The following is a 1,149,491-nucleotide window of genomic DNA, read 5'->3' as shown; positions in this document are numbered from 1 at the left end:
GGTCCTAGGAATAAGAGTAAGAGAGGAAGTAGGGTGGGGAGAGTAAGAGGACATTTATAAACTTCCTGGAAGAAAGGAAGGCTTTGCCCAACATGGGTTGAGAGTCTGAATTCGAGCCCAAGATAACAAACGAAATAGGAGGATCCTCCCCACCGCATCTTGGCCCTCCTGTGGCAATCATAGCCTAACTTCTGCTCAGACATTGCCATTTACCAGCTTCAGTGTTTCCCTTAAGCCTTGTATCCTCACCTAGCCTGCAAATTCTCCACTCTCAGGAGTCCCATCCTTAGAGCACAGAACCCAGCACACACCCACCCCTCACCACGCTGCAAATACTTCACAATGGGTCTTATGGTGGACAAGCTACCTAATTTGCAAGGCTTGTTGCAAAATACAAATAGGAGCACCTTGTTAACAATTATTAAAAATTACAAGATGAGGACAACAGAGCATAGAACCAAGCATAGGACTCTTCTAAGTGGTCCTATTTTTTTTTAAGATTTTATTTATTCATGAGAGACACAAAGAGAGAGAGAGAAAGAGACAGAGTCATAGGCAGAGGGAGAAGCAGGCTCCCTGCAGGGAGCCCGACGTGGGACTCGATCCTTGGACCCCAGGATCATGCCTTGGGCCGAAGGGAGGCGCTCAACCGCTGAGCCATGCAGGCGTCCCTAAGTGTCCTATGTTGTGTGAATGGTAGCTGGCCTCCAAAAATTCCACCTTCAATTCCTTACCTCCCTGTGCCTGCGTGTCACTCCCACATTAATAGGTGGAGTCTAATTCCCTTCCCTTGAACCTGGACTTGACCAATAGAACACAATGGAAATGACATTCTTATACCTTCAAGCCCAAGTCATAAGAAGCCTTACAAATTCTTCCAGGGTCTCTTAAACACTTGCTTTTAGGACACTCCCTCCCTCTCCAGAACCCGGCCAACATGGTGTTAGGAACGGAAGTCACATGGAGAAACCACTAAGTCAATGGTCCCTGAGTCCCAAGCAGACAGCAGGTGTCAATGGCCAGTCATGTGAGTGAACTACCTCAATCACTTTGCCCCACCACACCTTCATATAACTGCAATCCCAGAGACATCTGATTGAAACCATATGAGAAACCCCAAGTGAGAACCACCCAACTGAGCCTAGTCAACTCACAGAAACATGAAAAATTATCATAAATTGTTGCTTTTAAAAGCTAAGCTTTGTGGTGGTTTGTCATGCAACAATAAATAACTGGGGTGTGCTCCAAGGAATGGCATTCATTTGGAATACAGTGTGAACGGCCCAGGTCGTTCGGGCCATGACTGAGCACACAGTGGGAGTTCAAGACAGGCTGACCACCGTTCCTGACCACGGGTGTGTTGGCACTAGACACGTGAACCTCCTGGCCCAGGACGTGCCCCTCCACTGGCGATGTCCTTTGTCATGAAGTATTTGCCATCTGGTTTCAACCTGACTTCTCCCTAGCTGAGGAGGGTGCGGATACTGCTGTCTCCAGAGATTCATGACCACTTCCTCCCACCCCGTTCCTACCCTTCCTATCTCAGGAAATGAAAAGCAATTTTTCCCCAGGGCCTGTTTACCCATAGCAACATAACAGGATTTCCAAAACCCATCTCACAGCCAGTTCCAATATCTGTCTTCACTGTAATAATAATACAGATGCTGCACCTGCCCCCAGATTCCATTTTATGCTCTTGTGTTAGTTCGTTTGTTTCTCCAGGATCCTGAAACATCTGATTAAATTTCATGCTTCGGATGAAAAGTTGTGAAGATGGAAGATTATCAGACTTTGTAATTTTCGTCAGCCGTCCTCTCTGCTCGGCGGCTTCTCGCAACCCTTAAGCTCTCTCTCCTCACCCCCTGCCTCCTGTGAGTTCCTCTCCCAGTTGTGGGTCATACTGTCCTCTCCCTTGAAAGTCCCTCACGGGAAGCAGCCCAAGGAGGATATCAAGTCAGCAGGTGGCCCGAGGCTGACAGAAGTGGCAGTTCGGTTGGGGATGGGAGTCTCTCTGTGTCAACTGAACAAAACAGGGTCTGGGACCCCAGGCTAACATGACACTCCCACCTACGGTGCTCCTGACCACCTGGACCCACTTCTGATGACACCAACTCCCCCAAAATTCTTTCCCCGCAATGGGCAGACAGTACAGGCAAAACCAAGTGACCAGGGACTCTAGGTACTGAGACTAGGATAGGTTACCACAGTGGGGTCCTCAGCTGGAGTCTCCTACCAACTGCTAGGCAAAATCAAAGCTTCCAGTGAAACCCCACATTAATAGGTGGAGTCTAATTCTCTTCCCTTGAACCTGGACTTGACCAATAGAACACAGTGGAAATGACATTCTTATACCTTCAAGCTTGAGGTATATTTTCATTTTACAAACATATATTGCCGCTTTGGAGATCCTGGTTGCAAGATCAGTCCTCAGGGGATTGTCCTTTATGACATTACTTGCAGGTAGCCTCCTGGGCTACCAGGTGGGTGGTGACCTCAGGACCACAACTAAAATGCAGCAGGAAACATTCTGGAGATAATAACCAATGCTTTTCCTCTCGGGAGCTCTCTGCTGCCCCCCCCCCACTCCCCACCCCCTACCCTCCGCTCAATCCTCAAGCAGCTTCGGCCTCAAGGGAAGGATGTGATAGGGAGAAAAGGAAAAATACAAGCTTTGATGTCTGGGCAAGATTAAAATATTTAGGAGAAACATCTTGAGTGAGAGCAGGGCTTCTCTCCACCCTTCCTCTACACTCCTCAAAAATAAACAGTGAAGATTCCTCTGAGATGGTGAGGGGACGAGGAGGAGGGAAAGTGATGAGAATGGGGAGAGGCGGGTGGGTCTCTCCAGAGCCTGAAAAGCCCACACAGACCAGATGAAGACCATGCCAGAAAGGGGCGTCTGGAAGAGGCAGTGCTGCCACCAGAACCCTGGACACTGGCCATCACCTGCACCCAGGGACCCCACAGTTGTCCCCCCTGATGGGCCTACCAGTGGCTCTTCTTTCTACAGCAGCCAGCACTAGGGTCCATACTGTGTTCTCTCTACATCCATGTGACCCCTCCCAGCCCCGCCACATCCCAGGACACCTGAATCTTCAAGAAAGGGAAGTAGGGCTCTCAATCTCTGTGATTGTCACCCCACCCCCACCCCCAAACCTGCCAATACCTACTATGAAGCAGCTCAAAACCTCCCTCCCCATTCACGAGCTGGAAGAAGGTTAGATTGAGTGCATGCTAGGTGGCAGGCATCTAAATAAGGCTTTTCATACCTTAGTAAGAGAACTTCCACTCACTCTTAAAACTTGGACTTAGAGCATGGCTCCACCTCGTTGAGCAGTTACTCTTTTTTCAATGTTACATCTGCAACCATTCCTTCTCTCTGTCATCCCAGTATTACACTGCATTAAGATTCTTGATGACAGGTCTATACCTGCTATTGGATGGGAGTAGCTTGGGATGGGGTCCCACATCCTACTCATTTTTGCACGCCTTGTAATTGGCACAGAATTGGCACTAAATTAATGCTTTTGTAGTTAAATTGAATTGTCCACCCAACTAGCTTTTTAAAATTAAAAACAGAAACCCTCATTAAAGTACCTCCAGACCAAAGGAGATAGTCCTCAAGAGCAAGCAAATAAGAAAAACACAATTGGATAAACCATCTCATCTGGTCTCACCTGTTCCCATTCATGGCTTCATTTTTCCCACAGCGATTGCCCTGAGTCTTCTCAACTCCTCCACTCTCCTTGAGCCACAGCCTTTCCTCATTCTGAGGGGCTCAGTCCAGGATCTCGCCTCTTATCTTATTGAGAAAAAGAAGAATATCTGATATGAACTCCCTCAAATTCTCATCTTCTGCAACAAAACTTCTCTGAATGGATTGGCAAAAGTATAGAGGCAAAGGGGAACTCACACACCACCTGGGTGAAACTGATAAAAGCTCATGGGAGTGCAATTTGGGGATGTGAATCAAAATTTCACATACGATAAACTTTGACCTAGATGGTCAACGTCTACAACATTATTCTAAAGAAATAATTGAACAAGTGCACCAAAAAGTTCACAAAGATGCCCAATACAGGGTTGTTTCTAAAATGTACCCTCTTAGGGGCGCCTGGGTGGCTTACTTGGTTAAGGGTTGGAGTCCATCTTGCCTCCGATCATAATCTGAGGGTTGGGAGATTGAGCTTGCTTAAGATTTTCTCTTTCCCTTTGCCCCCACCCTCTGCCTCTCTCCCTCCCTAAAAATAATAGTAATAATAATAATAATAATAGAGAAAATTGGGCAGCTCGGGTGGCTCAGCGGTTTAGCGCTGCCTTCAGCCCAAGGCCTGATCCTGGAGACCTGGGATCGAGTCCCACCTCGGGCTCCCTGCATGGAGCCTGTTTCTCCCTCTGCCTGTGTCTCTGCCTCTCTCTCTCTCATAAATAAATAAACCAAATCTTTAAAAAAAAATAATAGAGAAAATTCTTAAATGAAAAATAAAACACCTCCTATCCTTGTTTTTGTACTGTTTTGCTATCTGGACTTCAGCTACTCGGGCCTTTTTTTTTGCTTCTCTTTCTCCTCTCCCTTTATTTATTTATGCATGAGAGACATAGAGAGAGAGAAGCAGAGACACAGGCAGAGGAAGAAGCAGGCTCCACTCCATGCAGGGAGCCTGACATGGGACTCAATCCCGGGTCTCCAGGATCCTACCCTGGGCTGAAGGCGGCCCTAAACCGCTGAGCCACCAGGGCTGCCCTCTCCCTTTCTCTAAAATCCCCAAAGTCCCCACATCCCACCCTAAAGTCTCCTCTGTGTCTTTTACTCCATCCAATTGCTTCAACCTAGCTCAGACACTCCCTAAGCCACCTATAGTTGATCAAACCAGCCGCCCTGAAGGCAGAGTATCCTTGCAAAAGGCACACAAAGTAAGGTTTGTGAAGGACCACTCCAGAGATGAAAAAAGAGTGGCTTAGGGGTGCTTGCCAATCCCTGGCCCCTGAGTTTCTCTGACTCCCACCATGACTGCACCACCCTGCCCAGACATGGGCAAAATCATTTCCCCCTAAATTCATCTGAAACAGACTGGAATTTTTCAGAAGGGACTTTAATTCTGTGTGTGTGTGTGTGTGTGTGTGTGTGTGTGTGTGTGTGTTTAAAGAAGAAGGGAGATAAATTCTGATATATGGAACATTAAAAAAAAAGAGAAAGAGTTTGCTTGTATCCTATCTTAAAATAATACCCACCTGGCAAGATATCACATCCCTGGTAAAGATCACCAAACTCCCAAGAACTGGCTCCTTGTCTTTCAGTTCTGTGTGCAGCCCCACAGCACAGCCCACCTCTCCTTCCCATTGGAACAAAGAAGGTGACAAGCTGGACATTGAGTGAAAGAGGAATCACATCTTCCTTTATGGTTTTTATTACATGGAGTACTATATTTTATTGTAAATTTTAATCTTTGAAAACATGATTCCTGAACACGCTAGAAATGTTTTTCAATAACACCAAAACATATATAATGAAAAAACTTCCTCCTCCTCATCCCTAACCCAGACACCCAGCTCTCTTCCCCAGAGACAGATTTCATTCCCTGGTAAGCATAAATGAAGATGCATATGCCACAGCATACCCTACCCCCTGTTCTCCTTGCCTTTTTCATTGAATATACCTTAGAAATTGTTCCATAATATGCAAATAGGCCTTTTATTCTTTTTTTTTAAGATTTTATTTATCCATGAGAGAGAGAGAGAGAGGCAGAGACACAGGTAGAGGGAGAAGCAGGCTCCTTGCAGGGAGCCTGATGTGGGACTCGATCCTGGGTCTCCAGGATCACACCCTGGGCTGAAGGCGGCACTAAACTGCTTAGCCAAAAATAATAATAATAATAATAATAATAATAATAATAATAATAAATAAATAAAAAACTGCTGAGCCACCCAGGCTGCCCAGGCCTTTTTATTCTTATCAGCTTTATGGATATACTATAATCCACATACCAAGTCCCCTATTGGTAGATATTTGGCTTGTTTCCAATCTTTTGCTAATATGAACATGGTACCATAAATATCTCTGCATGTTTCCCTTTGTACCTCCCCTAGAAAATGCTAGGAATGAAATTTCTAGGTCAAAGCGAATGTGTATTTAAAATTGTTATAGGGATCCCTGGGTGGCGCAGCGGTTTGGCGCCTGCCTTTGGCCCAGGGCGCGATCCTGGAGACCCGGGATCGAATCCCACGTCGGGCTCCCGGTGCATGGAGCCTGCTTCTCCCTCTGCCTGTGTCTCTGCCTCTCTCTCTATCTGTGTGTGATTATCATAAATAAATAAAAATTAAAAAAAAAAAAAAAAAAAAAAATAAAATTGTTATAGATATTGCCAAATTGCCTCCAAAATTAATGTTCCAGTTCACACTTCTGCCAACAATACGTGAGAGTGGTAGCTTCCTCCCAGTTTTCCTAATCATCCACCAAACTTTTTTATCTTTGCCAATCTGATATATAAAGAATGATGTTTTGTTATACTTTTATTTTGAATTTATTTTACAATAGGTGATATTGAGCAAGAAGTGTAGCATAAGCTTCAGGACAAACTCTGGTCCTTGACTGCTTGGATTCAAATCCCAACCCGACCATTTATTAATTGGGTGACTTTGGCAATTTACTGAACCTACGTTTTTGGTTCCTCATCGAAAAATAGGTATCATGATAATAATACATTCTTCATATAGTTATTGTGAAAATTAAATGCATAAGTGAATATAAAACCATATAAATTTTAATTATTATTATATTTTCATGTTTAATGACTATTGTATTTTTTCCTGTGAAATATCTACTAATGTCCTTTGTGCATTTTTCCATTGTTTGTTATTTTCTTATTTCTGAAATACAAAAGGTGTTTATATATATATTTAGGAGATTAACCTTCTGTCATATGTGTGGCAAATATTTTTCCCAGTTTTTCTTTGCCCTTGACTTGATTTATGGCATTTTGGAGACTTTAAAGTTTTATGTAGTTAAATATATTAACCTTTCCTGTTTTGACTTTTGAACTTTAAGCCGTGCTCCAGGAATCTCACACTTCTTTTGTTTTTTGTTTTTGTTTTTGTTTTAAGATTTTCTTTATTCATGAGAGACACAGAGAGGGAGAGTGGCAGAGACACAGACAGAGACAGAAGTAGGCTCTAGGCAGGGAGCCCGATGTGGGACTCAACTGGGGACTCCAGGATCACACCCTGGGCCAAAGGCAGGCACTCAACCTCTGAGCCACCAGGGCATCCCTCACACTTCTTAAATTAAGAATGAATAGCAACTAGAATGACTTCCTGTTTTTATTCCCTGCCTTTCCTCCTCTCTCACTTTCACCTTGTCCTATAAATGATACCTCCTCAGTGGTTTTTCCACATTCAGTCTCTCCCTCTCCCATCTATAGACAAGAGTAAATCCAATCAAGGCACAGTCTTGCTCAACAGTGTTCAACAACTCCTCATTACCACATCAACTAAGAACAAGCTTCTCATTAAAAGCATCTGCCTAGATGACATCAACTTACTTTGCCAGCTGCTGACTCCCCTAAATGTCTCCTACCCTACAGTCCAACTCTACTTTTTGATATTCCCCTAAGAGTCTTTTCCTCCTCCTTGATTTTCATCCTACTGTTTCATCTTTGTAAAGACTCTGCCCATCTCTGTCTACCAAAATTTTCTTCATCTTTCAAAACTTATCCCAAACACCCTTTCCCCATAGAGTCTTCACTGGTCCCCAGTAATCAGATGTGAGCTTTTTTCCCTTGCACAAAGTTACCTTCTTTGTTCTTTTCCTGAGACATGCATCTCAATCTGCCCTAAATAAACCAAGAACTCTAGGGGAAACATGAGCTGTATTTCATTCATCTCTGCATCTGCCCATTTCCTTAACCTTTTGTTGAAATAAACTGTAGACACAAGTATTCAGACTGATGAGGGGCAGTGGCGGGGGTGAGGGAGGGATAACCAAGGAGTTACTGTTCTCTGGCTAAACCATCACATTCAAGCAGCTGGGCTGGAAGCTGCCTTCCCCAGTTGGTCTCCCATACTGTGTCAGGTGATAGGTATTGGTTAATCTTCTTTTCAGGTGCAAGTGAAAGAATACCTTTAAACAAAAAAGGGACTTGGGTGGAGGAGCCGGTCTCTCTCTCTCCACCCTCAACCTCACATCCTATGTATTGGCTCCATTATTGAGAGGCTGTCCCCTATTGCAAGATGGAGGCAACAGCTCTAGTGGTCTATTGTACTTGGTACATCATCTCAAATTCAAGTCCAAAGAGAAGGGGTATCTGCCTCCTTCTTAGCAGCTCCAGCAGAGGTCTCATTGCCTCTCTCTTTCTTTTAATGTATTAAATGTCCATATACAGCCAATCACTACGACTACAGCAATGTATTGCCCTGATGGGTAGGGCCTGAACACATATCCATTCAGAGCCAAGGACTGAGTGGATTCTATGAGCACATGGGCATGGTATACATCCTGAAATAACTCCTCAGGAGGAAATTGACATAGTGTTACCAAAAAAAGGAAGAACAGATACTATTGACCAAAACCACCAAATAACCACTGTACAGAATGCAAAACACTGCTGCCCTCCTGAAGAGGGGAATGGGCCTGAAGCCTCAACCCTGAGCTATTTCTCTCCTGCCTGCCACTCTCCCCTGCCCTGTAGGCAATGGGTCTAGCGTCCAAACACAACATGGTCCCCCAAGGTTTGTGGCTTAGCCGCAGGACCAGTGTGAACAGATCCTAACCAAACCCCAGACCAGGCAATGGCTGGCGTGGTCCAGCCGGCTCCAAGTTATTAGAACCAGGAGTCCCAGCTCCAGTCCCAAGAGTTGTACGATTGTTTATCTTTGTTGGGGAAAAACTGCAGCCAGAGCCATAAATCACTGCCCAGCTGGATGGCTTCGCTGAAATGTTTGTTTAAACAATGAAATCTCCTGACGGACTGAATATGTAGGATGGATCACCCCGTCCTTCTTGGGCCTAGTCTTGCAGGCTAGAGCCTGAGGCCTGCAAGAGGGACTCAAAATGGGCTTTCCACCCCCTACTCCCCATCCCTCCCCACCCCCAATATCAGCACTAAAGAATGAAGCCTCAGCATAGCTAATCTGAAACAGCAGATAATGCAAAAGCCATGTCTATCAATCTTTGAAATGCAATCTCTAGAGTGGTTTGCATTGGACGTGCCTTCCTAATGGAAGTAGCATTTCTTGGCTAATGTGCACAAAAAGGCTGCTTAAGGGGTGGTCTCTAGGACACAGCATGGAGCATGGAAGATCTGGCTCTGTCCAGACCACAGTGAAGTGTGGACATATGACTTCTGCTCCCTGGACCTTTATCTCCTCCCTTGCTTCATGACCGAGTTAAACTTGGTCATTACATTTTCTTCCAGCTCTCACTTGTGAAGTAAGGCAACCGTGTGTTTACATTCCCAAAAGAAAGACTAGATAAACAGGAGGGGTCAGGGAAGGGAGAGGGAGGGGTAGAAGAGGAAGGTATAGGGCTGGATGGTTGCCTGAAGCCCCTTTCAGCCCAGGGGTGCTTCCTTCTGTGCTCTCTGGCCCTTCAGAGAGGAGGGAAGGTGAAGCCTCAGACTAGGAGCATGGGGAGCAGACCCATAATCAGGAGGAGCCCAATACACTCTGAGGAGTAGGTAAAAGGGTGACCATCAATGGGTGTGGGTGACACAGACCAAGTCAGACTACAGGAACTGGCCTGTGCCCAAGCAGTGCCTAGCTTGAGGAAGGCAGGGGCTTGTCTGGCTGATGGGATCTGAGAGGGGTAGGAAAGCATCCAGAGATGAGCAGCTTCCTTCTCACTCCCCTCTTGAAGGAAGAAGGCAGCGGAGGCCTAAGCCTTTCCAGTCTGGGGCCTGAGCCCCCAGCTCTGTGATAAGAGCCATGACAGGGTTGTGATAGAGTATGTGATGCAGGGTTTTGAGCCATCTGGTATTTGGTTTGCCAATTATTTTCAAGAACATATTATCTGTCTGGAACTGTGAGAGGCTTTGAGATACAAAGATGAGTAAGACCAGGGTCCTTTGAGGATTTGCGATGAAGGATTCCAAAGGGGCAAGTGACGGGATTTACAACAAGGGTCATGGTGGAGATTGGGAAAGAATCATAACAGGATTTGTTAAGGGTTATGTGTGGGAGGTGTAGGGGGGTAAATAGAGTCTCTAATTGCTGTAGAGTCCATGACAGGATTATATGATGGGATGTTTTTGGGAGTCCATAAGCTCTAAAATGAGAATATGATGGAGTGTGTGCTGGTAGATGTAACAGGGTATGTGAAGGGGCAGTGAGGACACACAATGGAGCAGCCTTTCCTGACAGCCCAAATGAGATCAAATTCTTCCTCTTAATACGGTCTCAATAACACTTTATATTTGTCATTTATAACATTTACTACAATCGAAACGAGTTCATTGTTTTATAATTATTTGCTTAATTCCTGTCTTCCTGACCAGGCTCAAAGAGCCATAGGAGTAACCTTGTGGGCTTCACTTCTGTACACTGACCCTCCACCCCACCAGAACACATAGCCAGGTCCGGACACATAACAAGTTATCAATAAATGTGATTGAACAAACAACTCTGTGATAGTCAGAGTGGCCAAGCCCTTCCCTAAACTCTTCAGGGCAGCTGGATGTCCTCAGAACAAGGAACAATTTTGTGTCAAGAATCAGGTGACGTTGGTTCTGTTTGAAGGAAGGTGTTGCCATCTGGTGGACAAAAGTGAGAAACACACAGAGGAGGCCTGCAGCCCGCCCTGTTCAGCCTCCACGTTGTAAAGGTCCCTGCAACCAGGGGCCAGCAGCCACCTCTCAGCTTTGGCCGAGCCCCCAGCCACACAGAAATCAGCCTCAGCTTTCCACTCTGCCTACAGATTGCAGCAAGAAGAGGCTATAAAATGGACTCTACAGCAATTAAAGACTCTATTTACCCCCCTACACCTCCCACACATAACCCTTAACAAATCCCATTATGATTCTTTCCCAATCTCCACTATGACCCTTGTTGTAAATCCCATCACTTGCCCCTTTGGAATACTTCATCGCAAATCCTCAAAGGACCCTGGTCTTACTCATCTTTGTATCTCAAAGCCTCTCACAGTTCCAGACAGATAATACGTTCTTGAAAATAATTGGCAAACCAAATACCAGATGGCTCGAAACCCTGCATCACATACTCTATCACAACCCTGTCATGGCTCTTATCACAGAGCTGAGGTCTCAGGCCCCATAAAAATATATAAAATATATAAAATCCAGGCCCTGACCTGGGGCCTTCATCAGTCCATTGACCTTCCATCAAATATGAAGGGTTTTCACACATGGTCACCCAGCCCTGCCTGCCTCGGGCTGGGCTCAGACACATTTCTCCCTAACTTTGTACTCAGCCCTTCATCCTGGGAAGCAACTGGTCCAGGGAATGGGGATACAAGCAAACATCCTTGATGTTATGGTTTCCATATGAAAAGTTCTCATCATCTGAGGTTTCACTTGGGACTTTGACAAAAATAGCTACAAAAATAGGGATGAGGTGGGGGGATTTTAATCAGTACTCACTTGCCATCAGGCACAGCAAAGATGCTGCCATTTTTGTGTGTGTGAAACGGGACTGACCCATTCTGGACAGTGGGTGCTGGTAGGGCTGCTGGGAATACAAAACTTGCTTCTATGACTTCTCCTTGACAGATGTGTGCATTCCTCTGCACTTACCCTCTTCCTCACCTTCCTTTCCTTTATCCTTTCCTTAAAACTAAACATCCCTTGGCTCACATTGCAGTGATGCCCAGACTTTTCTTAAAATCCAACATTCAGGGCAGCCCCGGTAGCGCAGTGGTTTAGCGCCGCCTGCAGCCCGGGGTTTGATCCTGGGAACCCTGGATCGAGTCCCATGTTAGACTCTCTGCATGGAGCCTGCTTCTCCCTCTGCCTGTGCCTCTGCCCCTCTCTCTGCCTCTATGAATAAATAAATAAAGTCTTTTTTAAAAATCCAACATTAAAACCAAGTTTATAAAACAGAAGATGGAACTTTACCTGCAACATAAAGGAATAGTTGCTTTACGGTGTAGATCACTACAGCGTTACTCATTCAACAAATATTTGTTGCACATGTACTTGCACGGAGTACTACTATAAACACTGGAGAGTCAGCAACAGATCAACTAGGCAGCTCCCCTAAAGCAGCTTAGATTCTAATAGAGCATCCTTTAATTACACAGTTTATACATGGAGTTCCTCAACCGCAGCTATACATTGGGATAATGATTTCCTCTTTGTTACCTCACAAGATAATATGCATATGAAATATTATGAAAGAATTGAACATCAAAAGGATTGGGTCACAGAAAAACAGCCACCCTATAAATTGAGTTAATAATAACACCTGTATGTGTTTTGTACTTGTCTTTTTATATTTCAATGTAACATGTTTTATTTTCATTACTGCAATTGGGTGAAGGAAAGTGGCAGTGCTCCCCCAAACCATCCCATATAAGCATGCCAACTGAGCACAAACAGTGCATTCCCTAAGCAAACTCAGGTGTGTGTCCCTTTGCCACTCCTCACTCTGGCCCCTAACGCATTCTAGATGGGAATGCTGAAGCTGTTATGGCCAGAGGTGCTCCCCAAAGGACATGGGAGCACCTAAGTGTCCTCCGTCAGAATACCGTTCCCTAGTAGACAGCTCACAAGTACTGAAAGACCTCATTCTGCTCACACAATACCACTCTCTGCTGGAGCCCAGAGGGCCCAGGACTGCAGCAATTCCAATGCTGCGGTTCTCGCCAAGGTGGGGGAAAGTCTCCCCCACTATGTTTGTCTTTTTGCATTAATTTTCCAAAGGGTGGCCTGGTTCCTTCCATTTCACTACAGATCTTTCTGTTCAATAACTTTAAAAATGTTCCCCCAGGGCAAAGTTGAAGGACATATAATACTACCCATTAATGCCCTAGTGAAGCAGCTCTGAGTTTGCACTCTGCACCTAAATCCTTCCCAACCTCAGGGTACATACACTTTAAGGATGAAAAGAGAGGGCAAGAACTCCATCACACCATCCTGACTAGAGTATGCTGGGCAATGAAACTTCAGGTCTCATCACTGAATCTACATCATATGTGTGTGTGACAGAATGGAGAAAACTCAATTTCTCAGAACTCCTCTCAGGGAGAGTGCTGGATGTGGTCAGAAAGAATATTCTAGAAGCTTCTTGAATGGAGATATGGGCAGGGTTGGCAGGAGTCAGACCGTTAAAGGCAACAACAGATGCTCAAGTTACAAAGGTTGAGGGTCCAACTACCCTCTAAGGAGACGGGCTTTTGTCTAACTGGTGGGGTGTGCATATTTCAGGCCAGAGTGCTATTGCTCAGGACAGTGGAGGGGAGGCAGAGACTGCAAGGAAGGAGCCACTGAGGAGATGCAGTTTTATAAACAGAGGAGCAAAGATAAGAATTGCAGCAGGTCTTTCATCAGAAAGCATGAAGGCCAGAAGATAAAGGACTGACATATTTAAAATACTGAAGGATTAAAAAAAGAAGAAAGAGAAAGAAGAAAGAAAGAAAAAGAAAAAGAAAGAGAAAAGAAAGAAGAAAGAAAGAAAGAAAGAAAGAAAGAAAGAAAGAAAGAAAGACGAAAGAAAGTCATCCCAGAATTTCATACATAGTGGGATGTTTTTCCAAAATGAAGGAGAAATAAAAAATGTTTCAAACACTACCTAACAAAATAAAATATCAGTAGGTCTCTCTTATAAGAATTGTTAAAGCAGGTTCTCCAGGGAAAAAGGATATGATAATAAACAGAAATTAGAGTCCCATACAAAAAAAATTAAGATCTCCAGAAAAAATTAAAATTGAAGTAAATAAAAAAGATTTTTTAATTTCTTTTTTTATAAAGATTTTATTTATTCACTCATGCATGAGACACAGAGAGAGGCAGAGACATTGGCAGAGGGAGAAGCAGGCTCCCTGTGAGGAGCCCGATGCGAGACTCGCTCCCAGGACCCTGGGACCACAACCTGAGCCAAAGGCAGACACTCAATCACTGAGCCACCCAGGCATCCTGATTTTTTTTATTTCTAATTACTATAGTAGATAAGTGACTACCTAAAACAGAACAGTAGTAAATAAAGTATTGTGGGTTTAGAACATAAAACTGAAATGGGTGATAGTAGTCTAGAAGTCAGGAGGAAAGCATAGGGATTACATTGTTATAAGAGAAAAAAATATGAACAAGGAACAGACAAAACAAATAGAAAATAACTGGTGAAATGTTAAATTTTGATCCATATGAATGGTATAAAAAATTAGATGAAAAGACAAAGATTGTCATGTGGGATAAAATAGCAAGATTTAACTATATCTACAAGAAACCCATTTTTTTTTTAAGATTTCATTTATTTATTCATGAGAGACATGCAGAGAGAGACAGAGACACAGGCAGAGGGAGAAGCAGCCCCCCACCCCCAGGGAGCCCGATGTGGAACTCAATTCCAGGACCCCGGGATCAAGGCCCAAGCCAAAGGCAGATGCTCAACCACTAAGCCACCCAGGCATCCCACCCATTTTATATATAAAGATATACAAAGGAGGAAGCCTAGGCGGCTCAGTGGTTGAGCATCTGCCTTTGACTAGAGTCATGATCCCCTGGTCCTGGGATAGGCTTCCATAATGGGACTGCTTCTCCTCTGCCTATGTTTCTGCCACTCTCTCTGTATCTCTCATGAATTAATGAAACCTTAAAAAGAAATAAAGGATATACATAGGTTAAAAGTAAAAAGATGGTAAAAGATATACTGTGTAAACATCCATCAAAAATAGTTGGATGGAAAAAAAATATGGTGGCACAAAAAAGAAAAAGTATGGCAGCTAGATTAGCATCAGGCAAAGTAGACTTCAATACAATAAATATTACATATTGCCCAGGATAAAGAAGGATGTTATTTAGTGATAAAAGGGTCAATTCGCCAAGAAGGCATAATAATCCTAAATTTGTAAGTACCTAACAACAGAGCTTCCAAATACATGAGGCAAAAACTGATAGAACTAAAAGGAGAAATAGATTAATACACAATTACAGTTGGAAGCTGTAATTAAGTTATAAAACAAGTAGAAAGAAAATCAGTAAGGATATAAACGATCTAAACATTACTATCAATGAACTTGACTTAAATGAATTTATAGAATGCTCCACCCTACAACGGCAAAATTCGCATTCCTTTCAAGTGTGTGTCAATCATTTACAAGGATAGACCATTTGGGAGGACATAAAACAAACCCCAACAACTTTAAAGACTTGAAATTATACAAAACACATTCTCTGGCCGAGCTGGAGTTAAACTAGAAATTAATAACAAAAGATAACTGGAAAACCCCAAAATATTTAGACAGTTTCTTTTTTTTTTTTTTTTTTTTTTTGGTATATTCTTTTATTGGAGTTCGATTTGCCAACATATAGCATAACACCCAGTGCTCATCCCGCCAAGTGCCCCCCTCAGTGCCCATCACCCAGTCACCCCAACCCCCCGCCCACCTCCCCTTCCACTACCTCTTGTTCATTTCCCAGAGTTAGGAGTCTCTCATGTTCTGTCTCCCTCCCTGATATTTTCACTCATTTTCTCTCCTTTCCCCTTTATTCCCTTTCACTATTTTTTACATTTCCCAAATGAATGAGACCATATAATGTTTGTCCTCTGATTGACTTATTTCACTCAGCATAATACCCTCCAGTTCCATCCACATCGAAGCAAATGGTGGGTATTCGTCGTTTCTAATGGCTGAGTAATATTCCATTGTATACGTAGACCACAGCTTCTTTATCCATTCATCTTTCGATGAACTATTTAGACATTTTCTGAAGGGAGTGCTCACTAGATTCTTGCTGTTTAGTGTGAGTTTTACCCCTCTTCTCTTCTATCTCACCAAAGTCCTTAGTAAAAAAATCTGTGTAGTTTACTAATGCTGTAGCTCAGCGGATGGCAGACTAGGGCCCACAGGACAAATCTGACCCTTGGCCACTTTTGTTCTGGATTGTAAACTAAAAATGGCTTTTACAATTGTAAAGGATTGTGAAGAAAGACCAGAAGAGGGAGAGGAGGAGGAGGGGAAGGAGGAAAAGAACAAGGAGGACCAACAGGACCAAGAGGATAAACAGCAGCAGCCTAAAATAGTCTAAAATAAAAAAAATAATAATAATAAAAATAAAATAAAATAGTCTAAAATATTTGTCATCCCCTCCTTTAATTTCATAAAATGAGTTGAGAAGTGTTTTCTCTCCTATTTTCTGAAAAAGTTTGTGATGCATTGGTGTTATTTTTTCTTTATCTGTTCACCAGAAAAGCCTGGAGTTGGGGTACTCTTTGTGGGAAGATTTTGAATTATGAATATATTTCTTTCATAGATACAGAGCTCTTCGTGTTTTTATTTTTTCTTTTGTCAGCTTTGATAATTCATCCCTCTCTGTTAAAGTCTCCATCTGCTATCATTTTCCTTTGATTTGAAGGATTTTTTTTTAACATTTCATGTAGTGCATTATGCCAGTGCTGAGTTCTCTCAACTTTGGTGTTTTGTTGTTTTTAAATATCTTTATTTTCATCTCATTTGAAGAATTTTAAATGATCTTTTCACTTTGGAAGGTATTTTTTGCTGGATATGAGTTCTAGGTTGACATCTTATAAAACTTGAAAAATATCATTCTTCTTTCTTCTAGCTTTCACTCTTTCTGATGAGAAGTCAGTGTTCATTCCTATCTTTGGTTTCTGTATGTAAGGTCTTTTTCTTCTTGCTGCTTTTATGATTTTTCTCTTCATAATAAGATTGTAGCAATGATATGATGTGTCTTGGTGTGTTTGTCTTTGTGTTGGGGTTACAGCTTGGGGTTTGTTGAGATTCTTCAATATTTGAGTTTTAGCTTCCATCAAATGTGGACATTTTTAAGACTTTTTTTTTCCAATATAGTTTTGCTACATTCATTCTTTTCTCTCTCTCCAAAACTCTAATTATGTATGTATTAGACTGCAGATATTACCTCACAGGGAACTGAGTCTCCGGGGGCTTCAGTTGGGAAAGTTTCTATGTTTGCACATTCATAGGTATCTTCTGCAATCTCCAATCTATGTGCTGTTGAATCCATTTAGTGAATTTTTCCCTTTGGATGTTGTATTTTTCAGTTCTAGAAAATTTAATACTTTGGTTCGTTTTTAGATTTTACATTTCTCTTCTCATCATGCTCATGTTTTTCTTTAAATCCTTGAACATGTTTATAAGAGTTCTTTTAAAGTCCTTGTATGCTAATTCAATAATCTTTGCCATTTATAGATCTAGTTCTTATCACTGATTTTTCTCTTGGGTAGGGGTAATGTTTTCCTTCCTCTTAGCACACTAGTAAGTTTTTATTGGAAGCTGCCGGACAACATGAATGTTACATTGTTGAGTGGCTGAATTTTGTTCTCTCTTTGAAGATTATTGAGACGGGTGGGGGCAGATAGTCGAGTTACTTAAAGATAATCTAAAAGCTTTGAAGGCTGTTTCTGTGCCTTGTTAGAATGGGTCTAGAGCTGTGATTCTAAATTAGGTACAATTTCCCCCCTCCCCCATCCCCAGGACATGGGCAACTTCTAGAAACATTTTTTGGTTGTCACAACCAGGAAAGTGCTGCCAGCTTCTAATGGTTAGAGGCCAGAGATGCTGCTCAATATTGTAGAGTACCCAGGAAAGCCCCCCAAAACAAGAATTATTCTTCCCCAAAAATATCAGTGGTACCAAGAATGAAAATCCCTGATCTAGAGTACTCTAGGACCAGTGTTAGCCAACTACTAAGATATCTGCTGAATGCCTCAATGTTTCTCCATACTCCTGCCTGGCTGATCAGAACTCCGACATCTCCCAACCTGATGTGAGCTCTGGGCATTGTTCAGCTTACAACTTTCTGGTAGTTATTTTTCCAATAGCTGGCCATTGCCTGGCTTAGGAGAGTCTTACCCACACTTGCACAGCTTAGTACTTTAGCCAAAACTCAAGGGAGCCCCACATGAATTGCTAGTGTTCTTTCTCTGCATAACTTCCTCCTTCCTAGTACTCTGTCCCACAAATTCCAGCTGCCTCAGCCTCCCGGACCTTTTTTTTTTTTTTTTTAAGATGCATCTTTTAAAAGATTTTATTTACTTATTCACGAGAGATACAGAGAAGGAGGCAGAGACATAGGCAGAAGGAGAAGCAGGCTCCTTGAAGGGAGCCTGATGCTCAACTGCTGAGCCACCCAGGCATCCCAGCCTCCTGGACCTCTAATCTCAGGCATTTCAATTAAATGAGCCCTGCAGGCTCTGTTTGGGTTGCCCCATCCCTGTGCCAGGTCTGTAAAGAGTGCTAGGCAGAAAGCCTCAGCGACCAAAGAGTTCCCTGTTTCTGCCCATTTTGCAGGCCAAGGCACCAACTTCTTTATTCCTGACTATCCTTTCAAACTTGGTACAATGAACAGTCTTGAAAATTAAAGACACTATCTCCCTGTGGAGCAAAGGGCAGGTTTGTATACTGTCCAGTGTTATAAAATAATGTCTCCCTGCAAGGCAAAGGTCAAGTAAGTTTACTGCCCCCTATAAATGATTCTGCTTCCTTAGGCTCAGTGTTCTTCTTCTGTAATGTAACCTACTACCTGTGCATGTGTCACAAGGACCTCTTCACATCACCCTGTGGGAACTGGGACTCATGGAACCAGTGCAAATGCAGATGCTCTGGCCACTGCTATTGCTGTGAGTAATAAAGTCTTTTGTCTTTGACCTAGGAGTCTTGTGTCTTCTTCCAGCATCCATAAAAGACCAGCAAGCTAACCTGCTAACTTGTAAGTAGAATTTCAGCCTCCTTCACAGTTCTTAACATACCTGTTATACACTAGGCCCTATGGTAGGCTCTGATCACAAGAAGTGAACCACACACCAAAAAAAGCCATAATCTGCCTTTCTGCAAACTATAGTCTGGAGCAACAAACATTTTAAAAGACATTTAAAACTTTTAAATGGCAACACATAGTAAAAAAAGAAATCAGGAAGTTACAACAAGAGAATGACAGGGGGACCATTTTATTTTTTTTTTTTTAAAGATTTTTATTTATTTATTCATGAGAGACAGAGAGAGAGAGAGAGAGAGAGGCAGAGACACAGGCAGAGGGAGGAGGAGGCTCCATGCAGGAAGCCTGACATGGAACTCAATCCCCAGTCTCCAGGATCACGCCCTGGACTGAAGGTGGCGCTAAACCGCTGGACCACCGGGGTTTCCCAGGGGGACCATTTTAAATGAAATGGTTAAGGGATGCCTCTCTGAACAGGAGATATTTAAATTGAGCCTGAAGGATGAAAAAAAAAAACAAGCAGACAGGATGAGTAAGAGAAAGAGCTTTCCAGGTAGAAGGAACGGTATTTACAAAGGTCCTGAAGCAGAAAAAAAAAGAGTTTGGCACATTTGAAGAATTGAAAAAAACCAACACAGTTAAAGCATAATGAGCCGTATGCATTCATGGTGGTGCTGGTAAGGATGGAAAAATAGTCAAGGTCTAAATCGGAGGTTCTAAACTCTGACTCTACTTCTACATCTACTTTAGGAATTTGTAAAAATGTCCATGCCCCAGACCGCATCCTATATGAATTAAATCAGAATGTGTAAAACTGAAGCTCAGCCATTGATCATTTTAAAAATACTCCTAGGTCATTCTAATGTGAGGATGGGGTTGAGAACTACTGATCTGGCCCCTGCAGATCCTTGTAGAACTCTGGGTTTTATTCAGGAGTTTGGGCTTGTGTGGCAGAGCAGGAAAACAAAAACAAAAACAAAAACACTGAAGGGATTTAAGCATAGAAAAGGCATTTGAGGGGCAGCCCCAGTGGCGCAGCGGTTTAGGGCCGCCTGCAGCCCAGGGTGTGATCCTGGAGACAATGGATCAAATCCCATGTCAGGCTCTCTGCGTGGAGCCTGCTTCTCCCTCTGCCTGTGTCTCTGCCTCTCATTCTCTCTCTGTGTCTCTATGAATAAGTAAATAAAATCTTTAAAAAAAAAAAAAGGCATTTGATTTGAATTATTTTTAGAAAGATCTCTGGCAAATAAATAAATAAATAATAAATAAATCTCTGGCTCCTGTGAGAAGAGTGGATTAAAGGAAATCAGTATTGGGAGCAAGGAGATAAATTGAGAAGTTACTGAAATTGACCAGGCAAGAGGATAGGGGTTTGGGCTAGGGTGTGGCCATGAAAAAATATTGGAAATACTGGGAATCCAGGCCAGATGAACAGAATAGGGGCCAGAACATGAATTCTGTGCCTCAGGACCTTTGTAGTGCTGTTCCTTCTGTCTGGAAGGTTCTTCCCCTTGCTCTTCCTGTGTCTCCTTTATCTCATCCTTTAGGCTCAGTCTAAAAAAATACCAGGTTGTGGCACCTGGCTGGCTCACTTGGAAGAGCATGTGACTCTTGATCTCGAGGTCAGGAGTTTGAGCCCCACATTGGATGTAGGGATTACTAAAAATAAATAAATAAACTTTTAACATTTTTAAAATTTTTTAAAAATAAAAAATACCAGGTTAAAGAAATCTGACTTGTATTGGAGGAAAGGGAGTATTTAAAAATCATGAATTAGGATTGCATCCAGATGAGCATAACAAAAACATAACTTGCAGTTGCTTAAGCAAACAGAGGTTTTTTGGGTTGTTTTGGTGTATACATACACAAGTATGTATAATATATATATATATACACACAAGTAATAGCATTTGTTCAGCCACTCAGTATGGTCAGGAGCAACAGGTTGGTTTTTTTTTTCCTCATGGTTGCAAAGTGGCTGCTGCAGCTCCTTTGTAAACACATTCAAAGCAGTAAGGAGGGAGAACAAGTGGCACCAACCACAACTGTCTCTTTGAACAAACTTTCCCAGAACCTGCTTCCACTCATTTCTCACTGGTTATAACTGTGACTCCCTTACCTGAAGGGGGAGTTGAAAAGTAAGGATTTTGTTTTTTCCAGATTTTATCATGAAAGCCAACAAGAACTGCTCGCTTTAGTTCTTGAGCTAAAGAATAATATTACTAAAGAGGTATTTGAGGAAAGTACAGCTTGGGGACGATGGAAAAGTGGAAAGGAGTTAAGAGACCATTGCTGTCAGTGGGTAGGATGAAGATCTGGATTAGAAAATAAAGACAGCAGGGATCCCTGGGTGGTGCAGTGGTTTGGCGCTTGCCTTTGGCCCAGGGCACAATCCTGGAGACCCAGGATCGAATCCCACGTCGGGCTCCTGGTGCATGGAGCCTGCTTCTCCCTCTGCCTGTGTCTCTGCCTCTCTCTCTCTCTGTGTGTGACTACCATAAATAAATAAAAATTAAAAAAAAAAAGAATAAAGACAGCAGAAATAACAAAGAGTTTAATGTAAATAGCATGTCTACTCAAGCTATAGGCAAAGGTACATGTGTTTCTGTGCTTTCACATAAATGTGCATCATTTTTGCAAGGATAAAAATATTTATGTAAATAGATGTGCATTTCTGTGTGTTACCTTTGTGCCTGTGACTGTGTCATTTATTCATTCATTCAGCAAATACTTACTGAGCCTCAGTTTTGTGCAAAGGAATGTGCGAGTCACTATGGGGAAACATAAATATGAGTCAAGCACAAGTCAAGCGCCCTTGAGGAGCTTACAGACTAGGAAAGGAGAAAACACATGTCCCTATACTAAAATGCAAGTCAGTTAAATGATAAGTATCATAAAATTATGAAAGTTCAGAAGAGAAATTCATTACCTTAGCTAGAGAGATAAGGGGGGGAGGGGAGGAGGCATTTGAACTCCTCCTTAAAGAATAAAGCGGGGGGGGGGGGGGGGGGGCATGTAGGCAAGAGGCAAGTGACAATGAAGCATTCTTAGCCAATTGGCTAGAAAGGGTAGTGAATAAAAAGCCTGAAACAAAGCTGATCTGAAGAATTTGGATTTTATTTTGTAGACTAGCAAGTACCAGTGATCCTTGAACAACACAGATTTGAACCACACAGGTCCACTTACAGGTGGATTTTTTTCTATAAATACAGTACAGTACGGTAAATGTATTTTCTTTTCTCTCTTTTGATTTTCTTTCCTCAAGCTTACTTTACTGTAAGAAACAATATATATATACATATAACATAAAAAATTTGTGCTCATAAATTTGTGCTCATAAATTTGACCATTTATGTTAATGGTAAAGCTTCCAGTCCACAGAGGGCTATTAGTATGTTAAGATTGGGGGGGGGGGTCTAAAAAAAAAAGATCTGGGGGGGTTTGGGACGCCTGGGTGGCTCAGTGGTTCAACATTTGCCTTTGGCTCAGGGTGTGATCCTGGGCTCCCGGGATCAAGTCCCGCATCGGGCTCCTTGCAGAGAGCCTGCTTCTCCATCTGCCTATGTCTCCACCTCTCTCTGTGTGTCTCTCGTGAATAAGTAAATAAAATCTTTTTTAAAAAGATTTGGGGGGGGGTCAAAAGTAATATGCAGATTTTCAAATTCATGGGAGTAGGAGCCCCTAGTTACCCCTACCCTCCCCCGACCCCCCACCGAGATGTTCAAGGGTCAACTATATTGATTGGAGTCCTACCAAGAGTAAAATACTGTGCTGAATTTCTACCTGGGATTACATGTCTATGTTTCCATATATATTTGTTTATGAACACGTATATGTTTTAGGTACGTACACAGCTGCATTGTCTTCTATGTTTTAATAGTCCATTTCTTTGGGTCGACATTTACACTTAACCCTGTCTACGTGACTACAGATGGCCAGCAGATGGCGCCACAAAATCATAACTAGCCAGGACCATGCTGCCTCTTTCAGCCAAGTAGCATCTCAGACCCCATGAGGCCATGGAGAGATCCCCAGGACCTTCTAGGGTCTTTATCTGTTTCCATCATTAGCAATATTCACCATTGTGTTCCCCTATCTAGTAGGGAACCTGCCAAATTGAAATAATAAATATGTATGAAATGAATTGATGAAATGCTAACATGCTCCACGGGAGAAAATGAGAGATGGCGGGAGTGGGCAGGAGGAGCGGGGGAATGCAGAGAAGTACAGAGTGGTGGGGATGTCAGCCACAACCACAGAAGTCACAGAGGAGCCCAGAAGGGGACTCAAGCTAAAACAGCAAACTTAGTCACTGCTGTCTCCTCTAAGATTTCCCTCATAATGTGGTGTCTGACCCTGATGTCTGACCCTGATTCTTTCCTTCTGCTTTTACTTAGTGCCTAGTGAGCACAAGGACGTGTGGGAAATACCACCTCTGCTCTGTAGGCATTCACCATCTAGGAAGATAAATAAAATTTATTTAAAAAACACAACCCCCAGGGCACCTGGCTGGCTCAGTCAGTGGAGTATGCAATTCCTGATCTCAGGCTTGTGAGTTTAAGCCCCATGTTGAACATAGAGCTTACTTTAAAAATCCAACAACCAATACAACTTTCTCTGTCTATTACTGAGAAAGTTCCTTCCCATCTATTGTGAGAAGTGCTTTGTTAGGGAGAAAGCCACGGGGGCACCTGGATGGCTCTGTGGTTGAGCCTCTGCCTTTGGCTCAGCTTATGATCCTGGGGTCCTGGGATCAGTCCTGTATCAGGCTCCCTACAGGGAGTCTGCTTCTCCCTCTGCTTATGCCTCTGCCTCTCTTTCTTTGTCTCTCATGAATAAATAAATAAAATCTTTTTTAAAAAAGGAACAGAGCCACAGAACAGCAGAGGGTCCAGTGGGTTCTATTCAGAGACCTCTTCCCAGTGCTCCTCTGGCCCCTAACACCTCCTCCCAGACCCCTCTCCACCCCAGCTGCTTCAGAAGACTGTCTCTCCCCCAGATCTGGGCTACCCTAAGGTCTTGCTCTTTTCAGAGACCCAACCTGTGACCTCCCTTACTCATACTCCCCATGCTAGGACAGGCAGTCCTCACTGGCCTGTCCAGGAGGAAGAAGGCCTCCAATTGCCCACAGCAATTACCACTCTGGCCTTTTCACACAGAAACACAGAAACTACCTTCAATACCCACTTTGCTCCCATAGGAGAACCGATGCTCAGAGCTTTATACCAAAAACCTTTGACCAACAAACATCTACTCAATGGAACCCATTTCGGGTCAGTTGCTCATAGGAGGGACTGGAAACATAAAACTCTTTAATGGTCTTGTTGAGTTATCACACATGGGTCTGGCTGCTTCCCCTTCCCTCTCCGTCCTCCCCTCTGCCTCACTTCTTTCTGAGCTGCCAGCAGCACGATTTGTTGATTTGTCATGTCATTGCCATCAAGACCTCCTCGTGGCCCTCAGAAATCTCACAGACCTAAATCTGATGTTCAGGACCCTCCACAAAATGGATCCCACCTCCTACTCCAGCCATTTATTTTTTTTTTCAGCAATTTCTTTTATTACTCCTTTGTACCCACTTTTGCCCTATGCCTTAGTGCCTTGAACATGCTTGCCCTTGACCTCCCCTTCACCTTTGCTGATGCACTTCCTTCCTACCCTGGAAGGCCCTCTTTCCCCACTTCTACATGACAAATGCCCATGTGCCTTTCAAGGCCCACTCAAAAACCAGCTTCCTAAGGCTTTTTTACTCCACCCCAACCTGATATGGCCTCTCCTTCCTCTCTTGGCAATAGTTATTGTCAGCTTCCTTCTCCTAATGCTCTCTTATTTGAATGCCAATTCCTCTATTCAGGTCCAAATTCTGCAATGGAAAAAGCTGTCCTTTATTCCCTTTATTCACTCAGTACCTAACAACATGTTTGATGTGTAGTATGTCTTCAATCAATGCAGAGGAGGTGATACAGGTAAGGGTGTTTACTGTACTTCGGTGCTATGAGATACAGGTCCAAGGAATCGCGAGCTCTTAAGGGACACACAACATGGATGCTCTTTCCATGAGGAGATGAAAGCAATACTGTGCACCTGTTAGATGCCTTCTGGCCCGGATCCCATCTCCATCGGCCTCCTGGCCTCCTCGAATCTCAAGGACACACCACTTTAAAAATATGTCCTGTTCTTTCCTGTGCCATGCCTATTTCCCTTTTACTTCCCTTCCCCCCCCTACTGTTCCATAAAACCCTAGGGCTCCGGCCCACAGAAGCCTGGGGAGAAAATAGAAGGGCTTAGGGAACCCACCCCCTTCTGAGCACTGAGATGAGGAAGTGATTGTCAGAGGTCACTCACTGTCTTGGTCAGTTCCTGTTTCTGGAGCAAAGATGCCAAAATCTGTTCCTTTTTCTTGTGAAAAATGTAGGGGTTTTGACTTCCAAAATTCCCAGAACCAATACTGTCACTGTGAGCTGTCTGTGTTTCTGTCTGCCTATGTCTGTATGGAGGGTCAGCCAAGGCTTCCTGAGCCTGCTTCTCATGAGTGAGCATCCAGGGACAGCCCTGGAAATGACACCTCATCCCCTGCCCCTCCCCAGTTCCGCTGACACCCACCAGACCTGCCTGAGGAAGGGCTAGTGCATTAGGACAGGCCTGATTCTGGTTCCATTTCCTCCCAGGGACTTGCAGGAGAGTCCCTCCCCAGGCCTTTGTCTGGCTTCTCAGAAGCCCCTGGAGAGGGCAGAAATTGAAGCTGGTAACTTGGACTCTGAAATGATGTGGGTCAGTTTGGGAAACTCTGTCACTGCCCTGCTTCCAAGCTTGAAGTCATCCCACTTCAGAGGTACATTGGGTCACCACCATCACTGCTCCCAGCCTTGGGCCAGGGCGTCACCTTCTGTGTGCTCCAGACCTCCGAAAAGGTGGGCAGCACCACTTGATGTGGAATAAGACCCTCCTGAATCCAGAGCAGAGAAATGTGGAGATGGGGAAGGGTGGAAGAGAGAAACATGGCACATCTTAACAAAGCCAAACCCAGAACCTAAAGCCAGGGTAAAAAAGTGAGAGGGCGGGTGGATCAGGCCACATCAGGGGCTCCCTGTTCAGCGGGGAACCTGCTTCCCCCTCTTCCTCTGCCCCTCCCCCTAAATAAATAAATAAATAAATAAATAAATAAAATCTTCTTTAAGAAGTGAGAATGGGCATTAGGATTGAGGTTCAGATCACCATGTGAATGTCACAGTAGTTTGGGGTAAGTAATGGTGTTAGGCCATCTGGACTGGACCTACCTGAGGGTGGCGGGTGAGAGAAGACACAACAGCCCAGAGATTAGCTTCTCTCTATATATACAGGAAGCAAAGACTAGAGCTTTCTAGCAGGATCCTTGTCGGTTTGCTTTTCCTGTGATCTCTGCTTCTGTCTGTACCTGTGCACACAATTCCTTCCTCTTTTTCTCATTCTTTCATTCACTCACTCAACAAACATTTAAAGTGTCTTTGCAGGAAGGCAAGCAATGTACTAGACAGTGAGTCCGCAAAGGTAAGTGAGATTTGATCAGCCTTTGACCTTGTGGGACTATTGTCAACTGGGAAGATATATTTAACAAATTGGTCACATCCCACTTGAAAGGTGAAATGATGTAGGCAGTGGAAGCAGATTGAGGGAGGAGAATACCGCGGAGGGTCAAGGAAGAATTGACAGAGAAGATATGTGAGCTGAAAGCCCAAGTGGGACTTGCCAGCCAAAGAAAGGAAGTGTGGATCTTCCTGAAGAGTTTAAGTGCACAAGCCCCTGGGAGTGAGTTTCCAGTAATGGGACAGGAGGTAAAGGCCCTTCCAAATGTCACTCTTGACTGGACAGATCCTGAGTCAACCAGCCCCAGTTCAAGCCCCCAGGGGCTAGTTACTTTGCTAGCAGACGTGACTGGGCCCCAACCTAAGGTCCTCCATTGAATGCTCCCCTCCCCCCAGTTATGTTTTGGTCCAGTCCAGGGGAAGCCCAGGAGCTTTCCTAGGCTGAGCTCTCCCCAAGAATGACTCCACACTCTGGAACAGCCTGAGACAGCCTCACTACTCGGGCCTAGTCACTGCCCAGGCTGTCGCTATTAACCTGGCACCCCGCCTCCAGGTCCTCATCCTATACCTCCCAGCGGCTCCTGCGGGGTCGGCCTCTCCCTTCAAGCCAACTCCTGCCCTGCTCCCAAGGCCCGCAGTAAAGAAAGGCCTGCGCAGCAGCAAAGCCCCAGAAGGCCAGGCCTAGGACATTTGCAACTATGGGGCCAGAGCTTCCTGGAAGCGGAGGCTGAGACGCGCAGAGGCCTCACCAGGCAGGGCTTCAGCGCGTCCCCTCGCAGGGGCCCATGTGTGTGGCGTGCGCTGTGCGCTGCGTGGCATCCCAGGGGCTGCAGGCCCGATGCCCGAGGGGCAGGGATGCAGCCCCACTCCCCACCAGGCCCCCCAGACAACCTGAGCCAGAGGCAGGTTGAGGGGGCAGGAGGCTGGGCCGGGACGGGGCTCTCCGCGGGGGTCGGGCCTGTGCGGCTGCTCGAGCTCGGGGAGCGCTCCCCGGGGAACCCCCGCCCCCCGCCCCCGCGGGCGCGCGTCCAACTCCCGGCGGCCGCCAGCGCCCCGCAGCGCCTGCGCGAGCTCCCTCGGGCGCCCGCCCCGCCCCGCCTGCCCCGCCCGCCCCGCCCAGGCCCGAGCGCGGCGCCGCGGGAGGAATTCCAGCCATTTCCTCTGAGCCGCGCGGTATGTGGGCTGCTCGCTGCCCGACCGCAGCGGCCCGGAGGGGGGGCCGGCGGCGCGGCCCAGTCGCCGGCCCGGTGTGGCAGCTGCCCCGGCCGCCGCCTCCCGTCCCCGGGCCACCGAGCCCGCCTTTCCCGCAACCCCGGCCTGCGCGGCGCCCCCCCGGCTCGGCTCCTCCCCCCCGGCCCCCGCGCAGCCGCCCTCCTGCCCCCCACCCCCCACCCCCACCCGCCCCCGGCCGCCAGCGAGCCTTGCGAGTCCCCAGAATCTTGGGTTTGAAACTGAAGTTGCCACTCGCCGCGTCACCCTCCGGCAAGTCCCTTAAGCCTTTCAGAGCCTCAGTTGTTCCATCTGTGAAATGGTGACCCTGACACTAGTGCTTCCTCCTTTGTGCTGCCGTGAGGTTAAATAGGGAAAATCACGTGCTGGACGAATGTCAACGATGCTTCTGTTTCTCCAGGTATCACTACTGTCTTCAGTTTTCCCCGATCTTCCCACCCGCCTTGCCGGGGGCCTCCTTTCCAGTCTCACATTCTGGAGCAGTCAGGGCCGGCTTTACAGGTAGGCACAGTCGATGGCGGCCTCCCAGCCACGCCTGCCCTAAACTGCTCCCTCATTCATATATGTCCAGAATCCAATCCTGTGGAGTCTTTGTTCTCTGGGTTCCTGAAAAGCCGAAAAGGCAGCTATTTAGATTTTTTTAAATGTAGTCTGAGAGCAGCCAGACACATACTGATTAGGGAAAGATGAAGACGAGGACCCGGATGATGGGTCTACAAATCTGGACTCTGGTTTTACTGTTCTGGAACAGAGGATGGGCCACCACGTGCTCTCCGGGCTCCTCTTTCAAAGTGCAGATCCCCAGAGGGAGAGAACATTCTTTCAGGCTTTAACCCTTTGGAGGAACTGGGAGGAAACAGAGAGCAGAGCCACAGCCTCAGGCAACTGGGAGGGTGGGGTCTGCTTCCCCCACCATCCACACCTGCCTCACCCTACCCACAGCTGCCTTAAATAGAACACTAGGTGGTGTTGGAAAGCCCCGGTTTGGTGGAGCTTGACCACCGACTGCTTTGCAGACAGCAGGAAAGAGCCATTCTGCCTCCTGTTCCCCCAGATGGCCCCTTGTTTTGACTTTATAACTTTCATTCCACCCAGAGTCCCAAGGCCAAGAATCAGCTCTTGCAGCAAGATTTGGCCCCCTCATTCCCCATACATGCTACAGCCACAGACTGCAAAAATCTAGACGTGTAGAGACACGTCCAGAAACACAGGTGCTATAAATATCCTAGTCCAGCCAGGAGACTGAGCTCTCAGGCAGCCCCCCTTCCCACCCACCCTTCTCTGAGACTGGCACTTCAGGCCACCATGGCTCTGCAGCCGGGTGTCCCACAGTGGGAGGGGTGGACTTCATCTGTGTCAGAGGCCTGTTTCCCCTTTCTCTCTCTAAGACCTCTGACCCCCCAGCCTAAAGGTTTTCCCTCTACTCAAGATACCTCTCCCTAACTCCCAGTTGTAGGTGTATCCTCTCTTGTATTTTTAGAAGGCTTCTCCCATAGAACCCCCATGCAACCCCCATGCTGAGGCCAGTCTTCAGGAAAGGCTGACTCCTCTTTCAAGATGGATGAGATGCTGCCTTCAGCTGGAAAGCAACCTCAATCAGATTTTACAATTTACGTTTTGATTCTAAATTTTTGGTAGCACATTTTTGGGGAGGAAATAGGTTGGAGGCAGAATAGATCTGAAAGAAGGGAAAGAAGAAGCTAAGAGTATGTGCAAAGAGGAGATAAAGTCCCACTAGAAAAGAGAATTGCCATCCCCGCAGGCTGATTCCCAAGAGTTTAGTGCGACTTTCTAAGCCAATTTACCAGGCCTGGGACTCCATGGGGTACAGCTCACTGAAGCAGAGCCTGTTGGGCGGTAAGAGACTCCAATGGGGGAAAAGTTAGTGAAGCTCTCCCACCTAGAGCTAAGGAACTCAGACACAAAAAGATGTCCCCAGGAAACTCGGAGATCTGATGGCTTGGAGAGAGCGTAGCAAGAGCAGGGCAGGTTTGAAGTTGATGAGTGAAACAGATCTGACCTACCAGTTTTTAAATGTGGCTGTAAAAATAACTTTAACTAGATAAATTCTCCGTTTTAACACATACTAGATAATCCGAAAAATGTAGTCACACTCCTCTTCCAATGTGGGAACGTACTCTTCAGTCACCGTGCTAAGGAAGCACTTTACCAGCTCCATCTCAACAAGTCTTTTTCTTTTTTTAAACATTTTATTTATTTATGAGAGATACACAGAGAGAGGCAGAGACGTAGGCAGAGGGAAAAGCAGGCTCCATGCAGGGAGCCTGATGTGGGACTCAATCCCAGGACCGTGGGATCTCACCCTGAGCCAAAGGCGGATGCTCAACTGCTGAGCCACCCAGGGGTCCCCATGTCAACAAATCCTATGTAGAAAGTACTGGGAAACAATCCATTTTACAGATGAGGAATCTGATACTCGGTTAGCACCAGAGAGGTTTGAATCCAGGCATCTGACTCCAGTGGTCATGACTTGAACTTTTGCTGTGGGCTAATCACCTCTGATGGTCTCTTTGACCAGAAGTAGAAACAACTCCACTGGAATCTTGTTTGTTTGTTTGTTTGTTTGTTTGTTTGTTTTTTAAGTTTTTATTTATTTATGATAGTCACAGAGAGAGAGAGAGAGAGAGAGAGGCAGAGACACAGGCAGAGGGAGAAGCAGGCTCCATGCACCGGGAGCCCGACGTGGGATTCGATCCCGGGTCTCCAGGATCGCTCCCTGGGCCAAAGGCAGGCGCCAAACCGCTGCGCCACCCAGGGATCCCTTTTTTGTTTGTTTGTTTTCTTTTTTTTGTTTAATTAAAGTTTGATTTGCCAACATACAGTATAAACCCAGTGCTCATCCCATCCAGTGCTCTCTTATCCATGGTCTTTAACTGCCTTTCACAGTGAGGAAGATGTTCCTGCAACACTCACTGGCCCCTCACAGACCTGAGTGATTGCAGCCTCATTGAACTGGATGGCTTTTCTGAGTGGCCCAGGCAATCAACTCAAGACCCCAGTGTACAGAGGAACAAACTGCCTGTATGCAGAATTCTAAATGGACTGGATATATGCAAATCACCAAGGTCAGGGGCAGCCCTAGACCAGCCCTTCCTATGTGATTTCAGGACCACATGGAGACCCAAGTGGCTATTTTTACTAAAAATCAACTATAAAAGAACCATACGTGTGTTTAAATTTATACAGGTCACTGTTATCTCACTTTGGGCCATGGTCCCAAGATATATTTTGTTTGGCTTTCCTAGCATTTTTTTTTAAGTTGAGTTAATAACCAAACATTTACAATTGGAAGATCGTACAGAAATATCTAGATTGTTTTAGCTTCTACCTCAAATCTGAAGATCTGGCTGTACTGACATGTACCTTCCACAACAGTCCTGACTGTCCCATCCTGTCTTCCACCCTACAGCCTGGTCCATTGGCTTTGGAATTTGCTGACTCACATCTCCCTCACTAAATGCAAATATTTGCTAAAGAGGTAATTATTGAACCTGACTAGTCACTGCCGGTATGGACATTTTACCATACTTAAAATATTAGGGAGATTAATTGTGGTAAATTAAGGTGAGTGTAGGACAGAAAGCGGAACTCCTCCAGACAAGGCATCAGGACATACCAGAGCAGAGATTTCTAGGGTCCTAGAAGACCATGAGATGAGAAATTAGTATTCAGACAGCTGTCATGGATGCACAACAGAAACATCACCTGTTTCCCAGGAGTTCATCCTTTATTCTAACTCAGCAAACACCAAGTTTTTATTAGCATCCTGGGCTGTCTTCCCCAATCCTCCTCCTGGAAGTGCCTTGGGTAACATCCAGAAGCAAACCCTGGAGATGATTAGAGGGCTGCCGACTCAGGCTGTGAGCGAGCCCAAAGGAATGGGTCTGGCTTTTGACCAGAATAGAGCTAAGCCCAGAAGAGGAGCTGAATGAAGACGAGGACCAAGTGATTAACTGGGGCCTGGGCAGCCAGGGACTGAAGCACGATCTCATTCACCAAGATGGTGAGCAGATGTGTTCTCTGAAACGTGGACCACATGAGGGAAAGCCATCTTCCCTGAATTTGGAAGCTCTTCCTGCCAAAGCAGTTTATTGTGCAGGCAGAGAGGGGAAGAGGCTTCATATGGAGATGTGTGAATAGATGACATAGCTTTAGGTGAACTGACAGACCTTGGGGCTGCCCTGCCCTTCCCCAGATGCCCATCTGGGAGGCTGGCAGCTCTATGACTGAACTCAGACCTTTTTCTGGGCAGCAGTCCATGTGACAAGTGTCAGCGGAGCCCTGGATGTGTACTCTGGGATGGGGAGAGGGTGGACGTGATGATAGGGCTTTTAGAGAAACAGAAATTTCAGGAATCAGGAAAATACATCTGACTTCTTTCAAAACCAGTAGACAATATGGCAGTCAGAACTGTCATAACTAAAAAAAAAAAAAAAAGAATTGTCATAACTGCTGGATGCAGCCTTTGGAAAAGGTGAAAAATTACAGAGGGTAGGGGTAGTTTCCAGGCTTGGTCAGGAGTACGCTCTATTCAGAACCTTCCCGCATCATCAGAAGCCCCTGAAATCCCTCCTGAATCCCAACACTCAGTCTTGCCACCATCATCTACTTTGTATCCAATGGGACTGATCTCACTGTGTCTTTGTCCCTGATTGCATCAATTCTACAATCTCCCTAGCTCCCAAGTCACTTTGTCTCCAGGCCTTTGATCCCCTATGAGGCCTTGTTTTTCCCTTATTCTGTGGCCTTCTATCCTCCCTAATTTCTGAAACTCTTCCCTCATGACCTCTAGAGTTCATAATCCATGATTAGCAAAATCTCCCTTGTCCTCAACCTATCGTATGGCCATTCTTGTTACTTCTTTCCCTACAGGACACCTGGCTCTCCCCCCGAGTTCCCTGAGACATGGCAGGCTTCCTAAGCAAGGCCTGATTTTTCTCTCACAGCCCTCATTCTCTCACAGGCCTGGAGGTGAGACAGGTGGCATGCAGGTGAGATAGGTGTCTTGCATAGGATTTCATGTCATCGGATTATCTGAACACTGTTGTCTTCTCCTGACCCCCAGGCATCATATTTCGATTATTCTAGATCCTGCTTTACCATCACTCTTCCCAATGCCATTTCAACTGTTGGTAATTGCCATATCCACACAGATGATGCTTCCAACACCCAGGTCTCTCAGTCACTTCAACTCCTCCAATAATTTTCCCTCCATTCAACCCAGAGTTATGATTACCCATAACTGCAACCCTTCCATGATCCCAGTTTCACATACCCCACTCACTGACCCCCAGCCTCCTGTCTTTCCAGCTCACTTCCTCACATGATCCCAATCATCCTTTGACCCCACCAGGACCTCCACTATCTGTTAAGCCCAGCAGGCTTCACTGTGGTCTCTGTGATATTCTTTCTCTCCTCCTTACCTAGTGTAAATTCCTGGCCTGTCATCTATTTATACCCCAATCCCCACCACTTCTACGCACTCTCAGTTCTTTGCCTCTCTTTTCTTTGTCACAGTCACCTGGCATGACGACAGACCTAGTGAAATCCAACTCTGTTCCACACCTCCACACCTGCAGCTGAACATGGCTAGAGAAAAACACACAGCTACACAGCTCAATCTTACTTTAAATCCATGCTAACGGAACTCTAGTGGGTCCTTAATGCTGCCTGCCCAGTGGTCATACTTCTGATTCCCAGATCCATTCACTCACTTATGCTCCTGGATGACAGTTCCATACCTTCTTTTCTCAAACCCTTAACATTTCCTTCCCAAACTCAGTCTCAGCTGCTAATTGGATTCTTTTTCCAATGGAAAAATACAAGCAACCAGAAGAGAACTCTGAAGATTCCCACCATCACATCTCACCTATTCAAGGACATTACTTCAGCAACTCTTCCTTTTCTCTCCTACACCAAATTGTCACTCTCTACTGGACCATTTCCATGAGCACACAAGCATCCCATTGTTTCTCCCATCTTAAAAAACAACAAGGTATTTTAATGGCCATATTTCCCTTGGCAGCCTCTGTCTCATTTGTTTGCTCCCCTTTAGAGCAGACTCCTGAAAGAATCATCTAGACTTGCTATGTCCAATTCCTCTCCTCTAGTTTTCTCTTAAACCAACTCTAGATCAGGCTTATATCCCCACCACTCCACAGAAATTGTTCTTATCAAAGTTACCATGACTTACATGCTACTAAATCCAGTGGTCAATTCTTAGTTCTCATCTTATTGATTGATAGCATCTGATATAGTTGACCACATTCTCCTCTTTGATACACTTTCTTCACTGGGCTTTGAGGACATCACATTCTCTTGTTTTTTTCTTCTACTTCACTACCCCTACCCTCTTGGTCTCTTTCTCTGGTTCCGCCTCTTTTGCCTGATCTCTAAATGTTGAAGTACCCTGGGTTCAGACCTTAGTCCTCTACTCTTTTTTATCTGCCTCTTTTGATCTCATACAGGTGTGTAGTTTTAAATTCCATCAATATGCCCATGACTTACATTTATTTCTGTAGCCCACAGACCCCTTCTCTGAACTCTAGACCTGTATTTCCAACTGTCTGCTCCATATCTCTAAACTCAGGATGTCCAAAATGGAACTCATGAGTTGCTTCCCCAAGCTTGATCTGCCTATAGCCTTTCCCATCACAATTGAAAGCAACTCTCTTCTTCCAGATGCTCAGACCCAAAAATAGTCACTCTTGACTCCTGTCTTCCTATTACATAGACCTCAGATCTGACAGAAATTAATTCTGTTTTCGAAGTACATCCAAATCCAGCTATATCTTATCTCCCTCATTGTTGCCATATTTGTCCAAGTCACCATCATCTGTCACCTCAGTTACTACTGTTGCCTCCTGTCAATTCTCCGTTTCTATTCTTGCCTTCAACACAGAAGCCAGACTTATCCCTTTAAAATATACCTTAGATCATAGGACTTCTTAATCAAAACCCTTCAGTAGCCATTCCTACCTCTCTTTTTCTCCTGACACTCTCATCCACACTCATTCTTGGAATCCAGCCTCCTTGCTGTTCTTGTGCCTCAATATACGGGGCATGTTTCCACAGTGAGGTCTCTGCTCTAGCTCTACCCTCAACCTCAACATGCTTGCCCCATAAATCTACCTGATGAACCTTCTCACTCCTTCAGTCATTATATCTTACCTTTTCAATGAGTTCCACCCAAACCACCCTGTTTAATACCAAAACTTGCCCATTCCCCTATTTCCCGACCTTCCAGATCACCCATAACTTGCACAGTCTTGGGGTTTTTTGTCCCCAAGGTATTTATTACCTTCGAAAATACTGTGTAATTTACATCTGTTATGTTTATTATCCAACTGTCACACACAAGGAATCTTTGTCTATTTTGTTAACAAATATATCCCAAATGCTCAGAATAATGCCTTGCATATGGTAGGGAGACAATATATATTTATTTGTTTAATGAGTGAAAAGAATCCAAACAGAGAGGAATTTATTTCCTTAGTCATCAGAAATGGCTAGGCCAAGAGCAAAGAAGAAAATGGAATTAGCAAGAGCAACTGGACCTGACTTGCAACACATGATTAACAAGCAAAGTCTGGTCAAGTTGAAATGAACAACTGAGCTGCATGCTTATAATTATAGATAGAAAGAGAAAGGTAAGATCTCCCACATAGTAGGTAATAAAGTGACTTTAATAGAAAGTAAATACAGGCCTGGGCCAATGACACTGACTTATCCAATTGCCATTCTTGGACAATTGCTTTTTAGCTGCTTTCCTAGCCTTATATGAGCCATTTACAGTTTGACAGAGAGGCATCAGAAGAAGTAAAGGGAAAAAGAGAGGATCCTATGAGTGAAGTCTTGGGAAAAGAAACACGTCTCCTCCTCCTGTTCCCTGAAGTGCCTTCTCAGTAGAGGATATTGCAGTATCAGATATTTCGGGCAGTTTCCGGTCCCATTTCATCAGAATTCGGCAATTATCGGATGCAGATGGGTTCATAGTTCTGCATGGCTGACCCCTGCCATGTCCCCTGCTAACAGAGGCCTTCTGGAGGCCATGCCTTCCTTTCTTTCAGGAATTGCAGCCCTGAGGCTAACTGCCAGCATATCCTTTATCCAAAGATGCCAGTGTTATGCAAGGAGCCTGTGCACTCAGGATAAACCAAGTTAAATGAGGCTTCTAAGTTCTTCCAGACCTTTTGGTTACAGATTCTGGAGTATCAGCCAAGTTGCTGCAATAGGGGCTTGAGACCAGAGGAGGGTCTGGGGCAGGAGGCTTGACCTGTCCTAAAGAGAAACAGAATTTCAGAAGCCTTTACAGTCTTGAGGCTTTGCCTCAAAACACCTAAACAACCCCCAAGCATCCCTTAGTTTCCAAAAGACTGTGGACAGAGGCCCTAGAAGATATTTCTTGACCAGACATGATAACAACACCCCAATGCACAGGATATACTCAAACCATAGTGCAGTCTTTTCCAACACAGGAGCATGCTCAACTGTACCTTTCATCGTGTAGAATATATGTGCATTGATGGAGGCCACCTGATGCTAAACAAGTGGCCAATAGGCATTGAAGTGGGGTAAGCCTGTGTCATTTTCTCCTTAGAATTCTTCCATTCTTGAGGAAGGCATTCATGTTTGTGTAAGCCAAGAACAATGGGGATAGAAGAAATAGCACTCCTGTAGAGAAGTGTAATTTAAATCAGTTAAAATATTTACCCAATCTCATGAGAATAAGTCAAAGGGGTTAAGTATATTCTCAGAAGACAAACCTCTCTTTTTTCCATTCACAGCTGTCCATTTCTTTCCTTTTCACTCTCCCAAAACTGAGCCCATACCCCTCTCCCACCCTCTACACCTCCATCTTTCTCTCTTTCTCTCTCTCTCTCTCTGTCTCACAAACACACACACAGAACTCTTTTTTTTTTTTTTAATTTATTTATGATAGTTACACAGAGAGAGAGAGAGAGAGGCAGAGACATAGGCAGAGGGAGAAGCAGGCTCTATGCACTGGGAGCCTGATGTGGGATTCGATCCCGGGTCTCCAGGATCGCGCCCTGGGCCAAAGGCAGGCGCCAAACCGCTGCGCCACCCAGGGATCACCACACACAGAACTCTTGATGCTTTTGTCCTTTCCCTGCCTCCCTGGATCTTTTCTTTTCTTCATTTCCAACATAAGGGTTTCTGGCTTGCTCAAACTCCTTCCAAGTCTTAGCTCTTTCTGGTTATTATTCTGATCAGCACAGGAGCAAAGCAGCTGAACTGGAATCTTAGGCAGTAGTAGGTAAAGCTATACTCTTGTGAAGATATTGCGTGATTCTAAGCCTCTCTTCCATGTCTCATCTTAGCCCCCAGAAGGTGATTTTAACATATATATCCATCAGCATTTTATTTCTAGGGGAAAAGAGAATGAGATGGAGAGAAATGAATAAAAGGAATCAGAACAGGTCTATACTCACCTTGAATGCTGACCCCAAACAGTGTCTAGGTCATCAGTGAATTCTGAGACATTCCTATATTACCCCAATGCCTAGTCAAAAAAAAAAGAAAGCTGGCCAAGGCCAACAAGGGATTAAGGCACAAAGTTAAAATAGAGAGGATTCTCTGGGGTTCTGAATCTGACTTAAAACATTCAATGTGAAGGCAAGTACTGGGGAAAGAGAAAAAACATGGAGTTGTATTTTGGATGATTTTTTTTTTCCTGGTTACAGAAGTCATACATGTTCAATGTTGAAAACCAGAAAAATACAAGAAGGAATTGAAAAAAAAAAATGATACTTGTGATCCCACCACCCAGATATAACCAGTGATGGTAGTTTGCCTTTCCAGTGCTGTTTCAATGCATAAATATTCTTTTTTTAATCAAGTTATAAAAACAGGATAGTGGTTATTTTAGAATTTTTTCTCACTTAACAATACATCATAAATGTCTTCCCAAGTCATTAAATATTCCTCAACAATATGATTTGTTAAAAGCTATTTATGGTTTTCTGCTGTGAATGTGCTATATAGATTCAACCAGTTTTATATGGAAGAGCAGTTAGGCTGTTTCTGAGAATGGAAATTTAACTATGGCAAGGTTATCTTGCACAACTCCTATTTTCAGACATGCTGACATCCATCCCTTACAAAGCCAATAAGGATCCCTTTAAAATCCTATACCCAAGAGAACCTTGCCATGGCAGAAGTAACTCTTCACAAAGATTAAGCTGTCCTTGTGTTCTTCAGAGAAAACCTGGCATGAGGCTTTGAGCAGCCTTACCTCTACATGCCAAGACTAGACCATTCTTGAGCAGATGGGGAGAAAACGTTTGTCATTCTATGAGGGAGTTAGCCCAAATCATTCATTGCATTTGTGCTAGTCCCTGGCTGGTTATTATAGAAGAAAATATGTGATTTCTGCCTTTCAAAAACTTGCAGTCTTCTTGGGTTAATAAACATACAGTTATAAAAGTGTTAATTAGAGGGCAGCCCAGGTGGCCCAGCGGTTTAGCTCTGCTTTCAGCCCGGGGCATGATCCTGGAGACCGGGGATCGAGTCCCACATCAGGCTCCCTGCACGGAGCCTGCTTCTCCCTCTGTCCATGTCTCTGCTTCTCTCTCTCTCTCTGTATGTGTCTGTGGTAAATAAATTAAAAATCTTAAAAAAGTAAATAAAAGAGTTAATTAGAAACACAAGACTCTCTGTATGACCAAATGCTAACTCTAGTTCAGATCACAAGGGCTTTAGGAGGTGACGAAAGCATAGGCACAATGTGGACTTGGGTGACTTGAGAAAGCTCCATCATGGAGATGAAGCTTGGAGGTGGAGTGGACGAGGAGGAGGATTCCGCACAGAGGGGACACTGCCAAAGGCACAGAGGGAACAAAGCACAGGAAGCAAGGTGGCTCATCTGGCTGCAGCTGAGGGAGAAATGGCCAATCAAATCAGATAACTCACATTTGGGGCATAGAGGCAGAGAGCCAAAAGGCTTCTGTAGGTATTTCCCCTTGCACTGTCAGTGTTACAGCAAGAAAGGAGGAAACATTAAATCAAACACATTCAAGCTTGGTTTTGTTTTTGTTTTTGTTTGTTAGTGGTGGAGATGACTTATAAGCAGAACTTCTCAAAGCCTTTAATATGCTTATGTATGTGCCAGAGTCAAGAGAGAGGAATCACATATCCCAAGAGTCTTTAACCACAGAAGTTTTTTTGTCATGGAACATCTCTGGCGTTCCATGAAGCACAGTTAGAGGTTAGTGAGCCACTGATGATTTGGGGGCTGGAAGGCAACAAATGGGGGAAAACCAAGTTTTGGAAGACCAATCTCATGGTAGAATGTAAGGTGAACAGGAGAGAAAGGAGTCTGGATTCAAACAATACAGTTAGATGGTTGAATCAAGATTCAACAGAAGCAGGGAGGGTTGAAAAACACTAGGGAAAAGAAAGAAGAAAACGCTGATTGTTCGCAAAGTCTTTTGTTGGATTCTGAGGAGATACAGAAGTGTCAGAGTCCCTGGATCTTATAGGACTTTGAATGAGTATTAATCAGGATTTTATTATTTTTTTGAAGGTTTTGTTTATCCATGAGAGACACACAGAGAGAAAAAGAGGCAGAGACACAGGCAGAGGGAGAAGCAGGCTCCCTGTGGGGAACCCAATGTAGGACTGGATCCCAGGGCCCCGGGATCACGACCTGAGCTGAGGGCAGGCACTCAACCGCTGAGCCACCCAGGTGCCCATTAATCAGGATTTTAATGACAAGGGACAGAAACCAGCTCAGACCAGCTTAAGTAAAAGGGGAGTGTATTCTTAGGGAAAGAGGAATGCTTCACTGTACTGGAAAGCTGGCAGAAAGTTCCCTATCTGGTCTCAGCTTCTCTGTGTGTCTGCTTCCTGTTCTTTATATTCTGTCTCTCTCCTAGCCTCCCTTGTCTCCCCTCCCATCTCTCCTCCCCTCCCTTCTCTCCCCTCCCATCTCTCCTCCCCTCCTCTCTCCTTTCTCTCATTGGTAGAGGAAAATGGCTTTCCTACCTGAGTTTGCATGTTACACTAACTTTGCATAGAATGGTTCCAAACACAGGGAACTCCATCCTTCTTTCCCAGTCTCAGATTTCCAATAGAAAGAATCTTGTTGACCCAGCTTGGGGCTCACCAGCCTGACCAGGAGGACTGGTTTTAAAATAGAAACCTGGCTACAGGAGACCTACCCCATGTGGAGAGAATTAGCGTAGAGGCCACTTAGCAGGAAAGGTGTCTGCTATGGGGTGATACTGTGACCTGTAACTGAAAGTATACTTCTGGAAGAGTTGAGCAGGAACAGGCTACTGTTGAACAGATGAACAAGTATGAAGCTTTAAAGCAGCTTTATTAAACAGTGCACATCCTTTTCCCTTTCCCAAACTCCATCTGTTCCCAAGTCCTGAAGGAATCCACAGATGAGGGAAGCTGGACACCATAATGGTTAAGAGCATATGTTCTGGGGTTAAATTGTCTGTATTTTGGATCCTGCCCTTGAGGACTTGAGCAGGTTGTGTGGAACCTACCTGAGCCTCAGGTTTCTGAACTGTAGAATGGTTATCATGAGAATTAAATACTTTTTTCTTTAACCTTTTTTTATTTTTTATTTTTATTTTTTTAAATTTATTTATGATAGGCACACAGTGAGAGAGAGAGAGAGAGAGAGAGAGGCAGAGACAGGCAGAGGGAGAAGCAGGCTCCACGCAGGGAGCCCGACGTGGACATGGGACTCGATTCGGGATCTCCAGGATCAGGCTCTGGGTTGAAGGCAGCGCTAAACTGCTGAGCCACCCAGGCCTCCCCGAGAATTAAATACTTAATTCGTGTAAAGAGCTTACCATAATACCATCAATGATGTAGCAACATAATTTTTTTATGGAAATTAACTGATTGGGGCTGAAATTTATATCAGAAAATCCAAATATCTTTGACAAACTGGGAAAAGAAAGATGAATTGGCACATAGGCAAGTGGGTCACCTTGGTCCTCCAGATAGCCCCGTGTACATGGCCTCTGGGATAGGGGTTTGGGGCGAATAATAAGCCACGGAAATCTTGTGACGCCAGTGGGGACTTCAGAGATCACAGGTCATTTGGGCCAGTCACACTTCTTTTGTTCCTAGAGATTTAATATTTAACTGCCTACTAAATGATCATGGTTTGGAGGAGAGAAGACAAGAAGAAGAATTGCTTTCAGCTGGCCCTAGTCTTTAAATAACCCGGGTACAACATCTTTTAAACACAACGGAGACCATGTGTAAAACATTAGTTAAACTCAGATATAAATCTAGTCTTTGACCAGTCCAGAGCTAATCAATATGCTCTCCTACTCTCTTTGAACTTCGAGTTTTCTGGCAACAACAAAAATCCCAAACCCCATCCAAAACCATCGTCCAGACAGCCCTGCTCCTCTGCTCCCCTCCCTCGTGTCACATATTGTTGACAGAGCTACTCCCGTTACCACACTCATTCCAGTGGTGATTCAAATTCTTCTGCAGAAATGGACTTGAAAGACAGAAAATTGCTCTTGTAATCAGCAAACAAGGAATCCTGGACAAGGAATACAGAACTATGAGTATGGATTTACTCTTAGCTTTCGTGGACATATTTTTCTCCATTATTTTCATTGAAAATTATGATGAACTCATTTAAATAGCAAGGTAAACTGAGATGGAAAATTACCCATAATAAGAATTCTGATGAAAACAGACTGGCCTGATTTTAAGCACATCAAGGACACTGGGTTTAAATTGCAAATTCGCATATATTTGAAATGTGTTTGTTTAAATGTGTCCATTTTAGGCAAAACTCAACTACTCTATTCCTTTCCAAAAATCAAGAATTTGCTTTGGAAAAAAATCATGCAGTTTGATGTATAAAGCAGAGGGGTAAGAAAGTAAGTAGTGGGTGAGAAAGACCCACCCAAAGGCTGCAGCCAGCTTCCCGAGGAAGATTCATGACCAGGCCTCAAAACTGTCCTGCAATTCTTTCCAGCAGATTTTACTATAACTCTAAATCATGAAAAGCAACTGCTGCTATTACCAAAACTGTCTTTGCCTCAAAAAAGAGGAAAAATCAGGACATGCAACATAATCCTCTCACTATCATTATAGAGAGACCAGCCTATTTGTCATAAGAACTGAAAACATGAGCTGTGTAGTATAGTACACATTCAACTTTCATACCTCAGTATTATATATCCTTTGGGAAAAGAAATGCAGGGGGAGAGAAGCATACACAAGAGGTGGTTGGATGCAAAAATGATAAAGTGGCTTCAGTTGATTTAACTATAACCTACAGAAACCATTCTATATTGCAAATCCTTTTCAGAAAAAGGTAAGAAAATTCAATCAACAACATTTTGTAAACCTTCTGAGATATTCACAACAAATGCATCCATACTCTTAAACACATGTATAAACATTTATGTAATGAGGGATTTCTTAACTTCGAGAGTGTCATCAAATGCAGTGTAATAGATTTGTTCCTCCCTTTGGCTTGAATGACTTCTTCCCTATTAGGATCATTATTGCTTCATAGTGTACCAGAGATGAAATGACTTTGAAAGGTCATTTGTCTTGCAACCCAACTAGCAGCACTGGTATTACCAAGGAGAAGCTGATTAGAAATGCAGAATTTGGTTCCACCCCTAACTGACTCAGAATCTGCATTTTGATGGGACCACCAGGTGATTCATATGCATGTTGAAGATTAAAATATACTACTGGGCAATCTGGGTGGCTCAGTGGTTTAGCGCTGTCTTAAGCCCAGGGTGTAATCCTGGAGACCCAGGATCGAGTCCCACATTGGGGTCCCTGCATGGATCCCGCTTCTCCCTCTGCCTGTGTCTGCCTCTCTGTCTTTCTGTGTCTCTCATGAATAAATAAATAAATAATCCTTTAAAAAAATGCTACTGTAGGTCATTCCCCTGCCTCTGAACACACTGGACACAGTGGACTGACTGGTCTCATTCAGCCAATATCAGGTCCTTCATAGTTTGAGTTATTGAGAAGAAATATACTCATTTAAGGAAGTCTCACATAGCCTAACAAAGCAACTTTTTCAATACATTCAAGTACCTATTCTTGGAAGCCCTGCAGATTAAGTCAAAGGAAAGAGAAGCAGAAAATGGAATGGACTCAAGTAACAACCTCTAATAAAGTAAGGGTAGTTCAGAAGCTGAGTCTGTAAGGCATGGGAGGAGCAATTTCATCAAATCCCCAGTTCCAAAATTGTCTCTGCACTACGGGTGATTTATAGCTCTGGAAGTTTAAAGGCTTGAGTCTCTTGCTGTATTTCATTTCAGATTAGCAATTTTTATCTAGTACTTCCTTGCAGCTTAAAATGAAGGCTCTGGAACTACTAAAATGAATCCATCTGATGATTTGTATGCTCATTCTGTAGCTATCCTGTAGATTTCAGATTTGTAACTGGCTAGAATCTGGAAAACAAAAAACTCTCTGTGGGTTAATGGTAGCCCAACCTCTAAGCCAAAGGCTAAAGACTTTAGTTATATATGTGTTCCAGTATTCCTCAAACTTAGCTGTACATTAGTCACCTGATTACATTTTTTAAAATATTTTATTTATTCTTGAGAGACACACAGAGAGAGTCAGAGATAGGCAGAGGGAGAAGCAGGCTCCCCATAGGGAGCCTGATGAGGAACTTGATCCCAGGACCCCAGGATCACCCCCTAAGCAGAAGGCAGGTGAACTCAATCACTGAGCCACCCAGGTGCCCCGAGGATTACATTTTTTAAAACAGTTTTCTTGAGGTATAAATAACAAACAATAAGCTGCACATACTTAAAGTATATAATTGGGTAAATTTTGATATGTTATATACCTATCACCACGATCAAGCTAATTACCCCTAAAATTGCTTATGCCCCTTGGTAATCTCTCCCCTCATCCTACAACAACTTACTTTTCTGATACTATACATGAGTTTGCATTTTCTAGAATTTACATAAATGGAACCCTGCTTTTGGTGGGGGTGTCTACCTTCTTTCATGGAGCGTAATTGTGAGATTCATCCACAATGTTGCATGTTTTAATAGCTTCACCTTTCTATTGCTGAGTAATATTTCATTGTATGGATGTACATTTTGTCTAACTATTCACCACTGAAGGACATTTGGGTTGTTTCCAGTTTTAAACAATTATGAATGACATTGCTATAAACTTCAATGTATAGGTATATAAGTTTTTACTTCTCTAAGTAAATGCCTAGAAGTAGGTGTGGCAGGCATACACTTAACTTTAAAATAAGCTGCCAGGGATCCCTGGGTGGCTCAGTGGTTTAGCGCCTGCTTTCGTCCCAGGGCGTGATCTTGGAGTCCTGGGATTGAGTCCCACGTTGGGCTCCCTGCATGGAGCCTCCCTGTGTCTCTGCCCTTTCTCTCTCTCTCTCTCTCTCTCTCTCTCTCTCTCTCTTTCTCTCTGTGTCTATCATAAATAAATAAATAAAATCTTTAAAAAAATAAAATAAAATAAGCTGCCAAACTGTTTCTCAAAGTGGTTGTACCATTTTACTTGTCCATTAGAAGTGTATATGAATTCGTTCAGGACACTTGGGGTGTCTCAGGGCTTGAGTGTCTGCCTTCCACTCAGGGTGTGACCCCCGAGTCCCAGGATCAAGTTCCACATCGGGCTCCTGCTTCTCCCTCTGCCTACGTCTCTGCCTCTCCCTCTGTATCTCTCATGAATAAATAAATACAATCTTTTTAAAAAGAATTCCAGTTCCATATCCTCTCAAGCAGTTGATACTGTTAGTATTTTTTATTTTAGCCTTCTAATAGATAAGTAATGGTCTCTCCATTATGGTACTGGTTTACACTTCCCTAATAACTACTGATGTTGAGAATCTTTTCATGTATATTTTGCATCCTTATTTTTCTTTGGTGTGAGTCTTTGGTGAAGTCTTTCAAATCTTTTTGTTATTATTATTTTTTTTAATGTGGGGCTTTAACTCACAACCCTGAGATTAAGAGTCCCATGCTCTACTGACTAAGCCAGCCAGGTGCCCCTTCTAATTTTCTATAATACATTTTGTTTTGTTTACTTAATTGTTGAGTTTTAAGAGTCCTTTATATATTTTGTATATAAGTCCTTTGTCAGATATATAGTTGACAAATATTTTCTCCCAATCCTTTTATTCCCTTAGCAATGTCTTTCAAAGAAAAGTTTTTTTTTAAGTTCTTAATTTTTTTTAAATTTTTATTTATTTATGATAGTCACACAGAGAGAGAGAGGCAGAGACATAGGCAGAGGGAGAAGCAAGCTCCATGCACCGGGAGCCCGATGTGGGATTCGATCCCGGGGCTCCAGGATCGTGCCCTGGGCCAAAGGCAGGCGCTAAACCGCTGCGCCACCCAGGGATCCCCTAAAGTTCTTAATTTTGATGAAGTCCAATTAATTTTCCTTTATGGATTGTTTTGGTAAAAATCTGAGAAATCTTTGCCTAACCCTAAAGTCACAAAGATTTTGTGCTATATTTTTTCTAGAAGTTTTATAATTTAGATTTTATGTTAGGCCTATGATCCACTTTGAGTTAATTTTTATATGTGATGCAAGGTTTGGAATGATGTTTACTTTTTTTTGCATATAGATATCCAATAGCTGCAGACTGGTTTTTCTTCCACTGAGTTGCCTTTGCACCTTTTTTTGAAAGTCAATAGACCATATATTTATGGATCAATTCTAGATATGCAATTCTGTCCCACTGATCTGTCTTCATAGTAAAATTACACTGTCTTAGGCAGCCCCAGTGGCTCAGTGGTTTAGCGCAACCTTCAGCCCGGGCATAATCCTGGAGACCCAGGATCGAGTCCCACGTTGGGCTCCCTGCATGGAGTCTGCTCCTCCCTCAGCCTGTGTCTCTGCCTCTCTCTCTGTGTCTCTCATGAATAAACAAAATTAAAAAAAAAAAAAATCACACTGTCTTGATTTTAGTAGCTTTACAATTGAAATCCAACTTTATTCTTTATTAATTCTAAGAAAAATAATTTTGGAATAAGTTTGTTAATTTCTGGGTTTATAAAGCTTAGTAGGATTTTGATTGAGATTACATTGGATCTATAGATCTAGTTGGGGAGAACTAGCATCTTAGCAATATTGACTCTTTCAATCTATGAATGCAATAAATCTCTCCATATATTTAGGTCTTCTTTTATTTCTCTTAGCAATGTTTTTTCAGTGTACAGGTTTTATGCTTCTTTTGTGAGGTTTGTTTCTAAGTATTTGATATTTTTATGCTTCTACAAATGCTAATAGTTATATAATTTCAATTTCCTACAGTCCTTGAAACTGTTTAGATATAGAGTTGATTTTTAGTATTGACCTTGTATCCTGCAGCCTCTCTAAACTCACTAATTCTACCCCTTTTTTGTACATTCCATAGGACTTTCTACATAGATAATTGTGTTATCTGAAAATAAAAACAGTTTATTTCTTCTTGTCCAGTCTGGATTCCTTTTATTTTTTTTCTTATCTTATTGAACTAGCAAGAAGCAGTAGAGTGTTGAATAGAAGTAATGGCAGTGGACAGTTTGCTTCATTCCTGGTTTTAGAGAAGAAGCAGTCATTACCATTAAGTATGATGTTAGCTTTATGTTTTTCATAGATGCTCTTTCTCAAGTTGAGAAGTGGGATCCCTGGGTGGTGCAGCGGTTTGGCGCCTGCCTTTGGCCCAGGGTGCAATCCTGGAGACCCAGGATCGAATCCCACGTTGGGCTCCTGGTGCATGGAGCCTGCTTCTCTCTCTGCCTCTCTCTCTCTCTCTCTGTGTGATTATCATAAATAAATAAGAAATTAAAAAATATTTTTTAAAAAAAGGAATCTCAAGTTAAGAAGTTCCCTACTTTGCTGAGAGTTGCTTTTTTTTTTAAATCAGAAATGGATCTTACATTGTGTCAAATCCATTTTGGGGTTCTATTGAGATATTCATATGGTTTTTCTTTTAATTATATCCAACTATAAGATATTCATGTTAATATGGTGAATTAAATTGATTTTAAAATATCAAATTTGCATTCCTGGGGTAAACCCCACTTGATTATTATCTATTATCTTTTTTTATATCTTATTAGACTTTATTTGCTAAAATTTGCTTAAGGATTTTTGCATCGATTCTAGTGAGGAATTTTGGTTTTTACTTTTGTAATGTCTGGTTTTGGTGTCAGAGTAATTTCTGGTCTCAAAGAATGAGTTGGGATATATCCTCTCCTCTTCAATTTACTTGAAGTGTTTGTGTATGAAATCAGTATTATTTTGTCCTTAAATATTTTATAGAATTCACCATCTGGGACTGGAGTTTTCTCTGTGGAGAGATTTTTAGCTACTAATTCTATTTATTTGATATAGAACTATCCAGGCTATCTATTTCTCTATGAATAAGCTGTAGTAATTTGCATTTACCAAAGAATTTTTCCATCTTCTCCAAGTTGATAAAATTTATTGGCATAAAGTTGTTCTTAATATTCTCTCCTAATGCTTTTAATATCTGCATAATCTGTAATGATATCACCTCTCTCATTCCTGATACTAGTAATTTATATCCTTTCTCCTTTTCCTAATGAGTCTGGCTACAGATTTATCAATTTGATTGATCTTTCCAAAGAAATAGCTTTCTGTTTCATTGATTTTTCTCTATTGTTTTTGTTTTTATTTTGCTGACTTCTTCATCCTTATTATTTACATTTTTCTGCTTGGTTTAGGTTTAATTTGTTCCTTTTCTAGTTGCCTAAGGTAGAATCTAAGATCATTAATTTGAGAACTTCCTTTTTTTCTAATGTGTTTAGTGTGATAAATTTCCCTATAAATATATGTTTGGGCTGAATATTACAAATTTTGATATGTTGTGTTTTCATTTAGTTCCAAATATCTCCTGATTTTCCTTTTTATTTCTTCTTTGACCTATGGATTACTTAGAATTGTCTAAATTTGTTCCCAAATATTTGGATATTTCCCAGATATCTTTTTGTTATTACTATCTAGATTAATCCACTGTGGTCAAAGAACACACTTTGTCTGATTTGAATATTTTTGAATTACTTTTTCTTTTTTTTTAATGTTTATTTATTTATGATAGTCACAGAGAGAGAAAGAGAGAGAGGCAGAGACACAGGCAGAGGGAGAAGCAGGCTCCATGCACCGGAAGCCCGATGTGGGATTCGATCCCGGGCCTCCAGGATCGCGCCCTGGGCCAAAGGCAGGTGCCAAACCCCTGCGCCACCCAGGGATCCCCTATTTTTGAATTTCTTAAGGCTTATCTTATAGCCTAGAATGTGGTCTATCTTGGAAAATGTTCTATGTATATATTTGAAAAGAATATGTGTTCTGTTATTGTTAAGTGGAATGTTCTTAAATTTTTTTTTTTAATTTTTATTTATTTATGATAGTCACAGAGAGAGAGAGAGAGGCAGAGACATAGGCAGAGGGAGAAGCAGGCTCCATGCACCGGGAGCCTGATGTGGGATTCGATCCTGGGTCTCCAGGATCGCGCCCTGGGCCAAAGGCAGGCGCCAAACCGCTGCGCCACCCAGGGATCCCAAGTGGAATGTTCTTAAAATGTCAAGTAAGTCAAATTCGTTGATAGTATTGTTCAAGTCTCTCATATCCTTACTGATTTTCTGTCTGCTTGTTCTATCAATTATTGAGACAAGGGTATTAAATAAAACCTTTAGTTATAATTGTGGATTTGTTTTTTTCTCCTCTACCCTTCTATATATTTCACTGCCAAGTCCACATATGATACCAGTTAATTTAGAATCTCTGGAAGTGTGATCCAGGCATCAACATTTTTTTTAAACCTCTGAGTGATTTGAATGTGCCATCAACTTTGAAAACCACTGCCTTGGGATCCCTGGGTGGCACAGTGGTTTAGCCTGCCTTTGGCCCAGGGTGCGATCCTGGAGACCCAGGATCGAATCCCACGTCAGGCTCCCGGTGCATGGAGCCTGCTTCTCCCTCTGCCTATGTCTCTGCCTCTCTCTCTCTCTCTCTGTATGACTATCACAAATTTTAAAAAATAAATAAATAAAACAGTGCCTTATGCATTCCATCTTGTGGACTCAACAGATTCTCAAATGCATTGTCTTATTTAATACTATTGAGGTAGGCATTATTCATTGCCATTTTGAAAATGATATTAAGCTGGGGCACTTGGGTGGCTCAGTCAGTTAAGCATCTGACTCTTGATTTTGGCTCAGGTCATGATCTCACAGTCATGGGATGGAGGCCCACATCAGGCCCCACGAGAGCATGGAACCTGCTTGGAATTCTCTCTCTCCTCTCCTTCTGTCCCACCCCTCTGCTCCTATTCACTTACTGGCTCTCTCTTTAAAAAAAAAATGATAATAAGTCTGGGTACCTGTCCAAGATGACACAGAGAACCTAGCTAGGATTTAAACCTAGGTTTTCTAACTCAAAGTTGATCATTTTGAGCTACTTGTATTTTGTTCTGTGAGGTATGTTTATTGACTTGAATTCTATCTCTATTTCTATCCTGTCCCTCTAATACACTCTTCTGGGTTGTGGGCAGGAGCCATGTCTAGCCCAAAGCTTATAATTTGCACTGGACCTACCACAGTGTCTATACCCTGGAGATGATTCTAAGGTTTTTCTTTTTCCTTTTGAAATATCTAAGTATCTGGGGTCATCTGACCACAAAGTAGTCATCAATCTGCTTTTTTCATGGTCCATCCACAACCTAAGGTTTAAACCAGGCTGTAATCAACCCTGACACATAGGCTCTTCTCCAAAAACCTTCTCAGGCTGCAGACTGTCAGCCTGCTTTACTCCATTAATACATGACATTGGCAGCCAAGGACTAGGAGGTTTTGCCCCAAGCCACTCATGCAAATTTGGGGCAAGATTATACGGAAGAGCAGCTTGGGGTGGATGCATCTCCTATGTGTAAAGGCTGTTTTGTTTGAGTCTTTCCAAGTGCTGGTACATTATGTTAATTATGTTGGCCAAGGATTAATATTTAAAATCAGGAATGATTTGAGTCATTCCTCCAGGTGAATTGCTCAGCTGCCCCCAGGGAAAGGATCAATCAAAAGAAAAAAAGGGACCATTAAAGTTTTAGAAACATTGTGCATTCCAGAGAGATAAAGAGAAAGACTAATGAAATAGACAAGACAAAGACTAAAGCTCTCTGGCACACTTTCTCTCTCTCTCTCTCTCTCTCTCTCTCTCTCGTTGGTATGTCAGCTTCAATATAGACTAATGAATTAATGAATCAATGTGAGTTTGTTACTTCTCATAAATATTCAACCATGCAAATCCTTTTCTTCCCAACTGCCTTATTGGACCTGTGTTCTATATCTGTTACCTTCAAATCCCCTTACCTGACTTCTCTCGTTATCAGTAAGTCACATTCTGAGCTCAAGACTTGATAGTTGCTAATGTGACTTCTATGTTCTTACTATTTACTCAGTTATTACCCAGAGTAAAAGACTGTTGGGGCCAGGCGGGAAGGGAAACTCCTCAAGATGGCGGATACGCCAAAATGGCTGAGGTTCCTGTCACCACCTGCACTTGGGACGACAGCTTGAGCAGACCCTTACACCTCTCCTTTGGACTTCCCCAACCTAACCCAATGCTCTTCAAACCCCAGAGGAGGAAGTCACCTTTGACTGGTCGAATTGCAATCCTTCCTTTGCATAGTGAGGGTCACTCTGACTGGTTGGATTGCAATCCTTCCTTTGCATATGAGCCAACTAATAGGAAACCGTTCTGCCTTACAACGTTATGTAAACCCCCTACCACCTTGTCTTGGGGCGACTTCCTCGACTCACTCTCTTTCCCCCCGTGAGTCGTGGAACCTCGCCCGAGGGTGCCTGCAATAAAATCTGTTCTTGGACCCTCGCTTGCCTTGGCGGTCTCATTTCCATCTAGTTACTAAAAAACTTAACAAAGACAACCACAACAAGTGAGGAGCTTGGGTATCTTTTTTAAAGGATTATTTGTTAACAAACAAGTCTACAACACTAAAGTTATTTAAAAAGAAAAATAAAACTCATTTTTCCACCATTTTCTCTTCTCCCAAATTTTCTTTTAGTCTTCATTCAGCTGGAGAACCTTATAATATACGGTTCATATCATTTGTGTGTTCTACTTTCTTGTTTATCGTCATTTAAACACTTTTCAGGGACGCCTGGGTGGCTCAGTGGTTAAGCATCTGCCTTTGGCTCAGGGTGTGGTCCTGGAGCCCCAGGATGGAGTCCCACATCAGGCTCTCTGCATGGAGCCTGCTTCTCCCTCTGTCTGTGTCTCTGCCTCTCTGTGTCTCTCATGAATAAATAAATCTTAAAAAAAAAAGAATCATTTAAAAAAAATAAGTGCTTTTCATTGTCCTAGGATAGTCTTCCTAATTTTCATTTGTTGTAACTGCATGGTTTTCCTTTGTTTAACCATTTCCCTGCTGCTGTACATCATTTGAAGTTTTCACCATTATAAGTGACTACCTCATAAACATCTAAGTACATGTAAAGATTTCCTCTTTTTTTTTTTTAAGATTTTATTTGTTCATTCATGAGAAGCAGAGACATAGGAAGAGGGAAGAGAAGCAGGCTCCATGCAGAGAGTCCGATATGGGACTTGATCCCTGGACTTCAGAACCACGCCCTGAGCCAAAGGCAGACAGACGCTCAACTGCTGAGCCACCCAGGTGTCCTTCCTCTCTTATTCTTTTGAATGATTTCCTTTTGTAGAAGTTTCTAGGACTACGATTGCTATGTGGAAAAGTTTGAATGATTTTAAGGGGTGACGAGCCCTTAAAAAGGCAGTACCACCAAGTTCGTAGTCCATGCCATATCTTGATTTATAAAATTAATTATGACACGGAAGGGCCAAGATACTTCCAAAAGCATCACTACAGTCTTATCCCACAGAGTGGTGCAAGTAACATAAGATGAATGTATCTCCATTATTTCTTACTCACTGAAGCCCACTAAAACATGAATCAATTCCTCCCACATTTTAAGTGATGACCTTTGCAAAAGTCTTAAGAAACTCCACAACAAAACCAGGAGGCAAATCAAAGGTACTTCCTGTGATAAACCCTGTTTTAGAAAGGAAATGAAGGCATACAATGTGTGTGGCAGGAGAGCAGTGGGGAAGGGGTACAGGTCAGATATGATTGGAATGCCAGTGTCACAGTTGTCCCCTGCAAACTGGTCTCTGGGAGCTGGGTCAAGGCAGCCAAGTTGAAAGCCAAACACAGACAGCAGCTGTTGAGAATGTAAAGTCTCTGGCCAGAGTGGATAGGGAGCTGGGTGTGGTTGCCCAAAAGCTGATTTCCACCCCACCCTACAGGCCTAGTGACGGGATGAGAGGATACAACTTCCCGTGTTGCATTCCAGTCCTCCTCTCTGGGCTTAGTTGGAACAGTCTGTGGGAATGCTACAGAGAGTGGCTACAAACTGCCTTATTGCACCACAGACACCTCCTTCAACAGCGTCACCCTTGGAAGTCACCGAGGTTGGAAGAATGCCACATCCAGAGAGCCAGGACACAGGACTGACCTGCAACTATCACATGGTCCCAGTTATAACCCTGGGTATAAAGTCCAAGTAAATCCCATGAAGGGACTACTGAAGCTTCAGGGAGTATGTGGATCTTTCCTACACTGCACAAGTAAGTGCTGAGCGCATGGGCCACACCATCCCCTTCAACAATTTCCCAGAATGTTTGACAGGGAGTCCCCCCCACCCCCACCAGGCTGCATCACTGAGCAGAGAATCTTTGTTATGCATTTCAACATCACTTTTCTTGGAAACTCTGACTGTTCCACTCTCCAGAAATAATCTGTCAAATTTTTCACTTTGTTTAAGTCATACTGTGAAAACTCCCATAATCAAATTCCCCACATTAGGACCCAGCTGATATTATGTAACAACAGTCAAGAGGGAAAACAGTGGGTCAGACACTGACATTTTTTTTTCTTTCTCTTTTAACTTTTTTTTTTTTTAAGGTTTTATTTACTTATTCATGAGAGACACAGAGAAAGAGGCAGAGACATAGGAGAGGGAGAAGCAGGCTCCTCGCAGGGAGCCTGATGTGGGACTCGATCCCCAGCCTGGGATCACGCCCTGAGCTAAAGGCAGACACTCAGCCGCTGAACTACCCAGGCATCCCTCTCTTTTAACTTTTTTTTTTTCTTTTAACTTTTTAATCATGAAAATTTTCAAACACATGAAGCAAGAAAGAACGGAATAATAAACTCCCATGTCTCCACCACCTAGCTTGAACAATCTCCATATGTGCCAATCCTGCTTCATCTATCACCCTGCTCCATTCCTTTTTTTTTTTTTTAATTTTTATTTATTTATGATAGTCACACACACAGAGAGAGAGGCAGAGACAGGCAGAGGGAGAAGCAGGCTCCAGGCACTGGGAGCCCGATGTGGGATTCGATCCCGGGTCTCCAGGATCGCGCCCTGGGCCAAAGGCAGGAGCCAAACCGCTGCGCCACCCAGGGATCCCCCTGCTCCATTCCTATACCCCCACAAGTATGCACATTTTTCTTTCTTTTTTACAAGAATTTTAAAAATCAAGTCCCAGACACAGTGTCATAAATACTTCAGCATGCATCTTTAACCAGTAAGGACTTTTCTTTTTCTTTTCTTTTTTTTTTTTTTTTTAAAGATTTTATTTATGTGTTTGAGAGAGTTGAGTGAGAGAGCACGAGCAGGGAGAGGAGCCAAGGGAGAGGGAGAAGCAGACTCTCCGCTGAGCAGGGAGCTGACAAGGGGCTCAATCAATCCCAGGACCCATGAGATCATGACTTGAGCCAACTGAGCCATCCAGGTGCCCAGACTTTGTTTTTTGACATAGCCTCTGTAGACACTAGTACTTATTTAGGACTACTGATATTTGTTAGGCATTTAGTATTTGGTGCAAGATATTACAGTAAGATTCTTTACAGTTTATTTCATGATAGCTCAGCAGAGAAACACTTTGGAAATTCACAAACTCCCTAGGAGAAAGAAATACCCCCCTGGCCTGGAGAACATTACTATTTGCATTTTACTCATGAAGAAAACTGTTCAGCCAACTCGGAGTAAGCTGTGGAGAGGCTGCAGTCCAGGAGATGGCAAAGCTTGGAACAAGAGGCTTGTCAGAGCCTGACTTGCTCCATCCCCCCTGGATATTCAGGTATTAGAAGGATATTGCTTTCCTCATCTGAAAACTGGCTTTTTTTTTTTTTTTTTTTTTTAACTACCTTACACCTACCACTAGAATTTACATTGTCAAGATAGAAACACCCAGGCTTCTTGAAAAGGTAACGCCTTAAATAAGAACCGAAGAGATTTGACAAATCCACTCTACATTTCTACTTTATCAGGCATGTATGTATCGGGAGCACCAGGGGAATGTTGCTTCACGCAAAAGCAACCTCAGTATAAATATTTCTGTTTACTATATGCTGTTCTTTTGCAATCTTGCCTCTAATCCCAGGAGATTTAGGCAGACTGGATACATTGGGTTGGTTTACCTCAATAAAGATAGGGACTGCCTAAGCATAGGCTTGAGGGAGTAGTCTTTGACTCAAGGACAGGTTGATAAACCCATTCTCAGTGAGTCACGTAGAAGATCCCACACTGGCTTTGGGCTTCTTCCTGCCTCCAGGCCTTCTAATTGAAGTCTCCTGTATCAAAACCCTAAGTCAGCCAACATAGGCTGGCAGCGTACTGCTAATTTCGCCTTGTTATTGCCCTCCTCTGGTTCACATCACTTTATGCAGTTTGCTGCCACAGTATCTCAGACTCTCACTGTCCCAGTTTGGACGGGATGCCCTTTTCAGGTCCAGGCAACTGTGGCTGGAGGTTGGGACAAGTTATACAAGGAGCTGCCAGGAGCTGCAGTTGTGGGTGAAGGCCAAGTGCGGAGAGTGGGATGAGTTTTGTAACCTGAGCCAGCACTGTACACAATGCCCACTAGAAACTAAGCTGTTCTCACATGGTTTGATAAATGTTGCCTCCATCTGGACCACTCTGCAGACGCCTGTGTGACTTGCCCCTTTGCCACCTTCACTTCTTTCAGGTCTTTGCACCAGTCCCCATTATCAGAGAGGCCTTCCCTACCACCTACATCAAATAACATACATCCCCTGCCACTAGCAACCCCTTTGTTCTGCCTTGTTTTCCCTATCACAACCTGACACATTTATTATTTGTTGTCTGCTTTAGTTACTACTGTATCCCTGTATCCTCTCAACTTAGAACAGTGCCAGGTATAAAGCAAGGGCTCAACACATTTGTGCTGAATGACCAATCTCCTCAAGAACAAGGTCCAGTCTTCTTCTGCTTCTTTTTAAGTTTATTTATTTTTGGTAGTAATGTCTATACCCAACATGGGGCTCGAACTCACAACCCTGAAATCAAGAGTTGCATGCTCCTCAGACTAAGCCAGTCAGGTGCCACCTCCTCCCCCACAACCCCTGCCAATTGAGTACTCTTCTACTACTACATCCAATTCATCAGAGCCATCACTGATTATGGACACTCCTCTGCTGAAGAGGGGCTCCACAGAAAATCCATGAGGACATACAGATGAGCTTTATAGAGCTAATACCCTGAAAACCTAGCTGTTCTAGTGGGAATGTCTATTTCTTAAATCTGTTTTCTCTGTGACTATCTTCTGTAGAGCTTGTGACCACCAATTCATACTTTATTCTTGCCCTTTGGGGTCTACATGAAGCTCCCCAATGGCCTGATTCTAACAAATTTTCAAGCACGTATGCTTTAAGAATAATATATCCCTCTCAGAGCTACACCACTGAAAGGTGTTCCCTCAACAACAGAAAGATTTATTACTTTCTTCCCCCACAGAAAAAACCACAAAAATATTTCCTTCTTGACTATACCAGTGAGTTCCAAGTTTCATTAAAGAACTGGCCAGATGCTTCCTCCTAGCTTATGTGGGAAGAAGTTAAGATAAAGAGCACTTGAAACTCTACCTCTGCACACCTGCCTCATACCTTATTCCCTTCTGATAGGTCTTCCTGTTTCCCCTACGTCGGGGATATGGACCTGCCTCCCCAGGCACCTGGGGTTCTGTAAGCCCCCTGACCCGTCTCCATCTGGTATTAGTAACAGATGGCTCTTATTGAATTGCACACCTGCTATAAACCAGGCACTGTACCTTACAAATTGTCTCAAATGCTCTACCCCCAAACTGGAAAAGAGCTGTAACCTGAGTGCTATCTGGGCAGGCCCTGTAACCTTGAGTTTATCTATTCTACCTTTGTTACCAAGAATCACTTTCTTCCAGTGTATTTGCAGAAAGGGAGTTGGTCTCTCATCTCCAAAGCCAGTACAGGCTGCACCCTGTTCCTCTGCTTTCACCGGCTCCTAAACTCCACATTCAGTCAGGGTCTTTGCTCGCTTTAGTGTGAGTCCTAGCCTATGCTCTGAGGCTGCCATTCTCCTTCAGTGTGACACTAACAGTGGCCTCACAGGTGCAGTAGACAGAATAATGGCCCCCAAGAATGCACAAATCCTGGATTCTCTGATGTGTTACCTTACATGGCAAAAGGCTTTGCAGATGTGATTAAGTTAAGGACCTTGAGATGAGGAGATTATCCTGGGGAACACGGTGTAATCACAAGGGTCCTTATAAGGGAAAGAGGGAGGCAGGAGAGTAAGAGGAGTCAGAGAAGGAGAGGTGGTGGTGGAAGCAGAAGTCAGAAGGATGTGAGGAAGGGGCTGAGGAATGCAGGCAGTATATCCTTTAAGAGCTGAAAGGAGTAGGAAAACAGATTGTAGCCTAGACTCTCTGAAAGGAACACAGCCCTGCCAACACCTTGATTTTAGGTCTTCTGACCTCCAGACCAGTGAGATAATAAACATGTGGTATTTTTAAGCCACTAAGTTTGTGGTCATTATGTTACAACAGCAACAGAGAACAATTCAAGGGATGATGCAGGGAAACCACATTTGCCTCTTTTGTCTTATACACTCGTGTATAAACTGCTTCATTTTAAGTTTGGGGATAAGTACGAGGAAGAAAAAAGCTAAATAATAAATATGATTGTTCCCAGAGCCCACAGAAGGAAAAAAACCCTTAACAAGTTCCCTTCATGGGCATCCCCCATTTCCTAGCACTGCTCACCAGTCCAAGGCCCATCATCTTTTTCTTCTTTTCCTCTCTAAGCCCACTGTTCTCCTCTCCATGGTGAAATTCATTCACTTGGTAATTGTTCACTTCGTACCTGCTATGTCCCAGGCACTGTTCTAGGTGCTGGGAATAGAACAGTGAACAAACACAATAGAAAATAATATAAGCTATCACAGAGCTTACATTTTAGTGCAACCCTCTTTTCATGATATTCTCACCCAACAAGGTCCACCCAACCTTTAACCTCTACCCCAAATATGATCATCTGTAAGATACAAATAACCCAGAACAATTTATTTCTCAAAGTCTGAGTTACTCCAGTAAGGATCATGCCATGTAGTTAGATGATTCCCAGGATAATCCGTGGTAGGCTTCATTTCCCCAGTTCTTGTTCTCTTCCAGGTTCCTCTGCCAACACAAAGTCAAGGTACCCCTCCTCATTCTTCCTATGGTCTTCTGATCACCTGCAGGTAACTCATAGATCACACAAACACCCCCCCTACACACACACACCCCAAAGGCAAAACATCAGTCTCCGTCTAAATCCATGTTAAAGAGGCTGCCTTCCTTTTTTTTTTTTAATTGGAGTTCAATTTGCCAACATATAGCATAACACCCAGTGCTCATCCCATCAAGTGCCCCCCTCAGTGCCCGTTACCCAGTCACCCCCACCCCCCGCCCACCTCCCTTTCCACCAACCCTTGTTCGTTTCCCAGAGTGAGGAGTCTCTCATGTTCTGTCTCCCTTTCTGATATTTCCCACTCATTTTTTCTCCCTTTATTCCCTTTCACTATTTTTTATATTCCCCAAATGAATGAGACCATATAATGTTTGTGTTCTCCAATTGACTTATTTCACTCAGCATAATACATTATTCAGCCATTAGAAATGACAAATACCCACCATTTGCTTCAACCTGGATGGAACTGGAGGCTGCCTTCCTAAAGATAACATATTCTTCCCAACTAAATAAAGATACAGCTTTACTTTTGTTATGCAGAGCAGCCCAATTCCCCCTTCTCACCCTCCACCCATAGCCTGTGCCTACCTGTGCACCAGAAACACCACCTGTCGCTGGGCCTTTCTAAAAGGAAAGACCTCCAATTGTTACCATCATCCCCTGCTACTAGTAGAAGCTTGGTAGATAAGCTTCTTTGTTACACTGAGCCATGTGAAATTCCGACCCAGGGTTTCCTCTAATAAGAGATTCCACTAGGAAGTGAATCTACATCCCATGGCCCCCATTCATAGCAAGCCCTGAAGAGAGGTATGAGGCTTTTCTTCTTCCAGTTATAGAAGGAACCCCCAAGGGTAAATACATTTTAATCACTTAAAATGATCCTCCACTCTTCTTTTGCAGTTTTTTTTTTGTTTTGTTTTGTTTGTTTTGTTTTGTTTTTCTTTTTTTTAACAAATAGAAGTAGATAACACAGGTAGGCACCGTCAGGCAAATACCTTTGATTAAAGCAAATATTAACTCTCCGGGCATTGAGAATTGCAGAAGGAAAGATTGTAAGCTATCGGTTCCCATTAAGCTTGCCACCATTAGCTATATAATGCTGGTTGCAGAGTAATTATTGCAATATAAATAGTAATACATTGATTCTGTGTTTACTTGGTGCCAGGGACTTCACTAAGTTGCATGAGCTCATTAGTCCTCACCAACGAGTCACCTCACTTGTCCAGATTTTACAGATGAGAAAATTGAGGTTAGGAAGGGTTAAGAAAATTGCTCCAAGGTCACACTGCTAGTTGAGCACAGAGCCAAGGCTTCAACGCACGCTTTCCTGCCAGCCAGACCCTAACGACTCTGCTACACTGTGCCACCATGCTTTGATAACTGGAAGGCTATCCAGGATGGTACCTTCCCATTAACGTGGAAAATTTTTGAGTGATGATAATAAAGGACAAAAGGAATGACAGGTTTCATGAGCAAATACGATCACACTGAGAATTAAGGATAGATAAGAATAAACCTGAAGCCAGGCACAAGAAATGCTTTTTAAATGATAGCCAGTTGAGCGATGTTCGGTTTGAACACGTGTGGTGTAGAGGCAACAGCCGTGTGGGGACCGGTGACAACGTTTATTTTGAAAATGTCAAGGACTGCCACCTCCATTTAGATGCCTTTAATAAGTGAAAGTCTAAAATACTCTAAAGAGAATCCCGGCAGAGACCACAAGCCAAAAATCCTTGGCTTCCAAAATAACGGGGGCTGCCTCTTCCCAAGTTACCATCCACAGAAGCAAAACTTGGCGGAGTCTGAGACAAAGGATTTTGGTCTTGTTCCTACCACTGCTTTCACAGAAGGAAGCAGAGCAGACCACTGGGTTCTATCTACTACAACTCCTGAGCACCCAGACCTTGCCAGGTGTTGCTCAAAAGAGAATCCCGCCCTGCTCTAAGCCCAGGGAAATCAGCACTTTTGGAGGCAGCTTTTAAAGCCCTAAGTGCAGGGTGGGATTTTTCTACCCTTACTCATTTTCTGCAGAGTTCTGTGTCTTCTCCACATATAACCGAACTGCTACTCTGACACCATTTTCATTGAGTAATTCATGGTGATGTCACAGCAGCCAGGCACTAGGGGAAGCCCTGCTTTTATGGGTTGGCTCTTAATTTAGGAATTTTTATTTTCTGACTTTCCTCCCTTTTTTTGCTGGACTCCACTGCTTTTGAGCAAGATGCCTGAGTGGTGAAGTGTTGCCTGCTTTTGAGAAAAGGAATTCCTGCTCTTTAAGAGGCAAATGATTGAGTGAAGGCAAAATGTGTGTCCTGTAATAGTACATCTTAATTGGAGAGTTGGCAAGAGAGGAAGGATGTGTGGGCCTGGTGTGGGCTCTGTGCTCAGGATGGGGTTCATCAGGCTGAGCTGAGAAGGTGGGCTGGGGATTCACAACCACTCCTTCGTGCCACAGTCGTGAGTACCTGGGGAGCCAACCGCCTCCTCCCTGGCACCTGGGCAGCCACATCTAACCCACATCCCCACCTTCCTTCCTCACCTCTCTGCTGTTCTGTGCAGTGAGCCGAGCCGGCAAAGGCAAGCTTGGCAAACCTCGCCTGTAAAAGCCTAATCCAAACAGCATGTCCGCTGAGCTCAGCGGGGTGACTCATGTGCAGTGATGTGTGAGGCCAGCAAGCAGAGATTAGGATCTGGCCCGCCCGCCAGCCTACCCTGCACTTCCTTTGATCAACTCTGATGGTTTTTAATTCTGCAGAAGCAGCTTCCTGCCAGCGGCAAACACTTCTTGGTGGAGGCTGGAGCCATGTCTATGGTGACCTACTTGTCAGAGGCGAGGCCGGTGTGTGTGATAGCACAAGGCCCGACACCCTGGGCTCACAGCCTGCCATAGCCGAGAGGGCAGCCTCTCTGAGGTGCCCATGTTGACATCAGAAGCTCGTTGCTTAGCCAACACTGGCAAGGCCATGCGTGTGAACAGCCTGGGTTCTAAACCTGATGCTGGCATTGGTTAAATCACTGGGTACTACAGAAAAATGGGACTCTCTCTAGGGGATTTTTTTTTTTTCTTTTTTGTAAACTGGGGCATCCCTAAAGACGGTGTCTGGCACAAAATGTGGCATTCTCCGGGTTCTTCAAAAGTTCTTTTTCACATCTGTTTTGCTGAAAATGGAACACATTTGAAGTATATTACTTTCTTGAATTTTTCCCCCCAGCTTGAGTGGAATGTGTTTGCCTCTGGACTCTTCCAAATCCCCTCAGTGACCAATGCCAAGCAGAGCTCCTGAAACCAGGGTCTCATTCTCTCTCTTTCCCTTTCATGTCCTGTCTTGCTCTCTCCTTTTTCTCTCTTTTCTCAGAAAGTACACGAGTAAAAAAAAAAAAAGAAAAAAAAAAGAGTACATGAGTGATTCTCAACCTTGGCTGCATGTTATAACCACCCTGGGGAGCAGGAGGGGTTTAAAAAAATCCCTATGCCCACATTCCACCCCAGAATAATTCACTCAGAGTCTCTGAAGGTAGGACCAGACATGAGTCATCTTTAAAGCTCTCCAATGTACAGGCAAAGTTGGAAATCACTGAAATTTTAGGGTCCTGTGGCATCAGCTATAAGCCCTAAGAATGGGTCTTATCTCCCCATGTGTCCTCTCCATCACCATTCAATTTGATGGCCTTCTGGAGTCTGGTGTGTACTTTAACTATGTTAAGGTAAGATAGTATCTGGTTATAAAAAATATTGGATACAATTTTGAATTATGCATATACCATAACTGATTCCAAATACGTCTTTGTGCCATAGATTTTTTAAAATTTATTTAATAAAAACGTCTGTGTAATTTTCTTTTAAAGGTGTTATCTGGTTGGGATAACTAGTCTACATATTAAGAATTTGTTCATTTGATTAAGAGTATCAACCATCCCACTGAGGCTTAAAAAGAGAATGAACATGAGGAATGAAATGCAAAATAGATGAGTCTCATAGGGAAGAAGTAGGGAATGGTCCAGCACACAGAGCAATGATCAACCCAGTTAGAATTTCCAGGAGGCAGGTTTATATGTGCTGGTGACAGGTTGTGAATAGGGCTTCCAGGTGAAATAAGACCCTTTAGTTAAATTTGAATTTTGGTTAAGCAACATATAATACAATATTGGGGACATATTTGTACTAAAAAATTGTTTGTTGTTTATCTGAAAGTCAAATTTATCTGGTAGTTCTCTATTTTGTTTGCAAATCTGGAAATCCTAGTTGAGGATGGCAGGCTAAAGAGGAGAATCTTGGGTATTTGAGGGAGCGGTAGGTCTCACGTGGGTGGTTACTGCCCTCCAGTAGGAAAAGCGTGTAGACATTTAGGGCTGTCCCAATGACTGGGGATTGCTACTGGCATGTTGTGGATGTTAGCCAGGGTGTCAAACTTACTGCAGTAGGCGAAATAGTTCCAATGGAGAATTGTCCCACCTAAAATGCCAATAGCACCCAGACCAGTGCTACCTATTTCACCATTTTATTGAGAACTGACCCTATCACCTTCACATAGTTGCTCCCTAAGAAAACAGTGTACTGGCTACTCAGAGAAGTTCAGAAAGTGTCCCTGAGGAAAAAGCCAACCCGACAAAGTCCCAGGTACTTTCCCAATGCCTCCTTTAGTCCAAACCAACCATACAGTAGGTCCAATGAAATGAATCCGAGGCTTCAAAGCCTACAGTACCTACTGCCTCCTTCAGAAAGCCTTCTTTGACTGCTCTAATCTTCTATAATCTGTCTCCTCAATCCCTAAAACCTTTATCCTTCTAATTTAAAACTAGAATTAAAAAAAAAAAACACAGAATGTATTCTAATAATAATTGCATATGTTCTAGCCTGTAAGTTAGTCTCTCAGATAAGCCTGGGGACATCAGAAAAGTGAGATCAAGTTCTGGGTGACTTTGATCATGTTACTGATTTGTTGGTTGGCCTTGCTATTTGTTACACTTTGCCTCTTTTAAAAACTCTAATGCAGCTGAAATTAAATGTACAAACTAGTGAGGCAGTTAGAGGGAAGATAAAAACAGAGATGAGAAATCACATAGACAAAAAGGAAGAGCAGGAACTGGAGATAAGATAATTTTGTAAATGGACTTATATTTACTTTGACTGTCTGGGCTCCCTGACAGTCAAAGCAAAAAGGGAAACACAATTGGTTACATCGCTGTTATTGTCTGAAAAAAAGGGAAGCAATATCAGCTCATGAGGAAATGTAATGTTTTTCCTTATGCTAAAAGCTAAGTGAAATTTATCAGATCTTTATTTTTTAATATTTTATTTAAATTCTATTTGCCAACATAGTATAACAAAAGGGGGGACTCAGAAACATAATGGGTAATGTCTTCACTTGAGTTTTCAGAAGATTTTAAAAAATGTTTTTTTCTGTTTGTAAAAAATTTGGGACTATACTATTTTTTAAAAATATTTTATTTATTTATTCATGAGAGACACACAGAGAGAGGCAGAGACATAGGCAGGAGAAGCAGGCTCCCTGCGGTGAGACCAATGTGGGACTCCAGGATCATTACCTGAGCCAAAGGCTGACTCTCAACCACTTAGCCACCCAGGTGTCCAGGGACTATACTAGTGAACCTCAGTCAGTGAGGGCAATTTTATAAGAAGCTAAGCTAATATATTCTAAATTTATTGGTTTCCATGATCTGATTAATAAAGGGGCACTGAGACATTTTCAGCTGCCCAGAGCTTTTAGGAAGCCTTTCTATGTGGCTCCGCTAGCAGCTTCTGACAGCCTTAAGGAAAAAATGTGGATGCTGTAGAAACCAGGCCTTCGGGAAGGAGTAGAAGAAAGATGGGTGGGAACATTCCACTTCCCAAGCAACCTTGCTCCCCGCGAGCTAGAATCACACTGTTAGAATTACCCACCCTGCCTAGAAGGTCCTTCCCAGCCACATCCTCAGGAAAAGGATAAAGGAAAACAGTGTGTCACCAAGGGCCCACCCTAGCCTAGGATCCTGGGAATGGCTTGAGAGCTTGTCTGACCACGTGTATCATCCTTTAATGAGTGCTACATTTGGGGATTAGTTTGCCACTCTTTAAAGGCAGAGAATAAATAATTAGATGACTCAAAAAAGACTTTCCTTTTTTAGTTTATTTGGGTTGTCATCTTTTTTTTTTTTTTAACCGACTCCCTAAATGGGTGGGAGACTAAAACAAACAAAAAATAAAACCATAGATTAAACTCACCCCCACCCTCGCCCCTCACCACCACCATCACCACCACCCTGGCTGCACAACATGAGGGAAAGGAAACTGTGGCCTGGGGCTTTGAGGGCTTGCTGATTAGCACACTCGTCCCCGGTCCCTACCCACCTGTCCCCATCTCAGATGCAACAATCCTTGTGCTTGGTGGTTATAGTGACAAAACCAAGATGAATCACTTTTATGTCAAGATCCACAGATTATCAAAATACTAAATAGCAGGTCTGGGATGAGAGGTCAAAGTTAAAGGTAAAACTCTCTGACAGAGGCTTAGGTCTTTTGTTTTTAGACGGCGTCAGCTCTGATTTCCTTCCTGCTGACACAAAAAGGATGGCTGGAATAGGCAGAGCTAATTTATGTACAGGTGCAGGGGCTGCTTGAGCCATCAGGAAGCCTCATGCCTTGCTCCCCCCACCTCACACACACACAACCCCGGAACCCGGGGAGGGAGAGAGGATGGCCAGGGAGAAGTCTTTCCCTCCTTCCTGGGGAGGAGGTCAAATGGCTGTGCAGGCCATCCTAAAGGGCTTGCTTCTCAGGTCAATGGATACTGCCCTTAGTGCTAGAATGTGGATCCTGGGCTCATTTCCAACTCTCTGGTAGGCCAGCAGTGTTGATCCAGCCTCCCACCCCCCCAACCCCCCCATCCCCCCACCCCCCACCCCCCCCACCCTCCCCCCCCACCCCCCCCCCTTGACTTGTGATTAGAAGAAGGGGGATTAGTCAGAGTACCTTTTGGCACTCTCCCAAGCTTAGGACATTTGCAACCTTGTGACTCTTACTACCCTAAGAAAGAGCCCTAAAGGCCAGATACTTTCTTCTCTAGCTTCCTTGGGCATGGACACACAGTGGGACTTGGCCAATCAGGTGCACCTACTTCAGACGGAATCGGAAGTTAACAGGCACCAGGGTGCCTGGGTGGTAGCTCAGTGGGTTAAGTGTCTGCCTTCAGCTCAGGTCATGATTCTGAGGTTCTGGGATGGAGCCCCCCCCAACCCCCCTCGCCCAGAGGGGCTCCCTGCTCAGCAGAGGGTCTGCTCCCCAACCCCGACCCCGCCCGCCACACATACACACACACACATTCATGCCCTCTCTCTCTCAAATAAAATCTGTTTAAAAGAAGAAGCCACCAACAGCCAAGGACAGGGTAGAGTCCTTTCTGGGGGATGCTGCAGGGCAACGAAGATGTCGAGGCTCCCAGGGCAGGTGTGCCCAGGTGGTGTCCAGGGTCCAGGGCTGCAGGTGGTGGCTCTGGTGAGGCACTCAGCAGCAGCTGCCGTGGTGTCCCCAGCTCTCCCTTTTTGTGCTGTGACTGTGCCAGTGGCCCAGGGTGTGAGCCTGACTGACTGATCCCTGTGTTTTCTGAGCCTGTTTCTCTAGCCTTCTCTTTAATTCTGGTGAGTTACTCGACAGCCGATCAACCAATCCCTTTTGTGCTTAGATTAGACAGAGTTGGTTTCTGTTGCTTGCAACTGAGAACCCTGACTCTGTCCAACCGCAACTGGTTTCACTCAATGGTTTGCAGATGCTTTTTTTTTTTTTCCTCACTGCCTGCATTCTTCACGTCTCTGCCCTCCTGGCAATTCCACAAGTAATCCAGAAAAGGAGGAATAAGCATGCAGAGAATTTGACCGCAGCTGGGAAGTGAGCCAAGAGAACTCTGAAGAACGTGAGTGTTAGATCCCTCGCTTTGTCAGGTGGGGTGGATGCAGGAAGGAGACAGAAGGCTGTGGGCTGTCCGTCATATTTTATTTTTCAACCAAATTTGGTTTTGCAGTGATTACCCGTGGCACTTCCAAAAATCCCATGAGGGTATGGACCAAGTCTGTCTTGTTTTCTCTAGTACCTAGGTCATACTGGATAGTTTAGTGAATAGTAGCAAAGGGGTGATGATGGAAATCTCGGGAAGGGAATTCAGAGAAGAGGAGCTTAATATATCCTTAATGCCTCTTTAAAAAAAGAATTGTCTCAGCTCTGTGGGAGCTGAAGATTAAGGCCTGTGAGTCGAGCCAACACTGCAGATATTTCGTCTTGTTGACTGAAGTGCAGGAGCCTGGAGCTGTAGCCATCAGACTGTCAAAGACAGAGACAACACACTCCCAGGCAGGCAGAGCCTGACTTGGGTCTAGCCCAGATAGAATGCCGGTATGTTTCTTCTTTGGAAGAGGGCCTCAAGAGTGCCTGCAAGCTGAACGGAAATTGTTCTCCAAAAACCATTTTGAATCAATTTCAAATGTGTTGATAGTACTCGGTTGAAACCTCAGAACTGGGGGGTTGGGGGGTGGGGGAGATGCACGGGGTTATGGGTAGAGTTAGTTTGAATCTAGAAAACCAAGGGTAGGTTTTCCTGTCACCTACCTTAACTGTGTAAGAACTTCAGTCCATCTGTTGTAGTAAGCCGGTTTTAAGTGACGCTGATGTTTGGATTTGGATCCACAGGATCCATTTGCTACAAATGGACTCTGATTCTGATTCTTGTTTGTGGCATTAACCAGTGAAACCTTACTTTAGGTAAGTCTCTTAACTCACTTGGTCTAAGCTTTCATTTTCCAATTTCAAAACCCCTGGTTTTAAAACAGAGGGTTTGGACTATCTCCTTCATGGATTTCCTATCTAAAATGTGACCTTTCTATTCTTTCCCTTAAGGATGAGAATCGTGTGTTCTTCGATATGCCCTTCTGTCCAAGTACAAAGCTGGACACAGCAGGCATAGACAGCCTGCAGTATGGCCATGTTCCAGAAAAGCTGAGGCCAAGACTCCTCTAAGAACTTTCTTGAGCCAGGACCTAGGGCCAGCAGTGATAAAGTTAGAAGAGGAAGAGCACTGGCATCCTTTGATCTGTAACCGGTTACAGAACCTTCTAAACTGCTCATAGGGCTCAGGTTTGCTGCTGGAGCTGGACTTCCAAAGCACCCACTTCGAGGCCAGGCTCATCTTTAAATTCACATTAAACCGAGAAGACGGTTAAAGCCAACACTTCCAGTACTGTCTGGGGCTGGTGAAGGAGAGAATTGTGAAATATCATACACATGTGTATCTTTTAAAGCTGGGTTCTAGAACTTGGTTTGAACATGTGGACTCCATGGCGACTGCGTCTGTCTGGCGAGGGTGCTGCGATGCTTTCCATCGTGGGCTTAGAATGCCAAGTCATTAGTGACAGCAGACAGGGCGGTCATCTTATTTCCTCTGCTTCCCTCCAGGGACCAGGTAGATAAGAGAACTGCAGGGAAAAGAAAGAGGGGAAGGAAAACAAGTAAATCCCAGCATGGGGAGCAGCAGGGAGCAGCAGGATGGCAACAGACATGGGAGCTCAGCTGCCAGCAAAAATCTGATGTGCTGCATTGCTCCAAGGAGAGGAGGCAAGTCTTCCCAAATCCAGGCGCCCCAACATGATTGTGAAAGCCACACCCAGAGGCCCACAGACAGCCAACACCGTTGTAGAACCAGTGAGACACCTTGGGAAGCTGCTCAAGTTTCTGAAGACATCTCTGTAAAAGCTGTCTTCTACTCTCAGTGGATGCTTGAACCCCAGTGTGAGGTGACCCCAGAACTGCCATCTAGGGCTGAAGAAAAAAATTTTTAAAGCAAAGTTAATTTCAGAAATTTTGTTCTTAATTTTGTGCTAGGGCTCCTAGCCAATTCCTTCTTTCCCACTGGCGGCAGCAGGCAGGGCTGACGGAGCAGGCGCAGAGAGCTTTGATGTCAACAGAGGTAGGCAGGGCAGGCCCCAGTGGAAAACTGTGAAGTCAGCAGAGTTATCTCTGGCACTCCTCCCTTCCCCCTGCTTCCCCTTTCTCCACCCATTTCCCCCTCTTGGCTTCCAGCTTCTCATTTCCCAGGGGACCCTGGAACATATGAAAACCCACCCTCCATAGATATGAGGGGGCCAGCTCTTGGCTCCAGCTATCAAAGTCTGCTTTTTTTCCCCCAAGTCTAAAACAAACAAAGGCATACATTCCATACATTTCCTAAGGAAAGAGAGTGAATACAGAAACCTCGTCCTTTGTGCTCTCTCTCTCTGTGAAACCCCAAGAGCCTGGGGCCTCAAGATTGAAGCTGTCTTCCTGCCTCCTGGGGCTTAACAGGAATCAAAAGTGCCTCAAACCAATACATCTGCTTGGTTTATGGCTCCAATTTAAACCACAAATTATAAAATGATAAATCGCTGTTCGAATCTCTTCCAGGAAAGAAAGACTGTTGTCAAGATTAAGTTACAGCCTCATGGCCGTCTGAGTGAGCTTAGCTGCTGCCTAACTCTCTCACTCATTTTCCTGTTGGAGATGTTTCTTTTCTTCCTGAACTTTCACTGTTTCTGAATACTTTAAACAAAGAAAATGACCGAAGGCAGGAAAAACATCGGGGGACTTCTTAACCCATGGAGCCTTTTTTACAGGCTTTATTATGTAACGGCTGCTTTCGTTTTGTGAGAACCAAAGGAAGTTGAAGAAATCTTTCTTCTTGAGCATTTAACTGCCAGAGTACAGAGAGAAATGGCTTCACGTGGGCAGCGAGGCTCCCTTCAAACTCTAGCTGGAACGTGGAGCGTGTGGTAAATCAAAGCTGCCATAAGGAATTTGGGCCTTAAAGTATCTGTTCAGTGATTTGGGCAGTGAATCACTGTATTTCGTCCCCATGAAAATCAATTCTCTGGAATTCTCTTGCTGGGCCTGGTCTAGTGGTGGAAGAATGGGACAAGTAATTAGGCCACGTGCATGCTTTCCTGTAATGACGCTCCTCTCTGCCAGAGCTTTGGCAGGCAGAAGGAGGAGAGATGAGATTCGTGATTGAGGCACCTACCTTTCCTGGCTGTGGGTCTGTCACACTGACCTCGTTCTGATTACCCGAGGCAGCGGGGTAATGACCATCCATCCTGTTTCTCCAGCCCACTGCCATGGTTATACAAGTCTAACCCGGTTTCTCTAAGGCCACTCAAGTCCTGAGTCCCATCAAGCCGTGAATCAGAATCACTTCAGCATTTCTTCTTAAACTCCTTCTGGTTTATCTTACACCTCAGCCCCTTCGGTCTGTTTCTTGGGAGTCCCCAGGCCTTGCGTGGCAGTTTTTGTCTCTCTCGTTCTCGGGGTCCCTGGGTCGTCGTGGTAGTTTTTGTTTTCTGACATAATTTCACAGTATCGCCCACACCAGCCCTTGCAGGCCCTGCCACAGCTCCTCTTGTCTCTGCTTTTCCTGAAGTCGGTGTGCTGTCATTACGGCTGCTTTTTCTGGGACACTTCAAGTTGTGGAGAGAGTTTTTTTCCCTGTGATTATAGCTCTTTCTTCCAATTTTGACTAGTCTGGCGTCTCTCTGATTATAGCTCATTAGGACTCCTGAAGCTAAGAAGGCACTTTTTTCTTATGCTGCCTTGTTTTTATTTTTATTTTTTTAAAGATTTTATTTATTCATGAGAGGCACACACAGAGAGAGAGGCAGAGACACAGGCAGAGGGAGAAGCAGGCTCCATGTAGGGAGTCCGACATGGAACTGGATCCTGGGTCCCCAGGATCACACCCCAGGCTGAAAGTGGCGCTAAACTGCTGAGCCACCAGGGCTGCCCTGTTTTTATTTTTTTAAATAATACGCATTATAACTTATTTTTGCAGGGCAGTATAAAGATGAAAAACAACAATAATCATGAATCCTACAGTCCAGACAACCCCATTAGCATTAAAAAATGATAATAATAAAAGTTGTGAATATATGGGAAGAAAATAAAACCATTTTAAAGATTTTTTTTAAAAGATTTTATTTATTTATTCATGAGAGACACAGAGAGAGAGAGGCAGAGACATAGGCAGAGGGAGAAGCAGGCTCCATGCAGGAAGCCCGACATGGGACTTGATCCTGGAACTCCAGGATCATGCCCTGAGCCGAAGGCAGACGCTCAACCGCTAAGCCACCCAGGCATCCCAATTTTAAAGATTTTATTTACTTATTCATGAGAGACACAGAGAGAGAGAGAGGCAGAGGCATAGGCAGAGGGAGAAGCAGGCTCCCTGCGGGGAGGCCAATGCAGCACTTGATCCCAGGACTCTGGGATCACTCCCTGAACCAAAGGCAGCTGCTTAACCACTGAGCCACCTAGATGCCCCCAAAACAAAACTTTTAAAAAGTATAAAAGAATAAAAACTTCCCATTCTCCCTGAGTCCTTCCCCCAAAACATAACTATTACTGTTTTTTTTGTTTATTCTTGGTAGTACATATTTATGTCCTTTAATAAAATTTTACATAAATTTATGACTATACATATTCTGCATTTTGCTTTTTTTCACCCAAAATGTTACCTTAGAGATCTTTCCATACATGCACTGCAGATAGATTCCCTTCTTTTAATGTCTGCAGAGTCCTTGTCAGAAGAGAATGTGCCTTCTAAATGAAGGGCATTCGATTAATGTAATTCCTGCCCCCTTTCTGTCCCTTGACCTCCCTGGGGACAGAGTGATTTATTTGACTCACAAGCTTGGAAGAACATCCTGGACATGCTGGGTTCAGCTTTGCCCTTTCTGCTTAGCACAGAGTTGCCTATGGGGAGTGTGCCTTCTGCTGTTGTAGAAGTAGGCAGAACTGGGTGAATGGCTGCTTGATTCTGGGTTTGAGTGGTATGAAATGTCTCTCTCATTTAATTTTTTTTTTTTTTTTTTGGTAAGATTTTATTTACTCGTCAGAGAGAGAGAGAGAAAGAGTGAGACAGAACATGCCCAAGCAGGGGGAGCAGCAGGCAATGAGAGAAGCAGGCTCCCCGCTGAGCAAGGAGCCCAATGTGGGACTTTATTCCCTGACCCTGGGATCATGACCTGAGCTGAAAGTAGACGCTCAATCCACTGAGCCTTCCCTAGGATCTCACCTGTTTCTAGCATGCAGCCTTTTCTCATCTGAAGAGTTCTGGAGCCAATCAACACAAGCTTTTGGTATATTTACTTCTACTGAACAAACATGTAAGTGCTTACTACCTGTGGCACAATGCCCTAATCACCTTCAAAATATTAACTCATTTAATACTATGACGCTTCTGAAGTAGGGGCTATTTAATCCCCATTATTACAGATTGGGAAGTCAAGGTGCAGACAGGTTAAGTAACTTGCCCAAGATTGCAGGGCTAGGAAAAGAAGGGAAAGGATTCCAACCCATGAAGTCTAGCTCCTAGGTTCATACTCCTGGCCAATCTGTCCCCAGGAGAGGGGGGAGTATCTCTTTGTGTATCTCTTCTCTAAAATCCATGGCATCACTTTGGGAAGACTCTGAGCCCCATCTTGTCACATCTTACATCCATATTGTGAATGGGAATTCAGCCTTTTTGGAATATATGTAGGAATATACGAGTACTCTAAAAGGGCAATTTGATTGCTAAATCAACAAGACTCCTGAAACTACCAAGAGCCAGCCTTCATAAGGACTATTCCGACAATAGCCAGCAAGCGTTGAAAAAGCCCTTCAAGTGATGATACTAGCACTGGCCTTCAGAGGTCCTGGGTCTGGGCTCTCCACTCTGCCTCTCTGTGCCACGCTGGCCTGCTGAGCAAACTCATAATGCAGGTCAGCAGACAGCCTTAAAATAAACAAAAATGTTTGTGTTGTGCCCAGTTATGGAACAGTGCGTATCCAATTAGGTAGTGAAAAACTCATGCAAATAATCTTTTCTTTTTCCGATTCCTACTGCATATGAGTCTTTCACAACTGACTTGGCCAGTCCAGATTCCTGAAATGCTGAGATTCAGAAAATCTGGTCAAAAGTTTGCTAGTAAAAAATGAAACCCTGCCTTCTCTGTCCTCCATCACTGCCCCCATCCCTACCCTCAAGCTACTTTAGCTTTTAGGCATGTGTATGCTAAATGCCTTTTTCCTTAAAGATATGGGTGAGATATTTCTTTTGGAATATCTCCAGACAATCTGGCAAATCCATACTTGATATTAGCTACAGGAAGCACATTAAAAAAAAATACAATGAACAAGAAATAAAATTAGGGCAGACTATGAGCCTACCCTCTTTAGAAATCAGTGTATCTTTCCAAATGGAAGATTTTCTAAAACTGAATGGGTTTTTAAAATTTTTGGCTTTGTCAAGGAAAAAACTATGGACATATACACTTGTAATTTAATGTTCTGGAAAGAACTTATTGTAATGATAACAGTTTAAGTTTTCATTTCAAAAGTTATTGCTCATTCTAACATACTAAAACCTGCATTTCCCTTTTATTTTTTTGTTTTGTTGTTTTTAAGATTTTATTTATTTACTCATTTAAGATTTTATTTATTCATGAGACATGGCGGGAGAGAGGGAGAGAGAGAGTGAGAGAGAGGCAGAGACATAGGCAGAGGGAGAAGCAGGCTCCATGCAGGGAGCCTGATATGGGAACTGATCCTAGGACTCTAGGATCACGCCCTGGGCCAAAGGCAGGAGCTAAACCCCTGAGCCACCCAGGGATCCTTGCATTTCCCTTTTATAAATAAACTTCTATCTCTGGGTTCTGTCCTTATAGAAAGAAAGTACTTACAGCCAGTTTTCTACCCATCCCAATGCTTAACTTCGGCTCAAGGAGTTTCCTGTTCTGTTCCAGCTGTGACATGTTGAGAGTAGAGCTGACAATTGCAGACAATTAGCTGTACTCTCTGAGCCTTGACTGTGGCTCTAGCCCATACTGTTTCAGGGAATAGGGTGGAAGATAGAGAGTGAGGGGAGCGCTAAGGGGAACAGGAAACAGGGTGTTTTCAGGGACTCCTTTCTACTCCTTCACTCTTCACACCATTCAAGAAGACAGAATGTCTCTATCGCCTATGCCTAATTCAGCTCCTTTCACAGGGGGGGTGCTTGAGCCTGGGGTGGGACCACGGGCTCCTCTTTCCCTTAATTGCAATGCATACAGCTGGAGATTGGATACAAGAAACTATATCCCGACAGAATTGCTAAGGCCAAAAGACAGCAAATAATTGAAAAAGAAGTGATCCATTTTCACTAAAAATAGCAACCACCCACAAAGAGATCAATCGCCATGCCCTTCTATACCAGTATCATCTAGTGGAAACTGCTCTAACCCCTCATCCCTGCTAAAGAAAATGTTAGGTCCAACAGTCATGTTCTGTTCCTTGTGATCCAGCTCTCTGTTCTCACAGCTGATTGGACAAGAGGTGGGTACCTGATTCAAGGACAGCCAATCCATAGATTGGCTAGATTCCCTTGACCTGTGTAGCCAGGTAGGAAGAGATGCTGGATGAATCAGAGTCCCTTTCTCAGAGAGGTGGCATGAAAGCAAAAAGAGACATGACCCATTAGTAGCAGGACAGAAAGGGGGATGGCTGGGTAGCCCAGGTGGCTCAGCAGTTTAGCGCCGCCTTCAGTTCAGGTCATGATCCTGGAGACCCGGGATTGAGTCCCATGTCAGGCTTCCTGCATGAATCCTGCTTCTCTCTCTCTCTCTCTCTTTCTCTGTGTCTCTCATGAATAAATAAATAAAATCTTAAAAAAAAAAGAAAGGGGTATGCCTGAACTATATTTCCATTGATCAAATGCTGTGAACACTTACAAATTTCTGTGGGTGGGGTCAGTACTGCAACCTCAAACTGAGAACTAGCTTTTGGCGCTGGTTTCTCTGAAGCCAGCCCATTATGGTTCCTGATCTTGGGTTTCAGAAAACTCCCATTATCTTATCATGAATTTTTCTAAACATTCTTGCGCTAACTGGAATGAGTGCCTGATGCTTGTAGCCAAAAAAAGCCAAACTAAAGCATTATCAAAAAGGCAGGCAAAAGTAGAGCCAAAAGGGGGACCAAGGAATCAGGAAAGTCTAAACCAGAAGCAACAGGAATATGTGACTTTGTTAAGGTCCTTGAGGTCACAAATAATACTATTGAAACTGACTCACGTTGATTAATGAAGAGAAACAAGAAAGAATTAATGTATTTGTGTGAGGGGATGCTGAAGGGCAGCCAGAATTTTTAAAAACTAGTGTCAATTCCTCAAAATGTTAATCCATAGGGCTGTTACCACATGACCCAGCAATTCCACTTCTGTGAAAAGGTACGTGCACACAAAATTGGTGCACCAATGTCGCAGCAGCATTCTTCATAATGGGCAGAGTGGAAACAACTGAAATGCCCATCAACTGATGAGAGGATAAACAAATTGATATAGCCATACAATGGCATATTATTTAGCCATAAAAAGAAATGAAGTTTGATGCATACTACAACATAGATGAACCTTGAGTAAGTTAAAGAAGCCAAACACAAAAGGCCACATAATGTGTGATTCCATTTATATGAAATGGCCAGAATAGGCAAATCTACAGAGACAGAAAAGAGTGTAGTAGTCGCAAGGGGTTAGGCAGAGTGGAAAATGGAGTGAATGCTAATGAGCCTAGAGTCTCTCTCTCTCTTTTTTAAAAAGATTTTATTTTTAAGTAATCTCTACACCCAACATGGGGCTTAAGCCTAGACCCTAAAATCAAAAGTCAACTGCTCTACCAACTGAGCCAGCCAGGTGCTCCTGAAGTTTCTTTTGTGAGGGATAATGATGCTCTGGAATTAGATAGTGATGATGGTTGCACTACTCTGAATATACTAAAAACCACTTAATTGTATAATTTAAAAGGCTTAATTTTATGGGGTGTAAGTTACATCTCAATACAATTTGTGTTACTACAGAAATTATGCATATATGGAAACAGAACAAAGCAAAACAAAACAAAAGGGGTGTCACAAAGTAGAAAGCCAGAAACCATACAATTCTCTCTCTTTCTCTCTCTCCATCATCTCTATCTCTCTCTCTATCTCTCCTCTCCCCTCCCCCACCCCCTGTAATCTCTACTTCTTTCTGGACATTTTCTTCATTCTTGTCTCTCTACAAATAAGCTTTCTTAGATTTTTAATGCATAGAGCAGACTACAAACTCCATAGTTCAAAACTTGTATGTCGCGACAGAGACTAACTAGATGATCACCTACTCATTTTTGATTCCTTCTGAGCATATGACTGGACTACATTTCCCACTATTCTTTGCAGTTAGGTGGGATTATGTAATGAGCCTTTGCAATGTGGGCAGAAGGGATGCATCTGACTTCCAGACCTGACCAACTACAAAACCTACTCCAGACCCCTCAATCCTCTCCCCCTTCCTTTGACAAATGCCTTAGAGAATAGTTGGATAGTTGAGTCACTAGATGGATGGAACCTGGGTACTTGATAAAATTTGTGGAGCATAGCATTTCCCCATCTCCATCTACCTACATTGAACTATGATATTATGGAGAAATAAACTAAAGCCACCTGAAATTTGGGGATTGGTTGCTATAGCAGTTAAATTCTTCTGACTATATGCGTCCTCTGTATAAGAGACTATCCCAGATTGACTAACTGGCTCTCAATTCCAAGTTGAAATCTTTAAGTAAGAAAATTGTATTGGCCAGATGTGAGTTAGGTAGTCTCCTAGGTCAGTCAACTGAAGCCAGAGCATGAGGTCACAGAATATAAATACAGTCTCCTGGGAGCCTACTTATGGAAGGGAGCAGCATTTCTTAGAGAAAAGAAGTCTACTGTCATGGTTAAGTAGGAAGGATCAGTGTAGACCATGGAAATGAAGGTTCAATGCCTAAAGTGGCTTTTTGTATCTTTTCCCAACACATTCAGAAATACAGATATGGAGAGGGATAGAGATACAGATGTAGATGATATAGATATATTCTAGTTCTTAATTCTGAAAGTAAAGTTCCTTTTGGACAATTTGGGGAAAAACATCAAGTCACCTTTTTCTTTCCTTTACTTTCCATTTCTTCCTTTCCTCCCATCCTGTGAAGCAATACAATATAGTGGCTAAGAGTGGCTAAATCTCTCAAATGAGAGTACCTAGCTATAGCCCCACTTCACCACTTAATGATTCTGTGACTTTGGGCAAATTATTTAACAGCTCTCTGTCTTAATTTCCCCACCTATGTGGGGATGTCAGTGATGGCACTTACCATAGAGGAGTCTCAGGAAGATTAATGAGTTTATAGATGCTTAGTGCTTACTGTCGTACATAGTGAGAACTTCTTGGTTATTATTTGTTGTTATGGTGCATCTGAAACTGCATTCTGAATTTTTAAAATCTTTTCTTGAATGTTGTTCCAAGGATAGAAAATAGACTTCGTCTTTAAGTAACAACTGTTTTTATGTTCTTGAGGATCCAAAAGTAGTGGCAACCAGTTGTCCTTAGGGACATCCTGAACCATTTGGAGTAATCCAAATGCAGATGTTTTAGATGGAGATGCTGAGGCTTCTGTTTAATAACACAAAAAGCCATGGGGCACCTGGATGGCTCAGTCAGTTAAGCATCTGACTTCATCTCAGGTCAATGATCCTGGGGTCCTGGGATGGAGTTTGTCTCTCTGCCCCTACCCCTGCTCGTGTGCTCAAATAAATAAAATCTTACACACACACACACACACACACACACAGCCATATTTTTATCAGGGGCAGGTATACCTCTGTCCAGATTGTTGAAATGTCTGATTTCCTCTGTTGTTGGTCAGAAATAAGAAGTTGAAGGGGTGCCTGGGTGGGCTCAGTCAGTTAAGTGTCCACCTCTTGATTTCAACTCAGGTCATGATCTCAGATTGTGTGATCCAGCCCAGTGTCAGGCTCTGCACTCAGCGTGGTGTCCACTTTTCCCTCTCCCTCTGCTCCTCCTCCCCACCCCACCCCCTCTCTCAAATAAACAGATAAGTAAAATCTTTTTAAAAAAATTAAATTAAATAAAGAAATAAGAAGTTGGGCCTCCAGGACTTGGGTCAAAAGTACCAAAGAGAGAGCCCCATCCCGGAGGGTGAGTGGGGCAAGCTCCTATGCCACAGCGGCAGGCTGAGAGCTGAGAGGAGGCACTGCTCAGAGGGAGCCCCTGGAAAGGGTTCCACAAGGGAGCTTTAGAAGAGGTGATATCCAATATCCACTTTTAAGTTTTCTTTTTCTGCACTGTAATTCCCTCATGTAATCTTCAAGACTTCACAAAGTTTGCTGAAATTGTAGCCTATGTTAGCTGTATCTTGGGTAATAGGAAGAAGGTTTTCATATTTCATGGTAAGGTAGATTAGAGAGTGACAGCCAGCTGGAAAAGCCATTATGAGATATTCTGGGGTGATTGGGGAAGAGTCCTAGAGCAGGTGACCAGTGGAAACCAGGATAGATTGTGGAATATGTAAATACTTGCTGGAGATTCTCAGAAAAAACTGGAGATGGGATTGGACATCCTACAGTTATGCAAGATGGAGAATAGAATCATGATATGTGAAGAGAAGGCAATCTACTAAGACTACACTCTCTCTCTCTCTCTCTCTCTATATATATATATGTATATATGTGTGTGTGTGTGTGAGTGTATACATATATATGTATATATATGTAACAAATGTGTGTTGTGTGTAGGTATGTGTATATATAATATATCTACATTGGGTTTATAGTACATATTTTTTCACTTTATATCATGAGCCTTCCTTAAATATTATTCAAATGCATAAGAAGTATGTAATGAATAACTGCCTCTTAGTACCCTATGGTGTGATTATGCCATGTTCTATTTAACTAATTCCAATCATTGGACTTTTTTTTTTTCTTTTTTTAGTTTTTCACTTTTGTAAACAAAACTGTCATGAAGATTCTTATGTAGTCTTTTTGCATGTTAAAAAAATTATTTCTGGGGTGCCCAAGCATCTCAGTCAGCTAAGTGTCTGACTGTTGATCTCAGTTCATGTCTTGATCTCAGGGTCAAGAGTTCAAATTCTGCATTGGGCTCCATGGTGGGAGTGGAGCCTACTTAAAAAATTATTTCTCTGAAAAGTTCTCAGAACTGTATTTTTTGTGGCAAATGGTATGAATGGTTTTAGGCTTTCAATAGACACTGACAAATTGCCCGCTGGGAAGATCATACCCAGAAGGACTCCATACCCCCAGAATTGTATGAGTTTCCATTTTACTACATCTTCATGGGGTAACTTGCACATTCAGGGGATTAGCTGTGCTCATTTAAAGATGCTGAACATAGGATCCCTGGGTGGCTCAGAGGTTTAGCGCCTGCCTTCAGCCCAGAGTGTGATCCTGGAGACCCGGGATCGAGTCCTACATCGGGCTCCCTGCATGGAGCCTGCTTCTCCCTCTGCCTGTATCTCTTCCTCTCTCTGTGTCTCTCATGAATAAAGAAATAAAATCTTTAAATAACTAAATAAATATGCTGAACATAGGTGCCTGGGTGGCTCAGTCGGTTAAGTGTCTCAGACTCAGACCATGATCCCAGGTCCTGGGATCAAGCCCCACTAGCCCTAACCCTGCTCAGTAGGAAGTCTGCTTCTCCCTTGCTTCTTGTCTCTCCCCCAACTCATGCTCTTGCACTCTCTCACTCAAATAAATAAATAAAATTAAAAACCAAATAAAGATACTGGACATGACAGGACACAGGCACAGACATGAGAAGGTACTGGCTCGTTACTAAGGGATTTCACCAAGAAAATATGTCTTAATTTCCATGTCAAAAGAATTGCCTTTCTTTAACTTCACAATAGTCTTTCTTTAGAGGGGTTGGTATGAGGAAACCTCAATATTCCCTACAGAGAGAACTCACCAGATTCCTCAAAGGGAGCTTATTCTTCACTGTTCACTCTACTTTGAAGGCAATGTGTAATAATTCATCTTCTGGTAACATGAGTGAGGGAAAACCTTGTCTCCAATTCTCTCAAGTTTACCCCTGTAAGTATTCTGGCTCTATGTAAATGCCTACTAGTTTTTACATAATATACTTACAGTGCCCAAGACTTTAAATATTATAGGGAATATTGGGACAATGTGAACTGGGGCATGGAAATCACTTACAGGACCAGATTGATTTATCTAATGTTGACAGGAGAACATGAAGAGTTTCAGGGAGGATTTATATCATAGCTTTGAGAGAAGCATCACAAATGTTGTGCTCCCACCAACTCTCCTGGCTCTCCCTTAAGTGCACCCCTCATTTTAAGGATAATCATGAGCTGCTTGGAGTCCCCAGCCCCCCAGGTGGGCAGGAATGTGTAGGGCACAGTCTACAAGAGAACATCTACCCTGTAGGTGACTCTGCTCCCAAATAGGGAAGTGTGGGTCAAAGAAGACATTTATGCAAGCAGTCCAATTTCTCTGACTTCATTATTCATGAGAAGTAGTTCTCTGGAAGTACATGAGAACTCTGTTCTCTGCTTTAGACACTTGACACCAACTCCTCCACGAGCAGGTATGAAGACTAAGCAGGAGTTTAGTTGCATTTCCTGAATTGTAATTAAACCATAAAAGAACCGGGCTAGTGCTTGGAATCCTGTACATTTCCTTTTATTTGTTCTTAACAGCACTGTTGCTGCTACTGAAGTAATGCAAGTGGTTTACAGAGATAGAAAAAAGTACAAAGAACAAAATAAAAATCACCCAGAGTCCCAGAATTCAGAGATTACCACTGTTAACATTTTTTTTTTAAAGATTTTTATTTATTTATTCATGAGAGACACAGAGACACGCGCAGAGGGAGAAGCAGGCTCCATGCAAGGAGCCCGATGCGGGACTCGATCCCGGGACTCCAGGATCATGCCCTGGGCTGAAGGCAGGCGCTGAACCGCTGAGCCACCCAGGTGTCCCTGTTAACATTCTTGTAGATATTTTTTCACTCTTTTATCCATAGATCTATATACATACAATCATCTCTTTTATAATCCTAAGGTCGTACAGTATTCTTTATTTTGTAATCTCCTCTTGTTGTAGGTTGTTTTTTATTTTGCACATTAAAAAATAAACTTGTGATGAGACTCCTTGGTAGATATCTCCGATAGCTCTGATTATGTCCTTTGGGCTAATTCCTAGGAGTGAAGTTACTGAGTTAAAGGTAAGTCACATTTTAGAGCTTTTGATAAATACTAACGTGCTCTCCAGAAATGTTAACCATTTTACACAACTATTAGCAGTATATAAGACTGTTTACCCACCTCTTAATCTATGCTAAATAGTATTTTTTTAACTTTCCCAATTTGATTTCTGGCATAGTTATCTATTTATTTTAATTTTCACATATCAAATATTCTTGTTCTACAGAATTGTTGGTGATTTGTATTTCATCCTCTGTGAAATGTCTGTTCATGTCTTTAGTTGTGCATATGTTTCTTTTTTTTCTTTTTTTTGTTTAAAGATTTTATTTATTTATTCGTGAGAGACACACAGAGAGAGGCAGAGACATAGGCAGAAGGAGAAGCAGGCTCCATGCAGGGAGCCCGATGTGGGACTTGATCCTACTCAGGCATCTCTGTGCATTATGTTTCTTGACCTGCAATTGGGCCATCTTAGTGAGCCTGTTTTTTTTTTTTTTTTTTTTTTTAAGATTTTATTTATTTATTCATGATATACATAGCGAGAGAGAGAGAGAGGCAGAGACACAGGCAGAGGGAGAAGCAGGCTCCATGCAGGACCCCGACACAGTACTCGATCCCGGGACTCCAGGATTGCGCCCTGGGCCGAAGGCAGGCGCTAAACCGCTGAGCCACCCAGGGATCCCCCAGTGAGCCTGGTTTTGTGCAAAATCCTGGATGACTGAGATTAGTAATTGCTCCTCACTGATGAGAAGGTGCCTTCCCCACACCCTTGGCGCTGGGAAGCTCCCTGGGGGCGCTTCCATACGAATAACTTCTTGCTTTGGCCCATCTTATGGCATGGACTGGGTACATGTGTGTACCTGGATCACTTCTTGCCACACAGGTTGGTGCAAAAATGCTGCCATTTTGGAATGAAAGTTTTAGGTCTGAGGTAATCTCGTATCATTTTCATTCATAGACTACCATATTCATAAATCCTCCCAAAACTTCAGCCTTCACAGTTTACATTGAGGGGACATGGCTAGCAAGGACTTCTCTGGAAATGACCATTTAGTTAAGTGCAAGTCCCCAGGTACCCAAGAATGAAGAACCACTATTGTGCTGGAAGGACATTGATAATGACCCTCATTGGCCTATGTAACTGGAAATGGTCTGCTATCACAGATCATTCATACCTTGATCAAGCACTCAGTGTGGGCAAAGCCAAGCTTTAGACTAGGAGGAGGGTGAGGATAGATCCAAAAAGCTTCTTGACTACCTACACGGGGGCACACACACATGCACACACATGCATTCTGTTTGCATGCACGTGCACATAAAATTATCTAGAAAAGAAACTAAGGGGAGTGCCATGATCAAAAGCAAATAATTCATTTTATTTTTCTTCCTGTCTTTCTCCAAAAATAATTTCTGACTGCCTGAAGGCAAATTAATACAGTAACACCCATTAAGCTTACTCCTCTAATGGACCTATAATAAGAACTCAAAGACTACCTCCCTAAAGTCTGCAGGCAAAAGGAAACTGATTCTTAAGTGCATTGGAAAGCCTTTACGTGCTTTAATTATATCCATGAAGAACCATAAACTAGGGGTGGGAATCCTCCAGGCCTTTAATCTTACTATTATAGTCCAAGTGTTTCATTGTACTTAAGAACCACTTAGACTACTTACATTTCTAGTTACAATTTATTATTTTTTTTATTTTTTAAGATTTTTAATTTGTTATTTTTTTTTTGGTAAGGGTGGGGCTTGAACTTACAACCCCAAGATCAAGAATCAGTATGCTCCACCAAATAAACTAACCAGGCACCCCCTACAATTTATTTTTTAAACTTTTGTTTTCATTTTTAAATTTTATTTATTATTTATTATTTATTTATTTATTTTGAGAGAGAAAGAGAGAGCATGCGTGAGCATGGGGTACGAGGAAGAGCAGAGGGAGGAGAAAGAGACTCTTAAGCAGACTCCATGCTGAGTCCAGAGCCTGATGGGGGAGGGAGGGGCTCCATCCCACAACCCTGAGATCATGACCTAAGCAGAAATCAAGAGTTAGATGCTTAACTGAAGAAAACAACAAAAAAAAAGAGATGCTTAACTGATTGAGCCAACCAGGTACCCCTATTTTTTCAAATACCTATTTTTAACCCTTAGACTTCTGACATCTGGAGAGAGAAAAATTTTAAATAAATCTTACCTTTTTTGTTTATTGTTATTTAAATCACAGGCCATTTTACCTTTAGGCTTTTATAAAATTTGTTTACAATGTTTCGATACAATATTTGGTCATTTGACTACTAGATTTAAATTTTGGTGTTTTAAAGGACCATAGAGTAGTGAATATCTAAAAATGTGCAATTACAATATCATCTGATGGTATTCCTGAAATCAGGTTTCTAGCTAATCGGACTTAATTTTTTCAAGTCGTCTGTATTTTCTGAGGAAAATAAGAAATTAATATGGATGAGAAATTGTTTTCTAAGGAATGGTCATTATATTAGCTTACAGTACAAACTGAATAGTGGAGTAAGGGGAATAGTACTGTGGGGTGGGGGGGAAGCATCTAGTAGGTATCTAGCGGAGAGTCTAGGAAATCAGGTTTTCCAGCTGAAGGAGGAAGAGGGAGGGAAGCCTTGGTAACCCTGGCTTGCAAGCAGGCTCAGTTACTCCAATGTGCCCCTTTACCATTCTTCAGCTCAAGTTAATCTTCTGTTTCTGCTCTTCTTCATTCACTCAACAAATATTTATTGAGCACTTGCCATATGCCAGGTACTTTTCTAGAGCTGGAAAAACAGCAATGAATAAGCCAGACAAAATCCTGCCAAACTTCTTTAAACTATTCCCTGTAATTTCTCCTTCTGCTTTCATACCACCCCTTAGTCTTCACCCCCACTACAACCTGATATCCTTTCCCACCATCATGATAAAACAGCTCTCTAAAAACCAGTGACCTTCTAATCACTGTATCTAGTCCAAGTGTTTCTCAGTCTTCCTCTCCTTGGACTCTGTAGTATTTAATATCATCTGATTTTCATCATTTTTTAAAGTCTCGGCTCCTTTGGTCTTGGTGATAGAGCATTCATTTTAATTTGCTTCCTACAACTGTTACTGCTTCTTCCCTGACTCATCCTCTTGCCTCCTAAGTAAATATTGGTGGTTCCTTAAGTCCTACACTCTGTTTATTTCATTCTCATTCTCTCTGTCTCTCTCTCTTAAATCTTTTCTCTTGATGATTTTTCATGGCTTAAATCTCTATTGGCTCTATTTAGAAATACCCTAAATCTATATTCCCAGACCCAGCCCTCTCCTAACTTCTAGTCCCACATTTCACACTGTATGCTGGAGGGTTCCATCCAGGCATCTTAGCATCTGAGCATGATGTTAGCACAATCTGTTTGAAAGTAAAGGCAGTATTTGTACCACCCAGAGTTCCTAACTGCAAACAACAGATATCCACTCTGGCTAAGTCACACAGAAAATGAATTCCCTGGGAGGATATCAGGTGGCTCACTGGGTCGACAGGGAAGCAAGCAGGAACCCAGGCAGCCTAGGGCATGAAGAGCAACCCAAATTCACCCCACAGGAGGAGTCTGTTTAGGATGCTGCCCTGGAGCTGGCTGTCTCCCTGTCTCCCGGCCCCCCCACCCCACCATCAGTGTTGGACTCCAGTTTCTCAACCTAACTTCTTCCAGTGTGGTACCTAACTGCTAGTTTTTGTGTGTTCCCCCCTGTTTAAGAAGCTGAGCTGGGGCTTACAATTGATCTAAGTTATGCCAAAAATGACCTCTAATTCCCTTCAGCTTCCCACAGAAGGAAAGAGATTCCAATGCAGGCCAACGATATATGGCAATTAATCACTATATTTTATTTTCTATAATCACCTCATTTCCTGAATTTCATTTGCATTTCATGCTGACATCATTTTCTCCATCACTAGGAACTGTGCCTCAAAACTCTCTTGACCCCTTCCTCTCCCTCAGCTTCTGAGGCAGTCATCCAGGTCTGTGAGGGTTTTGTTTATTGTTCATTCATGTGTTGTTTTCCTTCACACTCCTTTCTTCTTGGACCTTTCTGCAGTGATGTCTCCCCTGCAACAGCATCCTAATTGCATTCCCCACTTTCAATGCCTCCTCCAGTTTATCCACCCACAAGTTAATTTTTCTGTGACAACACTTTGATCGTATCACTTGTTGCTGAAACTACATTGCTGATAGATGTCTCAGCCCGGCATTCAAGGATCTCCACAATGAGGATTCCAATGAGGCTAAGAGGCAAACTGGTGCAGTGAAAAGAATTTGACCCTCAGATGCAGACTAACATGGGTTCAAACCTTGATTTTCCCACATTCTAATTGTATACTTCTGATGCTCATTTTTTGGGTCTGAAAAATGGGGGTAATAAACATATCTCTGAGGGCATTTGTAAGTCAGCTCTTTTAGAGTCAGAATGGTATTGTTATAATTTGCATTTAGGTTGCAACATCAGCCCACAGATGTTTATAATGGACAATATTCAATTACAGACCTGTCTGATTCAAAACCTTGAATAAGGTTGTCATCAATGTGGTTTTAATGCAGGCAGGTTGGGATCAGCATCCTACATGTTTTGGGGGCTGGCAATCTAACCATCATTAATAGTATTGTTCCTGATTTCAAACAGCTAACTTACCAATGACCTTTTGGAAATATTTTATTTGCAAGTAGAGAACTTCCTGTGTTATTAGTTTTGAGAGTTGAATTTCCCTGATTGGCTGCTTTCCACTATTACATTGCTATTTTAAAGTATTTCCCCGTGGAATTTCAATTCTGTGAGAGCCTGCTATCAATTCCTTGTGGGGAAAATGTGTATAGGTATAGTGGACAGATGAAAATTATTAGTTATCATTTCTAAGATTTGCCCAGCATTCAGTAAATATGGTGAAGCTCTAGCACATAAAAAGAAATTTTGAAACTCATTCTATAATCTCAAGCCCTCATGGCATAAATTCTAGGCTGGCACTGGGAAAACTTAGCTACTCAGCCCACACTGAGTCTCTTCTCTCTGCTAGTCATGAGTGGCACCATCAGAACCATCAACATTAACTTGCATCCACATTCATTTACTCACTCATGTATCCACACAGCAACCCCCCCCCCCCCAGTGAGGCATGTTTAGTGATCCCCACAGGATAGATCTCATTCACATAAACTCTTGCCAAGAATTTACAGGACTGCTAATTGCTTGATTCTTTTCTGAGGTCAGTAAGTCTGGAAAGTCTTAGGTGAAAGATAATAATCATGCCAAGGTTGGTAAAACAATTATTTAATAAGCATGATATTTTAAACCAGTCTCTACAGATACAGTTTGTGGGTGAGTGTGTGAATTAATATGCACTGCATATTAATTTAAAAAAATCATTTTTTTTGTTTTTGCACCATTAGTGGTTTAAAAAAATTAAAACACATTAATGATATTAAAATAATATAAAAGTAAAATCCCCCTGAATCTCTCTCTACCTTTGCCTTCCTCCATTCAATTTTATTTCCTAGAGGCAATTACTTTTTAACACTTTGGGGTATATCCTTTAACACTGTTTTTTTTCTCCTGCAATAGTTTTAGTTATCCATTTAACCAGTTCTTATCCAGTTATCCAGTTAACCATTCTTTATGGTTAGAAGCTAGAACAACCCTGCCATTTAACTTCTTACAGATTTTAGAGCTCTTTCATACACTGCTTATGTTAAACATATAATTAAAATAAAGAAGCTTTTTTATTCCAAAAAAATTAGTTTTATTCTCCATCACACATAAACTCAGGTGGATAATCTACACAATTCTGTGACTATAGGATTTAGTCTTAAAATAACCTTAAGGGCAGCCCGGGTGGCTCAGTGGTTTGGTGCCTCCATCAGCCAGGGGCCTGATCCTGGAGACCCAGGATCGAGTCCCATGTCAGGCTCCCTGCATGGAGCCTGCTTCTCCCTCTGCCTGTGTCTCTGCCTCTCTCTCTCTCTGTGTCTCTCATGAATAGATAAATAAAATCTTAAAAAAATAAATAAAATAAAATAACCTTAAGACAACAAAATAAAAGGAGTGGAAAGCCCAACATATCTAAGAAAAACTAAAAACAAACTAAAACCAAAACAAAACAAAAAACCCTTCATTATTCTTATGTCTATTCTTGACTGACACTTTTTTCCCCTGAAGGTTGTTTTATTGGAAAACCACAAATACAACACTGATATGAAATCATTTAAGTAACTGATCCTCTCTAACCATTAAAAGGATGTCTTGGCATCAACCAACCAGGAAATAATGTCGCAAGAATTTGGGGGTAGGGGGTAAAATCTGAGCTGGGGCTTTTGGCGATTTAAGGAACCAAGTGGAACCTTCCTCTTCTTCCTGGGAATATGTCACTTTTGGACAAGAATAGACAGGTAAAAACAGCATCATCTAAACAGCTCAGTTTTGGGGAACCCTGGGTGGCGCAGCAGTTTAGCGCCTGCCTTTAGCCCACGGCGCGATCCTGGAGACCTGGGATCGAATCCCACATCGGGCTCCCTGCATGGAGCTTGCTTCTCCCTCTGCCTGTGTCTCTGCCTCTCTCTCTCTCTCTCTGTGTGACTATCATAAATAAATAAAAATTAAAAAAAAAATAAACAGCTCAGTTTTAACTTTTATTACTTTGTAAAAACTCTTGTTCCTTTCCTCCATGTGACATCAGAAAAAGTTTTAAACATCACGAAACTGATTTGGCTGTAAATGGAGTTATGGTACCACAGCAAAGTGAAATGAAAAACCTAGAGGACACACAGAAAACCCTCAAGTTTGGTCTCGGGGTTTACAGATCATGCATGAGAGCTGTCAACTCAACCCCCATGCAATGTGACTCCTTGAAGAGCTGTTGGATCCACACCAATGACACAGGAGACCACTAACAACGTATTCTTGACTGAAGCTGAGAGAGAAAAAGTCAAGACGCCAGAAAGAGTTTATAGTTATCTTTCAAGGTCCTCTAGCTAATGAGAGCCAAACAAAGAAACCGGTGTAGGAATTTTTTATTTTTCTTCAGAACTCAAGTCAAGGGACGCCTGGGTGGCTCAGCTGTTGGACGTCTGCCTTTGGCTCAGGGCCTAAGTCCCTGATGTGGAGTTCCACATTGGGCTCCCTGCATGGAGCTTGCTTCTCCCTCTGCCTATGTCTCTGCCTCTCTCTCTCTCTCTCTGTGTCTCTCATGAATAAATGAATAAAATCTAAACTCAGGTCAAGGCTTTGACAATATGTGTTGTGTATTTTTAAAAGTATTCTAGGGGCAGCCCGGGTGGCTCAGCGGTTTAGTGCCGCCTTCAGCTCAGGGCCTGATCCTGGAGACCTGGGATTGAGTCCCACATTGGGCTCCCTGCATGGAGCCTGCTTTCCCCTCTGCCTGTATCTCTGCCTCTCTTTCTCTGTATGTCTCTCATGAATAAATAAAATCTTTTAAAAAAAGATAAATAAAAGTATTCTGAAACTCATCCCACTATAAACTCATTTTTGACATAGAGGGGAAGGTAACTATGCACAGTCAAGGTTGTTCACATGAAGAGAATGTTTTAAACTTGTATTATTTGATATAGCTATACTTAGCTCTTTGCAAAGTGGACTCCTGGAAAATTTATGTGAATTAAATTGCACTTAAGGGGCTCACAGTGAGGGGGTAAGGGGAGTTCTGTATTGAAAATTAGCTAAAGATAAATCCTTTGAAGAATCTAAATAGCCTCCCAATAATTGGTAATTGTATAGTATATTTGGATTTTTAAGTGTGCTTGTTTGATGACAATATATAGTTATGTTTTTTATTTTGAGGGATTTGATGGTCAATCTTCTACTTTATTATGGCATTAGTAAACAGTTTGTCAGATCTAATTTGATAAATATAAAACAGAAAAGTTAATCCTGGCTGCTTTAAAATAGTTGGGCATTGGTTGTTGAATAATATATTCAGACTGACTAGAGTTCATCTATGTTTGTCCAATATTAATAAATATTTATTGACCAGCTTCTCTGTAATAGGCACTGAGTACACAATGGTTTAAGCAAAAATAGGCACAACACAAGCCCACTTATAATAACAGCAGGTAATACTTACTGAATACTTACAACTTAGTGGCCCTGTTCTAAGGGCTTTACATGTATTATCTCATTGCATCCTCTCAGTAACTCTAAGAAGTAGAAATGTTATCATCTTCATTTCACAGAAGAAAAAACTGAGGCAAGAGTTAGTGTTACATAGCCACTAAGTGGTAGCATTGGGATTTGAATCTAAACAGTATGATCTCAGAGCCTGCACTCATAACCACTGGGATGTATTACCTCTCCTATATTCTAAAAGCTCTCCCTGTAGTATTCAATGTAATGAGTGAGACGCTTATTGAATAATTGCTCAAGTAAATGAAAAATTATAACTCTGATAAGAGCTATGAAGAGAAGTATGGCAGGAACTATTTGGCTAGTTGTCACCAAAATGTTTCTTTTTTTCTTCTGCTTACACAGTTAGGCTGTACCTCCTAGCCTTCCTTGCAGTTAAGTGCAGTCATGCAATTAAGATATAAGATGTGGCCCATAGATTGTGGATAAAAGTGGTGGACACATTTCTATGCCTGGAACATAAAAGCTTCCTAATTGATCTTTTGTGTTCTTCCACTAGTACTCCTAATCACTAGCTGAAAAGAGTGGAGTTCAAGATAGAAGCTTAGATCCTTGAATGACTTCATGGAGCAGAGTCCCCTGATGATCTGCATTGGATACTAATAGGAGTGAAAACATTTTATCATACTAAGCTAACTGAAATCTGGGTATTGTTTGTAATAGCACTTAGCTTATCTTGACTAACACAGAAAAAGAAAGCTTTGAGTTGAATGCTGTAGGGAAAAAAGTGCTGTAGGGAAAAAAAGAACTAAAACAGGTGATCTTGAATTCATAGTTAGGTTGGAGATGGTGTGAAAACAAATACTGAATTACTTGAGAGCTTGTTATGTCAGGGCAAAAAGATTTGCTACAACCTTTGCTTATGCAACATGGAAGGTAGCACACTACTTGCCTAGTAAGCCCATAGCTCTAGAGGAAATTTTTGGAAAGAGTAATAATGCGTGTTGTATGCTATTTGCTAACTTTAGTAAAGCATTGCAGGAAAGAGAAAAAGTCAAGCAAGAATAAGCTGATTTGGAAACAGAAATAAAAGAGAATTAGAGAAGTCCAGAAATTTGGAAGCAAAAATATTAGAAAGCTGACTACTTACTTCTAGATAACCAGATAGGAAACAAAATATTAAATACCTTTGAGTAAAAAAGGTCCATTTAGATCCAGACTACAATTATCTGATTAAGAGTGTGGTTGTCCTATTCAAGTCGAATTAGCCCTCCATTAAATTCAGAGAGAGAGAAGAACTGGGGAAGGAAAGCAAAGACATAAATCATGCTTGAGAATTATTTGTAGAAAAGAAGTATGGGTGTTGCTATTGGCATATGTTGCTGACTGGAAGCAAATGGATTAGAAGCCTACCAAGTTTTTGAGGGAATCATGTTCTCAAAGAAATCCTTTGATTATTTGAGATGGAAATAATCTTTGAATCTCATATTTGCACCAGTAAGAAGTGAGCTGAACAGCCTATAAGGAAGGTGTATTCCTCAACACCCTCTAGTAAAATAGCAAAGCCAGTGACCATGGAGTACAATGGACAAGGAAATTCCTTGGAAAGAAGAGTAAGATTTAATGGAGTACTTTTCTTGCCCTTCATAATGCTTATCTCAGCATTCCGGAATTGCTGTGGATGAATGATTGCTATATCTCTCTTCCTAGTTGTCCTTTATCTGTATGAGCATTTATTTCATTTTTTCCTGTCTTTGCCTATATATAAAAATATAAATATATACATATATATATTTATATATATTTAAAATTATATTTATAATTAAATATATATAAATATATATATATTGTTGTTGTTGGCTTCACGAGTTAGGATGAGCATGGGTTACTTTTTAAAAATAAAAGTAACTAAGGGGTGCCTAGGCGTCTCTATCAGTTAAGTGCCTGACTCGTGATTTCAGCTCAGGTCATGATCTTGTGTTCATGGGATCTAGCCCCATGTCAGGCTCTAAGCTGGGCATGGAGACTGCTTAAGATTCTCTCAACCTCAGCCTGGGTGCCTTAGTGGTCGAGCATCTGCCTTCAGCTCAGGGCGTGATTCCAGAGTTCCAGGATCCATGTGGGGGGCCTGCTTCTCTCTTGCCTATGTCTCTGCCTCTCTTTCTGTGTCTCTCATGAATAAATAAATAAAATCTTTAAAAAGAAAAAAGATTTTCTCAACCTCTCCCTTTGCCTCTCCCCTTTCTTCTCTCTCTCTTTCTCTCTCTCTCTCATGTATGAGCTCTTAAAAAAAACTAACTGAAACAGAGGCAGATTAATCATGAAGTTAACGAAACTTAGGCTCTAGAGGTCTCTACCAAGGCTCTAGGAAAGTGTGTCTTTCCACTACAATCTCTTCTTTGTCACATTTACCATTATGTTAGGTGGTATTGGAGTGGCTTTGGATATTTTAGGTATCTAGCTAATAGAAAGTTGAATTGGAGATACATTTAATTTCAGGCTTAATGAGATGCTTTCATGGGTTACAGTCACTTACATTTAATTAAATTATTGCTGGCTGTCTTTGTTTAGCAATAGATTCCAGGAACCCAGCATCCTATCATGGAAGTGGTAGGGCTAGGGATCATAAAATATTATGAACATATGGCTAGCACTGGAAGTGTGTGTAGTCTTACAGGAGAAATAAGGTTTGAAACATAAAAAGCTAGAAGCTAGCCTACAGGAAATTCTCTAATCATTATAAATATTATATATATATATATGTGTGTGTATATATATATATAGTTGTCACTGATGTCAAACAAAATAGAAGTTTTGTCCTATCAGCTCAACAATGCAGTATGCATAATTTAAAATTTACCATACATTTTACTTATTTTCTTTTTTTAAAATGGGAATCAGGTGAAATAGAATTAATCAGAATTCCTGCAGCAGTGCTACAAACAGCTGTATTATATGTGCAAAGCAGTTTTTTTATGCATTCCAACTATATCCCAATAATAAAGACAAATTTGATCAACAGTGCTAGAGGAAAAACTAAGTTATCTTTTTATCCTATTAGAAAGTTATTTAAAAACCACTGTCATATTCATAACACTGACCTCATAGGCTTGATGTAACACTGGAATGGAATTAGGCATTAAACACCTGGATATAACAGGTATTATATATGAAACACCTGTCATATAGCAGAATCCCAGTAAAAGATACCTACTAAGAAAAAATAATCATTGTCATATGAAAAAATAATCAGAGTATTCAATCGAGAAATTTAGTAAAAAATATTGGAGTTATGTTGGGCAGTTAATTGAATGTTTTTTTTGATTTTGTAACATTTGTAGTATTTGCAGTCTTCTTAAAATGTGTAACCTATTGTTATTTCTTTTCTGCATCTAAGTAAGTACTTCATTTAACCTAATTTTGTGTCTGTTTTTTTTAGAAGGGCTCAACAAATAGGAAGAGTTTCAGGTCCCACAAAATGTGGATCCTTCTCTGAATTAAAAATATATATATATGTATTTAGTATATCAATGGAAGTTCTTAATTAACCTAAAGCAGAGGGTGTTGCATGCAGACACAGAAGAGTAGCTGTCAGATTTGAGGCCTTCTCAAACATTAAATGGTTAGACTTCATAGAAACTTACAGATATAAAAATGCTCATGGTAGAGGAAAGTTTGGGTAAATAATTTAATTTTGAAACAGAAGGAAATTCTGGACACCATTTAGTCTGTAACCTCAATTTATCTTGGCTGCCTTATGGCTTGTCTCCACATGGTATGGTATTCAGAAGACATACAGGGCTGATATCCAAAAAAGACATGAAGAGTAATTTAGATTTAGATTTTTAAAGAGGCACGGGGGGGGGGGGGATAAGTATACTGCAGGATAGAAACAAAATATTTAACAATCCTTTTAACTAATTCTAAGTCCCTGTCATTATGATAGTTGCTAACCTCATCTTTCTCATCTCCATTCTTCAGTTTGTTCCTTTCTCCTGCAACTTATCTAGAATGACTCTTAATTCTTCCTCTCTAACTGGGCTATTAATTAGTTTACATCAATTTAGTTCATGAGCACCTTACAATTCTCTTCTTTATTACTCCGATCCACACAACCAAGTCCCAAGAGGAACTTTGGAAACCACTGGAAGGTCTTTAGAAGGAAGGAGAAAAAAAAAAAAAGAAAAAAAAAAGAAAAAAAAAGGATGGAGAATAGGGGTGAGTGGGGGAGAGAGGAGGCTGATGAAGTTTGTGTATATGTATATGCTTTGGTTACAAGTCCAGTCATTCCATTTGCAAATGAATAATGTTGAGTTCCAGAGCAGTTTAGTGACTTGAGGCTCACCTACTGAGTCACATGGAGTTGGGGTGAGAACTCAGGCTTAGTTCATGAAAATTCTTTGCTATAATTCTCTAGTGGGCAATCCTATTATATTCCCTATAAGGGATTGCTTTGCATCTCTGGTGGAAAGAGCACCAAGGGGAGTAAGCAAGCCTGAGTTCTAGCTCTGCTTCTACCAGGCTCCATGACCGTGGGCAGGGCAGGTCCTTCCTAAGGCTCAGTGCTCTTCCTAAAGAGGAGGCAAGATGAAGTCTTGGGTCTTGTCCAGCACTAACAATCCTTGCTTCCAGTCTGTCCTGAACCCTTGAGTTAGTTAGACTTACCCTTGATACATCCCCTACTAGGGTAGAGGGAGAACCCGGGAAGAAGGGAGTCCTCTCCGCACTTGGTTGCCTCTGTGGTGTCCTCGTAGGACACCAGGGGTGACAATCGTCTATGTGTGAGGGGTCTGGGCTTGACCTCCAATGGGCCTCTGCAGCCTCCCTGGGGGCTACGAGCGAGAATCCCTCGACGCTCCTGAGAAACTCAGACCAGAGGCCAACCCCATCCTGACCCATTCCGCACCAGCTTCAACACCCAAGTCCCAGGCCCTCCGCAGAACCACTGCGCAAGCGCAGCCACCACTCCGACGCAAGGCGGCCGGACTCCGGGGCCGAGGCAAGGTGAGAGGGAAGGGTCGGCAAGACCACGCCTCCGCGCAGTCACGTGGGAGGCGGAGTCGGAAGCGTGACGGCGTGCGCGGGGGCGGGGCTACCGCTGCGCGCGGGCGCGGGGGCGGGGCGCGGCGCGGCGTTCGCGGCTGCTGCCTGGGAGGGAGGCCGGGCAGGCGGCGGAGCGGCGCGGCTCTCAACCTGACGGGGAAGTGGCCCGGGCGGCTGCGGCTGACTGCCCCGGGGCGGACGGACGGACGACGGAGGCGGGGGCTAGGAGCCGAGCCGGGCGACCTACAGAGCGAGCGGGTGAGGCTCAGCGTCGGCCACTGTGTCGGTCCGCTGAATGAAGTGCCCGCCCCGCTGAGCCCGGAGCCCGGCGCTTTCCCCGCAAGATGGACGGTTTCGCCGGCAGCCTCGGTGAGTACGGCTGTGGAGTCGTCCGTCGTGTTCGCGGGGTGGGAGTCTCGTTCTCTCCACACACAGCCCAGGCCCTGCCCTCCACCCTGCCCCTGGGGATGGTAGTAGTTGCCCCGCACATGTTCCCCTCGAGGCTGCCGCCCCTCTGCTGGCGCCGGTGCACTCAGGACCCCTCCCCCCATGCCCAGTCCTCCTCAGCAAGACCCTCCCTTCCTCCCGGCGTCCCCTTCAGTGCAGGGCCCTCCTTCCCGCAGAGTGGAAACCCCCTCTCAGAGAGGCCCCCCCCCCCACAGCTGGTACACCCCTTTCCATACACTCGCGGCTCCCCCCACAGACCCACCTTTTAGGGTTGGGGCACCCCTTTCTGAAACCTTGACCTCTTCAGGGCACGACACTCTTCCCCCTTTCCGCTAAACTGAGCTCTCTTTCAGAGTGGAGGCACCCCTTACCCACGCAGAGGGGCCCTTTTTGGGGTAAGAACCCCCATTCCCTCTTCAGGAAGGGGGCACCTCCCCCCCCCCCCCCCCCCCAGTCTTCACTTTAAATTTGGAGACTACTCAAAGTGTCTGGTAACTTCCCTTCTCTCCTTCCACTTCTCTGAACATTTTGCAGTGGTGGAGAGAACTAGGAGCACTGAAGCATCATTTGCTTAATATAGGAAGGGAAGAGGTGCATCTGTGTTGGGGGACCCTCTTTAAAAGAAGAGTGAAAGCAGAAGTATTCTCTAGCTCTGTGAGCATGCTGGGAAGAAGTAATTGTGCCCAGTGAATCCATAGGAAAGGGGGCCTCTGTTAGGGAAAGAAAGGATTCTCCATTTTTGGAATATGTTGTCTTTGTGGAATGGAAGAGGTTATTAAGTAGGCTGCAGTATCCTTTCGGTGTTCCCTTTCAGCAGAATAAAGGTAGTAAATTTTGTGACTGGCTAAGGGAGTCAGAACTAGCGGCTGGTACTCAGTACTCAGTGCCCTATAATCTGTGTCTGGAATTACTATTCTTTGAGGCCTTTGGAATCTGGTTACAGTAAAGATTGAGCTCAACTGTTATAATGGTGAGAGAAACAGTTTCTGCTTTGGCTGATTCTGCAGTTATGTGATACCTGCTGCTGCTGGATTTGTATTTTCGGTATTTTATGTGGAGGTAGTTTGTATTCGGACGCCTTTGTTTTGCATTTCTTGGTAATAAATCCCTGGTTGATTAATGTGCATGGATCAGTGCATGATCTGGCCATAGGCCACACTTTATTCAGCCATATTGGGATTAGTTGAATTTTTAAGATCTAAAGTCAAAAAAGTTAGTTGAAGAGCAGTGGACCCATTGTAGTATTAAATAGTAGAAACCATAATTTTGGCCCTAACCCTTTATGGGAAGATAAGAAAAACACACATTAGAGTGTTTTGAGAGTGGAAATCCTAAAATAGGAGACAACTGAGTGTTACTCTTTCCTCCCAAGGGCACCTGTTGTCCATTATCTAACCTTTGATGTTTTATAATTCCTTACATAGTGAGGTTGTTTTAGTCTTGGCTCCTTTTAAAGAGGCATCAATTTTTCATTGCCTTTTTTTTTTTTTTTTTTTTTTTGCCTTGTGCCTGCATTTATTCGCTAATCATAGTGGACTGAAAGACTTGTCCTGTATGTTCACAAAGAGGTGATAGAATACCAGGGCAAAAATTGAGTGTATTTGGAGATGATGTGGGACTGAGCTATCATTATATTACAGTCGGCTCCTCAACATTTAGGAATGGTGGGATCACTACCCAAGGAGAAATCAGCTTTTACTTCTTTCCTGTTGATTCCAAGGACTTCTGCAAGGCTTCATTTTCTTTAAGTGTTTTGAGAGAATCTTTCTCACCAGTTGGGGGAATTTAAGTTTATTTTGAAACAGTAGATATACGTTAGATATACGTTAAATAACTTTATCCCTTCTAATCCAATTCATGAGGCAACCGAGAGGAAGATGAATTGCTGTGGGGCTCCACTTTTCATAAAGAGTTATAGCTGACCCTAACGTTAGGGTTTTTTTGTATTCATTTGACACCATCCTTGAATGGATGAAACTTCTGTAGATAGGGTATTGATCAGCTGCAGGGGAGATGCCTAGCCTGTCTCTTAAGAGAGGAACCGGGATCCCTGGTTGGCGCAGCGGTTTAGTGCCTGTCTTTGGCCCAGGGCGCGATCCTGGAGACCTGGGATCGAATCCCACATCAGGCTCCCGGTGCATGGAGCCTGCTTCTCCCTCTGCCTCTCTCTCTCTCTCTCTCTCTGTGTGACTATCATAAATAAATTTAAAAAAAAATTAAAAAAAAAAGAGAGGAACCTGTGTCAGCAGAGAGGGAAAGAAATGGTTCCTGGTATTATTTCTGGAGCTGCTCCTAATGAAGATGGTTTTAAGTAGGAGCTCTGTGCTTTCTCTTTCTGTCCCCCTTATAAGAGTAAAACTAGGCCCCATCTTAAATTGAAACCCCTTAAGGGTGGGGGGTAGGGTGATGCTGGTATATTTTACTGGTAGTCTTTAAACAGAGCTCTACTTAGCTCTTGCCAGATTGCTTATTTCTGTTCCCTGCAGTTTATTAGTCTAGAGCTTAGAGTTACGTTGATCTTTATTTTATCATTAAGAAAGCTATGAATGTAAAGGCAAGCACTTGCATTCTAGAAGGTGTTTAGAAACTGTTTTTAAAACTAAACAGGAATCTAAAACATGTGAAGTTCATCTGGGGTCACAAGTATTGAAAGCATTTATTTATGCTCAAGGAAGTATACATGTGTATCTCCTTTTGTTTGCCAGATGGGTTCTCGAAAAAAGAAATGTGAGAAAACTTCATTTATCTAAGCAGAAAAGTTAAGTGCTTTATAAATAATGATTCTACAGAAACTGATTGTTTAAGAGAATCTTATGCTGGATCATTTTGTAAAGTAGAAAACTTGAAATTCAAACTGTGCCCGTGATTGCTGAGTGTTTACATAAGGAAAACACTATTGTATACATTTTATTAGATGTGTAAATTAAAATTGCGTGTAGTGGTTTCTGAGATTATTGAGAGCAATGTTAGGTGATTGGTCATGTTATGTGTGCCACATTGAAATTGTGTACCTGTCGTATTACTTTTGTTTTACATAAAAACAACTAAAGGGTGCTTTAGTCTCTGCCGCAGATGAATTTTAGGTAGTTTGGCTGGCAGGTGTTTGTTCTATGGAATTTCCCTTAGGCATAGTATCTTTTAGTCCACAGATTATGGTAATTTAAAAAGGCAGTGCTTTGGAAACAAGTTTTTAAAAATTAGGGGGAGGGAAGTACCCTAAACAATCTTATCTTCATATCCTGCCATCAGATCACCACACAGACAAAAAGGTGCATTTTATCCTTAGTCTTTTTAGCATTTTTTTCATAATAAGGTTTTTTGATTTTGAGACATTTATCATGGAATTAGCCTAGAGGTTGTCAGTGCTTTTACATTAAAGAAAGCCTGTAGTTAGCCGGATCAGTTTTAACTTTCTGTTCCAAAGGTTACTTGAAAAACAAAACTCAAAAGTTTTTTAAATGAAAATTGTAATGAATGAGGGTGCCTGGATGGCCTAGTCAGTTAAGGTTAAACGGTTAAGGTTAAGCTCAGCCTTCATTTCCGGTCATGATGCCAGGGTCCTGACATCGAGCCCTGCATTGAGCTCCCTTCTCAATTGGGGAGTCTGCTTCTCCCTCTTCGCACCTCCCTCCTCATGCTCAAGTGCTCTCTTTTTCTCAAATAAATAAATAAGATCTTTAAAAAATTGTAATGAATGAAATTGTAGGGGTAGTATCTGTAAGAAACATAACATTTTGGTGCAGGGTATCTGAACAAATAAGATGGAATCAGTGTGCTCCCATTTGTTAAATATTTTGAGAAAATCTTTTTTTAAAAATGTTTATTTACTTTTTAATTTATTTTAGAGGGTAGGGGTAGGGGCAGGGGGAGAGAATCTTTCAAGTTGACTTCCCCACTGAGTGCGGGGCTGGCAGTAGACGTGGGAATCCATCCCAAGACCCATGAGATCCTAACCTGAGCCTAAACCAAGAGTCGATGTCTAAATGACGGAGCCACCCATGTGTCCCAAGAAAAGTCTTTTTAACATTTCAATATTAGAACTATGATTTCTCATCTCACATTCTTAAAAAAAATGCAGTATATGATTTTTAAAGTATTAATCTAATCTTAAACATTCTTAATCCCATAATGTTTCTCATGTAAGATTATTTATTAGTTGTCTCTTGAGGGGCTTAAGATAGGCTTAAGTTATATAACAAGAAATGAGAAGTAATTCTTATATGGTCGTTACATCTATGACATGAGTTAGAGTATTTCTCAGCATGTATGTGGATTAATACCTATTTTGTGACCAGTACTGTGCCTGGTTGTTCTTAATGGAAGGACAAATATAAGACATGGCTTCTTGTCCTTTAGGAGTTTACTACCTGGTTTTAAATAGATATCCAGAGAATGTTTAAGCATAAGTGAAGTACCAGAAATGGGAGTAGAGGGGAGAAACACCATTTAGAACGCTGTGCTATGTATAAAGCATCTAACTTCTGAGAGGGAACATTTGGAGATTGCTAAATTTACCTCTGTAGAGCCTGGCTTTTAAAACAATGAAATAATTTATTTAGCAGTCCATATATCAGGGAATGAAATTACTAGGTCTTTTTTCTGCCTTATGTTTAAGTTTGAGTAACATGTAGGAAAAGTACTGTCTTAGTTTTTTTTTTTTTTTTTTCTGTCTTAGTTTTATGTACATGAGTGCATTTGCTTCCCTTCCCTTCCCTTCCCTTCCCTTCCCTTCCCTTCCCTTCCCTTCTCTTCTCTCTCTTCCTTTCAAGATTTTATTTATTTATTCATGAGAGACACAGGCAGAGGGCGAACGAAGCAGGGTCCGTGCAGGGAGCCTGATGCGGCACCCCATCCCAGGACTCCAGGATTACACCCTGGGCTGAAGGCAGGCGCTTAACCGCTGAGCCACCCTGGCGTCCCTATGAGTGCATTTCTATGATATGTAAAACTTCAGTATTCATAAGAAATTTGGAAGAATGTATTGATTTTGAAAGATTCTAAGGCTTAGAATAGGTCTATAATCAGTTTATTCAACTATTACCTCAGTATGGAAGATCCCCAAATATATAGTTTCTGTGTGTCTGTGTGATCTCGTGTCCTGTAGTTTAGCTCTCTCAGACTATTATAATGCCTTAACTTTGCATATTGCTTTGTAATTTACAGGTACTTTATATCATTTAATCTGTACACTAATCTTGAGAGAGAAGAAATTATTCTTTTATAGATGAAGAACCTGAGGTTCAGAGAGTTTGTGATTTTTTTTTTTTTAAAGACTTTTTGAATCTATTTTTCTTTCTCCTCTTTTTGGTTGGAGGCCTGATTTGTTGGATTTGTATCCAGTGAAAACAATACAGAAGAAGCTCATCTGTATGCAGCTGATGTTAACATGTTGATAAACTTTTTAGGCTTTTCCAATGTCTAATTTTAACATAAAAAGCATACTATAGATACAATTTTGCATTCTAGAGGTTTATTTTTGGATGCATTTTTTCATTTGAATTCAGATTTTTCTGATGGAGTGCAATGTTCTTTTCTCTGTCCTACTACTGACTCTTCATGGTCCACTCACACATCTATAACATACCTGAATCTGAATTGATTCCTCTAAAGCAGCTTCTTTTCCTTATTTTCCACTGTCTATATCCTACAGCCTTGAAATATCAGAACCATGTTTGGTTCTTTGCCATTTTTGCCTACCACATTAACACGTCTTCTGGGACTTTTCAGTTCTTGTCACCTTTTCTCATCCCTTATTTTCCTTTTCTGCCACTATAGTTCAAATATTTACTATTCTGTGTTTGGATTATTGTATAGCTTAAGGAATTTCCACCTGTCTAATTTATTTTATAAGGGAGGGAGGACTTCAGGTTAATATTTCTAAGGCAGTGCTTTGGTTCTGCCATTTGCTGTGTTAGCTTCATTGCCTTGGTGACTGAATTCAAACACCTTAGCCTTGTTTTTATTTTATTTCATTCATTCATTCATTCGAGACATAGAGGCAGAGATTGGCAGAGAGAGAAGCAGGCTCCCCTGTGCAAAGCCTGATGCGGGACTTGATCCCAGGACCCAAGGATCACCACCAGAGCCAGTGGAGATGCTTAACCACTGAGCTGCCCAGGTGCCCCTTAGCCTTATTTTCAAGGTCCTCCAGTATCATCTCCTACAGTCTTGAAAAGTTCTGGCCAAAATGACCTGTTTCTTGTTCCCCAGATTTTGTTGGCACTTTGTCCTCCCTGTGACTATTCTCAGTACCTCTCAAGGCCCAACTCAAATATTGTGTCCTTTCTAAAAACCCTTCCTTATTTGTTCCCTTTCATTACCAGCCCCAAATATTGAACTTTTAACCTAAAAGAATTCTTAGGGTACTTATCAGAGAATCTTTCTTATAAGGTAGAAATAATTATGACAAGTCTTAAAAATATTACTAGTCTTATGTCTCCAGCCAAATTATAAAGCCATTAAGGGCTGACACTTTCATGTGTCTTTGAAATCTCACAGCACAACATTGGATATTTTAGATCCAGTTAAATTTGAGGAAAAAAAGTTAGGGGACCTATATATAATTGACAATGTACAACCTTCACTTTCACCATTGTTTTATTAAAAAAAAAAAAAAGAGCTTTTGAAGACAAAGTTATTGTACACAGTCTGAGAATAGAATCCTTTAAAAAATTACTCATCATGTTCTTATTTTTCTCATTTTACCTGAAATGAGTGAAAATTTTGTCACAGACAAAAATCTGCTAAAGAATTCTTTGCCTGGTTCTAGGGTATTTTTCAAATGTAGGTCTTGTGCATGATTTATTATTATGGATTTAGAAATTAATTTATCTTGGGTGAAGATCAACATTAAGAAAAAAAAAAAGGACAACGCACCTTGGTGGCTCAGTGGTTGAGTGTCTGTCTCCCTTTGGTTCAGGTCATGGTCCCTGGGTCCTGGGATTGAGTTACCCATCAGGCTCCCTGCATGGAACCTGCTATTCCCTTCTGCCTGTATCTCTGCCTCTCTCTGTGTGTCTCCCATGAATAAATAAAATCTTAAAAAAAAAAAAGAATAGAAAGAAAAATTATAAAATATCAGTGCTTCACATGATATTGCTTCAAGGAACTTTTAATTTCAGTTGTATATGTTTGCCTTAGGTTGCAGTGTAAAATTTATTTCTGTGAGTTACAGTCAGGTGAAATGCACACTTAGTGGCTGATCCCAGTCTTTGAGAGACTAGATGAGAAAGATGGTATCCATGTGAAAAGGTGGATGAACAATCAGAAATAGTTAAAATGAAAAAAAAAAAAAAAAGAAATAGTTATAATGAATTGTGTTCTCTGTTTTTGAAAAGTTTTTAGGATCTGAGTATAGATTGGACTATAGTTAAATAGCAATAAAAATGTATCTACAGTTCTAGAATCAGTATAATTTAGGCAAATTCATTATGTAGAAATATGGTTTTATAAAACTGATAGACTAGGGTATTATTTTTTACTTTGCAAAAGGATTCACTGTGTTGTTTTGTTTCGTTTTGTTTTGCTTTCCTTATGAAGCTGTGTCTTGACTGGTTCTCCACCTCATTAGCTGTTTGAAATCATTCCAGTCTTTAAGGCATGGCTCAGTACATTTGTTTTTTCTGGAAGCTCTGTCTGATTATTCTAGTCTTGAACTCAAACCATAGTACTGTGGTGCTCCTAAAGTAGAGGAGGCTGAGTGCTTACACCTGAGGAATCTGGAAGTATAGCCAAAAGTTGGAGTCTATTTAACTTAAAAATTCATATGGTTATTTTGCAACCATTATAATAAAGAATGGTCCAGACGGGAATCATTGATAGATACTATATCTAAGGGACTATTTTGACGAGAGCAGGTTGTTTGCATAATCTTAAATATCTTCCCATATGTTGCTCTTTAGTTGCAAAGAAGTAAAAAAAACAAAAACAAAAACAACAACAACAAAAAAACTCTATGGTGATGAAATCAGACAGCACTTTGAGTATGTGATCAAAATAAATAGCACTAGTGGACATTGTATGCCTCTGGAAGTAATGCCCTGAGAAGAACACATCATTTATGTAGTACTCCAGCCAGGAATGGATAATCTGAATCTAATCATGAGGGAACATTGAACTCCAAATAGGGGAACATCCTATTTTTTAAAATGGTGGGAAGATTGTGGGTTTTTTTTTTTTATGTTAATGTTATAAAGACACAGAAAGACTGTGGAATGTTCCAGATTAAAGGAGAACATTTAAAAGTATAGAAATGTTTCCTCTGAAAACTTGAGGCAAAACTCATGGGATCAAACTGGCTGTAAGAATATGTTCCATGTATATCATGTGGTTTCCTTTTATCCCTAGGCCTCAGTTTGAGAAACATGCCTTTGGGCCTGAGGCAGCTGTGGTTCAGATTTAGCCGACAGACATGTTTTGTTTGGCCCTTTTAAATGTTTTAAAAATTGGGAAATTTCACATAAAAATCTGGATCTCTGGTTTCTCTTGAAAAGTGGAATGATCTTGCCCCTGTGGGCTTGCATTCCAGATGATCTGTATACTCACTAAGTGGTGTGTCAGATAAGCAGTCTCAGTCCTTATCTTTTAACCTGCCTGGTTTCAGGTATTTATTGCCTGACCTCATTAGCTGCCACTATAGGCATATGTTGCAGCTTTTACTGTAGTCCAAAAGGTAGTGGGGGCGTCTGTCTTCTTTGTGCTCCTATGATTTGAGAATTAAGTTGTTGAACTGATGCCCTGTCACTGCTAATGTTGCAGTGTGTATATCCTATAAACAAAGTCATTCTCCTACATAACCATACTACAATCAAGGAAACTAGGAAATTAATATTGATAATACTATCTAATCATCAGACCCATTCAGATTTTGCACATTCTCTCTGTTTTTTTTAAGATTTTATTTATTCATGAGAGAGAGAGAGAGACAGAAAGAGAGAGAGGCAGAGACACATGCAGAGGGAGAAGCAGGCTCCCTGTGGGAGGAGCCTGATGTGGTACTTGATCCCTTGACACCCTAAGCCGAAGGCAGATGCTCAACCACTGAGCAACCCAGGTGTCCTGCTGATTGTCTTAATAATGTCTTTTATATCAAAAAAGATCCAGCTCAAAATCAAGTGTTGCATTTAGTTGTCATGTCTCTTTAGTTCTGGACTAGTTCCCTAGTTTTTCTTGGGTTTAATGACCTTGATACTTTGCAAGATTACAGACCAGTTGTTTTGTAGAATGTCCCTTAATTTGATATTTCCTCCTAATTTAATTCATCTATCCTTGGCACAAATGCCACAGAGGTGAAGCTGTGTTTTGTATCTCATTGCATCCTGTCATATGGTGCATAACTTTGATTTGTCCCATTACTAGTCATGTCCACTTTGATCATTTGATTAAGATGGTGTCCACGTGGCTTCTCTACTGTGGAAACACTTAAAAAAATTTTTTTTTTTGTCATTAATAAGTATTTTGTAGGAGGTGCTTTGAAACTTTGTAAATATTTTGTTACTCATTGGGCCTTCAGTTTACTGGTATATTTATATCTGTATGGACTCAAGTATCCTATTTTTTCTGATGGGCTATAACCGATTACTATTTATTTTGATGCTCACATTGGCCCCATTTTGGCTAGTGGGTGTCCATTCATGGTAGCTTGTGCATTCTTTTGATATGTTCCCATCATTCTTTGAGGACTTTCTTGCTTTTTGACACAGTGAAATGATTTGGACATAAAATTCAGCCCATACATAATACATATGTATTTTATATAATTTTAAGTAGGGTTCAGATGGCAGTCTAAATTAAGTCATTTTAAATTCGCTTTTTTATGGTTCTTTAGTAATTTGTAACTACATAGTATTTTATCTTACACTTAAAAAATCATGTTAAACCAGGGACTAGATCATTAAAGTAAGTTAATTTGAAGATATTTGTCAGTGGACGGTCATTCAGGATTATATTGGAGAGTGCCTAGATGGCTTAGTTGGTTGGGTGTCTGTCTTTGGCTGAGGTCTTGGGGTTTTGGGTTCGAGCCCTGCAACTAGCTCCCTGCTCGGTGGGGAGTCTGCTTTTCCCTCTCTGCTGCTCCCCCTACTTGTGTTCTGTCAATAAATAAATAAAATATATTTTTAAAAAGGATTATATTTGTTACCATTCTTTTTCTGTATTTAAGCAATCAGCAATTATCTTGGAGGAGTAAAGTACTGTTAGGTGCTATGTGTGTTAGGGGGGTTGGGTAAAAAAATATATTTAAGCAGCAAAATCAACCAGGTTTTTTTCCACTTACAAAATTATCTTTCCTTCTCAGCAAGTATAAATACAAACTTTAATGCATTGTATTCCATTATTTGGACATCTGGTCTCCTTAAGCTGTGTATATGGAACATAATTTAACTTATTTTTGATGACTGATGGTGGTTATTATGAGCATTGGACATGGTTCTTTGCTGTAACACAGTCGTGCCTTCAAGAGCTTTCTGTGTAGGGCTGTTTGCTCCATACATTAAACAACTGTACATAAATATACCTGTCTTCCTTGCTGTTGCTTGTCATCTAGTGTCAGTATGCTTTATCCTTTCCTCTCTATTGTATCATTTACAAAATCTCACCCATAACATTTGAGTTTTTATTTCTTGGAGAATAAGGGCTCTTTTTTTCATTATCAGACCTTAAATTAGTAATTTCTTAAAATCAAATATCCAGTCAAATATCCTGATTGTCTCATAAGTGTCATTTTACAGTGGTTTGTTTTAATCTGGATTTAATCATTATATTTAGTTGCTGTGTCTGGTCTTTAAAAATATTTTTTTATAAGATTTAATTTATTTATTCATGAGAGAGAGAGAGAGAGAGAGGCAGAGACACAGGCAGAGGGAGAAGCAGGCTCCATGCAGGGAGCCCGAATCCCAGGACTCCAGGATCACGCCCTGGGCCAAAAGCCCTGGGCCAAAGGCAGGCGCTAAACCACTGAGCCAACCAGGTGTCCCTGTGTCTGGTCTTTTAATATGTTTATTTCCCTTCTCTTTTTTCTTTGCTATTTGTTCAAGAAAATCAGACCTTTTGTTCTGTAGAGTTTAATACAGTGCTAATTGTATCATTTGGTGTTTTTAAAATGTGTTTCATGGACTTCGGTATACTCCTTGAATTGAAAGTTAAGTATTTTGTAATTTTACGTATTTCAGTGTGTTGCCATTACTTTTTTTATGCTCAGATTTTCCCGTCATTGGTGTGTGGAAGCATCTTCAGACTGACTCTTGAGTCCTGATCATAGTGGTCTTTGTTGGCTTCCTCGCTTTCTGATGGACTTAAAAAAAATTTTTTTTTAGCCCCTTCCTGTTCCAATTTCTGCACTCAGCTGTTTCTCTAAATGTCATTCCTTTGGGCCCAAAATGGTACTTGAAGCTCTAGAAGTGCTCATTGTTTCTGGATTGGTTACTGTTTCTAGTCTTGCCTTTCTTTTGATTTCCAATTTTAAATCTGTTGTGGGCTGGGAGATGAGATAACAAAGCTTGTTTGACTTATATTTAAGAATTGATTTGAATCTCAAAAAAAGAGGAATACAGAGATCAGTGCCAGTGCTTGTTTAAATTGTATGATGTAGGGATCCCTGGGTGGCGCAGCGGTTTAGCGCCTGCCTTTGGCCTAGGGCGCGATCCTGGAGACCCAGGATCGAATCCCACGTCGGGCTCCCGGTGCATGGAGCCTGCTTCTCCCTCTGCCTGTGTCTCTGCCTCTCTCTCTCTCTCTCTGTGTGACTATCATAAATAAATAAAAATTAATAAAAAAAATTTAAAAAATTGTATGATGTAGCATCTACAGGGACAGGATCATAGTATTGCTAATGTTGGTGATACGTGAATAACAGGATACCAGATTTTTTTTTTTTTAAGATTTTATTTATTTATTCATGAGAGACACACAGAGAGGCAGAGACACAGGCAGAGAGGAAGAAGCAGGCTCCATGCAGGAAGCCTGATGCAGGACTCGATCCTGGGTCTCCAGGATCACACCCCGGGCCAAAGGCGGCACTAAACCGCTGAGCCACCCGGACTGTCCCAGATGTTCTTTAGAGAAAATTAATATACTTCTGAATAAGGACCTTAATAAGATGCATGAACTTTTTAGTTCGCAAATGTGAAGAGATTACATATATATTTATATGTGTATGTATATATATATATATACACATACACATATATATATGTTTTAAATTATAGACTGTTTATATTCCCAGTATTTTCTTTATGTTAAGATTATCTTTTGCTAAAAAAAAAAAAAAAGGTTATCTTTTGCTTTTTGTGGGGTTGTTTGTTAAGATAAATCTCTATACCAGTGAGATGTTAGTATGTTTTGGAGTCAAATTATGTTGTATTATATTTGTCATATCCCTAAGAATGCACTTTTTCCTTTTTTAAGTTTATTTCAGAGAATGCTTTTTCTGACTTTCCAAAATTGATGACTTCCTAAAGTTGAGATGACTTTCTGTTTTAAAACAAAACTATTTAGTGTTGATGTCTCACATTTTTCCTAAACCATCTTTTGCTTTTGCATGCTGGTCTTGAGATGACTACCTTATGGTAATATTCAAGTATAGTAGAATGCTGATGTTTAAGTGACACATCAGAGCAAACGACAAAATTTGTTTGCAATTTTCTTTGAGCCATTTGTTCCAAAAAGTGCTATATCTGAATCCTGTTGATGAATGAGTAGGAGGTTTTGTTTTTTTTTTTTTTTTTAATTTTGAAGGATATCCTGTTTTCAGTTTAGTTGAGGCATAGCCTTTGATTTTCTTTGACTGCTTTGAGTATCTCTTGGCATTCGTTTTGTTTCTTTAGTCTCTCCAATTATAATTAGTGTGGATGTGTTTTTGGCATAAACAGTTTCTGAAATTTTATGATCTAGTATTATGGATTACTTAAATTATTGGGAAATAAAGTTTTAGAGTAAAGGAGATGATTGGGAAAGTAATTAGTATTTGAATTCTTGAAAGTTTTGTGAGACTTAATGATTGTACACTGTGAAACTCCTTATTTTGGTATATTAGTGCATACTATAGTGGCTAAGGGTATGAGTTAGTGTCTCAGGCAGACCACCTATTTTTTTGTTTCCTGGTCATAAACACATTTGTTAAGTAAATGGATGTTGATTAGCTTCTTTGGATCACACTTTGGCTAAGTGCATTGGAAAATTGGTGAATGAAACACTTGAAATCCCTGCTCTCATGAAGCTTTTAATTCTGTGGGGGATTCAGACCATATTTATTCAGGAAATATTTACTGAATGCTTGGTATGTGCTCAGCAGTCTTCCGGCTATAAACAGAGTCCTTATGGAGCTTATACTGTAGGCTTTTAAAATGCAAAGTAATAAAAATTGTGATGAGAAGTATGAAACTTCTCATACTTTGAAAACATGGAGGGCTCCCTTAAGCCTCCACCATCTAGTCTTTGTGAGTTTTTGGTTTTTTGTTTTGTTTTTCCAGATGCATTTCTTTGTTTAGACTGTAAACAGAAAAATAGAGGTCAGGACACAGTGGCCCTCCGAGCTTTTGGAAATTGCTTAAAGGAATGATATTCCCCTCCACCCCCCTTCTTCCACATACCTGAGAAAATGACAGGCTACCAATAGAGATCACTTTGGTTGTAATTTTCAGCCAGCACCACCATTACCAGCTCTGCTCTCCTGGTGTCATCCTAATTTAAGGCAGTTAAATTCTATGATTTCTGTCCTCTCTCTGTCACCCATGTGAGTGGTAGTTTTCCAAGATATTTGCTTTTTCTTTGTCTCTGTTGTAGTGTGAGTCCTGTGATCATTAAGTCTGTGATCTTCTGTATACTTGTTTTAGGAAATAGTCATTGATGCTATACTTTATGGACTACATTTCAAGAAATTTGGTTCACATGAATAACTTTTTGAAAAGGGGTAACAAGGTCAAGGCACTTTTATTCAGGTCTGACTTCAGGAACAATGTCAGATACCTTACATAAATTAATGATTTTCTCTGGGACCCAAACATCCTAATTTCAGCTTTAAAAAATGTCCTCAAGGGGCACCTGGGTGGCTCAGTGGTTGAGCATCTGTCTTTGGCTTAGGTCGTGGGATCAAGTCCTGCATCACACTCCCTGCAGGGAGCCTGCTTCTCCCTCTGTCTATGTCTTTGCCTCTCTTTCTGTGTGTCTCATGAATAAATACATAAAATCTAAAAAAAAAAAAAAGCCCTCAAGTGTAACTCTTCAATAGATTGAATAAACCGGTTATTACAACCTTTACATGGGGATGGTGATTATAGTAATATCTGTGACAGCTTTTCGGTGACTGAAATTAAGTATAGCTCCCAAAATGAAAATCTAATAAATCAGCAAATATTTATTCAGCAACTCCTACATGCCAGAAATTGTTTTCATACTGGGAATATGTCAGTGAACAAAAGAAACAAATACCACTGCTCTACTGAAGCCTATATTATAGTGAGAGGAGATAGATGATAAACATATTTCATTTAATTATTCACAGTAGGACGTCAATGACTCCTGTATAAACATTGATGTCTGTATTGTCAATTATAAACACACTGTCCTTTTTTCGTGGGCTAGATGGTGATATGACCTATGTGGGCCTTGGTTGTGTCAGATGAATTTAGAGAAAATAATCTTGGGGACGCAAAACAGATTGGTAAAACATTGACAACTGTGCTAAGGCTGCTTTGTTACCATGCATATTAGTCACTGCATCTGATCTTATGATAGGGTTTTGGAGTATATATACATTCTTAGATGTTCATTCCAGGATTCTTAATTTGTGTTTTTGTTTCATATTTGAGGTTTTATTGTTTGCTTAATAATTTCTAGTATTTGGACATGTATTCCTTTCAGTCTTAATATTTTTTCTTGTAGAAGAATTTGTATTTTTATAAAATCTTTTTTTTTTTTTTAACCAGGTTAATTACTATACATTTATCTGTTTATCAGCCTAGATTCAGGACTCCTGTTCAGTTACTAAGGAGAATTCCCAGGATGCTGCGGAGATCTCCAAACAGCTGTTTGTGGGTGGCAGGGATGGTGAAGGCAAACAGTGGGTTGTGTGATAAGCATGAGGTCACCTCTTTCACTTTGTGGCCCTCTTTCTTTCCGGACTTTAACACCTACTTTGGTACTTAAAGCAGTTTGGGCTATTTGCTGTGCTCTGAACAGTTGTTCAATAGTAGTACCTATTAAGATGATATTAGATGTTTTTTGGATGAAACATGTAAGGATATGACTGTCATGGCAGCAGCAAAGAAGTTGTTTCAGTAGTTTGAAAACCACTGATGTAGTTTTAAGTGTTCTGACCCACTATAAGCAGGTTTTCATCTTTTCCTATTCTGATTTAACCTCCATATGGACACCAGATTATTATTTCATTATATTAATATTTTGTCAATCCCCAGCTCAAAAACATCATTTCCAATTTCTATGAGATAAACTCTTAGCTTGGTATCCAACCTTCCCTACCACCTGGCTTCAACTTTGGAGCATCTTCTGTGGATCTTTTCAGTATCCTCCCGCCCCCTTTTTTTAAATCATAAGATATTGACTTACCATATACCTTAGGGAAAATGAGGGAATTAAAAAACCAACAGATAAGATAAAGATAGATTCCTATGAGTTGTACAACAAAGTGTTGTTAGACACTTTAGAGCAGGTTTTGAGAATAATTTTCTTCCTCTGCTTATTACTAGGTTCCTGCCTCTAATCACTGACATTTTGTGTAACCCTGGCTAAGGCAGTCTTGTGTTTTGTCAGACTTTATTGGACTTCTTCAAAACTGAGCGTACTCTGTTCCTTTGGGAATTTGGCAATTTTGCTACCAAATAAAATACTTTTTTTTTTTTAAGGTAACACCCAGCATGGGGCTTGAACTCACAACCCCGAGATCAAGTCGCATGCCCTACTGACTGAGCCAACCAGGCTACTCTAAAATATATTCTTTTTTTTTTTTTTTAACAATTTTTTTTTTTTTAATTCATTTATGATAGTCACAGAGAGAGAGAGAGGCAGAGACACAGGCAGAGGGAGAAGCAGGCTCCATGCACCGGGAGCCCGACGTGGGACTCGATCCCGGGTCTCCAGGATCGCGCCCTGGGCCAAAGGCAGGCGCCAAACCGCTGCGCCACCCATGGATCCCTAAAATATATTCTTAATAGCAAATTCTCACAGTCATTTGTTTTAAAACATTGGGGAACACCTCATTATCATACCTAGATTTTAGTGAAAAAGAAGAGTGAGATTTCAGGGTGTTTTGTTTTGTTTTAGAGATACAGTGGGCTGAGGAAGAGGCTGAGGGGGAGACAGAGAACCTCAGGCAGGCCCCACACCCAGTGTGGAGCCTGATGGATGGATCTCATGATCCTGAGATCATGACCTGAGCTGAAACCAAGAATTGGATGCTTAACTGAATCATCCAGGTGCCTCAAAATTTGTTTTTTTAAATCAGCCTTATTGAACTATACTTTACCTATAATAAAATATGCTAATTTTAAGTACACAGTAAGCCTTGAAATTTTTGTATAGCTGGGTATCCACTGCAACAGTCAAGACGTAGAACATTTCCAGAAAGCTTCTCATACCTCTTTGCAGTGGTACTCTACCCCCAGTTACTGGCAACCATTGATCTACTTTCTATCACTCTATTTTATCTTTTCTGGAATTTCGTATAGCTGTGACCTTAAAATCTTTGATCTTTTGTGCTTTTCACTTAGCAAAATGCTCTTGAAGTTCTTCCATGTTGAGTGTTCCAGTTTGTTCCTTTTTATTGCTGAAGAACACTTCATTGTATGAATGTATCACCAATTAATCTGTCAGTTCACCAGAGGGGAGGTGCAGAGGAAGAGGAAGAAGCAGAGAAGCAGACTCCCCACTGAGCAGGGAGCCCGAGTCCGATGCAGGCCTGTCCCAGGACTCTGGGATCATGACCTGAGCCAAAGGTAGCCACTTAACTGCCTGAGCCACCCAGGTGCCCCCATGGTGCTCATTTTTTAAAAAATTGGATTGTTTTTGCAGATATTTTTGCCCGGACTGTGACTAAACTTTTCATTTACTGAACAGTGTCTTTTGAGGAGTGAGAAGTTCATATTTGGTGAAATCCAACTTTTTTTTTCGGATCCTATTTAAGGAAGTTTTGCTTACTCCAAGTGCTCCTCTCACCCTTATCACTCAGAAAATTCTAAGGGTTTTGAGATTTCTATGCCAAAAACTGGAGGCAGAAATCAAACCAGTATATATTTCTTATGTTACAGTTTCTCTCCTGTTATTTTCTTATTGAAGTTAATTGGGTTAGTTCTTATTTTTAGGTCTGTGATCCCTTGAGAGTTAATTTTTGTGTATAGTATAGGAGTTAAGATTTGCACATTGATAATCCTTTGTTCTAGCACAACTTATTGAAAAGATTTGCCTTTGCCCATTGATTTGCCTTGGTGCACTTTTGCTGAAAATCAATAGACTACTCGTCACTATTTCTAGACTCTTTCTGTTCCATACATTGCTGTTTATCATTAAGTATCAGTGTATTGATTACTATAACTGTATGGTAAAGATTTCAGTAAAATTTTTTAACATTTGAAAAATAATATAGAGAAAATAGATTTAACTTTAAAACTTTGTAGACTGACAGAAAATGATATATTTCAATGATAGTTAATATTTTATATTATATTTTAGAGTTTACTTTTTAAAATTACTTTCAAGGGCAGCCCCGGTGGTGCAGCGGTTTAGCACCACCTGCAGCCCAGGGCGTGATCCTGGAGACCCTGGATCGAGTCCCACATCAGGCTCTCTGTATGATGCCGGCTTCTCCCTCTGCCTGTGTCTCTGCCTCTCTCTCTCCCTGACTCTATGAATAAATAAATAAAATCTTAAAAAAAAATAAAATTACTTTCAAGAATATGATCTCTTGGTTGACTAATGATCTTAGTTAGAGTAGGGATTAATATCTTTATTTTATAAGTGAAGAAGCTATAATATTTAAGAGGCTTAGTTTGAGATCATATAATTTGTTGGTGAAGCAAGTGTTATGCCTTCAAAAATCCTGTACACCACACACTACTTTTATTTATTTGCTCCTATTCTCTTATGTTGAATATTGGAGAATGAGGGCTTTTTAAAAAATTCACCAGTAAATTTTATTTAATTAAAACATAGAGCTCTAAGAGAACAGTCCATTTTCTTGGTTACCAACATCACAAGACACATTAAAAAATCAAAATTGGGCTTCATTTTTTCAGTGGTGTGTCTGACAATTGGAATCAGTATTCAGTTTCATTTTAAATTTAGAAATACAGGGGAAAAGCAACAGGATTTGTTAAATGAAAGCTGAAAGATTCCTTTTAAAAGAACTCATCCAGGGCATCCCGGGTGGCTCAGTGGTTTAGCGCTGCCTTCGGCCCAGGGCCTGATCCTGGAGACCTGGGATCGAGTCTTGAGTCGAGTTCCCTGCATGGGGCCTACTTCTCCCTCTGCCTGTGTCTCTGCTTCTCTCTCCCCCTGTGTGTCTCTAATGAATAAATAAAATCTTTAAAAAAAAAAAAAAAAAAAAAAAGGAACTCATCCTGTTAGGAAATAGTAAGTGCCAGGGATGAAAGGTACAACATAGGGAATATAGTCCTAAATAAGTAAGTAAATAAATGGTGGGAAGAACTGTGTTGAGGTTGAGATATTCTTGCCAAAATGAGAACAAGAGTAGTAAAACTTAAATTTTAGACTGAGTTATGTGTGAGTTACCTAATTTCTTACTTCTATTGCCAAACCTTGTTACCTTAAGTCCCCTCTTTCCAGACCCCTACAACCTCAGGTCTTAGGAGATTCTTGGAGTACTGGTGAAAGACGTGGACAATTGGGGTTTGGGTAGTAGTGGTGAAAGATGGTAGCATTTGGAATTTTTTTTTTTTTAAGATTTTATTTATTCATGAGAGGCAGAGAGAGAGAGAGAGGGGCAGAGACACAGAGGGAGAAGCAGGCTCCATGCAGGGAGCCCGACATGGGACTTGATCCTGGGTCTCCTTGGCTGAAGGTGGCGCTAAACCTGAGTCACCGGGGCTGCCCTATATATTTTGAAGAGCCTGTGTATATGCTGATGGATGAAAAGAATGAAGAAGAATGAAGAGAAGGAATAATTCATGGGTAACTAACTCCTAGTTTGTTAGTCTGATCTATTTGGTGGTGCTGTTTACTTGCTGTGGGGAAGACTTAGATGAACTGGAAGTGCTATGCAATTGAGGAAGGGAAATTAGAAGCTATTACAGCCTTTTTTCAGTTTTTTTTTTTAATTTGAAATTTTGTTTTCATAGAAAGTAATATCACACAAAGATGGGAAAGGTAGAGACAAGATGCAATTAAGACCCTACTTTCCTAACACAAGCATTTTAAGTGCTTTGGTGTATGTTTTATCTTGTTGCATAGGAGTTGGCAAACTCTCTGTAAAAGCAGCTACTTAACTGTTGTTGTAGCATAAAAGCAGCCATGGACAATATACATAACAAATGGGTGTGTTCCTATTCAATAAAATAGGACACTGCACTGAAACTTGAATTTATTTTTCTTTCTTTTCTTTCTTTCTTTTTTTTTTTTTTTTAGGATTTTATTTATTTGTTCATGAGAGATACAGAGAGAGGCAGAGACACAGGCAGAGGGAGAAGCAGGCTAGGCTCCCTGCGGGGAGCCCAGTGTGAGACTTGATCCCGTAACCCTGGGATCATGCCCTGAGCTAAAGGCAGGCGCTAAACCGCTGAGCCACCCAGGGATTCCCCCCTACATCCAGTTTTTAATCTCACAACTACTCATTGTGTGTAGGAAGTGCAAGGCCATCATGTAGGAAGGTAACAGTTCTCAGAACTAATGTTTAGAATAATATGAGGGGGATGGAGTAGTTTCTCAAATGAAGGGAAAGAGTAGAACATTGAGGGGGGAGTTATGAGTTGGACAAGCAATGCCAAATGGAATCTATTTATAATCACTGTTTAATTTATGGATTTAATGTTCTTTTCATTTACCTATTTGTTCCAAATTCACTGCTCTTTTTCTTGACTCGTTTTGGTTGCCATGTGTTTGTTTTATCACCATCTCAAATTAAAATTTAAAAGTCCCTATTGAGTGTCTCTTTCCCAAGAGTCTAGGTCTTTTACCTTACTGAAAGTTACTCTTTTCTCTTAAAAAGTCTATGCTCTTTCCATAGACTCTTGACCACTTCCAGTCCCTCTAATATTAATATGCTTTTATGGCAAAGATCTCAGTCCTCTCCTGTCCCTTTTATAACATGAAGGGCTGGATAAGAAATAAGGGCGGGTCATTTGGAAACCTCACATATTAAAATATGAATGTGTTTTGCTGGAATAATTGGCTTCCACTAGAATTCAAAAGCCTAAAAAGCAGTTGCTGCTCTCTCAGAGTTTTCAGAATAATTGATTTCACTATTATTGTTTTTAGTTTTTTCTAGTCCTTCTCTGGAGACCCTGAGATTCTTGGTAAACGTGTAAAAGGCATTCAGGATTTTGCTCATCTAGAGAAGTGGTAGGTGAAACACAACAGTAGTAAAATTGCTTTGCAGGCTCTGAGATGGTGGAGAGCAAATTGGGAGATTTGACATGTTTGGCTGGTTGGATCCATTAGCTAAACATTAGTCTTTGGCTACATCACAGCATGCTTCATAGTAAATACTACATAATGTGCATACAACTTACTAAAGGAAAAACTAATAAAAGGTTTGGGGATGACGAATAAAAATAGGAGAAGTATTTAGAGTTATGTCTGTTGTGTAATTGTTTAGACTGAGTGGAAAGATTTCTTAGGAAAGAAATTACTGTTGCAACTTTCTTAGGGTCAAACCCAATCCAATGCTATTATAAGGACTAAATTATTTAAGTTCTTTCATCTCTGAGATTTCTTAAATGATCCTTGTTGATATACTTTGTTTTCATTTTTTTCACTGTTGTTATTTATCTGATAAGAACCTTTATATGCACTCTTCTTTTTAATGTGTTGATCTTTATTGTCAAATGGTTGTAGAATTTCCCAGTTACCATTTTCAAGGCAATTCATGTGCTCATTTTAAATCATACTTATAATGCCTTATTTTTATGTCCTATGCGAATATACACATAAAGGTTGTCATAAACTTTTCTAATGTGAATGGTTTATTTAAACCTGGAATATCCTACAGTCTTTGGTGAAGAAAATCAGTTCCTTTTAAATGAGATTAGATAAAATATATGTGTATATTTTTCGGTTATTTTTCACTTCACATTTTTTTCTATTGGATTGTTTGTATATGATTTTTTTTATTTTTATTTTTTTATTTATTTTTTAATTTTTATTTATTTATGATAGTCACAGAGAGAGAAAGAGAGGCAGAGACACAGGCAGAGAGAAGCAGGCTCCATGTACCGGGAGCCCGATGTGGGAATCGATCCTGGGTCTCCAGGATCGTGCCCTAGGCCAAAGGCAGGCGCCAAACCGCTGCGCCACCCAGGGATCCCGTATATGATTTTTTTTAAAAAGATTTTTATTTGAGAAAGCAAGAGAGAGCAGAGGGAGGGTCAGAGGCAGAGGGAAAAGCAGGCTACCCACTGAGCAGGAACAGCCTGATGTGGGGCTCCATCCCAGGACCCTGGGATCATGACCTGAGCCGAAGGTAGGCACTTAACCCGCTGAGCTACCCAGATGCCCCTGGATTATTTATATTTTTATTGTTTGTTGAACTTACGTGCTATGAATATAAGTTCTTTATCAGCTATATGTGCCCTTAATGTTTTTCTCCAGGTTGCAGCTTGCTCAGTTATTTTTTTATAGGTATCTTTTGATTAGCAGGAATTTTGAAATTTTGATGAAGTCTAACTTACCTTTTTTTTTTTTTTTTTTTACTTTTGTTTCCTATGGCTAATGCTTTCACTTTTAAGTATATGTTGTTTCAGATTAATTTCTGTATGTGATATGAGATAAGGATTAAAGTTCATAGTTTTCCTTGTGAACAGTAACAAAACAGCACCGTTAAAGACTACTTTAGTTCCCAATTAAGCTTTGATTATTACATTATAAAATAATTAGCTCTCCAATTAGTTACATGGTTAATAGCTTGTTGGTTGTAAGAAATTGTGCTTCTGAGGTCAGACTTAAAGGTTCAGTTCTTCAGGATTCAGCTAACTTAGCCTTGTTTTGTGGCTATCCTAATTTAGCCAGTTTTTCTAACCTGCGTTAGCTATTTGGTAGATTTGTATTGTTTTGAAGTAAGAGTGTATGGGGTAACTCCATTGTGCTACCAAGCTGAAACATTAGAGCACGTGCCCTGCATGATAATTCACCAATTTAGTTTTGTGAAAAAACAGTACATTATTTACATTTTTAAAAGGATACAGTGTTCATAGTAATACAGCGTCTAATGTATCATGCTCAGTTTTTATGATTTAACTAAAATAAGCAGAAATACGTTAATTGTAGTGAGCATTAGGAAATAGTTTTCCAGAGTTTTGTGAAAAATGGACAATGTACACCTGACATTCTAAAGCCCATTTGTTATATTTTGTGGGTAAATGATGAGAATTATAAAAATTTAAGGCAGGAAAATTTTAAATGTAGTTCTGCATATACTTAGGTCTATATATAGTCGTATTGCAAAGACCCAGCCACTGTCTTAGATTTCTGAGATACTAATGTTAAACATGAGTTATCTTTCAAGAGGCTAAATTTGCATTATATTGCTGTGGTAGGATTTGTGCCAGCCTTTCGTTAATCATTATCTTGTTGATTATGTTTGGTTCAAGATGATTCATTTTTCAAAGAGTTTTATTGCAACATTATACATTTACTACAGGAAGCCTGGACGGAAATGGAGTATTAGATCATTGGAGATTTTTTTCCTCCAATCTTTATTGTACCAAGTGTTATTAAAGTTAATTATTTTTCAGTAACTGAATTCTCTGTAGTACCTAGTATTTCATTAACCAAACTTTATAGGAGCAATTATTCCTTTTTCATGACAGACAGATGTATCTTTGAACATTGTTTAAGTATTGGTGCTATTTCATGCTATACTTTGACTACATTTAGATGGAATATTTTATTTTCATTAAGCCGAGTGTAGTAATTGAGAATTTTGGAATCAGATTTGATACTGACCCTTGCTTATAAAATTTACTAGCATTGGAAGCTTAGACAAGTTAATTAATTTTTCTGAGCCTTAGTTTTCTCATTAATAAGTTTGGATAAAAATATTCACCTTGAAAGATCAGGATTAAAAGGATGTATAAAAGTATTTAGCACCTAATATGTGCTTATTAGTTCAGTATAATATTGTTATGATGCTGACACTAGCTTATAGTAAACATTTAGATTGGGGCTGTCAATCATTTAGCCGTCCTCTTTCCAAGTTCTAACAGATAAATAAGGGACATATCATTAATGCACATGCCCCTATCCCTTTCTAAAATTTAGACTTTCTGATAATACTGGAATTTGAGAATACACATAGATACGGACTAGTTGCGAGTTGGCTGCTCTAACAAATGCTAGAATATGGGACTTGCTTATGGGAAGAGTTCACTCTTCTGTGCTTATGCTGCATACACTTATCTGGCTGGTAGCTGGAAAGATTATAGGCCTGCTTTACAAACCTAGTTATTAGTCTACCCAAGAGCCTGAGGAAAGAGCAAGAGTGAGAAAAGGAAAGATGTGTTTTCTATGCAGTAACTACATTTCTTGTTAAAAATTTGGTACAAGGGAGGTGCCTACATGGCTCAGTTGGTTGAGTTTCCAACTCTTGATTTCAGCTCAGGTCATGATCTCAGTGTCTGGGATCAAACCCAGCATGGGGCTCCGTGCTCAGCAAAGTCGGCTTGGGATTCTCTCTCTCCCGCTTCCTTCTCCCCCCACTAGTGCTCATGCTCTCTCTCAAACCTCTCTCTTAAGACCTCTACTTAACCAAATAATGTAATTTTTTAAAAATGAAATTTCAGGGCACTTGGGTGGCTCCATCAGTTAAGCATCCAATTCTTGATTTTGACTCAGGTCATGATCCCAGAGTTGTGTGATTGAACCCTGTGTCAGGCTCTGTGCTGGGCATGAGCCTGTTGGGATTCTCTCTCCTTCCTCCTTGGCCTCTCCTCCACTCTAAAAACATTTTAAAAAGAAATAAAATGAAAATTCCCAGCAGTAAATTAAAAACAGTAGACTTTAGAAAGAAAGGAAGGTGAGTAGTGTAAACAACATAAGTTGTAGATCTTTTCAATAAATTAGTAATTTTAAGGGTCTAGGAAATGTATTTTAATAGTGAATATTTCATCTTAATAAAGATTTGAAAGTAATCATTTACTGACAACTTCAGAAGAAAACCAGTGAATAAAGAAGATAGCGAATAAATGTCAGTTAAGCCTAATTAAGTATATCATTAGCTCTCAACAGAGATTACAGTTCTGGAAACAATTCAAGATGTGCCTACCCTCACCCCTCTCCTCTAGTCAGGATTTGTAAGATAGAATTAAAGGAATAATATATGTGCTTGTAATTTGAATATATGTGCTTATAATAGGACAGGCTCTAGAGAGAGTCACGATGCCTGAGTGTAAATCCTGGCTCCCACAATCAATAGTTTATGTCCTTGGACAGGTTATTTAATGTTCTGTGCCTCATTTATAAAATGAGGATAGAACTTATATTTAGTTCATAGGGTTGTTGTGAGGATTAAATTATTAGTGACTTTAGTGGAACTATAGAGATCAGTTTGCTACAGGATAGGTGGTGAATGGAAAATGAAAATGTCAAAACAGCAACTGTAGCTTACTTCTGAAGTAAGAAACCAAAGCTTTCTTCAGGGAACTAGCAGGGGCCTGACTTAATATAGATGATGAATTCTTTGAGTTGGTGGGGCTGTGAATGTATTTATCTGTTGAGAGCAAGTGACCAGTAGATAGGTTAGGTGTGAGACAGGTAGGACATGTATAATGGGCACAAAGTCCCTGCAGATAGTAGTAGAGGTGAACTACAGAGGACTGAAAAAGGATGAGTATTTAACCAAAGAAACAAATGTTTCATGGATTTTGGAGAAAAAGAGGTAAGGATGTTAGTTTAGAGAGGGGTACTCTACCTGAAGTCTATTTTCTTTTTGAAAGAGGAGATGAGGACATATTCTGAAAGTATGAGAAGTAGTGGAATTGAAAACTGGAAGAGAATTCTGAAGATTTGGAATAGTTGCTGAGGCTAATGGGAGTAGGAGTTTACTTGGAAAGTGTAGAGACCCAGATGGGTTTGATGACTCTGGATTTTGTGGTGGCCTCTGTGGTGTGTATCCAGTCCATGCTCACTCTCTCTGCAGTATGCTGGTAATGGGAGGACAGAACTTTAGAGAGATGGAGAAATGTTGTGAAAAGAACTGGGGACCAAAAGTTGCAGGTAATATAGTCAGAGTGTTTGAAGGGATATATTTTGGGTGCCTCGGCTGGATAGGCAAAGGACTGAAGCCAATACAAGGCTTATAAGTATGCAGAAAGTGGAGGAGCATAATACCAAAGTTTCCATGAGACTAAAGAGTAGTGTGATGGGAAAAGAAAGTGAAAGAGCTGAAGGATAAGAACTGCTTGGTTATAGATCACAGTAATGAATTTTAAGATTTCAGATGTGTAACTGTTCTCAGTAGTAAGATCGAGAGGGGTCACAAAGGCAGCTTATTTCATTGAGTATTGGAGATAAAGACCATTGTAATTAGATACCTTCTCCTTAAGGAGGAGAGCAACTACAGGATGTTCACATGGATCTGAACGTCACTCAGATTGATGACCAAAATGGCAAGGAAGATAGTAAAACAGACATTAAAATTCTGTGTAAGTTGGGGAGTGATTGGGAAATTGGTTGATGATAGTAATGAAGGTTAGATAGAGCCTAATTACAAGTAAGAGAAAGGTTGTAGCAGGAGACTTTTGGAGTAATCATATGTGTTCTTCATATAGGGAGAAGATAAAATGCTGATATCTTCTGGTGTGTTGTATGAGAGGTATAGAGAAAGATACCTGTAGTGGGGTCCTGTAAGGGCTCTAGCTAAGTTTGTTTATAAAAGAAGCAGCATGGCAAAGGATGTAGTAAAAAGCATTGGAAAGGAGGGTAATCTTTCAGGAAAAAGGATGGATGGGAAAGAGAAGGAATCAATCTTAACAGAAATCCCAAGGCCTGTCATTTACTAGTCACATGGTGAAAGTGTAAGGGAAATTAAAGTTATCTAAGTATATTTGTGGAAGCATGGAAGGAGACCATTTTCTAGGAGGTAATTAATAGTTACGTGGAATGTCATTTGTGTCAGTCTAAAAAAAATATTGGTAGGGTATTGTTTCTTTTTTTAAAAAATTTTTTTAAATTTAAATTCAGTTTGCCAACATATAGTATAACACCCAGTGCTCATCACATCAAGTGCTCTCTTTAGTGCCTGTCACCTAGTTACCCCATCCCCCCCCCCCCACCTCCCCATTACAACCCTTTGTTTACCAGAGTTAGGAGTGTCTCATGGTTTGTCTCCCTTTCTAATTTTTCCCCACTCAGTTTCCCTCCTTTAGTTAGGGTATTGTTTCTTAATGAGATGAACAATGGCTGGGTAAATAGGGTTGCTAATATTTAGAATAGAAATATCAGTACTCTGTAGAGATGAGTAAGAAAATATTTCAAAAGTAATTACTTATAATTTGCTATACTCTTAGCTAGAGGTAGTAATCTTTTATTAATTCAGTGTAAATGCTTATATGGTTAAGTGTTAATTTGTGGTTGTCAAAGCAAATTTAATTTCTTCATTCAAATATGTCTTTTTAAAAGATATTTGACAGAGCGAGAGAGTATACAGGAGGGGCCTGGCGGAGGGAGAAGCAGGCTCCCCACTGAGCAGGGAGCCTTATGCAGGACTTGATCCCAGGACGCCTGGGATCATGACCTGAGCTGAAGGCAGATGCTTGACCTGCTGAGCCACTCAGGCACCCCTTAAATATACTTTTTAAAAAATATATGTTATTTGAGAGAGGTAGAGTGAGCACAAGGGGTGGGGGGCAAAGGAGGGGGAGAAGCAAATTCCCCACTGAGCAGCAAGCCTGCCACAGGGCTTGATCCCAGGACCTCAGGATCATGACCTGATGATCTGAAGGCAGATGCTTGACCTACTGAGCTACCCAGGTACCCCTCAAATATGTATTCTTTTATTTGCTGTTCATAAGGATCAAAGACTATCTGTTTTGTTTGAATTCTCTTTCAGATGAAAAGATAGTTTCAGTAATTGTGATTCTAATTCAGACTTAAATTTTCTTTGTAGAGATAGTAATCCTCAAGTTCAACAGTTTGGCTCTAAAGGTCATAACAGGGCAGCCCCGGTGGCGCAGTGGTTTAGCGCCGCCTGCAGCCCAGGGCATGATCCTGGAGACCCTGGATCGAGTCCCACGTCAGGCTCTCTGCATGGAGCCTGCTTCTCCCTCTGCCTGTGTCTCTGCCTCTCTCTCTCTCTGTATCTCTTTGAATAAATAAATAAAATCTTTAAAAAAAAATAAAGGTCATAACACTTCTAAATCCATCCCTAAAGGTTATTTAAAATTTTTTTTTTTGGCATTTGTAGTGTTTTTGCAGGCACTCATATAATTATATTGGCATAACTTTTACTAGATCTTTGGTTGGAGAAAATAGCATATAAAGCAAAGGACTGAAATTTCCAGTGCTTTGCAGGGTAGTATAGAAGAAATAGGAAATGATGGCCCACCCAAAAATTACCACTGCTATCCTTTAGTCCAGGTCTTTGCCATCTCCCCTATTTGCCATGGATTGCCTACTGTGTTCTCCTAGGGATGTCCCAGATGAATGAAGTGAATTGCATCCTTTAATTGTTGACTATAACAGCAACATGGGAATGGTAGAAGTTCCCAAGTTTGGAAGACCATAGTCTTTAGATTTATGACTTAGTTTAAAATTTGAAGTCTATGTAAATTTCCTTGTATACCTGTATTCTCATTTCCGTCATTAGAGTTGAATTTCTTTCCTTTTTTTTTTTTTTTAAAGATTTGTTTATTCATGAAACACATAGAGGCAGAGACATAAGCAGAGGGAGAAGCAGGCTGCCCATGGGGAGCCGAATGAGACTTGATCCCAGGACCCCTGGGATCACAACCTGAGCCAAAGGCAGATGCTCAACCACTGAGCCAACCACGTGCTCTAGAGTTGAATTTCTGAAGATTTTGTAATCTATGCTAATTTTTAGATTTTTTTTTTTTTCTTGGCCACATGCTGGCTAGGAATTGTAACTAAGGTCTTGGTCTCAGGGTCATGAGTTCAAGCCCTGTTTTGGGCTCTATGCTGATGGGGAGCCTACTTAAAAAAAGCGTAGTGATTTAATTAAATGAATATGTAATTATAGTCACTAACATTTATTGAGTACAAGTCTGTATTAGGTTCTCCAAGTTCTTTACATGTATTGACCCACTTAATTCTCACAGTAAGGGATGCCTGGGTGGCAAAGTGTCTGCCTTTGGCCCAGGGTATGATCCTGGAGTCCTAGGATCGAGTCCCACATTGGGCTCCTTTCCTGGACCCTGCTTCTCCCTCTGCCTATGTCTCTGCCTCTCTCTCTGTGTCTCTCATGAATAAATAAATCTTTAAAAAAAAATTTTCACAAATCTGAGTTTTAGAGCCATTTAATCACTGGACAGGCTTTGTTAACTAGTGGCATAAACAGGTTTTGAATCTAGGTTGGCTAGATTTTAGTGCCTAAGGCTTAATCTCTTGTCTGCATTGCTATGTGGCAGGTATTGGCAAACTTTTTCTGTAAGTGGCCAGATAGTAAATATTTTAGGCTCTGTGGGCCACATGGTCTCTGGCAGAATTACTGAGCTTTGCTGTTTTTATAAAGCAGCCACACAATACCTAGAAGAATGGGTAGGGCTATGTTCTGATAAAACTTTATTTATGGACACAGTTTTTTTTTTTTTTTTTTTGGACACAGTTTTATATAATTTTGGTCCTGAAATACTATTCTTTGAATTTGTTTTTCATCTATTTAAAAATAAAAAAATAATTCTTAGTTTGGCCCTACAAAAACAGGTGGTGGGATTGGATTTGGCTTCTGGTCAATAGTTTGCTTATCCCTGCTGAATGACCTGCTATAATTGTTCTTTTCCCCACCAACAATAACAGAAATGAAGAATTCTTCTAATGGTTCTTTATAGTAAACTGGTATTGCTAGATACAGTTAAAAGTTAGCAATGATTGTAGTAAATATTCTTTTGAGCAGATATTCATGAAATGCCAAGATTATGAGAGCCTTTACTATTATAATTCTCCCCATTACCACACCGTATGCTTTTAGAAATCATACATATTCAAGTCTTAGTCATTCCTATTAAATTGCTATTTCGTTCTATAATCATCGAAAAAAACTTTGGTTCTAATTAAGCCTTTTCTTTTTGTGTATTAGGTTCTGAGGTAATTTGATTCTGCTAAGGGAAAAGGGTGCTGGATATATATAATGAAGGGCTCTCAGAAAGATGATTCATGCAGAATTTACAAAATTGGCATCTTAGTACAATTTGTCATTTATAGACTTGACCTTGTAGAATGAATTAAGTGTAAATTTGGCTTATGTGCAACAAAAAAATCTTTCCAGATGTGATCACCGATACATGAGTCTGAATTATATATCTGAATTAACGCTTACTGAAAACTTGTGTTGACAAATCAACAGTAATAAAGTAAAAATCTATCCCTACACATAGTGAAACTTATCAGCAAATATTTACATTTTAATATTTTATAAGGAAAAGACACCCTAAAAGTAAATTGATTTCTGTTTGACTGATACCAATTCTAGGTGTCAGTGGTGTTGACTTAAACAGTCCTTTATAGGAACTATATGGTTGGTGCTGCGTCAGCTACGTGGCTAACCCCAAATAAGCATTTAATAAATGTTTGGTATTCTGTGTGGTATGCCCCAAATTAGCAGGCATTCAAAAGATCTTGTTAGCACAATAGGAAAGGTTCTTTTTAGGAATTGTCAAATTGAGTCCGTCCAGATTCTAGACAGAAATGTGGAAATTGGGCAGCCCGGGTGGCTCAGCGGTAAACGCCTTCCATTGGCCCAGGGCCTGATCCTGGAGACCTGGGATCGAGTCCCATGTTGGGCTCCCTGCATGGAGCCTGCTTCTCCCTCTCCCTGTGTCTCTGCCTCTTTCTCTCTCTCTGTCTCTGTCTCATGAATAAATAAATAAATAAATGTAGAAATTATTTATATTAATATGTCAGAATTAATTTAATGATTGGCTATTATCTGTAGTATGACATCTGATTTTCTTTAGGGTAGGATTCAAAGCTCCCCATAATTTGGCTCCAGCTTTCCTTTCTGGCCCTGATTTTCATTCTTGGGTGTTAACACACTGTGTAGTCAATCTATATTACTCATTCATTTATCTGCGTTTGGAAAGTTCTTTCTCTTTTTGTCTAGCCAGGTTTTACTTAGAGATCTAAATCTAATGTTTTCTCTTTTAGTGGGACTACACTTGTCCATTGTGATCTTTTTTTTCCCATTAAATTCCTGGCACTTTATTGCCTGTCACTCTTTTGATATCTACTCTTTTCCCGCTATGACATTTTTTTATTAAAAAAATATATTTGCTTTTGTCACCTCAGCTAAATGGAAAACTCCTTCAGAATAGAGACCATGAAAAAAAAAAAAAAGAATAGAGACCATGGGCAGCCCAGGTGGCACAGCGGTTTAGCGCCGCCTGCAGCCCAGGGCGTGATCCTGGAGACCGGGGAACGAGTCCCACATCAGGCTCCCTGCATGGAGCCTGCTCCCTCTTCCTGTGTCTCTGCCCCCCCCCCCCCACTCATAAATAGATAAATAAATAAAATATTAAAAAAAAAGAATAGAGACCATATCTTGTGCTTGTTTTTGACATATTTTAGAACTTGGGGGAAAAGTAGAAACTTCATGAATTCTGTGTGTATGGAAATTTTTTCTAAAATGGATTTTTTCCTTTCTTTTTCCCTTTAACTTTTATTTTGCAATAATTTCAAATCTATAGAAAAGAGCTCCTGAATATCTTCACTCAGATTCAGTTGTTAACATTATGCCATGTATGCTTTATTTTTCTTTCTTTACACTTTTTTCCTCTACTGAACAATTTTAAAATAAGTTGCAAATATAATACCCTTTTATTCCTAAGTACCTTGGTGTACATTTCCTGATAATAAGGGCATTCACTTGCATACCTATAGTACAGTGATCAAAATTAAGAAATACACATTACAATATTATTTTTACATTTGTAGACATTATTAAAATTTCACCAGTTTGTTCCACGAGCATTTTTTTCCTCTTCCAATCTAGGATCGTGCATTGCATTTAAATTTTTATGTTTTGGGGCATCTGGGTGGCTCATGGCTGAGCGTCTGTCTCACTTCGGCTCAGGTCGTGATCCCAGGGTCCTGGGATTAAGTCCCACATTGGGCTACCTGCCAGAAGCTGGCTTCTGTCTCTGCCTCTCTCTCTGTGTCTCTCATGAATAAATAGAATCTTAAAAATTTTTTTTTGTATGTTTTCTTCTTTCTTTCTTTAATCTGGAGCTGAACCATTCCTCAGTCTTCTTTTTTTTCCTTCTTTTTATGGCATTAACATTTTTGAGGATTTATTTTGTAGGATGTTTGTCAATTTGGGTTTGTCTGATGCTTCATCATGATTAGATTTAGGATATGTACTTTTGGCACATATACTGAATGACGTTGTGTCCTTAGAATGCATTGTGTAAGAGATACACGGTAGATGGTCCTGTTATTTGTCATGTTTTCTTTGATCATTTGGGTAAAGTGGTTCTTTTTCTTAAAACAGTGCAAGGGCTTGCCTGTGGTGGAGTTATTTACTATAAGAAACCTTTAAAGGCATTACCTTCATTAACTTGAGGAATATCAACTTCTGTTTAATTTGGCAAATAATAAAATTTGAATCCTCACAGTTGAATTATAATAGTCACTGGTGAGTTTGAATCAAGTGATCAGTGATCAAGACAGGCTTGGGCATTTATCCAAACACATACTAACAATTATATAAAGTTATAGTAATCAAAAAAGTGTGGTGTTGGCAGTTGAATAAACAAAATATTTTTAAAAAGAACAGACTCCAGTATATAAAGTATTTGGCATATGATGAAGGTTACATTTCAAACTAATGGAAAGAGGATGGATTAGTTAATGAATTATGTTTGGGGAAAAACAAAACCATTATGTATCACATTTAGTTGCAGAAACCCAGAGTCTTTTCTAGCTAGTTTGAGCAGAAAGGAATTTATTACATGGTACTAAATAGCAGAATCACTAAGAGGAATAGGGGGAGAAAAGAGACTATAGGCTGTACTTCCAGGAATTAAAAAAAAAAAAAAAAAAAACAGGCCTGGGTTCAAATTCTGAACCTACATTTATTGGTTATGTACTCTTGAACTTAAGCTGTCTTTGGTTAATTTCTACATCTGTAGATATGCAGATAATTTAAAGACCTTTTTTGTAGGTCAAAAACAGTTGTACATTGGCAGTTTTATATGGTTTTTTTTTTTTTTTTTAATTTTTTTATGATAGTCACAGAGAGAGAGAGGCAGAAGCAGGCTCCATGCACCAGGAGCCTGATATGGGATTCGATCCCGGGTCTCCAGGATGGCGCCCTGGGCCAAAGGCAGGCGCTAAACCACTGCGCCACCCAGGGATCCCTTTTATATGGTTTTATCTAATATTTCTAAATATGTGAAGACTGTGCATGTAGCACTGAGTAAATTTGCAGTACACGTAAGCAATATGTTTATTGCTATTTTTCAATATAGTTAGAAGAAAATAATATAAACATCAGCATGATTATTGATCACATTCTAAAATGAAGTAACTGTTTTTGATTTGGAGATATAACACTTCCTCCATCTGATAATACCACATATAATATACATGTTTTATGTAAGTAATATTCAAACATAACCAAAAATTTAATGAATATATGTAACTATATACATATACAGCCTCCAAATATATAATAACATAAAAATATCAGGTATAACTAATTTTCACATAAGTAATTTTTTTCACATAAGTAATTTTTAAATACAGTATCTAAAGGGTGATTGAAATGTCTTAGGATTGTTTACTTCTGCACTGAATGATCTTGGACCCTGTGCTCTTTGACTTTTTGTGTCTTTTTAAAAATTGTTTTCTTATAGGTGAGTTCTTGCTTACTGTAGCTTCACCTTCTTCACCTAAGAATCACTTTTTGATTTATTGCTTTTCATTTTCTGTGAATTGGAAAACCAGATTACTTTGGTTTGCACACAGTTCTAATCAAGGACCAGAGGAACCTTACTGAAAATAAGTGATTTTTGTACTTAGTACTTTATGGTTTAAGTTTTGACTATGACAGATTCTTTTTTGGTCATTTTCTAGTTACTGGCTCAGTTCTGGTTGGTTGAAATTGAAAAATAAGTTCCCTCAATTTGGCATAATATAAAATGTAAATTCACCTTTGCTTTCCTGATGATGCACTAATTTTCTAATTATTCTGTGTTTTAGACAATCATATATTATTTGTAGGAAGCCTTTTCCCTAATTTCAATGTTGGCAATACAGATTTGTAATGGAGAGTCCTCTGAAAATGACAATATTTGGAAATGAGTATTGACAACTTCTGAAGTCAGATATTAGTATGCAAGAGGCTTTGTGATGACAGTTCAAATTTTCTGGTTCATCTTGTCAGTGGAGAGATACAAATTACATTTATCTACCACTTTGGTGTCAATCCATATTTGTATTTATCCTCTTAGTCTTCCCACTCATCTTGGAGGGAGGTCTTATTTTCTGAGTAGAGAGTTCATGATTTAACACTGTGAGTGGAGATTTGGATTTTGAAGTAAACATTCATTTTCATACCTGTTTTGAAACTTACATAGTTATGTTTCACATCATTTAGAACCACAATTTTTAGGGGCACTGATTTTTATAATAAAGGGACTAAATTTTCTATTTAAGATTTTGTTTTGGGGTTGTTAAATGTTCTTTTTACAATATATTTATTTTGGAAGCCTATTTCCTTTCTCTTTTTTCCTTTTTACTATAAAAGTAAAACAAACCCCCCATCAAATGTGTAGTTTAGTAAATTATTATAAAGTGAACACCCTGTAATCTCAGTCCAGAACAAGAACTAGAACTTTGTTAGCCACTCTGGAAGCTCCTACCTAATGCCTGTCCCAATCACAGTCCCTTCCCTGCAAAATTACCAATCCCGATTTTGTAGTACAGTAGTCCTTTATCTTCAGGGATAGGTTCCAAGACTCCCACTGGATGCCTGAAACCACACATAGTACCAAACCATATATATACTGTGTGTTTTCTTGTATATACATATCTACAATATGTGACTAATGGGTGGATAGCATATATACAGCATGGATAGGCTGGATGAAGGAACGATTCTCATCCCTGGCTGGACCAAGTGGGGTAACCTGAGATTTCATCAGACTACTCAGAATGGCACATAATTTAAAACTTGTGAATTGTTTATTTCTGGAATCTTCCATTTAATATTTCAGACCGTGGTTGATTGTAGTAACTGAAACTGCAGAAAACAAAACTGTGGATAAGAGGGAAACTACTGTAATCATTTCTTTTTTTTCCTTATGGCTTTATCCCCTAAGTGCCTGTTCCTAGGCACTAGAATTTAATCTTAACTCCTTTAAGTACTTAAAATACTTCATTATGGTATGATTGTAAAAAGAGAAATTACAATAATAAAAATACCACTAATATATTAAAAGCAGTTATTTCAAAACTCAAGGCTACATAGTTAAAAACATGAAATAATTTTAGGCACTTATATTTACTTTTTATGTGGCTTTTTTCTTTCACACAAATATCACAAAGCAGAATAGTACTTTAACTTTCTTTTAACACCTTTTTTTCCAAAAGAATGTGTTATATTGCTTTTCATGATGATTGATGTTTGTACAGAACTATATAATTGATGAAGCAGTTATTCATGATCTGATTTAATCCTTGCAACAGTCTTTTGATGTAGGTATAGTCGTCACAGTTTATGGGTGAAGAAATGATATAACTAGTGTGCAATAAATTGATTGGACCTTGTGAAAGCCTTGTGAATTTTTCCAAAATGTTTCTTCATGCTTGTTTTCCAAACTTTAGTCATTTGAGTACCAACCTAATGATTTTTCCCATTCTCCTACAAACTGGTACTATTTTACTTAATAATTTAGAATGACTTTTTTTTTTTTTTAGAATGACCTTTTTTATTAATAGACTATTAGAACAGTTTTAGGGGCACCTGGGTGGCTCAGTGGTTGAGCATCTGCCTTTGGTTCAGGTCGTAATCCTGGGATCGAGTCCTGCCTGCATCAGGCTCCCTGCAGGGAGCCTGCTTTTCCCTTTGCCTGTATCTCCCCCCCCCCCCCCCATGAATAAATAAATAAAATCTTTTAAAAAAAAGTTTTAAATTTTTACAGAAAAATTGAACAATATAAGAGTTTCCACATTCTTCCCACTCTCCCCCCAAAGCTCTTCTTGTTATTGACATCAATATTGATACATTGTTACTGCAGTCCATGGTTTATCAGATTTCTTTATAGTTTTTATCTAATGTCCTTTTTCTGTTCCAGGATCCCACCCAGTTATCATGTCTATTTAGGCTCTTCTTGGCTGTGACAGTTTCTCAGTTTTTCCTTGTTTTTGATGACTTTGACAGTTTTGAGGAGTATTGGTCATAAGATGTCCCTACTTTGGAATTTGTCTGATGTTTTTCATGATTAAACTGAGGTTATTTTGGGTTGGGAGAGGAAGACCACAAAGATAAAAGTACCTTTTCATAACATCATATGTAGTTACATATACATATAAACATGGGTACTTATTATATACATAGTAGTAACATGGTTTATAATTTAATATTGACTTCAGTCACCTGGCTGGAGTAGTGCTTGTCAGATTTCTCTGCTGTAAAATTATTCTTCTTCACCCTTCCAAACTGCATTCTTTGGAAGGAAGTGATTTTGTAGAGTCCACATTTAAGGAATTGGGAGTTATGCTCTGCCTCCTTGAAGGCAGTGTGTCTACATAATTTATTTGGAATTCTTCTATATAGGAGATTTGTCCATTCTCCCTCATTGTTTAATATATTCAATCATTTATATTAGAATGGATTCATGGGTGTTTATCTTATAATTTGGGTTATAATACAATATTACTAAATTTTGTTGCTTACATTATTCTAACTTTGGCCACTGGGTGCTCTTTCAGTTGGCTCTTGTGTCCTTTTGTCATACTCCCATCGCTTTTTTTGAGAACTTTCTAGTGCTGTAAGATGACCTGATTTTTAGTAAGTTTATTTTAAAATAAAATTTTATATCACTCAATAGATAGAAAGTCATGTTAAGGAAAATTCTTAGGTTTATCTAAAAAATCAGTTATGTTTAAATATTGGGACAGTGTTAGGTATTAAAAACTGAGTTTTCTCCTTGAAGTAATTTAGAAAAGGCCATGTAAACTTCTGTTTTTCATACTTTCATATACTTCGTACAATAGAGCATGCTGCTTTTTTCACAACTACAGTATAGCTTTTTTAAAAGTATTTACTTTAACACTTATTGGAATATTTATAATGTGCTTGGTGTACCTACCGTAGTAGGTACTGTGGGAGATTGAAAAGTATGAGATATCGTCTATCATGAAGAGGTTTACAGTTGTATTTGGTCAACAGTCTAAGAACTATTGAGAAAAGTCAGTGATATATCTACCACTGGGTATTAATCTTATATGATAGAGGTAAGGCTTATGAGAGTTAAGGAAGGAAAGGTTCAATTTTGAATAAAAGGAAGAGCTTCTTGGAGATGAGACCTGAAGTGAGGTCCTAAAGGTGGATGAAGTCATTTCAGATCACAGAGTGATGAACTGAGTCAGTATTACCTACAAAAGAGTGAAGAAGTTGGGTTGGGTTGGAGTCTTAAATGGATACAAACTGGAGTAGTTTGAAAGTATCAGAACCGGGCAGCCGGGTGGCTCAGCGCTGCCTTCTGCCCAGGGCGTGATCCTGGAGACCTGGGATCGAGTCCTACGTCAGGCTCCTTGCATGGAGCCTGCTTTTCCCTCTGCCTGTGTCTCTGCCTGCCTCTCTCTCTCTCTCTCTCTCTCTCTCTGTCTCTCATGAGTAAATAAATAAAATCTTAAAAAAAAAAGTATCAGAACCAATGGATAAATTCCCTTGACTTTTGTAATAAAGTTTAAAGTCACTGCTTTATATTTGACATGTGTAAAGGGGTCAGTTCTAATTATGAAAGGTCTTGGATATTTTAAATCTGCAAATGAAGGGCACCTTAGTGGCTCAGTAGGCGAAGTCTGAGCCTGCCTTCTGCTCAGGTCATGATGCCGGGGTCCTGGGATTGAGTCCCATGTTGAGCTCCCTGATCAGCGGGGAGCCTCCTTCTCCCTCTCCCTCACCCTACCCCCCACTCTTGCTCTCTCTCACTCTCTCTCAAATAAAAAAATAACATTCTTATTTGTAGATTTTTTTAAAGATTTTATTAGAGACTTTGAAATCTTTATGTTCCAAGATGTTGAAGCAAAGTTGTATAACTTTGTTGCTATTACTGCAGTAATGTGTTGCCAGTATTCTGACTAGGATAAAATTTACTTTCTCCTGGTGGGTAATACAAACTTAGACTGGCAGCAAACAGTAATATTTTCTTCCCAGACATAGAATAACCCACTTAAAAATAGTACGTAAACATACATAATGGCTTTCTTTAGTCATCATGGTACTTGACTACTTTGGGACTTTTTTGATCATCTGTTAAGATTATAATGTTCTTGTTGTTGGTTTTAATTTCTTAATGAAAAATTTCTAATTTATTGCCTATTTTGTTTACAGAGTGATAAATGGTGTTTGAAAATTGAAGTAGCGTATATTTAAAGTCACCTTTAAAGAATTAAAGTAAATATTAGATTTCTAAATTCACCTTTTAATAACCATTTATGCTTTTTATGTAACTAGCTTTTTTTTCCCCTAAGATTTTATTTATTTATTCATGAGAGATGCAGAAAGAAAGGCAGAGGGAGAAGCAGGCTCCCTGTGGGGAGAGCCTGATGTGGAACTCGATCCCAGGACCCGGGATCACTGAGCCGCCCTGGTGCCCCCCTACTTCAGCATTTTATTCATTCATTCATTCATTCATTCATTCATTCATTTATTTATGTATTTATGCATTTATGTATGTATGTATGTATTTATTTATGTATTTATTTAATAAAGATTTTATTTTTATTTATTCATGAGAGACACAGAGAGACACAGGCAGAGGGCAAAGCAGGATCCATGCAGGGAGCCCGATGCGGGACTCGATCCCAGGTCTCCTGGATCACACCCTGGGCTGCAGGCGGCGCTAAACTGCTGTGTCACCAGGGCTGCCCAACTTTAGCATTTTAAAGAGAAGGAAAGGAATTATATGAAAGAGTAGACTATTAAAGAGTAAATATTTTTAGCTACCTATATTTTATTACAAGAAATCATAATATTTTATAAATGTTTGAGACTATTGAGTGGGCATTTTTAGAAAGTTTCTCTTACCCAACAAGTCACTGCTAAAATATTCATCTTCTTTTAACTAGAACTGTTCTATACAATTAACAGATATATTGATATGAATTTAGCAGATACATTTACTGTACTTGTACATACCATAGCAAGGCAGATTATTATCCCTTTCATATATTTCTGTGTCTTTTTAACAATTTAACAGTGTCTTTTTCTAGGCCATCATTTTACCACTGTATTGCTGTAGGCTTAAGAATGTAAGAGTATATCTGCAAGTATCTTTAAAGTAGCTACTAGAGAAAGAGGAGTTGATAGTATTGTGTAATAGTAAAGCACGAATAGGAGTTTGGAGGGCTTTTTTCTAGGCCTAGCTCTGCCTTGTGTTACATAACCTTGGTGGTCAGTTTACATTATGATTTGGCTTATGTGATCTTCATACCATCTATAAGTGGTATCATTTTGTGTCATTATTTTGCAAACAAGTGAGCATATTATCGGGAAATACCATGACTTGATCCTGGGGTCCTGGGATCGAGCCCTGAGTTGGGCTCCCTGCTCGGAGTCTGCTTCTCTCTCTCTCTGCTCTCGCTTGTGTGTGCACTTGTGCACGCACTCTTTCTCTCAAAAAAGTGAATAAAAATCTTAAAAAAAGAAAATACCACGACTAAAATGGAATACCACTTCTTCATGTGTAAAAATGTTAAAATCTTATTCCCTCCCCCCCATTTCAATGTAACTTTTAAAAAAATTTAAGTTAGTTAAAACATATAGTGTATTATTCATTTCAGGGGTAGAATCGAGTGGTTTATCAGTTGCATGTAACACACAGTGCTCCTTACATGAAGTGCCCTCCTTAATGCACATTGCACAATTACCCTATCCCCTCACCAGCCTCCCCTCCAGCAACCCTCAGTTTGTTCCCTATAGTAAAGAGTGTCTCATGGTTTGTTTCCCTCCCTCTTTTTAAATATTTCCTTCTCTTCCCCACAACATGACTTTCTATCTATTGAGTGATATAAAATTATATTTAAAAATAAACTTGTCTAAAAATTAGGTCATCTTTATTTCTTAAATTGCACATATGAGTGAAATCATAAGTCTTTCTCTGACTTATTTTGCCTAACATCATTCACCCTAGTTTTATCCATGTCATTGCAGGTTTTAATGTAAAGTTTTAATTGAAGTACAGTATACATAAAGAAAAACCACAGAGATCATAACATAGAACCCAGATCACAAAATATTACCATAGTTCTAGAAGCTCCTAGTGAACTTTAGTTACTCCTCCTCCTTCTCCCCTAAGGATTGCCACTATCTTGACTTCTAATACTGTAGATGAATTTTGGCTGTTTTTGACATCATTCAGTATAGCTCTTGTACCTGGCTTCTTTTGCCTAGCATTATATTAGCAAGATTTTTAGAGTCGTAGTTTGTTCATTTCCATTGCTATGTGAATTTCCTTTGTATAAATAAACAGTTGATTTATCTGGTCTCCTGTTGGATTTATAAAGGAAAAAGAAAGATAAATTGAACTACATTAAAGCAAAGAACTTGTAGTTTTTTAATCTCTAGGAATTGAATCTTTCTAAATTATACTTTTATATACTGTTTGAGGCTTCAGGTAACAAATGGGTGCTTCAGTTTAGTTCATTTAACCTAATCTCCTTTTTTTCCTTTCATCTTGCCTTGCTGCTTTTATTGGAAGAAAGGAATAGTTTGATCATTTAATAGCATACAAAAATTCTAGAAGCATACATATAAAACAAAAGATTAATAAGGCAATAGTTTAATACCTTCTAAATTTTTAGTTTATGAAATGTAAGAATTGAATTTTTAATTCGTATTTTATGATTAGTTAGAAGGTACTTTTGCCTTTTCTTAAAACTGGTATTAAATGAAGGGCATTGATGACTGTTCTATAGATATACCAACTTACGGTTTTTCACACAATTATAACTTATGTGCTAAGTGTGCAGAATTTTTTATATTCCGTCAACATTTATCAAGCACCTACCATGTGTATAGTCACAGAACTTTGTTTTGTTTTGTTTCTGGTTTTGTTTTTTACTTATATCAAGTATTGTGTTAAGTGGTAGGTAACAAACACAACTTTGTGGTCCCTAAAATTTTTCCCGAGTCAATGAAAACCAAACTGGAGGTTTATGACATTTTCTCTTTTTAGATTCAGTTCATTCTCTATTAACTCTTTAAGAAAGCAACTTAAGTGGGAGTCACAGATCATTACCAGAATGTCAGATAATAGATTCAGCATGAACTAAATAGCAAAAACTATAACACATTTGCTCTTCTATAAATATCACCCAAAATGTTAAAAAAAAAAAGGTTAAAAAATGGTCTATTTGTTGCTTAGTTGAGTTTTTAATACATACTAGGGTTTGTATATTTGAATAGCTAGATAGAGGTACAGCCTTTTCCTTTATCTTTTTATTCTTACCTGCTAAGCCTAGATTTTAGAGTTCTCTCTCTCTCTCTCGAGAGAGAGACAGAGTGTGCATACGCACATGGAGGGAAGACAGAGGGAGAGAAAGAATCCTAATAAGCAGGCTCCAGGCTCAGTAGCAGAGAGCCTGATGTATGGCTCCATCTCACGACCTTGAGAACTTGACCTGAGTCGAAAACAAGACTAACTGAGCCACCCAGGCACCCCTAGAGTTCTTTTTTATTTTTTAGTTCATTGAGAATGGGTCAGCTTATAAACATGTAGGATTTGAACTAAATAGTTACTGTTTAAGGTTCCTCATTTATTCTGGTTTTTTAAAAAATACCCAAAACTTAGTGGTTTAAAACAACAATCATGTTGTTATATCTAACCATTACTGTGGGTCAGATATTTGGGCAGAGCTTTAACCATTCAGTTCTTCTCCATTAAGGTCACTTGATGATATTCAACTAGAAGGTCAGACAGTTATATTTACATGTCTGTTACATGTCTGGATGGCTGACAGGCTGGGCTTAGCTGGAACTATAAAACTGAGCACATATATGTGGCTTCTCCAGCATGGTGGTTTAGAGTAGTTAAACTTCTAAAAGCCAGCTCAGTACTTTTAAAGAAAGAAACCAAAGTCTTAGAATCTCTAAGACTTATTAGTATCTAGCTTTGAAAGCTATGCAACTTCTGTTGTTCGAAAGCAAGTCATGGAGACAGCTCAGATTAAAAGGAGAGAGCTACTCAAGGGCATGAATATAGCAGGGGGTGGTTTGGGGGTGGGGGTGGGGTCAATTTTGGAGACTAGCAGTACTACATGATCTGGAAATCTATGACTTCACACAGTGTAAATTAAACTTAAAATTTTTTTTTAACCGAGTGTTACTCAAATCGTATAATTCAAGCTGATTTTCGTGAAACTCAGCTACTATAATATTTTTATTCTCCTATAGAACTTCCACAGTACTCTGCAGTTTATATTTTCCTGTAGAAGTGTGTCCACCTCGGATAGTTTTTCTGTTTTATTATGAAAAATATTTAAAAATTTTTTTTTTTTTATGATAGTCACACACAGAGAGAGAGAGAGAGAGAGAGGCAGAGACACAGGCAGAGGGAGAAGCAGACTCCATGCACCGGGAGCCCGATGTGGGATTCGATCCCAGGTCTCCAGGATCGTGCCCTGGGCCAAAGGCAGGCGCCAAACCGCTGCGCCACCCAGGGATCCCTTATTATGAAAAATATCTAATATAAAGAATTTACAGTGAACACCTATTTATCCACCACTTAGATTCTGTAATTAGCATTTTGCCATGTTAACCCATGTGTGTCTATCAATATATCTTATTTTCTGATGAGTTTAAAAGTTGCAGATAATCAGGTAATAGATTTTTTTAAGATTTTATTTATTTATTCATGAGAGACACAGAGAGAGGGAGAGGCAGAGACACAGGCAGAGGGAGAAGCAGGCTCCTTGCAGTGAGCCCGACGTGGGATTTGATCCTGGGTCTCCAGGATCAGGCCCTGGGCTGAAGGCAGCGCTAAACCACTGAGCCACCCGGGCTGCCCCAGATAATAAATTTAAATTACTTTTCCTTCTGATCCTTTCACGTTGGAGGATAGTCAGAAAATATAAAGAATTTTTATTAGTGTATCTTCTCTCTCTGAGCACTTATCTGTTGGGAAGTTTTCATCCTGCTGTATTTGTCACATATCTAGCCAAACGTTGGTTTTAGTCTAAGATCTTTAGAGGAAAAAGAAATCTTTTTTTTTTTAATTATAAAAGCATCCACAATCACAGCTATTAATATGTTTCCTGTTCTTTTTCCATTTCACGTTTTATAATAATTGCTAGTGTACATAGTTTAAAAATATTTTAAAAAATATGTGAAGTATTTAGATTATATCATAGCCTGATAATTAATGAGTATTTGCTATTTCATTGATTGGCAGGACCACTGTTAGTGGTGGTGGTGGTGGTGTGTGTTTGTTTCAGAACTGTTTTTAACCATGCCACTATTGGACAATTAAGTAGCTTTCCAGTTGAGGAAAGCTATTGAACCCAGTGACATGTTATTACTTATTGCCTGAAATTGGTTATATGTAAAGTTTATCCCATCCCTCTGACTAATACAATCTTAAGAGTTGAAACTGATGAAACTGAAAAGAAATTGGAAGGAATAAAAATGGACTTCAGTTCTGCATCAGGAACAAGTAGAAAAAGTTGTACTTTCAACTTTGATGAAACATTTTTGTCAAGTAAATTTTCATTTTTATCACCGGTGTTCTGACAGATACTCTCTGACTTGGGTTAATTAAATTTCCTATTAAAGTTTACCTGCAAGTTTAAGCATATTATAAGCCTTTGGTGACAAGAACAAGAACTAGATATGTGTATTATATTTATTCTGAACTTTACTCCTGTTGATTGTGGAACTCCTGGGAACTCCAAGAAGCAGTAGCCAGTGCATTACCACTTGCTAATATAATGTATACTTTCATAAGTGGTAGTTTCAAATTTTTCTCCTAGCTTGGGGATAATAAGCTACTAAGACAAGACTGGTTAAACAAATTGAATTCTATAATTGTAGGGATACAGTCATATAGAAGATAGTTTTTAAATCTTCCTACAGTGATGCAAGATTATACTGAACTCATCAAGGCAATTGAGTGTCTTGTTTTATTAATAGATTTTTCTAGAGAAAACAGTCCTTGATTGTTAAGATTCATTCTTCCTAGAATTAATCTTTACTATAAAAAAAAATCTTACCTACCTTCTTCATGTTATATATTGAGTATATTTCATCTTGTTTGGCCCTCTGTAGAAACAGATGGTTACTATTTTTCACGTTGTAACTTTAGATACTTGAAACCTAACATTTGTCTTTTAGGCTTCACTGTGCTTGAATTAAGTTCTTTACATAATACAGATCTAAACAGAGCTTTCTGCCATGAAAAAGATGCTCTCTGGGGATTGTTAAAATATGCTTCTGGACATTTGACATGTTTGTGTGTGCATGCATTTATTGTCTTAATGAGCAGTTAGGTAATTGCTATATTGCAGTTTGAACTACATTGCCTGATGGCTACATTGTTGAGAACATATACCTAAGTATCAAATCTATCAACAAATGTATATGGCATAAGGAGAAAAAAATGGTCTGGATTTGACTTTTGAATATGTAGATTCACTTTGGGAAAGACATGGAGAATTTGATCTGGGCTCTGTTCATTCCATTTTTGGAAAATTCCTAGAATGCTAAATTGATCATGGGATTATTTTATGGGTCTTAGATCTGAAGTGGTCTAGATTATATCATCCTCTACCGAGTGGGCTTTAGGAAACCCATGTATTCTACACTTGAGAATTACTACTTGTATCTCTCATTTATGTGGATCCTGCTCAGTCTATCTGAAGAGAATAGAAGGCTGGAGGAAAGGAGAATTATATTTGTCCTGTCATATTTACTTTGGTGTCAGGCTTTCATACTTGGTTCCTATCTAAACAACACAATAAAATTCCATACTAGAAGTACAAGAGGGTGCTCCTTTAAATTTTGAGAATGCTTTATTTGACAATCAGAATGTGAGTTTAGGGGTGCCTGGGTGGCTCAGTTGGTTAAAGGTTTGCCTTTGGCTCAAGTTGTGATCCCAGAGTCCTGGGATTGAGCCCCAAGTCTGGCTCCCTACTCAACGGGGAACCCGTTTCTTCCTTTTCATACCCCTCCCCCATACCCATACCCATACCCATACCATACTATTTACTATAAATAGTAAATGAATATTTACTATTTATTGAGTAAATAAAATCTTTTTAATTTATTTTTATTTTTATTTTATTTATTTTTAATAAAATCTTTTTAAAAAAGAATGTTTGAATTTTGGATTTCAACCTTTTCTCCTTTGTTCTTTTCAAAGTCAATGAAAACTTTTAATATAGGTAAAATGTAGTTGGGTAATGTTCATTATATATTTTACTAAAAATTTAACTGAGGCACATTTGCCTAATTTATCAGTGACATCATTTAAACAGTGATGGCTCTTGGGAGTGAGGAACTCAGAGTGAACGTAGGTGAATTCTGAAGCCAAGAATAAGTTTAGTTGTAGATCTTGAATTGATTCATTATAACAGAAACCCCATCTGTTGAAGCACCCCTTTTCATAAGAAAACAGTTGAAAACCTTTTGGAAAAGCCTCTTTTATAAATTTTTAAGTTCTGCAAATCTTTAGCTTGTTTTAGTTTTGATACTTGATTTTTCTTTGAGCTTTTCACAAATTAAAAAGCGACAGATTGCATTTAACATAAAGTTTTTAAAAAACCAAATGTGTGGGGATCCCTGGGTAGCGCAGCGGTTTGGCGCCTGCCTTTGGCCCAGGGCACGATCCTGGAGACCCGGGATCAAATCCAACGTCGGGCTCCCGGTGCATGGAGCCTGCTTCTCCCTCTGCCTGTGTCTCTGCCTCTCTCTCTCTCTGTGTGACTATCATAAATAAATAAAAATTAAAAAAAAAAAAACCCCAAATGTGTGTTTATGTGTTTAGGTTTTTGTTTTGTTTTGGTACAGGAGCATTTGAGACTTCTTTGTGGCCAGAGGTAGCTGCTTCAAAATTTCTATGTAGGAAGGGCATAGGGGTGGCAATTTGTGGTGGGTGGGTGAGAGATGCTGTGAAGATATGTTCTGAAGCTATTTTCAAATAATCATGGTATTTTCACTCATACTGTATATTATAGATCATTCAAAGCAGCAAAGTTCTCTAAAAGTGATCTTATTTACATATGCATATATCGCACGTATAATTGAAAAAATATCCACATCAAATATATAGTTTGTCAGTTGGAGAAAGTTGCTTTTTGGGTATCTTGGATAGAGATGCTGGTAGAGATAAAAGGAATTGGGAGAATAAAGCTACCAATTAGCTCCACCATCTGCAGAAATGTATTTTACCCCATTATGTTCCTTCAGCCTTATTTAGGCTACCATGACCACTGATCTGCACAGGTGTAACAATCTCCTATTTCTTAGCTTCCAGTCTCATTTCTTTTTTTTTTTTTAATTTTTTTTTATTTTATTTATTTATTTTTTTATTTATTTATGATAGTCACAGAGAGAGAGAGAGAGAGAGAGAGGCAGAGACACAGACAGAGGGAGAAGCAGGCTCCATGCACTGGGAGCCTGATGTGGGATTCGATCCCGGGTCTCCAGGATCGCGCCCTGGGCCAAAGGCAGGCGCTAAACCGTTGCGCCACCCAGGGATCCCCAGTCTCATTTCTCTCAAGGATTTCCTTTTCCTTAAATCCGTCTAACTACCAGCGGATGAGCTACTTAAATTCCAAATTTCTTGTGGCCATTTCCCTGCTGTCCTCCAAGACAGAGGTCTTAAGAATGAGGTAAGAGATTTATTGGTGGTGCAGGAAAAAAATATTAGAATTTTTGTATTTACTTTTTAAATTCAAAATAAAGGAAAGAAATTATGCCTGACCTGTTTTGAATAGAATGATAAACAGGTTCCCTCAGTCCTGTCAATTAGTCATCTATCACCTAAGGAGAAATAGGAGTTCCACATTGCAGAGGAATTTACAGTGGAGCTCTTTCATTTACTCTCTCTGTGTTGCATTATATCGCCATTTACCTCTACCCTCTTCAGTGTGTTTACTTATTGCATTAACTGATTCTCACAAAATAAGTGGCTTTATAAAGATTTCTCTGAAGAAACCAGAGATTTAAATTGATGATGATAAACACAGGAGAAGGAGAAAGTTGGCACAGCAAATCCTTTTATTTTTGGTTCAAGCTCTTTGCCAGATACCTTACAGGTTTAAAATTAGTGATCTCATCAGGTCTGATAAGAAATCATCTCCCCAAAGTCAAAATCATTGAGAAGACTTGTTTGAAATATGTTTGAATTTTCCCTAAATATATAATATATAAATTTCCCAAAATATATAATATATAAATATGTATATATACAATCACTTAAAATATTAACTAATAATCATTATTTACCAAAGCCAGGAATAGTTTGTCAAGTCTTAATAATATTCACCACTTTAGGGCTGCCTAAAATTCAAATATTATAAACATCTTGATGATTAAATCCCACTGAGAAAATAAGGCAATATATGGAAGTGTGTGAAAGTAACAAAAAGTTATAACCACAAGATTAAAACACTTACTTCACTTGGAAGAAATAAGTATGCTGTGTTTTAGCACACAGACACACAGCAAACTCTAATGAGTATGAAGCAGAGCACCTGGGTCACTCAGCGGTTTAGTGTCCTGGGATCTAGTTCTGCTTTAGGCTCCTTGTGGAGAGCCTGCTTCTCCCTCTGCCTATGTCTCTGTCTCTCTTTGTGTCTCTCATGAATAAGTAAAATCTTAAAAAAAAAATTATGAAGCAATTGCTGTTATTAGGAAGATATCTAAGATATTTATTTTTATCCATACTTTCCAAGTTTCTATTTTTACATATATTTTATAATGTTCATAACATATTAACACAATAGTTTATATTTGTGTATATATATATATTTGTGTGTGTGTGTGTATATATATATATATATATATATATATATATATATATATATATATAAAATTTTAGGGTGTGAGCTCTACATTTAAAAGCATTTTAGGGATAGAGCTACCCTACAACCCAGCAATTGCACTACTAGGGATTTACTTCAAATATACAAATGTAGTGATCTGAAGGAGCCCATGCAACCCAATGTTTATAGCAGCAATGTCCACAATAACCAAACTATGGAAAGAGCCCAGATGTCTATCAACAGATGAATGGATAAAGATGTGTATATACATATACACACAATGGGATACTACTCAGCCATAAAAAAAATGAAGTCTTGGGCAGCCCGGGTGGCTCAGCGGTTTAGTGCCACCTTCAGCCCAGGGCCTGATGCTGGAGACCCAGGATCGAGTCCCACGTCAGGCTTCCTACAAGGAGCCTGCTTCTCCCTCTGCCTGTGTCTCTGCCTCTCTCTCTGTGTCTCTCATGAATAAATATATAAAAATCTTTAAAAAAATAAAATGAAATCTTGCCATTTGCCATGCTGTGGTTGGATCTAGAGGGAATTATGTTAAGCAAAATAAGTCAAGCAGAGAAAGTTATTATATGATCTCATTTATATGTGAAATTTAAGAAACAAAACAGAGGATCATAGGGGAAGAGAGGAAAAAATAAAACAAGATAAAATCAGAGAGAGACACGAACCATAAGAGACTCTTAATAAGAGGAAACAAACAGGGTTGCTGGGGAGTGGGGGATGGAGAGATAGGGAGATGGAGTAACTGGGTGTGATGGACATTAGGGAGGGCATGTGATGTAATGAGCACTGTGTATTATATATGACAGATGAGTCACTGACCTCTATCTGAATAATATAATGATATTATAATACATTATAATTAACATGTTATCCAATAATATATGTTAATTGAATTTAAATTTAAAATTTTTTAAATGAGCAGTAAGGTTACATAAGTAAATTTAAAAAACATTTTAATCTTTATTTCTCTTGTCTTACTGAACTGAGCAGGATTACAGTATAAAACAGAAGTGGTGAGAGTAGACATCTTTGATTATTTTGTTCCTTATCTCAAAAGGAAAGCTTTTGGTATTTCAACATTAAATATGGTGTAGCTTTAGAATTTTTGATATATGCCTGTTACACTTACTGTGGCTGCATAATCAATTAAAAATTTAATGGCACAAAGCAACCATTTATTACGATTATAGTTTCTGTGGATTAGGAATTTAGATAGGGCATACCATGGAAGGCTTGTCTCTGCTCTGTGTTGTCTGAAGCCTTGACTGCAAGATGCAAAGGCAGAGGGAAAGAACCGTCTGAAGACTCATGTACTCGTATGTCTGTTGTTGTTGCTGGCTCTTTGCAGGGAGCCTCCTTTCCTCTCCACCTGAGACCTTCTAAGTGGTCTCACCATATCGGCTAGTGTGTGCTTCTTCACAGCATATCTGGTTTCTCTAAAGCAGGCATTCCCAGGTAGAAGCTGTATATCCTTTTTTACAATCTTGTCTCAGAAGTCATATAAGCATTACTTTTGCCATACTCTGGTTAGTCAGTCACAAGTCTTCAACCAGATACGATAGGAGGGAACACAGACCCTGCTTTTTGGTGAAAGGAGTCAGTTACTGTAAGAACACATCTGTGTTTATGTATGTGTTTGTCTAGCTAGCAAGAGTGTGAAATGCAGAAAATATCTACTACAATGCCTTTTTAAATCAGATTAAGAATTTTCCCTTCTGTTCATAGTATTTAACATTTTCATTTTGATGAATATTAATTTTCATGAAATGCCTTTTCTCTGTTGAAATGAATGATTTTATTTCATCAATTTCAAGAAATTCATCTTGGTTGTGATTTAATTATCTTTTTTATTTTTTATTTTTTATTTTTTTAAAAATTTAATTTATTTATTCATGAGAGACACACAGAGAGAGGCAGAGACACAGGCAGAGGGAGAAGCAGGCTCCATGCAGGAAGCCCGATGTGGGACTCGATCCCAGGATATGGGGATCATGCCCTGGGCCAAAGGCAGGTGCTCAACTGCTGAGCCACCCAGGTGTCCCTAATTATCTTTTTTATATGTTAGTGCTTTTGCTTTTGCTTTTTTTTTTTTTTAAAGGATTTTTGCATTTTTGAGAGGACTGTGTCATAACTTACATCACCTGTATATCCTCCCATACACCTAATTATAGTGTTGGGCATATGGTAGAAGCTTGGAAAATAACTTTTTTTTTTCTGTCTTTCAGTTCCTTCTCCAGCAATATCAAATCCTTTGAATATCATATGTTGCTGATTTTATTTAAAAATATTCCTTGTTCTCTCATGAATAAATAAATAAAATTTTAAAAAAATATTCCTTTTTTTTAAAAATTTTTTTATTTATTTATGATAGTCACAGAGAGAGAGAGAGAGGCAGAGACACAGGCAGAGGGAGAAGCAGGCTCCATGCACCGGGAGCCCGATGTGGGATTCGATCCCGGGTCTCCAGGATCGCGCCCTGGGCCAAAGGCAGGCGCCAAACCGCTGCGCCACCCAGGGATCCCAAAAAATATTCCTTATTGTGGAAATAAGAAAAGGTTTTCTGAAAATGTAAACATAATTTGTCCTCACCTAGAACTCTTGACTAGTTCCTTATTTTCCCTCCAAAGTATGTTTTTATTTTCTATTGTAGATGTGTATCGTATCTACCAGCTTGAGAAGCTTCACTATAGATAAGCAAACGTTTTGAATCAAGTAGTACCATGAAAATGCTGGATTTTCTAATTTGGCACTAGATAAAAAATTTAATCTTCCTTATTTTCTCTCTTTCTGTAGCCATGGAGAAATAGACATAAAGTTAATATACCACTGATTATGGAGAAGACCATCTATACCTTATTAATAAAAATTACTCTGTCAGTAAAACTGATTTCTGCCCTTTGAGGAGAAATACCTTAATATTTAGTAAATCTTGCTGGATTATTCCTTCAGGTAGTTTATTAATCTACCCTTATTGTCAAAATACATAAAATTCTGATGCTAACATTTGGTATTGCCAGAGTTTACAGGTTTTGTTTATTTAATGGATATAAAATCATAGCTTGTGATTTTAATTTGTGTTTGTTTGTTTGTTTGTTTTTTAAGGATTACTTATTTATTTTGAGAGAGAGCAGGTGCGCATGAACCAGGATGAAGGGGTAGGCAAGGAGCAGAGGGAGAGAGAGAATCCCAAGCAGGCTCAATGCCCAGCATGGAGCCACCACAGAGTGCTATCTATCTCATGTTCCCAAGAGATCATGACCTGTGCTGAAATCAAGAGTTGGACATTTTACTGACTGAGTCACCCAGGCACCCCTTAATTTGTATTTTTAATTACTAGTAAAGTTGATCCATCCTCCCTCATTTCCTACAAACAAGTTTGCCTATTCATCTTTTTCACATTTTTCTATCAGGTTGACCTCTTTTCTTATTGATATTTATATATTTTTTGTATGTGTTGCAATATCTTTTTCCACATTGTACCTTTAAAAATGTTTCCTTGGGATCCCTGGGTGGCACAGCGGTTTGGCGCCTGCCTTTGGCCCAGGGCGCGATCCTGGAGACCTGGGATCAAATCCCACGTCGGGCTCCCGGTGCATGGAGCCTGCTTCTCTCTCTGCCTGTGTCTCTGCCTCTCTCTCTCTCTCTCTCTCTCTCTCTCTCTCTCTCCCCCTGTGTGACTATCATAAATAAATAAAAATTTAAAAATAAAAAAATAAAAAAATAAAAATGTTTCCTTTTTGAAGTGAGAAGAACTAAATTTGAATTTGTATTCTTGGAATTTAGCATAGTGCCTGACAAAGCAGTCACACAATAAAATTCTACAGTAAAATGTAGAATGAATAAATATTTTACAGCAGTCTAAAAATTTGTTATTTTTATAGCAATAATGCTACTTACTTTAAAAAATAGACTAAAATGTCATATACTTAGAGCTTAGTTAACATTCTAATATTTAGTACTTAAAATCATATTGTTTGGGTTATATCTATAATTTAATTATTTAGGAGTAATATTTTTCCTGATGGTTTATAGGTTTACATAGCTCTCTGATTACATTGCTTTAGAAAAAAATCTCATCAGTATTTTTTTTAAATAGCTTGTTCCAAGGTTCTCGGCCTTTTGGCTAAAATCAAGTGTAAAGGCAGACAGACACTTAACTGACTGAGCCATCCAGGCACCCCCAGCACTATATTTTTAACCATTATATACATACTAAATAAGTTTTCAGTTACACATGAACTTTAAATCCCAGAAACAATATTGTTAATGAAGACTTGATGATAAAATATTTTTCTTAAGCAAGACAGATACTACATTTTCTGCCAAGGGCTGATGATTTACCAGGAGGGGTTGGGGCAGGGGGAAGAGGGAGAGAGAAAATGTGAATGAGTGAGTTTAGGACTAAATACAGAAAGATAAGATTGAGTTAGTCTGAGGAATTGGGGAGGGGAATCGAGTGGGTTTTGTTTTGTTTTAGGAGAGAGACATTTTAGCTTATTTACTCATAAAAATAAAATTCTAGTGAAATAAGTTTTAAGTTTGTTTGGAGTCCTGGGTTGAGGCCTTGTAGTGCAAAAATATTTAACCTCTTGATTGAGCTGGATCTATAAAACTGTGGCAACAATAACAAAAATAGACTTCATTTGGGGCATATTGTGGCAGAGGGGAAGAAAGGGAGGAAGAGAGTGGGCAGGGGAGGGAGGGAGAAAATATCTCAAAGTCCAGCTACAAAAGAGGAAAAGGAGATATTCAGAGAAAGAAGCTAAAAGGGGAAGAAATATTTAGGGTACTGAAAGATAACCTGTCTTTTCTGTCATTTTCAGTCATTGGCCGAAATTGTTTCTTCCAGATCCTCTTGCCAGAAAACTTCTCACACGGTGGTTCTGTTTTGCTAATACAGCCCCAGTACTCTGCATGTCACTCAAGTAAAACGAGTCTCTGTCTCACCCTTGTTTTATCCTGTCTTTTCTACTGATTCTACATTGCGGCTACAATAAATCAGCCAGTTTTTTGGAGGGTTGTAACTGCTATGGTGCTTTACAGATGTAGGGGAAAATAAAGAAATAACTTCTCTCCTAGGGGACTTTGCAGTATAGTTAGGAATTTAGGATGTAACTTTATTAAAAGATAATTAACAATATCCTGTACTATGATATGTCAGATGGTATAGATTTTCCACACTCAGCTCTGGCTCTCTCTCTCTCTCTCTCTCTCTCTTTTTTAATATTTAAAAAAAGATTTTATTTATTTATTTGAGAGAGAGTACCAGCAGGGGGAGGGTAGAGGGAGAAGGAGAAGCACTCCCGCTGAGCAGGGAGCCAAATATAGGACTTGATCCCAGAACATAGAATCATGACCCAAGTCAAATTCAGACACTTAACTGACTGAGCCACCTAGGCACCAGATCCCCTCTAGCTCCTTACCAGCTTTTTAGCAGGTGACCTTGTTTTCTACTTCACAGATTAAAACTGTAGGTATAGAACAAACATCTGTGCCTGCTTTGATCTTCTTCCCTTCCTTCATAGGTAAAAGTGTCCCTTTAAAAAAATATATTTATTTGAGAGAGAGAGCAAAAACTCTATTGTTAGAGAAGATGTGAAGGGCTAAAATATAAAATATAGCCCAGGGGTACCTCATTGGCTCATTAGGAAGCAGGGGGAGTGGCAGAAGGAGAGGCCGACTCAGGGAGCCCGATGTGCGGGCTTGATCCCAGGACTCTATGATCATGACCTGATCCAAAGGTGTACAGTTAACTGAGCCACTTAGGCACCCCAAACAGTGTCCCTTTTTAAGGCTCATTCTTTGGGCTGTATTCTCTCTCTCTCTCTCTTTTAAGATTTATTTATTCGAGAGAGAGAGAGAGAGGCAGAGACACAGGCAGAGGGAAAAGCAGGCTCCATGCAGGGAGCCTGATGTGGGACTCGATCCTGGGTCTCCAGGATCACGCCCTGGGCTGAAGGTGGCACTAAACCACTGAGCCACCCGGGCTGCCCTCTTTTTTCTTTTTTAAAGTTTTATTTCTTTAAATGGGGCACCTGGGTGGCTCAGTGAGTTAAGGGTCTGACATTTGGTCTCAGCTCAGGTCTTGATCTCAGGGTCATGAGTTCAAACCCCACATTGGGCTCCACTTAAAAAAAAATGTATTATTTATTTAATCTATCTACCCCATGTGAGGCTCGAGCTCAACACCCTGAAATCAAGAGCTGCATGCTCCTCCTACTGAGCCAATGAGGCACCCCTGGGCTATATTTTATATTTTAGCCCTTCACATCTTCTCTAACACTAGAGTTTTGCTGTATGCCCTTTCATATTAGTACAGATCATTCTGTTGTTGATTCCTTCTCCAAGCTCTGAAATTATACTGCTCTTACTAATACTTTGAACAAAACCCCATCATCAACCTTGCACAACACATTCCCCATCCCTCATTGATTTATTCCTCCCTTTCAACTTCAACCAAAGGCCTGAAAATATTTCTTTACCTCCTAGTCACAGTTGAGTGCATCACAGTCATCCTTCTGTCTCCATCACTCTACAGAAACTTCTCTACTTAAAAGTTCCCTAATAATTGCCAAATCCAATGGACTATTTTCAGTCCTTGTCTTTTAATCTTGATGAAGTCTTTAAAATTATGTCCCTTTTTGAATCTATGATTACCTTCCGGCAGTTTTTATTCTGTATTCTGTGCAGGTTCCTTTTTTCTGGCTGTGCTTAAAGTAACCTTGGCCCTATACTCTTATCACTCCAAATCTCAATCCTTGTAACTAGCTAGCAATTATATTCTAATATAGTTCCCAAATGTACACCTTATACTTTAGGCCCTTTTTTTTTTTTTTTTAGATTTATTATTTATATGAGAGGCAGAGGCAGAGGAAGAGAATCCTCAGACTCCCTGGTGAGTGTGGAGCCCACAGAGTGCTTGATCCCAGTGCCCTGAGGTCACAACCTGAGCCAAAAGCTTAACCAGCTGAGCCACTCAGGTATCCGTTTAGGCCTCTATCTTAAGACTTGGACCTTAAGAAAAAAAAAAAAAAGACCTGGACCTAGTTATGCTTTCGTTACAGTTTTGACCTTGGACTGTAAAGTCAAACCTCCACAACCCACTCATCATTCTACTTGCTCATTTCCCATCTTGTTTCTTTTTCTTTAATCCCTATCTCAATGAATGTTACCTTAAACATTTACTCTGTTGTCCAATTAGAAACCTAGGGATCATCCTATTTTTATTTTACTTTTTAAAAGATAATTACTTATTTGAGAGAGAACGCGCACAAGCGAGGAGAGGGGCAGAGAGAGAATCTCAAGCAGACTCTGTGCTGAGTATGGAGCCCAACAGGGGGCTTGGTACCAGGACCCTGAAATCATGACCTGAACCAAAATCAAAAGTCAGACGCTCAACCAACTGAGCCACTCAGGCACCCCAGGGTCATCCTATTTTTAATTCCCTCATCAAATCAATGACCATATTCCATCAATTCTGTTTTGAGTATCATCTCTTAAATCTATCCTTGCATTTCTTTCTTTTCTTTTTTTTTAAGTTATTTGGGAGAGAGAAACATAGGTAACGACAGAGAGCATGAGAAGGGAGGCAAGGAAGAAGCAGGCTCCCCACTGAGCAGGGAGCCCCACATGGGGCTTGATGCCAGGTCTCTAGGATCATAACCTGAGCGGAAGGCAGATGTTCAGCTGACGGAGCCACCCAGGCACCCCTATCCTTCTTTGCATTTATAATTTCTAGTGGAACAATTCCTGGTGTTAAAATTTTTATCTCAGCAGCATCTTGAAAATTTTCTATATATAGTGGTACTGAAATACTTGAATGAATGAATAGGTCTTTGGAAAAGATACTTGACTGTAATAGTAAATAAAGAAGATAATTCTTGAGCATAGAAACTAAGCTGAGATTAGGAACCACACTTTTTTCTGGCCTCAAATCAGATTCTGATTTGAGAAGAAAGGAATGTTCAAGGTGTATAATATACAAATTAGTAGTAATCTACAAGTGGAAGGTGGTGTAAAAAAGTCCCATATACTGATGTATAAGATGAACCTTTTTGTTTTGTATTAGAAAACACTTGTTATAGAACTTCTTAAAACCCTTTTAATCTTAGGAGGCTGTGAACTATCATTTCATTGTGCTACATGTATTGTAAAGAAGAGTAGTTGACACTTAAATTATAAAACAAGTCTTATATTTGTCTAGAGATTGAAGAAAAATATAATAACCTACATTCTGCTTCAGAGCCTCTCATGAGTCAGTAGCAAGATTTTGAACTCCTTTCTAGTTTGTGCCAAGCATACCACATTTCTTTTGTATCATATTTCCCATTCTGTCTGCTTTTATTTTACCTCTGTGATCTCTCCTAAATGTCCTTTGCTTCAAACACATTGTACCCTCCTTGGCCCACTTAACTCCTGTTCATCTTTCAGGCTGCTCCCGTACTTTGATGAATCTGTACCAGGTATTAAGGGAAAGAGAAGTACTTTCTCAAGTCTCACTTGAGGAAACACTCCTGTGATGGTTCCCATTATATTCCATATAGGCTTTTTGAAAATGTTAAATCTGGATTACTTCATTTTTTCATCTTTTATCAGCTTTTCTGTTAGTTTATCCTTGACTCAGTTTTTGTTGCACAGCTCTTAATGTTCAGTTTGGTTTAGGTTTTTCATCCATTTCTTTCTTTTCCTTTCTTTGTTTTTTTTTTTTTTTAATTAAATTTGCCAGTGTATAGTATAACACCCAGTGCTTATCTCATCATGTGCCCACCTTAATGTCTGTCACCCAGTTGCCCTATTCCTCAACCCCCCACCTCCCCTTCTGCAATCCTTTGTTTCCCAGTTAGGAGTCTCTCATGGTTTGTCTTCCTCTCTAATTTTTCCCCACTCAGTTTCTCCCCTTCCCTTATGGTTTCTTTCATTATTTCTTATATTCCACATATGAGTGAAACCATATGATAATTGTCTTTCTCCGGTTGACTTATTTCACTCAGCATAATAACCTCCAGTTCCATCCACATTGTTGTAAATGGTAGGTATTTATCCTTTCTGTAGGCTCCATCCATTTCACAGTATTTTTTTGGTGTTCGTGTGTGTATTTGTGTCTGTGTTTATACCAGTCCTGTTGTTTCTGTTTAACTTTGAGTTGATTTAAATTTCCTTTTCTCAATTATAAAGCTTTCTAAAAGCAACTAATTGAAAAAATAAACCTCCAATAGCTTAGTTTTGACACTTCCCTCCATGAATTAGCTCTTTGATTAACTTTAGAAGTAAAGAAATTATCAAAAGAATAAATTCATATTGCATTCATTAACTTTAACTTGGTTTTATATTGGTTTTGTAAGACTGAGTCAAGATTTATAATTTGAATTCCCTTATACATTTACATTATTGCGAGCACAAGTAGTTTAAAATTGGAATATCCAACCAGTTGATTATGCATTACTATTATAGGTTACTTACTAGTGCAACTGTATTATTTTGCAGTAATTTGGAGAATTAGTTAATTAAAAATGTTCTCATTGTTAATTCATCTTAAGTGAAATGGTTATAATGAGTCAGCCATGTTTTAACACTAAAGTTTCAGAAATCGTTGAAAAGCAATAATTCTTTTAGTTTATTTACAGTTCAAGTAGGTTTTATTTTATTCAAGGAAAAAGGAAATGTGACTTGCCACTTTGCAGACATATTGTTTATTTTATTTCCTAGTACAGAAAATACGTTGCGGGCTTTAACTCTTATTTATAGAAACTCTTTAGTATGTTTTGTGTTTCAGTTTCGGAAGACAAAAACTGAGTTTTGTATCTGAAGCGATTGTATCTTATCCTTAACTGATTAAAAGAAGATAAGAAAAATAGTGTCTTAGAACAACAAAATTATTGTAGTGAATATTCATGTAGTGTCTTAATTCATGTGTTTCTGCCTATGTCTGGAATTTAATCATTCCTCAAAGCAGCCCAAGTTTTTTGTCCGTATCTTTTACCCCCCTTTTGGCTGCAAGTTCTGTTTGCTGTCTCCTTCAGGGTCTTTGTTGCTCTTTATAAAGAAGTAGAAAACTTATTCTTCAGAGAGCAAAGGGGCAGGAGAAGAGCTATCTTAAGAGGTTTTTATTTGTGCCAACATAGAAGTGCTTTGTGGTAGGCCATCTGGACCGGGAGATTTCCTCAGAATGTAAAGTATGTCGTGAGATTTAGAGAGCTGGGATTTGCTCTGGAACTATCTGGGAAGGCAGCAGGAAATACAGACAGAACTGGTTTATATTGCTTGTAACGTAGGTGGTAAGAATGGAAGACAGCTTGCCTGGTCTCGCTTCAGTGTGTGTTTCCTCTACACTTATGAACTTCTGCACTGGTAACGTATCTTTCCTTTCCTAGGAATTCAGACCTGTCTCATAGACTGTACTCATGACAAAAGAAGTCTGAGGACTTGGGAATGCATCTAAATCCATTCTCTCCCCCGCCCCCCCCTCCTCTCTTTAAACATGTGTCAATAATGGCATAAGTATTTGCCTGTATATCTTCATAAAGTACTTAAGACTGAACTCACTGTATAAACAAATATAATTGTATTGTGAGGGCAGAGTGGGCTTTACTCAATTTTTTCTTTCCCTGCCCCCCCAAAAGGATGGCCATTATTATTATTCTTGAGGGAAAAAATGAAAACAGCAGCTTTTAATGGAAAATAATCTAAAAATGCCTCTCTAATAGCAAATCATAAATTGTGTAATTAAGCTTGATGTCTGCTTCTCTGAAGCCTAACCAAAAAATTTCATCAGAAGCAGAATTATCTGTTTTTAATTATTTTGTGTTAAATTAAGTAAGAGTTGCGGGGGGGGGGGGAGGCCATTTTAATTGTGAATGAATCCTGGTGATACAGTGAAGTAAAAGTCCTTCTTGGGACCAGCAACCATACCCAGAGTACTGCAGCAAAAATGTTTTTCATTATTTTACTCAACAGAGCTCTCTTTTAATTTATATTAGTAGATGAATTTTTAGTAAAACTATATTACAATGAAAAAAGTTGTAAAAATGGAAAATAAGTTAGCATTATTTGTATTATTTCATTAAAGCCAGAAATCTTACTTTCATATAATCATATTGTTAACCAGAAGTAATTAATGTTGTCATTTGCTAACAAAATAAAACAGCCAAGCTTTTAACATTTGAAATGCTTTATTTAATTAAAACTTGTTGGAGAGACAAGTGTGATTTTTGGAAGTAGATTATGATAAATAGGGAACCTTGTTTCCTGCATAAATATAAATACATCTTGCTGTTTTTATGGATATACTTTCTTTGGTTTATTTCCACAAATAAATTTTAGCTGTTGTAGAATACATAGTGCATGACTTCTCGATTATAGTCCTTGAATACTTCTGTCTTTATGCAATAAAATCTGAAGACAACCAATTCCAATTTAGAACAAAACAAAAAAATCATTTTGGTTGTTAAGTCCCTTCTGATAGGAATTTACTGATGTGACAGGTCATTTATAATTGTGCTTTGTATTTTGAAGAAATAATGTTTAAAGACCGGGTCTTCTTTTGAGTGTATTGTATTGACTTTTGTGTCTCTTCTTAGCCTGAGAATATTCTTTTGAACATCATTATATTTATATTTATACTTTTACAGAAATACTTTAATTCACTATGCTAAAAATCTACAAATTAACCAAATTTGCATTGAAAATTTACAAAATAGGTTTACATCACAGCCTAAATTAGCTTAGCTTTTTTTTTTTACTGAGAAAATAATTTAAATTTTGTTTACACAGAATTGTAATAAGTGTGCAGAAAATTCATCTAAAATAGTATAAGAGGGGATCCCTGGGTGGTGCAGCGGTTTGGCGCCTGCCTTTGGCCCAGGGCGCGATCCTGGAGACCCGGGATCAGGTCCCACATCGGGCTCCCGGTGCATGGAGCCTGCTTCTCCCTCTGCCTGTGTCTCTGCCTCTCTCTCTCTCTGTGTGACTATCATAAATAAATAAACATTAAAAAAAAAAATAAAGAAGGTTCTATCAATGCAGTTGCAAAAACAGCAGTGAATGCCAAGACATAAGGCAGAATTAAGATATTAAAAATAAATAAATAAATAAAATAAAAAATAAAAGAGTATAAGATAGCAAAAATCCTCAGAAATCCTGCTTCTCAGACATATACCTGTGGACTATAGATCTGTATGTACATGTAAACCTAGGGATATACAGTTCCACACAGAATATACTATAATTGTTTGCCTAGCAGATTTTTTGTTCTTCATAGTATGGTGTCACTCAGCTTATGGTTAGAAATACACATCATCCTTTTTAAGAGCTACGTAGTATACCATAGTGCAACCATTTATTTAATCAGTTGCCTATTGATAGTCCTTTAAGCTAGTGCCATATTTTTTTAAGTTGTAAACAGTGCATGGTATTACTGTCATTTCATGTTTCTTCATGCTAACTAGCTCTTCTGATCTTCTAATCTGCATTATCTTTCTACCCAGTAAGGCCTGCAAGTGTCTTTTTTTTTTTTTAGGCCTGCAAGTGTCTTAACATTAGCAAAGGGAGATCAGAAATGTGTTCTTTGGATGGTATTGTGTATTGAATAATACACTTTTCTGAAATGGGCTATGTTCCCCACCAAAGATTTATAGGCAAGTAAGGGTCCTACCATTAGCCCTCAAAACTGTCATAAAAACCATCTGGTTTAGTTGTTTCTATGACAAAACCTCAGAGTTTTTTTGCAAGTACAACTCTACTTTTTATCTGTTTTGGAATTCAATTTGCAAAGATGATTTCATTGTTCTTCAAAAAATAAAGTGAGGAAACCAACTCTGATTTACTCATCCCCAAAGTTGTTTTCAGAAGAGAAAAATCACTTGACTCCCCTCCCCCGCCAAAGCATAATACAATATATGTTTTGATTGTTTTTATGACAAAGATGTTATATTATCTGCAGATACCTCCCTATACTATCGAGATTCATACATGATGTTGCATGTAGCCATAGTTTACCACTCTGTAATATTCTGTTGAATGTTTGTATCACAGTTTATTTACCCATTTTACAGTTCATGAACATTTAGCTCTTTCCCAGTTTGTTTTTATTTTGAACTATATTACTGTAAACATTTTTGAACGATTATCTCTTGGTGTATGTGTTAGAATAGAGACTGGGAATCCCTGGCAGACAACTTGTTTTGTAAATAAAGTTTTATTGCAGTGGAGCCATACCCAGTCATTTACGTATTTATTAGTAGCTGCCTTTGAGTAGTTGCTACAGAGGCTGTATGGTCTGGAAAGCCTAAAATATTTACTATCTAGCTCTTTAACAGAAAACCTTTGTTAGCCCTAGTATAGGATAGGATATATACACCTAGGAATGAAATTTCTGGGTCATTAGATGTGTGCATTTTCGGTTTTAGCAGATAATTCCATAGTTGGATTTTTTCCACCCAAAGTCTTTGAAACAGTTTACCTACTACCAATAATGTATGAGTTACTCTGTATCCTGGGGAACACTTGATACTGTCACACTTAAAATGCTTTGCCAGTTCAGTGAGTATAGGATAGTATTTCTTATGGTTTTAATTTTCCAAAATTATTAATTAATTGAGGTGATTGAGCCTTATTTTATATACTCATTGGCCATTTGTTCCTTTTCCTTTGAGATGCTTGGTCAAGATTTTTACCAAATTTTCTGTAGGATTATGTCTTATAATTTGTATGAATTCTTTATTCAAGTTATTAATCCTTTACCGGTTATAGGTGTTAAAACTGTCTTCTCCCAGTTTTTAAATTGATTTTTCTCCTTATTTTGTCTTTTAGGATATATTCTGAATTCTAATGTAGATATATCACTCTCTGGTTTATGCCTAGAACTTTCTATGTCTCACTCATTTAGAAACCTCCCCTCTATTTCCAGGGTATGAAGATAGTCCCTCTTACTTTGTAAAGGTTTTATAATTTTGCCTTGAGCTCTTTGATCTACTTGGATTTGACTTCAATATATACTTAATTTTAATGAATTTGTAAATTTTATTTTTTTTTTTAATTTTTTTATTTATTTATGATAGTCACACACACAGAGAGAGAGAGAGAGAGAGAGGCAGAGACATAGGCAGAGGGAGAAGCAGGCTCCATGCACTGGGAGCCCAACGTGGGATTTGATCCTGGGTCTCCAGGATCGCGCCCTGGTCCAAAGGCAGGCGCTAAACCACTGCGCCACCCAGGGATCCCTGAATTTCTAAATTTTAATTTAACTTGGAAACTTTAGCAATTAATTCTTTGTGTATTTTTTTTTTTTCAGCTGGAATCTTTTTCTCACTTTTCTTCTGGGCCTCCAGTGACACAAATATTATGGCTGAGACTGTTTTTTCCTCTGTTTAGTTTGTATATATCATATACATAATGGATGTGTATGTAATATTCATATCTAATATAATTTTTTAAATGGAGAAGTCCTAATTTCAAAGAATATTTTCTCTTCTTATGAATAGTTCAGAAAGCTTGATTATTTAATATCCCATAAAGTAGGAAATTAGATTGAGAAGGAATGTTGCTATAGACAGGTATAGTTAATCTTAACTACAAAGAGGAAAGCAGAAAAGGTAGGGAGAAAGATTAGAAATTTGAAAATGTTATTCTTCCAATTATTTTTTTTATTTTTATTTTTTATTTTTTATTTTTTATTTATTTATGATAGTCACAGAGAGAGAGAGAGGCAGAGACATAGGCAGAGGGAGAAGCAGGCTCCATGCACCGGGAGCCCGACGTGGGATTCGATCTGGGGTCTCCAGGATCGCGCCCTGGGCCAAAGGCAGGCGCCAAACCGCTGTGCCACCCAGGGATTCCCTTCTTCCAATTATTTAATTAGAATTATAGTAGTCTCTAAGGCATCATTCTCTCACAGTGCTTTTAGCACAAAGTAATATTCTCAGTGAAGATGGAGTAATCTAGAAGTGACTAAATTATAATTGCATGCCCTTGTTAGGAAGGCAAGAAATCATTTTATTTTGGAAAGATTTATACAAAGTCATTGGCACTGAAAAGGTGCTAGAATGTATAGGCATGTCATATTCTGATGTGATGTTGGATTGACAACTTTTGCGTATTTAGAATATATTTATCTCTGCAAAGATAATGTATTTCTCTCTTTTTAAAGATTTCATTTACCTATTTAAGAGAAAGAACAAAAAAAAAAAAAAGAGAAAGAACAAGCACAAGTGGGGAGAGGAGGGAGGAGACTCTCTGCTCAGCATGGAGTCTCCTCCCTCCATGAGAGGGACACGAGACTGGATTCCAAGACCCTGAGATCATGACCAGAAGGTTGACACTTAACCGACTGAGCTACCCAGGTGCTCCTACAAAGATATAATATATTTCCTAACTCAAAAGCCAAATTAACTGATTCATTATAGTAAAAGCTTAATGAACAGCTATGATTGTAGTTTTAAACTATAATATTGAATATTGAAGTTTACTAGTTACTGATGAACTCCTTTTTCTCTCCTTTCACCTACCTCAACCCCTGACCCCACAGTGAATTTAACAATCCTTGAGAATTCATTTGTAGTTCATATGTTAGCTTTCAAGGCTAGAAACCATTTTGAGAAGGAGCAAAGACATCAGAGGCTACTGTGGTATAAGGAAAAGGAGCTAATATACTTAAGAAAAGGGAGTATAAAAACCTCCCAGAGGGGTGCCTGGGTGGCTCAGTTATTAGTTAAGCTTCTGACTCTGGATTTCAGCTCTGGTCATGATCTCAGGATTGTGAGATTGGCTCCATGCTGGGCATGGAGACTGCTTAAGATTCTCTCCCTCTCTGTCTGTCCCACACTCCTCTTTCTCTCCAAAACAAACACAAAAACAGAAAACCAGCCTCCCAGAAAGTATATATTTTATTACACACTGATATATTTTGTGAACAAGAATGTGGTGGATTAGAGATGGAGAGAAGAAAAAGAACAAAGTTTTCAAAACAGAGCGAGAACTATGCATTCTATAAAGTCATCTGAGGGAGGAACTCTAACCTCAATTTGCTGTGTGACCAAGAGTAACTCACCAGATTATTCAGTCTTAGTTTATTTATCTATAAAATGGCAGGAGAGGTTGTTGGTCTTTCAGAGATAGTCTGTTTTCTAGCTTTAGTGATCAGTGAGTGCAAATTTAATTGCCTTGTATTCTAGTATGTTTTTAAAATAAAATTGGAACAGTGCGTGGAGGAAACTTTTAAGAACTCAAGCTTCAGAAGTGATGCATTTTAACTTAAGATTAAGTAACAATACATTTTTATGGTGACTTTTAGATAATATGGAAATTCACTGAAAAGCAAAAATTACTTTTTACTCCTATCTTTCTAAATCTTTCTCAGTCAGGAATAACAATCACCAGTTGGATGTGTAACCTTCTAGACCTTTTCTATGTGTACATTATAAAGTTTTTTTTTTGTTAATTTTTTTTTTTTATTTATTTATGATAGTCACAGAGAGAGAGAGGCAGAGACATAGGCAGAGGGAGAAGCAGGCCCCATGCACCGGGAGCCCGACGTGGGATTCGATCCCGGGTCTCCAGGATCGCGCCCTGGGCCAAAGGCAGGCGCTAAACCGCTGTGCCACCCAGGGATCCCCTATGTGTACATTATATACATTTTTAAATACAAAGCTCTTTGGGTTTTTTTTTTAGAAGTATATTGGTGCATATGTATATTTTAATAAAATAATCAGTATGTATTGTTTTGAAATTTGGTTATTTAAGTTGTCTTGTAGATCTTTCAAATTTTTAGTTTATATACCTACCTCATTGTTTTTAATTTTCTACAGTGTGAATGTATCATAGCTTATTAACCACATCCATGGACTTTAGGTCATTTCCAATTTTGTGACAGTAGTAAACAGTGTAATAAAGAGTATCTACACAGCATAGAAACTTATTGAACCCTAACTACATGGCAGTACTGTGCATTATTTTATCTAAAAATTTCAAGCCTAAGGTAAGTACTAATTAGCATGAAGAAATTACATAGGAGGAAACCAGTCACAGAGCTGGCAAGTAGCAAACAGATTTACTTAAGCCATGTTCATGCACTTCTCTTCCATACATAGCTTTTGTTGGTTTCCCAAAGAGATTCTTGCTCTTGAAGAGGTCAAGAACCAAGATTTTAGCCAGGAACGGGTTACAGAATTTTAGAACTATGAGAAACTGTGGGGATCAACTGTTGTGCTCTTTTGTGTCTAATGACCTGTAATAGATTACCCAACAGGGGAAATTTGAGAGTGCAAGAAGGAGCATTGTGATAATGTTTATACTAGTACAGCAAATACATTTGTCTTGGACAGATTGAGATACACAGACACTGTAACTCTGTCCTGGGCCACCATCACCTTTCATGTGGGTTACTATAATCGCCTCCTGTCTGGTCTTATATTTACTCTTATTCTGTTCCAGCCCATTCTCACACAGCAGCCAAAATAACTTTTTCAAAACAAAAACCCGAGTATGTCACTCAGTAGTTTAAACCCTGTTAGTAGCTTTGTGAAAAATATATTTGGTCCTATGATTATTGTAAGAATGCAGTGTGAAATAGAGTAAAGGGTCCTTATATCGTGAGTCAAGAGTCCTGTGTTTGAGTCTCAGGTATCAAGACTAATTTGGTGACCTTGGGCAAGCTATTTAACTTTTCAGGCTGTTTCCTCAAATATATAGATAGTGTGAGGAGGGGGGATGTGGTAATAAATATGAAAGGTACAGTACAAATGCAGGACAGTGTTAATAGTTAACCTTGGGTTGGTTATGTCCTTTGAAAACTGTTCTTTGTGTCTTATCACAGTATCTAGTAGGTCATGTTAGGATATTTACAACTGAACCACCTTTCATGTAACTGTCCAAGTTTCACATAATAAAAACCTCGTCATTGAGGCACCTGGGTGGCTCAGTTGGTTAAGCATCTGGCTCTTGGTTTTGGCTCAGATCATGAGGTGGAGCCCCGTATCAGGCTCCACAATCAGCATGGAGTCCTCTTGGGATTCTTCCTCTCCCTCTGTCCCCCACTCCCCTGCTCACATACTCTTCCCCCACCCCTAAAACAAATAAATCTTTAAAAATAAATCATAGTGGCATAATCCAACACACACAGTGTTTAGCTGGACCACTGTGGAAATGAAAAAAACCTGAAATGTTAAAATTTCTAAAGTGAGAGAGTGAATTGTTCTTACTAGTCCTTTTTTAAGCACCTCAGAGTTTGACAGAACTGCCTTTTATGTAAAAAATGCACCCATATATCCCAAATTATAACTTTGGTACTCTTCTGTTGTATTTTAACATTTATTGGCTGTCAGACATGTCCTAGGCACCTTCCTCCTAACCTGTGTAAAGATGAAGAAATTGAGGTTCAAAGAAGTAAAATAATTTGCCTAAGATTATACAACTAATTGTTGTTAAAGTCTAAATTGAAAATAATTTTTTCCTTTACCAGTAATTCTCAAATATTGTCCATGAAACACCTCTAAAGGCAGAAGAGAGTACATATGTATTCCTGAGACGTCTGTAGGCATATATGATCTTAAACTTGAATATTGTTTACTGCACCATAATAGATGGTGATAGCTTTGCTTTTTAAATGCTGAGGATTCTTTTTGTTTTTTTTCAATTAGCAATAATCGCGCCTCGGATAAACCTCATTGGCTACGATACTGCCACTGCGCAAAGCTTCTTTTTGTTTTTTTAAAGTCTGAGTTAAATTGTCTTTTTAAGAAGATGAATAGCACATTATCTCAGTATGAGAAAAATTGCACACTGTGCCTTATTGGGTGAATGACTGACTTGGTTTATGTCACTCTGGTCCAAACCATTCTTATGTAAGAACCTGAATTCCCCTCTGATTTTTCCAGCTTATGTGAATTAGCCAACAACAATTGAAGTTTCTTTATGTTTGGGTTCTGACTGACCCAACAGTTTGTTCTCAAGTTACATAGCTTTGGAAGTAGTTTGTCATTGCCATGTTATAAACTTCATTTAAATAGTTTTTTTGTTATTATTGTTACATACCTAAGGCAAATAAATACTTGCTATGTACTTTAGACACCACACTCCCCTCCTCACCTCCAACTACCTCCCTGCCCTAAGAGATTGGGACATCAGGGGGTTAGAAAGAACTGCAAGAATATATCAGCAATATTTTGTGCCATTTTAGGAGTGTAATAGTAAAGACAGAAATAAAGAGTGCTTTCTGATCATTGATGCTGAAGGTGAGTGGTTTCCAATCTGATATACAAAGCAAAACTGAAGTGATTTGTACTCCTTTTTTATTTTCATAGAAAAGTGGGATAATGATGTAATTAAAAAGGATGCTTTGGTGGGGCAACTGCGTGACTCATTTGATAAGAGTGTCCGACTCTTGGTTTTGGCTCAAGTCGTGATCTTATGGGTCATGAGATCCAGCCCAGAGTCAGGCTCCATACTCAGTGGGGAATCTACTTGAAGATTCTCTCCCTCTACTCCCCGCCTTGGGTGCATATGTGCATGTGCATGCTCTCTCTCTCTTTCAAATAAATAAGTAAAACTTAAAAAAAAAAAAAAAAAAGTGCTTTGGGTAGTTTACTGTCTTGTAAGTTTCCAGAAGTCTCCAAAATGATATATTTCAAGAACATTTTAATGAAAAAAACAGTTAAGGTGATATATAATAATAGAAAATTTGATTATGGGGAAATTTTTCATAACTTTAATTATATGCCAGATATATGAACTTTTACTATTTTTAATTCATTCAAATAGCTATGAAAATATTTATAGAAGTTAATCTGTGTAAAAATGGTGGTTTGGGCTTTTTCCCCAATTTTTATCATCTTTTAAAGAGTTACCTGAATAGATCTTATTTAAGTTATTTCTTAAACAGTTCACTTTAAAAAATCCATACTTTATTTTATAGATGATAGTATTTCTGCTGCAAGTACATCTGATGTTCAAGATCGCCTCTCAGCTCTTGAATTACGAGTTCAGCAACAAGAAGATGAAATCACTGTGCTAAAGGCAGCTTTGGCTGATGTTTTGAGGCGTCTTGCAATCTCTGAAGATCATGTAGCCTCAGTGAAAAAATCAGTTCCAAGTAAAGGTAATTGTATATTAAAGTAGGAGGAGTCTTGCTTTTTGCAACACTTTCTTTGCAATATTTTATAAAACTTGTGTATTTTATCAGTGACATTGAAACTGGGAATAATATAATCTATAGTTTGTCTTTTGGATTAGCTGTGATTGTAGTTTGTTTTTCAATTCCTTTTTATTCCCAAGATATTTTGAAAGTTTACTCTTTATTATTTTAAATGGGAATTTTTTTGTAATACCACTGGTTGGACTTACAGGCTATTATGTCATAGCATATATATGTGTGAATTTAGTATCTTCCAGTTAGGTAACAAATTTACTGAGGGCAGGAACTGAATCTTTGCATCACCCATAGTAATTAGCATTGAACATACCAAGTAGGGACTCATATGTACTTTTTGAGTCAGTCCTCTCACCTTTACAGAAATTATAAAATTATAAAAATCATTATAATTTAAATAGCCTTATCCAAGCCTTTGGTGGTCATTCGTGAGCAGAATCCTGAAGAATTTATACTCTGAAACTTAATACTAACCCCAATACAATGTTAATTTTAACTTCTAGATATTGAGTGTTTTGTAGGTTGAAAGAAACAGTCATTAGGATGCTGTTACTCTGAGTTGGGAGCAGATACTGTGTAGCCTGCCTTTCCCTTCCTCCAATCACCCAGAAAGAATTTAAAATTCTTTCATGTTAATCAAACAATTGATTCTATTATTTCATATATCTTACTGATTTTTTTTCATAGAGTACGTGGACATAGGTGTAATTATTCCCCATTTTGGCAATAGCAAAAGAGACTGAATTCTGTTTCTGAATATTCGGTTAGAGGTATATATGATGTGAAGATAGACACATATAGGTCACTGAATTGCAGGTCTAGTGTTAATGCTAATGGTGGCTAGCAGTAAGAATTTGGGAATATTCAGTTTATGGATAATAGTTGAAGCCATAGAAAGAGGATGTAAAAATGAGAACAAGGCTCTGGAGAGTTGTGTTGGGAGCCTGTATTTCAGCAAAAAAAGAGTGATTCCTGTTGCCAGATGCTACAAAGAGGTTGAATAAAACAAAGACTGAGAGGTGACCATTGGATTTAGCAATTATGAGATTGCTAGAAACCTCCACAAGCAATTCTAGTGGAGTGATAGAATTGCAAATCAAATTACAGTATTTTGAGAAGCAGCAGTTGAGGAGAATTGTGGAGCAGAACAGCACTGTGGCCATGCTTTCAGAAAATTTGCCTGGGAGAGGAAGATGGTAGTAGGTAGAGGATGTGTTGAGGACAAAAAAGACAGGAGAGAGGAAGATGATATTAGTGGGAGTGTCAGTGGAGGGTGGTAATTGATGAGGTAAGTTTCCTGAGAGTTTGAGCAAGGATCATAGAGCAGGTAAGAAACTATTGGCCTTAGAAGACTACTACTTCTGAGATAGATTAGAAAGAGATAAAACGAAATAGAGGCTAATAAACATTCACAGTTTTCAGGGCTGGAACTCTACTCTTCCTCAGGAGTAGCAATGCTCTTTAAGAAGGTAAAACTGTTTCTGGGTGGTGAAAAAGGTGGGTTGGAATGCTGAGAGAATGGAAGACCATAGACATATGAAAAAGATTGTTGAGTTACCTTGAGAGCATGGAGGTGATTCATTCGGCCTGGCTTTGTGGTTCTCATTCTTTTTCTTTCTTTTTTGTTCTTTAACTTATTTTTAGTTTTTATCGTTGAACTATATAGTTGACATATAATGTTGTATTAGTTTCTGGTGTACAATATCATGATTGAACAATTTTATTTACTCAGTATTCACCATGGTTAAGTGTTGTAACTGTCACCTACCTCATTATAATATTAGTAACTACATTCCCTATGCTGTACTTTCAGTGAATGAATGGATAAAGAGGATGTGGTATAGGTAGACAACATGATTTTCCATTCTCAGACCTCCTACCCTCAAAGACACTGGGCCTAGATAGTTAATAATGTAGAGTTAGAGAGGTGGGTTGATTGATCTTCTCCCCAGTAGCGGTTAATAAGATAAATGTGTCAGTGACAAGGAATAAGTTTAGCAAAAAACTTAATGGAAACCACTTTGGCTAATAATGTTACATGGCAGTCTTTACATTTTTTTGAGAACCAACTTTGAGGACTGCCAAGATCAAGCCAGGCAAAACTTTATTTGCTTATAAATTGATTTTAATGAAAAGATTCTGGAGTTGTTAGAGTAGAATGAGGAGCCAGATCAATTAATGTATGTGGGCTTTACAGGGAAGGTAAACTTGGTGTAGAGAAAGAACATGCTTACCATCTATAACTGATGTTATATACCCTCAGCTTCTAACTCCGTATGAATATTTTAATTCTGAAAAAGAAAATGATATGGTGCTTGATTGTTATCCACAATATTTTTGAAAGTTTATTTCACATAGTTCATACTAGTTTAAAAAATTAATAATTTATTATGCCAAAACAACAGCATGTTGTTTAAATCTTTTTTTCTGGTTTTTTATTTACCAAGGTATTTCAGTAAAAAAATATTTATAGAGGGCAGCCCCGGTGACCCAGAGGTTTAGTGCTGCCTTCGGCCTGGAGTGTGATCCTGGAGACCCAGGATCGAGTCCCACATTGGGCTCTATGCATGGAGCCTGCTTCCACCCCGCCCCCCCGTGTGTGTGTGTGTCTGTCATAAATAAATAAACAAAATTCTAAAAAGATATATTTATAGAGAAACTTAAAGATTGCTATTAAAAATTTGGTAGATGATGATATTTTGTATGATATACCAGTTACTTAGCATTATCTGTTTCAGTGTCATAAAAATACAAATAGAATTAAATAGCTATAGTTCCTATTCTCCAGGAACATATTTTTTTGTAAGTATGAAAGTGGCAGCAGTCTTTCTAGTCTTTTTTTTTTTTTTTTTTTCTTCCAGTTATCCTTAGTCATAGTCCTTTTGTCTCTGAAGTGAATTTAGGATCAGTTTTATTTAAGGCTCTTTAGTGGAGACTTTACTCAGTTCTGGAGTTTTAGAGCCACCTGCAGCTGCTATATTGGAACTCCCCCCCCCCCCCACTACCAACTATTAATTCTTATTAATAACCTTATTAATTAGATACCAAACTCCTTTTCATTGATTGTACTTCATAAGTTTACTGTGACTGCTATTCTTAAAATGTGCCAATATGGGGATGCCTGGGTGGCTTAGTGGTTGAGCGTCTGCCTTCAGATCAGGACGTGATCCTGGAGTTCTGGGATTGAGTCCCCCATTGGGCTTTCTGCATGGAGTCTGCTTCTCCTTCTGCCCTGCCTGTGTCTCTGCCTCTCTCTTTCTGTGTCTCTCATGAATAAATAAATTCTTAAAAAAAAAAAAAAAAGATGCCAATATGGTTACATTCTGAAATGGGGTCCGTTAGTGATTATTAAGTTACTTCATTATTTTAGGCACAGACTTTGAAATCCTGTCCATAAAATAGATTAATGGGGGGCTGTTTATATAATAATTTGGGGAAATTTTAGAGATGAGCATAATTCATTGTTAAGGATTAATTACTCTAGTTCCCTTTAGTGGCAAAACTTGCCTGATGAGTTATGTTTTTCCAAGATTGATAATTAGACATCAAGAGAAATATGTAGTTAAAGTTTTATAATTTATTATCGGAAATTCTAAACAGCTTTATCTTGGAATTTATATATAGTACACAGTAGAAATAATTGGAAAAAATTAGGTAATTCTTCACTATTGACATTTGTGTATAGCCTAATAGATCAACTGTCAGGTTTTTGTTTGTAAAAAAGAGAGAGAGCAAGTGCGGAGGAGGAGCAGAGGGAGAGGGACAAGCCGACTCTATGCTGAGCATAGATCCTGATACAAGGCTTGATCCCACAACCCTGAGATCATGACCTGATCAAGAGTCAGATAACTGACCAACTGGGCCACATAGGCACCTTAATCAACTGTCAGTTTAATATTAAACAGGATTAATACATTAATGATACAAATATTTGGAATAAACATTCTAAGCAAAGTATTTTCTAATGAAATTTTTTATAAAATACTTTTTAAAAATGAAATTATTTTGTGGGGATTTTGTATTTTTCCTTTATCGAAAAGGTAATTTATGATTTTTTTTTTTTGTAATTTATGATTCTGTGGAGAATTTTATCTTATGTGAATATTTTTAGTCCTCTGTGAAAGTAGAACTTACTTTAACATAGATTACTGGCAGGACAATAATCACTGTCATCTTCTTAAGATAGCTACATTTTCCAGAGGATTTTTCTTTAGAAGTAAGGCTAAACCCCCATGGATAGATGAATGCAAAACCTCTTGATGAAGCTGTGGTTAAAAATATAGGTCAGCTTCCTTATTAATAAGGTCCTCTAGTTGCTAGATAGTGCTGATATGGAGGGCATGATTTGGCTTTAGGTGTGACTAAAACTAAATGTTAATGGTAAGTATGCTGATGGCTTAATGACATTCTACTGTGTCACTTCATAGTACTTTCGCCATTCAGTAAATGCCAAAATCAGAAATACATCTAACTAGTCATTTCAGTGTTTTTACTTCTTTTCTTTCAGTTTATCCTCTCCAGTGTGCCAGCAGTATTAAAAGCTAAGCCCCATTTTTTCTTATGCTAGACGCTTAACTGAAGTAGAAAGCTTCTCCAACAGTTTTTAAGGTAGCCAGTCATTTAAGTTTCTCATATACGTTCTTTTCTGTTGGAGAATTTTTTCCTTTTGACGGCATATGTTCATAATATATGCAGCAGTTGCAACTGAGTTCCTGCCAAAAGAAAAAAAAATTACCTGTACTTTGGAACAAACGGGAAGGCCCAGGGAACACTTTGGCAATATTAACTGCCAGGAAGACAAATTATGTCACAGCTGGTGCCTGGGAAACCCATTAAGACCTCTTGGGGTGACCAAATGACTGTAATTTGAGAATGTAGCCCAGTGGCATTATGTGAAGACAAGCTGTTAGCATACAGTGGTATACAAGCAAAGGAATCAAATGTATCTGAAGGTGAGAATCAGTCATTTTAAACCAGGAAAGTACTGGTAAACCACAAGTACCAAGCATTGCAAATGCCACTTGAGAAATGAGAGAACCCAGAGGCAAAATTTAAACATAGAGGGTGTCAGTTTTCTGAAAGAAACAATCCTAATTATGTAGAATCTGGGATAGCATATAGGCACAGGTCTGCATCATTGCCTCTTATTCCAAATAACATTTGGGAGAAGACAGAGATTGCCAAAGTTTGTTGTAAATGATGTTGGTAAGTAAATTATACTAATCAGGTTGGAAAGTGTAAATTTTCTTGATGGGTCTTTGAGCTAAAATGACTGAATTGTAGGAGGAGATGGGAGTGTTTTTATTAATTGACAGCAGATCCAAGATTTCTAAGATGCTCTTTGTATATAGAAGTATATGAATGGATACTTCCTCAGACCAGGCAGCGATCACAGTTTCCAGAGTTCTATTTCTGTATGAAAGCCAAATCCTTTGGTTATTTCAGCTCAAAATGTACTTTTCATTCATTCATTTTTTCATTCTTTCTTCTGTTCATTCTTTTGTTCTTTCTTTCCTTGTCTTTCTTGTCCTGTCCCTTCCCTTCCCTTCCCTTCCCTTCCCTTCCCTTCCCTTCCCTTCCCTTCCCTTCCCTTCCCTTCCCTTCCCTTCCCTCTTTTCCTTTTCTTTTTTTTTTTTTTTTAAGATGACAGGTTTTTTTTTAAATTTTTATTTATTTATGATAGTCACACAGAGAGAGAGAGAGGCAGAGACACAGGCAGAGGAAGAAGTAGGCTCCCTGCACTGGGAGCCTGACGTGGGATTCGATCCTGGGTTTCCAGGATCGCGCCCTGGGCCAAAGGCAGGCGCTAAACTGCTGCGCCACCCAGGGATCCCTCTTTTTTCTTTTCTTTTCTTTTCTTTTCTTTTCTTTTCTTTTCTTTTCTTTTCTTTTCTTTTCTTTTCTTTTCTTTTCTTTTCTTTTCTTTTCTTTTCATCTTTTCTTCTTGCTGAGCTTGAACTCATGACATTGAGCTCAAGAGCTGAGATCAAGAGTCAGATGCTAACCAACTGAGCCACTCAGGTGCCCTCAGCACAAAATATACTTCTAAAAAATTAGTGGCCATTAGGAGTTAAAAGGACTAAAGTACACCTTCCTGTGAGACCAAAGGAAAGGAGCTTGACTAGATAAAGAGAGTGGAAGAGGTCTACAGTTGGAGCTGTGGGGCATATGATAGAGAATCTGAGATAAATAACAGATTTTGAATATCAACTAGAGTTTTTTACTCCATGGACCACTTTTACCTTCCTCCTGATCAAAAGTATTCCCATCATTTAAGGCTTAAACTATTTCCTGAAAATATTTCCATTTTTTGTCTCTTGAAATTATTTAAAAAGTTTTTTGTATGTCTGTTTTGGTATGTATATTTGATGTTCCTGATAGATTGTGAATTATTTGAGGGCAGAGACAGTTTCTTACTAACATAGCTATCCTTGGGATGACTCAGTAAGTACTTGTTAAATTGAATGTGGGAAGAAGAAAGTTTAAGAAGTGGAAAGTTGTGATTTAAAAAAAAAAAAAAACTCTAGAGAGAGGGATTGGGACAGATGCAAGAACAAAGGGGTGTTATGGATGAGGGTAGCCAGAATTTGAGATTTTGAAGATTTTTATCTATCTATTTATTGGGGGCGGGGCAGGCGTAGGTAGAGGGAGGAGGAGGAGGAAAGAATTCCAAGCAGACTCCATGCTGCATCCTGAGTGCAGAGCCCTATTTGGGGCTCAGTCTCCTGACCCTGAGATCATGACCTGAGCTGAAACCAAGAGTCAGACAGATGCTTAACTAACTGAGCCACCAGTTGGTGGATTTTGAGAATTTGAATATTCAATAGTTTCTCATGATAACTTTATTACGTGAGTCTAGAGTATAATGAAATTCATTAATATTTAGAAATTGTTGGGCTAAGTTATCAGAAAGGTCATATGCTTGGATCTGTCATCAGGAATATAAACCACATGGTTAGTATTCTCATGTCATCATAAAGTATAAAAATTATTATTGACTTTGACCTGGCATTGTGATGGTTTCTACAGTTATTAAAGCTAAATACCTTCCTGGTTTATAAATTTAGCTTAAATTTCTCCTTATTTCAGCTGGGTTGATGCTCAGAATTAGAACTACTTTTACTTTTGTACCTTTGGTCACTAGAAATTACTGTTGCTTCCAGTCTTGTAGGCTAATCTTTGAGATTACGGCTCAGACTTAATAATGCTCAAGCCCTGGAGGAGAGGGGCTGTGTGTGTGTGTGTGTAACGGTGCCTTCTAGTTGTGAATTTGTGTAATTATGTTCCATTTTTCCAGTTCCTGATTTTCAGAGACTACACTTTAGACTTCTCAACTGAAAAACAAGCACTCCCCACAGGTCCTTTTTTTTTGCCTGTGCTTTACTTAATGCATTGCCTCTACCTTGGGGAGATCATTCACTCTTTCATCCAAATACTGAGGATTACCTCTACTGAGAACTGTCTCAAATTAAACTGTAGGATTGAAAGAGACCATGAAATCTTCTTTTGGCCTTTTCTTGCTATTTTTATTTGTGTCTGGGGACCTTGATAATTTAGTACTGTTATCTGCTTAGAATTTCCTTTCACCATACTCCCTCTGGTAAATTCCTATCTTTATCCTGGCACAGCTTAAAATGTCACTCTACATTAGATAGAAGTTTTTCTTTCTATTTACTATTCCTTCTGGCTGGACTCAGATTTTCATTTCATTGCCTACTACAACAGACCTTGAACCTGCTAATAATCTCTCTAATTTCCTCAGCAGTAAATTGGGATGATAATAGTAAATTCCTTTTAGGATTATGCTTAAGATCAAAGGATATACCACTTGTAAAGTACCTAGGGCAGTGCCTAGTACATAGCAAGCATTTGATAATAAATATTACTCCCCACCACTTACTGTATTGACAGTGTCTGTTTCCTTCATTTTTTTCACTGTACAAGGCAATGTTTTAGGTGCTGGAGATTAAAGAAATAAAAAACACTTCCTTTCCCCCAAAGGATCTCAGATAAACTGAGAATATAGGTCAGTTTTACAAAATAATAGGTAATTAGTATTAAAAAGGTAAAACGGTGCTGTGGGTGGGAGCACATAAGATAAATACTGGAATTAAAGGTTCCTTGCAGGAGATGGCATCAGTACTCCTCTATCGACATGATTTTAACAGCCACTTACTAGTGCCAGTTCCCAAATTGTTCTTGGATCTGGACTTCACTTCAGAATTGTCTGTCTACATACTAGATTGTTCTGCTTGTGTGTATGTCCTTCAGAATTCATAAATGTAAAATTTCCCCAAATTGAGCTCATTATTCTTTAAGTCTTAAACATTTCTTAAAACTGACTCCTTTCTGCATTCCTACTACCGGGCTCTTATTTCAGATCCCTATCATCTTATGCCTGGACCACTGCCCTGAAATCTGCTCTTCACATAGCCACTAGAGGGTTTGCTCTAAAATGTAAATGTGGGATCCCTGGGTGGCGCAGCGGTTTGGCGCCTGCCTTTGGCCCAGGGCGCGATCCTGGAGACCCGGGATTGAATCCCACATCAGGCTCCCAGTGCATGGAGCCTGCTTCTCCCTCTGTCTGTGTCTCTGCCTCTCTCTCTCTCTCTCTCTCTGTGACTATCATAAATAAATAAAAAAATTAAAAAAAAATGTAAATGTAACACCCCCACACACCCCCCACCCCACCCCCGCTCAAAACCTTTTAGTGGTCTCTATCCTCTATAGATAAAGTCTCCAAGATCTGAGTGTCTCTTTACCTCTCCCATGTGAACTCTGTTCCCTTTTCTTCCACATTCTCACCTTACAAAGAGCTTTTTGTCCACCTCCTCCCTTCCATGTACACATACACACTCCACTTTGCTATTACATTCTGTTTCTTTACACATACTAGAATAAGATCTAAGTATCCTATCATCAAATTTTACCTGGCTTAACACTTTGTTCTGCATTTCTTCTAGGAAATCTTCCTTGAGCTCTGTGTTCCTAGTTACCTTTATAGAATTATGTGTCATTGTACTTCTATGATATTCTGTGCATATCACTATTACTGTACTTACCACATATTTTTATTGCCAGTATGATTCTCTTGCAAGATTATGAACTCCGTGATGCCAGTATCTGCCCTTTACTCTTTTGTAAACATTTTCTTTCATCAGGGAGTCAGTTTATAGATTCTCTCCCTCTCCCCCTGCTCCTCTCCCTGTTAGAGCATGCCTGTGCGTGCACATGTGTGCGCTCTCCCTCAAATAAATAAATCTTTGGGATGGGGGAAGAAGGAAAAGAAGATCCAGCAAGTAAGAATGAGAAGGAATGATCAGAGAGCTAAGAAGAAATTCAGGCAAAGGCACTGTTCTAGAAACTAAGGACAGGGACACCTGGGTGGCTCAGTGGTTGAGCGTCTGCCTTTGGCTCAGGTTGTAGTCCTGGGGTCCTGGAATTGAGTGCTGCCTACAGCTCCTCACAGGGAGCCTGTTTCTCTGCCTCTCTCTCTGTCTCTCATGAATAAATAAATAAAAAATCGTTAAAGAAAAGAAAAAGAACTTAAGGACATTTATTTCCCTTGCCTGAATACCATTCTTGCCTGAATGATCAGCAGTATTCAGTGCTGATGGAAAGTTGAGCAAGATACAGACTGGAAAGTATCCATTGAATTTAGTGACAAAGAACCGAGATCACCATCTTGACAAGAAAAATGTCTGTGAAGTGGTTAGATGATAGCCAGATTGCAGAAGGCTGAGGTGCATTCCTACCAGAAGTACACAGGGGTTCCAGTTTCTTCACATCTTTTACAACACTTGAATTTTTTTGGTTTTTGTCTTTGATGTAAGAGCTATAATGTAATAGGTATACAGCTATAGTACCACCATACCCAGTGGGTGTGATTGATCTTTTGAGATGAGGTTTGGGACCTTGAAAGGTATAGAAAGTGGATTGCAGACTATATGTTTGTTTGTATGTAGTAGTTAATAGGGTTTTTTTTTTTTGGTATGTAACAAAAAATTTAAAAAATTATATTTCAAAATCAGGTGTTGATGTAGCAAAAGCAATGCCCAGAGGAAAATCTGTATCTGTAAATGCCTATGTTAAAAAAAGATCTCAAATACTAAACCCATTGCTAGCAAAGGGAAAGAAATAATAAAGATTAGAGATGAACGAGTAGAGAATAGAGGGGATCCCTGGGTGGCTCAGCAGTTTAGTGCCTGCCTTCAGCCCAGGGCTTGATCCTGGAGTCCCGGGATCGAGTCCCACATCAGGCTCCCTGCATAGAGCCTGCTTCTCCCTCTGCCTGTGTCTCCACCTCTCTCTCTCTCTCTTTCTCTCTGATGAATAAATAAATAAAATCTTTAAAAAAATGGATTAAAAAAAACAAAGTAGAAAATAGAAAAACAACAGAACCAATGCAACCAAAAGATAGTTTTTCTTTTCTATTTTATTTTATTTTATTTATTTATTTATTTGAGAGAGAACAAACACAAGTAGTGGGGAGAGGGAGAAGCAGGTTCCTTGCTGAGCAGGGAGCCCTACAGGGGACTCCATCTCAGGATGTAGAGATCATGACCCAGATGCCCTAAAAGTTGGTTTTTTAAAAGATCAACAAACCTGACAAACTTTTAGACAGAATGAAAAAGAAGGAAGATTTTAATTGCTAAAATCATAAATGAAAAAAAAATCAGAAATGAAAGTGGGCACCTTTTAGAAATAAAAGAATTGTAAGAGAGCATTATGAACAATTTACATCATAGTGTCCTATTAAAAACTGGGCAAAGGACTTGAATGGATAATTCTCTAAAGAAAATATACAAATGGCCAACAAACTCAGTAAGATTCTCATTAGGATGATGCATATCAGAACCACAGTGAAATAGTACGTATATAACTGAGATGGCTATCATTTAAAAAAATGTGGGGCACTTGGGTGGCTCAGTCATTAAGCATCTTACTCTTAATTTTGACTCAGGTCGTGATCTCAGAGTAGTGAGATTGAGCCCCACGTCATGCTCAATAGGGACTGTGCTTGAGATTCTCTTCCTCTCCTTTTCCCTCTGCCTCTCCCCTCCCTAAAATAAATAAATCCTTTTTTTTTTTTTTTTTAAGAAAATGAAAATAACAAGTGTTGGCAAGGATGTGGTAAAGTAAGAATCCTTTATACATTGCTGGTGGGATTGTAAATGGTGTAGCAGCTGTGCTAATGGTTCCTTATTAAGTTAAACAAAATACCCTTGTGACCCAGCAGTTCTTCTCCTTAATTACATACCCAAAAGAATTGAAACAGATGTTCGAATGAAAACTTGCGTGTAGATGTTTATGGCAGCACAGTTCACATTGCCTAAAGATTGAAACAATCCAGATGTCCCTTAACAGATAAATGGATAAACAAGATGTGGTATATTCATACAATGGAATATTACTCAGCTATAAAAAGTAATAAAGTATGCATACATGCTGCCTCACGGTTGAATCTCAAAAACACTGTGCTAAGTAAAATAAGCCAGACACAAAAGAGCACATATTGTATGATTCCATGTATATGAAATATTCAGAATAGGCAGATAAACAGAGATAATGCAAATTAATGGTTGGCATGGTCTGGGGGGAAGCGGGAGGGAATCAGGAGTGACTGTTCAGCGAGTACAGGATTTCTGTTTGGAGTGATCAAAATGTTCTGTAATCAGATATGATTATACAACATTGTGACTATCCTAAATACCATTGAACTACACCTTTTTAAATGCTTAAAATGCTAAATTTTGTTATAAGTATTTTACCACAATAATATTTATTTAAATTTTTTTAAATTTTGATTTATGTATGATAGTCACAGAGAGAGAGAGGCAGAGACATAGGCAGAGGGAGAAGCAGGCTCCATGCACTGGGAGCCCAACGTGGGATTCGATCCCGGGTCTCCAGGATCGCGCCCTGGGCCAAAGGCAGGCGCTAAACCGCTGCGCCACCCAGGGATCCCTTTACCACAATAATAAAAATAAAAGCTGTCAGTACAATTAGAAGTCACCTGTTTGGCAGACTAGCAACAGATCTGATGACTAGTGATGTTAGCATAATTTGAAGGTTGCTATACATTATTATAAGTGAAAATTTTCTTAAGAAATTTCAGAAAGTGAATACAATAGGTCTCCATCTTCCTTCTGAATTATTTGGTCTGTGGTCAGGTCTAGGAATTTCTATATTAAGAAAACACTATAGATGATTATGATACAAATGGCCCCTAGCAGCTTGTTTTTGTCAAAAATGCAGTGTCATACCATCATATATGGAACAGTCCAGGGTGCCAGATGTTTTAGGCTCTATACATAAAAGGTTTTTACTCTCTGTACTTTTAAGAAGAGAAGCAAGCAAACAAACATCATACTGGCCAAATTAGATTTTGTGTGTATGTGAAAAAACAGAGTCCAGAAATTTAAATCTATTTTCTATTCTCAATTTTTTAAAAAAATTTTATTTATTTATGATAGTCACAGAGAGAGACAGAGAGAGTGAGGCAGAGGCACAGGCAGAGGGAGAAGCAGGCTCCATGCACTGGGAGCCCGATGTGGGATTCGATCCCGGGTCTCCAGGATCACGCCCTGGGCCAGAGGCAGGCGCCAAACTGCTGCGCCACCTAGGGATCCCTCTATTCTCAAATTTTTAAATGAACTGGCCCCTTATTAGATAAACCTGTTTTATCTTATAACTTTGAATCTTCCTAACCACACCAACATAACCTATCACATAATTATTCCAATCCTTCTACTATGTAAATTAAGAAAGCAGAGGTTGCTTTATACCTTTATGCTTTATTTATATGGAATAACATTGTAAGATTTAACATTTATGGTTCTAGGATATCTAAATAATTTGATTTCAGTAGAACCTGAGTGATTTCTGAAAATCAGTGATGTAGAGATTTGTGATTTACTTTGAATCATATGTTTTGAAGCTGCTCTATGTAGAGGGCAAACCATTTAGCTAGAAAGTAAGTCTAGCTGCAGTGTAGTAATTTAGCATGTCCTTTTTATAGGTCTGTTTTGATGAGATTAAGTTTAGAGACAACAATATTGTATGCTGCATACCAGAGAACAGGCAGTTTGCTTACTTAGTTCTAAACTGTGATGGTCTTAATTTTTTAAACTACCAATCTTTGAAGAGTGTTTTGAAGTTTGATGTAAAATTTTTTCTTAACCACTTTTAGGCCAGCCAGGCCTTCGAGAAGCTATTTCTATGTCCTGTATAACCAACGGGAGTGGTGCAAACAGAAAGCCAAGCCACACCAGCTCTGTCGCAATTGCAAGAAAAGAAACTCTTTCATCTGCTGCTAAAAGGTACCCATTTATAAGGGAAAGGAAAGCTAACATTGCAAAATTGTCTGAAAGTAATAATCCATTCTATTTTTTTAAAAAATATGAAATAGAGCTCTTGGAATTAAAGTATGTCCTTTGAATCTTTTAGCTTTGAATGTAGACACCCAGCCTATAATCACCTGGTTTACATTCATGGTATCTATGGAGTTGCGTGAGGAAGCCTTTCGTTCTAACTAAAGAAAGAATTTTCATTTCCTGATTTTTTGCTTCTTTTTAACAAGCATTTGTTGGCCAGATAAGCATTATTATATTTAATTACATAAGCAAATTTTCTATAGTGAGCAGTGCCTTTGATTCAGCAGTTTTTAAAGGAAAAATAGAATCTTCAGTATATATATTAGGAGGAAGCTGAACACATAACTTTTATTCTTTAACCATGACTATAAAATTAAGGCATAATTTAAATATTATAGTACTGTGGTGTGTGTGTGTTAGAGGATGGCAGGTAGGTGAGCTGTAGAAATACTGCAGAAAAAAAGTTTCAATAAACTACAGATTTACATTCTATATGTTCTTTTCATCAATAATCTGTTGTTTAGGTAAAATTGCTTACAGACTTTTTCCGCTTCTGTGTAATTCTTAGCAAATTATCCCTTATAGAGTTTGGAGAGACCATAAGACATCAACTACATAATCTTACAACTGTTTTCTTCAAAGAATAACTGAGGAAAAATCTAGTGTAATGGAAAAATATTTAAAATGTACTGATAGAAAATGGTTGCCTTAATAAACTAATGCCAGTGACTGAATTATTCATTAGTGTGGATTTATAAATTTTTTTAAAAGATTTTATTTATTTATTCATGAGAGACACAGAGAGAGGCAGAGAGAGAAGCAGGCTCCATGCAGGAGCCTGATGCGGGACTCAATCCCGGGACTCTAGGATCATGCCCTGGACCAAAGGCAGGTGCTAAACCGCTGAGCCACCCAGGGATCCCCTGGATTTATAAATGTTAACCAGACATTTGGCTACAGGAATAGTGAAGAAATGACAACATCTTTAGGCCTTTTGTTTTTTTTTGTTTTTTTTTTTTGTTTTTTCAAGTTATCTCTACACCCAACATGGGCCTTGAACTTAACAACTCTGACGTCCAGAGTTGTATCTACACTGACTGAACGGCCAGGTGTCTTGATCATTAGACCTTTTAAAATCTCCTCCTTAAAAAAAAAAATAAATAAAAACTAAAAAAAATAAAAATAAAATCTCCTCCTAGAATTCAGTCTTTGAAGGCTTTGCCATTATAGGTAGAATTCAGACTTTGTTCTCCAGAACATGCCAAAATGTATTGCCTATGCTTCACGTTAGGAGAAAAGGACAAATTATAAGAAAACAAATGCATTGTGGAATATTTTTTTAACGTTTTTAATAAACTTCCTTGTATTTAGTAATAGTTTGGATTCAGCCCATTTTCTTATGTAACTATAGTCCTGTACAGTGATCAGTATTGTGCACAATAGTAAGTAATCTTAAGACCAGCTGACTTGCGGATCCCTGGGTGGCTCAGTGGTTTGGCACCTGTCTTCGGCCCAGAGCGTGATCCTGGAGACCCGGGATTGAGTCCCACATCAGGCTCCCTGCATGGAGCCTGCTTCTCCTCTGTCTGTGTCTCTGCCTCTCTCTCTCTCTCTGTCTCTCATGAATAAATAAATAAAATCTTTTTTTTTTTTTAATTTTTTAAGTTTTTTTTTTTAAGTTTTTTATTTATTTATGATAGTCACAGAGAGAGAGAGAGAGAGAGGCAGAGACATAGGCAGAGGGAGAAGCAGGCTCCATGCACCGGGAGCCCGATGTGGGATTCGATCCCGGGTCTCCAGGATCACGCCCTGGGCCAAAGGCAGGCGCTAAACCACTGCGCCACCCAGGGATCCCTAAATAAAGTCTTAAAAAAAAAAAAAAAAAAATACCAGCTGACTTTGTTACTTCATGATACAGAGGCTCTATATTTTGCTTTTTTTTTTTTTTTTTTTTTAAAGATTTTGTTTATTTACTCATGAGAGACAGAGAAGCAGGCTCCCTGTAGGGAGCCCGATGTGGGACTCTATCCCTGTACCTTGGGATCATTCCTTGAGCCAAAAGCACACACTCAACTGCTGAGCCACCCAGACATCCCTGTATTTTGCTTTTAAATACCCAGGAGGAAATTCTCTTTTAGGTTTTACTGGCCCCCCTCCCCCCACCCCCCAAGATTGGTGGTCTGTACATTCAGGATCATACAAGGACCAACAAGAAAGAATTTCTAACTCAGTTTTTTTTTTTTTCTAACTCAGTTTTGAATTTCAAAGTTAGTCTGATATTTCTGAGGTAGAACTGTATTTCTCAGCACATATTTTAAAGAACTGAACAATAAATAGAAAAGTGGGGGCTAGTCTGAAGTCCAAAGTACCAGAACTGAATCAGATTAAATGTCATTTTAAAGATTATATTTTAGGGCCACTTGGGTGGCTCAGTGGATTAAGCACTTGACTCTTGGTTTCAACTCAGGTCATGATCTCATGGGATGTTGGATTGAGCCTCTTGTGGGGCTCCAGCTCAGCAGGGAGTGTGCTTGAAATTCTTTCCCTCTGCCCCCTCCCCCCCACATGCATGCACTCTTAAATTAATTGTTTTTTTTTTTAAGATTTTATTTATTTATTTATGAGAAACACAGAGAGAGAGGCAGAGACATAGGCAGAGGGAGAAGCAGACTCCCTTACAAGGAGCCTGATGTGGGACTTGATCCTGAATCCTAGGATCATGCTCTGAGTTGAAGGCAGACACTCAACCACTGAGCCACCCAGGTGTCCCTCTTAAATTGATTAAAAATTTTTATTTTAACTATTACTCTGTAATAAATTGTATTTACTATGTATATTTGTTTAAAATGTTCTTGAACACACTTCCTTGTAGATCATGCATCTCATAGTCAAATTGTAACTTTAAGAATTGAAGACAGTTCATGGTTTTCTGCCTTTTCAACCATGGAATTCAGATTTTGGTTCTACCTGGTTTGTAATATTGCCCAAAATGTGCCATAAAAGGACTTTTATCCAATGATTAAGAATGCAAGGGCTTCATTAATTAAGAATCAAAAGTGCAGAATCCTAAGAATTTATATATAAATATCTTAGTTTAACTCTAAATATATTCACATAGATTTATCAGGTTTTTTTGTTTTGTTTTGTTTTTATTTTTTTAATGAAAGGCCAAGCTTCTCACTCTCTGTTTAATTGTGTGTGTTGATTAGATTTTTTTACTGTCTTGCATAAAATATACCCATGTTATTTTTTGTAATTGTTAGTTTCAATTTTAAGACAGTAAGAAATGTAAAACTCGCTTTGCAAAAAAAACCATCTTTTATGATTATTTTCCTCAACTTTTTATAACTGTCTCACCTATATAAAATTTAATGGCAATTTTTTTTTTTTAAGTAACTTTATTTTAGGGGTCTTTCCAGAGCACTCAACTTAGTTTTCATGGAAATTAGTTTTTCTTTTCTATGTATATTTTGTCTGTTTTCTTTGTATTTAATTTATGTAATTAAAATAATACAAGTGGCATAAGCAGGTTCTGTATCAGTGGGGGGATACCTATAATTCCTGATAGATTTAAAACTCAACCAGCAAGAGGAGAAAAACATAGAAGAAATGGGAATCAGGATAATCTACTTGAGTTTTATGTGTAAAGGGAAGTGTTGCTGATGCTCTGATTTGGGTAAGTTGAGGTCAGTTAAGAGAGATGCCATTGTTCCCCCAAATCTGCCAAGATGGCAAAATGCATTGGGCTATTTTGGTCCCAAAGGGCAATCTTCATAGGTGATATATTGCCTTAGAAATCATATAAATTCTTCCCTGAAGATTTTAATAGCTTCCAGAATTTTCAGAGAAATATTATCATTAATTGAAAGCAGTGTAAATTGTATTAGCTATATGATTTAGGATTTTGAAATCTATAGTAATCACTTTTTCCATCGTTTGAAATATCTTTTGTTTGTTAAAATATGTGTTGTTCCATGTTATACTTTATTTTACAGTGGTACAGAAAAAAAGAAAGAAAAACCACAAGGACAGAGGGAAAAAAAAGAGGAATCTCATTCTAATGATCAAAGTCCACAAATTCGAGCATCACCTTCTCCCCAGCCCTCTTCACAGCCTCTCCAAATACACAGACAAACTCAAGAAAGCAAGAATTCTACTCCCACCAAAAGGTTTTAACTGTCCCTGAGTACAGAGCTAGGGAATGGTTGTAATGATACCTAAAATTCTGCAACTTGAGAAAAGTTAGCTATCCATGGATTCCAAGAGAAAAGCCTGTGGCCCCTCACCCCCAATCTTCTTTGTTGTAAAATCTTTATTTTAGCACTTTGGAGAAAGAAGATTTAAGGTCAAAATTTCTCAGTTGAAACTGGAAAAGAGAAAACCTAAGTTACAAACAATTTGATAAAAGGAAGGCCTTAATAACCAAACAATATTTTTATAGTACAATTACAAAAATCTATATAAACTGTGCATAAATTTATAACATGCACAGAAAAGTACCATATGTAATTATCCTCATATTTTGGCATCATTACAACCTTAAACTTGCAAGGGCCCTTCTCCGCAAATGGCTCTTCATTGTGACTGCATCTCAGTTTCAGTTTTGGGTTTTGGGAGGATAAGTTCTTGCTTGAGTAGAGAAATCCATTTCACCTGGTCTTTTCTATGCTAAAGGCTTGCTTGAGGGCTTCTCTCTGTGTCTGTAATAATTAATATTTTAAAGTTATGAGAGGGGGAGAAGGGAGAAACATTCTAACAATGTGTGTGAACCTAAATTGGGAATCTAAACCTGCATGCTGGGAGTTCAGTGCTATTACCTGCCTTGTAATCAAATTTTTAGACCAACTTAAGGAAATTTGCCTACTTTAAAAATGGGAATTCAATCTTTATGATTAGGTATAGATAACTCTTACTCATCATACTTCCGCTTGGAAATCTTAGGAATATATTAAACCATTCCCAGAACTAGCTAGGATTTAGTAAAATAAATGATAACCATTCCTCAAAGACTTATAATATATTTTTATTTGATCAATTTAATATTCTGCCTCAAATCCTGAATAGAAATTTGGGAAAACAGAACACTCTTCATTTGATTGATGCATGTTTTAACTTTTAAAAAATGCTTCGCCTGTGTCTCATGCAGATTCTTATGCTATCTAAATGGTTTGTAATTTTTTTGTCTGGCCTCATGTGGAGTTTTTCTTGGATATATTTTATTAATGTTATATAACTTTGGGTTGTGTGTGGTTAAAGGTGGCTTTTTTATAATCAGTCTCTTTAAGGTTCTGATTTGACTTGGTATCCTTGTCCCCAGATCTTTTTTTCAGCTTCTTAAAGGTCTCCTGGAAATGTGCTTTGCCATTCTAAATTGCTCTTTGGATATACTGTTGCAAGAAGTATTGGAGACTGGATGAGTGGTAGGATAGTTAGCAACGCAGCCTAAAAATCATTTCTAAATAATTTCATTCATAAATATATGGAATAAGTGTTGATATAATATAACATTCTTATGTTAAGTAAGTCATGTTTATTTCTGATCCTGGGTAAAAATTGTCTTTAAAGAATGTCATAGGAGTTTTACCTTTAATCCTATGTTTTACTTAGAAAGTGTCATTTGATTACACAGGAATATAAAAGATGAAAACAGCTTTGTAATGACTATGAAAAAATACGTTTTTTTCCCACAGACTCATGTAGTTTCACAAATTATGTGAAATATTTTACTCAGAAATTTAAGCATGAATTTTCTCTTAACAAAAAGTACAGATTTACTTTTTAATCAAGTAATATTTGTTCTAGTGAATCTTCTAATAGTGAAAATTATAAACAGACTTGGTCATTGCCTTGTTTAACTCCTTCACTCATCCAGGTGGAACCTTTCAACTAATCCTTCCTTCTCTTTTCTGGATTAGCTTAAAGGAAATGTTAATTGCTGCTTTTATGTTCTATTTAAGCTGTCAATTACATGTCCTTGCTACTCATAGAATTTTTCTCTAAGAAATTAATATGTTTCTTTCAGCATAAAACGAACACCAACAGCTGAAAAATCGCATAATTCATGGGAAAATTCAGATGAGAGTCGTAATAAATTATTGAGAGCGGTTTCAACATCAAAATTAATATCAAAAGTTATAAAAAATGCAGACAAGTAAGTACTACACTTTCTCAGTTATATCTGAAAATTAGTAATTCTGATTCTAATGCTTGCATGTACAATTATGTACCTATTTCAAATCATTTTTAAAAATCTGTTATAATTTTTTTCTTCTAAGTGTATTTAAGTGTTCAAAAAAGAAAGAAAGCTATCCTCCTGTGATAATATTCTCCACTCAAAAAATAAATTATGCTAATCATAAGTTTTGATTATTTTTTTTGTAGGTTCTTTCTATACTTTCACTGCTTAGACAGTCTTATGGAATAATTACTGTTTTATTAAACAGTATATATTAATAGTTGAGACCAGTGACAAACTTTTAAAAATACTAATGTCTGAATTTCACTTCTAAAGATTTATCTTGGGTATGGCTTAGACACTGAAGCTTTTATAATTTCTTTAGATAAGCCTAAAGAAATGATTAGGTGATTCTTATGATAAGCCAAGTAAAATTATAAATGTCTTTGAAATTTTTTTGTAGGCATAAAGATGTCATCATCAACCAAGGTAAGTTAAAAATTCTTTTGAAAAAATATTTATCTTCTTTTTCTACATCAGTTTAATTTTTGCTAATTGTTAAGAATATTGGCTTATTTCCGTACAGTGTACTTTATTCATAATAATCAAAGAGAAGTGCATTTATTATAGTCATTTAAGAAAATGCTCAGTTTTTATTGTAAGATATGTCATTTTTGTCTCAACCAGCAAAAATGTCAACCCGTGAAAAAAACAACCAAGGTAAGAATAAGCTACACAGTTGGTCGCCTTCTAAGTTAATTTCTTCTTGGATCTCTTATTTGGCTTTTCATTATTTATACTCTCTGACTTTCCTCTTAATATGAGAAATAGGATAATTTGGACTAGTGAATCCAGCTATTCTGAAAATTCATTTTATTTCTGTGAGCTCTGAAGATTCATGGTCAACAATAGAAATAAATGTCATTATAAAGAGGTATAAAATACTAGAGAGAATTTCCCCCTTTAAAAAAAAAAAGTACTTAGAAAAGCCATTTAAAAGATTGATAAATTTTAACTCAATTTCCTGTCTTGCCGACCTCATTGCAAATAATCACTCATTTCTCAAAGCTAAGACTGAGTACATAATGAGTCTAGCAAATCCATTTCCTCTTGAATTGTTCTTTTATATTAATTGTAATTTCTGGCTACTTGCTGTTGTTGGCTTGTTCTGACCAAAAAAGGAGAGTAGACTGTCTATAAATGTGTATTTAATTTAATTGCAAAGTAGGTAAGTTCTGTTACATCAGTTTTATATTCTCCTTAGATTGCCTGCAAATTTAATTGAAGCATGCTGTTCTAAATGAAAGCATGTCCTTTCCGTGCATGCTTTTTACAGCTTATTTCTGTGTGTTATCTTTGTTTTCTGGGCTATTAACCAGATACAATGTGATTAAAATTTTTGTTAAAGATGAATAACTTAATTGCTATGGATTTTTGCCATTTTTGATTTAGTAAGAAAAATATTTATTTGTAATCTTCTTTGGATCATTGGTTTTTATGTAGAAATTCTGAATGAAGTTGAATTTTGCTGTCATTTTAATATAGTTAGGTCCTACTTTCTCCTTCCTTTATAATTAAGTATATAGCTAAAGTAATGGTTGAAAGGAAAAAGTGAAATGTTATTTATAAAGATAATTCTTATTATATATCAGAACATTTTTTAAAAATACAGGTAGTGATAAATAGTGGAAAGAACTATGAATGCAGAGTCTCTGTCTAGAATTTGGTCCTGGCTCTTTTGCATAATAGCCTTGTGACCTAGGCAAAATGACAATGTCTCTGAGTTAGTTTTCTAATCTGAGAATAGTACCTATAAAGCTTACCTCATGACTGCAGAATGAAGTAATGTATATGGAAGCACTTTTGGGCGCCTGGGTGGCTCAGTCAGTTAAGTGTCTGCCTTTGGCTCAGGTCGTGATCCCTGGGTCCTGGGATTGAGTCCCAGATCAGGCTCCCTGCTCAGTGGGGAGTCTGCTTCTCCCCTCTCCCTTTGCCCCTCCCCACCTCACTCGTGCCTGTTCTTTCTCAAAAATTTTTTAAGATTTTATTTATTTATTTGAGAAAGAGTGAGAGAGCACAAGTGGAAGGAGTGTCAGAGGGAGAAGCAGACTCCCTGCTGAGCAAGGAACCTAACTCAGAGCTCCATCCAAGGACGGGGGTGGTGGTGGTGGGTGGATCCTGACTCTAGCCAAAGGCAGATTCTTAACCACCTGAGCCATCCAGGCGCCCCAATAAATAAAATCTTCAAAAAAGAAAGCATTTTAAAAATAGAAAAAATTGTAAAACTATAAAACAGTGCTATTATTATTGTATAGTTTGCTAATGAGCTCAAATTTTATAAAATCCTTGTAGAGCTGCCTGCCACTTTCTCATGTTGTATGTTCTTTGGAAGGTAAAAGGAACATAAGATTAGTATACAGTAAGTGAGTGGTTTATATTGGTAACAGTTTTCAAAGTCATTCAGGTAAGCAGGCAAATAAACGTATTTAAGAGTGAAGGATTTTGCTACAGAAGCACCACTAAGCAGGGTGTTAGCTAGTGTCTAGGAAGAAGGATAAAATGGAAAGGTAGGGGAAAAAAAGGTAGAAAAGGATGTAGAAAAATTCAGTTACAAGAATTTTAATTAGATTGTCGCAGGTGTTGGAATTTAATAATGTTAAGTGTTGCTTGCATTAAGCCTTACTTTTGGAATTTGAGTCTATTATTTTTCCATTTTAATCTGCTATATTCTGCTTGGATACAGACTCCGTCATTAGAAGGTACCTTCATAGAGAACTCTTGGGCTTCCGCTTGTGAGGTAGTTGATGCCTAACCATAATTGAAACAGAGCCTATAGAAAGTAGATGGATTCTAAATGGTTTAAGAGGTAAGATAGGTAAGGATATAGGAGAAAAGGAACAGCAGGAATCTAATCTGTGAAGGCTAGCTTGAGCAACTAGGTAAAATGAGGGAACATTTGAGGTGGAGATGTGTGGAAAAGAAGAAAAGTCGTGGTTTTCAGTTTCAGTAAGAGTTAATCTACTTGTAGAGATGTGTAGCAAACAGCATAGTATCAGTGTTTAAACATGTATTTTGGAGTCCAAAGACCAATTTCACCATTTACTTAGCTGTGTGTCCCTGAGGAGATTATTTCACCTTTAGTCTTTGTTTTCTCATTATTGAGACAATCATAAGCCCTCAAAGAGTTAATATAAAAATTAAAGATAATAAAATGTAATACCTGACACAAAGTACCAAGTAAATTTTAGTTACTAATATATGTAAATCTGACAGTAAAATCTTGTACTCAAATGTGTGGAGTAAAATGAAAAGATAAATAGACTATCTTCATTTGATAGAAGTAGATATGTTTTTTAAATTTGTATTCATTTTGCATGGCATATTTTACAACACATTTTCTTATACTTTAGGTATTAAATATCCAAAATATCTATCATTTTTGGACAACCTTTTAAAAATATTTATTAATTTCTTTAGCTCTTTTTTGACAATGACAAATATGACTTGCTCTAAGTCATCTGCTTTGATTTGGGAAGAAGACTATTTACATTTGGTCATTTAGGTGAGTGGTAGCAGAAGAAGCTTGACCTGAAGGTCCTGTATCCTTCAGCCACAGTAGAGTACAAGAAGAGCCATAAAACTGCATGTCTGATCAGTACTCTGGCAGAAGAAAGAGAACTATATGTAGTTGAAAGCAGTAGGAAGTGGAGTGGAATGGGATGTACGCAGGACACTCTGAGTTAGGTGTGGGAAGAAAGGTTATATCACCAAAAAGATTCTTGCCAAGTTCAGTCTTTATCTACACTCAAATCCCTGAAACATGAATCTCTCTTCATCACTTTTCTCCTGTTCTGTTGGATTCTGCTCCCACTGCAAGAGAAATAAAGACTTAGCACTTCAGGTTAAATTGTGAAATTTTCCTATAGAGTTTTTCATTGTTAGATGTAGGTTAGGTTCTAATACCATACTATACATTTGATAATTATAAGTTATTTATAAAGTTTTTTGAGCTAACATAGGGTACTGTAAATGCCTTTTATAAAATTATCTATTGAGGAAAATAGGTAACAATCTGACAAATTCTCTAATAAAATTAGTATAACCTTTAAACTCATTCTTATAGTTATCAAGTATATTACATTTTTAAAATATGTTAAAAGTGTCCTATGTCCTTCTTTCTAGAGGAGAACCTGAATGTCTTCAAATTATGGCTTTTTTTCAAGATTAAATAATCTTAAATCATTTTTCTCTTGTAGCATCTTAAACTTGTGCTGTTTAGAATTAGTACATAGTTAATTGTCTGGTCATGTTGAGAACCTGAATGACTCTAAAATCTTCTTAAATCAGATCACGCTGTTAGTTCTCTTAGTTCCTTTCATAGTGCTGCTTCAGTGATCTAAGCTTAGATGCATTTGTGCTACCAAATCAATGCAGGAACTGTAGGTGTGTTCAGATGAGAGAGCAATTATTATAATATCTTAGAGAATTGAGAACTATTTATCTCATACTAGCTGTCTAAAAATGACTGCAGATAAAAAATACTTTAAAAGTCATTTTGAAATATATACTACCTAAAACCCTTCAGTAATTTGGTGTAGCCAAAACAGTTGTTTAGATAATCTGAAAATACCAAATTCCTTTACAAAATTGGAGAAAGGGGAAAAAAACCTGAGTAATGTTGTAATTTTAACAGCCATTGTAGTTCTGGTATGTTTCTTTATTATTCTTTATCAGATATACATTTTAAACATTCATTCTTTTAACAAATATTTATTATTTGTTTTTTTTTAATATTTTATTTATTTATTCATGAGAGACATAGAGAGGCAGAGACATAGGCAGAGAGAGAAGCAGGCTCCTTGCAGGGAGCCCGATGTTGGACTGGGACTCGATATCAGCACTCCAGGATCACGCCCTGGGCTGAAGGCAGGGGCTCAAATTGAGCCACCCAGGCGTCCCACTTTTAACAAATATTTATTGAGTGCTTGTTTTGTCAGGCCCTGCCCTTAGGCACTTGGGGATACAGCAGTTACAGTCTCTGCACTCGGTGGAACTTTTTCCCCCCCCCCACCCGGTGGAACTTATATTCTACATAATAAGAAAAAAAATGTGTCAGGAGAAAGGAAAGAATGAGGAGAGGAGAGAATTGCTATTTTACATAGAGTGGTTAGGGAAGATGTTTCTTATAAAGTGACATTAAACCATATGAAGTGAGTGAAGTATATGGTTATCTGGAGAAAAGAATTTCAGGAGCAGAGAAAAGAAAATACACAAGGCCTGAAGCAAGAGCAAGAGCTGCTTTCTTGCTATGTTAAGAGACAGCAAGGAAGTCATTGATTATAGTGTACATACATTTCTGTATTTGTTAATCATTACATTTATTAAATGTAGATTCATTCTAAGTAACAGAAGATTCATTACACACTCAGGAAAGGGAAGTAAAGTGTTATAACAGGAAGTGCAAGAATAGTAAGCATGAGACCTAGTTAGAGATGAAATGACCTGTACCATAGGAAGTTTAAAGAATCAGAATCCTAAATAGTTGAAATTTATGAATGGGAGTTAGGAATTTTCCAAAAGAAATCATGAAAAAAAAATGAAACATTATTCATTCGGTAATAAAGATTTCCCTATGACTCTGAGACCTTGGACCTCAGTTTCTTCACTTAGAGTAAGGCTAAAAGAGACCTTGGACCTCAGTTTCTTCACTTAGAGTAAGGCTAAGACTAAGATGTCGCGAAGAGTCTCTTTTAATAACTTTTTAAAAGCTCTTTCTTGCAGTAAATAGAAAATGTAGGACAGCCCCTCATACCTTAGCTAACTTGCTTTTAATTTATCTTTTAAAGAATTTGAATGTAGGTGCTTTTTATTCATGCCATGTGTTGTTTTCAGACTTTCTGACTCCAGGCATGTTTTGTCCTAAAACCTGATCACGCCTCTGTAAACTGAGCATTGTATCTGAAAGAATAGCTAAAATTTATCTACAAGAATATAAAGGATAGCAGTGTTCTACTGACACTGCTGTCTGTAAATTGTGTTACCTACTGAGAGGGAGTATATACCTTCTGAGAGGGTGTGCAGTTTGAAACAAACCAAAAAAGTCAAAAGCCCTTAATTGAGCCACAGGTAGAATTTATCCTTATTACTAAGGTAGTATACAAAACCTTGCAATTCCAGAATTTAGGAAGAAAAGTGCTAGCTTTAAGTCTCTTCTAGTGTGAACAACATACAGAAAGGGCAGGAAACCAAGTACTGCACTTCCAAAAAATATACTCACTTCTGAAATGTAGATATTGGATCATTTTAAATAGGCAACATAAACATTACTTGGGTCCTTAGGTCTGGGCTTTGTCCATGTATTCCCTGTATTTATTTATTTATTTATTTATTTATTTATTTATTTATTTATTTATTTATTTAAGATTTTATTTATTTATTCATGAGAGACCCACAGAGAGAGAGAGAGAGAGAGGCAGAGACACAGGCAGAGGGAGAAGCAGGCTCCATGCAGGGACCCTGACGTGGGACTCGATCCCGGGTCTCCAGAATCATGCCCTGGGCTGCAGGCGGCACTAAACCGCTGCAGCACCGCCAGGGCTGCCCTATTCCCTGTATTTTAAAAGGAAACCAGACAGGGGAACCTTTTCTCTGTTAGAGATTCTTTGGTTTGGTTTTTTTAAGTCCTATGAAGCAGTGATTCTTATTTCTTGATGTTGTTAGCAGTCTTCTAGATTAAAATATGTTTAAAGGCTGTCCAGTTATTTTTTTAAATATAAACAATCCCAACTTTTAAGAGTATGTGTTCTTGACATCCCCTTTTCCTTATCTTCAGCTGAAAGAAACATCCCAGCCTGTCCCTTTTGGACATGGAGAATATGACTTTTCGTAACAGAACATCCTAGTCTTGTGCAGATTTATTTTGTTTTGGTTAAAGACATCATCTGTACTGTATTTTCAGAACCCATAGGCATAAGCTTTTTAAAAAAATCTAAACCAGAAAATGCAGTTAAACAGAAAAAAATCTCCATTCCTCAAGCACATCCATAAACTGAGATAGCATAGTTCAAAATCCACTGTCCAGAAACGGCAGTTAGCCTGCATGTGTGTTTCTTACTCTATCGCTTATTACTGTTTATTCAAAGTACTGTAGCACTTTGAATTCTGAAACTTGTGATCAGGCTTAGCAGAAAAGAAGTACAGTTATTCAGTGATACATACCAAATTGCAGAAAGAACCATAGCACATCACATGCCACATTCCTGAACTGTGCAATTGGTTCTCCAAGGAACAGTTTTACCAAAAATGTTATTGACTATTGCCTTTAATAAAGCTTTTTAAACTATTTGAAGATTGTGAAAGATTTTAATCTTTCTAGGAACATATACAAGTAATATAGCAAGCACCTATGTACTGAGGATCCATATTTATTAAATCTTTAAATTTTGTTTTGACTCAGGTTGTTTTTTTTAAAAATGAAACATAGGGGCACCAGAATGGTGCAGTCTGTAAAGCATCTGACTTTTAGTCTTGACTCAGGTCCTATTCTTAGGGTCATGAGATTGAGCCCTGCATCAGGCTCCACGCTCCTCACAGGCAGAGTCTGCTTGGGATTGTCTCTCCTTCTTCCTCTGCCTCTCCTGTTTATGCTTGTTTTCTCACTCACTCTCCCAAAAAGTCTTTAAAAAATATAAATAAATCGGGGCACATGGGTAGCTCGGTGTCTGCCTTCAACTCAGGTCATGATCCCAGGGTCCTGGGATCGAGCCCTGCATCGGGCGCCCTGCTCAGCAGGGAGCCTGCTTCTCCCTGTTCCTCTGCATGTTCTCTCTCGTCTCGTCTCGTCTCTTCTCTGTCAGAGAAATAAAATCTTTTAAAAATAATAAATAAAACATTTTAAAGGTAAAGTAGAAGCATCTTTAATTCTGTTTAATTAGAATTTCACATACAGGTTTTTATTGCTCCCTTGGGACCTCCTGGTTCTCTTACTGTTATAGTTAATTGAAAAAGAGGGGCGCCTCTGTTGGCTCAGTCAGTTAAGCATCCATCTTCATTTCAGCTCACGTGGTGATCTTGGGGTCATGAGATCAAGCCCTGACTGGTTCTTTGCTCAGCATAGAGTCTGCTTGTCCTTCTCCCTCTGCTCCTCTCCCTCACCCCCCAAATTAAATAAAATCATTTTAAAAATAAAAGAAAAAAAGGTAGAGGCAGGGCACCTTGGTGGTTCAGGTTGGTTGAGCATCAGACTCTTGGTTTTGGCTCAGGTCATGATGGCATGGGTCATGAGGTCTAGCTCCCATCGTGGGCTCCATATCAGTGGGTAGTTGGCTTGAAGAGTCTCTCCCTCTTCCCCTCCCCCTCACTCATGCTCACGTACGGTCTTTCTCTCTGAAATCCTTTTTTAAAAAGATCTAGAGAGATGAGTATTTTGATACCGGTGTTTATCTTTTGAATTTATTTTTAAAAAATTAAATCCAACTTGGTATATTCAGATAAAATGAAAAAAATTTAGTGCTTAAAATAACTTTCCTGGGGATATAAATGAGTGATTTGAGGGAGTTTTTTAAATACGACCATATTTTGCTTAGCTCAGAAAAGTTTTCAGCAATATAGCAACAAGTCTTTTGGAAGTTTTTATGTGTCTTGTATTGTTGGGCGAGACCTCCTTCCCATCTTTTCCCAAAGAAAGTCTTTTTTAGGTAGTAAAAATAATCCAGAATACTTAAGCAAACACTTAAAGTTATTTTTATGACAATCAGTTACAAACAAAATAGCAAAGAGAAATCTTTTTAAAGGGGGTTTAGATTCAAGAAAGTAATTACTTTCTTGAATAGTGGGCTTGAAACTGTCATTATGACATATAACAGTTGATTAGCAGTTACATAAGACTTGGTAATGTCTCTGTAAGCTCCTAAGGGGCTAGCTTCGCTTCTTTTATATCTTCATTCTGTATCCCCACCCTGCCCCCTGCCCCTGTGTAATTTAAGAATTCAGTAAAATTTACCAGCCAGTAGAAGTCTGCCTATGGAACAAAGAAAATTAAGATAACATTTTACTACTCAGTCATATTTTTCAGACCTGGGTTCTTGTCCTAGCAAGTAAAACTATGTAATATTTGGCAAGCACCCCCAACTAACAGTTTTTTAAATCTGCAAAATAGGGTTACACCTCCTTTTTTTAAAATTTAGGGTTCTACATTTTATTTTTATAGCTAGACCTTTGAAAAGGGGTGAAATTTAGACTCTGTTGTACAAATCAAGTTCCTTCTTCAAAGTCCAAAGATTTTTACAGATTACATTGTTTCACTGGAATTTTAAAATATCAAATTATTACAATATAACTGGATCATTAACTAGGACTTGAAATATTTTGAGAATTTATTGTTTTTAAGATGGGATGCCTGGGTGGCTCAGCAGTTAAGCGAGTGCCTTTGGCTCAGGTTGTGGTCCTGGGATCCAGTCCCGCATCAGAATCCCTGCAGAGAGCCTGCCTCTGCCTATGTTTCTGCTCTCTCTCTGTGTGTCTCATGAATAAATAAGTAAAATATAAAAATCTTTAAAAAAATAAAGAAAGAAAAAAGACTTTAGCCTACCTGGAATGTTCTTCATCACTTTCTGCTATAAAATTGTAATCAGTATTTCTAGCCTCTTGTTTACCCATCTGTTCTTGAGCCTTATGATTTTGGGGGAATAGAACTGGTAAAAGCTAAACTAAATTAAGATTCTCCAATTATCTGTGTGCTGGAATTGGATAGCATCACACTCTGCTACATTATAGTTAAATATAAAATTTTCATTTCAATTTTCAGCAAGTGGGGGGCTCTTTAGTTCTGAAGATTGTAAAATACAAATAAAATTGGGTTACTAAAGTGGAAACTTTGGGGTCGGGGAAGATATGTTAAACTGTAAGCACTCTAGAAGCTCAGAAGATTTTCTATAGGCAGTACTCATTACAAAAATTAGTATAATCATAGTCCAAAATCCTGAATCTCTGCTGTTACCTTTGAAAGCCTTTTTTGTTGTTGTTTGTTTAATTTCTGAGTCTAAAAAGGGAGCAAGCAATGGGGAAAAAAAGCACTGGAGGAACTGATCTTGGAGCAGAGTATGCCCAGTACTAACTTCTCTCTCTACTTTACCTTTCACTGTTCACTATTTTTTTAAAAAAAGATTTTCATTTATTTATTCATGAGAAACACAGATAGAGATTGGCAGACACAGGCAGAGGGAGAAGCAGACTCCATGCAGGGAGCCTGACGTGGGACTCGATCCCAGGACTCCAGGATCATGCCCTGAGCTGAAGGCAGCGCTAAACCACTGAGCCACCTGGGCTGCCCTCGCTGTTAGTTCACTATTAATGAATTTTGATAAGTATGTTTTAAATATATAAGAAAGTATGGGACACTTGGCTATCTCAGTCAGTAGAGCATGCATCTCTTGATTATACGGTCCTGAGTTTGGGCTCCATGTTGGGGGTAGCGTCTATTTAAACACATAAGTAACTTTAGTAATTAGTTATTTATATCTGTCTGAATCATTTCAGCAATACTGTTTTTCTCAAAACACCTTAGATAACTATCCTAAAAAGTTCGGTGAATATGAAGATCGTTTTGCAGTTTGGAGCACTTCACAGCATAGGACAGTCTAGGGGAGATGCTAAAGTAGAAGATTGAATTAACAAAAGTAGACCAAAGGGGAAGTGCTAGCAATGGGAAGGACAAAGGAAGGAAAGTGTTAACATCAAGTGTTTCAGATTTCTGCCTAGAGGTGCCTGGGTGGCTCAACCTGTGTTAACATCAAGTGTTTTAAATTTCTGCCTAGGGGTGCCTGGGTGGCTCAGCCTATTAAGCATGGACTATTGCCACTCAGGTCATGATCTCTGGGATTGTGGAATCAAGCCCTGCCTCAGGCTCCATGCTTAGCATGGAGTCGGCTTGAGATTCTTTCTCCCTATCCCTCCCTTCCTGCTTGCACACTGGGTTGCACACTCTCTGTTGTCACAGTCAAATTAAAAAAAAAAAAATTCTGTCTAGCGTTTACTCTTCCCACAGATAATAGAACAGAAACACCTTCTTTTGTACTCTCTGATTTCCTACTATTGGGGCCCAAAGCTCCAGTTTCTATTTGGATTACAAGTAAGCTTATTATGAGGTAATTGGACTTCTGAGGACCTTACTAATGTCTGAATAGTACTGTCTAATAGAAATAGAATGTATAACACATACATTAATTAAAATGTTCTAATAGACACATTTTAAAAAGTAAAAAGATACAAGTAAGTTTAAAAATATTTAGCCCAGGGGATCCATGGGTGGCGCAGCGGTTTAGCGCCTGCCTTTGGCACAGGGTGCAATCCTGGAGACCCGGGATCGAATCCCACGTTGGGCTCCCGGTGCATGGAGCCTGCTTCTCCCTCTGCCTGTGTCTCTGCCTCTCTCTCTAAAATAAATAAATAAACAAACAAATAAATAAATAAATAAAACCCAGTATATCCAGTACAAAAAAGTCATTGACATATTTTACTCTTTTTTTCATACTAAGACTTAAAAATCTGTATTGTCTGTATTGTACACTTAGAGCTGTCAATTCAGACTAGCTACATTCTAAGTATTTGGTAACCAGTGGCTATTGTTTTGGATGCTGCAGGTCTAGAACATAGTTTTAGAATGAAAATCCTTCACAAGTTCTAAATAATAAAATTTTGGAACACAGTCTAAAAACTTACTTGACCTCTCTGAGCCTTGGTTTCCCCTTCTCTAAAAGTAGGGGGTTGCACTAGGCGAACTCTTAAATTTCTACAAGTTCCAACATAATATGTGTCTAGAGAAACAAACCAATGGTATTTTGGTATTGATTATAGTATTTTTATCAATAGTATCCACAGAACTTCTTATTTTATAATTAAGCTATCATTGGTCAGGTTCAATTAAGAATATTTAGGGGCACCTGGGTGGCTCAGTTGGTTAAGTGTCCGACTCTTGATTTTGGCTCAGGGTGATCATGATCTCAGGGTTTTTACCATAATGGGTGTAGAACCTGCTTGAGATTCTCCTTCTCTCTCTGTTCCTCCCTCCTACCTCTTTTAAAATTCTTTTTTTTGTTTTTTTTATTTGACATAAACTTGTAAGTCGTTAAAGCTGGAATTCAAACCAAGGCTGTCTGGATCACAAATCTTTTTTTTTTTTTTTTTAATTTTTTTTCTTTTTAAATTTATTTATTCATGATAGTCACACGGAGAGAGAGAGAGAGGCAGAGACACAGGCAGAGGGAGAAGCAGGCTCCAAGCACGGGGAGCCCGATGTGGGATTCGATCCCGGGTCTCCAGGATCGCGCCCTGGGCCAAAGGCAGGCGCCAAACCGCTGCGCCACCCAGGGATCCCTGGATCACAAATCTTGTATTCTCTCCACTATACTGTATAGCCTCCCACTCAGTCCAAGGAATTTTCAAAGTGCCAAGTAAGAGATAAAATGTTGAGATTAATTATATTTCAGTAAAAAGCAGCTTCCTTATTGAATTCTGAAAAGCCCTATACTGTGTTTACTAATTATCATGAAATAGCTGAGTCATTTTTTTCCTCAAATTATTTTTCTGGACCGCCAGAAAATGTAACTGATCTCAAAATCTTCTTTGGTCCCATGGCTCTTGACTTTCATGGTACTGTAGTTTTATAGTGAGAACAGCCAGAAAGTAGCGTTGGGATAAAGCAAATTGACTGTTAAGTCCTTTGACTATAAAATCAGAAAGTCTGACAGTCTCAAGAAAAAGTTTGTGGTGAAAATCTGTACTCAACAATGGTTGAGAAGAGATTCTTCTTTGACACTATATCTTATCTGATTCCCAAGGTAAAGATGATGTTCTTTTAAAAAAACAAAAAAGAGAGAGAGAGAGGAGAGATCACAGACTAGTGACCTGTGTGCTATATGCAGGCCAAAGGTGTGTAGCATCTGCTTTCGGCTCAGGTCCTGACCCCTGGGGTCCTGGGATTGAGCCCAGAGTTGGGCCCCCTGCTCACAGAGAGCCCTGCTTCTCCCTTACCCTCTGCCCCGCCCTTCACTCATGTTCTCTCTCTCACACATAAATAAAATCTTAAAAATGTACATGATAGAATTCTAGCTTATTTACCTATATATACTGTTCTGTGGACCATTTAAAGCTTATGAAGAGGATAACTACAGTGTGTTAAATCACATATTATAAGCAGTTCCTAGACAGTGTTCAGAATGGTCACAATTCCTTCTCAAAGGTAAGGGAATCAATATTTGTTGAGGATCTCATATTATCCTTTACAGTGTGATGTCTTATTTAGTGAATCATAATCACAGGTGGTAATAGTATCATTTTGTATACTGGGAAAACGAGACCAGAGTCACATAGCTAGTCAGCAGTAAAGCTGGAAGGCAGATCTCAGTCTTTTCCCAAAGCTCATGTTCTTTCCACTGTAAGATATTGCCTCCCTCAGTCTCAGGAATTGTTCATGGTTTCTAGATTACATCTTAGGCCCTCAACATATATACTGCCAGTTTCTAGGCAGAGAAAATATTCTTACCCTGACATGCATAGCCATTTTTATATTAGAAAAGTTGACAATTACTAGATAATTTCTTTGCTTTTACTTAGTTTCTTGTGCTGTTAAGGATAAAGGAATAATTGATAAAGGATAACTGGCAGAGACATTAATAAGGTATCCTGAGCTGTCTCTATTAGCAAAGGAGAGCTTTTGTTTTCTTTGATACCATTTCTAAATCCCTTCCTTTGGACATCTAATTTCTTTTTAGTGGCAGGATCATCTTCTAATTATTTTTTTCCATCCAGAAAGCATTTTGATGAAGATCCTGGGGAAATTCCAAAGGACAGAATATCTATCTCTAAGGGGGGAAATAATATATATTTAAAATAAATATGTTTATATTTTATGATTTATTATATTTATTATAAATATACATTTTAAGATTTTAAGTAATCTCTATATCCAGTGTGGGGCTCGATTTACAACCCCAGATCAAGTTGCATGCTCTACTGACTAAGACAGCCAGGGACCCCAAGAATTTATGTTCTTTTAAAAAAAAAAAAAAAAAACTTAAGGACAATTATATAACAAGTTGATACCTGTAAGAAAGGACAAGGAGAATGCAGATAGAGATGATTGCAGAAGAGAAATAGTTGCAGCTGATAATCATTTAGTTCTCATCGGAGTCCAGCAATGCTAAAAATCATCAGGAAGCAGAGCCCACTCTTAGATTCCGAAGTAATAAAGACCTATCTCATGTGGTGTGAAAACTGTGGTGTGGGAGGTCTTAGCCTGTTCTTAGATCAAACCATGAAGCCAAGCACAAGTGAGTAATAATAATAAAAATAACTTGAACTTTTCACCCATAACAAGTGCAAATACTTGCAGACATTCATCAAGTAATTTATCTTTCTTCTTCCATGGTTTGCATTATTTAAACTATTGAATTATTATGTATTCTTCTCCTTAGTAGCTTTGGTTATTATTAGAGGTCCTAGAGTTGTATCAGCCTCTGGTTGATGACCACATTTCAGTCTGTGTGGTTTTTTTTTTTTTCCCAGTCTGTTTCTAATGCTGTTTTTTCATATCATGCTGAACAAGTTGGTAGGTGCTAGACACATGCTGTGCTTTTGTACTCAGTCCCATGCTTTTCTCCTTCCTGTTTAGGTTTTCTTTTCATTTCACCATCACCGTTCCCCTCTACTAAACTTATCTATATGTAGGTCATTGGGATGCTGGGGCCAAGGATGGGTGTTGCTTTTTGGTTTTTGTTTTTAAGAAACAATCTCATTTGCTTAGTGAAGTTTTGTTTCCTTTTATTAAAGATACACAATAAATATGATTTGATTCTAGACTAACATTTTTAGTTTTAGATTGTTGCACATCTTATAAACAACCATTGCTTTGTATAAATAAAAGATGTCTTACAACCTGTGCTGCTAATTAGTAAACTATTTCCTAGCACTGTCTTTAAACTGTTAATGTGTTGGGTTTTTTTGGTATTTGGCTTTTGAAAGATTGTATTTATGAGAGACACGGAGAGAGACATAGGACACATAGAGGCATAGGAGAGGGAGAAGCAGGCTCCGTGCAGGGAGCTTGATGCAGGACTTGACCCCGGGACCCTGGAATCATGACCTGAGCCAATAGCAGACGCTCAACCACTAAGCCACCCAGGCACCCCAAAATGTTAGTGTATTGTAATTGAATTAAATTTAGACCCAACCCTGATTGTAGGCACAGTTGTGAAGTGAGGGAAGTTGGTCTTCTTTCCCTTCCAGCTGTACTCGCTGTGTGTGACAGAGCTCTTGTTCTCTATTCGCATCTTGACTCTTCTCCTCATGAGATATTCTCAGGTCAGGTTTTTTGTATATCATTAAACATCAGTAGGTTGATCAAGTACTATGGTGGACATGGTTATTTTCTGTCCTGATAATCTCTTATTTTCAACTGTCAGAAAAACTTTCATCATAATTTTTTTTTTTTTCATTTTTCTACCTCAGCTCTCCTGGCTTTCTTGTCTAGTTTAGTTTAATTATGAACATAGTTATTATCAGTTAAGGAAATGACCAACAGCTTTTTCCTACAATGTTTTAGACAAGGTCTTTATATAAAAATAATTATGTATAATAAGAATATAACTCTGAACTAGCTATTTTTTGTTTTGTTCTTACTATATCACCTTAATCCACTTCTCTATGATTATTCAGAAAATTGACTTAATTTTTGTCTTGTGTTTCAACAGAAGGAGAATATGTTAAAATGTTTATGCGAGGTCGGCCAATTACGATGTTCATTCCTTCTGATGTTGAAAACTATGATGACATCAGAACAGAACTGCCTCCTGAGAAACTGAAACTGGAGTGGGTGTATCCTTCTCTATTATGACAGCAAATTTGTTTGCTTTGTCTTCAGTTTAAGAAAAATTCATTTACCTAATGTCTATCAAAATTGTCTTTATACAAAAAAAATAAATGTTATAAACATAGCAACCACTTGAGAAAGTAAAGAGATGTTACTTTTCATCCTTCACATATTATATATATTTTGCTATTAGCAATATAAAACCACCTAAATTAATATCTTTAGGATAGGGCAAACAGGATTATATGAATGTTTTGGCAGCAACTTCAGTGTGGTAGAGAAGACATTGGATTGGAATTGGAAGACTAGTGTTTGAGTCTCAGCTCTGCCACCCCTAGTTGAACCTTAATTCCCTTATAAAAAGAGGTTAATAACTCCTACTTAGCTGTTTTAAGAATTAAATAAGGAAACATCAGTTAAGCATTTTGTAACCTGTGAAATAATGTAAATTATGTTATTAAGAGCTCAAATTAATAAGATTGATTCTAATTCCAGAATTAATTTCTCAGCCAGACTTTATAAAAAATGACTATATAAAAGAGCTTTCATAATTTCACTGAGAAATTTTTCTCTTAGAACCTTTGAGAAACTCCATGAAGCAGAATGGAGTTAGTAGTTTGAATTCTGCTTTCTGCCTCCATTCTCCTATACCCTCTTTGCTCTTTCATTCATTCCCTCATTTCTGCAGATATTAGCTTGGGAAAACTCACCAGTCCTGTAATTCTGTACTTTTTAATAAACACTCTGCCTACCAAACTGTACCTGACTGTCATACTCATTATTTAGGTCAGGCATAAATGTCATTTTCTCATCCCTTCTTTTGATCCCTCTCTTCACTTTCTCTTTAAATTAGGTGTTCCTTCTATGCTTTCTCCTAGGATACTGTTATATTTCTTTCCATAATTTCTAATGATATAGTTGGTGTTTGTTTTTGTCATCTTTGCCAGGGCATAGCCCCAGGGACCCAGTCTCTGTTTTGTTCAGAACTGTATGTTGAGCTTTATATCTGCCACGTGTTAAGAACTCAATAGGTATTTGTCTGGGGAATGAGGAAACTAAGATTTATACAAATTAAAAACTCAGGATTGCACCCTGAATAGTGGCAGGACTTGAGTTTCCTAGTTCTGACAGTCCTGTTTTCTTTATACCTTCCTGATTCCCTTAGGTATCCATGAAAAACTTGTTAGTTTACACCTTAAAAATTGTGTTTATTAAAATCCTTGACTCTTGTGATTAAGATATGGTTATCGAGGAAAGGACTGTCGTGCTAATGTTTACCTTCTTCCGACCGGAGAAATAGTGTATTTCATAGCATCAGTAGTAGTACTGTTTAATTATGAGGAGAGAACTCAGCGACACTACCTGGGTCACACAGACTGTGTGAAATGGTTGGTATCATTGAACACTTCTCTATTTTCTTTGTCATTTTTGCATTTCTTTTTAATTTGGGTTTTTTTTTAGAAATGGTTTCTTGTGGGGAACTGAGATCTTAAAGATACTATAGGCATTCTGTGGAGTATATTTGAAAAAGAGGCATTTTAATATGGGGAAGTTGGAACTTTTAAAGCATTTTTATTTCTTAGGACAATTTAAATTGGTACTCTTCTGGAAAGTAATGAGCAACACCTACTACAAAAAAATTTACATTCTTGATGAGCTTACCCCTTGGCTGCAAGATGTAGAGCCTAGATATGGATAGGAAGACATCTTTTTAAATATTTTGCTAGTCACTCATATGTTTATCCTGTGGGCATATATGCTGCAATATTTTCAGTTTGTATTTAAGAGTTTCTTGCACCAAGTTTGACTTAGAAGAGTTTAGCATTAAGAACTAATTAAAAGGTTGGAGGTACTATGTGTGAATATGTTCACTGTGCTCCTTTGGAGAAGAGAAGATATGATAGAGCTGTTAAGTCAATAATATGTATAAGGATTAGATAGCAAACAGGGAAAATGCTGACTATGTAATAGATAACATTTGCACCGTGCACAACTGCTTCTTCATTATGATAAAAACCATCTGTCTCTGTGCATGTGCAGGACTAGAAAGGAACTTGAACAGATTAAGACAGTTTAACTTATTCTGTCACAATTGTGAATTTAGTGTTCTGTTAATTTGTCTATTTAGTTTGGCAAAAAAAGAAAAAGTATGGCCAAAAAGTTAGAAAAGAAATCCTCTAGATGGTTGATACTTGATTTGCTAAAGAAAATAAAACAGGTCACAATGAGAATTTTTTAATGATTAAAAACTGAAAAATGTTTGACAGATGTTGATACCAAGGCATATTTCAGCTGTTTCACATGTTTTCCATTTTTAAAATTGTTGTTAATACTGCTTTTTAGCCTTGCTATACATCCTGACAAAATTAGGATCGCAACTGGACAGATAGCTGGAGTGGATAAAGATGGAAGGGTGAGTGGCATAGTGTTTTATGTGCTGTACCAGTGACATTGCCATTAGAATGGAATTAATCATAATTTTAACCACAGCTTGCTTATTTCATTCTCTTAAATGGCAACTAAGGGATTTCTAGTATAAGTGGGGGGGGAAATACTAGAATATAAGAACATTCCAGAAAACAAAATTTTGAGAATCATACTACTTAAATGTTTTTCTCAAAAAATAAGTATTCACCCTAAAGAAACTACTTACTTGGAAAATTAGGAGGACTCATAAGCTTGTTATTTTTTTAACATAGCATAACTTATCAGTGTTTGCCAGAAGTTTCACTACATTGATGGACTTCTTGATTTTATAGATGCCTAGAACTGGTAACACTTTAAAAATTTTCAGTTCCTATTCAATATTATTAAATTGGTTTACATAATAAGTCCCTTACTTATAAGGATCAACTGTGAGTATTTTTGATGACTTATTAACATGTCTGACTATACCCATGATGTTCTCTGGCTTCATTTTATTTAGAAAAAGGAGTTGGGATGGTCATATTAAATGACTTCTAAGACCCACCCCTACCAGTTCCAATTCTATTTAGAGCTGTTTGTTTAGCAATTTGTTGGACACTGTTTAGAAAAAAACTATTACTTTCCTGGGAATGAAAGTAATGTTAAAAGCAGAGTATCCAGAGCAAATTTGCCTGGGTCAGAATTCTAACTCTGCCTTTTAGTAACTGTGTAACTTTGGGCAAATTACTTAACTCTTTGTATCTCAGTTTCCTCATCTGTTAAATGGTGATTATAGTAGTACATAAATTCATGGGATTATGAGGATTAAATGAATTAATATATGTACTTAGAGTATATGTCAGGGGTACCTGGGTGGCTCAGTCAGCTAAGTGTCTGTCTTTGGCTCAGGTCATGATACCAGGGTCCTGGGATGGAGCAGCCCTGCATCCGGCTCTCTGCTCAGTGGGGAATCTGCTTCCCCCCCTCTCCCTCTCACCCTTCCTCCTGCTTATGCTCTTGCCACTCATTCTCTCTGTCTCTCTCAAATTAATAAATAAAAAAATCTTTTATAAAAAAAGAGTATATGACATAGTAAATACTACATCATTTGCTGCTACTACTATTATCACTGTTATTTTCTTACTTTCATACGATGAGAAGAAAATACCTGTTCAAGATTCTTTGGGATCATGTCTAATGTAGTAGCTATTTTATATTAGATATTTATCCATCCCTACTGTTCTTTAAAGATAGCAGACAGTTCTGTGTGGTAGTAGTATTTATTTGTACCCCCCTGAATACCAGTTAGTCTTGCATCTTGTGTTTTTCCCTTTGTTTTTGCAGCCTCTGCAACCCCATGTCAGAGTGTGGGATTCAGTTAGTTTATCCACACTGCAAATTATTGGACTTGGGACCTTTGAGCGTGGAGTAGGATGCCTGGATTTTTCAAAAGCAGTAAGTAACAGTTTTTCAAGAAGTAAGCAGGCTGCACAAAGAAGCAGAAAACTCAGTTGTGTGTGTGTGCGCGCGCACATTTATAGAAAGTGCTAACTCTGAATTGTTCGCTAATGCTTAGCAATGACCAGCATTTTAACCTAGGTACTAAAGTACTTTGGTTTATTTGGGTTACAAGTTGTTATGCCTAATTATACTTCTGTTCTGAAATAGGATTCCTGTGTAGTAGCAGGAGATGTCTAGAGGAATATATACATAGCATATAATTGAAATAAGCAGTAGAATGTGCTTTTGCTTCAGCTTGAATCATATAAATCTATTTTATTTAGGAAATTCACAGACAGGAAAGTTGGCCGATTCTGCACAATTATTAGCTTTTCTTGATGTCATGTTGGAACAAATGAAATAATCAGGCCTTTGTACTCACTAAAATCTTGAATTATCTTGGTTCTGAATTGATGACCACGTGAGCTTAAAATTGAGTACCTAACAATCTAGTTTTAAACCTTGAGACTTGATTCTGAGGGGAAAATAAAACAAGGATATTACCCATTGAAACATTGTATTTATTCTTGAATTGTATTATTATAGACTATCTGGGAGATCTACATTTTAGGTTCCATGATTTTAAATTTCAGATACAGATATCCCTCCAGATTTTATTTGGCCTCATTCACACTTTATATGTATTCATATTACTTCTTCATTTCCTAGCTGTCAGCAGGTTTATTATGGATTATGGGCATTTTGTGGGACATGGAAGTGGAAGGGACATTTTTAGAACAGAAAGATAAATTTGGGTGGACATAGGAACTTTGCTAGCTTGATGGTACTGAATGTCCAGAGGTCCAGTGAGACAAGAATTGTGACAAAGGTGTTTATATAAGGAGATAAGCAGACAGAAGGACTTTCACTACCTTTTTTTACCCCTAAATTTCTGTAGCAGGGACTTTTGTCATCTTATTGGTACCATTAAGACTCTTGTATTGGGGATCCCTGGGTGGCTCACCGGTTTGGCATCTGCCTTTGGCCCAGGGCGGGATCCTGGGGTCCCGGGATCAGGTCGTACGTCGGGCTCCCAGCATGGAGCCTGTTTCTCCCTCTGCCTGTGTCTTTGTCCCCACCCCCCCATATGAATGAATGAATAAATAAATAAACAAACAAACAAACAAATAAATCTTTAAAAAAATAAAGACTCTCTTGTATTGCCTCATACTCTAACTTTTCCTAGTTTAGGTAATTGTTCCAATATAGGCTAAAAGATAGAAGAGAGTAAGCTCTCCTCTCCCTTAATACCTCTTACTCTTTACCACAGTCTTTCTCCCATATACATCATTAGGCATATACTGCAAGTGTTACTAGAAAACAAGTAATTTTTAAATATCATCCACCTTTTTTTTCCCCTTAAGCTAAGAGACTTAAATTATGTGAATGAAAATGGTTTCAGAAAAATAGAAAAGAGAGGCACCTGGGTGGCTTAGTTAAGTGTCTGACTCTTGATTCAGCTCAAGTCATGCATGATCTTAGGATCATGAGACAAGCTCTGTGTCATGCTCCCACCCGAGTGGGGAATCTTCGTGAGATTTTCTCCCATCTCCCTCTGCCCCTGCCCCCTATGTTCTCTCTCTCTCTCAAGAGTTTAAAAAATATTTTTATAAAGTAGAAGAGGATTTGTTTTATTTATCTTATGTTAATGTAAGGTATATCATGGAAAGCTAAATTGCTATCTCTGAATAACAGAAGTAACTAGATGGCAGGTGGAAATTAACCTAGGGGGAAAAATTAAAAATAGAAAATATTTTTTCAAGAATCCTCATTATATTTCTGAAGAAAATGTCAGGAAATGGTATAATCCTTTTCTTTCAAGGAGTTGCGAGTTTAAAGGATTTGGGATTATCTTAATGTTGGCAGTTTTAGTAATATGGTATTTCTTCTTAGAAAGTCAGCCTTGTCTGAAAATTTTTAAATGCCTTTAATCGGCTTTTCTTTAGGATTCAGGTGTTCATTTATGTGTTATCGATGACTCCAATGAGCACATGCTTACTGTATGGGATTGGCAGAAAAAATCAAAAGGAGCGGAAATAAAGGTAAACCAAAAGAAATTTTAATTATTATTTTTAGAATATATTGTTTTGTAGAGCCTTAGAAAAATATTGCATATCCTTAAGTTACAAGAGCATAGCAACTGGCCATATTCATTAGATTTATTGATTTGCCATCATTCTAATGGTATTTTTAAATAATACCTATTTATAATCTGTAGTTTCTGTGATAGTATCTATAGATTCTGAAGTCAGTTTTTAAAGTATCTTAAGATACAATAGTCAAGCATCTTCAACCAAATTATGGTGATATTTCAGGCATGTTGTGCTACTGAAATGCCAAAGTAGAGGGCTATCGACCTGGCTTCTTTAACAAAATTTGTTACTTCATTTAATCTTTAAAATCTAACAGAAAAATTTATCTTAGAAATATAAATGACATACCAGAAATCCTATGTGCATATGTAACAGTAAGTTTTATTGGTCTTAATTACATTTATGGGATTACTACATAAAATGCTACAGCATTTATAATTGTTATAGGGTTGATCCCTTGGTGTGCATCAGGCTGTAAATTGTAAAAGAAGAATATAAGGTTAACATTGCAACTGTATTCATATGGGTGGAAATGGCCTCCCTCCTACTGGCTTTCAGAGGGATTCAGAGTGACAAGATGACTATAAAAAGCCTATGACATATTTGCTGTACTCTTAAATAACATCACATTCCTCTTTAGTTGTGTACTACTCTCTCTTAGCAGTTTTGTTTGGTATAAGCTTGAATTCAAGCTTTCAGCTTGGTCAAGAAGAGTCATTCTTTTAATTAGTGTAAGTTAATCTTTTGAAAGAAAGAGTGTAGATTGATTGTACTGGAAAAGAATATGACATGCCAGGAAACTTCAAACCATGAAAAACAAATGAGGATATAGATTGTCTTTCAGCTGTCATTCAGAGTAATTCAGCATTGGAACATTGGGACATTATACTGAAATGAAATGGGTAAATTTTGATCCTTTGTAGTAAAGGCTACCAGAGGAAGTCTTGTGGTTTTCTTCCTCCTGGCCACTCTTTGATCTCCTTTTCAGGACCTTCAGTGTTGGTATTCTTCAGAGTTATGTCCCATGTCTTCCACTAGTATCTCATATATGCCTTTGTGGCCTTAGTTACTATCTCTGTGTCCCGTATCAATTAATTCTAGCCCACATCTCTTTTGCACACTTAAACCTATATTTCTTGTTGCCTGCTAGGCATCTTTATTTGATGTCCTATCCTGCAAGTCAAAATCAACATGTTCCAATCTATACTAGTCATCTTCCTTAGCCCCCAGTCAGTTTCACCTCTCACTAAATTCCACATTCTTGCACAAGCTAGAAATTTCCCCCTCACTTCTCATACCAAAGTTCCCTAAGCTCTGTATCCCAGATGTCTGTATTAGAGCTCTTTCCAGGGCAAGTGACTAGAAAACAACTTAAAGATAACTTAAAGAGAATTTATTGATTCATGGTTAAGGAGAAAAAGAACACCGTTAGTAAGGGTTAAAGAGGAATTTTGTCTCAGGAATGACTTGGTTCAGGAACTGGGTCACTGATTCTCTTGTCTCTCCTCCTTTCCTCGTGTATTGTTGATCTTATTCTCCACTGTAGGTGAGCTCTATTTTTGCCTAAGTCCCAGAAATTTGAGGAGTTGATACATACCTAGTTGATTTAAATGTTTAAAATTCAATAAGGCAACTTTAAAACCTTACTGACAGAAATTAAAGAAGACCTATGTAAATGGAAGAATATATAATAATCATGGATAGGAAACAGTATTATGAAGATAGTACTTCTCAGGATGCCTGGGTGGCTCAGCAGTTGAGCGTCTGCCTTTGGCTTAGGGTGGGATCCCAGCATCCAGGATCAAGTCCTACATCAGGCTACTTGCAGGGAGCCTGCTTCTCCCTCGGCCTGTGTGTCTGGCATCTCTGTGTCTCTCATGAATAAATAATAAAATTTAAAAAAATTTACTTCTCTGCATATTGTTCTGTACTGGCAACATAGAATCTCAGCATGATTTTCATGGAAGTTTATAAGCTGAGTATATGTGGAAATATGAAAGGATAGGAGTAGACAAAACAATGTTGATGAGAATGTGAAGTAACTAAAACTCTCATACATTGCTATATGTTGAACATAGAAATTGGCACAGCCATTTTTGGAAAACTGGCATTACCTTCTAAAGTTGAATTATCATAAGCATGTGCATACCTCTACCATCCTGTTCCACTCTTAGATATAAACCCAACAGAAGTATTTCCACGTGTTGACCAAAAGACAGGTAATCGAAAAATAGCCAAAAAAGGGAAGTTACCCCAATGCCAGTCAGTAGGAGAATGGATAAATCAATACTGTGGTCTTTACATACAAAGGAATACAATACAGTAATGAGAATGGACAAATTACAATATATGCACCCATATGAAGTGCTGTACAGAAGTGTTTAGTTTGTGAAAATTTATCAAGCTATGTACTTAGGATTTGAGTACTTTTCTGTATACATAATATACACCAATAAAAATTAAAGTAAAATCTCCTGTAAGATTGTCACTACCCCAAGTGATTTAATTTCATAGATTACTTCAAGTTATATATTGAATCTTACCACTAGCTTTATGGGTTTGTATACTGGAAATATTTGTAGTTGGTTTTATAACCCTCGATTAATTCATTAGGCATAAGATTCAACTGTGAAGTAGTTTTGACTTGTCTAAGTGAAAACTAAGGACTGTTCAGCATTGCAGTTTTTAAAAGGCAATATCGAGGTACCTGACTGGGTCAGTTGGGAGACTGTGACTCTTGACCTTGGGGTTGTGAGTTCAAGCCCCACATTGGGCATAGAGATTACTTTGGAAAAAAAAAAAAAGTCATCTCTGAAAGATAAGTATTTTTTGTTTTGTTATTAACATTATCTTTAGAATTTACTTTGACCTACTAGGTGTATATATAATCATGGAGAATTATATAGCAAGAAAAGTTACTGCTCTTTTGCCTCATTTTATAATCTGAATTCTGGTTAATGGGAAAAGCATTCAGATTAGATTATTTAGGTCTTGGGGATCCTTGGGTGGCTCAGCGGTTTGGCACCTGCCTTTGGCCCAGGGCGCGATCCTGGAGTCCCGGAATTGAGTCCTGTGTCGGGCTCCCGGCATGGAGCCTGTTTCTCCCTCTGCCTGTGTCTCTGCCTCTCTCTCTCTCTCTCTCTCTCTCTCTCTCTCTCTCTCTCTCTCGTGTGTCTATCATAAATAAATAAATAAGTAAATAAATAAATAAATCTTTAAAAAAGATGATTTGGGTTTTATATATATGCCTATGTAAGACCCTCACCCAAATGTTAGTAGTAAAAAAGTAAAATTTGCAGAAATATTGGAGCCATAGGAAAAATTTTAAATTTAGATCAAGTGTCATTTTATTGGTAGAAGAACAAAAAATGTAGGGTCCTGGGTGGCTCCATCAATTAAGCATCTGACTCTTGATCTCAGCTCAGGTCTCGATCTCAGGGTTGTGAGTTTGAGCCCCACCCAGCATGGAACCTACTTTAAAAAAATGTAAAATGTATTATGTTTAACTCACTTTGTCCATGAGATTATTATCTTTATCATGTTGATTTGCAAAGGAGTGTTCTCATAGACCTGAAGGTCTTACCTAAGTTAACAAATGGACATTAAATGGGGCACCTGGGGGGCTCAGTCTGTTAAGTGTCTCTGATTCTTGGTTTCGGCTCAGGTCGTGATCTCTTGGGTCATGGGATGGAGCCCCATGTTGAAATCTGCTTGAAGATTCTGTCCTTCTGCCCCTCCTCCTCTTCCCCCACTCATGCATGTGCTCATGCTCTTTCTCCAAAATAAATCTTTCTAAAAAAATGGGAATACTCACATCAGCTAACAATAAGCAGCCGTATAAGAGTGTATATTTTACCTCACTGTTAAGTTTGAATAGGTGATTTTGCCATAAAACATTTGATAATTCAGTTGTGATTTACTGAATATATAGAAATATGCTGTTTTAAAAATATCCTCAATTCAGTAATTTCAGTGAAAAACTGTATTGGTAATGCCTTTATGATTCTCATGCCTGTTTTCTTTCTCCAATTCTTTTATTTTTTTTTATTTTTTTTTAATTTTTATTTATTTATGATAGTCACAGAGAGAGAGAGAGAGAGGCAGAGACACAGACAGAGGGAGAAGCAGGCTCCATGCACTGGGAGCCCGACGTGGGATTCGATCCTGGGTCTCCAGGATCGCGCCCTGGGCCAAAGGCAGGCGCTAAACCGCTGCGCCACCCAGGGATCCCTCTCCAATTCTTTTAAACTTCTTCCCTTTCTAGATTTTTTTGAGGAAAAAGCATAAGATAAGAATTTGTAGTTTTTTGTTTTTTCATTTCTATAGGAATCAGTAGTGACCATTCTATATCTATTCTTTAAGCCCTCAGCCTGATGACAAATCTCTAAATTAGTAATATTTTCTTGGTCAATAGTAATATTAAAAAAAAGTTAAGAATTTTTTTAATCAAAATGACAGTCCGTCTTTATGATAGAATGTACATGGCTCTTGTATTTGCTAGGTTTAATGTACTTTTCCCTGAATGTGTAAGAAATTAAAAGAATATAAAACTAATTCATATGTTCTCCTAGTCCAATTATTATATATAAATAGCAAAAAAGATGATACAGTAGTATGAAGACATCAAATTTAAATCATTATTCTAAAAATCTATTAAAATTTCTTAGGAAAATTGATCTTGGAAGTAAAAGCATTTTCTCAAAATGTTTCCCAGTCTTTGATTGTCAGCAGCTATAACTGGTGCTTGATGGAGATAGGATATACAGTCATCTAAAGCTTTATTTGTCTATCCACAGACAACAAATGAAGTTGTTTTGGCTGTGGAGTTCCATCCAACAGATGCAAACACCATAATAACATGTGGTAAATCTCATATCTTTTTCTGGACCTGGAGTGGTAATTCACTAACAAGAAAACAGGGAATTTTTGGGGTAAGAATCAGAATGTTATAACTTCATTATAAAACTTTTGATTTTTTTTAATTGTTGACTAAACAAAACCATCATGACAAAGAAAAAAACTGAAAATTCTCATTGTCTCATTGCAGAAATATGAAAAACCAAAATTTGTGCAATGTTTAGCATTCTTGGGGAATGGAGATGTTCTTACTGGCGACTCAGGTGGAGTCATACTTATATGGAGCAAAACTACTGTAGAACCCACCCCTGGGAAAGGGCCTAAAGGTACAGTATTCTCACATTAAAGTCCTCACATTTATTTATGTATGTATGTATGTATGTATGTATGTATTTATTTATTTATTTATTTATTTATTTATTTATAAAATTTTTTTAAGTCCTCACTTTTTTTTTTTTTTTAATTTTTATTTATTTATGATAGTCACAGAGAGAGAGAGAGAGGAGAGAGAGAGAGAGAGAGAGAGACACAACACAGGCCGAGGGAGAAGCAGGCTCCATGCACCGGGAGCCCGACGTGGGATTCGATCCCGGGTCTCCAGGATCGCGCCCTGGGCCAAAGGCAGGCACCAAGCCGCTGCGCCACCCAGGGATCCCTAAGTCCTCACTTTTAAAGCACATGGCTGGCTATTGCAGGCTGGCTCTTACCCAGACCAGGAGAAAGTACTCCAAATGCATTTTGTTTTTAAGATTTTTCATGATGGAATCTGTTTTTTAAAATTAAATTCTATACACAGTTATTAGCTGAGCATATATAGCCGATATTTGACTCTATTCAACCTTTCCTTCTAGGAGGCTAATACAACATAATTAGAGATGATATAGATACATGTTAATTTAAACAATATAAAGATTAAGAGAGAAATCATCCTGGGACGCCTGGGTGGCTCAGCAGTTGAACGTCTGCCTTTGGACTAGGGCATGATCCTGGGGTCCCGAGATCAAGTACCGCGTCGGGCTCCCTGCATGGAGCCTGCTTCTCCCTCTGCCTATATCTCTGCCCCTCTCTTTGTGTGTGTCTCATGAACATAAAATCTTTAAAAAAAAGAGAGAGAGAAATTATCCTGATCATTAGTGTTTTATAAAGCCTTCCCAAAAGAAACCGTTTATTTAAGCTACACTATAATGAATGTACAAGACTACAAAAGATATGGAACCTTGATCCCAGTTTAGGGAAACAGTTCAAGCAGAGGTGGAAGGATGAATATGAATGTGAGGCATCCAGGATAAGGTGAATTAGTTTATCATGTAAGAGTGTTAACAGAGACGATAGATAGCCAACTTGAAGGAAATTTGATTTTAAAAAATAGTAATGTTTTGTAATTTCTCCTATCAATTTAAATACATACTAAAAAATTGATAATTTAAATAGGGCTTAAGATACAGCTTTTTTGAGTTATACACAAGAAGCCTTAAAACTAGTTGAGCTCGGGGTTCCTGAGTGGCTCAATCAGTTAAGTGTCTGCCTTCAGCTCAGGTCATGATCCCAGGGTCCTAGGATCCAGCCCCATGTCGGGTTCCCTGCTTAGTGGGGAGCCTGCTTATCTCTCACACTCTGCCCCTCCACTCACCCTGTTTGTGTTCTCTCGCACTTTCTCTGTCAAATAAATAAGTAACCAAAAAAAGAAAAGAAGGAAAAACTATAAATTCTAGGTGAGGTGAGCTCACCATAGAGGAAGAGTTATGAGGCCAGGGGTCCTTTATCCTCCCAGTTAGATAACAAAAAAAGACCCTGCAAGGATTGTAGAAGTGAAATTAAAAAAAAAAAAAATTGAGATAGAACTCTTTATTTAGTGCCTTTGAAGAAGGGTGGAGAAAGTTTCTAGGATTATCAGTGCTGTAGAGAAGTTAAGAATAAAAACCAAGAAATGACCATTAGTAGTTTTCAATATCAACAGAACATTAAAGCCCCAAAACAGCTAAGTATAGAGGAGCCGGTCTCAAATGAGAATCTAAGATGAAAATGGAATGGGAAGTAGAGAGTTACTAGAGTCAGTCAGTAGTCTTTTTAAGGTTGCCTAGAACCTGAAAGTAAATTGGGAGTTGCCAGTAAAGAGGAGACTAAAAATCTTAGATGAGAATGCCTGGATTGGGCATGAGGAAGAATTATCTTTGAAAAAGAGCAAGAGCCTCCATCTTAATTCTGAGACTGGAGCTCTAGAAGCTATGATGTCTTATGTGGATAGATGAGGGGTGGGGGAGGGTCAGGATGACACTGTTCTCAGTAAAGACAACTCTGGGTGGCTCAGCAGTTGAGCGTCTGCCTTTGGCTTAGGGGGTGATCCTGGGTTTATGGATCAAGTCCCTCACTGGGCTCCCTGCACGGAGCCTGCTTCTCCCTCTGTCTCTGCCTCTCTCTGTGTGACTCTCATGAATAAATAAATTCTAAAAAAAAAAAAAGACTTGTATTAAAGTTTTTATTTTTAATGAATTAAAAAAGAATAGTAATGTAGTAAAACATTACATAATCAGACTGTTACTTCAGAGTTCTACTTGTTGGAATTGGGATCCAGTTGAAATCTTTGTCTTATCTATGGATATTGAACATATTATAATAAATGAATTGTAAATAAAAAACCAAAATCCTATAAATTTAGAGGTATTATTTTCTAAACAGTTGTTGATTAAAACTATCTTTTCAAACTCTCAAAAGCCTGTTTTTGAGATTAAAGATCTTGAAAGCTGATGATTAGCAGTTATTTATGGTATAGTAATAAAGAATGATTCCTGATTACTCTATTTGTGGCACATTTCCTACCTTTCTCTTCTCCTTTTCACAACTTACCAACAGACTAGAGGGTTCAATCTCCCTTGGGTCTGGTGGTTTCTTTGAGGGCACTATGCATGGCCATGTGAGAAAGAGGCCATAAAATGAGAGAGGAGGGAAAAGGAATAAACCCATAGTTTGGTCCCATTCTTTTTCTTACTACAGCCCCTCTTCCCACCCCCCCATAGTGGGCCTTGGCATTTCTTTAGCTTTATCTTGAATTGATTGTCCTCAGAAATACAGATCTATTCTTTTTTATTTTTAAGGATTTATTTATTTAGAGAGCAGGCATGAGAGAGCACAAGTGGGGGTGGGGGGAACAGCAGAAGGAGAGAGAGAAGCAGGCTCCCTACTGAGCAGAGCATGTGGCATTGCTCCCCACCATCATGACCTGAGCCAAAGGCAGACGCTTAAGTGAGCCACCCAGGTGCCCCAATACAGATATATTCCTAAGTCCCATTTATACCCAAACGCACAAATATATTTTGCCCTTTTCTATGGTAGATGAGAAAATTAGAGGAACAGCACTGAAAATAGCCTTTTAAAACCTCATTTTTTTTTTTTTTTTACTGCTTAAGTAAAGCTGAAAAAAAATGTCCAGAGTACCATGCTTCCTTCAAAGTAGAAGGTTATGAGAGAAAATTAGAGATCTTCTTCTAAAATCAGTAGGCTGGGAACAGGGAGATTCTTTATTAGCAGCAACAAGTGGTAGCAGCAGAAAGAAAACTAGCTAGACCAATCAGACTCTGAGAATACACAAGAAAAGAGGTGGAGGTTGACAGGAAAGCAACCTGGGCTTTCTGAGACATTTCCCCTAGGGAATGACAGAGCAGTACACGCTGTTTCTCTTACTCATCCACCTCACCCTAAACACACAAACAGCTTCCCTTTGTCTCTCTGGAATCTGCATCAGACCGTGGAAATCACCACAAATAACTTAGGAGTAAAAGAATCCTTATTTCTCTGCTCAGAACAAAAACCCTAGTTTACGTCTGTCTTTCCTAATAGACTTTCCTAGGACGAACACAATGTCTGGCATTTGGTACTAGCTGCTTGAGAATTATTTGTTAATCGTTAAAGAAATGACTTTAATCATCTTTGGGTGTTAGTGTAGGAATAAAATTTAAGTGGTACTGATGAAAGCACTGTTTTCATGGAAAGTGTTGTAGATTTCTTACAATTGTGCAGATTTTTATACTATATACTTTTTGAGATGCTATAGTAGTGTGTTCCCCTATCCATTCAGCTGAATTTCTTTGGTGGGTAAGTTGAATAGAAATTAACCCTTAAATTGTATTACCAGTGATCCTGATCTCAGTCACTGGCCATGCATTCTTTAGCTTCTTTTGTCCAGTTTTGGGTTCAAAGTCATGAGAAGGAATGGCAGTGGATTGAGGGTTCTTAAAAATCCCCCCCTTCCCCCCCAAAAATCCTTTCCCATTCATCTCTGTTTTCTTTTTCCTGGGCTCGTTTGTTCAGTGTTAGAAATGCAAGGGAACAGCATTGTCTATCAAAATTGTTGACATGTCATCCTCCAACACTAAGCAGAATTTGGGTATAAATGTACCCTTCATTAGCCTTAATGTGTGCTGAGGTGGCAAACCAGGGAGAGGTTTTTATTTTGGTTTTTGTCTGAAAAACTTGGGGCTTAGCCTTTGTGCAAAGAAAATCTGCATATGAACATACAGGAAATAAGAAATCTAATTTTCATAAACTGCAGTGCAACCGGAAGTGGACTGTGTTGTACTGTGCCATATAATTGATCCTGTTATGGGCAAGCTCACTGAGAATTTTGTTTCTTCCTTTTCATTTGAGGGTTTTAGTGCTGTAAGTATGGCTAGGAAGGGTTTGATGAGTGCAGTGAAATAAATGTAGAAGCTTAAAAAAGTCAAAGTTTCCATTTTTAATTTTTTTTTTAAGATTTTATCTATTCATGAGAGACAGAGAGAGGCAGAGACACAGGCAAAGGGAGAAGCAGGCTCCATGCAGGGAGCCTGACGTGGGACTCGATCCCGGGTCTCCAGGATCACGCCCTGGGCTGAAGGCGCCACTAAACCGCTGAGCCACCTGGGCTGCCCCTCCATTTTTTTTTTTTTTTTTTAATTTATGATAGTCACACAGAGAGAGAGAGAGAGGCAGAGACACAGGCAGAGGGAGAAGCAGGCTCCATGTACCAGGAGCCCAACGTGGGATTCGATCCCGGGTCTCCAGGATCGCGCCCTGGGCCAAAGGCAGGCGCCAGACCTCTGTGCCACCCAGGGATCCCTGCCCCTCCATTTTTAAATTCTTGCCAAAATGTCAGTAGATTGATCCATTTTGCATATTCCCTAGTATGATATTTCTGCATCCGTGGCTGGCATTCTTTGCAACCAAGATCTGAATATACCGTGATAAATGATAACGTCTAATAAAGGGATATTTTTGTATGGCAGAAGTAATCTGGTAGATATGAAAAGAGACCAGAACTATATTTTATGCTTCATAAGCTCTCTTGTATTTTTTCTTCTTGCATCCAAAATATTTTTCCTTAACTTAATTAACATGAATCTTCAAAGTAATTAGTATTTTCTGTTTTTTTCTAGTTTTATTGAGCTATAATTGACATATAACATTGCATAAAGTGTACAACATAAAAAATATACAATATCATGATTTGATATTTGTATATATGCAAAATGATTACCACGGATCCTTAAGATTTACACTCAGGATCTTTCAGATGTACAATATATAGTATTGTTAATTGTAGTCACCATGCTGTACATTATATCCACAGAACTTATTTATCTTATAACTGGATGTTTGTACCTTTTAATCATTGTCACCTGTTTCCGCCACCACCACTTCTGACAATCACCAGTCTATTGTTTCTATTAGTTCATTTTTAAAAAATTTTACTTGTGAGATCACACAGCATTTGCCTTCCTGTGTCTGACTTATTTCACTTAGCATAATACCTCAAGGTTCATCCATGTTGTTACAAATGGAAGGATTTCCTCTTTTTTTATTCCATTGTGTATGTGTGCATATACCACATTTTATCAGTTCATCTGCCAGACAACACTTAGATTGTTTCAGTATTTTCTGTTTCTCGTGTGAGTACAAGATATTTGCTATTTCCTACATACATGAGAAAGTTCAAAATTTTCTTTCATGAAATAATTCTTAAGTTTTCAGTAGGGGGAGGGGGGAATGTTACAAGATCATTATATTTCCATTATTCTTAAATATTTTCCAAATTCCTTTAAGAAACTAAGAAACAGGGCAGCCTGGGTGGCTCAGCGGTTTAGCGCCGCCTTCGGCCCAGAGCGTGATCCTGGAGACCTGGAATCGAGTCCCATGTCGGGCTCCCTGCATGGAGCCTGCTTCTTCCTCTGTGTCTCTGCCTCTCTCTCTTTCTCTCTCATAAATAAATAAAATCTTAAAAAAAAAAGAAACTAAGAAACACCATTTTACCTGCTCTCCAATCAACATAGGCACATTTGACCAGTTGCTAATAGTATAACATAAATTTCAAAATCTCTCTGACACTCAATTCCATAAACAGGCACAGAAAACCCTCCAAACTATCCTTATTTGGCAGTCAAGGTAAACTGCTTTTTAAGGAAACTTTCTGTTAAAAATGAAAAGGGTTTTGCGATTAACCTTGGATAGACTTGGCTGTAATTACACCTGGAGGTATAATAGGTTTTCAAATTAAAGGATAATTACTTTTCTTGGTAGGTATTTTTGGCCTAAATTGGAAGATCAAAAATACAGGCCCATGAAAAGAATTTTTTGATCGATAATCTGTTTTATTGGTAAATACTATCTAAAGGGAACTTTGGTAATGTGTTTAAATTTGAAGCACAGAAATTTTATCTCAATTAATATTAGGTCTTCCTCAGGAAATAGCTCTTAAGGGGGAGGAGGTGGAGAGTGGAAATCTCATGGAGCTGATACTACCTAGGTATTTTTATTCTCTCTCTCTCTCTTTTGTATTTTTATTCTTAATGAAGTAGTTGTTCCTCAAGTTTATTTTCTGTTTTCTAACATTCCATCATTCTAGGAAGATCTGAAGTGTTTAATGAGTTTTTTGTCACATGGAAGTATGAAGACTGAATTTAAAATAGAAAAACTGTATTGCATTGTTCTACATTTTGATGGAGATCCATGAAATCCACATCTCTGCTTTTTGTAATTTCTTGCATGGTACCATAATACTTTCATACTACTTGTTAATTTGACTATTCATAAGAAAGCAAGCCCCCCCCCCCCTTTTTTTTAAATGCCCAAACAAAGCCAACAGTACTCTTTAAAATGTCACACTTCAGGGTGACTGGGTGCTCAGTCAGTTAAGCGTCCAACTCTTGATCTCAGTTTATGTCTTGATCTTCAGGATCATGAGTTCAAGCCCTATACTGGGCTCCATGCTGGGTATGGAACCTACTTTAAAAAAAAAAAAAATTACATCTTTCCCATGTCTTTCTCTCTTGGTCACATCTGAGCCATGATAGATCATTGTCTGGCTATCTTACCAGACACAATTGTAGTGGTGTTCAAAGTATTTTTAGGTGATGAAAGTTGACGTAAGCTGAGCAGTTGATATGAATAACAGGTTTGTTGGAGTTCTGCTCCCAGCTCTGCTGATTCGAGCAAGCTCTACTCCAAATCAGGCAAGCCCTTTCCTATCTCCCTGCCAAATATACCCACTTATTAAATACCTGTATCACTAGCTCCCTCACACTGAGTAATTTTTAGAGTTAGCTGTTGCATTCTTTTTTCAAGAATACCAAAGTCCTACAAATTTTAGGACTATTTAATTTTTAAATAAAGTGGCAGCTAAAAGTGAACAGTCTCAGTAACAGCTTTATTGAGATGTAGTTCACATACCATATAATTTACCCTTTCAAAATGTACAATTAAGTGATTTTTAGTACATTCACGAAGTTTTACACCCATCACCACTATCTAATTTCCAAACATTTCATCACCCCAAAAACAAACGTTGGGCCCATTATAATGCAGTCATTTCCCATTTCTCCCTCCCGTTGGCCTCTAGTAACTAGTTGTCTACTTTGGGTCTCTATGGTTTTGGACATTTCACATAAATTGAATTATACAATATATGGTACTTTGTGACTGGCTTCTTTTATTGGAACCTTAATGTTTTCAGGAATGTATCAGTACCTTATTCCTTTTTATGGCTGAATAATATTATTACATATTATGAACATACCATATTTTGTTTATCCATCCAGCTGATGGACAGTCTAGAAAATGAATTTTTTCAGTTTTATTGAGATATAATTGGCATATAACTTGGTATACATTTAAAGTATATAGCATAATGATTTGATTTGGTTTGATATATGTTTATATTGCAAAAAGACTACCACAGTACGTTTTGTTTATATCCATCACCTCACAGTTACAGATTTTTCTCTTTTGAGGAGAAATTTTAAGGTCTACTCCTAGCTTAACTTTCAGATGTATAATACAGTATTGTTAACTGTAATCACCATGTTATGTGTAAATTCCAAGAACTTAATGGGGGCACCTGGGTGGCTCAATTAAGCATCTGCCTTATGCTAAGGTCATGATCCTAGAGTCCCAGGATTGACCCCGTGTCGGATACCCTGCTCAGGGGAGTCTGCTTCTCGCTCTCACCTTCCCTTCTTCTCTGGTACTCTGAAATAAATAAAATCTTAAAAATTTAAAATAAATACCAAGAACTTATTTATCTTACTTATCTTATAACTAGAAGTCTGCCTTTTAACCATCTTCACCCATTTCTCCCAGTGAATAATTTTTAAGCTTGTAATTTTTTTTCACTTTTGCAAGTGATTTAAGATCTATTCATTGACTTTGGCCATATTGAAACAAAGCAGTACCTTCCCATTTTTAACCTAATTAATTCTACCAGGTATCTTCCAAAGAGCTTTTACTCTTGCTATGTCAGGCTCACTAGCCAGATAAAGAAGTTCTTTGAGTTACAGTATCATAAATACCAGAGAAAAAGTTCTCAGGAAATGAAGTGGTTATAGTTTGAGTACTTAAATCTTATCCTCGCCCTGAAGAAAGAGGATCTGACAGGTGCCTGGCTGGTGCTGTCAGTGGAGCATGTCACTCTTGATCTTGGGATTGTGAGTCTGAGCCCTACATTGGGCATGGAGCCTACTTAAAAAATAAAAAAGAGGGTCTGATTATATAAAATATACACACATACATAGTTGACCCTTGAACAAGGTGGGTTTGAATTGCATGGATCAACTCATATACACATTTTTTACAATACTGTAAATGCATTCTTTTTTAAAGATTTTATTTATTTGAGAGAGAGCAAAAGGGCAGGGGGAGGGGTTAGAGGGAGAAGCGAACTCCCCACTGAACAGGGAGCCCAATGTTGGGCTCGATCCCAAGGACTCTAAGATCATGACCCGAGCTGAAGGCAGAAGCTTAACCAACTGAGCTACCCAGGGTGCCCCTCTTAAATTTTTCTTAATATTTTTTCTAGCTTTATTGGAAGGATACAGTAAGTATATAATACAACATACAAAATATGTGTTAATCAACTATTGATATTATCAGTAAGGCTTCCTGTCAACAGTAGGCTGTTAGTAGTTAAGTTTGGGGAGTCAAAAGCTATATACAGATTTTTGACTACACAAGGGTTAGGTAACCCTTCTGTTATTCAGGGGCCAATTGTATGTATATAAATAATTTTTGTTGGTTTTTAATTTTTTTAATCTTCACGTGGACTTTATTGAAAATATTTTTTTATGGACCTGTCTTGTCCCTCCTGGATACTTATAAAGTGCTATGGGCATATAAGAAAGCTGGGCTATCATTCAACCATCGCATTGGTACAGCCAGACCAGTTTTTAAAATACTTCTCTAGTTGATCAAAAACCACTGCTTCAGGCTACCAGTGCCTACTTCCACCTCAATACCTTTCCTAGTCCTCCATTTCTTCGCAAGTAAAGGGGGCAATTGTTGGCAGAGCAGAAGACCTCCGTGTCAGCAATGGATATTAAATATTAAATATCAAATAAATAAATAAATAAATAAATATTAAATATCATAGCTGTTACCTCAGCAGGAAATGAAGACTTTGGGGGAAGTTTAAAGGAACATTGAGTGAAGATGTGAATCCTCATCACAGCTTTGTCACTAACTATGTGGTATTGGCTAAGCCACTTAAATACCTCTGTGTCCTCACCTCTAAAATCAGAAGAGTAGGGACACCTGGGTGGCTCAGCAGTTGAGCGTCTGCCTTCAGGTCAGGACATGATCCTGGAGTTCCAGGATCAAGTTCCACATCAGGCTCCCTGCATGGAGCCTGCTTCTCCCTCTGCCTAGGTCTCTGCCTCTCTCTTTCTGTGTCTCATGAATAAATAAGTAAAATCTTTTAAATCAATCAATCAGAAGAGTAATACCTACCCTACCTACCATATAGGATGATTATAAGAAATAGTAAGTTCTGAAGCTCATATCCTCTGTTGTCTGTGGAATTATCACTACTTCAGCTTCTCTTTTTGTAAGAAATATTTTTTTTTAATTTTTATTTATTTATGATAGTCACACAGAGAGAGAGAGGCAGAGACATAGGCAGAAGGAGAAGCAGGCTCCATGCACCGGGAGCCCGACGTGGGATTCGATCCCGGGTCTCCAGGATCGCGCCCTGGGCCAAAGGCAGGCGCCAAACCGCTGCGCCACCCAGGGATCCCTCTTTTTGTAAGAAATATTTTGAAATGTTTTCAGAGTAACTAAATATTGACTTGAATGCAGAAGGAGGAACTTTTGATTATTGACTCTATAAAGTTTTCTTCCAAAAAGACACTAAAGTCTGATGGAAAATATCACTAGTGTTTTTATTTTTCTTTCATCTTATTAGGTGTTTATCAGATCAGCAAACAAATCAAAGCTCATGATGGCAGTGTGTTCACACTTTGTCAGATGAGAAATGGAATGTTACTAACTGGAGGAGGGAAAGACAGAAAAATAATTCTGTGGGATCATGATTTGAATCCTGAAAGAGAAATAGAGGTAAGAATGAAACAACATGAAGATTTTAAAATCTTAAGTCCTCTAAATGCTTACCTTTCATTTCACATGAAGTTAACACACTTTCCTGGGAAAGTGGTGCATGTTTTTATCATTTCGAAAAAAGGACCATTCATTTGACAAAATTTGAAAAAGTAAAAATATATATGTATACTGGGGAGACTAAGTTTTTATTTCTGAGATTACTTTTTAGTGATCCAAAAATATAATCTTGCATACTTAAAATTCAACAAAAATTCACCAGATACAGTATCCAACTCTAAGGTGTAAAAAATAGCCAGTTTGATTTTAAAATTAAAAATAATGTTTTAAACCGAGGACTTAATAATAATCACTAATTATCTATGTATGTGTCTGCTCTATGTTATGCACCAAGTGTATCCACAATATGACAAGTTTTATGTGCTCAGGGAAAGTTTGCCAATTGAATTGTCTCCAGACGTGAAATGGTTAAGTATAGTATTCTGTAAGTCAGTGATTCTCAAAGCAAGGGCAAATTTCAGAGAGTTTAGTATTGCTTCTATTTTTTTTTGTGACTTAAATTTTGAATTTATTCTCTGTGTTTTCAACACATAGTATGTTTTCTGGATAACATTTTTTCTAAAAAGAAGGATCCCAATAGTACTGCTCTTGGGTTTTATTTCCAAAAAGACAAGGAAGTCAGAAGAGTCACTTTATCACAATTAAGTTTATAGTGGAAATGCCACTTCCTTTACTACTTTTTTTTTTCCACAGATAATTCATATCCTATAAAAAGCTACACCTTCTGATTTATTCCTCCTTTTGCCATTTCTAACATTAGTTTGGATTACTGTCAGAATTCAATTATTTGTGCTTTTAGGAGTCCCTTTGGGTCCTCCTCTCTAAAGAGTTGCATTCTTTCAGGGCTATTGCTTGGGTTTATTATCTTATTAATACACCATTCACTTCGAGTATACCATGCAGTGCATTAAGTGAGCTTGATCTCCCAAGGAGTCCTATGAAGAACAGTTATAACACTTTGCAATATGTTGCTTTTTAGTTAACAAATTTCACATGTGTTACTCTTACATTTTCATCCTTATAATAATCAGGAATAGGTAGGGTATATATTATTTCCCCATATTATAGATAAAATTGTCTTACACAAAATGATGTACCTAAAATAACTGGTGAATAACAAAACCAGACCACATTTTTCATGTGGTCTAATAGAACTTTTTCCTTTTTCCCCTACTTCTAATGCTTAGCTCTTGAAGACATATAAAACAAATTTTAAATTGACTAAAGCACAGAATGTTGATATAATGCATTATAACTTGTGTTATACAATGTAATTGTCTGAACAAATAAACTTATTAGTATAATATTACCATGTGACTTTTAGATTTGAAATTCTGTCATTTATTACCCCATAATTGCTTACAGCTAAAAATGCAGTCTTCAGGTAGTAATTAATACATGTTGTTATGTGTATGGTGACTTTATAAATTTATTTTTTAGGTTCCTGATCAGTATGGGACAATCAGAGCTGTAGCAGAAGGAAAGACAGATCAGTTTTTAGTAGGCACATCACGAAACTTCATTTTACGGGGAACATTTAATGATGGCTTCCAAATAGAAGTACAGGTAAGATGTGTGATTTTAACCATTAACTCTATATTTTTGATGATACCCTCTGTTTCTTATAACAATGGATATATTTCATTTTCAGGGTCATACAGATGAGCTTTGGGGTCTTGCCACACATCCCTTCAAAGATTTGCTCTTGACATGTGCTCAGGACAGACAGGTGTGCATGTGGAACTCAGTGGATCACAGGCTAGAATGGACCAGGCTTGTAGATGTGAGTAAAGCAAAATGTGATTATAATCTCCCCACAGAAACTCCCTAAACTGGCAGTTGGGAGCAGCAAAGGAGAAAGAACAGCATTGGTTAAAACCAAGTGTATTTATACAGTTCAGTAAAGGGGATGAGGTAGGGAAGAATGTTTAGTCACAAATTGTAACATGATCCCACTCTCAAGAAGCAAATTAGGGCAAAAGCTCAGTTTTTCTGTCAGTTTCAATAGAAAAAAATAAAGAAGATTTGACATATTTATGGAACATTAAATTGTAACAGAAATGTTTGTGCCTCTGGCGGTGTTGCTGCTCACTAACGGATTCTCCTGTCTTCTTTTGGATTTGATCTCTTACTATATTTTCTCCCTACCCAACCCAGACATCCACCTTTTCTACCCAAAGGTGTATATACGTTCTTTGCAGACTAAAGAACTGTATACATGTTTGTTGTGATTATCCTTACCCTCCCACTGCCTAGCCACAAGTTGGCCGTCCTTTTCCCTCACCACTTTGCCAACATACCCCTTCCTGCTCTGGAATTCTTTTTCCTCTCATATCCATGTGGTATTTTTCATTGGCTACAATAAAATTGATCAGAATTCCATGTTTATATAAAACCAATTATTTTCAGATGTTTTTGCCACTATTCCCATAGATCTAGGGAGACTTTCTCATGTACTCCCCAACAGCTGTCTGTCTCTCTTCTAGGAACCAGGACACTGTGCAGATTTTCATCCAAGTGGCACAGTGGTGGCCATAGGAACGCACTCAGGCAGGTAGGGTCTTGAAGGGAAATGTGAGCTGAGTAATCTGAAGTGGTGGGATGTTTAATCATTATTCAGGAATGTTCTCAATCTGATCTGGAGAATTAATCTTTTTTAAGTGGCACACGAATATGCTTGTTTTTCTTATCTGTTGTGTATCCTCATTCAGTCATTTAGTAATTATTTCTTGAGCTCCTACTATTTGTTAGACACTATTGTGGGCATTCAGGCTACATCAGAGTGCAAAACAAAAAGCCCCGTCCTTTTGGAGCCACCTTTTAGTGTGTGGTTGGAGTCAGGATAAAAAATAAACAGTATAACTAAGTTTAGAAAATGTTAAAAGCCATGGGGGTGGGCCATTGAGCAGGAGGGATTGGGAGGGATTGCAGTTGGAAAAAATAGAGTGGTCAGGATAGGTTCCTTCAGAGGGTGATAAGTCAGCCAACTTGACCCTCCTTTGTAGAATTTTCTGTGGTGTCAGAAAATTTCTATCCTCATTTTCTTTTAGGGAAAGGAACTGAAACTGAAATAACCTACTTGAGCTTTTATAAATTGTTCTGTAGGTTTGTCATCCTTTTTTGATGTTACACAGATAGATTATAAAGGTATATTTCCTGAAATTGTTATTAATTACTTGTCTTTACAGACCTTATATAGTACCTTAAGTAAATTAAATAACTTAATTTCTCTATTAAAGAGGCAGAAGAAAAATATGAAGTACGTTTTCAAAAGTTAAACCCTAGAAAATGTGGAATGCTGATTTCTAATGAGGTAAAACTATTGTGAACACACTTATATATAAACATTTTAGTTTATATAACAGATATTTCAAATCAGCCAGTTCATTTAATTCTAAATTTAGTTATTTGGATTTTTTTTAAAGCAAGTTTTTCCCTTTGATTGTTGGATACAAATTAATACCTCTAGAAGGTCAAAACATTCAGATTCCTTCTCCTATACAGCACTACAAAATCTAGAATCATGGAGGGGTGCCTGGGGGCTCAGTCAGTTAAGCATCTGACTCTGATCTCAGGTCAGGTCTTGATCTCAGGGTCGAGAGTTCAAGCCCTGTGTTGGACTCCATACTGGTCATGGAACCTACTTTTAAAAAGAATCATGGAAAAACAGGTCTCTGGTGATAAACTTTGAAACACGAATATGTAATTAGAGATGCTATTTGTTTCTGTTTTGTTTTAAGAGATGCTATTTGATTCTGAAAGAATTGTATTTTAGATTAGGCTGATAAGGAGGGAGAGTGAATGGTGAACACTTGCGAACATAGATGGTTTTACTATCTCAGATTTCTCCAAAATGCATGTTGGTATTAGATTATTACTTCACCTTAGACAAGTGTATGGCAGGTCACTTTGTAGGATTTGAAGGAAACTATTTTCTATTTTACAAAAAAGTGTTAAGCACATTAAAAACAAACTGAACTGTAGTACTAAACTCATTTCGAGAAAACTACAGAGTTCTGATTTTTGGGCCCAAAACAAATATCACAAATGCTGAAGTGAAGACCTAGTACCAAATTATTTTTATATGTTTAAATTTTCACAAGAGTGCGACAAAATATTCATTTATCTCCAATGCACAGACAGAAAACCAAGACCCATAGAGCTTTTTTCATTTGTGATTGAACTAGGATTTGAACTCAGATTCTGTATGGTTCCAAAGCTGATTGCTTTCCACTACTCCATGAATATTCTTTGACATGTGCTTACGGTGCTGGTGTATTACTTAGAAATATAAGGAAAGTTTCCCTTTGAAGGTTAAATCACTGGTTTTGACGTACTTTAGAAACATTTACTATATATACGAAGGAATTAAACACTGAATGAAGTGCAAGGACTAGAGGGATTTGAATCATTAAAACACACTGCTTCATTTGATGAATGGAGCCGTGTGTGTGTGTGCGCGCGTGTGTGTACACTCTGTAGAGCCTTAATTTTTAAGGAGAAACTGATCTGATATAAATTCACTGAAGTTACTCTCTAAGATTTATGTAGCTGCATAGTCATGAATAAGCTGAAAATGAAAAGTCACTCACTTAATTTACATGACTTAAACTAAAGCCAGTTTCTTCTTGGAGTTGTGAGTGACTGGCTCACAGGTAAGCATCTGCCTTAGGCTCAAGTCATGTTCCCAGCCAGTGTCCTAGCATCCAGCCCCACATCAGGCTCCCTGCTTGGCAAGGAGCCTGCTTCTCCCTCTCCCTGTTTATGCATAGACTTTCTCTCTGAAATAACTAAAATTTTTACAAGGGGTTTCCTTTTTTTTTTTTTTTTTTTTTAATTAGAGTGATGTGATAACTAAATAAAAAGTGGACATTATTTAGAACCTAGGGGAGATATAGTTATCCACGTTCTGTCCATGGAGATATAGTTAACCATTATTCCTGTCTTTGGTTTCGCATCTGGTAGATTCTGTTGATTCTTGGAGAACTTCCATTTATTTTTATTTTTTATATAGGTCTCTGAATACCTGGTTGTTGAATCTAAAACTGAAAATTCCTCAGTGAAGCCATTAAGATTATTATCACTAATCCCTCAGCCTGAAAAAAAGTCTCACTTTGGACAAGGAATTTTTTTTAATATAATACAGCACATGAGTGTCCAAATTGTGCAGTATCCAAAAAAGGTGACTAGCAAAATGTTTAAAGATCCTTTCATTTCCAAATCTAGAAATTAACTTCTTGGAATTAAAAGTAAGCACACACACACACACAAAGTAGTAGTAAGCACAAGTGTGGGTTAATTATCACAGTAATAAATAAAACTGTCACTTAAAATAATGTATTCCGGGGATCCCTGGGTGGCTTAGCGGTTTGGCACCTGCCTTCCACCCAGGTAGTAATCCTGGAGTCCTGGGATCGAATCCCACATCAGGCTCCCTGCATGGAGTCTGCTTCTCCCTCTGCGTCTCTCTCTCTCTCTCTCTCCCCCTCCCCCCCCACCCCCGTCTCTCATGAATAAATAAATAAAATCTTTAAAAAAATAAAATAAAATAATGTATTCCTGTTAAACATTTCTAAGGGGAAAAAAATGTGTAGTCCTAAATGGACATAGTTCTTCCTTGACATGCTGATCCTCACATAATAAAGGATTTTTTTTTAAGATTTTATTTATTTATTCATGAGAGACCCACAGAGAGAGGCAGAGACACAGGCAGAGGGAGAAGCAGGGGACCCGATGCGGAACCTGATCCCAGGACCAGGACCAAACCCTGAGCCAAAGACAGATGCCCAACCGCCTAGCCATCCAGGCGTCCCAAAGGATTCTTTTTTAAAATAGCTTTATTAAGATATATATCATAAAAGTTATCCATTTAAAGTATACAATTCAGTAATTTTTGGCAAGATCACAAGCTATTTTGAGAACGTTTTCATTAACCCAGAAAGAAACCCTGTACTCACTGGCAGTCAATCTTCTTTTCCTCACCCACTTCCCCAAGCCCTAGGCAACTAGTCTTCCTGTTTCTATAGGTTTGTCTCTTCTGGAGATTTTATATAAATAGAATCCTACAATATGTGGTCTTTTGTAAATAGTTTCTTTCACCTAACATTCATACAAATTTTTGTATGGACATGTTTTCAGCTCTCCTGAGCATATACCAAGGAAGACTTGCTGGGTCATGTGATAACCAAATTATTTTCCACAATAGCTACATCATTTTACACTTCCACCAGCAAAGTATAAGGGACCGAATTTCCCCACATGTTCACCAACACTTGTCTATATTTTGAGTATAGCCATCTTAGTGGATGTGAAATGCTTTTTCTTTGTAGCTCTGGCTAATGATGTTGAGTTACCTTTTTTATGCGCTTATTGGCCACTTGGATAGCCTTTTTAGGAAATGTCTATTCAAATCCTATGCCTGTCTTTTAATTGCTTTGTCTTTTTATTAAGTTGCAAGGATTCTTCATATATTATCTGGATGTGTAGTAACTTACACAAAAGATTTGCAAATATTTTCTCCTATTCCAAAGGTTGTCTTTTCACTTTCTTGGCAGTAACATTTGTGACAAGAAATTTCAAAGTTTTATATAGTCCAGTTTATCTACTCTTCCTCTTGTCTCTTGATCATAAGAATTTACTCTTGTGTTTTCTCCTGAGAATTTTATAGTTTTAACTCTTGCCTTTGGGTCTCTTGTTTCATCTTGAGTTAATCTTTGTATATGGTATGAGGTAGATACTCAACTTCATTCTTTTGCATGTGGATATACAGTTGTTACAACACCATCTCCCCCACTGAATGATATTGATACCCTTGCTGAAAATCAGTTGACCAAAAATGTATTGGTTTCTGTCTGGACTCTGCAATACTATTCCATTAATTTATATATGCCCATCCTTGTGGCAGTATCACAACCTTGATTATTGTAGCTTTGTGGTAAGTTTTGAAATTGGGAAGTGTGAATCCTCTAACCTCCAACTTTCTTCTTTTTTGAGGTTGTTTTGGCTATTCAGGATCCTTTGAATTTCCACATGAATTTTAAAATCAATTTTGTCAATTTCTATAAAGAAGCCAGTTGGCATTTTGAATAGGGATTTTTTAAGTTTTTATTTAAATTCCAACTGGTTAACATACAGTGTAATATTAGTTTTAGGTATACAATTTAGTGATTCAGCACTTCCATACACCCTGCTCATCACGAGTGCACTCCTTAATTCCAACCACCTATTTAGCTCATCCCCCCACTCACCTCCCCTCTGGAAATCATCGATTTGTTCTCTATAGTTTCTTGGTGTACCCCTCTCTTTTTTTTCCCCCTTTGCTCATTTGTTTTGTGTTTTTTTTTTAATATTGTATTTATTTATTTGAGAGAGAGAGCACAAGGAGAGGAAGAGGGAGAAGCAGACTCTCTGCTGAGCAGGAAGCCCAATGTGGGGCTCAATCCTAGAACCCCAGAATCATGATCTGAGCCAAAGGCAGATGTTTAACCAACTGAGTCAAAATGGGTGCCCATTTTGTGTTTTTTTTTTTTTTTAAGATTATTTATTTATTTGAGAGAGAGAGAAAGAGGGCATGTGCACATGTATGAACCAGGGAAGGGGCAGAGGGAGAAGGAGAATCCCAAGCAGCCTCCCCACTGAGCACAGAGTCCCACGTGGGGCTGATGTTACGACCCCAAGATGATCATGACCTGAGCAAAGATTCAGAGTCAGATGCTTAACCAACTGAGCCATCAAGGTGCCGCTGTTTTGTTTTTTTAAGTTCCACATGAGTGAAATCATAAGGTATTTATCTTTCTTTGTTTGACATATTTTACCTTAGCATAACAATCTCTAGCTCCACTTGTGTTGTTGCAAAATGACAAGATTTCATTCTTTTTATGGGTAAGCAATATTCCATTGTGTATATCAACCACATCTTTATCCATTTATCAGTCAATGGACACTTGGGCTGTTATATAATTTGGCTATTGTAGATAATGTTGCTGTAAACATTAGAGTGTGTGTATCCCTTTGAGTTAATATTTTTGTATTCTTTGGGTAAATACCTGGTAGTGCAATCGCTGGATCATAGGGTAGTTCTGTTATTAAATCTTTGAAGAATCTCTATACTATAGTTTTCTAAAGTAGCTGTACCAGTTTGCATTCCCACCAACAGCGTAAGAAAGTTTTTCTTTCCCCACATCCTTACCAACACCTGTTCTTCTGTTGTTGACTTTAGCCATTCTGTTCTGACAGGTGTAAGATGATATCTCATTGTAGTTTTTTTTTTTTCTTTTTTCTCGTTGTAGTTTTGATTTGTATTTCCCAAATGATCAGTGGTGTTGAGCATCTTTTCATGTATCTGTTGACCATATATATATCATCTTTGGAAAGATTTCTGCCCATTTTTAACTGGATTATTCATTTTGTGGGGGAGTTAAGTTTTGTCAGTTATCTATAGATTTTGGATACTAACCCTTAATCATATATGTCATTTGCAAATATCTTCTCACATTCCATAGGTTGCCTTTTAGTTTTGTTGGTTATTTCCTTTGCTTTGCAGAAGCTTTTTATTTTGATGAAGTCCCAATAGTTTATTTTTGCCTTTGTTTCCCTTGCCTCAGGAGACACATCTAGAAAGAAATTGTTACAGCTAATGTCAAAAAGGTTACTGCCTGTGTTCTCCTCAAGGATTTTTCTGGTTTCAGGTCTCATATTTAGCTCTTTAATCCATTTTTAATTAATTTTTGCGTTTGATGTAAGAAAGTGGCTCCATTTCATTATGTTGCATGCAGCTGTCCAGTTTTCCCAACATCATTTGTTGAAGAGACTCTTTCCCATTGGATAGCCTTTCCTGCTTTGTTAAGGATTAATTGGCCAGAGTGTTGTAGGTTTATTTCTGGGTTTTCTGTTCTAGTCCATTGATCTATATGTGTTTTTTTGCCAGTACCATACCGTTTTGATGACAACAGCTTTGTAATACAACTTGAAGTCCAGAATTGTGATGCCTCCAGCTTTGCTTTTCTTTTTCAAGATGTTTTTAGTTTTTAGGGTACAGATTTGCACATTTGTTAAATTTGTACCTAAGTATTATATTCTCCTGATGCCATTTTAAATGAGAAAACAATTTCATTTTTAGAATATTTATTGTTGGTGTATGTAAATACAACTACTTCTCATCTTTTGATCTCGTATCCTGCAACTTTGCTAAACTCATTTCTTCTAATAGTTTTTTTTTAGTGGACTCCTTAGGATTTTCTATAGGCAAGACCATGTAATCTACAAATTGTTTTTCTTTCCAATCTGAATCCTTTTTTTTGTTACTGTTCTTGTCTAATTGTCCTAAGTAGGAGAATCTCCAGTACAATATTGAATAGAAGTGGCAAGGGTGGTCATCCTTCTCTTGTTCTCTTAGAAGGAAAGCCTTTCACCACTAAGTATAATGTTAGTTGTGGCTTTTTCATAGATGCCACCTGTCATGTTGAAGAATTTTCCTTCTGTTCTTAGTTTGTTGAATAGAAGGGTTTGGGATTTTGTCAAATACCATGTTTTTGTCATTTATTAGTACAGAGTACTATATTATTTTTAAGATGTTAACCGTGTGTTCTTGAGGTAAATCCCACTTGGTCATGGTATTTAATTCTTTTTATTTGTTGCGGGCTTCAGTTTGTTCATATTTTTTTATTAAGATTTTTACCTCTATATTCATAAAGGATATTGGTCTGTAGTCTTCTTGTGATGCCTTTGTCTGGTTTTGGTATTAGGATAATAAGCTTATAAAGGAATAAACATCAGTACATATTATAATTATTAATCATTAGTTACCAAAATCTTAGATCTGTCAAACCAAAACCATTTAATTAATAAATTACAATCAGGCACCCCACACATGATTTTTGAAGATAACATTCTCTCTTTTTTTAAATTATTATTGAAGCACAATTAACATTATATATGTTATATAATGTTATAACATTATATATGTTATATCAGTTTTAGGTGTACAATATGATTCAACAACCCATATAACATGATTTTTGAAGATAACATTCTCTCTTTTTTTAAATTATTATTGAAGCACAATTAACATATGGTTTATATCAGTTTTAGGTGTACAATATGATTCAACAATTATGTACATTACTCAGCGCTCATCAAGATAAGTGTACACTTGATCTTCTTTATCAATTTCATCCCACCCCTCTGGAAAACACCAGTTCTCTGTATTTAAGAGCCTATTTATTTGTCTCTTTTTCTTTTTGTTTCTTAAATTCCATATAAGTGAACTCATGGTATTTGTCTTTTTCTGATTGACTTACTTTACTTAGCATTATATCCTCTATGTCCATCCATGTTGTTGCAAATATGTAAGGTCTCCTTTTCTTGTGGCAGATTAGTATTCCATTGTATATTTACTACATTGTCTCATTTTTTTGAAATTTGGGCTTCTTGTTGGAATTTAAAGTTTTTCATAAAGCTAACTTGGCCCACGGGTACTCCTGAGCTCATTTCCCATTGTACACCATGTCTTTTGTGTATAAACCTGAACTATTATTAATTTGAAAGCTTATAATCTCTGAGTTATTAAAAATACATTCTGCTTCATTTTCCAAGATACCAATTGATCATCCTTCCCCTTCCTATTTTTTGAAACTGATTTCTCAAAAGACACTCAACCTATATACCAGACCTCAGAGGAACCACAGATAAATTTACCATCCCGTCAGGATGTCAGGTCTATATCAACTCAGACAGAATTCTCCAAGCAGGGCAGCCCCAGTGGCTCAGTGGTTTAGTGCCACCTTCAGTCCAGGGCGTGATCCCAAAGATCCGGGATCGAGTCCCACGTTGGGCTCCCTGCATGGAGCCTGCTTCTCCCTCTGCCTGTGTCTCTGCCTCTCTGTGTGCGTGTGTCTCTATGAATAAATAAAAATAAAATCTTTAAAAAAAAAAAAAAAAAGAACTCTCCAAGCAGTTTGCACAGTTTACAGAACTTTGGTCTTGGTTGGACCCAGTTTTATTTCCAAATCAACAGTTTTTGCTATAGTCATTTTATAGGCTGATAAATGGAGATAAGACACCCAAATTAGAGAAATTAATAGACCTGAAGTGTGATGACAAGAAGAATAAAAAGCAAGGAATAAAGTTGGAAATTGTTTCAAAGAAAGAAATACATAAAATTGAGTTAGTATTTAGAACATACTATATATAACATATACGGATGAAAAGAGGAGTGGACAGACCAAGAGAAACAATTTCATGAAGATCCCAAAGTTTCTGGTCTATAGTGATACTGACAGCTTTGACAGGGCAGCAGGCTGGGAAGGGAGCTTGGTGAGTGGGTTGGTAAAGAATTTAATTGTTGACATGAAATCACAAAAGACTCGGAGAGATTTAAGTGATCTGGCTCAGCTCCTCAATTTTGATGGTGACTGTCACTTTGGCAAGCCAGCAATGTAGCTAAAGTACTGTCGACTGTAAAGTTCTGAGTATAAGAAATGCTCCTGCTGTTCAAAAGGGGTGATAATCAAAAACATATTAGCATTAGCTGAGACTTTTCTTTGACATAATTAAAAGAGAAAGCTTCTAATTAGAAAAACAAATAGCTTTTTCCATCTATAATTTGGTGTTAACTTGGCCCACGGATATTCCTAAGCTCATTTCCTATTGTGCACAGTGTCTTTGAACTCCATCAGCATGAATTTCCTTGAGTTCTGCCTTGTTGTAAGTCCAATTGCTTATTGAGTTCCAGCAACTTGTAAAGCACTGAACTAGATGCAGTGGGTAGCACAAAGAAATATGAGACCTGGTCCAAACCCCAAGTAGATTATAGCCTAATTAGATAGTACTTGAAGAGATAAAGAACATAACCTATTAATAATGTAATATTGCTTGGATAAACAGGCATTGATGCTTAAAGATCAGCAGAGAAATTACAGTGAGCCTTAGTGGTCAGAGAATACTTCACAGAGGAGGCATTGGTCCTGCCTTGAAGTTCTTGGATCTTGAAGAAGCAGTGAAGAGTGAGGAGCTCATGTTAAGCGGGAAGAATGGATTGAGCAAATGTGGGAAACTATGAGCTAACTGGATTAGCACATTCCTAAATTCTTCTTGATACCTAAACAGTGGAATCCAAACTTGTTAGCTTGGCCTTTAAAGCTCATTAAGTGGTAAAGCTTTCCTTCACCACTCCAACCAGCTATCCTTTATATACATGCCAACCCTTTTTGTAGTTTCTTATCTACTGCTCTCTGCCTGTTTATTTCTTAACACATTTGACATAATGAAATCCTAGATCACCCATCTCCTCTGTGAGTACTCCTCGCTCTGAGACTTTATAATCCTTATAACTGTATAATTCATATTACACTGAACTGTTTACCACTATGAATTCATTCTGTCTCCCCAGTTAGATTATAAACTCCTATTCTGCCTCCTTTGCTATCCCTTTTTCTCTGGATCCTTAAATACTAATGTATCTCAAAGACATAGAAAACACTTTCTGTGGAATCATACCCTTCCCTTGTGTGTTATTAGTGAAAAGCACAAGGGCCAGAAGCTCTATCAACTAACTAGTTGGTTGATGACTGGTCAGATGTTTTGAAATGAGAACACTTCATTGTTTTTATTTGTAAAATAAAAGGGTTGAATTAGACTCTCTTCCTCCTGTTTTGACTTTACATTTTTCTAATAAAAATCATTCCTATTCTTATAAGTAGAAGATGGGGGGACAGCACAGGGAAGGTGAGAGGGTTACAAATCTATCTACCACCAAGAGGACACACTATATATTTTGATGAATATTTTTTTAACTCATAAATATGTTCATTTAGGGACTTACTCTCCAATTTTAAAATCTTTTATTTATTTATTTTTTATTTATTTTTTTTTAATTTTTTATTTATTTATGATAGGCACACAGTGAGAGAGAGAGAGAGAGAGAGAGGCAGAGACACAGGCAGAGGGAGAAGCAGGCTCCATGCACCGGGAGCCCGACGTGGGATTCGATCCCGGGTCTCCAGGATCGCGCCCTGGGCCAAAGGCAGGCGCTAAACCGCTGCGCCACCCAGGGATCCCTCCAATTTTAAAATCTTGATTCTTTTCTTGCCACTAAAGAAATCAATATTGTGTCTTTTTAGAAAGTCAAGAAAAGGGGTGCCTGGGTGGCTCAGTTGGTTAAGCATCTGCCTTCAGTTCAGCTCATGGTCCCAGGGTCCTGGCACTAAGTCCCAAGTCGGGTTCACTGCTCAGTAGGGAAACTGCTTTTCCCTCCACCCTTCCCCCTTGCTTGTGATCTCTCTCTCATGCTCTCTCTCAAATAAATAAATAAAATCTTATTAAAAAAAAGTCAAGATAAATGATAGTGCTATGCTTAGATACTTGACCCACAAGTCAGAGCAATTTAAATATATCACCAAAGATTTCCCATTTGTGATACTGAGCAATTATATTTAGAAGGATGCATCAGGTCCTTTAGGTCATATAAAGCCTGATAATAATTCCAAACTATCTTAAAGCAGAAGCTTGTGTTCTAGTTTATATACTCTGTACTGGAATAAGAAGGGGATCCCTGGGTGGCTCAGCGGTTTAGCGCCTGTCTTTGGCCCAGGGCGTGATTCTGGAGTCCCAGGATCAAGTCCCACATCAGGCTTCCTGCATGAAGCCTGCTTCTCCCTCTGCCTGTGTCTTTGCGTCTCTTTCTCTCTGTCTTTCATGAATGAATAAATAAATATTAAGTAAATAAATACATGAATAAATAATGGTAATTATTCAGATGCTAAAGAAAGTATAATAAAGTTTCCATAAACTCATTAAAAACCTGAAATCTTTTAAACAAAACAAAACAAAAAAAACCTGATACCTGCAGAGTGGCATTGTCTCTCATTGTTCTTTAGGTCTGTCTGATGAGTCTGAGCTGGAATATTTTGTGCCCTTACTCTGAAAAGGCAATTCACTTGGCATCAGCTTTGGCATTTCTTGGCTCAGAGGAGTTTCACAATGGTAGCCATAAAAATTGATTAATCTACATTCTCAAAAGAAACCTATAATCTGTGGGTACTGTACAGCTGTAGTAAAGTAACACACCTGTTGGAATGGAAGTGACCACTAAGCATAGAGCATAGAGCTTCAGGGTGCCACTTTCTGACTATTGGCTTTAATTCAGGTATTCACAAATAGAAGCTATTTCTTTTACCAACGTAGAAGACAGAATTTATGAATTAGGCTAGCTACCTAGACATTTCAACCCTTAGCTCACAAGTGACTAAAATTCACGCATGAGTATTTTTCATTAGAGAGGGATTTCACTGATGGGTAAGAGCTGGTGTCTTTCATTCTTTCACCTTCTACCTTGCATGCACTAAGGCATGTTGAGCAACATCACTAAACATTTTTTTAAGTTCTTTCTTGTCATTTTCTCCCACCTAAATAGTTATTTCTTTTAGGCTGAAATGGAAATGATCTCTTTCCAGGTATTAGTTTTGAAGCTTCAAAATTACAAGGAACTGTCCTTATGATTTCTATATTGGCTTCTTTTAGTGGTGGATTTTTCCCCCATCTTAAAAACAAGACTTGCTAGTCTTGTTCCATTCTCTCCACACCAAACATTTCTTCCTACACACTACAGTATTAAATAATTATTCCTAAAACTTGGCTTTTGTCATTTTCAAGACTTACTTTATATTTGTTTATTCAAGACTTACTTTATATTTGTTTATTCATTCTCCAAATATTTATTTAGTGACTGATTTGAGCCAGGCAATGCACAACTCTAAAGCCCTCCAAGCAGCTGTGTATGTGATTTATACCCTGCATTCCTCTCACTTACCCAGTCTCTAATTGCCAACATTTGCTTTATACCTCTTTTTTTTTTTTTTTTTTAAGATTTTATTTATTTATTCATGAGAGACACAGAGAAAGAGAGAGAGAGGCAGAGACACAGGCAGAGGGAGAAGCAGGCTCTATGCAGGGAGCCCGACTTGGAACTTGATCCTGGGTCTCCAAGATCACGCCCTGGGCCGAAGGCAGGCGCTAAACCACTGAGCCACTCGGGCTGCCCTATACCTCATATTTTGCTGTGCTTTTCTGAAGCACCATCTCCCTGCCTTCAAGTGCCCTTTAAAAAAAAATTATTTATTTTAGAGAGAGCGAGGGAGCACAGTTGGAGGGTACAGAGGGAGAAGAAGAGAGAGTGTTAAGCAGACTCCACGTGGAGCAGGGAGTCCAGTATGTGGGGCTCCGTCTCAACACCCTGAGAGATCAGGACCTGAGCTGAAACCAAGAGTCTTGAGGCTTAACCAACTGATCCACCTGGGCATCCCTTCAAGTGCTCTTATTAAAAGATTTGAAAAGTTGTTTATTATATAGTTGAGTTTAACCATTATTTTGCCTCTCAAAAGCTTTTACATTTTGACTTTACCTGTTAATGTGAACAAAAAACTATCTTTGAAAGAATTCAGAGCTGTGTGCACATGCGGAGTTATTTGGAGAGGCAGAGCGCCCCCTGCTGCTTCCTTTGAAATCACTCCAAAAGAAGGGCCCTCTGCCTTCCCCTCCCACCTTCATACTGTCTGTGCTCCTTCCCATTTCCATAGCTGTGCAGCTGTCACTCCTCCTGCCGCTGAACCACCTGTACCTCTTTCCCTCTGTGTTCAGCTCGACCTGTTCTCTACCCTTCCAGAAGGTTATTCTGTGTCTTCTATCATTCATTTCCCTTCTCTGAGTTCCTCTTGGTCTTTGTTTCAGTTAGCTCATTTCTTTTTTCCCATCTCTAGTTTAATCTTCAAGAACACTGATCCTATCATCTTAACTTTCTGTTTAAATGGTACTTAGCAAAGAGATACAGTTGGCGTTGAGTACCTAAAACAGAAATGAGAACATGCCTAGGCACATATACTTAAATTGTATTTACCAGCATTTTGCAAAATGAACTTATTCTTCAATGGAAGATGGAAACATGTCATATTTAAGGGCATTATTAAAATTTGTTAAAAGGGAGAAAAAGCAATTCTTTTTTTAAGTGCTAATATCTGAAAAAAAACTTTGATTTTTACTTCTTAACAGGTGGTTTGTTCTGGATGCGGAAACCAGAGATCTAGTTTCTATCCACACAGATGGGAATGAACAGCTCTCTGTGATGCGCTACTCAGTAGGTAAGAGGATTTACCCCCATTCTAGCTTTTACAGCATTTCTGTCATTGCATATTTTCACTTCCACTAAAGCTAACTACTTTTTTCTCTACTCTCTGAACTTGTTAACTATTGAATATGTTTCCACCAACATCAGATTAAATTCTGCTGCAGGAAACTGTAAAAGATCTTCTAAAGTTAAACAGCATTCTAAATTATCAAGCAAATTTAGAACGAATTGTTACAATTGCACTTGCAGTTGAAAGCAGAATATAGTACAGTCAAATCCCATTTGGGGGGAATTACACATACTTGGAATTTTGGGTGGGTATTAGGCTGAATGTTACTTCTATTTAACAATCTTTTTTTATATGTAAGAAAACATAAATTATAGTAATATTCAAAATACATTATAGGCTGTTCAAGTTCTTTAAAATCTAGTTGCATTGTTACTGGCTACATAGTAATGATTTTGTTAATGAGATAAAATAGCCACTTACAAGAATTTGATAAATTCGTTTAGCCCTGTTTGAATAATTCTTTATGCTTTATTCAGAATGTTAATTATGTCTCCATAATATTCCGATTTCCCCTTTCCCATAATCAACATGGTTTTGATTCATAGCCTCCTTCCCTGGAGTTAGTGTAACATTTGCCTAATTTGAAAATATATTACAGTAATAGTTGGATTGGTGTGGGATCCAAAGGATCTTTTTGATTGCTTCCAAGTTGTTTTAAAGGAAGCACAGAATACTATTCTTTGAGTTGAACATGGAAGGAAAAGTATTTGCTTTAGGCTATAAGCCCGGCAAGTTATCTTAAAGCAGGAAAGGTTTTCTGTTTGGTTTGGCTTTTTTAGTGCTGTACTAGCAAATTACTACAGACATAGCAATTAAAATCCAAAGATCAGTTGGACTTTATTGACCATCTGTTATATGGTAAGAACAATAGAAGAGACCATAAAAGAAGAGAACATAGTCCCTTACCAGGTTGGAGAGGTCATATGTGCTCAGCCAAAATGAGCAGTTGTACACTTAGCCTATGAGTACTATGTACTTAGACCCATAAGAGCAGGTTAACTTCCCTGGAGCCAGTTTGTAGCTAACTAAAAGAAGATGAGCCTCAAGTCCAAGGCCTAGGAGTATCTCCAAAAAATGACTGTACTAGATGGCCATGTTTTTCAAGTGTGCTTAGTGATAGAAGGATTCATTCATCCAATACCAAATAATAGTTAAATTGTTGAGATTTTTAAAATTTATAAAATACTCAGTACAAGTCCAATAAAATAGCAGCAAATCTGTCAACACATTTCTCTAGTTAACACTTTTTCCTGTCTCATTCTAGATGGTACCCTCCTGGCTGTAGGATCTCATGACAACTTTATTTACCTCTATGTAGTCTCAGAAAATGGAAGAAAATATAGCAGACATGGAAAGTGCACTGTAAGTAGTTGAAGTAAAATTAAGCTATAAAAGTGTTGGAAAATTTTACTTGAGATAAAATGTTAAATGTTTACGTTGACGTATCCATTATTTTCTATCCTTAACTACTTTAATCTCTTTGAAAACAGATTACTTAACAGCAGAATATTGCAATTCCCTGTGTGCTTTAGAAATGTTTCTTCTTCTGATGGGAATTTAATACCTGTCGCTTTCTGACTAGATATAAGGCAGTTTCTAAAGCTATTTCCATAGGAAACCCTTAGAATAACACTTTTTGAAAATGGAGTGAGTCAGAAATAAAAGGGTATCTCACTTTTTTTTTTTTTTTTAGATTTTATTTATTTTATTCATGATAGTCACACAGAGAGAGACAGAGAGGCAGAGACACAGGCAGAGGGAGAAGCAGGCTCCATGCAGGGAGCCCGACGTGGGTTTCGATCCCGGGTCTCCAGGATCGCGCCCCGGGCCAAAGGCAGGCGCCAAACCGCTGCGCCACCCAGGGATCCCGGTATCTGACTTTTAATCCAGTGTCCCACATTCCTGTCCACTCCCAACATCCTGTAATTTCCTTTATCACCTGTTACCACTAAAAGTAAAGTAATTTATGTGGAGATCTCTCTGCATTAAGAGAGTTATTAGCAGAGACATATTTCCTTCAATTTGTTGTTCTGATTGACCACATTATCATTGTAAGGTAAAGGCTCGATTCAGTTCTGTAGACATTCTGAGTACTTATCCTGTGGCAGGGATTCTCTAACTCAAGAAACATTCTAGACCAGGAATATATGTAAGATTTATCCCTTGTCCTTAAAAAATATACATTTGAGCTGACGGCAGGACAAAAAAGGCAGGCTCTATGTATACAGCATCATGGTTAAAAGCAACAGACTTGGGATCAGACTACTTGGATTTAAATCCTTATTTCACCACTTACAACCTAGTGTGACCTTGGGCAAGTTATGTAAACTTTCTATTTCAATTTTTTCCTCTGTAAAATGAGGATAATAGTTTCTGCTTTACTGGATTAAAGTAAATTAACGTATATAAAATACTTCTAATCATGCCTGGGAAATAATAGGTCCTCAAAATGTGTTAACTATTATTTTTATAGAAAAAGGTACCTCGGTGTGTATGTTAGGAAGTGATTAGGAAATTACTTGATGAATTAATGATTAGTGGTAGCAGAGATCACAAAATGGTTTTAGGGGGATAAATAAAAGAATTAGTTTTTAGAAGCGTATACATAAGCAAAACCCAGGCCATTTGCTATTCAAACAAGAGACATACTTACTTTGTGCACTTGCATGTGTGCATGTACTTGCGTATTTTGTACCATAGGCTAAAACCATTCTATAAACTGGTCTACAAATAACATCAAAGTTTTAGAATTTATCCAAAATAATTTTGCTTTGACAATAATTTTGAATCATTATCCATTAATTTATTGAAATCTCTCTTCTAATCGACTTATTATCATAATTCTTGTGATATGGTATAGTACAATAATGCCTCATTATACCACGTGAGCAAATGAAATATTCCACTGAAAGGAATTTTCAGGTTACTGAAGTTTACCCTACTAGGCACTAAGTTTTTCTTAATTTTTTACCTCACTCTTTTTGAAAGTATATCAATTAAATTTTAATCTTGTGGAATCAGAAAATTTTACAGGTAGCCTTGTAGTACACACTTGACTCAGCTCTTCTGATGTAGAGACTGACTTTCAGAAAAGATAAAAGACTTGTCCTTGGTTGCATCATGACATGGCAAATCCAGGGCCTGAACCCTCTTCTCCTCTTAATAGAACAGACTTTCCAGTATAATGATAATGCCTCAGGTTTTTCAATATGTATCTCACTGTCCTGTGCTCTTAGAGTACAACTGATCCAGAAAGGAAACAACAGTGTGGGACACTGAATAATGAGAATGACCTTGGAAGTGTTGAGAAATAGCAAGTTTATCAATGCATGAGACTTGACCTTCTCCAGTTAGGCAGCTTTTGTCTTTAAAGCATTTGAAAGTATTATTTTGAGATATCCTTAGGAACTGTTAAAGGTGATCATACTGTTTGAGGCTGTAATGAAAGGCTCAGCTACTCTGCTTTTCTAATTATTTTATGTTCTATGCTTTGCTTCCAGCTGTCACTTCTCCTTGCTGTCTGCTTCTACCAGCTGGTCTTACAGTTTCATATGAACTGCTTTTATCTTTTGTCTGCTAGGGTATATAAGACAGACAGAACTGAGCTAATGCTGATTTTGCCACTTATTAGATTGAGACTTCAGACAAGTTCATTAACTTTTCTGAGTCTTATCTTAGTTTTATTATCTTAAAATTGGACATAATAACAGCTCCTACTATATAGGATTGTTGTGAGATGAGGAATTACTCTCAGAGTTGCAAATACAAATGTTTTCTATTTTATTTCCAATACTTTCTTTTACTAGTTAATATTTAAGTAACCACCATAGATGCAGAAGTATATTTAGAACTTTAGAAATTGTCTCTCTCGGGCAGCCTGGGTGGCTCAGCGGTCTGGCGCCTGCCTTCGGCCCAGGGTGTGATCCTGGAGACCCAGGATTAAGTCCCACATCCGGCTCCCTGCATGAAGCCTGCTTCTCACTCTGCCTGTGTCTCTCCCTCTCTCTGTGTGTCTCATGAATAAATAAATACAATCAGGAAGGAAGGGAGGGAGGGGAAAAAAGAAAATGTCGCTCTCCTAAATTAACCAAGCAGTTGGAGCCTGTCCCTCTTCATGGCATCATTTTATGTGCAAATGTCCGTTGAGATGACTGGTACCCAAGAACACAAAGGAGTGCTTCTTGGTAGAGGGCAGCTGGCATGCCTCATCAGTAGCATGCTTGACAAGGTTGTTAGAGGCGGAGGCCTTGCTCACAGTCATAAGCTAAGAAACAAAACAAGTTCCATTTTAGAGAAATGGACTTAATTCATGCAGGTTCTCCAGAGCTGTATTGTAACATTCCAATTTACAAAAGCTATAACTGGTGAGGGACTAAATCCTAGTTTCTTCTGACCCATCAGGGTTTTTTTTTGTTTGTTTTGTTTTTGTTTTTGTTTTTTTTTTTTGTTTTTTTTTTGAGTAAGCCTCAAGAAGCCAACTCAGAATCAGAATGGTAGTTTATTCATTTAAAATAAAATATATAGGGGCGCCTAGGTGGCGCAGTAAGTTAAGTGCCTACCTTCAGCTCAGGTCATGATCCCAGGATCATGAGATTGAGACCTGCATCAGGCTCCCTGCTTGGTGGGGAGTGTGCTGCTCCCCCTGCTTGTGCTTGATTGTGTGCATGTGCTCTCACTCTCTGTCAAATAAATAGAATCTTAAAAAAAAAAAATTGAGGGGCACTGGGGTGGCTCAGTGATTGAGCGTCTGCTTTTGGCTCAGGTCATGACGCCAGGGTCCTGGGATCGAGTCCCACATCAGGCTTCCCACTGGGAGCCTGCTTCTCCCTCTACCTATGTCTCTGCTTCTCTCTCTGTCTCTCATGAATAAATAAAATCTTAAATAACTAAATAGGTATATAAATGCCAAGGACATGCATATCCTCCAGTCAATACTTCTCTTTAGGCAAAAACATATCCTCCAGCCAATACTTCTCTTTAGGCAAAAACGTGCATGTGAAAACAGAGTATAATCAGGAGGTAAGCCAGCTTGGCACCTACATCCCCAGTAGGTCAATAGCTGCCACTGGAACTGGTCTTGGTTCAGGTCCCTCTACCCTAGACTAGGTGGGTCCTATCCAGGTTTGCCTCTGTGACTCATTGCTGACCACTTTACCACCATCCCCACCTGAATAACACTTCTTTGGACAGATTCGTACATGCATTCAGGTTGTACTCTCTGCTTGCTGGCCTTGTACCAATTTGATTCTTACATCTTGGCCTTTTTCTGCTTTGAGTTATTTTGTATTGATTGTGAAGTGTAGCTTTCTGGGCGAGCTGAGGGATGGAGAGGAAGAGAATGGAGTCATCATCCCTTTATATTGTCTGTGGCAGCCTTTTATTTTCTCTTTTGTGACCTGTCTCTGCCCTCTCACGTCCCATGTTTGCCCCTGGGAGCACACTGTCTTCCTGCTGCCCTTGGGCTTTCTGCATCCCCTCTGGCACACACCCCAAGCCTACTTGACCAGATCTGTGGCATTTTCTGCCCTTAATTAGATCCTGTGATTTAGAATGACCTTTTTTTCTTTCTTTCCCATGAAAACATCCATCTTCTTAGTGTTTAGTACATATTAGAAAAAGTGGTTTGACTAAACTGTAGGATTCAGGGGTTCATGGTTGTATCATAAACTGTATAAGCAGTTTGATTTTTGAGAGAGAAAAAGCACACACATGCATGCATGCAGTCATTGGAGGGAGGGGCAGAGGGAGAGAGAATCTCAAGCAGACTTTGTGTTGAGTGCAGAGTCAGGCTCGATCAAATGACTGAGATCATGACCTGAGCCAAAATCAAGAGTCAGATGCCTGACTGAGCCACCCAGTTCCCCCCTGAGTGGTTTAATATTGTAACTCCTGCTATAGAAAAGTTTGTAAGAAGGCTTTGGATTGGGTAGCCTGGGTGGCTCAGCAGTTTAGTGCTTGCCTTTGGCTCAGGGCATGATCCTGGAGACCTGGGATCGTCCCACATCGGGCTCCCTGCATGGAGCCTACTTCTCCCTCTGCCTGTGTCTCTGCCTCTGTGTGTGTGTGTGTGTGTGTGTGTGTCTCATGAATAAATAAAATCTTTAAAAAAAAAAAAAAAAAAGAAGGCTTTGGATTCAGATAGAAGCTCTTTTCCACTTGACTTCTGCAAAGCCCTAAGGATGGGGCTGGCTGGCCTGGGCTGGTATGGGTATGATTTTCTTTGCTTTGCATATTGGGCTTTTCTTGTAAGATTTAATATGTAAGAAAGATTTAATAGCTAAAAAGAATTTGAAGACTGTCAGTTGGTTATCTGAAATATTCTTGAGTAATAGGAGTTGAGGATTATGATGTTTTCTAAGTTTTGTTGCTTTCCATAAAGTATTTCTTTATCTCGGCCTTTCCTGTGCTATTTTGAAAATGTACTGGAAAAGTCCTGTTACTTGTAAATTCCTTTTCTTAAAATGCTACTTTGAAACTACTTCCTGCTCATCTTCAGTGTTAGAGAAATGAGTTAAAAGATAAGCATGATTTTTTTTTTTAAAGATTTATTTATTCATGATAGACACAGAGAGAGAGGCAGAGACACAGGAAGAGGGGTAAGCAGGCCCATGCCGGGAGCCTGACACGGGACTCGATCCCGGGACCCCAGGATCACACCCCGGGCCAAAGGCAGACGCGAAACCGCTGAGCCACCCAGGGATCCCAAGCATGATTTTTAAATGCTGTGCTCTCTGACCTGGGCTTAAACTCTGGCTCCACCAATTCTGTATTATGTGACCTCAGCAAAGTTATGTAACCTCTCTCTGCCTCCTGGACTCACTCATCTGCTAAGTGGGTGTCCTCATGCAGGCTGCTGGGAGATTTAGAGGTTACAGTGTATGCCCTGCACATAGAACGTTCTCTGCTCAATGTTGGATGCCAGCAGCAGCAGCAGCATTAGCATTGTTCTCATTAACTGAAAAAGTAGATGAGTTAATTAGATGAGTTGTACTTAAGGGTGTTTTTCAGCATTTATAATATGAATCTATGAAAGTTCAAGAGGTTTTCTAATTATGTATAATTGTGGATTTTCCTTTAAAGAGTTTAAGAGTTCTGATTGACCTAAAGTTTCTACTCTCCTTGCAGTAGAATTAAGATGATTTTATTCACCTGAGCGCCAACATCCTGGCTGTTTGACGTCCAATTCCTGTTTCTTTTAACACTGCGAAGGTAGCATAGGAAATGAAGTATATTGAAGTTGCAGTGATGTACTGTTACAGAGTCTGTTAGGATAGGAAAGAAATGCTAGTAAAAGTAAGTGTTCTTTTTGCCAGGATTTTGGTAATTGAAAATATACATCAAAGAGAATAAAAAAGCCTTAAACTACTTAGAAATCTCCAGGAAACCAATCCATAAAACTAGTCCAATATTTCAGTAAGGTATTAGGATTCAGTGTTACTATAACAGGATATATTGTATTACCTTGTGCCTTCAAAAAATGGAGGGATGTGTTATTTAAGCAGAAGCCATCAGGAACCCAAAAACTTTCTTTATATTCTATCATTTTCCAGTCATCAGGAACCCCCCCCTTTTTTTTTTAATTAGAGCTAGCCACAGGGATAGAGAGCACAAATGGTGGAGAGGGAGAAGCAGCGCCCCCACAGAGCAGAGAGCCCGATGATGGGGGGCTGGATCCCACGACCCTGGGATCATGACCTGAGCCAAAGGCAGGCACTTACTGACTAAAGCCTCCTGGGCACCCCTGGTCATCAGATCCTAGTTCCAGGAGGAAAGGATCAGAGCAAGGGGAAAGGCACTCTTCCCCCTAAGTCCATTCTCTTCAAGTTTCCCTGAAAGCACCACTCAGTGATTTCTGCCACCTGTAGCTGCAGTAGACGTTGGGAAATCCAGTGTTTCAGCTGGGTACCTAAAGCGAGGGGGTGTGGGGTGCAGAATGTGGCTTGACTAGGCGGCTGACAGTCTGTACTCTAAAGAATAGCTTTCCTTTGGGGTGCCTGGCTGGCTCGGTTGGAAGAGTATGCAACTCTTGATCTCAGGATCGTTGAGTTTGAGCCCCACATGGGGTGTAGAGATTACAATTAATAAAAACATACTTATTTAAAAAAATAACTTTCCCTTGAACCAGCAAAAGTACATCAGAAACATGATTGGGGGGGGCGGGGAATCATGTTCACAATAGCAACAAAAACTGTAGATGTTTTCAGAATAAACCTAGCAAGTAGAGCGCAGGAAACATGGTTGAAAAAAAGAACTGAAAAAATAAGAGACATAGAAATGCAAAGAAATGATAAAAATACCTGTTTTCTACAAATTACTCTGTAAATTTTATAGTCTTAAACTTTCAGCATTGATAAAATGGCTCTAAAGTTCATCTGAAATTTTCCACATAACTACAAAACTATCACAGTTGGGCAGAGATAGGCAGATAGACTACTTGAACAGAAAAGAGAATCCAGAAACATTTCAGTTTATATAGAAATCTACTAGATAATAAGAGGTATTTGAAATCAGTAGAGTAAGAATGGACTGTTCTCTGCCTGCGTTTTCCAGCATCACAGCTACTAATCACAACTTTCTGTTCATGAAATTAAATACAATCCTATTCCCTGGGAGCACTAGCTACATTTCAAGTACTCAGAAGCCACAGCTAGCTCGTTGCTGCTGCATTGAACTGTGTATGTAGACAACACTTTCATTACTGCAGAAAGTTCCATTGGATAGCACTTTCCTAGATGGTAATGGAGGGTCACACCTGAATACCTTCTTAGGGAAAAGCTTAGATTCCTAACTCTAGGCCTTGCTACTTTTTAAAAAAAACTCCTCATGTAATTTTAATATATAACCAGGGCTGCAACCACTGATGAAGATGATCCTTCAGTTGACAAAGATTTAGCTAAAATATTTTATTTTTTTCAGAGTAGTTTCTTTTGGGCTCCATTACTTGTGATTATTACTATGATTATTTCATAGCAGTAATGAAAGTGTCAGCTTAGAGTACTTTACTGTTTCTTTTCAAGGAAGTATACTAGATTTTGTTCCCAACTGTGTCTGTGCCCTTGGGATAGTGTTTGAGGCTACCTCCCCCAAGCTATGCATATACCTTCTGTTGCCTGTGAGTTGGGTAAGGCAAGGATGCTCCAAGATGGTATCTGGGAAGGTAAAATTATAGACCCCCCAAATAGTTACATTTAATCTTCTCTTTGCCTCCTACCCATAGGAGGGGAAAAAATACTCACTTTGGTTTTCTGGTATGAATTGATAATTTCCACAAGGTCTTTTCTATATTTGAGTACTTTTGTTACTCAGGAGTTCTTTGTGAGAATACTTATACTGATTTACCTTCTAAATATGTTCTGTCCCATATAGATGAAACTACATGAATATTATATATACATTGCTTTTAATGCTCCTCTTCTTTTTAAGATTTTATTTGAGAGAAAGGGAGAGAGAGAGAACATGCACACGAGTGGAAGGGAGGGGTAGAAGAAGAAGCAGACTCAGCAGACTCCCTGCTGAGCAGGGAGCCTGATGCGGGCCTTGATCCCAGGACCCTGGGATCCTGACCTGAGCTTAAGGGAGATGCTTAATCAACTAAGCCACCCAGGGGCCCAGTGCTCTTCTAAATGATATTAAAGCCTTTTCACAACAATCCAGGTGATATTTTTAAATACTTCTACATTAGTGTGAATGCTTCCTGGAGGACTGCATTTTGCTGGCTAATCTGGCAAAATCCTTCATGCATTTAGCCAGCAGTTCTCTTATCTGAGAGGCATGGCTGCTCCTGACGCCAGAGTCAGACATCATCAGATTCCTGTACACCATGAAAAGTTTTTGTGTAAACCTTACGCCCCTGCCAAATTCAGAAAATACCCAGTAACCACATGTGTCTTTCTGGTTTTGAAATTTGATTTCTTGTGAAGTTGGAAGGTCTCCATTGTGCCTAGAAAGTGATCTCCAACCTGTTTTCTAGTATACCTCCTAATCTCTGCTGATTTCAGGAGCTTCAGAGTGCTCAAATTCATAGCATTTAAATTTATTTAAAGATATAAATATATTCAACATACAGCACCATGAGGGAGATCATAGTTCCAGACAGGTGTTGTTAAACTTTAAAGGTACTGGAATAATACTTTGTATGAATCATTAAAAACCCTACTTGAGTACTTTGAATTTTTTAATTTTAATTTTAATCATGTGCAGAAAGGTAGTAATTCAAAAAGTACAATAGAAATTAAATCTTTACCACAGACTGTAGGAATTAAAAGTGCTTTTGAGTCTCCATTGACTATGGTAAATCATTAAGACTGTGTGTGATTTATCTTAGAAATCATCAAATGCTTATATAGGAAGTCAGCAGAATACAGCATTTAGTAGTTTTTAGTCTTAATTCCCACAGTGTTAGTAAAAACTGGAGCAGAAAAAGATGGTGTCTTCCTGTTCAAGGAATGTTTTAATGAGCCAGATGATCATACTGGATCCAGCTGTTCTGTTCATGTTGGGTGACTTTTTCCAAAAAATATTCTTTGGAGAGAAGAGTTTTTCTAGGAGAACTCCACATGCCTGTGTATCTGTGCCATATTCCCCAGCCTCTGGGGTGTACCATGGATGCCAAGAAGCAGCCCAGGAAAACCATACTCTCTGTGACCAACCTGGAATCCTTACTTCATTGTCTAAAATGAAGTACCTCTAAAGGGGACACCAGTGACTTGAACTAAGGCCTGAGGGTAGGTGATCTGTGAAGTGTCCTTTAAGGCACAAGTCTGCAAGACTCATCTTTCTTGGAAGGCTAACACAGGTGATAGGTGATTTTTACTGTTGTCTAGGTGGAGAGGCCGGCAGGAAACTGCCAGGTTCCAGGTGCTGCATGTTTCCACTGTGCTGAGACCTCTTTCATTCAGTTTTTTTTTTTTTTTTTAAGATTTTATTTATTTTAGAGCTAAAATGCATGAGCAGAGGGGAGGAGCAGAGGAAGAGAGGCAAGCAGACCCCACCCTGAGCACAGAGCCCGACAGAGGGCTTGATCCTATGACCCTGAAATCATGACCTGAGCCAAAACCAGCAGTCAGACACTTAAGCGACTGAGCCACCCAGGCGCCCCTATTGCAGAGTTCTACCAGAACTCTTCGTGTATGGCTGGCATCTTCACACACCTGCATCTTTGGTTCCCAACAAAATAGGGTGAAAAAGAACTAAAGAACTGCTGTGAGCCTTGGTCAGTTCTAGAGGCTGTGATACTCCTCTGCACACTTCAGGAAATCCAGATAAATGGCTACTTAGAAAATCTATTGGTCGTTAAACTATTTATTATTCAAAATGCTAACTGCTTTCTAATAGTCGATCTGTTACTCCCTAGGGACATTCCAGCTATATCACACATCTTGACTGGTCCCCAGACAACAAGTATATAATGTCTAACTCAGGAGACTATGAGATATTGTACTGTAAGTATGAATGATCACATCCAACTGAGATATATCTATCAGGGACGCAAATGAACGGGCTGTACAGAATTTGAATTGTACAGAGAGTGCATGCTGGCTCTCTGACTCTATAAAGCATGTGCTTCTCTGTGCGCTAAGGAATGAAGAGTCTCAAATAAAGAGTCTCAAAGCCAAGAGTCTTTCTTGGCTTCTCCAAGAAAGCAACGAATTAATTTATATGTGGAGACATATAGTCATAAGAAATTACTCCGACTGCTGCTCTAATATGGCTCTGTATTTAACTTCTCCTGGAGAGAGGAAAGAATATAATACATGGGCATTTATGCTTTTTAAAGAAAAAAACAGTTTCAGTGGAGAACAGTTTTGTAGTTTTATAAACCGTTTCTTTTTTAAGTGTGTCTTAATGTTTTTTGTGTATGGACTATAAATACAAATAAACATGACTAGTTTGAATCAGAATATACTTTCAAATACATTTGTACACAGGCATTATGATTATACTCCCTGTTTCTAAATTTAAAGGGGACATTCCAAGTGGCTGCAAACTAATCAGGAATCGGTCGGATTGTAAGGACACTGATTGGACGACATACACCTGTGTACTGGGCTTTCAAGTCTTTGGTAAGAACATGACAACTGATGGGGAAAGATGGTTTATTAGGGGTTTTATATATAATAATAATTGCTTAAATTTCCAAATGAAAAAAGAGTCTGCATGTGTTCTTCAGTGCTGTCACTATTAATGCCAGATTCAGAGAAATTCAGTGTATTAAGATCAAACCAATATGAAGTTCTCTGCAGAATCCAGCAAACTTTTGGTCCTCGATAAATATCAGACACTTTAAAGAAATTTACATAATAGCACAGACTGCCTTCCCATTTTTTTCCTCCAGTTGAAAATTGAAGCATTTTAATTTGTAAGGGCATTATTTTTAAAATAGCTTTATTGAGCATACTATGTAATTCACCTATTTAAAGTGTACAGTACAGGTATGCCTCGGTGGCTCAGTGGTTGAGCATCTGCCTTCAGCTCGGGGAGTGATTCCTGGGATCAACTCCTGCATCAGGCTCTCTCCAAGGAGCCTCTTCTCCCTCTGCCTGTGTGTGTCTCTCTCTCTCTCTCTCTCTCTCTCTGTCTCATGAATGAATGAATGAATGAATGAATGAATGAATGAATGAATGAATGAATAAATAAATAAATAAATAAATAAATAAATAAATAAATAAATAAATAAATAAAATCTTTATTTGAAAAGTAAAATATACAGTACAGTGGTTTTGGAATTGTAGTGTGTTTGAGAACATTTTCACCACCCCAAAATGAAACGTTCTATCACTCCTCACCTCTCCCTCCCTCTGCCCCCAGCAGCCACTAATCTACTTTCATTCTCTAATGACTTGCCTATTCTGGATTTAGTTCATCCACATTGTAGCATGTATCAGCACTTTGTTTTATGGCTGACTAATACCCCCTTGTATGCATGTAACCACATTTTGTTTATCCATTTATCAGTTGATGGACACTTGGGTTGTTTCTAGTTTTCAGCTAATAGAAATAATGCTCCTGTGAACAAGTATGTGAGAGTTTTGTATAGACCTGTTTTCATTTTCCCTTGAAATATACCTAGGAGTGGAATTCCAGAGTCCACTGGGAACCTTGTGTTTAACCTTCTGAAGTACTGTCAAATGTTTTCCAAAGTGGCTGCACCACTTACATTCCCACCAGTGATTTAAGAGGGTTCCGTTTCTCCACATCTTGTCAGCAGTTCTTAGTCTTGTGCATGTGAATGTCCAGGTGGCTCAGCACCATTTGTTGAAATATAAAGGCATTTTTAGTAGACATTATTTAAAGGCAAAATTTGGAAATCACTGATCTGATGTTTTAGATATTTCTTGCAATCTTTTCTGTGACAGTTTTCTAAATCTTTCCCAGTCTGGGTGATCCTTCTGAAAAAGCTATAAGACAAATGGAAAAGTTAAGATAATAAGGCCTTGTCTGCAAAGAATTAAAAAGAGATGTTCTACTCAGTAATTAGAATGCTGGATATATGGGGGGGGGGGGGGTGTCTCTATACCTAAAGCAATGTCCAGAACATTAGTATTTTCCCTTTAACCACATCTCTACCTTCTGACAGTGGGGCTCTCTCCTCCAATCTGATTGTAGATGAGAACAGTTCTTCATGCTATGTACATTAGAAAAATAATCCATTATAGGCCCTTGTTCTAAACACAACTGCTAAAGATAGAGGCAAGTAAGGGCTAGCAAGAAGTTAAAAACAACCCTGACTGAGCCAGGTACAATTCCATTATTCTGGGTGAAACTGAAACAGTAGCCAATAGCTGGTAATTTACCTTGGTCTTGTAATGAAACAATATTTACTTAAGAGATGTCAGTTAAGAAGTGTTTTGACTTGTTTTAGGGAATTTATCAAAAACTTCTTCTCAAAAATGGCACTGAACCAGCATATCAGCCCTTCTGTATGCAATAATTTCTATCTAATCCTAATAGAGTTTTGTGCTAATTATGTTGAACATGATCACCAGTGCCTCATAATGACTCAGAATAATTAAATTTGTTATGTCTCTGGACGTAAATAATATTTCTATGAAAATTCTATGGGATAGTATGGTAGACTAGTGGATGGCCTGAGCATTCCATTAAGAAAGAATCTTCCAAGGCTTTCTTGGAAGTGCCTGCCTGAAGGGAACAGCAAAGAGAGTGTGTACATTTTACACAGCTTCCCCAGAGTCTACTTTGAAAAACTACTGCTGTGGCTTAGTTTCTGCACCTTGCCATACAACTAGCAGAATTTCCACTCCACCTAGAAACTTTGTTTTGTTTAGATTTTATCTTTATTTATTCTGAGAGACACAATTTTGTTTCATCGCCTTTTAAAACTTTTATTTTTTGTTACTAGAAATATTTAACAATATTGGTGTCAATTTAAAATTGTAAATATCAAAAACTTAATAGTGAAATGCATCATAATTAAATTTATGATGCAACAAGCAATATTTTCAGGGCTTCATTTGAACATAAATGCATCTAATAGGAGTTACTTAAGGAAACAAGAAATCAACTTTTAATAATTCCTACCCTGGCAAATAATTAAATCACTAGGAAAATATGAAAGAACCAGTGATTCGGTAAATGTGACTTGGGGGAGGGAGGGAGAAATTAAAAACAAGCACAGAATTTAAACTCAAAGACTGTTTTGGGATGCCTGAGTGGCTCAGCAGTTGAGCGTCTGCCTTCTGCTCAGGGCGTGATCCCAGAGTACCCGGATCAAGGCCCACATCAGGCTCCCTGGAAGGAGCCTGCTTCTCCCTCTGCCTTTCTCAGTCTGTCATTAATAAATTTTTAAAAATAAAATCTTGAAAAAAAAAAAAAAACCCTCAAAGCCTGTTTCTTGTTGGTCTTAAAAAATAGGTGTTATTTCAGTGGGAAGAGCTTATATGCTGAGGTGAGTTAAGCTAAAACTATTTGTTAGCACCACCTGCTGGTTACTAGTGAGTACTTTTGTGCCTTTATATTTTCCATCTTGAGACTATTTTCACTTAATTTTACTAGATTTGGGGTAGAACTTCATTCTTATAATGAAGGCACTAAGAAATGTTCAGGCACTAAGAAACAGCTAAGTTTGAACACAGATGAAAATTAATAAGATTCCAAAATCCATGTAGCATCACAGTTACATTTTAGACTAATTTTTCTACACCCCGGTGTTTCCATATCAAAGGTGTCTGGCCAGAAGGATCCGATGGGACCGATATCAATGCACTGGTACGATCCCACAACAGGAAGGTGATTGCTGTCGCTGATGACTTTTGCAAAGTTCATCTGTTTCAGTATCCCTGCTCCAAAGCAAAGGTAAAGTCAGTTTAATAAAAACTAGTGTTGTAGGGCCTTTTATCGGGATATTTTTGTGTCGATGGTGAGAAGAGATGTGTAGAGTTACTCATCACTGCCTGTGATGCCCTGGGTCACAGGGGAGAGCACCTTTAAGCATCCAGGCTGGCACTGCGTATTTACTTCTTCACCAGTAAGGTCAAGGAGAAGACCATTACAGAAGACGGCTGATGTTTCATTCATTTTTGTTTATCAGTAATTTTTTTGGCAGGTTTAAATGTCTCCTAAACCTACTAAAATATAAAGCTCCTAGAGCCGTTTCCTAAATCCCCTCCAGGCTTGCCCGTCTAGTAAACCCTTCCCTACCTGTCTCAGCAGAAGAGTTACTAAGCTCTGACAAGCGTACCCAACTGACATCCGGAAAAGACTGGTTCATTAAGTCCAATTTATTTTGTTTCTCTCATAGAAACAGGTATTAAAAGGAAATTACTGCTAGCTCCATTCCTCAGATTTGATGACTCTGGCTTTGATTTGAATAACCTTCCTTACCAAGTCGCTTCCATTGCTGTAAATAGGCATGTAAAGACAGAGGTTAATTTTCCTGTCTGATTTGTTTCATCTAGGCTCCCAGTCACAAGTACAGTGCCCACAGCAGCCATGTCACCAACGTCAGCTTTACTCATAATGACAGTCACTTGATTTCAACGGGTGGAAAAGACATGAGCATCATTCAATGGAAACTTGTAGAAAAGTTATCTTTGCCTCAAAATGAGATTGTACCCGATGGTACTCTAACCAAAGCCCCCATCTCCTCCGTTGAAAGTGCCGTGCAGTCTGATACTCCCACACCACCTCCTTCCCAGCCCTTAAATGAGACAGCTGAAGAAGAAAGTAGAATAAGCAATTCTCCCACACTTCTGGAGAACAGCCTAGAGCAGACTATGGAGCCCAGCGAGGACCACATGGAGGAACAGAGTGAAGGGAGCAGTGAGGACTTGGGTGAGCCTCTGGATGAGGAGCCATCCAGGGAGATCAGCAAGGAGCAGAGGGCAGCCCCTCCTCCAGAGGACCAGCAAGACCCCGCACCCCTGTCTTAACCCCAGGCCTTCAGCATGACTCTTCTCCTTCAGCTACATGTGATCCTGGGATAGAGTTCAGATGACAGGCTGGGGAGTAATGGAGATAGATCACTAGTGATGCAGATCTTGGTTCCCGCGTGATCTGTTTTCAGTACTCTTTACCTGCGGTCTCTCAGATGCGGCCCATCTAAAGGTTCAGTTTGGTGGGTGTGAAAATGAACCAAACTCTAAATAACAGGAAAGACACACATTAATTTCTCAGAAATTACTGTGTATGTAAGTGGTATGATGTAAATACTGGAAACAAAAACAGCAGTTGTATGGATTGAAAATCAACCCCTTGTTATCTGAACAAGTTTTCTTCAGGAACAACCAGAGGCATCACAAACACTGTTACTCATCTACTGGCTCAGACTGTGCTATTTTTTTTCCCTGATGCAGAAAAATGAGAAAACAAAAACAAAAAATACTCTCTCACTGAGATATCCTCCCACCCAAATGACTAGTAGAAATTTTTTAGTTAAAAACTTCAGTATTGCCGCGAGCAGTGGTGTTGCCTTGAGTCCTAACGCCGTTTCCTCACACTACCGGTAGATGTCCAGATGTGCTCATTAGTCTACTGTCTGGGTGCTGCCTTTTCTAAGTCGTCATGATCATGAGGAACAGTCCCTTCATTTCTTGTGTGCAAATCTATTTCATCTTAGAACTAAGAAAGCAGTGGTTTGTTAAAGAGCTTTTAATGTATACTAAACCATTAATACTCAGAAATAATGGATTCCTCCAAGGATTCCTTTACTGGCCTAAACATTTTTTTAATGTTTGGCATTCAAGTGAATGGAAGAAGAAAAACCGCATGCCTATAAAACTAAGAATTACTTGGCTAATTTTAGCTTAGCCTTCCTCATAATTTGTTCCTTTGATAATAGAAATATAAATACAGTAAGTTTGAATTGGTGCTTGAAATTCATTGGTTTAGTTGTAATTTTTATACAGATTATATCGAGGGATAAGACACTCCGCAAATTACAAATTCTTTTTTATAGAAGTATGAGTAACAGTCACAGTAATTTTTTTATAAATTGCATACATAACAGACTTGCTATATATGGTCATTTTTCTCCAGTAGAGTTGTTGTAACCCTTGCAATTCTTTTTTTTTTTAACCCTTGCAATTCTGATGTGGCTGTTCTCTGCTATTTTGGGCAATGCATGTATTATGCATTGGATAGTTTTGTTGTCAGATGACTGTTTTTCATACTTACATGTTTCCTACTATAATTGCTGACATATGCATTTCTTATATATTTGTTTATACATTGATTATAAAAAACTTTGTTTTGATTTTTTGCTGAATTGTTTTGTTGTTGTTAGATCATGTTTAGAAACTTTGAATGAGTTCAGAAGTCTTAAGTATAAGTATGCAAGTGTTTACGTGATTGTGCCATTCCAAAGTGCATCAGAACTGTCATTCCCTTCTAGTATCTTCTCAGGAGTAATACAAATCAGGTATCTCATCATCATTTGGTAATTAATATACAAACTCCAGTGAACTCCCAAGGACACTCACATTTATATTCACATGCTGTATGTAAGGGTGTGGGTATGTGTGAAGGGGTGAGTGTAGACACTCTGTTTGTGTGTATCTATATAGGAAGATATACGCCACATTGAAAATACTCAGTGTATATCTCTATGTGTATAGGTATATGTCCATGTATCTCTTTCCTTTTGTTTACAGTTCAAAAAAAAAAAAACCTCAAAGTAGTTCTCTTCAAAAGAAGAGCGATTCCAAGCAATCCATCTTTTTTCAGTATGTTCTATTCATAATTATCAGAGAGCATCAATAAGTATATAAGGCATATATACTTGCCTATTATCAGTGTAATTAAATCATCAGGTCAGCATGTGCTATTCCCTGCAAGAAAAATACTGAGGTGAACAGAACAAGTAGTTCTAGAAGAAAAAGCATTTCTTTATGTCCCTGGGGGATACAGCTCTCCATGATAAGCAGGGAATTTATTTAGGACACCAGTCACCTTTGGGGTTGCTGTGTACAATGAGATTCACAAAATCGTGATACTCTTGGGTGGTAGTTTCAAAAGACACTACTAATGCGCAGAAAGCGTTCCAGCTCTCTATTGCTGGCAACTACTGTTTAATGGTCAATTAAATCTGTGATAATGGTTGCAAGTGGGTGGGATTATGAAATTGTAGATGTTTCTAGAAAAACTTGTGAATGAAAATGAATCCACGTGTTTCATGTGAAGATGTTGAGCCATTTCTATCATGCATTCCTGTCTCATGGCAGAAAATTTTGAAGATTATAAAATAAAATGATCAAAATGTTTCACATGTCTTGACTCTTACTTCATTGATACTGCTAGTTTCATGACTGTCCAATTATCAGAAGACACAGCTTTTTATCAGTTGTCCGCTGCTGCTGCTGCTGGGGATACCACCGTTGCGGTCGCAGCTAGCTCCATCTCATAATGTTTTTATTTCATGTCTACATGTCCTCTAATGTTTAACACTGGATGATCCTGGCAATCTTGGTTACCTTCCTGACATATTCCTGTCACTGCCTCCCCTGGTGTCTGCTTTGTGAAGTCCTGGATCTCCTGGCTTTCACCAGCTCTCCTGTGGTGCTTTGTGACATGTTCGCACCACAGCCATAAGTTGGCTGCTACAAAGTTTTCTTTCTAAATAATCAGAATGGGGGCATTCCATACATTCCTTAGTCTTAAAAGCATGGAGATGATGGGGTTTTCGTTACCTTATTCATCTTTGGTGACTATGAATATATGTTCCCAACCACTCACATACACTAACCCCTGAGGGGCTGCCTGGGGTGGAAATTACTTCACCACTTCTGAGACAAAATGACAGGCATCAGAACAAACCCATTGAACAATTTTTTTTTTCCTCTCGGTAAAAAGATTCATAAAGGGGAAATTATGCAATCGATTGTGAACACACAAAGGTGGAGGTGGAACTCCTAGACAGAACTTAGGTTTCCAGCTTAAAGCTGGAACTGAAATGAAGGGAGTTCAAGAATATGTTTTTAGGAATAAGAAATTCTATATATGGGATCCCTGGGTGGCTCAGCAGTTTAGCGCCTGCCTTTGGCCCAGGGCGCGATCCTGAAGACCCGGGATCGGGATCCCTGGGTGGCTCAGCGGTTTGGCGCCTGCCTTTGGCCCAGGGCGCGATCCTGGAGACCCGGGATCGAATCCCACATCGGGCTTCCGATGCATGGAGCCTGCTTCTCTCTCTGTCTGTGTCTCTGCCCCTCTCTCTCTCTCTCTGTGACTATCATGAATAAATAAATAAAATCTTAAAAAAAAAAAAAAAAAAAAAACTGAAGACCCGGGATCGAGTCCCACGTCGGGCTCCCAGCATGGAGCCTGCTTCTCCCTCTGCCTGTGTCTCTGCCTCTCTCTCTCTCTCTCTCTCTCTCTCTCTCTCTCTATGTCTGTCATAAATAAATAAATCTTTAAAAAAAATTCTATATATATATATATAAATGTATACATAAAAGGACAAAAAGGACATCTTTAGGACAAAGATAATAGGCTTGAAGAGCCGCCAACAGAGGAGCACCTGTGTGGCCTGCATGCGGTGAGGAAGTGTGACCCTGTAGGCAGGGTGATGGGGAGACTTGGTAGGTGGCCCATGTTCCTTTGCTTCGATGACGGCCATGCCAGGGCTTCATGTTTTGTAACTTTAACACTTGTGCTTCTGCTATTCAGACTAGGAGAAAGACTGTTTTTAAGAGTGCACATGGGAGAAAGAGGGAAAGAGCAATCTCCTACCTAGAGCAGAGCACAACACAGGACTCGATCTCACGACCCTGAGATCATGACCTAACCGAAATCAAGAATTGGACACTTAACCAACTGAGCCACCCAGGTGCTCTGAGAAAGGTATTCTTTAGAATCAGGGAAGAAGGGGCAGCCCAGGTGGCTCAGCGGTTTAGCGCCTGCCTTTGGCCCTGGGTGCGATCCTGGAGTCCCAGGATCAAGTCCCTCATCAGGCTCCCTGCATGAAGCCTGCCTCTCTCTCTCTGTCTGTCATGAATGAATATTTTTTTAAAAATCAGGGAAGAAGGAAATAAAAGGATTAATATTCACAGAGAATATGGACAGGAGCTAGGGAAACAAGAGGGCCTGTGTCCATCTCCATCTATGCTCCATGAGCGGGGGTTGGGGGGGGGGGCTGGCGGGGGTGGTTAGGCGCTGCCCACGTGGACACCAGGCCCTGCCCAGGCCCCCAGGGCTGCAGTCCTCAAGGACCGCAGAAAGGCCTCCAGGCCTTTTCACCCACAAATAGATGTAACCTTTGTAAGGAGGCAGCTCCTGCTCTCCTTGCCCAATCTCAGGTCATGTTACATGTTCTGTGCTGGCCAGTCAACCTTTAACAAAGAAAACCTGAATTTCTACTCTACGCTCATTAATGAAACCCTATAATAACCCTGAATGCTCTAATATAAAGGTGGCAAAGGAATAAAGAGAAAAACCCCAAACAGACAAAAAGTTTCACTCCTCTGGACACGTCGGCCTGTTTCATTTCTGTGACTGAGGGTGGCATCCTCAGGAGACCACGGCTTCCTGAACTGGTTATGTTCCTGTTGGGTTTTGTTTTAGCCAAAACCAGAACTTCGGCAGAGAAAGTCACCGGTACCACTTCTGTATCTCAAAGGACAAAAACACGAAGAGATGAGCGGGAACAAGTGCTCCCTGGCTAAAATAGCTCCCCCCCCACACCCCGCCCCGAGTTGCTATTCAACAGTAGGAGCTAAGCTTTGTGTCACTCGTGCTTCACGTGTGCCAGCTCGTTCGTTGCGACAATCCTAGACTCGATTCTCCATTTTATGCACAAGGCAGCCTGAGGAACGGAGAGGCCGGGTCACAGCACTGAGCCAAGACTGGAAGCGCCCCTGCAGCGCCCGTGTGCCCTGCGCTGGCGCTTTGTCCTTGCTAATACGAAGACTGATCAGGGTATGCCCCGAAGGGCAGCCTAAGGAAAGCTACAGAGCGATTAGCCTTGGAAAAGGCAGCACTGGGCTCTGAACAGAGTCACACAGTTGAAGGGACCCTGCTCGTGCACAAGGCCCCTCCTGCCACCCCTACAACCAGAGCGCAAGACGGAGAAGCTTCCAGGCCCGTCCACCATCCTGTGGCACCTGCTGCCAGCAGCTGCCTACCCTTCCTGCCTTCCTTGGCCGCAGTGAGGCGCATCTGTCCTCGGTTCCTAACACTTTAAACCTGTTTGTGTGGACAGGCTGCTCCCTTGTTTTCCAACCTTTGGGCAATTTCCATTATGCTGAAAAAGCAGCGTAGCCACTTCTGTCTTTAGCCAAGTGCATTCTCCACTTTGTCCTCACCGCCCCCCCCCCCATCTTCTCCCATGAGCCTGGAGGCTCTGCCAGCCCCATGCTCAGCCAGAGGCCTTTGATCATGCACCTCCTCCCCCTCAGCAGTGTAAACATGTGGTCCTGAAAATAGATCTTCCTAGAGAACCACCCATCGACAGAGATGAATACACGTAATTACGGTGCTGATGGCCAAACAGCTCAGTGGGATCACACAAAATCAGCTCCAGAGGCAGGTTTCAACTCCTGGCTGATTTTACCTTCACCAGATCTCGCTAAAGGAACAGAAAACAAAGAGGGGGCCAGAAGCAATGGCCTCACATAGGAAAAACACATTTTCAGTAAAAAGCAAAGCCTTCATACCTGTTCATCCTGTTTCATTCTTGACGTGCCTGCAGCCACGGAGCCAGAGGGAGTCTTTGGAGCCAGCCTCTGCACGGCGATGCCCACGAGGCCCCCCGCGCGGTGGGGCTGACTTGGAAACCCGGTTGCAGGCAGGGCAACCAGGAGCTGGCGTTCTCTTACCACGTCAACTGCAGGACACCAGTTCCATTAACAGAACTGTGAGTCTCGTGTCCGGATAAGGCAGGTCCTTCCTCTTCCACCTGTAGTCTTTGGTCCCTCTACAACAAAAATGTATCGTGCTGCCAGCACCTTCCACGTGGTAGCCAGTTTGATTCCTGGGGCACGGATATGCAACTAGGTGCAAAGGAATCGTCCACACGTCAGGTGCATGTTACTAGGTTGCCTCGCGCAGGGAGCTGTGCTGGCTTGGTGGGGAATCTGACGCCGAGACAGACACAGCCCTGCTCTCACGGGGCATGTGACCTAAGAAGGTTGGAGAGACAGGCCTTGCATAGTTTAGAACTAATATAGCAAAGTCAGCCCCCCCCCCCCAAATTAGAAGACTAACTGTATGCTCTAAGTAGCATGTCATTCGAAATGTGAAAAGTAAATACCCTTACTAAGGAATCTTGGATTGGTCATCTATTGACACCACCCATCCGCTGCTTAAATTCTATAACAACATCCAAAAGGTCAAATTTTAGTATTTAATAATAGTGATGTAGAACCCCTACACCAGGACACTGAATAAAAAAGAACTATTGACATGTGAACATTTAGACGGAGCAAAAGGGCATTCATTATACAGAGTGAAATAAGAACAGGTGACGGATAATAGAATTCCTTCATAGCAACAGAGTTTCTTGGTCATACGGTTTATCAACTCCAAGACATTGAGAGACCCTAGAGAGGGCCTAAAAAATTTTAAGGTGTTTCCTTAAATATAATCACGGTGTTCGCTTACAAAGAGAAAAGTATCTGATTCACCTTTGGGTCCCTGTCTCCTAAGAGCATGTGCTTCTGCACACTAATGAAACACCTGGTAGAAGCAGAGGATTAGTGGAATTCCTTGATAACCGTGGCTAGTGATTGCCAGGGGACAGGGACAGGTGGGAGAGATTCCACCCCCGGGGGTTGCTTCACAGTGATGAACAGTCTGCACGCATAACGGTTGTGACAGTGATCACACAAATCCATCCATGGGATTCAAATGCATGGAATTACACACTCGCACGTATGACAGTGGTACAGACTGCACGAGATCGAGAGCGTGCATCGCTGTGTCAAGCCATTTCCTCATCTTGGTGAAACACGTTACGGAAGATCTCACCAATGGGTGGACCGAGGGAAGGGCTCACCGGACCCTGTACTGTGCCTGAAGCCTCCTGTGAGTCTACCTGTTTCAAAATACAAAGTTTAAAAATAATGATGTAGGGGGATCCCTGGGTGGCTCAGCGGTTCAGTGCCTGCTTTCAGTCCAGGGCCTGATCCTGGAGTCCCGGTCCAGCGTGGCTCTGGTGTGAAGCCATCAGTGGCATGATGAAGGTAATGATGGCTTTAGAACCCTCGCTGGTTGGCTTTGATTTGTGTACTTCTCCCTTGTGTGTGGCTCTGGGCAGACCCCCTGGCCTTGTTTGGTGTTGAGGTTTCCACTCCCCAAGTCTTCTTTCAGATTTTTCTTATGGTTGCAAGCTATGCAAACCTCTTACTGTCTGACCCGTTGACCTTCAAGAGCTAAAAGTTACAGCAGGGGCAGTGAATGATTTATTGCCTAGACATTGAGATACTACCTGGCCTCTGCAGTTAATACATTTATTTGACATTTTGCATATATTCTGGGTTGCATCACTCTTTAGCACACAAAACTGCCCAACTTGGGTATGGTTGGGAAGTGAGGTCATGTCCTTAGCTCTCCTTCTTGTCAGGGTCATTGGTCACCCTCAGTTGTCCAGGGCTCCTCTGACCCACAGTTATCAAGGAATTCCACTAATCCTCTGCTTCTACCAGGTGTTTCATTAGTGTGCAGAAGCACATGCTCTTAGGAGACAGGGACCCAAAGGTGAATCAGATACTTTTCTCTTTGTAAGCGAACACTGTGATTATATTTAAGGAAACACCTTAAAATTTTTTAGGCCCTCTCTAGGGTCTCTCAGTGTCTTAGAGTTGATAAACCGTATGACCAAGAAACTCTGTTGCTATGAAGGAATTCTATTATCCATCACCTGTCCCAGTCTGGACACTCCATGTGACTGGTGGGGTTTGGTGTTTTAAGACAGGCTGCTCCTGGGTGGGTGCAGGTGGGGGAACCCTGGCCATGGCCTCTGTTCCCTGGACAGGCCTCAGGGAGGTCTTGGGAAGTCTGGGTGAGATCCGGCCTTCCCAGGAGGGCTTGTGCATAGGGAGAGGAGTGCACTGCCATTAAAGACAGAAGCGGGGGCGGGGATCCCTGGGTGGCTCAGCGGTTTGGCGCCGCCTGCAGCCCGGGGTGTGATCCTGGAGATGCGGGATCGAGTCCCACCTGGGGCTCCCTGCATGGAGCCTGCTTCTCCCTCTGCCTGGGTCTCTGCCCCCCTCCTCTCTCTATGTCTCTCATAAATAAGATCTTTTTTAAAAATGATGTAGAAACCTTGACCTTCCCTTTATGCTTTTGGAGGGAACATGGACAAGAGAATGGGCCTTCATACAACCACCTTTGGAAAATTTCCGACCTTGTGCTCGAGGAACTCCCCCTGCAGGTCAGAGGAAACATTGCTGCTTATCGCGCAGCGCCCTCCGCGGCCTTTCCGCGCGGCTCGCGGGCTGTGTCGGGGGTGGGGCGGCGGCGGGGGCGTGCAGGACCCCCCCCCCCCGGGGGCAGAGAGCCCGGCGGCGCATCCCGGCCGGCGAGGCCGCGGGCCAGCCCCGAGCACCGAGGACCCCCTGGGCCGATCGCACGGCGCCTGCGGGGCCGTCCTGCACCGCGGCCTCTCCTGGTCTCCCGCCGCCTTCGGGCTCATTTGGAAACTCCCCTTCTCGGAAACCCCCTCCTGCAGCCCCCCTCCCCCCCCCCCCCCCCCCCCCCCCCGCCGCCTCCGGAGTCACCTTCCCTACTCAGAACCAATCAAGTGACAGGAGAAAGAAGGGCTCCCCCGCGAGCCGCCCCGTGCAGCACCGCCACGAGGGTCTCGGGCTTTCTCCCGGCTTCGGCGGCGGAGCCCACGAACACGTCCCCGCCGGGATCCCTCGCGGGAAGGCTCACCAGGCCTTGACATTGCCCTTTACAGGAGGAGCGGAGCCAAGAGCCCCCCGCTCCGCCTCCCCTGGAGGAACGTGGGGGCCTCGGCGCTCACAGGCGCTCACAGGCGCTCCTCACAGGCCCTCCTCACAGGCCCTCCTCACAGGTGCTCACAGGCGCTCCTCACAGGTGCTCACAGGCCCTCCCCACAGGCGCTCCTCACAGGCGCTCCTCACAGGCCCTCCTCACAGGCCCTCCTCACAGGCGCTCCTCACAGGCGCTCCTCACAGGTGCTCACAGGCCCTCCTCACAGGCGCTCCTCACAGGCGCTCCTCACAGGCGCTCCTCACAGGCCCTCCTCACAGGCGCTCCTCACAGGCGCTCCTCACAGGCCCTCCTCACAGGCCCTCCTCACAGGCGCTCCTCACAGGCCCTCCTCACAGGCGCTCCTCACAGGCGCTCCTCACAGGCGCTCCTCACAGGCGCTCCTCACAGGCCCTCCTCACAGGCCCTCCTCACAGGCGCTCCTCACAGGCCCTCCTCACAGGCGCTCCTCACAGGCCCTCCTCACAGGCGCTCCTCACAGGCGCTCCTCACAGGCGCTCCTCACAGGCGCTCCTCACAGGCGCTCCTCACAGGCCCTCCTCACAGGCCCTCCTCACAGGCGCTCCTCACAGGCCCTCCTCACAGGCGCTCCTCACAGGCGCTCCTCACAGGCGCTCCTCACAGGCGCTCCTCACAGGCCCGGAGCCTGCCCCTCCTCGGGCAAGTGGAGCTGGAGAGAGGAAGCTAAGCCGGAGAGGAAAGCCGTTTTCCATTGTGGGCTCAGGTGAGTTTAGGTGCTACCTGGCTGCCCCAAGTGCCCGCCCCCCGGGTCGGGATAGCCTGAGGGTGACGGCCTCGCCCACCCAGAGCCCCCGAGGCACAGGGGAGGCGCCCCCTGGGAGCTGGGGCCCTGCCCCTACCTGCTGGGTGAAAGATCCGCTTTGGGGCGACGGGGACGGGCGGGGTGGGGGGGCGGGAGGGAGCGGCTGCGCCAGCGCCGGTCCCAAGGGCTGGCTGGAGCCTTCGTCTCAACACGCAGTGTTTGCCCTGGAAGCGATGAGAGCACGACAGACGGTCAGGAAAGCTAGGGAGGCCCGCAGGCGGCTCCGCTAATAATGCCGCCGTGGAGGGCCGCCGGAGCTGAAGTGGTTTCCATGGGAAACCCACACATTAAGATAGAAGAAAGTTCTTCTAAATTAAATGACAGTAATTAATCATCTATTTTAATTAAATGTTATCAAATTTAAACACAGGGATTTGTGGGGAAGGGCTGTCAGGAAACCACAGACGTGGCCATTTGCTCCGGTAGGAGCCGCGGACAAAGCCCAGGACACTTCTCAGGTACAGGGGTACAAGAGTTTTCTCCATAACAATAAGTTAAATGGGATAAACAGCAGAATTTTAAAAACAAATCTTGGGCAGCCCGGGTGGCTCAGCGGTTTGGCGCCGCCTTCAGCCCAGAGCATGATCCCGGAGCCCCAGGATCGAGTCCCACCTCGGGCTCCCTGCATGGAGCCTGCTTCTCCCTCTGCCTGTGTCTCTGCCTCTCATGAATAAATAAATAAATAAAATGTTTAAAAAAAAATAGCAGGACTGACAGGGCGGCCTCCACGGCCACACCCACGCCACCTGCGGAGGTGACTGTCCTTGGCGCCACCTCGTGCCCCCGCGGGCCTCCCCCACCCGCCCTCCTTCCCAAGGGCGGCAGAACATGGCGCCCAGACCCTGCCTTGGGGAGAGCGAGGCCTTGGAGCCGTCGCCTTGAAAGACAGCAGATGCAGGGCGAGCCCCCAGTGCCTGAAGACAGCGGCTCTGAGAAGGAACTCGATGATCACAGCCGCCCTCCCCGGGAGTGTCCTCAGCCAGCAGGACGGATTCTTAGCACAGGAGAGGAGACTAGCAATGGATGCCGCATCCTGACAAACTGTCATACCTTCCATCTCTCTCTTTTTTTAAAGATTTTATTTATTTGAGAGAGAGGGAAGGGAGGAGAGGGAGAAGCAGGCTCCCCACTGAGCAGGGGGCCCAACGTGGGACTGGATCCCAGGATCCAGGGATCATGACCTGAGCCGAAGGCAGACCTTAATAACTGAGCCACCCAGGCGCCCTCCCATCTGTTAAAAGAACAGGGCCCCTTCTTCTTCCCTAGAAACCATTCACTCTCCCCTAAGAGGACTATGTCCCCCTCCCCTTTCCCTACTGACATCCAGTGAAGCCTGAACTCTAAGTAAGCTACCTCAGGGATCATTGCCCCTTGGGCATCTCCCATGAATACAGGAGGTAAACATGTTAAACTTCGGGTTTGCTCTTGTTAATCTCTTTTATTTCAGGGGTCTCAGCCAGTAAGTCAGAATAGTGGGAAAAAATTATTTTTCCTCCCCTACACTTCCATCTTCCTTCTGCCTTTCTTAAGATTGTTGTTTAGCGGGGATCCCTGGGTGGCTCAGCAGTTTGGCGCCTGCTTTTGGCCCAGGGCCTGATCCTGGAGACCCGGGATCGAGTCCCATGTCAGGCTCCCTGCATGGAGCCTGCTTCTCCCTCTGCCTGTGTCTGTCTCTCTCTCTCTCTCTCTTTCTATCATGAATGAATAAATAAAACCTTTAAAAAAAAAAAAAAAAGATTGTTGTTTAGGTGGGGCACCGGGGTGGCTTATTGTGTTGCGTGTTGGACTCTTGATTTCAGCTCAGGTCATGATCTCAGGGTTGTGAGATTGAGCCCCAGACTGGGCATGGAGTCTGCTTAAGATTCTCCCTCTGCCTCTGCCCTCTGCTCACCTCCACTCCCAGTGCTAGCGTGTGTGCACGCATACGCACACTCTCTAAAAAAAAAAAAAAAATTGGGGTCCCTGGGTGGCTCAGCGGTTTGGCGCCTGCATTTGGCCCAGGGCGTGATCCTGGAGACTCGGGATCGAGTCCCACGTTGGGTTCCCGGCATGGGGCCTGCTTCTCCCTCTGCCTGTGTCTTTACTTCTCTGTGTGTGTCTCTCATGAATAAATAAAATATTTTAAAAAAATGGTTAGGTAGAACTTACAGTATAGTGCACAAATCTCAGTGTATCTGTATACATGCACACATATGTATAACCCAAAGACCTGGAATATTCCCAACACCTAGGAGTTGGCCTTGTGACCCCTCCTCCTGTCAGTACTCCCTGACAAGGGTAACCTCCACTCTGACCTCTATTACCATGGATTAGTTTTGCCTGGTTTTGACTTTCATGTACATGGGATGATACGGTATGTTGTCTTTTGTGCGTGGCTTCTTCCACAGAACACTGTTCCCTCTGTTCTTACACCCCTATGAGCCATCACAGGCTCCTTCCTGCCCACCTACTCTAGAAAGTGGCATTTTCCCCACTCTGTCTCCTTCCATTCACCCCCTAGGAGCGGAGCAGACACCAGGGTTTCCACTACCACTGAATCCTGCTCACTCTCCAATTTATATCCCCAGGCCCACCTGCCTACCAGAATTCTTTGACTAGAGGCCTCATCGACAGTCGATTTTTCCCCAAACATGCCCTGCTCGATTTACCATGTCTTGTACCGCTGCTCACCCAGAAGACAAGCTGAGTCATCACTGTAATCTCACACACACACACACACACACACACACACACACACACACACGTTCATGACCTGGCCTGAGCCTCCCTTTTCAGCCATGGATCCTGCCACTCCTCTCTCCCCACCTCCCCACGCACACCCAGGATGGCACACCCAGGATGCTCCCTCCCGTCAGCATGTGCTCTTCCCTCAGGCCAAATGTCCTTTCCTACCATGCTCCCCTGAAGTATCTAGGTGCACACCATGAATTTAAACAGTGCCTCCTCCTGGCACGTCCCTGCTGCTCCTCCCGTTGCTCTCCTGGGCCTTGACTCTGCCTCTAGATGGTTCTGCTGCACTTCGGCTGAGGTCATCACTGTCACCTCCCTCAGGTCTCTACTACCCAACACAGCATCTGGCACAGAGTGGCTAGAGAGCGAACAGCCTGTGCTGAGGCTTATTGACAATGACGCAGCAGGTCCCCAGTCTGACAGGGAAACAGGGTACCTATCCTCAGATAACCTCAGATCTGCTCACGGAAGAGCCTTGTGGGAAAGGACAACAGGACACCTGATGGGCTATGAGGTTGAGAACATAAAATTCGCAAGGAGGCAGAGACAGCCCAGGGAGTGAGGGCATCAAGAAAGGAAAGAACCAACAAGACTTCCAGGGCCAGCTCAGAAGTGGTGGGGTCAGCTGGCAGCCCCACAAAAGCCTGGGCCCCAGCGGCTCTTGTGTACGAAGCCTAAGTCATGACCAAGCCTAAGTCATGACCGTCTTCACAAGTGGAGTCAGGCTGCCCCTTCTGTTGTTTTTTTTTTAAGATTTTATTTATTCATGAGAGACATAACAGAGAGAGAGAGAGAGGCAGAGGCAGAGGGAGAAGCAGGCTCCATGCAGGGAACCTGATGTGGGACTTGATCCCAGGTCTCCAGGATCACACCCTGGGCTGAAGGCAGCGCTAAACCTCTGGGCCACCCAGGGATTCCCCTCCACCCCCACCCCTTCTGTCTTTAATGGCAGTGCACTCCTCTCCTTATGCATGAGCCCTCCCAGGAAGGCTGGATCTCACCCGGACTTCCCAAGACCTCCCTAAGGCCTGCCCAGGGCGGCCCAGGCTGACTGGGCTACCTCATTATTCCTTCACTTTGCCTGCCACGGTCCCGGGACACATTTGTGCCAGTTCCAAACCTCAACCCAATCACAGCAGTGAAGACTTACCCCAGCCCTCAGCGGCCGCTTCTCCCAGCGCAGTTCTTCCTGATGTTCACTGAACAGGTCCCAGCTGAGGCGCAAGGGATGGGCAGACACGAAGTTACAAACCAATTTTTCAAATGACTGTTTCTTCAGGAGGACAAAACTCCAGAAGAGAAAAGGGAACGGACACCAAGTATAAACAAAGGCTCTTCTGTGTGACTCCACTTTAATTAGAATGACAACTAATTGAAAGCAATTTAAGGTTGGTTCATGAAAGGTTAATGGAATTCATGTTTTGGAGATGCTGAATGCGACACAGACTCAGCCAGAAATACAAACCTAACCTTTATTCTCTTTAATTATTCGGTCAGAATAATTTCCTGGGAGCAGGTTTAGTCTCTGGATGGCTTTTAATTAAACACCACTGAACTTTGAAGTTGACATCAACTCATTCAGCGGCAACTCAATTTTCAGATTAATCTGCTAACACAGAGGTTTTGTGGCCTCAACAGGGCAGAGCTGGTGGGGGTGGGGTGGGGTGGGGTGGGTAGACGTTCTTGGAGCCTGATGAGTATCGATAGATTCTGGAACTTCTTGTCTTCCCTCATCCTCTCCTCAAAGCAATTCCATAACCTATGCCAGCACCTAAGGAGAGAGGCTCAGGCTGGGATGAACAATCAAACTGCCTCCTTCCTTGGCTTTTCCCACCAAGGCTGGGGACGGCAGACTCTGTCCAAGCACCCCCACTCTACTTCTGCCTCCTGCCCTCCTCCCATATCTCCCCACTCCAGAGATGTACTGAGACACGTTGGGAACCCTGGCGTGGCCGTCCCGTGGAGAGATGCCCTTAGAAACGCTCCCATCTCTGAGCTGGCTACCTTGTACTACAGCCCAGCCCCAGCCTCAGCCTCCCCTTGTGGGCCTTTGAAAACCCAGCTCCTTGAATCTGCCAGCTGTACCATGCCCAGGCCCTTTTCCACTGCTGACTGGGAGGTGGCCCCACCACTTCTATAGCCTGCGGCAGCTTCAGCCAACCTCCACCAGAACATATTTGCAGTTGGCAGATCTGGCTAGGAGGAGTTGGGAGCATGAAGGGCCAGTGCCTGGGCCTTAAACACTCATGTGACATGACAAAGCTCAAGATCACGGACAAGGGAAGGCATGATGTCCAAGGTCTTTGTCAGAACTTGAGGGAAAAAAAAAAAATCTCTAAAGAATGTCATTCTTGGCCACTCTGTTTGCCCCGTTTCCATCAGTATTTTCCCAACTCCTTTGGGAATCTGTTCTAACAGACTCCAGACCTTGAGCAAAAGTAGCATCTGCTCGTCCAACATGTCCTTAGGTAGCATGGCACCCCATGAATTCTGGAACCACCCAAAGGTCAGGGTTCCCAATTCAAGCTTATGCAAGTGACAGCTGCCAATGGCAGAAAAGGCAAATGACCCATCCCACTCCTGTCCCGACCCTGGAAGGTGGCTGATGCCTTCACAACAGCAGGGGTGACCTACTACAGCCAAGGATGCAAGAGGTTTCCAGAACAGAGGTCATGGCCAGGGTTCCCCCACCTGCACCCACCCAGGAGCAGCCTGTTTTTTTTTTTTTTTTTTAATTTTTTTTTTTATTTATTTATGATAGGCATGCAGTGAGAGAGAGAGAGAGGCAGAGACACAGGCAGAGGGAGAAGCAGGCTCCATGCACCGGGAGCCCGACGCGGGATTCGATCCCGGGTCTCCAGGATCGCGCCCTGGGCCAAAGGCAAGCGCCAAACCGCTGCGCCACCCAGGGATCCCAGGAGCAGCCTGTCTTAAAACACCAAACCCCACCAGTCACATGGAGTGTCCAGACTGGGACAGGTGACGGATAATAGAATTCCTTCATAGCAAAAGAGTTTCTTGGTCATACGGTTTATCAACTCTAAGACACTGAGAGACCCTAGAGAGGGCCTAAAAAATTTTAAGGTGTTTCCTTAAATATAATCACAGTGTTCGCTTACAAAGGGAAAAGTATCTGATTCACCTTTGGGTCCCTGTCTCCTAAGAGCATGTGCTTCTGCACCCTAATGAAACACCTGTAGAAGCAGAGGATTAGTGGAATTCCTTGATAACAATGGGTCAGAGGAGCCCCGGACAACTGAGCGTGACCAATGACCCTGACAAGAAGAGTACTAAGGACATGACCTCACTTCCCAACCATACCCAAGTTGGACAGTTTTGTGTGCTAAAGAGTGATGCAACCCAGAATATATGCAAAATGTCAAATAAATGTATTAACTGCAGAGGCCAGGTAGTATCTCAATGTCTAGGCAATAAATCATTCACTGCCCCTGCTGTAACTTTTAGCTCTTGAAGGTCAACGGGTCAGACAGTAAGAGGTTTGCATAGCTTGCAACCATAAGAAAAATCTGAAAGAAGACTTGGGGAGTGGAAACCTCAACACCAAACAAGGCCGGGGGGTCTGCCCAGAGCCACACACAAGGGAGAAGTACACAAATCAAAGCCAACCAGCGAGGGTTCTAAAGCCATCATTACCTTCATCATGCCACTGCTGGCTTCACATCAGAGCCCCACTGGACGGGGGCCCAAGCAGCAGAGGTAAAGCTAGTCAGATCCTGAAAGGGAATCTGGTTGACACAGAGAACAAAGAACCATGCACTTCTTTCAAAGAAGTGTAAAATAGCCATTTGTAACCTTTCTTGCTCTTATGCACCTGAAAAAAATTCTGAGAATCTATGTGAGACCCTCTGTATATATAAGCTTACAATGAAAAATTTTAGATGTTATGTTTAAATAGCTGCGAAGAGTATAGTTTCTGGTGTGTGACAGATATCTGCATAAACTATTAAGACACTCTTATAAATGTATTCAGTGGAATATAAATAAATACCACTGCAATTAAACACCTACCTTCATTTAGTTAAAAATACTAATGTCTACATAACAGAAATTTCTCTTTGAACCTGTCTTGATTTCCATTTCACTTCTCCACCTAAAATTTTAACCCTCCCCCAAATTTTATCCTAATATAATGTATTTTTAGGCTTGAAAGTCTTATTGATCATACTTAGAATTCTCTGCAACATATTAAAAACACTTAAGATTTTATTTATTTGACAAAGAGAGAGCGTGCACAAGTACAAGCAGGAAGAGCAACACGCAGAGGGTGAGGGAGAAGCAGACTCCCCTCTGAGCAGGGAGCCCAATGTGGAGCTCGATCTCTGGACCCTGGGATCATGACCTGAGCCAAAAGCAGATGCTTAACCAACTGAGCCATCCAGACACCCCTAAAATTTAATTTTGGTTAAACTTCCTATGACCATAGATCTAAGTGTTAAAATATTTTATTATGGATTAATGTTATTATAATTACAGTTAGCACAAATGTGACCAAAACATAAATATTGATAATGATTAAATATGAGCAAGGTTTTATTAGAAATGCATCCTGGGGTGCCTGGGTGGCTCAGTCAGTTAAGCATGTGAACTCTTGATTCAGCTCAGGTCATGATCTCAGGGTAGTGAGATGGACCCCCACTCTATGCTGGGTGTGGAGCCTGCTTGGGATTCTCTCTCTTCCTCTCCTGCATCTCCCCTCCAAATTTTTGGAAAAAAGAAATGCTGGCACCTGGGTGTCTCAGTTAGGCATCTACCTTTGGCTCAGGTCATGATCCCAGGGTTCTGGGGTCTAGTCCTGCATGGGGCTCTCTGTTCATCAAGGAGTCTGCCTCTCCCTCTACCCTCCCCCCACCGCTTGTGATCTCTCTCTCAAATAAATAAAATCTTAAAAAAAAAAAAAATGCATCCTGATTAGGGGCAGGGAGCTGGCTTATACTTCCATGGATGAATATTTGCTTGCTTACTGTTAAAATAAGACTATAGCACCAATTTCATTACAGTTTTGTAGTAGCAGCATCTTTGAACTCTCAATTCCTGAGTTATATGTCAAAAGCCACATATTAATCTATTATCCAAAGATCAAATGAACTCAATTGGTTCCTCCTCCAATTCTGTTAAAAGGACTCAGAAAACTTTGAAACTTGTAAAAGGATTTGTTACCCAGTCATTAGAGTCACATCCTCAACATTGTCAATATTTGCAATTATTCCCGTTGCACCCCAAGATGGTTTTTATGCTCCAGGACAATACAAGGTGGTCTCATCAAATGGGGGAGGGGTTTGTGTTCCTTTTAAAGAGTGGAAAAAGATGATAAGGGAGTCCTTGAGCCAGGTGAATTCTTAGACAGCTCTACTTTAGGAAGTACATTGGAAGCTGAGGACCTGAAGATTGATTCCCTTAAAACTGTCCTTGCCTGAGGACCCTATTGGAAGCCTCCTACCCCCCAGGGGTATGTGAGTCCAGACTGTCGTTGTACAGACTAACTACACTGCCTGAAGGAGGCGAAGAGAGGGAAATGTCCCTCTAGTGACAGCACTTCATCCAGACAGCACTGACAATGAGGAGAGAGTCAATCCCCCTCTGAGGAAACCCAACCTGAAAAAGGTTCAAAATAACCTGCTTGGAAGAACTCTGAGAATACACCAAAAGGCCTGAAGGCCAAGAACACAACAACCTGTGTTCCTTCTCTACATCTGCCAGCAAGGTCTGGCACCAAACAGCTGACTGACCCAGTAGGGAACACCTGACCCAATAGGAGCCCAAGATATTCTCTCTCCTGAAATTTGAGTCTGGTTACTGGTGACTGGACAACCATTTCCTACCTTGTGCAATGAGAAGTAGAGAATGACAGCTACACAAAGGGGAAGAGAAAGGTTAATCACATAGGTTCCCAAATAAAAGTCCTGTGAAGCCCAGCTCCACTCAGGTCCTAGAAAGCCCCCTTTCCGCACTGGCTGGTTCTAATCCATCTCTGGGACTTGCAATCAGAAGAGGTTTGGCTCACACAGGAGTTAGCAGAGACAGACTGACCAAGTCAACCTCATGGATCAAGAACATTGACAGCATTATCAAGGAGCAACTAGACATTAAATGGCAAAGTACGTGAATAGATAGTAACAAAATCTTAAAACAAAAAGAATTTTAAAAATTAGTAATTTTAAATAAAAGATTCAAAATCACTAATTACAGTAGAAAGAATTTTTTTAAAGACTATTTTTTGGGCAGCCCTGGTGGCTCAGCGGTTTGGCACCGCCTTCAGCCCAGGCCTGGCCTGATCCTGGAGATCTGGGATCAAGTCCCACGTTGGGGACTCTCATGAATAAATAAAATCTTTAAAAGAAAAAAATTAAATTAAAGAAAAATAGACTGTATTCATGAGAGACAGAGAGGCAGACATAGGCAGAGGGAGAAGCAGGCTCCCTGAGGAGAGCAGGATGCAGGACTCCATCCCAGGACCCTGGGATCACACCCTGAGCCAAAGGCAACTGCTCAACCATTGAGACACCCAGGTGTCCCAGTAAAAAAACAATTTAAACCAGAGAAATGTTATCACTTACCAGATTGGCAAAGATAAAAAAAATTTGATAAAGTGTTTTGCTAGCAAAAGAGAGGAGGAACAGGCATCCTCATCACTAAATAGGAACATACATGGGCACCATCTCTATCAGCGAGGCCGAGCCATCAAAACTGGAAACACACATTCCCTTCACCTTTTAAGTCTCACTTCTAGAAATTATCCTACAAATACATTCAACAATATGTAAGATGAGATGGACAGATCATATATTAAAGCAGTGCTTAAAAAAGCAAAACATTTAAGACTAAATACTCATCAACAGATACTAGTTAAATAAATTATGGTGTATTCCCAAAATGGAATATAATTCAGAAAAATGAGACAGAGAACAATCTTCAGACTACAACTGACTAGTAGGAACGTATGGTACCATTCAGGAAAAAATAAAACAGGCAGAGAAGGAAAATACATCCATATATATATATATATATATATATATATATATATATACAGAACTTATCTGAAAATAAACAGAAGAAACTAGGGTAGAGAAAGAACAAGATAAGCAAGAAAGCATCCTGTGTGTCAGAGAGGAAAGAAATACTCAAAGACTGACAGGGCATGTCAATGGGACACAGAAGCCAAATTTGGGCTGAACTGAAGCAGTGGAATGAATAATGACAGAGATGGTGATTACACTGAATGAGGAAATCAAACTTAAACATCTGAATGGGGAGGGGGGAACTCATCTTCACAGGGAAACATCAATGACATAGAAGGAATGATAGAATAGACAATCACTTTTTAACAGCCATCTTAAAAATAAATGCTTCAGCCAAGAATCACCAATGACGACTAGTCTGTGTAAAACATAAGGATAGGATGTTCCCAATCTCAAATATCAGCCCACAGATTACTCATTAATTACAAAGGGGAAAGGCTATCTAATAAGGGAGAAATCTGGCAGACAACTACTGAATAAAGTTATCCTAACTTCAAATTGCCAGTAATGGGACAAACTGGTATCAAGTACCACCACCTGATAGAATGAGAAAACCACATCATATATAAGGAATTCCTGACAAAAATGTTTAACCTCAAACCTATCATAAGGAAACAGTAAGGCAAATCCAAGTTGAAGGATGTTCTGCAAAACACTGCCCTGAACTCTTCAAACTTTTCAATGAAGGACACTGGGGACCATCCTGGAAAAAATGGAATGTAAATTGGTAAAGCTGATTTACAAAGTCTGGCAACTCCTCAAGAAATTAAACACAGAGTGACTATATGACCCAGCAAATCCACTCTTAGGTATATCTGAGGTATGTAACTAGAAGAAATAAAAACACAGGCCCACTCATAATCCTGAACACCAATGTCCACTGAAGCATTAATAGCATATTCACAGTAGTCAGAAAGTGGAAATGACCCACATGTCCATCAACTGATGAATGGATAAACAAAATGTGATTTATCTATACAATTAAATATTATTTAGCTATAAAAAGGAAATGAAGTACTGACACACGCTACAACATGAACCTCAAAATCATTACACTAAGAGAAGCCAGTCACAGATCACCACTTATCAGTTTTTTTTTACATGAAATGTATAAAAAAAATTTATATTTACATCTATAGAGACAGAAAAGAGATCAGTGGTTGCCTAAGGCTGGGAGGTGGGGTGGGGAAAGGGAATGACTGTTAACAGGTGCAGGACTTCCTCGTAGGGTAATAGAAAACATTTTAAAATTGTGGTGATGGTTCCACAACTCTGCATACAGTAAAAACCACTAAATTGTACACTTTATTTTTAAAGATTTTATTTATTTATTCATGAAAGACAGAGAGAGAGGCAGAGACACAGGCAGAGGGAGAAGCAGGCTCCATGCAGGGAGCCAGATGTGGGACTCAATCCCAGGTCTCCAGGATCACGCCCTGGGCTGAAGGTGGCGCTAAACTGCTGAGCCACCCGAGCTGCCCTAAATTGTACGCTTTAAATAGGTGAATTGGGGATCCCTGGGTGGCGCAGCGGTTTAGCGCCTGCCTTTGGCCCGGGGCGTGATCCTGGAGACCCGGGATCGAATCCCACGTCAGGCTCCCGGTGCATGGAGCCTGCTTCTCCCTTTGCCTATGTCTCTGCTTCTCTCTCTCTCTCTGTGACTATCATAAATAAATAAAAATTAAAAAAAAAAAAATAGGTGAATTGTAGGGGCACCTGGGTGGCTCAGTCCCTTGAGCAAATGACTCTTGATTTCAGCTAGGGTCATCATGATCTCAGAGTGGTGAGATTGAGTCCCACGTGGAGCTCCACACTCAGCAGGAAGTCTGCTTGATTCCTCTGCTCCTCCCCACCTGCATGTGCACACTCTCTCTAAAACACATCTAAGATAAAATAGGTGAATGGTATGGTATGTGAACTATATCCCAATAAAGCTGTTATTTCAAAAAAAAACACAACTATAAAGGACACATCATTGGGATGCCTAGAGAAATTTAAATATAGAATATATATTAAAGAGTATTGTTATCAATGTTAAATTGAATATGACAACTGTATTATGGTTATGAAGGATAATGTCCTTATTCTTAAAATACTGCCTAAAAGTATTTATGGCTGAATTATCATAATTCCATAGCTTAATCTTAACTGATTCAGCAAAGAACAAATGTGTGTGTTTACATACATTGTGTGTGCCTGCATTTGTGAGAGAGCAAGAAAAGGCAAAGATGGTTATATATATATATATAGCTAAGTGAAGGATACACAAGTACTTATTGTGAAGTTTTTCAAAATAAAAATTTGGGAGGAAAGATCAGAAAAGAATAAAGCTTAGATTTGTGCAGAAAAATTCGGGCCTGCTAGCCTGTGAGAATACTAGGTGTTTATTTTGTCCTTAGTAAAAGGTCACTACTGTTCCTTGCTACGGCAAGATACAGACTACTGGGGGTGCCTGGGTGGCTCAGTTGGTTAAGCATCTGCCTTTGGCTCAGGTCATGATCCCAGAGTCCTAGGATCCAGGTCCTCATTGGGCTCCCTGCTCAGTGAGGAATCTGCTTGTCTGCTTCTCCCTCTCCCACAACCTGCCCGCCCCCCGCCCCTGCTCCTCCTATCAAGTAAATAAATAAATATTAAAAAAATAAAAGATACAGACTACCACTTAATATATAAAAAAATCTCACCTTTTTCTCAGCATTAATATAGGATACCGAATCGGTCAAGTCTACCGATTGTGACAGCACAGGAAATTAATGTCTAAATGAATTGTGTGTTACAGTCACATTTTACTAAGGGGCAAGCTGGTTCCTTATAAGGAACCATATGGTAATCATCAATATGCCGTTAGTCTATTACTTGACTTTGAGGAACCATTTTGTAAAGATTATCTGGTGCCTAATTAAAAAAGCAATCAGACTCAGGTTTAAGATGCTTCTGGTATTCTGAAAGATCATTCAAAAGGACTTCAAAATTGAGATTTTTTCATTCATGTATTTATTCCACAATCAAAATAAATCATAATTTAAAGCCATAACATTTTGAAAAGGTAAAGGAGACTTTGTGTCACAGTTGCATTAATAAAACACACTGGTCTAAAGTGCAACAGTAAACAGGTGTTTTCTGTTCCCGAGGTGGAATAAATACATAACAATTATACATAAAATTTCACTAAAGATCAGAGATGAGGCAAATAACCCTTGGAAAGAAACTCTCCAATGAATAGAGGCAGATTGCACATAATTTTTCTTAACATTTTACCACAAGAAGGAAAAATCCTCACGATGTCTACTAGTGCAAACCCCCATTTCATGCTCCTGGCCTTGGCTTCTTTCTTCCTTCCTCAGTAGCATCCAAATCCAGGAAGGCCTCTGCACCCCATGTTCAAAAACACCACTGTGGGTCCCTAAGGACCTCAGCATAGACTGCTGCCAATAAGCCTACGTGCAACCTTCCTCTAGAACCTCCAGGGAAGTCAGGAGCCCAAGAAGCAGCAGCACTGCTTTAAACAATAGTTTTAACTGTCCAATGAGCACTGATGGACCATGCGTATTTCATAAACAAACCAAAATATTGCCGTAATATCTTTCTACTTTTCTGGGAAAATGTTAAGTAAACCATTCAAGTAAAAAAGAAAAATGTTTACAGAACAGTGAAAAATGAAAATTCAAAGCGTTTATGCCAAAAAGCAAACCAGTCCTCTGCAGCCTAAGTCATTTGTTTCTGGGCTGCGAAGCCATGTAGAGAGCAATCAGGCAGTAGATGGTCCCCCCCAACGTCAGCGCCATAGTGGTCCGGTAAAGCATTTGGTCAGGTAGGCCTCGTTTCAGGTGGATAGGCACACCATCAGACTTCTGGAAAGCAAGAATTATCAAGGACATGGTCAATAATAAAAAGATTTTACAGTTTAGGCTAATAAAGAATAAATGTCTCTACTTTATAACTAATCCCTCAACATGCTGCAGTGTAAAAAGCCCTAATACATTAGAATGCTAACTGAGATAGTGGTATATCTTTTCTTATAAATGCAGCTACAGCCTGTAAGGCCAAAGCCATTCTCCAAAATGGAGCCCAAGGAACATGCATACAACAAATTCCATGTTTCCAAGAAATTTACCATATAAAGCTTAATTAGGAAAGCAGCACTGGTGGATTTCTTTTAAAGGCAAAGATAATTCACAGCTAAATGACCACAGGCACAAATTATGTACTACATTTAGTTTGACTTCTGATCATTAGTCAATGATATCTGAGCATACCAGGTCAATTAACAGGCTCAAGTCCATTTTGTATCCAGCTTCTTTCCATTAAGCCATTAAACCCTTGTTTAAAAAAATAGACTCATAAAATGTTAATCCATGATTTTGCACAGTCTCCAAACTCCCTCTCCCACAGTAACTCAAGACCCAAATGCCCAATAAAGTCTTACTTATCACGGGCAGCCCAGGTGGCTCAACAGTTTAGAGCCGCCTTCAGCCCAGGGCCTGATCTTGGAGACCCGGGATTGAGTCCCCCATCAGGCTCCCTCCATGGAGCCTGCTTCTCCCTCTGCCTGTGTCTTTGCCTCTCTCTTTTTCTCTGTCTCTCATGAATGAATAAATAAAATCTTAAAAAAAAAAAAAAAAAAAGTCTTACTTATCAGATAAAAAGGGATTAAACTGACCAAAAGCCCCCAAGCCAGTTCTGAATCTGCACATTATTGAGGACGGGGAAGCTACCTTCTAGAAGAGCAGTAAGACACTGCTACTCCCATAGCACCTGAGATACAGCTGGGTCACTGATCTCTCAATTATCTGTATATAGATTAGTATTAATAATATTTTAAAATGCAATGAATTCTAGCTTCTCTCTGTTGATCAGAAAACCCAAGAGAGCCTCCTCCACTTCTAACAGCTCAGTGAATTTAATATCAAGCAAGCAAAAAACAAGAAAACTCATTGCCAAAATGATGACTTATTCTTTAGTGTCTGTTCGAGTGTCTTCTTTTACCTGGAAAAACTTCTGCAGCTCTGGAACTTTGTTTTTCCCAGCATAATCATATGCAGTAAAATCAGAACTCAGTTTGGTTGGTGTGGCAAATATGATAGGTGGTGCTTCTGTGGAAACCACAGGCCTTAATCCCTGTAGGAAAAAGGAAAATGTCAAGTTGAAATCATGTCTGGGCATATGAATAACCTTTCAACAAGCAGGCTGTCTGGAATCGTGGAAGCAGTCACTCAGGCACACAAGAGGGAAGGAAAGGCTCTTCAAGTCTGCATCAAGAGGCCTTTAATTTTAAGATTTAAAGTTCCTAAACTTTAAACAAAATACCTTAGTCCACTTTCCCACAGCAAACCTCATTGAGAAGAATCCCCTGCCTTTAAGATGGGGATAGGGGAGAGGGGGAAGCAAACAAACCACAAAAGCCCAATCTGGGCTTCCAGAAATACCTATTATGTCTATCTTCCTATGAAATCAGTAAAACACTTATAATCTATATGAACTTTTTTTTAAGATTTTATTTAATCATGAGAGAGAGAGAGAGAGAGGCAGAGGGAGGAGAGAGAGAGAGAGAGAGAGAGAGAGAGAGAGAGAGACAGGCAGAGGGAGAAGCAGGCCTGACGTGGGACTTGATCCTGGGTCTCCAGGATCACACCCCGGGCCGAAGGCGGTGCTAAAACCGCTGGGCCACCAGGGCTGCCCTATGTGAACTTTTGATTAGATTTCCAAAGAGACCCGGCTGTCTCTTTTCTCCTCTGGATGAGCTGATGTACTAATATATTATCTCGAACTCCAGAGTAGACGTCAGAAACTGTCCAGACACACAGTAAAGAAATATCTCAATCTAGAAAGGCCTATAATGGTAAGAAACTTGTCTTTCAGAACCATAGACAAAACAAAATAATTAGACTAACTGAACTTTCCAGCATTAATTAACCCATAAGTTAAACAGATATACTAAAAATAAAGAAAATTTAGTGTTCTCATCTGAGACAGGTATACAAAAGTAATGGTATCAGGGTGCCTGGGTGGGTCAGTCAGATGTCTGCCTTCAGTTTAGGTCATGATTCCCGAGTCCTGGGATTGAGCCCCACCTATGTCAGGCTCCTTGCTCCAGGGGGAGCCTGCTTCTCCTTTTCCCTCTGCCTACAGCTCTCCCTGCTTGTGTATCTGTGTGCACTCGTGCTTTCTCTCTCTCCCTTTCCATTAAATAAATAAATAAATAAATACATACATACATACATACATACATACATAAATAGTGATAGCATCTAACACTGAAAAGACTGCATGAGACCATACGTGCCTAAAGCAGTGTGCCTGCTACGGGCATACAGCACATATGTCTGTTCAATAATTATAAACAGAATGATATTTGGGGGTTAACACAGGTTTGCTAATTAGCAGCTCCCTGGGCCACATGGACAGAAGGGCAAATGCATAGGCTTAAAGAGAAGCTAATGGGAGAGAAAAATGAAGTACTGGCACAGGCTACTGGGATAACCCTTAAAAACATTATGCCGAGTAAAAGAAGCTAATCAAAAAGACCACATGTTATATGACTCCATTCATATGCAAGTCCAGAATAAGAAAATCTCCATAGACAGTAAATAGATCAGCAGCTGCCTAGGGCTGGGAGGTGAGCAACAGGGGGGTGATAACTGCAGAGTATGTTTCTTTTGGAGATGATGAAAATGCTCTAAAATTAATGTGGTAATGGTTATGCAATATCTATTAATACACTAAAAACCACTGAGTTGTACACTTTAAATGAGTGAATGTATGGTATGTGAATTGTATCACAACAAGGCTATTAAAAAAAAAAAAAAAAAGAAAAAGAAAGAACCCAAGGAGAACTCTGATTTTCTACATGATGGAGTAAAGCTACAGTGGCAGGTATAGAGATGGTTCTCCCAAATAATATGCAGATGAAGATAGGAGCTGAGTTACAAACCAATACAATCACATCCTTTTATAATACATTATAACTATGAAAAATAAAAATTTAAAGTTAGGAAGTAAAGCATCTGAATGGCTCAGTGGGTTAAGCATCTGCCTTCGGCTCAGGTCGTGATCCTTGTATCCTGGCATTGAGTCCTGTGCAGCCTGGGCTCCCTACTCAGTGGAGAGCCTGCTTTTCCCTCTCCCTCTGCCACTCCCCCTGCCTGTGCTCTAATAAATGGATATCTTTAAAAATAAGTAAATAGGAAGTACAGTTCAAGCACAGCCTCTTTCTTTTTAAAGGATAAAAGTGCAAACTCTTTGCTCAAATTAAGAGTTGTCAGACTCCTGGTTCTTGATCACTTCAAAGAAATATAAATTTACCTATAACTGACAAGACATATTCTAAAGCTTCCAGGATACTCCCTCCCACCAGGTGAGCATTAAGATCAACAGGGCAACAAAAAGGCATTAAAGCAAACTTGGTTTTGGTCCAAGATGGCAGCATAGAAAGACCCTGAACTCACTCCCTTCCAGGAACATACCAAATCTACACGCACATAGAGGGCAATTCCTTCTGAAGAACTGAATGCTGACTGAACAGTTTCTGCATAACAAAGGATAGAGGGACCACACAGTGAAGGGCAGGAGACAGAGACATGGTATCAACAGGAACCCCACCTGATGCTAAGCATTACAGTAGTGAGGAAGAGCACTGACAGGCCCACACACAGATTCACCCAACCTGGGCACAGCAAAATAAACAAAACAAAAAACCCACAAAAAACAACCACAGTGGTTTAAAAGGCAGACTATAAATGAAGGAAACCCCAAATAATGCTAGAGCAACTGCTAAATGGTGGGAGAACTACTGGAATTCTATCTGGTTAGAAGGGGTTAGCAAGCGCCATTGTTTACATTCCCCCTCTGCCTTAATAGCACAAATGGGAACAGGCACTCTAGCCAGCCTGCAGCTTCCTGCCCCAGCCTTGCCCATACCAGCTCCAGTTGTCCCCCAAAGGCATCCTTCACCACATGCACCTGTCTCAGCTCTAACCATTCCACCAAGGCTGCACAACTAGAACACCTCAGCCTGCACCAATTATATCCCCCACTATCTCCCCTAGGTGTCCCAGGCACAAAAGCACCCTGGGACACCCCTAGCCTATCAGCTTCAGCAGTAGCCATTCAGCCAGGGCACTTCCTATGCAGAGCACCCCAGCCCATCCTGCCCCAACTCTGGCCTCCCCACTAGGGTACCCCAGGGTAGAGAGCCTGAGGACAACCCAACCTGAACCTGACCCAGCTCTTGCCATCCCACCAAGGCAGCACTAGACCCAAATACCCCTGAATCACCTGGCTTGAACTTACCCCAACTCCCATCATCCCATAGGGCAGACCCAGAGAATACACCCTCAGCCTGCAACCACTACAGCATTAGCCAGCAAGAGCCACCAGACACATGCAGACTAGACAGGGGACATTCCTCCACAAGGCCACTCCTTCAAGACTGAGGAAGGTAGCTGTTTCACATAATTCATAGAAACAAAGTCAAACAAAATGAGAAAAAGGAATATGCTCAAAAAAAAAAAAATCAAAACTTCAGAAAAAGAACTAAATAAAAGGGAGATAAGCAATGACCTGATAAAGAGTGCAAAGCAATGGACATAAAGATGCTCACTGGAGTTAAAAGAAGAATGTAGGAAAACTCAACAAAGAGATAAAAAATATAAAAAAGAACCAAAAAGAGTTGAAGAATACAATAACTGAAATGAAAAACATACTAGAGAGAATCAACAGAAGATTAAAAGATGCAGGTGAACAAATGAGCAATCTAGAAGATAGGATAATAGAAAACACCCAAGCTAAACAGCAAAAACAAATAAAAAATGAGGATAGGTTAAGGGACCCCCTATAACAATGTCAAGCATACTAATATTCATATGGGGTCCCAGGAGAAAAAAAGAGAAAGGGGTAGAAAGCTTATTTGAAGAAATAACAGCTGAAAATTTCCCTAACCTGGGAAAAGCAGACATCTAGGTCCAAGAAGCAGAGAGAGCCCCAAACAAGATAAACCCAAGAAGGTGCATACCAAGACATAAATAAAATGTTAAAGATTGAAGACACAATCTTAAAAGTAGTAAGAGATAAGCAACTAGTTATGTACAAGGAAAACCCCATAAGGCTATGGATTTTCCAGCAGAAATTGTACAGGCCAGAAGGTAGTGGCACAATATATTTAAAGCACTAAAAGGAAAAAACCAACAGCCAAGAATGCTCTGACAAGATTATCATTCAGAGGGATCCCTGGGTGGCGCAGCGGTTTAGCGCCTGCCTTTGGCCCAGTGCGCGATCCTGGAGACCCACGATCGAATCCCACATCGGGCTCCCGGTGCATGGAGCCTGCTTCTCCCTCTGCCTATGTCTCTGCCTCTCTCTCTCTCTCTCTCTCTCTCTGTGACTATCATAAAAAAAAAAAAAAAAAAAAAAGATTATCATTCAGAACTGAAAACAAATAGGAGTTTCTTAAATAAACAAAAGACAAAGGACTTTACAGCCACTTAACCAGCCTTAGAAGAAAGGTTAAAGGGACTTTAAGTGGAATAGAAAAGGCCAGGGAAGCCTGGGTGGCTCAGTGGTTGAGTGTCTGCCTTGGGCTCAGGGCGTGATCCCAGAGTCCCGGGACGGAGTCCCACATCAGGCTCCTTGCATGGAACCTGCTTCTCCTCTCTGCCTATGTCTCTGCATCTCTCTGTGTCTCTTGTGAATTAAAAAAAAACAAAAAACAAAAAACAAAAAAACAAAATAAACTTTATTAAAAAAAGGAATAGAAAAGGCCATAACTAAAAGAAAATTATAAAAAAAAAATTTCACTAGTAAAAGCAAACATATAATAAAGGTATTAAATCAATCATTTATAAAACTAGTATGAACGTTAAAAGATGAGTAAAATCCATTACATCTAAAAAAAATCCATTACATCTATAAAATTTGTTGAGATTCACAAAATAAAAAGATGTAAAATATGATATGATATACATAAAAACATAGGGGAGGGTTTAATACATAATGATTTTAAAATGTGTTTGAATTTAAGCAACCATCAGCTTAATATACAGTTATATATGAACCTTATGCTAACCAGAAACCAAAAACTTACAATAAATCTACGAAAAAGTAAAAGAAAGAAATCCAAGCAAAACACGAAAGCCACCAATTACAAAGGAAGAGAGCCAGAAGAAAAAAAGAGAAAAACTACAAAAACAACCAGAAAACAGTTGACAAAATGACACCTGTTCATTATTACTTTAAATGTAAATGGCCTAAAAAAAAAAAAAAAAAAAAAGGGCACCTGGGTGGCTCAGTCAGTAAAGCATCCAACTCTTAATCTGAGGTCTTGATCTCAGGGTTATAAATTCGAGCTCCATGTTGGGTTCCATGCTGGGGGTGGAGCCTACTTAAAAAAAAAAAAAAGTAAATGGTCTAAATACCACAATTAAAAGACAAGGGTGATTCAATGAATAAGAAACATGGGCCATCTATATGCTGCCTACAAGAGGCTCTCTTCAGACCTAAAGACATGTACAAATTAAAAGTGAAGGGATGTAAAAAAAAAAAAAAAAAAAAAATTCCACACAAATGGAAGCAGAAAGAAAGCTAAGATAGTAAAACTTATATCAGACAAAGTAGTCTTTTTTTTTTTTTTTATGATAGTCACAGAGAGAGAGAGAGAGAGACAGAGACATAGGCAGAGGGAGAAGCAGGCTCCATGCACCGGGAGCCTGACGTGGGATTCGATCCCGGGTCTCCAGGATCGCGCCCTGGGCCAAAGGCAGGCGCCAAACCGCTGCGCCACCCAGGGATCCCCAAAGTAGTCTTTAAAACAAAGACAGTAACAAGAGACAAAGAAGGGTATTATTAAAGGGAGTAATCCAACAAGAGAATACAACAATTTTAAGTATCTATGCATCTGACATAGGAACACCTAAATATACAAAAAGCAAATATTAACAAATACAAAGGGAGAAACTGACAATAATACAATAATAGTAGGGGACTTTAACACCCTACCTATCAATGGATAAAGCATCCATATGTAAAATCAATAAGGTAACTGTGGATTTAAATAACATTAGACCAGATAGACTTAGCAGATATATACAGAAAATGCCATCCAAAACCAGCAAAATATACAGAATTTTCAAGTATACATGGAACATTCTCCAGGACAGATTACATGCATGCCACAAAACAAGTCTCAATAAATTTAAGAAAAGCATCTTCTCCATTCACAACAGCATGAACTTAGAAAATCAATTATAGGGGAAAAACTGGAAAAAAAACAAATACATGGAGGCTAAACAACATGCTCCTAAATAATCCATGTGTCAAGAGAAATCAAAGAGGAAATTTAAAGATACATGGAGAAATGAAAATGGAAACAATGGCTCAAAATCTTTAGGATGAAAAAAAAAAAAAGCAGTTCTAAGAGGGAAATTTATATAGTAATTCAGGCCTACCTCAAAAACAAGAAAAATCTCAAACAACCTTAACTTTACCCTTAAAGGAACTAGAAAAAGAACAAAGACAAAAATTAGTAGAAAGAAGTAAATAACAGATTAGAATAGAAATAAATGGTGACAAAAAAAAAAAAAAAAAACAACAAAAAAAACAAAAAACAAACCCCAACAACAACAATGAAACTAAGAGCTGGTTCTTCAAAAAAGATAACTGATAAACCTTTGGCAGACCTATTAAGAAAAAAAATAACTCAAAATCACAAATGAAAGAGAAGTTATAAACACCACAGAAATACAAAGGATTGGGCAGCCCAGGAGGCTCAGAGGTTTAGTTTCTGCCTTTGGCCCAGGACGTGATCCTAGGGTCCCAGATGGAGTCCCACATCGGGCTTCCGGGGCCTGCTTCTCCCTCTGCCCATGTCTCTGCCTCTCTCTCTCTCTCTCTCTCATGAATAAAAAAAAAAAAAAAAAAAAAAAGAAATACAAAGGATTTTAAGAGACTACTGTGAAAATTATATGCCAACAAGTTGGACAACATAGAAGAAATGGGTGAATTCCTAGAAACATATCTTCCAAGACTGAAACAGGAAGAAACAGCAAATCTGAGCAGACCAATTGCTACCAGAGACAGTGAATCTGTAACCAAAAATCTCCCAACAAATAAAATTCCAGGACCACAAAGCTTCACAGGGAAAATCTACTAAAAATTTAAAGAAGAGTTACTAATCCTTCTCAAATGATTCCAAAAAATAAAAAAGGAAGAAAATTTTCCAAATTCATTCTACAAGGCATTACCCTGATACCAGAATCAAAGACAATCAAGAAAGGAAATTACAGGGCAATATCTGTGTGATGAACACAGATGCAAAAAGTACTCAACAAAATTTAGCAAACTGAATTCAACAATACATTAAAAAGATCATTCACACAAAAAATTAATTAATTAATTTAAAAAATAAAATAAAAAATAAAAAGATCATTCACCACAATCAAGTGGGATTTATTCCAGGATGCAAGAATGGTTCAATATCCACAAATCAATCAACGTAATACACATTAACAAACTGAGGGACAAAAATCACATGATCACCTCAACAGATACAGAAAAAACATCTGACAAAATTCAACATCCATTTATGATAAAAACTCTCAACAAAGTGGGTTTAGAGGGAGCATACTTCAATATAATAAAAAAGACCATATATGATAAAACCACAGCTAACATCATACTCAATGGTGAAAACTGAAAACTTTTTTCTCTAAGATCAGGAAGAGAACAAGGATGTCCATTCTTCCCACTTTTATTTCAATACAGTAACGGAAGTCCTAGCCATAGTAATCAGACAAGAAAAAGAAATAAAAGGCATCCCAAGAGGGTAACAAAGAAGTAAAACTTGCACTATTTACAGCTAATGTGATACTCTATATATAAAGCAATTACAGACTCCACCAAAAAATTAGAATACATGAATTCAGTAAAGTTGCAGAATACTAAACTAATATAAAGAAACTTGTTGCATTTTGATATGCTAATAGTGTAGCAGAAAGAGAAAGAAAACAATCCCATTTACAGCTACATCAAAAAGAATGAGAGCAATAAATTTAACCAAGGAAGTGGAAGGCCTATACTCTGAAAACGATTAAAACAATGGTGAAAGAAACTGAGGACACAAATAAATGTAAAGATATACCATGCTCATTAATTGGAAGAATTAGTATTGTAAAATGCCCACACTATTCAAAGCAGCCTATAGATTCAATGCAATCCCTATCAAAATACCAATAGTATTTTTCATAGAATAAGAACAAATAATCCTAAAATTTGTATGGAGCCAAAGCAATTTTGAAAAAGGAGAACAAAGCTGAAGATATCACAGTCCCAGATTTCAAGCTATACCAAAAGCTATAATAATCAAAACCGTATGGTACTAGCAAAAAAACAGAGATCAATGGAGCAGAACAGAGAGCCCAGAAATAAAACCATTCTTTATATGGTCACTTAATCTACAACAAAGGAGACAAAAAATACACAATGTGGAAAAGACAGTCTCTTCAAATAAATGGTGCTGGTAAAACTGGACAGCAGACATGCAAAAGGATGAAACTGGGTGGCTCAGTCACTTGGGCATCCAACTCTTAGCTTCAGGATCTTGGAGTGGTGGGATCAAACCCTACATCAGGCTCTGTGCTCAGTGCAGAGTCTACTCCAGAATCTCTCTTCTTCCCCTACTGCCCTCCACCCCTGTCCCCTCCAGCTTTCTAAGTAAATAAATAAATAAAATAAAATCTAAAACAAAACAAAACAAAACCTGGCTAGCTCAGTCAGCAGAGCATGTGACTCTTGATCCATTGGTTGTGAATTCAAACCCCATGTTGGGCACAGAAATTACTTTTTAAAAAAAGAGAGCAAGCTTTTGGCTTTGGACTAGGAGGAGGCAAAGGTTGTCCCAAATCCAGATTCATCTGACACCAGCCATCTCCACCATGCCACCTAAGTTCAACCCTAACAAGATCAAAGTTATAGATCTTCGAGCACCAGCGGGGAAGTCATTGCCATGTCTGCCCCGGCCTCAAAGATTGGCCCCCTTAGTCTGTCTCCAAAAAAAGCTAATGATGACATTACCAAGGCAATTGGTGATTGGAAGGTCTGAAGATTACCGTGAAACTAACCATTAAAAACAGATAGGCTCAGAATGAAATGGTACCTTTTCTGCTTCTGCCCTAATTATCAAAGCCCCCAAAGAACAGTCAAGAGACAGAAAGAAGCAGAAAAACATTAAACACAGTGGAAGTATCACTTTTGATGAAACTGTCAATATTGCCTGACAGATGTGGCACTGATCCTTAGTCATAGAACCCTTTGGAAACATTAAAGAGATCATGAGGACTGCAATATTGACAGCCGCCATCCTCAAGATATCATAGATGATGACATCAGTAGTGGTGTAGTGGAATGCCCAGGTAGTTAAGAACTACAAAGGAAACTACTTAAATAAAGGGTCATTTGAAAACAAACAAAACTTTTCTTACATAACACACAAAAATAAATTCAAAATGGGTTAAAACTCAAATATAAAACCTGAAATCATGAAACTTCTAAAAAGAAAACATACACAGGAGCAGCCCCGGTGGCGCAGCGATTTAGCGCCGCCTGCAGCCCAGGGCGTGATCCTGGAGACCCTGGATCGAATCCCACGTCAGGCTCCCTGCATGGAGCCGGCTTCTCCCTCTGCCTGTGTCTCTGCCTCTCTCCCTCTCTCTGCATCTCTATGAATAAATAAAATCTTTAAAAAAAAAAAAAAGAAAGAAAGAAAGAAAGAAAACATACACAGTAATCTCGGAGATATCAGCCTTAGCAACATATTTCTGAATCTGTCTCTTCACGTAAGGGAAAAAAGGAAAAAAAGGAAAAGCAAAAAAAAAAAAAAGAAAAAAAAAGGAAAAGCAAAAATAAACAATTGGGAGGGACTACATCAAACTAAAAACCTTTTGCACAGTGAAGGAGGCCAACAAATCAAAAAGGCAACCTACTGACTGGGAGAAGATATGTGCAAATGATACACCAATAAGGGGTTAATATCCAAAATCTATAAAGAATACCAAACAATACCAAAAAAGAAAAAAAAAAAAAATCCACATACAGAAGACCTGAACACACATTTTCCAGACACATGACAATTCAACATCACTAAGTATCAGGGACATACAAATCAAAACCGCAATGAGAATGGCCAGTATCAAATAGACAAAAAATAACAAGTGTATAGAGGATGTACAGAAAAGGCAATCCTCATGCACTGCTCATGGAAATATAAATTGGTGCAGTCATTATGGAAAATATGGAGGTTCCTCAAAAAATTAAAAATACAAATACCATACAAACCAGTAACTCTGCTTCTGGGTATTTATCAAAAGAAAACAAAAACATCAATTCAAAAAGATAAACACATCCCTATGTTTATTGCAGCATTCTTTACAATAGCCAAGATATGGAAGTATCTTAAGTGTCCATCAATAAATGAATGGATAGGGGCAGCCAGGGGGGCTCAGTGGTTTACTGCTGCCTTCAGCCCAGGGTGTGATCCTGGAGACCCGGGATCGAGGCCCACGTCAGGCTCCCTGCATGGAGCCTGCTTCCCCCACTGCCTGTGTGTCTGCCCCCGCCCCCTCTGTCTCCCATGAATAAATAATAAATAAAATCTTTAAGAAAAAAAATAGATGAATGGATAAAGATGTGGTGTGTGTATATGTATACACACACACACACATATACACACATACACAGTGGAGTAATAGCCATGAAAAGGAGATATTGCCACTGGCAACAAATTCAGTGGACCTAGAGGGTATTATGCTACGTGAAATATGTCAGGCAGAAAAAAACAAATACATTATTTCACTTCTGTGTGGAAATCTAAAAAATAAAACAGAAATAGACCCATAAATACAGAGAACTGGTGGCTGCCAGAAAGGAAGGGGTGGGAGGATGAGGCAAAGAGGTGAAGGAAATTAAGAGGTACAAACTTACAGTTATAAAATAAATAAGTTGGGGTGCCTGGGTGGTTCAGTTGGTTAGGAGTCTTGCCTTTGGCTCAGATCAAGATCACTGAATCCTGGGATCAACTCCCACATCTGGCTCCCTGCTTTATGGGGAGTCTGCTTCTCCCTTTGCCGCTCCCCTGCTCATGCTGTCTCTTTCTCTCTCTCAAATAAATAAAATCTTTAAAAATATATACATTAAATTAAATTAAAAAGTCAGGAGGAGGGATGCCTGGGTGGCTTAGCAGTTGAGCATCTGCTTTCAGCTAAGGGTGTGATCCCAGGTCTGGGGATCGAGTCCCACATCAAGCTCCCTGTGAGGAGCCTGTTTCTCCCTCTATGCCTCTGCCTCTCTGTCTCTCTCACGATTAATAAAATCTTTAAAAATAAAGAAAAATAGGGGCACCTGGGTGGCTCAGTGGTTGAGCATCTGCCTTCAGCTTGGGTCATGATCCTGGGGTCCCAGAATCAAGTCCCACATCAGACTCCTGCGTGGAGCCTGCTTCTCCCTCTGCCTATGTCTCTGCCTCTCTCTCTCTCTCTGTCTCTCATGAATAAGTAAATAAAATCTTAAATAAATAAATAAATAAATAAATAAATAAATAAATAAATAAATAAAAGTCAGGAGGATATAAAGTACAAAATATAGTCAATAATGCTATAAGGTGACAGATGGTTAAGTACACTTGCTGTGGTGAGCATTTTGTAATGTATATAATTGTAGAATCACTATGTTGTACAGCTGGAACTAATATTGCAAATCAATTATACTTCATTAACCCCTTTCCCCAAAATAAACTTGGTTTCTATTTTTTTTTTTGACACAATCCCACAAATGGGAATGAACCGTGGACTTTTTTCTGCACCGCATTTACTCCTTCAGCATGTATTACTGAGCACTTACTCTATACTAAAAATACACGATAGAGAAGACAGACACGGGATCCCTGGGTGGCGCCACGGTTTGGCACCTGCCTTTGGCCCAGGGCGCGATCCTGGAGACCCGGGATCGAATCCCACGTTGGGCTCCCGGTGCATGGAGCCTGCTTCTCCCTCTGCCTGTGTCTCTGCGCCTCTCTCTCTCTCTCTGTGACTATCATAAATAAATAAAAATTTAAAAAAATATTAAAAAAAAAAAAAAAAAAAGAGAAGACAGACACAATCTCTGCCATTATGGATATTAATGTTATGGAATAACAGCCACTAATTACCTGCTAAGCCTTTGTTATATGGCCAGCATCCCATCAAGCATTTCACATGCATCATTTCATTTAATCCTGCCAGCAACCCTACCAAAACATTACTATTCCCATTTTATAGAGGAAAAACTAGATCAGAGGGGGCAACTTGCCAAAGATCATGTGGCAAAAAGTATGGAGTCTACTGTTGAAACTCAGGCCTCTCCAAAAAAAAGTCCAGGGCCTTGGATTTTTAAGCTCGCCACTACCTGACCCCACCACTCCTCTCAACTATTGCTTAAAAGCAACAATTGATTTAAAGAGAAGATTTCGTAACTAGTCTAAATTTAGTATACAATAAATTCAGACTCAGGAATTAGAGATGGAAAGAGAGGCCCTAACTACCTAGATAAGAAAGCAAGAAAGTATCTCCCTTTGAACTGAAGAATTTAACACACTTCTCTATTCTGTAAGCTTTGTGTTTTCTCCTAGAAGGACCATTTCCTCTTGAATGTAAAAATTTAAAAACTTTCTACCAAGGATCTCTGAAAATGGTTTGAAGTTAAATTCTTGTTTTGGAAAAAAAAAAAAAATTCTTGTTTTGACAGGATTATTCTGAGAGTATTTTTAGAAAGGATTATACCTAATCACTCACTGTTTGTTCACCCATCAAGTGATTCAAAATTACAGCAAAATTTTTGAACAGTAGCATCTGAAAAAAGGAGTACCGACCATCTTAACAGTTTTAAATAATTTTGTATTTCCGTTTATAATACTGTAAAAATTTGGAATACGGAATTTTAAAGTTACCAATAATCTCAGTATCTTATCCCATTAACCATTATGAGTTGTATATTCTCCTCCAATCTTTTCTTATAGGCATATTTTAACATCTTTACAGTCACAGTATAAAATTCTACATTCTGCTTTGTTTATAATAAGCATTTCTTTTCAGGACCCTCAATAATCTTCATAAATAAATTCACTCTTCACATTAACCCTATAAGTGAGGTATTATCATTGCATGTTACAGAGGATTAAAACAAAGCTCAGAGATTACATAAGGAAGATGGGAGTCAATCCCACACATTTTTATTATACCATACATTCAATAATTCCTTTTACCTGGCCCCAAAGATAAAAAGAAAGGATATTCTCCTATCATTAAACAGCCTAAGAATTTAAGAGTAGTGTTTCCAATGTTTCAAGGCAGCTAGATGGGACTGATCCTGGGGTTCTCAAGAGTGGACCCGACCAGAAGCTGTATTTACAGGAAAGTATATCTAAAGCAAATCCCTTCACCTATGCCTCTTCTAGGCTTGTGGTTTTCCCAGTATAGAAAGGACTGACAGGCTTCCCCATCTCAATAACTGAAAATAGCATCCTTCCAGGTTTTCAGGCCAGAATCCCTGGAATCATTTCTTAAGATTCATTTGATGCTGAGAGGGAGAGAGAACGTGAACAAGCAGGGGGAACAACAGCAGAGTGAGAGAGAGAAGCAGACTCCCCACTGAGACCGACACGGGGCTCAATCTCAGGACCCCGGGATCATGACCTGAGCTGAAGGCGGATGCTTAACAGACTGAGCCACTCAGGAGCCCCTGGAATCATTTTTTAAAAAAAGATTGATTGATGTGTGAAAGCATGCTAACGTGCACATTCGAGAGCAGGGGTGGGGAGGGGGGATGGGGCACAGACGAGAGGGAGAATCTCAGCAGACTCCTCACTGAATGCACAGTCTCGCTTGGGGCTCAATCTCATGACCCTAGCTGAAATTAAGAGCTGGACCTTAACCGACGGAGCCACCTGGGCACTCCGGAATCATCAATACTGCTCACGCATTGCAAATCCTTTTGGCTCTACCTTCAAAACACACTCAGCATCTGACCACTTCTTACCCACCTCCACCAATCCACACTCTGGTCTAAACCCCTTTTATAACAGCCTCCAACTGATGACTCTCCTTCCATTTCCACACTCGCTGCGCTGCAGTCTATCTACTCTTAATGCAGCCACCAGTGACTGCAGATGTCAGTATTCAGCTCAAACCTCCCCAAAAGACTCCTCTCTCACTGAGCAAAACCCCAAAGTTCTTACAATGACTTCTAGGGCCATGAGATGCACCTACCTACATCAATATGTGTTCTCAAGAGTTTTTGTTAAGTATTGTATGAAAGTTTACAGAATGAACCCTACCACCTACATCATCCCTTTTCTCTACCCCAGCCCACTAGATGAGCCCCTTAAACCTCCCAGGCACCAGGCACTGTTCTCTACCTAGAATGCTCTTCTCTGGGTAGCCACATGGCTGGCACTCTCACCTCCTTCAGGTCTTTGCCAAAATGTCACCATCTCAGCAAGATGTTCCCTTACCATCCTTTTTTTTTTTTTTTTTAATTTTTTTTAAAGATTTATTTATTTACTTATGAGAGACACAGAGAAAGAGAGAGAGGGAAAGAGAGAAACAGGCTCCATGCAGGGAGCCCGACGTGGAACTTGATCCCGGGTCTGCAGGATCAGGTCCTGGGCTGAAGGCGGCACTAAACCGCTGAGCCGGGATCCCTGGGTGGCGCAGCGGTTTGGCGCCTGCCTTTGGCCTGGGGCGCAATCCTGTGTGTCTCTCTCTCTGTGTGTGACTATCATAAAAAAAAAAAAAAAAAAAAACCCGCTGAGCCACCTGGGCTGCCCTCCCTTACCATCCTTTTAAACTGCATGCTCCCTCCTTTACCCTGCTAACAACCTATCACTCTTTCTTGCTTTTTTTTTTCTACACAGCATTTATCAGCACCTAACATACTGAATTTTACTTTGTCTACTGTGTCTTCCCCTACTGCAATGGAAACCTCACAAGAGGAGGATTTTGGCATGGTTTTTTTCACTGCTCTTACTTCCCAAGACTTAAAAAAGCAAAAAGCACATTCAGTAAATATCTGTTGAATGTATAAATAAGCTATAGCTTCACCACAATGTAGACAGGAATATTTCAGAACCAAAGTCATGTAAATCAAATCAGCAGTTGATGGCAGAGCCACCCACACCTCCCACAAATGAGAAAACTAGTGAATGTTGCTCTTAAAATAGTGGACTGCAGGCCAAATGGAAAGGTTCTGCTTGTTAATATCAAATCTCTTAGCTATTTACACAATCACTACCTCTACAATCAAGCGCCATTCAACAGCAGCCACATTTAGCAGTTGAGTTCTTCTTAGACTAATTTAGTTGCTCCAAAAATTTATTTTAAGATTTTAAAGTAATCTCTATACCTAACGCAGGGCTCAAACTCATAACTCCGAGATCCAAAAGTCACATACTCTACCAAATGAGCTAGCCAGGTGCCCCTAGTTGCTCCAAATTTTTAAAGACAAAAGTCAACTTGATTTTGTCCCCCTCGAAGTTGACTGGCCCAAGTTTCCCTTTTCTTCTACCTTTAAGGCTTGAGAAGGAAAATGGAGAAATAAGAGAATCAGCAATTTTTAGAAAATTGAAAATTTTTTAAAAAGGAACGCCTGGGTTAAAAAAAAAAAAAAAAAAGGAACACCTGGGTGGCTTAGTAGTTGAGCGTCTACCTTCGAGTCAGGGTGTGATCCCGGAGTCCCAGGATCAGGTCCCACGTCGGGCTCCCTGTAAAGCCTGCTTCTCCCTCTGCCTATGTCTCTGCCTCTCATGAATAAATAAATAAAATATTTTTTAAATTTTTTTAAATCACAGAAATGTAAGAACTCCTTCACTCTGATTTAGGACTAGAAACAAGTTTCAATCTGCGGTGAATCAAGTTGTTCCTTTCTAACCGCCAGCACCACCTCCATGTTTCCCAGACATGTTGCACTCCTGCAGGTCCAAAATTCACGCAGCTTCTCACAAAACCTATTCAGGAGCTCCCTAAGGAAAGCACCCCCATCCTCTCATTACCCAGTCATCCTGAGTCCTTTCTCATCCCCCCAATCTCCCACATCTGTCACTAAATCCTTATCTGCATACCTCTCCTTCTCCTTCCCCACTCGGAAGACCCTGAACAATTTTATCGGTTTAACAGGCATCCCTGGCACTGGTCTCTCTCAGTCATATAACCTTTTCAAGCACAGCTCGGGTCATGATACTTGCTCCTCCATCATAAACCTTCCATGAAACTAAAGGTAAAAGGTATGCCCTTGTTTCAACCTCCGGACAAGACTCTACCACAACCTTCTGAATTAAGATGCTTTGTAAATTCCTGTTTCTCACAAAATTAAGTCCTACCATCCTAGACCTTTCACGATCTATCTCCATCTACCACAGCTAAACTTATTATTTAACGGTTCCTCTGCAGCCCCCTCCCCTCTTTCACTCTCACAGTTCCCTTTATCTAGAATGTCATTCTGCCCTAACTAGAATTGTTGAGTCACAAAGAGTAAGTAAAAGTTTCCCTAAGAAACTGCCAGACTATCTCCTCCAAAGTGACTGCACCATTTTACATTCCCACCAGCAACATAGTAGGGTTCCAGTTTCTCCACATTCTAACATCTGTTGTCTTTTGATTTTAGCAGGTGTGAAGTGGTATCTCACTGTAGTTTTGATCTCCATTTCCCTAAGGACTAATGATGTGAAGCCTCTTTTCGTGTGTTTATTAGCCTCACATTTATTTTGACAGAAAGGTAAGGAAATGCTTTTCAATAAACCACTGGAGGGCAGCCCTGGGTGGCCCAACGGTTTAGCGCCGCCTTCAGCCCAGGGCGTGATCCTGGAGACCCAGGCTGCATCAGGCTCCCTGCATGGAGCCTGCTCCTCCCTCTGCCTGTGTCTCTGCCTCTCTCTGTGTCTCTCATGAATAAATAAGTAAAGTCTTTAAAAAAAATAAAATAAACCACTGGAAAATACAATTACTTGTCATCAAGTTGATTTATAAATCTCTACCTGTACCACTGTTAGGAAACACTTTTTTCCTTATCAGGTTATTCAATGCATGTTAGGTTATTCACTTTACATAATACTGAAAGTTACAAACATCTATATTTTACATGTGCTAATGTCTCCAAAAAAAGAAAAGCTGAAGTACTCCTAATTACCAAAGCCAGAATACCTGGTTTGGGGGGGGATGCCTGTCATAAGCACTCCAAAAATCTATATATAAAGCCTACACAACATCACTTCTTTCAACATAGAGTAAGAAATCCTTAAGTAACTAAGAAGTTTACATTCTCAAAAGAAACACAATTTAAGAGGCACTAGAAATCTGTACCACATACATCTCGGGGTAATCTCTGGTCTGAGGGCAATTTAATTTCAATATGTTAGTTTTAGTCTAAAATTTTACTTCCTCACTAAGTAACAAAAACCAGATTATGCTAAAATTCTATTAAAAGAACATCTACAACCACAAACACACAATGTGTGTATATATATTCACACAATGAAATCCAACACAGCAATAAAAGGAGCTACTAAAACATGTAACGTGAATGAACTTCAAAAATATTGAGGGCAGAAAAGCCTTACACAAGTGAGTACTGCGTGATTCCATTTATGTGAAATTCATAAACGGCAAAACTATTTACTTATAATGATCACAACAGGAAGGTGGACAGGGATAGGGAACTTCTTAGGGAGTCATGAATGTCCTGTATGTTAACAGAGGTATGAGTTACAGCGTATACAGTTGTCAAAATTCATTAAACTCTAACATTTAAGATCAGTGCACTGAAAAATATTTCTTCTATAGAAGCAAATTCGATAGAAATGGCTATTCTTCTGTAATCTGCAAAAGATAGAAATCACTGTTGACAATTCCTTTAGACTTTATTACCAATGTCACTACCAACTTCATTACCAACCAGTGACACCATACTGGTTTCCCCTCCTAATCCTAGTTTGTTCTTTAGATCAATGTTCCTCCTCTACCCTCCCCTTCACATTTCTGTAGTCTAATCCTATTCCCATCTCTCTTCCCTATATGTCCGCTACTTAATAACACATCCGATTTTAGACTGAAATCACTTTTTTTTTTTTTTTTAAGATCTTATTTGGGCTGCGTGAAGTAAGTCAGTCGGAGAAGGACAAACATTATATGTTCTCATTCATTTGGGGAATATAAATAATAGTGAAAGGGAATATAAGGGAAGGGAGAAGAAATGTGTGGGAAATATCAGAAAGGGATACAGAACGTAAAGACTGCTAACTCTGGGAAACGAACTAGGGGTGGTAGAAGAGGAGGAGGGCGGGGGGTGGGAGTGAATGGGTGACGGGCCCTGGGGGTTATTCTGTATGTTGGTAAATTGAACACCAATAAAAAATAAATTAAAAAATAAAAATAAATAAAAATAAAAAAAGATCTTATATGGGAGAAAGCGAGAGCACAAGCCCTGGAGCATGGTGGGCAGGAGAGGGAGAAGCAGACTCCCCACTGACCAAGGAGCCCATGTGGGGCTGGATCTCAGGACCCCGGAAGCTTAACAACAGAGCCACCCAAGTGCTCCTCTTATGATTTAATTCCAGGCCATTTTTTTAAAAAGATTATTTATTTGAGAGAGAGAGAGAGAAAGCGCGCACATCTGAGAGGAGAGTGAGAAAGACACTCCCTGCTGAGCAGGAAGCCCAACCCCACGACCCAGAGATCACGACCTGACCTCAAGTCAGACGCTTAACCCACTGAGGCACCCAGGCAACCCTGAACTCACCCTTAAACATCCTCCCAACTTGGGCAAGTTACAGTGTCCCCCATAAAAGGGAGGAAGGTAACAATAATAAAGGATCCTTTACACCCCACCTGGAATCCTTACTGTTCGAGTCTAGTTTTCCAACCGCTCATTTCACCAACCGTCCCCACACTTCTCTGTGAGGATAAGGAACGAATGTGCTGGTTATCTCACTCTCAGTTTCTGGAGAATCGCTACCACTTACCCGGTACCAGTTATCTGCCAAAAGGCTACCAGTGACACAGCACACATTTCACTTAACCTGTCCTAACGCTGCGCTAGACGAAACTAAGCTCACAATAAGTTAAATAACCTGATAAAGGTCATAGAAAATAAAGCGGCAAAGCCAATGTTAGCTCTCATTAAGGGTCTACGACTGAGCCTGAAACTCCAGCTAGCAGAATCTGGGCGAAATCGGGATACCTTTTAGACCCAAATCAGGGCAGTCCACCATTTTACAGGTGAGAGGCCTAAGGCCGTTGCCCAAAGTGCCCAGATTCACCCGGCCATTGGGAAGAACCGTACGGCGTCTCCTGCCCCTATGGCTTCCCTCGGTTGTCATCCCAGCTCTCCCATCCCGTGCTTTGACGAGGCTTTCGGGTTATGCGGGAGGGTAACAAAGAGGCACTGAGGGGACCGAAAGCGGAACCGCCTTAAGAAGGACGAAGCCGAACTTCAGACTCTGCCAGGTCGCGCGCTGGGCGACGCCGACCCCACAAGCTACCCCACGACCCAGACACGGCGACCTCGGAGGTCACCTTGACCCCAGCGGAGTGTCAGGCCCCACTTCCGCGCCGGGCCCGCCCCGCCGGGGCAGCAGCAACGGAAGGAGCAGCCTCCACGCCCGCTGCAAGCAGACGCCGAGAGGCGCGGGGAGGTGCGGGGCGAACCAAACCGAGCCGCAGGCAGCAACCCCGCCCGGCGAAGGCGCCGCGACTGCCAGGCGCAGAGGCTCGGCCGGCCACTTCTGTCCGAGACGGCCCGGCGCTACCTGTACCTGCGGGCTATAAGCGTCGGAAGCCCATGTTCCAGTCAACTTCTGCGTGAAGCCGCTAAACTTGTAATACATGACGCCCGCTGCCCGGCTTCCCGCAGCCGCTGCCCGCGCGACTGCCTCAGAGAAGGACCCTGCCTTTCCCTGCCGTCGCCTTAAATCTCAGCCCAAGGACCCGGCGCCGGGAGGCGGGCTGCCCGGAGATCGCCTAACTTGTGCCCACTTCAGCCCTATCAGGGAACAAGAAGCCAGAGTGTCAGGACCAAGAGGGCAAAACAAAAAAACCAAGCCCGCCCACCCCAGCTCTAGCAGAACGCAGAGTCTCCGTAGAAGGGTGTGTAGAAAGCGCGAAATTTCCGCCCCCTCCCACCCCGCCCCCCACGCACACATTTTGATTCGGGCAGTGCCGAGACGCCTTAAGAAGTGCGCAAGCGCCCCACGGACCAGGCCGGAGGCTGAGGGACTCGCTAGGGTCGGGCATTGGGCGGGGCCTGGAGTGGGAGGGGCGGGGCCTGGAGTGGGAGGGGCGGGGCCTGGAGTGGGAGGGGAGGGGCCTGGAGTGGGAGGGGCGGGGAGAGCTAGAGTTCACCAGTTGGTCTTTGGGTTGAAGGTTTCTCTTCCTTTACCAAACTTGCACAGTCTTCTGTCTTTCCTCCCCTCGCTAGGTCACCTGGTGAAGTGCCCCCCCCCATCCTCAGTCGGAGTATGTACCCGCTGGCCAGGTTTCTCTGGGAACCTGGGAGTGAGGCAAATAAGAAAATGTGGACTCTTCTGCTGAGAGCTTTTTAGTACCGCGGGCTGTTAGTGCTTTCGCCCCAATAATATAAAGTTAACCTCTTGGGTTTGGTGCAAAAGAAATTCATAGTGACCTGAACTTCAGACAGCAGGATATAAGTTTTGCAGTTTCTAAGAACCTGAGTTTTAAGGATATTGGTTGGTTACTCATCCTTTTCCAGGCCTCTGCCCTTAGAGATAAATGAAGTGAGGAATGGAGAAGAGGTAGACCAGAAACATTTGAAAAAATTTGGACCTTGAGCCTGGAAGATCCAGGACTACCACTCTAAGTTCCAGTAGCATTCACTTTAGTTCAATTTAAAGAGGTTATTTAATTAAAAATAGAAATACCGGGATCCCTGGGTGGCGCAGCGGTTTGGCGCCTGCCTTTGGCCCAGGGCGCGATCCTGGAGACCGGGGATCGAATCCCACGTCGGGCTCCCGGTGCATGGAGCCTGCTTCTCCCTCTGCCTATGTCTCTGCCTCTCTCTGTGTGTGTGTGTGACTATCATAAATAAATAAATAGATAAATAAATAAATAAATAAATAAATAAATAAATAAATAAATAAATAAATAGAAATACCCTATGATCCAATAATTCCAGTGATATTTACCCAAAGAAAACAAAAGTAGTAACACATAAGGATATATATATGCATCCTTGTTTGTTGCAGCATTATTTACAATAAGCAAGATATGGAAACAACCTAAGTGTCCATCAATAGACAAATTAATAAGGAATATGTGCGGTGTGTGTGTGTGTGTGTGAGAGAGAGAGAGAGAGAGACTGTGCATAGATAGAAATAATGGAATATTACAGAACTGTTAAAAAGAATGGGATCTTGCCATTTGTGATAACATGGATGGACCTAGAAGGTATTATGCAAAGTGAAATAAGCCAGACTGAGAAGGACAAATACCATATGATTTCATTCATAAGTGGAATCTAAAAAAAATTTTTTTTTGAATAAGCAGAATCAGACCTATAAATACAGAGAACAAATTGATGGTTGCCAGAGGGAAGAGGGGTGGGGGAGTGGGGCTAAATGGGTGAAGGGGAGTGGAAGATACAGGCTTCCAGTTACAGAATGAATAAGTCACAGGAATAAAAGGCACAGCATAAGGAATATAGCAATGATATTATAATAGTGATATTTTGGGACAGACACTTGCATTAAACATAGCATAATATATTAACTTGTCCAATCACTATGCTGTGTACTTGAAACTAGTTGTGTGTCAACTATATACTCCAATAAAAAATAATAATAAAGATGTTTTTAAGCCTCCATTATGTGCAAGGTACTGTATGAATGTAGCATACTAGTTTCCTACTTCCAGGGATGGATTAAGGCTTTTCTTAGCTTTATACAGGTTTTTACAGCATATTATGATGCGTTTATGAAAGCACGTGGAAAACTGATAGATGATACTAACCAACCTTTACATAGCATTTCCCAACAATAAACTCATTTAATCTTTACAACAATACTATGAAGCAAGTGCTATTATCATCTTCATCTTATAGTACCAGAAAAGTCACTTGCACCGGTCAGCTGTTAGTAGAAGAACTAGTCATCTGGCTCAAAAATCTGTACTCTTATGCACTATATTATAGAGAAATAGAAATGAATTCATCCTGAAGAGGATGAAGGCTAAGTAAGTGTTCTAGATCTAGGGTCTACATCAGCATCCTGACTGCCAGGTGTAAACCCAAGAGCCCCAAGTGTTCAGCACTACCAACATTCTGAAGAGCAAAGATTTCAGGCATATTCATATGATCAGCCCATCCAAAGTCGCTGCTTTTACAAAGCAACATTGTGGCATAATGGAAAAAACATTCACTTTGGGTTTGAGTTGTGATTTCTTCAAGGCTGAGTGATTTGCAACAAGTCATTTCCATTTTCTGAGCTTCACTTGCTTCTATAAAGTAGGAATCATCATCATCATCTATTCTCCCTCACTGGTGTTCTGAGAATCAACAGTTCTGTAAGTTATAAAGCTTACACATATGTTAACTTGCTGATCTTACCTTTCAGTTATTTTTACTTTTCCACAGCTCTTGATGATATATAAAAGTCTTTTCCTGATTAATTTAACCAATTGATTAATTAACTTTTTAAATTAATTTTTATTAGGATCCCTGGGTGGCGCAGCGGTTTAGCGCCTGCCTTTGGCCCAGGGCCCGATCCTGGAGACCAGGGATCGAGTCCCACGTCGGGCTCCCGGTGCATGGAGCCTGCTTCTCCCTCTGCCGTGTCTCTGCCTCTCTCTCTCTCTCTCTCTCTCTGTGTGACTATCATAAATAAATAAAAATTTTTAAAAAAATAAAAAATAAATAAAAATAAATTAATTTTTATCTTTTTAAAGATTTTATTTATTTATTCATGAGAGACACAGAGAGAGAGGCAGAGAGAGAAGCAGGCTCCATGCAGGGAGCCTGATGTGGGAATCAAACCCAGGACTCCAGGAACACGCCCTGGGCCGAAGGCAGACACTCAACCGCTGAGCCACCCAGGCACCCCTTAAATTAATTTTTAAAATCCTGGGCAGCCCGGGTGGCTTAGTGGTTGAGCTCCTCCTTCACCCCAGGGCCTGATCCTGGAGACCCGGGATTGAGTCCCACCTTGGGCTCCCTGCATGGAGCCTGCTTTTCCCTCTGCCTGTGTCTCTGCCTCTCTCTCTCTGTGTGTTGCTCATGAATAAATAAACAAAATCATTAAAAAAAATAATTTTTATATGCTGGAATCACTCATACCAAGAAAGGAGCATAAACTTGCTAACACATACTAGGTAGAAGGAAAGGGCCTTCACAGAGTTTAGGTTGAAAAGAGAAGTGAAATGATTTAGGACAGCTCTTTGCTTCCATTCTCCTGTCTTCTGGACATACATTGGAAGAAGAAAGTAGAGAACATTCCCAACTTTTAGAGCATGAAGGTGTACCAGCTTCTTGAAGTATAAAGGTGCCTGTCAACATTGGTTATTTTCCTAAAGTTCCTGCCATCTGATTTTAGATCCTGCAAGACATAAATTAAGAATCCTGAAAATGTTACAACAGCCGGGCTGTTCAGTGGGAGGTAAAATGTCAGTAGCAGAGTGTGGGTTGGGATGTCACATGGAGTGGCTGATCATAGGAAGATTTTGTCTCATTTCTCAAATAAAACACAGCACTCTGACAGCACCGAAGCCAGCTATTCTCATTCTTATTTGCATATCCCACCCAACATCAAAGCATGATCTTTCTTTATATCATGATCCCTTCAGGTTATTCACTATCGTATTCTGAGGAGAAGTGACCACAGTTCACAGTACAGAGAAGCTTGTCAATCACCAAGTGATCTGAGCTTGTGCAAATGCTAGTCTGGCTCAGGGTGAATCAGACTGCAGCCGCTTCTCCATTTGTGAAGACTGTGTGCTAATGGCCTCTGGCAGGCTACTCTGTGAGAGCACTCGAGAGTGGATGGAAGACCAATATAAATTTTAAATTGGTTTGTACTGAATATAAATAGGAAATGCCTCCATGTGAAATAGTTCTTAATTTTTTTAATTCTCCAATTTTCCAAGAATTGGCTTTTAAAAATTGATGCTTGGTGGGCCTGGCCAAGTTAAAGCATGTAGGCCCTGTAGTAGTTGAGGTCATTGTGGGCTGTGGGCTCCTCTCTCTCGCTCCCTCCATCCTTCCCTGTCTTCAGAAGCCTTCGTATGTCACCTGGCTTTGGTGTCATCAGTGGGGAGCAGAAATATAAGCAATGAGCATTTGTTCTAGGCTGTATTACCATCTAGTACACAGGCCTCCAGAAGCCCTCCTTTCCCCCACTTTACTGTTTCTTTGCAGCCAAATCTGCAAACTGAAGAACCTTTCTACCCTGGGGAAGCCTGTCTGTGTGTGTGGATTTTGCCCATTCTAAGGTAATTTCTCTGGTGGAAAATGGACTACAATGGCATCACTTGTGTTCTATCGTGGCTTTTGTCTATCCTCTCTTTGGCAAAAAGAAAGGCAGAGGAAAAACATTTCCCTGACATTTATTTTTTTAAAGACTTTATTTATTTATGAGAGACACAGGCAGAGGGAGAAGCAGACTCCATGCAGGGAGCCCAACGTGGGACTCTATCCCAGGTCTCCAGGATCACACCCCAGGCTGAAGGCAGCACTAAAGCGCTAAGCCACCTGGGCTGCCCTTTCCCCAGCATTTAAAACTGCCAGTGATATCCCCAAGACAAACACCATTGATAAAATATCGGAAAACAAAATGGAAAGCTATATACATTTTATGATTTTTCAGAACGATGACACCTGTCGTGCAATCATCTGGTAATTTTCATGCGGCAGAATAGAAATCTCAGCTGTCGTCGCTTAGTCTTTTTGTCAGATAAAGCCCTATCTGGTGTGCAAAATTGTCTTTGAAACCTGAAATCTAGATTCTATCGATATTATTGAAAAACAATTAAAGCTTTGCTAAGGCATGGTATTTTCACAGGAGGAGTCAAGGATCTGAATGGCACATTTCTCACCCAAAGAAGGGGAACTGGCAGCTGGGGTTACAGTTGCTAGGACAGCTTTATTGTACTACAGGCTGAACATATTGACATCAACTCCCTGCTCTGACCTTCTCCTTCGTGAATGTCAGTATGGTGTGTGAAGCTGCCTCACTTTTGTCTGCCTGCTTTTCATGATGTGCAAGTCAAAAGCACATCCACAGAGATTATGGATTTAACTCAATTTTGACACATCACATTTCATCTCACTGGTTAAGAAAGGCTGAGGTATGACTCATAATTTATTTTAAAGCATTTTAAATACACTTAATTATGCATAGAAAAAAGTTGAAATCCAAAACAAGATTCCTGCAACTTTACATTAACATCATCTATACAGATTTAGTATATATAACATAATGTTGTCCTATACATAGAATGGAAGGATTAGCCTTCTCCAGTGTGGGTCAGAGGGTGGTTCCTAACTCCTGGAGATTCTCACTCTCTGTATCACATATGTCAGCAATGTTGCAATATTTTACAGCAAGCACGCATATCTGTTTGTAAGTCCATATACACACAAATAGCACAAGGCCCCCAAAAGGCATAAAAATTAGAATTTTAAAATGTTTTCGTGCACTTACACCCTAAGCTACCAATTAATTTAGAATATTCTTTACTCGTCCCTTGCATAGATGTGAGGAGCCTAGTGAGCGACAGTCTCCAAGTAACAAACCACATGAGGGATCACTGGAGGATTGTTCTGCCCATTAGTGTTAACACTATAGTGGTTCTTCTTCACAGGGCTGTTGGATAAATGAGTTAATTAATGAATGAATGATGATGATCAAATGAACAAAAGAACAAACATCATCTCCGCACATTGCTGTGAGAAACAAGTGACCGTCCTGTGTAGTTATTTACATGAGCACCCTGATGGCTATGGAAACTGGTGATCAAGTGAAAAAAGAGATGAAAAACCTGGGTCTCAAGAAGGTAAATGTTGATGGATCATTTTCTTTTCAGGTGGAGAACCTTTTGTCTTTAGAAAAATCTTTGTGACTCTAACCAATATCAAAACATGGGGTGCTCCAGAGCCACTGAAAGTTAGTATGTCCGGGTCCCAGCTCTACACTAGACTTGTGACCTTGGGCTAGTTCCTTAACCTCTCTCGGCCACAAAATAAAATTTTCAACTTAACAGGGTGATGGCAAGAATTAAATAAGATCAGAGGCACCTGGCTGGCTCAGTCAGTTAAGCAGTGGACTCTTGATTTTGGTTCCGGTTACGACCTCAGGGTTGGAAATTGAGCCCCATATTGGGGGCATGAAGCCTACTTAAGATTCTCTCTCTCCTTCTCCCTCTGCCCCTGCTCTGGGCTCTCTCTCTCTCTCTCTCTGAGAAGGAGAAGAAGAAGAAAAAGAAGAAGAAGAAGAAGAAGAAGAAGAAGAAGGAGAAGGAGAAGGAGAAGGAGAAGGAGAAGGAGAAGAAAAGAAGAAGAAGAGAATTTAAAAAATGAAATAAGATTATATGTGCTTAAAAAATTAGAAGAAAGTATGTAAATATATGGAACTCTATATGGAAAATAATATTGAACAAAAACTGTAAAACTGGATCTATTCACTGATATGAACCAAAAATCGATTTAGCATGATATAAAGGATTAGAATTTTAAGTCCACTGGATGCTGTGTTTGTATAAAGTTAGCTGGTTACAATAAAACTTGTAACCTAAAAATCTTTCCATTTTCTCAAACCGTATACTTATGTCCTTTTTGCTTTTCCCTCTTCCTTTCCCCAAGATTGGTAAATATTAGTTAAGACCATGGGACAACAAACCAGAGCCTCAGATAGGACCCAGTATGAAAATAGCCCCTAAAGATGTGGAATCTATCTTGAAAGGTTGAAGGCCAAAGAGATGAGTATCCCACTAAAATAACAGCCAATCTTTTAGCATCAGTGTGAAAATAAAAAATCACATGATTTTCAAATACCAAATCATAATTTTACTTGCTTCTCCTTCCGCCTCAGGCTCTTAAACAGTGGAGATTTGGCATTTCTATAGTTTCTGCAACACAGAAACACAAAGTCATAGGTCTAACTTCAGATCACCTTCTGAAAGAGAGTGACAGGAACTTGGCTAGAACATCAGACCAGCCTGGGTATGAATCCTAGATATTCCTACTGACAAGTTCAGTTACCTTGGGAGAGTGACTTCCCCACTCTTAAGTCTCAGAGGCAAAATGAAGGATCTAAATCACAGGATTATTGTGTTATCAGGTAGCAAAGGTACCAGCCTGTGATCACTAGTACCTGGGCATAGCTTGCCAGGTGATTCCTGATGGCCAAGTTGGGGTGGAGAGACAGGGAGGTCAGTCTGGAGGTCTTCCTTCCAAGAAATGGTCAGGCTTCTGACTATCTCCATGACAGTCTGGGGGAAGCAAAGCCATGGAAGAAAAGGGTTGGAGGAAGTTATAAATCTAGGAAAAGTGTCTAATGGAAGGCAAATCTCCCCCTTGAAAGAAAGGGGACTGGAGAGAGTATGACATTCCCAAAACCACAACTGAGAAACTCAGGAAGCCCAAGTCAAGGGCCGCTTGCCCTGGGCCTGGAAACCCCAGCCACAACCCCGCTCTCCACTGACACTGACCCAGAAGAATAATTTGCTAAAGCACCGATCCCAACAACCCAAAGATTTCCAGCAAGAGACTGACGTTGAAGCCTGGCTTTCAGTGAGGAGAGTGAGGAGACAGTGAGGAGAGCTGGAGAAGTCGTGGTTTTTAACACGTGATTGTGTGATCATCACATCTCATCCAAACCCCAGACTCCAAGGCTACCCTGTCTTCTTTGCCAGCACCTATTCTTATATCCTAACAGACCATGGATGCATATGGGAGAATAAACTGCATGTATTTTCATTTAAATCATGGTAAAGGTAAAATTCAAATCAAGGTATTTGTGTTTCCACACAGCCCCCCACCCCCACCCCAGCAGAAGCAAGCGCTCTGTGAACACACACACACGCACATACACACATAGCCTTGTTTCGGCACAGATGTCAGGAACGCAGAGCCTGTAAATCTGCCCAGGCAGTTCTGTTCTTGAATCATTAAGAACAACCGAGTGGGTGGAACGAGAACATGAAATTGCTGTGTGCACTCATGTTTTGTTTATGGAGCAATCATTTCTAGACGTGTTTTCTTTTTTTATGAAGAATCTTTTCTATGTTTGCCTTTTAACACCCCACCTTCCTTCCTGTCCCCGGCTCTCCCACACCCACTAAAAAGAAACATTGAGGGCGTTACAAAAATCTCCACAAATTTGAAGAATAGATTACATTAAGTGTCTCTCTAAACCAATTCCTTTTACTCAGTCAAAATAAATGATTTAGTAATATGAATAACACAGGTAACAGTTGAATTTGAACATGGTGTATAGTTTTAAAAAGCTCACAACAACTCCCAAATCATAAAAAAAAAAAAAAAAAAAAAAAATCACCTTCCTTGATCCACCATGTGCAATGAGGACCTAGTTAACCCAGAGAATTGAAAGTCCTGAGATGTTCTCCGCAGGGTTTAATTCGTGGTTTATGCACCTGCTACAGGATTTTTTCACTTAACTTCACTGTCACTCAGCTTCTTTATCTATAAAACGGGAATCATACCTACTTTGTGAGGGCTCAGTGCCTAGGAGAGTAAGCACTCAGGAAACTGTAGCCACTCCTACTATTGCTAATAATTGCAGAAAGCGGGCAGACGGGATGGCTCTTGCTGGATCCTATGAATTCTTTGTTCTGATACACCCATCCCCCAGCCTTGGCCAGAGCAGACACTCAACGGGGGGCTCCCAGACATACCATGGTGATAGCGACCCCAGTTAGGGTGCAGTCTTCTTGGACCCCTACGAGTTTCTGTTCATTTCTAGACTGACCTGTGAACTGCTACCCCCACTCCCTCCACACCTCCCACCGAAGGGGGGGCCCACGTGTGTGTTTGTTGAGTTCTAGAGCTATGTTTACCATCTGGGTGGATCTCACTTCATTGTTTTCCCTCTTGTTGTTTTTGGCTTCTTGGCGTTGTCCTGCCTGGCGCACACCCCCAGCCATGTTCTCATCACAGCAACCCCCTTGTTTTCGGTCGACAGCTTACAGCTAGAGGCAGAGTGGTGGCATCAGGTGCTTTAAGAGAGAGCGATTGCATTAAATTTTCTCTCAGGAAAATGAGCTTGGTTTTTAAAAAATGTTCCATGGAACGGATCTAATAACTTAGCTCTGTAATAATTTCTCCTCTGCCTCCTCTAATTGCAAGGATTCTTTGAGAAACAATGGAGTATTACTGCTTTTCAATAGGCTGATGAGACTGCATTTGCAGAGGGCTTCTATCAACAGGAGAGCCTTTCAGACTTTACCCACAGCACAAACAGGTATAGGGAAGCCTCCCCAGCTGAGAAATGGATAAGGGGAGCAGTGACCCCAGGGCCAGTCCTGAAAATGGTCTACTCATCTTGCGGTGCCATGGACCTCCAAATCAACCCCTCCCTGGGAGGGGCCCCATGAGGCTCCACAGAGGTACCTGCCTTTGGATCTGAAAGCCTGTCCAGCCAACAACATTCAATGTCTATCCAGAATGAGGTTTAACCACAGGAATGCTAACTAGGCTAGTGACCTGACTTCCTGCATGTTCTGGGAGGGCTGGGGGCTGATCAAATTTGAGAACTGAGAGCGGTGGCCACAGACTTTTCCAAGAGAGCTATAATGCTGCCAGTCAAATAGCACTTAATTTCCGGTGGGTTGTAAAAGTGCCATTTATCCTGCAAGCTTCAGGGAGAGCAGCACGGTAGGATTCTAAGTTAAATGATGCAAGAATAACTACTCTCAGTAAAGATTTTGTGCTTCAGAATTAAAAACAAAGCAAAAAAGACCAAACCTACTTTTACACTGATTGCAAATATTGTAGCGAAGAAATCACTTTCCATTAAATTCCCTTGATAAAGCCACGTGTAACCTGAGTTGACGGCCACTGGAGGCCCACAGCCATTCAGCAGCACCTTGTAGGCATAAGGAAGTTTTGTCTTTAGTGACTCAGGTCACATTTTTGCCACATGGACACTGTCGCACCAATAAAAGGATGGTCTCCAGGGGCAATGGGTGGAGTCAGGCTGATAAGGATCTGAGGTGGTTCACAAGGCAGTTGGAAGAGGGGCCAGCAGCAGTGGCCCTGACACAGTGAGGCCATTGGCCAATGGCACTTGTCTGCTGCCATCAAACATTTATACCTTCTCCTGGGCTTGCAGACCTACAGTTTAGAAAATCTGGGAGAACTTTTCATTTCTAAGAAGAACCACATAAGAAACAACTTCATGTAGCTAGGTAGCTGGGACATTGAGGCAGTGAGGTCTGTGCATGTGGAGGGGTCTGGGGAAGAAGAGATTTAGGAGGAAATACTACTAAGTGTTTCAGTGACTTGTTATTTAAATTACATATAGGCTACAAAAGTACTGTTTAATAAATACTACCCCAGGGGCCCCTGGTGGTTTAGTCAGTTGAGTGACCAACTCTTGGTTTCAGCTCAGGTCATGATCTCTGGGTGGTAGATGGAACTGCATGTCAGGCCCTGTGCTCAGCGAGGAGTCTGCTTCAGATTCTCTCTCTCTCTCTCTCTCTCTCTCTCTGTCCCTCCCTCTCCCTCAAATAAAGAAATAAAATATGTAAAAATAAATAAGTAAATAAATACTACCCCAAAACACACAGTTAACTTTAATAAAAAGGTCAATTAGTAGTACCATAGAACATTCTGGGGACACCTGCCTGGCTCAATTGGTAGAGTGCAGGACCCTTGATCTCAGGGTTGTGAGTTCAAGCCCCATGTTGGGTGTAGAAATTACTAAAAAAAAAATATACAAACCTAAAAAAATAGAATATTCTGTGAGGATGGTAATGTTCTATATCTGTGCCAACTATGTGTGACTGTCAAGCATTTGAATGAAATGTGGCTGGCACAACTGAGGAATTTAGTTTGTAATTTTATATTATTTTAATTTTTCTTTGGATAGCCACATATCATTAATGGCTACAGTTCTGGACAGCACAGATTCAAGAGGATCAAAGTGGGAAAGAGAAAGGAGACACTAGAACAACCTTCCTGTTTGTCCGGATCCTGAAAGTAGGAAATCCAACTCATTTGCTAATGAATTCAGTCCACGGGAGTAAAAAAAAAAAAATCAATTTGTATCAAAAGTGCTTTAATGCCTGTCTAAATGTTGAACCATAATAGCTTCTCTTTTTCACAATTTCTATGGGGAAAAAATACCATTTTATGCTTCTGGAAAATGGAAGTGTCATTCTCAGTGTGTGCCCTCCATTAATATCTCCATCTTTGTGGCATGTAGAGCTTTGCCTCTGTAGGCTTCTCCTGTCAGGTAATGATTTTTACAGCCAGAAGCATAAATAAGTTCTTCTGTTGCTAATGACAGGTGAGGTTTCCCACCCCGATTGAGACAACCACTCCATCCAGTAACTCAGGGCATTGCAACATTTCTGCTTAGGAAGTGGCAGCTAATTCCTCTGAGAAACATTTCACGTACTACTGATTGTTCAGCAAGCAGCTCACATCAGCAGATCTGGGCGCCATCCTGGGGCCCAGGCGAGTCCCTTGAGGAAAAGTGGCCTCTGTCAACAGACAACAGGTACCAGGGCAGTGCCAGTACACAGGACTCCCTGCTGCCCACCCCAGGCCCAAGACCCCTGCAGCCCCTGCAGAGAAGGTCCTGAAGCCCTGACCTCACTTCCTTGCAAGGGGAAAAGGTCAAGCTGAGGGTGCACAAGTAAGATGGAGAAAGGTTTCTCATGTAGGGCACTGGCTGGGAAGCAGGGGAGGAAGAGAAGAGGGAGGTTCTTCTGGTTAAAAACAAAAACTAAAAGGCTCAGGGCACCAGCAGCTTAGAGTTGTGAGTCTGAACCAGATGATAAGCTTTTAAAAAGCTGTGAAGTAGAAACACCTGGGTGGCTCGGTGGCTGAGTGTTTGCCTTTGGCTCAGGTCGTGATCCCGGTGTCCTGGGATCGAGTCCCGCATCAGGATCCTCACAGGGAGCCTGCTTCTCCCTCTGCCTGTGCCTCTGTCTTTCTATATCTCTCATGAATAAATAACATCTTAAAAAAAAAAAAAGCCATGAAGTGCAAGCATCACACAACGATTCTCTCTGATGTCAGAGCTCTGTCCTGGTCTCATGGAAAGCACCAGGGCCTCTCCGCGGTGGCGAGGGCCGTGGGGTGTCCCAGCCTGCTTGCGGGTGAGGAGAACACAGACTCGCCAGCCCAGCAGACGCAGACCTGGACAGGCTGCTCAGCCAGGCCTGCTTAATTGATACAGGCTCCTAATGAGCGGGATAAACACCATTTGGGGCCATTTGCTGTGAAATGGACCAGGGTGTATGAGAAGTCGGCCTTGTACGGGCAGAAAACGTACACGTCGGCAGAAAATAATGTGCTGGAAAAGTTTTACATTAAAGACGTGCCATTCTGAGTGTGCAGAGGTGTTAATGCTTATGTAATTAATCATTTCATATTTGAAGATTGGGATTTTTTCCCTTTTAATTAATTAGCCAGTAGACTCATTACAGTACATTTTTCATGTCAAAAAGGCAGCGGATTCTAAGAGAAGAGGGGGGCTGGTGGGGAGAAGGGCCGGCAGCTGCGGTGGTCTAGTGTGCTGTGCAAAGTACAGAGAATCTCGGTCATCTCTGCCTACAAATATTCCCTTTGAAGGGCCTGCAAATGCGGATCTGGTCAAAATGCCTGGCTTTTATCCACGTCCTGGGAATGCAAGGCTCTGCTGGTGCACGCTTTTTCAGAACCTGCATTCAGTTCCTTACCATGTGTTGTGGCCTGCCCAGTCAACGGATTTGTCTTTCGCTAGCACGAGGGTACAGCAGGAGGGCTAAAGGTTGGGCTTGGAAGCCAACCACTGTGAGTTCCACTGCTGACTTCCTTCTCAGCTGGAGACTGTGGGCAAGTCACCTAAATCTCTTCATGCCTCAGTTTTCTGCTCTTTACAATGAAGGTAAAAGTAGTACCAGCCTCAGGGTGGCTGAGGGAAGAAAGTAAAATAATGCATATTAGCTATTTAATTGATGGGGCACGTGGATGGCTCAGTGGTTGAACATCTGCCTTTGGCTCAGGGTGTGATCCCGGGGTCCAGGGATTGAGTCTCACCCTGCGTGGAGCCTGCTTCTCCCTCTGCCTACGTCTCTGCCTCTCTCTCTGTGTCTCTCATGAATGAATAAACAAACCCTTAAAAAAATGTTTACTTGGTACCTGGTATATTCTGAAGACTCAAAACCAGTAGGCTTTAGTACTAGAAGAGTATACTTCTTTGTGGGACAGAATACCACCTTTGACTCCTTCACAAAGCTATTTTTTGTGTGATTGGTAAAATATACATAACAGAAAATCTACTGTTTGGACCATTTTTAAGTGCACATTGGTGTGGTAGTAAGTACTTACATTATTGTGCAACTGTCACTACCATTCATCTCTGGGACTTTTTCATCTTCCCAGCTGTAATTCTAACTTCATTAAACACTAACTTTATTTAGTCATTAAACACTAACTTCCCATTCCCCCTGCCCCACCTCCAGCTCTTGGCAATTACCATTCTACTTTCTGTTCTGGAATTTGACTACTCTAGGGACCTCATCTAAGAGGAATCATACAATATTTGTCCTTTGCAACTGGCTTAATTCATTTAGCACTACGTCTTCAAGATTCCTCCATGTTGTAACATGTGTCCAAATGTCCTCCCTAATATCAGAAAGGGAGACAGAACATAAAGACTCCTAACTCTGGGAAACGGGCTGGGTGTGATGGAAGGGGAGGAGGACGGGGGTGGGGGTGAATGGGTGACGGGCACTGAGGGGGGCACTTGACGGGATGAGCACTGGGTGTTATTTTGTATGTTGGTAAATTGAACACCAATAAAAAATAAATTTATTATTAAAAAAAAAACAAATGTCCTCCCTTTTTAAGGCTGAATGATATTCCATCATGTGTACATACCATATTTAGCTTATCCATTCATTGGTCAATGGACACTTAGTTTGCTTCCATCTTTTGACTACTGTGAACACTGCTGCTGTGAACGTGAGGGGGCAAATATCTATCTGAGTTCCTGCTTTCACTTCTTTGGGATATATCCCCAGAAGTGGAATTGTTGGGTGACATGTAATTCTGTTTACTTTTTTGAGGAACCATCATACCACTTTCCACAATGACTGCACTGTTCTATGTTTCTGCCAGCAGTGTACTGGGATTCTATTTCTTCATGTCCTCACTACCACTCCTTATTGTCTGGTTTTTAATTTTTTAATTTTTATTTTTTTAAAGATTTTATTTATTTATTAGAGATACAGAGAGAGAGAGAGGCAGAGGGAGAAGCAGGCTCCATGCAGGGAGCCTGACGTGGGACTCGATTCCGGGTCTCCAGGATCACACCCTGGGCTAAAGGTGATGCTAAACTGCTGAGCCACCTGGGCTGCCCTGTCTGGTTTTTTAATAGCCATCCTGATCAGAATGAATGCCATTTGCATTCCCCTGGTGACTAGTGATGTTGAGCAGCTTTTTGTGCTCCATGGAGCTTCTTGATAGCAGATAAGCAGATACGAAGGGGAGAGCATAGTAGAAACTCCTGGTGATCTGAGCACAATTGTTGAGAGTATGGGAATACAAGCTTCTGTTTCTATCAAGATAATAGATAGACAGTGATAATTAGATAGATACATAGATAGATAATAGATACAGAAGAATATGGAAAGATATTACATTTAATATACACATAGAAACAAAATTCTAGCTTGGTTTGTGCCTAATCATTAACTCATAGGGTTGAACTCTGGGATGGCAAGAGGATCTTTTCTATTCTTATCTTATTTTACATGTTTCACGAAAAGGGAGGATCGGGGGTAGCATTACAAGTGTTTAAGGGGCGCCTGGATGGTGCAGTCAGTTGAGCGTCTGACCTTGTTTTCAGTTAGGGTGGTGGTCTGGGCGGCCTGGGATCTAGCCATTGTGTCTGGCTCTGTGCTCAGTGGGGACCCTGCTTGGAATTCTCTCTTTCCCTCCATCTGTTCCTCCCCTGACCCCCAAATAAATAAATAAACATTAAAATAAATAAACAGGGGCACCTGGGTGGTTCAGTGGCTTAAACGTCTGCTTTCAGCTCAGGTCATGATCCCAGGGTCCTGGGATAGAATTCCGCATTGCATTCCCTGCTTTGTGGGGAGCCTGCTTCTCCCTCACCCTCTGCCCCTTCCCTCGTTTGTGCTCTCTCAAATAAATAAAATCTTTAAAAACCTAAAGTGAACTAATAAATAAATAAAAACATCCTTGGTAACATTTGCAATTATCTTTAACTTCATAAGTCAATAGATTCAAGGAACACAGACCAAGAGATGCAAACTATAAATGTTCACAGGGAAACCTTTTTACTGCTTTACTGCCGCCTGGCAAGGGCGCAGTAGAAGTGATGCTTAACCATGGCTCTGCCTTTCTGTTCAGCAATAGTCAGCACCTGCCCTGGGGGCTGCTAGGAGGCTGAAGGAAGACCACAGGAGTTGAAGACCTGCATCTGCTTTCGAGACATTTACAGTTTGTTGTTGCTTGCACAAGACAGGGTGAAGATACCACAGAGGGCTTCACAAAAGTGTGAAATTGTGCATGTGGACCTGATCTAGGTGCTTTTGAGACAAGATTGCCCAGAATCTGCTAGTTTGGGAACCTCTCCTGGAGAACTGACAGCAGTGGTGGGTGCATGCTGAGCTGACCTTGAGGGAAGAGAATTCCTCTTGGTGTAGGTGTAGGAGGTATCTTGGTGTAGGACAGGCAACACTCCATGCCCTGGTGACAGCATGGGTCAAGGCCCTGAGGCCAACTGAGCCAAGGTGGTGCAAAGACTCTGCCTGGCAGGGAATGAACAGAAGTTCAGAGAGACTCAAAATATGGTGATGTTTTTTGCCTTGACTTCAAAAAAAATACATATTCATTAAAGATTTTTGTGATTAGCTATAGAGATATAAGTGTATAGATAATATAGATAAATATATGTAGAAAGCATAGATAAAATGTAGTATGGATAAATATACTTTTTTACCCAAATAAAATGATGCTATACTGTTCTACAACTCTCTATTTTCCCAACAATGCTCCTATGTTGTCAAGACCTCTCTTTACATATATACACACACATATGCCTGCGTGCATGCACACATTCACACTTATCAATACACCCCATTTGTACAGCTGTGATGTAATTTATTTCAATAGGCCCCCATTGATGAGCAATTCTGAGTTGATGAGAGTATGCATCTAAATCTTGTTAGGTATTGCCTAGTCACCTTACAGAAGGGCCACAGCCATTCCTCCATCCCCTCTACCCCGGGGTGTGGGGAGCCTCATGGCCACACCACCTGCTTAGCATCACTAAGCCTCACTCCTTATCAGGAGTGAGGATGACAGAACCAGCAGCAAAGGTTGCTGTGGGAACTACATCAGGGAATCCATCTCCAAGTTCCTGGGACAACCTTAGCACCCAAAAAATCAGCTGTCACTCTTATCTTTCAAGTTTTAGCTAATTTGATGGGCAAAAATATTTTGTTGTTTTGATTTGCATTTCTTAAACCTCAAAGGTAATTATGACAATATCTCCTAGCAGATTTATGAGTCTCTCAATGTTGTATTCATTCAGCCAGTGGATCGTGAAGGTCATACACTGATCCAGTCCCAGTGTCCTGCAGAGTCTCCTCTGGCAGGCAGTTGCCTGCTCCCCAGGGCTGACTTGGGAAGGACCAGTACTCTGGGGAGCCTTGCTTTAGGACTCAGACCTCCCTTTCTTCATCCTCAGGTCCTGTGGCTGGGCTTGAGGATTAGGACTCTGGAGGTAGTTGAGGATAAGAAGGGCTCAGTTTTCCAGGGGACCAGGAACCTGATGGTGGGTCCCAGGAGGCCCAGGCACCCAGACCTACCTTCAGTGGGGCCATTGCCCAATTCAGCTATCGGTAGGGTGGCCGGGTTTAACAAATAGTAGTAAGAAACGCTCTGTTAAATTTGAAGTTCAGATAAACAATAAATAATTTTTCAGTATAGGTATATCCCAAATATTGCATGAGATATACCAAAAAAATTATACTAAAAAAATATTCATTGTTTATCTGAACTTCAAATTTAACTGGTTGTCTTGTATTTTATCTGGTAACAGGTTTCTTTTTCTTTCCTTCTTGCTTTGTTTTTTGTTGTTGTTTTAAAGATTTTATTTATTTATTTATGAAACACACAGAGAGAGGCAGAGACACAGGCAGAGGGAGAAGCAGGCTCCCTGTGGGGGAGCCCAATATGAGACATGATTCCAGGACCCTGGAATCACGACCCAAGCCAAAGGCGATGCTCAACCACTGAGCCACCCAGGTGTCCCTTGTTTTTTTTTTTTTTTTAACATGGGACTTGAACTCATGACCCTGAGATCAACATCTGATCTGAAATCAAGAGTCAGAGGTTTAACCAACTATGCCACTCAGGTGCCCCTCATAACAAGTTTTTGTTTACCTGCTGTATTAGTTTCCTATTAGTGCCATAGCAAATTACCATATTTTTAGTGGCTTAACATAATACAAATTTACTCATAATTCAGGAGGTCACAAGTCCAAAATCAGTTCCACTGGACAAGGTCAAGGCATTGGCAGGGCTGATTCCTTTTCCAGATTCTTGGTGCCTTCATTCTCTAGCTCATGGTCCCTTCCTCTGTCTTCAAAGATAGCAGTGTAGCATCTTTAAATCTTTCTCTGAGTCTGACATTTCTACTTCCCTCTTACAAGGTCTCTTGTGATTATTTCTTGGATAATCCAGGTTAAGAGCAGCCCGGAAATTAAAAAAAAAAAAAAAAAAAAAGAATGGGATCTCTGGGTGGCCCAGCGGTTTGGCGCCTGCCTTTGGCCCAGGGCGCTATCCTGGAGACCCGGGATCGAATCCCACATCGGGCTCCCGGTGCATGGGGCCTGCTTCTCCCTCTGCCTGTGTCTCTGCCTCTCTCTCTCTCTCTCTCTCTCTGTGACTATCATAAATCAATAAAAATAAAAAATAAATCATAAAAAAAAAGAGCAGCCCGGGTGGCTCAGTGGTTTAGTGCTGTTTTCAGCCCAGGGCGTGATCCTGGAGACCCGGGATCGAGTCCCATGTCGGGCTCCCGGAATGGAGTCTGCTTCTCCCTCTACCTGTGTCTCTGCCTCTCTCTCTCTCTGTCTCTAATGAATAAATAAAAATCTTTAAAAAAAATAAGAAAAAAATAATCCAGGTCAATCTCCCCTCTCACGATGTGTAATTTAATTATATCTGCAGTCTCTTTTACCATGTAAATTAATATATTCACAGGTGCTGGGGATTAGGATGTGGACATCTTTGGGGCAGGCCTGCATTATTCCACTTGCGTCTCACAAGCTTCTGACAAACGTCTCTGGTGAAGATGTTTGAAACTCATTCTGCAGGCAGTGTGGAACCTGCAGCCATTATTCAACCTATCACACTTAGGTGGCGACCATCAAACATTGCATTGTTTCTAAGTTCCTAACTCCAACACCAATTCTCTTCCCCAATGTGTATAATAACAATTGACATACTATACTGCACCTGTTTCACAAATGTCTCTGTCTTCCTACTCTCTGCTTTGAGGATAGACATAAGACCTACTCCTCTCGTCTGCTCTATGCTTGACACAATGATGATCGACACGTGTGCCTGAGCAAATGATGATTGAATGTGTTACCTATTGAGCTGTAAATTAGGGTGTGCCTCTAAAATGTACTTATATTACCAAAATAAACAAGAAAATGTATGTTGGGTGGGAATGTGATTCCATGAGAAGAGAGATGGGCTCTGGACCAGGGAGCTAAGCAGCAAAAGGAACGCAGAGATGAGGACCAGAGAGGCTTGGGTAGGAAAGAAAAGGAGGCAGAAAGGCAGGAGGGCTCCCAAGCCATGGCCCTTCTCTGGTTCTGGGTGCAAGACAGTGTAAATTGAGGAGGTGATTATGAATGCGTTAGGGGTCCCCAACCACATCATGAAGCAAGCATTTGGGTGCAACCACTTTATTTGGGAGATGATCTTAGGAAGTCCAGAAGGAGCAATGAGCCTGGAAGGGACAGAGCCAATCAACGGTGTGTTGATGGGCGCTGTGGCCCCCCTCCCTGGGCTTCACCTCCTGAGGGCCCTCAGAATTACCCCACACAGATGGATCTATGGGGACAGTCACCCCTTGCTTGGGCTGTGCATATGAGATCTGTTTTCAGGTGACCTGAGGGGAGCCCCACATGTGTATGGCAGAACCAATGTCCTCTCAATCTGGTTACTACTACAAGGTAAGATTACATGGATACATACCTTTGATTTTATTTACTTTTGTGATATTTTTAAATTGTATAAAGTTTTATTTAAAAAGAGAGGAATATGTCCATTTTGTAAAAAATATAATGGTAGAAAATATATATACATCCTCCATGCCTGAAGGTCTGCATTGGATCCCCAGAGAATGACTATTTTTTTAGCCTCCAAGGCAGCTGCCACCTTGATTCTCCCAGTCTGATACATATACAGGAAACATCCCACTGGAATTTCTGACTTTTGTTCACTAAATTCTCCTCTTGCTCCCACCCCCTGGTTTTCCCACAATCACTATGCAGTTACCACTTTCCAGCCTTGGTTCAACAGAGTCCATCTCTGATAAGTGTGTCTTCTCAAAGGAAAAGAAATCTCAGTAATTATAAATTCATCGAGTTCATTCTACCAGAACTTCTTTTATTTTCTTGCTGTAATTAATTTTGTTTTATCTGACTGTTTTCAGACAATAACTACCCCACACTGGGACTGGTCTATGTGAGTACCTGAATTCATTCCTTAGTTCTTAGTGTGAGTCACGAAGAAAAACATTGTCTCAAGTGACAGGACCCTTGTGAGTTATGAAGAACCCAAGTGAACTGCCAGGCGCTGTGGCATTAGATGCCACCCCTTGGGCCCCGATGATTAGACAGCCACTCCCAGGTACAGATGAAGAAATGATAACCTGGGCAGCCCCGGTGGTGCAGCGGTTTAGCGCCGCCTTCAGCCCAGGGCCGGATCCTGGAGACTGGGGATCGAGTCCCACGTCAGGCTCCCTGCATGGAGCCTGCTCCCTCTGCCTGTGTCTCTGCCTCTCTCTCTCCCTCTCTCTCTGTCTCTCATGAATAAATAAAATCTTAAAAAAAAAAGATTAAAAAAAATGATAACCTTCCTTGAGACACCCCCCCCACACCCAGTTTGGGTGGATAAGGTTTTCATGGCTCAAACCATAACCATCACAACCCAAAGGCCCTGGAGTCACACCTCCTGCCTAGTTCCTTGAGAAAAAGACAAATATAGAACAGGTTTTTTTTTTTTTTTTTCACTTATTCGTCCCACAAATTCTTTTTTTTTTAAAGAAGATGTTTATTTATTTATGAGAGACACAAAGAGAGAGGCAGAGACACAGGCAGAGGGAGAAGCAGGCTCCATGTAGGGAGCCCAATGTGGGACTCGATCCCGGGTCTCCAGGATCAGGCCCTGGGCTGCAGGCGGCGCTAAACTGCTGAGCCCCCCGGGCTGCCTTGTCCCACAAATTCTTGTTGAGTATCTGTGATGGCCAAATACTATGCTAAGTACTCAATCAGAGATAAAATGTGAATTATTCTTCCCAGGAGGAAAATGTGTGGCAGCATCTCGGGTCAGTTCTGAAATGAAGTCGATTAAGGGTAGTAAGGAAACAGAGAAAAAGGAGAGTGAACAAATAACCCAGATCCAAGAGAAACAGGAGCAAAACAGCCGAGTGCTGACTGCTGACCACTGGTGGCGGACAAAGTTCAGAAATACACGGTATCACCCACTATCTAAAACCTCAAGGAACAGCTTTTCCATAAATAAGCACTGCGTGCAGGCACACACACACACATACATTCCAACCGTTCTACTAGCTGTCACATACAGAGAGAGGGAGGCTTGCATTTTTGTTTACTTTGGCAAATCTAAATTTGGACCTAGAATCTCCTCACAGAGCCTGCCTCACAGACCCTGGTCCCTGTCGTGTGTGTCTCCCTCCGGCAGCAGGCGCTGGCAACAGGGAGAGCAGGCCAACCCACCAACACGGGCTAAAGGCCAGGCCTGGGGGCCCTGCCAGCCGTTCCCTGACTGCCCACCATTCTGCCCTTCGACCCAACAATCTGTCTTGCAAAAACAATTGGCATTCAGTTTTCAGGAGATGAGCACCAAGTGCAAAATATTTACCATCCAGCAGTTAAGCTTCGGCACAAAATTGGTTGCCTCCTCAGCGAATTAAATTCAATTAGCTGCCTCCTTATCTCCGCTGTGCATTGTAATAATCGGGGACGCCCGCCTCTGCCCACGTCTGCGTAGAGAGTTAGGGGAGCAGCGGCCGGACGGGCCTTTGGTGGGTGAAGCCGGCGGCAGAGCCCTGCAACCCGACGATCCTCTCCTCAGCAGCAAAGGGATGGTTGGGCTCTTCCTCCACATTTATTTGCACTAAGGATTGTGTCCTCCCCACATGCACACTCTACGCTCGGAGAGCGGCAGGAGACCACTCTGCTCTGACAACTTTCTCTGCCACTGACATTATCTCCTAATTACCTTCTCAGCGGTGATGGCCGGGTACCAGCCCTCGACTTGTGCAAAATGATTCTAATAGCCCGTCTGATCGGGAGGAAAGGAAATGCTGTCGTTCTTTGAGCTTCATGGGGGCTGTTACCACTTTTCCAAAAGAGCCTGAATACTATTCACGATGATCAGAAGGGAAAAACGCACACACACATTACTTCGAATGACCATTACTCCGAAAACAATAACATGTTTTCAGCCAGATGAATATGTTTATGTAACAGGGTAACTCTTGTCCTCAGCAGAGCTTCCAAGCACCAGAGCCATTAAGTTAATGGCTTGAAACGGAGCCCAAAGACTGGTGTTTGTTCTATGGCACTCGCCCTGGGTGGTGGGATGCCTTGTAGTCTTCAAAGAGGGATATTTTATTTTATTTTTTTAAGACCAGATGACTTGTTCCAACAGCCTGGAGGTATGCAGCTGCGGTCTGTGGCAAGTATTATAGGGGGAAGAAGCCAGTTTGGCCAGGAAATCAGGTGGCGTGATGTTGAAAGGTCAACTTCAACAGGTTTGTCCTTGGAGAAATAAGGCTGCAAGTCCCACCCCATGTCCCCGCCTAGACCTCAAGCCCCTTCTCTGGCCTCTAGTCACCTCTTGGTGACCTGTGCCAATTTCTAATGACGTAAGCATGTTTCTTTTCCCTTTTGCCTGTAAGGAGTCCATTGGTCAAATAAAGGAAGCCTATGACGGCTGAGACTTGGATTGGTTTTGTAAACTCAGAATCCTGGCCAGCCTTGCTGGTGGTCTCAGGAGAGCCACGAGAGGGCTGTGGATGGACTCGTCACCTAAAGTGCTTGCAGGCCTGACACCCTAGGTAAGGACCACTGGTGGAGTTCCACAGTGGCTCAATCAGCCATCATCCCCACCCTATTTCTTCAGGCCCACTCAGGAGATGGCCTTGGGGAGGAAGGGCAAAGGCCTGAGAATACGGTACAAGACGTTCCACAATGTTGCTCAGTTCTTGAAGATATGATCAACAGCTTTTAGACCTGCAAACCAGAGCGGCAATGGGGGTCTGCTCTAACTAGGAGTTGGGGATGGATCTCCAGCTCTGGTTTGACTCAGCCTACTGTTCAGTTGTCTAAAAACCACCTAATGGGGCGCCTGGGTGGTGTAATCGGTGAAGCAGCCGACTCTTGGTTTCCACTCAGGGTCCTGGGATTCAAGTGGCCTGGTGCATAGGCTCCTCGCTCAGCAGGGAGTTTGCTTGAGGATTTTCTCTTTCCCTCTCCTTCTGCCGTTCCTCCCGCTTGTGCTCTCTCACTCTCTCTTAAAAAAAAAAAAAACACATCTTTTTAAAAATAGAAACCACCTAGTGGTTTAATAACAACAATGATGGGGCCATTTGCTTTCATTTTGTGAAAATAAAGTTATTAGAACAACCTCCCAAGCCATCAGCTTACTGGTCATCAAACCTCAGAACTGCTTGAGTGAAACAGACTGTCTAAATTTTAAAAAGCAGCATTAATGATCCTGTTGCTGGCTTTCCAAAGAGAAGTGTGTTGTAAGGTTCAAGCTGAAATGCTGGCTTCCCTTCCCCAAATCCCTCAGCTGGTGCTTCTCCACACCTCCTCTCCCCTGTTCTGCCTACCTGGCTCACCCCAGGTCTGTAGGTGCCAGCGTTGCCACTCTCTGGAGTGAGGCTGTCAGCAAGACCACCACTGCCACTCCAGAAAGCTGGGACACATGGGCTGTCGGCTGCGCTGCCAGTTGTCGTTTATAACTTCAGGCCTCTGCTATTTCTTGTAAATAATTGGGGGAACAAATGCCTCCCAGGTGCTAGTCTTTCTTCACTCAGTCCTCAAATCAAGTCAAAAAGATTTGTTGGCCAGTTACAAAGCACCAAACAGTAGAGGAGAGAAAAATTTAATCCTGGTGAAAAAATATTTATCACTACCAAGGATCTGCAAGGCACTGAGGTCAGCCCTGAGAATGTCAGAATGAACAAGTGCTGCCCTTGAGATGCTGGCCAAAGACTAGTCCTCACCTTTGAGGAACATAACAGCCCCAAAGGCAAACGTCAGTTGCTAGTCAACCCACCACGACACAAGGTGCGGAACCGGGCAGGCCATGGCCAAGTGCGTCAAGGTTGCAGAGGGAGCCCTTCCCGAGGCAGAAGGCAGGAGAAGACTTCCTGGAAGCGGAGGCAGCTGAGCTGGACTGAGAAAGATAAACAGGATTTCAGTAGGGAGAGAAAGTGATGTGGGACCCTGAGGCAGAAAGTCCCAGTGTCAGCAAGGCGCAGGGAGGTTTCAAGGAAAGCCAGCTGGAGGTGCAGAGGGCCAGGGATGGGCTGTGTGGGCAGGACAGGCCGCTAGGGGCGCTCGGAGGCCACGCTGAAGAATCTGAACCTGCGTGCACAGCTGCACAGATGGGCAGCCTCGGAGAGTTTTAGAAGAGAGGACCTCGCTTCACCTGGGAGGCTTAGCCCGTGAAGCGTCTGCCTTCCGCTCAGATCATAATCCCAGACTCCTGGGATGGATTCCCACATCGGGCTCCCTGCTCAGCGGGGAGCCTGCTTCTCCCTCTCCCTCTGCCTGCAGCTCCCCCTGCTTGTGCTCTCTCTCCTTCTCTGTCACTACATAAACAAAATCTTGGAAGGAAGGAAAGAAAGAAATCAAGAAAGGGTAGGCCTCTGTCAGATGTTCTGAGGTCCTGAATGACTCCACAACCACCTTTGTGATTTAGGGATAATCCATCTGGGAACAGAGTCATGGTATGGGCTGCGGCTGGGCCTCCTCAATTTCCCCAGTGGGAAAGAAGGTCAAGGGCGAAAGAGGGGAACCATCTCTCTCACCAGTGGCTAACACACTTTTGCATCAAGACACACCAATTTGCATATCTACGGTCAGCTTTCTGGGCCGGCAGCTGGTAGTGGGAGCAGCAGGAACCAATATACCTGAAGCCACAAACTATAATGGCCACTATTACTGACGCTGCTGCCGTGCACTGCGCAACACATGCTGGGTACTTTGCATAATGTCTCATTTAAACCTGGAAACAATTTGTGTGCTGGGTATTTTGTAAATGAGAAATCGGGGCCTAGAGAGGCAAAGTAAAGTAAATCACAGACCCCAGATATGAGGAAGCAGCCGTCTGCCCTGTCCCACACATTGTGGCCAGAGTCAACCTTCCTGAGCAGTTGTGCTCTTGTTCCTTGTCTTGTGTACCTACGGGACCTATGCACCACTCAGGAAATGAATCCAAACTACTTAGTTAGCATGGCACTTCAAGACCTATTATGTTTCCAGTCTTACCTCCAACTGCCCAAACCTTGAATTACTTCTCATTCTAAGATGATGGCCCATGTGTTCTCACTTCTGACATTGGCTCACCTTGCCCCTTCTGCTAAAATATCCCTGGCCCCCTCTGTGCCTGTCTCAATGCCCCACACACACCTGCTGGCATCAGTTCAGTGTCCTCTCCCTGGAAACTTCAGCCTCTCCACCCAGGGTTTTTCCTGCACTGGATCCTCCCTTGAGACTATTCAGTATTTTGAGCCAGACAAGTTTGTGTTGTATGGAACACTTCCCAAGAGTGTAGGATGTTCAGCATCCCTGAATGTGCCCAAATGCCAGAGATAATCTCCAGCAATCATGACAGTTAAAATCATCTTCCTCGAATTTTCAACCACCATCCAGAATTGAAACCTGACTGCCTTGGGTAACACTATGTGTGCATGACTATCTCCTCCAGTGGACTGGTCATATCTTGAGAGTAGGTATTCTTTTTATATTCAACATTGCATCTCCTAGAAGCCTAGTGCAATGCCTTGCACTTTCAAGCACTGATATATCCACTGCACATAGAGGACGGAGCTTTTTTTTAATTTTATTACTTTATAGGTAAATTGATTTTTTTAAATTTCCATAGTCAAAGAGAGCAGTACAAATCCCCATGCAAATACAAATTCCTCCTGGTTCTTCTTATGTTTAGTCCCCTAAATTTTTATTTAACTTTATGAACATTAAGAATCTGGAAAATATGGCAGCCCAGGTGGCTCAGAGGTTTAGCACCGCTTTCAGCCCAGGGTGTGATCCTGGAGACCCAGGATTGAGTCCCATGTAGGGCTCCCTGCATGGAGCCTGCTTCTCCCTCTGCCTGTGTCTGTGCCTCTCTCTCTCTCTCTCTGTGTGTCTGTCATGAATAAATAAATAAAATCTTTAAAAAAAAAAGAATCTGGAAAATAGGGGATCCCTGGGTGACTCAGTTGGTTGAGCATCCAACTCTTGGTTTCAGCTCAGGTCAAGGATCTGCAAGTCACTGAGGTCAGCCCTGAGAATGTCAGAATGAACAAGTGCTGCCCTTGAGATGCTGGCCAAAGACTAGTCCTCACCTTTGAGGAACATAACAGCCCTGTTATGGGTCAGGGATTGAGCCTCATGTATGGGCTCTGCACTTAGAGGGAGTCTGCTTGGATAGTCTCTCCCTCTGCCCCTTCCCCCACTTGCACACACTCTCTTAAAATAAATACATAAAAAAAGAATTCAGGAAATAATGCAACTGCTCATTCACTACTACAAAAACTCAAAATCCCTAAGAGGATTTTTTTTTTTTCCTAAGAGGATTTAAAGATGTTTATCTAAGCTCATACTTGCCAATTTAGAACGATTGCATAAATAGATCTGAAGCTAGATCCCAACACTGACAGATCCTGAATTTTCCAGCTCTAGCAGAGCCATTTTCACAAAGTGCCACCTTGCTTCTGGAGTCCAATGTCCAGACTTCACCTTGCAGCCAAGCAGATGCACAGGATAAGTCAAGGCTGCCTGCTTGAACCTCCATCAAAGCTTGCACAGCCGGGATCCCTGGGTGGCGCAGCAGTTTGGCGCCTGCCTTTGGCCCAGGGCGCGATCCTGGAGACCCGGGGTCGAATCCCATATCAGGCTCCCAATGCATGGAGCCTGCTTCTCCCTCTGCCTGTGTCTCTGCCTCTCTCTCTCTCTCTCTCTCTCTCTCTCTCTCTGTGACTATCATAAGTAAATAAATAAAAATTAAAAAAAAAAAAAAAAAAAAGCTTGCACAGCCTTTGAGTTTCCAGAAAACACAAGACCCAGAAATAGGTCATGGTTGGCATGGAAGTGGAAGGATGTAACATCATTTTGCCTCCAATATGAAATTTGTGAGGACCAGAATTTGCCTGGGGTGGGACTCTGGAGGACTGAGTCAGCTCTCTGACTCCTGACTCCTACTTATGAGATGGATTCATGCAGGACTGCTACAAAAAAAAAAAAAAAAAAAAAAAAAAAAAAAAAGAGCTGGACAGGCAGGAACTCAGAACAGAGATAGGCACTGATCTTGGAGTCCAGAGGCCCAGCTCTGGGTCCTGGCTCTACCTCCTCTAGGCATGTGACCTTGGCAAGTCCTGTAACCTCCCCAAACCTCACCCATGAGGTATATTACCTGTTTGCTTACTTATATGGTGGCCAACAAAAAGTTAATATATACAGATGAACATCTTATTTTTTTATTTATTTATTTATGATAGGCACACAGTGAGAGAGAGAGGCAGAGACACAGGCAGAGGGAGAAGAAGGCTCCATGCACCGGGAGCCTGACGTGGGACTCGATCCCGGATATCCAGGACTGCGCCCTGGGCCAAAGGCAGGCACCAAACCGCTGCGCCACCCAGGGATCCCTCTTATTTTTTTTAAAGATTTTATTTTGAAGTAATCTCTACACCCAACGTAGGGCCTGATATAAAGAGCCTAACTGTAGGTTGACTTCATGAGGAAATGATTGCAAAGACTATTCCTGAAGGAAACCTGGGGAGTTGTGTTTCCTTCTGTCAACAGTAAAAGGAAAGAATACAATTGTCACATTCTTTGTTCTCCAAATAATAAAGCAATTCTTATTCATTACAAAAAAGCAAGAGAGCAAAAACAAGAAAACTTAGAATACCCACTGTTTTAGTCAGCTCAGGCTGACTAAATACGATAACAAAATACCACAGACTGGGTACCTTAACTAACAGACATTTGCTTTCTCACAGTTCTGGAGGCTGGAAGTCCAAGATCAGGGTGCCGTGTAGTTGGGTTTCAGTGAGAGCTTTCTTCTTGGCTTGTGGACAGCTGCCTTCTAGCTCTGTGATCACTTGAGGCAAGTCCCCAGAGAGGGAGATCTCTCTTCTTAGAAGGCCTAATTCTTTTTTTTTTTTTTTTAATATTTTATTTCTTTATTTGACAGAGAGAGAGAGTGTGTGTACAAGCAGAGGGAGCAGGAGAGGCAGAGGAAGAGGGAGAAGCAGGGTCCCCGCTGTGCAGGGAGCCCAATGCGGGGCTCAGCCCCAGGACCCCAGGATCATGACCTGAACCAAAGGCAGATGCTTAACCAACTGAGCCACCCAGGCCTAATTCTATAGGTAGGATCAGGACCCCACCTTTATGACTTCATGTAACCCTAATTGCCTCCATGAAGGCCCTATCTCCAAATACAGTCAATCACATTGGGAGTTTACAGCTTCAACATATGAATTTAAAGGAGACGCAATTCAATCTATAGCACCCACAATCTCATTTGCCTAGAGAAAACCACTTTAAAAAAAAAATTATTCATGAGAGACACAGAGAGAGAAGCAGGCAGAGGGAGAAGCAGGCTACCCCTGGGGAGCCTGATGTGGGACTCGATCCCAGGATCCCAGGATCAAGACCTGAGCCAAAGACAGATGCTTAACCACTGAGTCACCCTGGTGCCTCTGAGAAAGCCACTCTTTATACTTTGATGTATCTCCTACCATTCTCCTAAGTGTGCATATATTTAAAGAGAGAGAGAGAAACATGATATACAGAATAGTCTGTTACTGGCTTTTTTCATTCAACAGTATATGGTGACAGCCCTTGCACATCATCAAATTTACTTTTCCTATATTGCTTTCAGTACCTTAGCCTATTCCTCGGTGTGGTTACATCATTGTTCCTATGGCCCCAATTTTAGCCTTTAGGTTTGCAGCCAACTTTCCCCGTTACAGAGAGTGCTGGGATGGACACTTTTGACTGTTCCCTTACAACAGATTCCCAGGAGTGAAAGTATATTCAGAGGGCCTGTGCACTTCTAAAGTTTTTGGTGAGCAGGGTCAGAACACCAGCCTTCATCAATGCTCCCACCAATAGCCAATGAAAATGTGGCCTCACTTTTTTTAAAAGGCTTTTATTCATTTATTTTAGAGAGAGAGGCACACGCAAGCAGGGGAAAGGGGCGGGGAGGCGGGAGGGAGAGGGACAAGAAGACCCCATGCTGAGCCCCATGGGGTTCAATCTCACAACCCTGAGACCATGACCTGAGATGGTATCAAAGTCTGATGCTCAACTGACTGAGCCAACCAGGCACCCCTTTACTTCTTAAAACATAAACTTTTTTTTTTAAAGATTTTATTTATTTATTAGAGAGAGGCAGAGACATCGGCAGAGGGAGAAGCAGGCTCCATGCAGGGAGCCCGATGTGGGACTAGATCCTCGGGCCTCCAGGATCACGCCCCGGGCTGAAGGCGGCCCTAAACTGCTGAGCCACGTGGGCTGCCCCTAAACTTTTTTTTTTTTTTTAAGAGATTTTATGTATTTATTTGAGAGAGAGAGAGCACATGAGCTGGGGGCTGGAGGGACAGATGCAGAGGTTGAGGGAGAAGCAGACTCCCCATGGAGCAGGGAGCCCGACAGGAGGCTCAATCCCAGGACCCCAGGATCATGACCTGAGCTAAAGGTGGATGCTTAGCTGACTGAGCCACCCAGGAGCCACTAACGTAAACTTTTTATTTTTTATTTCTCTATCTACAGAAAAGTTGCAATAATAGTACAGAGAACAGAATTCTACATGCCTGTCACCCAGTTTCTCCTAAGGGTAACTAACATAGTACCACATGGTGCATCTGTCAAATCTAAGAAATTAACATCAGTCCACTACTATTCACTAAACTGCAGACTTTATTCTCATTTCATCAGTTTTTCTGGTGAAGTTCTCTTACTATTTCAGGGTTTGGTTTTGTTTTGTTTTTAAGATTTTATTTACTTACTTGAGAGAGAGAGAGAGAGAGAGAGAACCAGTGGAGGGGAGAGGCAGAGGCAGAGGGAGAAGCAGACTCTGCTGAGCAGGGAGCGGGACACAGGGCTCCATCCCAGGACCTTGGGATCATGACGGGAGCTGAAGGCAGACGCTTAACCTGCTGAGCCACCCAGGCACACCCACTATTCCAGGTTTTATTTTTTTATTTTTATTTTTTTTATTCCAGGTTTTAATCCAGGAGACCACATTGTGTTTTTTATATGGTATGACCCAGCATTACCTACAATAGCTAATTATGGAAGCAGCCTAAGTGTCCTTTGATAGATGAAAGGATAGAGGAGATGTGGTATATATAGATACACACTTTTTAACTCCTCTTATAGGCCACAGGAAAATCCCTTGGTGTTTTGGGTACTGGCTGTCTCTAATGGTAACTACTGGTGATTGTTCATTGCTTCGGGGTATGTCTTGTTCCACTAGAGGCTTGTTCTGTCAGCAAAGTTACTGCTATACAGGGCAGTGAGGGTGATTTAGAGAAATTGATCTTTTGGTTTATCTCCCTAAACTCTGTAAAGAGCCAAGGGGAAGGCTCTTTATGTGGGAAAGGTCATGCATGTGTTCCCACAGGGTCTCTCGTGTCACTGTTAGGCAGGAATCATAAACAACAGCACTACAATTGGATTTTGCTCTATATTTGGAAAATTTAGCCCTTCATTACAAGGCACGCTGATGCTATCTCATTTAGTTCATTCTTTTGCTCATCTCCTGTAATCATTAAATTACAGAGCCATATTTCCAAAGCTCTAGGGAGAAAAATGGATTAGGAATAAAATCTTTTAAAATCCTGTAGAAAAGCACTGGATTTGTTTACGGATGATGGGTGCAGAGCCGGGGGAATGATCTATTCCAAGCCGTCCTAGGTGAAGGATTTGCTTCATTTTCCATGGCTCTATGATGTTCTCTCTTTAATGCAGAACAAGGGTGGCACCTTTAATATTCTGTTCCTGAATGTATCCCCGATTGCTCCGTGACCCTATCCCTGAGGGTAAGAGTGAATGAAGGAAACTAGAAGTCATGAAATACGGGAATGATCAGAAGGGAGAAAATGAAAGCTGAGAAGAAAAGGCTGCTGGGTTGTTTATCAAACTCCCCTGAATAAGGCTGGTTGGATTCTGTGGAGCAGCTCCATGCCTTTCTCAGAACTATTTGGAAGTCTTTGTTCTTTCCTCAGAAGACTGCTGCTTTTAGGTGATTCAAACAATTAACAAATATTCAGTGAGCTGTTAGAACAATTCTCCGACCAGCGTTCATTTATAGGACTCACCTCCCAAGCTCCAAATCTATCTGAAACTATGATTGATTCACTTATATTTTCATTCTCTTGCATTTTCTCTGAGAGTCCAATTTGGGCACTTCTCAGCAAGTGTTCGTGGGGACACTCATTTGTTTCTTGAGGCAGTCTAGCTTTGGCCATTGCTGCCCACCCCTATTCAGAGGGGAAGCGCTGTGGGCCGAGCTTGTCCTGGGTAATCTTCTAGGACTCTTCTGGTGAGAGCTGCTATAACTGTTTCCTCCCAGGCTGCTTGGCCAGGATGTGGCTCTGCAGGCAGATTCGCATTCCAAATGCAGGACCCATGTGCCTCATTCTCTTGTGTCCTTATTAAGAAGGAAAGAGAAGTGTCGCCTAGGTGGCTCAGTTGGTTAAGCATCTGACTCTTAGTTTCAGCTCAGGTCATGATCTCAGGGTTGTGGAATCTAGCCCTGTGTTGGGCTCAATATGGAGACTTGATTCAGATTCTCTTTCTCTCTCTTTCCCTCCCTCTCAAGTAAATAAAATCTTAAAAAAAAAAAAAAAAAGAACTCCATGTCTAAGATGGTGTTACTGATCCCATGTTCTCCTCATGGGGTGCCCCAAGAAGCTCCCCCCTCCTGTACTCTCCTTACTTCAGTGACCAGGAGGCAAGCCTGTGAGAGCTGCGTAAGGGCCCAGGCCAAACTGATCACAGCCCCCATGAATCACAGCTAATTACATGAGCTCAAACTCTGCTTCGGGCACCTTTTAGTTTGCAAAGGTGTCCTTAAGGTTGGTTTATTTACAATCAGCTTGGGGGCCAAGGACTGGAATTTATATTTGTAAGCATTGTAAATTTCGTAGAGATTCGGCAATAACAGAAACAGCCCAAATTTTTCACTATAGCTTCCTGAAAAGGCTGTTCCTCCAGGCCTCCTCATCGATCAAAAGAGCTAGCGTCTAGGACACTCTCAACTCTCTTTTTAACACTTTATATCTCTTGTCTTTGATTAATTCAATCAATAAAGATAGTTTTGTTACGCCAAGCGCTTTTGTTACTATCTTAAATTCTGGACCCTAATTTTACTGACAAGGGAATTAGCAGAATCTAGGGAGATCTCTTTATCCATAATGAGTAAAGCATCTGAAATTGGCTAAAGAATTCTTTCATCAGTTCTGTTCAAACGAAGTCGAGATGTACTAAAACCCAAACCTGGGGAACTGTCCTGAGGAAATGATGCTGAATGTTGGAAATGCTTTGTAAGCATGAACCCAAGGTCTCTCTCTGTGTCACCTTCCTCTAATACATTTGGGGAAAGGGGCCTTGTCTGCCATTGACTATTTGTCCGTCCTGCAGCCCACACCTCCCTGCCCTGCTGGGTCCCCTGGGTCCTTCCTGCCATCCCAGCTTCTCCTTGGGCCTTTGCTTGGTTACAACCTGAAGCTCTGAGGTCTCCTTCATTCGCTTCAGTGTCAGGGGATGAGTGACTTGGACGGGTGACCCAGGGGTGGCTAGGAGTGTGCTTACTGCCTGGTATCTTATAAATCATTCACCAGGAAACTGAAAAGACACCAATACTGGATGGCCATGGTGGGTGGCAGCTTCTGGGGTGGCATTGGACAACCATGTTAGTGAGGATTGGGTTTGGCCATGCTTAGATAAAAAAGCACAGCTCTTACAAGCTCAAACTGCCTATGTGGCCTTAGGCCAGTCAGTTACTCTCTTGGCTCATGTGCCAAAAAGGGACATAATGGTACCAACTTCATAGGGTTGGTAGTATAAAAATGAAATTAGTATATAAGCCAAGCACTTAGGATAGTATTTGCCATGTGATACATGATTGTTATGATAAAACAGAGGGAGAAAAAACAAATAATTTTCTTATGGACATTAAAAAAAAAAAGAAAGTCCAGAGGTAAAAGTGTAGAACTTGTATGGGAGCTTCATGGTTATTCTTAGACCCTCTCTTTCTGTTCCCTCCTCAAGGTTACTTCATAACACAAGATAATTGCTGGAGCTTTAGTCATTGCAAAATGCTCGCAAAACTCTCCTTAGTGTAATGCTGGGTAATTCAGCTTCCTCTTTACATTGCCCTAACCTATATCTGGATATCCAGGGGCCCTGCTCTGGCTGGGGGCAAGTCTTCCACAACCAAAGTGCTTATCAGACCAATCAAGTATGCAGTCTGTAGTATTTGATTGCATCCTAAATCAAAGACTGGATAAAGCTGGTGGACAGATACATGTATTACTCCTGCCCCTTCCTTCCACTTCTCTGAAGCATCAGTAAAGGGATTTGGAAAGGATGCAAACCCACAAGGGCCAAGAGAAGACAGAAAAGGGGATGGCAGCAACAATATTTTTGAAGCCAGAAAGCAGATGGAGAAGTGCTGAGTGATTTAGGCAATTCCAAGACAGCCAAAATAAAGCCAGCAGGTAGAAAAAAAACAAACAAGAATCCCTTTTACAGCACAGCCCCAAAGCTCAGGGATTGGCAGGAACAGGTATCGTGGGTAGTAATGGTAAAAGGATCGGCAGAAAAGCTGTGTAAGAAGCAGTTGGAGGGGCACCTCGCTGGCTCAGTCTGTAGAGCATGTAATTCTTGATCTCAGGATCATGAGTTCCAGCTCCATGTTGGGTGTAGAGATTACTTAACAAAAAAAAGGGGGGGGGATTTAGACCCCCTGATCCCCTCTCCTGGGTGGGAGGCTCCCACCTACTCCAGCTGAACACTAGAGGTCTATTATCTGGAGAGAACAGAAGGCCTCTGGTGTGAGAAACAAGACCCAGGTTTTCAGTTGGAACACAGGGAAACTGAAGAATGTTTAAGTGTTGAATGTTGAAAGTCCAAAGTCCTTCTTCCCACTGGCTTTCAGGTGTACACTCTCCAGGCAGGAAATTGGATGCATCTTCTTAGGGAATGAGCTTTACTGACAACAGGGAACATCTAAGGATAGGATCCAGCTGATAATTACAAGACCCACAGTAAGGTAAACAATCGGCAATTGGCAGGAATTCCAATCAGCCTAGGATTCATTAGAGGAAAACCTCTCATGGGAAAGAGTTCAAAACCAAAATAAATTACACAGAGTGAACAAAACTTTAAAAAAAAAAAAAAAAAAAGACAAACGGCACGAAAGGGAACAAGGTCAATGACGTCATGAAGAAACTATCAGACAAAACCAGGATGTGGGACATGTCACAAGACAACTGGTCAAGTCTCTTCAAATCAATTTGATGACAAATTACAAGGGGAACCAGGGGGGACTTGCTTTAAATAAAAAAGACATAACAACCAAATCCAGTCTGTAGTATTTGATTGCATCCTAGTTTGAAAAACAAATTATAAAATATATTTTTGGAATAACCAGGGAAATTTGGATGAAACTGGATAAGTACTAGAAACTAGGGACTTAATCTACTTCTTAAAAATTACTGTTTATTATTGAAAGATATGTGATAATGTTTTTTTTAAGAAAATGCTTTTGTATCATATGCAGAAGTATTTAGATATGAAGCACCATGATGTCTATAATTTTCTTTAAAAAAGCTTAGGGGGTGTCTGGCTGACTCAATGGGTAAAGCACTCCACTCTCCATCCCAGGGTCATGAGTTCAAGCCCCAATGGGCAATGAGCCTACTTAAAACATTTTTTTAGGGCAGCCCCCGTGGCTCTGCGGTTTAGCACTGCCTTCAGCCTGGGGTGTGATCCTGGAGACCCGGGATCGAGTCCCACGTTGGGCTCCCTGTGTGAAGCCTGCTGTGTCTCTGCCTCTCTCTCTCTGTGTGTGTCTGTCATGAATAAATAAATAAAATCCTTTAAAAAAACACATTTTTTAAATAGCTCAGGAAAGCATATACATAGATAAATCAAATATGGCAAAATATTAGCAATTTTTAAAATCTAGATGAGGGAAGTATTGGGTTTTTACTGATTCCTTCTCTTTTCCTATTTGAAATTTTATATTTATTTATTTATTTATTTATTTATTTATTTATTTATTTAGAGATTTTGTGCACTTATTAGAGAGAGAGGGAATGAGAGAGCGCAAGCAGGGGGCGCGGCAGAGGGAGAGCAAGAAGCAGGCTCCTTGACCAGGGAGCCTGCTTCTCCCTCTGCCTGTGTCTCTGCCTCTGTGTGTGTGTGTCTCTCAGTAATAAATAAATAAAATCTTAAAAAATAAAGAAAGAAAGAAACTCTTCAAATTGCTCCAGAAAGAAGCTAGGCAAGGGAGTGGGAAGATTGGTGGGTTCCTGCAGGCATTTCTATCTGGGTCCACAGCGGAGAAATGAGAGCTGGGGAAGAACCAGTTTGGACCCCTGGGAAGTTGAGGTTCCAATCATGGAGAGCCCATGCCTTGTCCTCAAGTTCAGGGTAAGGGAGACTGAGATTAGGGTCACCAAGGATAATTCAGAATGTGGCAGGGAGGATTCAGAGCAGGAAGAAAGAGGATGGAGTTTGAGGAAAGCTTTGAAAAGTGATGGGCAGGTGAAGTTAGGCATACTCCATAACCACTAAAAATTATGTTTACACAAGAGCATTCATTGTGGCATTATTTGCAATAGTACAAAACTGAAAAGTACCTAAATGTCCATTATTTAGGAAACTGATTGAATGAACTAAAATACAGCCATGCAATGCCATTGAAAGCAAAGAGGAAAAACTAATTACTGAGATAGAATGGTCTCCAGGATACACTGTTCAATGAAAACACAGCAAGGTACAGATATATAGTGTATTACTTTTCAAGTAGGAAGGAAGGGGAAAATGCTAATTTCATAAGCACCAGAAAGCAAATCACCAACAAAATAAAATGGTTAGAAGCAGGGAAGCGGGTGGGGGAGGTAGGGGTTACTACTTACATATACACACATAACTATGATATAGTTTCAACTTTGGAATCATGGTTTTATAACCAAAAGCTTTAATTGAAAAGAAAAAAAAAAACTCTAGGTTTACAAAGACTGAAATAATGTGAGAAAGTTTTGTGATAGTAGGTTTAAATGAGACACACAACATCTTATGTTCCGCATTCTTCTAACAGTGGGAAAAAAATAACCCGAGCCTTTGCATGGAGTAATGACTACAAGGACACGTGAATCAGAGTTATGTGGTTGCTCCGGATGGGGGGACCGAGCATCTTCCTGTTTCTATTTGCTTGTATTTTCAAAATTCTTTCTTGAATCTGAACTCATTTGATAATGGATTAAAAAAAGAGAATCTACTTTTATGAAGCCGCAGCTGACTGTGCTCTGCATTAGGAAATCTTGCATCTCTAAGCCCCTATACTCATCCTCATGCACATCCGGTCATGTAATTCCCATGACAGCTCCAAGAGGTAGATGTTGTCTTTAAAATCAAGGCAAGGTAACAATACTTTGGAGGTGGACTCTGTGATCAGTACTCCTTGCCACGATCAGTGCTCCGTCATTCTGGCAGGCAGCCTTCATTTTGCTCAGGCCAGAGGTGAGAAGGCAGCCACCTCAGGAAAAGTCCTGAGCATCGGGGTTTGGTGTCCGAAGGCCATGAAAAACCTAAGTCCTACCGTGAGTTTCTGAGTCACACAACATTATAAAAGACTCAGAATGGCTTTGATAATGATTATAACCTTCCAAATTAAATAAATAAAAATCCTCCAACAGAAGCCAATCCTTTAGGGACAAAAAAACATTATTCAGGAAGAGTCTGAGAAATGTAGCAGCTGCTTCCAAAGGAAACCCCATTACAATTTAAAGCTCTGGGTATTTTTGACACATGTAACCTGATTATTAATTCTGAAATTGCTTTGGAAGGATACCACTTGCAAAAGTAGGTTTATCCCTTCTTCTCTGCAAGTGAGGGGATGCTCACAATGCCAACAAGTTACAGATGGGCACGCATTGATGGGTGATGGAGGAAGCTTCCCATGAGTCCTGGGGGGCAGGACGGGGGCTCATTCTGGGGACTCAGGGCCAACAGGGCGCCTGTTTGCACTAGGATGCCACAGCTCCCAGGAGAAATGGGAAAGGAACTTCTGACACGTGGCGCCATAAATAATACTCACCATCCAAAGAGGACAGACAAGGGCTGCCTTGATCTCTGGGAGCAGGACAGGAAATGCCTCGTCCTCAGTGTCTTTTCAATGCTCATTGACCTGTAAGGTTCATCTTTTTGAATTGCCTGTTCATATCCTTTGCCCATTTTTAAAAATTTTTATTTATTTATGATAGTCACACAAAGAGAGAGAGAGAGAGAGGCAAAGACACAGGCAGAAGGAGAAGCAGGCTCCATGCACCAGGAGCCCGACATGAGATTCGATCCCGGGTCTCCAGGATCGCGCCCTGGGCCAAAGGCAGGCGCTAAATCGCTGCGCCACCCAGGGATCCCTATCCTTTGCCCATTAAAAAAAAGTCTAGGTTGTCTCTTTTTGATTGGCAGATGTTCTCTGTTCTAGTTCTCTGTGTCACAGGATGTTAAAATAGGGCTCTTCCTGCTTCAACTCTAATCTTCAGTCAGAACTACTGATATGTCCCATACCAAATACCAAAGTGGCCATGAGGCTGGCTATCCATGCACAGAATTTATAAAGGAAATTTCAGAAAACTAGAGCCCTCTGCCAAGTCAAGAATAATTGAAGGGCCAGAGTGTGGAGAGAGAAGAGAAATTTTTGAAAAGATTTCTTCAGAGACTTGTTGCCCTACAGTGGACTCACTGTCCCATCTCAGCAGGATGATAACACGGTTGCTTCCTCCTTTGCCTCATTCCCAGAGAGAATGGGCTTCTCACTATACCACTGCTCGTGGAGGGGTGCCTGGGTGACTCAGTCGGTTAAGCATCTCCCTTCAGCTCAGGTCCTGATCTCAGCGTCCTTGGATGGAGCCCCATGTCGGGCTCTATATTTAGTGGGGAGTCTGCTTCTTCTTCCTCTCCCTCTGCTTTCCCTACTGCCAGTTCTCTCTCTCAAATATATAAAATCTTTGAAAATTGCTTAAAAAAACAGGGCACCTGAGTGGCTCAGTTGTTGAGCATCTGCCTTTGGCTGGGGTCATGGTCCCAGGGTCCTGGGATCGAGTCATGCATCAGGCTCCCCGTGGGGAGCCTGCCTCTTCCTCTGCCTATGTCTCTGCCTCTCTGTGTCTCTCATGAATAAATAAAATCTTAATAATAATAATAATAATAATAACACTGCTCACGGAGCTCACTGCATGTGTTCCTACAGTGAGGGTTCCCTGTCAGCCAGCATCTGACTTCTGTCCAGGAAATCCAGAGAAGCAGGCATGAGAATGAATAGCTCAGATTGGTCAGATGGCAGGGCAAGGAGACCACTGCTGCTTTGGCTCCCTATTCTCTGATTTCCTCAGGAAAAAGGATGCAGGAGTATCTCCATGAACAAAATGAGGGCAGTGTGGCGAGAGCTGGCATGGGTGGCTATGGTCTTGTTCAATGGGGCTACGAAGGAGCAAAGGGGACCCAGCAGCAAGAAACTAGAGATGAAGCTCAGTTCCTGGGGGCTGGAAGGAGATACAAGCAACCACTCACAACAGAACACATAAGTCAGGGTGGAAGGTTCTGCAGGGAAGAGGACCCTTAAAGAGAATCTCCTAAGAGGCCATGAAAACGTCCCCAAGAAGATTAAAATATAAGCTTTAAACTCTGTCAAGCCCATTATTAAAGGCTAGGTTATGACAGACGGTGACAGACATCCAGTGTATGGAGATCAACCCCGAGTCCAGAGTCGCATGCTCCACCGACTAAGCAAGCCAGGTGCCCCAAGTTCAAAGTTTTAATTAAGATCCTGAATGGGGGGCAGCCCTGGTGGTGCAGCGGTTTAGCACTGCCTGCATCCCAGGTTGTGATCCTGGAGATCCGGATGGAGTCCCACGTCGGGCTCCCTGCATGGAGCCTGCGTCTCCCTCTGCCTGTGTCTCTGCCTCTCTCTGTCTCTGTGTGTGTGTGTGTGACTCTATGAATAAATAAAATATTAAAAAAAGGAATTTTAAAAAGATCCTGAATGGGTAATATTTATAAATTGAGACTAGGCTTATGCTTTAAAGGGACTCTAAGACTTTTTGTTATCTAAGAATGAATGGAAAAGTCTCAGACCTGCTAAGGTTTTTAATCTAGGAGCAGAAATAGAAATTTTTTTAAAGGAAGTTTGGAACAAAAAAATGAAAAGGTTGTCTTGAATTATTTCACAAGTCAGTCTTATCTAATATATTAAGATACATCTATTACTAATATTTCACTTCTCTTAGATTGTTGTCTTTTATTTATTGTAAAAGATTTTATTTAGATTTTATTTGACAGAGAGAGAGAGCACGTGCACAAGCCGGTGGAGCAGCAGGTAGAGAGAGGGAGAAGCAGGCTCCCTGTTAAGCAGGGAGCCCCACATGGGGCTCCACCCCAGGACCCTGAGATCATGACCTGAGCTGAAGTCAGATGCTTAACCGACTGAGCCACATAGGCACCCCAGATTGTTGTCTAATTTGTAGATGGTGACTTTCATTACAAAAGTTATACATTTAGATGTTAAATTTATTGTTTTTCTCCTTCTTTGTATTTTTTAAAAATACTTTCCCTTTAATAGTTTTCAAGTTTTGTTTTCATGCTCCAGATTTTTAATTTATTTGGAACTTATTTTTTGTGTTAAAAAAAGGGTCACATATAAAAAAATGGGTCAAGTAATTAGCTTTGTCAAAGAGAAGTGAATAAAAATGAAGTGTGTCACTTCCCAGTAGAAATCTTTTTTTATTTTTATTTTTTGAAGATTTATTTATTTCAGAGAGAGGGGGAGAAAGAGTTTGCACAAGCAGGGGGAGGGGCAGAGAGACAGAATCCTAAGCAGACTCCCACTGAGTGCGGAGCCCCACACGTGGCACAATCCATAAAACCAAGAGCCGATGCTCAACTGACTGAGCCACCCAGATGCCCCTACAGTATTAGTCCTAAAAGCCTGCATGTTTCCACCATCTTCTCTTTTTCCTCTGACACAAGAATAGCAACATATCAGATGAAGGCAGCTTCTGCATCCTGGATCTTGGAATGAAGAGGATGTGGCACAGAATCATAGCCAACCTAGGAAAGACATGTAATGTGAGCAAAAAACAAATCTTTGTGATTGTAAAAAATTAAGATTTGGGGGGGTTGCTGGTTAGCACTGCATTACTTAGTCCAAGGTGACTTATACAAACTTCAAGCTGTCAAGTGTAACTACATTTTAAAAATATTTTTATCACATATTTTATATCGTTTCTAAGTGTTTGGAGTAAATGTGAAAATTACATACCCGCTGTGCTTTTCTTTTTTTATCATGGCAAAATATACATAAAATTTACCATTTTAACCATTTTAAGTGTACAATTCAGTGACATTAAGTACATTCGAAATGTTGTACAAACATCACCACCATCCATTTCCAGAAATTTTCGTCATTCCAAGCAGAAACTCCATACTCATTAAACAATAATTCTCCAGTCCCACCACTCCCAGCTCCTAGTAACCTCTATTCTGCTTTCTATCTCTATGAACTTGTATATTCTAGGTATTTCACGTAAGTGGAACCATATAATATTTGTCCTTTCGTGTCCGGCTTATTTCATTTAGTATGCTTTGAAGGTTCATCCATGTTGTGGTATGAATCAGAAATTAATTCTTTTGTAAGGCTGAGTATTATTCGTGTGTGTGTATGTCTGTACACCCCTCACATTTTGTCTTTCCACTCACCTGTTACTGAACATGAGTTATTTACACCTTTCTGGCTACGGTTTCTACACTTTCTTGATCTATTAGTTCAAATACAGACATACTATTGTAGAAAAAGGTCTAAAATATTACACAAGAAACCACTACCAGTGAGTGCCTACTGGGTTCAATTTAGAATGGAGAAAACTTTTACTTTTCATTCTATATATATTCTCATGTTTTGTTTTGTTTTTTAAAAGATTTTTATTTATCTACTCATGAGAGACACACAGAGAGAGGCAGAGACACAGACAGAGGGAGAAGCAGGCTTCTTTCAGGGAGCCCAGTGGGGGGACTCAATCCCAGGACCCTATCCAGGATCGCGTCCTGAGCCGAAGGCAGATGCTCAACTGCTGAGACACCCAGGCATCCCTTCTTATGTTGTTTAAGTTTGTTATAGTTTTTATTCAATTTGAAAAACCTAATAAAGAGTTTTGAAAATAAATGCTTCCTTTGATCAGAAGAGGGACAAACAGATATAATGAATCTCTACAAATGTGTGGTGTTTGTTCAAGTAAGCTCTACACTCAACGTGGAACTTGAACTCACAACCTGAGATAAAAAATCACATGATCTACTGACTGAGGCAGCCAGGTGTTCCTGAAAATGTGTTTTTAAAAAATTATCAGTAGGGGGACCTGGATGGTACAGTCAGTTAAGCGTCCAGCTCTTGGTTTCAGCTCAGGTTCTTTTTTTTTTTTTTCTTTTTAAAGATTTTTTATTTATTTATTCATGATAGTCACACAGAGAGAGACAGAGAGGCAGAGACACAGGCAGAGGGAGGAGCAGGCTCCATGCAGGGAGCCCGATGTGGGATTCGATCCCGGGTCTCCAGGATCGTGCCCCGGGCCAAAGGCAGGCGCCAAACTGCTGCACCACCCAGGGATCCCTCAGCTCAGGTTCTGATCTTAGGGTCATGAGATCATGCTCCACAATCAGTGTGGAGTCTGCTTGAGACCCTCCTTCCTTCTCCCTCTTCACCCCCTCCACCCACACTCTGTCACTTTCTCTCTAAAATAAATAAATAAACCTTTAAAAAATAAATAAAAGAAAATAATTAGTAAAAGCTCAGGATGCCTTCACTAGTGGGCCAGCCACACTATCTCCATAAATGAAAAAGAACATTTATTATTTTTATTTTTTTAAGAACATTTATTAAAAATTAAAATTACCCTGCAGGGCAATGTCCACAATAGCCAAAATATGTAAAGAGCCCAGATGTCCATTAACAAATGAATGGATAAATATATGATATATATATGTATATAATGGACTACTGCTCAGCCATCAAAAAGAATGAAATCTTCCCATTTGCAACAGTGTGGATAGAACTAAAGGGTTTTATGTTGAGTGAATAAGTTAGAGAAAGACAAATACCATATGACTCACTCGTATATGAAATTTAAGAAACAAAACAGATGAACTTAGGGAAGGGAAGGAAAAATAAAATAAGATGAAAGAGAAAGAGAGACAAACTATAAGAGACTATTAACTATAGGGAACAAACTGATGGTTGCTGGAGGGTGGGGGGAGATGGGGTAACTGGGTGATGGGCATTAAGGAGGGCGTGTGATGGAATAAACACTAGGTGTTAGATGCAACTGATGAATCACTAAATTCTACCTCTAGAACTAATAATATACTATATATTAGCTAAATGGAATTTTTTTAAAAAGAAAAAAAAAAGAAAAAAAAAATTTACCCTGAAGGAAGCTGCATAACTAAATGAAACTCTTGCACATTCAAAAAAAAGAAAGAAAAAAACGCTTGCACATAATACTATCACTTTTTGTCTCCTTTAATTCTCCTATTCTATATCAGATTTTTATGGGTCATGATGATTAATGATTATTAGTAATAACTAATTTTCGACAAAGCTGAAGATTATTATAGTATCACATTCCCTGCGTCTAAACGTGATAAAAATGCACTTAATTTGGGGTGCCTGGGTGGCTCAGTTGGTTAAGCATCTGCCTTTGGCTCAGGTCATGATCCCAAAGTCCCAGGATCGAGCCCCATGTCAGGCTCCCTACTCAATGGAGAGCCTGCTTCTCTCTCTCCTACGACCCCTGCTTGTGCTGTCAAATAAATATTTAAAAATCTTTTTAAAAAGGGGATCCCTGGGTGGCTCAGTGGTTTAGTGCCTGCCTTCAGCCCAGGGTGTGATCCTGGGGTTCCAGGATCGAGTCCCACATCGGGCTCCCTGCATGGAGCCTGCTTCTCCCTCTGCCTGTGTCTCTGCCTCTCTCTCTCTGTCTCTCATGAATAAATAAAATCTTTAAAAAATATATTTAAAAAGAGAGAATACACTTAATTTCAGCTATATCATTTGCATTGAAAATGCTACCTTGGGTAACCACCCCTGGTTTTCAACTGAAAATGCTGCCGTGATTCCAGCTGTTCAAACTGTGGCATGTGGTTCCTGACAAGGCCAAGGGGAATCCTCCTGCACCGCCACAGCCCAGGTGCTTAGAAGAAAGTTCAAACTGTGCTTCTTTACATCCTTGGAAAGGGTGACCCTCAAGGAAATGGCAACCTGGAATCAAATGTCGGTCAGATCGCGGGGACAGCCTGGCGGTGCCAACCAGCTCCTTCCCCCTTCACTCAACGACAGCAACGTGCACTCAGAGCCCTTGAGTTCATGTCCTGGGCCTGCTGGACCTAGCTGCTGCCGCCACCCATAAAAGCAGCTGCCCACCTCGAGCCAAGAGCAGCACTCAGGGCTGAACCCCACACTCTGCTTCTAGGCCCCTCACAAGAGCCCAGACGTCACCAGATTCCCACTGCAACGCGGCATGGTGTGCATAGGGAGAAGATTCAGGGAGAGCTACGTTTAAATTTCAGCTGAGCCACTAGTTGCAGAGCACAATAATAATTATCTGTCTTCGCTCTCTCCTGACCACTGGGAGGCATTCAACATTCCCTTCTCCATGCAGGGGCCCCTCACCCGCCCTGCCTCTTCCGGCCCCTTTGCTAGCCTCCTGGAGGTCAACCCAGGTTACTTCCTCTAGTCCCTCAATACTCTCAGAAAAATTTCTGTTCGCCTATTCCAGCCCAGCTTCCATTTCCATCTATGTGCCAAGGATTCCCAAATCCTGACTGCTTGGATGACTCGAGATTAGACCTCTCCCCAGGGCTTCAGGCGCAGAGTCACTAGCCTGCTGGATATTTCCATTTGGATGCTGCCCAGGATCCTTCAGATTAAGTAAGTCTAAAATGGAACTAACTCCCACCATAAGCCGCTCACTCTCTCCCTGTCTCTTGTCTTTGCTACTGGATCCACTCTCACCACTTCCTCCTATCTGGATAATGGCCAAAATTTCCTAGTTGGTCCCACTGTCCCAGTCTCTTTCCACCCTTGCTTGACTTAGTTGAAAGAGTAACACTCCTTGAGGACAAACCTTGCCATGCCATTCTCCTGGCTTATGTCTTCCAATGGCTTTCTCCCTGAGGTAAGCCCACCTCCTTGGCTGGCACAAGGCCCTCCCTATTCTGGCCTCTGCTTCACCCAATAGCACCCCTCACACACTCTTCTCTGTGTACGCTGACCGGGGGCAATTGCCAGGATAAGTCATGTTCTCCTGGCTTGCTGCAAACTGAACCCTGTACAGTCAGAATAACTGTACGTGTTACAAATCCTTAAGGGCCTATCTCCCTGAACCAAATTTAAGAATCACTCCTCCAGGAAGCCTTCCTTGACTCCTGAGCTGAATGATGTGACCATCCTGTGGGATCCACAGCAGCCATTTCAGAAACTTCATCAAAGACAGGAAATGTGTCTTCCACATGCAAGTCTAGAGTCCACCACAAACAGAAATGGGGCAATGAAAAGGAATACATAAAGCCAAGTGGTGACAGTAACTTGTAACACTGATGGGGAAGTATGTGCTTATTTTTTTCTCTTCTGGTTTCCTATATTTTCTAGTATGTGTATTATACTGCTTTTATACATTTTTTGAAAATCAGTTCATTTTTAAGATGTGTCCAATCTCTCCTACATAGCTCCAATAAAAGAACTCACTGCGGCAGTAAAGTCAAATTCCTTTCTCCTCAGATGCCTCTGACTCCTCAGGACCTCCACCTCAAGCTCCTCGAATTCTTCACAACTGAGCAGAGTAGAAACACTTACTTCAACGTTTTCAGCACACAGAAGGACCACCCACACACACACAAAATTCCTTGGCCTTGAAAAGGTTACATTGCTCTACTAGCTGAGTGCCAAATCCCATTTTTGGCCAAGCATTCGTCAGAACCTCACTGTATTCACAGCTTAACACAAATGAAGAGGTACATTCACAGAACCAACCTAACATTTCTAAAGGATGGAGATGGTGGAACTTCTGAGGGAACTCTCTCTCACCTTGTCAACTTGAGACATGAATGAGAGATGGGGGTGGGGAGAAAGCTTCCAAAAATCCTTCCTGTTTTTTTCTTTTCCTACCAAAACATTAATTATCTTCCCAGACATCAAAAATTCCAACCACGCACACTGGCTTGTAATTCTTTTAAATATGTGAAAAATAATCCAACCATATCATGTTCAGTCTGACATTTGCTATTGTTTTTTTCCCTAAAAGAAAACAAAAACTTGATTAGTTCCAAAAATAAAACATAAAGAAAACCTCAGTTGAGAAGCAAACCCTGTGGCTTAGAAGCCATCACTCTGATTAACAGCACATAAGTGTTACCTGACGAATGGGTTCCTATCTTAAATGCAATTATCACAAATTCCTCATGGTCCCCACTGTGTTTATAGTTTATGCCCAGCTCTTGAAACAATAACTTTAATAGCAATAGATGAAAACCTCTCACCTCAGCACTTGGGCCAACTAGACTGTTCTTTCCCACCTCAGTCGGCGGGGACCCTGGAGGGACATGTCAAGCCCTGACTTTCACAGCTATCCAGGAATGTTTACCTCACTTCCCTGTCCTCAGCAGTCTCTGCATCTACTCCTGGACATGTCCTGTCCATTGCCAGGGCCTGCTGAGACAATCAGGACAAGCAGGGCCCCCACCCTCAGGAAACCCGTCTGCCTGAGGAATTACTGGCCTCCACCCTGGAGAGGACTCTGACACGCGGTTGACAGCACCAGAGCAAGGGACTTCTGGCCGTGGGGCTGAAGCACCATCAGGTCAAGGGGCCACTGGAGTACAAGAGTGTCAAATCTAAACTCACTTCCTCCAGGAAGTCAGGGGTGTGGAGAATAGACAGGGATCATGCAGAGGAGAGAGACTCAAGGGATTAAAGGGAGGTGGGAAGGGTCATGTGGTCTCTTCACTAGGAAAACTGAAAGGTGGGGATCCCTGGGTGGCTCAGCGGTTTGGCACCTGCCTCTGGCCCGGGAAGTGATCCTGGAGACCTGGGATCGAATCCCACGTCAGGCTCCCTGCAGGGAGCCTGCTTCTCCCTCTGCCCACCCCGACCCCGTGTCTTTCATGAATGAATAAATGAATAAAATCTTTAAAAAAAGGAAAACTGAAAGGACCTGGCAGGCATTTGTGTCACTGAGAACATACTGTAAACAAGCATGGCATTTAGAAGGTATAATTTCCAAAATTTCAGATTCAATTCCACACATATTACATGTCTATGGGCACCCATCACTGTAGCCTGGGAACTTACCTCCTGTAGGTTATTCATGTTTTGATCACAGAGAAGAGTAGTAGTGAAAAGGGAGAAAATGGGGATGTAAAAGCAGGTCAGAGGAAGATGAAAAGATTGATCCAAAGCCATGTGATCATCAGAGGCACTGTCACAGCCAGGAGGCATCTTTTGTGCTTCATCCACCATTAGTTTATTGCAAAGTGAAGTTTTGGTTCAGAACAAGACGGAAATTAAGTCCACCAGGAACAAATTATACTAATTAATGAAGTCAACTCGACAGATAGTAATAGGTATTTAGTATCAGCTAAAGTCAAAATTTATTAACTATTCAAATGTTCAAGCTGTACAGATTGTTTTTAGATGTACATACAACATATTTATATCATAACAAAGTCAAATTATTATAAAATATTTCCTTAAGGACCAAGGATGCTTAGAAGCTTCAACCACTAATTAATTAAATATTTGATGCACATTTTAGGTACTATTAAAAATCTAACATAAATACGTAAATCGCACAGCTAAGAAAAGCTATGACCCATATGATCGCACATTTTACTAACCATATTAAAGTAGAAAACAAAATTGTGCCACATAAATTGAGCTGATTTTAACAATCTTTTTATTACAAGTTAGAAACTATGTCCATTTAAACCATCATTCCTGAAAGAGCTACCAAACAATAAGATTATTACCTGAAATCCCAAAATATACATAATACAGTCGTTACCATCGAAATTACCTTCCCTCTGGTTTGATACAGTACATCTGATTCCTCCATGAGATATGCAATGGCCATTAATAATGACAACTAGCAGTGATTATGAATACACAGTGGAAGTAACAGAACTGGCCATATACCCACATGAATCATTCCCATCGACAATAAGGTCAATAAAAATAATGGTTAAAACCAATACATAATTGGTTCAATCGCTTGCTATCTTTAGCAGTAAATGCTACACCACATTACACCTAAGTTTTTCCATAAAATCTTGACTTGCCAAAATGCTTTTTAATCTCGGTTTAGATTACTAAAAATGAAAAGATGTTCATCTTCTTCCTTACCTCCACGGACTTTATCAGGCCTGCAACCACCAGGTACACAGGAAGATGAGGAACTGGAAAGACAACGTGACCACAGCTGTTTGCAAAACAGAAGTGCTCTATTTTAAGGCAAGTATCTTTATCACACACATGCACAGCAATTAATCCATTGGTGAACTTTCTCATATGACGGTACAAAATACAACAAAAAACTGAGGTATAACTTTACTTAACATAAATACACGTCAGAAAGTATAAAGACATTCTCAATGTACTTAACATATTTTACCCATACATAAATAGAAAACTCTTTTCAAAGTTCTTGTATGTCCAGAAAGACCCAAGATTCTGAATTCTAGAAAAAATACTAGAAAGTAAATACTCTTAAAATCTTTGCAATAAGGCTCTCCACATAAGGCTTTACCTTTGATATAAGGCTACTTCAACTTGGTTTCTGAAAATAGCAAATATGTGCACCAAAATTTAAGCTATTCTGAACTGAAGGGAGGACTTGGTCTCGTGTAGCATGTGAGACAAGCTTAGTGAGCAAAATCAATTTTAGTATATGTGCTGCCGAAGCGAGAACTTAGCAAAATCAAACTTAGACAAAAAGCAAATTTTAAAATACATCAAATAAAAACTTTTCCTATAATTTTTTAACATAAAACTGAACCACGGTGATGTAAAAATGGTTGAATGTATAAGGTACTTTTTAGTGCAAAACAGACATATATATACGTATATACACACTTTTTCTTAAGTAATTTAATTAGAATATAATCTGTAACTTGCTATGTATAATATTTAAAAATCTACATTCTGTGACTTTACAAAAGTAGATATATTCTTTATTTTCAAGTTAGAAATGTCATAACAGATTTACCTTTGGATATTTCCAGTCAATGGCTATATAAAATGAAAGATAACACATATCTAAGTCAAAGGCTGTTCAATAGATTAACATGTAAGCCATCTGTCTGGGGACCTAAAAGTGAAAAGCGATGAATATTACATAAAGTGGGAGAAAATGTACCCCAGATTTCTGCCTGTTCAAAAATGTAGGGATCCCTGGGTGGCGCAGCGGTTTGGCGCCTGCCTTTGGCCCAGGGCGCGATCCTGGAGACCCGGGATCGAATCCCACATCAGGCTCCCAGTGCATGGAGCCTGCTTCTCCCTCTGTCTGTGTCTCTGCCTCTCTCTCTCTCTCTCTCTCTCTCTGTGACTATCATAAATAGATAAAAAAAAAAAATGTAAAGTTTCTACGTGTTTTTAATTATTAAACAGTTTGATGCAATGACATTCAGTGAAGAAATCTGATTACTGACCATACTCGCACTAAAAATATTTTCCTTAAAATGCAAATAGATAGTATTTATTGTGCCTAAATATAAAAGCAAATTAATTACAGGGTAAATTTTTTCCTGCACTTGTTTCCTTCACCGAGCTTCTGGTGATATTAAGAGAAAAAAATTCTAATTATTTTCACCTAATAATTTAATCAGTTACTTTAGAAAAATATTGTTCTAAGGGGAAGTTCAACAGGAATTGCTTATTAAATTTCTGAATTAGATCAAAATAAGGGAAACAAAAAGGGGTTCAAAAAATTAGACTATATAGGGGTGCCTGACAGGCTCCCCTAGGCTCAGTTGGCTGAGTGTCTTACTCTTGATGTCAGCTCAGGTCTTGATCTCAGAGTTGTGAGTTCAAGCCCTGTGTTGGGCTCCACACTGGCCGTGGACCCTACTTAAAAAAAATAAAGATAAAAATAAAAATAATTAGACCATAGAACTGAATGGATAATAATAACAAAAAAGACAAATAATACCCAAAATTTAGAGGAGCCCCTGGCTGGCTCAATCAGAAGAGCATGTGACTCTTGATCTGAGAGTTGTGAGTTTAAGCCCCACATTGGATGTAGAGATTACTGAAATAAATTTAAAAAACCGTGGGATCAAGTCCCGCGTCGGGCTCCCTGCAAGGAGCCTGTTTCTCCCTCTGCCTGTGTCTCTGCCCCACCCGCCCCCGTCTCTCATAAATAAATAAAATCTTTAAAAAAATGTTTATTATGAATAGTACTGAGTACATTTGTAGCAAAGTATGCCTCTCTTTGAAACTTTTTTTTCCTAATTATTTTTAGTAAATATGTAACATTATAAAAGTAGCTTGCCCAAAATCTGGCATCATAACTCCACTAAGTTTGATACCCACATTTGCTCCAAAGAATATTTACATTCATCCAGCATACTCATGAGATTTATTAAAAATGTAGCCATTAACCAAAGGCCTTTGGGGTATATGTACAAAATTAGAGAACTGTAAGTATGCAGTCAAATACTATAGCAATATTACTCATTTAAAAAAAAAAAAAAAAGGCCAGTGGAGTTCTATCCATTAAAAGTTAGTCAGACTGAAAATCATGACCTTGTAAGTAATCTTCCAAACCATTTGGGGATGTGTTGTTTACAGATAATATTGAACTTTTCTCCAATTATTTTACTGACATAATTTCCTTGAGGAATTTTAGAATGATTATATTCATGGTGAGGGATTACATTAAAAAAAAACTGGGCTTAGCAGGGCCCCTGGGTGGCACAGTCACATAAGCATCCAACTCCTGGGTTCAGCTTGGGTCATGATCTCAAGGTAGTGGGATCAAGCCCCAGGTCAGGCTCAGTGCTCAGAGCAGAGTCTGCTAACATTTCGCTTTCCTTCTCCCACTGTGCCACCCCGTGCTTGCTCTCTCACATCATGTACTATCTCTCTAAAATAAGTAAATCTTTAAAAAAATAAAAATAAAAATTGAGGCTTAGCATTTGGGTAAAGGACCATCAGGTTAAACCAAAGAATGGATCTTCTGCACAGGAGGTATTTTTCAAAGGGCATCTGCCAGGGTGAAGAGAGCTGCCAGTCATTTCTGTGTACCCCACAGGGCTGAGCACAGCATGGATACTTGTTAGGCAAACACTACTACTATGTGCACACAAAGGATTTAAAAAAACAACTTTTCCTACAGCATTGCCAAAGTTTAATTAATTATCAAGTCTTGTTTTGGAGATGACTCCTTACCCCTCCTAGTAATTCCGTGATTCTTGCCCTTCCTGTAAGTACTATGGAAAGAGGCAGAAACCCAGTTCCAGGAAATGCAGACAGGCTCCTGCTTCTTGAGCTTTCTACCAAGGTATCCCCAAGACAGGCAGAAGAAGAGAACTGCATCCAACAGCTCTAACATGGACTGTTCATGAAGATGTAGCCAGCCTCTATACACTCCCGGGTATCCTGCCAGTATTCCTATACTATCTGAGGATGAGAAGTGCAAGGTCAGGTAAAACCCCAACTAACAGGGGTGCCTGCGTGCAACAGTCCGTTAAGCATCTGACCCTTGATTTTATCTCAGGTCATGGTCTCAGGGTTGTGAGCCCCTGCACTCGGCTCCACACAGGGCACAAAGCCTGCTTAGGATTCTCTCTCTCCCTCTCCTCTGCACACACGCGCGCGCGCACACACACACACACACACGAGTGCGCGCGCGTGCTCTCTCTCCCCAAAATAAATAAATAAATCTTAAAAAACAACAACCAACCAACCAACAGAAACACATTATCTTTCTTGTATCTATGCATCTCTGTATCTTTAGGCAAATGAACACAAACTCAAATTAACTCGAGTTAATGAAGAGAATCAGTTTAATAGTCTTAGAAACCATTAAATGTACATCAATTGATGAACCATAAAAACCGCCACCAACAAGCACTACTATGGCTTCAACCTGATTAGTTATCTTGTATAGATTTAGAAACTTGCTTCAACAAAATTTATTTCCTGAAATAAGCTCAAGTCACAACAAAAATTTCCCATCTCTTCATTAAAATACACTTCTAGAATCCAAACACTTTCAAGATAAAAGCACTGAACAAACTAGAAATAAAATGAAACTTTCTCAATGGTGGAAGACTGAAAGTTTTCCCACTAAGATCAGGAATTAGACAAGGATGTCCACTCTCACATCTATTTAACAATATACTAGAAGCTCTAGCTGGGGTAATTCAGTAAGACAAAGAAATAAAAGGAAGAAAGAAGTAGAATTATCTCTCTTGGCAGATGATATGACCTTACATGTAGAAAACTATAAAGAATCTTCAAAAAACTATTAGAGCTGTTAAGTTCAGCAAGGTTCCAGGACGCAAGATCAATATACAAAAATAAGTTGTTTCTACACACCAGTAAGGAATAATCTGAAAGTGAAAATAAGAAAGCAATTAACAATAGCATCAAAAATAATAAATGCCTAAGAATAAATTAAACCAAAGAAGTACAAACTTCTACACTAGAAATTATAGAACACTGGAAAATATTAAAAACTTCAGTAAATGGAAAGACATAACTGAATTCATGGATCAGAAGATTCAATATTGCTAGGATGGCAGTACTATCCTAATTGATCTACGTTCTCAATAAAAATTCAATGCAATCCCTATCAAAATTCCAACTGTCTTTTTTGCAGAAATGGACAAGCTAATACTAAATTCACATGGAAATGCAAGGGATCCATGAAAGCCAAAACAATCTTGTGAAAGAAGAACTCACACTTCCCGATCTTTAAACTTACTACTAAGTCTTCTCTGTAGTTCTGGCATAACAGATATATAGATCAATAGAAGAGAAGTGAGCATCCATAAATAATCCCATACTTCTATGGTAATCTGATTTTTGACAATTATGCCAATACCACTCAATGGGGGAAAAATAGTCTCTTCAACAAATGGTAGAGGACACTGGATACTGCCTCCAAGAAAGTGAAGTTGGACCCCTATCTTATATCATATACAAAAATTAGCTCAAAATGGATCAGACACCTGAAAGTAAGACCTATTACTATAAAATTTTTAGAAGGAAACATAGGAGTAAATCTTCATGACCTTGAGTTTCCTAGATACAACACTAAAAGCACAAGAGACAAAAGAAAAGATAGGGACTACATCAAAAATTAAAACTTATGTGCCACACATGATACTACTAAGAAAGTAAAAGATGACCCTCAAACTCAGAGAAAATATTTGCAAATCAAGTATCTGTTAAAGATCTGGTATCCAGGGATGCCTGGGTGGCCCAGCAGTTGAGCGCCTGGGTGGCCCAGTGGTTGAGCATCGGCTTTCAGCTCAGGGAGTGATCGGCCAGGAAGAGTTCCACATCGGGCTCCCTGCATGGAGCCTGCTGCTCCCTCTGCCTGTGTCTCTGCCTCTCTCTCTGTTATCTCTCATGAATAAATAAATAAAATCTTAAAAAAAAATCTGGTATCCAGAATACATAAATACGTTTTATAATTCAACAATAAAAAGACAACACATTTTTTTAAACAGGAAAATTATCTGAATAGACATTTGTCCCAAAGGATATATAAAGAATCAAGAAGCACATGAAAATACACTCAATATCATCAGTCATTAAGGAAATGCAAACCAAAATCACAATGAGGGGCGTCTGGCTGGCCTAGTCAGTAGAACATCTGACTCTTGACCTTGGGGTTGTTGGCTCTAGCCCCACTTGTGTGTAGAGATTACTTTTTAAAAAGTCACAACGAAATACTTCAAACCCATTAGGATGGCAATTATTAAAAAAATATATAAAAAATAAGCATTGGGGAGGATGTGGAGAAACTGCTGAAACCCTCATGCATTGCTAGTAGGGATGTTTAATGGTTCAGCGGCTCTGGAAAACAATGTAGCTATTCTTCAAAAAGTTATAGATAGTGTCACCATTACCATCCAGTAATTCCATTCTTAGGCTTATATGCAAGGGAGTGACTTGTACACGAATGTTCACAGCAGCATTGTCCATTTCATCCCCAAAGTGTAAACAACCCAAATATTCATCAACAAAGAAACAGTTGAACAAAATGTGATATATCCACAGAACAGAGTATTATTCAACAACAAATGACTGAAGTATTGATTCATGCTACAACATGGATAAACCTTGAAAACATTACGTTAAGGGAAAGAAGCCAGGCACAAAAGGCGACATTTCCATTTATGTGAAATGTTCAGAAAAGGCAAAACTCTAAAGACAGAAAGTAGATTAGCAATTACCAAGGGATAGGTGAGGAGGTGGAATGGGGAGTGACCACTAACAAGTACGGGGTACATGAAAATGCTCTGGAGTTAGAGTGTAGTGATGGTTGCGTGGCTTTGTTTTTGTTTTTAATTTAGTCATGAGGGAGAAGAGAAAGAGGCAGAGACACAGGCAGAGAGAGAAGCAGGCTCTATGCAGTGAGCCTGACACGGGACTCGATCCTGGGTCTCCAGGATCAGGCCCTGGGCTGAAGGCAGCGCTAAACCGCTGAGCCACCCGGGCTGCCCAGCTTTGTGAATATATTAAAATCACAGAATCGTACACTTTGAAATGATCAATTTTATGCTATGTGAATCACATCTCAATTTTTAAAATATGCTGTTAGGACCACCTCATATTTCATTAGTTAATAAAAATCCTCATTCTTGAGTCAAATATTTTCAGGATTCCTCAAACCTGATTTCACATATGGTAGCTTTTCATAAGTTGATCTGATTCTGACTCTGTGCAGGCACGCCCTTCTCAAGACATATGAAAAATCAAATCTAAGTAACATATATATTAGGGGACAATTATACAAAAGAAGGTTGATTCGCGGGTTAAATAACAGGGTTTCCTAGGTGGGTACCTGTACATCTCCATTACTGTGCACATAAAATATGATGAAATTTACCGACTTTCTTCCCATACAAATGATTGGAAACCTATTTATTACAAAAAGTGGAATGCATCTAATGATTTCTTGCATGCTGTAGTGCTCCTATCTCTGCCTTGCTCTGAAGCACATAAAGGTGCATACATTTAAAAGAATGTATTTAAGAAAGACATAAACAAAACAAAGAAGAAAAAGAAAAAAGAAGAAAAAGATGCAAATGTACATATGTTGTTCAACTTCCATCTGATCTTTTAAAAACTAAGTTCACTGGAAGAGTTCCTAAAAGGGATTTCCCTTAAATTATTATAAAACAAATCTTATCAAGAAGAAGTCCATGACCCATTATTCTAACTTACAACTATGATTTATACTATTTATTTCAAAACCTTCCAGATGATAAGAAAACCTGAATAAAAATTAAAGATAAGAAGTTAGGCAGTTTACCTTCAAGCAAACTTTCCAATTCTGTCCTACGAAAAAAAAAACAGCCTTTCACTTGAATCTGGAAGCTAAGCCTTATATCTGTTTCATGATTTTGCATTTTTATCTCCAAGTGTTTCATATAAAAGATTGGCTATGGATAAAATAATAAGACAAAATAAACATATGAACAGCTATGGCCACACACACACACACACACACACACACACACAAACACCCTCTTGTACCTGAGCTCCGGATTTTTTTTTTAAGATTTTATTTATTTATTCATGAGAGACAGAGAGAGAGAGAGAGGCAGAGACAATGGGCAGAGGGAGAAGCAGGCTCCTTGTGGCGAACCTGATATAGGACTTGATACTGTAATCCCAGGATCATGACCTCAGCCAAAGGCAGACGCTCAACCACTGAGCCACCCAAGTGTCCCCAGAATTCAGGATTTATAACTCAAATACTACTCTACCCTAAAAACGTGAAATTCTCCTCCCCTCTGTACTGTGGAAAAGGAAAGCATGGAATTCCATCAGAGCTGCAAGATCAAGCTTGTAGCAAACAGTTAAAAAGAAATAAGCAAGTTGACCAAATCACTGTATATTAAATACAGCAAATATACCTGTCAATATTTATGTGTCTTTTCTTTAAAAACAAAATACTTTATAACAGTACATACTCTGTATGTATGTGGCCTCTGCTCTGTCATGGGCAGAATTATAGGATTATTTCAAAACAAATGAAATAATTAAAGTCTAAGAAGAGGAAAGACTACCTAAAACAAAAGTATGTGAACTTCTAATTTCAGTTATAATACAATGCTGCATAAATAAAACAGTATCACTTCTTCAGGTATAAGTGACATACCATTACTTAGGTCCGGTAGGTGAAATCCAAATATTTACTCCCGCAGACTTTCATCCACTAAATGTAAATTATACTTTCACTAAACTTGGTATAGTGCTAAATCAAATGATTCTTATCAAAGCTACCTAAAATTAAGTTATAGCATAAATGTAGGTTATCAAGTTCCAGTCACTAACCAATCAATCAACTGACAAGCTTACACTAATTGTCCAGAGTTTAACTACTTATTGGGAATGTCTGATAAAATGGAAAAATATGGAAATTTAGGTCTAAGAGGAGAATTGCTAAAAGAAAAAAAAAAAAAGTTAATCACAGAACAGGACAATACAATCATACAATCACACTGGCAGATAACATTTCCTTCATAAGTCTCTGGAAGGTTCCGCAGCATGAGACAGAGCTGATAGGCCCAGTTCTCTGAGTATAGATGGGTCTGGAAAAGCAGGAAGTAAAACACCACATGAAAAAGCATGCTGAATAAACAGAGAAGTGTAGGTAGCCTTCCCTGACCAAAATGGAACTTTCACAAAACATTCCACGAAAGCGGCACCTGGCTGGTTCAGTCAGTGGAGCATGCAGCTCTTGATCTCAGCGTCATGAGATCAAGCCCTACACTGGGCTTAACGCTTACTTAAAAAAAGACAAAAACAAACATTCCACAAAAGTGTCAACCTATGTTACTTCTTATTCAGCTATGGCACTTCCTAATCTGTACCTCTAAATAATGCAATGATAACTATGAATTACACTTATTTGTATACATGTGAATGGGTATACAACTGTAAGTTCAGCAATTTAAAAACTTTACTGAAATATGAGTTCCCTATACACTGGTCCCAAGCCATCCTTCCTGACAACCAGGTTATCTAAAAGGAATATTTGCTCTTTATTTGACCTATATAAGAAGGGCTCCATAAACCCCAAAGAAAATATTTAGAAATAAATCCTTCACACTTTCTGATGTTATAAAATAAAACAGAAGTACATCAAAGACTATTGAACTAAAAGTCTGGAAACCAGGTTTCTGGGGCCTGACCTGACACTACAGCAGACCAACTGTCCGAGTTCACCTAAGATGAAGGGATTTCCCGTGTTTTCAGTGCTAAAACAAAGAAAGTCCCAGGCAAATCAGGATGATAGCTAAATTACAAGCCACTGGGAGCATACTTCCCTAGCTGCTGACATATGGATAAGATAAAGGGCAAAGGAAGGGGGCACAATAGCCCAGTGGTTTCCAGGGCCATTTAGTTCTAATTTACTATGACCCTATGAAATATTTACACATTTGTTTGGATTGTATATTGCATACTATAAGTGAATGTATGATCTTATGTAGGATCAGAGAGCTCTGGAAATATTTTGTGAAGCTATATGTTAAGTTTGGAGTTACAGAAGCTTAATAGTGAAGCATAACTAGGAGGTTTCAGGTTTTTGTTTTTGTTTTTGTTTTTTTTCCATTTCTATAGCAAAGAGGAGAAATAAGTTGCTTTTAGAAAATATCAAACCATAAAAGGTAATCCAACCTTTTATCCAACACCAATCCAATCCAACACCAATATCCAATGTAATATAATAACCCCATCTTTCCCACCTCCCAGGTCACAGGAGACCCAGGCAAGACATCTGGACAAAAAATTTAAAAATAGAATGTTACTTTGACTCACTGACAGCCACTGTGAAAGAATATATTTCTACATTTTTAAGAAAGTAAGAATTCACAAATATGTGGTTATAAGTAACTGCGAAACCCAAGAGCAAAGCAAATGCAAATGCAAATGCGAGTTTCAACTAGCAACCTATGATAACAACAGAGCCATAAAAGAAAAGGATAAATAAGGCCTTGAATGTTAAGAGTATGTTTACTTTTAAATGTATTCTGTGGGAATCTCTGGTTGGCTCAGCAGTTTAGTGCCTGCCTTTGGCCCAGGGTGTGGTCCTGGGGTCCCGAGATCGAGTCCCACAGCAGGCTCCCTGCATGGGGCCTGCTTCTCCCCCTGCCTGTGTCTCTGCCTCTCTCATGAATAAATAAATAAAATCTTTTAAAAAATGTATTCTGTAATTTGTATCTTTAATCTGAAAAAATACCATTTTAGAGGATACAAGGCAAATTATATGTAAGATTAAGTCACAATCTCACATGTGGTAAAATCAACAAATGTTTGGCCATCCTCTTTCCTCACTGTGCATCCTAATGATTTACTGGAACTCATATAGATCCTAATGAAAAGTATTTGTGCCATGAAGGTGGAGTTATGAGAAATGTCTAAAAGCATAACTAAAGAAGTCTAGGGATGCCTGGGTGTCTCAGTCTTTCAAGTATCCAATTTTTTATTTTGGCTCAGGTCATGATCTCAGGGTCATGAGATTGAGCCCTGTGTTGGACTCCGTGCTGGGTGTGGAGCCTGCTTAAGATTCTCTCTCTCCCTCTGCCTCTCCTCTGCTCGTTTTCTCTCCCCCTAACGTCCAAAAAAAAAAAAAAAAAAGTCCTACCAAGTGATTTCTTCAAGGCAGGCAGATTCAGGGAAAGTTGTAAGAAAAATGCCTCTGTTCCTAGAAAATGACAACATCCACGATGTATTTTTTTAGCTCATGAATAAACTATCTCTCATCATCATTCTTAGTAAATGGGTAGCTGAGCTGTCATTAGAATTAGTCATTAGAAGTCCTTAGTCTGGCATCACCAATGAGAGATTTCTTGTTATTAAGGGCAGCCTCAAAGTCTGTGTGTGTGTTCACGTGCGTGGCTCCACAGGTACACATTTGGCTGTGTGCTTCTCCTTGCCTCTTCACACAGAAATTTCTTCTCCTGAATCAGTCAACAATAGCCTGTGCCCAAATATGTCACAGATATTGTCACAGATATGAAGGTGTGTGCAAGAAAAGTGGATCTCAGCCCTCAAGATAGTTAGAAACTATTTGGGGACATAAGACATATTCCCATGAAGCCTTCCCAATGCCAGCAGAATGGATGGTTATCATATTTTTATTAATAATATGGGGATGCTAACATCTGCATCTTATTTGCATGAATCACAAAGCCTTAAACAAAACAGGTAGGAAAAAATAAATCCATGCCATTTATTTCAAATATAGTAAAATACAATAAATATACAATAAATAACAATTTATTTTGAGTATATAAGTAGCATACTGGTGTGCAGGAGTAAAAAAGATAGGTGAGATTCTTTTAATGGCCAAAATATTACATAAATTCAGAATTTAAGGAAAAGGGACAGTCTTGCTATTATTGCAATGGCAATGGCAAAAAAGTATGGTTTCTCGAGCCTTTTTCTCAAACCCCAGACATGTGTTAAGAATAAGCTGCTGGGTGGGCACCTGGATAGCTGAGTCCATTAAGCTTCTGACTCTTGGTTTCAGCTCAGGTCCTGATCAGGGCTCAGGTTGTGAGAGGCTCCAGGCTCAGCTCAGAGTCTGCTTAAGATTCTCTCTCTCTCTCTCCCTCTCCTTTGGCCCCTCCCCCACCCACTCATGCACACGTGTGCACGCGCTCTCTTTCTCTCTCGAATAAATACATAAATCTTTTTCTAAACTACATAAATCTTTAAAAAATAATAGTAAGCTGCTGTACTAGGTAGGTAGATTTCTAGATATCCAGGTTTCGGCCCGAAGTCCTCCACAGACATACTTATACTACCTGTACTAATTGAGGTCCGAACTAGATGATGGCTAATACTCTTCTAATGAACATTTCTATTCTTTGATAAATACATCCAGGTCCTATTCCCTCTCCACCCGCCTTCTCCACTCCCATAAACTATAGTGTACAACGTTAAAGTATTTGTGAATCTATGACTTTAATTTTTCTGTTTATATATTGACCTCTTTATGGCAACTGGTTAACAAAGCAAAATCTTAATTCATACTGCTAAAACTTAGCATTAAATAGTCATCAGTTTTATATTTTCTAGTCCTAATAATCTACCCATATTAATGTGGCATATTGTTCAAAATTGTACAAAAGTTTTGGTGTAGCTACAATTCAAAATGGTGAAGCTCAGATCAAATAATTATGTATTCATTGTTTTTAGCTGGCTTAAAAATTGGCTTAGCTACATAGCAACCAAGAGTAAGGAAATATTTAATTTCTCTTTTTATGATAATCCAGTGACAACATCTAAGTATGACTTTGGTATAAAAAGGCTACATAAACATCCTTTCAACCAGAAAGTCTTATTAAACCCACGGAAAAAAATTAAGAGAAGAAGATAAATATGGGTTGTAGTATCAAACTTTCTATTATCGTTTTTATGTTGGAAATATTCTTGTTTGGACATCTGAATGTTAGGACAATTATCACCTAGTAACAGCAGTGGATTCAAGTAAAATGAACTCCAATAAAATGCTACACAATAAAAGCTCTCCTTGTTCTGAAATACCCTGTTGAGTCATTTCAGTAAATAGATAAAAGAAATCCAAAATGGAAAAAAGGAAACATGCTCAAGTTTCCATGAAGCTGTATATGCTAAGGTGAATAATTGAAACAAAAATAAATCAGGGAATTGAGAAATATGCTGAAAAGTTGTTCAAATACTACCCTTGCTTGCATCTAGCTCCATTATACAGTTTAAAATTTGGCCAAATTCTTAAAGTATTTGTTAAACAGTTCCTGCATGTGACATATGTTTCCAGGATACTTCTGACATTGATATGAGAGATTATAAAACATTTAGAAATGAAAATGTTACTCTCCAACAAAAAACACTGCAACTTCCAAGCTTCTTCTGAATTCATAAAATGGAAAAACATTTGGAAAATAGTACCTTTCAGTTTCAAAATGTTCAAATAATATACTTTAAAACAAACACAGAAAGTGTAATTGTTCAAGGCGGAGACAAGCCTAAATAAAATAAGATGCTAAAATTTATTCTAGGAGTTATTACTTTTCCTTTGAAGCCTCAATCCTATTTACTCCATTATAAATAAATTTTTTTATCCCTTCAGCTGGGAAGGATAATTTTTACCCTACCAACATGATGACAGTACCACTGCAGTGCTCACCCAGCAAGAAACGCATGATGAATAGGAAGTAGCATCAATTCTTTCTATCAAATGAAGTGTATGCAAGAATCGATTTGCAATGCGTTAATTTAAGAACTCAGCAGAGAGGCTTCTACTATATCTGGCTGATCTAAACTTGAGCTCATGATAACACTGCACAAAGCTATGGTAGATAAAAGTGATAGGTAATGCCAATAGAACAATCCCACTGACAACACAAACTCCTCCAAGAATTCTTCCAGGCATGGTGATAGGATACATATCTCCATAGCCAACTGTAGTCATAGAGATAATCACCCACCAGCAGGCAGCAGGGATGCTGGCGAAGTCCTTGTTGGATGTTTCCAGGTCCAACCCATGTTCAAGAAGCTGGGAAAGTGCACTAAAGATTGCCATGGCAACACAAATGAAGACGAGTAACATAACCATCTCTCGGTAACATCGTTTGAGAGTCAAACCAAGTGTCTGGAGACCAATGAAGTGACGGGCAAGTTTAATCACCCAAAAAATCCTCATCATTCTAAGCACCCTCAAGGTGACTCCAGCCCTCTGGAGTTGAGAGTTCTCGCCCGTAAATACTGTCATTAACACGGAGATGTAATACGGTGTGATTGCCAGTAAATCAATGATGTTCAGGGGTCTCTTGACAAACTCACACTTGTTTTTGGAGACGATGAACCTCACGATGCACTCTGCAGTGAACCAACCTATGCAGATAGCTTCAATGATCCTGTCAAGAGAACAAAAGAAGAATTGATCATTTTATTTTTAAGCATTTTAACAGCTCTTCGATATCTTCAGATAGTACTGACAAACTACTTAAGCTACTTTTTCCAGAAAACATAAAGAACAGACAGCATTACCAACATCATCAGACCCACCAGGACACAACAGAGCAACAAGTAATACAATTCAAACGAAAATTGATCTTAATAAAGATTCTATTTATATTACTGCATGTAATACCACTAAGTATTTTTTTTTGCTTGTCACTAATCCTTTAAAAAATTGATCTCTGGGGCACCTGGGTTGCTCAGTGGTTGAGTGTCTGCCTTTTAGCTCAGGTTGTGATCCCGGAGTCCTGAGACCCAGTCCCGCGTCGGGCTCCCCATGGGGAGCCTGCTTCTGCCTCTGCCTATGTCTCTGCCTTTCTGTGTGTCTCATGAATAGGTAATTAAAATCTTTAAAAAAAAAAAAAAAAGATCTCTTATTTGGTGTTTTAAAATTACTTATATGAGGATCCCTGGGTGGCGCAGCGGTTTGGCGCCTGCCTTTGGCCCAGGGCGCGATCCTGGAGACCCGGGATCGAATCCCACATCGGGCTCCCGGTGCATGGAGCCTGCTTCTCCCTCTGCCTGTGTCTCTGTGCCTCTCTCTTTCTCTGTGACTATCATAAATAAAAAAAATAAAAAATAAAAAAATTACTTATATGCAGCTAGCCACAACATGAAATGTTACTTATTCTATGAGGACAGTGGTTCTCAACTGTGATGCCAGTTATGAGATGGGTCAGAATGATTTTGTTTCTACAGAGAGTGGACTTACCCAAGTTTTTGCTGATTTATTATTTATTGGTAAATAAGAATGAACTCAAGAGCATTTCCTAAAATGTTACTTGGCTTTCTTTTCCTGTAGGCTTATGTGGGAAACACTGAAGTTGAGCTACTTTTTTTGGTTTTGCAGGAGTGCCAGTGACCTTACCAGGACAGCACCAGGTTATGACCATCCTTATCACAAGGGTCACCGTGGAAAGAAGGCTGAGGATTCCTACACTGGGGCAAAGCAATCTCTAGATTCTTCCCAAACACCTAACTAGTTTGTTTGTTTTCCATAGCTATTTTTATGCAACGTGTATTTTAAAATATAAGGCCACATTTTACCTAAAGCAGTATTTACCAACCTTTCCGCATCACAGCACGCATTGAAAATAATAATATTTATATAGCACACTGGCAGCAAGGGGTAGTATTCTTGAAGTAGAAGACACCAGCCTGGGGGGCTCTGGCTACCCTGGCCCTTGCCTGCACTCCTCAAGGCTGAGGAAATTAAATCTCAGCACACTGTTTTAGAAGCCTTGATCCAGAGAGAGAGGTAATTCTGAGGTATTTTTAATCGAATTACATTTTGAAACTCTAACTAAAAGTTGTAATTGTTATCCCATCATTCATTTTTCTCCACATAATTCTTTCCCACCACTTATCTAGACCCAAACATCAGAAGTACAATGAAGAGACAAGAAATTGGAGTAGGTGGGATGCAAGGGGCCCCTGCCTTGAGGCAACGTTTTGAAAAGAATTAATGTGCAGTCCACAAATCACAAGTTGCATTGGAAGTTACTCGGGAAAATGAATAAATGAAATGAACCATGTTCACCTATCCTAGAGCTGGCAGGGCTGTAAAGGTTAACTGTACTTATTTATTGAATAGGTAATACATTCACATGGTTTAAACTTAAAAGATGAAAATAGAGAGTATAAGAAGATAATTCTCACTTTTGCCCCATTCCCCATTACTGGAACCCAATCCCTTCAGAGGCTCTCGGGGAGAATCCACTCCTTGCCTCTTGCAGCTTCTGGGGCCTGTGGGCATTCTTTGGCTTGTAGCTGTATCTCACTTCAGTCTCCGCCTCTTCCTCCTCTGTCATGGTGTCAAATCCCTCTGCTTTCTTCTTGTGAGGATACATATGATACCATTTAGGGCCCACTGGGCTAATCCAGGATAACCCTCCATCTCAAGATCCTTAATTTAATCATATCTGCAAAAACTCTTCCGCATATAAGTAACACCTGCCGGTTCCAGGGATTAGGACCTGATATGTTTGCGGAAAAGTAGGGAGTGTTTTTCAATCTACCATACCAAGTCAGCAGATAAAGTCACAGCTTCCCCCACTGTTTCTCTACTGCATATTCTGCTGCTCCATGGATTGCATTCCCCTGTGGTTGGCAGTAGCTGCCCTGTCCCCACCAGGCCATCAGTAAAAGCTGCTGCAATGATGGCCTCTTTGAACCTGGCGGCTTAGAAAAGTGGGAGAGTAAAGAAACTTGGCAGATCTAAGAGAAGAGGAAGCTGCATTTTTTTCAATATACAGTTTTAACAAATAAAATACCACATATAACACTTCTCCTTGGTAATGCTCATCAAATAGTCCATAGGTCCCCCCATATTTCCAGCCCTCTCTACAGTGAGGCAGGGTCATATGATCAGTTTGGACCAATGAACCATGAGCAAAATGACTCTATTGCTTCTGGATGAAAGCACTTAAGAGTGAAGGCTAATTCTCTTCCCTGCCATGGCAACCTGGAAGACATGTATCCTAAATGGATACAAGATGGCTGGGGCTGCTATCCACCCAAGCCTCTGAGTGTCTGTATGGAAAAAGAAACATTCTCCATCCTGACTCAGATCGGATAGGATACATGAGCAACATATAGATCTTTGTTGTTCTAAGCCGCTGAGATCTTTAAACTGGTTGCCATCCTAGGTAATAAACTGGTAAATATAGTAAGCAGTAAGATATACACACAAAGCAATTGCAGCAGCACACAGTAGTGATGGTCATCATTTTCTTAGATTGACTGTGGGTTAAATGCACCAGTTGTCCAGCAAGAGTACTGCATCTCTTCCCCGGCCAGATAGGAGCAAGAGTGCTGCATCTGATGCCCAAAGCCTGCCACTGCTCCTGCTCTGAAGGGGCCTATCAGGCAGCAGACTCACATTGATCTTATAAGGGCTCTCCCAGCAATATAACTCGAAGATTCTATTAAATTAAGAAGAGCAAAATTTCTAATGGTGCCAAAAATATCAGAAAATGTTCTAATTATTTCCACCAGCAGCCAAAGCTGTTCAGATTAAAAAGGAGGAAATCCAAATGGTAGAATAATCCCTCAGTAAGGGAATTTCAAAGAGGTAAACTCCTCTGTAATTAGGCCCTCTGGGCTCTTCCTGCCCACCCCCCAAATCAGATGCAGTTTATCTAGAATTCCATGCCAAAGGGATGAATCAGTGAGACACCCCAGGCATCCCTCCTTCACCTAGGACTATGCCAAGGCAGTCTCCAACAACAAACACGATGAAGCCTGCCAAAACGCCCCATGTTTCCAAATGGCACTCTCGCCAAAGCCACCACCACCAACTGCTGGAAAACAGTACTGTTTTACTGAGTGCGATAGCCAACAATCGGGTACTCCCAAAGGTTACTTCTATAAAAAACAAACAGGAAAAAAAACCTCAAGAAGATACTAAGAACACCATATTCCTTAGAAGCCCATTCTGATTTCTTTTGAGGCCCAAACACAGAAGCTCATGAACTAATGGCTAATAAAAATAGTTACCACTTATCTAAGCCTTTCCCTCGGGCACTGTGCTAAGCACTTTATAGACATCACCTCATTCAATCCTTTTCTAGAAAAGGAAAGTGAATGAAGTGTGTAGTTCCCCTAATATCCCCATTCTCCACATGATGGAACTGAGGCTAAAAAGTTAAACATCTGGGATCCCTGGGGTGGCGCAGCGGTTTGGCGCCTGCCTTTGGTCCACGGCGTGATCCTGGAGACCCGGGATCGAATCCCACGTCGGGCTCCTGGTGCATGGAGCCTGCTTCTCCCTCTGCCTGTGTCTCTGCCCCTCTCCCTCTCTCACTGTGTGCCTATCATAAATAAATTTAAAAAAAAATTAAAATAAAAATAAAATAAATAAAATAAAAAGTTAAACATCTTTCCCAAGGTCACACAACTAAGAGATCGCAGTGGCACGTGTACCGAAACACACATCTCTTAGGCTTTGAAGCTCTATGGAACTTCTGAAAATACAAAAGATTTTTATGGCAATGTTCGCTGTGAATGTTAAATGATAGATGTCAATCTTTTGGTCTCCATGGTTTATGTGATAGAGCAGCATTTTTCAAACTGTCAGTTCTTAACCCATTAGTGGATCAAAATTGACTTTTTTTCCCCCAGAAATTGAATAGAAAATATCAGAGTGCAAGTATAGTCCTATGAAACTTTCATTTCAGTTACATGTAATTTACGTTAATTCGCAGTGTAAAACGTGTTCCTTCCTGTAGGTACTGGAGGACCACCACAATTGCTGGCTACCAGCAGTCACTTAACTGATCCCTCAGGATAGAAGGCCCATTCAGGAAGGACTCAGAGTTTTACAGAAGCACCAAAAAGGGAGCAAGTGCCTTTAAGCACTAACCAGTTCTACCCCTCGCCCTCCCACCCAGCCAAATGCTAGACAAAACAGAAGAGGCCATTAACTACGCTGTGTGAGGTAAAGACTAGTCTACCTCTGTGTACTATCTTCTCAACTTTTTTCACCAACGTTTTATTATGAAAAATTTCAAACATGGAGCAAATTCATTTATATTTTAAATTTTTTTTTTTTAAGATTTTATTTATTTATTCCTGAGAGACACACACAGAGAGAGAGGCAGAGACACAGGCAGAGGGAGAAGCAGGCTCCATGCAGGGAACCCGATATGGGACTTGATCCCGGGACTCCAGGATCACGCCCTGGGCTGAAGGCAGGCACCAAACCACTGAGCCACCCAGAGATCCCTCATTTATATTTTAAATATACTTGTTTATCACCTATTCACTTCTCTACCCATCTATTTTCTTTTGTCTCTACCCATCTATTAATCTTTTTTATGAAGAGGGAAATTCACTTCCATCTAAAAACTTCATAGTGCATTTCATTAACTACAGTTCAATACTTGTTTCATTTTTTTCTTTTTCTTTCTTTAAAAAAGATTTTATTTATTTATTTTAGAAAAAGAAAAAGGGTAAGAGTGCGCATGCGCATTGTGGGGGAGAGGGAGTGGGGTGGAGCCCAACACAGGGCTCAATCCCACCACCCTGAGATCATGACCTGAGCCGAAAACAAGAGTCCAATGCTTAATGGATTGAGCCACCCAGGTGCCCCATTTGTCTTTTTTTAAGAGCAAAGTGCACTTCCCTCTAGAAACTTCAAAGTGCATATCATTAACTAGTGTTCAATATTTGTTTCTCTCTCTTTTAAGATTTTATTTATTCAGGAGAGACACAGAGAGTGAGGCAGAGACATACACAGAGGGAGAAGCAGGCTCCTTGCAGGGAGCCTGATGCGGAACTCGATCCTAAGACCCTGGGATCACAACCTGAGCCGAAGGCAGATGCTCAACCACTGAGCCACCCAGATGTCCCTCATTTTTTCTTTTGATGCAAACTTCACATGCAATGAAATATACAATTTTTTTTTTTTTTTTTTTTTTTTAATGATAGTCACAGAGAGAGAGAGAGGCAGAGACATAGGCAGAGGGAGAAGCAGGCTCCATGCACCGGGAGCCCGACGTGGGATTCGATCCCGGGTCTCCAGGATCGCGCCCTGGGCCAAAGGCAGGCGCCAAACCGCTGCACCACCCAGGGATCCCAAAATATACAAATCTTAAGTGTGCATTCACTGAGTTTTGACAAAGACATAACCGCTATCATTTAAACTCCTTTTTTTTTTTTTTTTCATTTAAACTCCTATTGAGATATACAGCGTTCACATCACCCCAGGAATTTCCAAGTCTTATTTTTGTTATTGCCTTCTCTCACTTCCCAGATCCATTAGACACTTAGCAAGTGCTCAACAGATGTTTGTCCAGTACAATGTAAATGACTTTGGTAGAATTCAAGGGCCCACGATGGCCACTCCACAGCCACAAGAAGCCTTTTGGTTCTTTGGGACCTCAAGGGATAACTGGAAGCATGCCATTAAAATTGTGTTGAATTCAATTGGATCCTTTTCTTATACCATATACAAAAATTAACTCAAAATGGATTACAGACTTCAAACTACAAAATTCCTAGAAGAAAACATAGGGAAAAAACTTCATAACATTGGACTTGGCTCTGATTTTTTGGATATGACACCAAAAGCACAGACACCAAAAGCAAAAACAGACAAATGAGATTTAGAAAAGGGGGAAAAACTTAAACACTTTTGTGCATTAAAGGACACAATCTCTAAGCAGAGTGAGAAAGGCAATCTACAGGGGTACCTGGGTAGCCCAGTTGGTTGATCTACACTCTTGGCTTTGATTTTGGTCTGATCTCAAGATCGTGAGCTCAAGCCCCACACTGGACTGTGGGCTAAGCACAGAGTCAGCTTGGGTTTCTCTCTCCCCCTCCCTGTGCCCCACCCCACCCCCACCCCCACACATGTGCACTCTCTCTCTCTCTCTCAAATAAATAAGTAAATCATTCGAAAGAAAAGGCAATCTACAGAATGGGGGAAGTTATTTGCAAAGTTATTAGACATAATAAAGGGTCAACATCCAGGAAATATGAAGAATTCCTAAAACTCGACGACAAAAAAAATCAATTAAACAATTAGCAAAGGGTTTGATAGACATTTATCAAAAATGATATATGATGGCCAACAAACATATGAAAAGATGCTCAACATCACTAATCATCTGAGAAATGCAAATCAAAACCATGAGGGGGTATCCTCACATCCATTAGGATGACTACTATTTTTTTTTTTTTTTTTTAGGATGACTACTATTAAAAAAAAAAAACTGACAAGTGTTGGTGGGGATATGGTAAAATTAGACCCTTTGGGCATTGCTGGTGGGATTACAAAATGGTGCAGCAGCTAAGGATATCATTGGGGGGATCCTCAAAAAATTAAAAATAGAACTGATCATATAGTAATATGATTCAGCAATCTTGCTTCAGGGTACATATCCAAAGAATTGAAAGCAGAGTCTGGAAGCAGTATTTGCACACCTGTGTTCATAGCAGCACTATTCACAATAGCCAAGAGATGGAAGCAATCTGAATGTCCATCAACAATGAACAGATAAACAAATGTAGTATATACATACAATGGAGTATTATTCAGGAATACAAAGGAAAGAAATCTGAAATATGCTACAAAATGGATGAACCTTGAGGATATTATGCTAAGTGAAATAATCTAGCCACAAAAAGACAAATACTGTATGGTTTCCTTTTATCTCTTATATCTCACTTTTATGAGATAACCTAAAGTAGTCAAATTCATAGAAAAAGAAAGTAGAATGGTATTCACCAGGGGCTAGCAGGGGAGGAGAAAGAGGAGTTGTTGTTTAATAGGCAGAGAGTTTCAGATTCGCAGGATGAAAATGTTCTGGAAATCCATTTCATAACAATGTGAATATACCTATAACATTACTGAAATATACATTTAAAAATGGTTAAAATGGGAGGCACCTATGTGTCACAGTCAATGAACATCAGGCTCTTGGTGGCTCCGGTCATGATCTCTGGGTCTGGGATCCAGCCCTCGGTTGGGCTGTATGCTCAGCGCAGGGTCTGCTTGCAATTCTCTCTCCCTCTCCTTCTGCCCCTTCCCTCATGTTCTCTAAGATAAGTAAGTCTTTAAAAATATTTTTAAATGGTTAAAATGGTAAATTTTAAGGTTTTTAAAAATATCAGAATAATAATTTAAAAATAATAATAAGGCTGTGGTGGGATTCAAACTCATCAGAAACTGGAGCCTTAATTCAGAGCCTTGGACCACTGGGCCATCCTGGCACAAGGGGAAAAAAATGGTACTGACACTGTCATTAATTAACTTAGTGACATATTCTGCTTTACTTCAAAAGGATTTAAGGTTGATTGTTCTTGGTATTTGCACCAAGCAGAACCTGATTCAAATTTGAAACAGGGACAATTAGGAAAATAAAAATATAAAAACACCCAAAGACTGAGTATTTTTACTAGATAGTTGACCTGATGAAGCTAAATGAACTACAAAAACATACAACAGAACAGAGAACCACCTGAAATAGTTATTATAAACATGTTATAAATTTTATACACATATACACTTATGTAATTATAACAATACTATATTAAAAATAAGTACAATATCACAATTTATAAGAATGTAACATAAGGGCACCTGGGTAGGTCAGTCGATTAAGGGTCCAACTCTTGATTTTGGCTTAGGTCATGATCTCAGGATCAAAGATGGAGCCCCATGTGGGGCTCCATACTGGGCCTGGAGCCTACTTAAGATTCTCCCTTTCCGGGGATCCCTGGGTGGCGCAGCGGTTTAGCGCTTGCCTTTGGCCCAGGGCATGATCCTGGAGACCCGGGATCAAATCCCACATCGGGCTCCCAGTGCATGGAGTCTGCTTCTCCCTCTGCCTGTGTCTCTGCCCCTCTCTCTCTCTCTGTGACTATCATAAATAAATAAATAAATAAACAAATAAATAAATAAATAAATAAACTTAAAAAATTAAAAAAAAAAAAGATTCTCCCTTTCCTCTGCCTTCCTACCCCCCTCCTTCTCTAAAAGTTTTTTTAATAATAATAAAATAAAATAAAATGAAAAAGAATATGATATAAGAAAATGCTATATTAACTCAAATCCCAATAACTATTTCCTATTAAATTATCTTTAAAATTTGTTTTCTATTTCTTCCAGTATTATTGCAATATGATAGATATATAACATTGTATTAGTTTTAGATATACAACACAACTATTTGGTATAGTATATACTATGAAATGACTGCCACAATAGTTAACATCCACTACTTCACATAGTTACAAATGTTTTTTCTTGTGATAAGAACTTTAAGATCTACTCTAGTAGCAACTTTCAAATATATAATATTGTTGACTATAATCACAATGCACTACACCCCCACAGAGTTATTGATCTTGTAACTGCAAGTTTGTATCTTTTGACACCTTCACCCACATTTCTCCCACCCCTGAGCTCCTCCTCTGGCAACCATCAACTGTCCTATGAGTTTGGTTCTTTTTAGATTCCACATATAAGTAAGATTATACAGTATTTATCTTTCTTTGTCTGACCTATTGCACTTAGTAAAATGCCCTCAAGGTCCATTCATGTTGTCACAAATGGCAAATTCCCTTCTATTTGCAGATGAGTAATATTCCATAATATATATGCCACATTTTCTTTACTACTCATTGTCAATGAACACTTACATGGCTTCCAAGTCTCGATTATTGTAAATAATAGCTTCAAATTATCTTTAAATTGAAATAGGATTTTAAAAATCAACTTTATTGTCTTGGTGGGGAAAGAAGAAATATAAATTCCTTAAAGACAAATGTGTGTGTGTGTGTGTGTGTGTGTGTAAAGATAATAGGCTGTGATCATTTTTTACCCAAAATAAAGATATTATGTCCTTCTTTTGCACATCAAACTAGTAACTCACTGCAGAACTTTGAATAAGATATTTAATCTCTCCTCCTGAATTGTCTTCATTGGTTAAATGGTGACAATAATAATAGAACCTTCTCTCAAGTGGTCGCAAGAATTAAATGAAATAATATAAAATAACAGTAAGTACTGGACAGATTGTGGCTATAATTACTGTTACAAACCATCTCTGGGCTCACGGTCCTACTTTTACACTAAAAGAAGTTCAGTTTAGTGCCTTCCTGAGTAGAAAGAGAAAGCAAGGATGAATGTTCTAGCCTTTCATTCTTTCTTCTTTCACGAATTCTGCCTATATTCTTATACACTGCTGGTTGCAGCATAAATTGGTAAAACCTTTTAAAAGAGTAATTGTTAGGATATATCAAGCTTAATGCTGCACAGGAGACCCAGCCATCCACTGCAAGAATATATCCCACACACTTACCCTCATATCGACACAAGAACTGTAGAGTGAGACCCACTGTTTGTAATAGGCAAGGATAAAAAAAGATACAGAAATGTCTATGCACAGGAGATTGATTATATAAATATTTCCCAAAGTTATTAGGTTGAATCATATGAAATTGATATCGGCAACATTATGACTCTACCTTATACTATGTAGGCAAGGAAAGGAATAAGGTGCATTCCTGTATTTTGATGGGAAACATTCAGACATACAGCTGCAGAACGGTACACAAAATATGTTATAATGGTATGAATGTGCACACACAATGTTCGGGAAGGATACTCAAGAAACTGTTAACACCACTTGCTACTCCTAGGGAGAGAGCCTAGGAGCCTGATGCAGAATGGAAACTCACTTTTTACTTCATTCCCTTTCGTGCTGTTAAATGCTTTACCATGTGCATACATTATTTTTCTAATTTAATAACAAATTTAAGAAAAAGTAAAATGCATGCCCAAATAGAAGAGCAATCACCATGATGGAGTTGTCAGCAGCTTGAGTCAGCCAGCACAACCCCAGGAATGCCACAAAAGGAAAAGTCACATTCTTCCTACCCTAAGCTTTCAGGCCTAAATGTACAAGGCATTTCCAACCACAATTCTATCAGGCACATACAGTATAAAAATACATAGGTAATAAAAATTTCCAACACACTGCACATCAATGTCACCACTTTACCTAAAGTGTCTTTTATGTCCTTACAAGAGTTTTCTCCATAACAATAAGTTAAATGGGAAAAATAGCAGAATTTTAAAAACAAATCTTGGGCAGCCCGGGTGGCTCAGCGGTTTAGTGCCACATTCAGCCCAGGGCGTGATCCTGGAGACCTGGGATGGAGTCCCCATCAGGCTCCCTACATGGAGCCTGCTTCTCCCTCTGCCTATGTCTCTGCCTCTCTCTCTCAATCTGTCTCTCATGAATAAATAAATAAAATCTTTAAAAAATAACAATAAAAATAAAAACAAATCTTGATTTTTCTCGTACACTTTAATTACCTTCAAAAAAAATCCGTATCATTCATATCTTTTTATCTTCCAAACTAGATCAATAATGAGAATAAATACAGATTATGTACCGACTCAAGTGCCAAGCATCTTTCTCTAAATTTATATGTATTAATTCATTTAGTTCTTACGACTAAATACAACAGGTTTTGTTATTTTCACCACTTATGATGGAGGAAACTGAGGTAAAGACAAATCATTTGCTCATGCCCCACAGCTCATCAATGGCAGATTAATAATACATACTCATCACAGTTACATTGAATCCTGGCTGGGATTTATATATTTCCTTATTGCTGTAATCATTGTATACTTGTTATTTTATGTTCCCCACTTGATACTACTGTTGTTTACTTATGCCTGTGTTTGGGTGGCCATTTCTTTAGCACACGGGCAGGATAAGGATAGTGATAAATAGAAACACCATTGGGAGTTGAGGATTGGCTATGCAGGCCTAGGCTCCCCACTTGGAGTTTTTAAAGGGCTGCTATAATTCTGCTGGATCTCTTCTCCCTGTGACCACATGCACTAGGCTGCCCTCGCTTTCAATCCTCACTTAGACAGAAGCGTGTGGTTCTCTCTGTGGCCAGAGTAAAATGGGGCTCTACCTCCTAACTGCACAACAGTTTCTCCTCTGTCATTTCTCTGTCCTCTGTTTTAGCAACGTAGGCACCAGATCCACATTCTCTCTTTATAGGTAAACAGGGACCACTAACCTTTAGCAAAGGAACAACCAGGTTCTTGACTAGACATATGAATGCAGCGACATTTAAGAAGCTCTTTAAAAAGGGATCCCTGGATGGCGCAGCGGTTTGGCGCCTGCCTTTGGCCCAGGGCGCGATCCTGGAGACCCGGGATCGAATCCCACGTCGGGCTCCCTATATGGAGCCTGCTTCTCCTCTCCCTCTGCCTATGTCTCTGCCTCTCTCTCTCTCTCTCTCTGTGACTATCGTGAATAAATAAATAAAATCTTAAAAAAAAAAAAAAAAAAAAGAAGCTCTTAAAAAAAAAAAAGCCTAATAGAGGCAGCAAAAGTGACAAAGATGGAAAGGTAAATTGGGAGCCTGAAGCTTATTTGATGGCAACGATCATTTATTAAAATGACTAGGAGAGGGATCCCTGGGTGGTGCAGCAGTTTGGCGCCTGCCTTTGGCCCAGGGCGCAGTCCTGGAGACCCGGGATCAAATCCCAAATCGGGCTCCCGGTGCATGGAGCCTGCTTCTCCCTCTGCCTGTCTTTCTCTCCCCTCTGTGACTATCATAAATAAATAAAAAAAATTAAAAAAAAAAATGACTAGGAGAGCGACACCTGCGTGGCTTAGCAGTTGAGCATCTGCCTTTGGCTCAGGGCATGGTCCCAGGATCTGGGATCAAGTCCCGCATCTGACTTCTTGGGGGAGCCTGTTTCTCCCTCTGTTTCTCTGCCTCTCTCTCTCTCTCTCTCTCTGTCTCTCATGAATAAATAAGTACAATCTTTAAAAATAAATAAATAAAATAAAATGACTAGGAGATTGGTGCTTTAAATACACCATGTCCTATGTATAGGTACACACACACATACCCAGGAAGGGAGCCAAGTGATAAAGAGAAAGAGGGAGATTGGCAGGTAGAAGACTATAAAGTTAGGAATCCATTTCTTACCATAAACATCTATGAATAGTTGAGTTTTTCACAACTAGAATGTATTTAAGTATTAACCAGGTGATTTTTAGGTATATATTGTTATTATTCTTTGGAGCCCATAAGTTGGTCATCACTATTATATTATCCCTATTTTATAGCTGAGGAAACACACTCTGGGCTAAGTCGGTGGCCCAGCTGGGGTGCTGAGTCTGCAGCATGGACATTTCTGCTGGAGGAGAGACCAAAGACAGGAGGTCTGGCTAGGGGAACCACCAAACATTCAAAAGCAAAAATAAAGTACAAAAACCAAGCAGTGACAGTAGGAAAAGGAGCAGAGGTGTCAAGTCAGAAAAAGTAAAGTAGAAAAGTATTGTGGTTCTCAGAGAATACGGCCTCGCTTGGTTGGGAAGTGAGGTGTGCAGTGGGAAGAAGGGGTGACTGTGGAATAATGGCTGGGTGTGTACATGGAAGCTTTACAGTGAGGCTGATGAGTTATCAAAGTCAAGTTACAGCAAAGAGAAACCATTAAAGATTTGCGAACAGGTGGATTCATTCATTCAATAAGCATTTCTTAAGAGGCTACTTACTATGTGCTGGGCATGCTGCCAGACCCCTGAGTTGGGAAGAGGCCAAGTGGACTGTGGGAATACGCACTGGGCAGGAGTTTATGGGATGGCTGGAGGGTGCGAACAGTCAGGAGGCTGTGACACAGGCAAGACAAATGGAAAGCCCAAACTAGCAGAAGATGATAGGAATGAAATGAAGTGAAATGATGGAAGAGAGATGCCAGAAGCCTTCAGCAGAACCCTGCCACTGGCTGGCTATGAGGGGTAGGGAATCCAGCTGCAAGGATATGAGCAGACATTCATCACTGTCCCAGACCTCCCAGAGAGATATATCGGAAGAGGGAACCAGACTGTCCCTAAAATGAAAGGCAAGTGAAGACAGGGAAACTGCCCAGAAAAATCTCAGTATAAGAGATGCCCACTCTTAAAAAAAAAAAAAAAAGAGAGAGAGAGATGGCCACTCTGAACCATCTTCATTCTCTTACCAGATGGAAAGACACAAATCACCTTTCTAGAGTTAAATTATGTAAAGAATTTCATCAACATCTTGGGGCGCCTGGGTGGCTGTCAGTTAAGCAACCAACTCTTGATTTCAGTTCAGGTCATGATCTCAGGGTCCTGGGATCCAGCCCTGTGACAGCTCCATGGTCAGTGGGAAGTTTGCTTGAGGATTCGCTCCCTCTCCCTCTGTTTCTGCCCCATTCCTCACTCGTGCTCTTTCGCTAATAATTTTTAACAAAAAAAAAAAAAAAAGAATTTCAGGGACACCTGTGTGGCTCAGTGGTTGATCATACTCGGGTACTATCCCCGAGTCCCAGGATTGAGTCTCACATCAGGCCTCCTGCATAGAGCCTACTTCTCCCTCTGCCTATGTCTCTGCCTTTCTCTCTCTGTGTGTATCTCATGAATAAATAAATTAAATGTTAAAAAAAAGAATTCATCAACTTCTTGCTTCAGTGTTCATGTTCATTATCTTCTTTTCTTTAAGATTTTATTTATTTATTTGAGTGAGAGCATGTGTGAGTAGGGGGAGAAAGAGAATCACAAGCAGACTCCCTGCTGAGTGCAGAGCCCAAGGCGAGGCTCCATCTCACAACCTGGAGATCATGACCTGAGCTGAAACCAAGAGTCCAACATTCAATCAACTGAATCACCCAGGCTCCCCATGTTCCTTACCTTCTAACTGAGAACCTTGGCTATGGGGTGACTGTGAAGAAACCATCATGCATTGCAGTGTGAGCTGAGGCTCTCAAAGTCAGGGACATCAGGGTGGCTTCTCTTCCCCAGCTGCTAAGGAATGTGTTTTTAGAAGACCATCATGTTCTCAATGGACATAACATATCGAGTTTAAGACACACCAGCATTCACCCTTGCAGGCCACCTGATTCTCCACTCCTGGTGGGTCCTCCTTCATCCAGCAGACACAGTAATCTCTCACAGTACCTTTACCATCACCTCAAACACAAGTCCATCTACATATAAGAAGGGAAGCCTGTGTGGCTCAACTGGTTAGTATCTGCTTACAAGTCAGTTAAGTGTCTGCTTTCAGCTCAGGTCATGGTCCTGGAGTCCTGGGATCAAGCCCCATGTCTGGCTCCCACTCCTCCTGCCATTCCTCCTGCTTGTGTGCTCTCTCTCTCTCTCTCATCAAATAAGTAAATAAAATATTTTAATAAATAAATAAGTAAATGCTACAAGAAAATCAATCTTGCCACAAGAATTAATCTATTCTATATATATTATATATATTCCATATATAACGACCCAGATGGGTTCTACTCCCTTTTTATTTAATTGGTAATTCACTAGTACAAGACGTGTCCAAGATGTATAAAGAACTTTTCAAACTCAACACCCAAAAAAACAAACAATCCAGTCAAGAAATGGGCAGAAGACGTGAACAGACATTTCTCCAAAGAAGACATACACATGGTCAACAAGCACATGAAAAAATGCTTCACATCACCTGTCATCAGGGAAATACAAATCAAAACCACAATGATATACCACTTTACACCAGTGAGAATGGCTAAAATTAACAAGACAGGAAACAACAAATGTTGGCAATGATGTGGAGAAAGGGGAACGCTCTTGCACTATTGGTAGGAATGCAAGCTGGTGCAGCCACTCTGGAAAACAGTGTGGAGGTTCCTCAAGAAGTTGAAAACAGAGCCATCCTATGACCAGCAAATTCCACTACTGGGTATTTACCCCAAAGATACAGATGTAGTGAAAGTACAGGACACCTCCACCCCAATGTTCATAGCAGCAATGTCCATAATATCCAACTGTGGAAGGAGCCCAGATGTCCTTCAGCAGATGAATGGTTAAAGAGGATGTGGTATATATGTGTGTGTGTGTGTGTGTGTGTGTGTTGTATGTATAAACATATACATACATATACATACGTATATAATGTGTGTGTGTGTGTGTGTGTGTATATATATATATATATATATATAATGGAATATTACTCAGCCATCAGAAAGGATGAATACCTACCATTTACACTGATACAGATAGAACTGGAAGGTATTATGCTGAGTGAAATAAGTCAACTAGAGAAAGACAATTATCATATGGTTTCACTCCTAAGTGGAATATAAGAAATAGTGAAAGGGCCCATAGTGAAAGGAAAGTGGGGGGAAACTGGGTGGGGAAAAATTAGAGAGGAAGACAAACCATGAAAGATTCCTAACTCTGGGAAACAAACAAAGGGTTGCAGAAGGGGAGGTGGGGGGGATAGAGTAACTGGGTGACGGGCATTAAGGAAGGCACATGAGATGAGCACTGGGTGTTATACTGTATGTTATCAAATTGAATTTAAATTTAAAAAAGAAAGAAAGAAACAAGAAGGATGATCAGAAAACCATCATCTTCTTCGGAGATCACCTTCTAAAAACTGATACCAATTCTCTTCTTTAACAGTATTTTATAATTTTGACATTAAAAATAGTTTTTACCTACAAAGCCACTCAAGATGAATTTCAAAAGTGTGATATTTTCAGAAGTAAGTGAGGTATTTCATGGTAATATCATTATTTGCTACTTTCTAATCACAGGTCCAGAGCTCAAGTTGAGTTATTTTTGCTTAATTACTATGTACCAGGTTCTCATATGCAAATATCAGGACATAAATGATACTTCATCACACAAAGCTTCCAACATACACATTAAAACAAAAGATTATTTCTTTCTACCCAATTATAGGCTATTTTAAAATATGCACAAGTTAGGGGTGACTGGCTAAGCTCAATCGGTGGATCATGCAACTCTAGATCTCCAGGTTATAAGTTTGGGCCCCATATTCAATATAGAGATTACTAAAAAATAATAATAATAAAAAAATAAAAAGATAAAATATGTACAAGTTAGGTCTTATTGAAACAACAAACTGTTTTCATCTACAGTAAAGGATACAAAACATTTGTAGCACTAAAAGCAGCAATGTTCAACTCCCAGTAATGAGTTACTGACTCCCAACTATCATCAGATAAAAGCTGAATTCATGATCACACCATACAAGGCTCCAGATCATGCCACTCACCGCCTTGCACCATCTGTTCCAAGCAATGTAAAGTATTCTCATGCCTCTTCGTTTGCACATCTAACCCCCACCACCACCATCTTGACTAACAGCAATCAGGCCTTCGAGTCTGAGCTCACGTATCACTAGCCTTGGAAAGCCTCACCCTATGTTCCTAGCATGACTGGGTTTCTCCCATGCCCTCTGAAACAGCCAGTGCGTAACTCTAGCATAGCACATTATCACATTGTGACATGATTGTGTATTTATGTGTTTTCCCAGCTTTTTAGGGCAACAGGATCTGTGTCTGCTTTTATTTATTTATTTTATTTTTTAAAAGATTTTATTTATTTATTCATAGAGACACAGAGAGAGAGAAGGGCAGAGGCACAGGCAGAGGGAGAAGCAGGCTCCATGCAGGGAGCCTGACGTGGGACTCAATCCAGGGTCCCCAGGATCACATCCCCGGCTGCAGGCGGCGCTAAACCTCTGCACCACCGGGGCTGCCCTGTGTCTGCTTTTAAAAAATCACTATAGGGATCCCTGGGTGGCGCAGCGGTTTGGCGCCTGCCTTTGGCCCAGGGCGCGATCCTGGAGACCCAGGATCGAATCCCACGTCGGGCTCCCGGTGCATGGAGCCTGCTTCTCCCTCTGCCTATGTCTCTGCCTCTCTCTCTCTCTCTCTCTCTGTGACTATCATAAATAATAAAAAAAAAAAAAAAAAAAAAATTTAAAAAATCACTATAGTGCCTAATCATGAGGTATTCAGTAAAGTTTGAATAAACAAAAGGTATAATAAGTTTTATCATTAGTGAGTTCAGCTGCTTTATGAGGCTCATGAAATATTTACGACAAAAGGATGTATTTGTTGTGTTTATTTAAAAGTTAAACAAAACAAAACAAAGATGAGGTACCTGGCTGGCCCAGTCAGTAGAGCATGTGACTCTTGGTCTTGAGTTGTGAATTTGAGCCCCACACTGGGTATAGAGATTACTTAAAATATTTTTAAATTAAATAAATAAATAAATAAAAATTTAAAACCAAAGATAATATAGTACAGTCCTTACTTCATATCACACACAAAAAGTAATGATATAGTATGTAAAAACTATAAAACCATAAAGATTTTATAAGAAGAACACAAAGGAGTCATCTTTGTGATTTGGCAGTGGGCAAACTTTCATATGCAGGACACACAAAGTAGTTACCATAAAAGAAAATCCTGTTGTTAGATTTCATCAAAATTAAAAACTTTGGTACATTAGCCCCTCCCCCTTATCCATGGGGGTACTTTCCAAGACCCCCAGTGGATGACTAAAACCAAGGATAGTATCAAATCCTATATACTATGGGTTTTTTCCTGTATATCCCTCTGATAAAGTTTAATTTACAAATCAGGCCCAGTAGAGATTGACAACAATAGTAAAACAACTTTTATAATATATTGTAATAAAAATTATGTAATTGTGTGGTTTTTCACCTTTTTTTCAAAATATTTTCCCTCACTGTACTCACCCTTCTTCTTGTGATGATATGAGACGATAAAAGGCCTGTGTGATGAGATGAAATGAGATGCAGGATGTGGGCATTGTGACATACTTGCTGGCTATTATCCACCTTCTGATGTCAGGAGGAGGATCATCTACTTCCAGACCCTGGTTGACTGTGGGTAACTGAAACCATGGGAAGCAAAACTGCAGAAGGGGTCGGGGGAGGAAACTACTGTACAGCAAAAGACACCATCAAGAAAATGATTAGGAAAGCATTTAGGAAATCCTAAATGATTAGGAAATGATTAGTCCCTCCGAGACTAGAGGGAAATGGATACAAAGCATTTATCTGACAAGGGACTGGTATCCAGGATCGTAAAGAACTCTTATAACTCATAATAAAGACTAAAAGATCAATTTAAAAAATAGATGAAGTATTAGAACAAACACTTCACATAATAAAATATATATATTTTTTTAGGGGGGGGAAAATATATTTTTTATATAGAGGGAGTAAAGTATATAAATGGTCAATAAGCACATAAAAAAGATGATCAATATTCCCATCATCAGGGAAATGAAAATTAAAACCACAATGAGATATTACTATTCACCTAACAGAGTAAAATTAACAAGATCGGTAACACCAAATATTGGCAAGGATGTGAAACAAGTAGAACTCTTATACATTGTGGGCGATGGTTAGAATGGCATAATAACTCTGGGAAACAGTGTGGTAAGGCCCCAATGCCCTAGATGGACTTCTGATGGGCAAAAACACATGACACAATCAATGAGTTAACGATTTCCTGAAATGAGTTTTCATTAAAGCAAATTTGTATGACTCAGAAACAGAACAACTGGAGAGCAGAAGGGAAAAGAAAGAAGAATCAAGAAAATAGCAAAGATCAAAAAAAAAAAAAAAAAGACACAAAGATACAAAAAAGAAAAGTACAAATCCAAAAGCTGGTTCCATGAGAAGATTAATTATACCTTGCTCCCAACAAGATTCGGCAAGAAAGAAAAAAAAGAAGGCAACAAAAAACAACGGAGAAAACAGTGAACCCAGAGGTCCACATATTCAGAGATGGGATACATGGTGTACAGGGCTCTCTACATCAGTCAGGTACATACTGGATATTCTATAGTGCTGAGGGAACTGTTACCCACATGAAAAAACAAATTAGATGCCTCACATCATAAATTATTTTAGGTAAAGATCAAATTTGAAAAAGTTAAGTAAATTCTTTCTAAATATATTTTTTAAATTTTAAGAAAATATTTAAAAATATACAAGAACTGTTATGATGTTAAAGATATCAGATGTTTTCTTAAGAAAAATAAGACATGTAAACTATAAAGGAATATACTGATAAATTTGTCTATGTTAAAATGTACAACTCTGTATGTTAAAATATGCTATCAACAAAGTCAAAAGACAAGCCACAGTCAGGAAGAATATATTTGCAATGCACATAACTGACAGAAATCAGTACCCAGGATGCATAATTATTAACAGAAAGAAGGAAGGAGGAAAACGAGCAAAGGATATGAATACATAGTTCACAAAGAGGAAATGCATATGGCAAAAAATGATATGAAAAGATGTCCAACTTCACTAGTAATCAGAAAAATGCAAATTAACCACCACAACATACCATACACTCCCACTAGAATTGCCAAAATTAGAGGCTGACAAGACCTAGTGTTAGTGAGGACACAAAGCAACTAGAACTCTCACACACTGCTGGTGGGAGTATAAAATAGTACAACCACTTTGGAAAAGTTTGTCAGTATCTTAAAAGTTAAATATACATCTACTCTATGATCCAACGATTCCCTCCTAGGTATTTGTCCAAGAGGGAAAAAATGTATGTCCCTAAAAACTCTTGCACATGAATATCTATAATAGGTTTATTAATTACTAAAAACAAGAAGCAGGGGCAGCTGGCTGGGTCAGTCGGCAGAGCATGTGACTCTTGACCTGGGGTGGGGGGAGTCTGTGAGTTTGAGCCCCACCTTGGATGTAGAGATTACTTAAAAATAAAATCTTAGGGACGCCTGGGTGGCTCAGCGGTTAAGCATCTGCCTTCGGCTCAGGGCCTGAACCCAGGATCCAGGATCAAGTCCCACATCCAGCTGCCTGCATAGAGCCTGCTTCTGCTCTGCCTGTGTTTCTGCCTCTCTCTTTCTGTGTATCTCATGAATAACTAAATCTTTAATAAAATAAAATCTTAAAAATAAATAAGTAAAATAAAAAGATGCAGTGCAAATGCCCATCAATTGAGGAACTGATAAATAAAATGTGGTATATTCATACAATGGAATGCTACAAAAGGGCATGAGCTTTCCTCAAAAAATTACCTAGAATTACCATATGACCAGCAATTCCATTTCTAAGTGTCTACCGCAAAGAAAGAAAAACATGCTCACACAAAAACTTGCATCTATGAATGTTCATAGCAGCATTATTCATAAGAGTAAAAAAGTGTAAAAATCCAAATGCTCATCAACTGATAAACAAAACGGGGTATAACTTTACTCACCTATAAAGAAGAATGAGATATTAATTCACACAACAATATGGATGAACCTTGAAAACATTATGCTAAGTGAATGAAGCCAGACACAAAAGGCTCCATTCCTATATAACTACATTTATATGATGTGTCCAGAACAGTCAAATTCATAGAGACAGAAAGGAGATTAGTGGTTCTCAGGGGACAGGAAGAGGGGGGAAAGAATGGGGGATGAGTGCTAATAGGTACGAGGTTTCTTTCTGGGGTGATGGAATGTTCTGGAACAGTGATGATGGTCACACAATACAATGACAATAGTAAAAAACCACCAAACTATACACTTGAAAATGGTGAATTTTATGTGAGTTACATCTAAAAAATTTTTTAGGAAATGAACTATTGATATAAATAACACATGGGTGAATGTTTAAAAACTATGCTGATGGGGCACCTGGATGACTCAGTCCAAAGAGCATGTGACTCTGATCTCAGGGTGGTGAGCTCAAGCTCCATGTTGGCTGCAGAGATTACTTAAATAAATAAACTTTAAAACAACAACAATATTTTTTTTAATTTTTTTTATTTATTTATGATAGTCACACACAGAGAGAGAGAAAGAGAGAGAGGCAGAGACATAGGCAGAGGGAGAAGCAGGCCCCATGCACCGAGAGCCTGACGTGGGATTCGATCCCGGGTCTCCAGGATCGCGCCCTGGGCCAAAGGCAGGCGCCAAACCGCTGCGCCACCCAGGGATCCCCAACAACAACAATATTATGCTGAATGAAAAGAAGCCAGACATAAAATTATACAACCTGTACAACTCTAGTCAAGTCAAATTCTAAGTACAGTGACAGAAATCAGTGGCTGCCTAAGGCAATCAGGCAGAGGGAAACTTTTTAGGGTGAAAAAAAAAATGTTCTGTATCCTGATTGGGATGGGAGGCACACAGAATCATGTACTGGTCAAATGTCAAACTGTATACTTAAAAATGGATGAACTCCATTTTATGTAAACTATAGCTCAATAAAATTGATTTTAAAAAGAATAAAACAGGGATCCCTGGGTGGCGCAGCGGTTTGGCGCCTGCCTTTGGCCCAGGGCGCGATCCTGGAGACCAGGGATCGAATCCCACATCGGGCTCCCGGTGCATGGAGCCTGCTTCTCCCACTGACTATGTCTCTGCCTCTCTCTCTCTCTGTGACTATCAAAAATAAATAAAAAAAAAAAAAAAAAAAAAAAGAATATAACAAATTAAAAAAAAAAGAATAAAACATGAGATTACTATATTACACCAGTCAAATTAGGTAAAGTTTTAAAGTATGACAACATGTGGATATGGCAAGGATTGAGCAAAAAGACTCTAATAAGGGAATAAACAGTGCAACTACTCTGGAGAGCTATTAGCAACATCTAGGGGAGATGTGCATACCTTTCAATATAGCAACTCCAGTCCTAGGTAGATACATTAAAGCAATTCTCCTATATGTATACTGAGACATAAACAAAACTATTCACTGCAGCACTACAGTAAAGGCTAAATTTCCAGTGAAGGAAGAACAAATAAATCAATGCTTGGTACATTACAGTTAAAATGAAAGGGCTACAGCCTATAGATATCAACATGCACAAACCCCCAAAACATGAAGTTGAGTTAAAAAGGCAAGCTGCGGGGATCCCTGGGTGGCTCAGCGGTTTAGCGCCTGCCTTTGGCCCAGGGCGTGATCCTGGAGTCCCAGGATCGAGTCCCACATTGGGCTCCCGGCATGGAGCCTGCTTCTCCCTCCTCCTGTGTCTCTGCCTCTCTCTCTCTCTTTCTCTATCATAAATAAATAAATAAATCTTTAAAAAAAAAAAAAAAAAGGCAAGCTGCAGGGATGCCTGGGTGGCTCAGCGGTTGGGGCCTCTGCCTTCGGCTCAGGGCATGATCCTGGAGACCCAGGATCAAGTCCCACATTGGGCTCCTGCATGGAGCCTGCTTCTCCCTCTGCCTGTGTCTCTGCCTCTGTGTGTGTGTGTGTGTGTGTGTGTCTCTCTCTCATGAATAAATAAATAAAATATTTAAAAAGGTGGGGGGAAGGGGGCAGCCCGGGTGGCTCAGAGGTTTAGCGCCGCCTTCGGCCCAGGGTGTCATCCTGGGGACCAGGGATGGAGTCCCACATCGGGCTCCCTGCGTGGAGGCTGCTTCTCCCTCTGCCTGTGTCTCTGCCTCTCTCTCTGTATTTCTCATTAATAAATAAATTTTATGGGATGCCTGGGTGGCTCAGCGGTTGGATGTCTGCCTTCAGCTCAGGGGGTGATCCTGGACTCTCAGGATCGAGTCCCACATTGAGCTCCCTGCATGGAGCCTTCTTCTCCCTCTGCCTATGTTTCCGCCTCTTTCTCTGTGTCTCTCATGAATAAATAAATAAAGCCTTAAAAAAAAATACTAATAAAATAAATAAATAAATAAATAAACAAACTTTAAAAATCTTTAAAAAAAAAAAGGCAAGCTGCAGATTCCACTGATGCTACCACTTAAGAAAAAACATTTTAAGTGTGCAAAACACTATATTTTGTGTGTAGCTACATACATGTATGTACAAAGATGGGAATAGTATTTATAAATGTGTGGAAACAGTAATATCAAAGTTAGGAAAGCAGCTATTTCTGTGGAGGAGGAAGGGATTCCAATAGCAAAAGGGCACCCAATGGACTTCAACTGTACTTTTTATGCTTATTAATTGGGGTGGGTAGATATACATTCTATACTTTTTTGCATGCCTGAAAGATTTGATTATAGTTTTATGTATAATTTTCTATCTTTGCATAAAACATGTGTTTCTTTTATTTCAGATTGATTTGTTCTGCTTTAAGTTGTGTTCTGCTTAAATAGTTGTGTTCTAGGAAAACACATTTTGATTGTAACAAGGAATTCTACCTTTAAAAAGATTTAGGGGCACCTGAGTGGCTCAGTCAATTGCGTGTCTGCCTTGGGCTCAGGTCGTGATTTCAGGGTCCTGGGATCAAGCCTCACATGGGGGCTCCCTGATTGGCGGGGAGCCTGCTTCTTCCTCTCACTCACCCTCTGTGCTCTCCCTCTCTCTTTCTCTAAAAAAATAAAATCTTAAAAAAAATAAAAAATAAAAAAATAAAAGATTTCTGGTTTTATTTTTGAGAAAGAGTGCATAAGCACATGGCGGTGGGGGGTGTTGCAGGCAGAGGGAGAGACTCTTCAAGCAGACTCCTTACTGAGTGTGGAGCCTGCCATAGGGTGGAGCTCACCAACCTGAGATTATGACTCAAGCCAAAATTCAAGAGTTAGACACCCAACTGCCCAAACTACCCAGGTGCCCTGTGAATTCCGTATTTTTTAATGTTTAAATTTTGCTTTATTTTCAATAGTCTCTTAAATGTAAAAAAAAATCTCAGAGCATTTGTTGTAATGCCTTAAAGCAACATTTAAATAAATTATACAGATCAATTAAGAAAGAGGGATATTTGTTTAAAAGCCCATTGTAGGGATCCCTGGGTGGTGCAGCGGTTTGGCGCCTGCCTTTGGCCCAGGGCGCGATCCTGGAGACCCAGGATCGAGTCCCACGTCGGGCTCCCGGTGCATGGAGCCTGCTTCTCCCTCTGCCTGTGTCTCTGCCTCTCTCTCTCTCTCTGTGACTATCATAAATAAATAAATAAATAAATAAATAAATAAATAAATAAATAAATAAATAAATAAATAAATAAAAAATAATAAAAGCCCATTGTAGGGGCACCTGGGTGGTTCAGTGGGTTAAGCATTTGCCTTTGGCTCAGGTTATGACTGGAGTCCTGAGATCAAGGCCCACATGGGGCTCCGTGCTCAGCAGGGAATCTGCTTCTTCCTCTCCCTCTGTCCCCTCCCTACTGCTTATGCTCTTGCTTGTTCTCTCTCAAATAAATTTTTAAAAAAATCTCTAAAATAATAACAATAATAAATCATTAAAAGTCCATTGTATATCACACTGCTAGTAAAACTTAATTTTAATCTTTACAGAGGCTGAAAATTTCTGCTTTTTCATTTACTTTCATTTATTTGAATGACATACATAAAAATAACTCACTTAAATTCAACACGGTCCTTAATTTGGTTCCTGAGATATGAGTAAAAGGTCTTTACACATCAGCTATATTCCCAAAAGTAGAGCTTTTATGGTACAGAAAGCAATGGAGTTTCAGCCAAGCACACAAGTTCTGGAATCAGACCTGGGCAATTCCCACTGCTTTCACATTCTCGTGAGCTGCAGTTAGTCACGTGACTGCTCTTTTGCCTAACCTGTAACCTGACATACTAATAAACCTTAGAGGGCAGCCCCAGGGGCTCAGCAGTTAGCGCTGCCTTCAGCCTAGGGCGTGATCCTGGGGTCCCGGGATCGAGTCCCATGTCTGGCTCCCTGCATGGAGCCTGCCTCTCCCTCTCTCTCTCTGTCTCTCATGAATAAGTAAATAAAATCTTTAAAAAAAAAATAAACCTTAGAGTCTTTTGTCTATGTAAAGCAAATCATGGGGACGCCTTGCTGGCTCAGTCAGTAGAGCATGCAACTCTTGTTCTTGGGGTTGTATGTTTGAGCCTCATGTTGGATGTAGAGATTACTTAAAAATAAAAATCTTTACAATAAAACAAATAAATAAAGCAAATCATGTGATGCTAGACATACATTTGAAAGCTCTGTAATATTTATTCCACCTACTCCCACCTTGAACATATGCGAAGGTGCTTACAAGATGACATGCAGACTACCCATACTGCTTCAGAGTTTCCTTCAAAGTGACCAAAAGAAAATGTTTGTTTCTCTTCAAAACGTGTTACATCACATCATACAATCATATCCTTGGTGATTAGAAATTAATGCACATTATTAGTAAATGAATAGCAGGGTAGATAAAGCCCTGTCATGAAGTGTTCTATGAAGAGGGATTTTATAAAATCCAAGCTTAAGGTTACCTTCCAGGTGTTGTCGGTATTGTTATTTAAAATTTAAGGGATCCCTGGGTGGCTCAGCGGTTTAGTGCCTGCCTTTGGCCCAGGCCACGATCCTGGAGACCCGGGATCGAATCCCACGTCGGGCTCCCAGTGCATGGAGCCTGCTTCTCCCTCTGCCTGTGTCTCTGCCTCTCTCTCTCTCACTGTGTGCCTAAGTAAATAAAAATTTTTAAAAAATAAAATTTAAATGCTCCTTGGCATCCTGTCCCTTTCCTATAACCTGTCACTCAGGGAACCACTGCCCAACTTGATGCCCCATCTGTGACCACCCTCATTTCCTCTGATCTCTCTTGACTTAACTGACCTATAGCAATATGGTCCCCAAAATCTTCCCAGCAGCTCTCACCTGTCTCTAAATCACTTGAGCATAGTGGTTCCCAAACCTTTTGCTCATGTGACTCCTCAAAAGAATTTAGAAAAACTATATTATCTCCCTGGTACATTTTATTTTGACACAATAATTTTTAAGTCAAAATAGTTGCAAAGCATGCAAATTCTGGCACATTGTAAATGTTTACATTTTAAAAATGAAATGGCTACCTCACTTTAAAAAATTGCTGAGCCACCCAGGCGTCCCACACTAACTCTCCTTTAACAGAAAGTTTATATTGTTACTTTTTCTCATAAAACTTGTATTTCCATTTGGCCTCTCTTACATAATTTTGCTCTGATGTAATATACTTCTAATGTTTGAAAAAAATTTAAACATCCTATCATATATCTCTGCAATAACAAAAAAAATGTTTTTATCTCTTAATTTCCATTGACTGTGTAATTTCCTATAATCTGTGTTAATTTTTTTCATTGAGTTATCTTTACAAAATTCCAACACATAACTAAACAAAAATTTTATTTGAACTCTGTCTTTTAATGAAATTGCTAAGTTTCTTTCCTTTTCAATTAGTTTATATCTTTTTAGCAAGTGGGTATTTTAATCCAAATTAACAAATGAGTATTTCTAATTGGTAGAATGACATATATCAATATCACTTCTATTCCTATTTTTGTTTTTACACATAAGAGGGGTGAGAATTCTTACTTAAACAAGTAGAGAAAAATGGAAGGACTTGTATTATAGGAATGTTAGATTCTTTTACCTCCCTCCAAGTATATGCAAAAAATATCACATTTTGATTTACTGCCTCCTATCATCAAAAATTCTTTTTACAAGAGAGCCTGGCTGGCTCAGTTGGCAGAGCATGCGATTCTTGAGCTCAAGGTTGTGAGTCCAAGCCCCAAGCTGGCTGTAGAGCCTGCTGAAAAATGAAATCTTTCTAAAAAAGAAAAATTCTTTTTACATCTACGTAGTATTTCTACAGAGAGGTTTGATTTGAATATAATTATGAAACCATCAGGGGCACCTGGGTGATTCAACCAGTTAGTTAAGCATCTGACTTCAGCTCAGGTCATAATCTCAGGGTCCTGGGATGGGGCCCTGAGTCAAGCACCACACTCATGCGCCCGCACTCTCTCAAATAAATCAATAAAGTCTTAAAAAAAGATTATGAGGCTGTCGGGCAAGTTCAAATTAAGGGACATCTATGAAACAACTGGCCTAGAATCTTCAAAATCGTCAATGTTAAATAATATCCTGAGTGTGATCACTGGATTGTTAGATGGGAAAATGTCCTTGTTTTTAGAAGACACATGCTAAGTATTTAAGGATGAAGTGACAAGATGTTTGCAACCAATTCTCAATTTTTCCAGCAAAGTAATAATAATTATAGAGAGAGGTTGTTCTTTGTATTATTCTTGCAACTTTCCTATAGGTTTGATATTTATAAAATTAAAAATTGGAAAAATTGCTTTTAATAATCTACTGTGGAATCAATTACGTTCTTCAAATTTGCTGAAAGCAAAATTGAGAACCACTTAACTTGAAAAAAGATTCATTGCCCATCATTAGAATCACTCACTTTTTTACTTCCTGGGAGGTACTGCATTAAAAAAAGCACTTAGACCAAGACTTATCCAAGTAGCTGCCAAATAAGCCAATTATTCCTCTACTTTCAGGAACCAGACCTAAATCTGATAATATTAAAGAGGGTTAAAATATTTCAATTCATCTTTGTCAATACATTTTATTTTATTTTGAAGTTTATTTTATTTTATTTTTTTAGTAATCTGCACCCCCCCCCCCCAAAGTGGGGCTCGAACTCCTGACTTTTCCAACTAACCCAGCCAGGCACCCTGTCAATATAACATTTTAAATTAAATATTTATATCTTATTATATGCTTTAAGTATATTTTCATCAAAACCTTGGAACTGCAGACTTATCTCATCCAGCTTTTGGAACATGCCCACCATGTAATTGAATCTGCAAAGTCAATCTTCACTGTCTCAAACCAATCATTCTAATCAGATGTATTTTCTTAAGGAACAGACTTATTTTTTTCAATTCAAATGATGTGCAGAAGGATTTCTCTATGACAACCCTTTTGAATTCTAAGGCAATAAGAAAGGGAAGAGAAGGGAGAGAGCAAAGAGAAAGAGAGGGAAGGAGAGAGAATTGAAAAATATATATAGGGCAGCTGAATTTTCATATCTGTTTCTGCATTCAATATGTTGTGCTATGTTGTTTTAAAGTATATAAAGAGAATTTAGCCTTACAAAAATATGTAGTTGGAAAAAGAAAGAGTATTTTAGTAGCCTTTTCTGATAATTGTGAGTATGCTTCTTTGATACTACCCCAAAACTTAAGAAAAGTGGCAGTTTTTTTAAAAGTTAGCTGCAATGTGGAAACAAATCTTGTCACTGTAACTTGTCACTATAACAAAACCCCTTATAGTTCCTCAGACTTTTGCACGGTTTTGTAACATCAAGTGTTGGTCATTTAGGATGTACTGGTTACTGAATTATGCAGATGTTCCAAATGTTAACACATTCCATTCTGTAATATTTTAAAAGTCACAATTATTAATATAATATCACTGCTAATCTCATCATAAAAGTTAAGAACTGGGAAGCCAGCAAGCACACAGTGACAAGATTTGAATCTTCCAAGTGCCTAATTCTTACTGGAAAGCTCTAATTTTAGGGGCTCCTGGGTGGTTCAGTTGGTTAAACCTCTAACTGGCTCAGGTCATGATCCCAGGGTCCTGAAATGGAGTCCTGAATTGGGCTCCTTGCTCAGCAGGGAGTCTGCTTCTCCCTCTCCCTTGGAACCACTGTGCACGCTCTCACTCTCTCAAATAAATAAACAAAATCTTTTTTTAAAAAAAGCTCTAATTTTTATCATAGGCAATAAACACCATCCTATTTTCCTTGAAGTGACAGACTCACCTTTGCTCATTTATGAGAAAATGTCTGTTATGCTATATACTCAAGTCTAAATAGCCACAGTTTGTCAGTTGTTCTTTCAAATAAAAATGTTGTTTCACGAAAAGAGCTGCTAGCGCAGCTTGCAACTCATCCAACTATTCACGTATTTTCCTTCGAGACAGCCAGTATAGTTCAGTATGCAGCAGAAGTGCCTTCTGCATCTTCCCGTTTCGTCACATAGGACACTTAAAAATATACACTTAAGATCAGCTGTTAACAAAAGCAGTAATTTTGACTGCATTGTCAAAGGCATTCCTGGTGACACTTTTTTTTTTTTTTTTTTTTAAAGCTGTGAGTACACGGTGCCAGAGAACACTACTAGCACTGTCCACTGTGTCCTTGTGCCTGGCCTTCCAGATCGTAGGGTCTTCTCTGCACTCAAATGACACTACACCAGAAGCCCTTCCCTGACACCCCAGGCAGCATCAGTGCCCCTTCTATGGCAGTACCATCTCACCTTCTTGTCTCATCATCAGTGACTCTGGTGCTTCTTCTCACTATAAAGGAAGCTACTGCACGGCAAGGGCCATCCTGATTATACCTCAAGGCCAACTGAGTTATACCCTGTGTTAATAAATATAACTCACTTCCTTTTTGAAATGTACCTCCCGTTTTATTTCCTATACAATCCTAACTTTTTTTTTTAATCATAACTTTTTAATATGCTACAAAAACAGTCCCTGAGTTAGTAGGACCTGCACCTTGTGAATCCTAGTTTTGGTCATCGATCCCTTCCCCAGCCACCTCTCTGCACTGATGAAGAGCAAACTGGTAAGTCTAAATCTGTAAGCTGAAATTAACACAGACAGTCCCTAACTTATAAATATTTGATTTCCCACACCAACCGTAAACACTAACAGAAGTCCCTGCTGTACCAAAACTCTTATGACCAAATAATGAGCTCTGGTAAGAGGAAGTATCTTGGGAAAACAACAATCCGTGAGGCACAGTGGGCCTCACTGAGATTCGAGGGCAGCATCCATCATCAAGCTGGTTTAGGAGACAACAATCAGTAACCTATTCTCAACCCTCTATCGCTATCCTTACTTTACAAACAGGGACACACCAACGCTTTAAGAAGGAATGTGCCTGAAGGCACTCAGCTGGACAGGCCCAAACCCATGAAGGGGCCATCCTAGACCAAGGATTGGCAAGCTTTTCCTATAAAGAGCCAGAGAGTAAATGTTTCAGGCTTTGCAGGCCATGTAGTCTCTGTTGCAATGGTTCAATTCCACCGAAGCAGCAGGAAAGCTGCCACAGACAACATGTAAACAAATGAGCGTGGCTGTGCTCCAATAAAACTCTATTTATGGACACTGAAATTCGAATGTCAGATCATTTTCACAAGTCATAAAACAGTATTCTTCTTTTTCTCCTACCATTTTAAAAATGTAAAAACTGGGGTACCTGGCTGAATCAATTCATTGAGCATGCAACTCTTGATCTCAGGGTTGTGGGTTTGAGCCCCACATTGGGTGTAGAGGTTACTTAAGAAATTTTTAAGAAATAATAATATAGGGCAGCCCCGGTGGCACAGCGGTTTAACGCCGCCTGCAGCCCAGGGCGTGATCCTGGGGACCCTGGATCGAGTCCCACGTCAGGCTCTCTGCATGGAGCCTGCTTCTCCCTCTGCCTGTGTCTCTGCCTCTCTCTCTTTCTCTCTCTCTGCATCTCTATGAATAAATAAATAAAATTTAAAAAAAGAAATAATAATATAAGATAAAAATGTGAAAACTATTCTTAGCTCAGGGGCTGTACAAAACAGGCAGTGGGCCTGAGCACTCAGCTCACCCTCACTCCAGACCATCAGTGCTGCAACAGAGTGTGTGAGGGACAGCAGAGATGCTGGTCATACAATGATGTCAAAGGCAAACCTGACCAATTTCAATCATTTCTTTACCCAGAAAATGAAAAGGGAAACCCTGCCACCACAATCCGGATCAACATGGCAGCTACTTGCCTAGATGCTGGTGTGTAGGCAGCCATTGAGTATTTAGTGTAATGGTGGTCCTAATTGGCCTCACGGGCTCCACCTTTGCCCCCTAGACTCTGTCTTCCATCTAAGGCCAGAGTGAGCTTTTAAAATATTAAAGTAGGGATCCCTGGGAGGCGCAGCGGTTTGGCGCCTGCCTTTGGCCCAGGGCGCAATCCTGGAGACCCAGGATCGAATCCCACATCGGGCTCCTGGTGCATGGAGCCTGCTTTTCCCTCTGCCTCTCTTTCTGTGTCTCTCATGAATAAATAGAATTTTTTTAAAAAAGTGCCAAGTTGTTTTAAAAAATAAATAAAATGTTAAATTAAATCAGGGGTTCTTGGGTGGCTCAGTTGGTTAAGCATTCAACTCTTGATTTTGGCTAAGGTCATCATCTCAGGGTCATGAGATTGGGCTCTGAATTGGGTGTGGGCTCCCTCTCCCTCTGCACCTCCCCTCACTGCCCTTTCTCTTTCTAAAAAAAATTTTAAAATTTACGTGAATAAATAAGAAAATCCTTTTAGCCTCTATACCTGTAAGGCTCTATAAGAACTACATTCTCCCATTCTGTCACCATCACCTCCAATTCCCTACCACTCTGCTTCCTTGCTGTTCTTCCAGCGGACAAGGGCAATAAATGTTTGTCACATTTAATGAATAAATGAATGGAAAGCCATAAAACCATTTTGCAACTGATTTCTTAAAATATAACCTGCTTATACGTTGAAGGCAACTTATAAACACACACTTTCTAATAAAAAATGAAAATGTGGGGCATCTGCCTGTCTCAGTCAGTGGAACGAACATGCAGCTCTTGATCTCAGGATTGTGAGCTGGAGCCCTATGTTGGGTGCAGAGATTACTTAAAAATAAAATCTAAAAAAAAAAAAAAAATGCTATTGTATTTGCATGGTTCTTTCACAGGTATAATTCATTTCAAACACATGCTGAGTGACTGCCAATGTGCAAGGTATTGAACTACACGTGGTGAAGCACAGAATTTGTTCTCAGAGAACTTGCAGACTAAAAGGGAGCCAAGACATTCTCAAGCAACCTCAAGGAGAGAGACTGTGAAAGGGGCTCAGTACAGGGAAAGACAGAGAACTAAGGAAGTTCAGTTTCCTGCTGAGGGCTCGGTCTTCATTCTCTCATTGACCCTTCTGTGTGAAATCCCCACTTCACTGATGAAGGTACAGGCCCAGAGCAGGGTAATAACGAATTAACTCGAGGGAGGCCTCCCAACTTGGGATCCTGAGTTTTTTCCACCATAACCTTTTCCTTTTGACATTTTTTTTTTCCTGAGAAAGTCAGATGATGGTCTCAATAACACACTTCTCTTCACCAGTAGAGTAAAAGCTGAGAAGTCCTTGTTACTCACAGGTGAAGAAAATTATGTATGTATAGCTTTTCCAAACACTCCAACAGAACCCGTCAGTTTATGAATAAATGAATGAATTCAAAAAGAAACGTTCTGCCTATTGCTTCATCTGATTCACCTGCTCAGCCAAAATGCCTAGGTCCTTTTCCTAGCCATTTATGAGCTCTAGCTTTCAAACACATTTTACGCTCCTTCAAACACACGTCATCAAGACCCAATGCTTAAAGTGGTATGGATGATGACACTTGTACCATTCTGTGAATATACTAAAAGTCACTGAATTGTACGCTCTACAAGTGAGTTCTACAGTATGTGACTTATATCTCCACAAAGCTGCTATATTTACTAAAAGGCAGTTATTTCAAAATGTTTCCTATTAACATGTTATTAATGTTAGCATTCTATTTGTTATTAATTGCATTATAATAGTCACTATTATTAATAAAAAGTACAGAATTTAATTAATAGTTCAGGGGAAATTAGGTATTATCTGTCAAAAAATGTTTTTAAACACAATCCTCTTGGGGACCAGCCAGTTAAATGTCTGCCTTTGGCTTAGGTCATGATCTTGGGATCCTGGGATCGAGCCCCATCCATATCAGGCTCCTTGCTCAGCGGGGAGCCTGCTTCTCCCTCTGCCTCTCCACCTTACTCATGCGTGTTCTCTCTTTCAGATAAATAAATAAAATCCTTAAGAAATAATAAACACGGGATCCCTGGGGGGCGCAGCGGTTTGGCGCCTGCCTTTGGCCCAGGGCGCGATCCTGGAAACCCGGGATCGAATCCCACATCGGGCTCCCAGTGCATGGAGCCTGCTTCTCCCTCTGCCTGTGTCTCTGACTCTCTCTCTCTGTGACTATCATGAATAAATAAATTAAAAAATAATAATAATAAACACAATCCCCTTGATCCAGCTATTTTTCCACAGATATACTCACACTATGTTTTTTTTTAATTTTTTATTTATTTTATGATAGTGACACACAGAGAGAGAGAGAGAGGCAGAGACATAGGCAGAGGGAGAAGCAGGCTCCATGCACTGGGAGCCCGACGTGGGATTCGATCCCGGGTCTCCAGGATCGCACCCTGGGCCAAAGGCAGGCGCCAAACCGCTGTGCTACCCAGGGATCCCAAAACTCTTTTTTTTTTTTTTAAACTTATGATAGTCACAGAGAGAGAGAGAGAGAGAGAGAGAGTCAGATGGTGCCACCTCACAAGCCTGTTATGAGACTTATATGAACAAAATACATTTAAAAAATTAACAAGCAGCTAGCACATATTAACTACAAAAACAGATATTACTATGTCGGCCATCACTGTTATTGACAGGACAGACAATTGTTAACTGAGTTGCAGCCCATCCATTCAATCCAACACTCTATAGATTGTCAAAAGAATGAGGGAGATTTGGATCAACTGATATGGAAAGCGTTCTAAGATGTGAAGAGAAAAAAGCAAATTGCTAAACACAATTACAGAACAATCTCAGTTATAAATTTTAAAAAATATCTATATAATAAAAGGAGCGCCTGGGTGGCTCAGTTGGTTAAGCATCTGCCTTCGGCCCAGGTCATGATCCCAGGTTCCTGGGATGGAACCCCGAGTCAGGCTCCCTGCTCAGAGAGGGGTCTGTTTCCTCTCTCCCTCTGCCACCCCCTCCTGCTTGTGTGCACACTCTAAAAATAAATCTTTTTAAAAAATCTATGTAATATGTATATATGATTTATACACACACAAGTACATGTCTGTATATGTTTATATGTGCATTTCTGGAAAGAATACCCAGAAAAGGGTTATGGGATTGAGAAGAAAGGGGCATGTTTACTCTTCACTTCATCATACTTAGAACCATACTTTTCTTCAGTGGGCAAAGTTTTCATTAAAAAAAAAAAAAAAAAGTAACACTGAAAATTACTTGCTTATTACTAAGGGAGAAAGCACCTTGAGGGATCCCTGGGTGGCGCAGTGGTTTAGCGCCTGCCTTTGGCCCAGGGCGCGATCCTGGAGACCCGGGATCGAATCCCACGTCGGGCTCCCAGTGCATGGAGCCTGCTTCTCCCTCTGCCTATGTCTCTGCCTCTCTCTCTCTCACTGTGTGCCTATCATAAATAAATAAAAAATTAAAAAAAAAAAAAAATTTAAAAAAAAAAGAAAGCACCTTGATTAAAAAAAGGGCACTGACAAAAGAAAGTTTCCACTGAATTCTAAAATTGGCAGCAGATATAAAAACCCTGTACACATATTAAAAGAAAGTCCATGGTGCAAGAACAGAATTTAACTGAGATTCTGAGTTATGTTCAATCCTATCAGAGATCTATTAATTACTGGCTTCTGAAAATATCCACCTTATCTGCAAAGTAAAAGCACGGAGACTTTCACCTTCAGTTTCAAATACTGCTTTTTATTTTTAAAGTACTTAAAAACCTACTGAATTTGTATAATATTGACCTAATAGGCAATAGAATACAATTGATTTTTAAATTTCCATCACCTGGTGTTTCATTTTGATAATATATTTCATTTTTTAAACTTGGGCTAAAAAACATTGCAAAAAACCTGAATATCTTTACATCTCTTCAGTCTCATGACCACAACACAAAGCAATACAAATTAAAGATCAAAATCCCAACACAAAGCAACTTTTAGAAATAACTTCTAAAGAACAAATTAAAATTACAGAAGACTTTGCACAATAAGGAGATTTAAAACTCAAAAGAGAAAGAGAACAGTACAACTGAACCTAGCCGAAGGGACAAAAGTTCAGAGGCAAATGGGACCAAAAAGTAAAAGGGGTAAGTACTTTATAACTGACCCATCTTTCTCAAGGTTTTGACTAGCATAGAGCATCTTTTTATGACACAGGCTAACAATGCTGGTTTGTTTTGTTTTGTTCATGAGAGAGGTAGAGACATAGGCTGAGAAGCAGGCTCTCTGCTGAGCAGGGAGCGCGAGGCACAACTCGATCCCAGGATTACGACCTGAGCCAAAAGCAGATGCCCAACCACTGAGCCACGCCAGTGCCACTCTGGAGTGATTTTAAAATGAGTGCCTGGCTGGCTCAGTCAGAAGAGCGTGCGACTCTTGATCTAAGGGGTTGTGAGTTTGAGCCCCACAGTAGGGTAGAGATTATGAAATACATAAACAAAGTTTAAAAAATTAGTATGTCTGTATGTTAAAATGCCCCAAAAAGGGGGCGCTTGGGTTGCTCTGATTAAGCATCTGTCTTTGGCTCAGGTCATGATTTCAGAGTCCCAGCATCAAGTCCCACATCGGACTCCCTGCTCAGTGGGGAGTCGGCCCCTCCTCCCACTTGTGTGCTTGCTCTCTTGCTTGCACTCTGTCTCAAATAAAATCTTGTTTAAAATGCAAAAAAAAAAAAAAAAAAAAAAAAAAATCATCTCCTTGGCAGTGTCAGAATGATACTCAATGGTACTGGAAGGCAAACTGCCCGAGAAATCTGTAGTTTATCTTCTCAAATAAAACAGTAAGAACATCATCATTCTGGTCATCATGATGACCAGAACTATACATTGGTGAAGGTTGTGAATGCACTTACCAAAGATCTTTAACTAAGTCCGCTCAATGAGATGGTTTTGGTTATAGAGAAAGGAAAACAGCAAATGATCCCTCTCCCACTGACTCTCAAAAGATCCCTCCTCCAGATCCTTTTCCTCACAATACCCCTCCAAATGAGAGGCAGACCCAGTAGAAAGGAACTGGATTCTCAGCTCACAAAATGTGGGCCAAGCCAGTTAAAGAGAAGGGACCCCATGTCCAGTAGCCTAGCACTGCTTCACTCAATTAGATCTCACACTTTTCCTAGTAAGGGTGGGTCAGTCACCATTAGGATAACGTGATAAAAACGTGATACCTACCTGAATCCAACAACTTTTCACCATCTCCACTGCTATTCCTCTAATCAAGCCCCATATCCTCTCACCTGCCGGGTCTTGCATCTGCTGTTGCCCATGGTCCATTTTCCACCCGGTGGTCAGTGATGTTTTGAACCCACATCAGATCCTATCCTTCCCCAGCTTTAAAACCTTCCAAACACTTTCCTTATGCACTTGGAAGAAAATCCAAACTACTTCTCCTGGCACACAGGCCAAGCCTGATAGGTCTCTGCCCCCCGCTGGAATCTCATCTAACCCCTTCTTGCCCTTGGACTAACTGCTAGCCCACGTGGGCCTTCCTTCCATGCTATAGACAAGCCAAGCTCACTGTCATCTCAGAGCTTCTGCCTTTGTTGTTCCCTGTGTCAAGAATACCCTTCCCTCCTTCTTCCAAGGCTGGGTCTTTCTCATCATTCAGGTCTCCACTCACGCTACCTCCTCGCCAAAGGACATTCCTGCTGCATGCCATACCTGAATACCCTGTTTGATTTCCCTTCACTATCTGAAATCCTTGTTTCCTTTCCAATTATTTGCTTCCTTTGCTGTGTCTCTTCCCTTCCCACTACCACCACCAGCCCACCAATTCCACAAGGAGGAACCCCATCTTTTGTGCCCCGGCTGCCACACAGCCAGACACAGTCACCAGAATAAAAAATGGCTCAGAAAGTTACAATTCAGAATTATTTTTTAATCATTGTGCATTTTTTCTCAGTAAATATTAAAATTACTGCTAGTATGTTCTAAACAATTATGGTTTTCTTTTAATGGGGTCCTAAATTGGGGTACCTGAGTGGCTCAGTCGGTTAAGCATCTGCCTTCGGCTCAGGTCATGATCCCCAAGTCCTGGGATTGAGCCCCCATGTCTAGCTCCATGCTAAATGGGGAGTCTGCTTCTCCTCCCTCTGCTCCTCCCCCTACTCGTGCTCACTCGCGCTCTAATAAATAAAATCTTTTTAAAAAATGGGATCTTAAAAAAAAAAAAAAAAGGGATCTTAGAGAACAAAGTATATTTGCAACGCATCATAAACAAAGGTCTAATTTCTTAATGTATCTTTCAAAACTCCAAAATAAGTCAATGACAGAATGAGCAAAAGGTATAAATATTTCACCAAAAAAAAAGTAAGATGACTCCTAAATACAAGATGCACAATTTGACTCAAAATAAGTCAAAAATACCCCGAAACTAATAATACAGTATGTGTTAACTAAATTGAATTAAAAAAAACTGAAATCTACTTATGACAGAAGGTTCAACTGTACAAAAGTTAGGATGAGGGGGATTCCTGGGTGGCTCAGCGGTTTGGCGCCTGCCTTCCAGGCGTATAATCCTGGAGTCCTGGGATCGAGTCCCACATCAGGCTCCCTGCATGGAGCCTGCTTCTCCCTCTGCCTAGGTTTCTGCCACTCTCTGTATGTTTCTCATGAATAAAAAAAAAAAAAAAGTTGGGATGATTTGAAAGTTGTCCCCAACTTAATTTCTGACATCAAATGTTACAAGATTATGTGTTCTTATTAAATTTCAGTATATGTTTAAAAAAACAATAAGGCAAAACCCAATTAAAGCTACTAGAAAAAAAAAAAAAAAAAGCTACTAGATATTTCTCCAGTATGGCATGGAAAAGATCAGAAGTATCACAACACTTTATGGCATTTGAAAAAAGCATGTCCTCCAACACATTGCTGACAGGAGTATAAAATGACAGATTTAAATAAATAAATAAATAAATAAATAAATAAATAAATAAATAAATAAATATAAAAAATAAAAAAATAAAATGACAGATTTTTGGAGAGCAATTTAGAGTTATCTAGTCAAATTACAAATGTACATGCCCTCTGACCCTATGTCTTAACTTTCAGGAATTTATCCTATGGACAAAAGCAAAAATAACGTACATGCACAAGGATATTCATTGCAGCATTTCTACAGGTGAGACAGCATAAATATCCAAAAATTATGAGACATTCATACAATGGAATGTTATGCAGCTGCATAAAGGAATCTGGTAGCTCTTTATAGACTCATACAGAACAATCTCATGGCATGTTGTTTAGTTTAAAAAGCAAGTTTCAGAACAGTATTATTGCACTGTTTTTGTTGTTGTTTTGTAAATATATATGATATGCTTGTAAATACACAGAATGGGGATCCCTGGGTGGCGCAGCGGTTTGGCGCCTGCCTTTGGCCCAGGGCGCGATCCTGGAGACCCGGGATCGAATCCCACGTCGGGCTCCCGGTGCATGGAGCCTGCTTCTCCCTCTATGTCTCTGCCTCTCTCTCTCTCTCTCTGTGACTATCATAAATAAATAAAATTTGAAAAAAAAATAAAGTAAAATAAAATAAATAAATAAATACACAGAATGTCTCTAAAAATATACACAAAATACAAACAACTTTGGTTACATCTAGGGAAAAGAACTAAATGCCCAGGAGATGGAGAAAGGCTTGCTTGTGTAGCTTTCAGACTTTAAACCATTATTTACACGATTACTAACCATCAGAACGTATCAATTTAAAAGGGTCATATCTATACACACAAAAAACTTTCAAATTATTGATTTGGAAGGTCTCTCAAGACTTCTTCCAAACTTGAGGTTGTTATTCCAAAATTTCAAAGTATAATAAAAAGAGATGCTGTGCTTATCTTTATTCCTTTTGCATAATCAGTACTTGATAAATAATCATTCTTTAATAGACTTTTTTCTCATTTCTAGCACAAGATCTCATCCTCCTCAACAAAGAGCTCCACTTGAAGTCCACGGCCTACCCCACACAACTCTTCAATGTGGGGAACAGAAGATATATTCCTGGGAGGTTATATTCTGAATTGTAATATAAACAGTAGACATTTATTGTGCCAGAATAATATTTTTTTCCTAAAAGATGCTGCCATAATAAATAGTATGGGAGAATTCAGCTGTGTTCTAGGACTTTTTGTCTCATCTAGTTTAGGAGCTAGGACATGTTTATATGAAAAAATAACTACCATGCTAGGAAGGATATTAGATGGCAAATATATAATACGAATAAGTAATCCCTCAAGAAATTTGGAAGAAAACATTACATCTCCTAAGGTAGGAAGGAAAGGCTTCAAAAAAGAAACAGAATCTGAGTTGGGCTTGATGGATGATCCAATTTCAACAGGCAAGGCACTGCACAGTTAAGGAACATTTGCGTGGTTCAAGAACAAGTGAGCAGACCAGTCTGAACAAATGGAGCCTGCAAGTGACAGGGAGTGCTCCTAGCTCCTGGAAGCCCACATAATCAGTCCCTGATGCCTGTCTGTATCCTTCCAATGCCCTGGGTTAATTAATTACAAGTCTTCTGAATATTTCCCAGAGTGGTCATTTCTTCTCCCTTCTTACCACCTCAATACAATCTATACCCTCACTCCCTCCCTCTGCAAAGATCTCCAAACTCCCCTGTTTCCCATCTTCCCCATCCCCAACTCACAGTACACAACTCATGACATTTGTTCTTTTATAAGCATAACCCACTCACCTCAAAAGTGCCAATAGCTAACTACTGCCTGCAAAATAAAATCATGCTCTTTCTCATTCTAGGCCTTCTAACATCTGCTCTCTATCCTCCTCTCACTCCATCACTGGCTTCACACTCCCTAAACATAATTTGCAAACTTCATGCCCATACTGCTGCTGTTCCTTTTACCTGGAAAATTTTCCTTATCTTCTCAAGCAGGGCACATAGTTATAAAGACTGTGAACACTACAGTTCATATAAATGACATTCCCATCACCACTGTTGGACAGTATACAACATCTGCAACCTTCCAAAGATGACTTGTTTCCATCTCCACCCACTTTGTAGGCCAAATTATATCCCAGAACAAGTCAATTGTTGATCAGTTCTGTCTGATTCCTAGATCAACTTGACACCTTTTCTTTATTAAAAAGAAAAAAGTTAGAATATTTGGAATACCAACAGTGCCTCAGTTCTGTCTGATTCCTAGATCATCAACTTGACACCTTTTCTTTATTAAAAAGAAAAAAAGTTAGAATATTTGGAATACCAACAGTGCCTCAAACGCAGCAGATGCTCAAAAAAGATGCTTGCAAATGACAGGATAAGTCAAGAAACGCAGATTATGGTAAAATCATAAAAACCCTTGAAGGGAGGGAAGCCTGGGTGGCTCAGCAGTTGAGCATCTGCCTTTGGCTCAGGGTGTGATCCTGGGATCCAGGAACAAGTCCCATATCGGGCTCCTTGCAGGGAGCCTGCTTCTCCTCCCTCTGCCTGTGTTTCTGCCTCTCTGTCTCTCATGAATAAATAAATAAAATCTTAAAAAAAAAAAAAAAAAAAAAAAGGGACCCTTGAAGGCCAAGAAAAAAGTTTTGGCTTTATTTGGTAGATGCCAAATATGGTCATATGATCAGGATGGGGTTTTTTTTTTTTTTTAAGATTTTATTTAATCATGAGAGACACAGAGAGAGAGAGGCAGAGACACAAGCAGAGGGAGAAGCAGGCTCCCCGCAAGGAGCCTGATAACAGAACTCGATCCTGGACCCCAGGATCACACCCTGAGCCCAAGGTAGACGCTCAACTGCTGAGCCACCCAGGCATCCTGGGATGATGTTTTAAAGACTAATTTCAGGGCAGCCCCGGTGGCGCAGCGGTGTAGCGCCGCCTGAAGCCCAGGGTGTGATCCTGGAGAACGGGGATTGAGTCCCATGTCGGGCTCCCTGCATGGAGCCTGCTTCTCCCTCTCCCTCTGCCTGTGTCTCTGCCTCTCGCTCTCTCTGTCTCTCATGAATAAATAAATAAAATTCTTTTAAAAAAATAATAAAATAAATAAAATAAAATAAAGACTAATTTCAGCAACCATAAGAAAGCAGGATTTGAGAGACTATGGTCAAAGTGCCAGTATAGAGGCCCTGTCAGTTGCAGGAGGCCTATGGGAGGCTCCCTCTGGGACTTCCAGCTGCCTTAGCTGCTCACTCATCCTTCAGCTTATCTGTTTGGAATTACAGAGGTTGGTTTTCATATACCTACACTTGGAAAGTGAAGCTTAAAACTGGACCATTACGCCAAGAAAAACATGCTTTTGCCTGAAATATCTGGGTATCTAGGAAACAGTTCTGACTTGAATAATTACATACATATATAAAATACATATACACAAATCAAGAATTCCTCTTCTTCCTTCTTTTGCAGTCCCGGTAAGTCTAACTCAATTCTCCTGTTTCCTTTGCTAATGCAGCTTGAACTTTCACTAACCTTAGAATTCCACAATTACTAGTGAATCATTTCAAGGGCAGTTATGGCTCATTTTCCTATGGTCTTCTAAAAGAATCAAGAGCACTTATGTATTTAGATATATAAATTAATTTCACTGTACTGATGGAGCATTAAATAAGTAATTCTTATCTGTAAATCAAAAACTCCTAACATAATACATTAAACAAAATTAGTTTACTAATGAATTTCCTTTTAAAGCATGTATCTTGGATTTCATGCCAAGATATCAATATATCAGTAATGGACTCTGTGGTACTAGACAATTTACCCCTTAGATTAAAAAACGATCTTCACTCTCCAAAGAATATTATGTGTAAGTAATGCACTGCAACCTCAAGATACATAATATCATTGAAAACATGCACATGTCTATCAGGAAAAGATTATCAGGCACAACCTAATTTTAAAAAACGAATGGAGGATGGATAAATAAATAAGTAAATAAGAATGAAGGAAGCCTCTTAAAACAGTATCAAAGGAGTGCCTGGGTGGCTCAGTTGGTTAAGTGTGTGACTTGGACTCAGGTCATGATCTCTTGGGTGTCCTGGGATGGAGCCCCTCCTTTGGCTCCCTGCCCAGAATCTGCTTGTCCCTCACCCCTCTGCCCCTCCACCTGCTCATGCTTGCTCTCTTGCTCTCTCCCTCAAATAAATAAAATCTTTAAATAAAAAAAACATGTTCTAAAACAGTATCAAAGATAAAACAGAATATTCAATTTTGTGTTTGTGTCCAAAGAGACCGTCTCCCTTTAAAGTCCAACTTTACTGTTTATTTCTCCTACCAAATATGCAAAATAAACTCACTAGTACTAAAATCAGAAGTATGTTATCTCTACCGAAAGGTAAACACAGGGACGCCTGGGTGGCCCAGTGGTTGAGCATCTGCTTTTCTGCTCAGGGTGTGATCCCCAGGTCCAGGGATGGAGTCCCACCTCGGGCTGCTTTTCCCTCTGCCTCTCTTTCTGTGACTCTCATGAATAAACAAAATATTAAAAAAAAAAAAGAAAGGTAAACACAATAGAAGATTAAAGTATTTTCCTTTCACCCCAATAAACTGAAAAGAAAAACTATTAACTGGATTTGGGGCTGTTTAAATGTTTGTGATTTTTTTTTTCCTTGCCCCTACTGAAGAGCCTTCTGAAAGTCACAGTGTGTATCTTTGATACCAAACGGTGGACAGTTGCTTTTCTAACTCCATACTTTGTAGGAACAAAAGAAGAGAGAAGAGGGCACAGACATCCATTATTTAGAGTCTACCGTTAACTGAATCTCCTTTGTAATGTAACAATTCCATCAAAGCGCGTATTAGGCAGAGCGCGTAGAATGTGTGACCAGTGTATGGCAGACCACATTTCACCACCACAAGACTTCATCTCATCCCACCAAGAACTGGCAAATAAGCCAAGCTGCTATTAGCCCGAGGTTAAACTGTTGAAATACTAGCAATAAAAGTTTAGAGGCATCTAACTAGCCAGGTGCTTTTCTGCTCAAAAGTAAACCAGAGGCGGGAAGCTGGTTTTGTTTCTCTCCACCCGCCCCTCCCCATGCCTGGCGATTCGCCCTCCAGAGGACGGCGTAGTGCGCAGACCACCGCCACCTGGTGCCGGGAAAATAGGAGCGAGGAGCGAGGGCCAACCCGTCCCCTGGCTGGCCTCGCCGGGGGCCCGGAGTCAAACAGGTCGGAGACAGGACCGACGGACGGGACCGACAGATGCGACAGGACGGACGGACGGACGGACGGGACGGGCAGAGAAGCAGTGCATCCTACCCGGAGGGCTCCCTCCCAGGGCCGGCGGAGTACCTGCTCCGGTCATCCAGGCTGCGGTTGTCGGCCGCCGCGGCGCGCCAGTCGGGCAGGGTGCTGGCGCACAGCACCACCATGGACACGATCACGAACACGACCGACACGCTGGCCAGGATCTGCGCGGCCAGCGACGACGTCGGCTCCTCGAAGGTCCGCCGCATGCGCTCGAGCCAGCGCCTGGAGGGGGCCGCCTCGCCACCGCCCGGTCGCGCCTCGTCGCGGCCCAGCGCGCCCGGCTCGTCGGCCGAGTAGAAGGTGTAGGTGTCGGACATGCGGTCGTCTAGGCGGCGCTGGCAGCAGTACTCGAGGTGCGCGCCCTCCAGGCCCCAGTAGATCATCTCGTTGTAGAAGGAGAGCTCGCACATCCGCGGCGCGAAGCGCAGCTTGCCGTGGCCGCGCACGTACAGCAGGATGAAGCCGAAAGCCTCCGAGTGCCGGTCGAAGAAGTACTCGTTGCGCTCGCGGTCGTAGTCGTCGCACACCTCGAGCACGTCGCGCTCCGAGCGGCAGCCGTGCAGCCGGCTCACGCGGCGCAGCGGGAAGTCCTTCAGCAGCTCCCGGGACAGCGAGTACCGGGCGCCGCCCACGTTCAGCACCACCGAGGCCGCCCCGCTGCGCCCGAAGGTCATGGCTGGCCGCCCCGAGGCCCCGAGGCCCGAGGCCGCCGCCGCCGCCGCCCCCGCCGCCGCCGCCGCCGCCCCCCGGCCGCCGAGCGGGGCCTGCCTGCCGCTGGCCGCCGGGGAAGCGCGCCGTCGGGGCCCTTCGCCGGCCCGGAGACCCCTCGGCCCCAGCCTCCTCCGCAGCCCGGCGTTGCGGCTAGCGACGCTCCCGCGGCGCGGCGGTGCCTGCAGGTGGCCGGGGAGCCCCCTCAGGCGCCAGCGCTGCGCCCCGCTGGCCGGGAACGAGGCCGTCAGCGCCCGGGGATGCCCCCTGCGAGGCCGGGGTGTCCTTCCCAACGGCGGCGCTGTCCCCTCCCGGAGGGGCGCGGGCGCCGGGAGGAGGCGCCGGTGCGGGATGGCTCCCGGTCCCCGGCGCTCCCTCTGGCCGCGGCTCCGGCAACCGCCCCGCCGCCGTCCAGAGGCGAGAGGCAAAGTGAGCGGCTTCGGAGGCGGCGGAGAGCCGGCTCCGCGAGGCGGGGGCGGGGCCTCCTCGCGGTTCCCCTCCCCGCCTCCCCGCGCCGCTCGGCTCAGCTCCCTCCGCGCGCCGCCCCCCTCTCCCCACCCGCGCCCGCACCTCCCGGGCGCGCTCGGCTGGGATTCCCCGGCGCCCCGCCCCGGACCCAGGGCTCCCCGCCTCGTGACGCCGTCCTCCCCCTCCTCTCCCGCCCGCCGCGGCCAGGAGGGGTCCGCGGGCCTGGGGAGGGAGCGGTGGGGAGCCCCGGGGATGAGGCGGGAGGGGGGCAGAGCCCCGCGGGCCGCCCCGGGCCATCAGGGATGACTGGGGCAGCTCCCGAGGGCCCTTTTAACAGCCCCCGCCCAACCCACCACCACCACCACCACCACCGAGGGAGGCGACAGGCGGGTAAGGAGGGTGAGGACAGACGGCGTTTGGAGAGCTTTTTCCAGAAACTGTCCGGAGCCCAGCTCGGTTTGAGACCGCCCTAAGGGATTTCTCAGAGGAGGCACCCCAGCAATTAATTGCTTTTCTGGCCGACTCGCTTTTCCTCTCGCGGCGCGGAGACCCACGTACCGCGCGCTCCGAGGGCGGCCACCACCCCGGCACCCGAGCTCGGTGTCGCCCTCGCGGCCGTCCTCCCGCGCAGGGGAGCGGCCCGGGCCCCTGCCTTCTGGGGCGCGGGTCCTAGGAGGGCGCCTACGTGGAGCGCCTGGGCGCTCCCCCACACCCGCCGTGACGCTTCCTGTAGAGTGGGGTGAAAGTGGGGAGAACCGCTCTGCCCCTGGCAAGAACAGAATTCTCCCCATAGCCTTCGTCTGCGTCCTCCTTTTCATAATGTCTTGCTTTCCCCCGTGCCCCCCCCACCCCCCGCTCCGCCCCCCGAGCCAGCTGCAGCACCGGCTCCCGGAGCTGAAAAGAAGCCCTTTAGGGCTCCTCAGAGCGAACTGCCCTGCGCTCCGCTCGAAGCCCAGGGAGGGGGTTCCCGGGGCAGGGATTATTTTAAACTACTACCAGCAATTCACCCGACATCCGACACCCGCAGCCCAGCCCGCGCCGTGCCCGCCAGAGGCGAAACAGGTGAGTTGCAAGGCAAACTAAGTTAAATGCAAAACAAATGCTGGAAGAAAAGAATAAGGGTGGGGTGGGGTGGGGTGGGGTGGGGTGGGGTGGGGTGGGATGCGGTCATCTGACCTGAGAGTAACCCAGCTGGTTACTGGGAAGGTTTTTACTTGGCCCTTCACTTTTCATAATTTTGTAGGATTGTCCATGCCCACTAGAGGTCACCATAAAGAGTCATTTTGCTCTGATTCTATTACGGATTCCTGGCTGAAAAGCAGACACCTAAAAATTGAAGTGCTGTCCCTCCTCACAAAATGAAATCATTCTGGGTGGTTTCTTAAAGAATGGAAATCTCTATGTGCTGTTTATCTTTCGACTTGGATAGTTTATCTTAAAAGCTCTTAATGTGACTGAAAGCTCAAAAACAAGAGTTGTTTATTTGCAAAGTAGCTACTAAACCAAGAAAACATCCTGAAGGAAATGAGTTTCAAGATAGAATGGAAGGAGGTGATGGTCATGAGCTGGCAGAGAGAAAGAGCAGAAAAGCATTCCAATAGCAGAATCTCAGATGTAAAGGATTAAAGTCTATAAAGAAAGCTAATGCATTTGCTTGGCTCAAAGGACCAGGATCTCAGCTGCAGAATTTAGATTTCAAAGTATAAGTAATGGGATGCTTGATGTTTTTAATAGTAGAAATGGCTTGATGAAAGCTTTATTCAGAACGATTCTTTTGCCCTTTAGTTTAATCTAAGGAGAAGGCAATTTTTGCAACCCAAGAATGGGAGCCCCACCCCCCAAATCTTTGTACATGAGGGTCAGTTCTTTTTTTTCTTCTCTTTTTCTTTCTTTTCTTTTCTTTCTTTCTTTCTTTCTTTCTTTCTTTCTTTCTTTCTTTCTTTCTTTCTTTCTTTCTTTCTTGAGGAAGGGTCAGTTCTGAGAAATGCTGAGCAAGACTCAGCAAGGCTTGGAAATGGATTTCTTGGAGGATATGAAGATGAAGAAAAGTTTGCAGATGTGAGTGGAGAGAAGAGCCTGGCTTCACACCAGCAAGAGCAAGTTCCTCAGGGAATTGTTAAAAATACTTTCTAGAAGCATCACAGCAACTGAACACAGAACAACTATTTCGTTGATTATTTGTTCCAATGTTATTGTATTTATATTTCCTGTGTTCTCTAAAATCCTTTTAAAGTCTGTTGATTGAACCAGTTGAAGAAATATCACATTTTAAATTAAATTTGAGCTTAGAAAACAAATTAATTTGATGATAATACAATTTGTGCCTCCTAGGTATATTTTCATAAAATTTCTTAGAGAAATAGGTTTAAATAATTTCATTTGTTTTAAACGTAATGTGTTTATTTGATTTTGATATCATCAGCCACAACTGCAGAAGCAACACCCAAATCGTCTTCTTTTTCTCCCCCCAAAACATGTTCTTACACAAAACAGTAAGGTGCACAAGTGATTGGCTTCTCTCAATATAATCCGGTTTAGAAAGTCTTCTTAAAAACTGTGTTCTTAGAATTATTAAAATTCTATTCCTTTGTACTCTGAGAAGGTTATGTTGAGAATCATTTCAGCTAAATTCTTTTCTGGGTTCTGGATGACATTTAGGGCCTTCATATATAAATCTTTAGAATGCATTAAAATTTAAAGGCACCAGGCAGAATTTTAGAGTTTGAAAGAACCAAAGAGATTTTCTAGTCTCAATTTATCAACCCATTATTTAGGGAGGAACAACAAGGTTTTAGAGATGTGGCTGTGACTTGACCCATGTGGTTCGGTTCCCCTTAGCAGCATCATGGCAGAGACCAGGCTGGAACCAAGTGTTCTAATTCCAGATTCTGGTTCCTCCATTTCCAGGGCCTGCCTTGCTGCCACAACCTTCATCTGACCTCTCCACAACCCAGTTCTTTCCTCCTTCTGTGAATCCTGTATTATGCCACCAGGCAGCTCTTCCTTTTGTTCATTTTTATTAAGTGATTCCCCAGATCAGATCCTAAAAGGCCTGTAGATCTGTAGAATTACAAACTGTCTGCATAATGAAGTCCAACCTAGTTATTAGGGCCCTCATTAGATTCAAATTTTGGCCGCATAATTTATTCGCTAAGTGACCTGCAACAGATTCTTTTAGCCTCAGTTTTCTCCTCCATAGAGTGGAGGTAATGCTAGCTATGTCACAAGGTGATAAGAGGGTTGAATGAGGTGATGTGAGGATGACATACAGCCCAGTGCATGATACTGGCAAAATCACATGTCCATGTACGGTTCCCCTAGCCCAGTCAAGCCATGCTCCTTCTCATTCCTGGGTTCTAAATAAATATAAATCGATTCATCTAAAAATGTGACTGATCACAAATAGTAACCTAAAACATCAAAGACTCAGTGAAAAGTCATGACCCTCGTACTGCTGACTCTGGGTGGAAAGCACATTCCTCTATCACTTTGCGTTGTACAACTGGTTGAGCTCAGGGACTCTGAACACCCTGCCCCAACACTTTATAAATTGAAATACTTAGTGGGCACTATCAGTCTTTGCTGCTTATTTATCCACTCTGCTTTAAAAAGTCTTCACTCGGGGCACCTGGGTGACTCAGTCGGTTAAGCGTCTATGTTCAGCTCAGGTCATGATCCCGGGGTCCTGGGATAGAGCCCCACATCAGGCTACCTGCTCAATGGGGAGTCTGCTTCTCCCTCTGCCCTCTGCCAACTCGTGTTCTCTCTTGCTCTCTCTGTCTGAAATAAATAAATTATATATATATATATATATATATATATATATATATATATATAGCCTCTTGGGGCACCTGGATGGCTCAGTCAGACGACTAACAATTTCAGCTCAGGTCTTGATCTCAGAATCATGAGTTCAAACCCCACATTGGCTTCCACCTTGGGTGTGGAACCTACTTAAAAATAAATAAATTAAAAATAAATTTTAAAAAAATAAATAAAATAAAATAAATAAATAGGGCAGCCCGGGTGGCTCAGTAGTTTAGCATCGCCTTCGGCCTGGAGCATGATCCTGGAGACCTAGGATTGAGTGCCCCCCCACCCCCCACCCCCGTTTGGCTCCCTGCATGGAGCCTGCTTCTCCCTCTGCCTGTATCTCTGCCTCCCTCTCTCTCTCTCTCTCTCTCTCTCTGTCTCTCATGAATAAATAAATAAAATCTTTTTAAAATAAATAAATAAATATTAACAAAAATAAAAAACTCTCACTCTGCTGTTAGTTCGTATTTCCAAGCGTTTATAGTTACACCAGCTTATTTCTCAGCATCTGCAGAATCCATAGATGCTTTAAAATGTCAACTTTTTTTGAAAGTCAGCCTTCCAATGTCTCTGATTTTATATAAATGAAAGATTTGAATGACTTCACCTACTATGCACAATTACCCAAGTAGAATGCAAAGCTGCAACTTTTAATAAGCTGCCCTGAGGACCATCCCACCAAACAGACCCCATTCTTAAAGGTGAAAAGCCATCAGAGGGACATTCACCCCTATCCTAGACCAATGTCCTTGCCTTATTCTCTGCTCCAGGACACTATTGCTCTTACACGAGCAAAAGGAACACCATCTTCCTTAAATTTCCAGCTTTGAGAAGGTCACTGTGTAATCATTACAGGGGAGCCAGAATTCTACCTCTAACCTCTCGGGGTTTTTGACTGGGCCTGAGAATCAGGTTGATATGACAGATTAACAGAGAAAGGCATACAAATTTATTTAATTTGAGTTTTATGTGACCCAAGAGCCCTCCTGAGGAAATGAAGAGCAAAAGAAAATGACAGAACCTAAATGCTCTCCTACTAGATTGAACAAAGAAAGGCAGTTGGAGAAAAGTAATGGAAATACATGGGGAGGCTAAAGGAAGCTAGGAATTATTTCAACAAAGTCTGCTTATACAGAATTCTCTCAGCCTCAAGTTCTCTCCTCCTTGATGATAAAAATGGTACTTACCTCCTGGTATGGGAGGACATCTCCATGTGGGGGTTTCATCATCTGCTTTTAGGAAGAAAAGGCAGGGACTGGGGTGGGGGTCAGAACACCCTTCGTGCGCACCTGATGTTTTTGTAAGTTGCTTTTAGCTCAAAATAATCCTTATGCCAAAGTGGCATGTTTTGGAGTGCCATATTCTGCTACCCTTCATCATTAACCACAAAACATTTTTTGGGGCAGCCCAGGTGGCTGAGGGGTTTAGCACCGCCTTCAGCCCAGGGCGTGATCCTGGAGACCTGGGATAGAGTCCCACATCAGGCTCCCTGCAGGGAGCCTGCTTCTCCCTCTTCCTGTGTCTCTGCCCCTCTCTCTCTCTCTCTCTCTCTCTCTCTCTGTGTGTGTGTGTGTGTGTGTCTCATGAATAAATAAACTCTTTAAAAAAAATTTTTTTTTGGTGCCACTTACAGAATGGCTCTTCCCTTTATCTCCACACCACTCACTCCTGTGCTGCTATGTTGGATGGTGACGTAATAGCCCCTTCTCCCTACCACCATTCCCTTGTCCCTTGCTCCTTACAGTAGTCACTGTAGAAGCCCTTTCTGTGTGGCACCACAAGCTCAGCTCTTCACAAAAAAACATCTTACTATAACCCTCATTTTCCAGATAAGGAACTGAGGCTTCAAGAGGCTGGACTTGCTCAAGAATCCACAGCTGCTAAGAAACACTAGACCCAGTACCAAGACCCAAAGCATGCAAGCTCTCTTGCCTACCATGCTGTCTCACCACTGATTCCCCTCTCTACCAAGCATCCTCCCACCCCTGGGGAGGGAGGAACCAAGTGAGTTTAATCCAGAGACAACCATCTGACATCTTGAATGGGGGTAATTCTACAAAATAACTAATCTTCAAAAAGTTGCTTTCATATCCTGAAATATTTAAGCAGGAGATGATATAATGTCTGATATTTGCTTCAAGACCATCAAGGGCAGGGGCAAGTGGATTGAGGATACAGATGAAGCAAGATTAGGCCATGAGTATGATAATTGTTGAAGCTGAGTGATGGGAGTTCCTGATATTAATCTCTACCTCTTTGTATTTATTTATTTGATATTGTCCATAATACAAAAATAAAAATTTTAAATCTTGAGCTTCCTTTAAGCTTAGTTTTGAATGTTAACAATCATTCCATCAGACTGAACCAGAATGCACTTTTTCACAATGTCTGTCATAAAGAGGCCCTCTCATTTCTCCAGAGTATTCAAAAGCTCAGCATACATTTGACTGTGTCTACTAAAAATTTTAGATGCACACATCTAGTGGTCCTGCAATGTTAACATTAGGAAATTATCCTACAAATAAATTCACGTATTTCATTTTTCTTTTTAAGATTTTATTTATTCATTCATGAGAGAGAGAGGGAGAGGCAAGGACAGAAGCAGAGGGAGAAGCAGGCTCCATGCAGGGAGCCTGATGTGGGACTTGATCCCAGGACCCCAGGATCACGACCTGAGCTGAAGGCAGATGCCCAACCACTGAGCCACCCAACGTGCCCAATTCACGTATTTCATAAAGACGTACCTCTAAGGGCAGCCCTGGTAGCTCAGCGGTTTAGCGCTGCCTTCAGTCCAGGGCGTGATCCTGCAGACCCAGGATCGAGTCCCACATCAGACTCCCTGCATGAAGCCTGCTTCTCCCTCTGCTTGTGTCTCTGCCTCTCTCTCTCTTTCTTTCTCTCTCTGTCATGAATAAATAAATAAAATCTTAAAAAAAAAAAGACATACTTCTAAGATCATTGCATTGTTTTCAATAGCAAAACTCTAGAAATTACCTGTCTGTAATTAGGGAACTGGTTATTGAAGTAATAGCATAATCATGAACTGTTGTTCATATAGATTCCTACAGAAACATTTCTAAGTTAGGGTGCCTTGGTCCTAACGAAGGTCTCGGTTAGGTCTCAGAGTTGTGAGTTCAAGCCCCACGCTGGGTGTAGAGATTACTTAAAAATCTTTAAAAAGAAATCAGTAGGGACACTTGGGTGGCTAAGTGGTTGAGGATCTGTCTTTGGCTCAGGGCATGATCCTAGGGTTCTGGGATCAAGTCCTGCATTGGGCTGCCTGTGAGGAGCCTCTTCTCCCTCTGCCTATGTCTCTACCCCTCTGTCTCTCATGAATAAATAAATAAAATCTTAAAAAAAAAAAGTTAATAAGTCAAATTGCTAAACAAATTCTAGATCCTGTACTATGAGTTAAATTATTCCTTCTTTATAACTTAAGATATATGAATATAGATATAGATATATGATAAGGCTTCAGAAAAGATACATAAGATACAGTTCGGTGATTGTTTCCTTCTCAAGGAATTGGGAAGGTTAGAGTTAATATGAAATCTACTTGTTATTGGTTGTAAGACTTTTTTTTTTTTAACTGAGTTCAAGAACTATGTTTGCAGTTAAAAAAAGAAAAAAATCTCAGCACATATCCTCCTACCAAATTCTCTTTTTCCTGAGGCCAATTCTTGCTGTGTCCTGCCTCCTCTGCTCAGTTACATCTGGAGCCATGCACCTTCTGTTCCCTCTGCCTGGAACACTCTGACCCAGAGCATTATGTGGCTGACTCGTTGTTTCTCAAGTCTCAGTTCAAAGTTCACTTCCTTGGAGAGACTTTCCCTGACCACCCATGCTTGTATATCAACCTATTTTTTTATTTCCTTATCACTCTAAAAAAAAAAAAAAAATCATCTTGTTCATCGACCTGTTACTTGTTTATGATGTCTCCCCAACAGACTCTGCTCGCTCTCTCTGAGAATGGGGACCCTGAGACTGACTGGTTCACAGCAATGTCCCCAGCTCCTAGAATAGTACCAAACTCAATAACTATTTGTTGAATGAGGGAATTAATGACTGTTACTATTGATTAAAATAGTGTTCTAAATAGGGTACTAAACTGGCAGTATCAGTGTATACGTTACAGTGAAGTTAGAAATGACCAACTTGGGGGCATGTGGGTGGCTGAGTCAGTTGAACGTCTGCCTTCGGCTCAGATCTCAGGGTCTTGGGATCCAGCTCTGCATCGGGCTCCCTGCTTGGCTAGGTGTCTGCCCTCTCCCTCTGCCCGTCCCCCCCGACTTGTATACTCTCTCTCTCTTTCAAATAAATAAAATCTCAAAAAAAAAAAAAAATGACCCACTCGAAAAATCCAGGCTTTTTCTGAAAAACCACTTCAATTTTGTTAAATGGCATACTGGCAGAGATCTTGGCACCATTTTTCCTGGACCTACAGTATATGCCAGCTTCCTAGCATTTAAAAGCACTGCAGAAACCCTCCTCATTTAGCAGGCCCCAACCCTGGGTCAAGCCCCAAACCTGGAGTCCTTACCTAGCAGATGTTTTAGTTAGAAAAATTCTTGGAATCAGCTCTTCTTGTGTCTGGGTCCCATCATCCACCCATACCTGTCCCTGGAGGAAGGAGATATTATGGAAGCAGACCAGAGTCTTCAAGGAAAAAAACTGGCAACGAATGAATTAAACACTTCAAAATTGTTACCAAAAAATAAATAAAACTGTCGAGAAAGGATTGGATGTAGAACCAGGAGGTTCTGTGGGTCTTGGCTCAGGGAACTATAGAAAATATGGGAAGAAATGTAAAAGGCTGTTGCCCTGATGGTAGATGACATCTCAGAGACCCTATTGCCTGATTGGGTGTTCCAGATCAGCAGGAGAAGCTTTCCAGCAAAGCAGGCTTTGAGCCCAGACAGGAAGGAAATGGGAAAGCCAAGCAGAGAGAGAGGGATTCCCCCACTTTGCCCCCTTATCACATCACAGGGCATATTCAAACAGCCCCAGAAAGGACTCTACACACAAGAAAAATCAAAGACATTTTCAAAATGAATGAAAAGTTCCCTGCTGTGTTCTATCCATTCTGAAAAGAGAGCTGCCTTTATCAACATTAATGAACCAAAATTAGCTAGTTTAGGAGTCTGCTTTGAAAAACACCTGCTGTTCTTACCCTTCTGTCCCTGTAACAATCTTATTTCCTTGCCCCACAATCCCAGCCCTCCTCCTCCTTATGCCCAGTGCTATTATTTCTGCCTTAGAGGAAAGATTGGGGCCGGGGTTTATTGAAACAAAGCATATGGTATTCCTGGAAATGATCTTCTCATTGTAGATGCAACCAAAATAGCATTGGCTCCACACTTAATAATTGATACACCGTTCAACAGCAATTGCATTTTTCTCTGTAGGTACAGGATTTAAAATGTGGACTACTTTTCTCCAGTTCTTATATGGAGATAAAATCATTCAGTTCTAGTTTGTGTGATCCCATACTCTTCCATAGCAAAACCCCAGCCTCGGTTTTCCCTAAAACACATGTGCTCACAGGTTAGCAAAAAAGTATGCTTTTAAAGTAAAGCTGCAAAATACAGCAAAATATGGAAGATTTACAGTTTTTAAAGACGGTTTGGAGCAAATACAATTAGGTTGGTATAAGCCTGTCCAAGGCCTAGGTCAGAGAACAGAGGCTATGGCTCAGCAAAAAATGCTAAAATGAGTGCTGGGCGGTATCACCACGTGGCCAAGTGACATCAGATCCTATCTTCAAATAGAACCTTCCTCTGCCTGCAACGGACCTTGCCTTCTGCTTAACATTTGCTAGTACTTTCGGTCTTCCAAGTAGGATTTTTCTTTTCCACAGGAAAGTAATCACAAATAAAAATCTTTGTAGCAAAGGAACACTGAGAAGCTTTTTTATACCCTTTCACTAGCTTCTATTGTGATGGATGAAACTGCAGGAGCAATTAGACTGAATGTCAGTATAAATCTCCAAAGAAAGAAGAAAATAGGCTTACCAAGTTTCCTTTGACGATGCCAAGGCATTCTCTTCTCTAGATGTGGTGTGTATTTAACTTAGCCGGTGTCAGGGGATTAGCAAACGCTCAATGACTGTACCAGCGGTCTATCTCAATAGTGACAGATACTTACAGAAAGGGAGAAATTGTGAATATAACTTCCATTGAATCAGCATTAGTCAGGACTTTCAATTTATAGTTCACTGTGATTTCTCCCAAGTCAAGACAAACAACCAAGTAAAGAGTGATATTTATATACTGTATAGATTAAATATTGCAGAGACATCCCCTTTACTTCTAGGACCCTCAAAGAAACCAGTTTGAATGGTGCCACTCAATCAATTCTCCCAAACTGTGAAAATGCAAAGTATACAAGTAACATTGCCACGTCATTTGATTTAGTCACTGTGGGATCCTCTAGAGGAATGTTCACTCTGCCCTCACTTCTTTTTTTTTTTTTTTTTTTTTTTTTGCCCTCACTTCTAATCTGCTAAATAATCAACTAGGCACATAGGAGAGGCTGGTGCTTCCAGTTACCCCCTCGGGGACACCTCATTTTATCTCTGCCTTAGCAAGTACCTTGTTAGATATTTAAGGTTTGTTTTTGTTTTTATTTTTATTTATTTATTTATTTTTAATTTTATTTATTTATGATAGTCACATAGAGAGAGAGAGAGAGGCAGAGACATAGGCAGAGGGAGAAGCACGCTCCATGCACCGGGAGCCTGACGTGGGATTCGATCCCGGGTCTCCAGGATCACGCCCTGGGCCAAAGGCAGGCGCCAAACCGCTGCGCCACCCAGGGATCCCTTGTTTTTGTTTTTAGATGTTAAATGGTAGTGATTTATATTGCAAAAACCAATTCAGGTCAGAAGATTTTAAGGGACAAAATGAGAACTACTTGGAATATATGGTCCCTGTACAGGTATTTGAGAAAGGATTTTGCAATCATTGAGCTTCTGTGGGTCAACCTTCTTGGTCTAACAAGCATCCTTAGAACCAAATATTTTAGGGGTGTCTGGTGGCTCAGTTGGTTAAGTGGCTGCCTTTGGCTCAGGTCATGATCCTGAGGTCCTGGGATTGAGCCCCATGTTGGGCTCCCTGCTCAGCAGGGAGCATGCCTTTCCTTCTCCCTCTGCTACACCCCTGCTTGTGGTCTCTGTCTCTCTCAAATAAACAAATAGGGATCCCTGGGTGGCGCAGTGGTTTGGCGCCTGCCTTTGGCCCAGGGTGCGATCCTGGAGACCCGGGATCGAATCCCACGTCGGGCTCCCGGTGCATGGAGTCTGCTTCTCGCTCTGCCTGTGTCTCTGCCTCATTCTCTCTCTCTCTCTGTGACTATCACAAATAAATAAAAATTTAAAAATAAATAAATAAATAAACAAATAAAATCTTAAAAAAAAAAAAAAAAAAGAACTGAACATTTCAGAGGCCAGAAAAAGAACCTTCCTGAAGGCCACTAGGAGGCCTAGAAAGGAAATAACTGTGACGACACCCAGGAAAAGGGATGGGCTTTAAGTTAAGAAAGCAGTGGCCTCCAGAGACCACTTAGTCAATGGTAAGACCACACCTAAACCTATCAAGAGACCTAGATCCATGAAAGGATATAACCAGACTTACCAGGACCTTCAAGAATATTCTTTGGATAGCCACATAGGACAGAGAAAAGAATAGAACTTCCGGGGTGGGAGGAGGGGCACCTGGGTGGCTCAGTGGTTGAACCTTAGGATGCCCCGGGTCCTGGGATTGAATCACACATTAGGCTCCCCACAGGGAACCTACTTCTCCCTCTGCCCATGCCTCTGCCTCTCTCTCTGTGTCTCTCATGAAAAAAAAAAAAAAAAAAAGCTCTGTCTGTAAAAGCTCAGTTTGTGTTTGTTAAACTAAAGAGAAAGGGATTTTTGGCCATATTTGGATTTCATGGTAGTAGCCACAGAGATAAATTATTAAAAAAAAAAAAAAAAAAGCACCAACACCATAAATACTGCTCCCTCTTCCTTTGATCTAGGATTTTTATTAAGCACAAAAAATAGACACATCTTCTTGAAGCTCAAGCCTTTTATAGTTTAGGGTCCCAACTCAACCCTGCTTCCTGGGTATGTCCAGCTGACTCCCTCTCTTCCTCAACAATGATTTTACAGAATTTTAGTTTTACAGGTTTACAAACTCAAGTTTTATTTTATAGTTTTATTTTGCAAAATGGCAATCAATACCCTTGCATTAGGAAGGAAGAAAATGGCTACAGGAGCTTAAGTCTAGACTTAAAACAGTAAATGTGACTGAAGAAATCTAGTGGTGACAGCCCATGGACATCAGTCTAGCCAAAAACCATTTAAGCACCTTTAAATGTAGAGAGAAAGGAGAAGAGAGCATGCGTATCAAGGTATATGAAGAAATTAGGAAGCCATAATGGAAATTAAAGTAGGCCTTTGCAAAAGTATAGCACACTTTACCTTAGGTAAGGAAATAATAAAGGTTGAAAATACTGTTGAGTTAAGCACACCCAGTGCCCAGATCTTGTTTTCTAATATCATTCTCTGGTAAGAGGAACCAAGGTTCCTTGGAGGAATGGCTGAATCTAGGACCAGGCAAGAAATATTTACAATGAACCTAGAGTATCTTATAGTGTCAGAAAATTAGGAAGTGCTAACAAAACAAAACCATTGCCATGATGGCAGTATATCAAAGCAACAGAAAAGCCAACTAAAAGGGCTCCCAATGATGAAAACTGAAATAATTTGAACAAAATGGTTAATATCACCAACAATACCATGTTAATAGTAACTTTTGATATGAGGTGATGAGAATGGTACTCTGGTCTTTTTCCCCAAAATCTTCCCCAACCTGGCTCTTCTTCTGCCTGGCCTTTCTACCTGAATATCCCAGCTTCCTAGCTCTGGCCTCAAGGTCTTGACTTTGATAAACACCTTACTCCTCTGTCCTGGCATCTCCTAGAACTGAAAATCCCTGTTGGCATCCTTTTTTTTTTTTTTCCCCCTGTTGGCATCCTATCTCTGAGACTTCCTATAGCAGGCAGCCTATAAGATGATCCTCAGTGGTTTTTTGGGTAATTACCTCCCCTTGAGTGTGGACTGGACCTAGTAACTCACTTCTAACCAATAAAACACAGCAAAGGTGATACAATGCCATTTCCAAGATCAGGTTACATAAAGACTACAGCTTCCATCTTGGGCTTTCTCTCTTGCTCTCTCATTTGCTCACTCTGAGGGAAGCCAGCTGCCATGTTGTGAGCTGCTCTACAGAGAGGCCCACAGGGCAAGGAGATGAGGTCTCTGGTTAGCGAATAGTCAGAGAGGACCCAAGGCCTGTCTATAGCCACATGAGTGAACCTGGAGGCAGATCCTACCCCTGAGCCTTGGGATGACTACCGCCCCAGCCCACAAAGTGACGATAGCCTTGGGAGAGGTCTTGAACCAGAGATACCCAGCTAAGCTGTGCCCAGATTCCTGATGACAGAAACTGAAATAATAAATGCTGTTTTATCTTGCTAGGTTTTACGGCCATTTGTTACACAGCAATTGAGAACCAATAAACCTCCCAAACTCCTGTACTACCTCCGTGGGTAACTCAAACTGGGTGAGCCCAGCATCACACTCGGAAACAGGTATCATCATGCAGCGCCATGAATGAGAGTTCAAAAGGAATGAATAGCACTAAAGAAGAGGCAGAACCGCTTCCTCTTCATTAATTCAAGCCAGTTTGGGAGTCCCTTTGTCAAACTGGCTAATCTAGGCTGGCTGGTTGCCAGAGTATTGTATCTGATTCCTTCTAAGGCAGCTGAGTCAAGCTGTCCCAAGTTCTCATGCAAACGGATATTTTCCTAATCTTTCCAGCTGTGTGATAGAGGCTGACTAAGGAGTCTTCCTAATTTTCAACCCAACTGTGGGGACACCTGTGTGGCTTAGTGGTCGAGCATCTGCCTTTGACCCAGGGTGTGATCCTGGAGACCCGGGATCAAATCCCATATCAGGCTCCTTGCATGCAGCCTGCTTCTCGGGTCTCTGCCTCTCTCTCTGCCTCTCTGTGTCGCTCATGAATAAATAAATAAAATCTTAAAAATAAATAAATAAACCCAACTAGGGAGACAGAGAGACAGTTAACAACCATCCTCTCTTCCTCACTTCAACATGCGATAGGATCATGAGGGATTACTCACTGCAGAATGTAAGATATCTGTGTCTCCAGTTTGTGTCAATATAGTCAGAGCACAGTGGCATCTCCAGGAAAGTTGGGAGCAGTGAGCTACGGCCCTTGGTGTGGGGCTTGCTCTGGAATAGTATTGTTCTTTCTACCCACTTTCAGGAGGAGTGCTCAGCCTCTCTGGAATAAGTCATCTAGGCAAACTGCTGAGCAAAACTGGAGGTCCCATGCTTCTGACTCAGGGAAGGGCAAGAAGCCAAGGTATGGTCTTACTGGTAGAATAAAGACTGGACTCAGTCCAAGCACAGGCGGGGAAAGGCAGAAAATCCAGGTCCTCCAGAAGAAGCACATAGACACACACTTATGTTGGGGGTTCATCAGATGCTCAAGTTACCTGCCAGAGTCTCCTGGGAAACTGGTAAAGCATGAAAGTAACAAGCTGGGACCCTGCTAAGATCAGCACCACCTAATGTGTGTTCCAAGCTATGCACATTTTCAAAACCACCTCCAAGGCTCAGCTGCTTTGAATAGCCGGTCCTAATCTCAGCTGCTGTATCTGCCCTGCTCTGCTCCAGCACCTAACAACCCAAAACTTGTAAGACTTCCTGAACTAGAGTGTGCTCATGCATTTGGATGCTAATTTATGGGACGATTTTCTCTTCTCTAGAAATGTTCAAAACATTGGGCTGACAACCAGGGGTCTTCTCTGTGTTTTTCTTCCCTGTTCCTGGCTGTGGCTGACAGGAGATGACAGCTGGCCCAGCCTGGGACAACCACATTCTCTTGCCTGTCCATCTGGAGCGTTCAATGAATCAATAATAACCAAGCCTGAGGGTTTGAGGAGCAGAATCCAGAGTATTGCCCTACAGAAAATGTCCATGAACTAGCTGCTGGGTTCCCTGTAGCTGTGATGGTTCCTGTTTTCCGAGACTTCGTACTTCCGGTCCTTTTTATAAATTCTAGTAGTCATCCAGAGTAGCTGTCCACTAACCTCTCAATAATATTTTCTCGTAACTAAAAGAAATTTATCAATACAAACTCCAACAAGTATTTATTGGCAATATTTATGTGTAGTTACTGTGCTAGGTTCTGGGGATTTAAGATGCAAAGGTGAATTTTTTTAAGGTTTTATTTTTACGTAATCCCTACACCCAATGTGAGGCTTGAACTCACAACCCCAAGATCAAGAGTCACATGCTGTACCAACTGAGCCAGCCAGGCGCCCAGCAAAGATGAATTTTTATTTATTTAAAGATTTTATTTATTTATTCATGAGAGACCCAGAGAAAGAGGCAGAGACACAGGCAGAGGGAGAAGCAGGCTCCATGCAGGAAGCTCGATGCGGGACGCAATCCTGCGACCCTTGGATCATGCCCTGAACCAAAGGCAGACGCTTAACCACTGAGCAACCCGGGCGTCCCCAAAGATGAATTTTTAACCAGTCTTTATTCTAAAAGGATTCATAGTTCAATCTATTTTCCTTGAACTTGGCCTCAAAGTTCTAAATGTGGGCTGACACAGGGTCTCTTCCTACCTCCCCACTGCTGGAATCTGGACAAGGTGATGGCCCAGATTCAGCCAGGGAGGTAAGACCATAGGAGATGGAGGAGCCGTAAGAAGGAAACTGGCCCCTACATAACATCAAGAAGCAAAGTTAATGGGACACCTGGATGTCTCAGTGCTTGAGCATCTGCCTTCCGCTCAGGTTGGGATCCTGGGATCCTGGGATCGAGTCCTACATCGGGCTCCTATGTCTCTGCTTCTCTCTGTGTCTCATGAATAAATTAAAATCTTAAAAAAAAAAAAAGAGAGAGAGAGACAGAAGCAAAGTTACCTACTGACCTAGACACTTACCTCAGATGTTATGCAAAAGAGAAATCAGCTTCTTTGTTCTTTAAGTCACTGAATTTTGGGATTCTCTTTAGAATAGCAACGCAGAAACACCCTCTCCCCACAACTAATACAATCACCTCTTCAGAAATAGAGACACTGTTATAGCCTGAGGTGGCCATCCTAGGGTATCTCTTCTGTCAGGGCATGCTGACTCTAGCAAAGGTGGCCATAGTTCTAGACTGGAAGCTCTTCAAGGTGTCAAAGACACAAAACAGTTCCTGGGTTTTACAGGTTATTCCTCTAGTCTGATTCCTCTTTCTCTACAAATCACCTTTGGTTGACCTCCTGTAAAAAAAACCTGTATATTCACCTGAAATGATTGCAACCATTGTTTTGGGAAATTTAAGATCCTCTTCATCCCTGTGTCTGTCTTCACATACCCTGATCCAGATTTATGCTAGAGATAGATGTCTCCAATCTTTGGGTGGTGCTATTTTGTCTCAGAATCTAGAAGCACTAGGCCCCAAACACCTGTATCGGTGGGACACCTAGGTGACTCAGTCAGCTAAGCCACTGATTCTTGATTTTGGCTCAGGTCATGATCTCAGAGTCATGAGATTGAGACCCACATCAGGCTCTGTGCTAAACACAGAGTCTTCTTGTCCCTCTACCTCTCTTCTGCTCCTTCTCTCTCTCTCTCTCTCAAATAAATAAATAAATAAATAAATAAATCTTTTTAGAAAATCGAAAAACTTGTATTTAGGCACTGGTAAAAGTGAGAGAAAAAGCTATATTGTTATTTAAAAAAAAAAAAAAAAAAAGCACCCATGGTCAGGACACCTTCCAGGTGGGAAGGCCAGGAAGGCCAACTTGGGAAAACCAATACTGTATGACATAATACTGAATGACCAAAGCCTGAAGCACCTGTGGGTGTCTTGAAGGTGATGCATTAGGGCTTCATTTAGTCCTATTACTAATACACTTCCATTTTAAGCTCTCTTTTGCCAGAGAGAAAGAACTGCCATGTCACTGCTTTCCCAGGGAGCCAGAGTACTAAGGGACTCCAGTGCCACCTGAAGTCCACAGCCAGATAACCCCATCTAGACCTAGAAATCATTGCCCAGAACCAATAATAATACCAATCTGATATCCAGGAGCTCTGTCACCCTGACACAGTCCCAGAGAAAGGCAAGTGCAGGGGTGGCTGCCTGCCTCAGAAGCTGGTTGTTTGCCCTTTCCTTGTAGTTTTCTTTTTTTTAAGTTTTTTTTTTTTTTTTTTTTTTTTTTAAATTCAGAGAGAGAGAGAGAAGCAGAGACACAGGCAGAGAGAGAAGCAGGCTCCATGCAGGAAGCCCGACATGGGACTCGATCCCGGGTCTCGAGGATCACACCCCGGGCTGCAGGTGGTGCTAAACCGCTGTGCCACTGGGGCTGCCCTCCTTGTATTTTTCAAATACTCCCTAAGACACAATTCTTGTTGAAAGTGAACCAACAGGCACCTGGTTATGCTAATTGTGGGCCCGCTAAAACTGCTTTGATTAAATAAATGATTGCCTGGATTAAAAAAAATATACTGGGGCTCCTGGCTGGCTCAGTTGGTAGAGTATGTGACTCTTGATCTCTGGGTCGAGAGTTCAAGCCCCATGTGGAGCATACTTAAAAAAATATATCTTGGGTGAGGCCAATATTCATGGCTGTCTGTGTCCCACACTTCCCTAGGCCTCCAGGGTCCTGCCAAGATGATTAATGCATTCCTTGGAACTTCTATTGGCCCTGCCAACACTCACTGTGCTTTGCCATGTGAACCCAGACAAATGACAGGCACCCTGAGGGCAGCTGCATTCACCCTCATCTCTGGGCTCCTTGGAAGATTGCCTGTGTTTCTGAACTCCCTATCTGAACTGTGATTTATTTTATTTTTCCACTCAAAATTTATTTATTTATTTTTTTCCACTCAACATTTATTGAGAAATTCCTATGTGATAGGCATTGTTCTACTATCTGAGTTTACAGCAGTGAACAAAACGAAGTCTCTGTAGCTTTGGAGCTTACAATCTAATGGAGAAATAGAAGTGATAGATAAAAAATGAATAGAGGAGGGCCTGACTGGCTCAGTCAGTACAGCATGCAACTCCATCTCTGGGTTATGAGTTCAAGCCCCACATTAAGCATGGAGCCTACTTAAAAAAATTTAAAAATTTAAAAAGTAAATATAGACATTCTATACCCGAACAGTACTCCTCAAAACTCCTCAAAACTGTGAAATAAAGCTTAATGATATAATTTTTTAAAAGAGGTATATAATAGGGGCACCTCAACTAAGCATCTGCTTTTGGCTCGAATCCAGCAGAGGGTCTGCTTCTCCCTCCACCATACCCCTACCCTGCTAGTGCTCTCTCCCATGAATAAACAAACTTTTTTTAAAAAGTAAAGGAAAAAAAAGTAGATATATAATATGTTGGGTGCTAAGGAAAGCTATGAAGAAAAAGCAGGGTTGGAGTGCTCTTTTAGATAGGTTGGTCAAGGAAACCCTCTGCATTCAGCAGAGACCTCAGTGAAGGAAAGGAGTTAGGTGTGAGGATTTTGGAAAAGAGAGGAAGAAGAGTGCAAAGGCCCTGAGGCAGCAACATGCTGAATGTGTTGGAGGAATACTAAGGAGGCCTGTGTGGCTTTGTCTCCTGTTGGTCACAACATTTTTTCCCTCCCTTTTTCTCTTTCTCCCTCCCTTTCTTCCTTCCTTCTCTTCTTTACTGAAAAAAATATATTGAACGTTCACTTTGGAAGGAGAACAGCTGGATGTGGTCCTGAGAATATACTCATGCAACTATGAGCTGCTTCAGGCATAAGTCCTCTTGACCTCCATGGTGTTACAAATAGATAAAGATAATATAAACTTGAAGAGCCCAGAGAAGGCATGTTGACTCAAACTTCAGTCTTCTTACCTTATCTTCAGTCTTTCAAACCATTTTTCCTTTTTTTTTTTTTTTTTTTTCTGAGGAGGAAGGGGCAGAAGGCCAAAGGGAGAGAGAAAATCTTTTTATTTTTTATTTTATTTTTTTGTTTAGATTTTATTTATTTATTCATGAGAGACACAGAGAGAGAAACAGGCAGAGACACAGGCAGAGGGAGAAGCAGACTTCATGTAGAGAGCCCCATGTGGGACCTGATCCTGAGACTCCAAGATCACACCCTGGGCCAAAGGCAGGCACTAAACCACTGAACCACCCAGGGATCCCCAAATGTCAGAATTCTGTAGAGTCCCAAGACTTCCTCTTCTTTGCTTGTTAGGGCACATTCTCAGCAGGAGTTCATTATGTCCAGATTCTATCAGTTCATGTTAAAGATTCATTCTTCCATGAGATCTCTCCTTGGCCTCATGAGTTTCCAGGCAGCACATATCTTTCTTTAAAAAAAAACAAAACACATTTTATTTATTTATTCATAGAGACACACAGAGAGAGAGGCAGAGACACAGGCAGAGGGAGAAGCAGGCTCCATGCAGGGAGCCTGATGTGGGACTCGATTCTGGGTCTCCGGGGTCACGCCCTGGGCTGGAGGCGACACTAAACCCGCTGAGCTACCAGGGCTGCCCAGTACATATTTTTCTGGTGAGCCAAAGAAATTACCTATTTTTCTTGTAAAAGAAGCTTAGCTTTCAGAGGTAGATCTGGTCATTTGAATCCTGGGTTTACCACTGACTAGCTGTGTGATCTTAGGAAAATCACCTAATCTCTCTGAGCATTGGTTTTTGTTTTTTTAAAAATATTTTATTTATTTATTCAAGAGAGACACAGAGAGAGAGGCAGAGACACAGGCAGAGGGAGAAGCAGGCTCCATGCAGGAAGCCCGGTGTGGGACTCCATCCTGGGACTCCAGGATCATGCTCTGGGCCAAAGGCAGAAACTAAACCTCTGAGCCACCCAGGTATCCCCTTGGTTTTTTTTTTATCATCTCAGTCATTTTCAGGTTGAGTGGGATTTGAGGAACATAGAGTTCTATCCACTAGGCATCCCTTTTACTCCCCTTACATCCTTGTCCAGGCAGCCCCCAGAAGATCTCCATAAACTGGGAGTTTCAGAGAGTGCTGTTTGAAAATCATAGCTCTATCTCCAGGAATTGGTACAAGTACACTAGCCCCTGGCCTTGATCCTTCCTGCTCCAGGTCCTTCCCTGTCCTTAAGTGTTAAGAGCCATAAAACGACCTCATATACCTTTTAGACACTGAGAGCCAGGAGAGAAAGCCCTTCTGCACCTAATCTTACCAGTTTTTATTTCCAGTTTGAGAACTTGCCAGTTTCCCAAGTGATTAACATCAAGAGTAACCTCACTCATCAGGTGATTCTGCCTCCCACACTTTTTGTTTCCTTTGCAAGATCTTAAATCTTGGCATTTGGGTAAGCAGGGCGTGAGACTGCCAATGTGAAGGATCAGCCATGTATCTGAGAAGCAACAGAGGAACTTCGGACATCTGAACTTCCCTTTCAGATGTCTAGAGTTGTCAAGGCTAGGCACAGAATAGAGATGGGGCTGGACCATGACCATGTGGACCAGGAGGTAAAGAAGATCTAAAAGATCCAAAATAATGCATCAGTCCAAAAGAGTTAGGCAGAGAGGCAAAACCCTCATGATGACACTACTAGAGGCAGATTATAACCAGCAATTCCTGTCCATTGCTCTGTCCAATATGGTAGCCACTAGCCATATGGAACTATTAAACACTTAAAATGTAGCTAGCTCAAACTGAGATGCACTGCAAGTATAAAATATACACTGGATTTCAAAGACTTGGAACAAAAACAAGACTGTAAAGTATCTTTTTTTTTTTTTTTAAGTAAACTCTGCCCAACGTGGGTCTCAAACTCATATACTCAAAATCAAGAGTCACATGCTCTAATGACTGAGCCAGTCATGCACCCCAAGTGTTAAAGCATTTTATTAATAATTTTTATATTGATTACATTTGATCCAATACAATTTATATCGACTCTGTTTTTATTGGTTATATTGACTATGTTGAAATTGATAATATTTTGTATATTTTGGGTTAAGTAAACTATATTATTATTATTTTTTTTAGTAAACTATATATATATATTTTAGTAAACTATATTATTAAAATTAACTTTACCAGGGGTGCCTTCGTGGCTCAGTTGGTTAAGTTATCTGCCTTCAGCTCAGGTCATGATCCTAGGGTCCTAGAATAGAGCCCCACAATGGGTTCCCTGCTCAGCAGGGAGCTTACTTCTCTCTCTTCCCTCTGTCTCTCCCCCTCCTTATGCTCTCTCTCTCTCTCTCAAATAAATAAAATATTTAAAATTTTTTATTTATTTTTTAAAAGATTTTAAAAATTTATTCATGAAAAATCATTTTTTAGAAAATTAACTTTACAGATCTCTTTTTATTTATTCATAGAGACAGAGAGAGGGGCAGAGACACAGGCAGAGGGAGAAGCAGTCTCCATACAGGAAGCCCGATGTGGGACCTGATCCCAGGTTTCCAGGATCACACCCCAGGCTGAAGGCGGTGCTAAACCGCTGTGCCACTGGGGCTTCCCTCTTTTTACTTTTTTTATTTTTTATTTTTTTATTTTTCATTTTTAAAGATTTTATTTATTTATTTATTCATGAGAGATGGGGGGCGGGGGCAGAGGGAGAAGCAGGCTCCATTCAGGGAGCCTGACGTGAGACTCGATCCCGGGTCTCCAGGATCAGGCCCTGGGCTGAAGGCTGCGTTAAACTGCTGAGCCACCCGGGCTGCCCTTTTTACTTTTTTTAAAAGAAGTTTTTCTTTTTTTTTTAAAGATTTTATTTATTTGTTCATGATAGACACAGAGGGAAGGCAGAGACATAGGCAGATGGAGAAGCAGGCTCCTCACAGGGAGCCTGATATGGGACTGGATCCTGAAACTCCTGGATCACGCCCTGAGCCAAAGGCAGGTGGTCAACCACTGAGCCACCTAGGCAGCCCTCTTTTTCCTTTTTTTAATGTGGCTACTGGAAAAATTTTAATTGCATATGTGGGCTCACATTATTGGATTGTGATAGTCTAGACTCTAGGCTATAGAGACCTCCTCAGGTGAGAAAATAAAGAAACAGGGAATTTTTCATATTGAATCTGAAGTCTTGTCCTCAATAAAGAGGCAAGGGTTAAGAGCAACACCCTCTCAGCCTTCCTCCTCTCAGATGAAATCTCTCTACCTAGTTTGCTTGGTGGGAGGCCCTAACAAGTTTGAGAAGATTCCAAAGGTGGGGAGCAGATTCCCATGGGAAAGTACCCTTTACTCACAGTGGACTGAAACTGGCCCCATCACTGACTCCTCCAATATATACCAGTGCCCATTCTAGGTTATTTGATGGATGATTGAGTTCAGTTGCATGTAAGACAAAAACCCAAATAACAGTAGCATAAATAACAGAACTTTATTTCTTTCTTAAGGAAAAAATAAAATTTAAGTTTATTTATTTAAGTAATCTCTACACCCAACATCAAGAGCAGCATGCTCTTCTGACTGAGCAAGCCAGGGACCTTGGAAAAAAAATTTTTTTCAAAATTTTTTTGAGAGACATAAACTGGCTTGTTTTGCTATTTTTTGAGGGACTTAGTTATAGGTAACTGAACCTAATAAGAAGCATTGCATGGGCTTCTAGGACCATGAGGCAATGAGCAAATGGAGATAGAGCAGCAAGATAGAAGGAACCCAGGTCCTGAATGACAATGAAGTTATCACTGGTTTATTGTCTCAGGGTTCAAGAAGGCTATTGAAATTCCAAGTTCCAGGCGGAAGAAAAGTGAAAAGGGGAGGGAATAAGATCTTCTCTTTCTTTTTAGCTTGATTCCTCAAAAGTACCGTACGATTTATCTGCATTTCATTAGTCAGACTGTCACACGGTATACCAACTTCAAGAGAAATGGGAGGGGCACCTGGGTGACTCAATAAGTTAAGAATCTGATTCTATCTCAGCTCAGGTCTTGATCTTAGGGTCGAGGGTTCACCCGCATTGGGTTCCCGGGCGCTAGGCATGGAGCCTACTTAAGAAAAAAGGAGGTGGGGGGAGGAGAATAGGAAATACCCTTGAGAAAGATATCATGCTGCCTTAAATCAAAGCATGGTTCTGGCACTAAGAAGAGGAAAATGAATACTGGAGTAAGCAACACATTTGTATGCCTTGGTTACATGGTCATGAATTGTGTCATGCTGAAAGGATCCACAGAAAGTCCTGCAGCTTCCAGCATAGGCATATAGATAAAAGATAGGTCATAGAACATTAGCTCTCCAAAGATCTTCCTCTTTGCCTCCCAAAAATGGAGAGGGCATACAATAACAAATCAAGTCTATGCACAGAGGCAAACTAAAGACCATCTCTAGGCAATCTTGTCTCATTGATTAGTATAGTGGTCCCTCATGCCTCACATTTGAGCACAGCACAGGTATCCCAATTAGTGGCTTTATTGGCTCATGTAACTAAACTGCAAGAAGGGCAGGGGCAGTTGGCCTTGGGAACAACTGGAGTCAGACACTCAAATGCCACCTTCTTTCTGCATCATCAGCATTTTTCCTTCCTGCTGCAGACTGGCTGTTGCTGCTCAGCGCTGGGAATTTGTTAACCAAATCAGCCTCAGAGCTCACATCTACCACTAGAAAGGAGCTGTTCTTTCCTTCCTATCTCTGGCTGGGAATTTTAAAATGCCAGAGAAGGACTCAGGATGGTCCAGTGTGCGTGCATCTCATGTCCTGTCCAGTAACAGTGGTCTAGTGGGGTGAAGGAGGAGAAGGGGTCTGGCTGGGGATGGACAAAGTAATGCTCATGACAGCCAACAGTGGGTGTTACCTTTGTAGAAACTTTTGCTGGAATGAGAAGTGAAAATGATGTAAGCAGAACAAGTATTTTCCCTTTACTGTGAAATTCCCACACACACACCCCGCTGCCAATTTGTTGTGTGCCTTGTAGTTTTAGCCAGTCTACAAAACTCCTGTACCTTTCAGTATCTTTTCTTTAGTCATAGTAACAGTTGATGATATAGTTTTCACTAAATCCATTTCAGTCCTAAGGATATGCTCCAGCCTCTTGATAGGATTTAGGCATTCCCCACGTCTTCTCAGTAATACCTATTCTATCCACTTCTCCCGTTCAGGCCAGGTGGCTGCTACTGCCAATCTCTGTGGCTGTAAATAATAGCAGCCTGCTCAGATCGGCTCAGGCAAAAAGGAAGACAGAAGCCATGAGTCCAAAAAACAGACCTTGGGAGGGAAATCTGGAAATAGAGGGCTGTAAGGAGCCAAGACAACTATATTGTCCATTTTTTGGTGTGTGTTTTCTCTCTGTCTCTGTCTCTTTCTCTCTTTGGGGCTACATCACTGTTCCCTGCTTTATCCTCTGAAGACCAGCTTCCTCTGTGCTCATGGAAGAGATAGCTGACCTCACTCTGCCGAAATTCCAAAATGTGTGTGCTCCTTGATCAACTACACAGACTTACAAGTACCTGTCAGGGTGCCACATTCTTGAGTAACTGACCCCCTTGAGTCTGGGGTCTTTGCCTGTCAACGACACATGTGGCCCTGGTTCCAGATCTTTCTGCAGGTGGTGGGAGTGCTGGCGAATTCTCAGAAAATGTAGGTCATGGGCTTATGATGTTAGAATTTTCCTGAGAACTTCCTGTTACTGATCCTCAAATGTGAGGAGAATGATACTGAATACAAAGATCACCCTGTCCATTTCTTGCCCGGCTACTTGGCAATAGCTGGTAGTTGACAACCAACTAATATCTAACCTTGAACAGCCAGCCCATCCTTTGATCAACATAGTGGTTTGTTTACGTCTCTTGGAGAATAGAAGCCTCTTCTACTATCTTCCCCTAAAGTTCATGTTTACCATATAACCAAACCAGCACTTGGCATTTCCCCCAAACTACTGCCGAGACTCCTTGCATTCTCTCCTTCTGTTCCCTATCTCTAACCCCACAACTGGCCCTTTGGTTAAGCACTGTTATGTCTTGTCTGGACAATTGCTGTGGCCTCCTCATTAACTTCTATAATTGTTCTCTGTCCTCCAGTTTATTTTCCATGCTAGAATCAGACTATCTCATTGAACACATAAGCCCACTGTTGCTTTCTGCATAAAAACTCCCATGATCACCTACAAAGTAAAACCCAAAATTTCCTAGCACTCAAGACTCTTGATTTTCTTGTTTTTGTTGATCCAGATCCATCTCCCATTATGCACCAGGCATCATAACCTCGTCTCCTTCCACCATATTAATGTCAATTTCTCACCTTTCCCAATACAAGTATCTGCCAACCCAGATGCCAGAATGTACATTCCAGAGCAATGAGCAGAAATGTAATATGCAGTAATGGAGCAGCCCACAAGTGCCAAGGGAGCCCAGAGGAGCATCCATCAGCCTATGTGGTTGGTAGGGAGTTACTTCTAGCCTTAAGTAGGAATTGCCTGAAGAGTCAAAGGGGCAAGGATCAGCAGGTATGAAGGCTAGGAGATGGAAGGAACGCAGGGGCAGCTTTGATGATGGTTGGCATCTCACTGTGATATAGCAGAGTACATGGAGTCCAGGGAGGGAGACTGGGGGCTGGTGGTTGTTCCAGCTCAGCTACACGGTGGGGGGAGACAATGGAGCATGTTAGGGGAGTGGCTTCAAGAGATTTGCAGGACAAAGAGAACCTTTGGAAGGTAGAAAGAACCTAAGAAAGTGCAAGGCTTTGTCACTAATTCGGGAGAGGAATTCTCTGGAGGAGACCACCACAGCAATGATGACCTTGGCTCCTGGAATGGAGGAGAAGGTGGGAGGTACCCAAACAATCAACATGTTGGAAGTTCGTAAAGGGGAGGTGGGGACATGTGCACACAGGGAGGGATGTAAAAGAGGAATCTGATTTCTTGTGTGTGAGATAAAAGCATAATGCCTACCTCATTAGATAAAACACGTAAAGCTTTGTGTCTGGAGCAGGGCAGGTTTTGGAGAGGGTTTCAAGTTTACAAACCATTTTCAATTGATTGCATATGATCCTCAGGAGTTTGAAATACAAGAGCAGATAGTTTACAGAGGTGAAGATGGAAGCCCAGGGGTTTCAGCTCCCCAGGTCAGTGGGGCATGGGGTCAAGATTCCAGCCCAGGTCTTGTGACCTCTTGTCTTCACTGTCTCATGGTGTTAGGAGAACTTTCAACCAAAAATTCTGATTATTGAAATTCTTTTTTTTTTTTTTTTTAGATTTTATTTATTTATTCATGAGAGACAGAGAGGCAGAGGGAGAAGCAGGCTCCATGCAGGGAGCCCGATGTGGGACTCGATCCTAGGACTCCAGGGTCATGCCCTGAGTTGAAGGCAGGCACTAAATCGCTGAGCCACCCAGGGATCCCCTTACTGAAATTCTTTTTTTTTTTTTTTTTTAATTCTTTTAAGCAAAGCGTCTTGAGCTCACCTTCCCAGAAAAATGCCAAGAAATGAGCGTAGGGCTCGGTATCACGCTAATCACAATGATAATGTAGATAATGTACTACTTAAAAGAAGCTTCCCCTATGCCATTCCTGAAAAGGCGATTGGTGGATTCCAGAACTCATTCTGTAAAATAACCTGGTGGGGAGAGGGGGAGGCCTTATAGTTTTAATAAAAAACCATTAAGTTCAGCTAATTGCAATGACAATGGAGGCGCCTGGTGATTGCTGGCACTTAAATTGTAAATGGAAACGAAGAGAGCACCTTGGATGCCTCCATTGTTACATGCTAATGAGGTGGCTCCACTCAAACAAAGACAGCGGGGAGATTAGCAGAGGGTGTGGCCTGGTCCCACACTGGGTGAGAAGTCTATTTGTGATGCTTGAAGTCCTGGGCTCTGAATTAGAATGTCTTCCTCTTCCCTACCTGGCTTTGTGAAACCTGAAGCTAGGCATTGCACTTCCCTGGACCTCTGTGGGGTTTGTTTGTTTTTTAGTAAAATGTGTATAATCAAGTCTAGGGGTGGCAACAGCCTACAATCTAACCAAAAAGAGACAAACCGAAGGCAAACCAAAAAGAGACTCAGATTTTGTAGATCTATGGTGCGGTCTGGGAGTCCAGTAAAAAAAACAAACAAACAAGAATACAAATTGCCCCGTGGTTCTGATGATCAGCCAGGTTTGGAGCCCTTTGGAACAGTGGAGGGACAGGCTCAAAAAACCGTGGTATTACAATAGTGTGATGAGGGGCTAGTGCCCTGGGGAGGAGTTTTTTAATATAATCTTGAGAGCTTCGGCCAGTGCAACAGGAAAGAGAGAAGCCAGGGTCCTGAGAACATGAGTGTGGAGGTCAAGGTTGAGTCAAAGTCCATACCCTGCTCAAGTAGCTGGTGGGTTGGGTACATGAAGAAGTGTGGGACATGAGATTGAGAAGGAAAAATTGAGGACAGATTTTATTTATTTATAAATATTTTTGTTTTTATTTATTTATTTTATTATTTTATTTTACTTTTATTTATTATTTTTATTATTTTTCCTCTATATTTCCTCTATTCCCAAGGTGTGGCTCAAATTCACAACCCCAAGATCAAGAGTCACATGCTCTACTGACTGAGCCAGCCAGGTGCCCCAGGTTTCAAAGGACTATCCTTGCAATATTGTGCTAAGGAATCTGGACTTCACTGCAGACACACCGAAGAACAGTGAAGATTATTTTTAAGTAGGCTCCACTCTAGGGGTGGTCTTCAAAGCAGGGCTTGCAAGAACTCTCCACCCTGAGATCACGACCGGTGCTGATATCAAGAGTCCAACACTTAACCAACTGACCCACCCAGGTGCTCCTAGTAGTTATTTTTATGCACATGATACCTTGATGGAATAGTGGATGAGGAGTTTGGCTCACTCATTAAATCAATGAGTATTTCTAGATTATTTTAGGCTTGCCAGGTGCTATTTTGGATCTTGAGGAAACATCAATCGATTTAACAAACAGACATACCTGTCCTCAAGGAGCTTACATTTTAAGAGAAGGAACTGATAATAAATAAGTGAAATATGTGGTATGTCAGATGACAACAGAGCAGTAGAAGGCAATATGGGGTGATGGGGAGTTGGGCAGAAGTAACAACTTTGTTTTTTTTTTTTTTAAGATTTTATTTATTTATTCACGACAGACAAAGAGAGAGAGAGAGGGAGAGACACAGGCAGAGGGAGAAGCAGGCTCCATGCAGGGAGCCTGACGTGGGACTCCATCCTGGGTCTCCATGATCACACCCCGGGCTGAACCCCCAGGCCACCGGGGCTGCCCAGAAGTAACAATTTTAAATAGTATGGGCAGGGAGGGCTGAACTGAGAAGGTTAGTATTTGAGCTAAGTCATTAGCAGGTGAGGGAGGGGCTTTTGGGGTAAGCACAGTTGCAAAGGCCCTGAGGCTGGTAAGTGTCTGGGATGGCCAGGGAATAACCAGGAGACCAGTGTAACTGAGCTCCAGTGAGCGGAGAAAGAGGAAAAAAGACCATAGCAGAGAAAGAAGGGTAGAGGTATATAAATCAGAGGTGTAGGATCCTGTAGCCAATGTAGGGATTCAGTTATTCCTTCCTTCTCTCTCTTGGGTAAATTACTAAATAATTCAGAATACAAGTGAATCTAAGTTGATCAGCAAGTTTAGAGCAGAATATGAAGAAGGCTGCCTTAAAACCTTCTTTCATTTGGACTATTCAAAAAGCTTTCTGTGGGGTGCCTGGCTGGCTCAGTCAGTAGAGGATGAGATTCTTGATCTAAGGGTGGTGAGTTTGAGCCCCATTTTGGGTGTAGGATTAAAAATAAAATCCTAAAAAATGCTTTCTGGGGGTGCCTAATGGCTCAGTCAGTTAGGTGTCTGCCTTCGGCTTGAGTCATGGTCCCAGGGTCCTGGCATAGAGCCCCATGTTGGACTTCCTTCTCGGCGGGGAGCCTGCTTCTCCCTTTCCCTTTGCCTGCCACTCCCCCTGCTTGTGCTCTCTCTCTCTCTGTCAAATGAATAAATAAAATCTTTAAAAACATAAATGAAGATAAATAAAAACAAAATAAAAAAGCTTTCTGTAACAATAGAGGCATGCCAGGTCCAAAGACCCAGAGGGGTCCTGCCGTGCTTTCCTGAAGATGCTTGTAGGGTCCATGGCCAGCGGGCTGCCCACTGCCCTGGAAAGCAAGGAACAGCAGGTCCAGGGTATGACTCAGAGGACTTGGGGGCAGGTAGGAGGGAGACTGGCACCTCAGTCCAGGGCTAAGAGCTGGGATGTGCTTCTTCTCTCAACCCACTCCAACTGCATTTGCGGAGAGAGTACTTGACTTTGCATAGGATAGAGATCAAACCTGAGCCAGGAGGAAGTACAAGCTGTTTATTGAGTGTGATAGAGTAGAGCAGAAAGAGTGTCTGGGAGACTTAAAAGGAAAGAAGAGTGAATCTCGTTATTGCTTAGGATTGGGGGTTTATATTGGAAAGGGGTCCATGGTATGTGTTCCTTCAGGAATCCAGGGTAGGGGGTTCCTGGGTGGCTTAGTCAGTTAAATATCTGCCTTCTGCTTAAGTCATGATCCCAGAGTCCTGCTCAGCAGAGAGCCTGCTCAGTGGGGAGCCTGCTTCTCCCACCCCCTCTGCAGCTCCCCCTGCTTGTGCTCTTTCTCACTCTCTCTCAAATAAATAAATAAAATATTTTTTAAAAAACCCACACACAGGGATCCCTGGGTGGCGCAGCGGTTTGGCGCCTGCCTTTGGCCCAGGGCGCGATCCTGGAGACCCGGGATCGAATCCCACATCGGGCTCCCGGTGGATGGAGCCTGCTTCTCCCTCTGCCTATGTCTCTGCCTCTCTCTCTCTTTCTGTGTGACTATCATAAATAAAAAAATTAAAAAAAAAAAAAAACCCACACACATAGGGACGCCTGGGTGGCTCTCTTGGGTAAGTGTCCTACTCTGGTTTCAGCTCAGGTCACAATCTCAGGGGCCTGAGATCAAGCCCTGAATCAGGCTCTCAGCTCAGCTCAGAGCTTGCTTGTCCCTCTCCTGTTCCTTCCCTCACTCTCTTTCTCTCTCTCATAAATAAAAATAAAATCTTAAAACACACACACACACACACACACACACACACACACAGACCTTCAGAGGCTCCCTGTGGTCTCCACACAAAAAAGTTTCATCTTAGCCTCAAGTACACTGGCATTTGTGATCTGATATCTTCTTAGCTACATTACTTAAGTTTTTTGTTTTGTTTGTTTGGTTAATTTTATTTTGTTGTTGTTGCTTTTGTTTACATAAGCTAATATAAGTTACTTTAAGAGGAAAAAAAAAAGAAATGTGTTATTAAGGAGAGGATGATCTCATGAACGCAGGGGTGGAATGAAGCTATACTTCAGAAAGGAACAGGAATCTGGGGTGTCCCGGAAGGTTAGGGAGGCTCTCGGTCTTTCCCCTTTGGCTCAGTGTTTTCCCCCACCTCTCTGCCGAGCACCCTGGTTGGCTCCTGGATGGGTGTAAGGGAAAGGGGTGCAGTCCCAACATCCAAGATAAGTGAGGATTTCTGGACCAATAAACTTGACTTCAGAAAGTTATACTCTATCATATTGTGTCTATGTCATTCATTTTTTTTCTTTTTTCTTAATTTAAAAAAATGTGTTTTTTAAAAGATTTTATTTCTGTATTCATGGAGAGACACAGGCAGAGGGAGAAGCAGGCTCCCTGTGAGGAGCCTGATGCAGGCTTTGATCCCAGGACCCTGGGATCATGACCTGAGCCAAAGGCAGACACTCAGCCACTGAGCCACCCAGGTGTCCCTAAAAAATATTTTTGATGAAAATGTAACAGTAAATTCCCCCCTTTTTTTTTTAAGATTTTATTTATTCATGAGAGAGAGAGTGTGAGGCAGAGACATAGGCAGAGGGAGAAGCAGGCTCCATGCAGGAAGCCCCATGTGGGACTTGATCCCTGGACTCCAGGATCACTCCCTGAGCCGAAGGCAGACACTCAACTGCTGAGCCACCCAGGCATCCCATAGTACATTCTCATTGTAAAAAAAAAAAAAAACTTAGAGCAATATGGAAGTACCCAGAAGAAAACTGAGTTATTTTTTCACACAGCTCTCTGCCCCCAGAGCCAGAGGTAAGTACTGTTAGGTATAGATATTCCCACCAGTCTTGATACATTTATATATGCCTATATATTTACACTACAGATATCTAATTTTGTTTGTTTTTTTAAGTAGGCTCCAAAGTGGGGCTTGAATTCATTGACCCTGAGATCAAGACCTGAGCTGAGATCAAGACATCTTACCAACTGAGCCACCCAGTCACTCCTAATTTTTTTCTTAAAGATTTTATTTATTTTTTTATTTATTAATTTATTCAGGAGAGAGGCAGAGAGGGAGAGACAGGCAGAGGGAGAAGCAGGCCCCCCAAAGGGAGCCCGATGTGGGACTCGATCCTGAAACTCCAGGATCATGCCCTGAGCCAAAGGCAGATGACCCAACCACTGAGCCAGCCAATCATCCCTAATTTATTTTATTTTATTTTATATTTTATTTATTTATTTTTATTTTTAAAAAAAATTTAAAAGATTTTATTTATTCATGAGAGAGACAGAGAGAAAGAGAGGCAGAGACACAGGCAGAGGGAGAAGCAGGCTCCACACAGGGAGCCTGACGAGGGACTCGATCCTGGGACTCCAGGATCACGCCCTGGGCTGAAGGCAGGCGCCAAACCACTGAGCCACCCAAGGATCCCCTTATTTTTAGTTTTTTATTGAATTTCGATTTGCCAACATATAGTATAACACTCAGTGCTCATCCAAAAATTTTTTTAATATAATGGTACCATATGAATTTTAATCAGCTTACTTTTTTCACTCATATTTTATAGGTTTTAGTGGGAGAAGTCAGTATTTTCCTAAATTTCTTAGAGACTTAGGGCCAGAGAGAGATGGCAGAGGGAAGACGGTACCATAGCTTTGGGATTCTATAAATTTTGGTCCATTGTTAGCCAGCATTTCTTCTCAAGTTGCTTAATGTTTATTTTCTTTATATTTTAAATTTTTGCTTATTTATTTAGTAATCTCTACACCCAATGTGGGGATTGAATTCATGACGGTGACATCAAGAGTCACATGCTCTACCGACTAAGCTAGCCAGGCACTCCTATTTACCTTTTTAAAAAATTGTTATAATCTGCCATCCATTACTCTTCAGTTAATTTTTCAAAGGCCTGGGCAACTTCAGTCCTCAGATTTCTTAAGTTTTGAGGATTTTAGATCCTTAAAAATCTCTAAGTTCCCATCATCTGGAAGTCTAAAAGGCCAGAATAACCACTTCTCTCAAGTTCTTAAGCCTATATAACCAGTTCTCTTAGGAGCCCCAAAAGAAAGAACTTTCTTTCCTTCTTTTTAAGATTTTATTAATTTATTTATTTGAGAGAGAGAGCATGGGCAGGGAGAGGGGCAGATGGAGAAGCAGACTCTCTACCAAGCAGGGAGCCAAACACCAGGGCTTGATCCTAAGACCCATGAGAGCAGACTTCGTCTGAGCAAGGAGCCTCATGCAGGGCTCCATCTCATGACCCTGAGATCAGGACCTGAACTGAAATCAAGAGTCAGACGCTCAACCAACTGAGCCAACAAGGCACCACAGACAGCTGGGATTTCTGAAATTGAACCAACACACAGGAAGGGTCTTCGGGCAATAACACTGCCTTTCTTCATATTTGGGTCATTCTTGCCTTTCCCAAACATATTAGACCATTTGGAGAATGGTAACAGGGTACAATAGACTGGAAGTTTATAAACAACTGAAATCTACTCTTCACAATTCTGGAGGCTGGAAGCCTAAGGTCAAAGTGCCATCATGGTCGAGATACGGTGAAAGCCCCCTTCCAGGCTGAGACTTGCTGCTGTAGCCTCACTTGGGGGAAGACACTAGAGTGTTCTCTAGGATTTCTTTTATAAAAGCACTAATCCCTTTTGTGAAGGCTTCACCTTCATGACCTAATTACCTCCCAAAGGCTCCACCTCCTATACTCTCACATTGTGGGTGTTGGGATTTCAACATGCAAATTTTCTGAAGACAGGAACATTCAGTCCCTAACACCAAGGTAAAAGTTTTAATGCAACTCAAGCAATGAGCTCTGATTTACCCCTTGTCTTTTTTTTTTTTTAATTTTTTATTTATGATAGTCATACAGAGAGAGAGAGAGAGAGAGAGAGGCAGAGACATAGGCAGAGGGAGAAGCAGGCTCCATGCACCGGGAGCCTGATGTGGGATTCGATCCCAGGTCTCCAGGATCGTGCCCTGGGCCAAAGGCAGGTGACAAATTGCTGCGCCACCCAGGGATCCCAACCCCTTGTCTTCTTAAATATTTCTCTCTTTTGAATTTAAAAATAAGTCTTGGGGCGCCTGGGTGGCTCAGCGGTTGAGCTTCTGCCTTGGGCTCAGGGCGTGATCCCGAGATCCTAGGATCGAGTCCCAGGTCGGGCTCCCCACAGGGAGCCTGCTTCTCCCTCTGCCTGTGTCTCTGCCTCTCTCTCTCTGTGTGTCTCTCATGAATAAATAAATAAAATCTTAAGAAAAAAATTTTAAAAAAATTAAAAATAAGTCTTATAGGGAGCCTGGCTACTTCATAGGGTGGCAATATTTTAGCCCATACTCTATCGTCAGTTCTGCTGGTCTAGAGACTTGATATATTTATGCCAACCTCAGTCACAGAAGACTGTTACATAAATCAAAATGCCAATTTATTACATTTTAGCCATTATTATACTTCTTACTTAGACAGAAACATAATTATGTTAGCTCTACCATTATCTATAGGTACCATATGATTAGGTCAAACTCCTTAGCAATTTAGCCCTGACTGAACTTTGCAGTTGGTTCCCATGTGCCATGTGTATACTTTCTTTTTCTTTTTTTTTTATGTGTGTACTTTCTATATGCTGCTCCCTTTATCTGGAATATCCTTCCTGACTCTTTATCATGCAAAATCCTTATATTAATTGAAGGTCCAGATTAACTATTAGCTTCTCTTAAAGTCTTCTCCTACTAGCCCTGCCCCTATGTCAGGCCATATTCATTGCTCCCAATCCTGAGCTAATATGGCCCTTATCTTAATAGATTATACTTTATCATATATTCATGACTGCCTCTCCCACTGGGTAGTGAACACCTTGAGAACCAGATGTCATTTTATCCATCAAGGTAACCTGGAATATAGCACACTGGCTAAGCACAAGACTTTGGGTAAATGTTGAACAGAATTGGACTTACTCATTTGTATTTTCTGCAATTATTTCTCTCTCTTTCCAAATTCTTATAAAAGTTAATTTTGAAAATGTCAACTTGTCTCAACTGTAATGAGAGGACGGGAGGGAAAGGGAGCAAGTTCATGCTGAGACTGAGAAAATCATATCCTTGGGGGCCAGGGATGGTGACTGGTATGGAAACATAAGTGAGGGACCCCGTAGGGAGGAAAAAACAGCGGGAAGAGCCAGATCAAATGACAAATGTTTCTTTCCACCAGGAAATTTCCTTTTCAGATCTCATCGTTGGTCAAATCTGGAGATTTCCGTATCTTGTCAATGGAGGGCCCCAATCCCCTGTGGGCTCTCTGTGTAGAGTCTCCTCTGTGTTAGTGTGCAAAGGGGCCAAGGTTGGCTTCCTGACCTGGGACCTGTCTCTGGTGGGATAAGAAGAATCAAGAGAAGAGTGTTGGTTCATGGTTGCCTGACACCTTACCGTCCTCATAGCTAAGCAAAATGTAAGTGCGATAATGTGGGAAAATGCAATAGAACAGATCTTTTTTTTTCTTCAAAGATTTTATTTATTTTTTCATGAGAGACATAGAGAGGCAGAGATACAGGCAGAAGGGATCCTGACTTGGGACTTGATCCCAGGTCCCCAGGATCACATCCTAGGCTGAAGGCGGTGCTAAACCATTGAGCCACCAGGGCTGCCCTAGAATAGATCTTGATGGACAAGGAAAAAAGGTGTCTGGAGAAAGAAAAAGCAGCCAGAGGCAGGAATCCGGCCTGACTTTGTCCTAGTGTCTCCTAATCTCATTCCCACAGTGGCTCAAACTGTTCCCCTGCTTCTCTATCTCCCTTCCCCTACTCTAACTCCCAAGTCCCCCACAAACCCTTGAGACTTGCTCCAGAGAGGGAATAGGGAGTTGACTGTGGAGGGCCAGGAGCCCCAGTCTTCTCTTATGATCTGTGTGGTGTTTACTAAGTCCCTAGCCTTGAAGTCATTTGTGGCGCTCTCTGCCTTACTGAAGAAAAATGGATTTTGCTTCAATTCCTGATTCCTGTTTAAATATTTAGTTTAATCAGCCCAGGCCCAAGTGCCTTTTCCATTTCCCCTGGTGCCTGGGAGCCATGCTGACATCAGCATCATAAATAATGCATCTGATCCCAGGAACATGCCACCAGCTGGGAGTCACACCATCCCTCAAGTCTCAGGGTCTGCCCTCTGCTGCAGCTGCTTTGGGAGAAGCTGGATTAAACGGAGAAGTCCATCTTGAACCTGAGGGCTTCTCCTCAAAGCTACTCCTCTGGATGGAGTCACTGTGTCATCCTCATGGCAGCCCAGATCTGAGGGACTATGTGGGGGTGCAAGGGTGTGTGTGTTGGTCAGGAGAGTGGGAGGAGCAGGAAGACGCAAGAACACCTCCACCCCAGAGTGTTCACACTCCACCTTTGAGGTTGCTCCGACCTGGTGGAGAGGCTTCAGGGCCACTTAGAACAGGTCCAACCTAGAGTCTGTGTGAATATAGAGGAGAGGATCAGGACACCAAATATAAGGAGGCAGCTGAGTTCTAGGGCAGAGGAATAAGGTGACTCCATGAAATGCGGGAACCTTCTATTCTCCCTCCACCTCCAGAGTTTTGGCTTGTAACATGGGCTCCACCTTCTATTTCAAGAACACAGTCTAAATTTCACCCCATTATACCCTAAGCCTGGGCGGGGGGGGGGGGGGGGAGTTCGGGCTTCCAGAGGATGCACACTTTTCTCCTCTTACAGAAAGGAGCCAATGATGGGATTTGGCTGGACAAGTCCTGGGTATCATTTGCCAAAACCTCAAAAAGATTAAACTGCCTCCGGGTACCCTCTTTTTGGAGCTAGCCCCTCAGCATTCTGATCTGTGCAATTAGATGGGAAGCACTGTGTTAGTCGCCATTAATAATATGGTCCTGGCCTGGCTTTGTAGAAGAAGCTCCTTGGGGCAGCTCTGTAATACTCATGCTTTTTTTCCTCCCAAACTCTGCAGAGATAAAAGGAAACATAAACAGCGATTTATTTATCCAGAAGTTCAAAGTATAGCTTTAAGCCCTTCAACATATTCCGTGCTTTCTGAAATCAAGAGTGCAAATAAACTTCCCTCAGTCTCTTTTAGAAAGGGCAGCTGCTATAAACCTACAGATAGAGATAAAAGGAGCTGATGAAAAGAGCAAACTCTAGTCTCTATCCCTCAGTTTGAGGGGTTCATAAGGCTCCTCTCTACGCCTGGAGTCATCCACTCTGTAGACTATCTAGGGCCAGAGCTCTGCTAATTCATTTTGGGCTGCTTAGATATCTAGAGAGTCAGGACCCAACAAAGGAAAGATGGCTTGCAGTTGGCCTCTGATGACTGGCACCTTGTCAAATTCACTGGTCATCGGTAGCTGTGGTTTGTCACAGTTGAACCCTTCCCTTATTCACTTGGATCCTGGAACCTGTATTCTTCTGGTTTTTCTCCTACCTACCTCACTGCTCACTCAGGCCGCCTCTGTGCCTCTCCTCTTCCTGGTTTACTACATGAGTAGTTCTCAATCTTGACTGTATATTAACATAACCTAAGAGGGGGGTGTCTGAGTGGTTCACTTGATTAAGCATCTTCCTTCAGCTCAGGTCATGATCTCAGGGTCCTGGGATCGAGCCCCATATCAAGCCCCACATTGGGTTCCTTGTTCAGTGAGGAATCTGCTTCTTCCTCTCCCTCTGCCCCTTCCCCTGCTAATTCTGTCTCTCTCTCAAAAAAAAAAAAAAGAGAATAACCCAAGAGGGGTGTCCAAGTGGCTCAATTGGTTGAGCACCTGACTTCGGCTCAGATTGTGATCCCGGGGTCCTGAGATCCTGAAATCGAGCCCTTAGCTAGGCTTCTTGCTCAGGAGTCTACTTCTCCTTCTGCCCTTCCTCTGGCTCATGCGCATGTGTGCGCTCTCTCAAATAAATAAAATCTTTTTAAAAAAATAGAATAACCTAAGTTGTTGTTTTTTTTTTTTTAAACTGGAAATCGGGATCCACTCCACATTAATTAAATCTGGATCCCTGGGGGTGGGGCTTGGTATTGTAGTAGTTCCTCTGGTACAGCCAGGGTACAGCACCTGCTATCAGTGCTGGCTTGCTCCAGGGCTCAGGCTTCTGCTGGCCTCTCCATCTACAGTCTTTGTCAGCTGATCTGCTCAATCCCCAGCTTCATGGATTGCCTACACAGATTTGCATTTTTAGCCTGGATCTCTGTGCTGAGTTCCCGAGCCCATATCCACTTATCTATAACACCTCCAAACATATCTACAAGCATTTGGAAGTACTAATGTCCATTGGTTTTATCCTCTCATTGCCTACATCCAAACCTTTAGCAAGAACCGTTGGCTCTGCCTTAAAAATGCATCTCCTTTGGGGTACCTGGGTGGCTCAGTTGGTTAAGTGTCTGACTTGATTTCAGCTCAGGTCGTGATCTCAGGGATGTGAGATCCAGCCCCACATTGGGCTCCATAGTTAACAGTGTGTCTAAGATTCTTTCTCTCCCTCTTCTTCTGCCCCTCTCCACCACGATCTCTTGCTCTCTAATAAATAAATAAATCTTAAAGAAAAAAGTATCTTCATTGGCCATGGAAGCTATGATTTTATTTCCAACATTTGTTACCTACTTCCTCCTTAAACTGTTAGCCTTCTTACTAGTCTCCCTGTTTGTATTCCCCAGTCTACTGCATAGCAGCTCAAGTGATTTTTTTTTTTAAACTTTCAAAAAGCTTTATTTCAGGCCATGCTATTACACAGAGCATCACTTACAACCAAGAAACCTTTTTTAAGATGAAAAAATGTAGTAAGTGGCTCATATCCATGGAATTCACTGTTCTTACCATATGCCCCATTACAAAGATGCAATTCACCTGAAAGAAGAGGTGAATGGCCCATGAAAAGCTGTTCAAGTACTAGAGGTAAAGGGGAAGAACAGCCTACATGATTAGGTGTTGTCTTACTTGGTAAAAAAATTTTTGCTGTCTTTTCTTTTTTCTTTTTTAAAGTAATCCCTATCTCCAACATGGGATAGTGATTTGGTATAAAAATCTTTTTTTTTTTTTTAATTTATGATAGTCACAGAGAGAGAGAGAGAGGGGCGAGCAGAGACAAAGGCAGAGGGAGAAGCAGGCTCCATGCACCGGGAGCCCGACGTGGGATTCGATCCCGGGTCTCCAGGATCGCGCCCTGGGCCAAAGGCAGGCGCCAAACCGCTGCGCCACCCAGGGATCCCGGTATAAAAATTTTTTTAAGTGGCCAGTATATGTTGCCATTTTCCCCATCACAATTACATACGGGTCTCAGAACCACAGATGGAGTTTGACGTGGTCTCTTTCACTATCATACCAATGAAACACAGGAGGAGTTTGGGTTTTTCATCAGCACAAATTTTGGATTGGTGAGGGTCCTGGGTAGCTAAGTCAGTTATGTGTCTGACTCTTGGTTTGGCTCAGGTCATGATCGCCAGGGTCATTCTCTCAGGATTGTGAGATCGAGATCCATCCCTGCATGGAGTCCTGCTCAGCGGGTGGTCTGCTTCCCCTCTTTTCCTCTCTCTCCTTGCCCCTTCCCCTGCTTGTGCTTGCACACATGCACTCTCTCAAATAAAAAAAGAAAAAAAAAATTTTTTTAGAGACACCTGGGTGGCTCAGTGGTTGAGTGTCTGCCTTTGGCTCAGGGCATGATCCTGGAGTTCCAAGATCAAGTCCCACATCGGCCTCCTGCGGGGAGTCTACTTCTCCCCCTCTGCCTATGTCTCTGCCTTCTCTGTGTCTTTCATGAATAAATAAATAAAATCTTAAAATAAATAAATAAATAAAATTTTTAAAATGAAAAAAAATTTTGACAGAGAGAGTGGGTACAAGCAAGGGGAGCAGGAGAGGAAGAAGCAGGTTCCTTGCCAAGCAGGGACCCCCATGCAGGAACCATCCCAGGATCCTGGGATCATGATCTGATTTGAAGGCAGATGCTTAATTGACTGAGCCACCCAGGCATCTCCCCCCAAATAAATTTTAGATTGGTGAGTTTTGAATTCCTACTATCCAAAGGAGACAACAGAGAACACAATCATGCTTTTTTTTTTTTTTTAAGATTTTATTTATTTATTTGAGAGAGAGTGAGAGGAGAGCATTAGTAGGGGGGGGAGCAGCAGAGGGAGGGGGAAAGGCAGGCTCCCAGATGAGAAGAAAGCCTTACGAGGGGCTCTGTCCCAGGACCCTGGGATCATGACCTGAGCTGAAGGCAGATGCTTAACCAACTGAGCCACCCAGGTGCCCCAATCATGGTTTTTGTTGTTGTTGTTGTTTTAAGATTTTATTTATTTATTCATGAGAGAGAGAGAGAGGGGGGCAGAGACATAGGCAGAAGGAGAAGCAGGCTGCATGCAAGGAGCCTAATGTGGGACTTGATCCTGGGACCCCAGGATCACACCCCGAGCCGAAGGCAGGCATTCAACCACTGAGCCACCCAGGCATCCCATCATGATTTTTTTTCCATCATTTTTTTTAAAGGATTTGTTTACTGATTTTAGAGTGGGAGAGTGTGAGGAAGGTTGAGGGGCAGGGAGAGGAAAAGGAGAGGGACAAGCAGACTCCTTGGTGAGTGGGGAGCCCGATAGGAGGCTGAATTTCAGTTCCCTGAGATCATAACCTGAGCCAAAATCAAGAGTTTGCCGCTTAACCGACTGGGCCACCCAGATGTCCCGACAATCACGTTCTTTTGAACTGGAAGTCATAACTACCCCTTTCTATCTGTGTTCTTTATGGCCTAAGTAATCTTTTAAAAACACCTAAATCAGATCTCCATCACTCCTGTGTTTAAAAACATCTAGGGGATCCCTGGGTGGCTCAGCAGTTTAGCACCTGCCTTCGGCCCAGGGCGTATCAACTGATTTCTTTACTTCTCATTGTCTGTCTTCCCCACTAGAATACAAGCTCCAAGGGTACAGGTATTTTGTCTGTTTCAGTCACTGGTATATCCTCATTGCCTTCAATAGTGCTTAATACATATTTGTTGAATGAAAGGGCATTTTTGTAGACAAGACTTATATTTTTGGTAGCCTCCACCACACCACCCACTATAGAAGTACGGATTGGGATCAGAGTAGCCAGAGTGCTTTCTGACAAAAGAACCCAATTAAGAGGTTAGTTGGTACAGCACCATATTGGTAATCAATTGCTGCTCCTGGGAATGTGTGACATCCTTCAGGTGTGTTGGTGAAGAAAAAATGTTGGGATGCCTCCACTGGCTCTTAGCTGGGGGTCATAGCAATCGGGGGTTCTTTTAGTACTAAGCCAACCAAGACAGCTAGAAGGAGAGACCAAGATGTGGTCAGCCGAGCTTTGTCTCAAGGGGTTAGACAGGATTAGATGAAGTAGTATTGGATCCCCTTCTTTCTCTGCCCGTCTCTCTTTTCTTCTCTTATTCTGTGTCCCCTAGTCTCTGCATTTAATGTTCGGTGTTTTCTGGCTGAATCTATGTTTACTTAAAGTTGAGTTGTGGATACCATCTGTATTAGTTTCCTAGGACTGCTATAACAAATTACCACAAATTGGGTGGCTTTAAACAACAGAAACATATTTCCACACAATCCTGGAGACCAGAACCCAGAAAACAAGGTGTCTGCGGGGTTGATTCCTTTCAAAGGCTCTAAGGGAGAATCTGTTTCATGTCTCTTCCCCATGATCTGGTGGTTGCTGGCAATCTTTGGCATTCCTTGGCTTCAGGCTGAATAACTCCAGTCTCTGCCTCCACCTTCACATGGTTTTTCCACTCTTCACTCTGTGTCTTCTGTCTCTCATAAGAATACTTGTCATTGGAATTAGGGCCCATTCTAGTCCAGGATGACCTCATCTCCAGATCCTTAACTTTATTTCATCTGAAAATACACTTTATCTAAATAAGATCCGATTCACAAGTTCTAGGTGGTCATATCTATTGGGAAACCACCATTCAACCCATTATACCATCTTAGAGACAAGAAAGTAAGTAGGAAATAGCCAGATTTGCTTTTTCAGACTGTATCCTTCCTTTCCTTTTTCCTTCTTTCTGGCTTTCTGTGTTCCTTCTTCCCAAGTCTGGCTGCTTTTTCAGAGCTGAGAGCAGAACTCTCGAGCTCTGTCTGAGAATTTTGCTCACTGACCCTTGTGAGATGGTCAGCCCTGGGCACTCCCCTTCGTCTTCACTATCTGTCTTGGTCAGTGACTTGTGTGGCTCTCTGCCCATGCCCTGCCTGTTTGCACATTTGGACCTGGACTCTGATCTCCTGAACCTGGACCTGCTAAACCTGTTTTTACCCAAGCTGAAGGACTCAGGGAACCTGCTTCTTCCCCTGGGGCCAGGGTTTGGTTTATTCCTTAGACAAGACAGACTGGGCTGTGTGCAGATGGTGACACAGAAGAAGATATTTCCAGCCCAGATCTCTTTCCTAAGCTCTAGGCCTACTCATCCACCTCTGTCCTAAAGAGGAAACATCTATCTGGATCTTTCCAAAAGCACCTTGAACACAATCCATTTAACACTGAACCTGTCAACTATCCCTCCTCCCCCCAAATTGCCTTCCCTACAGTATTTTATTTGTTTTATTTTTTAACTTTATTTTTTGAGATTTTTATCTTTTAAAGTAATCTCTATACTCAACTTGGGGGTTGAGCTCATAACCCTGAGATCAAATGTCACATTACTCCTCCAACTGAGCCAGCCAGACAGACCCAGTATTTTATAATTTTTTTCATTAATTAATTAATTATTATTATTTATTTATTTATGATAGACAGAGAGAGAGAGAGAGAGAGAGAGAGGCAGAGACACAGGAGGAGGGAGAAGCAGGCTCCATGCCGGGAACCTGATGCGGGACTTGATCTTGGAACTCCAGGATTTTGCCCTGGGCCGAAGCAGGCGCCAAACCGCTGAGCCACCCAGGGATCCCCTCATTAATTAATTTTTTAAAGCTTATTTTGTGGGCAGACCTGGTGGCTTGGAGGTTTAACGCCACCTTTGGTCCAGGGCATGATCCTGGTGACCCAGGATCAAGTCCCGTATCGGGTTCCCTGCATGGAGCCTGCTTCTCCCTCTCCCTGTGTCTCTGCCCCTCTCTCTGTGTCTGTGTCTCTCATGAATAAATAAATAAAATCTTTAAAAAACAAGTTTACTTTGTTTTTAGTAATCTGTACACTCAATGTGGGGATTGAACTCACAACCTTGAGATTGAGAGTCTTATACTCTTCCTGCTGAGCCAGCCAGGTACTACCTCCCCTACAGTATTTTAAACTCACCACATCATACCTCTCTCTACCCAGTTACTCATAACTTGGTGCTACCTTTTCACTCTGTGCCTCCCCAGAGCCACTGGGTCACATAGCCCCCACCTCCTAAGTCTTTCTCAGATCCTTCTACTTTTTTCCCATCCCACTGCCTCTACTCTAGGTCAGGCCATCATCCCTTTTGCCAGCCTACCAACTGATCTCTTGCCTAGACTCTCTGCCCTGTCTAATCCCCTTTACTGAAGCCTGAGTCATTCCTATAAACAGTTCCTGTAATATCCCTTAGACATTCCCATTGCCCCTTAGAATTCTCTTTCCTAACTCCACGCCCTGTACAGTCCAGCCATCAAATTCATAGCACTAGGCAGGCTAAAGGGGAAGCTCTAAGATCAACTAGTTCAACCTTCCAGGAGTTCATGCTTGTCCCCTTTGTGACTTTTCTGCTACCTGGAAGCAATGTTGTCATCAGAGTAGGAACCTCCTTGTGGAGGCAACCCAAGGGCTGAGCCAGCTCCCCTTTGAGGGCTCGAGAGAACCATGAAATCCTAAATGCACATTTCCAAAAAAGACCTTCTGGGACTGACCCTGAGTTTCATGTTTTCAGCACAGGGACAGATGGAAGGAGAACCTCCCTCACAGGAGAAACTACCAAACTCCTGACTCTGGTTTTCTTTCCCTCAGGGGCTCGCTTGCTTTGATTCTTGCTATTTTACCCTTACCTTTCTCCTAGGATACATTCCTCCACCTTTAAAACCCAGACTTCCTTAGAATAGCTGAGACAGGCTTGCCTCTTTCCAAAAGAATGTTACTAAATAAGTTTGCGAAAGATAAGAAAAAAAAGAGAGAGATGAATCATAGAAAACACAATAAAATATAGTCCTTTATTCAAAGCCTGGCATCTACTCTCAGATTAGTTACATTCTATACCCCCCATCCCTCACAAAAGTTCCTTTCCTGATATCACAAAGCTTCCAGACCCTTCAGTCAGCTCCGCAGAGCCTGTTCGAAAACTCCATCCTCAGATTATGACAAAAACCAACTCTGTCTCATCTAACGTTTTCCTGAACATCCATTTCTCTTCAGCTAAATGGTAGGATGCTAGAAACTGACACAAGGAATGTCTTGGGCCTTTAGGAAATCTCTTATCCTGATTCTTTAATCACAATAGCCGTGCCAGGAAATTTTACCCACAGGAGGCTGGATGTGCCCTGGGATTTCTGGCATGGTCTGAGAGACATGTCTTCTTTATTTTTATTTTTAAAGATTTATGTATCATGAGAGAGAGAGAGAGAGAGGCAGAGACACAGGCAGAGGGAGAAGCAGGCCCCTATAGGGAGCCCGATGTTGGACTCGATCTCAGGACCCCGGGATCATGCCCTGAGCCGAAGGTAGATGCTTAACCACTGAGCCAGCCAGGCATCCCAATAAATAAAATCTTAAAAAAAAAAAAAAAAAAAAAAAAAGTACTGCCATATGGGAGGTTAGCAAGTGTTTGGAGATTAAAAGAAACCCTTGGACCAGACAAAGGGTGGAAAAGTCTTAATCTTCAAAGATGGCAAAGGCACCTCCACCTCCATAGGCTGCATGGTTCAGCTCACAACCATGCCATCAACCAGACCTAAACTTCACTCCTACTTTGGCTATTTAGCTTTAAAACCTTGAGCAAGACACTTAACCCCTCTGAGCCTCAAATTCTTCAAAATATGATTACGGACTGACACCTATAGCAAAGGCTTGTGCTAAAAATTTAAATATATAAAGTGTTCATCACATGTCAAGAGCTTCCTACATATTAGGTCCCTTCTCTCTATGCCAGCCATCCTCATCACTAAAGAAGAGATGTTGGGGATTCCTTGCTCATTTACTTAAAAGTAATGGGCACTTTATTTATTTATGATAGGCACACAGTGAGAGAGAGAGAGGCAGAGACATAGGCAGAGGGAGAAGCAGGCTCCATGCACCGGGAGCCCAACGTGGGACTCGATCCCGGGTCTCCAGGATCGCACCCTGGGCCAAAGGCAGGTGCTAAACCGCTGCGCCACCCAGGGATCCCTGGGCAAACACTTTAAAACTTGTGATGCATTCCTTTGTAATTTATGGTTTCCAGAGGCCTGTTCACTGGAGAAAGGCTTCCTGGTTTAGAGAATTCTAGGCCAGAGGAAAGGGCAGAATTATAATCCCAATACTGCTGGATGACTCCAGGTGAATTATTCAATCTATTTGTCAGCACAGAAATGGAGAGAGTGATGTCAGATATGTCATAATACGTTTTCTGTGGGATCTCCAGTAAAAGGATTATGGTAACAGCTAGTCAGTGTGCATAACAGAACACTTCTGCTTTTTTCTCTGGGTCAGAAGAGCTGACACAGGTTCACACTGTACACATGGTGTAAAAACCCTTGGGAATCTGAAACTTTATGGAGTTAATAAAAAACAACAGACACCTGTTATTTGCATACTGCTCTATGCTGAATAGTTTATAAAGCATTTTCATATATTGTCACAACTGATCCTTACCCCACCTGTGAAATGGAATTAATGTTCTCATTTTGTACCTGAATAAATTTGGGTGACACACATCATCAAGGTAATTCAGGCAAATGTGCTTTATTTTTTACCTTGCCTCAGCTATATAGAGCATTATTTTTTTCACTTTAATAATTTGTGATCATGGACCATCACATATGCCATCACCATTCAAACACAACACAATCTTCTTTTCTGGGGACACTGCCCATCCCTGCACAGATCCCATACCCAGGGTCACCAACATGTAGCTGTAAATCACCAGAAACTCCACAAACAACTCACAACAGTGAGGGATCATCTTACCCTTGATTATATAATGATGTCTGGAAGTAGTTTGGAATGGATTGGCTTTTTATTTTTTCAATTTAAAACAAATTTTTATCAAGGTTTATTTGAGAGAGCGCTTGGAGGAGAGGCAGAGCGACAGGGAGAGAGAATCCCAAGCAGACTCCTCACTGAGCATGGAGGGGGTGTGTGTGTGTGTGCCTGGACACCGCCTCCAGATAATGACCTGAGCCAAAATCAAGAGTCAGGTGCTGCTGGCTTTTTAAAAAGTTGTTTGCATTCATTTGGGGGATTGCCAGCTAAGATTCAATTCAATTTGTTTTTTTGTTTGTTTCTGTGAGGGAATGGAGGCTGAGAATGCTGGGATTGCCTAGAGAATTGGCATGGGAAAATAATGATTCAAAAGCATTAGGCACATAACTAGTTAAAAGTCCATCAACAGTAAGGGGACTGAAACCATCTCCCCCTTTGTGGAGAGGGGGTGGGAATGGCGAATAGGTAGGGTCCCTTTCCTAAGGGCCTCTTTTCCTGGCAGGGCGGCACTGGATATAGGGCCTGTCTAGAGGCCAGGCCTCCGCTGGGAGTGGGTTCTGTTCAGCCCAGGTGTGGGGTGAACTTGATAGACCTGTCAATGCAGTTGGGGTGACTTGGGAGGGGGTCAGTGTTTTTGGACTTCTCTCCAGCTAGCACGCTCCCTGGGGAAGCTGGTAGCACCAGGGTCCTCCTGGCCCCAGGGTATGCAGGTTCCATCACCACCATGAGGCAGGCGCTCTGCTGGGCGCACTTATTTGTTTCCAAGTGTTTGCCCTGAGGCAGGCGCCCACGTGCTCAAGGTCTTGCATACAAGGGCTCCCCAGGGACGGAGCGAGGAGGAAGACCTGTCTGCGGGTGGCCAGGTGACAGGGTACGGTGGCTGGGGCTGTGTGGGCTCGGGAGAGCCTGAGCCCCTGCCCCCACCCCAATTCTCCCACCGCTCCAGGTCCGCATTTGCCACTGCAGGCCTCCGCTTCGGCCACGACCCTTGCCCTGGGGTCGCCCACCTCCGGCGAGGGCCCCCAAGCCGCCGCCTCCCCAGGTCCCCGCGGGCCCCGCAGCGACCTCCCCCGGCCCGGCCCGGCCCGCTCGGCCCGGCTGGCCGGTCGCTGGGGGCGGGAACCTGCCCCCACCCCGCGGCGTCCCCTCCCCTTCGCTTCCCCCTCCCCTCCCTGCGGTGCCTCCCTCCCCTCCCCCCCGCGGCGAGGCGGCGGCGGCGGCGGCGGCGGCGGCGGCGGCGGAGGCTGAGGCGGCCGAGGCTGAGGCGGCGGCGGCGGCGGCGGCGGCGGCGGCGGCGGCGCGGCGGGCGGGGCTCGGCTCGGGCTCCGCGGGCGGGCGGGCGGACATGGCGGCCAACATGTACCGGGTCGGAGGTAGGAAGGCTCGGCCCGACCCGGCCCGTCTGGGAGCGGGCTCCGGGAGTGGGGGGTCGGGGCGAGTTCACCCTAACCGCCGGGGGCCGCGGGCGCGGGGGGCAGGGGCGCCGGGGCCCGCAGGAGGGGCCGGGGCTCCCCACCCGCGCCACCCGCCCCTCCCCCGGCCGTGGCCCGCCGGGGGCCGGCGCCCACCTTCCCCCTCGCTCGCACCCCCGCTCAGTTTTCTAGGGCCGGCCGGGCCTGTACTTGGGGGTGTGAATTCTCAGCTGCCCCCCTCCGAGACGCCCCCATTGGGTGTCGGCCGTCGAGCCCCCAGTGGGGTGCTCTTTCCCTGCGTGGCTTCCAGGCAGTGGGGGGGTTGGAGAGGATGGGGGACGCCCCCCCGCTCTACTCCTTCACCCCTTCAGTTGGGAGCGGGGGGTGGGGGCGATGGGGGCTCAGCCAGGCACAGCTGGACAGGCCTGTTGGCGGGGATAGGGCCCTTCACCTCTCCTTCCTCACTCCCCCCTCCCGTTTCTTGCCCAGCCCCCCCAAGATGGGGCGTAGTGGGGCCAGGGCACCGCGGCCAGAGGTGGGGAGTTGAGCTCTGCCCGGACGTTTGCTCTGGTGACTGCCTTCTCAGCCCTCTGCAGAAAAGAGAAATAAGGTCAAACAAACTTTCTCCCTACTCACGACGCCCTCCTCCCTCTTTCTTGGTAGAATAATAATTCAGATAAGTGGCGTGTTTGTGTGTGAGACTTGGTCTTCTCTGCTCATTAGCTGAGCTCCTGATGGATGGTAGTGGGAATGGCCTGGCCAAATGAGGCCACTTTGCAGAAGAGAGACGACGGAAAGAGCCACTAAGATAGACAATAACAATGCAGCCCAGCCTTTCAAATAAACACACAGTGGGAAGTTTCCAGTGAGCCTATTACAGGAGAGGAAAAGCCACACTTGAAAATTTTTATCTTTTTTATTGAAAGCCTGCGGTGATTTTTTTTTTTTTATAACAAGACCCCAAATGGATCTGTATTAAATATGGTAAAGAGCATAACAAAATCCTGATAACCATCTCCAGAGAGCTCTGTCTCTCAGAAAGGGAATCCCCTTTCATGCCCCCCCCCCCCCCAATCATCCCAGATAGAGCTGTGGAAGTTTGTCAGTGTGCTTCCTCTTACCTATTCTGCTCACCTGATTTTTTTTTTTTTTTTTAAGTTGGTGATTGAAATGTACTTTGGGCTGCTAAGCTTTTCAAGATGCTCTGAATTTGTCTTAGGTCAATAGTTTTATGTGAGAAGCATACTCCAGGGTAAATTGGATTGGAGGGGAAAGATGTGGAAGCAGTTATAGCATGAAAGACACATGTTTAGTCAGCCCTGACTACTCGGTGATGAGGAGTCTTTTTGTTTATTATTAAAGAAGTGATGTGTGGCATGAAAGGCTCAGAGAGCTTGATAAAACATTAATTGTTAAATGAAAATTTCAGGAAAATAAGGGTCTGTGAATAGTAGGCATGAGAAAATATATTAAGGTTGTATTGCTAAATTTGCTTTTAACCGGGAATGAATTATGTGCTTCATTTTGAATGTGCATTGCCTAATATAGAAAGTCATAGACTGACAAATGTGAACTTTCTGTTGAAAAGATTAAGGTCTTTACTTCCTTTAATTACAGATTATGTCTACTTTGAGAATTCCTCCAGTAACCCGTACCTAATCAGAAGGATAGAAGAACTCAACAAGGTATAAACGCTAAGTGTTCTTGATTCTAATATTAAAAAATAATTGTTTTCCATTGACGAGTAATTAGGTAAAGGGCATAAGAGGTGATTTTACTTTCAGTCCTGGACTCTTTGAAACTAGAGATTGAAGATTAGAGAGTTATGCAGGATTCTGAATATTCTTTTGCTTTTATAATTACCTATGATATTAAATGTTACTGAATATTTAACATCTGCAGATTTCTGGGATGCCTGGGCTCAGTGGTTGAGCATCTGCCTTTGGCTCGGGGCGTGATCCCAGAGTCCCAGGATCAAGTCCCACATCGTGCTTCCTGCATGGAGCCTGCTTCTCCCTCTGCCTACGTCTCTGCCTGTCTGTGTGTCTCTCATGAATAAATAAATAAAATCTTAAAAAAAAAAATCTGCAGATTTCTTCACGTTGCTCAGATCTTCTCGGAGCAGGTCACTCTTGTAACTGTCCCTTTTTATATTTAGAGTCATAATTGTATTTCTTTCAGGGAATTATTTTTTCCTCTTTCAGCTTTAGAAAGAGGAAGCTAGGAAATGTATTGAAGCGAATTTGTAAAATTTTGGACTCGGTCAACTAATAAGAATACAGTTTTGTTATAATGTAAAGTAGCTTCCTACTTTAGGCCTGACAGCAGAAGCTTTGTGACTATTTGCAATAGGTGAGCTTATTATAATGGTAGCATATGAAAAGCCATAAACTATATGAACCATGGATTACTAATGGTGCTCTGGTTTCCTCCAAACCAACTTTGAAGATTATTTGTTTTACTTACGAGAGTTCATAGTGTTAGAATGTCGGAAGCTGTCTTGCTAATACCTTTCCTCCAAAGTACCTTCTAGAGACTGGGGAAGTTCTGAGTCCCAGGATGTAAGATTTGGTTTAGGGCATTTCTGGTTTATGAACCCTGAGATCTTGGTTTGCTTCTGGAGACATCCCCATGGACCTTACATCTATAAAAATTCTGTTGTAGTTGAGACCACCACCATCAAATGAAGAAAATGACCTCAGGATTAGATCAGTCTGTTGGTGGGAACAGTTGGGGTGTCATTCTGATCTTTTTTTTTTTTTTTTTAAAGATTTTATTTATTTGTTCATGAGACACACACACACACACACACACACACACACACACAGAAGCAGAGACACAGGCAGAGGAGAAGCAGGCCCATGCAGGGAGCCTGATGCAGGACTTGATCCCCGGTCTCCAGGATCAGGCCCTGTGTTGAAGGTGGCGCTAAACTGCTGAGCCACCTGGGCTGCCCTCATTCTGATCTTCTCTTTTATTTTAGTGATGTGTAAGAGTGTAGGCAACTTGAAACTGTTTATGAGTTTATTTAGAAAATTAATTAGGATACAAAGAGAAGTGTTGGCCTATGAAACATATTCTCTGGCTGCTCCCTATCCCTCTGACCTCCACTCTTACTGCTCTCTGCCTTGTTCATTTAGCTCCAAAGACAGTAGACTCTTTGCTGTTTTCACATACACGTACCTCAGGACCACCCCACCAAGTTGTTTCTAATTCCCTGTACCTTGCTCTACCTTGCTCTTTTCCATATCATTTATCACTTTCAAATATAGTTAATTATTGTGTTTGTTTTCATTGTCTGTTTTCCCGGACTAGAATGTAAGCTCTGTGTGTAGTGATCTTTTCTGTTCACTAATGCATCCCAAGTGCCTTAGAGTAAGAGACTGGCACATAGTTAAGGCATTCAGTAAATATTTATTGAATTAATGAATTTCTCACACGTCTGACGTTAAACAAGAGCCTTAACATAGGGAATAACAGAAGTCACTTCTTTTGGATAGAAAAGGAAAGGATTTTAAGGACATTGAAGTTGGGGACGCCTGGGTGGCTCAGTAGTTGAGTGCTTGCCTTCGTCGCAGGGAGTGTTCCTGGGGTCCTGGGATTGAGTCCCACATTAGGCTCCCAGCATGGAGCCAGCTTCTCCCTCTGCTTGTGTCTCTGCCTCTCTCTCTCTCTCTCTCTGTGTGTCTCTCATGAATAAATAAATAAAATATTAAAAAAAAAAAAGACATTGAAGTTTAAGCCTAAAGGATGAGAAAGAGGTAGCCATGGGAGAGATGCCACACTAGCGTTCCACATAAAGGCCCTGAGGGATCAGAGGTCAAGCTGGCAAAATGGGGAAAGTTAACATGATGGAAAATCCAAATAATGAATTTAAGAACACCTTTATACTCTAATTGATAAACCAGGATAACAAAGGACATTAACCTCGGGGTACCTGTCTTGCTTAGTCGGTAGAGCATATGACTTGATTTTGGGGTCCAGCGTTTAAGCCACATGTTAGGTGTAGACATTACTTAAATAAAAAAATGAAAGAAAAAAAGGAACATTAACCTATCTCATTAAGTATCTTCTTGAAGTTTATTTATATATCTTAATAATCTCTACACCCAGTGTCGGGCTCGAACTAAGGACCCTGAGATCAAAAGACTCTGAAATCTATTTTTTTTTTTTTAAATTTTTATTTATTTATGATAGTCACAGAGAGAGAGAGAGAGAGAGGCAGAGACATAGGCAGAGGGAGAAGCAAGCTCCATGCACAGGGAGCCCGACGTGGGATTCGATCCCGGGTCTCCAGGATCGCGCCCTGAGCCAAAGGCAGGCGCTAAACCGCTGCGCCACCCAGGGATCCCAAGACTCTGAAATCTAAAGTCAATTATGCTCTACCATCTGAATCAGCCAGGAGCCTAGGGCCCCTATTAATTATCTTCTGAATAGAATGTGTTTTTGTAACAAAATTCTTAGGATAAGCTGTCAATCACCATTGTTATAGACAATTCACTTTTATAGAATGGTTTCTGATTTTTTAAAAAAAATCCTATTTGAAATATTACTTGTTCAATTTGAAAGCTGGACTACAGTATTATTTTTTAAATTACAGTAATAATTTTTTAAAAAAGATTTTATTTATTTGACAGCACAAGCAGGGGGAGCAGCAGGCAGAAGGAAAGGGAGAAGCAGGCTCCCCGCCAAGCAGGGACCTCCCCCACCCCCATGCGGAGCTCCATCCCAGGATCCTAGGATCATGACCTGAGCCTTAGGCAGATGTTTAACTGACTGCACCACTGAGGTGCTCCAGATTATTTTTAAAGATTTTATTTTTAAGTAGTCTCTACATCAAACATGGGGCTCAGACTCCTAAGCCCGAGATCAAGAGTTGCACATTCCACCAACTGAGGCAGCCAGATGTTTCTGATAATAGATTTTTGTCTCAATTTTTTTTCCTTAAAGTTTCAGGAACTTTTAGGTGCAAAAATAATTATCAGTCCATGAACACAGTTCAATGTTGATTATATTATGTTCCCTTTTTTCCTCTCTCCTAATTTGTACACAGATATTGTGAAGATTATTTTCTGGAGGACGAATATAAGATTTAAAATTATGAAAACAACTTTTGGTAAATTTTATTTAGTCATTGTCTAGGTTGGGTGTTGCTCCTACCTTTTTTTTTTTTTTTTTTTTTAAGATTTCATTTATTTATTCATGAGAGACAGACAGAGGCAGAAACATAGGCAGAGGGAGAAGCAGGCTCCCTGCGGGGACTCCAGGATCACTACTGGAGCCAAAGGCAGCTGCTAAACCACTGAGCCACCCAGGCACCCCTCCTTCTACTTCTAAAGATTATGTTTGCATGCATGGTGAGAGAGCTATGTGCACATTATAATGGTATAGTCTCATGAGGTTTTGTAAGTTCAGTTTGCAGAAAAATTGGCATATTACTTGCTATTTCTTTTGGTTTTGTTGCATATGTTGTATAATTTGTTGTGTACCTTCATATTCTGTGTATTTTATTAGCTATCTGACTTGCTCTGAGATTCATTTTACTGTTTCGAGTCTTGCGGCTTTTGAATGAGGAGAGGGGAGTCACTAATTTCTTTGAGTGTCTGATGACACCCTCTGCCTCCGTCTACATTTGCACATAGAAGAATTTGCACATAATTTCAGGAGATTCCCTCATAAAAGCCAAGACCCCTCCTGCCATTTGGATTCTCTTGGGAATAAAGACAGAAATTGGGAAAGGAAAGTCCCTTTTCCTTTAAATAAAATAAATAAATTTTATTTATTCATGAGAGACACACAGAGGCAGAGACGCAGGCAGAGGGAGAAGCAGGCTCCCCACGGGGAGTCTGATGTGGGACTCGATCCCAGGACCCTGGGATCACACCATGAACCAAAGGCAGACGCTCAGCCGCTGAGCCACCCTGGCATCCCGGAAAATCCCTTTTCATTTGTTCTTTATTTTAGACAAACCACAGACTTTCTGAAATGGAAGTGTGTGTGTGTGTGTGTGTGTGTGTGTTGGGTTTTTTGTTTTGTTTTTGTTTTAATAGTGTACTTCTAAGTCTGAGATAGAAACAGACATGAATATGAAGTTGACTAAAATGAATTTAGAGCTTAAAGAAAAGCCCCTTATCGCTGGAGGATGTTTTAGTAACTGTGCTTCACAGAATAGGGATTTAAAAGGCTGCAACCTAAGTAGAGAAAAGAACACAGCAAAGAAATTAACGTCCATTGTGGCTGCTTTTTTTTTTTTTTTTTTTTTTTTTTTAAATTTTTTATTTATTTATGATAGGCACACAGTGAGAGAGAGAGAGGCAGAGACACAGGCAGAGGGAGAAGCAGGCTCCATGCACCGGGAGCCCGACGTGGGATTCGATCCCGGGTCTCCAGGATCGCGCCCTGGGCCAAAGGCAGGCGCCAAACCGCTGCGTGTGGCTGCTTTTTTATTTTAAAGATTTATTTATTTGATAGAGCATGCACGTGTGTCTTTGGGTGGGGCAGAGGGAGAGACAATTGCCAGCAGACTTGGAGCTTGACACATGATCTCACAACCCTGAAACCAGCCACTTAACTGCGCCACCCAGGCCCCCCTTTTAAGATTTTATATTTAAGTAATCTCTACATCCAGTGTGGGGCTTGAATTTACAGCCCTGAGATCAAGAGTTACATGCTCTACTGACTGAGCCAGTCAGGAGCTCCTAACCTTTAGAGGTGAAACTATATGTAGTGAAAGATTTTTTTTTGTGGTGAAAGATTTTTAAGAATGTTCACTATCTCAGATACTTTTATAAAATTTTTTAAAAAGTAGAAAAATGAAATTTAAAATAGACATATAAAAACACAGGCTTTCGTTTTTCATTATTAGGTTCAATAGATTAAAATTAACTACTAAATGCTCTAACATACACTCAGTCTCTGTTCTCATTTGATTACACAGCAACAGTTGTACACCGGGCCTTGGACCACAGTTTGAGTAGCTTAACTTTAGAGGCATGCTTGAAAGGGTGTATTTGTATAGAGGAAGAGGAGTACTGTAGTTATTAACTACCCAATAGCCAAGTGTATGCATCGTTCAGAAGAGACTATTTTGAACTATGTTGCTCCACCTCAAGCAGGTTTAAATAAGAATTTAATTAGTTTTGTAGAGTATTCCTAATGGAGGAATTCACTAGAGAGGCAGAAAAAATATGCCTTTAAATGCTTGCTTTGGGTTTCGAACATGCTTTTGTCTTAAGACAAAACTGATAAAGAGCTTGTAATTGTAGGCATTGATAGATTTTATTTACAAGAAATATTGGCCTGTTCATTTATTAGATTGCTGGATCATTATTTCTGGAGGATGTATTTGATCACAGCATTGTGAAATACAGAAGCACTTTGGTTAGGATTTAATATGATTTCAATTCAAAGGGGCAATATTTCCCCATGACTATTTCTCACTCTAAAATACTGCTGCTGAACTTCATAAAATCGACACATTTACTGCAACGTATATTATTTCTTTATGTCCGAATATGTAAGCCCAGAGAAATTCTGAAAATTTGTTCTCAAATTGTTTTGAAATTGGAAATCACAGTAGGATTTTACTGTAATCTATTTATGTGTTTTTAGAAGGAACTTTGTAATGAATGATTGACCTTGAAAATTCTCAGAATTCATGAGGAAAGGAGAGTAGGATCCTGAGCCCCAGCTGCAGTAAATTACAACCTAACTTAATATTGGTTGTATTCTAGACCGGAGTCAAAAATAAATAAGAGCTTTAGTGTTCATAACTCAGAGTTTTTAATACTTTCACATGTGAATGTAAAATAACTACTACTGAGAATATTGACTATTACAGATTTATAGATTTACCTGGGCTGGAGAATGCTTTTCCAAGTCGTCTGCTCCATTCTAATGGGTGATGGCTGCCCAAATTCACAGAGGTTCACCATCAGTCAAACATTTTGGAAGTGTTGAGGAGAGAGAGCAAGCAAGCATGATTTTACTCAGCCTATGCTTCTGGGAGTGGGTTTGGAGGAGATATGTTTAACTGTTTTAAATAAGTTACATTGTGGCTTTTAAAATTTGGGGGATTAATTTCTCAAGGCTGGCTAATCAGATTTCACTCTCTGGCTCATTAAAGTGATCTGATCACTTTAGTTTAATTGATGCTAGTAAGTTATTGTATGTTTGACGTTTCAGTTTCACTTGGAACCATTGCAAATGCTGCTCATCCTCATTTGAATTTTTTAGCTCTCTGATTATCCTGCAGTTGCGGTTGGCACAGTATAAATGAGAGTGTTTTTACAGTTATATTGTATTTAGTTTTGTTTTATAAACTATTTGAATCTACTATTCAGTACAAATAACTTTTATTTTTCTTATTTCTTAGACTGCAACTGGCAACGTGGAAGCAAAAGTAGTGTGCTTTTATAGACGAAGAGATATTTCCAACACGCTTATAATGCTTGCAGACAAGCATGCTAGTAAGTTGTCTTTTTTTTTTTTTTTTTGAAAATTAAAAAACGTTTTAAGGTTTTTGTTTTCCATGATAGGAGGAAAAATACTTTTTGTTGCCTGTAGCTTTTTGCTTTCACATTTGTCTTCCTCTTAGTTTAGATGGGAGTAATTTTTTTGGGTGGTACTTGGTTTTAGTATATATTTTCTTAGTTGCATCACGTGTATATTAGTCAATACATTGAAATAGAACTCTTTGCAAGTAGGCTTCTGCAGATGATCAGGGCAGTGTTTTATCATCTGTAGTTTTCAGTGGTGGTTTTGAAAGGATTTGAATATGAGGACATTTATACTTTGTTGATATTTTGGAGGATATTTTTTTCCCCTCTAAAGCAGCTGGGTAATATTTACAATTTCAAAACTTTTGATTATTTATTATATGTATATAGTTTTAGACACGTATGGAAAAAGGTTTGCCAGAAAAAGAAGTACAAAGTGATTGAGATATGGTGAACTCCTGTAGATAGCAACTCTGAGCCCTTATTTTGGATTTAATCTTTATTGTATGTTTTCCCCCCAATCAACAACTTGGACATTCACGTGCTCTACCTCTTTGATTTTTAAAATAACAAACAGAATCATAAAAAAAAAGTGATTTAAATTTTAAGAAAGAAGAAATATATGAAATATAAGTTCTTTATTTTGAAAGCCATTTTCAGCCTACAAAATATATGAGACTAGAACCATATGTATGTGTGTTTTACAGTTTGACACTGATCTGTAATGCTCTGGTCTTGGGGGTCCTCAAGCTTTTTAAGTGTTTTGGTAAGGGAGGCTATCGTGTACACAGATTTGTTCTGTATCTGCCTGATAATCATTTCACCACTGTGTCACTGGTTTAATCAGGCAGATTGGTTGTCACATAAGTCAAATTCCTACTGTATTTTCTGCTATAGTTCATGGTGTTTTTTTTTTTTTTTTTTTTTTTTAAGATTTTATTTATTTATTTTAGAGAGGGAGAGAGAGAGCGTGGGATGCAGGGCAGGGGCAGAGGGAGAGGGAGAGAGAATCCCAAGCCAACTCCATGCTGAGGTTGGAGCTTGATCCCAGGACCCTGAAACCATGATGTGAGCTGAAAGCAGGAGTTGGATGGTTAATCCACTGAGCCACTGAGGCACCCTTGTAGTTAATAGTGTTTTATTTTTTTTTTTATTTTTAAATTTTTTTTAATAGTGTTTTAAAATTTTGTGTGTGAGTGTGTGTGTGTGTGTGTGTGTATGTATACATATATATAAATAAAGGACGATACAAGTTCTATAATATTTATAAATTATGTATTGATAGATTTAGGACATTTATGTTGTCCCTCCTGTATGAGACCAAAATACTGCTTTTTAAAATATCACTCTAATCAGTTATTTTAACTGTAGCTAAAAATCTATGAATTCAGTGTGTTATTAGAGTGGCTCTGCAAAATTATTTGGATTTCATTTACCATTTCAAAATAAGCTTAAGAAAGATAAAGGGGTGCCTGGGTGGCTCAGTTGGTTTAAGTGTCTGCCTATGGCTCAGGTCATGATCCCAGGGTCCTGGGATCGAGCCCCATGTCAGGCTCCCTGTCCAGCAGGGATTCTACTTCTCCTCCTTCCTCTGCCACTCCCCCTGCTTGTGCTGTCTTGCAATCTCTCTGTCAAATAAATAAAATCTTTAATAAAGAAAAGAAAAGAAAGATAAAATATCTCAATTCATATACTTTTGGATTTAATTTAGCTTCTAATACAGCTTCCAAAGTTGCTGCAAAAGTAGTATGGTATAAAGGTTGTTAGGGGATCTGCTGACTATTCACGGAGGGCTATATTTTGGTGCTATTTTAGGCTTGTGGATGTAGAAAATCAGAATTGATTAGGCTCTTAGTATTGACTCTTAGAAACCAAATTTAAGAGATTTAAAAGTTAGTCAATTTATATAATGGCAATCATATAGTTTAGAGAAAGACCTGGGTTCAGATTCCACTTTTCTAGCTGCTGCTTGTCTTGGGAAAATTTCTTAATTTCTTGCTCATTTCCATTTTCCTTATGTGTAAAATGGGATTGAAAAAAATCACTTTACTTTGTATTATATATATTTTACCACAATTAGAAAAAATTAAGGGAAAAAATTATGCCACCATTGATGGGAGAATTAAATGACCTAAGTTCATAGATAGGTGCTTAATAAATGTCAGTTTTTTTTTCTATCTCTTCAGCAATTTGTATATCACCTCTTGGGTAGATAACTTCTGTCAACATTTGCCAGTTTCTGCCATTATTTATTGAGTTTATTCTCAAAGGTAACTATATTTTTAGATATGGTGGGGTCAGAAGTATCTTACTGTATTTGTTTGGTATTGACCAAAATTTCAGGTAGGAAAAATAAAATTGCTTGGATAGTTCTTGCTATATAAAGAGGTTTCGAGGGAGGATTAATAGAGAGAGAGTCATACATTTGACTCTCAAAAAAACATTTGTCATGTTTTTTTCTTTATTTTAAAACTGGACTCCTGGATGTGGTTGCCACTTAATTTTCCTGAGCTTTAGTTTCTCCATTTAAAAACCTTTCCATTATGGACTCCTTTAAAACTTTTTATTACAGAAAATTTCAAACATTCTAAAGTACAGAGACTAGTATAATTCACCTGATATTTCCATTACTTTGCTGTAACAGTTATGAATAAATGCCAATTAATCCCTCTCTAGTCTTCTTCTCCCCTTATTTTGAAGCTCATTAGAGACATCTGACCATTTCATCTGTACATATTTCAGTATATATTTCTAAAAGATAGGGCTTCATTTGAACTTACAGAAAGTGCCAAGAATATACAGGGAACTCCCATATACTCTTTACCCAGATTCAGCAAATTAACATTTTGCCCTATTGACTTTATCATTCTTTTTATATGTATAAACTGAATCATTTGAGAGTTAAGTTGGAGACATCTGTGTTTTTCTAAAAGCAAGAAAATTGTTTTATATAATCACAGTATAGTAAATAAGTCAGAAACCTAATATTCACACAAAACCATTATTCATAGTCCTTAATCAGATTTCATGCACCAGTGGCATTCTTTATAGCTATGTATATTTTTTCTTAGTTTTGAATAAAATCCAGACTCATTGTATTTTATTGTCTTGTCTCCTTGATATGGAACCAGTTCCTTAGTCTTTCTTTTTGTTTTCTGACCTTAACATTTTTGAAGAAAACAGGCCAGTTATTTTGTAGAATATGGCTCAATTTTTATTTGTCTGATGTTTCCTCATGATTATATTCAGATTATGGTTTTTTGTTTGTTTGTTTTTCCAGGTTATGTTTTCTTTGTATGGATGCCACGGAAGTTATATTGTGTCCCTCTCAGTGCATTGTATTAGGAAGCACATAATTGGATTTGTCCTAATATTGGTTATATTAGGTTGATGACTTGGTCAAGGTGGTGTCCCTTTGTATTTAGTAAGTTGTTTTGGGGAGGTACTTAGTATCTACGTGAATGCCTTCTTCTCAATCTATAGCCTACTCAGTTTAGCATTCTTTGATCGTTTAGGATTCTGTAAACAGTATCATCAAATATCTATTTAGTTTTCATGTTTTTTTCTTTTATACATTTTTTCTTTTTTATAGTTTGTTTAAATCAAGATCCAAATAATAGATTAATTTTTTTTTTTAATTTTTATTTATTTATGATAGTCACAGAGAGAGAGAGAGGCAGAGACATAGGCAGAGGGAGAAGCAGACTCCATGCACCGGGAGCCCGACGTGGGATTCGATCCCGGGTCTCCAGGATCGCGCCCTGGGCCAAAGGCAGGCGCCAAACCGCTGCGCCACCCAGGGATCCCCAAAATAATAGATTGTGATTGGTTAGTAGTACTCTTAAGTCTCTCTTTTTTTCCTTGTCCATATATTTTTTTTTAACTGATGTATAATCCACATAGCAAAAAATCTATTCTTTTGAAGTGCACAATTGAGTGGTTTTTAGTACGCCTACAAAGCTGTGTAAGTATTAACACTATTTAGTTTCAAAATGTTATCACCACCTCAAAAGGAAACCAATTACTTCTCATTCCACCTTCCTCTCAGCCTCTGGAAGCCACTAATACACTTTCTGTCTCTACATATTGGCCTGTCCTATTACGGTATCATATAATGTGTACAGATGGGGGTTTTTGTTTTTGTTTTCTTTTTAAATATTTTATTTATTTATTCATGAGAGACACAGAGAGAGAGAGGCAGAGACATGGGCAGAGGGAGAAGCAAGCTCCCTGCAAGGAACTTGATGCAAGATTTGATCCTGGACCCCGGGATCACACCCTGAGTCAAAGGCAGATGTTCAACTGCTGAGCCACCCAGGCATCCCTAAGCCATCCAGGCATCCCAGTTTTTTTTTTTTTTTTTTTTTTTAAGTAATCTCTATGCCCTACCTGGGGCTTGAATTTAGAACCCTGAGTTTAGGAGTCACATGCTCTACCAACTGAGCCAGTCAGGTGCCCCTTATAATAATAATTTGTGTGTCTGACTTTTTAAGATTTATCATAATGTTTTCAAGTTTTTTTCATATTATTGCCTGAATTTCTTCATTACATTTTATAGCTGAATGATATTCCATTGGGTGGATATACATTTTGTTTATTCTTCAATTGATGGGCAATTTGGGTTGTTTCTATTTATTTCAAATAATGCTGTTACGAACATTCATGTACAAATTTTTGTGCAGATATTCATTCATATTCTCTTTGTCTTATCCCTTAATATTTTGTTGAAGATAACTGGTTGTTCATTCTATAATTTCCTTTGGTCTGGAGTTGTTTATTGCATATCTATTGTGTTCTTTACCATGGTTTTTCTGTAGATGGATAGTTAGTTTCAGATTCTAGAGGATCTAAATCCACATGGTTAAAAAAAAAAACAGTAAATTAAAAAAAATCCACATGGTTTTTTGGGAGGGAGGGGTGGGGTAGAGAGTACAAGATTACTTTAGAAGGTAGTATTGTATACTTCTCCTATGAGATCCATAATGTATTGTTGCCTGTCTCTCTTAACATTTTAATATGAACTGATTTTAGATTTACAGAAAAATTATTAAAAAGAGTACCAAGAAATCTCATATGCTCTTCATCCAGATTCCCAAAATGTTCACAGTTTATTCTGTTTGCTCTATTATATCTATGTACTTATTAGTGTCTTGAGCCATTTGAAACTAGGTTCAAGACATTTCCCCTAATTCCTAAAGATACTTCAGGGTATATCTTTTAAAAAACAAGGAGTTTCTTATCTAACCAAGCATGATGGTACACTAATCTATAGATTCAATCAGATTTTGCAATGTTGCCTACTAATGCCTTTTTTTTTTTTAAACAGTTTTTTTTTTTTAATTTTTATTTTTATTTATGATAGTCACAGAGAGAGAGAGAGAGAGAGAGAGGCAGAGACACAGGCAGAGGGAGAAGCAGGCTCCATGCACCGGGAGCCCGATGTGGGATTTGATCCCGGGTCTCCAGGATCGCGCCCTGAGCCAAAGGCAGGCGCCAAACCGCTGCGCCACCCAGGGATCCCACTAATGCCTTTTATAGTAAAGAATAAAAACAGAATTTAAAAAAAAAAGATTTTATTTTTTAGTGATCTCTACATCCAATGTGGGGCTCAAGCTTAGAACCCTGAGATTAAGAGTCACATGCTCTACTGACTGAGCCAGCCAGGTGCTCTTAAAAACAGAATTTTTAAGCTGTCTTTTTGTAATGTTATCATTGTTGATTGATGATTGCCTTGATTTTTAGCTCATTAAAGTTGTGAAAATTATGCTTTTAGTTCTATTATCCCCTCATTTACTGGGTAGACTATTTTTATGACCAGAATATTCCCTATGTCAGCTATCAAGTTAATCTTTAAGTTCAGGAAGGTTAAAGTCTTGATGTGATTTTTCCTTTTATTAGTTCTTACCGGCTTTCAAAGATAATGAGATGGTTCCTGGCATACTCCAAAGATCAGTTTCATCATGAACTCAAGGATTTGGACATATTTCATATTTTTATCAGTTATCCTTTCTTTATCCATTTTTTAAAGATTTTATTTATTTATTTGAGAGAAGGAGAGTGCAGGAGAGAGAGCACAAGCAAGGTGAGGGGCAGAGGGAGAAGGAGAAGCAGACTCGTCACTGAGCAGGGAGCCAGCCCCTTATGCAGGGCTCGATTCCAGGACCCCAGGATCATGACCTGAGGTGAGGGTGGACACTTACTGGACTGAGACACCCAGGCATTCCTCAATTATTGTCCTTACCGAAATTCAAAAGTTGTTCCACTTTTAGCCAGAGGGCTTGTTTGATTTGGCTCTTGAGTCATTTTGAAATGATCTTAGTAATGCAAAGAGCCTGACAGGGGGCTCGATGGATCCCAGGATCATGGGATCATGACCTGAGCCAAAGGCAGATGCTTAACTGAGCCAACCAGGTGCCCCTATGCTTTGTATGTATGTAAGTATGTATTTATTTATTTAAAAGATTTTATTTATTTATTTATTTGACAGAGCACAAGCTGGGGGAACAGTAGACATAGGGAGAGGGAGAAGCACGCTCCCTGCTGTGCAAGGGGCCTGACGAGGGGCACCATCCCAGGACCCTGGGATCTTGACCTGAGCCAAAGGCAGACAACCAACTGAGCCACCCAGAGGGCCCCATACTTTGTTTTTAAAAGCAATCTTGATTCTCTTAATCTATTAGAAATGGAATTTTGGCTTAAAGAAAAGATGCCAGTTTCAGATGGGCATGATTCTCAGGACTGATGAAATTTTAAAAAATGATTTCGTCACTACTCTGTATGGCCCTTTACATGTTTTAGATATTTTTTGACATTGTATACTTTTATTTTATTTTATTATTATTATTTTTAAAGATTTTATTTTATTTATTCATAGAGATGCAGAGAGAGAGAGAGGCAGAGACACAGGCAGAGGGAGAAGCAGGCTCCACGCAGAGAGCCTGACGTGGGACTCAATCCAGGATCTCCAGGATCACGCCCTTGGCTGCAGGCGGCGCTAAACCGCTGCGCCACCAGGGCTGCCCGACATTGTATACTTTTATATTGTGATTCCTAAAATGTAAAGCTTTGGTTTTTATTCATTTATTTATTTAAATAGTTTGGGTTTTTAAGGGGAGCCTGGGTGGCTCAGTTAGATAAGCACCCAACTCTTGATTTCGGCTCAGGTTTGATCTCAGGGTTGTGCAGTTGAGCCCCAGATGAAGCTCCACATTCAGCGTGGAGCCTGCTTAAGATTCTTTCTTTTCTCCCTCTGCCCCTCCCCCCCCACGCTATTGTGATCTCTCTCTCTCTCTCTCTCTCTCAAAAAAAGAAAAAAAATTTTTTTCAAGCTATCTCTATAACCAGTGTGGGGCTCAAACTCACAAGCCCAAGATCAAGAGTCGCATGCTTTATTGAACTGATCCAGCCAGGTTCCCCCCACCCCCACCCCTTTTTCTTTTTTAAGATTTTATTTTTAAGTAAAAAATATAAAGCTTTAGAAAATTAAATTTTGTTTCACCTTCCTCTGTATTTAACCTGTTAGGCAAAAGGTAAAGTGTTTTCTATACTTACAGGTTTCTTCTTTCCTTAGAATTTTTTTTTTTTTAATTTTTTTTTAAATTTATTTATGATAGTCACACAGAGAGAGAGAGAGAGGCAGAGACACAGGCAGAGGGAGAAGTAGGCTCCATGCACCGGGAGCCCGACGTGGGATTTGATGCCGGGTCTCCAGGATCGCGCCCTGGGCCAAAGGCAGGCGCTAAACCTCTGCGCCACCCAGGGATCCCTCCTTAGAATTTTCTTCCCAATTTTTAAGTTATTGTGTCACTTATTGTGGGCTAAAGTTGGGACATAGGCAGAATGAGATGAGTGAGAATAATTATTTTCTGACAATGTTCATTCTTTTGCCACTGTTTCCACTACAACATGCACACACTTGGAGCTTTGTGGAAGGAAAAAAGGAAAGAAGACGGGAAGATTTATTTATTCCTACTCAGAATTATAAAACCAGAATTAACTCCTGTAGAGAATTGGGGAGAGACTGATCCTGCCTACCTTAAGTCCTGTTCATATTATTGTTTACTAAGTTATTAATGATTCTGGCATTTTTGTGTTATTTTGAGTAGAATCAGAAAGTAGTACTGACATTCTTCTTCCTTTTTTGTGTGTGACATTTTTCTTTTAAGTTAATTAATTAACAATTTTTTTGTAAACTCTACACCCAGTGTGGGACTTGAACTTACAACTCTGAGACCAAGTCACATGCTCTTCCAACTGAGCCAGCTAGGAACACTTGATCTTAAAATTTTAAGTAGTAAGACATTTTAGTATGTGGCAATATTATTAATCAATTAGGTTATGATTTGGTATAGGTAAAAAGTGAAGTGACTTCTATATCCAGGCCTTTTTTTTTTTTTTTTTAAAGATTCCATTTATTTATTCATGAGAGACACACAGAGACAGGCAGAGAGACAGGCAGAGGGAGAAGCAGGCTCATGTAGGGAGCCCGACGTGGGACTCGATCCTGGGTTCCCAGGATCACACCCTGGGCCGAAGGAGGCGCTAAACCGCTGGGCCACTGGGGCTGCCCTATATCCAGGTCTTATATCGTATCCTGGTCTGAGTCATTATGTTCTTTTTTTTTTTTTTTTTTTTTTTTTAATTTTTATTTATTTATGATAGTCGCACAGAGAGAGAGAGAGAGAGGCAGAGACACAGGCAGAGGGAGAAGCAGGCTCCATGCACTGGGAGCCCGACGCGGGATTTGATCCCGGGTCTCCAGGATCGCGCCCTGGGCCAAAGGCAGGTGCCAAAGCGCTGCGCCACCCAGGGATCCCTGAGTCATTATGTTCTTATAAAATGTTTTGGTGTCAAAGGGCATATTGGGAATTTTATTTTTTTTTAAGATTTAGGTAGTACATGATTTATAATTATTAAAAAGATATAGAATGTTTATTGTATTTTATAGGATTTTTGGACTTAACTGGGATTTTATAAAATAATTGGTATCTCTTTTATTTAAGGATTTTTTTTTTTTTAAGATTTTATTTACTTATTCATGAGAGACACAGAGGCAGAGACAGGAGAAAAGCAGGCTCCGCGCAAGGAGCCTGAGGTGGGACTCGATCCTGGAACTCTGGGATCACACCTTGAGCCAAAGGCAGATGCTCAACTGCTGAGCCACCCAGGCATCTCATATTTTAAAGATTTTTATTTAGGGGCACGTAGGTGGCTCAGTTGGTTAAACAGCTGCCTTCAGCTCAAGTCATGATATCGGGGTCCTGGGATTGAACCCAGCATCTGGCTCTCTGCTCAGTGGGGAGTCTGCTTCTCCCTCTACCCCTCCCTACCCCACTCATTTTCTCTGACTCTGTCTCTCTCTCCCCCACTCATTTGAGCAGGGAGCTCAACTCAGGCCTTGATCCCAGGACCCTGAGATTATGACCTGAGTTGAAAGCAGAGGCTTAACCAACTGAGCCACCCAGATGCCCCTTTTACTTACTTACTTATTTACTTACTTATTTATTTATTTATTTATTTTATTTATGATAGTCACAGAAAGGGAGAGAGAGAGGGAGAGGCAGAGACACAGGCAGAGGGAGAAGCAGGCTCCATGCACCGGGAGCCCGACGTGGGATTCGATCCCAGGTCTCCAGGATCGCGCCCTGGGCCAAAGGCAGGCGCTAAACCACTGCGCCACCCAGGGATCCCTCATTTATTTTTTAAAAAGATTTATTCATTTATTTTGGAGAGACAGTGAGTTGGGGAGGGGCAGAGGGAGAGGATCTGGAGCAGATTCCCCACTGGAGGCAAGCCCTATTTAGGGCTCAGTCCCAGGGCTCCAAGATTATGTATGACTTGAGCCAAAATCAGGAGTTGGACACTCAACTGACTGAGCTATTGAGGTGCCCCTTGGTACCTCTTTTTAAAAGATTTGTAACCAGTAATCACAGTTGTTACTTTAAAGTACTAAAATCAGGGTACCTGGGTGGCTCAGTTAAACACCTGCCTTTGGCTCATGTTGTGATACCGGGGTCTTGGGATCAAGTTCCATATGGAGCTCCCCACTCCGAGGGAATTCTGTTTCTCCCTCTGTCTCTGCTTCCTTCTTTCTCGGTCTCTCATGAATGGATAAATAAAATCTTAAAAAAAAAGTACTGAAATTGATTGTTTTGAATACATCTGCTCTGTCCTTTCCTGGCCTTAGCACACAGTTTGTATATTCTCAGTGCTCACTGTTCTTTAATGTTGGGAATCTGGTCTTGATCATCTTTCAAGTCTTCGTGTGTCTTGTTCATTATATTTGCTTATACAGATGTTTGTAGCTTTAAATTTTTAGCAGGGGAACAAGTTTGAAGAACAGCCAGGCTACTAGTTGTTTTTTAGCATCTTGGTTGGCTGAAAACAAACTGCAGTGGTTTTAAAATATGGTGCCCAAGTGCTTTGACATTCCTTCCATTGTTAGATGGAGTCGAGTTTGTTGTGATCAGTACAGTATAGTGGAAGTAATGCTGTGTGACTCCCAAGGCTAGGTTATAAAAGGCTATGCAGCTTCTGCTTGGTTCTCTTGGAATGTTTGCTCTCAAGATATTCTTGCTGGGGAATTCAGCCACCATACTGTAAGATGGCCAAGTCACATAGAGAGGCCATGTTTAGGTGCCATGGTTGACAGCGCTAGCTGAGAGCCCAGGTGCCACACATGTGACTGAAGGAACCACCAACTGATCCTCTCAGCCATTTGAGTTCCTCTTAAAGCCCTGGTCATTGTGAAGCAAAGGCAAGATTGCTGTGCTGTGCTGAATTCCTTACCCACTGAACTTGTGAACAAATATAATAGTTCTTGTTTGTGTCATTAAGTTTTGGGGTGATTCATAACTCTGCAGTAGTTAACTGGAACAGGATCATAATGGATTTTCTGATTTTGTGTAATTTCAAGACAATTTAAGATCATTGTCAAAGCTTATCACTGCCTACTAAAAGTATTTAATGAACTATTAGTTTTCTTTAAGTAAACCTCATTTTCTTTTGACAGATTAAATGATCTTGCACTGATGCCTTATGCTGAATATTTTCCTCATACTTAATTTTTGGCCACAGTGAGCACAAGTTAGGAAAAATGCCCTCTTTTTTATTCTGAAATGAAATTCATCGACAATATAACTTATGTAAAAGACAAAACTAAAACTCATTATGTTCTAACTGAAGTATAAAATAAAAAAATGTATAATGGGATAATATATAATATAATACGTAATATAATATCATTTGTACTATATTTCAATATTTGTAAATTCTGGGGCATGACTATAGTGGAAGACATAATGAAGTTGTGAAACGTCTACGTGTACTCATGAAATTGCTAGCAATACAGTAGTCACAGATTAGACTGAAATGTTATATTAGGGAACTCTAATATTTGTTGAGACTTTTCAGAATGGTGCTCTTGGTAAATTCTGAACAAAACAAAGTAGAATTTTCTCTTTTTATATGATAGCTGCCTTCCTAGAAAATGCAGTTTTATTAAAACCACATCCAAAATATTTCTGTTCTCTTATATAAAATGGGATTAACTTTAGTTTCCAGTAACAGAATCATGTTTTTCACTTGTATAAATGGTCAGAGGGACATTGAAAATCATGTGAATCAGTTCTCTGGTACTGGACTGTGTTCTGCTATATACTGTATATAGGTTGTCTAGCATCCTTTTTTTTTTTTTATTAGTTTCACATGTACAACTTAGTGATTCAACAGAGCTTTACATTATGTAATGCTCATCATGATAAGTATAGTTACCATCTATGACCATACAGTGTTAGTATAATATTATTGACTATGCTCTACTTTTTAGGTCTGTGACTTATTTATTTTATAACTGTAAGTTTGTAGTTCTTAATCCCCTTCACCTATTTAGCCCATTGTCCCATACTGACAGCCACTAGCTCTTTGTATTTATGAGTCTGTTTTTTGTTTGTTTGTTCATTTTGTTTTGCTTTTGAGATTGCATGTGTGAGTAAAATTGTACGGTGTTTGTCATTTCACTTAGTATAATGCCCCCTACTCAACCCATGTTGTCACAAAGCAAGATTTCATTCTTTTGTTTTTTTTATTTCATTCTTTGTTATGGCTGTGTAATATTCCTGTGTGTGTGTGTGTGTGTGTGTGTGTGTGTGTATACATGCACGCATGCTGCATCTTTATCCATTCATCTATCAATAGACACTTGGGCTGTTTCCATAATTTGGCTATCATAAATAATCCTGCAGTAAGCATAGGGTTGCACATCCTGTGTGTGTGTGTGTGTGTGTGTGTGTATACATGCACGCATGCTGCATCTTTATCCATTCATCTATCAATAGACACTTGGGCTGTTTCCATAATTTGGCTATCATAAATAATCCTGCATAAGCATAGGGTTGCATATCTCTCTTTGAGTTAGTATTTTTCTTTATAGGGGTAGTAAGTACCCAGTAGTGGAATTACTAGATCATATATATATATATTTAAGATTTATATATTAATGAGAGACACAGAGAGAGAGAGTGAGGCAGAGACACAGGCAGAGGGAGAAGCAGGCTCCCTGTGGGGAGTCCGATGCAAGACTTGATCCTGGGACTCTGGGATCATGCCCTGAGCCAAAGACAGACACTCAACCACTGAGCCACCCAGGCGTCCCAGATCATATATATTTCTATTTTTATTTTTATTTTTTAAATTTTTATTATTATTTTTTATATTTCTATTTTTAATTTGTTGAGGAGCCTCCATACTGTTTTCCACAGTGGCTGCACCAAATTACATTCCCATCAGTGGTGTATGAGGGTTCCCTTTTCTCCACATCTTTGCCAACACTTGTTATTTTTTGTCTTTTTGATACTAGCTATTCTGACAGGTGTGAGGTGGTATCTCATTGTAGTTTTGCTTTGTATCTCCTGATGATGAGTGATGTTGAGCATATTTTCATTTGTCTGTTAGCCATCTGTATGTCTTCTTTTGAAAAATGTCTTTTGAGTCCTCTGCCCATTTATTTTGTTGTTGTTGAATTTGATGTCTAGCATTCTTTTATATATGAAATCTTTGTACCATTCCCTCCCACTGTGGTGTCTTCACACCTCCCTTCCCCCAGACCCACATTTCCAAAGGACTCCTTAGGTTGTAGCCTAGTACCCACTGAAAACCACTGCACTAAACTCATTATCATAGGAAAATAAAAACTATGTCTTTCTTGTACTGAATATATGTGCTAACATCCACCATAAGGCTGGGAACGTGGAAGTTACTTGGTATGTACAAATTAAAAAAAAATTTCTTGGGGAGCCTTGTTGGCTTAGTGGGTAGAGCATGAGACTCTTGATCTTGGAATTGTTTTTTGTTTTGTTTTATTGTGAAAATTGTACTATATATTTTAAATGGCCTTTTTAAAGATTTTATTTATTCAAAAAAATATTTTATTTATTCATGAGAGACACACAGAGAGAGGCAGAAACACAGGCAGAGGGAGGAGAAACAGGTTCCATGCAGGGAGCCTGATGTGGGACTCGATCCCAGGTTTCTGGGATTACACCCTGAGCCAAAGGCAGACACTCAACTGCTGAGTCAATAAAAAAGTTAAAGTTATTTATATTGCACTAAGATTGATACTGTCTTGACCTAGAATTTAAGGGAGAATTTTTGAATACCTAGTAAAATTAAAACTCACTATTTCCATTACTGGGTACTAATCATAGACAAGTACACAAGGAAATGGACTTTGTAATAGCAAAAAATAGACACCTAAGTGTCGAGCAATAGGGTACTGAACTAAGCAAACTTTGTTTACTGCACATATTCTGGAATGCCTTTCAGCCATTTAAATGAAAATAGATTTACATGTATGTATCAACATAAACAGATGACACAATATGGTTGAATTAAATAATGAGATAAATATTTAAGTTATGGGGATCCCTGGGTGGCGCAGCGGTTTGGCGCCTGCCTTTGGCCCAGGGCGCGATCCTGGAGACCCGGGATCGAATCCCACGTTGGGCTCCCGGTGCATGGAGCCTGCTTCTCCCTCTGCCTGTGTCTCTGCCTCCCTCTCTCTCTCTCTCTCTATGTGACTATCATAAATAAATAAAATTAAAAAAAATATTAAAAAATATGTAAGTTATGGCCCCCGTTTGTATTTTTTTAAATATTTTATTTATTTATTTATTAAAGAGAAAGAGAGAGAGAGAGCATGAATGAGGTTCAGAGGGAGAAGCAGATTCCCTGCTGAATGGGAAGCCTGACATCGGGCTCCATCCTAGAACCCCAAGATCATTGCCCAAGCCAAAGTCAAGACACTTAACCAGCTGAGCCACTCAGGTGCCCCTAGCCCCAGTTTTGGAACATTTATGAAAAGTAAAAAATTTATAGACATTTATGTGTGAATTCTTATGTATATATAAATTTATGCAGATAGATAATGATCCTACAAAATACAGGTATAAATGAACAATCAGAATAGGAAAGTGTTTTGGGATGTTAAAAATGCATGTTGAAATGAAAGAATGACTAGGATGGCTGAATGATAAAGACATTGATGGATTTAAATAATGAAAATAAATGACAGGAAGGAATTATTAAAAATAACATTTCCCTAGAATTAAAGGACAGGAATCTTTAGATTGGATGAAAAAAGACAGAATCTTTATTTCAAAACACCAAAGAAAAACTGAGGATCCTGTTAAGTTTTTAGAAAGTTACCAATAAAAGAATGAGGGTCATATTTCTTAGATAGTAGAAGAGCAAATTATTATTATTATTATTATTATTATTTTAATTATTATTATTTTTAAAGATTTTATTTATTTATTCATGAGAGATAGAGGCAGAGAGAGAAGCAGGCTCCCTGTGCCGAGCCCATTGTCGGACTCGATCCCAGGACCCTGGCATCACGACCTGAGCCAAAGGCAGATACTCAACTGCTGTGCCACCCAGGTGTCCTAAAGAGCAAGTTATTATTTTTTTTTTAAGATTTTATTTATTCATGAAAGACAGAGAGAGAGAGGTAGAGACACAGGCAGAGGGAGAAGCAGGCTCCATGCAAGGAGCCTGATGTGGGACTCGATCCCGGGACTCCAGAATCATGCCCTGGGCCAAAGGCAGGCGCTAAACCACTGAGCCACCCAGGGATTCCCAAGAGCAAGTTATTTTAAGTTGAGAATTCAGTAACAGTATGAGCAATCAAATAAAGGTATTTTTCAATATATAAAATATGATATAAATAATTTAGGAATAAAAGTTCGTATTATCAGGGCACCTGAGTGGCTCAGTCATTTGAATCATTGATTTTGGCTCAGGTCATGATCTCATGGATCATGGGAGTAAGCCCTGCATAGATCTGCTTGAGATTCTCTCCTTCTGTCCCCTCCCCCCCACTTGCTCACACTCTCTTTAAGTAAATAAATCTTTAAAGCAAAGGTTCGTATTATCAGAGCATTAGAAATAGGGCAGGGAAGTGTATGTGTTTCAAAAGTCTGATATTTGGGGGAAGGGGAAGATTATAGGTATTGTTCAATTATGTTTGATAGTTCACCATATTAACTGTATCTTAGTTTAAGGATAATCAATAGAAGGATAGAGATAAATTATTTGATTTTATTTCACTTGTGTTACTAGATTAATAGATAAATTAAAATGGTCCCAAATAGACCCCAACTCAAGAGAAAAGGGAACAAGAACAATAAGGTAAATATAAGGTGGCTTAGAATGAGGCCAAACATATCAAATGGCAAAAATGTGAGTGGGATAAGTTCTCTTGTTAAAAGATAGACTGTTATTCATAACATTCATCTATAAATGAGGCACAAAGAAAACCTTTAACAAGTACCAAAAGCAGGAATGCACAAGTAACATTCTGTCTACTAGGCAGCAAAGTAAATAATTAACTATAAAAGGTAACAAGCCAGGTTAGTATCCAATTTAGAAATTTAAAAAACATGATTATAAGAGCTTTTGTGCTAAAAGCAATAAAGTCTTTAGTTGTGAGACACCTAGGTAGCTCATTTGGTTTTGTCTTGACTCTTGTTCAGCTCAGGTCATGATTTCAGGGTCCTGGGACCCAGTCACTTGTCCTGGTCTTCACTCAGCAGGGAATCTGCTTGAGATTCTTTCTCCATCTGCCTCTCCTCCTCCCCCTGCTTGCATACACACTTACTCTCTTTCTAAAATAAAAAAGATAAATAAATCTTAAAATCTTCAATTGCAAATGATTCCAAAATATTGACAATAAAAGTACTATGTCTTAAAAACATGGAGCATGAGGCCACAGTGACACTTAAAAGAAAATTTAAAGACTTCAAAGCAAACCTTAAAAAAAATGACTTCAAGTAATTATTAAGGACGGGCATTCAAGATAGAAGAGAAAAAAATCCAAAAGAAGAAAGGGATTACGTATAAAAGCAACAATTACTGAAATAGGGGAAAATATAGAGATTATGAAATGAGTAGCTGGTTCTTTAAAATATTATTCAGTGTTGTAAATGTTTTTCCCATATCCATAAGGTTAATGAAATCCCAGTCAAAATCCTAATATAATTTCATCTGGACCTTGGCAAAGTGATTCTGTTATATACCAAGAGGAAGAGAAAGAGTGAGGAGAAAGAAAGGGTTCATTTGTTTTCTTTCTTGTTTTCTAGTAAATCCTTGTTTAAATTGAGTATATTTTTTAAAGTAAACTACACCTAATATGGGGCTCGAACTCACAACTCTGAGATCAAGCATTGCATGCACTCCTGACTGAGCCAGCCATGCGCCCCTCTAATAAACACTCTTAAGATTACCTATTTTTCATTGAGGGCCTGTGATCATCTCCTGTCTTCCATAGGTTTTGCTGTGTAGGTGTCACTTCACTTCTGAATAGTCTTGTTTTTTTCAAATAACAGGAATGTAGAAGAGCACGATGAACTTCCATTTATAACCATCCCCTTGCTTCAACAATTAATCAGCAGTCTCATTTCCTTTACTCCTTGCTTCTTCTTTCCCCACTTCAGACCCCAACTGAAATTTCAGCACAAACTTTCCTCTTTACACTTCCTTTTTTTAAACCTAATATTTATTTACATGAATAGACTTTGTTTGACCTGTCCATTACTAATCTGCTGGTTACTTATGTTCAGTATATAAATCCATTTTGCCTTACATTTTAACAGTTTTTGGTTTTAAGTTTGTTTGATTGATTTTTAAACCCAGTATTGGAGTTGAACTCATGACCCATGATCAAGAGTGTCATGCTGCACCAGCCAGGCACCCCTCCAAAATGAATTCTTTTTAAAAATAATAGGAAAGTTCTTTCTCTGATGGCTTTTTGCTTTGAATTCTGGGTTTTTGTTTTTGTTTTTATGCTATTGCTATTCCCATTTTTGTTGTTGTTAATATTTGTCTAGTTAATATATTTATTTCCTTTTATCTTTAGTCTTTTTCTAGAGTGTCCTATCTCTTTAAATCACATAGCTGGAATTTAAAAAATTTTTTTATTTATTTATTCATGAGACACAGAGAGAGAGAGAGAGAGAGGCAGAGACACAGGCAGAGGGAGAAGCAGGCTCCATGCCGGAGCCCGATGTGGGACTCGATCCCAGGTCTCCAGGATCATGCCCTGGGCTGAAGGTGGTGCTAAACCGCTGAGCCACCTGGGCTGCCCTGGAATTTTTTTTGTTTCCATTGTTTGGCCTTTTTAAACCCATTCTGAGGGTCTTTAACTTCAATAAGGATATTTAATTCTTTTATATTTAACTGTATTTTATTTTAAATCCTGTGTATTTTCTCCTTCCTTCCTTTCTGTTGGTTTTATTAAATGTTCTATTTTTCAGGAAGGCATTCATCCTATTTGTAGTCTTATAGTAGTCACATTCACATTTTTAAATTTAGTTAATTGTTAAAAATTTTTGTCTTTTGAAAGGTAATTATTTGAATGTGGGTCAACATTTATTTATTTATTTATTTTAATTTTTATTTATTTATGATAGTCACACAGAGAGAGAGAGAGAGAGAGAGAGGCAGGGACATAGGCAGAGGGAGAAGCAGGCTCCATGCACCGGGAGCCCGACGTGGGATTCGATCCCGGGTCTCCAGGATCGCGCCCTGGGCCAAAGGCAGGCGCCAAACCGCTGCGCCACCCAGGGATCCCTGTGGGTCAACATTTAAAAGGTATAAAAGTATACTCACTGTATAAACTCCCTACATCAGTCTCCAGAGACCCACTTCTCCCCCACAAATCACCATTGTTATTAGTTTCTGGAATCTTTTCTAGAGAAAAATCAACGTATGTATACAGAAACCATACAAATGTGTATACAGGCATTTCCTCAACTCTCTCTCTTTTTTTAAATAAAAATGATGACATAATATAATGGTTTTTATATTTTTTGCTCTCAAAATTCCCTTAATAACTTAAAAAACTGGGCAGCCCAGGTGGCTCAGCAGTTTAGCGCCGCCTTCAGCCCAGGGCCTGATCCTGGAGATCCAGGATCGAGTCCCACTTCGGGCTCCCTGCATGGAGTCTGCTTCTCCCTCTGCCTCTGCCTCTCTTCTCTCTCTCTCTCTCTCTCTGTGTCTCTCATGAATAAATAAATAAAATCTTAAAGAAACTTAAAAAACATTTACTGTCTTATACATTTATTATTATTTTTTAAAGACTTTATTTATTTATTCATTAGAGACACAGAGACAGAGAGAGGCAGAGACACAGGCAGAGGGAGAAGCAGGCTCCATGCAGGGAGCCTGATGTGGGACTCGATCCCAGGTCTCCAGGATCACGCCCTGGGTTGAAGGTGGTGCTCTACCTCTGAGCCACCTGGGCTGCCCTGTCTTAATACATTTAAAGTTGACATTTAAATTGGTTTACTGCTGGTAGGAATATAAGTCCGTGCATCACTGTGGAAAATGTTATGGAGTTTCCTCAAAAATTAAAAATAGAAATCTCTATTATCCAATAATTCTACTACTGCCTATTTATCCAAAGAAAACACAAACACTAATTGAAAGAGATATATATGCACCCCTGTGTTTATTGCAGCATAATTTACAATAACCAAGACAGGGAAGCAGCCCAGTGTCCATTGATAAATGAATGAATAAGGAAGATGTGGTAAACACACACACATTGGAATGTTATGCAGCCATGTAAAAGGGTGAGATCATGCCATTTGTGACAACATGGATGGAGCCATTTATTTATTTATTATGCTAAGTGAAATGTCAGAGAAAGACAAATACCATATGGTTTCACTCGTGAAATCCAAAGAACAAATGAATAAACAATAAGTAGAATCAGGCTTATAAATACAGAGAAACAAACTGGTTATCAGAAAGGGGTTGGGGGGGAGATGGGTAAAATGAGTGAAGGGGAGTGGTAGATACAGGCTTCTAGTTATGTAATGAATATGTCCTAGGAATAAAAGCATAAGGAATGGAGATGTAATAGGTTGTATGGTAATGGATGATAACTACACTTATGGTGAGCACAGCATAATGTATAAACTTGTCAAATCACTATATTGTCAACCTGAACTAATGTACCATTGTATGTCAACTATACTCAAAAAATTAAAAAAAAAAAATTGACTTCTAAAGTTTTTCATCAAAAACTCAAATAGTTGTGGGGGTACCTGGCTGGCTCTGTTAGTGGAGCATGTGACTTGATCTCTGGGTCTTGAGTTTAAGCTTCACATTATGCATAGAGCTTACTTAACAAAAATTAAAATAGTTGCAAAGATATAATATTTGCATGTTGTAAATAGTGACATTTAAAAATAAATTATATCACACTTTAAAGTGTTCTGGTGGGAAAGAAATACTGTAACAATTTGCCTACCATCACAGGTTAAGAAAAGGAAGAACAAATTCTACTCTACAGTTTGAAATTTTATGGGATCTTTTTTCTCCTTGAGCTCCTTTGCATTTTGCTTTCTCCACAGAGTTTCAGCCTAATGTATTTTACTCTAGGGAGGGGTTTTTTTGTTTTTTTATTTTTATTTTATTTTATTTTATTTTTTTTAAAGATTTTATTTATATATTAGACACACACAGAGAGAGAGAGAGAGAGGCAGAGACACAGGCAGAGGGAGAAGCAGGCTCCACTCCAGGAGCCGGACGTGGGACTCGATCCCAGGTCTCCAGGGTCATACCCTGGGCTGCAGGTGGCGCCAAACCGCTGAGCCACAGGGGCTGCCCTTGTTTTGTTTTTAGAGTGAGCACGTGAGCGGGGTTGGGAGTAGGGAGAGAAGGAGAGGGAGAAAGAGAATCTTAAGCTGGCTCCATGCCCAGCATGGAGTTCAACCTGAGGCTCAGTCTCACAACTCTGAGATCATGACCTGAGGTGGAATCAAGTCGGACGCTTAACTGACTGAGTCACCTAGGTGCCCCATGCTTACAAGTTTTATTCGTCATATCACTCTCTGAAACCAAAATGTATAAGTAAATTAAAATAAAAAACATTCTGTATTTCCTGAGTCCATAAGGCCCAGAGTCTTAAGAATTTTTCAATTAATTATAGAATAGAACATGCTTTATTAGAAAAAAACAGTAATTATTGGAGCACCTGGGTGACTCAGTTGATTAAGTGTCTGAGTCTTTTTTTTTTTTTTTAAGATTTTATTTATTTATTCATGAGAGACAGAGAGAGAGAGAGAGAGGCAGAGACATAGGCAGAGGGAGAAGCAGGCTCCATGCAGGGAGGGAGCCTGATATGGGACGTGATCCCAGGTCTCCAGGATCACACCTTAGGCTGAAAGCAGGCGCTAAAACACTGAGCCACCCAGGGATTCCCCAGTGTCTGACTCTTGACTTCAGCTCAGGTCATGATCTCAGGGTGTGAGATCCAGCCCTGCATCTGGCTCTGTGCTCAGCAGGGAGTCTTGTTTGGGATTCTCTCTCTTCCTCTGCCACCGCTTCCCACTGCATACTCTCCTTCTCAAATGAATCTTTAAAAATATGATAATCGCTAAACATAAAGATACATTTTTACTGGAAATCATCTCTTAATGAGATAGATGGGATTTCCTCTTACTCTCGATTAGTTAATGAATCCTTGTATTAATGTAACTCATTGCTTGAATGAGATAGGGTTTGGCATTTTCTCTTCCTGATTTTTGGGTTTATTTTTATTTTTTTAATAAATATTTTTATTTATTTATTCATGAGAAACACACACAGAGAGGCAGAGACAGAGAGAAGCAGGCTCCATGCAAGGAGCCCGATGTGGGACTCGATCCCGGGACTCCAGGATCACACCCTGGGCCAAAGGCAGGCGCCAAACCACTGAGCCACCCAGGGATTCCTGATTTTTGGATTTATGGTTGAAGCTTTTGACAAAATGTTTTCATTTATGTAAGCAGATAAGAATGGTGGAGTTTTGCTCATTCATTTATCATTTTGTGCTCCTATTATGTTCTGAACACCCTTCCGAGCTCCGGTGATAAGCAGTGAACAAAGCCACAGAAATTTCTGTCCTCAGAGTTTATAAATGTGTCTTTCTTTGTTCTTCTGAGTTGTATACGAAAAATCATATAACAGTTTTTACCAAAAGCGATTTTTAATGATTTAGCAGCTGACAATTTAATTAGGCCCTCCTTCAGTTTTGCTGAAAGCAGAGAATTTGAAACCACCAGTCTTGGAAGAGGTTTGTTAACCAGTCATTAGAGTCCTTCATGGTCTCATTTTCTGAGAAGCACAGTAAAAAGACTTTACCAACACACATGCACACACACATACACATACATATAATCTCCTATGTATATACTCAAACATTTATAATCTCTAACTGGTTTATATAAATATATAAAGAGATTTATTGCAAGTAATTGGTTTATATGATTGTGGAGGCTAGTCAGGCAAGCCTGAAATCTTAATAGGCTGGTTATTGGAATCTTTTCCTCAGAGGAATGTAGTTTTGCTCATGAGGGCTTTCAGCTGATTAGATGAGGCCCACCCAGATTATTGAGGATAATATATCTCTCTTACCCAGAGTCTTCTGATGTTAATCACATCTACAAAATACTTTCATAGCAATACCTAGATTAGATTTTGAATAAGAGGAAATGTAGCCTTGCTAACGTGAGACTGAACCTTATTTAAACTAATATACTCAGAAATGTTTTGGGAAGTTGAAATAATCATTTAAATACACCTTTGCATTTTATTTATTTATTTATTTTTAAAAATTTATTTTTATTTTTATTATTTATGATAGGCACACAGTGAGAGAGAGGCAGAGACACAGGCAGAGGGAGAAGCAGGCTCCACGCACCGGGAGCCCGATGTGGGATTCGATCCTGGGTCTCCAGGATCGCACCCTGGGCCAAAGGCAGGCGCTAAACCGCTGCGCCACCCAGGGATCCCCACCTTTGCATTTTACATTTGTATCTGGGAAGATGTTTGAGTTTTATACTGTGTACTTAAAATATATGTAAATAGATGTTATGTAAATTGGTATATAAAGTATAATATGAACTGTATTTAAATATATTTTCATCAGATTGTTGAAACAACAGATTTCATTTATTTAGTCATGGAAAATGATCACCAGTAAACAATGGTGAAGCTAGCCCATATTGACAAACCAGGTGCCTAAATCACAGTGACTTTGTTGGAAAGTCTCTTTTTTTCTCTTTTAATAAGTGAGTACTATTTATCCCCAAGACAACTGTCTCTTAATCCTGTTTTTATTTAATGTATTAATTTATTTATTTGAGAGAGAGAGAGAGAGAATGAGCAAGCAAACAAGTGGGGAGAAGGGCAGAGAGGGAGGAAGAGAAAATCCTCAGCAGACTAGACTCCTGGCTGAGTGAGAAGCCAGATGCAGGACTTGATCTCACCTGAGACCATGACCTGAGCTGAAACCAAGAGTGGGATGCTTAGCCAACTGAGCCACCAAGGCACCCCCTCCTTCTGAGTTCTAAGATAGACTCTGGGATAATGTTTAGAGCCTTGCTGTGATGGATTGAGACCTTCACTATTTTTAGACTCTTTGCTTGCTTGCTAGCTTGCTTGCTTCCTTTTTTTTTTTTTTTTTTTAGTGTGTTGATTTTGTTTTCTTAGGACTGTTTTCTCAGGAGCGATTTTTTAAAAAATGTCTTTAAATTTTAAAATTTTTATTAGAGAGAAAGAGAGAGAGGGAAGGGCAGAGGGAGAGAGAGACGGAGAGAAAGAGAGAGAATCTTAAGGCTCCTGGCATGGAGCCTGACACAGGGCTTATTCTCACATTGCTCAGATCACAATCTGAGCTGAAATCAAGAATCAGATGCTTAACTAAGCCACCCAGGTGCCCCTAAAAAACCCTAAAAAAGGTTTTTTTTTTTTGAAGTATAGTGAACATACAATGTTAGAAGGAGTGATAGTATTTCTTGATCATTAAGGGTTGGAAAAAGTGAAGTCTTTAAGTGAAAATTGTTCATTATCTGTCAATTTGATATCTGATGCCATAGTCTCAAATCTTTCTGAATTCATAACATCCTAATACTGACTAAACACCCCAATTCTACTACCATACTTCTCTATAACTGAAGTATAGAAGACAAAACCTTATTGTGTGTGTCTCTGGTATTTTGGTTAAAGAGGCTTCTGAGAGATTGTATTGTGTCTGTTTTGTCACCAGTGGTCTCTTTGTTTCATGCCCTGGAGGTTTTTACTCCCTTGGGTTGTGCTTCACTGTAAGATATAGGGGAGTGGAGAGGTGGGGGCAGGAACAGATAGATGTGAGAAAAGAAGGGTTAGCCAGATGCCTCTACCCTGTGTTAGTTCTCAGGTGTGTCAGGAACTAGTGTCTAAGGAAGTTGATCTAAACATTGATCTCCTCTGGGGCACCTGGCTGGCTCAGTTGATAGAGTATGTGACTCTTGATCTTGGGGTTGTGAGTTCAACCCCCGTGTTGGGTGTAGAGCTTACTAGACAGATAGATCCATCAGTCCATCTCCTTAAACCTGTGTTTCTGTATCCTTTTCAGATTTCTTCATGTACTCACAGAAGGGTTCAAGTTCACCTTTTGAAGTTTTCTGATATACTAGATCACTTTTCCTGGTCCTTGCTTTTTTCTTTTTATCTTGGAGATCCTTCAATATTAGTGCTTTTTTTTCCTGACTGCATTGTATTCCACAGTTTGATGTATTATTATTTAACCACTTTGTACTGGTGGATTTTTCATCCTTTACTGTCATTTAGTTCTGCAGAGTGGATATCATTTAGCACATATAGGAGTAGAGCATCTATATTTGGGATAGATTCCTATAATTGCAATTGGGAGTCTCAAGGTTGTAAATTGTAATTTTGATGGATATTGTCAAATTGCTTGCCTCAGGGTACCAGTTTACACTTACCAGCAGTGAATGAGTGCCTAATCCTTCCCCCCCTTAGCAATATGCTTACTGTCAGGCTTTTGATTTTTACTAACCTAATAGGTGAAAAATACCTTGGTATAGTTTTATATCACATTTCTTCAGAAAATGTGGCTTTTTAAATAGAAGCCACTTTATATTTCCTTTTCTGTTTAAACCTTTTCCTTGTTTTCTGTTGAGTTTAACTTTTGCTAAAATAATTTGTAGGGGAAAGTCCTTAACTCAAAGAGGGGGGAAAAGCAGATACCCTTCCATTTAAACAGACATGTTTAATCTTATATTTTCCCACTAGTTATTCTCCCATTAGAATATGGAAATACATTTAGCTTAACATTTTCTTCCTTGTTCTCTACCTTCCAATTTTACTAAGCAGTAGTGATGATTTAATAATATTAATGGCACATCACACCAGGCGCTGTTCTCCGTATAGTTTACATGGAAGTCCATCTTACATTACGTAGCTGCTGCTTAAGATTCATATGTGTTATACTCATTTGATTTGTTCCCTTGCTGTTTCTTGTATCCAAGTTATCTTTATTTTTGAATTACATTTGTGTTTTGCTTTGCTGAAATATGTCGCTATCAAAGTTTTTTTCAGAAAGTGTCTGTGGGTGGTGAACTTTCTAAATCTTTGCCTGCCTTAAAATGTCTCTATTTTACCATCACACTTGAGTGTTAGTTTGGATTTTTATAGACTTGTAGGTTCAAAATAGTTCTCTCTCAGGAGTTTGAAGCAATTGTCTCATTGTCTTCTGGAATCCAGTGTTGTTGATAAGAAGTCTGATGTCATTCTGATTCTTTTCTTCTTTTTTTTTTAAGATTTTATTTATTTATTTATTTGTTTATTTTAAAAAAGATTTTATTTATTTATTCATGAGAATACACAGAGAGGAGAGAGAGAGGCAGAGACACAGGCAGAGGGAAAAGCAGGCTCCATGTAGGGAGCCTGACGTGGGACATGATCCTGGGGGACTCCAGGATCAGGCCCTGGGCTGAAGGCGGCGCTAAAACACTGAGCCACCCGGGCTGCCCAGATTTTATTTATTTATTCATGAGAGACACGCACAGAGAGAGGTAGAGATACCGGCAGAGGGAAAAGCAGGCTCCATGCAGGGAGCCTGACGTGGGACTCGATCCTAGGACTCCAGGATCATGCCCTGGGCTGAAGGCAGGCGCTAAACTGCTGAGCCACCCAGGGATCCCCTGATTCTTTTCTTTTGTAGGTAACATGGTTTGTCCTCTGGAAGCTTTTCTCTTTTAGAATTGGTGTTCTGAAATTTTACTAGCACATGTCTATGTGTTGGACTTATTTCAGTAACCATTTTTTTTAAAAAAGATTTTATTTGTTTATTTGAGAGAGAGAGAGAGCGTGAACGTGGTGAGGGAGGGGCAGAGAGAGAAGCTGGTTCTCTGCTGAGATGGAAGCTTTTTACTCGGAGCTCCATCCCAGGACTCTGGGATCATGATCTGAGCCAAAGGCAGCTGCTTAACCGACTGAGCCACCCAGATGCCCCTTTAGTAGCCAGTCTGTGTTTTATGTTGGGGTGAGAGAGGACCTTTATTTTGTTTTCAGGTCAGGGCTCTTTTCTTTTCTTTTTCTTTTTTTTTTTTTTTTTTTAAGATTTTACTTATTTATTCATGAGAGACACACAGAGAGAGAGGGAGAGGGATAGAGGGAGAGGGAGAGAGAGAGGCAGAGACACAGGCAGAGGGAAAAGCTGGCTCCATGTAGGGAGCCCGACGTGGGACTCGATGCTGGGTCTCCAGGATCACGCCCTGGGCTGAAGGTGGTGCTAAACCACTGAGCCACCTGGGCTGCCCATCAGGGCTATTTTCTTCTAAGACTACGGTTTCTGTGTTGTCTATTTTTTCCATTCTCTTTATGGAATTCCTAGTAACAAAAGTTTGTGATTTCTGTTGACTTGATACCATTTTTTTCATATCTTAGTTCTTTTGTGTGGCTTACTGGGAGACTTCTTTGATATAATACTTTAGCTCACCTATTTCATCAGCCACTGTATCTATTCGGAGATTTGTTCAGCCCATTTGTTGAAATTGTAATATAGTTGACCCTTGAACAATATAGGGGCTAGGAGTACCAATCCCCTGCATGGTAAAAAAAATCCATGTGTAACTTTTTTTTTTTTTTTAAAGATTTTAAGTAATCTCTACATATAACTTGGGACTTGAACTCATAACCCTCAGATCAAGACTCAAACTTATAACCGTCAGATCAAGAGTTGCATGCTCTTCCAACTGAGCCAGCCAATTAATACATATTTTGTATGCTATATGTAGTATATATTGTACTCTTAAAGTAAGCTAGAGAAATAAAATGTTATTAAGATTACCACACGGAAGAGAAAATACACGTATGCACTGTTTTTATTGAAACAAATCCGCATGTAAGTGGAGCCAGTGTCCACTGATATGGACATTGATATGATCATGGCAAGCCTTGATGTTCAAGAGTCAGCTGTGCTCTGTACCTGCAAGAGGAATACTAAAGAGAGAAGGGAAATATAACAGAAGGTTAGCCTGGCATTTGAAGAACTGTTTCTTCATTCCAGTTTTTGTAGTTTGACTACAAATTTTATTAGTTGGGATAAGGCTAAACATATTCGATTTCTAGATGTCTTTTGTAATTTCTTAGGAAGTTTGATATTATGAGAGTATAATCCATAGGTCTGTTGTTTCTTAGTCTGGTCTGTTAAGTGTGTAAGTACATAGATGTCAGCCTGACACTCTCCTTTTCTGGATCCAGTGCCAAATATAGCTAATCTCAATCACTGAGCCCTAAGTCTGTCCCTGGAAACCCTTCTCAATCCTTTCCAGGTAGCTACTACCAGTTGATTGGTGTTGGCGCAACAATCTATTTTTTGTTGCAGCATTAAAAGTAATAAATGTTCATTTATAAGGACATTTTCCTCTTGCTGTTTTATAATGTTTTTATTTTTAGGAATGACATTTTATAATTAGCAGTTATGGCAAGTTTGTGTCTCATTAACCAGATTATTATCAACTGTAAATATTACAGAGGCTTGTTATTTGACAAGTTAATTATGTTTTATGATACACATTTTCTTATTGATCCATTACTTTGAATGTTAATGGTTGCTATTATCTTTTTAAACAAAGCTAGTACTGTATTAATACTTTAAAGTTGATGTCACATTGCTTATTGATTATTAAGTGAAGCATTCCAATAATTAGATATTCTTAAGCTTCTTTAAAGGTTTTGTGTCAGCTTTAACTTAATTTGTGGACTCGGGTTTTGTATTTTCATGTGACTAATTGAGTGAAAACCATTTTTTTGTAGAGTAGCTAATCTAAAATTTTCCACAGGGGATCCCTGGGTGGCGCAGCGGTTTGGCGCCTGCCTTTGGCCCAGGGCGCGATCCTGGAGACCCGGGATCGAATCCCACGTCGGGCTCCCGGTGCATGGAGCCTGCTTCTCCCTCTGCCTGTGTCTCTGCTTCTCTGTCTCTCTCTCTCTCTCTCTCTCTCTATCATAAATTTAAAAAAAAATTTAAAATTTATCACAGATAATCTTTTAGAAAAATTTGTTTCATTGAAGTATAGTACTGTATACACTGAATTCTATAGCTTCCTGCCAGAAAGGACCTTATACATAATCTATTTATACTCTCTGTATTTTATTTTAATTAATTAATTAATTTTCTTGGAGGGGGGTATGGAGAGGAAGAGGGAGAGGGAGTAGGCTCCACGCCCAACACAGACCCCAAGTAGAGCTTGATCTTACAACCCTGAGATCATGACTTGAGCTGGAATCAAGAGTCAGGTGCTTAACTGACTGAGCTACCCAGGTGCCCCTAAACCCTCTGTATTTTTTTTTTTTTTAAGATTTTATTTATTTATTCATGAGAGACACAGAGAGAGGAGAGAGGCAAAGACACAGGAGAAGCAGGCTCCGTGCAGGGAGCCTGACACGGGACTCATCCCAGGACCCCAGGATCATGCCCTGAGCTGAAGGTAGATGCTCAACCACTGAGCCATCCAGGCGTCCCAACCCTCTGTATTTTATAGTTGAGTCCTTCACCAAGGTTACGTACCTGGACTAATATTCTGTCCATTGATTGCTGCTTTTCTGTTTTGTTTTATTTATCTCTTTAAAAATTTTTTTTTTAAATTTTTATTTATTTATGATAGTCACACAGAGAGAGAGAGAGAGGCAGAGACACAGGCAGAGGGAGAAGCAGGCTCCATGCCGGGAGCCCGACGTGGGATTCGATCCCGGGTCTCCAGGATCACGCCCTGGGCCAAAGGCAGGCGCCAAACCGCTGCGCCACCCAGGGATCCCTATCTCTTTAAAATTTATTTTGGAGAAGATAAATATAGCTATACCCCATTTTATGTTTGTCCAGTTTGGCATTATAGAAAAACAGGTTTTGGAGTCAGACATGGGTATTATTGATTTCTGTTGTGGGCCTTGGGCAGATTAATTAACCCTTTTGAACCTTAAGTGTCTTTATCTTTACAAGGGGCTTGCTAATACTTTCTACCTTGTTACCTTCCCTGTCTTGAGAGTTGTTGTAGGAATTAAATGAATAAACTGCTGGCAAATCATGAGGGATGCAGAAAACGGTAGCTTTTTATATCATTCGGAATTAGTGAGAGAAACAGAAACCAGCTTGGATAGGACTGGGAATTAGGTGCTTACAAAATGATGGAACGTTTGAAGGTCAGATCCTAGGCTGGGCCCTGGGAGGACTCCCACAACAGTACGGAGAACTGACCCACATGGGAAGCTGCTCCCTCTTGAAGCTTTTTCCAGAGCTAAAGCTGGCAACATGCTTTTGGTTGACAGTGTTCACCTGCAGCGTCAGTCCAATGTTTTAGAGGTCATATCCAGAAGCTGTTGATGCCCATTCCTTTCATGACAGCTTGGGAAGTTGGATAATGGACACTGCTACCTAAAAGCCTCACATTTTCAACCTTGTTGACTAATGGCTAAGGGTCTTAGGAAGGTGACCTCAGCCTTATCAGGCTCATAGCCTGTCAGTATCTTTTTTTTTTTTTTTTTTTTCTTTCAGTATCTTTTATGCCAGTTCCCATGCACAGCTTGGGGTTCATGGGAAGCTAGGAACTCTTTTTAACCTTTCAGATCTCTCCAAAGGGAAGGAAGGAGATTGAGAAATCCAAATATTTATTGTAGTGGTATTATGATGAATGGTAGTGATACTGGTGGATAAGGATTATTATTGCTGCGTTTAATATACCTTCTTCAGAATTATACATCAAGTGGGTGACAGTCTAGAACCAGAACTGGAAATCTCAAATCCTTTTCTTTTTAGTGGGCCATGCTCGTTCCAATATCTTGTTCTTATTCATTCAATAAATAATTCACTGAACATCTCAGTATGAGCAGGTGTTTCTTCTCAATGCTAGGTATGTTAACAGTGACCACACTGTCCCTGCTCTCAGAAAGCCTTTAGTCCTGGGCTCATAGGCACAGGTTGTTCTACTACAGGATAGTAAGTGTATGGAAGATGTGGAACACAAAGGCAGGACACCTGACCCCTGTCGGGGGGCCTTCTAACATGTTATCAGACGCTTTTAGGAAATGATCATTTATAAGTTTGAGTACAGTAATCACCTGTACATTTTACAAACAAGTAAAGAGAATTGGATCATGACAACTTTTGTCAAGAACAGGAAGATCCAGAGGGGAAAGGCTTCTTGTGCGGGATGGAGAGAATACTTAGGAGAAAATCCTTTCAGATTTGGCCAGTACTGTTGCTGAGCTGAGGTGGGTGGCATCCTTGATGGCAGCTTATGCTTTGACCCATTTATCTTCTTCACCTATAAGGCTTCCAGGGGCCGTATTCCTTCCTTAAAGAGTAAAAGCAGGCATCATGACATAACACAGATTCTAGACCCTAGGGTCCAGATATTTTCTATCCTTTTCCTCTGCTATCTTTTTGTTTTTTCATCCAAGATGGAAGAAGAGGCTCTTTGTTTTTATTCTAGATATATAATAAACAATACATGTGTAGGTCCCATTATGTCAGGACAAATTTAAGACAAATAGAAGTATGTAGGAGGGTGTACTGTGAAGGGCAGCAGTATACCCCTTGTACCTTTGGGAAGTACAGTCCCACAAGACCTAGTTATTGGCACTGCCTGGGGCTTTTTCTTGTTTGGTAATAGTGAGTCCTCACCATGTATTTTTCCTGGAGCATATTGCCATCCCCCCCACCATTAATACTTTCATCACCACCATCCACTACCACCACCATTATCACCATCCACAGACAGCTGAGGGCAAGGGTGAAGAGCTATGGATCAGTTAGAAGAGATATTGCTTGATGTGTAGAGCAGATATTGGCAGAGTTTAGTATATAGCAATAATTTGTTAACATATTTCTTATTGAGGATGCTTATATTTAAGGGGGAGTAGTGGTGATTCAGAAGCCCTCGTAGTGTTCTCTTTCCCTCAGAGAGCTTCCCCCTCTACACTAAAAGCCTTCTAAACTGATGCTCAGAGTAATTGTCCCAGGGCTCTGTGCTGCACCCTTTAAAAGGCTCTTTGTAAATTCCCTTGGCATAACATTATTAGTATTTTTTTAAAGTTTATTTAGTTCATCTTTATTTATTTATTTATTTATTTATTTATTTATTTATTTATTTATTTATTTTTATTTATGATAGTCACAGAGAGAGAGAGAGAGGCAGAGACACAGACAGAGGGAGAAGCAGGCTCCATGCACTGGGAGCCTGATGTGGGATTCGATCCCGGGTCTCCAGGATCGCGCCCTGGGCCAAAGGCAGGCGCCAAACCGCTGCGCCACCCAGGGATCCCTAGTTCATCTTTATACCCAGCATGGGGCTCAAACTCACAATCCCAAGATCAAGAGCCCCATGCTTCCAGTTGAGCCAGCCAGATACCCCTGTTAGTGTTTATTAACTTCTGACATTTCTTAGATGTAAACTTATTTTGTAGTTTGAGTCTGTTTTGGAGGAGGGAAAGATAGAAAAACCTAAATTCTAAGAATGTGTATTTTCAAGTTTTTTTTTTTTTCAAGTTTTTTTTTTTAATTTTTATTTTATTTTATTTATGATAGGCACACAGTGAGAGAGAGAGAGAGGCAGAGACACAGGCAGAGGGAGAAGCAGGCTCCATGCACCGGGAGCCCGACGTAGGATTCGATCCCGGGTCTCCAGGATCGCGCCCTGGGCCAAAGGCAGGCGATAAACCGCTGCGCCACCCAGGGATCCCTTTCAAGTTGTTTTTAATGAAAAGACTTGTTCCTGCCCTACTTTTGTCCTTTAACTGGTAAAAAGAATAGAGAATAAAATCATTCCTGGTCTCACACTACTTTAGTAGAATAGGAGTGTTGTATTATGAGCTGTCACTCTAATATAGAAATAGAATGATGAAAGATCATTACAGATTTACTCTAATTAGCCATTATTTTGAACCCACATTGGAATTTGCATGAATTTTTGAAACTTCTAAAGGATGTATCATATATTCACTCGTGGAGGACTTTGAACTGTTAAGGGCTAGGTTGGTATATGATATTGAAGGGAAATATAAAGGTTACTTTATTTTGTATTTTTTGTGTCTTGCATTTGATGCTGTAATATCATATTGGCTCTTGAATTTATTTTTAAAATTCCCTTTAGTGAAAGAATGGAAACTGCATCTTACCCATATAAGTTAAATAAGAATAGTTTGGAGTTCTTGTCTTTTTTTTTTATATAATATTTAATTTATTTATTCATAAGAATACACAGAGAGGAGAGAGAGAGAGGCAGAGACACAGGCAGAGGGAGAAGCAGGCTCCATGCAGGGAGCCCGAGGTGGGACTTGATCCCGGGTCTCCAGGATCAGGCCCTGGGCCAAAGGCAGGCCCCAGACTGCTGAGCCACCCAGGGATCCCCGCTAAACAACAATCTTAAGAAAGGCAGAAGGAAGATGGAAGTGTAGGGGAGGAAAAATAATTTTTTCCCACTATTCTGACTTACTGGCTGAGACCCCTGAAATAAAAGAGATTAACAAGAGCAAACCCGAAGTTTAACATGTTTACCTCCTGTATTCATGGGAGATGCCCAAGGGGCAATGATCCCTGAGGTAGCTTACTTAGAGTTCAGGCTTCACTGGATGTCAGTAGGGAAAGGGGAGGGGGACATAGTCCTCTTAGGGGAGAGTGAATGGTTTCTAGGGAAGAAGAAGGGGCCCTGTTCTTTTAACAGATGGGAGGGCGCCTGGGTGGCTCAGTTATTAAGGTCTGCCTTCAGCTCAGGTCATGATCCCTGGATCCTGGGATCCAGTCCCACGTTGGGCCCCCTGCTCAGTGGGGAGCCTGCTTCTCCCTCTCCTCCCTTCCCTCTCTCTCAAATAAATAAAATCTTTAAAAAAAGAGAGAGATGGAAGGTATGACAGTTTGTCAGGATGCGGCATCCATTGCTAGTCTCCTCTCCTGTGCTAAGAATCCGTCCCCGCTGGCTGAGGACACTCCCGGGGAGGGCGGCTGTGATCATCGAGTTCCTTCTCAGAGCCGCTGTCTTCAGGCACTGGGGGCTCGCCCTGCATCTGCTGTCTTTCAAGGCGACGGCTCCAAGGCCTCGCTCTCCCCAAGGCAGGGTCTGGGCGCCATGTTCTGCCGCCCTTGGGAAGGAGGGCGGGTGGGGGAGGCCCGCGGGGGCACGAGGTGGCGCCAAGGACAGTCACCTCCGCAGGTGGCGTGGGTGTGGCCGTGGAGGCCGCCCTGTCAGTCCTATTTTTTTTTAAACATTTTATTTATTTATTCATGAGAGGCAGAGACACAGGCAGAGGGAGAAGCAGGCTCCATGCAGGGAGCCCGAGGTGGGACTCGATCCTGGGGCTCCGGGATCATGCCCTGGGCTGAAGGCGGCGCTAAACCGCTGAGCCACCCGGGCTGCCCTGGAGTTCTTGTCTTGATTAAAGGCTTAATTTTCCAGCCATACCACTTTATGAGCCTGATCTCCTCTCCTCTCCACCCATAGCTTAGTGGAATAATTCTTTTTCTTCACAGCCAAATTAAACTTTTCTGTTGGCCAGTATTTATAGATCTTGGAATAAAGTATAGCTTTAGACACCATCTGATACAATATCTTCATTCTATCTAGCTTCGTTGCATAAGTAAAGATTTTTATAAATTCATTCTTCTTAGCACAATTTTTCCCATGATCTCTTTCTTTGTCTTTTGTTTTTTCCCCTTCCTGACCCCAGTATATAATACTTTCATTAGTCTTTAAAGCTGCATGAGTATTTTCATGTTGTGGGGACTTGTGAGTCTTTGTGGCAAGGCTGTAACAATAATTGGTTATCTAAACTTGCTTTACATTTAAGAGTATCAGTAATTCATATGGGTGAACTATAATTCCTGGCAGGAATTAATTTCAACCTGGTAGAAAAAGTACTGAAGGTTAAGATATTGGAAAGACATCCCCAGAGATAACAAAAAAGATTTTATTTCTTGTTTTTGTATAATTCTTTTTGCCTTTAAGATGTAATATGGTTGACTCCTTTGTTGTGTGTTAATAGTTTAAGCAGCAAATCCATTTCTTCTGTTGAGGTGAGTTTCAGATTACTTAGTACTCTATACATTTGAGGAAATGTTTTCTATATTATCCCTTATTTGAAAAGACTTCTTAAAAACTTGTTTAGGATTGTATATCTTTTCATATAAATAACTACAAATAGAACAGGAGAAGACAAGATTATAAGAAATTTTTAGAAATTATGAAGCTCATTAGTGAAAGGCTCACAGAAAGAAATATACTGTAGAAAATGTCTGTGAGAAATGTTGTAATTCTGTACCCTGTGGTTGATTTTGTTTCCATTTTGTCTATGGCAGACTATAAATTTCCTGAGGCCTTAGCTTCCATATTGCTTAAAGCTTTGAGAAAGGTTATATTCTATAGTATGAGGTGGCTCATATTTCTTATATTGATAATCCCTACATCATGTAATTCACAACTTTAAATGGAGGATAGCATTTTAGAATTATTATTTAGTAGTTTACAGAGAAAAAGGAGTAGAAAAATGTTTCAGTGACTGTCCTAATAAATACTTTCTCATGAATTTACCCATTCTTGAGTCTTTTTTGATTGTCTTTTTTTTTTTTTTAGTGATTTGACCAGAGAGCATGTATATACTTTTAAAAAAAAATTTATTCATTTTAGAAAGAGAGAAAACACATGAGTAGGAGGGGCAGAAGGAGAGTGAGAGAGACTCTCAAGCAGACTTGATGCTGGGCTGAGCTCAGAGCCTGATGTAGGGTTCAGTTCCAGTACCCTGACATCATGACCTGAGCTGAAACCAGGAGTCAGGTGCTTAACTGGCTGTGCCACCCAGGTGCCCCTGTATATGCAGTTTTTAATGTTTTAAATACACGTTCCCAAAGAGCCTTCCAGAAAGTATGAGTCAATTTTCTTTCATGCTTTGCTGTCATTTAGTCTTCTCCTGTATTGTAGAAGTTTTATAGTTTTATATTTAACATTTAAGTTATGACTCATTTTTAATTAGTTTTTATATCTAGTGCAAGGTATGGATCCTAAATTCCTTTCTTTGTGAGGCCAGCAGGCATGTACATACCTGATTGCTCCAGCACCATTTGTTGAAAAGGCTATCCTTTCTCCATGGCACTGCTTTTGTGCTTTTGTCAAATTGGGTGGTCATATATGTGTGGCTCTATTTCTGGCCTTTCTGTTCTGTTCCATTGATCTATTTGTTGCTCTTTTTTGCCAGTAACTGGCTTTTGATTATTGTAGCTTTCTAATACTTTTCGAAATCAAGTAATGTTAGCCCTCCAACTTTGATTTCTCTTCTTTGGAGCTCTTTAACTATTCTAGATTCTTTGTACTTCCATCTGAGTTTTATTTATTATTATTATTTTTTTCCATCTGAGTTTTAGTACCAGCTTGTCAACTTGTCGAAAAAGCCTGCTGAGATTTTTATTGGGATTGTGTTAAATCCATTGACTATTTTGAGGAGAATTGACATTTTAACAATATTGAATCTTCTAATCCATGAACACAGTATGTCTTTTGTCATTGCTCATTTGTTCCTTTTTATTGTTGAGTAGCTTTCCATTGTATGGCTGTACAACCGTTTGTTTATTCACTCATCTGTTGGTAGTTCACTTATTTCCGGTTTTTGCCAATTACAGATTGGCAACAAAATAAAGTTGTTGTGAATATTTGTTAGAAATTTTTGTACAGACATTCATTTTCTTGGGTTGGAGTAGGATGGCTTTATCCATTTGGTAGGGGTATTTTTAGCTTTTTATTTTTTATTTTTTATTTTTTTTAATTTTTATTTATTTATGATAGTCACAGAGAGAGAGAGGCAGAGACACAGGCAGAGGGAGAAGCAGGCTCCATGCACTGGGAGCCCGACGTGGGATTCGATCCCGGGTCTCCAGGATCGCGCCCTGGGCCAAAGGCAGGCGCCAAACCACTGCGCCACCCAGGGATCCCTATTTTTAGCTTTTTAAGAAACCATGAACTGTTTGCCAATGTGAGTGTACCATTTTACATTCCGATAGGTAGTAGTGTAAGAGCATTTAGATTTCTTCACCCTGCCTACAGTTGGTATGGTCAGTCTTTAATTTAGGCCTCCTACTAGATGTGTTGCAGACATAGTCAATTTTACTTTTTTGCATCCTGGATATTTTCATACTCCTATAAATCATATTGAGATGATTCCTGGGATGCAGTCAAGTTACTTGGGAACAGTTTGATTCTTTTGGTTGTTGCATTTTTGACCTCACATGTATTTGTTAAGTGGATATGGAGCTCTGTCTTGGGCTTAATTGTTCCCCATTGTTTAGGCAAGACCTTTCTTTCTGTGTAGTCTACCCAATACACTGTGAATTATGAATTTTTCTAGGGTAGCTGTTTGGGAACAAATATGTTCGTGGCCCCGTGTGAGCACTAGGCACTGTTCCCTCTGATTCTTTCTAGGGATCCTTTCCTTGGCTTTTTTTTTTTTTTTTTTTAATTTTTATTTATTTATGATAGTCACAGAGAGAGAGAGAGAGGCAGAGACATAGGCAGAGGGAGAAGCAGGCTCCATGCACCGGGAGCCTGACGTGGGACTCGATCCCGGGTCTCCAAGATCGCGCCCCAGGCCAAAGGCAGGCGCTAAACCACTGCGCCACCCAGGGATCCCCTTTCCTTGGCTTTTACTAGTTTCTCACGCGCTTTCATTGATTGGTGCAGTGCTGGAAGTTCAACCCATGCAGTCCCCAGGTTTTCTGTTCTCGGGTACTCTGTCTTCTACAGTCTGGTTGCTTTGTTCTCCCTGGTCTCTCAGCTTTGCCTTTCTAACTCTGGGACTCTGCTAGGCTCTGCCTCAGTTTCTCCTCCTTGTACTGTTGCCTGGAAATTCTCTTGGCATTATGTATGTAATGTTAGGGCTCATCTCTTGTTTGTTTCCTGTTTCTCAAGAATCACTGTTCTTGGGACATCTGGGTGGCTCAGTGGTTGAGCATCTGCCTTTGGCTCAGGGCGTGATCCTGGGGCCTGGGGATTGAGTCCCGCATGGGGCTCCATGTAGGGAGCCTGTTTCTCCCTCTATTTAAGTCTCTGCCTCTCTGTCTGTGTCTTTCATGAATAAATAAATAAAATCTTTAAAAAAAAATCACTGTTCTTTGTCACCTGATAGCCAGTGGTCCAGTGTTAAGAAAACTGAGGTTTCGGGGGATCCCTGGGTGGCGCAGCGGTTTGGCGCCTGCCTTTGGCCCAGGGCGCGATCCTGGAGACCTGGGATCGAATCCCACCTCGGGCTCCTGGTGCATGGAGCCTGCTTCTCCCTCTGCCTGTGTCTCTGCCTCTCTCTCTCTCTCACTGTGTGCCTATCATAAATAAATAAAAAAAAAAAAATTAAAAGAAAAAGAAAACTGAGGTTTCAGTATTCTGTCTGCTGTCCACTTTTTGAATTATTAATTTTTAATTGTTTTGGTTGTTTCAGGGTAGATCTAGTCCCTGTTAATTCATTTGTTTGGAAGCAGAAATCCTCATTCTTTAAAAAAAAAAATGTCAAGGGATAAAATAAAACGGAATGGGTAAAGTGGGTCAGTAAATTTTCTCCAGATGTATGCATTTCTGTTACTTCCACTCAGTTAAAGAAACTTTCTGATACCCTAGTAGGTTCTTTATGCGCATTCCTGGTCATAAATGCGCTCTTCCTCCCAAGGTAATCATTGTTACTGCTCTCTTCCTCCCCAGGTAATCACTATTCTGATGTCTACCTACCATCTGTTAGTTTTGCCAAGTTTTTACTTCATCTAAATGGAGTACCTACAGTATTTGCCCTCTTTGCCTGACTTTTCTCCTGAGCACCCTGTCTATAGGATCTGTTGGTGTTATTGCTTGCTACTACTTTTTCTTTTCTCTAGCTCAGTGGAATTCCTTCTCCTATTGATGGACATTTGAGTGATTTCCAGGTTTTGGCTCCTATGACAAAGCTGCTAGGAATATCTTGCACAAATTTTTTGGTGTACTTAAACTTTCATTCCTCTTGGGGGTAAATACCCAGGAGTGGAATTATTGGTTTATGGGGTAGGTATCAATTTACTTCAGGAGGTATTGTCAAAAAATTTCCCAGAATGGTAGAACCATCTTTTACTTTGTTTGTGAATATATGGGGATTCTAATTGGTATATGTTCTTGATGAGTTTTGGTATTTTCAGTCTTTTAAATTTTCACCATTATGGGACCATAAGTTTTCCTTGAGTAGGCTAAAGCATCATAGTCAGGTTGAATAATATCAAGGCTGAGGTGACCAGCCGACCTGGAGGGTTCTCTGAATTAGGAGACTCTGTTTTAAAACCAGAATGGTTCTAATCACCCTAGATGAGGCTCTCTGCTGATGTCATCTGCAGAATGTTAATAGTAACAGGAAATTCCCATGGTCTAGCCAAGCTCAAGTAAAGATAAGGCCTGAGCCAGCCTATTTCTCTAATTAAAAAAGACAGGGACCCACCACCCCAATTTCCTTTCTCCTTCAAGTCTCATGTAAGTTATGTTTCTTCACAGAAACTTCTGCTGGCCATTCAAGCTACATTAGTTTCCTCTGTCATACTTCTGAAGTACCCTACAGAATTGTGTAATAATTACGACACTTGAAGTGATATACTCATATCTATAATCCTGGATCAGCTGTAATTTATCAGGGCAGGACTTTTTTGTCTTCCTCATAGATATCCCCAGAACACGTTGGTAGGCACATGAGTACATTTTATTTATTTAATTTACCAGGAATGGGGTGGGGTTTGGAGGGAAATAGGTGAAACATGTAGCAGGGTTGGGCATTAAGAGATTTTTCAGCCATGAAAGTTTAGATTTGATACTAGTGGTGGTTGAAAGCTATTGAGGGTTTTGTTTTTTGTTTTTTGTTTTTTAATCAAAGCAGAGGGAAAACGTTGAGTTGTGTTATAGGAAGATGCTGACTACTCTGTCCAGAATGATTTGTAGAGAATGGTGGTCTGGTGGTGCTGGAAAATTTGGTTACTTCTGATCTTTTTATTTTGTTTCTTAGGTTTTAAAATTGATAGCAAGTGAAAAAATGCATGGTGGCATGTTAAGGCTGTATAAAATTCCAGATGGACTTTGAATATATTATAAGATTGGGCAGCCTTTGCCAGATGCAGTGTTCTTTGAATAAATAAATGTAAAGCAGAAATAGCTTAAATTTCTGATGGGATCCTAACTTGCTGTAGAACAACTTATGAGTCATTATATCATACAATGTGAGGATAAAATTTGTGACATTTCTTAAACCCAATAAAATAAAAAAAAACTCTTGATTCAGGCAGTTTTTATTTTTCTTTTCAGGTTAGACTTCAGTTAATATTTCTTTTGCAGAGGTCAGTCATCCTGAATACCGTTCAAGGAAGTCTGGAGGACAGAATAATTTTCATAGTAACACTAAGCTATCATTTCATTGTGCCACTGATTCTCTTGTGAGTAAATAGCAGAGTTTTTCCAGAGATGGAATGACATGGATGGCACCATTGCTCTCATGATGATGGATTGTGTGCTTGTAATTTGTATTTTTAAAGATTTTTTCATTTTAATTTCTTTCCTCTTCTTTTTTTTCTTCTTTTTTTTTCTTTCCTCTTCTTGTTTAATATTATATATATTTATTCATGAGAGACACACAGAGAGAGGCAGAGACATAGACAGAGGGAGAAACGGGCTCCTCCCAGGGAGCCAGATGTGGGACTCGATCCCTGGATTCAGGATCATGCCCTGCCTGAGCCAAAGGCAGATGCTCAACTGCTGAGCTACCCAGGTGTCCCTCTTCGTTTTAATTTCTATTACAGTATTGGTAGATATAACCTATTTAACAAAAGCTTTTTTTTTTTTATTTAAGATTTTTATTTATTTATTCATGAGAGACATAGAGAGTGAGAGGCAGAGACACAGGCAGAGAGACAAGCAGGCTCCATGCAGCCTGATGGGGAACTCAATCCCGGGGCTCCAGGATTAAGACCCCTGGCCCAAGCGGTGCTAAACCGCTGAGGCTACCCCTAACAAAAGCTTTTTGAAGTCTTTGATAGGATTTAAGAGGATAAGGGGTCCCGAGACCAAAAAAGCTGTCCTAGGTATTCTTTCAAAATAACATTTTCAAATTAATGTTTTATAATAATGATTCTTAACTGAAGCTCAACTGGCGTGATTCACCCTATAGTTTCTAAATCAGGATCTCTCTCCACTGGTAGGGTCTAGATATGTTTTTGTTTGTTTATAAAAAGTAATTTTGGATGCCTGCCTGGCTCAGTTGGTAGAGCATATGATTCTTGGATCTTGGGGTTGTGAATTTGAGTTCTACGTTGGGTGTAGAGATGACAAAAAAACCCTAAGAAAAAAAGAAGTAAAATCAGATATTTAATTTGTTTAAATTTTAATATGATTTGCCTTCTTAATTAGGAACTGTTGTTTTAGGATAGAAATGGTTTTCCAAATAACAAAGTTCATATTAAAATTCATTTAAAAATAGTAATAGCAGTTTTTTTTTAATCTAATGCTGTTTAGGCACTGTACTGAACAATTTATGTGCATTATCTTAATCTTAACAATAAACTTAAGAGGGAAGAATTGTGTACACATTTTACAGATGAAGAAACTGAGGATTACAAAGAGTAAATAATTTGCCCAAGATCACATACTCGGAACATGTGTTACTAGACTTTGAATTCAGGTGTGACTCTGAAGCCTGGTTTTCCATCCACCCTCTTAGATCTTGAAAGAATTGTGCAAAGTGGAGCCCTTTGAACTACTTTTTGATAGCTACTCTGTGTAGTGTTTTATGTCATAACTTTGTACATTTATCCTTGCAGCTACTCACTGGTGTGTTACCTGATAATTCTTACCTGGTTTATCTAGTACAAACATTTCTTTTTTTTTATTACAAACATTTCTTGAGGTTGCATCTCTTTTTACCCTACAAGTAAAACAGCATGGATACAAAAATAAATGAGCCATCTTTTTCACAAGGGACTCTGAAGGAGCTGACTATAGTATAAAGCATTCTGTGACAAGTACCTTAGGCTTATGTGGGTGTTGATCTGTGGCAAAAAAACATGGAGAAGACTCCACCGTGTGGAGGTTGGTGAAAGTCTAAAGAGATCAGGTATCAAAATCTCAACTTTACATTTGGTCTTCTTACTTCTGCTAGCTTTTCATCCACTTTAATAATCTCTCTTATTTATCTTATCATTTCTTTTTTATTAAGATTTATTTATTTATTTGAGTGAGAGAGCACACAAGTAGAGGGAAGGGCAAAGGGAGAGGGGGAGAGAATCTCAAGCAGACTCCCTGCTAAGCAGGAGCCCGACATAGGGCACACACAGGCCCAGTCTCAGGATCCTGAGATCATGGCTGAACCGAAATCAAGAGCTGGTTGCTTAACTGAGTGAGCCACCCAGGCTCCCCTCATGCATTTCTTTATAGAAGTGTTAGATACTTAGTTCTTGCCTGATTTTGATCTCCTGAGCTGGCCCACTTTTTCTTTCTTTTGCTGTTTTTAAAATTTTAAATTCAATTAATTAACATGTAATATATTATTGGTTTCGGAGGTAGAGGTCAGTGATTCACCAGTTGCATGTAACACCCAGTGACATTATATGCCCTTGTTATCGCCTGTCACCCAGTTACTCCATCCCCCCTCCCCTCCTGCCCTCCAGCGACCCTCAGTTTGTTTCCTACGATGTAGAGTTTGTCTCCCTCTTTAATTTCATCTTGTTTTATTTTTTTCTCTTTCTCTATGATCCCCTGTTTTTTTAAATTCCATATATAAGGGAGATCATATGATAATTGTCTTTCTCTCACTTAATTTTGCTTAGCATAATATTCTCTGGATCCTTCCATGTCATTGCAAATGGCAAGATTTCATATTTTTTATGGCTAAGTAATATTCCATTGTATGTATGTGTGTGTGTGTGTGTGTGTGTGTGTATAAAACATCTTCTTTATCCATTCATCTGTCAGTGGATGTTTGGGCTCTTTCCATAGTCTGGGTATTATGGACATTGCTGCTGTAAACACTGGAGTGCAGGTGCCCCTTCGGATCACTGCATGTGTAGCTTTGAGTTTAATACCCAGTAATACAATTGCTGGGTCATAAGGTAGCTCTATTTTCAACTTTTTGAGGAACCTCCATAGTTTTCCAGAGTGGCTGCACCAGCTTGCATTCCCACCAACAGTGTAAGAAGGTTGCCATTTCTCTGTATCATTGGCTGGTCCACTTTTGATCTCCTCCTTTTTTAATCTTCAAAACCAAAATTTATTTGTGTATTTACAGACATGTATATTCACATATATTTCAGAAATTGATTAATGCTAGAATGCCAGTTGAAATTTCTATTTTTTGCAAGGTGATAGAGATGAAGACAAGGAAGATATAGGTTAAAGAAATGATTATCAACTGTAGTAGTTGTTGCCATGAAAGAAAAAAAAAGTTTAACATGAATTAGAGTTTAGGTACATGCAAAAGAAAGAAGTATTTCCCTCCTATTTGGTCATATTCAGTTTTTATTTTGAAGTATTTTTAGGAAGCAGAAAAGAGGCAAAATGTAGTGCTAATAATGAACCTACCAGCTAGCTTTTTCTTCTCAATATTTTCATATTTTTGCTTCAAATTTTTATAGTGCTATGTGTATCCCCATCCCTCCTTAGTTTCTCCATAGGTAAATTGCTGTCTTAATTTTGGTGTGTTTTTTCCATTCATGTTTTTAATATTTTTGCTGTATGTGTGTGTATTTTTATAGAACACTTTTTTACGTTTTAAAAAATGTTATTGTACATATGTGTCCTTCTACAGATTGCTTTTTTGCTCAAAATCAAATTTTTGAGATCCATCCATCTTGGTACTTGGATTCACTCATGCATTTTAAGCTACTGAATAGAATTTCATTACATGACCACACTGAAATTTAGCTATTCTTTCTTGGCCTTTTGCATTGTGTTTATTTTTTTCCTTTTTCTGAAATTTTCTTTTTCTTTTTCTTTATCTTTATCTTTTTCTTTTTCTTTTCCTTTCTTTTCTTTCTCTTTCATCCTTTCTTTCCTTTTCTTTCTTTTCTTTCTTTCTTTTTACAGTCCAGAGCAAGGTCTTTTATTTTTTTGTAACTATCATGCCATGAATTCAGAGAGAGTGGGGTCCAGCAGCTCAGGCTCCTTTCCACTGGTTCTCACAAAGTATGCTTGTCTGGATGGAGCAGGCTGGTGCCTTCAGTCGAACCCAAGTATGTTTCTCTTTGGCTTCCTTCTTTTTCTGATCATTTTCCTTCATGCGGCTCTTAAAGTGCTTACTATGTTTCACATGTACCTTAATTCACTTGGCAAGAATCTTGCCCTAAACTTGCCGGTTTACAACAATGCCAACAGCATGCTGGGTAACACTATAGACTCTTCCAGTTTTGCCATGGTAGCATTTGTGGGGCACTGCTTTGTGAGGACTGCCTATTCTCTTGATGTTCACAGTATCACCATTCCTGTAGACAGGCACATGTGTGGCAGAAAGAGCAACAATACCCTGTGTTCTAAAAGGCCTACAGAATCCATAGCAGGCACCTCTCCTCTTTCCTTTTGTGTTGGGCATATTGGCACATTGCCAGAAGATGATTCTGCTGACCTTTTACATTTTGACTTTTTTTTTCAGGTTTAGCTTTTTTTGTTTTTGATATAGTTCATATATCATATAATTCATCTTTCAAAAACGTATATAATTTAGTAGTTTTTAGTATATTCACAGATTTGTTTAACCCTAACCATTATTTAACTCCAGAACATTTTTAGCACTCCGCAAGGAAACCCATTCCCATTAGTAGTCACTCCCCTGGTTCACCCTCCACCCGTCCTCTAGCAACTACTCATCCACTTCCTGTCTCCGTGGATTTGCTTGTTCTGGACTTTTCATATAAATGGAATCATATAATATATGGCCCTTTGGGTCTTTCACTTTCATAATGTTTCATTTGGTATAATGCCTCAAGGTTCATCTGTGTTGTAGAATGAATCATCAGCATTTCATTCCTTTTTATGGCTGAATAATGCTAGGTCTATGGTAACTATGTTTAGCTATCTGAGGAGCTGCCAAACCGTATACAAATGCGGTGGCACCATTTTACACCAGTAATGTACAAAGATTCCAGCTTTTCCACATGTATGCCAATGCTTGTTATGTCTTTTTTATTGTAATCATCCTAGTTGGTATGAAATACCTCACTCTAATTTTGATTTGCATTTCCCTAGTAAGTAATGATACATCTTTTCATATACTTATGGGCCATATGTATGTGTATAATTTTATTTTTTGGTTGCTTATGCTTTAGGGTTCCATAGTGAAGAAACCATTATGTAGTCTAAGGTCATGAAAAGCTATACCTGTGGTTTATCTAAGAGTTTCCATATTTTTTTTTTTTTTTTAGCCCTCTCTCTCTCTCTCTCTGCAGAAAGAGAGGGAGAGAAAGAATCATAAGCAGGTTCCACGCTCAGTGCACAACCTGATGCGGGGCTCCATCTCACAACCGTGAGATCATGACCTGAGCTGAAATCAAGAGTCAGACGCTTAACTGACTGAGTCACCCAGGTGCCTCTGGTTTTGGCTCTTAAATTTAGGACTTTAATTCATTTTGCATTAATTTTTGCATATGGTATGAGGGTGAAACTTCATTCTTTGTGGATATTCAGTTCTCAGCATCATTTGTAGAAAAAATTTCATTTCTCCAATGAATTGTCTTGATACTGTTGTCCAAAATCAATTAACCATAAACATATGGGCTCATTTCTGGACTCAAGTATATGTGCATCCTTATGCCAATATCACATAATCTTTGTTGTAGCTTTAAAATCTGGAAGTGTGAGTCACCTTAAATTTGTTCTTTTTCGGGATCCCTGGGTGGCGCAGCGGTTTAGCGCCTGCCTTTGGCCCAGGGCGCGATCCTGGAGACCCGGGATCGAGTCCCACGTCAGGCTCCCGGTGCATGGAGCCTGCTTCTCCCTCTGCCTGTGTCTCTGCCTCTCTCTCTCTATGTGTGACTATCATAAATAAATGAAAAAAAAAATTAAAAAAAAATTTGTTCTTTTTCTTTTCTTTTTTTTTAAAAATTTTTTAATTTATTTATGATAGTCACAGAGAGAGAAAGAGAGGCAGAGACACAGGCAGAGAGAAGCAGGCTCCATGCACCGGGAGCCCGACGTGGGCATCGATCCTGGGTCTCCAGGATCGCGCCGTAGGCCAAAGGCAGGCGCCAAACCGCTGTGCCACCCAGGGATCCCAATTTGTTCTTTTTCAAAAAGATTTTGACTATTTGGGGTCACTTATATGTCCATATGAATTTTAGAATTAGTTTGTCAATTTTTGTGAAAAGGCAGTTGGAATTTTGATAGAAGTTGCATTGGATCTGTAGGTGAAGTTAGGGAGAATTGCCGTGTTAACCATAGTAAGGCATTCAATCTATGAACATAGTTTTTCCTTTTTTTTTTAGGTCTTTAATTTCTTTCTTTCTTTCTTTTTTTTTAAGATTTTATTTACTCATGAGACACACACACACACACACACACACACACAGGCAGAGACACAGGCAGAAGGAGAAGCAGGCTCCGTGTAGGGAGCCCAGTGTGGGACTTGATCCCGAGTCTCCAGGATCAGGCCCTGGGCTGAAGGCGGTGCTAAACCTCTGAGCCACCTGGGCTGCCTAGGTCTTTAATTTCTTTCAACAGCGTTTATAGTTTTTAGTATACAAGATTTGTCCTTGGTTGAGTATTTTTCTAAGTAATTTTTTTCCTTTTGGTGCCATTGTAAATGATTTTGTTTTCTTAATTTGGGTTTGGATTATTCATTGCTAATGATGGAAATATAACTGGTTTTTCTTTATTATTTGCCTCTAAACTACCAAACTGTTTCTCTTCATTCAGATAGTTTCCTGAAATCTTCATTGTCATAAAAATTTTATTCAACTACCTTATTCCTTTTTTGAGGATTGTTTTTTCTTACAAGACACACTTGAGTTGCATCAATACTAAGCTATTTTCAATCCAATAATATACCTTCAAACATTTGGGTACTTGTTAAATGCATCTACAGACAAAATTTTAACTGCTTACTTTTCTGGACGGTCTGTACCAACTAACATCTTATCATTACGTGCTGATAATCCATTAAAATACAGACCTACGGAAGTTTGGGAATAACCTGTGGAGGATTCTACTCATGTCTGCTTTCCCCTCCATCCCTCCCAACTAATAAGTAAGAATTAGAATTCTGGTCTATTCTGAAAAACACTCAGTTTTGTTTTTTTTTGTTTTTTTTTTTTTTAATGTTAGGGAGTATTCCCCCCCCCACCCTTTAAAAAGATTTTATTTGTTTATTCATGAGATTTTATTTGTTTCTTCAGAGAGAGAGAGGCAGAGACATAGGCAGAGGGTGAAGCAGGCTCCATGTAGGGAGCCTGATATGGGACTCAAGTACCTAGGATCAGTAATGGCTGCTCCTTCCCTGCATTCTTTTTTTTTTTTTTTTTTTTTTTAAGATTTTATTTATTTATTGAGACCGAGAGAGAGGCAGAGGGAGAAGCAGGCTCCATGCAGGGAGCCTGATGTGGGACTCGATCCCAGGTCCCCAGGATCACACCCCAGGCTGCAGGCGGCACCAAACCGCTGCGCCACCGGGGCTGCCCTCCTTCCCTGCATTCTGTGCCTTGTTGCTCAGGCACCTGAATGCATCAGTCTCCAGCTCTGCTCTTGTACATGTCACATGCCCATTTTCTAACTGGGCTTTGCTTCTTCCCTGATTGACACCTACTGCTGAAAAAACTGATTTCCCACATCTCATAGCTGGGTGCTCTGGTGCTCCAGACTGTTTGGCTGGTTTGACTTGTTGTCTGACCTCTGTGTCTTGGACACTGTTTGTCCAGGCCATATCCCATCCCCTCTCAGCCTGCATGTGTGATGAGCCTGACTGAGATTTTTTAGTATGGTTTCTTTCTCATCCTGCAGTCTACAACTTAGAAATTTGTGGGAGCCTTGGTGGGTCATGCATTGTGTGGTATGTACTACTAAAACCGAAGATATCAGTATTAAATATAAGGACATTTATATTGCTCCTTAACACTTGATACAATCCCATTGTACAGTTTCCTTCATACTCTTTCTCTTCTCCATGCCCCCAGTGCCTTCTTGCTAATAAACTGTGGTGAAACTTTCCCAATGGTAAGGAAAATACAGTAAATAATTTTGTATCCATCTCTTCTATCACTGTATAGAGTATAGGACTTCTACTTTAATAACTTTTGGAAATTATAGCAAATTTGTTCCATCAAGCTTGGTAAAATGATATTAAAAATTATAAATATGTTATGTACCCAATTTCTGATGATGGTAATTAAGTATTTTAAATTTTTCATTGTCTAAATGCTAGTTTTGCCATTGTGGTCATTTAATGTCTTTAGGATGTGAATGGCATGGGAGTTGTTCCTTTTTGGAAGCTAGTGTAAATTTATGAAAATATATAAATAAAATTAACACTAGTAAATTTTGGAAGGTGAGTTGTAGGTGCTGTTCGGTGATTTGCGTTTGGCTCGGTTGCATGTCAGAGATTCTAGTCCTTTTCACCCTGTACCAAGAGGTTGTAGAAGAGATTAAGATTTGCTGTTATTTGTAGAGCTTGTTGTGATTTTAGCTCTATAGGGTATGCATTAGAATTCAGTTAGTTGTGTTCTACAGGACAACAAAATCCTCATTAAGTAAAGGGTATAATTTTGTATGTGGTATTTGCTGGTGCTAATAGAGCTAATGCAGCAATAACTTCGTTGATCTCCATTGTTGAAATATCTATGCAAGTAAATGGCTGTTTTAGTGCTGGATTTCTCTTTGAGTAGTTCATTAAAAAGAACATTCAGGGGGCGCCTGAGCGCCTCAGTCAGTTAAGCTTCTGCCTTCAGCTTAGGTCATGATCCCTGAGTCCTGGGATCCAGTCTGCATTGGGCTTCTTGCTGAGCAGAGAGTCTGCTGTTCCCTTTCTTGCTCCCTCTGCCTCTCCCCCTGCTTGTGCTCCAGTACTCTGTCAAATAAATAAAATATTTTTTAAAAAATAAAAATTAAGAAAAAAGGAACATTCAAAGATTTTTAAGTTGCTTTAGTCTTGAGTTAGGTGAGTCTTTTTCTAAACTAGTTTTTCAATTGAGAGTTTAAAAAAATTGAAAATATTGTAAAAAAGATCTCATGTTTAGCCTCATTCATTGCCCTCATGCAGTTTAAAAGCACTGCTATAATTAGAGAATTATATATGTGATCAAATCTCATTTGTGGTTCTGGGTCCATAAATGAGAACTTTTAAGAATAGTGAGAAGCAGAAATATACACACATGTATATCTGTGTGTGTTGCCCATCAGTGTCCCAAAATTAAGTCCTTGAGTCCTAAACTGAAGCTCTTCCTACATGAAGAGCAACCCCCACCCCTGACCTCACCATCTGAGTCCTTAGTGCCCCTGCTACTCCCACACAGTCTGGCCACAGTAAGGCTGCAGGGGATCTGTAAGCCCCCTAGAGGTATTCTATTAAGAATTTTTTTATCTAAAATTATTTGGAATTGTATTTGTAAATGACACTTGGTCATTTTTTTCTTTTTTAAAAGATTTTATTTATTTGAGAGAGAAAGAGAGAGACAGAGATAGCGAGAGAGAGCATGAGCAGGGAGGAGAGGGAAAAGTAGGCTCCCACTGAGCAGGGAGCCCTATACAGGGCTCGACATGGGATTCAGTCCCAAGACCCGGGGATCATGACCCAATCCAAAGGCAGACACTTATCTGACTAAGCCACCCAGATGCCCTTGGTGACTTTTTTTTCTTTATTTTTATTTTTTTTACTTTTTTAAACTTTTTTTCTTTAAAAATATTATTAAATGCAGTGGGTTTAAAAAAAAAAAAAAACAAACTATGAAACTTTGCTGTCTCCTGTCCCTTGCTTCCAACTCTGTTTCTCAAAGGCAAATGCTTTGAATTGTTTCTTCCTAATAACTTTTGCTCACGGATTGTCTCTAACACCTTGAATGGTGCCTGTTTGGGCATCTAATAAATCTTGGTTGCATGAATGAAAGATTGTTCTTACTCTGTTTCCAGACTTGATAAATAGTTTACAATTTACGAGTATAATTCTAGGTTGACTATCATTTTTCCTTTTGGATAACATTGCTTCACCATCTTAGGATAGTGTTCCTATTCATATAGAATTTCACTATGATGCTAGTTTCTTTGCATGTGACTTATGTTTTCTCTCTGTAAACTTTCGGATCTCATGTTAGCACTTAAAAGTAACTAAGTATGCCAGAAATTCAGTCTGGGAAATGTCCCTGAATCATTTCTTTGATAGGTATTCCTTTCCTCCCTCTCCCCACCAAAAGAGATAAAGAAATGTGTTTTCTCTGTTGTTTCTTTCTGAAACTTTTATGCTTGGGATGTTGGGTTTTGTGAATTATTTTTTATTTTCTTTTTTTTATACTTTGTTTTTTACTGGTTTATCTCTTTGTCTTAGTGTTGAAATTTCTGGGCGATTTCCTTAGCAATACCTTCTGATCCTTCTATTAGTTTTTTGTTTGTGTTCTCAATTTTTTGAAAAAGATTTTATTTGTTTATTTGAGAGAGACCTTGCATGAGCAGGGAGAGAGGCAAAGGGGAAAAAGGAAGCAGGCTCCCCACTGAGCAAGAAGCCTTGATGGGAGGCTTGAGGCTGGATCCTAGGACATTGAGATCCTGAGATGGTGACCTGAGCTGAAGGCAGTTGCTTAACCCACTGAGCCACCCATGCACCCCCATGTTATCAAATTTGAGAAGTGTTATCCTATTTCCATTTTTCCTGTTAATGTCTTTTTTTCAAGTGGAGTATTCTGGGATTTAGTTATAGTATTGTAAATAGACTTTCAACCTTCCTCCTGGCTTTTTCTCTTGCCTGTTCCTCTTTCTCAGAGTACTTAGTATCTTTGAAGGCTAAGTCACCTCAAGCTTTGTGTTTGCCTTCTCCTTGCATCTATCTGTACATACAAATATATAGATTGTCACTTCCTTCTCTTAGCTAAGCTTGTACTTTTTTTTTTTTTTTTTTTTACATCTGCTTCCCATCTTCTAAAACTTTTTTTTTGGCTGAAAGTTTTTCCTCCATTATTGTTTCCACTTTTATTGTCATTGAAATATGTGTACATTTTCATTGCTGTGCTTTTTAATTAATTAATTATTTATTTAATTTATTTTTTTAATTTGGGGTGCTTTTATGAGAGTGGAGGAGATAAATACATATGTTCCATCTGCCATTTTAAAGTTGCAGTTCTTTCTCTTTGTGGCCTCAATTCATGTCATTTTATGGTTGTAAATTCAAATGACAAGTTAAATATGTAAATTTAAAATAAAATAACAAAAGTTGGTTTGAAGCAAATTTTGAACAAATGGTTGATCTGTCTTAATGTCCAGGTAGATAATGTGCCGTGTAATAATACATTCTTTGAATTTTATTTGTGTAGAAGAAATTGAGGAAGAATCAGAAACAACAATTGAGGCGGACTTGACTGATAAACAGAAACATCAGCTGAAACATAGGGAGCTCTTTTTGTCTCGCCAGTATGAATCTCTGCCTGCAACACATATCAGGTAAGAGCATCATAGAAACTGATAGGAAGTATTCAGTAATATTGTGACAATTAGAAACAACACAAAACAGCCTTCTTTGAACCATTTCCAAACTCTCTTCATGATCTTGTTCAACTTAGTTTACTAAAGGCTTCATGATGGAATTTTATCTTGGAAATTTGTAGTGTTATTACCATATTAAAGCCCTGTAGGTGTTCTACAGTAAAAGTAATCATTTTAGCTTTATTTTAATCCAGACTTTTCCAATTGATGTATGTAGCTATTAGCATCCTGCAAAACAATGTCCAGCAAACACTATTTTAGGAAATGCTAATCTCCAGATTCCTAAAACCTTATAGAGTTAGTCATTCGAATCCTAGACCTAAAACAGAAGATCTGGGTCCCAGGCAGGTGACTCTTGACCTTGTAGAACATTTGGCCTTTTATTTTCTCTTGAGGAAGTCTGAGATGAAAACTTCGTATTTCTTATACTTAACTTGTATCTGCTTTGTGCATTGATGGGAAGCAAGAGTGAAAAAAATTCCATCCCTGGTTTGTAGTTTTGGGGATTGTGGAGGAATGGTGGTGGTCTTTTATGATATGCTGATGGTACCATTCAAGCATAAATATCTTAGAGGTCTAACAAAATGTTTAAACTCAAAAGATAGGCAATTACTGACTGTCAGGGTCAGGTAAACTTCAGATAGTAAGTAGTTGGCATTTACTCAACCTTGGAAAGAGGGTGGGGAGTAGGGGGGCAGGGCGGCGTGTTTTACGTAGAGGGAACAGGTGAGCATGGCTGTTTGCAGGCAGCAGCTTATGTGTAGGGTGGTGTGTGAGAGAGTGCAGTGTTTTTGTCCACTTCATGTTAACTTCTTTCAGCTTTTGTTCACAATCTTTCCTACTGTAATTCAGCTCTCTACTATTAAGTCATGAATGCCTTAAAAATTGTATATCAAGGGAAATATAGCATGTTAATTTTATTTCAAAAATTGGCCCTGCTTCATTAGCCTCCACTGTGGTTATTTTTTTTTTATTTTAATTTTTATTTATTTATGATAGTCACACACAGAGAGAGAGAGAGGGGCAGAGACACAGGCAGAGGGAGAAGCTGGCTCCATGCACCGTGAGCCCGACGTGGGATTCGATCCCGGGTCTCCAGGATCGTGCCCTGGGCCAAAGGCAGGCGCCAAACCGCTGCGCCACCCAGGGATCCCTCCACTGTGGTTATTGAATCTGGTTTTTTGGGGGGCTAAGACAGGTTTGGAGACTTACTGAAACTGTGATTTGGTCCTTGTATTACACACACACACACACACACACACACCCAGCTCTCAGATCTTTTGTGCGTATTTCTCTTTTCAGAAATGGATGCAGATTTTCTAAAGCAGAACATGTGTGACAGATACTGGTATCCTTGTCCTTCAAATCCTTTGAGAAATAATTTGATGTCAGTAGTTAGCATGACAGCATTGCTTTATTAAGATTTAAAAAATTTGGGGGATGCCTACCTGGCTTAGTGGTTAAGCATCTGCCTTCAGCTCAGGCCCTGATGGAGTCCTGGGATCAAGTCCCACATTGGGCTCCCTGCGTGGAGCCTGCTTCTCCCTCTGCCTGTGTCTGTGCCTCTCTCTCTCTCTGTGTCTCTCATGAAGAAATAAATAAAATCTTTAGAAAAAAAAATTTTAATTATTTAAGATTTTATTTCCTCATGAGAGACACACAGAGAGAGGTGGAGACATAGGCAGAGGGGAGAAGCAGGGTCCCCACAGGGAGCCCGATGCGGGACTTGTTCCTGGAACTTGGGGATCATGCCCTGAGCCAAAGGCAGACAGGCGCTCAACCACTAAGCCACCCAGTCGTCCCTATTTATTTTTTATTTAAATTCAATTTAGTTAACATAGTTTATTATTAGTTTCAGGGATAGAATTTAGTGATTCATCAGTTGCATACAACACCCAATGCTCATAACATCAGATATCCTCCTTAATGCTCATCACCTAGTTACCCCATCCCCCCACCTCCCTTCCTTCCAGCAACCCTGTTTATTCTTTTTTTTTTTTTTTTTTTTTTAAGATTTTATTTATTTATTCATGATAGTCACACAGAGGGAGACAGAGAGGCAGAGACACAGGCAGAGGGAGAAGCAGGCTCCATGCAGGGAGCCTGACGTGGGATTCGATCCCAGGTCTCCAGGATCGCGCCCCAGGCCAAAGGCAGGTGCCAAACCGCTGCGCCACCCAGGGATCCCAACCCTGTTTATTCTTTAAAAGTCTCTTATGGTTTACCTCCTTCTCTGTTTTTATTTTTATTTTTCCTTCCCTTCTCCTTTGTTCATCTGTTTTGTTTCTTAAATTCCACATTTAAATGAAATCATATGGTGTCTTCTTTTGACTGACTTATTTCACTTAGCTAATACCCTCTAGTTCCATCCATGTTGTTGCAAATGGCAAGATTTCATTATTCTTATTTTTTAATTTCTTTGAAAGATTTTGTTCTTTATTTATTTGAGATAGAGCACGAGCAGAAGCAAGGGATAAAGAGAGGGGGAGAAGCAGACTCCAACATGGGGTTCGATCCCAGGACCACAAGCTTATGACCTGGGTCAGAGGCAGACACTTAATCAGCTGAGCCACCTAGGCTCCCCAAGATTTCATTCTTTTTGATGGCCGAATAATATTCCATTGTGTATGCATATAACACATCTCCTTTAGCCATTCATCTGTTAATTGATACCTGGGCTCTTTCCATAGTTTGCCTATTGTGGACATTGCTGCTATAAACACTCGGGTGCATGAGCCCCTTCAAATGACTATTTTTTTATCCTTTGGATAGATACCTAGTATTGTAGTTGCTGGGTTGTAGGGTAGCTCTATCTTTATGTTTTTAAGGAACTGCCATACTGTTCCAGAGTGGCTGCATTCGTTTGCATTCCCACCAACAATGTAAGAGGGTTCCCCTTTCTCTGCGTCCTTGACAACATCTGTTGTTTCCTGAGTTGTTAATTTTAGCCATTCTGACAGGTGTGAGGTGGTTGCTCATTGTGATTTTGCTGAGTGATGTTGAGCATTTTTTCATGTGTCTGTCAGCCATTTGGCTTTATTAGGTTTTTTAGGGGACACTATGTTTAGATTGGCTCGAGTTAGTATATTCTGTGTGATTTGGGTCCTTTGCTGGAAAAAATAATCAAACTAGGTAATGTAGAAACAATCATTTTATCTACCAATGGAGTTATTTCAACAAGTAGGAAAGTAAGCTATTTTTCTTCAGATAGATGGAACATGAAAACATATTTCATCATTTTATAAATACGTCTGTCACTAATAAATGCTGAAAGAGCCATATGCATTTATTACTTAATTGAAAGAAGCTAGAATATAAGATTCATTTTAAGCTCAAGAACTAATGTGGCTAGTCATTAGAATCTTGCCAGAACAAGAATCTGACAAATGGTTTTAAAAATGTATCCAAAACATGCAAGTACATTTTTAATTTACCATCCTGATAGCTTAGAATCTGTTTATAAGTAATGTTTCCTTTAACGGATTGGCCAGAATGGAAAAACTAGTATTGTGTTTTTCATCATCCATAAGAACTAAGAATATATTGAAATAAAATTATTAAGACCACCCCTGTGTTGAACATAGAAATTATATAGAATACACGATCTTTTTGAACATATTTTCTGAGTATATTCTAGATTAAGGCAATTACCAAGTGCTTGATAAATAAGATGATGTCCCCATCTTGTAAGTTTAAGGAGTTTACTGGGTGAATTTACCAGCAATTCTTTTGAATTATGATGAAGCATTATAAACATTTGAGGCTTTTATTTTTTGTTGTCTCGTTTTCTAAGTCCAGAAAGAGTAGTACAGAGCCACATTTTCTCATTTGTGGCTCTCATTTTCAAATAGCTAAATGGGGTTAGGAGCAGTCTCTGGCCAAAGCACAGAGCCATGCTAACCAGCCCTCATGCTGATGTAAACAAGTGCACATTGGAGTGATCTTCACAGTTTGCTCATGTTGAAGTCATGCCCTATCTATTTCTGCTGTAACAGGAGAAAATTACTGAAGCCCCATTGTTCTTTGGCAGCAAAAAGCGGTAATTTGGTGAATACTGGCATTTTATTCTCCAGGGACATTATTAAATGCCCAGAATATCCTCAGTGCCATATGGCACATAGGAGAAAATCTGACTGAGGCATTCCTGAGGTCCTTTGTAGTTTGTGAACCACAATACTCATTGGATATTATAAGCTTTTCAGAGTGGCATAGAGGAAACTCTTTGTTCCTTCTGATTCCACTGGCAGAGAGAGTAACCAGGACCAGGACGGTTCTGGATAGTTAGTGATTCACTTTGTGTTCACGAGCTAGGTAGGATTTGAACAATGAAAATATCTTGGAACACTTTTGGAGGGCACAAGGAGAGAGGCAGAATGCTTCGTGCACAATGCCTGAAGTCATTAGTAATAGATTATGTGCTACAGGGGCAGCCCCGGTGGCTCAGAGGTGTAGCGCCACCTTCAGCCCAGGGTATGATCCTGGAGACCTGGGATTGAGTCCCATGTCAGGCTCCTTGCGTGGAGCCTGCTTCTCCCTCTGCCTCTCTCTGTCTCTCATGAATAAATAAATAAAATCTTAAAAAAAAAAAAAAAGATTATGTGCTACATACACTCTAAAGCACTATAAAATTGTTATGTCAGCTGCTAGACTTGTTATGAATCTATAGATAATACTGTATTCAGTCTCATAGATAGACCATATTTAGCAAACTTGGCTTTTATAAATTCTAACATTCATTGAACCTTTGTACAGATTTTGTTCCAGTTGCTTTATATGTGTTTTTTTTAGTCCTCACACTGACATTATAAAGTAGGTCCTATAATTATCCCCATTTTACAGATGAAACTGAGGCACAAAAAGGTTAATTAAGTAACTTGTCAGTTTCACAGCTTTTATGTGGCAGATTGGGAAATTGAAACCAGGCCACCTGGCTGCAGATAGATAGAATTATGATGTGTACATGATTGGAAGTGTTAAAAAGTGTCAGAGATAAAAGGAAAGCTATTGAGTTACTTGTTGGATAGGTAGGCTCTTTGATATTTTATTTTTTCTACATAATTTTTCTAGGTAGATGTTCAAGTCAAATGGACAGAACTAAATTAAAAACTAAGTTAAACATATAAACCGTACTATCCTAGTAAAAGATGATGCTACTGTGCTAGATTAGATTTAGTAGCAGCTGGGAACTACCTACTTGATTGGATGCCTAAGTTTATGGATATGTCTTGTAGATGGTCGATGGTCCAGTGTCAGTTTTTCCACATCTTGAACACAAAAAGCTTGGCTTTTTAAAAAGCTGCTAATTACAGCATTCTGCATATAATGATTAATGCCTCTTCCCAGCCTCTGGTGCAGGTAGTTAGTCATTTCAAAAGAGCCAGTCCTTTCCTGTTTGCCAATAGCCTTTGAAGTTATGCTTCATTGTGTCTTTAAAGTATTTTCTTAGGTACCTGTTGATTATTGGCCTCAAATTTTTCCTGCAGTAAGGGCGTTTGGGTGATTCGTTCTCTAAGTCTGCCTTGTTATGAAGAATGATTGGTGATAGAGAAAGCATTATATTCATGTTGTTAGACCTGGCCCTCATTCAGAGCATCACTGGTAAAAATCTTGTCTACCTCATTGCTTTAACCTTGACTATGCTTTTTAAGAAGTCCAGAGAAGCTACTCCAGACCCTAAATGTGAGGTCAGCAGTAGGATAAGTATGTATGTATGTATGTATGTATGTATGTATTTATTTATTTATTTATTTATTTATTTATTTATTTATTTATGATAGTTACAGAGAGAGAGAGAGAGGCAGAGACACAGGCAGAGGGAGAAGCAGGCTCCATGCACCGGGAGCCCGATGTGGGATTCGATCCCGGGTCTCCGGGATAGCGCCCTGGGCCAAAGGCAGGCGCCAAACCGCTGCGCCACCCAGGGATCCCAGGATAAGTCTTAAAGACGTAAGTGCACATAGTGTTCAAGTAGTCCCTTAATGCCAGAATGCTTCAGAGAAATCCTTATATTCCTATCCTTTCCCAATCTGCCACTGGCTTTAAACAAATTTTAGGTTGGGATTCCAGAATATAACCATTACCATTGCTCTGTAGAAGATGGGCAGCAACCACAATTTATACAGAACTTTTCTTGGTTGAAGCAATATACCATGTTGCTTCTACATGGTCTCCTCACCTCCAAAATGAGGAGCTTTTTTTTTTTTTAATATTTAATTTATTTATTCATGAGAGACACACACAGAGAGAGAGAGGCAGACACAGGCAGAGGGAGAAGCAGGCTCCATGCAGGGAGCCCGATGTGGGACTCGATCCTAGGTCTCGAGGATCACAACCTGAGCTGAAGGTGGGGCTAAACCACTGAGCCACTCAGGGGCCTCCCCGCCCCCTTTTAAAGACTTTATCTATTCATGAGAGAGAGAGAGGCAGAAACAAGGGAAGCAGGCTCCATGAAAGGAGCCCGATGTGGGATTTGATCCTAGGATTCTGGGATCACACCCTGAGCCAAAGGCACATGCTCAACCACTGAGCTACCCAGGTGTCCCAGTGAGGAGCTTTCTTAACTTAATTGAAAAAGTATCTTGAACAGCTGATAAAAATCTTGGGGCTTATATATAATTTGTCTAGATTGTTCTAGTCAGACTCAAGAGTATAAAATTCTTGAAGATTGGTGTCTTTATTTTTCCTGCTTACTGTAGAACATAACACAAAATAGCCAGTTAGAATTTGATGCTTGCCTAGTTTTCATTAACTTTCTGTTCTGATGACTAAAAGTCATCAAGAGATAATAGAATAATCTCTTTTCAATTATTACTGACGTAAATGAAATTTTATATTATGTGTCTTTCCCCTTTCATGAGAGAGATTGGCTGTATGGAATCATGGGTTGCTCAGGACTCCCAGGGAAAGTGAGTTACTCAGAGTCAACATCAGGCTTTTACCTGGAGGGCTAGGCAGAGGATAGGAAATTGTTTTTATGTACATACAATCTGTCACTGAACAAAATGAGTTTAAGAGCAGTAGTATATAGCAACCATGAGAAAGGGAGAAATGGAAGTTTCTAGCAAGCAAGAGTTATTTGAGGGATGGAAGACCATAGTTCTTTTCTTAATCCCTAGTGTTGGTAAGGGTAGGGAAATCAATAACGCCTATATTCGAGTATTAGTATAATTAAAAACATCAGATTGTAATGTGTGCATATCCTTTGATCTAACAATTCCATTTTTTGGATTTTATTTAACCAAAATTCGTTTTTCTTTTTTTTTGAAGATTTTTATTTACCTATTTGAGACAGGGAGTGCTCATGAGCGGGGGGAGGAGCAGAGGGAGAGGGAAAAGAAGGCTCTCTGCTGAGCAGGGATTCCAGTGCAGGGTTCAATCCCAGGACCAGGGGATCATGACCTGAACCGAAGGTAGATGCTTTGACTGACTGAACCACCCACGTGTCCCTTAACCAAAGTTTTTTATTTTTATTTTTATTTTTTTAAAGATTTTATTTATTCATTCATGAGAGACACAGAGAGAGGCAGAGACACAGGCAGAGGGAGAAGCAGGCTCCATGAAGGGGGCCTAATGCGGGACTCGATCCCAGGACCGCAGGATCACACCCTGAGCCGAAGACAGACGTCCAACCATTGAACCACCCAGGCATCCTTCTTAACCGAAGTTCTTGATGCAAGCTTAGAGAGAGATATATACTGATTTGTTTATTAACAATTTCTTTTTTTTTTTTAATTTTTATTTATTTATGATAGTCACAGAGAGAGAGAGAGAGGCAGAGACACAGGCAGAGGGAGAAGCAGGCTCCATGCACCGGGAGCCCGATGTGGGATTTGATCCCAGGTCTCCAGGATCGCGCCCTGGGCCAAAGGCAGGCGCCAAACCGCTGCGCCACCCAGGGATCCCTGATTTGTTTATTAAATAGTTGTCTTATTTAGTCAGTAATTTTTACTTTGTGAATAAATGGGATCATTATCATTAGTAAGCATGTATCTGCATCAGGAATGTAAATAGAAATTTGGAATTTGATAGATTTCAGATTTGTTTTAATATCAGAAAATGCAAACAACTTTATTTTTTTTAAGCTTTTATTTATTCATTTGAGGAAGAGTGAGAGAGCATAGAGGGAGAGTGAGAGGGAGAAGCAGACTCCCCGCTGATCAGGGAGCCTGATGTGGGACTTGATCTCAGGACCCTGAGATCATGACCTTAGCTGGAGGCAGACACTTAACCAACTAGGCCATCCAGGCGCCCTGTAGGCAACTTTCATCTTTATAATTTTCTATATTTCAGGTTTTTTTCTGAACAAAACACAGTAGACATAGAATGGGAAGAACTTTATTTTAAAATTTGTGAATTTGGACATTAGAGAGGGAAAATGCCGTTTTGATTTTATTTCTGTCCCCTTCCTTGCTGACAACATGGCTGGTTCTGATGAAGACAGAATAGATGGAGATCCACTAGAACTCCTCTTTATCCTCCTTTTTCCAGTAGTAGAAAGCTAGTATCATTAACTATTGTTACCATGTGATAGCAGACCTGTTTCTAATTTAAGGATACATTTTTCAAATATATTTCTTGCAAAATGCTGTTTCTTATTGCATTATTGTCAGTTCAGAGGTGCTTGTGTGGCACAGTTGGTTAAGCATCTGACCTTTGGTTTCTGCTCAAACAAACAGTTTAATCTCAGGGTCATGAGATTGAGCCCTGTGTCTGGGCCCGCACTAAATGTGGAGTCTACTTTGAGACTGCCCCCACCCCCTAAAGACTCTCCATTTCCCTCACTTCCTCCCTGCTGCATGCACACTTGTGCTCTCTTTCAAATAAATAAATCTTTTTTTAAAAAGAAGAATTATTGTCAGTTCATATTCCCACTGCAGTATATTATGACTGCCTGTTTTGTTGTTCCTTCAATGTTATTGCAAATTAAAAATTTAAAGATCTTATTTATTTGAGAGAGAGAACGAGAGGGAGAGCACAAGCAATGGTGGAGGGGCAGAGGGAGAGGGAGAAGAAGCAAGACTCCCTGCAGAGCAGGGAGCCCGAGGTTGGGGCTCGATCCTGGGACCAACTGAGCCACCCAGGTGTCCCTGGATATTAAAAATTTAAAATAAACTTGTTTATTTTCTGATAATGAGAGAATTCTAATTTATTGTTGAAATGTTGAAAATACAGAAAAAGATACACACACACACACACACCCCACTGTAGTTCCTCCATTCAGCAGCACTGACATTTTGTTGTATCATTATTGTGTTTTTTCTTTTCTAATTTTATGTGTATTCATTGGATTTTGGCTGTGCATTGCTAGAATTGACTTGGAATGACAGAGGCACTGCATTATTTGTGTCTAACTTCCTCTCTCATTAAGTAATATTTATTCTTCAGCACCACTAGTGTCATCTTTGCTCTTTCTAGGTTGGTTGGTTTGTTTTTAAATATTTGAGAAATGTAGTTGGAAAAGGAACAATGGAACAGCAGGAGGAGGGGAGGACAGTTAAATTAAGGCTGGAAAAATTCCATTCTTCAGAAGCTGACAGACATGCTTGATAAGTTTGATATGTGTGAAGGAGCAGAATGAAACTAGAGTAAGAATACTTTGTCACTCAGAAAGAGTGCTCATTCAAATTACAAATGCAAGTGTTACCACGTTGGGACAAAGATTTACTCTGATCATGAAGGTACTCTCCTGTTTTCTTGAAGTTTTACTATTTCATCTTTTGTATTGTTTAACCCACCACCCCCTTTTTAAAAAATTTTTTTAATTAAAAAATTTTTAAAAAAATTTATGATAGTCACAGAGAGAGAAAGAGAGAGAGGCAGAGACATAGGCAGAGGGAGAAGCAGGCTCCATACACCGGGAGCCCGATGTGGGATTCAATCCCAGGTCTCCAGGATCGCGCCCTGGGCCAAAGGCAGGCGCCAAACTGCTGTGCCACCCAGGGATCCCCCACCTCCCCCTTTTAAAGTAAGTTCTATGCACAACATGGGGCTCAAACTCAAAACCTGGAGACCAGAGTCTCTTGCTCCACTGACTGAGCCGGCCTGGTGCCCCACTTTTTGTGCTTAAGTCTGTTTTATGTATATGATGTGAAGAGGGATCAGTCAGAAAACTAAGGTTAAAAGATAACATTGGGGTGCCTGGCTGGCCCAGTTGGTAGTGAGTCACCCGGCTGGCTCAGTCAGTAAGCCTCAAACTCTTGTTTTCAGTTCAGGTCATGATCTCAGGGTCATGAGATCAAGCATCAGGCTCTGCACTAGACGTGGAGCCTGCTTAAGATTCTCTCCTCTCCCTCTCTACAAAAAGATACTGTTTACAATGTCATTGAAAAGCATAAAACAGAATAAATCTAAAGAAAGATGTATGAGGAAAGGGGAAAGGTATAAAAACTACAAAGAATTGCTGAAGGAATTAGACTTTAAAAAACACAGGATAAGTAAATGTATGACAGTATGTCAGTTTTCTCCAAATTGATCCAAAGATTCAATGCTGTTCCATGGAAAAACTCAGCGCGTGTGTGTGTGTGTGTGTGTGTGTGTGTGTGTGAGTGTGTGTGTGTAAGGGTGTATGTGTGTGTAAATTGAGAAGTTGATTCCAAATTATAAGAGTGGAAAGGACCAAGAATATTGAAAATAAAGTATTTTCAAAGCGTGATTTGTGGACTCCTCCCATGTGTCCCTTAGACCTTTTCAGGAGCTTTGTGAGATCAGAACTATTTCATAACAACAAGATGCTACTGCCTTTTCCCTATGTTGATTTTGCAAACGCAGTTGTTGATAAACTTAACATGAACCAGATCGGTGGCACTAAATTGTGCTAGAGTTGCCACTATATTCTTAATCTCTGTGCATTTGCAGTAAAACAAACAAAAAATTAAAATATCAAATTCCACTTAAGAATGTTCTTAACACTATATGTTGGCAAATTGAATTAAAAAAAAAGAATGTTCTTGACAAAATAGTACAATTTATTATTTTAATAAATTTCAATCCGTCTTTTCTGTTTTATATTATTTTTATTTTTATTTTTATTTTTATTTTTGGTGAGGGATAGAGGGAGAGGGAGAGAAAAATGCAAGCAGACTCTGCACTGAGTGAGGACCCTGATGTTGGACTCAATCTCATGACCCTGAGATCATGACCTGAGCTGAAACCGAGAGTCGGAGACTTAACCGACTGAGCCACACAGGTGCCCTTGATTCTTAATTTCAGTTTTAGTTTTGATGTATAATACCTTATAGCAGAAGTTCTCAGTTCTATCAGAGTGAATCTCAACTTCTCTTTTACATATTTTATAATGCTTCCTATATAATTCTGGAATGAAATGTCTAGATAACTTATTACTATACACATGATACATGATTAGTTTGGTATTAAATTTGGGGTTGAAAATGATTTTCCATCAAAACATGGAAGGAATTACCCTATTCTCAGATATCTATTGTAATTGAATAGTAGTTTTATATCACATAGATTATTCCATACATTGCATATTACCTATTTTCCCCCCTCTCTTAAATCTTCTTAGAATTCTCTTACCAATATAAGAAATACAGTTTTCTGAAATTTCAGTAAAGCCTCAATGATGAGGATATTTGGTAGGCCATTTTTATTGGAAGATCCCGTCTTTTATATCTGGGAGTTCTTTTGCTAATATTTCTTTCAAAATTTTTTTCCTCTTTCAGGTACTTAATATTTCTTGTATGTTAGCTCTCCTGGGTTGGCTTTGTTTTCTGTTTTTTTCTCATATTTTTTGGTTTTGGTTCTGAGCTAACTCTTTGACTTTTATCTGCTAGCATGTTGGATATTTTAATTTTGCCAAGTATGCTTTAGAATTTCAGAGGTGCTTTTTTTTTTTTTTTTTTTTTTTGTCTTCTGAATGCTCTTTTTCAGTGCATCCTTTCTTTCTTAAGTGTTTGATTTATGAATTATTGAAGTTTATTGGTTAATATCCAGAGATGTAGGGATTTTCCAGTTCTTCCTGTTGTTGATTTCTGGCTTAATTTTACTATAATTAGAGTCCACTTTGTATAATTTTAGTCTTTAAAGGTTTGTTGAGGACAGCCCTGGTGGCTCAGCAGTTTAGTGCCACCTTCAGCCCAGGGCCTGATCCTGGAGATCCAGGATCGAGTCCCACGTCAGGCTCCCTGCATGGAGCCTGCTTCTCCTTCTGCCTGTGTCTGTGTGTCTCTCTCTCTGTGTCTCTCATGAATACTTTAAAAAAATAAATAAACATTTTGTTGAGCCACATTTTCTGGCCCAGCAAGTGGCCAATTGTAAATATTCTATTTACTCCTGAAAATGATGCGTATTGCACAGTTGTTGTGTATAGTGTTCAAGAGTGTTGATGGTGGGGGCACCTGGGTTGCTCAGTAGATTAAGCATCTGTATTCAGATGATCCCAGAGTCCGGGGATCGAGCCCAGCATTGGGCTACCTGCTCCGCGGGGAGTCTGCTTCTCCCTCAACCTCTGCTCCTCCCCCTGCCCATGCTCTCTATCTCTTTCAAATAAATAAAAATCTTTCTAAAAAGTGTTGATGGTATTGTTTTTTTTTTCTTTTTTTCTTTTTTTTTTTTAAAGATTTTATTTATTTATTCATGAGAGAGACACACACACACACAGAGGCAGAGACACAGGCAGAGGGAGAAGCAGGCTCCATGCAGGGTGCCCGACGTGGGACTCGATCCCGGGTCTCCAGGATCACACCCTGGGCCAAAGGCAGAGGCCAAACCGCTTAGCCACCCAGAGATCCCCTGATGGTATTGTTTAATTTTAAAAAAATGTGTCATTTACACTTACTGTGGTAGGCATCGCACAGTGTATAGAATGTTGGACCATTATGCTGTAGTTTTGAAACCAATATGTTATATGACAACTGCTCAGTGCAGCATGTTTTTGTTTTATGAATGCGATATATGCACAAATCTCTTTAAAAATTCTAATTTGTGGGGATCCCTGCGTGGCGCAGCGGTTTAGCGCCTGCCTTTGGCCCAGGGCGTGATCCTGGAGACCCGGGATCGAATCCCACGTCGGGCTCCCGGTGCATGGAGCCTGCTTCTCCCTCTGCCTGTGTCTCTGCCTCTCTCTCTCTCTCTCTCTCTGTGACTATCATAAATAAATAAAAATTAAAAAAAAAAAACTTAAAAAAAATTCTAATTTGTATCTTCAAAGTTCTCTTTTGTTGCTTAAACCACCTCTTTTCTTTAGATTCTTTTTTTAATTTATTTTTTATTTTTTGTACTTATCTTTTGTGCTGTGGTCTTTCCTTAAGTATTAGGTGATTCATACTTGTTTGTTTTTAAAACCAAGGGAATAATGACAGAAGTTCTGTTCATGTGGTCAGAATTTGTTGGTAAGTATCCTTTTAGGATGTGGAGTTGGTTTTACTAGGACCTTTACTTAAAGAAAACTAGAACTTTTTTTTAGGGCTCTGCCAGGTAAATCAGTATCATTTTTCCTAGCATCAGCTCTTTTGAAACGTATTTTGGCCTTTGTCTTGTAATTGTTTTTTCTTGACTGGTTGTATTAGCTAAAACCACCAGTGTCATGTTGAATAATAATGTGTAGGGTGGGCATTTGTGCCTTATTCCTAATCCTAAATATATATATTTATATATATACACACTTTAATCCAGCTCAGTGCTTTTTGGTTTCCCTGTTAAATGAAAATGCTTATCTTTAACTTTGGTTTACACTGTTCAGTCTCTTTTATATGTCATTGTCTTCCAGAATTTTTGTGAAATCTTTGAAACCATCATGGGTGATGGATTCTTAGTGATTTTAGGTTCTTTTATTTTTAATGCTCTTATTTTCATTTTATTTTTTTATTTTTTTTAAAGATTTTATTTATTTATTCATGATAGTCACAGAGTGAGAGAGAGAGAGAGAGAGAGAGAGAGAGGCAGAGACACAGGCAGAGGGAGAAGCAGGCTCCATGCACTGGGAGCCCGACGTGGGATTCGATCCTGGGTCTCCAGGATCGCGCCCTGGGCCAAAGGCAGGCGCCAAACCGCTGCGCCACCCAGGGATCCCTTATTTTCATTTTAAAGGCATCTCAGAGAGATGCCTGGGTGGCTCAGGGGTTGAGTGTCTGCCTTTGGCTTAGGTTGTGATCCTGGGGTCCTGGAATCAAGTCTTGCATTGGCCTCCCCACGAGGAGCCTGCTTCTCCCTCTGCCTATGTCTCTGCCTCTCTCTGTGTGTCTCTCATGAATTAATAAATAAAATCTTTTTAAAAAAAGGCATCTCAGAAAAGAGGAGATAAGCATATGAGCTTTTCTTGTCATTTAATTCATTACTATTCTGTGGAGACTCTAAAAATATTCCCTTCCCCCACATTACAACACTGTAAATTTCTCAGATGGCTAAATAAATACAGTGTACAGTATTGGGACTTGTCCCTTTATGTCTCTTTGTCAAGTGGAGTTGTTAAACTGGGAAATGCATTGTGACTCATAAACCTAGTCAACACTGAAAAATATTTCCATCTATTTTCAAAATCTGGAATTTGAAAGTTTTTTGATTCATGTTTTAACCTAGAGCAAATAATATTTGAAGGTAAAATTTTTCTTTAGGTGGTCATGCATATCAGAAACTAATGAGGGGTAACTGGGTGGATCAGTGGTTGAGCATCTGCCTTTGGCTCAGGTTATGATCCTGGGGTCCTGGGATCAAGTCCTGTATTGGACTCCCTGCGGGGAGCCTGCTTCTCCCTCTGCCTGTGTCTCTGCCTCTCTCTCTTTGTCTCTCATAAATAAATAAAGAAAAGCCCAAAAATAGAAACTAATGAACAGAAGATATCTATCTATAAGCAGAGTGTTTTTTTTTTTTTTTAAACAAAAATGTTCCAGAGACTGCAAAGCTATATATACTTAATAGATGAGAGATGGGACTAGACTGCCATAGTGAGTTTATGAATTGGTATGGTTGGGGATAGTATATCCATATATGGTTTGAAGTAACCTGGTATCCAAAAGCATTAGATAACAGAACAGATTTTTTGTTGTTGTCAAGATCCCAGAAAACTGATCTGCCGTCTTCCTCTTTTTTTTTTTCTTTAAAAATTTAATTTATTTACTCATGAGAGACAAGAGGAAGAGACACAGGCAAAGGGAGAAGCAGGCTCCCTGCAGAGTCCAATGCGAGACTCAATCTCTGGACCCCTGGGATCATGCCCTGAGCCAAAGACAGATGCTCAACCACTGAGCCACCAGGTGTCCTGCCCTCCTCTTTTTTCTTTCTTTTTTTAAGATTTTATTTATTCAGGAGAGACACAGCAAGAGAGAGGCAGAGACCCAGGAAGAGAGAGAAGCAGGCTCCATGTAGGGAGCCTGATGTGGGACTCAATCCCAGGATCACACCCTGGTCCGAAGGCAGACACTCAACTGCTGAGCCACCCAGGTGTCCCTGTCCTCCTCTTTTGAAAAATCTAAACATTTGGTTGGAAGAACAAATATTAAAAGTCTGTACTGCCCAAGATAACCTAAAGATTTAATGCAATCCCTATCAAAATACCAATAGTATTTTTCACAGAACTAGAATCTTAGGTATGCTTTCAGAAACACTTCATGCACATAGAAGCAATGAGGTGTGTATGTGTCTGTAGTTAATTGTGGAATAAATTACAACACTATTATATTGTACATCATGAACATGCTATAAAGGTACCTATATGAGTTGAGTCTTTCCACAGTGTAAGTTTTATTCAGTCAAAGCAAGGTTGACATAATTGAAAAGCAGGTTCGAGATTTCAGACACAATGACATTTCACTACATTCAATTTGCCTTCATAGCAGGTACAGAAAGCAAAGCACAATACAAAGTCACACAGCAAACAAGATACAATAAGGGGCAAAAAGTTAATGAACCAAATGCAAAGTTGTCTGTGAGCACGCTGTTGAGATGAGGCCTTACTCCCATCCAGGTCAGCTCTTGGCACTTACTATTTATTATATTCAACCAGTGGATGATCTCTGTTGTGGTCAGAGATCAGTTAGGCAGAGTTTTCTGGGGGCAGTTGCCTTTTTAATGCGGTCAGACATGGAAGGGTCAGCATCTGGAGAGTGACAGTTTGCTGCAAGTCTTTGCTTTTTTAAGGAGTGTAGTCAGTCTTGGGTCTTTGTAGGCCTCTTCTAATTCTACTGATTATCAGCTTTCAGTTCTTCTAGGCTCTCTTGGCTTTGCCGGTTATCAATTTTGGATGCCATCAGCCCATGCTGGTTTTGGTGATACTCGTCTTAGCTGTAAAGCCCTTGGCTGCTTACATCATTGCTTGACACGAGTTACTGCTTGACATAAGTGACTCCATCTTACTCGCTACATTGTGCTTTTTAAATGAAGTATCTTGGACATAAGATAAGAAAAACACTGAGCTGGATTAAAGTATATTCTTTTTTTTTTGGATTAAAGTATATTCTACATGTTGTCTCAAGCTCTGGTATTTCACATGGTTGTGAAAATGCCTGTAAGATTTTTCTAGTACTCAGAACAATTTGTCATACTGTGCTAGGGAAGAGGATTTTCCTAATACCTGTGGCTTTTTGGACATCCACTTTCTCCTAGCTATACAAAGGGAAAAAAAGGCACCAAGAGAGGGATTTTTCCCCCTTGAATTCCTCTTTTATAATTTGTTTTGTATTTGTTATCAAATCTGCAGAATCTTGGATTAAAGTTTTGTTGCTTTGGTTTTCTCACATGCCACAGACAGAATGAGCTTTCCAAAACAGTATTTGTCATTTTTCTTTGCAGAATCCATTGATCTGTTACATTAAACCCAGACTTCTCTTAGCTTTTTATTCCTTTACTTTACCTACTCAAACAGCTGTTCCAGGCTTTGTTTTGTTTGTTTTGGGCCTTCTTTAATTTTTATTTCTTAACATCTGTTAAAGCAGAAAATATGTCTTTGAATAAAAATGTTTAAAGGATTCCAGATTTCTTTTTTTTTTTGGTCCTTTTTATAGTCTAAAGATCCATACAATCATACTCTTCCTCTTATGTAGACAGTCCTTAAGTATTTGCTTCTTAAGCTATACTTAAGAAAACTGTGGTTCGGGGTGCTTGGGTGGCTCAGTCCGTTAAGCATCTGCCTTTGGCTCAGGTCATGATCCCAGGGTCCTAGGATTGAGTCCTGCATTGGGCTCCCTGCTCAGTGGGGAGCCTGCTTCTCCCTCTCTCTGCCTGCTGCTCTCCCTGCTTGTACGCACACACTCTCTCTCTGTCAAATAAATAAATAAAATCTTTTAAAAAGAACACTGTGGTTCAGGGTACCTGGGTGGCTTAGTCAATTAAGTGTCTGACTCTTGGTTTCGGCTAAGGTCATGATCTCATGGTCTTGGGATTGGGCCCTGCATCAGATTCTGTGCTCAGTGCAGAGTCTGCATCAGCTTCCTTCTCCCTCTCACTCATTCTCTTTCTCAAATAAATATTTATTTATTATAATATAAATATAAAATATATATTTATTCATGAGAGACACAGAGAGGCAGAGACATAGGCATAGGGAGAAGCAGGCACCCTGTGGGGAGCCCACTGCAGGACTCAATCCTAGGACCCCGGGATCACGACCTGAGCCGAAGGTAGATGCTCAACCACAGAGCCACCCAGGTGCCCCAGATAAATAAAATCTTAAGAAAAAAACCCCACACAACAACTGTGGCTCATCAATTTTAGAGCAGTGATTCTCAACCAGGGACAGTTTTGTCTCCTGGGGGTCATTGAGCAAAATCTGAACAGTTTTGGTTGTCTCAGCTAGGTGTGGTAGTGCTACTATTGTTCAGTGGGGAGAGGCCAGGGATGCTGGTAAATACCCTACGTGCACAGGACAGCCTACCACAGTGAAGAAATACCTGGCTTCTTTTGTTAGTAATGCCAGGGTTGAGAAAACTTGATATAGATCCATGGTAAATAATCTTTGCTTCCTTGGTGTATATATATATTATTTATACAAGTATATGTACTTTATTTAATTAGGATCTATTTTTTACTTTAAATTGAGTTTTAAAAAATATTTTATTTTATTTATTTATTTGTGAGCAACCCCAGAGAAGCAGGCAGAGATGTAGACAAAGGGAGAAGTAGGCTTCCCATAAGAAGCCTGATGCGGAACTCGACCCCAGGACCCTGGTATCATGATCTGAGCCAAAGACAGACACTTAACCGCTGAGCCACCCAGGTACCCCTAAATTGTATTATTTTTCAAAAGTCAAATATATGTAGATAGTTGTGTAATAATATCCAGGGCAGTCTACCCCTCCCCCCCCATAGACATTTTCAACTTTTCTGTGGCTTCTGTATTTATACCACTCTTACACTGCTACTATTACTTTTTCAGTTTTAGAAATCCCTCTTTCTCTTCTGTTTCCTTTCCCTTGTGTTCCCAATATGTCACTTTTTTTAAACTTAATAATAATCATTGTATTTTATGAACATATAAAGATTCCTCATGTATTCTTTCTTGTGCAATCTTTTGTTTTCCATGGATTTAATAGTTTTGCCTTTCTTTTTGATATTTCTATCTTCTAAGATAGAAAAAAATTCTTAGTCCATGCTTATCTTGAAAATCTTTTCTCCACATACCAGTGATTTGTTTAGGCATATGATTCTGGTTTGGAAATCATTTTCATTCAGAATTTTGAATCTTCCCTTTTGTCCTTTTAGCAAAATATGATGTGAAATGTAATTTTCTGAAAGCATTTTGGGTCTTTGAACTTCATTATTTTTTATTCGGTTGTCCATTGTATTCAGTGGATTAAATGCTTGATAAAACTGCAGAATTTCCAATCACAGAACCTAGCATTGTTTTGTTTTGTTTAAAGATTTTATTTATTTATTCATGAGAGACACAGAGAGACACAGGCAGAGGGAGAAGCAGGCTCCACGCAGAGAGCCCGATGCAAGGAGCCGGACGTGGGACTCGATCCCCAGTCTCCAAGATCACGCCCCGGGCCGAAGGCAGCGCCAAACCGCTGAGCCACCCGGGCTGCCCCCTAGCATTGTTTTTTTATATGAGAAAATGTTCAGAATCTAGAGCAACTGTGAGACTCATAAGGCCATTGAGAAAAATGCCTGTTTTTAAAAAAGATTAATATTATTTATTTGAGAGAGAGAATGAGCATGTGCATGGGTGTGCATGGGAGGGGCAGAGGGAGAGGGAGAGAGAGAAGCTCAAGGAGACTCCCTGCTGAGCACAGATCTCCTCACAGGGCTAAATCTCATGACCCTGAGATAATGGCCTGAGCCAAACCAGAGTCAGATGCTTGACTGACTGAGCCACCCAGGCACCCCCCACAATGCCTTTTTTTTTTTTTTTAATGGTTATCTTTTATTGAGCAAGGAAAGTTCAATCAGACCCTGCATCTGTACCTGTGGTTTTCTTTCTTTTTTTTTTTTTTTTTTTAATTTTATTTATTTACTCATGAGAGACACACAGAGAGAGGCAGAGACATAGGTAGAGGGAGAAGCAGGCTCCCTGCAAGGAGCCCAATGTGGGACTCTATCCGGGATCCCAGAATCATAACCTGGGCCAAAGGCAGATGCTCAACCACTGAGCCACCCAGGCATCCCAAGTACCTGTGGTTTTCAAGTTCACTCTTAACCATTACCTGGTGATGCTGATTTTCATGGAGATTTCTTGATCCCACCCTGAGATTCAGTAAGCGTGACTAAGGCTCCCCTGGTGATACTTATCAACCACGTGGATTTCTTGACCCCCCTCCCCCAAGGATATTTGTCCTCAGTGAGTCTGGTGTGGCACTAAGAAATTTGCATTTTCCTAAGCGGGGACCCCAGTGGCGCTGCACCATTCTCCAGGCTGCAGTGGTATGAAACCGAGAGTATTCAGAGACCTGGGAAATCAGCACCTACCATTCAACATGGGATTGTGTTTTTTTTTTTTTTTTAAAGATTTTATTTATTTATTCATAGAGATGCAGAGAGAGAGAGAGAGAGAGAGAGAGAGAGAGAGAGGCAGAGACACAGGCAGAGGGAGAAGCAGGCTCCATGCAGAGAGCCTGACGTGGGACTCTATCCAGGGTCTCCAGATCACGCCCTGGGCTGCAGGCAGCGCTAAACCGCTGCGCCACGGGGGCTGCCCCATGGGATTGTGTTGTGTTGTAATTATCTATTTACATGTCTCTGACCCAGCACCGTGTGCAGTCTCGGAAGTAGAGTATGTTTTTAAAACCTTTTTCAGTGATCTCTGGGAAAGTATGTTATCTCTATGGAAATTCTGTGTTGTTGTATAGTTCCTTATAAGAAAAGCAGTATGAATAATTATATAGGCCTGGAGTGAGCTTTCTTGTGTTAAGGTCTTTGATATATTTTATGCTTATGTCATGATGTTTGAGTATCTTTATTGCTTAAGGATTAAAGTGTGGTGGAAGAGAACAATTAGAATCATTGCTTGAGATTCATCATCAATCAATTGGGTTTTCTATATTACAATTTGATAATGGTTCCTTTAGTTTGGGATTAGCTTAAAATTTATCTTTTTTTTTTTGTTTGTTTGAGCCAAAATTTGTTCAGCATAAAGGAAGCCAGCACTTTGTCTCTTTTTAAATCTTTTTTTTTTTTTTAAGATTGATTTTTATTTTGTTTATGATAGACATAGAGGGGAGAGAGAGAGAGAGAGAGAGAGAGAGAGAGAGAGGCAGAGACACAGGAGGAGGGAGAAGCAGGCTCCATGCCAGGAGCCCGACGTGGGACTCGATCCTGGAACTCCAGGATCGCGCCCTGGGCCAAAAGCAGGTGCTAAACCGCCGAGCCACCCTGGAATCCCCCACTTTGTCTCTTTTTAAACTACTTTTATCAACAACTCTTGGCATGGTAGTACATGTGTTAATTACATATTCATATTTATTTCTTTTTTTTTTTTTTTAATTTTTATTTATTTATGATAGTCACAGAGAGAGAAAGAGAGAGAGGCAGAGACATAGGCAGAGGGAGAAGCAGGCTCCATGCACCGGGAGCCTGATGTGGGATTCGATCCTGCGTCTCCAGGATGGCGCCCTGGGCCAAAGGCAGGCGCCAAACCGCTGCGCCACCCAGGGATCCCTCATATTTATTTCATAAAATAATTCTGACTCAATCTCCTGCTTTGTTAGCTGTTAGTATATGTACTTGAATATTTTAAGTATCACATTTTCATTTTTAATTTGGGAGAAAATACATAGCTTCATAAAGAAAATTTAAAAATGAAAATCACCTATTTTCAATTTTGCATAAAACCTACATTCCCTTAAATTATTTATATTTTAGATTGGCTGAGTATCCTCTTGATTTTGTAATTATGTCATATCTCTAAAATAGTGTATAACCAACATTTCCTTAACTCCTAATGTAATTATGAAAATAATGATTTGATGATTCCATTTAAATCTTCTTGTCATTTCAGACAGTATGGAAGAGACTAATGGTGTATTGTTTATATTTTCAGTGTTTGTTAACGCTTAACATCCAAATGGCTCTTAAAGAAAGTGGTGTCTATGAAAATAACATTCAGCTTTTGTTCCTCTCCATTAAAAAAATCACCCAACTTTAGAGAACTTTAAGATGCAAGATTTTATTTCTTCTAGGTGATTAAGTATTAAATGTTAGAAATACTGCTTTGTCAGCTATTAGGTAAAAAAAAAGTAAATGAAACCTATTTTTGGAAACCCCATTTGGTACTTAAGCATGCTGCATGTGTGAGGAGCACACATACTACACACGTCACAGAAGGTCTCCTGTGGCAGCTGTAGATGTGCAAACCTCAGCCGAGCAATATCCCCCCATTCGTAATTCTGTCCTTCTAAGAGCCGGTCAGGTAATTATTGACTGTGAATGTTGTTATATGCTCTGGAGTAATAATGTTAATTTTTCTGTTTCAGTGATACCCATGAATTAAATTAGAAAAACCAAAAACCTATATAACTCTCACTAACCAAATAACAGATTTGACAGGATAATATGGAAAAACACATGCTCTCAGAAGTCTTTTGAAGTGATAATAACTATAGATGATTATGTTTTTATGAAGGGAAAATTATTTTATTTTTTTAAGGGAAAATTATTTTAAATTTAAGGAATATACATTTGCAAAATGTTTGATAAATTGTGATTTTTTTACCTGTGTGTTAGCATTTTACATTTTATTTTGCTTTGGGTAATGTTTTTCTTTGAATTATTATTTTCCACTTTGATGTTCCAACAGCTTGTTCTTGTAGCTTCCCATACCATGCATATATGATGTATTTGTTTTTCCTTGTCATTTTGTGGGGAGCAAGCAGTGACTTTTGTTTACAAAATCTAATGACATTGTGACATTTTAAAAATATTTTGTGAGTCCTGACCAATTATCTATAACTTGAATTGTCTATCAAAATTCTCCTGTCAAATTTGTAGCTCTACAGAATTTTTCAAGCTATGGAGGATAATAATTCTAAAAGTGTTTGTAACAAATGCCTCTACCTTGATAACCTTAGTTTTTCTCAAGTCTAGACAAGTTTTTTTTTTTTTTTTAAATAGACATTCATTTTTAAATAGACATTTCATTCATTTTCAAACTCATACCCTGGGTTGTGATCAAAGGTAAATGCCATCAGACTTCAGGGTCTGTAAATTTGTGGGTCTTTATTTTGCCCTTTACTTTATAGCAGTGTATTTAAATTTTAACTAGGCTTTAGAGCAATGTCAATAAAGGTAAGTTAGTTAATCTTGATATGAATGTGTATTATTTTTAGGTTCTCATATGCAGTGGCTACTTAAAAAAAAAAATCCAAAGATTATTTTAGGTATCAGTTTGCATGGTGAAGTCTGTCTAAAGTCTCCTTGTATAAAATCACCTAATATTAACTCTTTATAGATTCAGAAACTCACTTCTAATCTGAAGGTTTTATTTTCTTTTTTCTGTAATAATTAGGGGATACCTGTCAAGTGTTTAATGTTATAAAGATTTACTGCCTAACACAGTTCTTTCTACAGGTTAGCCATACAGTAAATGTCTACAAAGACAGTACTGTTTTTTTAGGTTATGTAACATTAGGGTTATAAAGCAAGTCTAAGTATATACATAAATGTATATTCCTAACTGCTATCTACTTTTTTAATACCAGCCTTACATCCTGCATATTCCTAATGTTGTATATGTCATCACTGTGAAGGTGATGTGACCTTTCTTACATTTATTCACTTTTTTCCTTTTCCAACAGGGGAAAATGCAGTGTTGCCCTTCTGAATGAGACAGAGTCAGTATTGTCATATCTTGATAAAGAGGTAATTCACTATTACACTTGTTTTGTGGGGTTTTTTTCTTCCCTTGATTTCACATGAAGCCCATACCTTTTAATTTATGCCTTCTTGCACCAAATTATTAGAGAGAGAGCAGCATTATATAAAAGCATAATGACCAGAATACATTTAGGAAATTTAATTTTTCTGGTTAACTGAGATAAGAGTTGGCAAAAATTTCTGTGTCTGTTTTCTTTCAGTTGGTAATGAAAGGTTTTTTACAGTATGATGATTTAGTTGGTAGTGGAAGAAATATTTTTGGCTTTATGAAATAAGTGACTTTCCTGTATTTGGTCCTCCTGCCTGTTTTTTTGTTTTTGTTGTTTTTCAAATAAACAGTTTTTCTTTTAGACTTTTTCCAGATGAGATTTTTAACTGGTGGTCTGCTTTCTTTCCTAAAATCCCAATAAACTTTGTCAACTAAAGTGTTTCTGTAAACTTCAACAAGAAACATTTTAAACATTTTTTAACAAGTTGAATGAGAGCATATGCTTCATTGCCGGGAGGAAATGCCTCTATACAGAATATTCCACAATGGGAAATTTTACTGTTGATGTTTTAGTATTTAACCTTTATAGTTTCATGGTATTTTTGTTTTTCCAAATCTTTATTTTCTGTATGTATGTGCGTGTTTATGTATGTGTATATGTATTTTATATGTGTGTGTGTGTTTTAAAGAATTAAATGGATATATTTTCTTTGAAAAAACTTTTATTATACTTGAAAGTATTGTCTCATCTTAAATGAAGAAATCGTAACTACAAAAGATTGATGCAGATAAGTGGGACTGTTGTACATTAGAAATTTTTTTTCTTTTTGTTAAAAATTTTATTTATTCATGAGAGATACAGAGAGAGAGGCAGAGGGAGAAGCAGGCTCCCTGCAGGCAGCCCAATGTGGGACTTGATCCTGGGACCCTGGGATCATGACCTGAGCTGAAGGTACACACTCAACCACTGAGCCACCCAGGTACCCCATACATTAGAAAATCTAATAGAGGGGCAGCCCGGTGTGGCTCAGCGGTTTAGCACTGCCTTTGGCCCAGGGCAGAATCCTGAAGACCCGGGATCGAGTCCCACATCGGGGTCCCTGCATGGAGCCTGCTTCTCCCTCTGCCTGTGTCTCTGCCTCTCTCTCTCTCTCTGTCTCTAATAAATAAATAAAATCTTTAAAAAAAAAAAAAAAAAGAAAATCTAATAGAGAAAACTAAGTGGAAGTAAATATTTAAGGCAGAAAAAAGATTGATAGTCTTTATAACTTACACGTGAAATTTAGAAAAGTACATAGTAGTGTTTGTCAGTCAACATATAGATAATGATGGATAAAGATAATTAGTATTAGTATTAGTTCAGAAATTAGCTCAGAAATTAGTATTAATTCACAGAAGCAGAAATAAAAGGAGGAAACATTGAGTATGTTTCAGTGTATTTTACTGGTGTATTTGGCTGTTAAGAAGTGCAATTTATAAATTTTTTTGTTTTTCATATAAAATTTTTTTTTTAGTTTTAAGTAATTTCTAAACCTGATGTGGGGCTCCAACCTACAACCCTAGGATCAAGAGTTGCATGCATGCACCACCAATTGAGCTAGCCAGGCCACCCCAACAGTGTGATTTTTTTAAAAGTGGTATTTTTGCTTTCTGATTTGTTGTTGGCAATTTCTATGTGCTAAGAATTGTAGGAGATGAAAATTTGCACAGATCTTTAGGAGTTTTTCCTGTCTCCTTGAATTTTAAGCACGTGGTCCTATATCAATATTTAAGAGAGGAACTGACCTCTGGCACTGTATTTGAAGAAACCTGTTTTTTTTTTTTTTTTTTTTAAACCAGAGGAAGCAGTTTAGTAAAGTTATATTATACTTTACATTTACTGCTTACATTATATTCTGTTGTCAATTTGAAAAGCACTTTTTTTAACCTTTTACTGCTTTATCTGTTATAAGACCATCCTTGAGAAAATGTAGTTTATAAATACTGAGATTGGCATATTTGAAGATGGCAACCCAAAGGACAACTTTTTTTTTTAAAGATTTTATTTATTTATTCATGAGAGACACAGAGAGAGAGAGAGGCAGAGACATAGGCAGAGGGAGAAGCAGGCATCATGCAGGGAGCCCAACGTGGGACTCGATCCCAGGACTCTGGGATCATGCCCAGGGCCAAAGGCCACCAAGCCACCCAGGCGTCCCAAAGGACAACTTTCTAATCATGATTTTTTACTTCTTAAAAAATTACATTACATTATTACATTATATTTACATTTTAAATAATTTCCCATACTAGGCAGCACATATTTATTTAAGGAGTCTTTTTTTTTTTTAAGAGATACCATGCATGGGAGCTAGTGTAAGCAGGGGAAGGGCAGAGGGAGAGAGAGAGAGAGAGAGAGAGAGACAGGGAATCTTAAACAGGCTCCGTACTCAACATAGAACCTGGTGTGGGACTCAGTCTCACAGCCCTGAGATCATGACCTGAGCTGAAATCAAGAGTCAAACGCTTAACCTACTGAGCCACTCAGGTACACCAGATTTAAGGAGTCTTAAGCAACCTATGTGATCCTAAATAATAATTTCATCTCATTTTACTGTCAAGTATGGCAAAATCCTATTTTTATAAAATACTATGCTAACATATTTTACAGAACCAAAGTGACCAGAAGTATGTCCTCTTTTTTTTTTTTTTTTAGAAGTATGTCCTCTTTTAAAGCCAATAATGTACCAGTGGTGGTAGCTTTAGTTACCTACTAACATTCTTTGTTGCTCCTGTCTTCAGAAACACATGATTCTGATTACATTTTCATCACTTCCATCAACTTAAGCAGGTTGATTTATATATTCTGCAGATTTTTTCTTTTTCTTTTCCCTAGGTAGCATTTTTTTTACATGCATAAATTGTCACACTGTTGTGTCCTCTTGTTTAAGCTTTTCTTCTGACAGTAACCCGTGATTAAAACACAGTGCAAAATTTCTGGGATGCCTGGGTGGCTCAGCGGTTGAGTGCCTGCCTTGGGCCCACAGTGTGATCCTGAAGTCCTGGGATCGGGTCCCACATCAGGTTCCCTGTATGGAGCCTGCTTCTCTCTCTGCCTGTGTCTCTGCCTCTCTCTCTCTCTCTCTCTCTCTCTCTCTCTCTCTCTCTCTCTCTCTCTCTGTCTCTCATGAATAAATAAATAAGACCCTTTAAAAAATAAAATAAAACACAGTGCAGAATTTCTGAATTGATGGTGTCAGCTTGTCCCGTTCTCTCCTTTCCCTTTATCACAGTCTGTAAGATCCTGAAAGGAGAAAGCTGTACAATCTGGCAGATTATCTCTTATCTGCAACTTGCTCACCAGGGTCTTGGTAAAATACTAATGGTAGGAACGGGCCGCTCTAAGGTATAATGTAGAGAGTTGTTCAGTAGATGACCATCAGAGTCATGGCAGGAAGCCGGGATAAGACTTTATAAGACATCTAGTGGTTTTGCAGAATTCAGCAAAGGCCTAGTGGCCTGGTCATTTTATCCTTTAGGCTCAGTGAGGGCCTTTTTGCATTTATTTTTATTTTTATTTTTTTGGCTCATGACCTGAGCCAAAGGCAGATGCTCAACCACTGAGCCACCCAGGCATCTCTTATTTTTATTTTTTAAAGAATTCATTTATTTATTTGATGGAGAGCAAGAGAGCACAAATGGGGAGCAGCAGAGAGGGAGGGAGAAGCAGCCCCCCTGCCAAGCAGTAAGCCCTATAGGGGGCTCAGTCCCAGGACCCTGGGATCTTGATGTGAGCCCAAGGCAGACCCAGAGCCTGGAGGTCCTTTTTTCATTTTCAAGGGCCTTTGCAAGTTAGTGGGTATGCTGGTAGTGGTTGGTAGGTATAGTTATATTTATATACATATTTATATATAAATATGAGTGCTTCAGGAGTTAAAGGAGAACTGCAGAATTAGAATAGATGTTTAAGCAATACAATGTGACATTTTAATTAGTAAACTGCATGTGAGCTCAACTCTTCTAAACTTTATTTAATGTGAGATGTTTATGTATTTTCACATTTTGATAAAATGTGGATGGATACTCCAAAAGTAAGGATGCCTGGTGTCTTCATTGTTTGGTATGGGCTTTAGAGATTGAAATGATTGCTTGATTCCAGATGTCTTACCTTTGACTTATAGCTTAGTTTTGCTAGCTTTTCAGAATCTTGTTTTAGAGTAGTTAAATGTTTTCTTTTAGACTAAAACCAACAAAACATTATAATCTACCTTTATTGTAAGCTATTTATTTTTCTTGATTTAATTTTATGCTCTTTAGCATGATGACAGTAACCTCATTGTCTTCTTTAAGATCTGTGAATTTCTTTACCATGATGAAATCTTACATAGTGTCTGAAGTTTTATAGTTTCATTATCATGACACTGGCTTTACTGCTTTATAAAAAGTGGAAGGAATTAAGTTTACCTAAATATTTTCTGTCATTTTTTTTTTCAGGACACCTTTTTCTACTCACTGGTCTATGACCCTTCAGTGAAAACACTGTTAGCTGACAAAGGTGAAATCAGAGTGGGGCCTAGATATCAAGCAGACATTCCAGAGATGCTCTTAGAAGGTATGTTTCCCTTTGGGTTTCAAGTCCTATGAAAACAAATGTCTTGAAACTCAAATATTCTTTTCCTCATATGGGAGAAACAACTATTAGGCTGAAGTTTAAAAGTTCTAAGTTCTTCTACTTATAGAAATACAACAAATAGTAGCACCTGGGTGGCTCAGTCAGTTAGGCATCTGCCTTTGGCTCAGGTCATGGTCCTGGTGTCCATGGTCCTGGTGTCCTGGGTGGCTCAGTCAGTTAGGCATCTGCCTTTGGCTCAGGTCATGGTCCCCACATCGGGCTCCCTGCTCAGTGGGGAGTCTGCTTCTCCCTTTCCCTCTGCCTGGCGCAACGCCTGCTTGTGCTCTCTAATGCTTTCTCTCTCAAATAAATGAATAGATAAAATCTTTTAAAAAGTAAAAGGAAATACAATAAATAGCAAGAGAAAATAATTTGAGGTGTTATTTTTTATTTTACATTTTTATGAGTTTTCTGGCTATGTTTTCCTTTAATTTAGTTTTAGGTAGGCTTCATGCCCAGTGTCTAGCCCAATATGGGCCTTGAACTCACAACCCTGAGATCAAGAGTCAGATACTTAACTGGCTGAGCCACCTTGGTGCCCCTTGTTTTCCTTTTAAATGCAACTTTAAGAATGATTGTATTGTTGAACTTGTGTCTTAAATGTGGCACATACAATGCCTTGAGGTCCTGAATACCTCTAAGTCATCTATCTGAGATGGCCTAGAATCTAGTGATTTGGGCTAATCTGGGTAGTCTATGTACTGAAGAGATTCAGCACTTCTTATTTTAAAACAGTTTCTTAGCAGGATGTAATTTTTCTTTCTCCTGTTATAACTGTACACCCAAAACCTTTATTTTCTGGTTTTAAAAAGTAAAACATTAACAAAAAAAAATAATGCATAGCAATGTATGATGTAGGAAACCAATACCATCCCCTTTCCTTCATTCCAAACCCATATTTAATTACTGTAGTTGTTTTGGGCGTGTTGATTTCCTTCACACTGGTTTATCCTCCACCCGGAACAGTCCACATACGCCATATTGCACATGTTCTTCTGCACCTGCTCTTCTCAGTTAACGGTGTATCTTTATTTACCATCTTAGCACATGACTAGGGAGATTTTTATTCTTTTCAGTGACTGTGCAGTTCTTAAACATTTGTGCAGATATACTATATAATTAATTCTTCTAGGCCCCTATTGATAGATTTTTAGGCGTTTACATTTTTCAATGCTACAAATTGATACTGCTTGAAAAGTTATACATATGTTTGTGCTGCATAAATATTTTTTCAAGCATAATTTTTTGGAAGTGAAATGATATATACATTTTACACATTGAAAATGCTCCTTTGCTCTTCAAAAAGGCTGTGTTACTGTATGTATGAAAGAACCAGGTGTTTTCACCAACACTGAATATGAGGGATCTTTTTCACTTTCCATTTTTTATCTACATTTTGATATCTCATTGTCTTAGTGGTTTTTGGTTTCTTTCTTTTTTTTTTTTTTTAAGATTTTATTTATTTATTCATGAGAGACACACACAGAGAGAGAGAGAGAGGCAGAGACACAGACAGAAGGAGAAGCAGGCTCCATGCAGGGAGCCCGATGTGGGACTCGATCCCAGGACTCCAGGTTGAAGAGAAACCACACATGCCCTGGGCCGAAGGCAGGTGCTAAACCGCTGAGCCACCCAGAGGTCCCCTCGTTTTGTTTTGAACTTGAGATTATGTTTGCTCAGTTATCTTTAAAGCTCTTTCTTTAAATTTCTTGTGCTTTTTCTACATGGTTATATATCTTTCTATATATTGGCAAGAATTCTTTGACTATTAGAGGTAAACACAGAAGTATTTACCCTTTGTCTCTAAGTATGCAAATACCTCCCCAACACAAAATTATTTTCTTAAAAAAAATTTTTTAAAGATTTTATTTATTTGATAGAGAGAGAGAGAGAGTAAGCAGGCACACAAGCAGAGGGAGCAGCAGAGGGAGAGGGAGAAGCAGGCTCTCCCCTGAGCAGGGAGCCCAAAGCAGGGTTTAGTCCAAGAATCCTGGAATTGTGACTTGAGCCAAAGGCAGATGCTTAATTGACTGAGCCACCCCCGAGCCCCTTCGATTAAAAAATGTTTTAATAGCGATTTTAAATTTAAATATGTTTTATTTATTTTTTTGTCATACGGAAATTTAGAATTTATTAGTCTTTTCCTTTAAGGCCTTTATGATTTGCATTAGTCACAGAAAGGGCTCCACTTTTGCTTTTGCCCTCTGATTATTAAAACATATTAATTCTTCCAGGGGCACCTGGCTGGCTCAGTCAGAGGAGCATGTAACTCTTGATCTCAAGAGTTAGGAGTTTAAGCCCCATGTTGGGTGTAGAGATTATTAAAATAAACAAACAAACAAAATATATGAGTTCCTCCATAGGTTTTTCTCTCTCTTTACCTTGCCATACTTCTAAGAAAATGTACACAGAAAATTTAAATCAACAGATACTGAAGATAGATGAGTTTGTGAACTGTAGTATACGTTGGTGTCATTGGTGGCTGTGAATAATGCCAGGCTATAGACACCTTTGTTTTCATGAATTTGAATACCAGGAAAGGGCAGTCAATAAAGATTTAGCTTGAAGAAAAAAAAAAGATTTAGCTTGAAGAAAAGAACACTGTGTCTGTGCTCCCTGTGTTTGGAAATGATTTTGAATAGACTGGAAGTAGTGGATTAGTTTATTACAGGTTGAGAAATTACATTTATTGGCATTCTTATCTGTACAAATCATCTTATCTTCCAGAAGTAATTTTTATGATTTTAGTTCTTAATGTTTGATGTTAGACTTCTATCACTATACCTAGGAATCCACTAAATGTTTGTTATTTTATTTTTAAAATACTTGATTTTTAAATTTTACAAACATGAATATGAATAATGGGTAATTTTGTACTCTGGATATAACTGGCAAATAAAGGAGAATTGCTGAGTCATAGGGCATGTGTATTTGGGATTTTATACAAAATACCAAATTGTCTTCCAGGTGGTCCTTTACAGATGGGGTTTTTTTTCCTTGTTTTAATTAATGTATAATTTATATGTAGTATATCCCACCCTTTGTAGCATGCAGTTCTGTGAGTTTGGAACTGGGATATATGTTCCTAGTGAGATAGTTCAGCAAGTCTGTCTGTGCATAGGCCAAAAGCCAGGGAGGTCCCTTGTACCCATGTGTGCCATAGGCACCCAGCCCAAGTCCTGCATCCCTTAAGCAGCCTTTGTCACTCCTCTGTGAACTCTCTCGTCCCTCTCATCCTTGAACCGTGCAGATTGGTCATTAGTGTTATCTTTTATGCTATTTTTTATTATTTGACTTCAGAAATTTAAAAATCAGCACCTGAGCTCTTGATTGCATGGTTCTCCTTTGAGCATTGAGCGTAAGCCTTGGTGTATAAAAAGCCTGGAGATTTTTTTTGTATGTTGCTCATGGAAGGATACATGCTGAACCAAGTAATGAAATTGGGATGTTTCAATTAACAGTGGTCAGAAGAATCAGATCATAGAATCTAGTAAGATCCCATTTATATGGGCAGCCCGGGTTGGCTCAGTGGTTTAGCACCACCTTCGGCCTGCATGTGTGGTTCTGGATACCCAGGATCGAGTCCTGCGTCAGACTCCCTGCATGGAATGGAGCGTGCTTCTCCCTTCGCCTGTGTCTGTGCCTCTCTCTCTCTCTATGTCTCTCATGAATAAATAAATAAAATCTTAAATTAAAAAAAAAAATCCCATTTATCTGAAAGACTATTTAAATATGTATTTACCCATGAAAGGCATAAAAGCTTGTTAAAGTTATGTAATTTGGCAATCATATCTACCCAGGTTAGAATTTTTAAAAATGACTTTAGGAAACAAAATGATACATAGAATGCAATAATTTATTCTACAGTTTTTCTAAAAATGGACTTGAAGTTCTTTTGGGTAAGAGGAATGATTCTTTTTATATATATATAAAATATATATATAAAGATTTTTATTTATTCTTTATATATTTATATATTTTTATTTATTCTTTATATATTTATTATTTATATATTTATATATATATAAAGAATATATATATAAAGAATTTTATTTATTCATGAGAGACCCATAGAGGGAGAGGGGCAGAGACATAGGCAGAAGGAGAAGTAGCCTCCCCATGGGGAGCCCAGTGTGGGACTCTATCCGGGGACTCCAGGATGAAGCCAGGAGCTGAAGGCAAACGCTCAACCACTCAACCACTGAGCCATCCAGGCATCCCAGGAGGAATGATTCTTAACAGCTTGTGCCATTTGGAGAATTATACCAGTTACTTGACAAAGCATACTTTGCATTTAGAAAATTCATTAATGTAATAGATATTTCATAGTTCTTTAACAGGTTTTTTTTTTTAAGATTTTATTTATTTATTTGAGAAAGCACAAGCAGGGAGTGGCAGAGGGAGAGGGAGAAGCAGGCCCTCTGCTGAGCAGAGAGTCTACCGCTGGGGCTCAATTCCAAGACCCTGGGATCATGACCTGAGCCGAAGGCAGATGCTTAACCAACTGAGCCACCCAGGCGCCCCATTAACAAGTATTAATAATTATCTTTAACATGTCTGCAGTCCTGGCAGTCTTCTGGGTGAGTGATTTGTAAACTTTATTTAAGTAATAGAACTCTGTCTCCTAATGAAACCCTACGCGATATACCTTAAATAAAATAAGAAAAGCCAGGTTGTTGTGGTGAGGGAAGAAAAAAGGCCCTACTGGATCTCTTGAGATACCCAGTGAACCTTAGAATTGAGAGAATGACATTCTGAAGGCTACTGTTTCAGTATTCCACTCTTAGGGTCTTGTCTCTCATCCCACAGTATCGCCAGAGAAGTCACACAGTTAGAAGTGCATATGACGAGTCCCTTTGCAACATAGCATAACAAAGGGGCTCCACTATATTCTCTTTGCTTCCTCCCATTTATTAGATTTTAAAATTACTTTATTATAAATAATAGGACTTGTGGCAGAAAGTGCAATTATACTGAAAACAAAAAATAGTAGTCCCTCAGATCATCCCTCCTTGCCCACTGTTAAACACGGTTACTAATTTAACATGTTCTCCCTGTTTGTATTACTATTATATGAAATTACATTCAGTATTTTGTTGTGTGGTAGATTTGAGTTTATTTATCTCTTATTACATGTTTTATGTTAGGGTAAGTTTCCCCTCATTGTTCTTTAAAATTTTCTGTGTGTGTGTGTGTGTGTGTGTATGTTTGTGTGTGTGGCAGGATGGGGAGGTGTCTCATCTCAGAGGTTTTTTTTCTGACTAAGTTTTCATCAATTTGTCAAATTCTTCCTTCCCAGATTTCATTAGAATTCTGATTGAAATTGTATTCATATTTTCTGTTACTTTGGGAGGTGATTGGTCATTTCGTAAGATTGACTCTGTTTCTTTGGGTCTATTTAGGTCTGTTTCTGAGGTTTTAATTCTGTCTCACTGGTCTGTTTGTTAATGCTCTAGTAATTTACTTTTTAAATTATAGCAACTTTGTAGTGTGTGGTAATATCTGGTGAGGCTAATCCTCCTCTTATTTTTCCAAATGAACTTTATTATTACTTCCTTTTTTTTTTTTAATTTTTTTTTATTTATTTATGATAGGCACACAGTGAGAGAGAGAGAGGCAGAGACACAGGCAGAGGGAGAAGCAGGCTCCATGCACCGGGAGCCCGACGTGGGATTTGATCCCGGGTCTCCAGGATCGCGCCCTGGGCCAAAGGCAGGCGCCAAACCGCTGCGCCACCCAGGGATCCCCTTATTATTACTTCCTTACCATGTTTATTAGAGTTTCAGTTAAGTTTTAAGTTAATTTAGGGAGAACAGACTTTTGATGGTTTTGAAAAGTCTTAATTAGAAACAAGGGATGTCTTTTTCTTTGTTCAAGGCTACTTTTGGGTCTGGTGGTTTTTGTTTTTGTTTTCTTAATATAGATTTAGTCATAGATTTTATACATTTCTTGTTAAGTTTATTTTTAAGTTTATAGTTTGTTAGCTGTAAGTATTCATCTTTAACAAAGAAAAATGCCATATTTTTCATCGTAAATGAAGAAGTCACTTTGAATTCTTATTTCAGCCTAAAGCATTTAACATATCCAACATGTTACATTTCACTTGTAATCAGACAACTAACTAGATACAAGTTTTAAAAAACACTCTTCTTTTTTATAATTAATATATTTTCAGGGGAAAAGGGTATAGGGTGGCAAATAGGTACACCAACAGTTAAACCACTCTTGAAAAATGTGGACATCCATCATTAGAAACTCCTATATGTAGCTAGTACCTGTTTGCAGGGAAATTAAATAGTAGAAAATATCATACTCAAGAACAGGTAGTTAGGACTTGCTGCAAGTCTAGGTTTACTACCCTTTTGATACTTTTGAGTGGGTACATTTTGACCAGTGGCCAGATTCCAATCTGCACTGGCATGGGATATAGAACTTGAATTAATATCCTGAGTAGGTGGCAGCATCAGCACCATGCCAGAATATATTACAGGCTTGCTTTGTTTGTGAATGTGTCTTGATGAATTCTAAGACGTTGTTGTGGCATTTGTCTTGCTAGTGAATAAATCTTTTTGTAACTTCAGAATTTTTAAATTCATTTATGGCTACCCACCATCTAACAAACTCTCGAGATCTGGAAAGATCACTATGTAGTTTGCAAAGGAAGGTAAAAGTTTCTTTGAGATTTTAAATCTTTTATTGAGTTTTTTTTTTTTTTGAGTTTGAATAAACACTTGAGAACTTTCTTTGAAAAAGATGTGCTAGTAGGGAGTTTTTAATTATTTCTACACTATTATTTCACTGTAATACTGAAATTTTAAGAAAAATCTATTTGCATATTAAAATTTGTAACTGCTAAAAAATATTGTAACACTAAACTAATAAACTTAAATGACTAGATTTACAGGTTTGAGTAAAGCCTGGCAGTAATCTGTTTAGCTGAGTAACCGGGGGAAAACTAACTCCTCGAAGTTCCCATTTTCTCCTCTTCAATGAGAGTGTCTGTGCACACATCCTATGCTGTGATGATCTGATGAAGTAATTCCTATAAAGCATTTCTCCCCTGACCACCCCTGTCTGCTGCTACTAATTAAATAATTCTTGTTGATATTTGGTAATTTCGGGAGGTATCTGTCTTTGAGAATTAAAGAATTAAATTAGGGATGCCTGGGTGGCTCAGTGGTTAAGTGTCTGCCTTTAGCTCAGGTCGTGATCCCAGGGTCCTAGGATCAATTCCTTCATCAGGCTCTCCACAGGGAGCCTGCTTCTCCCTCTGTCTATGTCTCTGCCTCTCTCTGTCTCAAATGAATGAATGAATGAATCTTTAAAAAAAGAGAAGTAAATTAGTATAGTCTCTTCTGCTACAATATGTGCTTTTGAAACTTGAATTAGTTTATATGCAGTTGATAAATAGGGAAGTATCAGTATAGTATAGAAGTAGGGTCAATTTATATGAGACTTTCCTCAGCAATTGGGGAAGCAAGTATTCTTACAGATAAACAGAGTTGAAGAGAAAAAAGATTGAAATTCTACAAGAAGTGCTTTCCTCTAGTGCAAGTAGTGGTTAGTTTAGGGACCTCAAAATCTGTGGCACTTTCCACTATGGTTAAACTATATGGGGAAGCTTAAGAGTTACAGATGAAGGGAGTTTTGAAGATATTTCCCTCAGTGTTTAAAAATAAACCTACACGCTGTTTTTAAAATTTTATAGAAACCTTATACAATGACCTCAGTGGTAAAAATTTGAGTCCGGGGTTTAAGGTGGTAAATGGTTGATCAGCCTTTGTTTTTTTGGAAATGTTGGTGGGGATTTAACTGTGCTAGTATTTTTTTTTTTAATAAATTTTTATTTATTTATGATAGTCACACAGAGAGAGAGAGAGAGAGAGGGGCAGAGACACAGGCAGAGGGAGAAGCAGGCTCCATGCACCGGGAGCCCGACGTGGGATTCGATCTCGGGTCTCCAGGATCGCGTCCTGGGCCAAAGGCAGGCGCCAAACCGCTGGGATCCCAACTGTGCTAGTATTTTTATTAATGAATATTACTTTTTAAAAAATGTTCTGGTTACCAAGTTTAATGGGTTTTTAAAGTTTTGTTTTATTTTTCCACAAATGCTATTTTTTGTTTTTTAAAGATTTCATTCATTTTTATTAGAACAAGCACACACAAGTAGGTAGAGGGAGAAGCAGGCTCCCCGCAGAGCACAGAGCCCAGCACTAGCCCAGCGCAGAGCTCAATCGCAGGACCCTAGGATCATGGCCTCAGCCAAAGGCAGAAGCTTAACCGACTGAGCCACCCAGATGCCCCAACCCTATTTTTTTCCCCCACTGTATTTTTTTAGTGTGTAATTTTGCAGCATGTACTTTTCAACAATGTGGTAGATGTTAACTAACTTAAAAACACCAGCCTATAAAAATTAAGTGTAAGAAGGTGTTGATTGCAACCATGTAGAACAGTAATTCTCAACCCAGGGGCAGGATACATTAGACAGTGTCTCTAGACATTTTTGGCTGTCACAGCTTGTGGAAGGAGTTAGGGGGCTAGGGCACAGATGCTAGTGGCATCTAGTGAGTAGAGAGGCCAGGGATGCTGCTGATCATCTTATAATATGTGGAACAGCCCCTCACAACAAAGAGTTACTCAGCCCTAAGCATCAGTAGTGCCTAGGTTGAGAAACCCTGGGGTAAGGGCTTTTAGGAAATAGGAAACAGGGGCAGCCCCGGTGGCTCGGCGGTTTAGCGCCGCCTTCAGCCCGGGGTGTGATCCTGGAGTCCCGGGATCGAGTCCCACATCGGGCTCCCTGCGTGGAGCCTGCTTCTCCCTCTGCCTGTGTCTCTGCCTGCCTCTCTCTGTGTGTCTCTCATGAATAAATAAATAAAATCTTTAAAAAAAAAAAAAAAGGAAATAGGAAACAGTAAATACTATTTTCATGTTAATTTATTATAATAATACTTAATTTTGAAATGTAAATTATTGGATAATCTAGTCTGTTTCTATGCTTTTGATTATTTTTGTGCCAGTACAATATTGTTTAATTACTGTTGCTATATATTATAATCCCATCCAGCTTGCTTATTTATCTATTTTATTTATTTATTTATGTTTATTTATTTTAAAGATTTTGTTTATTTATTCATGAGAGACAGAGAGAGAGAGGCAGAGACATAGGCAGAAGGAGAAGCAGGCTCCCTGTGGGGAACCTGATCTGGGACTTGATCCCAGGACCCTGGGACCACAACCTGAGCCAAAGGCAGATGCTCAACCACTGAGCTATGCAGGTGCCCCTAATCCCATCTGATTTATGGATATTAATATTCAAGTCATTTTATTGGCTTCCAAAACTAAATTTTGTGAAATATAACCTATTAGAGTACTTGTACAAAAAAGATATCCTTAGAATTTTAAATCTTTACTGTTTTTTCCTCAGGTTATCTTCTTTGAAAGTGTTGTAATTTGTTTATGTAAATATAACTCCAGTTTTATTTCTTAGTGTTTTATATTTTGTTGCTATGATAAATAATAGTTTTTACATTTTATTTTCTTTAGAATGGCACTTGAGGTGCCATATTTTTATTGTGCCTTTCTTTTTTCTTTCTTTTTTTTTTTTTTTTTTAAGATTTTATTTATTTACTCATGAGAAACAGAGAGACAGAGATGTAGAGACACAGGCAGAGGGAAGAGCAGGCTCCACGCAGGGAGCCCGATGCGGGACTTGACCCCGGGTCTCCAGGATCACACTGTGGGCCAAAGGCGTCGCTAAATCCCTGAGCCACCCGGGCTGCCCTTATTGTGTCTTTCTAGTTACTCATTTTTTTTATAATTTATTGAGAGATAATTGACATATAACATTGTGTAAGTTTGTGTATAATGTGTTGATTTGATGAATTTATATATTACAGTGTGATTACTGCCATAGCTTAGCTAACACTGCTATCACATCACATAATTACTTCTTTTTTGTTTTGGGAACAATTAAGATCTAGTCTCTTACCATCTTTGAAGTTTATAGTATTGTTGACAGTAAGCACTATGCTGTGCATTGAATCTCCAGGACTTACTTATCTACTAGTTGGAAGTTTGTATCCCTAAACAAAATCTTCTCAATTTCCCCACCCTCCATCCCCTGGTAACCTGGTAACTACCATTCCACTCTTTTTGTTTTTGTTTTTTAAGATTTTATTGACTTTATTTATTTACTCCTGAGAGACACAGAGAGAGAGGCAGAGACACAGGCAGAGAGAGAAGCAGGCTCCATGCAGGGAGCCCGATGTGGGACTCGATCCTGGGTCTCCAGGATCACGCCCTGGATTGAAGGCAGCGCTAAACCGCTGAGCCACCCGGGCTGCCCTCCACTCTGTTTTTATGAGTTTTGTGTTTTTAGATCTCACATATAAATGATATATATTATTTGTCTCTTGTAACTCATTATTCCTTTGATTCATAACTTAAAAAATTGGCCAGAACTTTCAGAACAATATTAAATAAAAATAGTGACAAATGGCATCCTTGTGAGTTTCTGAATTTAATATAAAAAAGTATAGTACTCTGATGATTGGTACAAAGAAAATGAATTGTGTTTAGAACAAGGGATATTTCCAGTTATCTAGGAAAGGTCCTATAGGATGAGTGCTATACAGCTTTAGTTCTTCAGTCTTTGAACAGCCTTATGTGCCTTTAGGTGGTCATACTGAGGAAGTATTTTGTCCATTTTTCTTTCTTCTTCCTTTCCTTTCCTTTCCTTTCCTTTCCTTTCCTTTCCTTTCCTTTCCTTTCCTTTCCTTTCCTTTCCTTTCCTTTCCTTTCCTTTCCTTTCCTTTCCTTTCCTTTCCTTTCCTTTCCTTTCCTTTCCTTTCCTTTCCTTTCCTTTCCTTTCCTCTCCTCTCCTCTCCTCTCCTCTCCTCTCCTCTCCTCTCCTCTCCTCTCCTCTCCTCTCCTTTCCCTCTCCTATTTTCTTTCTTTCTTATCCATAATTTCTAGAAATCTTAAAATACAGCTGGAGGTTTAGGGCTATCACATTTTAAATCATTACTGAATCTACATTTTTTTCAAAATTATGAAGAACTTATGAAGCAAAAATAAGGAACTGTAGACACTCATGTAATTAGTTGGTAAATACTATTTTAAGGATTCAGAGATTCAAAACAAACAAACAAAAAGGATTCAGGGACTCACCATGGGCTGGTGTGGGACTAGATTGGAATTGCTCAGATGATTATCATAAATGGAGGAGGGAAGTGAGATTATTGTGTTGACTAGAATGAACATGATCAGATCATGAAGTTAATCTTGGTCTTGTCTCTAGCTCATACCACAGATAATAAGGCCATTCCAAAGATTACTGCTAGCTTAGCTGAGAATTTAGTTTTATGGATTCTTAACAGGTTTGGTTTTTTGTTTTTGTTTTTGTTTTTTGATTCTCAACAGGTTTATAAAAGAGTTTCTTAAAGTTTTTGCCCTGTGAAGAAGTGATCATACTGTGATAAAAGTGTAATTATATGGGGAATTCTCATTAGTGAGAGTGACTGATATAGAGCATTTCTGTATTTATTCTTTTGTTGTTGCTGCTGCTGTTTTTGTTCTCATCCAATGGTATTATCTGCATCTTAGGTATCAGTATGAATGCATCCAAGAATGTTTTGTTATTGTTTGCAGCAAATTTATTTAGAATTCTTCTATTGAATTCTCTTTCTGTTGTATGTCGCAGAATATATGGATGGGACTGAAGTGTATCAACCTAACTAACTTGAATTTGAAAAGTAAATGTCAGTTTTAACCATTTTGGAGTATATAGTGTAATAGGGGCTTAATACTGAATAGTATCATCATTTAATCATCTTGTGTTATATAAAAATACAGATTTCAAATGTTGATTTCATTTTATCATTATCTTTTTTTATCTTTATCTGAAGTTTTATTATTCGAAGATTACAGGGAAGATAGGTGTGTCATTCTACTTTCTCAAGTTTCATGCCTTTTGCGAATTTCTTGGTTTTTAACTGAGCTAATGTTGAATGTCTTGGCTTAGACTACTGAGAATTGTAATCACAAACAATGAAAAATGAAATCCTTTCAAACACGGGATCTTTTTGGCCTAGTACTGGCTCTGTTCTACTGTGCTTCTTTATGTTGGGGGTGGAGATTGGCTCTGTGTTTACCTGCCTTTGAACAGGGGGCAGGCCCTACCCTGACTGTGGTGGCTGACTTAGGAGACTGCCCCTCCTCCCCCGCGCCCTTTCTCCTGTTGAGCTGCTGATACCTGGTTGCTCTTTTTAAAAGATTTTTTATTTATTTATTCATGACACAGAGAGAGACAGAGAGACAAAGAGAGACAGGCAGAGGGAGAAGCAGGCTCCACACAGGGAGCCCAACGTGGAATTCGATCCCTGGTCTCCAGGATCACACCCCGGGCTGAAGGCAGCACTAAACCGCTGGGCCACCGCGGCTGCCCCCTGGTTGCTCTTTTACCAGGACTGAACACAAGAGAAGCTCATAGCCAGGGTTTGTCTGTCGCCAGGAATGTTTAGATTTAGAGTTGTCAGTCAGTGCAAAGCACTCTGCCTCATGTTATAGATACAGTGATCAAAAGTAAAACAAAGCCAAACCCAGCCCCCAGCCTAATAAGAAATCCATAGCTGTAAATCAGACTCCCAGTTGCCTCCCAAGTCTCTTTTCCTTCACTGACCTTTCTCTGAGTCCCACCTGACGGTTGTCTCTCCTTGTGAGAGATTTCTAAAACAAAGCATCCCACATTATTGTCAGTCTTCCCCTCCACCCTCACCTCTGCTAGCATCCCTGCTTTCTGTTAGTGCCCCACTGCCAGTATAGTTGTCAAGACTTGAAATCTCCCCGCTACATTAGTCTTTCTTTGCTCTGTGACGCCACTGTCAGTACATGTTTTGTCTTCATCAGGTAGCTCTCTAAAGCATTGCTAAATGTGAGGTACGAAGTTTGGTTCTGGTCTCGTCGCTCTCTTACTGAAAAGGCTAGTGCTTCTCATTACCTTGAAATAACATCTGCGTAGAATCTTCAGTAATATGTTTGTAACCTTCTTTTCTTACTTCTCTCTTCTCATTCCTCTTAATGTGCTCCTGACAAAATGAGCTGATTTTCTATCACATTTTAAAGCCACATGACGTTGTTCACATTCTCATTTCTTATTTTTTTTTTAAGATTTTATTTATTCATGAGAGACAGAAAGAGAGAGCCAGAGACACAGGCAGAGGGAGAAGCAGGCTCCCCACAAGGAACCCAGTGTGGGACTCGATCCCAGAGCTCGGGATCAGGCCCTGAGCCAAAGGCAGACGTTCAGCGCTGAGCCACCCAGGCATCCCGACATTCTCATTTGTTACGTTAAGTCCTTCTCCTTGGTGGTGCACTCAGACCCATCAATTCTTGTGGGGGTTTTTTGTTTGTTTTGTTTTTTTAAAGATTTTTTTATTTATTGAGAGAGAGAAAGCGTGAGCAGGGGGAGAAGCAGAGGGAGAGAATATCCAAGCAGATTTGTGCTGAGTGTGGAGTCTAATGCAGGGCTCAACTTATGACCCTGAGATCATGACCTCAGCTGAAACCAAGAGTTGGACACTTACCAACTGAGCCACCTAGGCATCCCTCAGACCCTTCAGTTCTTAGCAGAAATGCCACCCCCTTCATGACATTCTCTAACTAGTCTGAAGTGATTTTTCTAATCCTCAGAATCTTACAGCTTCCTTCCTTCCTTCCTTCCTTCCTTCCTTCCTTCCTTCCTTCCTTCCATCCATCCATCCATCCCTTTTAGAGAGGGGCAGAGGGAGAGAGTCTCAAGCAGACTCCCTGCTGAGTGGGGAGCCTGACTTGGGGCTCCATCTCATGACCCTGAGATCATGACTTGAGCCGAAATCGAGTCAGACACTTAACTGACCGAGCCACCCAGGCACCTCACTTAGAGCCAGTTCTGTATGTCCTTTATGACATCTGTTTCTTTCTGTTTGTATCTTAGTTACTTATGCGTTAGTTTTACCACAGTGAAAGTGTCTTGTGGCAAGAGTGCTTTCTTTTTTGTCTGTATATCCCTCAGCATGAGACTTCATGCTTCGCACTTGCAGGGTACTCAGGAAGATCTCATATACTTTGTATTATTACCAGTGTTCACTTTACAAAATGTCCATCTGCTGTCTGAAAGAATGTACAGAGCCATTAACATTTACCTTACATTGTGAATGTGGTGTCAAACATGTGATAGTTTCCTTGTTAAGTAACAAGACTCCATTTCCTTTGTTCTCCTACAGGAGAATCAGATGAGAGGGAACAGTCCAAATTGGAAGTTAAAGTTTGGGATCCAAATAGCCCACTTACAGATCGACAGATTGACCAGTTTTTAGTTGTAGCACGGTAAGTATAGCACTATTGAGTTAAGAAGTATCTTTTCTTTTTAGAAAAGAATTTGTAGATGTATATATTCTACTTTTCTCATTGGTTGTGTTATTTTTCTAGTTACGTAAGAAGACCTAAATATGTATCCCATCCTTTCCTAAATATGATTAATCATTAGTTTTTGTTTGGAAATAGATTTATTGCTTTACTGATTAAGATACGTAATAAATGCTTCTTGTAAAAATTTAAGTACTAAGGAACAATATGAAATGAAATTCAACATCTGAAATCCCAGATCTTTTTTTTTTTTTTTTTTTTTTAATTTTTATTTATTTATGATAGTCACAGAGAGAGAGAGAGAGAGAGGCAGAGACACAGGCAGAGGGAGAAGCAGGCTCCATGCACCGGGAGCCTGATGTGGGATTCGATCCCGGGTCTCCAGGATCGCGCCCTGGGCCAAAGGCAGGCGCCAAACCGCTGCGCCACCCAGGGATCCCTGAAATCCCAGATCTTTAATTAAAGCAGCTATCTCTTTTACTCTAGACAGGGATAATTCCGGTGTCAATAATAATAATATGCATCTCAAATTCCTTTTAAAGCACCTGCATATGAGTAGGGCCTATTGCTAAGCATATGGCTTTCCTTTGAGAGCTTTCAGCCTGGCTGCCTGACTGGCTTGCCCACCTCCCTTTAAGAAAATGAATGGAACAAAAATTTATTTTTATTTTTCAATTATAAAGGCAAATAATGCTCATGGAGGAATTACTGCAAAGTGGAAAGTGAAATTATCATATTAATGTAAATAGTAAGAAATTGCAACAAAACTAAGAGTACACCAGCAAGCAACTGATTAAGTGAAGTGAAGCATATTCAGTAATGGAATATTACTTTACAACAATGAAAATGAATGAATTACAGGGATATATAACAGATAAATCTCAAAAACAATGTTAAATGAGGATACACACAGTATGATCACATATAAAAAGTTTTACAATGTATAAACAATGTCTTATTTCATTAATGGGCATATAAGTACATATGCATATTATATGTATGTATGAGTTCTGGGAATGTGTATAGGAGGCTCTAAAATTTCTAATATTTCCTTAAAGAATGAACCAAACATGGTAAAATATTAGAATCAGGTAGATATAGACATGATTAGAGGGTCATCATTATGTTCTCTAATTTTCTGTTGAAATGTTATTGTAACACAAAGGAAAAAAGGGTCTCTGCCCACCTTTAGCACTGTTCATAGTGCCTGTCTCCACAGAAATCACATCATGTTGGTGGCTAGGGTTCAGACTCTAGCACCCACGCAGCCACTGGTGATCAGATGGAGACCTAAAGTACATTGTTGGGGAAGCCAGTCAGTGGATAGATAGATGAGACTGAATATTTAGGAATGGAAATCAATCATTGGTGTAATCACTGGCCTAGAGACTCCAGACAGGTTACTCAGATCTGGGCCATTATAGACATTGCAGTTTTAAATTTGATTTCCACTGTATTTTTCCTTTTCCTGATTGCCAAGGGCCATACGTTTCCATTTTCCTTGAAGCCAGCATGAGAGACACCAAAGAGATGCACCTGGTACCTTTTTAAAAAAATTTTTTAAAAGATTTTATTTATTCATGAGAGACCCAGGTAGAGGGAGAAGCAGGCTCACTGCGGGGAGCCTGATGTGGGACTCGATCCCAGGACCCCAGGATCACGACCTGAGCCAAGGTCAGACACTCAACCACTGAGCCACCCAGGCATCCCTCAATTTTTGTTTTAAAAAAGATCTTCTAAATACTAATTAAGACCATAATCAAATATGATTGCACATCCCACCAGAATCGTTAAATTTTAAAAGATAGTGCATTAATAAAGAGGTGGAGCAGCTAACACTCTACTCATTGTGCTGGTGGAAGTATAAGTTGGTATAGCCGCTTTGCAATCATCTGACATACATATCCTTTACGTTTCACTCCTGAATGTATACTGAGCAGATATGCATACATAACACCTGTGCACCAAAAGGTATAGATGGCATTAATGACACTACCCAGAGTAGCCCCAAACTGGAACACAGACTTCCATCAACAACAGAGTGGAGTGGGGTTGGGGTATCATACAAAGAAATGCTCCATAGCAAGCATTTCCATAGCAAGGAAAATGAACACGCTATAACCAATAGCATGGGTGAGTCCACAAACACAATTTTGAACAGAAGAAGCTGGATGTAGAAAGAGCATGGTATACACTTTTATTATCTCAAACGAGCAAAACTAACCCATGGTGTTGGAATTGATTATGGTGGTTCTCTTTTGGGAAGAGGAAGAGAGTACAGATTGGAAAGGAGCACGAGGAGTCTTCTGGGATGCTGCTGTGTTCTGTTTCTTGTCCTGGGTGTTAGTGACATGGAAGGATTCACTTTGCTATTACTGCAGAGCTGTACAGTGTGTGCTTTTATGCACATGTGTTATATGTTAATTGGGGCATTTAAAAATTTCTTCAGCTAACATGCTTAAAATACAGCAAGGGGAAGGGAATAAAATAAAACAAACAGCAAGTCTTATGTTCATTTCATGCTTTATCTGTGGGTAGGCATTCTAAATCATTAAGTGAAAAAAAGTTGTAATTGTTTTCTCTTTTGTTTTGTTTTGTTTTAATAGAAATCTATTATATCTTGAGCCCTCATAGGAAGAGGTTGGTACAATTGATGATACCTCATTTTAAGGAAAAAATGTTATTGGGATTTCACAATTTGAGCTTAAAAAGTTTTCAGAACTTGCTTTTGCAGTAATTGTCAAACTCTGCAGCTCATTTACTTCTCATTTTTTGAGCACAGTTGAATAGGAAATTGTTTACTCCATGGTATTTTAGAATAGATCTGTCCCTTCTTTGTGGCACACAAATCACTGTTTCTGAATATCCTTATAATGACCTATATATAGTAAAATGTCTTGTCATATGCTTAAATCTTAGAGAAGATACTTTTTATCTGATATTTGATTCTTAAACATCCAAGAACTTGTTTGACTTTTTTTCTTCTCCATTTCCTTTATTTTTTTCTCCATAGCACATATCCACCTGACAGCTATCTTTTTTAATTACCTGTATAAATTTACCTGTCTTCCCCTGTAAAGAAAATGAGCCCCAAAACGAGCCCCAACTGTAAAAAACATGGAAAATAATTCCTTACAGCCTATTTAGAGGATTACCTCTTGGAGGCTGATGTACTTAGGGATGACAAATTTCTGAGACTGCTAGATGCAGGCAGAGTTTGATTTCATCAGTGTACTGTCACTATCTCTGAAGTACCCAAGGCAGATTGCCTAGTGCAGTCCACTCCAGGAGATCCTCCCTGAATGACCACATCAAGAGCAAGAAGGAAATGAGTCCTGCCTGCCCCAGAAAGGAACTGTAGCGGAGAGACGAGTGTAGAGCTCTTCTTGGCCAGCACTGATCTTTTACAGGAAGAAACTGGGACATCTCACCCAAAGCCCCACGTTCGTTGGAGACAAGGTTGAGACTCACATTCAGACCTCAGCTTCCGGCGCCTGCATCCTCACCACCGACTTTTACAATTTTTATGCACTACCAAAATGCGTGGTATTTTTTTTTTAATATAAAAAAATAACAGAGCCTTAGTTTTTCCTCTTTGTTTTTGTGTATTATTTAGTGCTGTTGGGACATTCGCTCGAGCCCTTGATTGCAGCAGTTCTGTGAGGCAGCCGAGTTTGCATATGAGCGCAGCTGCAGCGTCTCGAGACATCACCCTGGTAAGATGCTTTTTGAAGTTTAAGTGTTATTATGTCCTTTGCTACTGTAATTTTAAAGCCAGTGTAGCATGCTATAGATGAGAGAGCTTTCTGTGAAAGAGCTTTCTGGCTTTTAGCCCTGCTGACTGCTGGGTTGATTTGGCTCACCTGATTGGTTAACTGGGGTTAAGGTATCCCATTTCTAAGTCCCCTCTTATGTTTGTGAGCTGAGACAAAATAAGAATGACTGTTGATGGAATAGGTATGAAACAGTAAAAGGATATTCTGGGGAAAACAGTTTAACATTCTGACCCATCTTCTTTTCACTTGTGTGTTTTTTTCTTGTAGTCTATATATGTACCTAAATTGTTGTACATCGTATATAATGCTTTACAGATATTTTTCAGTGGACTTGACCACCTCTCAAAACTATTTTTGACACAGAATGAGAGAGAGAGAGAGCACGCACAAGCAGGCAGAGTGGCAGGCAGAGGGTGGGGTAGGAGAAGCAGACTCCCCGCCCGCTTAACAGGGAGACGGATGCAGGGTTCAATCCCAAGACTCCTAACCAACTGAGCCACCCAGGCGCCCCAAAAGAAGTTCTGTTTTTGTGCATTATTTCATTACATTATGGTTGCTTCTTCTTAGACTGTTTCTTTTTTTCCTTTCATCATCAAATGAAACTTTCCATTTCAGTTGATACCACTGATGCCCGCTATGGCCAGGCATTGAACTTGGAACTTGGCTTCTTTCTCTACACCCTCCAGCAAAGTAGACTTGGAGGTTTTTGTTGATAGAAGTGACTCTGTATTTGACGACCACAGCCCGTTGAGACAAGCATAGTCTGAGAAAACTGAGATTTGGCGAGGTTAAATTATTTGACCAATATCTATTACATGTAATAAACATTTCCTTTTTTTCCCCTCCATAATACCATGTCTCCTTACAACCAGTTTATTAATGTAGATCTTGCCTCTGGAGTTCCCTGAGACCATTTGTTTATTTATTTATTTAGATTTTATTTATTTATTCATGAGAGACACAGAGAGAGACAGAAAGAGGCAGAGACACAGGCAGAGGGAGAAGCAGGCTCCATGCAGGGAACCCGATGTGGGACTCGATCCTGGGTGTCCAGGATCATGCCCTGGGCCGAAGGTGGCGCTAAACCGCCTGAGCCACCCAGGCTGCCCAAGACTGTTTATTTGATGCTAGTTAGAGCATCACTCATGACACTACATTATCTATCCTGCCTCTTTTGAATACCAGTTTCTGATTATTTTCTTTAAATCATCACTGTGCACTGCTGCTGATGACCGCAAATGCAAATCTTGCCCAGAATATGCAGAAAAATGTGAGCAATAATTTGTTTTCTGTTCTGTTAAATGTATCTTTCAGAGTTTTATAGTATAAACTTAAATACATCATCCAATCATGTCTTCCTTTAAATTTTTCAGGCCATAATCATTACCAAACAAAATGCACCAAAAGTCCTAAAAATGTCTCCCCTCAAAATGTATCCAAAATCTGACCATTCCTCTCTGTCTCAGGCTCTTCAAATGTTAACCCAGACCCTCTCACTTAGGGTACTGGCAGGTTTTCCCAAGTCTCCTCCTAAAAGTTTCAACTTTCTTTTCTCTTTTTATTTAAAGATTTTACTTATTTATTCATGAGAGACACAGAGAGACTAGCACAGGCAGAGGGAGAAGCAGGCTCCACGCAGGGAGCCCGATGTGGGACTCGATCCCGGGACTCCAGGATCACGCCCTGGGCTGAAGGCAGGCACTAAACCTCTGAGCCACCCAGGGATCCCCATCAATTTTGTTTTCTGATGGAATGGAATACAATGATAGGTTTTATGACTTTCTGGTTATATTCCAATTTGAAATGCTTTCCACAAAATGCCACAATAATATAAAAACCACAATAATATAAAAACTCACACTGGAATGTACATCACATTTGTTTCTTACAAGACTTTCTTTCTTATGCCATAGGCGATGGTGAAAGCATTAATACTCTGTAGCCATTATGGAGCATCTTTCTTTATGCATTCTCAGAGACTAGATTGTTGTTTATAGAAGCAAGTTTTGTTCTCTCCATTGGTACATTAATATTTTATATAAAAGTTTAGGGGTCTTACAATAGGTTTATATTTTGTTTTTTAGAGTACATTACTGAAGGAGCGAGAGTACAAGTTGCATGTTTGTAAAATAACCTTCAAAATCCTGTCAGTAGATCCATACAGTCCAAAACTGTATGGAATCTAATCACCACTTGTATTTTTCTCCTGTTCAAGGAGATATTTTTCTCAATTCTAAAATCAATGTATGCTTTTTGAAAAATTTCAAAATTTAGTACAGCAGCAGCCAAAAAAAAAAAAAAAAAAAAAAAAAGCAAAGCTTTGTTCTCCTCACCCAGAGTAGAATATTCTTACCATTTTGTAATAATTCCTTTCAGCTACTCTTTGTGCATTATAAACAGTAATACCAGCAAATTACAGAATAGTACAGAAGATAATGTAATAAAATTCCACATAATGCCACCTAAACAAACGTTAGTATTTTAGTTCTTTGGACTAAAGAAAATTTCAACCATTATAATACCGAGTCTCTAATAGTCTCTCCCTAGTTCTCTTCTGCACCCTCCCTTTGTACCTTTGATGCCTGTCACCCCTGCCTCCTGTCAAGAGGCAGCCAGTATAACAGATCTGCTATTTATCTAGTCTGTTTTTCTAGTTTCACTGTGTATTTGTGTGTCTGAAAACAGCATAAAGATTGTTTTGCATGTGTTTCAATTTACTCTGTGACATTTTGCTCTTTGCCTGTTACTGACATCTAGCTATTTCAATAAACACATACCCACTTCACTCATTTTAACCACTGGGTAGTATTTGTAGTACTCCTTCATGGAATGTAACACCACATTATTTATGTACAGTGAACATCTGGAGTGCTTTAAAAACATTTTTCATTTGCTACTACCCATAATGCTTCATTGAAAATTCCAACACATTTCCTTTATGAGCATGTATGTGAGCTTTCAGCCATAACAAGAATTGGAATAGTTATTCATAGTGATTCATAGGGCAGTGCTCACTTTAAATTTGACCAAATGCAATCAAGCTATTCTATAGTCTGAGGTATAAATTTATAATCCCACAAGCAGTCAATGAGTATTTTCCTTTCTCATCCATTTTTTTTTTTAAGATTTTATTTATTTATTCATGAGAGACAGACAGAGAGAGAGAGAGAGAATGGCAGAGACACAGGCAGAGGGAGAAGCAGGCTCCATGCAGGGAGCCTGATGTGGGATTCGATCCCGGGACTCCAGGATCACGCCCTGAGCCAAAGGCAGGCACCCAACCGCTGAGCCACCCAGGCGTCCCTCTCATCCATTTTCTTATATTGTCTTCAACATTGTGTTTTTTCATACTAAAATTTTTACTAAGCTGATGCTTATCTAATTTTATTTTATTTATTTATTTTTTTTAAAAAAGATTTTATTTATTTATTCATGAGAGACACAGAGAGAGAGAGAGGCCGAGACACAGGCAGAGGGAGAAGCAGGCTCCCTGCAGAGAGCCCGACGTGGGACTCGATCCTGGGACTCCAGGATCACGCCCTGGGCTGAAGGCGGCGCTAAACCACTGAGCCACCCAGGCTGCCCTCTAATTTTATTTTATTTTATTTTAAATTTTTTTCTTTTATTTATTATTTATGATAGTCACAGGAGAGAGAGAGAGAGGCAGAGACACAGGCAGAGGGAGAAGCAGGCTCCATGCACCGGGAGCCCGATGTGGGATTCGATCCTGCGTCTCCAGGATCGCGCCCTGGGCCAAAGGCAGGCGCCAAACCGCTGCGCCACCCAGGGATCCCTAATTTTATTTTAATTTGTGTTTCTTAATAAGATTAAGCAACTTTTCTTATGTTTTTTGGCTCTGCAGGGTTTTTCTTCTTTGTATTTTACTTTTATTTTTTAAAAATATTTTTTTTTATTTCTTTGAGAGAAAGAGATACCAGGGTTAGGGACAGAGGGAGAGGGAGAAGCAGACTCCCTGCTGATCAGGGAGCCCGACGTAGGGCTCAATCCCAGGACCTTGAGATTATGACCTGAGCTGAAGGCAGACACTTAACTGATGAGGTACCCAGCTGCCCCTCTTCTTTGTATTTTAGATTCATATCCTTTGTTCATTCTTCACTTGCATTATTTTATTTTATTTTCTAATAGTTTTAAAATGTTATTCATATTCAAGACTATAAATATATCTGGAGTTTATTTTTTGAAAGTAGAGTGAGGTATAGGAGTCTAATTGTGTTTTTCTCCCCCTATGGAAAATAAACATCCCAACACCTTTTATTGAATTGGTTGTTTCCTCATGATTTTGTAATGCTTCCTCTCTTATTTCAGAGTTTTAGATATGCTCAGGTCTGCCTCTGGATATGACCTATTCTCTTCTGTCTTGTTGATCTGTCTGTCCCTGCACAAGCACTACATTATTTAAAAAAAAAGGGGGGGGGGCTGATAAATCCCACATGAACTTTCTTGTTAGGACATAGTGGAAGTCATTTAAATTGGAGTTTACTACTTTGCCTACCCCACCATGTTTTCCTTAACAGTATAAAATGAACACCTTTTCATATCATTATAAAAATCTGGAAAGGGTTTTTTGTTTTGTTTTGTTTTAAATATTGTGTGATAAACTTGTTACTTATATAGCCAGTCTCTTGTGGTTTAACTCTGAGATACTGCTTCCCAGATTATAACTGGGGATGCTTTCCCTGTTGTAGTACAGCAGATTCCCTTTACCCTGTCTGAGGAATGAGAGGGGCAAGCCTGTTCAAGATATGGTACAGAGCTCTGTGACAGTTGGGACTGATTTTCTTGGAGGTAGGTGTGAACAGGTAAAGAGCAGGTGTGTAGGTTTTTGGTTCCCGCTATAGCAACTCTCTGCTTCCCACTGGTGGTGACTGGTGGGACAGCGGGAGAGTTTCTTTTGGAAGAAGGCAGAGTTTTTCAGGTTCAGTATTTGTTTCTATCAGTAAAGGCCGTTTATTAAAAAATCATTTTAAAGAGAACACAATCTATGTACCTGAATTAGTTAAAACATCATTTTGTGTGTATCTTTTGCCGTACTTGCTTATATACTCATTCTAGGCAGGGTTTTCACACCCTCCAGTGTTTTCATTTCTCATGTTTTGTTTCCTTTGGTATTTAGCAGTTGGGAAGCCACTTTTGTATTCTCTCTATTATCTTAAATCATTTACTACTCTAATTGTTACTTTTTGAAGCAGAAGTGTACTCAGAGGCTCAGAAAATTGCAGTTTGTTGTTTGTAAGGCTGGTTTCAGAGACAGGATTTGATTTGTTCTTGACTCCAACTAAAGAATTCTCTCCCAGATCGCCTCTTCTCTCTTACTCGGTTAAAATTACTTGGTTTTAAAAATCTTTGTTGTTGTCTGTCTTGGATTAGGCACCACAGAAGATCTGTTCTTTTGTCTGCAACATTGAAATGCTTTGGTTTCATGCTCAGACTACTCTAAGATTCAGCTTTCTTTCTTGTTTTTTTTTTTTTTTTTTTTTTAAGATTTTATTTACTTATTCATGAGAGACGTAGAGAAAGAGTGAGGCAGAGACACAGGCAGAGGGAGAAGCAGGCTCCATGCAGGGAGTCCCAGTGCTGGACCCGATCCCAAGACTCCAGGATCATGCCCTGAGCCAAAGGCAGGCGCCAAACCGCTGAGCCACCCAGGGATCCCCTGTACTTGGACCTTTCTATATATTCTTCTTGTGTTGAGATTATTTTCAATGTCATAAAATTGACATCTTTCAGAAGTCACAAAATCAGGAAGATTTTCTATGTCCTTTGTTACTTCAGATGCAATGACTTACACCTTGAATCCTGTTTGCCCTGTAGTATCATGCCTTCTACTTTGATGTTGACATATTAGAACCTGGGGTGTTACTACTGAAGTGAGTGGAGTGGCTAAATATTGATTAGTTATATGTCGATAATATGAGTTTTACAGATTGTTTTCCAAAAGGATCATATGGAAAGCTGGCAAGTTGTTTTGTGCCATTCAGTCAAATCAGATTCATCATTCTGTTGAATTGGAGAGTCAGGTTCTTATTTTTTCTTTCAATGTTTTCAGGTCTGTATAGATCAGTTGTACCTATCTCCATCATGTACCCAGATTTGTATCTGAAGACCTCTCACTGCAGAGAAGGGTTATAGAACTGCTACAACTCAGTTGGCCTGGTCTAGGTCATTTTCTTTGTGGCTTTTCCTGTAAGGACTACAGTTGGCTTTCAGCATTCATAATCCAAAGCATCTGTTTATCCTAGACTCTGTATGCTACTTGTCGAATCACCTGTAGTGTTTTGGGAGCAGATAATTAAGCTGCCTGCAGATCACTAGGTCTGACGTCCTTGTTTTGAGATCTATTAAAATCATAGCTAGACTGAATTTCAAACACTGCTAGTCTTAAGATACATGATAAGATTTATAATTGTTAAAAAATTGAAGTCATGGAGACTTTATAGATTTCATCCTTGTTTCATTAAAATGTAAAGTGTACTTTGTACAATATGCAAAGGAAGAAAATCCATTTACTCTATGTTGACCTCCCTTGTGGAAACAGAATTCCTTAGAACAAAGTAAACCCCGAAGTGGTCAATGAGTGGGAGTTGGTGGGAGGCCTACCTTGTTACTTCCTGTTTGTGGTCTGCACCCTATATGTGGAGGGACGGAATGCCATGTGCATTGGTAGGGAGCCTCAGTCTCAGAGAACAGGTAATTATATAGGCACTAGATTTCTCTTTTCCTTAGACCCTGAGGACTAAAGCAAGTTGGAGGATAGGATCTGAGAAAGAGTTTTTTGAGTTTTCCAGGGCCTTAGAAGTCTTCAAGGATAGACAATATTAGAGATGATAGTCAAGTAACTTATATAAAGATTCATATTTAATTAGTGACAGAATCAGTACTAGAGACAGACTTTGTGATGCTGAGTCTGGTTCTGAGAAAGGTCAGACTGTGTTGATTTTGTAGGGAGGAGACTAAATCCTGGAACATCTCTAATTCTTCTATCTAATCTTTTTAAAATGCAGTTCTGACTTTGCTATCTCCTACCTTACATCCTTTTAGTGGCTTTTAATTGCTTTCAGGGGAAAAACCCAGATCCTTGAAACAGTCAAAAAAAACTGAGGAGTTTTGCCTGGCCACTCTGTCCAGTCCCTGGCCCTGACTCCCTGTGTCCTCGGGACCCAGCCAGACTGTGGCCTTCCTTTGGTTCTGAGGTTTGCCTCCTGCCACAGGACCTCTGCAACTTCATTTCCCTTGGCCTGGATGCTCTTACAGCCCCGCCATAACACTTCATCTTTCTTCAAATCTTGCTTAATTCATCCATCTAAGGCAGTTAACTTTGTGATGTGCTCATGTAGAGAACCAACCACATTCCTCCATGGTAGTTATTTATAATGAGACATTTATTTTTGTGATTATCTTATTAATGTGTATCTCTAGCTCTCTTCTTCCAATTCCTTACATACTGGCTTGTAGCGTTCATTAGTATAGTGATTGTATCCTCATTTTCCATGCTACTGATTTCCCAGTACTGAGCATAGTTCTTGGTATATATTCTAGGTGTTCAGTAAATATCTGAGAATGATATTTAAATTAGTTTCTATTTCTGACACATAAGACAATAGGTTCTTATTGAAATCGGTCACTGGAGTAGGTTTTTCTGTTAAAATGTTACTTAGATTTTAATAAATCTTTATTGAATACATCTCATCACTAAGTGATTATATTTGAATTCTCATTTCATTGTGTCACTGGAGCTGAACATACACAGTCTAAAGACCAGGAATTATAGAATGTTTTAGACATTGGATATACTTGTTCAAAAACTGTGGTAATGGGGTGCCTGGGTGGCTCAGCCGGTTAAGCATCTACCTTTGGCTCAGGTCATGATACCAGAGTCCTGGGATCAAGCCCCACATTGGGCTCCCTGCTCAGTGGGAAGGGAGCCTGCTTTTTCCTCTGCCTCTGCTGCTCCCCTGGCTTGTGCGCTTGCTCTCTCTCTCTCTCTCTCTGTCAAATAAAAAACAAAAAAAACAAGAAACTGTGGTAAAGTAGGCACAATATAGAATTGCCATTTTAACAATTTAAGTGTACTGTGTTCTGGCATGAAGCATTCACATTGTTGTGCAATCACCAGCATCCATCCCCAGAATGTTTTCATCTTCCCCAACTGAAACTTTGTACTCATTAAATAATAACTCCCTGTCCCCCAGCCCTTAGCAACCACCATTCTACTTTCTGTTGCTGTGATTTTGACTATTCTCTATTTATAAGTGCAACCATACAATATTTGCCCTTCTGTATGTTGTTTATTTCACTTAGCATAATGTCTTCAGGTTTATCTGTATTGTAATGTGTGTCACCATTTCCTTCCTTTTTTGAGGCTGCATAATACTTTATCATACATGTATTCCACATCGTGTTTATTCATTCTTCTGTCAGTAGAAACTTCGGTTGCTTCTACCTTTTGGCTATTGTGAATAATACTGCTATGAACATGGGGGTACAAATGGATACTTCTATGATTCTATGAGTTTTCCCCTGGATCTATAGCTCATGATTTATTTAACCATATGCAGGTTATTTAACATCCCCGTGCCTGAGTTGCAGCATCTGCAATGGGAATAATAATAATATAAAACATATCTGTGCTGCCTTAGGGGGTTACCTCTTGACAAGAAGAGGGTATACAGACACATGTCCATAAATTGCAGGTATATATGTCCAAGCATCTAGAACTTGATGGAACTACAGTGGCTCCCCAGAGCATGCCTCAGGGTAGTTTCTCCTGGGCACCTGGATTCTCTGAGAGGCATAGAACTCTCTATGAAATTGGGGGCCTGGATTGCGTAGAAGATAAGTGATTTGTTGCTATGGTACAAGTCTTTCTGCGCTTCCATCAACATTCCAGAGAAAATTACACTGGACAGTTAATACGCCTTTGTTTAAGGTAATATTCACAAATACTTGGCTCTTCTGGCTCTTGAGGTTGTGTCCTCACTGGGAGAGAGAGTATACCATGTCTCAGTGTCCTGAACAAGATTTCTGGCACCCTCTTTCCACCCTCTTTTCCAGCTCTGAGTTACCATATGGCATCAATTTGAGAATTAAACATGGTAATACTTGTAAATCATTTAAAATCCTATTTGGCACAGTGAGGGCTTAGTAATACTAGTTGTTTGTTGAGATGATGATAACAATGATACATTTTCCTTCCAATTTTGTTGAATCTCACTTACTTTCTTCTGATTTTATAGCATTATTGATAGTCTAAAAGGGCTTTTGTCATGCCATATTTACTGTCATTGTAGATTATCAAGTTTGAATATAGTCATTAGATTATGATCAGTCATACATTTTAATGTAATTGGGTGTGGTTGTTTTTTTTTTTTGTTTTTTTGGGGGGGGTTCTTTTTTTGAGAATGAGAGACCATGAGGATAGGGTGGAAGGAGGAGAAGGAGAGGGAGAAGTAGACTCCTCGCTGAGCAGGGATCCCCATCCCAGGATCCTGAGGTTATGACCTGAGCTGAAGTCAGATGCTTAAGCACTGAGCCACCCAAGCACTCCATTTTAATATAATGTTACAAGGAGATTATATGATTTAAAAATCTTCCCCTTAAACAAGCTATAATTTTTACAGTAAAATTTTTCCCATTAGAAAAACAGGAAAAACTGATTAACTTATTTTCCTAAAAAGAGAAAGTCGACTTAACCAACAGTAATTTTATTCTTCAGGTATTAACTCTATAAAAAATGCTAGCCATTAATCATTTACTTTGTTCTCTTCATTTGTGAGTTCTGTTGAAATCACTTATTTCATATAGGGCCTTGAGGGCACTGGGAGTTTGAAGATGGTGCAAATCACAGTCCTTACAACATTTAAAGGAACCTTTACTAAGCAGAATATATAAATCTTTTTTTTTTTAAAGAGTTATTTATTTTAGAGAGAGAGAGAGCCTAAGGGTGGGCCAATGGGAAAGGGAGAGAGTCCAAGCAGACTCCAAGCTAAGCACGGAGCCCAATGTGGGGCTCAATCTCATACTCCTGAGATCACAACCTGAGCTAAAACCAAGAGTCAGTTGCTTAACTGAGCCACGCAGGTGCCCGTAGAATACCTAAATGTTTAGATTAACCTTTTGGGTATTAGTTTATATCAGAAATAGTCTTCAAAATGAATATAAAATTAACTGAGAGTTCCTAATTTTTTTTAAACTCAGTTTCCTAAAACTTGAGTATTATTCATGTTTCCAAGGCTGTAAATTAGAAATAAAACTAATAAGACTATCACTGCAGTAAAAAAAAATATGAAACATGAAATTATTCTTCCTTCTAAATATATCATAAGGCAATAAATGAGTGGTATTATAGTACTGTTATCTAGTCTGAATGCTTTAGTGAGACTTTCTAGTTGTTCCAGTTATGTTCTTTATAACAAAAGAAAAAAATTTCTGGTCAGAGATTCACTTGAGAATCATTTATTGCATTTAGTTGTCGTATTGCTTTAATTTCCTTCAGTCCTGAACAGTTCATTCTTTGTCTTTCATAACCATGGCATTTATTATGTAGAATGTCTCTTAGTTTGGCTTGTGGCTATAATTTGATTAATAATTAGAATAAGTTTTTATTCTACTTAAGCTCATTTTGATCAGTTAATTTAGGAAATTTTTGAAATTTCCTAAATTTTCAAATTTATCAATGTAAGTTTTCATTTTATTCTTTCATCAGAATAATTTGGTAAATCTCCTGATAATGTTTATGTGTGTCATTTCCCTTTTTTTCCTTGATAGTTTTGCCTGATTTTTCTTTTTTATTATCTAAAAAAAATAAGAGTTTAGTTGATTTTTTAAATTATATGTTTTCTATTTAGTTTTTTTCACTGTTTATTATTTTCTTCCTTCTATGTTTCTTTGGATTTACTCTGATATTCCCATTCCAGCTTTCTAAGACTGACTAGAGCCCATCAACTTTGTTCACTTTTCCATCATCAGTGTTTAAGAGTGTAAATGTACCTGTATACTTTGATTATATAATATTTTTATTATCACTTGGTTCTAAGTATTTCTTAATTTACTTTATAATTTTGCTTTTAATTGTGAGTTAATTTCCAAGGAAATAAAGTTCATAAATTTATCTTAATTGCCTTGGGGGTTGTGGTCCAAGAGCATGTATGATACCAATTCTTTTAATATATTGGGATTTCCTTTAGGGCCTGGAATATAAACCTCCATAGGATTTTACTCCTCAGGTCTTACCTACTTTTAACTCAGCCTAGTAAAAAGGAAACTTTGTTTTTATCTCTTCTGTCTTGTAGCAATCTAGAAAATGCCTTCAAGGTAAAAGCTCAAGTCAGTATGGAAGCTTACCTGTCACACTTCTTCCTGAATTATTTTAGCCTCCCCTTGCCTGCATTGGTTGCCTGTCCTCACACAGTTGATAAATATTTGTCTGGTTGGTGTCTAGAATTACCCGGGGGATGGGGAAGAATTCCTAGTTCTGCTCATGCAAATGACATTTAGGGCATAGGGTTACTGTGGCCTTGCCACCCATGTAGCTTTCTTGTGATACTACTCAAAAGATAGGACTTAAAATAAGGACATGACTCCGGGTGTCTTATAGATTGATTTGAGTGAATGACGACTATGTCTTAACAAATTTTATGATGAATGAGGGATTTTGATTTGAGTACTATGCACTGAAGCAAAATGGAGAATGGATGGCATACTTCTCTTTTATATATAAAGTGTTTTGCTTTGATCATGGTTTACAGTTTACTCATAAGAATTTATATTCACCTCCTTGAAAAAAACCATATGCTTATTAATTTTTAAATAGACTTGGTGTTCTTAATGCTATAGTTTGTGCTTGAGGTATACTTATGAAGTTATTATAAAATGGTAACTGAGCAAATCAATAGTTAGGATTGAATATATACGTGTGTCAGTTAGCTGTGGCCAAAATAATGCTACATGTTACAGGCTGTAGCATGTAGCTACAGATTCTAAGATGGAGATCTGTATGTAGGAAATTTATTAGGAGTAGAAGAGAAGGGAAAGAGGCAAGTTTGAACAGAAGAAGAAGATGGGCTATGATGCTGTATGAATGAAGGCCTCAGTCAACTCCATGGGACGTTTTGTTGGTTTTTCTTTTTTAAGATTTTATTTATTTATTCATGAAAGACACACACACACACACACACACACAGAGAGAGAGAGAGAGAGAGAGAGAGAGAGAGGTAGAGACACAGGCAGAGAAAGAAGCAGGCTCCACGCAGAGAGCACAAGGTGGGACTCGATCCCGGGACTCCAGGATCACGCCCCAGGCCGAAGGTGGCGCTAAACTGCTGAGCCACCTGGGCTGCCTTCCATGGGACGTTTTGAAGGGCTATCTTCCCACAGCACATCTAGCACGGAGTGAATAAGTTCTTTATTCTCAAAAGGGAAAACACAGATTTATTACACTGCCCAGTGTTTCAGTGGCTTATAATAAGCATTAATTTCTTACTCTGTGCAGATTGTCTAGGATTCTGCTGAACTAGACCAGGCCAATTTAGGTGCCAAACTGCAGGAAGAGTCCAGATCTACTTCATGCATATCTCATCCTCTGCTGACAAAAGCCAATAGCTCAAGAGGGCAAGTCCAGACATGCAAACACATGTCAAGGCTCTATTATATCACATATTTTGAATATCTTACTTGCCAGTCAAGTCACGTGGACAGACACAACATCAGTGGAATGGAAGTATACTCTCCTATGGAGGTCCAGGGGAGGGAGTGAATATTTGCTGAATAATAATCCAGTCTACCATAGTGTGATTCTACTTAATGAACAAAAGATGAGAATTTCACTGCCAAGATTTCATTGTCAGTCTTTCTCCTAAAATATTTCTGTTTGTCATCTCCATCTGTTATGAATGAGATGAAATGTGACAACACCTTCACCACTATTTGGCAGAGAGAACAGCTTGTGCTTAGTTCTTATGATTTTTTTAAATTTAGATTTGAATGGATCTTGTCTTGTGTATCTGTATCTCTATTAAAAACATGGTATCTTTGCAAAGTATTTAAGAGGAAAGATATTCAGTTTTTTTGCATTTAGTCTTTAAATTCTTCATCTTTAAATCGAGATATACATACAGTAAAGTGTATTAAGTATACTTAGGTACAGAGCTTTTAAACTTATATATATATATGTATACATTCTTATAATCACCATCCAAATCTAGATAAAGAGCACTACCAGAATCCCAAAAGATTACCTCATGCCCCTCCTCAGTCAGTGATTCCCCCCACCCCATACCACAATCCCCTGCTTCTGAGGAAATCATTATTCTGACTTCTCTTCCCATTGATTGTTACTTTTCTCCAAGTTCATCTAAATGGAATCAGCCAGTGTCACCCGGGGGGCTCAGTCGGTTCTGTGACCAACTCTTAATTTTGACTCAGGGTCCTGGAATCAAGTCCTGTGTAGGACTCCACCCTCAGTGCAGAGTCTGCTTGAGATTCTCTGCTTCTCTCCATCCCTCTGCCCCTCCCCCTGCTCATGTGTGCTCTCTCTCTCTCAAATAAGTAAATCTTAAAAAAAAAAAAAAGAAAGAAAGAAATCAGCCAGTGTATTCTTTTACATATCTAGCTCTTGGAATTTTTATTATCTTACTGATAAACCATAAGTCATACATCAAACTCCTGTGTCTTAGTCTGTTTCTGAGAGTCTTCACTTGTTGCCTTGTCTGTGTTTTACTTAGAGCTCTTTAGGGTAAGATCAGACTATATAAAACTAATTCAGAAGGAGCCACCTGGGCAGCCCGGGTGGCTCAGCGGTTTAGCACCACCTTCAGTCCAGGGCGTGATCCTGGAGACCCTGAATCGAGTCCCATGTCGGGCTCCCTTCATGGAGCCTGCTTCCCTCTCTGCCCACCCCCCCCCCCCCGTGTGTGTGTGTGTGTGTGTCTCTCATGAATAAATAAATAAAATCTGGGGGAAAAAAAAAAAGGAGCCACCTATGTGTGTCAGAAAAATGAGGTTAATATGGACTCCTAGCACATCATGTGATCCCGATTTCCTTTGTGAAGTTGGTCATCAATTTCAATAAAATTATTCCCTAGGGATTCCACAATGCATATGTCTGATGAGATGTTTATTTTCTGCACATACTGATCATGGTGATACTCTCCTCTGGGCTGTTTTAAAGTGGGCTTTGGGGGTTTCATAGTCTCCGGTCAGCTACAAGTTGAACCCATTCTTTCCATTTGATTTGTGACAGTGCAGGAGTTAGTCTTCTGAAAGCAAATACTTCAGTGTTCAGTAACACTCTGTAAAGAACAGAACCTTTGAAACAATTTAATCATTTCAGATTATGGTCCTAATCACTTATAAAGGCTATGATATTGCTTTGGTTCTTTGAAACCTTATTAAATAATAGCCTATCATTTTTAAGAGTACCTCTAAGAAAAGTATTTTCATTCATATCACATGAACAAAAGACTGAATATCCTTTCATGCTTTGAGTGGCTGGTATAATATCAGCTGAGAAAAACTCACTTAATTGTGTGACTTTTGGTTTCAGAGCACCTGCTAATTATAAAAATTACTTCTACCTCCTGAGGAATCTCAGCAGCACAGTTCATTTATATAATTATTGATTTTGAATATCACTGTATCTTTTTCAGTTTTGTTATCCATTGTAAATTTTGTTTCAAAAATAATTGTTTATGGTAATACATTATTAATTGAAAGGATCCCTAAATGCTATTGGATTTTGTTTTCACTTTCATAGATCAGTTATCTACAAATAATAATTTCAGGGACAATGTAAACGTGTTTAGCTGAATCTGTTAAACTGCTGAATCTGTCAAGTGAGATTAGCTAGAAAAAGTGGAGTTCAATTGATTCTGAAGTTTGCAGAACACAGGCAAAGAATAAAGATCAATTCTAACATTTTTGTAACCCTTGTGGCAGAAGGGTGAGAAGAAATTCTTTTGAAAACTGAAGTTATTATTCCATAATGGTGACACATATAGCAAAGGACACTATACATGGTCAGTGTGATTATACCTGGGGAATAGAAAATGAAATTCCTACTTGCCTTTGTTTTGTGGAATCCAGTGATTTATTTAAGAGAGATGTTAATCCTTATTAAAGCAGTAAGTTAACATACCTTAAACGTGTTTGTAGATCTTAAATCCCATCTTTAGTTCTATCAACAAATTCCTATTCTAGACCCTTTTTCAATGTCTTAATGTATCACAGTGTAAATATCTTTTTAATGCATGCTGTAGCCAATAATTCTTTTTAGTAGATGTTAGTTGATACTGGAGCTAATTTTATATATATGTTTTAAATTTTATTTATTTATTCATGAGAGACACAGAGAGAGAGGCAGAGACACAGGCAAAGGGAGAAGCAGGCTCCATGCAGGGTCATGCCCTGGGCTGAAGTCGGCGCTAAACCACTGAGCCACCCAGGCTGCCCTAATTTTATATTCTTATATGTATAGGGAACTCACTTATAAGCTAAATTTTAAGAAACATGTTGTCAAATTGATGTGATGCTATCTCCATTTTGTGAAAATTTCAGAAGATGCTTTGTATACAAGGTGCAAGACTTGCTTTCATGTGTTAGAAAGTTTAAATAGAACTAGTTTTCCCGGGATCCCTGGGTGGCGCAGCGGTTTAGCGCCTGCCTTTGACTCAGGGCGCGATCCTGGAGACCCGGGATCGAGTCCCACGTCGGGCTCCCGGTGCATGGAGCCTGCTTCTCCCTCTGCCTGTGTCTCTGCCTCTCTTTCTCTCCCCCCCTCGCTGTGTGTAACTATTGTAAATAAATAAAAATTAAAAAAAGAAAAAAAGAACTAGTTCTCTCTTGATAAGAATTTGATCCCCTTGCCAATCAAATCTGGGCCACACCTTATCCAGACACAGCAAAGCAGAGCATCCTGTTTTGCTCTTTTCCTGCTACACATACAAATGTGCATATATGCTACAAGTGAATCTTTCTCTCTGGTAGAAAAACCATTTGAGGTTTTTCAAAGCTTAAAATTTTGAGACCTAAGTTTATTCACTGCTTCTGTTGAAAAGAAGCTTTTTTTTTTTTTTTTAAGATTTTTTGTTTATTCATGAGAGATACAGACAGAGAGAGGCAGAGATACAGACAGTGAGAGAAGCAGGCTCCATGCAGGGAGCCTGATGCACGACTTGATCCCGGGTCTCCAGGATCACACCATGGGCCAAAGGCAGGCGCCAAACCACTGAGACACCCAGGAATCCCCTGAAGCATGTTTTTTAAGTAAGCTAGACCCAAGGTACTTTTGCAAAAAGCCAGGAAATCTGGCTTTTTTTGCAAAAAGCCAAGAAATCTGGCTTTTTTTGCAAAAAGCCAAGAAATCTGTCTTTCTTCCTTTTAAATTACTCTTCATATCACTGTCTCTTGAAATTTGTAGGAAACCTACCCCAGCCTAACCAATCCAAGCAAGCCTGGGTATCTGTTCTTGGTCTTACAAAATCCTAACCACGTTACTGTTTTCACATGGATATGTACTTTAATTTTGTTTTGCTTAACATGAATGTGTAGTTTTGTTTGGTGTCACTATCATTTTCAATTCCACTGTTTTCTGTATCTCTCATTCTTAGGACATCATTCTTTTAATCCAACTTGAGAATATTTTTTTTCTCTCTCTGGTACATACTCTGTTTTCCCCATGTCAAGAAAGGCTGTGCCAGCCCTGTATAGTAGCTGAAGTGATTTTGGTACTCGTTAACCAAGAGGATGATGAAACTTACTGGCTTCCCAGTTTAACACCTAGAGGCTCTGGATCTTCATGGTTAGGTTACTATGACAAATGATTGCATTTTAAATTTTTTTTTATTTTTTGCATTTTTAAAAATACACGTCTTAGAAGGTACAAATCACCGTTTTCTTAAAGCAATGAGTGATACTGTAAGTAATCTGATGTTTAAATTTTTCTTAATTTTGTTACTTAAAAAACAGTTGAGTGTATTAGTGTTAATTTTAAGTGCATCACACATTTTAGTATTTCTGTTTTTAAATAACCTAGGAAATTTGCATTTTGGCTATCTTTTCTCTCCATTTTGTTTTCTTTAGTTTCATGCTATGGATACATTGTATAGGCACAGCTATGATTTGAGCAGTGCCATTAGTGTCTTAGTACCAGTTGGAGGACCTGTTTTATGCAGAGATGAAATGGAAGAGTGGTCAGCCTCTGAAGCTAGTTTATTTGAAGAGGCCCTGGAAAAATATGGCAAAGACTTCAATGACATACGTCAAGACTTCGTAAGTAGAAAATTGCAAATAAAATGTTGGGATAAGAGTGTTTTGTCTTTATCGGGAATTTGGTAAACCATTTAGCAAGCCTGTGACTTAGTAATTTTTACCTGCTCCCTGTGGAATGAAGGCTAGTCTTAGAGAGGGAGAAAATTGACTTTTCTTTGGGGAAGTAATTATAAGACCCAGGGTTAGGAGATTCTGAGTTCAAGTTTAAGATATGGATAGTTTTTCTCACCATTTGCACTATTTCTGAGCTCTGCTTTTTGAGTTTGTTACTCTCCTTTAGACCTTTTATATTTTTATATTAGTAGGATGACTAATTGTTGAGCCTGAACTTGATGTGGACCTTTAATATGGAAACAACCTGTACCAAGCAGAGTAGGAAAATTTGCTTTAGGAGTTTTCGGTCTTTGACTCCTCTTAATGATATGTGGTATCTTACTTGCATTTTAAGTACTAGATAATCTTACCTACTTAAGCACTTATGTGTTTCCTCTTGTCTTTGTAGTTGTGGAATTGCTCTCTTTAATTAAGCTTATAATCTCTTTGAAATGGGGAAAGTTCTATTTGAGAAGTCCATGGATAGCTTTCTATAACAGTCATCCTTTCTAGCTTATCCAATTTGTTGGTGTGTGATTGTTCATAGTAGTCTCTAGTGATCCTTTGTAGTCCTGCACTATCAGTTGTATTGTCTCCTTATTTTCATTTCTGAGTGCATTTCAGACTTTTTTTTTTTTTTTTTTTTGGCTAGTCAATTTTGTTTATCTTTCCAGAAAAGTAACTCTTATTTTCAATGGTCTTTTCTGTTGTTTTTCTAGTTTATACTTCCATTTATTTCTCCTCTGACCTTTGTTGCTTCTTTCCTTCTGCTAACTGGATACACTCTTTCACTTATTTTTTCCTTTTTTTTCCACTTTAACCAGATAATTTCTAATGACCTGTCTTTGAGTTCACAGATTCTTTTTCTGCTTGATCATGTGTTTTTGGTGTTCTCTGTGGCATTTTTCATTTAATTCATTGTATTCTTCAGCTTTAGAATTTTTGTTCAGGTTTTGGGGATTTCCGTGTGTGTGTGTGACTTCTTTCTCTTTTGAGCTTATTTTGTATATTATTTTCCTTCTTTTGGAGTCTATCTCCTGATTTCAGTTCTGTCTATATTTTCTTGTAGCTCATTGAGCTTCCTTATAACCATTATTTTAAAATCATTATCAGGAAATCATAGATTTCCATTTCTTTGGGGTCAGCTATTGGAAAATTGTTTCTTTGGTAATGTCATGTTTCCTTAATTTTTTGTATTTCTTATAGCCTTGTGTTGATGTTTGTGCATTTGATTTACTAGTCACCTCTATCAGAATTTACCCACTGGTTTTAGTGGGGAGAGACCTTCACCTGCAGTGGGTGCAAGGGTGTTGAAATAGCAAGTCTGATGGTTCCAGCTCTTGGGAAGGCCCATAAGCATACCGTATATTTGGCTCCATCAGCTGGGGTCAGTGTCAGTTAAATTGCAGGAGCCTTCAACAGCCAGTGCTCCGGGTATCTGCAGTGGCAGTGAAGGCTGTTAGGGTCTTTGGTGGCAAAGGCTGCTGGGGACCTCTTGATCTCTTTCTCTCCCGTGGGATATATCATTGCCAAAGGGATCCCTGTCAGCATTGGATCCAGCTTTGGAGTACCCTTGCCATGGCAGTGAGCACGAGGTGTGAGCATGCTTGGACCACTAAAGAGCTAGGAGTGAAGCATGTAGGTTTGCAGAATGACAGCAATGACAGCAGTCTAGGGTCTAGGTGCTGGCTAGCCTGCTATGTCAGTGCCAGAGATATGAACACACGTGGAACAGACATGGAATCAAGGTCTACAGTGCGGATGCATGCGGAGCAGCCAGGGTTCTGGGGTCCTGGTTGTTCACAGGGTTGGAAGTTGGAGCTGGGAGCTCTGTTCCTGGGGTAGGGACACAGCATTGTCATCTGGGAGGGGAGCAGCAGCGTTTCCCTCTCTAGGAGGTCAGTATCAGCAACGGCAGTTGGTTACTTCAGTAGCAGAAGCTGTCAGTTTTCTCAGGCTGTGAACATGGCGGGGACTGTCCTGATGGCTATTGAGGTCCTCAGTGGCAATGGCTGCCTGGCTCTTCTGCAGAGTAGGCCACTGGGACCACAGTGGCACCCACCATGTGGCCTATACTGATAGCTTTTACCCTTCTTCTTTGTTCTTAGCCATTTCCAGATGTCTCAACTAAGCCTACCTCTGCAGTGATCCTTTCTGAGTGTTTGTTTTTCGTTCTTTGCTCCACTGTGTTGCCATAGCTTCTTATTTTACTATATCCATCATTCCAGGGCTATTTTTATTTGTCGATAGCTGTCAGATACAAAGACAGGTATCTCCTACTCCTCTGGCTTGCCAACCACATTCTCCCTGTTCATTTTCTCCTGAGTTGTCTAGTTTGTTATCATAAAATAGATAATAATCTCCTACTACCCTTTGAAGGTCTTGGGGATGGAGCTTTAGTGATGCTCCCTGTCTCATTCCTGATACTGGGAATTTACTTCTCTCTCTTTCCTGTCAGTCCAACTAGGAGTTTGTCAGTTTTCTTGATCTTTGCAAAGAGCCAGTTTTTTGTTTGATTGATTTTTGTTTGTTTCATCAATTTCTGCTTTTATGTGTGTCATTTCCTTTCTTCAGCTTGCTTTAGGCTTAAGTGCTTTGTCTTTTCCTACTGTCTTTTTAAGGTTGAAGCTTAAGGTTGAACCTTTCTTTGTAATGTAATCATTTATTGGTAGTATATGTTTTGCTGACAGTGATTTTTGCCTCTTCTCAAAATCATCTTCTGTCCTCTTTAACAAAAATGTACTCTATATGGAACTCGTTTTCTTCTTTTTCTTTTTCAATACTTTAAAGATGTCTCTCTGGCTCACATAGTTTCTGATGAGAAGTACTTTTGTATGTAAATGTTTCTTTTTTTGTGTGCTCAAGATTTTCTCTTTTCTTTTTTCTTTTTTTTTTCTTTTTCTTTTCTCTTTTCTTTTGTGTTTTTAGCAGTTTTATTACTACAGTGCACCTGGGTGTGTTTTTTTTTTGTAATCATTCTACTGAGTTTCCAAGAGCTGTAATCTGTTTGTATGTTAGTTTGTATAATTTATATTGATCTATCTTCCAGTACACTAATTCTATGTCCAGTATACTGAGAAACTTGTTAAAGGAATTCTTCAAATATGATAGCATGTTTTGCTTGACATTTATATTTATTTTTCATACCTTTCATCTCTGTTTAAATTTCCCATCTATTCATGTGTGCTGTCTTACCTTTTTAACCAGATCCTTTAATATATTAATTTAATCTGTAGCTGGGCCAGTTTTGGATTTGGTTGTTGTCCTGTTTACCTTCAGGGTACCACTGTACTGGAAGGCCTAAAATTTCATGTACTGCCTTGACATTTTGAGCGTCACTGGGCCCCAGAACTTAACTGAATTCCACTGCTCTTTCCAGATTTGCCCCTCACCCAGCAGGAAAGGTTCCCCACCTGCCCAGTTCTTCTAGCACCTCCCCCTGCTCCTCCTTCAACCCAATGGGTTTCACTTCCTTGCCAGCCTGCAGAATTACTCAGACAAGCCAGGCCCATTCTCCCATAGGAACCTTTTCCAAACCAGGATATACCTCACCTTCTTGCTACACAGAACCTTACTTCCCCAGCCCCTAGTGACTCACTGTGGCCCTACATGGTGTTGTCTTCCTGTGGGCTGTATCTGTGACTAATGAAACACTGTGCGTCTCTGCTGTTTGTCTTCAGTGTTGTGTGCTGTCCGTCTGGCCACCTGATACTCTTTTGAGGGGCAGGTCCCTCCCTCAATGAAGGGGTGAATAGGAGGTTATCTGAACATCCACAGACTTCAGATTCTTACCTGTGCTTTACTCAGGGCCTGGAATGTGGGAGGGCTTCTTCAGTATTCCTGTCTCAGCCTCAGCAAGCCCTGTGCTCTAGGGCCCCTCTCTACATTTTGATAAGTTGTGTTTTCATTTTCATTGCTTCAGAGTATTTTTCATTTTTCCTTCTGATTTTCTTTTTTGACTCATGGATTACTTAGAGGTAAGTTCCACATATTTGTGATTTTTCCCTATATTTTTGTTACTGAAGTCTAGTTTAATTCTGTTGTGATCAGAAAACATACTTTGTTAAAAAAATCAAATTTTACATTTTTTACATGTGATTGATTTTTTATCTCAGTATATGGTCCATTATTATGAATATTCCATGTGTTCTTGAAAAAAAGAGATATTTTGCTATTTAGTGGAATGTCCTATACATGCTACTTAGGTCAGATTTATTAATGGTGGTACTTAAGTCTTCTGGAGCCTTACTGATTTTCTGTCTACCTGTTCTGTTCTTGAGTGAGCAGTATTGAAAGCCTCTAGCTATGACCGTGAATTTTCCTGTTTTTCTTTTCAATTATAGTAGGTTTTTGCTTTAATTATGCTGAATCTCTGTTACTGGATACATACATTGAGGATTGTTACCTTCTCGTAATGAATTGACCCTTTTAAAAAAAAAAAAAAAAGATTTTATTTATTCATTCATGAGAAAGAGAGGGGTGGGGGCAGAGGGAGAAGCTGGCTCCATGCAGGGAGCACAACATGGGACTCGATCCCAGGTCTCCAGGATTCCACCCTGGGCTGAAGGCAGCGCCAAACCGCTGAGCCACTGGGGCTGCCCTGAATTGACCCTTTTTAAAAAAGTTTTAATTTATTTATTAGAGAGAGAGATTACAAGTGTTCTGATGAACACCTGATGGAGATCCGTGGCAAATGTGGATGGATTCCCCTAGTGCTTAGAGCTCCCATAGATGTTAAACAGTTGCCCTAGCTCACTGTTGGCCTTTAATAATTTGGTAAATTTTTGGCTGTTTTCTTCTTACTTTGTTTTTATTTGTTTTATTTTATTTGTTATTTTATTTTATTTTATTTTGTTTTGTTTTGTTTTAATTTAATTTAATTTTATTTTATTTTATTTATTTTATTTTATTTATTTTATTTTATTTTATTTTATTTTATTTTATTTTATTTTATTTATTTTATTTTATTTTATTTTATTTTTTTTATTTTAATTTAATTTAATTTAATTTTGTGCTTTGCCAAAGTGAAAATAGTTCATGAGTTTCATGAGTCTAGGGTTTACTCAGAGTGACTTTGGAATTCAGTTCAGTTTATTGTCTTGTAAATTTAGCTCCATGATAGGCTCAAGAATTGGTGTGGTTTTTAGATTATCTGGATTTTTTTTCTCTCCTCATTTTTAGGGTGAGAATGACATTCTCTTGTAGATTTTATATTCTAAGGAGAAACAGGACCTGAAATATACAAAGGAACCTGATAAAAGTGCAGAACAGTAAAGTCTGTGTTCCTTCATGCATTCAGGTCTCTTGCCATAGAAACTTCTTTCAGCAGAGGATATTTCCTGGCTGTTTTATCATTTAAACTTCAGTTGCAGATAACAAAATTACAAAAGCTATTTTAAACAGAATGGGATTTGATTTTGGATAATTATTTTTATAGTTTTATATATTATATAATATAGAGTCAATTGATAGGGTTGGAGAAATAGGCTCCAGGATGGACATCAGAACGTTCTACTGAAATGGTCCAGCAGGGGAGCTTCTACCTCTGCCCTGTCCAGGAAGTGGGAAGCTGGCAGGTTAACAACCTCTGTTCCAGGATTATACTACTTTAACGATGATTTTGGAATTAGGAAGCCCCTAGTGGAGCTGATGGCTCTAGGACAATTTTATGCCTCTTTGCTCTGCTGCAGCTAAACAGATACCTGTGCACCATTCTATCCTGCTTAATTCACTTCTGAATTTAGGTCTTCTACATCTGTTTGGAAGAATAAATCACAAGGGAGTCTCAGAAATACAGTATTTCCATTCTAGCCTTCCACTATAGGTGAGTGAACTTGAAGGGAGTTGGAAAGCCGTAATTGGAGATGACAGTCTATTTGAGTGAGCTAGTTTAAGGAAAGAGATTTATTACAGGCTAACAGAACCTCCAGGTGGGCCAGAGATCCAAGTTTAGATGCTTCACAGCTGGACTTTTAAAGCCAAGAACAGTATCTAACTCTGCAATGGCAACATTCTAGCAGAAACTTAATTTCTGCTCCAACTTGACTGTCAATAAAGGCCACACATTGGTGTGCCTGGCTGGCTCAGTCAGAAGAGCATGCAGCTCTTGATCTCAGGGTCATGAATTCAAGCCCCACCTTGGGTGTGGAGATTACTTAAATAAAATTCTTAAAAAGGCAAATGCTACATACCTAGGGCCTATTCTTTGAACACTTTACTTTCTACCTTTGTATGAGCTAGAGTGCTTTTGATTATGGATAAGAGAAACTCAACCTCACCTAGTTTAGAATAAAGAATAAATGTATTATATTAGGGTTCTTAGTTGCTAAGTACAAGATTCACTGTATCTAATTTAAGCAAAAAGGAATATAGCATATTGGGTTTTTACAGAATCCCGGGGAAGACCAGAAAACCAGCATTGGACACTAGACTTCCAGGAACAGTAGAAACATCCATGCTCTCTACCTCTTGGAAACCATGATGTTAAGTATGGATGGCAGAAAGGTCAACACAGATGCCCCAGAAGAACATGATATCTCAACATGATATCTCATGATATATATTTTTTTAAGATTTATTTATTTTAAGAGACAGAGAGAGTACATGCAAGGGAGCAGGGGGAGGGGCAGAAGGAGAGGGAGAGAGTGAATCCTCAAGCAGACTCCCCACTGAGTGTAGAACCCTATGCAGGGCTTAGTTCCAGGACCCTGAGATCATGACCTGAGCCAAAATCAAGAGTCATACACTCAGCTGCCTGAGTCAGGCGCCCCTCAGCCATCTTTCTTGCCAAACAGTTCATTCTCCCTGCATGCAGCCTCATTCTTATGTTGCTCAGTTCTCTATCTGGATGTCATTTTGTCAGCTTGCCTAAACATGGCCCATATGTCTGCATCCTTGGTTGAGGGTATCTGGGGAAAATGTTTAGATCTTTAAGGAAGGTAAGCTGGAAGTGGGTGGATAATATCTGCCACCACTCAACGTCATCCTTGCCTTCTGTACATGCTTCCTTTCCATATATCAACTTTTTAAACAATTGTAATTATCCCTGAATTGTTAGAAAATGTGGTACTTTTTCTTCAAATTTAATGTCACAGCATCCTTCTCTGGTTTTAGTCACAGCTTGTCTTTATAGCTTGTTACTTATGCATTCAATTGTAAAGGTAAAACTACCATCAACAGACCTTATATAAAAATAGAAAGGGAATTGGGCTGCTGAAGGAAAATCATTATACCAAGCAAGGAAAGAAAGAAAGATAGCTTCTTTCATCTTCTTTCTGTTTCTGATACTTAGCCTGAGGCCTTTGTTGGCATTCAAAATCTAATTCCTCTACTATTCTCTTAGTTCCTTAGATGGCCAGTGTTCTTAATCTGGTAGGGTGACCCATACCTTTATTCCTGAGGGTTCTGAGCCCTGGGTTAGAAGCAGTGTTCTGTGAGAATAAGTCATTCATAAATCTGTGATTGGTATTGCTAGCTAATGCATTATAGGCAAAAAAGGCAAGTCATATTTAGAATAATTGTCTATTCAACAAGAACAAGATGTCTATTCATTCCAGGATGCTGAGAGTCTAATGTAACTGACATGTTACCAGGAATGGTGCCATGTTGGAAGCCCAGTATACTCTGTTCCTTGCAGATTGGACACCTGGAGTAATCAGATCAGATTTGGTGAGAGGACATCCATGTAATAGTACCCATGTGTAATCTCTGTCTGCTTGCCTCTGTGTTTGTTTGTGTCCTTTGAGCAGTCATTGTTTTGGCTAGGAAGGAGGCTGACTGAGAGAGCTCTAGAGGAGATCATCTTGTCCTGCTGATACTAATGAGAACTTCCTCTCCAGAGGGAGCCTTTGATAAGCATGGAGACACAGATATCCTCACACTTGGGCCCATCCAGAGGTATCCTTCCCATAAACCTCTTTCCTAAGCCTCGATGTTACCAACCTTCTGATCTGATTCCTTTCAAGTCCCCAATCATCATGACAGTTAATAACCACTCTCTATGAGTGGGTATGGATTAGTACCTCTGACCAGATGATGACTAATGACCTGCCCTCCCAAAGGTTGTCCCTTCTTCACTGTGCTTCAGAGCCACTCCTGCTTGGGGCTGAAATGCTGCAGCAGTAGCACTCTGGTCAGTGCCAGTATATCATGCAAAGCCATCTGCCGCATTCAGATTTTTTCCTTCTCACTTGACATATCCTAGGGAATGCTTATGAAGCCGTGAGGGTTGAGGGAGAAATGATCCTGCAACAGGAGTAGACACACTGGGATATGTTACCTGTGCTTTCAAGAGCTGTACTTCTTGATGAGAGAGCAGTGGTGATGAGCACAGCTGATTAGGACTTTATGGCTTAGATAAAATCTGTCTGATGATGAAGCTCAGGTTACATAGGCACTTGGTTTCTTTTTCTCAGCCTTCCAGGTAATTGCAGGCCAGGGGCTGTTTCTCAGAAGAAGAATAGTTAGGAGATAAAAAGGTCTTAGCTTGCTCGAGCTCTGGGGGACTATGCCTGTGACTATTCTCTGAACCCTGGGGGACTATGCCCATGACTATCCTCAGACATCACCATGAGGTTTTGTGGTGGGCTGCTTACCATCCCTCAGACACTTTGAACTCCATTAGATTGCTTGTTAGGTTGTGGAAAACGGTACTTGCTTTAGCTGTAATGCAGCTGCCAGTGGCTGTGTGACTTGGTCCTTTAAGGAGGCCGCATTTGTAACTGCTGTTGGAATTGCCACCCTGTTAAGCTTAAAATAATTTTCTTTCTCAAAACTCCATCTGTTTTCTCTTCAGAGCAAACAGGTGAGTGAATTATGGAGGTGATAAGAATGGTGTGGATATCGTACACATCGATATCAAGCAGACCCCTAGCAGCAGTGGGGTGTGGGAAGTACTCTAATCCCCATGGTAGCTTAGGGCAAGCTAGCTAGGAGTCAGGGAGAGCGCTGGATCACCTATCGGTAAAATCTGCCATTTTACCGCAACAGCTAAAGATTGTGGCTGTCGATAGTCATTTGTTTGAAGGTTTGATCTATTCTGATTTACATCTTGGATGACTAACAGATTTCCCTTTACAGAGGGATGTATTGAATATCATTTTGGTTGTGGGTCTCATTAGTAGGAGCTCATTTGGCCAGTTTTGAGTCATTATGGAAAATAGCAAAGGTAAGCTTCCTATTTCTCAAATACAAGTCACACTCAGCTATGTTGTCTTTCAGAGGTTTTATTTTATTTACAACAAAATAGGTCAAAATAAAGCAGTTTTTTAAAAGATAAGAACTGCTTTGCTGGAACTAAATGACAACCAGGTGTAGCTGGCATCTTTGGAAGTTTAAAGGAACTTAGGCTAAATCTATTCAAATATCACTTCTAAAAATTGTACTTCAATCCCACCTGCAGCCCAAGAATAACTTTCCTGAATAGGTCACGAAATATTACCATTTATAATCCTTAATAAAACAGGAGGTGAGAAACGGAATGTGTTGTACTAGAGTCTCTGACTTAATCGAACTTGTTTGGGGTACCCTTTGCTAAGAATTTTAATTTTCTCAAACACTTCTCCTAGAATGAATCTTCCATGTGGATATTTGCCTCATTATTTTTAAAAAGTGATTTTTTTAAAAAAAGAAAGCAGTTTCTTACAGTAGTTTGTTTTCCATTATCATGTTGAATGTTTTTTCAGCTCCCCTGGAAATCATTGACTAGCATCATTGAATATTATTACATGTGGAAAACTACTGACAGATACGTACAACAGGTAATTTTTTCATATTGCTGCCAATACAATTACATTAGTGTGAGCTTTCTGTTCATATCTTTTTTAAAAAAAACCTTTTAAATTATTTTATTTATTTATTTGAAAGAGAGTGAGAAAGAGGAAAGGCAGATAGAGAGGGAGAGGCAGACTCCCTGCTGAGCAGGGAGTCCAACAGGAGGCTCCATCCCAGGACCCTGGGATTGTGACCTGAGCTGAAGGCAGGACTTAAACTGACCAAGCCACCCAGGCACTGCTTTCTGTTCATATCTTAATATTTCTTAGCAATACACTTAATTTTAAATATGTTTGCTTTATCTTTTCTTTACTATTTTAAACTTTATGTAATTTCACATCCTTAAAACACTGCTTAAGATTTTAGTCCTCAAAAAATTTTTTTTTAGTCTTCATATTTTCTTTACTTCAGAAGTCATCATTCGTAAATATTTTGGAAAGACAACAGGGAAGGATACCACTATTATATTCCGTGCCAGGTGCATAGTGCCTTATCTGTTTGTGAATATAGTTGACAGGAATGACCTAAGATGTGAACAAGTTATTTTTACGGATTATTAGAAATTTAGACCAATGCCATCAGCCATACAGTTGAAGATATTTTAAAAGATCTGGAACCTCCTTAGATGACATTTGTGTCAAATATATCTCCCCTGAGTCTTTGACCTTAATTAGAGTAGTTAATCTTACTAGTTTGATGTTTTAGTACTATTTATAAATTTTTCTCTAAAATTATTTCTAAAAGTAGGGAGTCTTTTAATTTTGAGTTCTTCCTAAATGTTCCAAGTTGAGGTAATTTTCTCAATTACTTAATTTGGGTACTATTACTTTTGGGGAAAGGCACATTTTCCTCAGTGACTTCAGTCAATATTTGTTTTTATATTCTTCTAGTCACAGGTTAGAGCTGGTAAAGAAAGGAACAAATATATTCAACACAGAGATGATTTTCCTTAAGTTATGTGATCACACAGTAGCAAGTGTTGCATGCTATAAAAATACATTTTAAGGATCACTTTTATTTTAATTTTTTTGAAAGATTTTATTTATTCATGGGAGGCATATGTAGAGAGAGGCAGAGACATAGGCAGAAGGAGAAGCAGGCTCCATGCAGGGAGCCCAATGCAGAACGAGTGGGGGAAGGGGCAGAGGAAGAGAGGGGGAGAGAGAATCCCAAGCAGGCTCCACGCCCAGTGCAGAGCCTGACACAGGGCTCAGTCTCATGACCCCAAGATCAAAATCTCAGCCAAAACCAAGAGTCAGACACTCAATCTACTGAACTGCCCAGGCGCCCCAAAGATCACTTTTTAAATGACCACAGTGAGTTGTTGAGATCATGAATAGTGAATACGTATCCATGGCTTGTTGAAAAGTTTCTGGTGTCAACATCATGCATAATCCAAAAGTGCTTATTTCAAACAATATAGAAGTGAAGACCATGTACTCTGGAAAACTTGGGATTTTCAAGGCCAAAAGTCCCTGGAGACGGTTGAGTAATGACATCATGGGTGGTTGAAAAGTGGTTTATGGATAAAATTATTTCCAAATATTTCAACTTGGTTTCTAAAAGTTTTAAATTATCCCCTTAAATGTTTTGTATTCTCCTCATTGAGAAAATGGATGACTGCCTTATATTCTGGTTTGTAATTTTTTGTTTTTTGGATATTGGCAACATATTGTTTTTCTTCCTTGTTGGTATTCATTTACTGTGTTGATCAGTTTCTGGATATGACTATGTAATCTTTTCCCCATTTCTTTCCCTACATTTGGCTCCTAATGTCTCCTAAAATCTGATGTGAGTTCAGTCAGGCCTTAAAGCTTATTGCATATTGCATATCTCTTAACATTTGAGGGTAAATGCTTATTTTATTGTACTTAGGAGAGTTGTTATCTCTTTCTTTCTCATGGACCTTGGAAACGAATCATTTCTGGAAAAGAAATTTCTTTTAAAGCAAAGAAAGTGTGTGTGTGTTTGTGTGTGTGTGTGTGTGTGTGTGTGTGTTTCTCTCCCAGAAAGGTAAAAAAAGTAGAAACTAAATTCGCAAAGTAAAAATGGTTACTTATAAATCCTGTTTATTCGTTCACTCATGGAGCACTGGGAAATGGACTTAATCACTGCTTTAATTTTAAAATCTAGATCTACAATGTTATTAATATTTGCAGTTCTGTACCTCCAGTGACTTGTCTTACAAATTAACACAGTTTAAGAATATATACATGAAAGAAAGACCTTTCCTGAAATCGCAATTTTTGAATGTTTAAGACAAGAAGTAGTAATAATTATTAGGCATTGTATGTAAAATATTTTATCTATCTTTTGAATTAGAAACGTCTAAAAGCAGCAGAAGCTGAGAGTAAACTGAAGCAAGTGTATATCCCAACTTAGTAAGTAACAGAAATCTTTTAAAATATTTCTCATAGTTTGAATTCAATGAACACAAAATATGTCATCTTGGTCAATTTCAGCCAAATTTGAATTTCTTTGTATATTTTATTTTCTGACACTACAAAGCACTAGACTTGCTTTCCATTTTACCATTACAGTGATTTTTTTTTAGAAAGAAAAATGGCTGGTGAGAGACAAACAAAAGGACTAGAGGAAAGATGCCATGTCGTATACTTCCATCAAAACTGCAGGGAAAGCAGCAGAAAACTAACCTGTGAAACTCTGTTATTTGAAACAAACGTTTTTCAGAAAGTCAGCAGCTTTTGAAATTTCAATGTTATAGAATGGACTTGAGGGGCATGTAGTGCACATTGCCCTTTGGAGATTGTTTATTTGGTTGAGGATTTTATATTGTTTGCTTAGGAGAAGGGTTAGAGAAAGTAAGAAGAATCATACTTTGTAAATGTTGAATAAATAATGAATAGGTGTCAGTTGTTTCACGTGTCTGGTATTCTAGCATCATTATTTTGGGGACTTAGAAATCATTTTCATCAAAATGAATGCCAGTTTGCTTCTCATTTGCTACATTTTAAATGAATTATAGTCTTTTTTGAGGTCTGTAAGAGTTCAATCATTCATTTGTTGATGAAAATTTAGTTTATTGAGCACTGAGTATACAGTGCTATATTAGGTTCTTTGGGGACTAAAATGAAATTAGCTACAGAGTTCTATGTGCTGCTCCAAGATTTTTCTCACTTAGTATAGTTGTTTTATACCTAGGCTTTTGTTTATTGAATTTTGATATATTAATACATTTATATAGAGGAGTCCTCTTAGACAATGAATCGTGTTATTTTTAAATCATTTTTTATCTCAAGGCAGATAACCTGTAATTTACAGGATTCATAATTTTTTTTCAGAGCTGTAATGTCCCTTCTGTAGTACCTTAGAAAATTTTATATTATATGTGAGTAATTTATAAAAGAGCAGCTGCCCAAAGAAAACAGTGTGGTGATTCATATGTGAGGTTCTTAGAAGCAAGCATAGCAGCTTTCTTGTGCATTGTAGTGCTGTCACATCAAAGGAAAAGTACATTATACCAGTTTTCACCTAGTAACCCAGAGAATTGTTTCTGTTATGTTTTGCATTGACTTTGTTGGAGTCTTGATCTCAAAGACCAGCAAACTATAGTCTGCAGGCCAAATCTGACCTGCTGCCCTTTTTTATAAATAAAATGTTGTTGGAACATAGCCATACTCATTCATTTATGTATTATTTATGTCTGCTTTCATGCTTCAATCACAGCGTTCAGTGGTTGTGACAGAAATTGTAATCTCCATAGAACTTAAAATATTTATGATGCCAGCCTGATCTAAGTGAATGATTTTTGGAGATCAAGACAGTTTCTAATCATAACTTTTTTAAAAAGTTACATAAATCTACATAAATAGAAGGTATGAAGTCACCTTCTGAGTCCTTGGATAAGAATCTGAGTCCTTGGAAGAATTTCACAGTTAACTCTGAAATCAAGTATTTTGAAACAAATAATGGATTAAGAATTATTTTATGCTGTCATTCTTTTGAGCCTGGCAGTCTCCTGTATGCAAAGCACTCTGTTCGGTACTAGAGGTAGAAAGGTTAGAAAGGTATACCACATTCTAGTGTGGGAGAGACAGGTGCCAAACAGTCGCCTAGTGTGACAATTACTATGATGAAGAAGAATAGCACAATTTTTATGAGAATTGGTACAGGACGACCAGACTCAGTTGATTCCTTGTGGAAGTGAGTTTGAGTGAATTCTGGAGAAGGAAGAGGAATTAACTGAGTGATGGAGGCTTTCCAGGCCAAGGGGATCCTGAGATTGGAAGGGCACAACAGTAGTTAAGGAGCTGAGAGAATGGCAGTGTAGCTGTGTAAAGAGAGTGGTGAGCTGTGGGAGGCTGGCAGGCAAGGGCCAGCCAGGGGTTTACCCATCTGATCAACAATGGAAATGGATTTTAAATAAGGAAGTGTCATGATCAAATTTGTACTTTAAGATCACTTGCTCTATTTTAGAAAATGGTTTGGGGAAGGGGAGCAATAGTGGATGTAAGGAGACCCAATTCTGAAGTTCGTGGAGAGGAAAGGTGACAGGAGCTTGACTGGAATTGTGGCCCTGGAAATGGTACACCACTTGGAGGTGACTGACTTGTATAGAGGGGTAGAGGGGTAATGTCAGGCTAGAGTCCCAGATTTCTGGCCAGCACAACAAGCAAAGAGACTGGTAGAGAGGCAGGCTAACACTTTGAATTTGCTCTATCCAAAAAGAAGTGTTGAATATGATGTTGTATATATTGATCTTAAGCTCAGGGGAAAGTTTTGCTCTAGAGATAAAAATTTGAGCTTCATTGGCATATAATATTGTGTTTGAAACCATGGATGAGCTTTCTTAGGAGGAGCAATAAGAACAAAGGGTCTCGGACCAAGGTTGAGGAAATCCAGGATTTATGTATCAGATAAAGTAGGATAGCAAGGTCAGTGCATTATCCCAAAAGCTGAAAGAGAAGTGTGTTTCAAGGAGGGGAAGAGATTAATTAATTAATTAATTAATTAATGTCAGATGTTGATGAAAAATAGCCAGAGAATTTAGTAACGTGGAGATAGGTCATTGGTCATCTGTAATGTAGTAGTTGAGGACTGCATATGAGCCAAGGAACTGCAGACAGTAAAGATTGGCCCCTCAACAAAACTGGCTAGAAAGGTCAGTCTTGGGAGTTCTTCACTTTGAGGGGTAGATTGTAAAAGAGTAGTAGAAGAGTTCTGTAAGTAGGGAGAAATATGTTTACATGATAATGGAGAAAGCCCAGGATAGAGAATCAAATGTACAAAATTCTCAGGAGGCCTTTAAGGGGTAGAATATGGAATACAGATGTGGGAGGAGAGGTTTGGGCATTAGATAAAAGGACAGTTTCATATAATGCAGCTTTAAAAACTTTTTTGTATGTTTGTTAGAGTAAAAGTTTATTCAAATGTTCACATTGACATCATTTGTCACCTGAGAATTAATGTGTAGGCACTTGGTTTTGCTAAACTAATGTAAAGTGATTCACATGTCTATATGCATTGAGTCTTTGCACACTTGTTTTCCTTTTATGATTATTATAATGAAGATCAGTGGTTTATTCAGTCAAGTAAGATTCAAAAATCAGTTGAACAATTAAAGTTGTGTTTGCTCTCATTCTTGTTTTTAGGCCTCTCATCTGTAAATTTGTATTAGCTCTTTTTCATCACATATATTTAGCCCTGGGTTAAACGTCAGAAATTTCCATATTTTGGGGGAAGACTTCTGAGAATCAGTCATTTGATTTAAGAGGCCATCCTTTCTATCTATATCTAGTAGATTTTTAAAAATCAGAAATATTTTTACATACCTTTGTAAATCTTAATCATTATAAATTATTTTTAACTGTGCACATTTTCAGCTGCAAACTATAAACTAAACGTTCTTGTTAAAAATGTTTTAAAAATGATTTGTCTTCAAAATACATTGCTGGCACAGGTTATAAATGAAAATAATAGCCCTATTACAGAATGGGGACCTCAGGTTAAATGATTTCTTCTGGAGTGGTATTGAGGTGTCACCTAAGAGTTACAGTAACAATGAGAGAAAGAAATCTTAGTTTGCTCTCAGGCCAAGTTTACACATTAGGCTTTCACTGGTAAATGGAATTGAAGAAACTGGGAACAGCAAAGAGGAAACTCCTGTGCCAACTCCATGTTGAAACTCCACATGTCTTAGTAGTTATGATCTCTGATTACTTCAGCAACCATGGGGAGATAGAGTTCTAGTCCGCATTTATTCATTGCTAACAAATAGTTGACTAGTTTATTTTGCTTTTTTTCTGTCTAGCAAATAGATGTGAAAGCTCCTCTAGGATGAAAGTTCCTTTAAGTCAGGTATTTCTGTTTACAAGGCACTGAAATAAATACATGTTTAATGAATTATGAGTTTATTTGAGAAGATGTCAAGTGCACCTGTGTAGTATTCTAGGGCATGGCTTTATAAGCAGAGAAGTTAGCTTACCCCACATGGGTAAAAATTAACCACGTTTGCACCTAGTAAGTACCAAGGTAATCTGGGCTACCTGTTTCTAAGGAATTATGGTATCTGGGAAATTTACATGTAAAGCCTTGATAGATATCTCCTTTTTTGTCCTCTTGAAATTTTTTTCTTAAAAAGAAAAGCCTCAGAATATAATTGTTGGCTTTTCTAATTTCAAGTGCTATGTATGTAGTCCTTCTCATAAAAATTCAGACATCATAGAAATTATTATCATAAACGGCTAAATCTCCTGAAATGCCGACTTACATTCAGGAGATATGCTCTGTTGACATCCACACTGTCTTTGTTGAACACATGGCTTTTGTGCATTTCCCTCAAGAGCCAATGCAGAGTCAATAGCTTTCATACCAGCAGCAGAAATGGCACAGTGGTTTTCTCTAAACACAACACACTGCTTTTAGCTTAATTTATTTTATCCAAAAAAATTATCTTTTATTCTCAGGAGAATTCATGATAAGTGATAGAGCTTAAGAACTTGTATCTTTCAAAAGCATTATAGGGTGTTCTAAGGAAATTGTATTTGGGTGGAGGAGTACTAATGGCTATATTTTCTTTGTGCATATTAGGCATAAGAGATTGGTTTTTATGTACCCTTGTTTTATAAGGATGGATGATTTGAGTTCATTTTAATACCTTATATTTACCAGCCTATTTCTTCTTTACCAAATATTCAGATATTTATATGTAGTTAAGATAAATCAACAATGAGGTGTACAGACTTTTGCCTTGTTATACAAGTCATTTTTATCACCTCACTTTATATTTCATTGAAAGCAGCAAACCAAATCCCAACCAAATATCTGCCAGCAATGGCAAACCTGGTGCTGTGAATGGAGCCGTGGGGACCACATTCCAGCCACAGAATCCCCTCTTAGGACGAGCCTGTGAGAGCTGCTATGGTAAGTTTTCTCCAGCAGGGCTTTCTTCTCTCCTTTGAGGCCTGTGATGAGGTTTGTGGCACTGTGCTGGCACTGCTGGGTGGGAGGTGTTGAGCAGCCATCTCAAGGTACCTATGGCACACTGCTTAGAGAGCAGGATGATCTAGCCTTAGGTGAGTAAGATGCCCACCCTTCCCTTAGACTTGGACACTGCATTTTAGTCTTGGGTTTTCTCTGCTTCGCTTCTTTGAAAAAGGCTCCAGTTAAAAAAAAAAAAAAAAAGAAAGAAAAAGAAAAAGGCTCCAAAAACTTCTGTCAGAAAGACCTATGTGTGGATGAAGTGCCATTTATGATCCTCAGACCAGCTTCCATCAAAGTGCACCAGTTTGGGAGAACTTGTTCTACCATGTTTGTGTTTGCCTTTGCTTTCAGCAAGTATCTTTATCAGTATCTGTCCATGTCAAAAACCTATCAGACATGGGCAGCATTACATTGTATTTGACTTGGATGTTAAATTGGTTTGGTGAGATGATGTAATTGCTATTTTTTTTTAAAGGATTTTATTTATTTGAGAGAGCATGCATGCACATGCAAGCAGAGATGGGGGATGGAGCATCTTAAGCAGGCTCTACGCCCAATACAGAGCCCTATGCGGGACTTGATTTCACCACCTTGAGATCAGGACCTGAACCAAAATCAAGAGTCATTTAACCAACTGAACCACCCAAGCGCCCCATACATTTAAAAAAAAAAAAATTCTTGCTCTTTTATTGTCTCTCCTTAGCTTTTCTTTCCCCACTTTTTTTTTTTTTTAAGATTTTATTTCTTAAGAAATCCCTACACTCAAACTCACAACCCCTAGATGAAGAGTCTCACACTGTACCAACTGAGCCAGCCAGGCACCCCTCACTTTTTATATTTTTATACTTATTTAAAATCTCAAACAATGGCATAATCTGTTCATAGACATCAATGACATTATTATCTATGTTTCCTTACAATCAAAGTGGCCTGGGGTGGGGAAGAGAAGGAAACTGATTTTTATTGAAAGTCTACTTGATGCCCAATTTTTGTCTCTCAACAGCTCTTTGGAGGGATAGATGTAGCTTACTGCCCTAAGGGCATGGGGATGAGGGACGTGACAACCTCTGCTTCATATTCACACCAAGCTTCAGCATTAGAAAAGACCTTTTAAAAGTTTTATTTTTTTAAGTTAATCTCTATATCCAGCATGGGGGTTGAACTCATACCCCCAAGATCAAGAGCTGCATGCTCTACTAACTGAAGCCAGACACCCCTAGAAAAGACTTTTAAAACCAGGTCACATAGGGGTGACTGGGTGGCTCAGTAGGTTAGGTGTCTGACTTGATTTCGGCTCAGGTCATGATGATGGGGTTGTGAGATGGAACCCCATGTTGGGTGTGGACTCTGCTTAAGGTTCTCTCTCCCTTGGCCCCCTCCCTGCTCATGTTGTTTCTCTAAGAAAACAAAACAAACAGGTCATATAATTATCTTACCTGAAACTAAGGAAAGTATGATCCAGACATATTGCTGACTTCATAGAAATGGTATGTTTCTAACCATTTTTCTGCACCATGGAAGCATAAAGGAAAATAATTTATGGAAAATTAGATTCTTTTGGTCATAATTTTATATATATTGCATTATGAATGTCTTTTTTTTTTTTTAATTTAAAGATTTTATTTATCCATGAGAGACACACAGAGAGAGAGAGAGAGAGAGGCAGAAACAGAGACACAGGCAGAAGGAGAAGCAGGCTCCATGCAGAGAGCGTGATGTGGGACTCAATCCCGGCACTCGAGGATCACACCCTGAGCCGGAGGCAGGCGCTAAACTGCTGAGCCACCCAGGGATCCCCATGAATGTCTGAATTGGAGACTCTTAGACACTGAAGTTTATTTGTATTTAAGTGAAAATAAAATTAATCCTACAGACAAGTGGTGGCTTAATCTATCTTATTTTTGACATACCCCGTTAACACATATGTAGTCTCACATATCCCTTTATATAATTGTCATTTTTATGTGTATGACAAATAAGTGATTTTTATTTTATAATACTTATTTTAGACTCAAATAATATCATAAAATGTATCTCTTATTATAACATGATGTAAGATTTATCATTAGGGGTGCCTGGGTGGCATCTGCCTTTGGCTTAGGGCATGATTCCAGGGTTCTAGAATCGAGCCCGCATCAGCTTCCTGCTCAGTGGGGAGTCTGCTTCTGCTTCCCCCTATCCCTCTACCTCCTGCTCCCCGGCTTATGCTCTTTCTCTGTCAAATCAGTAAATAAAATCTTTAAAAAAAAAAGATTTATCTTTATAGAGAGATAGAAGTTGGTGTTTTCTTTTTTGTCACTTTTTAAAAAAGATTTTATATATTTATTTCAGAGAGAGAGCACACAGGGCAGCAGGGCAGAGGGAGATGGGGAGAGAGAATCTCAAGCAGCCTCCTTAGCCTGATGCAGGGCTCAGTCTGAGATCATGACCTGAGCTGAAATCAAGACTCAGACACTCAACTGAGCCACCCAGGCACCCCTGTCACTTTTTAATTGCATTTGAGTTAATTTTGTAAGGGGAATGATGTTTGTTGACAAATATTAAAATGACATGTCATGACTAACTTGAGTAAAAATGTATACTTAAATATGAGTGAAATTTTATTATTTTTTTTTCAAAGATTTTATTTATGCATGAGAGACACAGAGATTGAGGCAGAGACACAGGCAGAGGGAGAAGCAGGCTCCATGCAGGAAACTCAATGTGGAACTCGATCCCGGATTCCAGGATCATGCCCCAGGCCAAAGGCAGATAGATGCTCAACTGCTGAGCCACCTAGGCATCCCATGAGTGAAATTTTATAGTCATAATCCAAACTAGGTCCATGCCTAATACTTAAGATTCTTAAAATTGTGTTTAAAAAAAATCAACTTATTTGACTTACTGTTTTAAATTATAAAAGGAAAGTTTTGGGGGCTGCTGTTAGCAAGGAGTCTACCAAAAATAATACACGATGGGTGCACAGTATTATTCTCAAACTAAGATGCAGTTTGATTATAATGGCCAGTATATTTTCTCTTTTTGACATTGGCTTGTGAAGTGTTAGTTGACACCTTGATGTGCTCTTTGAACACTTTGACCTGACGAAGTTAACTTATAAATCAGGGGGAAGAGTATTCCAAGGGAAATATACAGATTATAATAATTTATACATACCTCATTAACTTAATGTTTTATGCCATCATTTCCTATCTTAAACTTCAGATCCATTGTAGGAAAACTTTAAATGCAATATGGGAGCAATTCAAACTGCAGCAAAACTGATGAAGGCTTGCAGTGCTAAGTGGTAAATCAGCCAAGTTATTAGGTCTTAAGCCTTTTGTGATCTTGGCTGCATATGCTCCCTTGATCTGGACTTAAATAGTCTTGAAAGGGATTCTGTTTTTAAAGGGAGAAATACTAAAATGATTACTTTGTTCATTTATCTACTTCTGACAGATTCCTACCTTAATCAGTGGGGCCTCTCTGAGCACCTTAAACTCTGGGGTAGTTTCTGGACCATCAATTTGGAGATTTAGACTTAAAACACTCATATAATAATAATAATACCTTTCTGGGGCAGCCCGGGTGGCTCAGCAGTTTAGCGCTGCCTTCAGCCCAGGGCATGATCCTGGAGTCCCGGGATCGGGTCCGGCATCGGGCTTCCTGCATGGGGCCTGCTTCTCCCTCTGCCTGTGTCTCTGCCTCTCTCTTTCTCTCTCTCTCATGAATAAATAAATAAAATTAAAAAAAAAAAAAACTTTCTGATAACTTATTTACAGAAATGTACACAATAGGGGGTATTTTTAATGAACAAAACTCCCTCAGTAATAGCACAGCATATTATATAAGATACTTCATCTAATAGCTTCTCTTAACAGGAGCCACAGGTTCGCTCTCTTGCTCTCTCGTTCACTATGAGAGAGAGAGAGAGAGAGAAATGGTTTAATGAACCCTGCATCTTGAAAATACATGTATATTAGACTTTTATGTTTGGTGAACTGCAGAAAGAAAAATAACATTGTAAACTAAAGATTACTTTGGAATATCTTTAAAATATTTGATGGTATATGTATTGATGTTACAAATTATATAACACTTTGTCTTTTCATATTTTTCCTCTGTCTTTAGCTACACAGTCTCATCAGTGGTATTCTTGGGGCCCACCTAATATGCAGTGTAGATTGTGTGCAACCTGTTGGCTCTACTGGAAAAAATATGGAGGCCTGAAAATGCCCACCCAGTCGGAAGAAGAGAAGTTATCTCCTAGCCCAACTACAGAGGTATATGAGCAATAGTCTTTGACGTTGAGAAATGTCATTTTAATGGCTTGATCACTCCTTGGAAACAGAAGTACAGTACAGGATAACTTAAAAGCAAAAAATAAAAGCAAACAAAGCTGTTTTTTTATAACTAAACATAGCACCATAATATTTAAGGTGGGTGTGGAGAGAGGGCAGGGACAAATCAAATTTTTTCAGGTATTCAAAATATTGTTCTTGTGTGATTGCTCAGACAAAAGAACAATATGTGTGGGAAGTGTTAACATAAGTAGAGAGCTTACAAATTAAATGATTTAATTGCTTTTTGGGAAACAGTTTGCAACCTTTAAATACTGTAAAAATATGCCTTACTACATAAAGTAATAAACATAAACTGAACATTTTTCTGTCCCTGAGCTATCATAGGAGGAACAAGAAGGTGATATGGACTCAATCTTGAGATAAACAGTTGAAATAGGATTTTGGTAAAATTCTCAGATTGCAGATATAAGCACCTGTGTCGACCAGAGGGAGACTTCTTTTTAAGGGCTAACAGGATCTCAGGACTCCAGCACTATTAAAAAATAAGATAATTTCATTAACCCCCTTGGCATTTTTTTTTAAATGTGATTTTGGATTCTTAAGGTCAATGTCCATTTAAAAACCAAAGCATAGGAAGGAGTGCACTTGTGATGAGCACAGGGTGGTGATGGATGGAAGTATTGAGTTACTATATTGTATACCTGAAACTAGTATAACACTGTATGTTAACTACCTGGAAGTAAAATAAAAACTTTGAAAAACAAAAATATAGGATCACACATCCTCCTACCCCTACACAGTTACCTTCTCTACTCCCCTACCCTCTTTCCGAAAGTGCATACTTCTAATTTCTTCTTTGGGAGTAGGGTATTAACTTCTAGATGCTTCAGTGGAAAACTTAAAAATTGCCTTTTCTTTGAGCCTGATACAAATAGCATTCTTTTCTTTACATGTCTGTTGGTATCTGATTTTGCAGGACCCCCGTGTTAGGAGTCACATGTCTCGCCAGGCCATGCAGGGGATGCCAGTCCGAAACACTGGGAGCCCAAAGTCTGCAGTGAAGACCCGCCAAGCTTTCTTCCTCCACACTACATATTTCACAAAATTTGCTCGTCAGGTCTGCAAAAATACCCTCCGGCTGCGGCAGGCAGCAAGACGGCCGTTTGTTCCTATTAATTATGCTGCCATTAGGGCAGAATGTAAGATGCTTTTAAATTCTTAACCTTATGTGTTGTGCTTCTGACCATTTTCTCTCCTTCCCTCTCTTTTTTGTTTTTTTTTTGTTTTGTTTTGTTTTTGTTTGCAATAAACATAAGTTCTTGTGTACAGCCTTTTATTTGGTTTATTTTTTTTAACATTGTTTTTGTCTGCTGCCATTTGTATCATGCCAACCTGAAAAGGAAACACTGGAACCTCTGCAGCCCCTCTGCAGAGAGCATAGTACTCAGCAGAGAATTGGTGGGAGGCGCCCTTATTCTTGTGATGGGACTGCCCGAGAACCCTTATGGGAAGGCACTTTCACCTGTAAGGTCATGCCGAGATGTAACCCCTAAGGATGGTGTCACAGTGAAGCCCCATAGATGAGACATTCAACTGCTCTTACGTGCCTTCATTAGGTTTGAATAAAATTTGCCAATTTACACTAATTAGAAATTGCATGTCTTTGTAAACCTCTCATTTTCCCATGAACCTTTTATAATTCTACAATATTATGGAAATTCAGAGTGCTTCATAACAAACACTACAGTAACTGGAAAATGGAGCAAATTATAAATGGATTTTAGCGTCTTTGGGTGAATTTTCTGAAAATACATATTTAGTTCTTACAGGCTAATGACCAAATTTATGGTTGAGCATTCTTTCTATTTGTCCAATTTGGTTTCCATTTCATTATCATACATATATTACCGCATAACATATACATAATTATTACTCTCATTTTCAACATGTTCAGTCTTGGCTTATGTTTCATTTTTTTGTTGTTGTTAGAACAAAGGTCATATGTATCAGTGAATTGTGGGTTGTTCTGTTATTACCATGTACCCCTAAAATGTGTCCATACTTTGTGTGCCAGCTCTGATTCTAGTCTTGCTACGTTTAGTCACATCCCTGACTGCCATGTTAGAGCCATGCAACTTTCTCCCCTAAAGGAGAAAACTTGCTGTCTGGCTTAACAGAGAGGAAATCTTATAGACATTTAGTAGATGTTTTTTCTTTGTGAGAAAAGAAATTTTGCGTTATGAGATGTTCCATTTTGATTTAAGAAGGGTATCTCTATAAGGAGTGATGATTGAAAACTTTTTGTTCCTAAAGATAATTTCAGCAAAACGGCTTGAAAGGCTTTACAACTTACAGGTAAAAGCTTTATAAGGAGAAGAAAAGTGCTTTGTAGAGAGAGTGCAAAATGGCAGTACTTTCTGAGTCTCACGGAGGAGGGACTCCATTAGATTCATGTGTATTTGGAACTTAGGCTGATACTGATTATTTCATGCTAACGCTTCTGAGTTCATGGATTTATGCTCTTATCATTTTCTTAACCATTTTAAGGAACTGGAAAATATTTGCATTCATCTAAACTGCTTAGCCAATTTAAAACACATTTATATAGTTTCTTAACTAAACAGGATAATAAAACACATGAGAAAGAGAATGAAAGAAATTCTTCCATTGAAATTGGCCAGGATCCAATATCATCTTTGTTCCTATGAATGGAAAAAAAATCATCACCAACTAAATTGGCAGCTGAGGAAGCTTCTGTTTCCCATAGCTCTTCTGTTAGTTTCTCAGTTAATATGCAAATTGCCTTTATTTTTATTATTCTTCAATGAAGTATATTTTTATGTTACCATTTTATGTATTATTCCTCAATTGAAAGGTCATGCTGCTAAAAATAAGCAAGGGAGGTCAAAGTTAAATTACATGTGTTTTATTTCTATAAACATATAGCTATGATAATAATAAAAAGACTCATTTGTTGTAAGATTCAAGAAGCATATTTTACTTTGCATTTCGCTTCTTTGGTCAAGTTACATAATAGAATCAATTTCTTTTTTTTTTTTTTTAAGATTATATATATATATATATATATATATATATATATATATATATATATATATATATATTCATGAGAGAGACAGGCAGAGAGAGAAGTAAGCTCCATGCAGGGAGCCCAATGTAGGACTTGATCCCGGGACTCCAGGATCACGCCCTGGGCCAAAGGCAAACGCTCTACCACTGAGCCACCCAGGCGTCCCTAGAATCAAATTCTCAAAATAATTTTACCTCAAAATTTAAAATTACAAAGTTTCAAAACAAACAAAGTTTCAGGGCAGCCCGGTGGCTCAGCGGTTTAGCACCACCTTCAGCCCAGGGCATGATCCTGGAGACCGGAATTGAGTTCCATGTTGGGCTCCCTGCATGGAGCCTGCTTCTCCCTCTGCCTGTGTCTCTGCCTCTCTCTCTGTGTCTCTCATGAATAAATAAATAAAATCTTAAAAAAAAAATTACAAAGTTTCAGCAGCCATCTACTGGTTTGTCTGTTTTTTTTTTTTTCCAGATAAGCAACTAATGAACTCTTCTAGCATCTAATTGATTCTTACATCATCTCCCTTCTTATATGTACTTTGTTACAATCTCTTCATCAGATCCCTTGATCTTGGCTTGTTATGGAGAAGATGAGTTGTTAATAACTTGATGTCTGTAGGCAACCATGTCTATGGTCCAGTGGGAATGTATAGGTGTGTTTTTTTTTGTAAGCTTTCCTTGGTTTCTCAAGGGCAGTGGTGACCCCCATCCCTCAAAAAAGTTTATCCCTATGATGCAGTATGAATGTAATTTCAGATCAGATGAAAGTCTGTAATTCCAAAGAAACTGATGGATCAAGAGCTTTAATTGATGCATTTTAGAATAATTCTTCATAATATTCAGAAAGGTAAATAGTTTTCCCTGTGAACTTGGGAGTTCTATAGAAACTGACCCCTTCCATGACTTCTGGCATTGGCAGCACCATCACAACCAGTGTGCTAACCAGAGCTCATGGGGTGACAGACTGCCTGAGAGCAAGGGGAAGAACTAAGGAGATAAAAGTCTCAGATGGTGCAGAGCATATTGGTGACTATGAGGGCTTGGCTTAGAAGTCGATCCTTTCAGAGGACATATTTTGGGGTTCGTTACAACAGCACTCTCTAACCTTTATTTTATTTTATTTTCATTAAGAAAATGGTATTGAAACAGTAGAGTGAAAAGGGGGAATCTTTGTATATCCATAAAGTATTACAGAGAAAATAGAACTAATAATGTCTATGGGAAGGGAAACTGGAAGGCTAAAGCAAAGGGATGGGAAGGAGACTTCCACCTGTTTTTATTTTTTTTAAGATTTTATTTATCCATTCATGATAGAGAGAGAGAGAGGCAGAGACACAGGCAGAGGGAGAAGCAGGCTCCATGCTGGGAGCCCGACGCGGGACTCGATCCTGGGACTCCAGGATCGTGCCCTGGGCCAAAGGGCAGGCGCCGAAGCGCTGAGCCACCCAGGGATCCCCCTCCACCTGGTTTTAAACTTAAGATTTTGAGTTATGAGAATACATTTCCTATTTTAAAAAATAATTTAAAAAACTTAAGTATATAGTATGACCAATGTGTTTTAAAAATATGTATTTAAATATATGTATTTAAGATACATATATGGTGATTTTTTAAAACCAAAGTTCCCCAAATGTCTACTTGCTTTAATAATAGGCCTTTATATGTAAATATATAAATCCACAACAAAAATTACTAACATTAGTACAATGCCGAGCCAGTTCTATCACGTAGGTAGTGCATATTAAAAACATGGATTGATAAACCAATAACCAAAACATTGCAGAAAGAAAGGTATTGTGTCCTTGACAAAGTTTGCAGACCAACAGCATGGGTGGTCAAGTTTCAGACAGCACGTCTCTTTTTCTTGACACCTCTGCCCTCAAGTAAAAAAGCCACGGTGTGATAATGCTGTTCTTCCTTTGTTATTGCCGTCAGACATGACCACTGAGCTACCTGATGACTTTTTCAAACACCTGTAAGATTACCCAACACCTGATGAGCAAAGGGTTACTATTTGAGATTCAGAATCCTCAGAAACTGAGGTGAAGTAGAAGTGGTATATTAGCAGCATTTCATAGATGAAGCTAAAGTACTTGGAGAAGTGGATTCAAGTGACTGACCTGCCACCTTTGTAGCTTGCATGGGTGACTCGGTGGTTTCTCAGTTGATAACATCAGATTTGAATGACCACCATTCCCTAGAATGAAGTTCCTCAAGAGGCACCTGGAGCCACTTTTTTCTGTTTGAAGATGCTAATTCAGTTTTGCAAGTATCCCAAGGGCCTGCATTCAGAAGCCTTAAAATAGTTTTTCTAGAGATTTCTCAGCAAAAGTTAACTATAATAATTGTATAAAGTTGTATGAAATTTTAAGTTGTAATATTAGGTGAGAACAGTTTTGGTTTGTTTTGGTATTTTGGATATTTTTTAATAATTCATTTTTGAAAGGATACTTTAAATTTTTCTAAAGATACAAAAGTGGTTACAAATCTTATTGCCATTCCCATTTGTATCATCTTCAGAGGTAACCATTGTCATTGTGTCTAAAGTATCCAGAGATATTCTGTGTGTGTGTAGCAGTCTAGGTGGGTGTATTTTTTTCGTTTTAATTCAGATGTTAATATCCACATTTGTCTGCCACTTGCTTTCTTAACATTTTGGAGGCCATTCCATACCAGTACATTAAGAGCTACCACCTTTTCTTATCAGCTGCATAATAATCTGTTTTGTACAGATTAAACAGATTTTTTTTGGTTATTTCCAATCTTTCCTATTATAAGTAATATTGCAACAAATATCCTTGTACAGATAGCCTTTCTTACGATGTGTGAAATGTGTGGGTAGGTCACAGGACAGACCACTAAAAGTAAAGCATCTGAGTCAAGGAACATGCATTTGGAAATTTAATAGTCATTACCTATTACCTTTAGAAAACCACAATTTAAAAAAAAAAGAAAATGAAAACCTCAATTTGTGCTCCCGTCCACAACGTCCAGAGAATGCCTGTTTCTCTAGAACCTTGGCAGCAGTGTTACCATCTTTGAAACCTTGACTAGTTGACAGGTAACATATAAGTTATACTAGTTTGCATTTCTCGTTTTGAATGAGATAGAAATCTTTGCATATATTTGAAAACAATTTGTTTTTCCCTTTCTGTCAGCTGTTTTTGTCCCTGGCCTGTTTTCTATTAGAAGTCTTACTTCTGAGAACTTTTAATATTTTAAGGAAATTAGCTTTTGATCTGTGTGATACATGGTACGAATATTTCCCCTATTTTGCCTTTGACTTTATGATGTATTTGTCAAGCAGATTTTTTTAAAACATAGTTGAATTTGTCAGTTTTTTGAAAGATTTGTTTATTTTAGAGAGAGGGAGAGAGAATCTCAAGGAGACTCCCTGCTGAGCATGGAACCCAACACAGGGCTGGATCCCAGGACCCTGAGATCATGACCTGAGCTGAAACCAAGAGTCGGATGCCTAACCGACTGAGCCACTCAAGCGCTCCTGTGATTTTTTTTTTTTTTTTTTTTTTTTTTTTTTTTTACGGCACCTGGGTTTTGTGTCTTCTTTAGAAATGTCTTTGCAATTCCTATAAGAAAATTGTACGGATGGTTCTATTTTGACAGCAATCTTGGAAGCCCGTGTGAATGTTTTTGTGAATTTTAATTCAGTGTGTACTTTTTGCAGTTTTTCTGTTTTATTCCCACATACACATATTTCCAAAACACTTTAGGAAAATGGCTGTGAGTTGCAATAAAAGAAACAGTGTTTTTCCAGGTTTACCTCAAGGAGTTGTACTCTAGGAAGCCAAAGAAGTGCGCCTGTGTGCAGTCAACTGACTTGGGTGAGATGCACACGTTCTCACTCTTTCTGGGCAGATTTTGATTCCTTATGGGTTCTGTGGCATCTCTCAGGTTGCTTGCCTTATCTGTGCACATCTAATGCATACTAGTGAATTGTCTCTGTTTAAATAGAGTCAGGTGAATAATTTAAGAACCAGGACTAACTGACAAGAGGCACCACTGGCCTGTTCTTGAGTGCAGACCAAGATTCTGTTTAACCAACTCAAGTGTGGACCTGATAATCCTATGTCTATGATCATTCCCCCAGGGCAGAAGGTATTTTTCCCATGTGTATCCAGTGTATGTCATTGAATAGGTTGAATATTCATATGAAACAGTGACTAGTAGGCTTAGCACTTTCTGTCCTAATTTCCTCATAGCGGAGACTAATAATTCTTGCTACCAGCTACTTTAAAGTGTAATGCGGATTAACGATGCTCATAAAGAGCTTTTATCTCCCACTCAGGTGCTCTTTAAATTGTACCTGGAACATCACATAATTAATGCTACTGATTTGATGAAAATTCAAAAGCGGTTTAGTGTAGTTTTAAGATGAAACATCTTTAGGTATTGTGTTGGTGGCCCCTTTGATAGGCTGTTCATTTTGTTGATTCTTGTACAGGCAATAGTCCTATGAGAGTCCACAATGATAGTTTCCTTTGGGCCTTATCAACTGGAATAAAGTGTGAAGTTAATCTTATTACTAGTAATGGTTGCCATTGTCCAGAACATTGAGGAAATGTTCTGGTACGGATGAGCTGATTCATTCAAGCTTTCTTTCACTAATAGGATAAAATTTTTTCTTATCATCATCCCAAGTAGAACTTGAATTTTAGGTGAACTTAGTAATATGAGGACGGAAGTCTCTAGTATTCACTCACAGTGATTTGATCTCTGCAAGCTTTGTGTTGCTTTTTAATGTTTATTTAGATTACTCCTCCAAAATATGCTTAGTATACTTAGTCCTTTATCTTCATTGCTATTCAACAACAGGTGAAAAACTTCATATATCAATAAATTTTTCCCCCAAAGGAAATCAGCTGAGTAAGGAGGAAAAGAAATCAGATCATTTATAATCGTCCATGGTTGTCTAATAACTAGCCAGTGCTTGGGATACATATTCAAATTCCTATTATCAGAGACTCTCTGCAGTATGTGCTTTGTTTATTTTAGATTTTTAAAATGCTATTTCCCCACCTCTTTCTGTTTAATAGTAAAATAGTTTGCTTGGTGAAAGAGAGGGCAAGAGCTTATGAAAAAGTTAATTTTTAATTTTAAATGATTTGCAGTTCCACAGTGAATTGTACATTTTGACACTGATAATGCAGAGAAGTCCTGTGGATGTCAAAGGAAATTTCCTGTGTGCCTAGAAATGTGGTCTCAGCCATAGAAAGCCTTTAGGACATTTTTGTCAAGTATTGGAAGGTGGGGAAAAAGGCATACGCGTAGCAAAATAATATCTGTTAAAACTACTCTGTTAAATTTTATGCAAATTTAAAAAACAGTTCAATATTTTTTGTGTGTGGTCCCCTCAAACTCTGTTTTTGTAACTTAGCTTCTCAGTGTGAAAGCAGCCTTGTTCCACATCTATTCACCCATCCTAATGGCAGCTAATTAAAATGCAGAGAGAGTGTGTGTTGTATGCTTTATTTTTCTCTGTCCAAAGTGTCTCATATAGTAGGGTATGAGGTGAGCTTGATAAATGAACACTAATAACCATTCCCACAGTATCTTCCTGTTCTAACAGATGAGGCACCCTGTCTGTACAGGCAACCTCTTAAAACTCAGCACTGCTGACATCATAGTAGGGTATGAAAGATGGAAAACTAGCAATAAAACCAATGACCCATTTTTAGCCCTGTGAGGCTCTCATTTAATGGAATTGAGTTTAATCAAGATAGATTAAGACTTCTCAGTGGAGACTTACTTCCTCTAGGTCAGGGGTGGCCAAGTGTGTTGCCTTTGTCAGCTTTGTCATTTTTGTGTTCTATGCCAGATTAATCTTAAATTAGGTCTGTTTTCACCTCATCCTGCATGGACATTTTTTCTACTTTGAGGAAATAATGCCATGCCTAGAAAGGAAGCATACTTCCACTTTTTCAAATGGGGTCACACAGAAAGAAAGCACATACGTGTAAGACGTGTGTTAGCAGCACTCAGATGAGGCTTTAAGTGAGTGTTCTCCAGGTACATCCTTCATTCAGTAATTTGGAACCAGAGCTAGAAACAGTTTCATCCAACCCTACAGGAAATTATGCAGGAATCTGGTGGATATTTTGCACTGTCTTCCACTGGCACCTTTTTTTCTGCAGTGTGTATAGAATAGGTAGAGAAATCAGCCTCATTGGTTGTCTCCATGTTTCCTTCTCTCCTCAGATGCAGACAGACATGCCGAACTATCTGGAAGTCCACTGAAAAGCAAAAGCACTAGGAAACCTTTGGCATGTATCATTGGGTATTTAGGTGGGTATTTTCTTACAGAAGGAAAATTTCAAAAAACAATTTCTGTACCTTATAAGTATTTGGCTATTCTAAATTGTCATACCTAAACTAAATCCAAGCCTTTCAAGTAGCTGAAATTGGATACTTTCACATGTATAGTCCATTTATTTTGTTTCAGAAGCTTTTGGGTTTTTTTTCCAAAAGCTTTTATTTGTTATTACAAAACATATACACACAACATATATACAGAGTTATGGATATGTTTACTTTTTCCAAAAAAAATCATTAAATAAAAATATAACATTTGTGGATATAAATAGAGACTAAGCAAAAAGAGGAAAGAATCACTAAATTATTAGAGGATGAATATTCTTAATGTTTCAATTTAGATCCTTCCACTTGGCTTATTTTTTTTAATGAGATCAAACTGGCTCTAACCTACCTTTAAAAAAATATTTATAGGTTTGATGTACCAATTAAAGTTACTTTGAAAGGGAAGCATTTGTATTGCTTTCTGATTTTTACCATGTTATTTAACTTAGAACTAGTCAAAGATGTTGGCTCCATATTTGTGTTGAAATATCACAATTAAGAAATAGTATTTTTAAAAATCAATAGGTAATAACCCTTTTTGTTTTGTTCTGTTTTGCAAAGTTTTAAGTTAATTTACAAAATAATTATTTCTAAAATGGTTCCTAATATCCCTAGAAACTATAATAGCATGTTTTTAGTGCTTCTAATATCCTTGCATTTTCATTTTCTCAGAGTGAAAGGTGTACTCAAAGTTGCATTGAAGCTTATTGCTCTGTCAGAAAGATGTACAGTTATGAAGCGTTCAGACTCTAGAAACACTTAAAAGTCAAAGTGTAGCCTTAAATTGGTATATTATCTACTCCTCATCAGAGCATCCAAAAGTCAGAAGCTCATAGCTCCCTCTTTGATTTTACTTGGTCACTTTATTTCTTGTTTTATTTCTCAGAGCCTGAAGAGTTGTTTCAGAAGTCCCGAGAATATCACCTCATCATCATAGGCAGGACCTAGGTCATGGTGACCAAGTCCTTGAATTTTGCTATCTATTCCCTTGAAGAGCCTAATCCTAGAAGCCCCTTCCTCCATGCATGGACAAGTCTCTGATCATAAGAAATAGAATATAACATTACATATTAGCCAGTCTTTCTGTGGGTAATTTTGTGTTCCTCCTGCGGGCAAATTGGTCTCTGTACCTACCTGGGAGGCCCAAAGCTATGCTTTACTTACTAGCTGAACCACACCTCTACCTCACATATTTCTGAGTGTTTACTATGTATAAGACACTATGCTGAGTGATTTGGGGGAACATCAAGATGAGTAAGACTTTGTCCTCAAAAGTTTTATTCTAGTGGGGAAAGCACACAGGTAAGGACAATTAAGCAAAGGATTAGCTCCTATGAAAGAATTACAGGTAATATTCATTGGACACTTGGAAGAAGGAATAGTTATTTCTGATGAGATTTAGGGCAGCCTACGTGGAGAAAGCAGTGTTTGATCTCAACCTTGAACAATAAGTAGTATTTAAATAGAAAAACAGGAAAAAAGAATATTTTTCCCTTTATGAGGCCTAAAGAATTTGATGCACAAAGGCTTCAGTGAGTCCAAAGGTGGGTGGTCTGGTTTGGATGAATAGTGTGGAGGCTGTAATGAAAAATGGGGTTAACAAAGTTTCAGTGCTGTGTTGGAAAAAAAAAAAAAATCAGCACTATATGTTGGTTAGCACTTGATCCATTCCTAAATTTTGATAAGGGTAGAATTTTGACCAGACCAAGATATAGTAATTCTAACAATCCTAACAGCCTTTCTTAAATTTCGAGAAATAAGGCTGATTGCCTGGCCCTCCCTGAGAAGAGAGAGTGGTTTAGAATCAGAGAGCAGGTTTAATTTTGGAAAAGACATTGCCCAGTAAGAGTAACAGACTGAGATCCTTAAGTCCAATTCCTACAGACTGTAATTTCTGTCCGTCTGCTTTATCCAAAAAAGTACAAGTAATTCTGGGCTATATGACTGACAACAACATACTTCATGTAAACACACATATCCCACATGCACATCACAGTTTTGTGATATACCCTCCATCAAAGCTTTTCTTCTACTACATCTTGAGTCTAGAATTTGGAGTTTGGTGGCATGTTTCATCTATATCAAGATATTCTGGACTAGTAGTAATTAACCTTGGTCCTGTACTCTCCTTGTAGAGTCAGAGAAGGAATCCTGTTTTCCAGAAATCTCTCACACTCTAGACATGCTGCATGCTGCGTTTCTGGTTTGATAGAGCATAGAGTTAGCGTTCTCTGAGGCCATTTCTCCAGATAACCTTTAAATTTCTAAAACTTTGAAGAGTTAGTTGCCTAATTCCCTTAGTATATCTGTGCTTAAGTGATCTTCTGAAGTGGAAGTGGTGTTTTTGTTGTTTTGTTGTTGTTGCTTGTACTCCCAACATGAAGCTCAGAGCTCCAGCTAGCAGAGGGAGAAGCAAGCTCACTTTTGATAAGTAAAGCCATGGTAACAGCACTTGAAGCTGATTCATTATGCAAGTCCTTGGGAAAACAGACTGGCTCGTAAGGAACGGACTCTCACCTCATTAAGAAGTAAGATGTGTGCCTATTAGGCGATGTAAGTGCACACAGAGATTTTTATTACCATGTCCTGAGTTGAGAAACCTTTTCTCCCCCTGCCAGAGATCCATCCTTCGAAGAAACCTAATGTAATTCGATCTACACCAAGCCTGCAAACCCCCACTACCAAGCGGATGCTAACCACCCCGAATCACACATCTCTGAGCATTTTGGGGAAAAGGAACTACAGTCATCACAATGGCCTGGATGGTATGTAAGCCCAGGAATTCTGGGGGCTGAGCTCATAGCCCAGGGCCTCTCTGCCCTTGTCTGCTCTAAGCATATCCTCTGCCAAATCCAAGATGTGTTGCAAATGGGTTCGTCTACCTACCCTCTAATTAAACTGAATGTGTGGTAAAGGGGTAAGAGGGAAGGCTGCTGTGTGCCACAGTGAAGACATTTAGCTGAGTGATATTTCTCTATCTCCTCAGAAGGGACCCTTTTGTTCACATTCCCTGTGAGGATGCTTGTTTGGAGAGGAAGTCTGTATTTATCAGGTTGACTCTGGTGGGTGATAATGTTCTTGCTGGGATGCATGCTCACTGCTCATTTACATTTTCTTGAGCAGAAGTGTTGATTTCACCTTAAGTCAGAGGCAACTGTGATCTCTGGGGGTTCTTGGGTGTTCTGTGGTTCATTTTGGATTTGGCACTTGTCAGCTACTTCTTTCACCTTATAAAATTTTTTTAATTGCTCAAGAGTGCTACAAGTCATGAAGGGAATTGCCTGGGTGACGTCTTCAATACAGAAATAATAATTTGTTTGAAATGGAAAAGCTAAGAAATATCACCTCTTATCCAAAGTACCTCCCTTGGGGTTTGGCCACAGAATGACTCCTCAGGTGGAATTGAATTATCTTCCCATTCGGACTACAAACACAAACATAATAAATCATCCCAGCAGTATATATTGTCCATTTCAATAGTCCTAGAATTTGAAGCTGTCTTGATGGTTTAAATGTTGGCATTTATTTACGAGTGAAACTCTCTCCAGGCTTTCCATGTCTCCGGGACCTCTAAATTCCTTCAGTGACAGTAAATTAGTTATAATGAGGCCCTAGAGCAAGGATGTGAAATAGACCTTCTAGTAATAGTTTCCCATGGTTGGTTTCCTTTAGTATGACTTTTCATGGTCGTAGTGATATCAAAATGAATAAAAAATTGAGACTGAGGAGATTAGTTTGCATTTATAGGATATCGGTATGTTATAGATACAGCTTTCAGGAATTTAGCTACACAGTAGTTTTGCAGAAATAATTATTTGCTAACAAGGACATTGGCCATCCTTGCCACAATACACCCACTATCTAGACAGCAGAAGACTAAGGACGAATTGTGTCAAAATGTGGAAATTGGATTTCTTTCTTTCCTTGCCTACGGCCTGAGGCTTTTAGATTCAGACTTAAGTGGAATTCAGGAATCTTCCTTTTCCATGTTATCACCTCCATGGCCTCTATAGGTGTGTTTAGTCCTTCTGCAGGAAGCAGAAATTAAGTTCTGGTTCATACATATACACATATAAGTACAATATACACTTCATGGTAAGAAGACTCTTATGGTGACTACAGGTGGAAAAGCAGCTCTCTGCTATCTTTTTCCACTTGTATCCTATGGTCCCAGTCACTCTGGGCCCCAATCCTAGCTCTCGCATTGCTCTTTCCTTTTATCATAGGTACCGGTTTCCTTAGAATTTATAAAAAATTCCACCTTATAGTGTTCCCTCTCTGGGGCTATTTGTCCCATTTTCCTCTGGAGATTGTTACAGCAAGGTGATTGCTTCTCTGCTCTGAACAGGAGAAATGGACAGGGCATACAGTGAATCCCTAGGGTTACGTTAAGAGAGACCTTCAACCTTGTTGAGGAAAAGACACCCATCTCATCTTCTGATGAGACTTAGCTGTTGAAACACCTTTTTTTTTTTTTTTTTTCAAACCCTTTTGTCTTTGGTTTGCTCTTCCAGCTTGGTATGGATAACATGTACCTTGCCTGTGTTATCTCATTTGATTCACAGGACAGAAGGTTTTAGAAGGTCAAGGAATTTAACTGCTTTGCATAACATTGTATTCCTACTGCCTAGCATATTGTATTTCTACTCCCTGGAACTTAGTAGGTGTTTAATAAATGTTAATTGAATAAATGAATGATTGAGAAAAAATAAGACCTAGAGAGGAAAATTAAATTTTCCAAAGTTATCAAGTATAAATGGACTGGGATTCCCATTCAGGGTGTGGCTGATTATAGAGTTTGCTCCCTTAACCACGGTTATAAAAGTTGTCTCTCAAATACGCTGTATGAGTCAGTAAAGGAGAAAGTGCCTAAGTTATTTTAGCAAATTTAATGTAAGAAGTCAATATGACAGGTATTGGAGGACAGAATAGGTGAGCAGGAACACAATGGGGGGCACAGGAAGCAGCTGCCATCCCTAAGGTTGGGAGAGCAAAAGAAAGAAGATGGGGTTCTTCCTTTTGCTGGAGGCTCAAGGAGGTCCACAGAGTGAGAACTGAGGCCGCTGAGGGAAGGCACTGTTCTGCTGGTGCTGGCTTCTCTCAGGTGTGACGAGGCTGGTTCTGGGAGCATGAGGGAAAGCGGGAACTGAACAAACCTCAGGTGCCATGAGGCTGACTGGACCAGGACACAGGTGGTGACAAGTGCCTTCTCCGGCCTCCTGCTTTGCTTGCTCCCTCTAGCACCCCCTGCTGGTGCATCAGGGACCCGGATGGCAGAGGAGAGGTATGTTTGCAGGATCCCAGTCCCAGCAACATCTTGCTGCTTGGATGGATGTGGGGAATGAGAGACAAGTGCAATGGACACACACATTGCAGAACACGTCCCCACTTTTGTATTCCCAGTGAAGCTTTTCCTTGGGACAAAGGGTCTGTTTCTTATTTTCTTGGGATATAGGATACAGACTAAACCTGAGTTTCCAAGGTGAACTCAAAGTACTAGAAAAAAATATTAGGCTAATAGTGAGTTTTCATGGGATAGTCAATACCATCATTTACTGGAATTGATGAATACAAATTCATGGAAAAGCCTCGCCCTGTGTGATCCAATCATAAAATCAATTAGCGTTGCTACTTAATTATCATCATGTCAGATAGACAAGCACACCATACAGAATGTTTATGGACAGAACTAAGAAAACTGGAAACAAAACCTGATTGTACGGAAATACCCAGGCCTCTCAGCTTTTTAGGGCTTCTCCTCCCCTTCTCGGTGGCTTGCCCCCTTCACTCAGCCTCCACGTTCAGTTGGAGGTTCATGATGATGGGAAAAGAGGCTCTGGAGTCCTGCTGGTAGAAAGGATTTTACCTGATATTTAAAAAAAAAAAATGATGGACAGCTTCATATCATCTTCCTGAAAGTCACTGTCTCTCGTCTAGCCCTGGCCCCTTAATGGCCCTGGGGGTTGGGAGTCAGCCCTCTGGGTCCTCTATTAAGCATCACCCACATCACCAGGCCACACATACCCCTCTGTGACAACCCTACTGGAACTTAAACTCCAAGGGTGAAAATACAATCTGCATATACAAAGAGGCCTCATTATTTGGGGTTAGTAATGACAGGAAGAATGAAATTTCAAAACATAGACCTACCTGGTCTCTTACCAGCCCCATACACTTCGGTCTTTCCCATCAGGCTTTTAGTCCAGTGGTATGCCACATGCTGTCATGTGCTTTCCAAATCCTGTCTCCTCTTCTGACTCACAGATGCTTTGATGACATTTTTATTGCCAGCAAACCAAGTACCTACCACATTTGGCCGACCTGGTTACTTCCATGTGGCTGTGAATAAAGAAGCCATGAGATAAGTGGAGATAAAGAGTATTTACAGGAAAGCCTTTCCATGTCTGGCTGCCCAAAAGAGAGGGCAGTAGGGGAAATGGAATTTATCTTTGCCATGGAGGGGGGAAAGTACCTCTGAGTGTTTGGAATCAGGTGGGATTAACTGCTGACTTCTCTGATTACTTCCTGTGTGGCCGTGGGTGAATCACTTAGTTTCTTTAAACCTGTTTTCTCCTCTGTAAAGTACAAATTTCATTTGCCTTAATGGAGTTGTGATAATGGTTAAAAATATTTCACCTGCTTTATACAACTTGATCTCCGAAACTCTCTATGAGGCAGGTGATATAAACCTGCATTTTAATAATGAAAAAACCCAGCTCAAAGAGGTTAAGGGATTTGCCTAAAGCCACACTGCTAACAAACAGCAGAGATGAGATTTAAAATGCTCCAGTCCAGGGTTGTTTCCAACAGGTAAATAAGGTCCCAGATTTATGTGATTCATATGCTGAGTGCAGCAAGTATCTGGGAAATGTTTATGTTTTCTATGTATGGGAGATGGGTATGTGTTTGGAATTATAGAAAGGAACATAGTAGGTATTTTTCTGTGCTTAGCCTGTGAGTTGTAAGCCACCATTGCCTCTGTGAAACTCTTCTGCCTATATTATACCCCCTATCCCTACTTTTTCTGGAATGTAGAACATAAGAACTATATTAATGTCCAAGAGAGGGGAGAAAAAAGAAATAAGAGAAAAGAAAATTCACAGAATCACCTAATGGTGAAATGTGTTTATTTTATTTTTTTAAAGATTTATTTTTATTTATGATAGACAGAGAGAGAGGCAGAGACACAGGCAGAGGGAGAAGCAGGCTCCATGCCGGGAGCCCGACGCGGGACTCGATCCCGGGACTCCAGGATCCGCCCTGGGCCAAAGGCAGGTGCAAAACCGCTGCACCACCCAGGGATCCCCTGAAATGTGTTTAAATTAAATTCTATAGTATATCCAGCATTGACTCTGACTCATAGTAGCTATTCATTAAGTGCTAAGATACTATCCCCACACACACACTTTTTTAAAAAGTTTGTTTATTTATTTATTTATTTATTTATTTATTTGAGAGAGAGAGAGAGAGAGAACACAAGTGGTAGGGAAAGAGCAGAGGAAGAAGCAGATTCCCCACTGAGCAAAAAGCCCAATGTGGGGCTTGATCCCAGGACTCTGGGACCATGACCTGAGCAGAAGGCAGACACCCAACCAACAGAGCCACCCAGGTGTCTCTATCTTCCCACACCTTCTATAAAGTAGAGCTATCACTAACGTTTTGTTTTGAAAATTGTTATCAACCAAAGTTTTTGTAGTCATATGTGGATTATATGTAAACAAAATGTCAACACTTTTCTTATAACTACATTTATTTCTTACCTAAAAATATGATTTTCAAAAAATGACTCATAGGTTTGCTTGAAAGTAAATGGGTATGTTCCAAAGCATATTTGCACAGTAGAAGGGCCCAGTATCTATAAAGAGAAATTGCCTTTGATTAAGTTTTGAAGGAGTATTGAAGACAGGAAATTCATTTGATAAAGAGGGCTCATTTAGCTCCCTGTAGGCTTCTGCAATTAGAGACTCTACAGCAGAGGGAATGGAGTATAATCCTCCTTCACATTTTTCAGAGTGAAGGCTGAGTCAGAAAAAGTCTGGAAAGTAGAGGGGCTGATGGGCTGTTCAGACATCTCTCATCTCTCCTGAACCCTTATGAAGAGGCCCTGGTCCTCTCTGCTCCAGTCAGCAGATTGTCAGTTCTTCTGCTTGGGTGCAAAGGGACAGGGTGATCACCTGCTGTGTCTCTGTCTTTATCAAATGGGGTCCCTGGAGAACAACTTCTGTTTTGTAGTGATACAACGAGGGGACATCAATTAGAGTTGTGCTCTTTTCATCTGAGATGATAAAGGCTTTTGTCCCAGGGTACTACTGAAGCAAGATTCAGTGTGTCAGGAAAACCAAAGCAACAGGCTCAGAAGAGAGGTGAGTTTTCAGTGGGACAGAGTCAGGGCATCTGAGCCAAGGAAATTGATGAATTGTACAATAAACTGCTTTTTAATCTGCTCTCTTCTGGCTTATTTCCCCAGGGGTATGTGAATAACACTGTAGATCTAATTTTTTTCCTTATTTGTTTTCCGCATTGAGTAATATCATTTTTCTGAGTCCCCTATAAAGAGGGTATCCAGTGTGGATGGCTCTAAGTACAATATTATGATCTGGGGTGTGAAGACTGTCCTTTGGATGACTTGTTTCTGAATCAGCTCCAACTGTTTGCATCCCAACTCTGGGAAATGGGTGGTGATGAGGTCCATTGTACCAGTGAGAGAGCTCTGGGAATGCATCTGCTGTCTTCACAAATCCCAATAAAAATAGACTGCCAGCAACAGCTGATGGCATTCCTAGGCATGCTTGGGCACAGGACGCCTTCTGTCAACATATTTATATCCTTTCAAAAGACTACAGTTTTTGTTGTTTTTTTTTTTAATCTTCCAAAATATTGTTTGTGGAAGAACATCAGGTGCCCCTGGACTTGCCTCTGATCTCCTTGTCTGACGTTGTAATGTTACAACCTCGTTTGATAGATGAAAGTGGGAAAAAAATTTAAAAATAGATAAAAGTGCCTTTGAATTTTTTTCTCCAGTATTTTCTAATGGATCATTATAACCCCAGGGTTTATTGAATGTGAAGTAATTATGACAGAATATCTAGTATATCTAGAGAGTTTTGGGAGTATTGAAGCATTATGTGAGGGCAGTGGATGTTCTCTCATACTGTGAAGCCATAGGGGTGATGTTGTAGAGAAAGACAGACTCAACTGCATTGGGCATGAGTAATTAACAACTTAGTGTTTTGGAGTATTCTAGAAGGATGCCAGATCAGCCGCCCCTGGGACCATTCCTGGGTTTACTAATATCAGTTGCTCCCAGAGAATACTTTCCTGAGGAAAGTACTAGTGTTCCTGAGGAATATACTAGTGTGTGAGCCTCTAAGAGGTCTAGAGTTGACATCCTCTGAGTATTATGGAGATCTTAGAAGAGTGACAGAAGTCTATGGTAGTTGCTCAGGGATCCTCAACTCTCAGGACCAGCTCTGGTCTCCTTAATAAAGTGTCTTTGATTATACCTGCAAGGGACATTATAGGAAACATTTTTAGCCAACTTCTCCCAATGTATTCCCATTCTCAGTGTCATGTGGAGGGAAAATCTCAGAAAGAAAGTGAACCTCTAACTTGAGAGCTAGGTCCTGGGCTTTTTGTGGAGAAGAGTAGATGCTTGGGAAAGGAGAGTGAGGAAGACAGCAGAAAAAGGGGATTAAGTCCCTGAGAAACAACTCTTCCATAGAAGTGTGACCCATCCATCTAAAGATCAGGTACATATGTCTGAGAGAGCCATTGGGACATCAGTATTAGATCTTAATGCCCCAGGGAGGTAAAGACCAACTCCAAAAACCAACTGATTTAGGTATCCTCCTGAGCAGTGTCTTTGGGTCCCAGGATGGAAGTGAGGAGAAGTGTTCTGAATCTGCAGGTCCCTCAGGGCAATGGAAATAGAAAGATTTGTTTGTCACAGTTTAGTTGATTTGGGGACCCCCCCACTGGGTTTATTTTAAGCTTCCCAACGATGCTCATTATTATTCTCTTTTCCTGTTTCCTGTTTTTCCTTCCAGATGACTGAGTACTCTTTAAGCTCAGAAAACATCTGAGTTATAATCTATGCATTTTCTTCCCTCAACCAAATATTTATTTTTATCAACAATTATGTACATATAAATGAAGGCAAAAAGTAATTAATGTAAAACTGAGGAGTGAGCTTGAAGGCAACTTTGTTAAATGGAGGTGCCTAGAAGAAGATAATCTGAGAAGACTGTTTCCATGACAGTCTGATTGCAGCTTCGCCTACAGGAGCCCCTTCCCAGGGTTGCCAGTGAGGAAGATCAAGCGTGAGTCTGGGGAAGCAGGGCTGACCGCATTTAAGGCATCTAGAACTAGTCAGCAGAAGAAAGGGTCAAAATATTGGACATTGGGCCTCCTGCACTGGTCCTCCAATTTTCTTTTTTCTCTCCAGTTTTCTTCCTCTGTGTCTTTTGCTCTGTTTTCTGGGAGACTTTCTCAACTTTATATTCCAGCCAGATTTGTCTATTTCTCCCTTTATTTTGTCAATTTTTGCCTCAGTATTTTGAAGTTCTTTTATTGGTAATATATATAATTAGAATTTTATGTCTTTTTTACCTTTTTTTATCACTGTGAAATGATTCTTTTTAGCTCTGTTAATACTCCTTGTCTTGAAGTCTATTTTGTCTGATATTAACATGATCACACCAGTTTTCTTTTTCTTCTGTTCTTTTTAGGGTTATTTTTCAATGATTTTTTTCTAGTTTTATTAAACTCAGAATGATTCTTATAGTATCTCTAAAGCCAACACTTGTTATTCTAGCAGATTTTTAAAACCCAAACAGGGGCACCTGTGTGGCTCAGTTGGTTAAGCTTATCTGCCTTCAGCTCACATCATGATCCCAGGGTCCTGGAAAGAGCCTTGTATCCAGCTCCCTGCTGAGCAGGGAGTCTGCTTCTCCCTCTCCTTCTGCCTCTCCACCCTGCTTGTGCTCTGTCTCTCTCTCTCTCTCTCAAAAAAAAAAAAAAAAAAAAAAAAAAAAAAAAAATCGTAAAAAAAAACATATAAAGCTATTTTCTATTATCATTTCTTAAGTAGCTTTATTGAAACAGAATTGATATTCAACTATATATATTTAGTATTTTAAAAAAGATTTTATTTAAGGAGGAGAGAGAGAGTGCACATGCATGCATGAGTGAGGGGAGGGGCAGAGAGAAGCAAAGTCAGAGAATCCAAAGCAGACTCCCTGCGGAGTGCAGAGGCCTGACATGGGGCTCGATCTCATGATCCATGAAATCATGACCTGAGCCAAAGTCATAAGTTAAACAGTTAACCGACTGAGCCACCCAGGCACCCCTCACTTGCATATATTTAAAATATGCAACTTGATAAGTATAACATTATGTATGTACCATAAAACCACCATAATCACTTGGGTGGTTATATCCACTTAATAAATTTATCCATCCCCTCAGAAATTTTCTTGTACACTTTTATAATCTAACCTCCTACCTATCCCATTTCCCCTACATCATCTCAGGTGACCATTGATCTGCTTTGTGTCACCAGAGATTAGTTTACATTTTCTAGAATTTTATATAAATGGAGTCATATAGTATGTGTGCTTTATTTGTCATTTTGAATAATTTTTAGAGATCTTCAAGTTCATTGATTCTTTCTTCTTCAGTTTTGTTGTTGTTGTTTTTTTTTTAAGTAAGTAAACTCTATTCCCAAAATGAAGCTGGAACTCATGACCCCAAGATCAAAAGTTGCATGCTTTACTGACTGAGCCAGCTAAGGTCCCTCTTCTGCAGTATTGAATTTGCTGTTAATCCCATCTAACAAATTGTTCATTTCAGATTTTGTATTTTTCAGTTTTAGAATTTCCATTTAGTTATTTTCTATTTCTCCTAAAATATACCATCTTGTTACCCGTTATATTCATCTTTTTTATAGATTCTTTAATAAACTTATAGTGAATATTTTATATGCAAATCTGCTAATTCTAACATCTGAATCATTCACTAGTCATTTTCTACCAACTTTTTTCTTTGGAGGAGTTGCTCAGTCTGTTTTTTTGTTTTTTGTTTTTTCAAAGTACACTCTATGCCCAGTGTGGATTCTAATGCAGTGCTTAAACTCACAACCCTGAGATCAAAATCTGAGCTGAGATCCAGTGTGGCCCTCAGTCTGTTCATTTTTATTGGATACTAATCAGTGTGGATGATCAATTGTAGAGACCCTGGGTTCTGTTATCTCCCTCTGCAGAGTGTTGCATTTTGTTCTAGCAAGCAATTAAATTGGCGGGTCACCTTGATTGTGTGGAGGCTTGGTTTAAAGCTTCAATAGGTCTGATCTATTTCAGTTTAGCTCTTAATCCATTGAGATTTCAATGGAAAGACCAAGTTGTTTGCCTGGTGCCTTCAACTTGACAGAACTTGAACTCCAACATTTGTCTTTCCAGCAGTAGATAGCTGCTGAAGTTGCTGCTCAGCCTTTTTTAGCCTTCCAGCTGATCTTTCCCACTTTCATGAGGAGTCCCACCTCATGAATACATAGTTCCAGAGTCAGCCAGTGATTTGAGTGGAGTGTGTATATAGACTTGATGGCTTCCCTTTCCCTGTCCTCTTCCTTTCTAGGATCTCCTCCTGTATTTCCAGCTGTATTGGCAGCCTCAAACTCTGGATCCTCCCTGATTCCTCAACACAATTATACTGCAGTTTTCTGCTTGAGCCATATTCCTTTTGTACTGTGTGGAAGTGCCCATAGGAAAAAGTGGATCTCACCTAATCTCACTTTTTCCCCAAGGGTCATATTTCCTCCATTTTTTGCCTGATTTTTAGTTGCTCTCCAGAAACTTCAGGCATTTAAAAAAAAAATTTTTTCCAGAATTTATTACTGCTATTGGCTGGAAGATTAGCCCAATATAAATTAGCCCACCACTCTAGATATTAGGCTCTCTGCCAACTCCCTTTGGTTCTCGCAATTAAAAATTTTTTTAATTATTTAAGTTTGTTTTTATTTATTTATGTAATCTCTATACCCAAAATGGGGCTTGAACTCATGACCCCATGATCAAGAGTCATATGCTCCTCCAACTGAGCCAGCCAGGTGCACCTCAATTTTTTTTTAAGTAGCATACTGTTTGTGTTTCATGGATGCTGTATCTTTTCTTACTCCCCTGAGGATATTAATGATGGTGTTTTCTGTTTTTTAAGTTTTCTTCATGAATAGTCTATTTCCTTCTATTTTAATTCTTCTCTTTGTTCTTTGTTTTGGTCTCTGACATTTCTGTTGGAGGTTTTTCCCTAGTGACCTGTGGTTGTTTACTAAAGCTTAAGAGTAGGATACTAAAATCAGATTGAAGGATCTGTGCCCTATAGTACACTTCATGGTATGGTGATCAGGTTGGGCTGTTTGTTGGCTGGCTCATATGCTACTATTTAGAGGTCTGCTCTCATAGGCTGGTCACATTTCCCAGAGAAGATTCTTCCCATCTATTTTCATCAACTCAGGCTGTAATAACACATGCTGCAGATGGATTGCTTATAAACAACAGAAATTTATCTCCCACAGTTCCAGAGGCTGAGAAGTCCAAGACCAGGGTATGGCATGGTTGGGTTCTGATGAAAGCCCTCTTCCAGGTTTCAGACTGCTGACTTCTCTCTGTGTCCTCACATGGTAGAAGGAGCTAGGGAACTCTGTGAGGTCTCTTTACACCCTCGTGACCTAAGTACCTCCCAAAGACCACCCCCCCAATACTATCACATTGGGCATGAGGATTTTAAGATAGGAATTTTGTGGGGGGACAAACACCAGATCATAGAATAGTCTCTTCTCCCAGAGTTTAGGTTTAGCTGCATGCTTTCTGGGAGCTAAATGGGAATAATGCTGGAGGTCTCACCATCTAGTAGACATATGTTCACTTGATTCCTCAGTTTTGGAGTAGCCAGTCCTGCCCTCAAATGTGCTTGTTGCCTGATGTCTCCTAGGACTGAGTCCCTCTGGTGGGTCCTCTTCAGAGGACACACATTCAGACTTATGGGAGGCAGGCAATTGCCTAAGAGCATGGCATTAGGAGGACTTCTAGGAGTCTAGCTGTTTCTCAAACAGCCTTCAACTAATTTCCATGCTTCAGTCTCCTTCCTCCACTGCTTATGGTCTCTGGTGTTAATTCCTAAACCATTTGAGGACCCTCTGGAAAATTGGGTTCTTGACTTACCACACTGCCAACTTCAGGTTTGGCTTTCTTGAGTGCATCGTCTGTTATCACTTGTGTATCTGCTTTCCAACCTACAAAATTCTGATGATGGTTTCTCCTCTGGGTTTCAGAAGGGAGAGAAATGAACTCAGAATCCAGCAACTGGAAACCTCCCAGAAGGTTGCTTTCATTGCATTGGTTAAGCTAGAGTGCAGAATCTCCAAGTCCATGGACCTGAAGTATCTCTGAACAGTTAAACCAAGAGGGAAAATTCTGTAAAAACAAAACAAAACAAACAAACAAACAAAAAAAAACACAAAAAACAAGCGCTTATGAATCAGGGTTAGTATAGACAAAAGTAGCAAGTGTAGATTAATGCTTTTGAGAATTTATTTATAAGCAAAAAAGGGAAATGTTTTGGGCTACATAATCTAGGAAGGAGATCTGAGGGCTTCTCCTGAGGCTGTCTGCTGTTTTGGGGCCTCCACACCTGGATCCTGCTTGATCCTTGCTTCAAGGAAATGCAGTGGGACTGAGGAAGCTCCCAGCAGGGGGCAGCGAAGTGATAGCCTTACAAGGGCAGATCGTAAGCACTGTGATTCTCCAGCCAGGAGTGCAGAGACTTCACGTTTTAACTTAAAACCACGGCCAGTATGAAAGCCGGTGTCAACTCTGACGCTAGAGCATTGCTTTAGAAACTGAAGCAGGTAAATTTAACAGAAATAAAAGGAAGCACAATTTACCAAGGCAGATCAGAAACCTGGGAAACTCTTACAAGTGGCTCTTCTTGCAGATGGCTTCATTCCACAGAGGTTGGACAAAAACAGAGCATCATCCTCCAACCCCTGCAAAAAACAAAAGAGAGAGAGAGAGAGCACCTTCTAGGAAATCCTGGAGGTCCTGACACATACATAACCCTTCACTTAGATGCTGAAGAGGGCAGTATGCTTTTAATGGGATGGATGGAGAATGTGGCAGCTTGGTGTAGTGAGAGATCTTGACCTGAATCAGGAAGATCTGGCTTCAAAACCTCCACTTACTCGCTTGTGTGACCTTGAGCAAGTTCCTAACCTTTCTGATGCTCACCAGGTTCTAGTGAAAGTTAAATCATGCAATTATAAAAACCATAACAGGTTCAATAAAGCAAAGGTTGGCTTAAGTCCGAAACGGAATCATCTGGGTTTTTATTTAACACGTATTTGCTGAGCCCTATCAAATACCAGGCTGTGTACATATATCTCCCTATTCTAGAAAGGCTCATGAAGTGAAGGCCCAGCTCTGTTCCATCCTGCAGACCTTCCTCAGGATGGCGGGAGGCTGTGAAGGTGAGCATCCCTGTGTCCTCTCCTGGTTGCAGAGTGTGATGGGAGAGAATGTTCTAGCACTCCCTGGGCTGGGGCACCTGGTCCCATTTCAGCAAACAAACCCCACTTCCCTCTTAGCTGCTTTCCTAATAACCATGCAAAAGGTTTCACAACTTAGTAACAGCAGATAGTAATGATACAGTTTGCAGGCCACTTCTGCTTTTCATTTACTTGTTTCTCTTGAGCGTCTCTAGATGACCAGCTCTGGGGAAGGAGAGTTGAAGGTTTGGGGTGAGGGGATGGGGGAGGTGGGAATGAGGGCCACTATGACACTGTGGGTATTTGAGATTCTGTAGCCCCCTACAGGAAAATGTGTTCCTAGCCTCTGAGTGCCCACATCACTACCATTAATTATGATTACTTCAGATCACGTTGTGTCTCCCCCAGGCCAGTCATGCTCCCCATTCCTTAGTATCTGGTCAGAGACAGCCCATGATATGGGTTTGATAAGCATATCGGGACCTGCTGGTATGCTGTCTGCCTTGGCAGTAACCACTACACCTGCCCCTCCAAAACCCAGCTTTTAACGAGGATACGTCACTGTCATTCATGTATTTTCTTGGCCTCAGTTAGACTTCCTTTTAGTCCAACCTTAAACTACCCTGTAAGCTTTTGTTTAAATTAATGTATGACTGCCTTTCCTTGACATTTGTGACATTGTTGGTGGGAGGGATGGCTCGGTCCTTGCATTCACCTTGCCGCCATGGTCAGAACTGCATTAACATTGAGCCCCATTTCTCTCCTTCCCCAGAACTCACATGCTGCGTGTCGGACTGAGCTACCCCTATTCATCCTATAAGCCAAGACTCGCTACACTGTCCCGCTGATGTTCACAGTTGTTTCTGGGAAGGAGGCAGTCCTATTTCCAGCACATTTCAGTGGGAGACCTGCGGTGCCTCCTAGAGACTCAGTGAGGCAGGGGAGGAAACTGTAGGAGTGCACATCCCCAGAGCTGCGTCTCCACGTGTGAATCAATGTCACCTCGCTTTCCTCTCAGAGACCTAACTGTCCCACGGCGGGACCTGCCTGAAAATTGAGGAGTGAAGAGAGCCCCTCAGCCTCCTCCTTGTCCAGCACTCTGCTCCCAGGCACCGCAGCTCCCCAGGCAGAGGAGAGCTCAGAGCTGCTGCTGCCCTGCATGTGTCAGCTCAGCCCTGTTGGTGCTCTGATGCTCTAATGGAGGGACATGGCAGCTTTCTGAATGGATTTTTCTTAAGAAAAGTGCCAGTGTTTATGCACTTCATGATACCTGCCCCTCATCCTCGCCGTTACTGTCACTTGGCTTTTTCTCAATAGGGTTCATCTTTATTTATTTATTTTTTTAATGGGAAAGTTTTGCTCTTACCCCTGTATCCTATATTCGCCCCACCCCCTTGACCCCTCCTAGGTACAGAATTATGAGATTCTGAAAAAAAAATAAGAAAATCATTCTTCCATAAGCCTGTGAACTCTTCATATCATCTGTATTTTATTGTTGGAGAGAAGCTGGTGTTCTACATGATTCTGCTGGCCCCAGACAGCTCCAGCAAAAGCAGATGTTTAAACCAAGCTAAGCGTGTATATCACTGTCGCAAACCATCCGTGTACTGCCCTATTTCCTGACAGCCAAGCCAGCCGCCGAACTACTGCAGCCAGGTCAGTCCTTCAACGAGTCACAAATCACCCAGGTTTATTTTAAGCAGATGGAATCTGTTTGGCCTAGGAGGGTGAAACAAGAGAAGTGTGTTTGCAGGTGAGTGTGTATATATGACACCACGAGCTCCCCTCTCCATTCCAGCTCAGACATTGCTGTGAACACATGCGCCTAGGCCCTGGGACATGTGCCTGTGACCCAGTTTTCACTGGCTTGGGTCCTTCCTGTCTGCCCTCAGCACCAGCCTTTGCTGGCACCACTGGCTGGCCATTCTGCAGCTCTGTGCACACAGCTGCAGGGGTAGGAATAACTTAGTGCCCCACAACTCCCCGAGCATATAAGAATCTGGCTGCTTCCCTGTCCTCCATTTGCAGCCACAGGCCACAGGCTCACAGCACTGTGAAAGAAAACTGGAGTCTGGCCTTCCAGCTGTCCCTGGGGTCTGCCACTGGATGGCCAAACAGCCAGGTGGTTGCAGGATAGAATGACTACAATTGAGTTGACACTCCCCTTCCCCCCCCCCCCGCCCCGCCAGCCCCCAAGCAGAGTGAGGTATCACTAAAATGACGGTGCCCAGATCCTCGGAGGCTGGGTTCAGCTCAGAAAAGAGAATGTGATGGATGACGTCTGGCCGAAGGCGATGCCCAGAGCTCAATCTCCAGTTTTGCAGCCCGCGTGGCTTCCCTTCTAAGGAGTTGCTTCTCATCTTTGGCTTTTGCAAGGGTGACCTGGGGATGTTCTCACCACTGCTAACTCTTGGAGCTGTTCTGGGTCTTGGCTCAGGGCCCCTAGTATGGGCCCATGTTAGAGGTACCCAGTGAGTAGGGCAGAGGTGACAGGAATTGCCCTCAGGGTTCTCCAGAGAGAAGCCCCCTCTGCAAAGACCCACGGAGGGGAAGCAAATGGCACTCTGCATCACATGCCATGTGGTATGTTCTCTCTAAAGAAAGACATGGGAAAGCTGTCTCTGTGTCCTGCCCTGGATTTATTGTCGCACATGGACACAGGGTGTGCAATGGCTCCCTGGCCCTTTCACACGCCTCTCCTGACCCGTGTGTAAAATGTGACTGTTGAGATGAGAAAAGTCCTTCTGTGACTCTGCTGCCAGCCTTCACTCTGCCTTTTGGGAGAGGCCCTCCTCACCCAGGCCCAGGAAAGTTGGAGACCAGGGCCAAGGCCAGTGTGCAGGAAGTACAGGGAGTGCCCCCACCCTGGTTGTAGTTTACTTTTAGCTTTGGAGAAAGCGCTGCTCCTTTTGAGCCACATGTGTGAGGAAAGCTGTTCCTTCACCTTGTAGTAAGAGCTCCTGGTTCTGCAGCCCCATCCTCCTACAAAGAGGATGTTGACTAAGATCTTTATGTTCTCACTTCATCCCTGGAAAGTTCCCCAGCATTCTGATTGAACACTCAAGGGAATAAAGAAATGACACCAAGGAGGCTCTAACATTTGCCTTGGCCATTCTGAGCAGTTGGTGCTGAGAACGTTTCCCAGCCACCCAGCCCTTTCTAGGGCCACAGTGTTTCTGCTGTGTGTGTTAAGGGTATGTCAGCATTGTGCAGTGAACTTGTAGGCTAGATATGCGGGTGTGTCTGCACAGCCCACATCAGATGTGCCTGGTGGCGCTATGCTGAGCCTGATCTGTGCTCCCTTGGATGAGGACACGGAAGCTCACAAGCCATCTTCCCACTCTGCCATCACCACCTGCCCACCCCTAGAGATGGTGGCACAGAGGAAGACAGACTGGGTGTTAGCCCACCTCTCACAGCTCCACTTTGCCCACAGCCTGGTTTGTCAGTCAGCATCCAACCAGGGAAACAGAGGCCACTCCAAATATTGAAAACAGGGGCTTTTATCCAGAGACTCATTGAACACAGACACCAGAAGAGCCAAGAGGCCATGCAGGAGAACAAGCGGCAACCCAGAGGTGGGGAACTGCCACCACCAGGGGCTGGTGGGACACAGGGGAGAAACCATGTTACCAGAGCAGGGGGACTGGGGCCACTGGGAGGAACTGGGGACCATGGAAGGCCTATCTGGTGGGAGCTGGGGCCTCGAGGAAGCAGGGTCCCTGCTGGAAACAATCCCCCCGGGCAGGTGTGGAGAGGAATAGCTTGGCTTCTCCTTTTCTCCTGCCCTACAGGTTCTTCAGGTACCTCTGGTTAGGGAAGCCCAGCTGGAGGCCAGCTGACCTGGGGTCCTGGCACAGGCACATGGCAGCATTCAGCCCCCACCTTTCAGAGCAGAGTGGGGAAGGCAGGCTGGGACATGCGTGGCCTGGGTTTTCCCCATGTCATGTCCAGCCCAGTGTTTGTACCCCGTGCTATCCTAAGACTCCGGGGAGGGTAGACGGAGGAGCTGCCTCCCCCCGGGGTAGGGGGCTTTGTAGACTCACTCACCTAAAGAGGAAAATGTTTTTGGAAGGGAGGGGGTAAAGCCTTTATTCTTAACAGTTGTCCCTGTTTTCCTTTGGGGGAATTTACCCATTTAGCCACCGCACCTCACTGTTCCCCTCAAGAAAGCCATGTCCCAGTTTCCCTTTCATCCCTTGGCCCCCAAGTTCTGACTTGCCCTGCCAGAGAACACTGGCCCAGACCATACATAAGTGGTCATGAGTGTTTCCGCAGGATAATTCATTCTGAGCATCATATTAGTGTGGAATGTCTGTAAGTAGATCCCATCTACTAATCAATTTGTATTGTGTTTCCAATAAATTTCTGGAGATCATGTCTGGTTTTATGCTATGCTTTCCTGGGATGGTGGCTCAGCTGTAAGGCTCGGTGCATGCTCGCCCCAGCCCTCAGCATCAGATGCCCCTTGTCTTGGGTTCCCTGTCTCCCTGCAGAACTCACAGACCAGGCTGGTTAGGCTGATTTTCCCCAGCCACACTGAGACTCTCAGTGAACTTTTCCCAGGGTCTGCATTTTCTCCTACTGCCTCATAAAGCCACATCCTGAGGGCATGGAGGTTTCATGAAGCTAGGTCACTCCAGGAGGTGGCCATGAACCCTTGTATGCCCTCAGCCTGGAGGTAGGAGGAGTAACCTTTCCCCATCAACAACTCTGGCCCTGCTGTGCCCAGCATTGTATGCTGGGCCCTCATGTGAGAGAAAGGCTACAGAGCAGGTGAAGGGACCCAGGAGCTGCATACCACATAGATGAAAGCCCAACACCTTCTTCTCAGGCCCGTAAGTAGAAAAGAAATGTCTGGGTTTTCTTAAAGGTGGAGGGAGCCCAATCTGAATGCCTAGCATTCTCCACTGTTTCCGGATTGCCCTGAGCATTGAAACCTGCTTGGTAGAAATTATTCTTAGTTGGGTATTTTGTTGCTTCAAACCTGTTTGACTGCAATGTAGACTCTGCCTCAAGTGCTGTGCTAGAGCCATTGTAAATCCACTTGGGACCCCTTCAGCCCAAGTCTGTGAACTACACCTGTTTGTGATCCTTGTTTGCTGGGATTTGTGAGAGATTTTTTTAAAAAGAGAAAAGGGGGGTGCACCTGGGTGCCTCACTTGGTTGGGCATCCAGTTCTTGATTTCAACACTGATCAGGATCTCAGAGTCATGGGGTTGAGCCCCACATCGGGCTCCATCCTGGGAGTGGAGGCTGCTTGAGATTCTCTCTCTCCCTCTGCTCCATCCCTCCCCCACTCATGTGCACTCTGTCAAAAAATAAATAAAATAAAAAGAGAGAGAGACACTGAGTTTCCTTCCAGAGTTTTCACTAGAGAAGCAAGACATACACACACAAGATTACCAGAGACCAGAAGCCTTATAATGAAGGCTATGTCTGTTCTTGCAGGAATTCTGAGATAGAGGGCTCAGTAAGGCAGGACTCCTGGTCAGGAAAGGTTTTGTGGAAGTAGGAGGACCCCTCAGGATGCATGAAACACAGCAGCCTTGCTGAGATATTTTTTTTTTTTTTTTTTTGTCACAAGTGTGTTCATAATTGCTCACTGAAGCATTTTTCTGAAGACTTCTTTAAAATCCTTGTTAAAGGGGATCCCTGGGTGGCTCCGCGGTTTAGCGCCTGCCTTCAGCCCAGGTGGTGATCCTGGAGTCCCGGGATGGAGTCCCACATCAGGCTCCCTTCATGGAGCCTGCTTCTCCCTCTGCCAGTGTCTCTGCCTCTCTCTGTGTGTCTGTCATGAATAAATAAATAAAATCTTTTAAAAAAATCCTTGTTAGACAATTCTAATGTCTGTGACATCACAATGTTGACAATCTGTTGATTGTCTTTTCTCATTCAAGCCAAGAATCTGATGGTTCTTGGTACTTCCGTTGAGTGCTTTTGATTGAAACCTGGACATCTTGAGCATTATCTGTGAAACTCTAGATGTTATTTAAATATTCTGTTTTAGCAAGCCTTGTGTGAGACTCTCTGGCAGGATAAAGGAGGAGCTGCTTTGTTACTGCTAGATGAGATGTAAGTCTGGAATCCCCACTGTGCATTTAGGGACTCCAGGAGAGGCTCCTCCTTACTGCTAGGTGTTTTGTTTTCTTTGCTAAGTTTTCTTAACTTTTTCTTTTTTAAATTGAGACATAATTGATATAAAACATTGTATTAGTTTTAGGTGTACAAAATAATCATATGATATATGTACACTGCAAAGTGATTACCACAATAAATTTAGTTAATAGCCATGCAAGTTTTTTTTCTTTATAGGAACTTTTTAAAAAAGCTTTTATTTGGGATGCCTGGATGGCTCAGCGGTTGAGCGTCTGCCTTTGGCTCAGGGCGTGATCCCAGAGTCCCAGGATCGAGTCCCACATCGTGCTTCCTACATGGAGCCTGCTTCTCCTCTCCCTCTGCCTGTGTCTCTGCCTCTGTGTGTGTGTGTGTGTCTCTCATGAATAAATGAATATATAAATAAAATCTTAAAAGCTTTTATTTATTTGAGACAGTGAGCAAGTGAGAGAGCACAGCACGCAAGCAGAGGCAGAGGGAGAGGGATTAACAGGCTCCCCTGCTGAGTAGGGAGTTTGATGTGGGGTTCAGTTTCGGGATCACCACCTGAGCCAAAGGCAGATGCTTAACTGACTGAGCCACCCAGAGGCCCTTCTTATGGGAAATGTTAAGACTTACTCTCTTAGTAACTTTCAAATATACAATACAGTATTGAAGTATAGTCACCAAGCTATAAATAACATCCCCAGGACTTGTTTCTCTTATGACTGGAAGTTTGTACCTTTGACCAACTTAACCTATTCTCTCATTCCCTACCTCTCACCTCTGGCAACAACTAATCTGTTCTCCATATCTATGAGTTTGGTGGTGGTTGTTTCAGATTCCACATGTAGGTAAGATTGTACAGTATTTGTCTTTCTCTGAATTATTTCTAGTATAATGCCTCAAGGTCCATCCATGTTCTCACAAATTGCAAGATTTCCTTCTTTTTATGGCTGAATAATATTCCTCTGTGTACGTGTGCATGCATGTGTGCACATACACTCCACATTTTCTTTATCCATTCATCTCTCAGTGGACACTTAGGTTGTTTCCATCTTGGATATTGTAAATAATGCTGCAGCAAACATGGGGGTGCAGATTTTTTTTTTTTTTTTGAGACAGTAATTTTATTTCCTTTGGGTAAATATCCAGAAGTAGAATTGCTGGATTATATGGTAGCTCTATCTTTATTTTTAATTGTTTTCATTTTCATTCATCTCTAAGTATTTTCTTATTTATCTCATGATTTCTTCTTTGATCCATTGGTTGTTTAAAACTGTATTGTTTCATTTTTACAGTTTTATGAATTTTCCAGTTTTGCTTTTGTTACTGATTTCTAATCTCATCCTGTTGTGGATGAAGATACTGTGTATGATATCTATCTTTTTAGACCTATTGAGACTTAATTTATGGTCTAAAATATCTATCCCGGAAAATGTTCCATGTACACTTGAAAAGAATGTGCATTCTGTTGCTGTGGGTGGAGTGTTCTGTACACATTGGCTAGATCTAGTTGGTTTATTGTGTTGTTTAAGTCCTCTGTTTCCTTACTTGTCTCTGTGTGGTTGTTCTATCCATTATCAAGAGTGGAGTGGCGAAGTCTTTGCTGTTGTAGAACTATCTCTCTCTTCAATTCTGTCAGATTTTGCTTTATATATTGTGATGGTCTGTCATTAAGTACATGAATGATCACAGTTGTTACATCATCTTGTGGTACAGAATCTTTTATCAATATATAATATTATTCTTTGTAAACCTTTTTTATTTTATCTGATATTAAGTATCGTCACCCCTGCTCTCTTGGTCACTATTAGTATGGAATATCTTTTTCCCTCCTTTCATTTTTTTTTTTAAGATTTTATTTATTTATTCGAAAGAGAGAGAGAGAGAGGGAGAGAGGGAGAGAGGGAGGGGCAGAGACACAGGCAGAGGGAGAAGCAGGCTCCATGCAGGGAGCCCGACGTGGGACTCGATCCTGGGGCCTCCAGGATCACGCCCCGGGCTGAAGGCAGCACTAAACCGCTGAGCCACCCGGGCTGCCCCCCTCCTTTCATTGTGAACCCGTTTGTGTCTCTGGATCTCAAGTGTGTCTCTTGTAGATAGCATAGAGTTGGATCAGATGTTTTTATCCATTCTGCCAATGTCTGTCTTTTGATTGGTGAATTTAATCCACTTACATTAAAAGTAATTACTGATAAGTGGGGAGACTTCTATTTGTTTTCTACATGTACTATAACTTTTATATGTTTCTTATTCCTATATTACTGTCTTGTGTTTAGTTGATTTTTTGGTAGTGAAGTGTTTAATTTCTGTTTGTGTATATTCTATAGCTATTTTCTTTGTGGTTACCATGGGGATTGCAGTTAGCATGCTAAAGTTATAACTCTAATTTGAATTTATACCAGCTTAACTTCAATAACATACAAAAAAGTTTGTTTCTTTATAGCTCTGTCCCTACCCCTTTTGGTTGTTGATGTCACAAAATTATATTTTTATATATTGTGTGCTCCAAAACATAAACTCATGATTCTTTTAAGTGCATTAGTCTCCTAAATTATGTAAAAAAAGATTTGGAGTTAGAAACCAAAGTTATAGTAATATTCTTTTATACTTTCTTTTAATTCTTTTAATAATTGTTTTTCTTTCAATGTATTGGTCTCTGCAATCACATAGAAAGCAAACAAAAGTACAGTTACAAACCATTATTACAATAATACTACCTTAAATAAGTACCCATGTATTTACCTTTATCAAAATCTTTACATGTAGTTTCAAGTTACTGTCCTTTGTTTTTTTTTTTTTTTTTTTTTTTAAGATTTTGTGTATTTATTTGAGAGGAGAGAGAGAGAGAGCAAGCACAAATAGGGGAGGAGTAGAGAGAGTGGGACAAGCAGACTCCACACTGAGCATGGAGCTTAGTTACTGTCCTTTGATTTCAACTTGTGGAATTCCCTTCATCATGTCTTGCCAGGCAGGTCTTGTGGTCACAAACTCCCTCTCAGTTTTTGTTTAACTGGGAATGTCTTAATTCCTCCCTCACCTTTGAAGGACAGTTACTGTATACAAAGTTCTTGATTGACAGAGTTTTCTTTTAGCACTTGGGATATACTGGTCCACTGCCTGCTGCCCTCCAAAGTGTTTGATGAGAAATATGCTATCTTATTGAGGGCACCCTGTATGTGATGATTCACTTCTTTGTTGTGGCTTTTAAGATGCTCTCTTTGTCCTATGTCTTTTGAAAGTTTGCTTCTAATATGTCTCAGTGTGGGTTTCTTTGATTTTATCTTTTTTGGAGTTCATTGAGCTTTGCCTCATAAAGGATTACCTGAATTGTTTTGTCCCCACTGATCACTGGCAACAAAATGCTTTTCTTTTCCTTTTTTTTTTTTTTTTTTAGATTTTATTTATTCATGAGAGACAGAGAGAGAGAGGCAAAGACACAGGTAGAGGGAGAAGCAGACTCCCCACAAGGAGCCCGATGCGGGCCTTGATCCTGGACCCTAGGATCATGCCCTGAGCCAAAGGCAGATGCTCAACCTCTGAGCCACCCAGGTGTCCCCAAAATACTCTTTAAACCAAACTTTGGGTAAGATTCCCTCCTTCCTACAGACCCCTCAACTTTGGCCCACCCTCAGCCTGAGCCAGCACACAAACCCTCTGGAGAATAGGCTTCAGGGTAAAACTCTAATTTACTATTCTATCATGCCATCCTTTCATCCCACTTCCTCACACCCATTCTTTTCTATAAAAGAAAAACTCAAAAATAAATAAATAAATAAATAAATAAATAAATAAATAAATAAATAAATAAAATTTAAAAACTAAAAAAGAAATAAAAATAAAAATAAAATAAATAAAAAATAATAATAAAAAATATAAAAGAAAAACTCTTTTTGCTTAACCCATGTGACACATACAGATCTTAGGGATTCTCTGTTAGAGTAGTCACATATGCTGTCCCTCATCCCTCCTTGCAATTGTCCCTCCTCCACTCCTCCCCCACCCTGTAGAATCCTTCAAATAAAATCTTTCCTTACTAAATCTGGATTTGATCTTTTATTTGACACCAAGAATATGTTAAGAACATTGATGGGGAATAGAAGGTGTTAGTTAGCTGAGCACAAAGCACAAGCTCACACCCTGCAAACCACCCCCCACACACTCCTGGATGGGATATCTGTGACATTCCTCTAGGAAGTTCGCAACTGTCTTAGTGTTAATGCCTTGTTAGAGGGGAAAAAAAAACAACCTTAACTTGACAATGACAAGGCCTCTAATATCCTGTAAGTCTTCTTTAACATACAAAAATCCTTTTGAAGCCTCCCTTCTCCTTCTTCCCCCCCCCCCCCTTGATTATTTACAAGTAAATAATCAGCCACCCTCACAAGCCAGGGACAGCAGCTCTTCCTGCCCACCGGTCCTGTCCCCATGCTTTAATAAAACCACCATTTGCACCAAAGATGTCTCAAGAATTTTTTCCTGGTCATTGGCTCTCGACCTCACCCCACCAAACCTCACCTATATTCCAAAACTACATCAAATATCAAGGAAAGAGATTCTGTAAATTTGGATTAGGTGGTAAATGCCTGTGTATTAATAAAACCCCATGAATAAGTGATATGAATCTCTAATTCAAAAACCATTGGCAAAAAAAAACAAAAAACAAAAAAAACAAAACAAAAAAACCCAAAAACCATTGGCCACAAAGGTGCTAGATTCAAATCAAAGAAGTAAAGTTGCAACTAAGTTAACATTTTAAAAACAACAAATTATGATTGATAACACTTTCTTGTTTTTGTCTAATATTAGGCAAAGCAGCACCAGGACTCTGATCAGCAGAAACATATTATGGACAGCTAGGGCAATGACAATTCTCTAGAACTTCCTATGTAGTATACAATTTCTGAAAATTTTATGTTAACATTTTAGCCAAATGAAAGCATATCTTGATCTAACCAAACTTCCTGTGCTGCTCATTAATGGTAATGTATCAGATAAACGTAATTACTTGTAATACCCCTCTTTTTACAAAGTTAAACAAAAAGTGACTTTCTAGGGACCCTCTGGGAAATCTCAAAGACAATTTTAGGTGTGAAAGATACTCTCTAGGATTTGATTCTTTTTTCATTAAGATTTTATTTATAAAAGAAATGACATGTATCCATTATTATGGTATTACACAGAGTATTTTCACTGCCCTAAAAATCTTCTGTGGTCTTCCTGTTCATTCCCTCACTCTCCAGCCCTGGCACCCTCCCCCGTTCCCAGGCAACCACTGAACTTTTTACTGTCTCCATAGTTTGACCTTTTCTAGAATGTTAGTTAGTTGGACTCATATAGTATATAGCCTTTTCAGACCGGTGATTCTTTCACTTAGAAATGTGTGTTTAAGAGAGGATTTGATTTGGGGAAGACAAAATATCGACAGCTTCTGTCAGGAATTTTGAGCATTTAAGGTAGGATCATGGATTATTAAAAAATAATACTTGGCTACCACACTTTTTTAAAAGTTTATTTATTAACCTTCTGTTTGTGTATTTAACTCAGACCTCTATAAACCATTATATCATTTATCATCACCTTCCGTCGTCCCTCCTGCAGGTCAATGGAAATCTGCTGTCCTAGGGAGGACCCATCTTATATCTATCTCCTTCCCTCCCTCCATCCCTCTTTCTCTTCCTCAGTACCCTCTCCTTCCCCCCCTCTCTCTTTTTCTTCCCCTCCCCTTTTCTCCCTCTTTCTTTTTCTCTCTCTGGTTTAGATTCCAAATTCCACTGTGTCTGATTTGGCTTTGCTTTGCTTTCTATACAAGCACAGGTTTGTGTGTTTGTTTTTTAAAGATTTATTTTAGAGAGGGAAAGAGAGTGCAAGCGGGAGGGGCACAGAGAGAATCCTAAGCAGACTCCACACTGAGTGTGGAGCCCAACGCAGGGCCAATCCCAGGACCCTGAGATCACAACCTGAGCTGAAACCAAGAGTCAGATGCTTAACTTACCACACCACCCAGCTGCCCTAAGCAAGATTTGACAAGGTCCAAGATTGGGGCAAAAAAGCCTACAAAGACTACCTTATAAATTCTAGGTGTTGTTTGCATATGATTGATGACTAGGCTTTTCCTAGAGAAGAGTAGTCAGGTCTCCTTGGTCCCAGTTCTTTTTTTTTTTAGAGCAAATGAGAAAGAGCGGCACACACTTGAGCATGGGAGCAAGAGAATCTTAAGGAGGCTCCATGCCCAGCATAGACCCAAGATTGTGATGTGAGCCAAAAATCAAGAGTCCAATGCTTAGCCAACTGAGTCACCAGAGTACCCTTTGGTCCCAGTTCTTGAATGTAGCTCAACACTAAGCATATTACGGAAAACTCTGGAGTGATTCAGATTCTCCACTACTTGGCAAGACTTCCTCCACTTAGTACAAATCAAAGAGGCCTAACTTACTGGACAGAGTCCTTCACTTATCTGTGAAATGGAAGCCCAGGAACTTTGAGCTCCTTACCTTCAGGGTGTGTTTTGGCAAAAGTGATGGCCACGAAAGACCAATTTCCTTGTCTTGGCCATTTCCTTGTTAGGCTAACCTGTTAGGTGGCCCAGCTCAACACAAGGCCCAGGGAGTCCTCTCAGTTATTACTGACTTGGCAGGGAGACGAGACTCAGCCCAACTCCGTTGATGTGGGTCTGCTGCCTGGGACCTGTGGCTACAGTCTCTGGACATTCACCATAAAGGACACCTGAATGCTGGTGGTGGTCAAGTGGCAAGTAGCAGAAATTGCTTCTGTATGGTTTATAACTAAAGAGGGATTTATGGGGAGGATTCTGGGAATTCCCTCAGACTCCAAGAAAGATTTGGGATCCCCCAATACATGCAGGTCATCCCTGGAACATAGCCATGACCCTGACTCAGCTCCATTAGTCCAATTAGACAGTGTCTGGCCCTGGCAGGGGGATAGATAGTGTTGGACCATTCTGGAGATGGCTATGGGCTGTCATTTACAACTACACAAATGCCAGCAACCAAAAGAAGCAAAGTCCAAGATCAAGGTCTAGTAGGGTTTGTTTCTGATGAAGCCTCTCTTCCTGGTATACAGATGGCTGTTTTTTTCCTAAATCCTCAAAAGGCCCTTATAAGAGGGCAGTTGGAGCTCTCTTATGTCTCTTCTTATAAGGACAGCACTCATATTGGACTATGACCCTTATGGCCTCATTTAACTTTAATTACCTCCTTAAAGGCCCTACCTCCAAATACAATCATATTAGGAGTTCAAGCTTTAACATGAATTTGGAGGGAACACAGTTGAGTCCGTGCCAGATCTCAATGGCCAGAGCTGGATGATGGCTCCAGCTGCCAGGAGGCTGGGAAATGGGGAAACCAAACTGTTATGATTGGGTTACATTAATCATGTCCCATGAAACAAACAAAATACCACAAACTGGGTGCCTTGTAAACAGCAAAAATTTATTTCGCACAGTTCTGCAGTCTGAGAAATCCAAGATTCCAGTGCCAGCGATTCAGTGTTTGATGAGAGCTTGCTTCCCAGGCTGGCTTTTTGCTGTTTCCTCACATGGGAAAGGGGCAAGGGAGCTTTCCTGGGCCTCTTGTATAAGCAAGGGGTCTCTGCACACATGACCTAATCACCTCCCAAGGGTCCCATCTCAACACCATTGTATGGTACATTCGATTTTCAACATAGGAATTTTTTCAGCATTCAGACCATAGCAGTTCCCTCGTGGAGTCCCTCAAGTCGTAGAATAAGGGACTGAAGGTAGACAGAAAGTGGCAAATCCTGCCAACAAATGGAGACTGGAGGAACAGAGAAGGCTTCAGTGTGGCCAGGTCAGCCTTAAAATCTCTCTGTGGCTTCTTGTTTTATTCTTATTTTATCCTTGACTCACAGTCCCTGCTCCCTCCAGCTTCAAAAGTTTTAACCATTGGTCCAGGAGCAGAGGTTGATTCCGGGGCAGGAAATGAGGATTTTAGAGAGAAAAACTTCAGAAGTAGGTGAAGCCCAACCAAACTTCCTCCTTTCTCTGAGGCAGGGAGTGAGTCTGGCTAAATTCTAAGGTGTGGCGCTGCCCCGGGGTGCTGGAGGTCTGGCTTCTGACACATAGACCCAGGTCAGGACCGTCCAAGGAGTGCAATGACAGGAGCTGGAATTTTCAAGGACGGAGATTTTATGACTTACCTAACGGTTGTTTTAGATCCCCAGTGAAGGGGGTGGGGGAATGATGGGGAAGTCCCTTTTTGTTGCTGGTAAGTGTACCCCTAGTGGTTGGAGTATGTGTATTACAAGCATAGAGGTAAAGGAGATGGTTATAGTGGGCAAAATGTTGTGGTAATTGATGATTTTTATGGGTAGATCCCTTGTGATGAAATGTTAAGAGTAATGGATAGATATATTTATAAGGTTCCTATTCAGGGTGCCTTTGGAACTGGGTGTGGCACAATGTGGGTTAGGTTGAGTAGCAACTTCAAAAAGCAGTTATGGGTTGTGCCTCCCTTATATTTTTCCTGAAACTTTAATAAAATCTTACTACTATTCCTGCCTAGTCGCGTGTGTGTGTGTGTGTGTGTGCATGTGTATGTATGTGTAAAGGGGGGATGAGAAGGGGTTTGGCCCATATTTCTGAAGCAATAGTTAAAGGTGGGTTCTTTTTAAAAAAAAAATTTTTTTTTAAGATTTTATTTATTTATTCATGAGAGAGAGAGAGGTAGAGACATAGGCAAGGGAGAAGCAGGCTCCCTGTGGGGAACCCGATGCGGGACTTGATCCTAAGACCCCAGGATCATGACCTGAGCTGAAGGCAAACACTCAACCATGAAGCCGCTCAGGCACTCCCATCATATGCCCTCCTTAATGCCCATCACCCAGTTACCCCATCCCCCAACCCTCCTCCCCTCCAGCAACCCTCAGTTTGTTTCCTATGATTAAGAGTCTCTAATGGTTTGTCTCCCTCTCTGGTTTTGTCTTGTTTTATTTTTTCCTCCCTTCCCCTATGATCCTCTGTTTTGTTTCTTAAATTCCACATGAGTGAGATCATATGGTAATTGTCTCTTTCTGACTGACTTATTTCACTTAGCATAATATCCTCTAGTTCCACCCATGTCGTTGCATTGGAAGATTTCATCTTTTTGATGGCTGAGTAGCATTCCATTGTATACGTGTACCACATCCTTTTTTTTAAGGTTTTATTTATTTATGAGAGATATATAGAGAGAAGCAGAGACATAAGCAGAGGGAGAAGCAGGCTCCCCAAAGGGAGCCTGTCATAGGACTTGATCCCAGAACCCTGGGATGACGACCTGAGCCAAAGGCAGACACTCAACCATTCAGTCACGTAGGTGCCCCTATACCACTTCTTCTTTATCCATTCATCTGTCAATGGACATCTTGGCTCTTTCCATATTTTGGATATTCTGGACATTGCTGATATAAACATTGAGGTGCAGGTGCCCCTTTGGATCACTACGTTTGTATCTTTGGAGTAAATCCCTAGTAGTGCAATTACTGGGTCATAGGGAAGCTCTATTTTCAACTTTCTAAGGAACTTCCATACTGTTTTCCAGAGTGGCTGCACCAGCTTGCATTCCCATCAACAGTGTAAAAGGGTTTCCCTTTCTCCATATCCTCACCAACACCTGTCCTTTCCTGACTTGTTAATTTTAGCCAATCTGATCGGTGTGAGGTGGTATCTCATTGTGGTTTTGATTTCTATTTCCCTGATGCCAAGTGATGTTGAGCATATTCTTCATGTGTCTTTTGGCCACTTTTATGTCTTCTTGGAAAAATGTCCATGTCTTCTGCCCACTTCTTGATTGGATTATTTGTTCTTTGGGTATTGAGTTTGATAAGTTCTTTATAGATCGTGGATACTAGCCCTTTATCTGATGAGGCATTTGCAAATACCTTCTTGTCAAGGGTGGGTTCTCTCCCTTCTCCAAAGCCAGGAAAGGAACTGGCCAAGGTCATTTGGGAAGAGCTATTTCTTTCTCTCCAGGGCCACCAGCATTTGGGGCTGATGAGGTGAGGAACAGTTCTCTAGAAATAATCTGGGAATGGCTCCTGAGTAAGTCCTTTGGGAACCAGTAAGAGGCAGCTGAGGAACATTCTGAAGGAGGGTGTTTCTGATAATAATTGGGGTAAAATATAAGGTGAGTCTAGGACACCTGTCCTATGGGCTAGGTAGAACTGGGGATTGGTAGTGAGGAGAACACAGTGACTGCCTTTAGGGAGCCTATAGGGTGGGGGGTAGGGCGCAGACTCTAATAGGTCCAGCAGTGGCAGGATAGGAGAAGCTATGGGTGCTATGGGGGCACATGGGATGGGCATCTGAGCCAGTAAGGCTCTGGGAGGATAACTTCTGGATGAGTCTAGAACAGTGGGAACAGTGTAGAGAATTTCTTCAGGTAGATGTTTTCTGTGCTTTCAGAGCTGAGGGAGGGCCACACATGCTGGGAGCCCAGGTGGTACCTCAGGGCTTAGCCCAGACAGAGGCTAGACATTCAGGGTTTATTCTGAGGGCAGAAGAGGGCCACGGGCAAGTTTATGCAAGGGATGAGCTGACCAGAGTTGGAATTTGGAATGATTCTTTTATGGATCATCTACTGATTTCTGCCTTACCCAAGGCCATAGGCTCTACCTCCAAAGCCCTGCAGTTACTCCGCAAATGACACTAGAATTGCTCTCCTCTACTTTACACTTGGAGTTCATCATCTCTCTCCACACGGCTACACGGCCCCTCTCCACGGGGTAGGGTAAAGCAGCCTACTCGGATTTTTCCCAAGAAGCTGCTTCCCTGGATAGTAACAACTACCCAGGCATTCAACTCAGTAGCTTATGTGCAAGTGACATCGAAAGCAGGCTTCTCGGATTGGGCTCCCTGGCCCAAGGCCTTTTGCCCCACGCTCCTTGCTCATGTGCCTAGGGCCTGCAGCTGAGATGTGACACTAAATTAGCCCATAATCAGGCATAGAGAAAGATGAGAATGGCAACTCTGTGAAAGGTGAGCGTCTTCTACTTCCTAGGTCCTTGGCAGACATTACTAATCAACTGCATCACTTTCACAGAATCAACCCAAAGCTGAGGCAACTGGGAGCAGTGAGAATTGGTGGTGGTGGTGGGCGGGGGGGGGGGGGGGGGGGGGCTGATTTATCATTCTTGACCCAGGCCCGGAGGGGATCCAAAGGTCTGGGTGGCTCTGAGTCAGAAGCCAGGCAGGAGAGCAGGCAGTCAGCATGCAAGCTAGAATTTCAAAAGCCCTGAGGTAAAGGGCAGGTCAGGGAGTGGTCAGGCTAGCCAAGCAGAACTGCAGAGAAGGAGGCGATGATTCACATGCATCCAGAACTTTACAAAGCACTTTCACTAAATGCCCACAACTCTTGAGGTAATTACTCACTTCCGTAATACAGATGAGGAAATAGAGACCCAGTGACACGTATTTGCCTGATGTCACCATTGGCAGCTGCTGTTCTGGTCTACCTGGAGGACACACTTCCTCTGAACTGGTGCCTCAGGGACACAGTTAAGCACAAGACAGAAGATTAGATTTTCCTCAAAATTATTCTTTGAGCTGAGGCCCACTAGGAGGGATAGCATCTGAAGCTGAGCCAGATGGTCAGGGGTCCTGAGTGATGAGAAAGGGGCCAGGAGCATTTGCTGATTCCTGAAGGGATGTGAATACTCTCATTTTGGCCTACTTCAAGCTGCCAGAGTGGCGTCGTTGAATTTGGAATTGGAAAGAGAGGAGCCAGGAGGAGGCAGCTCCAGCTCCTGGATGGCAGTGCCCCTGAGAGGGAGGGCTGCATGGCTGCTGCCCCCATGTGTGGTTGTTCAGCTCTTCCTGGGGTCTGTGAGCCCCACAGGCTCTTTCCTGCCTGGGTGGGAGTTTCTTGTTGTTGCCTGCAAGAATAAAGAGCCTAAAAACCCTCACTGAACCTATGGGGGCGCCTGGCGCAGGCCTTGTGTTTCTGGCTTCCAGTTCCTTGACTTTTCCTCCCCACCCTGCTGCTCCTTCAAGGGGTGCCAAGCAGGGACCCTGGAGATGGTTGGAAGCCTCCCAGGGAGGGCTTGAGGGTGGGACTGGTGGTGCAGCCACCCTTCTAAGACCCTTGCCCGGAGCCCCTTCCCTTCCTGTGGGGGCCTCATAACCAGGCTGGGCAGGTGCTGCCACTTGCTGTGCGCAGATGAGAACTGGCTTTCCAGGAATAGCCAGGGGCCCGAAGGAGCGGGGAAGGTCTTCTCAGCCCCAGGAGTGTGTTCGGGGGGCGGTCACCTGCCTTTCATCGGTCAACAGACCAGACCCTCTCTGCATCTCATTCTGGGTCACAGAACAGAGCTGGAAGTGACTGTACTCATTTCACAGATGCACAGGTGTGGTCCAGGGAGAGGCAGAGGCTCAGGGGTCTGGCAGGATGGGGACCCACGCCCGTGCCCTGTCCAGCGCACCACGGCCTGCCCCTGCTGGCCCGTGCATCAGGGGACAGTCGCCACAACCTGACTCTGCCTTGCCCTCCTGTCTGAAAGCCCTGTTGAGTTTCCCAGCAGCAACGTTCTTGGAGTCCTTTGCTTAGGAAACTGATCTTGAGGTAACAAAGAACGAAAGCTGCCGCCTAGTGGCCGTGCAGTGGCAGCACTTTGGCTTGAATGGTGGGAATGCTGTGGGGTGGAGTCAGCAGAGGGGGACGGGGTGGAGACCCGGTGGCCTGGCTGGAGCTGGGTCCCTTGGGGTTGAGGACAAGCGGGCCTGGGGGGTGGGTGCTGTAGTGAAGGAGCAAGTAGATCGTCCACAGGGCAGCAGTAGCCACTACCGAGCTCCAGGAAATGGCCTCACAAGGCCAGAAATTCTGATTTTTTTTTTTAAGATTTTATTTATTAGAGACACAGAGAGACAGAGACAGAGAGAGAGAGAGAGAGAGAGAGAGAGAGCGCGCGCGCGAGAGAGAGAGAGAGAGAGACAGGCAGGCAGAGGGAGAAGCAGGCTCCATGCAGGGAGCCCGACGACATGGGACTCGACCTGTGACTCCAGGATCAGGCCCTGGGCTGAAGGTGGCACTAAACCGCTGAGCCACTGGGGCTGCCCAGAAATTCTGATTTTTAAAGAGACCCATATCCAAAATTTTCTTGAAATCAAGTGAAATCAAAATCAAGTGAAATCTCTTGATTTTTAAACGCTGGGAACTAGTTACAAAAACCTTTTTTTTTTTTTTTTAAATGATAGGGGTCAAGCAAACCAAACACATCTTCAGGCTGCTATCTGCAGCCTCTGATCTTGAACTTAAATGGATATCTCTTCCCTGGGGGGCTTCCCCTGCCAGTGCTGTGCCCACCCAGAGATGCTGCTCCTCCAGTGTGGGACACTTGACACTCCCCTGGGAGTCCTGAGCGAACCCCTGCTTCCAGACCCTGTGGCTCCCTGCTGAGAAGGAGCCCCTGACTCGGGTCCTGGCTGCAGTCTTTCCTCCCTGTCCTCAATTCTTGATCTTGAAGACTCAGAGGTAGGCCTTGCCTTTGCCCCAAACTACTGCTGTGCGCTTGTGCTGATTTCAAAGCTTCCTACACCCTGGCCTCGTCCCCTCCCTCAGTACATGTTGCCATCCCATCAGCTCACCTGGACATGTTAGTTTTAGCTGCCTCCTCATCCTCCCTCAGAGGCCACCAGGATCTATGATCCATTGGTCCCACCTGTCCTAGGTCCCTCACTCCCCCTTTCCCTGACTTCTGCTCTGTGGCCCCTCCATCCTGATCACTCTTGCTCAGCGGACTCTGGGTGTGGCTCTCACTCACATGGGACCCAGCCTCCCCCCCCACTCCAACTCCCACCTCCGCAGCCAGTCCCCCCAGGTGACAGGGAGGCCACCTCACTGCTGCTAGTTCCACAGACACTCCTGCCACTAGCCTCTTTTGGGTGGGAACCTGGGGCTTTCCAGAAGCCCCATGGCCCTGCCCTGTGTAGCCTTGCCACCTCCTTGGAGATCTCTAGTTGCCAGTCTCCCTCCTCAGACCTCCAACACCACCCCCCTTCCCCAGTGCCCGTGCTCCCTAGGAGAACGAAAGCACACGCCAGAGGTGTCCACAGCCTCCACCCACTCCAGATCTGTGCCCCAGCATGCTGCCTGTCTCTGTAGGTGGGCTCCCTACCACCCCCACCCCCTAGCACCTTGTCCCACTCAGAAACCACAGGCCTCTTGTGAGAGCCAGAGACCAGGACCCTTCTCTGCTCCAGCTCGCTCTGAGACCCAGAATCTTCTATACATCCAGCCTCAGCCACCTGTTGGACCCCATCTCTCCCCCAGCTCACTCTGCTTCAACCCCAGAGGTCTTCTAGTTCCTCAGACACACGTGCCCACTCCCACCCAAGGCTGTGATCCTCCCAGTTCCCTCTGCTCTCCCCCCAGGAGTTGCATCGCTCTGTCACTTCCTCCAGCCACTGGTCAGATGCCACTTTCTACTGAGACCTCCTGACCACTCTGTTTACAGCTGTGCACCCCAGACATGGATGGTCGTGATGGCAGCCCAACGTTGTGAATGTACTCAATGCCACAGAACTGTATGCTTACAGATGGCTAAAATGGTAAACGTTATACTGTTATATTTTACCACAAAAACAAACTGTACACTCCACTCCCAGCCCTATTTTCCTCCCTGCACTTAACTCCTCTGTATTTTATTCATTATATTCCCCTTGTAGAATGTCAGCTCCATGAAGGCAGGGGCCTGAATGCTTTATCCACTGATGTGTCCATCCCAACACCTAAAACAGTGCCTGGCACCAACCAGGAATAGACACTCAGTGTCTGTCAAATGCCTGACACATGGCCTTCTACTTAAACGGTCACCAGGAAAAGGGGCTGGGATTGTAGGGATGTCCCTTTTAGGGTCACCTCCACTCACTGCCACCGTCATTCCTATTTTAGTATACATGCTACTAAAGCAAGCACTCGCCGCCATCCTCAACAGCCTGAAGGCCAGTTTGAAAGGGATCTTCAAAATGGTCCTGAAACAGGGTTTATGCCCCACACATTGGTTCTGGCCAGTCCTTCTGGCCTGTGGGTCCCCAAGGCAGAGTCAGGGACTGTCAGTGCCCCCAGAAGCACGTGCAGGATGCCCTTGCAAGGAGTCAGACAGTCCTGTGAGCCATGTCTGAAGCTAACAGAGCCCTCAGAGCTGTTTCCTCATTTGTAAACCAGAACAGTACCTTCCCTGGGAATTGGGAGGGGCGAGTGAGAAAAATCATATACAGTGGCTCACGGGAAATGCAGGGCACAGAGCTTTTCCAGGAAGCATGCCCATATTAAGCCCTGGGGATCTGCTGACACCCAAGCAAGGGCCACAGCCTCCTGCTCAGGGACCAACTCAGGAAGCAGCCGCCCCACAAGGAAAGGTGTAGTCCCCAGAGCAGCCTCCAGAGGGCACCACATCACAGCTCTGAACCTTCTGTGCTCAAGTTCTGGCGCCAGCCTCGCACCTCCCACTGCTGTGCCAGAGCCAGGTCTCTGTGGCTTCGCGGATCCCAGCGACGCGGTCCCATCTCAGGCAGGACCCTGCACACAACCAGTAGCCTTCGCCTCCCCTTAACCCAGGGGAATCTGACCCCACAGCCTGCAGCCCAGCCCCCAGGGCACTTGCAGGGAGGGTAGCAGAATTCAACCCTTCACCCCTCCTTGTCCACCACTGCGACTCCAGAAGCCTGGAGAGAGAGGCAGCGTGTGGGTGCATATGGGAAGTAGGGCCTCTGGAGGTCAGGCAGCTACTCAGGCTGGTATCTGACATTGCCCAGGACGGAGGTGGGGAATTGGGAGACCCCCTGCAGAGCCAAGAGTGAGGACCACCACCCTCTGGCTACCCCATCGCTGGTCCCAGCTTGGAGGGCAGCTATCTGGCCTGTGCCCATCTGAGCTCCCCCTCCACAGGCAGCTTCTAGAATTGGAGGCTGGAGGCAAGAGGAGGCTGGAAAGGATGCCTTTAGCCTGGGTAGCCCATCCCCTGGTGCCAGAGATGTTATGTGTGCCCTGGTCTAGGGTCATCACACTCAGTGGTGGCACTGGGCAAACAGAACCCAGCCCTGGCCTCAGCCTACTCATCTATTAACTAAGTGGGGAGAGGGGGGTGTCATCACACTAGATTGCCCGTCCCACAGCCTGAGCTCCTGAGTATCCCAGAAGGCAGGGCAAGTTCCAGTGGTGGAGGTCCAAGGCCACTGTTGACCAATCCAAGGCTGGAAGTTGGGGGCCTGGCCCCACCCTACTACCCTGCATCCAAAAGCAGCACTGCTGTTGTAGTAACAAGTGTGAAGCTCTGCAGGCCACCATACCTGGGGTCAGAGAACAGGCAGCCTGGGAAGGGGAGGGAGGCCTCTAAAAGGCCCCCCCCCTCCTTCCTACAAGACAGATGGCCCTCATTGCTCCCCTTTAGGAGCCTTTAGGAAGGAGGGTGTTAGGCTGCAAGGGTTTGAGCAAGCCCTCAGAGCAAAACCATGTCTGAGAACACAGATGCCCAGACCAAGATCCCGGCCACTTTACTCCCCTCACTCTGGGTGCCTACCCCCGTCCGGAACCTCCTGGCCCACCCCTGTGCAGCAGGCCAGGGGCAGTGGGATGGGGGCTTCAGCAGCAAACCCTGTAAGTCCATCACCAGGACAGACCAATTCAGGTTCCCTGCTTATACCCTCTGCCCCCAGGGGGGCTGCTAACAGTCGCAGGGCTCATCCTACTGTTCAATTTGGGATCCTGTGGCTTAGCTCTGAATACTGGAGTCACACCCAAGTGCCTACCTAACTGCTCTGCTGCTGACTTGCTGGGGGAACCAGGGCAAGTCACCAGGCCTCAGACCCCCACCTATGTAAAGAGCAAGGTAACGGGTAACTACTTGGTCCACAGACCTGAGACTACGAAAGTAGAAGGCACAGGACAAGTGTCACAGTCCGCTGACATATGAACAAGAGGCTGAGTTCTGCTTTGAGTCCTGCTCTTCAGTGGGAGTGGGGGCATTTCAGATCTGACTGGATGCAAGGTAGGTCTCCCTTTGGCTCCCCCACCCATGCCACTGGTGCCCCACCTGAGAGCACACCCCAGCCTCACCTGCCCGTGAAGGTCCACACCACACACACCTCAGGGCTGAGTGGATTCACATTGGTCTTTTATTGGATTTTCCATGGGCAGCCTGGACACCTCAAGCTGCTAACCAGCTCCTCAGCCCTTCGGCACGTTCCTGGCTTCTGCTCTGGGGACCTAGCTGGGAGCTGCCAGCCAGGCACCGTCTTCTCCCAAGGCCCTGCCACAACTGGGGCTCCAGGCTTGGGTTGCTTCCTTGAGACAAACCCAGTTTTCCCACTGCCTCCCTCTTTATGCCAGGCTGCCCAGACAGGGGCACGTTCCTGCATTGGGGACAGCCAAGCTCTCCTGGGGAACAGGCTCCAGCCCAGACCCCTGGCAGTGCCTACTCATCTCAGGCCACTTCAGACCCCGCACAGCATAGCACAGCACAGCACTGCAAGCTCCAACCTAAAGCTTGGTGTTGAGGTGGAAAAAGTGGGGTGCTGCATAGGTTGTGGCAGGTGGCACATGCCATGCAGACGAGGCTGGGCAAAGTCTGTGGCGAAGGGCACTGTCAAAGGATGACGGGGGGAAGTGCATCAGACCTGTGGCCATGGGTGAGGGCCCTGTAGTGGCCAGGAAGTGGGCCGGGAAGGCAGGGATGACCAGGGGGCTGAAGGGGAGAGTGGCCTGGCCCTTTAAGTGGTCCGGGGTGCCAGCAAAGTTCAGTGGGCACCGCAGCATGGTGCCCCTGTAGGCCTCAGGGAGGGCAGGCCCCAGCGCTGGGCCCAGCAGGCAGGACACGGCCACACCAGACCCCATAGATTTGGCCCCACACTCCTTGGCGTCCACCTCCTTAAGAAAGGGAGACACTGCCCGCAGTTTTTTGCCACCATGGGCAAAGCCCTCTTCTTCCAGGCTGCGCTTGGTACCCAGGCCGGGGCTGCTAGGGAAGGTAGACAGGGGAACAGGGCTCTCAGCAGGGGCCTTGGCCATCGGGGACACCCAGCAGGCTTTGGGCTTGGGGTAGGGGCTGCCTTTTCTAGAGCTGCCTTTATGGAATGCAGACGGGCGGTTGGCATCCCCGCCCCACACCAGCTGGGGCTCTTTGACTGCCAGGCCTTCCTCTTTGCCAGGGGGCCCCAATAGCACCCCATCTTTAAAATTGGGGAAGAAGTCCCGGGGGTGCTGGCTGACGGGCTTCAGCACCTCAGTGGGGTATGCGTGGAAACAGCCAGTGAAGATGGGGGCTGGTAGGCGGGGACCCACTTGAGCCTCCTCCCTGAGGCTGCCACCAGGGGCCTGTAACCCCTCCGGAGGGGTTAGCCGGTGCCTGGAGTTCTCAGCTGGTTTTCCTGGGCTCTGAGGACTTTCCGACAGGAGAATGGCAGGGGATGCCTGGGGGTCCCCATTAGGGCTGCCTACCCCGTGGCGACAGCCCTCCTCCTGGCACTGCAAGGCCTCTGCCTTGCTCACTTGGGCCAGGAGCTTCTTTTTGGCCAGTGGTGACATGATGCCATGTGTTCCTTTGCAGTAGAAGCTGGACAGGAGCCGCTTGTAGGCCTCAGGGCAGCCGCTGGCACCCCCAAAGGGTGGAGAGGGCCCCAGGGCCGGGCCTGGCTGTTCTGGGCTCTCCCTGGGGGCCTCCTGGTTGGGAAGCCGTGCCAGGTCAGGGGCAGCATCTGTTTTCATCTTTCCTGGCACCATCTGGAAGGAGAAAAGGCCATGCCTCAGGGCTGGATGTGCGAGCTGTGTATCCTGACCTAGGGACCCCATGGCAGCAGGGGCGCAGAGGTATTCCCAAGAGCCTCTGCTAGCCCTTCCAGCGCCTTTGTGGAAGGTTTTCCAAAGGTATCCCGTCCTCTGAATGGACGCAGCCTGGTACCAGGACATGGGGCCTGGTGACTGTGGGGCAGACTGGAGTTTAGACCTGACATGGCCCCTCATTTGACCCTACACAACCATTACCCCGGAAAGCCCCCTCCCCTGCCACCCCAGGTCTGCCCCTCAGAGCGTGTTCTCGGTATTCTGGGCAAGGAGTTCTGTGCCTTGGCAAGGGCAGGGGGAGGAAGGCCCAGGGTCAGCTGGTGGCCCCAGGCAGGCACAGAGCTCACCTGATCCAACCGCTTCTCTTCCTTGGCCTTCTTCGGCTTCTCAGTGGTCCCATCATCCCCCCGAGGCTCCTTAGCCATCTTGTATTGCTTCCTGGGCTTGGAAGGGGGCAGTGGCTTGTCGTCCTCCCCCTTCAGGTGCCGCACATATGGGAGCACCAGCCTGAGGAGGAGCAGAGCGTGTCCACCGGGAGGCCGGCCTGGCCCACTTGCCACCAGGGCCGTGCCCTTCCCCACGTCATCCAGGAGGCCTGCAGCAGGCCAGCCACCCCACAGGGCTCTGGGTGGTGAGGAGCACAGCGCACCCCTCGGGCACCCCACTCCTGGCCCCACTGCGGCTGTGCCCCACCCTGAGGTCTCACCCCGGCCGTACCTCTCGTAGTGGCGGCGTGTGCAGGTGGCTGCGCTGGTGCTGCCCGGGCTGCCCCCCAGCTCGTCATACACGTTCTTCCAGAGGCGGCGGCCGGTCACCTGCAAGGGCACCACGTGAGTGCATGGTAGGCACACGCCGCCCAGGTGGTGGGGTCCCTGCCGCTCCAGGTCCCCACTTGGCAAGGCTGGGGGCAAGGACCGCAGTTTGGCACCTGCCTCTCTGGCAGCAGCAGTGGGGAGACTGGAGGGGGCTCCCTGGCCACTAGCCAGTCCTCCGGCCCCAGGGGCCACTGCCTGACTGCTGGCCCGGGCAGTGTTCCCAGCTTGGGGAGCATGGGGAAGACAGAACAGATGGGAAGACAGGAAAACCTGCTTGAAGCAGCAAAGTACCAGTGGGCCAGGCAGGCCCTCCTCCCCACAGCATGCAGGAGAGCTGGGGAAGCGGCAGGCTCTGGGACCCTGCCTCTTCCTCCTGTCTGGTAGTGAGGACAGCGCTGTCCCCAGACAAGGCTCTTCCTCCCCAGGTCCCCACAGGGTAGTGGGGACGGGCTGCAGGATGCAACATGCTGAGGACTGAGATACCCTCCTTACCATCTCATAGGCCCCCAGCTTCTCCACTGCTTTGTAGATTTTCCACAGGTTAACTAGAGAAGAGAGAGGGCAGGGCCCCCGTCAGTCTCTGCAGAAGGAAGGGGCAGCCAGCAGCCCATCCCCGTGGACCTGTCAGGCAGGCACAGAACCAACACACACCCAGACAGGGCCATGGCAACGGGTGGCTAGGCCAGGCCCTAAGCACTGGGGGCCCAGTGGCCAGTGAGGACAGAAGTCCGGCCCCACCCACTGCAGCCCTGTGCCTGGGGTGGGGGGTGCCCTTTCTGTGTGCAAGCCCTGTGGGCTGGCATCGCCCAGGGTTGCCCAGAGTGGAGGTGCCTGCATGACACCCTGCCTGGATGGAATCCCCTGCCGGGCTCCCCCTCCCTGCCTGCAACCCAGGGACGCACTCTGCTTGAAGCCGAGATGGGGCACCCTCTCGATGGGCGTGTGTCGCTCCTTCATGAACTTGTAGAGGCTGACCAGGAAGGCCTGCTCCTCCTCCCGCTCCTGGTCCTCCTCCCGCTCCCCGCCTGCCTCGGGGGAGTCCTGGGGAAAGAACAGGAGGCATTGGGATGAGCCCCCAGTTGGTGGGTGGCTGGGGACAGACGGAACCACTGCCTGCTGGGGAAGGAGGTATGTGGTCCCCGACCCCAGGCTCCCGTGGGAGGGAGCAGGCCCCCAGCACCCAGTTGACAGCTCTGGGCTGGAGTGACTGTTTCTGGCACCAGAGAGGTAGTTGTCAGCTGTTAGTGTCCAGGACGCCAGCTCAGGGTCCATGGAAATGGCTCCAGAGACGGCCATAGGAGCAGCCCTGCGGCTTCTCCAGGCCTCTCTCCAGGCACAGATCACTTCTCTGTCTTGCTCTAGATTTGTTATGTCTGCATCTCAGCTCATCTACTAGACTGTGAGCTCTTGGTGGCGGGCTCAGCATCCCTAGGCCTCCTAGGGACCCCTGTGGCGAAAGCCAAGGAAACAAAGGTGCTTGGTGTTTTCTGGTACGTCAGGGTCCTGTGTCCACCAAGTTCAGAGCCGCCAGTCTGCATGCTGAATTCAGGGTGCTGAAGCCCTATCCTGGGTTCCTGACTCATTTCTGTCAGATGCTCAGGACTTTTGGTTTCTGCTTCCAGAGGGACCGTTTCTGCTGGTGCTATGCATTTGGTTGGTGGCTCAGGGTGGAAGAGTGTGGCTGAGCTGGAGCTCGGGGCTCAGGTCCTGGATGAGGAGGCCCCAAACACCAAGGATGGAAACCAACTGATCTAAGAACAGTAAAGAGAGCTGTGCACCCAAAATATTCGATTCGAGTACAATTTTCTGACACTGAATAAGACCGTTGATAACAAATGGCACACGAACTAACACATCACCTAAGAAACTGTGACATACCCGGGCCCGAGGCAGCTGTTCTCATGCAGGCCCCGGGTGAAGGTGCTCTCAAGGCCTTGGAGTGAATGTGCTCTTCCACACAAGCTGTTAAAAAACTGTCACCATTTCCAACTACTCTTCTACGTGAGTTGGGATTTTCACTCCAGACTGTGCCACCAAAGCAAATGACCAAAAGGAGTGGGTGTTGAGGCCAATGCTCCACAATGTCACCCATGGCTCCCTCTCAGTCTACACTCACCAATGGCCTCAGTGATCTCACTGAGTGACTCTGGCATCCCTGTAAACCTGGGAGGGATGTGTGGATGTACATGTAGTTTACATCCTAAAATAGTGCTTTTGTCTGTTTTATTCATCAGGGCTCTGGGCAAATCACTTGATAAAAGGGTTCTGCTAGAAAAACTAAGCCTGGGGATCCCTGGGTGGCGCAGCGGTTTGGCGCCTGCCTTTGGCCCAGGGCGCGATCCTGGAGACCCAGGATCGAGTCCCACGTCGGGCTCCCGGTGCATGGAGCCTGCTTCTCCCTCTGCCTGTGTCTCTGCTTCTCTCTCTCTCTCTCTCTGTGTGTGTGACTATCATAAAAAAAAAAAAAAAAAAAAAAAAATTAAAAAAAGAAAAACTAAGCCTGAAGGGCAGCCCCGGTGGCGCAGCGGTTTAGCGCCGCCTGCAGCCCAGGGCGTGATCCTGGAGACCCTGGATCAAGTCCCACGTCAGGCTCTCTGTATGGTGCCTGCTTCTCCCTCTGCCTGTGTCTCTGCCCCCGCCCCCCTCTCTCTCGGTCTCTATGAATAAATAAATAAAATCTTTAAAAAAAAAAGAAAAGAAAGAAAGAAAAACTAAGCCTGAAACCCCTGCCACAGGTGACGGGCGGGTCCTCTGGTCCCTGGCTCCCAGCTCCCACACCTCCCTGGATACAGGCGCGAGACTGTAGGGTTGGGCCCCTCTCCTGGCTCTGCAGGCTGGAGGGCAGGGAATACACCCTCTGGAGAGCTTGGGGAGTCCCCAAGTTTACCTGGGAAACTGTGCACAGGGGAGGGGGGAGGGACAGGGTAGAGGCCCCAGGGGTTACTCACCTCCAGATGGATGGGGCTCTGGCTCCTGCTCTGCTCACCATCAGGTTGAGGGGACACAGATGGGTCTAGGGGATCACCCTCCTCTGACTGCTTCCTTTTCCCTTTGATAGGGGGTGCTGCAAGGAGAGGAACAAAGCGGAGGGGAGAGGGGAAGAGGAAGGAGAGAGAGATAAAGAGAGCACTTGAGATGCAGGCCTGAAGAACAGGCAGTGAGGAGAGGTCCTCCAGGAGCAGGGAGCAGCAGCAGATCCTCCTACCCCCATCTGAACCTGCCAGGTGGGAAGTGAGTTCTTCCTTCCGCGCTGCGTCTTCTGCCCCCTGGTCCCTGACTGCATGCAGGCTGGCCCTCCACACGCACCTATGGATGCACCCTGGTGGCCAACTCTGTTCTCCCTCCTCTCTGCCAGGCTCACCCCCAGATGGACCCCACGCCCGCTACTGTTCCTTTCTCTGTTCCAGTCAGCTTCCCACACCTTTGAAGGAAACCCTAAACAACCCCGGGGTCAAGTCAGAGGAGGATAAGGTTGGGGCTGTGGTGCTCAGGGAAATCCTGTCTCCAAAACCTGCCCCACATTCAGGCATAAAGTTTTCACAGCATCTCAGCCTAACTGGGAAAGCTGCCGAGGTTCCTATGTTTGTGAGTCCAAGAGCACCACAGAGGGTGCTTGGATGCTCTAGAAATAATCGAGAAGACTATAAGCTCCTGCTTCTGAAATATCTGACCTTTCTCTGAGCACCTGCAGAGTTCTAACTGGCCCTAATGAGGTCACTGGCTCCTGTCACCTGCAAGGGTCTGCAGACCCTTCAGGTCTCACCTGACAAGCCACTTCCTCTGGGTGGCCTTTCTCAGTCCCCAGCCAAGCACAGCACTCTGCTTCTCTTGTCACCCTGAGCTACTCACAGCCACCCAGACTCAACTGCTCACTGCACGTGAGGCTTCCTGAAGGTTCAGTGAGGCCTCCAGCACCCCACACAGTAGATGCCAGATTTCAGGGAAAGGGAGAGAGTCACAACAACCTGCTTGGGGAGGGAGGAGCCATGGGCTGGATTTTACGAAAGGCAGCCATGAGTGGATGGTTGCAAAAACATAACATCCATATCCCTGCAAAAACGACTAGAACATCAGAACATGCCTCAGACCCCCTCACAGGCTGGCAGGGCATCTGAGCTCAGGAGCCCATGTCTTTTGATCACCCTTTCTTTCTGTCTAACCTGCCTTTCTTTTTTGTTAGTCTAGGATGAACTGTCCCATTTTCTTGGTTCTTTCCAACTCAGGAAATCCTTACTGCGGGGCACCTCTGAGATTCTCCTAGAGAGAAAAAGAATCTCCATAGCAATGATAAACCCATCCCAGCATGACCCATGAGGCCTCAGGCTAGTGTCTCCTTCAGCAGTTGCTCACACAAGCATTACCATTACCGCAGCAAGCACTGGGCTTGTGTCTACTCACTCCTGCTGTGTGGGTCCCTGGCTCTTCCATGTATGTTCTCCTATTTAGTCCCAGAAGGGATCTCATTTTAAAGAGGGGGAAACTGAAGCCAGAGAACCTAGGATGGTTGTCTCCCTAGGAGACCAGGTCTATCAAACCACCAGCCCAAGAGGCCCGGCCTCACCGCCACTATGGCTGCTGGTGTTACCAACATCATTTGCAAGCCTTGACGAAGAGTCCAAATAAGCCTGGAAGAGAAACCAATGTTAAGCCTTGTCAAAAAGAAAGACACGGGGGCCTTCCTCTCAGGCTGGTTTCTCACCAATCAAGACATGGTCCATTTCCAGAAATAACTAGGTGTTAACAACTGACTGCCCTACCCAGCCCAGCAGGCTGATGCCTTTCCTACTGAGTTCTTGGGTGACTCTGTACCTCAGTCTTCCCTTCTGTGAAATGGGAGTGAAAGACCCTTGAATCCTTTGCTCACTGTCTCCGAATTCGTGAAGTCTTCCAGGTCTCTGGGGCGCACCCGCTTCCACCAGCTCTTCTGTTTGCCCCCCCTGCCCTCTCCACCTGTTTTCACTTCCTCTCTGCCTTCTTTCCTGCAGGCTTGGCTTTTCAGCCTCAAAGGACTCTCTACTCTGAGTCCCTCCCTGTGGTGTTACTGGGCCTTCTCACTGGAGCCTTCCTGCACACTTGCTATGTGTCTCTGGCAAGTTGCTGCCCTTGGCCTCGGCCTCAGAAGAATAGGTGATAGGAGCAGGGCCCATTAGGATCACCAGGGAGCATTCTAAAGGTAGTGATGACCATGTTCCCCAGCCCCAGTTTGATTTAAAGTTCTGCAAGGGGCGTCAGAGTTTAAAGCTCCCAAGTGGATCTCAAAGGGTAGCCAGTTTGAGAGCCACTGGGCCAGAGGACCTCTATCCCGTCTGCTTGGTTCCAGAGTTGGTAAGCTCTGCCACACTGAGGGAAAACCTCCTGGAGTCAGGCACTCGGGTTACCTGGAAAGGAGGTCACCAATCTGAGCTGTTTAACCCCAGACAGGAAAAGGATCAGAGCTCTTGCCTAGAGCCACAAAGGGAAACACTCTCTTTATCTTTGCGTCCAGCTGAGTCCCCAAATGAACTCACCCTCCATTCTCTCCCAGCCAGGCTAGCATCCTCTCTGCCCTGGCAGGGCCTCCTGGACCCCCACTTCCACAGCCTTAGCTGAAGGAGAGCCCCCTCTTTCTACAGGGTGCCCTCTGTCCTATCCCTGGATCCCCTAAGCTCTCCCTTCCCCAGTCATTTGTAGATCAGGTTCCAGATAATCTTCATTTGGAGAAGGGGTCTGCTAGGAAAACTAAGTCTGAAACCCCTGCCACAGGTGACAGACGGGTCCCCCTGCCTGCCAGGCTCCCAGCTCCCATACCTTCCAATGCAGCTGACACAGGACTGGGCCACCCTCCTGGCTCTGCAAAGGGAGGGAAGGGGCTTGGGGACCAGTGATCCCAATCTCCCAGCCACATCCAGGAGGCAGAAGCAGGAGTCCCACTTGCTGGGACCCTTCCTGACTGCTGCCCAGGAGCTACTGAGTTACTTACTGTCCTGCTTTGGCCACAAAGCCTCAGGTGGCCGATTGTAATGGGGAGGTGGATCCATTTTTCAAAAAGAAAACCTCTCCTTGCCAAAGGAACATCATCCAGACATGGGTCTTTCCATCCAGGAAGCAATAATGACAATAATGGTGATTATTATTTAATTGTTTACTCTGAACACATCTGGAATCTCTAAGGTATGAAGTAGAGATCTAATCCCCCCAATGGTTAGGTGGTCCCAGTATTGTCTGAGTGATACCCTTCCCCCAATGATCTGAAATGCTACTCTCCTCACAATCCAAAAGCTTATAAGGAACACATTTGAAACTATTTCTGGACTTTTCTACTCAGTTTCCTTCACTGTGGAATGCCAGCACTGGGGCCCACTGTCTTAATTGTGAAACGACTTACTCTCCGGAGGGCAAGTCCCCCATCATTAGTCTTTTTAAATAATTTTATCTGAACTTCAGGATAATTTTATCACATTCCCTTAAAAAAGAAAACAAACTACTGGGGTTTGGGTTGAATTGCATTTAAATTTAGAAATTACTTTGAGGAGAAGTAACACCTTTCCGATAGGGCATCTGCCTTTTTCAGGACCACACTGTCTCCAACATTCAGTTCTCCCTCTGCTGGCCCCAGATGCTCCTTCTTACAAGTCCCGTGTGTTTCCTGTTAAGCTCATTCCTCAGGTTTTGCGCAGCTAGATAACAGTGTGAGAAAAGCATTGGTAACCTTGGGTAGGATTTCGCTCCACAGTTGCTGCTGTCTCCTCCTGCCGCTGTAGAAAGAGGACAGGGAGCTGCTGGTTGAGCCAGGATATGAGCCCCTGGACCCTCGTGACCAAGTGCCTCACTGGGCAGTGAGGAGGGGGTGGCAGAGTGCTGGGTGGGAGGACTGTCCAAGGCCCATCTGGTGCTAGCAACCCGAGTCTGCTTAACCCCATAGCCCCAAGGTCCTGAAAACCACAGCAGTGAAGAGGTCAGTACCAGTCACTAACTCCAAAAGATGATGCTCCCTGAAGGCTACTTGTTCTCAAGCCATTCCCTACTTCCCTCTCCATACTATACACTCCAACTCCAGTCAGTGTTCTGGTGGGCCCAGGACTAGGCATTTTTGGACTCTGCTTCACTGAACCTTCCCAGCTCCCCAGTGGATGCTATCTCCCCCTTTTCACAGATACAATCCCTGAAGATCCCAGAGCTTTAAGTAAGTGGCCTGAGGTAACTCAGCCTCCTACTGGCAAAGCTGGGATTCAGAACCAAAGCAGGCTGCCTGTCCCAAGACTCTGAACCCTGAGATCTAGGGTTTTTCATGGAAGCAGGGAGACCCCAAGCTCCATATCTGCTCAAAGGGTGTGGGCTTGCTTCTTGCCCCAGTGGGTCTGCAGTCTCCCATCACACCACTCCTGTTCATCTGCGAGAAAGAGTCTGCCTCCACTGATGAGCTGGAATCAGGTAAGAGCCGGGCAGGAGAGATGGGAATCGGCTCTGACTCCAAAGAGGTGCATGTTTCATCAAGTCAGCCACTGCTTCCCCATCCACAGGTGGGGGTGCTAGACCCCCATGGGTCCAATGTTCTAAGCAGAACAAAGTGAGAAACAAGTCTTCCCACGTGGGCCACAGCCAAGTGTGTGCACACACAGTCCTCATGGTGAGATCTGAGGTCTGCTAGTCCTGCTCACTCCCCTCGGGGTCTCACGGTGCTGTGGGGCTGGGAACAGGTGCTCCATAAACAGCCGCAGGGATGCAGTATGAGCCACTTGAGGGGCTTGGGCTGTTACTAGTTCAAGGCCATAGAGCCTGTCAGAGACCTAGTGCCAGACTGCACCGCCTGTATCTATCTCCTTCGTGCTCTCGCTCTCTCTCTACTCTTGCTCTCTCCACTCTCTCTCTCTCTCCCTCCTATTCCCTCTCCCTCCGTCCCTCCCTCTCTCCTCCCCCCTCCTCCCACGGCCAGCCCCGCCCCATTCACCCTTGGTGTGATGGGAAGGAAGCAACACTTCCTTTCATGAAAAGTCACCCACTGGGAGCCCTGCGTCAATTACGACAATAATGGTAACAGCCGTCTCAATAACAAGCAGCAGGAACGGCCCCACCTCGCCCGAGGTTGTTGGCTTAAGTTTCTCTTAGTTTGAGCTGGAGCTGAAACAAAGACAGCCTTTGAGGCGGCCAGTCCACTCTGTGGCCCAGGAGCCGGCTGCCTGGCAAAGTGTCGGTGTGGAGCTCTCTCCAGTGGGCCATCTGGGGAGGGAGGGCCTGCCAAGGGCTGTGCTCCCGCCCGCGCTGAGGGCAGACGAGCTGGACATGGGACCCCTGGAGGCACGGGGGTCGGGGGGAGGGTGTGTGGGGGAACGACTGCCACAGCCCTGCCTCAGTTTCTCAGCTGGGGCCTGGGGGAAAACAGGGTTTGAGAGTAGCTGGGGCCAAGATGAGAGTCTTGAGAGAAAGACCAAGAGGTAGGTGGCATGGGGGCTCCAACTCCTAACCCCACGGGAAGTCTGTCCCTCCTTAGCCAGCTCTGATGTGTCCTAAAGACCCTATTCCAGAACTAGGCTCAATCCCACTGTCCTGCCTCTGCAAGTCTGGGTGGTATCTGAAAACAGTAACAGTTCCACCAGTGGACGGTTTCCTATGTCCCCATGAACTAACTACCTTTCAAGTTCCCAATCCGCCCAGGGAGAAACCAGGCTCCGGGGCTTGTCTAAGACGTGGCCCCCGAGTAGAGACTCAGCCCGGATGGGAGGAAGGTTGCCTAACCCCTGCCTGGGGCGCTCCGGGGCCTGCTGCTTTTCCACCCCCCTCCCACCCCCCCACCCCCACCCGGAGACTCCAGGGGCCTAACAGGGAGTGTGGGCAGTTACCTGGCCAGTTCACCACCAGGTAACAGAAAAGCAAGGGGGAGGGGAGAGGCGTCGGCGGCCGGCCTCTCCTTCACCGCCGGACCTCACTCTAAGCCTCAGTTTCTCTGACTGTTTATCAAAAACGAGGGCCTGAAGCTCTGCGGTCCTTTCCACCTCTGCCAGGCCACGTTCTGGTCGCGGGCGGGTCCCCAGGGCTCTGGGGGAGTCTGGGACTCCACTCCGGGGGCCTGACCTCTAGGCACCGGCTCTCACCCCTCTTTTGCCCCGCCGGCATGTAGGCGCAGAAACGGTGACGGCCCAACAGCGGCCCTGCGGAGGGGGCGAGGGGCACCTGCTACCCTCCCCGTGGCCCCGCGGGCTCCTCCCGGCCGGCGGGCCGCCCGCACACAAAGGCCCGCGCCGAGCCGAGCCGAGCCCCGGGACCCGCACCCTGAGCCCCCGCGGTGCGGCGCGTGGAGAGCCCCGGCGCCCCCTCCACGTCGGCGGCGCTGGGGGGCGGGCGTGGGTACGTGGACCCCGGCCGAGGGCGCCCCCGCGACCCTGCGCAGCGCCCGAGACGCGGCCGCCCCGAGCTCCGGCCGAGCGCGAAGCCCGGAGTCCCTCCCGGCGCCCCCCCCACCCCCACCCCCCGGCGCTCCGGGGCCGCCGCCCGGTCCCTCCCGGAGACTCGAGGAAAGGGAAGAAAAACACAAGAAATAAGGCGACAGCGAAGAGGGGAGCGTCTGTCCTTCCTGCCGGGGGGCAGGAGACGATGCACGGGAGACCAGAGTGAGAACACGGAGAGGAAAAAAGAAAAGGGAAGAGGAAAGGGAAAGAGAAAGGGTAGGGGCGGGGGGCCGGCAGCCGCCGACGGATCAGAACGCCCCTCTGCTGAAAGAGGAACCGCGGATTCTTCAAAGTGCATTGAGCAAGTTCTTCAAAACCCGCGCAGAGTCACTTTCAGGAAACGGCGGCCGCAGTGGAAAGCGCCGCGCGCCCAGGGACCCCGGTGCCTCTTCTCGGCGGCGCCGGCAGTTCTGAGAACCGCGGGCTGTGCCGGGCGGGGGGGCGGGGGCCGGGGGGCGGGGGGCGGGGGGCGGCGGGGGCTGGGCGCGGAGACGGCTGCGGACGGCCTGTCACAACAAATTAGCTGAGACCAGCTCGAGATTGAAACCACAGCAGGAAGTGGGATGACAGAACCGAACAGGACTTGGTAAATTTCAGCCAGAAGACGACGAAAAGAGTTTCGAGATAAACGTCCGGGAAGCCCCTGGCCGCCAAAACTTTTCGTCTCGGCTTTTTTCGAAGAGTGCGCGCCGCCACCCAGCCTCACCCCTCCCGCGCGGGGCGCAGGGCGCAGGGCGCCCCCAGGCCGGGCCGGGTCGTCGGCGCCTTCGCCCGGAGTCCCCCCCGGCCCCGCTCCGCCCCTCCCGGCGGCCCCGACGGCCACGAGGGCCCGGGGGGGACCCGGCAGGGCAACCTGGCCCCCCCCGCGGGGCCGCCAGCCCCGTCCCGGGACATGCCACGGAGCCGCTTACCCATGGCCCGGCAAGGTCCCGCGGCGCCCGCCCGAAGCCCTCCGCGCGCCCAGCTGTCCGACCCCGCGCTCTCCGCGCAACTGGCCCGCGGCGCCGCGAGCCTGCCGCCTCCCCGCAGCCCCGCCCCGCCCCGCCCCGCCCCGCCCCGCCCGGGCCCCGCCCCGCCCCCGCCCCCGCCCCGCTCCGGGCCCGGGTTGGTGGGTCCGATCCTTCCGCGCGGGGCGGAGGCCGCCCCCTGAGCCCGGGGGCTTCTGGGAGTTGTAGTGCGCTTTCCGCATCCCCGGACTTAGAGACCTAGGTACCAGCTGTAGTAGGTTCTTCGCCCACAAGGGCTGAGGCAGGACCCCCCCGCCCCCCCGCCCCCCCGCCCGGGAGTCACTGCTGCCTGTGCCTCAGGGGGCAAAACTAGGCTTGGAAAGTTTCTCCTTGCTCGTCGGTAGGGCCCTGGGGCTGAGTGGGGTGAGCAAAATGCTTCTGACTTGGACTTGAACTAGGTCATGGACATTTTCCAACTTCCACCCAGACCCACACAGAAGTAGAGGTGGTGGGTGGGAGCTAAAGAAGCCTCCCAACCCAATCTAGCAAGTCCTTCGGTCAAAGTTCTGTGGGGTCGCAGAAACACTTGGGGCAGGAAGCCTGCCCACTGCGGCCAATGTCCATAGATGTCGCAAGGACAGAGACTGGCAGCTAGGAAGCATTCCAACGAGGGGCCATGACCCCTGCTTGGGGAGCCGGGTGAGGCTAGGGTGGAGTGGGCACTGGATCTGCTGCTGAGGCAGCTGTGACAGCTCCCCCCGTAGGGAGGAATAACTTGACCAGGTACGCAGCACAGAAGGGGACACTGAGGCTTGCCTTTGCAAGCCCAAGGTCTCACAGCATCCTTCGCGACAGCCAAAAGGTGGGAACCACCATGGACATGGACAGATGAGTAGATAAACTGTGGTATGTCCACATAATGGAGTATCATTCAGTCTTAAAAAGGAAGGAAATTAATTTTTAGAATATTTTATTTATTCATGAGAGACACACAGAGAGAGGCAGGCTCCCTGCAGGGAGCCTGATGCAGGACTCAATCCCAGAACCCCAGGATCATGCCCTGAGCTGAAGGCAGACACTGAGCCACCCAGGTGCCTCAAAAGGAAGGAAATTCTGACATGTGCTGCAAAGATGATCCTCAAAGACATTACGGTCAGTGAAGGAAGTCCAACACAAAAGGACAAATATATGCTGTTATCTTCCACTTATATGAGGTACTTAGAGTCCAGTTCATAGAGACAAATACTAGAATGGTGGCTGCCTGAGGCTGGGGGGAGGGAGAAATGGGGAGTTAGTGTTTAATAAGTAACAGAATTTCAGTTTTGCAAGATGAAAAAGTAGCAACGGAGGGTGGCCTGAATGTACTTAATGCCACTGAAATGTATGCTTAAAAATGGTTACAATGGGGATCCCTGGGTGGCGCAGTGGTTTGGCACCTGCCTTTGGCCCAGGGCGCGATCCTGGAGATCCAGGATCGAATCCAATGTCGGGCTCCCGGTGCATGGAGCCTGCTTCTCCCTCTGCCTATGTCTCTGCCTCTGTGTGTGTGTGTGACTGTCATAAATAAATAAAAAATTTTTAAAAATGGCTACAATGGTAAATTTTATGTATATTTTACCATAATTTCAAAAAATGAGGCTAAGGTCTCAACACCTGACTAGCTAGGACTCTAACACTGTTCCTAACACACAGCAGGCACTCACAATATTTTTTGTTTTAATACAACAACTCTAGGTATTTCCCATAATCATTGTCCCCACTTTACAGGGTAAAACTGAGGCTCTAGGAGGTTAATCAGCTCAAGTGATACAACGGGTAAGTGGCAGAGCCTGAGCTAAACCCAGGCACTGGAGCTCCAGAAAGGCCTCCTTAACCACTCCCCTCAGCCATTCCTTGGCAGCACCATTCACAGAATCAGGGAGCACAGCCCGCGAGGAGAGAGGGTAAGGGGAAGGCATAGTGCTGGTGAAGTAATGGCGAGCCAGAAGATGTTCCTCGGTAGCTTGCTTGAAGTGAGTCCTGGAATCCAGGGGTGAGGTGCAGACTCGAAGTTCAGATGGTGGAGGAGCCCTCATACCCAGGCACCCACCAAACTTTTTCGTATCCATTACTGCCCACCTATCACCCTAAACAAACGGACCAGGGCTGCAGGTTGGTGACCCTGGGATGAAAGATGTTCTACGGGCTCAGTCAAGAGCGGACAACACGGTGAGCTCCCTTGTCTCCCTCATAATGGGTCGGTTTGTAAGAGCCAGTGCCTGTAGATTTAGTAACAAACACATCATCGACAATATTTAGTAACAGCCCAGAACAATTGTTATCATTGGTGTTTGTCATAGTGTGTCCCACTTCCCCACATCTTACAAATTCCCCAGGACAGCTGAGGCTGCGGTAGGGTGGCGGGCGCTGCGATGGAGTGGATGGAGTGGATGGAGTGGATGGAGTGGATGGAGTGGATGGAGTGCCGCCGCGAAGCTTAATGGCCTGTCTGGTTCCACTTTCACCCATTCTATGAGGATTGATTGCTTAAGGTTTGGGATAGAGGCCTAGACGCTCCCTGGTGGTCTAATGGTTAGGATTGGGATAGAGGCCTGCCTGCTCTCTTCAGGGTCACAGTCTAGGCAAATCCCGCCTCCTGGATTGGATACCCCCTCTGACAAGGAGCTCACTACCTTACAAGGCAGCAGCTCATCCCACCAAGGAATAGGGTTATTCTGCCATCCGGGCAATTGACCACACTCTTACAGACAGTGGCTGTTGTGCAAAGCCTCAGCAAGTCAACACCTGCCTGTGCCAACCTGAGAACAATATGATCTAAATTTAATTGCCTCCTGAGGCAACTGTTTGCAATAGAATGTAATTTACAATGGCCAATAAATCTTGCAGAGGAACAACATCTCCATTTGCCTCCCTAAAAGTATAAACACTTCCATTGCTCAAGCCTCTATGTCACACACCTCCGCTTCCCACCCACAGCCCCCCTCCCCCTGCGCCCTCCAACCATAGGATCCCAGCCTGGGACAGCCTAAGAGGAGCCGCCTAGCCCCTCGATGCCTTGCTATCTCTCTCTGTGTCAATAAAAACAAACAAGCAAACAAATAAGCCCCACAAATAAATGCATTCTTCCTGTAAAACATTACAAACAAATCACTCCTCTCTGACACCACTCCAAATTCAGTTCCCTTCTTGCCCCAGAGATAAGGACTTTTATCAGATTGGATAAAATCTTCCAGAACCTTCCCTATGTATTTTCATAAATGTATGTATCCATGGTGTAGAAAAACATTTAGCTTTGCTTTATGTGTGTTTCTAAACAAACTATACAATGCTGATTGTTCCAGTCTTGCTTTTTTGTCCAACAATAGATTTTGGAGATCTCTCCATGTCAGAACACAGATCTGCCTGTCTCATAACTCCTGGGCTGCGTGCCTTGGTGTGGATCTACCACAGTGTCTTTATTTAACTCCCTCTTTGATGGCGTTTAATCTTTTTTCCTTTTACACGAATCCTCTGAGAACATTCAGGACCACCTTAGAACACTTTCAGGGCTCAAAGCTCACAAAGTGTTCCCAGAGACTGAGCTAAGCTAAAAGTTGCCTTCTCCTAACTCCTAACTCCTAACTCCCAGCACCTCTTGCTGGCCCAGTTCTAGGAAGAAAATTTGGCCCTGGAGGTGCTTCTCATCCTGGAGCTCTCAGAGCGGGAGGGATCATTCAAGATCTGTCCACCTGGCCTCATTTTAGAGAGGCGGCCACTAGGCTCAGAGATGTTAAGTGTGTTGCACAAGGTCACACAGCACGTCAGTGTTGCTTCTTCTTGGGACCCACATCCAGCTCACTCAGGAAACAACATACTGCCAGTTTTTGCCCTGAGAAGCTCTGTTCCCAGGCTCAGCAGTTACAAAAGGCCCCCAGGGCTTTGTTTTCAAAGGAGAAATGAAGCGGGAAGTATTTTTAACCGCTGGCCCCGCCTTGCTCCTGCCTTGCTCCCTCGTGCTTGCTGTCCAGGAAAGGCCGGCTTCACAGTGGCATTGCAACTCATGGAAAACAACAAACGCCCGAAATAGATGATACCCAAGCTCAGGAATGGAAAAAATTGGCTCATGCCTTCAAATGCCTCTTTTAGAAAAAGCCAAGAATAGCTTTCAGCCTTTGGGGACCTGCTGGGGGTGAGGGAGTGAGGAGGTGTGGCGCTGGGACAGGGATCCAGCCAAGATTGAGATCGCCAAGGGCCCAACTTCCAGCCAGAAGAGTTTTGGCCATTTCCCCCCAGGGGACGTGAAAATTAGCTTCCCCAGCTCTGTCCACCAAGGGAGCCATGTCTACACCCAGCTACTTGTTCCCTCTGACCCCCCAGTGCACCCCCACCCTTTAGCCCTGCCCTTAGGCTGAATCAAGAACAACTTCCTTTGTTGGACCAGGCCTGGGCTGGGAGCTCCTCTGCCCCACCAAGGGCCTAGCAGGGTGGAAACCTGAGCTTCTGCCCTTCCTGAGCCTGAAGGGTGAAAGCTGATTCCCCGGTGTTGGGGGGGGTGGGGAGTGGATGACAAAGAGATAAACTGAGGGTTTGCATCCCTAATCTTACAGCCCAGCTATATGGCCTTGGGCAAGTCACTTGACCTGATGCAGCCTCAGTTTCCTCATCTGGAAAGCAGGGGTAATCTTTCAGTTACTCATTCAAACAACACATGTTGGGTCTGACTACGTGTCAGCACTGGGCACTAGACACTGAGGACATAGCCGCAACCAGAACAAAGTCCCGATCATTTGGATCAGAAGATGTAGCCTTGCTAACCTCAAAGGCTGCAGGGAATTAGCCATCCCTTCTTCACACAGTTATGCAGCCAGCCTGGCGCTAGGAGGGCATAATGCTTTGGGCCAGTGTTTATGAGACCTTATGCCATGCATCTTACCTTGATGATTTCATTTAGTGTCATCCCAACCCTGTGATGTAGACACTATATTTATCCCCATATTACGGCCGAGGCCGTTGAGGAGCAGAGAGTTTGTGCTGGAGAAGTTCCAAGGCTCATCTGCAAACAGTAAGGAGTAAGGAAAAAGGCCGATGGGCCAGGTCACTATTAAGCCCCAGGGACTGGAATAACTAAAGCCTGGTTCTCTGTGTCACTTTGCAATACAAAGTGGTAGGTAGCCTGAGGTCAGTACATAGGCACAGGACAAAGTCTTCTTAAAACGTGGGGTCTATGCAGCCCTTTTACTTAAAATAAGATCCCAATTGTCCCTCCAACCCTACGGTGTCCGACTGTCTCCCATTTGACACAGGAGAAACCAAGGCACGTACAGGTTAAGTGAGTTTCCCAATCACTGCACAACAGGGGTTTCTGCTCGAGGGGTGCTTATCACAGGCAGGTTGCCATGCTGGACCCCGACTGCACCTGCCGGAGATGCGGGATGCCAGGGTGCGGCGCGGCAGGCCGGCTAGGAGAGAACTACGTCTCCCAGGATGCCGTGCGACGGGCGTGTGGGGCGGGGCCGCCGCGAGCACAGGGCTGTAATTTCTTGGTATTTAAAAAAAAAAAAAAAAAAAAAAAAGGTAGCAAAAGAAAAGAGAGAAAGAATCAAAGCCTCAAGCGTCATGTCTAGGAATAGCCTCGGAGCCAGGCCAAGTCATTATAGACGATGAGTAATCCGGTTAAGTCATTTCTCTAAACACCATTCCTTGTAAGAGAATTAAAATATCAGTTTACATCAGAGGGGGAGAGGCAGGCTCCAGAGGCCCGGCCGGGAGCGCAGCCAGGAGGGGGCGCGGCTGGCGCGCCGCTGCCGCTCGCTCGGCCCAGCCTCGGGGCGGGGGCGGGATGCCAGGGCCCTGACAGCTGGACCCTGGGCTCGGGCAGGCGGCCAGCTAGCGGGGGGTGGGGTGGGGAGCGGCCCGCCAGGCCTCAGTTTACCAGATGGTAAGGGCTTCAGGGAAAGTTTGGGGCTGCTCCCTGTCGGAAGAATCGGTGTCCCTCGTGGGGGCAGCCCAGCAAGGTGAATGGTGTGGGCACTAGGCAAGAGGGGGCTGGGCTGCTCTTTTCTTCAGTGTCCCCTGTTTCCTCCCGGATTTCAGAGTTCCTGTCTCGGCAGCTGCAGGCCTACTGTCGGGGCGAAGGGCTGAGGACTGGCCTGAGGACACGGAGAGAGTAAAAGCGAGGTAGGTGCCCAATTCCCTTAAACTTGCAGGAAAGTCCTTAGGCAGGAGGTGACCACCAGCGCAGCTTTTGGTGTCCTGAGGGCAGGGTCATGATAAACTGGGGGAGTGAGTTGATCAAGGAGCTGCCCCTTCACCTCTAGAGTCTGTTGTCTGAGACCCCTCCAGAGCCGATACAGGAGTTGAGTCCCAGCTGTGAGCCAGTCACAGGTATCCTCCCACTCTCCATAACCCTGACCTGGATCCTTACCAGGTAAGGCCGCTGGGGCCCAGAGACTTCTCCCCACACACCAAGGCAGCATAGAATAATTGAAGCTTAGAGCCACTGAAGTTTGAGGCAGGCCAGGCCCAGCTCTTACATACCTTAGCTCTTGCAGTGATATAGGTGCTTTTTAAATTAATTAATCGATTAACTAATTAATTTAACGAAAGGACAAGGGGAAGCACAGACAGGTTCACAAGTTCCCAGGGGGCTGCACTCACTCTCACTCTCAGCCCAGCTACTGGAACAGGAGTTGCCCAGGCTCTGAAGCCAGGCAGACTGCTTTCCAATCCCAGTGCGTGTGCTTGCAGGTGAGCCAGCACGTTACTGGGTTGCTCAGGGTCTCTAATCTTCAATTTCCCCATGTGTAAAATGGGGTTAGCAGTACCCATCTTACAAGGTTAGTGTGAGGTTAGAAATAACATAGGCCTTCAACAAACGATCATTCTGTTGTGTTGGTAGTGTTACCCGAACTTGCCTCTGACTGGGCAAATTTGGTGTGCTACTGGGTCTATGGAAGAAAGTAACCAGGATGCCAGGAGGAATTATGAGCAAGGTAAGTGATTCATCTCCAACCTGAGCGAGGTCCATCAACCCCTTCAATTCGTCAAGCATGGGCTTTGGGGTGGGGGAGGCTGCCTTATTTCCTGCTCCCCAAATGAATGCATGGGACCTTGCTAACATCAAAACTAAAGCTTCTAGGCTTGGAGTTGTCTGGGACCCATTGGCTCCAAGAACCTAATATCCCTTAGAAGCCCACTCTCTGGCACATCTCCCCACACCCCATCTCACACCTGAAGGCCAGGCCTCTGTGGTCATCATCTTGGTATTACCCAGCCTGCGACTGCCCTCCCTTCCTGACATCCCAACTATGTTTGAAATGGTGCCTGGCAGGGAGAACCCAAGGAGAACTCAGGTCCAAATGGTCCTGCCTGCACCTCAGGCCCTCCTTTCTTCCCACTCTGCCAACCAAAAGCTCAAATCCTCCACACACCCACTGTACATCCTTTTTTTTTTTTTAAGATTTATTTATTTATTCATGATAGACACATTGAGAGAGAGGTAGAGACACAGGCAGAGGCAGAAGCAGGCTTCATGCAGGGAGCCCAACATGGAACTCGATCCCGGGACTCCAGGATTGCGCCCTGGACCAAAGGCAGGTGCTAAACCGCTGAGCCACCCAGGGATCCCCACCACTGTACATTCTTTCTGCTTCTGTGTGCCTGGAAACACATATACGAACCTATGTACACCTGTGCATTTGCACATGCATCCTGCATGCAGAGGAGCCCATAGCTCACACAGAGGAACACAGACACATATGGACACCGCTCGACTGCAACTCACTAGAGAGATCTCAGCCCCCGAGGCTTCCTTCTCCACATCTGATGCACCATGCTGGCCTACCTTGGATACCAGCAAGGGGACAGATGGTTGTCCAGCCCTCCTGCCTATCCCAAGCTGCCCATTTGTGCCTTTGCTGCTTTAGCCATGGGGCTGGCCTCTGGGATTTTGCTGTTGCAACTGACTTGCCTCCCTACCTTGGCCTCAGCAGGCTTTCCAGTCCTGACTGTTGGTACTAGCGACAACTGAAGACAGAAGACTGCATGGAAGTGGCTCCTCTGGCTTCTCTTAGGCATGGCGCTGGCTTGGTGTCCACCCCTCCCTGACAAATCTGGCAATACAGCCACACTGTATTGGGTTGTAGAGGACCATCTTCCTGGTGCTCTCTGTTCTGTTTCTGACTCCCAGTGTTTCTGTGTGCTGTTTCCTCTGTGCCCAAGTGCCTTCCCGGGCTCAGTAGGGCCTGCCATGTCCACCCAGTGAACCTCTGCTCATCCTCCAAGGCTCCACATGAAGCAGGCATCCATATCCCCTGTGTGTCCCTGGGCTCCCAGCATACAACTCTGCTGTGACATTTGCCACACTGGTGCTCTTGTCACATCACTCCTATGTCATTATCTGACTGTCCAGCCTCCATTGAGCCTCTATCCCACAGTTAGGAATGATCCATGCCATCAGCCTACACCATGCTGCTGGCAGAGCCACAGCGCCCAGGCCACTGCTCTGTCAACATACTGATGTTCAGAGGTGGAAGGGACTTGTCTGAGGTCCCGCATTGCTTCAGGAGATCTTAGTTGGTGAAGAAGGAACTGGAAGGGAAGAGGAGCAAGTGGGAGGCCACAGAGGGCAGGCACATAACAGATGTTCAATGAAGATGCATAGAAGGCGATGAAGGAGGGAAGGATGGAGAAAGGGAGGATATCCATTTCTAACCCCTCAACCCCCCCACCCCCATGCCCTTCCCCTTCACCGTATAACATCTAGGCCTTCTTTGGAGCAGCACTTCCTAATTTTTTTTTTAAAGATTTTTTTGTTTTAAAGATTTTTTAAAAAGTAATCTCTACACCCAATGTGGGGCTTGAACTCACAACCCCGAGATCAAGAATCACATGCTCTACTGACTGAGGCAACCAGGTACCCCAGCACTTCCTAATTTTTTTTAAAAATATTTTATTTATTTATTCATGAGAGACACAGAGAGAGGCAGAGACAGAAGCAGGTTCCACGCAGGAAGCCCGATGTGGGACTCGATCCTGGGGCTCCGGGATCATGCCCTGAGCCAAAGGCAGATGCTCAACAACTGAGCCACCCAGGCATCCCCGCACTTCCTAATTTTTAAGGGCAGAATATTCTATACTTTAGCTTTGAGGTCATACACGTTCCCTTCTTCTTGGAGTTCCAGGGCTGGGTGACTCTGCAAGTCTGTGGTCACTCCATCGCTCTGGCCCCAAGCTGGGAGCTTGGCTCAGAGCCCCTACACTGGGTATCCCTATCCCATTGCCCCTCGGTGGTGGTGGTGGTGGTGGTGGTGGTAGTGGAGGGTGAGCAGTACCTGGGGCCCTGGATCCCACTCAGGGAAGCACATCCCCAATCCCTTCAGGATCTCAGAGTCCCCAGGCTCCTGACCCCCTGGTTCTGCAATAGGAAGGTTCCAGGCACCCATTAGCCTCATTCTGGTGAGCCTGAGCCCTGCTGTGGCTGAGTAGGATCTGCCTCAGTGGAGTGGGGAAGTGGTGAGCATCTTTCCCCCTATGACAAGTGCCCCAAGTCAGTGAAGTTCTTTATGCTGTTTCCGTGTCTGTAAAATGGGGATGGTATACTCATAGCTCTCACACCTTTTAGCACTAAATGAGCTATTTCTTTCTTTTTTTTTAAAGATTTTTAAAAAAAGATTTTATGTATTTGACAAAGAGAGAGCACAAGCAGGTGGAGCAGCAGCAGACAGAGAGAAAGGGAGAAGCAGGCTCCCTGCTGAGCAGGGACTCCACAAGGAGCTTGATCCCAGGATTGTGGAGGAAGGCGGGTAATCATGACCTGAGCCAAAGGCAGACACTTAACTGACTGAGCCACCCAGGTGCCCCTAGATGAGCTATTTCTTATAAAAACCTTAGAGCTGAGCGGACAGGAGGAAGCTCTCCATAAATGCCAGCTCTTCTCCACAGCCCAGAGCAGAAGGCGTGGTGTGAGCCAGGGCTCCGGGAAGGGAGACAGGAAACCTGGATCCCAGGGCCAGCTGTAATGAGCATATAGGCCGTTTGGTCCTGGAAGACCCCTCCCCACTCCACCTTCCCTCCTGTTCCTGTGTCATATTGTGTTGGCTTTGGGGGCTTTTTAAAAAAAAAATAAACAAGGGCTTCATGAAACCCCTAATATTCTGGTTAAGTTTTGAAACAGCTCAGAAATCCCCTCCTCCCCTTGTGAGTCAGTGGTAGGAGCAATAAGCAGAACTGCTAGTGGGCAGCCGAGAGAGAGAAATTCTGCAAAATAACAGCTGGGCAGCCCTGTGGCCCAAGGGATTTGACATGTGGGCTTGAACCTATTTGACATGGGGTGCTGCTGGAGAGGGCCCGAGGCCCGGGGATGGGGGGGGGGACTAAACCCTGAAAAACATCACGATGCCTCCTCCCCCTCCCTGGCGTAATGTGAAATAAAAACAACTCTGGATGGTTAAATTAGTGTAAAGAAGTCCCACGAGACTGACTTTTCCCGTAAGGCGATTTCGATGCTCGTTTGGAAATATCAAATTCTTTCCAAGCATTTTCTTTTTCTATTTTGGTGCGTTAAGCACGTGCTCGGCCGACCAGGCTCGCGCCGGGTGCTGCGGAGCCCAGCGGCGCCGGCCGAGGGGGCCGAGGGGGGCCGCAGTAGGGGGCGCGGGGCGGGGCGGGGCGGGGCGGGGCGGGGGGGGGGCGCCGCCCAGGGGTCCCCAGGCCCAGACGCCGCCCGCACCCCGCCCCGCCCCGCCCCGCCCCCAGCGGCCCCGCACCCCCACCCCTCGCTCTGGGCTCGAAAGACCGGGTGGGGGTTTCGGAAAGCGCTTTCCTTGCCCAGCCGGATCTGAGTCAAAAGGGGGAGCTGGTTCAAACCGAAAGAATAATTCGGTTAGCCAAGGCTGCCAATATTTCTCTGGGGCCCAAATTACTGCCAGGCAGGGAGCTCCTGGGCCCGCGGCGCTGGCCCCTCGGGCCTCGCTGAAAGCCCCTTGTTCCCATATAGTTCTTTCTTTCCCCAGAAAAGGGGCCGGGAAGTGCCCAGGGCAGAAAGGGCTGACGGAGGGGAGGGTGCTTCCTCCTGCCCCACAGGCTCTGCTGGGCCTCCAGGGCCATCAGGGACCCTCCTGGGGGCCCAGATGATTGGGGCGTCCTGGCAGAGGTGAAAGAGAGCTCCATCCACCTGCCCCAGTAGGCCCCGAGCTGGGCCCACCCTTCTCAGGTCATTTATCAAGTCCCTCATGCCTCTGCGTTTGCACCCTCCGTTCACTCTGCTGTTCCCTCCCCCTCAGCTTGCGAATTCCTGTATATCCTCCTGGGGATAGAGGTGTGAAGCTCTTCAGAATTTTTCCTGAACAGGCCTGGCTTCCCACTGTAGAGACCAGTTCTGGCAAAGTTGGTAAAACCAACTTGAAAAGAACCACTCAAGTATCTTCAACATCCCTGACACTGGCCCCCTACCCTAACTGTCACTTTTAGGCCCCTTGGCTCAGCAGAGTTTGTGCTCTGACCAGCATCCTAGTGCACATAGTGAGGCCCAAATTAACAAGGTTTTTTTGTTTTGTTTTGTTTTGTTTTTAACTGTCATTATCGAGAAGAGAAACATTGCTCTATATGTAGTAGTTAATCATTTTTTTCAGGCTGGATTGCCAGGGTGGAGTGGAACAGGAGAGCCTAGAGGGCTCTTCGCATCCGGCTGTGGTTTCTGACCTTTGCAGACCCCAGCTCTGCTCAACTATCCAGCCTTTGCAGTCACAGAAACTCTCTGGCTCAGGGACCCTGGTGGACTCAAGTAAGTTCATTATGACCTTAGGACAGGTGTGGAAAGGAGATGCTGATGGTTCGTCTTCCTGGGCCCCCAGAACACCTGGCCTGGGCCTGTTGCACTGCGCCCTCAGCCTAGCTCACCACCTCAGCACAAAATTTGCCCTGTAAGCAGGACCATCGTGAGCTCTCAGGCAGGGCCAGGAACACAGCTGTTCTCATGCAGACGGTCCTATAGACACAAGACAGCTGTGGTATAGATGGCCTGGCTGATGCACACCACACACAAGGACAAGCACAGAACATGGCCAAGGTCAGGGACATGTGGGGTCAGCTGAGCATGTGAGGAGGACACAGATGCATAGACACACATACACCCTTTTTAGGGCAGTGCTGGTCGGTGCAGTTGGCAGGGCTGGGGCCACATGGCTACTGATCTATTAGAGCAACTGGTGTTGTACCTCTGTAGTTAAGATGTAGGGGGGTCTGGAGAGAGAGGAAGGCACCAAAGTGGCGCCGTATTAGGGCTTGGAGCAGCAGCTAATATTGACATTGAAGTAAGTCCCTATTATGAATGGTTTAGAGCAGGGGGATGACTATTAGTTCTGAGGGCTGAAGGGAGACCCTGGCTCCAAGGAGAAAGGTGGGAGCATCTCCATTTTAAGGAGCAGAATGAGAACTTAGGGGTAGCAAGGGGTTCTGCCTTATTGTGGTACAGTCTCGGAAACTTCTCTGGCCTGGTTCCATTTTTACAAGGTTTTACATTGTTAAAGGGCTGTTAAAAAAGAAGAAGAAGAAGAATGTATGGGGTGCCTGGCTGGCTCAGTCGGAAGAGCGTGCAACTCTTGATCTCAGGGTGGTGAGTCTGAGCCCCCCACTCAATGGGAAGATTACTTAAAGTTAAAAAAAAATGTGACTGAGATCTTAAGCCTAACATATTCACTATCTGACCTGTTACAACCCAACAGCACCCTGCAGAGTGGTGGCTGAGCCCTATCCCGAGGCTGCCAGGCTCCTGCTTTTCCTTCAGCATTGCAGCGATTCCAAGTCTGGGGAGGTGGCCTGTGAACCTTGGGTCAGCTGCTTGTGGGAGCCAGGGGTTGGAGAGCGGGCCAGTGGATGCTTCATCCCCCTTTCCTGCCATTGCTCTGAAAGGAGTATATCTTGTTACCTGTTATCTGGGCGTCTCCAAGCACAGGACTGAATTCAGAGAATACAATGCTGATTTCTATACCCCTGTGGTCTGACCTGTTTATGGAAAACTCTGTTGATCAAAATACCCAAGCACATGCATGCACAACATGCACGCACATGTAGGGACATTCTGGAGAACTGATTTTTCTGGGTAACTGAGGGTTAACTGGAAGCCTGTGTCCTTATGCCTTATCGAAAATTTCTCTACAAATGGCGAGCATTTCCCCAGTTTAGTATTTTGAAAAGTTCCACCACTTTCTAAATATGTGACCTTGGTTGAGTTACCTAACCTCAGTAACCTCAGTTTCCTTATCTGTAAAATACGCAGAGCAATACCTCCTGGGTTGTGACAAGCACTAGAAAGAGGAGCCATATGTGCTCTAGACATGGGTCCTGCTATCACAGCCACTGTCACGGGTCAGCAGAGACTGTGTAGCCACCCGAGGCTCTGCACCAGGATTGAGGATTATGGTTTGGATGCCGTTGTACATTCTGTACATGTTGACATGGAGATAGGCCCGAATTGGCATCAGTCTGCAGTTTCTGTCCCAACTAAGTCCACCCAAGAAGATGGTTTTCTTAGGATTTGCTGCTTCTTCATAAAAGCCTGTACTGTCAGGGTTGCCTGCAAGAACCCGAGGACTCTTGGTCCAGAGCCTAAATGCTGTCTTTATTTGAATTTGTCATGCCTCCTCTGGGAAAGGGTCAGCAAACCAAGGGTAGGGCTTGGGCTCAGCCTTCCTGGCATTCCATCCCACTCCCCCCACCTCACCCAGTCCCATCCTCCCTGCATGCAATTTGGGACCTTCCTCCAGCAAGAAGGCCAGCAGGCAGAGACAGGGAAGGGGGAGCCTCTGGGGCCACTGAGAAGGCAGGAAGGGCATGAAAGGCACCGTGGTCTGGGGAGCAAACAGGGCAGGCTCTGGATTCCCAGCAAGTGTAGGGGGATTGTGGGGTCTGGGGCAGGGGGGTGGGTGAGGTGAGGGGAGGCTTCAGGTCAGAGTCTTGGCCTGGTGCATTCTAGGGAGCTTTTTCTTTTTCTTTCTTTTTAAAAATTTTATTATTTTAAAAACTATTTTATTTATTCATTCATGAGAGACACACAAGAGAGAGGCAGAGACATAGGCAGAGGGAGAAACAGGGTCTCTGCTGAACAGAGAGACACAGGCTTGGCTCGATCCCAGGACCCTGGGATCATGACCTCTGCCAAAGGCAAGGCCACACAGGTGCCCTGGGGAGCTTTTTTGGATGGCCCCCAGATGGAGGAGTTGAGGAGGCTGCAGTGAAGTGGGGAGCCCATGGGAGAATTGTTCTTGCTGCCTGTGGAGATGGAGGAAGCAGCCATAGATGGGAGGATGGCAACCAGGCACCTCACCTTCCCTCTGGTCTGACCCCTGCTGCTTCTGCCACTTGCCCCCTCAGGGATGAGGCCAGAGAGCCTACTGGTGCTTTAAGTGGGAGGCAAAGCACCCATCTTCAGTGAAAGGGAAAAGGCTGAGAGTCAGATCAATTCCCAGTCCTGCCACTTACTGTGTGGCCCCTAGTATACTACTTAGCCTCTGGGCCTCACTCTCCTTATCTGTAAAATGGAAATATTTACCTTGGTGTTACTGTGAAGACAGTGAGATTAATGCATGAAAAATCTGCCTCGTATGGGCCACTAGGCTTCCAACCTGCATCCTGCCCTCTTCTCAGAGCAGGGCACTGTTGCATCGGGCCCTGGGGTGGACAGGACCTTACAGACCCAGGGCAGAGCACTGTAGGCTTTGGTTTCTGGGGGACAAAGGATTTCTCTAGTCCTCATTTGTGCTGGTCCTGCCTCAGTTCCCCTCCAGTTGAGTATGTTCCCCTCCAGTTGAGTATCTCCACTGCCTCCCTTCCCAGAGCCCACCCCACATACAAGGTCTTGTACAGAGGCCTGCCAGGCTGGTAAATAGCTTGCTGTGGGGTGGGGGAGTCTCAGTCCCCTTGGGCTCCTCTTCCCCACCTGGAGAGGGCATCCTTGGTACATAGAGGCTTGGCGCGGCTTGGTTCCTGAGCCCTTGCACATCCAGCAGAAACTGGAGGGGTAGAGGAGGAGGAGGGGGAAATGCACATGTGGTACGTTGAGCAATAGAACACACATGTGCCGAACACGTATGTGTGCAAAGACAGAGCCGCCACGGGGAGGAGGAGATTGTACAAAACGTACTGATACCGATATTGATAATAAAAATCCCACTTTGTATATGTATGGCATGGAAAACTTCACAACTGTTTTCCTACATGAGCTAATTTTCTATCCTTGCCAGAGTCCCTAATTTCAAAAAGCTGACAACTTCGTTTCCAGGGAAAGTTGTGAATAGCTACCATACGATGCAGTGAGGGCAATGTGAAGGGGGAAAATCCTAATCTGAAAGTACAGAGAGGTGAGGACTTGAACCAGGGTCTTTGACACGGTAAGCAGTTCATGAACATAGGCTAATTTGTTATTAATGGGGGTGCATGGAAGAACCCTGATTTTAATGGGATTGGCAAAAACCCAGCCAACCCGGCATCCCTTGCAGCTAGGGATAGCCCTGCTGGTCAACGAGATGTAAGGAGTCAGCTGGGGTTTCTAGCAGAGTTTGACTTTCCTGCCACAGGCCCTGTCCCTTCCTCCTTCTCACTTCCTCTTTTCTTCCTGCTTGGAGGGTACAGTGGGATAAAGCACCAATCATGAAACCCTGAGGAACAAAGCTACTTGCCAAGGAAGCAGAACAGGAGGCTGCAAGGATGCTGGATCCTTGATAATTTGCTTGGCAGCTGTAGCAGCCTGGACTTCCCACTCTAGGACTTCTTGTCCTTTGAATGAAATGAGCCCCCATGTGGCTAAGCCACCATCCCTGGGTTTTTCTGGGGGACAAAGGATTTCTCTAGTCCTTATTTGTGCTGGTCCTGCCTCAGTTCCCCTCCAGTTGAGTATGTTCCCCTCCAGTTGAGTATCTCCACTGCCTCCCTTCCCAGAGCCCACCCCACATACAAGGTCTTGTACAGAGGCCTGCCAGGCTGGTAAATAGCTTGCTGTGGGGTGGGGGAGTCTCAGTCCCCTTGGGCTCCTCTTCCCCACCTGGAGAGGGCATCCTTGGTACATAGAGGCTTACATGAAATTCAATGCAATTCGTTTTTTTGTTTTTTTTTTAAGATTTTATTCATTCATGAGAGACACACAGAGAGAGGCAGAGACACAGGCGGAGGGAGAAGCAGACTCCCTGTGGGGAGCCCAATGCAGGACTCGATCCTAGGGCCCCAGGGTCACAACCACTGAGGCACCCAGGTGCCCCAATTCAGTACAATTCTGAATGAAGCCAGGAGGCAGGTGCTGGTCACCACACTAGCTAGAGAGCCCTGGAAAACTCATTTGCCTGGTGTCATTGGCTTATCTGTAAACCAGAGGTTGGTTAAGATAACATTTAAGGTTTTTTAAAAGTATTCTCCTTTGCTAATTTATAATATGTGGATATGCAATCTACGTCTAAGCATCTGTGCATTGGGGAATAGGATTTAATTTACAAAAATTCAGATTACTGCAACCCAGTGTCTTCAGGAGCATAGCTACCCTGAGTGTAAAATAGGTGCTCCTCCGGGGTTTCAAGGAAATCCTTCTGGGACTATTGCCACAGCTTGAGGCTTGTCCATTTGTGGCAAGAGAAAAAAATGGCTATTTTATTTTATTATTATTATTTTTTAAAGATTTTGTTTATTTATTCATGAGACACACACAGAGAGAGAGGCAGAGACACAGGCAGAGGGAGAAGCAGGCTCCATGCAGGGAGCCCCACATAGGACTTGATCTCGGGTCTCCAGGATTACGCGCTGGGCTGAAGACTGCACTAAACCACTGAGCCACCCGGGCTGCCCCAAAATGACTATTTGAATAAAAACATCTGGCTCTGTACATTTCTGTTGCCTAACGAGTGTGAGATTATTCACCCGGGGTGAGGACAAATGTGTACTGCTTTCTTTATTTTATAGGTGCTGGCACTTGAAGGAATTACGTCTAGAATTAGACTATATCGAAAGAAAGACTGTAATCTTAAAGGTTCTGTGACTCATGCCTGGGAGACCTGGAGTCGATAGCCCTTTGTTTAAAATCTGCCACTGTGATTGTGGCTGTGACAGTGTTTCCTTGTAATTCTGTAAATATTTGCTGTGTGTATTTTAAAGATATTAGGTACAATCAGGTTCAGGATTGTTTTAGTCTATTGGTGAATTATTCTTTTTATTATTATATAGTGATACTTTTTTTCCCTAGCAGTGACTTTGGTCTTAAAGTCTATTTTGCCTAGTATTGATACTGCTATATTATCTTTCTTTTGATTAGTATCCTCTTAGTACAAAAATACTTCCAATATTTCTGTGTCAGTATGTTTTAGGCATATCTCCTGTAAATAGCATAGAGCTAGAGTTTTGAAAATGTAGTTCTAGAATCTCTGCTATATAGGTGGCAAATATAGTCTGTTTATATCTGTTGCCATTATTGATATATTTCAATTTAATGTGCTCTTTTATTTATATTTACTGTGTTCTTGCTTTGCTTCTTATTTCCACTTGCTACCTGCTGTTAGATTGGTCACATTTTCTTTAAGCTCACCCCTTTTCCCAATACCAGTTTGGATGTTGCATACTTTATTTTTATTCTTTTAGGAGTTAATTTATAGCTCTCTCATGCATCTTTGATTTAACAAGGGATGATATTGGGAGGCCTGGGTGGCTCAGTGGTTGAGTGTCTGCCTTCGGCTCAGGGCGTGATCCTGGAGTCCTAGGATCGGGTCCCACATCGGGCTCCCTGCATGGAACCTGCTTCTCTCTGCCTGGGTCTCTGCCTCTCTGTGTCTCTCATGAATAAATAAATAAAATCTTAAAAAAAAAACCACAAGGGGTGAAATTAATCAGTATCTTTATGCTCTTTCCAAATAACGCCGACGATCTTAAAAGCTTCAACTCCCAATTACCCACGTCTCATTTTCCATGCATTGTTATCTAGTATTTTATTTCATTTTATTTTTAACATCTCAAATTATTTATATTGGTGGTGGTGATATGAATCAGTGACCTTTTTGTTCTATTTTAAATTTTTAAAAATTTAATTCCAGTGTTATTAACATACAGTGTTATGTTAGTTTCAGGTGTACCATATTGTGATTCAACAATTCTATACGTTACTTGGTGCTCTTCACTTGGTGCTCTTCTCTTCATCCCATTCGCCTGTTTCCCTCACCCCTCACCCCCGCCCCTCTAGTAACTAGCTGTTTGTTCTCTATAGTTAAGAGTCTGTTTTCTGGGAAGGAGTTTGTTGATTTGTCTCTTTTTTTTCCTTTGTTCATTTGTTTTGTTTCTTAAATTCCACATGAGTGAAATCATATGGTATTGTCTTTCTGTTATTCCATTAGCATTATACTCTCTAGATCCATCCATGTGTTGCAAATAACAAATTTTAATTCTTTTTATGGCTGAGTATTATTCCATTGTATATATATATCCCACATCTTCTTTATCTGCTCTTCTATCGAGGGACACTTGGGCTGCATCCATCATTTGGCTATTGTAAATAATGCTGCAATAAACATAGGGATGCCCAAATCAATGACTGTTAACATTTATACATAAGATTATCTTATGGCCTGGCCTCTATTATTGTGGATAAGTTGTCTTCAATCAATGTAATTATTGCTCCTTTTAAAGTAAGCCATGTTTTTCCTCTGACTGCTTTTAAGATTATCTTTGGTGTTCTGTAGTGTCTGTATGTGGAGTTATCTTTATTTATCCTACCCAGGACTCAGTATGCCTTTTCATTTTTTCAATTTTTAATTTTTAAAAAAAGATTTTATTTATTCATTCATGAGACACACACACACACACACACACACACACACACAGAGGCAGAGACACAGGCAGAGGGAGAAGCAGGCTCCACGCAGGGAGCCCGATGTGGACTCAGTCCCGGGTCTCCAAGATCCTGCCCTGGGCCGAAGGTGGCTCTAAACCGCTGAGCCACCCAGTCTGCCCTCAGTTGCCTTTTCAATCTCAAGATTCTTATCTCTTTTCCATTCTAGCAAAATTTCATCCATTCAATCTATTCTTCTTCAAAGCATCCTGATCTTTTATTATCATTTTTATTCCTTCCCTTATATTTTTAATTATTTTAACATACTGCTTTGGTATCTTTTTCAGATTGTTCTGTCATCCCAAATTCTTGGAGATAATTTTTCTATTTGTTATACTTGCCAACTCTCCTTCACAGTAGATGGTTTCTTCCTGTGATTTGTAACTGGTGTTTGTGAGCTCATCTTCAGTGAGATTGCTTTGTTCTGCGGGAGTCCTGTGTGTCCTGGGTTATGAAAATGGCCCCAGAGATCTGTTCTCTGTTTGTACCAACTGCTCCAAGGACCTCATCAGGGGAATATTTCTGTGTTGATTTTTCAGCTTGGGAATTCTTCAACCCATGGATAGCATAAATTTATAGATGCTACTCCCGTGAAGAGTTAAGGTTTTAAGTATTGATTTTTCCTAGGAATCTTTTTTCCCACTCAGAGCCCTAACCCAAGACAAGATTCACTGTTAGCTCTCTAGGTTGATGGGTTGATTCTTTCCTGAGGGGCAGCCCTAGCTATATAGGAGTCTCTGTTCCATGTCTCCTGAAGGTCACACCCCTTGACCCAAGGAGGGTTTGACTCTTCAGCCTCTGTCATTAGGGCCCATATCCAGGGCCAGAGCTCAACTCTGTGCACCTGACACCTGGGTATTTCCCCACCCTTTCTTCAAGTTCTGCTGTGGTTCTAGTATCTTTCAGTTAACATTTTATTCTAAATTTCTCAGTGTTTTCTTTTTTTTTTTTTTTTTAAGAAATATGATTCTCAGGGAGCCTCGGAAGGTCACACAGTGTGTTAGATTCAGCTCCAAGTTTATTTATTTTTTAAAATATTTTATTTATTTATTCATGAGAAACACACAGAGGGAGAGAGAAAAGCAGAGACACAAGTAGAGGGAGAAGCAGGCCCCACTCAGGGAGCCTGACGTGGGCCTCGATCCTGGGTCTCCAGGATTACACCCTGGGCTGAAGGCAGGCGCCAAACCGCTGAGCCACCCAGGGATCCCCTCTCGGTATTTTCAAAGGGAAAGGTATCAGTGTTGATTCAGTCCATGATGTTGCCAGTCTGAAACCAGTGGTCTTGGTGTTTAGCAGAGCACCTTGGGGAGTCTTGGGACCTGCAGAGTTAGGCCTGGAGATAGTATTGGTTGGGGGTGGGGAGCTGAACATCTCTGCATAAGAAATAAACAGGGGTTTGAGGGTGAGGACAGGAGAACTGGTTTTGAGATAGAGGAAGAGGGACACCTGGGTGCATCAGCGGTTAAGCATCTGCCTTCGGCTCAGGGTGTGATCCTGGAGTCCTGGGATCGAGTCCCACATCGGGCTCCCTGCATGGAGCCTGCTTCTCCTCCCTCTGCCTATGTCTCTGCCTCTCTCTCTCTCTTTCTGTGTCTCTCATGAATAAATAAATAAAATCTTAAAAAGAAAAAAAGAGATAGGGGAAGAATAAGGGGCCAGCAGGGATAAAGGAAGGCTCCTAAAGAATGAACAGTGAGAAATCCTGGTGGTGGATGGAGCACCTGAGTGGCTCAGTCAGTTGAGCATCTGCCTTTGGCTCAAGTCATGATTCTAGGGTCCTGAGATTGAGCCTCATGGTGGGCCCCTGCTCAGTGAGGGGTCTGTTTCTCCTTCTCCCTCTGCCCCTCCCCACTGCTTATGCTCTCTCTCTCTCTCTCTCTCTCTGCCAAAAAAACTAAAATCTTAAAAAGAAGAAGTCCTGGTGATGGAAACATCTGAGGATCCTTGAAAACCGTGGTTGGTTGAGCTTCATTTAACTTTGTTCTCTGTGTTCAGCTGCACTATGCATCTTCCCTCCTCTCACACAGCAGGGGCCTATAGCTTCAGTCAAATTTGTTGCTCACAAATACCTGTGTCAGGGATCCTGGAGGGAAAGAAGAGCCTAGCCTAGGGGCGCCTGGGTGGCTCAGTCCATTGAGCATCAGACTCTTAGTCTCAGCCCGGGTCATGATCTTAGCGTCACAGTGTCCAGCCCCATGTGGAGCCCCATTGGGCTCTGCACTCAGTGGGGAGTCTGCTTGAGATTCTCTTCTACCTCTCCTTTCTTTTATTCTCTATCTCTCAAATAAGTACATATATCTTAAAAAGGAAAGAAAAAAGAGCCTATCTTGGGGTGTGCTGGCTGCTGGCAAGAAAACATCCATAGGAAAGAAGACAGGAGAAGGAGGCTTCAGCAGAAGGAAGAAACAGGGCAAGGAAGAGCCTGGAGAAACATGGGGGCTTTTGCTGACCTCCCCCACCCTGGAATCCCTGGAGCCTTTGAGGGGAGGCAGTGGGTTCCCCTCTGGACCTAAACAGAAGGCTCAGCTGAGGCTTTTTACTTCAGCTCTAAGACTAGCACATCCCACTCTGCAAGAGGACTGGAAGCTCACACATGGGCTCCACACTCGGAATGGCCCCCCATAAACCCATGCTCCGTGCACGACTTCACCCAAAGAGGCAACTGCTCACTAATCCAGAAGCCCCAGGTTTAGCCACCTCATCTCTGTGGAACACACCTGAGAACAAAGAAATGAGGTTTTATAAACATATGCTGCCAACCATATGTCACATACTTTGGCACATCTTTCAAATGCCTTTAGGGCTTTCACTCAGGAGCCAATTATCTTTGTTTTAGAATTAGCCAAAGAGTGAAGAACTTTGGAGTCAATCCTGATTTAACCTATACTAGCTACTAACCTGCCCACCGTGCTAAGTTATTCCATGGTACTTAGCTCACATGGGCCCCAGGAAATGTTTGCCAACTGTCTGACTGAATGAATCAATGAGCCAATGAAGTCCTCAGTAAAGACACACACCAAGGATGAGATGTGTGTCCACTCACGAATGGAGAGAATGAAGTACATAAGGACAGACTATTTGTAAGCACACACATGGTGCCCAAAGCACATGCCTGCGTTTAGTTGCCAAGTTACCCATGGGGAAATCAACTCCCAGGACAACTTAGTCCCACTAATACAGAATTCAAGGACCCTATCTTCCTTCCCTCCAACATATATTTTTCCACACACAACAGGGAACAGAGAGAGGCAGCAGTAGTCAACAGGTGTGTAGCCCAGTGAGAACAGAGACATGCTTATTATTAACCTTTTCATCTCTAGGGGATGAGTCTGTTCTTATCCTGCTTCCAAAAGCTCAAATGGAGCGAGGAGAGGCTCCTAGAGGGAAAGAATAGTCTGGAGCCCACTCTGGCCATATTTGGAGGACCAGCTCTGCTGTGGTGGAGGGGTCTGGGGTGGTTGCTCCCTGTCCAAGGACTGTGCCCGTGGCCAGGCACTGGACCCAATGACAATAGCCCAAATGAGCAGTGCTATTTTGGCTTTGGTGTAGGACCAGAAGGACCTCCAAGAAACCTTGAAAAATTCTTCTGGAAAGGTTGGTGATTTGTCCTCCTGGCTAGCAGAACCAGTTCTCAGCAGCAACACCACCTGCAGTGCCTCCACAATGGAGCACAGGCAGCTTGGCACTCAGGCCGTGGACCCATATGGTGCGCACACACGTGTCCCTGCATCCATGTGCAGGTGCTCTCATGCTCCGAGCCTTCCTTCCTTCACCTGGTACCCTCTGGCTGCCACCCTCTCTCTTTCCCTGCACTCTGTGAGTGCTCGCTTGTCCTCCTGTAGCCATTCTCTCCTTCTCTCTCATAGCAACGGCATGCCCCAGTTTCTAGCGGGGCACAGGACTGATCAGAATTAACCCCTACATTTCCTAGTCCTGGTGGCTGGGTGTGGCTGTGTGATTAAGCTTTGGCCAATGGGCTACGAGATGAAGTAAGGGGCCGTGGGAACCCACCTGGCTGCGCCCTTGAAGGGCAGGGGTGTGTCAAGCCTGCCTTGACCACCGGGGCTCCAGCTGGCTGAACCATGCTGTGGGGCCGGCCCTCGGCCACGTGGAGGAGGGCGGTATCTAGTGAGGGTAAGCAAAAGTTTTGGAGAGCCCTGGGCCATGCTGACTGTGCAGAGCGGAGGCCCCACCCCAGACTTGTGCTCTGAAGGAAATGAACCTCTGTCTTGAGCTTTTTTGAGCTTCTGGCACTTGCAGCTACAATCACAGCCTATAGGATCCCGTCGCACACAACATTCACTTCTCCAGGAGCTGCCTTCAGACTTTTGCCTCCATCCCTCCCGCACGGTCTCTCCAACAGTGGACCTCCTCCTGCACAAACCCAATGGCCTCTTCCCAGCTGTCATCCCACCCTACACCTGGCCGCCCCCCACTCCCTCCTCTTGCCCATTCTTAGCTTGTGGGATGCCACGCTCCTGGCACCTTCCATGTCTCTGCTATCCCTCTCTAGTGTCGTAAAGGGCCCTTATGCTTGTCCCTGATGTGCTGGTTTCCCCAAAATTCTGTCTGGGATCATTCTGGGGGATAAGGGCTAGACTGTCTTTCTGGATGAGAAGTGGATGAGCTGGGTTTCTGGGCTGAGGTGGGGGTGTCTTCTCAGACTCCAAGCCAGGCCTTTTGTCCTGGCTGGATGTTGGTTGCCCACGCTGCAGGGCCAGGCTGGTGCAGACAATGCATCTCTGCTCTGCTCATGATGGCTGGCTGGACTCTCTCCCTCTGCCCCAGCAATTGTCTTTCTTAGTTTCCAAAACCAGGCTGAGCCTACCTCGAATCATCTCTGCCGAGTCTGTGGCTGGCCCTCACCTCCTGCTGGACTGTCTCCTAGCAAATACGTAACTCCTCGCCCAATCCACCAGCTTGCCCAGAGATGTGGTTGAGCCAAGGGCTGCCCTGGCCAGACTGGGCCAAAGGTTCTCAGAGCTCCGGAGATGCACAGTGCTCATGACTCACTCCCCAGGGAGCCCACAAAGGGCTCCAGGGGACCCATCTTCCAGCAGGAAAGGCACTGGTGTCCCCTCCAATAAGTGGAGGGCTGCCCTTCTGTGGTGAGGGACTGAGGTAGGCACCTTTGTTCCCATTTTGCAGATGAGAAAGCTAAGGCTTAGAAAGGGCAATTAGCTGGCCTGGGGGGTTATGGCTGTTCAGTGGTGAATTCAAGACTGGAACCCAGCTCTGTCTGGCTGTAGAGTTTATGTACTTGCCCACTCTGTTGTCTTCCCTCCCTAGTAACTCTGGAGAGTCCATCCCATTCCTCCAGCTCAACAGCTGGGCACCCCTGCCCCACTGATCTCATCCATCATTATACGAGTGGCAACTCCCAAATCTGCATGCCCAGCCCTTCCTCTTCCCCAAACTTCCACCTGGATTCCCAGGTGCCCTTGGGCCCCCTGACTTGATGGCTCGCAGCTGCCTTAGACTCAGATCTCTTCCCAGACTTGCTCTCAGCAGGTGAGTGTCCCTCCCTGGGAAGCTGGCATCACCTCCCACTGTTGCCAGGCTTGACTTCGGCTCTCCTGTTGTACCCTCTTCAGCCCTGCACTGCCTCCTCCTTGCCGCCTCCAACCCATCACTCCTGATGCTCTGCACCTGTGTTCAACCCTCTCCGGCTCCTCTGCCTGATGGATCTTTCCCCAGAGTGAATTGTTCCAGGCCCCAGACCCAAGGCTCCTGCTCAGAATCCTGTAGCAATTCCGTTTTCTACAGAATCAAGTCCAAGCCCTCCAGAGCATGGCCAGTGTGATCTAGGTCCTTGCTGCGAGCTCTGCCCACACTCTGGAGGACCAGCGTTCCACTCTACCACTGGGCTAGATAGGGCTTATGGCCTACCTAATCTACATTTTCTCCTTCTTCCTTCACAAGAGAACCCTGATTTTTAGTAGCTCCCCCAATAGAGACCACATTCCTCAGTTTCCCTTGCAGCTATTTGTGGCCACATGACATAATTCAGGCCAATGAAATGTCAATGAAAATGTTACATAAACCTTCCAATGAGTCAGCTTATAGGGAGTTGACTTAGCTGAGATGAATGCTCTTTTGGGTCTTTCTCCTTCTTGCTACCTGGAATGCTGATGTGCTGGCTGGACCCCCAGCAGTCCTTTTGGTCCCTAAAGTAATCTTGAGTATGGAGGCCAGTGCTAGAATGGTGGAGCAGAAAAGTAGAGAGAATCTTGGGCTCCTTATGACCATAGAGCTGTCATGGTTACCCTAGATTGTCTACTTTCAACTTTTTTTACGTGAAAAAGAAGTGAACAGGTCTTCTTTAAGTCACTCTTCTTTTGGATGTTCGGTGATACACAGGCAATCCTGATCTTACGTGATACAACCAGATAGCAATGTGCACAATTACATTTCTACGTGTGCATATGTGTTTCTTCCTTCCTGGAATGCCTGTCTTTCCTTTCTTGCTGTTGAAGTCCTAATTAGCTTGCAAGTATCAATTTTATTTTTTATTTTTATTTTTTTAGAGATTTTATTTATTCACGAGAGACACACAGAGAGAGGCAGAGGCATAGGCAAAGGGAGAAGCAGGCACCATGCAGGAAGCCTGATGTGGGACTCAATCCTGGGACTCCAGGATCACAACCTGAACCAAAGGCAGATGCTTAACCACTGAGCCATCTGGGCACCCCTGCAGTTATCAATTTTAATGTCTGTTACTCCACAAAACCTTCACCCATTCTCTGGGTGTAACAACCCCCTGCTGAAGCCATGGTTTTCCCAGCCTCAGTTTGGTCCTTTCAGAGCACTTATTTAAGTATCAAGGTGTATTTGAATTGACTGAGGGACAAGAAGTGAGTTTTCTCCAATTTCTAGGGAAATTGGTACAGTGCTTGACACATAGGAGGTGCTCAGTAAATTTTTGTTGAACACACACACACAGACATGACACTCACCCACCCCCAGGGCAGCTGCCAGAGACTTCCAGGACAGACTCGCTGACAGATGTGGGTGGGGAAATGGGGACACAGGGAGAAGGAAAACAGGAAAACAAACCCAAACCTCTCCCTTCCCCCTTTCTCTTACCTCTGATCACCCAACTGGCCCCCTAGGTTGCTTCCTTCCTCTGGCTCCCCTGATAGGCTCCACACTCGCACATGGAAGGTGCCCTGGTGTTGGTAAGGCAGGAGCCAGGGGGCCCAGGCAGTGGTGGCAGTGGATTCGGCCCACAGCAGAATCAAGGCCAGGAATATCTGGACAGGGCAGCGGGATAGAAGGAACAGCACACGCCTAACTAGGACTGGCTGCTTCGCTGGCACATCCTAGCCTCCCTCTCCTGACTTCCAGACCCCGAGGCCCAGGGTAGGGGTCTAGCTATTGACTCAGAGGATATGCTAGCCTCCCAGAGTTTTTGGGTGGCTCATCAGCAGGAATTGAGTGGGCAGGAAGGGGAACAAGTGTCCAAAGATAAAGGTGGAAGCCTGCGTGGTCTCCTAACCGCTCCCCTCCGGGGGATCAGACCCACAGTCAATTCCGTTTCTCTCCACCAGGCGGCAGTGCTAGCTAAGCCCTCTGGCTTCTAGGGAGGATTTTCCAAGGGTGGATACTCCATCATTCATCAGTTTACTCAGAATCAGAGTTTTAGGGCTGGAAGGGAATGTAGCCAATATGTAATGAAGGTACACTTGACACGCAGTTTGAGAGTCCACCTGGATGAATTCAAGATAGAGGACGGTTCTAGCACCCTGGAGGCTTCTTTATGCCCTCTTCCCAGTTATTAATTCCCAAAGGTAAGCACTGTCCTGATTTCTAACACCATAAATTAGTTTAGCTTGTTCTTCAACTTCATATAAGTAGAGGGATGCAATGGATGCTTTTTGCATTTTCTCTTAAGTCAACATCACATCAGTGAGGTTTAACCATGTTGTTGTGGCTAACAGTACTTTGTTTTTATTGCAATGAATCTTCTATGGTCCTTGCGGCAAGAACCTCAGTTAACCACATGGAAGTTCTCCAGTCCTGAAGCGGGATCTGAGCAGCACGTCAGAGCATCAGCACAATGGACATTTGGGCTGTTTCTAGTCTGGGGCTGTTATGAATAACACTGTTCCGAGGATTCACGTACCGGTCTTTGTGGACAAATGCACCCAAGCCTGTTGGGCATTCACCTAGGAGAGGCATGTCTGGGTCATTAGGTAGGCGTACCAGCAACGTTAGGAGGCACTGACACGCTGCCCTACTTGGCACTCACAAATCCTTGCTGACCACCTACTGTGCACATGGCCCTGATTGAGGGGCTGGTTTCTAGGCTCGGCAGCCCCTTGCCCTCTGAGATTTCCACCCAGTGGGGAACAGCTGAACACAGGCAAGTGTAATAAGGTAGGGGTCTCAGGGCCCTGGTGGTGGGAGGGACAAGGGGCCAGGCTGCCTAGCTGTCTCCAGATTGGGCTGGGCTTCCACTGGCTTTCCATTTCTGCTCCACCACAGTTGGCTTGGACCCTGGACAAGCGCTCAGCTTCCTTAGCTGTATTAGCTGGGTATTGAAACAGCTGTCCAGCAGCTTCTCAGAGCACTTGAGGCTACTTAGGAAATGCTTCTTTGGAAGCCCTTTGAAATGATGCAGCCTGGGCAAATGATGAGGGCTGACTGCCAGTGAGGGAACCCTGGGGAAGGATGAGGGACTATGAGGGGGCTCGGGGACAGGAGAGGAGGCGGAGAGGCCTTGGAAGCCTCAGCCTTCTGACCTCCCTGCCTGGGGGTGCCCCTCCTAGCTTTGAGGGGGCTCAGCACATCCTGCAGTACCGACTATAGCCACCAGGGGACGCTTCAAGAACTGTCTGAAGGCTGCCTTCCTCCAAAGGGCCAGTCACACTCCTTTGGAGCAGACATGCACACAGCCTTGCTGTGTAGGTGGCTTGGACACGACAGAAGGTCTCCGCCGAGAGGTGGCCTCTGTCTCACTCGGGTAACCCTTTAGCAATAATCCATAAAGCTCCTACTGTGGGGTCAGCACAAACAGGGAGGGACCACTAAATGCTCAGAAGGCTACAAAGTAGCCTAAATGAAGAGGCATGGGGGGGGGAGGGACGGTGGGCACAGTGACAGAGGGGAAGCAAGCCCCCACAGATCCCACAATACAGACATATGGCTCCTAGCTGCCTCTGACCAGAGCCCCAGAGCCCTTAGTTACTGATGTAAGGACCTGTAAAAATACCTCAGGAAATAAGATTATGTTGCATCCCGAAAAGTCTGTGGGATGCTCTTCTGCCCGCGAGAACGAACATAATGTGCCATGTTTGCAAGAAAAAATGATAATGCTAGTTTGCATCTTACCGATAGTTCCAGGAGGTAGGATTTCTGCCCTTGTATTCTACAGATGACAGCAGTAATGCAATCTGCTGAGAATTACCCCCAATTCCAGGCCCCTAAAGCGGAACAACCAGGTCCCTGAAGCAGAACCATCCGCTTACCACAAACAGTCAGGGAGATGCTGGGTCATCAAGAAAGGAAATATCAGAGCCCACATAATCCCTAATCAATCAGCATGATCCAAGACCCTGAGTTTTCATCGTTTAAAAACCCCGGCTTGTAAGCCATCAGGGAACTCAGGACTGGAATCATTAGCCCCCCGTTCTCCTGGCTGGTGCCACACCAACAAATAGCCTATCTTTCTTTACTGCAAAAGCTCTGTCAGCTTTTATTGGCTTGGTTCCGTTACAGTAGCTCAGGGGTTAATACACTTGCTCTCGAGCCAGAGGCCCAAGGCCAAGTCCTGATTCGAAGTTTACTGACTTGTGATGGTGAACAACTTGCTTCCCCTCTTTGTGCCTCGGTTTCCCAGTTTGTAAAATGGGGATCATTATAATGAATAGATATTTTTGAGAAATTACCATGAGGATTAGCAAGTTAATACAGTACTGGGCTGGGGCACCTGGATGGCTTAGTGGTAGAGTGTCTGCCTTTGGCTCAGGGTGTGACCCCGAGGTCCTGGGATCGAGTCCCACATCGGGCTCCCTGCAGGAAGTCTGCTTCTCCCTCTACCTATGTCTCTGCCTCTCTGTGTGTGTCTCTCATGAATAAATAAATATAAGCCTTAAAAAAAATACAGTACTGGACTTAGAACACTGAGTGTGTTGTGTGACGGTGGTGCTGTCTTGGGCACCCCTGAACCTTAGATGTCAGGCCCGAGACAGGATGGCAGTTCCTCAGAATGCCTACTCCCCCTGAGGTCCTGCAGATGGAACTATACCACATCAGCCTGTTGGCATCAGGTAGCCTGATGTCTACAGCTTGCCAGATAATTTTCCACCAGGGCTGAGGGGACCTGATTTCCCTGATAAGCTTCCATAATCGCTTCTTCTATAAGGTTGTGGTTTATCAACATGTGATCCTGGCTCCAGCCCTCTGGTCACCATCCAAGGCAGCCAATGATGCAGGTAAAGCCAGAGTGGGGGAGGAGGGAGGAGGGAATTTGGGGCCCCAGCACTGCCCAGAGATAAGGCGATGCCTTAAGCCTGAATCCCTCAGGTTGGACCAGCAGGGGCCTTTACCTCAGACTAGACTAGCTGGAACCACCAACATTGAACTTGCTGTGATTGCTATTGACTTTTCTCACCAGTTTGCCTTTGGCCTTTGGAAGATTACTTCTAGAGGTGGAAACAGAGGGAGCCTGGCCAGGGGTGTGGTGTGAAAGAGAAGGTCCAGGGTCCAGGCAACATCTTCTGAGGGCAACTGGGGCCAGACTGATGTCATCTCTCCATTGCTAAGACTAAAGTCACGGCATGTCAGGGCTAGAGGGGCCAACAGACCAGCTTATTTTGGCTTCCTGCTTTACACACGGGGACACCAGGGCCCAGGGAGGGCAGGGGAAGGCAAGAAAACACAGGAGGCAGAACCTGGGTCTCCAGATCCTCCATCCTTTCCCATCTCCACAGCCTCCTCGGCCTGGTCAGCAGCACCACTGTCTCCAGCTGCTCCAGGGACATGTATCCCTTAGCTGAGTTCAGAGTACTCACTGATCATGGCCTTGATCTGGGGTCTTGGGAAGGGCTCAGCCTGGGGGTGGGGGCCAGGGAACTCACAAGCCTCTGAGCTAACCCGAGGCCTTGCCACCTAAAGTGGGTTCCACAGAAACACCTTGTTAGAAATGGAACATCTCAGGGGATCCCTGGATAGCTCAGTGGTTTAGTGCCTGCCTTTAGCCCAGGGTGTGATCCTGGAGACCCAGGATCAAGTCATTGGGCTTCCTGCATGAAGCCTGCTTCTCTCTCTGCCTGTGTCTCTGTCTGTTCCTCTCATGAATAAATAAATAAAATCTTAAAAAAAAAAAAGGAATATCTTAGCCAGAGCCCTATACCTTCTGAGCCAATCAGCATTTTATTTATTATTTTAAAAATTTTACTTATTTATTCATGAGAAACAGAGAGAGGCAGAGGGAGAAGCAGGCTCCATGCAGGTAGCCCAACATGGGACTCGATCCCAGGTCTCCAGGATCAGGCCCTGGGCTGAAGGTGGCGCTAAACCGCTGAGCCACCGGGGCTGCCCTAGCCTCAGTTTTCCTATAAAAATGGAGAGGGCGAAAGATCTCTGATTTGTTTTGTTTTTAAATAGACACCACACCCAACATAAGGCTTGAACTCACAACCCTGAGATCACCTGAGGATCAAGAGTCAATTGCTCTACAGATGGAAACAGCCAGATGCCCCAGATCTTTCACTTCGCAGCCAGAGCCAACACACCAGGAGCCAGGCCTTTGGCACGACCTCCTGGTGGGACTATGTGTGTTTTGCAGCGTATACTGGAGAGCGGAATTCCAGCTCCAGCAGGGTTGGGGGAGCAATCAAGACCTCTCCCATCCTGCCCGATTTTCTCCTTTTCCCTCTGCCTAAGACCCAGGGCTGGGGCAGCTTCACAGGTCCTGGGATGCAGCTAATTCAATTCAGTCCACTTCAGCAACACTGATTAGGCACCGCCTGTGTGCCCGGGTCTGTAGCAGTAGAATCTCCACCCTGACTGTGCATTAGAATCATCCTGGATGCCTTTAAAAATGACTGATGCTGGACCACCCCCCTCCCCCAGGCCACTGGAATCAGAGTCTCTGGGAGCAGTCTGGGCATAAGTACTTACTAATGTGCCTCAGACGATCATAACGCACAGTGGGGCTCAGAACAGCTGGTCAGAAGTGAGGGAGTCTATCCTAAATCCTACTCAGGCCATCTCCCGAGTCCCTGCTTCCTTTCGGTCGGCCAGCTGTGGCAGTTCTGCTACGAGCCAGGCGCAGTCATCAGGAAATTCCCTGGGTATCATAACTCGTGACAGCCACATCTAATTAATCATCAACCTTGTAACATGATCCTGCCCATAACGAGGGGACCTGCTGAGTCTTTGGAAACCTGTCCACTGGTCTTCTCCAGACAATTCCTTCCAGACCCAGGGACCTGTGCCCGAGGACCCCAGGCTGATGGGAGCCCAGCTCTGCTCTGAGGCTGGTAAGTGGGAGCCCCAAGCCTGGTCCCTAGACCGGGGATGCAAGAATGAGAGGGGAGGCTGTGGAACCTTGGGAGAATCACTTTTCCCCTGGGGCTTCAGTTTGTCCATCTGCAGGCCAGGGCCAATGCAACTCACCCTGCCCACAAGCTTACGGGACTGCTAGAAGCACAAACCAAAAGGTTGCCAGGCACAATAGTTCTCTGAGAGCCTCGCCTGAAAGCACAGTGTTCCCTTAGCATGCAGGGCAGGGGATGGAGAGCTGGTCTTTTACCACCAGACACCAGGATTGCATCTCAGAACCCCGCTCCCTCCCAGGCAGAGAGCCTGGAGTCTCAGCCCTTGGCTCCCCAGGGGCACAGAAGCCTCACACAGCAGTAGCAGGTAGCACCCAGAGCTCCGTGGGAAAGAAGGTGGTAAGGAGGGTGGGGACCAAGCCACTGTAGCTGCTGCTGTGGCAACTGTGTTTTGGATTCCAGGTCATGGCGGTGCCACAAAGGAGGCAGCATAAGAGTGCGGGGGCAGGAGCTGGGCTCCGGCTCCTCTGCTCCTCACTGTGGAGATGTGCAGAACCACCCCAAACTCAGTTCCCTCTGAGTGCTTCCCTTCAGGCTGTGGGAGGAGTGAAAGAAGCTGTAAGGGGTAATGCATGCCTGGCACCCAAGGGCTTTGATGGCTGGAGGGGTGGCCAGGAGGATAATAAAGATCCAGGGACGTCCTTGCAGAGCAGAGGGCTGACCCTCAGTCACTTAGATTCCAAGAGACTTCCTGCAAAGATTCTCTTTGAATCAGCCTCGGGGTGTGGGGTGGGGAGGGGAGACATCCAAAAGTTGTGACACCTGTCTCAGGGGGTAGTTAACTCCTCACATTTAGGATCTCTAGGCAGGTCCTTGGCAGGCCAAACATATTGATCCCATTGGTGGATAAGGAGACCTGTACCGAGAGGGGCAGTAGGCAACAGCGACTAGCATCTGGGTATCAGTCCTGGCTGCCCTCCATAGAGCCTCCTGGATGCCTCAGCGACTCTGCAGTGGGCCCAAAGACAATCCATCCGATGTCAGGGCCCTTGACTCTGGCTCCTGGTCACTGTCTATGCCTATCCAGGGACTCTCCCTTGTTTGTGCATAGCCTCCAGGAAAAGGCATCTGGGCAGACCATCAGGAAGGAAGGGAGAGATGAAGATATTCCAGAAGGGGATGAAGGTTCTGCAGGGGGCTTGGGTGAGGGAGGAGTGAACTTGGATAGCAAGGCCCTATGAGCGTGTTCAGAGGTCCCCAAGGCCACAGTGAGTGCTTGTCCCTAATGCCTCATGTGAGAGAACCATGGTAGGCTTGCCTTTGGCCTGAATCCATCAGAGACAGATTCCCTATGACCTCAAGGGTATCCCTTGTACCTGACCAGATTTAGCCTCTCCTCCTTCTGACCTTCTGGAATCTTGCAGGCTTGTGAGTAGTCAGAGAAGTGTGGCTGGGAAAACTGGTAAGATCCAGGAGGGCAGGGGCCTGCTTTTTGGGTTGGGGTCTAGTTCAAGTTCCAGTGGAATTCCCTTCCATTTCCAGCTTCCATCTTCCAACCCAGAAAGAGCAGGACAGGAGGGGAGGAGGGGTGGAGAGAGAGGAGAGCCGTAGCACTGGCTCAGTGCAGGAAGCTCACCAGCTTCCTCCAGGCTCAGGACTGAGGCTTGAGAGGAAGGGCCGCCCAGGAGGGAACTTCCCCTCCCAGCTGCCAAGTGGAGTGGGGTTGGGAAGTCCCCTGATTGTAAAACCCAGCCCTGGGGCTTGGCTGGCCCAGTCCAGGATTCTGGGCGGCAGACCTGGGACTCCCTCTCCAGCCTATGCCTCCTCCTGCTACCTCCCCCTGTGCAGGAGCCGTTGGATTCCTTTCTCTCCTAGGAAAAGGAAGTCACCCTCTCTGTGGACCATGGCCTTCACAATATGGTGCAGGTTCTCTGTGGGACAATCATAAAGTCAGACAGAGAGGAAAACAGCACCAATACCAGGACCCATCCCCACAAGCCGACCACAATTGGCAAGCCCATCTCCTCTCAGATTGTTTCTAGATACAGATAGAATATATATGTGCATATTAAACATAATATATGTGTGTATTAAACATATATGTGTCGAACAAAACCTGGATCATATTATAGCTACTGTTCTAAAGCCTGCTCTATTTAATGCCAATAACCATTACCAGGTATCGAGAGCCAGCACAGGCAGGAGTTCCTTTCATTTTTACAGCATCTGAATTTCGCGATGGAACTCGGATCCCAGGCACCAAAGCAGGTTCCTCCTCAGGCTTCATCAGCTCTCCGGAGGGCCCCTGAAAGAGGGCGGGGCGGGGCGGGGGGCGGGGGGCCGAGGACCCCGGGCCGGGCCGCGCTGACACTGCCCCGCCTCCCCGCAGGCCCCAAGGCGCCGCGAGAGACCCTCCGCTTCCACCTGGAGGCCAAGGGCGCGCAGGTGCGGCTGGACGCCCGCGGGAGCACCGCGCGCAGGCGCGCCACGTTCCACGACGGCATCGTGTTCAGCCAAAGGCCGGTGCGGCCGGGCGAGCGGGTGGCGCTGCGCGTGCTGCGGCACGAGAGCGGCTGGTGCGGCGGCCTCCGCGTGGGCTTCACGCGCCTGGACCCCGCGCGGGTGTCCGCGCCCAGCCTGCCGCCCTTCGTGTGCCCGGACCTGGAGCAGCAGAGCCCGACGTGGGCGGCCGTGCTGCCCGAGGGCTGCGCGCTGGCCGGGGACGTAGTCCGCTTCTGGGTGACCCGGCGCGGCCGGCTCTGCGCCACGGTCAACGCGGGCCCCAGGCTCCTGCTGCGCAAGGGTGTGCTCATGGGCGCCCCGCTCTGGGCCGTGATGGACGTGTACGGGACCACCAAGGCCATCGAGCTGCTGGGTGAGGCGGCGGGCACCCGGGCGCCGCCCCTGGGTGGGAGGTGGAGGCTCGGGTGGTACCCGCAGCTGGGGTGGGGGGTGGGGAGATCGCTCAGGTTTTCATATATGGTTGTTGCGTCAGCTCCTGCTCAGTGTCAGGTATGAAGATGGGCGCTGGGGATGCCAGATGGACAAGACCCAGTCAAAGGGAGAGCAGCCTTGTCCCTAGAGAACGCTAAGATTTGACTAGCGTTCCAAACATCTGTTAAAGGGGGGTTTCACAAAGGGAGAGATTGGGGACCAGGTTTTGCCCCTAAGTAGTTCACAAGAGTCAAGGGTGGCAAGCAAAGGGAACATAAGTATGAGGGTTGGAGGTGCACAGGAAGACTGGGTGTGCAGTGGGGGTAAAGTGAGCCATTCCGTCAATGGGTAGGGAAACAGGAACCGTCCCTCTAGCCACCTGAAAGGAGAGTGGATTTCAGGGAGAGTGGATTCAGGAAACACCCATAAAAAGAAATATTGGGATTCCTGTGCTGCTCCTCCACGACCTATACAAGCAGTCCATTCTCTCCTCCGTTTTTAAAATCACTTGTCACAGCTGCTGAAGCCTCACCACCCCCTCCCCCCCAACACACCTGTTTTGGTTGGTCTGGCGTGGGCCCAAGCACCTGTTTGCCCCACCACCTGGGGGATTTTAGTGCACATCTGGGTTTAGGAAGGCAGGTAAGGCTGAGGTTCTCCAGTCAGGCAGTGACAATAGGGCAAAGAGGAGGTGTCTAAAAGAAGGGTGGGGTGGTTTAGGAAAAAGAATCTACAGCCTCACAAAGTCTCTGCTGGGTTAAACTGGGGAGGGGATGGTTGGGGCCGTAAGATCAGTGGGGAGCTCCAGCACTGTAACCCAGGAAAGAAAGCCCATGCAGTTACCTCAAGAGCTGGGAAGGGACCGTGGGAGCACCCTGGCTTTGCTTTCCCTGGGCCCTAAGTCTCCCTCTCTGCCTCAGATCCCACAGCCAGTGTCTTCCCCTCAACCATGCCACGGGCCTTCAGTGATGAGACTCTGCAGCCTGAAGGTGAGTGGCTTCCCTCAGCACCAGGGACCCCCCAGGACTCCAGCACCAGAGGCACCAGGGGAGACTCCAGCTCTGGAAGCTCACTAAAGTCTTTCCAAGTCTCACAATGTCTCCCGCAGGCTTTACGTCAAAAGATTGGGTGCTGCCTATGGGAAACCTAAAAGCAACTTAATAGCTCTGCCTTCTAGAACATTCGCTAACTTTACAAATTACAAGAGCACATTCATGAACAAATAATGTGATTTTGTCCCTGCTTTAAAAAACAGACCATGTTCATAATAAAAAATTTGCCAAACAGAAATAAAATAAATATTAAAGAATATATGTGGAAGTTAAAAAAAAAAAAAAGAAAAATCACCCGTGACCTCTTAGGTGGATTTTCTCCTACTATTTTGTAGTCATATTTCTATGGGAAATTGTGCTCTGTTTTCCTTTTTTCAAAGTTGAACTTTTGTACGTATATTATGGCTTTCTTCCCAGTTGTTTTCTTTTTGTTTGTTTGTTTTAGATTTCATTTATTTGAGAGAGGTTTGGGGAAAAGGAACAGGAGGAGAGGGAGCGGGAGGGGCAGAGGGAGAAGCAGACTCCCCGCTGAGCAGGGAGCTCAGTGCCTCAATTTTAGGACCCTGGGATCACAACCTGATCCAAAGGCAGACACTTAACCGACTGACCGCCCAAGCGGCCCCCCCAGGTTTTTTTCATTTGATTATGTTGAGAGCATTTTCTCATGAGGTAATCTTCAGAATAGGACTGTGTGTCTCTGCCCTAAGTTATAGCGTGGGTAGGCTGCTTGCTGTTTGCCCCCATGTGCCCCAACTGGTATTGTCCCCTTTTCCAGCCACAGCAGGGGAGGCGTGCATCATCTGCTTCCACCATGCTGCCAACACCTGCCTGATTCCCTGTGGCCACACACACTTCTGCAGCTACTGCGCCTGGAGGGTCTTCAGGGACTCTGCAAAGTGCCCTATATGTCGCTGGGAGATCAAGACCATGGTGCCTGTTCGGGGCCCTCCTACTCTGAGGACTGGAGAGGGCCTTCTGATGCGGATGGCAGATTGAGTCTAGCTCCGAGGCTGGCCTCTGCAGAGGGAGGAGGTGCAGGTCCACTCGCCTTCTGGAGAATAGTCAGAAGAGCTGGTCAACAACAAGGACAGCAGAGAGAGGAGGCAATGACTCTTTCCCCCTCCCCGACAGATTGGGGCCAGTGGAGAAACGAGGACCCGCTTTTTCTGCCCACACTAGAACTATCTCCCTGGTGGCATTCCTGACTATATAAAGTGGTTCATTTGTGCCCAGGGCTTGCTAAGGCTTTTGGCTGGCCACTTGGTACAGCCACCATAGGACAGACCTAGCAATGCTTGCTAGGTACATATAGGTCGTGTCAATGAGAAAGGCCTTTTTTCAGAGATGGAACAGCCTGATCCCTGGTTTTATCGGGGAGGATGTTAAGATACCGGCATGTAGCTGGTGGAAGCCCAGCCCACCCTGGGGTACTGAGGAGCCTGGACCAGACACAGGGAGGCATGGGTGGAATGTTTATACTCCTGTGTGGAAGCTGGGTCCCCTGTGACAAGTCCTCCGTAAAGTGGATCAGTGGTTACCCACCCTGCCTGCCTTGCAGGGTGATTGTGAGATCCCAGTGAGATCACATATCTGCAGATGTTTCTGCACACGAGCCTGTACTGTTGTTGCTGTGCTTATTTCCTTGCCAATTTCTGAGGTGTCAAAATAAAATGGATCTTTTGTAAAGTATTCTGTAATGAGTATGTCCCCTTTGCTGCAGTCATGGGGGATGGATGGAGCTGTGGGCTGCCGGGATGCTGGGGCATTTGGGAACATACCTCTGTCCTCTATAGACACACCCTAGGCTTGCAGTGGACTGACTGGGTGGGGCTCCGACTCTCAGGCCTGTGGACTTTGTTCTGAGCATATGAAGGGGATAGTTCTGTGCTCCCAGCCCTGACATCACAGCCAGGCTTTGCCCTGGCCACCGTTGATTTGAGGGGACTGCAAGGAAGCTCTGGCTCCCGAGTGAGAGAGGAGTTGACCCGGGAGCCCACCTCAGCAGGTGCTCGTATTAGGGCAAGCCATACCTATTATTTTTCTATTGTTCCTTGCTCCATGACTGGTGGGGAGGTATCTCCTGGGAAAGAGGGCTAAAAGGGCAATTCCAACCTTTTGTGCTCAAAATTGTCATGATGGGCACCTTCATAAACTGCCTCCTTACCCACACCATTGCCAACCAGTGGGTTAGGGCATTGGGTTTGGTGACCCTGGAATAGCTTACACTCTGGAATAGGATCCCCTCTCCATCACTCATGAACGTTGGTTGTGTTACTTGACTCCTGTGAGCCTCAGTTTCTTCATATGTAAAGTGGAAATAAGATCATTTTTTTTGTTGGCAAGTGTGAGTATCATAAGTGTGAAACTTGTAGCTTTGATGAAGTACTCAAAACATGGCATCTGCCTTCTGAAAAAGGCATCTCCTAGGGGAAGCAGCCAAGAGATCAATGGGCTAGGTGTCAGGGATCGGGGTGTGAGTCCTGACAGCCCACTGACTTTTACCATGGGCGCCCATGTCACCCCAGTATCTTGGAATGATTCCTATAGATCCTTTTTTCCTTCCTTTAAAGTGTCTTTTTGTTTTTAAATCCAGAGACTTGTAGGACAAGGGCAGTACTTTAATCCTATTTCCAGTGAATACCTTCTTATTAGTTAACACCTGAGCAAGCCTGATCTTAGACATGATCTCTAACCAGAGTGGAGGGACTTCTGGAATGGTGGAGTAAGGAGTTCTATAAATCCATTCTTCCATAAAAGCGACACAAATATTGGCAGGATTATAAAAAATCAACTTTTCCAGAACTCTAGATATTAGCCAAAAGCTAACAACAATCTGAAGAGGGGTTTTATCCAAGAGAAACTGCTCAACTTTGGTAAGAACAGTGGGATTTGTGGTGTTTTGACTTGGCCTACTGCCATCCCTTTAGCCTCAACTCCATAGGAGCCTTGAAAAACAGCAGCCTTGAAGCTGCTGGAGGGGACAGGTTGGGTTAGAGGAACCTCGAAAGTTCTGACCCCCAAGTATTATCACTGTTTGGACTGTATGGTAATTCACTGGAAAAGCTTGATTTACGGGGTGTTGTTATTATTGAATCCAAGTTGGAGCTCTCTACTTGGGAAAACCCCTATTCCCAGGGCATTTGTCAAATATAATCAGGCTTAGTTGCTTAGCCTCACAGTTGCCAAAGACTGCAATACCAGTTGGGGCAAACATGAGCCCAGCCAAAGACCTAAAAGGGAGATCTGAGAAATTGGACGTACAGAGGGGAATTTTAAAAGCTCTGGTGTAATTTCCCAGGGTCTAAAAGATGACGTCCACGGTCTAGAAAGACCGGAAGGCCCCGATCTCTCACTTCTGGCTGACCCTGAGGTCCTATACAAGCAGGAAGTAAAGACTAAGACAAAGCTGTAAATTGTTTGAACATTGAAGGGATACATCAACACACAGAGCTTCTTGGTCAAAAGTGGAAGATTTTCTAGCTCAAGGCGTTTAAGGAAATCTCTGTCCAATCGCTAGCTGACCATTATGCTAACCCAGCAGAGACATCGGTGGCTGCACACTGAGGAATTATAGACCTCACAGAACTGGTTCAGGAAAGTCATTGAACAAAGGAATATACAAACAACAGTAGCAACAAACCCTGGCAGGGGTTGGGGTGCTGGTGCTGGTGGTGGCATCTGATATTCAAAGTTGCCATATTATGTTCTCTAGAGAATCTGGTTTTCAAGGGCGGGGGGGAAATATATATATATATATATATATATATATATATATATCCTGAAAAGAAATAAGAAAGCATGGCCCATATACACAGTATGGCCCATTTCAGTGACTAGATGCTGTCCTGAAGGATAGATTTTGAACTTATTAGACATAGATTTTCTTTTTTCAATTTTAATTTTAATGAGTTTATTTTTCTTTATTTTGGGAGGGGGGTTAAGTTTTTTAAATTGTGTTTGAGAGAGAGAGAACACGCACATGCTTGCTCATGAGCCAGGGGAGGGGCAGAGGCAGAGGGAGAGGGAGAAGCAGACTCTCCACTAAGCAAGGAGCCTGACTTGGGGCTCGATCCCAGGATCCTGAGATCATGACCTGAGCCAAAGGCAAATGCTTAACCAACTGAGCCACTGAGGCATCCCAGTTTTTAATTTTAATTCCAGTATAGTTAACATACAGTATGTTATTTGGTTTCAGGTGTACAATATAGTGATTCAATAGTTCTATACATTATTCAGTGCTCATCACGATAAGTATACTCTTCATCCAGTTCACCTATTTCACTCATCCCACTGCCCCCCCCCTTAACGAATTTGTTCCCTAGAGTTTAGAATCTTTTTCGTGCTGTATCTTTCTCTTTTTTCCTTTATTTTCTTTATTAAATTCCACATATGGGTGAAATCTCACAGTTTTTCCTTTCTCTGACTTATTTCGCTTACCATTTTACTCTCCAGCTCTACCCATGTTCTTGCAAATGGCAAGATTTCATTCTTTTTTATGGCTGAATACTATTCTAGTGTGTGTGTGTGTGTGTGTGTGTGTGTATAACATCTTTATCCATTCATCTATTGCTGGAACTTGGGCTGCTTCCATAATTTGGCTATTGTAAATAATGCCAAAATAAACATAGGGGTGCATATATCATTTTGAAATAAGTGTTTTTGTATTCCTTGGGTAAATATCTAGTGGTGTGATTACTGAATCATAGCATAGTTCTATTTTTTTATTTTTTGAGGAAACTTCATACTATTTTTCCACAGTGGCCACACCAGGTATGCAGTGCATTCCCCTCAACAGAGCATGAGGCTTTCTTTTTTTCTCCATATTTTCACCAACACTTGTTTTTTTGTGTTTTTGATTTTAGCCATTCTGACAGGTGTAAGGTGATGTCTTATCCATTTTGATTTGCATTCCCCTGATGATGAGTGATATTGAATAACTTTTCATGTGTCTGGTGGCCATCTATATTAGAGGCTTTATTTTTTTTAATTGATTTATTTATTTGAGAGAGAGAGAGAGCATGCACATGGTGGAGGGGGGGAGCAGAAGGAGAGAAAAACTCCAGCAGACTCTGCACTGAGCATGGAGCCTGAGGCAGGTCTCAATCCCATGACCCTGAGATCACTACCAGATCTGAAACCAAGAGTTGGACACTCAACTGACCGTGCCACCCAGGTGCCCCTAGACAGAGACTTTAAGTCAGCTATTTTAAATATGTTCAAAGTGGTAAAGGCAGGAAGTCTGGGTGGCTCAGCGGTTGAGCATCTGCCTTCAGCTCAGGGCATGATCCCAGAGTCCCGGGATCGAGTCCCACATCAGGCTCCCTGCATGGAGCCTGCTTCTTCTGCCTATGTGTCTGCCTCTCTGTGTGTGTGTGTCTCTCATGAATAAATAGAATCTTTAAAAACAAAACAAAACCAACGTGGCAAAGGAAACCATGTCTAAAATTTATAGGACAGTATGTTATCAGTGCCTCACCAAATAGAGAATATCAATAGAGAGATAGAAATTATGAAAAGAACCAGAGAGAAATTCTGGAGTTGAAAAGCACAATACCTAATAAAAAAAAAAAAAATTCACTGGAGGGGCTCAACAGCAGATTTGAGCCACAAGAGGAAAGATCAATGAACTTCAAGATAAATTAACACAGATTATCTAGCCTGAGGAAAAGGACAAAGATGGCAAAAATGAACAAAGCCTTAGAAAACTGTGACGCACCACCAAGTGCTCCATTATACACATAATACCAGAAGGAGAATAGAGAAAAGGGGAGGAAAAAATATTTTAGAAGACCAAAAAGTTTCTAAACTTGAGGGCTCCCCTCACACCCCCAGTGGGGAGGGGATGCTGAGGCTCTGCCCACACACCTTGCATGAGGCATCAGCTCAGAACCATAGCCACCCCCACCATTTAAGGGTGGGGTGGGGTGGGGCGCAGCCTAGGGAACCTACCAGGAACTCCCCTGTTGTGAGCAAGATGTTCACTGGTGGTGAGGCACAGAGAGCATTATGGCAGAGCGGATGGCCCTAAGCTGGGCCCAAGTATGTGAGATCCTGAGGAAAGAGCAATGCCTTCCATCAATCCAATACACATATCTTTGTCATTATGGGGCAAGTTAACCAAGATCTACCCCACCATCTGGTGGCTGTTCTAGGATGATCCTTCTGCCCAAAGACACCTTCATTATGGGCTCCACCCGCTCCCACCTCACAGTGGCAGACGTATGAAAACAGAGTGAACCTTTCTTCAAAGCCACCCCAGAGGAGAAGCCCAAGGAGTTCTTTGCCTGCAATTCCTATGTGGCTCACCAGTATGACAACACTGCCACCTACGAGTGCCTCAACAGCTACATGAATGCCCTCCCCAGAGGCCGCAGGCCAACCACCTCTCCTACCCGGCCTTGCCCCACTCACTGTCTATGAGGCAGTCACCAAGAACATCCATGACACCTGCATGAGCCAGAGCAAACAGGCTGAAACCATGTCTGTGTGGAAAAGCCCTTCAGGAGATATCCTCAAAGCTCCAATGGCTCTCCAACCACATTTTCTCCGTGTTCTCAGAGGACCAGATCTACCGCATTGACCATTACCTGGGCCAGGGGATGGTCCAGAACCTCTCATGGTGCTGAGGTTTGCCAACAGGATCATCAGCCCTATCTGGAACCAGGACAACTTTGTCTGTGTCACCCTCACATTAAAGGAGCCCTTTGGCATTAAGGGGTGCCGCAGGTACTTTGATGAATTTGGGATCACCTGGAATGTAATACAGAACCACCTCCTGCAGATAGTGTGTCTGGTGACCATGAAGAAGCTGGCCTCCTCTGATCTCAATGATGTCCATGAGGAGAAGTTCAAGGTGTCAAAGCATATCTCAGAGGTGCAGGCAAATAAAGTAGTCCTGGACCAGAATGTGGGGAACCCCAAAGGAGAGGGTGAGTCCACCAAAGGGTACCTTGATGACCCCACAGTGCTCTGCGGGCCCACCACAGCCACCTTTGGGGCCATTGTCCTCTATGTGAAGAACAAGAGGTGGGAAAAGTTGCCCTTCATCCTGCGCTGCTGTAAAGGCCTGAATAAGCACAAGGCTGAGGTGCATCTGCAGTTCTGGGACGTGGCCAGCAACATCTTCCAGCAGCAGTGCAAGCACAACAAAGCCGTGTACATACAGATGATGACCAAGAATCCCAGCATGTTCTTCAAGCCTCTGGAGTCAGAGCTGGACCTGACCTATAGCAAAATACGAGAACGTGAAGTTCCCCAGTGCCCATGAGCATCTTATCCTGAACGTCTCCCATGGGAACCAGATGCACTTCCAACACAGTGACAAGCTCTGAGAAGCGTGATGGATCTTCACACCACTGCCACACAAGACTGGGCACAAGAAGCCTCAGCCCATCCCATCTCATGTGTTTGTTTATAGCCGTCAAGACCCCACAGGGGCAGACAAGCTGATGAAGAGAGTGGGCTTCTAGTACAAAGGTACCTGCAAATAGGTGAACCACCACAAGCTCTGAACCCCAGGTTCCCACCCCATCCACCATAGCCCAATACATCTCTGTCCTTCCAACTTGCTTGCTGCCCCAACCCCATATCAGGAGGGCTTCAGGGCCATAGACCTCAGCCTCACATTCCTGGCCCCTGGCCACCCTACCCACTCAGTGCTGCTGCCACTCTGGGCCTAGCTATATTTCTCAACCACCAAGCACTCAACACTTGCTCTGTGACCATCCCCTGCTGCCGCTGGCCCTGCCTGAGCCAGCTTCTGTCCACAGAATTGAACTTCAACAGAAGGAAGTAGAGTGGTTCTTCCACCTGTCCTGGGCTCCTCTGCCTAGGACAGGAGTAAGGGATGACAGGGAAGGACACTGAGTGGGCCTTAGTGGGCCAGCGGCCACCTCACACTCCTGATGGCTCTGGGCAAGCTCCTCCAAGCTGGGAGGGAAGGGGTCAAGTACTTTCACACCAGACTCAATGCCACTTGACAATCCTGGTCACTTAATGGAAAGGACCTCTGCACTGCCCAGCAGTCCCCCCATGTCTTGGGCCCCCTGAATGTCTTCTGCCCTATCAGCTCCCCCTACTCCCCCAACTCTACACATCATGGCCATCCACCTCAGTGCACCTACACAGGGCCCCCTCCCCACTGGAAAAGTGGAAACAGCAAGTGGCACACCCCACCTTAGCCTCCTGCTATTAAATCCACAAACAGAACAAAAGTTTCTAAATGTGATGAAAAATATTAATCTATACATCCAAGAAGAACAACAAACTCCAAGTAGGATAAACTCAAAGGAATTCACACTGACACATATCAGAGTTACATTGCCAAAAACCAAACACAAAGAGAGAATCTCAATGGCAATAAGAAAAAAACTCATCACCTCCATGGTATTGTCAGTAACAGCTGACTTCTCATCAGAAATCATGGAAGGCACTGAATCACCATATTGTACACCTGAAACTAATATTCCACTGTGAATTTAAATAAAAAACTTACTAAAAAAAAGAAAAAAAAGGAATCATGAAGGCTAAAGATCAGAGTGTAATTGGATGGTATATTGGCAGTGCTGGGGGGAGAAAAGAATTTCAATCAAAAGTAATATAGCAAGCAAAATTATCCTTCAAAAGTGAGGAAGGAGGACATTCTCAGTAAACAAAAACAGAGCATTCATTGCTAGCAGACCTGATCAAAAAGAAATACTAAAGGAATTGCTTTCATATTAAAATGAAAGGATTAATGGAGTCTGGGTGGCTCAATAGGTTGGGTGGCTGACTCTTGGTTTCAGCTTGGGTTGTGATCTTGAGGTCCTGAGATTGAACCCTTCCTGGGGTTCCACGCTCCGGGGGGGGGGGGTCTGCTTGAGGATTCTATCTCCTCTCCCTCTGCCCCCAACCCCATTCTCTCTCTAAAATAAATAAAGGGGGGAAGGGCAAAGGGAGAGGAGAGAGAATTCTCAAGTAGACTCTGCACTGAGCTTGGAGCCTGGCATGGGGCTCGATCTCAGGATCGTGACCTGTGCTAAAACCGAGAGTTGGGTGCTCAACCGACTGAGCCACCAGGAGCTCCAATAAATGAATAAACCTTTAAAAAAATTATAAGACGAAAGGATTGATCTCAAACTTTTTATCCTATAGATAGGAAAACTGTGGTCCAGGGAGGAGGAATGGTCTTATAAATGACAGGATGAGAATTAGAATACTCATTTTAATCACACTGACTCATTTCTTCATTCATTTGTCAGATTCATTTGTCCAAAAAAATATTAAGTACCAGACACTAGAAGCTATCTTATTATGAGCACAGCCTTATCTGCATCCTTGGGAGTCACACTGGGGAATAAATATAGTACCGTGGGGTAAGTTTTCAAATTGTCTATACAATAAGCTTGTCAACTTCTGGTTCAAGATAGCAGACTAAGCATATGTAGCTGTTTCTTTTTACTCCAGGGATCTATAAATTGCTCACAAAAGATCTAAATAAATCCATATCTTCATTCAAAAACAATAGAGGGAACTATTTAGTGAACTAAAAGCCATTATAGAAGATGACAAACACATGGGAACAGATTGAAGTTGGAAACCTTGGGCCAAAATTACACAGAGGAGAGGTCTGCTATAAGATATGGGAATAGTTCTAGGAATGCTTCAAACCCAGAACTGGAGGACTGAAAGAAGATGGCCCTTGCCTGACTGACCATGAATCGGTGGGCACAGAACAAGTGGTCAGGAATGTTCATCTCAGACCAGGCAATGAGCCAAGGAGGTGTCTGCCCATGATATTCCTGGTCATTCCTGGGTTGTATGTCTGGGTCAGAGAGGCAAGGCAAAGCCCCAAACACTGACAGTTCTTCAGGGCAGCCCTCTTCAGAAGGCTATTGACTCATCTTGTCCAGAAGCACATGGCATCCATTTTTCATGATCACTTTAGACAGGTGCAGTGCAATTCACAGATGCATATCTTATTCCCTCTTGCAAGCAAACCACTTAATCTCACAAGGAGTCTTAGTTCCAACAGGAGGTCACACCCAAGAAAAGCCAAGTATTTGAAGAAAGCTAATATCATGAGGGGAAAGGCACTCAACTTTACAAAAGGAGGAGTTCATACCTGGAAAAGATGGGTTTCATAGGGCAGAATAGACCTGGGATTTAGAATAAATGTAAATGCAGAAAGACATTTCATCAAAAAAAAATCTAGGTACCGCGGGGAACCTGGGTGGCACAGTTGGTTAATTGTCTGACTCTTGGTTTCAGCTCAGGTCATGGTCTCAGGGTCATTGGGTCGAGCCCCAAGTGGGTTTCTGTGCTTAGCACAAAGTCTGCTTGAGATTCTCTTTCCCTCTCCCTCTGCTCCTCGCGCTCTCTCAGATAAATAAATCTTAAAAAAAATCTAGGTACAGAGATGCCTAAGTGGTTGAGTCAGGCGTCTGATTCTTGATCTCAGCTCAGGTCTTGATCTCAGGATTGTGGGTTCAAGCCCCACATTGGACTCCATGCTGAGTGTGGAGCCTACTTAAAAACAATGACAACAACAACAACACTCTAGGTACCCTGGAAACAAAAAAATTAATAAAAACTCACTAGATGAACTGTATAACAGAAAAATTATAACTGAAAAATGAATTGATGACCTGGAATCAAACAGAATCCACTGCAAAGCTATAGAGATGAAACATGAAAAAAGAGAATAGATGCAGAAGTTCAAATATCCAAAATTCCAGAAGGAGAAAATAGGGAAAATGGAGAGAAATATGGAAAAGGGAGAATGTTCAAAGATAGAAAAACTTGTATTGAAGAAAGACTCTTCAGATTGAAAAAGCCCACCAGTTGCCAAGCAGAATATGAAAAAAAGATCTTCACCTTGACATATACTGATGAAATTTCAGAGTGTTGGGGATAAAGAAAATACCCAAGGAAGGGGGAAATATGTTACATATAAAAGAACATGAATCAAATGAACAATAGTTTTTTTCAGCAATACTGGATGCTGAAAGACAATGGAATAATATCTTCAAATTCCAGAGGGTTTTAAAAAATTTTATTGAAGTATGATTTGCACACAGAAAATGCATAGATCTTAAGTCTCCATTTTGGTGAGGGAATAATTTTGAAATCTAAAAATTTACAGGCTATTCTGCCATTCAAACATGAGGGCAAATGAGATTTTTTTTTCCCATATAAAAAGATCCACTTTTTCATTTACAGATACTTTATGAAAAAAATTAAGAGGGACTGAAAAAAAATTAAGAGGGACTGTTTCAGAAAGAAGAAAAACAAGAAAAATTAATGCAATAGTGATTAGTGAAAGCAAATAATGCTAATTCTAAATGAATATTAATTATATGAAAAAAAAATCGGGATCCCTGGGTGGCACAGCGGTTTGGCGCCTGACTTTGGCCCAGGGCGCAATCCTGGAGACCCAGGATTCATGTTCTCTCCCTGTGTGACTATCATAAATAAATAAAAATTTTAAAAAAATCAATACTAATCTGAAATGAAAACCACAGATGATATTGTTATGGGTGGGGTGGAGAGTAGCATAACAAAAGCATGATAAGGTTCTGTTCTGACTAGGAATAGGTAATTATTAACAATACAAATGAGTAAAAGATAGGTTTAGTTGATATGTTGAAGAACATACAAACAAAACTCAGAATACTACTAACAATATATAAACTCCAAATCGTTAAAAGAAACATAGTAGAACTTCAATTCCAGCAATCCAACAAAAGGCAGAAAAGTAAATAAAAGAATAAAAAGACGGTAAGAATAAATCCTAAAAGACGCAGTACTCATAATACATGTGCTAATTTATTTTTTTTTAAGGATTTTATTTATTTATTCATGACACAGAGAGAGAGAGAGGCAGAGACACAGGCAGAGGGAGAAGCAGGCTCCATGCAGGGAGCCCGACGTGGGACTCCATCCCGAGTCTCCAGGATCACGCCCTGGGCTGAAGGCGGCGCTAAACGGCTGAGCCGCTGAGCCACCCAGGGATCCCTACATGTGCTAATTTAAATTCACTTATTGATTGGCAGGAATTTTCAGTTTGGGCCAATAAAAAAATATATATATCTCCAGGAAATACAGTCCAATTATATCCTGTCTCTAAGAGATGCGCTTAAAACAAAATCCGAAAATACTGCAAATATAAAGGAAAAGAAAATGATATCAAGCAAACACAGACAACAAGAAAACAGGTTGTGGCAGTCCATGATGAGGCTTGCCCTGAAGATCCTTCAAGATAATGTAAATAGAAGATGCCTAGGCCTTGTAGGACTTCGAAAGAATTCAGGTATCAGCTAAGGGGCCATGCTCTTCTGGTCATTTTTGGTCCTGGAATGAGACCACAATTCTCTAGCTCTCAAGCGCTTGCATCTTACTCCACGAAAGCCATCAGACTTTGAGCATACCCCTATGAAAAATAAGAGGAAAACAGGGAGCACCCAGTCCCCAGCCAGCTCAGTCAGTAGAGCATGTGACTCTTGATCTTGGAGTTGTGAGTTTTGAGCCCCATGTGGGGTGTAGAAATTACTTTAAAAATAAATAAGGGGTGGCTTGTGAGTGGCTTACTTGAAGACTCTGCCTTTGACTTAGGTCACGAGCTCAGGTTCCCTGTGGGAAGCCTGCTTCTCCCTCTCCTTCTGTTCCCTCCTCCCTCCTGCTCATGCTCTGTCTCCCTCTCTCTCAAATAAATAAAATCTTGGGGCAGCCCTGGTGGCTCAGCGGTTTAGCGCCGCCTTCAGCCCGGGGCCTGATCTTGAAGACCCAGGATTGAGTCCCACGTTGGACTCTCTGCATGGAGCCTGCTTCTCCCTCTTGCCTGTGTCTCTGTCTCTTCTCTCTCTCTCTCTCTCTCTCTCTCGTGAATAAATAAATGAAATCTTTAAAAAAAAGAACTTTAAGAAAAATCTTTAATTAATTAAAATAAATAAATAAAAGTTTCTTGTTGAAAAAGAAAAAGGGAAACCAAAATCTGAGCCATTTCCTGTATCCTTCCTTATCTTATGGTAAATCCTTTGATCTAGTTTTTTGTAAATCAGAAGTAAAAGTTTCCTTACACCTGGTCTAGTCATTATTCTTCAGCATCATAAAAGCCAGATTAGAACGTTTGTTCTTAGCTGCTGTTCAGGTGCAACTGTGTTAACATTAGATAAAGTAGAATTTAAGGGGAAAAAAGGATTGTAAGGGATAATGAGAGAATTTATATTGATAGGAATAATCTGGTAAAAAGATACATAATTTCAAATGCTGATACACCTAACAAAATATCTTCCTAAAAAAGCAAAACGTGATATGAACTGAAGGCAAAATTTCAAAAAGGCTCAATGATAGTGGAACATTTTAATGCATCTCAGAAACAGAGAGATCAAGAAGACAAAAAATTAGTAGAGTTACAAATGATTTGAAGAGTGCATTTAGTTTTTACCTAGTAGATGTATACAATATTTTAATAACCCAAACTGAAGAATATATATTCTTTTCAAATATATCAAACATAAAAATGTTCTGTGTTACACCACAGATTTCAAAAAGAAAAATAATTCTTATGGGTTATATTCACAGAACACAATGCAATATAAAATTAGAATTAACATACCAACAAAAAGGAAATATGCCTAACAATATAGAGATTTAATAAGAGAATATAAGGTGCACCAATAAATTTACACCTATGAAAACCTTAGATGAGATGGATGACTTTTTTCTTTTTTTAAAAACTACTCACTAGGGATCCCTGGGTGGCGCAGCGGTTTAGCGCCTGCCTTTGGCCCAGGGCGCGATCCTGGAGACCCGGGATCGAATCCCACGTCGGGCTCCCGGTGCATGGAGCCTGCTTCTCCCTCTGCCTGTGTCTCTGCCTCTCTCTCTCTATCTGTGACTATCATAAATAAATAAAAAAAAAAAAATTTAAAAAATAAAAATAAAAATAAAAACTACTCACTTATTCAGGGAAGACTGGGAGACACAGAGAGGGGCAGAGACATAGGCAGAGGGAGAAATAGGCTCCATTCTGGGAGCCTGATGTGGGACTAGATCCCAGAAGCCCGGGATCACGCCCTAAGCCAAAGGCAGAAGCTCAACTGCTGAGCTACCCAGGTGTCCCAAGATGGATGACTTGCTTAGAAAATATAAATTATTCAAATTGGCTCAACAAGTAGAAAACCATAATATTTCAATAACTCAAGAAGATATTACAAAGGTATAGTCAATTTCCTAACATGTTTATAAGATTAACATCCAAAAATTAATAGCTTTGGTTAATAATAGCAATAACAAATAAACAGATAACAAATAAAAATAGTCAAAAAGATTAAATTAGCAATGACAACAAACCTTGTAAAATACCTGGGAATAAATGTAAGAAGTTTTTCAAGTCACCATGAAATAACACAAAAAAGACCAAAAATAAAAGAGCTGTATCATATTCATGGGCAAAAATATCAATATGGTAAAGATATCACTTCTTTCCAAAATACCATAAATCCAGGAATTCAGTGCAATCTCAATCTAAAGCTCAGTGGGATTTTTCATGGGCCTTGAGAAGCTGTTTCTAAAATTAAAGTAGATGTTTAAATGAACACAATAAGACAATTTTGAAATGAGAATATGATACTACAAAGCAACAGTAATTTAAGCAATACTTTGATTTATGTGGATTTTATCAGAAAAGACAAATCAACAGATTGTAATACCAATCATTATACAGTTCCAAGTGTAAAAGAAAATTTTGCTTTATATAAGATAAAGCATTTCAAATCAGTGAAAAATAGCACAGATTATTGAATGAATTTTTGGAAAAACTGATTACCCATGGAGAAAATGAATGAAGTCATATATCATTCACAAAAATACGTAGAAGATGGATTAAAGATCTTAAAAAATTTTATTATCTTCCAGATAAAGATGAAAGATATAACATACTCATTTACTGTTGCTGCTTGCTGAAAACCAACTGACAAGACAGCAAGGAGATTTCTTTTTTTTTTTTAATTTTGTTTTAAAATTTATTTATGATAGGCACACAGTGAGAGAGAGAGAGAGAGGCAGAGACATAGGCAGAGGGAGAAGAAGGCTCCATGCACCGGGAGCCTGACGTGGGACTCGATCCCGGATCTCCAGGATCGCGCCCTGGGCCAAAGGCAGGCGCTAAACCGCTGCGCCACCTAGGGATCCCGAGATTTCTTTTTTTAAGGCAAAACCCCATAAAGGCAAAGAAAATGAAAAAGGAGGCAACACAACAGATTTTGCAAAGCTGGAAAAGAGCTGGACTGAGCCCCAGACACATTGATTTATATACCAGCAGTGGGGAAAGCTAAAAAAAAAAACCAACCTGGTTTCCACCCAGAAGCTTCAGGAATTGGGATACCAAGTATCTCTGAAGTAAGCATGGAGTAAAGGCTGGAAACAGAAATTTGTTGGAAATATATTTAAGAAATTGGGATCCCTGGGTGGCTCAGAGGTTTGGCGCCTGCCTTCGGCCTAGGGCGTGATCCTGGAGTCCCAGGATCCAGTCCCACGTCAGGCTCCTTGCATGGAGCCTGCTTCTCCCTCTGCCTGTGTCTCTATCTCTCTCTTTCTGTGTCTCTCATGAATAAATGAATAAAATCTTTTTTAAGAAAGGAAATATATTTAAGAAATAGCAAGTTCCCGAGATCTCCTCCTCGAATCCCTGGGAAGCAGTGCCTTTCTTTACCTGTCTTGTCAGAACATTAGAGGTTGATTCTCCAGGGATGCAAAGAAAAAATACAACTATTATTATTATTATTATTATTATTATTATTATTATTATTATTGATTTTTTAAAGTAGGTTCCATGCTTGGCATGGAGCCCAATGCAGGGCTTGAACTCACAACCCTGAGATCAAGACCTGAGCTAATGTCAAGAGTTAGACACTTAAGGGACTGAGTCACTTAGATGCCCCAAGACAATGATTAATTTTAAAGAAAATGAAAAGGGGGGCAGCCCGGGTGGCTCAGCGGTTTAGCGCCGCCTTCAGTCCAGGTCGAGATCCTGGAGACCCGGGATGGAGTCCCATGTCCGGCTTCCTGCATGGGGCCTGCTTCTCCCTCTGCCTGTGTCTCTGCCTCTCTCTCTGTGTGTCTCTCATGAATAAATAAATAAAATCTTTTTTTAAAAAAAAGACAAGAAAATGAAAAGGATTATAGTATGGATATATATTACTATATATATATGGAGAGATCAAGAAGTATGGATACTATAATGGATTATAGTATACATATGTCTCAGCTTAATTGTAATAAATATTTATATAGTATTAGTGTCAGCCAGAGAAGTAGTACCTTACATTTAGGGAAAAAGCAATTGGAGGGGCGCCTGGGTGGTTCAGTGGTTAAGCGTCTGCCTTCGGCTCAGGGCGTGATCGCAAAGTCCCTGGATGGAGTACCACACCCACCTCCCTGCATGGAGCCTGCTTCTCCCTCTGCTTATGTCTCTGCCTCTCTCTCTCTTTCTGTCTCTTATGAATAAATAAATAAAATATTTTTTAAAAAAGGCAACTGAAACAATAGGAGACTTCTCATTAGAAACCCTGGAGGCTGTAAGTGTCACATTTTCAAGTGCAAGGAAAAAAAAACAACTATCAGTTCAGAATTCTATGTCCAGAGAAATGATCCCTCAGGAATGAAGAGGAAATCAGGATCTTCTCAGATAAAGGAAAACTAAGAGAATTTGTTACCAGCAGGCCTAAAGGAATGACAAAAGGAGGTTTCCCAAACAGAATAATCAGTAATTAGAGATGGAATTTTGGAGCATGAGAAATGAAGAAAAAACAAGGGAGTAATACAAACGTAGTGATGTCTAAGAGAACAATGAGCAAGTGGTGAGCATAGGAGATATACATAATATGCCAAGTGGCCATTCCCAGCTGCTCCATTCATATACAGCTTCCCTGATGCCCATGAGCATAGAGCTCCCTTGGATCCACAACACATGGTTTTTTGGCAAGACTCAAAGCAAGTACAAGAACAGGGTTATTGCTGGGAAGCAGCTGCCCAGTCTGGGACTATATTCTGAACCTTCACCAAAGGACTGTGAGAGAAAGCAATATGTACTATATCTGGTCTGAGGCTTCTCTCTTCCCCAGTGTACTTCCTAGTGCAGAGGATGCAGATTCTACGGGATGGTAGAGACATAAGACAGAAGGTGAGCTAACCAGGAATCATAGCATTGGACCATAATATGAGTGAAAAATGAACCTATGTTGTGCCAAGCATCTGAAATTGTGGACTTTATTTGTTACTGCAGTTTGTGTCTCCTTTGAGTTTATATCTTCGCAGAATCATAGCACATGACTTTTCCATTTAATAGATAATATTTAAATCTGAAATAATTTATTTTTATATAATCTGCTGAGCAAATGACACAAACAAACATGTCTTTTTTTTTCAAACATGTCTTTTGATACAATTTCTATTTAACTGGTAGCATGATTTTTTTGTGATCATGTTATGTGCTTGTGCACATATACTGCTTTGATGTGTTCAAGATATTTTAGAAAACAATATGAGAAAAAATTTGACTTCAGAGTAGTGGTAGCATTTTAAAACAAGATATAAAAATCAAAGGTAATGAAGTGGAGACTGGCAGGTTTGAGGACATACAGATTTTTAAAAAGCTTTTGTATGCCAAAAAATACCATAAATAAGACTAACAGGCAAGTTAATAGGAAGTAGAGTATTTCAATATATATAAAAGAATGGATTGATGTCCACATATATAAAGCATTCACTCATACGTACAATCAATAAGAAAAGCACAAATAGCTTCCCATACAAGTGGCTAAGATCACATACAGGGAAATAAATCCAAGTGGCCAATAAACATATGATAGATGATATATGATAATCTCATTCACCAGGGCCTGAGAAATGCAAATAAGGGCAGTTAGGAAATACCAACAGAATAGAAATTGATTGAACAACATTTGCAGACATTATCTACTAGAATTTAAAGTATATATAACCTATTTCCCCAGCTTTATCTACTCTAGTAAGTCACTCACACGGATGAGATGGGAAGTCACTGGATTAAAATAAAGGGAGGGAGTGCCTATGTGAGGTTATATCAGCTAGGGTTTATCCACATGGGGAACACTGTTCACAGTTACAAAGGATACATTCTCAAGAATACAATATTTCTGAAATATAGAATGTGACATAGAGTAAATTTAATGAATGTAAAAATATATAAAGTGTGTGTGTGTGTGAATATGTGTGTGTGTGTTGGTAAATGCATAGTAAAAGTAGTTCCTCGAAAAGTTAAACATAGAGTTATCATATGACTCAGCAATTTCACTCTGAGTTTGTGTCTGAATTTGTGCCAAGAGAATTGAAATCATATATCCACACAAAAATTTGTATGTGAATGCTCATAGCAGGATTGTTCATAATAGCTCCAAAGTGGAAAACAACCCAAATGTCCATCGACTGATGAATGCATAAACAAAATGTGATCTATGTATTCAATGGGACAGTCTTTGACCATTGAAAAGAAATGAAGGGGTGATGCCTGCTACAACACAGGTGAACCTCGAAAGCATGCTAAGCAGGAAGCCAGTCACAGAAGGCCACATATTATGTGACAGAACAGGCAAAACCATAGAGACAGAAAGTAAATTAGCAGTGAGAGGGGAGGGGAGAGGGAGGAAGAGAGGGAGGGGAGTGACAACTAAAGGGTACAAGCTTTCTTTTGAGGGGGGAGGTAAAGGTTCTAAAATTGATGGGACTGGCAGTTGCAGAACTTTGTGAATATACTGACAACCACCGAACTGCACACTTCAAAGGTAAGGATATTTTGGTAGGTGGATTATATACCTCAAAGTAAAAGTTATGCAAAAAAGCCACCCAAAATAGATGAATAACAAAGTGCTAGTGGGAGCAAAAGAGGAAGGCACTATTAGCCCTGGGGAGCAAGCAACCCTTCAAAGAGGAAGTGACATTTGAACTCTTACAGGGCCAATGGCTATTTTGGGAAAGGAGGGGAAATTCAGGCAGTCTACAGAGTGAGCACAGCCCATGGCAAGGTGGACAAGTGCAGGATGTGTCAGGGGAATGAGGACGAGGTCACATGGGCCAAAGCAGAGGGAGCAGGAAGGGGAACGTGGCTAGAGCAGGCCTTGGAGCGCTCCACCAGCCCTGTGTGTGCCCCAGGGGTGGGGGGGGGGCGGGGGCAGTGCTTGCGGTCCCAGCTGACCCCGGGGAGGGTAAGGTATAGAAGCTACAGGTCAGCTGGGCTGTTCCACTGCAGCCAAGCATGCTCTGCTTATAAGGTGCTTAGAAAAACAATGCTTCTAAGTTTCACTTTCCTGGAATTCTGAGACTTAGAGCTTTTGGTGATGGGAGTTCAATGGATCAAAGCAATAAGGGTGAGTATGTAATGAATCATTATCATGAAGGCAATATGCAGAGTAAAAGGAAAGTAAAAGTGCAACCATGGACTATCAATGTTAGCTATAAACAGAAAACCAGCTTGGTCTGGGTCCAGGGACCTGTGATGGGACTTTCCTGGAGACGGAGAGAAATTCCCTTTTCAGATGACTTCCAGATAAGGCTCCTGATTGGGGCGTGTTGCCTTCATCTGGGGAATAACAAAGCCCTCTTCTAGGGGCCAGGTCCAATGTGTCCCCTAACTCCCCATGACACATCTACACACAAACACACACTTATACACACACTCCCACACCCCATGCTATTTGAATAGCAGCCCCCACCAGCATTATTGCCTACTTAAACCATCCCCCCATGCGCCCCCACCCTGCTCTGCATTGTAGAGGCCTCCTGATAAGCTGTTCAAGAAATTCCACTTGAGGGATCCCTGGGTGGCGCAGCGGTTTGGCGCCTGCCTTTGGCCCAGGGCGCGATCCTGGAGACCCGGGATCGAATCCCACGTCGGGCTCCCGGTGCATGGAGCCTGCTTCTCCCTCTGCCTGTGTCTCTGCCTCATTCTCTCTCTCTCTCTGTGACTATCACAAATAAATAAAGATTAAAAAAAAAAAAAAAAAGAAATTCCACTTGGAAGAAGTCCACAAGCGAATGCTGGAAAGAGTGGTGAAGAGACCATTCCTGAGCCTGGTGGCAGGGTGAAGAGAACAAGGCTCTGTCCCATCCCAGCATGGGCCTGCACCAGATCAGTGCCCTGTTTGCCAGCTGTCCTGCTCCCCCCACCCCCCACACTTTCCTTTGAAGGAGGAGGAGGTGGGGGTCCCTTCAAGAACCTGGATGACTCTGTGATACTCTGGTCTGTGTGAAGTAGGCAGGCCACAGCAGATAATATTTCCATTTTATAACTAGAAAAACCGAGGCCTAGAAACTGTGTCCAACTTGCCCAAGACCACTCAACAGTCCATTGTGTTGTCAGGACTAGATCCCAAATCCTGGGATCCCAGCCAAGGAAATTTCCTGCCACATGCTGTGCCATTTATGATTGGAAATGGATGCCAATCGCCTGGTAATTACCATCTCTCCACACCCCCTTCAAATTCCTGACACAAAAAGGGTCAATTTGGATACAAGCAGTGATTGAGATGGAAGGGCTGATGGTGAGAGACCTTACCAATCTCCCTTCCAGGCCCAAACCATCTTCCTGATTTCCTCTCCAGGACCTCTCCCAACTCCCTCTGTTCCTCTGGGGCTCCTGCTGGCCAAAAAGAGGATCAAATGCAATGAGTTCTTCACTTGTCCTCTCAAAGCATATGTGGTCCTGGGGCTGACTACCTCAAGAGCCCCGAGCTTCCTAAAAGGAAGAATCTAAGTATTATATTGGGGGAAATACTTGATGCCTTTCCTTCCTCAAATGGAGACTGAAAAGGACATGACCCTTGGCTGAAAGGGGACAGAGATCCTTGGGTTACCCTAAGGTAGAATCTTTTTTTAATGTTTGTAAGGAAAAGAGCCACAGGGGCCCATAGCTGTGTGGCAAAGAGGCGTTCTTCCAGCCATAAGGACATGTCAGACAGTGTGTGTCCTCTTAGGGGGATGAATTGGGAACTGACCCATGAGAGGCCTGAGGCCAGTCTTTTCATCTCAGAGTTTATGAGGTTCAGAAACTTGATTCTGTCAGCACCCAGTGGATGTAGTCTCCTCAGCAGGCCTCCTGCGGTCACCACTAGGCCTCCAGTAAAATGGATTGAGATAAATGTGAACCACCCGAATTGCCTATGGCCGCCACAAAAACACCCTGCTCAGACTTCTGCTGTGGGGACCGTGAGTGACTGAGAGCCCAGCTCCCCATGGCTGCTCCTGGCCTTTCATTGACATGGTAAGGCACAAGGGCTAGGCCCACCCCAGCAGCATGGGGAATTCCTGTGATGGTGCCTTCCACTCGACAATGCCTCATCAGCCAGCAGGAACCTTTCTTAGAGTTGTCCCACAGACCCAGCTCTTCTGCCCAGCCTTCCTTCTTTCCCTTCTCCTTTCATAGGTGTCAGGCCTGCATCACATCTGAAGGCTCTCACCTCTTTCTCCATCTAGCCCCCCTCCATTCTTCACAGGCCTCCCCCAACCCATAAATGCCTTGTATGTCTATGTCTTGGCATCTGCTTCTGGAAGGACCCCACCACCACAGTGTCCATCAACCGGAGAATGGCTGGAATCAGTGTGTCACACCATGCATCCTGGAGCGAGTGTCATCCAGACAAATCTCCAAAATATGTTGATTGGAAAAGTTATGGCACAGAAGCACGCTGCAAATCAATTCCAGCCCACTAGTGGTTCTAAGATTTATGGGAATTGATATATTTGATGCTCACACCAACGTTCTGAGGAGGGTCTATCAGCATCTCCTTTCGACAGATGAGAAAATAGGTGAAAACCTCACTTCTCTGTTCCTCAATTCCCTCATCTTAAAAAGAGGATGATGATAAATGCCTCCCTCACAGGATACAGTGAATGTAAATATATATATATATATATATACACACACACACACATATATATGATTTCTAGATAAGATTCAGATTGCTAATACATATCGATAGTCCCTAATCTGAAAATTTGTAGGTGTGTTTTGGAATTTGGCATTTTTTGGGAGGTTAGAAAGGAAACATAGTAAATAACCATATATTGTAGAACACCCAAATCCAGAGAAGGGCTTTTTATAATCAAATATCTTTAAATTCCTGCCACAAACTTTTGAATATTAAGCTAAGTAGGATAAATAAGGACTTCATTTCAGGCTTTGCCTCCAAATGATTTATGGAAAATCTTTTGGTTTCATAGCTCTTTAGATTTCAGAATCTTGGATAACAGATCATGTACCTATAGTTTATCTAGGACTTATTATGTTCAGAAGTGAGGTAGACCTGTGGATAATGTCTTCATCTGCTTTTAGAATCTAGGTAAAAATAATCTCATCAAATGGACAAGAAAGTGTTATTTCCTGTTCTGTTCATTGCCACAATCCCAAATTCACCAATAGCCAAAGACAGGTGACATTACGGGAACCTCTGGGGTCTTTCCCGACACTACAAACCTGCACACAGTGCCCCAGGTAAAGGAAATATGTGGCCAGCATCCTGTCTGCCTGGGGAAAGCTGGCAGAGAGCAGGAGAGCACAGCCTTCTCCTTCACAGATGGACCGTCCTCCTCATGGCCACCAGTATTTCTGGGGGTGGGAGGCACCTCCAAGGCAGGGTGCCTGTCCCCCAGCTGAGTGCATTTCTCATTCAAGGGATCTGAGTGGGAGGCTTGGACAGAAGTGAAACCCCATCTCCTCTCATTCTTGGCTCTCTTTGGTGTCCCTGGTGAGCAGCTGCCACCGGCAATGCCTCAGCTCCTGGTGGAAGTCAAGGCAGAGGTCCCAAAGGAGTTTGAGGGAGAAGTGGAAGCCTCTGGATAAGTGGCAGCCAGGCCATGACACTTTCTTTTCTTGCAGTGGGTTCCCTCTGCCATCCTGCCTTCACTGCAGAGTCAGACAACACTCAGTCCTTTGCAGGCTGGCACTCTTCCTCAGCAAGCTCCTCCTAGAATATGACAGCCCAGGGCCTGTCTCCTGGCAATGTCAGCGGGAATCCTCCCAGGTACCAGCATAAGTGCTTTTCCCAGAGGCTCAAAGGAGGCATGTGCTTTCTGTGATCTGATTTCATTGCGTGTCGACTGTGCTCACAGCCCCGAGTTCCGGGGCACATGGCATCCCTGCCCTCAGGCTCTGATAAGCCAAGTGCTCTGATTATAAAAAAAGTGTATGGCTAGAGTTTGGGGGCCTCAGGGAGATGAGGGCTCAGAGCACATGAGGGTTAAACTGATCAGCAGGGCATACAATGGTGGGAGGAGGGCTGACTTCCCAGTGCACAGGCACCTGCTGGCTCATTCAGTAAAGTTGTTATCAGGCCATTGCTGTGTGCCAGCTGCTGGGTGGCAAAGATGCCCAGGACTGGAGCTCTGCCAGTGGGAGGCTAGCTGGGGAACAGGGGTAGGGAGGTGGGTCCCTGGGAAGGTAGGCCTCAGAGCAAGGGACTCAGATGATGGGCAAGGAGCATGGGGTGGAGTCTAGACTGTGGATGGGTAATACGTGGTACCCAGGGGAAGAGTGGCTTGCTCAAGGTTGCAAGGCTTAGCAGGACTCCTTAAAAGAGTCCAAATACTCCCTCAGTCCAACAGTCCACCTAGTAGGCTTGATCCTACAGTCACATGCAGTAATAACTCGCATCTTCTGACCTCAAACTCTGAGCTAAACACTGTATTTAGCTGCATCCTCACAGTCCTGTGGCGTATGCATTGTGGTTATCCCCCTATTGCAGCTGAGGGCAGTGAGGCCAGTGAGAAGCATGCCCAAGGTTACGCAGCTAGTAAGTGGCAGATCTGGGATTGTTAACCTTGCAGTTTTGGCATGTGACCTAGCCTGTCTGAGGCTCAGTGCTCTCAAATGAAAGTCAACATTATAGCAGTACCTACATCTTGGGGATGTTGTGAGTGTTCGTAAGTTAATGCATATAAAAATTCTAACAACAGGCACAGCATTAAGCCAAACCAGTGTTAGCTACTGTTAGCTATTATGCAGATTTATTTTTGGAAGTTCGTACCTTTTGGCCACCTTCACCCATTCCCGACCCCTCGCCTCTGGTAGCTACCAATCTGTTCTCTGAATCATTGAACTTGGGTGTTTTGTTTTTTAGATTCCACATATAAATGAGATCATATAGTATTTGTCTTTGACTTATTTCACTGAGAATGATGCCTTCAAGGTCCGTCTATGTTGTCACAAATGGCAGGATTTCCCTCTTTTTCATGGCTGAATAAGACTCCATTGTACACATACATCACATTTCTTTATCCATTCATCCATTAGTGGACACTAAGGTGGTTTCTCTGTCTTGGCTGTTGTAATGCTGCAGTGAATGTGGGAGTGCAGATATCTTCTGAATTTCACAGGTTCAGAACTGTTTCTCCATTTGTTATAGTCCTATGGAACCCATGAACATAAGCACTGCTGGCCACCTGAGCCAGGTGATCAAAAGGTGTCTCCTGGGCAGCAGCCACAAAAACTGGGGAAGCAGATTTGTTCACGAGCTCTATATTAGGGGACACTGGCCCCATGGAGCAAGGCAGAGGGAGAGAGCCTATCCTCTCCCTGAGGCCTCTGGAGAGGATTATCAGAGGCCCTTAGGTGAGTGTTTAATGAAAAGCCTGCCCTCAGGCTGCAGCTTTGAGGATGAGCTAATATGGGCACCACAGACTGTGCCTCTCTGCTGTGTCCTGGGAGTGGTGGCTGGTCAAGAACTCTTGCTCCATTGGTGACAGCCCAGAGGGGCTCAGGAGCACAAGGCCTGCTGGCCAGCAGGTACAAAAGGTCAAGAGAGGTAGCCACAAAAACCAGGGTGCTAGACTAGGGGACAAGCTCTTTTTCAGGAGATACCAGTGGCTAGGAGTGAGGCAAAGGGAGAAAGCACAGATGACACCCACTGGCCTCTGTCTTTGCGGCTTATTTCAGTAAGTCCTAGATGTGTGTTAAGTTGGATGCCTGCCCCTCAGGCCAAAGCTTTAGGCCTTTTTCACAGAAAGACTGGGTGCTTCTCAGTTGGCTGCATCTCTGCTGGGCCCCAGACGGCAGCCAGGTGAGTCCACACGAGCCCTGTAACAACAGGTACTTTTTTGCCATGGCCATGTGGGACTCGTGGCCATGTGGGTCTCGTGGCCATAAACCCCACTGGCTTTCAAAGGTAGATGTTTTAGAGGCTTATCTCCCAGGTGGAAGTCTTAAAAGTTAGAGTGCTAGATGTGGGGTTCAAATCCTTCACTCGGGATCCCAAAGGCAGTTTAGCGCCTGCCTTTGGCCCAGGGCGTGATCCTAGAGACCTGGGATCGAATCCCACTTTGGGCTCCTGGTGCATGGAGCCTGCTTCTCCCTCTGCCTAGGTCTCTGCCTCTCTCTCTCTCTCTCTCTCTGTGTGGCTATCATAAATAAATAAAACAAATCCTTCACTCCTCAGAGAGAGGCTATGGGTTTAGAGTTCCCTCATGCTTATGGGTCACTACATTGGGGGTGGGGTTATGGCAAGACTGTGTCACAGCCTTTCCTACCCATAAAGGTTTTCTCTCCTCCTCCTCCTCCTTTTTTTTTTTTTTAAGATTTTATTTTATTTTTCTTAAGTAATCTCTACACCCAACATGGGGCTCAAACTCACAAGCCTGAGATCAAGAGTCACAGGATCCACTGACTCAGCCAGCCAGGCACCCCCTCATTCTTTTTCTGATGTATAGGAAACACTTACCTAGTTTGGGGTTTCTTCCAGAGAAAACTGTCCTGTACATAGCTGTAGATTCAGTGTGTCAATGGGAGAAGAGCTCAGAGTCTTCCTACATCACCCCCTTGAACCAGAACAGTTTGGCACGTTCTTAAAAGTTAGACATACACCTACCATAAGAGTAGATTCCCCACAAAGACTTTTTTTTTTTTTTTAAGATTTTATTTATGTATTCATGAGAGACAGAGAGAGGAGGAGACACAGGCAGAGGGTGAAGCAGGCTCCATGCAGGGAGCCCGATGTGGGACTCGATCCTGGGTCTCCAGGATCACACCCTGGGATGAAGCCTGCGCTAAACCGCTGAGCCACCCGGGCTGCCCACAAAGACAGATTAAAAAAAAAAAAAGATTTTAACTTATTAATTCATGAGAGACACACAGAGAGAGGCAGAGACACAGGCAGAGGGAGAAGCAGGCTCCTCACAGGGAGCCCGTGTAGGACTCAATTCCCAGACCCCAGGATCATGCTAAGCCTAAGGCAGACACTCAACTGTTGAGCCACCCAGACGTCCCTCCCCACAAAGACTTGTACAGGAATGTTCATAGCAGTTTCATCGTTCCCCCAAACTGAAAGTAACCCAAACGCTCAACAACAAGTGAATAGATAGACAAATCACAATATAACCACACACGGGAACCGTAATAGGCAATGAAAAGAAAAAGTCAACATGGGTCTCAAAATAATTATGGTAAGTGAAAGAAGACAAAAATTTCTAGAAAATTCAAATGAATCTGCGAGGGGTGAGGAAGGGCAGGAGGAAACTTTTGGGAGTAATTGCTAAGTGTATGATCTTGATTGCATTGAGTTTCACAGGTGTACATGTATACAAAATCTGTCAAATTGTACAATTTACATATATGCAGTGAGTCGCATGCCAAGTATACTTCAAGACTGTTTTTAAAAATCCAGCAATGAATATTCCTCACCTGAGGAGAAGCTGCAGCCTGGGTGAGCATAGGCCTGACCAGAGTCGCTCCTGGCCAGAGACAGAGGTGAAGAACCCTTAGCCTTGTGCCTCTGGCCAGATGCTTTTCCACACGCTGCACTGCCACCCTGTGGCCAGGGCAAGGCATCAGCGCTGGGCAGGCCGGGCAGCCTAACAGGGCATCCATGGAGCTCTGAACCCTTGCCAGGGGGTAGCCTCCTTAAAGATCTTGAATGCTGCTGCCCTAACCAGGGTCCCAGTTGCAGAAGCAAACTCAGATACCACAAGGACCAGGTCGGTGATGCATCTGACTACAGGTGGCAGTGATGCCATGTATAGAGCCACGCTTGATGGGGACAATGGGGAGACTAGCAGCGACCATGACTCAGCTCCATACACTTGTTGCCAGAATCAAGGCCCAATTTACCAAGTCTTTCTTTTTTTCTTTTTCTTTCGTTTTGTTTTGTTTTTTTAGTTTTTAGGTTTTTTTTTTTTAAGATAGATTTATTTATTTATTTATTCATTTTATATACATATACATATATATATATATCGAGAGAGAGAGAGAGAGAGAGAGAGAGAGGCAGAGACACAGGCAGAGGTAGAAGCAGGCTCCATGCCGGGAGCCCGACATGGGACTCGATCCCGGATCTCCAGGATCGCACCCTGGGCCAAAGGCAGGCACCAAACCGCTGAGCCACCCAGGGATCCCCTCCCCTTTTTTTTAAGAGCTGAAAATCCAGATTTATAAGGGAAACCTTCCAGTTTTTTAATGGCAAACTTACTGCTTGGGCTAGTGCAGAACTATTAAACCATGCCCATGGGCCAGAATCTGGGGTTGCCAGTTTGCAACCTCTGGGCAAACTCTTTGGATTCTCTTACCAGGAGCCAGCCATGAGGCAGGAGGCTGTGCTTACTGTCCTTGCACAACATGAAGAGACCAAGCCCGAAAGAGCAAGATATCCTTGTGTTTATCCGAAGTGAAACAACAAGAGATCCAAGTTATTCTCCAAGGTTATGCATTCATTAATGCTTAGCTACCCTCTCCTACATTGGAATTTAAGGCCTCTGGCTTAGAGTTGGAAGAGGCTTCCTCCCTTGTTGTCTGGCACTGGGGACAATTGAGGGGAGGATTAACAAAGGATAATGATGGGAAAGTTCTGAACACCCAGCAGGTACCAAGACCATAAACATGTCCCCCAGAGAGAAGAGACTCCTGACTTTTCCCTTTGCCTTCCAGCCAGACAGTGTTTCTGTAGTGGGAACAGAGCATCCTGAAGCTCAGACACTTCCTGGACAAGATGCCAGTAGAGGGTCTTTGGTCCCCAGGATGGAGGAAAGTGAACATTTAGCCTATCTACCAGGGCAGGAGGGAAAGCCAGAGACTTCTGTAGTGTGTCTGCCAACCTGCCAAGGTTGGTATGGAGGACAGTCCTCAAGGCTTGAGTGGCAGTCATCACTTGGCAGACAGAGGCCAGAAAGTGAACAGGTTGGCAGAAAGCAAGAGGCTCATGCTTGTGACCCTCCTCACCCTTCAAAGTTGATGGATATTGACCCACTGACCCACAAAGAAAGACTCACGCTTCTGTAGCCTCTAAATGTTGCAGGACCTCTTTGGGTACATCCTCATGACTTCGTGGCCATCAAGAGGCCTGGCTCACAGAGACAGATGGCTATTTCACCTACTCTAGGAAGTTAGAAGACTATCTTCTGTTCTGTTCTGAACAGAATAGCTTTCTGCCCCTGGCCTGGTCAGACTCTTTGAGCAGTGTCAATCTTATTCCCATTCTTGGGCCATTTGGCCAAGGGGGTGAAGAGCAGGAGATGTGAAGTCAGATGCCCCTCAACTGCTGGAGGGAGCCTGCCTCCCTACCCACCTGCCCTGTTCCCATAGGCAGACAGAATGGCCAGCAAAAGCGTACACATGGCTCCTGGGAGGGGACTTCTCCCTCCAGTGCTACTGCTGTCAGTGAGGGGAGGGTGTACCTACCATTCTGACCCTCTAGAAGGCCTCAGCCAACCCTCAAGGCAGCAATTCAGGGCGTACAGGAGAAGCCCCCAGGGCACATGCTCCAGGAAACATAAAGCAATGACCTGGACCTAGCAGCCATCTCAAACACCCTCCTGAAGGAGACTCAAGGGTCAGGAGACCAGGATTTGGGGCATGTGGCTATTCTGCTGGGCCAGACCAGTGTCTCAGAGTCCCTGGGCTCTGGCATGCCCAGTCCTGCCAGGCTCTCAGTCAGTGCTGGGCAGCCACCTCTGGCAGGGGCAGCATGTGGAGATGGCAGGCTGAGGGACCCGATGCCCAAAGGAACATGGCCAGGGCACAGAGACACATGATGTCCTCAGGCCAGAGCCTAAGCACTAGGTGTCTCTCTAGAAGAAGCCCTGGGGACCCACTCTGGGTATAAGATAGCAGGCATTGGAGCACTGAGTGGGCAAGGATCAGGAGTCATTCTCCTCAGGCAGAGGCACCTAGGTCCTTCTCAGGAATAGAAGGGAATGAGTCATAGGGGCTCCCTCCCTCAGAGGAAGGGCAGAGCCTATTAGAGTGAAGATTCTTCATGTCCCTTGTTAAAGAATAATAAGGCCAACTTTATTCAGGGGCCCAGGGTGGTGAGTATCAGGACCACTGTAATAGGGTCTTGCGGTCGAGGAGAGAGAATGGACTCAGCTCTAAATGTACCATGGGCAGGTGGGAATTTATAGCCAAGGGCCAGGGTGGGGGCCAGGGACTGGAAGATGGCTAAGAGGAAGCAGCAGGGGTCAGGGGGCTTCTGGCTAGCCTACCTAACAGGATTCTTGCTGGAGGCAGCAGGCAGGATAATCAGACATCATCTGCAGGTGGTGGTGGCTGAGAAACCCAATCAGGTATGGAGAGTGACCACTCGTGGAGGCTGAGGGATTCTGGCTAAACTGAGCAGAGTGCTTATAAAACTGGATAATGTAACAATGAACACGGAAGTCCGAAAGTCAAAGCCTCATTTGAAAAAGCACAGAGGAGCCTGATCCAAGTTTGGTCAGGGAGAGACTCGTTGTCAATCCTTCTCTTGTCCAAGGAAAGGAGCGACATTCTTCTTTGAACAATAGAGGTCCATCTTCTCACTTAGTTGCCTTTTGCTCAATAAAGATCAGCTGCACCATCTATTTGGACTTAGTAGTAGTGAGTATGTGCTGGATGGTGTGAGCATTCAGACATGTAATGAGAATTTCTATAAAAAAATAAAAGGGGAAAAAAAGTTAATGGTTGGAAACCCAGTCTCTGAGTCTAGAGATCAGCCAGTTAAGATTTCTAGATATTGGGCTTGAGGATGGGACTGGCAATGCAATTAATTCCTCCGTCTTCAGTTTGAAGACCATGTACTGGTACTGGTGGTGATGGTATCTCGTGATGTTTCTGAGCAGCAGGCATGAAGATGATTTCTTTTTTTTTTCCTTCAAGATTTTATTTATTTATTCATGAGAGACACACAGAGAGAGGCAGAGACATAGGCAGAGGGAGAAGCAGGCTCCATGCAGAGAGCCAGATGTGGGACTCAATCCCAGGACCCCAGGATCACGCCCTGAGGCAAAGGCAGATGCTCAACCACTGAGCCACTCAGGTGTCCCAGTGTAAAGGTGATTTATTTGAAGTTTATGGCAACTCCTCAAGCTTTAGCTTGCAGGGCTTCAGGAGGAGGGCAGTAATAGTTTTTAATGATGCCAAGTCAGGAGGGTGGGAGGAAAACTGATAGAATCAGTGTGGAGACTTGTAGCTAGATATAGGGGGAAACTTAGAAGAACTGAGAATTTGGTAATGAGAAGCAAAACGTGTGCGACGGAGCCCACAAGGGTGCACTGTAGCTCTCCATGGAAACAAACACATTCACCTGCTCTTGGTTCTTGTTTACAAAATAAACCTGGTCTTGTAGGATTTGGCTTGATAATTCACATAAGTGTAGCAAGAATGGTAATGGACCACATGAGCAGTTTTAGGTTCACTTTGGTAGAACTTTTCATAAGGAATCTCAGATTAGATTTTTAAAACCCTCTCAAGGCTAGGAAGCCAAGCCAGAAACTCTCCAGATTTCACTTGCAGTACCTATAGATTTGGATGAATTCCTCTCTTCTGGAATCTCCCAAAAAACCCAAGGTTCCTGGGCCTGCCAAGAACTGACTTTTGTTAATCACCTATAAGACTGAAAACACTATAAGCCAGGTCCTAGGCTGATTTTTTAAAAGAAGACTTTATAAGCATTGGCTTCATAAATTTAACCCTGGTTCCATAGAACTGTCTGGTCCTGATCCTCTGCATCGTTCTGAAATATGACATTCACCCAAAGCCTTGGTTATTTAACTAATGTTGTCCAACTTTAACCAATTATGTCCTGTTACAACAGATTTTTAATCAACTTAGGCAAGTAATTATATTGCCATAGATAAGAATATTCAAGAAGAGTTACCAAATTCTTAAGGGGTCATTTAGGGAAAAAAGATAAATGTTTGATTTCTGTTTACAAAAGTATCATCTACCAAACTGTTTTAAGTTATAGTTTAACTGAAAGGGATTCCTTATGTGTGGAAAATAGAACTCTAGGGGCATCTGGATGGCTCAGTTGGTTGAGCGTCTGCCTTTGGCTCAGGTTATGATTCTCGGGTCCCGGTATATGTATCAAGTCTCACATCAGGCTCCCCACTGGAAACCTGCTTTTCCCTCTATGTCTCTGCCTCTCTCTGTGTCTCTCATGAATAAATAATAAAACCTTAATTAAAAAGAAAATAGAACTCTAAGGAGCTAGTAATATTCCAGAATAGACATAATCAAGCTTAATAGTTAATTCCTGTTCTACTTGATCCTGGGTTAGGAGCTCAATGAACCTGATGGCTTCTAAAGATCTGATGAGAAAATTTGGCAAGAAAATTTTGTTCATTTGGCAAGAAAATTTTGTTTCTGTGACACATAACTAGAATAATAATCAGGATTTTGATTGATGGCATTATGTCAGGACATACCATAGATAACAAAAGTATTGACAAACTTTTATAAACATTACACAATTTAAGGAGCACCTGAGTGGTTCAGTCAGTTAAGTGCCTTCAGCTCAGGTCCTGAACTTGGGGGTCCTGGGACTGAGCCCAAATTCAGGGCTCCCTGCCCAGTGAGGAGCCTGCTTCTCCCTCTGCCCCTCCCCCTGCTTATGTTTTCTCTTTCTCAAATATATAAAACTAAAAAAAAAATTACACAATTTGTGAAATATTTACATTAATAATATTTATCCATACAAATATAACCCAGGAAGGTTAAAACTTCTATTTGACCACTGTTATACAATTTAACAAATAAAATAAACCTAATTACTTGAACATCTGTTTGTCTACAAGGTGAAAGAACAAAGCCTTTGAGATTTTCCAGGAACTCTCTAGGAAATCCCAGAGTTAGTCTGAGATAAAAAAAACCTCATTTGGGATTTGACTTGGGGAAGAAAAAAATGTCAAAAATGTAAAAACCTTAGTTCTTTTCAACATGAAAAATCTTGGTTCTCTTAAATAATCGAAGACATGATAAAGGTTAGTATATGGCACAGGAAATTATTCTGATAAGATCTTGGTGTCCTAGGCAGATTACTTTTGAGTAATCTTTTTCTTCTAAAGAAAGAAACCTCTTAAAATTTCTTAATAAGAGCAGACCGATAATCTAAGAAAACTTTGTCATCCTCACAGAGAGAAGACCAAATTCAAGTTTTGCCCCAGTGTACTTTTGTTATTAAGGCTTTTTTTTAAACCTTAAAATAAATCCATTCAGATCTTATTCAGCTTGACTACACTAGATAAGGTCTATTTTCTGCAAACCTTTTACAATTTTCTTATATTCATTCAGGTATTTGTCTATTTTTCTATATTTTGCTCTATTCATTCTGGAATAAACATTTTTTAAAAATAAAATAACTCTCTTTTTTCCACAACAAAAACACATCTTTCATACTTCATACCTTTCTTTGTCAAAAAATATCTACTTTTCTTGCATACTGCTTGTGTATAGTTGTTTTTCTTCACCCTTATTATTTCTAGTAGTTTTAACTATTCATATTGATTATAATTTTTGACTATTTGTAAACTTCCTTTTATTTTTTAATTTTTTAAAATTATTTATGATAGTCACACACACACACACACAGAGAGAGAGAGAGAGAGACAGGCTTCATGCACCGGGAGTCTGACGTGGGATTCGATCCCAGGTCTCCAGGATCACGCCCTGGGCCAAAGGCAGGTGCCAAACCGCTGCATCACCCAGGGATCCCTATAAACTTCCTTTTATAAAACTGGTTAGTAGACAGTAGTGACCTGTAACATACCAGCAGTTCTGTATGAACAGATTAGCAAATTTTATGAATAGAAACATGTTTCTTGGGGTGCCTGGGTGGCTCAGCAGTTGATTGAGGGTGTGTGATCCCAGGATCTGGGATTGAGTCCCATGTCGGGCTCCTTCCTTGGAGGGAGCCTGCTTCTCCCTCTGTCTGTGTCTCTGCCTCTCTCTGTGTCTCTCATTAATAAATAAAGACAATCTTTAAAACAAAGAAACATGTTTCTTTAGAGGCAGTTTTTCTCTTTATTAATATACCCAAACACATCTAGCTGTCCTGTACCTTATAAAAACAAAGTGCCAAAGGTATGTAGGTTTGCGATGATCTGTTTAGCTAATGCAGTTGAAAGGGTCCAGAATATGCCACCCCAAAATAGGCCAGTTTGGTATAAGGATTATTTTGAGCTGAAGGTGATTGAGAAACAGCTGGCACAAGTAGAACTCTCTGATCTAACCCTTTCTGCCCAAAAGCAGGACATGAATTTCCATTTGTAAAACTGTTCCCTCTCCCATAGTAAGACTGGAGACTGCAGAGGTGATTCTGCATAACCAACCTTCCTAAACAACCCTAATTTCCCAGACAATTCTTGGCCACCTCCTTACAATTTACAGCCCCTAAAAGCCCAAATCCCCTCTTTCCTTTATTTAGTCACTTTTCTATAATTCATCACCTTTATTAAAATAGTATATAAAGTGCCAGAGTCTAACAGCTTCTTTGGGGTTTTCACTTCTTTAATGTGAAGTCCCTGTGCACGTAAAATAAAACTTTTTTTCTATGAATCTGTCTTTTGTTAGTTTAATTTGCAGGACTTGGGTACAGAACCTAAGAGCATAAGGTGAAAAGTTTCTCCTCCCCTATACAGTAAAGTGCTAATTCTATCCAAAAGGGGCCATTTTAGGAGGCACCTGGTTGGCTCAGTCAGTCAAGTGTCTGACTTTGGCTCAGGTCATGATCCCAGGGTCCTGGGATTGAGCCCCACATTGGGTTCCCTACTCAACAAGGAGCCTACTTCTCCCTCTTCCTCTTCCTTTGCTTCTCTCCCTGTTCTTGTTTTCTCTCAAATAAAGTTATTTTAAAATAAAATAACTCTTTTTTCCACAACAAAAACACATCTTTCGTACTTCATACCTTTCCTTGTCAAAAAATATCTACTTTTCTTGCATACTGCTTGTGTACAGTTGTTTTTCTTCACCCTTATTATTTCTAGTAGTTTTCTTTTTTTTTAAGATTTATTTATTTATTCATTCAGAGAGAGCAAAGAGAGAGGCAGAGACACAGGCAGAGGGAGAAGCAGGCTCCATGCAGGAAGCCCGACGTGGGACTCGATCCTGGGTCTCCAGAATCACACCCCCGGCTGCAGGCAGTGCTGAACTGCTGCACCACCGGGGCTGCCCTATTTCTAGTAGTTTTAACTATTCACATTGATTATAATTTTTAACTATTTGTAACCTTCCTTTTATAGATAAAACTGGTTAGTAGACAGTAGTGACCTGTGACACACCAGCAGTTCTGTATGAACAGATTAGCAAATTTTATGAATAGAAACATGTTTCTTGGGGTGCCTGGGTGGCTTAGCAGATGACTGAGGGTGTGATCCCAGGATCTGGGATTGAGTCCCACAGTTTGTCTGTCTCTCTTTTCTTTCTTTCTTTCTTTCTTTCTTTCTTTCTTTCTTTCTTTCTTTCTTTCTTTCTCTCTCTCTCTCTCTCTCTCTTTCTTTCTTTCTTTCTTTCTTTCTTCTTTTTTCTTAATAGAGAAGGGGTGCCTGTGTGGCTCAGTTGGTTAAGTGTCTGCCTTCAGCTCAGGTCATGATCCCAGGGTCCTGGGGTCAAGCCCCATGTCAGGCTCCCTGCTCAGTGGGGAGCCTGCTTCTCCCTCTGCCCCTCCCCCCTGCTTGTGCTCTCTGTCAAATAAATTTTTAAAACTTAATAAAAAGACAGAGAGAGAGAGAGAGGGCACTGTAGGGACTGGCTACAGATGGAGACATGCTGGGGTCAGGCATGGCCCGAGAGTGGGATCCTGTCTGGTTCCTGCCCCTCAGATTCACATGTCCACGCCCATGCTGGAACACACAGAGCTGGACCCAAATGTAGATGCACCCAGCTACAAACTTAGATGGTAACCAGGTATGAGCAGACAAGGGTGGGGAATCATGTATATACACTCGGAGATAGACCAGGTACATGTGCATGCATGTGGCCCTGAGGGCTGTGTGGCTGGGTACCACACTGGGTTCCCACAGGCTGTCCTGCCTCTCCTCCATTGTCCTAGAATTGACTGTGTCCAGGTTCTGGGCCTCTGTCACACTCTCTGTCCCAGGCTGAGTTAGGCACCCTCCTAGTCACCCTTCTGGTCACTTGCCAGGTCTGGCCATCCCCACTAGGGCCAGCAAAAAGAGCTAAGAGGTTCAGGAAGTCCCCAGGAGGGAGACTGTGGCCCCAAAGCATAAGTCCCCCCAATTTGACCCTCTGTTCATCCATCCTTTCCCCCATGTGAGCCAAGCAGCAGCTCTGCATCTGACAGGCAGTGAGCAGAGCTCACTGGCCCAGGCAGCCAAGCAAAGTGTGCTGGATGCAAAATACATGGATCAGCTCTAGGACATGGCCTGGCTCCTGCTGCTCATCACATGGGGCTCATTGAATGCTGCTGGCCCTGAGAGAGGATCAGGTGTGGTGGACTGCCCTGGGTGAGGGAGGATCTCATCACCTACCTGCCCACCACTCACTCATTAGGCTCAGATTGGCACCTACTGAAGTCCCAGACATGGAAAGAAATGGCCCCTGAGGGGGTTATGGGAGTGACAGCACATGAAGGCGGCCCCTAACCCAGTCCTAGTAAGTCAGGGAAGGTCTTTAGAGGAAATGCCCTTCCAGCTGCACCTGGTGGGTAAGTGGGATTTCATCAGAGGGAATTGTCTCAGAGTTGCCCAGAGGCCAGGATGGACTTGGATACACCCCTGGGACCTGAGTCAGGTGGGCATCTATACTTTAGCCAGAAAGCAGTGGGAGCCATGGAAGGCAGAAGCTCCTGCCTAAGGTATGACTGGTGGGTATGTGTCAGGGATAGGAATATGACTGCCATTGCTGTGCTGTACCCTCTAGCTAAGATGTCAGTGCAGACAGGTATGTTTTTGCCTCCCTGAGGTAGCTCCCATTCCTCTTCCTAGTCAGAAGCCATGTGCTTTCTGTGAGAATTAAGCCACATTTGCCTTTAAATGCTTTAAATGGTATACAGTAGGAATTTAGATATGCAAAAATAAAATCCACTTAAAAAAAATCTCCACTTGAAATGAATTCCCGGCTTAAGTTTCCTTTCCATTATATAGCAGAAATTACCCTGGTCAATTCAGGACAAGCCCAGGCAAGTGTAGATTGGCTTAGTTAAGTCCCCATAAGGCCAGACACAAATTACAAATAAGAGGTTTAGCTCTCCTTGTTAAAAATAAGGGAAGAGACTTCTCCCACTCCCTTTCTTTTCAGAATGCCTTTCTCTGTCCTTTTCAATGTATGTAAATCTTTATAATGACTAAATAAACCATTAGTACTCTGGTCAGTCTCACAATTCAGGAATGTTTCCTTAGGTACCTGGGAACAGTCTTTTTGAAATGCAAGGGGCGCCTGGGTGGCTCAGTCAGTTAAGTATCTGACTCTTGGTTTCAGCTCAGGTCATGATCTCAGGGTCATGGGATTGAGCCTCTCATTGGGTTCTAAGCACATCACGAGAGTCTGTATGAGATGCTCTCTTTCCCTTTCCTTCAGCCCCTCCTCCCGCTTGCACTTTAAATAAATAAACAAACAAAATCTTTAAAAAAAGAAAAAAGAAATGCTAATATTGAGGCACCTAACTGGCAACTTTTGATCTCAGGGTCATGAATTCGAGCCCCATGTTGGGCATGGAGACTACTTTTTAAAAAATGTAAACATCAAGGTAGTTAGTGCATCATATTCTGGGGTAGGGCAGGCAAAACTTTACTTCTACTCATCTGGAATTTTCAGCTAGGACCCTAACAAAACAAAAGCAAACAGTTTCTTAGGTTAAGAAGAACCAAAACCAACAGCGGGGGAAACCTAAACAAAGAGTAACTCAAAGTGATGGTTTAGAACTCTGACTTATGAATAAGCTTCAATAAAGAACAGTTTGTAGGGGGTGCCTGAGTGGCTCAGTTGGTTGAGTGTCCACCTCTTGATTTCCACTCAGGGTTGTGGGATTGAACCTTGCCTTAGGTTCTTCACTCAGCATGGCGTCTCCTTGAGATTCTCTCCCTCTCCTGCCTCTCCCTCTGCTTGAGCACTCACTCTCTCTCTCTACATAGAATCTTTAAAAAGAAAAGAATAATCAATTTGTGGAGAAATGACAGGAGGAAGGAAGGTAGTTTTAAGCTTCCAAGGGCAACAAGCTGGGAAGGTAAATGTACAAGGGGGAAGCTAATGGAGTGAGTTATGCTTGCAGATTCCTCTGGTGCTGTCCCTGGGCTGATACGGGTTTCTTCTCAGTAAAGGGAGAATTTATGTCCTGCCTTTAGGCAGAAAGGGGGAAGGATAGAGACAGCTTTTCCTGCATTTGTTGCTTCTTAATTGCCTTCAGCTCAACATCATTTTTATGTCAAAAAACATATTTTTGGGTGACATTGATTTCCTTCACTGATTTAATGCTTATTCAATAATAAAACTGTTTTTTTTTAAGATTTTATTTATTCACTCATGAGAAACACAGAGAGAAAGAGAGAGAGGCAGAGACACAGGCAGAGGGAGAAACAGGCTCCATGCAGGATGCCCGATGTGGGACTCGATCCCGGGTCTCCAGGATCATACCCTGGGCTGAAGGTGGCGCTAAACCACTGAGTTGTTTTTTCTTTTTCTCCTACTTTTGTGGAGAGGTTTTCCTTGTTGGAAGAAGATTTTGTTATTTATTCTATTTCTCACACCTCCCCTTCTCCGAGGCACCCCTTGGTTCTCGGGAGGAACTCACCCCTTCACCCTCTGCCCACATCCACTAGCTCATGCAGGCCCTGAGTATGGCTCTGGGCTCCAGAGGTCTACTCTTTTGCAAGCTCAATGTCACTTCCACTCCTCTAAGGGCTCTCTACCCACACTAGAGATCCTGTGCAGTCCTTGGGGTCCCCTTCATGCTGTAGGTGACTAGAAAGTACCACCCCAAAATGTACCTCTTGGGCATTAGGATAATTTTTTTTAAAGATTTATTTATTTATTTGTGTGTGTGTGTGTCTGAGAGAGATAATGAATCTCAAGCAGACTGCCCTCAGAGTGCAGAGCCCAACTCAGGGCTCTATCCCAGAACCCTGAGATCATGACCTGAACCAAAATCAAGAGTTGGACGTTCAAATGACTGAGTCACCCAGGTGACTGGCAATTTTGAGCTGATTATTTTGAGAAACAGCAGACACAGGAGAAACTCTGGAAACAGAGTAGAAGTTTCCCTTTTGTAAGAGAAATTTACATTTATAAATGAACTCTCCATTTATAAAGGTGTCTCCATCTCTGCACCAGAAAGAGAAAGGCTTTCAATCAAAAGAAACTCTTATTAATGGAGAAAGCACTTAAATCTGCAGAACAAGGGTGCCTGGGTGGCTCAGATGGTTAAGCATCTGCCTTCAGCTCAGTTTGACACTGGGATTGAGTCCCATGTCGGGCTCTCTGCTCAGTGGAAAGCCTGCTTCTCCCTCTCCCTATGCTGCTCCCCTTGCTTGTGTGCGCTCTCTCTCTCTGTCAAATAAATAAATAAACAAATCTGCAGAACAAACCTCACTCTTGTTCTCTATACTTTGCTAGATCATCTCCCATAACTGAGCTCCCCTACTCCTTTCTTTCGTCTGTAGCTGAAGGTGGTATTTAAGCCTGAATTCTTTTTTTTTTTTTCTTTCAGATTTTATTTACCTATTCATGAGAGATATAGGCAGAGGGAGAGGCAGGCTCCCTGTCGGGGAGCCTGATGTGGGACTCCATCCCAGGACCCCAGGATCACGACCTGAGCCAAAGGCAGACATTCAACCACTGAGCCACCAGGTGCCCCTTAAGCCCAAATTCTAAGCCATCTGGGGGAGTTACTCATCTTTCCTTAGGTATTTCCTTTTTTTTTTTTTTTTTTAAATTTTTATTTATTTGTGACAGTCACAGAGAGAGAGAGAGAATGAGGCAGAGACACAGGCAGAGGGAGAAGCAGGCTCCATGCACCGGGAGCCTGACGTGGGATTCGATCCCGGGTCTCCAGGATCGCGCCCTGGGCCAAAGGCAGGCGCCAAACCGCTGCGCCACCCAGGGATCCCCCTTAGGTATTTCCTAATGTAAACATGAGGTATGCATGTTAATAAAATTCTGATGGTTTTTCTCTTGTTAATCTGTCTTGTTACAAGGTTCCCTTACTTAGAAGGGTAGGAGGAAAACGACTTTTTCCTCCTGGCTGGCTCCCTCTAAGGGTTTTAGGCCAAAGCAATGATGGTCCCCTCCTTCACAACACACCCTAGTCTCTAACCTTCCTATGCTCCTCTCCCCAACTCTTCCTCCTTTCCTAACTCAGATAATTTATCTCTCCTTCATAGCAAGAATAAGCTTCTTTTATTTCTCTTTGCAATTCTGCTATAACAATGCACTTTGAGGACAAGAGCCAGAGGCCTAACCTGGGTGCAGTGTTTGATGTGGTAAGAACAAAACAAGAAAAGGATACTGACTGGTGGGGTGGGTGATGGGCTCACGTCTGTTAATTCATTCCCTAAAATCTGACGCCTGCTGGTTCCAAGGACTGAGTGCTGGGAGGGACTCACTGAGGGGACACTTAGAACTGGAAGACAGGACAGGGAGATTTAGGGAAGTGAGCAAAGTCCAAAGCTTGGGGATGAGCAAGGAATTCCACTATTGAAACATGGTCCTGTTGACTGTTCGCCTGAACTTGCCAGGCCAGCCCAACCTTAGTATTCACTTCCTGTGGTCCCTTAAGGATTTGTATAGTTACTGTAAATATGTGTTACAATTTTAGAGTCTGAGAAAATGTCACCAACCAGAAATATTTTCAATAGCCCAAGAAATAGCCCAAGATGGGAAAAAAATTCTTTTTGCAGATACCTTTTGGAAAGAGAAATTGGAATCCAGCTACTAAGTCTAGAGGACTGTCCTTTGCAAGTGCCATGTGTTAACATTTAGGAGCAAGTCAGGCAGCAATCCATAGTCCAGAACAGAGTGACAGATTGGAAATCGGGTAGAGCATGGACCAGCGGGGTCATCCTTGAGGACAAGAGGAGAAGACAAGGGATGCCTGGGTGGCTCAGTGTTTGAGCATCCGCCTTTGGCTCAGGTCATGATCCCGGTGTCCTGGGATCGAGTCCCACACCCGGCTTCCCATGGGGACCCTGATTCTCCCTCTATGTCTTTGCCTCTCTCTGTGTGTCTCTCATGAATAAATAAAATCTTTTAAAAAGAGAGAGAGAGAGAGAGAAAAGACAAGGCAGGAAGAGCTGGACTCTGGGAGGATAATTTGAGGCTAGTGCCAGCCCAGCTGGAAGCCCCATGGACTCTCAGTGTCTGCAAGAGGGTTAGTCTGGGTTGGCTGAGTAGAGAGGAATTTGTACTTGGGAGGCTGATGGGCCTGTTTGGTGGGGGTTGATTGCATCATAGGTAGGAATGCAGGAAGGGACCCTCATCTCAGTCTCTTGTGTCTTTTCAGGTAATCATTTAGTTACAAACTGAGAGAGACTGGGGGCTTGAGTCCTTTGAACCAGTGTACTGGGTACTGACATCACAGGTCTGACATTAATGTCCCTGGGTCAATCTGGGGGTGCTGGCCCTCGCAGTTCTTGAGGCTCAATGAGCCTGAGGCACGAAAGGCATGCTTTTGCCTGGCTGGTACACTGGGGCCATTGTTTCCAGTAGATGAAAACCGTGCCAGCTGGAAGAGGTCCATTCAATCCCAATGTTTACACATCAGGAGCCGAGGGCCAGAGTGACAGGAAGTGACTTGCCCACATCACAGAACAAGCTGGTAGCAGAGCCAGGGCTTGCCTGTGGGACTTCAGCTCTCCACTCTGGGTCAAGATAATTTTCAGTGTGGCTGTCCCTAATGGACACATAGGTTGCTTCTGCCCTTTGGGTATTGTGAACAATGCTCTGATGAACATGATGTACAAATATCCCTTCAAGGACGTGCTTTCAGTTCTTTGGGGGTACATACCCAGAAGTGGAATTGCTGGATCATCTGGTAGTTCTATTTTTTTTTTTAATTTTTTGAGGATCTTCCATTGGTTTCCAGGGCAGTTGCACCATTTTACACAGTTGCCAACAGCATACAAGGGTTCAAGTTTCTCCACATCCTCACCAACACTTTTAATTCTCTCTTTTTTACAGTAGCCATCCTAAGGGCGAAAGGTTCCCTCTTTATAAGAACATCAGTCATTTTGGATTAGGACCCACCCTAATGACCTTATCTCCACACGGTTGTCTATCTGCAAAGATTGTATTTCCAAATAGAGTAGCATTCTGAGGTACTGAGGGTTAGGTCTTCAACATAAAGTTTTGAGGAGACACAAGTCAGCCTCTGATACCCCTACCTGGTGTCTACCTTTTAGTCCATCTATCTGTATATCTTTCTGTACTGACTTAAATAGTGCCCCAAAGATCCATGTCCGCCCAGAACTTAGGAATGAGACCTTTTTTGAGAATAGTCTTTGCAAATGTAATTAAGGACCAAAATGAGACCATGTGCATTATGTTGGTGCCTAAAACCAAGGACAGAATCCTTGTAGGAGATAAAGAAGGGTACACAGAGAAGGTGATATGGAGATGGAGTTACAGATTGGAATGCTACAGCTACAAGCCAAGGAACACAGAGGCAAGGAAGGCTTCTTCTCTAGACCCTTCAGAGGGAACGTGTCCCTGCCAGTACCTTCATTTTGGACTTCCGCCCTCCAGAACTGTGAGAGGATACGTTTTTGTTGTATTAAGACACCAAAACGGCGTGGCAGTCGCAGCAAACTAGTAATAGACTGTCTCTTCATCCATGGCATCTACCTATCCGTCACCCATCTGCATGTGGCATGGAGTGAAGAGCTGGCCCAGATCCTCTCTCTCACAGGCTCTCTACTTTCTCCAGAGTTAGTTCTGGCAACCGTGCGCCCGCGCCCTTGGGACGTCTACACTCGCCCGCGGTAACCAACGGGCTACGTCGCGGGAGATCGGTCCAGGGGCTGAGGGCCCTGACGGGCGGGAAAACCCGAGGGTGGCGGAGCAGCGTGAGGGGTGACGGGAGGCTGGGGGCGTCAGGGCCTGGGGAGGGCGCTCGCGGGGGGCCCGGGGAACTGACCCGGAGGAGGCAGGAGGAGGAAGCCACTTGCCGGGTCCCCGGGAAACGCCAGGAGGCTGCCCGCGCACAAAAGCGGGTCCTGGGTTCAACACACCAGCGTGGTTGCACTTGCTTTTCTAGAAGACGCAATGTGAGCTCTCTTCAACTAAGACACACTGGGGCTTTGGGCACGCAGCCCATTCATTCATAAGCTGGGCACTGTCTGTATTTCTTTTTTAAAGATTTGATTTATTCATTCGTGAGAGACACAGGCAGAGGGAGAAGCAGGCTCCATGCAGGGAGCCTGACGTGGGACTCGATCCCGGGTCTCCAGGATCACGCCCTGGGCCGAAGGTGGCGCTAAACCGCTGAGCCACCAGGGATCCCCTGTATTTCTTTTAATGTGAAAATACTACCTCATTATTGTTACATAGTTCGAAAAAGGTAGAGAGAGGTAAAAGTCACCTGTAATCAACCTCTCTCATCCTCAGAGAGTCACTGCAAACATTTCAGAATCCACCGTTTGAAACGTTTTTCTTAGGCACAGAATATACACACAAGGGGATTAAACACCAGCATGAGGCAGCCCCGGCGGCTCAGCGGTTTAGCGCCGCCTTCAGCCCAGGGTGTGATCCTGGAGACCCCGGATCGAGTCCCATATAAAGCTCCCTACATGGAGCCTGCTTTTTCCTCTGCCTGTATCTCTTCGTCTCTCATGAATGAATAAATAAATAAAATCTTAAAAAAAAAAACAACTACTAGCATGCTTTGTGTAACCTGCCTTTTTTTCACTCACTATACTATAGTCTATTTTCCATTTAATGTAGACTTACACATTCTACTTTTTATACATACATTTCTATATTATTGTAGGTTTATTGTGTCATGACCAAAACATGAGTAAGATTGTGTAGTGATTAGACTAATTTTGGTAAAAAAAAAAAAAAAAAAAAAAAGAAAGAAAACACATGGATGTTTTAAAAAATTCGAAAACACATGGATGTTTTAAAAAATTTGAAAACACAGGAATCTTTTACAAAAACTTTATATCATTTTAAAATATCTTCACTGTGGTCTATGTATACAATGGAATATTACTCAGCCATTAGAAACTACAAATACCCACCATTTGCTTCGATGTGGATGGAACTGGAAGGTATTATGCTGAGTGAAGTAAGTCAATCGGAGAAGGACAAACATTATATGGTCTCATTCATTTGGGGAATATAAAAAATAATGAAAGGGAATAAAGGGGAAAGGAGAGAAAATGAGTGAAAATATCAGTGAGGGTGACAAAACATGAGAGACACCTAACTCTGGGAAACGAACAAGGGGTAGTGGAAGGGGAGGTGGGTGGGGGGTTGGGGTGACTGGATGACAGGCACTGAGGGGGGCCCTTGGTGAGATGAGCACTGGGTGTTATGCTATATGTTGGCAAATTGAACTCCAATAAAAAAAAAAAATCTTCACAGCTCCATCGTTCACCTTCTCCCAGTGATTTTTTATTTTATTTTTTTAAGCTTTTATTTAGGGACACCTGGGTACCTCAGTGGTTGAGCATCTGCCTTTGGCTCAGGGCATGATCCTGGAATCCCGGCATAGAATTCCGCATCAGGATCCTCACAGGGAGCCTGCTTCTCCCTCTGCCTATGTCTCTGCCTCTCTCTCTGTGTCTCTCATGAATAAATAAATAAAATATTTATTTTTAAATTTAATTATTTTTTAAATATTTTTAAATCTTGGGGATCCCTGGGTGGCTCAGCAGTTTCGCGCCTGCCTTTGGCCCAGGGCGCAATCCTGGAGTCCCGGGATCGAGTCCCACATCGGGCTCCCGGTGCATGGAGCCTGCTTCTCCCTCTGCCTGTGTCTCTGCCTCTCTCTCTATGTCTATCATAAATAAATAAAAATAAATCTTTAAAAAAAAAAGATTTTTAAATCTTTAAAATTTAAAAATCGAGCCCAATGCGGGGAGTCCAGAATCACACCCTGAGCAAAAGGCAGATGCTCAACTGCTGAGCCACCCAGGTGCCCTCTCCCAGCAATTATTTATGACTTTTAGCTTCATCATCTGCCATTCACTCTAGCAGCGGGAGTGCTGTGTGACCTCTTCAGGGCTTTCCTAACATCACCTGAGACAGGTCTCACAATTCCTCACTTTGTAACCTCAATGAGATATTTTTATAGGCTCACCTGCCTTTTTGGATGTCCTGACCTGTTGTGCTGTCACTGTCAAAGGAGTTCTGATTCTTTTCAGAGGAGAAGAGGGCAGTGTATCTAAATCTGGTCTGAAGAGTGGGGACCCAAATGTGTTTGTAGTGGCGGAGGCAGTTCATCTGAGTATGAGCTCACAGACTGGTGCTTATCGGAGCTGAGTTTAGGGACCTTTGGCAGTGACGTATGCACCTCTCTCTGTCCCTGCACATCCGCTCCCCTCTTTCTCCTTTTGGCTCTGTGCCCTAGGGCCACGCACTAACCCAGAAGGACTGAATCAAGGGGCTCCCTTGTTCTCTGGCTTCCGGTTGGTTTTGGCCAATGGGAGGCATCAGCAGGAAATGAGTTTCGAGAGAACTCAGCTCTCTTCCTGTGGTGTCCCACAGGGTTGACTTCATCCTCTCAACTGAAGACCACATTTTCTTATCAGACATCCTCTCCACATAGCTACTCCTTTCAAGTTTTGGTAACAAATCACTCCCTCCTCCTCACCCTTACCCAGAGGTGTGCTCCCTGTTGGACTAGCTCCAGGAACATTAACCACCCCTTGCAGTTTTCTCCAAACCCCGAAATTCTTTTGTTCCTTGATTAAGCTCTCCTCAATTACCCAACATGAGTATGCCATCAAATCCTGCTGGGGGACACCTGGGTTGCTTAGTGGTTGAGTTTCTGCCTTTGGCTCAGGTCATGATCCTGGGGTCCTGGGATGAAGTCCTGCATCAGGCTCCTCACAGGGAGTCTGCTTCTCCCACTGCCTGTGTCTCTGCCTCTCTGTGTGTGTCTCTCATGAATAAATAAATAAAATCTTGAAAGAAAGAAAGAAAGAAAGAAAGAAAGAAAGAAAGAAAGAAAGAAAGAAAGAAAGAAAGAGAAAGAAAGAAAAAGGAAGGAAGGAAGGAAGGAAGGAAGGAAGGAAGGAAGGAAGGAGAAAGAAAGAAAGAAAGAAAGAAAGAAAGAAAGAAAGAAAGAAAGAAAGAGAAAGAAAGAAAAAGGAAGGAAGGAAGGAAGGAAGGAAGGAAGGAAGGAAGGAAGGAAGGAAGGAGAAAGAAAGAAAGAAAAAAAGAAAGAAAGAAAGAAAGAAAGAAAGAAAGAAAGAAAGAAAGAAAGAAAGAAAGAGAAAGAAAGAAAGAAAGAAAGAAAGAAAGAAAGAAAGAAAGAAAGAAAGAAAATCCTGCTGGGGATCCTGATACTGCAGGATTAAGGATGATTTTTAAAAAACTGATATTTTTGGGTACCCGGGTGGCTCAGTTGGTTAAGTCTGCCTTTGGCTCAGGTCATGATCTTGGGGTCCCAGGATCAAGCCCCACTGTGGGCTCCCTGCTTAGCGGGGACTCTGCTTCTCCCTCTCCCTCTGCCCTTCCCCCTGCTTGTGTGCGCTTTCCCTCACTCTCTCTCAAATAAATAAAATCCTTTAAAAAATAAAGATAAATATAGATTTTTTAAACTTTTTCTGTATTTTCCAAAATTTTCACGATGATCATTTTTGTTTTGTGTTTATGAGTTTTTTAAATGTCATCAAGAGGGAATCCCTGGATGGCTCAGCAGTTTAGTGCCTACTTTCGGCCCAGGGCGTGACCCCGGAGTCCCCTGCATCGGGCTCCTTGAATGGAGCCTGCTTCTCCCTCTGTCTATCTCTCATGAATAAATAAATAAAATCTTTAAAAAAAGATGTTATCAAGAAACATACAAATCTGTTTGTTGAGGGTCAACTTGAGCAACTAGTGCTCTAAGGGGAACATTTTTGGAAATACTGGCAAAAATCATGTCTAGAAGTTACTCCCAAAATCTGTAACGCTTATCTCTGGGTAGTGGGGTATAAGTGTGGCTTCTTTTCCTATTCCTCCTATATAATATGCATTTTTACAATGAGTGTGTGTCATGTTTACAAAAAGATGAATCTTTAAAAATGAATTTCTGGGGAAATGTGCACATTTTACTGCTTGAATACAAAGGACAGTGCAGACACCTGGGTGGCTCTGCAGTTGAGTGTCTGCCTTTGACTCAGGGCCTCATCCTGGGGTCCAGGGGATCAATCCTAGGGTCTGGGGGACAAGTCCACATTGGGATCCCTGCATGGAGCCTGCTTCTCCCTCTGCCTATGTCTCTGCTTCTCTCTCTCTGCTGTCTCTCATGAATAAATAAATAAAATATTTAAACAAACAAACAAAAGGACAGTTAATCCTTTCTGTAAATGGCCAGAGAGTAAATGTTTTAATGTTTGCCAGCCAAGAGGCAAAATTGAGAATTAGGTAGGCATTCACATAATGAGAGAAAATAAATTTCCACAAAATTTTATTGACAAAATTCACAGCGTATTAATAATGATCAAGTGCATTTTTTTTTAATATGGGGCTGCTAATGAAAAGAATGGAATTCTTTTTTATTTTAGAAATAACATGTCACTTAATTAGGGCTCAAAGTTAATGTTTCCTATCATCCAAATTGCAACTGTTCATCTGTTAATACTGATCTGTAACAAGTTATTACCTATTGCCTCTTTGAAAACGTTTTCTAATACAGTTACTAATACTGATATATTAATCCACAAGCATATGATTTAATTGAGCATATTCATTGTTATATAATTAGATTCTTCTCTTATTTGGCTTTTTAGTATGTCATTACACTGCAGAGTAATCATTTCTAATTGAAGATTATGTGGAAGATTCTCAATTGCACGAATTTTGAAATATGGAAGCGTTCCTTCCACTTGCACTGATGTCTGACAAACTGCTGGAACTGTATGTAATTTGAGCTCAGAAAATATATCTGCTACAAATTTATGTAGGAATGACATCTTGCATATTTTATTTTTGACAGCACAGGAATTGTAAAAAGTAACTTGATACTACTTGTGAATCAAAATTTGTTAAAACAATTCCATCAGAGAATTAATTTCACATATAAACACCATTTTGTCTTGTTATTTTATGTTGACTTCATTAAGAAACAATATCAAGGGGCACCTGGGTGGCTCAGTCAGTTAAGCATCTGACTGTTGGTCTCAGCTCAGATTTTGACCTCTGGGTCATAGATTCAAGTCCTGCGTTGGGCTCCATGCAAGGCATAGAGCCTACTTAAAAAATAACAACAAAAGCTAACTTTCAAAGTCATTCGGTGTTTGATAAGAGTAGTTGAGGGCAGTTCTTGTTTAGAAAAACTTCAGGGATCCCTGGATGGCTCAGTAGTTTGCCCCTGCCTTTAGCCCAGGGTGTGATCCTGGGGTCCTGGGACTGAGTCCTGCATTGGGCTCCCTGCATGGAGCCTGCTTCTTTCTCTCATTCTATGTCTCTCATGAATAAATAAATAAAATATTTAAAAAAAAGAAAAAGAAAAATTTCAATCTCAGCCCCAAGCTCAAAAAGATTGCCAACTGCTAACAATGGTAGGATAAGTCAAGATGCTCAGTGTCTATTTCTGATGAAAATTTCCAGAATTGACGATTTTTAAGTCCATGAGAATGAACAAAGTTCACCATTGACGCTATGGATTCATGAATATATGACAGATTCAAATATTTTCTACAAAGTATCTGCCAGTGAATAATACAATGAATAACCCTAGGCTTTAAACACTTGAAATTTTCACAAGCTTTGTAAATTTGCCTTTCTAAGCCTTTTTCCACTCTGCATATATTTTTATTACCATCAGTGGTAACATATTAGCAGATTCCATGTCACGTTGTAGTGAATTAGTGTTTTCTCAGCTTCTTTTGAAATATTTTTGCCTGCAGTTGTCCCATGCAGACTATTCATAAAGTCTAATTCTTCAGTAATTGTAAACTCTGCATTGGCTCCCTGAATAAACAGCTACAACTGAGCAGTATTAAAACATTTACTGTTTCATCAAGCCAAGGAAAATCACTCAGAATCATGTGACTTGGGATCCCTGGGTGGCGCAGCGGTTTGGCGCCTGCCTTTGGCCCAGGGCGCGATCCTGGAGACCCGGGATCGAATCCCACGTCAGGCTCCCGGTGCATGGAGCCTGCTTCTCGCTCTGCTTCTCTCTCTCTCTCTCTCTCTCTGTGACTATCATGAATAAACAAATAAAATCTTTAAAAAAAAAAAAAAAAAGAATCATGTGACTTGTTTTTAAATTGATTACTGATATTTCTGCCAATGTTTTCAAATCTTTGAGCAACTGTTTTTGCCAAAACACTAATAAGTTTTATTTTTTCTTTAAGTAATCTCTTCCTACACCCAATGGAGGGCTCAAACTCACAACCCTGAGATCAAATCAAGAGTCACATGCTCCTCTGACTGAGTCAGCCAGGTGCCCCCAATAAACACTAGTAGTCTTTTGTTTTTTAAGACTTTATTTATTTATTCATGAGAAACACAGAGAGAGAGAGAGAGGCAGAGACACAGGCAGAAGGAGAAGCAGGCCTCCTAGGGGGAGCCTGGGGAGCCCGCTGTGGGACTCAATCCCAGGACCCCAGGATCACGCCCCCGGCCAAAGGCAGGCGCCAAACCACTAAGCCACCCAGTGATCCCTCAACACTAATAGTCTTAAATACATTTTAGGTTTTGCAAGCCAAGAGGCAGACTTGTACATAGATTATGTAGGTATTTACTTCTTATGTACTTATTTTTTAATGATAAAAATAAAATTATTTTGGGGGAAGCTACCATGTTTCCTTGCTTGACAAGGGTAAATCCCACCTCTGTGGAATTCAGTTGTTAAAATGAATGGCCACCGGCAGCTGGGGTGGCTCAGCGGTTTAACACCGCCTCCAGCCCAGGGCCTGATCCTGGATATACGGGATGGAGTCCCACCTCCGGTTTCCTGCATGGAGCCTGCTTCTCCCTCTGCCTGTGTCTCTGCCTCTGTCTCTGTGTCTCTCATGACTAAATAAATGAAATCTTTAAAAAAAAAAAAATAAATGAATACTCTGGTTTCTCTTCAGATCGTATAAATCTTTCACCTTTTACTAAGGATTTCCATGGAGAGGAACAATTCTGAGTCTTAACTCAATTTCTTGAGACCCTATTTTAAACAGGGCTATCTATAAAGTATAAAGAAAGATGCCTGGGGGGATCCCTGGGTGGCTCAGCAGTTTGGCACCTGCCTTTGGCCCAAGGTGTGATCCTGGAGTCCCGGAATCAAGTCCCGCGTCAGGCTTCCTACATGGACCCTGCTTCTCCCTCTGTGTCTCTCCATCTCTGTGTGTGTCTACCACGAATAAATTCATAGAATCTTAAAAAAAGAAAAAGAATGGCCACTGCTACAGTTTACCCATGTCATCTGTATACAACCACCAATTAGCATGAATATCAGGGTGTCCAAATGACTTGATTTTCTTTTAATCCCACTAAGTCAGCAATCACCTCATACTATGCCAAAGCAGAAAAATCACCAAAAACAGGCCAATAAGTGTTCACTGTTAGAGGGCTTCTTGTTGATTTAATGGTGATATTTACATGGATTATAATTCTCTAGCTTGGAGTCTATTTGCTATAGCAAACAACTTCATGAGCTCCAACTCTCAAACTAGCGAATGTTTTCTAACTCGACACTTTTAAAAACTTATTTATTTATTCATGAGAGACACAGGGAGAGAGGCAGAAACATAGGCAGAAGGAGAAGCAGCCTCCCCCAGACTCCAGGATCACGACCTGAGCCAAAGGCTGACGTTCAACCACTGAGCCACCCAGGTGCCCCTAACTCACACTTTTAAAACAAACCCTTATCTGACCAGGAATACACACCTTTAAACACATGGCTTTAAAAATCATTGTTTGCACATTCTAAAATGTATTTTTTTCATCCTAACATTGTCATATGCTAAGACATAAAGAGAATTTCACTGTCACCGTGTGATTTTGCTAATACTTAGTGGTAGTAGCCCGCAAGTTTATAAAAAGTAACGTTGGAGCTTCAGTCATGGCCAGCCAGAAGACAGTTTTTCCTCCTTCACAGTGAAATAAGTCAGTGTTTTGGGAAGCACTGTCCAGTTGTATGCAACCACCCCCCTCTCACATTGCCGCTGGATAAGGAGCCTGAAATTTGATTGTATTTCATCAGAAGGACTTTCGCTAGTATGAAAAGACATCACTTCCTTTTCTCCTTGGTTAGCTGACACATGACAGGAAGGCTGGGGGCTCTTTGTGATACTCTGACGATCCTTTCCGGGAAACCCCTTCTGCGGGGATACTTTAGTGCATCACAAGGCTTGTCCAGTTTCCACACTTCATCAAGTTTTCCTTTATACGCCCATCTCATCAGCAGAGCTACCCTGGAGGTTTAGGATTCTTACTCCTACGGAGCTAGTGAGTGAGAAGTAAGGCCTCAAGCCAGGTCTTTGCGTGCTGTCTGGCTTTTCACGACCGAGACCGCCACTTGATAGGAGAAAGGAGGTGGGGAAAGACGCCTAAGTCTGGGCGTGGGCTGGGGGTGAGGCACGTGGACACACCTGACGACACACCTCAGCTCCTGTGCCATTCTGCGCAGGGCCAGCCCCACCTGGGAATGACGCCCCTCTGCCCCCGTCCATTCCTAGTTATATCAGCATCTTCACTGCAAGTCCGGCGCATTGCAAACTCCCAGTAAGCAGACCCCTGGCGCACGCAGCCGGCAGCCGGCACTACAGTTGCCCTTGGCACCAGCTCCGGGAGCCCGAGCGGCTGCGGCGCGCGAGCTCCTCGGCGACGAGGCCCGGGCCGCAGCCGCTCCGCTCGGCGCACGGGAGGCGCGCGTCCGCGAGCCGGGCCACCGGGGCCCCAGGGCGGCGCTCCCGCGGCGCGCTCGGCGGCGGAGTCGGGGTGGGAGGAGCTCGGGCGGGGTGGAGCCTGGACGGCGGGAGCCGCCGAGCGGGGCTGGCGCCCTCGGAGCGGCGCGGCGGGGGTCTCCCGGGCGGAGGGGCTGCGGCGCGGGGACCCTCGGAGCCCCGGATTCTCGGACGAGATGGTGCGCTCCCCGGGAGAGGGCAGCGGGGCCACTCCCCCGGGCGGCCCCGGCGAGGCCCCCGGAGCCCCCACCCCCCCGGGGAAAAGGCGGGGGCAGTCAGGCCGCGCTGTCTCTTTAAGACCGTGTTCCAGCTAACACCGACGGTGAGTAACCTGGCCCCAGGTTCCAGGAGAAACCCCCGGGAGGGTAGGCGGTTAAGAGTTCGGATCGCAGGGCGTGGAATTTGGGGAAGTTTATGAATGGGGGGGGGCACCCTGCTTTGAGACACAGCCCCTAGGTACCTTGTAAATTTTAACAGGGCTCCTGGAGCGAGCGGTGAGGCTAAGCGAGGCCAAGTTCCAAAGGGAGGAGAGTCCCCCACCTGGCTTCAGCGCCGCGCCGCGTAGTCCTTCATAATCTCGGTAAGCCCAGAAGTTTATGGGGGGAGTGCAAGAAGCCTCGTGGTGGGTGGGTAGGCAGAGAATCCGACTACCAACGGCTGTCAAGAGGCTTTGGGCACCTGGTCCTTCACGAACTTTCCTGGGCTGAGAGGTGGAGCCTTGCCTGCCTCTGCACCTGGCCCGTTGACGGGGCATGGAGCAGCCGCCTTAGGAGCTCAGAGAGCACAGCGGGAAGCAGCAGAGAGCAGGCTGGTGGCACTGTGCCTCCCTCTCGCCCACTGGGAGTTGCCCCACTGGGCATGAGGGAGGAGAGGCTGAGTGTTCTGATGACACAGGGTGAGCAGAATGAGGATTGTGAAGTCACAGAGGAAGTGGGATACTATAGCTGGGGCTTGGGCTGGCTGCCTGCAAGAGGAAAGGTGTTGCCTAGGCAGATCAGTGCTTTCTGCCGGTGGAAGGGAGCCTCTGGGATCAGCAGGGCACACCTGGTGCTCACGGTGGACTGATGAGTCGGGTGAGGCCACCCTACCATGAGGGTCCCCCTCCCCATCTTACACAGAAATGAGAACAGTGCTGTGTGCATACTCTGGAAGCCTAAGTACCACCCACACCATGTGGAAGGAAAGCAGAAAGACTGAGTGGCACATCCTGCTGACCCCCTTTCTCCCACACCACCTCCTGAGCAGACCCTTGCTCTGTCCAAACCCAGCTCGGTGAGCTTTTGGTTTCTTCTGAGTAGTTAACTTCCAGGATTTGGGGTCCCAGGGCTCTGGGGAATACGCACTGGAGAACAGATGAATCCTGAAGATCACCACTGACTCCCAACTTCCTACTTCTCCAGATGCAGAAGCCTCCATGGCTTTGATAAGCCTTGTGTTCCTGGCAGTGATGTATGTTGTTCACCACCCCTTGATGGTCAGTGACCGGATGGACCTGGACACGCTAGCCAGAAGTCGGCAGCTGGAGAAGCGGATGAGCGAGGAGATGCGCCAGTTGGAGATAGAGTTTGAAGAGAGAAAGCGAGCAGCTGAGCAGAAGCAGAAGGCAGAGAACTTCTGGAGAGGAGATACATCCAGTGACCAGTTAGTGCTAGGGAAGAAAGACATGAGATGGCCGTTCCAGGCTGATGACCAGGAGGGGCCACTGGGCTGGATGCTGGGAAACCTGTGGAATGCTGGCCTCTTTTGCCTTTTTCTCGTCTTTGAGCTCCTGCGACAGAACATGCAGCATGAGCCAGCCTTTGATTCCAGCAGCGATGAGGAGGAGGAGGAAGTCCGTGTTGTGCCTGTCACCTCCTACAACTGGCTTACTGACTTCCCTTCGAGGGAGGCTCTGGAATCTTTTTACAAACACTATGTCCAGAATGTCACTCGTGATCTGCCCTGCACCTGTGAGTTTGTGGAGAGCTTTGTGGACGACCTGATTGAGGCCTGTCGGGTGCTCAGCCGCCGGGAGGCTCACCCACAGCTGGAGGACTGCCTGGGCATCGGGGCTGCCTTTGAGAAATGGGGAACCCTCCACGAGACCCAGAAATTTGATATTCTGGTGCCCATTGTTCCCCCACAGGGCACTATGTTTGTGCTGGAGATGAGGGATCCAGCCCTAGGCCGCCGCTGTGGCTGTGTGCTGGTGGAGTCGGAATGTGTGTGCAAGCGCGAGAAGCTTCTGGGGGATGTGCTGTGCCTGGTGCACCACCATAGGGATCACTCAGCCGTCTTGGGCAAGTGTAGCAGCTCCATCAAGGTGGCTCTCTGCACTGGCTCCCACCTGGACGTGTGCAAGACAGTACAGTGGTTCCGGAACATGGTGGGCAATGCCTGGGCCCTTGTGGCCCACAAATACGACTTTAAGCTCAGCCTCCCACCGTCTACCACCTCCTGCAAGCTCAGGCTGGACTACCGCTCAGGCCGCTTTCTCTCAATCCAATTGGTCCTGGGGGTGCAACGGGAAGACACCTTGGTCTATCTGGTGAGTCAGGCTCCTGACCATGAACAGCTAACCAGTGTGGATTGGCCTGAGTCCTTTGCAGCCTGTGAACACCTTTTCCTGAAGCTGGTAGGGCGTTTTGCTCCAGAGAACACCTGTCACCTCAAGTGCCTCCAGATCATCTTAAGTCTCCGGGACCTTCAGAGTTTACCCCAGGGAGCATCCCGTCCCATCCTCACCTCTTACCACTTCAAAACAGCCCTCATGCACCTGTTGCTGCGGCTGCCTCTAACAGACTGGCAGCACAGCATGCTCTCCCAGCGGCTCCAGGACATCCTCTGGTTCTTGGGCCGTGGCCTCCAGCAAAGGTCCCTCCATCATTTCCTCATCGGTAACACCTTCCTGCCCCTGACCATCCCGATCCCTAAGACATTTCGGAATGCTGAGCCTGTCAATCTCTTCCAACACCTGGTGCTAAACCCCACGGCACACTCACAGGCAGTGGAAGAATTCCACAGCCTTCTGACCCAAGTGAAAATGCTGCCCTGTGCCCCATTGCCTGGGGAACATTAATGTAAAGGCCATTAAAAAAGGGGAGAAGGTATTTCTGATTCCTCAGGCTGCCAAAGAGTTTATTTTTCAGACACATTAGTGGTATGTGTGACTTTCACCTTGTGAGGGGTGGAGGGGCTATGATAGATTAAGATACTTTAAGGAGTACCTGAAGTACTCATAAGGATGGGGTCCAACATACATGAGGATGTAGGATGTAATCCCAGGTGTGTCTTCTGAGGTTTCTTACTCCTGACTTTTAGCTGACCCAGGGAACGGATCTTATGGAAGGCTCTTGCAGCTAGAGTTGAGACCAGAGGGGGCCTGTGAGGTTGTGTTTTGTGTCAACACTGGAAGTAAAAGAGAACCAGAGAATACCTCCATTCCAGCTTATTTCTTTTTTTTTTTTGTGAATGACTCTCAGCACATTCCTTGTAAACTGGTTTCCTTGTTGAATTGTTAGCTTAATTCACATCCAAGCTGATAGCAGTCCATTTTATCCTAAATACTATGAAGGTAACTTCTCGTATTTTAGGATCTAATTTTTCAGACCTCCTCTGTTTGAAGGTGTAGCCAAGATGTTTATTTTCCATTTTCTTAATTTAGCCCTATTTTTGTATAATATATAGCTGTTTTTATGCATCTGAAAGAAAACTCCACTACTACCCAAACAGTTGATTAGCCTTGATCCACAAATATTAAGTCCATGGTGATCTATTTCATAATTGAGATAATGTACTTACTAAAATTAATGAAATAGCTAGCATCTAACGAGCTTCTCCTGCCTGGAAGCAGTCTTTGGGGGGTTGGTTTCTGAAATGAACAATTAGTTTCTAAAGGGAGCCACTTGTTTGTCCAATGAAAAGAAGGTTTAGCCACCCTGTGTAGCTGTGCTTTTTCTCAGTCTGTTAATGCCTTTGTGTTCTCTTTTCAAAGATGACAAAGGGATATTTTGAACTATGAGGTTTTGCAAATTGGGGTCATCTCAATTCAGGCCCGTTGCCAGGGTCGGACAGGAAGGGAACTGTGGAGCAGGCCAGCACTAACAGAGTTGTGACTCTGGAGATGTGATTGGTGGATTTTTCCCTTCTTTCAAAATCCTAGGCGGCATCCTGATGAGGAGGCTTAAGAAAAGTGATTATCGTTGTGGGTGTGGTTGTTTTGGAAATAACAATGCTGTTCCTGCCCTGCATGCCAGGAAGATCTGGAGAGGATAACCTGGCCCCAACATTTAACTCCATCACAGGGGGGTTTGGATGCTGGCCTTGTGGGCTTTGGTTGTATCCACTCCCTCTCCATCGCAAAAATAAATGACAAATTTATGTCCCAGGAGTTCATGCCAGTCAGTATTTGAGATTCCCACTGCACAGTAGCGGCTGTGTCCTGTGTTGTCTGCTATCTGCCATGTAGTGCTTTCAAGAAAGTTAAGATGCAGTGATGGTTGGTTTGATGCCAGTGGGATTTTGATATTTTGTAATCATCCATATTATTTTTGTTTAGAAAATAATTTGCTGGTGTTTTAGTTCCACATCAATAAAGGAAGCTATTTTGTGTGTCATTTGGAATCTATGTAATAACACACACAGAAGATCAGCATTCTCATGGGCCTGTTGCCAAGATATTCATGTTACCCTGATAGCTTCATCCAGTATGTCTTGGTATTTCTCAATGCACCTTGAACCAGTCTGCCCTGAGGTTTCCCAGTGGCATGGCCAGTAGCCAGGAAAGAATAATTCAGAATGTCAAGGGACATCTAAGCTATTCATTCTCATGGCTCACAAACCAAAATATCAGCCAATTTAAAAGATCTTGGTGGCTACACAAAAACAACAACAAAAAACCCAACAAAAAACAAACACATAAACTGTAGAAGAAATAAATCTGTAGAAAGGTAGTATGATGTTCTATCACTCTGGTTTCTAGTCTAGTAAGATAAAACAGGAGTGAGCAGAAGACTACAAAGGGAACAGTCAGTGAGGCTTGGGTGGGGCCGAGGGTGTAAGAAAGAATATAGAAAAAACAAGTAGTAATGGAAAGAACAGAGCTGTTGTGCTCTGGGAATACTCTAACAATGAAAGGGGAACTTCTCCAGATAATTTAGGAAGCTGAGCTTTATTCTAAAACAATTCCTGGCTGGCACCCAGGATATAACAACAGTTATAGTAATGGGAATACTTAGCATTCATCAAGCATTTCCAATGGTCCAGGCGCCATTCTAAATGCTTCACATCTGGTAACTCAATCCTCACACCAAAGAAGCATTCCATGAAGTGGGTGCTTTATCTCTTCCATTTTTCCTATGAGGAAGCTAAGGCACAGAAACGGTACACAGCTTCCCTAAGGTCACCTAGCTAGTAAAAGGTAGAGCCTGGAAGAAAGCACCTGTCCTAGCAACCTTCCAGCATGGGTTTGGGAATATCAAGATGTAGGAGTTAACATGCTTTGAAAAGCGAAAAGCACTATATTAATTTTAAGATAAAGGATGGTATGTCAGCTTAGAAATTCTAGAAGACAGAAATTGTTGGTCCATAGCCCAGTCTTTAAGTCAGGAATTTTGTATCACATAGAAAAATGAAAGGCATTTGCTCAGAGGCCAAAATGAATGTAAAGCCATTTGAACTATATGTCTGTTGGGCCCAGGGATTTGATGGTTTATATCATGAACTACATTATGATACAAACCAGCTGTAGGCTGGAAAGTCAGGGAAAATTTGAAGCCAAAAGTCTGTTCAGGTAGCCGACTGATAAGAGTATTGTTCTTCACCTAAACTAAAGCTGTTTCCATTCATTTTGGGGAAGTAGAATCTTGGTGAGGAGTGAAATGGGGAAAGGGAGTGGCTCCAGTACTGATTTTCTGGCAGACAAGGAGTGGGGGAGGGATCCACTATTTTAATTTCATAGAGACAGAGGAATTGAATTTTGCATACCACTGATACCACTGATAAATCATTCAATCTTTTGGCACCCTCCGCAGAACTAACCCCTCAAAAAACAAAGAAAGCATTCAGAACCGGTGGTAAATGACCCGCCTGCAGGGGGTGGAGCTGGCTTTGTCCCAGTGCAGGGAGCCCTAAGCAGTCTGCTTAGGAGGCAGGGTCCATCAAAACCACAAAACAGCCTCTTGCCTCACTGAATGGATCACCCAGCAGCCTTCCTCTGCCAATTCCAAGCCAGTTCTTCAGAGGTTCCTGATTCAGTGCTACTTACCACGCTCTCAACCCACACTGCTCCTCATTGGTACACAGAGGATTACAACCTGTTCCCACTCTCCTCAAATGAACTCAGGACAGAGAAGACAAGTGAGATAACAGGGACCCTAGTATATACTGAGCCCATGTGCCCACAAGAATTTAATCTGTTACCTAATTCCTGATAAAGCCCAGTGAAGGGATATTATCATGACTTTCATAAACAAAGGGGAAAAACAAGGCCCAGAAGGGTTCAGCTGTCTAACCCAAGATTTAAACCTATCTTCCCAAACCATGAGAGACTCCTAACTCTGGGAAACAAAGGGTTGCAGAAGGGGAGGTGAATGGGAGGATGGGGTAACTGGGTAACAGGCATTAAGGAGGGCATGTGATGAGCACTGAGTGTTATATAGTTTATGTTGGCAAATTGAACTTAAAAAAAAATAAAAATAAAAATAGGGCAGCCGGGGTGGCTCAGCGGTTTAGTGTCGCTTTCAGCCCAGGGTGTGATCCTAGAGACGGCAATCGAGTCCCACGTGGGGCTCCCTGCATGGAGCCTGCTTCTCCCTCTGCCTGTGTCTCTGCCTCTCTCTCTCTCTCTCTCTGTATCTCATGAATAAATAAATAAAATCTTTTTAAAAATTTAAAAAATAAATAAAAATAAACTTGCCTTCCAACTTTATTCATTCAATACATATTTAAGCACTTGCTGTGTCCAGGGCTAGCACTGGGCCCTGGGGAAACAATGGTGAGCAGAACATGGCTTCATCCTCGTGGAGTTGACAATCTATGGAGGAGATAAACATGAAGTAATCATTCCAATGGTGTAAAATTTCAAAGGTGGCAAGTTCCACTAAAACCTCCAGTAAGGACACTTGAGTGTATCAGGGAAGGCCTCCCTGAGGAAGTGATATGAACTGAAACATGATGGGAGCCAACTGGGTGAAGATGGGGATGAGGAGAGGATGTGCAGAGGCCTTGTGGTGGGAGCCAGCATGATGAGACCGAGTCTGAAAAAAAGCCCAAGTGACTTGAGGGGAGGAGGGGACAGGGGGAGGCAAGGTGCAAGATGAGGCCAGAGAGGCTGTGGCGCCCAGACCCTGCAGGGCCTCATAGATCACTTTAGAAGTTCCCAGAGCAATGGAACTTTTGAATGGTTTGAGACTTTGGGAAGGAACAGGTCAGATTGGTACTTAGCAACCGCCACACAGGGCCCAATGAGAAGGGCAGAGCAGGTGTGGAGCTGCTGCGGACCAGCAAGAAGGTAATACGGATGAAAAAGAGACGCAGGGTTGAGATTTCTAGGAAATAAAAAAAGCTCAGTGATAGATTGTGTGTGGAGAGTAAGGCACCCAGAATGGCTCCTGGGTGCTGATCTGAGTTCCTGGGTGGCTGGTAGAACCATTCACCGAAAAACACTGCAAACCTACCTTCTTTTCTCTATTCCACACTGCCTTACGCTAAAGATTTGATGATGGCCACTGGGAGAACAAGTTTGTGCAAAAGCAAATAGACTTGATGAGAGATAAAATTCACGTTATAACACAAATTTTATCTCATCAAATTTCCTGAGGTTTAGTATTTTATACATTAATGTTAAAATTCAAATGCCAACAAATATCATTTATCATTAAATTCATCAAATTCATATGAACTTAAAAGTCATGACAAAAACTGAAAGAAGTGAGAGTAATGTCACTAAGAATATGTTGGTGAGCATAGCTTAACGTATAGACTTCTCAAATCACTGTTGTATGCCCGAAACCAGTGTAACATTGTGTGTCAACTATATACCTCAATAATAGATAAAAAGTAAAAGAAAAGCAGGCTTAAAAAGTGCTTTTCAGGGGATCCCTGGGTGGCGCAAGGTTTGGCGCCTGCCTTTGGCCCAGGGCGCGATCCTGGAGACCTGGGATCGAATCCCACGTCGGGCTCCCGGTGCATGGAGCCTGCTTCTCCCTCTGCCTGTGTCTCTGCCTCTCTCTCTCTGTGTGTGTGACTATCATAAATAAATAAAAATGTATTTTAAAAAAGTGCTTTTCAATAAAGGGTAGTACTATTTGGTTGCAAAAATGACTGAGGGGCACTGATGGCTTTTGGTGGACTGATGGTGTCGGGGTTGCTAAACCAGCCCTATGAAGAGCCCCACAAGTCAAGAACTGCTTCACCCTGAATGCCAATAGCACCCTTCAGGGGGAAACACTGCATAAAATGCCTGATGGGTGTTATAAGAAGTGATAGGATGTTCTAGGGATATTTGGGAGAATTGCCCTGGCCTATCCTCCCATAATACAATTCTTGGGATCAGATGAAGCAGAATGAAGGGATAGGCGGCAAATTATATCCATCTCACCTCTCCTCTTAACTTTTTCTTTAGGGGAACGGCGGGGGGTTGGTATCCAGGAAGCTTTTCGCAAGAATTTCCGCAAGAATCTGAATAAAAACGATGGTCTTCATTTAAAAATGTACACAGAACACTTTGCACCTGTCCTTCGCCTGCCTGGAACGTTCATTGTGTTACTGGCTCCTTCTCACCTCCGTCCCACACCCCATCCATCGCTTTCTACCTCCTTAGTGTTTTGTTGCCCTGACGGAACTGGTCGCTTTAGGAAATTAACCTTGTTTCCGAGAAATCTGCCCTCCCTCCCATTAGAAAGGAAATTGCTTGAAAGCAGAGCCCTCGCCCGCCCTGCCCCATTGGGTCCTTAGCGCCCAGTTCCACGTCTAACGCTCGAAAAGAGGCAGGGTGCGGTGGTGCCTGGAGCCCCTACGGTCCCCGCACGGGGCGGGCGGGAGGCCAGAGAGCCCACGCGCAGAGCCCCCGCGCAGCTCCCGACGCCCCCCTCCCAGCGAGGGCAGGGGCGGCCTACGCAGGCGCGCTTCTGGCCCCGCCCACACATACGTCACCGCGGCCGTTACGGCGCTAAGGCGTCTCGGCGCGCGATTTAAAACCAGCTCCGGAGCAGGAGAGCAAGATGGGACCTCCCTGCCCAGGTGAGGGTGGGTGGGTGCGTGGGGGGCGCCGCGGGCGGGAGTCGGAGCGAAGCGGGCAGGCAGGGTCAGCGGGCGGACCCGAGCGCGGGTTATGGATATTCTTGGCCTAGTTGTTGGCCTTGCGCTCCGCTGGCCGAGTGGAGGAAGGCGAGGGGAGGAAGAGGCGGGAAAGGGGGAGGGGTGTGCCCGCCAATCGGTAAGCGGCTTGGGGCGGCGTCGGGAGCGCGCGTGGGGCGATCCCTACTCCTCAGTCCCTTTCCCGTGGGCTCCCACGCCGTGTCAGGTGCCTCTCTCTCGAAAGGTGGTTTTCCTGGGGTACACTTGAGTTCACAGCCCTGAAAGCGTTGTGATTACTGCTGAATGCTTAACACGCACGCATTTATCTTTACATTCATTCTACAAGCATTGAGCGCTCCCTTTGGGCTAAATCCTCTGTCAGGCGCAGAGATATAGTAAAGAACAAAACAGAGAAGATCCCAGCTTTTTGGAGCTTGTATCCTAGTTGGGGAGACAGTAAACAAATGAAATAATTACAGATGAGGCTGAGTGTTGTAATTGGGAACAGCAAAGTGAGGGGAGGGGCCCCTTCAGGTTGAGGATTCAGGAAGATCTTACAGCAGACTGGGGAACTTGTTCTAGGCAGTGGGAGCAAGTGCAAAAAAAAAAAAAAGCCAAGCGGGGAAAGAAGAGCCTGGCTTGGGTTAGGACTGGAACATGGAGACTGAACAGTGAGACTGCTGAGACCTTTTACCTTGGTCTTGGTAAAAGGTCTGAAAATTTAGAGTTATATTTTGGATATGATAAATGACTTATGTGAGAGACAGGTGAAGAGGTAAGAGTTTGACCCTCAGGGGAGTGATATGGGCCGCTCAGGGAAGTGGCCTGTAGACTCAAACAAATTTGGACATTATCATCATATAGATGGTAAAACCATGGGAACAGGTGAGAGCTCAAGAAATACCCTATAGGGAAGATGCTCCAAACCAGCATTTTGAAGCTAGACGGAGAAGGGACAGCTTGAAAACTCTCTCAGAAGAGAGTGGTATAGAAGCCCGGAGTGTTTCATGAAGCACTGGTAGGGGTTTTCATCTGTTTCAGATGCTGCTCAAGCTCAAGAGAGATAAGGCCTGACAAGTAGCAGTTGGATTTGGCAACATGGAGGTTGTAGGTGATTGTGTCAAGATAGTTTTCATAAAGTGGTGGGGACGGTAGCCAGACCATAGGGGGCTGAAAAATGAATGTGAGATGAGGTAGATGGAGAAAGTGTCTTTGAGCTCAGTGACCACGTGAATGAGAGAAACCAGAGAAGGGATAGTCCAAGAATTCAAGCATGCCTCTGATCCCCATCTTGAGTTTCCCTCTTAGACAAATTCCTCCTTCATTGCTTCCTATTTTTTTTTAAAGTCTCCTATCAAGGTCCAACTCCCCTCCTCTTGAAGTGCCCTCATCCAGATAGTAACAGGTCCTCTTTATTCAATCTCTAAGAATGTCTCTTGCCTCCTTTCCATTTCTTCTTTCCTTTCTTTTGTTTTGACCTCAGGTGAGAGGTATGTTGACTGTACTCTTCAGCTTGTGGAAAGCTATTGGGGAACACGTGAAGTTCTTCTCCTTGTATTTTTTTTATCCCTACATACCACTTCTGTTCCCTTCCCCTTACATGGGCAGACATTTAGTGTTTATTGTATATCACTTTATTTTATTTTTTTTTACTTTATTTTTTAAAAAGATTTTATTTATTGAGAGGACAAGCAGTGGGGGAGGGGCAGAGAGAGAGGGAGAGCAAGTGGACGCCCTACTGAGGGAGGAGCCCAACTTGGGCTTGATCCCAGGACCCCCAAGATCATGAACTGAACCAAAGTCAAACAACCAACTGAGCCATCCAGGTGCTCCTGTATCCCTTTATTTTTAGTGTGTTCCTATGAAATATGTGTTGCATTATGGGTTTTTGTTTTTGTTTTTTTAATATCATCAATTTAGAACCAGCTGAGACACACTTTCTTATTCCTGTTTGGGGGATGAAGAAGCAAATGCTTAGAGCATTTACTTACTTAAAAGTTCTCCAGCTAATGGGGTGCCTGGCTGGCTCAGTCTGTAGAGCATGTGACTCTTGAGCTTAGAATCATGAGTTCAAGCTCCACAGTGAGTATAGAGTTTACTTAAAAAAATTCTCCAGCTAGTAAGTGATGGACCTGGGGTTTGAAGTCAAGCCTTTTGGTTTTTTTTTTTTCTTTTTAAATATTTTATTTATTCATGATAGACACAGAGAGGGGAGGGGGGTGGGCAGAGACACAGGCAGAGGGAGAAGCAGGCTCCATGCTGGAACCTGACGTGGGACTGGATCTTGGGACCCCAGGATCACGCCCTGGGCCAAAGGCAGGCGCTGAACCGCTGAGCCACCCAGGGATCCCTGAAGTCAAGCCTTTTGATTCTTAAATCTGAAAACTTTCCTCCAAAGTCTCTCAGTTCCTTCATCTCTCTCCCAGTGGTCCTGTTTCTTGTCCTACCAAAATAGACAATAGCCACCCGCTACCATAGTCACACTCTAGACCTTGTCATTATCAGTAGCTACACCACTCTGTCATCTCAATTTTAAATATCCTACTTCTCACTACCACTCCTATCTTTCCAACTCCCTCTTTGTTCCCTGATCCCAATAATTCTAATGATCTTTTGACCCAGCAGATCTATATTCTTTGCTTTTCCCTGTCCCTCATGTCTCTCATGTTCTTGTTCCCTTCCTTCCTTAGCTCACATTCCATGGTCAGTCAGTATAATCACTTTTCATACACTCATAACCCCTTGCCCTCTTCTAGCATATTTATACTTCCTTGACAAAATCACAACCCTGATTAATTCCAACCCTGCCTTAGCCCCTGCTTACTCAGTGATCTCAAGGGGATCCTAAAGCTGCCCAGCAGTTCCTTGCTCATCTAACTCACCTTCTCCTAGCTGACTACTCTATAAATTCCTTTCTCTCCTGAAATCTCCAGTACCTCCTGCCTGGCCCTCAACCCTTAGCTACTGAGTTTTTGGGTTTTATGGTCTTATTTTACTAAGAAAAGCATTCCAAAAGGAACATCCACAATTCACCATTTTGCCTGCTCCCTCACCTGCTTCTGTGCCTATGTTGTCTGGCTTCCTTCCTATTGCTGTGGATGGGCTGTCCGTGATCTCGGGAAAGGTAGCCCCTTTACCTGCTTGAGTGTGTTGTTCAGCAACTTTTACCATTTCTTCTGCATGATCTCTGAATAATGCCCTCCCCACTCCCCCATCCCTTGCCAAAGATGTCTGGAACATGTGAATATGGTATCATACATGGTAAAAGGGGTTTTACAGGTATGATTATCTTGGATTATCTGGGGGGCCAGTGTGATTACAATGGCCCTCATAAGAGGGATATAAGAGATTCAGAGTCAGAGAAGGTGATGTGATGACAGAAGCAACAGGTTGGAGTGATGGGAAGAAAGCAGGCAGCCACTAGAAGCTGAAAAAGGTGAGGAAAGAGATTCTTTCCTAAAGCCTTTGAAAAGAACACAGCCCCGCTGACACCTGGATTTTAGACTTTGACGCCAGGACTGAAAACATTACATTCGTATTGGTTTAAACCACTATGTTTGTGGTTATTTGTTATAGCAACGATAGGAAACTAATAAAATCTGTTTCATTCTTTCTACTAAGCTGGGGTTTTTTCCATATTAAAATTAATTTCTCAACCTTACTTCCCCTTCAACTGCTTCCCTCCCATTTTTGCCCTTCCTTTTTTTTTTTTATTTTTTTTTTAAGATTTCATTTATTTATTCGTAAGACACACAGAGAGAGGGGCAGAGACACAGGCAGAGGGAGAAGCAGGCTCCATGCAGGGAGCCTGACATGGGACTCGATCCTGGGTCTCCAGGATCATGCCCTGGGCTGAGAGCGGCACTAAGCCGCTGAGCCACCCGGGCTGCCCTTTACTCTTCCTTTTTACAGCATAAGTCCTTGAAAACCTTGTCTCCATTTGCTGTCTCCAGTTTCTCTTCTCTGGAATCTAAGCCCATTTGACTTTCTCTTGCCCCTCCTACTCTAGAAAAACTGTGGTTGTCAAGGTAACCAATCACCTCTAGGTTGTTAAATCTAATGATTGATTCTCAGTCCTTCTCGAATTTGACCTCATTGCGTACCTCATTAATTTGACAAGGAAGCATCAGAAACCACTCACCCCACAAAAAAAACTTAAACAGTAGAGGAATATTAGCGTTGGGAAAGATCTTGGTGGAAGATGTGCAGTGAAATTCCACCCTATGACAGGCCCCAAGCCCCGCTTTAGATCTAGGAAATAATTCTGTGATACGTTTCCTGAGCAAGGGTTCTGTTCCATCACGGTTGGCCATAATGAATTTCTTCTTTTCAGAAATCCGTGGGCGCCCCCTCAATGCCTCCTCTCCTTCAGAACGGGTGTTCTCAATGGCCCTGCCCCGGAAGGCCCCTCTCAGTACTCCTGGCACCCCTGTCCTCGAAGACTTTCCCCAGAATGACGACGAAAAGGAGCGACTGCAGCGGCGGCGCTCCCGAGTCCTGGACCTACAGTTCAGCGCAGACTCGCCTCATTTGCTAGCCTCCCCTTCTGGTAGTAGGTGCGTGCCTTCTGCGCTGCCCACATGGGGTGGCCGCCTGCATTGGGTTACATGGGCCCAGCATCTCTACAATGCCTCGTGGGTTTGGGGTCTGGAGTTTGAAAAGTTAGAGTACCATGGATCCTTGACAGAGTTTTTTGGTTTTGGTTTTCTTTTAGGAATATTGACATTTCAGCCACGATTCCTAAGTTTACAAACACACAGATTACAGAACATTATTCCACCTGTATCAAACTGTCCACTGAAAATGTGAGTATCTGCTGGTGTATCAGCGAAGGTTTTGCAACTTGATCACAAGGGAAATCTAGCCTTCTTGATTCTGTGGAGAATGTGCTATTGATAGTAATTGTGTGCTTTCCTTCTCTAGCTACTCTTTTCAGTGCTGATGTTTTTCAGTATGCTTTTACTGTGTTTTTTGGGCCTTCCATGCTCTTTCTGGCAAGTTACCTGCCACCTGCAGTGTATCTAGAGAGGTGGCATTGCTTAGGGGTTGATAATGTGAGTTCTGAAGCCAGCCTCTGTTGGAATCCAGTTTTTGCCATTCACAAGTTCTATTGCCTTGGCAAGTCACCTAACCACTCAGGGTCCTTTTCCATAAAATGAGAATTTGAATAGTGCCTACCTCATAGAGTTGTTCTGAGGGTGACTCCCTTTGTGTGCAGTGCTTATAACAGTGTTTGCACACAGTATAAACTCAAAGAGGTTAACTCTCTAAGTTGTCAGAATGAGGAGATACGTGTATGAATTTAGCTGTGTTACCAAGTGTTTATGGGAATTGATACCTGTGGTGAGATGTGGGCTGTTACTGTATAGAAATGTAGCTTCCTCTTTTAGGGTAGCATTATTTACATGAGCCTAGGCTGTCAATAATAAATCTTTCTGCACTTTTCTGTTTTCAGAAAATCACTACCAAGAATGCTTTTGGCTTGCACTTGATTGATTTCATGTCAGAGATTCTTAAACAGAAAGACGCCGAACCGACCAACTTTAAAGTAAGAATGCTGTTGTTCATCTTCTCTTGCATCTGAATTAATGATGATTATTTCTGATATTTAGCACAGCACTGTCATTGAATTCTGCAAATACACTGATCAAACACAGAGAAGATATCTTTCTGTTATATTTTGTTTATTCCCTGTCTTAGGGGAATCTTTGTCATTTTTTTTTCTTAAAAGCAAGTAAATATTTTATGAAGCTTGCTGTGTTTTGCTTATTCAGCAGTTCCTTTTTATGTACCCAGTGAATATACCTCTGTTTGTTGGACCAGGTGGCTGCTGGCACTCTGGATGCCAGCACCAAGATCTATGCTGTGCGCGTGGACGCTGTCCATGCTGATGTCTACAGAGTCCTTGGGGGGCTGGGAAGAGATGCAGCATCTCCAGAAGAAGCAGAGAGCCATGATGCAGGTATATGAGTTGGGATCTGGATTTAAGGGGCGCTTTTTAAAAAATATTTTATTTATTTATTTGAGAGAGAGCACAAGGGCAGGATGAGAGGTAGAGGGAGAAGTAGACTACCCACTGAGCAGGGAGTCCGACATGGGGCTGGATCGCAGAATTCCGGGATCGCGACTTGAGCTGAAGGCAGACACTCAATCACTGAGCACCCAGGTGTTCCACTCTTTAGAGTTTTAAAGAGCATGAGTTAATAAGTTTAGATACATGCCGAAAAACAATCCTTGCAGGACCTAGTCTTATTTCTTCTTTCAGATACAAGTACTACTAAAACAGGAACAACCAAAAAGGCCCAAAAGCCAAAGAAGAAGCACTCCTACAAAACCATTGAGCAGAATGTAAACAATCTCAATGTCTCCGAAGCAGATCGGAAGTGTGAGGTGAGGAACTGTGTGCAGTGTGGTCTCTGACTAATTCAGAGCCTCAGCAGCTGAAACTTGGCAAGGCTACGCCTGCCTTGCTGGTATTTATTTGCTTGCTTGGGCCTCAAAGGAGTAAAATATATAAGTGAATTATCATCCCTTAGCTTCATGGTGAAGACTCAAGGGTGTAAGTCCCTGCTTTTCCTACAGTATTTCAGGATGATTGAGTAGAAAGAGATGGCAAATCCCCGAGAATTCTGATTAATGAAGCCATTATTTTTCTTTCCAGGAACATGCAGCAGAGATTATGATAGCCTACATTTGTTGTGCATTTACTGGGTGCCCTGTGCTGCTTTAAGCCTGTGAACCAAGTTACCTCACTTAGTCCTCACAACATTCTTGTTAACATTTTCTGAAGAGGTTATCAAAGTACAGGGCTCTTATGTAACTTGCCCAAAATGATGCAGCTTGTAAGTGAGCTAGGATTTGAATCTAAGTGGCCTGGCTCCATAGTCCTTGCTCTAACAGCTATATGATCTGATAGATCCTAAGGAATCTACTTAAAGGAAGCCAGAGGCCTCGTTTATCTTTAGCATAGTTAATTTAAAGCAACGGTGTTGGTACAAGCTTTTTAAAAATTTTGCTGTTAAAAACAGTATCTCCGTGAACATCCTCGTACATACTGTCTTTGTGCTCTTCTGAGAGTGTATCTCTAAGAACATTTTGAGTCATGGAATTTCCATTACTGTCAAAAATAGGTTGTGCCAGCCTTCTGTCCCACCAACAGTGGACTTGATTACTCTTTTCTCCTACCTCTACAACATTTGTAAATGGCATTTAAGGTCAGACTAGAACTGATCACCAAGGGAATGAGTGTATGTGGGAAAAGGACAGCCTTGGGATACCCCAATCTTAAGAGTTCAGAGAGCCAAAGAAGAAACCACCAGTAGGTAGGAGGAAAACCAGGAGAGTGTGGCACCCAAATGAGAAAGTGTCAGGGAGGAGAGAGTGATCAGCCGTGCCAAAGTGGCAGTCTGGGGCTGACAGGGAGCTTGGAGAAGACTGTGGAGCTGAAACTCTGACCTCCAGGGAAGGGATGCTGCTTGGCTGGTGCTAGTGTCCCCGAGTTTGGAAGAGGGGTTCAGGACCCAGGACCCAGCCCTCTAAGGAGGGCATGCTGGTTGGTACTGGTGTCTGTGAGGGGCACACAATAAGGCTGGTTCTGTGAGTGTGAGACAAAGTGCAAATTGAATTCAGCAAGTGCTACAGGTAGGGTAGGAAGCCCTGTTGGGTGACAGGAATAGGAAAGCTACAGAAAGAAGCAAGTCCCTTCTGGCTTGCAGTCTCTCTCTAGTGCCCCCTCTTGGTGGAGCCCACTGGGAAGGGCTGGCAAAGCCCAAATACTGTCCCAGAGCCAGTATCACAGAGCAGCTGATAGAAGGTATGTTGGGGCTGAGAGGCAATAGCTTAATAACTGGTAGAGAGGTAAAGTGTCAGCATTTTTACTTACAAAAAGGTTTGGGAAAAAAACAAAAACAAAAAACAAAAAAACCCAAAAAGGTTTGGGGTGGGGGTGGGGTGGTGGAGAAGGAAAGCAATGGGGAATCTAGGTAAAAGTTACACAGAAGTTCTTATTACTATTTCAACACTCTTGTATGCTTGAAATTTTTCATAATAGGGGCAATCAAACGGCAAGAGAGGAATGAAGGCAGTATAGGCTGGTCTCTTGAAGAGTTTTGCTGTACATTTGAACAGAGTAATTGGTGGCAAAAGTAGGGGAAAGTAAAGTCTTAGAGGGTTTTCTTGGTTTTTTTGTTGTTGTTTTGTTTTGTTTTCTTAATGGGAAGATTAGCAGCATGTTTACTTATTGATGGCAACAGTCTAGTGGAGAAGGAACAATCTAGAATCTAGTGGAGAAGACAGGAGAGTTGCTCGAATGGAGTCCTTGATCCTGTGAGAAGAGAAGGGAATGGACAGCATTGACAGAGCTTGGCTAAGGAGCACTTGTGGCTTGTGAGAGATGGATGCAGGAGTGCACATATGGGAGCATTCCAGGTATTCCCTTCTCGTGTCCCCCATTGAAAAGGAAGCTGGATCATTGACTGACTGAGTGTGGAGGAAGAAAGGTAAAGTTTTGAAGAGAGAAAAAGGTAGGAGGGTGAGTGAGTGAATGGACTGGGGAACTGTAGTTTGCTTGCCAGACAACATTCAGGGTTCACCTGCGGGCCATGGCAGGTAGATTTAAAGTGAGGTCAGTCAGTGTAACTTTGTATGGTTTCTCCAGCCATGGTCATCTGTGTGGGTACAAGCATGAAGCACGCAAAAAGTTGGATTTAACACAGGACTGTGTTTTGCTAAGTCAAAGGAGCACTGAAGTGAAGAAAAAGGGAGTGGTTACGGTCGTTGCTTATGGAACTTCAGTCAGGAAAAGGAAGGGGGGAATGAGGCAGCATAAAGCCATATGATCAGTGGATTGTAGGGCATGGTGGGTCAAAGACTTCTTGGTGTTGGACCAAGAACACCAATCTTGTTGGACAAGATTGTGTTGGCTGGAAAGAGGAGGTGGTTGCCACGGGCACTTGGAATTGAGCATATGGAGAGGCTGTAGTCATGGTTATGATTCAGTTCAGACAACAGGCAAGGGAGTGAAAGACAGGAGATGTGGTATTCATGCTGGGATCTCTTGAAGCCCTGGGGTTTTCACGATGAAGCTCACGGCCATTGAAGGAGAGGATATCAAGGAACTGAGAGGCCAGCATGTTGGATGGATCAATATATGTATGATGAATCCACCAAAAACTATGACAGCAATGAAGTTGGAGAGTAGTAATGAGCCAGGAGCTAATATTAAAATCTTCCAACAAGAGGGAAGGCCTGGGGATTGGAAGGTGATCAACACACAGATGGGCAGAGTGTAGTGGGGTCTGACCTTATTATATTCAAAGCGGAGGGTTTTAGGACTTGGGAAGGAGAATAGTCTGGAAGCAGTGATGGGGAACTCACCTATCCCACATGCAGGCCAGCAGTCAGGGAGCTGCAGGAGAGGAAGCAGCCACAGTGGTGAGGCCTGTGGGGAAACAGTGTCCTTGGGCAGGCAGCATTTCATTAGAGTAGTGCTCCTTTTGTCATTTTCTTACCCAGAATGGGCCTTTTTAGGTATTTTCTTCCTACCCCACTACCCTTTAAATTAATTATTATGGAATAAGATTTTATCAGCTAGTGTTGAGCCTTGGAAAACCACAAGTAACTATCATTTCTAAGATTTCCCTACCCTCCCCCAAGAACTGGTTTTTACTCCCTTGAGAATGATACTGCCTCCAATTAAAAATGAATGAGTTAAAGCTGGTAGGTGGAGAGAACCTTCAAGAATGAAGTGGAGGAATATAGGGAATTTCTAGAGGGCCCTGGGGGGAAATAGCCATTGTTAGCCTACGGAGATGGGGACCAAAGAGGGGATGTCAGAGCTGTATAGGTTTTAGACCCTGGGAAATGTAGAATCCTGTGGGATCCTAGGTCTTTTATAAATAAATTAAATAAAGGGAAATGATGAGATTAGTCCTGGTGGTCTCATGGCAGATGATAGTGGTAGAGGCAGAGCACACAGGGGGCTAGGAGTGAGGGGCTTTGACGGCTTCACTCTGAGTGATGGGGCGGTTCTGCTTTGGCCTTGCTTGGCCGCTCCAGCCTGTGCTGGTGTGAGGACAATGTGTGGATGGGCGTGGAGGGGGTCGAGAAAGGTGAAATGCCGAGGCCAAGGCCAAAGAGGGAGGAGGGAAACGAGTTGCAGGCACTTTGTGGGGAGGGAGTTCTGTTTATCCATATGTCAGAATTGACCTTAGGTAGTACCACATTTGGAAGCATATGATGTGAAGTTCAGATCCTGGTTCCACTCTCTTAGCTGTGTGGCGCGGGAAAAGGCTCTGAATCTCACTTTGTTAAACTGTAAAAACAGGTTAACGCTAGTTCTGTCTGCATATGGGTTTTGTGGTAGAGAATCTGTCCCTGGCAAAGTGCTTCATCCATGGTAATATGTTGTATACCCCTGAAGAGGAGCCATATAATTCTCTCCCATCTTCCCTTCCCCTCTCCAGTTCTCCATGTTTTTCCTTCTTCTTAGATAATCTGAGCATTAATTTCACTGTCATTCTTGGCTTTGCTTCTGGTTCTGTAGTGAAATGTCAGTTCAACAGTATGGTTGGAAATTTTGTTTCCTTTTCTGACCAGCTAGACCCAATTCTGGGGAGCCTGAGGAGGCTTGCACTAACTAGCCTTGCCCATTATTCTAGAGAGAAAATGAGAGAGCAAGTGGTGCTGCTCCCTCTCAGCTTGTGATGGTCAGCCACATTTATGCTGCGTGAAATCACTAGTCTTTTTTTTTTTTAAGATTTTATTTATTTACTTGAGAGAAGAGAGATTGTGCACAAGCAGGGGGAGTGGCAGGGAGAGGGAGAAGCAGACTCCCCACTGAGCAGGGAGCCTGATCCAGGACTCAATCCCAGGACCCTGGGATCATGACCTGAGCTGAAGGCAGATGCTTGACAACTGAGCCACCCAGGTGCCCTGAAATCACTAGTCTTAAACACCAAGTACCCCAATCCTAGAAAGTTTTTTTGCTCTGTAATCCACCATAAACTTGTAATAACCCAAAGCCCAATTTGGAAGATAACCAAGAAGGAGGGATTGTCAGAGACCTAGAATTTGAAGTTTCAACTGTTTCTTGAACCTGTATTCTCTTGGAGATGGCATGGAAATGAGAAAGCAAATATTGTGTGGGTGTGTCTAGACCAGTTGAGAACTCTTGTTTGTGTATGAGCTGATCTGTTTTGGACACAGCTCTCTGTGTGTAAAATGTTTGCTGTCATAGGAGATTCCAACCTGATTATAAGCTCCAGTTCTTTATACCAGGAGCGCACAAATGGATACAATACAAGGAAGTTCAAGGCACATACTATAGGAAGTCAGAGTGGGTGGAGGTCAGAGCTTATGGAAGAAGTGAAATTTGAGCTTGGCCTTAAAGGAAAGGTAGGTATTTATCAGGTGGACATTGCCAGGCAGAGGCATAAAGAAAGGCTGTGAAGCAGGAATGTTTCTCTCTAAAGGGAGCTGGACAGAGTACAAGTTTGGCTAGAGCCCAGGATCTACTCACAAGGCTGAAACAACCTTTAGACTTTACCATGCACTTTATTATCTACCAAAGGCTCCTTTTACTATTTTACTATTTACTATTACTATTTACTATTTCTCTTCCTCGCTGTGGACCCTTGTTTCAAAAGATTCACCTACTGGAGGTGCCTGGCTGACTCAGTCTGTAGAGCATATGATACTTGATGTTGAGGTCATGAGTTTGAGCCCCATGCTGGGTGTAGAGATTACTTAAGACACACACACACACACACACACACACACACACACACACACAAGGTTCATCTACCCAAACTGCAGTCACCAATTATTCAATTTCCCATCAAATAACTCAAAAATGTCAATCAGATCTAATTTATATGGAAGAACCATTGTTCTCTCATTGCATGATATAATTCTAGACAAAAGTGACGAAAATTATCTTAGTGTTTTTCAGCTTTATATTTTAGTGTTTACAGTTTCCGTGTTGACTCTTCAATATGCTAGCTTCACTAACTACCCACACTGGACCTCTCAGGGTATGGGGATCCAGGTGGGATGCCAGTGCTCTGGTTAGCATTTGAGGAAGGGAATGGGAATAACAACGCTAGTATTTTTAGGATAGGAAATGGGAGAGACCAGAGATGAGGGTTGACTCAGGCGTGGGTTGTATTGGTGGCAGTAGAGGTGAAGGAGGAAGGGGGATAGATGGTAGAGATCTACTGGGAGGAAAACCCACCAGGCTGACTGCCTGAGGGGTAAGGAGACAGGGAGAATGGAGGTGATGTATTTGATACTCTGGGGCTGGAACGATGGTGAGATGGGCTCATTGGAGGCGAGAGGAGAATCTCGGTTCTGGCCAGGTCAGGTTCAGAGCTAAGGGGGCCAGGAAAGAGCCAGAGAGCCACATCTCTTATCCTACCTGAGGCCCCTTCTCTCCACACTAGCTACATCCTGAAACATAAAGGAGACCTGTGAACCCAATACTTGCCCTCTTGCCACACATGCCTGTGTCTTGCTCTCTCCTCATTCTCGTGCACTGTCCCCTGTTCTACCTTTGGGATTGCTATCACCTGGCTCTGCCACTCCTGCTCCTTACCACAGCCTTGGAGGCCCTTTTACAACCTCCCCTATGTTTTACCCATCCACCTAGTCCTGCTGACTCTGCCTGTCTTTTTCCTGAATCTCTTGGTTGTATTCCCCAAATCTGTGAAAATATTTCTCCCCAGAGAAATAATGGGATCTTGTGAACAGATCCATCACATAGGCTTTTTAAGTCCACAGAATTTGTTGTGATAGCATTCTGCCAGGCCCTTTGAAAACAGTGACTTGTGGGAAGAGACAACAGAAGGGTACCGTCCATGTGGATCATAAACAGGTTGACATAGTAGAAGCTGTGTACTTGAATGCTGTATATTTATTCAGCTGACCACACACAGTCTTCCTTTTCTATTGGTATCTGCTAAGATGAGATTTTACTGATTAAATAGAAAGTCCTTCCCCTGCTTCAGTCACATGCAGAGATATCTCAATTCCACATATGCAGTTGTGAATGAGCAGGGTCCAATGAAGGAGATTTTACATTTGCTTCGGCTGCATCCCATAATTCATTGGTTTCCTCTGGTTTTATGCTCAGATTGATCCCATGTTTCAGAAGACGGCAGCCTCATTTGATGAGTGCAGTACAGCAGGGGTATTTCTCTCTACCCTCCACTGCCATGACTACAGAAGTGAGCTTCTGTTTCCCTCTGATGTCCAGACTCTCTCCACTGAAGAACCCCTGGAGCTACCAGATTTAGGTTGGGTGGAAATGACAGATTTAAAAGGTTAGTACACATATATATTTTACTAGAGCATTTTAGTCATCAGAAAAGTTTCCACACAACTGTGGAGCATAATATGCCCATCCTTAGGTTGCTTGTTTAAATTACCCAGAAGGTTCCTCTGGAATGCCACATTGGGCATCCTTTAGAGAGAAGCGAACTTCTTCCTCTCTTGCAGAACAGAGTCTAACAATAGTAGCTAACGCTCACTGTTGCTCTTGGTCCATATGTTCTCCATCCCTCACGTGACCCTGTTAGCAGCCAGCTCTCACAGGCATGTATTAGGGCTGTGGGCTAACCCTGGAATGTCGAAGTTTGGACTTGGGAAAGGGGCTTTAATAGGTTTTTGTTGAGCCAGAGAGGCCTTGTTCTTATTTGTTGCCAATCCAGGGGATCCTGAGGAGAAGAAGACATTGTGAGTTATTTTCAGACTCTATTTTGGTGGTCTGAGAATGAATCTGTCTACTGTCAGCCCCTTTTACTCTCCCAGCAAGGGTTTTATTCCCCCCTCCCATCCTGCCTTCCACACCCACTTGGGGGGATCGTCTGAGAATGTCGTGACTAGCATGGGTGGGTGGGAAGGCCAGGCACGGGAATACAGTAGCTACACTTGCATGCAGTCATCTTTGTGTATTGTATGAAATTGATCCCTTCCCTTCCAGAACCACACAGATGTTAACAGTGCTTGTATTTCTCCTTTCTATTCTTGTCTAAGGTTTTCTAAATACAAGTGTTTTGTGCTAACGGTCTCTTTTCCAAGTTTATGGTCTCAACTGGGGCTTTAATTCTGTGAGGTAGCTAGTTTAGTTTAGGACTAAAATAAGTAATATGTTATGATTGGTTATGCAGTTAGTACACTTTAAGGAAGGGTTTTTGATTTCCCAACTGTAGCATAGGGCACAGAGTCCATTTCAGAGTCAAATGTCTATGCTTCAGGCTTCTGCCCTAATGTACTAATGCTTCGAGTGCCACTGTGGAGCCTACCTCCAGTGCAGGGGTGTGTCTGAGCACTACCCTCTCCCTGGGCAGAAGTCTGTGACCTGGAGCTTGGCTGCCAGCCAGCCTGTGCCACAGAACAGATGACTGAGGCTCTCTTTTCCATCATGCTGCCCTGGTCACTTTGAGGTGAAGGGAATGTACTCCATCCATACTCTTGCCATTTCCTGTCCTCTCCAGCACCCATGCAGCAGTGTGTGGAAGATGGCCAGATTTGCCCTTCGCTGGCTGGGTTCCAGTTCACAAAATGGGACAGTGAGACACATAATGAGGTGAGTTCAACTTTTAGACTTCTAAGGGTTCTGGGCATTTGTCCAGCAGCTCGTGGTTTCAGTGAGATGGCCCAAGTGAGAACCAAAACCGTGGCATCGTTTTTATTTAGCCAGGAGTACAGAAAATATTTCCCTTGGCATTTCTGTAGTGTCTAAAGCCTGAGGGATAGGAACGGAGGGTGAGGCAGCCCTGTCATTCCTGTTTTTTTTTTTTTTTTTTTTTTTAATCGGCTATCTCAGCTATCCCCTTGAACATGGTTAATTCCAGGCCTTTGGTCTTAGGCTGCTGTCAGGCTCAAGGAATTTCCTGCTCTTCGGGGTTGAGTCCCCTGGCACAGAGTTTCCTGAGAAACTGTCATGTGTAAAGCTTTCCTCTGTATATTTTTAGCATGGCCCCCTTTAGCCTACTTACTATCACTTCCAGAATAAATGGTCTCCATGGAAAACTGTTTTCTCTAAACAAGTAGTTAATGGATGTAGATTCCTGTTTCATGTTTTACAAAATGTGCCTAATGACAATACGCCTTCATCCTGTGCTGCACAATATCAACTTCCTCAGCGCTTTACCCTCATGAGAACATGGACTCTCGGGCAGGGGGAGGAGTGGCTGGGGCCTGGAACCTAGGGCTGAGAAGGCACTTCTGGGCAGGCTGCTACTCCAGTGGTGACTGGGGTGGCTGTGGGAGTAGGGAGACCTAGAGAACCCCCTCTCTTTGTCCTGTCTAGTCTGTCTCTGCACTGGTTGACAAGTTCAAGAAAAATGAGCAGGTGTTTGACATCAATGCTGACGTGGAAGAGAGTGACTGCGAGGACTTCCCTGATGGGCCCGTGGAGGATGACTTTGATGTCAACGATGAGCCTGAGCACAGCATAGCCGGGGATCACACCGAGCTCAGGAACTGGAAGGAGTCCTGCCTCGCTCAGACCTGCCCGTAAGGCTCTCAGGGCCACGGAAGATGTTCCCAGAGGAGTTTTCCATTGGTTCGCAACAGATTTCTTGCTGAGACAGTCTCATTTCATTTCTGAGATTGGCTACCCTGGTGCGCTGGCTGTGTTGTCCACACAGGTTGAGCCATCCTGACTCACGGTGGGATCATACCTGCCTGTGAATGTTGGCTCAGCCACCTATTGGTGATAAAACTGATGTTGCAGGAGTTTGTAAGGATAAAATTAAAATATGTAAAGTGCTGGGGAAAAGTATGTGGGATATAAGAATTATTACTTCAGTGGTGGCTGTTGTTACCACTTGCTTTTTTTTTTTTTTAAGATTTTATTTATTTATTCATGAAAGACACACAGAGAGGCAGAGGCATAGGCAGAGGGAGAAGCAGGCTCCATGCAGGGAGCCTGATGTGGGACTCAATCCCAGGTCTCCAGGATTACGCCCTTGGCCGAAGGCAGGCGCTCAACCACTGAGCCACCCAGGGATCCCACCACTTGCATTTTGGTAGCACAGAGCATGCTTTCTACACGTGATGTGTAGTCTGGCTTTTGGCTACATCACTTCATCTCAGTTATAGGCAGAAACAGGCTTCTGTGTTGCTTACAGAAATGAAGTGGCCCTTGCTTGAAGGGTCAAGCAAAGAGGAGGGGAGTTTTGGGTTAGCCAGATAGGCAGACCAGGAACAAGCAAAGCAGGAGAAACTAAATAAGCAGATAAAAACTGAGTGTATTGGGGAGGAGGAGAGGCAGTAGAATTGGTCTGTAGTGATCTCAATTTTTTATTACTCTTGTTGACCTAGAAGAAAATTAGTTATATGTACTTAAGAGGTTAGTAGCATTTTAATTTTGAACATGATTTGGAAGCGGGATCCGTAATCCTGTGGCATGAACAGGGTTGGGTGTAGGAGGTTCCATAAGACTACGACAGACAGTCCCTCTGATAGTTCCTGTGCTTATAGGAATCTTGTGATCCTGGGATCGGGGACAACCAAGCTGGTTTAGTATGAGGTAAAACCTTAGAAGTTGTTCAGGATAATTTGTTTGCTCATGTGGGAAATCTGGTAATGTCTCTTCAAACCTGAATAGAAGTTGACGGGCTAAACGTTTGGCACCTCAGGGCAAAACCCTTCACCGAGGACCTTTGTCTCCCTCCTTTCCTCTCCTGATTTGTACTGTTAGTATGCCTGCAATCTTGCCCCTTTCCCATCCTATCTTCCACAAAGTGAGAAATGGTAGACAGGTTAGTGGGTTGAAATCTGTTAATCCATACTCAAATGTCCGAGAACAACTGTCACTTCTCTTGACTTCTGAGGAACTGACAGTAGTAAAGGAGTTTAATCACTTCCATTTTGTTTTGAACAAATGTCTGTACTTCTCTTCCCAGTTTCAAACAGAATGGAATCCTAGGATCCATCCTACTGAGTGCATTAGGGTCAGGGCGGTAAGGTTCTAGCCTAAGGTTTGGTCCATCTTGAAATCCTTACCCTCGACGTGGCGCTGGCCTTTCCTGAGAGATCAGTAAGTATTTAAACTGCACAGACTTGACTCCCCCGTGGATAGCTGTGAGATGTGGGACAGAGGCAAGTGATATCACCTTTTGGGGGGTCTTTGTTTTCCCACCCACAAAATGAAGGCTTTGGTCTAGATGATAATAATGTCTGAGCTCATCGAGCTCTTTATTAGTCTGGCTTTATGCTAGACGCTGTGCCAGGGGCCTTATCCGCATTACCTCATGTAACTTACAGAAAATAGAAAATGTGATTACTTAAGCCTTGCAACAACCTTATCATTAGGTCCTGTTGTCCCCATTTCAGAGAAGAGGAAACAGGTTCAGAGAAGTTAAGTAATGGGATAGAGCTGGGTATCGCTCGGGGCCTGCATGTAATGACCTTTTGATAGTAGGCCCCACCCCAGAGCATATAACTGAGTCCCTGAGGCTAGGCTTTGCAACACATTTCCCAAACCTCCTTGGGTGATTGTAGTATGCACCAGGATTCTGAACATTATACTGGACCAAAATGTCTTTAAGGTGGGATAGGGCAGTGTTGCTTCATAAGTATCAGTGTTCTTTAGAATGCCCTGTGTTTTTTGGTCCATGGATGGCAACACTTGGACAACCGTTCACATCATACATTAACAGGCCAGGACTAACAAAGTGCTGTGTGTCCAGCTACAGCTTGAGCTCACTCCTTCCTGCAGCAGTGGGCCATGTGTGCTCTAGCCAGTCTCTCTGTGGGACAGGTGCTTGCTGGGGTTAAGGACCTAGTCTGTGGTCCAGGCCCACACCACAACCTGCTCCATGCATGCCAGAGTGAGGTGTTCTGCTCCGTTCTCTGTTCTGTTCCTGCGGAGTGAGGTACTATGAACCAGCTAGGAGACTTTTAGCCGGCAGGTATTTGTGTGAAGTGGTAAACTGGTGCTAACTTGCAGAAGGTCCCTATGGCTGGGGCACAGGTAGAAGGGATACTTCTCCCAGAGGGGAGAGAAGTGTGATGGAGGGGCAGGCCTTGAAAACTGGGGAGACTGGGAAGTGGGTTAGTTGTTGAATTGGGGAATTGGGACCAGTGGGGTGCCTGCAAGATAAAAAGGTTGGACTTCCAAGTGTCAGTGGCCTCAGACCTGCCTTAGCCCACAGATTCCCTCAGGGGATGGGAGCCAAGCTCTTTATAGCTTTGCCTATAAGTTCCCAACAAATTCCCAGCCTGACTGCCAAAACAGATGAGTATTGAGTGGAGATTCTACTGCAGCCCATCCTCTTTCTCCCTCTGGAGTTCACAGTGCAGTAGAGTGGTTAGTTAGTGAACACAGGCCTTCTACAGACTGGAAATGTGAATTCTTTTAGTATATTCTAATTTTTTTAATTAAGTTTTAGGGGAGCCTGGCTGGCTCAGTCAGTAGAGGTACCTGATTTTTTATCTCGAGATTGTAAGTTCAAGCCCCACGTTGGGTGGAAAGGTGACTTAAAAATCTTTTTAAAAAATAGTAGGGGATCCCTGGGTGGCTCTGCGGTTTGGCGCCTTCCTTTGGCCCAGGGCGCGATCCTGGAGTCCTGGGATCGAGTCCCGTGTCGGGCTCCTAGCATGGAGCCTGCTTCTCCCTCTGCCTGTGTCTCTGCCTCTCTCTCTCTCTCCCTATCATGAATAAATAAATAAATAAATCTTAAAAAAAAAAATTAAGTTTTACACAATAAATATACAAATACAGTTTCCTGGTTTTGAGGTAAAGATTCTGTAGATAAAGCAAAGTCCTCTTTTAAAGCTTTTTGAGCTTACTCTATAAAGCTTGATGTAAAGAAGATTTATATTTATGGCTCAGTATAGATAAAAAGCCCCTCCTTATCTGAGGATTCCTTGTTATCTTTACCTTTAGAGGGCAGTATAGCAGCACTAACATACTTTCTGATGTGTCAGGCCTTTAGGAGAAAGCTACCTCGTAAATACTAGTACCTTGCAGAAAGGTTGAGAAACCAAACCCAAACTGCCATGCTGGACTGGCCAGTTAGGCTCTTCACACACAGCAAAGAATAAAGCTAGATGGCTTAACAGATTACATGCCTCCCCGCCAGTCATTTGGGGAACAAATTAAAATAACATTGGTGTCACTTTCAGTAGACGGTACAACTATTACTGGAGCCCTCACTTATGGAAGGATGGTAAAGGAGTGGGAGACTGTCATTTGTATTGCAGGAAGCCTTGTGTATGGGAAGGTCCTGAGGCTGATTTAGAGAATTGTGTCCAGCTCCCAGCTCTGGCATTTTACTAATTGTAGTCTTATATAAAAACTGTTTTCTTGTCTCTCAAATGGGTAAACTTTCATTTCATGAAATACTTTAAAAACTTCTTGTATAACTATGATTATATTATAAAATTAAGAGAAAAGCACTTTCACAAAGTAAAAATCTAAGGAATTATAAACGATGAAGTATTTATATTGGACTTCCTCTTGGAAATGCTGCTCATCTGTGGAAAAGAGGGTAGGTAGAGTCTTCAGTTTCATCATATGCTGCTTTACATGTAACTGGCATGATTGTGTTATATATATTGACATGTACACAGTTGGGACGTGTAAAAACATAATTTCATTTGTGTTACAGGGAAGAAATGATACCTCTTGGGGATGGAGACATTAGGACCATGTGCCCTCTTTTGTCCATGAAACCTGGAGAATATTCCTATTTTAGTCCCCGTACCATGTCAATGTGGGCTGGCCCGGATCACTGGCGCTTTAGACCCCGACACAAACGTATGTACTTCTAAATGGAACTTAAAGAGATAGTGTCAATGGTCAGTATCCATGTGACTTCAGATGTGGCCATATGTGGAAATGACCATGGGCATACAAGGCAGGACTCTAGGCAATCCTCTTGAGTCCCTTCCCTCTTTGGGAGCTTTGTACTATTGCTCCATAAACTTATCCCTCAATAAACTTTGCTGCCCACCAAAAAAAAACACAAAACAAGGTAGTACTCTAGAACTCTGAAGCATTATGTGTTATGCATTCTTTCTTTGAAAAGAAGGGATTAATTAACATATTTTGTATTGTGTTTTGTTAGCAAGACCACAAATTATAAGGATGAAACTAGGTGTATGGTTTTCCTTTCTTAATACTGTTAATACTCAGACAAAAATGCTGAGCATTTTTGTGGTTCATAAGGGTCTTGCAAATGGGTAAATAATGTCCACCCAGAGGTGAACAGTATTGACATCTGTGTTCATTTCTGCAGATGATGCTTCCTCCAAATCAGAGTACAAAAAGAAGAATTCAAAGAAAGATTTTGAAATTGACTTTGACGATGATATTGACTTTGATGTGTATTTTAAAAAAACAAAGGTTTGTGCTAGATTTATTAGCATTTGTGCTTAAGTTACTCTTCTCACTCTTCAGATGATTTTTAAAGAATTCATTACAAATTTAAGTTTTAGAGTAAATTAATGGTTTCATTTTCCCTCAGTCTCTAGGGGAATTGAGAAATAGTCCCAAACTCAGTGGCAGATAGAATCAGATTTAGATCCCTGGGTGGCGCAGCCGTTTAGTGCCTGCCTTTGGCCCAGGGCGCGATCCTGGAGATCCAGGATCGAATCCCATGTCGGGCTCCCGGTGCATGGAGCCTGCTTCTCCCTCTGCCTGTGTCTCTGCCTCTCTCTCTCTCACTGTGTGCCTATCATAAATAAATAAAAATTAAAAAAAAAAAACTAGAATATAAATAATGTCTAGCAAAATCATTTTCTTACACAGAACTAAGAACTCTGACAGTAGGCTAGTGCTCCTCAATCTTTCCCAGGCTCCTTAAGATAATATATATATCTCAAATATATACAACAAACAAAATATGTATATATATATATTCATTCACTTTTAAGATTTTATTCATTCACTTGAGATAGCACAAGCAGGGGTTGCAGAGGGAGAGGGAGAAGCAGGCACCCTGCTGAACAGGGAACCTGATGCAAGCCTCCATCCCAGAACCTTTGGATCAGAACCTGAACTGAAGGCAGACACTTAACTGACTTCGCCACACAGGCACCCCTGTTTTGACCAATCTTAAAGATGCCTAGAAGGGGCAGCCCAGGTGGCTCAGCGGTTTAGCACTGCCTTCAGCCCAGGGTGTGATCTTGGAGAGCCAGGATTGAGTCGCACGTCAGGCTCCCTGCATGGAGCCTGCTTCTCCCTCTGCCTGTGTCTGTTCCTCTTCTCTGTCTCTCATGAATAAATAAATAAAATCTTAAAAAAAAAAAAAAAAAAGATGCCTAGAGGTGCCTGGATGGCCCAGTCAGTTAAATGTCTGACTCTTGATTTTGGCTCAGGTCATGGTCTCAGGGTCATGAGATTGAGCCCCATGTTGGGCTCTGCACTCAGTGGGGGGTCTGCTGGACATTCTCTCTCCCTTTCCCTACCCACCATGTGCTCCCTCTCAAATAAATAAGTCTTAAAAAAATTCTCCCTCTGCCACTGCCCCGACTCCTGACTCATGTGCTCTCTCGCTCTCTCTGTTTTTAAAAAAAAAAAAAGCCTGGGGGATCCCTGGGTGACACAGCGGTTTAGCGCCTGCCTTTGGCCCAGGGTGCGATGCTGGAGACCCGGGATCGAATCCCACATTGGGCTCCCGGTGCATGGAGCCTGCTTCTCCCTCTGCCTGTGTGTCTGTCTCTCTCTCTCTCTGTGACTATAATTAATTAATTAATAAATAAATAAATAAATAAATAAATAAATAAATAAATTTTAAAAAATTAAAAAAAAAAGCCTGAACTTTTTTTTTTTTTAATTAATAGGCTGCTACTATTCTGACCAAGTCCACTTTGGAGAACCAGAATTGGAGAGCCACCACTCTTCCTACAGATTTCCTCTATGAGACTGATCATCTTGTCCAGCTATATCTCAAACCAGGCATCAGGGTAAGACTGCTCCTTGGCTTCTCCAGGCTGCTGTTGTCTCATGTGCTGATGGATTGGGGGGCGTCAGATGGCTATCAGCGTGACTGTCAGCCCATGCCTTTGAGGACAAGGAGAGCTCATGGGGAGGAGCATGTGTTAGCCAGGGGCAGTCACCGGGAGAGGCAACGGATATGGGAAAACTAAAGGGAAAGCTTAGGATAAATGCACACTAAAGATTTGAAACTACTTTAGCTGATGAGGCTTCTGGCTGACCCCTGAGGCCTACATGTTGAAACACTAGGGGATAAACAATCTTTCGTTGAGGTTTTTAAAGGATGATAATTATTTCTTGATTCTATCTCTGTCTCATTGAAGTTGTGTATTCACTAGCCAGATACTTTCCCCCAGCCACACTGCTTTCCTTGTGATCAAGGTGTAGACACAAGCTCCACTGTGACTTGTGGGGTAATGTGGGTGCTGTGTACCTGACGGTGCAGTCCTCAGGGAGTTCGCTAGTGCTGTACACCTTTTCCTGGCTTCCTACGAGGCTCTCTGTTATGATGAGCACTTTAGACCACCTGGTGCTGTGCCCCATGAGCTCTTCACTTCATCTGCCTGTGGCTCTTCTGGTGATGATGGTACCAAGTGCATGTTACTATTGCCAGGGTAACCAGGCAGTAGTTCATGCTAAGTTCTGTTTTATCTGGATCCTCTACTCATTTGCCTTCCTGATTGTTCTGGTCTTGTGCTGTCATATCCACAAACTGTCTTCAGTTTCCTCTTCCATATTTTGCCTGTTTCTCTACAAGGCCTTAATGATATGTATATAGTCCCCCAAATTTACTGTCTCACATTATGTTTTTATAATGCAATACTAATATATTTTACTTTTTAATCAGTACTGTTTATTTAACAGAAATACTCTTAAAAATACAGAAAGGGATACAGAATTGCAGCAGTAGTAGAAACTATGGCTGTGGTCAGTGTTGGTTACATGCTGGCCCTGTCTTGCTCTAACGGAAAATGGAACCCTGGAACAGAAGAGCAGGATAGTCGGACACTTCAACCAAACTTTGGCCAGCCTGGAGCTGCCTTCTGTGGCTACAAGCCACCCTCACTTCCCTCAAGCCCTTATGAGCATTTGAAGATTGTGGCCTTAGGTGGGAATTTGGATATTCAGATGTTAAGGTGGTAGAACAAGATCATTAGGTTATTACATTCCGGGGGTGATTGTTTTATTTTTATTTTATTATTTTTTTTATAATTGTATCTTATAGAAGAAAGAACTTCTGCTTCTGATTGTCCACAGGAACAAACTCACTGTGTGTGGTAGGGCAGCCAGGCAGCAAGAACTGAAGACCCCTATCCTTCCAGCAGAGCTATACAAGGAAAATGACTATTAAACTCTGGAGATTAAATGTTGGATTAATAAGCGCTATTTGCCTAGAGACCATACAGATCAACCATCCAGCTTAATATCTTACAGGGGGTGGGACGCCTGGGTGACTCAGTGGTTGAGTGTCTGGGTGACTCAGTGGTTGAGTGTCTGCCTTTGGCTCAGGGCGTGATCCCGGGATCCAGGATCAAGTCCCACATAGGGCTCCCTGCACAGAGCCTGCTTCTCTCTCTGCCTGTGTCTCTGCCTCTCTCTCTGTCTGTGTCTCTCATGAATAAATATATAAAATATTTAAAAAAAAATCTTACAGGGAGTTATAATAGCAAGCAGCTGATACATGAAGGGATCACATACCCTTCCTGAAAAGACTTCTTGTAGACTATGGACAATTTAGAGTGCGCCTAGAGGAGAGTATCCTAAATGGAGAGGAATTTACAAATGGTCTTATAAGAGGATATGTGGAAGAAAGTGGACTTTTCTTAAGTCAATAAATAGCTATTTTTGAATATTATTATGGGGTTTGTATTACAAAAACATTGTGAGGATTTTTTTTTTTTGCTGCTTTTGGAGTATATTATATTAAAATATATTTTTTTAATTAAAATATTCAATATGCTTTGTAAACTGTACGTAACTGCAGCCTCACTTCCTTGACCCCAAAGATACACAACCCTGGTAAAAATCACTGGTCTAATGACCAGCAAATATCTGAAGGGCTGTGGTCACAAGCATTCCCAAAAGAGGAGGCCAACTTTTTCTGTAAGGCTCTGGCAGGCAGAACAAAGTCCTGAGGGTGTAATGATAGGAAGAATTGCTGGATGTTTCTCCCTGTAACTATGTAGGGAGCAGTGACTGCTCTAGAAATGGGACAGGCTGCTTGTGAATTAAAATCATGAGTGAGTTTTCTCTCAGAATTGTTTGAGCAGCAACAATTTGACCTTTTTTTCAGCTAGGTATAGGCAGTTTTATTTTATTTATTTTTTTTGGCAGTTTTATTTTTAATGAACCTTTTTTTTTTTTTTTTTTTAAGATTTTTAAATTTATTTATTCATGAGAAACACAGAGAGAGAGAGAGAGGCAGAGACACAGGCAGAGGGAGAAGCAGGCTCCATGCAAGGAGCCTGATGTGGGACTCGATCCCAGGTCTCCAGGATCACACCCTGGGCTGCAGGCGGCACTAAACCGCTGCGCCACCAGGGCTGCCCAATGAACCTGTTTTCAAATAAAGTTGTGTGCAGACCTAATTGCAAACCAGCTGCTGTATTTTATTTGGGATGGATGGAGTTGCCAAGCCCTGCTACCCTGGGGCTTGCTCTAGAACAGAGTTGTGTGGCTGAAGTCTGAATTAGAGGACTTGTCAGGGCCCTTAGAACTCTAAAAATTCTATAATTCTAGAAGACTGATCCTAAGAACTAAGGTTATTGTCCAACCTAGTTTAGAGCTGTTTTTCTAGAAATTGCTTTCTACAGTTGTTCTTTCCTTCATTCTAGTTACTTAAGACAGCTCAAGACCAGAGGGCAAGAACTGAACATTATGAAGAAATTGGAGACTATGATTACAACAACCCTAATGACACCTCCAACTTTTGCCCTGGATTACAGGTAAAAGGAAAGAAGAGCTCTGTCCTTTCTTGTAAGCAGAAGAGCCTTTCCTGTTTCCTATCTCCTCTCTTTCCTATATGGGGGAAGGCTGCAGAAAATTCTGGATCAGGTAGGGGGGTGGCTGCCTGCCCTGCCCCAGGCATCAGGAAATGGAGCCAAGTCGAGGAAACAGCCAAAACCTTGGCCTGCTTTACCTCAAGCCCTGTATGTGGAAAGCGAAAGTCCTACTCCAGTAAGCCACACAATGCCTTTAGCCTGGGCAAAGCACTTATTTTGGCTATTTTGGGATTTCAGAGGAAAATACTCCTCTTGCTCTTAGGAGCTGCTAATGTTTTAGCGAGGGCGACAGGACAGATAGACATGTGAAGACGGTGTGATCTGATAGGGAAAAAATCCTTGGGGTAGATTCAGGAGACCAGCTCCTAGCTCTTGATTTTGGTTTTTATGTCATGAATTTGTATAAGCCACTCCTCATTTTTAGATCTTGGTTTAGACCAAATAATCTCACTGTCCCATTCGTGAGTCTACTAATGAGATGGCAAATGGAAATCAGAGAACGCGGCAGGGGATAACAAAAAGGGGAAAAATATTAGGCCTCCTTTGTGTCCCTGTGGGAGGGACAAGAACTGAAGAGTGGCTTGTTCACTTATCATCTTACTTGGAGGAGAGTTGGGTTGTTACATTTTAGTGAAAATCCAGACTGACCTCTTGGCAAATGCTTCTTAAACTTTTGAGGAGTATGAGAATCACCCAGAGAGCCTGTTAAAAAAACCAGGTCCTGGTCTCCAGCCCAGATATCTGATCCATTCCTGCTGGGCTTGGTCCAAGAATGACTTTTTTGCAGCTCCCAGGGAGAACCCCTGCTGCTGGCTGGTGACCCCTGGCATCTCTTGTGCTCACATTGGGTGAGGCATTGGGTCAGATTTTTGGTGTTTTGGAAATGCTTTCTATAGAATAAAATCTTAAATTGGCTAGAACCAGAGAAGACACTGGCAGTTGTGATTATTCCTTATAACTTGCTCTGGAGGTCTTAATTCACAGATACCTTCCTCTGTAGGGTTTATGTATAACAGGGAAATAACTAGAGGCACCCAGAAGTCCATTCCTAGCTTAATTCACATAACGGCCTCTCAGGTGTTCTGCTCTTAATGTGTAAATACAGAGTCCTTTTCAAGGATACTTCTAAGCCTTTCAGATGGCTTCTGCCAAACTTGAAGAACTGTTTCCTTGCCTAGGCTGCCAACAGTGATTATGAAGAGTTGGATGACTTGTTTGAGGGACCAGCTGGAACCTTTGACCTTACATCTTGCCATCCACCTAAGACAGCACAAGAGAATGGTGACGTGCCTGAAATCCAAGGATTGGACATCACCACTTATGGGGAGTCAAATCTGGTTGCTGAGCCTCAGAAGGTAAAGGTGAAATCCAAGAATTGTGTTATATTATTTGCCTGACAATATAACAATATATATATATTAATATATAACATATATATATAATATATAACAATATAATATTGTTATATTATTTGTTTAATCTTCCTCCTATATGAGAGTAACATCAGTCTGGGCTTGATTTCTTTCTTTCTTTCTTTTTTTTTTTTCTTTCTCAGTTTTAACCTGTTGCTCTCCAAGTGGCTGACTGCTCAGTAGGGGTGTGTTGGGAATGAACTGATGGCTAATTAAGTTTGTGTGGAAGTAGCCATCTCTAGAGATGATGCTAAACCATATGACTAGGGGCAAAGTGGTAAAATATGTGAATGAAGACTGCAGGCAGGGAATATCATCTTCTGTACTGACTGGGAGAGGCTAGGTATTTGGCTTTGGAAAATCTTGGCCAGGGGTGTCTGGCTGGCTCCATTGGTGAAGCATGCAACTCTTGATCTTGGGGTTGTGAGTTCAAGTCCCATGTTGAGTATAGAGATTACTTGGAACTAAAATCTTTTTTATTTTTATATTTTTAAATATTTTATTTATTTATTCATGAGAGACAGAGAGGCAGAGATATAGGCAGAGGAAGAAGCAGGCTCTCTTTGGGGATCTCAGAACCCCAGGATCACGACTTGAGCCAAAGGCAGACACTCAACCACTGGGCTACCCAGGTGCTCCTAACATCTTTTTTAAAAATTAAGAAAAGAGTGCTCTCTTTGGCAGCACATTTACGAAAGAAAAGAAAAGAAAAGAAAAGAAAAGAAAAGGAAAGAAAGAAAGAAAGAAAGAAAGAAAGAAAGAAAGAAAGAAAGAAAGAAAGAAAGAAAAGAGGGAGGGAGGGAGGGAGGGAGGGAGAAAAAAGAGAAAGAAAGCCCATCAATCTTATCCAAATTCAGTTCATATGAAATGATCATATATTAAGCATTTGTCTGTTCCATACCAGATGACAGGCTTGGTGATTTCATAATTTCATTGACCTGTCTTTTGCACTGGAATTCCAGGTTAGTCTTAATGTAGATTGCACTTGATCAACAAGAAATTAGATAAAAATGAGGGACTCTGTTTTGACATATCCAAAGGAAGCTCTGTAGCTGCTTTGATCAAACTAAACCAGATACTTTGTACTCCAGACTTTTTTTTTCTTTTTTTTTTTTTTTAATTTTTATTTATTTATGATAGTCACAGAGAGAGAGAGAGGCAGAGACACAGGCAGAGGGAGAAGCAGGCTCTATGCACCAGGAGCCCGATGTGGGACTCGATCCCGGGTCTCCAGGATCGCGCCCTGGGCCAAAGGCAGGCGCCAAACCACTGCGCCACCCAGGGATCCCATGTACTCCAGACTTTTGATTATACAACAGATTTTGTTTATTTTGCTTAATTTTACTTTGTCTTTTCCAGGTAAATAAAATTGAAATTCATTATGCCAAGACTGCCAAAAGGATGGACATGAAGAAATTGAAGCAGAGTATGTGGAGCTTGCTGACAAAGTGTTCTAAGCAAGCAGACACAGAGGTAACATGTTCTGCTTACTTTCCAGGTGCCTAGCATGTGGGAGGGGAGTGGCTCATGATTAAGGCTCCAAGATCAATAGCTTGAATACAGAAAGCATTCATTCAGAAATCCCAGGACTGAGCCTCATGTTGAGCTCCCTGCTCAGCAAGGAGCCTGCTTCCCTCTATCCCTCTGCTTCCACTCATGTTCTCTCTCTCTCTCTGTCAAATAAAGAAGTAATCTTTTAAAAAAAAAAAAAAAAGTAGGGAAGGGGTTCTACTTAAGCTGTGAATTTAAATTACTTATAATACCCTGTCCTCTAGGGATTCTAGTTAATGAAGGACTTAATCTTTAAAAAAAAAAATTTAAAAAGAAGCTGAAATATTTTCATCATGAAAATATTCAGACAGGACACTCTCGGTTAAGTATCTGACTCTTTTTTTTTTTTTTTTAAAGATTTCATTTATTTATTCATGAAAGACACGGAGGCAGAGACATACATAGAGGGAGAAGCAGCCTCCCTGGCAGGGAGCCTGATGCAGGATTCAAGCCCCTGACTGGGATCACGACCTGAGCCAAAGGCAGACGCCCAACAGCTGAACCACCCAGGCGCCCCAGGCATCTGACTCTTGATTTCAGCTCAGGTCATGATCTCAGGGTCCTGGGATTCAAGCCCCACATCCTTCTTGGCCCTCAGCAGGGAGTCCGTTTGAGGATTCTCTCTCTCTCTCCCTCTGCCTGCTCATGCATGCTTTCTCACACACACTTTCTCTCAAATCTTTTTTTTAAAAAAAGAGACAACATATTCAAACATATTCAAAAGTAGGAAGAGAATAGTATAATGAACACCTACTTTCAGTAGTTTTTGCTGTTTTTTTTTTTTTTAAGATTTTATTTACTCATGAGAGACACAGAGAGAAAGGCAGAGACACAGACACAGGCAGCGGGAGAAGCAGGCTCCCTGCAGGGAGCCCGATGCAGGACTCGATCCCAGGACCCCAGGATCACGCCCTGAGCCGAAGGGAGATGCTCAACCACTGAGCCACCCAGGTGTCCCAAGTTATTACTGTTTTATCTATACTGTCACCCATCCTGTCCTGTCACTCCAGCCCCTCACCATTACACATTTTGAGTTACTTTAGTGCAGACATGATATCCTTTGATAACTGCTTACCCAATAGACTATGGATTTTGTCCTGCTCTTGGTTGTATAGTCCATTTGAAGCTATAAATGATCATGGCTTTTGTTATTTCTGTATTTTGTTTTCTTCTGAGGAAACTAGAAGCCTCTTTGCAACTTTTCTGTTACTGGGATTATACTGGCCATTGACATCCACATTTATCGTGGTGGGTAGTCAGTGTCGTGATCCAGGGCTGAAGCACTGAGTCCCTTTATGGGTTGCTTCTCTTCATAATGTAACTTAGAAAATGTTTTGGTTTCATTCAGATGTAAACTTTTCAGAGATACAACTTTGAATTGTACATTGCTTTCTCCAAAGTGAACTGGCCCTAAATGTCTGAATTGTCAATATCCTTCTTCTGTTAGGCAAACCACAGTGAAACTGGAAAAGAAGGGGACCCGGTGAAGGTGGCTGATGAGAAGATGCTCAGCATGCTCACAAAGGACCTGCAGAGGAGGTACCCGCCAGCCAATGCAGGGGGCTTGCCACCACTTCCTCTGGGCCCTGGCTGAGAGTGCACCAGCCTGAGCTGCTAGTGTGACAGATCCTCTGCATGCAATCTGCTCTTTTCATACTTGGAGCAGTTTTTCTGTTTCTTTGTAGCGATAAAGTAGTTAATATAGACCAACTTTTTAAAAAGCCGTTAAAAAAAAAGGCATTTTCTGCACCATTGGCTGGAATGGAACAAGTGATATTTTATTTCCAAATAAGAAACTGGAAAAACCTGCTTATCGAAATATTACTGAAATATTTGTTTCTCCTTAGTTTGCTCACTGGACATGTGTATTCATACTTGATGAAAGAGCCTTTGTACCTAACTAAATACTTGCCTCCTTGTTTTTCAGCCTGCCTCCCCTCATGGCTCAGAACCTCTCAATACCTCTGGCCTTTGCCTGTCTCCTACATTTAGCCAATGAAAAGGTAGGTAAATTTGGTAAACATGGGACTATTCTCTATTCATGGCAACCTGTTTCAGCTTCTTAGTAGATCTTCTGTGGGCACCCTCATTGGACACCTTAAACAGACTGATTTATGCAGTACTTTCAACCCCAGAGGATTAACAAGGCGCTTCAAAATATCTTAGAAAAAGGCCATTGGGTATTATTAGCAATGAAAATAATGAGAATCCAAATGGAAAAGTTTTAGGTGCTGAATTGTGATTTGTCATTTTCCAACTTCAGTACATAAAGTGTTTTGATATCATTGGGCATCACAGGCTTTAAAGGCCAAACCCTGCCAGTGCCAAAGTCAAGACACATGGAAGCCTGGTGGAGAAAGAGGGGACAGGTGAGAATGAGAGGAAGACAAATGCAGGAGGAAGGAGTAGCAAGACATAAGGACTGCTGTCAGCCAAGCTGGACCACCAGAAGCTGTGAAGAGTGTCTTGTCACATAGGCAGTAGAAGTGCCAGCTGTGACAGCATGCCAGGCCCTGCAGTATGCCAGCCAGCAGAGCTGAGCAGCTATGGCAGTTATCAGTGGAGTAGGTGGGGACCCATCTTGTCAAGAATCTGTTGGTGCTTCCCGGGAGGCAGCCCAGTGAGGCAGCCAGCAACATGCCCAGATATGGGGTACTACGTGAGACATGATATCCTTTGTGTCCCTGGGCAACTGGTCCCTAATGCAGACTTTGGTATTTGAAGTAGAGCATCACTAGCCTTAACTGCTCTCGTGCACCACCACTGTAGATTCTAACCTCCACCCTGCCCTGAGCTGGGAGGGAGCTCTTCGGTGTCTGAACACCGATGTGTGGTTTGAGAGGGCTGATAAGATTGTACTGGAATGCTAATAAAAACTGGGTGCTGCAGAAGTGCCTGGGATTTCCTGCGTGCCAGTGTCTGACCTCTGGCCTCATAATGAAAGTGATGTGGTGATGCTTGGCTCTCTTTCCCAGGTCTGGCTTTGTTTGGACTCACTGTTAGGCCCAGAGGAGAGAGGTTCTGTCCAGGACAGCCTGTGTAACACAGCTGTTATCCTCTCCAAGTGGCCCTACCACTGGGATTCAGGGACCATTCTTTCTCTTTCTAAGCTTATGACCTCACTGAAGAAGAAGAAAGTATGCATTTGGCAGAAGCTAGTTTTGATTTTGGGTGGGGAAGAGATGTAGATGAGCCAATGAGCCAGGACAAGTGCTGCATGTGTCCAGCTATGATGCTGACCGCTGGGCCTGGGCACTCACAACTGAGGCAGGAACAGAACAACCCAACTTCACTCCTGTCAGGGAAAGCTTGTATATCAGAGCCACTCTGGATGATTGTTGATTCAGGACCACTGAACTCACATGGCTGCTGGTTGGAAGGCTGGAAGCAGCAATGGCTGACTGGACAATGTGTCCAGTTCAGAAGTCATGAAGACAAGGCTGGGGGCCATGCAACACAAGTCTTCCTTCTTTTTGACATTCAGAAGCGTGACTGCTTGGTGGCCTGGAACTTTGCACCATCTTTGTGGATGTAGGTGCTGGTGAATTCTCCGACTAGGTGTGTTCTTCTAGCACACACAGGCTCCTAAACCATGTGTCTGCCAAAGCTCAGAAACCCTTATCTTGAGTCCAGATTAAGAATATTATTGATGAAAAAATATATATATTATTGATGTCACTCAGTTTCACCAGTCTGAGAAGTGTTGCCCTGGGCTGTGTGTCTCCACAGAAACCTGCCTCTGCCCTGTGTGAAACCAGCTATATGGTCTTCATTTGATTCCCAAGTAGACAGGCCAAGGAAAGCCTGCTAAAAAGCATTAGTGATTTTGTGGCCTCACGGGGGTACATAAAGCTCTGGCTGTACCATTGCTCTGCTTCCCCCAACAGTAGGGCTGGAATTGTTCATTTTGCTGTGGTCAAGTGTGTTTTAGGGGCCTAGAGTGCTCAGCATTTGAAGGATGGAGAGCTGCACCAGACCAGAAACCACTAGGCTGAGCACTGGGCCATTACTGGGGCTTAGCTTTGGGCTTTGTGAGAAAATTTGTACTGCTAACATTGCCCCTATTACCATGATCATCTATAGGGATCAGTGGTAACTCAGAGCTTAGAGCCATCAAGTGAAATCTCACAACACTTAATACCAGAACATGACTCTCTTTGTGGCCTTCTTTCTCCCAGTCTTTCATTCCCATCTGGACTCTTCATCAGCCACTCTGGTAATGAGCTCCCCAGAGAAGTGCAGTGTGTTGGGGCTTGGGATACAGTGATGGGCCCTGCATCCTCTGCCTCCATGGTCCTCAGTGCCAGCATGGTCCAGCTTATTAACTTGGAACCCAAGCTGCAGAGGTCACACTTAGGAGGGGGATGTGATTTTAGCTTTCCATTGTTAGCAGTACAGGCAGGTGTGCTAGAAAGGGTGCGGTGGTTGCTGAGTGCCAGCACATCATACCTGCCTCTAGTATCAAGTGAGGGGAGGCGTGCTTGTGGTGAGCTTAGGCAAGGGAGTTTCTGACAATCTTTAGGTCCTGAGGGAAACAAGTGCCCGAATTGGTGGGGAATTCATGGAGTGGGAGAGTGGGGGTGTTAAGGGGAAGGGCTGAGCAGGAGAGAAAGGGTTCTCTGGGGGTGAGGTTGTGGAGCAGTAAGGGGAGGGCCTGGAGAAGGCCATGCGTGGACAGAGTGAACAGGCATGGATTGTGTCTAACACTCCCTCCCCATCCACTTCTCTTAGCTCCTACTGGAGCAAATAACTTAGCTCTTGGGCCCTTTACAGAGAAAGGCTATTTCAGGAATCCGTGCCAGGGAAGTCTTGCTTTTTGCTTTTTTTCTCTGCAGTTGGCAAGGATTTGGAATTAGCTTTATCATGCAAATTATATTTGCTATAACATAATTTTACTTACAATCATGGGACAAATCTCATTCTTCATAATCACTACCCTGTTACCTTGATTAGAATCTGTTTTGTGATACTTATATTTTCAGTACACTAAAGTTCATATGTCTGGTCTTCCTTCAGAATTTAAAGCTGGAAGGAACTGAGGACCTTTCTGACATTCTGGTGAGGCAAGGGGATTGAGTTTGCCCAAAAAAAGTTGGCAGAAGGAGGCTCATCGCTTCAGTGACCAGGACATCTCCATTCTGGGAGCTGCTGTGTGGCGGGCCTGTGGCAAAGCTATATACCCCACTATGAAAGTATCAGTTGTTTTGTCTGTTGCTCTTCCCTTCTCTCCCTCACAGTCTGGGAATCAGCACCCTGGAACTATGTCTTTGATTAAAGTTTTCTGCCCTGTGGTGACCACCTAGCAAGGAGGAGATGGTGAGGATACTGTTCTTGATTATGAAAACCTATATCCATACTTTGTATCCATGTCTAGTTTTTGTCTCCTAACTTGATCTTTGTTATTTTCCACAATTTTGTAGAAAATAATTTCCCAGCAGGCCCTGGTTGTCTTTTAAATAGCTATCTAAACTATGTACATAAAATACATCACATGTATACTTACAAATGTATATATATTGTGTATCCTTAAAATAAAATCATTCTGAATAATGCATGGTAAAATATTTGGATACTTTCCAGATAAGTTAGAGCTGGTCCTTTCCTTTAAGAGGGATGTAGGCTGAAATGCTGAGCTTCACCTGTGGATGTCCTTGGCAAAAACACATAAGAACTACTACTTTGTCAAAATGGAACCCCCATTGGGGAAACCATCTCCTATTCCTACGGATAAACTAGAACACTGATTTCAGGATATTGCCTTAAAAGTGTCCTTCTTGGTCTCCCATCACCTGCTAAAGATGAGAGTTTCTGTAAAATAAAGGTGGGAGTTGTAACAGTCTAGTCAGGAGGCAGAAACCTGTAACGTGAACAAAGAACTTCTTACAAAGAACTGCTGACTAGATATCCAAAGTATCAAGTAGCAACTGTGGGAAGCAACTACCCCCAGGGCTGGAAAAACAAAAGGAACAAAGAGGAAAAACTTCAGAAAGATTTCAGAGAGGACTCTGCAGAGCAGAAACTGCCCCCTGAGGAGGATGCTGCTTGGCTGGTGCTGGCATCTGGCGGGGGGCGGAGAGGGGGGACACGGACGCGATAACCTGGTTCTACACACCCTGGAAGATCCACAAACTGCTGCTATGGGAAGGAACTGCTGCTGCCCATTTGAAGAAGTGCCAGTGGAGGGTGCTCCCAGGCTGGGGAAGTGGACAAGAAGGAACAAGTCCTTTTTTCCAGCTCTGCAGTCTCCTTTATGTGCCTCTCCTTGGCATAACCTAACTGGGAGTGGTTCGCAAAGCGTGGAGTGAGGGATGTACAGGTGTGGAAGCTTCTCTAGAGACTGAAGGGTAAAACAGAAGAAGTCTCCCCAAATTAGAGTGAAAGTGCCAAGGGTTAGAAAAGAGTGGAGAGAAATTATAAGGGTTGCCAAGTAGGTCCCACATATGACAATCAGGGGGCCCAGAAAAAAAAAACAAAATGGAGAGGAGGAGATCTTGCTGAAGAAGGAATAAAAAGCCTGTATCCCGTAGCTGGAGGACATGAGTTTTCAGACTGAGACTGTCTAGCACATGGATGAAAATGAACCCACACCAAGGTATCTTGTCATAAAGTTTCAGAACACTCAGGACAGAGGATTCTACAAGCTTCAGGACAGAAAGAGGACACACACAGGATCAGGAAACAGGGTGTCAGACTTCTGTCAGCACAGCACTAGAAGCAATGGTTTCCAAATCTAGAATTTTATACTTAGCCAAACTACCAAACAAGAGTGGGAGTAGACTAAAGACAAGAGTTTGGGCCATGCAATATTTTAAAAAATGAAAATGAAGACCCCTCACATGTACCCCTTTCCAGGAAGCTGCACTGGTCCATACCATGACCCTGCTAGATGTCCAACTGCCCTAACCCTGTGCTTCTAGGCCTCTGTGGCCTTGTCCACCCACAGCCTGGTATGGCTCCAGAGATACTCAGGGGAGCTGAGGCTAGCCTCCGATGCAGGCATTCTGCTTTGTCTCTGTTTCTTCTGGTGCCTCCATCTATTGGGACCATACCATCCTCTCTGCACGACAGGGTATCATGCTTGCTACTCATTTTCTCAAAACTGAGCAAGATTCTATTTAAAGATCATACATATAGGACACCTGGGGGGCTCAATGGTTGAGCGTTTGCCTTTGGCTCAGGGTGTGATCCAGGAGTCCCGGGATTGAGTCCCACAGTGGGCTCCCTGCATGGAGCCTGCTTCTCCCTCTGCCTGTGTCTCTGCCTCTCTCTCTGTCTCTCGTGAATAAATAAATAAATAAATAAATAAATAAATAAATAAATAAATAAAATCTTAAAAAAAAAAAAGATCATACATAAGTAGTAAGACTATGGAGAAAAGCAAGGGTCAGGCTAATCTAAAAATCAGGGACATGGGCAGCCCGGGTGGCTCAGCGGTTTAGCGCTGTCTTCAGCCCAGGGCCTGATCCTGGAGACTCGGGATCGAGTCCCATGTCGGGCTCCCTGTGTGGAGCCTGCTTCTCCCTCTGCCTTTGTCTCTGCCTCTCCCTCTTTCTGTGTCTCTCATGAATAAGTAAATAAAATTAAAAAAAAAATCAAGGACATGGTTATCTCTGGTGGGAAGAGGGGGAGAAAAGCAATTGGCGGGGACTCCCAGGGGGCTTCTGGGGTACTAGTGTGATAGGCACACGGGTGTATGCTTTCTTTTCCTATTTCCTTGGCACATTGATCTCTGGCAGGAATTAGTATCCTGAGACTTCATTCAGGCTGCTCTCAGCTGCTGGCATCTGCTCCTGAGAAGGACTTACATTTGGCAATCTTCCTCTCACTGGGCCATCACAAGTGCATGACAAATACTGTGTCCATGCTGGTTGGCTTTTTAAAAAGTTGGCTGGATGCACAGTTAAGGCTATAGTGCCTCAGGAAAAAATGGGGCTTAGGATTTGGATTTCATCCCAGTTGGCAGTCTGGGGCTTGAGGAGATTAGTAGGCAGAAACTTGGTGTTGTCAAAAGGAAAGAAAATCAGAGTCCAGAGAGGAAGGTGTACAAGGGTGTAGGAAGAAGAAATACAGGTATGGCCTTTTGGTTCATTCTTTTTCTTTTTTCTTTCATTTATTTTTTTAAATTTTTATTTATTTATGATAGTCACACAGAGAGAGAGAGAGGCAGAGACATAGGCAGGGGGAGAAGCAGGCTCCATGCACCGGGAGCCCGACGTGGGTTCGATCCCAGGTCTCCAGGATCGCACCCTGGGCCAAAGGCGGGCGCCAAACCGCTGCGCTACCCAGGGATCCCTCTTTCATTTATTTTAAAGCTTATTTATTTAAGTAATCTCTGCATGGGGAGGGACTCAAACTCACAACCCTGAGATCAAGAGTTGCATGCTCCCATCAACTGAGCCAGCCAGCTGCCCCTGGTTTTTCCTTTTTAAAACCTGTACTCTGCAATGGAAATTGGAGGGAAGGGATAGTAGAGAGGAGAAAGCCTAACAGAAGATGCCTGGTACAAGTGGGAGACTCAGCTTGTTACAACAGGCTGTCCTACATCTGTGGCGGAAACCACCAGTTGCCTTGTTAGGAATGGATCCATCACAGAACCAGCATGAGCCACGCCTTGACATGGACAGCCTTTACAGGGAATCTATCTTACATATAGTTAGGACGTCATCTCTCAACAAGCATATGGCTACCTGCATTCCAAAATGACTTCTCAGTCACCTGCTGAGGTCACGTATGTAGCCTAACCATGTGGCCCCGACACACAACATTCTGGCACAGCCACCCAACCTACAGCTGTGCTACTGGATACGTCTAGTCCTGGCAAACTGTCACCTTCCATGTGAGGGCTAGAGTTTGTAGAAGAGCCAACGGCCATTCAGAACCAAGTTTGCTGGGGTGCCTGGGTGGCTCAGTGGATTAAGCATTAGCCTTCAGTTCAGGTCACGATCCCAGGGTTCTGAAATGGAGCCCCGCATTGGGCTTGCTGCTCAACAGTTTGCTTATCCTCCACCCCTCCCCACCCCACCCCCACTGCTCATGCTTGCACCATCTCTCTCACTCACTCTCTCAAATCTTTTTTTTTAAGAGGTTATTTATTCATGAGAGACACAGAGAGAGAGAGAGACATAGGCAGAGGGAGAAGCAGCCTCCCTGTAGGAAGCCTGATGCAGGACTCGATCTTAGCACCCCAGGATCACAACCTGAGCCAAAGGCAGACACTCAAGCACTGAGCCACCCAGGCATCCCTCAAATCTTAAAAATAAAGCACCAAGTCTGCTGGGTGGAAGGGCCACCAGGTAAGACCATTGATAAGAGAAAGCAAGGATATGACAGTGAGACAGTTTTCCTGTGTTTGAGTTGCAAACTGCCTCCAGACACAAAGTACTTCATAAATGCCTTTGAGAAATGCAGCTCTGCTGGACAGTCCTTTCAGTTTCCTTACTATTTCCTGGTGGAGCTGTAGGTGCGCAGCCCCCTAAAGGAAAACTATCTCCGGTTAGCAGCTGATGCACCTGAGGCATTAAGAACTGACCTAAGATTGCACAGCTGGGAAGGGGGAAGTGGGAGTCCAAACCCCAGCAGCCTGACACCAGAGTCCATGCTTTTTTTTTTTTTTTTTTTTTTTTGAGTCCATGCTTTTAATCACTGCGTCAGACTGCCTCTTGGTTAATACAAGGGCATTGCCTCCTGGGGGGAAGACCTGAAAGGGAGCAAAGCCTGTTTAGAATCATATACCAGATGAGGAGTTAGAAAATCAATGTTGTTACTACATGGTTAAATCTTACCTTTATGTGCATAGGTCTTGTTTGCTGGTGCAGCCCTAGAACCCAGTGTGATGTAAATGGCACAGACAAGGCAACAAAATTTTGCTAAATGAGGAAGTGAATGCATGGAGTAGTTCAAAAGTGTGCATGACTTGGTGAACTGATGTTCTAAGCAAATGAAGAGGGAACTAACATGTACTGAATCCCTTCTCCATGTAGAATATTGTGTTTACTGGAGTCTATTTATTTACATTTTATTTACTTAAATTGTATTTAAATTTATTTATTTGACTGGGAGAGAGAGAGAAAGAGCACAAGCAGGGAGAGTAGGAGAGGGAGGAGCAGACTCCCTGCTTCACAGGAAGCCCAATGCAGAGCTCGATTCCACGACCCCGAGATCATGACCTGAGCTACCCAGGAGCCCATGGAATCGTTCAATTTAGCTTCACTCGAACCCTGTAATGTTAATATTCAATCCTAGAGCATGAGGCATTTCACCACCTAGTATGCAAGTTACCAGGGGCTTTTTGATGACCCAGCACTCCTCTTCTCCAACCCCGAGAGTTCAAGCAACCTAATGGGTTCCTGGACACACCAAAGACAATCACCAAGTCCCTTTGAATTTTACTCACATTTCTAACATTCTGTTACCCCTGTCTGTGGTAATCCTGTCAGGGACACCTAACCTCTTGCCGGCCTCCTTTAATAGCCTCCCAGCCCTCCTCCGTGTTTGGTCCTTCCTACACCTCACTCTCCCTCCTACACCTTACCCAGCACTATGAGAATCACTTTCCTCGTGCCCAGCTCTGTAAGGAAGCCCCTTACAAAGGATCTGGAATGAGACAGCCTGGCTTTGAGGCAGGCAAGGCCAGGCAAGTCAGTTACCTTCTCTGGGCCTCAATTTCTTCATTGGCAAAATGGGGGAAATATATTTGAGAGGGCTTTATGGGGATTAAATGAGACCAGGTACTAAAGTGGTACTTTGCAATGCTTCCTATGTGATAAATAGTAAGCTTTTGCTTAATCTAGATGTTAGTCCTTCTAACCAAACACCTGCTATAAAGCTGCAAAACACAACCAGCCCCCCTCCAACCAGAAGTCTGTATGGGTTTATATTATCTCCTAGAAAAAGGTAAAAACTTTTTACAATGGCATTTGTTTTCAAGAGATTCTAAATTATATCTATATTACATGTTCCATTCCTTACATTTGCTCTTCACTCAACTGAACTGAGTTTCTAACAGTTCCTAGGATATGTCTTTGTCTTCTCACCTTCATACTTTACTTTTTCCGTATTCCCTTGAAATATCTCCCACTCCTTGCCTCTACTGAAATCCTAGCCATCCTTTACAACTGTAAACTCCCTCATTTTCATGAATCAGAAGGGACTTTTCTCATCTCCCACAACGCCCCCTTGTGGCACTGATTGCATTCAGGCCCCCCCCCCCCTTTCTTAAGGAGCTAGTTTATTTTTTAAAAATTTTATTATTTTTAAAATATTTTATTTATTTATTCATGAGACACACACAGAGAGAGAGAGAGAGAGAGAGAGAGAGAGAGGCAGAGACACAAGCAGAGGGAGAAGCAGGCTCCATGCAAGGAGCCTGATGCGGGACTTGATTCCGGGTCCCCAGGATCATGTCCTCGACTGAAGGTGGCGCTAAACCGCTGAGCCACTGGGGCTGCCCCAAGAGCTAGAAGTTTATTGAATACACTGCAGGAGGAGCGGATAGGACACAAAGGAGAGACTGTCTGCCAGAGACAGTGGTGGGGTGCTGTAGTTAGGGAAGAAGGGTGAGGAGATATGAGAACGTGTGGAATTTTCGTTTTTTGTTAACCCAGGTTTTTTTTATTAAAAAAATTTTTTTTAAGGTTTATTTATTTGAGAGAGAGCAAGTGAGCGAGTATGGTGGGGAGGGGCAGAGGGAAACAAGAGAGGAGTCTGCTCCCTGAGAGCTCTCTCTGGAAGCAGGGTGAGGGGTAAAGGGAGAGGGAGAGAATCTCAAGCTGACTCTGCATGGAGCACAGAGTCCAACTTGGGGCTCGATCTCAGGTCCCTGAGATCATGACCTGAGCCGAAACCAAGAGTTGGAAGCTTAACTGACTGAGCCACCCAGGCACCCCAACTCAGCTTTTTTTTTTTTTTTTTTTTAAGATTTTATTTATTTATTCATGATAGTCACACAGAGAGAGACAGAGAAGCAGAGACACAGGCAGAGGGAGAAGCAGGCTCCATGCAGGGAGCCCAATGTGGGATTCGATCCCGGGTCTCCAGGATCGCGCCCCGGGCCAAAGGCAGGCGCCAAACCACTGCACCACCCAGGGATCCCCCAACTCAGCTTTTTAATTGCAGTACATCTCATTTCTCCTGCAAGACTATAACTTCTCAAGAGTTCTAACTGCATCTTGTTTTTCTCTGAGTCCCTAAAAGTGCTTACAAAGTTTACTGCATATGTAATATTTGAGAGGTTATTAAATGAAATGACAGGTCTTAAGGTACAGAAAAGCAGGGCCTAGGAGCCTGGGTAGCCCTGTGTTCTGGCCTGGCACTAGGGAATAGTGAATTCTGAATTTCTGGAGAGAGGCAGGACAATGGGGCATAGATAGACTGGAAGAAAGTTAAAGCTGAACCTGACTTGGTAACAAACATCCCCCACCAAGGGTCTATGCCTTGCATGGAGCCTGCTTCTCCCTCTGCCTGTGAGACTCTGCCTCTATGAATAAATAAATAAAACCTTAAAAAAAAATAAAATGCATGAGTTGGGGTGCCTGGGTGGTTCATCGGTTGAGCATCTGCCTTCAGCTCAGGTCATGATCCCGGAATCCCGGGATCCAGCCCCAAGTTGAATGGGTCTTCCAGCTCAGTGTGGACTCTGCTTCTCCCTCTCCCTCCCCCACCTCCTGCTGTCTTGCCCACTCACTCTCTCTCAGATAAATAAAAGCTTTAAAAAATGTATGCATGGGGATTCCTGGGTGGCTCAGTGGTTTGGAGCCTGCCTTCGGCTCAGGGTGTGATCCTGGAGTCCCGGGATCAACTCCTGGGATCGAGTCCCACATCGGGCTCCCTGAATGGAGCCTGCTTCTCCCTCTGCCTGTGTCTCTGCCTCTCTCTGTGTATCTCTCATGAATAAATAAATAAAATCTTTAAAAATAAATAAATAAAATAAAAAATGTATGATTCAATGGTTTTTAATCTGCATCCACAGTTGTGCACCTATCCCCATAATCTAATTCAAAAACATTTCCATCACCCCAAGAAAACTTGCTCCCATAAATAGTCCCTCCCCATTCCTTCTCTGCTTCACACATTTGCCCACAGTCCAGGCTTGACTGTGAACATAAGTCCTACTCCTGTAGAAAAGTAGAGCAGAATCCTTGAGATATTTTTCAGATTATTTTGTGTCAAGTGCATGAGCCACAGGATAGCTACAAAATAACAATCTTGAGGATTCAGATTTAAATCACCTTCAGTGAGCCCCTACCCTGAGTCAGGCAATTCACTGGGGCTTTTAAACACACTACCTGGAGTGGGGCACCTGGGTGGTTCAGTGGTTGAGCACCTGCCTTTGGCTCAGGGTGTGATCCCAAAGTCCCAGGATCGAGTCCCACATCGGGATCCTTGTATGGAGCCTGTTTCTCCCTCTGCCTATGTCTCTGCCTCTCTGTCTCTCATGAATAAATAAATAAAATATTAAAAAAAAATAAACACACTACCTGGAGCACCTGGGTGGCTCAGTTGGTTAAGCATCTGCCTTCAGCTCAGGTCATGATCCCAGGGTCCTGGGATTGAGCCCCACATCAGGCTCCCTGCTCAGCTGGGGGCCTGCTTTTCCCTCTGCTGCTCCCCCTGCTTGTGCATGTGTACTCTCTCTCTCTAATAAATACATAAAATCTTGAGAGACACAGAGAGGCAGAGACATAGGCAGAGAGAGAAGCGGGCTCCATGCAGGGATCCCGATGCGGGACTCGATCCCGTAACTCCAGGATCACAACCTGACCCAATGGCAGATGCTCAACCATTGAGCCACCCAGGTGCCCCTAAATAAAATCTTTAAAAAAAATGTCCACACTACCTCATTTAATCACAACACACATAGGGGGTAAGTTTTATTACCTCAGTTTTAAGGATGACAAGATGACATTCACCCAGAGAGATCAGCTAGCTAGCTACCTCAAAAGTCACAAAGTCACTGAGGAGCAGAGCTGCTGTAAAGGACTCGACTGCCCCTTGGAAGGCCCAGTTAGGCAAAAACAGGTGGGGCCTGCAAACTACAGGCTTACAGTGGCCGGAGATGAGAAGACAGGAGCAGTGGGAGGAACACATGTATCCTCTAAGGGCGTCAAGGTGCTGATTAGCACTGGGCCAGTAAGCCACGTAGGAATGTGGGTCTCTTTCATGCGGCCAGCATTCTGATTTCTCCATAGAAGTCCAGATTTTTCCCGAACTATCCCAACTTGTAAATAAGGAGCCAACTGACAACCAACAAAATACCCCTGCGTCTTCCCTTTCATTCCTCTTCCAAAAGCGAACAGGCTCTGAGGTAACCATCCAGCTCTTCGTTGCCATTCCACAGGCGAGAACTGGTCAACTACGGGTGCGAAGGCAGGGGCTTTGCCGCTGAGGAAGAAATCTTCCGGGAGCCGGTCCTGCCAAGAGGGCAGCTGCCAGGGGCTCTGCGAAGGAACGGGACAAGCATTTGGGTGCAAAGAGGGGGCCCCGGGCGGCCCAGAACGAGGGTCTTGTTGACACGCACGGTTCTGGAGGAGACAGTTTTCCTTCCATTATGTTATGTGCAGAACCGAAACCCAAAGTAAGATACTAGTAATTCACACCCCCCCACACACACACACTCAAACCGCTAGCTGGGTGCTTCAGTTCCCGCAACCAGAAAGGAGCTAATTAGCACCCGTCGCCAGCACAGCTCACAGGACGGTGGCCAGAGTCCGAAGAAGCGGGTAGAAAAGCGCTTGGGTTAGGATAAGGGGCCAAGCAGGCCTACGTATCGCTACGATGTGAAGGGTCCTGGAGGCCGAAGGCCGCACTACCAGGTAGGAAGCCTAGCGCCTGTGGCCCAGAAGTCGCGGGGGTGGGGGCGTGGCCGGAACCCGAGTCCGCGGTCACCGGACTCGCGGCCCCGGGCTCGTCGGCCCCGCCCACTCCGCCCAGAAGGCCGAAGGTAAGCGACGCTTTTACGGCGCCGGAGAGGCGCCCCCCCACTTCCGGCGCGCGACCCGGAAGCGGAAGCGAGCTCGTCTCTTTCCCTCTCCGGTGCGCCCAACCTGCGTTGTCGCGGCCGGGAGCGAGCGGAGTGCGAGGGCTCTTGGTAGCGTGCTGTGCGGGGAGCGGAGCTCTGAGATCTCCGAGCGGCCGCGGCCATGGCGGATGTGACCGCCCGTAGCCTGCAGTACGAGTACAAGGCGGTGCGTGTGGACCCGGGGGAGAACACAGGCTGGGGAGCCTGCTGGGGAGCGGGAGGCGGAGGAGGGAGGTTTAGACTGAAGGCCTGCAGGTGAACCACTAAAGCGGAGAGGAAGCCAGATCCAGGCGAAGGTGGGAGTACAGGACGACATGAATAACCCCACTAGGGTCGAGGCGGGCGGGATGGGCTACGCTCTGCTAGGAGTGTTCGTTCTGTCCCTCGGCGCCATACCCGCCCCCTTCTGTGTCACCCCCAGCGTGCCAACACTTTTCCCGGGTGTTGGTTAACCAGCAAGGATGGTTCAGCTGATCGCTCTTCCTGCCTGTGCAGTTGTGTGCACTCTTTCATCTTAAGGAAATCCTCTTATTCCAGTTGCGCTTATCAGCACTTAGTCGCTCCAGTTCTTGCTAAGTTTGATATTATCAAGTGGCATTCCTGTGATGCAGGAAGTGGCCCTACTCGTGTCAGAGCTTTGATAACGTTGTGATCTTTTCAGAACTCGAATCTTGTCCTCCAAGCTGACCGCTCTCTCATTGACCGGACCCGCCGGGATGAACCCACGGGAGAGGTGCTGTCCCTGGTTGGGAAGTTGGAGGGCACCCGGATGGGAGATAAGGCTCAACGGACCAAACCACAGATGCAGGAAGAAAGAAGAGCCAAGTGAGTACAAAGGAGAAAATGATTTTTCTTGAGATCCAAAATCTATCTTTCCTTGAGCATTTGAGCAGCGTTTTTGCTGAAATGTCTGGTGCAAGATGAGACATTAGTGTTAGGGATGGGAAAAACAGAACATGAGATTTAAAAGGTTCTTTGGCCTCAAAAAGTGTACTGAAGTGAGAAAACAACCCCCTCCCCTTTTTAAAAGATTTTATTCATTTATTTGAGAGAGAGAGAGAGAGACACCACATGAGTGGAAAGAGGGACAGAGGGAGAGGGAGAAGCAGACTCTCCGCTGATCAGGGAGTCGGATGGGGGGCTCCATCCCAGGACACTGAGATCATGACTTGAGCAGAAGGCAGATGCCCAATTGACTGAGCCACCCAGGTGCCCAGAAAACAACTTTCATAAAGATCCTAGCGAGAGCAGAGGGAGAGGGACAAGCAGACTCCATGCTGAGCACAAAGCCAGCTCAGGGCTTGATATCAGGACTCTGAAATCATGACCTGAGACAAAATCAAGAGTTGGATGCTTAACCAACTGAGCCACCCAGACACCTGGAGAAAAGAATTTTTAGATCTTTTTCTAATGTATATGTGTCAGAGAGATTTTAATTTTCTCCACAGGATTTTCAAAACCCTTGCTATTCCCTGTCTCAGTAACTCTTTTTCTTCCATTACAAACTTCCCACTCCTACTTAATTATTACTCTGCTTTTGTCCACTTTGTACTTTAGTTGGTATGGAGTAACATTCAAGTAGTATGAAAGAGGGTTTTGTTTTGTTTTGTTTCCTTTTGGGGGCTATATTTTAAAATTTAGAAGATCATTGAACTTTACCTCATCTTTATATTTTGAAATCCCTGACATTTCTGTCTCTTTCTCTTCTCCCACAATGAAGTCCCAAAAATTTGTAGACCCAGGGCACCTGGTGGGTCAGTGGTTGAGTGTCTGCCTTTGGCTTAGGTCATGATCCCAGGGTTCTGGGATCAAGTCCCTCATCAGACTCCCCACTGGAAGCCTGCTTCTCCCTCTGCCTATGTCTCTGCCTCTCTCTCTCTGTCTCATGAATAAATAAATAAAATATTAAAAAAATTCATAGATCCAGTTTTGATTTTATATATATATATATATATATAATTTTTTTTTTAAAGATTTCATTTTTAAGTAATCTCTGCACCCAACATGGGGCTTGAACCCGCAACCCCAAGATCAAGAGTCACATGCTCTATCAACTGAGCCAGCTAGGCACCCCTTGATTAGTTATATTTGAAATGAGTTAATATATCATTGGTTCTCCACTTTGGAGAGTAGGGCTTCCTTTCCAAGTTTGTTATTTGTTGGGAATCAATGGCTGTAGATTCTTTTGGAGTCTTAGTTTCTCTGGCTAGAAAAAGAAAATATGTGTGAGAGTGGCAACTCAAAATTTGATTATATAGTGTTGTCATGCTAAGTAAAAAGCGTTGTCCTTTTACAAATGAGTGAGGAGGCTGTCTCATTGCAACATTTAGAGCATCTAGTGAGAGAATCACAAAGGATTCCCTTCCTGTTACTGTGTTCCCATAAAGATGGCCATGTGGGAATTATTGAGGTACAGATTCATGTTTTTAAATATTATCTATGTACCATGAAGCGAGGAGAGGAGGGTAGGCTTGATTTAGTTTTGCCTTTTGAGGGAGTAGGTTTTGCCTCTTAAACATCATGTGTCCATTAGGCGAAGAAAGCGTGATGAGGACCGACATGACATTAATAAGATGAAGGGTTATACTCTGCTGTCTGAGGGCATCGATGAGATGGTGGGCATCATCTATAAGCCCAAGACTAAAGAGACCCGAGAGACCTATGAGGTGCTGCTCAGCTTCATCCAGGCTGCCCTTGGGGACCAGGTGAGGAAGCCAGAGGGTGAAGCTGTGTTTTGGGGACAGGAGAGAGTCACAACTGGGAGGTACCAGAAGAATCTTGTCCATGAATTTTCCTGTGTGGGCCATAGCAGTTTGTAGAAGTGGCTGTATTTACTGAACACTCAGGTGATGTGGAGTAGTGTTTTACATGCTTTCCCTTTCACTCCTTACATTAGCTCTATGACTAGGTATTGTTTTGTTCCTTTTCCATTTTACAGATGAGAGATATGAGGCAAAGAATAGATAAGTAATTTTCCCAAATCACAGAGGTAGTGTTTGGCATGGGCCACCATATGAGCCTGGGTGTTCTGTATCTGGAATCATAATCTTGACCATTACACATATGTGATTAGATTAAGGGCCTTTATGAGTATCAGAGGCTCTGGTGAGGACGAAGAATTACCTAAAGTTTGGTGGGCTAGAGGATCGCTGAGGAGTGTCTCTTGCCTGGAGAAGTGCACCAGACTGTTGTAGAAGACAGGTCCTACTTCCTAGGACGACCTGTCTAATCTTTAAAAACACATGGGTCTTCTTACAGTTGTGACGTTTTTTAGTTAATAGTAATGAAAATGATCAGAACCGGGTGTTCAGGTTTAAAGAAGTGTGGCTCTTTACATTGTATTGTTACATAAATCTGGCCAGTGATGTTCTGTGGCTTGTTCTAAATTTTTTTTTTTGCCACCAGCCCCGTGATATTCTTTGTGGGGCAGCTGATGAAGTTCTAGCTGTCCTCAAGAATGAAAAACTTCGAGACAAGGAAAGAAGAAAGGAGATTGACCTGCTGTTGGGTCAGACAGATGATACCAGATACCATGTGCTAGTGAACTTGGGCAAAAAGATCACAGACTATGGCGGAGATAAGGAAATCCAGAATATGGGTAACTGACGTCTTTATGTCCATATCATGTTAAATGGTTGCTTTTGATCTCTAAACTTGATCTTCAAGCCTCAGTCGTTATGACTTCTCAATGTGTCCATGAGTTCCCATAACCTGTTTGGTGTTTGAGGAGTTGTGATCAATGCATCAGAGTCCTTGGATGACAGCAGCTATTTCTTATTCTTAAGACCTTTTGTATAGAAATCGGGGGAAAACTTGGGCAGAACCTGTGTGGGGCAGGGTTGGGGGGACAATCAGGTGGTTGAGCAAGGAGCACAGGACCGTGTCCAGGGTTGGCAGTTTGGAGAAGGCTTCAGCAATGGCAGCGCAGATGACTCGTGCGTTAATTGTCTTCGCCTGTGGGTCCTCAGACCATAGAACTATGCTCTATGTCAGGCAGTTGGGAAGGAATTACCTCCATAGTGCCTCATTTCACTAATTTACTTTTGTCTTTTTCTAATCCCTCTTGCTGCAGATGACAACATTGATGAGACATACGGTGTGAATGTTCAGTTTGAGTCTGATGAGGAGGTGGGTGATAAAGCAAACAGACCCAATCTATTTTTGTTTTTTGAAATTTTTAAGGTGAGGGGACCACTGTGGTGTAAAGAAACTGTCTAGCTTAGGCCAGATAAATTTTATGGTGTTGTACGGGTGTCAACCTTAGGGATAAATGTTATTTTGCTAAAAATTTGCTATGGTTATCTTTAGGGATTTATTTTTTTTTTAAATGATGTTTCGCGGGTGCTATACAACTGAATGCTTTTACATTCAGTGTGATATCTTTACCTTTTTTTTTTTTTAAGATTTTATTTATTCATGAGAGAGAGAGAGAGAGAGAGGCAGAGATACAGGCAGAGGGAGAAGCAGGCCCCATGCAGGCCCCCGATGCGGGACCGATCCCGGGACTCCAGGATCACGCCCTAAGTCAAAGGCAGATGCTCAACTGCTGAGCCACCCAGGCGTCTCTCTTTAGGGATTTATAAAGCAAATTTATACTTGTAAATGTAAACATATAATAATTTAAAACAATCCAAGTGGATCACCAAAAAGACAAAAAGTACAGTATCTACCTTCATCGATGGTGTATGCCACCATGTTTTACTGCATTTTATTTTATTTGTTTGTTTTGTTTTTTTTTACTGCATTTTAATTTTATTGTAAGAATTTTCCACTTTTTAGTACTCTCTCCTGTTGCCTCTTTCTTTCTTTCTTTCTTTCTTTCTTTCTTTCTTTCTTTCTTTCTTTCTTTCTTTCTTTCTCTTTCTTTCTTCCTTCCTTCCTTCCTTCCTTCCTTCCTTCCTTCCTTCCTTTCTTCCTTCCTTTCTTCCTTTCAATATTTTATTTATTTATTCATGAGAGACACACAGAGAGAGAGAGAGAGAGAGAGAGAGAGAGGCAGAGACACAGGCAAAGGGAGAAGCAGGCTCCATGCAGGGAGCCTGATGTGGGACTTGATCCCAGGACTCCAGGGTCATGCCCTGGGCCGAAGGCAGGCACTAAACCATCGAGCCACCCAGGGATCCCCTATCGCCAGTTTCAAAACATGCACATTTGCCCAAGAGAATGGGCATATTTTGTACATGGTTGTCTAAGTAATAGTTGCAGCAGCCACTGAGGTTTAGCACCTCACCAGAATTCTTGAATATAACTAAATAGGATGTGAAAATTTTTCAGAGTTGCCTTAGAGTTCTCAGTGGGTGAGTTTGGCTCAGGTAAAGTGTTGGCCTCGAAATCTCATATACTAAGACAGAAAGCAGGGGTAGCAAAAGACAGTCAGGGGAGAGACTCCTCCCTCCCCTCGCCCCCCCCCCCCCCCCCCAACTGGGAGCCCTGAGATCTGAGTTTTAGTCCTGTGTTTCAGGCAGGTCATTTTGCTTGTTTCTCTCATCTACTAAATAAGATGCCTGAAGTAGATAACTACTAAGCCGCTTTCTGCAGTGGAGTTAATAGGATTTTTTTTTAAGATTTATTTATTTTATAGAGGGAGAGGGGGAGAGAATCTCAAGCAGACCCCACACTGAGCAAGGAACCTGACACAGGGCTCAATCCCAAGACCCCGAGAGTTGGACAGCTGATTGACTGCACCAGCTGGGTGCCCCAATAGGATTTTTTTTTTAAGAGTTTCTTTTTACATAATCTCTGCACCCACTAAGGGGTTGAATTGGGAGATCAAGAGTTGCATGCTCTACCCACTGAGCCAGCCAGATGCTCCAGGTTTGTTGCTACTTTAAATCATAAAATCCTGTTAATTAGGGGTGGCCTGGCTGGCTCAGTTGATAGAGCATTTGACTCTTGATCTTGAAGTTGTAGTTTGAGCCCCACGTTGGGTGCAGATTACTTAAAAATAAAATATTAAAAAAAAAAGGCACCAAACTATAGAAGAGTGCTTTGCTTATAGCATTCATTCATTTATCCAGTGCTTACTAATTAAATACCTATTTGTAATAATGACCCTGTGCTAAGTCTTGATACAGTGTGAGTGAATGTGTGAGTAGAGACAGTGGAAAGCAAGCTAAGTGGTATCTATATCTCTGGATCACCATGTGTTTTCCCAAACAGGGTTTCTGTATTGCTCTTCTCTCCTGCTAGCTGATAGCTCTATTTCATCATTTATCGATTGTACACATATGAGAGAGACTGTGATCCAGTTGGTTGTCATTGTGGCAGCCTAAGAGGAGAAGCAGAAGAGAGAGTAAAAGCATCTAATGAATACTTGCCAAGTGGACTTAGAGTAATGAGGTCATTTATTACATGTACTCTGGATCTGTTGGTCTCCCTATCACCAGTACCAATAAGCTATTGGTCTCCCCACCACCAGTACCAGAGCCATTGCTCTAACCATGGAACTAATTTTAAGGGACTCAGGGGAGAGGTTCTCTGTTGATGTTAGGATCACCTCCAAATCATGAGCTGGGGTTGGGTTGTTTCTGTAGGAAGGTGATGAAGATGTCTATGGGGAAGTTCGAGAAGAGGCATCTGATGATGACATGGAAGGGGATGAGGCTGTTGTGCGCTGCACTCTTTCGGCTAATGTAAGTACAGCTTGTTCTCGCCCATTGCTGCAAGGCTAGGGGATTTCTGGGTGTAGCATTTGTTTTCTCCTGCATAGGTCCTGTTGCATATTACTGAGCTGGCCTTTAATAGGAGTCATTAGACATTCAGCGTCTTGATTTTCTTAAGATTTCAATCACTCATTTTCCTTCCCAAAGGCATGTGTTGAAATGTTAGTTTGGTATGCTCCTGAATTTATTATAAGGGTTTTTTAAATTCTGGAAAGTCCTCAAAGACTGGTAGACTCTGGTGGCAAGAGGAACTCTGTTGCAGGGTGATGAGTAAGCAGTTGGGGCCAATGGAGATGTGGCGTAAGCTAAGTACCTGGTTACTTCTGTAGCTTGTGGCCTCAGGGGAACTGATGAGTTCCAAGAAGAAGGATTTGCACCCTCGGGATATTGATGCATTTTGGCTACAGCGGCAGCTCAGTCGATTCTATGATGATGCCATTGTGTCACAGAAGAAGGCAGATGAAGTGTTGGAGATTCTGAAGGTATGGCCAAGATGTTTTGTGTTCATCATATGTATCTTAGCAGTGGGGACAGCGTATGAAGCAGATGGCTGCATCCTTAATCATGGCATTACCTTCTCTCTGTAGACAGCCAGTGATGATCGGGAATGTGAAAACCAGCTGGTTCTGCTCCTTGGTTTCAACACTTTCGATTTTATTAAAGTGTTGCGACAGCACAGGATGATGAGTGAGTATATAGTCCCTTTGGGAGCTCATTCGTGGTATATGTGCTTGCTTGTGTGATGGGGACTCTTATTTTTATAGCTTCAGTGCCTGTTTCAGTGAGCTTGCTTTCTACACAAACCCCTCCTTTTCATCTTCCCCTTCTTTTGCTGTTGTTAGTTTTATATTGCACCTTACTGGCCAGTGCACAGAGTGAGGCAGAAAAGGAAAGGATCATGGGAAAGATGGAAGCTGATCCAGAGCTCTCCAAGTTCCTCTACCAGCTCCATGAGACTGAGAAGGAGGATCTGATCCGGGTAAGGGCTGGGTTAGTTTATCTGTCTGATTCCCGAACTAGAATATTTGCTTTGGAAAAGAGACACCATTTGTAAGAGTATAGCGTTGAGGCACTTGGGTGGCTCAGTTGGTTGAGTGTCCGACTCTTGGTTTCGGCTCAGGTCATGATCCCCAGATTCGTGAGATTGAGCTCCATGTCAGGCTCTAAACTGAGTGTGGCGTCTGCTTGGGATTCTCTTTCTTCCTTGTCCCTCTCCCACTCATGTGCACTCTTGCCCTTTCTTAAGAAAATTGTAGCATAAAGCTGAATTCATAGTAGAAGTGAAGGTTTGAAGAAGTAAAGTATTTCTCTGAATTCTTTGAGGTTTGTCCCTAGTACAGATTAGAGTTAACACACTCAGAGTGCTGTGGTCAAGAGACTGCTAGCCTGTTGCTGTCTTCAACAGCACCATGGGCCCATCACATGGGCCCTTGACACAATAAGTAATGTATGTACTGAAAATGCAGGGATAGAACACATATGTTGGCTGAACATAGAACCTACACTTCTATCTTTAGGGTTAGCCCTTGGTGCTGAATTGTTGAACATCTACTTTTGAAATCCCTGTGCTATGCATTGTCCTCTTTCTTTTTTAAGAGGAAAGTTTTTTTTTGTTTGTTTGTTTTTTTAAGATTTTATTCATTTGAAAGAATATGTATACATGTGGGGAGAGGGGCAGAGGGAGAAGGACAAGAGACTCCCTGCTGAGCGGGGAGCTTGATGTGGGCCCCTGTCTCAGGAACCTGAGACCACGACTTGACCCGAAGTCAGATGCCTGACTGAGCCACCCAGGTGCCCCTGCATTGCCCCTTTACTTTTTTTATTTTAATTAAAAAAATATTTATTTATTAATGAGAGACACAGAGAGAGAGGCAGAGACACAGGCAGAGGGAGAAGCAGGCTCCATGCAAGGAGCCCGTTGTGGGGCTCGAACCTGGGAATCCGGGATCACGCCCTGATCCAAAGGCAAGCACTTAACTGCTGAGCCACTCAGGTGTCCCCGTTGTCCCTTTAAAACTGCTTGCTTCCATCATTCTGGTGGTCCCGATGGCAGATGTCTGAACATAAAGGACGGTCTTTCTAGTTTGGGACTTACTGGTCAGCACCCATGAGTCAAGCTTAGTTAAGCAGAGACCAAAAGGGACCAGAACCTTCAATGGTGATGGATTGTTATTCTTTGGGCCTTTCTCTGTTACAGGAGGAAAGGTCCCGGAGAGAGCGAGTGCGTCAGTCCCGGATGGACACAGACTTGGAAACCATGGATCTGGACCAGGGTGGAGAGGTAGGTCTTGGGTTCATTTCCAAGGTGGTGCTAGATGGAAAAAGCTCATTTGTTCACCTTGCTCACTTTGGGTTTTTGTTTTTCATACTCCTAGGCACTGGCTCCACGGCAGGTTCTGGACTTGGAGGACCTGGTTTTTACCCAGGGGAGCCACTTCATGGCCAATAAACGTTGTCAGCTTCCTGATGGGTCCTTCCGGCGCCAGCGCAAGGGCTATGAAGAGGTGCATGTGCCTGCTCTGAAGCCCAAGCCCTTTGGTTCCGAAGAAGTGAGTGAATTGCTTTTCTCCATTTTCTTTGTTTTCACTTCTCTTCCAGTTTGGATTTCAACCCATTGGCCAAAATGTGATCTTGCTTCATAGTTTTTCCCTGATGTGGAAGCTGTTTCAGAGTTTTCCCACTTTGTGAGCCTAGGGGACAGTGGAGAGTGACACAGGGAGGGTGCCAGGAAGTGCAGTCCTGGCTATCCCACAAAAACAGCTTGCTCAAGGATGCTGCCAGCAGAATGTGAATGGCATTTTTCTCTCTCTCTCATTCATTCATTCATTCATTTTTAAAGATTTTATTGATTTATTCATGAGAGATACAGAAGGAGAGAGGCAGAGAGAGAAGCAGGCTCCATGCAGGTTGCCCAGTGCGGGACTCGATCCTGGAACTCCAGGATCATGCTCTGAGCTGAAGGCAGTCGCTCAACCGCTGAGCCACCCAGGCATCCTTGTTTCTCTCTTTTAGCAACTGCTTCCAGTGGAGAAGCTCCCGAAGTATGCCCAGGCTGGATTTGAGGGCTTCAAAACATTAAATCGGATCCAGAGTAAACTCTACCGTGCTGCTCTGGAGACAGATGAGAATCTGCTGCTGTGCGCCCCTACTGTAAGCACTGCCCTGGCTGCTTTGTTCTTGTGGAAAGTGGTGTATGTTTTTGATGGCAAGATTGTTCATCTTCACCCATATGCTACCCCCTGCCCCCCCCACCGGAGTTCTTTCTTTGATGGAAGAGATGTTAAATGGTAGGATATCCTACCATCCCAGGACATGCTCTAGTGTCTGTTTTGGTGATAAGCCTGTGGTAGTGAGGGCGGGTAAGCAGACCTTCTCATCCTCAACTTCTGTCTTAGGGTGCAGGTAAGACCAACGTGGCCCTGATGTGCATGCTCCGAGAGATAGGGAAGCACATTAACATGGATGGCACCATCAACGTGGATGACTTCAAGATTATCTACATTGCTCCCATGCGGTCTCTAGTGCAGGAGATGGTGGGCAGTTTTGGAAAGGTAAGGGGTAGAGAGATACTGGGAGTGGGGGTTAGATCATTCCTGGGATGCCTCATCCAGTGGTTTTCTTCCACTTCAAGGTGGAACTTGACCCGAGTTCAGAGTGTTACTGGAGCAAGAATGTCTTGCACCTGTCTTGGACTTTTACAAGGATTTAGCATCTTTTTTTAATTCTTTCCATAGCAGTATTCTGTAGTTGTAATCATTGATGTTGTTGAAGAATTTATGAAACACTCACAAGATGTGGTTGATAATAGATCTGGTGGTATTATTCCAGGTCCTGTTATCTACAGGTTTCCATTCCCCCTTGTGTGCAGAAGTCCCAGACATCCTCTGTCTGCTTCATTTGCCTTAGTGTGAACTTGATTTGTTTTAGATATATGCGCTTGTATGATCAATCTAATTCGTTTGATATTTCTCTGTTGGGTTGATACCTCCTTCCAGTATCCTACTCTGAGACTTCCCAAAGTGCGATAGCAAGGCCCCTTTGCAGTGTTTTTGATTGACCTGCCTCTCCTTCACCTAGCGCCTGGCCACCTATGGCATCACTGTTGCAGAATTGACTGGTGACCACCAGCTGTGCAAGGAGGAGATCAGCGCCACTCAGATCATCGTTTGCACCCCTGAGAAGTGGGACATCATTACCCGCAAGGGTGGGGAGCGCACATACACCCAGCTTGTACGGCTTATCATTCTGGTGAGCAGGGAGTACTTGGGGACATAGAGGCCAGGCCTGGTTGAGAAGGGTTTGCTGGAATTTTTGTTTGTTTTTTTTAAAGATTTATTTATTAGAGAGCAAGTGACGGGAGGAGGGGGGTGTTGGGGGTGAGTTGGGGGGAGGCAGGGGGCAGATGGAGAGAATCCATACTCTCTTCACTGAGTGTGGAGCCTGCCATGGGGCCTGATCTCACCACATTCCCTGAGATCATGACCTGAGCCATCCACATGCCCCTGGTTTGCTGGCTTTTATTGGTGACCATTTTTTCAGTGCTTTCCTCCAGTCACTAGCCTGTATAATGACAGCCGTTATCAGCATTGCTGTAATCATTAAATGAGAATCTGCATCTAATTGAAATAGTTCTGAGGAGGTGCATGGTGTTTGCCACGTTCCTTGCTCTTCATAGCTTTTTTTTTTTTTTTTATCTGAAATATTTTATTTTTTTTTATTTTTTAATTTTTTAAATTTTTTTATTTATTTATGATAGTCACAGAGAGAGAGAGAGGCAGAGACACAGGCAGAGGGAGAAGCAGGCTCCATGCACCGGGAGCCCGATGTGGGATTCGATCCCGGGTCTCCAGGATCGCGCCCTGGGCCAAAGGCAGGCGCCAAACCGCTGCGCCACCCAGGGATCCCCTATCTGAAATATTTTAAAACAAATGTAAACAGACATAACTAATTGTGTCTTCCCAGGACATTAAAGGGCTTCATAAATAAATAATCCATTCTCAGACAGAGTGAGTTAAGGAATCAGGATATTGTGTTCCATACATGCAGAAGCACCCAGGCAAAAATGACTTTGAGTCTGAGTGTAGTTTCTTTAAGTTGTCTAGAGAACAGGACGGAGGTCTTGTACGTAGATTTTCAGTATCCTAGAGCAGGAGTTGGCAATCTGCAGCTACTGGTTTTGGACTATAGCCATACCCATTTATTTATGTATGGTTTACAGTTGCTTTTGTGCTGCAGTTACAGAAGTAAGTACAGTGGACTCTTGAACAACACAGGCTTGAACTCCATGGGTCCACTTATATATGGATTTAAAAAAAAATAAATATAGTGCCATACTGTAAACGTGTTATTCATACTTTTTTTTTTTTTTTTTTAAGATTTTATTTATTCATTCATGAGAGACACAGAGAGAGAGGCAGAGACACAGGCAGAGGGAGAAGCAGGCTCCATGCAGGGAGCCTGACATGGGACTCGATCCCAGGTCTCCAGGATTTGCCCTAGGCTGAAGGCGGCATTAAACGTCTGAGCCACCGGAGCTGCCCATATTTATACTTTTATACTTCTAATAACATTATTTTAGTTTATTGTAAGAATACAAGTATATAAAATGTATATGGAATGTGTGTTCGCCAACTGTTTATGTTATTGTAAGACTTCTGGTAAAGAGTAGGCTATTTGTAGTTAAGTTTTGGGAGAATTGAAGTTATAAGCAGATTCTCGACTACGTAGGACACCCCTAACTCCTGCATTGTACAGGGGTCAGTTTTATTTGTAGCAGAGACTGTATGGCTTACAATCCTAAAATACTGATTGCCGGCCCCCCCCCCCTTTTTTTTTAAGGTTTATTTACTCAAGAGAGACACAGAGGGGGCAGAGACATAGGAAGAGGGAGAAGCAGGCTCCCTGCAGGGAGTCTGATGCAGGACTTGATCCTAGGACCTTGGGATCACAACCTGAGCCAAAGGCTGAACCACTGAGCTACCCAGGTGTCCCTGATTGGCCCTTTATGAAGTTTGTCAACCCCCGCTTTGGAGCCTCACTATTCAAAGTCTTTAATAAGTGCAGAGTCCCTGGCCCCATCCCACACCTACTGAAATATAATCTTTTTATTGATTTATTTTAAGATATTAATTAATTGATTTATTGAGAAAGAGTGTGAGCCAGGGGAGGGGCAGAGAGAGAGAGAGAGAATCTCAGACTCCACGCTGAGTGCAGAGCCCCACGTTGGGCTTGATCTCTGGACCCTGAGCTCATGACCTGAGCTGGAATCAAGAATTTGGTGCTTAACTAAACTACTCAGGTACCCCACAATCTGCTTTTTAGTAAGATCCCATGCTGCATACTGAAATTTAAGAAGCATTACCTTAGGATATGCGAGCTCATCATTTGATTCATGATATCTTTTGCAAGTACAAAGTAGTAAGGATAACTGCCCAGAGGTGAAACCTTCTTTGATATAAATATGATCTGCTTAGAAGCTTCATTTTTAGTAAAGAAATGTCTTTTTTTTTTTTTTAAGATTTTATTTATTCATGAGAGACATAGAGGCAAAGACACAGGTAGAGCGAGGCTCCCTGTGGGGAGCCTGATAAGGGACTTGATCCCAGGACCCTGGAATCATGACCCAAGCCAAAGGCAGATGCTCAGCCACTGAGCTACCCAAGAAATTTGTCTTTGAGTGAAGTGATGAACTCATTTACCTGAAGTATTAGATTTTCTTGCCATTAAGCATATGTTTCACTAAATTAGCAATGCAGCTCTCAGTGGTTACAGGAGAATATTTTCCAGGGTATTTCACAGTGAATGTTGTCCCACCCTTTGGGTTTCTCTTGCCTGCTCTTTTCTTCTTTATTTGGCATATGAGGTATATACCACAAAATGGGACTATTTTCAGGAAAGAGGACCACATTTTTCTAGTCCTGGAGATAATTTGTAGCCCCTTCATTACTTAGGATGAGATCCATCTCCTCCACGATGACAGAGGTCCTGTCTTAGAAGCTTTGGTGGCCAGGGCCATCCGAAACATTGAGATGACTCAGGAGGATGTCCGACTCATTGGTCTAAGTGCTACCCTCCCCAACTATGAAGACGTGGCTACCTTCCTGCGTGTGGATCCTGCCAAGGGCCTCTTTTACTTCGACAATAGGTATGAGAGAAGATGGGAGAAATTTAACCAGGGTGACCTTCCTGCTGCCCTATCCCCCTTTCAGGGAGCTTTGTTGGATTGGGTATTAGAAGGGTCTTTGGGTTTGGTTTCTTTCTTTTCTTTCTTTCTTTCTTTCTTTCTTTCTTTCTTTCTTTCTTTCTTTCTTTCTTTCTTTCTTTCTTTCTTCTTTCTTTTCTTTCTTTTCTTTCTTTCTTTTCTTTCTTTTTTTATTTTTTCAAGTCCCATATTGGGCTCCCTGCGAGGAGCCTGATTCTCCCTCTGCTTATGTCTCTGCCTCTCTCAGCCTATGTCTTTCGTGAATAAATAAGATTTATTAAAGATTTCTTAAAAAAAAAAAAAGATTTTATTCACTCATGAGAGAGACAGAGAGAGAGAGAGGCAGAGACACAGGCAGAGGGAAAAGCAGGCTCCATGCAGGGAGCCCGATGTGGGACTTGATCCTGGAACTCCAGGATCATGCCTTGGGCCGAAGGCAGGTGCTAAACCACTGAGCCACGCAGGTGTCCCGGTCTTTGAGTTTTGATGTGGTGTGAATCTAGAAAGGAATGTCGTTCCTGGGCAGCAAATATGACTGTTTATTTCCTCAGTATTCTGTGCTAGAAGCCTAATATGTTTAACTGTTGAACTTCTAGCTTCCGCCCAGTGCCCCTGGAACAGACTTATGTGGGTATCACAGAGAAAAAAGCTATCAAGCGTTTCCAGATCATGAATGAAATAGTCTATGAGAAGATTATGGAACATGCTGGAAAAAATCAGGTCTGTCTATGGTTTCTTGTTGAACTCTGTTCTTGACTTTTTGTAGTGTTTTGTTTTTAAAGATTTTATTTATTTATTCATGAGAGACAGAGACACAGGCAGAGGGAGAAGCAGGCTCCATGCAGGGAGCCTGATGTGGGTCTCGATCCCGGATCCTGGGATCACGCCTTGAGCCGAAGGCAGACGCTGAGCCACCCAGGTGTTCTTGACTTTTTGGTTTATAATCAGGCAATATCGACAAAAATAAAAAAGAGAAGATACAACACAGATCACCAGTATTAGGAATGAAATGGGATATTACAGTAGAATCTGTATCCAGGGGAAGGATAATAAAGGAATACTATGAAAAACTTCACACGTAAATTTGCCAACCTAGAAGAAGAAATGGGCCAGTTCCTCAAAAAGCACCATCTACTAAAACTCAGTCTAGATGAAATAGATAACCTGAATAGTCTCATAACCACTAAAGGAAATTGAATTTGTAATTTAAAAACTCCCAAAAATGAAATCCCCAGGTGCGGATAATCAGTCTGTCTCTCTACATTATCAGGGGTCCTTCTATAAAAGATTTGGGTGGTTGACACTAGAAATGTAACCTGTGAAAATACAAATAAAAACTAGTGAAAGAGGGCATTTTACTAGAAAATATGGTAACAATTTTTTACTCGAACACTGCTAAGTTCACCAAGACAAAAACTAAGGAAAAGTGAAAGGTGTATAGATTTTTGTCTGCTAAAAAGCATTTGCATTTAAATAAAGAGACCAATCTTTTCTTGGCACTAAATACTTGAATGACTTTCCTACCAAATGGAGACTTACTTTCTCAGTCCTTTTATAAAGGCCAGTGCCCATCATTTAATACAATATTTCAGCTGTTAATTTATAGGCATATTCCTCAGGTGGCTTAGAATTGTGTCAGGTGCCTAAACACAAATTCGCAATGGAGATTCCTGAATTTGCATCCTTATTATATTTAAACTTGGTTTCAAAGGTAGAGTACTTAGAGCTTACTTTCCCAGCTATGGGACTCTGCCACTGTGCTTTGTAGTTTTACTTACATAAGGTCTTGCCGGCTTCTGAATCAATATACATTCCTGCCATTGCCCTTCTTCTAGACCTCGGTTTCTCACCATCCAGTAGTGTAGCCGCTGCTTCCTGTTATTGGTACCTCAGAGCCATAGAAGTGACTGTGGTAGCTGTGTCTCTTGACCGCGGCAAACTGGTTTTTCCTTAGGTGCTGGTTTTTGTCCACTCCCGGAAGGAGACTGGGAAGACGGCCAGGGCCATCCGTGACATGTGCCTGGAGAAGGACACTCTGGGTCTGTTCCTGAGAGAGGGCTCAGCCTCCACAGAAGTTCTTCGGACAGAAGCTGAGCAGTGCAAGGTGAGGAGCAACTGCCCCAGTTCTCTGTTAACTACCTGGTAACTGGTTTAATCCAAGGTAGTCCATACAGTTCTCAACTGCATCATGATGGTACTGTATCAGACAGGTTAAGATTGAATGGCTAGGTGTGGTTATGTGGATTCGGTAAGGGGCAGGGTCTCATGTGAAGAGATCTACTTAGTCTCCATAGAGTTCCCACAGCGAAGCTCACCTAATCATCTGTTCTTTTTCTGTTCCACAGAACCTGGAGCTGAAGGATCTTCTGCCGTATGGCTTTGCTATTCATCATGCAGGCATGACCAGAGTTGACCGGACACTTGTAGAGGATCTTTTTGCTGATAAACATATTCAGGTGAGGGGGAGTAAAATGTAGGCTTTAGAAGACCTGCTTGTCAAATGCCAGATGTTTGTGCCCAGTACTTTGTTTGTGGCTCAGGGAAACCAGGTCATAAGGTTGTGGTAGTACAGTGGATACAATGTTGTGCCACGTCTTCCAGGTCTTTACCTACTGTGTGAAGGAAGGTGAGTGATTTGAGAAAAGTGTCTAAGCATAACAAAGGAGGCATGTTAGTGACTGCAGGTACCTCCAAGCAGGGCCTTGTAAGGTTGGGACCTTGTTTTCTGTCTCAGGATAGGGTATATTATTAATTGTCTAGTAATCTTAATGTTTAGGTTTACACTTTTGCCTTGCAAGTATCTCTAGAACCTTGAAATGTTCATTGTTGGGTAGATGAGGGGAACCCAAGGACTCTTTCCCTCTTTTTTTTTTTTAAGATTTTATTGATTTATTCATGAGAAATACACAGAGAGAGGCAGAGACGTAGGCAGTGGGAGAAGCAGGCTCCCTGTAGGGAGCTGGATGTGGGACTTGATCCCAGGACCCCAGGATCATGACCTGAGCCAAAGGCAGATGCTCAACCACTGAGCCACCCAGGTGTCCCGACTCTTTCCCTCTTAATTCTAGTGTTACCTTGACAAGTATGGGGCCTACCTCGGTCCTGCTAGAAGCTCTGAGGCCGGTTTCCTAGAGGACTTGAGGATACTAACCCTCTAGTGGTAACATATGTCTGTTTTCTTTATTACTTTCCTTGTTTCTGTAGGTTTTAGTTTCCACAGCAACACTGGCTTGGGGTGTGAATCTCCCTGCCCATACAGTCATCATCAAAGGCACCCAGGTGTACAGTCCAGAGAAGGGGCGCTGGACAGAGCTAGGGGCGCTGGACATTCTGCAGGTATAGAGCCTTTGAGGTTATTTTCAGTAAAGTATTCTGTATATAAAATGCAAGGAGGCCACAAAAGGTGGCACATGGAAGGTGGGGTTCTATGAAGTAGAGGCCTGGGAACAAATCCATAAACTCTGCGGCCACGGCCCTCTTGGTTTCCCATCTCTGACCTAGATGCTGGGACGTGCTGGAAGACCCCAGTATGACACCAAAGGTGAAGGCATACTCATCACATCTCATGGGGAGCTACAGTACTACCTGTCCCTCCTCAATCAGCAACTTCCTATTGAGAGCCAGATGGTTTCAAAGTTGCCTGACATGCTTAACGCAGAAATCGTGCTGGGGAACGTCCAGAATGCCAAGGTAGGGAAGGGCTCTGCTTTTGGCACTTCTTGCTTTCTCTAGAGGAGCCAAGGTATCAGGGGGTGGATGGTCTCCGTCGGGCTATGGGCCACCAGAATCTAGGGTCCTCCAATCCTGCACCCCATATCTTCGATGTGAGCCGTCTCTCAGAAGTCTGTTAAGTCTATGGCAGACAATTCCCCTTATTAACTAAGATCTTAGGACTGTCTTTTTAATAAGGAGATGTTGAAAACCTTCAGAAGACAATGTAATATACATTTTCATAGTTAGGAACTAATTTTTAAGTGATCTATCGGAGCTCTTCATTTGGACATCATTTCTCCATACTAAGATCCACGAGCTCTCACTTCTTGTAGGATGCAGTGAACTGGCTCGGCTATGCCTACTTGTATATCAGAATGCTCCGATCCCCAACCCTTTATGGCATCTCTCACGATGACCTCAAGGGGGATCCCCTCTTGGACCAACGCCGATTGGATCTGGTTCATACTGCTGCCTTGATGCTGGATAAGAACAATCTGGTCAAGTATGACAAGAAGACAGGCAACTTCCAGGTGAGTGGGCTGAGGGATTAAGGTAGAGGTCTCAGTAAAAGTGGCAGCCCCAGAAGATGATTTTTCAAATTGCATTCTTGATTTGGATATTGCCTGTCAATTGCCCATTGCTTGGAACAGGAGAAAAACAGATGGGATTGGACCGTGGTCTTTGAATTTAGGAACTTCTAAAATGGCAAACTAGGTGTTGCTGATGCCTGCTTTATGCACTTGTGTCGAGGTGGCAAATTCAGTTGTCTTTTCTGTGTGGGCATCAGTTCACTGGTGGCCAGTGTATTGTGCCATCTTTCTTCAGTGTGTGGGCTGGGTGCTTGTGTTGACATTGATCTGGTGGGCACCCGTTGTGCACAGTGACAGGTTGCCACTTGTTAATGATACCATTGCATTGAGCGTTTCTCCATTGTAGGTGACAGAACTGGGCCGCATAGCCAGCCACTACTATATTACCAATGACACAGTACAGACCTACAACCAGCTGCTGAAGCCCACTCTGAGTGAAATTGAGCTTTTCAGAGTCTTCTCCTTGTCCTCAGAGTTCAAGAACATCACTGTGAGAGAGGTGAGTCCATGTAGCATGTTGGGACAGGTGATTGGTACTCACCATTGAGTCATCAGATGGATTCTCTCTTTGGTCACCTGGCTTTTCCTTGACCTGTTTCCTTTTGGCAGGAGGAGAAGCTGGAGCTACAAAAATTGCTGGAGAGGGTGCCCATTCCTGTGAAGGAGAGCATTGAGGAACCCAGTGCAAAGGTGAGCCCACTCCTCTGCTTGGGAGAAGGAGTGAGTGGTTTTATAATTTTCTAAAAGGTGAACCTTGAATTCAAGTATATGTTTTGTGACCTGCTCAGTTCTCCCCATTTTTGCATTCTTCTCATATGTTCAGTTTATGTGAAGTAATGATTTTTTAATGGTTGTAAATCAAGATCTGGCATGGATCCCAGAACAAATATGATTCACTTTTTTGGATTGGACTATTCAATGATTGGCCACCGTCTGGCCAACCTTGCTTTTTTCCAGATCAATGTGTTGCTCCAGGCCTTCATCTCGCAGCTGAAATTGGAGGGCTTTGCGCTGATGGCGGACATGGTGTATGTTACACAGGTGAGAGCACAGTGGTGCTGCCAAAGGAGACCTGAACAGCTCCCTGCCCTGTGCTTTTGTGTATTTTGGAGAAAGTAGGCCTGACTCTAGTGAGGGGGAAGGAAAGCCAAGTTTTTGCCCTTGTTGGCTCAATGGTTGATGTGTGTCTGGTATAGCCAGTCTGTTCCACTGATCATGAGCATGCCTCTCTTGAGAAGGCTGTAAGATAATGCTGGGGAAAGCCACAAGACATGGTATCTGCTTTCCTACAGAGAATGACTTCTCACTATGGCTGCTGGGCTCTTAATGTAAAGGAGCAAAGGGCTCTATTAGCTGTGCTTTGTCTTTACCTCTAAGGGCAAGTCACTGGCATCCTTGCTCTTGCTAGACCACTAAGTGCTAAGCAAGCTGAAGCTTTAAAAAATCATGCAGTGAATATTAGGTTAAGATGTACAGTGAGCTTGAGCCATACTTCTCTAACTATTCTGTGTTTAGCAAGCATCTGCTATTCAAAAGATGAAAAGTAAGTACAAAGGGACTTGGTTTTTGAGTGGTGTGACTAATTGCATGAGAGTTTGAGGTGATTAAGCCACTTGTTGGGTGGCTTCATTAGATCTGGGAATAGTGGGGACTTACCAGAGGGAATGTTTTATCTTCCTTCAGTCGGCTGGCCGGTTGATGCGTGCTATCTTTGAAATTGTCCTGAACCGAGGTTGGGCACAGCTGACAGATAAGACGCTGAACCTCTGCAAGATGATTGACAAACGCATGTAAGGGCACAGGGAGCTGGAAAGCTGGTCACCATGAGTTAAGGTCTCCAGACTGAGGGTGTGGTGGGGAAGCCTTGTAGTGCTCTTATCTCTGGCCCTCACTCATGAAGAGGGAACTTTCACTTGGGTGAATGTTGAGAAGAGGGAGGGCCCTTTGGGTAGAGCCCAGGAGTGGGGAGTGGTGGCTTTCAAGTTCCATTGCGGGTGCAGTTCTGGATGCCTTCCATTAAACGACTGTGTTTGTGTGGTCCTGGCTAACCTATTGGAAGCCATGGCGAGGGCTGTCTGTTCCACAAGGGACTGTCAGTTGTTTCCTTCCTGGCTAGGTGGCAGTCCATGTGTCCTCTGCGCCAGTTCCGGAAACTCCCTGAGGAAGTGGTGAAGAAGATTGAGAAGAAAAACTTCCCCTTTGAGCGTCTATATGACTTGAATCATAATGAAATAGGTGTGTGGGAAGCTGTCCTCCTTATCCTTACCATTCAGACATCTTTTTGAGCCTTCTTGCCAGTTCTGAGGCCTTCCTCTTGTCCTGTGTTCACTACTCACATCCCACTGAAGTAACAAGGCTAGCTTTTAGTCTCGGGGCTCTGAATCCTCTGGGCTGTACTGGGAGTGGAGGGATTGTGCCACCTGTCCTCAGGGTCTGGTCTGCAGCTGTGCCTGGCAGGCTGGGCTGCAGCCCCAGTGCTCTGCTTTCCTTCTAGGGGAGCTTATCCGCATGCCGAAGATGGGAAAGACTATCCACAAATACGTCCACCTCTTCCCCAAGTTGGAGTTGTCGGTGCATCTACAGCCAATCACACGCTCCACCCTGAAAGTGGAGCTGACCATCACGCCAGACTTCCAGTGGGATGAAAAGGTGAGGCTTTGCTTGGCAGAGGGACTACTTGCAGAGTGCTCCTGAGGAGAACTGGGTTGGAGGTGTGAGTCATGTTCCTGTTCCTTGTGTTGCTGTTGACAGGTTCATGGGTCATCAGAAGCATTCTGGATTCTGGTGGAGGATGTGGATAGTGAGGTGATACTCCACCATGAGTATTTTCTACTCAAGGCCAAGTATGCCCAGGATGAACACCTCATCACGTTCTTCGTGCCTGTTTTTGAACCACTGCCTCCTCAGTACTTCATCCGAGTGGTGTCTGACCGCTGGCTCTGTGAGTGTGTCTCCCTGTAGTCCCATAAAGGGAGATCTTCTGGGGGAATTGTAAGGGTGTCTTGCACTTTGTGCTGGGCTGGATTTTGTGGGGTTAGAGTGATAGTATCTGCTGTTGCCTTGGTGTTTCCAGTGTGCAGGGAGGAGCTCTGAGGGGCCATTAGGTAAAGGGAGGACTGCTCACGTCCCCACTCATTTCTGTTCTGCAGCTTGTGAGACCCAGCTGCCGGTCTCCTTCCGGCACCTGATCCTACCAGAGAAGTACCCACCTCCAACTGAGCTTCTGGACCTGCAGCCCTTGCCCGTGTCTGCCCTGAGAAACAGTGCCTTTGAGAGCCTTTACCAGGATAAGTTTCCTTTCTTCAACCCCATCCAGACCCAAGGTAGGTGTTTCTGTCCCCAGGTGGTTGTTTCCTTTGGGGGCCTTTGTTTGTTTGTTTGTTTTTTTGTTTGTTTGTTTGTTTTTTCCTTTGGGGGCCTTTTAAGGTTCCCTAGAGATAGAGGTGTTCTGTGGCAGGAATGGAAGTAGAGCACTCAAGTAGATGGAGCTCATCAGTGCCTACTGTTGGAGCACAACAGGACTTCATCCTTTCTCAGTCCTTGGTTACCATTAGATGTCCTTTGCTTTTTTGCAACGTGTCATGGGCAGGGCCAGTAGAACAAGATCTTATCTGGTGCATTGCTGTTTCTCAGGAGCTCAGATTCAGGAGGCTGGATTCGTGCCCTTGTTGCTCAAGTATTGAACCAGTGTGTGCAGCATTGATTGAGGTCCCTTTCTCCCTCATTGGTTATTTTTTTCTTCAAAGATTTGATTTATTTGACAGAGAGCCAGGGAGCACAAGCAGGGAGGAAGGACAGCGGAAGAGAGAGAAGCAGATTCCCCAGTGAATAGGGAGCCTGACTTGGGGCTCAATCACAGGAGCCTCGGCATCATGACCTGTGCCGAAGGCAGATGCTTAACCAACTGAGCCACCCCGGCTCCCTACCCCCTGCCCTGCATGGTTTTAAATAACGGCCAGGTTCACAGGGTATGCAGTGATATCTAAGTTCTTTTGGCTGAGTACATCTGGGTGTTTTCTCTTTTATGTTTTTCACCATTCCGAGGGATTTGCCATTTGTGATACTACTATTAGTGTCCTGGCAACTAGGCAGGGAGAGGCACCTTGACTGAACCAGCTAATAAACAGAACTTGGACTTCAACTAGTTTGAATAGCAGGATTTAGGCTTTACCTTCTTTCTTTATTAGACCATTTCCAGGGAACATAAGAGAGGGTTGGAGGAGCAGAGAAAGGTAGCCAGTTCTTTTTGTTCTACATCCTGGTCCCTGAGAAGAACTGCATAGAAGCATGGGATACTTGGCCTCCTTCCATCTGCCATCCTGCCGTCGTCTCCATGCTCCCTGAACTCTTGGTCCAGGCTCTTGCTCTGTTGCTTGTGTGTGAGGTGGAAAAAATGAGGGGGGAGAGGTGTGATAGGCTGACTGCTGTGAGAGGCCTAATGCCGTCCGATTGGCTGGTGGCACTTGATGGCTGACTGGCTGGCTGAGTTTCTCTGAGGAGTGGTCTGAGTCTCTTCTCTCTTCTGCTCCTGCTGCTGTACCGGCTTCCAGTGTTCAACACCGTCTACAACAGTGACGACAACGTGTTTGTGGGGGCGCCCACGGGCAGCGGAAAGACCATCTGCGCAGAGTTTGCCATCCTGCGGATGCTGCTGCAGAACTCGGAGGGACGCTGTGTCTATATCACCCCCATGGAGGCGCTGGCAGAGCAGGTAGGTGGCACGGTGTTGTGTCACATGTGAATTTTTCTGGAAGCTGTTTTCATCTGAGCCTGGATCAAGATTTTCTAAATCCTTGAAATGCTTGAGGTCAGTTGAGGCAAGACTCTTTGCTTTCTTTTGTTCATGTCCTCAGTGTGTCATCTCTTAAGGGTTAACGTGGGATTATAAAGTAGTTTGAGATAGACAGATCATCAAGGCTCTCTGTTAGGCTTTTTAGCTTTTCTTGTTAGAAATGAAACGAGACCTACCCTGGCCTCATGTTTCTCTGCCCTTCCTCTCTCTGCATGCCAGGTTTACATGGACTGGTACGAGAAGTTCCAGGACAGGCTCAACAAGAAGGTGGTGCTCCTGACGGGGGAGACTAGCACAGACCTGAAGCTTCTGGGCAAGGGCAATATCATCATCAGCACCCCTGAGAAGTGGGACATCCTCTCCCGGCGGTGGAAGCAGCGCAAGAATGTCCAGAACATCAACCTCTTCGTGGTGGATGAAGTCCACCTTATTGGGGGCGAGAATGGGGTATGGCACAGGCTCAGAGCTGTGACTGCCTGAGAGGCCTTGGCATTGGGACTTAGCCTGGGGTCTGAGGCCAGAGACCAGGTGCCGCTGCTTAGAAAATTCTGCTTGTCACTTTATTCCAAAGGTACAATGTGAGACTTTTTTGGTAGTCCTCTTGAAAAGTAGCATTGCTTAGTGGAGATTGGCTGCTATGGAGGAGATGGACCCAGAGATAGGAGAGCTCCTAATTAGAAGGAAGAGTGAGGCGACCATTTCGAGGTGGTCGGCTGTACAGGAAGGCTTACTCTGGGTGCAGGCTTGGGATGGGGGGTGGGGGGCCTGTGCCTGTAGTGACTCCCTCCCTGTGTTCCAGCCTGTCTTAGAAGTGATCTGCTCCCGGATGCGCTACATCTCCTCCCAGATTGAGCGACCCATTCGCATCGTGGCCCTTAGCTCCTCGCTCTCGAATGCTAAGGATGTGGCCCACTGGCTGGGGTGCAGTGCCACCTCTACCTTCAACTTCCACCCGAATGTGCGTCCCGTGCCCTTGGAGCTGCATATCCAGGTAGGACCCGTCCTCCCCGCTCCTATGTGGCCTTGTGGCAGAGGACCAGGTCTGATGCCTGTCCCTTTGTTTTCCTCGGTCTCCAGGGCTTCAACATTAGCCACACACAGACTCGCCTGCTCTCCATGGCCAAGCCCGTGTACCATGCTATCACCAAACATTCTCCCAAGAAGCCTGTCATTGTTTTTGTTCCGTCCCGAAAGCAGACCCGCCTCACTGCGATTGACATCCTCACCACGTGTGCAGCTGACATCCAGCGGCAGAGGTGGGGCAGGGAGGGGCAGGGAGGGTTGGGTCACTGAGGTTGGCTCACCATGAAGAGCCTCCTGTTCGTGAAGGTGGGGATTAGCCCCATCGGGCTAGGGGCTGGCCAGCTGCAATGGTTGGAAGGGTCTTGCCAGGGTTGGGAAGTGCTCTGAGCCGATTCAGTGTCTGTGCTGCCTAGGTTCTTGCACTGCACCGAGAAGGATCTAATCCCGTACCTGGAGAAACTAAGTGACAGCACTCTCAAGGAAACGCTGTTAAATGGGGTGGGCTACCTGCACGAGGGCCTCAGCCCCATGGAGCGACGCCTGGTGGAACAGCTCTTCAGCTCAGGTGAAGAAAATTCTTGTGGCCAGAAGGAGGTCAGATGTAAGGGTATCACAGGCGATAGATATGAAATTTTAGGACGTGGGTGATACTTTCCTCCAGCAGACTCATCATCCTCAAAATTCTTTTCTGATGAGTTTATCTATTACCTCATTTGATCCTCCCGATAACCTTGGAATATGGGTAGAATATCATGCCTACTTGCTAGATGAGAAAACAGGCATTGTAAAGGTGGTATTACTTCAGAATCTGGTTTTCTAGACCAGGACTTCTGACTGGTAGACCTGGCTTTCCACAGATACCACTCTCACCAAGTTTGTTAGATCTTAGAGGTGTAATAAACGCTCGAGCTGAGTCTCATTTGGGTGGTCTGTGTACCACTGTCCCTTGTTGACCTATGGCATTTCACGCAGAGTATTAGCACTATTTGGTGGCACTGCAGTGGAGATGCTGGCACTCTTTGATGCTTGAATCTGTGGTTTGAGGCATGCTCACAGCTCAGTCTTGCTGTACGTACTGAGCCAGCGTATGACTGAGTTGGTGTTACCACGTTCCAGTCAGCAAGGCCAGTCTGTCAAGCAGATAGCTAAGCCTAGCTTTCCCTGAGCTTGGGATTCTATTCTAGGATTATCTCATTTACTACAAGATAGTCTCCCAAGCAGGGCAGCAGCAGCATGGAGCCACCTCTTACAGTATTGCGTTAGCCCTTGTCATGATTAGGGCTCATTCCCAGCAAACTTTGCTCTGAGTTCTCAAAAGAAGCACAGGATAAGGCCCTACCTGCGAGGGAGACAGATCCTCCCAGGGAGCTGGCCTGCACTCAGTCATCTTCTCCCCTCTGCCTCTCAGGGGCTATCCAGGTGGTGGTAGCTTCTCGAAGTCTCTGCTGGGGCATGAATGTGGCCGCCCACCTGGTGATCATCATGGACACCCAGTACTACAATGGCAAGATCCATGCGTGAGTCTCACTGTGCTCTGCATTAATGGGAACCTTCTCCTAAAATGAACATAACAGGGCAGCCCGGGTGGCTCAGCGGTTTAGCGCCACCTTCAGCCCAGGGCCTGGTCCTGGAGACCTGGGATCGAGTCACACATCGGGCTCCCTGCATGGAGCCTGCTTCTCTCTCTGCTTGTGTCTTTCATTAATAAATAAAATCTTAAAAAAATAAAATAAAATGAACATAACATCTGCAGATACAGAAATTATGAAGGAAAGGTGTTAGGGAGATGAAGAGCCAGCTGAGATTCCCCCACAGCCACATACATGTCTGAGAGAGTGTTTAGTCTTAGGCCCTAGGTTCACTTTTTCTTTTTTTAAAGATTTTATTTATTTATTCATGAGAGACACAGAGAGAGAGAGGGGCAGAGACACAGGCAAAGGGAGAAGCAGGTTCCATGTGGGGAGTCCAATGTAGGACTCAATCCCAGGACTCCAGGATCACACCCTGGGCCGAAGGCAGGCACTAAACCTCTGAGCGACCAGGGATACCCTTTAGGCTCACTTTTCCTTCTGTGGTCATCCTGTCACATTGCAGCAAGTTGGAGAACCAGGAAGTTTGAGGTGGAGATTAGGTAGTTGTTTATCTTATAGATAGGGAAAGTGACATGATCCAAGTCACACACCTGTGTGGTAACAAGAAGTAGAAGGAGAAGGTTCGGTTTTCCTTAAAAACTTGAATGATTTAATTCTTAATTTTTTCTCAAAATGTAGATTTTTTTTTTCCTGGAATATTCGCTATGGGCTTATTTTTAACATCTGAAATTCATTCTAGGTTTGGATTTAAGTCAGGTGAGTGTCTAACTTCTGAGACACAGCTGTTTGGAAAGCTTGACCTACATATTTGATCCTTTCTTAGGGAGTTACTTGCTTTTGGCATTCGCTGGGTTTGTAGCTTTGGTTCAAGGACCCTGATTTGCAGTCTCAACTCTTACAGTCTCAACTCTTACACTTGAAAATCACAATGATATAGAGAGAAACAAGTGAAACTAGTAACTGAGCACGGGAAGTGCTCGGGGGATAGCTGTAATTGTCCACTGTCTCCCACATTTGCGTTTTATTCTTTGGCATTGAGGGAGTCTGAGCTGCCTGAGTGCAGTCTCCATGTGGATGCCTCTTTGCCACCTTTCTTCTCTGTCCCCAGGTACGTGGATTACCCCATCTACGATGTGCTTCAGATGGTGGGCCATGCCAACCGCCCACTGCAGGATGACGAGGGGCGCTGTGTCATCATGTGCCAGGGCTCTAAAAAGGTCATTCCTGGTCTCAGAGCAGATTCTTTCTTAGGTGTCTTTCCTTGTTTACATTCTTTCTGTTAGCTTCTGTTTCTTTTATTTTCCACATTGCTTTTATGATAACCTTCTCGGCACATGGAATTTTGTACCCTTTATTTTTGCTGCTGCTGCTGACTCCACATGTTGAGGTCTTTACTTTCTGGCTGGTTCTTCATATATTGTTAGGCCTGTTTGACTTGCTCTATCCATATTCCCATTGTAGAATGGCCAATGAGGCCAGTGGGACCAGGCATACACACCTAGTCAGTACAGTGAGTTCTTCCATTGTTGTATTAGCTGGGTCTGTAACACAGAGCCATTCCCTGTTGATTTGCCCTTAGCCCTTTTTTGTGACCGTGTTATCATTGACTCTTTATTGCCATCTCTCCTTTCCCAATCTACAGGATTTCTTCAAGAAGTTTTTATATGAGCCTTTGCCAGTAGAGTCCCACCTCGACCACTGTATGCATGACCACTTCAATGCTGAGATTGTTACCAAGACCATAGAGAACAAGCAGGATGCGGTGGACTACCTGACCTGGACCTTTCTGTACCGCCGCATGACACAGAACCCCAATTACTACAACCTGCAGGGTCAGTGGACTGTGGAGTGCACAGTATCCTTTTGTGGTTCTCATGGCCCTTGCCGGCCATCTCCTGGTGACTCCCTACTTCTCTCTCACCGTCACAGGCATCTCCCATCGTCACCTGTCTGACCACTTGTCAGAACTCGTGGAGCAGACCCTGAGTGACTTGGAGCAGTCCAAGTGCATCAGCATTGAAGACGAGATGGATGTGGCACCCCTGAACCTGGGCATGATTGCTGCTTACTATTACATCAACTACACCACCATTGGTGAGGGGCCGGCAGGGGCTGGTGTCTGGGGAGCCCAAGCTAAAGGAGTCTCATGCAGGGGCCTGCAGCCCAGTGGGTGAGAGGGCACAGGGCTTCTAGCACCCTGTGTGTTCATTAGAGGGATGTATTGTGGGGTAGTACAGGGGTAGGGTAGCCCAGGCAGTTAACTTTCCTCCCTCCTCCTTTTCTGCCTGCTTCTGACTCCTCCCCTTTCTCCTTACCTTTGGCTGTCAGAGCTCTTCAGCATGTCCCTGAATGCCAAGACCAAGGTGCGAGGGCTTATCGAGATCATCTCCAATGCGGCAGAGTATGAGAACATTCCCATCCGACACCATGAAGATAACCTCCTGCGACAGGTGAGGAGGACATCGTGGATTCGGGACCACATCTTTAGAGTTGAAACTTAGCCTGTGTGCCCGGAGCATGCCGTGTTTCTGCCACCACAGGAAGACCCCAACACGTCACTCACACTTCTCTGTTTTTAAGGGTTGTGAGCTTGTGGCAGCGGGTGGTACTTTGGGCCTGAGAGCTGTTCTTGGGGAGGGTCACTTGTCCATTACCAGCTCTTTATTTTTCTTCCACTCTCCAGTTGGCTCAGAAGGTCCCCCACAAGCTGAATAACCCTAAGTTCAATGACCCACACGTCAAGACCAACCTGCTTCTGCAAGCTCACCTGTCCCGCATGCAGCTGAGTGCTGAGCTGCAGTCAGATACAGAGGAAATTCTTAGCAAGGTATGGTGTGGGTGCAGGTGTGGGTATGGAGTGGAGGGGCTGGTGGTGGCCTGTGAAGTAGCAGTTCCAACCTTTCCTTCTCTTGCACTCCTATCCTGGTTCAGGCAATCAGGCTCATTCAGGCCTGCGTGGATGTCCTCTCCAGCAATGGGTGGCTTAGCCCTGCTTTGGCAGCTATGGAACTGGCCCAGATGGTAACCCAAGCCATGTGGTCCAAGGACTCCTACCTGAAACAGCTGCCACACTTCACTTCAGAGCATATTAAACGTTGCACAGACAAGGTGAGTTGGGTCTGGACCTGGATGGTTGGATGGCTGAGACAGGTGTCCTGGGATTTGGGGGGTGGGGGGGTTGTGTTTGGGGAAGGGTGAGTCAGAGCAGGGGGGAGTTCTAATTTCTCTGAGGGTGTTACATATTGAGATGCTAGAGAGCCTGACAGTTGTACAGTTGTGGGCTGTGTTCTTTCTGAAGCTGTGTATGGATGCTCTGATGGTATAGGAAGTAAGATTAGCAGCTGTCGAGCCAAATTCCATTTGCTGTTACTCTGTGTTCTCCTTCCCTGACCTCTGAATACCCCTGCAGGGAGTGGAGAGTGTTTTTGACATCATGGAGATGGAAGATGAAGAGCGAAATGCATTGCTTCAGCTGTCTGACAGCCAGATCGCTGATGTGGCCCGCTTCTGCAACCGCTACCCTAATATTGAGCTTTCTTACGAAGTGGTGGATAAGGACAGCATCCGCAGGTGAGCCAGGGCTGGCCGTGCGCCCTGCCCCAGGGTCCCTGCTGGGCACACAGTGACAGGGCCATCCCACCGCACTACCTCGGTGCTGATGCGCTCCCCCCTCTTGTCCCCTACAGTGGTGGGCCGGTTGTGGTGCTGGTACAGCTGGAGCGGGAAGAGGAGGTCACAGGCCCTGTGATCGCACCTCTCTTTCCACAGGTAGGTCCTAGGAGCTGGACAGAAAGAAAACTGATGGATGGAAAACTTCCTGAAATTTCCTTCTAGAAGATAGTTTGACAGAGCTAATAATTTATTTTATTTATTGATTTAGATTTTAATTTTTATTTTATTTAAGAATTTTATTTATTTATTCATGAGAGACACAGAGAGAGAGCAGAGACACAGGCAGAGGGAGAAGCAGGTTCCATGCAGGGAGCCTGACGTGGGACTCGATCCTGGGTCTCCAGGATCAGGCCCTGGGCTGAATGCTGGCACTAAACCACTGAGCCACCTGGGGATCCCTAGCTAGCTAATTGAAACTAAATTGTCAAAAGGCATCTCAAAAATAAACAAACAAAACAAAAAACCACAAAAGGCATCTCAAATGAACTCCATGTTTAAGTACCAGGATGAAGTTTCTTTTGGAAGACTTATCCATCCACTAGATCCAGAGTTCAAGGTTACATTGTCACTTGGGGAGGGAAATTTAGAGTAATGACAAGACACAAGGCTGAGAATTTAATCTTGGGGCTATTGGTGGTTATTTGGGTTTTTTTTTTTTTTTTGCTTTAAAACAATTTAGGGGGCAGCTCCGGTGGCGCAACGGTTTAGCGCCGCCTGCAGCCCGGGGTGTGATCCTGGAGACCCGGGATCGAGTCCCACGTCGGGCTTCCTGTATGGAGCCTGCTTCTCCCTCTGCCTGTGTCTCTGCCTCTCTCTTCGGTCTCTGAATGAATAAATAAATAAATCTTATTAAAAAAAAAAAAAAAAAGCCAGGAAGTTTAAAAAAAAATAAAACAATTTAGGAAAAAAATAAAATAAAAAAATAAAACAATTTAGGTGAGTGGTCATTGTGAAAAACACCAGTTACACAGTATTGTCAACCTCTATGAATGTTAAGATGAATTTGTCTTTTTTTAAAGATTTTTATAATTTATTTGAGAGAGCACCAGTGGTGTGGGGAGGGAGAGGGTGCCACGCTGCTGAGTAGGAAGCCCAATGTGGGGCTTGATCCCAGGACCCCAGGATCATGACCTGAGCAGAAGGCAAGGACTTAACTGAGCCACCCAGGCGCCTCATGAATTTGGTTTTTTTTTTTTTAGATTTTATTTATTTATTCATGAGAAACAGAGAGAGAGAGAGAGAGGCAGAGACATAGGCAGAGGGAGCAGCAGGCTCCATGCAGAGAGCCTGATGCGGGAATCGATCCCAGAACTCCGGGATCATGCCGATTTAAAGGCAGATGCCCAACTGCTGAGCCACCTAAGCATCCCATGAATTTGTCTTTAAATGGTTCCAAGATAGTTGGGCTTTTCTATGTGGTGGATCTTCTCCTTTCTCACTACCACTTAACTCCATTTTCAGTTACTTACTACTTTATGACCAAAAAGAAAATCTGATCTTTATATGAGAATAATTGAGGACTGAAAGCAGAAATCAGAAACATTGTAATGTTTAATTTCACAAACTAGTGGTTTAAAAAATTCTGGGGAAAGAGTTCATTAAACTGGAACACCTGGACTTTCTGACCGGGGTGGCCAGTGCAAAGGCTTTTGATAGAGGCACAGCCTGCTTTGGATCCTCTTTGTTGGCAGGCTCATATCCATGTTAACATGTTTTACTTACCTGGCACATGTGCTTTTTGCTTAAAACCGTCTCTGAGGGACTCAGCTGCCAGACCCTAGACTAGATCTCTAATAGTGGTATCTTGGACTCGTTGGCAAGCACAGATAGGAGAAGGTGTTTCGAAATAAATAAGGAGGGACGCCTGGGTGGCTCAGTGGTTGAGCGGCTGCCTTTGGCTCAGGACTTGATCCCACAGTACCGGAGGGAGCCTGCCTCTCTCGGTGTCTCTCATGTCTTTCATTTTTTAAAAAACGAAATAAATAAGGAAATGAGCCTAGATCAACAATAAGTTCATTAACTTAAAAACTGAGTTCATTTGACATAGCTTTTTGACAGTTTCAAAATCTACTGAATGGTCTTTCAGGGGGAAATTGTATTTCATTTTTGGGAAGAGTTTTTTTTAAATATATATTTATTTTATTTATTCATAGAGACACACAGAGAGAGAGGCAGAGACACAGGCAGAGGGAGAAGCAGGCTCCATGCAGGGAGCCTGACGTGGGACTCTATCCTGGGTCTGCAGGATCATGCCCTGGGCTGAAGGCAGCGCTAAACCGCTGAGCCACCGGGGCTGCCCAAGAGTTACTTATTTTAGAGCTTGTGTACAAATGGGAGAAGGGGCAGAAGGAGAGAATCTCAAGCAGACTCCTTGCTGAGTGAGGGGCCCAGTGGACACAGGTCTCAATCCTGGGGCCCTGGGATCATGACCTGAGCTGAAATCAAGGTGGCTGTTTAATGGACTAAGCCACCCAGCCACCCCAAGAGGAAATTTCCTATGGTTTTCTGTATGGTTTTTTGTTTTCCTACTTTTATAACCATTTCCATGGTCTCAGGTCCATCAAGTTTTACATGCTGAAATTCATGGCTTTTGTTTATTGCAGAAACGTGAAGAGGGCTGGTGGGTAGTGATTGGTGATGCCAAGTCCAATAGCCTCATCTCGATCAAGAGGCTGACCCTGCAGCAGAAGGCCAAGGTGAGTGAATGCAGGCCCTAGCATTTCTTCTGATACTGGGTCAGGGTGAGAATTCTCCCCACGTGTCCATGCTCACCCTGATTTCTGCCTGCTTTCTCTAGGTGAAGCTTGACTTTGTAGCCCCAGCCACTGGTGCCCACAACTACACTCTGTATTTCATGAGTGATGCTTACATGGGCTGTGACCAGGAATACAAATTCAGCGTGGATGTGAAGGAAGCAGAGACAGACAGTGACTCAGACTGAGTCCAGAGCACATACTCTTACAAAGAGGAGAGTCGCCTCTGAATTAGGAGCATGTACCGTTTTGTGGAGACCAGGTCCTTTGGCATGAGGTCCAGCCAGTCAGTGCAGTGCTGTCCCAGCCCCTCCTGCTCCTCTGCCCTCTTACTACCTTGCCATCCAGATGTTGGATCCTTTGCTCGCTGGTCCCCTGTAGCTGTCAATCATCGACTATGTACAGCATTTTTAGGCTTGTTCTATGTAGTTCCTTTTGTTAGATCTTCTAATAAAATAACCTGGAAAAACCATTCGTCTTTGTAACGTTCCCAAATTAAAGTTTCTTTCCTCTACCTAAGGCCCTTGACTAAAAACATTTTTTTTTTTTTTTAGCCATTGAACTTGATTATCATGAATACTTCTAGAGGTTGGGCTGCTCTTTGGTTGGGCTCTCACCTGCAGCCTTTCCAGTCAGCGTGTAGGAAGGAGCAAGGTTAGACAGCCGTCAGATGCTTGCCCTTTTCTCCCACCCCTGCTGTTACCCAGATCTCCGCACTGCTGTAGGAACTAACGCTGAATTTGAGTCTCCCAAGATCTGCAGTGTCCCCTCCAGTAAGGGGATTAAAATGCACCAGCTGGGTATGGCTCAGTCTTAGTAAACCAATTCTCTGATCTGGACCTACAAAATTTCCTCTTCAGATTCTTGCCTTCTGTTGTTTAGGAATAACCATGCATAAAACTGGAAGATAATTTTCAAGCATAGTTTCTGCAGGTCAGCAGTTTTCCAGTACTAGGATCTTAGGACCCCTTTTATGCCACAAAAAACTAACCGCAAAGATATTTTATCATCTTGGTTATGTCTTTTTTTTTTAAGATTTTACTTATTTATTCATGAGAGACACAGAGAGAGAGGCAGAGACACAGACAGAAGGAGAAGCAGGCTCCACGCAAGGAGCCCTATGTGGGACTTGTTCCCGGGTCTCCAGGATCAGGCCCTGGGCTGAAGGTGGTGCTAAACTGCTGAGCCACCCGGGCTGCCCATCTTGGTTATGTCTATTGATGTTTACTCTATTAAGGATTAAAATTAAAACAAAAGAATGCATTTAAAAATAACTTATGAAAAATACCTTCTAAAACAAATCCAGGGGGAAAACTGCATTTTACAAATCTCATTAGACCATGTCTGCTCTAATGGAAGACATTCTCGGGCAACCTGGGTGGCTCAGCGGTTTAAGCACCTGCCTTCTGCCCAGGGTGTGATCCTGGGGTCCCCGGATCGAGTCCCACGTCAGGCTCCCTGCATGGAGCCTGCTTCTCCCTCTGCCTGTGTCTCTGCCTCTCAGGAATAAATAAATCTTAAAAAAAAAAAAAGAAGAAGACGACATTCTCATAGCTGTAATTTTGCACATTATGTTGAAGTGAGATGAAGTAAAACTGTATTTATACAGATACAAAGTCAGAAAAGGGTTTTTAAAGCCTTTTCAGATAATTAGCTATTTCATATTACACTACAAGTGGTAAGTTTTATAAAGGCAATGTGGAATCTGAAACTATCAAATAAGCTTGCTGTACTCTTGTGTTAAAACACTGGTCTTAGGGTACCTGGGTGGTGCAGGCACTTAAACATCTGACTTGATTTCAGAAGTTCAGGGCATGACCTCAAGGTTGTGAGATAGAGCCCCATTTTGGGCTCTGCTTGGTGTGGAGTCTGTTTGAAAGTCTCTCCTTCTCCCCCCTCCCACTTGTGCTGTCTCTCTAATAAATCTTAAAAAAACAAAAAAACAAACAAACAAAAGAAAAACCCTGTCTTATTCCTTTTTGAAGATTTTATTTGAGAAATACAGTCCCAGGGGGGAGGGACAAGAGAGAGAGAAGCAGACTCCTTGCTGAATAAGGAGCCTGACACAACCAACCAAGCCACCCAGGAGCCCCCCACTTTATTTTTTAAGATTTCGTTTATTTGGTCTTACACTTTTGACTGAATATCTTCACCATGAATGATCTTGTAATATGCATTAGTCATTTTCCAAATATTGGTTCACTTATTTAGGCAGATCTTCTAAATAATACATCATACAGATCACATCTGTTAATACCACCAATCTCATCAGAAGAGTCTAAGTGTTAGGAAGATGTCAAGCTCATGGTGGCAATACAAGTTTCAAAAATTCTAATTTTTGCTTGAGGGCATTTTTTCATTGGTAACACCACCAGTTTCCCTTGAAGCAAAAGGCTCACTCCATCTATTCCTGAAAAAACCATCTGCCAATTAGCCAAGCCTAAGTAACAGAATTTGCCAGTTTTTTCACATAAAAAAGGGGCCATGAAGACAGTTCAGCATGCAGTTCTACTACACATCTGCTTTTCGTCAAGACAGCCTTAATTCAGTGTATGGCAGAGGGCCTTATCCTGCTTCCAACTGTCGGCAGGTGAGCTGTGTTCTCAGGGGTCAAGATTTAACACCATTTTTAATTGTTCTATGCAGGACAACCCTAACCAAAGCTGCCACTGTTTTTACTGTGAGGGCCAAGCAGCGAAGACTATGAGCACTAGTATGGGGTGTCACTGCTTTGATTCCTGCCACAGCTGACTGCTCAGGTCCCCTGACAGGCTCTCAAGACTGCACTCTGAGAGCCACTGCACTGGACATGGCCTCAGCAGTCTTTTCAAAACCTAAGGTCATGATTTCTGTGGTATATAAAATCAGGTGACGACTGTAGCTCTGGGGATAGTCTTCAAGTCAAAACCCATTTGGAAGGGACTTTCAGAAGACAACTTGAGAGACTGAAAAACTGATTTAAGGAGTGATTCTCTACCTTTTAAATTATCATGCCCCTAATGAGTCTCACTAGACATCTTTTTTCTATTCGCCCAGACCACAGATGTTAATATTGGTGGTCCATTAGAGAGCCACAAATTATGGTCTCTAAGATTTTTTTTGCTCCCCGACCTGAGAACCAATTTTCAGCCCCACTGAGAATGTATGGCCTATAGCCAATAGTAACTCCCTCTTAGGGTTCCTATCCTTCCCATTTATCTTTCGGCATTTCCAGTTGCCACTACAGCATAATGGCATAGAAGATACATGAGAGTTCCTAAGGGAAAGGAGAAACATTCTAAACCAGCCTACATTAAAAAAATTTCCTTCAATACTGACTGAATGTCTTAAATATAAGGATTTACCCAGAAATCAGGAAGGCAGGACCTATTTCAGAAAAGGACTCACCATGGAATTCTTTTAAGTTGGGAATATCTTTATAAAATAGGATTTGGGACTCAGATGACCGATTTCTATAAAGCTTCCAATTTCTGAAAAGCTTAAGATGTATCATCCCCTGTACATAAAGATATGGTGACTATAAATACTATATTCACCACCACCCCTGCAAAATTTAACACTGCTCTCAAGAAAGCAAAATCTGTGGTGTAACCACAACACACTGATGTTCCATAGCTCTTTACCATGGGCCCCATGTCAAAGGAGGGGAAGAGTCAGTGGTTCTGTGGCTCTGCACTTCTACCCAAGTCTGAATGGAAGAGAGCCAGGTTAAACAAAGGTCAAGGATGCTCCTCCAGGTCCTCTTGGGGCTGGGAAAGTCTTATGACATTTTCTGGGGAATCATAATTCTGTCCAAAGTCAAGTGGCTCAGATGCCTTCTGGTCGCTGATACTTCCAGAAGGCCACCTCCCCGTCATCACTGCAGGAGGCCAGGAGCCCCTGCTCCTTGGGGTTCCAGGCCACACAGTTGACATCCTGGGAATGGGCCTGAGGCAAGTGGGCTGTCAGGGAGAAGGTGGGCTGCTGTGGATCTGAGCTGGGATCCTCCTCAAACACACGGATGGCATCATCCCCACAAGCTGTAGCCAGGGCCCCTGTCAGCTGACACCTGGGAGGAACATGTGCATTGGTGAGTATGCAGGTGGCTCCTCCCTCTCCAATCTGGCAAATCAGGCAGAAGAGATTGGTTCTACAGTCCTTGGGCAGCTCTTCCCAACCTTCAGGCCTCAGCCACAAGTCTATTAGTGAAGAGCTTCCCTAACTAACACAGCCACAAACACCATCCCCTAATTCTTCAAGTGCTGCCACCTAGTTTCCCCAGTCAACCCAAAAAACTCTATGATTCTGAACTGCACTTTTCTTATGTAGCATAAGCAGCTTCTCTTATCATAAGTTATTCTTAACCATTTCTTTAAACAGTAACAGGTTGTTGAATTTTGCCATACTTAAGGTCACTTGTCATTCCCAAACAGTTGCTAATATAAAGCTTAGGTGCATATCAACTATTTTTATGGTTTGAATTATTTCCTATGGATAGATTCCTAGGGCCAGAATTGCCCTCTGACCACTCCTTTATGAATGGTACGGCTTCTCTAGACTCCATAAGGGTAGAGTCAGGGTTACCAACCCATAAAAATCCCAACCATGAACCCAATTTCTACAATAACTTTGGATGTACGAGACGGTGTGACACCCCCCCAAACACACACACACAAGGCTGATGCTGCCGTCACAGCCTGTGATCTTAAAGTAGGTACAGACCCGGTTCTGTAAGTCTGTTCCCTGCTCCTGGGACCCTCAGGCTGGCCAGCCCTAGGCCAGCATGGTACACAGTCTGCCTAATCTGAAGAAATGAAGGGGGCTGCTCTCTGTTTCCATGTGTTCCTAAAGGTGGTAGGAGCACAGGGTTTTGTCTTCTCTAAAATCTCTCCAAACAGGTGGGTGTGGGGATGGAGGTCTTACCAAGCAACGTCGTAAATGGTCCTGGAGTGGAAGCCCGACAAAGTGCAGATACATTTCCAGCTTGGGTCAGAGCCGCTGCATGCCACCCCTGTACAACAGACTTCTCTGAGCCGAAGACAGGTCTGTGTCCGGGGGACCTCAGGGGAGGAGCTGCTAATCTGCCCTCCCTCACCCCTATCTTCAGTCATGAGTCCTCATCCTTACTGATCTGCCTTACATACTGTGGTCAGACAGGGATTTTTACAGCAGAATTCTAAGAAGGAAAGGTCCTGTTCCTTAAAAACTTTGCAGCAGACTATGACTAGTTAGCCTGCCTTTTAAGGCCACCAACCAGCCCACCCAGCCACCTGACCCACCTTATTACTCCCCAAATCCTTTATATCCTATGCTCCAACTAAAGGGATCATGATTCCTGGCATAAATCTAGGCTTTTGCACCTTCAATGCCTTTGCTCGTGCTGGTCTGTTTCAACCCAGAATTATCTTCTCGCGTTAAAATCCTATACACACTTTCAAGTTCAAATGGAATGGCTCCTTTTCCACACAGCCATCCTTGATTCCGCCAGCACTCGCTTGGGAGCCCTCTCGTGGCACATCTCTCTTACTACTCCAGTTTGCTGTGATTTATCTCTAGGTCTTAGACCCTTAATACACTGTAAACCTCATGAGAGAGGAGTCTCCTTTAGGTCTCGGACTGGCCACTCACCTTGCTCGTTGTCTGGTAGATACTGGCGCCAGATACGCACAGTACGGTCGTCACTGCAAGATGCCAAGCGCTGGCCACTGGGGTCAAAGGCCAAGCTCCACACAGTGGATTCATGGCCTTCAAGGGTGGCACAACATACCCAATCATCCTCTTCCTCCCGGTAGAGCTTTACTGTGTCGTCATAGCTGGCAGAGGCTAACAGCTGGGGAAAGGAAGGGAACACAGCACTTGTCTATAGGGCTCAGGAAGTGCCTATAGTACCAGTGCCTCTCCCAGCTAGGACAGTCCCAGAGATCTGTCTCTATAAAGGGATTAATAACGTTTTTTCATCAGACAGAGATCCCCATAGAAGCCAGGTTGAGGCTGAAGAGCAGAGAAAGGCTGGGTACAACTCTCCACACCAAAATTCCTTCCCACTAAGATAACTTCACCCCACTCTTACCTCCTGGCTTGGGTGCCAAACCACATGCTTGACATCCTGTGTGTGAGAGTTGAGGACGCTGACACATTCATACTCATCTTCTTCATCAACTACGGGAAAGAAAAAGAAAGGAGCCCACGAGCTGACCTCGTCAGGGACACAGAGGGGGATGGCTGTTTACTGGTTCCCAACTCCATCGAGATGGATTTAGACTCACCTTCCCAGACCCACACACTCTTATCTCGGCTGCAGGTGGCAAGAAGGTTGCCAGAAGGGGCCCAGGCCACTGACTTGACCTCATTTTCATGGCCCTCTAGAGTAGTTACACACTGTGAAAAGAGAAGAGGAACAAGAATCAAGCAACTAAGATCTCTGGTGTTCTTTGCATGGGTACAGCCCAGCTAGCCCAGGTTGGCTCAGGTTCCTGAACCAGCCCTGGGGAGCAAAAAGGCAACAATCCTGCTCCCATCCACCCTGGTTACCTCAAAGTCATCCTGGTTCTTTTTCCAAATGCAAGTGGTAGCATCGAAACTGGCAGAGGCCAGGTAATTGCCACACGGGGACCAGGCCACCTTCCGCACGGTGCGCTGGTGGCCTTCGGAAAGGACAGATTTGCAGATCCAGCTGTCACCTAAGAGCAAAGGACAGGCCAAGCTCTGGAGCTGGGTGCACAAGAAGGTAGAGAAGCACTATCAATCCGATGGGCAATGGGGGGATTATCTGGTCGGTGCATTTAAAAGCTTGCTTTCGGAAAGCTGTAACTACTACTTCCTCCACCTCCCCTGCAGGCATCGTTCTAAAACCACCGGAGGAGTCACCTACCTTATTTAAAACTGTCAATGGCTCCCAAATGCCCTCAGGATAAAATTTAAACTTCACATTGGGTCACAAATTACTCTGCAGATTACATTCCCTCCACCCTTCCCTCCTTTTCCGGCCTCAGCAAGTATCATAACTTCCTCAACAGTTCTGGCCTACTGACGTTTTTGCTTCCTCTACTCGCCAACTCCTTCACCCACAAAGTCTCTCCTACAGTGAATAACGTCTAACTCAAGGCAGCTTCTCACTTAGCCCCCTGGCCTGTAACCTCATTCAGGGTGGGCTTGTCCCAAAGGCCGCGGACTCCCCGAGCCCAGCACGCACAGCACGCGCACGCTGAAGCCCCGGCAGCAGGGGTGGTGCAGCCAGACTGGGCCTGACCTTCGGTGCCCCAGATGCGGACTCTACGGTCACCACCGCACGACGCCAGCAGGGTTCCCGTGGGGTTCCAGGCCAAGAACCAGCACCGGGAGTCCGGGTGCGCCGGGACGCGGCCTAGCAGCACCAGCGAGTCCTTCATGGCGGCCCCCAGCAGGATGCGGAGGAGGTGGACAGAGGCTACCGCGCCGACGGCGAGTCCGGCAGTGCAAACCTCCGCGACGCCCACTCAGGCCTCGGACGGCCTTCAGTCTCCGCCGATTTCCGCCCGAGGGCCCGGGTCTTCCTGGGAACTGAAGTGCCCGCGGCTGCGACCGTGCTGCCCTCTGGGAGTTGTAGTCAATTTGCCAACCCACCCTCCACCCCGCCGGCAGCCAGTACCGTGGGACAGCCTCGAACTACCAGTCCCGTGAGGCCCTGCGCGGGGAATCGGCGGCGCGCCCAGGCTGTGACGCGCGCGGGGGACGGGGCGGGGAGCCGGAGGAGGCGGAGGCAGAGGTGAAGGAAGCCGGAAGTGGATCGGGCCCGGGTCGGCCCGGGCGTTGCGGGTTTAGGGCCTGGGATCGCCCTGCCCCAGGCAGCTGCGGAACCCGTGACGGAGCGGAGCGGCGCCATACCGGCCCTGAGGCCTACTGACCGGTGAGGAACAGGGGTCGGTGTGGGGGAAGGTCCTTTCTGGCCAGAGGTCGCACCCCAGAGCACTGTTCCCAGATCCCGGATCCCCGATCCCCGCGGCCCAGCCTGTCCCCCGACCCCTGGGCACTCTTTGGCCGAGATCGCGGACCTGGGTCTCTCTCGCATCAGTAGCCGGTACCAGCACCCCCAGTCCGTTCTGCCCCCATCCTGGCCGGCTCGCAGCCCTCTCCGGGTCCCTATTCCGAACCTCCGCAGCCCTATTCCAGGGACCCCATCCCCGCCCCCCCCCCCCCGACTCCCTGCAGCCCTCCTTTCTGTGCTGGGCCCCAGGTCCCACCCTCTATCCTCCCGTGTGGGCCCTGACAGCGTTGTGTCGGCCTCCCCTTCTGTGAACCCAGCGCCTTGCTCTCCTCCCCGGGACAGGCAGGCTCAGCGCGCCCTGCGGAGGTCCGCGGCGACCAGCAGCGACCGCGGAGCGACGGCGGGCGGCCCCGGGCATGTACGCCCCCGGAGGCGCAGGGCTGCCTGGCGGGCGCCGGCGGAGGAGCCCGGGAGGCAGCGCTCTGCCCAAGCAGCCGGAGCGTAGCCTGGCCTCGGCTCTGCCGGGTGCCCTGTCCATCACGGCGCTGTGCACTGCCCTCGCCGAGCCTGCCTGGCTGCACATCCACGGTGGCACCTGTTCCCGCCAGGAGCTGGGGGTCTCCGACGTGCTGGGCTACGTGCACCCGGACCTGCTGAAAGGTGAGGGCGTTGCGCGCCGGCCCTCTTCTTTCTGAGCGATAGGGCCTCCTTGCTGATAGCAGAATGTGGTGCGGGCTGGAGCAGAGATAGCCGGCGGCAGGCTCTTGGCTTGAAGGAAACAACCCCATTCCTGCCTGGTGTTCATGCCCACCAGGTGGCTCTCTTTGGGGTCTGGCCCCTCATTAATTCTGATGTTATTCAGCCAGGCACCTACTTCTCACGCCATGCTAATATGGACTGCTGCTATTTTAGGATACTGCTGGAGGAAGGGCGCTATACAGCGGTATGTGGGGAACAGATAAGGGTGCTAGGCATCACAATTAGCTGTCCCCCTTCTAAGGAGCGTATGGGATATAGGAAGGTTTCTTTGGGCAGCCTGATGGAGGGAGGAAGAGAACTTTTAATGTGGCTAGATTTTAAAAGATATTTTGGGAGATCCCTGGGTGGCTCGGCAGTTTAGCGCCTGCCTTCGGCCCAGGGCATGATCCTGGAGTCCTGGAATCGAGTCCCACATTCGGCTCCCTGCATGGAGCCTGCTTCTCCCTCTGCCTTTGTCTCTGCCTCTCTCTCTCTCTGTGTGTGTCTCTCATGAATAAATAAATAAAATATTAAAAAAAAAAAGATATTTTGGAGTTCTGCTATAATTGGGTTGTTGCTAGAGAAAAGGGAAGTCTGGCATATTCAATAACCAGAAGTCAGTTCCGTTGCCACTCTCAGTAAAACAATTGGAATTTGGTTCTTGGAACCTTTCCAAGTGGGCTTGATGGAGCTAAGGTTGCTTTGTTCATCATAGTGCTTCCTAGCCAGGTAAGCAGAGGAAAGGAGAAAGGGACTGTTCTTTACTAGGCACAGAGGCGGCCGATCTGGGGGTGGGAGTGGGAGTAGGAGGCTGTCTGATGGCATCCCATAGGTCATCTTGCCCAGCCCCATGTCCAGTAATGAAAGTAAAGGCTGTATGGTGTGAGGGCAGGACTGCACTTGCCTTGCTTCTACCAAAGAAATAGAGGACCCCAAAAAAGCCTTTAGTAACAGCAGGATTCATCACCCCCAAGGTCTTTTGAATCATTTATGAAGGTCTTCATATTTCCTTCCTGAACCACCCCCTGGCTATGATGCATTCCAGATGTTTACTGCCCCACATATCAGAAGCATTAGATATCTTCACATTGCCTCTTTAAGGATTCAGTCACAGGGATTTGGTGAAAAGGTCAAATTCCCTGCTGTGCTTTGGATTATATACCACTTTTGCAGGTCTAGTCTGATAAACCCTAACCTTGTAGCCTAATGTTACCTTTCTCTGTGAGTTCTCTTGCTATTTTGCATCTCGAGTTTTTAAGGCTTGAGGATAATTTTGTAGACAATAGGATGGGAGTGCCTGGTTTATTTCCAGATTTCACCATGATGTCCTTGGCTGGTTTGGTTCATTGAGACCCAAGTTATATACATAATGCTGGAGGCCTTGTAATGTGCAGCTTTTTGTCTGGCATGTAGCTGGTGGCAGAAAGGCCATCAAGCTTGCGTGGACTCTGGATGGTTTTTCCCTTAACACATTGCTTCTTTGAAGCACAGCTGCTGCCTTTCCACCACTTCTTGCATGCAGGTCTTTGCCATCGAGCCTCTGCTGTTTGTTTCAAAAACTTGGTGTCACCTACAAACTGGGAGAGAGTTCACAGTGCTTCTCCCTTTCAAATCATTCCTGGGGAGGCTCACAAAATTTGTGTGATGGAGCGAGAGGCACTCTGATCCCATGTTCTTATTTCAGAGGTCCAGGAGGCTGTGGCTCAGAGAAGTGAAGCGATTTCTCCAGGGCCACACAGTTAGGGGCATAGCTGAGGCTACTCACATCTGTTGACTCCAGTATAAAATGATGCTTCTCACATGCTCTTTAACCTTTGTTTTACTTCAGTGTCATAGAGAATGATCTCATGAGTTTTCCACTTTGGAGTGCATCCTTGTCAAAGGCATTTGAAAAAAAAAAATCTTGATGTAGGTTCTCTTTTGTTTATTTATATATTTACCCTTTTTAAGAAGTTTTTTAAGCCAGATTTTGTCTTTTATAAAGCATGTTACCTTACCCTTTACATTACATGTACTTACGTGTTTAGGGATTTTAACCCATGGATAGTTGTGTGTGTGTGTGTGTGTGTGTTTAAGATTTTATTTATGGGGGCAGTGAGGGGCAAAGGAAAGGCACAGGCGGGCTCCACACTGAGCATGGAGCCCAACACAGGGCTCAGGCCCACACCCTGAGATCATGACCTGAGCTGAAACTGAGAGTCAGACGCTCAACCAACTAAGCCACCCAGGAACCCCAACCAATAGATAGTTTCAACCTGATTTTCTGTGGCCATCTTTTTGGCTATTGCAAGCTAGGAACACGCTTAGGATGTCCATTAATAAGAGAGGTGACCGGGATCCCTGGGGGCTCAGCAGTTTATCGCCTGCCTTTGTCCCAGGGCATGATCCTGGAGTCCCAGGATCGAGTCCCGCATCGAGCCTGCTTCTCCCTCCTCCTGTGTCTCTGACTCTCTCTCTCTCTCTCTATGTCTATCATAAACGAATAAATAAATAAATCTTTAAGAAAAAAAAAGGAGAGGTGACAGTTGTACCTCACAAAGTATCACAGAAGAAGGCAAGGAATTAGGAGGTCCCTGGTTGCTTCCCTTCCTTTACTTTGTACCTGTTGGCTTTTTGCTACCCAGTGGGCCTTTAGATATGGGCTATCCTGTGCAATTATGTTTATCTTTAAGGCCTAACCCATGTCCTAATGTGGAAGCCTGGGATATTCTCTATCTCAGGAGGGAGCAGAGCTTCAGGGCACAGATCTGATGCCAGTAGATGCCACCAGAGGGAAAAACAGGCCCTACTGGGTCTCTGCAGGTTAAGGGGTAGGCAGGGCTGTCAGGCTTTGGAGCAGTGCCTTCTGTTTTCTCTGCCCCTGGCCTGAGTGCCAGGCATTGTGCTAGGCACACTCCACATCTGGCTTTGGTTTCTCCTAAGTATCTTTATCTGGCAGGTATGTCCTCACCTCCACTTCACAAAGGTCTCAGGCTCAGGGTGGTCAGGTAACATGGGCTCGGAGGCAAACAGCTGGTGTGCACGGAGGGGACCCCACTCTTTGCCATCATACCTTAGTGCACTCTAGGTTTCTTTTTCCTTCTGTCAGAGCTGTCCAAGGCTTATTATTTCCCCATTCTGGTTGAGATTTTCTCACAAGCCCAGCCAAAACTGCTGCTTATCCCTCATTGCCTCAATATTCCAGCTCAAGTTGGTGATCCTGAGGCAAAGCCACTCCCCCTCCTGCTGTCATTTGCAGAGCCCCAGAATGCAAATGCTGGCTGGCTCAAAAGATTTGGTCCTGAATTCTTGCCCTCCCCAGGAGGTACCTGCTTCTCGCACAGCCCCTCACCCTGGGCCCAGGTTCAGAGATACGTTCAGACTGCTGGTGGCCCCAAGCAGGGGGGCCCCCACATAAGCGTTCCTTCTGAACCCCAATCCCTCTCTCTGATCTGCGGCCAGCAAAGGGCAGCTCTGACAACTTCAGGAAGCATCTTTGGAGAATGAGGAAGTTTGGGTTTTGAAGTCAATGAATCACAGTTGACAATAAGCCACTGGAAGTGCAAGGCCCTTCCAGGAAGGGCCAGTGTGCCTGCTGAGTGGTGACTAATGCAGCTGGCACTTCTGATGCCTGCCTTGTCGGGCCTGTCCCCAGAGTCAGCTCTGCTAGGACCATGGTAGCTGTGATGATGCCCCTCCAGGCACTAGAGGACCCTGTTGGAGTCTGATGTCAGAAGGCTGTCTGGAAGCCAGAAAGTCCCAGTGAGCTACGCAGGTGGGATGAATAAGCACTGAGAAGGATTCAGGCCATAGGGAAGGGTCTCTAACTCACAGGGACTCCAGGGAGGGGTGAAGCGAGGGGAGATGAGAGAAAAAGAAGGGAACTGTCCAGAAGCCACTTTACCCTTCCTGCCTGCAGCCTGTTTGGGTTAGGAGTCTGTGAGGACAGTGGGCAGGTAGACAGGAAAAGCCAGGGCCTTCAAAACAAATCCAGCCCAGTGACTCACCAGTAACCTTGGGCAAAGTCAATTCCTTGGGATTCTATTACACAGCAGCTGCCTTCTTCTCTGGTGACTAGAGGGGACAGTCAGCGATCATTACCAAAATAAACAGCACAACTGGAGAATAGGATGTGTTCTCTGCCTTACCAGAGTATAGTACACTGTACCACTTGTTTGAACTTAAAATTAGGACTCTGCCCCATGTTTGGGCATTTCGTTTCCCTTTAGCAGCCCTCTCAAGGGAGTGGATATTCAGTGCTTTCCCTGCCATACTGATGGCTGGCAGGGGGAGAGAGAAACAGACATTGAGTTCTTGACCCTAGCATAGCCTGAGCTGGGTTCTGAGCATGTCTGGGATAACTCTGCCTGGCTCCTCTGTGTGCTCTGAGACCCTTTGATGAGAGGCTGCCCAGGATGTGAGGCTGACTCCTCGTGTATCTATAAGCATCACTCCAAGAGAAGTTTATATTGGCTTTTCCACTAAGCCTGAGGGTTTACTCACAGCTTTGGAGCGGAGAAAGGCAGTCATGTTGAAACAAAACCCAGTTGAATTTTGGGTCAAAATCTTCTCTGTACTACATCATCACTCTGGTGGGGCAGATTCTCAGCCTGGCTTTAATGGGCTCTCTCCCTGGCCCACACTGGCTGATGTGTGCAGACGAAGTACTGGCAGAAGGAGGAAAGGGACACCAGGGATGACACAGCTGTGGCCCAGCTGTAAGAGCCCAGTGCTGAGGGAGCAGGCTAGTGGCAGTTAATATGGGCTCTTTCCTGGCATGGTGTGAGTTGACTATCAGCATACCCCTATGTACGGGGAGCAGGTGTTTGAACTTTCATTTGCTAGATGAGAGAGGAGGGCAGTTAAGTGACTTGCTCAAGGTAACACATAGTCTATGGTCCACCTAGAATTTGGTGCCGGGGCTGGTGCCTTTCTGGTGTCCCCAGTGCTTCTAAGAGCCAAACTCTAATGGCTGCAGAAGCCTAGAGCACACCAAGCAGGTTTTGTCCAGTAATTCCCAGTGTGAGTACCTTTCATGGCTTAATTATCCAAAGCTTTCTTGCCTAGAAGAGGTTTCATCCTTCCAGCTGTTCCCATAGTGAGCTCAGCAGCTGCTGGCTCCGAGGATGGCTCTGACAGCATTCATATTAACTTTTGACCCTTCATTCAAATACAGCTCTTTAGAACTTGATTGATTATCTCCATCAGGGAAAAATGAAACTGCTAACTCTGGTGCTTGGTGATTCTGAGCATCATGATACAAGGGAGCCTGATCCAGGTTAGGAGGCTTCACTGTGCTGTGTGACCTGGAGGAAGTCACTTAACCTCCTGGAGCCTCTGAGTCCTGATCTGAGCTATGTGATGAATCCCCCAGAGTGGAGTGAGGCTTAACTAAAATAACTTTTTTTTTTTTTTAAAGTAGGCTCCATGCCCAACGTGCAGCTTGAACTCACAACCCTGAGATCAAGAGTCACATGCCCCACTGACTAAGCCAGCCAGACACCCCAACTAAAATAACATTTGACCCATCTGTGTGTACAGGCTATTCCTGGAGGGGTACAGCAGAAACCACCAACAATGTTTTCTCTTGGGAGCGGCAGTTGGACATTTGTAAAGGGCGATATGTCTTCTCTGAAGTTTTTTATCATGTGCAAGTTTTCCTTAATATTGAAATAATTGTATTATGAAACATAAGAGAGGATCTCTGGGTGGCTCAGCGGTTTAGCGCCTGCCTTCGGCCCAGGGCGTGACCCTGGAGTCCTGCGATCAAGTCCCACATCTGGCTCCCTGCATGGAGCCTGCTTCTCCCTCTGCCTGTGTCTCTGCCTCTCTCTCTCTCTCTCTCTGTCTCTGTCTCTCATGAATAAATAATTAAAATCTTAAAAAAAACATAAGACACATAGGAGTATATATAATAAACGTACATTTTTAAGGATGGTAATAAAATGAACATCCTGTACTCCCTATGCAGCTGAAGAAAGTGTCTGAAGCCCTGGTGTATTCTTTTTTTCAGTTAAAACTAATTGTTGGGGCACCTGGGCGGTACAGTTGGTTAACTTCCTAGTCTTGGTTTTGGCTCAGTTTGTGATCTCAGCGTCCTGAGATTGGCCCCACATTGGGCTCCATGCTCAGTGCAGAGTCTCCTTGGGATTCTATCTCCCTCTGTCCCTCCCTACCACGCTTGTGCGTTCGTGCGTGCCCCCCCCCCCCCCCATAATGAGTCTTTGGAAAAAAAGTAATTGTTAAAATATAGTTGATTTTTAAGAACCACAGTTAAAGCACCACTCAGTGCCTGGCCACACTAAGTAGTACTGCTGGAATCAGAACACTGTCTACTGTAGCACAGAGTGTGATGTAAGCCATTACACCCTGCTGCTCTTAGGTTATTCTTGGAAGCACTAGAAGAACACTTTCGTCCTGCTACGTGCCCATGTGGAGCCCGAGATGAACTATCTCAGAGAGCTTTTAACAGTATTCAGATACAGGGAGGAAACAGTGCCTACCTCTAGGAGCTTTTCTTTTAGTAAGGCCCGTGGGTTTCTAGACTTTCAGGCCACAATGCTGACTTAGGCTATGCAGGGCTGGGTTAAGTGAAGGCTGGCCCTGGTTGCTGGCAGCAAGCTTCTCGGCAGCAGATGGTTTCCCAGACTGGGTGACTGGGCCCAAAACAGATGGTTAGCTGACAAGGGAGTGACAGAGAGTTCTGGGGCAGCTTAATGGATGACCTGCAGCCAGATCGAGGCATAGTAGTCCTGTGTGGGCTCAGCCAACATCTGCTTGGTGAATTCTAAGCCTGAGGCAGAGAATGCATGCTGTCATACAGGCCCAGAGTCTCTTGATATCTGGTCTGGTTCTTCAGTATGGGAGGCCAGACCCTCTGCCCAGGACCCAGAGATGTCAGTGTCGGTTGGTTTGAGTCTGCTTTGTGGGGTTCAGGTCCCCTCTCCAGGTTCTTGGACTTTCTAATGGTCTACCTTGCTCCAGGCCCAGAATCAGTGTTTCTTGGAATAGAAGGCTTGGCCCACCTGCATGGGAATTCACCTGGCCTGCTTGCTAAAATCCAGATTCCGAGGCCCTGCTCCAGGTCAAGAGCTCAGAATCTCTGGGGCCTGAGCACATGCTCTCAGTCAGCACCCCTGTGATTTCCATGCACCCTAGAGTGATGGCCATGACCTTACAGCCTCTCAGCCTGAGATCAGGACTCTGGAAAGGAGCCTATAGTCTAAGAACTCCCAGCCCTTTCCAAATTTTCCTAAATCAGTTGGCAACCCATGACCTAAATGAAAGAAGAACTTGCTCATGGCTTGAATAGACGAAGGAGAGAAAGTTAAGGCCCATTTCTTTTTATCAAAGCTTAAAGTGGTTTCTTTTTGGATCAGCCTTTATTCTGTCTGTGTATCTCTGGGAGCTCTGGTAGTTTATATAGATATAAAATGAGACTCACAGTGTTGTCTAGATGACTTTTTTGTTGTTGTTGTTTTAAAGAAGAAAGTGTTAAAGTCTTAGAAGTTGGCTCTATATGTCTGGTGTACAGTTGTCATCGGGGGTCCTCCCTTATCCACGACCCTGGGGACTCTGAATGTCGGGTCTCCTGTTTGAGCATCTTCCTTTTTCTTGATTTACTTCCTCATTTTGGTAGAGCAGGTATTCCTCGATGGCTTCACCCTCATTCTAGGAGGTATTGGGGGCTGTCAGTTTCCAAGTCTGTCAGACTTTTGTGGTATAAACTAGTTGCTTCTTAGGTTTTTTTCTCCTTCTGGCTTACACTTGGGCTTATCTAGTCTGCTAAGTCCATTCCGAGGAGGTCTCACTCCTTTTAATTTCCAGTGTCCAGAATTTTGTTTTGCCCCTTTCCTCTTTGTGCAGATCCATGCCTTATTTTTTTTTCTTTTGTTTTAGTAGGGTGCAGGGAGGGAGCAAACATCAATGTGAAGGTCTAGTCTACCATCTTTCCTAATTTATTTAGCAGTTTTAATTCTCTGTGGCTGTCTTGGCTCAAAAGTCAGTGGGCATTTCCTGCCAGCCTAAAGCAGACTTTAGCAGAATGTGTTAACACGTCAGGCTCATTGTCAGGGTCTTTACGAGTGGTCAGCAGAGTGTGGCAAGTCCAAGGAAATGGGGTCCTGCACTTAGAATGATTTTATTGGAAAGGGAAGAAAGACTTCAAACACATGGGACCCTTTCTGCAGTTCACCTCCTCTGTAGGCTGGCTGGGAGCAGGAGCTGAGACTGCTCCCTCTAGTACTCCCCCTGCTCCCCGATACTGTGATGGAGAGGGACAAACTCTTCTCAGCAGGAGGACTTCCTGCACCAGGGTGTCGCTTGGGGTCCTGAAGATTTGGTTCTTCCCCTACAGACTTCTGCATGAATCCCCAGACAGTACTGCTTCTGCGGGTCATCGCCGCCTTCTGCTTCCTGGGCATCCTGTGCAGTCTCTCTGCGTTCCTCCTAGATGTCTTTGGGCCCAAGCATCCCGCTCTGAAGATTACCCGTCGCTATGCCTTCGCCCACATCCTCACAGGTACGCTTGGGCCTGCTCACTGTGGGGAAGAAATGGCCACAGGGCCAAGGCATCCTGTCTGGAGTTGCAGATGGGGATGAAGGGGCTGCTGTGAGCAGACACATTCTAGATGCTCATTTCAGCTCTAGCCCAATGGACTGCGAGAGCAGCTTGCTTCTTTTGTTTGCATGTATGCCTGCCAGGACCACAAACCCACTCAGCCCAGCTGTAGAGAGGGAATGTTGTTAGTATTCCATAAGAAATCTTGGTGCTCTCTAAGAACTGGAGTTGAAGCTCAGCTGGGCTCAGGGGGCCCAGAATGAGCAGGGAAGGAGCCAGGGTGTTCAATGTCTCCCCTGGAACGCATGGTCTCATCGGATTCTCTCCTTCCTGCTTCCCCGCACACCACCTTTCTGTGCTTAGATGCAGCTTCTCCCCTCCCTCATGACTGGACTGGTATGATGATTTGACTTGTGGTGGTACTGACTCCAGCCTCCACACTGTGTGACCTGGTCTATCCATTTCAAAGTACCCAGTGACTTCTAGCAGCCTGGTATCTCGATTCCAAATTCTTGAGACAGAGAGACTCTGACTGGCTCAGAAGGACTCAGGCATCTGGCCCTGGCCCAAGAATCTCACGGCCAGGAGAGCTCCCTATCACAGAGTCTGGGGCCAGGCAAGTTCTCTGAGAATGGGGTTTGGGGAGATAGACTACAGTTGGTTCTTTAAGCATCCTGGCTGCAGGGTGCCTACTTACTCCCCTTCTGTGCTATCTCTGTCCCCCAGTCCTGCAGTGTGCCACCGTCATCGGCTTTTCTTACTGGGCTTCTGAACTCATCCTGGCCCAGCAGCAGCAACATAAGAAGTACCATGGTTCCCAGGTCTATGTCACCTTTGCTGTCAGTTTCTACTTGGTGGCAGGAGCTGGTGGAGCTTCAATCCTGGCCACAGCAGCCAACCTTCTGCGCCACTACCCCACGGAGGAGGAGGAGCAGGCCCTGGAGCTGCTCTCAGAGATGGAGGAGAATGAGCCCTATCCAGCAGAGTATGAGGTCATCAACCAATTCCAGCCGCCCCCGGCCTACACACCCTAATACCAGCCAAGGGTATTCTTCTGCAGCAGCCCCTCCCCACTCTGCAGCGCCTCTCACACCCAGAGGAGCTCCTCTCCCCAGCAGGCCTCACTGGTAGGATCCTGACCATTTCACCAAACCTTCCCAGGAAAGACTCTGCCTGTAGGGTTGTTCATGTATCCCTACTCTCGAAACCTGGGATTCACTGATTTTATATAATGCACTGTTTTCCCTCTTGTCACCTTCCTGTCCCTTTGCGGTCACTAGTCGTTACCAACCAGGGATGGTCATAGAAGTTTTCTCCCTTCATGGGCCATAGCATTGAAACTTGGACTTTCCCTGGGGAGCTGCTGACAGCGGGCACTCCCAGACAGAAGAAGCATCAGCAGATCCAAAGGGAAAGGGGACCGTGCCCTGTAGGCTCACTTCATAACAGCCAGCGTTTGTCCCCCCGCTGTAGCCCCAGCCTGATCCCCACCCCCCATTCCTTCTTGGAGCGCCACAGCAATGGGCTGCCCGCTCCATGGAATTCTCTGCACTTTAGTCTTTGGACTTCCCATCACGTGTGTTCTGGTTTTATGGGAAGAAGGAACTGCTGTCGGAAAGCAGAGCCAGTGCTCTCCCCGCCCTGCCCTCGCTTGGGTGGCTGCAGCCCAGGCCAGGAGAGCAGCAGCTGGCATGGGCCTGAGGCCCCATGGTGCCCATAAGGGATCAGCGTTGAGGGGGTGGGGCAAGTCTCCCTAGCCCCTTCACCTTTTAAAATGTGAGTGGTTTTAAAAGGAAAAAGCAAAACCAACCAACAGCAACAATACTCTTTTTAAACTAGTGACAAGACTGTTGTCAGTTTTTTTCAGACACTTAACCCATTCCTTTTGGCTCAGCAGCGTTTTGGGCCATACCTCCCCCCAAGCAGCTCCTCCCTGAGCGTATCCCTGTAGAATGCAGCCTCTTCCCTTGCTCCCTTCCCCACAGTGACCCCGCTCCCTGAGCCCTTCCTGTGGAACCCAGAGCCCTGTCAGCCCTGAGGGGCTGAGGTCTGTGGCCTGGCTGGCTGGCCAGCGTGGTGCTCCTCAGGACTGTGGCACTGAGATATAACCTGGCCTCCGTGCAGGAACAGGGGCCACAGCAGGCAGGAAACCCACCACTCTCCACATAGGAACAGTAACCAGTGGGGTCCCATTGCGTGAGGTGTTAGAACCACCCTGTCAGACTAGCAGACCTGGCCATGTCCTTCAGGCTCAGTGTGTCCCCTAGACTGTGACTTGGGGCAGCAGCTTGCCGCATGCTCCTCTTCTTGAATGTACTCTGGTGTTGCCATGTGCTACGGGCTCTTTCTTGCCTAGCCATCACTGGCTATCCCATTTGCCACACATGGCTCTGGGTCTGGCTGAATGCTCTGCCCCAAGATCTGGGGCACAAAGTGGGAGAAACTTGAGAGACCTTCAGTGTGGATCGAGATGGCTAAGCTTCTTTGGAATCAGTGTCCAGTGCTGAACTAAAAAGCAGATTGGATCCCAGTTTCCTTTCACAGGCAATAGACAGAGCAAGACTGGAGAATGGAGACCACTCTGGAATTGTGGCTAGAAAGGGACTGTCTTGTCCCTCATCCTTCTTCAGCTAGCCTGCCTGGGATGTCTGGACAGATGGCCTGTGTGGGAGGTGAAGACCATGTCTGTGCCTGAGTGAGCGGCTGCTTGGAGTTCACTGTGATGCCAAAGTGTGTCCCAGGGTGACTCTCACACTATTCCAGACTCTTCTATTAGGCAAGAAAGACTGCAGTATAATACCTGAGCAAAAAGCCAAGGAGCTAAATTAAGTCTTATGTCTTTCTGTAAAATCCAAATTTGCCTTTGGCAGATCTCCAGGGTATGGCCAGCTCTCTCTGACCATGGGTATCTAAGCAGGCAGACCAAGAGACTGGGCACCAAACACGCATGCCAAAGTGACCAGTCATCTCATGAGGACCCAGACATGACCCTGTGGACTGTTCCACGTGATTCAGAACCCACTTTTTATTAGCTCCCCATACCTCTGGCCTTTCTCTTTCCCCTGCCATCCTGACACTGATAGTTTGTCACATAAATTCCCCTGGTTGTGTTTTTTTTTTTTCTAGAAAAAAAATTAAAAAGCAAAACAAATTACAAATAAGAATGTAAATGCCAACGGCTCCCTGTCATTTTTCTGTCACAATCTCCCTGATTTGGTTTGTTCCCTTCCTTTTAGAGAAGCAGGAGAAATTGATGAAGTGTGTAATTTTAAAAGGGGGGAGGGACTTACTTTGCATGTGGTTATTCCACCCAAGGCATTTTCACCTCTAAGACCCTCCTAATCCTGACAACTTCCACACCAGGGTCCCAAGGCTAGGAGCAGTAGATGCCTCCAGCCCAAGTCCCTGACTTCAAACCCTGAGCTCTTCTCTGCAGCTGCTGGTTAGTTGTGGAAGAGAAAGCTGCTTCCGAACTCCAGCCATTGTATGAGAAGAAATAGACTTCTTCAGAGCTAGGACCTGTAGAAGGAGCTATACTTTCTTTGAAACCCCAAAGAATGATTACTTACTCACAGGGAGAGGAATGTGAGTGGAGACTGTAAGTTATAGAAGAGCTCTTGAGCATCCATGCCTCACATGGTCACCTACTTTCCCTTCACTCAGCCGACACACTGGGCCCCAGACAGCACAATAAAAGAGCTTAGGGCTCCCTTTGAGGAGCAGCCCATTCAGGTGTTCTTTTTTTCTTTGGAAGAGTATACATCTTTCTTGAGAGCTAGGAATGTGTTCTTTCATTTCATTTCAGACATTTACAAATGGCACCTTGAGTTATACATAAGGTACCATTAGGCACCACGAGAAGAAACGTGATGACCAGCGGCCCTGTCTCCAAGGATTTTATATTCTTAGTTCAGGAGATGGACTTGTTCACAAAAAGGCAGTGAAGTAAGTGGTCTAATGAACAGTCGGGGAAAGTGCGGTGCCCAGAGGGGAGGCTGGCTGTGACCTGAGTGATTATGAAAGGCTTCATGGAGGAGGAAGCATTGAGCCAGGCTTATTGTGAGAGTTTGGAGGTAGGGTGTGGAGAACTCACCCTGAAGGAATAGCTACAGCAGCACAACTGGAGGCCAGAATGTCGTGAGAGAAGAAGTTAGAAAGGTGAAAGGGGCCCATTTAAGGCACTATTAGCAGTGGGGAATCCCGGATGGGGTTTTGAGAAGAGAAAGGGACCCAGGATTAAAGACTGCTGACAGTGTGAAGGAGGCTCAGCCTCATGCTAAGTGGAAGAGTCTGTGGGTATGGGAAACGGGAAGTGGTGTGGAGGCCTGGAAGCTGGCAGAAGGGGAAGAAGAAAGCAGTCCCTTTTGGCCCCACCAGGCTTGATGTCTCATGACATCAGGATGAGAAGATGCAGGGTGTGAAGAGCAGCAAGGAGAGAATGCTGGGGAACGGAGGAAGAGGTGGTTGCATCTTGGGGAAGAGCAAGTTATTTTCTTAAAATAACTAGAGAATCTTCAGCTGACCTCTTACCCACAGATGTCCACTCCATCAACCACTAAATTCACAGATCTCAAGGTTCCGTGGGGAGACAAAGAACTAATAAACATTTTGGTCCTTGGTTTCAAAAACCCTACAATCTTCTCCCCTGCATTTTTTTTATGGGAGTGGCATTTTAATGGGCGATGGGAGGTGCACGGAAGGGAGTGAATGTCTCCTCTTTGAATGGTGTTCCTAAAGTAAAGGCACTTTGTTAGGAACATACTTGGAGAATTAAGATAGCAGTTCCTCACTTTGGGGAAAATGGCTTTGCTGCTGTGGCCAGGGGGAGGAGGCAGGTTCCTTGTGAGAGATTTCAGTGGTCTCAAAGCTGAAGGATTTATGTTGGCCTATTCTGCCCACTCAGCTAAGTGGGAAAACACACAGCAGATGGTGAGGGGCTTTGTAAGATGAGTTCGAGAGATAGAAGCCCCTCACCCGGGATCCTGGGTGGCTCAGCAGTTTAGCGCCTGCCTTTGGCCCAGGGCATGATCCTGGAGACCTGGGATCGAGTCCCACATCGGGCTCCCTGCATGGAGTCTGCTTCTCCCTCTGCCTGTGTCTCTGCCTCTCTTTCTCTCTCTCTCTGTCTCTCATGAATAAATAATAAAAAATCTTAAAAAAAAAAAAAAGCCCCTCATCCAAACCATATGTCTAGGTTTGGTAATGAAAAACCTTCAAAGAGACATCTGTGGTTCCATCTTTTTTAAGGGGTTGCATGGCTCTGAGAATGGGGCTGAAGGCACAGGGCCTACAGGCAGCCCTGTTTGGAAGCTTCCTGTTCTTTTTGTCTCTAGCAAAAATGGCAGCTATCCCTGTAAAGGATCTTCCCTTCATGGTGAGTTCTGACTAGACACTAGCTCAGCCCTCCATGTTGGTTTTACCATCCTCTTGGGGTTCTCCCACCTGAATTTCTAGTGCCATCATTATTGGCAGGGAGTTTCCTTCTGAAATAACCTTGGGGTGGTGAGTGGTTTTGTTTTAAAAAAGGGGAAGGCTGTCCCTGATTGATTCTTTCCCACCTGTTTGCTGTGTTGAGCTCTAGTAGAGTGGTGAGAGAAATTTGTGCATATGTTCACTTGAACCCACTATTATGTAGACAGGCTTTGTCTTGTTTTTTACATTATAAATTTATTAGGGCCAGGGGGTCATATTTTTTTAAGCAGTGTTCACTCACCAAATACAATGAACACAATGTGCTTTTGAAGGATGCAAATGTATTAACATATACAATCCTTGCCCTTGAGGGCCTTCCAGTCCAGCTGTCAGGAAAGAAGAGATCTTTAAGGCAGAGACCTGATAAGGGTACTTGATGCCCCTTGAGACTCTAATGGTCTAGGAAGGCTTCATGAAGGGGAAGAGACTTAAAGAATGAGTAGGCTGTCATGAGAGAATAATGAGAGAGTGTGAAAGCAGGAAAGAAAGAGACAGGCTTTGGGGAACAACAAGTTAGTGTTTTGAGCAGTGGCGATAACCCACTGGAGGGGAGTGATAAGGTGGATGGACCCAGCCCCTGAGGTCCCAGAATGCAAAGGTATTGTCAGAATACTTAAAGCTGTAGGATACAGAGCTCTTAACGCAGAACTATCTTAAGTAGAATTTATTGTTTCCCATAACTGAAAAGTGACTTGGCTGGATCCAGGTGCTCAGATGATGATGTCAAGACATCATCTGTGTGTGTGTGCGTGTTGTTCTGCTCATCATGAGCTCAGGCAGTCTCTCCCCAAAGGTAGTGAAGATGGCCAACAGGAACCCTAGGCTCACACTAATCTCTTGTTTAAGGACTGGGATGTCTCTTTTATCCAAAGGATTTTGCTCTGGTTCTGGAAGAGTTGACCTGAAGTGTTTTTGGCCTGGTGGTTTCATATAGAACCCTATCCTTGATGACAAAAACAGATGCTTTCATGAATTATTCTAGGTTGTGAATGAGGGGAAGCTGCCTGCTAGGAAAAGATTGCAAATGTGGATGAGTATAAGGATGAATGTTGTTAACACTTTCCATTCTGAATAACAGATGAACAGAGCTTTGGGTTATAGGCAATTACTGCTACCTCTTGGCTTGACAGTTGGCATCCAGGGTTTGCAACAGACTCAGACAACTTACTTTTCAAGTACTTGGGGAAAAGGGGCCAAGGCATGGGCATCAAAGCCTAATTAACTCATGGTGGGCCCATTTAACTCTCTGGGGAATACCTATCCTCAGTAATGCCTGAGAAATGATTTTTACATATCTTGCTAAGTCAATATATGGGTGCTTCCTAATTTCATCAGATCCCCAAATTGGGAGATGATGTCCAGTGTAGGACCTAGAGCCTGCGTAAGGGAGGTCAGGTCAGAGGGCAAGGACATCTGCTAAGGGATATCCGAGAAAAGCAGCTGGAGGGGAGTATGCAGTGCTCATAGCACTTTGAGCTTGATGAGAGTCTTTTTCAAGCTGGGTTCCCTGGGCAGCAGACTGAGAGATGAAGATTAGCATGTAAGGTATTTGGGGTGCTCTCATGTTCAACACCTATGGAGGAAGGGAAGGAAGTAGTCTTGGTCACAGGGAGAAGGTAGGGTGGAAAGTCATCTCCACAAAGACCTTAGCTGACTCCCCAAAGTTCTGAGGCTGGGATGGCCTTTTGAATTGTCCAGAATTGGGGTGGGGAGACCAGGCCTTTATAGGCTAGCTTCAGTTAGTCATCATATACATGCTGTCCCCAGATAGGAAGGTGTTCCCTTGGGTGAGTAAGCTCTATCATCTGAGGGAAAATTCCTGAAAAGGGCTGGTAACTAAGGGTTGTTTGGCAGCAATACTCAATGTAGCTAGAGGCAAGAAGCCCTTCAGTCCTGAAGGTGGACCTGGATGGCATATCATGGTGTCTAATATTCCTTAGGCCTACTACTCCGATCACTTTTTTATTTAAGTTTTGGGAGCAGCTTGATTTTTCTGGGGGAAGTGGATGGTTAATGGAATGAGCCACATTTCCTACTACTATAGCTGGTCTTGAGGCCTCAACTGATATCATCATCTTCCTTCCTCTACCATCCATTTTAGATGCTTCTCACCCTCAGGAAGCACCTCTGCTGAGTGCTTGGTCACCATGTCCTTTTCAGGCCATGGCTGCTACACTTCTCTGTTTTCTATAAAAATTGAGCAAGGGTGTAACAGACAGCCAGCAGGACTGTTTGGGTGCCAAAAACATCTTCCTCTTTGCTCCCATTGTGTAACTGCAGTCCTTGCTCTTCCTGATAATCAGGGTCAATTACTGCTGTCAGGATGGTGATTCCTGCTTCTTGCCTGCTGGTCCCTTGGCATCAAGAGCCCAAAGTGCTCCATGGCACTTATAAATTAAAGTGCAATGGGATTTTTGCTATAACTTTTGATGAAAATACTTGCACTTTGGGAACCAGAACCTCAAAACTCTCAAAGCTCAGAGCTGCAGTGACAGAAATACCCAAATGGAATCACTGGGGTTAATGGTAAGTGAAGTCACTCCTACCTCCAACCTTTGCTCCCTGGGCCTATCTATGCTTATTGGGACATAGCACCATATTGACTGTCAAATTGAATGTACACTGTGCCATGGAAGGTGGTACCCCATCCTTAGTTGGCAGCATCTCTGTGCTGGAACCTCAGCTATGCCTTCACAAGCCATTCCTTCTGTTCTTGTTGGCATCTGGATGGTACAGAATGTAATATGGCCAGTGGATCCCATGGTCATGTGCACTGTCATGCCTCCTTTGTTGTGCAGTGGGTCCTTTGATCTGATACAGTGTTATCTGGGATCCTAGGTCAGTGGGTCAAACACTCAGTCAACACTGAAGATATTGGTGCTGGCTGAGGCCCTGCAAGTGGAAGAAGGCAAACTACACCTAGAATGTGGCAAATGCCAGCTAACATAAATTGATGCCATTTCCAGGATGGAAAGTATCTAATGTAGTAGATACTTAGTACTTAGTTGCTCTCCTTGAGAAATACTGCCATTTGGGGGGTTCAGCATTGGATTCATTGCCACAAGGCTGGGCATTCAGCAGTGGCATCAGCTTCTGTGAGTGGGAGCCCATGCTCTTGAGTCCACGTATTACTCCCATCCCTGCTACCACGGCTACTCCATTTACATGCCCATTGTACTGGTACTGAGGTAGCTGGTCACATCTGGCTGACATCAATTGGTGAGTCATTCTTTCTACTTGGTTGTTTAGTGCCTCTTTCATGGTAAATACTCTCTGGTGGGCATCTGCATACTTCAACCCTCTCTCCCAGACCTTCTCGTCCTTCATCTTTCTCATCTTTCTCCTAGCAGGTCCCCAATCAAACAGCCAAGCCAACTGCTAGTGCCATGAGTCTGTGTATATTCTATAGCTACATTTCTTTCCACACAAAGTGAATGGCCAGGTGTACCCACTGAGAGGATTTATCTATTGGGAGAATTACCCTGGCCACTGTCTTTCAAGATCACCTCAACGTAAGGCTATAGTACAGCCACAGTTCATTTTCTGCTTGCACCCACAAACCATTCTGACCAACTGCAAATCAAGTATTGCTTTTTTCCTTCCTCTGTCAGCTGGTCATAAATGACCCCATTTCCTATTGCAGCTATACCTATGAGCTGATGGAGAGACACTGGTCCACAAATGGTAGGGGATATGGATGTCTAGGCCACCTAGTTTACTTGTGCCTCTGATCCTGTTCATACCCAATTCTGGATGTACTACTTCCATCTTACTAGGAATTATTGCTGGGCCTACTCAACTTTGATGGGTCTGAATGGCAGAACCTAACTTACAAGCTCATGATGAAGAATTTGGGTCAAATATACAAAGGGAATAAAGTTTTTCAATTTGTTCTGGGTATACACAAGCAAAAGCAGTTTGTTGATAATAGATTGGGAGGTCAGGCTACAGAATGCTGTTAGGGCCTAGACAAAAAAGTAGAAGAGAGAATGGTGTAGAAGAAACTGATTTATAAAATTCTAAAAAGGAAGAATTGATAAGTGGGTACAGAAATGGAGGTAGCAAGCATATTTATGCCATCCTTTAAAAAAACAAAATCAGGGACACCTGGGTGGCTCAGTGGTTGAACGTCTGCCTTTGGCTCAGGGTGTGATCCTGGATTTCCGGGATCTAGTCCTCCTTCCCTCCCTCCTTGCACTGGGCTCCCCACAGGGAGCCTGCTTCTCCCTCTGCCTATGTCTCTGCCTCTCTGTCTCCCTCTGCCTATATCTCTGCCTCTCTGTGTCTCTCGTGAATAAATTAATCTTTAAAAACAAAAACAAAAAAATAAAATTCTAAGTGCTAAAGGAAAAAAAAGTGGTATCTGGAAAGAGGAACTCAAAGTCTTTTTTTTTTTTTTTTTTAAGATTTTATTTATGTATTCATGAGAGACAGGCAGAGGGAGAAGCAGGCTCCATGCAATGAGCCCGATGTGGGACCTGATCCTGGGACTCCAGGATCACACCCTGAGCCAAAGGCAGATGCAACCACTGAGCCACCCAGGTGTCCCTAAAAGTCTTTTGTTTTTCAAAGCTTTTTTGAAGATGGACTTGTGTTTATGTACTGAAGGAAAAGAGGCGTAGAGATGGAGAAAAATGGCCAGATTAGAGGGGTTTGGCTGGAGTTCCTGAGAATACATTTTGATAAAACAAAAACAGAAATAAAACAAACGAGTACAAGTGCTAAGCTTTTAATCAAGGGAAGCAAGACAGTAGGAAAGTTCATCTTCTTTCCCCATACCTCCCTCCTGGCCATCACTGAAAAAAGCCTGACTCATCAAAGCTTCAAATACTATTTTCTGTTATATTCCCCTTCTCCTTACTTGCTTTCAAGGAAAACTAAATATCAATACGAATTCCCAGAGTAAAATCAGACAGTCTGGATAGGATAGATCTGAATTTCAGCTTCTAGTAAAGCTTAATTTTTTTCTTTTTGGAGAAACACCGTTTATTAAGAACATCTACAATTGCTCAAATAGCTACAGTTAAATTTCTAAACGCAGTGTTGGAATGAGCACAACCCCTTTTGTTCAAGACATCCTTTTACAGTATTTTTTTTCTTGTCCCTAAGGCACTTAATATGGATGTAAAAAAATTAAGGAAACAATTTAGTGTAAGGTTTTCCTACTAGACCTCCAACAGTTTGATTTTAATGAGATTGGGTACAGAATAATAATAGTTTAATGTCCTTCATCGGTGGTGCAAGTAGGTTTCAGGAAACCTGTTCACCCTTCCGCTGGCACCTTTGAGTCAAAGGGAATGGGACAGCCACCAGTCGAACTGGCATTCTGCTACCCTTTTACCACGAGGCTTCCTCATTTCCGGCCTGCGACAGGCCACCTGCCCACCTAGGTCTCGGTAAAGTGTCCTGGGCTCTAAGGATGCCGCGACGGCCCGCTCTAGCGAGTGCTGACGCCCACCCTCGGAGCCCGGCTCTGTACCGTGGGTAATTGGGGCGCTTCCGCGAGAGCCAGCCCGGGAGAGATGGACGAAGGTCTCGACCGTAGCTACTTCTGGGCTTCCGCAGGGTCTCCCACTCACCAGGGCGTCCACACCGTCCAGCCCCCTCCCACTCCCCCAACCTGGACACCCTCAGCACCCGGCAGAGACGATGCTGAGACCCCAGCCCGCTCTTCATTCAAAGTACTGAAAGAGACGACGCTCTCCCGCCTCTCGGACCAACTGAGCACCGCGCAGGAACCTAACTGGCACTTGGTGGCACCCCTCAGCGGGGTGGGGTCGGGAGGCCGGAAGATGATGGCGGCGGCGGCAGGGTCTGTGGGTCACTCTGTGAGGCGCCCTTGACTGGCTCTCTGCTGCGCCACCTACCTTGCTAGCTTAGGGGTCCGGCACGCTGCGCGGAGGGGCGGGAAGGAGCGGTGACGAGCCCTTGGCAGCGCCAATCAGCACCGAGGAGTCCGGGCCGCGCCCAATCAGGGCCCGGGCGTCCGTGAAGGGGGTAGGTTGTAGGCGGGCAGCGCATGTGGTGGACACGGAACACCCGGGACCTCACCTGCTGCAGCAGCTGGGCCGCCCACCTCACTGCTTCTCAGGAGCGCTCCAGCACGAACCCTGGCGCCGGCTTGAGGACGCCAAGGAGGCAGGGGGGGCCAACAGGGCTGACCGGCCGCCGGCCCACCGGGTTCGCGGCCCGAGCCTAGGAACGCCCCTTGCAGCGGTTGCGGGGCCGCCCCCGCGGCTGTGCCATGACCGACTCTCTCCGCAGAGGGGATTCTTCCTCAGCGGTTGCTGCAGAGATAGATGGAAAGCCTGTTAGACCGTGAGAGGAGTTCGGGGCCGGCCAGTTAGGGGCACTGGGCGTCAGGCCGCCCGCGCTTCCCGGGATCGTTCCTTCGGCCCCGTGAGGGAGGCCTAGTTGGCCTCCGGGCGCGCGGCGGGCGCAGGGGGCGGGGCAAGGGGGTCCGGCCGGGGCGCGCGCAGGCATGTTCCTGCGGAGGCCGCCGGCCCTGGCCGCCTGGCTGGCGGGCGCGGCGGCGGCTGGGCGCGCGGGGGCGCGGGGCGGGGGCCTGCTCGCTCTGCTGGCCAATCAGTGCCGCTTTGTGACGGGCCTGCGCGTGCGGCGCGCGCAGCAGATCGCGCAGCTGTACGGCCGCCTCTACTCGGAGAGCTCGCGCCGCGTCCTCCTCGGACGCCTCTGGCGCCGGCTGCGCGGCCGCCCTGGCCATGCCTCTGCCTTGATGGCGGCGCTCGCGGGCGTGTTCGTGTGGGACGAGGAGAGGATCCAGGAGGAGGAGTTGCAGAGGTGAGACCGGAGGCGAGGTGGTTCGGGTTCGCTGGGGCGGGGGCCGGGCCGGTCCGGAGGGTGGCACGTCGAACCCAGGGGCCTGCTTTTGGCTCGGTGTCTCCCGTTTACCGGGTGGTACTTGGAAGTGGCGGTGCGGTCACTTGATCCTGCTTTAGCAGACCACGTTTGTGTGTGTGTGTGTGTGTGTGTGTGTGTGTGTGTGTTTATTGCCTCTGTGTTAATTTCACGTGTCGGGTTAGAAATAACGAAGTATAGGTTAGTGTAGGAGGGAAGACTTTGAATAGAGGGCATGACACGGAAGAAATAACGTTGTAAAAAATAAATAAGGTGCTGAAGGCATGTAACCTTTTGTTCACGAGATCTTTTAACTCATCCCGAAAGGTGCAAGCTCAAAGCAGATTTTAAATTTGACCTAAGGGTATGATTATGCAATTACAAAATACTTCGTTCCAAATGGGATTTCACGAGAAACGCCAGGAGAGTTCTTTTGTTACCGTGACTCTTGTGGCGGAATAATGAGGCTGGAAGAGGTTGGTCTTCCTCAGACAAACCAGGAGCCCCCAGACATTTTAACCTGCAAAAATTAGGTCAATTTTCTGCTGCTTTAGCTAGAACTTAGGGAATACTGTTTCATTAGGCTCTGAAATCACGCTGTCATCATCATCAAAACTTCTGTGTGAAAAAATGCAGTACCACTGATTGAATTTGTTAATATATGGTTTTAAATCTGAGCCCGTAACAGTTTTCAAGTAGTCTTAGGGATTTAGCTCTGATTTGATTTAGCTTTCACTTCACAGTATCTCTGATTTTCCTAAACTGCTCTCCCTCTCTCCCTTAAATTTTTGTTTCCCAATAAAACTTTATTTACAAAAATAGATGCTTGGCCCTAGACTGTGGTTTTGATTCCTACATTAGTATAATAAGAAAATTTCCTAGTCACTGAATGTCCACCTTGAGGATATAAATGCAACTTAAAATTATAACAGCAATCTTATTCACAAAAATGTTAAGCTAATAAAGGATGATAGGTAGTGTACCTAATTTCTGTTAGTATTCTGTTGCAGCTTGTCCATTGGTCTAATGAAACAATCTCAGGTATGAGAAATTAATTTATGGAAGGAAAACTTTTAAATTAAGAAATTATCGGGAACCCTGGGTGGCGCAGTGGTTTAGTGCCTGCCTTTGGCCCAGGGCGCGATCCTGGAGACCCAGGATCGAATCCCATGTCGGGCTCCCAGGGAATGGAGCCTGCGTCTCCCTCTGCCTATGTCTCTGCCTCTCTCTCTCTCTCTGTGTGACTATCATAAATAAAAAAAATTAAAAAAAAATAAATAAATTAAGAAATTATCAATTAACTGGTTGAATTTGAGATTTGATCAATTAACTGCTTGATTTCGTGAGATGATATACTCATGTTCCACAGTAGTCATATTTGAAAGGAAAATTCCCAGTTGGATCTATTTAGGAAAGAGAAAGACCAGAAAAGGGCAAATTATTTGATGCAAAAGAGAGGGAAGATGTTTTGGGGTGGAAATTTAGGGGCCTAGGTGGTAGATGACATTCTTTGGCCTACTTCATGTGTTTTTATGGACAATATATCCTGGAGCCTCGGTTTAGTAGGTCTTCCATTAGTGGGAGCCAGAGAAGAAAACAAGGTAAAAGATGAATGTGATAAACATTTGAGCCAGTAGTCACTACTCACTGAGGCAGACAGAGAGACCAGTTGACCAGGCCCTGTATTCATTCTGTTTTCCTCTCTGTCTTCTTTGGGCTGTCTCTGAAACCTGGGGACAGTTGAAACATTTTTGATTCTAATCCAACTCCTGAAGAGGTATTGCTGTTAACTCACTTGGGAATTTCATAAACTTAGACTTAAGGTCAGTCAGAACACTTAAGATGCTTTTTTGGCCCTCCAGAGTTGTTATTTAGTAAAGGCTTTCATTTAGCACTTCATTTTCCAGTTCATGCCTGAATTCAGTCATATACTTAAAACTTGACGAAGGTATCCATTTTGAGGATTTTTTACAAATGTTTGTTGTCTTGCTATAGAGACAAATACTCTGTTCAACTACATCTTGTTTGTAAAGTGGTTCTGTAGATTTCTCATATTTCTAATATTTTGTATTTTATTTTATTGAATAAAGTATTCTGGATTCGGGTTAACTTTCTTTGTTAAGTATTCAATTTGCTTTAAAGGAGCCACTGCTGAGTTTTGTCATAGCTAGTTTAGTACATCTTAGATTTTGTTTGCTCTAGTGAAAGGATATTGAGTGGCTTCCATAATGGAGTACAGTTGAATGTGCCTCGGGACAAGTACATTTTTTTTCATTGTATAATGGAAGAAGAGCATGATTGTCCCATGGCCTCTAAATCACAGCATTTGGTTCTTCTTGTGCTGTTTCTGCACCATCTTGTTCTTGTATTCTCTTTGAATGTGTGATTTAACATGGTATGTGTTTTTTCTTATATTATTTAAGTTTCTATTTAGAAGGAAAAGGACTAACCTTGCTTTCAGTTCTCTTGTGCTTAAGAACATCTTAACAAATAGAATCTCATTTTTCTAGCAACAGCAAGAAAATTTGAGAAAAAGAAGTAACTTGTACAAAGTGATTTTGACTGATGGGGGCCAGGTGCAGAAATTAGGTCTTTTAAATGCTTGGTCTAGCATTTTTACCCAATTGGTTTCATTTATACAAGTCAAACAAAATAACTTTTCAATCACTGTTTTTGGTGTAGAATCACTTATTCTGTGAGCCCACAGCGATCTTATGGAAAAATACAGTAGTAATTTTTTATTGCTTTGGAACATTAAAAAAAAATTACAGGAACAAAAAGAGGAAGGAAGTTAAGAAATATGAAAGGCTAGGGGAAAATGTTCCATTAACCCCTCCTCTGTTTAAAAAAGTTACAGTCCATTGCTCCAGAAATTTGAGTAAATAAGTGCCAGTAAAGTTTCATAAAGAAAATTGTTCAGTTTCCCAGTTTTGTTTCTCAAAGCATTTAGAACAATTTTAACTTTTCAGTATTAGATATATGATTAACAAAAAGTCCTTTTTCTTTTTGTCACTGTCACTTGAAGATTTCTTTTTACTGACATACCGTTCTTAGATGATCAGAACTACGTAAAATTTGATTTGAATTTTTTGACATTGTCTTCATTATTTTACCATTAACCAGTTGGCTCAGAATTGCAGTGAATCAGCTGATGTCTTATATTTCTTTTGTCTCTTGACAGTTATAATAAAAGTCTTTGACTTTAACAGTAATTTGGAATTTATCGAAGGGATCATATGAAATGCAGTTTTGTTTTTGTTTTTGTTTTTTACTGAAATTACTAATTACAGGAATGGCTTCATTTGAATAATCTTGGACCTTTGTATCAAACTCTACTGAGGGCAGGATCTCCTACATTAGCCAAATCTGGTTATACTTATTACTTTGTTTTAATAGTTTTATGCCTTCAGTTTTCATACCTCTCAGCCCAGCCTTTTTCATCTGTTGAAATGACTTTAGTTTTGGAGAAAGAGAAGCATTGGCTGTCTTTTCTTGATCCTCTTACTAATCTGCTGTTACTATTTTGGGAATAATCTCTTTTGTCCTTTCTTACTACTTGTTAAGTCTCTTAGATAACAAAGTTTAGACACCCACCCTGTCCAAACAAGATTTGGCACAGCAGGCTAAAGAGATGTATGGTGAGAGGTTTTCCTTCCTTCACATATATGATAGAGACTTTGGGCACCTGTGTGCTAATTATGTCTGCATGTCAGCATTTCGAAGTTGAGATCTTTCAGAGATTGTTGAATATGGGGGCAAGAATCATTTGCATTTCATGCTGCAGTCTTGCACCAGCATTTAGATTGTGCTATTTCAAGAATGAATGTCGTGCCTTCACACGACATTTTTCTCCTCCTCTGGAGACTTGGTCTCATAATTTTAATCAAGGCCACCTAGTGACCTTTAATTATATAGGAGAGGTTGATTAAGCAATGGATCAGAAGCTCTGTACCACCTTAGACGGCCATTAAAAATATTGCATATAGTCATATAGTTTAATTTTCTTGAAATCTTATTACAGTGTAATTTTATGAGCTTCTGATGTACTTTTAATAAGGCATTTCTGCCCTTCATTTTGTGATAAGAATGACATTCACGGGTGGTGCTTAATTTTTATTGAAGAATGCCTTGCTAGTCCAGAAAAGTGTCATAACTGGTTCCCTGTATGCCTGAATTGTTCTGAGCAAGTCTAGCTGTGGTTTTGCTTTTGCTTTCTCCTGAAAGATCTTATTGTCTACTGTAAAGTTCCTTCCCCATTTCTATGCGTTTGCAGTGGTAGCAGTGAATCCTGTTTTGCAATTTTTAATTCAAATTAAAAATTTGAAAATATAGTTAAACTTTTTTCATCAGGACATCAGTATAAATTATACTGGCTAGGGTTCTTAACTTAAGCCAAAAGACATTGATCAAAGGGATTAATTAAAGGTGTTATGTCACTCAGGGCATTGACAAGAAGGTCAGAATACAGGTTGGCCAAGACCTGCTGTAGGAATAATCTCCTTAGGGCAGTGTTGCTGTTTGTTTGTTTTTTAATAAGATTTTATTTATTCGTGAGAGACACACAGAGAGGGAGGCAGAGACATAGGTGGAGGGAGAAGCAGGCTCCATGCAGGGAGCCTGATGTGGGACTCCATCCTGGGGCTCCAGGATCACCCCCTGAGCTGAAGGCAGATGGTTAACTGCTGAGCCACCTAGGCATCCCTGGTTTTGTTTTCCCTGGATTGATTGCACTGTTGGACACTCAGCTCCTTCAAGATCATGGAGAATAATCTCCAAAAGATCTTGTGCCTTTTATTATTTCCTCATGATTCATATCCTCTACTAGAAGTGTCTAATTAACCTCACTTAAATTAGGTGTCATGTTCTAACTGCTAGGACTTGAGAGGGGGCTCTATCCCACCTACTTGGGATTCTCTCAAATATGAAAAGATTTTGGGCTGTCAAAACAACAAAATGTTCCCTATATAAATATTTTTATCTAAGTACAAAGTTTAAAATTCAGAAATGGAATTTTAGAGCTAATAGAAACCTTCAGGAAATAATGTCTTAACTTTATAGGTGGAAAAGGGAGGGCCTTACAGGTAAGATGATTTGCATAAGATCACATAGCCAGTTGGCAGAGCCAGGACTGGAACACAGATCTTTACAGTCATCATCACTTTGGATTGCTCTGAACTTTTCATCGTATAACTTTGAATATAACTTTAATATAACTTTTGAATTTTTGAATTTTAAAGTAATGTACTAATGTTGTCTTTTAATAAGAATTTGAATTGTTGGGGCCTACTTTCATACTTAATTTATTCAGTAAACATTTGAGTGCCTGGTGTTTACCAGGTACTTGCTAGGATCTGATTCTGGGATATTAGGGGATTCATAGTTCAGTAAGGAAGGCAGATATAAAGATAAGGTAAGCATAATATAATAGAATATGTGTCTGCATAGGAATAGAAGTAAATGTATATGGTTAACTCTGCCTGGAAGTTAACCTTGAACCTTATGTTTTTTGAAGGTTAAAGAGGAGTGGGCATTTCAGACAAAATGTATTAGTAGTTGGTATTTTCTTCAGTCTTGAAGAGCAGAAGCATTGTATATGATACAGAGGGCCAACAAGCTTTCTTTCCTATCCACTATTTAAAAGTTAAGGGGAAAATACAATCTATGGGTTTTGTTTGTTTGTTTTTGTTTTTAAGCTTTTATGTATTTGAGAGCAAGGATGTGCATGCATGTGCATGCACAAGGGTGTGGGCAGAGGGAGAGGAAGAAAGAATGTTAACCAGGTTCCACATTCAGTGAGGAGCCCATATGGGACTTGATCTCAGGACCCTGAGATCATGACCTGAGCTGAAATCAGGAGTCCAGTGCTTAACCAACTAACCCACGCAGGCACCTCTGAAACATTTTATAATTTTTTAAACATGCCTTGTTGGTGCCTAGGTGGCTCAGTCAATTAAGCCAACTCTCCCTCTGCCCACCTCCTCACACTTTCTTTAAAAAAAAAAAAAAAAAACTTAAAATGTTTCAGTTATATAAAAAGACTTTAATGTGAATGTTACAAATGCAGTTAGATATTTTTAAAAGATATTTATTTTAGAAGGAAATAGAGAGCACCCAGGTGAAAGAATCCTAAGCAGACTGTCTGCTCTGGCAGAGCCCCCACAGAGCTCCCATCTCAGGATGCTGAGGTCATGACCTTAGCTAAAACCAGGAGTTGGTTTCTTAACCAACTAAGCCACCCAAGAACCCCCAAATACAATTGTGTTTAAGAAATAAAATATTATAGTTAAAGCCTCCTCTGTGCCCTTGTCCAGTTGAAATCTCTTATGTCTCCCAGATTATCTATCTCAATTTGTTGCATTTCATTCCTTTCTGTGTCTTTATAAATATGTATATGTCCCTAAATGATACATAATGACACAAAAGCATATACATGGTATTACCTTAAATGTTTTAAAGCTTTATGCTGTTCAGAACAAAATACTAACAGGTGGAATCCAGTAACATAGAAAGGAACAGGAACGGTGGCATTTATTTCAGGAGAATATGGTTAGTTATCATATAAAAATGATGTTGTAGTAAACACTACAACATGCTAATAGAATAAAGGACAAAAAAACCCCACATGATCATCTCAGTACATGGAGAAAAGCTTTTGACAGTTCAGTCTCCTTTCATGATAAAATAAAAGTATTCAACAACTAGGGATAGAAGGAAACTTCCTCAATTTGGTAAGGGGCATCTACAAAAAACACAGCTAACACATAGTTTTTGTTTTGTTTTTTTGTTTTTTGTTTTTTTGTTTTTTTGTTTTGCTAACACATAGTTTAATGGTGGAAGCCTGAAAGCTTTTCCCCTAATATCAGGAATAAGACAAAGATGTGTGCTCTTATCACTTCCCTTCAACATTGCATTCCACGTCCTTGCTGAAAACTATAAAAGACCATTGCAAGAAATTTTAAAGCATATAAATGAGAAGATCTCTGTTCATTTGTTGGAAGACAATATTGTAAAGATAACAGTACTAATCAAACTTATTTATAAATTCAACACAATCGCTATCAGAATCTTAGCACACTACCTTGTGCAAATCGACAAGCTAATCCTAATACTTACATGGAAATGGAAAAGACCTGAAATGGTCAAAACTGTCTTGAAAAAGGACATCAAATTGGGGGACTGACTCTTCCTGATTTGAAAACTTACTACTAAGCTATACTAGTTCAGATGATATGGTACTAGCATAAGGATAGATATTTAAGATATTTAAATTGTTGGAATAAAATCGAGAGTTTAGAAAAACCTTTATTTTTTTAAAAAAGATTTTATTTATTTGTTCATGAGAGGCACAGAAAGAGGCAGACGCAGAGGGAGAGGCAGGCTCCATGCGGGGAACCTGATATGGGACTCGATCCCAGGACCATGGGATCACACCCTGAGCCAAAGGCAGACAGACACTCAACTGCTAAGTCACCCAGGTGTCCCAAGAACAGTCTTCATTTTTTTTCTTTAAAATATTTATTCATGAGAGACTGAGAGAGAAAGAGAGAGAGAAGCAGGAGAGAGAGAGAGAGAGGGAGGGAGGGAGGGAGGGAGAAGCAGGCTCCATGCAGGAAGCCCGACACGGGATTCAATCCGGGGAGCTTGGGATCATGCCCTGAGTCAAAGGCAGACGCTCAACTGTTGAGCCACCCAGACTCAAATGGCACTGGGACAAGTAGAAATGCACATGCAAAATGTTTAGATCCCCTACCTCACACCACATACAAAAATGAACTCTAAATGGATCAAACTGTTAACTAATACTAAAACTCTTAGAAGAGGAGAACCTGGGTTGCTCAGTGATTGAGTGTCTGCCTCCGGCTCTGGGTGTAATCCTGGGGTCCTGGGATTGAGTCTCCCATCGGGCTCCTCACAGGAAGCCTGCTTCACCCTCTGCCTGTGCCTCTGCCTCTCTCTGTGTCTGCCATGAATAAATAAATAAAATCTTAAGAAATTCTTAGAAGAAAATATAGTCATAAGTCCTTATGACTTTAGATTAGGAAATGTGATGGTTTCTTAGCTGTAACACAAGAAACATAAGCACTCAAAGAAAATGTAGATGAATTAGACTTCATCAAAATTAAAGACTTGTTTATCAAAGGTCACTATCAAAAAAGTGAAAAGACAACCCACAGAATGAGAGAAAAAATATTTTTTAAAGATTTTATTTACTTATTCATGAAAAACACACAGAGAGAAGCAGAGACACAGGCAGAGGGAGAAGCAGGCTCCATGCAGGAAGCCCAGTGTGGGACTCGATCTCGGGACTCTAGGATCATGCCCTGAGCCAAAGGCTCAACCACTGAGCCACCCAGGCATCCCAAGAGAAAATATTTATAAATCATATCTGATAAGGGACCATTATTCAGAATATATAAACACTCTTACAATTTAGTAATAAAAAGACAATCCAATTTAAAAATAGGCAAAGATTTCAATAGATATTTCTCCAAATTAAATACACAGATGGCCAATAAGCACTGGAAAATATGCCAGTGTCATTAGTCACTGGTGAAATACAAATCAAAGACCACAATGAGATCTACTTCTCACACCCACTAGAACTGCTAGAATCAGAGAGATAGTTATTGTCTAATAACAAGTGTTGGCAAGGATGTGAAGCAGTTGGAACCCTCATACATTGTTGGTTTGACTATAAGATGGTGCAGCTGCTTTGGAAAATATTTTGGTACTTCCTCAAAAGGTTAAACAGTTGCCATCACCCAGCTGATCCACTCCTAGGAACCTACTCAAGAGAACTGAAAACCTGTGTCTACATGAAAACTGGTAACACAAATGTTCATAGCATTATTATTCATAATGGCTAAAAAGTAAAAACAACCTAAATGCCCATCACCTGATGAATGGATAAACAAAATATGATATATCCCATTCAGTGAAATAGTCAAAAAAAGAAGGAACAAAGTGTATACCATGAATCAACCTTGAAAAATATGCTAAGACACTAGACTATATATTGTATAATTCTCTTTATATGAATTGTCCAAAATAGGCAAGTTCATAGAGACAAAATAGATTAGTTGGTGTCAGAGGTTTATGGGGAGACACGACTGGGGAGTGACTGCTGATGGGTATAGGTTTTGCGAGGGGGGGGGATGATGAAAATCATGTTTGTTTATTCATGAGAGGCAGAGATATAGGCAGAAGAAGCAGGCTCCACGCAGGGAGCTCAATGTGGGACTCGGTCCCAGGACCCCAGGATCACAACCTGAGCCAAAGGCAAAAGCTCAACCACCGAGCCACCCAGGCATCCCAAAACGCATACCATTTTTATACAATTCATTGTGTGGACATTTCATTTCATGAGATTGACTACAGCCACCTGTACCTTTTGTTTTTCTCCTTTGCAGATCTATTGATGAGATGAAACGGTTGGAGGAAATGTCACATATGTTTCAGCGCTCTGGAGTTGAACGCCACCCTCCAGAACCAAAATCCCAGACAGAAGGGACTGAAGATTCAGGGGGCAAAGAACAGCCATGGGAAATGGTGATGGATAAGAAACACTTCAAGCTCTGGCGGCGTCCTATTACAGGCACCCACCTTTACCAGTACAGAGGTGAGCCCAGCTTGGCTGCCTTGCAGGTGTGTTCTATGATGTCCTTTCCCAGATGTGCAGGACTTTTGTTCTTCATACTCTCTAAACCTTTTGTTCTGGTTGTTGCTCAGAAAATTTGCCATGGTTTCCTGTTTTTTGTTTTTGTTTTTCTCCCAGATGATAAGCATCTCAGCGTCTTCATTACTATTCTTTACTGTAGGTTGTCTTTGTCTTACTTTGCTCCCCCAATGTGACGTCTAGTTTCTGAATCTGCCTTTAAATTCTGTCAGTACTCTAAAATTAAAATACAGTTAAGTGATAGAAATAAGGTGAGCGATGAAGGTGTGGCAAACATCTCTTGTTCTTTCTTGACATTCTAGTTTTTGGAACCTACACAGATGTGACACCCCGGCAGTTCTTCAATGTTCAGGTGAGTAAATTTTTCTTCCCAGTTTTGGAGCTTCTAAGCCTAGAAATCCACTTACCACTGTCCACATGAATAATTTCTTCAACTCAGAAGACATTGGCTTCAGTACATCCATCTATCTTTGTACCCTTCATCTCATGTCAGATAGCATCTGGGTAAACATTGGACTTACTACTCTTTGTGCAGTGGGGATGAGATCAATTCTGTTCTCTCATAGGGCTATTGGGAAGATTAAATATAGGGATGTATTTGAATGCTTTAGTATATTTTATAAGGGTTTATAGTTATTTTTCCCCAAATAGTTTAAGGGTAAATTACATATGTGGCCCTTTATTCCAGAATCCTTCAATGTATATTTCCTAAAACTAGACATGTTCTCTTAACCATGGTATCATTATCAAAGTTTATAAATTTAACATGTTGCATGCAGCTCTTAGGTTATAACCTTCTGTTTGTATTCTGGTTTTTTATCTGTTTTTTTTTTTTTTTGGTTTTTTATCTGTTGACCCAGTGATGTCCTTTATAGCATATTCCTTTTCAGTACAGTTCCAGTCAGGATTTAGTAATCTGGAACATCCCCAGTGAAGATATTTTTATTTAGTAAAGATGAAGAGTATCTATTCAAAGACTCTTTCCTCCTTGGGGAGAAATGAATGAAAAGCCTGTTTTGTCAGGCTTTCACTAGTAAGATGTAAGTGCACACTTCCCCCCACACACTGAATTTATATTGAATTTTTGTTGGGTTTGGATGTGTACGATATGTCTTATTTTGAAATTCCCTACTTATTAGTCAATGCTGAAATTAAAAAACATGATACTTGTATTTCTTTGTGTGAGGTATCTGCTCATACTTTTATTCATGAGAGACACAGGCAGAGGGAGAAGCAGGCTTCCCATGGGGAGCCCGATGTGGGACTTGATCCCGGGTCTCCAGGATCAGGCCCTGGGCTGAAGACAGGCACCCAACTGCTGAGCCACCCAGGCGCCCCTGTTTAAAACTTTAAAAAATTGTTTTGCCCTTACACATTATATCATTATCTATTGTATTTTTCCCAGACATATCTATCACAATATTTTTTTTCTTAAGTTTTTCTTTGCTTTGTCTTATTTTTTAATAAGATTATGTTTTCAAGGTATAACGCTATGGGCCTATAACAAAGGATTTTTTTTTTAAAGATTTTGTTTATTTATTCATGAGAGACACAGAGAGAGAGCAAGGCAGAGACACAGGCAGAGGGAGAAGCAGGTTCCATGCAGGGAGCCCAATGTGGGACTTGATCCGGGGACTTCAGGATCACACCCTGCGCCGAAGGCAGACGCTAAACTGCTGAGCCACTCGGGCTGCCCCTAACAAAGGATTTTAAAAGACTTACCTGTAGTATACACAGCCGTATCTTTCACACTTTGCTGCTTTTAGGTCAGGTTACTGTTTCAGAATAAGGTCCTTGGGTCAGAGGTCCAAGCGTCTGGAGAAGTCTTCTGCAGCTTTGTTTTGGATTTCTTGGGTCTTCCATAGTCTTTTCTCTTTCTGCAGCTGGATACGGAGTATAGAAAAAAGTGGGATGCCCTGGTAATCAAGCTGGAAGTAATTGAGAGGGATGTGGTTAGTGGTTCTGAGGTTCTTCACTGGGTAACCCATTTTCCTGTGAGTATTTTTACTACTCTTCTTACTTTCATCACATCCGTGTGGGGCAGAACACTAATTCTGCCTATTCTTTGCTTTAGTATCCAATGTACTCCCGGGATTATGTTTATGTTCGACGGTATAGCGTGGATCAGGAAAACAACGTGATGGTGTTGGTGTCACGGTATGTGTAGTTACCTGTGGCTCCTGCTGAGTTCCTTTAGCTGTGTCTTTCATATATGTCTGGTGGGAGTTTACATGTTTTAAGTGCTATTATGAGTGATGCTAGGACCCCATCCATCCCAACTAGAACATGAGTGGGCTATGACTGGTGACCATAGTCTAGGGAGATTGAAGGGATATAAGCTTTTCTTTGGGAGGGGGGGGGGATATAAGCTTTTCATTAAGCTTTTTGTTTAGTTCCTTAAGTTGATAATTAAAAAAAAAAAAAGAAAGAAATGCTCTCTTCTTCAACGTGAAGCCTAGAAAGCCAGGAATCACCAAAGAAACTCACTTTGTTTTTAGAACTTAGTTTTATTCATTCATTTTAGTGACTCCTGTTTTAAAAATTAGAGCCAGCTTTTTAGATTTTCCTTTTTAGCTCTCATGCTGTTTTTTGTTTTTTGTTTTTTGTTTTTAACATGTAGACATTACTAAGAGTTTCCTTAATTTTTCTCCTTACCAGTGCTGTGGAGCACCCTAGTGTTCCAGAGTCTCCAGAATTTGTAAGGGTCAGATCATATGAATCCCAGATGGTTATCCGTCCCCACAAGTCATTTGATGAGGTGAGTTTTAAGTCATTGAAGAGATGATGTGTAGTGGCTTTGGAATTTTCTCAAGGAATGCCTTTTGTCTGAACTGGGAAGGGCAGTGGTTCTCAAACTCAGCATGCATTAGAGTCCACTGGAGCTTGATAACATTGCTGGGGTATGGCCCAAGAATTCTCATTTGTGAGAAGTTCCCAGGTGAAGCTGATGCTCCTGGTTTGGGAACCACTGCTTTAGGGTGATATGCCTAGATCTCCCAGGACAAAGTACTGATGACCCACTGGCTCCTGTTTGTGTGAGAGACAGAAGACAATGGTCTGTCCTTAGCATTCCTTTTTTTTTTTTTTTTTTTTTTTAGATTTTATGTATGTTTATTCATGAGAGACACATACAGAGAGAGGCAGAGACAGAGACATAGGCAGAGGGAGAAGCAGGCCCCCTGCAGGGAGCTCAGTGCAGGACTCCATCCCAGGACTCTAGGATCATGACCTGAGCCAAAGGCAGATGCTCAACCACTGAGCCACCCAGGTGCCCCCTTAGCATTCTTTAGGAACTGAAGGGAGCACCTTTACCATCAAAATTTCACCACTGGGCAGAACACTTAAAATCTTTCTGGAATTGTTTCCTTATCTGTAAGATGGCTGAGACTAATGCTCTCAGCCTTCTTTAAAATTCTGTGACCTTTCTTTGAGAAGAATATATTTTTCAACTTAGGAAGTGTTTTTTGTTGTTGTTTTAGCCAAATCTCTATTGAGTTTTCATATTGATTCCAGTGGTTGCTGTTTTTAGTTGTATTTCACTTTATAATTAAAGGCTTTGTTTCTCCCTATTATTTTTGTTTTTGAGCTGTGTGAGCTGTGTGCTTTAGTGTGGTTTTGTTTTCAACAAGTTGTTCTATTTATACTGCCTGAAATGGGACTTTAAATATGACAGAAATAGTGGCTTATTTCAGTCAATGTGGTGTTTGCCCCTTTTTTTAATTGGGAGATCTGTGTATTTACTTGCGTACTATTTTTAGAGCAGCATTTTTCAAACCTTGGATTGCTACCCATTAGTGGAAAACAAAATTAATTTAGTCCGTTGTGTGTGATCAGTTTAAAAAAAGAAAAAGAATACATAGATAGAAATCATCTGAGTGTAAGCATATTTTATGAGACTTTCGTTACATAAGTATATATGAATGTGTGTGTAGGAGGCTGAGAGAGAACTGGTTGCAATGTAAAAAGGATTATTTACAGTGTATTAAAGATGTTTGAAAGTCCTGTTTTAGAAGATAGGAAGAAGCAAGGCTCTACTGTCCATGGCTAATCCCCTTTAGGAAGGGGAGCCTGGGTCAGGCTGAAGACAGTATGGGAGGCAGACTTAGGCCTCACTTTTTTCCTTTATGCTTTTGAAATTTGAACGTTGTCCGTATGTTTCTTATTTGAAAAAAACTTACTTGAGTTCCAGCATTGCTGCCTTTAGAAACTGACCATGAAGCAGCTGAGGCATTGTTTAGCACCAAAGTGTGTTGCCTCTAGTAGGGACTCAATAAATAATTTCTTTCAGGGCAGCCTGGGTGGCTCAGCGGTTTAGTGCTGCCTTCAGCCCAGAGCGTGATCCTGAAGACCTGGGATCGAATCCCATGTCAGGTTCCCTGCATGGAGCCTGCTTCTCCCTCTGCCTGTGTCTCTGCCTGCCTGCCTGCCTGCCTCCCTCCCTCCTTCCCTCCCTCTCTCTCTCTGTCCCTTTGTGTGTATGTGTATCTCATGAATAATAAATAAAATTTATTTATTTTCTTTCTCAGCCTCCTACACACACATTCATATATACTTCTGTAACTAAAGTCTCATAAAATATGCTTACACTCAGATGATTTCTATCTATGTATTCTTTTTTTTTTTTTTTTTAATTATTTTTATTTATTTATTTATGATAGTCACAGAGAGAGAGAGAGAGAGAGGCAGAGACACAGGCAGAGGGAGAAGCAGGCCCCATGCACCGGGAGCCTGATGTGGGATTTGATCCCGGGTCTCCAGGATCGCGCCCTGGGCCAAAGGCAGGCGCCAAACCGCTGCGCCACCCAGGGATCCCCCTCTTTTTTTTTTTAATTGATCACACACAATGGACTAAATTAATTTTGTTTTCCACTAATGGGTATTTCTTTTTTCCATTAATGGGTTTCTTTTTTTAAAAAATAATTTCTTCCAACAAAAAACAAAAAACAAAAAAAATAATTTCTTCCAGCTGAGATGGGGGAACAATTATGTATATTTTCTCAGTATATTTGTGGCGAGGTCTTATGAAAAAGGTAAGATTTGAGTTGGGTCTTGAGAAAAGGCAGACTGGATAGAGGAGAAAATAGGAAGTGTCCTGGAGGCAGAGGACATGATTTATCAAAGAGGAAGACAGGAATGAGCCATGAATGTGTTCAGAGACTCCCCATTTAGAAAGGAAGATTGAGATTAGGGAGGAGTCATAAATTACATTAACTGTGTACAGAGTACTTGAAAACCAGGCAGCTGCATTTGTACTGCTAGATGAAAAGTAGAGCCTTGAGCCAAGGTATAGTATTTTATGTGGTTTTACTTTTTATTATGGAAAATTTGAAATGTGTGTAAAAGAGAGAGAAGTAGAAAGAATGGTATCATGAACCTCCTGTATCCATCCCCAGGTCCAGCAGTGATCAACTCATGGCCAAACTTGTTTTATCTATATCCTTTCTTGTCACTTTTCCTACTCTCCTGATTATTTTGAAGCAGTTTCTAGCTTTGCTATGAAAGAACCCATAGAATTCTTCTTCTTTAGATACTTCAGTGTTTATCTCAAAAAGAATAGAGATTTTTGAAAACATAACTTAGTGTCCTAATAATCTCTAGTAACAAAAAATCTAGTTAAGAGTTTGAATTTTCCTGATAGTCTATGGATTTTTTTTGTAGTTGGGTTTGAGCCAGGACCCAAATATAATCCAGACATGAAATTTGTTCATACTCTCTCTTGAGTCTTTTGAAGTCAGTAAGTTTCCTCTCCTTTTTTTTTTTGCCATTGTATTTGTTGAAAAAGCAGGGTTCTTAGTTGTGGATTTTGGTGATTGCATCTCCATAGTATCCATAGTGTCATTCAGCATGTTCTTTTGTCTCCCCATCCTGTATTTCCTGGGTATTGGTAGTTACTATTCAAACCTGAGGCTTAAACAGATTCGGGTTGGTTGGTAGTTTTGGGCAAGACCACTTTATTAGAAGGCAAGTGGTGTCTGTTGAATTTAGAAATGATTGGTTATTACTCAGATTCATTCTTTCTTTAGGGGTATAACAAAATGCCGATTTTGTAATTCCTTCATTGTTTCTTCATTTATTTCCACTTACTAGTTAAAATACATTATGGAAAAATTTTCTCACCGTTTGTTTTCCTATAGTTTACATAGGAAAGGGAACTAAGTAAGAGAAATGGTTGATTTGTTTCTTTTACTTATGAGTTTCAAAATAATGAATTGGTTCTTTCAACTATGGATCCTCTGGTTTAAAACAAAGATTAAGTTTTTGTTTTTGTTTTTAAACACATACCCTTAGTCTTTGCTATAGAAGAACTGATAGAAGACTTATATAGATATTTCTGTTTTTAACAAGTTTGGTTAGTTTTAATCCATCATAATTATTCTTAGGGATACTTAAATTGTCCCAGTTTTGGCCATTAGGAGTCCTCTTAGTTGTCTTGAGTCCCTTTTTTTTTTTTTTTTTTTTTTTAATGATTACTTCTTTTTTTTTTTTTTTTTAAATTTTTTTTTTTTATTTATTTATGATAGTTACAGAGAGAGAGAGAGGCAGAGACACAGGCAGAGGGAGAAGCAGGCTCCATGCACCGGGAGCCCGATGTGGGATTCGATCCCGGGTCTCCAGGATCGCGCCCTGGGCCAAAGGCAGGCGCCAAACCGCTGCGCCACCCAGGGATCCCCGTCTTGAGTCCCTTTGATTTGACCTCAGGGGTTCTTTTGTTTTCTGACTTCATAAGATGTTCCAGGTTCATCTTACGTAGTTTTAGCTATAAGCCTGGAAATTAGCATTTCTTTTGGGAGCCCTAGTTCCTTTTAAGAAAATGTCTTGTAAATACCAGGATTTGGTGGAACATACCAACTCTTGATCTCAGGATTGTAAATTCAAGCACCATGTTGGGAGTAGAGATTGCTAAAAATCAAATCTTTAGGGGCGCCTAGGTGGCTTAGTTGATTAAGTGTCCGACTGTTGATATGATCTCAGAGTCATGAGATTTAGCCCTGTGTCGGACTCTGTGCTCAGCAAAGAGTCTACTTGAGATTATCTCTCTCCCTCTCTCTCAAATAAATACATCTTAAAAAATAAAATGAAATAAAATAAATCTTTAAAAGTAAATACCAGAATTTGGCTTCTAGGAGTACTCATAGCTATTGGCTTGCTCATTGTTTTTAGGCCTTTATAGAAGCTAGAACTAAGTAATAAATGTTACTTATTTGTTTCAAAGGTAAATCCTAAGTGCACTTGAATACTTTAAATTCCTATTTCAGAGTGGAGAATTTTTATATTCATCATCTTTTCCTGTGCTGGAAAATTCAGCTCTCACTTTATCACCCTGAACATAACTACTCATTTGCTTTAACCTGAAATACACGTACACCAACCTCAGAATAATACCACCAAGATCACCAGTGATGTGGTGACTTAAAGTTTGTATTTTTTTGTATCCTTAGGTTGCGTCCACAGTGTACAAAATATTGAGTTTTAAAAAACAAAAAAACAAAATATTGAGTTTTAAAGTTACTTGAAGGGCAGCCTGGGTGGCTCAGCAGTTTAGCGCCACCTTCAGCACAGGGCGTGATCCTGGAGACCCAGGATCGAATCCCATGTCAGGCTCCGGGTGCATGGAGCCTTTCAACCCTCCCTCTGCCTGTGTCTCTGCCTCTCTCTCTCTCTCTCCTCTCTGTGTTTCTCATGAATAAGTAAATAAAGTCTTTAAAAAAACAAACAAACAAACAAAAAAAAACAAACAAACATGGAATCTGTTTAAAAAAATAATAAAGTTACTTGAAATAGGTGCTCTTTTTGTTTTTCCTACTGACTCAGCTCATAGTTATATTCCTTGTTTTCTACTGTACTTTTGATTTTTAGATCCTGCTTTTTTTTTTTTTTTTTTTTTAAGATTTTACTTATTTATTCATGAGAGATACAGAGAGAGGGGCAGAAGGAGAAGCAGGCTCCCTGTGGGGAATCTGATGTGGGACTTGATCCCAGGACCCCAGGATCACGCCCTGAGCCAAAGGCAGATGCTCAACCACTGAGCCACCCAGGCATCCCTAGATACCACTTTTTTTAAAAAAAATTTTTATTTATTTATGATAGTCACACAGAGAGAGAGAGAGAGAGAGAGAGAGGCAGAGACACAGGCAGAGGGAGGGTTGAAAGGCTCCATGCACCCGGAGCCTGACATGGGATTCGATCCCGGGTCTCCAGGATCGTGCCCTGGGCCAAAGGCAGGCGCCAAACCACTGCGCCACCCAGGGATCCCTAGATACCACTTTTTAAAATTTAATTTTGTTTTATTAGATTATGAAAAAAATTGTGCTTCCAAAATCAAATTTATAAGAACTATTCAGAGTCATTTTGTTTATTATATTCCTGTTCCTTCCATTCAGTTCCTTCCTTTTTCCAATGGATAATCATTGTTTTGGGTTTCCTTTTTTAAAATATAAGCAGTGGTGGGTGAGTGAGAACCTGACTCCCCAATCCAAGTGTTTTATGGGAAGAGTGAAGCCTTTTATGTGTATTAACTCGTTTAGTCTTACAGCCAACCTTCGGGTAGATACTGTTCCATTTCCACTGTACAGATTTTACCTCTCTCCTCTCTTTACTTCCATAGTATTCAGTCTGTCTCTGTTGTGGCATCCAGTCTATTAATTGAAAGCTCTGAGGGCAGGGACTAGCACATTTTTGTGTGCTCTACAGCACCTAGCACAGTGCCAGACATGAAGACATTTAGACATATATTGAATAAATGAATAAAAGATTAAACCATTCAGGGGGGAAAAAAAACCATTCGGGGGAAAAAAAAGATGGACTTTGGAGTAAAAGCATGGGAACTTAAAGTTGTAGTTCAACCATCTGGAGTTGTGACCTGTCTGCTTTAAAAAGGGCAGACATAAAAGTGGTTACCTCTTACCCCGTTGGGAGGAGCATAATTGGTTAAGATCTCTGTAAGGATCAGGGGCACCTGGAAATCTCTTGAATCCCCTGTCCTTCACCGTAATAGGCAATGAGAGGGCTGAGCCAAAGAATGAGTGCATAGGCCCTGCAATCAGAATCCTGGGTTCATCTTGGCTGTCATTGAGTATGTAGGTGACCTTGGGCAAAGTTACTTAACTTTGTGCTCAGTTTCCTCCTCTGTAAAATGGAGTGGTAATACCTACATTAAAGGATTGTTGCAAGTTAGAAGCAGTTCCTGGCACACTGTTAAGTGCTCTATAAATGTTTGCAGTTACTAGTCATAGTAGTAGTAGAGTTATACCATTTTTTTTTTTTTTTAAAGATTTTATTTATTTATTCATGATAGTCACACAGAGAGAGACAGAGAGGCAGAGACACAGGCAGAGGGAGAAGCAGGCTCCATGCACCGGGAGCCCGATGTGGGACTCGATCCCGGGTCCCCAGGATCACGCCCCGGGCCAAAGGCAGGCGCCAAACCGCTGCGCCACCCAGGGATCCCCTGAGTTATACCATTTTGATAAAGATTAAGACCTGTAAACATTTGGGAGTATGTGTTGGGAATTTCAAGACCACCCCACATTTGAAAATTCACTAGAAGGACTCCGGTCTCAGCATATAGTTATACTCATTACTAAGATGTATCATAGTCATGTAGTAAGGGTACACAGCAGCATCATGAGGGAAGAGACAGAGTCTGTAGGAATCCATGTGTAGGCTTCCTCTTGCTTACTCACTCTCCTGTAAGAGGTCACACAGAGCACATTCTCCTTCCAGCAGCAAAAATACAGCAACATGTATATGATGTTTCTGCCCAGAGAAGCTCATTGGAGGCTCTGTACCCAAGATTTTTTATTGGGGTTTGGTCACATAGGGATCCTCTCCATAGCACATACCAAAGTTCTAGATGCGCCAGAAAGAAAGCAAGTATTTAGCATAAAGTGGATGTAGTGTTTGTACAAACAGACGACACAGGGAGCCTCTCTACCAGTTAACTGTCGACTGGGAATACTCTGGGAGCCAAATTCCCAAACACCACCTGAGGGTCAGCCTTGCAAGCTGGCCTTTCTACAGATAGCGACCTATGCAGTTTTCAGTATTAACTCTTGCACAGGGTAAAAAAATGGCACCAGAATGAGATCATGATTATTCTGTGGTACTGGATGTGGAAGCTCTGGTGAGTAATTCAAGTATCACTGTTTTTGCTGTTTTTCTTTTCCAGAATGGCTTTGACTACTTGTTGACATACAGTGACAATCCCCAGACTGTGTTTCCTCGCTACTGTGTTAGTTGGATGGTTTCCAGTGGTGAGTGGGTACTTGTATACAGGGCCTGGAACCTGGGTTGATCACTTTGTTTCTCTCTAGCTCTTAATGGCAAGCAAGAGGATTAGTGCTTGTCTCATGGGAACACTATTGGAGAAATTAAACATCCTTCAAAGTCTCTTGAATATTATGAAGATAGTGAAGCCTCCAACTGGGGTTTGGAGGGATGAAAATTGGGGAGTCCCAGAAAACATGTGTCTAGAAGGGAGTTTTAAGAAGAACATTTGCTAAATTCCTCAAACACAGACTGTGTACATTAATGCATTTAACATTTTTTCTTTTTTTAGATAGTGTTGGAGGCCATAAAATCTAGGGTAGAAAATGTGGTCGTTATAGGACAGTAATCGGGAAGAAGGGGCCACCACGTGTCTTGACAAAGGCTACACATCACAGCTATAACTGCCATCTTTTCTTTCCAATTCCTTTCTTTAAAAAGCATCCTGACATGATTTTCTTCTGCTTTTCTATAGACAGCTTCTGATTCCTCAGGAGAATGGAGAGAAGATTAAGTGTTTCTCTTTGGTACTTACTTAAGTAAAATTGGCAAATAATAGGCTATGCTACTGATAACTGATTTTAATCACCTAAAAGCCTTTTGGGATTTATGTGGCTTGATTGGTACCCCTTTACAAAGGATCTCAGAGGTCATGGCTTCTTTTCACTCCCCAAACATTTTGGGAGGCAACTATCACTCAACAGGTTGACAATCAGGTTGTAATCTTTATAAGAAGGAATTGGTTCCCTGCCATGAAAGAAATAGGGCCTTCTAATTTTGAGCCTACTTTTGGTTTATATTTTAGCCTACCCAGATTTCCCTCTCTCCAACCAGGCATGCCAGATTTCCTGGAGAAACTGCACATGGCCACTTTGAAAGCCAAGAACATGGAGATCAAAGTAAAGGACTACATCTCGTCCAAGCCTCTGGAAACGAGTAGTGAAGCCAAGGCTACCACCCCGTCTTCTGAGCGGAAAAATGAGGGTAGTTGTGGCCCTGCCCGGATCGAGTATGCTTGAAGGGCTTTGGGATAAGGAGGGACAGGCTACTTCTAGCCCTGTCTTGGTCCCTTTTCTGCTACAGAATGGGAACACATATTAGAAGGTGTCTGCTGTAACCACCAGTGCAAGATAACTCAGTAACTGGTGTCCAATTTCATTCAGAGCCCTTGTTGCTCTTTATCAAAACAGAAGAAGGAGGCATCCATGGGGGCGTTGTCATATTCTCAGGCCAAGCATTTTGCGATTCAGTATTTCACTGAGCTAATCTGGAACAAGCCTCTCACCTCAGGCCAGAAGAAGACAACTTCTTTTTGCTTCCTCTGAGTAGTTTCCTCTGCCAACATTCCAGTTCCCACCATCGGTTCTGCAGCACTTGGGATTTCCTTCAGTTCTGAAGGTCCAACTGGAAAGTGCAGTTGGCCGGTTGAGTCTCCAGTGAGGGGTCATTGGGAATGCTCTTGGTAACTGTCCTAGTGTTGAATGGATGTGAACTGTTGCTTGGCAGTGTAAGTGCCTTGTCCTCACCCTGCTTCTGTCTTTAGGGACATCAAGTTTGTACCAAGAAATTTCTCCGTGTCTCCCAAATACCACCCCATTGACTCGTCCTACCCAAAGCAGTTTCCTTTGCATTGGCCAGTTCTGTATTCATGCACTATATTTGGATCATCGCCTCGCCTCCTTCCTTAGCTTATCCACCAAGAACACTGGGAAATGAGTCCTTTTAGGTGGTAGCTTTCGGTGTCATCAATGTTTTGATAGAGTTAGTGGCGATACTTAAAACATCACACTTTAGGGTTTTTTTTTTTTTTTAACCTTTGTGTCAAAAAGTAGGAATTGGAAGTGGAATAGGATTTCTCCATAGTCCCACTGTATAGAAAACACAGTTTTGATTCAGGCATTATTTTTCACACTTCAGATTTGACTCGATGCTGAAGACTTGTCCATCTTGGAAGGCTAAAGGCAGAGGAATGGGGGTTGGGCCACTCCCTTGGAGCTCTCAGAGCAGTAGACAAGTCGTGTGAACAGATAGATGTAATCTTGCCCTAAATACTAATATAATGGGGATGTGGTTTATGTGACCTCTTGTTCCTCTGCAAAGTTTTTCTTCCTCTTTTCAGAGTTAAAATGAAAGCAAACTATGCTGTTGGGATAAAGTCACAATCAGATGGTATCAGTTTGGCCTGGCTGATTTTGCTTTGGTTTTGCTGCAATCTGACAGGAGAATAGGGATCAAGTTTTAAATAACTCCCACCTCTTTTTTTCCCTAGAATGTAAATGGATGGATTCTTCCCTTTTTTCCCCACTTGCTACCCTTTTGTGTTGAAAGGGGGATCTAAACTTCAGACTAACTCAAACCCCTCAACATTTTTGTTGCCTGTTAAGTTTTGTGCCAAGGATATAACTGCCCCCATGTTTCGTGTCTTGCCTTCTCTCAGTGATTGGCAGAACAGAGACATATGCTGAGTAGTCCCAGCTTTTCATTGATCATTTCTCTCTTCTCATCCCCAGGACTTGACAGAAGCCAGGGAAAGGTTCCTGGGTTATGTCTGAACATACCTGTGATTGTTGGGGTATGGATGGGTGTGGGCAAGAGTGTATGAATGCACAGGCGTTAAGGAGCTGTGTATTGCTCATGTTCTGATTTTTGCAACTCGACTCTGTACTTGGAGTCGGTCTGTACAATTATTATGTCATTGTAATGATTTCACTTCTAACTGTGACATTTTTATCAAATGTGTGAATAAATATATAAAGATTGGTACAAAAGAGTGTTTGTCTTTGGACATATGGTGGGAAATCTTGTATATTGAGCTGCTTGTTTCTTCCTGATCGGAAAGTTGAAGAGTATTTCTACATAGGGCTGGCACATGAAAGTAGCAGGGTGTGGTCTTCCTTGGTAGGGGCTGACACACAACTAACCACCTTGCCTTGACCATGAACCCTTTCTAGGTGACCAGTTTGGCAACTGAAAGCAAACCATCTATTTCTACTTCCTTGTCTTGATCTACTAACCCATATCCTTTGCTTTTAAAGAAGGATCAACTTGAGGAAACCGTGTTTGAGCTTTGCTGACACTGAAACTTGGAGCAAGGAAAGAAGGAGAAGATTTGAGCATGCCAGGTCTAGTGTAGGAGGCAGACCAGGGCCCTGGCTGGAGAGGGAGGGTGGTGAGCTAAAACCCCACTTAGCTTGGTGGTAAGGCAGTTTTGCTAGAGTGTCAGTTTGTTGCAAGGCAATTGATATGTTAGAGACACTTTAGAGCATCACCTAAGTTTTGAGTTTATGTGTGATTCTGCCTGTGGGAAACAGTAGGTGAACACAAATGTACACCTGAACTGTTAAAACTCTTTTCTCTAGATTGTTCTATAAGATGATCACTGGAAAGCCATCTCTACTTGTAGACTACTTGTTAGATGTGTGTTTATGGGTGCCCATGCATCTGTATAATCTTAAATTTGGGAACTTGGTGGTTCTGGCCTCTGCTCTGTTGCAGAGGCCCCCTACATGTGACATCCCTGGTGTGGTTCTCTAGGCGCTGTATTAACACTTCCACTGAGAAGCACCTGTTCTTACTGAGCAACATTTCCATTGTTGGACAGTTCTTTCAGGAAATTTTGTACATTGAGACCAAATGTGTCACCTCAGCGTCTACCCATGAGTCAAGTGGGTCAAGCCCTGTCTTTGGAGCGACACGAGGAAAATGTTTTCATGGGATAATACTTCACATTTTTGAAGACCGTGCTCGTGTGACCCTAACCTTTTCCCAGGCTTCATGTCACCAGCAGCTTCAAAAGTCCTTCCAACTCTTTATTTTGAAAAATTTCATATATATCGAAAAATTGAAAGTAATAATAAAACCTTGTATACCCTTTCCTTACCTTTGCTGGTTGTTAAACTTGCTATAGTGTATGCTTTGTCTTTATAAATAGACTTTGCTGTGGACTGAACTGTGTCTCCTTAAAATTCATATGCTGAAGTCCTAAAGCCCAATGTGAGTTTTAGAGATGGGGCCTCTGGGAGGGGATTAGATTTAGATGAGGGTGTGAGAGTGAAGCCCTCACTGATGGGATTAGTCCCCTTAGAAGAAATGCCAGAAGTTTGCTTGTTCTCCCTCTACTATTGTGAGGAAACAGGTAGCTATTGCAAGCCAGGGACAGTGTTTCACCAGGAACAGAATTGGGCAGCATCTTGATCTTGGACTTTCAGCCTCCAAAACTGTAAAAAATAAAGTTATGTTTAAGTGATCCAGTCTGTGGTATTTTGTTATGGTAGCCTGAGTACTTTTCATGACCTTTTGAAAATAAGTTGCAAACATCAGGATATTTCCCCTCTGAACAGGTGTATGTTAATGCTTTTTTATGATATAATAAAGATTTCTTTGTAACTATACTAAGTAGCACATAAATAGCATATCTAATTTTAAAAAATGATTCATATTTATTTGAGAGTACAAGCAGGAGGGGCAGAGGGAGAGCGTTTTAAGCAGATCACACTGAGTATGGAGCCCAATGTAGGGCTCGATCTCACAACCCTGAGATCACTACCTGAGCTGATACCAAGAGTCAGATGCTTAATGGACTACACCACCCAGGCATCCTTTAATATCTAGTAATTCAGTCCATATTAAAATTTCCCCAGGTGTCCCCCAAATGACTTAACAGCACACTGCCCTCCCCCCCCCCCCCCCCATCCAGGATCCAATTCAGTATCCTGTATTGTGTTGGTAGCTAAGTAGCTAAGTCAACAGTAGCCTGCCTGTTTGTAGCTTCTTGGGTGCTTCTGGTAGTATGGTGCAGTGCAGTGGTTCTTAAACTTGACTACCTGGGAGCTTTGAAAACTCCCATGCCATGGTCTCACCCCAGAACGATTATATCAGAATTGGTGAGGGTATAAGTATTGAATGTTAATGCAATCAGATTTTTAAAACAGGCTACAATCTCAATCTGTACACTTTGAAAACAAGCTGAGGTGTTAATAATTTGTCACCAGTCTTGTCACTCTGTTGGCTTACGTTGGGCTTGGGATCAGCTAATAATAGCCACCATTACTGAGCACTTGTGCTGGACACCATGCTTCATGCTTTCATGCAGGACCTCATTTCATCCTATCACAGCACTGTGAGTGTAGCTATCCTTGTTTTATAAGCAAGGAAATGGTATCAGATATTAAGGAATTCTCTTGCTCAGGGCCATACAGGAAGTAACAGCCAGGATGCAGATCTAGCTTTGACCTCTCCAAAGACTCCTAGCAGCATGTCTTCACACTTAGGTTTCTCATAAGTACTGTCATGCTAGATTCCTTCCCAGGGTGATTGACTTGGAACCCGGAACATAGGTTTTCTTTTTATCCATTCTTGTTAAATTTTATATGGTTTAAGCCTCCTTCTTAACATGCTAGCTCCACATCCAATTGCTAATTAGTGGTGCTTTTTCTATGAGTATCAGAAACATAAGTGTTTTTTCCCTAGAAACTTCGGGATATATACCACTGCCATGACACATGGGTTGATATAAAGGGATAGGGTGGTATGCTTGGGGACATCTTGAGGTAGCAACCAGTCTCAGCATGGTAGAACAGGAATCTGGGAATTGCTTTCAGAATGAAAATCTGAGAACTCTGATTTCTAATAAACTTGAAAGAGTAAGAAATTACAGCATGTGGATGGAAGTGATCTTTAAAAAAATTTTTTTTTCTTAAGATTTTAAGTAATCTCAACTCAGGGCTTGATCCCAGGACCCCAGATCATTAACCTGAGCCAAAATCAAGAGTCAGCTGCTTAACCAATAGAGCCACTCAGGCGCCCCTGGATGTGATCTTAATGTAAAATATATTTGTTCCTACAAACCTCTGGCTACTTGATAGAGCATTATTCCAAAAGAACTGCTAGGCCACACACTGTCACAGTTGCTGGTTTTTTGTTTGTTTTTGTTTTTTTTTTTGAGATTTTATTCATGAGAGACCCAGAGAGAGGCAGAGACATGGGCAGAGGGAGAAGCAGGCTCCTTGCAAGAAGCCCAATGTACTCAATCCTGGACCCCAGAATGACAACCAGAGCCAAAGGCAGACGCTCAACCTCTGAGCCACCCAGGCATCCCTGTCACAGTTGCTTTTAATAACCTCATGGTTGATTCTGGTCCACAAATGTACTTAAAAATTTTTTCGGATAACAGAAATGACCTAATGTTAGTATCTCCTTTTAAAAGCCTAAGCATACCTAAAAAGGTAGGGTGGGTGATTCAAAGTAGTAATATTGATGTTTTTGAAGTTTATGCATTTTATCATATCCTACGACTGCTGTGTGAGAGTTAGGATTATCTTCAACCTCGAGGAACAGAAACCCACAATATGAAACAAAAGTAATGTTTTCTTGTGAACATTGCCAGTCGAGGGCTGGTAACTTTGCAGTCTTTCCAGACCCAGGCTCCTGCTATCTTGTTCCACCTTCAACATCTGTTGCATCTGAATCTCTGAGGGTGAGACCTAAGCATTGTGTTATTATTTCTGTCATTGTTTTTCCTTAAATGAGCCCAGCACTAGACCTGATTCCGTTTGTTGGCAGATGAGCACCATGAGGGCAGGGACTGTGCTCATTGCCTGCTGAGTCCCCAGTGCCTCTGCCATCTTGTCTGTGTTTTGCTAGTGGGAAAGAGGGTAGGGGAAAAGAGAATGTCCCTTCCCTTGAGGACACTTGCCAGAATGCCACACTGTTTCTGCTTACAGATGAATGGCCAAAACTTCATCAAAAGACCATACCCAGCTATTGAGAAATAATCTATACTTGGAGCAAGCATGTACCTAGTTAAAATTCAGAGGTAATTTTGCTGAGGAAGGAGAGGATGGAAATAAGGGACAACTGGCAGGCTTTGCCAAATTATAGCTAAAACATACTCACTTCAAAGACTGGATTCAGTTAAGGCAAAAAGTGCCAGTGGATATTCTGATTTGCTAGGGCTGTCATACCAACCACAAAGTGAGTGGTGTGAATAACAGAAATGTATTATCTTATGGTTTTGAAGGCTGGAAGTCCGGGATCCAAGTGTCTTTTCTGAGGGCTGTAAGGGAAAATCTGTTCCAGGCCTCTCTCCCAGCTTCTGGTGCTTGGTGGCAGTCTGTGGCATTCTATGGCTTTGGGTACACCCCAATCTCTGCCTTCACATTCACGTGGTGTTCTCCCTGTGTGTGCATGTCTACATCCAAATTTTCCCTTTTTGTAAGGGTACCAGTCATACTGGATTAGAAGCCCACTAGGTTCAGTCTAACCTCATCTTTAAAAAAAAAAAAAAGATTTTCTTTTTAAGTAATCAATATACCCAACAAGGGGCTCAAACTCAACCCCAAGATCAAGAGTCATGCTCTACGGACTGAGCCAACCAGGCGCCCCTAGTATTAACCTCATCTTAACCTAATTAATCACATCTGCAAGGACACTGTTTTGAAATATAAGGTCACATTCTGTGGTCTGGGGGCTAGGACTTAAACATATGAATTCTGATGGGACACAATTTAATCTATAACAGGGGGAAATCACAGAGAACTCCGTTTGAGGATGACTTGTCAAAAAAAATGGCCCTGGTTGAGTCCAGAAAAGCTTCCCGGCCTGGCCTGGTCACCTGTCCTGTAGCTTCCCTGTGGCAGCAGCAGGGGGCAGGGCTGCACCGCCCTGCCGGGAGCCTCTTCTCAGTTTGCCCTTGCGGAAGGATTTTACATCACACAAAAACCGATAGTTAAATGTGGTTCTATTTGGGCACTGCTACCCCTCCCTCAAAGCTTGGATGGACATCAAGTCCTGTGAATAAATGAGAGAGGAAGTGGGTCGGATGACTGCAACCTGTATGGGTGTATATAGTAGGTTGGTAGGAAGAAGAGGCTGAGCGAAAGTGGGAGATCCACAGGCTCCACGCCTGGTGCCCAGGGGTTTGGGCATGGGACACAGAAGGAGGTGGCGACAAAGAGGCAGCAGCTTTGATTTGCTGCCTCCTCCCCAGCAGCCTGTCTGCTCCTGGTGGCCAGTCCAGCTCCAGTCTAAGGACGTAGTTCAGCACCACCAGGGCTGCCTAGGGCTGGTCAGCTAAGCTGAGGCCCCAATTCTCTTGTTATAATTCCGAAATTTCCTAGTATAACTATTTTATTTTTATTTAAAATTTTTAATTCCGGTTAGTTAGTATACAGGGTCATATTAGTTTCATCTTGTTATAATTCTTTCTTTACTGTATTTCTGCACAGATGAAAGAAGGCATGATATTCAGCAAGAAATCATTGAAGACCCACTATATCTGATGACTTTCAAAAAATTTATGAAGCAGCTGGGGAGTGGACACAAGTCCATGGAATTAAATAGTTCGGCCCCGGGGGACCAAAGGAGTGTCCGTTCTGTGTGGGGAGGCCAGGCCAGGCCAGGGTGAAGTGGGACTCCATTCACAAGATCTGCCAACAGTCTGGAATCTATGTGTCATGCTGATTCATCACTGAGAACATGCTTGACACTCTTTCGGATTCTTGCCTTCATATTCTTTTGTTTCCCGAAGTAATAATTATGTGATTAAAAAGGTAAAGCATTTATTTTATACATAAAACTATAAAGAAAAATTAGTTGTTATCCTTACATGCCAGAGAATGTCTTTTTTCTATCCTTATATCTGTATATAACATTTTTCTTGAAGTTTTATCTAAGCATCTTTTTTTTTTTTTTTTTAAGATTTTATGTATCTATTCATGAGAGACACAGAGAGAGAGGCAGAGACACGGGCAGAGGGCTCCTGCAGGGAGCCCGATGTGGGACTCGATCCTGGGACCCCAGGATCACTACCTGAGCCAAAGGCAGATGGTCAACCATGAGCCACCCAGGTTCCCCTTATCTAAGCATTTGTGCACATAGTTTAAAAAGTCACATAGTTCTTATTAAGCTTGTTGAGAAATCCTCTACCCTACCATTTCCCCTCCCAGGACCACCAGTATCACAGGGATTATATTAGCATTTTCTTCCAGGTCTCTAAATAATATGCTACTATCACCATATATAAACTTTTCATTTTAGGCATTATATGAAAATTCCTCTCTTCCTCCTCCCTCCTCCACCCTTCCCATTCCTTCATCTCCCAAAGAAGTTATATCAAATTTTAGTTACAGCATTACTTAGCATTTAAATTGTTCTGAGCATGGAAACGGTATTCACAGGTGACCAGACACTATGACCACTTCTTTCTCGCACACCTCATTATTTTTGCCTAGACAGAGTACGTGGTTTCTCACCTGCTTTGTTTGTTGTATTTTTTTTAAAGATTTTATTTATTTGAGAGAGCAAGAAAGGGGACAACGGTAGGGGGTGGGGAGCGCAGAGGGAGAAGCAAGGTCCCTGCTGAGCAGGGAGCCTGATGGATGTGGGGCTCCATCCCAGGACCCTGGGATCATGATCAGAGCCAAAGGTAGACACTTAACCTACTGAGCCATCCAAGGACCCCCCTTTGTTGTGTTCTTATCACAAATTCAGCCCTACCCTCTGTGACATCTGGGAGCTCTTGATATCCATCCAGAGTAGGTATTAACAGCTTCTCCTCCCAGGAGAGGGAGGTACAGCCTCTGATGCTCACCTGGAACTGGAAGGTCTCCCTTCCCTTTCCTCAAGGATTCCTTCCATGTCCATCCCCTGTTCTCTGCATCCCATTCTTCCTCAGGCTTAGTTTATTTTCCTCCATGATCGTCCAAGGAAAAAGGGTACACAAGAGGTACAATTTTTCAGATCCTCACATAGCTGTATAATTCAGCTGAGCACAACAAGACCTGCTGGCAGTAGTTTTTCTTTAGAATCTTGGCCAAATTGGAAGATGTTTTGATTCCTTTTATCTGTGATGTGTAGCCTCCCTGGGCCTCTGGCCCCCAAGTCTGTGAGATCTCTTTGTTTCTGGTATTCCGTCTGACTTGTTTTTACCTATTGTGCCATCGTTGGGCCCTCATTTGTAAATTCCTGTCTTTCAACTCTGGATAATTTTCTTGAATTATCTCATTTTCCCTCTTCTCTCTTTTGGCCCTTCTGCTATTCAAGTAGACGATCACCTGAATGGCCTCTCACATTCTTATTTTTTTTTCTCCTGTTTTCCAGCCATTGGCTTTCTTGCTCTATTTTCTGAAAGTTTCCTGCATCTTGTCTCTACTACTGACTAGCAATTCATTTTTTTGTTTCACCCTAAGCCATTTACAGTTTTGTGCATCTGCTTTCCAGTTCACAAAACAGTTTTCCTGTCCTTCCTCTTTCTCCTTGACTGTGTGGGGTTTGCCTTAAATTTTGCTTCCTTTAATTGTTGTTGAAGTAGGGTTTCAGGAAGGAGCCAAAGTTAACCTGTGTTTTCTTTTTTTTTATAACTTTTTTTTTTAAGATTTTATTTATCCATGAGAGACACAGAGAGAGAGAGAGAGAGAGAGAGAGAGAGGCAGAGACACAGCAGAGGGAGAAGCAGGCTCCATGCAGGGAGCCCGACATGGGACTCCATCCCAGTTTCCAGGATGAAGCCCTGGGCTGAAGGTGGCGCTAAACCGCTGAGCCACCCTGGCTGCCCTAACCTGTGTTTTCAGTCTGATATCTGCCTGGGTCTGCTTCTGTTTGTTTCTTCATATAGTTTATTCCTCCAACTTTATTGAAGTATAATCAAAGTGCAATTAACTGCATCTATTTAAAACGTACAATTGAATCAATTTTGACATGTATATATACCTGTGACATCATCACAATTAAGATAATGAACATTTTGCCATCATTTCATCATCTACAAAATTTCTTTGTGCCCCTTTGTGACTCTCCCTTACCCCTGTCCCCAGGCAACGCTACTCTGCTTCCTGTCTCCATCAAATAACTAACTTATTCTAGGATTTTATATAAATAAGATCATACAGGATGTACCATTTTTACCTATGGCTTCTTTCATTCAGGGTAACAATCCTTGATTTGTCCATGTTGCATTTATCAATGGTTTGTTCCTTTGTATTGCTAAGTATTATCCCATGGAATGGATATACCATAGTTTGTTAATTCATTCACCTACTGAGAGACATTTGGATTGTTTCCAGCTTTTGGCTACTACAGATAGAGTTGCCATAAACATATATGTACCAGTCTTTGTGTGACTATGTTTTTGAGGTTTTTGTTTTAAATAAATACCTAGGAGTAGAATGGCTCAGTCACATGCATATGGTGGGTGTATGTTAAAATATTTGCAGGTAACTGCCAAACTGTTTTCCAAAGTGATTGTGACATTTTACATTCCCACCAGCAGTGTATGAGAGTTTTGGTTGCTCCATCTTGTTGCTAAAACTTGTTATGGCCAGTCTTCTCATTATACTTTTGAAAAAATTGAAATATAATTAACATAAAATATCCTATTTATTTTGGGTGTACATCATAGTGATTTGATGATGTTTATACATTATGAAATGATCCCCACAATAAGTCTAGTGACCATAGAAAGTTATTGCAATATATATATTTTTTAATTTTATTTATTGGGCAGCCCGGGTGGCATGGCGGGACACAGAGAGAGGCAGAGAGAGAGAAGCAGACTCTCCACAGGGAGCCTGATGTAGGACTCGATCCCAGGACCAAGGGATCATGCCCTGAGCCAAAGACAAATGCTCAACCACTGAGCCACCCAGGCATCCCTAAAGTTATTGCAATAACTTTATTGCAATTATTGGCTATATTCCATATGCTCTACATTATATCCTCATGACTTATTTATTTTATAACTGAACATTTGCTACTCTTAATCCCCTTCACCTATTTTGCCACCCCAACACCCTCATACTTCCCCACTCTGGTAACCACTAGTTTATTTCCTTTATGTGTAAGTCTGTTCCTGTTTTGTTTTGTTTGTTCATTTGTTTTGTTTTTTAGATTCTACATATAAGTGAAATCACTCATTATTTGTCTCTCTCTGTCTAACTTAGTTCACTTAGCATAATAGCCTCTAGGTCCATCCATGTTGTCGCTCATTATATTTTAATTTGCATTTCCATAATGACTAATGATGTTTAGCATTTTTATGTGCTTATTGGCATTCATAAATCTTCTGTGGTGTTGTTTGAAATCTTTTGTTAATTTTTATTGGGTTGTTTGTGTTCTGTCATACCATAAGAGTTTTTACAATGTACAAATCTTATTTTTTTCTCCTCTTTTAAAATATTGAGTCATCATTCACATGCCATAAAATTCACCCTATCAAAAAGTACAATTTAGTGGTTTTCAGCATATTCACAAAGTTGTGCAACCATCACCCCTATCTAATTACAGGCATCTTCATTGCCCATCCCACCCCTGCAAATCCCCAGACCCATTAGCAATCACTACCCCATCCCTCCTCCTAGTCCCTGACCGCCATTAATCCACTTTCTGGCTCTATGGAACATTTGATGTAAATGGAATCATATAACATATAGTCTTTTTGAGTGGCTTTTTTCCCTTAGCAGAATGTTTTCAAGGTTCATCCATGCTGTAGCATTTATCAATACTTCATTCCTTTTCATGATTGTATAGTATTCTACTGTACAGATATACTGCATTTTGTTCATCCATTTATCATTTGCTGAACACTTGAATTTTTTCCACTTTTTGACCATTATGAATAAATCCATTATGAACATTCAATTTTAAGTTTTTGTATGGACATATGTTTAAAAAACTATCTTAATTATATACATAGGACTAGAATTAATGGGTTATGCAGTAACTCTCTGTTTATCTTTGAGTTATTGCCAAATTGTTTTCCAAAGGAACTGTACCATTTTACATTCACACTGACAACTTATGAGGGTTCCAATTTCTGCACATCCTCAATACTTGTTATTGTTTTTTCATTCTAGCCATCCCAGTGGGTATGAAGTGGTATCTCACTGTGGTTTTGGTTTGCACTTCCCCAATGAATAATGATGGTGGGCATCTTTTCATGTGCTTATTAGCCATTTGTAGATCTTCTTCAGAGGAATGTCTATTCAATACCTTAAAAATTGGATTTGGGGGGCACCTGGGTAGTTCAGTTGGTTAGGCATCTGCTTTCGGCTCAGGTCATGATCCAGGGCTCCTGGGATCGAGTTCCTGCATGGGGCTCCCTGCTTGGCGAGAAGTCTGTTTCTCCCTCTCCCTCTGCCTGCTGCTCCCCCTACTTGTGCTCTCGTACATGTTCTCTCTCTCTGTCAAATAAATAAATAAATCTTTAAAAAATTGAATTATTTATCATTTTATTGTTGAGTTGTATATTTGAGATGCAAGTCCTTTGATATACATGTTGGGGCTATTGTCTCCCTGTCTGTGGCTTGCCTTTTTTTTTTTAACAGTATCTTTCAAAGAGCATAAGTTTATAATTTTGATGAAGTCCGACTTATTAATTTTTTTCCTTTGTGTTTTGTGCTTTTATGTTTTTTTAAAGATTTTATTTTTTTATTTGAGAGAGCATGAGCAGGAAGGAGGGGCACAGGGAGAGAGAGAAGCACACTTTCCATTGAGCAGGGAGCCCAGTGTGGGACTCAATCCTAGGACCCCGGAATCATGACCTGAGCCAAGGGCAGATGCTTAATTAATTGAGCCACTCAGGTTCCCTTGTGCTTTTATGTTCTAAGAAAGCTTTGCCTGACACAAGGATAGGAGTTTTCTCCTATGTTTCCTTCTAGACACTTTATAGTTTTAGGTGTTACATTTAGGTTCATGATCTGTGGAAGTTAATTTTTATATATGGTGTGAGGTAAGATTCACATTTGATATTGTGGATATTTCCAATTATTCTTTGTTCTATATTATTACATCTGTATCATCACTACAGATTTAAAAAAATTTTTTTTATCTATTTATTCATGAGAGACACAGAGAGAGAGAGAGGCAGAGACACAGGCAGAGGGAGAAGCAGGCTTCATGCAGGGAGCCCGACACGGGACTTGATCCCAGGACTCCAGAATCATGCCCTAGGCGGAAGGCAGGCACTCAACTGCTGAGCCGCCCAGGGATCCCCATCACTACAGATTATTATTTTGTGTTTCATATGAGGCAGAATGGGAGTGTCATTTCCCTTCCTTCCTATTTTTTTTTCCTCTTCACACTATCTTACCCTATCTTACATCTCTTACAGAGAATGTTTTTCTGGTTTTTGTCTTTTGTGCTTTTCTTTCTTTAAGAGTGAAGATACAATGAGATTTTGCCAATGAAGTATATTTTTAAAAAATATATTTTATTTATTTGAGGAGAGAGAAGACAGAGAACATGAGCAGGAAGGAGAGGGAGAAGCAGGCTCACTGCTGATCCCAAGATCCTGGGACCATGACCTGAGCTGAAGGTTAACTGACTGAGCCACCCAGGTGCCCCTGGAGTATATTTTTTGACTAAATATCACCACATTTCTTTCCTTATATCCTTGCCAATACTTGGTATTCTCTAATTTTTTTTTTTGGTATTCTCTAATTTTTATTCTTTATTTTTATTTTGCTAATCTGGATGGTGTAAAGATGGATATCTCATAGTTTTATTTTTGAGTTCTCTAACTGCTAGGGAGTTTAAATATTTCTTTTCATTTTCTTTCTTTCTTTCTTTCTTTCTTTCTTTCTTTCTTTCTTTCTTTCTTTCTTTCTTTCTTTCGAGAGAAAGCACATGAGTACCAAAGAGGGGCAGAAGGAGAGGGAGTGAGATAATTTTAAGCAGGTTTTACACCCAGCATGAAGCCAGATGTGCGACTTGTTCTCACAATCCTGAGATCATGACCTGAGCAGAAATCAAGAGTCGGATCTTTCGAATGAGCCACCCAGGTGCCCTAAGTATTTCTTTATATACTTGTTAACCATTCAGATTTCCCTTATACAAATTGCCTATTATGGCTATATCCATTTTTCTATTGATACTTATCTATAATTCCTTTATTTTTCTTCTGGATTTACAAAAATTCCTTGTATATGCTCAATTAGGATTTTTAATAGTTTATTTATGAAACAAAATATAATACATATACAATAACTGTTGTGTTATAGACATTGCAAACATTTGCTCCTAATGTGTCATTCATCTAATAACTCTGTCTATGATGTTGTTTATTGAGCTGAGATCTATACCTTTTATATGGTCAAATCCATAATTTTTTCAACTATGATCTGTGCTTTTAAAATCTTTATTCCAAAACAAACAAACAAACAAACAAACAAACAAAAAACTTTATTCCCGGGAAGCCCCGGTGGTGCAGGGGTTTAGCGCCGCCTACAGCCCAGGGCGTGATCCTGGAGACCCTGGGTACAGTCCCACGTCAGGCTCTCTGTATGATGCCTGCTTCTCCCTCTGCCTGTGTCTCTGCCTCTCTCTCTCCGTCTCTATGAATAAATAAATAAAATATTTTTAAAAAATTATTTAAAAAAATAAAATCTTGGGATCCCTGGGTGGCGCAGCGGTTTGGCGCCTGCCTTTGGCCCAGGGCACGATCCTGGAGACCCGGGATCGAATCCCACGTCGGGCTCCCGGTGCATGGAGCCTGCTTCTCCCTCTGCCTGTGTCTCTGCCTCTCTCTCTCTCTGTGACTATCATGAATAAATAAATAAAATCTTTAAAAAAAAAAAATAAAAAAATAAAAAAATAAAAAAAAAATAAAATAAAATCTTTATTCCCTCAAAGTAAAAAAGATGCCCTCCTACATGCTTATGTCTTAGCTTTATAGTTTAACCTTTTATATTTAGGTATTTACTCCATTAGATAGGAGTTGTGAGGTAGGGATCCAATCTTGCTTTGTCCATCCTGGTTTACCAGTTTCAGGTTCTTTTCTTTTTTAAAGATTTATTTATTTATTTATTTTAGGGGGTGAGGGAAGGGTAGAGGGAGAAGAAGAGAGAAAATCTCAAGCAGACTTTCTGTTGAACACAGACCCTGAGATCATGGCCTGAGATGAAATCAAGAGTCTGGCATTTAACGGACAGAGCCACCCAGGCACCCCTCCATTTTCATGTTCTAAGCACAGCTAGCCCAGTAGCTGGGCAGCCAAGAAGCAGGAGAGGGTCATGAGGATCAGGGGACCCCTGAGAGTGAAAGGAAGACGAGGGCACATTATGGTGGTTTTCTCCAGCAGCATTTAGCTAACAAGGCTAAGAGCTGGATTGAGACAATATTAGGTTTTTTTCCCAGGTGTCGGGTTTGAAAGGACAAAGAAAGAACGGAGTTCAGGATTTGGCAGGGGGCAGGAGGAGTTAACATGATAAGTCAGGAAGTGCTGTGGACAGAAGCAAGTATCTTTGGTTCCTGTGGGTAGGTGCTTGAGACATGGGGGCATGCTTAGGTGATGATAAATGAAAAAACAACCACGAAGCCAAGTGTGTGGGCAGTAACAGTGCCCAAATGTGATAGGAGGGGTTTCCTCCGCCCCCTCCACCCTTGTTGAACTTAGCCCAGACCAGGGTAGACCGGTGACGGCAGTCAAAGTTAGGGCCAGCGGTAGCTGCTCTTCTATATGGGAAAAGTCGGGCTGTCCCCAAGGCACTGGCCCTTAGGCCAGATAGGAGAGGACCCGTCACTGTCCAGGATCCATAGGAGTGGGGTGAACAGGCTGCACATGACTAATTGTCTAAAGGCTAAGGAGAAGCTCAGGCCCCGGATGGTGGGGGGTGATAGGAAGCAGAAGGGTTTAATAGATCTAGATGTGAGATGGAGGCTGGGGGACAGAGGAGCAGGGCCACAGGGAGTGGGTTTGTCCCAGTGAAACAAATGTGGAGCTTTCCAGCAAAAGGCAGGATAGCTGGGTTATGGTGCACAACCATCCTACCATGCCTACCACTGAACACATTAATGAAGGTTCAGAGCTTGCTTACAGACATCCCTCATGTCTTTGCACTGCCTAGAGAATGAGGGATCCTCCCCAGCAAAAAGGCAAAGGAAGAGAGCAAGACTGGAAAAATCCCAATGTGATTCCCAGGCCAGAATTGACATTTCATTGTCTGGAATGGGTGGTGTGGCTCTGCCCTACTGAGGGAGGGCGGAGGAGGGCAGGGCTCTGTGCATCTGGCAGGGGGTGTCTGGAGACACGTCCACCATAGGAAGTGTGGTGCTATGTTCCCTGTCAGGACTGGCCTCCTCCTGGGCCTGCCTGGCTTCCAGCCCCTGGACTTGCCCTGCAAGGAGAGATATTGATGACAGGAGAGGCTACAGTGGCTCTGGGAGGGCTGCCCTCCACGGCCAGACGGGGGAGGACCAGCAGGTGAGGGGAAGGGAGAGGAGGAGTGGGGCAGGGCCTCCATGTGCTGCCTGAGAATGGGCAGGCAGGGCACACTGCCTGGGGCTTCCTACCAGGCCCTGTGGGGCTAACAGTCTTGCTTTCAGTACTGAATTTCCCTACCTGCCCTTTCTCACCAAGCTTATTCATTGCAAAGGGCTCACAACTAGGGAGGGAGTAACTCCAACAATGAACCAAGGTGGTTCACTGTCTTCTCCCTTCTTTTCCACTTGTTCTCAGTTTTCTATAGTGTTGATTGATTTCTGTGACAACTAGGGAAAATAGCAACTGTTGTGTGATAAATGAGTGTGGGATGTGTGTGCGTGTGGTGGACAAGGTTTCTGTCTTGGGGGGACAAAGGACTTGGGGTCTCAAGGGCACAGAGTGCGTATCTTTGTTGCTGGCTTTCACTAGTGGGTACCCCCCCTTGGATTTTCTTCTGGTAGCTGAGGAAAGTGAGGCTCAGGTCATGTCAGGGCCTTGCCCAAAGTCACAGGTGTGTTGGTGGGAGAACCTGCCTTGGAGCCCAGCCTTCTGGCCCTGATGACCCTGACTCTTGCTGCTTCCCCTACACTTTGATCCTGTTCTGAGCTGAGCTTGCCCCTTGAGACAGTGGACACATTAAGACTATTCATTCAGGAGGGCAGAGTCCTTCAAGTGCATCAAGTGCAAATTCCTTCAAGCCCCCAGGAGTTAAAAACAAGAAGCCTGTGCTCCTAGAACACCCAGGAAAGGCCATGTGAAAACCCAGCAGGCGGGGGTGGGGGCCCAAGGCTTGGGGCCCAGGGTGTCAGAGGGGTGGAAACAGGATGTGAGCAGAAAGGGGCCGTGAGAAGCAAGGTGGCTCCCAGCACAGGCGGCCACCTGGTACAGCATGTTCTGAGCCACGGAAAAAAGACCCTGGGCTGCGTGGGCGTCATCACATCCTGCTCCCAGAAGGCCTCCACCTCCCCACCCCCAACCTCCCCTCCCCCGCCCTGCCTGGCTCCCATCCAGGGCAGAAGCCGACCACTGGGTGAGAGGGCAGGTGAAAGGACAGGAATGTTGCCTTTTGGAGAGATGGGGATTAAATCTCCCCAGCCACTCCAGGGAGGCCTCCTGCCCAAGAGTGAAACCAAACATGAAGGAAGAACAGGGCAAATAGCTCACTTGTCTATCCAGTAAACACGATGTGGGATCTGCTCTGCCCAGGCTTTAGCTAAGAGTAGGCAAAGTAAAGCTGCCAAGACCCGTTACCTGACTTCAGGGAGGCCCAAGTGTTGGGAGGGTCTCCTGATGGGGCTCATGAAGGTAGGGGTGAGCCTGGGCTCTGGAAGAGGCGCTTGGTTCAGCCTGAGGATCTGGGAAGGCTTCCTGGAGGAGGTGAGGCCTAAGGGAATTCTTGAGGGAGGGGCCTGGGAGGGGTGGATAAAGGCATCCCAGGCAGGGTCAGCTAGCACAGGGGCTGGGGCACACCTGGCTTGAGATGTGTGCATCGGGGTCACAGGGTGGGGTGGGGTGGGGGGGCCTGTTTTAGCCCACCTGACCAGAGTCTACCCGCTTGGCCTATTCAGGGCCTGCAATCTCCTCTCTGGCCTGGCCCCTTCTCAGCACCAACACTGGCATTCTTTTCCCTTGTCAGAGCAACTCCCAGGCCCGCATCCCTGCAGCAGACCTCGGGGCCCCTTCCCCTCACAACCCACTTGAGGAAGACTCCTAGATGGTTGCTTCCCAGCCTGGCCCCAGTGGATGTTGCCCCTGCAGCTCTCACCACACCACCATCCACCTTGGGGTGGTTTAGCACTTTTCCTTGGTTTGTAACCAGCCTTTTTCTCCTAGAGTGTTTTCACCCATATTTATGTTTATATAGAGCATAGAGCTTTCTCTTTTTTATAAAAATAGTATCCTCCCATAGGACCTTATTTGTAACTCCTCTTTTTCTGCTTGTTCTGTCTCGGTGTGTGTAGATTGGCCTCATTCATCTTTTACAGATGCTTGGTAGAACTGTAAAAATTGTGTATTCCATTTTCCCTCCAGCAACAGATGTTGCTGGATTGGAAATCTTTGTACAGTTCTCTTTCCAGAGTAGTACCCAGAGGAGGGGTTTGGGGGTCAAAGGGCATTTGCTTTCAACATCTGAATAGGTCCACCCGAATTGCACCACCCCCGTCCCCCGCCAAAGAATACCAGTGCACACTCCCATCAAAAGGGCACAAGGTTACCCGCCAGCCCTCTGGGGACTGAATGCTTGCCAACCCACCGAGTGAATAACACCATCACATTGTTCCTGTGGGTGCAACCTAGGGGTGGTGTGTTTGCTGGACACTTGCATCCCTTGACCTGAGAATCCTATGTTGCTCTTCTTTGCCCCTTTTTCTATTGTGTTCTTTGTCTTTTTCTTATTCGGTTTTGAAGGGCCTCACGTCTTTGTTTTCTTTACCCATACTCCCTTTCCTCCCTGTTTATTATTTTCTGTGACTGCCATCTAACATGCTACTTGTTTCCTTCTTTTTCGCCCCTCTCGCCCCTCTCCATGAGATGTAAGAACTGGGAGGGCAGGGACTTTGTCATTTCTTTAACGTGTCCTGCACTCAGGACAGTCGCCTGGTACAGAATGGCACCACTAAATTAATTGTCCTATGAATGAATGAGTGAATAATGACCTTTTGTCTGTTGTTTTTTTTTTAAACTGTTTTCTCCATGTCTGTCACTTGCTCTTTACCTTTGTTTATGGTGAGTCCGATCAGATGGAAAGAAAATTAATTTATGTGTTTGAAACTATCAATTCTTTCATATGGGGTTTTCGTGTTCTGCATTTTGCTTATGGCTTTTTAAGCTATAAACATATTGTGTGTATTTTCCCTAACTCTTGCATATTTTGGTCTTAGTTTAAGTGATTTATTCCACATGGTATGTATTTTTGTGCATATGAGATGTGGATCAAAATTTTTGAAAAAGTAGATAGCCAGCTGTACTATTGCTGTCTGTGAAAGAGTCCAGTCTTTGCTCTGTTGGTTTGAGATGCCATTGCTGCTAAGTAAGCTTTTGTTGTTTTGTGTTTTTTAAAAAGATTTTATTTACTTATTCATGAGAGACATAGACAGAAAGAGGCAGAGACATAGGCAGAGGGAGAAGCAGGCTCCCTGCAGGGGGGAGGCTGACAAGGGACTCAATCCCAGGACCCTGGGATCATGGCCTGAGCCGAAGGCAGACGCTCAACCACTGAGCCACCCAGATGCCACTAAGTGGGCTTTTGGACCTTCTAATCGGTTCCATTGCTCCATCTATGTATTTCTGTGACAGAATCACACTTTAAAAAACCACTAGACTTTTATAATTTATTTTTATATCAAGTGGGACAAGTCCTCGCTCTTTGCTCTTTTTTTTTTTTTTTAATTTAATTTATTTATTCATGAGAGACACAGAGAGAGAGAGAGAGAGATTGGCAGACACAGGCAGAGGGAGAAGCAGGCTCCATGCACCGGGAGCCTGACATGGGATTCGATCCCAAGTCTCCAGGATCGCACCCTGGGCCAAAGGCAGGCACTAAACCGCTGCGCCACCTAGGGATCCCTGTCCTTAATTTTCAAAAATTTCTTTGCTATTTTTATTCATTTTCTCTTTTACATGAATATGGAAACCGGTTTGTCAGGTCCCATTAAAACATCTCATGATTTTGGTTGGGTCGTAATGCATGTATAGATCCAGTCAGCTAGGACTCCACATCTTTATGTCGAATGCTTGTGATGGGGCATGCCATACTTCTCTGTATACTTAGCTCTATCATGTCCTTCAACCAAATTTTACGGCTATCTTCTTGTAGGTCTGTATATTCCTGTTAAGCTTGTTTCTTGGGATCTTAGAGTTTTTGTTAATGTTTTGAATGGCAAAACTCTATTACAGGTTCCCATTAGTTTTTGTTTTTTGTTTTGGTTTTTTTGTTTGGGGTGTGTGTGTGTGTGTGTGTGTGTGTGTAGGGAAGCAATGATTGTGGTGTGATGGTCTTGTCTCTGGTTACCTTATTGATTTCCCCTTATAAAGTGCTAATATTTGTCAGATGATTCTCTTAGAGTCTTCTGACAGGTAGTCATATTTTCTACAGAGAACAATGGTTTATGTTCTTCTTATACATCTCTTTCTTGTGCCATTGAAAGGCCAGGACCCCCAAAATTCAGCCCAGCAGCTGTTCTTGTAGGCTAGCTTGTCTTGTTCTTCCTTCTAGGAGAATGACCCTGCAACTTCACTATTAAGTATGATGTTTGCTAGACTTAAGAAGCCTCCTATTTTTCTATTTCTAATATTCTAAGAATACTATTTTTCTATTTTCTTGAATGAGTATTCATGGTATCCATTTTTGGGGGGCACCTGAGTGGCTCACTTGGTTAAGTGCCTGACTCTTGGTTTTAGCTCATGTCATGATCTCAGGATCATGATCTCAGGATTGTGAGATTAATATTGAGATCGAGCCCATGTTGGGCCCTGCTCTCAGTGGGGAGTTTGCTCTCTCCCTCCCCCATGCCTCTCCCCTCCCCCCAGTAAATAAATAAATCTTTAAAAAAATAGTATCAGTTTTTTTACAAGCTTGGTTGGTGTAGTAGAGCCTGGGATTTTAGCTGGGCATATGGCTGCTGAGGATAAGGAAAGTCTTCCTCATGGTTAGATGTGGCCCAGGTCTAGCCACTGGGTCACGAGTCTGTTGTTCCATAGTTCTTTACATTATTTACACATGCACAGCACTTCATGTGCCTTTCCCGAAGGCAACTCATTCAATTTCCACAACAGCCAGGCAGGCAGGCGAGGGGGCGCTGCTCTGGCACCTTCCAGGGAGGCGGCTGAGGCTGACTCAGTAGCCACAACTCCAAGAGGGGGCTGCCCAGCGAGGGCTCACTGGGAAGGGGAAGGTGCCTCATTGTAGCTATGCTAGCGGTTTCTGTTTCGCTTATTTGATGGAGGCTGTGGGATCTCCTCCCCACTGAGCCCTGTCACCTGCATAGATCCAGTCTGAGGGAGCAACCCTGGCCCCCCATGGGGTCGAGGCATTAGGGAGCCTGGCCTGGCTTCACCTCCAAGCCTCAAAATTTCCAGGCTTCCCGGCTGCTGCATGTTCCCCAGACCCATGTGGCCACCCCAGTGCTCTAGATGCTCCAGTACTCATTCCCTCCATGGCCAGGATATAGTAACCTCCAGCTCTGAGGCTCTGGATGGGGAAGTGGGAGACGACCAAGGACCAGCCCAGCAGCAACCCTGGGACCTGCCCCCGACCCTGCCCCACAGGAACCACGGCTGTCAGCTGTCCCATGCCTCATTGCTCAGCACAGTTCCTGCAGGAGGCTTCTTGTGGGAGCCCTCCAGGGACTGTGGTTGCCCTAGAGGCAAGAGAGTTTCCGTCAAGAAGTGGAAGGAAGGGAGTGCTGTTCTAGGAGGCTTACACCGGACCTGTCCTCTACCCTATCCAGCCCCTTGCTCTAGTCTGCACCCTACAGGACTCCCTTCCCATCTTTGCACCTGTTCCCTCACCTGCACATTAGGGCTGATGGAAACCCCTGGGATGAGGCCTGGGTGAGGCAAAGCAGGGAAAGCAAGGCAAGAGGCACAGAACTTCGCACCTACTTCCTGGGTTCCAGTTCCACACCTGGTGCCGAGGGCAGAGACACAGATAGCAACCTCACTGGGAAAGGAAGGGTGGACAGCCACCTTAAGCACACTGGAAACAATCTCTCGCCTTGGTTTTTTTCATCTGCAAAGTGGGGAGAAGTAGTTCCCACTTTTATTTTTGGGGGACGCCTGGGTGGCTCAGTGGATGAGCATCTGCCTTTGGCCCAGAGCATGATCCTGGAGATCTGGGATCGAGTCCCACGTCTGGCTCCCTGCATGGAGCCTGCTTCTCCCTCTGCCTGTGTCTCTGCCTCTCTCTCTCTCTGTGTCTCTCATGAACAAATAAATAAAATCTTAAAAAAAAAATTTTTTTTAAAGATTTATTTATGTGTGAGAGAGCGAGAGCTCATGCACAATGAGGGGAAGGGCAGAGGGAGAGGGAGAGAGAATCCCAAGCAGACTCCCCAGTGAGTGCTGAGCCCACCTCAGGACTCTATCTCACCACCCTGAGATAATGACCTGAGCCGAAATCCAGGATCCAATGCTTAATGGATTGAGTCACCTAGGCACCCTCCCATCCCTTAAAGTGACATAAAACTAATGAGAAATGTGATAAAGTATAGATAATGCATGGTAGGTCCACAATAAGTGTGAACTTGAAAACATTGCCAAGTGGTTCTTGCTTTCAGCCAGCATGAGGCAGTACCCAGATGCCTGGGGCTACAGGAACAGAGCTGAGGAAGCCCTTGGGGTCTTGGGGTCTCCAGTGGGCCAGCAGAAGGCAGGCCCTGGGCTTCTTTCAGGGCTGGTTTGGCCTCCAGGACATGGGGAAGGTTGACAGCATCTGGGTAGCCCCATGGCTGGGCCCATTAGCAATAGACATTCTGGGCTAAAGTCTGAGGCCTGGGCCTGGTGGGTGAAGGGCACAGGGAAGTAACATTCTGGTACATGGGGAAGCCACCAAAAATCTTGTTCTACCTGGTGAGCATCCTGTGTTGGAAAGAACCATCTAGTTCATGTTTGCCATCCCCCTGCCTCAGCAGCCCTGCCATGGGCCTCAGTCCCCATATAGAAAGATGTCCCCAGGCTCTTGGGCAACTTCCCTATGCCAGCGAAGTTCTGCATTCTGACCTTGGCTGACCTCAGAGTGCTGGCTTCCTCTCACTCCTTCATGGACAAGTGCCCCAGGCTGGGGATGGTCCTGACCCCAACACCAGGGAGTGGTGGCCGTGCTCCTCCTCTGGCCGCAGGTCAGGGCAGGCTCCCAGAGACACTGGGCCCAAGGGGAAATCCTTGGGGTGGGGTGCAGTGGTGGATACAGGGTGGATTGGGGGGTCATGGTGAGGCCTAAAGGCCAGGCCTGGGAGTGGGGACTGGGCCATCAGTGTCTGCGGTCTCTGAGCTGAAAGAGGTAAGCTCCAGATTCCGGCCAGGTGCTGTCAGTAGGGGCCCCCAGACTTCCAGTCTGAGAGAGGAGGCTGAAGAGGGTGTCTGTGGGGATAGTTAATAAGAAGGGCTGAGGGCAGGACAAAGCTAGGAGGTGGGGGAGGGGGAGTGGAGGAGGAGGGAGAGGAGAAGAAAGTGAGAGCAGAGGAAGAGACAGGAGGGAGAAGGCAGAGGGGTTGGTGTCCTCCCAAAGGTCGGCCATTCCAGCTGCTGCATGAGATGCCTCCCAGGGCACTGCTCTCTGGCCCTGCTCTGGGTCCTCTGGGGTCTGGGTGACCGCAGCACGCCCTCTGGCCCTCCTTGGTGTGTGCCTTCCTTACCCTCAGCACCAGAGCAGCATGGGGAGCCTCTAGCCACCCAGATTTCTAGCCTAACCTCTGTCTTTGGGACTGCACCCGGGGGCCCATGGCCTTGTAACAGCCTCCTGCTCTTTCTCACTCGGCCCCATTGCTGGGTGATCTTGCGGCCTTAGCCAGCCAGCCCCACGATGCCAGGAACATCGAGCATTCGAGCCTACCTGGCCCCTGCAGGTAGCTGGCCCCTACAGGTAACTACTGATGACCTGCCTGGCCTAGCCTCCAGGGGCCTTTCCTGTGTTAGACTAAATCCGAGATCTACCTCTGTCCCTGGGGAAACTGAAGCGGGCACTCCTTGCTGAGTCCCTGCTCTGCATGAGTCAGGCTGGGGACAGGGCCAGCAGCTACCTCCTGGAAAGAAGCAGGGATAGCAAGGTTAACCTTTCTTGGTTGGGATGCTCAAAAAGGACCTGCCAAGAATGTGGCCAGGACTGGCCACTTGGACAGTCTATGTAGTCTTCTCTCTGAAGCAGGGGTTCCTGACCTGGTAGTGGATGGGCTCTATGGCATTGTGTCAGTGGGGATGACAGCAAAACCCAGCTCATAGTGAAGTGTCCCTGTGGCACCCAGCACAGTGCCTGACACCCAGGGGACCGCATACCCCTGTATTTGCAAAGTCAAAGATTCATATGAGCCATCTTCTTCAGCCCTGAGATCCCTAGGGTGGCCTCTCCTCCACAGAACAGCACTGATGATGGGGAGCTCAGACCTTACAAGGTGTGTGTGTGTGTGTGTGTGTGTGTGTGTGTGTGTGTGTGTGTATGTGTGTGAGATTCCACAGGGCTGAGGCCAGGCCCCAAGAAATGACCCTGCATGGAACCCCCAGCAGTCCAAGAGCCAGCTTCTTTCTGGGGCAGCCCAGACACGATGGGGTGGCTGTGCAGGGAAGGGGACAGTCACACACACACCGCCCCCCACCCCCCGGAGCTGAGTGAGAAGTGGACTGGGAGCCTTGGATCTTGGCTGCACAGTGTTTCCAGTTAAACAGGATAGGGTGCTGGTGGGCAGAGGCAAGCCTTCGGTGGGGCCTGGGCTGGTGGTAAGGAGTGAGACAGTGTGGAGGGGGCCCTGGGGCCAGGGCTGGGTCTTGGGGTCTTGGGGGCGGGACTGCTCACAGAGGAGTCTCTGTGGGCTGTCGTGGAGCTAGGGAGGCCACATCCTGGGGGTGTTGTTCAAGTGTCTGTGCGTGATGGGAAGGTGCTTGGGTTTGATCATGTGTGATGGCATGTGACACCGTGTGTACAAGGGCAGGTATGTGAGTGCGTGACTGTAGGCACACACGCATGCGCATGGCCCTCTCTGGATGTCCAGGGGCAACTCCACAAACAGTGATAGCTTCAGCTTTTCTTCAAGGGCAGCATAATCCTGTCCGTGGCCTTGATCCACCTAATCCTCTCCAGGCACTTCCTCTCGGGCTTCCACCCCCAGGCCATCTGTGCTGCTACAGCCAGCCCGGGGCCCAGGGCACTGCTGCTGCCCTGTCTCCCCAGCCCCCCGGCTCCTCTCCGGCTGTGGCCTAGTCAGCCTCCCTTCTCTGCCCTTCCCCTCACACGTGCCGAGTAAGCCGCTCTCTTCCAGACCATATACCAAGTCGGGATGTGATGAGCACACACCACGGCTGGCATCTCGTGGCTGGCTCCTGGGTCCCCTGGCTGGGGGAGCAGGTGCCCAGGCAGGGCTTGGGGGCCAGAGGGAGGCGAGGAAGGCCCAGCCTCATCTTGTCCTTAGTCAGCCACCCACCCCTCCGCTCGGCCCAGATCCGGGAGCCCTCCACCATGGCTCTGTCCACAGTCTCTGCTGCTTCTCCCCGCACCCAATCTGGGCCCTTCCCCATCTCCAGCACCGCACGTGCAACCAGGTCCCTGAGCCACCTTGGCAGCCCCTCATGGCTTCCTGCGCGGGTTACACGGACTCTTCCACTCATATGCCGGCGGGTTTACTCTTCAGAATCATTCTCTGCTCTGGAGATTGAGGGCATGTCTTCTGGTCTGGAGCCGGGAGGTCAAGGGGAGAGGCCTCGCAGGCCCCATCCTGCCACTGACCGCTGCTCAACATTGTGGATTTTCAACTTCCTATGTCATCAACTTCTTGTTGGAGGGCCAGCTGGGGGCACAGGGACAAGCTGACATATCTACAGAGATGCGGCAAGTCCCCTCGGTGACCTGGGCATCCTGCACCCTCCAGGGATTTATACCTGAGCCAGAAGATAGCAGTGCGACCCCTAAAAAGAGCCTGGTCCTCTTGGACGGTGGATTGTGTGGCCAGAGCCCCAGCAGAGAGGGCTTTGGGCAAGGGTGGGAGGCAGGTAGGAAGAGCCTGCATGGGCGAGGATCTGGATTCTGAAGACAGGACAGAGGGATACAAGATTGCGAGTTCGAACTCTGGCTCTACCATCTACCAACTATGACGGTTTGGGTAAATTAGCCTCTTGGCGCCTTGCTACCCTGTTTGTATTTGGGGTACCAGTCATTCCTGACTCTTAGGGGTGTCTGAGGTTTCAAGGTGATAACTCCTATAAAGGTTTCGGGACTAGGCACATGACAGTCAGTTTTTGTAGCTGTCTTTATGAAGAAAGATGAAACAAGAGGCATGTGCTGGTGGAAGGGGTGGCCGTGCAGACTGTCTCAGACAGGGTCACGGGGCGGAGGTGTGTGAAAACCCAGGTTCCAATCCCAGGGTTCCCAATTGTGGGCTGTGTGACTTGGGTTCCACCCCCAAACCCCTCTGGGCCTGGGTTTCCCTGTCTGCAAAGCGAGGGTAACAATGCCATTCCCCTAGCCCTTGGATGCTTAGGGCTAGATGCCATAATGCTTAGGAGGCACCCAGCCCAGTGCTAGTGACTGCTATTGTTTAATGAAAGCACAGAGAGGTCAATTCACTTATCCAAGGCCCCACAGCGAGGAAACAGCCCTGCTGTGTTTGCACCAAGGCAACGTGACTCCAGAGCCCCTAAGGCTCACTGATCACACCAGTGCCATTGCCCTGCTCCTGCTGGTGTTACTGGTCTCCAGGGGAGTGGGCCAGCCTGGTCTTTGGTGGTGGTCAAGGTGCAGTGGTGACAGGTGGGAAGGAGCCATCTCCGGCTTCTCTGGGCCTCCAGACCCCCTTGTCACCCCTCACATTGCGCTGGGCTTTGGCTGTGGGGCAGCCCCAGGAATCCTCTTGTCCCAGAGTCAGGCACCCTGGGGTCACAGTGTGGTCACAGTGTGGTCACATTTCTGAGAATCCCTCGCCTCTTGCCTAACTGTTCCCACTGGTGACAGAGCTCTCCCTTAGCACCCACTTCTTCCCTTCTTGGCTACTATATCCTAAGCTAGGGGCACATCTGGCCAACAGGGTGGGAATGGAACCATTTTTCTGCTGCAGCAGCCATGGGCTGGGGGCCCAGGGTGTGCTGGGGGTGGGTGCCTGCTGAGAGAAGAATGAAGAGAGATGTCCCCTGGCCCCAAGCCAGGCATATCCAGGGGTGCAGTCAAACCCAGGTCCCTCTGATGGACATGCCCATGGAGCATGGGTCTCCACCAGAGGAGCTGGCTCTGGCCTTGGCAATGGGACTGGCTCCCCCAGATGCTCTTCCTCAGGGCTGTGGTCCCCTCCCCTCCATGCCTCATGCTTTTTCTTGATGGGAGACCATGGGAGAACAGAGAACCAGACCCTACAGAACTGCACAGAAGCTGCAAAGAGCTGTGAGGATCCTTTCCCAGGCAACTATCCTGACTCTCCTACCTGTGTCCCATCTCCTACCTATGTCACACTCTACCATCTTTGGGTCCCATCTTACCATTCAACTGTATCATTACTCTAGGTAAATGACTAGTCTCACTTGCCATGAATACAACACAATCACAAAAACAAATATTATTGAAGCAATGAGGTCAGTTCCCTGAGGGCAGTGGTTTGTGATTTATTGCTGTATTCCCAGCACCCAGAAAATTACCTGGCACATTACAGGTACTCAAAGTATATTTTTTGAGTGAGGGGCTGGTAAATGAACAAGGGAAAGAAAGAGTGATCTGGATCTAGATGCTTGGGGAAGGCCCTAATAAAAAAAACACATTGGGGCACCTGGGTGGCTCAGTCAGTTAGGATTCTTGGTTTGGACTCAGGTCAGGATCTCAGGGGTGTGAGATCAAGCCCCACTTTGGTCTCTACACTTAGCATGGAGTCTGCTTGTCCCTGTGCCCTCTGTCCTCTGCCCATGCTCTTTCTACCCACCACCTAAATAAATAAATCTTAAAAATAAATAAAATCTTAAAAAGAAAGCACCACTTCGGTTCCAAGTAGAGACTTTCTTCTCAACATACTCCTTGTGTTAAGGAGAGCTTCCCCGGCAGGCTGCCTGACCGTGCTCCTTCCCACGTATACATGTGACGGTGTGACACACATGTGTCTCCCCTTTGGCCACGGAAGGACCCTCTTCCGAAGGCTGGATGCCCAAGGTCAATGTCCGCTCTGCCCCATCCTTCCCACTGGGCTGGACAGGGCCATCTTTGAAGAGTATAGAGTCACTGCTCCCGCCCGGCAGGTGCCTGTGGGGGTGGCCACCGTGCCTCCTAGGCAGAGGCCTGGTACAGGAAATCTGACGTCATCCTGACTCACTCCTCAGATGAGGCTGCGGGTGGCCACCACTCGTCACTCTCACCTTCGTACCTACCTGGCATAAGGATGATGGCCACACCATTCATTTCTTCCTTCCCCCCTGGGGCACAGGCTTGGGTGTGGGTTTGAAAGGAGGGGGAAGGAGCACCATACGCAAGCCCACATCAGTACAGAGCTTCAAGCTTCGTGATTGTGGAAGGGAAACCACTTTGCATGGGGGCTGGGTGGATGTGCTGGGGGGTGGCAGGGGAAGCCAGGAATCCTGAGGCAGGAGGGGAGTGACACTTTACTGTCAAAACACATTTGTTCCAGTTAGGTATTTTAATTTAAAAAAAAAAAATGAAGGGGCGCCTGGGTGGCTCTGTCAGTTGAATATCTGTGTCTACTTTTCGCTCAGGTTGTGATCCCGGGGTTCTGGAGTCCAGCCCCGTGGCAGGCTTTCTGTGGAGCAGGGGGTCTGCTTCTCCCTCTCCCTCTGACCCTCCTCCTCCCCCATGCTCACTCTCTCTTGCTCTCTCAAGTAAATAAAATCTTCTTTTAAAAAGGCTTTATTTATTCATGAGAGACACAGAGAGAGGCAGAGACACAGGCAGAGGGAGAAGCAGGCTTGTTGCGGGGAGCCTGATGCAGGACTCCATCCCAGGACCCCAGGATGATGCCCTGAGCTGAAGGCAGACACTCAACTACTGAGCCACCCTGGTATCCCCAGTAAATAAAATCTTAAAAAAAATGAAGCTGGGTCCCAAACAGACTTAATAGTATCTGCTCTGTAACCACCAGGCCAGGAACATAAAACACCCAAAAACCTCTGCATATGGCACCCCTGTCCTGCCATCCCTATGGTCTCGTGGTGAGGCGTGGGGTCCTCCCTCCAGAACCTGCAGCCTGAGGGGTACCAAGTCTAAGTGAGACCCCTCCTCACACTGCACCCAAGGGCCCAGAGCCCTGCCTCGTCTCTGCTGTGGGAATGGTGTTCTTTCAGGAGGTGGCAAAGGAAGGAAGACATCCCGTGCCATGACTCACCAGAGGTCTGGGGATCTTTAGTCAGAGCAGAAGTGGGGGTGGGACGTGGGTTTGCGTTCTCTTCTCCCTCTCATGTTACCCTGGCCTTGGGCTTTTACCCAGTTATTGGGGGTGGGGACTACCCCAGTTTGGGAAGAGGGGAAGGGGACAAAGGGAAGCTCTTCTTTCATGGCTAAGTCAGATCTCCTTAAGTCTGTGTTGCAGAGCCGCAAAAGGGACAGCCCCAAAACAGGTGGCATTGAGGGGGTGACTTACACACACTACCTCAGGCAGGGCGCTGGGCAGGGCCCCAGGGACTGTGCCACTAGAGCAAACCTTTAGTGGCGCACCCCCACTCCCAAGTGGAACTTCCCAGCAAAGTACAGGTTGTTTTTCCCCCTAGGAGGGGGAGAAGCTCAGCCCAGCTTGCGTGTCTGGGGTCTGCAGCCCCTACCATTGAGCTGATTTTTATCCCTGAGCCAGGATCTCAGCTGGCCAGTTCTCTCTCCTCCTCCCCAAGGAGCTGGAAGGCTGTGGCTCCCAGCATGGCAGGTGACGCCAGCCCCACGGGTTAGCAAGACTGGACCTGACTATTCTTTTGCGTGCTCTGTAATTTGCCCCTGGAATCAGCCATTAAGTCATTTGCCAGTCTGATGCCAAGGATAAGGGCCACATATCAGCCTCTGGGATCTATGGCCCAGACTCCCCGGCTCTGTTGTGGGCTTTGCCACATCAGCCCCCAGACTGGCCTGTAGGGAGGGACAGGACACTGCAGGCACCCAGGCAGCAGTGTGGCCTCATGGCCTTGGCACCAGTGTTGGGTGAGGAGCTGGTCTATTATGAGCTCCCATCCTGCAGATGGGGACATGAAGCATGAGAGAGTGACTTGGCCCCAGGAATCTCTGGAGTCTTTCTGTCCCCTGGATCCCCTCTTCCCCATAGCATATATGAGCTCCAAACTGTCTCAAACATTGTGCAACTGCATTCAGATCATACACAACATACACAGGCATGACACACCATTTTGAGGAGTTTAAAGTTTATAAGCCAAGTGGAGGGCTTGGGGCTCAACACGGGTCCTATCTATAACCCTCCAAGACCGTCTGGACATAGGGGACTGGAAGAGACCTGGAAGGATCTTACAGAGGGCACTGATGCAGGGGAATGGGCGCTGAGGGGCCTGGGTTCTGAAATCCCACACAGCTACGTGGTGGGGGCGGGGGCAGTTCCTGCTCCAGGAAGCTGCTCCATCCACCTCAACATCTCTGCTTTGGTGTTCAGCAGTCTACATTCCTGGCCCCCAACCCCGGGATGGTGGGGGGGGGGAGCCAGATACTCCCCCCACACACACCTGGGCCTCACCACATCCAGGTCCCTGGGCTAGCAGCTGAGGTGAGGGGGGGGCAGAAGGGATGTAGATTACCCAGCTCCCCATTCTCACTGCTCATAGTCTTGCTCAGCTGGCAGTCCTAGGTCCCGGCAATCAGGCTCTGGGACGGGGTGGGGGGGCTGCTACAGCCTAGGGAGGGCTGAGAGGGGGTGTGGTATAGGGGGGGAAGAGGCCGATTCTGGTATGTCTTCTCCCTTTTCCCCTTGGTGAGGTTCCCGAAATTCCCACCACGCCCCAGGGAGAGCCCAGCAACGTCAGCAGAGTTCCCCTTGCTAGCCGGCCTGTGACTTGGGGAAGTGTTTCACCCTGGGCCTCTGGGGTTTCCCTGGGCCCCAGGGGAGCCTTGCCTCACTCTTAACTGGAAACTTATCACAGGCCCCCTGCCTCTCCTCTGGAGGCCCAGGGGTCCTTCTCATGCCAATGTCCAGGGTCTTGGGCCCAGAGGATAAAGGTCTGGACTGGCTTGGCCGCTAACCTGCTGCAAGACCCAGAGTGCTGGTCTCAGCCATGCAATGGGCGAGGGAGGGGAGGAGAAATAAAGTGCCTCTGCACAAGGCTTCTAAGGTAGAAAAGGGGCATCTCAGCACGGCTCCCCACCCTCCAGGGTAGAAATCATGGCAATGTCAAGTTTTGTTGCAACAAATTCCTGGAGCGAAAATCCTGGAAGAGAAAGGGAGAAGGAAGAGAGCCTGGCAAGGGGCATCTGGGGATGGGGATGTGCCGCGGAGAACCCCGTTCCCAAGGACTGAGCGGTGGGAGCAGGTCAGAGGGTGGGAGTGTTCTGCGAGGCGGGGGCGCAAAGGTGGGGGGCGCTGGAGCCCCACTGACCCTGGCAAAACCCCTTCCTCCGGAGCGGGTGCGCGCTCCCCCCCCCCCCCCGCGCCCCGCCCCCCTCAGCCCGCCCAGGCCCCGGCCCGCCCAGCTCGCGCCAGCTGGAGGCCGCGGGGGCGGGCGCCGGCGCCTTCCTGCGCTGCCCTTGTATGGTGACCCGGAGGCCGGCCCACGGGTACTTAAGCCGCGGCGCCGCCCGGGGGCCCAGAACACTAGGGTCGGGGCAGCGCGGCCGCCGCGACAGCCGGGAGCGCGCGGGCACCAAGACGCGCAGCGACGGAGGCCGGGGGAGCCGGGGCGGTCGCCATGGGGCTGGAGGCGGCGCGCGAGCTGGACTGCGCGGCGCTGGGCGCGCTGCTGCGGGAGCCGCGGGAGGCCGAGCGCACGCTGCTGCTCGACTGCCGCCCCTTCCTGGCCTTCTGCCGCCGCCACGTGCGCCACGCGCGGCCCGTGCCCTGGAACGCGCTGCTGCGGCGCCGCGCGCGGGGCCCCCCCGCCGCCGCCCTCGCCTGCCTGCTGCCCGACCGCGCGCTCCGGGCGCGCCTGGCCCGCGGGGAGCTGGCCCGGGCCGTGGTGCTGGACGAGGGCAGTGCCTCGGTGGCCGCGCTCCCGCCCGACGGCCCCGCGCACGCGCTGCTCGCCGCGCTGCTGCCGGAGACCCGCGCCGGGCCCACCGCCGTGTGCTTCCTGCGAGGTGAGCGCGGCCCCCCGGCCCCCCGGCCCCCCGGCCCTCCTGCCCTCCTGCCCCCCTGCCCCCCTGCCCCCCGGCCGTCCTGCCCTCCGGCCCCCCGGCCCCCCCTCCCCCCCCCCCGCCCCGCCGCGCCCTCCCGGCTCACCGCCCCTCGCCCTCCCCGCAGGCGGCTTCGACGGCTTCCAGGCCTGCTGTCCCGACCTGTGCTCGGAGTCCCCCGCCCCCGCCATGTCGTCTGCCGGGGTCGAGAACAGCCGCTCTGACGCCCGGGCTCCGTCCTACGACCAGGTGAGTGGAGACCGAGACCGAGCGGCTCCCACCGCCCACCCCCTCCTCTCTGCGGGATGGGCGCCTCTGCGGAAGGAGGCTGCCGCTTGTGGATTCCAGCGGCCTCTCCTTGTCCACACTCACCTGTGTGCGTGGGTGTGTGTCCCCGCAGCAAATGGGAGCACATCTTTGTGTGTCTGGTGTGGGCTGCTCCTGTGCGCCTCTGTGAATCCGTGTCTGCAGCATATTTGGGGCTTTGATGGGGAGGTGTGTGTTTGTGTGTATCTCTGTGTCCCCTCGTGTCCTCATATTCCAGAGTGTGATCCTGGTCAGGACAGACCGAGGGCTCCTCTTGCTGGGCAGCCTGCCGTCTGTCCCCCCGCCGTACTCAAGCCCTCCAGGCCTGGGCTGAGAAGACCTCCTCCTCATCATCCCTTTTCTCCCACCGGTACAGGGCGGCCCTGTGGAGATCTTACCCTACCTGTTCCTGGGCAGCTGCAGCCACTCCTCGGACCTGCAAGGGCTGCAGGCATGTGGCATCACAGCGGTCCTCAACGTCTCCGCCAGCTGTCCCAACCACTTTGAGGGCCTTTTCCGCTACAAGAGCATCCCGGTGGAGGACAACCAGATGGTGGAGATCAGTGCCTGGTTCCAGGAGGCCATAAGCTTCATTGGTAAGAGGAGGAGCTTCACCCAGGGACCTGAAGGGACACCCAGGTGAGGGGACTGGGGCACCTGTCACCTCCCCTGCCTACCTTCCTGGCTGACCCCCTCTTGCCCATCTCCCTCGCAGACTCCGTGAAGAACAGTGGAGGCCGGGTACTGGTACACTGCCAGGCGGGCATCTCACGCTCTGCCACCATCTGCCTGGCTTACCTGATACAGAGCCGCCGCGTGAGGCTGGACGAGGCCTTTGACTTTGTCAAGCAACGCCGGGGAGTCATCTCCCCCAACTTCAGTTTCATGGGGCAGCTACTACAGTTTGAGACTCAGGTGCTGTGTCACTGAGGCAGGGCCCCACCATGCCGGCTCCAGTTCAGGGAAAGCTGCCCTCCCCTGTCCCCCTGAAATTTGAAAAGCCCCCAAGTGGGGGTGCTGGGAATGCAGGAACTCTGGACTTACTCACCTGGTGCTCTTCTGCTGGGTTTGAGGGCTGGCCCTTATTCTGGGGACCAGAATGGAGGGCATGTCTGCTTCCCCTCCCCCCCTCTCTTCTGGCGGAAACTAACTGGACTCTACACCCATGGATTCCCACTGGTCCCAGCACCATGTTGAGGCCCTTGGCAGCCTGAGAGCTCCAAGGAACAAGCTGTGACAACCAGGAGCCCTGTCTGGGGGGTGGTCCACTACAGGCCCGGAGCCTGAGCCTTGTACTCCTGGGGAGCTGGGCATCAGGGAAGTGATGTGTCTGTTACGTCCGGACCTCTTGCTTGCATGCGTGCACATGTGTATGTGTGTAAGCATTTCACGCCTGTATTGGTGCTGGAAATTTTTTTGTGTTCAGCTGACATTTAACACTCCCTCCCCCACTTCCTCCCAGCCCTGTGGGCGGGGGTTGGAAACTTAGCACTTTATATTTATACGGAACATTGAGGATGTGTCAATAAAGTATTGTTTTGTTTAAAAAACAATTTCTCAAGCATCTGGTCTGTTTCTTCATCAGACCTCAACCTATCCTTGTGCCTGAGGAGTAGAAGGAAGAAGGTGCTCGTGTGAGCTCACCTATAGGAGGTGCCCTCCTGGGCCTTGTCACCTTTTGTTGGTGTCGTAGCCCAGGCAGTGTTCCATCTCTAGAGCTGAAAGAGGAGGTTTCTGGGAGGCTGACTCCAACCTCGTTTCTGTTACTGGCGTTCGATTCTGTGGGAAAAAGCTTGGGTCCATGGCTCAGACTGCACTTCCTTTTTGGGACATGGATGGATATGCATGTGTGTGCACCTGTGGGTGTGGCTGTTCCCATGGGTGTGGGTGTCTGTTCTTCCTACCGAGCACACGCTTGCATGTCATATGCACCTGAAGGTATCTGTGAGTGTGCCTGTGTGCATGGCTCTTCCAGTGGCTGTGCATGTGCGTGCTAGGCCAGGCCTCCTTTTCCCCACGGTAGGGCAACACAACTTCTCCCCTCTTCTCTCACTTACCCAGGCTGGGCCCCCAGGCCTTGGAATGCCCATTTGCACTGGGGCTCATGGCAGCCCGTGTGCCAGAGTTCCTTCTTGTCCCCAGAAGCCATGTGGCTTGGTGTTTGGTATGGAAAACATGTCACCAGGGGTGGGCTTAGTTGCTCTTTACATCCACCCAACTAGCATGTCTTTTTTTAAAAAAGATTTTAATTATTTATTTATTCACGAGAGACAGAGAGAGGCAAAGACACAGGCAGAGGGAGAAGCAGGCTCCCTGCAGGGAGCCCAATGCGGGACTTGATCCCAGAACCCCGGGATTAAGCCTTGAGCCAAAGGCAGACGCTCAACCACTGAGCCACTCAGACATCCCCCAGCTAGCATGTCTTGATTGAATGTTGGGTATTTGCCTGGCATGGGACTGTGCCGTCTGGGGAGGCATGAATCACGGGTCCAGCCCAAGCCAGAAGTGGAGGGGGTGCATGATGAGGCTGCCAGAAACGGGTGTTGTGATTTGCCTGGGAGCAGGGGTGCTGAGGTTCTTGAGGTCAGCTCTTGGACAGCTCAGCCAGCTTCATTCGGCCTCCACTCTGATGCTTCTGGCCACTCGGAGTGTCATCTGGCTAACTCAGTCCTTCCAAAGTCAGCTCAAGGGTCACCCCTGCAGAATGCTGGCTCTTCTTCATGGCATTCTGTGTGCCTGGCAGGGTACACCTGAGGGATGGAGTCTGATGGTTAGGAGGCCAGTTATTCTCCCTGCGTTTCAGTTTTCTTGTCCGTAAAATGGAGTTTTATCATTAGCCCTTGCCAGTTAGTGTATCTAGAATGACACAAATCAATCCATTAAGAGGCTTAGCCTAGCACCTACACATAGTAGGTGCTCAGGAACTGTTAGCCACTGATGGCTCGTGAAGTGAAGGTTTTCAGGTGTGTACCTGTACGTCTCAACCAGGCTGGATGCTCAAGAGGGCAGAACCTATGGTTTGCTCTGCCCTCTGTACCCAGAGTCTGGCACAGGTCGGCACTCATTTCAACAGGCAGGTGAAGGATGAGCAGCCTGCCCCCAGAGCCTTGTTCCCCCTGCTGTCTGGGGGTGGGTGAGCTGCTCCCTGGTCGGAACTGAGCAGAGCCGGGCTTGCTATCAAGGCTTTCTGAGGACCTGAGTGGGCTTTGTTTGGACCTGCCAACAACACTTAGCTTGAGGGGTGGGAGTGGAGGGCATTGGGGGCTCTGAGTCATCAGGGCCTTCTCATCACATAGTTCCATGTCACCAACAGCAGGACTGGTGGCTGAGGCCTTGCCCACCCCATCCTCACCCCTACCCCATTCTTTCCACCCACCCACCACGCCCAGCCTCCCCTACATGTGTTTTTAAGTCTTTTTTAAAAATTTCTTTTCTTTTTTTTTTTTTTTAGAAAGAGAGAGAGAGAGCAAGCAAGGGTAGGGGGAGGGGGGGAAAGAGAGAGAGAGAGAGAGTCACAAGCATACTCCACATGCAACCCAGCGCCAGGCTTGATCTCACCACTCTGAGATCATGACCTGAGCTGAAATCAAGAGCGAGATCCTCTACCGACTTAGCCACCCAGGTGCCTCAAGTTAGTTTTCCAAACAAACTGAATTTCTCTCTCCTTCCTTTTTATTTATTGCTTAAAATTTTTTAAATTGTGGGGCGCTTGGGTGGCTCAGTTGGTGGAGAAGGCTGCTCTTTATTTTAGCTCAGGCCATGATCTCAGGGTCCTGGAATGAGCCCCAAGTTGGGCTCCATGCTCAGCAGGGGGTCTGCTTCTCCCTCTCCTTCTGCCTCTCCACCCCCGTTCATGTTCTCTCTCTCTAAAATAAATAAATCAGTCTTTAAAAAAATTTTTGAGTCGTGGTTAAAAATATCCAGTAGGCCCTCCTTATCCAAGGTTTTACTTTCTGTGGTTTTATTTGCCCCCAGTCCACCAAGGTCTGGAGGCAGATGATCCTTCATCTGACATATCACTGGAAGGTCAGTAGTCGCCTAACCCTCTTTGCAATGCCTACAGCATGCATCTCACTTCATCTCATCATGTAGGCATTTTACATCTCACATCATTATAAGAAGGGCAAGCTCAATGCATTAAGATATTTTGAGTGAGAGAGAGATCATATCCACATAACTTTAGTTACAGTATTTATTAGTTATTAATCTCTTACTGTGCCTAATGTATACATTAATATCATTGTTTGTATGAAAAAATAGGGTTTGGTATTAACCACAGTTTCAAGCATCTATTGGGGGTCCTAGAATGTATCCCCTACTGTTAAAGGGGGACTACGGCATAACATAAAATTTGCCATCTTTACCATCTTTCTAAAAGTAGGTTCTGTGCCCAGCATGCAGCCCAACTCGGGGCTTGAACTCGCAATCCTGAGATCAAGACCTGAGGTGAGTGTCCCATTAAGTGGGACACCTAACGCATTGAGCCACCCAGGTGCCCCTTATCTTTACTATTTTCAAATGTACAGTAATGTTAAGCATATTCAAGATTTCCAGAACTTTTCTATCTCGCAAAACTGCAACTCTATACCCATTAAAGGACAGCTCCTCGTTTCCCCCTCCGCCCAGGCCCTGGCAACCACCCTTCTACTTGTTGTCTCTGAATCTGACTATACGCCTCATATAAGTGGAATCACACCATATTTGCCCTGTTGTGAAGGGCTTATTTTGCTTAGCATAATGTCCTCAAGTCAAACTGCATTTCTTCTTTTTTTTAAACCTTTTAAAAAAATTTTTTTTAATTTATGATAGTCACAGAGAGAGAGAGAGAGAGGCAGAGACACAGGCAGAGGGAGAAGCAGGCTCCATGCACTGGGAGCCCGACGTGAGATTCGATCCCGGGTCTCCAGGATCGCGCCCTGGGCCAAAGGCAGGCACCAAACCGCTGCACCACCCAGGGATCCCTGCATTTCTTTTTTTAAAAAATATTTTATTTGTTTATTTATGAGAGGCACAGAGAGAGAGAGAGAGAGAGAGAGGCAGAGACACAGGCAGAGGGAGAAGCAGGCTCCATGCGAGGGGCCTGATGCAGGACTCTACCCCAGGACCCTGGGATCACAATGTGAGCCCAAGGCAGATGCTCAACCACTGAGCCACCCACATGCTCCTCAAACTGCATTTCTTAACTCAGAATCTGTTTCTCTACCTCAGCAGGGTGATTATTTATTATTATTTTACCAAGCTTTCATCTGAAGTGGCCCATCCATAAATTTTTACATACATTAATACCCTGCCTGGGCAGCAGGGGCATCTCTCTGTTCTCTCTGTGATTCGGACTCCTCTCTTTTGAGAAATGCTGGATTCCACGCATGGCAGGATGCTGAGAGGCATTTGTGGACAGTAGCTGGTGACCCTACATCGGCTGTCACTTCCCTTCACTGGGCATTGGTGAGGGAGGTCCCCAATCCTTCACCTCCATGATTTAAGTCCAGGGGGCCCCCTTGGTGACCAAGTATTGAGAATGGGCCTTTTTTTAAAAAATTTACTTATTTATGATAGACACAGACACACACACACACACAGAGAGAGAGAGAGAGAGAGAGAGAGAGGCAGAGACACAGAAGGAGGGAGAAGCAGGCCCATGCCGGGAGCCCGACGCAGGACTCGATCCCAGGACTCCAGGATCGCGTCCTGGACCAAAGGCAGGCGCTAAACCGCTGAGCCACCCAGGGATCCCCGAGAATGGGCCTCTTGAGAGGCCAAAGAGCATAGAGGAGGAGGAGTATGGATAAGGAACTTTAGTTTCTGGATCTGTGAAATGGGGATAAATGCCAATTTTGTAAGGCTGTTGTGGGGATGACAGAGATAGTGTGCATGCAAGGGTCTAGGTATCCAAAAGTTCCTCCTCTCCACATGGCAGGCTTCTCTGGGGTGCTGGTTACGCCGGGCGTTCAGTGTGTAAACTTTTCCTGATCCCTGCACTTGTGATTGTCCACTTTCCTATATGCACACTGAAGTAAAAGCTTATAAAAACGAGCGACCTTTTCCTCCTTCCGCAGACAGACTGGCGGTGCCTCAGGGTCTCAGGCAGCTTTTCCCTTTTCTGAGTGTGTGTGGGTGGTAGTGGGCAGGAAAGGGGTCTCCCCATGTTGGAGCATCAGGTCCATTCCAGCTTTCCCCCTCAGCACCCTTCTGTGATGTTTCTCTGCCCCCTGGTGGTGGGAGAGGACGGCAGAAGAGGCACACTCCCAAGGGGTACCCTCTGTCCCTGCAGACTGCTTTGTTCCTGGCTTCTCACCTTCTCCCCACTTCAGCCAGGCTGGGAAGGATTTGAACAGGGTCCGGAAGGCTCCGGCCTGGGCTGGGGGTGGGGGACACAGGTAGGGGCGGGCAGGGCTCCAGGTGGAGTTGATTGAGACAGGGCTGCAGGTGGAATTGGTTGGGGTGGGGTTCCAGGTGGAGGCTGGAGAAGCTGCTATTTAAGGGGGGTGGTGGTGGCGGTGGCTGGCCTGTCCCTGCTGGGTGTTTGTGCTTCTGCTTGCAGCGGGGCCCGTGGGGACCACCGGACAGCGTGAATATGGGAGGCCTCTGGCCTTGGGTGATGGGTCTGCTCTGTTTGCCGGGTAAGTCGGGTGCTTTGTCTTTCTCTTCTCGAGTTTTGGCTCCAGCCCATGCCAAGTGCCTGTGGGTAGAGGCGAGCAGGGTGTGGCTGGAGCCCGCAGGGATCTGAATTGATCTGAATAGCTCAGAGAATGGGCTGCGGATGTTCCCAGAAACCAGTTCCGAGGGGCGCCCAGGGGAGGCCTCCTGAAGACCCTGAAAGCCTACGGCGGCGTCTGGCAGGAGGTGGCCCCTGTGGTGCTCCGGATGTCCTTGTTCTGCTGGCGTGCCAGGCTTGCCCAGCCCGAGTCTGTTTTCTAGAGGCTCGGGCTAAGAGGGGAGGCACGGGACAGGGTCCAGGCTACCTGTACCACCTTCAGTGTTGTCATCCGGGGCCTCTCCCTGCCTCCCTTCTGCTCCCCTCCCTATCTCATACACACAGCTAGCTACTCAGGCCTGGGGCTGCTTTTTAGAACCCAATGTTGGTCCGCTTAAAGGAGCTCCTTCCTTAAAGTTGTCTAGGTGTTGTCACCATCTGGGACTGAGGGGAGGCCAGGCTACTTTCTGGAGAGCTGCCTTTGTCAAGGGCCTGGCTCCCCCCTCCCCCATGTCCTGTTGTCCTCTCTCACTAATGAGGGCACTTTGGGCCTCATGTGTATGCACCTATCTGGGCCAGGTCTGATCCTAGGAGCACCCTCAGTCTCTAGCTCCCCAGAAGCATGTGGAACCAGCTTCTCAGAGGACCTCAACCCTGAGGAGGAGACCCAGACGTCCTGGGACAAGGACATCCCTGCGATTAACCAAGGTGAGGTCACTGTGTCTTCTTGTGGGGTGGAGGGGCTCTGAAATTGTCCCTGTAGTGTGGTGAGGACCATGCCGAACATGCAGATGAGTAGAACAAGCTGGAAATGTGCCAGTTTACTGGGTTAGCGGTTCTTAGTTCTATGGACAACTGTTGTTGTTTTTTTTTTTTTCTTAAGATTTTATTTATTTATTTGAGAGTGAGAGAGAATGAGCATAAGCAGGGAGGAAGGGCAGAAGGAAAGGGAGAAGCAGGCTCCCTACCGAGCAGGGAGCCCAATGTGGGGCTCCATCCCAGGACCCTGGGATCAGGACCTGAGCCCAAGGCAGATGCTTAACTGAGCCACCCAGGCGCCCTCTGTGGGCAATGCTTAAAAAGTGCATATTTCTGTATCCTCCCTACTGGATTGTTACTTTTATCAGAAGTGAGAAAAGCTTAGGTTTTAAAAACTGGCCTGATAGAAGTATGGGTCTTTGGGCTGCTTCAGGTGGTGTTGAGCTAAGTCATTAGTGGATTGTGTGAAAAGATGGCAGCCACCTGGGGCAGGATTGTGTGCAGGTGTGAGGGTGTGAGCTGGGGGGGGGGGGGGGGTAGACCAAGCAGCACGAGGCCCCAAGCCTCCCTGAGTGGGGATCTCAGCTGAAGATAGAGAATGTATAGATAACCTGGGATGAAGCTGTGGGGGGTGGAGGGGGGGAGACTGGAATTTGGGGGCTGGAGCTGAAGTGTTAGGGGGACCAAGGGGTGACCTTGCCTGGAGGGATGAGGATCTCCCCACACGTAGTTCTGCCCTTTCTCTGGGAGCCCCAGCACTGGGGAGCGGGGCAGGGCAGTGTGCTACCTTTCGGTGACTGTGACTGGTCCAGAGCAGAGGTGCTAGAAGCCGTCTGAGGCTCTCCCGCACTGACTTTTCAGCACCACAGAGGATACCCCGGCGGGGCTGTGGGAGGCCCAAGAGCTCTCCACGGTGCCCTTTACAGGGAAGCATAGGCCACCCGCAGCTGCCGGGAGTGCTGGCTGCTAGGGCTCACAGCTGAGGGCCCTTGGCCTGCTGGGATCCCTGGAAGCTACCCTCCCCTGCCAGGGCGACCCACAGGGACTGCCTTAGTGTGGAACAAGTCTGGTGCCATCTGGGGTCCAGAGCTCCTGGGGGATCTGGCTGAGGCTGCAGTCCAGCAGAGCCTGGGTCTTCCCCACTTCCCCAGCACCCCCTCAATAAATCACTCGCAGGTACTTCCCTGTTTAGGCTCTGCATCTAGGGAGCCCAACCTAATGTACCTTCAGGGCCAGACCCTTTTCTAGGGTTCCTCGTAGGGCTGACCTCTTAGTAGCGAGGCTGTGGAGAAGGGCTGCCAGCTGTGGCAGAGATGGAGGCTGGAGAGAACAGTAGAGGTATGCTGGCATGGGGTGGGGGTTAGTGGGGAGAGCCAGAGGGCCAGGCTCGTGGGAGCAGACCCTGCCCTTCTGTGGTGGTGCAAGCTGGAATTGGTCACCTGTCACTGTGAGGGCCCTGAATACCACACAGATAGGTAGGAATTAGATGGAGGATGGTGGTGAGGAAGGACAGGAGAGCCCAGGGTATGTTCCCAGAGTGGGGAGGCGGGGATGACCTAGGGGATAGTTGGAAGAAAAGGCCGATCCTGATTAGCAGAGAGACTCCAATGTAAAGGGAAAAATTGGGACTGGATTTGCATGGGTTAGAGGAGCCACGGACTGTGCTCTAGCAAGAGAGCTGTGATTGGGCTGAGAAGCCTCATGCATGTTTGTGGACTGGAGACTCTGAGGGGCCGTGTGACTTGCCTGAGGTCACACAGCCTCCAGGCCCAGGGAAGTTCCAGCTTCAGAGTCAGGAAGGATAGACTCTGGGCCTGTCCCTAGAGTCTGGATTCTGGGGGGGGATGGGCTTACCCACATCCCTCCCTTTCTAGGGCTCATCCCAGAGGAAACTCCAGAAAGCAGCTTCCTCCTTGAGGGGGATATCCTTCGGCCAGTGAGTGTGAGCATGTACACAGAAGGGTGTGAATAATTTCACAGATAGCATGAGAGGCCTTTGAGTGTAGCCTCTGGTGTCATGGGAGCGGGATATGTGAGGAATCGATCTCTGTGGCTTGTAGCTTGAGAGAGCTTTAGCTTTTTGCTAAAGTCATGGTGAATATTCTAGAAGGAATTAGCCAGACTGAATGGGAGGGAAGGTAACATCTGCAGTGGTATGGCAGTCAGCCTGGGAGGGCTTCCTGAAGGAGGGAGTTTGAGCCTTCAAGATCCAGCAGTACTCTGTCCAGGGGAGGTGCTCAGAAAGTATTGGAATGAAGAGCTGAGCACAGACTGGCAGAGAGGCTGGTGGGGCTGTGGGGAAGTGGTGGTGGTGAACACTGGGGGTGGTAGCCATGGTCTGGGGAAGTAATGCAGGGGCCCCGTCCTGGTGGGAAGTGAGGGGTAGAGTCAGAAAGGGAGAAGGCTGATGGGAATTGGGGTGACTTGCCAGGGAGACAAGAATGCACTGTGTTCAGGAGAACAGGGCCATCTTTTAAGACACTGGGTGGCAGAAATATCTTCCTGAACAGGACAGCTACCTGGTGAGAGCAAGACCATCCTGCTGTTTGGAGGTGGCCCACTGATGGCGCAGCATGAGGCTGGGCTGAAGAGCCAGGGGCTGGGCTGGGGGTGGTGGGTGGAGCGAGGCCCTGTTCTTGGTCACCCAGTGAGGACAAAGGAGTAAGAGCAGAATCCAGTAAAACCCGTGGTAGCCAGTGGGGCAGGACCCACTGGGGTGCCATAAAGCCTCTGCTTCAAAGGGTTTTTTGGTTGGCAGAAGAGTTGAAAAAGGAGTTGCTAAGGCCAGGAGCGTCACCCTAACATCAGTGTTACAAGGACCCTTCCTGGTCTTTGGACATTCAGGGATGCTTGGCTGACTGCTGTGTTTCAGGAAGGATGGGGCTGCTGCTGGAGCTCTGAGCTTTTCTGAACCAGCACCCCCCCCCCCCCACCAGCTGGTGCTCCTGTCAGCCTCTCTAGGAACAAATGTTTTGTTCCCTTTGACAGAATAAGTTAGTTTTCTTCTGTAGAACAAATGGTCCTGCTGTGTATCCTGACTCTCCTAGCAGGCCTGGATATCCCACCCATCTGTCCCCCCCCCCACCCCTGCCCCATACCTGCGTCCTGCTTCTCACATCTTTAGGGTTCTTGTGGCCTGAGATGTGGCACCTCTGGGGGGCAGGAAGCTTGGCTGGCCTGTGCCCAGGGGTCCCTGAGCCGTCCTCTCTCTTCAGAGTCCCTTCCGGCTGTTTTCCACTACCAGCAACAAGTGGCCTAAGAACGGGGAGGTTGTAGAGGTCCCCTTCCTGCTCTCCAGCAAGTATGGTGAGTGGGCATGTGCGCTCAGTCCTGGGAGCTGCGGGCCAGCCTCTACTCCCCTCTGTAGTCTGGGCTCCTCTCTGGTCTTCTCTCCTCTGCCTCTAGTTACCTTCACCACCAAAGAGCCCTTCCACAAGAAGCCTTTATTCCCGAGGGCCCCGGGGGGCTAGGAGGGCTAAAAGCCTGGAAGAGCTGTTGGGGGTACATATAAGGACTATTGCCGGGATCCCTGGGTTGCACAGCGGTTTGGCGCCTGCCTTTGGCCCAGGGTGCGATCCTAGAGACCCGGGATCGAATCCCACATCGGGCTCCCGGTGCTTGGAGCCTGCTTCTCCCTCTGCCTGTGTCTCTGCCTCTCTCTCTCTCTCTCTCTCTCTCTCTCTCTCTCTCTCTCTCTCTGTGGGACTATCATGAATAAATAAATTTAAAAAGGAAAAAAAAAAAAAAAGGACTATTGCCTCTGCTTCCAGAGGAAGGGACCCACCCAAGGTTGCACAGGGCCTGTCTGGGACCCAGCTTCCCCTGTTACCCCCCCTCCTCCTGTGACACCCAGGCTGCCCTTTCTTGACATTCTATCTTGGAAGAGTGACTGGAGGTTCCATTCCTATCCTGCATGTGGCCTTCCGAGGGGTCATAGGGCTTTGGGGTCTCTGCTGGAGGATCAGCCAGGATGTCACCTTCCCAGATAAACCCAGCCGTGAGGTCCTCCTGAAGGCATTTGCAGAGTTTGAGCGCTTGACGTGCATCAGGTTTGTCGCCTACGAGGGCCAGAGAGACTTCATTTCCATTATCCCCATGTCTGGGTAAGTGTTCCTGGGCATGTGTATGCATGCTTGGGCATGGTCACACAGTGGGGGAGTTCTGCTTTCTTTGGAGTTCAGCCTGGATTTACCGAAGCCATTGTTGAAAACCTGTTTCTGGGCCTGTCTTCCTAGGTCCAAAGCCACCCTGCCCACTGAGTGGTTTGCCGGGTGTGAGCTGGACCTAGGGTGGAGAGGGACGGGAACATGAGGTGCTTGACCCTCCTCACAAAATCCCTTCTCTGAGGGGACTTCGTGGTCTGGTGAATGGGTGTGACTTTTCTGGGACCCACTTGGCCTTGGATCTGGGTCCTGTAGGGCAGGTGCCTTACACCGACACTGGGCAAGTGCCTTAACTTCTGAGGCTCTCCTGCCTTGTCAGTGAAATGGGGATGATGGAAACACCCATTTTCTAGCTTGTTAGGGACCTAAGATCCTGTGTGAAAGCTTTGACTTGGGGACCCTTGCATGGGGATGTTCATTCAATGAGCTGCTATACCATCATTGGTGCTCCTCCCTATTCCTACATCTTCTTGCACCCCAGGCTGGGAATGGGATTCCAAGACCCCTATTTCATGGATGGCAGTGAATAGACTTGGGAACTGCAAGCCTGGGACCAGCACGCAGGATAGGGACTACCTGTTGGTGCTCATTCATCCTGGGACTGGGGCGGGGAGGGGGGGGGAGGGCGGGGAGAGTGAGAAGGGCCTAGGTATGCTCTGAATCTTGGGGCTGGTGCCTACCCATTGCTCCCTTGTGGCCCTGCAGGTGTTTCTCCAGTGTGGGACGCAGTGGAGGGATGCAGGTGGTATCCTTGGCACCTACCTGTCTCCAGAGAGGCCCAGGCATTGTCTTGCATGAACTCATGCATGTGCTGGGCTTCTGGCATGAGCACTCACGGGCTGATCGGGACCAGTACATTCGTATCAACTGGAATGAGATCATCCCAGGTAAGCCAAATCGTGTACAGCACAAACTGACCCTGGGATCCTGGGGGTAGAGGACATAGGCCAGGCCTGAATTGCAGGCCCCTTCCAAAGAGGTTATATAGCTTTCCCACCACCTACCTGTCTACCATGGGGGCAGGTGGGGCTCCTGCTTCTCTGGAGACCTGGAGGTGGTCCAGATACTACTGCTCTGGGCTCCAAGCCTTCCATCTGTCTGCCCATAGTCCTGCCTGAGCTAGGGCATCACTATATTGCTTTGTGTCACCTCTTTTTTTCACAAACACAGCCAGTTACCTGAGGATGGAGTTAGTGGTATCCTTTTATGCTTGTTCACTGTGTATTCAACTAGCAGTCCTGCATGTGCCAGACATAGCTGTGTGGGGGTGGGGCAGGGGCTGTGTTCCAGCGGCAAAGGTTGAGCCGAGACAGGAGCTCTAGAAGTAGTAGGCTGTGTATGCCAAGTGTCTGATCCTAGAGGCTGAGGACAGCAGAGCAGGGGCTCAGTCCTTGTGAGATGAGCACTGATGGGCATATGGGACAGGAAGTGTGGGGAGACCACATCCTTGAAAGGTGGGCTGTAGCAGAGCTGACGCTGGCTTGTGGAGTGGGCCACTGTGTTGGATGCCAGTGAGCAGGAACTGTGTGCTAGGTGTGGCACGGAGTGCTGGGCATCTGATCTCCGTAATGGTGGGATCTCTCCCTTGTGGGGGGACAGCCAGAGTCAAGAGGTGAGAATAGAGACAATTGGCTCATGAAGGAGGGAAGCAGAGGAGATAGGTGATCAGGAGTTTGGTCTGGGGGAATGTGAGGGTAAAGGGGAAGGTTTGGAAGGCTTCCTGTAAGCAGAGAGCTCCTGGCGTGAGCACCTCTGCTGCTGTTGTGGGTGAGCCAGGTGAAGTGGATGGGAGAAGGTACTCAAGAGACTAGCATGCATGGGGCCCCGGAGAAAGGGTGTCTTGTTGGGGGGACTTAGCTAGCACCTTATAATGAGACAAGGGATGAAACTTGAGATTTGAAATTAGCCTAAGGAAAGGGGTGATAATAGTGACTATACCCTGAAAATAAAGACTATAATCCTTCCAAGTGCTCCTGGAATACTTGGGAAAACATACCATATGATAGAAAAACTTCAAATTTGAAAAAGTTAATTCAAATGTTTTGATTGTGATATAAAATAAAAATAACCAAAACAGTCTTCTACTTAGGAGTTTTAAAAAACAATCTTTTCTTCTAGTTCCAGGGTTAAAGAATTACAGGAATTCTTAAAACAAAAACAAAAACAAACCCAACATACTAGGACCAATGGTTCCCAGCTAACACAACCCTCAGGGAAAATGTGTAGACTAAAATACTTATATCAATAAAACAAAAAAAATTAAGCATTTCAATCTTCAAGAAGTAAAGCAGGAGAGAATAAAGTTAAAGACAGAAATTAATGAATTAGAAAACCAATAGCACTCATAAACTGAAATGGTTTTCTTAAGCAATTTCCCCCATTAGAATGAAGAAAAATGAGAATACATCGGTATTAGTTATGTACAGAACAAATTGCTAAGATATACAAACTAATAACCATAATTCGTGTGTGGGGGGTGGGAACTCAGAAGGGGGATAGAGTGGGAGGCTTATTATAGATCAACAGTTTTTGACTTTTGAACCAGATGAATATGTTGCCTGTTTAAAACAGTTTAATATCTTAGGGGCTTTTAATAGAAAGGATTAATAATTCTCTAGAGGCAGGTGTGGAAGAGGCTGGCTGGGCCTGGGAAGGTTGGGGGAGTAAATACAGAAGGTGTATCTGTCGTTTCAGAGGCTCATTGTGAAAGGCAGGAGAGCAGCTGAGGGAGGGAGTCTTGTCCCTCCCAGGCCTAGGGGATCCTAGTGATGGGGGGAAAAAGTGGGTGTCCTGGCCAGTAGAGAAGTGTTGAACTCAAACCTGGGAAGTGGGTTTGTTGGTCAGAGGAACAAGGTGGCTTGCTGCTAGGGAGTGGGAGTTCAATGGCAGGTGATGGGCTAATGGGTCTCTAACGCTGGATTGAAGGGTCGGTACTTTATCTCGCGGGCAGGGGACATTGAAGACCCCGAGTAGTGTGTGACTTGGTGGAAAGTATAGGTTCTATAAAGATAGTTGCAGACAGATAAGCTTGAGTGGAACAAGTAGAGTGAACTCTTTAGGAAGCCATGGGGTTCCTGTGCTTCCACATCAGCTAGTGGAGGTCTGGATCCTTCCTGGAGAGAGGAAGAGTAGGCAGTGAAGGCACAAAGGAGATGGGGACCAAGGACTAGTACTTGGTTGGGGTGGGGGGGACACATCTGGCTATGATTTGGACCCCTCAGCTCAATAGGTTACAGATTGCTGGAGGTCCCTGATCACTCCTCATTCTCCCTGCCTTCTTCCCCAATCACTAAATTTTGTGGGTTGGTTTTTTTCTCTCCCAGGCTTTGAAATCAACTTCATCAAATCTCGGAGCAGCAATATGTTAGTGCCCTATGACTACTCGTCAGTGATGCACTATGGGAGGTGAGGGTCCCCTCTCCTTTTCTTCCTTCCTTCACTGCCCTGCCAGCCCCCAGTGTGATCTGGACTCTGGTCCCCACCTGCTGGGTTTCAGGCTTGCCTTCAGCCGGCGTGGGCTGCCCACCATTACACCGCTCTGGGCTTCCAATGTCCATATTGGCCAGCGATGGAACCTGAGCACCTCGGACATCACACGAGTACTCAAGCTTTATGACTGCAATCCAAGTGGTCAAGGCACCCATGGGAGAGGTGAGTGATGGGGTGGGGCAGAGTGATGGGAGTAATCTAGAGCAGGCTCCTATGTTGAAGTGGTGTCGATAAGGATGAAGAAGTAGAACTGAGGTTGCAGAGGTGAGCAGGGCAAAATCATCAGGGGTTTACTGCAGGAGATGTAGAAAAAGCATTTGAAAATTCTCGTTTATGATTAAAAACTCTAAATAGGAGTAGAGGTCACTTTCTTAACTTTAACGTGGGGGTCTACCAAAAACCCAGAGCAAAAATCACTTAATGTTAAACTGCTAAAATCGGGATCAAAAGCTTTTCCACTATTGTCCCATCTGTTCAGTGAAGGTCTTAGCCATGGTAATATGGCAAGAGAAATAATTCTGAGGATTGGGAAGGAGGCAAAAACTCACTACTCATAGATGATGGTTATCTACATTGAAAGCAACAAATAAGCAATGTGAATTTTATCTCATTCTTTAAAGACTTATTTGGGAGGGGAGAGGCAGAGAGAGAGAATGAATCTCAAGCAGACTTCTCACTGAGCCTGATGTGGGGGTTGATACCATGACCCCAAGATCAGAACCTTAGCTGAAACCGAGAGTGGGATGCTCAACTGAGCCACCCAGGGTGCCCCAGCAATAAGAATTCTAAAAGGTAGATGTATAGGGAAGCTTGGGTGGCTCAGCGGTTGAGGGTCTGCGTTTGGCTTAGGGCATGATCCTGGAGTCCCGGGATCGAGTTCCACATCGGGCTTTCTGCATGGAGCCTGCTCCTCCCCTTCCCCCCCTCCCCCTCCAATAAAATCTTAAAAAAATAAGATGTATAGAACTATAACTTCTATATTGACTATATCAATAGTTGGAAATCAATTTTTAAAAACCCATTATAATAGTAATAATGTCCCAAGGAATCAAACTGACAGAAGTTATATAAAAAGTTCTTTTTTTTTTTTTTTTTTTTAAGATTTATTTATTCAGTCAGAGAGAGCGAGAGAGAGAGAGGCAGAGACACAGGCAGAGGGAGAAGCGGGCTCCATGCAGGAAGGACTCCATCCCTGATCTCCAGGATCACACCCCGGGCTGCAGGCGGCGATAAACCGCTGCATCACCAGGGCTGCCCTATGAAAAATTAACCTTAAAGATTCTTAAAGATTCCTAAATACATAGAGACATGTATCCTGTTCATTAATAGAAAGACCATGTAAAACTCTCAATTCTGATCTATAGATTCAATCAATTCCCATTGAAAATCCCAAGAAGATTTTTGGCAATCTTGACAAAGTGATTAAAAACATTTATATAAAAACACAAAAGGCAGATAATAGCGAAGCTACTCTGGGGGGAAAAAAAAATAGAGGGACTTGTCCTAGCAGATATCAAGATATGTAGTTTATAAAATACATTTATAGAAACATAACCCATATAAAATATATATACGTAGGCTTGAAATGATAGTATATAAAATGGCTCTATAAATGCATAGCACTGGTGCAAGGACAGACAACTGCCCATTAAAACAATGGAAAGTCCATAAATGAATCCTACTAAGAGGTGGAATTTTGATAAAGGGGCATTGATGATCATTAGGGAAAGAATAGACTAGCTGTTAAATGCCTCTAGTTATCTTTAAAAAAACAAAAAAACAAAAAAACAAAAACCCAACTCCTCATGTACAAATACATTTCAGATATATAGAAGGCTTACATATAAATAGAAAAACGTTTAGGAAAAAACATAGTAAAATATCTTCAGGACCATAGGATAGGTAAGAATTTCTTAAGACAAAAGCAAATGAAAAAATTGGAAATATTAATATTAATGTTAACAACTATTAAAATATAGTATAACTATTTATCAAAAGACCATGAAAATACAAGTTACAAATCAGAAGAGAACTTTTGTAACCCATAGCTAGTTGTATCCAAAATACATAATATATATTATATAATATGCATAATAAAAAAACCTGGAAGTACAAAGTAGAAAAACAGGCAAGAGACCTAATGAGTATCTTACAGAAGAAACCAAATGAGAAGTAAACACAAGATATTCAACCTCATTCATAATTCAGGAAATGCAGATGAAGACCACAATCTTATCATTTTACACCCCTTAAATGGCAGAAGTTTACAAACTTGACAACACCAAATACTAGAAAAGAATTATGGAATAATGATCATGTTCATATCCTGACAAGAGTTTAAATTGCTATGACTGCTTTGGTAACAGCAACTTCTAAAGTTGAAGTGTGTATATTCCGTCACTTAGGTCATCTTGCACGTGCACCCCCCAACCCCAGCTCTAGGTAACCGTCCATTTACATTCTGTCTCTCTAGGTTTGCCTATTCTGGAAATTTCATGTAAATGGAATCCTACAATACATGACCTTTTGTGACTGGCTTCTTACTTAGCACTTTTCAAGGCTCATCCGTATTGTAGCTTGTATGAGTCCTTGTTCTTTTATTGTCAAATGACACTCCATTGTATGGATAGGACATGTTTGTTGAAAGATATTTGGTTTATTTCTCCTTTTTGGGTATCATGATTAATGCTATTATGAATGTTCATATACAAGGCTTGATGTGAACAGGTCTTCTCCTTTGGATATACACTTAGGAGTAGATCGCTGTGTCCTATGGTAACTCCAGACTTAAATTCCAGATTGTTTTCCAAATTGGCTGCATCATTTTTCACTCCCATGGGCAGTGTATGAGGGTTCAAATTTCTCCATGCCCTTGCCAACACTTGCTATTATCTATTCTTCAGATTATATCCATCTTAAGTGGGAATGAAGTGATATCTTGTTTTGATTTGCATTTCCCTAATGATCTCTTTATGCTTATTGGTCATCTGTATATCCTCAAGAAATCTGTTTAAATCTTCTTGCATGTTTTTCATTTGGGTTGGGTTGTCTGTTGCTGAGTTATAGGATTTCTTTGTGTATTCTAGATACACGTCCCTTATCAAACTTTCTCTCTATAGGTTGATGGTGTCCTTTGAATACTGACCTTTTTAATTTCAATGGGGGTCTAACTTCTCCATCCTTTAACTGTGCCTTTGCTATTCTAACTAAGTAGCCTTTGCCTAACCCAAAGTCATGAAGATTTAATCCTAAATCTTTTGCGTGGGACTATCCAGTAGTTCTAAGCACCATTTCCTATGCTGTTCTTTCCCATACATACTATCAAATATTATATGCTTTTTTATTTTTTTAGTTAAAAATAATAGATGTGGCAAGAGCTTTGTGGGTAACTACCATGAGTAATGGAATTGGGAGGTGGCTGGAAGGGGCTGTGGGTCAAGAGAAGGTTTATAATGATGGTAGACATTCAAGTATGTTTGGATGCTGAGATGATGACCCATTGAAAAAGGAAAAAGGATGGATTCAGAGGGTGGAGGGAAGAATATCTAAAACATTTAGGTAGGGGCTGCTCTTGGTGGATAGGTCTCCAAGAATATATCTGAGCTTCCTTGGACCTAATGAGAAGGAAGACAGGAGCAGACCTAACTTTGCATGTGGATCTTGATGTGCAGATGCATGGGCTTTGGAGGACTTTGGCCACAAAGCATGACATGAAGTCACTAGCCTAGAGGTTGGGGAGAGGGGGGATGGATGTGAAGGGAAAGGTGTGATGCTGCTGACTAGGCAGCAGAAGAAACCAGTTAGAGATCCCCTGTGGGGCTGTGGGTGGTGCTGGGGCAGCTGGCAGCCAGGTGGAGGCATGGCATAGGTTAGCAACTTGGTTCTTCAGGACTGGGGTTTTGTGGGCGGGTGTGACAGAGGAAGGTACTTGAGGAATAATTGTAGTGAGGACTCTGGAGCCCGAGTCAGGTGCAGAGAATGGTCTAGAAGTGAAAAGGTGGTAGAGCAGGAAGACCTTGGGGTCCATGAGCTCAGTGGGGCTGTAGAGGTGTGATATTTAAACAAGTGGGCTGGACGTACAGGAGTGGGCTACCAGGCACTGAGACTTCTGCAGTGGTGGTTTCTGGTATTTCCCAGGTCTGGGGGAGGGAATGAGCTGAGGTCATTGCGACGAAGAGGGAGAAGAGTCTCTGGTTGCAGCATGTCAGCTCTGATACAGTCAGTGTCTGTTGATGGAAGACTGGGTTCCTCGTGAAGCCTTTGGTGCATGGGCAGGTGTGACAGGGGTGAGAGGCAGCACCGAGAGGGTGGAGGGGCCTGGCCAGATAACCTAGGCTTAGGAAGAGGAGTTCTACAAAGGAACAGCAACAGCCATGGCCCAGGAGTGGCAGTGAAGAGCAAGGAGGACCCGTCCTCCTGAATGCATGTGCCTGATGGTGATGGAGGGGGTTGCACATGTGGGAGAAGTTCTGTAGGAGGCGTCAAATGGGGGGTGAGAGGCATGGTGTTGCTCAGTACGGAGGGTCTTAGGAGGTATTGGGCTAGTGAGGGCCGCAGTGCTATCAGCCCTCAACTATCTGGTGAGTTGACCATCAGCAGCTTGGGGTATGGGCAGGAGGTCATGGAAGACCCCTGGGGCCTGACTTTCTGGTGGCGACTCATGAGCCAGGAGGGGAGGGAAAGGGATGGTTCAGTAGACCTTTAAGTTGGGAATTGAGAATTTAGGTCCTAGCAGGGGTGTGGCAGGTTCTGAGCTGAGCTAGACCTGTGAATAAAACTGAAGATGGCTCCAGCTTTCTATAGCTGGGCCACATGTTTTCTTTCTGTGATTCTGGCACATAACCTCCTGTCTTTCCTGCTTCAGGGTTCCAGCCCCACAGCGATGCTAGGAGCCCTACTCCTGCCTCTAGACCATACCTGCAGCAGCTTCTGAAGGCATTGTTGGCACAATCTGGGAGCCCCGACCCCAGTGGCTCCAAGGCAAGAGGCCAGCGTGTGGTTGCAGTGCCCAGAGAGAGCCCCCGTAGCTGGGAGCCCCCTGCGCTGAGGGAGGTGGGTGGGGAGGCCTCTGCAGGGCTGCTTCAGATCCCACCTTCCTCCCTAAACTCACAGCCTGGAGCAGGTGTTCCTGGGATTTCTCTAGAGACCTCCTGGCTGGCCCAAGTGCCCTCTGTACCCCCAACCACAGCTCCAGAAGCAGAAGACCAGCTGATGCCCAACCAGGATGCTTTAGGGAACTCGGCTCTGCCAGGAGCTCGTGTACCTGAAAGTCCTTTCAGGGGGATGCCCAGAGGTCAAGCCTGTGGCTTCTGTCCCCAAGTGGGAAGGGCATCTTCTGTCTAGAGTAGCTGGGTTGTGTAACTCCTGGCCTTACTGGGCAGTACCCTTTCAGCCCCAATCTGGCTACCATCTCTGAGGTCTAGGACTCTCCCTCTGCACCTTCCTTTTCTATATATTCTCCTGAAGGATCTAGGGGACAAAGGGGACTTCTAGGTCTATCAGGAGAAGGCAGGCCTCACAAGAGACTGGCTGTGCCTGCTCTCAACTTCTGCCCTAGCCCTGGAGGCTGCTGGAAAGGGGAGGTGATACTCTCCAGGAGACCAGGGGTCTAGAGAGGCCTGGCTGAAGCAGGTTCCAGCCCTGAAGGCCCCTGGGAATTCTCCTCTAGGGGAGTCCCAGCCCCCTAGCATGCTAAGGTAATGCCTCTAGCTCTCCCTTGGGCCTGAACTTAGGGGGAGCCTATGGCTGGGACCCGGGGAACAGCCTCACATCTGATGTTTGGGTGCTAGGAATATTACCCTGCAGCTGTAGCCTCCAGCCTCACTCCCCATGAGACTTTCTGCTTGCTCCCGTGCAGTGGTGGAAGGTTCCCGCTGCAGGGATGCCGCCCTATGGGCTGGTAAGGAGGGGTGGAAGCCCTCCAGCCCTGCACAATGGGGAACTCAGCCAGAATGTGAGGCTCCTGGACACAGGATTCAAAGTTCCTCTCTACCTTGCTCTCCTGTTCCTGGGAGCCTTCCCCCATACCAGCCAGGGACTTGGCCAGAGGAGGCCCTGGAAGGTGGGAAGGGGCTGGGGAGGAAGTAGGTGGGGGTTGGGGGGTGGAGGGGTCAACCTACTGTTCTTCCTTTAGCAAAGCCCTACCCTTAGCTCCTGGCTTCCTGGGGGAAGGCTATCCCAAGAGTGAAGAAGGTCTCTGGCCCTGGGGAGAAAGTATTCTTGTGGCCTGCTGGGAGCCCCAGTTGGAGTAGGAGGGAAGTAGGAGCCTGTGTCCTTGCCCTATGGGGCCCAGTGCCTCTGATATTCTGGGGAGAAGGTAGAAATAAAATTGGGTACTTGCTCCAGGAGCCAGGTACTGGGCTACGTGTGAGTGCATTTAATCCTGCTGACCTGGGAGGGGCCCTCTGGTGGTTATACCCACTCTGGGAAACAGGTGGACATGGCTGGGGGAGCAGGGCTGAGGCTTGCAGTGCTTTGGTTCTGGGGAGGGCTTGGCCTTTGCCAGCCCCTGGGCTGAGCCAGGGGATATGAGGGCTTGTGTGCAGGAGGCTGGAGCCTCTTGCCCTCCATCTATCTTGGGTTTCAGTCTTCAACCAGGGATTTTTCTCAGACTGAACAGGGTCCTGGTCTCAGGGATTAGCAGCAGGGAAAGGTCATGGGTGGGGAACACACTGTCCCTCTACCTTCCTCTGGACCTGAGAGTATTGTCTGGGTGAGTTTAGAGTGGGTGGGTGCTGGGAGTATCTAGCCATGTTCCTAGCATGGTGACAGCTCCCCTGGGAGATTCCCAAGCAAACATTGAGAGTATATGTAGTGCCCCCATTTATCAGAGAAACAAGTGACTGCCTTACCACCTTAGAGACCACCTATGGATCTCAAAGTAGAGACCTCTGGTGCAGGGCTGGGCATTCTTGGTGACCACACTGGGTCAGAGGAGGTGAAGTGTTCTGTGTCCTGTGAGGCCCTCCTAGCTCTCAGAAGCTGTGCATCATTAGCCTCCATTAGGATGTGGCTTTTGGATTCTCCAAAATTTGGGTTCTTTTGGGTGGAGGGGCTGGCCAAGCCTCATGGCTCAAGGGCAAGAGTGTTTCCTCCCTCATCTTTGGGGGTGATCAGGGATGAGGCTGTCCTTGTCTCCCCCCCCCCCCCCAAAAGTCACCTAGCACTACAGACCCCATTCTCCAGGCCTAGTCCACTAGCCCAACCCTGCCCCTATGGTCCAGCCTTGGCTCAGCCTCTGAAGTCCTGGAAGGGGGGTGGGGTATGCTAGGGATGAAGCCATGGGCTGTTAACTGGAACCCGGTGGCTAGCAACCCATCTCAGGCTCTCTGGCCTATTCCCTAATCCCCCAACCACCTATTTATTCATTCGACAGAATCTATTGAATTAGGTGCCAGGCTGGCTATGCTCTTGCCATTGGGATTAACCCAGTGAGCAAGGCAAGGTTTCCATTCTTGTGGAGTTTATTAAGATTTTGAAAGAGTGAGCACGAGAGCGTACAGAGAGAGGGAGAAACAGGCTCCCAACTGAGCAGGGAGCCCGATGGGGAGGCCTCCATCCCAGGAACCTGGGATCATGACCTGAACCACCCAGGTGCCCCTCTTGTGGAGTTTATTTGGGGGGTGGGAGAAGGATGGACAGTAAATAAGTCCTCAGGGATTGATAAGTGATGGGGGGAAGGGGGATATTCCTTTAGGTTGTTGGCATTTCACTGGGACCTGAATGATGGAGACTACACCGTGAAAAAAAAATCCAAGGGGGATCCCTGGGTGGCGCAGCGATTTGGCGCTTGCCTTTGGCCCAGGGCGCGATCCTGGAGACCCAGGATCGAATTCCACGTCGGGCTCCCGGTGCATGGGTCCGGCTTCTCCCTCTGCCTGTGTCTCTGCCTCTCTCTCTCTCTGTGTGTGACTATAATAAATAAAAATTAAAAAAAAAATCCAAGGAACTAGTCAGTGCAAAGGCCCTGAGGCAGGAGGGAGTTAAGGTATGAGTGGAGGGATGAAGTGAGGTGGAAGGAGGTGGGCAGGGCAGGGTTGGAGAGGGATGATTTTATTCCAAGAGCAACAGGGAGCAGTTGCTAGAAGATTTTAAGGAGGGAAGTGATGAGCTCTAAGCTCCTAAAAATCATCCTATGTGCTCCATGGAGAATTGACTGGAAACAGGGAGAACAGGTGGAAGGGACTACAGTTGTGCAAACCAGAGTGATGGGGTATGGAAAGGGGAAGAGTGAATGCTTTTGGAGCATGTTTTGGAGGTTGAGGCAACCAGATTTGCTATTGGATGTACAGGTGGGGACACCACATACAGCATAGAGCCCTCAGGGTAAGTGAGGGAGTGTGTGGGCTGAATGAACCTGGAGTTCAGGGCAGGAAATATACTTCGGGGAGTCCTTAGCATCTAGAGGGAGTTATAGGCCTGGATGAAATTACTAAAGAGAGTTTGGGTCCAGAATAAAATGGGAAAAAGGAACCCTAGCACTGAACAAGGGTGCTGCAACATTAGGGCAGCATTAGTAGTGTTTTTGTGCCTTATAATTGTTGTGGGGGTGGTCCTGTATTTTGTAAGTTGTTCAGCAGCATCCTTGGCTTCTACCCACAAGATGCCAGTACCATCCCCCTTCTTTTTGTTGTGACCATCAGGAATGTTTCCAGGTACTGGATTGCCAAATGTCCTTGGAGGAGAAAGGGCAAAATAAAATCAGTGAGAATCGGCAATTGGGAATCTGGGGGAGAAAAGGAGGTTGAGAAGGAAGGGAGCCTGTAGTGTTCTCAGGGAAGGGACCAGTCTGTTGTCTAAAATGTTGCTGAGAAATTAAGACACCCTTGATGGCATGGAGTTGCGAATGACCCACCAGGAGTAGATTCAGTGGAGGACAGGGTGCAGACACCCAGTGGAGGGTTAAAGAGAGAATGTGAGGATTGGAGAGAGTGCAGTGAACACTTTGAGATAGCAGCAGCTGTAGGGGGGCACAGAGGGCTTCCTGGGGCATGGGGGTGGCCCCGGATCAGGGGAGGAGTGACAACGGAGGGTGATGATTGCAGGAGTAGAGTCCTGGAGGACAGGAGAGGGTTTGGGACACATGCAAAGGTCTTGCCCTCCCAGCAGAGATGGAACTCAGTTGTAGGTGCTGGCGGGGGGTGCGGGTCGTGAATTTCTGTTTGAGGGATTTCATCTTCTAAGTCTGGGTCAAAGTCACAGCTTGGAGTGGAGGAGGGTGTGCAGGTGAGGAGGATGAGTGGGATACCGATTCTGAAGGGGAAAGGTGAGCACACTAGGAAAGTCTGGAGATTTGTGGTTATGACTTTAAAGCAAGGCCAGTTGATGCGGTGAGTGTTTTGCTCCGGAAAAAGCAGCTGCTTTGGCAAAAGCAGGGAGGATGATTTAGGTCTGCCCAGGCTTGGGGTTTTGTCAGGTGAGGTGAGATAGAGGAGAGGGTGATGGACTTGCATTATAGAGAGCATGACTCAAGGGTCTGGGAAGATAGGGAGGATAGGGTCCTAGGGATTTGAAAGGCTGGGGCTTCTGGGGAGAGCTAGAGTGTGAAGCCCAAGTGGGCATCCTCCCTATGGAGCCCTGGCACAGGAGAATCTGGGGCCACTCTTTTCTCTCAGGCCTGGACAAGTGGCCCCAGGGCTTTCAACTAAGGTGGCATGTCTCCCACAGCTAGGGATGGGACCATTGTCCCTGTTTCTTTGGAAAAGATGGTACTAGGTCACCTCCCCTTCACCCCCATTCCGAGGGCATCCCTTAGGGACACCTTCATCTGGACACTACCTGAGAGAGGTTTGTGTTATGTCATCCACTGATGCCAGACTGCCACTCCCCCTCATCATTTAGCAATCTTGGCCAGTATTAGGGACAGAGAAAGGATGTAGTGCTCAAGTCGGGGTGGAGAGTGATACGGCAAAGCCATATGCCACCACCTCAGTACATCTGAGTGTGAAAGTGGCACTGTGTACGTGGAGTCAAAGAACATGGACATTGGGGTACCTCTTTCTCCCTGGGAGGGCGAAGGGTGAGAGGTGAGGGCCTTGGAGAGGGCTCACCAAGCACAGAAGGAACAACAAGCTCCTGAGAAGGATTGGAGATGTGGGAGCTCAGGAATGGTCAGAGACCACCACCTTCCTGGTGGGGCCAGGAAGGTGGCCCGTGCCCCTCACGGTTTTCTTCTCCTGCCGCAGGTGGCTGGGGATGCATTAAGGCGGCTCCTGCTGCTGGAGGCTCTGGGTCTGGGATTGAGGTCGGCCAGCCCTGGTGGAATGGAATGGCAATAGAAGGTCATCACCCTCCATTGTCACTCCTCCCCTGATCCAGGGCCACCCCCATGCCCCAGGAAGCGTTCTTCTAGTTTGGGAAGAGCTGACTGGGAAGCCTTGCAAAGGCCCAAGTGGGGAGGAAGGGGCAGGGGAGAGAGTCTGAGCAGCCCCAACTGCAGCTCCTTTGGGGGTCCTGGTGCCTTTCAAGGAAAAGTTGGGTCAGGAAACACAGGGCTGATGCTGACTGCAGTGTCTGGGGAGATACCCACAGAGCCCCCGGGTCTGAGTATGGAGAGGGTGAGAAAGCGGTCCTTCAGTCCTTCCTCAGGGAAGGGGCTCCTGAGACTCCTCCGGCTCTGGCAACCACAGGCCCAGGCTCAGCCCAGCCAGCGGGTGGGGGATGCATCCATAAAATCTGTCTCCAGAGAGGTAAGAGAGGCTGGTTGTCCTCTCCCACCATCAGCTCTAGGGGCACGTGGACTTAGAAAGGAGCAGAGTAGGATGGCAGGAAGCAGGGACAGCCCTGGATGGAGGAGCCCCTCCACTTCTGTGCGAGCCTGGATCAGGGTGAGACCATGTAGGCACTGAGCAGTCAGTCCCCGGTTCTGGTCTGGTTCCACGAAGATGAGCAGGCGGGAAGGCCCAATGTGCGCGCTGCCTCCAGGTGGGATCCTTTGGAGGAGCCCTACTTTCAGAGGTGGCTTGATGCTTATTTATACAGAGGATCTCCTGCAGAGCCGTGGGCTATAAATACGAGGCCTGGCTCTAGGCTGGGGTTACAACACCAGGGGTTCCAGGAGTGGCGGAAAAAAAAAATGTGTCCTCAAGGCTGCCCAGAGTGACACTGGTGGCAGTGGCCACAGAGTAGGGCTGAGGGGGAGCCTATGGCACTTGGAGTCAGGGATGGGGTGGGGTGATTAATCTGAAATTTCGTATCTAGCCCCTTCCACAGCCATTCCATATGTAGAGGAGTGAGCAGAATTGCGGGGGAGGGTGTGTGTGTGGGTTGGTCACCACATAGTCAAAGGGATGCTCCTACCTTCCTAGCTGCCCCCGACACCCACTTTTTCTGAGTTGTGTTAAAAAGCTGAGACTGGAGTCCAAGCCAGTCTTCCTCTTACCTTTTTGCCTTTAGGGAAGGAAACCGAGAGAGCTGCGGGGGGAACAGGAAGGCTGACGTCCTAAATCTTTGAGCACTCGCTTTCCCCACCGGCCTTGGGAACCTCCTCAGGGCCCCCCAGGACGCTGCGACCGGCGGGGCCTCCCGGGTGCCCGCGAGCTGCAGACAGCGGGCGGCGGCAGGGGGCGCCCGCGACCCGGCCACGCGCCTCCCAAGGCCCCGCAGGTCCGACGGGGTCCGGTCGCGGCAAGGAAGCCCTCGGGGAGGGGGCGCCGGGCAGTCTCCCCGCTCCCCCCACCCCATCCACTCGGCTTGCTTCTCCGGCGCCGAGTGGGAGGTGTGGTTCATTACGCCCCGGGGCCCCACCCAGCCACCTCTCCTTGGGGCCGCTGGGCGGCGGGGGCAGGGAGCAGCCGGCGCCCACCGTCCTGGATGCGGGGCTCGGGCCGGGTCTGCAGGAGAGAGGTCCCGCCTCGGTCCCAGCTCCCCGTTCGCTCCTGCAAGCATCCTTCCCGGAGTCCCGAGGACCCCAGACGCCGGTCTCCCCGACTTCCCGCGGCGCGGAGGCCGGGAGGAGGAGGGGCGGGAGCGCCCGGGCAGGGGCGCGGGGCGCGGGGCGCGGGGCGGCTGCGGCGGGCCGGGCCTCCCGCCAGGCGCACCTTCCGCGCACCCCGGGTCCGCCCGGCCGCGCCCGCCCCGCCTCCCCCCCTCCCTGCCCGCCTCCCTGCCCGCCTCCCTGCCCGCCTCCCGTCTCCTCCCTCCTGCGCGCTCGCCCTCCTCGCATTCCCCTGCCGCGGCGGGCTGCCTGCAGGCGCGGCTCCCGGCTAAGCCCGCGCGCCGACCCCGACAACCGGGGCGCGCCCCCCGCCCGGCCCCGCGCCCCCGCGCCCCCGCGCCCCCGCGCGCGTCCCGCAGCCTCGGAGCGGGAGGGCTCAACTTTCCTCCGGTCCCGGGCGGGGCGGGGCGGGGCGGGGCCGGCAGCGGGCAACTTGGAGAACTTCTCCGGGGAGGACGGCGGGGACGCCGGTACCGGTGGAAGAGGATGTAGGAGGGCGGCGGCTGGCCCCTTCCCGCCCGGCCATGGGGCTCCAGCGCCTCCTGCGCCGCCGGGGGGCCGCGCCTCCCGTCTAGCCTCGCCCCGCAGGACGGTGCCGCCCCCGCCGAGCGCGACCCCTCCGGGCGCGTCCCGCCCCGCCATGGACCACCAGGAGCCCTACTCGGTGCAGGCCACCGCGGCCATCGCGGCGGTCATCACGTTCCTCATCCTCTTCACCATCTTCGGCAACGCGCTGGTCATCCTGGCCGTGTTGACGAGCCGCTCGCTGCGCGCCCCGCAGAACCTGTTCCTGGTGTCGCTGGCCGCAGCCGACATCCTGGTGGCCACGCTCATCATCCCCTTCTCGCTGGCCAACGAGCTGCTGGGCTACTGGTACTTCCGGCGCACGTGGTGCGAGGTGTACTTGGCGCTCGACGTGCTCTTCTGCACCTCGTCCATCGTGCACCTGTGCGCCATCAGCCTGGACCGCTACTGGGCCGTGAGTCGCGCGCTCGAGTACAACTCCAAGCGCACCCCGCGCCGCATCAAGTGCATCATCCTCACCGTGTGGCTCATCGCAGCGGTCATCTCCCTGCCGCCGCTTATCTACAAGGGCGACCAGGGGCCCCAGCCCCGCGGGCGCCCACAGTGCAGACTCAACCAAGAAGCCTGGTACATCCTGGCCTCTAGCATCGGCTCCTTCTTTGCGCCCTGCCTCATCATGATCCTTGTCTACCTGCGCATCTACTTGATCGCCAAACGCAGTCACCGCAGAGGTCCCAGGGCCGCGGGGGGCCGCGGGGAGGGTGAGTCCAAGCAGCCGCACTCGGTCCCCACGGCAGCTTCAACCAAACTGCCGACCCTGGCCTCTCTGGCTGCTTCTGGAGAGGCCAATGGACACTCGAAGCCTACTGGGGAGAAGGAAGAGGGCGATACCTCTGAAGATCCGGGGACCCCTGCCTTGCCACCCAGCTGGTCAGCCGTTCCCAACCCAGGCCAGAGTCAGAAGGAAGGCGTGTGTGGGGCATCTCCAGAGGAGGAAGCCGAGATGGAGGAAGGGGAGGAAGAGTGTGAGCCTCAGGCCTTACCGGCGTCTCCTGCGGCAGCTTGTAGCCCACCCCTGCGGCAGCCACAGGGTTCTCGGGTGCTGGCAACTCTACGTGGCCAGGTGCTCCTGGGCAGGGGTGTGGGCACCACGAGCGGGCAGTGGTGGCGTCGGCGGGCACAGCTGACCAGGGAGAAGCGGTTCACCTTTGTGCTGGCCGTGGTCATTGGTGTTTTTGTGCTCTGCTGGTTCCCTTTCTTCTTCAGCTACAGCCTGGGTGCCATCTGCCCACAGCACTGCAAGGTGCCCCATGGTCTCTTCCAGTTCTTCTTCTGGATTGGCTACTGTAACAGCTCGCTGAACCCTGTCATCTATACCATCTTTAACCAGGACTTTCGCCGTGCCTTCCGAAGGATCCTCTGCCGCCAGTGGACCCAGACGGCATGGTGAGAGCCACCTGCCCGCCACCCATGTGGGGTTGGTGCCAGGTGGCACCAGGGCCACTCTGATTCTTCCCTGTTTTATGTGGCCACCTCGCTGGGGCTTTCTGGTCCTGCAGACCTCATCTTGGGAGCCCCCTGGGAGGGGCAGGGGCAGGGGTGCTGTTAGCAGGGGTCCATCTGAAGCCTCTAAAGCCAGGCCAGGATAGAGCACTTCCCTCCCAGTACCCCAAAGCCCCTGCAAGCCCATGAGTGGGCTTTCCTTTTCTCCAGGACCCTGTGTTTCCTGGCTGGTCACTTGCTTGTGGTGGTTTTGTTTCTCATCTTCCCCTGGTAAAGAGCAGGAAGCCAGCCTTCCACTTTTCCCAGGAGGACGTGCTGCTGAGGAGGAGACAGAACTGAGGGATCCACGTTGGATGCCCATGGTCCCCATCAGGTCCTGGGTGGGGGATGTTATGGTCTGGCACGGTTTCTGGGCCTTCTTCCCTTTCCACCTACTTTTGGATTTGTAGCCCCTTTAAGGGCCAGAACCTTTTCTGGAATCGTTTTCCTCACCGGGCACCCTCTGGGAGGTGGGCATGTACCAGTGGATGCCTCGCCTTGGTGGGGTGGTCTGGAGGCCTGGCCTCTGCCTCAACAGGAGATCCCCCTGATCACTAGCATTCACCCCCTGCAAAAACCTGGCAACAATGGTTTGCCGCCTACTTGCTGCAGGAAGATGAAAGCCTTTGCAGAAAGCTTTGAGCTCCATGGGGAAACGCACTAGAGAACCAGAAAATGTGATTATTTGGTGACATAAAAAGCCCCTTTCTCTGTGTTTACCACCACCTGTCTTCCTGTAGACTTTTGTTCTGTGCTTGGGGTGTGTGAATTCTTACCCCAAACTGGAAGGGGGGAATGATAGAACCACTATTTCAGTCTAAGGATTTCTTCGAGAACGCATTCTTGTGCCTGCAAGGGTTTAGTTATTCTGCTGCATGACAACTTCTCGACATTTCACCTACAACACTATGGGGGTTTTCAGTGGCTTGGGCCCCGCAATGGGGGAAAAGTCTTTTGTCATCAAGCAGGCTAATTGTTTCCCCACAATAGCTAAAAATACCCACACCATGGGAGCAGTCTGGGGTGAGAGCCTGGGGTGGGTGACAGAGCTCCTGGGTGTGGTGCTGGGGCTAGAACAGGTGAATGAGGGCCCTGTGGACTCCTGCAGGAGCCTCCCACCAGAGCGCCCAGGCCAGGGCTCCAAGCCCCCAATGGGTCCCTGTGATGTATAACCGACCCTACCCTGGGTGGGGGCCAGTTGGCCATCTCTGACCCAGCCCCATTGCTCTATCCCCCTGATGGGGCTCCAGGGGCCTCTCCCTCCTGGTTGTCTCCCCATCCCAGGACCCGAAAACCAGAGCACTTGGGAGCATTTGAAGGACGTTTCCCCTTCTCCAAGGAGTGGCCCTGCTTTGACATTAAGCCAGCAGGTATCTAGTATTGGCACAGTGGCACTCTGGTGGGCCTGGCCAGATTTGGAGAAGTCCTGAGAGAGTTTTCTGGGGTGCAGGGAATGGAGAAGACCAAAGAATCCCTTCTGGGAATAGGGACTCCCTCAAGCTCAGTGTAAAGCCTGGGCATGGTCTTGGGGCGAGGCTGGGGAGGCTGGGGCCAGGGGAATGGCTGACGTGTGACATCTGCTGACTGGTCTTGTGTGTGTCCCATGGGACTCCTGCAATTGTGGCTGCCTGTGGCCCCCTTGTTGTGATATGCAGGTGTTTTTGTTTTGTTTTGTTTTTTTAAAGTCCGAGCTATTTTATCAATAAAGGATATTTTGTAATAATTGAGCTGTGTCCTTGTTGCCCAAAGGCTGCCAAGAGTAATTATTTCTCAGCTACTTGCATAGTATCTCTAAGCATGGGCTCCCTCCCAGGGCCACTTGCCCTTTCCTCCCCTAGGCGTGGCTGCCTGGTACCTACTTACCTGCCCACCTGCTTTGTCCACTCAGCATCCCTTATTGCAAGTCAGTGGGATGAGAGTGGCCAGAGTAGCCTGAGACTGGCTGCTTGCCAAAGGAGGAGAAGAAGGGCTTCCCAGAGGAGGGGGTCTTGGGGGAAGAACAGGAGTACGCCAAGAAGCAAGATAGGAGAGGTGTTTATGACAAGGGACAGCATGTGCCAAGGGTGTGGTTTGGTGGATTCGAGATGGTTTGAGAGTCAGCCTGAAGTTAGCCCTGCCTTGTGGTCAGGTGTGGCGGCTGGGGGCCAGAGCAGGTCATCGGACACCACCCACAGGGGGCAGGAGGAACATGGGAGGAAGGGCAGGATGGTAACCGAGAGTGCTTTCAGCTGCTGCCTTCCATGAGGGCAGGAGAATGGACTAGAGCTGCTCTGCTCCGGCCTCTCCCACACTATGATTTGGTCACAAACACCAGAGTTGGAAGATCTGCAGATATCACTCCTATCAATCTCTTTGTTTCTCAAATGAGGCCTTTGAGACCCCAGGGCCACCCAGGGAGTTGGGTGAGGAGTTGGTCCACCAGGCATCCCGTTCTACCTCAGTGAGGGTAGCCTCTGAGGCCCAAGCCAGGTTGGCCTGGTTCTGAGGGCAGAGGAGGCCCCGGGGAGGGGTGAGGCCTGGGAAGGAAGGGCAGAGGGAGGAGCGGTGAGGCCCCAGGGTATGGTGGTAAGAGGCCATCTCCCATATCCAGGATTCACATTTCCCAGGGCCATGGCTTCCACCACAGGTGACCGATGGAGACTCCTATGTATCCACCATTGCTGGTGGACACGGGGACTTGATGAGAAACCACATCCTGGCCTGAGGAGCTCCCAGCAATTCCTACCAGCCTGGCTTTCCAAAGCCAGGGCCCTGAGCCTGATGAGGGTAGATTAAAGCAGCCCATTTGTTCCCATTTACTGAGCCAATCACTTTTCTGGCACTTTGTCTAATTACCTTGTGTAATCTTCATGCCCACTGTGTAAAAGTAGTATCAGCCCATTTTATTCAGGGGAAACTGAGGCTCAGAAAGTTGTACTGACTTGCCAGAGGTCACCCACGAGACCACACTGTCAGTGTTACCTGAGGGTCTGTGAGGGGTGGGCCCCTGTGCCTGGGGGAAGAGCCTCCTGCCCAGATGGTGGCAGAGAGTAACCTCTGCTGGAGCTGGACAGCTGGCAGCCCGTTTTGAATACTAATATTGAATATCTTAGTTCCTCAATCCTCACAATCTTGCTAGGTGGGGCCATTTTGCCAAAGAGGACACTGAGGCTCAAGGTCACCCAGTTGGGTCCCTGAATCGCAAAGCTTCGTGGTCCTCTTGCTCTCGTTCAGTAGTGCTAGCTGCTGGGGGACTCGGAACCTGCTGTTGGCGGGGTTCAGTAGGTGGTGGTGGGGTGACGGACCGCTCCCGTCTGTCACGGCCTCAGAACATGTAAGCGATGGTACGTGTGTCCCGCAGGTTGTCCATTCCTGACAGCTCAGGCCAAACCCCGGATTTTATTCAGGAAGTGACTGGAGCCCAGAGAGAGATGACTCACCTGGACCACCCCCCCAACCCGCCCCAGGCACACGGTGGCAGAGCTGGCCTGGAACGCAGGTTGCCCGTCGCTGCCCACCATTCCACGCCATCCTACCCGAGGGGAGGTATCCAGACTCAAGGAATGACAGGCCTGCATTCGGGAAACATCTGGGACAGTTTGCTGTATGCCGGGGCCTGTGGCAGGCTTGTTCCTATTTTGCTACTTTGTTCAGGTCTCAGATGAAGAGCCTGAGGGGCAGAGCCCCAGGGTCGGGCCATGGTCACCCGGTTTGTAGGTGGTGCAGCTAGAGCCGGATCCCAGGAGCCCTGGCTCGCAGTCTGCTTTCTCCGCCTCCTCTCACACCCCATTCCTGCTGTTCTGTGTGAGTAGTACCTACTTTTGATTTCACCCTGAGCCCATCTGAGGAAGGGGGGTGGTCGAAGAGGCGGGCACAGAGCAGCAGAGATGGGGGTGGGGGGAATAGCACGGTCCTCGGTCCTCGGGGGGGAAATCCCTCACGCACCCTGGGGGTGAGGGTAAGGGACAGGAGGCAGCAGGGAGCCTTGGCAGTTTACCAGGGGGAGGAGAGCTGCGCTGGCAGGGAGCACTTCTACCTTCTGAAGACCCTTCTATCACCTGTCTTAAGACATCCCCAGCAAAGGGAGGGACCAATTAAGAAGACAGTTAAAGAAGAGGTGGGGTGGATGGCTTGGGAAGATATCACCCCTCCAGTTTCATACACTGCGTAAGAGTCCGGGTCCTTAGATCACAGGGGACACCTGTGAAAGGGAGTCCAGTCTCAGCCTCTGCCTCAGGCCAGCTGCTGAGAAATTCAGGGCTGCTGGGAATTCCTCTTGGGGGCTTTGCTGCAGGAGGCACCCCCATCCCACCTGCTCAAAAGGTACCTGTGCCAGGAGGAGGGGGCTTGTGGTTTGTGAGTTCATTAGGCCCCCACGTCTCCCCATACTCTTCTGTGTTTGGGAAGTGGTGCTGAGAACCGGATGTGAGACCGTGGAGATGGGATTGCTGCTGGCTGGGCCTGAAAAGCCACCCACCCGCCCAGGTGGAGCTGATGCAGGGCAGCTTTGGCTTCCCGGATGCTGGCCAGGAGTTCTGCCTAGAGGGCCTGGTCGCTGTGAAGGGGTGGGCTGGTGAGGGGCTTTGTGCCAGGGAGAACTAGCACTGTCTAGTGCTAGGAGGTGGCTAAGAGTCCAAGGTCAGGCTCTCCTCTTGCCATCATTTGTCCAGCTGCCCCTGAGCAGGATTGGGTCCTTCCTGGGGCCTTGGTGCCCTGCCTGCCCATGAGGGGTTGACCCCAAGATCCCTAAGGTCCCCTAGCTTGAGGCTCCATCTCTGCTGTGCCCCCGGCTTTCTGGAAGATCCAGATTCAGAAGTTCCTGGAGTTAATCAGTTGTTCTTCAGGTCAGACTCTCAGGCAGGTTTAGGGCTGTGTTTTCTTCACTTCTGCGCCTTAGTGCAGAGGCAGGTTGGGTCTGGGGTGACTGATCCATTTGGGGCCCTCTGAGATGGGCAGTGACAGAGGAATAATGACAGCTCTGAGTCATCAGGACTAGTGCCTGATGTGCGTCATCTAAGATTAAAGCAACTACAATTGCCATTTTTATAGGAGAGGAAACTGAGGCGAGGGGGATTGAGTGCCTTGCCTGAGGTCATCCAGAGCCAGGACACCAACCCACCCAGTTTAATCTCAACTGTGTCACTAACTGGCTTCAGTATCTGCCTCCTCAGCAATGGGGGAGCAGGCGGGGGGTCGGGGGCACCCAACCCAGCAAAGCCCCTCCCTGTGCTAGCTGGAGGGCCTGCTCTGCAGAGACCCTACGGCTTGGCCTGGCCAGGGGTGTGTGTGGGGCTATCTCCCTACCTGCTGGTACCTCCATTAGAGCAGGAGCTGGGCAGGGGTGGGAAGCTCTGCTCTCTGTTAGCAGGGGAGGCGGGAGCACTCAGCTAAAATTAGATTCTGGGATTTTTCGTGCTCCTGCATCCGTCCGTCCTTCCGTCCGGCCGTGGGGAAGGCTGTTGTCAGCACGCCAGCACTGGAAGGAGCCTGGATGTCAGCTTGCACCCTCCCCAGGGCTCGCTGGCTCTGATCTTCTCACACCCTCCCCTGGCCTTTGGCCAAAGGCTCCTGCCCTTGGCTTGGCCTTGTGGCCATCTATTGATTAGCAGTGATTTCAAAGGAAGCACGCCCCCCCTCTAATACTCACCCTCTTCCCCCTGGGACTCTATCCCCCTTCCCTCCTCTCTCCCCTCTCTTCCCTTCCTCTCCTCCCCTCTCCTGGCCCTTCCCACTTCCGGGTCCTCAGAGGCTTGCTCCCCCCTTCTCTGAGTGTCCCCTCTGCCTCCTGCTAACCCTCTGACTTCAGCCTCCCCCTTGAGGATAGTCCAGGCTCTTCATGGGGCCTGCAGGCTCCTCGGGCAATTGTGGTTGCAAAGGGACCAGAACATACTAGAGTCTAAAAAAGAGCTTCCCTCCCTGGCAAGTTGGGGCTATTTCTGGCCCTGCCACAGCTCTCTGGGGTTCTTGGTGCTCTGGCAGGCGGGGGAGGTGCTGGGCCCCAGCCCCAGGGTGCGAGGGTCCTGACCTTTGGTTTCCCCAGGTCCGGGGCTGGGGGTGGGGGTGTGACCCTTCTGGAGCTGGGGAGGGGGGCGGATCTCCCATCTCCCAGCAGCCAGAGCTCAGATGCGATGTTGCTGTCTCTGCTCCCGGAGGGGCCTGGGGTGCTTCAGGAAGGAAAAGGCTGGGCCACGGCAGTGTGGGTGGCAGTGTGGGACCCAGGTGTCCCAGTTCTCACCCAAGGCCGGCTGCAGCTGGGAGACAGGGAGCGTGGGAGGCTGCCTGAGTCTGCTGCTGGGGTCCCTGGACACTGAAGGGGGGTGGTGGTGAGGGTTAAACCCAGCCCTCCCTCCCAGTATGGGAAGGGGCTGGCGTGGGGAGCCCCAGGCAGCCGCCTCCACTAGGTCCCTGGGTGATCTCCATCAGCCCCCCGGCTGCTGCTCTGATACAGCTGTCATGGCTGCACATCTGGGCAGGCTCTGGCCTCTCCGCCCCGTGCTGGCCTGGCAGCTGGGGTTGGGGGGTGTGCAGGACTGGTGACTGTTTCAAAGATTTCCTCCGCTGTGGCAGAAATGTTGGCCAGGGGCCAGAGGCTCGGGTCATGGTCCCAGTAGGACCATCAAATTGCTCGGTGACCTTGGGCAAATCCCTTCATCTCTCTGGGCTTCAAATTCCTCATTGTCAGAAAAAGGAGTTGGACAGGAGCGTGTTCACATGATGTCCTGGGTTCTGCCCTAAGAACTGCTGGGCAGGGGCAGAGTTGGGGGGACAATCAATGGCCTCTTGTCCTCACCCTACCCCTGCTTTTTTCTACTTATCCATTTTCAAGAAGCAGCTCCCCCTTCCGCTCCCCACTTCCGCATGAACTTCAGAAGGATCACCTCCAAAGACATTCCTCCATGGCAGCCCGGGAGCTGGTGGGACAGCGGAGTGGACTGTGGCGGCCAGCATACCTTGACCCGGGCCAGAGCTGGGCAGGAAGAGGGGAAAGGGGTGCAGGGGCACGAGGGGGCTGATCCTCCCAAGAGGATGCAAGCAAGGCGAGGATGATTCAAGGGTCACCCGGCCCACACAGGTGAATGGCCTACTCTGCTGCTTCTGAGTCCCATCGCCTGGTTGGAGCAGATGTTGTTGCTCTCTGTGTTCCAGGAGGCCCAAGGTCCCTCCACCTGCAGAGCATGAAGCCACCCTGCGGCCCCCACCCATCATACGCATCAGGACATGCTGTGCCTCACCTGGTCCCTCCCGATCAAACACTTACCCCCTTTCCTGCTGTAAGTTTTCCTGGCATTATGACCAGCTAGCATGCTGGATATGCCACTCACCTGTCTGTTCCTTGTCTTCACTCCCTACTAGAATGTGAGCGCCGAGGATTGCGATCGTTAACTGGCCTACTGTGTATCCCAGGCCTGACCACGCCCGACACATAGTGACAATGTAAGTGCTGGCCTATTTGGCCAGCTGCCCCAACACCAGTCTCCAGGGGTGTTGAAATATCCCTGGAAACATGATGGGGGGCAGAAAACCATAATTAGGAAACCTCCTCCCAGGGAGGGAGGAAGAGTGGACAAGAGGGTGGGAAGTTAGAGCCTCAAGACATGGTCTCAAACTATAACAGGTGTTGGTTATTGTTTGGGGGCCAGGTGGGCTGTGAGTCCCCCCGAAGCATGGCTGTGGTTTGACTGGGGGGAGTGTGTATGTCTGGGGCCCAGGGGGATTTCTGGGGACCACAGAGGTGGGTAGAGGCCGCCTCTAGTGATGCCCTCCACCTCCCACTCTCCGCCCTGTGCCCATCTTCGCTGTGGTCATAGGAGGGACAGCCGCTCCACGACCAGTAGAGTGGAGGACCCAATGTCTGGGAGAGAGACAACACCACGCTGCACCCTAGAGGAGAGTGGGGGACCTTTTGGGGATCCAAGGGGCAAGGAAGAGGCCCCCAACACTGAGCACTGAGGGATGGAGGGCAGCAGCAGAACCTTTGAAATTCCTGGAGGGAAGGCAGGGCAAAAGGGGTGGTTGCTGGGGGAGGGCAGGAAGCCAAGAAGGAGGCCTCTGCAGAGGTCGTGGCTGGTGTCTCAGGCAGGAGGGGAGTGGAAGGGGGAGCAGGGGGGGCCACACTGTCCCTGCTATGGCTTGGGTGTGGGTTTGCTCACGATCTGAGGTACCTTCTGGCCCCAGGCTGCCCCCCAGGGACAGGGGACAGGGTGGGGTGAGGCCCAGGGCCAGCAGCCCTGCTCTAGAGGCAGCAGACTAAAAATAAGTAGGGATGTCAGGGTCTCCTGGCTCCAGGAAGTGGGGAAGAATGATGAGTGTCAGGAGGAGGACGAGGAGGAGGCGAAGGGGAGGAGACAGTCACAGCTGAAGGCGGCCAGCAAACTTGTTTATTTTCTTCTCTCTGGCCTGAAGTCTCTCAGGCTGCTGCTCCCTGGGCTTGGGTGAGGGGCACTGGTCTCCACGGACCTGCAGGCGTCCCCAAACTCCTGGCCACATGCCGAGGACCCCATTTCCTGCACATTCCTTTGAGACTCTGTTAGTGGAGAGCAGGAGATGGGAGCTCTGTGGGTAAAGGCAAAAGAGACCAGGTTACAAAGACCATGTTGGGAGGAAGAGAATAAACCCTGTGCATCAAATGTCATTTCTCCCCTTCTGTTCTGCACATGCAGGTAGTTTAGGGACTTGTCTCAGTCACGGGGCTGGCTTCTCTTGGAGCCACACCAGAGCCCAGGACAGCCTGCAGGCTTCTGCAGGTGACTTCAGCCTAGATATGACACAACTGCCCACAGGGCCCTTGAAAGAACAGGCAGCAGGAGGGCATACGATGGGGGTAAAGCCCATCTGCAGGTGTGCTAATGGGGCTGTAGGTATGGTGCAAGGTGTGAGGGCAAGGTGGCACCCATCTTAGCTCACCTGCCAGGCTTCCAGACACTTTGGGGGCATGGCTTATTGGCGACCTGCTTTCCCCTCCACCCTGCTCTCCAGAAGTTGGGAGCAGCTTCTCAGATGCCAGGGTAAATGTGGTGGGCCCTGTCCTCTCTGCCCCCTGCTCTGTGGCAAAGGCCAGTGAGGTGCTCACCTCTCATCCTGGCTGCAGAGCTCATCAGAGTGACATAGATACAGACCCTCTTGTCCTGATCCTGGGAGTCCTGACCTCTGGCCTGGGTGGGCTTCAGCAGGTGTGGCTTGTTCTCTATCCCCTCAGGCCTCCTTACCTACTCCCAGCACCAGCTCTGCTAGATGTGGTCTGGATCGAGCCTGTGACCAGGACAGCCTTCTTTCCCTCCACCCTCCTTCCTGTCCTCATGCAGAAGAGCCCCTGTTGGGGCGAACCCTGAGCACCCAGAAGTCACAGTTCACTCCACTGTCCTTGAGTCTCAGTGCAGAGCCACTCTTGCTCCACTGAACGCCTGTCGCTGTTTATCTGCACCGTCGTGTGGTCATAGTTGGCCTGGGCAGTATGAGAGGGCAGTGAGGTCCTCAGGAGGGGGCTGGACTTAGGACCTGTGCCACCTAGCTGCAGGGACATGCTGCATCCAGCAGCCATGGGAAAGAGTCCAGGGTGGACAAGCAGCTTGCAGGAGGGACCCCCATGCAGCCCCCTTTATTCCTTCTCCTTGATTACTCCCCCTCCTCTTGGTTTCATCAAGTTTGTTGATAAATTCTCTAGAAGGGCTCAAAATCCTCAGCCCTGCCTCACCAACAACAGCTCCATCCCATTAGAGACCCTGCCCCCCTCACTCACATGTACAGGCACGGGTGCCCTCCTTCTCCTCAAGCCCCACTCCCCAGTGGCAGGCAGCCCAGACCCTCTGAAAGCCCCTGGCCCCTTGGCCCTCTTCCCTCCCAACTGGGTCATGCTCTAGCCCTGGCTGGCCTTTCCAGATTCTGGCGGTTGTTTTAGGGAGGCCCTGATCTGGGTCTCATCCTTGAGGAAGCTCCCTTGGGATTGGCCTGGGGGTGTTAAGAGGGCCTCTGCTGTCACCCTGACGCCAGCCAGGCAGAGTTCTGGGTCCAGGGCAGAGAGCCCTGAAGGCCTGTGAAAGGCCAGAGCCTTATCCTCCCAGAGACTAGGATCACTAACAAACATGCCCTCCTGCCGAGGCCAAGCATGTACTTCCTGCTGCCCTAGGATTGCCTGACTAGGGCTAGGCCACTCCTTCCCCTGCCCTGGGTGAGCTCTGGGGACTGGGATGTCCCACTACCCCTCGGCCTGGCAGGCCTGAGGTAGACATCTGTCTAGAGGCTCTGTGGATATGAGGCCAATAGCCCAGAGGATGGAAAGAGGAAGTACAGCTGTGGACATCACGGGCTTCCTGGTGGGGGCTGCCCTGGGCTGCTGGGAGCTGGATGGGAGCGCTGGCCTGTGAGCCTCCCCAGGCCCTCAGACTCAGGACCCCTGACAGACAGGGTCCAGGCCCTGCAGTCACCCTGCAGGCAAGCTCCTGAATTCCCCCCATACTGGGGTACCCAATGAGTTGCTTTGCCACCCTGCTACCAGCTTGATCAGGCCTGGAACAGCTCCGGAGCAGATAGCTGCTCAAAACAGGGCATCTGTTCCTGATCCAGTGGGCTCCTTGGGCAAGTCACTTCACTCTGAGCCTGTTTCCTCGGGTATAAAATGGACAGAATGATCTCCAGACAAAATGAGATGTCTGTAGAGAGCCAGGTTCACTGAACATTTTCAGTAACACGTCCCCTCCCCTTCGTCTCCCCTACAAATACTGCCTCTGACCCTTTCCAGCAGGTGATGGAGGTGAGGTGCTCAGAAATAGCCTGTCTCTCGGCCAGCCCAGGCTCAGCCTTGTTCCCAGGAGTCATCCAGGGAGGGCTGTGCAGAGCAACAAAATTGCATTCAGATCCTGGCTTATTTGCTATGTGACCTCAGAAAAGTTTCTCAACTTCGGAGTTTTCTATTGTCATCCATAACATGAGGTCCCTGCAGTACCGCACTCAGAGGGCTGTGGAGAAAGTTACGCTCAAATGCTTGTCACGGAGTCCATGCTGGCAGGCCCAAGTAACCCAGAAGGTGGGCTCCAGGGCAGGCTTCTGGACTGGGAAGGCCCTGGCTAGGCCAAGACTGAGGTAAGGGTCTGGGATGGGGCAGCAGCAGAGGGGGCCCTGGGGCTGCCTCCAAGATCACCCCTTCCTCCCCAGCTGCAGCACCAGCTAGGGCTGCCACCTCTTCTCTCTGTTATTCACCAGTAATTACCCTAAATGCTATATCTGTTGTCATGACAACATATTACCCATCCTTAGGTAAAAGCCCTCTTTGCAGGGGAGGCAGGCTGTCTCCAGCTCCCTGAGCGCCATCACTGCCCCTGAAGCCCCCCCGCCCCCGGGGGTTCCCCTGCTTGTCCCCTCTCTCCCTCCCTCCCGTTTTGTCCTTTCAGAGAGGTCACTCCTGTTTTCTAAATTCCCAGAATTTTTCTGTTACTTTTGTTCTTGGTCTCAGTTTGCAACTGTGGGCCTCCTTTCTCCCTTCATTTCCTCTCGGCTCTCCTTCCTTCTCTACTCTTCTCATTCCTTCTCCTGGATCCTGGCCTCTTTCTTGGTTTCCCCCTGTCTCCATCTCCCTCTCTCTCTCTCTCTCCCTCCTTCTTCTCTTTCCCCTTGAGTGCAGGGGGATAGCATAAAGGCAGGTGGGGACAGGGGGCTGTTGCCCAGGATGGGTATGCTCTGCAGGGCCCCAGGAAGCCTGTGGGACTGTGTGGGTCTGGGCATAGGGGAGCCCAGGTCAGGCATGCCCCAAAAACTTCTGGCCTGGGAGGTGTGTGGCCAGGAAGGCTTCCAACTGCTTCTCTTTTTTTCTTTTTTTAAGATTTTAAATTTATTTATTCATAAGAGACACACACACACAGAGGGGCAGAGACATAGGCAGAGGGAGAAGCAGGTTCCCTGTGGGGAGCCCAACGAAGGACTCATCCCAGGATCCTGGGATGGCGCCCTGAGCTGGAGGCAGAGACTCAACCACTGAGCCACCCAGGCGTCCCAACCTCCAACTGCTTCTGAAGAAGGGTGGACCAAAGGAGTGGTCCTTATCCCTCCCTCGCCTCCTCCAACCCCTGTCTCTTCCTCTCTGGGCCTCCAGCTCTAAGGCTGCCCTAGCTGGGGACTTGCACACGTCCTGAGTGCTCACTACACGCTCAGCACCATCATCACAGCATCTGTATAAGAAACCTTGCAACAGGGGATCCCTGGGTGGCTCAGTGGTTTAGCGCCTGCCTTTGGCCCAGGGCTCGATCCTCCCGGCATGGAGCCTGCTTCTCCCTCCTCCTGTGTCTCTGTCTCTGTCTCTCTCTATGTCTATCAAGAATCAATCAATCAACCTTAAAAAAAAAAAAAAAAAAAAAAAAAAAGAAGCCTTGCAACAATCCCAGGATGTAAGGGTATTTATTCTGTGGTACAAGCCATGAAGTGAAAGATCAGAGGAGTCAAGCAAGTTGCTCAAGGCTGCAGAGCTGGTTGGTAGAGGAGGCTGGATTTGAAACTCCATTCCACTGCAATGCTCTTAACCATGACACTGTAATCATACTATTTATGGAGTGTTCACTGTGTGTAGGGCACTGAGCGTTTAGTAATGGCTGGAATTCATGTCACCCTCACAGCAAGCCCACACACTGGAACCATGAGCATCGATTTACCAGTGAGGGAGTCAGGCCTCAGGGAGGTGAAGTAATTCTGCAAGGTTACTCTGTGATCAGAGATGCATCAGAATTTGAACCCAGATCTCTCTCCCTCTAGAGCCTGGGCTCTCAACTCTGAGTGCTGGTGCCCCCTTCCTCCTCTCTTATGGGGAAGAGGCCACAGAAGAGAGGGACGAGGACGTGGGCTTCACATGCATGCAAGTCCCTCCTCTTTCTCGATCCCCTGTAAATTTCCCCTGGGCCCAGCCAGGGATGTTTTTGGGAATCAGAGAAGGAAGCCAGAAGGCAATAGGCAGCATCCTCTTCTTTGCTGGGTTCCATGCAAGGCAGAGGGAGTTCCAGATACCAGGAGAGGCCTCCAAATCCTATAGCTTCTTGTGGGTCTCCAAGGTAACCACACCACCCCAAGTACCCCTGGGGATCTTTCCACCAGACCCAACACCCCAGGATCTTGGGGGAAGTGTGGGTAGGAAGCCTGATGTGGCTGAAGCGCCAGCCTCTGGGCACGCTCTCTTGGCCTGGGCACAGCCCTGCTAGCCCTGTTGCTCTGGTCCCTAGAGAGCAAGCAGCTTGGGCCTTGGAACATGCTGTCCTGGAGTGCGGCTGTCGGGATGATGGAAAGGCAGGTTATTTTTAACAGCGGAGACTCAGTCCCGGACAGAGCCTCTTCCTCACTGGGGGAAGAGACCGCCAGAGAGGGTGGGGACGCAAACTCCGGGTGCTCCTGTCTTATCCCCCCCCCTTCTCTTTCCCCTCACTCCTGGGCCTGAGAGTCCAGCTGTCCTCTATGAGGGAGGGCCTGGCAGCGGTGGGCACCTCCGAAGTAGGTCCCTCCTCTGGAAGCCGCAGGTCTGGGAGCTCGTCAGAGCTCGCGCTGTGCCACATCAGCCCTGCAGGGAGGCCAGGCCTGCCCCATCGAGCACCCAGCAATTCCGGAACCCCTTCTCTTTCCGTGCTTCGGAGGGAAGTAGCTCTTTCTCAAAAATCCCCCCGCCCTTCTAGCTTGAGCTGGAACCACTCTATGAGTGAGTGTGGGCCCCACCGGGTCCCAAGCCTCTTCAGACATCTCAGAGCTCACTCCTACTTGTCCGAACACTCTATGTATTGGGTCCTGCAATGAGCCAGGTGTGTGTTGAGCACCTGGCCTGTGTTCCTCCCTCCCTTTGAACCATTCACCCAGCTGAGGATGGGTGGAAATGCCTTACCCACTCCCATCTGGATGCTAAACTTTTCAGTTCTTAGAATGACCCTCTCCTGCTCTCCTGTGTCTCTACATAGAGGGGTCCTTTTAGGACTTTCAAAGGACACACCATTACTTCTCACAGAGCCTCATATAAGAGCAGCCTGCTGCCTGAAGTGAGTACTAGGCTGGGAGGCCATGGCTTGATAGCTACCCTGCTCTGCTGCCACCTGTGTGGAATGAGTCCCTCCTCCTCTCTGGCCCTGAGTCTTATCACTGAGGCCAGGGCAATGTGGGAGAAAATGTTCCTCAAGACCCTTCTTGCTTGAGGCCCAGATTGAGTCCACTCTGTGGTTCAGGCCTGACCACCAGGTCAAGGAGATGGTTGCGGGGCAAAAGTGCCAGTTACGATGTGCCCCCACTGCCATGTCAGCCCCCTTCCATCCCCTCTATGCACTCAGAAGGGCCTCCAAGAAAGATAACCCAGGTCAGATAGGAAAGTGCACAGCTCCCACGGGTATAGCTCAAGACCCATATGTATATGTATATGCCACCCACATCAAGGTAGAGCAGGGGCACCTGGGTGGCTCAGTCAGTTAAGCCTCCAACTCGATTTCAACCCAGGTCATGATCTCGGGGTGCTGGCCCCACGTTGGACTCTGCTTGGGGATTCTCTCCCTTTGCCTCTGCCACTCCCCACCACTTATGCACTCACGCCCTCTCTCTCTAAAATAAATTTAAAAATCTTTAAGAAAAAAAAAGTGGTACAGAGCATTTCCTTTATCCCAGAAAGTCTCTTGTCCCCCTTCCCAGCCAACATCCCCCAGGAGAGAACATCATTCTGATTTCTAGCACCATAGATCAGTCTTGCCTCCTCTAGAACTTTCATATACATGTAATCAAAACACATCTATTCTTTTGTGTCTGGCTTCTATTGATCAATATTACATCTGGGAGAGCTGTCCAGACTGTCTCAGCATTGGTCCAATACCACAATTTATTTATTCATTCCCTGTCGATGGACATGTGGATGGTTTCCAGTTTTTGACAACTATAAATAAAGCCAATATGAATGTTCATGGATGTGTTTTTGGTGGGCACGTGCACTCATTTCTTTTGGGTAAATATCTAAGAGTAGAATTACTGGGTCATAAGATAAAGATTTATCTGTAGTGGAGGTTGCCAATCAGGTTTTCAAAATGACTCTATCAGGACACAAGGGTGGCTCAGTGGTTGAGCCTTTGCTCAGGTTGTGATCCCGAGGTCCTGGGAGCAAGTCCTGCATCAGGCTCTCCATGGGAAGCCTCTCCCTCTGCCTGTGTCTCTGCCTCTCTCTCTGTGTCTCTAATGAATAAAATAAAATAAAATAAAATAAAATAAAATAAAATAAAATAAAATAAAATCTTTTTAAAAAAGTGACTCTACCAATTCCACTTCTGTCAGCAGTGGCAGAGAGTTCCTGCTCTCCCACATCCTCACCAGCACTCAGCAGTGGGAGAGAGTTCCTGCTGTCCCACATCCTCACCAGCACTTTAGGCCAGTCTGTTAAGTGTGTAGTGGCATCTCCTTGTGGTTTTAATTTGTATTTTCCTATTGACTAATGATGTTGAGCACGTTTTCATGTGCTTATGCACCATTCAGATATCTTCTTTTATAAAGAGCATGTTCAAGTCTTTTGCTCATTTAAAAAATTGGGTTGTCTTTTCCTTATTGATTCATAGGAGTTCTTTATGTACTGAATATAAGTATTTTGTCAGAAAATGTCTTTTTTGTTGAGGTGAAATTCACGTAACATAAAATTCGCCATTTGAAAGTGTACAGTTTAGTGGCATTTAATACATCCGCAATCTTGTGTGACCATCTCCTCTATTTTGTTCTAAAACATTTTCATCTCTCTGAAAGGAAAACTCACTCCCACGAAGCAGTTACTCTCCATTTCTCTCTCCTGCTCACTCCCTCCCCTCAACCATGAATCTACTTTCTGTCTCCATGGATTTACCAATCCTGCATATTTCATATAAATGGAATCATACAGGGGTGCCTGACTGGCTCAGTCAGTACAGTATGAAACTCTTACTCTTGGAGTTGTGAGTTTGAGCCCCATGTTGGGTGTGGAGATTACTTAAAAATAAAATCTTTAAAAAAAACGGAATTGTATAATATGTAACCCTTTACAGCTAGCATCTTTCACTTAGCATGGTTTTTTCCAGGTTCATCCACACTGTGGCAGATATCAGAACTCCATTTGTTTTTATGGTTGATTATTATCCCATTGAATGGATATTACTACATTTTTAAAAATCCATTCATCAAGTGATGGGCATTTAGGTTGTTTCCACCTTTAGACTGCTGTGAATAGTGTTCTTTTTAAAAATTTTTTTAAAAATTCAATTAACATAAAGTGTATTATTAGTTTCAGAAGTAGAGTTCAGTGATTTATCAGTTGTATATAACACCCAGTGCTCATTACATAACCCAGTGAATAGTACTCTTAAGAACACTTGTGTACCTGTTTTCAATTCTTCCGGGTATATATCTAGGAGTGAAATTGCTGGGTTGTATGGTAATTCTATGTTTATATTTTTGAGGAACTGTCAGACTGTTTTCTAAAGCAGCTGCCCTGTTCTACATTCCTACCAACAGTGTATGAGGGTTCCAATTCCTCCACATTAACAGAACTTTTTACTGTTCATTTAAAAACTTCTAACAATTCTAGACAGTGTGAAATGGTATCTCGTGGTGGTTTTGATTTGTATTTCCCTGACAGCTAGTGATGTTCAACATCTTCACATGTGCTTGTTGGCCATTTATATATCTTCTTTGGAGAAATGTCTGTTCAGATTTTTTGCCCATCTTTTAGGTGGACTATTTATCTTTTCATTATTGATTTGTAAGGGTTCTTTATATATTCTGGAAACTAGATTCTTTTCAAATCTGTAAGTATTTGATTTATAAATACCCTTTCCCATTCTGTAGGCTTTCTTTTCACTTTCTTGATGATGCACAAAAGTTTATTTTTTTAAGATTTTATTTATTTATTCATGAGAGACACAGAGAGAGAGGCAGAGACATAGGCAGAGGGAGAAGCAGGATCCATGCAGAGAGCCTGATGGGGGACTCGATCCCAGGACCTCAGGATCATGACCTGAGCCAAAGGCAGACACTCAATCACTGAGCCACCCAGGTGCCTCAGATGCACAAAAGTTTTAAAAAATTTTTGATGAAGCCAAATTCTTCTGTGTTTTTCTTTTGTTGCTTGTGCTTTCAGTGTTATGTCTAAGAAATCATTGCCAAATCCAAGATCATGAATATTTTCTCCTATGTTTTCTTCCAAGAGTTTTATAGGGTTAGCCTTTATTTACGCATTTTGAGTTAATTTTTGTATGTGCTGTAAGGCAGGGGATGACCACCTTCATTCTTTGGCAGATAGATATTCTGTTGTCCCAGAACCATTTATCAAAAAGATTATTCTTTTCTCATGGAACAATCTTGGCACCCTTGTTGCAAATAAATTAACTATAGATATATGAGTTTATTTCTGGACTCTCAGTTCTATCCCATTAGTCTATGATTCTATCCTTATGCCAGAACCACACTGTCTGGATTGTCAAAAGTATTTTTGTTCCCTGAAGAAGACAGGATTATCGTCTTTGCACTTGCTGTTCTCTTTGCCTAGAATGTTCTTCCCTTCAGTTTTACAGGGCTCCTTTTTGTTATTAAGACCTTCTGGAAATGTTTCCTTACAGAAGCTTCCCTCTGTCACTCTCCATCACATGCTATATTTTATTTTCTTTATAATACTTATTGTGTTTGAATTTGTAAACTCCATGAGAGCAGAGTCTTCTGTCCTAGTTACTGGAATGAGGTGCCTGCACACAATAGGTGCTTAGAATATTACTGAATGGACAGTTTGCTTTTCCCTACACTGCAATGCCCTTCATCACTGCAGCACCGATTTCAATGTTCCTTGTCTTTTAATAGCCCATCCAAGTGCCACCTGTAGACTTCCCAGGCTGTCTTTGTTGATGGGACTGTTGGTGCCTCTCCTCTGTCACAGGGAAGGTTGGACAAGCCAGATTCCTGCATTAAAGGGAAGCTCCCTGAGGGCAGGGCCCCACCTTCACATCCTCACCCACACCCCAGAGCTTGTAGAGAGAGCCCTTGCTGTGGACAGGATCTGGTCTTGACCTGGGTCTGGGTACAGAGGACTGGATGAAGGCAAGTTTAGGTGAGGGATTTACCCAAGCTTGGTGACCATTGGGTAGAAGGATTTAAGCCAAGAGACAAAGTCAAAGATGATTTTGTAGCTTTTAGCCTCAGCGTACAGGACGGTCATCATTCTCAGGTTGGACATGTGTAATTTAAGTAGCGGACCTGGTGTAGAGGCCACTGGTGAGTTCAGCTTTCCACACATTCACTTGGAGTCCACTGCAAAGTGGACAGAGTGCCAGGAGGTGGCCAGGATCCCGGGCAACCAGAGTGGGAGGCGACAGGGTCAGCTTTTGAGGACCATGAGCCCACGTGTGGTCTGCACTGGAGGCATGGGATCCTCACAACCATGCAAGTTCGGCTATGTTGGCCCATGTACACTCCAGGAAGCTGAAGTTCAGAGAGGTGAAGCAACTGGCCCAGGGGCACATGGCTTTTCAATTAGGGCCAGAATGACACCCAGGTCTCTGATTCTGAAGGTTGCCTGTCCCGGCAAGGCTAGTGTTACTTCGGCCAGAGGACCGCCCTGGACCTCTGTTCCCCAGAGACAACAGCTGAAGGCAGAGAGACAAGGCAGGTCAAGGCTCAGATATGGAGGAGGAGGTGCCCATAACTGCGGCACCTGTAACTGTATGTGAAGGAGTTTGAATATAGGGAATTTTCATGTAGGGCTGGCTTAGAGATGAGACCTCCTTACATCAAGTGGCTGAAGTGAGGAGACATCCTAAGACTGGGCCTCCCATTGGCCTCTCATACTTCTCTCATGTCCTCTTCTTCAGCCCCTCTCAACCTCCCCTTCCTCTCTTCTAGGGACAGAGGGCACTCAGAGCCCACCCCGAGGCGAGCCTCTCACTGCCAGCTTGCCCTGCCTCCCGGCCAGCCAGCTGAAATCCTCCGGGGTGGGGGGGGTGTGCTTCCACGAGTAGGAGGCAGACATCTGGCTTGCCAGTGCTCCTGGGTGGCGTGAGGGGTGGAGGTAACAACATCCTTGGCTCCTGGGGGACCCACCTACCGTGTGCAGCTCCCTTAGACAGAAGCTGCCTTCCCTTTGCTCCTGTCCACTGGGTTGGAGCTCCAAGTCCATTCATCAGCTGATTTCACCCTCCCAGACCTGAGGGGCAGGTTGTATCCGCAGACAAGACACCCCCCGCACCCCCACCAAGAGCCGAGCTCTCCTCCCGAGGGGTGACTGGAGTGGGAGAGCACAGAGAGAGGACAGAAGGCTGAGGACGGGGCAAGGCCAAGAGGGGAAGAGATAGCATTTCTGCTCTAGCCCTTGTTGCTGTGTGACCTTAGGCAAGCTTCCTGCCCTCTCTGGGCAGCCATCCATCATCTGTGGATTGAGGAAGCACAGTGCTCACAGCTCATTCATGGTAAGGTGAGGTAATGCAAGTTGAGCCTGAGAATAGGCCTGCCCATGGCTAGCACTGGGGGGCCGGGGTGGTTGTTATGGCAGCCAGTGTGGTTAGCTGGGAGGCTGTGATGGGGAATGAGACAAGGGAGGGGAAGAGCCAGGAGCTGTGGTCAGGGGTGGGGGGGGGGCAAGGAGAAGTCCTGCAAGAGTCCCACCTCCCCCCACTCAGTGAGAAGCCTGGGAGGGGCTGTGGGGAGAGAGGGTCTCCAGGGGACAAAGAAAGGAGAGGTATTGTCACCAGGCTGTGTAGGAACAGAAAGGGGTATGAGGAGGTTTACAGAGGCTGACATGTACCTAGACACCAGGTGGCCCACCCACATCAGGAAATACCTGTCTTCCTCAGGCAATGAAGAGCCAAGATCCAGGGCCGGATGACTTACATGCCCCACCGATGCTTTCCCCTGAGGAGGGACACCCCCAGCCTCCCCAGCGGCCCCACCTCACCCACCCCTTTGTGTCTTGCTGCAAGGTCCTGTCCTAATGAGGCTGCTGGGAGATGGTTTCCCCGCAGGGCACACTTGATCTAGGTTAATGGCTCCTCATTGGGCCTGAGTGATGTCCCGGCGCCTGCAATGAACCAAACGTGGTTATCAGTCCCTCTGTCCTTGCCGGCTCCCAGACACAATAGAATTACAGCTACACGTCCACCCTCTCAGAGCAAGGGCAGCCTTCCCTGAGCTGTCCTTCGGGGTGGGGCTGTGGTGTCCTGCCCAGGGCCCCTGCGGAGCCCCGGGGACTGAGGCTTCCATGATGGGCTGGGACAGAGGAGGATGAACAGCAGAGCAGGGGGCCAGAGATGCAACTCTGGGTCACCGGGGACCCTGGATGGTCACATAACCTAACCCCCCACCCCCTCCGCCTCCACCTAGCAGAATTCTCTCCCTAGAACCCAGACTTACCCAGGGCACTTCCCTGCTTAAAGGCTTAAAGTGGCTCCTCACTGCCCAAGGAGAAAGTCCAGACACCTTGGTTGGTGCTGGAGACTCACATTTGGCCCGCAGCCTTCCGGGGCTCTTTCTTCCCCACCCTGGCATGTGAACCACCCCAGCTGCTTGCCATGTAGCCAAAGGTGCCTCTTCCTCCAGAGTGTGCGGGAGGCAGTACCCTACAGGTAAGGACACAGACTCCAGGCCAATTGCTCAGGGATGAGTGATCCAGTATCCCTGACATCCTTGTGTTCCTCTTCTTCCTGAGGGCCCAGTAGACCACATTTCCTGTCCCCTGGACCTAAGGATGAATCGGGCCAGTGGGAAGGGGGCAGAAGAGACACATGTCACTTCCACTTAGCCCATAAAAGTCTCCTATGGGCACTTCAACTCAATTTCTGCTCTGCAGCAACCTCCAAGGCCACGGGCTAGACACAGTGTGGTACCAGAGGACAAATGGAACCTGGGTCCCTGAGTCACAGCTGGGAGGAGGGGTGCCTGACTCGCACAGGACCGTGGAGTGAGCAAGAAATCAGTGTGCACTAAGCCATGGAGGTTTGGGGGTTCTTTGTTATGACAGTTCACCCACCCTGACTGATTAGGGTCTTGGGGCTAACTATGGGCCAGTCAGGAACATAAGGCTCAGTCTTGCCATCTGTGAAATGAGATAGTAATACCTTGCAGAATTAGGCGGTGAGGGGATGGCAGGCACTTGATAAGCTCTCAGAAGCTGAAGCCATCTGACATCATCCCTAAGCCTTCCCGGTGCCTGGCCTCCTTGCCCCAGCCTCCGCCGCTCCGGGAGGCCTTTCGGAGCCCCTTTCAGGTTCCCGTGCCTGGGCTCGGCAGCCAGCTCGACAACGACACGTTTTTCTGGCGTCTTTCCTCACTGTGCCATTTGCAGTTGTCTGTCGGCCTGTCTCTCAGGCTAGGGCTGAGTCTGGAGGGTGACGGAGGCCCCGCACGTGCAACTACTTTGTTTATTTTTTTTTACTTTTTATTTTTTAAATTTTTTATTTATTTATGATAGTCACAGAGAGAGAGAGAGAGAGAGGCAGAGACACAGGCAGAGGGAGAAGCAGGCTCCATGCACCGGGAGCCCGACGTGGGATTCGATCCCGGGTCTCCAGGATCGCGCCCTGGGCCAAAGGCAGGCGCCAAACCGCTGCGCCACCCAGGGATCCCCGCAACTACTTTGGAAAATGGAAAAGTTGCCCAAAACTGTCAAGGAGACCCCTGTCTCCCGCCCTGGCCTCGCCCGCTCCTGGGAGCCGCAGCCACCGTGGGCCTTGGCTCTGTCTAGGCCCGAGGGCAGCCGGGCGCAGCCAGGACTCAGGTGAGCCCCGTGACCTGGGCCAGAGCCCCGCCGCCTTCCCCAGCCGCGCCACGGCCCAGACCCCGACGCCGCTGGCAGAGGGGCCGAGGACCGCGAGTTTGACCAACGGAGGCCACCAGACAGCCGGGGCTCTGACGACCAGAGCCCGGACAGAAGCCAGCCGCTCCATCTCCCCTCACGCCCTCATCTCCTGTGTCCTCCTTCCGCCCAGGGGTGGGGTCAGGAGTGTGGGGTTTCCCTCGGGCTCAGGTAAGCCCTCTTTGTCCCTGCGACAAGGGTGGGGGCAGGCCCGGAGGGGAGCTGCCCGGAGGAGGGCGTGGGAACTGGCAGAGGCGGGGAAAGCCTGTGGCCCGAGCCTGAGGCAGAAGCGCGGTGCTGAGCTCGCTGGGCCAGACCTGGCACGGCCGGGGGCACCGCTGCCACCACTGCCCCAGCTGCCGGTGGGTCTGGGAAGGGGAGCCCCGCCTCGGGCAGTGGGCGCGTGGGCTGGACCTCGAGGTGACACCTCCCCGCCCACATTTCCTCCTCACCCCTCCGCTGATGCTTTGGGCCAAGGTGGTGCCGTTGTGGAGGAGCAAGACTGGAGTGAGCCTCCAAAGTCTTTGTCCAGGAGAGGTTTGTTTCCAATTCGGCTCGGGGCAGTGATTGTCCCCAGATGAAGCCTCAGTTTCTCCTGGGGGCTACCCCAGCTGGGTGAGGATGCTCTGCGGGCGGGATTCGCCTACAGGAGCTCCCCAGGGGTCCTGGCAGCTGCCCCCCGGAGGAGCTCTGCCTCTGGGGGACCTTGGCTTTGAGGCAGCCTGGCGAGTGGCCCCTGGCCTCCTGGCTTCCCTGTCTCCGAGTCCACCTGCCCCATGAGGCGACTCCAGCCTGCAGGTCACCTGTGCAACACAGACCACACAGTGAGGAGCTGAGGCCCACTTTGTAGATCATACAAACACCATTGTGGTGACCTGTTGGGCTTCCTGGTGGAAGTGGGAGACATGCTCAGTCTCATGGCTTCTCCTCAACACGCCTGCTTCAGTCTGTCTTGTTGCTCTCTGGAAACGTTTATGGGGTTCCAATCCTCTCTCCTAGCTCAGCTCTGTCCCCACTTTGCTCCAAATGTCACTGCAGCAGCATTTCCCATGTTTGTTGGGGTTTTCGGGCCCTGTTTTAAACAGCACAACTGCCATTTATGTAACCGTTCTATTGTTGTTGGAAGCTTAGGTGGCTTCTGGTTTTTTAGCATTACAGAAAATGCTGCACGGAACATTTTTGAGCATAGTGCTTTCTCCTGCCTGAGGACGGTTCTCTAGGCAAGATTTCTAGAACTGGGGCTGCTGGCTCAAAGGGCTCCCATGTTTTGAGTCTTTACACATCAGGGGTTAAAAGGCGCTCAGAAATGACCTGGTCCCTCCATTCTGGAGACAAGGAGACAAGCTCCAGGGAGAGGAGGTGACCTAGTTAAGGTGACCGGCAGGTCTGTAGTGCTGCCAGGGGCTGGACCCAGAAACTGCCCCCCTTCCTCTCCTGGAAAAAAGGACTGAGTTACTGCATTGCCCCTCTACAGAGATTTTGAAAAAATCTTTATTGAGATATAATTCATACACAATTATATCTCTTTAATGAGATAGAATTGATAATATACCACATAATTCACCCACCCAGGACACACTTCAGTGGCTTTTAGCATATTTGAGAGCTGTGCGATGATCACCACAATCAATATTAGAACATTTTCATCAGCCCCCCAAAGAAACCTTGTACCCTTTGTCTCTCAACCTTCCATTCCCCTTCATATGCCAAGTCCCTGGCAACCACCGGTTGACTTTCTGTTTCCATGGATTTGCCTATTCTCTGTATTTTGTGTAAATGGAGTCATACAATATGTGGCTGGTCTTTTGTATTTGGCTTCTTTCACCAAGCCTGACGTTTTCAAGGTTATTGTAGAGTGTGTCAGTTCTTTATTCCTATTTGTGGCCAAATAATACTTTATTGTATAAATATACCACAATTTGTTTATCAGCCCATCCACTGATAAACATTTGGGTTGTTTCAGCTTTTTGGCTGCTTGTCTGGAGCCTGCCTTGGGAGGAGGCCTCAAGCTACTGGCTGGTAGGTGGGGCTTCTTCTCTCCAAGTGCCCGCCCTCTTCCCTTCTCCTTTCACTTAGCTCCGCCCTCTCGCAGCCTGCAGGAAGTCCTAGGAAGCTGCCTTCCTGACTTCATTTCCCTGGAGTGTGGGTGGAGGGCCTGGAGCAGAAGTACCTCCAGGGAAGGTACGGGACAAGTGTGGGACTCACTTGGTGACCGCAGGCCAGTGCTCTGGGGGCAACTGCCCCACAACATGCAGAGTCCAGCACACTGCATGGATTAATTTGTCCATCCATTTACTCATTCACTCACTTGTTCACTTATTCTTTCATTCCCTGGATGAACATGCCCTGAGTACTGGGACCTGTGCCCAAATGAAGCCCTTGAGGAGCCATGGTCTGATGGGGATGTAGGCCAGCACCAAACCCTGGTGACATTGGGTCATGCTGCTGGAACCTAGGGTGGCTCAGGGCCATGGCCCAGAGAGAAGGGAGACCAAACAATAGGAAAGAAAGAGAACATCGAAATCTCCTTGGAGATCTATATAGTTGCAGTGAACAATCTGATAATGAAATTAAGGAAACAATTCCATTTACAATTGCATCAAAGAACAAAATACTTCGGAATAAATAACAAAAGAAGTGAAAAACTCATACTTTGGAAATCATAGAACACTATTAAAAGAAAGTAAAGCAGATCTAAATAAATGAAAATAAATGTCCATGGGTCAGAAGATTTGATACTGTTAATATGGTAATATTCCCCAAATTGGCCTACAGATTCAACGTAAGCTCTATCAAAATTCCAGCTGGCTTCTCCAAAAAGTTGAAAAGCTGATCCTGCTGTTTATGTGGAAATGTAAGGAACCCAGAAGAGCCAACACAATATTGAAAGAGAACAAAGAGTATTTCTTTTTTTTTTTTAATTTTTATTTATTTATGATAGTCACAGAGAGAGAGAGAGGCAGAGACACAGGCAGAGGGAGAAGCAGGCTCCATGCACCGGGAGCCCGACGTGGGATTCGATCCCGGGTCTCCAGGATCGCGCCCTGGGCCAAAGGCAGGCGCCAAACCGCTGCGCCACCCAGGGATCCCAGTTAGAGTATTTCTGATTTCAAAACTTACTACAAAGTTACCTTAACTAAGATTGGAGGGGCAGGGGGCGGTGGTGGCACCTGACTGGCTCTCAGTTGGTGGAGTGTGTGCGACTCTTGATCTCAGGGTTGTGATTTCGACCCCCACAGTGGGCATGGAACCTATTTTAAATAAATAAATTAATTAAATCAAAATAAAATAAAATCTTTTTAAAAAGGACTGTGTGGTACTGACACAAGTTTACATTCCTATCAGTGGAATAGAACTTAGAATCTAGAAATAAACTCTTTCATGGACATCCAATTGATTTCTGACAATGGTATCAAGATAATCCAATGGGGGAAAGAATCATTTCTTCAACAAATGGTGTTGGGACACTGGAGAGCCATGTGTAAAGAATAAGTTTTGATACTGGTGTCACAACATATACAAAAATTAATTCAAAATGGATCAAAGAGGGATCCCTGGGTGGCGCAGCGGTTTGGCGCCTGCCTTTGGCCCAGGGCGCGATCCTGGAGACCCGGGATCGAATCCCACATCAGGCTCCCGGTGCATGGAGCCTGCTTCTCCCTCTGCCTATGTCTCTGCCTCTCTCTCTCTCTCTGTGACTATCATAAATAAATAAAAATTAAAAAAAAAAAAAAAAAACAAAACAAAATGGATCAAAGATTGAAATGTAAGAACTACAACGACAAGACCCTTACAAGAAAACAGACGTACTCTCAGGACATTGGGTTGGGCAACAATTTCTTAGGTATAACACCAAAAGCACAAGCCACCAAAGAAAAATGAGTAAGGTGGACTTTTTCAAAATTAAAAAAGAAAAGTGCTTCAAAGGACACCAACAGGAAAGTGGATGCCTGATTGCCCTCTGTGACACCCTGCACACTCACCAGAGGGCCTTGATTGTGATGGTGGGAAACCTGATTAGAGACCCAATTTACAGATCATGAGCTGGATACATGGTGAGGCTGAGACACAGCACAGGTAACCACGGCAGAGGGCTGTTTCTCCCCCTGGTCCTCAGCGGGGCACTCTATGATGTGTGGGAAATGACATCTTCAATAATGTCCATACCTACCAAGGAGCATCATGCAAGTGTTAGAAGCACCTCCCCACCCTAGGGATCTAGATAAGATGGCCAAGAACCCCAAGCCCCATGCTCTGGGTGGGGGGCCTGAGGCCCTCTAGGAGGTCTGTTACTACAAGGCAGAGCTCATGGGCCCCTATTCTTCCCACTTTGGCTCCCACACTGGGGTCTGGTCCTTGGGCCCCTAAGAAGCCCACTCACGTCTTGAAGCATTGTGGGAATAGTGGATGCCTCTAAGCAGCTGGTCATTCTGAAAGGGGGAGGGTCTCACCATATCCTGCAAAGCAAAGAACTTTTTAGACAACCTCAAATTTGCTCATTGTGGCACTTGGCCTCCCTCCATAGTGGCTCCTTCCCTCCTCCTCCCTCATTTCTCATCTTCTTGGAGACACCACCATAGCCTCCCCTGTTTCCTACACCCAAAACTTACCTTCTTTTCAACATCAGCTCCTGCCTTTCTAGGGGACAGACTTTTCCAAACAGGTACATCCTCTCTTTTCTCGTTGCACCAGCTGATGGAATGGGGACAGGTGCGGTGGCTCAGGAGCAATCTGACAGTGCCTAGCTTTATGAAGTATGTATAACTCTGGGGTGGCCACCCTACTGCTGGCTGCTTCTCGCAGGTCACTCCCACTCAGGTCTCTAGGAGCCTTCCCGTGGATGTTTCTCATAGTGTTAGTTGTGGCAGGGAAGCTTGGGATTAAATAAATCTGTGGTCCAACATTAGGCATGAGCCACATAGCCATCAGGAGCCATGAACAAGGTCACATACCATCACCAGGAGATCCTAAAACTATGGTGCTGTACTGTGGAACCTCTTCCATGAACTGAGAATACAAGGCATACAGAAATCCTACTAGATAGTTCTAAGGCTACCTGGGTATAAAAGAACATCCATGGGAGGGTGGGAGGAGCTGGGGGAATGAAGGAAACACTAAAACAAATCTGTATGTGGCACCTCACTGGGCGTGAGCAGAGGTCTGTGCCCTGACTCAGGCATTTGCAAAGAAGAGGCAGGCATGGGGAAGGGCGCGGAGGATGGAGGGAGAGGGTGAGCCGCTGCAGAGGGTGTGAAGCAGTTGCAGGGAGCTTGCAGGGGGTGGGCGGGGGTGGGGTGGGGAACCAGGCAGAAGAGCAGCCCCAAGGGTCAGCATTTGACCGTGCAGGCCTGGGGCAGGGCAGGGGTGGGAGGGCTTGAAAGACGTGGCCTTCTGCGTGCCTCTCTGCTGAGGTCGGAGTGCAAGGCTGAGCCAGCCAGAATTCTTGGGCCACCTCTGGCTAAGCGCAGAAGGCAGCTGTCCCCAGTGGAGGGGTGGGAGTCTTGGCCCCTGGAAGTGATCCAAGGGATGTGGAGCTCAGAAATGTGCGGACGTGAGCAGCTCTGCAGTCCCTGGCCTCTGGCTGGCCAGTCCTGAGCCAGGCCTGCACTCTGCCACCACCCTGGAGGCCAAGGGCTCTGCACAGGACTTGGGCGGGAGGGATCCCCAGGGTGGAGGGAGGGGGAGTCGCTGTGAATGCCTTGGCAACTTGACCTCATCTATCCCTATTCAAGTGACCGTGTGCAGTCCATGCCCAAGGTCACTGATCATTGCCTCCAGTACACAGAGGCTCTGTCAGGGTTTGGGGGAGGGGAGGGCGTGCTTCCTGCTTGTCTAGAAGTGGCCCAAGAACTGGCTCAGGAATGGGGTGGGAGGGAGGGCAGCTGGGGTGCACTGGGCTCTGAGACACTGGGGACGCAGGTCCCCATCTCTGCCTGTCCCTTCCCAGTGGCATGACCTTGAGCGAGCTGCTTCCCTCCTCTCTAAGAAAGCTATGGCAGAGAACACCAGAGCAGATGCGGAGAGCCATTTTGTGAATGGATTGGATTATTTAATAACATTACCTTACTGTGGAGGAGGGATTGTAAAAAAAAATGCCTTTGAGACAGTTTCTTAGCTTTTTAATTGTTGTTTCTTTCTAGTGGTCTTTGTAAGAGTGTAGAAGCATTCCTTCTTTTTTTTTTTTGTTTTAGCATTCCTTCTTTGATAATGTTAAATTTGTAAGTTTCAGGTGACATGTGAAACCTTTTTTAAGATTTTCCTCAAAGTTATGAAAAGCTATTAGCCAGGATCATGGTGTAATAAGACATAACGTTTTTCCTTTAAAAAAATTTAAGTGCAGAAAAAAAAAAAATTTAAGTGCATGTGTAGAGTTAAGAAGCTGTTGTACATGGGATCCCTGGGTGGCGCAGTGGTTTGGCGCCTGCCTTTGGCCCAGGGCGCGATCCTGGAGACCCGGGATCGAATCCCACGCCGGGCTCCTGGTGCATGGAGCCTGCTTCTCCCTCTGCCTATGTTTCTGCGCCTCTCTCTCTCTGTGTGACTATCATAAATAAATAAAAGTTAAAAAAAAAAGAAGCTGTTGTACATTTATGATTTAATAAAATAATTCTAAAGGAAAAAAAAAGTTAGGGACACTCTCAGAGGTGGAGAAACTTTGTAAACTGTCAAGTGCTTCCCAAGTAGGAGGTGGAGTGAAGAGCTGGCCTTGCAGCCCAATTCAGTAACCTCGGCGGGGCATGCAGAGTGGCCCCAGGGGCAGGCAGGTGTGTGGGCTGCGGGCTGGGGCCTTCTCTTTTGCATCCCCCCAAACTAGCACCCGGTCTGGGGCATGTGTGAGCCTAAGACTGGATCCCCGCCCTGGCCAGGACACAGGGTTGGAGCCTGCAGAGGTTCTAACTAGAAAGTACTGTCCTCAGGAGAAGGGGTCTGATTCACAGGGAGGGAGCAGCCAGTCTCTGCATACAGCAGGTCCATGTGGGATTGTGGTTCACCAGAACCACCCAGTCGGTGCTAAGGCCCTGGGCAGGCTGTGGGAGCCACACTGGACGGCTGGCCCCCGCTTTTGCCATGTGGCCATGGCAGGTCCACTCGGGGACCTAGAGACCCAGGTCAGGCCCAGCTGCTTGGGTTACTCACAGGTGCACTGGTTCAGTGCCCCCTCCCCTGCAGTTAGATCCCTTGCCAAGGTCATGGGTGCTTAGTAATAGTCCTTGCCAGCAATCCAGGTCTCAGAGCTCTGGGCAGCTGCCCAAGGCTGGAGGTTTCTTCCTCTCGGTCCCCTCCCAGGAAGCATGTTTGTTTGGAACCCTGGTTATTCAGCAGCCCAGCTAGCAGCTCTGTGAGGGGCAGGTGATAGCAAGAGAGAGCACAGCATCTCTCCCAGGTGTCCCCACCCAATGCTGCTCCGGCAAGGGTGGGGCACACTCTGGTACCTCACCCTCTAGTGCAGGAGTTCCATCGACAGCACTGTCATGTGGTCATCCAGGCTCTGCTCACATCCTTCTGAGGACAAGGAATTCACTGTGATGTGGGCAATGAGGCCAACCAAGTGTTTTCAGGTGGATATTTTCAGTATTTTCAGGAGGATGGAATGCACTAATATCCTCAGGTGCTGGGCACCATGCTGGGCCCTTGGAGGTGCCCAGGTAATTTGTACTCCCCTTGCTCCCAATTGGTCCTTGTTGGAAAGTGCTTCCTGTGGTGACTCAAAGCCAGTCACCCTCAGACAGGCCACCCTCTGGAGCAATGCAGAGCAAGTCTCATCCTGTGTCCCTGATATCTGAAGAAAACCATCATGTCGTCCCTCAGCCTCCTCTCCCGTAGTCCCCTCACCTTTCCCAGACCTCATGCCATCTTGATGCAGTTCTTGGAAGACAGAAAGACTGTTGGCCACAGTCACTGTATCTCTCCCTGTGGGAGGATGGGGCATCCTCGTCCAGCTGAACTGAAGTGGAGCCATGTTACGTGTTTAGGCCAATGATATGTGGGCAGAAGTGTCAAATGTCTCTTTTAGGCCAAAGATGTATAAGAGCCAGCCTGTGGTTTGCCATGTCTCTTTTCCCTCTGTCACCAGATAAGAGAGAATTTTCCAGATAAAGGCTATTTTGTCAGCTTAGTTTCCAGAGCAAAGATGACATGGATCAGAGCCACTGTGAACATGGAACATGAGAGAGAAGCCATTGAGATTTGGGGATCTTTTGTTACTGCAGTAAAATGGAGCCTATCCTGACTGATTCACACTCATTTGCTAATAATGTCTCTCCCAAGTGGGATCTCCAGTGTCAAGGGGATGCGTGCAGTGAGGATGCTCCCTGCATGAGCAGGGATTGTGGACCATCTGTTAATTCAGCATCTCTTACAGGAGCAGCACTTGTGCTCATAAGAAACTTATGAATGGAACATCTCTTACGAACGTGAACAGCTGGTGAACCAGGACTCTCTCATTCCCTGCTCAAGCAAAGAAGCACCTATAACTGCAGAGACCATTGTCCTTCATGGGCATTCAATTTCACCCTACTGATTCTTGGCTACCTTCCTATCCTCTCAGGTTAACTTTTTCAACATATTATATGAAATTTTCAAATATGCAAAAAAGTTGAAAGAATTAGATAGCAAATACCTGTAGACTCATCACCTATATTCTACAACTTGTATTTTAATTTCCTTGCTTTATCATATATCTATCTACGCATCATTCTACCCATCTGTCAATCCATCTTATCTTTAATAACTTTCAAAGTAAGTTGCAGAACTTCAGCCCTTTCTCCTGCTCCCCCAAATATTTCAGCATGCACACATCGACTCAAGATCAGTATTTGTTTACATTTTTTTGGTATGTACAAAGACATGCACAAGTTGCAGGTTTAACCAATGCAAACACCTGTGTAACCCAAACTATCTGCTACCAAGACAGAGAACATTATCATCTCCCTAAGAAGCCCTTTTGAGCCCTTTCTCTGGCAATGTCCATCTCAATCCTCTAGAGGCAAGCACTGTTTTGATGGGTTTTGCCTATTCTAGAAACTCATATAAATAGAATCTTACAGTGTCAGACTTTTTTTTTAAAATCAGCATAATATTTTTGAGACTCACTGAGATTGCTCCACGTATCTGTAGCTTGTTCCTTTTTGCTGCTGAGTAGTGTTCTGTTGTATGATTATACCACACTGTGTTTTTCTGTTGTCCTATTGATGGACAGCTGGGCCATTGCCAGTTGTTGGCTATTATGAATAAGCCTGTTAAGAATGTTTGTGGATGAGCCTTTGTGTGGACATATGTCTTCATTTCTCTTGGGTAAATATTTAATATTAGAATTGCTGGCTCATATGTAGATGTATATTTAATTTTATAAGAAACTGACAGATCTTTTTCCAAAGTGGCTGTATTCTCTTCACTCCCACCAGCAATGTCTGAGAGTACACCCACCTCTCTACATTCTTGGGTTAATTTTGAATCTGGATCCCATCATTCAATGAGCTCACTACCCTTTCTAGCCAGTGTGATCCTCACGGTTGGTTAATAGGTATACTGTAGCCCATCCACAGGTTTTGGGGCAGGATCAAGTCCTATAGCTGAGTATCAGAGGCCCACTCTATGAATAATTAGTTGTCCCATCATCTACACAAATTAACCACTGAGCTATAACCTGTGTACATCACCTCCAGGGTATTGCAAGATGATTTGTCAAATTGAGAAGGGCTATGCTTCCTCCAAATGTCAGTCAAATATCAAAGAGGGGAAAGGGTTTGCGTTGGCAAGACCAGATGAGGAACCCTACATATGGGTGACCATTGCTTCCTTCCAGAAAAGCCTGCAGATGCCATTTTCCTGTTTTTGTAAATAAGTCTTTGAGTAATTTGAGAACCTTGCTAGAGATACAAGTCAAGCTTATCTGTATGCAGGTTTTTCAATCCTTTTTTTTGAAATGCACACAAAATTTCCCCATCACTCCTCTGTAGGCATCCTACATGTCTCCCTAATTTTTCCAAGGTCATTGATGGCGAGTACTTGATCGTGTCTGTAGGTTTCTCAAGTTCTTTGGACCTGGGGAAGGGAAAGAAAGGGAAGCAGACAATGGACATTACTGAGCAGCAGTTTGTGCACTAGGCGTGCATCCTACATGAGCCATCTCATCTCAGATGTCATCATCCTCCTTTCAGATGAGGAAACTGTGCCCCACAGAAGCTAAATAATTGCCTGAGGTCACAGGGCTGATAAGTGGCAGTGCTGATATTTGAACAAGGTTGCTTGATTCCAGAGCTTTCTCTAAAGAGTCCTTTGGTGGCCTTGAGCATTGATTGTGAACCTCAAACCTGTGTTTTTGGGCAGGGAGGCTCTTTGAATGGAGCAGCAGGAAAGCTTTCCTACCACTAAGGTCAGCGGAAGATGCAGGGCTTAGAAGTGAGCACTCTCTTCTTTACTGGTGCATCTACTGCCTGTGCCCTGGCCAGTCCTTTCTGGGGGCCAGGTAGGTGGAAAGCAAATGCCCAAGCTCAGTCAATAATTGAGGTGACCAGGATCCAAATCCAGGTATCTCTAATCCACAACACCTATTGAACTCACTCCCCTCATGCCTTCTGCTGTGATGTGAGTTTGTTAGGGTCATGGCAGGCCCAGGCATCTGATATTAGGACCCTGCAGCAAGTCTCACTGTGAGCATAACAGACTTGCCCAAAGGATCCATCCCAGGATACTCCAGGGAAGGGGTGAAAGTGATGACCTGGTCCTGGGAGATGAGATTGTTCATTGGCTTTCAAGGTTGTCAGTCATCACCACCCTGCAAATCAGGGAGGATCTTAAGGCATCTTTTATTTCTAAATTTGTGATGGGGAGGTAGGATTTAGGAAGGCAGGGCTGGACCATGACAATAACTAATTCTAGGAAAGTGGCCTTGCACATCTAGGAAGACAGGCCTCCAGGTGCCCAGAGGACACGTGGCCCTTGCAGGTAGCATGGCCAGTGACTGGGACAGGGAAAAAGAATGCTTTCAGGCCTTTCAGGTGTTTGCAGAGTTTGGCCAGATTGCCTATTAAGATTAAGGATTGCGGCATTACTGCCCAAAGCCTGGCATGTGGCTGGCACTAAGTAAGACACTTAAGGTCAAAATTGTAGGCATCATAAACAGAGCCATTTTCTGTGGGCTCTTACATTTCTTGGAAGGAAAAGTATAGCAGATGAGGACCCAGTCACCAGGGAGGGTTATCAGGTCCAACAATTATGCCTGTGTGGAATTAGCTGTTAGCTGAGCTACTAGCCCTGGGAAACTGGGTCTAGAGGGTCTAACTCATGGGACTGTGGATGAAAATGCAGGGTTGTTTAGAGGCTTGGTGGAAACAGAGGACAAGTCATGTATGTGTCTTGGAGGATGAGTAGGGCAAAAGTACAAAGGGACATATAACCTCCCTCAGGGCTTCAGGGATGGGGTGTCCTATAGGCTCATTCAGCTTGGAGGGCACCTGAGCCTTCCTGGGACTGCTTGAGCCTTCCCCCTAATTAGAGAGAGGAGTGGACACAGGGCCAGGGAGATCTGAACCCTAGGGTCCAACACTGCATTGTGCTTGATGGCTCACCACGAACTGGGAAGACAAGGAGCCTAATCACATGGGCAGGAACCCCAGGGTAGAGTAGTGTGGGGAAGGGCCCTGGGCTGGGAGACTGGGGTTTCAGTCTAGGCTTCATTATATCTTCTGATAGATTCACAGATCCTTCTAGTCTTTTGTGACCTCGACTGTGAAACAGGGACAGTGATGCCAGTCCTTGACCTGACCAATTCACAGAGCTGATGGGAGGCTGAAAAGAGATAATAGGTACAGCTCTGGTAAGATATGGAAGGTGGTGAAAGACCATTGTTCCTGCCATAGCAACAAGAATCAGTGAACTCAAAGGCAGATTGAAATAAATTATCCAAACTGAAGAGCGCAGCAGACAAAATTTTTTAAATGTTTCCTTTAAAGCCATAGGAAGGCTGTGGAGACACGCGCACACACACACACACACACACACACACACACACACACACACAGTCTAAGTGAACTAAATTCCGGAGAGGGCAAAGCCTTTCAGGAGAGAAGAGATTGGCAGTTGCTTTTATACTGCCTTCGTGGGGGTGGTTGCCTAAACTGGGTAGTGGAGGAGCAGCCTGACAGGCGGAGGGACTTTGTGGGAAAGGAGAAAATGTCCAAACTTTCAACAACCAGGTGAACTTGTCTGGTATTTTAGAATCTGGAGAAGCCCCTTGGGGTGCCTGGGTGGCTCAGTTAGTTAAGTGTCCAATTCTTGATTTCAGCTCAGGTCATGATCTCAGTCATGAGATCGAGCCCCTCGATAGGCTCTGCTCTTAGCATCGAGTCTGCTTAAGATTCTCTCTCTCTCTCTCTCTCTGCCACTCCCCCTGCTCATGCTCTCCCTCTCTCAAAATAAATAAATAAAATCTTAAAAAAAATAAAATAAAATAACCTAGAGGAGTCCCAGATATAGAGCTATCCTCTACTAGCTGGCCTGCCAGTTCTCCTCCATGGAGCTTTGGCTGAATAAACATCAGCTGGGGGCAGGGCTGGAAAGCAGAGATAGGTGATAGGTAGATAGATAGATAGATAGATAGATAGATAGATAGATAGATATATTAGATAGATAATAGGTAAGTAGATACAAACGTAGTTGGATAGAAACACACACACACACAGCGGGGGGGGGGGCAGAGAGAGAGAGAGAGAGATATACTTCACAGTGCTTAGATCAAAGCCCTGTTGGAGGGGGAGGGGAGCTGAACTTACCTTGAAAATATTAAAACCTCAGTGAACTGAAAACTAACCTAGCTGCCATCTTGCTAAACTCTTGATAAGACCAATGAGATAAACTCCTCAGGTTAGCAATCTGACAGAGGGAAGATAGAGTGGGTAAAAAACCAAGATGCAACCTTATGTCTATAAGAAACCCACTTTAAATATAAAGACACACATAGATTAAAAGTAAATGGAGAAAGATATACCATGCTAACACTAATCAAAAGAGAGCAGGAATAACTATATTAATTTCAGACAATGCTGACTTCAGAGCAAGGAAAGTTATCAAGAATTAAGAGGAACATTACATAAAGAAGTCAATTCTCCAAGAAAAGATAACAATCCCTAATGTGTATGCAGCTAAAAATAGATCAAAATGCATCGGGCCAACACTGATAGAACTGTAAGGTAAAGCAGGTGAATCCTCTATTACAGTTGGCGGCTCCATAGTTCTTCATCAGAAATGGACAGAATTGGGGCACCTGGGTGGCTTAGTCCAACTCTTGATTTGGGCTCAGGTCATAATCTCAGGGCTGTGAATTCAAGCCCTGCATCGGGCTCCACACTGGGTATGGAGCCTGCTTAGGATTCTTTCTCTCTCTCCCCTCTGCCCCTTCTCCACCTCTCTAAAAAGAAAGGAGGAGGAGGAGGAGGAAGAAGAGGAAGAGGAGGAGGAATAGGAGAGGAAGAAGAAGAAGAAAGAAATGGACAGAATCATCAGGCAGAAAATCATCATGTCATCTAACTTATTCAACAACAGAATACATATTCTCGAGCTCACATGGAATATTCACCAAAACAGATCACAACCTGGGCCAGTAAACACACTTAAACAAATAGAAAAGAAGAGAAATCATATAGTATCTGCTCTCAGATAAAAAGCAAAGTAAACTAGTAGTCAATAACAGAAAAATAGCTGGAAAAATCACAAAATACTGAGAGATCAAACAACACACTTCTAAATAAAACATGGGTTAATGAAGAAATCCCAAAAGAAATTAAAAAATATTCTGAACTAAATGAAAGTGAAAATGCAACTTATGGAAATTTGTGGGATGCAACAAATGCTTAGAGGAAAATTTATAGCATTGAATGCATATGTTAGAAAAGAAGAAAGATCTCAAACCAATCTAAGCTTCCACCTTAAGATACTGGAAAAAGAAGATTAAATTAAATTAAATCCAAAGTAAGCAGAAGAAAAAAAATAGTAAAAATTAGAGTAGAATCAATCAAAATGAATTCATGAAATCAAGAGAAAATCAATGAAAACAAAAGCTAATTCTTTGAAAAGATCAGTAAAACTGATAACCCGTTAGCCAGTCTCACTAAAAAAAATGAGAGAGGACACAAATTACTAATATTAGAAATGAAAGAGGGGACATCACTACAGATCCTTTGTTAAAAGGATAATAAAGGAATATTATGTACTGCTTTGTGCTCACAGACTTGAAAATCTAGACAAAATGGACGAATCCCTTGAAAGATACAACTCACACAAGGAGAAATAGACAATCTGATTAGGCCTATATCTACTAAGGACCTTGACTCAATACCTAATAACCTTCCAAAACAGAAAGCACCAGGCCCAGATGGATTCACTGGTGAATTCTACTCAGCATTTAAGGAAGAAATTATACCAATTTTCTACAATCTCTTGCAGAGGATAGAAGCAGAGGGAATACTTCCTGACTCATTTTTATGAGGCCAACATCACCCTAATACCAAAATCAAAGACATTACAAGAAAAGGAAACTATAGACCAATACATTTCACGAATATAGATGCAAATAAAAGGTAGGAGGAAAAAAAAAAAAAAAAGGTAGGAGGAACTCATTGCTAGACCTACACTACAAGAAATACTAAAGGAAGTTCTTTGGGTCAAAGGAAAGAATCCTAGATGGAAGCCCAGACCACCAGAAAGAAATGGAGATATCAGAAATTGTAAACATGTGGATGAATACAACTGATTGATTTCCACTCCCATTTTTGAAAATGACTTTTGACTATTTAAAGCAAAAATAGTAAGAATGGAGAAGTAAAGTATATGGTAATGCTAGCACAAAGGACTGAGAAGGGTAAATAAATAATACTGTGGCAAGACTCATTTATTATCCTGATGTGAGTAATGGCTGCTGGGTATACCCATTTGTGGAGACTCATCGGGCTGCACACTTAAGATTTGCACACTTCATTGTATGTTAATTACATTGTACTTCAATAAAGTACTGCTAACATAAAAAGAGAGAAATAATGATATGCAGAGGTCTGTAAGCTGTAGAGGACTCAAAAATAGAGCGGATGTTTATGTTTGTCACTGGGGAGTCAGGTCCTGCTCCCTGGAAGAAGCTGTTACAAGCTGAAGGTGGAGCAGGGCTGAGAGGTTCAGTTAGCTTCCTGCTGTGCTGCCAAGCCAGAAACTTCCCTGTGTGATTGACCCCTGCTGGAGCCCATCCTCTTGCCTTCATGGGAGCTGCAACAAGGCTTGGTCTGTGAAATGAAGGGCCCTGAAGCCTGGCCTTCCTGTCCTGGGATATGGCAGGAGGGGTTGGGGGTGGAGGGGAAGTAGGGCCCTAGAAGACTGTCCACCCCCTTTTCGGGACCCTCTGTTTGTGGTGGGGAAAACTAGAATGTGGGCCTGCAACTGTTTCAGTCAATTTGCTGCTGCTGTTTTGCAGAGTTGGACTTGGAGCTTAGAGACAATAAATTTGAGAAATTGGACTTGAAAGTGGGCCTCCTATTTGTACTATAACAGCTGTCTGGAGCCCATTTAAGCTTGTCTTCCCTGAACAAAGCCAGAGAATCTAAAAAAGTTATCCCTTTCTTTACCCCTTTTTAAACTATCCGCATCCCACCAATGCCCTTGCTTTGTTAGCTCTGGGGAAAGCAGCTGATAAAACTAATTCATACTAAGGTGTGAGTGGCTGATACCCAACTAAAGTCTTCCTAAAAGGGCATGCAGATTAACCACCTCCAAGAAACTGTCCTAATAATGTGGTCCCATCCAGTATGGCAGGCTGAGGAAAAACATCTGGAGTCAGGGGCAGGTAAAGGAGGTGAGAAAAAAGTTGCCAGTCTGTAGGCAACATGGTACACAAGAGAAGGCAAGGTTCCACCCCTGCTCCAACTCATTGGCTCATCATGGGCACACTAGATGACCTCCCTGGTCCTCTTTCTTCCTCTGTAAAATGAAGTCTGGATATGAGAATAGCTCAGAAGTCCTTCATCTCTGACATCCTAGCCCTTTTCACTTATATCTTTCTTTATAATAAGAGTGGTTTTGGGCAGCCCTGATGGTCCAGCGGTTTGGCGCCACCTTCAGCCCGGGGTTTGATCCTGGAGACCCGGGATCGAGTCCCACGTCCGGCTCCCTGCATGGAGCCTGCTTCTCCCTCTGCCTGTCTCTCTGCCTCTGTCTGTCATGAATAAATAAATAAAATCTTAAAAAAAAAAGAGTGGTTTTGCTATCATCTTTGGCTCTTATGACTAGTTTAGAACAAGATTAGGGCCCTGGCTGTGAGAGTCTCCATTTTCCAGGTGAGGAAATGGAGCAGAGAAGGAAGGCAACTCAGTGGGATGGACTCTGAGTTTTCCCCCTTCCCCCCAGGCTGCCTCCTGAAAGAGGCTGAAGGAACCTTCTTGGCAGAACCCTGGCTATTTCCCTGGCCTACCTGGGGTAGCAGTGCTCTCCCTGGATGGGGCCCCAGAGGGAAGTAGGGGACCCCTGCCAGAGGGGCTGTTTCCTCTCGGCTTCTCCCCAGCATTAGGCCTTGGAGTCACCTTTAATATCTTCACCAGTTCCCAAATGCCCTTCGCCTTCTGCACCTCTGTGCCTTCCACCCTGGCTGTCTTTTTCTCCCTCTCTGCTGGCCACACCACTTCTTTCATGAAGTGGCTCCCCACAGCAGGGTACAGTTCACGATCTATGGTAGGCGGCCATTTCCAGCTTCCACAGGTGTCTCCCTTGCTCCTGGTGAATTCCCTTGGTGGAGGGACTGTGTCTGGTCCCTCTTGTCCATCCACTCTCCCATGCAGTGCCTGCTTCCAGTCATGGTTCAGGACGTGCCTTTTTATCACCTCTGTGGGATGGCACAGCACAGTGTCCCTCAGTGACCTTGGGACATTGAGGAAAGGGCAGGCTGAGAAGCTATAAAGGCAGAAAAATCTGGTTCAGATCCAAGCTAAGCAGGTGCCTGGGTGACTCAGTCAGTTAAGGGTCTGCCTTTGGCTCAGGTCATGATCCCAGGGTCCTGGGATAGCATCGTATGTCAGGCTCCTTGCTCAGCGGAGAGCCTGCTTCTCCCTCTCCCTCTGCCTCTCACTCCTCCTGCTTGCCTTCTCTCTCTCCCTCTGTCAAATAAATAAGTAAAATCTTAAAAAAAAAAAAAAATCCCAGATCAGTACATGGGAGCAGGTGAACCGGGACACCTGGCCTCATGCCTTGGAGCCTCACCATAAAATGGGAGACTAGTGCCACCTTTGCAGGCCATGGTGATGAGGAAGTGAAGCGGCGGTGTATACGGTGTATACGGGGTATACAGTGTATATGGAGGGGAGTGCTCAGTTAGGGACAGCTCTCATCCTTTCTGTTCACACTCCTGTTACCACCTGGCAGACCTGGCAGGGCCACTTAGCATCCTGTTGTCTCACCGTGAAGGGCAGTAAGGGTCCCAGCACCACCTGCCTCACCAGGCCGCCAGGCCGTGGTGAGGGCTGGAGGGGACTGGGTGGGGAGGGTTTCGGGGCCAGAAGTAGTGAGGAGGACCCGGTGGGCCCCATGGCAACCTTCCACACTCACGCTATGGCCAGGGGGTGAGCCGGCCCTGTGCTCCCCGGGCTGTGAAGGGCTAGTTGCTGACCCTCCATACTCGGTGTTGACAAGGTCAACAGGAGCCTGGGGACACTAGTGCTCCTCTCCAGAGCCTCTGCTCTGCTCCTGCAACTTTCCCAGTGAGAAACCCAAGCTGGTGCGCTCCTTTTTTGCTTTCAGGATTTAAAACTGTTTATCTCTAAAATAAAGAGAGCAAAGCCTCTCAAGTGGCAGTAGTGATGTGGTAATAAAAGGAGGCTTAATGGGCTCTCGTTGAGAGGTGCATGAAGGGAGATGCCACACTGCCAGCTGCCAGTGCTGACTGTCCAAGAATCATGGGTGCCATGCCCTAAGGGACCAGGAGGAGGGAATGGGATGGTGGCCAAACAGCCTAGAAGGCATGCCTTCCTGGCCCCTTCCCCTGGGCTGCAGATTCTACTCCAGGGAATGGGCTTCCAGACAAAAAGGCTCAGGAGCAGACCCCTGGGACCATGAGATCCTTGTCTGGCCTCCCACGGTGGTCTCGGGGAGGGGGTGGAGACTGTGGCCTTGTTTGCAGGACTTGCTGTCTGATCAGAGAAGCAATGAAGCTGTGCCAGGGACTGCACTTGGTGGATCCTTGACCATGTGTAACCACTCTGGTGCCTAGCACGCACCTGTTCCTTCCGAGCCTACAGGTAGCCTTGGAGTTTCTCCTAAACCGGGCTGCCACACCGGGTGAGTGGACACCTGGGGAGCCGTGGCCAGACCCAGAGCGCCCCTCACAACCCCTGCATGACTGGCTCCATTTTCTCAGCTCTGTTGTCCATGGGGCAAGGCCTTGGCATGGGCCTGGCAGAGGAATCTGGAGATACTGAGCATCGTTATCCAGAGCCCTGTTTCCTCTTGCTCAGGGGAGGAGGTTGTGTTGAGCCTTCATGCCTCCAAAAATCCACGGAAGTCTGCATCAGCATTGCTTGGAGCTCCTGCCTTGTTTTGATGAAACATCTCTTCCAAAAGCTCCCCGAGAGGAGGTGCAGACGAGGAAGGTATGTCTGAAAATGCCTTCAGTGTGCTGTCACACTTAATGTTGGCTGGAGTATTTATCCAGGTTCTTGCAGCGGCTGGCTGGCTCCAGGGAGGATTTGACACACATAGCAACCCCCCCCCCCCCACACACACACACTGCTTGACTCTTTTGGCCAGCCAGCTGCTGGGGCAGCTCCCCCTGACCTTGTGCACAAGTCCCTCTCGACTCCTCTGTAACATCCTCTCACTAAGAAACCCCCAGCAATCATTAAAAACAAACATGGCAAATAGGCAAAGAAAACACTAACAAACAACGACTTTAATTATCAGCAAAGCACATGGAGATCACATTCCAGAAATGTATTTTAACAAGAGGCACCTCCTGGGGAGAAATGAAAAATAATGGAAAATACTTAGAAAAAAAGCCCACCCCTGCCTCTGCCAAACTCGTCTCTAGCAGCTGCCTCCTGTTTGAGAAGACCTACATCTCAGGAATATTAAATTTTTTATTGTTGTTCCCCCACCGCCCCGACTTTTTTTTTTTTTTTTTGGCAGAGATGGTGTTTATTTTATTTTTTGAACCAGTAGCAGCAGCAGTAGAAGTAGATGGAGAAATGGGGGAACAGCTAAGCTGGCTTGGGGCCTCCTTCTGCCTTGGTTGGGGTGGGGCATGGGGGGCACCCAAGCCCCCTTTGCAGTGCCTTGCTGGCTACACAGCCTCCCGGTCTGCGACATTGTTGCAGGACTCCTGGTGTTAGAAGGAGTGGACAAGTGAAGTGGCACCGTGGTACCTTACCTGGGATTCGGGGGGAGGGGGGGTCTGCTGCAGAGCAAACACCTTCAGCAAGCTCACGCTGTAGGGTAGAGACCATCTGCTGGAAAGGCACAAGGAAGGAGATGTGACTCCCTGCTCCTTCCTGGGAAAGCAGGAACAGACTGGACTGACACCATGGCTACCTCCTGTGGAGAAACTCAAGGTTGGTGGTGGGCCTAAGGTCACCAGCAGCCAGCCCAGGACCCTGTGAGTGCCCATCTTGATGCTCCCCAGGAATGCTCACTGTGCCTGCCCACTGCACATCTGGAGCTCCTCCTCTGGCTTCCTGAACCAAGGGGAAGGGTCCACCCCAGGAACAGGGTTAGTCATAGTGCAAGAGTTGGTGGGGGGCATCCCAGCAGCCCACCCTTGCAGAGTCTATTTGGGTGTGCAAGGAGAAACCCCTGAGAGCATATGTGAGAACACCCGGAAGCAGGACCACATGTAGAACATGACCCCATTTTTGCAGAAAAATAATATATATTTTATGAGAAAATAACAAATGTCTCATTCCTGTATATGAATCAGAAGATTCAGGAGACCCCAAAAATTTTTAATAATGAGAGAAGGGGAGAAGGAGATGTTTCATCTTAGATGTTTGGTATTTGCTTCAATTGTTTACCATGAACAAGTATATATTTTTGCATAGAGCATTTTTATGAAAAAAATCATACTAGCTGGAGTTATCCCTGGGGATAGAAACTTGTTTTGGGGAACAGGAAGTAGTTAAAATACACATTAGCATTGTCTAGAATATTCAAGTGTGTGTGTGTGTATGTGTGCGCGTGTGTGTTTTTTTTCTCTTATAAAGAGATGTTCTTGAGCAACTTAAAAAAAAATCTTAAAAACCTAGTAAGTAAATAAAAAATAAAACTCCTGGCTGCAGCTTCTGAGCCCTCTTCTCCCCAAACCTCCTCCACTGTCACCCTGCCTAGGGAGGCTCAGGTCTCAGGAAGGCAAATAAATCTCTGTCTGCAGCTGAAGGAAGGCCTGCAGAGGCCTCACTGGCTGGACTTAGGCAGGAGCCAGGCCCAGAGAGGCTGTGTGCTATGGTTAGGGCAGCTCAGCACCCAGAATCCCAGCTCCATAGGCCTCCAGTGGGCCTCAGAGGCCACAGCACTTATCAATCCTGCAGTTAGCTTCAGAGGAGCAAGGCTGGACCCAGGAGCCTGGCCCTCATCCCCTGAAATGGACGGTGCTCTTGACACTGATCCCTCCCTCCTCCCCACGTGGGCGGAGCACCATTCCAGTCTCCAAAGCCTTCCAAACCACTCTTGTTGAGTTCCCAAGTGGCCCTGGTGGACCCTGCACCCACTAGCTGGAGGAGGGTCCACACCTTTGCCTGGTATGAAGCTTGACCCAGCATGGGCTGGGGGTGAGGGTATGATTGGGGGAGGAGGTCCCAGGCCCCTTCCTAGCACCAAGCTCCCTTTCTCCTCCCCACCCCCTCTGCTCTTCAGTGGCTGGCAGGCAGTATTGTTCAGCACCTGACAGTTCCCTCTGCTCCCCCAGCTCCTGCCTCCCTCACTGTCACGTCAATTTGGACAGCTGTCATGCCTGCTCTGAAACACACTCAGGTTCCCCCACTCAGTTCTGGAAAGAGCCCTGGACAGGAGCCAGGAAACCCAGCCTGGAGTTCTCACTCCACTTCAGCCAGTCTGCTGGCCTCAGCATCCTTTGCCTTGGGGAGTGAGAGACCTATCACCTTCCTGCCCAGCTGGGCAAGAACATCAGGAGAGTTGAGGGCTGGAAAGGCAGAGGAAGCAGGGTCTGAATGTTTATTCAACATTCAGCATTTCCCAAGCACCTGTCACATATCAGGTACAGTGCTAGGGGAGACCCAGATAAAGGGGAAGGGGTCTTTAACACTGAGGAGGACACAGTGCAGTGAGGTAGCCAGCTGACAAGTGGACAGAGAATTATGTGGAAATTCTATAGTGAGGGCATTTGAAGCAGCAAAACAGGATCTTGGGCTCTGCATGGGGGAGCTCCGAAGTTGGCAGAGAGGGAGAATTTGATCTGGGCTGTGGGGAATGGCTAAGAGTTCACCGCTTAGGAGAGCCCAGAGGGGGCCTATAGAGCGCAGGCCAAATAAAGAGGAAGCAAGACATATTTCACCTAGAGATGCATTATTGTGGTGGAAGAGGAGACTGAAAAGGCAAGTGGGCATCAGATGGCAATTGGCCTTTGTATTAGAGTACTTTTGAAAAAGTAAAAGTTGCCCAACTGCAAAGTATAAATGTACATGATATTTATTATGTCACATAACAAATAGAGGCAGGGCATCACCAGGGCTGGCTAATTTAGTAGCTTAACGATGTAATTAAGGACCATTTTTCCTACCTTGGGCTTGTTTCCTCATGGTCACAAGATGACTGCCACAGCGCTAGACAGCAGGTCCTCACACATCCAAAGACATCAAATGGGCAGTTTCGCCCAGGAGACTCAGCAGACTTCCCCCCAGTTCCTGTCACCTAGAATTGAGCCATATCTGTAAAGGGGGGCTGAAAAAGCAAGTGCCTGGCATTTTCTCTCCAATCAAAGGCTGAATGGGCCAGTAAGGAAGGGTAGAAGTAGAGGACCTGGGAATGTTAGACAACCAGCAGTGTCTTCCAGTCTCACGAGTGAGGGCAGCAGTGTGGCCAGGGTAGTGGTGGTGTAGCCTGAGTGCTGGGAAGCTCTTTCTCTCTCTCTCTCTCTCTCTCTCTCACACACACACACACACACACACACACACACACACACACAGCAGTTCTCACATTATACCCTAGAGGGAGGAGGGAAGGATAATTGGCACCCGGTCCCCCAGAAGAGCAGTGATCCAAGTTGTTTGATGATTCCCTGAAGACTAGTGGTGTCTGTGGGAAATCTGCAGATGGCAGAGGAAAAGGCAGGGGACTCGGACCCCAGGACAGGCTCAGGACACGTGCTGGGTCAGGGGGCATCATGCCAAACTCTTCCCCATCCTGAAATCTCCCCATTAGAGCTCTGTTCCTTTGGATTAAGCATCAACCCCCTCTATTTTACAATGCAAACACCCATAGCAAGGCAAAGACACTCAGGCCACAGGAGAAGGAGATTGACAGGATCATCAGTCCAGAAAGGGCCAAGGGTCCAGGACATGTGGCTGGGGAGGAGACTCTAAGAGAGAAGAAGGGGGCCACCCAAGGCGATCTCTGCTAATGTCCTTGGATGTTCCCAGTACTTCCTCTGAGAAGCCTCACTCTGCCACCGAGGAAGAGGCAGCTGACCCCTGTCAGGGCTGTGGCCCCAAGGCCAGGGCTGAGGATGGGTCAGTCAGGGGAACAGCGGGGGCCGGAGGTGGAGCTTTCCCTGAGTGCCTGTGAGAGGGGCCCCTGTTCCCTGACAGCACAGGCACTACCATTCTGCCCTCTTCCCTCTTCGCAGACCAGGCGGCTAAGGCCAGACAGCCCTGGCACACTGCTGAGTGGGAGCAGAGGGAAGAGAGGCAGGGCTTCTGCATGTGTTGTCTGGGAGGTGAGAGGGCCGTGGGTGGGCGAGGCCCCCTCCCTCACAAAGCAGAGCCATTAGGTTGGCTCCAGGCTCACCACAGGCAGATGTGAGAGAGAAATAAGATCCTCTCGGGTTCACACGCTGCTACTTACAGCAGAAATGAATCCCAGTGGCCATGAGCCCCTTACTTTTTTAAGTTCTGCTAGGTGGCCAAGTGGCTTCTGGGAATGAGCTCCTTCACCACGCATCCCCTCCCCAGCTGTCCCTGAACCACGAGCACCCTTCTCTTCCAGTTGGTTCCCTGACACACTTCATGTCCCCCACTGTCCTGTGAGTCACCCCTTCCCCCCTCAGCATCCCTCCCACACAGGTACGATCATCATCCCTGCCTCCCTACCTGCTCTTCCTGTGTGCGTGAGTGCCTTCGTGAGGCTGAGGAGGTGGGGGTGGGCAGGGGGGCAGGGCCCCAAGCTCACCAGCCCTGCCCTGCTCTCACCTCCCAGCCTGTCCCCCAGGGCACTCTCTTCCATCAGGTGCAGAGACTGATGGAGTTGGAGGGACAGCTTCCCTCCCTGTGGTGGTGGTGGGGGGGAAGGTGTTCTGTTCCCAAGAGCCTCACATAGAGCATGAGCTTTCAGGATATGTGACCTGCTGTGGGGCCTGTGCAGGCTCCTTACCTCTCGGCTCAAGGTCCACCCATCATTAGCTGGCTTCGGGGCCCACCTTCCCAACACCAGATGTGTAGTCCTCTAGTCTATGGCCCTGCCTCTCCAACAGAGCCCCTTTGAGATGAAGATGTTCCAGAAGGGCTGCCAGGGTCGATCTTCAGTTCTCTGCAGTGAGTTCATTCCTCAGCTGCACTGGCCAGCAGCCTCCAGTTGGCGACAAGGCCTGGGAAGGTGCCTGCTGGGAACTGGCAGCGCTGGCCTTCAGTGCTGTCCACCTCATTCTGCTCCATGGCCACTCTTCTGGCCTTGGGTCCCCTTGTACAGAATGAGGGTAGATGTTCTTTGAGCTTATTCCTGGCTCTGCCATCGGAACGGACACCTATTTCTGTTTGCAGCTGTGTGACTTTGGTCCAATTGCCTTGCCCTTCCTAAACCTCAATTTGTTTCTATGTGAATGAAACAGACAGTGAGAACCCCTGAAGATTAGATTTTTTGATGGAAGGATTGTAACTGCCCTGACCTCCTAGCCCTTTACCATTTGCAAAGTGCTTTTACACAAAATATCTCCCTGGACCCTCCCAACAACCCTGTGAGGCAGTGTGACTTTCACCCCCAGCTTACAGTTGGAGAAACAAAGTCCCAGCTAAAGGGGCACAGGGAGTGGGGGGATGGTGGGCCTGGCCATTAGGTGCCCTGTCACCAGATGAAAAGCCAGATTCCCCAGGGAAAAACCAGGGCACAGCACTAGGGAGTGGTGACCCAGAATGCCAACCTCCTCGCCTTTCTCTCCTGGATTGGGCATCTCAGGGAAGGCAGATGAGAGGTGGCCCCTCCCCAAGTGTGGGCTCGAGGGGGCAGGGAGATGCTGCTGACAGCTGTGCAGATAATCGTCACTTCTCCATCGCTGCTAATAGCATGTTTAGCTTGCCGACTCCTCTGTTTGCCTGGTGCCTCCCACGGCCCGAGCTGGGAGTCTCAGCTTCTGTTTGGGGCAGGATAGCTAGAGAGAGAGCCTACCTGTTCCCCAGCCCTGGCTGCAACCAGAGGTCTACTTGGACCCTGGACTTGGCGGGGTGTCCTGCAATTCCAGGCCTGAGCTTTGCTCACCCCGAGAAGCTCCCTCCATGCTCTGGGAAAATGGCAAGGGCCTCCTGTTCTTGGAGACCCGAATGTTCCATCCCTCTGAGCTCTAGTGCTCTATGAATCTCTTGTCCCCATGCAGGACCTAGTGAGGAAGGATTCTGGGTCTGAATGGCTTCCTTCTGCTTGGAGTGGGCCCCACAGAGTGGGCAGGACTAGGACCAGCCCACCTCTAGACTGTACTTCCACTCCTCCTTCCCACCCCTTTACCTCCCCAGGCTGCCATGGGACACATCTTACATACAGATCTGGCTGTGCTAGGGTAGGATGGACCCCCAGCCCCTGAGGCACAATCAGTCGGGAGCTCCCACTTGCCAGGTTAGTAGAAAGCCTAGCTTACATACTCTAGGGGGCTGCTCCGCACCCCCCACCCCGGCTTGTCCACACACCCCAAATGTTCATGGGCTTCCCAAAAGTGCCCTGCCAGATTTCCCTCCTATGGGGAAAAGACCCGTCAGGCTGGCTGCGCCCACTGCCCTTGGCCTCATGGTGGCCCTGGCTTCCTCACTCCTGGGCCTAGCCCCCCCATCCCCCACCCCCGCCTGCTGAAAAGCTTCTCCCTTGGGAATCTGTAGCCTTCTGCAGGGCCACATTCTGGTGACCCACTTGCCCAGACGGGAAGGACCTCACAATGGGCAGCTGGGGCAGGGGAGCCAGGGGTGGAGGGGGAGTCCCTCTGTCCATCTCCTGTCTTTGGGAGGCACTTACCTGATGATGCGATGATTCCTTGTTTACTATTGCTCGCCTCTGGAATGTTCCCTCCAGGAGGGCAGGGGTTTGCTCCATTTATTGTGGTTTCTCCAGCACCTAGAGCAGTAGTAGTAGCACGGTCTAGACCCGGTACTCAGTCGCCATCTGCCAACTGAATAAATGTCGTTCTCTTTTCCCTTAACATTATTTCACAAAGAATTTTCAAGTTTGCCATTTTTTTTGGCTGTGTAATAAATATTCTATTTTATTGACACACCATCCATCCGTTCCATGACTTGCAGACCATTTTGGCTGACTGCAGTCTTGTACTATTATAAATAATGTTGCTATAAACAGCTGTGTACATATAGCTATTTTTCCCCCTTGCAATTATGTCTTTGGGAGGAATTCCAAACAGTGGGATTACTGGGTCAAGGAGCATGGCATATTTATGGCCCTGGTTATGGTGGGACTGGCTAATTCTCAGCCCCCAGGCTGGCCCCAAGGTTTGTCTCTAAGTGCAGCCCCTTCCCTTTGGTGCTCTCTCTGGCTCCTGATGGGCTGTGGGGCCAGGCGCAGTGGCAAGGGAGCTCATGTGGGGTTTGTGGAGGGGTCAGAAGGAGGAAGCTGTGGGAACAGCAGAGGCGGGGCATGTCCCCCAGTTCCTGAGGCTGGGAGCTCTGCTCTGGGAGCATGGGAAGGCCATTTCCTCTCCCAGACCTACCTCTTTCTCTGGGATCAGCTCTCCTCCATCCTAGAAAACCCATTGGGGCTCTGAGAGGGGAATGGTATCTACCTGGGGGCTGCAAGAAGAAGGGGTGGACTCTAGTGCCTCAGCAATTTCTGGCTTTCCTCCTCAAGGCCCTGTGGTAGAGGGCCACACCTGAGGGGAAACAGGAGGTGTAGAAACAGATTTTGAGCAAAGGTCTGCATTGTTGTAGAAAAAGGGCCCGCGATCTGCAGTCACCCCCCAAATGCTCTGTGTCCCGTTCCCTCTGCCCAGCACATCCTCACTCCCTGAGCCTCCTTAATCTATCATCAGTCCCCAGAGGCAGGGTCCTGGATAGTAGAAGGGGAAGGATCCACATCAGCCCTGTCTGGGCCCCCATGTAGAACCTGCCTCCTACCGGAGGGCAGGGTGGCCAGGGTGTGGCCCCTCCAGGCATACCTGTCCAGGGGTGGAGAGATTCAGTCACAGTTTGGGATGTCAGCCTGCTCCTCGGATGCCTGCACTTCAGGGGGACTTCTGAGGCTTGACCCCACTGATGGAGCCAGGCCCCATCATGAGTGGTGTGGTGGGAGGAGGGGCTGCGGTTTCTAAGAGCTGGGTGGACCCACATCAGCAGTGCCAGGCAGCAGAGACCTGAGCTCCATCAGTGCTGGGCGGGAGGAGTTGGGGCTCCTGGTGTCCCTTGGCTCTCCCTGAAACTCTTTCCTGGGCCCTCTGGCTTCCAGACCCCGGGTGGCAGGGAGTTCTGGGAAACAGTGCAGAGAGAGCATGGGACTTCTCATCCTGTCACCCACTCACTGTGTGACTGACCCCCACTCCCTGCCCTCTCAGTCCACAGCTGTAACACCAGGGCACTGACACTCCTGCCTCCTGTGGTTCCTGCAGTGGCTTGGGTGGAGGCCTCAGCAGGGTGGGCCTCGAGGGAGGTGGAGCTGATGCAGAGCTAGCTTGGAGGCTGGGCCCAGAAGGGATGGGTGTCTGGAAGGAGTCTGCTCCCTGCCTCCTGAGGTCAGCCCTTGGCCTGGGGATAGGAGCGCCTCTAATTAGGGGTGTCAGCCCTCTTTCCTCAGCTTCCCCTCCTCTTCCAGTGCCGCACTGTGCTTCACAGAGATGGGGAGCTTTTTTGCTGGTTGATGAAGGAAACAATGGCTTTGGGAATGTGTGGGTGCTCATGGGGGGGGAAATTGTGTGGGTTGTGTGATTTTTCCCGGACAGGCAGGCGTGAGAGGGAGAAGAAATTATTCTGTCTAAAATCTCAGAGACAAGCTCTTCTCCGGAGCTGACAGAGTGACTGTTTCCTGGCTGGGTGGGGAGGTACGAGACAGGGTGGGCCATTCCCAGGGGCAGGCCCTAGTGAGGACCCCAGGAGGGCCATAACCATAAAGATAACTTTTTCTGTTTGCCCAGGCATTGCCCCCTGCAAGGAGCGACACGATACCCACCAGAGTGGCCAGTCCTCACAAGAATCTACAGGGACCATTAGGGGGCCAGATGCTGTAACAAACCCAGTTTACAGGTGAAGAAACTGAGTGAGGCTCCAAGGGATTGATTGACCTGCCCAGGGCACAGAGCCAGTTAGTGATAGAACCAGGGCTTGAACCCAGGCCTCTGAAGCCTAAAATCCGCCTCTGCCTGGTACTCTCTCCTAAATAACCACATGGAGGCAAGGATTCTGAAGATGAAGGCAGCAAGGGGGCACCAGAGCAAGGTGCAACAGCTACAGTTGATGTTCTGGGTCCTCAGGAAGAATCTGCCAAAGGTTCCCTCCCATCCCCCACTCCTACCCCCCCTCAACCTTCAGAAGTATGTCTTACATGTTGGAGGGGGGAACAGGTTGTCCTGCTGGGACCTCAAGTCCTAGAGTGCACGGGTTAGGGGGCCTTGGCAACCTTGGGACCCGCAGGGAGTCTCCAGGAATTTGTGGGACTTTTAACTCTCTGCCATGATGGCTTTTTTGTTTTCCCACCACAGAAAAGGAGTCAGCTAACAATGGCTGGTAACTGAATACTCCACAAGAACCTCTGCCTCTGTTTTTGGCAGCATTTTATCAGCATGGTGGGAATTCTGGTAGGGAAGGAGCAGGTGAAAAGAGAATGGGCAGGTATCATTCTGGTAGTCCGTGGGGCTGTCTCTTTTATCCCAGTCTCATTGTGGGAGTTGACTTTTCCATCCACTGCCATTCAGGCCTGGGCCATCTGACTTGCTCTGACCAAGAATATGTCACTAGCAGCGATGTGTGTGTGTGTGTGTGTGTGTGTGTGTGTGTGTGTGACTTCCAGGCAAGAGTTTTAAGAGCCCATGTCAGCCCACCTCATCTCTTTCCTTGTCTCTGAGGTCCTGGATGCATCTGTTGAGATGCAGGAAACAATGGCATCTCAACAATGGTCTCCATTGTTCTGGGTCATTGAGGGACTGTACCCATGCTGAATATGCTGCATGTGTAAGAAATAAAGGGTACTTCTTGAAGATATTTGGGGGCTGTTTGTTACCAGAACATACTCCAGCCTATCCTGACTGATACAGTCACCAAGCTAGCCAATAAGAACTTTGCCTAGGGTTTTAGAATTAGGACCTATACCTTTCTAATGGGCTAGAGCCAGAATATGTAAACCTGACTGCTTTGTTTTCTTCCCTGGGAATGTGGAAGCAGAGAAATCATTCTTTAAAGAGAGAAAAAAGCAGGAACACAGTAAGGAGAAATGGAGAGATATCTCCAGCATTCTATTTCTTGATCTGGATGCATAAAAATCCCCATGTCCTTCTGTGAAATGCTTCCCCTTTTTATTATACAAGCTTGGGTTGTATAATAAACAAGGTAGGGGAGAACTGGGAGTCCTGATTCTTCAGGAATGAAAAGGAATCTTCCAGCTCAGGACCCTGTGGGCAGCTAAGGGTCACTGGACTGAGCAGGCTGGATGGCAGGTGAGAGGCCCAGTGGGTGGTTTAGGTTGCTTTCAACCAAGAATCCTAATACAGAGTGAAAGGGGATTTGGGACAAGTCTCCATTTTACAGATGAAGCTGTGGAGGCTCAGAGTGGTCGATTAGCTTGTTCAAGGTCATTGAGCCATTCAGGACAAATGTTCACATGCTCCCTTTCTTGGTGAAATAATTCAAACAGTAAAGATAAAAATGTTAGTCTTCCCTTCTTCTCCCAATGCCACCCTCCAAAAATAACTGCTCGTCAATTTGGTGGGCATTTTACCAGAACTTTAAAAAGTGTGTTACAGATATATATATATCACACTTAGAGTTTCATTAGAAAAATGGGATCATATTATCCCCATTTTTCTGAACTTTGCTTTTTTCACTCATCAGGTTGTTGACATTTGCCTGAAGTTTTATCCGTTCCTGGCCAATCTGGTGATATGCCAGGGACAGAAGGGATAAAGAAAGCCAGGGGCCAGACTTCACAGGATTGAGGTCAGAGAACCCTCCATGCAGGGGGTGTGAGGGTGAAGGGGAGACTCAGCCAGGGTGGGAACCTTCCAAACATCTGCACAGCCCCCCTCCCAACAGCCCTCCCAGGCAGCTAGCTCCTCCTGCCAGCTCTGAGGAGTTTGGCTTTTTGGCTTTTTGTTTAAGTTAAAATCTGGTCCCCCTGTGAGTCCTCCCACTGGCCTAGTAACTCTCCTTTCATTCCTGGGGCAAACTGCTTTAGCCACTCCCTGTCCTCCACCATCCAGCAGGAGTGGGTGTGACTCCCCCAGTCTCATAGCAGGGCCTCAGCAGCCCCAATGACCCTCCTGCTAAAGGAAGTAACAAGTGCCATTATGGGCCAGAAGAAACCTATGGCTCAACCAAAGGCCCCCAGGCACGAAGAGAATGGAGAGGAAACCAAGACAGCAGAAGGCAAGCAGGCAGGCAATTAAAGGAGGGGGCTGAGTTTTCAATTAACAGGCTCCTCTGCTAGCAGTGGATAATTAACGCATTAGCAAAGCTGATAGCGCTGCTGCCAGCAAGGATTGGGGCAGGCACCAGGGGTGGGGGAGAACTGGGGCTCCTGATTCTGTAGGAATGAAAAGGAATCTTCCAGCTCAGGAACCTGCGGGCAGGGGCAGCTGAGGGTCACTGGACTGAGCAGGCTGGATGGCAGGGGAGAGGCCCAGTGGGTGGGCAGGGGGTAGGGGAGGGGGTATCATCACGCTGTCTCCGGGCCTGCAAGGGCCCTTGGTTTTCAGGGGGCGTGGGGGGGGGGAGCCAAGGCAGCTTCCTCCCTTTCTGGCTTCTTCAGTTCTGTCTGCAATATGTAGAGAGGGGCTGAGGGCTACTACCATCATCCTTGCCTGGGGCGGGCTGGCTGGGCCAGTAGGTAAGTGCTTCTCCCAGAGCTGCTGGGCTCCCTTGGTTCTTTCAGGCTCCAGGCCAAAAGTGACTCCTGCGACCTATCAGCCACACACACGGGTTCCTGAGGCCCTCTCTCTGGCCCCGTGCTGTAGCAGCCCAGCTTCACTTCTCTCTTGGCCACCCCCGGCCAACTACTGGCATCACCTTCAGCCCCTTCCCAGCTGGTCCCACCTTCCCCCATAGAAGAGGAGCAGGGTTACAGCCATGGAGATGGCTTTCTGTTCTCCTCCACTGTCTTTGGCCTATTCCCCACTGTTCCTGTTTGGTCTATAAGATCAAACCCATTTTTTTTTTTTTCCAGCTGATCTCATTCCTCCTGGAGCTTCTGATGCTCTGCATCCAAAGCGCGAGCAACGGTTTCTACTTTCCAAATATGAAGCTGTCTCACACTCTCTCTGTAGTTGGCTCCCTGCTCTGAGTTCACCTGATTCTTTAGAGATAGAATGTTCCAGGCACAGGCTTTTAAAATTTCCTTCTTAGCCTGTGCATGTTCCCATGGGACTCCCCTGCCGCACCATGCCCCCTGCAATCCAGGGAGCTGTCACTTCCCTCAAGCCAGTGGCCACAACTCTCTTCAGGGTGGGGTGGGGGGTGGGTTGGGGCCTTTCCACCCACCATGAGTACCTGAGCCCACTGGACCCTCTGGACTCTGAGACTCACAAACACAATCAGGATGCCCCCATGGCCCCTGAGGATCCTGATTAGGAAAGAACTCGATTCTCAGATGTCTTACACAAAGCAACAGATCATCAGGGGTTGGCAGCTTCCCTGTCTCTCTCACAAATGAATCCCTCTTACTGCTACTGCCAGCTGCTGCCACCTGAACAACCAGAGGTGCGGCCACTATGCTGTCCAGCACGGTAGCCTCTGGCCATGTATGGCTAATGAGCACTTGAAATGTGGTCAGAAAAATTCGAGATGTTCTGTGAGTCTAAAATACACACTGGAGGGATCCCTGGGTGGCGCTGCGGTTTGGCGCCTGCCTTTGGCCCAGGGCACGATCCTGGAGACCCGGGATCGAATCCCACGTCGGGCTCCCGGTGCATGGAGCCTGCTTCTCCCTCTGCCGGTGTCTCTGCCTCTCTCTCTCTCTCTCTCTCTCTCTCTCTGTGTATGACTATCACAAATAAATAAAAATTAAAAAATAAAAATAAAAAAAAAATAAAATACACACTGGATTCTAAAGACAGGATGAAAACAGAATGTGGAATATCTCAAGTAATTAAAAAATTAATTATAACACCATAAATTATCTCATTAGCTAATACCATAAATATCTCATTTGTTTGTATTGATTACGCATAGAAATGACAGTGTTCTGAATACATTGCATTAAAACATATTATTGAAACTGATTTTACCTGTTCTTCTTACTTTTTAAATGTGGCTAACTAGCAATGTAAAATTACTTATGTGGCCTGCATTTTAGTTCTCTTAGCCAACGCGGCACCAGGTGCCTCTCCATCACTCCCACCATGTGGCTGCCGTTGAAATGCCACATATTCATTTCCTGTTGCTGCGGTAAGCACTTACCACCAACTCAGGGGCTTATGACAACACAAATTTACTCTCTTACAGTGGCCCCTTTCCATCTGCAAAGCCAGCAAGGGCAGCTCAAGTCTCAGATCAGTGTCCCTCTGATGTGGACTTTTCTGCCTTCCTCTCTATATTTAAAAGACTCTGGTGAGTACACTGGGCCTATCTGGATAATCAGGCTAATCTTTTTTTAAAAAATCTATTCATGAGAAACATAGAGAGGCAGAGACACAGGCAGAGGAAGAAACAGGTTCCCTATGGGGAGCCTAATGTGGGACTCCATCTCAGGATCCCAGGATCACGACCTGAGCTGAAGGCAGACGTTCAACCACTGAGCCACTTAGGCAATCCCTCAGGCTAATCTTATTTTACGGTCAACTAACTAGCAACCTTCATTCCAGCTGCAACTGTAATTTTGCCTTGCTGTATAATCTAACACATTCATAGTTTCAGGGATTAGGACATGTATATCTTTAGGGTTCATTCTTTTGGCCCCCCATATGACAGTAACCTTGTCCAACTGCTTTCTTGTCTTCTTGTTCAAGCTAGCCATATCTTGGAGGTGACTGATGTGGAGACATGTTTAATTTTCCCAGTTTCCTTCCCTACAGGACCCTGGGAAATGTTTGGGGAGCATGTGATCCAAAGGAAGGCCATTCCATCTGGAAGCGGGAGGGGGACAAAGGAGCATATAACCTGACTGAAGTGACTTTGAACACATAAGAAAATCAGCCTTCAGCCAGCCACCATTCCCATGGGTCCCTGAGATACAGGTCCACCTCATCCCTCCCATGACCCCAAAGAGGACTCACTCTCCTGCCCCTGTGTCTCTCCTTTCCTGGTGGAGAGTGCTCTGTTTTGAGTATGTGAGTCAGCCTCGTCCAACTCCTCTTTTCTGGCAACTGCTCTAATCCCATAGCTGAATCTATGGGACAAGAGATGGACACAAGGATGAGCTGGACCATCAGACACTCTACCCCACAGATCTGAAATAAGAATGCAGATATGCCAGCAGTCCATTGTCTGGGGAACTTGGGAGCTGTGGGCTGAGGAAGCCTCCCTTCATCCAAGGGATAGAAGGTGCAGATAGTGTGTGGGGGGGGGCAGGGGGTGGGAACCAAGGCAAGCAACCCTGAAGCCAGGAGAGCCAGAGGGGGCAGTTGATTCTGTCTCCAAGGGCTCTCCAGCTTGGGGTCCAGTCTTTCCTGAGGTCTGGCCACTCCTCTTGCCCAGTGGGTCTGCCACATATCCTCAGAATAAATGCCCATCCACCTCTTTTTCCTTTGTAGAAAGTTTGAATGAATTTCTATCACTTGAAATCAAAAGAGCCTGGAGTAAGCCACCCTTCCCATTCCCACACCAGCCCTAGGTCCCCAAACTAGCACTCCAGCCTTTTGGAGACCCTTGTGCATGGGGTCTTCCTCCCTACCTTTGTGCCAGGCAGATGAGGCCACTGAAGCTCAAGACTTTAATTGAACTTCCAGGGTCATAGAGGGGCAGCAGCAAGTAGGGTTGGACCACATCCCAGGTCTTTTGATCCCAAACCTAGTGACCCATGTGGCTAATAGTCTACCCAACAGTCAGCCATTCTGCCCTTCCTCTCCCTCAAAGCCACAGTTACCCAACCCAGTATGACCAATGACAGGTATCCTCTGAGTGGGGCTTTCCTGTGAGATCCATGAGGACAGAGGTACTTGCCAAGGATGGTCAAGTAGGAAGCTGAAAGGACCTGGTCCTTGATAACCTCACCCCAATCCCAGTGGCCTCCTGCCTCCGGACTTCCTATTACTTGAGGAAAAACTCCAAAGCCTTATTTGCTTAAGACAATATTGTCAGGTTTCTGTGGTTTTCTTATATGTGATTGTAACTGATCCTCAGCTGTGTCCTGTGGGAATTTTGGTGATGGGTGGAGTTTCCTCTATCCATGGAAAGGAAAGGGCTTCAGAGACTCTAATATCACCATTTTGTCCTCTCAGGTTTGCAAGGACAGATGGAAGGTCAGCAGGAACTTAGTGTTCCTTGGTGCTGTAACAAGTGAATTCTAAGGGGATTCCTTCATCAATGAGGAAGAGAACCCAAAGGAGACTGGCTATCATCAGAGTCATTCTTTTCATTTTATTGATGAAGAAACTGAGCTTTGTGTCAGTTAAGGTATGTTCAGCTGCAAGTAAAGAGAACTCAACCAATGAAGGCTTTTACTCACATAACAAATCTATGTGATTTTAGGACCTCACAGTTCAATAAAGTGAAAGTGTGAGCTTGGCAAGTCTGAGATTTTCTTGGTATTTCCCACATTGTTGCAAAATGGCTACCATAGCTCCTCACATCGCATCCTCACTTATTGGTGAACAAAATTGGAAAGAAAGGAGTAAGACAGAGGGGAGAAAAGAGGAGAGGGCTTTCCATATAGAAGAAAATCTTTCCCAGAAGGACCACAAGAGAGTCCCCCTTCTTTATCATTGCCCGGGAATGGATCACATGGTAACTCCTGGTTGCAACGGAGGCTGCCAGGCATGTATTTAACAAGGGGCAGAGGTGCTGCCACAAGTGTTTATGCAATTGTGATCCTCCTCTGGCTGCACACATTGCTTCCAAGCCAAATCAGGATTATGTTTGCAAGGTGTGAAGAGAGAATGCCTGCCACGTGGGTGACTGACAAGGGATCTGACTTGCCCAGGGTCAGACATTGGCTAGTGAAGAAAGCAGCAGGGCTCGAACCCCAAACTCTTCCCCTGATATCTGATGAGAAGAGCCTCTGCATCCTGATGCAGCAGATGCTGCTGGAGTATCAGAATCCTGTACTAATGGGGTAGACTACACCGTTGAAGCCAGTGCCCTCTGCTGGAGACTGGCCAAGAATGAGTGTGCAATGAAATTCTGGCCAGTGAGATATGATGACAGAAAAGTGGTTAGGGGGATTTTAAAAAAAGTTCCTTTATTCTTAAAAAGATGTAACCAGGAGAAAAAAATCCTGAAAATGTAACCAGGAAGAGGTGGTCTCCTCTGGATGTGATGCCTGGAACTGTGGCAGCCATGTTGTGATCATGAGAGAAGCTGCTCCAAGAACAGAGCTGGCCTGCAGAGGACAGCATGGGAAGGAAGAAGAAACCTGCTTCTCTATTGATGTCACTATAGCACTGAAATCAGCAGCTCTTAGCTCTCCTCCCCTGGGGAGGGCTTCTGTGTGCAGGAGATACCTCACTTTCATTGTTTAAGCCCCTTTGATTTGTTATGTGAGTAAAAGCCTTCATTGGTTGAGTTCTCTTTACTTGTAGCTGAACATACCTTAACTGACACAAAGCTCAGTTTCTTCATCAATAAAATGATTCTATTCCTTTCGGCTGAAAGCATTCTAGCTAATCCACACCCCTCCCTTTGCTCCATTTCCTGCTCCTCTGGTCTCCAGGTACAGACCAGCACCAAGCAGCCCCATTCTGGAGTTCTTTGCCCACATAGTTGGAGCTCAGCCTCTTGTGACTGGCTGCTTATTATATAGCCATGCTGCCCACTATAGTCATGAAAAAGGCTGAGAACTGTGTTCAAAACCCCAGGCAGCGGGGGACAGTGGTTTGAGGGGGCCGCATAAGGAAAGGTCTTCAGACACCACCCCCCATCCTTCCCCCCACCATAGCCCTGCCTAGCCCAGCATTGCCCCCAGTGCCCCCAGAGACAATGCTAGTACACACCCACCAGCTGCTTGTGGGCTGGATGGGGCAGAAAGACCAGTGGTTAAGTGCTGGAGAATCCCCAGACCCTGGGGCTGGCCCAGAATGGGTTTTTGTTGAGGGACTGAGCATTCTGTCTCTGCAGGTCTCCTGGTGCAGGATGAATACAGGCCAGTTAAGTACATTTCTGGCAACTGATTATATAGATTTGCTTCCATATGAGCTCTCTCGCAATGACCCAGGACCCCAAGAGGGCATTCCCTCAATCATTTGTGTTGAAAACACTGAGCATGCTAGCTTCTTTGCTTTCTGGGAAAGGGACTCTGGCAGGGAGAATGGCTTAGAGGGAGGCACTTCTTGAGGCATTTTCTTTCTCAGAGGAAATGCTAGAGGGCCTAAATGTCACCACTCCCCCCCAGGCCACCCACCACTAGTTGCCAAGTGAAGCCTGAAAATTGCAGATCTGATTGTTCTGCTCAGAGACCCTAGTGGTGCCTGCTGTTCTGGGATGGCCAGGCCTGAGCCAGGCAGCAAGGGCCCTCACGTTCTGCTGTTCAGTCTTCAAGTTGCTGAACTTTTGCTTGGACCATTCTCGGTATCAGGATTCCCAAACTGTCCCAGGTGCTTATGCCACCCCAGTGTGGCCATCAGAGTCACAGGGATTGCTTCAGGCATGGGCATGTGACTCTTTCTGGGCTAAAAAAGTGAGTTAATCCTGGGGCTTTTGTGGAAAGCTCTGGGCAAGGGACACCCACCCTTCTGAGTTTGTTAGCTAGAGAGTATACAGCTGGCATTGCTGGGGTCCATCTTTGTCATCCAAAGGGGTCAGTGTAAGAAGGAAAACAATCCTTCCACAAAAAGAGAGTGGAAGAGCACCCACAGACATCCTGATGGCATTATAGGAGTACCTGAATCCATCTATAACTAGAACCTACTCTAGACTTTTCAGTGACTTGCGTCAATAAATTCCCTTTTTTAAAAAACAAAACAATTTTAGCTGGATTTCCTGTCATTCCCATTAAAAGTCATTACTCATGTGAAGGCACAACTCCCTTGAAGGCAGAATTAATCTCTCCTTTATTGTTCTCCAGGCAAGAGCTGTGTTTACCCCACCTGATTAGCATTGCCTCCTCCTTTCGCTTCCTGCCCAGCAGCCCCTTCTGCAGGAACCCACCTTGTTCTGCCTCTGCTCCTGCTGGACCTCAGGTATCAATCATTATACTCTTAAGTTGGGTTAAATTCCTTGGCACAGTGAGCATCTTTGGTCAACATAAAACCCCTCTCTTGTGTTCTTTACTCTCTCTCTCTCTTTTTTTTTTTAATTTTTTATTTATTTATGATAGTCACAGAGAGAGAGAGAGAGAGAGGCAGAGACAGAAGCAGGCTCCATGCACCGGGAGCCCGATGTGGGATTCGATCCCGGGTCTCCAGGATCGCGCCCTGGGCCAAAGGCAGGCGCCAAACCGCTGCGCCACCCAGGGATCCCTCTTTACTCTCTTTTATCTCTATTCCACTCCTATTACTTCCTCCACAGAAGCAACCTGCTAATGGGATTCTTTCCTCCATCCCCTTGTTGGTGTTCCTACAAAATGGATATTGTCTTTATATTTTTTTTATTTCTGCAAATGGTAGTGTTTTGGTTCTCCTGTTGTTTCTTATGTTTTAAACTCAGCATTAAGGCCCATCCATGTGGCTGTGTGTGCATTTAATCTCTCCCTGCTGCTGCAAAATTCATGATAGGAACCATTCCCATTTTTCTTTTCACTCTCCCCGGGATGGACACTGAGGTTCCCTCTGACAATTCTTGCCCTCGTCACTAGCACAAAGAACTCTGCAATGAACAGCATGCTATACATGTCCTATGAACCTGTGTCCATTTCTTTTGCATCTATACCTGGGAATGGAGTTGCAGGGTTGGAGGGCTGTGTGCTGTTGGTTGCAGTACCCCCGCCATGGTTCCTCTGGTCTACCGTCCCACAGTGGCAACATCCCCACATTCCACTCAGCACTAACACTAGTCTTTATCCAACTAAGTTTGGCCTGTCCAGTAGACTGCATTAGTTCTCTACTGCTGTGTAACAAGTTACCATAAACTCAGTGGCTCAAAATAACATGAATTTTTTTTTTTTTTTTTTTACCTCCTATTTTCTGTAGACCTGGAGTCTGAGTCTAGCTTAGCTGGGTCTTCAGCTCAGTCTGCAAGCAAGGTATCAGCCAGCCTGCATTCTCATCAGAGGCTCCAGTAGACAAAGATCTGCCTTTAAGCTGCCTCGGGCTGTTGGCAGGATTCATCCCCTTGTGGCTGTAGAACTCAAGTTGACCTGCTTCTTCAGGGTTGGCAGGAGAGTCTCTGCCCTCTACACCCTTTTAAAAGAAAACTCACCAGATTCGGTTTAACTCACCTAGGATAATCTCCCTTTTGATTAATTTAGAGTCAATTGCTGGGGGCTTCCCTTACATCAGCAAATTCTCTTCACCTTTTCCATACTGCATAACCTAATCAGGGGTTGACATTCCATCACCTTTGTTATATTTGGTTATATATATTGGTTATATATATTGGTTAAAGGCAAGTTTAGACAGTCCTGACCATATTCAAGGGGAGAGAATTATAGAGGACTTGGGCACTGGGGCTTATCTGAGAATTATGCCTACCACATAGGCATAGTATGATACTTTAATTTTGTTGTTGGCTTTTAAATTGTGGTACAGGATCCCTAACAAAGTGTATATAGCCCAATAGTGTTAAGTATATAAACACTATTGTGGTGCCATCACACCATCCATCTCCAGGATGCTTTTCACCTTGTAAAACAGAAACTCTGTACCCCTTAAACACTGACTTGGCATTTCCTTCTTGCCCTAGCCCCTGGAAACCACCATTCTACTTTCTGTCTCTCTGAATTTTAATACTCTAAGTATCTCATATAAGTGGAATCATATAGTACTTATCTATTTCTGACTGGCTTATTTCACTTTGCATAATAACATCAAGTTCCTTTCACATGGTAGCATGTGTCAGAATCCCCTTGCTTTTTATTTATTTATTTTTATTTTATTTTATTTTATTTTATTTTATTTTATTTTATTTTATTTTATTTATTTTTTAAAAGATTTTATTTATCCATGAGAGACACAGAGAGAGAAGGAGAGACATAGGCAGAGGGAGAAGCAGGTTCCCTGCGGGGAGCCCGATGTGGGACTCGATCCTGGGACTCTGGGATCACGCCCTGAGCCAAAGGCAGATGCTCAACCACTGGGCCACCCAGGCGTCCCTCCCCTTGCTTTTTAAAGCTGAATACTATTCCATTGTACACATGTGACATATTTTGTTTATTCATTCACCTGTCATGGACATGGGTTCCTGCCATTTTGGGGCTATTGTGAATAATGCTGCTATGAACATGGGTGTGCAAATATCTCTTTGAGATTCTGCCTTCAATTCTTTGGGGTCTGCATCCAGGATTAGAAATGCTGGATCACATGGTAGTTCTATTCTTGACTTCTTGAGGAACTGCCATATAGTTTTCTTAGTGGCTGTACCATTTGACGCTCCCACCAACAGTGGCACATGGATTTCATGGTCCACATCCTTACCAACACTTGTTTTCTGTTTTCCTAGTAGCCATCCTAATGGGTACAAGGTGGTAGCTCATTATAGTTTTGATTTGCATCTCCCTAATGATTAGCAATGTTGAACATCTTTTCATGTGCTTATTGGCCATTTGTAGGTCTTCTCTGGAGAGAAGTCTGTTTGGATATCTTATTACAACCTGCATTTCTATACTAATGATTTTGGCTATATCTTCATATATTTCTTGGCTTTTTGGGGGGTTTCCTCTTTGAAAAAGTCTGTGCTCATATCCATCGTTCATTTATTTTTCTTGCTAATTTGCAGGAGTTCCTTGTATACTGAGGCTGTACTAATCTTGTCAATTTTGACTTTGCACATATTCTCTCATTTTGTCAAGTGTCATTTGGAACAGATATCTTTCATTTTGACATGGTGAAGTCTCCTCTCTCTCTCTCTCTCTCTCTCTCTCTCTGTTTTTTTTTTTTTTTTTTTTTTTGCATTATGGACTGTGCTTCAAAATTTTGTCTAATAAATCTTTTCCTCACCTTGAGTCTCAAAGATGTTCCCCTCATGTGTCTTTTTTTCTATCAATGTTACAATTTTGCCATTCACATGGACTCTTTAACCCACCATCTGATCACCCACCTTGTATGGGATAACATTGTTTTTCTTTATAAAGTGAGGTAGAGTTTTCCCAGTAAGAACAGCTGACTTTGATGCACCTTATATTGTATTAAACTTCCCTAGAACTAGAGATCCATCTCTGAACTCATGCTGTCCCAATGGATTGTCTATTCTTTCACTAACACCATACTGATTTTTTGTTTGTTTTAAAACAATGTCATTGTAGTATGCCTGAATATTTGGGAGAGGGAGATTCCTGCCCACCCTCCTTTTACTTAGGCATCCATAGACCTTTATTCCTCCTCACACATTTCAGAGTAAGTTTTTATAGCTGGAGTTTTTATTGGGCTTATAGTTACAGATTAATTTAGGAACAAGTAACATTGTCTCATATTAAGGTAGCCCTCCCAAGAGCATGGGAGGGGTCTATTTGGAAGGGGTCTATATTCACACTTTGCTCCCACTTAGCAATTAACAGGCAATGGATGAAGTTTGCTAAATCAGTGCTATGGAGGAAATCTCCAAGGAGGAAGAAAGAATGGGTCTGGAATGTTCCTCAGCACCACTTCCTCCATTTTTCAACCAAGATGGGCAATAGGAAGGAAACTCCGTTACAGAACCTGTGTTCTCTGGGTAGACAAAACCCAAGTATGATGGAGGAAATGCATATGGTGAGAGGTTGAGCCTCCCACTCAGAAGGGTTAGGCTCTCCTGAGGTGGGGGCAAGAGGCAAGGGGATCATAGAACAACAGAATAACTCCTGTCTTTCCCCAGGGTTGCCCTGGCCAGCATCACATGATGGCACTGGCTGGTTCACCACCATCAGTGATATTTGGAAGACTGAACACGTGTTTCCAAACCCATCCACTCCATAGTCTTCCTGAGCCACATTCCAACCATGTGAAATAAGTATACAGAATATTATTCCCATTCAACAGAAGAAGAGAACTAAGGTTCACAGAGAAGGAAGTTCACTCATCATTCAATAAACATTTATCAAGAGTCCACAGTGCTGGGCCCTGGAATACAGCAGAGACCAGACAAATGGTACCAGCCTAGTGTTGGTAAGTCAGAAGCAGAAACCATGATGGGCATGTTGCTCTTGTCAGCCACCACCTGTTGCCTGAGGAAACCAACCTCTCCACATTCCATTTCTGCTGTGGTGGTCAATCAACTTGTTTCCTTTACTTTGCAAAATGGTCTAGGTGGAGCCAATATGGCACCATATTCCCTAGACAGTGATTGGTCCAGAGGGTGGGCAGACGATCCTAGCAGGACCAATTAGTCTTTCCTAGGGTTTTCATATGGATGTTGGGATACAGGCATTTCTTTCTAAGGTTGCTAAGGCAGGTGGGTGTTAAGTCTTGGATTGCTGGCAATCATCTTGGTATAGGAGAGAACCGTAAGGAAGAATAAAACCAATCAGAGACAAGTAGTACAGACATGAGAATCAGAGACTAACAACATCGTTTGATCACTGGATCTAGCTATGCCAGAAGGTAACACACCTACACTTTCTAGTTATGTGGGCCAGCCCATTATCTTTCGGCTTGGGTTTGAATTACAAACAGTGGAAAGGAAAAGAGTCCCATTGAACAGAGAAACCACAACAACAAGTCCAGCTTTCTGCTCACTCTACTCAACTGTTATTCCTCAGCATTACCAGACACTCTTATGTTGGAGCTCTTTTTGGTCCTAATATCCCTTTTCTCGGAATCTTTTTGTATCCTAATTCTGTCAGCAAGTACCCTTTATTCCTTATTGCTTTATGTGCCTTCTGGGTCAATATTTAAGTTGTTGATGAAAATATTAGGGTGGAAGACAGAGTCCTGTAATACAAAACACCTTCCTCCCTCAGGCCATCCACTCCTTAATTTTTCACACTATTCTGGTCTTCACAGAATCCCAGATTCCTATTATTACACAAGGACTTCATATTCCCACTACCCATTCCCCACTCCCCACACCCCACCCCCACCCCAGGTTCTTGGCTCCAGTTTTCTTCCACAGAACTGTCAACCTTGGCCAGGGAGCAGGTGGCCTGTATTGTGAGCATCTGTTTGCAGCTTCCCAGCATCCATTTTCCTACTTCCCAGTCAGCAGTACCAAGATTCCACTCCTCCATTCTCAGCTGTGTTGTTTACTGCAATATTTAACAAGACTTTATGGAAGTTTCTGGAATAATAGAAAGGAAGTACAATGCATAACACAACCAATGGTTACCTCTAACAGTGACTGTGTTGAGCTCCTAGACTGGGGAGGATGGAGGTGGTGGTGATAATCTGAGAAAGAGGCCCTTTCTCCAAACTCTGTGACAAGCCCCAGAGAGGGGGGCCAGAGGCCCTTTGCCTAGATGAATGCCAGCCTAAGTCCTCTTTTCCAGATGATATACAGCAGGAAGGCCCATCTCATTCAGGGAACACTGGTGGGCTGCCAACCACAGGGAGGGCCTTTGTCTCTTTGGGCCTATATGCATCGGGACATGCTGGGTGATGGGATCTGGCCTGAACCCAGGGTGGGGCTCCTGAGTTCCAGTCCAGATTGGGTAGGGCCAAGCCCAAAGGAGCGTCTCTGTTTTTTCCAACATCAGGCCAGCCCCAGTTGTTCTCCAAAGCAGCTGGCCTGCAGTTCTGGCTGCACAGCAGCCCCAGGTTTTCTGTGCCTTCTTGAAGAAAAGTACACTGAGTCCTCAATACCTCAATTCTGATCCAGGTCTGAGAAGTGATGCTTCCTTTCAAATGTGCAAATTATAGCAAACAACAAAAACAAAACACATTTCTTCCAAAGAAGCAACATGACCAAGAACAGAACTCTGCTCGCTGACACACCTGGTTTCTGCTGTCACACTCTGTGCAACTTTCCAGTCTGAAGCATCTTAGGGATGCTCGGGGCTACATCTCAACAACAAATCTCCCTCAGGAGGAGAGGAGGGAACTTACCCCAGACAACTGTGAAATTCAACTCCTTATACAGATAGTATTCCCAGAACAAAGGAGGTGTCAGGCAAAGTCTGTACTCTTAGGAGGCACCTCACAACTTTGAAATAAAGGTGGTTTTGGTTTTTTTTTTTTTTTTTTTAATTTGTTTCCACTTCAGAATCTCAAGGTCTAGTTTTGGCCAGTGCACCCAGACACAAAAGAAAGCAAGATGGAAAACATGGATTTTGCAAGTGCTGACGGGACACCACAAACCCGGGTTAAAGTCAGTGGACACAAAATATATGGCCTGGGTAGCTACACACAAAGTGGCACAAAGAAGACATTGAGATGGTTATACTCTGGAGGGAATGATGAGGGGTGGTGAGTCAAGGAGGAGGGATGTGAACCACCTTCCCTCCCGCCCAGCCAGGTTTCCATGTGGTTTTGCTCACGCAGTGTCAACAATGTTCTGAACCCGGGAATCTCTTGTGTGACAGGTAAGCTCATTACAGGGGTGCAGTGTGGGGACGCAGCAGTCATTCCTTCCCTCATTTATTCTGTGGTTTGCCTGCTACCTGCTGCTCCCCTGCTGTGTGTTGGGGACAGTCAAAAGATGAATGAACCGGGTATCCCTGGGTGGCTCAATGGTTTGGCGCCTGCCTTCCACCCAGGGTATGATCCTGGAATCCCGGGATCGAGTCCCACATTGGGCTCCTGGCATGGAGCCTGCTTCTCCCTCTGCCTGTGTCTCTGTCTCTCTCTCTATGTCTACCATGAATAAAAGAGTAAAATCTTAAAAAAAAAGAAAAGATGAATGAACCAATACAGTCTTCTTTCACCTGAATACGGTCGAGACAGGAGTTTCAAATAACCCACACCAATAAACGCACTGGTCACAAGGCCCGCTGAAATCCAGGCGACCCCCACACGCCTCCCTGACTATGCTGTGGAGTTCTACCCGAGTAGGCAGACGACACTGGGCGGCCTGTGTTCCCGGCATCCGTAACTCGCTCCTGGTGATTCTCTCTCTCCTACGTGTTCCCAACCCGGGATTTTGCTAGACTCTGAACTTCAGCTCCGAGGCCGTGTGTATCCTGAGAAACTCTTTCATTAGAACCCGGCTGCCCTAGATCCTGGGGTACCCCTGGGTCTCCAGGGCGTCTCCAGAGGTCTCCACGCGCCCGCGCGGCCTCCCGGGGAGAGCAAACGAGGTCTGGCACGCAGCCTGCAGCATGGCCGCGCCCGCCGGTGCCCTGCTGGGGGTAGCGCCGCACACGGTCACGTGGCCACGCCGTGCACAGCCTGGCGCGGTGGAGCGGACGCCAGGGGGCGGGGCTTCGAGCCCGGCGCGCGTCCCAATTGGCTAAGCGGGGCTGGCTTTTAGCCGGGAACGCGGAGCTCGGCAGGCTGTGCTTTCCGGCTGCCTCGCGGGCCGGCGGCTTTGGCGGGAGTTGGCGGCGGGCGTGAGGTGAGAGCCGCGGGGTTGCTCCCGCGCTGGGCCCGGTCGGACCAGGCCCAGGGCGGTCCAGGGGCCTTCCCGCTTTGGGAGTCCGCTCGGACGACCTTTCTGGGGTTGGCAAGAGTTGGACGGAGGGCCGCCCTTGCAGGGCCTGCCGGGTAACGCGCCCCTCTGTGGGGTCCGTCAGCGCAGACTGAGGGGAGGCGCCCAGGACCGACGTTCGGCCCCGCCTCGGACGCAGGCGCCCTTCCCTCTGTCTTTTTTTTTTTTTTTTTTAATATATTTATATTTATATTTATATTTATATTTATATTTATATTTATATTTATATTTATATTTATTTTCCTTCCCTCTGTCTTGGGGCTGCTCAGGGAACCCTGCCAGGGGTCTGCTGAGAGGCTGGAGTTCTGAGCCCTCCTCCCCCTCCCCTCCCCGGGCACGCCATGTTCGAGCCGTGGTTCTCTGTAGGGAACAGTCATTCCGAACAGCGACCAGATTTGGGTGTTATCTCTCGATGAAGGGCCGCAGACTCTGCTGCGCGCCCGGGCCAGGCGGCAGGTGTGGGTGATGTTGGCAAATGGGAAGGCACGTGACGCTGCGGGGCTCCAGCCAGCCCAGGCCCTGCGGGGCGCAAGCCAGGGATGCCAGGTCTCAGGTTTGGAGGTTCGGTTTGTTTGTTCATTCATTCATTCATTCATGAGAGACAGAGAGAGAGAGAGAGAAGCAGAAACACAGGCCGAGGGAGGAGCAGGCTCCATGCAGGGAGCCCGACGTGAACTCGATCCCGGGTCTCCAGGATCACGCCCTGGGCCTTAGGCGCCAAACTGCTGAGTCATCCAGGGATCCCCAAGGGGTTCGATTTTTAAAATAATAGCAGCTAGAAACCCCCTTTTCTAGTAAAACAAGTTTACTAGTTTTTTTTTTCTTTTTCTTTTTTTAGATTTTATTTATTCATGAGAGAGAGAGGCACAGGCAGAGGGAGAAGCAGGCTCCATGCAGGGAGCCCGACGCAGGACTCGATTTCGGGTCTCCAGGATTACGCCCTGGGCCAAGGCGGCGCCAAACCGCTTAGCCACCAGGGCTGCTCCCAAGTTTACTACACTTAAATGTTGAGGTTAAATCATCAAGTTTTAGAATATTTTATGGCCAAAGAAAATACACCTATGAGCTATATTTGGCCCTTGGGATGCCATTTTACCACCTCTGCCGTGTAGGTGTCCAGGCAGGAGCTACAAACTGATAGGCATCCCCATTTTGGGGACTTGAACATTAGATCTATTCCAGAACTGACCTCTAGAGCTTCTAAGCTGAGTTGTTGACTTGGTAAATGGGAGTTACCTCTTGCTTTGTTTTTTATGTTACCCCTTTAGGGTTAGCACAGATCTAATGGGATTTGATTTTGAGAATGGAGATGGTCTGAGGCTGGGGAGCAGACCTCCTCCTTTGCAAAATAGGTAGAGCCCCTCAAATTGCAGCCATGGCTTGGGGACTCCCTGTGCCAGATGTCTGTGAGTGGGGCTGTGAGTCTCATCTAGCACTTCCTGGATCCCTTCTCTGTGCAGGGCTGATCCCTGTGCATCTAGTTCCCAGATCTAGTTCCCAGATGTTATAGGCCCCCATGGATACCATGTTGGAAGCCAGTTTTTCAAAGTAGGAAGTGCATTTGGAATGAGTCTAGCAGAGCTTGTGCACTGAGGAATATCGATCCTCCTACCTATTGGCTTCATAGTTCTAAACTGTGCTAATTGGGGAGAGGCAGAGACCAGAGGAATTCTGGGAGAAGAAGTTACAGTTTCATCTAGCACTTCCTGGATCCCTTCTCTGTGCAGGGCTGATCCCTGTGCATATGGAGATGTGTCCACTGCAGCTCTTGCCCCCAGGAGACTTTCAGATGATATGGGGAAATGAAACCTTGGTACTGGAGGAGGCTTCTTGCCCAGCAAGCCTGGGCTAGGGGAACCAAGGAAGAGGAAAAAACAAGACAGCAATCCAGAGGCATCATGGATTTAGAGCCATATAGAGCCACCAAGAACACCCACGACAGAATTTGGTGGGATGGTGGGGAAGGAAGAGGGAAGAAGGCACTTCCCCATGGATGTGCATTGTGTGATGGGGTAACATAAATAATTGGATCATCCCACCCATCAGGGACATGGTGAGGACTCAGGATAGAGGGGTTTTTTAGTATCCACAGTTTCTAGGCTGGGAGGGGTTCAGTGATGTTTCATGGAAGATGTTTGTTAGTTCAGGGGAATATTGTGGTGGAAAGGAGGGGCTAATGAGATACCAAGTGGTAGCTTTTGTGTCAAGAGTACTATGTAAAAGTGGATCCACTTTGGAAAAGTCTGCCTTGTCCCCAACCAAATAAGCACTCCTTGGAAACAGGTCTATATGGCATTTCTCTGTGTTCTGACTCTCCAACCATCCCCCGCCTTGTACCTTGTGCCTACACTCCTGTAACGATTGGATGGATCAAGTGCTCTCTTTGTGGTACAGGAGAGAAGAGCTGCTGAGGAGGACCTGGTGGCCCTATGGCAACAGTCCTGTTCCTCTTTGCGGTCTGATGCCTCCTTCCTGCCAATCCAGCCTTGTTCTTTCCCTGTGCACATAAGGGGTCTCAGTCTCCATTACAGCTCCCATCTGTGCTTTGAGATGGTAGGGGGGCTGTTGATGATAAGACAGCTGATACTCTTCATGTTAGCCTGAGGGAGTCCCTGATCTGGACACAGACCTTTTGGTTCCTTTGTGGGACCTGTTGGATATGGGGTGGGGCTTTGATATGAGCCAGGTTCCCTGCAGCTTCCAGCCCAGCTTCTCACCACTGCTGGCTTGGATGTTGTCTGTTTTTCCTGGGGGTGAGGATTTGGATGAGGGTGGGAGGGTGGTCGGGGGGGGGGGGGGCACTCTAGGAACTTCTGTTGTGGCCCAAACTCCAGTTCCCACTCTATCCTTCTTCCTCTCCAGGTCAGGTTCCTGTGGAGAGAGAGAGAGGGAGGCAGAAGTGGCTAGTTCCCAGGTGTTATAGGCCCCCATGGATACCATGTTGGAAGCCAGACTTCAAACCCAGCAGAGGAACACCCAGAACACCCAGGAGGTAGGGTGGCCCCTCCTATTCCCAATATTTTGTCCTCTCATCTTACCTCATATGTCCCCTCACTTCTGGAGCTGCCTTCTTTTTCCAGGGATTTTGAGTCCTCTAATTTCTTCCTGTGGCCCTTTTCCAGACCAGTTTGTGGTCCTCAGGCTTTGGGATGAAGCTGGAGACTGTTACCCCATTTCTGGGGAAATATCGCCCCTTTGTGGGTCGCTGCTGCCAGACCTGCACTCCCAAGAGCTGGGTGAGTGATGGTAGGACTGGGCCTCACCAGGGAAACTTGGGGAAGCTTGACTATGGGAGCCACGGCTCTGGGAAGCAGCTTCCTTTATGTTTAGCTCTCCTCTACCCATGCCTCTGCTGTTGTCTCTCCTCTTTCAGGGGACTGGATGCACTGGTGTTGGTTGTGTTGTTGGTCTGGGCTGCCTTCCAGGCCTGTGAGAGTTGGGTGGGGAAGTACAAAGAGAGGAGATAGGGCATGGCCAGAGGGCTAGAGTCTGGCCAGGCCTGCATGAGTCTTGTTCAGTTCTGGGGACATTGCCCACTTAAAGTCATACAGCACTCAACATGCTTGAAGACCTCATGCATCCATACCATGCACTGGTGTCAAGGAGCCCCAGGGTCCTGGTACAGATCCGGGCTACATGTTCTCTGCTCTTAACAAAAGAAACTCTTAGAGATTATATGCTATTCTCCAAGAGGGTGTTCTGCAGAGCATGCAGCACTTCTATTTTGACTATATGAGACCCTTTCTCCTGAGTGAGTCTTAGGATCTGAGAAGTGAAATGCTGTGCTGTAATTTTGTCTCCTGGTATATTCCATACTCCATCAGGTAAAGCCTACAGAATATAGAGCAAGGGCTTTCCTGTGTTGGTTTGTGATGGTTTTGAACTAAGTACATGCTGTCCCTGGCCCCTCTCATGCAGGAGTCCCTCTTCCACAGAAGCATAATGGATCTAGGCTTCTGCAATGTGATCCTGGTGAAGGAGGAGAACACCAGGTAGTCAGAGCTGGGAGGTAGGGGAGGGTGGTGGGCAGGGTCCTTGGGTGCAGGGCTGCTGGGGCCCTGTTTTGTGGTGTCATTATTTTTTCCTTTGGTGGAAAAAGAAGGGGCCCTGCCCTCTGCTCCATACCCACAGGTGGGGAGAGGCAAGCTTGGAGCTCTCCTGCAATTTCTTCTGTGAGCATTTATGGATTACCCACTGTGTGTTAGGCCCTAAACCTGTATCCCACTCACTAGGGAGAGGGGAGGCAATGGGACACAGATGGGCAGGTACTGCTGCTTCCTGCTCTGTGATAAGCCAAACTCAGGTGTTCCTAGGCCATGGGACTCGGGTGTGATCCCTTCCCGGTGGAATACCTGCTGTAGACCCTAATGGGGTATAATAGGCCCTCTGAAAGATCACCACCCTTCCTGCTCTGTGTCCAGGTTTCGGGGCTGGCTGGTTCGGAGGCTCTGCTATTTCTTATGGTCACTGGAGCAGCACATACCACCCTGTCAGGATGCCCCACAGAAGATCATTGAAAACACTGGGTGAGGAAGCAGGGATTGGAGTCTGGCTGGCACTTCTGAGATCCTCGAAAGGATGACTAGCACTCCAGGTGGGGGTGGTTTAGAGGGCTGTATTCTAGAGTGTTAACTTTGCCCAGGACCCCTCCTTAAAGATGGAGGATAAATACTGGAGTCTGTGCTCTGGGGTTGCTGTGGTGCTAGGGGAAATTATCTGGGAGAACTTAGGCCTGTCCCAGCCTGATACCACTCCCCCTCACACCACAGGGTGCAGAATGTCATCTCAGGGAGGGTCCCATCAGGGGCTGGGGAAGGCCAGGTGCCAGGCCTTGAGAAGAAAGAGGTACAGCGCATCCTGGGTCATCTCCAGGCTCCACTCTGCCCCTTCCTGCTCAGGTAACTGTGTGAGGAGCACTCTTCTCTGGGCTGGGGCATCTGCCCTTCTAAAGAGTGGGTGTTGGCTAGGTTTGGGGAAAGATTGCACTCCCCTCTTGGGAAGTTGGATTGTATGCTTACCAGAGGGAGCCCCTGATCTGGACATTGTGAGATCTTTCAAGGACAGCTGGCTTCTGGATGGGACCAGTCAGGTATTGGGTGAGGCTTTGAACTGAGCCAGCTTTCAGCCCAGGTTCTCACCATTGCTGGCCTGGTGTTGTCTATCCTGGGAAGAGGGGCTTGGGAGTCACCCTAGGAGCCCCTGGTTGTGCCCAGACTCCAGTTCCCTTTCCATCCTTTTTCCTCTCCCCAGATCAGGTTCCTGTGGAGAGAGATGAGGTGGCTGGTTCCCCCATCTTATAAGCCCCCATGCTCCCTCCTGTACTCATCTGACACAGGTCTGAGCTCCTCTTAGATGCAGGGTACTGTTCTGGAGAATGGAAGGATGCACAAGGCAGGGTAAACATATGGCTGCAAGAAGGACAGAACAAGGGCTAAGATTGAAAATAGGTGTGGGCAAGGAAGAGACTTGTAAGGGACAAAAGGGGGAAGGAGCCAACCTTGAGGGGGCAAGGATGGAGGGAACAATCCTACTAGAGGGACTAGCATGAGCTATGGACATAGGAAAAGGGCCAGGTTTTCTCAAGAAGCTGTGGTTGGAAGCTGGCGAGTGAGGGAGAGAGCTGTTGGAGACAAAATTGAGAGGTAGAAGGGACAAGACATGCAGGACCATTTAGAAAGTTTGGATTTGATTTCTAAGTGCAGTGAAAACCAATGGAAAGGTTTTAAGCAGGAAATGCTAACAAGATTAATCAGGATCAAGAGTAGTGAACAGAAGACTGGGAAGCTTTGTTAGTCCAGATAAGATGCCATGATGAGGCATGGGGTGGTGACAGTAGGGGTAGGAAAAATGATTCAAAGACCAATGTGAAATTCACAGGACTCACTGATGGATGGAAGGGTGAGGTTGGGGGCAATGAGGGGAAAAGGGAGAAATCTCGGGAGAGCCAGGTTTCTGGTAGAGGACCTGGTGGTGTGGATGGAGGGGGCAGTCTTGGGGAGGAGTGAGTTTGGCCCACAAAGGATGTTTTGGACATAAAAAGTTTCAGATACCTGACATGCTGGTGGAGACACTGAAGAGGCAGTTGCTTTTGAGTCTGAAGCTCAGAAGAGGTTGGGGCTAGGAACATAGATTTGCAAAGCTTTGGCATGTAGATGATGTTTAAAACCAAGAGATAGGGCAGCCCGGGTGGCTCAGCGGTTTAGTGCCACCTTCAGCCAAGGGCGTGATCCTGGAGAATGGGGATTGAGTCCCACGTCGGACTCCCTGCGTGGAGCCTGCTTCTCCCTCTGCCTGTGCCTGTGCCTCTGTCTCTCTCTCTCTCTCTCTGTGTCTCTCATGAATAAATAAATAAAATCTTTAAAAAAATAAATAAAACCAAGAGATGAATGAGTCACTGAGGGAAAGAAGGCACAGGACTGCACGGTGGGCTCAGCTATCTTGAAGGTGCTCAGAAGTCAACTGCTTAGTTAGGACATGAAGTAGAGGTCGGGAACTTTGACCAGCTCCTCCATGTGACAATTCTTGGACTTTGCTGAGACTTCCAGTCCCTTGACCTGACCACCTTTATACCAGCCATTACCCCTCCTCCTGTTTATTCTCTCTTGACCTTGCTTCGATTCCAGGGCTCATCATGATGATAATGCCCTTGCAAAGGAGTCACTGGTTTTGTTTGAACCCACCTACCTGCCTTCTCTGTACCTAAGCAGCCGAATGTTTCCTTTGAGATTTTCAAAGAGGCACATAGCATCTGCCAAGACTGATCCAGACTCCTCCTCCTCACATTTACCTGCTGTCAACTGATGCCCCCATCTCATGCTTCATGGAGAAGTAGGAGCCATTGGATGAGAGCATGCTGCTTGTTCACCACATCTCTGTGCTGCTTGCATCTATGCTTCTCTCTTCACCAGTCCCCCTCATCAGGCCTCTGGGGAATGCCTCGTCAGAGACTTGGCCCTTTCAATTATCCCCTTTTTTTTTTTTTAATCACTAAATCCTTCCTTTTTGTATTTCATCTTTCCCAGCAATTTTCAAAGACCAGGCAAGGTTATGCCTGAAGGGAGTCTTGGTCCTCTAATTTCTTTTGGGGTAAATGGAGGCAGGAAGATGCTCTGAAGCTGATTTGAGGTAGTTGCACCATGAGGTCTTGGGAAAGTAACTGCATCTCACAGGTGTGGGCTTTGCTGTCAGGCCTCCCTTCTAATCTCCATATCACCACTTCTTAGCTTTCTCTACTATTCAGCAGCTTCTGTAGAAGCCTCACTTCCTTCTTCCATAAAGTGGAGATGGTAACAGCATTTGTCTCGCAGGAGTGCTGGGTAGCCTCTTGAGGTGCCAAGGGCCCTGCTCTGTGGGTGGGGCCCTGACACACCTCAGACTGGGTGTCACTCTCCAGGCTGTTCAGCTGGGCACTGCTGCGGTTCCTGAACTGTGTCTTCCTGAACGTGCAGCTCCACAAGGGCCAGATGAAGATGGTCCACAAGGCCGCCCAGGCAGTAAGGCCCGCCCTCCTTTGGGATGGGGATGGCGGGAACAGAGGAGCAGAGGCTAGTTCAAGCCCTAAGTTAGGACCAGCCCCATCAGCTGGTGGGAAAAATCCACTGCTCTTTGACGACCTTCTCGTCGTGTCTCACGGTCTTGCTCCCATGGGGCTTCCTCTAACGTCTTTTCATCATGGTCTTAACAACCATTACATCAGTGCATTACCTTAAAAGTTGTTGACAGAGCTCCTCTACTTTTGGGAAATGTGCTCAGAGAACGAACTGCTCAGCTGAACCCTTCCTCCCTCTGGGGCTGCCCTGGGTCTGGAGGTGCTGGGTTTCAGCTTCCTGCATCTTCAGGGTGGGGGCGGATTGGCACTTCCCTCTGGCTCTCCCCAAGCAGGGCTTGCCGCTTGTCTTCCTCTCTACCCACAAGTCACTCCTGGATGGGATCCTGCTGCCCTTTGTGCTGTTCTCCCAAGGCCTGGGTGTGCTCCGTGTGGCTTGGGACCCCCGCACCTGCTCCCCTGCCCTCAGGTAAAAGCCTGGTGCTCCTACACGTATAGAGTGAAGTCCCTAATCTGGGGCAAGGGTGGGTGGGGATGTGTATGGAGGTGGTCCTGGTAGGAGCTTCCCAGAGGCTCTCTTCTTGGCCTCTCTGCTCCCAACTCTCAGCCATCTCAGCCTATGGGGCTCAGACAGGGTCAGCTATGAGCCCTAGGGTCATGCCTGGCTTCAGGGTGTTCAGGCAGGACCCAGGCTGGCCATGGTGGGCCGAGGCTCTTACTAGCTTCCTGCCTGGTCCCATCTCCTGAGCCCCTTCTCTCATCAAGCTTTGCCTTGTGCCCCACAGAGCTCTGCTAAAGAAGCTTGGGGGGCTTTTCTTGCCCCCAGAGGCCAACCTCACCTTGGACAGCTCTGAGGGGGTCCTTGCAAGGGCTGTCGTCCATGCCGTAAGTGCCCCCAGTGGTACCAGTGGGGCCAGATCAGGATACAGGGGCTTGTTGCTGTTCTGGCCTTGATACCTGCCTCTCCCAACCCCCTTCCAGGCTATAGAGCAGCTGTTGGTCAGCAGGCAGCCCTTGCTCATATTCCTGGAGGAGCTGCCTGGGGCCCAGGGGCCTCGGCTATCAGCCCTGGGCCAGACCTGGCTGGGACTGGTAGTACAGGCTGTCCAGGTGGGTGTCGTCCCAGATGCCATGCTAGTGCCAGTGGCCATCACCTATGACCTGGTTCCAGATGCACCCTGTGATGTATACCAGGTGAGTTCTGCCCCTGGTGACTCCCCCAAGTGGACACATTGTTGTGTCCTCTGGCCATCTCCTCTTAGGGTTAGAATTAAGGGGACAGTGCAGAGGAATTCTCCAGTCATCATCCTGTGGCACTTGCCAAGGCTCTGATAGTTATTTGGTCATTTCATCTTCAAAAGAGAGAGAGGGATTTCTCCTGTTTCATGGATGAGAAAATGAGCTTGCAGAGGTCATGATCATGTACCAGTTGGGGGCCCAAATAAAGCAGAGCAGAAAACAGTGCCCCCAGGCAGTTTGCTCACTCAACCTCTCCCTCTCTGCAGGCCTTGGCCCCACTGGGGTTGTGGACAGGAGCTCTAGCTGTCCTGCGGAGCCTACGAAGCTGGGGCCACAGCCCCAGGGTCTGTGTCCGTGTGCATCTGGCACAGCCCTTCTCCCTACAGGTATGCAGCCTGCTGGGCAAGGCTTGGGATTACCTGGGGTACTGGTGCCACACAGTGGTGTCCCAGGGCTTCTGGTGGCCTGGCCCTCAGCCTCTGCAGGGATAGCCTTGCCTACCTCAGGTGGGTCATGTGCAGGTTTCCTAGTGGGCCAGGGCAGGCCACCTAAAAGCCTTGTCCTGGACAGGAATACACCATCAACGCCAGAAGCTGCTGGGGCAGCAGGCAGACCCTGGAGCAGCTGCTGCAGCCCATCGTGCTGGGCCAATGGTAGGGGCAGGGGAGTGTATGAGTCTCGGGGGCAAGGCAGGCAGCCCTTCGGCCCCAGCTTGTGAGCTGGCACCCCCTTCCCCCATACCCACAAACACATCACCAGCTCCAGCCTTCCCTCTCCAGATATCCATGGGTCATCTAGACAGAGCCAGGCACCCCTCCTTGCCTATAATCTGACCGTGGGAGATGGCATACAGGCCTGGAAAGGGTTAGAGTTACCGGAGCCACCTCTTGCCTTGGGAGTGGGGATGGGGAAACACATTCACCTTCGAGAAAGCTCTGGGCTTCCCCATAACTGCTTTTAAGTTTGGTCCGTTTATCCTGTGATCTATGTCTCTATCCCAGTACTGTTGTCCCAGACACTGAGAAGGAACAAGACTGGACTCCAGCAACTGGGCTCCTTCTGGCACTTAAGGAAGAGGACCAGCTCCTGGTCAGGAGGCTGAGCCATCATGTCCTGAATGGTGAGGGCTAAGTCTGGACCTTTTAGAGAAGGCTCCTGAGCAGTTGCTGTACTGGGTCGGCCAGTCTTTGGGCCCCTCCATTTCAAATGGTTTTCTGCACGTGCACTCCTGTGTGGCCCACTTGGGACATGTGAAGAGGAGTGGAACCCGCTCTGCTCCGGGGGAGCAGGGAAGCCAGGGACAACCTGAGGGAGCCACTAAATGCACACAGGTTGGCTAGGCTGCGGAGGGTGCACTGTGTAGGGGGTAGATGGCTGGATGAGCCATACCTGGCTCTGCCTTGGGCTCATCACTTCACCAGAGTCTTGTCTCCTTAGTTGTAAATGAAGGTGATGTCAGCTGCACAGAATTATGTACGTAAGGGACTTAAGAGCACCCTCTGTACCCAGAACTGTATTACCAATTTTATTAGTATTCAGTGCGTTTTCTGTGGCAGACTGGGTTGGTGAGTGGGCCTGTGAGAGGAAAGAAGATCCCTGAGCTCCCAGCATGTATTTGATAAACGTTGGTTTTCCACAGGAAGTGTGGCACTCGAGGACCAGGCCTTCTCTCCCCTTACCTGGGGTGAAGTTGTGTGTGTGGAGTGTGGCTGCTGCCAGGGGGCTGTGGGAGGAATGCTCTTGACTAGGAAGACTTGCTGGGGCGGTGTGAAGGGACTAGGCCGCTGGCCTTTAGGCCCTGACCAGCATTTCCCATTCCCCGTCCCAGCCAGCGTGACAAGCTCGGCAGTAATGAGCACGGCCATCATGGCTACACTGCTGCTCTTCAAGCACCAAAAGGTAGGGAACGGGAATGGTAGGAGGCTGGGGGAGGGGTGTGAGCATCCTGTTCAACTCCTGCACTGCCCTGCCCCCTCCACCCCCCAGGGTGTGTTCCTGTCACAGCTCCTGGGGGAGTTCTCCTGGCTGACAGAGGAGACACTGCTGCGTGGCTTTGACGTGGGCTTCTCAGGGCAGTTGCGGTGCCTTGTGCAACACACACTGAGCCTGCTACAGGCACACGTGGCCCTGCTGCACGTCCAGCAGGGGGACTTGCTGGTAGTTCCTCGGCTGGGCCCAGGTCTCACACACCTGGCACGCCTGAGCGCGGAGCTGCTGCCTGCCTTCCTGAGTGAGGCTGTGGGTGGTGAGTCCCTAGGGCTTGGGCTGGGTGGGATGTGCGTAGGGATGAGGCAACTGGCTTCCTCCCTTGTGCCTGGCCCTTTCCTCCCCTAGCCTGTGCTGTTCGCGGGTTGTTGGCAGGCAGAGTGCCACCTGAGGGGCCCTGGGAGCTACAGGGCATTGAGCTGCTGAGCCAGAACGAGCTGTACCGCCAGATCCTCCTGTTGCTGCACTTGCTGCCACAGGACCTGCTGCTGCTGCAGGTCAGGCCTCTCCCCCCAGCCCTGCATGGTCTTGGGCCTCCTCATCTTGGTTGACGAGAGGGGCCCGTGCCTGCCCAGTCCCTCCCCCTAGGTCCTCCTATGGTGGTCGGTCTCTCTTGCCCTGCTTCTGGCCAGGCTCCTGCCCATCATTTGGTTCTCCTGAGGCCACACGAATGCTTTTCTCCTCAGCCCTGCCAGTCTTCCTACTGCTACTGTCAGGAAGTGCTGGACCGTCTCATCCAGTGTGGGCTCCTGGTTGCTGAGGAGGTAGGCAGGGCAGCGGGAGACAAAGCCCCAGTGTGGGGCTTGGCCACCTGCTCCCACCCCTAGTGACAAATGCCCGAGACTCCTCCTCCTACCCCAGCATGCTGTGGGGTGGGCGTGCCCCTGGCCCAGCAGGGAGGGAGGCCTAGGTCCTGCCTCTGCCGCCTTTGCCTTGGGCTTTGCCACATCTGCCTGATTAGGACAGGCCTAGACAGTTGTACCTCTGGGGTTCTCTGCATGCCTCCTGCCCTGCCCAGTTCTTGTCCACAGAGCTGTGGCCCTTGAGGGTCAGTGCACACCTCCTCTCACCCTGCAAGTTGTCTCAGCAGGTGCTGTGGTCTGGCATGGCCCTGGGGATCCTTTTGGGCTCCCTAGGTCTGCCTTTGCTGTTCTATTCTCACCTCTGCATGCCTGGTCTGCCATGTACCTGGTTTAGGGAAGTAGGGGGCTCAGGGCTGAACCTGTCAGGGACCAATGGCTCCCACGGCCCCCAGACCCCGGGCTCCCGGCCAGCCTGTGACACAGGGCGGCAGCGTTTAAGTGCAAAGCTGCTGTGGAAACCGAGTGGGGACTTTACTGATAGTGACAGTGATGACTTCGAGGAAGCTGAGGGCCGGTACTTCAGGGTAAGTTGGGAGAAGCCATGTTGGGGCTGGGGGGCAGGCAGCCCTCTTGGGAGCTGCCCTCACTCTGGTCTGTCCCTCTCCAGCTCAGTCAGCAGTCACGCTGCCCTGACTTCTTCCTTTTCCTCTGCCGCCTGCTTAGCCCGCTGCTCAAGGCCTTTGCACAGGCTGCTACTTTCCTCCACCAGGGACAGCTGCCTGATACGGGTAGGGCCCGTGCTTCCCTAGCCAGCTACATGGGGAGGCTGACAGCACAGGGTTGGGGCCCAGGCCTACGTCTTCTCTCTCCCACAGAGTTGGGCTACACCGAGCAGCTCTTGCAGTTCTTACAGGCCAATGCCCAGGAGGAAGGGTTCTTTGGTGAGTCCCAAGTAGCCAGCCCAGGCTCCCCAGAGGCGGGGAAGGGTTTGCCGGTGGCTGCTGCCCCCTGCTGGGCAATGACATCACGCAACCAGGAAGGAGGGTTGTACAGTAGAGAGGGTCCTCACATCTAGTCTGAGCCCTATCCTTGGCTAGCTCCTCCTTTCAGCACAGGAGAAGCCTGGGCCCAGTGGTTCCCAGCTTCTCCCTAAAGCTTTTACGTCTTTCTTCCTTCCAGAGTGTGCAGACCCAAATCTTGCTGTCAGTGCTATCTGGACCTTCAGAGACCTGGGGGTAAGAGGAGCCAGTCTCACCATCCTCCTTCCTCCCATCCCTATACCCTGATAGAGCTGCCCAGAGCAGCCTAGCTGTGCCCACCCTGCTGGTTACCTAGTGCCTCCCAAGAATAGGTTTGGTGGCGGCAGTTGAAGGTAGGACAGTTTTCCTGGCCCTCATAGTCTCTTATTTTTTTTTTTTTTTTTCCTCATAGTCTCTTAAACCACTGTCTAATCCTACTCTCGAGTTTCTTGCACTCAGACACTAAGGCCTAAGGGTCCTGAGGTGTCTCTGCAGTTTGCTGGAGACAGGCACAGTCTCCATGATGAGCACTCACAGCCCTTCCCTTGTGGCCCAGGTGCTACAGCAGACACCCAGCCCTCCAGGCCCCATGCTCTACCTTTCCCCTACATTCACCAGCCGGGAAAATCAGGAGAAGCTGGAACAGTTCATCCGGCAGTTCATCTGTAGCTAGAACTGTGCGGGGTGGAGCCTATGCTGAGACTTCTCAGCCCCAGAACATGGCTGTGTCCTGGAGCCAGAAGACTGACTGGAGCCGGGGAGGGGGGGGCGGGGTGCATACCCTTACCTGAACTATAAAATCTTTTGTGCTTCATTGTCCCTTGCTGTCTCTTGCATTTTCCATCCTTTGGTGTGTTCAACAAAGGGACTGGACAAGTCTTCCCAAGCCCAGGAGTGTCTTTTTTGGGTTATCTACTCTCTCCTTCCCCACCCTGTGAGAGTGCCCAGTCTTATTCCCTGAAACCCTAAAAGATGACAAACTGTAGCAGAAGCCAAGCTGCTGCTTTGGCTGAGAATTTTATTGACAAGGAAAGCCAGCTTCCTCTCCCTCTGCCTGGAAGAGGCAGCTGACACTGTGTGGGAATGGATGTCCCACCTGTTAAGTCCAGGGCCTCTGGGAGAGTCATCACACAACCTTGTTGATGATGATGCCTAGTTCTTCGATTTCACATTGAACTTCATCGCCCTTCTGGAACATAGCAGGCCAGGAGTATGTTAGTCCTTTGGCCTCATACAGGCCTGGATTTCTCAAGCCTGCCAGGAATTCTGGGTCTTTGTTCCCTTCCAGCCTTTAATCAACCTACCTTGAGAAAAACTGGAGGTTTCCTGAATACACCAACACCTGGGGGGGTCCCAGTCAGGATGACATCCCCTGGGTAAAGAGTGACGAACCTGGGGCAGAAGAGGCAGGTGAGACCAAGGACTGAGGTGGCCAGAGCCAGGGCTGGGAGGCTCAGCCTCAGGTGGGTGTGTGGAGTAGAGCCCCATCCCACTTACTGGGAGACCCAAGCTATCAGCTCTTCCGTCTTAAATACCATCTGGTTGGTATTGCTGCTCTGGACCACCTCCCCATTCACTCGGCAGCAGATCTTTAAGTTGTGTGGATCTGAAAAGTGTAAAAGCACCACCTTGAGGTTTTCCTTGTTTTCCCTCAAACCCCTCCCTTTATTCAGAAAGCAAATGCACAGGGTGGCTTTGTGACTGGCCAGGTGAAAGGTCTGTCTGCTTTGTCTCCCTGCATGTGTTCCTGGCACTTTATGCCCAGTCAGCACTCCGTACCCTGGAACTTTCTGTATGGACATTGGCCTTCTCAGGTCCTCATGCATCCATCATCTAGCAGAGCATTTGCCAGTGGTCAGCTGGGTGGGTTAAGAAGGGGATGGCCCAGACTCTCCTCTATCCCCAGCAGAAGCTGTCAACTGCAGCAGGGTAACCACCCAGGCAGGGGCACTGATGCCTCCTGCACCTGATGGCAGGGGAGCAAGGGACTGCTTATCTCTACCAGTGTCCAGACTAATGAGCACTTACATCTTTTTCGCTTTATGTGCTTACCCCCACCCCTCAGAGCAGCCGAACACAAGTTCACTTTACTGATGTTGTCTGCATGGGGTGGTGTAAAGCTGGACTGTATGGACGTGCCCCCACACAAATGGCTGTGCTCTGCCCTCTTAATCATGGGCCTTCCTCCAGACTCACTGTGCCCTTGTTTCTAGTGGTAGCACCACTAGAACTGTTGCTACCCTGGTAACACTGGCTGTGGGGGTCCTGTTGCACTCTCACCTCTCCCTTATTGGGGAAAAGGCACAGGCTTTTGACAGCCATTTTCCAATGCTCAACAGCCAACTTCTGCTTCTTTCCAACTTAAAGATGCTCATGGATAGTGGCAGCTAGAGGAAGTTATACCACCTCTAGAGTGAGGAACATGGAAGGAGGCCTGTGCAATGCCACCTCCAATTTCCTGAGTGTGGCTTTTCGTTTACTCCGACATATCCACGCAAGAGCAGGAAGAGTCCCCATGTGGGCTATCCAAGACCTACCTGCTATACTGTCCTTGGTCACCAAGGCAGGGCCCAGGGGGCAGAAGGTGTCAAAGGTTTTTCCCAGCAGCCACTGCTTTCCGTTGCGTCTCATTTGCCAGTCACGAGCACTTACATCATGAGCCACAGTGAAGCCGGCCACATGTGCCATAGCATCTGTGGCCTTTAGGGGACAGGGGATTTGGCCAGTTTGGAAGTTAGAGCATCATGGTGATACCAATCCCCATAATAAAGCCTTCATCCCATGTTAGTTGCCAGAACTAGCCAAAGACATGTAAGGAACAAGGCAGTCAGGGAGCAGGTAGGTGCTGACCGTTTCCCAATGCCAGAGACAGCTGGTGCCTCTTCCACCTTACCTTGATACGCTTGCCTTTCTTTCCAATGACCACAGCCAGCTCCACCTCCCAGTCCACCTCCTATAGAGAAAGGAGCAGTGAACTGCCTGGCTCTGCGGGGGGCTCATGCTGAGGGGCTGCACACCGTGCTTCAGGGCCTAGGTCTCTCAACAGTGTGGTTGGCTGTGGGCCCACAGTTGTCATTACCATGAGCCAGATGTAGGAACGAGAGGGGGAAGTGTGGCTTGTAGACCCAAAAACGTGGGCAGTGGCAGGCAGCACAGCTCCCCACTGTGACTACAGGTGGAAGGCAACATGAGGGACGCCTGGCTGGCTCAGTTGGTACAGCATGTGACTTCTGATCTTGGGGTTGTGAGTTTGAACTCCATATTGAATGTAGAGATTATAAATTAAAAAAAAAAAAAAAAAAGGCAACATGAGTCTGGGCACTGAATTTACAAGTCACTTGATGCTTTCAAAAAAGAATGAATACCAAGTAATAGCTAACATTACTATGTGCCAATAGCATCCTAAGTGCTTTCAGGTATTAACTCACTTAAATGGGCACAGCCACAGAAAAAGGAAACCATGCTTAGCCTTTCCCATAATCAGCAAAATGCAACTATAAGATAGATACAATTTAGCCTTTGAAACTGCCTGCTCTTTCTAATGGTAACAAGCAGAATTGCTTTGAGCACATCTGACACCTGGTCTCTAGCATTGCTCCCCACTGTACAGAACTAGGTTCCTTGGCAGAAATGGCTAATCCCAGGTCCAAGATGGTACAAGATGAGCCTGGAATATCTTGGCCAGAAAGCAAGGAAGTACCCAAAAAGTGACAGGCCTGGGACCAACTTGAAGCCAACCACTGGCCAAATTGAGACCATTTAAGTATAAAAAGGAATATAAGTGATGCACTACAACATATTGGATAAAAATGAAAATCAGGAATACACAGTGCTACTAAGGGGAAAGGAGTAAAAAAAGGAAGTTTTCCTTCACAGAATGCTAGCTAATAGTAGAAGGCAGCATGATTTAAAAAAAAGAAAAAAGCCTTTTTCTAACCCCCAATACAATAATAGATTCAGGTGAGGCTCCTGGATGAAATGCTGTGGGGCAAAAGGTAGTCACAGGGTCTCAGCTTCCCACCCTGTAGGCTGTTTATTAATTATCACAGTGAAATGCACCTTTCCCATGAAGAGATCTAGTGAATGTCAAATAAGCCAAGTGACCAAACTTTAGGACCATCTGACATAAGCCTCCCAATGGGGTGCAGTGCACATCTGGTGCTTCAGACTGCATATACCCCTACCCCCAAATTCCTATCTTGAAGCCCAACCCCCAATGTGATGATACTAGGAGGCAGAGCCTTTGGGAAGTGACTAGGTGATGAAGGCAAAGCCCTAATGAATAGGGTTAAATGTCCTTATAAAAGAGACCCCAGAGAGCTTCCATGTGAGAAAACCGCAAAAACACAGTCACCTATGAACCAGGAAGTCAGCTCTCAACAAGCACCAAATGTATCAGCACCTGATCCGGTATTCCCAGCCTCCAGGAAAAAATTTCTGTGGTTTAAAAGCCCCTAGTCTGTGGTATTTTGTTATAGCAGCCCAAATGAACTAACTAACTAATTCCTCTATGTAGAATTCTTGACAAAAATGTTTAACCTAAATCTAATCATGAGGAAACAGAGTGTGAATATGCTAAAAACAACCTGCCAGGATTCTTCCAAGTCAGTGGCATGAAAGAAAAGGGCAGGGGGATTGTTTGATATCAGAAGTCAGTAAACTATGGCCCATGGGCCAGATCCAACTAGCTGGGTCCTTTTACAAATAGTTTTTCTGGAACACAGCCATATTCACTCATTTATGTATCATCCACGGCTGCTTTCACATGACAGGGGCAAAGATGAGCTGTTGCAACAGACACTCTGTGGCATTCACAGTCTATTATTTACTGATTGACCCTTTGAAAAAGTCTGTGATCCCTGTTCCAGACTAAAAGCACTAAAGAGACATAACCAAGTACACTGCATGACCTTGAAAGATCCTGGTTCAACAAGCAAAAAAGTCATCTTTGCGGGCAACTGGGAATATTCCCCATTAGACTACATATTAGGTATTATTCATGTTAATTTTCTTAGTGGTGATAGTGGTTATTAGGACATGTCACATAGGACATTGTACTTATTCTTAGGAGATGCATGCGGAATTTTTAAAAAAATAATTAAGGTATATTATTTTTGCAATATGTTGATCTCTTTTTTTTTTTTTTTTTACCTGAGACCAGCCTTACACTGAATAATCCCCTGTAGTTTCTGCTGAAAGCACTACTAAGCAACAGGTAGCTCCTTTAGGCTGGATGCTGAGTGCTAAGCCCCCTATGCTGGGCCCTTGACTCAGGGGGCCTATGAGGAGGCACTGACCTGGCTCTCTGGTGGGAGGATGACCTCATCATAGGGCCCCACGATGGAGCTGGCAAACTTGCTGAAGATGATAGGCTCCTTTGGCACAGGAACATTCTGCTCTTTGCAGTGGTCTACATAATTCATTCCCACACATACCACCTTGTCTGGCCGTGTGACTGGGGCCAGGAAGGTCACCTCTGACCGTGGTAGGACTGGCAACTGGGCAGCCAAAGCTCTGTAGAGACCAGAGCAGAAGAGAAGGACTGATTAGGAACAGGCCGGCAACGCTTGGGCATGCTGAGGTGGTAGGTACTACCGCAGCTGCAAGTTTTGCTTTTTCAAATAAATATATCTTCTAGATCTATCAACCATCACAATCAGTATGCAAATCAAACCCAGCTATTATCCTTTGATATCAGACCACTGTTATCAGCACAGTGTTGGTTTCCTTTCTCCCATTAGGTAATACATGTCATGTAAGGGGATTGGAAAGCCCTCTCTTCCACCCCTTCTCCTAGTCACCCTTCTCCATCCTTGGACACAGCTACTATGTCCTATGGAGCTCTTCATGGTTGCTCTACATATACTCTTCTCCTCCTGTGCTTTTTTTTTTTTTTTTACACAAATGATAGTACACTAAATACATCTTTTAAAAATATATATTTTTGGGAGATATCTGCATAACAGTATATAGCTTTCCCCTTTTTTTGATATGACTGTGTATACCTGCACAGTACAGATACACCCAATTACCTGATGAGGGACATGGAAGTAGTTTCCAATCTTTTGCGACTATGACAATATAGGAAACATACTTGTTACCAACACTGCGCTGTCAAAACATTTGTATTTTTACCAGTTTAATATGTAAAAATAATAACTAAAGTGGTTCTTATTTTATTGTTTATCAGATTCCATACAGCTCCTGGCTTGAGGGAAGTCCCTACCTAATCTAGCCCAAACCCAAGAACCACCTTTAAGAACATCTCTTTGCAGTCCTCTCTCCTCTAAGGAGCCAAGCGTTCAAAGACTCCCTCAAGCTTCCCAAGATGCCTCCTGGGAGCCCAGGTCCCAGACTCCTCAGGTAGACAGGAACTTAATCCCCTGGGGAAGGCAGTGTGACAAAGGAGAGTTCTGGCTCCACCACTGAACGTGTGGCCTTGAGATAGTTAATCACCATCCCTGGGCCTGAGGATGTCATACAAGATTTCTAAGGCTCTTCACTAAGAGAATAGGTGAGAAAGGAAAGGTAGGGTTACCTTCCTCACTTGCAAAAGAGTGGTTGTTTCCCAGGGCAGGAATAGGGGTGGGAAGGGGGAGGGGTAGCACGGCAGCCATTGTAGGGCTATGCTGCCTGCTGATTTACCTTCTTGCCACTGAGAGAGTAGCCTCTCCCTGCTCCAGGAACTCCATCATCGTCTTGGGCAGTGTGGGGTCAAAGGTGTTGAGATTGATGACCCCCCCGCCATTCCCTGACTCCAAGCCCAGGTGAGGTCCCAACAGGTGGGGTGCTTGGAACTGTACCAGTCTCATATTTCTGGAGGGTTGAAAGGGCCACTTCTGCGCCTGCAGCAGAGTTGTGAGCAACTTTCTACAGGAGACCAGCATCAGAACCTATGAAGAAAAACGTGGGTCCTAGGGGACAGAGGACACTGAAACCAACAGCAGGATCCATAGTTCTCTGAGCTGCAGCCCAAGCCCTTTGGCCTCATCAGCCATCCCTGCCTGACACAGCACACTCCTGGAAGTGGTCCACATTTATTAGTTGTTTCACCCTGTTACACTTTATAATGTGATTTTTTGCTCAATTCAATGTGTGGAATGAAACATTTCTAGAGGACTACTTCATGCCAGGCATTAATCTAGATGGCAGGGATTCCAGCATTCCTTCAACCAGTGCTTTCTGAAGGCTTACACTGTACCTGGCACCACCAAGGCACTGGGCAAACTAGAGATCAGACACCCTCGGCTCTGCCATCCTGCTTTCAGGAGAGACTGATGTGAACAACTGATGTCATAAGTAAGACCCAACAACTGGGACTGCTGCTGTGAAGATAAAGTATCCTGCCTTTGTCTAGTTTCTCCGAGGAAGTTGTGTTGTGCTAAGCTAAAATACGCAGGACTAGAAATTAGCTAAGAGTAGGGCCCTGCATGGACAAGTGACCACTGGTGAAACTGGCTTCACAGCTTTCATAGGCATGCGTACATGCATTTATCTATTATTTATCTATTTGAGATTTTATTTCAGAGAGAGAGAATGCATGTGTGCGCGGGCAGGGGGAGGAGCAGAGGGAGAGGAAGAAGTACAATCTCTGCTGAGCAGGGACCCCGATGCAGGGCTGATCCCAGGACCTTGAGATCATGACCTGAGCCAAAGGCAGACACTTAACCAACTGAGCCACCCAGGCACCCCCACTGGCATAAAAATGCCAGTTTGATCCTATAACCCCTCTACTGAAAATGCTTTCTACTGCTCACATTACCAAGTCCAAACCCCTACCAGGCTATCCTAGCCTTCTAGAAGCAGCCCACACCAACCTCTCCAGACAGTAATTATTTAGTTTCTCCTGCTGAAGTTCAGGCTACCTGAGGGAAGAGGCTGTAGGCAAAGAGCAGGACCTATAAGCCTGATAGGCATCACTGGGCTGTCTCCTCTCTGGGTTCTGGGACTACATCTGTCTCTTTCACTGCTGAGTCCACGGTGCCCAGCACTGTACCTGGCACACAGAAGGCCTTACACTACACTCTGCTGAATGAGCAAATGTGAGAAGTCTGCATTGACTTTTCACTACTTAGGAAAGCTTGGTGATTGTCAACATGGCTGTGTCTTCCCTTCTCAAATCACTTAGAAGGTATCAACAGGGCTCAGGTCCTGTTTTGAGTTATAGGCTTTACTCAAAGACAAACCCCATTCTCTTGTTTTTTTTTTTTTTTTTTTTTTTTTTTAAGATTTTATTTATTTATTCATGAGAGACACACAGAGAGGCAGAGACATAGGCAGAGGGAGAAGCAGGCTCCCTGCAGGGAGCCCGATACAGGACTTGATCCCAGGAGCCAAAGGCAGATACTCAACCACTGAGCCACCCAAGCGTCCCTCTTGTTTTTAAGTTTGTCCTTCATTCCAAACAGTCCCTGCCCTGCATGGTCTTGCTTTAAAAAGTAGCCCTTTATGCTCAGGCACGTGGAGGTAGTCCCAGATTCCTGGTCCTCACCTGATGGTTCAACTTGCCATGTTCAGTTAAAGACTCATTAGACCCAAGTCACTGATCTGACCACTGCAGTGGCCAAGGAGTTCAACCAGAAAACCAGGAGCTTTGAAATTTCCACCCTCCTGTCTTATACAACCATGCTGTCAAAAAAATCTGTTAAAACCAAAATGCATGCAGACGCTCCACACACTGATGAAATAGTTACTGCTCTCAATGAATGCCAGGTCTTATTTTAAGTGCTTTACCTACAATGCCTGATTAGATTCTCTTGACAATTGTGGAAGGTAGGTACTGTTAGCCCCACTTCAGATGAAAAAAACAGGCTTAGAAAGATGAAGGGATTTGTCCAAGTTCCCTAGGAGAGAAAAGACCCGGGACTTGAATCCAAGTGCAGGTGACACTGAAATTCTTGGCTTGGGCTAAAGTATTCAAGAGGTGGTGGGGGTTGGACCTCCAACACATCTAGAGGCCCATGGACACCTTGTCTGCTGTCAGCGGGGGAAAATGTGGTCACAGGCTGGCTGCTGCTTCAGGGATAAGGCTGGTCACCTGCTCTCCAAGATTACCCCAGGCCCCGCGGACTATGCCCTTCCCACATGACAGGTACGGTCAGGTTCTCATTCTGCCCGATAGCAATCCCCTCTGGTACAACGTCCCATTTTACAGAAGCAGGAATGAAGCTTAAAGAAATCATCTGCCAAAGTACTAATTAGAAAGTGGCTCTGGTGCTTTTGCGGTAATTACCACCGTGCAACAGAGCACGAGCCCAATTCAACTCTTAGAAAAGGGTCCTTAGGCAAAGAGGCAGAGATTCCAGGCAGAAACACACAAGCCTCGCGGTCTGAGACATGGGGCGGCACGTTCCACCACGTTTGCTCGGCCCCCTGCCCCAGTCCCCCAGCTCAGTCCCCGGCGCTCAGCGGGACCTCACGAGGGCCCACCCCGTCCCTGTAATCTATCTGCAGCGGCCCAGGATCCGGGGCCCGTGCCCACCGCAGCGGCAGACGGGGAGGGAGGCTGAGACCCGGCCCGGCCCACACCCGCAACCTACCTGGCCGCGGCGGCCGGTCTTGCCAAGCGCCCCGAGCTGTCGGGTTTGGGCTCACGGGGTTGGGGGCAAAGGTCAGCAGGCGCCTGCACACCTGCACGGCGACTGCGCCCAGCGGCTGCTCAGACACTTTCGCACGGGCGGGCGCTCCCTGGTGACGCCAGAGAGCAACAGCCAATAGCAGGGCGCCTCGTTCTGCCCCGGAAGCCAAGTCAGGGAGGGGGCGGGCCTCGCGCCTGAGGGCGGCAGGTCTCTCTGGGGTTTCCTCAGGCGTCTGGGCGGAGCTGGGGCAGGTGGGGCCAGCCTTTGCCTGAGGCAAAATTCCCGGACACTTGAGGCTCCCTGCACCTGCAGCGATCTGACAGCGAGTGCTTCCTGAAAATCTGCGGCCACCTGCGTTGGGTCCTGCTTCGGGCCACGCACCATTTAGATTGTTGGGAAAAGGTGGTGGAGGAGACCAAATTACGGCGTCCTGGTTCACAGCGACGAATATCTGTTTTCTGATTATGTCACTGAAAAGAGGAAGAATGATTGCACCCATTCTGCATATGGGAAACCCGAGGCGGAAGTGCTTTGCTCCAGGTGGCACGAGGAGTGTGAGTAGTGGAACCAGCGATTTTGACCCCAAGTGCAACCTTTACTCCCATTTTCAAGCAGCCTTATCTTCACATACACTGTGTTGGGCCTAGGGCAGGAGAGTGGGAAGCATAACCTCCAGAATCAAAGAACAGGCATTCTAGTGCACGTGTTGTTTAATTAAACAGGCAGTTACAATCCAGTACGGTTGTGGGGCTCTGGCATAGGGAGACTTACAAAGGGATCTGGGCAAGATGCCCAAGACTTAACCATGGGCCAGATCATCCAGGGCTTTACTTGTCCCAAGAAAGGGAGTCTGAGCCTTATCTAAGTACACAGGAGACCTCACGGGGTGTGCCATGGTTGGATGTGCATTTGAGAACTTTTGCTCTGGCCACTCTTCTAAGGCAAAGTGTCCGGATAAGACTGATGCAGGTGACAGCAATGGTGCAGGTGGGTGGCTTGGTGTGTGGCAAAGATGGTAAGAATCCAGAGATGTTTACAATGTACAACTGACAGCCCTCAATGATGATGACAAGAAGTAGGTGTGAAAGGGGGAGGAGGTCCAAGGCCAATTCCTAGGTCTCTGGCCAGGAAATGGTACTGCCATTCGTGGAGACTAGGGTTCTAGAGGGGCAGCAGATCTGGGGAGAGGATGGTGAACTCAGTTTTGGATGGGCTGTATTTAATGTGCCTGTAACACATTCAAGGGAGCACTGCAGGGTAGGCAGTTGGAGACACAGGTCTAGGAACTTAGGGTTCTAGTCTAGCTTGAAGGAAGAGGTCTGCATATGGATAGAAATGAGGGTAAATCTGATCAGGAAGACTGTGGTAGAGAGAGCCTGGCATAAACCCCAGTCAGGGGACCCATCATGTAAGGATCAGGGAGACAGGGCGACAGGGGAATACATAACTTAGGCAAAGGTTTAGGACCACACCTTCCAAATGCCAAGGAAAGGACTTCTGCTTCTGGACAAGAAAGACACAGGTGATGTCATTAAAGACCATCATCAAAAAGATAGTAAGAGGATACTATGAACAAATCTACATACATAAATTTGACAACCTCAACGAAATGGATCAGTTCCTTGAAATACAGCCCATCACAATTCACCCAAAATGAAAGAGATAATTTGGATAGCACTGTATCTATTAAGCAAATTGAATTTGCAACTTAAAACTCCTAAAAAAGAAACATCCGGTCCCAGACTGTTTCATTGGAGAATTCTACCAAATGTTAAAAAATGCACACCAATTCTACATAATCTATTTCAGAAAATAGGAAGGAACATGTCTCTATTCGTTTTATGAAGCTAGTATTACCCAATATCAGAAAACAAAGACAGTACCAAAAAAAAAAAGGAAACTACAAACCAATATTTCCCATGAATGCAGATGCAAAGTCCCTAACAAAATATTAGCAAATATAATTCAGTAATATAGAAAGAAAATTCTCTGCCGTGACCAAATAGAGTTTATTCCAGGAATGCAAGGCATGTTCAATATTTAAAAATTACTCAATAGATCCACCATATTAATAAGCTAAAAAAAAATCACAAAGTCATATTAATGTAGAAAAATTTGACAGAATTCAACACCCATTCATGACAAATACTCTCAGAGAATTCCTTATTCTAATAAGGAATATCTAACAAAAAGCCTACAGTTAACATCATAGGTAATGGTGAAAAATTGAGGGATCCCTGGGTGGTGCAGCGGTTTGGCGCCTGCCTTTGGCCCAGGGCGCGATCCTGGAGACCCGGGATCGAATCCCACGTCGGGCTCTCGGTGCATGGAGCCTGCTTCTCCCTCTGCCTATGTCCCTGCCTCTCTCTCTCTCTGTGACTGTCATAAATAAATAAAAATGTTAAAAAAAAATTTAAAAAAAAAGAAAAATTGAATCTCCCCCTAAAATTGGGAACAAAGAGAGAATTCTCATTCCTACCAATCTTTTTTTTTTTTTAAGTATGTATGTATGTATGTTTAGTACAAGTAAGTGAAGGGGCAGAAGGAGAGAGAGAAACTCAAGCAGACTCCTTGCTGAGTGCAGAGCCTGTCTTGGGTCTCCATCTCAAGACCCTGAGATCATGACCTGAGCTGAAATCAAGAGTTAGATACCTATGGACTGAGCCACCTAGGCATCCTGCTACCACTCTGAATTATCACAGTACTGGAAATTCTAGCTAGTGTAATAAGGCAATGAAAGAGGGAAAAAAGCATAAAGATTGGAAAATAAGAAATGAAACTATCTCTATTTGCAAATGAAATGGTTGTCTTCATAGAAAATTCATAGTGGGAGGAAAACCTCCTGGGAATAATATGTGAATTCAAGAAGGCCACAGAGTACAAGATCAACTGTACTTCTATATACTAGCAATGAAAATGTGCATCCTGAAATTTAAAAATATAGTATTATTTGCTCAAAAATAAATACTTAGGTGCAAATCTAACAAAACATGTGTAGGACCTGTATGCTAAAAACTATAAAATACTGATAAAAGAAATAAAAGATCAGGGATCCCTGGGTGGCTCAACAGTTTAGTGCCTGCCTTTGGCCCAGGGCATGATCCTGGAGTCCCTGGATCGAGTCTCACATTAGGCTCCCTGCATGGAGCTTGCTTCTCCCTCTCCCTGTGTCTCTGCCTCTGTGTGTGTGTGTGTGTGTGTGTGTGTGTGTGTGTCTCATGAATAAATAAAATCTTAAAGAAATAAAAGATCAAAATAATGAGACACATACCATGTCATAGATTGGAAGACTTAACATAGTGAAGATGTTAATTCTCCACAAACTGATATACAGGTTTAATACATTCCTACCTATGTCCCATAGATTTTTAGCAAGACTATTCTAAAATTTGCATTGAAAGGCAAAGGAATTAGAATAAACACTTTTGCAGGGATGCCTGGGTGGCTCAGTGTTGAGCATCAGCCTTTGGCCCAGGGCGTGATCCTGGGATCTGGGATTGAGTCCTGCATCGGGCTCCTTGAAGGAAGCCTGCTTCTCCCTCAGCCTATGTCTCTGCCTCTCTCTCTCTCTCTTTCTCTTTCATGAATAAATAAATAAAATCATCAAAAAACCCCAAAACTTTAAAAAAACAATTTTGCAAAAGAATAATAAAGTGAGAATAATCAGTCAACCTGATTTCAAGACTTATTATGCAGTTACTCTAATCAAGATTATGTGGTATTGGCAGAGGAACAGACAGATCAATGGAACAGAAAAAAGAACCCATAAATGGACCCACAGAAATATGCTTATCTGGTTTTTGAGAAAGATACAAAAGCAATTCAATGAAGGAAAGATAGTCTTTGCAAAAAATGGTGCTGAACAACTGGACATCCATCTCTTTAAAAATGAACATTGACTCAAATTTCATATCTTATACAAAATTTAACTTAAAATGGATCACAGATTTATTTATTTTTAAAGATTTATTTATTTATTCATGAGAGATACACAGAGAGAGAGAGAGGCAGAGACACAGACAGAGGGAGAAGCAGGCTCCTCACAGGACCCCGATGTGTGACTCGATCCCAGATCCTGGGATCACAACCTGAGCCTAAGGCAGCCGCCCAACCGCTGAGCCACCCAGGGGTCCCACGGATCACAGAGTTAAATTTAAAATGTAAAGTTATCAAGTTTTTAGAAGAAAATATAGGGGAAAATCTTTGAGACATATGGCTTAGTGAAAGGTTCTTAGATATTACCCCAAAAAGCATAATACAGGGGGAAAAAACACCAAGTAGTAGACTTCATCATAATTAAAAACTTTTGCTCTGCAAAAGGATGTTAAGAGGATGAAAGAACAAACTACAGGCAAAGAAAAATATCTGCAAACTGTATATCTGACAAAGAACTCGTATCTAGTATACATAAAAACTGCCACAGCATACAGACTTGTCTAATCACTAGGTTGTATACCCGAAACTAATGTAAAATAGAGTCAACTACACTTCAGTTAAAAAAAAGAAAAAGAAAAACCCTGAAAAATCAACAGAGAAAATAAAAACAATCTAATTGCAAAATGGATAGACACGAAGAGATGTTTCACTGAAGAAACTAAACAGATGGCACATGAAAAGATGTTCAACATCTCTATAGAGATCAGGGGGATGCAAATTAAGACCACAATGAGCCTTCACTGAACAATTATTAGAACAATTAAAAAAAATAGTGGCAATAGCAAATGCTAGAAAGGATGCCGATAACTGGATCTCTTATATCTTGCTGATGGGAATGTCAAATGCTATAGACACTCCAGAATACAGTTTGGCTGTTTCTTAAAAACTAAACATGCATTTACCATATGGCCCAGAAACTGTAATCCTGGGCATTTATCCCAGAGAAATGAAAACCTATACATGATTGTTCATAGCAGTTCTATTTGTAATGGCTAAAACTATGGAAACAACCAAAATGTTTTACAATAGGTGACTGGCTAAACAAAACGTGGGTACATCCATACCGTGAACAATAAAAAGGAAACAACTTTGGATATCCACAATCACTTGCATAGATCTCAAGGGGATTATGCTGAGTGAAAAAGGCCAATCTCAAAAGGTCACATTCTGTATGATACCATTTATAGAACATCTCAAAATTACAGAGATGGAGAACAGATTAATGGTTGCTAGGGGTGACAGATGGGGGTTTCGGTCTTTCACATAAGTGAAAGAAAAAATCCTTTTTTAAGCCACTGTTATTTTGGATCCCTGTTACTTGCAGCCATACATGATCTGAACTGGTAAGTCTCCAGCTATAACACACTTTAGTTCCCTCCTCCATCTCAGTCTCATTCAGACTTCCCTTCCTCTGTCCAACCTGTGGATGTTGGCATCTCTCAAGGCATGCTCCTTACCTTCTTCTCACTCAGTAGTATTCCTAAGCAATCTTTTTCATGCATGATGGTTTAATTATTACTAAAGAAAGAAGTCTCTCATGAATCCAAGTGACTATTGGACATCTCCATTTTGATGTCTCCAAAGCACCATAAACAATATGTCCAAGACTGAGTTTATGACTTTTCCACATCAGACATGATCTTTGTCTCTCCGGCAATGTCAGGACCCTCTGTCCAGCTGGGCAGTTCCCAAACCAGAATTCAGTCTTTTCGCTTCCCACACTCTCACTTCCATTTCCAACCCATCTTCATGTCCTAGCAACAGTACCTCCCCCAAATCTGAATTGTTAGACTTCCCAGCATCCAAAGCCAAATGACTATTATATTCTATCTGGCTGCCTTCCTGCTATGCCTTTGTGATGATTTTAAAATATGTCCACAAATTCTCTGATGCTCCTTCATCAATAAGGGGTATCTATTTCCATCCCCTTTTCCGTGGGGCTGAACTTAGTGACTCATTTCTACGAAATAGAGCGTGGTGGATGACCCTGCCTGACTGCGAGGCTAGTGTATTAATCTGCTGGGGGCTGCCATAAGACTGGTGGCTTAAAGTACAGACATTTGTTTTCTCACAGTTTTGGAGGTTGGAGATCTGAGATTAAGGTGTTGGCAGGTCGGATTCTTCTCAGGCCTCTCTCCTTAGCCTGTAGATGACTACCTTCTTACTGGCTTTTCACATGGTCGCCCCTCTATGCATGCACCCCTGTGTCTGTGTGTCCAACTTTCCTCTTCTTATGAGGACACTAGTTACACTGGATTAGGGCCCACCCTAAAAGCCTCATTTTAATTTAATTACCTCATTAAAAGACCTATCTCCAAATACAGTTCTGAGGTACTAGAGGTTGGGACTTCAATGTTTGAGTTTTGGGAGGACACAATAACAGCTAGGTAATAAAAGGTGGTAGAGCCACCTTTTTGGCTCCCTCAAGACAAGTGTCCAGACAAGTGTCTGAGTCCAGTCAGGAAAGAAATTCCATGATAATTTGAACAGATTTAAGTTTAATATAAGGAAGTGTTAACTATAACAGGATTCGAGCCATGAGGGATTGCCCAGTAAGACTCTGAAGAATATAAAAGTATCAGATACAAAGAGAAGTCAAACCCTTAAGACTAAACCCAAGGAAGAAACCCGCCAGGGCTGAGATCCAGACCTTGTTGGAGACAGCAGAGATGTTTAGTGCTGGACTGGTGAAATCAGCTAGGAATCTGGAGCTCACTTAAAATCAGCGCTCTAGGGTACTGGCCACATTTTACTGCAAGCACTGTGTTACAAAGCCACTTGAGGGAGGGGGTGCCAAGGAAGGCTGCTGGCCACGGGTGCTGCTGGTACCAGGTACTGCAGGAGCGGGCACTGGGGAAGAGGGGAATGCTACAGGATCCTGGTGCTGGAGAAGTTGCCCATGCTGCAGGAGTCTGTCTAGTGAGAATGCTGAAACCAGAAAGCAAAATCCTTTCCTCCTAAAATGTCTCTCCAGTGCCCTCTGCAGACAATGCTTCAGCGTCAGCTGGCAAGGAGAAAATATTTAAAGGGCCTGCATCCATTTTTATAGAGTAGGCAAAAAAAGGTGAATCTCAAGCTGCCAAACAATAAATAGGTAATTGGCACAGTCCAACCCTTTGAGGACTCTGCTTCCATATGCACCCTTGACACACATTTGGGTTCTGTACATCAAGAAAACAACTGATTGTTATCTAATATGGGGTTATGCTTCTTAGGAGTGAAGAAGGTCTCACTCTTTCCCCAAGAATCATGGTATCCATTACCGGCTATGTTAATTGTTCCTTAACTTTAGCATCAGCTCTGGATTAGAATATTCTGTTGCCTAAAATGTAAAATTAAGTTCTGATAACTTGTGTATAAAGGAAAAATGGGAAGGAGAGAAGAACAAATGGTTAGCCTATCCAAATATAACAGTCAAATAGAAAAGCAAAACTTCTCACAGAACTAGAACAAAGAATCCTAAAATTAGTATGGAACCATGTGAGATTTCAAATATCAAAGCAATTTTGAAAAGGAAAAACAAAACTGGAGGTATCACATTTACAGACTTCAAGTTATATTACAAAGTCATAGTTTTCAAAACAGTATGGTACTGGCATAAAAAGAGACACATAGATCAATGGAATAGAACAGAAAACCCAGAAATAAATGCACAACTATATGGTCAATTAATCTTTGACAAAGGAGGAAAGAATATGCAATGAGAAAAAGACTGTCTCTTCAACAAATGGTGTTGAGAAAATTGAACAGCCACATGCAAAAGGATGAAACTGGACCACTTTCTTTCACTAAACACAAAAAAAAAACTCAAAATGGATCAATACCTAAACGTGAGACCTGAAACCACAAAAATCCTAGAAGAGAGCACAGGCAATAATATGACATCAGCCACAGCAACATTTCTCTAGATATGTCTCCTGAGGCAGAGGAAATAAAAGCAAAAATAAACTACTGGGACTACATAAAAATAAACAATTTCTATGCAGCAAAAGTAACTATCATAAACAAAACTAAAAGGCAACATACTGTATGAGAGGAGACATTTGCAAATGATGTCTCCAATAAAGAGTTAGTATACAAAATATACAAAGAACTGATACAACCCAATAACCAGAAAACAATCCAATAAAAAATAGGCAGAGACATGAACAGATATTTCCAAAGAAGACATCTAGATGGCCAATAGGTACATCAAAAGATGCTCAACATCACTCATCATCAGGGAAATGCAAATCACAACTACAGGGAGACAGCACCTCATACCTGTCAGAATGGCTAAAATCAAAAACACAAGAAACAAGTATTGGTAATGATGTGGAGAAAAAGGAACCCTGTGCACTGCTGGTAGGAATGCAAACTGGTGCAGCCACTGTGGAAGAGTATGGAAGTTACTCAAAAAATTAAAAATAGAACTACCCTATGATCCAGTAATCACACTACTGAGTATATACCCAGAAAATACAAAAACACAAATTATTCAAAGGAATACATGCACCCCCTATGTTTATTGCAGCACTATTCACAATAGCCAAACAATGGAAGCAGTCCAGGTTTCCATCGACAGATGAATGGACAAAGAAGTGGGGTGTGTGTGTGTGTGTGTGTGTGTGTGTTGCGCATGTGTGTACACAATAGAATATTATTTGGTCATAAAAAAGAATGAAATCAGGCAGCCCAGGTGGCTCAGTGGTTTAGTGCTGCCTTCAGCCCAGGGCGTGATCCTGGAGACCCGGGATTGAGTCCAGGCTCTCTGCATGGAGCCTGCTTCTCTCTCTCTCTCTCTGTCTCTGTGTGTGTGTGTGTGTGTGTGTGTGTGTGTGTGTGTCATGAATAAATAAAATCTTTAAAAAAAAGAATGAAATCTTGCCATTTGCAACAACATGATAGAGCTAGAGAAATCAGTTAGAAATAAGTCAGTTAGAAATAAGTCAGAGAAAGACAAATATCATATGATCTCATTCATATGTGGAATTTAAGCGACAAAACAAATGAGCAAAGGAAACAGAGAGACAAGCCAAGAAACAGACTGTTAAGTGTAGAGAACTGGTGATTACAAAAGGGGAGGTGGGGGATTAGGGGGATGGGAATTAAAAAGTATCATGATGAAAAAAATGATTAAAAAATCAATGAAGAAAAACTCAAAAAAAAAAAAAAGAAGCAAAACTACTACAATTCTTTCTGTAATTTGTCACAAGGCTGTAACCAATATTGCTAGCTTTCTTCTTTCACTGTACATTCTGTATTTCCCCTGCCCTAAATGAGAACCTCAACTGGTCAAGGTTCTTTACCTAAAGGAGTGACCTAAACTCTCATTCCCAAAAGGTTTGAGCCCTCAGTAATCCTGCCTATTTTGGTTTCTATACTTTTTCATTAACCTTTGATATTGTTGTATTTTTCATTAAACTTTACTACTAATATGGGTCCTGTAAAGCAAATCTCTGCCCCTTCCATGATGGAGCAATGTAATCCATCTGCCACCAGATGGCTAGCTGGTGCCCACAAGTAATGGTGCCATACCAGGGATTAGCACTTGTCTCTGCAGATTAGCACTCAGCAGCAGTGTTAGGTCAGTCTTGGTTAAGAGGAAGTACACATTGCGGAGACCATGCCATGGACCCTATTCCTGCCATCCCGGTCAACTCTGTTCATGGGCCCACTGAGCAAGCACTAGGGTGGCGGGGAGTGAGGCTAACTAACATTCAGAGTATGCCATTTTTGTCCATCTATTTTTAAGTGTCTCCTCTGCAACAGACGCCTTTTGGTGGGCATTTACATGTACACTATCTTCAAAGTCTGTGTCCTTTCAGGGAGGTCCATCCACATACCTCTTCTCCAGACTTACTTTCATCAATTGTGATGGTAATTTACTTATTAAGTTGGCTTGGCCATGGTGCCCAGAACTTGGGTTAAACATTATTCTGTTTTTGTGAGAGTGTTCTTTGGATAAAATTAAGATTTAAATCAGTGGATTTTGAGTAAAGCAGACTGCCCTCCACAGTGTGCATGTGCCATTCCATTGAAGGCCTTAACAGAACAAAGACTGATACTCACCCACTCCCACCAAGAAAGAATTTTTCCAGCAGATGGCCTTTCAACTCAAACTGCAGCTCTTCTCAGAGTCTCCAGCCTGCTGGCCTACTCCATTAGATTTTGGACACACAAAGCCTCCACAATCGTATGAGCCAATTCCTTAAAATATCTATCTATCGGGGCACCTGGTGATGCAATCAGTTAAGTGTCTAACTCTTATTAGTTTCAGCTCAGGTCATAATCTCAGGGTTGTGCAATCAAGCCCCATGTTGGGCTCCACACTTAGTACAGACTCTGCTTAAGTTTCTCTCTCCCTCTATGTGTATGCTCACTCTCTCTAATAAATAAATCTTTTTTAAAAAATCTATTCATCTACCAATGTTGGTTCTGTTCTCTAGAGAACCCTATTACCTCAATCTTCCATTCCTGTTCTTTCCAAGTCCTTGACCACATGGCCAAACCATTAATGATTGAATCTTGAGTCAATAACCAGTAGATTCATACCTCTGGCCATTTCTCACTCCAGAAAATCAAACATGTTGCCCAAAGTTCCAACCACAAGGAAGATTTTTCTTTACCACTGACCTTCAAGGTCATCCCTGAATGAGAGTCATGCTGTGCTGCCTTCTATCTTTTGGGAAGTACTAGCATCAAATCATCCAGATCCATCTGTAAACTATGCTTGAGTTTTTTCATCTTCAATAAACTGATCCCAAAGACCATTCCAGGAAGCTCTGCATATGGGTTGAGAAAAAGCCCTGCATGGGCAGCCCTGGTGGCTCAGCGGTTTAGCGCCGCCTTCAGCGCTGGGTGTGATTCTGGAGACCCAGGATCGAGTCCCACATCGGGCTTCCTGCATGGGGCCTACTTCTCCCTCTGCCTGTGTCTCTGCCTCTCTCTCTCTCTCATAAAAAAAAAAAAAAATGCCCCACATGTGGGAACTGGAGTTGGTGTGAAAAGAATCTACGTCAACTGCTCATGCAACTTAGTTGTATCTTCCACACCTTGCTTGAGCTTGGACTCTTAGCTACCATTTCCATTTGATGCAGATTGTTGCTGCACACGTCCTATGTTATAACTGGGGGGCTCAACAACACCCAGATTATTTGGGAAGCTCAGACTGCATGGCCACCTAATATCCCATGATTAGGTGCTGAGTCTCTAACAAACCCAAACAGCAAGCCAGAGCTGTTCTCAAAGTGAGAGTAGATATTTCACAAGAGGGTATATAGATGTGCTCCACAGTCCTAGAACCTGGACCGTGATGATTCTCTGATCCGCGCTTTCCAAAGGCTCCATATAGCATCCCTATTTGCCATAAACTTCAATTATCAGATGACTCCCACCCCAGCCACTGTCTAACTTAAGTGCAAGAGAGACCCTGCACAAGCATCACTGTGAGATGTGGTAACAACCAAGGACTGCTATGCTGCAGTAGCAGACCACAACAGCCTCCTCTCTGGTTTCCCTGCATCTTCTCTGGCCCCCTCCAATTTGGCATCCATGCTCCGGCCAGAGGGACATTTTCAAAACACTGACTTGACAGGACACTCATCAGTGGCTTCCTGCTGCTCTCGGGCTGAGGCCCAAGCCTTCAGAGGACCTCTCCATTTTACCTGCATTTACACTCAGGATTCCTGACTCCAAGCCCCATCCATGTAGCCCAGTTCTGGGTAGCACTGTCTCCCTCCCACACCACAGCCCTTTAACCTGGCTCACTCCTACTCTTCCTTCAGGTTCAGCTCAAATGCCACTCCTTAGGAAGCCTCCTGAGGTCATGTGGACTGTTGTAAAGTTCTCGCAAAACCACAGACCTCACCTTTGTGGTTGTAACACTGATTGTAAAATTTTTAAAAAGATCTTATTTATTCATTCATGAGAAACATAGAGAGAGAGAGAGACAGAGACAGAGACAGAGACACACAGGCAGAGGGAGAAGCAGGCTCCATGCAGGGAGCCTGACGTGGGACTCGATCCCAGGACTCCAGGATCCCACCCTGGGCTGAAGGCGGTGCCAAACCGCTGTGCCACCGGGGCTGCCCACTGGTTGTAAATTTAAACGCTTTTGAATGAGTTACTTTATTAATGCCTTGTTTTGAAGAAATTGTAGGCTCTACCAAGGAAGGGTTTGCCAATATTCTGCCATTTTATCCTCAAACACCAGCAGAGTGCTGAGTGTACAACAGTTGTTGCTTGTTTTTTTCAGGGAACAAATGAATGATGAAGCAATGGGCTGGGGGCTAGGATGGGTGGGAGCTGGAGTGAAGATGCCTGTCTCACACACACAGGGGACGTGGCCTGGGGTGGGGGCAGGAGACACAAGTTAGAGACCACGGTCTCCTCCTTCTGGGCCCCATTTGCTCTGTGCACTCGGGGCTGGGGAAGTTTGTCAACAAAGCAGGGAACTTGAGGATTTCACAATACTGGTTGGGCTGGCAGTTGGCTGTCCGGGACTGACAGCTTGCTCTTTGGGGCTTTATTTTTAGTTTCTGGAAATTTTACTGTATTTGGTAATTTCTCAAAACCAGGAAAAAGGGGATCCCTGGGTGGCGCAGCGGTTTGGCGCCTGCCTTTGGCCCAGGGCGCGATCCTGGAGACCCGGGATCGAATCCCACGTCGGGCTCCCGGTGCATGGAGCCTGCTTCTCCCTCTGCCTGTGTCTCTGCCTCTCTCTCTCTCTCTCTCTCTCTGACTATCATAAATAAATAAAAATTAAAAAAAAAAAAAAAAAAAAACCAGGAAAAAGTACCGCCTGGCTTCATTTGCTCTCCTCCTGGGTCAGGACAGCCAGAATTGCTCAGGAAAGGAAAAATGGAAGAAAGAGGGACTGGGCTGGGGTGAGTGCTCAGGCTGAGGGACCCTACAGTGCAGGCCTGAGGAGATGTTTCAAAGAGACTCTGGTGCTGTGGGAGGCTCAGGGCTTTGACACCTGGCCCTACCCTGGGCTGTCTGCTGCCGCCTCCTTCCCTTGAACCTTCAGTTCCGCAGCCTTACTGACCACTCCCTTCCCCCATGTGCCAGCCACAGTGCCGCTCCCGGGCCCCAGGAGGGAACACGATGGCGCCCGCTTCCAAGATGCCCACAGTCTGGCAGGAGAGACAGCAGCAGGCGCGCCGGCCCCGGCCCCGGCCCCTCCTTCCTTCAGGGCCTGCTGGAGTCTGGAGAGCAGTTCACCACCCCACCGCTGGGCTTGGTGTTACGGGCCACAGCAACTGAGAACTTTTCAGTATAAATGCCAGTCAACCCAGCTCTAGCTGGCCTAGGGGTAGGAGTTGGGGGGGTGACGAGGGGATCCCTACTAGTGGCTCATAAGCAGAGTCTAGAGACTGGGAGGGGCTTATTAAGGTAGTTTGATTTTGAGCTCAAGGGCCACCCCCCGCCTCCACTCGCCCTCCCCGGACCTCGCTTTCTCTCTGCACCCCTCAGCCAGGCCATCTTCTGCGCAAGCTTCGCTCCTGCGGCTCCCCGCGGGGTCAACAGAGCCGCAGGAACAGCTACAGCGCTAACTCACCCCAGCTTCCGGGAGCCGGCGGCGGCTTTCCCAGCATGCCCAGCACGTGTCTGCCTGGACCTCATTGGCTGTAATCGGGTCAGGTGCCCGCCCCTCGGCCAATCACAGACACGGACAGGCATTGCCGCGATTGGCTTAGTCTGGCCTTGGAGGTGATGGGGCCCGCCAGGCTTTGAGGAGGGGGAGTGAAGGAGGTCTCCCCAGGAGGGGCTCGCAGGTTACTGCCGGCAGAAGAGGGAGGCTGCCCGGGAGGTGGAAGGCAGGCGACCTTCCTCGTCCCCATGGTGCCCAGGGACGCCCGCGAGAGCGAAGTCGTAGACTAGACCCTGCGTTCACAGGAGGACTCAGTAATGCTCCAAGCCAGCTAAGAGAGCTGAGGAGAGGCGCCCTGTGTCCAGATCAAGGTGCAGGGTGAGTTAGAGGGAAGCTGGGGCTTCCTGCTGGAGAAACGGATGAAAAAGGACATGGCAGTTGTCAGGGAGCCCTGTTCTAAGACTGATGGCGCTCGGCAGTCAGGACAGCCGCCAGAGGGAGGCTAGTGGGTTGGACAGTCCCCTGACTGGTGCCACCGGCACCCAAGACAAGGCTGCGCCCAAGTGCCTGGTCAGAAGGAGCCTGAAGCCCTTCCAGGGCCTCTCAGGCCAGTCTCATTACACTGCCCCTTCTCTGGGACCTCTCAGCTCTGAGGAGGGTCTAATTAAACCCTATAAGATCTTCCCCTTTAAGATATGTGCAATTTCTTGCATGAATGGGGAGGGATGTGGGTGCAATGGGCAGAGAGTTTCTTACAGATCTCATCTTGGCCCTGCTTAGGGAGAGGTTACTCCTGGCCACACTACCTCTGGTCCTGGCTCGCAGGCACCATTCTCTGTGCAGATTGGACCCTACCTATACCCCACTCTTCTCTAATCTCTGAACCCTGCAGGCAGCTAGATTCTGCATGTTCTCTTTACAACACGCTAGTTCAGACAAAGTCCATGTGATTCTAGCTGGCCCATGTGAAACCAGAGAAGACTGGCCTCTGGTGTGCCCCTAATCTGAAGGGTTAGGGCTCATATGAGTGGGCGAGGGGGCAGGGAGAGGGGCCCAGTACCCACTTTGGGTTGGCAGCAGTGTCTGGAGGCCTTGGAGGCTTGTCTGGGATGGAGAAGGTTAATGGGGCATTGCAAAGAACAAGGAACTGTGTCCAGGATGACAGAACTTGGCTTGAGAAGGGCCTAACACTAGCTCTCAAAGCCTAACTGACTCTGCGGCACAGCTCCTGTCTGGACTGTGCCAGGGAAGGCAGGACAGACAGGGAAAAGAGGCTCCCAACCACTCTAAATGGACACCACAAATGTTTATCCTGAGGAAAGTCCCTCAGTTCCTCAGTTTGACCCTGTTTCTAGTTTTACTCACAATTCTATGGGAAGTACAGGCCCTCCAGCAATCCTTCTGGAAGAACTTTGTCCCCCACCCCATGCCCACCTCATTGTGTGCCTCTTGATCTGAATCACTGCCTTGGACTTTTTGCCTTCTGGGTCCCCAGAGGACTTGAATTTCCCAAAGGCAGAGACTGTGGCTTATCCACAGTGGTCTCCTCACATTGCAGCCCACACCTGGTGTGTGGAAGGTGTCTAATAAATGTAGAATGATGGCTCCCTTGGTGGAGACTAAGGAATGTGGAACTTGGCAGGGGCAGGGAAGAGGATTACTGGAGTGTCACTGCCTGGTGTGAAGGGGGATGCAGAAAACCACCCAAAGCAGACAAACAATGATTAGAAGCTCACAGAGGAGAGACAGCTCTGCAACTTTGGGAGCCTCTGGGGCAGGGTGAACTTGGACAGTGTTGCTGTTACTGAGGGCTCCAGGGCAACTGAGCAAAGGTTAGCAACACCGAGAGATTGCAAATAGACCTCAGTCCTCACAAGTGTTTATAGGGGAGGGTGTGGTTGTTTCAAAGTTTGGTTGTCAGGATCACACTCTCAGCTGCTTGAAGCCTGCTCTACATGACTCCTTCCCCTAGGGTCTCTGGCAGCCCAGATGTTTCTGTGACAAACTACCATCTCCTGTCTGGTTTCTAGGCCCTAAAGGGTGCCATTGGGTTTTTCAAGCCTTTTTCCGGGATTTTCAAAAGCCTTACGGGCAAGGCTAACCTGTGAGCCCAAACATTAACTTACTTGCTGTGGGCTGGAATTAAAGCAGTTCAGTGTGGTAACAGTTATGTAGTCTGATGAGGAGTTATGTGTGTCCTGGTTAATAAAATAGGGACTATGTGTCCTCTCGCCCAGCACCCAGCTCAGCAGACTCTTGTGTAATTACTACTTGATCAAGTCAGTTTTCTGAAGAAAAACCATGTGGAGAATGAGGCAGAAATAGGAAAATATCTTTGGGCTGCAAAAGAAAGGACAAGTTGCTCCCCTCCCAATTAGTTTCCTCAGGGAACCTGAGGGCAGGAATTCTGTGAGGAGGCCCATTTGGGGGTGCAGTCACCCCTTGGTGGTCAACGGGGAGCACAGCACTTGTAATCACAAGCAAAAGGTATTCCCAATAAAACCTCCACATAGCGGAGAGAAAGAGAAGCCATGCATCTTCTAAATTGTAGGCTGGTCATTACTCTGGAAAGCTGTGCAGCAGAACATGATGGGCCATGGTATGGGTTCCTAACCCAGTGTCTCGGGCCTCTTTTCCCATTCCCTGTAATAAAGGTAGCAAGGAGGGGCTTCCTGGATAGGCCAGTGTGGGTGAATGAGACAAGCCTGGCTACGGGACCCTCTGCACTTGCTCTGTGTCCTCTCTCCTGTCTGGGGCAGGTCAGTGTGACCACTCAGTGAGTGGTGGCAGGAGGATGGGACATGTGGACAGCAGGTTTCCTGATGTGGCCTGACTTCACCTGGTCCTCAAATGGGCTTTGGAAGTTACCAGGGAAACTGGGAACCAATACATGTTTATTTCTAATATCTGGAAACTCCTTTTGAAACCTCTGTCCTTTCTTTGGAGGCCTATTGATAGGAGTCACCCTTCTATAGAAGGGGAAAAAGACACAAAAACTTCAGTAGGGTAAGAAGGATGTTTGTATTTATCAAGAGGCTAGTAAATATTCGTATTTAATCATTGTAACAATTCAGTTGGAGGATTGTTTTTCTGCTCATTTTACAGTATGGAAACTGAAGCTCAGCGAAGTAAACTGATGTGTTTAGGATGAAACAAAGCTCCAAAACCAAAGCGTGAACCCTATGCTCTAAATGTCACAGGGCCTCAGAGGCGTAGCATGTCTGGATGTTATGGGAATGTGTAAGGACACAGCTCTTCTCTACCTTGGGTGGGGTAGAGGGGAGGAGATTTCCATAAGAAGCCTCCCTCAATCCCCAGCACCCCAACTACCTTGGGCAGCTCCACCCCTTCTAGTCTGGACTTCTGTTGATTACTGGTTGAGAGTCACTTCATCCTGGCCCACAAAGCTGACTGGACTAGCTCTGACACCTGTCCCATGACAGCCAATTCATAGGTTGCTGATGGCTCTGCCAGTGAAAAACCACATCCAGCAGGATGGGGTGACGGGGGCAAGGATTGGTCTACAGTACAAGTGATTCCTCTGGGGGCAGCAAGATTGTGCTCTCCAGAGGGAAAGAGGTTTGGTAGCAGAAAGACACACTGCACACACCAGGGAAGTAGAGGCAGCGAGCAGCCAAGTTCTACAGAGCCAGTGCTTGGAGCAGGGGAATGGACATATTTACTGCTCTCTGGGCTCTTCATGCTCCTTGCACCTCAGACCTTGTAGCTGGGGGAGATAAAGTAAATCTCTCAGATTTTCCTTAGTGTCTATTTGTCTGAAAACATTTTTATGTTGCCCAGTCTAAAATTCCAGGTTGGCAGTTATTTTGAACAAACGGAAGGTATTCCACCATCTTTTAGCCTCATTGTTACCAATGAGATGTCATTTGTCAGTCTGTTGCTCTTTCCTATCTGGCTGGCTTGGTGATCTTTGTCTTTGGTGTTCTGCAGTTTCAGTATACTATGTCTTAGGTGACAGTCTCCTTTTATTTAGCCTGCTTGGAACTTGTTTGGTTTTCTTAGTGTATGGGTGTCTGTAATGATGAATCTTCTGTGTCACCTTGTCTAAACGATGGTGCCTAATACTAGTCTAAATGTCACTATGAAGGTACTGTGATGAACTTACTATTTACAATCAGTAGACTTTGGGGTGCCTGGGTGGCTCAGTCAGTTGAGTGCCTGCCTTTGGCTCAGGTCATGATCCTGGGATCCTGGGATTGAGCCCCACATTGGGCTCGCTGCTCGCTGGAGAGCCTGCTTCTCCCTCTCCCTCTGCCTGCTGCTCCCCCTGCTTGTGCTCTCTTTCTCTCTCATAAATAAATAAAAAAATCTTTAAAAAAAATCAGTAGACTTTAAGAAGGATACCCACCAGAATGTGGGTGGGCCTATTCAGTCAGTCAAAAGTCTTTATAAGAGAAAACAGGTTTCCTGGAAGAAGTAATCTACCTCAAGACTACCACAGAAATTTTGCTCCAAGTTCTACCCTTCCGGCCTGCCCTGTGAGTTTTGAAGTTACAAGACTGTAACTTCAACTCTTGCCTGGGTGTCCAGCCTGCCACCTTGCCCTGCAGATTTCAGACTTGCCAGCCCCCACAATCATGTGAGTCAATTCCTTAACACTTGTCCCCTTCTTCTGGGAGAATAATGGCTAAAAGTGTTAGTCAAGTCTGGAACTTCTTGGCCATTCCCATTTCTTTAAGGGAATCCACTGAGATTTAAGGTTTACTTTCTTGCTCTATATTCTCTATTTTCCTCTATATATTCTATTTCTATTTGAGCTGCAATTTGAATAATTTCTTTAGATTTAGATTTTCAAGTCACTGATTCTTTTGTCAGCTGGGTCTGATTTACTGCTAAACCCATTCCTTGAATTTTAAATTTAGTCATAATATATACTCAGTCATAAAAATATTTTTTTATTCTTTTTTTAAAGATATGATTAGGCATTCAATATAGTGTTTTCTACATGCATTTTCAAGTTTGGCTTTTATTTCTTTTTTTAATATTTAAATTTTTTAAAAATTTTTATTTATTTATGATAGTCACAGAGAGAGAGAGAGAGAGAGAGAGAGAGAGAGAGGTAGAGACATAGGCAGAGGGAGAAGCAGGCTCCATGCACCGGGAGCCTGACGTGGGATTCGATCCCGGGTCTCCAGGATCGTGCCCTGGGCCAAAGGCAGGCGCTAAACCGCTGCGCCACCCAGGGATCCCTGGCTTTTATTTCTATTAACATATTAAATATAGTCATTTCTGCTTGTGTCTGATAATTCCATTATCTGGAGACCTCTAGGTTGTTGATGCAGCCTGTGGTTTCTGGTAAACCTCACTTATGATGCTTGTTTCTTTGAATACTAAGTCATTGTTGATTGAAATCTGCTCATTTTCCTTTGAATTTACAGATATCACTACAAATTACATTCTCAATCATCTTTTCTGTGTGAATTTGGGCTGCAAACTCACATAAAGTTTCCTAATATATATATTTTTAAAGATTTATTTATTTGTTTATTTTAGAGAATGTGAGCACAGGGGCCGGATGCAGAGGGAGAGGGAGAATCTCAAGCCGACTCCCAACTGACTGCAGAGCCCAACGCATGGCTCGGTGCCATGACCCCAAGAGCTGAAGTCAAGAGTTGGATGTTCAACTGACTGAGCTACCTAGGCACCCCTCATGCTTCCTAATTTTAGGGGTAAATTTTCCCACTGTTTTATTGAGGGCTTGAGGTAGTCAACTTTTCTTGCAGCCTCCTGGGAGAGAGAGTGGGAATGGCTGGATTTGCCTCTATTTCACACTCTTTATCTTCAAGGGTGTAACTGGGGCCCCCAGTTCACTATAGAAAGGATTTCTTGATAGACTCCTCACCCAGATCGTTCCTGGGCTTTATCTCTTATACCTTAGGCTTTGGAAAGATGTGAAACCAAACACAGCCAAGCTCACCTGCTTAAAAAAAATTCCTTTGAGGGCTCTACTTACATTTCTAAATTTCCACATCCACTTAGTTCCTGGTTCAAGAATGCTTTACCTTTTGCCCAGTTCAATGATGCATCTAAGAAATTATTTTATTCTAGATTTTTGGTTGTTTTCAGTGGAAGGAATAATCTAGTTACCTAAACACTCTGTTATTGGAAACTAAAGTGCCTATATTTTTTATTTAAACCTTGCATTTCTGGGATAAACCCAAATCTGTTATATTACATATACCATGTACATATAACATACATTGTTGAAATGAGTTTACCGATATTCTGATTTTTTACATCTTTCTTTTGTAGTTGAGAATGTCCTGTGATTTTTCTTTCTTATCCTATCCATGACTGATTTTTTAAGAAAAAAATCCAGGTAATACCACTCCTTAAAATGAGTTGGAAAGTGTTCCCTCCTCTCTTCTACACCAATACCCAGAGAGAAAAAGAGAGAGAGAGAGAGAGAGAGAGAGAGAGGATGAGACTTGTCCAAGGCCACATAAATGTTATGGCCCAGGTCAGGACTATCTTCTATCCCTGATCCCAGGGCTCCTTTGGATTCCTCACTGCCACCCAGCTACACAGAAGGCATAGCCTAGTCACCACCTATGTACTGTGTCCAGGTCAGGAAGGTGCTGAGTAAATGAGTGGAAAAACAGATATACAAATAGATGGATGATGGAGAATGGATCACGGATGGATGATGGATAGATGGGCTTTCCCCACTCTCAGCTCTGTAGACCATCATGAAGTAGGCAATTCAGTGCTTAAACCCAGCCTAGAGCTACCTGCTTGGTTCCATTCTTCAATGACTGAGCGGTCCTAATATCTTTTAACTCAGCTTTCCCATCTGTGCCCTTTAGGCTGTGACCAGAGTGAACATGCTCAGCATGGTGGTTAGCCCATGGCAAATGCAGGATATCCCATCCTGGACAGTAAGTTCAGGGCTTCCTTACCTGGATTGTGCCAAGCCCCTGGGGCACAAGTGGAGTGCAGACTGGTGTGTGTGGTGGTGGAAGTGGATTCCTGTCATCTGTCCTCCCAACTACTGCTGAGATGCCTATCAGCCAAACCTGGTGACTCATGGAGGCTTGGGTCTGTGTTCACTGTGGAGGTGATGTCACATGGCATGGGGTCTGGTCCTTAAAGCACTGCAGATCCCCCCGGAACTTCCCTCCTCCCCATCCTTGAGTTGGGAAAACCCCTTCCTCTCCTCCCTGCCAGGTTCTCATTTCTTACTCCTCCCCTAGCATAAACTCTCACTGAGTTTACACTTTTGAAAATAAAGCCAGGAAAAAAAAGATGTCTTCAGGCAGATTCTGCTTCTGCCCTGTAACCTGCACCCTCCAGCCAAGGGGACACAGCAGAAAGGACTTCTTGGAACTGGAAAAAAAAAATGGTCTGGGAATGAAATACAAATGGCACCTCAAAAAGTCAGCCTGCTCCACTGGCTTTGCAGAGGTTGCAGGGCTGGAGCTTCTGGTAAAGGCTTCCCAACTGTGGGCATCTCTTCCTGGCTCCACCTTCAGTGACATCACAGTGGGAGCTTGAAATAAAATGAGCATGGAAATTGGCAATGCTACAATTCAGGGAATGTTAAACATTTACGAGCATCACCCTGGGCAGGAGCCATGGCTAATAGCAGCAGGGATAGGAGGGGCTGGACTGAAATCCAGAGTTGGGATAAAGCCAACAAGAGTCCCTCTTCTTTGTCAAGTTTATTTTATTAAAATATACAGGACTGAATATTGGTGGGCGCTGAGAACAGGAACCACCTTCCCAGGCTGCACCCAAGGGAGACGCTTCTGCCATGCAGACATGCGGCCAGTCCGCATCCCAGTGTGGGAGACAGACCCCTCCTGCTTGGACGTGCAGCCAGTCTGGCCCAAGGCCAAGAGGGGGCAGGGGCATGGTGGTGACACTCTCCTATGGCCTCGGCCCCTTAGAAGCACAGCTACACCAGCTGGGAGGGCCTAGGGGTGGGCGGAGGGGGAGAAGATCCCTGAGCCAGGGAAAGCTGATGCCCTCCTGGAGGAGGGAAGAAAGACTCCTCCACCCCAGTCAAACTGGAGATGGGGTGTCAGTACAACTCTGAGGGAGAGGGCCACCTGTGTGGTGTGGATGCCAAGGGGTCCCCGTGGACAAACCAGGCCAATTGCCATGGCCTCCGCCATTCCACCTTTCCTTTGAGGGCCCTGCTCACCCTTGGGCCAGGCCTGAGCAGAGAGGGGGTGGCAGCCGGTGGAATGTATTGTACGGGAATGTTCCTCAGAAAGGCCCACGCTACCAGGGGGGTACTGGGTTCCTTCTTGGGGAGGCCTGAGCCAATGAGAGCAGCCTCTCTCTCTTTCCTGGAGGTTTCTGTTGACCTACCACTCTGCCTCAGGCCCCTCAGTTCTCACTCTTGGTTCTGCCTTCAGGCTGACATCAGCCTCCATCCCCAGAGCAGAACCCAGACAGGGAGGGTCCCTACGGTTTGTGCTTTTGAATGTTGGTGAGCTGGGCCGGGCTGGGCTGGGGACGGGCTTCAAGCCCGCACTGCTCTGAGGTACAGAACTGATCCCATGCTTCCTGCCCAGAGCTACCTGCATCGGGGCCATCGCAACCCAGGCCTCAGCCCACTAGGAGGGCCTGATCTTGGAACAAGTGTCCTTGGCTTGCATTGTGGGCTGCCACCTGAGCTGCTCTGGGTGCTTGTGCTTTGTGTATGGGGTTGGATGAGCTGTGTAGAGAGGGGTGACCACACTGCTAGAGGACCCTAACCAGGAAGTGGTAGTGGGGGGCCGCGGATGATGAGCTGCTCAGAAAGGAGGCCTGCTCTGCCACCTGGGCTCCCTGGCTGCCAGTCCCTGAGCCTTGTGACCTCTTCTTAGAACCTATAATGACCTTGGGGTCGAACACTCTAGTGCCAGAGGGGTACGGTGGCCCCACCCACTTCATTCCCACTGAGCTAGGCCTAGGGCAAGGGAAGGCTTCTTCCATTTCAGTGGACTTGGCAGACAGTCCCCCTGATTCTCCACCAAGAAACCCAATCCCTGAGCTTGAAAGGCCCCCTTCCCAGGATGGAGAGAAGTGTCCAGTGGCCCCTTACCACTGGGGCTTGCCAGTGGAGTGGCAGGCAATTCCTGGGAATCCAAGGAAGCATTTCCAGGAAACAGCAGGCTGTCTCCATTACTACCTCTCTCTCCTAGTCCCAATTCTCTTGATCCCGCTGCCTGTCCCCCCTTGTCTTGTGGTGAAGTCCTGGGAGTGCAGTCAGTGGGCAGGGAGTGGTTAAAGGACAAGAAGGCCAGAGTAGTTCCCAGAATTGGCCCATGTGTGGTGAGAAGGAAGGGTAGTAGGAGGGAGGGGCAAGGGGACACACACCAGAGGGGCTTTTATTTTGGAGACCGGACCCTCTGCTGTAGGGGATCTTGAGCTCCTTCCTGACAGCACCCCATGGCCAGCAGCCTGCAAACACTGCTGTTTCAGTGCCCCCTCCAGAGGCAGCCCCACCCCCCTGGCCTGGACAGGGGCTGGCTGGGGTAGTCTGGCTCCCATCACCTGGATCCAACTCCCAGCCAGACTCAGTCCCTCCCTGACCTCTGCACCCCCTCTACCAGCCCAAAGGAATGGGCTGTGTGTGTGTGTGTGTGTGTGTGTCTAGAGGAAACTGTTCACGTTTTGCAAATATATTAGAAAAAAAGTTTCTCATGGAGGCTGCTCCTGGCAGGACTGAGATTTCTTTGGGGGCAGAGGTGGCAGTGGCCACCCAAGGACCCCTCCCCACCGACATGTCCTAGATGACGTTCTCAAACAGCTGCATGGAGCTCATGATGTTCTCATCCTGTGTGGAGAGAGAAGGGGGATGAGAGGCCTGGTCAGACCCTGGGTGGACAGGGCAGAGCAGTGCCCAAATTGCTCCTACCTTGAGCAGATTCTTGCCGGGGACTCGGAACCCTACAGTGATCACTCTGTCTCACTGAGTAAAGGGGCAGCTGGTCAGGCCCAGCCTGTCTTCAGCCCCAGAGTCTGACTGCAAGCCCATCTAGGGGCTGCTGACTTGCTGATGGACACATTTCCCTGGCTGCACTCAGATGGAGGCCAGAGATACCTGAAAGGCCAATCTGGGAGTGATGCTGGTGGCTAAGGCCAGTGGAGGCACAAGTCACACGCCCCAAGGGTGCTCTGAACAGGAAGATCCATGGCAATGCTGGGGGATCCTCCAGGTACCTTGATCACAGTGTGACCCTGTACTGAGGGCCACAGGGCCCATCATCCTCCCATTGGCCCATGTCTGTTCCCTCTGATGTGAGGCATTATGGGGCAGTCTGAGGAATGGCATGCCCTTGGACTGAGGGCTGGCAGGAGCTGGTGGCAATGGGATGGGCTCAGAGGAAAGTGCAAAAATGGAGTTTGGAGGTTAGGAGGGGTTTGGGGACTGGCAGGGGACCCTGGGTATCCTCAACCCCTAATGCCACCTACCTTCTGACAGGTCTCCAGGAATTCATCAATGGTCACCACCCCATCTTGATTCCGGTCCATTTTCTGTAACCCAAGCCAAGCCCTCAGTGAGTCTCTGGGTCTGCTCCATCCCAACTTGTCCCCTCTGGCTTGTACTCTGGATCCAGGCCATATAAAGTGCCCTCCTCAGCTACCGTTGTGGCACAGCTGACCTCTCTGCCATCTCCCCAGCCTGATCCCCACACCCAGCCATTTCCCAGCAGCTTCCTTGGGCTTACACTTCCCAGAATGCATCCCCATGCTCCTCTGACCCCCTCATCTCCCTGACAGGCAGCCAGGGCAGATGGGGCCACCAAGGCACAGGAGGGACCACCAGTACATGGGAGGTAGAAACTTTAGTCCCTTTCATCCCCCTGGACACAGAGCAAGGTTACTCCCAACCCCAATCCTCTTGCATTGTTTTTCTGGAGGAGCTGGGAGGGCTCTTGGAAGGCACCAGAACACTGGCCTGGTGTGTCAGCCCCATTGAATCCACAAGCCCTGGTCTGCCCTGAGATGAGGTTCAGTGGATCGGGGAGTGGGGATGATGTTTTCATTTGCTCACTGGGATCCTGACCAAGTAGGGGATGCAAGTTTAACCTCCTCATGGCAGGACGGGGGCTCTCAGAGGGGAGTGGTTTGCAGGGTTGTCCTAAGAGGAGGACCCCCTCCCTCCTCTATCTGCCCTTCCCCTCAAGTCCGGGGCTAGAGCTCTCACCTGGAAGAACCTCTCCACGTGCTCCAGAGGTGCGTCCTCCCGCAGGATAGGGTAGGTGTGGCGGCCCATCATGTCATAGATGGACTTCATAATGGCCAGCATCTCCTGGAGGCCAGAGGGGCTGGCATGAGCCTGGCTGCAAGGACGTAGGGAGGTACCAGGGCCCAAGGGGAGGGGCCCCATCAGAGGGTGGACGGCACCTCCAGGGCAGCAGTGAGTGAGCAGGAGGGTGCCCCAGCTGGAGAGAGATGAGCTCACTCCCATCTAGCGTAGGCAGTGCAAGCCTCTGACTCCAGAAGTTGGAGAGAGATTTTGATGTGCCATCTCTAAAATTTGAAACTATAGCGACTATTTCATATACCAAAAAATGATTGGGCTAACCAAAACCTGATTGTAGGCCTGTATGGTGAGGACTCCCACCTGCCTTAAGGGACCACACTGCCCCCTTGACTGGTGGAAGCCAAGGCCAGCTCCTCCTGCCCTCTGTCCCCAGCTTCTCCACTTGTGTCTCCCTCAGGACTTCCCTGTGAGAAAGAATAATCTAAGAACATTTGTTGAACTAGTTCAAGATGTATAGTGAGGGCCACACAAGCTCCATGTTCCCTGCACCCAGGTGTCCATGACCAAGAGCCTGGAGAGGAAGAGAGCCCCCCCTGGCTGCTCTCCCCTCCAGCGCTGGGCTGAGAGTCATGTCTCTGAACAGGAAAGGGAGACAGGACAGCTGGGACAGCAGGAGAGTAGAGGAGAGAGGCTGGGAGTGTGAAGCAGCAGTGAGGGAGAGGGGCAGGGAGCCCGCCCATCCTGTACCTCTTTGGTGATATAGCCGTCCTTGTTAATGTCATAGAGGTTAAAGGCCCACTTCAGCTTCTCATGGACTGTTCCTCGCAGGAGGATGGAGAGGCCGACCACAAAGTCCTAAGGAGGGAGGGGAGGGTGAGGAGTGACAGCCCAGAGCCCAGATTTTATTTCCAGTTTTCTATGTGGCTTCACGCCTCTACACATGAGGAGCCTGTGTTATAGTGCAGGCAGACGGTGTCTGTTAGGTCAACACCATGTGAGTATATGCATGTGCGTGTATGTACGGGTGTGTGAGCGTGTGTGTGTGTGTGTGTGTTGGGGATGGCATGGTGGCTGGTACTGATCTCAAATAAAGATATTCAAATTCATCGTGTCTTAGACCCATTTAATGCACGGCTACTGATAGAGAAGACCTGGGGGTGCTCTTCTAATAAAGAGGAGTGCTCTACTTTTAGTTTACCAAGTATCTGCATGTCAAGGTGCTTGAAAACTTAGAGTTTAAAAGCTAAACTAACAGTGCTCAGCTCTGGGGTTGTGACATACCCGTGTGCTGCAGTCACTTCTGAGGCATGACAGATAATTTATTATAATGTTACAAGACATGAATGTTCCAGCAGCATCCGTGTGAAAAGTCCAACTGCTCTAACAGTTGGTAGAAAGCAAGCCCTTTCTTCTACTTCCCGGAAAGCCTGCAGGTTGAGCCTTCCCTGCCCCATGGGGTCCTCCCAGGTTATTCTGAGAGAAGGAAGCAGAGAAGGGCTATCTCGATCAGGGAGTGGAGGACGATAGACTGCAGGGAGCCCTGGCTGTACCCCAAAGGGCTGGGCTGCCACTCAAACATCAGATTTTCTGACTCTGAGGCCTGTACCTGAGAGAGACAAAGGGAAATAGGGAAGCAATCTGGAGGAACAAAATTTATTCCAGGAGGAAAAAAACCTCAACAAAAATTACTAGAAGCAGAGATTAGAAATCTGTCACCCCTAAAATACAAATAGCATGCTACAAAATGGGAATGATTGAGAACAAGAAAGAGCTCTTGGAAATTAAAAATAAGAAAGCAAAATGACAGACTCAGAAGAAGGTTCGGAAGAGCAAGTGGAATCTTCTGTAAAGTTGTGTGAAAAAGGCAAAACAGCTGGAAAACAGAAAAGAGGATCACAAGAGATCCACCATGGAGGAACCACTGCTCGTACAGCAGGAGTTCCAGGGAGACACAGAGGAAATGGAGGAAAGCAGACCAGAGAAGTACGGAAGGACTCCCCAGAATGGAAGGCTGGGGGAGTGTCCAGCTCCTGCCGAGGCCACGCACAGTGGAAACAGCCCGCAGTGCTGCCTGCAGGTACTGGTCAGATGGAAGTTCAGTAAACTGGGTGCAAAAACAGGATCCTACAAGCTTTCAGAGAGAAAAACCCAACCAAACAGAAAAAACAAAATCAGGCCCTGTACACAGGGTCAGGATGCAGGATGCTTTGCCTTTGGCAGCAACAGCTTTGGTCCAACACAATGTATCAAGCAAGAGCAAGAATACAGTGAAGATGCTTCCAGACAGCTAAGTGACCTCCCATATACTCTTTCATAGGAAGCTGCAGGAAGTTACCTCCCATATACTCTTTCATAGAAAGCTGCTAGAAGCTGCACTCCTGAAGAAAGAGGATAAAACAGGAGAAGATGAGGAATTCTGGAACCAGGAGACCCAAGCCTGGGGAAACAGGCTGGGGAGCATCCCCTGTCTCCCAGGAGATGCCTGTTCCAATGACTGGAGAAAGGCCTGGGGATGCATTAATGATGAGATCACACCCCCAGGCAAGTCAAACATCAGGACCACTGTTCACTGGAGGCAAAATGACAATAGGTGTGAGAGAAAGGACAACAGACTCAGTTTATCAGAAGACTCACTCAGCTGGGCATTCAACTCACGCCATGAGAGTAAACCACCATCCTTGTTTTGCCTGAATCCTACAGTTCCAGAAAGCCAGGGGATAATAGGAAAGGCGTGTATGCACATGGGAGGCCCAGCTCCTTACCCCCACCCCCAAACAGCGAGCAGGAAGTCTGAGACCGGGCAGCCAGGAAGGGGCAACACGTATGTGCCTAGGAGTCATGGACACAAACAATGGCAACTGGCTACAACAGCTGTGTGGGTTGGTGGTTCACTGCTGGGTTTCCAAAGCCCATCCTGTAAATCTGCTGGGCTCATAAAGTCAGCCATGTGTGTGTAAGTAAAGAACACAAAAATGGAGAAACAGGAGAAACAGATGATAGTTCCTACATGCCCAGGTTTGGGGGATCATCCCTAAAGCTTGTGCATGATTTAGTGAAGAGGTACGACGTCCCTGAAATCACGTCCTTGGGATTGAGGCAAAGGTATGGAGCCCCACTCAAGGCAGCAGGGAATAGGGAGGACTGCACAGGGCCTCGCTTCTCATGTGGGCCACAGGAGGGTGCCAGCAGCACTGCCCCTCACTCCGTCTTATCTTCATAAACTCAGGCCTGCCGCCTGAGAGCCCTCCTAGTCAGCCACAGCCAAGGAACGTCTTCATTCTGTGTCCCTGAGTGTGTAGGTAGAACAGTGGGGATGGAACTAGGACAGAGATGAGTGGGAATGTCCCCTGCGAGGCCACTGGCTCATCCTCCATAACACACAGATGACCCCATGTCCTGCCAGCGCAAGCCAGAGTACCTGGTAGTTCTAAATGTCCAGCCCTACAAGAGCAATTTCATATGAGACTGTCACTAGTTGTAACTCCTTGATCTTAACTCCAAGGCAGATGAAGTCCATCACATCCACAGCCCCTGCTCCACGGCTGTCCCAGAGGCAGAGCCTGGGGAGGGGGAGGATGAGGGGCTCTGCTGTGGCACAGGCCTCCGTTCCCAGGATACAGGCCTCCGTTCCCAGGCTAAGACACCCCTAGGTGCATATAAGAACATGAAAATGGAGAATGGAAATGTGCTCCAGTAGAGCACAGAGCAGGAGCTCAGCTGGGAGCAGGGGGAATGCAGGGTGTGATTGATTACGGGCTTGCATCCTCTCTGGTTACTGCAGTCACATGAGGTTTAGCCAACGAATGACACAGGGAGTGGGTTACCGCAGAGGGAGCTCAGGGAGAGGCGGCCACACCTTCCTCCAGACATGACTGGCCCCAACTCTCCAAAGGAGCAGCAGTGTGCTGACACAATGAGTGGGTTGAATGAGAAAGGCCCTGGATAGCATGGTGGGTTCTGGCCCACCACCATCTGTAAGCACAAGGCTGTGCCTGGGCTGCGGAGGCCAACACCAGGCTCCCTCCTGTGAGCAAATGGGGCCTCCTGTGGGCAAATCCCAGAGGACCCAAGAGGAACAGAACAGCAGGTGGACCCGAGGTGGGACATGGGACCGCTGTTCCCGCTTGGCAAAGATGAGGTTGGCCTGTGTGCCGTTTTGTTTTCTGGTACTCTTTTTGGTAAGGGCAGGGAACTGAAATTTTTTTACCACATCAATACACTTTAGCTAACATGTGTCTTTTCTCTCAAGAATCTATAACAAGAATTTGGGATCATTATAAATATCAATAATCTGACCTGACTTTGTTTTAGGGGCACATGGAAAGATTCAGTCTCCGGTAGGCCCAGAGTCACCCCCACCTCTTGCAGTCCTTCCTGCCACAGGAATCCCAAACCTTGGTGCACCCAGCATTAGGCCCTGCTGATTGGAAGGTCCTTGGGGACATATGTGCCCTCCTCTCTGAAAAAGCTTTCCTAGAGAAGAACACTGAAATCAAGAAGGTCTTCAAGATAAACAAGCATACCCATATGAAACCAGAGGACCTATTTCATGGCAAAGAAGCATGAAGAAGGCCCGGGATGATGCCAGAGATGCCTGACTTTCTGAGAAGGTGCCCAGCAGATGGGCTTCAGCACCAGTGCCGGCAACTAAGCCACTGATGCACACCCCACAGAGACCCACCACCCACCTCAAAGGGACTACAAGACCCCTCCCTCAGGGGAGCGAGAGCAAAGACCACAGGAAGGTGCCAGAGTCCCTCCTGACACCCATGGGGGCGTACAATGGGACTCTGGTGAGCTGTTCGATCAGCTGATTTCTGAACAAGGAAAACTATCTCGCAAAGCCCTGCTTGGGTTCCTCACAGATTCCTCTTCACACTTCATTCCTGGAAATCTTAGCTGCCCCCCAAAGGATACACAAGAGCCTGGTCACAGCGGAGGACAATCAGTTCTCCCCGTCTACCGTTGCGGTGCTTGGGTTTTTACCGTGTGCAGGTATTAGCGAAGACAGAAAAGATGACGACAGCGTACACTTACACAGGCAGCAGCCCCGAGACTGCAGCCTGGGGAGGGGGGGGCCCCTGCGGTCCCAGGGCAAGGCTGTGGCCTCGGGCCGCCCCGCCCGCTCGGCCGTGTCAGTGTGCAGGCTGGCCGAGGCATAAAAATAAACTGAGAGGCATTACCGACAGGTTATTATTACACCCCGGCTCGTCCAGGGGCTTTCTGAGCCCGCCTGCCTGTTCCTCTGCCTTCCTGTCAGCTGCCCTTGGCCCTGGAAGCGGAGCAGGGTGGTTATCGATCAGGCCCGGCTCTCAGCAAGGTTCTCCCGTCCAAAGAGGTTTCAGCTTTTCGCCTGCAGCTATTTTTAGGGGCTTGGGCTCCACAGACGGGGCCTCTCTCAATGGGTCCCGTGTGGCCAAGCCGAGGTGGAGCCCACAGCTCGGCCAGCCTGCTCGCCTGCCCCACACAGTCCCGGCAAGGCCCTCCTGGGGGGCAGCTGTCTGAGGCGGGCACGCCACAGCACGCTACACTTGCCGCTCCGCTCAGGCTGGCTGCTCCACCTGTTTTGTGGCCAGGGCTAAATTCTGGGGCTGAGTATCTGAAACCCTGCCAGGAGCACAGACCCCAGAGGAAGCCTCGCCCCCTTTCCAAATGCGAATTCGCATTGGGTTCCTACCACCTCAGAGTGCCTTAGACGCTCCCTTGGCTTGGTGGGGCTGGAATGGAAGAGGAGGATGAGTGAGAATAGGGTGGCCAGGCGGCAACGTCACATTTCCCTAAGTCCACAGTTAGGCCCAGGGCCAGCTGAGCACAGTCTGCTCCTTCTCGGGATGACACCTTGGACCATTTATGCCCAGGATCTTGTCTGGGCCTCTGAAAGGCCCAAGAGAGGCACCAGGGCAGAGAGACCCCCCCACCTTCCCCTCGAGGGCTACAGGGGGCAGGGGATACAGGAGGGGTCAAGGGGGACCTACCTCAAAGTGGATGGCCCCATTCCCATCGGCATCAAAGGCGTTGAAGAGGAAGTGTGCGTAAGTGGTGGCATCTGGGGAGAGCAAGGGTGAGCACTGGGGTGTTCTGGGGCTCCCACTCCAGGCAGCCCCACTGTGGGGTCCAGCTGCATCCTGAGCTGGACTTCCCTGCGCTTCCAACAAGACAGAGGCAACACCAGGCCTCCGGCAGGCAAAGGCCAAAGGCAAGGATCCCCTCCCAGTAAAAGTGACACCCACTGTTTGTAGAGCTGCCACAGTGGGGCCATGGGGGGTTTGGGGGAGAGCCAGGGGGCCTGGCCTCAGACTCACCTCCCTGAGGGAAGAACTGGGAGTAAATGAGCTTGAAGGTGTCTTCATCCACCAGGCCCGTGGGACACTCCTGCGGCAGGGAGCCACCCTTCAGTGACCTTGGCCATCCCCAGCCCCATGCCCAAACTCCACAGAGCCTGGCTTCTCTCCTCCCTCTGGGGATACTGCCACCTGAGCTCTATGAGCCTGGGAACTGAGGAAAAAGTGGCGTTGGGGCATGGTAATGCAGGAGGGATAAGTGGGTGGGACAGTGGCAGTTGGTTCCTCCACACTCCTCCCCTGTACCAGGACTGGGAACACACAGAAAGGAGGATGGTGCCTTCAGAATACTGATTCTGGGACATGACCCACCCCCAGATAGCTCTCCCACAAAACATAAGATCCATAAAGGCCCCTAGGATATTTGCTGTGCCATGGAGAAGTTTCTAGAAGGTCTCTCTGGGCCAGGGTTCCTCCTTCCTGGAGCCTGGGACAGGAGGGCTAAGTGGATCAGGGCCTCTCCTGGAAGGATGGGTAGCACTCACGTTTTTGAAGCCTCTGTAGAGGGACTGCAGCTCCTTCTTGGTGAACTTGGTCTGTGCCTGCAGCTGGTCCAGTCCCTCTGGCTGGTGGCGCACTGTGGACAGCTCCAGCTCGCTGTCGCTGCTATCTGGAAGGGGACAGAGACCCAGGGTGGGTGGAACAAGTGCCCCTGCTCCTCCTCTTGTTCCGGTGTGGGCACCAGGCCATGGGCTAAAGTAGGGGTGGAGGGACTCTCCTTACATGACTACCACGTTTGGCCTCACAGGCTGTGCACTGCACAAATGGCGCGGCTGTGGTAGAATGACACACACTCAGGAGTTGTGCCTCGTTGCTACTCTGCTCCTCACAGGGAGTAGCCCCCACCTCCCACTTGCCTCATCTAGACTGTGTCCACCCTCTCAGCCACATGTGGGATGGGGGTGGGAGCTGGCCTTATTCTAGAGATACACTAAACAAAGGGAGATGGGAGGAAAAAAGACAGCAAGACAAACTCAAGGGACCTCAGCCTTTGAGACCCAATTCCTGGACTACCTCCTCCATGCTGCCTTCTCTGATTTCTCTCAGGAATGAGGAGGTCACCACTTTTGGCCCATCCAGCCTAACATGCTGCTGTTTGGCTGCATTTGGTGTGAGAGTGTCATTCACATTTAAGTAGGAGGTCAGACCTCACAGGCCCATAGGGCAGGGACCATGATTACCTTTGGTGGGGGAGGCAAATTTCAGGTGTTCTTTACTTTTTTATTTATGAATTTTTTTTTACATTTTTATTTCTTTTGGTACAGTATGAATTACTTCTACAACACAAAATCAAGCTATAGACAGAACAGCACTGAGCGCCTTGCTAAAAGGCATGCTCATATAATTACAGAACTTCCCACTGAAATGGAGAGCACCATCCCCAGGGCACTGTCACCACCCCTGGCCTCCCCTGGCTGCGCAAAACAGGAAGCTCATGATTATCTCATAGCTGCTCACTGGCTCCCCCTGCAGGGTGAGCACTGTGAGCCTCCCTGCACTGCCCACCCTGTGCCCACAGAGCCCAGCGCAGTACCAGACAAGGAGCACTGCTAACCGGAGTCCACTGAGCCCTGCCTGAGGCTGCCCTGAACCCAGGCCCCTCCCATGAGTACCACTACCTTTCGCTAAGGGCCACCATGCCCTGCAAAGTGCCCAGCAATCAGGTCTATTGCCTTGGGCCATCCATGCTCCTGATCTCCAAGACAACTTTTTCATACCTTCCTTCTCTCTTAATTCCCAGTGCCTCCACCCCCATCCTTTGTCAGGTTGCTTCCTACATCACTGAGAAAACAGAAGCCACAGAAGAAAACTCCAAGCTCCCACCCCGACATCTACTCATCTACCTGTAGTGGCCCAAACAACTGCTTTCCCTCCTTCTCTGGGAATGAACTGCCCAGGTTCCCAGATGAGGTAAACCCCTCCACCTGCACAGTGGGTCCCAGCCCCACTGTTTCGAGCATGTGGCTGCAGCAAGCCTCCCCACTCTTTCCTCCTTCCTCATCATCTTTTTGCTTTCCCTTCTGGATCATTCCCATCACCATGTGGACATATTGTTAAATCTGGCAATCCTTAGTCAAATTAAGTATAGGCAAACCTTGCAAGCCAGCCAGTCTACTCTGGGTAAACATCCCAAATAGAATCTGAGCCAGCCAGGGGGCTGTGCAAGGATGTTCATGGCAATGGTATTTTTGACAGGGATGCTGGAGACCTCCCAGGAGTCCATCACAGGCAGTATGGGTGGGCACAACATGGGGGGGTGCACACCACGGACCATGCAGTAGATTGAAGGGACACAGCAGCATAAATGGATGTTAAAAATCAGTTGCTTACTTCAACTAAGAGGCAGACATTTCAGAGTGGATGAAAAAGCAAGACCCAACTATAGGCTACTTATAAAAAGGATACCCTTAAATCACAGCAACAGATGGAAAGTGAAAGAGTGGAATGGGATAAGAAAACTGCTGTGGCTCTATTAGTAATAGAAAAAGTAGACTTCAAGACAAAGGGTACTACTAGAGACAAAGAGGAACATTTTATAATGATACAAGGATTAATTCATCAAGAAGACAGAGCAATATGAAATATATACATATATCCAATAACAACTTTAAAATATGTGAAGCAAAAAAAATTCAAAACTAAAAGGAGAAACAGATAAACCACAGTTAAGGTTGAAGATCTTAACACCTTTTTCCAATAAATGGTACAAGTGAAGATACACAAGATTTGAAAAACACTATCAATGAATCTGATCAAATTAATATTTATAGTACCCTATGCCTAACAACTAGGATACACATTCTTCTCAGGAGCACATCCTGTGCTTCCCACATATATCAGATGCTGGAATATAAAGCAAAACTCTGACCACAATGGTATTAAATCAAAGTCCAAAAAAAAAAAAAAAAAAAAACAAGATAGATAAAAAATCCCAAATTCTTGGAAATTAAACAACACACTTCTAATATGCCCATAAGTCGGAGAAGGAAAATCACAAGGTGAGTCTTGAAATATTTTGCACTGAATGATCATATAAATTCAACATACCAAAATTTTCTGGATGCAGGTAAACTGGCCTTCAGAGGGAAATTCAGAGCTTTAAATTACTTCATTACCATGGAAAAAGATATAAAGTCAATGATATAAATTTCTAGATCTACACTTTTCAGAATCCAGGAAAGGAGCAAATTAAGCTCAAAGTTATTAGAAAAAAGGAGATAATAAAAATAAGAGTGAAAATCAGTGAAAAAGAAACAGACAAACATAGAGGAAAAACCAATAAAGTTATTAAGAAACCCAATAAGCAAGCCATAGGCCAGGAACCCATGTATGGTATATATATATCCATGGTACATGGGCCATACATCTCATACAAAAATTAACTCAAAACAGAGCACAGATTTGATTTAAACATAAGACATAAAACTATAAAACTTTCAGGAAAAAAATAGGAGGAAATCTTTATGGCCTAGGTTTAAGAAAAGAGTTCTTAGACACAATACCAATAGCATGATCCATAAAAGAAAAACTGATAGTTGCACTTTTGATTTGGTTTTATTTTTTGATAAACCGTACTTTTTAATAACAAAACTTTCACTCTTCAAGAAATAAAAGAGATAAAAAGGTAAACTACAGACTAGGAGAAAATATTTGCAAATCATATATCCAGATTATATGAAGAACTTTATCCAGACACTTGACCTACAGGACTTACAGGTGGCAAACGAGCATATAAAAAGGTGCTTAGCACCACCTGCAATTGTGGAAATACAAATTAAAACCGCAAGGAAATACTACTACATACCTCTTAGAATCACTTAACTGACAAATATTGACAATACCAAGGGCTGGTAAGGATGTGGAGTAACTGAAACCATTACACTTTGCTGGTGGGAATGAAAATGGTACTGCCTGTCTAGAAATCATTGTTTGGCAGTTTCTCAGAAACATACACTTGGCCATGCAACCCAGAATTCCTACTCCTGGGTACCGAAATGAAACGAAACCTATTATAGTTACACAATACTATTTATGCAAATATGTAGAGCAACTTCATTTGCAATCACCCAAAGCTGGAAATAACCGGAATGGCCTTCAACCAGTGAATGGATAAACAGTGTGTTGCGCATTCATACAGTGGAATACCTTTATTGGTTCAGCAATAAAGGTGAACCAATTATTATACAGGCAGCAACATGGATGGACCTCAAACGCACTAGCTAAGTGAACGAATCCAGACATGCAATGTATGACTCCACTTAAGTGACATTCTGGAAAAGATAAAATCACGGAAATCATATGGAGAGACAATCTATCAGTGGGTGCAGGGGGCTGTGGCACAAGGGACATGTAGATGACAAAAAAGGCAGCAGGAGAGATTCTTTTGTGTGATGGAATTGTTCTATACCTTGACTGTGGCAGTGGTTACATTACTATGCATTTGTCAAAATTCATAGAACTGGACACCAAAAAAGGGGAACTCTACTGTATGTAGATTAGAAACAAATGAAATAGAAACTAGAATAAGTAGAAGGAAATGGAGGGATAAAGGGAAAAAATAAAATAAGAAAGGGGTTTTAAATGGGTCAAAACTGATAATGTCCCACAAACTAAAGAATATGAAATAACTTAATCCTCTATCCCTAAGGGTCAAAAAATAAAACAAAAATTCCCAAATTTGCTTCTATTTCTTCCTCGACCCTACTGTCCCTTCCAGCTATTTCTTTCTTCTCTTCTTTAACTCACTGTCTCTACTTCATCTCTTATTCTCCCTTGAACTTAGTCCTAGGGGGCACTGACCCCACCAGTCCACACAAAACGCTTTTCAAAGAATCACCAGTGATCCCCATATTGCTAGGCCAGTGATCAATATAGTAGTCCTGACTCCTAAATCATAGAAAGGCCATATAAGAATGAAAATTACAGTGACACTGGATGGACCTTGAGGGCATAATGCTAAGTGAAGTAAGTCAGGGCATAGAAAGACAAATACTATATGATCTCATGTACATGTGGAATCTAAAAAAACCCCAAATTTATAGACACAGAGAGTAGATTGGTGTTTGCCAGGGCAGAGGGATGGGGGAAATGAGGAGGTATTGGTCACAGGGCACAAACTTGCAGTTACCAAATGAGTAAGTTATGGGGGTCTATGTAAAGGATGTTGACTATAGTTAATGATACTGTGTTGTGTACTTAAAAGTTGCTAAAATAATGGACCTTAAATGTTCTCACTATCTCCCTGCACACAAAAGGGTAATTATGTGAGATTATGGATGTATTAATTAACCTTATTATAGTAATAATTTCATAAATTTATATAATTTTTTGTTATTTATTTATTTATTGGGAGGGGGGAAGAGGGAGAGAATCCCAAGCAGATTGCATCTGAATACAGAGCCCCACTTGGGGATTGATTCCACAACCTGAGATCATGACCTGAGTTGAAATCAAGATTTGGATGCTCAACAAATGGAGCCAGGCGCCCCTATACAATGTTAAATGTCAATTATATCTCAATAAAGCTGGAATAGCAAACAGAGAAAATTACCTGCCCATTTCACTTTTGATATAACCTCAAACAAAATATTAGCTAATTGAATCCAATTGTACTAAAAACCAGTACACCATGATCAAGGTTTTCTATGGAGGGAAAAATCACATGAAAACTTTAATACAGAAAAGGTATTTGATAAACATTCACATCTGTTTGTAATTAAACAAACAAAAACTTTAAGCAAACTAGGATTAAAGGGAACTTTCTTAACTTGATGTAGCTTATATTTGCAAGTTACATATTTATCTACAGAAAATATTAGATTGAATGTCAGAGGCTTAGACACATTCCCTTTAAGATTTGGGACTGGCCAAGGTTGGCTACAATCACCACTAATTGATATCCTGCCAATGCTCTAAGGAAATTTCAAGAAAGAAAGAAATAATATAATAATTGGGAAGTAAAGGATAAAACTAACATTACTTGTAGATGTTTGGTCCCTACAGGGACCAAAAGAATTAATATACATGAGAGTTAGTAAGGTTGCCAGACATAAGATTAATTTACAAAAATCAATAGCAATTTTCTACCCTAGTAATAACCACCTATAAAATATAATTAAAAATATATCAATTCATGATAGCAATAAAAACTCAAAACTATCTAAGTATTAACCAAAACTCAAAGGGTTTCTATATAGAAAGGTAATCTGAATAAATGAGACATTCCATCATAGATAGGACCACATAATATAAAGATGCCACTTCTCCCCCACAGGAATCTGTAAATTCCACACAATCTCAATTAAAAATCCAGTTGGGCTTTTTGAGGACCTTGATAAAATTACTCTGAAATGTATACGGAGGAACAAAAATCCATAAAAATCTAGAAAGGAAAAGAAGGATTTTTCCCCTATGAAATGCTAATACATATACATAGTCACTATAATAAAAAGTTGTGTGGCTGGTATAAGAACAGACAAACACACCAAAAAACAGACCAGAGAGCTCAAAGAGACTGAGGTATAGCAGGAACATCACAGAAGATTTGTGGAAGTCTCAAATTGTCTAGTAGGTGGTTTTAGGAAAACTGGCTCAGCATAGAAAACTGGATACCCTCCCTTTTTAAAAGATTTTATTTATTTATTCGTAAGAGACAATGAGAGAGAGGCAGAGGCATAGGCAGAGGGGAACAGTAGACTCCATGCAGGGAGCCCGATGCAGACTTGATCCCAGGACCTGGGGTTCATGACCTGAGCCAAAAGCAAATGCTCAACCACTGAGCCACCCAGATACCCCCTGGATCCCTTTCTTACACCACATGCAAAAGTGGGCTCTAGATAAACTAGAGACCCAAATGTGAAAGGTAAGTTATAGAGTTAAAATGTAAAAGAATCTCTTGCTTACCTAAGGATGGGGAAAGATTTCTTCAAGCTTCAAAAGTTCAAACCATCAAGGAAAAAAATTGATGAATTTGATTACATCACAATTAAAGATTTCTATTTAAAAAAGGGCAGCGTGAACAGTTCTAGACACTCAGCAGAATGGGAGAAGACAGTGTACAGTGTTTAAAATAGTCAAAAGAAGAATATCTAGAGTAATCATCAAAAAAGGAAACTGGGAAAGATGAATAAATGTGTGAAAGATGGCTCAACCTCATTAATAAAAAGGAAAATGCAAATTACATTGAAAATGCAACAGCCAGATCAGCAGGAAATAATAAAATGAAATTAGAAGGCTGACCAATGCTAAGTGCTGGCTGGGGAGACGAAGGAAGTAATTTTTTTTTTTAAGATTTTTAAATTTATTCATTTGAGAGAGAGAGACAGGGCAAGTGAGAGTACTTTCAGGGGGTAAGGAGAAGAGGGAGAGGGAAAAGCAGACTTCCTGCTGAGCACATGGGGCTCCATCCCAGGACCCCAGGACCATGACCTGAGCAGAAGGCAGATGCCTAACTGACTGAGCCACCCAGGTCCAACGGTAACTTTTCAGCATGCTAGGGCGCATGCATAACTGGTACAAGCAGGCACAGTGGGGAAGTATTTGTATTTTCATTCTAATGCTGCACACATCTGCATACCCTATGGTGAGGTAACCCTCCCCTAGACAGAGTGCTAGAGAAACAATGCCCAGGAGACTTGCAGAAGAGCCACCACCCCAACACTCTACAATAACAGTAGCTTGAATCAACTTGCTCGCTGATAATAAAGCAGATAAATAGACTGTGGGCCATCCACTGGATGAAATGTCCTATAGCAGTGAGTGAACCATAACACACAGCAATATGGATGCGTCCTAGAAACGGATTGTTGGATGAAAAACCAGTCCTAGGAGACCAGTGTGATTCCGTTTGTTGCAAAATTCAAATCCAAGAATAACCAAGTAATTTGTAGGGAGGGATAGTAAGAAATAAAATTATACATAAGAACAAAAATCCAGTAACCACAGGTGCAAATCTGGCTAGTGGTAATCTCTGTGGGGTGGGAGGGGAGAAACTCAGAGAGAGGCAGGCTGGTGGGGTCCTAGTTCTGGGGTGGGGAAGGTAGCTCATTAGTGTTTATTATTCTTTTTAATATATGTATCAAATGTATATTTGAATTTGTTAGAAGTTAACTAAAATGTTTAAAAGTAATTAGAGGGGCGCCTGAGTGGCTCAGTCAGTTGAGTGTCAGGCTCTTGATTTAGGCTCAGGTGGTGATCTCAGGATTGTGAGATCAAGCCCTGTGTGGGGCACTGCACTCAGAATGGAGTATGCTTGAGGTCCTCTCCCTCTGCGCTCCTCCCCCACTTGAGCTCATTCTCTCTCTAATAAATAAATAAAAATTAAAAAAAATAATAATAAAATTTTTTTTAAGTACCCAGAGCAAGAGAAAATGAGAGAGAGAGAGAATATACCTCTGGTCTGGACAAAATAGGACATTTGGAAGATAAGAAAAAAGACAGCAATCCCAAAAGAAATGGCTGAAGGATATACATGGGCAAGTTAGAGATGAGCAAACTGAAAAAGGTGATAGGTACACAAAGAGGTGTTCAAAATAATTAGCATGAAAAACACATCTGAGAACAACAAGGAAAAAAAAGGTAACATTTATTAAATCTACAAAATCTGAAAGCTTCTTTAAAAGTCAAGTCTCCTTTGGGGAATGTGGGCTAACTTTGCCCGCAGCTCCAGACTCACTCGCCTGCTTGCCATCTGCACTTGGATGTCTAGGTGGTTCTCAAATGGAGCATTTCCAAACTGAGCTCCTGATCTTCCTCCCAGAACCTGTTCCACCCACAGCCTTCCCCAGCTCAGGGGACGGCAACTCCATCCTGTCGGGAGCCTAGGCCAAAACTCTGGGCACAGACCTTCCTCCCAGCGCTCAACCCACACGTGTGGCCAGCCAGCTCTAACTCTCAATATGCACCTCACCTCTAGACCTTCTGCTACTTCCACCGGCCCCACGCTGGTCCAAGGCTCCATCAGCTCTTCTGGCGTGTTGCCCTGCTTCTGCCCTGGGTCCCCTAGGTCTAGTTTGCAAATAGTGCTGAAGGAAGCTGCTGAAAACATGTCCTGTGCATTCCTCTGTTCAACAGCCTCCCCAAGCTCTGAATATAAAAATAACCAATAACCGAGATCCCTGGGTGGCGCAGCGGTTTGGCGCCTGCCTTCGGCCCAGGGCGCGATCCTGGAGACCCGAGATCAAATCCCACGTCGGGCTCCCGGTGCATGGAGCCTGCTTCTCCCTCTGCCTGTGTCTCTGTCTCTCTCTCCCTCTCTCTCTGTGTGTGACTATCATAAATAAATAAAAATAAAAAAAAAATAACCAATAACCTGGGTGGCTCAGTGGTTAAGCACCTGCCTTCGGCTCAGGTCATGATCCTGGGGTCCCGGGATCCAGTCCTGCATCGGGCTCCCGGCAGGGAGCCTGCTTCTCCTTCTGCCTATGTCTCTGCCTCTCTCTCTGGGTCTCTCATGAATAAATAAATAAAATCTTAAAAAAAAAAACCCCAACAGTAAATAGCCAATAAACGCACGCTACCCCCAGGCCCCTTCCCTGGCCCAGCTCTGACCTCATCTTTCATGTCTCTGCCTGTGCTCCCTCTGCTCCAGCCATTCTGGCCCCTTGCACCCCTCCAGCCCACCACACTCTGCAGGGCCCCCAGTTGCTATCCTCTCTCACTCAACTGCTTTTCCCTCAGAACCCACACCTCCTTCATCTGTTCAAATGTTACCTCCTCTGAGGTGCCACCCCCCACCATGCCTATCTCTCTCTCATCTCTGTTCTACTTTTCTTCATTTGGCTATGATTCCCCGCCAGATGCATACTTCTATGTTTACGGGTGCTATGGACTGAGTTGTATCTCCCCAAAATTCGTATGTTGAAGCCTTAAGCCAATGTGACTATATTTGGAGATACAGCTTGGGAGGTAATTATGGTAAGATGAAGTCCTAGGGGGCGGCACTCATCCAATAGGATTGGTGGTCTTACAAGAAGAAGAAGGGAGATCTCACCCCCTTACCTCCACCCCAACTCCCACTTTCTTTTCACCCCCTCTACACACATATGTACCAAGGAACTGGAACTGTCTGGAACTGTCTTAGGTACAGGGGACCTGGCTTCTTCATCTTGACTCCCACAGCGTCTGGCCCAATGCCAGGCACCCCATGTGCTCTCAGGGGACACTGGAGACCTCTCCTGGCTCATCCACAAGAGAAATCCCAGGCTTATCCCCCTGCTTTGTTTCAGCAGAGATGCAGCCAGACCTCTTAGGACCTGCCAGGGGTGTCACATCACCCTCTGCAATTACAGGGGGGTCTGGTGATTAATGGATCTAAACAAGCATTTTCTACAGCTTTCCTACAAACCCCTGAGGAGCTGTACTTGGCCAGATTGGGAAGTTAGCCTGCTTCTCCTGTCTCCCTTTCACCTCTCCCTGGGCTCAGCCTTCCTCTCGCCCTTCCAGAGGCTTGTCCTGGACACTATTTACCCCCCATCACTGATAACCAGGGGCTCAGCAACAAAGATTTAACCTCTCCATCAAACAAAGGAGTTAAAGGAGTGAAAGCATGAGGCTTTTAAAACTTTGTACTTAAAAAATTGTTGTTGTTATTGTTGGTGTTCTAAAGCAGAATGTCTCCAAGTTATACAACAACCTGACAAATCACAAACTGGGCTCTCCTCCCAGGGAGCTGAAGTTCCAGTCCTTGATCCTGACCCCACGCCACATGGCCCCTTCTGGGCAGGATGCACCTGTAGGGATTTGGAAAAGGTGGCTCCAAATCAAAGATGCACCAGGTACTGGGTGAGAGGCATTTTTTTTTTGCCTCCTGAGTGCATGAGCCTGGTGAAGCCCCCTGGGCTGCCTTCACCTTTGCCAGGCTCCCCTGGAAGCAGCTATAAGACCTTCTCTTGCACCTTCTTGCTTGCCAGCCAGCACCCATCCCAGTTCCCCATTGCAGCAAAACTCCTTCACAGTGCTGTCCACACTGGCTGGCTCCAATCCCTCCTACCTGGCTGGCAGATGTCAGCCCTGATAGCCCCTGCTGGTCAGGTGACCCCTAGACCTGGAGGTCCCCCCGAGGAGCCCCAGGGACCACTGCAGGGCAAGATTCCCCTTCCAATGCTAGCAGTACCTCTTCTGTCAGTGGTACTGGGCTTCTATTTAAGACTCTGTCCGAGATTCCATGGCTAAGGGGCTATGAAACCACTAGATACACCACAGCTGAGGCACTCAGGGGGGCAGGGAAGGGGCTTTGCTCAAGTCCCCCATCCTACAGCAGCATCAGGCTCAGGCTCAGCTCCAGACCACCTCCCTGCTCCGCAGAAGCCACCCACCTGGAGCCCGCCTCTCCCCTTCCCTTTCCCAGGGCCCAGCCCGGGAGTCTCCGGCCATCCAGTTGGGAGGACCTCACAGAGCACATAAGGAAGTCCGCCTATCACGACGAAGGACCTGTCAAGTGCATCCACCTTTCCCACTAACTTCTAGTACACGGTAGTGATGTATGACACTGGGGGGAACTGGAGCCAGGGCATTTTTGGCAAGAAGTAACAAGAGGTAATACTTATAAAGTGCTTACTCTGTGCTGGGCATTGCTTTATGAGTTTGCACACAGCCACACACTTAGGCTCAATGAGGGACACTTTGGATTTGTACCCAGGCAGCTGTCTCCACTCTGGGTTGCTGACACACGTGCTGTAAGAGGCTGGGACGTGTCTATGACTCCTCGGTGGTGTGGAGTTAGAGAGGCATCCAGGACGGGTGTGCCGGAGTTTGTAAAAGTCCTGGCTCTGCCACTCCCTGGCTGGGTAACCTCAGTTTAGTGACTTAGCCTCCCCGAGCCTCAGCTTCCTCATCTCTAGAATGGGCCTGCTGTTGAGGACAAGATTACAATACACCCCAAGAGAGAACTCACTAGACGTGGGCTGCTGCCACTGCCATCAGCATCAGATCTGGAAACTGCCTAGAGGCCACCTAGGCCAAGGGACTTGCAGATTATAGAGCATGGGAGACCCTGCCAAGAGAAAGGGCAGCCAGGATATGTAGTATCTGCAGGCCTCAGCAAAGGCAGAAGAGGGTGCTGGATGGAGAAGATGAGCAAGAGAAAGAGCAGGAGTAACTGCCACCCCCTTGGGCCTTGCTTGGAGCCTGGAGTCAGCTGCGGACCGTGCAGGTTCCCAGGCCACCTGTGCCTGCCAGGGCTCTGCAGGCAGCTGTTTACAGAGGGCCACTGCAGAGGGCTGGTGGGTCGGGCTGGCCACGCATACCTCCACCTGGGCACCCCCCATTCTCCTCTTCACGCTTCTGTCTCTTCACCCACCTACACACCCACTGTCACAATTCCACCTCCCTGTCCCCACCCCCAGCCAGAGGGTCCTCCCCTCAGAGGGCATCTGCCCAGGGGTATCCTAAGGGGAGGGCCAAGACTCTGCATTACTTGTGCTCCTGATGGGGTCTCATACAGCCTGGCACACAAAGGGTGCCCAGAGAATGTATGCTGGTGATGGCATATAATTTACACCTACTCAATACCCGCTGTTTACCAGGGAGTGATAGGCACACTCTAGGGTCACAAGTGTATACACACAAGTCACTGACCCCCTCAGAAAGCCCAGGTGGGGTGAGGATGTGGACACAGAAAATCTCAGAAGAGCATCACCTAACACAAGCCACAGGGGCAGGGAGCCAGGAGGGTCAGGGATTGTTCCCAGGCGAGATGGTACCTCCCCTCTAACACCCCATTACAGATGAGCAAACAGAGCTCAGGTAAGAAAAGTGACTTGTCTAAGTTAATGACAGCATGTCAGTGAGTAAGTCAGGGCTGAGAAGCAGCTGTCCTAGCTCCTGGCCACCTAGCTCCCAGTGCTCCTTCCAGAACAAGGTTTCTCAACCTCCCTATTGACATTGGGGCCTAATCATTCTTTCTTGTAGGGGCCATCCTGTTCATTGTGGGATGTTTAGCAGCATTGCTGGCCTCTACCTGCTAGATGCCCATAGTACCCTCTCCCCAATTGTGATGATCAAAAATGTCTTCAGATGTTACCAAATTCCACTGGAGAGCAAAATTGCCCTCAGTTGAGAGCTACTCGTCTAGAACTTAGGAAATGTGAACTGAGATAAGAGGCAGTGACCAAAGTCAAGCCTTGGGCACAAATGTAGACAAAAAGGTCTGGTGTCAGGGCTTGCAGACAAGCACCAAGGGTTATCAGCCCCGAGTCACTTTGTACCTGTATGCCCCACCCACCCTGTGAGTCCCTTAGACTTGAGTTCAGCTTTTAAGTTGTGCAGTGCTTTAGTTCACCACACCCCTGTGAAGCAGATAGTGGAACATATTCTTTTGTCCTCATTCTACAGATAAGGAAATTAAGGCTTAAGAATGTTTAATGCACCAAAGTCACTTGGTAAGCTAGTGGCCAAACCAGGCTGGAACTGCCCCACGGAGTCACCCAGAAGCAGACAGAGGGCCTTTCAGCCTCTGCATGTACTTCTAGAAGGCTGCATGCCTAGAACCCAGATCCATTAGTTCCTAACAATCCCAGGGGCATCATAACCCTGGCGGCTCACAGATGGGAACTACGGAGGCTCCGGGAGGACAGGAGACACACGACTGAATCCACGCATGCCTGCGGGGAGCCGGGCACCAGCTCTCTTCCCTCAGTACCAGCTCCCAACCAGGCTGGGGCCGCAAGGCCTGGGCTCCCTCAGACACTGACCCTCAGACGCTGCCTGGCCAATGGGCCTGCCAGGCACTTACTTAAAGGACACCACTTCCCATCAACACGGAACACTGGAACTTATAACTCCCTCCCTCTGATGCAGGAGAGGAGGCCCATTTGAGTGAGAGAATGTTTTCGATCATGAATCAGTCCTGTCACTACGAGTAATCACTCCATTTTTAATCACTCATGATGTCAATGGTTCACAAAGTTTGTGCTCTTATACGCCAAGAATGGTGCTATAAGTCTGCCACACAGCCCACTTTACAGGTAATGAAACTGAGGCTCAGAAAGGTGAAGGGAGCTTATCCAGCCAGCATGTGTGAGTGACAGGATCCCAGCTAAGACCTGGCTGACACTGAAGCTCTACGCTCCTCCCACTACATCAAGACATCAGAACTCCAAGGGGGCCCAAGTGGGCAACTGCACCAGCAAAGAGAAACTCAGTAGAGCCCCAAGTGGGTTTTTTAGCAGGTTGAATCCAGCATCTGTAGTCTTATGCATACCAGCCAAGTATTTTCTTTCTTTGTAAAGAAATCCCCTTTCCTTAGAAATCACAACAGCACATTTCATAGGCCCAGCCCTGTGAGGGAACTGCCTCACTCAGGAAGGTTTTGCAGTACCAAGTAGAATGAGGCCATGAGTGCTCTCAGCCCCTTGGTGGCCCGAGAGGGGCCAGGAAATGGGGAAGATCCATTAGGGGCCATGGCTTCCCTGGGTACCAACCACTCCTCACACCCATCACAGACTTCACATGGGCAAAGGAGAGGGGTTACAGGACAGACTAGTGCCCTATGGGAGGCATAGGTCCTCAGTGGCACAGTAGTGCAGGATGCTTATCCCTCTACCTCATCCCGAGCAAATTCCCTGTACTGGATTCCCCAGTCAGGGTCAGCATCCAGACAAGCACAGGCCTCGCTTGGGCAATTTTCCTCTCCAAGTAAAATTTAAAGCTTACAGTGGCACCTCTCAGAACCACCTGAATATGTCTCTTCTCTCTGGGAAGGAGAACTCATCCAGAAGAGGTGTGATGGAGCCTGATGGCTTCTTAGGGGCACACAGTCATGGACGTCAGGTAAAGAGTCTGCTTTAGGTTCCAAAGGCAAAATGGAGGAAGGGCCTTGCTTCCAGGCCCTGTGCCCCTTCCCGTCCTTGGTAGCCCTTGGCAGGGGTTTGGGGCACATCCTCAGGTTGGAGGGGCTGCCAGGCAGTTCAGAGGCAAGGACACGTTCTTCCCTCCTCTCCTGCCTAGACCTCTGGGTTTCAGTCCCAGGAGCAGGAGCCTGGCAAGGTCAGCAGAGTGCTGAGGCAGGCAGGAAGCCCATCCTCCCCTGAGAGGACAGCAAGGGAGCATAGGGAACAGGCACAGGACAGGCCTGCCCGTCTGCACGGTACAGAGGTAGGGGCTGCAACTGCCTCCGGGGAACTGGGTAGAGGGGGAGTTCCATCGCAGTGGGCAAGGTCCCCTTCAGAATGGGTGTGCCCTAGAGGGGCTCCTCCTCCTAACCTGCTCAGAAGTCTTAGGGAGGTATCCAAGGTTGGGAAGCAGCTCCCAGGGTGCCTCTCAGGGGTCCCAGGGAGGCTGTCCACTGTCTGACTTAAGAGCAGGTCTGTCTCCTCAGTTAATATTTTATTGGGACAGAAATGTGGCGCCTGAGGATTTGGTTACTGATCCCGTGGGCCTGAGCCTTGCCCAGGGATGCGGGTGGAAGCGAAAGGGGCAGTCCCATGATGTGGCTGAGGTCTCTTATCACTTGCCACCATCTTCACCCTGGGATGAAGATCCTTCCAGTCATCCTCACCCTGAGCCACCTCCCGCCAACGGGAGGCCCACGCTGGCTATGCTCACCCGGGGCGGCCAGGGCCCGCAGGCCTAGGGTGGCTCAGGGTGTCACCAGGCATCTAGCTCACGCCCACCCCAAGCGCCGCAGCTCCGGCCCCTCTGGAGCTCCTGGGAGCCCCTGGGAGCCCCTGGCCTCCGTCCGCTTAGTCCTGGACCAGCCCTCGGGAGTCCGAGGGGACGGCGGCCAAGGCGGCGGGTGCAGGGCCGCCGGGGCAGACCCGCGGACCCGTGCCCCGGAGCGCGACTGCGGCTCCCTCCCTGCGCACCGGGGCCCGGCGGAGCGCGCGGGGCCACGCGTTACCTTCCATGGACATGGGCTCCAGGATGCCGAACTGCTTGAGGACGGCGATGAACAGCAGCACCACCACGGCCATGGCGCACAGCTCCATGCCCTGGATGCCCATGGCGACCCGAGCTCCTGCGGCCGGGCCGTGCCCCTCGCCCGCGCGAGCCTCGGGAGGCGCCGGGGCCGGTGCAGCCCGCCCGGCCTCTGGGGGAGGCCGCGGCTCACATCCCCCGGCAGGCGGGGCTGCGGGTGTGGACGGGGCCGCGGCCCCGCGGAGGGCGGCGGCGGACTGGGCAGGCCGGGAGGCGGACGCGGCGGCGGCAGAGCCCGAGCGCAACTTTCCGAGTCAGCCGGCAAACTTCGAGGCGCGGCGGCGGCGGCGCGGAGCGCAGCTCGGGCGGCCGACGCGGGCCAGAGACGCCTCCATGGCCGGCGCGGGCGCCGCGCCTCTTTCGCCCCCTCTCCAGCCCCGCGGGCGCGGGGGCGCGGGGGCGCGGCGGCGGCGGGGGTCCCGGGCGCTCCGGCCGCCCCAGCCTCCATCGCGGCTCCCCGCGCGCTCATTGGCCTAGGCGCGGCGACCACCCGAGGAGGCGTCCCCTGCGGCCCCCCCGCGCCAGCCCGGGAAGGGGCGGAGGGAGGTGGCCCCGCCCCGCGCCGCCCAGCCCCCCGACCGCGCCTGGCGCCCCGCCACGCCACCCGGCCCGCCCCCGGGAGGCCGCGCGGCCGGCGGTTACCTCCACCTACCGGAGCAGGGCGGAGTGGCTGGGGAGGGGGCCGGGGACCAGACCGGAGGGGAGCCGCAGCACCGCTCAGCCGCGAGGAGTCGGGGCTGCAGACTCCGGGCTGAGGGGTGCGCAGCCCCCCCCCCGCCCCGCGCATCGCCCCGCCCGCCAGCGCGGAGCCGGCCTTGGGGATCGGGGAAACCCTCTCGCCCCGGGCTGCTTCCCGCACCGCCAGCTCTCCGCTCGAGACTGAACTTGGCCCTGGTCTGGCCCCCGATGCAAATGAAAAAAGTTGGTATCCAAAGTTATCCAGTTCCGGAAACGCACGTGCGCGCCAGGCTTTTGGAGAAGTGTGGGCTTTGGCATTAGACACTACGGAACCGAGTTCCACCCCTGATTCTGCAGCATGACCTTGGTCGAGTCACGGACTTGCAGACTCCTCCTCCACACGGAGGGGCTGGTGCATGCCCGCCTCTCCGGCTGTAGGAAAGAGCTAAAGGGATGCCAGGTGCAACGCGCGGGCAGTGCCCAGCAGCGCCAACTCGTTTGTGGACGGGGGCGCTGGGGCGGGGAGGAAGGAGAAAGCCAAGTGAGAGGAGTGGGCGTGGCAGGGCGGAGCCCGGGAACCCTCCCAAGTCCGCGAACTCGCGGACCCGAGGCAGGAGCCGCGGCTCTCTGCTGCCCTCCGGCGGGCACGGCTCTCAGCAGGCGTCCCCGCCCGCGCCCGGGGCGTAGAGGGCGGGAAGCAGGGGCTGCCTGGAGCGCCAAGTTCTCCAGTTCTCCCGCTCCCGCTGCCTTCGTGGAGGGGAAATCCAGCCCCGCTCCACGCCTGCTTGGACCTAGGGCCCGAGCACTAGTAGCTTCCATCATGAGCCTCCGCTGCCCACTCGGTCATTCGTTCAACAAATGCTGAATGTGTTCTGTGCCCCAGGCACAGAGCTTGGTGCCCCGGCGGGGGGGCGGGGGGGAGCCGGAGCGTGCGGCCAAGGGTCCCTCCGGAGCTGGCATACAGGAACCAAGCCTTTATGTTTACTTGTAATCCTTAAGGGCCGCCCCGGTGGGCTTTCTCTTGCCCACTTTCCAGTTAAGGAAACCAAGATCTAGAGGGTGGACTAGGGAAGGGGCGCAGGTGCAGCCCAGGTCTCCTGGGTTCCAGAGCAGTCGCGGCCCAGCATACCGCACGGTTTCCAGTGGAAGAGGAGGGGAGAGAGGCTGCTGGGTTTCTTCTGGCCTGTGTGGTTCCACCTCAGTATTTAACACACCTGGTTAAAAGTCTGAGTTATTGGAGATATTTTTAAAGAACTGTAAATGCACGGCTTTCAATTGCATTTAAGTGGGCATGTGGTGAGCCTCCACTGACCAAAGCAAGAGTTCTAAGCAGAGACGCCAATGATCGCCAGAGAGCATGGCTCTGTGGCAGCACATGAGTTGCTAAAGTGTGTTAAGTCTAGAAAGGCTCAAACCCCTCCTGTACTCTAATTTACACACTTTACCAGCTGAGTGAAGTCTAGCCTGTAGGTCCCAGCTAGTTGCCACTAATCCTCAATCAATGGTCTGGTTAAAAGTACATTAACCTCTCTAAGCCAGTTTCCTAAAATGGGGATGACAAGCCAGCCTCTCCAGGGAGGGGCTTGTAAAGGATCAAGTGAGACAAGGGCTGGCCTGTGTCACAGGCTCTGATGGCTCCTTAGGACGTGTTCTTGGAGCGGGGTATGTACAGGGTACCAGATGTGAGATAGATAGGGGGATAGAGAAGTGGGCAAGCAAAGGAAGCCATATGGAGGGTCTTCCTGAGGCTGGTCCACCCCTCCTTCCCTGCCTCAGTTTCCCCTGGTGCTCCTGAGCATCTTCCCTGGGAAAGCTTCAATGACTGCTCATAAACACTGAGCTATAAATGAGACATTGATCCCCTGGCTATGCGGTGTAAAATATTAACGATGCCTAAGTGGATACCAGGGATGAGAGCAGAATGTCCGCTCGGCATTAGCAGCCTGGGCCATGGGCCTAATGGATGGGAAGCTGACTCCCCCGCTCACTCACTAGCTTGGCGCATGCCAGTTCTAGGGCCAACCAGGTCCACTGAGGCTGGGCTGATGGCCCCATCACACTCTCCACTTCCACAGGACCTGGGCAGAGAAGCTGGCAACAAGCCCCTAGACCCCATACATCCTCCCCACACCGATGAAGCACCAGGCCAGGCCAGGCCTTTCCCACCTGCCCCCTCCCTAATATCCCCCAAGTGCCTCCTGTGGCAGGGGGCATTCTGGGTGTTGACAGGGCTCCCCGCCAGCTCCCTGCCTTAGGGGAGGGGCACATCCAGAGAAATCTCCACAGCGCGGGGTGCTGAGGACTGCCTTAGGAGTGGGCAAAGATGAGGGGCGATGTGGAGAGAGCCACTCGCTCCACCCCAGGTGATAGTAGAAGGCTGGAGAGTCCTGAGCTCTCACTTGAAGACCTCAGGATGTCTGGGAGGCTCTGGGAGGCCCTGGTGTCCCGGCCCAGTTTAGAAAGTTTTTAGACCTCCAGCTGTTTGGGGAAGGCTGGGGCACACCCCAAACCTAGCCTTGCACCCCACACCTGAGGTCATGGTCTTCCTATGCCTAGAATATTGATACTACTCCAGTTCCACCTCCAGGAAGCCTCCCCAGCTTATGCCAGCCCTGCATCAACCCCCTTCTCCTCAGAACCGCCATGGCCTCCACTGCCTGGGCCATGCCATTCTGCATTGTGTTTTGGCTGTCTGCCCAGACATCTTCCATGTCATCTCGTGCTTCTCATCTCTCACCACACTGCACTGTCAGCTTCTGTGGGGTGGCACCCTGTCAGATTGACCAACATTAGTTGGGTGCCCCAGCCTACTAACCATCCAGCTGCCCAAGGATATCAAAAGATCTTTTGACTTTTAAAGGAGAGACTGGACCACACATACTGTTTGAGGGACCCATGCCCAGCAAACAGCTCAGCAAGTTCTCTTCTCAACTCCTGCAGAGAACAAGCCACCCTTGGTTCTAGAGCATTCTAGTGGACAGAATAGTCATTATTCAATTTATCTCTCCTTCTCATATTCATAGGAACCAGACAAGAATGTCCATGAGTAGAGTTCCTCATCCCAAAGAAATGCCTCTAGGACTCTTCCCCTTGGATGTCCCAAGGCCCCTCAAATGCAATGCATTCGAAGCTAAACTATCAACCTTCCCTAAACCTGCCCCTCCTTCACACTCCTTGTCTTAGCTGCTCAGGCCCAAACCCTGGGTTAGCCTGGAATCTTCCTGGCCCACTCCTGCCCAGTCTACCAACAAACCCTGGCACTGTGCCTCTTGCTCATTCCTCTTGGCTCCACTGTCACCAGGTAGCTGCAGCTGCCATAGCTCACCAGCTAGGAGCCAGGACAATGAGATACCTCTATGACTGGCCCTGGGAAAGCAGGAGAGAGACACTCTTTTTCACTGTGGCAGCTGAATGGCCACCCTGGCACCATGTGGGGCCAGCAGGCTGGAGAATGAAGTTATTTCTTGAGAAAGCAGAACAAAATATGAATGGCCCCAGCCCAGTTGACAATGTTATATGCCTTGACCCAGCTGTGCCTAATGGCACACCTAAACCTATATATCTTTCAGTTACATGAGCCAGTAAGTCTCCCTATTGTTGCTTACCCCAATGTGAGGTGGGCTGCTGTTCCTTGCAACCAAAGGGTCTTGATTGATGCAACCCCCATTACTCATAGAACAAAGACCAAATCTTTAATATGACCTATAAGAGAAGCTGACATTTACTAAGAGTTCACTATGTACCAGGCAGTGCAATACCATTTATCTTCATTTTTCGCAGCTCCCAGTAAGGCAGAGACTTGACAAGAAGAAGAAATTGAAGCACAGAGTGGCTAATTCTTTGCGTAAGGGCACACAGCTTATACTACACAGTATCAGGATTTGAACTCAAATATTCTAGCTCCATAGCCTGCAATTTTAATTCAATCCTGCCTTGCCCCTCTAGACCAGTGTGGTCCTCCTTTCCCTTGTTCACATGACCCCAGCCACACCTGCAGCTACCTGAATAGACCCAACGCTCCAGATCTCTGCACATGCTCTTCCCTGAGACCTGAAGGCTCTTCTTCCTGTTCCTCCTCTTCCTTTTCACCCAGCTAATTAGTGCCTACTTGTCCTTTGGGTCCCAGCTTAAATGTCACTTCTGCGGAGTGTCTTCCCTGACCTGTTTGCCTTTATTAGTCTCTGCTAGTCCCCTTCCCTCTTTGCAGGTCTCAAAATGTGAGTTTAGCTATTTACTTATGTGTTCATTTATTTGCTTCTGTTCTCCCACCAGACTGTAAATTTTCTGAAGGTATAAGTAGCACCTGCCTCAACATATTTATAGATAACTAATGGGATGACAGACGATGCTTTTCCTCCAATTATTTCAGCAGAGGCTGTCTTGGTATCACTAACAAGAGCACCAGACTGGGAGCCCAAGAGAACCAGGGCCACATCCCTAGTTCTAACCCTAACCAGCAGAGTTAGCCAAGGCACACCACCTCTCTGAGCTTCCCTTTCCTTCTTATAATGTGGGTTCGCTTGGTGACATTTACCTGCCTGTCAAACAATGAGCTGTGAGAATCAACAAGCCAATGGATGTGAAAGCAACCCAAGACAAGCATGAGGGACTCTGTTCCTATAGATGCCCACTTCCTCAGAGCCAGAAACGCCTTGGAGGGGACACCATAGGAGTCAGCCTTACCCACAACCAGCTCCCCTCATGACACAAGATGGATGCCTAGTTCTAGACATCACATCCTAACATGACAGTGTCCTGGAAAAGACAGGTTCATCTCTTCCTATGTCTCTTTTTTTTTATAGTGAAGAAGACTTACCCATTAAGCTTCTCATGAACACTTCCTTCTGTTTCGTGGCTGGAATTATTTCACATGTCATGCCTAAATCTCTTGTTGGCAAGAGGAATGAGAGCACTACTGTAGAAAAGACTGTTAGCTCTCCACCAAAATTCATTTGCCTCTCTTCTATAGTAAAAAAGCCTTAACTAGGCACATGGTTGCTCAGTGGTGACAGCATTTCTCAGACCCTTTTGCAATTAGTTGTGGCCATATGACTAAGTTCTTAACAGTAGAAAGGATGGGTGCTGCTCTGGGGATGGAGGCCTTAAGTCAGTGAGTGAGTCTCCTTATCATTCTTTCTTCTCTTTTCTTGCTGGCTGGGACCCAGACATGTCGATGACCAGCCTCAGCCATGCGGATGATGACAAGTCTGGGAGGGGAGGAGAGGGTGAAGCTACAAGGTGGAAGGGACTTGACTCCCTGAATGACCACATGGAACAGAACCGTCCACCAAGCTGGAACACTCACCCGGAGATGTTAAGGGAGAAAGAAACTTTTAAAAATCTCTTAAAGAAAGAAATGAAGTGAGGTGAGAGCTGGCTATTTTGAAAATAGAGGTAGAGGAGTGGGTGCCTGGGTGGCTCAGTCAGTTAAGCGTCTGCCTTCAGCTCAGGTCATGATCCTAGTGTCCTGGGATCAGACCCTGCTCAGTGGGGAGCCTGCTTCTCCCTCTGCCCTTCCCTCCGCATGCTTGCACTCTCTCTCTTTCTCAAATGAATAAATAAAATCTTTTTTTAAAAAAAAGAAAAGAAAATAGAGGTAGAAAGGAAGAGGAAGATATGAGATATTGAAGTCTTCACAATGTTGGAAGGAAATACTTTTGGACCAAAAAACAGAAATGAGATTGTTGCAGAAAGCATTTTTCAAAGGTCCTTTAAGATTTATCAGCCAAATTTTCAGGCAAACAGAAATGGCCTCAAGTGAGAGACAGAAATAGGTAGAACAAGAAAGCCAAGAAATAAAGTAGCTATGGGAGAACTGTATTCAGAAAAGAACTTTGGTAGTGGTTACTGAACACAGAACCAACTAGAAGAAAATGGACCAGAAACTGACCAAGTCTTTGAGGGAATTACAGTGTGGTAGAAGTCTGGCCCCCAAAATCCTGTGAGTAATCAAGACCCACAATAACTCTTGGCCTTCCTAAATTGCACTAGCAGAAAACTTGGAAAGCTCTATGGTCCCAGAGGAGGGCACACTTCCCAACGCCCTACTTCAGACTATGTCTCACCAGACTCAATGAATGCTCTCTCCTTGGATGGGTCTTAGATAAGTCAATGCCACAAATATTTATTGTGCCCTCACTTTGTGGGTGGTCCTGGTGAGCACTCTACAGTCAATTTCTTGTGGAGAACTTTCTTAGGTGGGCTATTTGAAAAATTCCTCAAATTTGAGAATATTCCCTGCTATGGACTGAGCCAGATATCTGAGAGATTCTTTACAAGAATTACCTGGTTTCATCTTCATGTCGACCCTAATTATGGAGGAAATAACACCATTACCCCTGTGGCAGAGACTTCTGGTTGCATAGACTTAGGATCTATTCTTCCCTTCTTTCTCTCTAACACAATCTTAATTTTGTTGAGGGCAACAATGCACTCTGCTGAAAAACTACATTCCCAGCTTCCTTTGTGGCTAGAGATGGCCATATGACACAGTTTGGGCCAATGAGCAGAAGTCATTGAGTGGGGCTCCTAGGAAACCACCTTGAAGGAGTGGGACAGACTCAGTGTCATATGCCCTTTTTTGGCTATTTCTCTTCACTTCTTTCTGGAATGGGTTATGATAGCTATACCTAGAGCCAGGAGAGAAGGACACAGTTTACTGAATTATGATGACTTGAGCTGCCAAACTAAACCTAACAACTACCTTCATCTGGATTTGTTATTGCTTGAGAAAACTAAACCTTGATCTCATTTAGGTCACAATTACTCAGGTTTTCTGTTCTATGAAGCTGAGGAGAAACTGAGGCATGAGAGATATACACTACTGTGTATATCAGAGGTGCTCACCACTGATAAGAGGCAAAGCTGGGGTTTGAATATATCCTGAAGGCAGTACCACAGAGAAATGAGTGATGTGCCCCACAACCCCTGTCCCCCCATCCACCTCGTGTGCTGACCACTGACTCTTTTGGGCCCCTGCCTTGCCTAATGTCTGCCTGCTACTTGCCAGTTGCCAGCTGCCACTCTTGCTACTGGGAGCTTCCTTCTAAATGTTCAGTCCCCAGGGGGTCCTTGGGTGGCTTGGCGGTTTAGTGTCTGCCTTCATCCCACAGCGTGATCCTGGAGTCCTAGGATCGAGTCCCGCATTGGGCTTCCTGCATGGAGCCTGCTTCTCCCTCTGCCTGTATCTCTGCCTCTCTGTGTGTCTCCCGTGAATAAATAAATGAAATCTTTTTAAAAAAATAAAAAATAAATGTTCAGTCCCCAGCTGAGGAACGCAGCTCTTTGTTCTGCTGCTCTCCTCACCACCTCCAGGTTATTCTATCCTCCAGCCCAATGGTTGGGTTGGTTTTCTTGGCCCCGGTCCTCACCAGCACTCCTTAGCTTAGCTTCCTGCCTTTCCTCTCTGGCCCTGCTGCTTTAAGAACAAGCCTGTAGGCAGAGAAGCCTATGATGAGGACAGGGAAGAGCTTGAGTGAAAGATGAAGGTTGCCTGCACCTAGGTAAAGGCTGAAGAACTGGAAAGGAGGGAACTTCATTGACAGAAATGAAGGAAGCCAATAGATTCTGCATATTCCAAATGCAGCCTAGGAGGAAAAGCTATAATTTTTAAGGCTCTGCTCCTACAGTGATTTTTCTTTTAACTTATAACAAGAAATTCTTTTTCAAAGATTTATTTATTTATTTATTTATTTATTTATTTATTTGAGAGAGAGAGCAAGGGAGAGCATGAATGGGAGGGGCAGAGAGAGAGAGGGAGAAAGAATCTGAAGCAGACTCCATGCTGAGTGTGAAGCCCAACATGGGGCTTGATCCCATGAGCCTGAGATCATGGCCTGAGCCAAAACCAAGAGACACTTAACCAACTGTGCCACACAGGTGCCTCTATAACAAGTTTTTAAATATTGAGATTGTTTTTTTTTTAAGATTTTATTTATTTATTCATGGGAGACACACACACACAGAGGCAGAGACACAGGCAGAGGGAGAAGCAGGCTCCACACAGGGAGCCCGATGTGGGACTCGATTCTGGATCTCCAGGATCACACCCCAGGTTGACGGTGGCGCTAAACCGCTAAGCTACTGGGGCTGCTCGAGATTGTTTTTAAATGACTGTGTAGCATATTGCTTAATAGTGCAGACTTTGAAGACATACTGCCTAGGTTCAAACCCTAGCTTTCCACTTATTAGCCATGTGACCTTGGGCAAGTAACTTAGCTTCAACAAGACTCAGTTTCTGCAACTATAAATGAGAATGATAATACCTATGTCACAGAATGATTATGAGTGTAAAATAAATTACTGCATGTAAAGTACTTAGAAAAGGCACTGTTTCACCCTTTTGAGGTATTCAGTAAGGGCTGAAGCTTCTGTTATTATCACAGAGAAAGGAATTCATTGTACATGTTATCGACACTCAGAGAATAAGCAAGAACATAAGTGAGTTTGAACACATCTGTGTTTTACCTATACAAATGACATTACCTCTCTCAGCCCTATTGAGAGCAGAAAAGGAAGATTCCAATTATGATGAAGTAGCTGGCATCAAATTTGCCTTATCGATGGAAACAACTATAAAATCTGGACAAAACATGTAAAGCAACTATATGTGGGCACTGGATATCAATTAACATAGGGCAATGATCCTTGAGAATCCTATTACATGATCCCCACATTCACTTCTTCTTTATTTCTGAGCACATTTTCCAAAATTCCGGGCAGCAAAACCTCCTAGTATGGTGGTCACACTGGATGGAGGAAATAGAGATCAGACTTCAGGATTGCTAAGGCAACCATGATTTGAGAGGGCAAGTCTCTGGAAATGAGGGAGCTACAGAGAAGGAACAGACCCCTATGAAAACATCTCTTGGATCCCTCGGTCAATTGTTAGGCTGTTCATGAGCAGAGAGAGACTCCAAGAGGGCTTATAGAGAATAGTGGCTGAGGGAACTAACAGCTAAACAGAGATTTTGGAATTTATACAAGCCTGAGGAAATACTGAAGGCTGAGCTCAGCCAAATCACTGGTGAACAACTTAGGCTTTCTGTTTAGGTACAAGAAAGGCCATACTTTAGAATTACAACAGTGACTTAAGAGCTACATTCTATAAATAAGAAAAAAGTTAAAACAGATATACCTTAGCAAAGCCTAAATGCAATCTTTCACAGGATGAGTGTGGTTTGCCAGGAGGTTAACTGCCTGCCAAAACTAAACTCAACACTCTTTCAAGGGACATAAGCTAACCCAGAGCCATGCAACATACCATTCACATGCATAACAAGCATATCATTCAGCATGTGATAAAAAAGTATGAGACATGTGAAGAAGAAGGAAAAGTGGCTGATCATGAACTTTATAGAAACACAGGTATGACTGAGATTTTGTAGATAAGGACTTCACAATAACTATAATTAGTATGTTTTCAAAAATAGAAAAGGAAATGGACAAAATGAATGAAAAGATGAAGCTTAAATTTCAACAGAGAATTGGAAATTTGCATCATTAGGGTTGATCATGGAAGCAAAACCACTATGACTGATCCAGAATATAGATATAGAACATAGAGTGATAAGGAATAGAGGCTTTATAATAAGAACAAGACCTTATGCAATTGGGGGTGCTGGGTAAGAAGTCCATGGAAGGCTGTTGTCTCTATATATGCCCGAAGTTGCTGGAGGTCAGCAGGATCAGAATAGAGGGGAAAAGGATGGATATGAAGTGAGAAAAAGTGAAAACAAGCTGGAACCCACATCTGTCTCTCACTGCCTCCAACCCTAACAACACAGGTGACCTGCAGAGGAAGCAGACACCATCTACCACATGAAGCTGCACATATGCCTGACCCAGTGTTAAATAAAAATTGCAAGACATGCCAAGAAACAAGAAAATGTGACTCATGTTTCAGAAATAGTCAGTAGAAACTGTCTCTGAGTATGGTGAGATGTTGGATTTAGCAGTGAAAAACTTCAAAGCAACTATCGTAAATATATTCAAAGAACTAAAGAACCATATTTAAAGACTTAAAGTGTGATCAATGACATAGTGAATGAAGAATCTCAATATAGTGGCAGAAAATATAAAAGAAATGAATGGAAATTCTGGAGATGAGAAGTGAAATAACTGAAATTTAAAAATTCATTAGAGGGACTCAATAGCAGATATGAGCTAGCAGAAAAAAAGAATCAGTAAACTTGAAGATAGATCAATAGAAATTATCTAATCTGAAGAACAAAGAGAAAAAACATTGAAGAAAAATGAAATGATTCTAAGATACCTGTAGGCCAATATTAAATATACCAACATAAATGTGATTGAGAGTCCTGGAAGAAAAGAAGAGAGTGAAAGAGAAGCAAAGAAAACCTGTGAATAAATAATAGCCAAAAATTCCCAAATTTGATGGAAAACATAAATCTCCATATACAAGAAGCTCAAAAAACTCCAAATGTGATAAACATGAAGATATCACTACCTATATACTTCACAATCAAACAGTTGGAATACAAAGACAAAGAGAAAATCTTGAAAGCAGCAAGAGAAAAATGACACATCACATACTGGGAAAAATATGATTAAGAGCTGTCTTCTCATTAGAAATAATGGAAATAGCTGGAAAGCAGTAGAATGACATACTCAAGGAGCTGAAAGAAAAAAAAAACTATCAACCAAAAATTCTTCATCTAGCTAAAACCATCCTTCAAAAATGAAGACAAAATAAAGACATTCCCAGACAAAGACAGAGTGCATTGCTAGCAGACTTGCCTTATAAGAAATACTAAAGGGGTACACCTGGGGGGCTCAGTGGTTGAGCATCTGTCTTCAGCTCAGGTTGTGATCCCAGGGTCCTGGGATTGAGTTTTGAATTGGGCTTCCTGCAGAGAACCTGCTTCTCCCTCTGCCTGTGTCTCTGCCTCTCTCTCTCTCTCTCTCTCTCTCTCTCTCTCTGTGTGTGTCTCTCATGAATAAATAAATAAAATCTTAAAAAAAAATACTTAAGGGATCCCTGGGTGGCTCAGTGGTTTAGTCCCTGCCTTTGGCCCAGGGCATGATCCTGGAGTCCTGGGATCGAGTCCCACATCGGGCTCCCAGCATGGAGCCTGCTTCTCCCCCTGCCTGTGTCTCTGCCTCTCTCTCTCTCTCTCTCTCATGAATAAATAAATAAAATCTTAAAAAAATTAAAAAAATAATAAAATACTTAAGGAAGTCCCTGAGGCTGAAAGAAAGTAATTCAAATCCACGGGGTGGGGTGGGGAATGAAGGGTGCCAGCAACGTATATTCTGTGAATAAATGTAAAAGAGTGAGTAAAGGAGCACCTATTGGCTCTGTTGGTTGAGTGTCCAACTCTTAATTTTTTTTAAATTTTTTTTATTTATTTATTTTTAAAGATTTTATTTATTTATGATAGTCACACAGAGAAAGAGAGAGAGAGGCAGAGACATAGGCAGAGGGAGAAGCAGGCTCCATGCAGGGAGCCCGATGTGGGATTCGATCCCGGGTCTCCAGGATCGCGCCCTGGGGCAAAGGCAGGCGCCAAACCGCTGCACCACCCAGGGATCCCCCAACTCTTAATTTTGAGCCCCCCATTGGGCTCTGCACTCAGTGAAGAGTCTGTGTGTCCCTCTTCATCCTCCTCTTCTTCTCCCCTTGCAAATAAATAAAGTATTTTAAGAAGGGGTACCTGGGGGGGGTCAGTTAGTTGGGCATCTCTCTTTGGCTCAGGTCATGATGCCAGGGTGCTGGGATTGAGCTCCATATTGGGCTCCCTGCTCCACAGGGAGCCTGCTTCTCTCTCTTCCTCTGCTTACTGCTCCCACTGCTGGTGCTCTCTTTGTTAAATAAATAAATAAATAAATAAATAAATACATCCATAAAATCTTTTAAGAAAAAAAGACTGAGGGATCCCTGGGTGGCGCAGTGGTTTGGCGCCTGCCTTTGGCCCAGGGCGCGATCCTGGAGACCCGGGATCGAATCCCACATCGGGCTTCCGGTGCATGGAGCCTGCTTCTCCCTCTGCCTATGTCTCTGCCTCTCTCTCTTTCTCTCTCTGTGACTATCATAAATAAATAAAAATTAAAAAAAAAAGAAAAAAAGACTGAGTAGATATAACTTTATCTTGTTTTTACTCTTAATATCTTTAAAAGATATGTTTGCACAAACCAATACTTATAACACTGTATGCTTTGGCTTATAACATATATGAATGTGATATATGTGATGTTAATAGCATATGGGAGGAGAGAAAAAAGAAAATATATTGAAGGAATGCTTTTATATTTTACTGGAATTAAGTTAATATTATTCTGAAGTAAACTGTTATAAATTAAAATCATATCGTAATCCCCAAAAGATCCACTAAGCGAGGAAGTAGAAATAATTCAGTGTTAAAAACCAACAGAGGAATTAAAATGATACACTAAAAATATATGTTTCACAGTACAGATGGCAGTAAAGGAAGAACAGAGAATAAAAAAGAGACAAATAGAAAACAAGTAGCAAATGGCCGATGAAAATCCAACCACATCAATAATTACAGTAAGTGTCAATGGACTATAAATGAACGTCAGAGAAAAAAAAAAACAGAAAAGAATATAAGGAAGATGTGGGACAAAGTAAATAAGCCCAACAAATGTGTAATTGGAGTCCCAGAAGAAGCAGAGAGAGAGCAAGAGACAGAATCAGAATTTGAAGAAGCAATGGCAGAAAAATTCCCAAAATTAAAGAAAGATATCAAATTGTGTTTTCAATAAGCTCAAAAAAAAAAAAAAACCAAAGTAGGATAAATACAAAGAAAACCACAGCTAGGCATATAATAGTCAAACAGCTGAACACTAAAGGTAGAGAAAAAATCTCAAAGGCATCTAGAGAAAAAAAGACATCCAGGGACATAATACAAATGATGGTAGACTTCGTGACAAAAACCATAGAAGCCAGAATACAGTGGAGTAACATTTTTTGAAAGTGCTCAAAGAGAAATAACTGGTCAACCTATAATTCAATACCCAGTAAAAATGTCTTTCAAAAATGAAGAGCAAGTCAAGATACTCTGAGTTACACAAAAACGGAAAGATTTTGTCATCAGTAGACACATTCCACTAGCTATAGAGATGGAGTTTACCATGTCAGAATCAGCCTCTGGGAATAAGCTTTTGCCCTTCACAGGCATCATGGGATCTCTCAGCATCTTGAGAATCCCCAGAATCAGGCCAGTGGTCTCTGGAAAGAAAGGAACTTCATATTCCTTAATTGAGCAGTTCTTCTTCCTATGGTCCACATGGTCTAGAAAGACTTAGAAGGCATGAGAGAACTGAGCTGCTTGGCATGTGGACATGTCTCCAACTGTCACTACGAAATAGTAGACTCTTCACTGCCTACTTAGGAAAACTCTTTCAATTACCCAATGACCATGTTTGATTACACATTGGCCAGGAAGAGAGGATCTCTCTTCATTCCTCTATCTGCACACAAGGCATATCCAAATCTCCATCTACTGTCCCAAGGATTCACAAGAGTCTAGCAATAGTGAACAGGTTTTGGAAAGAGGCAATTGAGGGCGCCTTGTCTTCAGAGCCCCTTATGCCACTCCTTACATCCTTGTGATAGAAGATTCCTATTCCCTTTATAATTTGGAGGAATTATAGTCTCTTCCTATGTCTTTTCTTAGCCTACAGGTCCAGGCCAGATGAACCAACCAGTCTCAGGATGATTGGACTGGTTAAGGCCATGTATAGTTCTTCTAAGCAACTTCACTGTAGACACTTATAGTTTATACAATGTCAACCATGTTTCTTTGGGCAAATGAATTTTTCTTGGCTGAACTTGGCTTTCCCACCTCTCTGTGTTGGCAAGAGAATCAGGTAATCAGGAGACCAAAGGCTGTATCACCTAACCTATATTGCTTCTCACCTCCCTGGACCTTGGTTTCCTCATCTCCAAAGGTGGATAAACATTCCTTAGCCCCTGGCCCACCCCATCATATTGTCGTGAGAATCAGGTGTACCCATGCACATGACAGGGGCTCCATGCCCATGTTAATTAGCATCATGTCATTTTAATGCTCTGCTGAATCTAGGCCGGGACCCTGTGCACCAAATATACACAGGAAGCATTGTTGGCCAACTCCGAGTCTGGTTGTTCTCCCTGGCATTCACCCCAGTCACACGGGGTCATCAATCCTCATGTTTTATGACACTGATGCTAAGTGCTCTGAAGTCATATCCTTGCTGCTGATCTGAGAAGAAGTCTGGACATAAGCATTTCTTTGTTCTCAAGCCGAGGGCCCAAGGGTGTCTTGGGGAATTTCCATCCGGGATGCTTGGTGTTGGTGTCTCAGCTCTTGTAGTGGCCTCTGGCAGCTCAGGGAGGTGTGCTGATTCCAGATGCCCTGCATCAGCTCGATGCAGACGAATGGCTTGGAACCAAAACCTTGGGGTCTGAGATGGGAAGCAGCAGTGGAGAAGCCAGAGCCATGGGCTGGGAGCTGAAAATCCCAGATCTGAGATCCACCCTTGCCTCCTCCCTCAAGCTGGGAAGTCAGCCAATCCATACTTCTCCCTGAGCTCAGTGAAGTGAGGGAATTGGGGAATAAGAATAGTAGCAGCTTCATATACTGAGCACTTAATATATGCCAGGCACTCTCCTAGACACTCACGTGCATAACATTGTCTCATTTTCACACCTCTGTTACTATCCCCACTCATGACTGTAACAACAGAGCTGCAGGACTTGCCCCTCCTAGTACTCTCCAGAAGCATAGGGTTCTAACCTGAGCACATGCTCCAAGAAGGTCCTCAGCAACAGTCCAACATCTCCCTTCTCACATGGCTTGCAAGGCCATTGTGCAAGAGGGATCAGGAACCAGAGAAGTCTGTTTGCTAGGCCCAGAGGAGGAAAAGTGGTTTTTGAAACTCCTTTCAGGGCACCCCCAGTGGCTCAGTGGTTTAGCGCCACCTTCAGCTCAGGGCGTGATCCTGGAGACCGGGGATCAAGTCCCATGTGGGGCTCCCTGCATGGAGCCTACTTCTTCCTCTGCCTGTGTCTCTGCCTCTCTCTCTGTGTGTGTCTCTCATGAATAAATAAATAAAATCTAAAGAAAAAAAATAAAAAGAAACTCCTTTCAATCCGGAGAGACATAGGATTTCAGAGTTAGAAGGAGACCAGGCTCATTCTTGCATTTACTCATTCAACAAATATTTTACTGTCTATTCTATGCCCAGAACATACAGCATTAAACATGTCACACTTGGCTGCTGGCTTCAAGGAGCATACATTCTAGAGAGGGAGACAGATTGTGAGATAATTATAATGGGGCAGGCCAAAGACGGTGGTGGAAGACATATTGCGAAGATCTCCATCTCAACCCAAGGCCCAGGACAGATTTCCCAGAGGAGCTGGAACACTTCCAAGCCCAGGTCTGAAGGCAAAGAGGAATGTGAAGAGGATTTGACCATGTAGCTCCAGGGCAGGAGAGTGTGACCTGGAGTGAGCAGGTCAAGGTTGGGAGGGTGCGGGTGGGTCAGATTGCAAGCTGGTATAAGAGGCCATAGGATCAGGGGACAGAGGCAGGGCCAGCCAGAGGCCAGGAAGTCAAGGGTCAAGGTAAGGGTTCAGAAAGGGCTTTATCTCGAGGGCAATGAGGCATTTGTTCCCTCCTCTGCTGTCCCTGCCCTGCCTTCTTCCTTATAATGACCTCTCTAGCTGCTGCATGACCAGGTTAGGGGTAGGAGAGGCTGCAGTGATTTCCATTTCACAGATGAGACAAGTAAGACCCAGCAGGGGGCTGTGAAGTCACACAGTAGCATAGTGGGGACAAGAGCCCAGGCCTCTCAACTCCTTGGTCAAGTCTCCTTCTTCAGCCCTCATCCCCCCAGATTTAAGTATCTAGAAGACACAGGGCAGCAGCCTGAGGGGTAGGAGGCACACACACAGCCCCACTCCTGCTGACATGGTGGCAGATGGATTCCAGCTGTCCTGCTTCACCTGAGGGCCAGGGCTCAAGGCCCAGACACACATGCCCTGCAGTGAACACCCTTGTCTCCTCTCACCACAAGCCTTTTTACCAAAAGAATAGACTCTGGGGAGCAAATTTTCAAATGATGTTTGAGAAGCTGAGTCTGTACAGCTGCGCATCACAGGCTGAAGCACAAGAGGGCTTAGGGACGGGACTCACACAAGGCAGGATAGTTCATATTTGTACAATCGTACATGCAATGCCACACGCATTGTTTCTTTTGAGCCTTAAAACCTAGAAGACAGGGGATCCCTGGGTGGCTCAGAGGTTTAGCGCCTGCCTTTGGCCCAGGGTGCAATCCTGTAGTCCTGGGATCGAGTCCCACCTCGGGCTCCTGGCATGGAGCCTGCTTCTCCCTCTGCCTGTGTCTCTGCCTTTCTCTCTCTCTCTCTCTCTCTCATAAATAAATAAATAAATAAATAAATAAATAAATAAATAAATAAATAAATCTATCTTAAAAAAAAAAAAACCTGGAAGACAGCCGGGGATGTAATTATGAGTCCCACTGAACAGATAGGAAAGTCGAGGCCAAAAGTCTTCCCAAAGGTCACAAAAACAAAATTTGTTTACTCTCATCTGACTAGTACTTCTCAAATGTATTTGACCACAGGCTCCCTGATCACGTGCCATATGCTACTATCCCACGGACCCCACTTGGAGAAACACTATCCTACCATGTCAGCTCTCAGGACAGCCAGCACGTCTCTTTTAGTGTGGCCCCCAGCTCAGTGGGGAGTGGGGAGGCTTAACCAGGAGTGGATCCTCTGGATAGCTGTGGGGCCCCAGAGAAATCACTTCATCTCCCCGGGGTCCCTCACTGCATTGCTGGAAGAGTAATGAAATGACTCCCATAGTTTCTCTGAACAGGTATTTCCTCCTCTCTGTTCTCTCCATCCCTGTTTATTCCTCTTAGTTGCAAATTGAAACTGCGAGAACTGCCCCATGACTCAATTCTTTGTCATATTTTCATCTTTTTCTCTTTCAGTAAATATAACTTGGTGGAAATTCTAGGCTACAGAGTCAAGCTCATTAATTTGTTTTTTAGGGCAACCATTCTGCTATTCACCCATCCAGGACACATTCCCATATTTCAGCAATCCGCTTTCCTTCCAAGATTGTAATTCTCTTGTACATATATAATATTCTCTTGGATCTCTGAGGGCATTTATGATCCTTATTCTGTTCTTTTGCTTTTGTTTGTCTTAGTATAACTCTTGTTGATTTGGGTGTTGCTTCTTCATTTCTCTGAGCTTAATGCCTCTCTTTGATGGTGTTGGTTTTCCTCAAATGTTGGGTGGCTCTCAGGCACTGGTCCAAGGGTCTGCGTGTAAAGTACATGTGGCTCTATCCCTGGAGGGAGGGTGAGGCAGGGTGGGGTGGCTGATGCATAGGGTGTACCTGTGGCTCGTCTTCTGGGACTAGGCTCTCCGTGCTCCCTGAACATTGCCAGGCACCCTGGGCACTGCTCATGCCACATGAGTCCACATGCCCAAACTTAGCTCTGATCCGGGGTAGGCTCCCTTGTGCAAAGACAAGGGATTGGTGGAGCGGCGAGGGGGTTTCTTCCCCGGATGATCCTACTTCTGCACCCCTTCTGCCCTCTGTCGCCACCTACCCAAGTCTGAAAGCCATGGCATTTTCGACACACCTTTGCACTATGTTTTCCCTGGCTTCCCTCTTTGGTGTGATCTCATCTGCTTTCTGCCTTTTTGGGGATTCCTCACAATTTCTGGCTCACCAAAGGTACCCCTCTTCATTCTTTTCTGGTTATCTTTTCTGTCCCCCCAGGGAGAACTGGAAGCAAGTGTGTACTGTGGTCACTTGGCCTGATCTCCCTTACCTAATGTAAGTAAAGTACCTGCAGGCTCTCAATCCTCCTAACCACCTCCTTTCCCAGGATGTATGCAATGAGGAAGTGTGAAGGTGATACCTGCCAAGCTCCCAAGCAGAGATGCCCACTGGATCCTGCTCCACAGTTGTGTGCCATTTGGTTTATCCTTTGGTAGGGATGCTTTACTGGGTCCCAAACAAGGGCCCTCGTGGAGGCTGTACCCAGAATACAAGGAAAGGATGGGGAGGAGGCCCTGAACCACAAACCCCAAAACCACCCAACTTGGCTGTGCATGAACCTCACCCATATATTCATTGTTTCCCTAAGTTTCTTAGTGGAGGAATCAACAATCAAGGAAACCAATAGTCAGACCTCTGTCGGGAATCCAGGTGAACCCATACAGGCCTTGTATATCTATTTAAACGATGCACTCAGTAGTATCAGATCACCAGTACTGATCTGTCAGTACGACCTCAATCAGCACTGCATGTGGCCCTGGCCTCTGAAACCGGTTACCTGTGTGTCCTGTGCTCCTCGTAGGCCTGGTTGGGGGTAGTCAGTCTTCCCAGGGCTTAGGAGAATCTGTGTTGCCCTTGTGTTCTGAACCTCCCCAGGCGCTCTTGTCCCTGCCTCTTCTCTCCATCTGATGGCTGAGATTAGGGCTCCCTTGATCAAATTGGCTCAGGCAAAGGGATTTATTTACTCTTAAACCAAACCACAGGAAGAGAAAAAGGACGAGAATGACCAGAAATGTGGGTTCAGACTGTTCTCCACCTCTCACACCCAAATGGCTTCTTCCACATGGCTCTATTCTTGGATACTAGAAACTGCCATGCCTCTGTGTCACTGTATCTCTGCTCCAGACAAAGGGCCATTCACTGTCAAAGGATCTGGAAAGGGTTCTCATTGGCCCAGATGGGCCAAGTGCCTGCCCTGGCCAGTGGGTACTCCTGCTATGCTAGGCCTAGAAGTGCCAAGGGCCCACATAGAGATCAAGAAGCATGAAAACCTGGGGGCCCTCATCACAACCAATGGTTAGAACAAGATGAAAGTCACTTTCCAGAACATGGATAAGTGCTTTTTTTGAATAGAATAAACAACAGAAACCTTCTGCAGATGTCAGGGGATGGGCATAGGAGCCAGAGACCTTTCCGTGTGTGTACCTGGCTTTAAACCCTATGTATGGGGATGCCTGGGTGGCTCAGTGGTTGAGCATCTGCCCTCGCTCAGGGCGTGATCCTGGAGTTCCGGGATCGAGTCCCACATCAGTCTCTCCCTGCAGGGAGCCTGCTTCTCCCTCTGCCTATGTCTCTGCCCCTCTCTCTGTGTGTCTCTCATAAATAAATAAATAAAATCTTAAAAAAAATCCCGTGTATTCTCAACTTTCTCTCTCCAGTCCCCAAGTATCCCGTGTCCCAACTGCCAACTGCCTCAACACTTCTACTAGAATGTCCTTAGATGTCTCAAACTTAATGAGCTACAGCTGAGGAACCACCTCCAGCATTCCACCTCCCCCATCCCACGCCAGGCCTGCTCCTCCGTTTCCCACCACCCTGAACAATTGCTTAGATCTCCAGATGCTCAGGACAAATATCTTGACCTCACCATTATCTTTAACCTCCTCTCTTTCTCTTACACCCTACCACTTATCTGTTGGCAAATCCTTTCAGCCCCACCCTCAAATGCCTTCAGGACCAGCCTCCTTCTCATCACCTCCATCACCTGCACCTTGCCCCAGCCTGTGTGCCTGATTGCCACAAGCACACCGCCACCCTCCCACAGCGGCAGCAGGAGGGTTGGCTCAGAGCTGGAGGTGGCTCCCGGGCTCCCTACACTGCTCTGCTCAAATCCCTGGGCTCCGCCTTACTCCCACCAACAGCTAAAGCCTCCCACATTGGGCTTCACACAGATCCTCTCTACTCTGCCCTGACCCGTGACCTCTCTGACCATCTCCCGGTTCTCCAGACATGTTCACTTGCCCCCACCTCTGGCTTTGGCCTATGCCGTCCCTCCACCTGAAAAGCTTTCCCTTAGGCTCTTCTCTCCCCGCTTCACATCTCTGTTCAAATGTCACACATTCCCTCCAAGCCTTTCCCTGAGCCCTCTGCCCCTTTTCCTTGTTCTGTGTAATTTCTGGAGCCCTATTACTTTCAAATATATAATTTATATATCAGCCTCATTTTATAGCCTATAAACTAGAGAGATTTTGATCTTAGATCCCTTCTACTTCCCCAGGGCCCAGGACAGCACCTGGCCAAAAAGCTTGATAGCTTGATGAATGAATGTACAGCTGGGTGGTCTTGGCTTGGCCTGGAGCTGGAGGATGGAGGAGTCCCCTATGTTCATATGGATCCCTCGTAAGCCCAGGGACCTCACAGGGACTGAGAGCCACAGTCCTGGTGCTCTGGCCCAGAGACCGTCTGCAGTGTTGGCCACTGGGCCAGGTCAGGCCATCACAGACCGGTTCTCTCCTTGCTGCACCTGCCATGGTGTCTGCCTCACCGGACCTGGCCCTCACAGCCATGAGGATTTCAGCGGGCAGATGTTCTGCTTGGCGGGAAGGTTAGGCAAATGTTCTTAGAACCCCTGTGTTCCCGTGATTGGGCCTGGAGGAAGAAGGGAAGTAGAGCTCAGAGTGGTGCTATTAGGAGCCCCAGTCACGCTGCAAGGAGGGCAGGTCTGGGACACCATCCACTCTCCCAGACTCCCCGTTATGGAGATGGCCCCCAGGGGGTGCCAGGGAGCAACGCCAGCCACCCACCTGCCTAGCCCAGGGCAGGAGCAGTTTCTGGCCTCAAGTGTGTCCCTTGAGGGCACTGGTCTCAAGTGAGACCCTTTCAGGGTTGGCCTCCCTGGTCACCTCAAGCTGCCCCCAGGTCCTCCCTCCTGCCCCCCCTTACTCTTCAGCACTGCAGGGCTCCCTGGGGAGCCGCAGCCACACCTTCCTGCTCCTGACTCCTCCCCACTCAGCCCTGCAACTCAGTTACTCCAAGGCTCTCTTCCTCAGGGCTGCTGCCAACAGCCAGAGGTGGGGCACACTGGCAGCCAGCAGGCTGAGCCCCTCCCGGAAGCGGTCGCAGGCGGGGCCTGGAGGCCTGGGTCTGCCGCAGAAAAGGGGTGAGTCCCCCCAACCCCCAGCAAGGAGGACGGGAGATGGAGCAGCCCAGGGACAAAGGCCCTGAGTTAGCATTTTCAGGTTTGCGTTTGGAGACAATTAGGAGCTGAATTATTAAAGACGTGTGAGAGAAGAGGCTGTTTTTAAGAAAGCATGAGTAAGCAGGCCTCTCTCACAGCAGCACACAGGATCGAAGGCAATCAATTGCCATAATGGCTGTAAATATTTACTCGGCTTAACTGTGAATGTGTGCGCCAGCCACACACTTAACACAGGGGTCCCTGCCCGGCGGCCCCCGCAGGCCCACCCAGGGCTGCAGCTTCGAGCTCCTCCCGGTGTCCCCCATGCAGAGGCTCCCCAAGCGCACGGGCTGCGGAATCAGATACAGCCGGGCGCTCCTGGCTAGGTCACCCTGGGCAGGTTGCCCAACCTCCCGGAAACCACAGGACTCATCTGTAAAATGGGCTGCTGAGGCCCACCTCTGGGCGCGTGAGCGCTCCCAGTGCAACACCCAGGGTGGCTGACACTGGCAAGTGTGAGTCAGGCGGGCCCAGGCCCAGTGGGTCGGGGCGGAGGACTGCACGTGAGCAGATGCTGGGGGCCCTGGTCTTACCCTGGACTCTTATTTAATTAAAATGCAAGACAAGGCTGAGTCTCAGAAGCCAGGTACTCTCGATGACAGCCGTATCAGTGTGTCGCAGCCGGCTGGGGCCACTCTGAGGCTCAGCCTCGAGCCAGGAGCCAGAGCATTTACTGTGCACTCATCGTGTGCTGGGCACTCCTGCGTTATGTCTGTATCTTACTCAATCCTTGCCTCAGCCTAGAAAGGAAAGTTCTGTCGTCACTCCTCATTTTACTGATAAGGAAACTAAGGCTCAGAGAGGTAAAGTGACTTGCCCTAGGTCATACAGCTGGTAAGCAGCAGAGCCAGAACTACAGTCCAGGCCCCTCCTACCCTTTCTAGAAACCTCTGGGCTATGCTGAGACCCGCTCTCTGCCCTCTCCTCTTCTGTGGCATCTCCACCACCAAGAGGTGGCCTGGCCCCCAGCCAGCAGCCTACATGCCCAAGGACACATCTACATACTGGCAAAGGCCACAGCTGGAGAAGCCGGCTTCTGTTTACTCCTCTGCCAGGGCGTGTTCTGCCCACTGGCCCTGAGATCCTGGCTCTGAGGGGGCTTGCACAGGCCAGGGGTCAGTTGGCCATCTCTAGGGACCGCCTGGTCGAGGACTGAGGATGTTGCTTTAATAATAGCACCTGGCACCTTCCTCAACACACAGGCAGTCCCAAAGCCCACCTTGATCATAAAGGGCATGTGGGTCACAAGTGTGTGCACACACTCACACACACTCAAGCACGCACGTACAAGTGCAGCCAAGCCACACATTTTGGCTTCCAGCCTTCCCACAGACTCAACTCAACTACTTCCCTTGTGCATTCAGTGCTTGGAAATGACGCAGCTGCCCACAGCGTACTCTACCTGCCTCTTCCAAGTGCTGGGACAGAGCCCTCAGCCTCTCTCTTGGCCCCTTGTGCTTCTTAAGCCCGGACCCTGAGGCTAAGACAGCTTATGGGGTAGGGGTTGGAGGGTGGGGTATAGAGAAAAGAGCATTGACCTGAGAGTTCCCAGAGCTACATGACCTTGGACAGCTCCCATTTCCTTTCTAGGCCTCAGTTTCCCTTTTTGTGCCTTGGGAACTAAGCTGGCCCAAGATGAAGGCCCCAGGGAGTGGGGAGGTGTAGAGTCTGCCATCATTATTTGGTTCATTTTCCCAGGCCCAGGGAAGATGGGGGGAGGGGTGGGAGAGGTGGCAAGGACAAACCAGACCTAGAGCCTTGCTTCTGCTCCTGTCCCTCCGGAAGATGCAGGGCTCCTGAAGCTCCAGGTTTGTCCAGCACAGGCTGGCAGCGGGTCCCCAAATACTGCCAGCTCAAGCCTGGCCCTGAAGCCCAACCACGGCAGCTTCCCAGGTGTGTGAGGGTAGTGCTCAGAGAAGGCCCTGCAAGGTGGGGGAGGGCAGAAGGGAAGGCCTCCCAGCTCCTCTTCCCTCCCAACCTGTGCCAGGCTCAGCAGTGCTTCGTGGATGTATACTGGATGGATGGATGGATGGATGGATGGATGGATGGATGGACAGACAGATGGGCGAGATTTTCCCCAAGTCTCAGGTGCTCTGAGAAGGTGGGGTTGATGGTGATATTCACCTAGCTGGGTCAGAGTAAGGATAGCTGAGGGCCCAGGGAGTACGCTCTGCCCCCTGCAGTTCCCTTCTCACCTCCCCCAGCCTCTTGCTCTGGCCATAGCCAGCACTCAGAAGCCTCTCTGCAAACTGGCTATAAACAGAGACAGTGACCCTACCTCGAAGCATATTGGGTACAAGCACGTGGATTTCCTTGAAGGGCGGGCAGGGAGCCTATATGTCATCTCAGAGCCATTGGATTGGGATCCTTAAATGCAAGGGGGACAATGGGATCCTGGGTGGCCATTGGCCATTAATGGTGGGCGAGTTGATCCCTGGAACTGAACTGGATGGGCAGCCTCCTGAAGTCTTGCTACTTCCACATATGCAGGAAAGCTTGAGGCCTAGTGGACAGTCTGGCTGGAATCCCCAAAACCAAGAGCTGCCTTCACAGAATGCTGTTTGGTCAGGCACCCGGTGTGTGCTGGCCCTGCGGTGACATGATGGGGCCAGTCCTCTGAGGAGGTGACATTTAAACGGAAGCTTGAAGGGGGAGAAAGACCACCTGTGCAGATGCTCTAGGTGGAGAGGATGCAGGCACTGACACACTGCTGAGGAAGAGCAGGGCCCTGAATTTATTTAAGGTTCAAGGGAAACCACTGAAAGGTTTGGGCAGGAGGATGACTCACTTATGTTTGCAAAGTCTCCTCTGGCTGCTTGCTGAGTGGAGTACGCCCTGCAGGGGCTACCTCCAGGGAGAGACCTCAGATGGGAGAGGCAGAAATGAGAAAAGGAAGCAAGGAGTGAGCAGTAATGAGGACTACCCTCTGGTGCTCTCTGCTGGGACCACTGGCTTATGGGTCAGGAGAAGGGGTGGGGGGAGTCTGTCTTCCCTGGGCCTGCATACTCCAGCCCAAGGCCCTGCCCTCTCCACTAGCCTGACCTGTGTCCCCAGGCTCCTTGAGCGGCCCTTCCGTTTAGGGGTAGGGGATGATGGTGGCCTTGGCCCCATGAGCCTCCTCCCTCGCTGGGGCCCCTCCACATGCAGTCACCATGCTCAGGCCCCAAGATGCTCATGGCTCATGGTTTCTGCCAACCCTTCCATTCACTGCTGTTCTCTTTTTGAAAACTTGAGGGTGGTATGAGGCTTCCTCCCTCCTGCTGGACTATGCGGGTCAATACTCCTAAATGATTGCTTCCTTGGTTGTTCCTTTCTTCCTTCCACTCACTCCCTCACACTCATTCACCTGCTCCGGTTGCACTGTTCTGAGGACTGTGTCATCTGCCACTCCTCACTCTATTACCAGGATTCTGGTTGCCGCTCAGGCCCAATTCTCTGGGACAGACAGCTCTTGGCCACCAGAGGGGGAGCCCCAGGCCTGTGAATTGCTTCAGGGCTGCCCCTTGCTCTGAAGAGTGGTGGGGAGAATGTCCTCCCAGGTTGCAGCCAAGACACCCGCCCTCCCCACCTTGTCCCTGGCCTCTGCCTACCACCCGCACCACTGGAGCCCCCCTCTCTACCAGCCGGCCTCAGTCAGGCTTGTATAGACCCCTTCATGTTTCCCCACAAATTTGGAAGAGGCCATAAACGTTTCATCTTTTATTTTGCAGTGCAAGAGCATTTAAAAAAATATGTTAAAAATCCTAGCTGCCATCTCTCTTCAGCATTATTTCAGAAGAAATGAAGATGTGAACCATTGAAAGGGAATACAGTTAGTTTACAGACAGTCAGTTCACCACCTATCTTTCTTCATTTCACTTGGGAATCCTGTACCAGCCTACGGATGGGTGGTGGGGAGCCTGCTCTGTCTGTTTTGGGAAGCATCCGTATTAGATCACTGTAGGTAACCCGCCACCCCACATCAGACACAAGCCCAGGGTGTGGACACGACCCCTTCCTGAATCTGTCCCCTGATCCACACCCGAGGAGGATGGCTAAAGACGGCTTGCCTATGTAACAACTAGGAGTCACTCTGCCTTCCTGAGGCCTCTGGGGATGATCCAAGAAGGAACAATTGCCACCCGAAGGCACACTGAGTCCTAGCGCCTGGGGCAGGCCCGTCATGGGCAGCAGACAGGAGGGGAGGCCTGCTGGGGAGAGGATCCTAGCCTGTCCTGGGCTTAGCTCAGGACATTAGGAGCCAAGATGTGTCCGGAAGGGAGGTGGAAGCCCAGGAACTCCAGATCCCTCTGTCCCTATGCTCCAAAGGTGAGAAGCTGCGGAGGCAGGAGGGGAAGCGGGAAGAGCTGGTGTCAGGAGAATGCGGAGCTGGTGACTAAAGATTAAAATGGTCCGGTGTGGCAGACGTGTGTTCCTGCTGCCCCCTGGTGGATTTATGGGGAAATACCTGCCCCAAGGGAGATCTTACCCTTTTGGGGAGGGGGGGCAGGAAGGGGCCAGGCCAATCCACCAGGCAATCCAGTCTGTGACCATCTGCCTGGAGCCTCAGTTGCTCAGTCACCAAGATTTTATTTTTCTTGAGCAGCCACAGGCCAGCACAAACATTTCCTCCCATCCTGGAGCATCTGGAAGCTATTCCTGTTTTTCCTCCCCACGACCCCAAATAACCCCCAACCCCCCTCCACCCAAGAGGACGGGGACGTGGGCCCCATCACCACATTCCTGTGCCAGAACTCTTTCCCAGCATAGTGTGTGTGTGGTGCCCTTGATGCCGTGAGGCACCCCCACCCTCACCTTCCCAGTCAGTGCCTTTCCTGCCAACCCTCTCTTTGCATCCCCAGCCATGCCTCTCCTACCCATTCTGATCTGACCATTTGGAAGCAGACAATGGGGGAGGCCAGGCAGGCAGAGGCAGGGACCTCAACAGCCCATCATATCTGTCTGGAGAGCCCTCCCCACTCAAGCCGAGGAAGAGCATCAAACTACTCACAGTTGGCTTTTAATGAACTGAAGTTCATTCCTTAGCAAGGCCCTGGGGAGAGGTTTGGGAGGCTCTCTGAGTGGCAAAAGGGCACAGAGTCTTTCAGGACCTGGAGACAACATGTAGCCAGGAAAGGACAGGAGTGGGCAGTAGTCCTAAGGCAGACCTTGCCCAGGATCCAGGACCCAAAAATGCACACCAAGCTCCCAGGTCCCTGTGTCTGGTTAAAGAGTTTGGGGGGAAAGCACAAAATTTATAATTGGTCCTTGACCTTGAAAATTGCCCTCTCCAGCTCTTACTTCCCAGATAAGGAAACTGAAGCCCAGAAAGGAAAAAATTGAAGCTGTGAGTCACACAGTAAGTCCCCATGATCTCAGCCTTGCCACTGAAATCACAAGGAGTAGCACTGCTCTTGCCCTTTACAGGCTCTAGTAGAACCCTGGAAACCACTATCGTACCTGTTCAGTGGCTAAGGAAACAGGTTCATAGAGACCACGTCACTTGCCCAAAGTCACACACCAATACACAGCCAGCCAGTACAGGAGCCCCCATGGTAGCTAAATGGAGAAGGTAAAAGCCCACCTCACGGGTGCAAAGATTTTCATGTGCAGCTGACAATAACCTTCTTCATGACCTGGTTATTCCTATGACCCTCTTACAGATGAAGAAGCTGAGAGGTGCGAAGCCATTTGCTCTGTGCGGAGTTATGTTAAAGTATTCAAACAAGGAGGCCATGGCTCTAATGCCTTGGTAGCCTGTGGAAGCAAACCAAAACCTAAGCCCAGGAACCTGAATCTGAGACAACAAAACTAAAGGAACCAAGGAACCTGAATCTGAGACAACAAAACTAAAGAACAAATCACAAAGAGCCAACTAGGCTTTCCCAAATAAGGCAACGGCTTAAGCTATGGTCAGTCAAATAAGTTCCTTGCCTCGCTTCTGTATATTCTTTAAAAATAAAAAAATAAAAAACCTCTCCCCTAGCTCCAATGGATGGAGTGCTCTCAACCATCTTTGGTTTGGCATTACCCGATTCAAATCAATGTAGGCTCAAATAAATTGTAAATTGTAGTGGGCCTCAGTTTACTTACCTTTAACAGCTCTGGTGTCAGAAGTGGAATCCAAAGGAGACCCTGATGGGCCTTGGGAGCAGCAAGCAGCTAGGTGTAGGCACCTGCTGAGCCTTGTGTGCTCACTGCTTTCTTCCTGGGCCTGAATGAAGGTCATGGGTAAGTCCCTCACAGAAGATGAAGCTTCTCAGCTTTTGCATTATCAGCTCTCTGACTTCATTTAAGCATTTATTTAACAGACAGGGTCCAACTTAAACATGATGAGCTCTCCAGCTTCCCAGACTGCATCCTACTGAAACAGGATTGAACCCAGGGTGAGGCCTCAGGTAAATATAATTTTGTTTTAAAGGAAGGAGAGGAGAAAACAGGTTTTTTTCAAGTTAAGAGAGTCTGGGACTCCTCCATTTAGGACTCTGGCTAACTAAATGCATGAAAACCATGGGCCCAGACCCCGAATTTGTCTGATCAAGGGGGTTAAGCTTATCAAAGATAATCTGGAATTACAATGGCCACAGCGGGGGACTTTTAACCTAAATAAGTTTATCCATTTATGAGATGCCCTAGAGAAAAAAAGGTCTCAAACTTCCCCAAAACAGTGAGCTGCATTTTGGATTGGTATACAGAAGCTTCTAAGACTAAATTAATCAAAGTGGTCCCTTTTATTTTTTTAAAGATTTTATTTATTTATTCATGAGAGACACAGAGAGAGGTAGAGACATAGGCAGAGGGAGAAGCAGGTTCCATGCAGGGAGCCCACTGTGGGACTCGATCCCAGGTCTCCAGGATCACGCCCTGGGCCGAAGGTGGCACTAAACTGCTGAGCCACCCGGGCTGCCCAAAACGGTCCCTTTTAAAGCGTTAACATTGCCAGGAATATTTGTTGTTTGCCCTAAAGCAAGCCTGATGATAAGATATTTGAAAGAATTTTTTAAGAGGACTTCTATGGACAAGAAGGTGGCAAAACTGGAGACCTATATTCAGAACCTGACAGGAAGTTTTTAAATGCCTTCAAAGCTAAAAGGGAAGGATAGCAATATGAAGCCTTTGTGAAACAGTTAAAACATCCCAAAGACCGCTCTAAATCTAGAATGTAGGACTCTTGATTTCCATCTTAGCTGGAAATATTCTCTCTGATATAAAGAAGCAAGTTGAACATTATGTGGCTGGCTGGCTGGGTCCAGCCCCTTGGTATCAGTCAGGCTACAATCCAGTTTTTCTTTGCAAGAACAGAAATGCAGCTCTTAAGGCAATTCAAAGCCCTCCTATTTTTTGTTACCAATCCCAACAGAATAGGGCACAGAGTACAGGTTACCAGTCCCACTTAGAGGACTCTAACCACTTCTGCCCACTGCATCTTGGGATCAGAGTTGCCAGTGAAAACACAAATCAGCCAAGCATCAGGTGGAACAACACTTCACTTACATAGAGAAGAGACAGAGCAAGATCAGCTTCCGGAGTAGACATCGTTCCCGCAAGGCTAGAGGTCTCTCCTGGTAGCTGATACAGGGCAACTGAACCATTATGAGCACCCTTCTCATGCTGCAGTGGAACTATTATGAGCACCCCTCTCATCCCTCCTTGCCCCTCCCTGCGGAGGACAGATATAACCCTGGGTTGTCCAGGTACCATATGATGCACACACTTTAAGCAGAGACAAAAGAATACTCAGAAAGGTAAACAAGGAGGGATATGCCCATGAAAGGTGATAAGCCCAACACAGGCTGTGTGAGCTTTTTACCTCTTGGTAAGGAAGTGTTCCAGGCCTAAGGCCCTCTCTTAGGTGGTGGAGTGGCCATCAAAGATTGTGGGGCATGAGACTGCCTTTCTCAATAGTTTCCTAGTAAGATAAAATACTGAGGACTCATTACTCGAACCTAGGCTTGTCTACCTTTGGCTTCTTTTATTTTTTTTATTTATTTTTTTTTATGATAGTCACACAGAGAGAGAGAGAGAGAGAGAGAGGCAGAGACACAGGCAGAGGGAGAAGCAGGCTCCATGCACCGGGAGCCCGATGTGGGATTCGATCCCAGGTCTCCAGGATCGCGCCCTGAGCCAAAGGCAGGCGCCAAACTGCTGCGCCACCCAGGGATCCCTACCTTTGGCTTCTTAATGCAGACCAACTGATGAGATTTCTGTCGATATACATGTTTTGTGCCATGTGGAAAAATTTACTATGGGGAAGAATATGCTCGTAGAAATTATGAAATGTACTAATAAGTTTGCCAATCTATAGAATGCTGGTGTAACTATCCACAAGTGCTCACTCCTTAGTTTAACTAGAAATTAGGGTTTCTAAGGGTTAAAACGTCTGATATACATAATCAAAACCACTAGAAATAATGAGAGAGACAACTCTGCATGCAAGGAAAGTAGAACGTATTTTTGGTAAGAAAAGATATAAAATATGAAAACGCGTTTTTGTTAAGGGAAAATAGTTATTTTGCCCTGCTGTAGAGTAACTGGTCATTTCAGAATGAGAAGGAAGAGAATGAAGGACAAAAACTAAATGAATCTGGAAAGTGGGAAGAGACAGAGGAAAATCTCATGTGGTCAGGTTGGCTGACATCGAATGGATTTATTAGAAGGATTTTAAAAATAAGCTTAAATAGTAATAGTATGCCTACGCAAAATTAAAATGTAATTCTCTTTCATTTGTTAAAAGAACAAAGTATTCTTGGATGATAGGCCTGCTCTTGATAAGAGATTCCGAAGGGTTTTCCTTCACCTTTGGATAATCCACCTGGAAAGCAAAGATTGAATTTTACCAAAGTAATTTCTTGTGTTCTTTTTATAAGTTCTTTGATTAATTGGGAGAAAGGAGTCTTTACTATTAAAAGAGCTAAGGAGGTTTTTTTGTGTGTGTTTATTTCATAAAAGCTCATTTGCCTTAGAAGTCTTTATCACTTTGGTTGACTAGATTATCAAGATCATATTTAATCAACTTTTCAAACCTTTTGATATAAATAAACCTTTTATAAACTTCCTATAATCAAATCCTACATGAAGTCTTTTTGGCCTTAGCTACCTTGGAATTCTCCAGAGGACTCTAGAACATCTCAACAGATTAGTTCTCTTTTCTTTTTTTTAAGATTTTATTTATTTATTCATGAGAGACACAGAGAGAGAGAGAGAGAGAGAGAGAGAGAGGCAGAGCCACAGGCAGAGGGAGAAGCAGGCTCCATGCAGGGAGCCCGACATGGGACTCGATCCGGAGTCTCCAGGATCAGGCCCTGGACAGAAAGCGGCGCTAAACCGCTGAACCACCCGGGCTGCCCTAGTTCTCTTTTCTTAAAAAAAGAGAGCCATAAAACAAATTATGCTTATTTGATGTATTACATTAAGTGGAAAGAATTGTCAAAGAAGTAATGCTAAGCCTTCTTTAAGTTATATTTGTATGGATACGTGTTACTGATGTTACATGTTCCAGAAATTATATGAAATTCCTAGAGATCTCATGTGTCCTGGTATCATGTTATCAATCATAATGCTAGTTATTATCTTAAAATGTATGTCAAAGAAATAATGAAAATCCCTCATTAGCAGCATTATAAGAACTCTCCTCAGATCTTTACCCATGGCCACTTTTTTTAAAAGATTTTATTTATTTATTCATGAGAAACACAGAGAGAAAGGCAGAGACACAGGCAGAGGGAGAAGCAGGCTCCCTGCAGGGAGCCCAGTGCAGGACTGGATCCCAGGATCCCAGATCACACGCTGAGCAAAAAGCAGATGTTCAATCACTGAGCCACCCAGGCGTCCCTAACCATGGCCACTTTTAAGTCTTTTGATATTTACACACAGTTATTGTTTTACTCCAATGCTTTTGCAGAAGGGCTTCCTTTACAAAGAGATTCATGGAAAGAATTCTGACAGGTACAGATCCCTAATAACTTCAAGATTATACCACTAAACTGTGAGAGTCCTAGTGGGAAAAATGATGGCATCGTAAAACTGCTGAGGATCAAGAATTAATGATTTGAGGGGCGTCTAGGTGGCTCAGTCAGTTACGCATCCAGACTCTTGATTCCAGCTCAGCTGATGACCTCAGGGTCATATAGGATGGGGCCCTCAGTAAGCCTCTGTGCTCAGTGGGGAATCTGTTGGAGATTCTGTACCTCTGTTGCTCCCTCTGCTCTCTCTCTCTCAAATAAATAAATAAATAAATAAATAAATATTTAAAATAAAAAGAATTAATGATGTGGGACTGAATGGGATGAGGATGATGATAAATCTTATTACTTTGTTTGAGGCATGGCCGATTTTTCAACGTTTTGTTTTCTGGATTTAAAAAATGCTTCTTTTCCTTTTTAAAAAAGTTATAACACCACAATTTGGTAAAGTATTCTTTGTAAACAAATATAGAACATATAAATTATTATTACATAATATATAATAATAATAGTATATTAATTTTTTTCTCTCTGCCTGATTCCATCAGAATCCAGAAACTCATACTGGCTGTTCTTATTTTTCAAGACAATGCAGGCTTTTGTTAAGTTCAAAAAGAATCTGTTCTCCTAACAGGGCACAATTGGGCAAGTCCTTGGATTGACTTCTTAGATTAATGAGGCTTTAAAAAATCTAATAAACCAGGAATGACTTAATGTATCCAGTAAAGCCCCTTAGATATGACCGAGCTTTAACTGGAACGTTATATTTAAGGATATATGTAAAATCACTGTTCTTGTCATTCTTATATAAATTATCAGGCCAAATTTAATGAGACAACTTATTTTGCAAACAAATTTGTCTAATTTTCTTTACTAGAAATTGGGTAATTGAGAGAAAAACTATGTTTCTGTAAAATTATAGTTTCTGTAGAAAACTATCACATACCCCTGTAGATATCAAATTCCAGTCCCGTTCATTGCCTTTGAGGTTTGTTATCTACCTGTAACCTGGCCTGGATCCTAAATTCTTCTGATTTTTCTCTGAAATCTGGCTATAGCTTTCCAAACTAATGTTTCTAATTTTCTTCCTCTGACTTAGACTCATTAAGAACAATAATTGCCCTTTCCTTGAAGCCCTGCCAACCAATGCTAGACAACTAGATATAAACTTTAGAGAAATAATCACAACGGCTCATGTATGGATAAGCTTTGTGCCTGTTGCTCAGAAAGTTCACCATAGGGGCACATGGGTGGCTCAGTCAGTTAAGCTTCTGCCTTCGGCTCAGGTCATGATCCCTGCAGGGTCCTGGGATGGAGCCTCGCATCGAGCTCCTTGTTCAGCGGGGTGTCTGCTTCTCCTTCTACTTCTGTGATCTCTCTCACTCTCATTCTCTCTCAAATAAATAAATCTTTAAAGAAGAAAGAAAGAAAACTCTCCATATCATGGATGACACCACCAGAGACGTCCAAACTATAAAAGATGATGCTTTGAGTTGTATGTTTAGGAGCTCAACATCTAGAAATCTTCTGGATTGGCTCCCCTCTAAGCTCTGGTTTATACTCTTCTCTAACCATTAACCTTTGTTTTTCTTTTGCTTCCACAGAAATGCCTTTTACTAAACACCTGATTGCACCATCTAGGCCTAGGTTTGGGAACCCCCTGGGTACCTCTTTCTGAAATAAGACACAACTATTTAACTGAACTGATCTATTCTCAGCACTAAGGGATGCATTCAGTGGGATGGCACAGTCCACCAACTCAAACCCTAGGCTGTGAAACTTCTTGGAGGGATTTCAAAGGGAGGGAATAAAGGGCAGCAAAAGATGCCACCCAAAATATGCCTCTTGGCATGGTGTTATTTTAAGCCGATAAAGTGTTTTAGATAACAGAATTGCTTTGCTTGTTGAATTGCTTGTTGGCTGAGCAAGGAGTCTGTGCCATAGAGCAGTTACCTCTGCTGTACCTGGATCGATGCCTCGGTATTAGCAGACATTCAAACACAAAAAGTTAGCAAACAAAGCACTTGGCTAAAACAGGTTGATGCCCCTTCAGACACATTCTCTCACACTTCAATCTCTTGGTATTATTCTCCTGAGAGTTATCACTGTGATCTCCCTGGCACACTGTGTTCTCTCGAGGGTCTGAAATATGGATTCACAGCCATCAGAAGTACATCAGATGGTCTCACTATGCTTGGAGAAACAGAAACAAGATGAACAATGAGATGAACAGCAAACGTGGTTCTTCCGCATCCTGACATCATAATCTGTGTTTCATGACAAGATCAGAACTTAACCCCGAGGGTGGCTGAGGGCGCCAGTAATGTCCAATTGTCAGTTAATCCCTCATGTATGAAGGATGGCCGAAAGAGGAGGAATGGTTAAGGAGATGAAACAAGGAGGCCACTGGACTGTGGTGTCTCTAATGCCTTGGCTCTATGCAACCCAACCCAAACCTAGGCCAGAGTCAAGGCAATTTAAGACCAACCAGTCACAAACATCCAACCAGGCTTTCCCACAGAAGGCGACCAATTAAGCCATGGCCAATCAAATATTTCCTTGCTTTACTTCTGTATCTTCCTTATAAAACCCTTCCCCTCGCTCCTGTCCGTGGAGCAGTCCTAACCACCTTCTGGTAAGCACTGCCCTGTTTGAATTGATGCATGCTCAAACAAACTCTTGAGATTTTTAACGTGCCTCAGTTTACCTTTGATCAGCTGTGAGTGCCAGAGACGGTATTCTGCTTAAAAACTATGGGAATAAGGTGCAGAGAGTGTTGCACAGCCTGTCAGTCCTGCTAGGGCATTGTCCAATGCCTGCCCAGAGCATCAGACTCTGCAGGGGAGCAGAAGCAAGCGGTATAATTGATGAGGTCCCAAACATTTTACAAGCCTATAAAACTGATAAGAGGTGATGATTTCCTCTTCTCTCTGGCAGAGAAGATAACCCCTCGGGTGGCTGTCTCCCTGCCCTGGATCTTTCTTAGTTTCAGCCTAACTGAGAGGTCATATGTCAGTGTCCCTTTTATTTCCACCCTCTCTAAAAATCCCTGTGTTTCTTTCTCTTTTGAATCAGCTTTGTCATTCTGCTGGTTTCCTTATTAAGTACTTCAATAGAACCTTGACACATACTCACTGTCTATTTGTGGAAGAACGATATTTTTAACACACAGAGAATGATGCTTTGACAATGCAAGCCAGCTGTGCCCAGCTTTGTCTGGAACCTCAAGGCTTTGTGTCCTCAATCGGAAGCACAGGCCCTCTTTCCTGGCTCCTGGCCTTTCCCTGCCACTGCCCCATGCCTTGTCCCTGGGAGCCTTGGGCCTGGGCAGTGTGTGGCGAGTGGCTCAGAAGATAGGGCTCTCCCCCGTCTTGAGTGGACTCCATGTCTCAAATCCAGGTGTTAAATGTGACTTTCCTTGAATTTGGGCAGAGGCTCCAATGGCCGAGACCACTCTGCAGGTCATACTAAGGGACTAGGTAACCGGTCCTGTGATCCACCCTTCTTCACCCCACCAGGGGGCAGAGAAGGAAAAGGTTGGTGGAGAAGAGAAAGGGAACATCTCTGGAAAGGTTGGTTGGTGTGCTGTGTATTTTATCCTCCTCCTACACCAAGGTGGCTTTAGTCCTCTGTCCAATGAGGGGCTTCCAGGAAGCCTGTTGGGGTCTGGGCATGTGTCCCTGGGGCCAGGTGGGTCTGACCCACACCTGGAGGAGGTCAGGTGGCAGCCATGGCTACAATGGCCAGAGGCAGCCAGGGTAAGAGGAGGGAACTGGACACCCACCGGGTGACGGTCCTGGAAGCAGAGGATGCGTTTCTGCAGAGCGCCCTCAGACCCTGTGGGTGAGATTAGAAGTCTGATCTGGCCCAGACAGGATTCCCTGAGGACCCACTAACACCTGAAAGATGCCCACAGGACCCGAACAGAATTTCTCCCAAGGACAGTGAAGGGCAATCACACAGGGAAGATGGACAGAGACAGAGGTAACAAGGAATCACCACCTCCACTGGCTTATTCCAGACACTGGTGGCCAAACGTTGTGTTTTAGCAGCATCTCAGTGTTCACACCAGCCTGCTCTTGCCCTCCTTGCTCCCCGGTCCCAGATGGCTCCCCTGTACCCCCACTTACTGTGAATCCCAGAACCAGCATCCCAACCTGACCTGGAAGGAGCTCAGAAGTAGGCAAGCAAGCTCAAGTCTTTGTGTCTTTTCTTTTTTTTTTTTTTTTGGTCAGATGAGGAGCCTGAAGCCTAGGGAGGCAGATTATACTCTTAGGTGACACTGACCTATAGCCTCTTTCCTCCTTTCAAGACAGACTGAGACAGAGAGACACACAAAGGGAGTGAGAAAAAGCCTCCATGAGCCTGCAAGAGGATCAAGCATGTAAAAAGGTTTGAAAAAGGTACATGAAGCTATTGGGTAATAAAGACTCCCATTCACTGAAACCCAGTAAGCAAGGGGTCTTGCTGACTCTCCTAGTAGGCCTGTATAGCAGGTACTGTGACACATATCCCCCTAGGACAGGTGAAGAGCCCAGGCTGACCATGGCAGGAGAGGTGCTCAAGGTCACCAACCAGCAGGAACAAGCAGGACCAACCAGCAGAAGTAGCTAGTGAGGTCCCGGCCAGAGACTTGGTAACTCCAGGCACATCCCTCTCCCACTAAGCCTGACCCTCAGGGGTCTCCACTCCCAGAGAAGTAGCCTACCATCTGCAAAGTTCCATCGTCCCCGACAGTGACTGCCTGGGGTAGGGAAGGTCAGCAGCTGGGAGGAGGGGCTAAGGGGCAACCCCAGCAGAGACAGATCTTCTGTTGCTTTTGAAAAGCTGGCTGTGACTGGGCTCCGACTTCCTGCAGCAACATTGGCCTGAGTCCCCCATTAGAGGCCCGTGAGGTTCCACCCCTGCTTCAGACTCAGACCTCCATCTGATCTCCCTCTGCAAACCTCATTAGATCAGAATCGTGTCTTCTTATTCCTAGAGATCTATTATAGCTTTTGAGTATTTATTTTTTAAGATTTCATTTATTCATGAGAGACACACAGAGAGAAACAGAGACATAGGCAGAGGGAGAAGGAGGCTTCCTGTGGGGAGCCTGATGTGGGACTCGATCCTAGGACCCTGAGCCAAAGGCAGATGCTCAACCACTGAGCCACCCAGGTATCCCAGCTTTTGAGTATTTAAAACCATTACTATTTGATCGATTTTGAGATGACTGATATGTTTGATTATATGCTAAATTTTGTGCTTTTATTCTTCGTAAAATATTATTCATTAATTTGACAAGGATTTCATGCTCCAGGCTTTGTGCCAGATGCTCAGGGCAGGGCAGGGAGGAAGAGCAAGGGACAACGCCCCTACCCTCCAGAGAGGGGACTAAAGGTCAAGCTTTTGTCCAGCCCCACTCAGTCCCTCAGTGTCTCTGAGCATCTTTGGGCAGCAGAAAGTACTTTTTTTTTTTTTTCATCTTTGGCTAGAAAGCCAATATATCACATGTCTACACTGACTCATGTTTATGTGTTAGGGATTTCATTTGATATCTCTTTAGAGAATCATGCAATTACTTTAGCCTAATTTCCTTCATATCCCTCCAATAACAGGATAAGACAAAAGGACCCAGAAGCCTGGAGCTGTTGAGGTTTCCCCTTTCAGTGTCCGGAGCTCCCAACACCACCTTCCCCAGCACACCTGGCCAAGAAAACACCAGGTCCTGAAGCGCAGGAGCCCCTCTCCCTGTGCCTGCCTTCTGGTCCCCATGGCTGATCCTGGGTCTTTGTCCTGCTTAGCCCTTGAGCACTCATCCTGATGAGGAGCAGAGGAGGCAGAGGAGAAGTGGCACCTGTCACTCCCACACAGGGCTCCTCCCCAGGCCTGAGCCTGGCGGCCCTATTGTATCCCTGCCAAAAATTCCAGGTTGGTTGGTTTTATAGATTTTAAAATATGGTGGTCACTGATCAAGCACTTCCCTCACTCCTCACTGCAGAAGTCACACATCTCTTTGGTGGAGCAGGAGAGGGCTCTGGGGAGGGGAGGAAGGAGGGGAGAGGCCTGGGCGAGGGGATCAGTGTGTGCAAGGCAGGTGGGCTGGCCCCAAAGCCTCCTGCTCCCTCCCAGCCAGGCTGAGCCTGAGTCTGTGCACCAGGAGAAGGAAAGCCCCTCCCACCTCCTTTCCCTCCCCAGGCCCGAGAGTACTGAGAGTACCGGAGCCCTGGCTTGGGACTCACGGCCTGCAGGTTCGAGGGCAGGGCTCCCCGAGCCAGGGGGTTCCTTCCAGCTCTGCTCTCAGGGCCACTGCCCCCTCTGATTGCCCCTGCCCCACTCGAGGCAGGCACATTGGTCCTGAGTCCCAAACCTGCTTCTTTTTGCTCCCTTAACTGGTCCTATCAAAGCAGCCCTCACCTCGAGCCAGGTTCCCAGAGATGAAGCGGAAGAAGAAGCTGATGATGTCTCCCAGGTGTTTCTTGCAGCCGTGGTGGCACTCCTGAAGCCTCAGAGCAGGCCCCCGGGCTGGGCCTGGGGTCTCCCGGCGCCCCACCACTCCTGGGCCTGGCCCCATCCTGGGGGCCCCAGCTCTTGCCCTCAGCTCTGTGTGACCAGCCACAGTGCAGGCCACCCCCAGCCTGCTCTGTTCTCTGCCTGCCTCTCTCCAACCTGACATTCAGAGCCTTCCTTTAGAATGCTCTCTCCCCACTGTCTTGGTCTCAACCTGACCCTCAGTGTCTTGGCCTCTCTGGACTTCCCTTCCCTTCTCTGTCCTCTGTTTCTGCCTCCTGCTCCCTCAGCCTTCCCCAGGACCACCTGCCCCTCAGCCCTCAGCGCAGAGCCCCCAGGGCCTGACCAGCACCTCCTGTAGCAGCCTCTACTCCTATCCTCAGGCCAGCCCCTTCACCTTGTGCCTGGCTCTGGCTCCCCAGGACCCCAGAGTTCACTCTTCCTGGAGACAGAAGGGCTCCTGCAGCTTCTTGGGCTGGGAAGGGGGTGAGGGTGGGGTTGGGCATTGCTCCTGAGCTCTCAGCACCAGTGGAGGAGGTGCCACTGGTGTGATATTCGGGTGAGAGTGTGATCTCACTGCAAGGGGCCTCACCCATGTCCCAGGGCTTCTCTGCAGCCAGAAAGGGAATAGCCTGCTCCCATCCAGGCTTCTGCCTGGGAAGCTCAGGGGCCAGGGGGCCCTGGGCAGAGCTGGGCGAGGGGGTGGGTGAGGCCCTGACTTTGGCTATTTCTTGACCTCTGGTCTCTGCTCACTGACACCAGACCACAGTGCTGTTGATGTCCTAGAGTGGAAAATGGGGACATGGGAAGGGGTCCCTCTGACGAGAAGGGTAGAAGAAAACAAATATATGACCGGGCAGAAACTGCTGTCCCTCCCCCTCACCCCCACACTTGCTGGGCACCTAATATGTACCAGGCAGTTTGCTCAGATCCTTCTGGCCACCAGTGCATTCAGTCATCAAAACAACCTCACAAGGTATGTGTAGCCGAGAACGCCATGTCAGTACTCGTTCTCCTTCTCTTTTTTACCTACAGAATTCAGATTCTATTGGAGGTGGAAATGTGCCCAGTTTTAAAAACCAACATCCCCCCACTTCCTTTCAGTCAAGGTGGCTCAGTTCTGGCCAGTGATATGCAGGCATAAATCTCTCAGAGATTTCCCTGAGAGTGTGCTTTCCTGATATAGGCACTACCATTTCCTCCTTCCACCCAGTTTCTCCTTCCCCTTGCCTAGGATGAAGCCATTATGGCTGGAGCCAAAGCAACTACTTTGGGGCTGTGAGGAAAAGGACAAAAATACCCCCAAAAAAACCTTGATTCTGACATTCCCAAGCTGCTAAACTAGTGCCAGCCACTGCTTAACCCAGATTTCTCATATTTCTGTCTAAATTAAGCCACTGTTATTTGGGGTTTCTGTTATATGCAAGTGCAGCCAAGTCAAAATATTCCCTCCAAAGTGTAAGACAAACTCTTGCACCTTGCACTCCCCACTGGTAAAAGGAAGTGCGGTGTGGGATGGCCTTCTTGTGTACCACCGTGAAGCACGCTGCTCCAGACTGTTTGCTTTACTGGGAGCAGGCGAGGCTGTGCAGCAGGTCAGGCTGCATACAGGCAGCTCTGCCCCTGGGATGCCTGGGTGGCTCAGTGGTTGAGCATCTGCTTTAGGCTCAGGGTGTGATCCTGGGATCCGGGATCGAGTCCTCCATTGGGCTCCCTGTAGGGAGCCTGCTTCTCCCTCTGCCTGTGTTTCTGCCTCTCTCTCTCTCTCTCTCTCTCTCTGTGTGTGTGTGTTTCTCATGAATAAGTAAATAAAATCTCTTAAAAAAAAAAAAAAAGCAGCTCTGCCCCCTTGGGCCTGATAACCCTGCACATTCAGTAGCCTACCCTGCATTTAAGGCAAGGTAGCATGCTCTGCAGGGCCAATGACAGTTCCCAGTAGGAACACTCCATGGTCTCCCTAGGTTTTGAGTAAAACCATGCTTTCTTTGGCAAAGATTTTTCTTTTGACATGGAACTAGCAGCTCACTACTGGTTCTCATGGAGATGGAATGTCTGAGGGACACCAGGTAGCATGGACCTCAGCTGCCCATCAGGCACTGAGTATCAACCTCTCCCCCAGCTCTAAAGGCCTATACGTGTGTGTGCAGCACTCCATCATCATGTGCAGATGCGATGTCTGAGCACAGGAGAAGAGGGTCTGAAGGGCTCAGGTAAGTGTATAGCAAGTGACTCAGGCCCCCATGGAACTTGCTGCACTGCCAGCTTCCTCTCAACCTGTATCTGTGACCTCATGGGGAGCCCCTAAGACCATCTGAAGAGAAAAGCAGGGAAGCCCCGGTGGCTCAGCAGTTTAGCGCTGCCTTCAGCCCAGGGCCTGATCCTGGAGACCCGGGATCAAGTTCCACATCGGGCTCCCTGCATGGAGCCTGCTTCTCCCTCTGCTTGTGTCTCTGCCTCTCTCTCTCTGTGTGTGTGCGTGTCTCTCATGAATAAATAAATAAAATCTTTTTAAAAAATGAAGAGAAAAGCATTTATATGTAATTTATAGACAGAGCTACAAGAAATGCTGGCACCAACACTAGGTTGACATGGTGGCCCACTCAGCAGGGAAGGACGATGGAGAAGGGGAATCTTCCTGATGGGCAGAGTGTTGAATACATATGCTTGCCCACATTTCCTGGAAGAAGAGAAGGTCTGGGGTAGGATTTATGCTCACTCATGGACAGCTGTGAGAAACATTTGTTCAGGAGTCAGGGTGGTGGAGGAAAGGAAAGAGGAAACATGGTAATTGCTGTCCAAAGGGCACCAGGCCTGAGAAAGAGCTCAGTAGCCAGGTAGACAAGATGGCCTGGCAGCCTGTATTCCTTGCTGCCTGGCGCTGCTCACCAACAAAGTGTCATATGGTCTAAGATTACTTAGGGGTTCAGTAAAAGAACTTCTCACCAGGCTGTTGTGGCTACAGCTGTTGTTGAGTACCCAGCCTGCCAGCAGGGTGACAAGCCAGCCGCCAGTTGGCAGGTCAGCTACACTGTACCCTTTCTTCCTGGCAGGACCACCACTTATCCTCTCTGGAACTGACATTCATTCTGCATATGAACCTTCATCCCTGCCTGCCCTGCTTCTGCCAACACCATCACCCATCACAGTGTCCCACACACCATTGCTACCAACCAAGGGACTCATGTGATAACAAAGAAGTGTGGCCAAAGGCCAGTGTTTGCAAGACCCACTGACCTTATCCTATTCCCCACAGCCAGAAGCAGCTGGCCTTACTGAACAGTGGAAGAGCCTACTGTAGACCTGGTCTGAGCACCAGCCATGAGGTTATTCAGATGCTGTCCTGTCAGATGCTGGGATGTGCTACTGAATATGCTCCTTCTCTAGCAGAATGATGGATCCAGAAACCAAGAGGATGACAATCAGCCCTCATAGCAGCCCTCAACAACCCCCTCCATTTTTGCTTCCCATCTCTAATACTCTGGGCTCCAGATTAGAGGTTTTAGATCCCAAATCACGGATTCTTCCTTAAGGGAAGCAGCTTCTAGGCTGGAGACTGAGGCTGCCACCTGGCCATTTTGGGCTCCTCATACCACTTAGCTGAATTGATATAGTGGGTGTTGGTTTGAATGAGCCTGAGGATCCAGAGGAGAAGGTTGCAGTTACATGAGGTGGGGGAGGGGAGTGCTATGTCCCAAATTTACTGATTTTTCCAGGGAATTTATTAATTTTGCCGAATACAGTGATAAATGTTAGTGGGATGTTACAGGCAGGATGACCAAGAACTCAGATCCCGGGGGAATGAAAGTTTGGATCACTCCACCAAGGACCCTTAACTGAGGCCTTATAGACAATCACAAATTTCCTACCACAACTCCATGGAAAGGTAGTCTATTTCTATTCTCCTCAAATCTGGGCTATGCTTAGGGCTTGTTGGGACCAATAACATTCAGTGGAAATGATGCTATGTGAGTTCTGGATCCTAGACCTCAAGAGCCCTTTTGCCTTTTCTTACTGGAACACCCCTCTTGGAAGCCAGCCCCCTTATACTGGGGACGGCTATGTGGTGAGCAAGTCCAAGAAGCTCTGCGGAGAGACACAGGCACATGTGTGGAACGGTCTTAGCCCAGCCCAGCCACCAGCTAAACAAAAGCAAGTGAATAATCATAGTCAATGCCATGTGGGGTGGGAGAACCATCCTGGGAAGCCTGCCTAAATTCCTCATCCATAGACATGAGAGAAAACAAAATGGTGATATTTGGGGGTATTTTGTTAGGTGACAAAACGTCACTCTCTCAACTTCAGAGTTTGGACCCAGTACACTCTCTCCAGAGAAATCCTCTTCACTAATCATCTCCCCCCACCTGGCAACTCCAACTATCCAACTTTCTAAACTTTTGATACGGGTGAAAGCTTCAAAGGCCACGTGGCCAGTTTTCAGATAAATCCTTGAAACTTTGCATCTGATCTGGCATCTCAGTTTGAAACACAATGTGACACATATCTTGGTGCTTCAAATATGTTAAAATTCTGTCAGTGTATATTTATATATCCTTACAGATTATAGACAAGTTAATTTACCTTTTTGCCCTCATACCTTTCTACTACCACTTTTTTAAATCAGGGTGCTAGTGGCTTTATGATCTTACCATGGGCTTGAGGGAACCCCAAGAGAAATGAGTTACCCAGAGATGAATGCAGTGGTGGATGAAAATTTGGGTCTCTGCCTTGGGGGAGGGGGCAGGAATTTGTTTGTGTAAGGACAGTTGCACATAACACACGGGAGCCTGTGGCTGCTGCTCCAGTGTTCCCACCAGAACAGCTAGGGAAGTGGGGGCACTTCCTGGGGTGGCAGGCAGGGCCCAGGCTTCCTTCTCTGGTTCCCCAGAATTTCTGTGAACTTCCCAACAGTCTAGAGTAAATACCTCTCTGATTAAACCAGCCAGCCTGGATTCAGTGGTCTGCTGCCAAGACCCCAGGTTATTCTGAAACCCAGTCCTGCTGTCTTCATGGGGAGCCAGACCCGAGAAGCCGGTCTATCCGGTTAATGGCGTAGCCATGCTCCCGGAGAGATGTTCTGGTATCCTGACAGAAAGGAATTTTAGATGCTAGGGAGACAACACAGAGTGGGTCAGAGTCCCAGCCTCTGGGTCACTGAGAATGGGCTCCCCAATGTTGCTGAGGGACACACTTTTCCGCCTAGGATGGGTGCTCCTCTGTCATGCCGCCTGCCCTGTACTCCCTGGCTCCCGGGCCCATCTCAGAGGCCACTGCTGCAGACCAGCTCCCAACATCATGTGGGGCCTTCGCAGCCCGGAAGGGACTGCCAGGCATAGCAGCAGCTGGTGCAGCCATTGCCTTCTTGAATCCCGGGCCCTACCTGACAAGGTCGCCTGAGCCTCGGGGACATCTGTATGTTTTACTGGGCCTTGGCTTCTTCCCCCAAGCTGTCCCAGAAATCTGTCTCTCTGACCTGCTTCTTCTGAATGGAAAAACCCCTGACAACAAGGGTGTAGGGTGTTGGCCTTGTGCCTGCCTTCCACAGGCACCCACTGCTCAGGACACCATGGCCGGGCCTCGCTGAGCTCAAGGACAGAGCGACACTGAATGGCACCGATTGTTCTCTGCACCCAGAGCCCTCTAAAGGAGCAGAAGCACCTCATCTGTGCACAGTTTAGCATTTCACATGCACACAAAGCCCTCGGTGTGACTACACCAGCAGTGCCACCCCTGAGGGGCATACAAGGAGCCATGCCTCATGGAGACAAGGGGTGCCCTGGGGTCTTGGCTCCTTAGTCTGTGATGGTGGCTGCTGCCTCCAGAGATACCAGAGGTTTCCCCAAGAGAAAAGACATGGAAGACACACATGGGGGGTAGGGGTTACCCTGCCTGGAGTATATGGAAGATGCTCCAGGTCAGAGCCCTTGCTCAGCCTCTAACACTTGTGACCTGCTGAGTCATGTGACCTCCCTGAGCTTCAGTTGACTAGTAATGAGTGCCTACCTCATACGATGAAATAGGATCTGGTTTTTCCATGCTTCACGTGGCCTCCTAGTGCCTGGCATAGTGTCTGGGGAACATGTCCATGCAGGGCAATGCACCTGGCTGGGCCCAAACTGTGGATGGTGTCCTGGGCCCTGCTCTGCCCACCTCCACTCTGGCACCCAATGCTCTGGGCTGTAAGCAGTCCAGCAAACACATCCTGACAGTTCAGCACAGGTTCCTGACCTCCAGGAATTGCCCTGAGCTAAAGGTGGGGTATATGCAAGGTCTTCTTGTGACCTTGAACATACCACACCCACCCCCCAGCTTGCTTTCCTCCATGTCCACCCACACTTGGGGGTGCAAAAAGCCCCAGCTAGGAGGTGGCACATCATACTCCAGCCCCAATCATACTCCAGCCCCAATCATACTCCAGCCTACAGAGTTGGAAGTTGGAGACAGGGCTCAGCAGGGAAAAAGCACGGGGATCAGGCAGGGGTGTGGAGTGGAGAGGATTAGGGAGAGACAGAGAGGAACACTGAGGTGATGGTCTTGTGCTGTTGCCAAGAAAAGCCTGGAGGGGGCGCCTGGCTGGCTCACTCACTCAATATAACTTGTGACTCATGATCTTGGGGTCAGTTCAAGCCCAACATTGGATGTGGAGCCGCTTAAAAAAAAAAAAAACTGCCTGGGGGGCAAGACCCGCGGGGTATTCAAGACTCGAGTAGCACAAGCAGTATCAGTTGGAACAGACTCGGCCCCTTCGTGCACACAGCTGGCCACACCACAGGGCCACAGGGCCATGGCCCACCTCTGCTCTTGGGTTTCTGTCCTGAGAGCAAATGGAGTTGTTTGACCCTGCTGCAGAACTAACAGCACTGTAAAGGTGTGAGCTTCCCAGGTGAGCTGTTTGTGTGAACTTTTAGTGACTTCACATTTCCACCACAGGCAAAATCTAGTCCCCCATCATAACCCCGGGGAGCTGGGGAGCGCCCTGGACCCCACATACATATTCATATGCTTTAGTGCTTCTGTGAAAGGCCTCAGCACAGAACAGAATGGAAGTAAAGGGTCGAAGGGTTAGGAGTCTGGAGCAAAGGTCGGCTGAAAACACGGAGTGACAGGGACTCTGGGACACAGCAGAAGGGGGTGCTGGAATGGCCAGGAGGGGCTGGGAGCATCCCAAAGAGCGGTTGTGCATAAAGGACAGGAGTCTGCGAAGTGGCAGCCAGTCCCTGGCCCACTGTGGGCCCCTCAGGCCTTCCCCTTCTCTCTTCCCGCATCCAGCCTGGGAGCCTGGTGCCCTGGTTTATGCCCATTTTCCCATCAGAGGCCTGAGGCTCCCCGGAAATCCTACAGAGAGTGTCTGAGACAACAAACAGGACAGGCTGTCAGGGCTCACAGCTGCCTTTTTCCTTTAAGACTCTCCCGCGCACCTTGTGTATGAGATCACATGTGTGTGGGTGTATGCATGTGGGTGTGAGCGGTGCACGTGCCTGTGTGTGTGTGGTGGGTGGGGGTGCACATGTGTGTGTGGTGGAGGCACAGGTGTGTCGGTAGGCGTGCACAGGTGTGACTGTGGCGTGTGTATGTGTGAGAGAACAGGGGCTGCACGAGGCCATCTGTGCATCCCTTGCTCTGTCACACTCGACAAATAAATAGCACCAAGGGCAAGCACAGAGAGCCATTGCCTGAGCCCCTCAGGAACATCCGCAGTGCTGCCCGAGGTGAAGAGCCAGCACAGCTGCTGGGGTGCCCTGGGCAGGACCCAAGAGGGACTAGGACCGGGGTTTCCTCCTCACTGGGCCTCTGCACACATTGCTGCTCATCCTTTTTACAGAGGACTTCGGAAGGAGGCAGGAGCTGCCCAGGTTACCCGCCAAAAGGTAGGCAGAGCGAGCCAGGCCTGTCTCACCAGGCCAGACTCTGATGCCTGGCTCTAGCCTCCCAGCCACCCAGGTGGGACACCCCAGCACAGGCCCAATCCTCTGTCCCCACCCTCCACAGGGCCTGCTTTGAGCTCAGTGCCTTGCTTGGATTAATGGGGAAAAGCATGAATGAATGAAAACATTATCTCCCAACAAAGATGGAGATGGCATGGCCTGGGCTGGGGTCCCAGGGTGGCCTCTGAAGCCTCAGATAGAAGAGAGCTCCAAACAGACACCCCACCCCCACCCCTGCCCTCATCCAGCCCACCCCAGCCCCTACCTGAGCCCTGTGGGGCTGCACTGGACAGGATCCACTTGACCAGACAGCACCGCATCAGGGCCTGGCGGGTGAGCCGGGGCCTCTGCCACTTGACGCCCTCCTTCTTGCTTAGCGGTGTGCGCCCAGGGTCCCCCAGGAGGCTGCCATCTGACACCTTCATCGCTTCCTGCAGCAGAAACAGGTAGAGTAGCCCTGAGCCCTTGCTCAGAGAGGACCTCCAGGCCGGCCCCAGTCTCCTGGGCAAAATTGTCCTCCATTCCCCCGAGTCTTGCCCCAGATTCACTTGACCTATGACATGTGGCCTGCGTTCCAGCTGTAGGAGGAAGCACCCCTGCATGGGCACCAGTTCTGAGCGGTTGGGTTGGTTGGCTGGGACAATGACCACCAAGGTGGCAAGTTGGTGATATCTTTCCAGGGTTGTAGAGTTTCACATGTGCTACCTTGGTAGAGTCCCGAAAAGTATGTGGCTCCCTAAAGCAAAAATACAGACGTGCAGTTGGGCAAGTTCTGCAGACCCACGGCCCCAAACCCAGCCCCTGCATTGGTCAGCTCTCAGGCACAAGAAGCAGAGACTGACCCAGGCTGATGACAACGGGAAAGGAATTGGCAGCAGGGGAGGGCCTGGGCCAGCCACAGTCTCCCCAGAAAACACACAGAGCCAGGCTTGGAAGACAAACCACAACAAGAGCAAGCAGAGGGACAGCCAGCCCTCAGCCACAGTCACCCCCCCAAAAGAGGGCAGTGAGAGCCCACCTGCCGCAGCTGAGCACCCTGGCCCCTGCTGCTCATGCTTCCATCCTGGGGGCTCTGGGCCTGGGACCCCCACTGGTCTCATGGCCCTGCTGCCCCTAGGACCTGGAGGCTGCTCTGGGGGTCTTCTCAGTTGAGTCCCTAGCTCTAGGTTCAAGGTTAAGAGTAAAGGAATCTGCAGTCCCAGCGCAGGTCATACGCCTCCTCCCTGGCTGCAAGAGGAGCCAGGAAAGCAAGCATCTGGACGTCAAGTCTCTCTCATGTTCTCAGTATGGCTTTCCTGAACACGAGGAAGAAGAAAATCCCTCCAATGTCCCCTGAACTGAGGGAAACTGGTCTGCTGCAACCCACAGGCTCCTGTTAGGCAGGAGAAAACTCCAGATGCTGCGTTGGCTCATGGCTCCATGGGCCCAGTCATGTTTAGAGCTGGACAGTCTGCCTCCGGGTCAGCTTTTGGTGAAGTGGCTGCCTAGACAGGGTGACGTCCACACCCCTTAGCCTGATTTCTGGGGCCTTCTCCGTTGCAAGTGCTGCCTCTATAGCTGTCAGCCTCCAAGCCACCCCCCAGACATACATGCTCAGCAACACCCTCCACATTCCTTCTCTTCTCCGAGACTTGCCCTGGCAATGGGCGGGTTCAGCGGTGCCTGGAGCTGCAGCGAGGGCGAGCACACACTAGCCTGGTGGGGCAGAAAGAGAGGGTGAGCAGGGGTGGCCAGGGGTCTCAGGGTACCAGAGAGGCTGAGGGACGCCCCCTGTACACACATGCACACACATACTAGCACGCGCACACATACACATAGGTTCTGCCCTGGCTGTGTCAGAGAGGCACCTTCTCCATTATTAATGATCCTATTCAGGAGAGAAATGGCTTCAATGAATAAAGCCTTTATTTCTGTCCAGGAAGGGGTAGGGGGAAGATGGGCAGCTGGTGCTCCATTACTTCATCAGTTCTTTGCCGTAGGCTCTGCAGCTGGGCTTAGCGGAAAATGTTAGAAGGAAAAACTGCAGAGGGCCTCAGAGCCTCTATTGGGACCAGGAGCTGTCATTTGGAGCCCTGTCTCTCCCAGGACAATGCTGGCGGTGCTGGCTGGCAGGGGCCGTCCTCGTGGAGCCCGTGGCTCGTCATGAGGATTGTCGTGCAGACCAGGCCTAACTAATGGGGGAGAGACCCGGATGGGGGCCTCCAGGAAAGGCTGGGAAGACCCACTGGCAGGGCAGAGGGCTCCGGCTGTGCCTTTTATTCTGGGCCTCAATGCGGTCTCATCATCATGACAATCCCACAAGGTAGGCCCCACCACTCCCACTTTAAAGAAACGAACTCCAGGAGAAGTCGGGGGCACGCCAGGGCCTCTCTGTACTTGTGGTCAGGTGGTGCCAGGCGCAGGCTGTACCGCGTAGCCTTCCTGGGGCCAGGCCCCGGAGGCTGAGGGGTTCCCCAGGCCCCTAACCATGTCAGAGTAACAGTCTGCGAATGTCCAATACTCTCCCGGACCACGGAACCCCAGTATGTGTGTCTTCCCTGAAGCAGGGGGCTGGGCGTAGTGGGGGCAGGAGCCCTTGAGCCCCCGGGCAGGGTCTACGATGGCTTCCCTCTGTGAAGTGGGGAGGGGTCCTCACGGAGGATAGGAGGGCCCACAACGGCTGAGATAGGCCCCACAGTGGACGACTGCCAGGAGGACCATGGGGAGGGCGGGAGGGACACGCGACCGCAGGTCATCCTCAGGAATATTTGGCCCTTGTCTGTCTGGGAGAGGGTCCGCCTGGGTTGTCTGGAAATGTCAGTGGCCACTCTGGGCTCCCTGCTCCTGATTTGGAAGCTCCCAGGCATAGAAAGAAGGGAGCCCTGAGAGGTGACACATCCACCCCTTCACCCCAAGACGCCTCTGTTCTAAAAGGTGATAGAATTGAAGGGAGCTGAATCAGTGAGCAAACCCCAGCTTGAATTAAATCTTAGCTCCTGCTAAGAACCCCCAGTGGCTTCACTGCATTTCAAATAAAACCCCAATGCCTCTGTTCAGTCTACAAAGCCCCCGTCGGGTCGGCGGGGCACCCCTGACCCTAACAGCCCGCCCCGTGCTCTTCACACACACCAGGCAGCTCGCCCGGCGTCTCGGCCCCGCTGCCCCTCCGCCCGCAGCCTCCATCCAGGAGCTCTCTACATCGATTCTCACAACCACACGTGATTCCACAATGATCTCAGTCAAGTTTCAAATAAAAAATACCGACATACCAACAAAAAAGAGTATTCAATATATACACACACTGGAAAACTTCAAGAAATATTTACAAATGCCTAGATGAAAGTCCCCTGATGTTCTTCTTAATTTAATTGAGAATCCTCTCCCCCCGCTCCTGCTTGATCCTGCCATTATTTCAACAGCGGATGGAGCCATCCATGTTCCATCCTCCATGGGCCTCACGGGGTGGCCAGGGTTGGATGACAGAGACCGATGAAGCCAGAGGATCTGTGCCCCGAGGTCACACGGAGTCCCCATTGGCACACTTGGCACGTGTGGGCATTCCGGGCTGCCAGGGACCTGCAGCCTTCTCTGAGGCCCACGCGTTCCCTGGAGGACAGAGGCTGCAGGTGGGCAGGGCCATTCCCTGACAACCCAGAACTGAGACTGGCGGCACCTATGTGGCCAGATGGATCGGGGTGGGTTTCAGCTCACATCTAAGTCCAGGTCTGTGGGGAGCAGGGGAGGGACAGAGAGGACACCAAGCTGGTGATGTACCTGTGGACCAGGCACTGGGTTAGGTGTGTGGAGATGCTGTCTTATTTGATGCTCACACCAACTTATTGAGGTTCCTTAGACCGTCCTTCAAATCCCCCAGCTGAAGCCCATATCTCAGAATAGGTTCTTCCTCACACCCTCTTACCACGCTTGCCTGGAGCCCCCGTGGTCTGTGTCCTCTCGCGCAGGGTGAATGGGGAGTCAATCTAACTGTCCAACTTCAGGTGTGTCCTGGTGGGCTTTGGCTGGAGGATATGGGTTCCTGGGGGTGGAGCTGTCCCACTGGGCACCTGGGAGATGCTCCCATCTGGTTCAGGAGTTAGACTCCAGGAGGTGTGGGAGGAGATGCCTTGACTGCTCCTCTATCTCCATCTTGTCTTTTACAGGGATGGGGTGTGGCCTCAGCTCAGAGTCTCTGCAGGCCACATGGGGTGGGGGTGAGGTTTAATGCTGGTGTTTTATTTTCATGGCATCCTTCCCATTACCTTCACCTTCATCAATGGCTCCCCCTTTCCATTTACAATAATGATTTAGAGATCCCCCTTTCAATGAATTTATTGAAATTTAAAATGTGAGTGAAAGAAAAAATAGAAAACAATCACACAGATTGTGGTAGATAAGGCAAAGTCAGTGAAGGCAGAGTACCAACAGCCAGGAAGCTTGGAGACAGGGGGGCCCGATCGATGCAGCCATGCTGAGACCCTCGGGTCTGAGCTGTCCCAGACAGTGGTCCCTGGCTGCCTGTGATATTGAACACTTGAAATGGGGGTAGTCCAAATTGAGATGTGCCATCAATGCAAATAGACACTGGATTACTTAGGGGGCACCTGGGTGGCTCAGTGGTTGAGGATCTGCCTTCGGCTCAGGTCGTGATCCTCAGATTGAATCCCACATCGGGCTGCCCACAGGGAGCCTGCTTCTCCCTCTGCTATGTCTCTGTGTCTCACATGAAAATATAAATAAAATCTTTTAAAAAAAGCCTTACTTAAAAGAATGTAACATAGCTTATTAATCATTTTATATTGATAACCTATCAACATGATAATATTTATACTGGGTTAAATAAAATATATTAAAAATAATTTCACTTAAAAAACTTTCTTTAATGTGCCTTCCTGAACATTTAACATGACACCTGTGGCTCACATGACACTTCTATTGGCTAGCACTCTTCTAGATGGTTCTCTGATCTGTCAGTTGGATGGTTTGGGGATGCCTCCTCCTGCCAGGGCTTACCCTGACCCCAACTCTTCTCTCCCTCTCAAGTCCCAGCTAGAGTCAGTCAGACTTGTCTCAGAAAGGTGGCCCACTGGAGAGTGGAGGAAGGGTGGAGGACAATGAGGTGGGAGGCCAACTTGAGGACTGCCCAAATCCAGGGGAGGAAATAGGGGTGCTGAGCCAGGCACAGACAGTGGGGTGGGTCGTGGAGATATGAGGGTATTTAGGATCTGCTGTAGATGTGGGTAGTGGTAGGGGGGTCAAGGGGTCCCCCCAGTAACTGTGACATCTGTCACCACAGAGGCGGAGGAGGCAGACAACCCATCATGCCTTCCAGCTGCCCCAGAGCAAGGTCTGGACTCTGCATGAGGAACACCATCAGCTGAGGGTTTCCACCACGCCATAGAGAGACGCCGGATCATTTTAAACAAACTACCAGGATCTGAGCTCAGACATCCCACCTCGTGAGTCCCCACCCCTTGCAGCCTCCTGAAAGGCCCAGTGGGCACAGCTTCATCTTGTGGGGCCTCATCTGATCAAGCCACTAAGAGTGTCCCGAGGCAAGACCTTCAAGCAGCCACTTCTGCCTCTGTGGTTCTTGTCAGCTGGGCTCCAGAGAACCCCCAAAGTCAAGCCCAGAGAAGGCTTGGCAGGGGTTACCTGTGGGCAGGGGGCAGCCTGTTGGGGGTTGGGGGTGCATGGCTGGAGGCCATGGAGGGTCCTGATAAACACTAGTTAAAAACATCCAGGCTCCCTTCCTCAGAAGGAATGTCATATGAGTAAATGCGTATGCAAAAGTGATTGCTAATTGTTCCCAAATATTTACAAGTATGGATGAGAAATAGCATGAACGGTTGCATAAGGACCACCAAGACCCACCGGATTCTGGCTCCGAAGACATGCTTAGCCAGGGAGGGGGATCTCAGGCAGGTTAATGTTATTTCAGGCCACCAAGTACAGTAGGAAGGGGTCTGCAAGTCGGCCAGACGAGGACCCGAGTCCCAGACTGTCATCTCCCGGCTAGGCTACTCAACCACACTGAACCTTTGTTTCTTCTGTAAAATAGGGATAATAATATGTCCTTATAGGACCAAGGGGAAGGTTAAGTGAGATGACATACAAAGCCCCAGCAGGAGCGTGATTATCAACATTCCCCATCCCTCTGATGCTGAGTAAAGTCTGCTGTCCAGAGAAAGGGACAGGCCAAGCGACAGCCCAGTGATTTCCAGAGATACAGCCAACTCCCTCTGCTCAGCTGCTGCACATCAGAATCACCTGGGAGCTTCCCCCACATCTGGCTGTGGGGGGGCCGCATTATTTGATTCAGTGGGGCCTGTGCTGCTCTATTTTTATAAAGCTCCTCAGTAGATCTAAAAGTGTTGCTAGGTTTAGAGGGCTCATCCCACCAAAGGGGAAGTTCTCTGGGCCTTGCCTGTGGGAGGAGAGGATCTCAGGTTCTCAGTCTCCCTCCTAGGAGGGCTGCCTCAGAGTCTGGGCCAGCTGGGGACATGCAGATGTGGGGCTGCCTGCCCCCTGCCCCCAGTGCCATCCTGGGGGCCGCACAGCACAGGCTGGCTCCCCCAGCAAACACTCCTCGTTGCTCGCTCTATTTCCATCACTTGGGACAGATGGCAGGAAGTGGCAGTGGGCGTCGTGTCGTGCAGGCCCCGAGGATTTGGGGTGGGGAGGCTTTGGGGAGCCTCGATTCTCCACCTACCCCTGGGCACCTACAGCTGCTGGCCAGACAGCTAGCCTGGTGAGGGGGGAGCTGAGACTGTCCTGAGTCCCTGCCAACACCTGCACGAGCACACATACGCTGGAGCAGGGAAAGGAGGACCAGGTCATCCCTGCCCTGTGTCTGATGGCTGCCACCTGGGCTAGGACACAAGCTCCTCACCTGGCCCGTGCTGCCTAGGCCATGAGGGGGGCCTCATCAGCCCAGGAGTGGACTCAGCATGCTCATTGATGACATTCTCCTGTTGGAGTGCTCTTCCCAGGCTCTACTCAGTAAACAGAAAAGAAGTGACATTAACTCTTCAACCATTTATGGAGCTGTCGCCCTATGCCTGGGTTATGCTAAGCAGGCTGGTGTAAGATCTCATTTATCTAGGAGGTTGTGATATTCCCCCTCAGGAAAATGAGAAGACCGTGGCACAGAGGAGCCAACTAACTTGTCCAAGGACACACAGCTAATGCATTAACGAGGTGGGACTGAGCCCAGACCCTCCTGATGCAGAGCCAGGTTAACAGCTGACAAGGTACAGCCATGTTACCTCTGCAGGCCACCAACCTCTCCAATACCAAATGTTGGGGATGGGGCTCTGTGACAAGCCAGTGGGCATATGTGTGTACATGTGGAATGGGGCATGAGACCTGCCTCCTGGCACTTTTGGTAGTGTCCCCCACCTCTACTTCCAGCCCTCACTGGTCAGCACAAGGTACCAGTCTCAGGTGAGGGCCCAGTGCAGGCGCTGAGTGTATCTAAGGCCTAAATGGGAAGACTGAAGCTCAGAGAGGGGATGGACCCTGCCCAAGCTCACAGGGTCAACTGGGTGAGGTCGAGGATGGAACCTGGCTGTCTAAGGTCACTACTCAGAATGTCTGTCTTGAGAGAGGATCTTAAAATAGAGTCAGCGGGGGCATTGGGCACAGAGGCATGGCACCAGCAGCAGGTGGACACAGGTTTACCCTTTGTTTGCCCTGGAGGCATGTGTTGGAGGTGGGGATGGGCAGCTGGGGGCAGGGGGCAGAGCTGGAATGAGGCTCATGAAGACCAGCGGCTGCTTTGCCCAGCTGAGCACCACCCAGGCCCATGTCTGTGGGGTTAGGGGGCTGCTGGGCAGGGACCTGAGGTAGGAGACCAAAGATGAGAGGGTGGGCACTGGGAGGTGGGACAGGCCTCCTCTCGGCTGTCCTGCCTAAGCTCAGCTTAGCTACCCCCTCTCCAACTCTGGTGCCTGCAAGTCCCTTTGGTTCTCCTCCTGTCTCCCTGGATGTGGCTGCTCTGTGGCATCCTAGGACAGAGGCTGATCACAGCTGACAGATGCACCTGTTCAGAGGACACATCAGTCAGGTGGGGATAGGGAGCTGGGGTGGGGGAATGGCACCCGGTGGTGACCTGCTCCTCCCCTGTATCCTCCTCCCTGCCACCTGTCTCGAGGACCCGCTGACGAAGACTTGCCAAGTTCCCCCTCCTTTCTTTGCCTTGAAAACAAACAAGGTTGCAAACAAGGTCCCTCACAGTGGTCACATCCAGGGCTCCCTCCACAGCTGCTCCCGGGCGTTCCCAGAGCTGCCTTGGAGAGGGGCAGGGAGAGCAGATGGGCCCCAAGCCAGCCTGAATCAGCAGAGCACTTCCCACTCTTGTGGAAGATTTTGATCAGAAAAGAGATCCTGAATTCAAAAAGATGGGGGCCCTTTCCTTTGCAGCTCCGGATCTACAACCCAGACTCTCTGGGGATCTGCGGCTGGCTCAAGGTCACATGGCCTAACCAGGGGACCCCAGGTTACAAGCAGGCCACTCCCTGTTTGTAGCCTTCTCCCAGGAACCCCCAGCCCTCCCACCAAGCCCTAGGAAACTGGGCTTTGGAGTAAGTGGAGCAGGGTTCAAATTCTAGCCATAACACTTGGCAGCTTACAATCCAGGGCAGACATCCATTTGCTCATCTGTAGAGTGGGTACAATACCAAGAGCTACCTCATGGGCTGCCCAGGGATCCAGGGAGAGAATGCAGGGGTGTGGGGCCTGTTGAGAGGTCTGGCAGGGAGAAGTGGCCACCTTGGGGCTCCTGCCTCTCAGCCCTGCCCTTCTCTCAGACTCCACCTGGGCAGCAGCCAGAGCCACTTCACTCCCCATCTCAATGTGGGGCTTTGAGCACTTTGAAAATGGGTGAGCAAATTCAGGCCCACCTCCCACATGCACCGTGCAAGAAGGCTGGAAGCCCGGTAGGTAGAGGTTCCCAGTGAGTGTGACCTCACTCCCTAAAGACCTGGAACAGCAGTTTGTGCCTGCCACAGGAGACCCGCTGCTGCTCTCTGCTCCCTTCCCCTAAGAGCTCACGGAGTTGAAGCTGCACAAGCTGCTCCCCTCTTGGAGCCTAGGTGTCTGTAGAAGGGGAAGCGGCAGTGCCTGCTCTCCCGGGATGTCCACAAAGGACCAGGGACTGCACGGAGAGGCTGAGGGACTGAACACCCACGGGGTGTCATTCAGGGCAGCTGCCAACCATGACTGACGGGCAGCTGAGGGCAAAGGAGTCAGGCCAACTCCCAGCCTGTGCTCCGAACTGCAGTCGCCACCACCAGAGTCGAAGACTGTTTTTCACAATCCCCCTGGTGAGGAACCCAGGAGTGGCTTCCCTTAGGACCACTGCCCCTGCCTGGCCCAGCACCAGAAAGTGTGGGACCCGCTCCAGGCTCTGGCCAGGCCAGCCACAGGAAGGCCACCAGCAAGCTCAAGACACAGTGAGATCCCCTGGGGCTTAAGCCGGTTGTAGGGGTTACAGAGGGCAGTGTCGAGTCACAGTGGCCAAGGAAAGGGCCAGATGCACGTGCATGCAGCATAAGTCAGCGGTGGGCACAGTCACGGGGCATGCTTGTACCGTGCACACTCATACCGACGTCTGTGGATGCTCAGGACCCGTGATGGCTGTGGCGTGAGTGTGCAGTGTATAGCGTGTATGCCTGTAACAGGGCACACTCTGCTCCTGCCCTGGAGGTTGCTGGGGAGACTTGAGGTAATAGGACAGAAGGCACCTTGCAATGTGCCCTGTCACCAGGCTCAAAGGGTTTCATGTCATCACCTCTACTGATCCTCCTGGCATCCCTGGGAGGTGGCTCAGAGAGGGCAGGGGTGGGCCAGGCAGGCTCTGGGGAAGTGTGGCCTGGACCCACCCACAAGCTAACTCTGGGCCCCTTGTCCTTGAGGGGTTGGGGGCAGGAATCCACCTCTGCGGGGGTGAAGGTAGGGGGACACTGCAAGATGCCAGCCCAATATCTAGTCTTCCTTGCTCACAAAACCCTGATTTTATTTGAGGGCTCCTTTCCAATCCTTCTTTCTGCTTCCTGCTGCCTACACGTGCTGGCTGGAGCTCCAGCAGTGATGTTGGACTTTAAGGTAACCTCAAGGATGGGGGCCAGTGAGACAGATGGAGCCTGAGTCCCTGCTGACCATGCCCCCCCCAAGCCAGCCCTCTCTGGCCTCCCTCCGGACTTTTGCATGAGAGAGAAATGCAAGCACCTCGTTCAATCCGCGGTTAGCCTAGCCGGCGTCCTGTCAGGAGCAGCCAGCTCTAAGCCCGAGGCTGCCTCTTCCTTCCCAAGCAGGACTGGCCCAAACATGTGAGGCGCTTGCAAGGCATCAGGACAGATTCCCTGAGTGTGAACTGTAGTCTGGGAACCGGCTTCTCTCCCTGTCCCTCGCTCTTCCTCACTTACTTATTATTCTTCAGCCTTCCCGACACCCTCTACTATTTCTTGAACCCCGTCCCAGGCGTTCTCCTTTGCCTTCTCTCTCCAGCCTCCCACTAACCCCGTACAGCCCGAACCATGAGCATCGTGTGTCCTTGCTCAGGGGGCTCAGCGCCCACTAGGAAGTGGTGTTCATTAATTACCCAATTAATTAAAAGAGGCACTCACTGCTCACAGCCTTCAACCTAAGACACCGCCCCCCTTCCAGCACTCAGCCCTCCCCGACCTCTAAGGGCTGTGGGCCCCCCGGGGGGCTCGGGGTCAGGGTCAGCTGCCCTGACACTTGCCCCAGGGACTGACAGAGCAGCACCGGACACATGCTTGACCCCAGGTCCTCCCTTGTCCAGCTTCTATCCCCCAGACACCTAAAGCCTCTCCTGTCCAGAGGGGGGCCCCAGGCTTCTAGCCTCCCCAGATTGGGCACCCCAACACTTACTTTTTCAAAAGTGACCCTACAGGGGACAACAGGGCTTGAGGTCAAAGGAGCAAGCCCAACCAGGCTCCCTGGTCCAGGGCCACCGAAGCCCTCCGTCCCCACCCCGGGCGAGCCCCCAGCCCGGCCGGCGCCTACCTTCGCCCGATGCATCCTGGGCGCCGGAGGAAACTGCTGCCGGCCTCCCCTCTTCGCAGCTGAGAGCAGGACTGCGGGGCCGGCTGGCAGCTGCCTCATGTTTGCTGGGACCCACACGTAATTGTTCCAGGCGCCTCCTCGCCCGCCCCCTGCCCACCCCTCCCGCCCCGCCTGCTTCTCTCCGCTCCACCCCTTCTGCTCTGCCTCCTTCCTCTCTCTTCCCCTCCCCTCCCTCCCCTCCCTCCCCTCCCTCTCCGACAGATCGCAGTCCCCCTCCCGGGCTCTCTGCCCCACTCTGGGGAGAAATGGTTCCTAATCCAACCCCCTGAGCCTAGCGAAGCCCCTTTGCCTGGCGCTGGGCTCTGCCCCTGCTCCTGCTTGCGGGGCTGGCGGCTCTCTGCCTCCCCCGCTGTCTGTCTCTCTCTCTAATACATGCTCCCTGCTCCCCTGCCTTGGTCACAGGGGGGTGGAGTGGGGGGTGCAGAGAGCTCCAGCACCAACAGGGTGTTTGGGGGGGGGTCCTGGAGGGCCTCCCCTGAGGCTGTTCCGGAATAGGCCAGCCCCTTCCCTCCCTGCAGCCCCTACAGACAACCTCAGGCCAATTTAGTCCAGATGGGCTAAAAAAGGGATCTGGCTCCACTGAGGCTTGGGGTCTTCCTGGAGTCCCTCCAGCTGCCCTGCAGACATCCTCTGGCCACCCCTGGTGCTGGGGCATCCTTTCTAGGGTATCATTCTGGGTCTCTAACCTCACTGATGGGGGCTCACCACGGGAAAGAGTGAAGCTGCCAGGGCCACATTACTTGGGTTACACATAGGGCTCCTTCCAGCTCATTCATCTGTCCCCCCACACACACCCTCAACTGCCTCCCTTTTATCCTACATGGGGCTGTGCAGTGGGCAGCCCTCCTGTGCTCCTTGTATCCCAAGGCAGCCTGTCCCTCCAGGGCCCATCATCTGTCCCCACCTGGGTCCAAGATTGGGACCATATTAGGGAGGCCGAGGGACCTTGCTAAATCTCCTGGAGGATGGTAGTGGTGGAGGAAAGGAGCAAAGGCCCCTGAGTTTGGGAGGGGGATCCTTCCTGTCCCTCAGGAGGTGGACTCCTGGCCATTTGCTTAGCCCTAGGAAACTACCCAGGAGCCAGGTGCCCAAAACCTCCGCCAAGTTTCCCTTTTCTGCACCCTGAGGAACCAGCCTGTGCCAGCAGTTCCCATGGAAACAGAGCCTGAGACACCCCCCTCCTTTGCAGCATGCACGAGAGAATTTTCACTCCCCCCCCCCCTTTTTTTTTGAGCCAACCAATTAGCTCCAACTTTCAGATCCTCCGAGGAAGAAAATAGTCTGGAGTTGTTGGGCCACTGAGGCAAGGAGGACTGTTTCCAGGGTAGGAGACAGCCCGGGTGTCCTGTCCTGCTGGATAGGCTGGACCTCCCATTGGGAGCCCCGGAAAGAAGGTGAGAAGCTGTTGGTCACAGGCCACGCTCTCCGGGCCAACTCCTTGCTCACTGCCGCCTTTGATCTGAGCAAGCTCCCACAAGCAGGGACTCACCGAGCATTCTGTCTTCACAGTGGCCTTGGGAGGAAAGTGTCAGGATGTCACTTTGCAAATGATGAAGGTGAGACCCAAAAAAGTTGAGGGATTTGCCCAGGGTTGTAGGCCAGAAAGTGACAAAGCCAGTATACACAGCCTGTTCCTTTCATCCCAAAGTGACCATGTGGATAAGAACCCACCCCACCTTGCATGTTCCATACATCAGCTAAGAAGTCCCCACTATGTCACCCCGAACAGGCCTGACCTCACTTGGGAGGAGGCTGAACCAAAGAACCCCAGTCCCCAGACCAGCACCACCTTCTGCAGCATCACCCACTTGCTACTTGGGACACCCACCAAACTTTCACTACTCACGATGCTTTCTTCCAGGGTAAGGAGCTCTGAGCTGCAACAAAACAGGCCAACTGCCCTCCCCTGCCAGGCCCCCATGCCCATGGGCCTTGGGGACCTCCCACTGCAGCTGTCATCAGTGAGTGGCACAGCACCATCTGGGGTATGTGTGTCCCTGCCATGATCCTTGCCCTCTCACATGGGCCTCAGTGGGGCTGAGAGGCCCTAACAGTGGTGCGGGCTTGTGGGCATCAGCGAACTTTCCCCAGGAGGGAGTCTGGGAGTTTCCACAGATTCCTTGGCAGTGTATCAGGCCCAAAAAAGGTTATTAAGAAAGGCTGCAAGAGAGCCTCACCTTGTGGGCTGCAGACACTTCAGCCTGACGGGTTTCAGCTGTGGTTTCCTCACATTGATGGGTAGGAGGGGGAACCCAAGGGTGGGGAGTTTGGGAGGGGGAGAGGAAGGGATCATTTCAAGCCTGGAGGAAGGCTGTTTCCTTGTGTTACAACGTTTGAGAGGAGGCAGCACTTTCAGCTGGTTGGGGGCTATACTCTAGTCTCCCCTTGGTGAGGGGTCCACACCACCTCCACCCACGAATCTTGGGTCTTCTGGACCTTCCTCAATTGTTGCTCACGATCCTCTCCACTCCAGGCCCAAGTCCAAATTCCTCATCCTCTAGTGCTCCGAACCCGGCTCCATGGAGCCCCCACTCTGTGTCTTTTTCCTGGGCCCTTTTTTTGGGCTCTGGCTCTGCTTGCCCCTGGCTAAGAGGGGTGGTGCAGGGAGAGAGAAAGAGAGAGAGAGAGATCCTCAATACAGTTTCCAGGTTTGGGCCCTCAGCCTACCAAGAGCCTCTGCCTGTGAGCGAGGCCCCACTGGGTCTCCTCACACAAGAGCTCAAGAAATGTATGCTGCCCCAAAACAGCCTCCTTCTGGTTGCCACAGCACTCTGGGTGTCACCATGACGCGGAGACAGCACAGCTGTGGAATTAGAAAGTCACTGTCACTTTATTTGTGTCTTCCACTGATCCTTGAAATCTCTTCTTCTGCCCGCCCTCGGGTGGTGGGATGGAAGCGTGGCAGGCCCAGGGAGCTGCTTGGTGGGGGGGATGCAACAGTTCTCCATCACCTCACCTCATATAACACAGTCTCATTCTGGTGGGGTGAGGCCTGTGGTTGGCAGGGCAGGGGCTGTGGCCCACAGGACCTGGAGCTGCCCAGCAACTGTGCCCAATTGTGGGAGGTTTAAAGTTACACCCCTCCCTCCTGCAGGCACTTCCATGGGTCCTCAGGGCCTGGCCACGCCCCTGACTAGCCTATTTCACAGGGTGGCCAAGGAGCCTGGACTCCACCTTCTGTCACTGTGGTCTGTTTACTCTTCAGGCAGCCTCCTGGGACCTGGCCTAAGAGCCCACACCGACCCCCTCACATGATCCCTCACCTGGGCCAGCAGTCCCTTCCTTGGCTGTAACAGCACAGCAGCCACCCTGTCTCCAGCTCTCTAGAGTATACAGGGGGAGGTGAGACGACAGTCTATGCAATTTCTCAAACAGCAGGGGCCACCGTGAAGCTCTCTGAAGCCCCCTTCCTTCTGGCCTGAAGGGTGGGCATCCCAGCCCTCTCCTTGGACTCCGCTCACCTGAAAATATCCCTCCTCCAACCTCACCACCTGACTGACTCTTGGGTATCCTCAGTGCGGTGAGGTTCGGGCCGCCTAAACTCTGCATCACTCTTGGGCAGAGGTCAGGGCTGAGGTGGGTCAGCTCTCAGCACACGCCCCACCTTCCTCCAGGGTGCTGCAGTGTTCGGGCAGCATTTGTAAGATGGGCAAATGCTCACTGTTCTAGGAGTGGCCCATCCAGGAAGACCAAGGAAAGACTGAGCGTGGGGGTAACGGGGTGTGCACCACAGGGAGGAGGCTTTGATCTGGCAGCACATGGTGTGAAGGCCCATCTACCACTTCAATCCCTGGTGTTTGGGCTTGCAGAAACAAGGCACTAGGAGCGAAAAGTAGGTCCAGGCTCTGGGAGGATGGAAAAGAGGGACACTGTCCATGACGCCCCAGAGCTGGGACACAGGCTGACTCCAGATAATTCAGATATTGCCGGAAACGCCACCAACATCAGTTGATGCCCCTGAATAAGTTGTGCCCCTTCTATTCAGCTCATATCCAGTATCCTTGGGCCTTAGTTTTCTCAACCATGAATAGGTGAATAGCTTGCATCTGAGCTAATTCATGTGAAGTACTTAGCACACTTCCTGGTTCATTCTCAGAACTCCATAAATGTTACCCTTCTTTGTCCCCTCAGGTAGCCTGAGCAGCCCCTTCCCACACGGCCCTTCCTTTGCACACTGGAGCCAGCTGGAACTGCCCTGGCCAGCCAGCTGGGACCTCAGACGGCCTGGCCCACGTGGCATTTCTTTGGCAGAATCTGGCACTCATGGCCCACGGGGCCTTTGCTCTGGGATGGCCAGGCTGGAGCATCTGGCATAAGTCCCAGGGCCTTCAATCTGTCATCCCTGCTGCCACAGGGACAGCAAGGACACTTGGATCAAATCTCCTTGGAGACAGGGCCTCCCTCCCACACACCCGTGGGGAATGGAAACTGGCAGCAGGCCCAGAAGGAAACCTCCAGGGCCACCAGGACCAGGGGACCTGAATCTAAAGCCTGGCTGGGCTTCAACTTGTGAGACTTTGAATCTGCCATGTAGCTTTCCAGAGCTTCATTTGCTCAACAGTGAAACAAGGATGAAAATCCCTACTGCCTTCAGGGAATGTCATGAAAACAGATGAGAATGTTACCACAAAGGGGCTTTGTTTCACACATAAAGTGGGATTAGCATTTTAGGACTCCAGCACTTTAAAACTGGGAAAATATGTAATATATTTTTCTCTGTGGCTATTTTCGTCTCTGTCACCTGCTGAGTGCCACCCCCATCCCAGTTACCAGAGCCTACAGTGATGCTCTCCAAACCAAGCTCCTTTGAACAGTGTTCAGTTGGCTGGGTGAAGGTCTCTGGATCCTAAATTCAATGAGTGGCAGCCTTTTCCAAGTCACGGAGGTTGGGGGGGGGCGCATATGACAGGGGGGCTGTTAATTTTGCAGAACTACTACTTCTGATTGTGGTGAACTAGGTAATTTGGCCTAAATTCCCAACTAAAGACAACTAAAAACTACTCAAAATATATTTCTCTAAGTCTGATTGGGGGCATCAGAGAGCAAACAAGGCAGTAGAGAATCAATAGGGTCAAGATCTGGGAAGAGAAGGAAACCCAGACACCTGTGCCTGGAATTTGGGGCTACTTTCTCCCCGGGAGGTCCACTGATCCCAGAAGACACTCCAAAAGTGCTGAGCAGAGCTTTTAGCCTCTAGTACTAAAGAGGTAGAAACTAGATCCATGAAGAGGAGGGGGTGCCTGGCAAATCTTTCATGCTGTGTTGGGACCCCAAAGAGGTCTACTCCCAGAATATAAAAGAATTGGAAGTAAACCAGCACTCCAAGGGACTGAAAATCATCTCAGTCCCAAAAGTAGATTGAAATAATCCTGGTTTGCTAGATCCCAACACATGGGATCCCAAGTTACATTCCAAGCCATGTAAACATAATCCTTGTGGAGGTAGATAACTTCATCCTATGCCTCAGATTATTTCTACAGGTTTTCAGATATAATGCATGCCATTCAATCAGAAATCACCAAGTATATTGAGGAGACAAGGCAAAACCTAGAAAAACCAAGATAAACAACAGACACTAGAAACAGACTCAGAGTTTCCATATTAGGAAGTTATTAAACTGTAAAATTACCATGTGCAGTATGCTCACATATATAAAGGATAAGGTAGAGAATCTTGATAGAGAACCAGAAATTTTTTATAATTGTTTTCTCTTTCTATTTTTATCCAATCAGTTTCATTCTTGATATTCAGGGTGCCACAGTTCTCCTGCATAGGGTAGCAGATGAGAAACAAGCCAAAAAGGTTTGGGAAAAGCCAAAAAAAAAAAAAAAAAAAAAAGCAGTTGTGCTACATTCAAGGATGCCTGCATCAAAGATGCAGCATCTGAGCATTTGTTTTGTGCCAGGCTCCTGCCAAGGGCTTTCCATGCAATGTCACATTTTTCATAGCCCTAGAAGGCAGTTAGGACTATTCTCTCCAATTTAGAAATGGAGAAACTGAGGTCTAGGGAACACACAGAACATGTTCAAGGTGTCCTAGCTACCAAGCATAAAGCCAGGATGTGCAGCCAGGTCTGCCTGTTTCAAGTGTCCCACTCCCCATCTGCTGATTGCTAGGGTAAGTCATGGATTCTCCTCTTCAAAAAAACCTCATTAAGTACCAACTACGTATAGGGCCCTAGCCTGGGCTGGTATCAAAGATCCAAGGCCATGGCTTAGGAAGTGAAAATACTTTAATGAATCTGAGGTTTTGTCCATCTCTTTTCTTTCTTCCTCCTTTTCCCTGTTTCTGGAACTCAGCATCCAGCATGCAAAAAGGGCACAGGGATAGACTAGGCTTCATGCATAGAATAGAATGAGTAAGGGCCACAGTTCAAAATCCAATTGTGGCCACCAGATCTGAGATCCCCTGGAAAGCTGAGTGGTGATTGTCGAAGAGATTACTTTTTGGGGAGCCGGGGGTGACCCCCCCTCTGGCCCAAGTCGCAGGTCCCTTCCTAGGGAGCCAGTGCTTAGAGAGGAGCTGCAGGATGACAGCACTCTTTCCATCCCAGGGTGCAGGCAAGGGGCTCAGCCTTCAGATAGGCCTCCCTCACCCCATGGGGTGGCCAGAAATCCAGACCAGGGCCTGTGGGGGAGTCTAGGTCCCTGGGCAGTGGAGCACTCCAGGGCCATGAGGCAGAGCCCTGGTGGATCCTTGCCTGCTTGGTGGCTTTACGTAATTAGTTTGGTTGGGGAGGAGGGGTTCCTGGGTACCAGCAAGGTAATGGGATAAGGTAGAAAGGGGACAAAGCAGGGAAAGAGGTTTCCCTGGGGGGAGCACGTGAGGGCTGGGGCAGAGTGAAGCTGGGACAGGTGGGCAGGTCAGAGGACAGAAAGGGGCAGGAGCTTAGAGAGGAGTGGGAGAGGCATGGACAGGGGGTGGGCAACTAGTGACAGAATGGGGTTGGACAGGGCCTCTGTCTCACGCATGGGTGAGGGAACGGTTCTAATAGGTGGAGAACAGGCTCTTCCTGGTGCTAATATGTTGCATGAGGAGGATAAGGGATCAATACTTGGAAGAAGCTATTGGCTCCTGTAGCTCAATGAAAGTTAAGTGTGCTTTTGGGAATGAGAAAAGGGGTTCATGAACATCAAGGGGGTGGGAAAGAAATAGGCAAAATGGGGTCCGGTGACAAAAGTTGAAAGGCAATCCAGGCCTGATGCCAGTCTGGGCTGTGAGCAAGAATAACAGAAGTCCTCTGGTCCAGGCCAAGTCAAAGGAGGAGGAAGGCAGGCAGCCCCAGGCATCACCTTGCAGCCAGCAAATATCCCTGTTATGGATTAAAAACCCAACAGGTGAGGGGGAAGATAGGGACGGCAGGGCTCAGGCTGGATGGGCCAGATCTAACACTCAGAACCCACCAAGTCTCAGAACCTTCCTGCCCTCCTGGGCCTTAGAGACCCCAGATCCCAAACCCTTCCCTTCCCTTCCTACTCCCCACTCCTGGCACCAAGGAATGGAAAGGTGTGGAAACTCACCTCCTTGGGTCCTATAGCTTCAGGGAGGTGACCCGGGGGATGTGGAAGAGCTGTGTCTCCTCCGAGCTGGTGGAGCTGTGACATCACACGAAGAGAGTGAGTGAGCCTGCAGGCACAGACCCTCAGCCCTGACACAGGGACAAGCCCAGAGCTTTGATCTTCCCACCTCAGAAGTTTTCCAGGGGTATGAAAAATCCCAAAAAGCTGTGCCTGGGTGGATGTGTTGCAGCAAGAAGGATATGGGGCAGACATATGAAAGGACTTTCTAGTCCTGGAGTTCCTCAGAGTGTGTGACTCTTCAGAGCTAGGCTAGGCGTGAGCCTCCTCTACTGGCGAGGTCTCAGGAGGGGGTGTGGCAGGGGTCAGTACCCAGCAACTAGACCCTTCCTGGACCCTTGCTGTTCCCCTCAGTCCTGGCAGCCTCCTCACCTGAGGCGTTTCCAAACGGGATGAAAGTATTTGGAGGTCTTGACAGCAAAGATGATGCTGGGGATCAGGAAGAAGGTGCACCAAGCCAGGCAGAACCAGAAGGCGTTCTAGAACAGAGGACGTGGTCAGCTCGCTGTGGCTAGGCAGAGACTTCTTCCCACCTTAAGTCCTCCCACTGACTCAGTGAGGCACAGGGAAGCATTCTCAGGGCTGAGGGGAAGGCCTGGTACACAGGCCTGGGGTAGGGCTCCCGCTTCACCGCAGGCCCTGCTCATGCTGCCCCTTCCTGGGGGCCTCAATGTCCATGAGCCCTTATGAGCTGGAGGCACTCACCCAGGGGTCAGCCATCATGTCACACAGGATCACACGGCCATTGTCCAGGGCTCCGGAGAGAGGCTGGCAGGTGGCAATGTGCTGAGTCACCTGCAGTGTCAATACGAGGCAGGTACATGCAGAGACACTCAGACCCATGGGTGTACACCCCATATTCAGAGAAAGAAGCTGACAGGGACAGTGATAGGTCCAAGGGCACAGGTGAGAGCCACTGCACAGCCTGTACTCAGACACGTGGATGCAGAGACCTAGACATGAGGCACACTGCCACAGGGTCATTGCTCTGCTCCTTTTCCATCCCATTCACCAGCCTGTATTAAGCCTCTACTATGTGCCCAGGACGTTTTTCTAAGTTCATACTCTTACTGGAAAGGCCCTACTCCCACGTTTGCATGCACACACACATGCACGCACCGCATACACATGCACATACACATGCACAGTCGGGGTTCAGCAGGACCACACCTGGCTAGTGTGGGCACTGGATAGCTTGCAGAGGCCATGTCAGCATAGGCATTCAGGGGGAGATGTGGTTGGAGAACTGGGCAAAGGGTCCGGCATGAGGAAGGACATGGGGGCAAGGTGTGGACAGCATGTTCTAGAGAGCCATGGCTGGCCCAGCTTGCACCCAGGCCTCAGAGAAGGGCTGTGGCAGAGGCTGAGTGAGCAGAGCCCCACCAGGAAGTAGGGGTGCAGATGTCAGATTTGGGAGTTTGGGTTCAAAGCTGAAGACCTAGGGCACCCCCAGGGGTTGTAGGAGACAGAAAAGGGATGCAACAGTGTGAAGAGCCGGTGCCACGAGGAGCCTGCTTCAGGTCAGGAGGTCCTGGACTCCCACTCACCTCCTCTCTTACCCAGGCCACATACTGGGAAAAGTAACCCATCTCCCGGATCAGGAAACACTCACTTTCCTGCAGGAAAGAGAGGAGCCCAAGGCTGACAGATGGCCCAGGAACCAGCACCCCCATCCCCCAGGCTTGACACCAACAGGACAGGGCAAGCTGTGCTTCCTGGGAGCCAGGGTGAGGGGACAGGGCTGGAGAAGTCTGGGTGGAAGCTCCATGTGCTTTAGCACCTGAGTCCATCTCTGACTATGTGGCAACCCTCCTGCCCCGTCCCATCTCCCACTCACATTCCTCAAGATACTGGTGGCCCAGGTAGGCAACTCTCCTTTTAGGTAAGCGACCTTGTCCAAGACACTAGAGGTTTCCATCTGAGGGAAAGGAGAGAGGCTTGATTCAGTGTCCTGCTCAGTCAGGGAACAGCCATGCATTCACTCATCCATCTATTAATCCAACATGTCACACACATACACACACACACACACACACACACACTCACCTTGGGTTGGGGGTGTTAGGACCTAAGACACAGAGGCCAAAGACAGTGGTCTTTAAGGATCTGCTATCCACCCACATTTCTTCCCACCCCCTACCCTCAACCTCCAGTGGGACTCAACAGAGTAGACGAGACCCCAAGCTAGCAGGGCCCTTACTTCCTTTTCCCCTCTGTTGTCCACCTGCTCCACCACCCCTCCTCCCCATCCCTGCAGCCACCTGGAGGTTCGGGGCTGAAGATGCCAGGGCCCTGACGGTGAGGTTGAGCTTAGCCTGTGGAGAAGAGAGTAGCGCTGATTAAGGGAAGGGATGCACAGAGAAGGAACATTGCTGCCCCTCCCTCCTCTTTTACCCCTCCCTGCCTCTCTTCTTCCCCAAGTTCCAGGCTCCCTGGGCCAGCACACTTACCACAAGGCTCTGCTGAGGGAGGACCTGCTCCTGATAGAGGTTTTGAAGCCCCTGGGCTTCCTCCTGAAGCTGCTGCCCCAGCACAGAACTGCCCTGAGGGGAGACAGAGATGAGAATGGCACCCTGCCAGGGATAGGCCAGCCTTTGCCAACATATTCTTTACCCAACTGATCAGACATACTGAGAAGATGTGGAAAGTGCTGGGCCCAGAGGCAGAAAATCAAGGCCTACTTAAGCTCCTAAGCCTGATCCAGGTTTGGGGGAACGAAGTCCAAATTCTAGGCCCACCACTAACTTATTAAGTGCCTCTAAGCCAACCACACCGGAGGTCGCCTGAGCTGTGGTGGCATCTGCCAAAAACGAACACTCCCAGCTCTACCCATCATCTGGGCTTGGTGTGAAGCCAATGTCTTAAAGAACACTTTTTAAGCTCTAAATATTTATAAATGCAAAATGCTTTTTTTTTTCCCAGTAGAGTTTAAGCTTCTCAAGGACAATTCATATGCGGTCTAGCCCATCACACTGTCCTCACACCTGTCCCAGCAGATTTCATGAGCAGCGAGAATTGAGAAATGCTTGCCCAAATGTGGCATGTCAGACCAGTTACTTCATCTGATCTGAGGTGGAGGATAATCCACTTTACAGATGAATAAACCGAGGCCGTAAGATGCTGAATGACCTGCCATGGCCACACAGCCTATTGGAGGTAGAGCTTGAATCAAAACTGATACTGCAAAACTCTTAAGCCCACCCAGGGGGTACAGAGATTCATCACCCACTGGTTGGAACCCACAATCCTCTGCTTTTGCCTTTGTGTTCCTCCCTACTCCAAACACTCCCACCCTCTTCCACTTCCGGGGCCTCTCTCTGACTCCTGCCTGCCCAGTGGGGTCACTGGTCCCTTCTCACTTGGGTCCGGGCCAGTTCTTCCAGCTCCTGGGCCAGCTTCTCCATGTTGGTGTTCACCACGGGCTTCTGGATCTAGAGACAGACAGGAGAGGCCAGGAGGGAATGCACTCTGGCTCCCCCAGCCCTCAAATTCCCAGTCTATTCAGAAGTACCCCACATCAGCTAAGACTATTGTAACACATGGGTCACAGTGTGTTTGACCTGAAACTGTGAAATATGTCTCCATTAGGATAGAAGAAAAAGACCAGTGAGGCGCCCTTTGGTGTAACCTAATGAAGAGGCCACCTCCCACCAGCATGCTCCACAGCAGTGGGTTCAGGACCATGAACAGCGACACATGCTGTTGGGTGGGAGTATGTTCATTCCTGCCCAGCCCCGATGGGACAGGCTGGAGGCACATGGTGTGTGGACACTCCCGACAGGAAGAGACCCTAGGAACATGCAGAAAAGTGGAGGGAGGGACGCCTGGGTGGCTCAGTGGTTAAGCGTCTGCCTTCGGCTCAGGTCGTGATCCCGGGGTCCCAGGATGGAGGCCCACATCAGGCTCTCCACAGGGAGACTGCTTCTCCCTCTGCCTATGTCTCTGCCTCTCTTTCGGTGTCTCTTATGAATGAATGAATGAATGAATGAATGAATGAATGAATGAATGAATGAATGAATGAATGAATAATTTTTTTTTAAAGTGGAGGGAATGTGGAGAGCTGTGATGAGAGAAGATACCACCTCTCAGCCCAGCTCCTCTAAAAGCTCCTCTGACTGCCATGGTCTGGCCTGAGGTGCTCCATGCTCACCTGGACAAAGAAGCTGGAATAGTGGATTTTCTCGAGCCCACTGCTCTGCAGGGCTTCCAGGTCCCGGTGGGCAGCTGGGCTCAGCAGGTCCAGATTCTTCATGTCTACTTTGAGGTTCTGTAACTCCTGCTGCAGCTTGGCAGTGTACTGAGAGGGGGACAGGGGGATAAGGTAAGGGGTCACCACAGAGCCTTCCTTCTGGATATTCAGGGCCCCCACCTTAGATACTTCCAGCTAGTCTCCCAGGAGGCCTCTGCTTCTCAGCTGTCCCCGCTCTAACCCACCCCACAAAGACCTAGCTCTCCTCTGGCACCTATCTGGCTAGTGGACAGCAACACAGACCTTCCCTGGGGACCCATTATCAAATAGCTTTGTTGGCCCACATTTATGGCTGTGCAAGCTCAGAAGAGGGCCTCTGGTGAGCCCTCCCTGAGTGACTCCCAACTTCATCACTATCCTTTTCACTGTCACACCCCATCCCCAACCACCCCATTACTGACTGTAGCATTCCAACCAATGTCTGTCCTTAGTATATATACACCCCCTGGCCCTGTCACTCGCTGTCACCAGCCTTTCCTGCTACAACCTCAGCTATGTTCGGTTCTTCCTGGAGCATAGTTGCAAGAGCTGGTCATGGCCTCCAGACACTCACCCATCCACCCACACACCCTAGAAACGCTCCTGGGCTCTTGCCCTGGGCCAGGCCCTGAGCTTTCACCTGGGGCCTCTGCCCCTGAGGTACCTCAATCACTCTTGCAGACTTCTCGGGTTCAATAATATGGTCCCACTACAGAGGCAAGGCCAGAGGAAGGGATTTCTGCAGGAGGGATCCCCACAGCCTTCCAGAAGGTTCCCTTACCTGGCTGATATTCAGGTGCTTCTCCAGGTCATAGGAGTCATTGAGCTGCAGGACACTCCAGAGTGCAGCCCCTTCCCTGCACTGCCTGGGGAGGAGTTACAGTCATTCAAGTTGAGAGAAAAGGACAGAGGGTTGGGGGTGCTGACATCACCTACCTCAGGTCCTCCCCACAGGTCCCCCAGCATCTGCTTCCCACTCACTGATAGGCCAGGAGGATACTGATATTCTTCTTTAGACCAAGAAGCTGAGACAAATTCATGGATGGAGGCAAGTTCCCTGGGGTGTCTGCAAACTAGAAATGGGGCAAAGAGAAAAGAGCCCTGAGCAGGCTGATGGTGAGGACACCCAAGCTCCCCTAGAGCCTTGTCCCTTCCACTTCCCACTGGGCCCCAGAGCGGGGCAGGCAGGATCACCTTGTAGAGCTCCTTGCTTTCCCAGCTCTGACACACCAGCGTCTGCACGTTGCCGCCCACCAGGAAGGTGGCAAAAACAAGGAGGATGAGGGGTGCAGCGAAGAGGAAGCTGAAGCCCACACCCCTGGGGAAGGCAAAGGGACAGGGCTGAGGTGGGAGAGAGGAGGCTGGCTCCCCCGGACCACACCCTCTGCCCCATCACATCTGGGCCCAGCTTGGTCAGCAAGTTGGCCCCAGGGCAAAGCCCTTTGAAGACTCAGCCTCCTAGGGCCAGGAAGGAGAACTCAGAGCTGCTGGCTGTCCCCCTCCCCCACCTCCCACCATCATCTATCACTGGTGCCCTGGCTCCCCCCAGCAGCCCAGAGAGAGTAGCTGCATTGCTCAAAGAGACAGGATGGCCCACCTCTAAGCCTAAGGCACATGGAGGTGACTGGCTCCAGAACTCAGCCCTCAACAGAGCCACCTGGCACAGTAGGGCCCTCAACTTAGATGGGCTGAATAAGACCAGTGCTGCTGACCTATTGCAGGGCTTCTCTGTAGGAGAGGCACAGCCCCATGCTGGGGTTTGAGGCTTGGAGAATAGAACAAGGGCTAGATTTCAGCCTCTACTCGCCCCCTTGGTCAGGCACATTATGCAGTCACCAGCCTATACAACTGAATGTGGCAGCCTTAGATGGCCTTAGAAGCCATCTAGTCCAGAGATGGCAAACAGATTCTATTTCTGGCGTGGCCTCCTATTGGTAATGTTATCTAGATGCTGGGTTAAGAAGGATTCTGAGGCTATGTCTGGCCTAGCAGGAGAGTGCCCATTGATTACTATAATCGCCCCTGGTCTGGAAGGGTGAAGTGCTTCTTATTTGTCATTCCTGCTCTGATCCAACCCTTTTACACAGATGAGGATGTGGAGACCCAGATGGGTTGGTAATCTGCCCAGAGTCACCCAGGGAGTCAGTGCCAGAGCCAGAAGTAGAGCTTAGCCTCTTGAGTCCCAGGACTTGCTTCTGTAGCCACACTGGGAGCTATATGCTCCCATGCTCCACATATGGGCATGAGAGGAACCTGGCTGGCCCAGGGGAAGAGACCCTTCCCCTCTCCCCAGCCCATCTTACATCATGAGGAAACGGGATCCAGCCTCGCCCTTGGCTTCTGAGCGGCTGGGGTCCTTCCTGGCAGACAGCCCCCAGACGCCCAGGTTGAGGCCCAACAGGTTACAGACCACCACAAGTAGGACTGCGGAGCACAACACGCAGCCCCAAATCCACCTGCCAGAGAGAGAGTGTGGTGTCACTGAGAAGGAAGGCACCAGGATGGGCTGGCATAGGACCTAGTAGCTAGATGGAGGCCCACTGCTCCTATGGGGTCCCAAGGGCACATAGCCAAGGTGGAGACAGAGGCCCAAGAAGAAAGGGGTCTTGGCTGAGGTAGAGGCAGATGCTGAGTATAGCCGGGAGTTGATGAGGGCTCAAAATCAGGCCCAGCGTGGCTGGGAGGCTGGGCTGCCTATCCCACCCCCACCCCCATGGGTTCCTGGGCACCTGTATTTCTCGTATCTCTGCACTTCCTTCAGGTAGGGGCGGCTACTCTGTTCCACTTCTTCCAGTGTCCGGCTCCAGCGAGAGGCTGCCTCCCAGCCTGGGAACTCTTCAGCCAGTGTCCTCAGGCCTTCAGGCTTCTGGGCCACCACCTTCTTCAGCTCTGCCCAAAGCAGCAGAGACTTATGGGATGGAAAAGTCACCCGGGGAGAAGATGGATGGGCAGGAGGAACATCTGGGACCCACAGAGAGGACCCGCTCTCTGACCAGGCCCAGACGGAGGACAGCCTTCAGCCTCCGTCCCCACCCCCACTGCCCCACTCCCGTCTCCACAAGCCTCTTTGGTGGGGGTGGCACACTCAGCAGCCAACCTGGCCCCTGACCAGAGCCTCACCTTTGACCACATTGGCTGTCTGCAAGGCTGCCAGGAGTGGGAGGGCGTTGAAGGTGCTGTTTTCCTGCCGGAACAAAAAGGCAGGTGCCTCTTGCTTTCCACCTGCTGTCCCAGCCTGAGGGACCCCTGACATCACCAGGCTGAGAGGGAGGGCATCCGTCCTAGTGCTTCCAGATCAGGAAGTCAGGAAACGGACGTCCCTTTATTCTTTTGGTGGATGGCCTCTTCTCTGCTCCCTCAGCCCAGCCTGACTCAGCTCCTCAAAACATTGCTCCTAGAAGCCTCCCCCATTCTCTCCCCACCCCTCTTGCTTGCGGCAGCCTCCCAGCCATCCTCTTCTCTTCCATCCACCCTGTACATGATGCCAGGCCTAGCTCCCTGAAGTCCAGCTCCAACCAGCTCCTCCAACCTCAGCTTAGATTCCCTTCCTCCCGGAACCTGTGGCTCCAGCACCCGGCACAGGTGACTCACCATTTTCCCAACTCTGGCACTTTCCAAGCCCTGGGTTATAGGTGCTGACTCACGCTGTACCTTCCCCCACAGCCCATCTGCACCTCTAGGGCTCAGCTTGTATGCTTGCTCCCCTGCCACCCCAGCTCCCACCACCTTGAGGGGCCCAGCTCTGCCTTCTGAGTTCCAGGCCTGCCTCCCCCACCAGACTGTGTGCACTTAAGAACCAGCATCATGAGTCTCTTAGTCCAGGGAGCCATGCAGTAGGTAAGGCCCTGACCTGACCCAAGTCTTAGGTTCAACTGGGTTCCCACCCCCCAAGGCGGAAAATGAGGTACCCTCACTTGTGAACTACCAGGTCATGGGGAAGTCAGGTGGAACGGGCAGGCACTCACCTCCTGGACCATACTGGAGAAATTGGCCTCTGGGACACCCTTCAGCCGATGCAGGACATCGTCCACAGGGGATACCTAAAATGGGGGCATTGGAGACCAGGCCTGATGACAAAGTCTATGGAGAGGCTTAAGGAGGAGCCCTGAGGGAGGATGGTAGGAACCCTCATTGTCCTCACCTACAAAATGGGGAACACTTCTCTAGGTGGCAAGGAGAATGCAAGGAACTAACAGGCATGAAGCTCAAAGCACAGCATGGCACATGGCCCAAGAGAGCTCTGGCTCCAGTGCCAAGATGGCTATCATTAACCCTTGGTGTGCAGAGAAGGGAGGAGCTGCTCAAGGAAAGGGATCAGGAGTCTGCCTCAGGAAACGTCCAGGGACTCCCGGGGCAGCAGGCAGAGCAATGCCCTTCACTTGGACAGGCAGTCACCTGGCTGAAGTCAGCTCCCAGCTCCAGGGCCTGGGCTCGGCTCCGGGCCTCCGTGCAACCCTGACAGCTGGGCTCCTGCAGCAGGGTGAGGAGGCGCTCCCGGCGCTCGTAGACAGCTGGCTCCAGGTCCTGCTGGCCCTTCCTCAGCTCCACCAAGGTGGTGTTCAGGGCTTGCAGGTCATCCATAGAGACCTGCAGGGCTGAGAGACCCCCTTCTGGACCGAGGTGTCTCCATGGTTCCCAGGAGACCTCACAGGCCTTGAGGGAGATAGAACACCTCCCCCTCCTGGCAACCAAAGGGATGTGGGTCATTAATCCCGGTAGTTATAATGGAAACTGCCCCAGGGCATGTTAAACCAGGTTGAGGATCCTGGGATAAAGCCACCAGGAAGTCATGCGAGGGGCTTGCTGCAGTGGCATAAGAAATCCAGGGCTGAGTGAGGGTAGGGCCTGCCCCCAAGAGATGCCCACCCAGGACAGCAGTCCCACTCACCCTGTCCCAGGCTGCTCACTGAGGCCAGCACTTCATACATGGTGCTCTTGAGCTGGGTATGGATCGTGCTCCCAATGCTCATGCCGACACCTGGAGAGCACAGGATATTCTGCAGGGCTGGCCCCCAGGAGCCTAGGGGCTCTCTTCACCCATCCATCCAGCCTCCCTGGGCCCCGCACTGGGCTCTGCAGGGTAGGTGCTGGCTTCTTGGTCCTCAGCACAGCACTTCTGTGCTCCCCAGCCGGGCCCAATCCCTGCCTCTGCGAAGGTGTGCCCAGGTGGAGCGCAGGATGAGGGGAAGAGAGGGCCGCCCAAGGTAGGCCTGAGCAGGGGACCCAGGGGCTGCCCAGCATATCAGCCAGCTATAACTCTCACCATCCAGTTCCTCCAAGACTCGCTTCTGGGGAAGGGAGAACTGCTCTGCCACGGCCTGCAGCTCCTAGGCAAACACAGGGGCATGAGGCTGCTCTCCCCTTGTCACCTGACAGCCCCCCTCTTGTCCCTTCCCCAGCTCCCCCAGGATGCCACAGCTGGGCGGCCATCCTGAAGATGCCGACCGTGCATTTATGTGTTACAGCAACTCTCCAGCAGGGGGCAGTCAGGTGTTGAAAGGGAAACCCTTTCTAATTTGCAGGCCCCACACTATTCAGTTCTACCTGAGGCTGGTGCTCATGCAGACTCCGGGGGGTGTGAGGGGTAACTCCATACTTACCTGGGGGACATTGGAGACCAGGCCCTGGAGGCTGAGCAGAATCTCAGGCACAGCCTCAACACTGTGGCCCATCTGCTCATGCGTGTGCTGGTTGGTGACAAAGGCACAGACCACACCAATCCTGCAGGGGTGGGGGAGGAGGCAGGGGCTTGCTGGATGCCCACAGGCACCTCCGGCCTCAGCCCACACCTCCCACCCGACCCGAGGGCCCCTCACAGTAGCAGGAGGGTGGTCAGCAGCAGGAAGGTCATGAGGGTGCCTCGCTCACAGGCCATGGCCTTGTGCTCCGTCTTCACTCGGCCCCCACAGCGCCGGTGGCAGCGGCAGCAACAGAAACACAGCCCGGCAATCGGCACCACCAGCAGGTAGAGGCCGGCAATCACAGCGCACACCACGTAGCCCGCCTCATAACGCACCACCTGGGCAAGGCAGCGGGCCTGAGGGGCTGTCCTGACCCTCAGGCGGCAGCTGCTTCCTGCCTGACGCCACAGGGAAACCCGAAGGGGAGGGCATGCACAAACAGTGGGCACTTTGCACACATCTCCTTGAACCCATGCAAGGGGTACGGTGTCCTTGTTATTTATCATCTTGTAAATGAGGAGACTGAGGTCCCTGTTTGCCCACTCACCACCGGTTAGTGGCAGGGCTTCGGCCTGAAATTAGTGTGCCATTGGCAGTGTACATGGGAGGGAGGAAGGGATGCCCGAGACCCTACCCTGGGGCCTCCCAGCAATGTGGGCCATGGGTTGAGCTGAGGAGGCCTTTCTACTTCTGTCCCTCATGCTCATCCCTGAGCTCCCTCCGCCCATCACCGGACCCCAAGGGCTCACCTCATCCACCTTCACAGAGGACGGCTCATTCAGCAAAGTCTTTACCAACTCTGAGGAAAGAGTCAAGCTGGTGGGGGTTGAGGACAGCACCTGCCCTGCCCCTGTGTCTACCCCCACTGCCAGGAGAGAAGGTGGGCTCTCTGGAAGGGCTCCTCCCACCACCATGGCACCCTAGGACAAGCCCTGTGCCATCATGCCCAGGCTTCCTGCTGCCACGGCAGGGAGTGGCTGAGAGGAGGCCTGGCGGACCCTTCCTCGGCGGCCCTACAGCTAAGCCCTGCGGTGGAGAAGCCACCAGCCTGGTTAAAAGCTGAGAAGGGGACTGGCCTAGCAGCCCTTTCCTTCAAGAGGCAGGGGGCAGGCTGAGAGGGACAGGGCTGTAGCCCCTGCTGGTCCTCCCAACCCCTAGTACCACCAGACCCAGAGAAAATCCTAGCCAGGTCTCGGAGAACTTCTAATGTAAGTTCTTCCACTTGAGGGCAGAGAAACTGAGGCTCAGGGAGGAAAAAGGGCTTGCCCAAGGTCACGCAGGAAGGTCTCCAGGTGATGCCCTTGGGCCTGGGGGGCTCCTGGGAAGGAAGCCGGGTGGGGAAGGCCCGGGCGCGGGCAGGGGAGGCGAGCCCCGCGGTGCAGGGGACCCGCTAGCTCCCAGGCCCACCAAGGGGGGCGCGCACTCACCTGCGGGGAAGGGGTTGAGCTGCACCGCGGAGAGGAAGCGACGCACGGTGCCGTACAGGGGGTTCAGGGGCCCCGGCGGGCGGGCGCGAGGGGCCAGCCGGTGGACCCCGGGCGCCGGGGCGAACGCCAGGCGCTCTGCGCCGCCGAGGGACCCGCAGTCCGAGGCCCCCGGCCCCGGCGGGCCCAGCCCCAGCCCCAGCCCCAGCCCCAGCCCCAGCCCCAGCCCCAGCAGGGGCGCCAGGAGGCCGGGCGCGCGCGCCATGGGGGCCGCGGGCCGCGGGGCAGGCGGGAGCGCTCAGGCGGCGGGCGGCGCGGACGGGGCGCGGGGCAGGCCGTGCATCCCTCACCAGCCCGCGTCCGAGGCTCTCAAAACCGGCCCGACGGGTTTGGGCTCCCGAGCCGCCCGGGCGCCCGCCCGCAGCGCTGGAAGGGCAGGGGCGGAGGCCTGAGGGGGGGCGAGGGGCAGGGCCTGGCCGGGACCGCCCTCGGAGGCCGGGGTGGGAGCCGGGGCGCCCTCTCCGCACCCCAGAGCCCCCCGAGGGCCGCCTGGGAGCCGGCTGGGGGAGACACCTCAGCCGCTCTGGGTTGTTCAGGGTGGCCCGATTTCAAATATTATATTCCATACCCAGACCCAACAGCCCAGTCTGAGGCTGGGAAAACAGCCACCAGCGAAGCCCTGGCCCAAGGGGTGGCAAGAACGCGGCGCGACCCAGGAACCCGGCTCCTCCCCAGCTTCCTCTGGGGCCTGCTCTGTCTCCGCGGTCAGGCCTGCGCCCGCCGCCACACCAATCTGGAGCCCAGAGGCCACCAGGCTTTGCCCAGAGCGGCTCTCAGCAGAGCCCCTGGGACAGGCACATCCTTGGGGAGGGTGAATCCCGGCGAAGGTGTGCCCTTTGGCCCAGCAATGCCCCATCCAGTCATCAGCTGAAAGAGCTAATCAAGCAGAGGGCCAGAGATGTGTCTACACATGTCTCTGCTTTGTAAGTGGCTGTGCGCCTGGCACCCAGAGGGTGCCTGTGGCTGAGCAGGTTGTGGGGAAATATTGCTAAATGGTTGGGGGATGTTTCTGGCAACACTAATCACGATAGGGAAACTATCCTGACGGCCACCACCACCAAGGAAATGGTGAAATGAGCATCTCAGAGGACACGCAGGAAAATCAATCAAGAAAATGATGTTGAAACGGCTCTTTTGACCTGAAAGATAGTCACAATGCTTTAGGAAGTGCAAACAGCTGCTTACGACACAGCACGTGGACTGAAGGTATAAACACTGTCTCCGGTAGGATCGTGGCCGTTTTTAATTCTTTCCTGCTCATCTGTACTTCCCATTTTCTGTGCAATAAACATGTGTTACTCATGTTCACAGAAGTAGTAGAAGTTTATGAGTTTCCGTGGCAGCCCCATTCTCCAATGGGAGCCCTGGAGGGAGGGGCTAGGTCTGTGACACCCCCCCCCCCCAAGCTATGTTCCTGGTTGGCAGGGATGAGGGAGGGGCATAGGGATTCAGGGCTGCTCATGGGGGATGGGGTGAGCAGGGAAAGAAGTAACCTAAATTTGAGTCAGGGCTGAGCCTGCAGCAGAATCCTCACCCCTCCTCTGGCTGTCCTCAGTTTCCTCTGAGCCAGGACAAGAGTACAGTCAGAGAAGGAATAGTCCAGTTAATAACGGGGTGCAGACAGGAAACGGAACCTCATCAAAGGGTGACTCAGAGATGAGGATCAGGGCTGCAAGGCAGAATGGGCTGGGGGCACTGGCTCCTTGGGTCCAGGGAGGGTCCAGGACCAGCACTGCCTTTGGAGGCCCGGCCCCAGCCCATGGAGGGGGGCCCCTGACCACTCTGCTCTGAGACTGTGCCAGACAGCTAAAGGCCAGCTGTGGCCATCCCTCATCCTCTCCAGCCCATTCACCTGAGCCCAGCACCTGCCTAGGGGCACCATGGCCCCCTGGAGGCTGCCAAGAGGAAGAGCTGGTCTCCTCCATTCTCTACTCTCTCCTCCAGTGTGAGCTGTTAGGAAGAACTTACCCCTTCCTCCACTAATACTCCTCCACCCCCACCCAGTGAGCACTGCCTAATGTCAGTCCTGCCCCAGAAAAGCCCCTTTCCTATTTTGCTATAACCCACCCGTGGTGCAGTGAAGTCCATGTAGGGTTTTCTGGTATTCTCTGACTTGAGCGCACTGGTGGCAGGAGAGCTTAGGCCCCAGTTTTCCAGGTCAGGAAACAAGCAGCCCTGCCCCCACCCTGTGCAGCCTCCCACTCTCTCCCTTTTACCAACTATTGTAATTAAGCCATGAGTCGCTACTGCTATTGTTTTTGTAAGTGTCTATAATAAAAGCACTGTACTTTGAAGGTAAGATTTCCCCCAAGAAGAAACAAAACATACCAAACTCTTTTATGGCCTAAGGGGCAGGACGGTGGATAAAGATACTGAATTTGACCATTTGACAGGTGGACAAAGTGAGGCTCCTAAGAAGAGACTTTCCTGAGTCAGTGATGAGGCCAGGAATCTCTTTCCTGAGCAGGATCCTGAAAGAACAATCTATCATCAGATGGGACAGACTTGTCCCCTCCCCCCGGCCCCCCTTGGAGAGCAAGAGGGGCTGGGGAGCGGGGGTGGCCAGCTCTGGGCACCAGGGAGAAGCCATGAACCTGCTGCTACAGTTGAATTCCTTGGAGGCAGCGAGGCAAGACAAGTGGCTGTGTTGGGGCTGGGCCGGATCGGCAGTAGGGATCCCCCTGCCTCAGCCTCAGCCTCAGCCTCCAAAGGTGTGGGGCTGGGGGGCAGCAGAGCTGCTGGGCTTCTAGAAGTATGGAGAGGAGTTCAAGTGTGGTCCTGTCCTTTCCCCTCCTTTTAGCCACACCTTTCTGACACACCTGCATGTCCCTTCTTCCTGTGACCCACTGGGACCCTCTGCCCTCCATGGAAATTCTTTGGTTGATCTGGAATGAGCTGTCTCTGGTTATCTTGGGCCACTTTCCTGCCCCTGACTCACAGTCCTCAAAAGTGTAATGGTCTCCAAACTCCATGACCCTGAGGTCAGTGTAGGGAGTGTAGAGGGGGAGCCCTGAGCAAGGAGGGGATCTGCCCTTCAGAATATAGGGCCCAGGACACCCGGTGTGGCTGGCCAGCTGCCTCATGT

General features: G+C 44.2%; 20 protein-coding genes, 9 long non-coding RNA genes, 1 other non-coding gene and 2 pseudogenes across 137 annotated transcripts; 18 read left to right on the top strand and 14 right to left on the bottom strand.

Annotated features, from left to right (window-relative positions):
* The first annotated feature begins 27,544 nt into the window (after positions 1 to 27,544).
* On the top strand, positions 27,545 to 50,691 carry LOC144280922 (uncharacterized). Its single transcript, XM_077843480.1, has 3 exons — positions 27,545 to 27,595; positions 28,053 to 28,153; positions 50,106 to 50,691. Exon 3 carries the CDS (start codon positions 50,178 to 50,180, stop codon positions 50,481 to 50,483), a length of 306 nt encoding a protein of 101 aa, XP_077699606.1. The 5' UTR covers positions 27,545 to 27,595; positions 28,053 to 28,153; positions 50,106 to 50,177; the 3' UTR covers positions 50,484 to 50,691.
* Positions 50,692 to 64,636: 13,945 nt separating this feature from the next.
* Positions 64,637 to 69,734, top strand: LOC144280921 (uncharacterized). The gene is made up of 2 exons (XR_013349353.1): positions 64,637 to 65,158; positions 66,136 to 69,734. It is a non-coding gene; the product is annotated as an uncharacterized LOC144280921 (long non-coding RNA).
* Positions 69,735 to 92,566: 22,832 nt separating this feature from the next.
* Positions 92,567 to 252,727, top strand: EML4 (EMAP like 4). Of its 5 annotated transcripts, XM_077843475.1 has the most exons (24): positions 92,567 to 92,846; positions 160,405 to 160,587; positions 173,831 to 173,960; positions 178,010 to 178,183; positions 180,037 to 180,165; positions 180,653 to 180,678; positions 180,877 to 180,909; positions 195,936 to 196,059; positions 197,293 to 197,442; positions 198,398 to 198,467; positions 199,805 to 199,915; positions 201,907 to 202,002; positions 206,850 to 206,984; positions 207,101 to 207,236; positions 217,613 to 217,764; positions 219,265 to 219,390; positions 219,476 to 219,607; positions 220,311 to 220,378; positions 233,866 to 233,954; positions 235,276 to 235,373; positions 245,365 to 245,452; positions 245,975 to 246,073; positions 249,193 to 249,323; positions 249,926 to 252,727. In XM_077843475.1, the coding sequence occupies exons 1-24, from the start codon at positions 92,822 to 92,824 to the stop codon at positions 250,397 to 250,399; spliced, it is 2,979 nt and encodes a 992-aa protein (XP_077699601.1). In that variant the 5' UTR covers positions 92,567 to 92,821; the 3' UTR covers positions 250,400 to 252,727. The 5 variants fall into 5 exon arrangements, with proteins under 5 accessions (XP_077699601.1, XP_077699603.1, XP_077699605.1 ...); XM_077843477.1 differs by lacking the exon at positions 178,010 to 178,183; XM_077843479.1 differs by lacking the exon at positions 249,193 to 249,323 and having other exon boundaries at positions 249,926 to 250,124.
* Positions 159,104 to 159,187, bottom strand: LOC144281452 (U4 spliceosomal RNA; annotated as a pseudogene).
* On the bottom strand, positions 238,003 to 260,324 carry LOC144280920 (uncharacterized). 2 transcript variants are annotated; one of them, XR_013349352.1, is made up of 4 exons: positions 260,276 to 260,324; positions 256,115 to 256,450; positions 241,161 to 241,273; positions 238,003 to 238,275 (listed from the first exon to the last, which is right to left on the bottom strand). It is a non-coding gene; the product is annotated as an uncharacterized LOC144280920 (long non-coding RNA). The 2 variants fall into 2 exon arrangements; XR_013349351.1 differs by lacking the exons at positions 238,003 to 238,275; positions 241,161 to 241,273 and adding an exon at positions 246,662 to 247,408.
* Positions 260,325 to 272,973: 12,649 nt separating this feature from the next.
* On the bottom strand, positions 272,974 to 294,982 carry COX7A2L (cytochrome c oxidase subunit 7A2 like). The gene is made up of 3 exons (XM_077843474.1): positions 294,823 to 294,982; positions 274,989 to 275,120; positions 272,974 to 273,853 (listed from the first exon to the last, which is right to left on the bottom strand). The coding sequence occupies exons 1-3, from the start codon at positions 294,892 to 294,894 to the stop codon at positions 273,713 to 273,715; spliced, it is 345 nt and encodes a 114-aa protein (XP_077699600.1). The 5' UTR covers positions 294,895 to 294,982; the 3' UTR covers positions 272,974 to 273,712.
* A 2,474-nt stretch (positions 294,983 to 297,456) lies between these two features.
* Positions 297,457 to 302,882, top strand: LOC144324659 (uncharacterized). The gene is made up of 3 exons (XR_013390086.1): positions 297,457 to 297,583; positions 299,430 to 299,503; positions 300,875 to 302,882. It is a non-coding gene; the product is annotated as an uncharacterized LOC144324659 (long non-coding RNA).
* A 12,821-nt stretch (positions 302,883 to 315,703) lies between these two features.
* On the bottom strand, positions 315,704 to 400,581 carry KCNG3 (potassium voltage-gated channel modifier subfamily G member 3). 50 transcript variants are annotated; one of them, XR_013349334.1, is made up of 8 exons: positions 399,459 to 400,581; positions 356,139 to 356,212; positions 344,107 to 344,186; positions 343,327 to 343,349; positions 342,465 to 342,540; positions 340,152 to 340,361; positions 339,813 to 339,897; positions 335,079 to 335,125 (listed from the first exon to the last, which is right to left on the bottom strand). XR_013349334.1 is itself a non-coding variant. In XM_077843440.1 (7 exons), the coding sequence occupies exons 1-6, from the start codon at positions 400,121 to 400,123 to the stop codon at positions 318,816 to 318,818; spliced, it is 1,047 nt and encodes a 348-aa protein (XP_077699566.1). In that variant the 5' UTR covers positions 400,124 to 400,581; the 3' UTR covers positions 315,704 to 318,053; positions 318,772 to 318,815. The 50 variants fall into 50 exon arrangements, 32 of the variants coding, with proteins under 32 accessions (XP_077699566.1, XP_077699568.1, XP_077699567.1 ...); XM_077843440.1 differs by lacking the exons at positions 335,079 to 335,125; positions 339,813 to 339,897; positions 340,152 to 340,361 and adding exons at positions 315,704 to 318,053; positions 318,772 to 318,944; XM_077843442.1 differs by lacking the exons at positions 335,079 to 335,125; positions 339,813 to 339,897; positions 340,152 to 340,361 and adding exons at positions 315,704 to 318,053; positions 318,772 to 318,944 and having other exon boundaries at positions 344,107 to 344,183.
* Positions 400,582 to 401,490: 909 nt separating this feature from the next.
* On the top strand, positions 401,491 to 714,868 carry MTA3 (metastasis associated 1 family member 3). Of its 12 annotated transcripts, none has more exons than XM_077843427.1 (19): positions 401,491 to 401,687; positions 448,821 to 448,888; positions 455,578 to 455,671; positions 506,043 to 506,169; positions 529,392 to 529,455; positions 533,933 to 534,050; positions 548,372 to 548,474; positions 552,130 to 552,229; positions 569,384 to 569,572; positions 579,349 to 579,423; positions 581,759 to 581,817; positions 586,695 to 586,819; positions 590,990 to 591,141; positions 592,139 to 592,361; positions 600,463 to 600,549; positions 603,240 to 603,390; positions 607,788 to 607,892; positions 616,065 to 616,138; positions 616,929 to 620,534. In XM_077843427.1, the coding sequence occupies exons 3-19, from the start codon at positions 455,650 to 455,652 to the stop codon at positions 616,952 to 616,954; spliced, it is 1,800 nt and encodes a 599-aa protein (XP_077699553.1). In that variant the 5' UTR covers positions 401,491 to 401,687; positions 448,821 to 448,888; positions 455,578 to 455,649; the 3' UTR covers positions 616,955 to 620,534. The 12 variants fall into 12 exon arrangements, 10 of the variants coding, with proteins under 10 accessions (XP_077699553.1, XP_077699560.1, XP_077699557.1 ...); XM_077843434.1 differs by lacking the exon at positions 401,491 to 401,687 and adding an exon at positions 446,673 to 446,737; XR_013349328.1 differs by lacking the exon at positions 401,491 to 401,687 and adding an exon at positions 447,054 to 447,164 and having other exon boundaries at positions 603,240 to 603,386; positions 607,767 to 607,892.
* LOC144280908 (uncharacterized) lies at positions 627,565 to 644,327 on the top strand. Its single transcript, XR_013349327.1, has 4 exons — positions 627,565 to 627,711; positions 636,643 to 636,818; positions 639,124 to 639,256; positions 643,484 to 644,327. It is a non-coding gene; the product is annotated as an uncharacterized LOC144280908 (long non-coding RNA).
* ARID5A (AT-rich interaction domain 5A) lies at positions 639,366 to 652,303 on the bottom strand. Of its 5 annotated transcripts, none has more exons than XM_077843416.1 (7): positions 652,195 to 652,303; positions 644,810 to 644,925; positions 642,764 to 642,902; positions 642,354 to 642,406; positions 641,764 to 641,861; positions 641,394 to 641,553; positions 639,366 to 640,986 (listed from the first exon to the last, which is right to left on the bottom strand). In XM_077843416.1, the coding sequence occupies exons 1-7, from the start codon at positions 652,196 to 652,198 to the stop codon at positions 639,748 to 639,750; spliced, it is 1,809 nt and encodes a 602-aa protein (XP_077699542.1). In that variant the 5' UTR covers positions 652,199 to 652,303; the 3' UTR covers positions 639,366 to 639,747. The 5 variants fall into 5 exon arrangements, with proteins under 5 accessions (XP_077699542.1, XP_077699541.1, XP_077699545.1 ...); XM_077843415.1 differs by lacking the exon at positions 652,195 to 652,303 and adding an exon at positions 648,365 to 648,595; XM_077843419.1 differs by lacking the exon at positions 642,764 to 642,902 and having other exon boundaries at positions 652,195 to 652,217.
* NEURL3 (neuralized E3 ubiquitin protein ligase 3) lies at positions 657,783 to 688,686 on the top strand. 15 transcript variants are annotated; one of them, XM_077843410.1, is made up of 8 exons: positions 657,783 to 657,911; positions 658,303 to 658,386; positions 659,108 to 659,201; positions 663,840 to 663,991; positions 682,676 to 683,553; positions 685,958 to 686,443; positions 687,423 to 687,491; positions 688,330 to 688,686. In XM_077843410.1, exons 5-8 carry the CDS (start codon positions 683,526 to 683,528, stop codon positions 688,548 to 688,550), a joined length of 804 nt encoding a protein of 267 aa, XP_077699536.1. In that variant the 5' UTR covers positions 657,783 to 657,911; positions 658,303 to 658,386; positions 659,108 to 659,201; positions 663,840 to 663,991; positions 682,676 to 683,525; the 3' UTR covers positions 688,551 to 688,686. The 15 variants fall into 15 exon arrangements, 6 of the variants coding, with proteins under 6 accessions (XP_077699536.1, XP_077699535.1, XP_077699534.1 ...); XM_077843411.1 differs by lacking the exon at positions 657,783 to 657,911 and adding an exon at positions 658,017 to 658,147; XM_077843409.1 differs by lacking the exons at positions 657,783 to 657,911; positions 663,840 to 663,991 and adding an exon at positions 681,432 to 681,501 and having other exon boundaries at positions 658,004 to 658,386.
* Positions 693,555 to 695,065, top strand: LOC144324658 (glucose-6-phosphate 1-dehydrogenase-like; annotated as a pseudogene).
* A 370-nt stretch (positions 714,869 to 715,238) lies between the features above and the next one.
* LOC144280913 (uncharacterized) lies at positions 715,239 to 741,264 on the bottom strand. The gene is made up of 2 exons (XR_013349330.1): positions 739,264 to 741,264; positions 715,239 to 717,451 (listed from the first exon to the last, which is right to left on the bottom strand). It is a non-coding gene; the product is annotated as an uncharacterized LOC144280913 (long non-coding RNA).
* On the top strand, positions 736,963 to 737,079 carry LOC144281464 (U5 spliceosomal RNA). The gene has a single exon (XR_013349980.1). It is a non-coding gene; the product is annotated as a U5 spliceosomal RNA (small nuclear RNA).
* Positions 738,986 to 743,398, top strand: ITPRIPL1 (ITPRIP like 1). 3 transcript variants are annotated; one of them, XM_077843436.1, is made up of 3 exons: positions 739,088 to 739,125; positions 739,281 to 739,383; positions 740,204 to 743,398. In XM_077843436.1, exon 3 carries the CDS (start codon positions 740,218 to 740,220, stop codon positions 741,859 to 741,861), a length of 1,644 nt encoding a protein of 547 aa, XP_077699562.1. In that variant the 5' UTR covers positions 739,088 to 739,125; positions 739,281 to 739,383; positions 740,204 to 740,217; the 3' UTR covers positions 741,862 to 743,398. The 3 variants fall into 3 exon arrangements, with proteins under 3 accessions (XP_077699563.1, XP_077699562.1, XP_077699561.1); XM_077843437.1 differs by lacking the exon at positions 739,281 to 739,383 and having other exon boundaries at positions 738,986 to 739,125; XM_077843435.1 differs by lacking the exons at positions 739,088 to 739,125; positions 739,281 to 739,383 and adding an exon at positions 739,431 to 739,876.
* On the top strand, positions 739,088 to 781,543 carry NCAPH (non-SMC condensin I complex subunit H). Of its 3 annotated transcripts, XM_077843422.1 has the most exons (19): positions 739,088 to 739,125; positions 739,281 to 739,383; positions 752,413 to 752,635; positions 752,794 to 752,884; positions 753,535 to 753,627; positions 753,903 to 754,041; positions 754,345 to 754,469; positions 761,209 to 761,398; positions 762,572 to 762,663; positions 763,390 to 763,595; positions 767,699 to 767,847; positions 768,329 to 768,435; positions 769,875 to 769,997; positions 772,863 to 772,973; positions 774,209 to 774,385; positions 775,802 to 775,915; positions 777,441 to 777,532; positions 777,921 to 777,996; positions 781,010 to 781,543. In XM_077843422.1, exons 3-19 carry the CDS (start codon positions 752,466 to 752,468, stop codon positions 781,067 to 781,069), a joined length of 2,115 nt encoding a protein of 704 aa, XP_077699548.1. In that variant the 5' UTR covers positions 739,088 to 739,125; positions 739,281 to 739,383; positions 752,413 to 752,465; the 3' UTR covers positions 781,070 to 781,543. The 3 variants fall into 3 exon arrangements, with proteins under 3 accessions (XP_077699548.1, XP_077699546.1, XP_077699547.1); XM_077843420.1 differs by lacking the exons at positions 739,088 to 739,125; positions 739,281 to 739,383 and adding an exon at positions 747,864 to 748,022; XM_077843421.1 differs by lacking the exons at positions 739,088 to 739,125; positions 739,281 to 739,383 and adding an exon at positions 749,121 to 749,190.
* LOC144280914 (uncharacterized) lies at positions 741,419 to 747,885 on the bottom strand. Its single transcript, XR_013349331.1, has 2 exons — positions 747,382 to 747,885; positions 741,419 to 745,815 (listed from the first exon to the last, which is right to left on the bottom strand). It is a non-coding gene; the product is annotated as an uncharacterized LOC144280914 (long non-coding RNA).
* Positions 781,544 to 789,831: 8,288 nt separating the features above from the next.
* LOC144280905 (uncharacterized) lies at positions 789,832 to 790,975 on the bottom strand. The gene is made up of 2 exons (XR_013349317.1): positions 790,604 to 790,975; positions 789,832 to 790,428 (listed from the first exon to the last, which is right to left on the bottom strand). It is a non-coding gene; the product is annotated as an uncharacterized LOC144280905 (long non-coding RNA).
* A 30-nt stretch (positions 790,976 to 791,005) lies between these two features.
* On the top strand, positions 791,006 to 823,480 carry SNRNP200 (small nuclear ribonucleoprotein U5 subunit 200). The gene is made up of 45 exons (XM_077843398.1): positions 791,006 to 791,175; positions 791,671 to 791,834; positions 793,543 to 793,714; positions 794,415 to 794,607; positions 795,082 to 795,137; positions 797,543 to 797,641; positions 798,001 to 798,153; positions 798,259 to 798,358; positions 798,514 to 798,650; positions 799,869 to 799,952; positions 800,047 to 800,220; positions 800,684 to 800,821; positions 801,067 to 801,222; positions 801,749 to 801,919; positions 804,622 to 804,815; positions 805,469 to 805,592; positions 806,827 to 806,976; positions 807,218 to 807,328; positions 808,077 to 808,208; positions 808,374 to 808,562; positions 808,919 to 809,116; positions 809,523 to 809,675; positions 809,786 to 809,866; positions 810,134 to 810,217; positions 810,860 to 810,966; positions 811,293 to 811,411; positions 811,671 to 811,825; positions 811,928 to 812,117; positions 812,326 to 812,499; positions 813,727 to 813,887; positions 814,188 to 814,415; positions 814,768 to 814,959; positions 815,046 to 815,224; positions 815,405 to 815,556; positions 816,400 to 816,508; positions 817,692 to 817,800; positions 818,226 to 818,415; positions 818,513 to 818,677; positions 818,912 to 819,033; positions 819,267 to 819,410; positions 819,515 to 819,691; positions 819,993 to 820,153; positions 820,270 to 820,351; positions 822,859 to 822,951; positions 823,053 to 823,480. Exons 1-45 carry the CDS (start codon positions 791,131 to 791,133, stop codon positions 823,194 to 823,196), a joined length of 6,411 nt encoding a protein of 2,136 aa, XP_077699524.1. The 5' UTR covers positions 791,006 to 791,130; the 3' UTR covers positions 823,197 to 823,480.
* Positions 823,481 to 824,030: 550 nt separating this feature from the next.
* CIAO1 (cytosolic iron-sulfur assembly component 1) lies at positions 824,031 to 830,546 on the bottom strand. The gene is made up of 7 exons (XM_077843403.1): positions 830,237 to 830,546; positions 829,519 to 829,667; positions 829,254 to 829,365; positions 829,058 to 829,146; positions 828,616 to 828,817; positions 827,911 to 827,998; positions 824,031 to 827,056 (listed from the first exon to the last, which is right to left on the bottom strand). The coding sequence occupies exons 1-7, from the start codon at positions 830,373 to 830,375 to the stop codon at positions 826,816 to 826,818; spliced, it is 1,020 nt and encodes a 339-aa protein (XP_077699529.1). The 5' UTR covers positions 830,376 to 830,546; the 3' UTR covers positions 824,031 to 826,815.
* Positions 830,547 to 830,712: 166 nt separating this feature from the next.
* Positions 830,713 to 843,403, top strand: TMEM127 (transmembrane protein 127). 3 transcript variants are annotated; one of them, XM_077843404.1, is made up of 4 exons: positions 830,713 to 830,872; positions 831,293 to 831,610; positions 840,024 to 840,188; positions 840,954 to 843,403. In XM_077843404.1, exons 2-4 carry the CDS (start codon positions 831,367 to 831,369, stop codon positions 841,259 to 841,261), a joined length of 717 nt encoding a protein of 238 aa, XP_077699530.1. In that variant the 5' UTR covers positions 830,713 to 830,872; positions 831,293 to 831,366; the 3' UTR covers positions 841,262 to 843,403. The 3 variants fall into 3 exon arrangements, with proteins under 3 accessions (XP_077699530.1, XP_077699532.1, XP_077699531.1); XM_077843406.1 differs by lacking the exon at positions 831,293 to 831,610 and having other exon boundaries at positions 830,718 to 830,872; XM_077843405.1 differs by lacking the exon at positions 830,713 to 830,872 and having other exon boundaries at positions 831,268 to 831,610.
* Positions 843,404 to 851,689: 8,286 nt separating this feature from the next.
* On the top strand, positions 851,690 to 881,055 carry STARD7 (StAR related lipid transfer domain containing 7). Of its 3 annotated transcripts, XM_077843400.1 has the most exons (9): positions 852,259 to 852,500; positions 861,968 to 862,176; positions 862,536 to 862,585; positions 864,117 to 864,227; positions 864,308 to 864,390; positions 864,892 to 864,991; positions 872,402 to 872,486; positions 873,334 to 873,483; positions 880,725 to 881,050. In XM_077843400.1, the coding sequence occupies exons 1-9, from the start codon at positions 852,436 to 852,438 to the stop codon at positions 880,901 to 880,903; spliced, it is 1,032 nt and encodes a 343-aa protein (XP_077699526.1). In that variant the 5' UTR covers positions 852,259 to 852,435; the 3' UTR covers positions 880,904 to 881,050. The 3 variants fall into 3 exon arrangements, with proteins under 3 accessions (XP_077699528.1, XP_077699527.1, XP_077699526.1); XM_077843402.1 differs by lacking the exon at positions 880,725 to 881,050 and having other exon boundaries at positions 851,690 to 852,500; positions 873,334 to 876,745; XM_077843401.1 differs by lacking the exon at positions 864,117 to 864,227 and having other exon boundaries at positions 852,256 to 852,500; positions 880,725 to 881,055.
* Positions 881,056 to 905,137: 24,082 nt separating this feature from the next.
* DUSP2 (dual specificity phosphatase 2) lies at positions 905,138 to 907,495 on the top strand. Its single transcript, XM_077843397.1, has 4 exons — positions 905,138 to 905,600; positions 905,764 to 905,885; positions 906,319 to 906,538; positions 906,658 to 907,495. Exons 1-4 carry the CDS (start codon positions 905,213 to 905,215, stop codon positions 906,870 to 906,872), a joined length of 945 nt encoding a protein of 314 aa, XP_077699523.1. The 5' UTR covers positions 905,138 to 905,212; the 3' UTR covers positions 906,873 to 907,495.
* A 5,021-nt stretch (positions 907,496 to 912,516) lies between these two features.
* Positions 912,517 to 927,169, top strand: ASTL (astacin like metalloendopeptidase). The gene is made up of 9 exons (XM_077916038.1): positions 912,517 to 912,562; positions 913,216 to 913,344; positions 915,270 to 915,331; positions 916,611 to 916,701; positions 917,381 to 917,498; positions 918,264 to 918,445; positions 920,882 to 920,963; positions 921,055 to 921,209; positions 925,912 to 927,169. The coding sequence occupies exons 1-9, from the start codon at positions 912,517 to 912,519 to the stop codon at positions 926,388 to 926,390; spliced, it is 1,344 nt and encodes a 447-aa protein (XP_077772164.1). The 3' UTR covers positions 926,391 to 927,169.
* A 6,236-nt stretch (positions 927,170 to 933,405) lies between these two features.
* Positions 933,406 to 936,772, top strand: ADRA2B (adrenoceptor alpha 2B). Its single transcript, XM_077843396.1, has one exon. The coding sequence runs from the start codon at positions 933,623 to 933,625 to the stop codon at positions 934,955 to 934,957; it is 1,335 nt and encodes a 444-aa protein (XP_077699522.1). The 5' UTR covers positions 933,406 to 933,622; the 3' UTR covers positions 934,958 to 936,772.
* Positions 936,773 to 951,714: 14,942 nt separating this feature from the next.
* LOC144280897 (uncharacterized) lies at positions 951,715 to 957,609 on the bottom strand. 2 transcript variants are annotated; one of them, XR_013349316.1, is made up of 4 exons: positions 957,262 to 957,609; positions 956,073 to 956,369; positions 954,918 to 955,036; positions 951,715 to 953,609 (listed from the first exon to the last, which is right to left on the bottom strand). It is a non-coding gene; the product is annotated as an uncharacterized LOC144280897 (long non-coding RNA). The 2 variants fall into 2 exon arrangements; XR_013349315.1 differs by having other exon boundaries at positions 956,073 to 956,366.
* An 18,339-nt stretch (positions 957,610 to 975,948) lies between these two features.
* Positions 975,949 to 980,785, bottom strand: LOC144324656 (uncharacterized). The gene is made up of 3 exons (XR_013390085.1): positions 980,372 to 980,785; positions 978,564 to 978,694; positions 975,949 to 976,366 (listed from the first exon to the last, which is right to left on the bottom strand). It is a non-coding gene; the product is annotated as an uncharacterized LOC144324656 (long non-coding RNA).
* A 20,130-nt stretch (positions 980,786 to 1,000,915) lies between these two features.
* Positions 1,000,916 to 1,014,552, top strand: GPAT2 (glycerol-3-phosphate acyltransferase 2, mitochondrial). 12 transcript variants are annotated; one of them, XM_077843385.1, is made up of 22 exons: positions 1,000,916 to 1,001,052; positions 1,004,008 to 1,004,137; positions 1,004,268 to 1,004,381; positions 1,005,064 to 1,005,137; positions 1,005,567 to 1,005,671; positions 1,005,915 to 1,006,043; positions 1,008,539 to 1,008,638; positions 1,009,060 to 1,009,160; positions 1,009,477 to 1,009,576; positions 1,009,673 to 1,009,885; positions 1,010,197 to 1,010,316; positions 1,010,501 to 1,010,583; positions 1,010,932 to 1,011,050; positions 1,011,759 to 1,011,829; positions 1,011,917 to 1,012,175; positions 1,012,265 to 1,012,413; positions 1,012,603 to 1,012,680; positions 1,013,172 to 1,013,303; positions 1,013,387 to 1,013,507; positions 1,013,595 to 1,013,660; positions 1,013,899 to 1,013,954; positions 1,014,295 to 1,014,552. In XM_077843385.1, exons 2-22 carry the CDS (start codon positions 1,004,075 to 1,004,077, stop codon positions 1,014,409 to 1,014,411), a joined length of 2,370 nt encoding a protein of 789 aa, XP_077699511.1. In that variant the 5' UTR covers positions 1,000,916 to 1,001,052; positions 1,004,008 to 1,004,074; the 3' UTR covers positions 1,014,412 to 1,014,552. The 12 variants fall into 12 exon arrangements, with proteins under 12 accessions (XP_077699511.1, XP_077699506.1, XP_077699509.1 ...); XM_077843380.1 differs by having other exon boundaries at positions 1,009,027 to 1,009,160; XM_077843383.1 differs by having other exon boundaries at positions 1,009,024 to 1,009,160; positions 1,011,917 to 1,012,160.
* A 187-nt stretch (positions 1,014,553 to 1,014,739) lies between these two features.
* On the bottom strand, positions 1,014,740 to 1,023,417 carry LOC144280895 (oxaloacetate tautomerase FAHD2A, mitochondrial). Of its 4 annotated transcripts, none has more exons than XM_077843391.1 (9): positions 1,023,278 to 1,023,417; positions 1,022,472 to 1,022,581; positions 1,020,384 to 1,020,631; positions 1,019,036 to 1,019,252; positions 1,016,632 to 1,016,691; positions 1,016,276 to 1,016,438; positions 1,015,236 to 1,015,344; positions 1,015,043 to 1,015,130; positions 1,014,740 to 1,014,927 (listed from the first exon to the last, which is right to left on the bottom strand). In XM_077843391.1, the coding sequence occupies exons 3-9, from the start codon at positions 1,020,623 to 1,020,625 to the stop codon at positions 1,014,865 to 1,014,867; spliced, it is 942 nt and encodes a 313-aa protein (XP_077699517.1). In that variant the 5' UTR covers positions 1,020,626 to 1,020,631; positions 1,022,472 to 1,022,581; positions 1,023,278 to 1,023,417; the 3' UTR covers positions 1,014,740 to 1,014,864. The 4 variants fall into 4 exon arrangements, with proteins under 4 accessions (XP_077699517.1, XP_077699518.1, XP_077699516.1 ...); XM_077843392.1 differs by having other exon boundaries at positions 1,022,476 to 1,022,581; XM_077843390.1 differs by lacking the exon at positions 1,022,472 to 1,022,581 and having other exon boundaries at positions 1,023,278 to 1,023,416.
* Positions 1,023,418 to 1,044,495: 21,078 nt separating this feature from the next.
* KCNIP3 (potassium voltage-gated channel interacting protein 3) lies at positions 1,044,496 to 1,127,536 on the bottom strand. Of its 2 annotated transcripts, XM_077843394.1 has the most exons (9): positions 1,127,377 to 1,127,536; positions 1,116,635 to 1,116,800; positions 1,054,877 to 1,055,001; positions 1,054,353 to 1,054,422; positions 1,054,026 to 1,054,096; positions 1,048,798 to 1,048,905; positions 1,047,991 to 1,048,095; positions 1,047,255 to 1,047,317; positions 1,044,496 to 1,046,616 (listed from the first exon to the last, which is right to left on the bottom strand). In XM_077843394.1, the coding sequence occupies exons 1-9, from the start codon at positions 1,127,473 to 1,127,475 to the stop codon at positions 1,046,569 to 1,046,571; spliced, it is 855 nt and encodes a 284-aa protein (XP_077699520.1). In that variant the 5' UTR covers positions 1,127,476 to 1,127,536; the 3' UTR covers positions 1,044,496 to 1,046,568. The 2 variants fall into 2 exon arrangements, with proteins under 2 accessions (XP_077699520.1, XP_077699521.1); XM_077843395.1 differs by lacking the exons at positions 1,116,635 to 1,116,800; positions 1,127,377 to 1,127,536 and adding an exon at positions 1,070,230 to 1,070,379.
* A 6,114-nt stretch (positions 1,127,537 to 1,133,650) lies between these two features.
* On the bottom strand, positions 1,133,651 to 1,146,611 carry PROM2 (prominin 2). Its single transcript, XM_077843376.1, has 24 exons — positions 1,146,350 to 1,146,611; positions 1,145,672 to 1,145,721; positions 1,145,058 to 1,145,260; positions 1,144,842 to 1,144,962; positions 1,144,505 to 1,144,568; positions 1,144,130 to 1,144,219; positions 1,143,637 to 1,143,836; positions 1,143,207 to 1,143,281; positions 1,142,362 to 1,142,425; positions 1,141,971 to 1,142,130; positions 1,141,545 to 1,141,697; positions 1,140,436 to 1,140,559; positions 1,140,223 to 1,140,314; positions 1,140,023 to 1,140,107; positions 1,139,164 to 1,139,310; positions 1,138,373 to 1,138,444; positions 1,137,464 to 1,137,556; positions 1,137,275 to 1,137,328; positions 1,136,851 to 1,136,931; positions 1,136,561 to 1,136,629; positions 1,135,719 to 1,135,808; positions 1,135,386 to 1,135,492; positions 1,134,957 to 1,135,031; positions 1,133,651 to 1,134,748 (listed from the first exon to the last, which is right to left on the bottom strand). Exons 1-23 carry the CDS (start codon positions 1,146,609 to 1,146,611, stop codon positions 1,134,968 to 1,134,970), a joined length of 2,520 nt encoding a protein of 839 aa, XP_077699502.1. The 3' UTR covers positions 1,133,651 to 1,134,748; positions 1,134,957 to 1,134,967.
* Positions 1,146,612 to 1,149,491: the final 2,880 nt, after the last annotated feature.

Source organism: Canis aureus, chromosome 12 (assembly GCF_053574225.1).
Source record: "Canis aureus isolate CA01 chromosome 12, VMU_Caureus_v.1.0, whole genome shotgun sequence".
Lineage (NCBI taxonomy): Eukaryota > Metazoa > Chordata > Mammalia > Carnivora > Canidae > Canis > Canis aureus.
The sequence above is the reverse complement of the archived record's forward strand: the minus strand, read 5'-3'. Positions and strand labels throughout refer to the sequence as shown.

Coding starts and splice junctions, on each gene's coding strand:
- PROM2 (XM_077843376.1), bottom strand. CDS start 1,146,611: ATGGCGCGCGCGCCCGGCCTCCTGGCGCCCCTGCTGGGGCTGGGGCTG. Junction 1,144,963..1,145,057: donor CTGACCACCCTCCTGCTACT/GTGAGGGGCCCT, acceptor CCACCCCTGCAG/GATTGGTGTGGTCTGTGCCT. Junction 1,143,837..1,144,129: donor AGTGAGCAGCCTGGGACAGG/GTGAGTGGGACT, acceptor GGGGTCTCTCAG/CCCTGCAGGTCTCTATGGAT.
- NEURL3 (XM_077843410.1), top strand. CDS start 683,526: ATGGGAGCCCAGCTCTGCTCTGAGGCTG. Junction 683,554..685,957: donor CCAGCTCTGCTCTGAGGCTG/GTAAGTGGGAGC, acceptor GCCTCCCCGCAG/GCCCCAAGGCGCCGCGAGAG. Junction 687,492..688,329: donor TGAGACTCTGCAGCCTGAAG/GTGAGTGGCTTC, acceptor CCCCTTTTCCAG/CCACAGCAGGGGAGGCGTGC.
- NCAPH (XM_077843420.1), top strand. Junction 768,436..769,874: donor TGTATTTTAAAAAAACAAAG/GTTTGTGCTAGA, acceptor TTTAATTAATAG/GCTGCTACTATTCTGACCAA. Junction 772,974..774,208: donor ACTTTTGCCCTGGATTACAG/GTAAAAGGAAAG, acceptor TTCCTTGCCTAG/GCTGCCAACAGTGATTATGA.
- GPAT2 (XM_077843377.1), top strand. CDS start 1,004,075: ATGGATACCATGTTGGAAGCCAGACTTCAAACCCAGCAGAGGAACACC. Junction 1,009,577..1,009,672: donor CAAGGGCTGTCGTCCATGCC/GTAAGTGCCCCC, acceptor ACCCCCTTCCAG/GCTATAGAGCAGCTGTTGGT. Junction 1,013,661..1,013,898: donor CCAGGAGGAAGGGTTCTTTG/GTGAGTCCCAAG, acceptor TCTTCCTTCCAG/AGTGTGCAGACCCAAATCTT.
- ADRA2B (XM_077843396.1), top strand. CDS start 933,623: ATGGACCACCAGGAGCCCTACTCGGTGCAGGCCACCGCGGCCATCGCG.
- LOC144280895 (XM_077843391.1), bottom strand. CDS start 1,020,625: ATGCTGGTCTCCTGTAGAAAGTTGCTCACAACTCTGCTGCAGGCGCAG. Junction 1,019,253..1,020,383: donor ACTCTCTCAGTGGCAAGAAG/GTAAATCAGCAG, acceptor TGGTCTCTACAG/AGCTTTGGCTGCCCAGTTGC. Junction 1,015,131..1,015,235: donor CTGATAGCTTGGGTCTCCCA/GTAAGTGGGATG, acceptor CTTCTGCCCCAG/GTTCGTCACTCTTTACCCAG.
- LOC144280922 (XM_077843480.1), top strand. CDS start 50,178: ATGGCTGAGGTTCCTGTCACCACCTGCACTTGGGACGACAGCTTGAGC.
- TMEM127 (XM_077843404.1), top strand. CDS start 831,367: ATGTACGCCCCCGGAGGCGCAGGGCTGCCTGGCGGGCGCCGGCGGAGG. Junction 831,611..840,023: donor GCACCCGGACCTGCTGAAAG/GTGAGGGCGTTG, acceptor CTTCCCCTACAG/ACTTCTGCATGAATCCCCAG. Junction 840,189..840,953: donor CTTCGCCCACATCCTCACAG/GTACGCTTGGGC, acceptor TCTGTCCCCCAG/TCCTGCAGTGTGCCACCGTC.
- KCNG3 (XM_077843438.1), bottom strand. CDS start 400,123: ATGACCTTCGGGCGCAGCGGGGCGGCCTCGGTGGTGCTGAACGTGGGC. Junction 356,213..399,458: donor CCTGGGAGGGAGCCCTCCGG/GTAGGATGCACT, acceptor TTCTCTTGACAG/GATCATTGAAGCTATCTGCA.
- STARD7 (XM_077843402.1), top strand. CDS start 852,181: ATGTTCCTGCGGAGGCCGCCGGCCCTGGCCGCCTGGCTGGCGGGCGCG. Junction 862,177..862,535: donor CCACCTTTACCAGTACAGAG/GTGAGCCCAGCT, acceptor TTGACATTCTAG/TTTTTGGAACCTACACAGAT. Junction 864,992..872,401: donor CCCACAAGTCATTTGATGAG/GTGAGTTTTAAG, acceptor TTTCTTTTCCAG/AATGGCTTTGACTACTTGTT.
- KCNIP3 (XM_077843394.1), bottom strand. CDS start 1,127,475: ATGAGGCAGCTGCCAGCCGGCCCCGCAGTCCTGCTCTCAGCTGCGAAG. Junction 1,116,801..1,127,376: donor CCAGGATGCATCGGGCGAAG/GTAGGCGCCGGC, acceptor TTTCTGCTGCAG/GAAGCGATGAAGGTGTCAGA. Junction 1,054,097..1,054,352: donor CCAGTTCTTCCCTCAGGGAG/GTGAGTCTGAGG, acceptor TGCTCTCCCCAG/ATGCCACCACTTACGCACAC.
- SNRNP200 (XM_077843398.1), top strand. CDS start 791,131: ATGGCGGATGTGACCGCCCGTAGCCTGCAGTACGAGTACAAGGCG. Junction 795,138..797,542: donor AGTTTGAGTCTGATGAGGAG/GTGGGTGATAAA, acceptor TTGTTTCTGTAG/GAAGGTGATGAAGATGTCTA. Junction 815,557..816,399: donor GGAACAGCTCTTCAGCTCAG/GTGAAGAAAATT, acceptor TCTGCCTCTCAG/GGGCTATCCAGGTGGTGGTA.
- EML4 (XM_077843475.1), top strand. CDS start 92,822: ATGGACGGTTTCGCCGGCAGCCTCG. Junction 197,443..198,397: donor CACACAGACTGTGTGAAATG/GTTGGTATCATT, acceptor ACTGCTTTTTAG/CCTTGCTATACATCCTGACA. Junction 219,391..219,475: donor GCTTCCAAATAGAAGTACAG/GTAAGATGTGTG, acceptor TTTCATTTTCAG/GGTCATACAGATGAGCTTTG.
- CIAO1 (XM_077843403.1), bottom strand. CDS start 830,375: ATGAAGGACTCGCTGGTGCTGCTAGGCCGCGTCCCGGCGCACCCGGAC. Junction 829,668..830,236: donor CCGCATCTGGGGCACCGAAG/GTCAGGCCCAGT, acceptor CTTTGCTCTTAG/GTGACAGCTGGATCTGCAAA. Junction 829,366..829,518: donor AGAACCAGGATGACTTTGAG/GTAACCAGGGTG, acceptor CTCTTTTCACAG/TGTGTAACTACTCTAGAGGG.
- ASTL (XM_077916038.1), top strand. CDS start 912,517: ATGGGAGGCCTCTGGCCTTGGGTGATGGGTCTGCTCTGTTTGCCGG. Junction 913,345..915,269: donor CATCCCTGCGATTAACCAAG/GTGAGGTCACTG, acceptor CTCCCTTTCTAG/GGCTCATCCCAGAGGAAACT. Junction 916,702..917,380: donor CCTGCTCTCCAGCAAGTATG/GTGAGTGGGCAT, acceptor TCACCTTCCCAG/ATAAACCCAGCCGTGAGGTC.
- MTA3 (XM_077843424.1), top strand. CDS start 447,137: ATGGCGGCCAACATGTACCGGGTCGGAG. Junction 586,820..590,989: donor AGCCTGTGAGAGCTGCTATG/GTAAGTTTTCTC, acceptor CTCTGTCTTTAG/CTACACAGTCTCATCAGTGG. Junction 603,391..607,787: donor CACAATGGCCTGGATGGTAT/GTAAGCCCAGGA, acceptor TATTTATGATAG/ACAGAGAGAGAGGCAGAGAC.
- ITPRIPL1 (XM_077843435.1), top strand. CDS start 739,708: ATGAGGATTGTGAAGTCACAGAGGAAGTGGGATACTATAGCTGGGGCT. Junction 739,877..740,203: donor ACGGTGGACTGATGAGTCGG/GTGAGGCCACCC, acceptor CTACTTCTCCAG/ATGCAGAAGCCTCCATGGCT.
- COX7A2L (XM_077843474.1), bottom strand. CDS start 294,894: ATGTATTACAAGTTTAGCGGCTTCACGCAGAAGTTGACTGGAACATGG. Junction 275,121..294,822: donor CCGACGCTTATAGCCCGCAG/GTACAGGTAGCG, acceptor TTTTTCCTACAG/GGATTAAGGCCTGTGGTTTC. Junction 273,854..274,988: donor AGCTGCAGAAGTTTTTCCAG/GTAAAAGAAGAC, acceptor CTTGCTTTCCAG/AAGTCTGATGGTGTGCCTAT.
- DUSP2 (XM_077843397.1), top strand. CDS start 905,213: ATGGGGCTGGAGGCGGCGCGCGAGCTGGACTGCGCGGCGCTGGGCGCG. Junction 905,601..905,763: donor CGCCGTGTGCTTCCTGCGAG/GTGAGCGCGGCC, acceptor CCCTCCCCGCAG/GCGGCTTCGACGGCTTCCAG. Junction 906,539..906,657: donor GGAGGCCATAAGCTTCATTG/GTAAGAGGAGGA, acceptor TCTCCCTCGCAG/ACTCCGTGAAGAACAGTGGA.
- ARID5A (XM_077843415.1), bottom strand. CDS start 648,398: ATGCCCTATCGGAAAGGTGTTACTTCTCCTCAAA. Junction 644,926..648,364: donor AGGTGTTACTTCTCCTCAAA/GTAATTTCTAAA, acceptor CTCTCCTTGCAG/CACCCCCTATCAAAGGGAAA. Junction 642,903..644,809: donor AGAGCCCCATCCATCTGGAG/GTGAGTAACCCC, acceptor TTCTTTCCCCAG/GACTCCCCCGAGGCAGGCGG.